General features: G+C 41.4%; 2 protein-coding genes and 1 long non-coding RNA gene across 5 annotated transcripts; 2 read left to right on the top strand and 1 right to left on the bottom strand.

Annotated features, from left to right (window-relative positions):
- The first annotated feature begins 238,284 nt into the window (after positions 1-238,284).
- On the top strand, positions 238,285-1,028,427 carry SLIT3 (slit guidance ligand 3). The gene is made up of 36 exons (XM_074960679.1): positions 238,285-239,047; positions 275,214-275,285; positions 278,423-278,494; positions 335,519-335,590; positions 673,545-673,616; positions 718,993-719,064; positions 747,516-747,587; positions 752,886-753,049; positions 771,795-771,936; positions 788,880-788,951; positions 797,016-797,087; positions 808,315-808,386; positions 827,422-827,565; positions 830,184-830,347; positions 845,888-846,038; positions 847,216-847,290; positions 857,801-857,944; positions 860,951-861,094; positions 871,319-871,482; positions 878,009-878,141; positions 896,932-897,000; positions 897,789-897,860; positions 898,046-898,117; positions 910,279-910,350; positions 918,275-918,438; positions 925,510-925,634; positions 948,338-948,435; positions 958,452-958,591; positions 973,665-973,758; positions 985,097-985,234; positions 997,271-997,511; positions 1,000,828-1,000,958; positions 1,020,727-1,020,881; positions 1,022,136-1,022,421; positions 1,024,946-1,025,154; positions 1,026,764-1,028,427. The coding sequence occupies exons 1-36, from the start codon at positions 238,863-238,865 to the stop codon at positions 1,027,000-1,027,002; spliced, it is 4,563 nt and encodes a 1,520-aa protein (XP_074816780.1). The 5' UTR covers positions 238,285-238,862; the 3' UTR covers positions 1,027,003-1,028,427.
- Positions 1,028,428-1,051,901: 23,474 nt separating this feature from the next.
- PANK3 (pantothenate kinase 3) lies at positions 1,051,902-1,085,861 on the top strand. Of its 3 annotated transcripts, none has more exons than XM_074960677.1 (8): positions 1,051,902-1,052,027; positions 1,052,775-1,053,060; positions 1,067,698-1,068,050; positions 1,068,836-1,069,089; positions 1,069,882-1,070,058; positions 1,072,924-1,073,047; positions 1,075,296-1,075,421; positions 1,078,850-1,085,861. In XM_074960677.1, exons 2-8 carry the CDS (start codon positions 1,053,033-1,053,035, stop codon positions 1,078,898-1,078,900), a joined length of 1,113 nt encoding a protein of 370 aa, XP_074816778.1. In that variant the 5' UTR covers positions 1,051,902-1,052,027; positions 1,052,775-1,053,032; the 3' UTR covers positions 1,078,901-1,085,861. The 3 variants fall into 3 exon arrangements, with proteins under 3 accessions (XP_074816778.1, XP_074816779.1, XP_074816777.1); XM_074960678.1 differs by lacking the exon at positions 1,051,902-1,052,027 and adding an exon at positions 1,052,084-1,052,272; XM_074960676.1 differs by lacking the exon at positions 1,051,902-1,052,027 and having other exon boundaries at positions 1,052,279-1,053,060.
- On the bottom strand, positions 1,085,235-1,139,070 carry LOC141992070 (uncharacterized). Its single transcript, XR_012640520.1, has 3 exons — positions 1,138,658-1,139,070; positions 1,088,632-1,088,709; positions 1,085,235-1,086,031 (listed from the first exon to the last, which is right to left on the bottom strand). It is a non-coding gene; the product is annotated as an uncharacterized LOC141992070 (long non-coding RNA).
- Between the last annotated feature and the right edge of the window lie 6,584 nt (positions 1,139,071-1,145,654).

Here is a 1,145,654-nt window from a genome sequence, read left to right as displayed (position 1 = left end):
TGGGAGTACGGGGCACTGACCCCTTCGTGTGCGCCTGCTTGCAGCACCGGGGCACAACAGCACCCACCTCGCTGCAGCTGGGACGAGTTGCCTACCCTGAGATGTATTTTTGTCCCGTTCAGTGCCTCTCCTGCGCTGATTCAGCTCCAGGGGGTGCTGAACACACCAAATCGTTCCCACCAGATGGGTGTGGATCGCCACCTGCACCAAAGTGCCACACTAGACTTCCCCCACGTGGGCGCTGCAGGCCTGAAGTTCTTACTCCATAGTAACGTAGTCCTGTTTGAAGAGGGCAATGCGAATGTGAACTAGGACTCTTGTTCATGTTTGCAGCATCCATGCCACCAGTGGACGAGAAGCTGGATATGAGTCAACAGTGTGCCCTTGTTGACAAGAAGGCGAACAGCATTTTGGGCTGTATAAGTAGGGGCATTGCCAGCAGATCGAGGGACATGATCATTCCCCTCTATTCGACATTGGTGAGGCCTCATCTGGAGTACTGTGTCCAGTTTTGGGCCCCACACTACAAGAAGGATGTGGAAAAATTGGAAAGCGGTCCAGCGGAGTGCAGCAAAAATGATTAGGGGGCTGGAGCACATGACTTATGAGGAGAGGCTGAGGGAACTGGGATCGTTTAGTCTGCAAAAGAGAAGAATGAGGGGGGATTTGATAGCTGCTTTCAACTGCCTGAAGGAGGGGTTCCAAAAAGGATGGCTCTAGACCAGGGTGGGCAAACTTTCTTTGCTAAGGGCCACATCTGGGTGGGGAAATTGTATGCAGGGCTGAGGCAGGCGGTTCGGGTGTGGTGTGCAGGAACAGACTTAGGGCAAGGGATTGGGGCAGAGGAAGGGTGTGGAGTGTCTGAGGGGGCTCAGGGAAGGAGGTTGGGGTGCAGAGTGCAGGAGGGGGCTCAGGGAAGGGGGTTGTGATGCAGAAGGGGTGTGAAGTGTAGACAGGGGGCTTAGGGTTGGGGGGGCAGGAGGGTTTCAGGATCTAGCCTGGCACTACTTACCTAAAGCGGCTGTGGGGCCGCAGCGGTGCGCACTGGGGCCAGGGCAGGCTCCCTGCACACCTGCTCTGGCCCTATGTGGCACTGCTCCAGGAAGCAGCCTGCCCAGCCCCGGTGGGGGTGGCACAGGGCTCTGTGCACTGCCCTTGCCACGCCTCCAGGTACCTCCCCTGAAGCTCCCATTTGCCATGGTTCCCTGTTCCTAGCCAATGGGAGCTGCGGGGGGTGGGGCCCGGAGGCAAGGGCAATGCACAGAGCCCTCTGCCCCCTGGAGCCCCAGGGATGTGGTGCTGGCGCGGGGCCTGCAGCACCATGGGGGGCAAGGCTGCGGGCCGGATTGAGCCCACAGGCCACAGTTTGCCCACCCTGATCTAGACTGTTCTCAGTGGCATCAGATGACAGAACAAGGAGTAGTGGGGGCGGTTTAGGTTGTATGTTAGGAAAAGCTTTTTCACTAGGAGGGTGGTGAAGCACTGGAATGGATTATCTAGGAAGGTGGTAGAATCTCCTTCCTTAGAGGTTTTCAAGGTCAGGCTTGACAAATCCCTGGCTGGAATGATTTAGTTGGGGATTGGTCCTGCTTTGAGCAGGAGGTTGGACTAGATGACCTGCTGAGGTCGCTTCCAACCCTGATATTCTGTGAGTTACAGCACTGCTGTCTGTATCCTGTAGTCCAAACTGCAGGACTATGTAAACTTGCCAAAGTTTTAGTTTTGAAACTGACAGGGTCATGGAGCCCAAGTTACCAGGAAGTAGGCTAAGTGTTTAAGTAACTATGGACAAGTGGCCCCATCACAGCTCCTCTGGTGGTCTCATGGCAGCCCTGCTTGCAGTCCCTCACCTCAAGTTTCCTTTCTTGGATCCCCAAATAAACTCCATGCAGAGTTTTTTCCAGTCAATCACAACAGCCCTGCTTAGGGTCCAATTTATTAAGTTTAAAACAAAACGCAAGTCTTCTCTTCAGCTGCATACAGACTAAACTCCCCTGGTCTGGTCAGAGTCCCTCCTGTCATAACAGACTACTCCCAGCCCTTCTCATCTGGAGCAGTTCCCCTGGCTTCAGGATCTTCCTAACAGGGGTGTCTCATTCTCTGCAGTCTCACTCCAACACCCAAAGCTGCCCCCTTAATAGAACCACCTTCTGCTCTTTAAAAGAAATAGCCCTACCACAGGGAAATCAGGCTAATTTTTTTTACTAGGGGAGGGGAGAATACAACAGCATTGGGGGGTGCAGTGAAGAGGATTCAAACTAAAATGGGGAGGGGCACAAGCACATGGGAGGGGGCATGGGTGCACAGAGTGAGAGGCTAAGCAGGCTAGAGGTAGGACAGGGAAGCCAAGGGGCTAGCTTCAGAGGCTGGGGTGGGGCAAACAAACTGACGCTAGTAATGGGGGGCTGAGGCAAAGAGGAGGTGCAAAAGGCTGCAAGGGGCAAATAGCAAGGGGCAAAGCTGTGGGGTGGGCAGTCCAAATGGGGGGGAGGCACATGCACGCACGTCCGCTTGCACAAAAGGGTCCTTGTTTGGGCTGGCTGCTGCTTCTGGCCCAAATGGTGGAAGCGGGGCGTGGCAAGCCAAGCAAGCAGCTGAGTCTAGAGGCAGGAGCTGAGGCAGATGGTAAACAGCCAGTGGGGGTGGGGGAGCAGCGGGGGACACACAGATGGAACCAGGGGGCAGGCTCCACACCACCCCCCATGTCCCCACAAACACAGTCAAAACCCCCACTACAAAAGTACAGTTCGAAAGTTACTCAGTCCATGATGGCACCCCTCCACGGTAGTCTGCAAAGTCTCTCAGTGCTCCCCGACTGGTAGATGGTTCTCTTCTTCTCCTCCTTGGGCCTCCAGCAACTCCTCAGCAACAGCTCCAGGAGGCAGTCTGGTGGCCAGGCAGGAAGGACCCCTCACAGGTGGTGGTGGTGGTGCCTGCAGCAGCAACAGCTAGGGCTGGAGTCCCTCACTTCCCCTCCCCGGGGAGCGGGCCCATACATTATTCCTGGAGGAATTCTGTGCCACTGCACCTATGCAGAATTTATGTCCCCTGCAGATTTATTTGCTTCCCTGCAGAAAAATGACTTTCTGGTGGGGGACCAAAGGGAAGTCACAAGTGTGGTAATGTGGCCCTCACCAGCAATATGTTTCAGATGGTCAGGGCTGGGACTGGGGAAGACCCAGCTGGTGGCTCCTACGCTGCGCCAGGCTCAGCTGCTAGTCCTGGGTGGATTGGGGAGGACAGGACTTCCTCTTCCCCTGTACATCATCTGGGGACACACTCCTCCTCTCTCTCTCGCACACACACACACACCACCTCAGCTGCATGGGGAGGGATCCCTGTACAGAGAACCGCACCTGCCATATGCCTAAGTTCCATGCATCCAGACCCCCCCACGATACCGAGATCCTCCTGCCGAGCCTCACTCCCCTACACTCAGAACCCTGCCCCAATGAGCCCCATTTCCCCTGTACCACCTGATGAGCCAACTCACCAAGCCCCAGCCAGCTGCACCTGGATCCCCACTCCACTGAACCCCCCTCCCCCAGCATCTGGATCCCCCACTGTGCCCCCCACACCCAGATACCCTACCAAGCTGTATCCCCCTCTGACCTCCCCCCACCTGCTGAGCTCCAGCCACCTTCACTGAGACCCTGCTGCAGAGTCCCATTACCATTACACCAAGAACCACTCCCCCAACCAAGCTCCTGTGCAGCCAGACCCCTCCCACACACCCAGATCCACCACTGAGCCAGCCACACCCAGACTGCCCGGCACAGACCCCTCTCAACCCACACCTAGATCCCCCACACGCTAAGCCCCTCCACACTTGGATCCTGCTTTGCTGAGCTTGCCTGCCCACATGGAGGGGCAGGGCCCTGGGGTGTTTGTGGGGCAGGCCTGGTCCTTGTGCTGGAGCAGGGTTGAGTGCAGCCTCACTGCTGAGTGTGTTCCCCAGCCGGGGGGTGGAGGGAGAAAAGGAGCTGTACTGTGATCTCCCACCTCTGTCCAGCCAGTGGCCTGTGCTACTCACTGCCGTGCTGGAGCCTCCACATTTATTTGACAAATAAAATTTGCAGAATTTTAAAATATTGTGCACGGAATTTTAATTTTTTTGGCACAGAATGCACCCTCAGGAATATCATATGGTTATCAGACTAGGCTTGCCCCCATGCTCTCCAGCCCAAGGGCAAGCCATCCTATTAAGGTCATTTTGGAAAATGAGACTTCTGTTCCTAAGTTTCTTTAGCACTTTTAGAAATATCAAAAGCAAAAATTTTGGCAATGATAAGGGAAAGGTTTTGGCATTTTAAAGGAAAGGACAGCAGAAATTCTTGTGTTTGCCATGTTCACAATCAGGATTGGTTGCAGTACAAAGACAAAAGAAAAGGAGTACTTGTGGCACCTTAGAGACTAACCAGTTTATTTGAGCATGAGCTTTCGTGAGCTATAGCTCACAATGAAGTGAGCTGTAGCTCACGAAAGCTCATGCTCAAACTGGTTAGTCTCTAAGGTGCCACAAGTACTCCTTCTCTTTTTTCTTTTTACAAATACAGACTAACACGGCTGTTACTCTGAAACCAGTACAAAGACAGCTGTGTATCGAAGACAGTGAAAGAGGAGTCTTTCATATCACAGCACTGGTGACTAGACAGATTAGAGAGCAGCAGCCATTCAAGAGACCACTTTTTGCATCCCCACCCCCTCCAAAAAAAATAATAAAAACCTTAATATCTGGGTGTATCTTAGCACAATTTCTGGCTTGAAGAAATAAGCATATTGATGTAAAATGTCTTGCAATGCTGTAAACAGACTGTAAATGGATACTGGTCTGTTTGTGTCAAACTGGACAAAAAAATTCAGCAGACTTAAGATGCAAACCCACAACACAATTTGGAAAGCATTATTAGCATACGGTTAAAATGCTAGGGAGAATGCCAATAAAGGTAAAGAGCCAAAACAAAGTATTAAATTTTATTCTACTAAAACAAAGGTTTTAGTAGAAATTGGATTAACAAGTTAAATTTAGACTAGTTTAGAGAGGTAGGGTGGACAGGTTAATTAAAATGAGAGCTAGGAGCCAAAAAATCCTTTGTTCTAATCCTGTTCTGCCATGTTCACTGTATAAGCAATTGCTCTTTATGCCCATTGCTCAACTTTCTCGTCATAAAACAGGGGTAACACTTCCTTACTTATCAGGTGATTATAAATATCTGTCAATATTAGTATATCTTGGAAAATAAGGTATTTTGTAAAGGCTAAGTATTATTATAATAGCCCATTAGAGGAACTGTACACTGAATATGTTTTAACAAAACACATTTAGTGCACTGTTGCTTTAATGTAATGGAGGCAAAATGGTAACATGTATTTTAGAAAAAGTCATTCTAAGATTCTGTAAAGCCAGTCTACTGCCTTAGATATCCATTAAAGTCATGAGTCAGAATATTTAAGCAGCTGGAAAATCTCCAAACAATCTTCTCTATTGCTCATACCATTTGTGTATACCCAAGACAAATGAAGGAGTAATTCATACCAACTGCAAAGTGACCAGTCAATTTTTAGATGTAAAATATTTCCCCATTAGCCACCTCAGAATTGGTTTTCCTTACTACAGCATTTTAAGACACTGACTTGGGTACTTCAGACTTGCATTTCCCAACAAAATTGTGCTCCCTAAAAGTTATACAGAAGGAGATAATAGAATAACCTACTTTTCTACAGAGAAAAGGATGTAAAAGCATTGGTCCAATAACACACTTCATGGAAATAAATTGTAGATGTTGTGATGGACAAGGCCAGATGGCTATAGAAAAGCAGTGGGAGATAGATATATTAGCTCCAGGCTAAACAAATATCTGGTACCAGGATAAGTGAAATGGCAGCTGCTCCAGGTCAATTAAGACACCTGGGGCCAATTAAGAATTTTCCAGAGGGCAGGGAGAATGCTAGGTTGTTTGGGACACCTGAAACCAATCAGGGGCTGGCTGAAACTAGTTAAAAGCCTCCCAGCCAGTCAGGTGGGTGTGTATGTCAGGAGCTGTGGAAGGAAGTTGTGCTATTGGAGAGGCTGAGTAGTACACACTATATTAGGCACAAGGAAGGAGGCTGTGAGGTAAGGGTGAAGTGGAGCTTGAGGAGGTGAGGGCTGCTGTGGGGGAAGTAGCCTAGGGAATTGTTCATGTCATGTTTCTAAAAGGTTAGCTACTATAGCTGATACTATTAGGGTTGCTGGGCTGGAGCCTGGAGTAGAGGGTGGGCCTGGGTTCCTCCACCTCCCTCCCCCTTCACCTTTGCCCCCTGATTAATCACTGAGACTGGGGGACAATAGAGACTGTGTAAGGAAGGATTACTTCTCATCTCCCTTGCTGGCTTATGATGAAAATGGCTCAGTAGACTGTGACCCTTGTCTCTAGAGAAAGAAGGGTTATGTGGAGGGTCACAGTGAGCCTCTGAGGCTAACAAAATCTGCCAGGAAATGTGGGACCTATGGAGGCAAGGATAGAGCTTTGTCACAATGTGTAGAACACTGTATTGGTTGCTATTAAGTCTTCAGAAGAGTGTGGGATTTGCAGTGTGGAGAATGACCATCAATGGAAATATATAAAATTTTCCACTACTGTGAACAATGAAAATATAACTATGACTGAAAGAAATGTTGAGTTTCTATCACTACTAGACTCCTCCATACTAGGAGGCCTCTAGAGGAGGAGAAGGCTTGTGATCTTCTTCTATTGTTCTAGTGTAACAATTTTAATTACTTTATGAAATTTGTAATTATTGTGAAGGAGTGTAGTGAAGGGAAAATGCAGGAAAGGCTAGTTGCCTCTTAGAACTTCTTGTGTACAGTGGCCTTTATGCACTGATTAGACATCTTGGTCTGAATAATTTCTTCTTGCTAGGTATCTTAGTGACTGACATTTCAGTGAATGAGGTTTAAGTGTGTGTTTTCAATGCACATTTCACTTTCATTTCTTGTAGCCCACATGTATAGCTGAATTAGTATCTTGGGTTTTGCTAATCATTCCCCCACCCCCATCTGATCCCCATAATTGCCACCTTTTTCTGTGGTACCACTTCTAGAAATCCAGTTGCTACTCTGATCTTTTGTATCTTCCTTGGGAAGTGCCTACTACATTTAAGTATAGTTTGTGCATTCATTTTTCAATTTATGTAGATATATACAAGTTAACTGTGGCTACCAACTTTATCAACACATACTCTCAACACATCCCTTTCTGTGACAACTTTGTGCACAGCTGACCTGGTACAGAATGTAAACACAAGCTTTTGTCTTGTCCTCTCAGTGTTAGCCATGCCAGTACATAAATGTTCCCTAACAGCAATTAAGGCACTGGGTGGGTTTGTTTCCTTTATCTAGGCAATTGAAAACTAAGAGCTTTTGTGTAATCTCTACCTGGCAATAGCTCAGTCAGCCTTCAGCGCTAGTAACATAGGGCTAGACTAAAGTATTTTAGGAGCCACTCCACTTCTGAGATAAAGTCCTCCAAATTCAGTGGGGAGTGGGCAAGTTTGTTATAAGCAATTTTTCTAGAAGTAGGTAATTGGTAGTTATTTTGAGTAGCATGGCACAACTGAGACAGCAAGTGAAGTGTTGGGTGTGGGGGTGTTATCCTTTATCCTTCATCATTAGTTTCCTCTGTGCTTGCCCTTTCTATCAGTATTATTTAATGAAGGGTTAATGGTTTTTAAACACAAATTTAAAACCTTGTCATTTCACCCCATATTGAAACCTCAGAGGATATCCTAACCCTACTGAAGTCAGTGGGAAAACTTACATCTGTGGAGTGAGGATTTCATCCCTTTAATTTATGATTCTTAAATTGGCATGAAACCAGCAAGAGTTCTTCTTGCATGGGGCATTTATAGTTTTAGTTTTAAATTGAATCCATGAACTGGATTCATCTTTAGAGCATGGTTTAAACACTAAAAAAAAGACTGGTATTAATGCTGCTGGAGTTTGAAAGAGACCACAGCTTGAAAGCCAATAATATCTTGTTTATAATCCCAGCTGAACTAATGAGCGACTCTGACCTCACGCAAGTCAGCCATCCCAGATAAAAACAGGACCCGTTTGGAAAAATTGAGATGCAGTACCTGTTGTTCAGAGTATATTCGTAGATATGTTTCTTGAAATGCAAATTAGTTCTTTAGCTATGTAATGGCATTAAAAAGGCACCCATGTACTACTGTGAGCAGCTTTGATAGGTTATAAACCTAAACAAAGACTAAAACGGCATCAAATCTCCAGAATAACTGCAGCTCCTTGCGGAGTAAAATCCAGTAGGTTGTTCTTTCACCTCCAAAGCTGCTTCCTTCATATCTTTACTTACACCATGTGCACCATTAGCATCAGCCCTCTTTAGAAAGTCCAGGAAGCAAAATGAGTCTTGTAGCCTATTCTGACGGTCAACAACCCCAGACTATTTCAATCCAAGGGCAGAAGTTTCACCTCAAAGGCTCTCTCCCGCCCCCCGCATATCACAGAAGATCTTCTACCCCAGCATCCTCTCAAATTAAGGGGACTCAATCTAGTATCTCTATTGACCAAAACTTTTTGAAGTAAGTAGAGTTTGTACATCACAGGAGACAAATATTACCTTCTCTAACTTCACATGGCAGCATCAGGAGCAACTGTTTCAAGGATGGTTTGAGAATCCCTGTAATGCGCAATTTTGTGGAATAACTGCCTCTGGTAAACATTCTTCCTATTCTTAAACTGATAGTATTTTTATTCTTATAATATATTATCCTAAATACTGGGATGTTATCCATAACATTATTTATCAGTTTTATTAATTCTGATAAGATATAAAGGCAATGGATTTTATTTTCTGCCTTGTTGTATTATGAGTAAACTCACATGATTAAAAAAATTAATCGCACTTTTAAATAGAATGCCAATTGGAATTTATTAAATATTTTTGGATGCTTTTCTACATTTTCAAATATATTGACTTCAGTTACAACACAGAATACATGTACAGTGCTCACTTTATTTGAAAATGTAGGAAACATCCAAAATTAAATAAATGGTATTTTATTATTTAATCATTCAATTAGCCATTTTTTAATTGCTTGACAGCCCTAATTATGAGGTATCATTAATGGGAATGCCTGACAATTTCTTCATACCTTCTACTACCCCTAAAGAGGTAAATAAATTGGAGTAGACTTATGAATTTATTCTGTACATCAAAAATCAAGCAGTGACAGTCCTAACTACCCTAAATTTGACTGCAAATAATTGCTTGTACAAGGCTGAGTTTTCATGTACCCAAAATTCAGAAATTTAATGCAAAGACTTTAACTCTAAATGCTTTCTCCTCCTTCCTTAATAAAAAAAAAAGTGCTGGGATATACTATTGGTAGATCAGTGAGATAACCAATTAACTAACTAATTCAAGGTCTTTGAAAAATAAGCCATTATGCCTAACAATATTGTTATTGATGCAAGACTAATTTTCTATCACAGTGGGAATTTAAACAAACCTTATCCTATTCTGCATCATCAAGAATGTTTTAAGAACTCAGCATCTTAAACTTTGAAAATAAATCTTTTAAATAAAGAGCTCCAATTTTTGTCCCATTATTCACTGGTTGAAATGGGGCAGAACATGCCAGCCTGCACTTTTAATAGTACAAGCAGCATTTGGATTGCTTACCAGGATTAGCAACCAAATTCAATTTAGGATGAAATCCCACTGTTTATACAATAGGTCATTTGCTGATGTAAGCAGAGTCAGAATGAGCTCTAACCTGACATTTGGTGGTAAGCTGTGGAAAAGGACTTCAGGGGCTGATCTTGTTTGCATGGGGACACATCCCTAGCATGATGGGACTGCTTGCCCAAATGGTCACTCTGGCTGCTCTGGGATCCCCAGTCTTTGTTATTGGGGCAGGAGTAATAGTGTTATCCTGGTTATGTGAATCAAGGACAGTGGAACTGTCCTTGGCATTTTATGACAGAGGGACTCCCCCTCAACTAAGTAGCACTCACTAGGCAAGGGACATGGGTTCCAAAGCCCAGTGAATTGAGAGAGGCTGGGGACAGGTATGTGTACTTGGTAGTGTGTGCACTCCTTCTAAGGGTCTTAAATACCACTTTGACCTCTCCATGATGTAATAGAGCTAATTTTGACTCAGTTAGGGGTCTTGTTATGTGCTGCAGAGCTGAAATCACCGATTGCTAGAATTAGGCACTAGGCCTACTTTGGGCGAGTGGTTTTGAGTGCATCAGCGCTGAGGCTCCCCTACTAAGAGCTGAAATCACTAAAGAGCTGGAGTTACTAAGAGCTGACATCACTGAGAGCTATGTTAAGGGGGGGGGGGGCTGAAGACATGTTGGTGAGCAGCTAGTGGAGAGGTGTGGGTGGCAGTGAAAACTGCAGCAGAACCCCATGGAGAGGCATGGCAATTGGCCTGAGCAGAGGAGCATGTAAGGTGCCCCCATACCTCTTCTCCCCCGCCCCTCTTCCACTCAGGCTGGGAGGTAAACTGCAGATGAACTTCTCAACTCTGGGGCTGTGCTGACCAAGGCCAGAAACTGTAGGAGGGGTGACTTTTGGGTTGCTGGACTTAAGACCCTGAAGGGGAAAGGACACTGCTAAACTAACTTGGGGGTGGGTCTTTTGCTCATGGTTTTTGTTTGTGGTGGTTCCCCACATAGTTTCCCTCCTTTATTAAAAGGCTTTTGCTATACACAGACTCTGTGCTTGTGAGAAGGGAAGTATTGCCTCTTAGAGGCGCCCAGAGGGGTGGTATGTAATTGTCCCAGGTCACTGGATGGGCACTCAAGACAGTTTTGCATTCTCTTATTGAAAAGAAACCCCTAGATACTGAACCCAGCCCTTGTTCCTGCAACTCTGATGGGCAGAAGGGTTACATTTTGATATGAATATTAAATAGCTCACCAGCATGTCTGTAGCTCAATTGTGCCAGAGTAGCATTGTTAATAGTGCTTTCTTTAAATGAGTGTTTAATTATCAATTCCATGTGACTACATGCGCTCATATAATTGCAACAATGCAGTATTAATAATGAATATTATTTTGGTAGCCTTAATGCCCTATATATAAAGGGCTAAATAATGAATAGGCACCTAATAAAGAGGAGCCAAATCTTGCAGTCTCTATACTCGGTACTCTCTAGCCAAGATGCCATTGAATACAATGGGAGCTTTACCATTGGAAATATCTAACTTTAAAAAAAAAAAAAAAAAAAACAGCCAGTGTTTACTTGGGCTCTGCATTAATTTTAGTTGACTGGTTTTCCTGCAGCCAGTCCTTGGATCTATTTCTTTGTACATGATCCTTACATATTTATAAAAGTTATTCAGATTTAGTTAAAAACAGGAGGAGATATCCTGGTTTTGCTGTGACATTTTTAATTTCATTGTACCTCTCCTCCACTTGTTTCTAACCGAGTGGACAGGTTTTCCCTCTGTTTTCAGGAGTATCAAGCTGTGCCACACCCTTCCATATTGCTTCTGTGACAAAGGCAAAGGAGACCTCTTTCCCTAAAAGCACATGTTGGGCATTATCTCCTACGCAGAAGTATGGGGGAGGGCACACCAAGTATCAGGTCACTGCTGTGTGATGGTGAACTGATGTGTGGTGACTCTAGCCATAGCTAAGGGAGTCCCAAAGGCAGCTTAGATTAGCCAACCACAGTTACTTTGCACCCTAACATGCTTCTTTCCACCCTGACAATCCCCCTGTATGGCTGTGTTTGGCACCCATAGTCCCTACTGGGGGAATTCTCATCTGTGCAGTTAGGGCCAGATTCTAGCTCAGTTGTGCTGCTTAAACAACTCAGATTGGGTGGAAGAATCTGGCCTTTTATCTTCAGGAGCAGACAATTTGCTGACTATCATTCTCTCCATCCATGAACTGTGACCCTCTCTAGTTTTCTGCACTGGCTTGATAATGCTTTAGGAATGAGAATTTCCAGAGCACGCTATGTTACAGGCAAGTCTGTCCCTTTAGCACAGTGCAGTATAGAGAGAGCCTAAAACATGAAGGACTACAAATACCAATATGTGAATATTAGAGCCAAATCCTTGTCCCCTTCCTGCAGAAAAGAAACAAGCCATCCCCTGAACTGCATATGGCAAAGGAAATATTTTGTGGAGAGGAACAGCTTCCCTTAAAGGCAACTTCAAGCAAGATGTAAGGAAAAGGGTATATGAGTGGCTGAAACAAACAATGACTTTATGCTTTAAGATCAAATGCAACATCTCTTTGGTGCCTAAGGGTGAGAGAGTTTTGCCAAAATGTATACGCATGTGCAGTTATGACCCCCCTAAAGTGACCTCTCAATACTTTGTAGATATCAACTGTATATAAAAAACACTTCTTGCAAGCCAAAAGAAGTAAAATTTGTCTTGTTTTTGTTGACTCATTAACCAAATTCTAGTTTAGACATTGTAGCCAGACAGCCAGCCAGCCCCCCCCCTCAGACCAGCATTGCTGGAAACACATGGGAGCCAAAACACCAGGGCACTCCAGCACAGCCTTTGAAGCTGTGAGAAGCACAGGTGTGCTGCGACAATGTGCCTCTGGGAACGTATACAACAATTGGGCTCACAGCAGGCAGAGGCGCTGTGACAGACATGGCTCTTAGCCCCTACTAAAACAGCATGATGCACACACACCAACATCCTAGGTGGGAAAATATTTACCCTGATAAAAGAAGTGTCCAGTAGTCGAAACTTATTGTTTCTCCCTTGCAAGTGTGAACTACTCTTGCGAGAGCTGGTGTCACCCCGACAGACCAGCCCCAATTTAGCATAGAAAGGAGAAAGAGAATAAAGGAGTACAGAGGTATAAGTAGGGGACCTACAGCACCATGATTTTTGAGTGCTTTTCACTATCTATCTGCTGGTCAGATAAGTGACAGCCTCCCAAGGCTTCTGCAGCTAAGAGGGTCCCTAAGCCTTGTCCCTTATTCGTCTTTCCGTGGAATTGAGTGACCGATCCTGGCTTGGCACCGCTGGAATCGAGAGATGCAAGGAGGGTAAGAAGCACCCACACCTGATCTCCTATCTTTAGTGTACACATATTTTGAAATAGAGCTCTATACTTTGTTTTCTTTGGGATTGTAGCTTCAGTTTTGTAACTTGTTTGTGTGTGTGTAACATCTCTACACTTAAATAAGTAGGCACTAGCAATTTTGTAACCACATGATTAGAATCTAGTTTAATAAATTTTGGTAACCATTTGTGCATAAGCCTGACTTGTTTCTCTGGTTTACTGTGAAGCAGCCAACACAATTAAAGAACCTCAGCCGTTTTGGCTATAAAGCCTGGCCATTAGGTGAGAGTACTAAGAGCCTAGCGTTGAGTTGTGCCGCCTCCACGGGGCAAACTCTTGGGGCACCTGTCAGTCAATCCTGACTGCCCGCTGCGAAGGAGCTCTGAGCTCTAGCAGTTAAAGTCACGGGTGGTTAGGACCTTGGGGCATCCGTCAGCCTAGCCCGGGCTGCCCGCCGCGAAGGGACAGTGCGTCCTAGCGGTTAAAGTCACGGATGGTATAAAACGGGCATAGCTGGCACCTCACCAAACATCCCTGGCCATCAGCTAACAGACATCTAAGCCATTTAATTCAAAATGAAGTGTTTCCTAATAAAACAGTTGTACAAACTCTAGAAATACAACATGAGACTGAGTAGCTCTTTGCACGATAAAAGCTTGATCCAGAACCCATTGAAATCAATGGGAGGTTTTTCATTCTACTTCAATGGATGTTGGTTAAGACCAGGGCCGGCTCTACAGTTTTTGCCACCCCAAGCAGTGGAAAAAACCTGCTGCTGCAGACGGCAAAAGGAAGAAACTGCCTCCAAATTGCTGTGGCAGCAGGTGGAACTGCCCCCCCTTTCTAACTGCCGCTCCAAGCACCTGCTTGGAATGCTGGTGTCTAGAGTCAGCTTTGGTTAAGACCCATAACATCTAAAGAAAGCTCCTTGCTCCACGTTCACCAGTGGAGAGGAGTGCCATGCACAAGACTGAGCTCTAGGTGTCTGCTGATAGCTGTGTGTGTGTGTTTAAGCATCTCACCTTAATCAGGGCATTCCTCTCAGCATTATAAACCATTCTTGTGTGTCAGGTAGATATAGAAATTGAGTGAAAATTAATTTTTCCAAGTGTACATAAGTTAAGGCAAGTGCTATTACAGATTTGTTTGAAGGTTTGGGGCAGCCCTTTCCTTACTGGCAGGAAAGGCTTTTAAGAAAATTGAATGGCTCCGTTTGTTTTCGATTACTGAAGATTTAAAAGCTATACTCATTAAATGACTTTAATTTATGGCTCACATAATGCTCCTGCTGTTTCTGTACACATGGGATGGCAGGGAATCCCAAAGAGAGAAGTGAAACAATGACAAGGGCTCTTTACCAACACGTTAATTGAGAAATAGGTCATTAAACTTCCTGCCTTGCATGATATTCAGTTTCCTATAATTTCTGAATAGAAACCCATAGCTGAGCCAACATAATTACTGTACAGCCACTTTGTATTATGAAACAAAAAAAACTAGACTTTGTCCCAGCCTCTGTATTGACCTTCTTTCCTGACTATCACATGAAAGCAGGTTAATGATGAAGGGGGGGGGGGAACCTCTTAGGATGGGAGCAGGTTCTCACATATCATGTTTTTTCAGAGATGACATTCAAACATTTTCCACACCCCAACACATTGTACTTTGGGGCTACCAGTTCTTCTTTTCCTTTTTGAGCAGTACATATTACAAAGTCTTCCAGCTCTCCTTTAATCTTAGAGTACCAGTCCTATGTCTGGCAGCAACCCAAAATACAATTTTGAAGGCCATGAGGCTGAGCTGTAATACTTTATAAATGTATATCAAGGGCTGTGGAGCACCATGGAAAGTGGGGAGAGGCATAAATTCCTCCTACCTCTGCCTGATCTTTCTCTTCTCATCTCAGGTCACAAAGTGGTCACCATGGCCCAGGTGCTCTTCCCTCAGCTCCATGGTCTATGCTGAATACTCACTGTTTAGTGAGATGGCTACCATATGGGTTAGTGAAATGCTTAATGTATGCATATGTTCATTTAGTTTAAGAGTGGGGGTATTAGGAAGCTCGTGGGAAGGCAACACACTGTCCCCATATGGACAACCTACTGGTCAACATGGCAGGACTCTGAAGCTGTTGGGCCTTCCTGAACTTCCAGGGGGATGGCAAGCCTTAGAAAGATAGCCATGCATCTGTCAAAATAGATCTGTCATTTTAAAGTCCTTCTCCTCCCCCCGCCCCCACTAGACTTTGTCTTCCTACTGTTAAGATTCAACAGTACTTAACCTTTTGAAAAGGTTATCTGCTCACTGTATTAACCACTGGTCCACAGTTCCTGAACAGAAGAATTGCAGAGGTTGAACTAAGTCAGGTCTGCTGAGTAATCATGGTTATGTCTCAGCTATAGACTGGGGACAGAGTCAAAGGCTGGGGGGAAATCTTGGTATTCCACTCCAGGAAGGTAAAGGCTGAAGGCTTACATGTTGCAGGGGATGCAATCAGAGGCCAGCAGGGCCAAAAATGCAGCTAGCCCTGCAACCATGACAACTACCACAGCAGGACAGAGAAGAGGGACTAGATAGTAATGCTGTCCATATATAGGACACTGACTTGTAACCAGTGCAGCAAGGAATCTAGGCAGGAAGCCAATAGCAGTACTGTGGCATGACATCCATGAATTAGTTAACTTTTAAATCGGCAGCTTTCAGAAAGTACTAACTGTGTCTGGTCTGCAAGGTATATTCACCCGATGAGAGTTCTGATGATTCAATACTTAATCAAATATGGTGTCAGTTTTTGGTAAGGAGCTAGGGGTCTTTTGCTGGAGTAGTCCAATTTTTTTGGATTCATTTTGCTTGTGTAATTTAACTCTTAAACAGCACAAATTTTTCATCTCGCTTCCATCTGTTTTCTGCTATCATAAGGTGGATGATACATAGGCATGTATTTTTGATTGTAAAAATTCTTTTGAAAGAGGATAAATAAGTCTTGAGCTATGAGAAGTGAAGGGAGATAAAGATGAGCAAGAAGAGAAGCTAGATTCCCTTGCCCTTTTGAGCAATCCTCTTTTGAATTTGGCCAAAAGGTGGCAATATTGCTATGATCACCAATGCTAAGAGATCAAAGACTGGGTTGTTATGGTGATATTAGGGAAATTAGCAAGATTCTATTTTGTATCCCTATCTTCCATTTTGAAAAAGCAAGAGTCACGCCACCCTTAAACAGAAACTGCAGGTCACATAGCATTAAAATAGAATTGGCAGAGAAGGGGTAGCAACAGCAGATTGTAACACTGAGGGAAAAGGCTAGAAATAGAACTGACCATTTAGAATGTGTTGGTGTGCATCCAAGAAAGATTGGACAGAAAGATATGAGCAGAAGTGTCTCAAAAGTTCTAACAGGATGGTATAAAGGTCAATGGGCAGTTGAGAAAGTAGGAGAGGGGACAGCTGACAGGAGTTGAGCGTTGACAGATGAGCAAGCAGCAACAGGAGTCCTGTCACTGGAGCAGAGGGAGAAGAGACAAAGTACAAGAGAGACAGTGCAGTAAAGTCAGCAGGCAGACTGAGCTTGTCAGTTATAGTATAGTGCTAGTGTATGTGTGTAGGTTAATAAAGATGTATATATGTGCATTGATTGTAAAGGCAATCTTTATATGGAAGACTTAAAGAACAGTTATCAATTGCAGTCAGCAACCTGCAGCAGACTGGCCATGTGAAGCAGGGTGCATCATTTTAAATTGAAAGGCAATATGGTTTGGGTGCTTTTTAAACTTGTTATAATGGATTTGTGTTTATCAACATCAATATTGATACTGTGTTAGGGATGCCCTGTCTCCTACTTTGAAGGAACGCTCTCTGGCATGTTTATCATACCAGGCTTTTTGCTTTTTTTTGTGCATCCTGTAGGCCTTCTTTAGCAAGGGATAGAGAGGTTCGGAGGGTGTTTTGTAGGTTGGTTACAAAGTCCAGAATGTTAGCTCCTGGAGAAGGTGTAAATCCCTCCCATTGCTGCTTCACCAACTGTAATGGCCCCTTAACCTCACAGCCATATACATTTTTCAAATGGTGAAAACCCTAAACTGAGATGTGGTACAGCTCTGTAGGCAAAGAGCAACTGCTGCAACACTAGGTCCCAATCATTGGAGTGCTCATTTACATATCATGGCCCCTAAAGCCCCATTAAATTTCTCCACCAGGCCATTTGTTTGGTGGTGGTAAGGAGTGGCAACCAAGTGATTTACCCCATGAGCTTCCCAAAGGCTTTCCATAGTTCCTGCCAGGAAATTAGTTCCTGCATCTGTGAGGATGTCAGAGGGCCAACCTACCCTGGCAAAAATGTCTGCTACTACCTGGCACACACTTTAGCCCTGGTGTTGCTTAGAGCTACTGCTTCCGGCCATCGGGTGGCAAAATCCATGAAAGTCAGTATGTACTGCTTTCCTCTGGGTGTCTTTTTCGGAAAAGGACCCAGAATATCCACAGCTACTCGCTGAAACTTCAATGATGGGGAGTGGCTGGAGAGGGGCTTTGACGTGGTCTTGGGGTTTTCCCACTTTTTGGCATACCTCACAAGACCAGACATAGGTAGAAACATCCTTGCCCATTCCCTCCCAGTGGAATGACCTCCCCAAACAGTCTTTGGTCCTGTTCACCCCAGCATGGCCACTAGGATGATCGTGGGCTAAGCTCAAGAGCTTGCCATGATACTTATTTGGAACTACCAACTGTCTCTGAGGATGCCAGTCTTCATGGTGTCCACCAGAAAGAGTTTCCTTGTATAAGTCCTCTTTCTACAACAAACCTGGATCGATTAGAAGAGCTGAGAGGCACTGGGTTGCTCCATGCCACCGTCCAAGCTCTCTGGAGGCTTTCATCTGCTTCCTGTTCGGTCTGGAACTGTTCCCTTGATTCTGGAGACATCAGTTCCTCATTGGATTGTGGACCTGGGCTTGGCCCCTCTGGAAGCCATGCAGGTGATGGGGCTGTTTCCACTGACTGTGAACAGCTCTCCGCTGGTTCACTATGTTGGGGTTCAGGCTCTGGCTGAGCCTCTTGTGTAGGGTTATCGGCTGCTGCTGGTTCCGGTTCTGGGACTGGCTCTGTCTGGGTCTCTGGGACTGTAACCACTACTGCTGTTGCAGACATGGGCCTGGACCCCAGGCCAATCACCTCTGACCAGGTCCTGGTAGAAGTTTCCAGAACAGAGCTAGGCGTGACCGCTTGCTTAGCCTGGCTGCAGTTGACCATTCCCACCCTCTTGGCTAGCTTCACATGATTGGCCAAGTCTTCCCCCAACAGCATGGGGATGGGATAATCATCATAGACTGCAAAGGTCCACATTCCTGACCAGCCCTTGGACTGGACAGGCAAATTGAAAGAGTTCAACTTGAAGGGTTGAATTGTCACTTGGATCTCTGGGCCAATTAAATTGGGGTCCACTAAGGAAGTATGGCTAGCCAACACTTGTGCTTCGGTGTCCCTCCACATGGTGACCTTCTTCCCGGCCACACTCAGTTTCCCTCCGCTCTGAGAGTATCTGGGAGGTATCTGGGCTTGAGGACCTCTGGTGTGATTCCAGTGCAACAAACTGTAATCTGTTGGGGTTCTTGGGGCAGTTAGCCTTTACATGCCCCGGCTCGTTAAATTTAAAACATTGTCCAGATGACGGGTCACTGGGGTGAGGTGGGTTGCTGGAGAATGGTGTGGCAGGACAATAAGGTGGCTGGAGGGTTCCTTGGGGTAGTCGGGGGGCCTTGGGCTGCCCCCATAGTAGGGTGTGGTCTGAGGTTGTCCCTTCTGGTATCCACTCCAACCAGTTTTTTTTTCTGCCACCTCCACCCAATCGGCTCCAATCTCCCCCGCCTTGATTACAGTTTTGGGCTTCACCTCTAGGATGTATCTTTCTAGTTCCTCAGGAACACCCTCTAAGAACTGCTCCATTTGCATTAGGAAGGGCAAATCTTCTGGAGATTTAACAGTTGCTCCTGATATCCAGGCATCCCAATGTTTCACAATGTGGTAGTCATGTCAGGTAAATGACACCTATGGTTAACACCTTAGGGCTCTGAACCGCCAACGGGAATGCTCGGGTGTCTGCCCCATTCTGACTCTCACCTTGGTTTTAAACAGTTCATGCTGGTTCATGTGTTGCTTAGGCATTTCAGCCACCACCTCAGCTCAGGGTCCACTGAGCTGCAGCCTCAGCTCTACCACGTATTGGTCTGTAGAGATGCTGTACCCAAGGCAGGCCCTTTTGAAGTGTTCTAAGGCCTCGGTATCATCACCTGACTTGTAGGTGGGGAACTTTCTGGGATGGGAAGTGGTACCTGGAGAAGGATTCCTAGGGTTTGTTGGTATATTCTGCTGAACCTTTGCCTTCTCCATCTCCAGTACATGCTTCCTCTCTTTTTCCTTCTCCTCCAGTTTTGTCCCTTGCCTCGCCTCCATAGCTCTCCTGTGGGCAGCTTCTAGGGCTTTTTCTGCCTCTTTCGCTGCCTCCAGTCTGATTAACTCCAATTTGTGTCTTGGTTTCTGTCACCTTTGCCTCTCTTTAACTAACTTTACACCCAAGAGTTGGAAACAACAAAATTTTACAAGCCAAAGTTTTTTTTTTTTCTGTGCTGTCATATGATACCTATATTCTCTGATAGTGATTGTCAGCCTACAGAAAAATCCTTAAAAAAAGAACCTAACATCTTTGTCTCCAGGCAAATAGACAGAAACCCCCTCTAGTTGCTCTTTTGTTGTTTTTTTTTTTAAAAAAAAACAACTTTAGGTCTGTGAAGACTTATGAATTTCCCTGCAGGAGGCTAACTACCCTGCCTTTAGGTAGAGAACTCCAGCTCACAAAAGACAATTCCCTTTTGTCTCTGCTCTGGCCCCCAAGCAGAGACAAAAAAATAAACTCCAACTGCTTTCAGCCAAAAACCTGCTTTCCAGCAGCCCAAAGGGGGGGAAAAAAAATTCTTTTTAAAATCTGTGCTTCTGGTTCAAAAAAATCTCAATGATTTCAAGTTAATCCCACCACTCTACCATCATGTCAAGGTTCCTTCCCTACTCTGAACTCTAGGGTACAGATGTGGGGACTTGCATGAAAACACCCTAAGCTTATTTTCTCAGCCATTTAAACAAAATAGAATCTAACACATCTAGCTAGATTACTCACTAAGTTCTAAGACTCTATTCCTGTTCTGTTCCCAGCAGAAGCTCACACAGACAGAGAGAGCCTTTGTTTCTCCCCCCTCCAGCTTTAAAAATATCTTGTCTCCTCACTGGTCATTTTGGTCAGGTGCCAGTGAGATTATCCTAGCTTCTTAATCCTTTACAGGTGAAAGGGTTTTTCCTCTGGCCAGGAGGGATTTTGAAGGTGTTTACCTTTCCCTTTATATTTGACACCCCCAACTTCTAGCCCACAGCCCTCTTATCAGGGCCAGCTAGGCCCTGATTGAGCTGGCCACAGCTGGGGCTGCTTTCCCCAATCAGCCTAGGCTGGCTGCATTTAACCCCTGCTCTCCAGGAGTGGGGCAACTGCCCCACTCCAAAGATCTTTATCAGATTGTGACAAAAGCTCGAATCATCCCTCCAATGTAAATTTTGTTTGAGATTTCAATGTTGTATTTTATATTGCACTGATTAAGTATTAAACTGTTAAATACCTTACCAAGTATTACATACTTGCAGTGTTATTTAATCTGAAGTTGATATGGTTTTAGCTTTCATCTTGCTATTCTATAGAAAAGTGTTTAAGCAATTTAATTATCAGTTTGTTTGAGAGACCTCTATTCATTTGTGCCTCACAGCAATCAGCTTAGATACACTGACTGCTTTGGCCAACTACAAATGCTGAAACAGAAAACTAGATTAATCAACTTTGGTCCAGATATTCAGCTGGTGTGAATCAGCATAGCTTCATTGACTTCATATCCATCAGAGTTCCAACACAAGGAAGCAAGCACCAGCTGAGATTTTACTGTTGCATTGATCAATAGTTACATTAGTATCTGTCCCCCACCTCCCCTTTGATAGAGAGAAGCAACTAGGCAACAGCCCCAGGCTCTGTATTGTGGGGAGATAATTTAAGATAAATGTTAATGGAAAATGATGCAAACACTATTACCCAACCAAAATTAAACACACACAACACAAAAAATGGAACAGTTTAACAACCCAAATCTTTCTGAACTCATTTATTTACAAACTAGACTGCTTCCTTCAGTAGCATCCTCATCTCCTTTTCAAGAACTGTATTAATTAAAATGCTTTAGTCCTTCCTTCTGCCATCCATACCACAGTATTGCCTTCATACTTCTTGAATCTGACTAGAACTCCATTAGAGCTGAGTGACATTGGCAAAACAAGGCATCAGCTCCACCTTGTGGTGCCTAGCTTATCCAGACATAGTTACTGCTTTCCAAGCCAAACGTGCTAAATTAGCAGGTATTAACTAATACCCTGCTAGAAACATTCTTGGTTCGTGTTTGTGAGAACAAAAAGCTAAATAGGGAAAGCTGGTCAGGCTTTCAGGTTAACCAATTGGTATCCACCATCCTCAAAGAGGGAAAATAAAGTACTTGAGATATCTGGGGTTTTGCAAACTGTTCAGCTCTTTCAGACTTCCGGACTCTTATGAAGTAGGAGCTGGAACTATAATCAAGGAGTCAGACAGTGAAGTTCTGCTCACATAGTGCTTCTCACTAGCAGACCTTTTTCAAGTGCAGGGAGACTGGTGTTTGTTGCTATCTTTGCTTCCTCTCTCCAAGGTAGCCAGGTCTTGGAGATGTTGGAACATCAGTCTTCTCTCATGTGGCTTCATGATCAAGAAGGTTAAGATGCACAGCCTTTCACTTGATTCTTATGGCTTGCAAATTTCACTTACTAGGTTTTGCAGCACTTCCCTCTAAGGGCTTCAGATGAATCAAGCTTGGCCTACCTTGGAGCCATGCAGCTTAATCCCATCAGATTTGAATTAAGTCATCCTTTGCTAGCCATTTTGGGAAGAGTCCTTTATCAGTCAGTTTTTAAAACATGTACTGTTTTACATACCACAGACACTAATTCTGGGACATCCCTCTCCCCTCCAAAAAGCTACTTATAAACTCAAAATTCTTAAAGGGGTTTTATCTGGTAAGTTTTAATAACATACCTCCACATATGCTATTTATTTCATATGTTTATATCAATTGCAGTTATAACAAAGTTACCATTGGCTTCCAACTAGGCATACTTAAAAGAGTAAGGCTGTTACTTGACTGGCATGTTTTGAACAGCATCACCCTGTGGATAGGGGGGAAGCAGTAGATGTGGAATATCTTGACTTCAGTAAAGCTTTTGATACTGTCTCGCAAGACCTTCTCATAAACTAGGGAAATGCAGCCTAGATGGAGCTACTATAAGGTGGGTGCAAAACTGGTTCCCAGAGAGTAGTTATCAGTGGTTCATAGTCATGCTGGAAGGGCTACGCGAGTTGGGTCCTGCAAGGATCAGTCCTGGCTCCAGTTCTGTTCAATATCTTCATCATCAATTATTTAGATAATGGCATAATGGAGGGATAGCTCAGTGGTTTGAGCATTGGCCTGCTAAACCCAGGGTTGTGAGTTCAATCCTTGAGGGGGCCATTGAGGGAACTGGGGCAAAAATTGGGGATTGGCCCTGCTTTGAGCAGGGGGTTGGACTAGATGACCTCCTGAGGTCACTTCCAACCCAGATATTCTATGATATGGAGTACACTTACAAAGATTGTGGACAATACCAAGCTGGGAGGGGTTGCAATGCTTTGGAGGATAGGATTAAAATTCAAAATGATCTGGAGAAATGGTCTGAAATAGGATGGAATTCAATAAGGACAAATGCAAAGTCCTCCATTTAGGAAGGAACAATCAGTTGCACATATACAAAATGACTGCCTAGGAAGGCGTACTGTGGAAAGGGATCTGGGTGTCATAGTGGACCACAAGCTAAATATGAGTCAGTGTAAAGTTTTTGCAAAAACTTTAAACATCCTTCTGGGATGTATTAGCAGGAGTGTTATAAGCAAGATACAAGAAGTAATGCTTCTGCTCTACTCAGGCCTCAACTTGAGTATTGTGTCCAGTTCTGGGTGCCACATTTCAGGAAGGATGTGGACAAACTGGAGAAAGTCCAGAGGAGAGCAACACCAATAATAAAAGGTTGTGTTTTCTAGACCTATGAGGAAAGATGGACAAAACTGGATTTCTTTAGTCTGGAAAAGAGGAGACTGAGAGGGGACATGATAGCAGTTTTCAAGTATGTAAAAGGTTGTTACAAATGGAATGCACAGAACCTTATTTTGCAACATTCTGCAAGAATGCTCTATAATTCTATTTTTTGCAATTGGCATATTCTTTGGGATCACTAATAATTTTACTTATTCCTTGGCATATAACATTACAAGTTGAGAGGGGGGGAAAAACAGTCTACAATAGTTGAACATAAACAGGTGCTGTCATGGTTTTGCCAGCTTCCTCTGGAGCGGATATTTTGATAGCTTGTGGAATAAGCATGTTTTACAATATCTTTGACATGCAAACAGGTAATATTTCAAGTCCACTTTTATTTATTTAAATTACTAATGGAAAAGAGTAAAACATATGAAACACATTAGCTTTTTGTCAGGTAAACATGTTTTAGAATGATGTATTAGATGTTAAATTATATTTAAAAGTAACAAAACTAGCAGAAACCAAAGATAATGTATACAAGTATGGGAAAGTAGCCAGAACACAAAGCTTGTGCAGTATAGCCTATCCACTTGGCTTAAAGTCTTATACAAAAGAGAGCAGTGCTTCAACTTCCTACCATTAATGTGGCATGAATTAGAGGTAGGATAGCTTCATTGTAAAAGTTATGGGACTTTTCAGTTTTTCCACCACTTAGAGTTAGGACAAACGTGTATAATCCCTTTGCTGCTATAGAGGCCTGCTATACAAAAACAGTGTGAACACTAACAAATCTTGAATCCAGAAAAGTATAACTATACTTATATTGATTTAAGGGGGAGCTTGAGTTGGCAGCCCTTTAATTATTCTGAGCAGAAAAATAAACCATTTGAGGCCTAATCTCCTCATATACAGGGTTCACCCTTTTGAAAATATCCAAATGTATTTCTTCCATCTGGCTTAATGTCACAGGGTCACATCTTCAAGTCCTTATTCAGACAAATCCTAAGTGAATGGGAGACTTTATGGACTATAAACTGCAGCGTTTTGTGCATTTGTTTTGTAAAGCTCTAAAGTTGAATTACAAGGAGGTTTATTTTATAAATCTTTTAGAAATCATATTTTTGAATGTGAGTGGTAATGTACATCAGAAACACTGATGTGTAACTCCATTAAACTAAGGCATTTCCAGGCCTGTTCCAGTGCCTACCGAAATCAATTGGCATCTTTACATTGATTACAATAGGTTTGGAGCAGGCCTTCCATAAGTCAAATACAGCATAGGTGCTGGAACTAGGGGTGCTACTGCACCCCCTGTGTTGAAGTAGTAATAACACAAATACATGGTTTCCACCTTCAGCCCCCCATGTCGTCGCCTCCTCCCCCACTCTCTCATACCATATACATTGTTCCAGCAGCACTGAAATAAGTAGTTCTTCTTAGGGATGAAGATCCCCCATTCAGCAACATGCTGAGCATCCTCAATTCCCTTTGACCTCAAGCCAATGAGAGCTGCCCTACGACTTAAAGAATGTGAGTCTTTCTTCTAATAAAATCCTTCTTCAGTGTTACAATAAGAAAAGTGTTTTTCTCATAGCTATTTCCTTTTGAATTCTCTGTAGAGCCTCTGTCTGGAAGCTTCCCCAACTCTGTTCTTCCTCGTTTCTTGCTGCAGATTTAAAGCAATGGTATGTATCTTTCAAGAATTTTTTCTTGGCAATCAGTGTCAAATTAAGTGGTGTCCAAAACATGCTAAAAGCTCAATTACTGAAATGCACATTAATAATTACCCCAAATGAGCTATATTTCTGCTTGTTTTAATGCAGTTTTTAAAGTTTTAAACACATTAGGCCATGTAATTCAAAATATGTAATTTATACTTTGCTATCTGCAAGTGTTAGTCTACATAGCGCAGCAATACTTGCTGTCTTTCTGTAGGAGATACTAAATGGCTCAGGGAATTAGTAATGGGCTACTAAGGCTTTGAACACCATATCATTGGTTCAACTTTTGATATGTCTAACTGATATTCATTACTGTGTCACAGCTGTTTGGTAATTGGTTTGAAATTATGCGTGGGGCCTCAGTCCAGCTACCAGAAAATATGTGCATTTCATAAACCTCTTCTTAATTACCATTAATTGGGAGAGGTGTTACCAGTCTCATCTAAGAGGAGAAAAGACAAATAGGTAAAGAGGTTAACTGGCTGTTTGATCCATAGGGGAAGCACATAGGTGGGGCAGAATGGGGAAATCCTGAAACATCACTACCTCATGTTTTAACTACTATAAACTAGGGAGCTTCATTACTCTAAATATGCTATTTTTCTCTCAAGTACTAAAAAAAACATATGCAGGAAACAAGAGTTCAGGAAATGTTCACTTTAATAGGGTATTCAGAATAGACAGAGTCACAGCTAGGATTCCAGTATACTTAGTCATAATGTCAATTTTATAAGCTGTAGCACTTATCCTGAAAATAAGTGATTTTAAAAATAATGCCCAACTTGCAGGCATTTACCTAAATTACAAGCCATCTCACACTTCATCTGTTTACATAAAATGTAAACAGATATTTCCTGCTTCTTAAATATATTCACATACCAAGAGGAACTTAGACACTTTCCCATGGTTGCAAGATAGCACTCTGATCGCATGTCATGGCAGTTCAGTGTGACTTGTTTTAAATGTGGATACATAAGTAAAACAAAGGTGTTCACTACAGTGCAGACATAGTATTTATTTGCAAAAAGTTACATTTTTTTCCTAGGTTTAGTTTTCTTTTAATTTCTATTAGTGTCTTTTTTTTTAGTTAAAGTTTCTTCCTATGCTGCAATTCACCCTAACGTTTTAGAGTTACACATCCATCAATCTAGCATGAGCAAGTAGGATACAGATGAGTGCTGTTCAGGTAAAAGGCTGTAAAAATGGACCCAGAAAACATTCACCCCACTTTGACTTTTTTGTTACATTCTGTAAATGAAGTATATAGGCCAGGTCATGGCCACACATGGCTGGCCTTATGGGTGGGTGATGTGGGCAACAACCCAGAGCAATGTGGTCAGGGGGCGCCATGGGCAAGAGGCTGCAGAAGGGCCACCTGGAGGCAATAAAGGGGGCTGCAGGGCAGGAGCCAGGCACTCACACATGTCCCTTCTCCACCCTCCCAGCAGCATGACACATGCAGCACCACTAGTACTGCTCTGCCTGCTGAGCCGCTACCCACTGCTCAGAGAGCAGTGCTTAAAGGGTGCCAAAGAAAGTTCACCCAGGGTGCCGTTTTCCCTATGGCAGGTTCTGTACCACTGCAGCCAGGTTAACAAGTTATCTGAGATTTCTCTGTCCAGGAGTCCTTAATTGGTATCAGGCTAGCACACCAGTCTTTACCCACCTTCTCCTGCCCCTCTCCACAGTATAATTTCAACTTCTGATGCTCCCTTCTTGCCATCATTAGAACGCTTGCGTGGTTTTTCTACTACAGCAGTTTCTTTCAATACATCTGTAGTGATTTCTCAACCCTTCCCAATTATAAGCATGACCTCTTCAAGCCCTCTATTGGATATTCAATTGTAGTTTAATTGATATTGGTGTTTGTTTAGTGTCATTTTTCCTACTAGACAAGATTTAGACTCAGATTTTAAGGCCAGAAGGGACCATCATGATCTAATCTGACCTCCTGAACATCGCAGCCACAGAACCTCACCCACTCACTCCTGTAACAGACCCATAACTCAGGCTGAGTCACTGAAGACCTCAAATCATGATTTAAAGACTTCAAGTTACAGAGAATCCACCCTTTACACTAGTTTAAACCTGCAAGTGACCCATGCTGCAGAGAGAGGCAAAAATCTGTGGCACAGTGATCAAGATATTGGGGAAATTTTGAACTTTCAGAAAATTAACGAAGTGTCCAAGAGTTATTTCAAGGATGGGGTTGACACTCACCCATCCCATGAGTCACTTTTGAACACTTGTGACACTTTTTCCCCAATTCAAGGGGCTTGAAAACGTAGAGAACCAAACCTGTCTATGTGAAGTGTCTCAAACATGGACACCAATAAGAACACTTTGCCACAAGCCAACACGTGTGGCAGCACTTAAAATAAAGCCATTTATTAATTATTTAAAATTCTGGTTCTTTTGAAGTGCACATGGGAAGAACCTTACTCAAAGACTTTGCTTGCCAGGAAGAATACCGCCGCCTTTAACTTGTCCTAGCAGCAGCCACCACGCTCATGAGCAGTGATTACTCGCCATACTCAGTAGGGTAGGGCAGTTTAATTAGAAGGGCCGTTTAGTTAGACATGTAGAGGAGAGGGGCAGTGGTTACTAGCCATACTCAGTAGTTGTTCCAGAAGCTTTACAGGAAGTTTCCATTAAAGGCAAGCAGTCTTTCAGGTTCCACACATGCACTGCCAGCTGAATGGCTGAGCAACAAAATGTTGATAAATGCAAAGTAATGCACACTGGAAAACATAAGCCAAACTATACATATAAAATTATGGTGTCTAAGTTAATTGTTAGCACTCAAAGATCTTGGAGTCACTGTGGATGGTTCTCTGAAAACATCCACTCAATGTGCAGTGGCAGTCAAAAAAAAAAAAAAAAAAGCTAACAATGTTGGGAATCATTTAAAAAGGGATAGATAATAAGACAGGAAATCATGTTGCTTCTATATAAATCCATGGTATGCCCACATCTTGAATACTGGGTGCAGATGAGGTCGCCCATCTCAAAAAGATCTATTGGAATTGGAAAAAATTCAGATTAGGGTTCTAGAACAGCTTCCATATGAGGAGAGATTAATAAGACTGGGACTTCTCAGCTTGGAAAAGAGACAACTAAGTGGGGATATGATAGATCTATAAAATCATGACCAGTATGGAGAAAGTACATAAGGAAGTGTTTACTCCTTCTCATAACACAAGAACTAGGGTTCACCAAATGAAATTAATAGGTAGCAGGTTTAAAATGAACAAGAGGAAGTATTTCTTCACACAATTCACAGTCAAACTATGGAACTCTTTGCTAGAGGACATTGTGAAGGTCAAGATTATAACAGGGTTCAAGAAAGAACTAGATAAGTTCATAGAGGATAGGTCCATCAATGGCTATTAGCTAAGATGGGCAAGGATGCAAAAAATGACATGTCCCTAGCCTTTGTTAGCTGGAAGCTGGGAATAGGTGACCTGGGATGGATGACTTGATACAGGGAGTCCTTGGACTTACAACACAATTCTGAGGAACAAATTGTGTGGCAAGTTGAAACATAAGTCAAAACCGCTTTTCCCATGGAATCAATGGTATGAAGGGGGGGATGATCCATTTTCACCACAATAACCCAACTTTTGTACTACATGAATTATAGATACATTGATTTTACAACATTAGTTATTTACTGAAACCAGGGCCAGGAGCCAATCAAAAACAAGCAACAACCCTACCTGGCAACAAGCTACCCTGCTGCCTCAAAGCCAATCAGAAGCAACCCTTTCCAGCTCTATAACAGCCAAACACAACCAGGAAGTGATTTCAAGCAAACTTTACGCAAATTGAGCACTGTAAGGGCAAAACAAGTGTCATGGGTCGAAACAGGCAGTCAACTGAAAAGTCGTAAGTGACGTCCGACGTAAGTCGGGCGTCGTAAGTCTGAGGACTCCCTGTAATTACCTGTTCTGTTCATTCCATCTGAAGCACCTGGCATTGGCCACTGTTGGAAGACCCAGATACTGGGCTAGATAGACCATTGGTCTGACAGTGTGGCTGTTCTTATGTGTCAGTAAGAGCTCAGAGGGGGGGGGGAGTTATAAACATGGGAGCTGGAGAAAGCCCAGTAGAATCAGTATAGACTGCATTCTAATGCCTGTTCCAATAACTATTCCACCTTGGAGAGAGGCTACAGCTTCCCTCTTTTGCTAAAAACTAACGAGACCAACTGTAAGCTCAGACTGGAACTGTATGCTGGCTTTAAGGGTTTTTTGGCCTACTTTTTTACTGAAGAAATTCTGAAGGGTTTGTAAGAAAACAGAGGCTGCCAGTCTCGGACTCTAGAGACTCCACTTGACATACCCATTTTGAGGCTACGCTATGGAGACTTAGAAATCACCTTTTAAGAGAACAGAAGGGAACATAGCATCACAAATATTTGCAAAAGCAGTGAATTGGGTAAACCTGTATAAGGCAGTAGATCTACTGATGTTCCTAGTAGTGCTATTTAATGTGGTGTTCAAAACTATTGATTGCAAACATTTGTTTATGTATTATAGGTAGAGCTGGCAGCACTGCCTATTAAAGTTGTCCAACACATCCTATCATAAAACCCTGTTTTAAGTTACTTATAACTTTGCCAAACTTTAACTGTTCTGAATGAACTTTTCCAGGCTGAGTGTTTGCCTCATGCTCGATGGTTTTGGAAAGTGTAAGCCAGAATGGTTCAGCTTTGTTTCAGAGAGTGAGACTAGTAAAAGTGTTTGACCCATGTGAAAAAATTTACCTTTTCTTTGAAATGCTCTAGCACTATGTACTTTGCAGCAGGGACTTAACAGTTGGCAAGGTTGGCCTTTGTATCAGGGATTTATGTCTTTAGGCTTCCCCATGAAAATATGCCCAAATTATAAATCAAGGCAGGGCAAGGGAATAGGAGGAACCCACACTCTCTGTTAAGACTTGCTAGAATTTAACAGCTTAAATATACCAGAATTCCATCCTCACTGAGCATGCTCAGGCATCTCATAAATTCTCAGGCTGACCAAACTGTGCATACACCATCCCCATCGAGCAATTGAACATGCTCCATCCATTCACAGCTTCTGTCTGTCATGAATTGCAGATGCACCATCTCCAGAGTCACTGAGCAATCCAAGGTAACAGACGCAAAGCTAAACTTCCCTGAAGTTGTTGCTTCAGGCTGGGGCCAGGCACTGGAATTGAAAGCAAGGAACCTGTCTTTCTTGTCCACTCGAGCCCCCCGCCCTCTCCCCCAGCTCTGAATCAGTGTGGAGGAGAAGATATCAGATTTGAACGCAGAGGGGACAAAAGCTGGATGTGTGGAGGAAAAGGAATAGCTTGAGACAAGGAGAGTGAGACTGGGATTGAAAGGAGGAAAGGTTGGACTGGGGAGAGGGAGACCATGAATGGTAATTGGCCAGGCAAACTGGGGTGAAGAGACAGAGTGGATGAGGAGACTGTGGAAGCAAACTGGGGCTGGGAACCATTGTGGGAGAGAATTCAGATGAGAGCGAGCAGCCAGGACTGAGATTAGGAGTGGGTAGGGGGAAGCCAGTGAGAGCAAGAGTGGAGATTGGGACTCTCACTTGAGAGTGAGCCTGGAGGGAGAGTTTAGAACTAGCTGGGCAGGGGGGCAGACTGGAATGATAAGCCTGAAGAGTGGACACTGCAATTTAGTAGACAAAAAGAATGGGACAAGGAACTGGGGGCAGGGAAGACACAGGACTGGGACAGTTTGGCAGGGATGAGGCAGAAGTGGTCAAGTTTTGGCAAAAAAACAGAAATGTCTCTGCCCACTGGAGCACACTCCCCTACTGAACCTGGACTGGAACCCATGGTTCCTGATTCTCACCATTCCTCTGCAGTCAGCCAGTTTCCATGAAACCCACTAGGAATGGGGTGCCTTGCCTTCTATTTATAGGATGACAATTGACTGCTCCCATCAGTTACTTTCTTGCTCAAGTGGCAGAGGCCTACAGGCAGACCTAAAGGGTCCTACCTTGCTGAGAACCCTTGTGGCTGTCTATGCCACAGGATGAAATCTGATTCGAGTTCGCTTTTGTAAAAAGCAAGAAAATTAGCTTTTAGGGTTTTCTGCATGTCTCTATCTTAAAAACATAATTAAGTTAATCACTGGAGAGATAGGGAATGCCAGAATTAAAGTTGCATGTAGAACCTTAATTTGGCCCACTTGTACATATGCATTACAAGTCTTTAATGACATGATCTGAGATATTCAAAGGCTTATAACTTGGTCAAATTTGGGCACTTTTCACAGGGTGGCAGGAGGAAGCTCCCTGGCTCCATTGCAACACCCCTGTCAAATTTCATGTCTCTGCTCTAAAGCATGGAGGCACTAGAGTTTCTCAATGCAATTTTGATGTTTTTTTAAAACACAGGGGAAAGTGTATTTTCCCCAACTTTGTCCTCAGAAATGGCTGTATCATTTCATCTGAAAATTTCCAAAAGGAACAGACCTCAGCTTGAGGCAAATGCCTGGCATGGAATAATTCAGCTGCAACGTTTAGTTTGGTGAAGTTGTAAGAATGGGGAAAAGGATCTTGTAATGAGGGATACCAGGCAACTTTTTAACCATAGGTGGCACCCCCAGGTCCATTTACAACTCCGTTGAACTTGCTGCAGATTTATAGTGGAGTCACCAGCACACAATGTGGCCCATACTGTATGCTTGCTGTCAAACAATCTGACAAGTGATGGAAAACCAACAGTGTCAGAACTCAGGCTGCCCTTTCTCTTAGTACGTTATAAAAAGCTACAGAAATGGAATGGCTAGTTGCCAAGAATTATACCTAACATCCAAGATCAATAAAAAGAAACATAGAAAAATGACTTTAGTGCTAACATTACCACTGACATGACAGTTTAACCTGACCCTGTATCTGGGGGGAAAAAAATCACCCTAAGCCCTGTAACTAACATGGCTTCTACAGTACACTTACTTGAACTTATCCTTAACACATGAGATCGTTTGCAGTTTCAGCTGACTCCTGCTCCTTTGGTTTTCTGTGAGCTCTCCATTTACGACACGCTATTTGTAAGAACGTGTTTTCTTTTACTTCCTCTTTATCTGTTTTAGTACAGGCACCCTTGCATACAGAAACAGAGATGGTGTCTCATTTCATATGGAAAATGAGACTGTGCCTGATTAAGTCTATTTGCTATAGTACTGGATAAACACAATTACAGAGATGTCATTCATCACTTACTATAAATATGCATAGAATACTGTGGTGCTGCACTTAATGGTCTGTCACACTTTGCATTAGAAACACTTATTTTCAGGGGGGGGGGGTAATTCACCTATAAAAGCCTCCAGGCTGAAATCTGCCACACATCATCTCAGCCAAGAAATGTATTTGTTTTAGAAAAAAAAAAACCTGTTTTGCCATTTGAGTTATGAGTGGAGCCCTTTGCCCTCGTTGCTTAAATAAAAGTCTGTACGTTAAGGGATTTTTAACTCTCAACTCAGCAGTGGGCTCATCTTTTTTGCTGTTTGGAATAAATAATGGAAACAGCTAGAATATTTCCCTGCCTGCCACCCACATTATTACTGGACATGAGGCCAGATTCTAGTCAGGTAAATAAATGCCCCCGAACAGGGCATCCATACATGCTGCCCAAGCAGTATTATAACACTCTCCTATTCTGGCTAGCAATACTACACATCCTTTACCTCTCGGGTATTCCTCTTTCCTGCCCCCTTCCCTCAGCCTCTCACGCTTTCCTCTGTTTACATTCCAAGCCCAGGTTATCTGGACTTTGACTAAGTTCATTGCCAGAGCAGAGGACATCAAATGCCTTCGTATCTGTGGATATTAGGGACTGGGATGTGGCCAGTCAGGTCTAGTAGTCAGAGCAGGGGTCAGGCTCAAAGGTCGGAACCCAGGTTACCTGGAGTAAGGCTGGGAACAAGCAAACACAGGAGCTGTCACAACCATGGGTGAATGCTTTGAGTAGCCAGTGCCCTGCTGCTGGTCTTAAGAGCAGGTGTGTTAGTCCTTTCAGCCAATCAGGCAGCTCACATGGGGCACAGCTCTCCTGGCTACATGCTTGGCATTAAGCTGTTTGCAATGTAGTTAAGCAAGCTGGCTGTGGGTCCTTACTCCTGACAATGCAACCCCTTACTCCACATGCACATCTACTGTCCCAGACCTATTCCTTTGTGCACCTGACTGATTAGGGGCAGTTAAGGCCAAGAGCGGGCCCCTCTTCCCCAGAGTCCTGGTTGGCTAGAGGACTGCAAGTCCTACTTTTCACTTAGAGGTGCCAGCCTGCCTCCTGTGGGAGGAGAGGAATTCCACTCCTGCGTGGGAGCTCAATCTTGCCCCAAGGGGCAGGGTTTGGTTGAAGGCCACCTGATTGGCTCTGGAATGGCACTGGGAGAAAGCAGAGGGTTTGGGCTGGGAGTACATGTTGATTTGGTGGCTGCTAGAGGTAACAAGGTCTAAATGCAACCTCGACCTAGTGCTAGGGCATCAGCTCAGGGGGAAAGTTGGGCCACAACTGGAGCGAGGATTATACAGTGGCCAGACTCAGTAGAGGAGTCTTGACAGTAGACACTGGGATTCACCATTCAGGGCTTACACTGAATCTCGACATCAGCAAGCATTTGAAGTACCGGTGCTAGTTCTTCAGTCCCCAGGATGGCACAAGTCTAAGGGGCAATTCCAATGGTCAGGATGGGCAGCATTACCCTGTATTTCAGCCTTGGATTCAGTACATTGGACTACTGCTGGGGTGGTACTGAGACTCCCCCCAAGGGGCCCCTGAACGGCTCCTTTCACTAACTGCTTTTGCCCCTCTTCAGATTAAAAAAAAGGGTTGGTGTTATAGCTGAATGCAACATTTATTTCTAGGGTTAATTCTTAACACCAATGTTGTAGAAGAGAACAAAGAGCTTTGGGGGCTAGTTGGTGGCAATCGAGTTCCTCCCCTTTACCCCTGCCACATGGCTTAGAACCTTAGGGTGGGCCCAAAAGTGGCTACATCTACCACATCTAACACTGATTAAGCCTGCTCTCTTGACCTCCCTACTATGGATATTTTTTGTGAGGATCTCAGCTGCATTAGACAGTATAAGGACCCCAATTTAATCATAGTGTCATTAACATTTTTAGTGCAGAGGTTAGCCAACATTGTCCAACTTTAGCACCTGAAAGTCAAGCCATGACATTTTGAAGTGTTAGCCTTATTGCATATGCACAGCTCCTGCACCAGTTTGATAGTGGTCTAGGATGTTTGTGTTTAATAAGTCATAAAGCAGACTTTGAGAACCATCATTAAGCGAGTCACAGTATTACATACATGCTACAACCTTCTTACCCAGATATTGCTTACACCTGTGTTTATTTCTGTTATACTTTCAAGATGCGCCATCATCTCTGCAACTGCAAAGTATCCTCAGAAATAAACTATTATCCTGTTTAGCTTCGGCATTTCAGACAATGGTTCATAATCTGGTAGTATTTGAATTACTGTTCACCTCACAGGAAATAACTTCTACCTAGCCCAGTGTTTAACATGCGTTCTTCTGTTGGCTACATAGTAAGATATTCACAACCTTACGTTATCTGCTGATGTGTAATTCTTTGAGAAGGTTCTCAGTGTGTCTTGTGTCACTGATACCCTGAGTCAAAGCAATTTTATTTTCTCTAGCATGTAGTAATAGTATTTTGGATTGCAAATAGTGAAAAGATCTTCCCTATGTTCTGTATATGTGTCATTGGGCATCTTTCTGATGGCTCTAAAGAGTTTCTTTAGTATACCTTCTTTGCAAATACATTTGTGTTTCATGTGTTCCTGGTTGGCAGTTGTAACAAGCGAATGTGAAATTTTGACCTATCAAAGTGGAGAATAGTTAGACAAATAAAATACATCACAGTGCTTTTGTTTCAAAGTCCAGAGAAATTCCACTCCAGTTTCTGAAGTATTTTAAAGTGCTGGGTATTTTTCCCATCTCCTAGTGCTTTCCTGTTTGAGCCACAGCTAAAGCAAAAAACAACTCATCATTTTGTTGCTTCCGCTTTTTGCTGGCTACTTCCATGGTAGGCATATTTGAGTCATTTCCAAGGTACCTGCCACTTTCTTGCTTCTCCTCTTAGAAGGCCATGCATTGGGTTTACCGGACGGTCAAACATCAGGGTAGCTTGATTTAAATCACCAATTTTAATCATGATTTAAGGCAGCAAGCAGGAAACCTTGGTTTAAAGAATAGATTTTAATGATTTTTGCATTTGTACTTCTATTATTTTACAAAGGAAAGGTTGATAACTATTAAAATGTTGATTTTCAACTGAATATAGCCTTTACATGAAGTTTGCTTCTTTTAATTAACCAGGAGAATAAACTACATTTGAGTATTACATAGCTTAATTTATATTTATTCACATTCTTAATTTTACATTTATTATTGTGTTAGAAAAGAGTGAATGATGCATGTCTTATTTGCAGGATGATTAATTTTTTTATTTGTGATTTATGTTAAACTCAGTGTGGATGGAAATTAAATTAAAATGAACAAAAATAGCATTATTTTATTTAATAAAACTATCTTAGCGTGCTGGATACATAAGAAAAGTCTACCAGAAAATGTATCCAACATGTTTTGCATTAAAAACAGGTTGTTAAAACCAAGAAATATTATCTGTAGTTATTTGAACTGATTTTTCTGGTCATCATGTCCTTCAAGATTTACAACTGGTATATCTCATTCTCTTGCACAACATTTTAATTTATACATTTGACGTGGAAAATAAGCTTTCCTGCTGTTTGCAAATTTCAATGGGTTTCTTAACTTTGAATGTATTAGTCATTGAATTGACCGAGATGAATAAACTGAAATGAAGAAAACAGTCTCTGCACCAGCTGAAGAGGCTACTGCTGTGAAAAGCTGGTTTAGCACTTTAACCAGCACTGGCTCCATGTGCTTAATCAGTGACTCAAACCACTGAACTGGATCAACTTTCTTTAAAACTCAGCAGCAAACATGTAGTGCTTAATTTTTGTGTGTTTTTAATTTAAGTGATTTTAATAGATTGTACTAGGTTTAGGTCTTAAACCTGTTTGAAACTGACTAGGTTATCTTTTTAAAACAAAACAGGTATTTTATTTAAATAAATCCAAATAAAAACAGTTTTATTCTTAAAAAAAAGTCATTGATTTTTATCCACTCTGTCAAACATGCTCGGTGTTTCATAGGATGATCCTTTCTGAGGTTAATTCACGGGGAAAAAGTGCAGGTCACTGGGAGCAGCATTCACACATCACCTAGTTTCTTGTGCTGCTTCTGCTGTCTCACCTATGGGCTTTCTTGGAGCGCTTCCTTCCCTGCTTCCCACCCACCCCTGCAGCTGACTGAAAACTGTGGGGCTCCATTTCAGCTTCTGCTGAATGTTATTCTATAGCAGAACATGCAAGTCAAAGTGTTGTTTAGTGATAAAGTTTTAACATCAAAAAGTCACCTCAGATAACCAGCCTTGTTATTGATTGTTCACCTAACAGGGACAGCGCACTTGCTGCTGTATATGACAAAGATGAGGACAAGTCCTGCCATAGCGCCACAGGGAGAAATCCAGAAAAGGGAAGAGATTTTACATACACTGTGATTTTTCTTTGTTATGACCTTGCTAGTTGTGTGTCAAGGGAGGGATTTTCTTGTTATTCACCCCTTCTTGTCTGCTGTTGCAAATAGGCCACTTCCATCTCAGTTGAATTGGCTCGTTAGCACTGACCCCCAACTTGGTAAGGCAACTCCCATCTTTTAATGCGCTGTGTATTTATACCTGCCTATGGTATTTTCCACTCCATGCATCTGATGGAGTGTGTTTTGGCCCACAAAAGCTTATGCCCAAATAAATTTGTTAGCCTCTAAGGTGCCACAAGGACTCCTCATTGTTGTTTTTTTTTTTTTTTTTTTTTTTTTTATATATTGTCTTAGTTACCCATTTGCAAACTTACTGGAGACAATGAGCTTCCACAACTGCACTGAAGGCTTAACTGTGGCCGGCCAAACCTTTATTTATTTGTTATGATAGTGAAGCTAATTAGTTCATTTAATCATCCATTTATTATTTTGTTATGGTCAACACATGTGCTATTCCATATATAATATATGCTCAATAGATTTTAAGTTGTAGGATTATTGAAGTATAAGACTGACAAGTGTTTAGAAGTGAAAAGTGTATATTAGATATAGAAGTAATGCATGGCTGTAATGCAAGACCTGAGGCCTGTAAGATTTTAGCTTAGCTGTACTAGGCCATAGGCTTTAGAACAGTTGACGTAAGTGGATGTCCTATGAATAACTCTATGCCACTAAGGTTACAAGAGTAATAGAAAAAGTAGACCAATGGGTGATGTTATGGTGTCTCCTAGTAGTTGTAGTTTTTGGTGTCTCATGTTCCCAATCTCCTGTAAGAGCAAGATTCCCCAATGGATTTATTCTCCCATCAGGCACCATAGGCATGCAGCTGCTGTGATGCACCTCCTTCCTTTACAAAGAGTGGAGACTGTGGTGAATCATGAGAGATGTAGTCTGACCAAGGCCCTTGCCCTACAAAGAACAATGAAGCAACCAAACTACAGCTCCCATGAGGTACTACAACCCAGGTATTTAGTGTTCTATGAAATTGTTTTGGGAAATATCAAAATTTTTCCTGGAAAACTGAAATGAATTTTAATTTGTTGAAATTTTTTATTTAAAAAACATTGGCTCTAGTTAAAAGATTGCAATCTTGCCAATCTTATGAAAGTCAAACATTCACATTAGAAAATGCCAATATTTAAGTTTCTCTGTGAAATCTTAATTTGGCCCCTGGTGTGATGCATTATAGAATCATAGAACTGGAAGGGACCTCGAGAGGTCATCTAGTCCAGTCCCCTGCACTTGTGGCAGGACTAATTATCTAGACCATTCTTGACAGATGTTTGTCTAACCCGATGTTAAAAATCTCCAATGATGGATATTCCACAACCTCCCTAGGCTATTTATTCCAGTACTTAACCACCCTGACAGTTAAGAAGATTTTCCTAATGTCCAACCTAATCCTCCCTTGCTGCAGTTTAAACCCATTGCTTCTTGTCCTATCCTCAGAGGTTAAGAAAAACAATTTTTCTTCCTTCTCCTTGTAACAACCTTTTACATACTTGAAAACTGTTATCATGTCCCCTCTCAGTCTTCTCTTCTCCAGACTGAGCAAATCCAGTTTTGTCCATCTTTCCTCATAGGTCATGTTTTCTAGACCTTTTATTATTTGTGTTGCTCTCCTCTGGACTTTCTCCAATTTGTCCACATCTTTCCTGAAATGTGGCTCCCAGAACTAGACACAATACTCAAGTTGAGGCCTAATCAGAGCAGTGTAGAGCAGAAGAATTACTTCTCGTGTCTTGCTTACAACACTCCTGCTAATACATCGCAGAAGGATGTTTGCTTTTTTTGCAACAGCTTTACACTGTTGACTCATATTTACCTTATGGTCCACTATGACCCCCAGATCCCTTTCCACAGTACTCCTTCCTATTTCCCATTTTGTATGTGTGCAACTGATTGTTCCTGTCTAAATGGAGTACTTTGCATTTGTCCTTATTGAATTTCATCCTATTTATGTCAGACCATTTCTCTAGTTTGTCCAGATCATTTTGAATTTTAATCCTATCCTCCAAAGCACTTGTAACCCCTCCCAGCTTGGTATCGTCTGCAGTCTTTAGAAGTGTACTTTGTATGCTATTATCTCAATCATTGATGAAGATATTGAACAGAACCGGACCCAGGACTGATCCTTGCAGGATGCCACTCATTATGCCCTTTCAGCATGACTGTGAACCACTCATAACTACTCTCTGGGAACAGTTTTTCAACCAGTTTTGCACCCACCTTATAGGAGCTCCATCCAGGTTGCATTTCCCTAGTTTCTTTATGAGAAGGTCATGCAAGACAGTATCAAAAGCTTTACTAAAGTCAAGATATACCACGTCTACCACTTCTCCCCCCCCCCCCATCCAAAAGACTTGTTACCCTGTCAAAGAAAGCTATCAGGTTGGTTTGACACAATTTGTTTTTGACAAATCCACGCTGACTGTTACTTATCACCTTCTTATCTCTTTCTTATTGTGCTACAGTCTATAATTACATGATTATATTTTGTTTTTCCCACAGGACCCCTGTCTCATCCAGTGCACAATTTGGACCTGCTCTGTGATGGATCACATATATAGTTAAGAAGGGTGTCTGCAGGCCCTTTGCCTCATTTGTTGCAGACACTGGAAGGTGAGTAATAAATGAGGCAGGGCTTCGCAGGAATATAAAGGATGATTTCACAGTTAAGGCAGTTGAATGCTGCACAGAAGAACTAGATTCTATCCATGCCTCTGCCACAGAGTTCCTGTGTGTTACTAGGAAAATATCTTCAATCAAACTTTACACAGGTGATCAAGAGCTGTGTATTCCTCATTTAGTGAGTGCCCGACTGTTCAAAAAATTACAAGTTATTTCAGTCTTCTTGAAGTCTTCTTCACTTTTTCTGTGAAACTAGTGGTTAAATAGTTTCTTGGTTTACAATGCTGTTACTGAAATTCCATGTTACATAACATTGGATGTAACATTGCTGAACTTACTGGTGTTGTACACACTACACTGAACTGCTTAAACTGTGTTAGCTGGCTGTTGTATTGTCAATATTCCTTTGCATGATGCCATCCGGTGGTTATTGATATTACAGCAAAGACTTTTGGAACAATTACGACAGCTGAAAATATGTCAGTTAACCTGTGCAGTGTGCATCCATCGTGCCTTCTACAAATACTGCATGCACACGGCTTGACTATTTATTTAAGCCCAAGGAACAGAGAAACCAAGGAGGAAGTGTGGAATGAAAAACAGCCCTAATTTAACATAGCTTTAAAATGGAGGTTTAGTCGAGGCTTTAAAACACACTAGGGCCTTTTTCAAACTACTAATTTAGCTTTCAGTCCTGCTCTTGCTTTCATTTCTCATTCCTAGCACTCTCAAAGCAACTGCATACATGAAGTTGAGAAAACAGTTTGTTTAATAGTGTTAAGTTTTATGGAACTCGTTGTAATTTTATAGATGTAATCGTTCAGTTCTCTGCAAAACATGTTTAGCAGCATGGGAGGCCTTTCAAAGGAATGTGGTATTAAAGAAAGTTTCTGAAACCTTCAGTATGTTGAATGGGATTAACATCTTTAAACAACACTTGTTGGGTCACTCCCTCCAAGCTTTTATGGTTCCTGGCAAGCACTAGAGATCCTCCCATCTTTTTAAAGCAACTCGATGACTGCTCTGTAAGTACTAGATCCTATGCCATTGTGGTTAGTTTCAAAATTCCCACAGACTTTAATATTGCCCAACTGAGACCAAATACTTTTGAAAAGCAGTTTACAAACATACGACTCTGATCTGTCTTAGCTTGTCTGCCCTTCATTGCTTTAGTTGATCTTCCTGTATTTTCACCCAATCCCCAGTTCTCCAGGGTCAAATCTACACCAATCCCCATTTTTCCAGGGTCAGATCTAAGTGCCTGAAACTAATATGTTTTTTTTTCACATGCAACTGAAGCAGCGCTCCCCATTGATTGCTTTGTATTTTTGCTGAAAAACCGATACATATTTTAGTTTGTGTCCTCTGGTATTTTATAGTTTCAGCTATGGGCCAAATCCTGTACCTCTAATAAAGCCTAACTTCCTTTGACGACAGTGAGTAATCTGCATAGGGGTTATAGGGATAGTCCCTATGTAAACAATTCATCTCTTGGTTCTCCATTTCCTAGTTTGGCCTTTGACCCCAAATGCCTTCTGCAGTTGCCGTCGCCTGGTCTGTACACTGAAGTGATCTAAATCCTTTTGTCAGGTTGTTCCATTCCTCATATTGGTTCTATCACCAGTGTAATTTAGCCCTGAAACTTTGACCTCTTGAGCCCAATTCTCCTGTCATTTATACTGGTGTTCCAATGTTGAGTCTAGAGTAACTCAGAGTTAGACAGCTATACCTCCAGTAGAGGATTAGAATTTAGTTCTGTTTTCTGGTATCTTCATTCAAATCAGTTTTTTTGTATGGTAAATAGAGGTCATGAAACTGCCCCCTAGGTGTCTCACTCATGCTTTCCCATCTGGCTTTCAACTCTTTTGTCTCCTGCTGTGTAGCGGTTTTATCCAGCACCTCATGTTATTTCCTATTCCATGGCTTTTTAGTTTAGCCTTAATCTCTCATGTGAAACCTGACTTTCCGATGCTTAGATTTTCAGAAATACATTGAGTTTTCCTTATCTCTCATTGCAGTGAAGTCTTCAAAGAGCTCCAGCAGATTAGTGAAGCATGACCTTCCATGCCTGAAAACCACAGAAACTATTGCAAGTTGTGAAGGAGAAACAAATTCCCCATGAAGCAGCTTTGTGGAAGATTCCATTTACTATATCAGAGCATGTGGAATTCCATACAAAATAATTTAAATGAGAAGGAGACAGTGGCAGATGAACTTTGCCATCAGCAATAGCTGTATTTTATTAACCCGCTGGAAGTGGTTATTTCTTCACATATTTAAAAGCCCCAAAATGGTCCATTTCACCAGATTCAGTCTCTGGGTGATAACTTTGGAGCACTTCCCTGCCTGCCATTCTGTGGTCTGTTTTGCCTTGCAGCCAGGTAGATGTCCGTCAGCCATCAGTGGCTAAACCCTGTTCTCTATCACCTGTGTTCAAGCTCAGTCTCCATTGTGTAATTGAGGTCTGCCAGGAGAATTTGGCCCAGTGCCTCTGAATACCCACAGGTCTTTAAACAAAAAGGAAGTTGCTGTAAAGCAAGTGAGGGAACAAGCATTTCATATTTTTTAAAAACTATTTCTTTTCACATGTTATCATCTGAGCAGGGCCTTTCAGAATGTTTGTAATATATAGAGCTCCTACAGAGGTGACTTTATCACTAACATTGGAGTCTGTCAGAACAATGCCAAGCAAACGCCCACGAATCAGTCAGCCAAATGCAAATTTTTCATTTTTTGTCAAGTCTGTTCCTAATTTCCCATATTTTTTGCCTGGATGTGAAATTCTTCAGTGTAAAAGGAGCTGAAATGCCACTCTGGCAACAAGTAACTAAGGTGGCATTTCTAAAGCCCAAGTATTTTCTCCAACTAATACTAGTTTACGTCCTCTTATTTTTCATCATAACAGGTCATATTTAAGTAGCAAATGAACTGGATTAACTATTTGATTCAAAGAATAAATGGTGCTGATGGGGACACCAGCTTCTTTTGTGAGCTCTGTCACAGGTGTGTTTGCCCCATCACAGTCCCTTCCTGTCAAACATGGCACTGCAGCTGCTCCCTGCCTCAGTTCACAAGGTGTGGCAGTCTATCTAGTGCAGGGCAGCCTATGCCATAAGGTCATTGTCAGTCTTTAAACAGCCAAACAACAACTAACTCAGAATTTGGCTGTTTGCACTTTTATACATACAAAAAAGGCAACTGCATGGTCACAGCACTTTAAGACCGAGGCCCTGCCCCTGGAATTCTGGGCCAGGGCTGAGAAGCTCTGCTCTGGTCCTAGCCTCAACTAGCCCCGCACGCCCCGTGAGAGGAAATAGCCAAGCCTTCATAACAGTCTGCTGGCTCCCAGTTGAACATTGTCTCCTCCTGGCTCTACTAGGCACCTGGAGGGCCAAGTCTTGTTTGTAATCTGAGTGGATTTCCTTAAGCGGGACTGTGTCAGGGCATCAGTGCCTCCAGCAGAAGACAGAGAAGTCCTGATAGGCCCCATCACACAAGCTCATCCAAGCTTCTCAACCTTTAGTCTCTGTTTGCCATGCCACTCCCTTTCTTCATTCAAATGTACCCAGAAATGTCACTGTCACTTAAGTGGTTTATTACTCTCAAAAGAATTTTTAAAAATTCACCACTATCAAGATGTACACTAATAATCACATCCTTTCCTGCTTTTTGATCATCCAGACCCTTTCATTATTGATGAAAATCAATCTGGCAGTGGTTGCATGCACCTTGTGAAATCTTTGACTCAGTCAGGAGACGGTGAGAACCACTGAAAATTCATATCCTTTATTCTTTGAATTACATAGTACGCTTGAAAAGGCTTTACATGTTTAGAAGCCTTTTATAATTAATTAAATGGCCAACCCTTAATCTACTTTTTAAAAGGCACTTTAAAATCAGCCACAAGTGAGCATCAAAGAACAAAGCCCTAACCTGGTTCCAGATAGTGAAGTTGTTAGTCATGACAGCACCTGTTGTGCATCCTTAATCCTTTCCAAGCTGGTAGGGCGATGCTCTTACTTTGAAACAGCAGTGTTCTTTTCTTGTGGAGATTTTTAAACCTGAATTTCTTTTGATTTATCAGACAAGCTTTTCAATTCATTCTGGAACCTGTCCCTCAAAGTTACATAAGATTCCCAATACACTTAAAACTGACCAGATCTAATCTTGCTTTGATTGTTGAACTTTATATTAATCCCGAACTGAGATTCAATCTTGCAGAATAAAAATATCAGAGCTCACCTTTCACTACATAGTTCAGGGAGTTGAGAAAACATCTATTCTTTGTGAAAATCCAGCCTTTCCTCCCTTTCATCTTTTAAAAGATGCCTTCCAACATCCTTTTGCTAGATAGACAGTTAATGCAAAGCTTTTATCACCATGTACAATGCAATTCTTGAAAGGTAACTACAGGCTGTTACAGATTCTTATCAATCATATTTTAAGAAAACCCATCAGCATCACAGTGTGACAAGCAGGTCCTAACTGGAGATTTGCATGATTAGGAAAAACAAAACGGTACTTGCATATTTGTGGGGATACAAAACTAGGTAAATTGCTTTAATCAGTGAAGATGGAGTTAATGGAGCTTTTGTTTCACTGAACAGGACTATTTAAATTAAAAGTCACTTGGTCATCACAGACAGCAGACCAGGAAGTTCCAGATTGTTTTCTGTTTACTAGTAGTGCCTGAATTATCCTATATTTTTAATTGGTCTGCTGTGATTCTGGCAGTCTTCATTACCACATGTACAATTAAATCCCTCTGCTAGGGCTAGAATTAAATGTGTCATACTAGTTTATCAGTTGAGAAATGTTTTCCTGTAATGACACTACACATTAGTACATATATAAGGGGCAGAGTTAAGGTTGCTTGTATATTAACTCACTCCATGATTCCTGCATCATCCAAGATACTACAAGAATACTACAAGAAAAAAGAAAAAGACACCAGGAATGTAGTTTGATTAGGCTGGAACTTTACTAAGTAACATATCAGAAAGTAGCACATGAGAAATGATAGGGCAATAACTCACCCAGTCCAGGTTATCTGTCCATCTGTAATTCCTAACACCTGGGGAGAGGACTGCCCTCAGCACCTGTTCCTGTTGCACCTTTAACCTGCCCCACCCTGGTGCCAAGATGCCACCACTGTTGGCCTGATACTAGGGTTAGGAAAAAGGGACTGTCTCCTCATTGTACCAGACATTAGAAGCCCCAGTCCTGTTCCTCACCTTCTTTAGGAAATGCCTTCTCCTAATTTGCTTCCAATTCTGTTTTATCACAGAACGGGACTGTCTATTGAACTATGACCTACAGTAGGCCCCTGCCGTCACCAGATGCCAGCAGTTCACTTGGCTGCCTCCTGCTCCTGCTGGCCTGTTGGGTTCCCAACACACCCAACAGAGAGATTAGAGTATATGATGTTTTTATCTTTCTGGAACATTGCAGTGTGATGCTAGTTTATTTCTCATCATCCAGAACCTTAGCTCACAACACACAAAAAGAGAGAGCGAGCAGGCAGCTCCCTAAGACAAAGAGGCACAGCTCAACCCACTTTGCTGTGGCCAGGCTCTCTGCATGCTGACCACTCAGAACGCAGGTCACTCACTTCCCTACAGAGTTCCTACCCTGCAAGCAAGCCCAGGAAACCCCCAGATAGTTTAAATTGGTAATTTACAATTTTAACAGTTTTCAGTACATCACAGATTCTCCAATTGTTAAATCCTTCCCTAATATCAAACCAAATCCTATCAGATCCTCAGGCAGCGGTGCACCCCATCTTTCCTGATTAACTCAGGTATTGAATATACAATTTCATGGCAGGCAGTTAGCCTTCCTGTTCACCATAGTTATCCACCTCTCCCTTAATGCCCCCCATTCCCCCCGCAGTCTTCACTGCAGTCTCTCAGGCCAGATTACACTTAACCCCATGAAGAGGACCTGGATCCACCCTATATCGTTCTTTGCCCCAATCCTTAACGCACCCCCCATGGTTAGACTTTGTCTTTCTAATATCCTGGGACTGACACAGCTACAACACGGCATACCTTTACTAATACTTTAAGAAAGCGCTCTTTTTGTTCAAGAACATTTTTCAGCAGCAATTCTTTTTCTTTCAGTTATTTCAGCTCATCAGAAATATGGATGTGCAGCTGCTTCTTTGTAGGTAGAATATGCTGGTTTGTTGTTGCGTAATACATAAACACACTAACTACTATGTAATTGTCTCAGAGTGGAAGGATGTTGTACAATTACTTATCTATCATGACAGACGTTAGACAATTATACTCTGTTCTAGTTGCACCATTTCTTTTTCTTGTCATAGTAACCAAAATGGTCTAGGTGCTTTCAAATCTTAGAACAAGACAGTCAGTACCCCCAACTGCTTACAATCTAAAACAGATGAAGGTTAAATGGAGTCCTACAACTCCTTCAAATCTTGTCCCCACCCCATCAGCTTTTGTAATTTAGTTCTCTCTTTGTTCTCCTCCTGCCTCTCTAACTGCTCCTTTGGTGTGTCATTTGATGGCTCATCATCCCCACTCCCACTTTTGGTGGAGGCTTCAAAGGGCTCAGCCCATTGATCACCTAGTCTCCCTCTAGGAAAACTTATTTTCAATAATAATAATAATAATAATTAATAACCAATCAGGCTGGAGGTGATAGTCTACTTAGATCTACCTCTGCACTCCAGACGAGTCTCATGTCCTCACCAAACCTTCAGTCTGTTTTGCTGACATCTTTTCTTGGGTATCCAAACGTCGGACTAAGTTCACCCTGGTGAAAACAAACCCTTTAATCTCCCCTTCATGCATTCCTTCCTTCCTCCCTCCTGTCATTGTGAACGCCACCTATTCCTCCATTTTATTTCAGCCCATAATCTGGATGTGCTCCTCGACTCCACTCTGTACATCCCCACATCCTGGCAGTGTTTAAATATTGTTGATTCTTCCTGCCTATCATCTAAGATTTGGCCTTTGCCCTCCATCCACACAGCTTCTCATTAAGACCCTCATATTGTCTCAATTACAGCAACATCACCCTGTGAAGGGCAGCACAGAGCAAGTACTCCTGCAATAATAGTGGCTTGGTGAACGAGTTCCTGAAATGCTTTCCATGTGCACGTGATGGCACGGAATAATGTTGGGAGAGTTTGTCAATGGAGTTAACCTTGGTTGATGGACAGTATGTCCTGTTGATCATGATAAAAGCCATGTAAAGTAAAGTATTGTACTTTTACTGCCTTAGCAACCTTATCATGACAACAACAGAGTACAAAGGAACATACTACCATTTTAAGGTGTAGGAGAATGATTCACCAGCCAGTAAGGCCCCTCATGGCTAAGCATGTCATTGCAGGATATTCCCCTTGGTTACCTTCTTCTGAAGACCACTGACATCTTGGGGTTGTCTGGTTCTTCTAGTGACAGTCATGTACAGACTCACCCCTTCTGGGGTAATAAAGTCCCTAAATAAGAAAAAATAGGATTCTTCCAATAAGTCTTTGGCAGGACCCCCATCCTTCGACTCAGGGCCTGTCTTCAAAAACAACCAGTCCTTTGGTTTGTCTCCTAGGACCTGGTCATCCCATGTCACAGACTCCTGGCTGCAATCAGTCTTCTCTTAAAGAGGAAGAAGCAACACTCTCTCTTCTTCTTCTTCTTAGTCAATCCCCAACTCATCTAGGTCTTCTCCTTTTAACTTCCCTCTCCACACCTGACATCTGTTGCAAATATAGGAGAGTGGGGCAGGGCTAATTGGGTCAGATCCTCAATTAACCCTCTCCTCAACAATATGGGCCTGTATACCCCTTTACATACACCCACATGCCTGACTTTCTGTAGTAATATGTTTGATGGTGCAGGGGGGTGCATGTTCTTTTCTTTCTGTTGGTTCCTTTCAAATTCTTTTTAGAATACTGAAGGGAGAGAATTTGTACGACGGATGAGTATGTGTTGAGATTTTCCTTTCTTCTGAAGTGCATCGGTAAGTAACAGTCAGTACTCTAAGTACATTTATACTGACAGTATTAAAGTTAATGAGCCAAGGCATTAGTATTTTAAAACCCATGCTAAGTTCCTTTGTCCGTAGCTACACTATTTCACAAGTTTAATACTAACTGCAGTTTTTCAACCAGGTAATGTTCAAAACATTTCATTTTCCCCCTCCTCCCCCTTCTTCTATATTCTGTTTCCCTCCTAGTACAGAGATTGCCCTCAGGTTTCTTCAGAAGAGAAGTGCGATATGTTTACCTCCATATTTACGGTATCTTCTGCACCCACTATAGGCTTTACCTAGAAAATACTGTGAATACTGAGGTTTACATTAGATACTCATGACCACTGGCAATGTAATAGTGGCCCCTGAAAACCTAACTGGATTTTTTTAACAATTTTTTTTCTGGGGGTTGATTCTTTATTAATGCTGACCTTATATTTGTTGGTTTAGGTTCAGTTCTGGTATTAATAAGAGGTCAAATAAACAGGTTCAACTGGAATTAATTGAATCAAAGATTAACGCAGCACAAGAGAGAAAGGAAGGTTGTACATACCAGACCTGTCTGGGGAGTAGGTAGCAGCATTAGACAGTTCAAACTAGCTCTCAGAAACTCTCACCCTCATATAGCAGAGAGACAAGGTGGGTGAGGTAATATCTTTTAATGGACCAACATCTGTTGGTGAGAGAGAGGAGCTTTTAAGCTACACAGAGCTCTTCCTGAGGTCTGCGAAAGGTACTCACAGCTAAATACAAAGTCAAACAGATAATTCTGCTAACTACTTATGCTAAACTAACTAAATAGAGCTCTGTGTAGCTCAAAGCTTGTCTCTCTCACCAACAGAAGATAAAAGATATTACCTCATGCACCTAGTCTCTCTAATATCCTGGAGTCAACACGGCTACAACACTACGTACCCTTTTAAACCATACAGAGTCAAAGAAAACAACCTAGTGACCCATGGAGCTCTTTTCATGGTATCTCAATTTACATAATTGATAAGCTAAAGACATCTGTTCAAGCCATTATGGCAGAAACACCTGTAACATCTAATAATTCCCGATAAGCTAAAAGCATCTCTCAATAGGTCATTATTAAGTATTGAAAACATATGCCCCTCATCAACCATAAGTAGTCCCTTTCTGGCCATCTGGACACATATCCTAAGGGTCAATGGGTCAGAGTAAGAGGATGCACAATCCATCATTGATCACACTAGGTTCATCTAAAGTTCAGTTTAAGCATCAAGATTCATGGGAATTTGGTATCACATTGTGGGAAGAAGGGGTATTGAGTTGTGTGGGCTCCCAGGCCTTGAACAGTCCCACAGGCAGGGTTCAGGCCATGACCGCCACCCAGCAGTTCACCTGCATAACCCAAGAAGGGAACTAGTAAAGTGCTAGCTCACAGAGGGCCCTGCTCCCAAAGCTTCTGCGTGGTGGAAACATGTAGCACCTCCCCAATGACTGAAGAGCTCTATGTGAACCAGGAAGTAACACACAGAGCTGTCTGAGCAATCAGTGGAATTATTGGCTGGCTGCTACTGTGAACCCTACCTGCTTACCTGTCTGCTGAATCCTGCATTCCTGTCTGCTGCTGGTTCCTGTTATCCTATCCCAGACCCTGGCCTACTCCCAGTCCCTGCTCCTACACTTTACCCCGATGGTGTGTCTGGCTCTGAGACCCCTGGCTTGGAACCTGACTCTGTCTCTGACCTTTGTCTTGCTACCTGGTGCTGTCTTTGGTTCTGATCTTCGGCTCTGACCCATAGACCTGACCATCCAGGCCCCAGTCATTGCAGACATATCCTCTAGTATATCATTTCTATGCTGTCCAATATATGCTGGCTAGCATATAAATATATAAGTATGCATTAAGCACAAATATTGTAACAGTGATGTAGCCTAAACTGGCCTATACCCTAATCCTGTTCGTTTATGCTAAGTATCCCATAACACCTTGTATTCGCTGAAGTAAGCATTTGGCATAAGCAGGTAGGAAGCTTGATACATTTATTTTATGTCTTAGTACAAGCTAGGGAAGTACCTTCATAGATCAGTACCTGGAATGCTAGTATCCAAAACAATGATAAGGAAGGAACAGAATGACAAGTTAGAGAACTGGAACAAATTGATGGGTTGGATTTTAGTGACATGTAAAGAAATGTGTAACTTGTAAAATCATGTAAATAGTACCAGCTGAAATGCATAACTTGGGGAGCATGCCTTCTGCTAAGGTGAATGTGACCTCACTCCATGGGATTGCTCTTTGGAGACTGGTATCATTTCCTGTACCATATTAATAAATATGACTGACATTGGTTATTTGATCTCTTGAGAATATTTCATAATGAACCAAAGTGTGGTCAAGCAATTGACTATGCAATTTATCAACATTTACATCATTAACAAAGGATAGTATTACTATCATCACAATGAGTCTATGTTTTCTGTGATATGTAGACAGTTTTGCAGCGCACACTAACAGTTCTAGTATCTGTTTTAAATTAGGTGTGCACTGATTTGATTAAGCAGTTGGTATCAGCATGAATTTAAAGTATTACATTTAGATGTGTAATAGGGCTTAAAATATGTATTTTGAAACATATTCTTAGTAAAACATTAGAGTGATTACGAAGTGCACCACTGGAGGTCACTGTCAATCTACAGATGCAGAGCTTAAAGCAAAACTCTTTTGTGCTTTAATAAAGTAAGCATTAAGAAAGGAAATTTTGACTGTGAACTCTTCTGGGTAGACACATCTCTAATGCAAATCAACTGCAAGCAATGGCATTGTAATTAGAGCTGAGTGAATAACTGAATTTTCAGTTTGGCCAGCAAAATGAAAATCAGAACAAATATTCAGTTCTGAAAATATTTGGAATTTTCAGAAAATTCCAGTCAGCTTCAGAGAACCATGAGTGTCTGTCCTTATAACCATTAGCCTAGCAGTAAGGGCACTTGCCTTGGATGTAGGAGTCCTAGGTCTCACTCACTACTGTGAGAACAGGGACTTCAACATACTTCTCCCCTCTGTTTGGTGAGCAGCCTAACCACTGGACTATAGGCTATTCTTGGGTTGGTAGTTCTCACTGTCTCCTGGTGAAGCTGTTCCACTTTGTATAACTACTTAAATATTCCTTGGACCAAAGAGAGAGAAAAAGTGTGAGAATGACTTTATAGCCTGGTGGCTAAGGCACTCAGCTAGGAATTCCTTGTCTGAATCAGGCAAAGAGAAAATCTGAATCCACATCTTCTACCTCCCAGGTATATCATGTGGGGTAATCTAGATCCGCCACATTTTCCTCCTCTCTTCAGTGACTCCTGCAAGTACTTCAACAAAGTGAAGAGCTAGAATGACGTCTATGGCTCACCAACATTGTTCTTTCACTTACCCATGCCAGGTTGCTAGAGAGCACTACAGAAACCGTAGTCCCCCACAGGGGCTAAGCATGCAACCTCTGCCATGCTCTGCAGGCACTCATTCCTATAACAGCATAGTGGAAAGAAGAGGTGAGTGGGAGCTGAGGGACCCAAGTCGACCACCGATTCATTATGTGAGCCAGCTGGCAATTCATGACATCAGATTTGTCCAAACACCTCATGCAGTTTGTAGCATCTGGAAGAAGCTGCCCATTCTTATTTTAATACTTCACAGTTGGCCAGGTGAGGGGGCGATACCTTCCTCTGGAGCATTAGGTGTTGGATCCTGCCAGAGGTAAGGTATTTGACTAGATGAACCATCAAATTGATCTTTAATAGCACTGCCTTCTTCCTGTGGCTGTAAAAGACTTTATGCCAAGTATGTCGGCAGCTTTAACATCTTCATTTGTGAAAATTCATTTGACTTTGCCCTATTTCTTTGACCGTTGTCTGATTTTAGCCCCGGATAAGGCACTGGTCTTTTTGACAGATCATTTTGTACTGGCAAGGTACTAAGGTCAAGGACCAACTTCAGCTTTAGTTTATGCCATTGCTTGTGGTGGGGCTCAATGTGGTTCCCACTGTTCATAATGGTTCTTGAGGGTGTATTTGCAGCCTTTGATATCATTGACCATAAGATGACATCTGTGGGCCCTTATAGCACTTGGGTAGTTACACTTTTCTCTCTCCAGGAGAGCAGAATTGGGCAATGGCTCAATTATCACAAAGTCATCTTATGTAGGCTACTGCAGGATCATCACTGGCCAGTGGTAATGCAACACCAACTGAAGAGATGGCATAATCGTTAGTTTCAGGGCCATTGTGTGTTGGTGGTACTCTGCTCTGTCCTTTCAATGTCTTCTGGAAACTGTAGGATGGCTTTCCTAGTGTTTGGCTGAAGCTGGGGCTTTGGGAGCTAGTGGCTGAAGATCAGTCCAAGTGAGACAGATAATGCTAGAAGACTGGGGGGACAAAAATAAAGAGGAAATAGCAGGGCTGATTTGGTGAGGTGCTAATCTCATTTTATTTAACTCTTCCAGTGTAGGTGCATATGGAAATCAAGTGAAGATGACAGACTTCTAAGCATTTTGCCAGCATTTACTCTTACTTTCTCTGAAGTCTGGGTTAAGAAGGGACTGCATTGGGAACTAAAGTCTGAAAATTCTTCAAAAATTGACAGTATCATTGATGGGTGCAGCACATTTGGCTATGTACTTTTGTGCAGCTAAGGGGGATTATATACACATATTAGAATTCTGGGCTAGAGAGAGAGCATGAGAAGGACTCTATAGCCTGATGGTTATGGGTCCCATTGAGGAGATGTGGGACACAGGGTCCAGGCCCCCACCCCAGCTCCAATGACTCTTTATTTATCCAAAGTGCAATAGGATAAAAAGGGAAGATTTAGGGAGCTTCCTATGAGACTATCCGATAACCCAGTAGTTGGAGCACTCCCCTGAGTAGTGTAGGGGACCCCAGTACAAATCTTTACTCACCCTCAGGCAGAGAGGGGATTTGAACCCAGGTCTCCTACGCCCCAGGGGAGTGCTCCAGCTCCTGGGCTAAAAGGTCTAAGCAGGCCACCACCACCTCTTCTGACTGGATTATATATGGGGTTTGATCAATACGGTCTGCTCAGAGCATGCCTACTGCATCTGGCTGTGCAGGGAAGATAGGCAAGCCTCTGCCTCTATTTCCACTGTTCATGGATCACACTGGGGCATAGGTTGGAGATTGGCATCCAGATGCCTAAATTGAGGCAGCAGTGCGCATGCGCACAGGCAGAAACATAGGCACCTAGCAAGCTTTTATCTTGAAAATGTAGGCGCTGAGTGAACGTTGGTGCTTATACGGTTAGGTAGCAGTGAGGCAGGGGTTTTGTGGATCACAGTAGGGCTCAAAACTGTGATTTAGGTGCCTATATCTGTTGCCTAAGTACCTTGATGGATCTGGGCCTAAGAGCTGTACTAGGTGTTACAGACTTGGGTGAGTCCCCCTAGGGGACAGACACCAAAATATGTTTTAATTGGTCCTAACTTTGGATCTCACGTGCCTGCAAGCCAGTTGGGCTGAGGCAGTGTCCAGTCATGGTTTCTAACTCTGGGCCTTTGAGGGTACATGCTTGGGGGAAGAGACTGTGTTTGGTTTCTTTCTTGGGATGTGGGACCACAATCCAACTACCTTAGGGCCTGAAACCAGTTCTCTGAGCTCCCAAGCCTCCTCAGTCACTTTTACACTCTCCCTCCAGAGCATACCTCTATGGGCACTCTGGTGTGAGCCACATGGCAGGTAAAGAAAGGAACATAGACTTTGCTCAGGAATTTCTAAAGCCACAGCAACTTTTAGTCTCAAAGCATGCAAAAGTTACAGATCTTAGGACAATAACAAAAGCCTATCTGCTCTCTCCCCTGAGCCTATTCTGACCCCTTCTTATGAGCCCTCAGATCTAGCCCATGTACCACGTGGATAGGCCAGTCCTGGAGTCCCTGTCCTGTAGTCAGCCAATAAAAGAGAGCCAAGGGCACTGCAGTAGAGAGGGTCCTCCAAGCTGCCTAGAATGGCTGTGTGGGATACAGCCAATCAGGGCCTACCAGGTCAGTATAAGAAGAGCGACAGAGCCGGAGTAAGTTCCAGTTCCTTGCTAAAGCTGCAGGAGTGTGAATGGTGTGTGGCTGGCTGAGGGAGCTGCAGGACCTCAGATGAGGTAGTGTTACCAGAAGCTGGGGAGAGCGAGAAGGAGCCTTAAGCTGGTTACTGGGACTCCATCAGGACAAGACCCTGAGGTTAGGGTGAAGATAGTGTGGGGCCGAGAGGAAGTGGCCCAGGGAATTAGAGCAGCAGTGTGACTTAGATAAAGGGACACGGTGGACAGCTGCTATCTACAGGGTCCCTAGGCTATAAGGAAGTGATTAAGACAAATATTGAGGTGGAGAATTTTTTCTTCCAACAAAATCAGTGCTTGTGAAAGGTGCTAGATTGAATGCCTTGGGTAATGGTTATGAGTTATGAAGATGAGAGGTAACAAGCAAGAGACAATATAACATGCCTTAGTCCTAATCTATAGAGACCATAGAATGACCACTTTACTCTCCATGGCCTTTCATTCCTTCGCCTCTTTGCTGAGGCAGCCAGGTAGGCTGCCTACAAGTGCTTTATGTGATACAGCTTTGTAATCTATAATTAACTTCACTGAGACTTTGAGCTCATTTCATTTATACCTGATGGCAGTTTGGATTAATGGCTGTCAGTCACTGACTCACTGCCATCCCGGGATGGACTTGAGCCAGCTATTTCATTATCGAAGTCCAAGCTTCTCTTATAACCTAAGTCAACCAGTTCCCCCAAGGAAAGATCTTCTTCCCCAGCCAATGGAAATGTTTAACTTCAAGCTGTCAGCAAAATATAAGGCCCTTATCTTTAAAGGTACTGAATTTCCTCCGCTTTCTGGAGCATTTTGTAGCACTTTAATTGGAAAAACTGTTTTTTCTCCCTTGAGTTTATCTAACATCACCACAGTATTAGGACAATACTATTTTAAGATATGGAACTGTGACTCACTTCAAAGGCAGGATTCTGATATAAAACTATGTTTACTCTACAAGATAGAGTTGGCAAGATGGTCCAGCTCATGTTATTTTTAGGTCTGTCAAGTGACTAAAAAAATTAATCACGATTAATTGCACAATTAATTGCACTGTTAAACAATAGAATACCATTTATTTAAATATTTTTGGATATTTTCTACATTTTCAAATATATTGATTTCAGTTACAACACAGAATTCCAAATGCACAGTGCTCACTTTATATTTTTATTACAAATATTCACACTGTAAAAAACAAAAGAAATATTATTTTTCAATTCACCTAATACAAGTACTGTAGTGCAATCTCTTTATCATAAAAGTTGAACTTACAAATGTAGACTTATGTACAAAAAAAAACTGCACTCAAATATAAAACAATGTAAAACTTTAGAGGCTACAAGTCCAGTCAGTCCTACTTCTTGTTCAGCCAATCACTCAAACAAGTTTGTTTACATTTACAGGAGATAATGCTGCCTGCTTCTTCTTTACTATGTCAGCTGAAAGTAAGAACAGGCATTCGCATGGCACTGTTGTAGCCAGCGTTACAAGATATTTAGGTGCCAGATGCACAAAAGATTCATATGTCACTTCATGCTTCAATCACCATTCTAGAGGACTTGCGTCCATGCTGCTGACGGGTTCTGCTTGATAACAATCCAAAGCAGTGTGGACCAACACATGTTCATTATCATCATCTGAGTCAGATGCCACCAGCAGAAGGTTGGTTTTCTTTTTGGGTGATTTGGGTTCTGAAGTTTCTGCTTCAGTGTTTGTTCTTTTAACTCTTCTGAAAGCATGTTCCAAATCTCCTCCCTCTCAGATTTTGAAGGCACTTCAGATTCTTAAACCTTGGGTCAAGTGCTGTAGCTAGCTTTATAAATCTCACATTGGTAACTTCTTTGTGTTTTGTCAAATCTGCTGTGAAAGTGTTCTTAAAATGAACATGTGCTGGGTCATCATCCAAGACTGCTATAACACAAAATATATGGCAGAATGTGGGTAAAACAGAGCAGGAGCCATGCAATTCTCCCCCCAAGGAGTTCAGTCACAAATTTAATTAATGCATTATTTTTTAACAAGCCTCATCAGCATGGAAGCATGTCCACTGGAATGCTGGCTGAAGCATGCAGAGGCATATGAATCTTTAGCGCATCTGGCACGTAAATATCTTGCAACAGCAGGTACAACAATGCCTTGTGAACGCCTGTTCTCACTTTCAGGTGACATTGTAATTAAGAAGTGGGCAGCATTATCTCCTGTAAATATAAACAAACTTGTTTGTCTTAGCGATTGGCTGAACAAGAAGTAGGACTGAGTGCACTTGTAGGTTTTAAAGTTTTACATTGTTTTGTTTGAGTGCAGTTATGTAACCAAAAAATCTAATTTGTAAGTTGCACTTTCATGACCGAGATTGCACTATAGTACTTGTATGAGGTAAATTGAAAAATACCTCTTTTGTTCATCATTTTTATGGTGCAAATATTTGTTAACAAAAATAATATAAAGTGAGCACTGTACTCTTTGTATTCTGTGTTGTAATTGAATCGATATTTGAAAATGTAGAAAAAATATTTAATAGAATACCCATTGAAATTGTTTAACAGTGCAATTAAAAGTGCAATTAATTGTGATAATTTTTTAAATCACCATTAAATTTTTTGAGTTAATCACATGAGTTAACTGCGATTAATCGACAGCCCTAGTTATTTTTTTTAAAATTTGATTTATCATTTTTCTTGTATTTACCTAGCCGGAAAGCCAGACAACCAATTTTTCGACTGTACAATCTTTCAGCTACTTGGTGAAGTGACATACTTTGAGCTCCTTTGCTAATTTATCTGACTGCACCAACTGTCCCATGTTGAATGGAACTTAATATCTTAAAATGAAAGTTTTTAATTATTGTGAACTCCCATTCAGAGTTGTATGAGTGGCACTGCATTTCACATAGTTAATTCTTCCTGACTAAGCCAGTTAGTTGAGTGAGGGCATCTGCTGAAGTGAGCCAACAGCTGGATAGTTGTCAATTAATCTGACAACTGTACATTCATAAACTATGACAAAAAGCCTCAAAAAGGGTCTTACATTTGACTGGGAAAATAATTAAGATTTGTTCAAAAGCTTTTTTGGCTCTAATTTTATCTTTCTGGTGTGATTTGTCCCACAGCATATGAGACACTAATGACGTGGGAAATAGACTTTTTTATCACTAAACTTTCAATTGACAATTTAGGATAAATCCTGCAGTCATGAGATGACTACCTACATAGTCCCACTTCCCTTCTACCTGCACACCCCCACCACCCACTTTGCAGGGGGTTTAGCAATCCAGGATTGGGTTCAACATATGCATAAACCATATTTAGGTTTTAAACCTACTTCAACACTAGGCATTGATTACTGAAGGACAAAAAGTTACTTTTCATAATGGAATGATAGCACATTGCCTCCATGCTCAGCTCCCTTTGACAGCTGCCAGTCCCCCTGTAATTCCAATTCAAATCCTTGTGCCTGATCTTTAAAGCCACTAAAGACCATGACCCAGCAGCAGACTGCATTTCTGTCCATGACCTGCTAAGCTGAGTGAGGTAATATCCCACACGTGATCTGCCAAGACAGCTTCCATCCTTTGGGACAAGCTAGCTCAAAGCTTAGGATGAAGCCCTGCCTTCAATGAAAGGGATTCTTCTGTCAGACAAGTTCCCAGAAACAGTCAAAATAATCCGGTCAGGCTACATTTTGTGCTTGCTGCAGTGCTCGTTGCGCACATGTTCCCACTGTAACACTGACCCACATACAGGCGTCTGCAGCAGGGATCAAACATGGGACCTCTGGAGCTAAATGTGTGAGCTTCTACTGCACGCACTAAAAGACACATCTGTTAGCCAAGGCTATAGCAGGCTCATCATTCTCTAGGTGGCCTTGACACCTCTTGAGGGGGACAGAGTGGCACTCTGAGAAAGCAGGGGGTTATACCATTATTACTGGAATCTTCATAGAATATGAAAAAATAGTAGAATTTAAATAATGAAAGAGGGAACTCAGTTTCCTACAACCACGGAAGGCAGAAGAGCTACAGTGGATGAAATCCACAAAGGCTGTATTATTTCTCCTCTCATTTACCTGGGAATCACTTTGTTTCCAATAGTACCATATCACTATGCCATTTAAGAAACAGACGATTGTCCATTTTTCACAGTAAACTTTCAAATAAACAATTTTAGTGTAGTTCTTTGAGGGGGTTGCCGTAATTTTGTGGTCCAGTCACAGAGAAGCAGCTATTGAAAGTCATGAATTTTGACTTTCCCTTCAGCCCATATAGTAAGAAGGATCATAAGTGTGCCATGAAATCCTATTTTATATGAAGTCCCATGGATGCCTCCTTCAAGGAGACAAATGATAGGTAGAGTTTTAAAGCTTTTCCCCCTCCCAGTAAAGCAGCCTGAGCTGGATTAATACTTAATTCTCATCCAAAATGATAAAGTACGTGGAGTTTTCCAAAATAACTCAGCTTCGAACTAGACCATGAATTGTTCACTGTTCTGCGTAATATTCTGTATTGCCTCAGGTTTTTGCCAGTCCTTGCTGAAATTTAACAACATTTTTAGAAGTTGAGATTAAACTCTTCAAAGTTCATGGTGAGCTCATCACTTCAGAAACCTGTCACTTCAGTCTAGGCATCAATACAGAACATTAGAAAACAATCATTTGTAACTTATAAAGCTCCCCTCCTCCTAACTTTCATATACAGCCCTTCCCTATTAGGTTTTAACTTGAGCTGGGACACTGACTTTGCTGTGTGTGATGGTGCATTTGCCACCACACTGGCACAGAAGGGGTTAATATCATCCTAGGGAGGCTGTGCAGGAAGCAGCCAGTAGGAGAGGGGCTGTGAGGAACAGCGAATCAGGGCCCAGAAGGCCCATATGAAAAGAGCTGCAGGACAGAGCAGGGTTAATTCCTGCCTGGAGCTCAAGGAGTGAAGATTGTGTAGGAGGCTGAGAGACCTGTGGCATCTTGGACAGAGCAGTTGCTGTCAGGGACTGGGGGAGCAAGAGGAGCTGCTGGCTGCTGAGACTGGGTAACTGCAGGCCCTGAGGAAGGGTGAAGATGGTGCTGGGACCATGGGGAAGTAGCCTAGGAAGACCTATATTCCTCTCACCACTGCTGAGGTGCAACAGGAGGCTGCAATCCACAGGGACCCTGGGCTGGGACCCAAAGTAGTGGGCAGGGCTGGGTCTTCCCTCCACTTGCCACTGGGGAAGTGGCAGGACAATTGACCGGCTCAACCACCTCTGAAAGGGGGGGAACACGGACATGACATGGCCGGAGGGCTAAACCATGAAGATGACGCTGCAGTACTTGGACTGAGGTGGGTCTGTAGATGGTGATGACAGTGGGTGAGGTACCACCAGGAGAGGGTGGACTGGCTGGCAAAGCTAGTCCTCAAGACAGCCAGCAGGAGGTGAGTGAAACCTGTGACACCATGCCATGCTGTTATGGAGTTCATTGCTAAGGTCTATCCCAAAAAAACGATTTGTAAAGTGTCATGAATGTCTCTGGCTACTACTTTCCACAACCAAGATCCTTCTATAGAGTAGACTTTGCCTTCAGTCTCAAGGCATTGGAATCAGGGCTCGGTCACTGTAGCATCCTGACAAGGTCAAGTGTTAGAAGGTTTTGGACAGAGACGGTCAGGCTCTGACATTAAAGGCTCACTGTAAATAGCTATTTTTATAGCTCTCCAGGGATCTCTTCCTTCTCATTGCTTACCTCGAAACTCAAGCCTTCCTTCCTTGCATGGGTAATTGGGGGGAGGGTGAAATGATGCAGTACTCTACTCAAGCTCCACCCACAGTCCCAGAATAGTTTGATACTTCTGCTGTAATGACTAGCAGTCAAATAGTATTGACATTGGAATGGTCATTTGGCTTTTGACTAAACACCATACATACCTAGAGGACTGAAGTTCTTATCTATTGTTGCTCTGTCTTCTGCACCGGGACAGCACTACTAGGGGTCATAGGAGAGGTGAGTGTCATCAGTAAGCTGCTTTTTTTTTTAAAAAAAAAACACTTCTTCTGTAGAAGCTGAGGGAACTAATAGGGAAGCTTCAATACAACATGCCATTATGTATCTGCTCAGTACAATCCCTGGTCCTCACTCTGTAATAGGCATTTTTCTTTTTCCCAAGTCTAAGATAGGGTTCAGCTCCTTCTGAGTGTGACCCTTTAATAGAAGCTGCTGTTTGTGTTCTCCCTGACCCCCCCCAGGTATGAAGATGGCATAGGATGGACCAGGAGCTTTCACACCATCTCTACTTGCAGCTAATTCCTTTTTTGTTAACTTTTCAATGGGTCCGAGCTCCTCCACCAATAAGCCACCTTCCCTTTCTGCAACTCTTTTAAACTTGGGTATTTTGTTGCATGGACCCACAGCTTCATCCGTTCTTGAATTCAAATTATTTTTACTGGACACCTAATGTAGGCTTTTCCATGAATGTTTCAGAAAAGCACTTTTCAGAGCAGTGCAAGGATTCTGGGGTCTATTCCCAGATCTGCAACGGATGTGCAGTGTGGCCAATGCCACATACCTTCAATTCTCTGCCTCAGTTTGTCACTTCTAAAAAGGGTTACGGATGTTTACTCATTTGAGATTTATAGATTCAAATTACTATAAGCTTAGCATTTTAAATAATAAGTCACCTTTGTACCTCCTGTAATACAAAATCTGTATCCAAAATCACAAAATCTGTATCCAAAAGTCCTGATTCCTGCTGTGAACCTAGTACATCTTCCCTACTATATCCCCTCCGCTTTCACAATTAAGTGATTTAAAGAAAAAAGAATACATGACATGTTTAATTGTATTTCACACTTCATATTTTAAATTCTGTATAAACTTACTGGAAAATTTTCCACTAAAGATTGGTATTCTATTCAAGTGTTGAGTAAGTTATTTAAGCCAAAACAATATAAGGACAAATATTTTTCATATGGGATCGCTATCATTTGCCAATCTAAGATTCATGGAAGAATAATTTGCCTGAGCATTATGTTGTGCATTTGTGACTTGAGAGGATATGAAAATATTTCATGTGTTTTCAGTAATGTTTTTATTCAGCTCAGCATAGCAGAACCTCACCGGATGCTGTTGAAGCAGTTTTATATGAAATCCAACTAGATGTTATCAGTCAATGAGAATTATTTACAACCATTTATTTATGCCATTCCCATATACCTGCTCACACACTGGAAAAGCAAATAGATGTGTAAAAGCATTTTGTGTTCCAGGTAACAATGGACCATAGTACTGTAAGCAGAGTCAGGATGGGCTCCACCCTGACATCTGGTGGTGAGGTGTGGCAAGTAGTGGAAAAGAACTTCAGGGGCTGATCTCAATTTGCATAGGCACACCCACCCCGCCTAGACTGAGGCCATAACTGCCCAAATGGTCACTTTGGCTGTTGTGGGATCCCCAGTGTCTTTGTTATTGGGGTGGGAAGAGTAAATTGTTATTACCCTGATTATGGGAACTGTGCTTGGAACTGTACTTGGCCTTTTGTTATGATGGAGGGACTCACCATCAACTGAGTAGCACTCGCTAGGCAAGGGACATGGGTTCCAAAACTCTGTGAAGGGAGAGAGACTTGAGACAGGTATTAGTACCTGGTGGTGTGGGCCCCTTTGTGAGGGCCTGAAGCACCAATTGCACCTCTGTCTCTCTCCACTGTGGAATGTCAGAGCTAATTTTGGGTCTATTAAGAGTCTTGCTACAGGTACTGTGCTGCATTCACTTTGGCCTTATGGTGCACCAGCACTAAGGTCCCCACTACTATGAGCTGAAATCACTAAGAGCTGAAATCACTGAGCACTGTGTCAAGTAGTGGGGAGCCGGAAGATCTAGAGTGCAGTGGTGCTGTTCGTGAGATGGCGAGCTGTGCAGAGCGGAGCCGTTTGCGAGACGGCTAGCTGAGCAGAGCTGTTCGTGGGACAGCGGTGTGTTCGCGAGATGGCGAGCTGAGCAGAGCTGTTCGTGGGACAGCGAGCTGTGCAGAGTGGAGCCGTTCGTGAGACAGCGGTGTGATCGTGAGACGGCGAGCTGAGCCGAGCTGTTCGTGAGATGGCGAGCTGTGCCGAGCGGAGCCGGTCGTGGTGGAGCGGAGCCGTTCGTGAGACGGCAAGCTGAGCAGAGCTGTTCGTGAGACGGCGAGCTGTGCAGAGTGGAGCCGGTCGTGGTGGAGCGGAGCTGTTCGTGAGACAACGTAGCAGAGCAGAGCCCTGTGGGGCAGTCAGCTTCAGGACACGTAAGGTACCCCTTACCTCTTTCCCCCACACACAGGCACATTTTAGCCAGACTGGGGAGTAACACTCTGCAGATGAACTTTTGAATTCTGGGGCTGGACTTTTTGGATTTTGGGTGATTTGAGGATTGCTGGACTCAAGAGACATTTGGGTTCTGGGACTCAAGAACCCGAGGGAAAGGATGTGGCCCAATTTTCTGGGGTGGGTCTTTGCTCATGGTTTGGTTAATGAACACTAGTTGTGGTGTTTTCCCAATTTAATGCTGATGTCGTTTACCTCATGTTATTAAAGATTCTCTACTACACCGAGACTCCGTGCTTGCGAGAGGGGAAGTATTGCCTCTTCGAGGCGCCCAGGGGGTGTGTAAGATTTTCCCAGGTCACTGGGTGGGGGCTCGAGCCAGTTTTGTATTTGCTTTGATGAGAGGGAACCCCTGTGTACTGAACCCGGCCCTTGCTGCTATCAACTTGGCCTGGCAGAAGGGTTACATTTTTGGGGGCTCGTCCGGGATAAGACTGGGTCAGTACCCTTCGCAAGCACATCTTAGGTGAGTCATTAAATTGGGAAAACCCAGCATCTGGTTGTTGTTGTATTGATCTGTTATATTTGGGAAAGAAATTACAGTTTGTATAATGGCTCTACATTTGCTAGAGGATTGGTGCAGGGGGATGAATATTAACCCTAGGAACTGTGTCCTGGTGACCGGGGTGCCGGAGGCGTTCGATGAAGGCTCGATAGAGCCTACCTTAAGGGCATCCACTGAGTACCTGAGTAAGTGTAAAATGCGTGGGCGCATGTTTGTGAGGGAGGACGGAGATTTTGCGGTACTGTGTGAGCTGCCGTCGGCTGTGGACCCTCTACAGGTTCCAGGCACGATAGCAGTGGAAGATGGTGAGTGGAAGGTAATAACTACTGGGAGCCAGCCCTCACCAGCCCCTGCCTCTGACGTGGAGTTTTTAAAGAAAATGTCAGCCTTTTTGGGGAAAGAGGGGAAGACCCTGGCTGATATGCCGGGTCTGTTGGGCCTTGACCCAGGAGTCCCACCCCGGGAGGCTGCTCCATCACCTGATGAGTGGGTGAAGGCTTTGGGGCAAGCATTAGAGAAGGTTGTGCCACCCCACCCTGAGGCAAACCCCTATCGTAAACTAAGGTTGTTTTCTGGGGGTCCCACCCCAATACCTGGGGAGGAAGCATTTGAACCCTGGCTGGAACACACCACTGAAATGCTGCAGGAGTGGGCAGTACCTGATGCTGAAAAGAGAAGGCGACTAGTAGAGTGCCTCAGGGGGCCAGCCCTAGATGTGATTCGCACCCTGAAGCTCAGTAACCCTGGGGTCAAGGTAAAGGCCTGCCTAGAGGCCCTTGATCATGCCTTTGGGAGAACCGAGGGCTCAGAGGATGTTTATTGCAAGTTCCTCAATGCCAGGCAACAAAAGGGAGAGAAAGTTTCTGCCTATATACAGAGGTTGGAGAAATTATTACAGAGAGCCATCATGAGGGGAGCAGTAGCGGTTGAGCGAATGGACCGGACTAGATTGGCTCAGATTGTGAGGGGAATTCAATATCAGAACCCAATCCTTCTCCACCTTCGATTAAGGGAGCGCCAAGACAATCCACCAGGTTACTCTCGACTGATAAAAGAGGTCCGAGAGGAGGAAGAGAGGCAGGCAGCTGGTGAGGTTTGGGAGGTTCAGCCACCCCAGGCAACTGCCACAACATCCATACGAATGCCCAAGGCGCTGATGGTGAATCCTCAAGAGGAACTTACCCAACGAGTGCAGGTCCTGACACAGAAAGTGGCTGAACTAGAGAATACTATCGATTCAGCAAAGACTTCGGGGTACAAGGAACCCCCCGTTACTACGGTCCAGAAGACTACATTTAGAACCTCTGCCCCACCCCGGCAACACGGGAAAGGGCAATCCTTCTTCTGCTACCGGTGTGGCCAGGATGGGCACATTGCTGCCAGGTGTCAGAATGCAGAGAATCCCCCGCTAGTATACCAAAAGCTGAGGACCACCTGGGGAAAGTCGGGAAACGGCCCCAGGGCCTGGGAAGGGAGCCGCCTAGGCCTGCAGGGTTTGGAGGCTCCCCTGCGAAGAACCATGCCACCCGAATCCCCCCAGGATTGATAGGACCTCGAGCAGAGGTCACTGTAAAGGTTGAAGGGACAGAATGTAGAGCAGTGCTTGACACGGGATCCCAAGTGACTATCATATTCCAGTCTTTCTACCAGCAGATGCTTATGCATCTGCCTATACAGCCCTTGACAGGGCTTGGCCTATGTGGTCTCAGCATGGATGAATACCCATATCAGGGGTATGTCATTGTACACCTGGAATTCCCAGAAGAGATCGCTGGGGTAAGACAGGAGGTGGACACTGCAGCTTTAATATGCCCCGACCCTAAAGGTGTCTCTGATGTGTCCGTGCTAATAGGGACCAACTCCAGCCTCTTTAAGGTACTTGCAGATTACTGCAGACAACGAGCAGGGGACCAATACCTGAATACCTTGGTGATACACACACATTGTGCCGCAGCCTACAGAAAAATTGAGGACGCAAAAAGAGTGATGCCTGATTTGCCGGTGGGAGCACTGAGGTACGCAGGCCCGATCCCCTTAGTGGTGCCTGCAATGACAGAAAAGGAGGTGATTGTCATGAGTACCTGCCTGAAAGGCAGTAAGAGAACATTAGCAGTGGTAGAGCAGCCGACCGAGGGAGGGCTCCCTGAAGGAGTGCTGGTTCTTAGTGGACTCATAACCCTACCTGCTGAAGCCCAGGAAGAGGTGACTATACTGATTGCTAATGAAACGAGTCGTGATATTTTTGTGAAGCAAGGACAAAAGATAGCAGACCTCTTTGAGCCCGAGTCAATTGTAACCCCCCAGTGGGAAACTCAAGTTCCAACGATAGACCCAGCAAAGTTTGACTTTGGAGATTCACCAGTGTCCGAGGAGTGGAAAGATCGCCTGAGGAAGAAACTTTGTGAAAGATCCAAGGTGTTCTCACTGCATGAGTGGGATGTGGGATGTGCAAAAGGAGTAGAACACAATATCAGACTACATGACTCTCGACCTTTCAGGGAGAGATCTAGGAAGATTGCACTCTCTGAGATGGAAGATGTGCGACATCATCTTCAGGAGCTGGCTGCGAATGGCATCATTACAGAGTCCCGCAGCCCATACGCCTCACCCATTGTGGTAGTCCGTAAAAAGAATGGGAAAATCCGGATGTGTATTGACTACCGCACCCTAAACAGCCGTACTGTGGTCGACCAGTACACTATGCCTCGAGTGCAAGATGCCTTAGACTGTTTGCTGGGAAGCCAGTGGTTCTCTGTGTTGGATCTTCGAAGTGGGTACTACCAGATCCCTCTGGGAGAAGAAGATAAGGAGAAGACAGCCTTCATCTGCCCATTAGGGTTTTATCAGTTCGAACGCATGCCCCAAGGGATTTCTGGAGCACCTGCCACCTTTCAACGTCTCATGGAGAGAGTTGTGGGAGACATGAATTTACTGCAAGTGTTAGTTTATTTGGATGACCTGATTGTGTTTGGAAGAACCTTAGAGGAGCATGAAGAAAGACTTCTTAAAGTGCTTGATAGGTTGGAGGATTATGGTCTGAAGCTCTCAATTGACAAATGCCAGTTCTGCAGAACCTCAGTGAAGTATGTGGGTCACATCGTGTCCCAAGAGGGTGTGAGTACTGATCCTGATAAAATAGAAGCACTCACTACATGGCCACGTCCAAGTAACTACAGAGAACTCAAGACCTTTCTCGGATTTAGTGGCTACTACCGCAGATTTGTGAAAAACTATGCTACAATTGTAAAGCCTCTGAATGATCTTACCAGGGGACATCAGTCCAGCAAGAACAAATTTAAGTCCAAGAATAAGGGGAGGTCCCCAAAGCCCCCCGTGCAGAGACACTATGGCCCATTTGAACCATTTGGGCCACGGTGGGATGAGAGATGTGAAAGGGCTTTTCGAGAAATCATTATTTGTCTAACTCATGCTCCAGTCCTAGTTTTTGCTGACCCAAGCAAACCATTTATCCTGCATACTGATGCCAGTTTGGAGGGTCTGGGAGCAGTCCTGTACCAGGAAGTGGAAGGCAAACGTAAACCTGTAGCTTTTGCCAGCCGAGGATTGTCTGATAGTGAAACTCGCTATCCCACCCACAAGCTGGAATTTTTGGCCCTGAAATGGGCCGTCACTGAGAAATTTCGAGACTACTTGTATGGTGCTCAGTTCCAGGTGTGGACAGACAACAATCCACTGACTTATGTGTTAACAAGTGCTAAGCTGGATGCTACAGGGCAGAGATGGGTGGCCGCCTTGGCTAGCTATGAGTTCAGCATTCAGTACCGATCAGGGAGAAGCAATGTAGATGCAGATGCATTGTCCAGGCGTCCGCAGGCTCCAGAAGTTGCTGTGATACCCACAGATGGAGTGAGAGCTATTTGCAGTGTGAGTCGCCGAGAGCCAGAGGACCGTGAGAGCCTTCAAGGATGTGTTGCAGAAGCTTTGGGCCTGCCCCCTGAATGCATGCCTTCTGCTTCAGTGAACTATATTGCATTGGACCAATCTCCTTTGCCCATGCTCAATGCGGCTGACTGGCAAGAAGCCCAGCGGCAAGATATTGACATTCGTGATACACTACTTGCCAAAAGGGAGGGGCGAAGCCCAGCTGCGGTTGTCCCACCTAACCCAGAGGGTAAACTACTATTGAGAGAATGGACCAAACTACAACTGATTCAGGGAGTGCTACACCGAATGACCACCTACTCTTTACAAAAACAACGAGCACAACTAGTGCTGCCAAAAAAGTACAGAGCCCTGGCCATGAGGGCCCTGCATGATGACTTTGGGCATTTAGGGATGGAGAGGACCCTGGAACTTATTCGTAGTAGGTTCTATTGGCCCCGAATGGCTGAAGATGTTCGCAGGAAATGTGAGACTTGCGCTCGATGTGTTCAAAGGAAAACTCTGCCCACGAGGGCTGCATATCTCAAGAACATCACCAGCAACAAACCTTTGGAATTGGTATGCATTGATTTCTTGTCTGTAGAGGTAGACAAGAGGAATGTTGGGAACATTCTAGTAGTGACTGACCATTTTACACGGTATGCACAGGCATATCCCACACGTGATCAGAGGGCCACCACCGTCGCTCGAGTATTGTGGGACAAATATTTCTCAGTCTATGGATTCCCGGCTCGAATACACTCTGATCAGGGGCGGGATTTTGAGAGTCACCTTCTGAAGGAGGTGCTGAAGATAGCAGGAATTAAAAAGTCTAGGACAACGCCTTATCACCCCCAAGGTGATCCTCAGCCAGAGAGGTTCAACCGAACCCTATTAGATATGTTGGGAACTTTGCGACCAGAGCAGAAGGCAACCTGGAGCCAGCATGTCGCATTTCTGGTGCATGCCTACAATGCCACAAAGAACGATGCTACGGGAGTCACCCCATATCTGTTGATGTTTGGGCAAGAACCAAGATTACCCATAGACTTGTGCTTTGGTGTATCAGAGGATGGAGATAGCTATGAAACTCACCAGCAATATGTATCCCAACTAAGAGAAAAGCTGCGGGATGCTTATCGCTTAGCTACCGCTGCAGCTCGGAAAAACGCAGACCGCAACAAACATCGATATGATGCTAGAGTGCGTTCGCAGGAGCTCCAGCCGGGGGACAGAGTCCTGCTGCGAAATTTGGGTATTGCTGGCAAACACAAGATAGCTGACAGATGGAAGGCAATACCTTACCTGGTGATGGAAAAGCTGGGAGATCTGCCGGTCTACAAGATCAAACCTGAAGACGGTCCAGGGCAAATAAAGACGGTGCATAGAAACCTTTTGCTCCCTGTGGGGGAATTGGTAAGCATCCCTTATGAGACGGGCCACGACAGGGCAGCCGGGCAGAACAGAGGTGCTAGACCAAAGCCGCCATCCAACACAGACAGCGGGCCCCGTGCAGCTAACTTACCCCTATTCTGCACATCTGAGAGTGAGTCTGAGGAGGAAGACACAACCCTGGTGTATCCTGGGATGGAGACAAGATTTCAGTCTCGATCAGCTGAACCAAACGAGAGTTTTCCCTCTTCCGCCCTAAACCCCATGGCGGAATTATTTAGGCCCATTTCTGACACCCCTGTGCTGCTGATGAGACCCCCCTGTGATGACACACACAGGTTATTGGCCAGTGGAGACACACAGGTAGAGGATGTCCTGGGCACCTTGGACCCTCCCGCGTTAGAACTAGGAGTGCAGGGGCCTACGCCAGTAGCCAAGGGACCCTCAAAGGAAGCCTCTCCATCCGTCAATCAAGAGGATGTTCCCCCTACCTCGGCAACAGAGAGTCTCAATAGACGAGACAGGGTGATAAGACCAGTAAAACGGTTGACTTATGATGCACCTGGGGTGACTAGTGAGGAGCCAATACATTTAGCACACAGGATTGTGGAAGCCAAATTGGGCTTCCTGAGGCCCTTTGGAGGAAACCAATGAGTTGGTATAAAGGGAGTATGATTTGTCGGGACGCCAAATTCTCGGCTGGGGGGAGGATGTAAGCAGAGTCAGGATGGGCTCCACCCTGACATCTGGTGGTGAGGTGTGGCAAGTAGTGGAAAAGAACTTCAGGGGCTGATCTCAATTTGCATAGGCACACCCACCCCGCCTAGACTGAGGCCATAACTGCCCAAATGGTCACTTTGGCTGTTGTGGGATCCCCAGTGTCTTTGTTATTGGGGCGGGAAGAGTAAATTGTTATTACCCTGATTATGGGAACTGTGCTTGGAACTGTACTTGGCCTTTTGTTATGATGGAGGGACTCACCATCAACTGAGTAGCACTCGCTAGGCAAGGGACATGGGTTCCAAAACTCTGTGAAGGGAGAGAGACTTGAGACAGGTATTAGTACCTGGTGGTGTGGGCCCCTTTGTGAGGGCCTGAAGCACCAATTGCACCTCTGTCTCTCTCCACTGTGGAATGTCAGAGCTAATTTTGGGTCTATTAAGAGTCTTGCTACAGGTACTGTGCTGCATTCACTTTGGCCTTATGGTGCACCAGCACTAAGGTCCCCACTACTATGAGCTGAAATCACTAAGAGCTGAAATCACTGAGCACTGTGTCAAGTAGTGGGGAGCCGGAAGATCTAGAGTGCAGTGGTGCTGTTCGTGAGATGGCGAGCTGTGCAGAGCGGAGCCGTTTGCGAGATGGCAAGCTGAGCAGAGCTGTTCGTGGGACAGCGGTGTGTTCGCGAGATGGCAAGCTGAGCAGAGCTGTTCGTGGGACAGCGAGCTGTGCAGAGTGGAGCCGTTCGTGAGACAGCGGTGTGATCGTGAGACGGCGAGCTGAGCCGAGCTGTTCGTGAGATGGCGAGCTGTGCCGAGCGGAGCCGGTCATGGTGGAGCGGAGCCGTTCGTGAGACGGCGAGCTGAGCAGAGCTGTTCGTGAGACGGCGAGCTGTGCAGAGGGAGCCGGTCGTGGTGGAGCGGAGCCGTTCGTGAGACAGCGGTGTGTTCGTGAGACGGCGAGCTGAGCCGAGCTGTTCGTGAGACTGCGAGCTGTGCCGAGCGGAGCCGGTCGTGGTGGAGCGGAGCCGTTCGTGAGACGGCAAGCTGAGCAGAGCTGTTCGTGAGACGGCGAGCTGTGCAGAGTGGAGCCGGTCGTGGTGGAGCGGAGCCGTTCGTGAGACAGCGGTGTGTTCGTGAGACGGCGAGCTGAGCCGAGCTGTTCGTGAGACTGCGAGCTGTGCCGAGCGGAGCCGGTCGTGGTGGAGCGGAGCCGTTCGTGAGACGGCAAGCTGAGCAGAGCTGTTCGTGAGACGGCGAGCTGTGCAGAGTGGAGCCGGTCGTGGTGGAGCAGAGCTGTTCGTGAGACAACGTAGCAGAGCAGAGCCCTGTGGGGCAGTCAGCTTCAGGACACGTAAGGTACCCCTTACCTCTTTCCCCCACACACAGGCACATTTTAGCCAGACTGGGGAGTAACACTCTGCAGATGAACTTTTGAATTCTGGGGCTGGACTTTTTGGATTTTGGGTGATTTGAGGATTGCTGGACTCAAGAGACATTTGGGTTCTGGGACTCAAGAACCCGAGGGAAAGGATGTGGCCCAATTTTCTGGGGTGGGTCTTTGCTCATGGTTTGGTTAATGAACACTAGTTGTGGTGTTTTCCCAATTTAATGCTGATGTCGTTTACCTCATGTTATTAAAGATTCTCTACTACACCGAGACTCCGTGCTTGCGAGAGGGGAAGTATTGCCTCTTCGAGGCGCCCAGGGGGTGTGTAAGATTTTCCCAGGTCACTGGGTGGGGGCTCGAGCCAGTTTTGTATTTGCTTTGATGAGAGGGAACCCCTGTGTACTGAACCCGGCCCTTGCTGCTATCAACTTGGCCTGGCAGAAGGGTTACAGTACATTTCATAGAAAACCTTCTCCATAGACCAGGCCCAGTGTGTCTTCAACTTTTAAACAAAAATGAAACTTCAGATTTCACAGGTTTGGAAAAAAGTCCTGCACTTTTATCTGTAAAGAGCAGAGGCCACAAAATTATAGCCAAAGATTAAATTAAAACCTTTTCTTTTGTAGTGGTTTATAAGGTCTACCTTACAATTAATCATCACCAGGCATTTTTCTATGTGAAGTACATGCCCACTTTATACTGAAAAGCAAGTTTCATATGCAGGCCTAGGCTGTTTTCTTGCATGGCTGAAGGGACCAAGCACTCAAGTGAGGCAAGGAATTTGAAGTGAGAGAAAAGTGGCTGTGTAGCCTGATTTATTTTACTGTAATTTTAATGGTGCTGTGACAGATGAGACCTTGGAAGTAGAGAAACTTCAAACAACTATTATATTGAAATGTACCTGACCCTATGGGCAAAGGGTGTATTCATGAACTTGTGTCTACAAATATTATATGTATCTTTGGGGGCTAGGGAATGTATTTTAGCTTCATGGGGGGAGAGTTACTGAGCTTCTTTCAGGAACAAAATCAATGAGGACGTGTAATGATTGCAGATCCCAGGACAGGTAAAGAACTCCAGAGAAGTACTGCCCCCTGGAAGGAATTGCATATACTAGTTCAGATTAGGTTCGAGACCTTGGTATAAACAGGAGGCTGAACTGTCTGAGCTCCCTCATTTTGATCCAAACCTTACATGAGATTGTACCCAAGAGGGCAAAACTCTGCTGGAAGGGTTTGAAGGACTGGGAGCTGCCCAGGTCTCCATGAGGAAGAAGGTAACACCTGGCAAGCTAGTGTGGACATAGACTGTTGATCATTTTATGACTTGTTTTCTCTGTACTGCTTTTTTCCTAAATGTACTGTGCTTTGTGAAAGCTGGCAGCTCACTGGAAATCACTGTCACAGCCTCTAGAGAGAGAAGAAGAGCAGGCATCGGACTAAGGTCAGACCTGCTGGAATAAGCACATGAATTGTAGGGGGACCACAAGCCTAAATTCCCAGTCTGGCAGGAGAGGGACATAGGTCCCCACTCACAGAGGTGACTGCTGGAGACCAGAGACCTAAGAGGGTGCCTTTGAGCAGATACAGAGATGCCATTAACCCCAAAACTGTGACAGATTCTATTTAAGTACACTACAGTTTGGGATGACATACCCCATTTGCCTCCCATTCTAGAAGTAGAGAAATTGCATGATATCAGATAAATATAGGGTGCTTATCAGTGATCAGTGGAGAGCTGGCATTAAGGCTTCTGTATTTAATGGCCAAGGTAATGGATTTTTTTACCTTCAGTCATTTTGGTATGATGTCCATCTGTTTGCATTTGGAAAGGAAGATGATGGATGTCTGTCTGTATCATGAGTTTTTTCATGAAGTTGATGGATTTCCACTCCATATGGCTAAATTGAGTGCCTTGCATGATGACAGGTTTCAGACATGACAGCTTAACAGAGCCAGAAGAGTACCCAGAAGTCATCTACTACAGGACAGGCCCAACAAAGAAAATAACAGAACGCCACTAGCCATCACCTTCAGCCCCCAACTAAAATCTCTCCAGCGCATCATCAAGAATCTACAACCTATCCTGAAGGGAGACCCATCACTCTCACAGATCTTGGGAGAAAAGCCAGTCCTTGCTTACAGACAGCCCCCCCAACCTGAAGCAAATACTCACCAGCAACTGCACACCACATAACAAACACTGACCCAGGAACCTATCCTTGCAACAAAGCCCGTTGCCAACTGTGCCCACATATCTATTCAGGGGACACCATCATAGGGCCTAATCACATCAGCCACGCTACCAGAAGCTCGTTCACCTGCACATCTACCAATGTGATATATGCCATCATGTGCCAGCAATGCCCCTCTGCCATGTACATTGGCCAAACCGTACAGTTCCTACGTAAAAGAATAAATGGAAACAAATCAGATGTCAAGAATTATAACATTCAAAAACTATTCATAGAACACTTCAATCTCTCTGGTCACTCGATTACAGACCTAAAAGTTGCAATATTACAATAAAAAAAATTCAAAAACAGACTCCAATGAGAGACAGCTGAATTGGAATTAATTTGCAAACTGGACACCATTAAATTAGGCTTGAATAAAGACTGGGAGTGGACGTGTCATTACACAAAGTAAAACTATTTTCCCCATGTTTCCCCCCCCCCCCTTACTGTTCCTCACACGTTCTTGTCAGCTGCTGGAAATGGCCCACCTTGATAATCACTACAAAAGGTGTGTGTTTGTTTGTTTGTTTTTGTTTTTTTTTCCCTCTCCTGCTGGTAATAGCTCACCTTACCTGATCACTCTTGTTACCATACACACTGTAACACCCATTGTTTCATGTTCTCTGTGTATATAAAATCACCCTACTGTATTTTCCACTACATGCATCCGATGAAGTGAGCTGTAGCTCGTGAAAGCTTGTGCTCAAATACATGTTAGTCTCTAAGGTGCCACAAGTACTCCATTTTAATAGTTGCTTGAGAATGGTTAATTATGTTTTAATTTCCACTCCTTACGGCAATCTTACTTCACAAACAAATGCATGTTTACAAAAAGATGTCACAAATGTCCAAGATTATCACATTTAATGCATTACCCTCCTGGTTTTTTTCCTTTTTTTTTTTTAGTGTGTCACGCACCAGGAAAAGTTATCACAGAATGTTAACGCCTAATTTATTATCCCCTTCTTCTCATTATCTTTTCTGTGAGAAAGATTCCTATAAGTAGCACAGAAAATGGCACCAATTTACACCATCCCATTTCAAAGCTCATAGGAGCGGAAAGTGTTACCCATTAACGTTGTTCTCCTTTTCAGTTACACTCAGTCTTATGCTCATATTTCTCTATTTCTTCCTCCTATGTATTACTTCTACAGCATTTGGGTTTTACTCGTGAATTCTATCCCTGCTATTGGTATTATTTTTGAGAGTCTCATAAAAGCTGCCTGAAAGACTCTCTCTTCTCTTTCCTTGATGCTTGGTTTTATCTTTCTATGTTTAAGCTGAGTTGTCTGCTTTCTTCACTTGTCTAGACAAGGGCCGTTAACAGTATTCTCACCAGTCCCTGAATCTAGAACTTCTACTACAGTGTTAGAAATTGGGTGGCTTGAAGCTCTGTCGCCAACCAGAAAAACCAACCTCAGAGGAGCAAACCTCACTTTCAATCAATCTCTCCTTCATTGCCTTCTATTCAACATGGTTGGGACTTAAAGAAAACCAGGAAGAGTCAGAACCTCAGACAGTGTTTCACTGGATCTATGCCAGTTTACTCCAGTTGAGGATCTGGCCAAAACTATTTCAACTGTGGATCTTCCTAGATTGCTCCCTCATGGATTCTCAAGTATTAAAACAATGTCAGAGTTTGTGTCCTGTAATGCCATTACAAGAACCCCAAAATGGCCGAATCACTCTATGATCTAGCTGAGTTTTTTGTTTAATAATGTACAGTAAGTAAGCTTGAAGTCAGATTTTTCACTCTTGTTGGGATTTCAGTTTAACATCTTATACAGTACTCAGTCTTGAGTTAGACAAGGGCTTTTCATCCTGAAACTGAATTTGAAGGGTTACTTTATCCTTAATTTTGCTGCTTATAATGGTTTCAAGGTTAGATGCATGGTTGAGCATATACTTCAAGCCAACAATACATAAAGATAAACCTATCAAATCCATCTTTTGTCTCAAAAGTAGAGCTGGTTGGACATTTTCTAACAAAAGTTTTGTAGAAAAATGCTGACTCAGATCTGAAACGTTTGGCGGACATCATCTGAATCAGACCCAAACCACCCAAATGCTGCTTTTCACTATTAAATCATACATCAAGAACCTAAAGTTCTTTACCAACATGAACTAAGCTTCAGAACCCTCTTGAGAGGGTACTAGTATATCAATTAAACAGACGGGTAAATTATGTCAGAGTGGCTAACCCAAAGTCATGAAGGAGATCAGTATCAATGCCAATCTCAAGAAGTTAAGACACAATGCATATGGAGCTTTGCAGATTGGATTCAACATATTGAATGGCACTAGAAGACAAATAGGGATCAATGTTGTCTATCAACAGGAGTAATAGGCTCCCTTTAGCTAATCTCATGAAGCAAATTTGCAGTTTCAGGTTTTGTGAGTAGTGTCATATGGTAACTGCATTGTGCTCCAAGTCTGGAGGTTAAATCTAACTACTGAGGCTAAGTCCAGAGAGGAATGATCCCTATTGAGTTGCCAAGCACAGATAAAAATAAAGATGCTTTTGTGAATCAATACCATCTGATCTAGGATAAATTAGTTACCCAAAGGCATACCTGAGCTTCTTAGACAAGGGCACAGTAAAGCTATATTTATGGCAGAAAACCATACCCATTGCATTTCTCTGCTTTCCCCAGGCCATCAAGATCAATTTGCTTACATGCTTTGGCCAAAAGTCAGCTAGCATTTAACTACCAGTTAGAGCTACGCATCCTCAAGGTTAACACCCTGCACCACCAGGGTTTGTTGAAACAAGCAGCAATACCAGCCCCAGTCATCTCGCTATATGGCACTAACTATCCATTTGCTCTTTTGATTCATTCTTTCCCACTAGCAATATCAAACACGTAATTGATCCCCCCCCAAAGTTGTATGGCTTTGTTTTTCTTATGATTTGTATTATAATGTCTGAAGCCCCAACTGACATATGAACGGTACTCTGAGCAATGGAATCCTAATATGTAAGAGTCTCTGCCCTGAAGGGCTTACAATCTAAATATACAAGGGTGGAGGAAAGACAGGGCAGAGGTGAATTTACCTGTTGAAGGTTACAGTATTTCAGCAGGAAAACTGGGATTACAACCACATTCAAAAGATGCAAGAGATTTCATGGGCTACTAAGAGTAAGAAATTTAGTAGCAAATTCATCCTTAGGGGTATCCCTTTTGACTTCAGTGGCCCTTACTCGTAGGTGAATTGGTACCTTCTTATTTTTCAGAGCTTTGCCATCAGTATTTCCCCTCCCTTTGTGCTCTAGCATAGTTCTGCAAGATGTATCAACCTTTGAACTTAAATGTAAGTTTAATCATTTCACTTTTTATCGGCTTAAGACTATGCAAGTTTTTGTTGTTGCCTATCCTGTACATATTCCCCTGTTACACAAAGCTCTATTAGTGTCATGTGGCATAAGAGTCACCAACAGTATTGACTGGGTGCACAGTTCATAAAAAGTAGCTTAGGCTATTGAATCTTATATTTTACATCTCTCCATGCAAAACATGAATTTTCCAAGCTTTTAAGTACAGTAATGAGAAACAGTTTTGCAGCAAGTCATTGGCATATGGGTTATATTATAGTTTCACATAAAGTTCAGTAAATTTAACTTAATAGGTTACCTACCAAAACATGCCTAAAATTGTATTTCTGCAATTGCATACTCTTACAATCCCCCTAAAATGATCAGATTCATATGTAGATGTATGCATTCTTTGTGTCCATCAGTGCATTATCTAGTCACCAAGAGGAAATATGGTTCCCACTATGACCCAATGACATGCTCTTCCTCCAAAAAAACTTCTGCACTGTTCATTTCTTTTAGGTATTACTACCTGACAATGCCTCCCACAATGTTACCTCTGTGCAGCAGAAAGTCTACATTCGTGTCCTAAAGATTGTGCTCAGAGGAGACTTGAGTGATCCACAGGCCTTGGAGACTTTGTTTTCACAGGGTGAAATTCACCCTTAGTGAGAGAGTCAGTTTGATCAGCTATTTTACAGGCTGAAAACACAAGGCCAAATTGAGAGTTCCTATTAGGCAACTTCTAAAAAATGGAAAAATATTCATCGAGTCAATAGTTAATAACAAGTAGTGGTTTATTTGCTTAGGGAGAGGTTTCTTCAAAAATGTGGGCTGGGATTTTCAAATAAAATGGAGTTGGAAAGTTAGGCGTTCTGTCCTCTGACAAATGGGATGCCTCCTCTGTAGTGCCCCCTGCTGGCAAGCATGACTCAACTTCAGTTTTCCTCTGCACAGGGTCAATTAAAAACCCAACACACTTCAAAGGTCAAGTCCATCTGCTAGGGTTTTACTTTAACTCCAAATACTCTTGAAATAGTCTCCTTGGGTTCAAGGAATTGCCACCCCTTCTTCTTGGGCCTGTGTTTCTTTAGCCTTCTTCCAGAGCTTCTCCTCATTGGAGGGGAAACAGGGGAATCCTTCTGGTCCCAGGTCCTTAAAGAAACAGTAGCCGAGGTTTTCCTTAACTATTCCCTTGGGACTATCTTTCTCTCTCCCAACACCTAGCTCTAACTTCCCCAGGTCTTGATCTCCTTTCAGAGTTCAAGAACTTAAAGGGACACATCATGGACAAGGGGATGGTTACCCTGTTACACTCCCCTTAGGCTTTTTTGAAAATCCCATACTTAACTAAAACTTCCATAGTGTGGCCATGCCTGTCCTGACGTTCCTTGTCTCTTATGTTTATGTTTAACTTTTTGCTTTGAGTAATTTTGGCTTATTTTAGACCTTTTTTTACGTGCAGTTTGCCTTCTAATTGGAACCCAGATTAGAATTTGGGACCTCCTTATTCTTCACCCCATTATCTTTACTTCTGACAGGGCATCTGGAATTAAAGTGAGTGGAAAGCAAGTTACAACTTTTAAGCCTGAAGGCATTTATTGACATTCATTTGAAGCTGATATAGCTTAGGAGCAAAATTGTATTGTGACCTTTCAAATTTGGGGCTGAGAAATGGGTCATACATGTTTAATATAGTGGGGGGATTTTAGGTTTAAAATGCAATTCCATTGGTTTTAATAATGGTTGAGAATGACTAGGCTTGCAATTTTTTGATTGCTTGTCAAGAGTATTTGCGAGCTCCTGTTGCTTCAAAACATCGTTTTTACTTCCTTGTGTGAGCTTATGATTCTACAGAACTTACTCTGCTTTGTCCTTAACTTCTTTATATGGCTTTCTAGAAAACATTTCAAAACTTTCAAGTGATCACTCGAAATAATGAAGCTGTCTAGGTGTACTTATTTTCTTGGTTTACTTTTCACAAATAATGCTAGTATGGATTAATCAAGGAGCATATTAGTAGCTTCACTGTGTCCTACAACTCAAAATATGAGACTGGAATGTAAGTGCACACAGCCAAAGCTAAGTCCTCCAACACTGCCCCTCACATTAATGGACCTAATTATTAGTATTAGTGTTAACTTTGTGATTCTTTGTCTTGTTTCCCCCTCAAATGTCTTGCATTACCGAAACGTTATCAGGTAGCAACAATCATGGAGGTAATTGTATAGTGGCATGAATATTTCAAAGTTTAGATTGAGTATTATAAAGGTAAGTATTTGACATTAAATATACATTTAAAACAGTCTGGTTGTATTCCAGACTAGAAGTTTTAATGGAGTCTCCTATAATGGGAATGTTACATGCAATAAATCTGAAGTCAGACTTCAGAGTCTTCCCTTCTTTGGCCTGGCAGTCCAGGGTCCAGTCCAGATTTCAGGAATACTGTTAGTGGAAGTCCTAAAAGCAGGAAATGTGAGGCTGTTTTAATCCTGAGGTATCACATTGCCAAGGATCTCCATTGGGCAGCCTGGATTCATGTCCCAGTGCAACTGATGGGTTTAGCTCTTTATTCAGTGGCAAGTGATGTGTTTCAGTGTGTTGACTGTGCTGCCTTTTGTTCCTAAATGGAGAGTGAAACTCCTAAGGTTCCCACTGGATTTTGAAGGGATATAGCATCTGTTTGAATCAACAGCTCAGCTGTGCTCAACAGTCAGTCTGTAACTGATCAACTTTTCTTCCACAAAGTGCTACTGTCACATCAGGAGCTACCATTAAACTAAGACATTCTGGGAATTGGGAGAAAAATCAACCCAAAGTTCAGAAATAGCCTTACTTAAAAATGTCTTCCAGTGATGGCCATAGCACTGTCAAGGAATAAACCATTATTATGAAAAGACAAAATATACTATGTAAAGTATCTAGTAGCTTTGAATTACCAGGTTATTTTTGTACAATAAGTTATGTCCAGCTGAAGCACATCTTTCGTAGTAGCTTGTGTGGTGTGGCTTATAGTACCATTTTATATATATATTTTTGCAGCTACTGGACATAAGTGAGTCAAAGCACAAAAGTCCTGGTTCATCACCTGTTCAAGTAAGACTATTGAATTAGGCTTATTCTGATGTAAACTACTAAGAATCAGACTCCTTTTTCTTTTCTTTTTTTTTTTTAAATTTGTTTCGATTTTTGCAGACTGATCTGCAGGAAATGGAGTCCATTACCTATCTGTTGGCCAGCCAGAGCACTATTTTGAAATATAACTTTACTGTTTTTAAAAGCTGAATCCAAAGAAAGACACATGCCTTAAACAGAAAGAGTAAAGCCATCTGTAAAAGCAGAAGCCAAGATCACTTAAAGACAAATTGTGCCATACTTGCCCTGGGTGAAAGATCGTACTGTGAACCCTTCTTCCAGCACTCTCTTAACTTTAATGGTGGTTGCCTGAGCTTTCAGCTTTGGGAAGCCTGCAGTGCTCAGTAGGTCACAGAATATGCAGTTGGGTGAAGTGAAGATCCAGCCGAAACTCAGCTGTGCAGTGGATGGTGCCAGGAAGGCTAATCCAACAAGGGACACTTGGGAGTGTGGCCCTTCAGCTAGCCATAGAGCTGTGCGAATAACAGGTTTTGGGGTTTGCTGGCAATTAAAAAACATTGTTTGGGGCCTAACAATGATTTGTGACAATGTTTCACCGCAGTTTCCACCATTTAAAAACATTTTTAAAATCAAATTAAATGGAACTTTGAAACAAATTCACTTTGAACCAAAAAATCAAAATGTTCAGGGTTTTAACTTAAGTTGTAGCTTTTGTGTGTGTGTGTGTGTCCAAAACTATTTAGTGAAAATGACACAAGTTTTCTGTGTCACTGAGTCATAGAAAAAGATTTCAGCTGAAAATATCATCCAGCAAGCACAGAGGTACATGGGAAGTTTTAAATTAAGCATTGAACCATTTGTGGCTTTTTCAGTTTTGATGAAGTTTGGTTTGTTCTTGTATCTCAGCTAGTCTACCTAACTCAGATTCTAGTAAGAATCGAAGTATCTGCTTTTATTGTCTGTGACAATTATTTCCATTACTTGGTGGTTTCTGGAGAATTCATCTTTATTTAGTACATCGGTAATGCTCTAAGGTTTATTTATAAGATCAGTTATGGGATTTTAAGAATATGTAATTATTGATGTGCTCACCTTGACCACAACACTGTGACATTATCAATTAGACTTCAATAAGTTAAACTTTTATGAAATGTCTTAAAACAAGTTAAAGTTTTTATTGAGTTAAATGAAGTATTTAGAAACTGAATTTCAGGTTTTTTCCTGACCAGTTTTTTTATGCAAAGTTATTCTCTCTCTTTTTGTAGATGAATCATGTATTGTAGTTAAAAACTACTAGTCAGAAACAATTCAACTATTAGGCCAACAAAGGTAGAAGACATTAAGTATCCAGAGACTCAAGGAAAAACTGCCTTTCAGTATGGTATTTCCCTCAGCTGGAATCTGAAGCAAGCATCTGCATATGCACACTCCTCAAGTCATGTACCCTTTATCCATTTAGGGGGAAATGTGTGAGTAGGGGGCCTGTGTGTGTTTTGTTTTTATTTTGTTTTGTTTTTTAAACTTATTTCCTAGAGCATTGTCGGGTCTTAAGGTATGACCTCCTCTCCCACCTCAACAAAAAGAGGAGTCCTTGTGGCACGTTAGAGACTAAAATTTATTTGGGCATAAGCTTTCGTGGGCTAAAACCCACTTCATCAGATGCATGGAGTGGAACATACAGTAGGGAGGTATAAATACACAGCATATGAAAAGATGGGAGTTGCCAAGGGGCAGGGGGTCAGTCTAATGAGCCAATTCAATTAAGGTGGGAGTAGCCTACTCCCAACAGTTGACAAGAAGGGCTGGAAATCACTTTTGTAGTGCTAATGAGGCCATTGTAATCAAGTGGTCCATTTCAAACAGTTGACAAGAATGTATCAGCGGGGGGAAATTTCGTTAAAGAATAAATGGACACAAATCTGACATCAAGAATTATAACATTCAAAAACCAGTAGGAGAACCCTTCAATCTCCCTGGACTCTCAATAACAGAAGTGTTCTCCTGTTTATCATGAAAGTTGAACTTACAAATGTAGAATTATGTACAAAAAACTGCATTAAACAAAATATAACATTTTAGAGCCTTCAAGTCCACTCAGTCCTACTTCTTGTTCAGCCAATCACTCAGACAAACAAGTTTGTTTACATTTGCAGGAGAGAATGCTGCCTGCTTCTTATTTACAATGTCACCTGAAAGTGAGAACAGGAATTTGCATGGCACTTTTGTAGCCGGCATTGAAAGGTATTTACGTGACATACGTTAAACATTCGTATGCCCCTTCATGCTTCAGCCACCATTCCAGAGGACATGCTTCCATGCTGATCCACTCTCATTTAGAAAAATGCATTGATTAAATTTGTGACTGAACTCTTTGGGAGAGAATTCTGTCTCCCCTGCTCTGTTTAACCTGCATTCTGCCATATATTTCATTTTATAGCAGTCTTGGATGATGACCCAGCACATGTTTTTCATTTTAAAAACCCTTTCACAGCAGATTTTAGAAAACACAAAGAAGGTACCAATGTGAGATTTCTAAAGATAGCTACAGTACTTGACCCAAGGTTTAAGAATCTGAAGTGCATTCCAAAATCTGAGAGGGATGAGGTGTGGAGCATGCTTTCAGAAGTCCTAAAAGAGCAACATTCCAATGCGGAAACTACAGAACCTGAACCACCAAAAAAGAAAATCAACCTTCTGCAGGTGATATCTGACTCAGATAATGAAAACGAACATGCATTGGTCTGTACTGCTTTGGATCCTTATTGAGCAGAACCCATCATCAGCATGGACACGTCCACTGGAATGGTGGTTGAAGCATGAAGGGACATATGAATATTTAGCACATCTGGCACGTAAATATCTTGCAACGCCAGCTACCACAGTGCCATGGAAACACCGGTTCTCACTTTCAGGTGACATTGTAAATAAGAAGCAGGCAGCATTATCTCCTGTAAATGTAAACAAACTTGTTTGTCTGAGTGATTGGCTGAACAAGAAGTAGGACTGAGTAGACTTGAAGGCTCTAAAATGTTTTGTTTTTAATGCAGTTTGTACATAATTCTACATTTGTAAGTTCAACTTTCATGATAAAGAGATTGCTACAGTACTTGTATTAGATGAATTAAAATACTGTTTCACAGTACAAATACTTGTAATCAAAAATATAAAGTAAGCATGTACTCTTTGTATTCTGTGTTGTAATTGAAATCAAAATATTTGAAAATGTAGAAAACATCAAATTATTTAAATGGTATTTTATTGTTTAACAGTGAGATTAATTGTGCAATTAATCATTTATTTTTTTAACTGTGTGATGAATCGCAGTTAATTTTTCAATTGCGATTTTTTTAAAATTGCTTGACAGCCTTTTTCAACATCTATCTTTTGAGTCTCGATGCCAATATTTTGGTATGTTAACTCTTCACTTACCCTCTCACCATGACACTCTTATAGGGTTCAGTATATTTATTGCATGCTTATCTGATGCCTTAGTCAAGGAGCACATCCTCTTAGGTACAACACTTGTTTCTCCATTATGAAGTGTGTGAAATTGAAGGTTTGTTTCTCTCAGCTGCTCCTCTGACTTCTGAGAACTCCCCATAGGCTTTCCAGATCCTAAAGTTTCCAAAATTCAAATTATTTCCAGCATGCTACCTTTCAAGAGATTTCTTGCAGACTGCAACAGCAATTCCCTACATGTGGGAATGAGCATTTCATTGATCTGAAGCTTACCTTGCACGGACATTCAAGTAATTACTGGTAAGGTTGTATTCAAAAACTAAGCCCTTAATCTGTGGTAGTTATTTACTGATTTTAAGGGTTTTCTCTGTTCTTTATGCCCTAGAAATTTGCCACCAGCCAGCTTCAAGCTCATTTACCAGGCAGTTTGAAATCCTCTCCTCTCACTTGCAGCTGCTACAGCTGCTTCCACCATTTTCCAGATTTTAAAAACATCAGTACATTCAACTAGTTTACAAGAGATCCCTCAGGTTTTTGTATATGGAGATTTAACACAACAGAGCTTCAAGTACTTGAGTTCTGATCAATCCATCTTACTGCCCCCCGCTTGGTTTAGTTTTCTCAGGAGTCTGGTTCTCATTTTTGTAGCCAGGCTTTTTCACTACCTCATGTTGATCTTGCAGCTTAGGATGACTATTTAACAATAGTCACATAATTTGGAAGCCACACACCTTGTAATTTATGGGATCCCTGAGTTAGAACACTAATCTAACTCTTTATTGGACCTGAGAACCAACCAAATGAATGAACAGCAGCAAAACAGTACCACCAGCTTCCACAGATGGGTGCTGTTTCAAGTCTTGCTGTTCTTTACAATTTAAAAATGCAAAAAATGACTATCCTTCACTCCCCCTGAACTGATTCTCATTTTCCTACTGATCACTTCTCTCCCTTTGAAAGGCAGCCCCATTCCCTGTACTTCACACGGTTAAAGTTTGTCTCTCTTCTCAAACGTTTTGAGGAAAAGGCATTTGGGTCAACATTGTTAAAGGTATTTAGATGTTGCTGCACTTAGCATTGCAGTGCCTGATTCAGGAGCCTAAGCATTATTTTCAAAACTGATTTAGGCACTTAGGAGCCAATGTTCTGTTGACTGTCAAAAAATTAGACTTTGGCTTTTAAAAATTAGATTTAGGCTCCTTAGTCAGTTAGGTGTTGCAACACTGAGCTCAGCAATGCCTAAATATCTTTTAAAATCTGGGCCTTACGCTCCACTGCACTAAGTATATGTGTGGAAGTCTGCTGGAGAAGTGCTTTTGACAGATTTTTTTAAATAGCCCCAAAAGACCTGGTTCCATATCAGGATGCTGCCTTAGCCATGAACTAGACTTATGCTCCAGAGTTGGGTATGCAGAACTAGTTCCCGTCTAAATAGCTTACTGATGAGCTCTAAGGTGGCAGTGGTGTGGTGTACTCGGCCCTTTCAGTAGCTGGCCTACAAAGGAAACAAACTTCTCCGGAGCAGCACAGGCCAGTGCACAAAGGTTTGTCCAAGAGGTGACTATAGCTGCACTGCTTGGTAATAGTGGCCATAATTAAATTTAACATCCCTGTGGCGGGGAAGACACCACAATACTGTGGCCCAATACTGTAGCATTTAATTTCAGAAAGGAGGAGGTTAGTGAAACAGAAATTAAAAGGTAGAGCGCCAAAAGTGAAATCCCTGCAAGCGGCATGGAAACTTTTTAAAGACACCATAATAGAGGCTCAGCTTAAATGTATACCCCAAATTAAAAAACATAGTAAGAGAACCAAAAAAGTGCCACCGTGGCTAGCCAACAAAGTAAAAGAAACAGTGAGAGGCAAAAAAGCATCCTTTAAAAAGTGGAAGTTAAATCCTAATAAGGAAAAGAGAAAGGAGCATAAACTCTGGCAAGTGAAGTATAAAAATATAATTAGGAAGGCCAAAAAAGAATTTGAAGAACAGCTAGCCAAAGACTCAAAGTAATAGCAAAAAAAAAAAAATGTAAGTACATCACAAGCAGGAAGCCAGCTAAGCAACCAATGGGACTACTGGACAATTGAGATGGTAAAGGAGCACTCAAGGACGATAAGGGCATTGCAGAGAAACTAAATGAATTCTTTGCATCGGTCTTCACAGCTGAGGATGTGAGGGAGATTCCCAAACCCGAGCCATTCTTTTTAGGTGACAAATCTGAGGAACTGTCCCCAATTGAGGTGTCATTAGAAGAGGTTTTGGAACAAATCGATAAAGTAAACAGTAATAAGTCACCAAGACCAGATGGTATTCACCCAATTGTTCTGAAGGAATGTGAAATAGCAGAACTACTGACTGTGGTTTGTAACCTATCATTTTAAATCAGTTTCTGTACCAAATGACTGGAGGATAGCTAATGTGATGCCAATTTTTAAAAAGGGCTCCAGAGGTGATCCTGGCAATTACAGACCAGTAAGCCTGACTTCAGTACGAGGCAAACTGGATGAAACTATTGTAAAGAAGAGAATTGTCAGACATAAATGAACATAATTTGTTGGGGAAGAGTCAACATGGTTTTAGTAAAGGCAAATCATGCCTCACCAATCTACTAGAATTCTTTGAGCGGGTCAACAAGCATGTTGACAAGGGGGATCCAGTAGGTATAGTGTACTTAGATTTTCAGAAAGCCTTTAACAAGGTCCCCTCCCCAAAGGCTCTTAAGCAAAGTAAGCAGTCATGGCATAAGATGGAAGGTGTCCTCATGGATCGGTAACTGGTTAAAAGATAGGAAACAAAAGTTAGGAATAAATGGTCAATTTTCAGAATGGAGAGAGGTAAATTGTGGTGTCCCCCATGGATCTGTACTGGGACCAGTACTATTCAACATATTCATAAATGATCTGGAAAAAGGGGTAAACCGTGAGGTGGCAAATTTTGCAGATGATATAGACTACTCAAGATAGTTAAGTCCAAAGCAGACTGTGAAGAGCTACAAAGGGATCTCACAAAATTGGGTGACTGGGCAACAAAATGGCAGATGAAATTCAGTGTTGATAAATGCAAAGTATTGCACATTGGAAAACATAATCCCAGCTATACATATAAAATGATAGGGTCTAAATTAGCTGTTACCACTCAAGAAAGATCTTAGAGTCATTGTGGATAGCTCTTTGAAAACATTCACTCAATGTGCAGCAGCAGTCAAAAAAGCAAACAATGCTGGGCATCATTAAGAAAGGGATAGATAATAAGACAGAAAATATCATATTGCCTCTATATAAATCTATGGTATGCCCTATCATGAATACTGCGTGCAAATGTGGTCTCCCCATCTCAAAAAATGTTCAGAAAAGGGCAACAAAAATGATTAGGGTATGGAATGGCTGCCATATGAGGAGAGATTAATAAGATTGGCACTTTTCATCTTGGAAAAGGGACAACTAAGGGGACATATGCTAGAGGTCTATAAAATCATGACGGGTGTGGAGAAAGTAAATAAGGAAGTGTTTATTTACTCCTTCTCATAACACAAGAACTAGGGGGCACTAAATGAAATTAATAGGTAGCAGGTTTAAAACAAACAAAAGGAAGTATTTCTTCACACAACGCACTGTCAACCTGTGGAACTCTGTCAGAAGATGTTGTGAAGGCCAAAACTATAACAGGGTTCAATAAAGAACTAGGTAAATTCATGGAGGACAGGTCCATCAATGGCTATTAGCCAGGATGGGCAGGAATGGTGTCCCTACCCTCAGTTTGCCAGAAGCTGGGAATGGGCAACAAGGGATGAATCACTTGATGATTACCTGTTCTGTTCATTCCCTCTGGGTACCTAGCATTGGCTGCTGTTGGAAGACAGGATCCTGGGCTAGATGGACCTTTGGTCTGACCCAGTATGGCCATTCTTATATCAGTCCTTGTCATGTTTAGTGCAAGTGATTTTTTTTAAATGTTCCCATACACACATATGAAGTCCTTCGTGCAAGAGAGAATGCCAACATTTGTAGCAGCAGTTGATATTGGACTATTTTGCTTAGGAGCAAATTCAGACACTGAGTCCTACACATTTCAATAACGAGGGAACTGGCACATTAGTAGTTACTCTAAAAATCTGAGATTAGAAGATTATTTTTCTTACAAGGTCTGACAGATGTGTGACCTGGAAAGTTTAAGGTGTTCAAATGACTATATTTAAATGTGTCAGACAGGCATGGCACCGTGGAACAGTAAGTGTTAAGTGGATTTCCTGGAGAATCCCTGGGGATTGGTTAATGTAAATGCTACAGCCCTGGTTAAGCAAAAACTCAGCCTTTTCAAACTATACCCTGCGGAGAGGGTCATCAACTGGTGATTAACTGTTCCTAGAGACTGGAGATCGAAGGCCCAAGTGCAAAAAGAAACAGCTGAATTGTTCAGTCCAGTGTCTGGGTCCTGGTCTAAAAATTGACATGAACTTGTTACCAAGTGGGCAAACCCAGTTGTGGGGTTTGAAAGACTGACACCAACCAGAGCCCTATGTTAGAGTGGGAGTGACCTCTGGTAAACTTTTAGCACGCACATGGAATCTTTTATTTTCTCTCTAATGCTTTTGATATTAAGAATAAATGTGCTTGCATGGAAAGAGCTGTGTGGTAACTTGTAACTGCTGTCAATACACTGTTCGTAGCCTTCAGAGGTAGAGCAAAGCACAGGTGCTGGCTCTTCGGCAGACAAGCTGCTGGGGATGTCACAGCGTAAGGCAGGAACTGTGCAGCATTAAAACATTGGTCAGGAGGGAGAAAGAGAGACGTGGGTCTCTGCCCAAGAGGTGATGGCTGGGACCCAGAAACTTCAAGTGGATGCCCTCAAGGGACCAGGGAGGGGGTATACAGGTGCGGTTACCCTGAAACTGTGACACAGGGTAGGATTTTGAACCATCCTATGGAATTGTTTCAGAGATTTTAATGCCAGAGTGTAATTCAAACTGTCTGAAGCACTGCTACACTCTTGTTTTTAGCAGGAATTTTTCTACTAATGTGTGAGATCATTGGAACCTAAAGTGACATGATCAGCCATTCTGTGACCTGTCAGTTGCTGTATGAAACAAGAGTAACTTTTATTGGGGAACAATGGTGACTTACTATATTAAGTATTCTACCTTGTATTGTATAATTATTAATTATCTAAGTATTTGCAGTTATTTTTTGGTATGAACAGCAGAAACACCCTTTGATGGGGGTATACCAACCCTTCACTGCCAGCAAGATTTCACAAACTGCTATGCACCCACTCAGCCCGGCCCTGCTACACCTGCACTCGCTGTCAGATAACGAAGAGGCTGTTAAAAAGGGAAGAGGAGAGCTCAATAACTTGCATCCCAGGGAGGAGAATAGACTTTCTATCCTTTATTCCCTGAGGAAAGTAACAGCCCAGAAACTCCAGAGGTGGCTGAGTGCCAGAGCTCTTTTGAAGGCAGGCAGGCAGGCCTGGTACAGAACTCAGTCTGTTTTGGGGACAATTTTCCTTTTGTTTATCTACTGAAAGGACAATTGGGCTAAGGGGTCTAACGAGACTGTTGCAGGAAACCCTGCCTGTGCTGTGTGTCAGGGAGTATCTCAAATTCTGGACTTTTGCACCCTATTCAAGTCTGCTGTGTGGTCTGTCTTGGACCCTGTAGAGCATGTGTATTTTGAGTAAGAGCAACAGCTACTATGGGGACACTTTGTCAGTTTACACCAATCAAGGATCTGGCTCTTAACATCATGACATCCAAAACTGAGGTGTTGGCAACTCAGTGAGATATGCTCAAATAAATTGGTTAGTCTCTAAGGTGCCACAAGTGCTCCTTTTCTTTTTCCCAAGATTTAAGTATCGTGTGAGCAGCAGAACTAAGGAGTTAATACTAAAGCAAGGCCTCGGTCGTCCTTGTGTCTGACCTGCGTGCCACAGTCAAAGACAGAATGAGCTAGAGGAAGTGCAGTAGGCTTTACGGACAGCAGCATCATCAGACTGAGCGCAATCCCCAACTGTATTCTGCTGGCACGTTGTAGTAGTAGTGGCAGTTTACTGAATTTATACACTGCCGTCTGACAGGTTAAAGAGGCACTAAACAAAAAGGAACTAAGGAGCAAATTAAAGTGAACACATGGTATTTCCTTTCCCCAACTTTTGCTTTTTAAGTGGCACCGCTTTTATGTAGCCCTGCATTCTAATCACAAATATAAGTAAGACACACTTTCACTGACACTTGAAGTTACTGACATGCTGAAGCAGTTTCTGTGAAGGAAAATACAGAAGCCTCAGAATTTGAAGCTAGTTTGCCAAGCAACAGAGAAAGGAAGAACCAGTGGGTGTAGTCTAGACTTTCAGATATCCTTTGAGGGATTGTCAAAAAGGAGGCAATAAAAGCAATGTGTCAGACCAGGTATTTCCATTTACACTCAAAATAGGGAAACATGAAATAAAATCTGAACTCAACTAAAAACAAGTCAGCCTGTAAAACTTAGTATCACAAGCCTAGAGCCATTGAACTTTACAAAATTATTTACATGAGTAAGTTGGTCACCCACAGTTATGTTCAATGAGGTATTGGAAGCGATATAAATCTTCAAGCAGTAATGCAGCCTTTGACTGGGGTTAGAAAACTGCCTTTTGTTCTTTGTCCATGGCAAGATTTTTCATCTTTCTGTGAGTAAGCTGTCTGTCCACAGTTAGAGGACTGTATTAGATGGACCACTGATCTGATTCCGTAGGGCAGTGTCAGAAACTGTCACAAGGGTGGTCAGCCCTAATGACTGGAGCAGGAATGATGATCCATCCCCTGTCACGCATTCCCAGCTTCTGGCAAACAGAGGCTAGGGACACCATTCCTGCCAATCCTGGCTAATAGCCATTGATGGACCTATCCTCCATGAACTTATCTAGTTCTTTTTTGAACCCTGTTATAGTTTTGGCCTTCCCCACCTCTTCTGGCAATGAGTTCCACAGGTTGACTGTGCGTTGTGTGAAGAAATATTTCATTTTCTTTGTTTTAAACCTGTTGCTTGTTAATTTCATTTGGTGACCCCTAAAAAGGAAATGAAGGCTAGGTTTACTATTTAAAATAAGCTGGCATATTATTCCCTTAAAGGAATAACAGACTGTCAAGGCTGATTTCCCCACTCTGGCACTTTGAGTGCAGAAGGTGGGGGCCCACGAGGATTCTAAAAATTAATACTGGTCCTCCACGCTTGTATTAAACTCCCAAGGTTACAGCTTTTCTCTGACCTTGGATGGATAGATGTTGCCACCACCCAAGTGCAAAAACTCAATTGAGAGCCCAGGAAGGGGCACTTGGGAATTCCTTCCTGTGGGGTACCCAGAAGCCCTTTCACCCACAGTCCTTTGGGGAAGAGCTAATAAAGAAAACAAAGGAAACCAGCTGTTGCCACCAGCGAATTAAACAACATGTGCACAAACCTCTTAGGACACAAAATCCAATCCTGTTCTTAAAAAGGTAAATTTTATTAAAAACAAAAAGAAAGAATATGCATTTGAAAACTCAGGCTATTGCTAGATTTAAAAAACCCACTTGCAAAAATTGAGCCTCAAGAATAACCTTCTTGAGGTCCAGTTTAAAGGTTACAAGCAAAATAAAAGCATTTGGGATTAGCACAGAGGAGTTCACAAGCCATAAAAAAATAAACAGAGATAAACCTAATCGCATCCTCCTAGACATTTCCAGATCTACTTACATATATGTGGTTTTAAATGAGTAGTTTTTAGGTATGATTTGATGATTTTTCATACCTGGCCCAAGGTCTTACAGCATAGCTTCTCTGTCCCTTCTCTCCGGGAGAACAACACAGACAGACAAAGGGGAAGTTTTTTTCCCAATTTTAAAAAGTTCTAGCCTTTCCATTGGCTCTTTTGGTCAGGTGCCCACTCCCTCCCTTTTACCTATGCAGGGAGACTTTTTAGCCCTTTACAGGTAAAGCAGGTAGAGAACAACTACTAGGAGGAATTTTATAGTTAACTGGCTGGCTGGGCCCATAAAAGGGAGCTACTCTCCCACCCCACCCCCGCCTTCATTTATCACACAGACTTAATATATTTGCATTGTCCAGGAGAGGGCTGGACAGTACAGGACTTATATTTCTGGGGAAGATCTGGGACTGGCACTGTATTGGGATCACCCTGCAGTATAACCAAGGCTAGTAAGAACCAAGGGCTGGTTGGCTGCAGCACACAGACATAGCTGGGAGTGACTTACGTGCTGGAGGCTGTGAGCAGTCCAGGTTGGGGGCTACAGCAGCAAGGAATTGTAAAGGGCATTCCAGGTTACAGGGCAGGGGTGACAACTACTCATTGGTCTGAATTGTGCCATAATATGTCACACCCTACTCCAGTGACTATTTATACACAATGTAACAGCTTCAGTGGGAGAGATCTGCCCAGAATACTCCCATAGCTCAGTGCTTAGGTATTCTCCTGCAGTGTGGTAGACCCAAATACAAACCCCTGGTGAACATCAGGCAGAGAAGGGAATTAAAGCAGGGTATCTCACATCCCAGATGTTGGAGACCCCAGGGCATGGCCACTAGTTAAGTCGAGGGGATGGAAGGCCATAACGGTCGAGGAAGTCTCCCTGCTGACGGACTAAGGGCTTCTTTTCAACCCCCCTTAATAGAATTCAGGCCTGGCTGGTTTGAGTAAGCTCTTTTGCTCTTAAAACAATGTTGCAGCCGCAGATAATGCCTTATAGTGTAAGGTTTGCTGACGCCAAGTTAAAGATAATAGGAGATAGTTACAAAGCCAGACAGAATGTGCTGGTTGTTTAAGTTGCTAGGAATGCTTGTTAGAGGTTGCAGGAAATAAACATTGTTGTAACCCATATAAGGAAGGCAGAGTATTTGTGCAAAGTTTTAATTGGCTGATGTGTAGTGCAGTAGCATTAAGGAATATAAAAGTGTGTGTAATGACCTGCTCTGGTGTGCAGGATTTGAGATTCTATTCTCCCTGTACCTTGTTTGCAGCTGCAAATAAACTTTTCTGCTTCTCCACCCCATTGTGATTATTGAGTGAAACATACCGGGTAACGAACCCCTGCTGTTGGTTTGCCTCTTGGCACCGGGTGCCGGCAACAGCTTTTGGCGTCCCAACGTGGGGCGACGAGGCTGCAATTTAGCCTTGCCCGGATCCCTTCCGGAGGTCGAGGATTGCAGCAACAACCGATGCCCAGCGCGCACCGGTGAGTTCATCGGGGGCCTCGGAGGAGACGCAGTTTGATCGACCCCGGAGGGCACAACAGTGCAACGCACTCACATAGTGGAGAAGCAGCTGCGGGCGACGGTGGGGAACCGGTCCCTTGGATAAGGTAGGAACCTTTTGAAATCCGGATTGTATGCTCTGTTTGAACCTGGGGACGCCCAGAGTTACCCTGTAGGTATGGGACTGGAACAGAGCACGGGAGGTAGGGTACGGTGCACGCCCCTAGAGTGTATTTTAGTAAATTGGAAGGTATTTGGATCAGATCCAATGACTAAGGGTAAATTGAAGCGATTTTGTATGGTTGACCAGCCTCAGTACCAATTAGAGGACCAGGAACAGTGGCCTCCCGGAGGATCACTAAATCATAATACAATCCTTCAGTTACTCCTGTTCTGTCAGCGAACGGGGAAGTGGAATGAGCATTCGTATGCTTACTTGTTTATGACCTTGTGGTCTCGTACTGATATTTTACAATGCTGTAATTTAACCCCTATTGGCCCGGTAGCAATTAATGTCAGTCCCCGGACCCCCACCCCAAATGTAATGGCAGATCCGGTGTCTCCTTCGGCCCCTACACCCACACAGAGTGAGGCTCCTTCAGCCCCTACACCCACACAGAGTGTGTCCCCTTCGGCCCCTACACCCACACAGAGCAAGGCTCAGAGTAAGATTCCTAGTGAAGCTCATAGTGAGGTTCGAGCTCCATCTACTGGATTATACCCGTTACTTACCGAGACTAAAATTGCTCGGAATGCAGCGGAAGGTAGACCAGCTGTTACCATGCAGGTCTATACTCATGCACCTTTTAATCCTATGGACCTGGCCGCTTTCAAAGCACAGGCTGGAGAATTTTCTATCAACCCAAGCAAGTTTGTATCAGTTTTTGAGGGATGTCTTAGTAGCTACAAGCCAGACTGTGATGATTGTAATGTCCTTTTGCGAACATTATTTACTGAGGTTGAACGAGAACAGGTCATAGCTAAAGCAAGGGAGGAAGCAAAGAGGCGATATGACCAGGACCGTAACAATATCCCGACCCCAGATGATCAGGTTCCTATAAAGGATCCTAGGTGGGACCCAAATGACAAACAGGCTATGACCCACCTCACCTCCTATAAGGAGCTGCTACTGTATGGACTCCATCATGCAGCTGTCAGACAGAATAATTGGACTAAACTATATGAGGTAGTGCAGGATCCAAAGGAAAGCCCTGGAGCCTTTTTACAGCGCATTCGAGACACGATCTGACAGTATACCAATGCAGATCCTAATGATCCACAAACTGAGGCAATTATTAAAGGAGTATTTACAAGCAGGGCAGTCCCCGACATTAAGAGAAAGCTACAGAAAAAGGAGGATTTGATGGGTATGACCATGGCACAGATTTTAGAAGCAGCAAATCGAGTGTATAGTTTAAGAGAAGTGGAGAAGGAGAAGAAGCAAGTGAGATTGATGGTAGCGGCGGTGCAGGCAGGCACGAAGGGAAGTGAAAGAGAAGGAAGGGGCCGTGGACGCGGACGTCCAGGCCCGCGGGAGAGACGACTGGGGCGCAATCAGTGTGCCCTGTGTCGGCAAGAGGGACACTGGAAGAATGAGTGCCCAAACAAGAAGGAAAGGGGGGGGGGACCTCTATGATGGCGATAGAAGAACAGGAATAGGCGTGTCAGGGGAGACGGATCATCCTACCCCCGGAACCCCGAGTAAAAATGCCGGTGGGAAATGAAGAAACAGATTTTTTAGTGGACTCTGGAGCAGCGTGAACTGCTGTAAATCAACCCCTTCAGTTGCCAGTAGCAGACTCCCTCACTGTGACAGGAGCCACAGGCAAAGATACCAAGTGCCTAGTGTATGCCCCAGCAGAATGTGCTTTGGGAAACAGAACTATATCCCATAAGCTAGTATACCTCCCTGAATGCCCAACACCGTTGCTGGGACGGGACCTGCTGTGTCGCCTAGGTGCCACCCTGCATTTTACTCAAGATGAAATAACCCTTACCTTACCCCCTGAAAATGCATGGATTATGGCCCTTGCAGTTGAACCCTCGGCTATGTAAGCCCCAGAATGGGACCAATGGGAAGTTCAAGTGTATCCCCTTGTGTGGGCATCAGGGATCCCAGGAAAAGCTACTCACCAAACACCCATTCATGTCCAGCTCATACCTGGGAAAGGCCCAGTGCAGGTAAAGCAATATCCAATCAAGAAGGAAGCCAGAGAGGGGTTACAGGAAACCATAGATCAATTTCTAATGTACGGTATTCTCCGGGAATGTCAGTCAGCCTGGAACACTCCCATTTTACCTGTACAGAAACCTGATGGCACGTACCGGCTGGTACAAGACCTAAGGGCAGTTAATGAATGGGTTAAGACTCTGCACCCTCTTGTCCCTAACCCGTATACCCTATACGGCTTCTATAGGGGGACAGTATACCCATTTTTCAGTTCTTGATTTAAAAGGTGCTTTTTTTGCCATCCCAGTTGACACCTCATCACAGGAGATTTTCTTCTTCGAATGGGAGGACCAAAACAGAGTTAAAAAGCAACTTTGCTGGACAGTGTTAGCCCAGGGGTTTAAAAATTCCCCCACCCTCTTTGGCCAGGCTCTGGCCAGGGACCTAGAGGAGTGGGATAATGAGGAAGCCCTCCTTTTGCAATACGGAGATGATCTGTTAATTGCCACTGTGGGCTTAACTCCTTGCCTTAAAGCCACCGTGAGTCTCCTAAATTTTGTGGGACTCCAAGGATATCGGGTAGCACGAAGTAAGGCTCAGATTGCTCTCCCGCAGGTACAGTACCTCGGGTTCTACATACGGCAGGGGGAACACCAGCTTTCAAATGAGAGGAAGGAAGCCATATGCCAAGTTCCTATCCTGAGTAATCGCAAGCGGCTCAGAGCATTTTGGGGATGGCAGGCTTCTGTAGGATATGGATCCCAGAGTTTGGACTATGGGCTAGACCCCTGTATGACTGTGTAAAAGGAGCAGACCATGACCCCTTTCATTGGACCCCAGAGGCTGACAGGGCATTTAAAGTCCTAAAAAGAAAGCTGACGGAAGCCCCGGCTCTAGGTCTGCCAGATCTCTCCAAGCCATTTCAGTTGTATGTACATGAACAAAAGGGGGTGACCCTGGGAGTACTCACACAGCTGCTAGGAGCATGGAAACGTCCGGTGGCATATTTTTCTAAACAACTGGACCAAGTAGCAAAGGGCTGGCCAGCATGCCTGCGGGCAGTGGCAGCCACTGCCCTGACCCTGGCAGAAGCAGAGAAACTGACACTAGGGGGAACAATACAGGTTTTTACACCACATATGGTGCACGCTTTACTGGATGTTAAGGGTGGCCTCTGGCTCACACAAGCGCGTATAGCAAGATACCAAGCAAAGCTCTTAGAGAACCCTGAGGTCACGCTGCAGCCTTGTCCATCCCTTAACCCTGCCACCCTCTTACCAGAAATTGAGAAACAGGAACATGACTGTTTGGAGATCATAGATGCCCAATATTCTAGCCACCCAGACTTGAAGGATGTGCCCCTCCCAAATGCAGATTATGAGTGGTAACTGATGGTAGCAGCATGGTGATAAATGGGCAAAAAAGGGCGGGTTATGCTATTGTGACCCTCAATGACACCGTGGAAGCTGAAAGTTTGCCCGCTGGGACCTCTGCCCAGTTGGCTGAGCTAGTGGCCCTGACCCGTGCACTCAAACTGTCCAAAGGAAAACGGGTCAATATTTTCACTGATTCCAAATATGCTTTTGGTGTGCTGCATGCTCATGCTGGCCTGTGGAAGCAAAGGGGAATGCTGACAGCCCAAGGCTCCCCAGTCAAGTACAGGCCCCAAATTCTCCGGCTTCTAGAGGCACTTTGGAAGTGGCAGTGGTACACTGTAAGGCCCATCAGAGGGAGGATCAAGATGTGACCGGGGTAATGCCAGGGCAGATAGAGAGGCGAAGCATGCTGCCACCCGATGTCCCCTCAGACTGAGAACACCTATATGCATGCCCTTATCCCATCAGTGGGGGAGCTCCCGACCCCTCAGTATTCTGGGGAGGAGAAACAGCTAGCTGACAAACTTGGTCTCCAGGAAATGGAGGGATGGCTTCATTCCCTGGAAGGAAAAGTCCTCTTACCAAAGGGCCTAATTCTGTCAGTATTACAGAAATTACATCAAACCACTCATGCTGGCAGGGAGGCACTTATCCAACTAATGGGAATGTACTTCATAACCTCCAGACTCTGACCCCTGGCTGCCCAGGTACAAGCGGACTGTTTAGTTTGTCAAAAGAATAACCCCCGACCAGGACACCCAGTACCACCAGCGGCCCTGGAACCCACTCCAGGCCCCGGACGGGTGTGGCAAATAGACTTTACTGAGTTTCCCCGGACCCAAGGGTTCAAGTATCTCCTTGTCATAGTGGATAGATTCAGCAGATAGCCGGAAGCCTTTCCATGTCGCAATTGCACTGCCAGGACAGTGGCTCTCAAGTTTGTTAAGGAGATTATTCCTCGCTTTGGACTTCCGCAGTGGATGGAATCTGACAATGGAAAACACTTCACGTCAAAAATCGTCCAAAGCATCTCAGACGCCTTACAGATTCCCTGGAAACTCCATACACCCTGGAGACCGCAAGCCAGTGGGGTAGTGGAGCGGACCAATCAGACCCTTAAGCGACATCTTTCGAAAGTATGCCAAGAGGCCTCCCTATGATGGCCTGATGCCCTGCCCCTAGTTCTGCTCCGCATTCGTGCTCTCCCGAAGGGTAGATTACGGCTCAGTCCCTTTGAAATTATGTTTGGAAGGGCATGGCCTATGAATGGTACACCGGTTGTGTCGGGGGAGAGTGGGAATTGGGGAATGGGTTTTTGTCTCAGTATATGTGTTCTCTGTCTGCTGTTCTTTTGTCTCTTCACAGGTATACTAAGGATTCCCAGCCTCTACCCTTGGATTCGCCCATCCACTCCCTGCAGCCTGGTGATTCAGTGCTCGTATGTACCTGGAAAGACGAGCCCCTCCAGGAAAAGTGGAAGGGACCCTATACTGTCCTGCTGGTCTCCCACACGGCAGCAAAGATCGAGGGACACAAGAATTGGATTCATTATACCCGGCTGAAAGTGGTGTCAACCCCCCCCCCCCCCCGGCTGAAAGGTGGACCGTGCATTCAGCCCCCTCCACTGAGCATCTTGGACTAAAATTACTATTTAAACGGCAGCCCGCCGGGAAGGCAGGAAAATAGATGGGAGGGTATATTTTATTCCCCCTCTTGGCCATGTGCCTAACTGGTACTGCTGTTTCAGGCATTGTACCCGTAAATACCTGGCTGGCACTGGCCCAGAGTGCAGTGAACGCAACGTCGTTTTGTTTGCCACATACATTTTCAGTGGGTGCAATCATGGAGACTTGTTTTATTGGTGTATGTGCAGCCCCAACCCTGGTTCAGCATTATTCCCTGTTAAAAACCATAAATAAAACATTTACTTATACTGATTTATATACCCTTGGATCTGCCCAGTATAAGTTAGATGCCTCCATGTTTTCTTATTACCTAGCCAATACAACCCTTGCCCCCTCTTGTATGAGGTTTGTAAATGCTACTCACATTGGGGAAAACCTCACAAATGAAGAACTTAAATGTAATAACAGTGTGGAAATCTCCTTTGCACATGAAATTGCCAGCAGGGTGGTTCCTTATATGTGGCAGACGTGTATTCCTATGTCCCGGCCAATAGTTCTGGGGGTCCCTGCTCTCTTGGTCGCGTGGCTCCACTGATTTTTCCATACCCTCCGCAGTTATCTGCCCGTCATAAAAGGGATGCTATTCCCCTTGATTCCACCTGTAGGTCAGAGGTAACCTTATTCTCAGAGAGTGAGGCAGCAGCTCTGGCCTTTTCCTTAGTTGGTATCCCTGGGCTTGTGGTGCATAATTATCACGCAGTAGAGCACCTTGCCTGTACGGTGGCAAAGGCCATTAATTTAACCTCAACCGTCCTGGCCCAACTCTCACATGAGTTAGGGGAAGTACGTCAGGGTATGCTACAGAACAGGCTGGCTGTGGACTATTTGCTTCTACACCATGGTCACCTATGCCAGGAGTTTGCAGGCATGTGTTGCTTTAATATAACAGATGCAGGGCCATCCGTAGAAGCTGATTTACAACGCCTAAAGCAGCTGGTAAAGTGCATTCATTAGCAAACTGGGGAGGATTGGCTAGGCTCTTTATTTTCTGGTTGGGGCCTTTCCCCGTGGCTAAGTGGGTTGTTTAGCCTATTATTTAAGTTTTTTTTCCCTGTATTAATCATCTTATGTTTACTGTGTTGTATGTGGTCCTGTGTAAAAATGCTTATTTTGCATAGTTTTGAACATTTTAATTTTATGCATAGCCCGCTAGTAAGTAAATAAAGATGAGAAGACTCAAGCAATAGAAATGAGTATTCTCAAAGGAGGGAATTGTTGGAGACCCCAGGGCATGGCCACTAGTTAAGTCGAGGGGATAGAAGGCCATAAGGCTCGAGGAAGTCTCCCTGCTGAAGGACTAAGGGCTTCTTTTCAACCCCCTTAATAGAATTCAGGCCTGGCTGGTTTGAGTAAGCTCTTTTGCTCTTAAAACAATGTTGCAGCCGCAGATAATGCCTTATAGTGTAAGGTTTGCTGACGCCAAGTTAAAGATAATAGGAGATAGTTACAAAGCCAGACAGAATGTGCTGGTTGTTTAAGTTGCTAGGAATGCTTGTTAGAGGTTGCAGGAAATAAACATTGTTGTAACCCATATAAGGAAGGCAGAGTATTTGTGCAAAGTTTTAATTGGCTGATGTGTAGTGCAGTAGCATTAAGGAATATAAAAGTGTGTGTAATGACCTGCTCTGGTGTGCAGGATTTGAGATTCTATTCTCCCTGTACCTTGTTTGCAACTGCAAATAAACTTTTCTGCTTCTCCACCCCATTGTGATTATTGAGTGAAACACACCGGGTAACGAACCCCTGCTGTTGTTTTGCCTCTCGGCACTGGGTGCCGGCAACACAGATGAGTGCTCTAACCCATAGGCTAAGGGTTATAAAGGAGGTGACACCTGCACCTGCCACTGTTTTGTGGCTGGGGCCTAAGTCTGTTTGTGAATCCAACCTCACAAACTCTTTTGGCCAACACTATCTGGTGGATATGTCAAGTTCATGACTTGCTCCAGGTTGACCAAAACAGCATTTTTGTGGTGAATGAACTGTCCATCTGAAAAATTTCACCCAGATCTACTCTTGAATATCTATTCCATAGAAGTTCTGACTCTGACCTAATAATTCAAACATGTGCTGCCTATGATGGCCAACATGCCATTGAGTTACCTAGGTTTTGATGGTCAAGTTTGCGGTAGGCATGAGGTATATTGTAATGTATTTTCAAGAGGGAAGTGTGCTTTTAAAGTAGCTCCATTCCCTGAGGAAGAAGTAAGCACTGATTTGGAACACTTAAGAGTTTGGAGCTGAGCTGATCCATGTGATTTATTCAGTTATCTATAACAAAGTAGCTCTAAACCTCCAACTATGCGGGAAAGGTGCCTCCCAGAGGTGGATATTACTCTGAATTCATGCTATCCATGTAAACTGTTTAAGACAACCAGGTCTGGCCCTAGTTGTTTTAATGGGATTTTTGGTGCCCAGGGAGGAGAGTTTTTCAGTGCCGTTCTCCCCCTCCAGTGAAGCAACAAAAAACCCCCCACACGGTGGAGTGATGTGGTACCTAGGTACCCGCCCTGCTCACCTGCCCCTATGGTTGCCCCTGATGGCAACTAATAACAGCAATGTAGCAATGTCTTTGAGTAATAGTTTGTGTTCACTGACTGGACTTTCACCACGGACTTGTTGGGCAGAACACTGCTCCTGTATGAGCCCAATGGGCATATGTCAAGGGGGTTAGTCTACACTAGTTTGGATCAAGATAGCTGACAGATCTCTAATGCAATTTAGCTAGGTGAAGCAACACTTTCTTGACCAGCAATATCTATTAGCTCACTCTGAAGTCTGGAGCTTCAGTTGTAATTGACACCACCTGTTCCACACAAGTTATTAGTCATTTAACCATGTGTCAATCTTGCCTCATTCAGCCATCTGTGCTGTCTGCAGGATTCTGAAGCCTGAATGCACACAATGGTGCCAGAACTGTGTTTCACTCTTCATATTGCTATCCCTATATGAGGGTAGCATAAGAATAGCTGTGCAGCTTGTGTATTGTTATCTTAAAGCATATTGCAGACTGTTGTGACAAGGATTACTAAAAGGAAATATAAAGCAAATATATGCATTGTTTCACATTTTTCTATTTAATTTTTTTCATTTATCTAAATTCCCCTTACCCCCAACAAAAATAAAGGAAGAACAAAAAAAGTAAAAAAATGGGAAGGAAAGGAAGGCATTAACCATCACATCATGATGATCCATTCAAGAAACAATTCGAAAGTAGTACAGGGGACAGACAAGTCTAGTATTAGAAACAGCTGATGGGTGCTGAAAGTCAGTTAGATGAAGGAGTACCTTACACTTCAATTCTTGTCACCACTGCTGGCTTTTCATGAAGTAATTGTGTAGATACTTGTCTGAGTTCAACGTGTTAGGCCTCTTTCCAAGTTAGTTACTCTTTTGATGCAAGCCAAAAGGCAGAAGAAGCACAATGTTTGATGTTCATCCTGCTCTGTCCTGGGTATTGGACAAGAACTTAAATTGGCAAGCTTAAAAAAAGACATCAAATGGTTATTGACCTCTAATATGGCAAAATCCTTTGTCAAGCAAATAAGAAATGTTTTTAATCCCTACTTGGAAACAGGAATTTCACTAGGAAACTTTTAAGAAATCATTTAGAAGGGCAACTAAATCAGACTTCTACTAACCTGAAGATGGAGTGCTATGTTCTAAAGTCACTAGTAAGTGTTTGCAGCTTTGTACAGAAAGCAGTGAAGAAGCTTTTTGTTCACTCCCCCCTAGCAATTTGTCATTTCTTGAAATTATATCACCAATTAACTTAATACTTAACTCTGCTGCCATTAAATTTGTTCATTCTGTCAAAGAGAATTGCAACAACTGCCTCTTTCTGTATAAAATGCAAACCATTTCCATGCAGTAACTAGTTTGAGGCTCTTTCTATGTTTGTAACTGGGGGTGTGATTCCCAACTCAAGGAGGCCTACCTGAACTAACTCTAACTGAGCTAGCATGCTAAGAATAGTAGTGTAGGCACGGTAGTCTGGGCAGCAGCAAATGGTGGGAAAGGCCAGTCACCCCGTGTACAAACTCACCGGACCCTGAGGATATCTAGTCACGCTGAGTAGTCCATGCTGCCTCTCACAGCTGCTCATGCTACCCTGATTATATTATTATTCTTAGTATATCTGCTTGTGATGGGAATTGCACCCCCAGCAGAAGCTTATCACTAAGTGCAAGCTGGACTGGTGCATCTATAGTTGTAGCTGGAAGTTAAGACTTACAACACGTACATAGTATTTTACAACTCTAGAATAATCTTTGTCCTAAGGCAAATATGTTGCCCAAACTGATGCATAAGGGCAAAAACCCTAATAATCCTAAATTTGATTCTGGGTCAGCTTGCGTACTCTGGAAAACACCTCATTTGCACAAACTGCTTGTGACAGAAAAAACCCAACTGATATGATGTTGCACATCTTTCTTTTCTTTTCTTTTCTTTTCTTTTCTATGGACATGCTTCAGATGCTAGAACAACAAAACAGAAAAGAGATTGTTAAATGGCTATGAATTGGCAGGTATTTAAGGCTACAAAGTGGACAGGTTAGATATGGAGCACTTGCCTTGGTAAGTAGGCAGGTTGTCTGATGTCCATGACCCCAACTAGGTGGCCTTTTAGGGGCAATGTAAGATATGGCATATATTTGTGTTGATGTCTTAAGCTCTAATTTTGCACCCCTGTTAGTCCTACTGGCAATGACAAAAGGCAAATACATGTGACAATACTATAATGCTCCTGAGAAACATCCCTTCATTTAGGGCATACCTAATTCAACGTTTGGCACTTTGTCTTTGTTCTTATAGCTTATAGCATGTGCAGTATCATGGGTAAAATATCCCTTCCTCCCTTTTCCCTCATGCCTTGCAAGGTACAAAGGCAGGCAAAGTTGTTGTTTTTTTTATCCCTCGGGCTGCTCTTTACAACATGTTCAGAGAATCAGCAGATGACATGTCAGGGAGGAACCATAGTTTGATGATGGCATATGACATGATACTTCTGGGAGAGGCATTGGGCCAGAGGGCTTAGGAGAGGAGCGAAGGGCTATGAGATCCTGGTGTGCTTAGACCATCCTTAGAGATGCATCAAAATCTTTCTGCTGGGTAATCTTAGAGTATCCTGAGGTGGTTCATTCCAGGGAAGGTAAGTTACTGCCTGGCAAGGAGGAATTGTATTTCAAAGAAGGAAACAGGAGGCTGTAAAGCTCAAACAGTAGTTTGTAACCAGGCATGATGAAGACAACCCTAAGAAAAAGGGTTGTGATTTAAATTTCAGATAGCCATCTTTTGAATTTCTCAATGTTTTCTAATTGCATCATGAAACTCAGGCTGCAGAAGTACTAGGGGCAAGTAGAAGACATAAAAAGTGAGAAACTGTGTGGAAGAGCAACAAAAAGATAGATTTTTTTTCTGTGTATGGTCTTCTGAGGTACAAGAGCTTCCTCCACAAAACAAGATAAACGTCCCCTTCTTTAGGGGCTAGTGCAGCCCTTGCTGTTATGAATATCCCCATAAACTTCATTGGTACTGTTGATGTGTATGTACCACCGAAAATGTGAGCAACATATAGCCTCTACCTGTGCCCTTTTCCCCAGCCACCACTATATACAATAGGGCATGAGCCCAAGTTGCATGATGTTTCATCTACTCATTGCACTTAACAAATGGTTTGTACCTTAAATATAACACATTTATAAGTATTGCCATTGCAGGCTTTTCTTTGGCTTGAGATTGCCTTATTTACATTGCAGCCGTTGGCAAAATATATCAAGGGTAACTTGTGCAGCTTTGACAGTGCCAGGCCCAGCAGGTACTCTGAAATGCAGTTGTGCAGGGAAATGCAAGACTTTGTTTTTTTTTTTAAACCTCCAACTGTTTTCATTCAGAAGCCCAGGTTCCTAACTATCTGCTTGTGCAATCTAATGCTCATTATGGAGTTTGGCGTGTCTAGCTTTTTAAAAAGCTCACGGTGCAATACACTGGTCTAGTTTCTAAACATATTGCTTAAATGCAACTGAAGCAGAAAAAGTTAAAGTTTGCTTTTTCCTAGCTAAGACAGTTTGCACCCAAATCATTTTTGTTGTTTTTGTTTCACTCCAGTGTAAGTCAGCACAGTTGTGAATCAGGCCCCTGTAGTGCCCCTTATAGTCATTTAGTAGTTCTTATAAATCAGATTGACAGTACTATGTTGTTGTTTTTCGAAACATCTTTTGTATTTGAAATATAGTATTGTATTTTTGTAGGTTGGAAATTCTATTTCTGCTTAAGGGATTAATTTCTCTCAGTTCTATAGGAGGATTGAAAGAATCCGTAAAACAGAAATACAAAAATGATACGGTATACAACATTGTCTTGTGTTTTCTAATCACAATAGACCAATTCATGTTGGGAGTGGTCCCACTGAAGTTAGTGGCATTATATCTATAGAAAGAGCATAAATCAGAGGACAATCAAGGCTGTGCACATCCAATGCCACCTAGGAAGTCAGTCTTACTAGCAGTTTGAGGCATCCATGTCCAGTTAGGTGCATAACAGGCACCTACAACTTCTATTAATATTTATTGGTGCTCCGTGCCCTTTAATGTTAGGTCATTAATTTGGAAGGACAAACATACTATCTCTGGTAGAGAAAGATTAGGAAACAAAATTACAAAACAGAGTCCTACCCAGTTTATGATGGACATGTGATTTACAGCTTGGCAGCTGTAGGCCACAGGAGACCATGAGGCTATTGAAGTCTTTCCCAGAAGAATATTTTTTTCTTTTAACATGTTTTTCTTTTCTGTAAATCACCTTTGGATCAAAAACCCTACAGCTTGGAAGACATTGTACTTGATTGAAACAAGATGCTACAGCACATTCTATTAGGAGGATTTGCTTCTCTGGAGCCAACGGAACTGAAAGCCAGACCTAATTATTTCACACTTTATGTAACATCATATGAAGTCCTGCCAATATGGCAAGTTCTGTGGGCCAGGATTCCTGAATATCAACATCCACAGTGCGAGCTGACCTGCACATGAGACAAGGTGAGTGAGAAGGCTTCCTGCCCTTTATATCCAGAGCATTTCAGAGTTAGACTATGCACGGTTCTAATTCCCTTTGGCAGCTCTATTTTCTTTCACCTAGTAAACAAGTTTTCTGTCTTTATTCTTTTCTCACTTAACTTGGACACTAAGTGTATAGTTTTTGCAATTCAGTAGCCTTAACCAAAACATCCAAGTTTTCTATAGTCCATTTATTTTACTGTGACCCATGTGCTTATCACTATGGAAGTTATTGGGTTTTTTAAAGGATACCAAACTGTTCATTTTAATCCTTTGATTTTATTTCTAACTTCACTGTGAAAAATACAAATACAGAAACAGTGTTCTCCTTAAAATCCCCACTTCTGATTTTGTACTGTAGCTGAGTTCACTAAAATATTCCAAATCATTACCATTCTCAATATAGGTAATCCGAGTAACATTTGCGACAAAGGCTAAGTTTTTATATTTAAGGGCAACTGCTGTAATATATATTCTGGGATAAAATTCGCTTACATGCAGGGTGCCTGCACTAGGTAGCATATGGAGGGCATGACTCATGTGTTTGTCCCTGCACTTTCTATGCTGCAGGCGGGCCTCACAGCTCATTGATGCATAGGTGCTGGTGCTGGGGGTGCAGCAGCACCCCCTGGCTTGAAGTGGATTCCATTATATACAGGGCTTACAGTTTGGTTCAATCACTCTCAGCTCCCCCACTATAAAAATTGTTCCAGCACCCCTGAATTGATGTTAACAGAAGGACTCAAGTCAATCACTAAGATGACAAGTAGGCTGTTTTCTCCCTTACAGCACTGTGGGTCTGATCGTCCACCTATTTGTGTCTGTCAAAAATGACAGTTCAATGGCATCAGGATTTGCCCTGTACAAGTAACCTAAGAGCTTCCATGCTGGGTCAGATCATGGTCCATGTTGGCCAATATTCTGACAGTAGCCAGTCCCAGAGCTTCAGGGAGGATGTACAGAAGTAGGGGTGTATGACTCCAAGATTGCCCATCTTCCAGTGCGGCTTCTGGCAATCATATGTTTAGGGTCGCCCTGAGCGTGGGATTGCACCACTGACCATCTTGGCTAATAGCCATTAATGGACCTATCCTCCATGAACTTATCCAGCTCTTTTTTGAATCCACTTAAACTTCTGGCCATCACAACTTCCCATGGAATGAGTTCCACGGGTTAATTGTAGGTTGCGCGACAAAGGACATCCTCTTCTTTGTGTCAAACCTGTGGCCTATTAATTTCATTGGGTGACCCCTGTTTTTTGTAATGTGGGAAAGGGTGACTAATACTTCTCTACTGACTTTTTCTATACCATTCATGATTTTACAGATCTCTACTGTATCCCCATTTAGTCATCCCTTTTCTAAGCCATGGGGGCTTCTCTAGACTACAAAGTTAAATCGACATACAGCAACCACTGTAATTAAACCACAGTTGCATGTCCACACTATGCTTCCTGTGTGACCAGAGAGCGTCCACACTAGCAGCTCTTGCATTGACACAGAGCAGTGCATCATGAGTAGCTATCCCACTGTGTAACTGGCTGTAGGGTGTTTTGGGAAGGGTTTGCAGTGCCTCATGGGGGCTGATTCAGTGTCACATGATGCAGTTTTCTCAATCCCATCATTCCCTTGGCATCCTAATACATTTCACACTGCTTTTCAGCTGCCCTGGTAACCTGCACGCCAGCCATTTGTCGAAGCATGGATCCTGCACTGCTTTTCAGTATTGTGTGTTATGAACACAATGTGCCTGATCCTGCAGTATTTCATGAACTATCTGGCTGAGGGAGGCCTTGAAGGAGCATTTTAACAGTTATGTGTGTTGTAGTGTGCTGAGCCTGGCATTGTTAGTACCATGTTATGAACCCCGTAATGATTGCTGTGTGTGCCCACCTATAACAATGCACATGCACCAATTGTCTATGAATGTTAACAGCAGCCACCATGTGATGGAGAATAATAAAGATAAATTCAGTTTCCATAAGTAGATTTTTATTCTACATCCATGCAAACATACTTATGTTTCCCTGTGTATATGCAGTTTACATCTATGTGCTTGCTCCAGTTCCTTGATTTTTACGTGGCACTGTTGCGTGTCCCTATCATAGCCCTTCTCCTCCATGCCCTGAGCCATCTGGCTTTAGATTTCAGAGTTTGTGCAGCTGGAGCAGAGTTGTGACTGCACAGCCTCCTCTCCCTGCAAACCCAGGGGATCCACCACTTCCCATGTACTCCAGGCAAGAATGCATTTGCTGCGTAGAGACAGCATGCTCAGCTGGGCAATTGCTAGGTGAGCTCGCCACACAGAGCTAGCAGGAAGAACATGTTCAAAACTTCCTGGGACTTTAAAAGGGGTGGAGCACATACCTGGGTACCTGGCTGCAGGGCAGTGGAGTTCCAGAGTGGTCACGACGAGCATGACACCTCTTGAAGGTCATTTAGGTCAATGTAAGCAATGCAGTGTCTAGGCTGCCACTGCATAGACCTAATTATATCGACTTAAGCGCTATGTCTCTCATGGAGGTGGAATTATTAAATTGACATAGCAGGTGAGTTACATCGGCAGGAAAGACCTGGTAGTATAGATGCAGACATTATTAGGTCAGCATAAACTGCCTTATGTCAACTTAACTCTGTAGTGTAGACTAGGCCTTAATCTTTTTATTCTCTCTTCACACAGAAGCCATTCCATACCCTTGATCAGCACTGTTGCAATTCTCTGAACTCTTTCCAGTTCCACTATATCCTTTTTGAGATGGGATGACCAGAACTGGACACAATATTAAAGGTGTGAGTGCACCAGGGAGATATATATAGTGGCATTATGACATTTTCTGTATTATCTATTCCAGTGGTTCTCAAACTTTTTTCTTCACAGACCACTTGAAAATTGCTGAGGGTCTCAGCGGACCACTTAATGATCTTTCCAAATGTTGTTTGTACCATTACCTAACTGTTGTAAACAGCTTTGGATAAAAGTGCTATATGAAAAAAACGTAAACATTTTTTTGTTCAACAAATAAAAGCATACAACTCATATTTTAATATCAGCAGTCTTAGCTTTCTAATGTGATGGATGTGCCCTCTCTCTCCTGCTGTGGCAGCCCCCAAGCTGGGGTTGGGAAGGAGGGGGACTCTCCCTCTCTCCCCGACCGCAGCAGCCCCCAAGCTGGGGCTGGGAGGGAGGGCTGTCTCTCCCCGGCAGCTGCAGCTCTGGAGCTGGGGAAAGTTGCCTCTTTCTCTGGCTGCTGCAGCCTTACAACTCCCAAATTCCACCCACCCCCTCTTCTCACCCCACTACTCCCTCCCACCTAATCCCTATTGCCCCCCAAGGCTACCACCTTACCTTACATGTGTGTCTTCTCCAGGGTCCAGGCAACTTGGTAGTGGAGCCATGCCTGTGCAGCTCCACTAATTAAGTGGGTGGCCCTTCATTCTCTCATCTGAGGCCTCCCAGGCATGCACCTTAGAGAGAACTATAGCAGACGACATGAATTGAGCTTGCGGACCACTGGTGGTCCACGGACCACAGTTTGAGAACCTCTGATCTATTCCTTTCCTAATAGTTCCTAACATACTATTAGCCTTTTTAACTGCTGCTGTGCACTGAATGGAAATTTTCAGAGACCTGTCCACAGTGACTCCAAGAGCTCTTTCTTCGGTGGTAATAGCTAATGTAGGTAGACCATCATTTTGTATGTAAAGTTGGGATTACTAGCTGGCATTACTAGCAGGACACAAGTTACCCAGTAAGACTTTTTACTTGTGGTTGAGTTACTGAAGCACAAGTTACCTTAACTTTTGACAGTTGCTTGTGAAGTTTAGCATGTGCAATTTTCCTGCCTATTGCTTCTTGTTTCCTATCATTTGAAGCAGATAAAATTCAACATTATAAAAACTCAAACTAGCACTAAGGACATGAAGAGGTACATTAATACATAAGCCTGCTATAATGTATCCTGGAAACTGAAATAAAGTACTGAATATGATGTAATGGATAAATACTCTTACAATGGACCTCTGCTAGTCAATACATCCAGTTATTTCTTATATTGTTGGTAATGCATGCCCCCCCCAATGGAATAGCGTTGAAATAAAATTATGTCGGTGCAAAATGGGGACAGGTCTATTAGTTTTGGGAAACAGTATTAAATGATGTAGGTTAAATTTACAGTAGTTCTTATCTCCCACCTTCCACTCAGTATTCTTTCCCTGGTTATGATTTATTGTACTGGACTAAATATGCAGGTGGGTGACACAGGTCCTCTCCAGACTGTTCTGAACCTAGAAAGTTCCTTTCAGTTAACACAATACTGAAGTTAATACTGAAGGCACAAAGATATTGAAGGCATCACAGATACTAAAACAAAACCAGACTCAGTGAAACTCCGCTTACAAGACAGATTTGATCCAGTTCCATTTGAAGAGCTCATGTTTTCATGTTCTGCATCAGAGTCAACTAAACCAAACTAACTGACCAAATCTATCTTTATGACATGCTGACATTTTTTCTGGTGCTCAAGGAAGCATGGTCTAGTAATCTAGTACTAGATTCATAGGCTGGGGGTTTAATCCTGCCTTGGCCAGAAACATGCTGTGACTTTAGTCAAGTCAATTAGTCCCAAATCCTCAAAAGTATTTAGGCCTCTAACTTTCATTGATTTGGGAGTTAGGTGCCTAAATTCCTTTGAGGATCTGGTCCTTAGTCTTTATGCCTCTCCTTCTGTACATACTAAAAGCCTAGAAGGTAAGTGTTTGAAGTGATTTGAGCTCCTCACAGCAACAGTACACACTATTTCTGTGGCTTTTCTAGCACCTTGGAGGGAGGCTGAGAAGCAGAGAGTTGTATGTCATATCAGAGTGCCTGACCCTCCCTTTCCTTTCAGCCACACATCTTTCCCCTCTCCTCTGCCACACACATGCGCACACACTCATGTTCTTGTTTAAACTATCTGCCACAATTCTTTTCTAACCCCCTGCATCTCAGAGAACTTAATCACAGTAGGTAAACTGGCTTAGCATTTGTACATCTGATAACTATTTCAGCCATAAACAAAGTGGAAAGAAGTATTCCAGCTCCTCACTGAGATCACTGCTCAAAGTCATGTACAAAATGTATTTGACTATAACGTACCATGGGGGAAACTGTCAACACAAGGATAGCTAAGCCAGAGATGTGTTCTGTCACATTTGGAGATGAAAATGTCATTGGGAAAGAACCTAGTTTTCCATTACACCACCCTGAACTTTTTCCTTGATCCCATGAATTGTTATAGTTTCCAAGTAGAATGTAATTAGAAGGAATGTAGACCTCCATGTGTTGTAATTGAAAAATGTTTACAAAAATAAATCACTAACAGTCAGCTTTTTAGATGTTGCTCTGAAATTCTCTAATTGGATTATTAGCAGATGGTGCCATTTCTATTGTCTTGGCTCACAGCAGTCTTTAAAAAAACAAGGGACTCTATTTGGTTAAATTTAGCGGTACTTTATCTGGAAGAAGTTACTTTTACTGATTTGGCTCCTATTTATTGTGAAATAGTTGTAAATGAGAATCTTAGTGATCCATGCAAGATATCTTTGCTTCAGAATATGCATTGTAACATTATGAAGACTACAATTAAAACTGTTACCTTATGACATTCTTTGCACCTCTTCATTCACAAAGCACTAGCACTGTGTTAGAGATAGAATTGTGCCTTTCTCCCACCCCATCACATTAGGCCATGTGCTGGAGAACTCATGATTGACTGCTAGGGACTGAAATACAATATTCACTTTTTTATTTAAGCTTTCAACAGAAACACATGTCAATAGTGCGTTTTTTATTAAATAGCTTATGTACAGTACTGCTACTTTCTCTACCTGCTCTTCCAGTTAAAGAAATGCAAGCTTGTTATGCACTGAATCGGTTTAGTAAAATCAGATGCAGGCCAAAATCACCAGCTCAGGAACCAAAACCTTAGCTCACTTCTATAAAGGAAAACAATATCTACTTCCCTGGAAACTTCCATTTTTTTTCTAACTAAGCCCTTTTGCTGATTCCATTATATGCAAAGGAATTATCCTGAGCTACATCTCTGTAACCTGCTTGTGTGCATAAAATGTTATAAAATCAATACAACAGTGACTGTACTTTTACAATACAGACAGTAGGTCATATCTGCAGTGAGGGGCAAAATGATGTAGTTCCACCGACTTCACTGGACCCACCTCATTTTACCCAAGCTGAGACTTAGCCCTAGACTAATTCAATTAGTTTAAGAGGGTGACTAACTGCACTGAATTACCGAGCAATTTGGCAATTTGGGTTGTTTTGTTAAATGAGATTCAGTTCAATGGTATGTTGTGGGCCATGCTTTCTCTGTAGCACAGCCTACTGGCCAAGTGTGGCACTACAGACACTGCCTCCCTCAGTTTTTTCTCACCCAGGTTTTGTGTCTCCGAAAGATAACCACGATTTAGCCCTCTGGTTGGGTCACTCTGAGTTAAATCCCCTTTCCTTTCAGGCTAACAAGTCCAAACAAAAGTCCCCTACACAAAGTATTTTCTCCCTTCTTGAGCACCTCTTCTGCCCTAGGCTCAGTTCCCAGTCCTTTCAGGGTTTGGGACGGAGCCTAGAGTCATAGAATCATAGAATATCAGGGTTGGAAGGGACCTCAGGAGGTCATCTAGTCCAACCCTCTGCTCAAAGCAGGACCAATCCCCAACTAAATCATCCCAGCCAGGGCTTTGTCAAGCCTGACCTTAAAAACTTCTAAGGAAGGAGATTCCACCACCTCCCTAGATAACGCATTCCAGTGCGTCACCACCCTCCTAGTGAAAAAGTTTTTCCTGATATCCAACCTAAACCTCCCCCACTGCAACTTGAGACCATTACTCCTTGTTCTGTCATCAGCTACCACTGAGAACAGTCTAGATCCATCCTCTTAGGAACCCCCTTTCAGGTAGTTGAAAGCAGCTATCAAATCCCCCCTCATTCTTCTCTTCTGCAGACTAAACAATCCCAGTTCCCTCAGCCTCTCCTCATAAGTCATGTGTTCCAGTCCCCTAATCATTTTTGTTGCCCTCCGCTGGACTCTTTCCAATTTTTCCATATCCTTCTTGTAGTGTGGGGCCCAAAACTGGACACAGTACTCCAGATGAGGCCTCACCAATGTTGAATAGAGGGGAACGATCACGTCCCTCGATCTGCTGGCAATGCCCCTACATATACATCCCAAAATGCCATTAGCCTTCTTGGCAACAAGGGCACACTGTTGACTCATATCCAGCTTCTCGTCCACTGTAACCCCTAGGTCCTTTTCTGCAGAACTGCTGGCTAGCCATTCGGTCCCTAGTCTGTAGCGGTGCATGGGATTCTTCCGTCCTAAGTGCAGGACTCTGCACTTGTCCTTGTTGAACCTCATCAGATTTCTTTTGGCCCAATCCTCCAATTTGTCTAGGTCCCTCTGTATCCTATCCCTACCCTCCAGTGTATCTACCTCTCCTCCCAGTTTCGTGTCATCTGCTGAGGGTGCAATTCACACCATCCTCCAGATCATTAATGAAGATATTGAACAAAACTGGCCCCAGGACTGACCCTTGGGGCACTCCACTTGATACCGGCTGCCAACTAGACATGGAGCCATTGATCACTACCCGTTGAACTTGACAGTCTCCTGCAGATCCTCACTCAGGGCCTTCCACAGAAGCCTGTCTGTTGCTCAGGTGCAGCTATGGAATAGCTAAGCTGGTAGTTGAGTCCACCTACCCTTAAAGGGCCAGCCAACCTGTGACCATGCATGTAAGCCTATTTTTCAATAGATTTTAGGGTCAGATTCTGAGGCTTTTATTCAGGCAAGACTCCCTTTCAAGTCAATGTGAGTTTGAATATAGATTCCAGTGGGAGAATTGCCCTGTCATGGAAAAAACTGGGGAGAAGTAATGCTGGGCAGAAGTTTAAATTCACTAAAATTTCCCCAATCATTCTCACTCTCCCAGCTTTGCCCCTATCTGCCCAGCTTGCAGATCCTGGGATAGTCCTCTGAAGGCTAATCTCACCCCATCTAATCCCTCTTCACCCTTCCAGTATCTTCCCCTCCCTCACCAGGAGGTGACTGTGAGAGAGCCTCCTGCACTTTGTCATAGTATTGGTTTGCTTGCATGGGCCAAACTCTATGTAACTGTTGTACCCACAAGCAATTGAGACAAGGGCATTAAACTGGCTTCAATGGTGACATGCCTAGCTTCTGAATATAAGTGCTCCACAACTTACATTGTATCTTTGGAGAAATGTTTTACTGCCTATATTGTCAGTCAGTTGTCTTTCAAGACTTTGTTATCCATAGTCAATTGTTTTACCAGCCCTGACGTGGAGAATAATTTACTTTACTTACTGTATGTAGCACCTTTCTTTGGAAAATATTCGTCTTTACTAAATGAACACTTGATACTACACTGTGACATACGTTTGAAATGCTGCTGTTTTGCAGTAGCAACAAGGTAATTTTATAGTTGGGGAAACAAATACCTATCACCTCGTCATACCACCAGGAAGAGACTGAGTTAAGAATCTAGGCTAGGTTGTTTTACTTTTTATTGTTGAGCAGTGTCTTTTATAGACCATCTCAATTAGTGCTTTCCTTACTCTCATCCCATTTTTACTTGCTTGATCCTTTGCTCACTTTTAACCATTTAGGCTGAAATTTTGTGTGCTGGCTCTCTTCTTCAGCCTCTGTTTTCTTGCCAATTGACCCACTCCAGTTTGATTTCTAATAATGTTAAAGCTGCTAAAAAATATTATTCCTATAGCTTATGTGCCTTTTCTGCTGAAAGCTATAGCACCTCCCTGCTTTGGAACAAAGATGTGAAATTTGGCAGGGATGTTACACTGGGAGCAGGGAGGTACCTTATGCTATCCCTGTGGAATTCACCCTGACTTATCCATGCTAGTTGACAGGTATGAAGCAAAGTAATGTGGAGGTAGCTTCAGGGTCTCCTGCCTTGTCAGATCACTGGGCTCTTTCACAGTCTACTACTGATTCCCACTAGCTTCTCTAAACTCTCCAGTCACACCTGGGTCCCACAAACCCTTTATCTGAATATTCATACTAACAGATTCCTTCTTTCTTCACCCTTCCCATTGCTGGGGCACCTGGAAGAGGGAAGATTACCATTTCTCACGGGCTGGAAATGACACATGAAAATGCCCAGGATTTAAATACAATGCTCTGACCTAGGGGAAGGTATGCTGGGCTGGGATCCAATAAGACATCTTGATTTCTACTCCCAGCTCTTCTGCTGGGTGTTAGTTTTGTGAAGATCACAGCCATTTAAGAACATCTCATACTCCTATCTTAATAGGAAGCAAGTTATCACTTTCCTCACCTTCCAAGTGGGCTAACAAGTCTCAGTGTCACTTTTAATTGAGCTAGTAATAGAACTTAGATTTCTAAAATGATAGGCCCAAATCTAGTACATACTTGTGAAAACCCACTAGCAAAAAGTTTCTCAACCCCTCCAACGGCCGGGCCACCTAGAGGTTTTTACTACTACCACCAGTGATACTTAGCTCAAGCACTTGAGGTCATCAGTGGAGATCAAGGTCCAGCCTGTTGATGAACCATATTGACCTGCATATGGATCCATAGGATGAAATTTCTATTTCAGTCTTGTGAAAACCTAGTAAGTTACATACCGATCGAATACATCTGGCGAGATTGAATTAGAAGCTAGCAGATGACAGAATTGAGTTTGGTCACACAACCTCCATTTGTCTCCCTCTTGTTTCTGCATTTCCTCACACCTAAAAATGCAGATGTTTACTTTTGTAAGTCCCACTAGGCACCTAAGTGAGTTAGGTGCTGGATTTGAGTCAATAGGAGTTAGGTGCCTCACCTGCTTAGATGCTTTTGTTACTACCACTAGACACATCTCTGCATTTTAGATGCCTACATACCTTTTTAATCAAACCCTTAATCTTTAGTTCCTTGGTCACTTTGCCCATGGAAAAATGTTTCTGCATGAGGAAATTAACCACCAATATTGTTAAAATACAATACGCTTGTTCCACTTTAGTTCTCTTCCAACTTTTGTCAGTTGGGAAAAGGGTGTGTAACTTAAAGTAAGTTTCATGCTTCTCCAAACTTTGGTAACAATTTAAAACACAAGTGTTTCCTCTCACTTGTTTCACCTCCTGCATCCACTTTGGAACAAAGGAGGAGAGTAAAAGTCAAAAAAGCAAATGAAAACCCTTTTAATCAAACAGTTTTCAAAAACGTAAATGAAACGATGTATGTAGAAAAACTATTTTTGTTCTGTAGTCCCCCCCACACCAAAAAAAATGTTTATTTTGTTTCAAACATACCTATAAGAAATAGTTTTTTAATTTAAAAAAAAGTATTTCCAAACTATTTTTTTTTCTGGTGGGAGAAAATCTGTGGAAAAAAATGCAACTGTGCAGTCAGCTTTCCATCAACTGTTTGCATTGATTCATTATATGAAAATGTGCATGTCACTTAGTGTTTTATCAGCTCCCTGATGGGATAAGACCTCGAGTTTAACAGCCAACAATTGAGTCATAGTAAGTAACTGGTTAGCTGTGTGCACACCAATACTATTGTTTGTATATGAATATAGGTATTTGCACAAGTTATAATTTCCTAAGTCTCAGAGTGAAGGCGATTTGAATCAACAGCAGATGTATTCGGTTGTACTCCCTTAATCAGATTGCACATACATGTTCATCAAGGCTTATAGCAGTGGCGGAAAACCTGCAGCCCACGGGCTGCATGCAGCACATCAGTGCAAGCCACTGATGAGCCGCCAGACTGTTTGTTTACATTTGCACGGCCGCCCACAGCTCCCAGTAGCCAGGAACGGCAAACTGCAGCCACTGGGAGCTGCGGGCAGCCATGCAAATGTAAACAAATGGTCTGGTGGCCCACCAGCGGCTTGCCCTGATGGGCCACGTGTGGCCCACGGACTACAGGCTGCCCACCACTGACTTATAGTATTCTCTTGCTACTTTCTACAATTGATCCTAAAAGCATCTTTTAACTCAGCCATTTTTTTCATCACTATTTCACAAAGAAGCACTTTGCAATGAGGGCTGCATTTCAAGTCAAGCTGTGTACTAGAAGCAATATGTGATGTGAGCTGGAGAAGAATTGGCAGGAGCCAGCCTGTAGCACAGCTCACATTCTCCTGCTCACCTAATGAGCACAGTGGGCCCTCATAGACTGTGTCTGACTGAGCCACCTGATTGGCTGGAGGAGTCAGCCGACTGATATTTAAGCTCAGTAGCAGCACGAGTCTAGTGGCTGCTCCATGTGCTCTTCACCTGCAGCTGTACTTGGTTCTGTCCCTGCTGGCTCTAGCTCAGCCCCAGTTCTATCCTGGCTTCTGATTCCCAGCTCTGACCCTCGCATATGCCTCCTGACTGTGCCCCCAGATAACCCTTTGGCTTCTGACACTCAACTCTGACCTTTGGCTTTTCTCCTGAACCCTTCCCTGGCTTCAGCTCTCTCTGGTAGGGTGGACTGTTGCTCCAACCATTAGGCCAAACTGCCTGTGAGTTGGTCACTGACAGGAGTGTCCATAATGGCGTTTACTAGGAGAGAGGGCTGCAAGCAGTTTACCAGCTGCTAAAGAAAAGTTAGGATACTTGTTTTGCTGTCCAGTAAACAATGACATTCTATTTATCTACCAGTTATTAACCTCTTGCACTGCTGAATGTTTCTTGAAGAACACTTAATGATTGCTTTCTCCCTTACACTTACAACTCTTCTGCAAACTGTGAATACTGAAGTTGTGGGACCTGCACCAAGAATATAATCCTTACTTACATTTGTATTCTTTGACTACAGCAGGGTTTTACTAGACCTAGAATGACGTTCATAGTTATATATGCTGCCCAGTGAGTGACATTTGTAAAAAGTAACAGCTTCATATGAAAGGGTTGTTAGCCCAAAACAGATGTAACTATGGCCTGCACAGATCAGAAGATGGGCTATCTGCAGATCCTGTCCCCTCCCGCATCTATCATTTGGTGAGCTATTAAAACAGAGGCAGAATAAAGTGTAACACACAGAACATTTATTATGCAACTAGTAAACAAGCTAGGCAAAGACCCCTTCAGGTGATAACAAAAAGTAAGCAAACACACTTTGTTGTTAACAGATACCAGAGCATGAAGCTCTGAGCCCTTAAACTATGGGTGTAAAACAAAGGAAAACCACAGTGGGTATTACAATACCATATCCGATGACAGGGACACAATGACAAGGACTCAGGATACTGACAGGGACAATGGTAATAATCAGGGGTGCTGGACACTGGACAGAAACTACGTATTCTTCTCCCTCTGGGCAGGTCCTCTGGGCAGGTCTTCTCCCCTTCTGGTGGGTCTTCTGTCCTTTCCTTCACAGTCTCTGCTTGACCTTGTAGTCCAGTGTGTGTATGCGCACAACTAATGAGATGTAGAGGTTGCATGCAAGTGAGTGTTAATTAGACCAAGATTCCGAAGTCCTATGAGTCCTGATCCCTCTAGGGCTCCCAGGCAACTTGGCTGATCTTGTGGGACACTGGCTGCCACTCAGATGGACAGCCCTGAGTGACAGGTGTGCCACCCTTAAATAACCAGCGGTTACTAGGCAGATTACGGCTATCACATGAATTAATTGCCCTAGCCTTTCCCTCCTTGATTTGAAAAAGACTGGAAGGGCACCAAATTATCTAAGAAGAAGGATGTCCAAGATGGAGGCTTAGATGGACATTGCATAAACACAAGTCAGAAACAGATTTTACCCAACAGGGGAAGAGTGGTCTCATACCCTACCTGTAAAAGTAGAAAACTGGTGAGTCTGATCCTGGACAATGTAGTCACAACCCTGCTCTCTACACATGCAAATACAAAGTTCAAGTCATGAGCAGGACTGAGGGTGATGCTTCTTGAAAGATACAGTTCAGTCAGGCTGTTGGTGAAACTTTTGATTTATGCCAATTGAGTCTCTCTAGTCAGTGCAGAGATCCTCCGTTGGAGCATAATTCTAGTCAAGAAAGAGGAAGGCCTTTCTGGGGCACTACAGAGGCCGGTAAAAAGAGATGGGACTTCTTGGGCGGTTGCTAGTGGGTCCCAACATTTCTTTATCAGTGTATTCAGCCATTATGCAACAGCTGGAGAGCATTGGGGCTCCTTTGACTTCAGTGGGAACTTTTATGAGTAAGGACAGGTTAACAAATTGTTAAGGATCCAAGGATTTTAACCATGGTTTTTGTGTTAGTTCAAAAGTTGGCTTCTTCCACTTGATGGTGGTCACCACTTTGGCTGGAATACTATTGTCTTAACCTTTTTTTTTTTTTTAATTTTTTTTGGAAGGGCAGACTTTTAGCAACAACTCAGTTTTACTGTGTCACAAATTATTTCTTCATTCTTCTGACTGGGTTGTCTGTCACTACTGTTAGGTTAGGCTTATCTTTCAGTCTTGTACAACTATGTTAGTGACATCATTATTGCAGCATGTATTTACAGAAATTATCAGGCTTGAAGCATGTTAAGGGCTCTCGTCCCTTGGATAACTGGTGTATGGCATTAGTTTTTAAGACATGCGTGGCGATTCCTGGGGGTGATACATCCTGAAACTACAAAAACTTGTACTATATATACATTGAATCTGTATTTTGAATACCCTGATTATGTCTTATTTCATGTTCCCCGATGTAATGGATTAAGTTCCTGAATTCCTGCATTATACTTCATTGAGTTATTTAACATGTCACTTTGGACCAATGTCATTCAATGCATTTCAGTTTAAAGTATGCAAAGAAAGGTTTGTCTAAACAGGAAAGTTAGACTGGCATAAGCTAAGGTGTAAATTTACATTTATATAGTTATACCAATATAACACCATCTGTAGATACTCTAATTAGGGTATAAGTACTGTTAGGGGGCTTATTCCTTCACCCACTCACTTCCCTGGTCCTTCTCGCATGAACAGAGAGCAACAATACCCGAAGTCCAAAGGTGCAAACAATTCGATGTTTATTGGGGTGAACTTCCAGCAAGCATGATTCCAATTTCCTTCCTTAGTATCCTCCTTCCCAGCTCTGACACCACAGAGCCTTACACCTGTGTCCCTGTTCCCATTCCTGCCCTTAGCCAAACATTATTCCAATTTCCTTACTCCCATTCCCTGTTCCCATTTCCCCCTTTAGCAAAACATGGTTCCAATTTCCTTACCCCCATTCCCTGTTCCCATCTCCCCCACAAACACCCACCCACGCCCACTCACTTCCTCATTGACTACAGATTATATAGTAAAACTTGAGTTCTGCTTAGCTATACCTTAACCAATCATTTTCCTGAAATTTAACTAACCAATCCTAACATATTGTAACATGATTATGTAACCAATTATATCCCACCACCTTAATTAGTTTACACCCAGCAAAATTAATTATACAGCAGACAGGAACAATCACAGAACCAGACAGAGATTATACAGACAAACAATAGCAAAGTGGGAACTATAATGACAAAACAATACAGAAGTGAGGATTTCACATCCCAGTATTGATAAGTGAGTTCTTGCCAGACAGGATGCTGTTTCCTTTTACATTTTCTAGGCACTTCCCTTTCTCTGGAGGTGATAGGCATTATCAGGACAGGATTGTATTCCTAACAGCCCAATAGCACCTTCTTTCAATGTGACTAGTTTGGAATGTGAGGATGTGACCGGTCGCTTCCTAGCTTATGGCTGCCTCTGCTGCTTAGCCAAAGGCCTTAGCCTAAGAACAGGGCCTCAGACTGTCACAGTAAGAGAAGGCCCTTACACCAGCAGACAGTGATTTTGATTCTTTCTTTTATACTTCTAGAACTAGCGAAGTGATAAGAATACCCCTAAATTCTTAAAGTACAGACCTTTACAGACAGGCCTGAATATCTATATCCTAACAAGTACCCTTTTTTGGTTTAGCTTGTCTTGGTTATGGTGGGATAAACGAAACTAAAAAAGGCCATTCTTACACTGGAATTAAAGTGTTCACGTGGGCTTGTACCAGTATAAATATCGGTTTAACTATACTGATATACCAGTACAAATGATAACACTTTCCTGTGTACCCAAGCCCTAAAATAGAGGTAGAAGTGGATTTTTCTGCTTGAGAAGATATTCACTATGAAATCTAGGTAAATCAGTGACCCTAAAAATTTTCAGTTGGACATCAAGCAATACCTGGGGCTACACCTAAAATCTGTAAGAGGTGGCATAAAATTGAATCACTCCAAAAGCAGCACAGGTAAGCAGTTACCCCTCCTGGAGGCACACTGTTTGATTTCTTGCTTCCTTCCAGGGCTAGTGGCACTGGTTGCAACGACTCATTATCTCTCCTCGCCCATTCTGGCTCACCTGCCCTGGATGATGCAGGAGGTTGAGCTAAGGCTCTAAGTACTTGTTTGGTTTGGAGGGGAGTGGGGGGAAGTGGATGCAGAGGTCTCAGGATACTGCAGGGTTTGAGGGGCTGTCCAGTTTTAATTTTGTGCCTGCATGGGATTACAAGCCAGATATGATCCATCCCTTAATTGACTACACTGGTTCTCTAATCTGACCTAGTTGTATTGTCCATAGTACCACCTGATGTCTTGCAGTACATGTTACAACTTGAGGTTTAACTTTGTAGCAAAAGCACAGAGTATTATTTTACTTACAAAAAAACATGTATGGGTACATACTCAAGTGTAAATGACACTATTCCTATTTTAATCTGGAGCTCTCTTTAGGAAAAAGACTTGTATTAAAGTATTACAGTTGTGCCTTTTCTCTTCCAGAGCTTCCCATTGTGGTTTTGAGTGGTGGGGAGAGAGAGTGCTTGGAGGAATTGTTAAAGACTAAGGGTTAGTAGACCTAAAGAAAGTATGGAGCTATGAAAGTAGGAATTCCATACAGTGGGACCTGATTGGTAGGCATTCCTGCTGGATTGCACCCACAAATGCAGTAGAAAAGATGGGGATTGGCACCAATACTCAAGACAATATTTGTATTTAATGAATGCTTCATAGATAATATTGGTCACATTCTACCACCAGGTTAGCCTACCATCAGGCTATTCATAATAAGGTTGGTGCTTATAGAAAGGTACTAGTTTTTTAATTATAGGATGTCTACTGCCAGAGTTGGGTTTTGCTTCTAACCTATCTTGTTCAAATATTTCATGGAACCATGAAAATTAGAGGTATATTGTCTCCTTACTGGTATAAGATGGTTCTTTATGGTATTTCCTAGTTTCTCTTACTGTCTCATGTGGCTTATATCACTTTCCTTAGATGACTATTTTATACTTTAATAGATCTCACTGACAGGATCATTCTCCTGGTCTTCAGCCTACATTTTCCCTTTTCTATGTTGAAATCAAACCTGTCTAACTTAGTTTCTTCAAAAGTGTTTGTATTTCCAACTACTAATCGTTTGCATTCTTGGTGTACAGCTTCACTGGGGCTTATCAATTTAGTTTAATAATGGAAATAACACATTTTGCCGGTATTAGTTTCTTCAGCATAATAGAACAATATTTCATGACTTTGGGCTTGCATTTGTGGCTTCTGCCTCAGGCTAGCCGGTTACACTGAAAGGCTTAATCTTGCAAGTTGCTGGTATTGCTTCAGTGGTAGATGAGAGTTCTCTCCTTTAAGGATCAGGCTCACACACAAGATACTTCTGAAGGTAAATGCTTGATGATTTAAAGTTGCCAAAGGAGTGTTATGTGTATCCATTAGGGGCCAAACTGACTAATATGCTGGTCAAGATTATCTGTTTTACATTAACAAAGCACATGGATTGCATCACAATGTACAGCTAAAGCTACAGATTTTATTTAGTTGCACTCAAAACCAAACATTAGGTTGATATGAATTGTTGTGTCAATTGATAACAGCAAACAGTGAACCAAGGTAAATTGTTATGTATGGAATGGGAAGGGTCTGGCTATTAAGATATTGCCTATACTGCAGTTTGATGGTGAAACCTCTGTTCCTTAGCTTTAAGTTTGTAGGTGACTGTGAACCAAGAGCAGTTGTTCAGCTAAGATGGAAGAAGGACAGGAGACACTGGATGTGGATTAATTAGGCCACAACTTTATTCCAAAATGTCAGTGTGTACCCAGAAGATAAAAGCATACAGTGTGGGTAATTCCATAACTTATGTATGGGGGGGAGGGGCTACTGTAAGCCCTTCCCCTTTTCCCATCCTGGTCCCCGCCAACCTGTTTCTGGGACCTTGCCCCCCCACCTCAAATGAGGATTAAGGGGGCTATAAAAGGAACGGGGGAGGGGGTTGGCCTCCTGCTGCACCAGTCATAGGAGCCCCGAAACCCCATTTCTGCTCCTTTAAAGAATACTTCCTTTAAATCCTTTCCCAATGTATTTTATCTGATCACAGTATCCCTTCCCTATGGAGTACTTGCACTGGACAGCTGTCCCACCTTAGATAATGATTTATGACATCACAGCCTAACCCCTGTTTTACATCTGCCCCGACTAAGTCCCCCGAATCTGCTGTGGGGAAGGCTAAAAATCTCCCACCTCACCTTGGTCAGTTTGGCAGGGAGGAAGAAAATTCCTTCCCAGGCTCTAAGAGTGACTAGTATAATGCCTACAGCAGATCATGACAAAATCTGGCTACATCCATAGGTGGTAGGGTCAGTGCTGCTCAGCCTGGTTCAAGTAAAAGAGGGCTTTTCCTGCATGGGCATGGACCTAAATAGTCCATCCTCTCTTTCAGTCACCTTGTGGTGGGGAGTGGGTCAGCATCCCATCACTCATCTGGTCTGAAGCTGCCACAGCAAGTTGCTCTCCGGCTATCTAGCCCTCCAAGCCAGACAATGACCGACGTTGCTTAATGTTTGGTGAGGTCATAAGTGCAACGAGGACAGACGTGCTGCCTAGGGATTTAGCAAGATTTTAAGTATGGGCAAAATATATTGCACTGTTGGATGTCACAGCTACCAGTGGATACTGTGTCAGTTCAGGCAACTCCACCTGTATTGCCCATCTATAATCCAACACAGACACAGCTTCTGGGCTCCAGGCTCCTCAGCTGTCACCTCTTTTGGGTGGACCCGTTTCTCTTCCTTTTGACTGGCTGAACAATTCCCTCTCTGCTCTGTTATTTCCCGAAAGTCAGACTGTCAAAGCAGGCTTGCTTCACTTTTGTCCTCAGATGGTAGACAGTGTAACTGCCAACAGTTATACGGTACCACACAGTTCTTTCTGAGCAAGTACTTTTTATTCTTAAGGTACAAGCATTACAGAGAAAATGTATTAAGCAATAAAAGAACCTACATCCAAGCTAATAAGCTTTCCAGAGATCACCTCCTCACCCCAACAAGGTCTCTAGTTGGTGATTACTCCTTCAAATCCAGCATGGGTTTTTTCGTGTGGTCACCTGTTCATAACAGCTTTCATTGAGAACTAGCCCCCTCCTAACTGAGAGTCACTCCTTTGAGTTTGGGTAATCAAAGTGACAGAATAGATAATCACCTGGACAAATGGTCTCCCCCACTTCCTCTCAGGGTGAAGCATCAGGAGCTGAGTTCTTAGGTGGAAGTTTGCAATTCCCTCTTCCCAAGTGTTCCTTGGAATTCCACTTCACATGTGTGGTCCCAAAAAATCATCCTGGTTTGTTACATTGTTTATCATAATCTTTTGGGAAGTAATGTGAGTGTCAGAGATTGCATTAATCCTGTCCTCCTCCTAAAGAAGTTATATACAATTGAACAATAGTACATAAACACTTGCATTTTTAATAAAATGAACTCCTAAAATACTTAATTCAACAAGGTTTGTCACGGTCACAGCAGAAAATTGTCATGACTGTCAGATACACATTAAACTAGTTGCACAGTAAACCAGTTTATGAACGCTCAAATCAGAGTCTGTGTGGTATCACCAATTCTTGCACAGGAGCATTTACTGTTTCTTTCCCAGCCTTTTTAAAATTGATGACTTAAGGGTGGAATTTTTAAAAGCACTCAAGAATTAATGGCTCAGGGTACTTTGGGGGAAAATAAATCAATGGTACTTATGCTCAGTGTTCCCGCTCATTTTTCCCACCCATGTGCGGAATGAATTTTGTTATGTGCACCAATATGGAGGTGATGGGTGACACATCAGCTACACATTGGTACACATAACAAAATTAATGTGGCAGGGGTGGGGACAAGGGGTTCGGAGCATGGGGAGGTGAGGGCTCTGACTGGGGGTGTGGGCTCTGGGGTGGGGACGGGAATGAGGGGCTCAGGACTGGGACAGAGGATTAGGGTGTGGGAGGGTGAGGACTCCGGCTGGGGGTGTGGGCTCTGGTGTGGGGCCAGGGATGAAGGGTCCAGAGTGCAGGAGGGGTCTCAGGGCTGGGGCAGAGGATTGGGGTGGGGGGGTGAGGGCTCCAGCTGGGGCTGCGGGCTTTGGGGTAGGGCCGGGGATGAGGGGTTTGGAGTACAGGCTGCCCAGGGGCTCCGGCAGTGAGAGAGGTCTCCTCCCAGTGCTCTCTCCCCACAGCAGCACCCAGGCTGGGGGGGGGGGAGAGGCGCCCCTCCCCGCCGCAGAAGTTTTGGGGCTGGAGCCACGGGATAGGTGCCTCTACCCCGGCCATGGCAGGGCCGGGCCGGGGTTGGGCTGTGGCCAAGGGAGGGGCACCTCTCCCCACCACAGCCCTAAGTGCCTGTGGTGTGCTTAATAGTCTGCTGCGCGGCCGCGTGGCTTAGGGGGAACTTAGCTTATACTCTTTAACTCCTGTCATTAGTGTCTTGAAACTCTTGTCCAGTTTCCTCCAGCCCTATGAGTTGATTTGTCCTCCTATTCTATAGATTTCACTTTATGAAGTTGTAGGCCTTGCTGAAGCTTTAGGCATAATTAAAAGTCTAAATTAAAGTAGGCCTTGGCAAAATAGTATCATACTAGGTGTTAGCTAACCAAATAAGTACATTTTTGACAAGAGAGGATGGTACAAAAATAATTTTATTTTAAGTAACTACATAAACACATTATTGAGATGGTATAAGAACACACTGAATTTTTGTAAAAATATATAGGTTTTGTTAAAACTAGTAGGTACAAGCTATAAGGGTGGTAACTTAACATGTGGAGTGTAATATATAACTTGTTTGTATAAAAAGTTTTTTAAAAAGTTATAAAAGGGGCAACTTTGATTTCTCATTCTGGAATGTTAACTAAGTCTTTACCTGTAACCTGTTGGACAGGCTGCTAGTTCTGTTTTATTAACAATAAACCTCACCAAGTGCCTTTGCCACTGAACCAAGCCCATGGTCTGCCTTTATAAATAACATCGAGGTTTGGTAATCAGCAAGCTATACTCTGCTGGTGCAGAGTGCACACAACTCCTGAAGCCAGCAGCAGTAGCCACACTCAGCAGCACTAACAACCCTGGTGACCCAAACCGCTAATTTGGTAAGTGGCAAGCTGCCTGCTCTGAGGGTCACAACCTTAAACGGAAAAAAACTTGAAGCACCTGGCTTCTGCCTCATGTCTAAGTAAAGATTTAGTAGTGCACAGTTGTATATGAGCTTTCTACAATTAATCCCCTGTAGGAGAATGCTTAACTTTTATACTACTGGGCATCCTACTGCTGGACTAGATTAGAGAACGCACATTTAGGTTTAGCAGTTACAAAGCTGTTCTGTGTGTCAGCTTTCAAGCCAGGCTCTGACGAGCCTTTGCCCATACTTAGTATGCTGTGCATACATTTTTCACATTCTAGACTCTTCCTCGGTCTAGTAGACCTAAAGCCATATTACTCCAAGTACCATGTGCATTGGGCTTTATCTTTGTGAAGCCTTTATGTGGTCCCCAGGCAATGTTGAAATGCAGTGGATAGAAATCTTCTCTTTTTTGAGACACATTTCAAAACTATTTCCTAGTAACTACTTGTTTGGGGGGCCATCTGCACTAATTTTTCGGTGTATACAGAGAGAATGTGTATTCATCTTGGCATTTGGAAATACACAGGGTGTCTTGACTCATTGCCTGACCCTTTTTGGGCACCAAAAAGCTGAGGAAACAAAGGCAACAGTTCTAGATGTTCAGATATGGTAGTCTCTAAGCATCTATCATGAACAGACTGTGCAGGAAGTTCTCCCACTCTATTTTAAGAAACCCACTTGTATCCTATTGCAGTCTGTTTTTCATTATAGCTGCTTTAATATTGAGGTGGTCTGACTCCAACACCTGATGCATTCAAATTTGACATTTCTGGATCTACACTGAGGGGTTTTCAAGCACTCTCTCAACATATGGCCTTACCCCAGGGCAGCTTCAGTGTCAACAAAAGAGAATGCAAAGGTTGTCCATCTTGTGTTACCACTGTCCTCTACTTCTGCTCCACCTAGATGTCCATGGCAGTAATGTCAGGGGTATCACACCCTCCATTGGTGGAGTGGTACAGTGATAGGCTGAATGGTAGGATGATCCTGTTTCTCACTGTAGAGAAGGCTGGTCTGATTGTATTCAAAAGCAGCAAGCATGTTGCACAGGCATAAAAAGCCTTGAGAACAGTATTCCTTCCACACGAAGTACTACAGGGCTCAGAACTAACAAGACCTGTGGCTGTTAGGTTAATGGAGAAGGCAAAATGCAAAATATAAATAATCAGTCACTTCAACTGATGGCTCTTTGCATTCTGCTTATTTCAGTTTTCCAGGGTGCAAGCTAAGGGCCAGATTCTAGCTTCACAAGCCATAACTTGATCAGCTATGTGCACAAAAGGGCATTGCATCAGTGCCAATGGCTTGTGACTTGCCTACCTTCAACAGACAGGCCAAATGAAGAGATTCAAAATAATATGAAAGCAACAATTACATCTGTTTGTAACACTGCACTGTGTGGTCCCTGCAGTGGCGGGGTTCCCCTCTTACACAAAGAAATGAAAAATGATAGTCACCTCTCCTGTGGGTTTTGACATGTCTGCTGCCGCCCCACCACAGGGCAGGCAAGCAAGGTAATAGCATGGGGATTGTGGGTATTTGAAAAAGGAAGAAGTTGGGGTCCATGTTTAAGTTCAAGCCCTAGCTACACAGATCTCAGTCAGGGGTGTATATTCTCACCATCTAGCTTTCCATCGTGCCACGGGAACATGGAGGCAGGTATGCTGTGTTACTACCAGACCGTGAACTTTGTGCATTCTCAAAAGGGCATGAAATCATGCAAAGTTTGTTCTCTTCTGAGCATCAAACTTCATACAACTGGTAGCAGTATATATGAAGGTAGAGGAGGAAACGATGCTGACTAAAACTTTCCCCTGATCTACCCTACAACCCTGTCAAGCTCCCCTCCTTTTCTGTCCTGCCCTTTGACTTTTGCAAGTGTGATATTGATAGATATATGAGAGGAAGGTGAGGGTAGTATTTATATAATGACTGTGGCATGTTTTAGGTTAACTTTATAAACCTACAAGTAATGTTTTACAGAGGAAACAGCACTCAAGTTACTGTATTCCAGCCAAGCTGTATTTCTGTCTGGCTGAAACTGGGTCTTGCCTTTCTATGATAGACTCCCTTCAAGGAAACAGGAAGTTATCACTAGATAATGTCTTTCAGGCTGAGTGGGAACTTTAAACTTCCAGTTGAAACTTAATCTATTCTAGGAAGGAGGGTAAATTAACCTCCCACAGCTGTCTGCTTGTGCTAGTCCTTCCTCCATTGCTGTAAACCCCATACTTTTTCTGGTGTGGACTGGGAAATTTATAGGCTTCTAAACCATTTTAAAATAGGTTTATTGGACTTTAGCTTCATGTTCTTCCAGAGCAAGAGTTTTATTGTCTTTGGACCCCATATGATTAGGAGAGGGTGGGGCTTATTTACTCACCTTTTAATTGCAGCATGTTAAAATTTTAACTGTTTAGTAGAGAAACTCCTATTCCTTTCTGCACTGATACACTGCTCCCGATTTCTCTCACCATGGCAGTATTTCTCTTCCTAGGGGGAACCAGAGACTTTTAAGGGCTAATACCAAGAGGTTGGTGTTAAGCATGTTTCACATGGCACTAGGTTAAAGGGTTGGACGCCAGCAATAAGAACTTGGGCGGAGAACCCTATTATCCACATACCTGCTTGTGCTGATTACTCTTAATGCTTCCACCTGCAGAGTCTAATAGCCATACTCATTAGCCTCAAGAACATGGATCCCAAAGAAGGAATATGCCCCTTGGAATGTAAATGGAAGGACCAAAGGAGAAGTTTAACATAACTAAAAAATTTGTAAAAAATTAATATACATTAAAGAAAGGTGGAACCATATTTACTACAGGGTTTCCTGTCTTTATCAAGAGCTGGGATCCTGTTTTTACTGGGAGCTGGGATCCAATGAATCCTTTGCCTGTTCACTCTTTGGTTACCACTACCTCCCTGTTTCACATCTGCTGTTCACATGGACAATGGGTTGAGTTTGCAGACTCCAGAATTGCTTAGACAAATGTATCTTGGCATTTGCTTGCTTCTTCATTCTTCTCTGTAAACATACGGGCTATTTTTAATGTTTCAGATGATCAACTTTTGTCTCCAATTACAACTTGAGAATAGACTAGTAAAATCTGATACAAGTATAGTGTACTTCACACTTTAAAAAAATCTTCTTGATAGTTAAGGACACATGATTGGCTGGTTTTATTCTAGCCATAATCATAGACTTTTTAGTGACAAATACCAGTTTTGATTTTTTTAAATAATTCTCATTAAAATGAAATTGAAGAATCTTTAAAAACATATTCTCATTACTTCAAAGATCTTACCTGCCCCTCTACTACTTGTCTGGTTTGAAGTAAATGATGGTTTGTGAATCACACAATTACTTTGTTTTAGAAATGATCAGTCCAGTTCTAATGCACATAATCAATTCTTGGTGGAAGACCATGCATCTTTAGTGTATATGTACACTCTAGTTCAATTGCTTAAAGTTGACTTTCCTATCTATTAATTTCATAGATTTGAAGGCCAGAAGAGACTTTTGTGATCATATAATCTGACCTCCTGGATAACATAGGTCATAGAGCTTCCAAAATAATTCCTAGAGCATATCTTTTAGAACAACATCCAATCGTGACTTAAAATTGTCAGTGATGGAGATTCCATCACGACCCTTGGTAAATTGTTCTAATGGCTAATTACTCCCATCGTTAACAATTTGCCTTATTTCCGGTGTGCATTTTTCCAGATTCAACTTCCAGCCATTGGATCATGTTATACCTTTCTCTACTAGACTGAAGAGCATATTAAAAAAATCTGTCCCCCATGTAGGTACTAATAGACTGTAATCAAGTCACCCATTCACCTTCTCTTTGAGCTAACTAGATTGAGCTCCTTCACTCCATCACTATAAGACAGGTTTTCTAATCCTGGAATCATTATCATGGCTCTTCTCTGAACCCTCTCCAATTTATCAACATCTTTCATGAATTGTGGGCACCAGAACTGGACACAGTATTTCATCAGCAGTCACACCAGTAATAGATAAAAGGTAAAATATCATCCATGCTCCTAATTCGAGATTCCACTGTTTAGTCCTTTTGGCCACAGCATCGCACTGGGAGCTTATGTTCAGCTGATTATTCACCATGACCCCTAAATATATTTGAGTCAGTTTCCCAGGAGAGTCCCCCATCCTGTAAGTATGGCCTATATTCCGTGTTCTTGGATGTATACTTTTACATTTAGCCACATTAAAATGCATATTGTTTGCTTGTGCCCAGCTTACTAAGTGACCTTGATCATTCTGTATCCTGTCCTCTTCATTATTTACCCCTTCCCTCCTCCCCACAATGTCAGTGTCATCTGCAAATTTTTTGAGGGATGACTTTGTTTCCTTCCAGGTAACTAATAAAAATATTAAATTACATAGGGCAAAGAACTGATCCCTGTGGGATTCCACTAGAAATACACCTCTTTGTTCATTTCCCATTTACAATTACATTTTGAGACCTATCAGTTAGCCAGTTTTAAATTCATTTAATGTATGCCATGTTAATTTGAAATCTTCCTAGTTTTTAATCAGTGTTATGTGGTACCAAATCAAATGCCTTACAGAAGTCTGGTATATTGCATCAACACTATTACCTTTATCAACCAAGCCTCTAATCTCATCAGAAACATTGTTTGTTTGACAAGATCTATTTTCCATTAACCCATGTTGACTGGCATTAATTATATTATCCTCCTTTAATTCTTTATTAATCAAGTTCCAAATCAGCTACTCCATTATCTTGCCCAGGACTGATGTCAGACCGACAGGCCTGTAATTGTCCAGGTCTTCCTGTATACCCTTTTTAAATATCAGCATATTAGCTTTCTTCAAGTCATCTCAAACTGCCCTGGTGTTTCAGACATACTGAAAATTTGCAAGTTTCTCAGCCAGCTCTTTTAAAGCTCTTTAAAAACTTCAGTGTAGATTGCTTAAAAGTTCTGTTAACAATGAGTTCAAATGCCATTGAATCTCAGCATTTATGGACTGGTAAACTCTGCACGCTTTGTCTAAATTGATGATAACATATTTTAATTTACAAGCATTCAGACAGTATAATTTTACAGCTAGTAGCTTAATTACTATTGTGGTGTTCTGGCTTAGAGGACTTTTTATGAGAAATAGTTTCTCTGCTGTAGGTCTTCACCTCACTGAAAAGGATTTCTTTGACTTTTTTGCAAGTCCCAGGAGCTTTAAAATAAAATTTCTTATTAAAACTTGTTAAGTTTACCTTAGTAAGTTATTCATACCCTAAAAAATAGTCTCTGGGGTTAGCAATTCTCCTTTGTGAGCTTGCGTTTTGTTCCTTTTATTACTGTATAGATTCTAAGGTTTTCTCACCTACAGAAATACTATCTTATTTTAGAAGGATAAATGGTACTGTTCAAATAATGGAAATTGTAAAACCAGTAAAAACTCTGGTTCTGGTAGAAAACTCAATATTGATTAAAACTTTTAAGGGGCATCTCCCCGTAAAATATTCATTGACCATGAGCCTCAGTGACAAAGTGGACTTAAAGCAGATATATTTTTACACACACATTCTTCTAGCGTTGTTGTGTGCTATGTTAATTCTCTTGAAAAACCATTGAAAATCTAGACTACACCCTACTATGATGCCATCTCTTTGAGAACTAATAGTTTGGCAAGCTGCACTGGAGAAACTGAAGAATAAACACCAGAGTAGCTTTTTTTATTTGAGAGGCTTGGCTTAGATTTCTGTCAACAGATAAGTTCAACATTGGTGTCATTTTCACAAGTGTAATTACAGGGCTGTGTCATCTGTAGTATAAAACCCAAGCTGCACCGAGATGTTGAGACTCAACCATGCAGATTTACTTACGTTGGCAAAAAAATGTCAACTGGGGGAGATCCAATTCTTTTTTTTTTTAATTGGTGTGCCCATTTTAAATGCAGCTAGATGAAAAAGTATTCCAAATTCTTAACTGTATTTCCAGCACAAGAGATTTCAAATACTCTCTTGTATAGTAGGTACTGTTAGGGGAAACCTATGTGCAGGAACAATATCTTTTGTTTTGTACAGTGCTTTATATATTGTACTGAGCTAGTAACAAATGTTCATGGAATGTCTTTTCAAATGCAACTGCTGAACTTCTAGTTGGAAAATACTTTGTTTCCACCTACAAGTGTAGGTCCTAGTCCTACAGCTCATTTGGGAAATTCTTACTCATGTAATCTATTCTGTTGCATTGTTCATGTTAGTAAAACTTCGCTTCATGAGGTCATTTGTTGTATGAAAGCATTTTTTCTTTAAACTAACTTTTTTATAATTCACGTAAAAATTATGGGTTGTAGGAAGTAGATGGACATACTGTGGCCTCTTAAAATCAAGCAGTGTTAAAGCACTTGTGAAATAGTAGTCTTTAAGTAAATTCATTGCACATTCTGTGGTGGGGCAAGGAGAGAGACAGACAGACAGACTGATCTACCTTCTGTTTTTCAGGCATCTTCAAGGTCTCTGTCATAAATTCAGGTTTTAATCTTTCAAAACACTCCATAAAATAATCCCCTTCACTTTCTTTAAGTGAACCAGAAATCCAAACTTTACTTGGGGTTACATATTTGAAGGTTCACTCTAAGTCACCAAAGATCAGTTTATCCGAATATTTGTCTCAATCTCCTTGCCTGAGTAGCAGCTGAAGGCTGCCTCCAAAGGTGATGTCAGTCTGCCTCATGGCCTGGCTGATCATTGTCCACTGGGATTGCAGGCTGGCTTGAAGCGTTTCTGTGAACTCAACCTCACTGATGATGTCTGTGATCCAAATTGATTTTAAATTCCTAAACAATTAATCTGAAGCAGAGTTAAATAGTGGGGTGTTTTTGTTCTGAAGTGGCATGGTACCTCTCATCTGGTGGCAGTTGAGTAACCCCACACAACCCATGTATTCTTTAAGCCAGATCTACACTAAAAACCCTTGCCAGTATACTAATGTCAGTTAGGCATGCAATTTATTTATTGGGGTTATTTACAACATTTCTATACCAGCAAAAGCACTAGCATATGTACAGTTACACCACTATACAAGTTCTTTGGTCTCTAACTTATTTTGCTTGGAAAACTAGTATGAATTTACCAGAAAATGCAGTTATGCTGGTATAACTGTTCCGACAGTAGAAGGATTTCCTATTCTAGCTGTATTGGCAGACCTTTTCTAGTGAAAATCTGGTGCAAGTCCCACTTGTCATTGGCACTGGGATATTCCCCTAAATGTTAAGTTTGTAAAAATTACAATGGGTAAAAGGAACAGTTAAATGTTCCCTGGAACCAGCAATGCATCCTCTCACGTGGAGCAGCATGCACATATATCTAACATAGTGTTATAGGCATCTTAGGTCTTGCGACTCCTCTGAAGCTCAACCATCAGTAGCAATTTGATCCTCTGTGGTTTTTCCCAGCCAGAAGAGTCTCACTTTACTATAGGTTTATCTGTGCTGCAGTCATTAACAATGTTTGATCCTGTCAAGATGCATAGTTATCTCTGTCCTTGACTTTTCCTTGCATTGTGTTTCTAATGTGCTCCTGGTGACCTGGAATAGGTATCTGGTGGTGGTGGTGATAGATTGCATATGAGGGACCAGATCGTCAGACATAAAAGTCATGCAATGAGGTGTATTTTTAAGCTATTAAAATAAGGGAAGTTTAAAGAGCTCATTAATTACATAAACACTACAATTTCTAGGACAAACTCTAAGTCATAGAGCCATCTGGAAGGAGAAGTCCACTGAATGCTTATCAACTTCCTTCAGTTTTCTGAATGTCTGCCAATAATTGAAACACATTAGTCATCTAACTATAAAGTCATAATCTGCCCTTTGACAAACAATGATCTCTACTAGCACTTTATAGCAACTGAAAAAAATAGTCAGTATTGTACAGTTTAGTTGCTGAAGGACTAGGGACATGTAGTTAACCTATATTAACTGGTCAGCTCGTCTGCAATATCCTAAACTGAAAATCAAAATACTTATGTCATCTGGTTTTTGTTACAGTTTGCTCCTTCGCACTATGTGCGCTCCTAGACAAGGGAATTAGAGTAGAAAATCATTTCCAGGCAGACAGAAAACAAAAATCCAAGGTTTACCAGCCTCTAACTCATGAGAGTTTTTTTATGTTAGTGATAGTGTCCCACAGCAATTCCAGTTGTATTTGAGAAAAGAAAGCTGGCCTTAATTTCAGACTCCACTCAAATTCATTGAGATGTTGCTGTCACAGCAGATAACCCTTACATTGCCCTTTAGCTGGTGCTTTAGCAGAAAAAGCTAAACGATTTTTACTTTCATTTTCATGTCTGATTCCTCTCCTCCCTCCACCCTAATGACTGAGGTAAAGAGAACTTCTGGAAAACTAGAGAGAAAATAGTCCTCCTGGCTGATCAAGGCAGCGCTTACACTCTTAAATGGAACACATTTTTATTTGCCAGCTAACACCAGTCTTTTTGGAAGACCACCCATAGTTGTTGAAAGGAAAAAGTTAACATTTCTGGCACATGTACTTTTTGTTTCCAGAGATTATCCTCTCTTACTGATGTGTTTAATGTGATAAGCTCCCATGTGATTGCAAGAACTCTCATATAGTAAGGAAAGGCCAATCCGGAGAGGAGTGTTTTGATAGTTGTATGAACTTTGTTTCAGGGCTCAGACCTGGTAAAAAGCAATATTCTTGCTTTTGTAACTACACTGCTCTCGTTAAAATGGGGGCAAGGCAGAAGCTTTTCTTTCTGTTGCTACTCTGGCTTTCACAGAAAAAAAACAAACTGATGGCCAGATGTTTTGACAGTCAAGTGGACCAGTTGTATCTTTTGCCTTTCACTAAAACAGCCTTCTGCAATTAAATTTAAAAGTCTTAATATGATCACTGCCTGCCACCATAGTCCCATAACGTGTGGACCTCCTACTTTGCCCTTTTCCTTAGACCCACCCTATGCTTAACTTTTATAGAAGGATTTGAGCTATGCCAAAGACAATTACCAACTAGTATGGACCCAGCTTTGAGGCTTTGCACAGGCTCCATGTTGAAATTTGGCTTTACCTGAGTGCCAGCTGATGAACTTAATCTAGGAGTCAGACAATCTTGAGAACAGATGAACTTCACAATAGTTTGGACCCTGCAGAAAGGATGACCATCCAGCCCAACCAGCAGAGTTGTTCTCTATACCACGGCACACTAAACACCAACAGCCAGATCCTCAAAGGTATGTATGTGTCTAACTCCCATTGATTTTTCTTTTTGAGGACATGGGCCCAAGACTGCAATTGTGCCAGTCCCTTATAGAGTCCATGCATGGGGGGAAGTCTCCTTTGCCATTATCTCCTATTGTGCAAATAAGGGCCATACAGAATTTTGCCCTATGTTTTTATTTTGCCTCTTACTTTAGTATGGCCCATATTTGTACATTATTCCCTTTAACTATCTCAATATTTTCCTGTCCCTTTTAAGGCATTATAGTTTGTGTGACAATCCTGCTGATGTCACTGCCAATCCCTTACTCAGTAGGGAAGGTTAAGCCAGCAGGATCTTCTGCCTGGGAACCAATAAGATATCTGAGAGGAAGCAGATACAAGGACTTCATTAACCAGGTAAATCTGTTTTTTTATGTTCTTGATCCATTCAGACAAACCCTTGCATCTCCCTTACATGTAGAGTGCCCCTACGAGATCTTTTCCTTAAAAATTAATCTCTTTGGTTCTCATCAGAAAAAGGTTTGTTCCTTGCATTTATACTTCATAATTGCTTTGTTTTTACTTTGACTATTTATCACTAGTTTTCTAAGATAGAACTCAAGCAAGCAGTATAAATATTTTGGTATGTTTCCTCTGATGCCACAGCTTTATCAAGAGCTCTAGGGACAACTTTAAGTCTTAAATGTCTTATTTTGAGCAGTTGGATGTTTTCAGCAACTCAAGACGTGCATTGGATTATTAGTTCATATCATGAAGTGACTTCTTTAATAAGACCTTGCAATTTTAAAACTTTCTGAAAAAACAATCTTTAAGTTAATGGTGAAGCTTATCCTTCCACTGTGAAGGATTCGTCTAAGCATAAGAGGAAATACCCAGGAGGTTATTCTCAGCACCTTCCCTCTACAAATAACTAGTGTTTTTATTGTTCAGCTTTGAAACAAGTACTGCTTGGGGAAAAGTCATAGGGGATAAGAAATTTTGAGTTTGTGGTAGTCAGCTGATTTGAATGGAGGCTAAGAAGCATATGTAGTTAATAGTGATAGATGTGAGCTGGGTAGTGTCATTAGAGAAGTTAATCCATGTGGGCCCAGTCATTGCTGACTATAGATTGAAAGAAAGATTAAAGTTCTTATTTCATATGGATCATGCAGAACCAGTACAAGGCTCTTGAACGTAGGACAATAGCTACACTCTATTGTTTCTTGACTTTAATTTGAAAAATATTTACTGCTAGATGAAGAGCCATTAAGAACACTGCTTCTCAGAATGTGACAGTGATTATTCCTGATGTAGTAGCTGCATATATTACATTATTAGGATGTTGCTATCACCAGTTGTCATAAATATAAAGGGAAGGGTAAACACCTTTAAAATCCCTCCTGGCCAGAGGAAAAACCCTTTCACCTGTAAAGGATTAAGAAGCTAGGATAACCTCGCTGGCACCTGACCAAAATGACCAATGAGGAGACAAGATACTTTCAAAGCTGGAGGAGGGAAAAACAAAGGTTCTCTCTGTCTGTGTGAGGCTTTTGCCCGGAACAGAAAAGGAATGGAGCCTTAGAACTTAGTAAGTAATCTAGCTAGATATGCATTAAATTCTGTTTTGTTTAAATGGCTGATAAAATAAGTTGTGCTGAATGGAATGTATATATTCCTGTTTTTGTGTCTTTTTGTAACTGAAGGTTTTGCCTAGAGGTATTCTCTATGTTTTGAATCTGATTACCCTGTAAGGTATTTACCATCCAGATTTTACAGAGGTGATTTTTCTTCAATTAAAATTCTTCTTTTAAGAACCTGATTGCTTTTTCATTGTTCTTAAGATCCAAGGGTTTGGGTCTGTGTTCACTGATGTAAATTGGTAAGGATTTTTATCAAGCCTTGCCCAGGAAAGGGGGTGTAGGGTTTGGGAGGATTTTGGGGGTAAAGACCGCTGTGCGGCGACCCGGACCTTCCATCGTCCTGGATTGTGCCTCCCAGAGAGAGGGACATGGGTCAAGGGCTGCTCTTGGGTAGCTCAAACTTCAAACAGCAGATGATCAAGTGGGTACATTAGTGATTTCATGGGAGCTGCAACTCCCAGTCATTGAAAACTCAACATGAATTTTAATGCCAGCTTTGCTTCAATATTCATATCCATCTTACTTAGAAGGTATGTAACTAGTCACTCCTCTTATGGGTAAGCCATCATCCCTACTGCCCAGCCTTTGTTAACACCACTCTCATCCTTTTACATAAAATTCAACTTCAGTGCAAGTCAGGAACATAATCATTAGCATTACTAACAAGTCATTGCCTTCCTCTATATTAAAGTTTGGGAGCTTAAGCTTGCCTATATAGTTAAGAGTCATAGATTCCAAGGTCTGAAGGGACCATTTTGACCATCGAGTCTGACCTTCTGTATAATACAGACCATATAACTTCCCCAAAATAATTCCTAGACAATATCCTTTAGAAGAACATCCAGTGTTTGATTTAAAAATTGTCTGTAATATTCTAACCAGAGTTAGCAGCAAAAGAGAATATTTTATTTAAAAAAATGTGGACCCTGTCTAGTGACACACTTGGATAAAGAATGCTGAGAGAGCCCAATAATGCAAGACTTCATTCTGCTGACCTCTCCTCTTTTCCTCTTCTCTTGCTACCTGTTCCTCTCTTCCCTTGATTGCCTATTTGTGTATGTCTTTACTATTATTGCTACCCTCACCCTAATATGTTATGTTTTGACAATCTTACACAGACATATTTTGTATTGTCTGGTCTTGCAGCTTTGACAAGTAAAGTTGCATAACTGCATAATTTTATTGGCCAGCCTGTCAAATGTGTGATATCTGGTGACACATGCAATTTGTAAGTCATTTACCTTTCTGTATTTGTTTCTTTATGAACATTAATAAAAATATTTTTCACAAAACTTTCAGTAGTGGAAAATCCACCAGAACCGTTGGTAAGCTGTTCCAATGGAAAATTACTCACTTAAAATTTTTGCCTTTATTTCCAGTATGAATGTGATTAGCTTCAGCTTCCAGCAATTGGATCACGCTATACCTTTCTCTGCTTGATTGAAGAGCCCACTTACACACAGTCAACTTGTAACTCATTCCCAGGGGATGTTGTGAACACCAAAACTACAATGAGCTTCAACAAAGAATTAAATAAGTTCATGGAGGATCGGTTCATCCGTGGCTATTGGCCAAGATAATCAGGGTTGCGACACCATGCTATGGGTGCCTCTAAGCCTCTGAGTGCCAGATGCTCAGACTGGATGACAGAGGATGACTCATTCAATGATTGCCCTGTTCACTCCTTCAGAAGCATCTGGAATCAGCCACTGTTAACACACAGGATACTGGCCTAGGTGGACCATTGGTCTAACCCAGTAGGCTGCTAAATAATAAATATTTATTCCCCATGTAGATACTTAAAAAAGGTAATCCTGTCACCCCCTAACCTTCTTTGTTCAGCTAAACAGATTGAGCTCCTTGAATCTATAACCGTAAGTAAGGCTGTGTGTCTGTCATGGAGGTCACGAAGTCATGGATCCCATGACTTTCCATGACCTCCGTGACCTGAGCCGGACAGCCCCTGTGCCAGCAGCAGCAGCAGCAGTTTGGGTATGGGAGGGAGCTCAGGGCTGGGGCATGGGGTAGCACTTACCTGGTGAGGGGAGCTCCCAGGCTCCCACCGGCATGTCCCTGAAGCTCCTAGGTGGAGGGGCCAGGGGGCTCCATGCGCTGCCCTTACCCACAAGCACCACCCCCGCAGCTCCTGTTGGCTACAGTTCCCGGCTAATGGGAGCTGCAGAAACAGCACTTGTAGCAGGAGCAGCATGCAGTGCCCCCCTGGCCCGCCCCTCCCACTAGGAGTTTCAGGGACATGCCAGTCGGAGCTGGTAGGGAGCCTGCCAGCCCCGCCAACCCCTTCTCCCCCAGCACCAGCGGGGGTCCTGGGCCATGTGCCACCGCCCATCCCCCCCCACCAGCGGGGGTCCCCAGCCACCCCCAGCCAGCACCTGCAGGCCCCCTGGTCCAAGTTTTAGGGGAATACAGTAAAAGTCATGGACAGGTCATGGACCATTAATTTTTGTTTACTGCCCATGACCTGTCCGTGACTTTTACTAAAAATACCTGTGACTAAAACACAGCCTTAACTATAGAGCATGTTTTCTAATCCTTTAATTCTCATGGCTCGCTTCTGAACCCTCTCCAGACAACATCCTCCTGTGAATTGTGGACACCAGGACTAGACACAGTATTCCAGCAGCAGTCACACTAGTGTCAAATAGAGGTAACATAACCTTTCTGTACTATTTGTGATTCCTCCGCTTATTATTCAAAGTTGCATTAGCCCTTTTGGCCACAGTGTTGTCCTGGGAGCTCAAGTTGCTCTGCACACCCTCTTCAAACCAAGTCCCATGTATTTGAATGTTGCTATAGCAGCCCTGGCTCCAGCTGTTCCCCAGCTCTGCTGCAAGTCCAGTAGCAGCCTTGAGCAGCAAGGGGCAAATCAGAACAGTGCTTGAGGCGGCTTTGAATGCTTGGGGCCAAATCCAATGAACTGACTTCATAAGGAGGCAACATGGTACTTGTTTATCACATTGGCACCTGAAAAAATATTTCATAACCAAAGAGCATGTGACTTGTCTTTTTCTTTATTTCTCGTGGAAGTTATTTTCCCCTTCCCAATGTTAATACAGCAGGTTGGTTGAACAGTTACATTCAACTGACATTATTACATTTAAAAACCTTATTATGATGAATAAGTGAGATACTATTACTTCTGACAGAGAGCTTTACTCCAAGAGCTATACAAGTCGAGGCAGTGGATTTTATAATGTTGTTTTAAGGGCCAAACTCTGAGATATGTAAGAGGCTGCTACAAATTCAGCCTCCCTTGACTCCAGTGGAACCTTTACTGTTTTACATAAGCTGAAGACTTCCCATTCAAGGGTCTAAAATCATTTTATGATATATACTGTTAGAAATTTTGTCTTACAATAGCCTCTACTACAGAGGTGGGCAAACTATGGCCCGTGGGACCATCCTGCCCAGCTCTTGAGCTCCTGGCCTGGGAGGCTAGCCCCCAGTCCCTCCCCCATTGTCCCCCCTCCCCTGCAGCTACGCCGCTGTGCAGGCAGCAGGGCTGCGAGCTCCTGCCGCTCTGAGCAGCATGGTAAGGGGGCGGCAGCAGTGCAAGCGCAGCGGTGGGGGTCCCGGGGGCAGTCAGGGGACAGGAAGCAGCTGGATGGGGCGGATGTTCTGTGGCTGTCAGGGATCAGGGAACAGGGGGAGGGGGTTGGATAAAGCGTGGGAGTCCCGAGTGGGCCTGGCAGGGGGGGTGGATAGGGGTTGGGGCAGTCAGGGGACAGGGAGCAGGGGAGGTTGGATAGGGGATGGGGTTCTGGGGGAGGGATTTGGGGCGGGGAGGTCCCAGGAGGGGGCAGTCAGTGGACAAGGAGTAGGGGGTTTTGAGGGGGACACTCAGGGGCGGGAAGTGGGAGGGGGTGGACAGAGGGCAGGGGCCAGGCTGTTTGTGGAGGCACAGCCTTCCCTACCTGGCCCTCCATACAGTTGCGCAACCCCGATGTGGCCCTCGGGCCAAAAAGTTTGCCTACCCCTGCTCTACTACCACAGGACTTCTTGATCCAGAGCTGATGGATCTTCCTGTAATTAACCAACTATATAAATGTATGACTTAATAAAAGAAGTCTAATGATGTTCTATTAATACCCACACATACATTTCAATAATATTGTAGATTAATTCATTACTTCTGTAACAAAGGGCTTAATAGGACTTGGTGAAGTCCTGGAAGCTTAATTTTAAGACTTTTTTTTTTAAGCTTCTTACAACCTAGTGATTTTGGTAATGGAGCCAGTAGTTGGAGCTTCATTGTAACAGAAACAGACAGTTTTCAAACATGAGAAAATGGGAAAGAATATGCATAAATGGGTGTCACAAATGATCAGTTCAGTCTGAAGGAAAACAGCAGTATGGCTTGACAGGCAATTACTGTTCATAACTTCCATCATTTTAGTTTTGTATGAATACCAACTCACATACAGAGCCCTGATTTTGCACTGATTAGCTTACAAACTGCAATGAATTATTGTTGGCGTGATAATATCTTATTGGCCATCATTCACAATTATGACAAACTCTTGCAAAGCCCCTTGCCAATCGGAGGTGGGGGGGGGTCCGGGCGGGGGGGGGGGAGGGAGGGAATAATGTTTTGTCCTAACAATAGGGCTAATAGAGAGGCACCAAAGCCTGTGGAAGCTAAGCATGGAAACTCAAAGGTGCTGCATTCTCCTGCATGAATCATACTGTTGAGAGCTCCCTGCTTCCATCCACCTGGTTTGTAACCATTTTCCTTTTTTTCTGTGCAGACTGTCAGCAACATTAAATTGAGTGGGAGTCATTAATTTTAGTAGTTTTGTCTACCCATCCCCTACTCCACCCTAGGTTTTTAAAAGTAGATTCTTTATAACCTGTTCTTCCTTTGCAAAAACTTCATGACCCATCTATTAATTCCTTTCCTCCATTCAATTACTCCCCCATCCCAGTAACCTACATATTGCAAACAGGCCAGGTGACTTTTCATAGCACAAGAATTTCCTTGGTAAAATCACTTCTATAAACAAGAATGCCAGCAATGGCATTTAACTTAGTTAAAAACTATATTTCCCATGAGACCTTGAGTTCAGGGCCAAAGATCACATGACCCCCACTAGTACTCTGCTAATTGAATCTAAGGGCTATTAACAGGTGTGGTTCACTTGGTGTCAAGTAGAAAGGATGCATAGGCAGAGAAGGGTCTAGTTTTACTCTTACACTGCTTGTCATGAGCAACTCAATGAAGTCAGTGGCATTGCACTAGGGTTAAAAAGCTGTGAGATCAGTGTCAAGCTAGAAGGTTACAGATATTCTGGGTTGTATAAACTGAAACTACTTGAGTTACTCAAGATATACAACAGGGTGGGAATAGCATTTGGTCCCTCCCCTCTTCTGGGGCATTATCCTTATGTTTGTGACCAGCCAAGTCACTCCAGCAGACAGCACCTACCTTTAAACACCCGAGATGGTTGTTTCATTGAAGGGGTTTTGGGCTGTGGAACTAGCTTGTTAGGCTACTATAGGGTGAATTCACAACTTCAGAGCTTACTGCAAAGCTTAACTTTTGGTTGCTCCATGCATAGTGTGAATTGCTAAGACTTGTTTTGTGGTTGGTGTGTGTGTATTTTTTTCTTTTAAATCACGTGTGGATAAGTATTTGGCTGGCTGGCTTGTTGTGGTGCTTACTAAGGGCAGCAAAGAGTGAGACACCACTGAGAAGCTACCTGTAACAGAGCCCTACTCCTGAAGTCCCACCATGACCTAGTGCACATGTTAAAAGACTTACCCTAGAAGAGTTTGGTTCAGCCTCACCTGTTCCTGGTTTAGCTAACTATCAGGTGACAAGACTAGCAGTTCAGATGCTAGTGATGGGACCACATTACAAAGTAAGAGTAAGTTAGGCTATTAGGCCCAGATACACAAAGGGCCTAATAGCTGAGCATTATGCAACGCTGAGCATTATGGTACCTAACTTTAAGGCACCTAAAAATCACAGGAGAACAACACTGCAAGCCACAAATTGAGTTAGGTGTGCAGTGAATGCGGACAGAGGTGTCTTGGAATAGGCTCCATAAAAGGCAGCACAGTAGGCAAAGATGAGCCCAAGCTAGCCAATGGAAGATTCTGACAGGAGGGTTGTCCTAAATCCTGTTCCTCTCATGGAGCTAGTTGCCTAAGTCCAGGCTGCAGGGAGGTGTGTCTCTGCTAGCAATCCATGAATGGGAACCCCTCTTCTGGAGTCATCAGCTTTAGGTGCCCAAGGCATTTCTTGCAAGAAATGAGTAAGGCATCTGCCTTGCTCCAAAAAAAATGTTGGTGGTGGGAGGAAGAGTTGGTGCCTACCTCATAGCTTTTATCCCAGTGGCAAGAGCACTTGTTTCCAGTATGGGAGACCCAGGTTCAATTCCCCCCTCTTTTTGATGGAGAGAGGATTTGAACAGGGGTATCCTACCTCTCAGGAGAGTGCTCTAAGCATTGATCTTGGGGATACTCTCTTGTGACGGGTTCAGTCACAGAGACCCCCTTGAGACTGTCACCTGACTTGCTGGAATTACCTCTGAGCCCATTTTCCACTCCCAGCTTGGGACTCCAGAACCCTGCCTTGTTGAGCCAGACATGCTAGTCTGCTACAACACAGACCCAGATCTGGTCCATGCCCCCAAAGCTGTAGACTTTAACCAAAAACTACTCAGCAAGTCACCGATCTCCAGCACTCAGACACCCAGCTCCCAATGGGATCCAAACCCCAAATAAATCCATTTTACTCTGTATAAAGCTTATACAGGGTAAACTCATAAACTGTCCACCCTCTATAACACTGATAGAGAGATATGCACAGCTGTTTGCTCCCCCAGGAATTAATCACTTACTCTTTGTTAATTAATAAATGATTGATTTTATTAAGTATTAAAAGTAGGCTTTAAGTGGTTCCAAGTAATAACAGACAGAACAAAGTAAGTTACCAAGCAAAATAAAACAAAACACGCAAGTCTAAGCCTAATACATTAAGAAACTGAATACAGGTAAATCTCACCCTCAGAGATGTTCTAATAAGTTTCTTTCAGACTAGACTCCTTCCTAGTCTGGGCCCAATCCTTTCCCCTGGTACAGTTCTTGTTAGTTCCAGCTCAGGTGGTAACGAGGGGATTTCTCATGACTGGCAGCCCCCTTTGTTCTGTTCCACCCCCTTTTATATCTTTGGCACAAGGCAGGAATCCTTTGTGTCTCTCTAGGTTCCCACCCTTCTTTCTAAATGGAAAAGCACCAGGTTTAAGATGGATTCCAGTACCAGCTGACATGGTCACATGTCCTGTGAGACCCCAAGCCTCCATTCTTCCCAGCCTGACTCACAGGAACACAGGAAGGCTTACAAGTAAACAGAGCCATTTACAACCAGTTGTCCTGGTCAATGGGAGCCATCAAGATTCTAAACCACCATTAATGGCCCCCACTTTGCATAATTACAATAGGACTTCAGAGTAATACTTCATATTTCTAGCTTCAGATACAGGAATGATACAATCATACAATGGTGATGGTGTTGGGGGACTTCAACTACCCAGACATCTGTTAGGAAAATAACACAGCAGGGCACAGATTATCCAACAAGTTCTTGGAATGTATTGGAGACAAGTTTTTATTTCAGAAGGTGGAGATATCTACCAGCGGGGAGGTTGTTCTAGATTTGATTTTGACAACTAGTGAGGAACGGATTGGGAATTTGAAAGCAGAAGGCAACTTGGTGAAAGTGATCATGAAATGGTAGAGTTCATGATTCTAAGGAATGGTAGGAGGGAGAACAGCACAATAAAGACAATGGCTTTCAAGAAGGCAGACTTTAGCAAACTCAGGAAGCTGGTAGATAAAATCCCATGGGAATCAAGTCTAAGGGGAAAAACCATTGAAGACAATTGGCAGTTTTTCAAAGAGACATTATTAAGGGCACAAGAGCAAACTATCCCACTGCGTAGGAAAGATAGGAAGTATGGCAAGAGACCACCCTGGCTTAACCAGGAGATCTTCAATTATCTAAAACTCAGAAAAGAGTCCTACAAAAAGTGAAGCCTTGGTCAAATTACAAAGGATGAATATAAACAATAACACAAGTATTTAGGGACAAAATTAGAAAAGCCAAGGCACAAAACGAGATCAAACTAGCTAAGGACATAAAAGGAAACAAGAAAACATTCTACAAATACAATAGAAGCAAGAGGAAGACCAAGGACAGAATAGGTCTGTTACTCAATGAGGGGTTGGGGAAGACAATAACAGAAAATGTGGAAATGACAGAGGTGCTTAATGATTTATTTGTTTCAGTTTTCACCAAGAAGGTTGGTGGTGATTGGACATTCTAACATAGTGAATGCCAGTGAAAATGAGGTAGGATCAGAGTCTAAAATAGGGAAAGGACAAGTCAAAAATTACTTAGACAAGTTAGATGTCTTCAAATCACCAGGGCCTGATGAAATGCATCCTAGAATACTCAAGGATCTGACTGAGGAGATATCTGAGCCATTAGCGATTATCTTTGAAGAGTCATGGAGAACAGGAGACAGTCCAGAAGACTGGAAAAGGGCAAATATAGTGCCCATCTATAAAAAAAGGGAAATAAGGCCAACCCAGGGAATTAGAGGCCAATCAGCTTAACTTCTGTACCTGGAAAGATGATGGAGCAAATAATTAAGTAATCAATTTGCAAACACCTAGAAGATAATAAGGTGATAAATAACACTCAGCATGGATTTTTCAAGAACAAATTGTGTCAAATCAACCCCAACAACATGTTGACCTGGACTAACAAAATCAATTGCCTGTATGCCATGTTAGATTTGTAAATAAATCAATAAATAAGCAAAAACCCATTAAGACATCTGGTCGAGCTGGAGTTTGGTTTATTAATCAGACTAGACATCTGAAATCAAACAGCATAAACAGAAAAGGCTAACTGACCAAATCTGGGGTACTAGGCCGGCATGCCTACAGTAGTCCAATTTAACACTACAACTCTAAGGATTTATATAGATGCCTTCCCCCATGTTTATCCCATATAAAAATGTTTGCAGTTAGTCCACTCACAATTACATATCTACCTGGCAGCCAGTTGTCTAGACAGTTAGATTTTCATCATGCCCTCATAGACTCCAAATGTCCAGCACACAAAAGGTCACTACAGCTTTGACCTACTTTAACATGGGTTCAAAACAAGTTTTTAACCAACTAAATGTCATATTCCATTATGTTTGCCTTTTCATGGCTTGTTTTTTTCCTTTTTATAATGTTTTTATCCACTTATTCTTTTCTTGTGGTTTCCATTACAACTTTAAGCAGGTTGTAAAGATAGGTCATAAAAAGGTTATGTGATTAAACAAATTTCCACTTAACAGTTCAGCTTTTATTGGCTAATAATTGTATATCATCTTTTAGCATTACTTTTTCCAGAGCTTTATGGGAGTTCTTTAGCATACTCATGATAAATGCTTAGGCTTTAGGCCTTCATTTGCCAACAGATTTCAATCTGGAATGCAGGGAACTATATTTGTGGTATGACAGAAGAGGTAACATAATCTCCTCCAGGATAGTTTAAAAGGGCTTCAACAAATGTTGAATTAAAAGTAGCTCATGTAAACCATCTTTAACTAGCTAAGCATTATGCACAAGGAGTTAACTTTGACTAATGTTTATCTTAAATTATAGAAGAAGAGACAGCCATATTTATAACTATGTACAGAGGACTTCCTGAATCTCTTTCGTGTAACTTCTGAGGTGTATTTGAGTTATTAGAATTTACACTAATGAAGAGGTTAGTTTACTCTACAAAAGTCAAACTAATAAATTTGCAGAATTGTTTGGGTGGAAACTTTTCTGAAATAAGTTAGTCTTGCTTTAAGAGCACAGTAAAACCCAATTTTCATTATTTCATCCATGTCCTTACATCTTGTGATATCCCCTTATTTCAAACTTTGCTAAGAATTAGTTTCTTTAAAGAAAGTGTTTTCCTCCAGTCTCTATCACTTCAACATATGTATTCAATTCCTTTTTCCGCATAAGTTTTTGTAACCCTGATACAGAGTTATACACATTACAGTGAACTGTTAATATGCTGAAGCACTGATGAAAAGAACTTTTACACATAACCATTTGCTTTGGCAAGAATGGAAGCCAAAACTAAGCTCTCCCTTGATGTCTCAAATTCGAGATAAACACAACTTGGAAGAAAAACATTTTGGAAACCAACAGAAAGATGTCGGTAACTGGCAATGTTGTATGTTTTCAACCAAACATTAAGACTGTAAATTTAAACAAACACCAGGCTCCCTGGACACTTGAAAGCACTTCCTAGTAATTTAAGAATGGCTCTCAAGTATAAAGTGGGCCAATAATTAAGCCCTAAACTAAAACAAGATATGAAGCTAGAATAATGAGGTGATTGTTGTACAGCTTTATTCCTTGCACAGTTTGCTTTCCTTGTGCTCCAAAACACTGAATTTGCCCACATTCCCTTTTCCAGCCCCAGGATTGTTGCTTGCTTTTTAGATCCCTTACCCTTGAGGCTTTACTTTACCTCCTGTGAAACTTTGAGGATTGCCCAGGACTCCCATGAAAGCCCATAAGTACTAGACCATCACTGGCTGCAGCGCTGAGGGATGGACAAAAATAAACCACTTTTCTTTTCCTCCATCCACCCTACAGACTAGTACATAATAGTACAGCTTAAATTCAGTCTGAGTTTGTGAACTTATAGTAGTAAAAAGGGGCCTGAAGTACACAAGGCAAAACCAGTCTTCATATGTTAAACTCAACTTAATACAGCTAAGCGTCCACTAGGAAACTTGGTTTTGTATGTAAAACCCAGATTTATCAAACTAGGGTTGTTCACATGCATGGCTTTGGTTCAGGCATAACTGTACATATACACGCCTTCATTTTAAAATAATGCCTTACCCGAATCCCTGAATTACTAAGGGAATTTGTTGTGCATAGGCTTGGAAGAATTAGACTTTTTTAATCAGTAAATGTGAGTAAACACTGATTTCACTGTTCGCACACTAACCAAAAATATTTACATCAATAACTAGAACTTACAGATAAGCAAAGAAAGAAAAAGTCAGCTTGGAAAAATCACTAGACTTTGACCTAAGGATATTTACTTTATATATTTTGTTGTGTGATGTTGACAACCTGGGTTTTCACAGTTATAAAGCTTTGTAACTCTTTTTGCGTTTCACAACCTACTGTCATTAAATAATTATTGCCTCATCCCGCCCCACCCCCACCCCCCACACACTATTGTCTGACCCTGCCATAATTTCCTGCAATTGTGAACATTTAAATCAATAAAAATACTTAAACATTGAAATTATCCATTGAAGTTACCAAAAAAAATTTTTTTTGAATTCTGCCAAACCTAGTTATAGAGCATGCTTAACCAAAACTGCATGGAACATGGTAGACACCAGCTTAGGGATTCCTCAGCAGGTGACCTGTTCCCTTTGTACAGTCTGTGTGCAAAAAGAGTACACAGGCAGAGCTTCAAGTCCTCACTGATATCACCTTCATATTTTGAAACAGACTGGCTTTCAGGCTAAAGAGCCTTACAAATAATGCAGATAGACATATTTGCCTTCAGGGACAACAGGGTATATCATTTGCAAAAAAAATATTTAGTGTACTGACGAAGGAGGAAACTCTAACAAGGTCAAATTAACTTTAAATCAATGGTATGTAAACAGCTTTCGCAATGGTGGGACAAGACAAACCCAGACTTTATATTTACAGGAATATATTTACTTTCTGGGGAGCTATCTATAAGTATATTTTTCTAAAAAAAAAAAACCTGAAAAATCTGGACAGGCTGTGGAATTTCATTTGATGATCAAAGGTCAGATGCAAGTGCATTTAGTTTAATCTTGAATATTACCAGACTTTTCATAAGAGCCATACTAAAGACAAATTTAAAGAAATACTACTTGTTTGCCAGGCCAGATGTTATGTATCAGGGGGTAGTCATGTTAGTCTGTATCCACAAAAGCAACAAGGAGTCTGGTGGCACCTTAAAGACTACATAATCACTTTTTAGTGACATTAAAGTTTTCCATAGAGAAAAAGGAAGACATTGAGAAAAATCTACTCTTTCCCTCTTCAGTGTTTAACATTGTTCAACCACTATTCTTTTAACTAAGCCATTAGCAATACTTCTTTAAGAGAGTTGACACTTGTACTGTACTGCCTGAGAGGGGAAGTTCTGTAGAAGAAAAAGCATGGAGCTGCAGTTGCTTAGCACAATCTCAAAGACTGCAGTGCTACACCAGTATCAAATGGAGCTATATATGGTGAGAACGGAGGGGCGGGGTGTGGGTGTGTGTGTGAGAGAGAGAATGAAGTTAAAAGCAACAACAGCAATGGACTTTTCTCCAACAGATGAATAGGATTGATAGCCTCAGTGTTGTTTATACTAGAAAGGTCTCCACATCATAAAAGCCACTATCACACCAGATAGTAATTGTTACGTACGGTCCCACGAGTAATACAAACCCTAAGCATCCACATATAAGATCAGCTTGAAGATCTTGGGATTTTTAAATAAACTAGGTTCTCCTCACTTGCCTGCTGGCTTCAGTTTTAGGCTGCACTTGTTTCAAATTGTAAAGCTTTTTACCCAAACCACGAAGAGCTGAAAAATGAAATTCTCAGGCAATCTCTTGAATGCAGCAGCTGTTGCTTTAAGAAAGCCACCTAACTCTCACTGCTTCAAGTCATCAGAGTTGATAACAGAACTCCAACCATGCAGAGTGCAGTGTGGTTTCAGGGCATAGTGCATCTTGGGCCTTAGTGCATGCTCACAGCACAGAGGCCAAGTAGCTCACAGAACTTTAAGTATTCTTTCAACTGTACTTTCCTTGGGGCAGAGACCTTGCCTCTATGACATGGTGGCAGGGCACACTGCAGAGTCATGGTAGGATCAAATTGGCCCTGACAGAGCCTATGCATTACTGATTGTGTGGATTTACATGCAAAGACTTAAGTCACATTTCTCAGCATTAACTAATTGAATCTCAATGTAGATAAATGCTTAAGAAATTTAAAACCCGGATTTGATTGCCCTACAATATACAAGTGCAGGGTTCAGGATAGAAACAATCCTGTTATAAAAGCAAAGAATTCCTTTAATGGTACGAATGGTAGAATAGGGGAAATTTCATTCCAATCCTCAAGCAGGGGAAATAAAATTATTTATCCTATATACTGTTCACTTTGAATTTGTATGTAATCCATATGAATATACATGCAGCTGCTTTTGACATTAATTATAATGTTTTATAGAATCACAGAAGTGTCAGACTGGAAGGGACCTCAATAGGTCATCTAGTCCAGACCCTTGCACTCAAGCAGGACGGCATAACTAGATCATTCTGAGTCAATCAGTTGGTGCCTTTGCTTAGGTGTTCCCCTAAATTCAGGCAGAGCTTGTGAAGCTCCATTCTTGTTGTTCATGGAGTTTCCACAACCTGGCAGGAAGTAATGGAACTGTTTTCAGTGCCATGACAAGAGTGTTCCTGGCCCAGTTCAAAGACTCAGAACGATGCCCTCCTACTGAGGCAGGAACACCTGCAATCACCACTAAGTATTTCTTACACAGGGATCTTCCTAACCCTCCCTGAAGCACTCTCCTTACTTAGCTCATCCTAATCTATCTTCCCCGCTTTTGCGTCCTTTATAGAAATTACTGGCAGGTCACTTATCTTTTCCTGTACCATGGACATTCTTAGAAGGGTCTTGATTAATTTTAGTTTTCTGAAACTCCTTTTATTAGCAGCCACAGTTATAGAAAGACAGCAAAAAATAGGCAGTGCTGTTTCTGCGTTAGGGGAATTCACATCCAACGACCTTCCGTGAATGTAGTTAAGGAAATCAACGGGAGTCTTTGTTCGCAAGTCATCCTTAAATATTTGCTCTCAACACTTGGCAAAAACCTTGATCTCCTTTTCAAAACTGAGTTTAAATCTTCTGGGTAGCTACTTGCTAAGTTTCAACTGTGCCACCGTAGGTTTTTGCTGCTGAAACTTTTCAGTTTCTTGCCCATGGAAAAAAAAAAACCAAACCTTTCTCCAACTCCATCATACTTATACATCCTATCTGACTGTGTTAATGTGTTTAAGGCAGGATTGGAAACCTCTCATCCAAAAACTTTATTGGGATCTGATAAACTTTTGTCCTTTGAAAGTTTGTCTGGCATTACTTTCATCCTTCAAAATAATTTCTCTTTGAATTGCATGGATATTCCTAAAATTTCACACTGGGAAGCAATAGCTTCCTTACATGGTATGTACCAGAAGACTAATTTGGACAAAGCACCTCCAAAGCCATCAAGTAAACCACAAGTTCTTTGAACCTCAGGATCCAGACTTGGCAATTTTTTTTTTTTTGCTCACATTAATTTTTGAGAAGATGGTATACCACATCTCAGTCAAAAAAAAAGGAACAAAAACGCTGCAATGTTTGTTTCCAAGCTAGGAGTTTCCAACTCAAGTTCTGGTGAAAGATTGTTTGAAGCCTTGATCTCATCTAACATGTCAAGGCACCCTCAGGCTGATTTTCATAGGGGACTGATTTTTCTCTACCCTTGATAAATATGTTGTCATGTTTTAGCATTTTAAGATAATCTAATATGTTTTTTCAAAAACATCCCAACAACTTGTAGAAGCAGAAAAGAAGGTATGCTATATTTGAACAACTCCAAAAAATAGAACAACTTGGGGAACAACCATCGCAGCAGCTACTCCGAAAAGATTTGCTGATCAGCAGCACAGAGGATGAAAGACACGTGCTGATTTACCTGCAGAATTCAATTTTGAACATCTTTGTATATTGCAGCCATGTTCTCTCTCATACCTTTGTCTCTGATAATCAGACATATCTAAACTGCCTTCTCTCAGCTTCTATAAATAACCTCTGTCATATCCCCCTGTTTTGGTGCAGCTAGCAGTGAAATCTGCAAAGCTCTCAATAACCTCCACTCTGTCTTTTGAAACCACAACATACCTTAATACATGAGATGCTTGTTTAAGTTCAGGTGAGGTCTGGAACGCAATCAAATATAACAGAAGTATTTAGCTGTGCTAACCTTGTCCAACATATTCTGCCGTGCTTGTCTTGCAATCCTACCAATTAAAGTTAATTTTGAATTCTGTTGAAGTACATCGCCTTTGTGGTACCTTAATAGTTTCCATGTGATCTTGTAATACACTATCATACCTTGCAAGCAATTCTAGTATATGCAAAAAATTACCATTATGAGAACTAATTTCTCATCTGAACATCTCAAAGCTAAACATCTCTCACCTAAATACAGCAAAATATCCAAGAGGACAACACAAACTATTGTGCCGCGTATCCTCCTGCATCGGATAGCAGGTGTGGATGCATACCTCGGTCAGTGGTGACCCCCTTCCAATTTTTCTGCAAGTTCCATCCAGCAAGTAATTGTCTCCCCAGGGTCCTTTGAATGTTTTATGTGGCATGCATACTCACTAAAGTGGAAAAAAATTGTGAACTCAGTTTAACATTTTGCAAAGGAAGATGAACAATTTGGCTTGAGAAGCAAACAAATGAAACAGAACAAGGAGGCAAGAGTCAAACTGTACATCAATCAGGATCATTAACTTAACTGCACAGTATGATTTTTGACCAAGATCCACTATTCTAATCCTTGCCTGCCTCTGCATATTGTCCTTACTTCAATATGGTTGAAATATACTGATCTGTTCAAATTAGAAGATAATGGTATTTCCATAGCTTTTTGTATAGGTTTAATATATTCCTTCAAATCTAGTGTGAGAGAACTAGAGGTATCGTTACTGGTCATTTAAATTTACAGTAAGCTATCAGTCTTCATAATACATGAAGCTTTGATAGGGCTAAAAGATTTTCTCCTCATTGTAGGACTTGTTGCCATACATTAGATAGTTTTGCTATGAAAACTTACTTTGAAAAGTTTGCTTAATGCATGGAACAAAAGAACTTTAATATAGGAAATTACCTCCTCTTGTATGCTATTAAATATGGTCTGGTATTCCACACTCACTTCACTGGAATGAACAGTTGCAAGAGTCCTCAGATGTTGTTGAATTTTTAAGGCTGGCCTTTTATAATGATTGAAAGACTTTCAAACTAATGGGCAGGGAACATTTAGGGGAAAGGGATGACTTACAACAGTAATGGTTAAAAAAATTTCTAATGCATTCCTTCTGTAGTCAGCAGTGGTAATATAGAGAATATTGGCATAAATATGTTACAGAGCCAATCAGTGTTACCTGAGTTATCACCCTAACTACAATAGTTACACCTTGACTCTGAAAATCTTTAGTTACTTAACTGGGTGAAATCGGTGAGAAAGCCTTCTGCCTTCACTTAAACATCTTGTGTAGTAACTCTCTAGTACAGGAATGAATAAGTACTAATGGCTGAGCAGGTAGCAGCCATTGTCATTTGTCCTAGAACTGATGTAAAATGTTCAATGCTATCATTGCATTGCTAACACTTCCCTTCCCTCTGCTTACCTGGAATAATTACAAATACCTACACCCTGTACAACTCTGTACGGTATCAAGTCTAACGTATCTCTGTTCAGTTCTCTAGTGACCCAACCTAGGAGTGTGCCCAGTGATGAGCTGCCAAAGTCTTAACAACGGGTTCCCTCCTCACCCCACGAGGGGGTCGTTGCCCACCCCCAGCCCCCCGGGACTCCTGCCCCATCCGACCCCCCCCCCCGCCGCGTTCCTTGATGCCCCCCCGGACCCCTGCCCCATCCACCCCCCTCCCCTGTCCCCTGACTGCCCCCAGAACCGAGCAGGAGGGTCTCGTGGGCCACCATAGTGGGTGCCCACCCCGCCCCTAAGAGCAAGAGGCACCTGCCGGGGGGCGAGGTGGGGAGTCCCGGAGGTGCTTACCTGGGGCAGCTCCCAGGAAGCATCCGGCAGATCCCTCTGGCTCCTAGGGGCGGGGGAGCGTAGCTAGGGGGGGAGCAGGGGGAGCAGCCGCTCCTCCCACTGATTGCATCAAAAGTGGCACCTTAGGCGCCGACTCCCTGGGTGCTTCGGGGCTGGAGCACCCACGGGGAAAATTTGGTGGGTGCAGAGCACTCACCGGCAGCACCCCACCCTGCACCCGGCCCCAGATCACCTCACCTCCGCTCCGCCTCCTCCGCTGAATGCGCCGCCCCGCTCTGCTTCTCCGCCTCCCTCCCCTGGCTTCCCGCGAATCAGCTGGTCGGCAGGAAGCCTGGGAGGACTGAGAAGCAGGCGGCGGCAGCAGCTTCCCGCTCAGGCCGAGGATGGCGGAGGTGAGCTGGGGCGGGGAGCGGTTCCCCTGTGCCTCCCCGCCTGGGTTACCTGCTGCGGCACGGGCAGCCCTCCTCATGCCCTGCCCCCCGCCCCAGCTCACCTCTGCCTCCCTGGGCCTGAGCGGGAAGCCGCTGCCTGCTTCTCAGCCCGCCTGGCTTCCCGCACGAACAGCTGATTCGCGGGAAGCCTGAGGGGGTGGAGAAGCAGAGCGGGGCAGCGCGTTCAGGGGAGGAGGTGGAGCGGAGGTGAGCTGGGGCGGGGCGTGGGGCAGGGAGCTGCCGGTGGGTGCTCTGCAACCACCAAATTTTCGCTGGAGCACCCATGGAGTCAGCACCTAAGACACCACTTTTGGCCGGTTACATTTAGAAGCCCTTTTAGAACCGGTTCTCCCTCGCGGAACAACCGGTTCTAAAAGGGCTTCTAAATTTAACAACCGGTTCTAGTGAACCAGTGCGAACTGGCTCCAGCTCACCACTGAGTGTGCCTGCAAGACACAAATGGCCTGATTTAAGCACAACTTCCACCACATAAATTACTCATCCAAATCAAGCTCATTAAATGAGTTCAAAACACTCTTCTACAACTACCAATGCAAGCTAAATTGCCAAGGTGTAAAGCATTCTTCATGTTTGCAAATTGGTTTATAAACTAAATTGGTTTATAAACACTTTTGAGTTAAATGGATTCAATTTCTTTGTGTAAATGAGGCCTCAGCCTTTACACCATAGGTTACCATTACAAAGCACCAATGGGTGGAGGTAACTCTGTGTTTAATGAAGAGAAAACTAACTATTGCCTTGGTTCAAATACTGACACAAAGTGCAGGCTTGATCTTGACAGTGCTACAGATTAGTTTTTCCTATTAAAAAGTACAAATGTGAGGAGCAGAATGTAGGGTATCCTTCTGCTAATGCCTCATTGCAGAGCCGTACAGGCAATTTCTAGAAAATCTCTGATCATTTACTTAAGTGACTTTTGGGTGCATAAGGAATCTAAGAACTTGCAGGACTAGAATCAGGGAGGTTTTAGGTCAGGGCAAACTTTTTGGCCTGAGGGCTACATCTGGTATGAAAATTGTATGGCAGACCATGAATGCTCACAAAATTGGGGGTTGGAGTGTGGGATGGGGTGAGGGTTCCGGATAGGGGTGCGGACTCTGGAGTAGGGCCAGAAATGAGGAGTTCAGGGTGCAGGAGGGGGCTCCAGGCTAGGGCAGGGACTTGGGGTGCAGGGAGCAGGGCTCTGGCTGGGGGTGCGGGCTCTGGGGTGGGGCTGAGGATGAGGGGCTTGGGGTGCAGGAGGATGCTCCAGGCTCAGACCAAGGGGTTCAGAGGGCGGGGGGAGGGGGAAATCAAGGCTGGATCAGGGGTTTGGGGCATGGGAGGGGGTCGGGGTGCAGATTCCAGGTGGCACTTACCTCAAGCAGCTCCTGGAAGCAGCAGCATGTCCCACCTCTGGCTCCTACGCGAAAGCATGGCCAGGCAGCTCTGCGCGCTGCCCCGTTTGCAGGCTCCATCCCTACAGCTCCCATTAGCTTCATTTCCTAGCCAACAGGAGCTGTGGAGGCGGTGTTTGGGGCGGGGCAGCACACGGAGCTCCCTGGCTGCCCTTACATATAGGAGCCGGAGGGGGGACGTGTCGCTGTTTCCAGGAGCTGAGAGGAGCCACAGTACATGCAGAGCAGGATAAGTCCCCGACCCTGCTCCCTGGCTGGAGCGTCGGAGCAGGGCAAGTCCCGGACCCTGGCGGAAGCTTGAGGCCGGATTAAAAAGTCTGAAGGGCTAGAGGCAGCCCCTGGGCCATCATTTGCCTACCCCTGTTCTAAACCCTGGATGCTTCCACATCACTACTAGAAGCTTAGGCTGGCGTTCTGCTAGAGGACCCTATGAAGCCAGGCTTGGCAGGAAGTACTGCCCACTGACTGGCTGAGGCTAGTATTCAAATCAGGAAGCCATCAAAGGGAGTTATCTGAGCAACAATACAGACTGCCTGTCTCTGTGCCAGACCTGTCTTGCTATACACCCTAGATCTACCTTCTGACCCTGATTTGTCCTTAATTTTGCTATTTGCTTGTTGTCTGTAACTTGACTTCTTGATATTCTGAGCCAGCCCTACCCTCACCCTACTCTCTACCTGCAACTTGGTGTCTGACCCTGACTTCCTGGTATTCTCACCTGGCTCACTCCCACCCAGGGGCGGCAGGTTTGTAGAAATTTTGGTGGTGTCCAGAAGGCCTAGAGCTTGCCCCCCCTCAACTCTGTCCCCCACCTGCCTAAGGCTCTGGGAGGGAGTTTGGGTTGGGGGAGAAGGTCTGGGGTGCAGGCCCTGGGCTGGGGCAGGGGTCTGGGGTGCAGGCTCTACGAGGGAGTTTGGGTGCTGAAGGGGTGAGAGGGTGGGCTCTGGGATGGAGTTTGGGCAAACTTTTTGCTCCGAAGGCCACATCTGGGTATGGAAATTGTATGGTGGGCCATGAATGGTTTGGGCTCTGGGTTGGGGCAAGGGGTAGAGGTGCAGGCTCTGGGAGGGAGTTTGGGGGCAGGAGGAGGTGTGTGGGAAGGGGGTGGGGGTGCAGGCGCTGGGATGGAGTTTGGGTGCTGGGTGCAGGGGCTGGGGGTGCAGGAGAGGGTGAGAGGTGCAGGCTCTGGGGTGGGGTGTAGGCTCTGGGAGGGAGTTCAGGGGCGGGAGGGGGGTGTGTGGGAAAGGGGTGGAGGTGCAGGCTCTGTGAGGGGGTGCAGCCCTTACCTGGGGCTCCTAGGCAGGGTGGGCCCGGGGGCCTCCATGTGCTGCTACCCCTGCAGCTTCCTATTGGCCACAGGGGCGCTTGAGGTGGGACACAGACCCACCCTGTCCAGGGGCTGCAGGGAGGGGTCGGCAGCCATGTGGAGTGAGCAGGCAGAAAGCAGCTCAGCTCCGCTGCACTGCCGGTGGTGGGTGGGGGCCCCAGGCCATTTTAAATCGCCTGGGGGATGTGTGCGGGGGAGCGCTCGGGGGTAGAAGGTGGGGCCAAGGGAGAGACCCGGCCTCAAACGTTGCTGGAGCCGGATCCCAGACCAGGAATATTCCTGGTGCCCAGGCACCATGGGGCCATAGAACTCGCCATCCATGCTCCCACCCCCTCCACATCTTTCATGACTGCAAGTTAGCTGCTGACCAGTGCATGCAGGCTGTCCGTGGCCTGGCCCTGACAGAATGGGGGGATGGGCCCTTATTGTACAGCCTTAAATAATCACCAGAGTGCCTAGAGCAGATCCTGTGTGATAAGGAGGTTTTTGCTTTACTTTTCTTAATGCTTAGTCTCCTAACCATAGTTGTGCTATTATCTGACAACAAACCAAGCTTTAAATCCTAACATGCTTGAACATATGCTTAGTAAATGCGCTGATGAGAGAAACTAGCTTTTTTTCCTCACATACTAGTTCTTCAATATGGAAATGCAAACTGTAGGTAACAATGTAAGCTGCTGTAGTTTTGTTGCTGCTTATTCAATGCAAGGCAGGCCCGAAATGATTCTGATGCATTGGGGCACAATGTGTACAATTATTGTGCAATAACATGTTCTGAAATGCTCAAAGTCACATTCACATTACCAAACGCATGATTCATAAATAATATAACTTAATAGTAGCAATTCATTTTTCCTTAGCTTTGATATAGCTTGAGAAATTAAACAATTTTCAGAGCAACAGGAACTAGGTGCAGACTTCTGAAATTTTTTTTTGGAGAAACACATATTCACTTTGTTTCAGCCAACAAATCAAAGTCTGAATCTAAGAAATTCCATTTTGAGAATTTGGCACTCTTCTAAGTTCAACTGCTTCTTAAGTACACACAAACATGGATACGCAATCAGGGCAGTCAGTTGAAGTGAGGAGCATATGCTCAGATGAGCTTCCAAAATGAGAGAAGCCAACTGAAGAAACTACCCTCTTCAATAGACAGGAAGGAACTCCTTACAAAAGCTTGTAGGTGTAAGTGGGAATGGGGTGTTGGGCTCTGACCTATTAAAAAGTAAGAACTTTTCAGACAAAAGGAAAAAGACTTGCAGTAATTATGAAAGACTTCTCTTCAAGATACTCCTGCTACTATGATTAAGTTTGTCTTGAGGTTTCTAATAAATTAGGAGGGGAACTTCAGTGAACTCTTCCTGGTATACCCAGTGAGAGTTTGAACTGACCCATAAAGTACATCTTCATTGCACACCACTGGTGGTGGCATGTAGGAAATCTGTATCTATACGTCACAGTGAAAGGCTCTGGTGTAGGGGAGGCAACAGGGAACGGCTCCAACAGCAGGATACTATGTGACTAAAAATAGCAGTGTAGATGGGGAGGCACTGCTTGGTGTGCAGAGAGCTCTGTGGGGTACATATCCTAGTGGTTCAGGTGTGTCCTTACTCAACTCACCTAAGTAGTACCTCACCATCTACATATATATATTATATATATATATGCTGGGGGGCCTGGGGTGTCTACTCTACATGCTGCCATAGGGAGACTGTAGTATAGACATGGCTATAGTTAGCCTAACTCTGGGGTTGCCAGAATAAGAATTGTCTTAATGTTAAAAGCAAAGTTGCTAAGCAGTGAGCAAAGTGGGAAAGAGAACTAACTGATTAAAACTGTTGGACACAATGAGAAGCCAGACACTGCATCCAGTGTACTACATATCTAAGACTCTAAAGTCTTCAGGAATAGAGATAAGTAATACTTAATTCTCGTGGCTGTGAAAAACAAAGATTTTAACAAACATTAGCCCAATTTTGCTCCTCTGGAAATCAGCAGCAAATTTAATTGCTTGAAGGAGTTGAAAGGCATTTTATAAGGTGTGAATCTGACATATTGATCATAATTGGAGCCATGTTGGGCTCTAAAGTTCCCCAGAAATTTGGATTTCATGTGTATCATTTATTTAAAACAAATGCTTTCAAGTTGAACGTAAATCCCAGGAAGGAAAACTAAAGTAAAAAACCTTGAATATGGGTGTGCCTAATCCTGCAGTAACTTAGTCATACTGCTATTCAACTGATCCATATTTAAAAAAATGGAGTTAATACTTATTAATACTGAAATGTAAGTGAAATTAGGTCTGGAATATGCATACCACCTGTAAAGGCATATAGTGGACACACTTCCATCTCCCCCAGGGAGAAAGACTATTTCCACACGTGTTAACTATTCGTAAGCAAAGGGTATCTCTCTCAAAATAACAAATTTTTCAAAACTGAAGTAACTTGCACAAGAGTAACCGCTATACAAATATGCTTTGTTAATTGGTAAAAATTTCAGTTGCCTGTGACTCAAAAGCCTTCATGAACATTATCATGTGTGCTGTGTAGTCATCTGAAAGGGGAAAGCTTTTAAAGCTGTTTTAGTCTATAGGTGCACAACACCTTTTAAAGGTTTGTAGGCTAAGTTCCCTGTAAGCCACGTGGCTGAGTAGCATCCTATTTAGTGCCACGCAGGCGCTCGGGGAACCTGACTGGAGACCTGCTGCAGTTGGGGAGAGATGCCCCTCCCCGAACCCCAAACTCAGCCTGCAGCCTGGACACAGCCCCGGCGGGATCGGGCCCAGGCGTGGCGTGGCCGGGCCGGCCCAGCCCCACCCTGGAGTGGCCCAGACCGGCCACAACCAGGCCCAGCCCAAGGCACGGACGGAGCGGCCCGGCCCGGACCGGACCCCGGGGCGGCCCAACCCCGGTCTGGACCTGCTGGGACTGGGGGAGGGGCGCCTATCCTGCAGCCACAACCCCAGAGCTCGCATCCCCAGCTGGAGCCCTCACACCCCTGCACCCCACCCTCTGCCCCAGCCCTGAGCCCCTCATCCCCAGCCCCACCCCAGAGCCCACATCCACAGCCAGAGCCCTCACACCCCTGCACTCAATCCTCTGCCCAAGCCCTGAGCCCCTTCCCACACTCCGAACCCCTCGACCCCCACCACCATATGGAGGTGATGTGTGACACATCACCTCCATATTGGTGCACATAACAAAATTCATTCCGCACATGGGTGGGAAAAATTAGAGGGAACACTGTGGGATTTGGGTTTCTTCCCTGAAAACTGGTCAGCTTTGAAAAGAAACTTTGGTTAGCTAGGCTGATGCCCAGTTTTATTAAATGCATGTCAGATTAAAAAAAAAAAACAGTGGTAAAACTATTCAGTCACTGGAATAACCAGGATTAATTGGCATTCATCTGAGAGTTGTAAGAACCAACACTGAGTTTCAGCAAAACCATATAACAACAAAAAGCTAGCATGCTCGAGGGCAGATGGCCAACTAAGAAGTTAATTCTGAGGGCATGTCTACACTGCAAGTGAAGGTGAGATTGTAACATGGGTAGCCCTATATGGGCTAGCTTTAATCTAGCTAGCATGGGTAAGAACAGTAGTGAAGATGGGCTGGCATGGACTAACAACAAGAGTATGTACCCACTTGTCCTCTGGATGCTAGCCTATATTAAAGCCCACTACTGTTCTTACCCGTGCTAGCTAGATTAAAGTGTATCAGTCACCTATTCACTTGAAGTATAGCCCTTCCCTAAAAAAAAGAACCAAAAGTGATCCTGGCAGCAAACATCTCACTACCATACAAGGAAAGGTGTAAATTGGTAAAGCCGGACCTCTGTTACAGATATCATGGCCACAAATTATAACAGTACTCATCTCATCCAGATGCGTTACCCATTTTAATGGAAGATTTGTCTTAATTCTGTAGACCAGTTTGGAAATATCAACCTTTGATGCAATTAATACAATTTATTTACCCTTTACCCTGAGGATCAGTTGTAGGAACAATCTTCTGCATACCAACATTTAGTGAGAGAAAGTGAGTAATGAAGGGTAGTTTGATGACAGCACACTAGTTTGGTCAGCCTAGAAAATGGACAATGGTGAACTCCACAAGGACCTAACCAATTAGGACAGTGGCTTATATGGTGACAGATTATGGCAGCAATGATAGTTTCACACAAATACTGTGCGCACTGCTGGATTCTACTTTACATCCAATTCCCAAGACTAGGCTATTAAAGGCCACTCAGGATAGTCAGTGAAGACTGTTGCATAGTGGTTACTAGTGTAATTTGCAGTGAGGGGCAGAATGTATAGGGTATGGAGCAATACAGCAATTTACTGTGTTTCAAGATATAGAGTTTGGCAAGCCTGTTAGGTCTACTAGAGAGTGTTTTGCAAAAGTTCTTCTTGCTTCTCAGTCAGAATTTGGCAAACTCACTTATTCCTGGCCACTCAAGATACCAAGGCTATGTTATGTATCTGGATCCTTCCACCAAAAACTATACCATTTTTAATCCCTATCATAGCTGAGTTAGGTCATGTGCTTGGATTTTCATAATCAGCACCAGTGTTCTGAGAGCACAAATTAAGTCTGTCAAGGGTTCTTTATTGCTGTTTGACTCCACCTATCAAGAGAATTAAAGGCCTTTCAGAGCTGCTAAACTTCATCTTCCTTTTCAGAAAAATCTGTGCTGTTATAAAAGCTATTAAAATTCACAGAAAAACTTTTAAATTATAGCTGATTCTCACTTAAGTTTTGGAGAAGATGAACCACTGCTGTAAGACTGAAGCCAGTTTCTTTTCATGTTTACTGGTTGCTAGTTTTAACAATGCAACACATAGCAACTAATACATAAAAATCTGTGTGCATAACACCATTTGTTTTTGGAATAGATGTAACTGTAGCATGGCCAGAACTAGGTAGAGCTCTCAAAGTCAGTAAATCTTCCGAAGATTTAATAAAGTTCTGGCAAGGGAAATAACATTCGGTTAATGTTAGAAGTTCCATATGTCTAAAAACAGGTAGCATAGAAAAACCTCTTGTTAAAACAGATAACTATGGAGAATAATGGAATTTGAGCAGCAGTATAGAAGGCTCCTATTTTATTTTAATGGCAGTAAGAGTAACCCTTAGAGCAAGTGGCTCTTAAGCAACACTACTGAGTATGTTCTCAAGCTTATGCTTTCTTTTTATCCTGCTTAACCCTCAGTGGGATTCTTGCACCCATATTGAATGTTTGTTGCTGGCATTTGTGTCTGGAGCTATTGAAAACTGTTTAGCTGACACCTCAGAATGCTGAAATACTTGGTCTACAGTGTAGGGAAAACATGGACCTTGGCGATGCTTATTTAGTTATGTTGTTCCACTAATTTTGGTTAACAAACTCCATTTGGAGGATAACATCTCTGCAAGGACTATAGTTTGAGCATGGAGCCTGAAATATCTTTCAGGCCATCTCAGATAGTGTAAAATATGCCGGTTACCACCAGCTAATTCCTAGAGCAGCAGTTCTCAAACTTAGCAACCCAAGGCCCCACATTTTGATTTAAACATTTTCAGGGACCCCCAAGTCTCCTCTTCCCATTCAGCCCCAGGGGCCAGAGAGACGTGCCAGCCACTTCCGGGAGGGGCACAGAACCAGGGCAGGTTCTGCCTTAGCCCTGCTGCGCCACTGGACTTCTAGCACCTAAAATCTCCCGGTTTGGCTTCAGTAAGCCTCTGGGAAATGGAGGAGGAGGAGTTGAGGGAGGGAGGGGAAGGAGTTGATCAGCGAGGGCCCCGGACCTCCTGGATTACCCTGAGGGACCCCCAGGGGTCCATGGACCCCAGTTTGAGAAATGCTGTTCTAGAGCTTTGTGGAACACCTCTTCACTAGAAACTAACCCAAGATAAACAACTAAACTTAGAGTGCATGAGCCACTTGCTTCTGATAACTTTCAGTTACTACTGGTCCGCATACAGAAAAAGCTAAAAATGCATGCATGGGGAGTTGCTACTTCTAAGCCACCTACTGGTTGCATCAATTCTTGATATTGCATTATTTTTGGAGATTTTCTCCCATAACAAATTTTGAATGAAAAGTAAATTTTATAAATGCTTCTATGAAGCTGGATTACAGGACATTTGATAGAACTCCAAGGGAGTGGTCCTACTGCCTAGCAAAGGCTGTTCACAGTTGTGCATGAGACTTCATATTAGAAAAATTAATAAGGGACCAGTTCTGCAGCCCTTAATCATGCAAAGTGTACACTCCTGCATGAAGACTTGTGTCATAAATATAAAAGGAAGGGTAAACGCCTTGAAAAACCCTTTCACCTGTAAAGGGTTAAGAAACTAGGATAACCTCACTGGCGCCTGACCAAAATGACCAATGAGGAGACAAGATACTTTCAAAAGCTGGATGGGGGGGAGAAACAAAGGCTCTCTGTCTGTGTGATGCTTTTTCTGGGGACAGAACAGGAAACTACATTCCATTCAGCACAGCTTTTTCTCTCAGCCATTTAAAGAAATCCAAATCTAATGCATATCTAGCTAGACTTGGCGAAGCATGTGAAGCTAGCCAAGAGGGTGGGAATGGTCACCCGCAGCCAGGCTAAACCAGCCGTCACGCCTAGCTCTGTTCCAGAAATTTCTACCAGGACCCGGTGAGAGGTGATGGACCCGGACCCCAGGCCAATGTCTGCAACAGCAGTAGTGGATCCAGTCCCAGAGACCCAGACAGAGCCAGTCCCAGAACCAGAACCGGCAGAACAACTAGCACCAGACCCATTGCCAGCACTGAATCCAGTACTTGCAACCCCAACACCAGAGGGCCCCACCGAACCTGAACCAGCAGCAGCCGATAACCCTACACGAGAGGCTCAGCCAGAGCCTGAACCCCAACATAGTGCACCAGCGGAGAGCGATTCACAGTCAACGAAAACAGCCCCATCACCTACATGGCTTCCAGAGGGGCCAAGCCCAGGTCCACAATCCAATGAGGAACTGATGTCTCCAGAATCAAGGGAACAGTTCCAGACCAAACAGGAAGCAGATGAAAGCCTCCAGAGAGCTTGGGCGGCGGCACAGAGCAACCCACCGCCTCTCAGCTCTTCTAATCGATCCAGGTTTGTTGTAGAAAGAGGACTTTTATACAAGGAAACTCTTTCTGGTGGACACCAGGAAGACTGGCATCCTCAGAGACAGTTGGTAGTTCCAAATAAGTACCGGGTCAAGCTCTTGAGCTTAGCCCACGATCATATTAGTGGCCATGCTGGGGTGAACAGGACCAAAGACTGTTTGGGGAGGTCATTCCACTGGGAGGGAACGGGCAAGGATGTTTCTACCTATGTCCGGTCTTGTGAGGTATGCCAAAAAGTGGGAAAACCCCAAGACCAGGTCAAAGCCCCTCTCCAGCCACTCCCCATCATTGAAGTTCTATTTCAGCGAGTAGCTGTGGATATTCTGGGTCCTTTTCCGAAAAAGACACCCAGAGGAAAGCAGTACATACTGACTTTCATGGATTTTGCCACCCGATGGCCGGAAGCAGTAGCTCTAAGCTACACCAGGGCTAAAAGTGTGTGCCAGGCACTAGCAGACATTTTTGCCAGGGTAGGTTGGCCCTCCGACATCCTCACAGATACAGGAACTAATTTCCTGGCAGGAACTATGGAAAGCCTTTGGGAAGCTCATGGGGTAAATCACTTGGTTACCACTCCTTACCATCATCAAACAAATGGCCTGGTGGAGAAATTTAATGGGACTTTGGGGCCATGATATGTAAATTCGTAAATGAGCACTCCAATGATTGGGACCTAGTGTTGCAGCAGTTGCTCTTTGCCTACAGAGCTGTACCACATCCTAGTTTAGGGTTTTCACCATTTGAACTTGTATATGGCCGTGAGGTTAAGGGGTCATTACAGTTGGTGAAGCAGCAATGGTAGGGATTTACACCTTCTCCAGGAGCTAACATTCTGGACTTTGTAACCAATCTACAAACCACCCTCCGAACCTCTCTATCCCTTGCTGAAGAAAACCTACAGGATGCTCAAAAAGAGCAAAAAACCTGGTATGATAAACATGCCAGAGAGTGTTCCTTCAAAGTAAGGGACCAGGTCATGGTCTTAAAGGCGCTCCAGGCCCATAAAATGGAAGCGTCGTGGGAAGGGCCATTTACGGTCCAGGAGTGCCTGGGAGATGTTAATTATCTCATAGCATTCCCCACCTCCAACCGAAAACCTAAGGTATACCATATTAATTCTCTAAAGCCCTTTTATTCCAGAGTATTAAAGGTTTGTCAGTTTACAGCACAGGGAGGAGATGACACTGAGTGGCCTGAAGGTGTCTACTACGAAGGGAAAAGTGCTGGTGGCGTGGAAGAGGTGAACCTCTCCATGACCCTTGGGCATATGCAGCGACAGCAGAACCAGGAGCTGTGTGCTAGCTACGCGCTGACATTCTCAGCCACCCCAGGACTGACAGAATGGGCATACCACTCCATTGACACAGGTAATGCTCACTCAATTAAAGTCCAGCCTTACTGGGTGTCTCCTCAAGCTAAAACTGCTATAGAACGGGAGATCCAGAATATGTTACAGATGGGTGTAATCCACCCCTCTGGCAGTGCATGGGCATCTCCAGTGGTTCTAGTTCCCAAACCAGATGGGGAGATATGTTTTTGCATGGACTACCGTAAGCTAAATGCTGTAACTCGCCCAGACAACTATCCAATGCTATGCACAGATGAACTATTAGAGAAACTGGGACAGACCCAGTTCATCTCTACCTTGGACTTAACCAAGGGGTACTGGCAGGTACCGCTAGATGAATCCACCAATGAAAGGTCAGCCTTCGCCACCCATGTCTGGCTGTATGAATTTAATGTACTCCCTTTCGGGCTGCAGAATGCACCCGCCACCTTCCAAAGACTTGTAAATGGTCTCCTAGCAGGATTAGGAGAATATGCAGTCACCTACCTTGACGATGTGGCCATGTTTTCGGATTCCTGGGCAGAACACCTGGAACATCTACAAAAAGTCTTCGAGCGCATAAGGGAGGCAGGACTAACTGTTAAGGCTAAGAAGTGTCAAACAGTCCTAAACAGAGTGACTTACCTTGAACACCAGGTGGGTCAAGGAACTATCGACCCCCTACAGGCCAAAGTGGATGCTATCCAAAAGTGGCCTGTCCCAAAGTCAAAGAAACAGGTTCAATCCTTCTTAGGCTTGGCCGGTTATTACAGGCGATTTGTACCACAATACAGCCAAATCGCCGCCCCACTGACAGACCTAACCAAAAAGAAACAGCCAAATACTGTTCAGTGGACCGAAGAGTGTCAGAAGGCTTTTAACCAGCTTAAAGCGACACTCATGTCTGACCCTGTACTAAGGGCCCCAGACTTTGACAAACCGTTCCTAGTAACCACAGATGCGTCTGAGCGTGGTGTGGGAGCAGTTTTAATGGAGGAAGGACCAGATCAAGAATTCCACCCTGTAGTGTTTCTCGGCAAGAAGCTGTCTGAGAGGGAAAGCAACTGGTCAGTCAGTGAAAAAGAATGTTACGCCATTGTCTACGCTCTGGAAAAGTTACGCCCATATGTTTGGGGACAGCGTTTCCACCTGCAAACCAACCATGCTGCGCTACAGTGGTTTCATACCACCATGGGAAATAACAAAAAACTTATTCGGTGGAGTTTAGCTCTCCAAGATTTTGATTTCAACATCCAACACATCTCAGGAGCTTCTAACAAAGTGGCTGATGCACTCTCCCTTGAAAGTTTCCCGGAATCAACTGGTTAAAATCGTCCTTGAGATGTGGAAAATATTGTTAGTTTTTATATACTTGGTAGTATATTTAGAGGTGCATGTGTCTTATTAACTCAGTTTTCTCCTAGAGCGCCAGGAAGAAATCACAGCCTGTGTTTCACCCTATATGTGATTTGGGGGGCATGTCATAAATATAAAGGGAAGGGTAAACACCTTTAAAATCCCTCCTGGCCAGAGGAAAAACCCTTTCACCTGTAAAGGGTTAAGAAGCTAGGATAACCTTGCTGGCACCTGACCAAAATGACCAATGAGGAGACAAGATACTTTCAAAAGCTGGAGGGGGGAGAAACAAAGGCTCTCTCTGTCTGTGTGATGCTTTTGCCGGGGACAGAACAGGAATGGAGTCTTAGAACTTAGTAAGTAATCTAGCTAGATATGCGTTAGATTCTGATTTCTTTAAATGGCTGAGAAAATAATCTGTGCTGAATGGAATGTAGATTCCTGTTTGTGTCTTTTTGTAACTTAAGGTTTTGCCTAGAAATATTCTCTGTGTTTTGAATCTGATTACCCTGCAAGGTATTTACCATCCTGATTTTACAGAGGTGGTTTTTTTTACTTTTTCTTCTATTAAAATTCTTCTTTTAAGAATCTGAATGCTTTCCCATTGTTCTTAAGATCCAAGGGTTTGGGTCTGTGTTCACTGATGCAAACTGGTAAGGATTTTTATCAAAGCTTCCCCAGGAAAGGGAGTGTAAGGCTTCGGAGGATTTTAGGGGTAAAACATTTCCAAACGGGTTCTTTCCCAATTATATACCTGTTAGATGTTTGGTGGTGGCAGTGATAAAGTCCAAGGGCAAAAGGTAAAATAGTTTGTACCTTGGGGAAGTTTTAACCTAAGCTGGTAAAAGTAAGCTTTGGAGGTTTTCATGCAGGTCCCCACATCTGTACCCTAGAGTTCAGAGTGGGGAAGGAACCTTGACACCTTGATACAGCTTTGTTAATTCTTGAAACATCCCCTGGGAAGTGAATCAATGCTGCCGAACAGAAAAATTGAGGCACAGGTTAAGGACTTGACTTGTAGAGATTAGATCTTTGAGATCTACTGATGAAAGATGCTACATAAGAAGTAGGTAGTAGTAGTATTGACATCAGTGGGAGCAGTGGGTGCTGAGCATTTGGAAATTGCTCTTCAAAACAGAGCCCTTCAGGGTAGCTGAGTACTGCTAGCTCCCATTGACCCAAATGGGAGTTGACTGCTCAGCACTACAGGAAGTTAAACTCCAGATGTCTCAAGTCAGACCCCCAAACTACCCCATACAGTCCCAAAATGTCTTTCCCATGTCAGAAAGCGAGTCAGTAACTGAACTAGAGATCTTCCAGTCTTTGTGCTCTAGATATAAAGTATGCTCCTTCTCTGTGCACAGTTCAGAAGCAAACTAACCTAGTGAATTATAATGCAGCCAACTTATCGTGTTAGCAGCTAATAAAATATATGTCCAATACTCAAATAATTTCATGGTGACCCAAGTGATAACAATTCTATGAAACCCTTTGCTGTTTGTGTGTTCTCCTATAAAATCTGATGCAAATATTGGAGTTTTCTGTTTGTTTATTGAAGTGGATCTTGATCCTTGAACCAAAATAAGCATATTTCATTTCAAGGAAGATTTTTTTTAAAGTAAAGACAACTTAAGCATGGAATATTAAATAATATACTGTGCCAGCTTGATATTTTGTGCAGGAAGTATTTCAGATCTCTAATTATAAAACTTATGAATGGTTAAGCTGTTGCTTTTCATATTGAGGAATAATGAAACTTTTTTACATCTTTGCAAATGTTTACATTCAAAACAATATGGGGAAGGGGAAGATAATATGAGTGTTTATTTTGATGCCAATACAGTTTCTGCTGTCTGTGCAAAAAACAACAACCCTGAAGCACATGCTGGGGAAAACACTCACAAATGCTACAGACAAAATGCTTCTCCATCTAAAAATGGGTGTGACTAGTGGTCAGCCCACTCCACCACATGGCATGGCTCTTTAAGGCTTTGAAAGATCCAATATACATTATATATAAAAGGACATAAGGGGGATATGGACAGAGAGGAACTGGTCCTGGGAATGAAGGGTGCATGGGAGGAAATCCTTTCACTGTATCTTCAAGGTTCTGGGGCCAGGAGCATTGCAGAGAGGGTGGACCAGGTTCCCACAACCAATTGGGAATGAACAGGGAGAAGTGACCAGCATAAAAGCTGTGCTGCTTCCTTCTGAGCAGAGAAACCCCCAGGAGACTTCAGCAAGGAAAGGCTGGCCTGCTGTGCACCCTGCAGACTTATTAATGTGAAGGGGCCCACTGAGGGAGAAGATGACAAAGTCCCAAAATTGGCTAACCCAGAACTCTGCTCCAGAGAGGAGAGCTGGAGAGACTCCTGTTTAAGGAGAGAGTGAGGGGCTAATTAATATAGCCCAGTTACTAAGAGGAGAGCTATGGACTCCTTCTTAAGGCAGGACTGAAAAAGGAGTAATCCACAGAAGGTACCAGGAAAGGCTCCAGAAACAGACTCTTAGCAGGTGCAGAAAAGTAGAATCTCCTGAACGAAGGAGCTGGAGAAGGCTAGCTGGACTGAGTCCTGAGGTGACGTGTCTCCATGTGTATCTGAGTAAGCTCCTCCTTACAGTTATGGCTGTTTTTCATAAATGAGACCTTTGGAAAGGGGGGTATTCTTTGATAAAAAGATATGTCTGGACTTGTTTATAACCTGGGTGAAGTGAAGTAACCAGGAAAAGCTCACTTGCAGCATCACACCTGAGGAAATGGGAGCGCATGGGCATGACCTCTGTGCTCTCAAAATGGGCATAACAGATTGTTGCCACAATGACTCAAGGACAGAGAGACATTTGCAAAATGCTCTTTGGTTAGTAATGCAATACAGCAGTTGGATTAAGCATTCCTCCAACTACTTTGCACTTGCCTCTCGATATCTGTCTGGGTTTCAGTGTAGAGATCTGATTTTGGTTCAGTCCATTGTACAGTCCATGCACAATACTCTGTACATACCTTGTCATCCTCAGAGTTAGGTGGTGTTCCGGTATTTTGGCTCTACTTCATTTACTTGTAAAACATCCATCTGATCTATTTCCTCCCACACCTTGAGACACAACAGCACATAAAATAATGAAAACACCAAACAAAGACATCTTACTGAAAAGGGTAGGTGGTTCCCTAGCCAAAATATTGTACAATGAAGAAAAGTAGGTTCTGAAAAGCAAGCTTAAATTGTCCCTGAAATGATCAGTCATGCCACGAACAAGTACGGGGCAGCAGGATGTCTTAACAAAAGTTCAGTCATCCACAGACTCTTAAAAAGGTATTGGAGCTCTCAGAACTGCCAGATCCTGTCTCCAAGTGCCATGTCTTGCCTACTTCAAACACTGGCAAGCAGGGCCAGATTAAGACCTTTAGAGGCTCTGAGCACTGGAAAGATTATGGTGCCCCCCCCATATGTAATTCAAAATAAAAACTATACTATACCGTAAAATAAAATTTTATTTTTTGAAATGACACAAAACTTACATGTATGCTGAAATTAAAATAGCTTCTTTCTAGATTTTCTGATTGCAAAATTCTGGATAAGTTCATCGAAGCTGACTCGACAAAGCATGTCCGCTTCCACACACAATAGGGAAAGTGAATCAAGTCTGTCCTGACACATTGTTGTTCTCTGAGGGTTTTTTATTCTTTTCAGCTGAGAAAAAGAGTGTTCTGCGGAGCAGTTAGTAATCATCAATGTTAGAAAAATACGTAGTGCGGTCTCTACATTTGGAAATACAGATTGTATTCCGTCTTTCAATATTGTGTCATGAAGATCGATGTGGCTGAATTTCATTTTTCCTGTTTCATTAAACTTTGCGCACGTATAACAGTGGAACTGCCGTACTTCTCCACAGAGATTCATGTTCAAGTCAACTAGCTTTTGGGAACCTTGTAATATTGTTCATCAGATAAGTCCATATCTTTTAGAAAAGAAAATCTACTTGATACTTCTTTGTACACTTCACCTCTCCTCTTCATATGAGCTTCAAGTGTATCAATTATAGCGTAGTAAATAGATACATGAAATTTGTCTCTAGGATTCCATGCTGTTTCTGTTGCACTGCTATCATTTGCTTGTTTTTTCCTGATTCGCTTGCAGGACTGGGCTTCTTTGTAGTTAATATCAGGCAAGATATCTTTTGATCTGTCTTCAAATCTTTCGAAATCATTCCTCAAAGTGTGTAAATGGTCTGCTAATGATTGACAGAGGTTTTCACATGTTTTCAAATCCAATTTTGAATACAAACTCTAGTTCTTGCATGTTGTTTGCAATGTTTTCTGCCTCTCGTATAGTTTCTCCCTTTTGTAATTGGTCTTCAGCTATACTTTCTAATGGATCCACAATCTTTGAGTAGGACTCCAGAATTGCACTTGTTGCCACTGCATGTGCCTCCCAGCGAGTATTAGAAAGAGATTTCAACACATGATCATTGCCCAAATATGTTTTAAGAACTGCCCATTGGTGTGTTGAGGCAGAGAAAAATGTATAAAGTAACTGGACTGTTGAGAAAAAACTTGCTGCCACCAGAGAACAATCAACAGCACTGTGGCCAACAAGATTGAGAGAGTGTGCAGCACATGGTATAAATATGGCATATTTGTTCTGTTCTAAAAGCCTCTTCTGCATTCCTTGATAATGTCCTGACATGTTGGCAGCATTGTCGTAGGATTGACCTCTGCACTTTGAGAAATGTATTTTGCAAACTTGGCACAGATAATGCAGTACTTGATTTGCCATTTGTTCACCAGTGTGGCTTTTCAAATTGAGGAATGTTATAAATTGTTCAACTGGTTTTCCATCTGTGGGAGACACATATTTTAGTACAATACTCAATTGATCAATATGTGAAAGATCAGGTTTAGAGTCGACAGATAAACTGAAATACCCAGCAGTATTTATTTCATCCACAATAGCTGAACGAACTTTGTCACTCATTAGACCAATGAGTTCATCACATATTGTCTTGGATAAGTATGATAGGTTACCTTTGCCAGCATTCCCATATTTTGAGATATGGCCTGCTAAAAATGGGTCAAACTGAGCCACAAGCTCAACAATCTCAAGAAATTTCCATTCTGCAATGATCCAAATGTGTCATTTGATCCACAGAAAGGCAGACCACACTCAGCTAATGTTTGAATAACAGCTATAATACGCTGCAAGACATGTTGCCAGTATTCACACTAACCTATAATTTGTTCTTCCAATTTTTGTGTCAATCCAAAGCCTTGTCTTCTATTTAAATATGTCAACACTGAATCTCTGTGAGTAATGCTATTTTCATGTTGTTCAATTAAAACAGTATTCCGCCAGTCACTAAATCCATCTGCAACAAATCAGGGTGTTGAAGGTTTACATGCAAAAAGTTTGCAAACAAAACAGTACACAGACCCTGTTGATGGTGAATACAGTAGCCATTCTCAAGTATATTTCTCACCATTCGCTTTCATGCCGAAAAATATTTTTTGTGGACTGTATCTTGTTTGTTTGCCATTGGTAAAAGTCCGATGTGATTTCTCAAATCACCCAGTGTGGTGTTGACAGTCATTTGGTCCTCGATCTATCCAGTAAGCTACATCATCAGTATTGAAATCAACCCACATACCAGGATCTTCTCTTATTATTTACAGCATGAGCAGGTTCAGTCTGACACATCCACACCTAGAACAATGTCTGTTTTACCACCAGGAGTAGGATGATCAGTTACAGTCTGACACATCCACATGTTCTGGAATGGTGTTTGTTTCACAAATAGAAGAAGGGTCGGTCTCTGAAACACCTACAGGTTTTGGAACAATGTCTGTGCTACTGAGAGAAGATGTTACTTCTGATGGATTCGCTTTGAAAAATGATGTCCGCTTTGGAAGATTTTGGAAAATTTCACTAGTTTTTTGTTTTTTTTCTTCCACCAGTTTACGTTTCTGTGCTCCACTCAGTTGGTTACGTTTCATCCTGCCCCTTATCTCAGTTATCTACTCTTAAAAAAAACAAATTACACAATGTACACTATTTTTATGTATATATATAATATATAAGAAAGTAAAAAACGAATCCAGTACGTATAATTCAGAAGAATATATCAATAATAAAACATAAATTTATTGCAATACATGACAGAATCTGATTTCCTCGCATTATTTCGATCTACGTTAGTAGGACACCCCCCTGGTTTAGGTGGGGATAAGTAATAAAAAGAGAACAGAAAAATGGGGGAAGAGTGTGTAGTGGAGTGTAAGGAAGTCTAACAAAGTTCTGATTTTTCCCATGATGACTACTTCGATGCTTTTTTTCAAATATCAAATATCAAATTTTTTCAAAAAAAAAATCTCTTTTTTGGTGCCCCCTGCTTTGCTGGTGCCCTAAGTCTGCCTATTGGGTAATCCAGCCCTGCTGGCAAGCATCATGTGTAGTCAATACTGTTAATATTTATGACTAGTCTTGCTACTATTGACAGAAATCTAGTTTTCACTCAAATCACTATCTTCACCAGATCTCTATAAGAGGTGGAAGAACTCTCTGACTCCAAAAGCTCGCCTGGCTTATGTGGATGCTTTGCACATTAAACATGAATACTTGTATAGAAATTTTCCTTCACACTTCAGCACTCTCTTCCTTTTCTTGTAACTGGTATAACTGGTTTTTACCGGTCTCAGAATCTTAGTGGATTCCAAATTTAGGTTGAAGAGCTTTCCTATATCCCTAAAAGAGAATTCATTCAAATACGCAAACAGTGTTCTATTAGTTTAAGCTGCTTGAAGTAAATCAAAAGGCAAAATAAAACTTCAAGTTTACCCTGAGCTTAACTTCTGTGAATTCATATAAGCAAGGTGTCAGAGTGCCTCTGCAATACAGTGCTGTTAAGTAGCGTACTGTATAACTAATTCATTACTATGCGTGAGTAGTTAGACTCCATTGAAGCAAAAAGTTCACTGTTTGGTCTTTCCTTCAGCTTAAAAGGAACAAAGGCTTGTTCTTCAACTAACAAGACTGCTTGGTGAAATGCAGATATGAGCTGCCCTATGTAGTAGTCTACTGGCCTTTGCTATTGGAGCAAAGGCGAGAGCAGACTCATGTCAGACTTCTCTTACTTTATAGGATCAGCAAAGGAGCACCTAAACATGATCAGCAATGGCCTTTTTAACTGCTGTCTCCTCTTCTGAAAGTTACCCTTCTGCAAAGGTTAAGCCAGACTGATAGTCCCCTAAAAGGAGCTGCTCTGTCATCATAACTGAAATTTGTCAAAGAGCTCTATGTAATCCTTATGTATCAATTCTGCTTTTTATATTTTGTAAATATATGAACAGTTCTTCGCTAGAACAAGGAGCAAAGAAAAATGAATTGTCTCAGCCCTTCTGTTGTAGAAGAACTTTATTCACTTGAATTCAAGGGTCACAGGTTATTTCATGTCTAATTTAAAGGGTGTGAAGGTAAGACTGTTAGTGCTAGTTAATGAGAATTTTTTTCTATTAAAAACATGTTTCATGGAACTGAAATGCTTAACTGTAACAATTTCCTTAAGGCTAGGACACTCACACTGGTTCTGGGAGGAAATGCAAACTCTGTACCAGCCCAGTTTAAATGGCTTTAATTTGAATCACTGCTGTGAGCAGCCGTATCTGCGGACGCTCAGGTAAACAAAGCATTTCGCGGCCCGCCAGGACAAGACTCTAACCAAGTTTGGGAACCCCTGACTTAAGGGAAAAGAGTGAAAACATCCTCAACTCAAACAAATGTCCTATAATAATTATAATGAAACCAATAGGGTTATATACAATTTAAACATTCTCCCATGGTTTTTGATTACCTTAGAGAATTCATAGCAGGGATGTAGCTGCTGTTTTAATTTTATTAGTTTTTGACAACTAAATTTTAACTCTCTCTCACATGGTATTTGAATAGATATAAATGTGATGGCTAAATCTTAATCCAAAGGCTCAGTGAATAACAAGCCTATGACATAATTAATATGTTTCCGCCAATTAGAAAATTCTATCAAGAGCCCTAATTGTGCAAGGTGGTTTTAGCATCTATTTCAGGCCTGTTATGGCTAAGCCAATAAATACTTGAGATGCTAGTGCATGCTGAGACAATAAGCAGATAATATAGAATACTTTACTTTTATTGTAAGGCTTAAGCAGAGACTCTGTTTTTCTGAAACTCTTGTTAACGCCTCAATTTCTGACTTTAACACTAAAGGTAAGCTTAAATGAGATGTTTTTGGGTGTTGATGAGTAAAGTTGTTGCCTACTTCCCTCACTCTTCAACATTTAACTGTTAGCATTTGCTTATAAATTCCTAATAGGAGAAACACAGCCTGTCCCTTCAGAAGGTCACAGCGTACGATGGAAAGGCAGAGATTCTCTCATGCGAGAGAGAGAGCGCAAAAAGCTCACGTAAGGAGGCACCAGAGCTTTCATGAAGGCTTAGTGGTGTGGCAGATCAGTGCATGCTCACCTTTATGTGGAGGATGTGAGTTGGACTCTTCATTTAAGTCACAGGTGAAACCAAGATAAATTAGCACAGCAAGACACTATTGAGGTATAGCCCAAATCATGCAGTAGAACAACTGGCAGAATTTATTTAAACTAAGTCCAAGCCTGGAAGGGAATGCCACCATTCAGGTTTAAGGTACTATTAGTATCATTGGGAGGGGAAACTGGGCAGGATATGCTATGAACGATGCCTTATTAAGGCCAGTGTGATTAGTTCTTAACTTATATTACCACAAAAATCACATTGTTCCTAGCTACCTGACTGGGTGGAATTGGGCAGATGTCAAATTAACCTTATGCAGGGGTGCAGCAAATCTCCAGATTCTTTGTACGTCCCTACTTGTTCCTTCTACCCAATCATCATAGTAATCACAGAAATGAGATTATACCCGTTCATAGCTATTGCATTACACGCTTTCAGAATGACTGTTTTGTTTATACTTAAACAAGGACATCTAGTGGTGAAATATATGAAGTAACTGATCTGTTCTGCTGCAGTTTATATTTCTGAAATTGACTGTTTAAAACACCTGTGGATATCTTTGTAACGTTTTATTGCTTCCTTTTCCCCCTTCAAACATGTTCTCATTTAACTTTCTTTTCAAATGCTGAATAGGGAGCAGCTCTGCAAACTCTAGCTTGTTCCTCTGCTAATTGGAGCTGGGAAATGGAGTACTCCGGAGGCTGATACAAATAAAACCAAGAGCTCCATATTAAACAAAGGCTGGCTTTAGAATTGAACTAAGGATTGTATTTCTATTGAACCATGTTTAAATTCCCACTCCTTTTCCCTTCACCCCCTGCAGAGAACAAGAATATAAGCAAATATTTTTCAAAACTGGCAACTAAATTTAAAAGTTTCCATTTCTGCACATTCAGCTTGAAGCTGAGACTTGCTGATCCTCGTGTTCAGCTTGAAGTCAGTGAGAGGTGCTGGTACTCAGCCTTTCCTGAAACCATCCCAAGGTGTCAAGATAAATACCCAGAAATTATGACAACCAAAATTATTTGCCACTTCAGAAAATTTAGACTACAGTAGAAAATTTTTCCATTAACCTGTACAACTAAAGTAAATGAGGCTGCATTTGTCATTACATCTTCATGGAGATGAATAGATGACGAATAATGGACATTCTTGGTGACTGCTCCAAGGAGACTTCACTCAAGAGAACCCAAGTGAGAGATAACTGATGATGGGGGTTTGGAGGCAAAAGAAAACTATACCATCATGGATTTATTTTGGGCTGCTGTGAATTTATGGTGGCTTTTAAGAGAATGATGAAGTCTTAAGTTAAATTATTTTCCTTCACACACTAGAACTGAATTCAGTGTTGACACAGAAAATGTGATTAAAAACTGAGTTTCTCTGAAAAATGATTGAGGTATTCACAGACCATAACTCTTTTTACCTGTCACAAGTTTTCTATTGTAAGTCACGTCCAGAGCAATCTACCTATTTATAAAATCTTCGTTTAAAAACACTTCACACAGGATTACTCTTCTCCAGAAGTAAGCCTGATTTAATAAAAGGGTTTTTCAGAAAATTGAAAAGCAAGAATCAAGTTTTCCAAGGAGTTTAGTTATAATTTTGTTTAATAAAACTAAAACTAGCCTTTCCTATTATATTTATGCTGAAATTATTACATATTTTAGATACTCTAAGTCTTAAATGGAGCACAATCCGTATATAAACAAATGTCAACATGTTGCTCTTTCAAATTGCAAAAGACAAAATGATATTGCCTGGTTGAAAGGAAACTACAATTTTGTCTTATAAGAATTTGAAATGTTATCTATATAGCTGCAGTGTATCCTTGGAAAGTGGAGAATACATGAGACATGTGACTCTAAAAGTATAAGATGTACAAATTCACTGTAGTATATTATCTATCTCAAATATTTTTTCTTGGCTTTCCCAAATAACTTCTGTGTTTCAGTTATGGCCATGACTGACTGAGCAGATGCAGTGCGGCCTTTCTTACTTACAAGATACGAATGTTGACATTTCCATGAAACGAGGTGCAGGACTTGTAGGTCAGAATAAGATCTTGTCCCTGGTTCAACCATAAATTTCAGTTTTTCACAACTATTTTGTATAAACTTGTCAAAACAAATACAGCCTCACTGAGGCTGGCTTGCATGGGAACAAACCTAAATGGGTCTCACTCACGCTATCTCTGGATTTCCAAATGAGTAATTAAGATGAGTCATGCCTTCATCATAATAAGCCATATGGTGATGGTCTCCAGTTTTATGGGTATCCTGTTGTTGAACACTATCTGTGGGGAAGACAGTCCTCCACATTTAGTCAAGAAGCAAGAGCTTGGTTTAAATGCAGCCCTGGGAGAGAGTTTTTGGAAATGCAACCTTCAGACAGTTAGTTAGAATGCAGTGATTGTGAGCTGACCCAGCTGACAAACAAACTGGATAACCCTGATGTGAAGAAATGTAATTGATCCCTTATTTGCAATGCCCAAGAGCAGGACTAGATTAACTCATGATTGGGCCCCTAGGAAATATACATTTATCGGGCCCTACTTTCTCATGAATAACAACAAACAGCCTTACAACACACTTACCCAGCTGGGCTGGTCATGCTGTGCAGACCAAATTTGAGTGAGCAGCATTGTGACCCCCATCGTGGTGAGCAGCAGCAGAATCAGCAGCTGGTCCAGGTGGATCCATAGTATAGGCAGCCCGGCTGTGGTGAGTGTGTTGTATGGTTATCTGTTGGGTCCTAGGTGCTCCCCTATCTTGCCTGCACGTTAATCCAGCCCAACCCAATAGTGAGGTTTGGCTTACAGTTAAAAGTTAGGTTGAGAAAGCTATGAAGAAACTACATCCCTAATTGACATAGCTATGCCAACTTAACCCCCAGCACAGATGCAATTATGTCAATTACAGAGTGCATCTATCAATGTAACTACTGTTCTTGGGGGAGGTGATGATCCTACTCCAGTGGGGGAAAAACCCCTTCTGTCACTGTAGGCTGCATATGCAGGATGGGGTTATGCCGACACAGCTGCGGTGACATAGCTATGCTGGTGTGGTGTCCGTAGTGTAGACATACCCTAAGTGTGTGCCAATCTTTCCCCTAACCTACCTCAAAAGCATAGGGAAGGATTTTTAAATCTGGGGGTGGAGACTAATAAATGAACAAAAGGTTAGGTACTTTCCCAAGAGTCTCAAACTTTCCGTGTAATTTCAGGTGGAGGTAACCTGTACTTTGTTGTAGGTGAAATGTGAGTGGGAAGTTTTTCATGGCCATTATGACCTGACCTGACCTTACTAAGACTCCAATAAACTGCCCTTGGGCAGCTATGTTGAAACATGTTCTTGATGTGAACAGGGGCTGAATACTCAATAAGGACCGTAAGAGCCCCTCAATGCCAACTAGCAGAGGGCCCTATGTCTAACTCCTACCAGGCCTGACACACTCACTATACCTAACACATTGCTATCATGGTATTTATTAAGAAAGAGTGTTGTGTGAAATATCAAATGAAAGCTGGTGACACACTGGTCACTAATAACATGGCACGAGGTATGTACAGATGGTGTGTAAAGAATTATGTTTGGGTGCTGGAAATAGGTTTGTTTTGGAAGCAGAGTTCCTAAACAAGTAATCTTGATTTACTAGTCTGCCTAAAACCAGAGACCATGAAAGTTATATTTGCATCTGAGTCAACAGGAAAAGCAAACTGAGAGTAGCATGGTCAGTTCACTGGAGCACAAATAGGATACTTCAAAGGTTTACTGGATTATAAAATAAAGGGGGGAAAGCCCCTTTGTTATCCATCACTAAAGGAACAAAGAGGTCAGTACTCTTTGCATCTATGAAAGGTGGATCCTCAACTATGTGGACTAGTGATAGTCAGAAGTAGCTGTAAGTAAAAAAAGCAGCTTTAGACAAAGATTGGAGCTCACTAAGGTTACATGTGGTCTCTTAGAAGCGTATTTTACTTTTGTTTTGTTTGTAACCATTTCTGTTTCTATTCTATCTGCTTAGTATCACTTAAATCTCTGTTCTTTATTGATTAAACTTATTCTTGTTTCATTATCAATTCACCTCTGTGCCGTTATAGTAAAGTCAGGTGTGCATCCTCAGCTGAGCCACCAGGGTAATGTGTGTTCTGTCTCTTCAGAGACATCAGACTTGATATTTCTGTAACTGTCCAGTGGCAGGGACTGGATACTGCAAAGGCTGCTCTTTGGGGCAGAACTGGGGGCAGAAAGTGTTACCTTCAAAGCAAGGAAAAGACTAGCAGAGCCATGAGGAATTTGTTGGGATGACTAACAGAGAGGAGAGTCAGAGCTGGCACACAGTTCAGGAGCAGCAAATCTCTTTCTCACTGAGGCAGAGAAATAACAGGGTGACTTACAGCTCTGGAAATTCTGAGAAAGCATCACACCAGTGTACATGTGGATTACCACATCAGATCAACGTACTTCCTGTACATGACTTTTGAATAGTTCAGAAGACTGAACCTCTTCCAAACATAGAATTATTCTTTATAAATTATTAGGGTCCATTCTTTAAATGGCTATTTCCAGATTTTTCAAAAGTAATTTAAATGCAGATAATGAAAAGCTGTTGGGTAACATGCAGCTATTTTTCAACTTGCATCTATAGAATTTGCATAAAAGGTTCTTACCAATCTTTGTGTAGCACTCATCAAAAGATAAAACACTTGTCCTTATGTCCCCGTACAAAATGTTGTTTGCTACAAAAATGATTTGCAGTACTTTCACCTTCCAGATACTTAAGAAATCACTTAGAAGCATTTGTTCTGGTGGTAGCATAATTGCCTATATCTTATTGCAACTTAGACTAAGTTTCTTTTTGGAGCTGTTGGCAGCTGAGCAATAAAGTCAAATTTAGACACAGAATGTTGTCAAACAGCCAATAAACCCACTAACCAGGTGTAACAATCTCAGTTTAAGTGGTGCTTGTTAAAGATGTCACACTCACTTGACGAGGAGAAAAACTAGAGTTAAACCGAGGGGAGACAAGTATAAAAATTGGCCATGATAATTTCCTACTACGTTAAACTTGTAGCAGCTCTTGCATTGCATAAAGAGATTAAGGTGTATCTCAGGATAGCTAATCCTTTGGAGATAGTCCATTCATTCTGAAATATTTTGCCCTTAAGGCTAAGGCTTTTGGGGTTTAGGAACAGATGCAACCTTGATTTACAAGGCAAATATAGACTAAAATTGGATTCAAGTTTTATTGAGATTCAGAATACATTTAAAAAAACCCTTAATTTCTGCATTTAATCAAGGAACACTGTTCAAATGAAAGTCAGTTCAGGGTTCTGAGAGAGTTCTAATGCATTCCCAACAGAGCAGTAGTTGGGGAATGAAGGAAAAGGATTGAAACAGATAGTTTTTGAAAATTTGGGTTAAAACTGAAGTTACTGATACAAGTACTCCAGAATCATAGAAGATTAGGGTTGGAAGAGACCTCAGGAGGTTTTCTAGTCCAACCCCCTACTCAAAGCAGGACCAACCCCAACTAAAGAAGAACCACCCTATCCATAAAGATGATTTTCTGTTAACTTGCAGCTTAGACCTTCAAGGTGGTCTTCCAAATGGGTCGTTCAACTCTTCTTGTTGAATAACAAGAACACAGATGATGAGTGTTAATCTGTCTCCTGAGACTGAGTCACTAGTACAAACTGTGTACAACTTGAATGGAAGTGCTTGCAGTTAAACCTCTTTCTTTTAGGTCTGGTTGTGCAAGGTGGCACAGGCCTCTGGCCAAGTGCTTAACACTGTCTGCTCCCATTTAAGTCAATGGAAGCATTTCAATTTAAGAAACTAGGGTCAACATTTAAGTCATTGGTGTGGTGTGCCATTAGTAATGTGGTAGTCAGTTTGGAGCTACCGAACAGAAACAACCAGTTATCTGTTAGCCCTCAAATGTTGCCCCTTTACAAGAGTGTTTCAAAATGGAGTCCCACTATGTCACTCCAAATTTTTGTGATTAAAGGGGTGTCCAGATACTTGGTATCAAAACACAAATGTAAGAGCATGTGTCAATGCTCCCAGCCCTGTTCATTCCTTGATTGGGTAAACTTAACTGGCTGCATTTTTCCGGAAAAATGTGTTACCCTAGTTTACAGAAATCTCAGCTCAGTAAAATGTTTTGCACTTTAAATGTGAGTTGCCATGTCTAGCTATACTGTTCTACTTAAGTTTCTATACCACCCTCATCTCTATAGTAGCTGGGCACCTTCCAGCAGTACATTAGTTGACATGACTAACATCTGTGACAAGTAGCTTTCTTCCTTCTTTCTCATTAAGGGGAATTGTGCAAGCTGTGTAGTGTAGTGCTGTGGGGGGTAGATGCTGTCTGCTGCACAGATTAACTTCACCCTTATGGTAAAAAGTTGCAGTGTTTCTGAGGATCCAAAATGCTGACCAGTCATTATCCCAGGGACTGAGGGGACCTTTGAGATATGCTGGCCCATGCCATTGAGATAAGGATAGACCCTGAACTTAACTCAATCTATGGGAAGCTAGTGTGGAGGGCAGGGGAGAGGTTTAACATGCTTGCAATAGACCATGATGCTGAGGAGATGCACTGCAGCCTTCTGTAGTTGTTGGACTTCATGCTCACATACACTGCCTTGCTGTAGTCCACACAGGAGGTTATAAAGGCTACATGAGAACTCAGAACAGGTCACCATCTGCTAGGATGGGTTGGAGTCACCTAGCCAACTAAAGACAGTTGAAAGCAAGCACTCCTAAACTACAGACCAAATTAATTAATTTTGGGTGTGTTATTTGAACCAAAGGGTACTGCACTGTGGCTGAAAACTCTATAGTATTCTTCTCTGCCCACCAGATTTGTGTCCATCATGCTCAGTTTCAGCTGCAACTAACTGTTCATCCATCCATGAGTTGAAGTCATCCAAGCCCTAAGCTAACTGGGTAGCAGTGGTATTGTTATATAGTGAAAGATGAGTCGAGTTATGTGTGAACAGCTTATTGCTGGCACTTGAACCTATGTCACCTTCTTGGTTCATCTACTGGCTGTTTAATAAGATCTGACAGAGGACTGATCCTTGTGGGATTCCAGAGGTGAGGGATCTAGCAGTGGAGGTGCAGTTTTTCATCACTTTTCTTTAGGTGTGTCCTTCTAGGAATTACTGTAACCATCTTGATATGTTCCCTTGAACTCCTGCCACCTCCCTCAGGCAGGACAGCAGTATTTCATGATTAGCAGTATTAAATACTGCAGAGAGGTCCAGGAGGATGAGACTAGATGTCTCCCCACCATCCACTGGCAGTAGGAGTTTATCCATCAGTGCCACTGAAATGATTTTTCTTTCCCATGTCTTGAATCAAGATAATGGTTGGTCTAGGATAGAACAATAGAAATGTAGGGCTGGAAGAGACCTTAAGAGGTCATCTAGTCCATCACCCTGTGCTGAGGCAGGACTAAGTGAACATAGACCATCCCTGATAGGTGTTTATCCAACCTGTTTTTAAGATTGCTAGTGATGGGAGTTTCTCAACCTCCCTTGGAAGCCTATTCCAGTATTTAACTATCTTTAGTTTAAAAGTTTTTTTTCCCTAAAATCTAACCTAAGTATCCATTGCTGCACATTAAGCCATTACTTCTTGTCCTACCTTCAGTGGACAATTGATCTCCATCCTCCTTAAACGTATTTGAAGACTGTTCACAAGGCCCCCCTCAATCTTCTTTTCTCAAGACTAAACAAACCCAGTTTTTTCAACCTTTTCTCATAGATCAAGTTTTCTAAGCCTTTTATCATTTTTGTCACTCTCCTCTGGACTCTCTCCAATTTGCCAACATCTTTAACTGGACACTGTTAATATGTTGAACTAGGTGAGCTTATAGTTGGCCCTATCTTTGAGCTTGCTTGGGGAATAGTTGTCTAGAATTGAGGTATTGAAAGTGAGTTTCTTCAGTGTACACAACCTGCTTGTCTGAAGGAGGCAGGCAAAACTTTTCCCACCTATATGGAGTAGTTCTAGAAATCCTATCTAAAGGCAAGCTTAAAATGTTAATAGCACATGTCAGCCCTTTGAAAAGGAAATGTGTATACTTTGGGCAAGGTGGAAAAAGTTGCGTAGGTTGATTTAAACGATCTTGGAAGACAAAATATAAGTTTGGTGAGGTAATATCTTTTATCATCTCATCCACCTGGGATCGACATGGCTACAACACTGTATAAGACATAAGGTTGGCTTCCTTCACCTTTAATACTATGTTTAAATGTACCTATCTGTTTCAAATGTTACTTGGTAGCACATCTTCAATACCACCTCAGGTCATCTAGTAAACTTATATTAATCTTAATGCATGAAACTTGAAGGTTCTTGTCTAAAAATGCTCATTTCAAATAATTCTACAAGGATTTTGACAGTTGTCTTTTAAACCACATGGGACTTTATGTGCCCACTTGTTGGGGTGGTGAGTCAATCTCAAAATAACAGCACCTGATGGTTGTACAAGTTTCTCTAACTTTACCATAAGTGTAGACCACATTATACTAGACTGCCTTGTGAATCACTTCCCCACTTAATCATAAGCATGAAAACTATTTGGGTCAACTTAAAATATCCATGTGGTAACTACACCAATTGCTTATATGCAGAAGCAGCTGTTGGTACTCTGGCATAGCTCCTGTTCAAAATCAGACTACACTCGTGGAGCTAGCTTAGCTGCCTCCACTTGTGGATCTTCATACTTGAACCCCACTGTCTCTCTCTAGGCATCCAACTTTATTGAGAGTGATGAGCCTGGATGTGTCGAAGCAACAATGTGGAGTCAGCCCTGAACAAATCACCAGTAAGTGCTCACAGACCATAGTTCAAATTGACTCAGTAATTAAAGAATGCCATTGCTTCAGGTTAACTATAGTATTATGGACAAAACTCTCAAGTTGCCGCTCAAAGCTTCCATTGATTTAAATAGAAACTTTGCCTGGTTAAGAAGTTCTTTGGCCTTAAGCACATAAGATCCCAGGTGTTACTTTGTAAATTACAATACTTACATTATATTTTTAAAGAAATAAATGCCAAAACTTCCACTTAAACTACTACCAGCCAGTGACGCACTCATAACAATGGCATGTGGCATTACTAGTATCCTTAAAGGGGAGGAAAGTGGCCATCCTTATACTTGTCAACCAAGCCTAGTGTTTAAATATTGAATATATTCCATAGAAGGGCAATATATTTAAGAGCTGCTTGAAATACTGAATTAACCTTTGTTAGCCAAGGCATTTTGCAACTGTCAGGGTGACTAGAGTACATTTACAATGTCAGGAAAGCCAAGGCAACTTAATACAGCAGTTTAAAACAAAAGTCTGGATGAGTGCATATAGACGGTGGCAAACATTTAACATAAAATACAAGATGGCACCCAACAATTATAGCATATAAGCACAACTGCCTCTTAAACAGAAGGACACACTGTGTTCCAGCTCTAGAAATGCATTTAACTCCAGATTGTTTTCCCTAAGGCAAGTGGGAACTTGGCCCATCCCTAAGAACTACCTTCCACTGAGAAAGCCTGGTCATGGCTAAGCTTTGTGTTCATCCTCTTAAACAGGTGGAAGAGGCTTTTCCAACATGCTGTTCTTGTGGCTGGACTTGCAATTTGGGATACACCAGCTACTCCAGTTGTAAGGTGGCAGTTCTGCATCTGCTGCTGTAGGCCCCACCTCTCTCCCCTCCATCTGGGTGCTAAAATGTTTCAGTCTGCTACATTTGCCCTTTGCCATCCATGAGGTGGTCAAATCTCTCAAATGGCAAGAGGAATTTAGGTAGCAAATCTGCAGTTCCTCAAATGAGACTTTTTTTTACCAGTAATTGACATTCCAGTCTTCTGTATAAACTTGACTGTATGATTAAAATTAATCGTATGCTAAGGTTTTTTAAGTTGGTGTTAATCCAGAAGTGACAACTGATTTAAATCATAAATAACTAAACTTTCAACCTTCACTCACTAAATTGACAGTCAAAATTTGGGCTCAAAATATAACGTTGAAGGTATTTGGGAAGGGAGAGGAAGTGCTTAAAGCAACGTGCTTAACTGCTTTAAAAGGTACTTTTTCCTAAACTGAAATTTATAAACAAACACTAAGTGTCATTACTGTGAACCTTAACTTTGTATTACTGCTCTCTGTGCTAGACAGACTAAAGCACTTAGTATGTAAAAAGTTGGTAGGCATCATTCAAGAAAATTGTAAAGCCAAGTCTGTTATAGCAACATTTTACAGCTGTTGAATATAGCAGCACAGATACTGGAAGGCTGTGCAAGAACCATATTGTACATCAATCTAACCAGTAAATTAGCTACATGAATGGCATCCCATTTTCTTCTGTGAATAACAATCCCTCAGAAAACGTATTTCAATGACTCTTAACATAGGCAAAATAGCAAATGGGAAATAATGAAAACAAATGAGTCCTTAAACTTCCTGAAAGTAGTTGAGTGATGTCCTGGAAAGCACACTTACTGATGCAATGGAACAATTAGGTGTTTATAGGGTGGTGCAATTACATTAGATTATTGGTTTTATTGAAGGAGAAACTGACAAATCACTATCTTTACAAAAGGAAAAGGAGTATTGTGGCACCTTAGAGACTAACCAATTTATTTGAGCATAAGCTTTCGTGAGCTACAGCTCACTTCATCGGATGCAGTAGCTCACGAAAGCTTATGCTCAAATAAATTGGTTAGTCTCTAAGGTGCCACAAGTCCTCCTTTTCTTTTTGCGAATACAGACTAACACGGCTGTTACTCTGAAACCTGTCATCTTTACAAAAGCTATCCTTTGCCAAAACAGGTCTAACTACACTTCAGACATTTTTTTTTTCAATCAATGGTTTTGAAATCAAACTTTTCATTACTTCTAAGTTTAGCTATAGAAGTCTTATGATAGCTGTAATGAAAGGGTTCCTCTCCTTGATTATGTGTATTGATGCTATTCTTTGATCACAGAAATGAACTTCTTTGTCCGTTCTCATAATTTTATCAAGTATCTGAGGGAAATAATTAGTATTAAAATCTGAGGGCAGATGCTGTCAACTAGAGTGCTCATGGTAAAGATACATTAGCCAGATGTAAGTAAGGTCAGCTCTTTAATTTCTGATCAGTCTGGTTTCATCCCCAGACCCTGTCTTATTGAGAACAAACCATAAATACACAAAGGGGCAGAATTAAGACTGCAAAGGTATCCATAATTATGGCACTCTTTTTGGATGCTTGACGCTGCAATTTAAGTCTTCTCAGCATAGTTGAACATACTGCATCCAAAGATGTACTTTTCATAATCTGCCCTGTGCATCACAGAGCAGATTAGTATTTTTACAGGTATACTGAAAATACTACAGGAGCAGTCTAAAATGTACACTCACAGGAGTGTTGTTGCAGTGATTTGGGCCATTATTGTATAGTTTTGCAGGGATTATCGTAGTTTCATAGGGGATTACTTTAGTTCAGCATTGACTTTTTTCTGTGCCTTCTATCTTTCTTCACGGTAGATAAAAATGCCACACTCTTTAGTCTTCAAATTTTCAGCCTGTTAGTAGGTTTAAAGTTAAGTATAAAAGAGATTGCATATATGTTGATCATGTCTAGTTTGCACATGAATCTATCATGCATGCCTCCTAGAAAGTTTCACTTCAAGGATGAATGAAGATAAGCTGTGTTGAAGACAGGAACAAACAGCCATGGTTTTGAGATTGCCAAGCCTGGCATTATATTTTAGGGCAGTGTCTTTATCACCTTGTGAGATCATAACAGATGATACTATACAGCACAAACTGAGTGGAATTAATTTTAAATGGATATTTTCCAAGTGCTTTTGGCTATTTGACTTTTCCTGAGTAACTCATGTCTAAAGGGTCAATTCATTAATTCCTCTTGACCCTGCTTGTACACTTCAACCGTTAATTTTTTTGTATTTGGATTAAATTAGTCTCTAAAATATAGTTTTGAACAGCTTTCAATAGCTTCAGATGACATATAGAAAAACCAATTGTGTTTTTTCAAAGTATTTAGAAATGGTAGTAACTTTCCACAACTGTAGTAATTAGTATAGCTAAGATTTAAGATGTTTCAAGATAAAATGTTGCTGGTAGAATGAGTACTTTTAAGAATGGTAGTGATATACCAATGATATTAATTCTTCAGAGGACTGAGTGCAAAGGTAGAAGTTATATTACATACTGTTGTATATACTTTATTCTGTCCAATGTAAATGAAATTGTTGTACAGTATTAGCATTCAGTACATTCATATTTGAAGACGGAATAGCTTAGTTCACTGGGTATAGCATAATGGTCATATGGTCATATGGTTGTACATAGCTATGTAAAGCAGTTCACAAATGAATTACATCTCATTACTTGTTCCCTAACTATAAGTAACACCACAGGAAACTAACCAAAAATAAGTTCTGATTGTGTGAAGTGCTACCACTGCATCTTGAGTTAATGGAAATCTTTACTATCTAACTATACTTTGTAGTAAACATGTGAGTAGGCGTGAATGAAGTCAGGGAATTTGTTGGCTGTAGTGCTTCTGTAGGCAAGGCTTAACTCTTACAACCCTTGTAAAAGACTCAGTCATGTAGCTTAATTTATGCCTGAGGTGATAATAGTATGATAGTGTCAAACTGAAAAAGGAGCACTTGAGTTAAATGTAACTTGCTAAGAAAATGCTACTGGAGTTGATGAACTCTGTGGAGCCAAAAATGCTGCAGCCAAAAACATCTAGTCACCTGGGCAAACTAAACTATGTGGATTGCAAATGAATTTCAAGTTTGAAAAGCTCTAGAATATTTTTAGAGCGCCTTCCAGCCACATGGCTAAGATGAAATAGCATGCTGGCATAGTTTTGTGTCAATTTTTTAAATATTAAAGCCTCACTTTTTCTCTTAAAAGGGGTGTAAGCTGTTTTAAGTGAGAACATTTTAAATCTTTTCACAATCTAGTGCACCTGCAGGAAGATTCAAACTGAGCATTAAGTTGAACTTCCTCTTTTAAGTGGAATATACAGATGTGTGTACTAACATACACTCTGCCTCTACTACACAGGGGAAAATATCCCTATTGCTACATGAGTTATTAACTCACTTGAAGGCAAAGTTTTCCATTATGCTATAGGTTTTTAACATATGGTGGTGAGATCCAATACAATGCCTAGATAATTAGCCCCACTCTTAGTTAGGGCCTTTAGGTTTTGGTATAACATAAATACTGGGTTACATGGAGTATTATAATACAGGAACATAGAATCCTAGGACTGGAAGGGACCTCGAGAGGTCATCTAGTCCAGTCCCCTGCACTCATGGCAGGACTAAATTGTCTAGATAATCCCTGACAGGTGTTTGTCTCACCTGCTCTTAAAAATCTCCAATGGTGGAGATTCCACAACCTCCCTAGGCAATTTATTACAGTTCTTAACCACCATGACAGAAAATTTTTCCTAATGTCCAACCTAAACCTTCATTGCTGCAATTTAAGCCCATTGCTTCTTGTCCTATTCTCAGAGGTTAAGAAGAACAATTTTTCTCCCTCCTGCTTGTAACAACCCTTTATGTACTATAGCCTAATGATAGGAACTAGTCTGAAAATCAAGTTCATTAAAAGTTCCTAAACTTCCTGGAAAGATACTAATGGCATAGATATTAATGAGAATTGATTATGCTAATGGCAGACCACCCATCCCTTATGCTGAACATTAAAGCCCAAAGCCAATCAAGAGATGGACTGACTGTGTGGAAACTGACCCAATTTAGTTAGGCTTTGATAATGTGCACTGCCCTTTATCATTTACATCCTGTGATTATGAAGAAATTCTCACAAAACAAAATCATATAATAGAGGCTTTCCTCATCTTGTAATGCTGACTGTTACTCTGTGTCAGAATTGTGTACAAGCAGTCACTAAGAAAGAGCCTCATTCACTTCTGATGGTCAGTTCACAAATCTGTACTTGATGTAGAGTGCAAGCGCGTAGATGGAGTATTACACCAAAGATCTGAATATCATAGCTGAGAAATGTAGACGCTAAAAGCCCCAATTTGATTAATTAAAAACATCTAAAATTGAGCAGTAGCTCTAGTAATGCAGATTACAAAAAATAGTGCAAATGGAATTTTGAGTGAAAACTCAACTTTCTTATTGTTTTTGTCTAAGAGAGGAGGAGCCTGTATAACAAGTTTTGGAGTAGGCATTAGCTCAAGTGCCTCCCTCATGCCCAATCTGTACGGGCAGGACTTCTTGAGTTGAAGGAGCAAATTTGGGCCAGGGCAGAAGTCACATAGCACACTCTGTTGCCCTTTTTTGAACTTTTCCAGTTCCACTGTATCCTTTTTGAGATGGAATGACCAGACCTGGATACAGTCGTCAAGGTGTGGGTGCAGCAGAAATTTATACAGTGGCATTAGATATTTTCTGTCTTTTTTTCTCTCCTTTTTTTAATCGATCCTAACATACTGCCTTTTGACTGCTGCTGTTTTTGGATAACTATCCATGGTGACTCCAAGATCTCGTTTGTGCATGGTACTAGCTAAATTAAAACTCATCAGTGTATATATATATAGAGCTAGGATTATTTTTTCCAATGTGCATTACTTGGCGTTGATCAGTGTTGAATTTCATTTGCCATTTTGTTGCTCAGTCACTCCGTTTTAAGAGATTTCCCTTGTAACTCTTCACACTCAAGTTATTTTGAGTAATTTAGTGTAACCCCCAAGGAGATTACATAGATTCCTGGGACTCCATCTGCTGGCAGTTCAGGGAGAGGCACACTGTCCCTGGTAGGGAGGGGGAGCCAAAGCAAACTCAGAGTCTGCCCAGCAACCAATAGGGAGTGAGAGGCCCTTCCAGGGAGAAGCTATTTTGGAGTCAGTCTGGAGCCAGCCAGGAAAAGGGCAGGACTGGCTGTGTGGGGAGCTGGTGTGTCCCAGGCCTGCATGCAGGGTTCCCCCTGAGAACAGGCCTCTAAGGACCTGACAGGAGATCCTCAGCTGGGTTTTTCCTTCCCCACTGATGATTCCCAATTTGAAACTTCCCAGCTAGGCTGATTTCAGAGTAACAGCCGTGTTAGTCTGTATTCGCAAAAAGAAAAGGAGTACTTGTGGCACCTTAGAGACTAACCAATTTATTTGAGCATGAGCTTTCGTGAGCTACAGCTCACTTCATCGGATGCATACTGTGGAAATTGCAGAAGACATTATATACACAGACACCATGAAACAATACCTCCTCCCATCCCACTCTCCTGCTGGTAATAGCTTATCTAAAGTGATCATCAAGTTGGGCCATTTCCAGCACAAATCCAGGTTTTCTCACCCTCCGCCCCCCCACAGACAAACTCACTCTCTTGCTGGTAATAGCCCATCCAAAGTGACCACTCTCTTCACAATGTGTATGATAATCAAAGTGGGCCATTTCCTGCAGAAATCCAGGTTCTTTCACCCCCTCACCCCCCTCCAAAAACCACACACACAAACTCACTCTCCTGCTGGTAATAGCTCATCCAAAGTGACCACTCTCCCTACAATGTGCATGAAAATCAAGGTGGGCCATTTCCAGCACAAATCCAGGTTTTCTCACTCCCCCACCCCCATACACACACAAACTCACTCTCCTGCTGGCAATAGCTCATCCAAACTGACCACTCTCCCCACAATGTGCATGACAATCAAGGTGGGCCACTTCCAGCATAAATCCAAGTTTAACCAGAACGTCTGGGGGAGGGGGGGAGGAAAAAACAAGGGGAAATAGGCTACCTTGCATAATGACTTAGCCACTCCCAGTCTCTATTTAAGCCTAAATTAATAGTATCCAATTTGCAAATGAATTCCAATTCAGCAGTTTCTCGCTGGACTCTGGATTTGAAGTTTTTTTGTTGTAAGATAGCGACCTTCATGTCTCTGATTGCGTGACCAGAGAGATTGAAGTGTTCTCCGACTGGTTTATGAATGTTATAATTCTTGACATCTGATTTGTGTCCATTTATTCTTTTACGTAGAGACTGTCCAGTTTGACCAATGTACATGGCAGAGGGGCATTGCTGGCACATGATGGCATATATCACATTGGTGGATGTGCAGGTGAACGAGCCTCTGATAGTGTGGCTGATGTTATTAGGCCCTGTGATGGTGTCCCCTGAATAGATATGTGGGCACAGTTGGCAATGGGCTTTGTTGCAAGGATAGGTTCCTGGGTTAGTGGTTCTGTTGTGTGGTATGTGGTTGTTGGTGAGTATTCGCTTCAGGTTGGGGGGCTGTCTGTAGGCAAGGACTGGCCTGTCTCCCAAGATTTGTGAGAGTGTTGGGTCATCCTTCAGGATAGGTTGTAGATCCTTAATAATGCGTTGGAGGGGTTTTAGTTGGGGGCAGAAGGTGACGGCTAGTGGCGTTCTGTTATTTTCTTTGTTAGGCCTGTCCTGTAGTAGGTGACTTCTGGGAACTCTTCTGGCTCTATCAATCTGTTTCTTCACTTCCGCAGGTGGGTATTGTAGTTGTAAGAATGCTTGATAGAGATCTTGTAGGTGTTTGTCTCTGTCTGAGGGGTTGGAGCAAATGCGATTGTATCGCAGAGCTTGGCTGTAGACGATGGATCGTGTGGTGTGGTCAGGGTGAAAGCTGGAGGCATGTAGGTAGGAATAGCGGTCAGTAGGTTTCCGGTATAGGGTGGTGTTTATGTGACCATCGTTTATTAGCACTGTAGTGTCCAGGAAGTGGATCTCTTGTGTGGACTGGACCAGGCTGAGGTTGATGGTGGGATGGAAATTGTTGAAATCATGGTGGAATTCCTCAAGGGCTTCTTTTCCATGGGTCCAGATGATGAAGATGTCATCAATATAGCGCAAGTAGAGTAGGGGCGTTAGGGGACGAGAGCTGAGGAAGCGTTGTTCTAAATCAGCCATAAAAATGTTGGCATACTGTGGGGCCATGCGGGTACCCATAGCAGTGCCGCTGATCTGAAGGTATACATTGTCCCCAAATGTAAAATAGTTATGGGTAAGGACAAAGTCACAAAGTTCAGCCACCAGGTCAGCCGTGACATTATCGGGGATAGTGTTCTTGACGGCTTGTAGTCCATCTTTGTGTGGAATGTTGGTGTAGAGGGCTTCTACATCCATAGTGGCCAGGATGGTGTTATCAGGAAGATCACCGATGGATTGTAGTTTCCTCAGGAAGTCAGTGGTATCTCGAAGGTAGCTGGGAGTGCTGGTAGCGTAGGGCCTGAGGAGGGAGTTTACATAGCCAGACAATCCTGCTGTCAGGGTGCCAATGCCTGAGATGATGGGGAGCCCAGGATTTCCAGGTTTATGGATCTTGGGTAGTAGATAGAATATCCCAGGTCGGGGTTCCAGGGGTGGGTCTGTGCGGATTTGATCTTGTGCTTTTTCAGGAAGTTTCTTGAGCAAATGCTGTAGTTGCTTTTGGTAACTCTCAGTGGGATCATAGGGTAATGGCTTGTAGAAAGTGGTGTTGGAGAGCTGCCGAGCAGCCTCTTGTTCATATTCCGACCTATTCATGATGACAACAGCACCTCCTTTGTCAGCCTTTTTGATTATGATGTCAGAGTTGTTTCTGAGGCTGTGGATGGCATTGTGTTCCACACGGCTGAGGTTATGGGGCAAGTGATGCTGCTTTTCCACAATTTCAGCCCGTGCACGTTGGCGGAAGCACTCTATGTAGAAGTCCAGTCTGCTGTTTCGACCTTCAGGAGGAGTCCACCTAGAATCCTTCTTTTTGTAATGTTGGTCGGGAGGCCTCTGTGGATTAGTATGTTGTTCAGCGGTATTTTGGAAATATTCCTTGAGTCGGAGACATCGAAAATAGGATTCTAGGTCACCACAGAACTGTATCATGTTCGTGGGGGTGGAGGGGCAGAAGGAGAGGCCCCGAGATAGGACAGCTGCTTCTGCTGGGCTGAGAGTATAGTTGGATAGGTTAACAATATTGCTGGGTGGGTTGAGGGAACCATTGCTGTGGCCCCTTGTAGCATGTAGTAGTTTAGAAAGTTTAGTGTCCTTTTTCTTTTGTAGAGAAGCAAAGTGTGCGTTGTAAATGGCTTGTCTAGTTTTAGTAAAATCCAGTCACGAGGAAGTTTGTGTGGAAGGTTGTTTCATGGTGTCTGTGTATATAATGTCTTCTGCAATTTCCACAGTATGCATCCGATGAAGTGAGCTGTAGCTCACGAAAGCTCATTCTCAAATAAATTGGTTAGTCTCTAAGGTGCCACAGGTACTCCTTTTCTTTTTGCAGCTCGGCTGAGTTCACCCTCTAGCTCCCTAGGGGAGACCAGTCACCACGTGGCCAGCTCTGCTCTGGATGCTATGCCAGGGAAGCTGCCTGCTGAGTGTGTGTCTGGAGGCTGGGCTAGGAGGCCACAGTTTGGATGTTAGTGTAGTTGTGTAACCTACACCTTGAGCCCTGCACCCCTTTGTGGTGAGGGTAAGCCTGGGACCGATGCAGCCTGATTCCTGCCTGAGGAGGATCCCTGCCAGCAGAAAGCAGCCCCTCTGCAGTGACGGAGGAGTCCAGGGTCGTCTTCGAACCTGAGGATCATTCATGGAGTTTGTGAGTGCACCATCGTTTAGTTAGTTAGTCAGGGAGTTTGTTTTGGGGACCCCCCTACTCCCTGAACTGTGTCCTCAAGCCAGGGAGTAAGGGTTTGAGGATTTTATAACCTGCTGCATATTAAATTTGTGGAGGGATTTACTACCTTCTCCCCCTTGTGAGTCCTTTGAGCTGTACTGAACCCAGTCAGTCATGCTGCTAAACCACTGCAGAGAAGAATTTTGTGGTTATAGGTCATCAAGGGCCCCAGCAAAGTACGTGTACCAATGGGACACTAATTTTACATTTGGTACATCAAGTCACGGATATTTGCAGTGTGGGCACCAGTGACCCTAAAAATAGTGTTTTACCCTGTTATGTTGTTAGAATTTTCCGTCCAAACTGCCCTGGTGACCCTGCCAGGAAGGAGCAAGGGGGGGTGGAGGCACCGCCAAATAATTTCATAGGAAAAAAAGAAAGAAGATACACCCTGCTGAGTGGGTGGCGGGATCCAAAAGAACCCAGACCTGTCCATCAAAACCTGTAAGCGGACTGGCATTAAAGGAGGTAGCCAGGGGGAGAGGGGGCGCTACATTAGTATCATCTTCACATTATTCCACCTCAGTGTTCACTCTCTTTTCCAGATCATTTATAAATAAATTGAACGGCACAGGTCCTAGTACAGATTCTTTGGGGACTCTGCTGTTTACCTCTCTCCATTGTGAAACTGACCATTTATTCCTACCATTTGTTTCCTATATTTTAACCAGTTGCTGATTCATGAGAAGATCTGCCCTGTTATCCCATGACTGCAGGTATATATATATATTTGTAAGATGTATGAAAGGTTTCTGTACTGTTTGAAAATGTTGCTATATAATAAAATCAGTGACATGGTCCCAGTATTGTTTTATTTTCAGACAGTTGTATGAGAATTGGGTTCAATATTTAAAAGTGCCCCAACATTGCTAGCACTTTAGTAGTACTGCATTAGTTTATTGACAGAAAACAAAATTCCTGTCACCAACTTACATGTCGTGAACAGAGGTGTTTCATAATTGATGATTCAAGGCCATTTTCTCTGATAGTTTCCCAGAAGTTAATACACAAGTGAGAACAGGAAGGTGTTCAACCCCTAATCTATCACACTGAGGGTAGTAACTTTGTTTTCCTGCTGTTTTCCCTTGGCTATTTCTATGTTTTTGTTCCCATGGCCTTGCAATCCTCGGGGCTTCCTATTTTCAGTTTCAGTGACCCATTCAGCTGTACATTCTTCATGAGGGTAAATAGCATACGGTGTGTTTGCAAATCTAACTGACCATGCCAGATACAGTATTGATAAAACTATTATATATCTATATTCTTATATTACATAGCAATTCCATAACCATCATATCTGCTATGAAAGACTTTTAAGAAAGTGTGGTGTCCATCTATCATATACAAATCCAATATGATAGAAGTCTTACTAAATGAATTAACACTTTAAAAATCTCTATTTAAGCCAAACAACTTTGTCTCCTGGGCTGACTTTTCTTAACTGAAGCAGAAGGTAGCATATAAGACTAATTAGTAATAACCAGCACAGTCCTGAGGGCAATTAATGATGTTTCCACCAAAATGCCTAATGAGCTGATGTTTTCTAGAGAGAGAAAATAAACTGACTGCAGTGTCTCTAAAGGGAGCTCTGTGTGAAGTCAGAAATATAAGCACAATGTCATTTCTTCATTGTGAAAAGTGGTGCATGGCCCTGCCAGAAATTAATTTCACTTCTCTAAACTAGATATATCAATACAATTGGATTTTAATAGCAATATAGCTTTTAAAGAAATGACATTTGAATTCATTAGAACTAATATATTTTAGATAAGTGAATGTATAATATTTACCATGCAAGTTACTCCGTGTTGGGCAAACTCAGGCAAAAGAGGATTTGGAGGGTTGGAGCGTACAAGATCTTTATTGGTGCTAACTGACTAAGAGACACAGGCTTAGATAAAAGCTTCAGGCTCTGCAGAGAAACGGGGCTGCAACCAACATGTGCCTAGGTTGACCATATTTCCGTATGCTGAAAACAGGAAATCTGGTAAAATAACTCGTATTCAAGTGAGTTCAACGGCAATCAGTCATACAAACATTCAAATTAACATCAAGTTGACTGAGCCCCTGTTAAAAAGAAATACTGTCTGGTTGGATTCTTTTTATTTACCTTCTTATCTTTAAGGCTTTAGGGCTCACGCGGGGAGGGGTAACACCCCCCCCACGCACTCCCATTCACCTCTCTCACATGGGGTTGGGGTGACTGACCAACCCAATCCTGCCCAGTGCTATCCTCCCTCCATGCCTGGCTGGGCCCCTGGGATGGACCTGCCTCTACTGGTACCTGGCACCTTATCTTCCTTTGGCAACCCGTGGGGAAGAGGTGCACACACGGTCACATGCCCCCCATCCCCAGATTTCTGCCACCATGGTTCACACCTGAATGTGACCAGCAGCAGCCTTTCGGCACTGTGCAGGAGGGAAGGGACAGGAGCTGCTTCCAACTGGGGGGGAGTGGGGAGGAGGATGGTGGGTAGGCGGGGGGGGGGGGAGGATGACCTGGCTTGTGTCTTTGCAGAGCTCATCTCCCCCACCCCCACCCCACTGCTCCCATGTGGCTGGAAGCAGCTTGTCTCCTTCCTGCCTGAACAGTGTCAAAAGGCTGCTAACATCTCTAGGCTGCTGCTGGCCACCAACATAACCTAGCCACCTCCTGTCCCCCGGCTACAGCGTGGACAGGAAGGGGTTAAAACCTAAGGACGCATTGTGCACCAGGGCCCAGGGAACTGCAGGGGCTTCAGTGAACCCGGCTAGAGAGGTGGCTCAGCAGAGGAGGGTGCCTAGGGGACAGAGCAGCCCTGCAGTCCTTGGGGGCAGGACCCAGGGCGGGGGTGGGGTGAAGAGGGTGCTAAGCCCCTGCCTGGGGTGCTGCTGTGGAGCCTGCAGGTTGAGGGAGTGAAGAGCCTGGAAATCATTTCTCCCCCACCACTCCAGAGCTTAGCTAAGAGGCAGAGAGGCTTCCCCATGCCAGAGTTGTGTGGTGCTCTGGCACATGCAGGGCTCAGCTCTTCCTGGCTAGCACCCTGGGCCGGAGGGTCTTGGGCTTTCCTAGGGCAGCAGCCCAGCCAGAGGCAGAGGGGGAAGGAAGGAGGCTGCTGGCCAGGCTGTTGGTGAGCTCAGTGCTCCAACCAGGGGCTGGTTTTCACACAGTGCTGGGAGCAGGACGTGCCACACAGGGGCTGGGGGGTATGGAGGAGCAGCGGGGCTGGGGGCGGAAGGGGCAAACCAGGGAGAGGACAGCAAGAGGGGGAGCACCTAAAGGGCCCATGGATGGGCAGCAGAGGCGACTTGTAACCAACCACCACAGCTCACAGACAGTGCCAGCTGGAAACGGGACGGGGGCAGGGCCCTGCAGGCGGAGAGCCGGCACGCAGTGGGCGCTGCACTGACAGACCTGCTGGGGTAGTGGCTGGCCCTGCACACTGCATCTTTGCCCTGCCACCAGCCTTGCTCACCCACCCCCATCGTCAGCCACTGGACTCCCACTCACCGCTGGTGGTTGGGCATTGGCGAGCAGGGATCTGGCCAGCAGCAGGATCTGCCAGTACAGATGGGAGGGAGACAGAAAATATGGGACAATTTGCCCGTTTTTAAGAAAAAGTCAGGACAGCTGCAGGAAGGCTTAAATACGGGACTGTCCCTTTAAAAATGGGACATCTGGTCACCCCACATATGCCCCTCTTCCCTGAGAGCAAGGTTTTTAGAAGCATAGAACCTGGGCAAGGGGTTATAGAAGGTGCTGAGGGGGCACTGAATTCCCATTAAAATCCACTGGGCTCAAGGGGTGTCAGGTATGTACATCGGGTGCTCCATGGGTCATGATCCATGGAGCTGTATCTGCATTAAATGCCTGTGCAGGCACCCTTGTGGGATCAGAGGAAGCAGAGAGGTAAGGAGTATGCAGCAGAGCAGCTGTTGTTGCATGCCCCATAGACAGCTCAATTGCTTCTCAATCCCAGTCACTAGGCACAAGGAAAAGGGAGCAATCTGGCTCTAGATGGAGCTAACATTCCCCCATACTGCATGGGACATAACACTAGTAAGGGACAGAACTCAGTTGCAATCTACAAAAGATGAATAGTCATTACAAAATGCCACAGTACATCTACATGGGGATAAAAGCCCTGCAGCATGGTTGTGGCTGACCAGGGTCAGCTGACTCAAGCTTGTGGGGCTTGAGCTGTGGGGCTGAAAATTGCTGTGTAGAAGTTTGGGCTGAAGCCAGAGCTCTGGGACTCTCTAACCTCACAGGGTCCCAGAGCTCAGGCTCCAGCCCAAGGCCAAACATCTACACAGCAATTTTTCAGTCCCTGAGCCTGAGCCCCAGCCCCAAGAGCCCTCATCAGCTGACCTGGGCTAGCTGTGGATTTTTTATCTCCATGTAGACATACCCATCGTGAGGGGCAGACTTATGGTTGAGTTAATTTATAAGCTAAGCTGTTTAGAACTAATGTTAAGACAAAGTAAAATTTGACAAAGTAAAAGGGAACTTACAAAGATTTTATCTGTTTGTTCTGTAACTTGACTTCTTTAACAGCCATTTGTGCAACTAGGATACAATTTAGCAATGTAAAATTCATGCTAATTAAACTGAAAACCAATTTTTAACAAATGAATTATTTCTGTTAAGGTGCTTTGAGGCAACTGGCGTGGGTTCATAGAAATCAAATTGTTGTTGATTAGTGTATTCTCTTTAGTCAGCATTGGTTGAGCTTCACATATTTAGTCCTTTTAAATCTTTGCTCATAATACTATTGTTCTCCTAAATCATATTTCTTGCTATTTTATAATTTCCATCCAACTTGCTAATGTAGTCTTCATGGTACTGAGGTTCTCAGAACTGAATACAGCATTCCCAGCTTTCTCACTCGGGCTGAGTAGTGAGGGATTGGACCTTCCTGCTGTGCTCCTGATCTGCAGCCCAAAATTGCATTTGTCCATTTGCCATGTTCCATTGAAAGTTGACATCTAAATTATTGTCTGCTCTTTGCCCAGACTTTTAAAGTTAATAGATTGAATAGGTGATGACTTTAACAGTTGCTGCATACTACATAGAAGTGGCTGCATTTTTATGGCCAGTGAAGTGATCATTAACATAGTTCACACTTGTGTAAAGCAATTCTGAATAGCCTAAATTGGCTACTGAGTTAATGAAGTCAAAACTGATTTTTTTTTCTGTGTTGGTTACACTTTACAGTGGTAACTATGGCAAAAGGAATTGGCAGAGCTGAATGAAATGTCATAGTGTTTTTAAAAAAACCCAGGTGCAAGTTGAAGTCATAAACCTCCCTGATGGGTCTTTATTTAGTACCTATAATACAAGGCATAAGTAAATGGTCAATATCAGCAAACAAGTTGCCAGAATTCCTGCAATACCTTATGTCCATTTTGGGGGTGGAGATGGTGGAAGAGTTCCTTAAAGCTGCAGTCTGGGACAAGGGAATAGCAGCCTGGGCCTCAGAACAATAGAGCAGGGTCATGGAATTGTTTCCTATGTGCCAAACACAAAGGATTCCAGGCTGAGGGCTTGACTACTTCTCAGGGCTCTGTAGACTTAAACATCAGAATTGGCTACACTTGGTCAACATTGCTGTATAGGAGGGAAACTGATTTTTTTTTCAACCAATTCAATAACTGCTTTTACGGTCCATCCAAAAAGTTCTTAGGCAAATAGATTTCAATGGAGTTAGGTGTGGTTTTCCCTAAGAAAAAATATTTATACTAAACTTTTCAGAAATGGACAGTTATGTACCTGGGGATGCTGCTATTCTTGCTTGCCCACCTTCTTGTCACTTTCTCTTGAGGAAAAGATGTAAAAGGTAATAGGGGAGAGAGAAATATGGTCAGGCAATTCTAGGGTGGTTAGCCTGGGAAAACTCAGTCCTGACTTGAGACAGTTTCTTTCTCATTGTATCTTTATAAATGTGTATCATAACTTTTCCACAGCTTGCAGTGTTATCAAGTTGTGTTATATTCTCACATACTGCAATTTACCTTGACTATAGAGCAGTTGGGAACGGTCAGGATTTGTTAACATCTTGAGTTTTTTTCATTTGTCCAGGAACAGTTACAAGACCAAATTAGAACTGGTTTTGCAGCTCCTTTTGTGAACAATGTGTAAACGCAGCATAAGGCAAACATGACATTTTGAACACCATAAATGTCAAGCTCCCAAAGAACTTTAACTGAAATGTCTCTATTTGGGTCCCTTTGGAACTCAAATGTATAGCCCTGGTCAATAGCCCTCTTGTTGCCCCTCTTATATCATAGTAGGAACCCACTATTATTGCCTTTGAATGTTGCCCATACCAACAGTAATAGGTTGGGTAAAGTGACTGTTCTTGAAGACTTCTTAAATAGCTACTGTGTTAGTTTGAACCAGTCTGAAACTAGACTGAAAACTAATTCAGGAAACTGTTCATTCCTGGAATATGAAGCTTTAATGAGCATTTTCAGTCCTCAAACTACTTAGTCAGTTAGTCCTTCTGGAATACATTGATCAAGTTACTGCCCAGAAAGCCAATTGATTTTAGTTGATTTTACTAGCAGATTAAGATGCTACCCATTATAATGGTGTCATGATCCTGTCTTAAAATTTCTTTAAGACAACATTTTCTTGGGCTGTTAAGAGTCCATTCACTACAGTAAGGAGTTGAACGACAACAAAAATGATCAGTGTTGTTATTGCTTGTCCCACTCCCCATGGGTATAAGGGGTGAATGGCTGGTTTGGGATACAGTCTTACATTTTTAAGAACTGAATAATGAATCCATTAGATATGCTTCCCTTTAAAGGGAGTTTCATATCTTTATGGAAATCCTGTACATTGTTTGAATCTGTCCCTTTGCCTCTTCAAAATATTTCTCTTTCAGTAAATTGATCATACTGCTTTTGGTTAAATGTGGGCTATGTGGCAAAACTCTCTGTATAAAGATGGCAAAACTAAATAGATAGTTTCAGGAAAGTAATTGCTTGTATTTTCCCAGCAGGGGAAAAAAGATTTATACAGGAAACAAGAGACCCCACTTCATTCTAAGGGGTGGGGTTCCAGCAAAGAATTGATTTTCTAGATTAAAGTGGAGATATCAGTAACTTCTTGAGTAGATTATTTCACAACTATTTGAGAAACACTTGGGAGAGATATTGGATTAAACTACGCCAGTGGAAATTTTCTGATTTAAATATGTTGATTTCTGTTCCTTTGGCCGCACAGCTAACAATTGCCTTTTTTAAAATAGAATTTATTACAAATATGCGTTCTGGAAAGACAGTGATAAATATTTCTGTTAAAGATGGAAGCTGCATGGCTAGACTTCATAAACCACAATTGAACTTATACACTGTCACTACATTTAAGTGGGTCAGTGGATAAAAACAAATTTAGTTAAGTATATGTTTTCAAAGAGCTCAAGTTTTTCCTGGTGGTAGTAAACCATGCTGGTAGCAAACCATGCTGGTAGCATCAACGCCTGTGTACAAAAAGTTACTGGTAGCTAATGTAAATTCTAAAAATAACTAAAACTGAAAGTTTTCACTTTCAACACAAAACAAAATGTGCTTCATAATAATACTTTTACAAAATCCCTGACACAAAGTTCCGAATTATAATGCAAGAGAGAACAGTGTACAGCTTTTTTACTTTTGCAGTCAACAGTTGTACCACGAGACTAACAAGTAGCAGTACAACCTAAATTATTGCGATCTGACTATGGATTGAGTTTGGATGTTCACTGTATAGTCATAAAAGGGAAGGCAACCATACTGTTCAAGGAGTCTTGACTAGCTACTATTTTCCTATATTTTTTTCATAAGCAATTCTTCTGGAAGTTTTCAAACAACTGGTCAGTGGGAGCTTTGTCTGTTCCTATTTAGCTAGTATTTCACAATGCACTGAAATTTAATAAATGGGAAATCAATTTTCTACTTTCTTTTTAGTGAAAAATGAATTGCTAGTGCTGCTAAATTGAGTCTTGATGTTTAAAACAAGATGACTCAGTTCTGTTTTTCATGAAAAATTAGTTTTCATCTTAAATTTAAACTGTCAGTGATGTGGATTAGCTCAACACGCAGTTAAGGAAGTAAATATTGTGGCATATAAAGTAACTAGCAAGTGACTCCAAGTGCCAACTGGCTTTCCCTCCAGTATGGGAATCTGCTTCAGAAAGGGACAACTATTTGCTTACAATTGTAACTTTTTATACCATTTGAACATTACACATGTCTTGTGTCGTGATGAGTGGCCTCAGTTGAGGGAAAAGCTGATGATTTCCCACTAGCTTTATTTCTTACAAATAAACTCTCAACTTATTACATTTCATTTTAATCACTTTTAAGTTCTTAACTAGTTCCACTTCACAATTTTGTGCCTCCTTTGCTTAAGACAACTAGGTTAATTTTTCAAGAAACTGTGTATATCTTGCAAAAATTAGTAGATTGATAAATTCTGGCATTGACTGGATAGAGCCAGACAGTGAAACACAAAAACCTTATTCATGGCAATAGTGCACATTGGTTCTGACTCTGCTCACCAGTACGCCCATTCGTAGTAATGAATAGAAAAAGAATAATACGTTAAAAATAGGTGAAGCATAAAATAGCTCCCTTCAAAATGAAAGGAACACTATGTATACAATTAGTATAACTTCCAAACTGAAATCAGTTGCCTTTTTAGAGTTTCCTTAGCTGCCACACAATTTGCAGCCTGACACATTGGAGTGCTGCTAAGCTTCTGGCTGAGTGAAGAACCTGACCAATACCCTCACTGAATCCATTTATTTTGATAAATGCCTCACTTAACTCTCCAAATGATTGTGGGTTAATGGTAAGGGCCAAATGCTGCTTAGCATAAGCCTTAAAACTCCATTTGGTAGAACTTAGTGCGAAGTGGTTTCTGAAGCCTCAGGAATCAAAGGGTCTCTGTGTGTGTTCTTGGTTTGGTCAAGTAGGCATAAATTCAGGAGCACTGCAAATATATGGAGAAAGAGAAGTTGCAGAAGAACATCAAGAGGTTCCGGGAAAATACATATGTAGAGTTTATTCCTGTGTACGTCTGTGTGTGGTTTTTAAGCACATTCCATGCCTTGTGCATTTTAGATAGTCTGCATCCAATTAATAACCTGGACATGCATTCAGTATACCCATTAAACAGATAAAGGGTTAGTAATGGCAGCTCCACATATTTCTTTGTACTTGGTCCTACAAATCAAAGCCAAATTGAATACAGCTGTCCCAGTTGTGTGTCTGTTGCTGAAACTTGCACATGTTCTTCATCTTTGTGTTCAGTGACATTGTCTGCAGGACAAGTCAACCTATACAGGTGTATTTGCTGGTTGTATTTGGAATATTGTTCAGCCCAGAGGTAACTCACTAAATCTGTATTCAAGTGCCTGAATACTAGCTATTTTCACTTCACCGTGAAGAACTTTTAAGGGTAATAGAACAAAATACCTCTGTCACTTAGCACGCCAGGCTAAGAACCCCAAGAAAGGGGGTAGAAACAGGAAGTTTCACAGAACTGATTGTTTTCTGCTCACTCTTCTGCATATGTGGATATGTAGTCACTGAGTATAAGTAAAAATGTATTTAAGCAACTTCCTAGAGGACAACCAGTGCTCACTAAGTGATGATTCAGTTCTGCTACCCGTCAGTCTATACAGTGACCATATCTTAGTCTGAAATGATTCTGCTGATTTTAAGGGGAATTAACCAAGCATCACTACTGGAACACTGTTGATAGTAAAAACAATGAGGATACAGACTAACACGGCTACCACTCTGAAAACTGTTGATAGTGCATCTAAGCACAAGATTGCAGTCCTAGTAGTAAAAGTGATAAAACAGCATTCAAAGAAAAAATTGCCAAATGGGGGTTAAAACTTTTTTTGCTTAACTGTGCTATCAAAAATGTATGGGATAAGTGCATAGCTTTGCTAAACTGTAGCTGGCAAGAGCTCCTTCAGGGAAGGTCTACACTGCAATTAAAAACACGCGGCTGGCCTGTGCCAGCTGGCTCGAGCTAAGGGGCTGTTTAATTGCAGTGTAGACATTTGGGCTCAAGAGGAAGGGCTCGGAGTTCAGGCTGAAGTCTGAGCCAGAATGTCTATGCTACAGTTAAGCAGTTCCTTAGCCCAAGCCCCTCTAGCCCAAGTCAGTTGGCATGCGCCAGCCACAGGTTTTTAATTGCAGCGTAGACAATATCCTCAGATATACTCTTGGACATTAATTCTAATCTTCACCGCTAGCCAATTGAAGCAGATTCCAAATACACTAAGACAAAAAATGCATAGATGCTATGTGCCGATCTTCATGACAATGTGGCTTGCTGTATGTGGTGTCCTGGAAACTGTGAACACTACAAGCTAGCAGTGTGAGATTATGGTGTAGGGAAGAGGGAGTTAGGTTTATTAAAAACTGAGGAACTTTTTGGGAAAGAAGAAGCCTACGCAGGAAGGATGAACTCCACTAAACCAAAACAGAACCAGACTGCTAGCATGTAAACTGAAAAAGCTAGCATCATGGAAACTTGGTAGAATGAATCAATGGGACATAATACCAGGGTACAAAATATAAGAATGAGATTAAGTTGTGCTCGTGGGGAGTGGCACTATATGTGCAATACAAAATAGAGTCAAAGTAAAAATCTTAAATGAATCAAACTCTCCCATAGAATCTCTATGGATAGAAATTCCATGCTTGAACATTAAGAGTATAGCGGTAGTAATATACTATTGACTACCTGACCAAGATGGTGATGGTGATTGTGAAATGCTCGGGGAGATTAAAGAGGCTCCAAAGGCAGATAATGCAATAATAATGGGGGATTTCATCTATCCCCATGTTGACATCAATGCAACTTAAAATTGTTGCTCCAGTATTCTCATATTAGGAAACAATTGATATTCTCTGTGCTCCAGTCCTGCAAAGACTTGCATGTGGGCTTTGAGCAAAGTACATGCACATGCTTTTGCAACATAAAAGTTTTGGTTTATCATATGCAGTTTCAAATAACTATTTTTTATGGTTTTGTTACATAATTCCTATAGTAATATAAATGCTAAACAATTGAAAACCTGCACAGATAAGAGCAGTCTCCCCAAGCCTTAGCTTTTGCTGTTAACACTACTTTGAAAAGAATGAGGATATAAATGTCATACTTTAATCTACTTGTTTGGAGGCTAACTAAAGTTAATTTGAACTAGTTTTCTGTGGGTGAAAGCTTAGAGTTTGGAGACTTAATGCCTGCCTCCACAAAAAGGTCAAAATGGTTCGAGCATGACTGTCCCTCTGTATCAATGAGGGATTTTTGTGGACTGTGTTCTTCCTGTCAATGTATATTTTCTGTCTACTCTACAGCAATGTTTCTGGAATGCTTCCCACTCTTTTCCCTCTGTTATGTCTCTGTGCTGTCAGTAATAATTGATTCAGATTTCACATATGTAGTTAAGTAGTCTTAGAGAGACAAATGGTGCTTGGATTATGCCCAATGGATTTTAAGGACTATGAGAACCCTTCAGATTTGAAATGGTAGAAAAAAGTGACAAGTCTGGAAGGCCACGGATGGCAGTAATGAGAAGGCTGATTTTGGCAGCCAACTATTGGCCACACCCTGGAATGTAACAGCCAATTAACAGGCCCCATTTCTGATGGCTGGAGTCAGTATGCACGGTTCTGCATACAGCTATAGCAGAGATGTGAATTGGGACTCTTAGTCAGAGGGAAGTCCAGTGCGTTGGACTAGCAATCAAGACCAGGATTCTATCCCCAGATTTCACATTGACGAGCTATTTGGCATCGTCATCTCTTTCAAAAAGCAGTTTAGGATGGCAGATCAGTATTGTCAAGGGCTTGGAAGTGTACAAATGCAAAGTCTCATTTTAGGGGAGGATGCTGAAAGTCAGCCATTCTACTCAATGAGCCAAAAGGGAGCCTTTGCATTAAGACATGGTAGAAGTTGTGCTAAGCTTGTTGCAGCTGGAAGTCCCTCTCTTTGTCAGGTTGCATAATGTTAGTCATGGTTTTGTGAACCTGTACACAGGGGATCTAAGTTGCCAAACTAGAAGTGTTGAAGCAACATAGGGGGAAACTGTGGACTCAAGTACAGAATCACTGGAGCTGTGAAATTGCTCCACCTTTCAGATTGACTATATTAAGCAGTGACTCACTATAGATAGAAACAAGCTCTCCCCCCATGGAAAACAAAACATAACTGCTTAGAAGCTTGCAAAATTCCCAAGTGTTAAAGATTGGGACATGGCAGTTATGCCTATTGGCTGGAGAAGGAGCTGTGAATCTGAGCTGAGGGTCAGAACCACAATCAGAGCCAGAACTGGGTTACCTGGAGAGGGGCTGAGGCAGGCACAGCTGCAGAGCTAAAATAAGACAGTAGGAGGATTAGAGCAAGGCTGGGAACAAACAGGTCACAGTGCTACTGCAGCCATGGGAAAATGCTTTAACCAGGCACCAAACTGCTGCTGCTGGGCTTAAGAGCTGGTCTGCTGACTCTTCCCACCAATCATGTGGTGTAGCCAATCAGGCAGCCTCCTATAGGCCAGCTAAGGTCATTAGGTTGCTCATTAGATTGCAATCTGCTCTGCTGCAGGCCCTGATTCATGACACCAGGGTTTCCCAAAGTTTGTGGCACTTAGTGCAGAGGTTATTCCTAGTCAGGTTGGTGTATAACTTCAGATGGGTAACACCATGTGGTCATTTTCCTTGCACCTGTAACTTGATTAAAATTTAAATTCCCCTTGCTGTAGCGTAGAGAACTATTACTCCTTGCACTGAGTGGAAGATGGGATATTTCAACTGCCCCCCTCTCAACTGCAAGAGTTTGTAATTAATGCCTGTGGACTGCACATAAGACAGGGATGAAGGTGTGCCTAGTTTTTATGTATGGCTGTGCCTTAGTGATGAAGCATGTGGCCTTCTCCTATCTTTGCTCTGGCACAGTGATGAAACTGAAGGATTAAGTGATGGCTCAACTATGAGCATAATTTAAGTGACCTAATGAATTGCTGCTGTATTTATCAGTGTCCTCCCATGCTAAAGGATCTAGGACAGGGGTACAAGATAGAAAGGGAACTAATCAACATTTATTTTTGTTGAGGTGAAGTCTCTGTTATTAGATCTCCTTCAGAATTAAGGGGTCACATGTAATTCAAGGGCAAGAGGTAAAGGGAAAGAGAGCGACAACTTGACCAAAGAAAAGAATTGTAACAGAACTGATAACTTTAAAATGCCACTTAAAACTAACCCTAATGCTTTTGTACTGAAATGTTTCTAGATAAACTTTAGTGAACTGGTTTTAATAAGATTGAGGAACACCCATGTTGAAGGTTACAAAACAGGTACCCGGGAGAAGGCATGCTACATAATTTTATTTCATTAAGAAATTCAGTCCTGCCTCAATCTTATTGTTCTTATACAATGCCATGTATATAAACCCACACACAATCTATTTTTTTTTAAATTGACCAGAACACAGCTGCAGTTCTGTGTGGTTAGCAAATCCTACAGGTTTTTCCTCCTCTGGGGATTGGAGGATAAGCCTATGAGGGCTCTGTGGCACAAGTACTACCTTTCCACTGTGGAATCAGAGTCTTAAAGATGTTCTGTGGTACTCCTAGGTCTACAGTATCACTTTACAATAAAGGGTCTGAAAATATAGTATGATACCTGAGTAGCTGTTCTGACACCTCGAAGTGCTGTATTCCTCATTAACAGCATGTTAAGTACTAATGGACGAGTTGCATGGTTGATATCACATGACACTAGCTAGCAACCTCAAACTTCCTGTTTCTGTATTGGAACTGAACTTTCAATTAAAGCTACTGATGGCAAGGCAACTGATAAATCAGAGAAGCAGGGGCATAAATACTCCTGTATTTGACTGGGTGATTTTTTTTAAATCAGGCATGACAAATCTAATCATTAGTAGCTCATAAAAGGAATGTGTTTTAACGTGATAGATGTCTAAATAGCCTATCACACATCCAACAATCACAATATAGTACCTCTGTTGCATTGACTTTTCCATCACATATTCTGCCAAATATGATTTTATAAAATAAAGGTAGACTGAGTTTTGAATTGTTGTGGTTGGTACGTTCTGCCATATAAGGATAAGTTAATAACCCTGAAGACCTGTGTTCAGGGACCTGTGTGTATAATAAATGAGTTGCACATATCTAATCAACTTTGTGTTTAGCATTTTGTAAGAAAATACATTGCCATAACTATGTGTTCAAGCACCTTTACCTCATAGAGATGTTCAGCCAACAAAAACATTATCCTTTAAAATGTCGTCAACATAACTGGAAATGTTTTGGCAGTCATAATTTAAAAAGACAGGGTGTTTCTGCATAAATTTCGTTACGCCGACACTGGCCAGAATTTAAATTTAAACTAAGTCAGTCGATAAATGGTGCGCTCTTAGGCAATTACTACTCAGGTGGGCCTCCCTGCATGTCTTCACTTGCATGATAATGGTTTATATAATGTTGGAAGAATAAGATATCTTGTATTTAATTGAGATAAAAATTCACTGTATAGACCATGGACCACTGAGATGCAAACACTGCCTGCTGCAAACTGTAGGATACCACGTGGTATCTCTCTACAGTAGCTCCTCGCTTAACTTTGTAGTTATGTTCCTGAAAAATGTGACTTTAAGCGAAACACAGTATAAGTTTTAAACAAACAATTTAATACTGTACACAGCAATGATGATTGTGAAGCTTGGTTGAGGTGGTGAAGTTAGAGGGTGGGATATTTCTCAGGGAATGCCTTACTGCTAAATGATGAACTAGCATTCGGCTGAGCCCTCAAGGGTTAACACGTTGTTAATGTAGCCTCACATTCTACAAGGCAGCATGAATGGAGGGAGGGGAGACAGCATGGCAGTCAGAGAGCATGGCACCCTGTGTGAGAGAGAGAGAGAGAGATGTGAATTGCCCCTTTAAATATGCTGACATCACTTTTAAATTCATTGCCTTTTTAAGTATATCAGGAAGTTGAGACAGCAGCTGCGGCCTGCAAGCTCTCTCTGTCCTGAGCACTGTCATGTCCCCACCCTGCTCTATATGGAGAAGTGGTAAGCGGGGGGGACGACACCCTGACATTAGCCCCTCTCTTCCTCTCCCCCTTCACAGCAAGCAGGAGGCTCCCGGGAGCAGGTCCAAGGCAGAGGGCAGGAGGAGCACATGGCAGTGCAGGGCAGGGACAGCTGAACTGCTGGCAATTGATAGCCTGCTGGGCGGCTGCCGCACAGGGAACTTAGGGGAGCAGGTCCACCCTGCTTCCAAGCCCCGCCCAGCTAGCTGCAACGGGCTGCTCTTCCTGCAAGCAGTAGACAAAGCAGGCGGCTGCCAAACCATGTTATAAGAGAGCATTGCGCAACTTTAAACGAACATGTTCCCAAATTGATCAGCAACGAAACAACGTTAACCCGGATGACTTTAAGTGAGGAGTTACTGTACTTTTGCAATTTGAAGCATCAATCAAAAGTTACTGCTGTAAATAGTTAACTTAGGCCTTGTCTATACTACAAAGCTTTCTCGGCAAAAGTTATGCCACTTTAATTAAAACCGCTGTTGCATGCCCCCACTATGCTCCTTGTGGCAGCAGAGTGCATCCATACTGGCAGCTCTTGCATCGACACAGAGCAGTGCACTGTGGTAGTCATCCCACTGTGCAACTGGCCGCAGGGTGCTTTGGGAAGGGTTTGCAATGCCTCATGGGGCAGGTACAGCATGATGCAGGTTTATCAATCCCATCATTCCATGGGTATCTTAGTAGATTGTCAGCGGCTTTACAACTGAAGTGGGGGAGGAGAGGAGACTGGTGGGGCGGGGGGAGGCAGAGACAGCAGGCTGACCAACCTATCCTGAAACAGGGAGAGGGGTATACCCCCCCAGCCCCATCCACCCCTGGCTGTGCTCTGCACAGCAGTTTCCCCACCCCACCCCCAGAAGCAGCCCCGTCTGCCTGCGGCTCTGATATTCCCTACAAGTTCTCCCACAGCTTCCTCAGCTGCCAGGAGCATCCTGAGCAGATCTTTCCTGCTGAGGAATGTCAAAGCAGCACAGCAGTCCTCCCCACTGCCACTCCCTGCAGCAGCAGTCTGCCTGTCTGCCTGTCTCTGTGTGCCTAGCGCAGGGCAGAACAGAAGCTGTTTGGGGAGGCACAGCTTTTCCCAGCCTATGTGATGCTCTGCCCATGAGAGCAGCAGAGATCAAAACAGTGAGCAGAGCGGTCTCGGCAGGCATTGTGGGATACCAGGAGAATCCAGTTATGTCAACATAACAAACAGCAGTGTCTACACTGACACTTTGTCGCTTTAACTTTGCCACAAAAAGCTTTATGCCTCTCGTCAGTGGCTTTATTTTGTCGGCAAAACAGTAGTTTTGCTGCCAAATGTAGCTTTGTAGTGTGTACACCTCCACTGTTCTGTTGGCAAAAGGCAACTTTTGCTGACAAAACTTTGTAGTATAGACAAGGCCTAAGTATGTTTCCACAGTAGCATGCAGATAAATGAAATTGCATTTGTTTTGTATAGGTAGAAACTGCAGAGTCAATCTAGCAGTGGGAGGTGCCTCCCCACCACCCCTCACCCCAAGGCCTGGTCTACACCCACATTTTGTACTAGTATAACTATTTCAGATTGGAATGTGATTTTTTTTTTAAACAAACCAAAATAATTATACTGCTACAACCCCTCTAGTGTGAACTGTTACACTCCTGCAGTTTATTCTCTTTCCCAACTAAAAGGGTTGTACCAATCTAACTATGCCAGAATAATTAAAGTGATAGAACTTCTGTTTGTAGGCAAGGTCTACAGGTTATGTCAGTTCATAAACTCCACCTATTCCCCTTCTCGTTAAGATAGTGATCTAGAAGTTTGCATTAAATATATTGGTAATGTTCAGACAAAATGCTAACCTATTTGTACTCTGACAACAGTTCCATGTAATACTTGGTAATGTACTAAGACTTTTAGCCCAATTTTAAAAATTCATCATTCTAAGAATGGGTTGGAGTAAAATATATTTGAATAACTTGATTACTCTTAAACAGCTTTGGTCTAAAATGGGTTAGTGCCGGTGTGGATGCAGTGAGGTCATAAATATAAGTTAGATATGTAAACTTAACAGTGTTATCTGCTTTTCACCACCTATCGGATGGGGTACAAAGATTTGGATGGTTAGTGCCCACTGATATCTAAGACTCAGCTTGTTAATGCTATAGTGATTAGTGGAAATTAACCCACAAGGATTTAAAACATTTTGCTTTGAGGGATGAATATCATTAACTTTCTACATATAAAAATCAGATAGCAGATAGCTCTGAAAGTGAAGAACTTTTGGCCTAAGCAGTAATTTGGATTGTAAAGAAGATAAAAAACTTCTTACCTGTAGGTCACTGTTCCAAATCTGACTTATGTCAGTATTGACAGAAAGTTTTAATAAGAAGATGGTCTTAAGATGGCTGATTAGTACATCAAATGAACTGACTGTCTCAGTCAATCTTTTCATTAACTTGTCCACCGTTCAATTAGCATCCTTGTAAGCAGTAAAAGGGTTGGGCGGGGGGGGGAGGCAGGGAAAAAAAACAGATAAAATAGGGTAGGGGCTAAGTTGACCATCGTTCTACGACGGGGTCCCTGGCGTGCAACCTGGACTGTGGGACCTCTGAGCCCTCTGTCCCACCAACCTGGGGTGTCCCTCTCACACTGTTATGCTGTGTCAAGCCACAAACCTCTGACAGGTACTGCACTTACACAGACATCCGCAGGCAGGGACACACCCAACTGAGTTACATGAATGATCTTCCAGCCACTCATTAACCAGAGGCTTCAGCCATTTTCCCTCAGCTCTCCAGCCTTGCACCCCAGAACTGTACCATCTTGCACTGGTCAGAAGTCAGACCAGTGTACGTTCATTAAGTTCACCACTCCCTCAGTGTGGAGGGAACATACACAAGCCTTTGTAAACTGAGCTGAGATTTCCCAAGCACTTCAACCAGAACACACTGTTTTAAGTGAAAATATAAAACAGATTTATTAACTACAGAAAGATAGATTTTAAGTACAAAAGCAGCCCATGGCTTTAAAAGTGAAGAGATGTAGAGAAATGGTAACAATGAAACCCTATAAACCCTCTAGAACTTTAAACAATTTTTTTTTGTGTAAGATGTGGTCTGTTCGGAACATATGATTATGAGGAATAAAGGTCCTTCTGATTTAGTTGCAGTTCCACCCTAGCTTAGTTTGGAGGCTATCCCAAACCCACATAATGTGGTGCTAAAGCATGCATTTTTATGAGGCTACAGAACTATAGAGCCATAATTGATCAGACATGTACACAACATAATTAAACATGCTAATTGTGTTTAATAACTGTCTCATTGTTTGGAAGCAACTCCTTGTATGTGCCTTATAAAAAGCAGAGAGAATACTGCATATACTGAGGTAACATTTATTTAGTTTTTGTAAAGGATGACCATTATGGACTTGCCTGAGGTGTAGGAATTAAAAGTGTAAGGACCCTACCCACAATGCTTCCCACAATGCTTCCCTGGATGTCTTTTCCTAATATCCCTAATTCAGTCCTAGTCCAACCACATACTTGTTGCTTCTCCTGGCCCTAATGAGAGCTACACTAAAGTTTCACAGTCCCTTCAAGTCCTCCTCAGGCACTTACCTAGTCTTCTATCCTTACTCTCCAGTGTGATGGGGGTATAAAACCCCACCGCAGGCAACATGATCTTAATTAATTAGTGTGGGTTCAACCAGCTGTGCCCCCTCCCTCACACACACCTGTGAGAGATATCAAACTTGGAGGGAGGAGATTAAAAGGGAGAGAATGCAGATCAGTTGAGGACAGAGCAGATTTTCAGTCTTCAACTTGTAGAGAAGGGCTGGCTCAAGGCAAGAACTTCTCTGCTAATGGCTGCTAGACAGCCCCTTTCCCGAGGGCCCAGAACTGAACTACTATTGTGGGGCTATAACAGACTGACCTATAAGCCTGATTGGGGCCCACAGTTTACCCGGAAACAGTCCTTCCAGGACCATGAGAGAGTTAATTTGTATCTGTTTCCTTTTGTTCATTGATAACTCTGGAAGGGGTGATTATCTCCGACCCAGCAGGCTGCCTTGACCAGGGCCTGGGTGAGTGCAAAGGCCCTATTTCAACCCTAAGAGATGCTTTAGGAGACTAATACAGTGACCTCAGGTAGGTGTTGGCAAGCTCCAGATTCCCTAGAGAGTTCATAGTACCGCTCGCAAGTCCTGCGAGTTCATGCTCTCTCTGCCTGATGTAGTGCCACCACTTTCCCCAGTTCATGTGTTCTTAAGTATGCAAATTATAGAAATACACATACCTTATGCAATTGAGTGAATGTAATTCCTCAAGAAGGGGAAGGGACTTTAGAGCATTCTCTTGAAACAAGCATAGTACACACACATGCTCCTAACAATATAGTTAACATAGATTGCAACTAAATGTGTAAAAGTATACACAGACTTGTTTTGACCCATTCTTGGCATAAGAGACTTGTATTGTCATGGCTCGCTTCCATTGTTTTGCCTTTCTTTGCATGTGAACACAGGTCTCACTAGATTTATGTTGATGTAATTTTGTCTATCTGACACCTGTCATAACATTTTCTGTGGGCTGGCATTGGTATTATTTTGTCATGTTACTATGTGTATGGGAGTAGACAGTTCTGTTATGTCTTGAACTACAGAAATATCACTTGTTCTCAGCACCTGTGAAATTTTTTTTTCTATCGCTGTGTGTATTCTTGTTACAAAAGTCCTTTCAGTTAAAATATAAGAATGCTTATCTGTTCTAGCCTCAGTAAATAAGACCCAGATCGCTTGGTATCATTTGTTGGGAAATATTGTGGTGGATGCACGATATGCCTTAACATTTTTGAAATGTAAGTAGTTGAGCCTTATTGTGCACTTATACCCAACAGCTTATGTTGTAACGTTAGTAACACCTTCCCTTCATGCACTTTGTTCTACTGTAGTATGCCCATTATCATTGTTTCCCACTAATTACTTAGGTCTTAAACATAAATGGAAAAGCATTGGTAAACGTGCACCGCTTCCGTTTGACTTATTTGTGTAAATTATTCTATTTAAATGTATGTGCATGAAAGAAAACTAAATCCCACCCTAGAAACAAATGAAGTAGTGGACAAAGAGTATCTGCACAATATAAGAGCAATCTAACATCCTTATTATTTTCATTGTCTCACCTTAAATAGTCTCCCTCTCCCCCTGCACCGCCCAAAAATCAGTTTTGCATTGCTGGGGGTGGGGGGGAAATCCAGCCCCCTCAAAACTCCTTACACACACTTCTGTATACCAAGTAAACACAGGTAAATGAGATAAGGTACTAACACCTCACTTGAGTGAACTTTCAAATAATTCCAAAATTTGCTGTAAAACAAAATCTTTACTGAGACTCTGAAACAAGAATAAATCTTGTTTTAAAATGTACTAACCTGGGTTAGAAAACTGGTCATCTGAAGCTCAGATGTGTTTTCTGAGCCATTTGCCTCCATAGAAATGTTGTTTAATGGAGTAATATTTAGGCATAGCATTGACTTGCTTCTGACCCTACTCTTCCACAATGCTTTCCTCTACACTGATGGAAAAATGTGTAGTTTCATTTGTCAAGATGTGGCTCCTACTCCCAGACATAATGACTTGCTCAGGGGTTATTCCTGCAGCAATGAGGAATGACACTGAAGTTTTCTTCAGAGATGAAAGTTCTAACCTAATTAACTGCATTCAGTGTAACTGTCATAAAGATTTTGAAGACAATTTGTACAAATTAGTTTGAGTTGCTACCCAGATTATTGTTTAAGATTCCTTGTGGTCCTTGGTTTTAATGTGAGTTGTTACATTCAGTTAATAGTTCTTCCATCTAGATCACAATTGGTAAAATGTGAAGATGAGTCAGATGGCAAAGTATTAAAAGACTGGCCTGACAGGCTTTCAGGAAGACAGATTAAAGTATGCTAGCTGCATATGTTGAGAACTGGCTTTCAAGCAGGAAGAAATTACTTCGGTACACCATTGGTCACTCAGTTCCAGACCACGATTAATAACATTTTTAATGCCTTGTATAATGACAGGTTTCAGAGTAACAGCCGTGTTAGTCTGTATTCGCAAAAAGAAAAGGAGTACTTGTGGCACCTTAGAGACTAACCAATTTATTTGAGCATAAGCTTTCGTGAGCTACAGCTCACTTCATCGGATGCGTACTGTGGAAAGTGTAGAAGATCTTTTTATACACACAAAGCATGAAAAAATACCTCCCCCCACCCCACTCTCCTGCTGGTAATAGCTTATCTAAAGTGATCACTCTCCTTACAATGTGTATGATAATCAAGTTGGGCCATTTCCAGCACAAATCCAGCTATTACCAGCAGGAGAGTGGGTTTGTGTGTGTGGGGCGGGGGGGGGGGTGAGAAAACCTGGATTTATGCTGGAAATGGCCCAACTTGATTATCATACACATTGTAAGGAGAGTGATCACTTTAGATAAGCTATTACCAGCAGGAGAGTGGGGTGGGGGGAGGTATTTTTTCATGCTTTGTGTGTATAAAAAGATCTTCTACACTTTCCACAGTATGCATCCGATGAAGTGAGCTGTAGCTCACGAAAGCTTATGCTCAAATAAATTGGTTAGTCTCTAAGGTGCCACAAGTACTCCTTTTCTTTTAACATTTTTAAGTTGAGTAATGTTTTCCCTATTAGAGGTATGTGACCTAACAGATAGAACACCCGAGTGGGACTTTGCAGACATGAGGTCTATTTCCAGCTCTGCCCCTGGCCTGCTGAGTGACCTTGAGCAAGTCATTTCTTCTCACTGACCTCAGTTTGCCCCTCAGTGAAATGGGGATAATGATACAGACCTCCTTTTAACATGCTTTCAGATCCACGCATGAGAAGGGCTATATAAATGCTATATATTATATTTATCATTTTAATTGGGACCATTCATATAGTGCCTTTCATTTGAGCTCTTAAAAATACTTCATTACTACATTAGTAGAAGTCCCATTCAGGAGCTAGGCACTGTTAACACACAACACAGTTTTTGTCCTAAAGACTCTACAGTGAGCTACAGAGACTTTCCAGTTGAATTCCTCACACGGGCCACCATGTTTGATGCCAAGCACCTCGGGCTTCCTTGGTGGGGATGAAACCTGAGACCTCTTGAGCTAAATGCATGATCCTCTACTGCCTGAGCTAAAAGACACTTCTCTCTTAGCCAAGGCAGTATTAGGCTCATCAATCTCTTGGTGGTCTGGCCAACACTAGAGGGGGACAGAGTGCCACTCCTGGCAGGCAGGAGCTACACTTTGGTATCGTCCCCTTTCCATAAAAGAAGAAACTAAAATATAAAGTGAAGACCTAAAGGGTTACACAGAGGGGTCCAGAATTAAAACCCAGCCCCTTAAACTAATGACTAACAAATATCAACTAAAGGCAGGTGTCCATTTCAGGTTAATTGCACCTTGGGGTCCCTCTATGGTATGTTCAAGGAATGGTCCCTTAAATTTCAGGCCTCTTGCCGTCAAGTGAGAGTTGACGGCAAGAGGCCGTCTTCTACCACCCACCCCCAACCAGGGATTTAAATTGCAGCCCCTTGCATTTCACTTTGATTATCCCAGCAGGTATGACCCCAGCACTGATTTTAGTTCCTTTAGGGAACTCTAACTCTCCCCAGCCAGCCAGCAACACAATCCCTGGCTCACAGAAATACAGACAATTTATAAAGTTTGGTAAACAGTCTTAAACATATGCCTGTGTTCATCATACCTGTGTCAGTAGGCACTTAAAACCAATGGGCTGAGATTTTCAAAGCTGGCCACGATTTAGCCACACAAGTCCAATTGAAGTTAATATGACTGAGTGGCTAAATCTCTTGGTTACATCAGAAAAAGTCAGCTGATACTCTAATTTCCCCCTCAGTATCCTGAAGTAAGGTGCTCACAGGATTGAGGGTGAGGTGGGTTGGCACAAAGACACATTGGCCTAGTCGGAGTGAGCTTACATGGATTTAAAAATCAAATTAGCAGGGGAGAACCACTTGTTTCAATTTTCAGTTAATTTGTTTGAGTTCATGTCCATTACTAAGTTTGATCACTGAAGTTGAGAACCTAGTGAACATTACAAAATTTCTACTACAATAAAGACAAGCAAACAACAAAGAATGAACCGTTCTCTGGAAATGAGACTTGCTGGAGTGCCATGGGTATGCACAGTGTCCATTCCATGTTCCTTGCATGGAAATTATGCAAACGCTATTGTGACATGACAAATTGAGCCCACAACAAGATAGTCATGTTAACAACTGGCCTCCAGGGCCTGAGGTATGGGTTGTAATTGCAAAAGGTGACACGTTCTGTCCTGTTACCTAAAGCACGCTTAAGAGAAAAGGCCAATGCCCTAATACCAACCACACTGTCTAGACACCTTAAAGTTTGTGTTTAGCCTAAAGCATCACTTTGAAATTAGTATTTATTTTGGACATTTTTTAGGAGTGACATTATTGGCTGAAAACCAGGAAAATATTCGTGTCTCCCAGGTAAGACAGACTAAGATAATGTTACTTTATGATAGTGGCTAGCAAAGGAGATCTGGATAACAGAACACGTAGAACTAGGAGACCTGTTTCTTGGCTGTGATGCTTGACCAAATAACACACTTTTTTCTTTTTTTAAAACAAAGCACCTGAGGCGTATGAATGTCAACTGATGACATTCACAGCTAAGTTTTCTCTAAGATAACGAAACATTAGAAAGGGCTATTTATTAAAAAATTGACCTCTGTTCAATGAGTTAAGCAAAATAAGTATGGCAGGACAAAGCTCAAGTATTATGCATGAAAGTTTCCAACTGAAAAAACTGGGTCAAAAAAAGCAAATGCGGCTTACCAGAAGGGAGCAAGGCAGACATGGTCAAAAATGAAGAACTTGTCATTCTATAAACAGAATACAATTCTTGGCCTACTAACTGGATAAACCTAACAGTCAGTTGTATTGGCCCTTAAAAATGATACCCTTAATTGTCTCTTAAGCACCTAGGCTTTGTCCTGGGCATGCAGGAAGACTGATATGTTGCAACAGAAGTTGTTTAATTAGTTTTAGCTTTATTTAGCTCATCTGGGAAATTTCTGGTAATAACTTGTACGATGCTAGTTATCATTCCTTCCTCACTCATTTCCACCTTCTCATTACCCCGAGTTCTCTACTGGGACCCCGCTGCCCTCTTCTTGTACAAGGATTACGGTGCTGTAGAATGGGGCTTGCCTCCTCACTGTAGCAGACATTAAGAGCCCTTTCCCCAGCTTTTTTAGGAGATGCATTCCCCTGAGGCTACCTCCACTTCTGGTTAATCAGTGAACTAGATCCTCTGTGGAATAAGTACCCTCTAAGCTGTGAGAACTTGAACCATACCACCTGACCTATCCAAGCTCTGGGGAAGGCAAAAAACCCAAATGGCAGTGAGGGAAAAATTCTTTCCCAGTTCCTCTCAAAAAAGTGACTAGTGCAATGCCCCCAGCTGACCACAAAAACCTTGGTTCCACTCTCTTCCCATAGATGGGAGTTGATCCAGGCATAAGAGAGGCCGCCATCCAGCAGGGCAGGCCATATGTATATCCTCCCCTTAGTGCCATGGCGGCAAATGGCTTACCTGAATCCCTCCAGCCAGCCCCGAGCTCAGTCATTTATCCTCTTTCAACCCAAAGGAGAGGGGGGACTCTTCCTGCTTGGCCAGGCAAAGCCTCTCTCCCTCCACCTATACACCTTTTGATCCTGGAGGGGTTACAACTGGAAAACTTCAGCCAAGCAAGTCCAAGTGTGCTAAAATGGGACATGAGAGATGAATAGTTGGCTGGGGAGGTGTGCACTTTTTCAAAAGACAACGTTGAAAATTGACATCTGTGCTTTGACTGAAAACATTTGCCCTCCTTTTGGTACAATGAGCTGTGATGAAACCTTTTAAAGTAATATTGAGTGTGGATGGAAACCTTGCTCACAAATTTGAATTGATGAAGAGCGGTGTAGGTCTGGCTTGACATAAGTAACTTGCCTAATTTCTTCGTGGGCATAATTGGGAAAGTAAATGAAAGGTTAAGTTGTAAAGAGGAGCTTGACAAACAGTTTGCTGGAGTCAGGATGTGTGTGCTAGCTAAGATAAGCAGCAACTTTTGGATGCTAGGGACTATGGACAAGATAAACTTGGAATGTGAACAGCACATGGACAGAGCATTCTGTGCAGGGATTTGATACTGCAAAGTAACCAATCCAATCCAAAAATGTGTGGTGTAATGTACAGCAAATGCAATGTAATGTGTATATAAAGGAAGGGTTGTCTGTGTAACTTTGGATGTCTGGTAAGCCCCCTGTGCTGTCTAATCAACTCAGCGTAGTTTTGTTGTATGCCAAATAAGGGAACCTGAGTGACAAAATCCAGAGTCGAACTGAGTGTTTTGGATCCCAGAGAACTGGATCAAGTCGTCTTCGAGACCTGGTCAGGTGTTCTGGATAAGCCGAATAGAAAAGGTCTCAAGGAATCCCAACAAGGAAGGCTTACATGACATCAGCCTCTTGTCTTCTGGGTTCAGCCTGTGACCGTTAACGTAGTAATGGAATCACTACTTGTTCTGTCCTTTTTGTTCTACATCTTTGGCCGCAAACATAGAGAAATGGGGCTAGGTGCTGTGGATGGGAAGTGAAAACAAGCCATTTGTGGTGATCTGATGGGGCAGCTGCTTCAACAGTTTTCCTGGTGTTCCTATCGTACAGCATGCACTCATGAGAGATGCTATACTCCAAACTGTAGAACTGTTGTGGTTGAGAATGTGTGGGAATGATGTGTGGCAAGCCCTGTTTTGAGACTCTTGGCATGCACTTGTTAAGAGGTAATTAAGAGCAAAGTCAATGAAAACCAGTCTGAACAAAGAATTGAAGTCAGTCCCCTATCAAGGAAAATAGTGTTTAACTATTGGTTAACAGCTGACAGCGTGCAGGGAAGTAGGAAATCTGGCCATTTCCAGATGTTCAGCACCCACAGCCACAGGAGAAATTTAAATGAGATCCACTACTGATCAGCAGTGAGTTCCTGGAGAAGTTTTGGCCTCTTTCCTACAAAAAAGTGCTTATTACCCAAATGGTCTCATTGCTAGCATACTGCACCTGTTCTAGGTTCTCCTTGTATTTCCCAGCACTCTAAAAATGTAATGAAGCCAGAAACATAATAGGAAATGCATTTGATGAAGGGAAAGAAATAGAATATGAACTTAATTGCAAATCATCTTGGTCAGGCCATACAACAGCTGTTTGCACTAAAAACAACTTGATATTGATTGTGCATATGTTATGATGAGTACTGTACATGCCATAATATTATGACTTGGCAAAATAGTCTTAATAAAGTTTTCAACAAAGCCTCCCACCAACCTATGCAGAATGAATTATTTTTTTATATTGGTATTAACAGATTTGACAATACATAGCCCAAAGTGCTGTCCATGTCCTGGTCTCTGTACTCTTCAGCTGCACAGAAAAAAGCTGAATTTAAAATACCCAGTGGACAATAAAAAGTCAGATGTAGTAGACTGCATTTCCCAACCCCATATGTCCTTTGCAGTGTTAAAGCCAAAAATCTCAAATTTGGCCTTAAACTTGCACAGAAAATAAAGAATAACCTTTACTAGCATTAGTTCCTGTTTCAGTCTTAATTGTGGGGATGTTATCATGGCAGAAGAGAGATATCATTTTCCACACTCCATCTTGGAAAACTGAATCCATCTGTAGTGCAAGTACAGCTTTCCCTGATGTTTATAAGGAACAATATCAATCATGACGGAGTGAAAGAGGCACAAGGTCAGGTAGAGGTCATTGTAAAAGAGAATCTATTTAAATAGACTTTTCCTGCCCAACTGTATCAAAGGGCTATTAGTATCTCACGTACCAAGCTTATCAAAACATAAGATGCCCCTTTAAATGCTGGTGTATAGAAAGTGAAATGTCCATGAAGTACAACATGCTTTTTTGGACCTAAAAAACTTCACTCAGCTACCCCATTGAATATATAAAGCCTGTCCTTGAAGCCATAGTAAATAAAATTTCTACTTCTACATCATAAAGGGAAGGCAGATGACATCTAGTTAAAGGCAGTGTGCACTTTGGGTATAAAGTGTGTAACTGTTGTTCAAGTAACAAAGTTTTATACTGAAACAAGCAGGTAAACGTTCAATAGCTTAGGGTCCCTGAGATTAAAAACAAACAACCCCCCATCTGCAGTGAAATGCTAGACTTAGTTGTCATGGTTCCTGATGAGGGTAAGTGAAGGTAGAGCACCACGGTAGAAGCTTGGCAACCTGAACAGGCATTACAAACTGCACTGTGATATATTAGAGAACTAGTGTGCAATTGTGCAGATCCATTTCCAAACTGTGGGTTGGAGAAGACTGTGTGCAAGCCATCCTTAACAGATACATGAAATGTCTCAAAGAATACTGATAGCGTAGAAATGTTTTACATGTTGATGGGACAAGAGCATCAGATGGGTGCTTTTGTCCTCTGCCAAATTTGACTGACTACTTTGCTTATTCCTTCCCTGCTGCCACTTTCTTTGCAAAGCTTCCAATTGTTCCTGTTACAAGTCTACTTTGACATATGGTATCTATAAAATATTAACTGAATACCTGACCTTTCCCTATGAAAGCTGTTTATATAACAGCCATTGTCTCCAGCCACTGATGAATATCTCATTCATTGGCCTTCTGTTTCTTGTTTACAGCATAGCTATTGAACACACCATTAAAAATACTCTTCTCTAACTATTCAGCCATTCTATTTTCAGGCAGAATGTGAAGTTTCATGTAAGGAGAAATCCAAAATCTGTCTTCTACAAGGTGTCATGAATTAGCTCTGCAACTGCAGGATGTCGTGCCCAGTGACAGTAGGCAAAAAGGAAGAAAATACAATGGCTGTAGTGGTGCAATAAAGCACAGTCAAATAAGATGATCACACATTTACAAGATGGGGGATTCTATCCTGGGAAGCATTGAAACCGCCCCCCCCCCTCCTTTAGAGTCACGAAACATGAATTCCCTATGTGACTGTGTGGCCAAAAGGGCTAATGTGATCCTTAACTGTATAAACAGGGGAATCTCTAACAGGAGCAAAGAGGTTATTTTACCTATGTACTTGGCACTGGTGCTACCACAGCTGGAATACTGCATCCAGTTCTTGCTTCAACAATTCAAGAAGGATGTTGATTAAACTGGAGAGGGTTCAAAGAAGAGCCATGAGAATGATAAAAGGATTAGAAAAGATAGCTTTTTCCACCAGTGTAATGACGGTCCATTGTAAGCACATGTTTATAAGGCTGGATTGTAGCTTCCTGTGCATGGCAGTAAGGCTATGGACAGGGCACAACAGCCATAATCTTAGTCATCCCAGGAAACTAGGGTTTCCAGTTCAACAAGTATTAAAAGACACTCTTAAGAGAATGTAACACAGTGAAGCCAAGCCTGTGCCCCTTCCTGAAGAGTCCTTTGGATAACTCTCACTGTAGAAAGCAACACATGCTTCATTTTGAAAGGTGTATCAGTTGCCTGTGCAACAGGTATTGCCAAGAAGGGTTGGTCAGAACCTGGAATTCCCTTCAAAAAGAAGCTTTCTCCATGTCAGAATAAAAACTGACAACTTCAAAATTTCCCTCTGAACAGGTGAGTCCAAAAGTTTGGTTTCTAAAATCAAAATGACATTTCATTATGATCGTTCTAAATGAAATTGTCAAAGGCTGCTCAGAGCTCTGGCTGCCCTCCTGCCGGGTTACTGAGAAGCCTGGGCAGCCCTGGCTTGAACAGGTGCAACTGGGATTTCCAGGGTCCCAGCTCTGTGACAGCCCATGATGGGAGAAGCAGGCAGAAAGATTTGGTGAAAACCACACATTCCTGTGAAAGTTGGCTATCACCATCACTGGCATGTTCTGATACAGAAACTTTCCAGTGGAACATTTCCAACCAACTCCATTCCAGCAGGCGGATTAGTAATGAACTTGTGTTTCTGTATATGTTGTATGTATCTTTGAGAGCTAGGGATTGTATTCTAGGATGGGGGAGGGTTATCCTCCAGGAACTCCAATCAATGGTGGATAACTACTGCAAATCCTGGGACAGGCAAACAACTGCAGAGAAGTACCACCCCCTTAGGTGAACTGGTTCAGAGTGGGTTCAGGCAACCCAGGGAACAAAGAAAGAGCTTGTGATAAAAGGATCAGCCTGAATTGGTTGAGAGTTCCCTCATTTTGATCCAAACCTGCCATGTGATTGTAACCAAGGGAGCAAAAATCATGCTGGAAAGTCTGAAGGACCTGCTAGGATCCCCATGTGAAAGATGGGTGACAGCTGGTAACCTAGCATGTGTGTAAGCTGCTGATTGCTTTGAAATGTTTTCTCGGTAATGCTTGTTTTAAAATAAACGAACTGCTTTGTGAAAGCTGGCTGGTCACTGGTAACCACTGTCATAGCCCCTGGAAGAGAGCAGAGCAGAAGGCACTGGACTAACGTTAGACCTGCTGGGATAAGCACAGTGAATTGCAGGAGAACTGCAACTCTAAATTCCTGGTCTGGAGGGAGAGGGACACAAGTCCCTGCCAATAGAGAGGTGACACCTGAGACTTAAAGGGGCACCCTGGAGCAGATCATGGAGAAGGTAGAGATGCAGTTAACCCCAGAACTGTGATAGTTCTTATTAGAGGTGGCTGCAATGTTTTGATAAAATAATTTGTGAGAAAATGCCAATTTGTTAAAAATGAAAACATCTGAGGGCATAGATAAGTTTTGATTTGATTTCTTGACTCAAATATTTTGGGGAAAAAATTGGGAAATTGTTAAAATATTTCAATTTGACATTCTGTAAATGACAATTGTTTTTCCTATTCAAAATGACTATTTAGAAAATAACCAACACACACCAAGCCTTTTAAAATAAAAATCAAAGCAAACAGTTTCAATTGACTCAAACCAATTATCTTTTTTTAGATTCTGGGTTCATGAACATTTTCACAACTTTAACTCTTCAGCCTGATTTGGGATGGGGAAACTTTTTCACAATCTCAGATTTTCACAGGACAGCTAAATGAACGCCCACAACTGCAACAAAGTTATAACTTCAACAGAGTTAGTTCCTCAGAGGGGAAGGGGTACTGTGACGAGAAGCCATTATTAAAATGCTCAGGTATAATGTTAACTTGGGATATTAGTGTTTCAGAAGTACTCTGTCAAACCACCACCAACATGAAAGAAAATATTCTGTGTCAGGGTAATACATGGCAATTGAGTTAAAATTTTGTTAAAATTTAATGCTTGGGAAACAGTCCATGACTTCCAATGGAGGAGCTACTATGGTATGTCGTCAGCACAGTGGTTTAAAGAACATAACACAACATGACTTGAATTAGTACTAAGGAGCACAACTTTTCAGTGTCCCATGCTGAATTTGACCACTTAGTCTATATCTAAGACTTTATCAACATTACAAAAATTGAAAGAAAAATATAGTTTTAAAAGTCACATTTTCAGCACAACTAAAAACTATTATGGCTATGCTAGTTAATGAAGTGTTAACAAAACACAAGCCTCATAGAGCTTTGTTTTCCACAAGTACTTGAAAACCATTTAGATTTTCCTCGTAGCTCGATCCCTTATCTCCAAAGCCTAGATGCCCTTGCAAACTGACAATGAGACTTATTGAACACCGACCAATACGTGCAAGCCTTTGCATACTGATCACAGGCTTTGTTGGTTTGGGATCAAAATGTCCAGTTACTATGTGTATTAAGCTTTTTTTAAAATAAAAACGAGTACCAAAACCACAGATCTCATTTTGCAGTTTCCCACTTACATTAATATAATATGAAAATGAAATCAAGTAGCATTACTTAAGACCGAGTGCAATCAAGATGAAAAGCCAAAGAGGACTATTGCTGGATGGGTACTACTCAGGATGTGAATAGCTAAATAACTGACAGCATTAACACTCCGTGCTCCATGGGATATGTTGCATCCTATGTGACTCATAACCATATTGTGGTAAGGAAATGAGATGTGGAGTGCTGCCTGGGTGAAGCAGATGTAATACAATAGAACCTAATTGGATTTGCAAAGCTTTTAGGGAAACTACATTTTCTCCGTTTCTTCACAGGCAATAAGTTAAAAACCTTTAACACATGTTTTCAGCTACAGTAAGGGGCATGGTCTTTTGTGGATGTTAGTCTATTAGCTCTCCATTTTGACTTGAAACATTTGGATGGGGAAGCGAAAGAGGCAAGAATGAGGATCAGGCTTAGTCGTATGCTCATCCATGATTAGAAATGAGTCAATGGGAATAACTTGATTCCACTTTTCAAGGACAGCTGCAGTTTGTTCCCTGTCTAAACAAATGAGTGAGTAGGTGATGGATATTGTGTATTGGCTCTTAATGTTAAGTTTAAATCATGGGCCTCTATGATTATGTACTTGTTGCTGATGAGAGGCACATGTGGGGTGACTACAGAGAAATCCTGTTCTGAAGTATTCCCTTATTTTATTGCCCGTGTGTATCAAACAGAGCCAGCTTGACTGGGTGGGAAATGAAGCTTGGTATGTATAGGGTAGGGGCACAGCAAGCTTATTCAGAGTGTCCTGCTAGCCCGCCACAATCCTGGCTGAGGCCTTCTAGACTTAACAGGGGAGTTTATTCTTCACCTGCACAGTTCTCAGCGCCTCTTAGCTAGCCAGCTAGTGCTAAGCATGGTGGTGAATTTGTGATGTGGGAGCACAAACTGTATTAAAACCATAATTGTAAAGTCAAACTAGGTCACCTTCATTCTGGCATTTCCTATCTCACTTTATTTTTGCTGTCTCGTGGATATGCCTTATGAAACTCTTCATTTAATCAAATAGCCATTATTTTCCTAACATGGGTTTTCCTTAGGGTTGAATCTGGGACCTACCAATACACAGTGCAGACCTCTGGTATATAACTAAGCTTGGAAGGATTAGGGTTTTGGTAAATGTTGCTTTCACTGTACACACAAGCAAACTGAAACAAAATATTACCATTGATAATAGAAATTTACAGATAAACACAGTGAGAAAAATGCTGCTTGTGAATTTATTAGGGTTGGATTTAAAGATATTTACTTTATATATTTTTGTGATGTTCACAATTTGTATGAATGGTTATAAAGCTTTAACTTTTTGAAACTCAGTGTGTACTGACCTCCCCATAATTTCCCAAAACTGAAAATTTAATAGATAAAAATAGAAAAAAAGCATAAGAATAAAGAGACATCAAAATTATCAAAAAATAAAAATTGAATTCTGCCAAGCCTATATATAACCTAAAGGAGTCACTGTTAGCTGAAATATCCTTATTAGTGTGTCTACACTGTGAAATTAGGTCGATTTTATAGAAGTCAATTTTTCGGAAGCGGTTTTATACAGTTGATTGTGTGCGTCCCCACTAAGTGCATTAAGTCGGCAGAGTGCATCCACCGTACCGTGGCTAGCGTAGACTTTCAGAGCGGTGCACTGTGGGTAGCTATCCTGCAGTCTCCATTGCCCATTGGAATTATGGGTTGAGCTCCCAATGCCTGAAGGGGCAAAAACATTGTCGCGGGTGGTTTTGGGTACATGGTTGTCTGTCAGTCACCCCTCCCTCTCTCCCTCCCACCATGAAAGCAACAGCAGACAATCGTTTCACGGCTTTTTTCCTGGGTTAACTGCACAGACGCCATAGCACTGCAAGCAGGAGCCCACTCAGCTCACCGTCACCACTGCTGTTGTGGGCAAGTCTACTGTGAGGGCTGCTGTGATCCAAGTAGCCAATGCAATCATTGACATTCTGTTATCAAGGGTAGTGACTCTGGGAAATGTGCAGGCCTTTTTAGATTTTAGGTGCATCATATCCCTGTCCTTTGTCACTGGTAAAGAAGTCTTGCAGGTGCACATTCCACATGAAACAGCTCCAGGGCTCCTGCTCTTTTGCCTTGTCCACACAACAGCAGCAGCTCCTGGGTGCCTTCGCATCAATGGTGAACGGCTCCACTGCTTCTGCTGCAACTCTGCAGCAGATGGTGCAATAGGACTGCTAGCCGTCCTCATCAATGGTGTTTTGCTCGCTCCACCACTTCCACTGCAACTCTGCTATCCTGATCTCCTGCGAGCTGGAGGCTTCTGCCTCAGGCTGCTCTCCCAGCCGGCAGCACCGTGCAGTTTCACCTACCCCAGCCTACCCCTTGCTCCCATGGCTCTTGAAGCCTGGACAGTAGTAAGGAGCAGTTCAACTATAGGCTGAGCAAGTGCAGAATGGTGGTAGAATGTGCCTTTGGACGTTTAAAAGCGCGCTGGCATTGTTGGTCAGACCCCAGCTCAACCAACATTCCCGTTGTTATTACTGCTTGCTGTGTGCTCCATAATATCTGTGAGAGTAAGGGGGGGACGTTTATGGCGGGGTGGGAGGTTGAGGCAAATTGCCTGGCATCCGATTTTGAGCAGCCAGACACTGATTAAAAGAGCACAGCAAGGCACACTGCGTATCACAAGAGACTTTGAAAACTAGTTTCATGACTGGCCAGGCTACAGTGTGACAGTTGTGCGTGTTTCTCCTTGATGCAAACCCACCCCCTTTGTTGATTTTTAATTCCCTGTAAACCAACCAACCACCCTCCCCCCTTCAAAATCAAGTAACTATTGTTTTGAAACCATGCGTTCTTTATTAATTTAAAAAAAATTGAGATAATGGACAAGGAAACGGTCAGTGGTTTTGGGTACGTGTCGTCAGTGACCATTCCCTCGCTCCCTCCCTCCGTGAAAGCAACGGCAGACAATCATTTCTCGCCCTTTCCTGGATTGCCCACGCATACACCATAGCACTGCAAGCGGGAGCCCACTCTGCTCACCGCTGCAGTTGTGAGCATTGTAAACACCTCACATTTGCCCTTGGAGATTTTGGCATATATATTGGCATTACGTCTTTTGGAACAGAGTTCTGATAGCACGGATTTGTCTCCCCATATAGCGATCAGATCCAGTTCCCCCCACTTTCGGGGGACTGCATGGTCACCTGTGCTGATGAGCTCGCCATGCTGACAAACAGGAAATGAAATTCAAAAGCTCCCGGGGCTTTTCCTGTGTACCTGACTAGTGCATCTGAGTTTAAAGTGCTGTCCAGAGTGGTCACAATGGCCTCCGGGAGCTATCCCAGAGTGCTCCAATACCGCTGAATTGCGTCCACACTACCCCAAATTCGACCCAGTGATGTTGATTTTAGCACTAATCCCCTTGTTGGGGAGGAGTACCAAAATCAATTTTAAGAGCCCTTTAAGTCAACAAAAATAGCTTCGCCATGTGAATGGGTGCAGGGTTAAATCGACCTAACGATGCTAAATTCGACCTAAACTTGTAGTGTAGACCAGGGCTTACGGTTAATCAGTCACCAGACTGCAACGTGATACAACTTGACAGGAAGTTAAACTACTTGTGATAGCACTAGTATGTTCAAAATCAAAATCAAAACTCTTATGTGTATTCCTGCTGCTGGAATAGTTGTCTACTGATTTAAGCTCAGTTATGCTGTCTGCAACCACTGCTTAATGGATTCTGCACACTCAGGCCTTGTCTACACTACCACGTTTCTGCACAGTAAAGCAGCCTTCTGTGGTGTAACTCCTGAGGTGCACACACTGCCAAGCCACTTAGGGCTGGTCTACACTACAGGGTGGGGGATTGATCTAAGATGCACAACTTCAGCTACATGAATAACGTAACTGAAGTCAACATACTTAGATCTACTTACTGCGGTGTCTTCACTGCAGTGCGTCCATGGGAGACGCTCTCCTGTCTATTCCCCTTGTGCTTCTCATTAAGGTGGAATACCGGAGTCGACACTAGACCGATCGGTGGTCTCATAGATATTAAGGTCAGAAGGGACCAGTCTGACCTCCTGCACAATGCAGGCCACAGAATCTCACCCACCCACTACTGCAATAAACCTCTCACCTATGTCTGAGCTATTGAAGTCCTCAAATCAGTTTAAAGACTTCAAGGTGCAGAGAATCCTCCAGCAAGTGACCTGTACCCCATGGTACAGAGGAAGGCAAAAAAACCCTAGGGCCTCTTCCAATCTGCCCTGGAGGAAAATTCCTTCCCGACCCCAAATATGATGATCAGCTGAATCCTGAGTATGTGGGCAAGATTCACCAGCCAGATACCCAGGAAAGAATTCTATGTAGTAACTCAGATCCCATCCCATCACAGGCCATTGGGCCTATTTACCATGAATAGTTAAAGATCAATTAATTGCCAAAATCATGTTATCCCATCATACCATCTCCTCCAGTATATCTTTCTATATAGTGTCTATACTAAACATGATAAAAAAAACCCTGCTGGATCAGTCACTGCCTGTCGATCTGGCTGGTACTGTAGACAATCCTTAGTGCACAGAAATTGCGCAGTTGTAGCGCTGTAAAAAAACCCGCCCTGACGAGAGGCGTACAGCTTTCTGTGCCGGGGCTACAGTGCTGTGGTGCCAGTGTAGTCACCCTGGTCGATTACAGCATTGTGATAGGTCTCCGGGAGTTGTCCCACAATGCCTGTTCTTGCCTCTCTGGTCATTGGTTTGAACTCTACTGCCCTGCCCTCGTGTAACCAACCGGGAGCTCCATCCCTTAAATTCCTTGGGAATTTTGAAAGTTCCCTTCCTTTTTGCTCAGTGCCGCATGCATTGGTCTCAGTGTATCTTTCCAGGTAACCATGCCTGTTCCACGCACCAGGAGATCTCCCCCACTTGGAGCAATACCGTGTTGATGGACCTCATCAGCATTTGGGGAGAGGAAGCTGTCCAGTGCCAGCTGCGCTCCAGCCATATGCATTCTGATACCTACAGACAGATTTCATGATGTATGACAGAAAGGGGCAATGACCGGGACACACCACAGTGCAGGGTCAAAGTGAAGGAGCTGTGGAACACCTACCACAAGGTGCGGGAGGAAAACTACCACTCCAGTACTGTGCTCACGAGCTGCTGGCTCTACAAAGAGCTGGACGCGGTACTCGGTGGCTACCCCACCTCCACTGCAAAGAACACTGTGGATACTTCGGTGGCTCATGTGCCAATTGCAAGTGGACTGAGCCAGGAGGAGGAAATCTTGGACAAGGATGTGGAGGGGGACCCAGAGGCACAGGACGACTCAGAGGTCAGAGATGTATGCAGCCAGGAGCTCTTCTCTACCCTGGAGGAGGCTAGCCAGTTACAAGTGTCAGAGCTTGGCAAAGCGCGAACAGGAGAGGAGCCCCTGGTAAGTGGCTTTGATTTTGGGAATTGCTGAAGCGAGTTGTTGGGGGCAGAAGGGTTGCAGAAAGCAGGCTTGTGTCTATGTGATGCGTTTACCACCACATGCCTAGTCTGAGTGGCGGAACAGGGTGTTGATTGACTCATCACTTCACAAGAATCTGCCTCAGAGATCTCCATAAAACTCTCAGATACTGGGCAATCCACAGTCACAGGTTTTTTTGGCAGAGCTGCTTTGTTTCTTGCCCCATTAAGGGTAACTTTCCTGCACCACTCTGCCATCACTGGGGGTGGACCATTGCTGCACTCACGAGCATAACAGCAAATATTAGTGGCTTTCAGCTTCAAATTGCTGCCTCAAGGCATCCCTGATCCTTATGGCCCCATGCTGTGCCCCTCTAATAGCCCTGGTCTCTGGCTGTTCAAATTCAGCCTCCAGGCACTGAGCCTCAGCGGTCCAGCCCTGAGTGAAGCTTTCACCCTTCCCTTCACAAATATTATGGAGTGTACTGCACACGGAATAGGAATATTGCATAGGAATAGGAATATTGGAATAGGAAGGAATAGGAATATTGTCATCAGCCAGGTCCAGCCTCCCATATAGGCGGCAGCAGCGAGCCTTTAAACGGCCAGAAGCACACTCAACAGTCATTCTGCACTTGCTCGGCCTGTTGAACCGCTCCTTGCTGCTGTCAAGGTTCCCCGTGTATGGCTTCATAAGCTATGGCATGAAGGGGTAGGCAGCGTCTCCCAATATCACAATGGGCATTTCTACTTCCCCTACATGATCTTGGAAGAAAGTCCCTGTTTGCAGCTTCCTGAACAGGCCAGTGTGCTGAAAGATACATGTGTCATGCACCTTTCCAGACCAGGCTGCGTTAATGTCCATGAAACACCCACGGTGATCTACAAGAGCCTGGAGAACCATTGAGAAATACCCTTTCCAATTAATGTACTTGGTTGCTGGGTGGTCTGGTGCCAGAATTGGAATATGTGTGCCATCTATCACCCCCCACTGTTAGGGAAGCCCATTTGTGCAAAGCCATCCACAATGTCACATACATTACCCTTTCAGTGCAGGATGAGATTAATGGCCCTGCACACTTCCGTCAACATGCATCCAACGGTCGACTTTCTCACTCTGAACTGGTTAGCGACTGATCGGTAGCAGTCTGGAGTAGCCACCTTCCACAGTGCAATCACCACACACTTCTCCAATGACAGGACAGCTCTCATTCTCGTGTCCTTCTGCTGCAGGGCTGGGGCGAGCTCATCACATTGTCCCATGACTGTGTCTTTCCTCATCCGAAAGTTCTGCAGCCACTGCTCATTATCCCAGACATGCATCACGATGTGATCCCACCACTCAGTGCTTGTTTCCCCGAGCCCAAAATCGGCATTACATTGTGGTCAGCACCTCCATGAATGCTACAAGCATTCTCGTGTCATGGCTACTTATGCATGGCGAGATCAATGTCGAACTCTTCTTGCCTTTGTAGTTTAAGGAATAACTCCACTACCACTCGTGATGTGTTAGTGAGAACGAGCAGAGTATTGGTCAACAGTGTGGGATCCATTCCTGCAGCCTGAAAGAGGCAGGATGTGCAGTACACAGACCGTTGAAAGATGATGGTGCCAAATGCGGATGGAAGCACAGGGATCGCTGGGATGTGAAGCAATGCATCAAGGGGCATTGGGACAGGATCCAGGATGCCCCATGAACCCCTTCGCCTTCCCACAACTCTTAATGGCAGAAGAGGAAGAGATGCTCTGTGGGATAGCTGCCCTGAGTGCACCACTCTGAATACCGCTGCAAATGCCGCCAGTGTGAACATGGTATTGAGCAGGCAGCTGACCACGTGATCACACAACAGCTGTTTCCCTTCAGCACTCTCTGAGATTTGCTGTAACTGCCGATGATATAACTCTGCCAGTGTAGACATATCCTCAGAAATGTAGCATCGCACAATTGTTGAGAGTTACCATATTAAATCTAAATTAAAGGTTGCCACCTTTCTAATTGCTGGTAACTGGACCCCCTGCTCTGCCTATTTCCCCCAAGGCCCTGCCCCTGTTGCTCACTCCTCTCCCCTTCTCCCTCCCCCTCCCCTTGTTGCTCGCAGGATCATCTCAAGGAGCCTGCCTATAGGTAGGAGGCAGCCCTGGCTGAGCAGGAGCTGGTGTAGTTTAATGACCCGGCACCTCTCCCCACCCCGTGGTAATAGGACTTTTGGTTCAGGTGCCATTTAGGTTGCCAGGTGCCCAGAAACCTGGCAATCCTAAATGGCACTTGGACACAGAAGCCAAAAACCAGACTGTCCAGGTAAAAACCGGATGGGTGGCAACCCTACATCTAAGTTGTCTTATTCCTCCTGTGAGGAATCACAGGTGTCAAACCTGGGCCCACGGGTCCCCAGGCATTGCTCAGGCCACAACTGTCACCTAGCAGTTCATCTGACTAACTACAGTAGGGTCGAGTGAAGGGCTAGCTTGCAGAGGACACCGCCCCCAACACTCCCAATGGGTAAACATCAAGCCCCCCACATTGGCTAAGGAGCATTATATAAACCAGAAATTTGTCCGAGCAACTAGAGAAATCCTTGGCTGGCTGCAACTCCGGACCTCTCCTGCTTACCTCAGCCCAGCATTCCTGCCTGCTCCTGGTTCCTGTCCTCCCATCCCAGACCACCATATACTCCCAGTCCCTGCTGTTTTGCCCTACTCCACACCCCTGCTCCTCTGCCTTACTCTGATGTTGTCTCCAGCTCTGACCCTGGCTTGGCAACTGTCTTTGGGTTTGACCCTCTGCTCTGACCACTAGGCCTGATGACTGCCCATGACCCAGTCACTGCACCTCCCAACATTTTAAGTGTTTTCAGCAAGACACAATAAAAAATACAGTAATTATGTTTATGGGAAAGATTTTGACGCTTATATGTTCAAACTATTGAAAAACTAAGCCCAATAAATGTTTCTTCATCTGTCTTCACCACTGACAATTTGTGAAATGAATGTTAGGTTCCAGATTTTTTTTATTTTACTGCCTGTTTTGCATAGAACAAAGTAAGTATTTGCCTATATAAAAGCTCCTTTTTCTGGTACTTTGCAGTGTGTTCCTTTTGGCTGGACAAACAGGCATATGTGGCAGATTTTGCCTTTAGCAGACTCCAGTTGAAGGCTGCCATTGGCGATGCTTCATGTGGGAAAAGGTATTGACTTTTCTGTCAGCATAGCACATACTTTATTCCTCACCATTGTTGCCTCTTCATACACATGGTATGGTTGTGTTTATTTTCCATACTGTGCTGAACAGTCTTTAAATGAAGCTATGCTGTGGGAGATTAAACATATGAATTTTACAGGTTTTGAAAGCAAAAAGAATCTTGCCTGGCTGTTTACTAGGTCTTTCATTTGAAATTTTATCCCAAAATTCTTCGGTTCTCACAATGCTGTCATATTCAGGAATTGTATAAAAGATTTGATAATCCTTGAATTCAGAAAGCAGATCATGGAAAGGTGCTTACAAACAACTGGTGGGATTACCAAAAGCCAGGCTCTTAAAAACAAAGTCTTCCACAAGCATTGCCTTTTTCATATAGTGCAGTGCTTCTACCCCCCAAAACAAACAAATAAAAAAAATTGCACGGCTTCAACTAAGAATGTTTTATATGGCCTTGTATTGATCATGTAAGTTTTCTTGCATAGTTTCATAGTCTCAAAGCCCACAAACACTTCAAATACTGGTTACTGAACAGAAGAGTTCTTGTAAATTTAGTCCCATAACACTTCACTCACTGTTACCACTGAGGGTTGCACAAATTCCAAAAGAATATTTTACCATAGCATCATCATTGCTGGATGCACAGGTTAATGTCATCGGTGCTTCAGTTTGGAGGAGTCAGCTGAACTTTTTAAATGTGAACAAAACTGCATGCTTAAACAATACACCTTCATCAAAGGATTCTTTAAGTTCCTCAGTATTCTCTGTTCTTCCTCATCAAAGATTCTGACAAACTGGGAATACAGCCCATCCCAAGTAGCCAAGATACATTCAATAGATCTCTCCAAAGACAGACAGCACTTTTTAGATGCTTCACAATTTTCTTCACATTGGTACTGCAATGTGCCATATAATCATTTCAGTGATGCCACTCTTTTTGACACTTCTCTGAAAGCTGTAGTCAATGATCAAATCCTCAACATTCCTCTTCAGTGATTTCAAGCCATGCTCTGCCATTAAGGGATCAAGGTGGCAGGAGCTCCCCGCTGCATACGCTCCTTAGTTAATTTGCTTGGCTTTCGTTTGAGACTGTTGTGCTTGCACAGCATTCTTGCAGCATTGTCTGCTGAATACATAGCATATTCATTCCAGTCGACATGGTGTTTTGATAGCACATTCTGGATTGCATCAAACAATTCCTGAGAGTTATTCAATGTGCAAGAATCCATATCTAAAAACTCAGTAACTGTAAGGCCAGTTGCTGGGTGTTCATATGTAACCCAGATTAGAAAACACAAGCTTATCAGAACTAGTATCCAATGCCAATCCAAAATATTAGTCATGACCTTCAATCACACTTGGTACACTTTCAAATTCTTGAAGTGTGATTGCCCTTTGTATAATGTGGGACATTTGTTGTGGAAGCAGATGCATAGCTCTTGGCAATTTTGGAGTCTGGGAACATTTTTTTGAATAAAAGTCTAACATGGTTGCAAGAGGGATGTTATGCTCCAAAAGAAATCCTGTAAATAAAACTTCAGCTGTGGTTATACGATCATTCATTTTTGGCCCAGCAAGTGGGGGGGATTCCGACTGTCACAGCATTGGCACAGGTCACATATTTCTCTACAGTGATATGTCTTGAAATATCCTTGTATTCACAACAACAGAAAAATCAGTTCTGCAATATACCCCAAAAGCAAATGTTAGTCCTTCTCTTGATTTTTGTAGAAAATGGTGCTGTGCCCACCAAGAGTTTTTAAAGACTCTCTTCATTTTTTGCCTTTGAAGTATTAGTGTCTGTTAGCCACTGCTGCTCTTTGTCATCTTGCAATTTCTGACCTATACTACTCAAGTTTAATTTTTAATTTATTTGTGACTCCACAACCGATAGGGTAGGTCTATCCCTACCGTTACTCATTTCAACACCCTCATGTTGCTGCTGATTATTGCTGCTTTCTCCTCAAATTTCAACTCTTGTGTGACTACTTTTCAACATGATGTTCAAAGTGCATATGTGGTTTTTAATAACACAAGGAATGTGGAAGTTTTTGAAAAAAGAACAATACAGAGTTGTGACTTTACACAACAAATGAAATACAATTTTGTGGCTATACTTACATGTTCAATTTTAATTGTATTTTTGTTCACCCATAGTAATGGGTTCTAATTTAAGGTAGCCAAGTTAATGCAGGAAATGCTCTATTTCAACTGGGATGTGGGAGTGCTGGGGGTCAAAGTGGAACAGTCCTGCAAACCCCAGGAATGTTGGGCGGTATGTTGTATTCCCAACTCTGCAGCTGAAGTAAAGCTTAACATATACCTTCTGTTGACTTGATTCTTAATAGCGGTAGCCTTTATTTTCCTTTTTGTTGGCCTAAAATACTGAGATGGTACATAACTTAGTATAGTAATGCACAAGTCATTGCTTCCCAGACTGTCAAAATCAATGACTTCAAAATTAAATGGACTCAAACAGCTGGATTGAGACTTGATGCAGACTTCAAATGCACACATCAGCATGATGATCAGATGATGGAGCATTTCTGGCTGTGGTGGATATGCTTGTTAGAAGTTCCTCTTACAGGTGTTCAAAATGGTTAACTGACTAGGAATTGCATTGACCTAGAACTTAGAGCTTGGATCCTGAAACCTCATCCATGTGAGCCCCACTCTGATCCTTGGGCCTTGGCTCCACCCAGGCCCGTAAGCTGCAGGATGAGGTCCTTAGAAAGGTGGAGTCTCCTGCTGCCCGTAGAGAGTTCTAAGTTTACACAGCACCTAATAATGGGGTGCAAGTGGAGATATCCCCTTAAGTCTTTTGGCGGTTCCGTTCTCAAGTGGAGAGAGAAATGAATGCTGCTGGCGGTACAATATTGCTGAGAGGCCTCAGCGAAGTTCACTGCCCCATTGTGCAAGATGTAACCAAATACATAAGACAGTTGGTGCTATGAAGAACTTCAACTTCTCATTCCTTCCTGCCATGCCAAGTAACTGTTGCTCATTTAGACCTAAATGTTACTCTACTCCCTTTACCTTGGCTATGGCTCCAAATTTACTTTTTTCCTTTCAACTAAAAATAAATTAAATTGCACAAATATTTGTGAAAAACAAATAAAGGCTAGAGAGGCATGGGTTCTAATAAGTGCTTGTGGACCAACATTTCCGCTATACATAACACTAACAGCCACTGATGCTGCTTTGCCATAGGTGTAGGCAGGTATATGCCATCTTTGACAAGGCCTACAAATTTTAATTAACTCTGGCAATATTTCTTTTGACACGCTGCCAGTGGTTTCAGCTTAATCAACAAGCTCTTTATTCATTCTGCTAGACTCATACAGTAAATCCACTATACCTGCACCTACTGTTAGTGATCATAATGAGTATAACAGCTCGTCTAACTTTAAAGATGATGGGGGAAGGGGGAAGAAATGTATTGGCCAGCCTGTTAACAAATTCCTAAGTGCTAGCTACATTCCTTCTCTCCAACGAACTCGTACTTTAAACTCCCTTTCCCCCACTGGCCAGAGCCTGACGAATTTTTAATTTCAGAGCACAATGCAAAGCATGTTGGCTGAGTTGTTAAGATCAGAGTATATTTATAAATGCCCCGTCTAGAACTTAGACCTTTTATACTTTAATACTTTTTTAAAGATAAAGAAAATCCAAAAGTGTCCAGAAAGGGAAGATAAGTCAAAACTGAAGTCAATAAGTAGATAAAATCATGAAAAGAGATGTTTGTTCCATCCATCCCCATGTTTATGCAAGGGCTGTTCCTAAAGGGGGTAAACTAATTTTTTTCCTGTTGCAGTAGAACCCAGAGTCCCCAGTCAAGGATCATGATTCCATTGTATTAGACACTGCACACTTTTACATTAGACATGTTTTTAGATGAACGCTTTCCAGCCTGCAGGTGTTTCAAAGAATTCACTTAAAATGTATGTCTACTTTTCCTTATTGAAGTGCCAGCTACTGTAGGAAGAAACTTCCCTTCTGGCCATATTATGCCACGAGGATGTAGTCTCTCACACTTTCTTCTGATGCATGTGATACTGGCCACTGTCACATTGGATACTAAACAAGATGAACCACAAAGAAGGTCTATTCCCTTTTTTCAGTTCCTAGCAATTGCCAATAGTAAAAAGTCCATCTGAGTAAAGTTTTCAGTTCCTCAACACTAGAGTACTAAAATTCTTGAAATTGATACATTTTCCAACCTTATGCAATCTGCTCAAGTGTCTCAAAATTTGAGAAAAGGGAAACAATGACTCCACAAATAGTGGAGTGCAGCGGTGAAGCACTGCTGTAATGCTTAATACTGTCACCCATAGTCCCTGAATACTTCTCAGTTAAAGTAACTGTTCTTGGTAGCCTTGATATAGTTTAACCTATATTGGGTGTAGAAACAGTTGTCTTTTGGTTCAGTTGTCTATTGGCCATCTCCTTTGGTTTACTTAGATCTGTTGCGGGTTCTTTTTTATTTTGGTGGTTTGTGGAGTTTAGTTTGTTTTGGGGGAGAAGGGTGAAGAGTATAGAAGGATGTTAATGTCGTAATTGATATGGTGGAAAGTATTTATTGGAGGAAGCATTTCCTGAAGGTGATCAGCTTCTGAATTCATCTAAAGTCCCCTGATCTAATTTTGGCTTTTTACTGGAGATGGGGCTTGATCCACTAATAGCTTTCAAGATTAGGATCAAAGCTCTTGCACTACTGTTGGAAGGAGATTGGAGGCCAATAGAAGCAAGTGGTATATGGAGTTATGCTCACAATGGATTAAATCATGAAGATGGAAAGCAGCCACACTGGTATGGGCCTTTGGACTTCAGTGTCAGATACAGTGAATATAGTAATCCCATCTGGTGGCGATCTGTGAATGCTTCTCTGTGGCCAGGTCCTCATCTGGAAAGAATGGGCCAAGTTTGCTAGTCAACTAGAGGTGAAAAGGCATTCTGAGTTAGTGCAGTCTGACTCATTGCTATGCTTGGATGACCAACCGGGAACCAGAGAATTCACACCACTTGAACAAATGGAGGCTCTATACTCTCATGGGTGAGGAGGAAACAGCATTTTGGCTGGTTATTCAGAGCACTTTTCCCATTAGTCCTGCCTGGGCTGCATTTGAGCCAGCTGTTGTTCATCAGGGAGCTAATCTCCTGTAGACTGTCACTTTAGCAGTGCTGGGGCTTGCACAGGAGGAGAGAGATGGGAGGAGTGTCACTGACACAGCTGAGCTTTTGGCGTTGCAAGCAAACATGGAAAAGAGATGGGTAGTCAGGACCCTGCAGGTGACAAATGGCAGTAACTAGTGCTGCTCTAGGTCCTACAGGAGGCTAACAGTGGGAGGAGAGTTGTGTTGCTGCCATCTACTGTTGTTGAACTAGGTTAAAAGTATCTTGTGGTGACCTTGTGAAGAGGGCCAGTTGAGGATCAAGCACAGTACCGTATGCTCTACTCTGCCCCCACTTGTGTTCCTGTACAGATCTGGGAAGTGGGAGAGCAGTGCTGTCGAGCTGCGTGAACACTTCCTTTCTCAAAGGCAGCTTTCTGTGATCTCTGGCAGGCTGAGGGGGCAAAAGCAGCCAGCTCACATGCTGATGCCTGAGTCCCATACCTGCTTCTAGGCATTTACATAGCTCATGTCCCTCATATGCATGTCCTGAATCCACTTGCCCTTTCTGCAGCTATATAAAGGCCACTCCTTTACACCAGTGTGCACTTACTGCCCACTCATTTCCGGATGTAGTTTTAACTGATTGAGGCCTAGCTGTCTTAGAGCAGGAGTACTCAACCGCTTTCTTTCTGAGCTCCTGTCTCTCCCCAAAATATGCTATAAGAACTCCATAGCCTGCCTGTACCATGACAACTGTTTTTAATGTGTATATAAAAGCCTGAGCTACCCTTAAGGGGTAGCAAGCTGGGCAATTATCTGGGGCCCCACACCAAAGGGGGCTCCTCAAAGCTAAGTGGCTCAGGCTTTGTTTTCAGCCCCAGGCATTGGGGCTCAGTGCCCCAGGCTGGAGTCCCGTGTGGCAGGGCTTTGGCTTTCTGCCCTGGGCTCTAGCAAGTCTAATGCGGGCCATGCTTGGCAGACTCCCTGAAACCTGCTTGCAGCCCTCAGGGCCCTCCAACCATTCCTCCACACCCCCTTGGAAGGCAGGCCCCACAGCATGAAATCCTCTGCTTTAGTGTGGTTGATTTTCCCTTTTAGAGATGAAATTACTGTAATACTGGCATTATTTATCTACCGTCACTGCGGGATATGATGCAACTTGGGGAGGGGGGTAAGGGGTGAGGAGGAGGAGGGCTGTGGCATGCCGTCCAGGGCAATTGCTCTGCTTTCTACCCCTAAAGTTGGCCCTAAATACCAGGAACTATGGCTTAAGCACCTAGACTAGCTGTTGCAGGGTTAACACGCTGCATTTATGGAGCTGTAGCACCAAGGAGTGATAAGGGCAGAAAGCAATAGAGGATCACTGTCTCATAGGTCAGACAGGTCAGTCCCCGGGGGCTGGAATGAACCCCCGGCCTGCTGAATTCGGGCTACTTTGAGCTGATGAGCAAATCCCTTGTCACTGGCAGACGTCCCGCCGAGCAGCGAGAAGGAGCCGTGCGCCTCTCTCACCACCAGAGGGCAGCACGAGAGAGAGAGAACAAGGCAACAAAAGGAGGCGGCGAGTTACCCCTGGCGAGGGAGAAAGTTGGGGTCGGCGGGCAGGACGCTGAAGCCTTGGGCGGTTTGGGGGCGCTGCTGCAGCCTGCACGCTCCTGTCTGAAGCCCGGGCCGGGGCCGCTCCCAGCGAGCGGACCCCAAGCCGCAGTGGGGCCGCCGCAGAGCCCGCACCTTTGCCCCCTGCGCTCTGCTGCAGACGGCGCGGCCCCCCCCCGGGTGCCGCCCGGCAGAGCGCCCGGGACAATGGCCATTGCTCGGGGCCACTCCGCGTCCGAAACTTCCACCCCCTCTCTTCCCCGCAAAGTTCAGAACTTTGCCGACGTCAGGGGCTCAGCAGCCAATGAGCGCTGGCCTGGATATTTTGGGAGGAGAGGGGGGAGGAGTGGCCCCTATGGTTCTGGTGTCTGCCTGGCCGCCTTGCGCGCAGTGAATGGGAAGGCGGCCGTCGCGGGAGCCGCGTCCAGTGCCTGCGGATCCCGGGGCTCTGCACAGCGGCCACCCCCAGCGAGGCTGGCCTGGCATGGGAGCGGCGAAGGTGCAGGAGCCAGGGACTGAGTAGCTGGGCCGCTGCAGCGCTCTGGGATCTCCGCCGTCGCCTCCCCGAGCGGTTACCTGCCCTGCCAGGTTGGGCGATGCGGAGTGGGGCCGGCGCTGCTTGCCGAACCCCGTGATGGATGGTTAGCTCTGTTTACCTGAACTCCCTGCTCCTCTGGCTGGAGCGCTGCTGAACCCCTCGCCTGCTGGTGCCGGTCTGATAACGCTGGGAAACCTGAAAGGCTAAAAGGCACCGCGGATCATAACCCTCCCCCCAGATCTCCCCGGAAGATTGGCTGGTGCTCCAAGGACTCCAGGGGTGCGAGCGGAGATGCGGGGAGAAGTGGGCTCTCTTGGGCTGTGCTGAGAGCTCCTCGCAGCCCTTTGCCCTCTCTGTCGCTGGGGTTTCCCACCTCTGAGGACCGGCTGCCCCTGCATCCTTTTGCACCCTTTGGGGAAGGGATAAGGAGACCATGTTGCCCGGTGGGAGCCGTGCGTCCCTGTGGCTGGGAGTGATCCTGGGCTTCTGGAGCTCGGGGGCTTGGATGTCTGTTGGAGGGTGCCCCAGTAAATGTACCTGCTCTGCCTCCAACGTGGATTGTCATGGGCTGGGACTGAAAACCGTGCCACGGGGCATTCCCAGGAATGCCGAGAGACTGTAAGTAACACACACTTAGGTTTCCAGAGTACTGTAGGCGCGCTCTTGGTGAGATTCCCTACAGCTGCATATCGGTGCAGACTCGGAGCCCGCACAATCCTAACAGCTTGAATAATCAAGCACAGATTCACGTTTGCAGGGGAGAGGGGGAGGAACCTTTCGGAAGTTACAGCCGCTCTGATCCTGCTTCTATGCTAATCAAGCCTTGTGTGTCAGGTTCTTGTTTCTTGCAGTAACTTAAGTTTAAAATCTTGTTGTTGTAGGTTTTGCAGTAACTGGTTTGTTAAGGGCTTCAAAAGTCTGGCCTTGGCACAGACACGGGTTACCACTGGAAACACTTCAGGAGATTTAACATATGATTAAAAATCTGGGTGCTTTCACCTTGAGACTAGTATTGATTCCTTCTTGCTTTGTTTCCCAGCACTGTGACTGCATTCCCATGGAAACATCAGCTGCCGGCAGAAATAAAGTAAAATGGATAATAGATTGTATTAAAACAATCTCTGGTTTCTGTCTTAAACTGACAGAGCAAGGCAATGTTACAGGGTAGCCTGTCACTTAGTCCTTAACTCCCCTTATGGTATATCTTAGATATTGCTGTGTGGTGGGGTATTTCAGACAGCATGAGCTACAATACCTGAGTGCAACAGGAGGAGTTAGGGGCCCTAATGCTTTCTACAGCTTTGTGACCATACACCATAAATGCACGCTTAATTTGCTATCTTGAGGCTAAAGTGTTTTTGTGAATGCCTCAGCTTTCTCAATCTCAAATTAACCCTTACTGGAATGCTGGAGATCCCTTGAAGCAAAGTGGAATGTAACTCTGATGCTGGTTACTACAGTGCATATGGCATATAGATATTTCACACAATATGTAATGGATATGTGTAGAACTGAACATTTGACAGAATGTCGTTGCAGCTCCATAGTTAGTTGCCAATGATAACCAAACTGAAGTGTAGTTCAGTTTTTTTTAACATTTGAAAAATTAGCTATCCCATACAAAATATACTTCAGTGGTTTGGAACTATTCTACAAACTACACAGTTAGTCCAATGTAGGGACTGACTGCCCACCGTATTTCATTTTGGCTATTCATTTCAGTTTATTTAGTGAAAGCTCAGACCCTCAAAGTGTCTTACCTTTCTGGAACTAAAAAATAAGCAGATGAATTGTGACTAAGCAAAAAGTTCTCATGGGCTCAATTCTCAAAGGCTAAGTTTCAGCAAGGGTGAATTGTTAAGAAGGTCATTAATGCTTCCACAAATACAACTCATAATGGAAATATTAACAAGCCCTTTAATGATAGCAGTTCTGTTATCTTACAAACCACACAACTTCCCATCTTCCATACTTGGCAATCCAGCGATACTTTGCAATTTCACAGACAGACCATTTTAACACCAACTGAGCAAATGAATGTGAGTTTTTTTTAAAAAATGATTAACATCTATTGTTGCATAAAACTCTGATCTGGAACTTGAGACACTTTTTAGCAGCAGCCTGGAAATCTAGAGAATAGAGTTCAACCTAGTAGCAGAATACAGAGTCGACAACAGTAACACTAGGTCCATGTATTACCCTAAATTCACATGCCCTGCACAACTCATAAACTTGGTGAGATGTGCATATTCTGTATGCAAGATTCAAGGGCTTGAAGCTGAAGTGAGTTAAATTTGGGCTAGAAATAAGGTGCAAATATTAACAATAAGGTATTTGACCTTTGGAACAACTTACTAGGGGCATGGTGAATTCACTATCACTTAAGACATCCAGTCTTGACTTAGACTTTTCTAAAATATATGTTCTAGCTCAGTCACAAGATGTGGGCTTAATGCAGGTATTATTGGGTGAAATTTACTGGCTTGTGCTATGCCAGAGGTCAGGCTAAATTATAATTGTCCCTTCTGGCCATAAATTCTATGAATCTATATGCATGTACAAGTGTTTAATGTACACTAAGTGGTTGTAATATCCAGTATAGATTATAAAACACTAAAGTTTTAATCCTTTACCACAAATGTACTCTTTTATAATAGACTCTTCAAGTTTTATCAGCCTAACTTACCTCAGAAATAAAAACTATTGAAGACCATTTTGCGGAAAATTAATCTTATTGGTGTAATACAGTATCTCAGATGATCTTTGTTATAATGTGTAAATGGAGAGCTTCTTAAGTTATTAATGTAGACTCTAAAATAGCAGGCTATTAACTTGCCAGTATTCACTCATGCATAGTATTAACTGATAGCTTGTGAAAGTAGCATACAGACTGCAGTGTAATAAGGTTTGAGGACTGTCTAGAAGATGTATATTAGTCTATATTTTTATTACCGCATCCTATCTACCGGTACCCATTCTTTCATCAATGTTTTATTCTCCTGTTACTGATAGTATCTTCTGAACCATTTGCTGTTTTTGGAATATCAGCTGAAGTATAACTTTTTCAAAATACTTTGTCTGTTTTGAATCCTTATTTAAATTGGTATGGTAAACAAACTTTTTTTCTTATGCAAGATTTGGTAATTACACTAATTTACAAGAACATAAGAATGGCCATAAGCTTTGCATAATGGGTCAGCCCAACGGTCCATCTAGACCGGTATGCAGTCCCTGACCATACCAAGTGACAGATGCTTTAGAGAGAGTGAGCAGAACAGGAGCACTCTATCAAGTGAACTTGAAATTCACAGATGGAAATAAGGCCTTTTTTGGATATCCTCTGATATCCAAATTCATCAGACCAGGAACTCATTCCAGTGCCTTGTTTTTCCGCCTATTAAATACATGCCTGTTTTCTGTTCACTTAGCCATAAATATTCTATATATTCAATAATTGCTCAGGGCTTGAAATGTGCTGTTAGAATCTCACTATATCTTACAGCCACCTTAGGCAGTTACCTCAATCTTAACTTTTCCTTTTAAATTTCAGAGCCTACTAAGGGGTCCAATTGCCTGAAAAATGACAAGTGAAACTTGAATGGAGTGATTATATCACTCAGTTCTGTGTGCTCCATGGCAATCTGTTAATTCTGTGCGTGACGTTAGATTGTCTTGATTTGTAAAAATAATGAGGAGTCTGGTGGCACTTTAAAGACTAACAGAATTATTTGGGCATAAGCTTTGCATCTGAAGAAGTGGGTTTTTTACCCAGGAAAACTTATGCCCAAATAAATCTGTTAGTCTTTAAGGTGCCACTGGACTCCTCGTTGTTTTTGTGGATACAGACTAACACGGCTACCCCTCTGATTCTTGATTTGTAGTTTTCTACTCTTTTGCTTAATATACTGACTTCTGACTAGTAAAGAAAAAATGCTTAAATAGCCATGAAATAATAGTGCTATCACCCAGGTCAGGAAGCAAATAGCTGTGGTTCGTAAGATACTTTGGCAAATGTTGTACTCATGAGTTTCTTGACAGCTATTTGTATGCCACTGTACTTTACTCTGTATAAAGGGAAGTTTTCATCCTTTCTGCACCCAGGTAAGATATAGGCTGAAAATGCCAGTTGCAGCTTGTTTGTATTTGAAATTGACAGTAGATCTAACAGCATCACTTAAAATACTTCCACACTTAGCTCTTAAAATTCTGGTTTTGCAAACCTTCCAGAATGTTTGGGCCAGTGCAGCCAGGCTAAATATTATTTTAATTTTGTTTTAAAATGAATCCAAATGAAAAATAAACTAAAAATGTAACATTAAGGAGACCGTGAGAAAAGCATTCCACCAAAGAAATGGGTGCTTTAAAATTAACTAGCACAAATCTACCTTTATCAAGAGAAATGCAAAGTCACTAGATTTTTTTTTTTAGTATGATAGTCACTACTTTGACAGTTTTTTAATAATGTATGTGAAACTTATGCTTTATTTTTTTAATGTCTGGAAATTGCTTCTCTTGGAAAGAAAATTGGTGGTGGTAACTCTTTCCAAGAGCTGCAATCTGCAGAGCAACCAGTGGTCACCAAGATGATATAATCCTGAGGAAAATTGGACTAAACTTTTTACAATTTAATGTTCCATAGTAAATTGTAAAAAATTGCAGTATCAAATCTAGAGTATAAGCATGGCTGCATTTTACATAATGTCAGCACATTTTATGCTAGTCCCCTTCCCTTAAAGTCTTGTATACATTTAATTTATGCTAGCAGTGTTATATGCAAAGCTAAACAAACACAGCAGAGATTTCAGTGTAATGTATCCATGAAGCAAAGATATGGCTAAATGCAGAGGAAATGAATTGTAGTTGAAATGAAAATATTTGCCGTGAAGCACAGAGTAAACAGATGTTGTGTTTACCTTTTGTACTATGAAAGGAACCTGCAATTGTAATTCTCCTTCTACCCAAAACCTCAGACAAGAACAGTCAACAAAATAAAATGGACTCTAAAATAGATTTTTTATTTTTTTTTAAAGCTTTTTAACCGATGGTCCTTAAAGAAATTTTCTACACGAACAAGTATATCAGTAGCATAGGCAAAGCGTGGTTTGACATCTTTGTTTCTTGGCTTAAGTACATACTGGTAACTTACATATTTAAACAAACATTTAGTCTTTGCAGACTTGCATAACAAAATCCTGAAAAGTGAATGTAACCACATTACAAGCACCCTAAATAATGGAGAAAATTACTTGTTTAAAAATTTTATCAGCCTTTAGCAACTAGCTAAGCACTTTGATCAACTTCTGTAGAGAAGAGTCACTGTGTACAGAAAACAGTAAGTAGTGATATATGTGGCTCCGATGAAGGATTATTGACCTAAGCAAATATTGGTTATTTAGAAATTACATAGCACGTGTAAGGATGTACTTCACATTCAGCTTTTTGGATGTATCTTACTTTACCTAATATTTTATAGGACTGTACTTGGTTAACTAACTGAGCTGGTATGCTGTAATCAGTTTCTGGAAGTGCTGTCATTTCCATATACAATTTCACATTATATTCTATTTTTTTTTCAGTGGAATCTTGACTGGCTGTGCCATGTTATGAAGATGGAGATATTTCTGTAGTTAAAATCTTTAGTTGTACAGATAAAATCATTCCCAAGGCCAATTCGTTTTGTGGCATGCTAGTATTCGCTTGTGAATATTGCTTTATTGGAAAATGCCTTTAGCTTCTCTGCTTGTTGGTTAAGTTATCTTTTATATAACGTTCATGAAACCATCATATGATGATGATCTAGGGTGACCAGATAAAAGTGTGAAAGATCGGGATACTTTTTTGGAGGGTAGTGGGGAAGAGGGATACAGTTGTGTATATAAGACAAAGCCCCTAATATGGGACTGATCTGATTATATCAGGATATCTGGTCACCCTAGCTGAGGCACATGTGCATTGAATAGTGCACTGTATCAAAGCCAGTCAGTGGTCCCATTGAACCATATAATACCCTTCTACTCCAAATCTGAAGATGTTTAAGATTGAAAAGCATAGCCAAAATTTACATAGAGCTCCAGATCTAGCTTCTGTTAGGTATGACGTTTGAGCACATCTGGTTCCTCAACAGTCAGTGTCTCCTCCTCCTCCTGTTAAATAGTAAGTTTTTTGGTGGCATATTACTATTCTGAATTGGTGGAGCAAAGTTTTTGTTTCACTCTCCATAGCAAGGCTAATCACTCTCTTACACTATGCTTGAGTAGCTAATTCAAGTATGTTGATATTTAGGAGCAATTTGGAAGTTTAGTCATCAGCATACTATGGAATTTTTTCATGTGGTCTGTGGTTTCTGTTGTATAAATATATTATTGTGGTGGTCTTGGCCTGAGTGAATGGAACTGCGAGGTTACACTGGCTTGTAATACTTCTCAAGCTATTCAGCTTTGTTTGTCACACCACTTACTCTAAGCTCCTTTCTTCAATACTTCTGTATTGCTGCAGACCGTTTTTTAAAATATATGCAAATATTTAAAATATATTGATTATCAGATTAACATTCTGACTTTCAAGAAATCTTACCTCTAATGATAATTATTAACTTAGGTATATACCAGTAGTGTCCAAAAGCCTCAGTCAAGACCCATTGTACTAGGTCATTTGCCAGTAAGGGGAGACAGTTTGTGTTTAGAAGAGCCTGCTATTTAAAGCCCTGATCAAAAAACAAACAAACCTTAGCCTAATTTTACTCACATGTCTTTGCCTTCCTAATTTAATGGGACTGCTCATGTGCATACAGTAAAGCATGTGCATGTTTGCTGGATCATGGTCTCACTATATTATAGTTGCTTATTGCCTAAACAATGGAAGGGGAAGGAGGACAAAGGTAGCAACCACAATATCGGTTATTACGTGGTCTGGCAATGTGCACAACTTTTGCACTCTCTTGTCAGATGCTGAAACTTTAATGGTCTCCTTATGCCAACAGCAGATCAGAGATGGTCTGTCATCTTGGGTATATCTGTTACAGGAGGATGGGTGAAAAGTTAACTTAGAAACAGTAGATAATAATAAAGTAGGGATGATACTTGTGGGCTTATATTATTTTTATTTCCTTGACCCCATCATGCTTTAAAGCCCCTTTAGTCTTTTAAAGCTAAGCTCATACCAAAGACATTGCTGAAAGAAGTACAGCAAAAAAGGCCAAGAGGCTATCTTTGCAAAAAAAGCTATTCCGTCTTTTTTTTCCTTAGGCATATCCAATAATTTAAACGGTGCGTACGCTGCTTTTTTTAGCACTGGCTTGAGAAAATGAGGCTGAAGCAGAGCAGGCCACTGGTCTTCTCTGATGTGTATGCAAGGCATGCATTGCAAGCTCTAGGATTCAAAAAATGTGATCCAACTGGTGGCCCATGGGCCAGATCCAGCCCTTGGGACAATTCTGTCCGGCCCCTGAATGCGCATTGTAGAGCAAAATGGCATCCTTTGCACAGCATGACCTTGCACGTGCAGTGCATGCAAGGTCATACTATGCAGAGGATGCCATTTTGGACCACCTACGTCACGCAAGGGAGAATTGTGTGCTTCACTAAAAATGTCACAGCACCCCACTGAAGCAGGCAAAAGTTACCTGCTGAAGCCCTTTCAGACCTATTCTGACTGATGGCACTGACAAAAAAAAACAAAAACTTTTTCCTAATGGCCTGGTTTCAAAATGAGTTTTAAAATATCTGCATTATCGCCAGTATCCATATGAAAATACCTACGGTAACTGGACATTGTACAAGGCAGGAAAAACTTGACTAGCATTTAAGTAATGTAAATAAGGATCCAGTCATTATTCAGTAGTTTGGTATTTGCTGTAACAACATTAATCACTATGGATTAATTTGAGCATCATATGGATATAGTCAGTAATTGTACAGAAATACCAGCATAATTTAGCTATTTAATGTACCATAATTTTCAAGCATTGATCATGGTATTGACACTGACATCCAACATTAGTATTCCTTGGATGGCCCTTCTGGATGGCTAAAATATTCTGAGTTTGTCTACATGGCCTTGTCATTTGGACTTTCAGGGTATAAATTGCAGCGTGCATTAGCATTCAGTGCTTTAACTCCCCTGTGTGGACATTACAGGTGTGAACTAAAAGGTACCTAGTTTATGTTAATGTGGTACTCTTTAACAGGACAGCGTTAATGTGAACTAAGTGCTTTTAGCTGGCACCCCAGCATAGCCATGGGTATGTCAGAGAACAGCATACTAGTGCACGCTGCAGATCCCACCTTTCTAATCCAAGCTGTGGAGCTGTGTAGACATGACCTCAGGTTTCCAGATAGTGGCAGGGGAACGGGGACACCATATAAACCATGTAACAAAAGCCAGTAAACAGGAGTTTAACAGCTTAAGTCTTAGTATGGCAAATATCACACACTTTAGCTTATGAGCATGTTCCGGAGACTGAGTCAGGATGTGGTGCCTCCTAGGAGCTGCTAGCTCAAGTGACCCAAGGTTTAGTTGTTCCAGGTCCCTTTACGTAGTTCCAGTTACCCAGAGTGCCTCATTTCCTTTGGCTGCCCACTTTTGCACCTGGTCCCTGGAAATGAACAGCAGCTGGACTGGCCTAGGCCTAATGGCAGCCATTTCTTATGAATAGGATATTTAAGAGGAATCCAGCTTCTCTCATTTCTGCATCAAGATGAGGAGAGGAAGCCACTGCTTAAGATCTTGGCTTTTCCCTGGGCTCACTGGATATACACGCAGGCCTATAAAAAGGAAAACAAAATGCTTGTATGCAACTTAAATACATCAGGCTCTCCTTCTGGTCACAGCTGTACTGTTATCCAACTCTTCCCTGCTAATGCTGCTGTAACTTTCTAACAACATTTCTGGAAACCGGGATGTTTCATCCAGCTCTAGTTTTTCAACTTTGGCTGAACACAACACTGAACTTTTATTTAGCATTTAAAGTTCATGTAAATACCTAATTCCTTGTGCTTTGAAAATATTTAATTCTGAACTATTTTGACAAAACTGGAAAACTAATTCCAAGTTCTCAAAGCCCACCTGGAAAAGGGTGATTTTGTTTTTCCTGCCTGACTTCCTCTCTGTAATTCCACACCAACAAATGAGTTGCATAATCTTAAATTCCTATTTTTCAGAGATTTGAGCTGCTTAACTCCAAGTTATGCAACTCTTTGCATCCTCCTCTAACATAATTCCATCCTGCTAACACCTCAGTTTGTAGACCACTTCCCTGCAGTTAAAAGGGATGGTTCTAGAATGCTCACCACAGTGCTGAGGTGGATAAGAGGAAAAGACCATTGGGGAGGAAAGAGGGAGGGGGATGGAAGTCCCTTGGATAAGAACACACAAGATTTTAACAGTGAGAAGGCCCCTCATTCTGAGCGGGTTTAAGTACATGGTGTTTTTTAAATTACTTCATGCCACAAGATAGAAAATGCTGTACTGTATTTAGATAGTATTTATTCCAATGAGTTTTTGAATAACTGCCCATGTGCACTTATGAATTACTAGAAACCTTGCAAAATGTATGGCTCTTTGGGCTCTCACATTTCATGAAATAATTCCAAATTTTGGTGAGACTGCCATTACTTTTTAAATTAAACAAAAAACAAAAAAATATTGCTTTCAATGAAGATTGCCCTGCAGTCCCTAAATGTAGAACAGCGGCTCAATGCAAAACAGTTTCATAAGCAAGAATGGTTACGATAACATGTCATGCCAAATGTGAGTGCAATTTAAGTAGCCTGTGGGAAACCAATCTTGTTTACAATAACTTCTGTTGCATGGTGGAATTTAAAGTTGACTTAATACACACAGAAGTGTGCTGTAAAATAGGTCAGATCAGCATCTTTCCACCAAGCAGCCAAACCAAAAATGGAGGGCAGAGGGAGTTCAAGGGAAGAAGCCACAGGAAAGACATTAGGATTCATGGGGATTTAACATTACTCTATGAATAACTGGCAAAGTAGTAGAGAATTTTTCATCATTTCAGTTTACTTATTAAAACTCTTCCGTCATTACTCTGGACAGTTGTTTTCTAGCTGCTTGCTTTTTAGGAGGCATATCTCCATGTACTCCTAGAGATGAATGCAAGTGCTCTATGAAGAGTTCTAAGCCAACGTGTGGGTTAAAGTCAGGGAGTGCAAAGGCTCAGCCCTGAAGTTGACAGAAAGCATCTTCATTTATTGATGATGGTTTCATATTGAAAAATGCAATACTGAATAGGCATTGCAACTACAACTGGTGAAATATTAGTCATCAGTATGAACCTTTTGTGTTAGAGCATAATTCACAAATGGATCCTGATTTCTTCACTGAGTTAAACTTAGGCACCCAATTGTTAATAATTTTGCTATGAAGGTTTAGAGGGAAGGATGAAATGTTGGCCCCATGGAACACAGCAATACATCTTTTGCTAAATTTTAAGGCAGCAGCTAAAGAAATGCTCTTCATAATTATACAATGGTCCAACACATCAAGGAACATAAAATGGCTTTACAGTTCTTCACAGAAAGCCTTTCTCTACCCATCCCATTCAGTCATGAACTTCACAAAAAGCATTGGTGTCTCATTTCCTGATGCATTAATTTCAAAGATCTCATTCTCAAGGCTGTGCACCACTCCTCCACTGCCTGCCTCTACTCTGCTGTTTTACCCTTCTAATCCTTTGAGTTCTGTCCCATCCTTTCTTGCTGGCTCTTCAAGTTGCCGATTCTCCTTTATGTTCCAAGCATCTTTCTGAGGTTCTTCAAGTCCCTGTTTAAATTCTACTGCTTTTGAGAAACCTTCCTATGTTAACCCCATGTTTGATGTCACTAAATTGTTCAACACATTCTATTTAAGCTCTTGGGCACAGAAATCTTGTCCCCATTGTTGTGCTTGCAAACACACTTAACCTCACATCAATGTTTAACATATTTTAAGAAATCCTTGACACGGATTGGGAAGGATAAGCAATTCCTATTCATAATGAGTAGTAATGTAACCTTACCTTTAAATGACATATATGCTTTGAGGACTGGGGTGTGGGGTGCAGAGATATTATCTTAGAGAATTGAATCTTGACTTCAACTTACCTTCTTTATTCACTAACAAAGTATCCTTAAATGAAATTAATACAATACATGTGAGTGTATGTGAATTCACTTAGTCACTGGGGAAGTTAACGATGAAGTCTGAAAGTAAAAAGTGAAACAAGCATATAGGTGCATTTCACAGCTTACTAACATAATGCAGCAGATAGCTGGTGGAAGTGTTGCCTGTTTTGAGCAAAGGTACTCGAATCTCTCACATTCCTGTCTGTACCATTGTTTGGGCTTCAATCCAAACATGTTGGATTGATGTAGTAACCACCTACATGTCCATGGAACCAGCTGGTGTATGTTGGATTTGGAAGAGAGGAGGGGGCTGCCGTAGCCTACAGGGAGTATGTAATTGCTGTAGGAAATTAAGTAGCAGTGCTTAATTTAAAAAAGTACTCTGACTTCTGGAAAGAAATAGCATGTAGCTCTAAATGAAGCCAAAAAATAAGCTCTTGTAAACACAACTGTAGAGTTCTATACGAGTTCCTCAGAGGAAAGAAAATGGTGCCTGAGCTAAAGTGCCACAGATTATTGCAATCTCTTCTTTACTTTAGATAACTTGTGCATCTGGGATTCTCCATATGAAGCTGTCTGTTTCTGCTATAGCCATAATGTTTCTGTATGTTCATTGTGCTTTGGTCTTAAATTTGCTGTCAAAGGTTTCTTCCTTTGTACCTAGGAAATAGAATCCTAGAAATGTGGGACTGAAAAAGACCTCAAAGTCATCAAGTCCAGCCCCTGGTGCTGAGGCAGAATCAAGTAAACCTAGACCATCTCGCACATTTGTCCAACCTATTCTTAAAAACTTCCAGTGATGTGGATTACACAACCTCCCCTGGAAGCCTATTCCAGAGCTTAACTACCCATATAGTTAGACAGTTTTTCCTGATATCTAATCTGAATCTCCCATGCTGCAGATTAAACCCATTACTATTTGTCCTAACTTCAGTGCATATGGAGAACAATTGATCATAGTCCTGTTCAAATATGTTAAGAGCTGTTTTATAAAGATGGTTATCAGGTCCCTCTTCAGTCTTCTTTGCTCAAGACTAAACATGCCCAGCTTTTTTAACCTTTCCTCATAGGTCAGGTTTTGTATACCTCTCATAATTTTTGTTGCTCTTCTCTGGACTATTTCCAATTCACATCTTTCCTGAAGCGTGGAGCCCAGAATTGGACACAATACTCCAGTTGAGGCCTCACCGGTGCTGAGTAGAGCTGGACCATTCTCTCCTTGTTTTACATACAACTCTCCTGTTAATAGACCCCAGAATGGTATAAGCCTTTTTCACAACTGTATCACATTGTTGATTCATTTAATTTATGATCCACTTTCACTCCCCAGATCCTTATCAGCAGTAGTAAGCCCTAGACTATTATTCCCCAGTTTGTAGCTGTATGTCTGTTTTTTTCCTTCCTAAGTGAAGTACTTTGCATTTGTCTTTGTTGAATTCAGCTCAATTCTCCAATTAGTTAAGATTGTTTCGAATTCTAACCCTGTCTGATTTTACATTTTGTTACCTAGACATTTTTATTTGGCATACAGCAACACTGAGTTGATTAGATTCAAACTCAGGGGGGCATGGGTGCAGGGTACATCACAGCTCCAAAGTTTCACATAAACCCTCCTTTTATACATATTTATATATTTCATTGCATTTACTATACATTACATTACATTACATTACATTACATTACATACTTGTAATGCTTGGCTTGGCTTGGTTATCTTGTAGGAACCAGTTCTGATATAGCATGCTCTGTTCACGTTTTATTTATGCTTGACCTACTCTTGATTTTTATATTTTTAATGTATTTGGTTTGTTGTTTTGTTTATAGTAAATGGTTTCTTGAGTGTTCTCCCTCTTATCTTAGCTGGCTCAGACATTTTGTCTTTTAGCCTACTGGCCTTTTGCTTATTTTAGTTAGCACAAACATTCTGTTTCCAGCCTGATCGTTCATTTACCTCCCTAATCCTATCTTCCAAAGAATGAGGCCGCCTGCCTCCTCCCCTACCCCCCATATTTAATTACTCATATTAGGTAAAGACTACCTACATACCACTGCCTTTGTTTTTCATTTCTGCTGTTAGTTGGGCAATGGACACCAATTGTTCTTTTTTTTTTTCTTTGTACAAAATTAGTGGTATGGACAAAGGAGGTGTAGATGCAAACAGAATGGTTACCAATGACTCCCATTTGGGATGTTTGTGAGAGAGGCTGTGACAATCTCCTTCATCTACATGCTTGGGCATAGGGCATGGCTCTCAATCTGAGTCAGAGGGGTGAGGTTTAGACAAAATCCATTTAGGCTTTCCTGGCATGGTATTGTCCCCACCAAAAAGTTTGTGGTATTTCAGAGCACATACTGTGTTCCCGAGCTGTACCACCTCCTTCACTTCCTTTGTAATGACTAGTTGGGTCCAACCTTCCTTCCTTGTGGTTAGGTTTATTTGTGCTGAGCACTCCTAGAACCATCTGTGCTTCATTCGTTTACAGCAGGCTGTTTACTTCATCTTCTCCTTGCGTGGCCATTTTCGTACTGGGATAATGCTATTGATAGGTCTTATTTTTTTATTGTATTCATACTGTTAACCTACACTATTGTTTTTAGGATTCCCTATCCATCTAGGTATAGCAAATGTAATTGGCATAGTTGAATTATTAATTCATGGGTGCTCAAGGTCCAGGACTTTCTAGTCTTGCAAATTTTTCTTCTTAACATTCTTAATTCTCTTTTCTACTAGTGTAGTCCAGATAAGTGTGCTGTTTAATAATCTTGACCATTTCCCCTGCTCTATTTCTTCTATTTCCTGTATTAGGTGCATAGCAAGTTTGGTAACATACATACTGCACGAAATTGCCTAAAAACATTATTTAATGAACTAATTACAACATTTACAGATATATTCATTCATTGTAAAGTTTGCTCAATGGAATGCACATTATTAAGGCTGTGTTTTAGTCACGGGTATTTTTAGTAAAAATCAGGGACAGGTCACTGGCAGTAAACAAAAATTCACGGCCCTCGAGCTGTCCATGACTTGTACTATATACCCCTGACTAAATCTTGGGAGGGGGTAGCCTGGAGGGCACCGCAGGTGCTGGGGGTTGGCCACGCAGTTCTGCGCACTACCTCCTCCCTGAGCACTGGCTCTGCAGCTCCCATTGGCCTGGAACTGCGGCCAATGGGAGCTGTGGGGGTGGTGCCTGGAGGTGAAGACAGCCCACAGAGCTCCCTAGCCGCACCTCCCCCTAAGAGCCGAGGGATGTCGCCGCTTCCAGGGAGCCCCTCCAAGGTAAGTGCCACCCATAGCCCTCACCCCTTCCCTCGCCCTGAGCTCCCCACCCAAACTCCTGCTGTTGCTGCTGGGGGATGGTGAGGGGGACGAGGGGGGCAAGACTGCCCCAGCAGTGGCCGGTGTGGCTGGCCCAGGGACCATCTGAGCGGTTCAGGCAGCCCCTGGGCCAGCCACATCAGCCGCTGCAGAAGTCATGGAGGTCACAGAAAGTCACGGAATCCTCCTGTGGCAAACTAACAGCCTTACATATTATTAATAGTTAATACCTTTTGCTGCAAGGTTAAAGTACTAATTTCTCCTTTTTTCAATGGCTTGACCAACTGTATGAGTTAGTGAGTTAATTTTAAGGTTTAATTTTTTAATGTTTGCATTAAAAATGTTTTTTAACCCTTAAAAATGTTTGTAGGCCTACTTACAGGTGTCATCCATAAATCTGGTAAGAATACTCTCCACTCCGTTATCCAAGTCATTAAGGAAAATGTTGAATAGTACCAGGCGTGGGACTCCACTAGATATGTGCTCACAGTTTGACAGCAACCATTGATAACTACGCTTTGAGGATGGTTTTACAATCAGATGTACACCCACGTTATAGTAATTTCATCTTGACTGCATTTCCCTAATTTGCTTATGAGAATGTCATGTGGTACTGTGTCAAAAGCCTAACTAAAATTAAGATATGTCATGTCTGCTCTTCCCCCCCCACCCCCATCCACTAGGCCAGTAACCCTGTCAAAGAACGAAATTAAGTTAGTCTGTCTGTGCTCTGCCTTATAACCATATTATCCTCTAGATGCTTGCAAATTGTTTGTTTAATAACTTGTTCCAGTATCTTTCCAGGTATTAAAGTTAGGCTAACTGACTGATATATAATTCCCCAGATTCTCTTTGTTCCCCTCTTTAAATATATGTACTATGTTTGCCTTTTTACAGTTCTCTGGGACCTCACCAGTCCTCCATGAGTTCTCAAAGATAATAGCTAACGATTCCAAGATTGCTTCAGTTAGTTCCTTAAATATTCTAGGATGAATTTTTCAGGCCCTACTGACTTGCATCTAATTCAGGGGTTCTCAACCTTCATTGCACTGTGACCCCCTTCTGACAACAAAAAATTACTACACGACCGCAAGAGGGGGGACTGAAGCCTGAACCCCACTGCCCTGCGTGGGGTGGGGGAACAAAGCTGGAGCTCCACTGCCCTGGATTGGGGACCAGGGACTTACCCCCTAGAGCAGGGGTTCTCAAACTGTGGGTCAGGACCCCAAAGTGGGTTGTGACCTAATTTTAATGGGGTCGCCAGGGCTGGCTTAGACTTGCTGGGGCCCAGGGCCAAAGCCGAAGCCTGAGCCCAGGCAGCCTGTAATCTGAACCCTGCCACCCACAAGGGATCAACTAATTTTCTTGAATTGAAGCCTTAAATTGTGTGGCAGTATGATGGAGCCACTAGAAAATTGCTCTAAATTATAAACAGAATTGGTGTATTTCACCCCATGTTGCAGTGCTGTGCACGGCTCCTTCATTTGCTCAGACTGTGAGTGAGTCCTTCCAATGCAGTTAATCACCAGATTACATGTAACATGTTAAATGGGGTATCTCAGTATAGTTTTATCATTATGTAGTAGAGTTAACTATTACAGATCAGTGATGTCCATTTCTGAAGAAAACTATGTAGTCCTAGTCAAGCAGGGGATGGATCATTTGATGATTGCCTATTCTGTTCATTCTCTCTGAAGCACCTGGCAGTGGCCACTATCAGAAGACTGGATACTGGGATAGATGGACCATTGATCTGATGCGATATGGCCATTCTTATGTTCTTATATTATACTTGTTTAAACAAATTGTATCCTTATTTACTCTCGTGAAATACATAGACAGCTGAAAAAGTGCCTGACAAACTCTTTGTCACGTGAGAGGGGGACAGAGCATGGGTTTAACAGTTTGTGTGACCCTGGATGCACAAATTCACTGTTGTGAATGGGTGATGTAAGGCCTTTGCTGATTAACCAGACCCAATATTTTTAGGTTTTTGGACAGAACCATGATTTTGGACTAGAATGCAAGGCAAATCTGGTAACTTTCATGAACAGTAAGAGGAATAAATCAGTATTTAACTGCTGTTATTAAGCCTTGAATAAAAAGGGCAGCACAGCTCTGCCATATGTTGTCACTTGTGATACAAAAGACCAGTTATGTCAGCTAGCTACCGTCAGCAGTGCGTACAGAAAAAAATTATAACCAGGAAATAAAGGGCCGTGATGCAATCCAAAGTTTTAGGTAATAGACTGTTGCCAAACTCAGGTGTTCAAAACACATGAGTAAGGTTCCCATAAGTGAGTAACTTAAATTTTAAGATTTAAAAAAATAACAATTTGGGGTTTATTTACTTTCTGATTTCTGAGCCTGTAGGATATGCTTTTGTCATATTTTCAAGCTTTTCTGCTCCACCATAAAGGGGCTAATACTTTTTATTTTGAAATGGAAGTTGAGAGTTTCATGAAATAACAATATTTGGGAGATAGGGCTTTGAGAAAAGCACCAAATATCATGAGGCTCAGGATGAAATTACAAGAGTTGGCAACACTTGGTGACAGTAAACTCTAAGTACGGTGTACTTAAATAATGTGGTGAATCCCCTGAGTATGAATCCTTTGCTGCTCCTCTGGCAGCTGATTGGAGGGTAATAAATTAGCTAAAATCAGCAGGTTCTGTGATGCTTGGATTGGGATGGCGGGAGACATGGGATGGGGGAGCTGGAAGGAAGAAGCCTGTTGCTAGCGGTGGGCACTGAGCGAGCTAGGCTTCTGGAGCTGCCTTGGTGCATTTGAATCTATCTTGGTTTCAGATCAACAGGCCTCACTTACATAGTGTGAAGTTCTAAAAAGCACACCATTATAGCTGGCTCTGACATGAAATTCCTCCTATGGAAGCTGTCTTGTAAAACTCCACATTTTCCTACGGCTTGGGTGAGGGGCAGTAATTTCTTAATAGAAAGCAAAGATTTTTGTATTGCCTATTGGTTGTTTTGTAGAAACCTAAGGTGAGCTATCTGAAATCTGTTGGCTTCATGTTACTCTTTTAGAAGAAGCCAAGCTGATAATGATAGTGTAAAACTGATGATATAACACTCATATAGTCTGAGCAGCTAACGGTAGAGTTTCCAGGACAACTTGTAGAAGGGAGTTTGGAGGCTTTGCTTTTATAGGTGCAATTTCATCTCAGAAACAAAGATGGACAGTCATCAGTTATTGTGATGCACCCAATATGCCATGTTCTCCCTCCTGCCTGAAGAAAGAGGGGGCTTCATTTGCAAGCTGATAGCTCTCATGGAGGAGAAGGTTCATGGTCTTGAGTAACAGCTGGCCCCCTTGTGTAGGATTTCCTGGATACCTAGGTTCGATCAGTACCACAACAGGTGCTGCAGAGGGAGACAATGGAATTAAGTGACAAGAGGAGACAAAGAAACAAGGAAGACTGGAAATTTGTCACCACCAGAAGTAGGAGAACCGAAAGGATATCTTCAGGCTGGTAGTGTAGAATTGCTATTAGGTACTGAGTAAGATATTTGAAGATAACAATGTGCAAGAAGAAACCAGAGGAAAGGACTGAGAACTGCAGCTTAACTCAATTCAGATGGATGTCAGAAGCCCAAGAGAGCATCCACAACTGCCCAAAGGGGAGACAGTCCTCACTGGGGATGCCATGCTAAGAAGAATGGACAGGACATTTTGCAAGGGGCAGAAGGATAGCATGACAGTTTTCTGCCTTCCAGGAGTGAAGACTCAGGATGTCACCGCAAGAATAAACAAGGTTCTGATGTCAGCAGGAGAGGCTTCTTTGGTGGTCTGCATTGGCACCATTGACACCACAGTAGAGATCATTCCACAGAGACTTCAGGGAACTGAGAAAGGAACGGAAGGAGAGGAATATCCTGACAATCTTCTGTCCCTTGAACAAGAGAAGAAAGAAGGCAGAAGTAAGATATTGGAGATGAATGGTTGGTTAAGTAAGTGGTGTAAGGGGGGCAAGTTTTAGTGTTGTGGAACATTGAGACACCGACTGTGCAGAGAGGTTGTTGTATGGTTCCGATGACCTCAATCTCAGTAGTACAGGTACTATTTTCAATGATTGGCTACAGTAGTCAGGAGGATTGTAAAGTAACCATGAAGGGGGAGGGTGATAACAGGAAAATCATGGTACAAACAGACAAATATGTAAACCATCTTCATGGTGTCACACATGACAGATCCAAGGGCTAAGGGACATATAGAACACACATTTAATTGTTAATTATTCATGCTATGAGCCTAAGTAATAAACAAGAGGATGGTTATGTGTGAAAGAAACATGATATGGTTGGTATTATTAACACTTGGTGGGATGACTCTCTTATGTCTAGAACAATAAAATTGATGGCTTGACATTGTTCTGTAAGGATAGAATGGGAAAAGGGGAAAAGCAATGGTCTTTTACAACAAAGACACACGTTACCTGTTAGTCATAGTTCAGAACTGCAGGACCTTGAATGCTTATGGATTAATATTCTACCAAGTAAAGCTAAAGTAGTAGTACTGGGGGCAGCTGTTACAGACCACCTACTCTCACTAGAGAGCAGGATGAACTGCTCCTTAACCATCTGTAAGTATTCTGTGGGAAGAAAATATTATCATCATGGGTGACTTGAACCTGGGGGACACTTGCTGGACATTGCATGCAGCCAGTAACAAAACTTCCTTAGAGTTTCTAAAAATAATAGATGATGATTTCTTAATACAAGTCCTGCACTCAGCACAGGATAACTCAATAATGGCCCTCACTCTGATTGACAGAGAAGAATGAATTGCTGACCTAAACATTATCAGTTGTCTAGATACCAGTGATCATGATCTGGCTACATTTTACTTTGTGCAAATGGAATATGGCACCAGCTAATATGTAAGATGTGTATATGGAACTTTAAAAGGGCCAATTTTCCAAACCTTAAAACAATTGTTGGCATAACTGTCTGGGAACAAAAATTTAAAGTGGGACATGTTATTGAAGGCCGGTAATTGTTTGAAGGCACTAGAGAAATGCCAAGTGCTTTATGATGATGAAAAATTAAGCCTTGTAACACACCTGCAAAGTAGGGAAAGTAATGAGATTCTCCTGTAACAGACAGGCAAAAAGTCACAAAGTTAAGCCACAGTATCACATGAGCTGTATACCTGTGTGATATTGGAACTGTGGCAGATCCAGGTATTTTGCCTCCCTCCTTCCTCAGCTTCAGAAATGAAACACTGTCCTTCCTGCAAATTGAGCTGATGCCATTAATGGTTCTTTACAGTATGGTGTTCAAAAAGCTATTGAACTGAAGAGGAGGGCTTTAAATACCTAGATATAGAGATACAATATAGTTAATTATTTTACTGCAGCTGGATTTTAAAAGGGCCTAAATAATGTGAGGAATAACATAGTTTTGCATCTTGAGGTAGAACTACTTGCACCTTATTTTTTTAAGGATCAAGCTCATTGCTACAGGGATCAGGGAAGAAATTCCCTCCAATGTATGGTACATCACTAAACTGCAGACCAAAATCTTAATTGGGGAAGTAAGATGGGGGTAAGCTGATGAAGCTTCAGGAATCGGACACTGTAGGAGATATGATGCTAGACTTAATGAACCAATGGTCTGATCTGGTGTGTCAATATCAGAGTGAAATAACTTAAATCCAAATATTTGAATGAGTTGCTCACCTCCTAGGTAACAAACCTTTGTTAGTTCATGCTTGAAAATGTAGTTTGTCATGTAAGACTAGAAGCAGATTGCAGCCTATAACCATTAAAGACAAAGCAGGTCAGCAGCAGAGGCTTCAGGTAACAGGTAAAATAAAATTATGTGGTGCAGCATGAGAATGGTACTATGCTAATCACCAAAACATTCATAGGGAGGGACAGACAGTATTAGAGTTTGAACTTGTTTACTGAAGACTCTCTTGCATCAAACTCCACAAATGGTTCCCATGAAATAGAGTGCAGAGATGCTGACCACTTTGTGCTACTAAATATTCTGCTTTCACAGGCAGGTAACTTACAATTTGTTAGTCTGCCTTCTAAAATCCCACAGATACCACTGTTTAGGTGCTGTATGTTTGAGTTGATGGTTACCTTGTGGAGCAGGTGGAGGAAAGAAGCCAAACAGGAGAAATTTAAAGTGATTATTCAGTTGTCATTCCAGCAGGTGGTTTGAATCAGCAAACTCTGTAGTAATGCACTGATAAACAATACAACCTTTGTTCCCAAGAATGTGAGTTGCTTGAGTTATTTGGAGGAAGTAGCCTAATGCACAATACCAGTAACTCTTTGTTAACGAATCAAGGTTCAGCTACTTTGGTAAATTCGAGAAGGGCAGTTGTCCAGCTGATGTTGCCTTTCCAATAAATACATTCTGCCAATTCTCTAGTGAATGGATTAGAATGTTGTACTGTGGTGTACATGGATTTCAGCAGTGACTCTCAAACTTGCCTTAGTCTTCCTGTGACTGAACAGGTGTGCCCTGGGTAGGCCTGATTAGGGGGTCAAGAGATCTATAAGGAGACTTAGAATCCAGGAAGTAAGGAAAAGACAGGCCAGAAGCAGGAAGGCCAGGGTGAAGGGATGTTGATACACTGGAACTAGAGGAAGGCACAGGGAATGCCACTGTCCTGTATAAGGGGCAGGAAAGTTGGAGACAGTTGAAGCGGAAGGAAGCCAACAGCCTGCAGAATGGCAGAGGAGTTGCTTCCTGCTAATCTCGGAGTGTTGAGGTGAAGAAAGGTGCAGAAAAGTGTCCTCTTGCCACTGTTCTATTTGTGGCAGGGAGATGGGAAAGAACTCAGATGGGATGTGGTAATGAGCCCAGGGTCGGCAGACATTACATATGTATATAAGAATGGATCGGACCATACTGAATCAGACCATTGGTCCATCTAGCACAGTATCCTGTCTTCCAACAGTGGCCAATGCCAGCAGATCAGGGCAATTATCGAGTGAGCCATCCCCTGTCATGCAATCCCAGTTTATTTCCTTCTTGCTTGAATTAGCTCATTAAACTCATTCTTTGCATTATTGATTCAATGCGTCCTTTGAACAGAGGTAAGCCCAGGAGCCCTCCATTTTGAAGAAAGACTGGGGACTGAAGAAGAGTCAAGAGTGTTAAAAGGTGTCAGAGCCAGCGGGGTTTTGAGTTCCAATATGTGACTTTAGTTTATGCCTTTGAGACTTGTATAATAATTACCATGTGACAAGGGAGTTCTAAGCTTCAGTGCTGGAAAAATACTCTTGAGGAGCCTTGAGAAGGAGGAACCGAGGATGGGATGCCTGCGGGGCCACCCCAGGCCAGGAGGCGGTGCTCCAAGATAGTGACCCTCTGACTAAGTTACTGGCACTTAGTTGTTCTCAAAGTCTCTGTGTGCCTTCTTTACACCTTTGGTAAAGACTTTGGTGAAACCTGACCCTCTTTAAAGTCAATGGCAAAACTGCCATTGACTTGAGAAAGTTTGGGATTTTCACCCTTTGTGTTTTCATATCCTGAGAGATTAGATTATTTTTGTGTTGTATATTTTAGTTTATTATCACAGCTTCTCAAAGTGTAAAGAAACAGACCAATAAAGAGGTAACTTGCTTCCTTCCAGGAAAGGAATATAGAACATTATAGAACTCAGGGTGCTTAATGCTGAGAGGTACAATCAATCACAATCATGAAGTAACAGGGACTCAGAAATGGTGTTCATGTTCAGTTTTTTAAAACAGCAACTGCATTGGCTATGCTGAGTAGTCCAAGGAAGTTTTCCAAAAGGAGGAGTAAAATGTGCTACTAAAGGATGGTATTATAAATGCATTAATTGTAGGAATGGCCTAGCTAGTTAAGGGCTCCTGATATGAATGTAGAGAAGACACAAATCTAATCTCATGGCTACCAGACAGTGTTTTAGAAATTTAAATGACAGTGACAGAATTTAACAGCAGGTTCTGGTTTTCATGGGCAATCCCATTCCAGAGGCAGATGCAAGAGGCTAATCTTTGAGTTTGGCTGGCATTATTGCAGATGTGTCTACATAGCTTGTTTTGTACAAGAGTAAATTTTAAGAGAAACTAACCAGTTATTGCTTTGTGTGGTAGATGAGACAGATTGTGGGATATGAACTGTGGTTTTGTGAATGCCATGTTGTATTTTGACCTGCATTTTGAATGTAAGCTTCAGTGTGGCTTTGAGAATTGATTTTGTAGCAGGAACTTGACATCCAGTGGAGAGACTAAGTTTGGGAAGCTGAGAGAAAGCAATCAAGGACCATCAACACTGAGTCAGTGGCTCTGTCCTACTAATGGTTTGCTATCCTAGGACTGTAGTCTGCAGAGCTGGGGGCCTACCCAGGGCAAACTTCTGCACACAAGGACACTGTGCCACTTACTCATGAGCTAGTCTCTCTGGCCAAATTTTGTGAATTGTCTTGTGACCTGACTCAGGGGGTTGCAGGACTACTTAGGTTTGGGCCAGGTTGCAATTCTACTCGCTTAACTCTGGGCTGGGGAGTCAGGCTGCTGGGTTGATAGTGGCATTCTACAGCCCTTTATTAGGGCAAGGGACTTTGAACGACTCTGCCTAGAAGCCAGTGGGGAATAGGGAGTGGGGCTGGTATTTGGAAATATCTAAGCAGAAGTGAATGTGCAGAAAAGGTGAAAGAGGCTATTTTAAAAGAAGAATGTCCTCCAAGCCAGGAGGGCCGTTCCACTGCCAAAAGGAAGTCTGTTATCCAAGAAGACTGGAAGAGTTGCCTGGCTTATGGATTTGGACCAAACCTAGGACGCTTAGCTGTTGAAGTCAGACTTGAGGGGTTTTGTGTTTCGGAGTTTGTTGTTTTCCATAGATCTATAACTCTTCTGCTTTATAAGAGTGAAAGTTTTCGTGGTTAAATTCCTGGGCAAGTCCATGTGCCTTGTTTCACTGCCACGTTGTCCATGAAGGGTGTAATTAAGAAACCAGACTCCGGGTTGGATATGTTTAAGCAACTGGGGGCTCTGGAGGGTCTAGGAAAACACACTGCAGGGCCCCACTGCCCCAGAAGGGTGTCCAGAATGGGGTCTGCATCTGGAAATGCACCTGAGATGCTCAGAGCTAGGATCAGTGATCAGTCACTACCCAGATCGAGGATGTTTAGAAGCATGTGTGATTCAGTTGTTGCATCCAATCACAACAGACAGGGGTCCATCCAGAAAATGGGACTGGGATCAGGTTGTGATAGGAGGCATGTGTGGAAGTATGCTCCTATTGGTCTGCTAACAGCTTGCATGCCTTTTGCACCCACCATAAGCGTACTTGTAAAGGGGCGGGAGAAGTATCAGATACTCCTTTATATATACATTTCACTCATTCAGTGTGAGGATGGCTTAGTGATCTGAATTCAAGAGTGGGCACTGGTCTACACTACAGAGTTAGGTCGATGCAAGGCAGCTCCTGCTTACCTAACTCTCCCACTACACCAATTTAGTAATTGCACCTCCACAAGAAGAGTAGAGTCGAAGTTGATGTAGTTAGGTTGACACATTGTCAGTGTAGACTTACATCAACTGTTGCAGGCTTTCAGAAGCTGTCCTACAATGCCCCACACTGACAGTTCAATCAGTACAAATGCTCCTGGTGAGGATGTGCACCGCTGACACAAGGAGCGAAGTGTAGACATGCATGACTAATGTGATTATTGTGGCAACTGTATGCCGACATAAGGTAGGTTGACTTAATTTTGTAGTGTAGACATGCTCTGTCATGTACTCCAGCTCTAACCATCTTCTGCTCCTGATTATTGTTTAACATTGCATAATATAAGAAATTGAGGCATTTCATCTGAAATATTTCTTATACCTCAATTCTAACTCCTCACTCACAAAGTACTGTGACTTTACGGAGGTAAGCAGAGGTTAAATTATTTGCACAAGATCAGCTTTGCAAGGCAGTATTGAAAATAGAAGCTGAAATACTTCAGTCTGCTCCCTCTAATTAATTATGGTGGGTGTGTGTGTGTGTGTGCGTGTACATGTGTGCGTGTGCGCGCGCGCACACACACACACTCTCTCTCTCTCTCTCTCTCTCTCTCTCTCTCAATACTGTGACAAATGAATCTACTCCCCCAGTGATGTGCCTGTATAATTCTCATGATGAGGGTGGGATTTTTGGAAGAACAGATTCCCAGCTTGCTTTTTGAAGGGTTTGAGTGACACAGAAAGATAACCGTAAACTAAAAATTGTTCAAAATATGCTGGAGGATAGAAAAATACATGTAGCTCTAATTGTATTGGAAGGTGTATTATGGCATGCATCATGGAATCATGGAGGCACTTTAAAATATTATTCACATGTCTGGCTTGAGTCCTCTAAATTCTCTTCAAAGAGGAATGTAGGATTAAGCAACTCTGAAGAATTCTTGCTTTGGAGCAGGGTTTGCTCCAATTGCTTTGTTTTGCTGCTTGCAATAAGTATACACATTGTGTGACTTATTGTTCAGCATATTTACCAAATATGTATCAAATTATAAAGTTATTAGAGCATGGGGGGATATGTTTATGGGTAAAACATCCTTTAAAGTGACAGCTCAGTGTGAGCTTACTTTATTGGTATTCACACAAAATATTCATTCCATGCCATTGCAATCCATGATTATGTTCCAGCGGAAATCATTCCATTCCATTGTTTGTTTACTTCTGTTTGCGTAAAGCTCCCACAACACCTATATTAAAAGTTGTTAGTGTTTTTATACTGCCCTGCTTCATATGTTGAATGCCAAAAGAAAAATAAATTTAACCCAGAGAGTCATAAGAACCCAGCAGTCTTACTAAAATTGGTGTGGGTCACAATCTCAATCTATTCTCCTGTGGCTAAAGGTGAGTAGTGTTAACAGAGCTACTTATGAACCACGAGAGAACAGCTCGGCTCATGACTGCCAGCTTTCCTGTATCATGAGCTATATGGGATAGTGTTCTCTGAACATGTAACTTCACACAATATTAACAGGGCTCTTGTGCATGCAGGGTGAAATTTAACATGTTGCAAAAGGATTGTAGCTGGCCCTGAATGCCAGTCAGATGTAGGACTTCTGCCCCGAGGAGATATTAATCCATAATAAGCATATATCTTTTTGCATGAATCTGCTTAAAAAAATGGAGAGCTTATAAATTATAAAGTAAGACTCTTTAGACTTGCAGTATAATTTTCCAAGCGTCCTTGAATGGCTTGATTTAAAGAATTTTCACTGAAAAGTACTTTGGCATAACCACTAAAAGACTGGATCAGTTCTAATGTACATTTCTTTGCCAGTTCAGAAGTATACTGATATATTTGAAAGCCAATGAAGAGTAGAGGTTAAGGTTAGGTTTTTGCAGTTGGAACCTGCTAGTGATCCTACAGTCACCTACAAAGCTTTTTATAACCTTATCTTAGATCTTAGTCCATCCCATGCTTTGCTGCACATTGGGCTACCAAATTTGCCACCCTTACCTGTCAGCTCTCCTCTCCAAATCTTCCCATTTCATGTTAAGGCTCTTGATGTTGTTCAGAACTGTTCATTCCATGTTATTCATGGTCTTCCTCTCTTTTTTCTTGTGTTTTCTGGCTTCCATTCAAGGGCAGTATTTGGTAAGCGTTCTTTTTCCATTCTCAGCACATGTCCCAACCACTGATGTCTTTTGCAGATTATTTGTGAGAGGGTGCCTTGTCCAGTATTTTTTCTGACTTCTTCATTCATCTTCCTATCTCTATATGTTATTCCCAATAGTCTTCTCAGACATTTGTGATGAAATGCATCCAGCTTTTGCATATCTTTCTCGTTAAGTTGCCATGTCTCACTGCTATATGTTGTGATGGCAATAACAATTGCTTTGTATATGTTTGTTTTTGAGTTGCCAGATGTTTCTGAGTCTTCCAAATGCAGCATTTGCCTTCCCAATTCTTCGTATTATTTCCTCTGAGCTAGTACTCTCTTGGCTGGTGGTACTTCTAAGATACATAAAATTGTCCACCTTCTCCAGTTTCTCTTCTTATAGTCCCCATTAGATGACTTTACATTTCTTTGCATTGTATCTCAAACCAATCTTCTCTGTTACTACTTTTACTTGGTTTGTGCATTTTTGTAGTCCATTGCCATCTTCATTGATAAGAGTGATGTCGTCAGCAAAGTATAGATCAAATAGCCTTTAACTGTTCCATTTTAGGCTCTAGTACTACAACATGTGACTGAAGAAACAAAACAAACCTGCAGGAACCTTGACAAATCAGTAAAGAAACAATGCAAAAAGGATAAGTGAAACTGGATAGAAAGTAACGCTAGTGAAGCTGAAGAAGCAGGGGAAAGAAATGATAAAACAGTCTACTTGATCCTGAAACAGTTAACAGGATATGGATCAAAATTCATAAGTGTCTCAGTAAAAGGGAAACAAGGAGAAATTGTGAAAACAGAGGGGGAACAAGGAAATAGATGGGTGGAACAAGTCAAAGAAGTGCTAAACCAGCCAGAACCAATTACAAGACTGGAATTTAACAATGATATACCATTAGACCTAGATATAGATGTATCTGAGGTAAAAATTGAAGCAGTGTTAAAAAAAAAAAAAAAAAAAAAAAAAAAAAAAGCATTGCAGAAGCTGAAAAACAAGGCGGCACCTGGTTTGGACAGCATTCATCCTGAGATGCTTAAATATGGACGCAAAGATGTGGAATCAGTCATTTGTTTGCTGTGCAACAAAATATGGATGGAGGAGAAAGTGCTGGAAGAATGGAACCTCGGTATCCTAATCAAGTTACCAAAGAAAGGTGATCTAAACAGTTATTTAAATTAGAGGGGAGTAACACTATCTGTCACAGGAAAAGTATTAGCAGCAGTCCTCCTAAACAGAATGAAAGGAAAGATGGATACCATCCTGTGTGAACAACAATCTGGATTTAGACAAGGGAGATTGTGCACAGACACTATTTTCGCCTTGAGATGGATTATTGAGAAAACAATTGAATTCCAAAGCAGTCTTGCCATCAATTTTGTAGACTTTCAAAAGGCATTCGATAGTGTAAACAGAGAAACAATGTGGAAAATTGTGGAACAATATGGAATGCCAATAAAATTAATTAACATTGAGTTGGCATAGAATGCCTTCATGAAGTGCTGCATTAAAATGGAAAATGGATTGAGTAAGCCATTCAGCATCAAGACAGGTGTAAGGCAGGCATACATCCTGTCTCTTTTTTTGTTTAGGCTGGTCATCGACTATGGATTAAAACAGTGCTTTTTATAAAGGAAACCTAAAATGCTATTTTCCCACAAATGCCAGTAGCAAATCCCTAGCATACAAAGCAATATTGTTGCATACCATGGAAAACAGTGGAAAAACTAATTAGATTTGGCTAGCTGGAGTTTATGCCATCTCTTTGGCTTTGTCAGTGGTTCATCACTCCTGAGTGTCTATGTTAGCACAAAGTTTCAAGAGCTGCTGTTGAAAGCAAGCAATAAACAATTGCCATTTGAAATTGTAGGTTGGCCTAAATTAACTGTATGGCTTATGAACCCCTACAATCCTGTTGATGAACCTAATCCAAATTAATAACAAGCTGAAACCAGGAGAGTTTTTTCTCCTGGGCACAGTTGCTTACAAAAAACGTGCACATCTTTAATTTTGTCTCTAGTAGACCTGGCTGAACAATGAACAAATTGTTTAAGAAAACAATCATTTGTCAGTTAAAAGAAAAATAGTGTGACTACTCAATCAGCTCTAATGCCCATGAAAGTCAGTGAATTACAGAGGGGAATTTACCTAACAGGACAAGAATGCACTGTTGCCTGGCAAATGATGAAACTCAAGTTTGTGAACTGATAAATCACCAACAAAAAATAACACAGCTTAAGAATCCCAAAGTTACATTGCATAAAAAGAATATTGGTTGCAAAGGTCTTCCGCTTTTGTAGCAGAGTGTACAAGCCTGACTCTGGGTCAGGGCACTAAGCACTGAATGGTCCATGTGTGCGGTGGGGCTTCTGACTGTTCCTCCCAGCAAAAAGAGCCAAGCCTGAAGGAAGAGTTCTGCTCTGGCAGCTGATGGGCAGGAAACTGTGTACAAAGAGAGGAGGCAGGGGTCAGATTGTGACGGAGTAAACAGTCACTTGAGAAGAAGGAAGAAAAAATGCCAACCCTTGGAGAAGCTGGAGCGGAAGCAACTGTAGAAAGTTTGGTTGGGATTTGGTTAGGTTTGCCTAACCTCTAGGAGCCTAAACTCCCTAGATGCCTACGTTTGCACTGGAAAAGTCCCCTGGGCATCTAAATTGCTGTTGGCATGTGCACAGCTGCCTCAGCACTGATATCACTGAGCAGCTTGATGCCTAATTCATACATAAGCCCCAGTGGGATTCACAACATAGGAATTTCCCTGTACTTCTCTCCTGCAGGGTCTAATCCAGTAGGCATGCTCACAGGTGGCCGTAGAGCACGTCTGCTGGATCAGGCTCCACACACCACAGTTGGAGGAGGAGGAGGTGATTGCGGTGCCCCCTTTTATACCCAATAGTCCAGTGGTTGGGGATCTCATCTGGGAGGTCGGAGACCAGAGTTCAGTTCCCTGCTTCACATCAGGCAAAAGTGGGATTTGAACCTCTGAGTCTCAAACATCCAGAGCGGGAGCTCTGGCCACTGGGATATTGAGCTTAATGTGGAAGGGGCACCACCTCTCCTGCTCCTTTTCATTTTGTCTTGGAAAAAGGGCTGAGCTGACTCAGGTGCCAAACTCCAGGAGAGAGTTCATGGCAGTGAATCCCGACTGAAGGGAGCTGCCTCCCTCTGGTCCAGAGTTTGGGTTCAAATTGCCTTTTGAGGAGAGGGGTTTTTGCCACATCCCTTTTCTCAGCATTTCCTTCTGGCTATCTTAGGCAGCTTCCCGCTCAGCTTGAATCCCCTTTTTAGACATGTTTCAGAGTAACAGCCGTGTTAGTCTGTATTTGCAAAAAGAAAAGGAGTACTTGTGGCACCTTAGAGACTAACCAATTGATTTGAGCATAAGCTTTCGTGAGCTACAGCTCACTTCATTGGATGCATACTGTGGAAAGTACAGAAGACGTTTTTATACACACAAACCATGAAAAAATGAGTGATTATTACTACAAAAGGTTTTCTCTCCCCCCACCCCGCTCTCCTGCTGGTAATAGCTTATGTAAAGTGATCGCTCTCCTTACAATGTGTATGATAATCAAGGTGGGCCATTTCCAGCACAAATCCAGGTTTTCTCCTCCCCCCCCCCCCCCAAACAAACACTCTTTACCAACAGGAGAGGGGGTGCTGGGTCCCTGCAGCGCTTACCACAGCTCTCAGGAAGCAGGTGCCAGGTCTCTGAGCCCCTAGGTGCGTGGACAGCCAGGGAGGCTCCATGCGCTGCCCTTGTGCCCACAGGCACTGTCCCCGCAGCTCCCATTGGCTGTGGTTCCCAGCCAGTGGGAACTGCGGAGTCGGCACTTGGGTGGAGGCAGCTTGCGGAGCCTCCCTGGCCAGCCATGTGCCTAGGGGGCCACAGGGACCTGGTGGCCACTTGTGGGAGCCATAGGGAGCCTGTCTTGGCCTCTAGCCCCCACTGCAACCGGACTTTTAGTGGCCTGGTTGGTGGTGCCACCAGGGTCCCTTTTTGACTGGGCGTTCTGGTCAAAAACCCGATGTCTGGCAATCGTAGACAGGGCCATGTTAGAGACTATTGACAGAAGAAGCAGTACCTGCAAAAGGGTATGAGTTTGGTCATGCAAGCTGGGGTTTGTCTTGTATAGTGACTTTGGGCTTGCCAGAAAAGGAAAAAGACTTGGTGCACACTGACCAAGGAGAAATTTATGAGGTAATAGCAATGAAGGCAACAAAATATATACAGGTGAAATAAATACTGATGTCTGTTTTCAGAAATGCTGCATCTCTGGCTTAACACTTCCCACCCTTTCTGTCAGGCCCAGGTCATTCTGGCCCACCAGTGAGCCCTTAGTGAGCTGTGTCACGAGGTAGACACAACTGTGTGCTTAAGATGAAGCTGCGTTTGTTGACTTGGGAATTGCAGCCAGCCAAGGGGCTTTGCTTGGAAAGGAAAGGTTCATTCAACAGACCTACAACTTATGCTTGCATAAGAGAGACAATTAGGACTTATGCTGAGGAAAAGAGGACCAGCAGGTACTTTTTGTTCTGGAATTGACCTTATCCCATAATTAGTTCAGGCCAGGGTACTCAGTTTGATTTTGCATGAGGTGATCAGAAGAATGCATTTTAAGAGTATAACTACGTGAGACTTTAGGTTAAACAATACCATCTTTCTGTGGACAGATAGCTCTCTGCAGAGTCACTCGAATCCAGTGTCAAGGTTCCTTCCCCACTCTGAACTCTAGGGTATGGATGTGTGGACCTGCATGAAAGACCCCTTAAGCTTATTCTTACCAGCTTAGGTTAAAAACTTCCTCAAGGTACAAACTTTGCCTTGTCCTTGAACCCTATGCTGCCACCTCCAAGCGTGTTAAACAAAGAACAGGGAAAGAGCCCACCTGGAGACATCTTCCCCCTCCCCCCCAAATATCCCCCCAAGCTCTACATCCCTTTCCTGGGGAAGGCTTGATAAAAATCCTCACCAATTTGCATAGGTGAACACAGACCCAAACCCTTGGATCTTAAGAACAATGAAAAAGCAATCAGGTTCTTAAAAGAAGAATTTTAATTGAAGAAAAAGTTAAAGAATCACCTCTGTAAAATCAGGATGGTAAATACCTTACAGGGTGATCAGATTCAAAACATAGAGAATTCCTCTAGGCAAGTTAACTTAAATTACAAAAAGACACAAACAGGAATCTACATTCCATTCAGCACAGCTATTTTACCAGCCATTTAAACAAAACAGAAATCTAACACATATCTATCTAGATTACTTACTAAGTTCTAGGACTCCCTTCCTTTTCTATTCCCAGCAAAAGCATCACACAGACAGACAGACCCTTTGTTTCCGCCCCCCCTCCAGCTTTGAAAGTAACTTGTCTCCTCATTGGTCATTTTGATCAGGTGTCAGCGAGGTTATCCTACTTTCTTAACCCTTTACAGGTGAAAGGGTTTTGCCTCTGGCCAGGAGGGATTTTATAGTTCTGCACACAGAAAGGTGGTTACCCTTCCCTTTATATTTATGACACCAGCATTCATACTGTCAGGCAAGATCATAGGCCAGCCAGGAAGAGGATAAAAAAACCCAGTTATATTGGAAACCAGATGGATTGGTATTTAAAGGAGAGTGGAAGTTTTACAGCTCTGTCACAAGTGGGAAAGATGAAAGCTGGTGGTCAATAACCTCCATATCAGAGACATTGCTTGTTGAGAGAGAAATTTGAAGTGCAGAGCTTTCTTTACCCCATTTTTCCTTCTGCAAACAGCTCACCGAGTCATACCCTTTATTGATCGAGCTGTAGTCATGGAACTGATGAGATGCTGTTACAAGAAGGAAGGAGAAAAATTCTTCTTCTTAACCTCTGAGGATAGGACAAGAAGCAATGGGCTTAAATTGCAGCAAGGGAGGTTTAGATTTAGATTTAGTTGAGAAAAACTTCCTAACTGTCAGAGTGGGTAAGCACTGGAATAAGTTGCCTAGGGAGGTTGTGGAATCTCCATTATTAGAGATTTTTAAGAGCAGGTTAGACAGGGATGGTCTAGATCAGGGTTCCCAAACGTTCTGCCACTTGTGCAGGGAAAGCCCCTGGCGGGCAGGGTCGGTTTGTTTACCTGCCGTGTCCGCAGGTTTGGCCAATCGCGGCTCCCACTGGCCCCGGTTTGCTGCTCAAGGCCAATGGGAGCTGCGGGAAGCAGCACGGGATGTACTGGCCGCCGCTTCCCGCAGCTCCCATTGGCCTTGGGGCTTTCCCTGCACAAGTGGTGGAACAAGTTTGGGAACCGCTGGTCTAGATAATGCTCATGCCATGAGTGCAGGGGACTGGACTAGATGACCTCTCGTGTCCTTTCCAGTCCTATGATTCTATGCCTTTACACCACCTAGCTTTGCTGTTAAACTGTAACGGCTTTAGTACAGGAATCTGTTTGGTACAATTCTTCCATTGAAGAGTATTGTGTATGCTTATGGTGCAAAATTCCTACTTAAAAGGTGGGTTATTCCTTGAGTTTGATAGTACACCATTTTGACATTTGATATTGGAGTCGGTGTAATTTGGACACTACAAAGTTTCATTACTCAGATTGTCAAGGAATGTGGTTTCATGTTTTGTGTGGGCGGTCTGGTATAATGCTTATACAATTACAAATCATGCTAAAATATTATTTGCTTTTGTTGAGGCATGGATGGATTAGATTTTTATTGATAAATGTTGGTAAACATTGTTTTTTCTATACACATGCAAACCAACAAAAATATGTCCATAGAAATTAATTAACTGAAGTTACAGATCCGCAAAGTATGAAAAATGCTGCTTGAGAACCAATTAGAGTTTGATTTAAGGATATTTACTTTTAATGTTTTGTCATGTGATGTGGGCAATTTGTGTTAATGGTTATATAGCATCAGTGTCTACTGTCCTAAATAATTGTCTGACATCACCCCCCCCCCCGGCCCCGCCCCATTGTCTAATCCCTGCATAATTTTGGATAGCTGTGAACATTTAAATTGATAAAAATTTAAAAAAAAATGCTTAACCCAGAATTTAGCATAACATTTTTCCACTATGAAAGACTTGATTTTAACCAGGGATTTTGCAAGTGTAGAGGTTTCTCCTTCATTATCTTTTATGGTCATGATCTCAGTCAATAAATGGCTATATGTTGAGCTCTAACTTAAAATCTAAAGCAGTTTTCAAATAGGATTCCACCTTTTCCACAGAAAGCAGTTTTTATTGGGTTGAAATATATGCTTTTAAATGAGTCTTCTTCCTCTCCCACTGAACCTTCTAAAGGATAAATTAATACAGAGAAAAAGATACTTTGACTCCTGAGATGAAAAAATGCAAACATTTTTAGCGGAAACTAGGGATTATTTTGATCCCCGAATCTGGAGTTTCTCTGCCACAAATTGACTCCCATGGAAGGCTCTGGTTGTCCTGTTTTCTTGAGAGCCTGATATGCTAGGATTGTGGGAAACTCGCACACTGGGCAGGAGTTAAAGAATGACCCTTAACATTTATGTATTTAACCAACCATATCTAGACACTGTCCTCCATCCCTCTCTTAATTTCTCTCATAAAAACTCAACAGCAGTGGAGAATTGTGTACGCTGTTCATGAAGCACATTAAGATATTCTGTATGCTACTTTCTTCTAAATTTTATTTATGTAAAAATAAAAACATAACCCAGTTCTCTCAAATCAATGATCCATGTCCTGATCTTTCTGGAGGTGCTACACTACTCCTATATTGGCAGATATGTTCCTGAGAAGTTCAAACTATATAACCTGTTGTGTTAGATCCATGTTTTATAGATTCATGCTCAGTAGGTGTCATGTGACAATGATAAAGCATCTAATCTGATTTTTATCTGAATCTGAACTGGAAACTTGATTATTATGAAATAATGTTAGTGTCTTTCAATTTTCCTAGTGTGAAACTCTTCCTAATTTGGAAAAGCAAAAACCCAACAGTATTGAAATTAACAAATTCTGTCAAGGTCTACTGAAATTAATTTGTACAAACGATGATGGAAGACAGACATACTCTGAAACCTTGACTATTATAGAAATGGTATTGATATGTAATCACTGTTTCTTTGCTTTAATGGATAGTTTTGGTTTAGGACCTTCCCAAGTCCCACTCCTGCCTTTACTGTTCCCTTTATATTTAAGGAAACTCTCAAGAGAAATAGCACACCTTAACAGGACTATCTGCTTTTGGGAAATAATCTCATGTTCAGATTTTTGTACGTTTTTGGCTTTTGCCAAATACACTTAGAGAAATTAATCACGATCAAACAAGGTTAAGAAATTATGTATTATCATGGGGGAGACAAACCTTGCTATTACAGAAAGAAATGTCTCTATCTTAAAACATACATTTGTGTTCATTCTGATATTTGGTGTTTCGCTTGGTCCAGGCTATTGGAGTCATGTGAAATTTTTTTTAAATGACAAACTTCTAGCCCTCACAGTTGCATAGAAACGGTTGAAAATGTGAACTTTAAAGGCTCCAACACCAGAAAGCAAATCTAAAAAACCCCAAATCTGTAATTTAGACTCATGATTGTTAAGATGACAACACTGAACTCTTCACCTGGGTAAGAATTTCTATAACAAAGATCCTTAACCATAACCTTCTGTAAGCATAAATTTGAGTCAGGTTTTTGTAATATTTTAATTAAGAAGAAGGATCATTTCTAGGTACCTCCTTTATGCCCAGAATGAACTGGAGGGAAAGCAGCTAGCAGACAAGGGCACTGTAACCAAGTTTGTTGTTTAGTCCTGTAGCAATTTGAGCACTCACTGCCACGGTGCCTCCTGCTGGTTGCCTCGGGAATTAGCTCAGTTCTAGCACTCGGAGCGCCTCCTGCTGGCCGGTGTCTCTCGTGCCTCACAGACCCCGGTGCCCTCTCACCTTGGGTTGCTGCCCCATAGCAGTGCCCTCACTCTCTGGGTCTTCCCTCCTAGGGGAACCCCCTCCCCTATGCCCACCTTGCCTCAGTGGCTACTGCCAGTCGTCATCTAGCCCCCTTTCTCTGGGGCAAGTTGCAGTCTGTAATGGCCATTCATCATTGGCAAGGGAGTTGGACCGGCTGCCTCTGCAGCCCCAGTACTTCCTTAGGCCTTGAACAAGGCCTCAGCCTGGGGAGTTGCCAGGCTGGAGCTCCCCAGCTCCTCTTGCCTTTCTCCAGCACTACTCTGCTTCAGGTACCCTGTGCTCCCAAGCACGTAGGCCCTTCCCTCGCCAAGGCTGGAGTAATACTGACCCAGCTCCTCCCTTTGCCCTTATATCAGGGCCAGCTATGGCTTGATTGGGTATGGCCACAGCTGTGGCTGCCTCTTCAAGCAGCCTACCTCAGCTGCCTTTAACCTTTTCTCCTAGGAGCGGGATAACTGTCCCATGACAAGTCCATTGCGGGATCTGTGATGCTTCTTGACCTGGAAAAGGAAGTGACATGCAGAGGAGAGCAGTCTCTGAGAGGGGAGTAGGAGGCTAGAAGCAATATCTTGGCAGCTCACTGGGGAAGGGATACAAGTGAGCAGGCAGTTGAAGAGTTGTGCCTGAAAAACAGGTTGAACAGTAAAGCCGAAGCAGGCTGTGGCTGGCAAAGGGTTTGCAGCAGCGACAGAGTTGTGGAAATAGTTTGCACACCGAAGTGTGAGGCAGCTACCTGTCTGGACGAAAGTACAGGGCAGAAGGGGCCGCAAAGAACACTATATGGGAAGCTGTAGCTAGTATGATTTCCAAGCCAGTGCTGCTTTTCTCTCAGAGAGAAATGGGCTGGAGAGAATGTCTGAGGAGCCCCAGGGAACACACTAAGGCTTTTGATTTACAGGACTGCCCATAAGGGCTTTGGGAGAAAGGAGGCTACAATTAGATGATAGTGATGTAAGCCTTTGTACCTTTCCATTCTGCTAGCCCTATTAAATTCTACTAGTTTCAGTTCCTGCACGTGCTGCATGAGACTCTGTCAAAGCTAGAGTCAGATCACTGTTTAGAGTAGCTACAGTGTGGCTTCTTGATTTTGTGGTAGACAGAGCACACTACCAAGAGTGGCTAATGTACGCATCCACTGAGTGAATCCCTGCAGTGGGGTCAGTTACAGTGTACTGACTGGTTGTTGTTGTTAAAACTACTCCAGCTCTTTAGAAAATCCCAGCCTGAGGGAGTTAAACACCCAGCTCCTACTGAAGTGCAATGTGGCTAAGGTGAATTGAAAATCCCACTCTTCTCCTCCCCCCCCATTTCCCCCAAAAACTTAGTTAAAAGTAGCATCACTGGGGGGGGGGAAGCAAAATTCATCAGTATTAGTAAATCTTTACTCATTTTATATACTCATACTCATTTTAGATTTTAATAGGAAAACTAGTTTGTACAATTTTGAGTGCTGATAAAACCAGTGGTTCTCAAACTTTTGTACTGGTGATCCCTTTCGCATAGCAAGCCTCTGAGTGTGACCCCGTCCCTATAAATTAAAAACACTTTAAAATATATTTAACACCATTATAAATGCTGGAGGCAAAGTGGGGTTTAGGGTGGAAGCTGACAGCTTGCAACCCCCCATGTAATAACCTTGCGACCCCCTGAGGGGTTCCGACCCCCTGTGAGAACCCCGGTGATAAATAAATGCCCAGGTGAACAAGTTGCATTCTCTTCAAACAGAGTTTTGTGAGGCTACTGAAGTGCCTGAACATGAATTTCTGTTTTCTTTTCTTTGCAGGGACTTAGACAGAAATAATATCTCAAGAATCACCAAGATGGACTTTGCTGGGCTGAAGAATCTCCGTGTCTTGTGAGTATAAAACTAGCTTGGCCTTCAAAATGCTGCATTAGACCATTGGCCTCCAAAAATAAGCACCTGGAAAGATGTGTGCTGCTGATGCTCTATGTACTGTAGAACTGTTTACATCCCCTAGTTGTGAAATAGCAACCACGTCAGACACTCTGTACAGTTTCTATAACTAAAGCACTGATTATAGTTTTATGCCGTGCCTTAGGACAAGAGATGAACTCTAAATTTAAAATCAGTTAGTGAAAGTGGTTCAGTGAAGTTTGAAGACAACTTGTAAGGGCCTTTCGCAATTACCACTGATTTTATGCTATGTGTACACTGCTCTTTTGTCATTAAAACTTGTCAGTTGGGGTGTAAAAAAATTACCCTCCTGACCAACAAAAGTTTTAAAGACAAAAAGCGGCAGTGTGGACTGCGCTTTGTCAGCGGGAGATGCGGCTACATGGCATACCTTGTAGTGGTATGGCAGTGTAGACATAGCCTTAGTCTTGGCTAAGTTTTAGATTTGGCGCTGTATGAATCACAGATCATAATGACACTGTGACACTGGAGTTGAGCAATATTAATAACCATACCAGTCTTATTGGTGAGTTCATATTTGGTTTTCTTTAACTGGCTTGCTGATTTTTTTTTTCTTGGAAAATCTGTAATATGACAGAAGTACCTGTGTAGCATATACACAGAACGGTAACATTAATGTATTATGTATAGAAAAATTCAGCACCCAGCTCCTGTTGGATGGGCGTTGTATAATTCCCTGTGTCCCAAATTAACGGGAGAACAGCAATTCAATATTATGTGTCCCATTTAGCTCACTAGAAGCCTATAGCTAGTTTATTGCCCTCAAGCTAAAGCCCTATAAAGTGACCAGTAACAAAAACCACTTGTGCTTAGCATTGCACAAAAGAGGGGCTCAGAGGTGGTTTTTCTGCTCTTTCCCCAAATAAGCACCTGTGAGAAGTGTAGGTACACTATAGGTAAGTTAAAAGCTAAAGTAAGGGAAAATCTTCTATTTCACCCAGTTGCCCTCTGTAGCGAACACACTACTTTTACACCACCTTTTGTACAATTATCTCAGTCCTTAAAGTCCTACAAGATTCCTTGGAGATAAATAGTGGATGAACTTTCTAACATTGTGAATTAATGGGCAGATGCTTAATATGGTTGTGATGAAAATACAAATATCTTCCACTGTTCCTTCAAAACATATGGCGTAAACTCTTATAACTATTCTACAGCTAAATAAAAAAAATCTCAAATTTATTAGAAGACTGACTTCCCTGCTTTGTTGCCTCTGCCTGCAGGATGAGACTGCTACAGCAAGACTTTTCTGCTGCTTGGAGCCATATAAAGTTTGTTGGCTTATATCCCAGCTCTCACTATTTCTATGGGGGTCCTTATTAAAATAACATTTACTGATATGGTAGTGTGACTGTTGGTAAATGTTTCTTTCACTGACTGCTATGCTTTGTGTACTGTACAAAATATTGGCTAAATTATACCACACGAGGAGTTCATGATAAATACAGTTAAAATCTGGCATAATCTGTTACGTGTGTGTGTGTGTGTACACATAGTTGGATCCAAACTACTTGGAGTGGAGACGCCCCAAACCCCCCCCCCCCAGCGACATTTTGGAGAGGCAGGAATTCACCCAGCATGCACTTCAACACCTTTCTCAGTGACTATCAATCACACTGATCAGCAAACACAGTCCAAATGCCCCTAGCATCCAGTCCATCAGTCACCGATCAAGATGCTGCCTTTCCTGTGGGCTCTGGCTGATTATCACATGTGGTGCAAGCTCATAATGACCACAGAGACCAACTGCTCCATGGGCCTGCCCCACAGTCCTGAGCTCAGATTGTTGGCATGCTGTGCCCCTGCAACAGGCGCTTGTGCCCTGTCTGCCCACAGAGTCCCTTCCCCAATGGCAATCCCATCTTCCAACTGGGAAGGAGCTGGTGGCAGGCAATGGCACGGAAACAATTTTTATAGTGGGGGTGCTGAGAGCCATTGAACCAAACTGTAAACCCTGTATATGAAGAAAACCAGTTCAAGCCAGGGGGTGCGGCAGCGCCCCTAGTTCCAGCACCCCCTGTGGCAGGAAATATAGGCAGGATTTCCTGCCAGCCCTCTAGCCAGTCAGGGCTCTGTGAGGTGTGGAGAAGCCCTCTTCTCTTGTGTGTCCATCCCCTAGCTAATCAGAGTGCCAGGGCCATGTGTCACAGCACTGCAGCTCATATGTGGAGTGGGGGCTCCACTTACCTGTCAATGAGCCCCCCTTCAGTACAACACTTCAGTGTTAAATGGTTGGCCCGACAGGATTTCAGTGGGATTCCACGTAATGGTAAATAAAGACAATTCCAGGCATTTCTACTTGCCTCCAATCTCTTCAGCTGATTCATCCCCGCCCATGCCCTGTCTCATGGGAGGAAAGGAGAGACAGGGATGTGAAAAAGGGACAGAGTGCCGGAGCACTTCCCTTGGTAGCTTTTACCTTTCCCTATGATGCAGACCGACTGTCTTTAGTGGTCACAAACAGCTGGCACTCCTGCACCCTTGGAGAAGCTTCACTGAATAGGAACTGCTCAGTAACTTCCGGAGGAGTCTGAAATCCCATGCAGATGCTTATGTCCATGCACTTTATCACTTAATGCTTTCTCTGGATTATTTGCCCTGCGTTAATCTTCTGATGTTGACTATGGGCTTCCATCCTTACTTCCACTGAATAAAATTAAAATGATTGGAAGTGCGAAGAGTAAAGTACTAAGGGGGCAGAATCAGGCCTATAATAAACTAATTGTAAGATTTTAATGTGTTTTGGCAATAAAAACTAAAAGTCAATAATGTGGTTACTAGCCCTGGTAATCAGGATGCAGTTTACATCCATGCGAAAACTACCAGTGATATGTATTTTGGACTGTAAATTTAATCTTCTGTTGGTGGTAGAAGTGACCATGAAAAAAACACTGCCATTGGTGGCTTTCACCAGTCATTCACTGTCACTGTAACTGGTGTTGCTGTGAACAGCACTTTAAGTCAAGCAGCGTGTAGAGAAATGGCAGAATAAAATATTGTCTGTATAAGGCGTTCTATTAAATTATCATTGTCAACTGGTATTTCTTTAATCCTAGGCATTTGGAAGAAAATCAAATCAGTATGATAGAGCGTGGAGCATTTCAGGATCTAAAGCAACTTGAACGGCTGTAAGTATGTTTATTGCATACATGCTGACTTAAAGAACTAAAGATTTTCTGCCTTATTTTATGCATCCTTTTTATTGCGTTTATATAATGACTTAAAAAAATAATATGACTAGAATGAACAAAAAAATTGACATATATTAGAGTTAAGAATAGTTTAAAACAGAGCTGAGTTTTTTAGATTAAAACCTTGGTATCCATGATTTATTGTAATTCAAAATAATACTAACAATAATTTGTTAAGAAAACTGTAACCACCAATACATATTTTATATTCTAGCTAATCACTGAGGCAAAGTTAGTCAGGTCTAAATTTTATCTCACTTTGTTTTCTGAAGTTCTCAGGATGACTTCTCTAATTAGATGAATGGTGATGGGTTGTTTTAATAGCCAGCACTACTGGGAATTGCCATAGTATAAATGCCCTGCACTTCCATATGAGAGTAGAACTCCTTGTGTCAGATTATCTATACAGCTACATTTGCTTTATACTCATTCAATGGCAGTGATATTGGTGGAGTCCCAGAGGTGTAAAATTGGACTTTGAGTAGAAAATAAGGCCTTTGGTTTTCTGCTTTTGTTAGTGATTTAAATAAAATGGATCTAAAAGATTTAGATAATCTTAAATCCATCATTTACAAGGCCACTGGCCATGTATTATGGTATATAACGGGGTCTGTGTAGAATTCTATATATGAAGGTAACCACAGTCTCATTGTTCTGGTTGAGTGGGTCTGCTGTGCATAGGGTGGGAAAACACCTCTGTCTAAATCGGCATGGTGAGTAGTTAATTTTGTGTACACACAATAGAACAAAGAAGTCTGTTGTGCTAAAGCAACTGAGGCCTTGCCTTAATTATCGACAAGTGAGTTGCTTTTTTACACATTGACTTATCTTTTGACAACTCAGGATTCACTCTTATAAGTGAAATGTATATCTTGTCTTGGGTTACAAAACTGCTTGAAATTGAAATGATGTAGTTAAGATTCACACTGAGATTGTAATCTGCTCCTTAGAAAAATAGATCTTGAAATATAAAACACTGTTAAGGGTACAAGAGTGGTGATTTTGTATGTTGTGTTCAGCGAAACATCTGGGAAGTAACAGAGAGTAACTAAGTTACTTACAAAATAATAAATGCATAACCTGACACTAAAATTACGATTGTTTTAGCTAAAAATTTGTTCTTCTTTAAAGAAAATGTCAGCACTAAGTCATGAAGTTTTACATCCATTATATGTGCTTTAATGGAATAACTTCCTTCTCTCCTCTTCCCCCACTATTTGTTTATTTCTTTAAATGATTCCTCATCTACCTAAAAGGAGTATTTGGGAAAAATGCTAGGAAGATACCTAAATGGATGAGCATAACTAGAAAGCAAATCTTTTCTTTATGTTGTATGTTTTCATTTGTGTGAAACCAGAAATAAAAGAATGGGTTTCTTCTACTAGTAACTGCTAAAGTATGTGATATCTGAATGCCTCCCTTAAATTTTCTCTCTGTAAACTCTTAAGTTGGCCTGCTACATACTGTATACTCAAAATCAAACATACACTGTATCTCTCCTTGCTTTTAGGATTACCTGTCATTAAAATGTTTCCTAAATGAATATACCTTGAATTTGAGATTGGGAAACTCACAACTTTTCGGTGCTTCACCTCAAGTCATTTTATAGGAGATGACTATAAATCTAATCTTTTGCTATGGATCAGTGTGCTTTGGAGAAGGAATTGTGGAAAGTTTGGTATAACTTGTAAGGGCTAAATTGCAATGTTTTAGGCAATATAAAAACTATTTTATTAACTATTGTCAAGCACCACAAAATATTAATGCAGAAAATACGATAGCTGAATTTAAAAAAAAAAGAAGCTGGCTTTTTTCCATTTAATTTATTTCAAATAACAAATAAAAATTTCACTTACACTGCTGCAGGCTTTGGAATACAGTTGGCTTTTGATCTCTTAAAGTGGATGCAAAAGTAATCGTTTGCTTTTTTTAACAAAGCAGCTGCAGTGGGTCAGACTTTTAAAAACTTGAGTAATTTTGTTCCTGGCAAAATATCGTACATTACATTTTTTTTATTCAAAATAACATTGGAAATATATTGCTTTTTTTTACAGTAGTGATCACTCAAAGGGCATTAACCCTAAATGAATATTATTTTCTCTTAAATGTAGTTTAACTTGTCTAGACATCAGAGCAAAACCCTCATTATTAACTAAAAATATGGACAGAGTTTTCTTTGTGAAATTTATTGCCTGTGATGTCTTTCCCCTTCTTTAAATCAGTCTAAAACTGTAAAACTAAATGTCTATATAGGTTCCAGTTATTGATGTCACAAACATACTTCTTGATAACTTTCCAATTGTTTTACTTTTACCATTTGCATCTCTAAAATCTTATAACTTAGCTTTACTGAGTGAATGGATGTTAGTTCTCACAATACAAGCAGAGCATCCAAAGGGCAAATTTCTGTCAAAAATTGTGGCAGATGAGGAAAGTGTCAGGCAGGCTTAAGCACTGAATTCAAGTCACAACATGGGGAGCTGCAATGCAGACTTGGTAGTTAAAATGATATTGCAGACAGTAACAAGCTATTTCTGATCATGCCATTTTTTTTCTTCACCTTTCCAAGTAGACTGGGTTTTGATAATATCCGTTAGATATGGAAACCCACATACAACAAGGATTCTGCAAGCTGTCTTCTGCACTTCCTACGTTCTTTAAGGGCCTTACTTTCTCTATCACTGAGCACCTACAACTCCAATTCAGTTAAGTTAAATGGGAGCTACAGGTCTTCAGCACATCAAAAAAGTAGGCTTTATTTAGTGGTTTTACACCACGGATTAGATTTTACAACATTGTCACCTTCTATGCCTTTCTAAGCCAGAACTAAAAGGGTCAATTTTTGTGGTGGCTAAGCATCAAAAGAAAAAATGGTTTAAACAAAACATATGTAAAACTAATGTGTGCAGGTAGTCTGCCTTACTTAAACGTTTGTTCTTCTGCAGCTGTAGATCCAATCCTGCAACCTACGCTGCATAGGCCAACTCCACATTTGTGCACTACCCCATGGAAGTTAAGAGTCTTCATGAGTGTTTAAGTGTCCACCTTCATGAAACAGCTTGCAGGACTGAGGCCCTGAAACAGCATTAGTATAAGTCTTTTATCAGGTTTGATTGCTACTGCTCTTGCTGTCATAATCTTTGTAGCACAGAGGTACAGTACGATCTCCCAAAATGTGTGATGAACTTATGTCTGCTAAAGGACTTCATGTGTCAGGTCTTGTGAATAGTAGGAGTGCTCAGTAAGTATTTAAGTAGTTATGAAAATAGCTGAAAGAATTTGGAGTGCCCTCCAAGAATCTTCTAAATGATACCCCAGGGTTCAACTCACTTGGCTGGTAGCACTATAACCATTTTAGGGTAACTGCTCTACCTTTTGGTATATGGAATATGTCAGAAGACAGCATCACTTGCTTAGTAATTTCCAGCTCCTTCATATTAGAGCCCTATCCCTTAATTGAGTTTGTTTCATTGTATAAAATGAAATTATGTAGTCAACTGTTGTTCATGCTTGTTTTATGTAGGGCTAATTATTGGACCGACTGTAAAACATGACTAACATTGCTGATGGAAAGCTTCAAGAAGCAGAGATTTTTGCATGTTGCTAAGGAAAATTAAAAAGACGTGTTCTGAGAATTCAAGCATGAACTAAACATATGCCAATGAGCATGGAATTGTTTAAAGAGAGTAATTCACAAGGTAGAATCTTGGGTACAATTTGTAAGATATCGATTTCAATCAAGCCTTCTAAAATTGCCATGGCATGAACTCCAGCCCTTTCTTAACTAAAGAGATATTTGGAGAGTCTGTTGAGCATGTGAAGTGCCATATAAATGCTATGGATGATTCAAGTTTTAGAAAGATGCTTCACATTTTCTAAAATGGAGACTAGGAAACTTAGTGTTCTCCAGAGTGCTCTTTAATCGCCAATACTGGTATCCAATGAGGGGCCAATAAATATTTGTATACCTCTTTAAGCTAATTTGGTGTAGTTAAGAGATCAAAAGTAAAATCCTCCACTGAGGAGTATCCTAAAGATTTGTGATCCTTCCTCAAGGTCAGATTAACAACTTCCTCTTCTCCCATAACCTTATGATTAAACTGGTCCAGTCCCTGTAAGTGCAGGATGTAGTACTCAGACAGGATGAATAAGTGTCTAATGTGATGCACTATTTCTGACTTTGCCTTAACTTATCTAGAACACATAACACTGGAATATATCTGAATAAAAATAGAATTTTACAATATAGCTGGATCTGATTTGTACTGTGAGCTTAATATGTATAATACTGTGAAATATTGGCACAAAAAGGTTGTAATACAATTAAAAAACAATATTTTATTGGCTTGTTTGTTTGGACCCTGACATTTCAGCTACACAATCATACTTAAATTTATAAGGTAACAAAGCGAGCAGAAAGGTCGTTACACATTATACAAACAAAATGAGACACATGATCAAGAACGTAGGTGTACTATAGTAAATGGATAAACTCATGATACTGGGTATGATGGGGCCCAAAGTACAGATTGAAATCCCTCCCACAACCAGATGTCATACATCTCTGTAGGCAGGATATAAGACATTAAATAGTCTTGACTTTAACACAACCGTCTGCCAAAAATTGTCACACAGCCCTACTGTCTTCAGAAGGGTTGACTGTAGCTCACAGTTTGTTCTTTCTCCTCAGATCAGCTTCTTTAGCTTAGACTAAATGATTTCAACATCTGAAAACACTAACAATATGTTTCTGTTTTTAAAGGATGGCAAAAACTATAAATATAGTCAAATCTAATCTCTACAATGTTCGGAAAAATAATTAGCTCTCAGACAAAGAACTTGGATGCCAAGTTTTAACTCCAGAACCCTTGTTTTGTGCAGCGATAGAGCTTTAAAATGGAAATTGGGTTTGACCTTTAACTGGAGAGATGCTACTGTGTATGTTTCTATAAGCTGAATTTTAAATGTTTGATTATGACATTAAAGTGTGTTGTTTGGGCATAATGTACTGTAAAATCACTATTAGTGACCAAGGATGCTAGTGGAGAAGAATAAATTGTTCTGAGAGATGCTTTGCAATCTAGACCTCATGAATTAGGACTGAACAGGCTTTAAATAAATCATGTAATACAAAAAGCATTTTCCACAATTAACATGCTGAGTGGAAAGATTGCTAAGTGGCTCAGAGTTGTGGGTAAAATAATAAATGTATCGGATAGTTCTTCACTATTGTAAACAAAAGTTTATTGCAGACCTGTGGCATCCTAGATGAATCTATGCTTATGCTGTTTATACAGAGTTTGCAGAGTTTCTTTACATCTGGCAAAAATGAATTTTTTTTCCATATTCCTAAAAATGTAAGTTTATGAATCACCCAATAATAGAGCAGAGTAACCAAGCAGTGGTTTGCATAAGGTTAAGAAACTTCTATTTTCTATGATAGCTATTCAGGAAAAGTTTTCAAAATGGTCATTTTCTATTAGTGAATTGTGAAGAGTGTATAAACGCCACACCTGTGATGAAGGGGTTAAAAAGCTGCTATCGGCAAAGCTGGCCATTTCACTCATGTCAAGAGTGAAATAAGGGCTTAGAAAGCAGGAATTTCCCAGCAGCTGCTGGGCAGTTCTGGGACAGAGCAGACAATGGCTCTACAGCTCTGAAAGGAGACTCCTGGAAGTCTTCGGGGTACTGCCCACAGGAATGCCATTTACCAGTCCCCCTCCCCCCTCTCCCCGTGTCTACAAGGAGACAGTGACCCTGGGGCACTGGCTGGGTAAGACAAGTTTGCAAGCCTCATAACACAAGAACTAGGGGGCACCAAATGTAATAGGTAACAAGTTTAAAACAAAAGGAAGTATTTCTTCACACAATGCACAGTCAACCTGTGGAACTCTTTGCCAGAGGATGTTGTGAAGGCCAAGACCATAACAGGATTCAAAAAAGAACTAGATAAATTCATGGAGGATAGGTCCATCAATGGCTGTTAGCCAGGATGAGCAAGAATGGTGTCCCCACCCTCCTTTTGCAAGAACCTGGGAGTGAGTGACAGGGGATGAATCACCTGATGATTACCTGTTCTGTTCATTCCCTCTGGGGCACCTGGCACTGGCCACTGTCTGAAGACAGGATACGGGCTAGATGGACCTTTGGTCTGACCCAGTAGGGCCATTCTTACGTTCAAGGGGAGTTGATTAAGTGGTTGGTACCACTATGCTCTACCCCTTTTGGGGTTAGGAAATCTTAGAACATACAAAAGAGACTAGGGGAGTGGGAGCGGGAGCGGGAGCCAAGAACCCTTCCCCCTTCAACACAAATGGACAATTTAACTCAATTTGTATCATAGACACCCTTACTTAGGCAGATGGGGGTGTCGTATGGATTTTTCAGTGTTTATACAGTAGGAGGCACCTGTCAACAGCCTGAGAACTGTGACAATGATGACAGTAGGTGACCTCCTCGTGTTGGTTTGCTGTGAGTTTTACTATTTTAGTACTCCAAATGAGTGTGAAATTTAGATATTCTGGAACTGCAGACACTACACTTGTTCTTTCATCTCACTAAGCCATATTAATTTATATGTAACAATCTTCCTGTGTGACCTTTTGGGGAAGAAGCTTAATTGTGCTATGTACCTCAGTTTTCCTATAACACATGAATAACCCTTTTCTAGCTCAGAGTAAATGAGCATAGAATCATTGATCGGGACACGCCAGAGACATACATTTGAATGGATTTAAAGCAGCAGGCTGTTACATGATTAGGGTGATAGAACCCCTGAGTTTAATAATTCTTTGGGCGGTGGGGAGCTCAGAGTAATGTGCTGCTGCCATTGATTGAACTTTATATAATGTTACATTGGCTCAAGCAGCCAAAATAAATGTTCCCAAGCTATACCCTTGGCTGCCAAAATGATGATTAAGATTTCAGATTTGCCTTCTTCAGTTGCATAAGTCAGAACTGTTAAGTGGCCTTTTTAGGACATTTCACTGTAGTTTTGTTTAAGTTCCTGTGATTTAGTGAAGCATTACTCTTTCCTGTAAATTGCATACCAGATCTGGTCAGGGAAGATCAATGTTTCATAGATATCTTTCTCTTAACTTTGCTGTTCGCACAACTCCAGTGTATGCTAGACTTAAAAAAAAAGTTATGGAAGGGAAAAAAAATCTTCTAGTCCAAAAAGTTGTTGTTTGAAAGGAATGTTTTGAAATCTCTTCTACATACTTTTCCATATAGAGTCAAACTACTCTGACCAGTTACTGAACAGAAGAAAATAAACTAAGTTACAAGCTGTGTCATGCAAATATTCAGTTTGTTTTGTGACGAGTGTCACATGTTGGATCCCATCTGCTTGAGAAATGCCAACCATGCAAGGTTTTATTGGAACTGTGGTGAATTGAGCCTGGTGCAAAAGAAAGCACATGTGATATAAAGATTTAAAAGATGGCAGCGTACATGTAGAATATGAAATACACTGAAAGCTATTTTTAAATATGCAGCTTCAAAAATATTTGTTTCAATGTGACACTGACCTATAATTTGACATTTAGGATAACCCCTACTTCTCATCCCTGACTTAAAGTGAACAACAGATTGACCCTATTGTTATCCCCCATAACTTGGACACCTTTTGCTGTTGTCATTTGACTCCATTGGGTTTCCTGTGGGATTCCATGTAAGTGTAAATAAAGACTATTCCAGGTATCTTAACAAGTGTCTTAATAGTTAAATGTAACATCCATATGTTAAAGAATAACCACACAGGTACATATGAATCTGGCAGGTAGATAAATAAATTATCCACACAGAGGGCTCAATGCTCCATACAAGAGATGGGCTTTTCAATGTGCCATGAACGTTAATAGATCCAGGCTATTTTAAAACAGAGAGAGTGAAAACCAAATTGCAGAGTCAAGGGGCCTCATGAGACCCTCCTAGCAACTTTTGTTAGCATCCTAGCCACACACCTGATTTCAGATGGGGAGACAGAGGTGGAATGCCTCTGTTGATCGAAATGTGTGACAGTCTGGCACAAGGAGAGATGCTCTCTGGAACATTATCAAACTTCCAAGTCAATTAAGGCTCTATAGAGAGAAGATTTCAAACTGTGATGAAAGGTGTGCATCTGATAGAATGAGTGCATGTTATGGAATGCTGGTATAGTATGTGCTGTGGTGAAGCAACACCCAGTAAGCAGGCAGCCACTTTCTTGCACCAACGTTAGCTTCTGAATAATTTTAAAATGTAGTGTTATGAAGAGCATCTTATGCTGTATTTTGCTTATGCATAGTGCTGTTCAGTTTTTTAACATGACTAGTTGTTTCTATTTAAAATTGTCAAATGGCTTAAGTCATCTTGTCATTTAATTGTCAATCTTTTTCTTCTTTTGGAATGGATTTAATTTGTTGAGGAGCAAGAAAGACTTCAATGTTAAGAAATATTGAATTTATTTTTTACCATTTACTTTAAAAAGTCTCATGTATACATATTTGCTAGCAGCTTGGCATTGCATACCTACAGTACAACAATATTTATTTCTAGCCACATACTGTACTCCCATTAAACTTGGCATTATTTCAAGGATCAAAGGCAGCATATGGGATGCTTAGCCAATATAGCTTTTATTTAAATACAGATATGTTTTCATCTTGAAGTCTATATCATGTATTAACATTCATATGAGTTAGTTAAGTAATGCTTCAGGCATTAAAATGGGGAACCACTGTGTGATACACATACATAGTTTATGCAGATGCAGGATGCTATATTCTTTGGAAACCAACTAAATAAGATAAAGAAGTATTTCATTGCCAGTCAAAAGCAAACCACCACAGTTGGGCAGTCTGCAATATGATTAGTATACAGTATGTGAAGTCCAAGGACTGGAAAAGTAAATGCATTCTAGTTTAGTACAGAAGTGCACTGGCAGAGTAGCTAATTATATTTGGTACTGGTTAGCGTTTGTTCCTTGTAGATTTGAAAAGTTACCTTTCCTCGAGCTTCAGCTGAAATAAATAGTGCAAACATATTTGAAGAGAGAGAGCTTGGATCTGATTATGTTTTTACTACAAAGGACAACTCCACATAAAAATGGAAACATGGAGGAAAATAATTACATAACTCTCCTCTTCCAGGGATCTCCAAGTGCTTACTTGTCTGATGGGACAACAAAATCATAATTCTGAACTTACTCGTATGCTTCAGAAGAAGCATAAGCCAAAGCATGAAAATAACTGATCTTTCTAAGGTACTCACCATCTACCAAAATTCGCTGCATCAAACTGCCTGGAGTTAAGGATGGTGGTCAATTAGGGGATGTCTACACTATGAAATTTGGTTGATATTATAGAAGTCGATTTTTAGAAATCAATTTTATACAGTCGATTGTGTATGTCCCCACTAAGCGCATTAAGTCGGCAGAATGTGTCCTCAATACTGTGGCTAGCATCAACTTACTGAGTGGTGCACTGTGGGTAGCTATTCCACAGTTCCTGCAATCTCCGCTGCCCATTGGAATTCTGGGTTAAGCCCCCAATGCCTGATGGGGCAAAAACATTGTCGAGGGTGGTTTGGGGTACCTGTCATCAGTTGCCCCTCCCTGCCTCCCTCCGTGAAAGCAATGGCAGACAGTCCTTTTGTGCCTTTTTTCCTGGGTTATCCGTGCAGACGCCATACCATGGCAAGCATGGAGCCTGCTCAGCTCACCGCTGCTGTTGTGAGCATTGTAAACACCTCATGCATTATCCTGGAGTATGTGCAGAACTGGGCTAAGAGACGCAAGCATGAGGACGATTGTGATGAGTATATGGACACAGATGTTCCTAAAAGCATGGGCTGTGGCACTTGGGACATCATGGCAGCAGTGGGGCTGGTTGATACAGTGGAATGCTGATTCTGGGCCCAGCAAACAAGCACAGACTGGTGGGACCGCATGGTGTTGCAGGTATGGGATGACTCACAGTGACTGCAAAACTTTCGCATGCATAAGACCACTTTCCTTGAACTTTGTGAGTTGCTTTCCCCTGCCCTGAAGCCAGGAATACCAAGATGAGAGCTGCCCTGACAGTTGAGAAGCAAGTGGCAATAGCCCTGTGGAAGCTTGCAACACCTGACTGCTGTCGGTCAGTTGGGAATCAATTTGGAGTGGGCAAGTCTACTGTGGGGACTGCTGTGATCCAAGTAGGCAATGTAATCACTGACGTTCTGTGATCAAGGGACTCTGGGAAATGTGCAGGTCATACTGGATGGCTTTGCTGCAATGGGGTTCTCTAACTGTGGTGGGGCAATAGACGGAACACCTATCCCTATCTTGGCACCAGACCACCTTGCCAACCAGTATGTAAACCACAAGGGGTACTTCTCAATGGTGCTGCAAGCACTGGTGGATCACAAGGGACGTTTCACCGACATCAGTGTGGGATGGCTGGGAAAGGTGCATGACCCTTGCATCTTTAGGAACTCTGGGCTGGTCGAGCAGTTGCAAGAAGGAACTTACTTCCCAGACCATAAAACTACCGTTGGGGATGTTGAAATGCCAATAATTATCCTTGGGGACCTAGCCTACCCCTTGCTCCCAGGGTTCATGAAGCTGTACACAGGCAGCCTGGACAGTAGTAAGGAGCAGTTCATCTATAGGCTGAGCAAATACAGAATGGTGGTAGATGTTTGAAAGCTCGCTGGCACTGTTTGCTGACTAGGTCAGACCTCAGCGCAACCAACATGCCCATTGTTATTGCTTCTTACTGTGTGCTCCATAATATCTGTGAGAGTAAGGGGGAGACATTTATGGCGGAGTGGGAGGTTGAGGCAAATCGCCTGGCGTCCAATCTTGAGCAGCCGGACACCAGGCAATTAGAAGAGCACAGCTAGGCGCGCTGTGCATCAGAGAGACTTTTTGAAAACTAGTTTCATGACTGTCCAGGCTACGGTGTGACAGTTTGTGTGTTTTTCTTCTTGCTGAAAACCCTCCCCCTTTGTTGATTTTAATTCCCTGTTAGCCAACCACCCTCCCCCCTTCGATCACAGCTTGCAAAGGACATAAAGTAACTATATTGTTTTGAAACCATGAATTCTTTCTTTATTAATTAAAAAAAAAAAGTGAGATAACTGACAAGGTAGCCTGGGTGGGGTGGAGGAGGAGGGAAGGACAAGGCCACATTGCTTATTGAAGCCACACTACAAATCGAAACTGTTTGAATGACAGCCTTCTGTTGCTTGGGCCATCCTCTGGAGTGGAGTGGCTGGGTGCCTGGAGCTTTCCCCTTGTTCTTGGGCATCTGGGTGAGGAGGATATAGACCTTGGGGAGGAGGGCAGGCAGTTGTACAATGGATGCAGCGGGGGTTTGTGCTTTGGCTTTTCTGTAGCTCCAACAGATGCTTCATCATGTCCGTTTGCTCCCCCATTAGCCTCAGCATCGCCTCCTGCCTCTGTTCATCATGCTCACTTAATGCTTTCCTGGCCTCTGCTACTGAATGCCTCCATACATTAAGCTGTGCCCTGTCAATGCGGGAGGACTGCATGAGCTCGGAAAACATGTCATCGCGAGAGCATGTTTTTTTTTTGCCTTCTAATCTGTGATAACCTCAGGGACGGAGATGATAGGGGGAGCATAGAAACATTTGCACCTGGGGGGAGATAAAAAGGGAGAGTAAAATTTAAGATGATACATTTCTGAGAACAAAAAGGAGACTCTTTCAAGCAATTCACAGCAGACAGCACATGTGGTTTAGATACAAGGTCGCATTTTGCCTTTTATATTGAGCGCCTGCCGGTATGGTGACACATCACAAACGGCTGGGCAACAGAATTCGGTTTCCAGGCAGCCATGGTAAGCCTTTTGGTATGAGGGGGTTGGCTTCTTACGCCTTCATAACGTGTGGGAATGGTTTCAAACTGCAGCGCCATCCTTTCCCATAGCAAACAATGCCGGTTGGGTTTCACATTTAAAAGGAGGGGCTGCGGTTTTCGGGTGGATGTGCAGCACACACCTCCCCTCCCCCCGCCGCGTGGCTATTCTCTGGGATGATCCTTTTTAGCCAAGCGCAAACAACCCAGCATGAATGGGGTCCTTTTACTGTTCCCTTACAAAAATTCCCCTATTTCAACCAGGTGACCACGAATGATATCACTCTCCTGAGGCTAACACAGAAAGATAGAGACTGAATGTTGCTTGAATGTGACCAAAACCCAGGACCATTCGCTGCTATGCTTTGTGCTGCAATGATTCCAGACTACTTGCTACTGGCTTGGCGTGGTAAAGTGTCCTACTGTGGAGGACGAAATAAGGCAGCCCTCCCCAGAAACTTTCTGCAAAGGCTTTCAGAGTACCTCCAGGAGAACTTCACGGAGATGTCTCTAGAGGATTTCCACTCCATCACCAGACACGTTAACAAACTTTTCCAGTAGCTGTACTGGCCGTGAATACATCCCAATTCTTCAGGGCAAATCATACATTTCTCCCTGGCTGCCGGGGAGAACGGATTCATCGCTTGCCTACTGCGCATTCTCCTCCTCCTACTCTTCCTCATCCACAAAATCCTCCTCCCTGTTGCACGAGACTCCCCCCTTGCAGGTGTCCAGAGACAATGGTGGGGTAGCGGCATTTATGGGGCTCTGACCCGGACCATTTGCCTCCTTTGTCTTTTGGTAAGCTTGCCTGAGCTCCTTAACTTTCACGTGGCACTGCTGTGTGTCCCCGTTGTAGCCTCTCTCCACCATGCCCCGTGCAATTTTGGCATATATATATTAGCATTTCTTCTTTTTGATCGGAGTTTGGCCTGCACAGATTCTTCTCCCCAGACAGCAATCAGATCCAGTGTCTCTCTTTCAGTCCATGCTGAAGCTTGTTTGTGATTCTGGGGGGACTGTATGGTCGCCTGTGCTGCTGAGCGCGCCACGCTGACCAAACAGGAAATGAAATTCAAAATTTCCCGGGGCTTTTCCTGTGTACCTGGCTAGTGCATCAGAGTTCAAAGCGCTGTCCAGAGCGGTCACATTGGAGCACTCTGGGATAACTCCAGGTGGCCAATACTGTTGAATTGCGTCTGCACTACCCCAAATTTGACCCAGCAAGGCCAATTTAGCACTACTCCCCTCACCAGGGAGGAGTACAGAAGTCTATTTTAAGAGCCGTTTAGGTCGATGGAACAGGGTTGGTTGTGTAGATGCATTCATTTTAAAATTGACCTAACGTGGCTAAATTCGACCTAACCCCATAGTGTAGACCAGGGCTTAGTGTTTAATTTAATAATTCTCATTCAGTCTTTTGACCACAAATGGAAATGTTCATAATTATATTGTTTAACCCAGAATGGCATTGTAAGTTTGCAAACTGCTTGCTATGAAGTCCAAAACCTCCTAAATGTAAAATAGTTCCAGTGCTTCATTGAACTCTAACACTGCTTTATAACATCCCAGAGTGTCAAATGCAGACTTGGGAAGAAATTTGAGTGTAATTTCTAAATTTTGACGCTCTTGCTGTTGACATTGAAAGAATTCTACTTTGAGTCACCTGACCTTGTACTTGGTCTGTTCTGGGATTTACATAAAAGCATTTCCTGTCGAACTTACTGCAGTGGGGATACGGTCAATGGGAGCCTCTTACTAAAGGGTGAAATTGGAGAATGGCTACTTTCTTTAAAACTTACTTTAGAACTTAGTTTCATTATATAGTAATCAAGAATAAATTGTCACTTGAATCTAAAATATTTCCCATCCAAGGTAGTAAATACAGAACTAACATTTAGATTTAAGCACTGTTGGATGACTTTTCAAATGGTTATTGATCAGAAAGGGAACAGGTGGGAATGAGAGGGGGAGAAGAAGAATCTTAACTAGTGAAAAAGAATGGACTTTATCTGTGCTTGAGAGAAGCATAGAATCCTACTTTTAGTTTGCAGTACTTGGAAGAAGTGTGTCAATCTTTTGGACCCAGCCTGTTGGCAGTTGATCAAATTGGGCAGTGTAAACCAGTGGCTCTGAACCTTTCCAGGCTATTATACCCCTTTCAAGAGTCTGATTTGTCTTGAATACTCCCAGATTTCACCTCACTTAAAAACTTACAAAATCAGACATAAAAATGGAACAGTGTCACAGCACACTATTACTGAAAAATTGCCTACTTTCTCATTTTTACCATATAATTACAAAATAAATCAGTTGGAATATAAACATTTCAGTGTATAGAGCAGTATAAACAAATCATTGTCTATGAAATTTTAGTTTGTAATGACTTTGCTAGTGCGTTTAATGTAGCCTGTTGTAAAACTAGGCAAATATCTAGATAAATAGATGTACCGCCTGGAAGATGTGTGAGTATCCCCAGGAGTACACTACCCCTGGTTGAGAACCACTGGTGTAAACAAATAGAAAATATTGTGCTCCTCTGTGGAATATTGATTCATGGATTTTTAAGGCCAGAAGGAACCATTATGATGATCTCGTCTGATCTCCAGCATAACACAGGCTATAAGACTTCTTGGAATTAATTCCTGTTTCAGGTCCAATAGGTGGTGTTGAACTATAGCATATTTTATTAAAAAAAAATCCAATTTTGATATTAAAAGTGCCGGTGATGGAGAATCCACCACAATCCTTGATGAATTGTTCCAATGGCCAGTTACCCTCAAAGTTAAAAATTTGCTCCTTCTTTCTAGTCTGAATTTGTCTAGCTTCAACTTTCAGCCATTGGATGTTGTTATCACTTTGTCTGCTAGATTGAAGAACCCTCTATTAAACTTTTGTTCCCCATGTAGGTACTCTCAGACTGTGATCAAGTCACCGCTTAAGCTTCTCTTCTATGGGCTAAATGGATGGCACTCCGTATCTCACTAGCAGGCATGTTTTCAAAAGTCTTCAGTCATTCTGGTGGCTCTTCTCTGAACTGTCTCTAATTTCTCAAAATCCTTGTTCAACTGTGGACACCAGAACTGAATGCAGCATTCCTGTAGCAGCTGCACCAGTGCCAAATAGAGAGGTGTATATAACCTCTCTATTTCTGCTCAAGATTCCCCTCTTTATACATCCAAAAATTGCATTAGCTCTTTTGGCCACAACATGCCTCTGGGACGGTATGTTCAGCTGATTATCCACCATGACACCCCCACCCCCCAAGTCATTTTAGGGTTGTCCCCCATTTCATGTCTTCAGATGTGCAATACTGTTTTGTAGAGTGAATGTGATTCTCATAGCTTCTTCTAGGCTGCTAATATGTGGATGTTATGACTTTAAGTTCTGAATTAAGTGGCTTTTATATTCCATTTCTGGCTACACTAAATAGTGATACATTTGATCTAGAACTTCAGTGGATTGGAGGTACAGCATAATGATGACCCATTAAAGGTCAAGTTGAAAGTGAACAAGGATTGTAGAACTGTGTGTGTGTTTATTTGTATGGGAAAATATTTGGACCCAAACTGTGAAATTGTATAGTAGCTTTCCCCTTCTCCTTTTTTGGGCTGTACACTGAATAAAGCAGCATGTCTCAAATTAGATAACCACCACTTGTAGTGGCTCATCTGCACTGCTGTATATTCAGAATGACCTTTCTCTTGTTATCTCTTATAGCTGGATAGCGTCTTTATCAAGTGTGGATCATGCACACTAACTGTTTATGTACTATAGGGAACTAATGCCCTACTTAATTTATGATTTAGTATGTCTGTCTACAGTTAGTAATTAAATAGTTACATTACCGTGCTACTATGAACCTTTAATCTTTTCTTTTGCTGTTGCTGATGTGAGAGTGGATGTTTCTCTCCTTTCTAAACATTCAAAAAGTTGGCGCCTCTTCTGGAAAGGAAACCATTAGCTGCTCTGTCAACAAGTCTTCACAGGAGAAATCTGAACGCAGGAAGAGTGGAAGAGAGAGCAGCTCGGAAGAGTGGAGGACACGTGTTTGAGCAAACTAACTTGGTTTGCATTGGTACATCTGTCCAGGCTTGCAAAACAAAGTAGTTTATTTTAACAATTATCATAATAAACCATCCTGGTTTCATCAAAAACATTTTCATAGCAGGTCACTGACCCGTAAGAACTCAAGGAAAAACAAATTTGGGTCAGGCTTAAATAGACAAGAGGCTTTGTAACCACAGAATTTCTAAGCTTCCAAAAGTGGTGACTGTAAGAGCAAATGAAGTAATGATGTTTCATATACAGCATAGCAATAATTCATATGGAATTTTAGATTAATGTTTATCATTACATTGAAGATGTTAAACATTATTCTTGCTGTGGTTTATTTGTTTGATCTTTGCATTTTTTTGTACTTCAGGGGGATTTACAGAATGCTTTGCATAAGCAATATGATTTAATGTTTTGCCATTTGGGTTTTAGCAGTCATTACGGAAAATATTCAAGGGTTTGTCTTAGTAATGGGTAAACTTGCATCCAATCTATGAATATGGTCATCTTCCCAAATGCTTCATTTAGTCTCAGAAACGTGAAAACATCACCAACAGGTATTTTCTCTCTTGGCTTGAGCTTATTGCATCATTTAATTGATCATCATACACTACTTTGATGCCAGTGTAAAATGTCCCTGAATTTGGCTAAATTTAATCCTGACCTTTGTAGGTATTTTCCTTGATCTACTTTAAACAGTTATTCCTGATTATTAAGTGATGAAGTATTCATGATGAAATACAAGTAGTTAATGTGTTGTAATTCTCTGTTCATCAAGCCTTTGATATTTAGTTATCTGAGCCTTTCCATCATAGATCAGCTCCTGAGCCTTGAATCCTATTTTTACTCCTTAGTATCTCCAGTTTGTCAATATCTTTGTTGAACTAGAGCAGAAAAAGCTGCAGTGTTCCAAAGGCATGAAATCTAACTCTATTTCATGACTGGTCTTAGTTTAAAATTCACCTTTAACCTTCTAATATTACTCTCTGCATTCACAAAGTGATACAGTAATTGCTACATCTTTGTTTTTACTCATCTCCAAGATGCTTTTAGAGGAGGGAAGGCAATTACAGCTTTGTTAGTGTTCTGGGTGCTAGCTGCATTGTTCTTCTTTTGCATTTGACCTTTTGGCAGTAGTTGGAGAAAGATGGTGGGGGGATGTGTGTGTGTGTGTGTGTGTGTGTGTGTAAATATTCAGATTTTCAAAGTGCCCAGAACCCACAAATGGGGGCAAAATTTTCAAAAGCTCAGCACATATTTAGTCACGAGAATGAAAGAGCCAGATTTCCTAATATCTTCAGCACTGAGAAATAGGACCTGCTGAGTGCTGAGCACTTCAGAAAATCCAGGCCAAACTACTGTGGTGTTTTTGCAGGGTCAGAAGAGAGGTGGCTTAAAGTAATTTAGGTTTTGTCCTGTGTTTGTATAGCACCTAGTACAGTGGGTCCTGGTCCATGGCTGGCGTTCCTAGGTGCTACAGTAATACAAATTGTTGTTGTTTATAATGAATAATAATGGGGAAAGGTTAAAGCACTGTGAAATTGAGAGAGAGAGAGACCATGTGTCGTGTGTTAAGAGAGAGACATCATTCTAATTTATATAATTAATAGTAATGGTTTATCCAGCTTTAGTATTGCTATCAAAATTAACGACTGACTATCCATGATGTCTGGTTCTGAGGGTAGGAATTGCCTCTATTCTGACTAAAGGTGATTTTATTTATCCCTAGTTCTTTCTCTTATTAGGACACCCTGGTTAACAGTGTGCTGATTTGTGTCAGTAAATAACTTCCTCCCCCTCTCCCTTCAGTTTGGCTCTGGAGAGTGTGACTTTTGTCAAAGCATCCAGTTCAATTCAGAGGAGGAGGTGGTTCTCTTTGTCTTAATTTCATTGGTGGTGGCTAATGGCATGTATCCCCAGAGTGGAGGGAACAAATATTGCCACTAGAGCATTTTTTACAGTACAGTGGACAGACTTGGCAGGTTAGCCTTGGATTTACTAAATAGAACCACTTTACCAGGAAAATACATGGTGTTTGCCTTGGAAAAAAAATAAAGCCACAATATCTCAACTTAAATTTTAATTTCTTAATTTTAACATGAGTGTAGGGCTTCTGGAAAGGGACAATTTGATTATTCCAAACTGAAGTCTTTATAAACAGGACAGGTAGAGTTTGGGAAGTGTCAGGATAAGTTTTCCTGTTGGGCTTCTTCATTGTGCCTCAGCCTTGACCTGAAATAAAATAATTTGGTGACTATGGCTAGTCTAACCTTGACACCTATGCTGAAATTAAAGAGTTGTCAAATGTCCTTTTTTGGTAATGTTGAAACACATCCATTGGGAACTGGAGTGGAACCAACAGGCTAATTTCATATAGGCTTTTGAAGAACCTTCATCATGGTAACCACAATTGGTTGCTATCAGCCTGTACTGAATTTTTATCCAGAAACATGGGAAAGCTCCATTTTTTATCAATCTTCTAAGCCACCATTAATCTTTTTTGTAAGAACCTCTGTTTACATCCTATAAAATAAGACTCTTATTCTTAAACTTAGTAAAAAAATTGTAACTAAAATTCAAGCAGCTTGTGCCAAACATGTGCCTGGATATATGTGAGTGCATTGGTGATCCATCTTGTTTGGACTCTCTTAATGTGTTAGGCATTAGGCAAAGCAGGAGGAAATTAAATCTCTGAGTTTGTAATCTACTGTAGCTCTGTGACCATATGGTACTTTGACTTTGGATATTTGTGCAGTTCTGCTGCTGTTCCTGAGTTGTTAGTTACCATCCACCTGACATTTTTGTTCTCCATTCCCCTCTTCAGTTTTCATTGTAACCCTCTCTTCCTTTTCATAGGCTATGTCTACACTTGAAGCCTGGTGTGAGTCCCAGCTCGTGCTGAGATACCCGCACTAAAAATACTAGTGTAGCCGTGGTAGCATGGGTAGCGGAGGCATTGGTTAGCCGCTCTGAGTACAAACCCACCTGGACCCTGGGGGTAGGTACTAAAGGCGGCTAGCCTGTGCCACCACTACCAGTGCTACTGCAGCTATGCTACTTTTAAGTGCACTAGCTTGAAGAGAGCTAGCATGACTATATCCGCATGGGATGAGGCTCGTATCCCTAGCTCCAAATGTAGGCATAGCCTTAGAGTGAGGTGTGGAACTGTTCTGCATCTTTCACAATGACTTCAAAGTCCTTAATACTTCAGACATTTATACTATTACAGCATTCTCACTTTGAATTTGTGTACAGTACCAAATCCAACATCTAGGCTGCTCAAGACAAGCTTATAAATTTTCCATCATAATGTGCCGGTTTGGGGGTGTGTGTGCAGGAATTTTAAGACTGTTAATTTGAGCTAAAGCCATGAAAAAATATCTACTCCCAGGCAAAGGAAATTTGAGCTTAAACTACAGAGGCCAGCATTGTCCCCATCGCCATAAGATATTATATACATTACGAACAACCAAAAAACCTGAGAAATTCTCAAGTAACTTTGATTGAAAACTGAATATCACATATAATGCTTCCAATGTACATATTATTTCTTTGTAGAGAGGTGGAAGAGATCTGTCTTGCTGGCTGCATGTAAGTGCCTATAAAGGTTCTCCACTGGATGGTGGAAGATCCTGGTTTTCCATCTAATGACGTCCAGCTAACACAGACCATTATCTCTCCCAGTCTTCAAACGGTTCTGCAAGACCTTCCCATCTGTTTATCAGTAAAGGATCTCAGTGTTTTAATCAATGTAGACAGTTTCTTTTTTATAGGCATAGCTCATTATAGTGAGGTAAAGTCTCACTTCTCACTGTTGTGGGAAAAGCTTCTGTACTAAGACATGAATGTAAATAGATATGTTTTTATTTATTTCAAACCATAATCCTGGGTTTTGGCCCTAGTGGCCGCCTTCTTGGCAGCCTACCTGAAATTCCAGTCCTCAATCTTTATGTCCAACTGCAGTAATGCAAAGGAGTGCTAACAGAATATAGTAGTCAAAACTGACTGTTTCTCAGAGGGACACTGAATTTCAACCAGTATCCCCTACAAAAAATACATAAAATTGATGTGCCTAACATAGTTGTTCATTATATTCAGAACCTTAGTATGCCTATTTATAATCATTGGAATTGTCATGCTCCCGTTGCAATTCCATGGACACGAATTATGATTGTGCTTCTAGTTTACTCTTTCTTAGGTTGAAATATGCACTATTTTAAAAGATAAAATGTGCTAAATCCTCAGCAGTGCTGGTGCTAGCCCATTGGGGGCTTGAAGCAGGAATATTTTTGCCCTCCCCCAGACACATACTAATAATTAATAGTGGGGCTCCTTGATCTGCTTGGGGCCCTAAGCAGTTGTTTAGTCTGCTTATGCCTAGCGCCGGCTCTGATCCTCTGAGCCTACTGTCGTCTTCTGTCTGTTTTGCTGTAAGGAGCTATTTTATTTTTATGGCTTCTTGGTTATACCCAAGCCTGTCATCTGAACGCTTTGTTCTTAAACCAACTCTTGCAAAGTAGTTTAAACTACATTGCATTCCCTGAGGCTCCTCTCCAAGGGTAGTGTAGTACAGCTCTTAAAAACAACAACAACAAAAAAAGCAAGGTCTTACAACTAGTGTGTGTATCCCCCCAAAAATGAAACCCAGATGTTTTTAGTGTGAAATAAATAAATGACCAAGCCATGGCTTAAACCCAAGGTCCTGTTGGAAAGCTTCCAGGTGTCATTAGCTGTACTACCAGATAGCCCCTTAAACATTCTTCTTGCGTCTTGAAAGATTCAAAGAAGCACTATAGATTAAATGAATTTGCAATTAAATAAAAGTGTCATGGATTCTGCCATAGGTAGTAATTTAGATACTGATCTCAAACAGTATAAAAACAAGCACAGGTTCTAAAGATGTTCTGAATTGACTGGTTACCTGTGTGCTATTTTTACTAAGTCTAGTGTAGTACAAGAAATTCTATTGACAGAGCTCTTGATAAAATGTATTAATATAGGTATCTCTCTGGAAGCACTCTGGATCTCTTTCAAATGCAATTTCTTGCAGACAACCATAAAAGCATTAAAATAGCTATAGTAGTTGATGGGGGGGGGAAACTTTATCTTGACAAAATTACAATACTTATATCTAGTTCAGAAGCCACAGATGGTCGGTAGGGAATTGGATGGGTAAATTCCTGAAGCCAATGGGAGACACAATTTTATAATTGAGGGCAGAATTGAGCCCTGGGATATATTTTTGTTTCACCATGATTTTGCATGTAAACTTAATTTTTTAGAAGGGATGTATAATATAAAATTATCCCGTATTATCAAATAATACAACTTGCATGATCATTGAAATGAAAATGAGTAGGTATGTGAATATATATTGTGTTATTTCTTGATTTGTGGTTCTCTTGTTGGTAGTGGCCTGGTCCTTTATTTCTTCCGTAGCACCTTCAGTTTGATGATCACAAAGTTCTTCTAAGATGGAGAATATCTTATTGCCCTTTATATAAATCCATGGTACGCCCATATCTTGAATACATCGTACAGATGTGGTCTCCTCATCTCAAAAAAAGATATACTGGCATTAGAAAAGGTTCAGAAAAGGACCACTAAAATGATTAGGGGTTTGGAACGTGTCCCGTATGAGGAGAGATTAAAGAGGCTAGGACTTTTCAACTTGGAAAAGAGGAGACTGAGGGGGTATATGATAGAGGTATATAAAATCATGAGTGGTGTGGAGAAAGCCAATAAGGAAAAGTTATTTACTTGTTCCCATAATATAAGAACTAGGGGCCACCAAATGAAATTAATGGGCAGCAGGTTTAAAACAAATAAAAGGAAGTTCTTCTTCACACAGCGCACAGTCAACCTGTGGAACTCCTTGCCTGAGGAAGTTGTGAAGGCTAGGACTATAACAGGATTTAAAAGAACCTCCATTAATTTATCTAGTTCTGAGTCCATTACTGGCTATTAGCCAGGATGGGTAAGGAATGGTATCCCTAGCCTCTGTTTGTCAGAGGGTGGAGATGGATGGCAGGAGAGAGATCACTTGATCATTACCTGTTAGGTTCACTCCCTCTGGGGCACCTGGTATTGGCCACTGTCGGTAGACAGGATACTGGGCTGGATGGACCTTTGGTGTGACCCAGTATGGCCATTCTTATTTTCTTTAAACACATGTGACTGTAAAACTTTTGAGGTTAATGTTAAGCTTGTTTTACAGACAGTAAGCAATACTCCAAAGCTTCACAACCAATAAGTCGCAGTAATATAGAATGAACTCCTGATGTTTTTGTGGTCCTATGCTTTTTCAAATGGGCAACTTTATTTCTCAAAAACTTAATTTTGAATAATATTTGCCTTGTTCAGATGCCTCATGTTTTAAGACTGTAGAAAAGCTGATAGCATTGATTCTCCTTCCTGGCTTAGTTTTGGATCGAAGTAAAACCGTTTTGAAGGTAGAAGAACAAACCATTTAATTGAAAACTCTGGAGTTTTGCTATCAAATTATCTTATTTTTAAATCTTGTGCCCCAATACTACCAGAAATGATTTTCTCTCTCTAAAAACTCTTTGACTATTCAACCACACTTCACCCTAAATTATAACAAGCTCCAGTTGTGAAAATATATTTGTATGTCTTATGAGTACATGCAAAAAGTAATTTCCCAATAGCCTTTAAATCCAGTCACACTGTCCTGGGGCCAGTATAGAAATGCTAACGTTTTTGGAAAAATAAAAGGTGATGAGTAAATGCTAAAAATTTGAATATTGGACAGCGTCTTCATGGAGCATCTGATCTGAAACACCTTAGCCCTGGTCTACACTAGGACTTTAGGTCGAATTTAGCAGCATTAAATCGATGTAAACCTGCACCCGTCCACACGATGAAGCCCTTTATTTCGACTTAAAGGGCTCTTAAAATCGATTTCCTTACTCCACCCCTGACAAGTGGATTAGCGCTTAAATCGGCCTTGCCAGGTCGAATTTGGGGTACTGTGGACACAATTCGACGGTATTGGCCTCCGGGAGCTATCCCAGTGTGCTCCATTTTGACCGCTCTGGACAGCACTCTCAACTCAGATGCACTGGCCAGGTAGACAGGAAAAGAACCGCGAACTTTTGAATCTCATTTCCTGTTTGGCCAGCGTGGCAAGCTGCAGGTGACCATGGCAGAGCTCATCAGCAGAGGTGACCATGATGGAGTCCCAGAATCGCAAAAGAGCTCCAGCATGGACCGAACGGGAGGTACGGGATCTGATCGCTGTATGGGGAGAGGAATCCGTGCTATCAGAACTCCGTTCCAGTTTTCGAAATGCCAAAACCTTTGTCAAAATCTCCCAGGGCATGAAGGACAGAGGCCATAACAGGGACCCGAAGCAGTGCCGCGTGAAACTGAAGGAGCTGAGGCAAGCCTACCAGAAAACCAGAGGGGCGAACGGCCGCTCCGGGTCAGAGCCCCAAACATGCCGCTTCTATGATGAGCTGCATGCCATTTTAGGGGGTTCAGCCACCACTACCCCAGCCGTGTTGTTTGACTCCTTCAATGGAGATGGAGGCAATACGGAAGCAGGTTTTGGGAACGAAGAAGATGATGATGATGATGATGAGGTTGTAGATAGCTCACAGCAAGCAAGCGGAGAAACCGGTTTTCCTGACAGCCAGGAACTGTTTCTCACCCTGGACCTGGAGCCAGTACCCCCCGAACCCACCCAAGGCTGCCTCCTGGACCCAGCAGGCGGAGAAGGGACCTCCGGTGAGTGTACCTTTTAAAATACTATACATGGTTTAAAAGCAAGCATGTGAAAGGATTACTTTGCCCTGGCATTCGCGGCTCTCCTGGATATACTCCCAAAGCCTTTGCAAAAGGTTTCTGGGGAGGGCAGACTTATTGCGTCCTTCATGGTAGGACACTTTACCACTCCAGGCCAGTAACACGTACTCGGGAATCATTGTACAACAAAGCATTGCAGTGTATGTTTGCTGGCGTTCAAACAACATCCTTTCTTTATCTCTCTGTGTTATCCTCAGTAGAGTGAGATATAATCCATGGTCACCTGGTTGAAATAGGGTGCTTTTCTTCAGGGGACACTCAGAGGAGCCCATTCCTGCTGGGCTGTTTGCCTGCGGCTGAACAGAAATGTTCCCCGCTGTTAGCCACAGGGAGGGGGGAGGGTTGAGGGGGTAACCACGTGGTGGGGGGAGACAAAATGCGACCTTGTAACAAAAGCACATGTGCTATGTATGTAATGTTAACAGCAAGGTTTACCCTGAAAGAGTGTAGCCAGTGTTTTATAAAATGTGTCTTTTTAAATACCGCTGTCCTTTTTTTTTTCTCCACCAGCTGCATGTGTTTCAATGATCACAGGATCTTCTCCTTCCCAGAGGCTAGTGAAGATTAGAAAGAAAAAAAAACGCACTCGAGATGAAATGTTCTCCGAGCTCATGCTGTCCTCCCACACTGACAGAGCACAGACGAATGTGTGGAGGCAAATAATGTCAGACTGCAGGAAAGCACCAAATGACCGGGAGGAGAGGTGGCGGGCTGAAGAGAGTAAGTGGCGGGCTGAAGAGAGGGCTGAAGCTGAAAGGTGGCGGCAGCGTGATGAGAGGAGGCAGGATTCAATGCTGAGGCTGCTGGAGGACCAAACCAGTATGCTCCAGTGTATGGCTGAGCTGCAGCAAAGGCAGCTGGAGCACAGACTGCCACTACAGCCCCTGTGTAACCAACCACCCTCCTCCCCAAGTTCCATAGCCTCCACACCCAGACACCCAAGAACGCGGTGGGGGGGCCACCGGCCAGCCAGCCACTCCGCCACAGAGGATTGCCCAAAAAAAAGAAGGCTGTCATTCAATAAATTTTAAAGTTGTAAACTTCTAAAGTGCTGTGTGGCATTTTCCTTCCCTCCTCCACCACCCCTCCCGGGCTACCTTGGTAGTCATCCCCCTATTTGTGTGATGAATGAATAAAGAATGCATGAATGTGAAGCAACAATGACTTTATTGCCTCTGCAAGCGGTGATCGAAGGGAGGAGGAGAGGGTGGTTAGCTTACAGGGAAGTAGAGTGAACCAAGGGGCGGGGGGGTTTCATCAAGGAGAAACAAACAGAACTTTCACACCGTAGCCTGGCCAGTCATGAAACTGGTTTTCAAAGCTTCTCTGATGCGTACCGCGCCCTCCTGTGCTCTTCTAACCGCCCTGGTGTCTGGCTGCGCGTAACCAGCAGCCAGGCGATTTGCCTCAACTTCCCACCCCGCCATAAACGTCTCCCCCTTACTCTCACAGATATTGTGGAGCACACAGCAAGCAGTAATAACAGTGGGAATATTGGTTTCGCTGAGGTCTAAGCGAGTCAGTAAACTGCGCCAGCGCTCCTTTAAACGTCCAAATGCACATTCTACCACCATTCTGCACTTGCTCAGCCTGTAGTTGAACAGCTCCTGACTACTGTCCAGGCTGCCTGTGTACGGCTTCATGAGCCATGGCATTAAGGGGTAGGCTGGGTCCCCAAGGATACATATAGGCATTTCAACATCCCCAACCAGTTATTTTCTGGTCTGGGAATAAAGTCCCTTCTTGCAGCTTTTGAAACAGACCAGAGTTCCTGAAGATGCGAGCGTCATGTACCTTTCCCGGCCATCCCACGTTGATGTTGGTGAAACGTCCCTTGTGATCCACCAGAGCTTGCAGCACTATTGAAAAGTACCCCTTGCGGTTTATGTACTCGCCGGCTTGGTGCTCCGGTGCCAAGATAGGGATATGGGTTCCGTCTATGGCCCCACCACAGTTAGGGAATCCCATTGCAGCAAAGCCATCCACTATGACCTGCACATTTCCCAGGGTCACTACCCTTGATATCAGCAGATCTTTGATTGCGTGGGCTACTTGCATCACAGCAGCCCCCACAGTAGATTTGCCCACTCCAAATTGATTCCCAACTGACCGGTAGCTGTCTGGCGTTGCAAGCTTCCACAGGGCTATCGCCACTCGCTTCTCAACTGTGAGGGCTGCTCTCATCTTGGTATTCATGCGCTTCAGGGCAGGGGAAAGCAAGTCACAAAGTTCCATGAAAGTGCCCTTATGCATGCGAAAGTTTTGCAGCCACTGGGAATCGTCCCAGACCTGCAACACTATGCGGTCCCACCAGTCTGTGCTAGTTTCCCGAGCCCAGAATCGGCGTTCCACAGCATGAACCTGCCCCATTAGCACCATGATGCATGCATTGGCAGGGCCCATGCTTTCAGAGAAATCTGTGTCCATGTCCTGATCACTCATGTGACTGCACTGACGTCGCCTCCTCGCCCGGTATCGCTTTGCCCGGTTCTGGTGCTGCATATACTGCTGGATAATGCGTGTGGTGTTTAATGTGCTCCTAATTGCCAAAGTGAGCTGAGCGGCCTCCATGCTTGCCTTGGTATGGCGTCCGCACAGAAAAAAGGCGCGGAATGATTGTCTGCCGTTGCTCTGACAGAGGGAGGGGCGACTGACAACACGGCTTACAGGGTTGGCTTCAGGGAGCTAAAATCAACAAAGGGGGTGGCTTTACATCAAGGAGTATTTCAGGCAGGACTTCACGGAGGGTTCCAATAAGAAATGGTGCACCTAAGTTATTGTTCTTATTGGAACAAGGAGGTTAGCCTGGCCTCTGATTGATACATGGCTAGATTTACCTCGCTGCACCTTCTCTGTGAGTGACTGCAGTGTGACCTAGAGAAATGAGTCCCCTAGATCGGGGAGGAGGCAAATGAGTACAAAACAAATCTGGTCTGTTTCTTGTTTTGATCCACTCCATCTATCTTTTACATCTTTGGCTGGCAGCAGACCGTGCAGAAGGACTGCATGCCATCCACATCTCATGGCTGCTCGGCAGAAGATGGTACAGTACGACTGCTAGCCATCGTCATCTCTTGGCTGCCCGGCAGAAGATGGTACAGTACGACTGCTAGCAATCCGTATTGCCTGCCTGCTCACCATAAGACGGTTCAATAGGACTGACTGCAGGACTAAAGAGAATGACCTGGTAAAGTCACTCCAAATTTAGTCCGTGCGCCCATGTCTGCCCAGGCGCTCCCAGCCGACGCGGCCAGGAGCACCTCGGACATGACGAGGACGGCTACCAGTCATACTGCACTGTCTGCTGCCAGAAGGCAAGGGGTTGCTGCTGCTGTGTAGCAATGCAGTACCGCGTCTGCCAGCATCCAGGAGACATACGGTGACGGTTACCTGAGCGGGCTCCATGCTTGCGGTGGTATGGCGTCTGCACAGGTAACTCAGGAAAAAAGGCGCGAAACGATTGTCTGCCCTTGCTTTCACGGAGGGAGGGAGGGAAGGGGGGCCTGACGATATGTACCCAGAACCACCCGCGACAATGTTTTAGCTCCATCAGGCATTGGGATCTCAACCCAGAATTCCAATGGGCAGCGGAGACTGCGGGAACTGTGGGATAGCTACCCACAGTGCAACGCTCCGGAAGTCAATGCTAGCCTCGGTACTGTGGAAGCACTCCGCCGAGTTAATGCACTTAATGCACTTAGAGCATTTTCTGTGGGGACACACACACTCGAATATATAAAACCGATTTCTAAAAAACCGACTTCTATAAATTCGACCTTATTCCGTAGTGTAGACATACCCTTAGATATCTCAATACATTTTCTCTTGCGGCTTAAAATCAACACACATCGCCGAAAAAATAAAGCTCCACAACTGGGATATAAACCTTATACGGGAATGATGTTCTGTCAGTTATAGTACGTGTCAGGGTTCCTTCCCCACTCTGAACTCTAGGGTACAGATGTGGGGACCCGTATGAAAGACCCCCTAAGCTTATTCTTATTAGCTTAGGTTAAAAACTTCCCCAAGGTACAAACATTGCCTTGTCCTTGAACAGTATGCTGCCACCATCAAGTGTTTTAAATAAAGAGTAGGGAAAGAGACCACTTGGAGACGTCTTTCCCCAAAATATCCCCCCAAGCCCTACACCCCCTTTCCTGGGGAAGTCTTGATAATAATCCTCACCAATTTGTACAGGTGAACACAGACCCAAACTCTTGGATCTTAAGAACAATGAAAAATCAATCAGGTTCTTAAAAGAAGAATTTTAATTAAAGAAAAGGTAAAAGAATCACCTCTGTAAAATCAGGATGGTAAATACCTTACAGGATATTCAGATTCAAAACATAGAGGATCCCCCTCTGGGCAAAACCTTAAAGTGACAGAAAACAGGAATAAACCTCCCTCTTAACACAGGGAAAATTCACATAAAAGATAAACTAATCCGCCTTGCCTGGCTTACCTATACTGGTTGCAGTATTGGAGACTTGGATTGGATGGGTTGGAGAAGATGGATTTCTGTCTGGCCTCTCTCAGTCCCAAGAGAGAACAAACATGTAAACAAAGAGCACAAACAAAAGCTCTTTCCCTCCCTCCCCCAAGATTTGAAAGTATCTTGTTCCCTTATTCGTCCTTTGGGTCAGGTGCCAGCCAGGTTAGCTGAGCTTCTTAACCCTTTACAGGTAACAGGATGTTGGCTCTGGCCAGGAGGGATTTTATAGCATTGTATACAGAAAGGTGGTTACCTTTCCCTTTATATTTATGACAGTACCTATTATGGAGACTTCAACTGAATCCCTATTTGCCTCAGCGCTGAAAGATATTAAACATTCTGAAAGCTGGGTAGTGCTGGTGAACTACACATTTAGGGCCAAACCGCTCATCCACAATCACAGACTGTGGGCCCCTTAAGATTGGCTTCTTGAGATGTTAAAACTTAAATGGGTCAGTTCTCCTTTTACTGTTCACTATCATGTGAGGGAAATGGGAGCAATATGTTTTCTTTGAGGAGAGAATAAAGCACTAAGAACAGTGGAAAAAATAATCTTCTCAATACTTAATACAGAGGAACATCATTCTGTTCCAGTTTTTCATGATCATATGATTTTAATCTTGCTAACTGTGTCCTAAAACTGAATACCATTTGATTATAGGCAATGCAGAGAACAATGACTTAATACGTTGCACATTGGCATCTAACTTAATCCTTGCTTCAATGTGAGTCCTGTTGCAACTAATTTTAAACAATAAACACTGGTTTTCAGGGGTATGAGATGGGAAAGAGAGAGGTTGCTCTATGTTTATATATAGACTAATCAAAAAGGATTGATGTCAATTAAGTTTACTTGTGTATCATGTAGAAATCTCTGATGAGTCTGGAGATAAGTTTACTGAGAACACAGGGTAACTTTGACAGAACACTGTCTGATAGTAGCACAGCTGCTGAAACACCTGGAAGTTATTCAAGAAGATCATTGGGTTCAATCCACAGGCTGGTCATTTATTTATTTCTCACAAGGACAACATCTGTGCTTTAGTTTGAGATGAAACCAGGTTTGGATATAATCTTGAAAGCTTGGTTCTGTTAGAATCTACTTACCCTGGCCTTATTTCAGATGGAAGGAAGGCGGGTGGATAGAGAAGCGTGTGTGGGGCTGAGGATATAAGCTATTATGCAGACTTTGTTTCAAATGCGTGTTAAAATCCTACATGTGAGGAAATTGCACTTAAGAAAGGAATTAGCCAAAATGAGAGAGAAACTGATTGTAGCAGTGGCATATCTTTGTAAATTAGCTGCTCAGACCTGGGGTGTTAGTAGCAAAATATGGGTATCTTCATTTCATAGCATATATTGAAATACTAAAAAAGTTGGTTGGAGCAGAAAAGGCTCTAATTAGTTATTTGTGGGGATTTGTCACCGTTGCAAATCAGGGGCTGTGTGGCTGTCTGGAAAAGCTTAAAGGATCTTTATATATATGTATGTATACTTATGTGCACATGCAGTCTGATCCATTGGAAAAGAAGAATGTCCTTGAGGTAGGCTGACATTCTCTTTGAACTTGCCAGCAATGAAAGCAGAAGCCACTTGGTCCAGGTTCTAATGGCCTATGATCATTTAAAAAATGACAGATAACGATCTATGAAATTACATACAGTCTATTCCCTTGACAGTGCATGCTTTTCAGGAATTCCTTCTACTCTGTTCACTAGTGTGACTTACTGACCTGTTTGTTTGAAGCAGGAGTTTCAAGTATGGTTTCAAGAAAAAAGCTGGCTGATGCTCAGCCCTGCTCTAGGGGTGAACAAATGACAGTAGGATAAAAACTATTTCATATAACGTACATTAAAATAATGATATACTTTCTAAATGAAAGCACTTGGTAAGGATATGTCAAAGTTAAGTTTACTTTTACCTATATTACTTTGCATCACAGTAGTCTATAATTTATTCCCATACATCCTTGCCTCATTCAGCCTGTATGATGATGTCTGTCTAGTGAACAAGGTATCCCTCCAAAGGGATTTATTATCCTTTGTGTCGAATTTGTGGCCCCTTGCCTGAACCTTCATGCCATCCTAATTCTAAACGGAATGATACAGGCATACATTAGAAAAAATAGTTAGTTCCTGCGTATTGACAGATGGCTAAAAATACTTGTGCATGAGGGGACTGAATTAAGGTTGCATTATGTTCCTTGACTTTTGAGTGCTTGACTTAAAGTAGTGATGTTCATCTAACATGCTTTTGGTATGTAATTACCTAGGTTTAGACCAAGAAGAAAAACCACATTGTATGCTATTAATTGCTCAATAATAGAATGCTCAGACATTCACCATGTGTGTGTCAAACTAGGCAAGGGCTCCAGTAGAGCTCTTTATGAATTCTGTGTACACTTCTTCCTTATGACACAGGAAGGCTGAGCTCTTTAACAGCCCTCTCTCTTTGCATCAGAGGTCACGTTATGCACACATTACATTAAAACAAAAATCCCCTAAATGTACATTTGCACATGTGTACAGTGCTGATGGAGAAGTGACAAATTTAGTTTGTCACAGCACAGAAATTGGAGTGTGTACACAAGGTATCTTTTTAAATGGTTATATTAGGCCATAATGGAAATTATATTTCTAACAATTCTTAAAATTGAATTCCTTCCTACATTTGGTCGCTGATCTCCAAATCTACTGCACATTACAGAAGATAATGCAACTAGGTACAGTAACTACTCGCTTAATGTTGTAGTTATGTTCCAGAAAAATGCTACTTTAAGCAAATCTAAACTAATCTAATTTCCCCATAAGAATTAATGTAAAGGGTGGGGGTTAGGTGTGACAGGTTGGATTACAGAAACCCCCTTGGGGCTTCCAATTGATGTGCCAAGACTACTTCTGCCCCAGTTTTCCCTGCCCGCTTGGGACTCCAGCACCCTGTCTTGTTGAGCCAGACCCAGCCTCTGAATAACGTGCCCCAAAGCTGCAGACTTAACTGAAAACAGCTTAAGTAGTGTTCCTGTCTCCAACACTCAGCTGCCCAACTCCCAGTGGGGTCCAAACCCTAAATAAATTCATTTTACCCTGTATAAAGCTTATACAGGGTAAACTCATAAACTATTCGCCCTTTATAACACTCATAGGGAGATATGCACAGCTGTTTGTCCCTCCCCCCCAGGTATTAATTCATACTCTGGGTTAATTAATAAGTAAAAAGTGATTTTATTAAATACAGAAAGTAGGATTTAAGTGGTTCCAAGTAATAGCAGCAGCTCCCTGGAATTTAAATAGATTTTCTCTTGTGGGTGGATACCCCTCCCTCCCTCCGTCCCCCTGTGTAGAAGTCCAGCTACAAGATGGAGTTTTGGAGTCACATGGGCAAGTCACATGTCCATGCATGACTCAGAACTTACAGGTAGCAGCCATGGTTCACATGCTTCCTTGAATGTCCTCAAGTAGACTTCTTATGTGGATTGGAGCATTCCATGATCCATTCTTCGTTAAGTGCTTCTTGATTGGGCACTTAATTTGCACATTCCTTTCTCAAGAAGCTGACCAAATGCTTTACAAAGGCTACCTAAAAATCAAGCCAGTACATAGCCAATATTTCTAACTTTGAATACAAAAATGATACATGCATACAAATAGGATTAATAGATTCAGTAGATCATAATCTTTACAGAGATATGTTACATGGCATATGTAGCATAAAACATATTCTAGTTATGTCATATATACATTCACAAGCGTATTTCCATAAAGCCTAATTTCCCCATAAGAATTAATGTAAATGGGCGGGGGGAGAGGGGGGCGGGTTAGGTTCCAGGGAATTTTTTTTGCCAGACAAAAGACTATATTTTATATACATATATGCAGTATAAGTTTTAAATAAACAGTTTAATACTGTACACAGCAATGATGATTGTGAAGCTTGGTTGAGGTGGTGAAGTCAGAGGGTGGGATATTTCTCAGGGAATGCCTTGCTGCTAAATGATGAACTAGCACTTGGCTGACCCCTCAAGGGTTAACACGTTGTTGTTAATGTAGCCTCACCGTCTACAAGGCAGCACGAATGGAGGGAGGGGAGACAGCATAGCACAGAGAGACAGAGACATACCTGTCTGTATGTGAAAGAGACCGCATTGCCCCTTTAAGTACACTGACCCCTCTAAGTACACTGCCTTTTTAAGTAGATCAGCAAGCTGAGCCCTGTCATGCCCCCCTGCCCTTCTGTGGAGATGGGGGTACAGGGGCAGGAGCGGGAGAAGGGGGACATCCTGACATTAGCACTCCTCTTCACACCCTCCCACCACGCACAGCAAGCAGGAGGCTCCCAGGCGCATCTCCAAGGCGGAGGGCAGGAGCAGCACATGGCAGTGGGGGAGGGACAGCTGCACTGCCTGGCAATTGCTAGCCTGCTGGGTTGCTGCTTCACAGGGAACTTAGGGGAGTGGGGAGTTGATGAGGGGCTGACGGTCCACCCTGGTTCCAAGCCCCCACCAGCTCGCTCCAAGGCGATGCTCTTTCTGCAAGCAGTGGACAAATCAGGTGGCTGCCAAACAACGTTATAAGGGAGCATTGTGTCACTTTAAACGAGCATGTTCTCTAATTGATCAGCAATGTAACAAAGTTAAGTGGGATGACTTTAAGTGAGGAGTTACTGTATACCTTGTTTGACCCACTGTGCCTCGGGCAGCCCTCACTGGAAATGCCAAGGTCCAGGCAGGCTGCAAAAGGGAGAGCAGATACTACCCAAACTGGTGCTTAACACTCAAGTTACACTTTTCAGTGGTCACAAACTATGCTCCTGATCCCCCATACTGGTTATCAAGAAGCAAAAAAAAAAAAAAGAAAGAAAGAAATCACACAGTCCTCTTTATTGCATTCCAGTTCTCTGGCTCCCAATCAGCACCTAAGTGCAGTAAGGTGAGGAGTTATTTAAAAACTCTTCTCCTATACAAAATGTTCTTCTGAAACCCAAAGGGCCAGCCACATTGCCAGGTCAATATTCGGCTGGAGCCTACCCAAAATACCATGCTGCTAGCCAATCCTTTAGTATGTAGAACGAAAAGGTTTATTAATAAGAAAAAAGAACAAGAAAGAGTTGTTAAATGGCAAAGCAGTCACATACATACAAAGACTTCAAAGCCCATGTATCAGGTTCTTAGCAGTATTGGTGAGTTTGCTGGCTTGAAAGTCCCTCTGGAACACATCCACAGCATGGACGAGTCATTCAGTCCTTCATTCGGAGCTTCAGTTTGTAGAAAAGTTACTCCAGGCGTAAGAAGCAGGAATAAAGATAAAATGGAGAAGATGCAACTGCCTTTTATAGCCTTTTGCCATGCGGCTTATATTTCATAGAATCATAGAACTGGAAGGGACGTCAAGAGGTCATCTAGTCCAGTCCCCTGCACTCAAGGCAGGACTAAGTATTATCAGACCAGGGGTGGGCAAACTATGGCCCGCAGGCTGGATCCAGCCCCTCAGGGCTTTGGATCCGGCCCGCAGGATTGCCCTGCGTGGTGCCGCAGGCCCACGCCGCTCTCCGAAGTGGCCAACACCATGTCCCTGGGGCCCCCTGTCGCACCCTGCACCCCTCCTGCACCCCAACCCCCTGCCCTGAGCTCCCTCCCGCAATCCTCACCCCTCCTGCACCCCAACCCTCTTCCCTGAACCCCCTCATACAGCCCTCCTCTTTCCCAATCTCTTGCCCTGAGCCTGTTCCTGCACACTGCACCCCCTCCCACACCCCGCACTCCCTCCCACACCCCAAACCCCTGCACCAGCCCTGCATACAATTTCCCCACCCAGATGTGGCACTCAGCCCAAAAAGTTTGCCCACCCCTGATCTAGACCATCCCTGGCAGGTGTTTGTACAACCTGCTCTTAAAAATCCCCAATGATGGAGATTCCACAACCTCCCTAGGCAATTTATTCCAGTGCTTAACCACTCGGGGCAGTTAGGAAGTTTTTCCTAATGTCCAACCTAAACTGCCCTTGCTGCAATTTAAGCTCACTGCTTCTTGTCCTATCCTCAGAGGTTAAGAAGAACAATTTTTCTACCTCCTTATAGCAACCTTTTACGTACTGGAAAACTGTTATGTCCCCTCTCAGTGTTCTCTTCTCCAGACTAAACAAACCCACTTTTTTCAATCTTTCCTCATAGGTCATGTTTTCTAGACCTTGAATCATTTTTGTTGTTCTTCTCTGGGCTTTCTCCAATTTGTCCACATCTTTCCTGAAATGTGGCGGACAGAACTGGACACAATACTTCAGTTGAGGCCTAATCAGCACGGAGTACAGCAGAAGAATTACTTCTAGGGTCTTGGTTATAATACTCCTGCTAATACATCCCAGAATGATATTTGCTTTTTTTGCAACAGTGTTACACTGTTGACTCATATTTAGCTTGTGATTCACTATGACCCCCAGATCCCTTTTTGTATATGTGCAACTGATTTCCTTTGTTCCAAACACAAGCGGCCCAGCACATGGTATGGAATCCTTAGAGTTCTCTGTCCACAGGTGTACTACGTGATTTGATGCTGACTCAAAGGTGTAGTCCTTGACTCCTTTCAATGGGTTCATTGTACAGCTGTGTCCCTTGATGGGCCATCAAGTAGGCCTATGCCTACTGATTGCCTGCTGATGCCAATCTGTCCAGGGGCATCACCCAGAAACACAGCACAAGTTTAGAAATACAGATATACCAAACATATCTATAACTCCTCATACAAAGGTGATACAAACATATAAACAAGATTATCACATTTGGAAAATTTATAACTCTTTTGCAGATACCTCACACAGTTTATCTGGTGAGATTTCTTTCAATTTTATAATATTGGTATCAATATCATAAAGTGTCCCACATATTCCAAGAGTGTCACACCTTGAAACTTTTGAAATACAAAAAATAACAATAGTTAATGTATCTGTGTGAGTAGGAATAGGTTTGCACACTTGAGGAGACAGACTAGACTTCTGTGAATTTTGGTCCTTTTCTTTCCTGAGAAATTTAGTTAAATGTCAGCAAAATCCAGCATAAATCATGTATCTGACTTTACAGAGGCTTCATAATTTCAGATGTTGTGATACAAACCTTTTGTTTTCAGTACTTTACAAAAGATTATGTAGATAATCTCTCAGAAGGCCAAGTGGATGCCTACTAACTAACAGTATGCTGGGCCAAAAGGTTGATGGACCATTACTTTTTCTCCAGTGGATGATCCAGTTAAAGGGGAAAAAAAAGAAAAGAAGTACTTGGTGCCCGACGACAAAAAGCTTATTAACATTTTAAAAAAATGTGTTAGGGTGAGCAATGCAGAGATCTCTGTTAAAAGAATGTTCTCATGCCCATATGGTATAGGGCTTCCATATGTGGTATAGTACTTGGGGATGGAAGGATATTCAGTTGTGGTATAACTGACCTTTCATGCCATCATAAATTGCACTTTGCACTTTATATATTGTACAAATAGTTACTGGCTTAGAATCTGACATAAAGAGGGTTGAAAAGCTCGTCAGCTGCCCCTGTTTAGGCTTTTAATGTGTTTTCCTAAAGTAGGGTGACCAGATGAAAGGGACAAAATATCGGGACACATGGGGGAAGCAAAAAACAAAAACAAAAAACGGCCGGAGCTGAGTTGCCGAAGAAAAAAAACCCAAAAACGCTGGAGTGTGCATCGGTTGGGACGCAGGACAAAGAACTAAAAATCGGGACAATCCTGATTTTATCGGGACATCTGGTCACCCTAGCCTAAAGTGGCAGATGACAAACTAGTTCTACCTTAAGAGAATTGTTTACTGTTAAGTCTCTGCTAACACGAAGCTTAACTCAAATGTCCTAGGAATTGCTTGTCACCGGTCAGGTACATAGTTTGAAGAGGTTACTTTTGTTTCCTGCTTTGTGGAGTAGCTTTTAGATTTAGTGCACAGCAGGAAAACTTGTTACTGAAAACTGTTTTCAGCATTGGAATGGGCTGACGAGTCAGGAACTTGCCACCCAGTTTCTTATTTTAGTTTACTAGGTGAGCTGTGTTCTGGTCCTTTTGCAATCATTCTTGAATACACCCTTCAGGTGACAGGCTTGGCTCTCTTCCCGTCTCTCAGTAGTGGAGGACTTTTTGGTCCAACCAGTTTTGGACTGGATGTCTTGGCTGCAGCCTTCCAGTTTCCCAGTTGTGTAAATATGACAGGCCCAACTTTACTTGTCACCTGCAGGAGAACTTGTCTTTGGGAGCAGCTGATTAAAGTGACTCAAAACACAGCTCACATTTAAAGTATTGTTTATTCACCCAAAAGCACATAGCAAGATGGGGAAAAGGATAAAACAATGAAGGGTCTAAATGCTTTGGTCTTCTGTGTGCTTCATTCTTTCCTTGCAAGTGTTGAGTCAGTTCTACTCAGACCAGCTATCCCAGCTCCTACAGACCATGCAGCATTCTCTGTCTCTGTCATAGATGCATCTCCAGCTGCTGCTGTTCCATTCAAACCTCCTTCCTCCCTAAATGAGGGACTTTAATGGTTTAGCATCCCTTTTTAACCCACACAGTAGCCAGATAGGTGGGTATTCCCCAGTTAATCACTTCCCCATTTTTTCTTTAAGGACTTCTGGTATTCTCTCTGATGTTACCTTGTTTTGTTCCTATTCGTTTCTTTCCAAAAGCCTCTTTTGATGTAAGTCCTTGGAGTAAAGCAGGATAATGTCAAGAAGATAAAGTGAGATGCGCATGATGTTCATAGAAACAAATAATACAGATAAATACCTAATTCTCCACAGAGCTCTACACTAAACATGTTTATGAATAATGAGTTTCAACATCAAGCTGAAGCTTCTGGATGAGATTGAGCAAAGTGTTTCCCCATGTCTCACATACCAAAAGCTATGTGCATGGGATTGCTATCAAGTAGAGGCCAACCATGAAAAATATTGAAGTGCTTCTGATGTTCCTGCTCTGTAAATCACATGTAAGTGTATGTTAGTAATGTTTTATTAAAGATGAACTGAATTGTTTGATAACATGAACTTTTGCAATCATCTTGAACTATGTGGTGCCTGGTCAGTAAGTGTGAAAAGCTTTATTTCCATAACCCAGATCAGTTTTTTTAATTGATATCCAAGGCTGTGTTAGGCAAATATTGACAAAGAATGGTAGAGATGCTGCACATGAGCTTTGGACTTGTTCTCATTACTTTGTCTCAAACTTTAACCTTTTTACTAATGTGTTACATGTACAGTACAACCATACTGTGATCTCTTCCCAGTTGTTCCTGGGGGCACTTTCCTAGGGACAGGCATCTATGTGCATTATTGCCCAGCATGTAACTCTGTGGTTCACCCCACTTTTTAGACTGGATCACCAGGTTACAACACTCCCTATTCCCACTATTCTGCAATAGTTACACAGCAAGCGGTGCCTTATTCTCATAGGCAGTCCCTCAAGTGACAGGTTTCACTACCCTCACCTCTCTCCTGGTAGAACCTCACAGTTCTACCACTCTTAGGGCTTTTCTACATGGAGACTTAGTGCAGAGCAAGCCGGGGGTGGATGGGAAGGGGTAGAACTACAGCACTACTAGCCTGCAGTGTCCTAACTAGCTATGTTGAACCACTGTTTCTGTGCACTAAAACTTCCGCGGTCCACTCTGACCTACTGCTGTTTGAAATGGCCAGTTACTGCACAGCAGCGTAGCATGCGGTAGATGTACACCCTGGCTTGGTGCTCACTAAATCTCCAGGGAGACAAGCCCTTCAATGGGATCCTGGGATGATAGTCCCCTGGGTTTCAACCATGCTAACATGACAAGTCCAAGTGGTTCCTGCAAGTCAGGCCGCTCCAGGAGCCTGTGACTAGCAGCTAATTAACCTGACTGACTCCAAACAGCTCTTCCCAGATACACATTTTGTCCATTCACCCAAAGATATACAGCGTGTGGCGGAAAGGGTTAAAATCACCTGAGGTCCACGCACCTGGGGATTGCTCAAAACCTTTCAAAGATGAGGTGAGCCCAGCTGCCTCAGATGCATTGCACAGAGCTCCTGCCTTAGTTCCACAGCCTTGCTATATGCTCTGCCTGTATCTGGGTAGGGAGAGAGAAGCTCTTCACCTGCAATTTCTATCTCTGTCTCTCTCTCCATGTCTCACCCGTATTGTCTTTCCCCAAGCAGTACAGATATTTCCCTCATTCTTCACAGCCTTGTGGAAAGGGGACATGCCTTGAATTAAACTAATGTCTAATAATGAAGAATTGATGCTACGAAGCTGGCGCTGAAAACAGTTGTGGTCTATGTAGAGGCATGGCAGTGTATTGTGCACGTTCATCTGTAGGTAGATAGTCCTGCAATACTCAAGGACTGTACACATAAACTTGCCAGGTTTAACTTTGTACTATGTGGTAATGCTGCAGCAGCAATGGAAGGGTTCTATGTCAGGAAACTTATTAGAGAAGTAGAGACAGACACAAACCAAACTCTTGTATCCAGAAATCACAAAACTCCAGCTAAGCCTGTATGCAGACCTGCATTTCACATTTCAAGGCCATCTTAATTACAGAGAGTATGCTGATGGACACCAGTATAGTAATTTAGGAAGAATCAGAGTGTCTGATGCTACCATGCCTTTTCTGTTAATATCCTGAATTGTAAGCATGTTGGAGCAAGAAAAATGTCGTAACAAAGGCTTGCAAAATAATATGTAAGTTTACAGTGCTAGTTGACAGGTTTCAGAGTAACAGCCGTGTTAGTCTGTATTCGCAAAAAGAAAAGGAGTACTTGTGGCACCTTAGAGACTAACCAATTTATTTGAGCATAAGCTTTCATGAGCTACAGCTCACTTCATCGGATGCATACTGTGGAAACTGCAGAAGACATTATATACACAGAGACCATGAAACAATACCTCCTCCCACCCCACTCTCCTGCTGGTAATAGCTTATCTAAAGTGATCATCAAGTTGGGCCATTTCCAGCACAAATCCAGGTTTTCTCACCCTCCGCCCCCCCCCCCCCCCACAAACTCACTCTCCTGCTGGTAATAGCCCATCCAAAGTGACCACTCTCTTCACAGTGTGTGTGATAATCAAGGTGGGCCATTTCCTGCACAAATCCAGGTTCTCTCACCCCCTCACCCCCCTCCAAAAACCACACACACAAACTCACTCTCCTGCTGGTAATAGCCTATCCAAAGTGACCACTCTCCTTACAACGTGAATGAAAATCAAGGTGGGCCATTTCCAGCACAAATACAGGTTCTCACCCCCCCCCCCCCATTTTCCCAAAAAACACACACACACAAACTCACTCTCCTGCTGGTAATAGCTTATCCAAAGTGCCCACTCTCCCTACAATGTGCAGTTTCTCGCTGGAGTCTGGATTTGAAGTTTTTTTGTTGTAAGATAGCGACCTTCATGTCTGTGATTGCGTGACCAGAGAGATTGAAGTGTTCTCCGGCTGGTTTAGGAATGTTATAATTCTTGACATCTGATTTGTGTCCATTTATTCTTTTATGTAGAGACTGTCCAGTTTGACCAATGTACATGGCAGAGGGGCATTGCTGGCACATGATGGCATATATCACATTGGTGGATGTGCAGGTGAACGAGCCTCTAATAGTGTGGCTGATGTTATTAGGCCCTGTGATGGTGTCCCCTGAATAGATATGTGGGCACAGTTGGCAACGGGCTTTGTTGCAAGGATAGGTTCCTGGGTTAGTGGTTCTGTTGTGTGGTATGTGGTTGTTGGTGAGTATTCGCTTCAGGTTGGGGGGCTGTCTGTAGGCAAGGACTGGCCTGTCTCCCAAGATTTGTGAGAGTGTTGGGTCATCCTTCAGGATAGGTTGTAGATCCTTAATAATGCGTTGGAGGGGTTTTAGTTGGGGGCTGAAGGTGACGGCTAGTGGCGTTCTGTTATTTTCTTTGTTAGGCCTGTCCTGTAGTAGGTGACTTCTGGGAACTCTTCTGGCTCTATCAATCTGTTTCTTCACTTCCGCAGGTGGGTATTGTAGTTGTAAGAATGCTTGATAGAGATCTTGTAGGTGTTTGTCTCTGTCTGAGGGGTTGGAGCAAATGCGGTTGTATCGCAGAGCTTGGCTGTAGACGATGGATTGTGTGGTGTGGTCAGGGTGAAAGCTGGAGGCATGTAGGTAGGAATAGCGGTCAGTAGGTTTCCGGTATAGGGTGATGTTTATGTGACCATTGTTTATGAGCACTGTAGTGTCCAGGAAGTGGATCTCTTGTGTGGACTGGACCAGGCTGAGGTTGATGGTGGGATAGAAATTGTTGAAATCATGGTGGAATTCCTCAAGGGCTTCTTTTCCATGGGTCCAGATGATGAAGATGTCATCAATATAGCGCAAGTAGAGTAGGGGCGTTAGGGGACGAGAGCTGAGGAAGCGTTGTTCTAAATCAGCCATAAAAATGTTGGCATACTGTGGGGCCATGCGGATACCCATAGCAGTGCCGCTGATCTGAAGGTATACATTGTCCCCAAATGTAAAATAGTTATGGGTAAGGACAAAGTCACAAAGTTCAGCCACCAGGTTAGCCGTGACATTATCGGGGATAGTGTTCTTGACGGCTTGTAGTCCATCTTTGTGTGGAATGTTGGTGTAGAGGGCTTCTACATCCATTGTGGCCAGGATGGTGTTATCAGGAAGATCACCGATGGATTGTAGTTTCCTCAGGAAGTCAGTGGTGTCTCGAAGGTAGCTGGGAGTGCTGGTAGCGTAGGGCCTGAGGAGGGAGTCTACATAGCCAGACGATCCTGCTGTCAGGGTGCCAATGCCTGAGATGATGGGGCGCCCAAGATTTCCAGGTTTATGGATCTTGGGTAGTAGATAGAATATCCCAGGTCAGGGTTCCAGGGGTGTGTCTGTGCGAATTTGATCTTGTGCTTTTTCAGGAAGTTTCTTGAGCAAATGCTGTAGTTGCTTTTGGTAACTCTCAGTGGGATCATAGGGTAATGGCTTGTAGAAAGTGGTGTTGGAGAGCTGCCGAGCAGCCTCTTGTTCATATTCCGACCTATTCATGATGACAACAGCACCTCCCTTGTCAGCCTTTTTGATTATGATGTCAGAGTTGTTTCTGAGGCTGTGGATGGCATTGTGTTCCGCACGGCTGAGGTTATGGGGCAAGTGATGCTTGCTTTTCCACAATTTCAGCCCGTGCACGTCGGCGGAAGCACTCTATGTAGAAGTCCAGTCTGCTGTTTTGACCTTCAGGAAAGTCCACCTAGAATCCTTCTTTTTGTAATGTTGGTAGGGAGGCCTCTGTGGATTAGTATGTTGTTCAGAGGTATTTTGGAAATATTCCTTGAGTCGGAGACGTCGAAAATAGGATTCTAGGTCACCACAAAACTGTATCATGTTCGTGGGGGTGGAGGGGCAGAAGGAGAGGCCCCGAGATAGGACAGCTGCTTCTGCTGGGCTGAGAGTATAGTTGGATAGGTTAACAATATTGCTGGGTGGGTTGAGGGAACCATTGCTGTGGCCCCTTGTAGCATGTAGTAGTTTAGAAAGTTTAGTGTCCTTTTTCTTTTGTAGAGAAGCAAAGTGTGCCTTGTAAATGGCTTGTCTAGTTTTAGTAAAATCCAGCCACGAGGAAGTTTGTGGGGGGGGGGGGGGGGGGGGCGGGCGGAGGGTGAGAAAACCTGGATTTGTGCTGGAAATGTCCCAACTTGATGATCACTTTAGATAAGCTATTACCAGCAGGAGAGTGGGGTGGGAGGAGGTATTGTTTCATGGTCTCTGTGTATATAATGTCTTCTGCAGTTTCCACAGTATGCATCCGATGAAGTGAGCTGTAGCTCACGAAAGCTCATGCTCAAATAAATTGGTTAGTCTCTAAGGTGCCACAAGTACTCCTTTTCTTAGTGCTAGTTGAGTGACTTGTACTAATTTTAGTAATGCCTACTCATTTTCATGGCCATATAACTACTTGTAAGAGCTTGATGTTTACACTAAGCTTCTCTCCACTTTAGTAGGTTCTTGCTCTGAATTGCACTCAGAATTTTAAGAACCTGTTCATGCTCTTCCATGGTATTTCATGAGTTGTAGGTTTAAAACTGTAGCTACAGCTCATTACATAAGTTAAATTGCTCATGCAAAAAACTGAGGCTCATTCCAAGAATTAGGCATATTGTGACTTGCTGTGCAGCAATTAACCATTCTAAAGACATGTGCTTCAACTACCCTGGTGTCAGATTAGTTTTCTTGGCTGAAAATGGAGCATCTAAGACATATTTTACAGAAGATGGTGGTGGCTGTAAATTCTACTCAGTGTCATAGTAAGAGTGGAAGCTTGTATTCTCAGTACATCAGAATTGACATGGTACATGTACAGTATAGCCATACTGTGATCTCTCCCCAGTTGTTCCTGGGGACACTTTCCTAGGGACAGGCATCTACGTGCATTATTGCCCAGAGTGTAAGTCTGTGGTTTACTCCACTTTAGACTGGATCACCAGGCTACAACACCCCCTATTCCCACTGTTCTGCCATGGTTACACAGCAAGTGGTGCCTTATTCTCTTAGGCAGTCCCTTGCGAATGGACCCCTCAGGTGACAGGTCTCAGTAAATGAGAATTCCAGGGAGGAAACAAATGAAGTTTGGTGTAATGATTTTCTATAAAGCCATGCTGGGGCCTCTTCAGTCTTTCACAGGAAATAACTTGGAAGTATGTGCTTTGTAAGACCAGTTGTTGGTCTCGTTTATGATAGCAGCACTTTCCTGTGGCACTGGCTGAACTGATGGACAGATAAATAATTCACTGTGGCTTCTAAATTCAGTACCAGCTTGGACACCATTTTGCAAACATTTTTCTTCTGAAAATATTTAATTTCAGTTTGAACTTTGTAAAGCATTTTGTGTGAAATGCAAAATGCAATAAATTGTGCTCATGAGCAGATGTAAAGCACTTCTTTATAATTCTAGTGTTTTACTCAAATTAACAAAAAATACATTGGATCCGTAAATGCCAATACATTTGCCATATTTTCTGTGCTTAATGTGGCTTCTGAAGCAGTCAGATAATTCTGATCTATGTGCCAATGAGTGTTCATGCTGAGAAATGTAGATTTCTATTAAATAACTATTCTGTAATATCTCTGATACACAACCCCTGTAAACTGTTGCCAGTGGTTGGCACATCACACGTGCCCATTTCTATGGATGACATGCAGTCGTTTAATTGGAGCAGTAGATATCTTTGCTCAGTCTCAATTTTTAGTTTACTGAAGATTTTAATTCTAGTAAAAATGTGCCCAAAAGTGACTTTGTCAGTCCCATTTCATATGTATTGTGCATATTACAGAGTTAATAAGAAATGCTAAACTAGGCTTTAATTCCTAATTCTAGCTGTCAAATCTTCCTGTCATCTTATATATTGAATATCCCACCGCTATAGTTAAAGTAGTGATTTTTCTAAATTACTTTACTTTACACAGTGTAGTCACAAGGAAAATGTCACCATAATTAATAATTTTAAAATCAACATTTGGCTCAGATTATCTCTTTATGATCATGAAACCATGTTGCAGCTGATTTTAATATTGTTCTGTACTTCCATTGTGCGTCCTTTCCGCTATGGTCACAAATGGCTTTGGTTTTTGGCAAGCTGACTGCACTCAGTAGCAGACTTAAAGACTTATTGTAATTAAAGGCATTTTATTCGTAGTAAGACATTTTTTCCTCAGTGACCTTCCATGCTCCTAGAGAGTTTCCTTTAAGGCTGTTTTTTCACTGCTGAGTTTGCCCAGGCTCTTACCTGGCTGTTGTCCATAATCTCCCTCTTTTCCACATAGGGCAACCTCTGACCCAATTTAAGTGGTACTTTCAACCTAGGCTAGCTGGCACAGGCGGGAGGGGTGTGGGTTAAAGCCCAGGTTCCACTCTTCACTCAGACTGGCAACCTGACCTCTTTACAGCGATGATGCAGGATACGTCATTTGAGTGCTGATAGTTCTCCGATACCTTCCCACAATTCCCCAGTGTGCACACGACAGACAAGTTGTCCCACAGTTCACTGGGAAAGAACCATAGAGGGTCTCATCTTACTGCAGCACAAAAGAGCCATGGATTTACCTCCAGAAGTCACAGTGACACATAGCCAGTGTGGCTGCTCACACCTGGACTCAGTGAACCTGGGTTCTCTGACCCAGGTGCCAAGCCTTTGGGCTAACTCTGTAGTGAAGGCATAGCCTCAATAGCTATCACATTGATTTTGATATTAGTCCTCATTCCATTTCATTTACTTCCCAAAATAAAAAGTACATTTTTTATGCCTCAAGTTTGAAGACAAATCATGACTTTGGAAGTTGAGGGTATTCTGTACTCAAGATGAATGAATCACATGGCAGGATCAGGCTCTAGGAAAGAGCAGGGCAATGAAGCATTTAGCATTGTTTGAAATATCAACATAGTACAGCTTTCTGTAAAATAAACTTGACCTTAAATAGGTCATGAGAGAACTGACTTGATTCTTCTGCTGAATAAGTAGAAAAGCAATGTTCAAGTGTTATCAAAGAAACAGTTCTCCTCCTTTTCCAAGCATGAGGGGATGTGTCATTAAAGCTGCTAAACCTCACATTGCCTTATAAAGAGAATTAATTAAGAAGTAGGAAGCAGACTGTATAATGTGCTTCTCCACTTACATGAAACAAACCTGTGCAAATAGAGGGGAGCTGTCTCCATCAGTGGCACTGTCCTGCCAATGTTTGCATACTGAACTTGTCCATTAACACTGTCTCTTCTGTCACCTAATGGCTGCATGGCAGTAAAGGCTGCAGATGTGACATGCTGTCGCAGATAAAAGGCTCCAGCCAGCTTGTGGAATTTCTAACTCTCCGCCCCTGAGCATTTTAGGTTGGGAAGAGAATGGTGCTGCTGTGCTGTGTTCCCAAAGCATGTGCGGTTCATGCTTTCATGTGCCACTTGTGAAGAGGTGAAGGATAGAATTTGTCAGACCCTGTACTGCCATTTCTAATATTTGCTTCAGTACTTAAGCTGTACTTAAAGCTTATGCTGAGCTTTCTTTGTGATTGTCAAAGATTACTGCCATGTGGCAGTGAGGTGGAGTTCTTATGGACACTGTGTTTTGGAAAAAAAACATTTACGGTTCACTCAGGTTTGGCAGGCACTTACCTGTCAGCTTGAAGGAAGCAGCACTACTAAATGGCCATTTAAAGCATGTATTCCTCTAAAGCACAATTCTTCTAAATTTAAAATTTTGAAATTTAAAAACATGCTCAATTTCATGTTCCAAAATAGGTTAATTTTTAAAAAATCCTATATAAGGAAGTCTCATACCACATGTTGAGAATCTTCATAATGGCTTTTCTGGCAAGGGCTTTAAAGTTTTCTCTCTAGCATAGAAAAAGTGAAATAAAGGAGGATTGAAGTCACATGGGAATTTGTATAGTTCTTGCTGTTCATGTCACTGTGACAATCAGGGCCCAAGCACCCTAAGGGCAGAACAGAAGGGTCAAATCTCCAAAATGAGCAACTGATTGCATATTGTATTATTGTATCATAAAAGTATGTCTGGTAAGGTCTTTTGTGAAAGCTTGTAAGTGTTGTAAACCTAATAATCATTAGGAGATACGTATTTAGACTATGGTTATGAATTTATGTATTTGTGCATATAGAGAACTGTGCTCATAAACTTTGGCTCCACCTCAAAGCATGGCAGTGAGCAATCAGTCAGGGAGAGGCAGCTCCCGAGCCAGGTGTTTACACAAAACCAGACTCAAGTAACAATCCATTGTGCAACCCAGGAAAAAGCAAGGATGGGCCGTTAGAGTTAATGGAGGTACATTGAGACATCCCAGCTCTCAAGTGAAGAGGGGGTCTCCACTATCTGAATAACCATAAGTCACCATTCCAGGACAGACAGGAAGGGGGCAGTTGTGTTGCTGTAGTGCTTCAGTGAAGATGCTACTTACTCCGATGGGAGGGCTCCTCCCATCAGAGCAGGTTCTCCACATCCATGAGAGGCGGTAGCTATGTCGACGGCAGAAGCCCTCCTGTGTACAGTGAGGGTTATGTCGGTGTAATTATGTCGCTCAGGGTTGTGGATTTTTCACTCCCCTGAGTGACGTAGTTATACTGACGTAAATTTATAGTGTAGACCTGGACTGAGTTTTTCATCCAGAAATTGAGGGACAGTCTAGAAGGTGGGAGCTGCCTGTGAACATTGGATACCGCCTCTCAGGTTAGGGGGTATGCTGGGAAACTGTTTGAAGGCAATAGGTACATTTGTATTAGAAAGAGAAGGGATATTATCTAATATAGAAGTGTAAAGCCTGAAGTTGAATATTAATGTTTATTTACTGTGTAACTAGTATATATGTTTGCTTATACACTTTATACAAAGATTGAAAGAAGTCACTATTGCATCCTTGATTTTCAGACATGTTCAGCTCCTAATAGTTACCAGTTATTCATCCAACTAATTTACTACCCACATGATCTGTAGGCAGACAGAAATTTGCATACCACTAGCACCTCTGAAAGTCGGGCTCTAGGTAACAGTACCATTAAGTAGCTGGGTTTTGTAGACCAGCTTGGCAACCACTTGGGAACAAAAAGAGGAAGATGTTTGAGGGCATCCTAGTTACTAAACACTTGAGTCACAGGAATAGTGGAATCAAATATTTGAATATCTCCCTGTTTTCAGAATCAGTTTTCATTTGAAATGTTTGTTGCTATTACACGCAACAAATCTTAATGTGAACACTCGGAATGTGAAAGTCTGAATGGACTGTTTTTGCATGAACTTGGCTTGCTTTGATTATCAGGGAAGCTAAAATGTAACAGCGTGAGACAGGGTGAAATACTAAAATGCTGATGGGAGGGTTGTTTAAAAGAGTAACTTAGAATTTGGTTGAATGGATATTGTGTTTTGTAGTTTCAGTGTAGTTTTGATGTAAGCATCTTTTTTCTAGTATGCAAATACATGTTATATAAGACACACGTAATTATTTAGTGTTCTGTGCATTCAGATTTCCATGCAAAAGAATTACTTTTCCACAACTGACTGTAAAGCATTGGATTCCTGGAGGGCATTAGGAGAAAGTTATACAGACCCAGCTCCATCCTCACTGAAATCTATGTAGTACTGTTATATAGGTATGAAAAGGACATAATTTCTATTAATCTGCATGCAGACAATGTGTGTGCATAAAAATTTAAGGCCATGTCTATGCTTACAAGCTTAGAATGGCACAGCTGTGCCACTGTAAGATCACTCCTATAGCCGTGTTATGTCGATGGCAGAGGGCTCTCCTGTTGACTTAATAAAACCAGATCAGTGAGCGGTGGTAGCTATGTCGGTGGGAGAGCATCTACTGCACATGAGTGCTTATGCAGGCAAAACTGAATGTTGCTCTGGGGGTGTTTTTTTCACAACGCTGAGAGACAATATTTTGCTAACATAAGTGCTAATGTAACATGGCCCTAGATGAATAACAGTTAACAGATCAAGTATGTAGGGACAAAATTAGAAAGGCCAAGGCACAAAACGAGATTAAATTTGCTAGGGACATCAAGGGTAACAGAAAAAATATTCTACAATTACATTCAAAGCAAGAGAAAGACCAAGGACAGAGTAGGCCAGTTACTCAATGGAGGGGAGGGGGAAACAATAATAGAAAATGTGGAAATGGCAGAAGTGCTAAATGACCTTTTTGTTTGTTTTCACCGAAAAGGTTAAAAGCGATTGGTGTCTAACATAGTGAATGCCAGTGAAAATGAGGTAGGATCAGAGGCTAAAATAGGGAAAGAACAAATTAAAAATTACTTAGACAAGTTAGATATCTTCAAGTCACCAGGGCCTGATGAAATACATCCTAGAATACTCAAGGGTGGTTTAGATTGGACATTCGGAAAAACTTTCTAACTGTCTGGGTAATTAAGCACTGGAATAAATTATCTAGGGAGGTTGTGGAATCTCCATCATTGGAGATTTTTAAGAGCAAGTTAGACAAACACCTGTCAGGGATGGTCTAGCTCAGGGGTGGGCAAACTTTTTGGCCCGAGGGCCACATCGGGTTGCAAAACTCTACGGAGGGCCGGGTAAGGAAGGCTGTGCCTGCCCAAACAGCCTGGACCCCGCCCCTTATCCGCCCCTTCCCACTTCCCACACCCTGACTGCCCCTCTCAGAACCCCCAGTCCATCCAACCCACCCCCCTGTTCCTTGTCCCCTTACTGCCCCCTCCTGGACCCCTGCCCCTAACCACCCCCGGGACCTCACCCACTATCCAACCCCCCTGCTCCCAGTCCCCTGGCTGCCCTGACCCCTATCCACACTCCCGCCTCCTGACTGCCCCCTGGGACCCCACCCCCTGTCTGACCCCCCCCCCAACCTCCGCCCCATCCAACCACCCCCCTGTCCCCTGACTACCCCCCAGGACTCCCTGCCCCTTACCCAACCCCTCCCCGCCCCCTTACCACGCCGCACAGAGCGGCAGGAGCTTGCAGCCACGATGACGCCCTGCCCGGCAGGAACTGTGGGCCAGAGTGCCGGTGACGCAGCACACTGAGGCTGTGGGGGAGGAGGGACAGCAGGGGAGGGGCGGGGGTGAGCCTCCCTGGCCGGGAGCTCAGGGGCTGGGCAGGATGGTCCCGCTGGCCGGATGTGGCCCACGGGCTGTAGTTTGCCCACCTCTGGTCCCGATAATACTTAATCCTGCCATGAGTGCAGTGGGGTGGACAAGATGACGTCTTTAGGTCCCTTCCAGTCCTGTGATTCTATGATTCAATCTATTTTGCCTTTCCATTGAATTGTGTGATAGCAGTTTTCTCAAACGTATTTGTTACCCTGAACAATTCTTGGTGCTAGGTGTTTTGCAAACAGTTGTTTGCATGTAATATCCAAAATTGGAAATTTGATTCAAATGAAGTTTTCAAAGTATTTGACTCTGAAAAGCTGATCTTCTCTCTGGATATGCTTTTTCATGAACATTCAACAATATTAGCCTCAATGCTGTTGTGCTGATGAGTTTTCTGATCTGGAAACTGAGACTTTTATATTTGCAAAAACAGTGGGTATAAACTCAACTAAAGTTAATTCTTTAAGATTGTCTGTGACTACTCACGGCAAAATTTCAATAGCCATTGCCTGGTTCTAGTATACATTATGAAAGCAGTCAGGAGAATGACTAGCTTGGAATTGGCAATGGGATATGGATTCTTGCACCTCAAAAACACCATCTGGAATCAGATCAGAGGCAGTCATAACCAGTAGATGGTAGTTTGCTGGAATATATAAAATGCGTTGACAGTCTCTTCCATTCCTAATAGATAAATGAGTTTAACATAATTGCCATTAATCAAGTACTGTTGGTAGTCTCCGAACAGATGCTGAAAGGAATGGAGCTGAAGGATAAATTTCCTCTGATTCCTAGCAGTTGTCACTCAAAATCAGAATGTTGATGGAGCAGTTTTGGGAAGGCTGTGCTTCTGTTGCCCATGGTTTGACTGTTCCACGGATAAACAGTACTCCAGTCTCTGGAGTTGCTAATCTGAAGCTTTTTGCACAAACTACATCTTTTTAATGTAGTCTTGTACTTCCTTAAAACTCAAGTAAAATCTAGCAACGTTTTAGATAGAAGAAACATTTAAAACAAAACACAATTCATTAACCATTATCAGCAGCAATAATATATTTGAATTCACATAAATATTGACACAGAGTTCATGAACTAACTCAGTACATGGCTCAATCAGTCTCACTGTCGTCAAAAGCTTAGTAAATAGACAGATCATACACTGTACCCTATTGAATGAAGTTGAGTGGAGGACCCTCCATTGAAAGCCTTCATGTTATCTCCCAGATATTAAAGTCAGAGGAGAGAACACAATGAGAGAGAGAGAGAGATGCAAATTGACTCTGAATTTAAAGATATTAACTTTTTTAATGAAATGAAAGGAAAAATGGCCAGTAAACATTTCAGTCTGAAGGGTAGCTAACAGACTATAGACCACTAAAGTGTGGAAAAGAGCAGAAATTTGTGCAACTGTAGTTGAAATGTCAGAAGACTGAGATTTTCAGTTTGGCTCTGAGATTGCAACAATCTGGATGCATACCTAGACCTAAATATGTTTTGGTTACAGTAAATTTCAGGTAGTTAAAACCCAGAAACAATTATTAAAGAAATCACTAACTCTGTTCAGGAGGGAATAATAGACTACTAAACAGTTTTCTGGAAGGCAGGCACCTATTCAGTAGCAAAGTAGGAAGATTCACCATGGAAAGTTGAGGTTTATGGGTTCTAGTCTTGTTCTTGAATTAGTAGGAGTAAAAACATACTAAATGGATATATATAGGTGGGTAGCCAAGTTACAGCAGTACATTTTGGTGTAACTTTTTGTAAATGACATATGTTCCTTAAACAGTATTGTTTCAAATGCTTGTCAATGTCAGAAAAAACTTCCCACATAGTTATTTGTGAGCAATAATGCACATTGGACCTGTCTGTTTTAACTTTATCAAAGAATCGTAGAAGATTAGGGTTGGAAGAGACCTCAGGAGGTCAACTAGTCCAACCCCCTGCTCAAAGCAGGACCAACCCCAACTAAATCATCCCAGCCAGGGCTTTGACAAGCTGGACCTTAAAAGCCTCTAAGGATGGAGATTCCACCACCTCCCTAAGTAACCCATTCCAGTGCTTCACCATCCTCTTAGTGCAATAGTTTTTCCTAATATCAACTTAGACCTCCTCCACTGCAACTTGAGACCATTGCTCCTTGTTCTGTCATCCGCCCCCACTGAGAACAGCCTAGCGCCATTGTCTTTGGAACCCCCCTTCAGGTTGAAGGCTGCTATCAAATTCCCCCATAATCATCTGTCACCATGAGCAGAGGCTGACAGAACGGGGCTTCTGCAGAGTAAATAAGCCCAGTTCCCTCAGCCTCTCTTCATAAGTCATGTGCCCCAGCCCCCTAATAATTTTTGTTGTCCTCCGCTGGACTCTCCAATTTGTCCGCCTCCTTTCTGTAGTGGGGGGCCCAAAACTGGACACAATACTTCAGGTGTGGCCTCACCAGTGCCGAATAGAGGGGAATACTCACTTCTGTCAATCTGTTGGCAATGCTCCTACTGATGCAGCCCAATATGTCGTTAGCCTTCTTGGCAACAAGGGAACACTGTTGACTCATATCCAGATTCTCATCCACTGTAATCTCCAGGTCCTTTTCTGCAGAACTGCCAGTTAGCCAGTAGGTCCCCAGCCTGTAGAAGTGCATGGGATTCTTCCGTCCTAAGTGCAGGATTCTGCACTTGTCCTTGTGGAACCTCATCAGATTTCTTTTGGCACAATCCTCCAATTTGTCTAGGTCACTCTGGACCCTATCCCTACCCTCCAGCTTATCTACTTCTCCCAGCAGCTTAGTGTCATCCACGGACTTGCTGGGGGTGCAGTCCATCCCATCATCCAGATCATTAAGAAGTTGAACAAAACCGGCCCCAGGACTGACCCTTGGGACAACTCTGCTTGATACTGGCTGCCAACTAGACATCGAGCCGTTGATCACTTCCCTTTGAGACCGATGATCTAGCCAGCTTTCTGTCCACCTTATAGTCCATTCATCCAACCCATACTTTTTTAACTTGCTGGCAAGAATACTGTGGGAGACCATATCAAAAACTTTGCTAAAGTCCAGGTATATCATGTCCACCCCTTTCCGCATATTCACAGAGCCAGTTATCTCATCATATAAGGCCATCAGGTTGGTCAGGCATGACTTGCCCTTGGTGAATCCATGTTGACTGTTCCTGATCACCTTCCTCTCCTCCAAGTGCTTCAAAATGGATTCCTTGAGGAGCTGCTCCATGATTTTTCTGGGGACTGTCTGTAGTTCTCCGAATTCTTCTTCTTCCTTTTTTTAAAGATGGACACTATATTTGCCTTTTTCCAATCGTCCGGGACCTCCTCCAATCGCCACGAGTTTTCAAAGATAATGGTCAATGGCTCTGCAATCACATCAGCGAACTCCCTCAGCGCCCTCAGATACATTGCATCCAGCCCCATGGACTTGTGCGTGTCCAGCTTTTCTAAATAGTCCTTAACCTGTTCTTTCACCACTGAGGGCTGCTCACCTCCTTCCCATACTGTGCTGCCCAGTGCATCAGTCTGGGAGCTGACCTTGTCTGTGAAGATCGAGGCAAAAAAAGCATTGAGTACTTCAGCTTTTTCCACATCATCTGTCATTAGTTTGCCTCCCCCATTCAGTAAGGATCCCACACTTTCCCTGACCACCTTCTTGTTGCTAGCATACCTGTAGAAACCCTTCATGACCCTTCATGTCCCTTGCTAGCTGCAACTCCAGTTGTGCTTTGGCCTTCCTGATTACACCCCTGCATGCTCAAGCAATATTTTTATACTCCTCCCTAGTCATCTGTCTAAGTTTCCACTTCTTGTAAGCTTCCTTTTTGTGTTTAAGCTCACCGAAGATTTCTCTGTTAAGCCAAGCTGGTCGCCTGCCATATTTGCTATTATTTCTGCACATCGGGATGGTTTGTTCCTGCACCCTCAATAAGGCTTCTTTAAAATACAGCCAGCTCTCCTGGACTCCTTTCCCCCTCATATTAGGCTCCCAGGGGATCCTGCTTTTCTGAAGTCCAGGGTCTGTACTCTGCTGCTCTCCTTTCTTCCTTTTGTCAGAATCCTGAACTCAACCATCTCATGGTCACCACTGTCCAGGTTGCCACCCACTTCTACTTCCCTTACCAATTCTTTTCTGTTTGTGAGCAGCAGGTCAAGAGGAGCGCAGCCCCTAGTTGGTTCCTCCAGCACTTGCACCAGGAAGCTGTCCCCAACGCTCTCCAAAAACTTTCTGGAATGTCTGTGCACTGCTGTGTTGGTCTCCCAGCAGATGTCAGGGTGATTGAAGTCCCCCATGAGAACCAGGGCCTGTGATCTGGAAACTTTAATTGAATACCTCAGATGTGAATCACTTAGTTATACCCAATATCTGCAGGAAAGGGTCAGTGCTGAACTAGTCTCTGAAGCTGGTGTGTTGTCTTAATGCTGCCTTGGGGTACTGTAGCTGGAGTTGCAGAAAATGAGTTGTGATACAGCCTATACTCCACAGTCAGAAAAAGTTAACTGGAACCAGAGAGCAATTAGTGCACCTGGAGGGTGGGCCAGGTCCAATTTAAAATTAGGCCCTGCTGGGGAGGAACTGAGTGGCTGAGTTAAGGATGACCTAGCTGCAAGGAGTGGGGTGACTCATAAAGGAAGGACTTCAGGGCAGTAGAAAGGAGGCCAGAGCCCCAGGAGGAGATTAAGCCTTCTGATCTTCTCCTAAGAAAGAAACTTTGGCAAAGGGCCAGGAGGGAGACACTGGGAAGCCAGAGAGACAAAGCTCCTTTGGTGAGCCTGGACAAAAGGATAATAAGACTCAGGTCAGGGAGGCAGCCCAGGGGTTGGGTCTCCAGAGGAAAACACACAGAGACTCTTGGGCGGGGCAGAGAGGAGTCTAGGCCTCCAGTGAGGCACCACTTGGTCCAAGAAAGAACTCTGTAGAGCCTGGGAAAGGGCAAAGTGTCTGTGGAGGAACGGACTGGGTAAAAGAGCCTAGAAACAAGCCAGAGGTAGGAAGTAGTGCAGGCAGGCAGCAGTGATCCAAGGGAGCTGACCTTAGTTGCCTGCCACTGGTCCCTGGATTGGAACCAAGAGTAGATGGACGGCCTGAGTTTCCCTATTAGCCACTGACAAAGGTGACATGGAAGCCTCCTGAGGTGAGAGGGACCACTGAGCCCAGTCAAGTTAAAAACCTGGTTTAAAGGCATTGGACTACTGTGTTCTGGTACTCTTTGTTACCCCAGAAGGGGTGGGGCTGAATGTAACCTGGCCAGAGGGCTGAGTCACAAGGAGAAGCAGACTATTGCAGGCCAAAGCAGCAGTCAGCACGGGGTGCCAGGGAAGGAGGGCGCGTTATATGACAGCCAGTGAGTCACTTCTTGACAGAGTCCATTGACAGACCAGGTGCCCCCACTTAATCTCCCCCCCCTTAAAAATACGGCTGTTCTTGTTCAGTAGATAAAGGGGGAATGCAGGATTTTGCTGTAGTCCTGGCAGGAGAACTTGGTGCTTGTTGTGTAGTAGCTTCTGGAATTATAAAACAGACTAAATGTATCCTAGTAAATAGCTTCAACTGTTATTCCATAATTGCTCTATTTATGTGACTGCTGCTATCATTAAGGACCCTGAATAAAATCGTACTCAAGCTTATGCGGATTTTACAAGCACAATTTTTTTTCTCATATTCAGTAAAAACCAGATGGGAGTGAGCCGAAAGTTATCAGAGTTTTGACTACATAAAGTATCATTCAGTCAGCATATTCCAAAAAACAACTTCCTTACAGTGATGCTCTTTCCATAGAATTCCTTTTGGTAAATAGTATAATCATTGATAAAGTTAGAATAGTGGTGTTGAAGTGCTGGTCCCGGAAGTAGTACCCATGATGACAAATCTATCTAAAGGAAATTAGAAAGGTATGCAAAATGCCCTCAAAGGTATTAAGATACTTAGGTTTTCTTCTTCAGTTAACTGACAGATGTAATAACTAGCATGGATACGTATTTGTGGCATGAAATGTAGCATTGTCGACGCCTTTCCACACAAAGGAACCAGAAGTGAAAATCGCACCATGCAATGATTCCATCTCTGGGGGTGGAAGGTGAGGGCGGTTATTAACCAGTAGGTTTAAAAGGGCAAAAGGATGGGAAGATTGGTCCCAAAACTGGCCAGGACAAACTATTATTAAGAAAAATGCTATCAGCTCTTGGATAATTGCAGATAACAGCATCTCAGCTTGAAATCTGCGTGAATCTTAATTTACCTTCCGAATCATGTATTTTAGAGTATTTTTTCATTACGTACCTTATATAACTTATTTTAGATATCACATGTTGTCTACACAGATTTCACTGCAACTTCAGCAAACAACAACAACTTGATGGTTAAGTTAGTTAAAGCTGGTTAATGCTAGAAATGACAGAAACTATTCACACCCTGTTTGGCTATGTGCTATCACAAATCATTGCTTTCCTTATAGTTCATTCTGCTAGTCATTTTTAGACTTAGACTCCCCCATCTGCTGACTAAACCTGTTCTGTGGCTTTTGATAGTATTTCATTTATTGCTGTGTTTAGTCATTAAATGCACTTGCATAGAAAACTAACTTGGGTGTTTGTTACTGAAATGTACTGGGAGGTGAACCAATTGTATAACTTGTTTGCATTAGGTATGTCCTTAATTTTGAGTATGTCCAACTGTAGGCAAATCTTCCAAACCCAGCCTTGTCTGTTCTTGATATCAGGAAGAGTAGTACATATATGATTGCCTTTTTCCATTGTTGCTGGATTTATTCATATGGTAGCCATATGAAAACTCCAGCCTTTCAGTCCCAGTGACCTTAGACTGATCCCTAAGGAAGACCTTTCAGGCCAAAATGGTGGAGGCCTGTAATGTGAATAAATCCAGAAGGGCATGGAAAATGAAATGAAGTACTCAGCATCCAAGAAAATTAGAAACCAGGAATTGGAGGCTAAGCATCAGTATGTCTCTTAAAGAGCCCATGTGGCTTTTGGGAGCAGAACCCTAGTAACCCCCATCATATCATGGAATCAGACTCATTACTACTGTTATAAACATTTGGGGCAGATTAGCCAAATGCTGTGTGTTGTTATTTTTCAGCTATAGAGAGACACAAAACAGAACTATTCTGTGGGAGACTGGAGCCAGATACTTAATTTGAGCTTTGTATGTCTTTTCTGTGAGTTCAGGTCAATTGTTAAATTTAAGTAACATTTACTGAGCTTGTGGATGAACAGATACCTGTTTCTGCTGTACATTGCAGTATTTAACTTGTGTTTCTAAAGTGGGTTGCTTTGTCTACATTAAGCTGATTTCAGTTTTGCATGACTGTTATAAAGATAATTTTTACTTCGGGGTGATAGATACTTTTGTAGTTGATGGAGGGCAGGATGGGCAAATAAACTTTTCCCAGCTGGCATGATGTGTTAGTGAGTCAGTGCAAAAGTTGGTCAAATGAATATATTAAAATTAACTAGAAAATAAATATTAAAACAGGTCCCCAAAAAGTTATTTTAGGAGATACTTTCAGTAAACTAGGTTGCATTTCCAATCACAGAAGCCTTTGCAAGGATGCAGTAATCCCATTAAAAGTGTGTTTTCATTCTTTTCACAATAGTGCCCAGATTTCCAAAGTTAATGTTTAATATACAGTTTAAAAAAAATTAACATGACCGTGTACAGTGGACACAATAGGCAGTCTGGAAATAATTCCAGGATGGTTGGGATATTTAACTTGTTGCCTACATTTTTAGAAAGAAAGATGAAAACCAGATACCTTCTGCAAACCTCTTCAAAACACTGAAAACTCAACATGGGAGCCATGTGATTTGTATGTTAGTAAACATCCAATACAACTCTAAAATGCAGATACAGTCCTACACACTATAGCATTCTGACTTAATATTTGCTGTCTCTGTCTTATTTTGCAAGGAGCTGGCCAGGTGGTCTACACATGGCATGATGTACTGACCTTGTGTATTAATAATGTACACAAAGGCTCCTACGTTCTGTACTAGCTTAGTACCATGGCTTTTCACATCCTTTAATGGGAGTTACATGTGTTGTGGAAGATGGAATAGGCTCCTGAGTATGAAAATTATTCTAATGCCTTTTTTGTGTTAACTGTCTTCTCTTTATTTATTTAGGCGTCTGAACAAGAATAAATTACAGGTTTTACCAGAGCTGCTTTTCCAGAACACGCTGAAGTTAACCAGATTGTAAGTATAGTTTACTTTTATTGTGTATGTGCCTTGATTCATTATGTGGATAGTGCATTTGCTATGATATTTTGGTTAGGTACTTTAGTGACATTTAAGATACATCTAGATTTCCATAGTTTCATGAGGACATTTTACCATTATGTTATGGTATTTATGTACTAGAAAATAAATACATATATGAAAGAAACCACAAACTTTCTTTCCCTGTTTCATAGTTGATGTAGATTCAAAATGATGTCTTCAGAGTCATTATACTTAAAACTCGCTGTGTAGAGTTGCAGGATTAGTGCAGAAGTGGCCACGGTTTGCTTTCAGTGTAGTAAGCTGTCCACAGAGAAATAGTCGATTCTTGTGCTATTTAAGATGGGCATGTTGGCATAAAACTGGCTAGCGAAATTGTAAAGTTACTACAGGGTGAATGAAAAGTTGCTACATTGATGTGGGGTTGTGATAATTGTGTTTTAATACCTCTTTATGCAATCAAACTATCCACTGAGGCAATCTAATAATTTTTTTTCCTGTGGAAATGTGAAACACATGGCGATGGTGAAGCAGAATTTGGGAACCAATTCACTATTTTAAAAATAGACTCTTTGTCCAAGTTTTAAAGCAAAGGAATTGTGCAATGTTCAGCCAGGAGCAGTCGTGATACCGTTGTGGGGACCTATTTTCACATATTAAACTCCTTCGTGTTGTCAGAATTTCATTGTGAAGATCTTTGTGTATAACTCTTGGAGCTTCTGATCAGCAGCACAGTTCTGGAGACAAAATCTCGTAAGCCATACTTGTCTTTTACTTTCAAAATTTACCTATAGACTCTCAAGTACCAGTGTGACATACCTGCTCTTGGAATTCTAGCCTTGCTGCAGCTTTTAACGCTCTGGAAATATTCATTGAGTGGACTTTCTAGGACTGAGTGGTATTTGCTTGAGTTTTCTAAGATTCTTCGTGCAAGTTTGTGTAAATTCCACAGGTTGAAACTGCTCTTTAGTCAAAACTACACACTGCTATATACCTTGTTGATAGGGCAGTTGGTCACAACCACACCCCATTTAAACCATTCTCCTAAAGTGTTTGGGTTGTTGTGTTTTATAAGCAAGTGCCAGCACTTGTTAAGGTAAAATTATGCAAAGCTAATTTGTATGTAATAACATAATCTCAGTTATTTAAGAAGCAGAAGGTTTCCTCTTCCGTGGGTAGCTATCACACGATCTGTGATTATCATTAGGTTTAAAGCAGCTTCTGCAGTTCAGCATGTTGATACACAAGTACAGTGATCATATCACACTTTGATAACACACAAGACCTCCTTCCCTTATGCATTTAAGATTCCTACAGCAAAACAGTGGTATAGAAAAATAATCTAGTTTAGTATTTCCGTAATCTCGGGTATCAGTGAAGCAGTTATCTGCAGCATCTATGGAAAGGCTTTATATATGCCAGTACAAATCTTCATGTATCACTCCTATGAAGATATGCCTTAATATAAGGTGAAGGAACTAATCAAAGTGTAAGTAGTCAGGTATTTTGATATGATTATTCAGATAATCAAGCTGTTTATTGTCCTTGAAAACTAGGGTAATAGTTGTGCTTTTATAGAGCTTGTGGGGTAATTATCTGAGAGGTCTAGCTGAGTATGAATTTGGCACTTCTATAGTGATTCCCCTCAGAAGGTTTTATAAATGTTAGTGAATAAAGAGTCTCATCAGCCCAGTGAGGTATGCAGGTGTGATCCCAGGGTCTCAGTCATTGGTAGTAGTTGGGATCTATCCCCTCATACTGTGCTTAGCCAGAAAGTAGTCTTTTCTCTTAAAGGTACAAGCATTAAATTGAAATAATGTTTAAAGTGAAACTTGTACCCTAGATACAGTAACAATTTATCATTATTGCGGCTTCCAAAAGTAATAGGCCAGTTTTGCTACACGTGTTTCAGTGGTGCAGGAATAACCGGAGCAGCAACCTAACCATTGGGATGCATGTGGATGGAAGGTTTTTTTTCTTTTTTGTTTTATCCCTTTTCTACTTAAGAAAACTGGACAGCTAGCACTGGTATCTGATTTTTGCACAACTGCTCTGAATCTACCCACAGTAAAATTCAGAGGTGTTTTTTTTCACTTTCCTGCTGTGAGCTAAATTTACTGGAGTCCAGAAAAACTAATCAATTTCACTTGCAATAGGTCTCTGGATAAAACACTTCAGTGAAGGGGCATGGCTCTGATATTCCTTTTCAGTAGCTGGCATGAACTTACAAGAGAAAAGAGAACAATTAAGACAGCAAGGAAGGGGAATAACAGAAGTGAGGCAAAAATGAAGAGGGAACAGGAGTAAGAGTGACGAGACTTCAATGGAGGTCAGACAAAAAAAGAAGAAAATAAAGGAAGATGGAAGAAAGAGGGAAAGATGATGATACTGGTTCAGTTTTCTATCTAACTTTTTAGTTATGCACAGTACTCAAACATGTATTGTGTGGGCTGCCACAGTTTGACACAGGTTAGCCCACTGGACTGCCAAATCACTTCGCTCATCCTCTTAGTAAAAGTTAGAACATAGACAACCAGCTAGATTTGTGACCAGGTTAGTTACTAATTCTGCTCACCAGAACCAATCCATGCCTGTAACTCTCTTAATTCAGTAGTTGAAGGAAACTAAATTACATAACAGTAGGGCTAAGATGTCTGTAGCATATAAGGTTGCAGAGCTTTTGTTTAAATATACAAACCATACACATTCATGAAAGCCCAGTAATTGTGTATCAGCTGCTTATTTCAAACACACACAGACACACAGAAGGTTTTTGGACCCTAAGAAAAGGTATGACAAGCCATCCAATTCAGCTTTACCGAAAAAATACAAAAAACCCAGCTGGGTGATAACTCCATGAGAGTTGGCATTTTTATCTTATTTATTAACACTGGTGTTGGTAGCAACTGCGATCGGTGGCAGGTGTCGCAAGATGGTCTGGTCTGGTGAACACCAGGGCAAACTTCTTGTTACCCTGGGTAGTTCAACAGAAGACCTGAAAGTGTTTTCGGAATTGGTCACAAAGTTTGTAAAAATAAATTTAAATTACTTTTGTTCCACAGATCATGACTGCCTGGAACTGTTCCTGTCTGAGTTGAAATGTTGCCTGTTAGTTTCCTGTTGGACTAAAGTTGTGTGTGTTTATATTTTTTATTTCAGCAGAACCTCTTAAAGTTTTGTTTGAGCTATGGGAAACTTGGGAGGGCAGAGGGGAGCGAAAATTCTTTCAGGGGTGATATGCATATTAAAGACTGCATATTAAAGCAAACATGTCTGAAGTAGCAGACTTCAGAGCTGGGACAGATGCATTCCTCTTCCATACCCTTTAATTTGCTTGGCTTGGGGGGAGAAAACTGGTGATGATTTTAAAAGTTCATTCACCATGTGCTGGGATGCATATTGGCAATCCAGAACCTGCTTACCTGCAGTAATCAATAACCTCATCCTTCAGAGGAGCTGAGAAATAATTCCGGGTCTTGAGAACTATTACTCCTTCCTTTCTGGCCATTTTTTTCCTATTCACTCATGTATATTTAGACAGACGTTACTGGCTATTATGGACTAAATGTAAGGAAAACAGTTAAATTCATCGATGTAACACTTGCAACTGCTTTAAAAAAAATAGTGCTTCTGCTAAATACTTGGACCCTTACATTTCTTCCCCCGAAACAAAGAAGTGTAGGCTCCTTCTTTTATACAAATGATGACAATAAAGCCTGAGTAAATGCCTTGTCTGTGGCTCCTCCTTTACTGCAGATGGCAGATGAAATATCTAATAATCTGGTGCTTTCTTGTAGCTCTACAATTCTGAAATTGGAAAGAAAGCAATTAACACTTATCTCAAACCACATTTCACCCCTAAAAATCAAAGGTCATTAAACTTCAGCTCCAGGGAAATTTCAGGTTACTTTTCAAGCTGAGCTCTGTGCTTCATTACCAATCAGATGCTTGCAACTTTTTGTAAGTTTAATAAGACGTACTATTTTTTAGAGTGAAAGATAGAGTACACAGCTTTCCTGTTAATCTAAGAGAGGTCTTTCCCAGTCTTTAAAACAGCTTTTGTGCTATGTGAAGACTATTTAAAAATACATAAACCCTTCCCCACTAATTCTATTATGGTGTTATAAAACTTCAGAGGCAAATAACATTGCCCTAAAGACAAGATTCATTTGGGATCCTAAAAATCAGTAAGATATTTTTCGTTTCTGAGAGCTTCTTTTTACTTTTGGCCTTAGCCCTGATGTAACCATGTGCTGACTGAACACTCACAGCTCCCATTGACTTCGATTGGAGTTTGGGATACTAGTACTTCTGAAAATCAGACCCAACATATGTAGCCCACAAGTAGGCAGTACTTGATGTTGTGTTTGCTGGGCCTCAGTTTCCATGTGATGGTGCTTACTGTCTGTAAGAATATTCATGCACAGTGAAATACGTGTTTCAACAGACATTATACATTTAGTCATTTTTGATTTGATGAGCAGAAATTTTTGGTCAAGAAGTTACAAAGTTTGATCAGCACGACAGATTTAGCTTTGTTTTGTACACATAGATATTCTGTAATACTTTGTTAATTTCAATTAATATTTAGTTAGCTGTTCTTATTCCTCCTCCAGCTTTACTGGTGAAATATTAATTCTCAATCTAATAGTTGTTTACCATTCTTTCCAGATCCAGCATATTTCTTGGATTAATGTTTGTATTCAACAGGAAGAGTTCAAGACTAAAATAACGAAACTTAAATTCAGTGAAAAAAGCTATCTTGTGTGTATATAAAATTTCAACGTTGATTTTCAATTACTTATTGTATGGAAGGAAGAGCTTTAGACTCTTCTTATTTAGATGTCTCCTCAAAAGCAAGCACATGTGAGGGCATGAGCATTATTTGATGTGGAAACTTGCTTTGTTTACTTTTTTTTCCCCAAATATTCGTTAATAATAAAAACTTTGCAGACAATTTTTCTTCTGCTCTGTGCTAGAAGCTATATCATGAAGTGGTGTCTTCTCCCTCTTCCAGATCATTGTCTCAACGAGTCTCACTGTGCAGTTGTCCTTGAGTTGCTTTTGATATATTTTTAGACTGTAAAACCATCAGGTAAAGGAGCTTGGCTTGCTATTTACCTTAAAACACCATGCTCAGCTGCGGCACTAATAAGTAATTAATGTACGATGAAGAACCAGTCATTAACTGATAAGCTTTCTAAAATGAGCAGGTAGTCCTAGATGCCGTCTACGAGGTGGGATGGTAGAGAACAAACTATGATTTTACAGTACCTCAGAATTTGAATATGCTTGTAATTTTTATGATTATTCACAGGCTTCTTTGTCACATCTGGTTGACATTACCACAGGAATATATAGAGGAATAAACTTCCAAGTGGAATGTGAAACATCCCACAAAATGAGTTTCTCATAGACTGGTGCATAAAACATATGGACCCTTTTGCTTGGGAAGGTGGGGCTTTGGAGCTCATGGATTTAATATTTGCTTTATCTTAGAAGATAAGAGTTTTAAGGTAATGCTTATGATAAATGGTCCCATGATCAGCTGCACTGGTGTGCATAATTGTCATTCTTCTGTTGTCTTGATTGCCTCGATCTTAATCTAAACCTTGTCTCCCAACTAATTTCATATTTAACATAAATACCTTTATTGGAATCACTGTTAAAGTTAATGGTCAAATTCTTTGGATCGGTGCATAGGTATGTAGGGGGAGGGCACCTTACTAAATCCAGAAATCAAAGTAACTGAGGTGGCAACCAGACAAATCCAGAGGTTGAGCCTATCAGTAGTTAACAAATGGATAACAAGAATAATGTTAAACTTAAAAATACGTTCTAAGCTGAGGTGTGCATACGCAAAAAACAAAACACAAAAGCCTATTTATCAGCTGTAAAAACAAGCTGTGATTTGCAATTATATTGAATTTTTTAACATGAGAAGCCAGAACCTAAATTCCATCAATTTTTAAAAAAGCCTTTTTTGTGGGTTGCGTGTAAGGGGATAGTTTCTACACTCAGTGTGCATAGGTGACTTCTAGAGATGGGCATGGCACTTATGTTTTTGTACAAAGAACCCAACATAAACGTATTTGGTTGTGTAGCGTTTTAAATGACCAAGGCCAACCCAAAGCACTTCACTGGAAGTAATATGCCTTTGAAGAAAACTATTTTCAAAAAGCTAACCTGAATGAGATTGAATAATTGGTTAGCCTTCTGAATTCACAATTGATTGTGGTCAGAAGAGTATCTGTTAGGTTTTGTCACCAATAGTGGCTTGTCAGTTCACAAAGCCAGCGAGGTTCTGAAAAATGGATGGATCAGATTAGATAAGATTGAGAAGGTCTGGAATATATGAAGACAGCAGATTACCAACAGTCTAGGGGCATGTCTACACTACACTCAAACACCTATGGCTGACATGGGTCAGCTGATGGGCTTGCAGGGTTCAGCCTGCAGGGCTAATAAATTGCAATGTAGACATTTGGGCTTAGGCTCAGGCTTGGGCTCAGGTTTGGGCTCAGGCTGGAGCCTGGGCTCTGGGACCCCATGAAGGGGGAGGGTCCCAAAACTCAGGTTCTAGCCTGAGCCCGAACGTCTACACTGCAACTTTATAGCCCCACAGCCTGAGCCCTGTGAGCCTAAATTAGCTGAGCTGGGCCAGCCATTGGTGTCTTATTACAGTGTAGACATACCCTTAAAATACAGAGATCTTGACATTTTAAAATGCAGCCTGGCAGCAGAGAGATTCTATAATTGTGAACTATGCTGGTCCAGGCAAAACTTATGCCTCACTAAGTACTTATAGCACCTTCTTAAAATCAAAGGGTTGTAAAGCATTGCACGTAATCAAGCACCAACATTTTGTCGTTTCCACTTGTAAATTGTACTTGTCCAAGAGAAGACATTCAGGTAACCACATCAGTTGGAAAATTAATACTGTAAATCCAGTTCCTTTTTGTTTGAAAAGAGAGACCAGATCTAATTTTAATCCAGAAAAGTTGTCAGATACTAATGGGTAGAGGTTATTGAATATAACATCATATAGCCTGTAACAGGCTCTAACTATTTGTGGCTAAAGGGAATTTGCCAACGAAGTTGGTCTGTGGGGTGAACGCTTCAATTTCTTAGTAAAATCATTAGACCAGTTTGTAGATAGTTTCACAATAATTGGTGAAATAAAGCAGGTACGAACTTTTTGTTACAGTAATTAATAAACTCATCAGTCTGAGAATACTGTTTTCACATCTATGTTTTAGTTAGTTTTTCTGAATGGGAAATCTATTTTGCTGTTGCCCATGAATGTGTGTTTTGAATGTACTACATCTGGTAAATTCAGTTTATTTGCATTGTAGCAGGCTACATTATCCATTTTGGGCTGTGAAAGTCATCTCTCAGTATAAGAAAATAGGTTTTGTTCAGAATATATGTGCTGTTTCCTCTCCTGTTGAATCAAGGCCTTAGAGCTTCAGTCATTAACATCATCATATGTTAGTTACAAGGCGTATTGTCCCTTCCCCTCTCCCCCTGCAACAAGCAAGCAGCTCCAACTATAAATCACCCAACTGTAAACTAATGCATTCCAGTGAGGTTTCACTGTGGTAGCAATAATAGTTGGTACTTACATTATGCTTTCCATTCAAAGAGCACCATCCAAACATTAATTAGCCCCCAAAATAGATGTGAAGGTGGGAGAAGAGCACTATCTCCATTTTTTTTTATAGAGGGGGAAGAAAACAGAAGGTGAATATTGGACTAAGACACACAGTTAATTGCAAAAATGAGATTAGAGCCTGTGCTCAGTCCACTAGTCCATGCTGTTCCTCTGTTTTATTGTGTGGTAAGGGTGAGAGAAATTAAACTGGCACCAATCCCACCCATGAAATGATGCTTTTATAACAATGAGGGGAACTTTACAGCCTTCATTCACTTCTACTAATTTATTCCAGCTTTGGTTGTAATTCAGATCTGTGTTAGTATTTATCTTGTTGATATTTATCATTAAAAGTGCTGACAGTGCTTAATAATACAATAATTTTTCTTTCATACAAATTGTAAAATGAGAACTTGCCAAATATATAATAGATTAAACCAGTGTGGGGAAAACAGACTTCACCTTCCAATCAAAATTCCGCAGTGTTCTGAATGCTGTTCAGAATGCCCTTCAACAAATGATGCTGTGGAATCCAGGATGATAGATGGCTGACTGGGAGCTGTTTGACTATGATGTGTGAATTTAACACCTTTTTAAATCAAAAAATCTTCAGAGCTTTGCAAACATTAAATACCATTTGTAACAGGTCTGTGAATCTTTTACAAAAGGGAAAGAGACAAAAGTTTAACTATGAAAATTCTCCCATCCAAAATAAATGTCTGCTTCCTTATTATGGGATTGTTTGCTTACTCTGTATAAAGTTATTAGCAAATGAAAACAGTTTCCTCAAAGATTATAAATTGAGTTTGTCCGCTGTATTACAAATCTCCTCTATTAAGTGTCTAGTCTGGGATGAGATAAGCAGCACATTAATGTTAGCTAATAGGGCATAATGCATAGCAGGGTATAAAAAGACTTGAACAAGTGAGCATATGTGATTAGACTTGTTAATGTGTTAAGGAAAAACTGAGAAGCTTGGATTTCTTTTTGACCTTCATTAACCTCCATTTTCTCTACTATTCCTTGTCCATACATAAAAATTAGACCTAAATATATAATACGTATTTTCTGAAGACCTTTCAGAAATACTCTTTTTGGAGTGTTCCTAGTCTTGAGCCTGTAAAAGGTATGCACTGCTACTTTATAAGCACCCGAAAATAAGAGTTGATAATGGAAATGGTGACAAAGCCTGATGATTGTGATTACAAATGTGTGATCTGTTAGGGGTCCAGAAACTTCAGCAAAATCATGTTGATGAATTTACAAGTAAGTTCAAGCCAACTGTTTAACTGTCATAGTCTGACTTTTTATTTAATGTATACGTTTTAATCTTCAGAATTTCTTTTCCTTCTGGTGAACTTCGTTGTGTATCTGATGTGAAGATCTTATCCATTCACTATTCTTAGATAAGTAATTTCCAACAGCATTAGCTGGATTTACACAGCTGATACACTGTCCATTCAATAAACAGAGTATCACACAAAGGTGTGAAAACTGGAGTTAGCTTCCAGATTCAATGTGCCAAATTCTTCAGAGGTGCAACTTAAGACAGAATTTGGCCCAGTGGGTTAGCTTCTTTTGGTAGGAGTCCACTAAGTGTAATGTGGATTGGATTTTTGCCTATGGCTGATACAGTACCTGATGGGTTAACTATAGCCAGGATACTTCTGAGGACATTTATGGATTATCAAAAATTGACTTTAAAAGAGACAATATCTAGAACTACAGCCCTTAAGTTCCCAATTCCACCTTCATACTTATGAAACTTTAAGAATGAAATCATGACTTTCTGACCTAATCCGGAGGCTTTTAGCTAATGAGCATCAGGAGAAGTTGTGTTCAGAACAAGCAACCAGTTCATAAATTCTCTTAATGTCCTCATTTCTTTCTCACTAGACAGAGGATAGACTTAAAGCTCCAGTATCATTGGAGCCCAGCCTTTACAAGTCAGCTGTTCAATAAGCTTGAATTACTGGGCATTACATTGACAAAATAGTATGGGCCATAATGGGGTGTTGCTATGGTATTTTCCAGATCCAATAATTGTAGTTTTAGTGTGTATAGCTCACAGCAGGTCTGTTCAGAAGATAGTAAATAATTACAATAAATGTTTGCTGATGTCTAGGGAGCACTTCTGGTTTGAAAAGACATACGTTACGTCAGAGGCACATATTGGAGATTTCTGGGTGACATCTATTCCGTTTATCAAGCTGGAGCCATTTTATTGCTTGCTTTTTTTTGCTCTAGTGGTAAATAGCATATTTAGCAACATTATGTCTGGAAATGAAGTGGCCTTAACTGCAGAGTCTAATTGTGACTCTCTGTTCACTGCTCTTCCCCAGTGCAGGCAGAGGGCTCGGTTTCTTTTATTTAATTATGAATGATTCATATTTTCTGCACCTGTTAGTAGAAAATGAAAAAAGGCAGTGTCAGAAAATAAGTAATTGATTCTCCATCCGGGATTCTAGTCTCTGACTTGTGTGAAGTTAGTTATTTAAAACTACTTTGTGCAGATGTCTTGGTTTCCTAAACGGTAGAGGTAGAGGGAATCGGGGGAGAGGGTGGTACTTTGAGACCTTGCTTGTGATTTCAGGGCCATGTGTCATGTAAGGGCTGTCTATTGTTAGGTTCTCTACTGATTGGGTTATCCAGTTGTGTAAACATGGAAGGCCATTTGTGGCAAAGGACTGTTCATTTCCAGAAGAAATATCCACACCAATAAATGATGCTAGACAGTACTTTGTTGATGGAAGTCAACAGCATTCTTCCATTACAACTGAAAAACAGGACTTTTTGTAGGTTTGTTATTTTTGAATACAATAAAATAGTCACACTTGTTTTCAGAGAGGCAGCATGTTTTTTGGGTTGGAGTTTGATATTGGGGTCCAGGTATTCTTGATTTGTAATCCTAATTTATCATTAACTCGCTCTGTAGCTTTGGGCATGTTACTCTGTCTCTTGGTTTTCCCATATGTTAAAAAGGATAGCGTAGATATATTCACATTTTCAAAACACCCTAGTATGATAGCATCCAGTGCCAGGTCATATCTGTATGTCATAAAATAAGAGAGGTTGCTTTCTTCTTATCCTCAGTTTAAGCAGAAGTTTCTCAGTTAAAAACATTAGAGCCCCTAACTAGTGTGCTGGACAACTAGCCCTGCTATCGGACTGCAGGCTAAGTAGGCTGACTTAGGGTGTTTTTTGTTTTTGACGGGGTTTTTTTTTGCACTTTAGTCTCTCAACATGGGTGGCTCTCTTTCAGTTCCTGTGGTAGAAGTGGCCAAATGCCAAAAAACTCAATGCTCAATAACTCTCCTCCCACTTATGCATCAACTCATTCCTGTCCCCGAAACGTAGATACATACAGACTGGTTGGAAAATGCTGTGCCTGGCCTGCATCAACAAATTTAGGCTGTTTGGACCAAGATTGAGGAGTTGTGGATGCCGATTAGAAAATAATCTGGCAGAAGTATTCTGCAGTAAATTTGACCACATTCTAAATAATGGCATATGAATGTACTTTTGAGGTGATAAAGTATAAAGACTAAATACTATAATGCTGTACACACTCCATCTCTGTTTGCAATGTGTACATTCATTCTTGCAGAACAAGCAAAGCATGTAAACCTTTTCTCTTCGGTCTTATATGCAAAGCTGACATTCAGAATCCCTAATTTTCCAAATGTTTTACACAAACTCTAGGAAGGCTTCCAAAATGAAAAATAAAATCATAGAGTTCTATGCAGTGTTCAAACATGAACTAAACTAAAATAATGGACTTGGGACTTCAGTGCAGGTGTATCCGCATGGGCACAAGGGTCTGCTCACTCAGAACCCATTGTAGGATTTTGGTCCTCTAACCTCTCATCTGGTAATTTTCAGAAATATATGCATTTAAAATACACTGATACTTAAGAGAGGAAAAAGGGCTATTATTTGATGCGTTACTTGTTATTACATGGTGTTGAAAATAAACACTATGTCCAAATCATCTCAGTTGAGACTGAAGTGGCTAATTTTGCTGAGGTAATATGATGGTTGGGTTCCTAAATCTGTGAAGAATCACTTGCTTAAAATATAGCATCTTTCACATCAGTAAAAAGGGAGAGAAAAGTGGCATCTTTGTAATCAGTTCTAATTAGCTAGACCTAGGATACCAAGATTCCTCTTGACAGTCTTTAAAGAGCAAAAACAGTAGAACTGATGTTGAACAGACATAAGATGAATGGAAATTAGAGTTATGTAAAATCTGCAAATAAAGTACATGTGTTGACTGGATGTATCAGTGGAGAACTAACTAGCAGGCTTCATAGAAATGACAGCTGCTATCAACACTATAGAGCTAAGTATTAAAAGAGAAACTTTACCAACTGCTAAGAAAGTCAAACAACTGTGCCCCTCAATCAAGTGGTTGTTGATTATGGGCCTTTTGTAGCAGGTCAACTTTCACTGATAGACAGAAATTAATATCATGGAGTGGATTATGGTGTAATTTAGTTTATTTACACTATTTGCATATTCTTATATACAAGATGTTTAATTTATGCTTAAACCAACCAAGGTAGACCCAGCCATACACAGGTCATGTTCAGCAGCCATCAAGAAAAGCTGTTTTCACCACTATTGCTCCATGTCTCATACGATCCTCCCAAATGCCACTAAAGCTTCCTGTCTTGGCTGACCTATCACACTCCAGTCTGGAAACAGAGGAGTAACAGCAGCAGATTTATCACATTGCTCTCTGCTGACCTATTATTGCTCAGCAGATTCATCATGCTATTTTATAAAACAATAAAGCGGAAAAACTAAGCTGGTCAGCCAGTCGTGCAGCTTGTTTCCAGTTTTGAATTCCTTCTCGCTAGCAGCTTTAGCCTAGGACTAGAGTTTAGTGAGTCAACCAGGCCACTCAATGAAAATATTAGGCAATGGTTTAGCACCTAAATGGCTAAGGAGTGTGTATTGTGGCCCAGATTACTGTTTAGGATGTTTATATTTAATTTCTTTGCTTTTGAAAACTAATTTTAGCTTTCAGTTACAGAATCTACACCAGTGTTTTCTTAAATTGCCCTTTTGTATCTTATTTTGGCTGCTTTACTTACAAGAAGATTTACATATCTTCATGTCATTTTCCGATGGAAAGACATAGATCTCTCATTTGTAACTCAACAATACCAGACTCATTGGAACAAGTTCTCCAGAGGGGTGGTGTCATTCTGTTTCTCTATTGTACACATTTATTGGCTGGCTACCTAAAACCAATTAGCAAGCCTTCGATTTAGAGTACTAAATTGATATGCTAATTAAGGTAGTTTTCTAACTATAAGCCATGATTACCTATCTCAACATGGGAAATGTTACTAACAGTGCCTCTTTTTAGATATAATTTGATGACTATTTGTTGGAAAGCACTTCATTAGGCAGTTTTTATATTGAGTTTCATACTAAATAACTGAAAAGATAAAGTAACAAGGTTAACCAAAAAAAAAATCTGTGGTGCTTATTTATGGGGGCTTGTTTACTTGCTTTCAGTATAAATTACTTCTGCTTAAAGCTTTCAGGTCATTCCAGTGATACACTAATAGCCTGAAGCATCCCAAATTCTCTGCATGTGATGAGACAACTAATATGCCACAGTTAATACATGACAGAAGCATCTGTCACACTGTCTGGAGTGGCTCACGACTGTGAGTTGCCTACCTCAGGGCAGACACCCCTAACTGGTGGTGTGTTCTATTATTAGATTTCACCAAACGAGTAACAAATGTGAAGTCCTGGATCACTAAACCAGTCTTACCATGGAGTCACAGACAGTCCCCTTAGACTCTCCAGTCTATGTTGCCACCCAAACAAACTGGACTTTGTGATAAAATGGTTCCTTACACCAAAAATCACATCACATTTAGGTTGCTTCCAGTCCCAAGAGACCAGTCACTTGCCCCAGAAAATGGGCACCCTAGATCTTACACCCCAGACAACACTGGTAGCCAATTCTGTAGTAAACTAATTAAAGGTTTATTAGCTAAGAAAAGGAAATGAGAGTTATTGAGAGATTAAAGCAGGTAAAATATATGCAAAGGTGAGTCACAGTTTGTAATTCCAAATGGTGGCAGTGAAGTAATAAACTGCTAGTTTCCCAAAAGTCTTTTCAGGGTACCAAGATTGTTTCTGCAGATCTCCACTTTGCATCTGGTACATTTCCCTGTAGGATTCCTCACATTGTTCAGAGCCCTTTCCTTGAATCCATACTTATAGCTTCTTCTCACAGAAAACAAGCTGACAGTGTCACTACCCACGTGGGCTTTTCCTTTGATGATGGATAGTGAGGAATGCATTTTGAGTCTTTGACCTGTGATCATCACACACAATGAGTACTTGCTTTGAAATTAGCTCTTTTCTGAAATTAACTCTTCTCTGTTAAAGTTCTTCATTTGCATTCCACACAGCTGCTTTCTCATCTGATAGATTATTTAGTTATGGGGTAGAAACAATGTAAATGTTTGCTACTACATTATAATGGGATACACATGTGGAAATAATTCAAATAACAACCCACTTGTTTTTATGACGTTCAAACACCAAATACACTCATATACATTTAACAGTCACTTTGATCTATACTAATGCACAAGCAAATTGGCCTGTGGATTTGGCATGAGCTGGCACCTGTTCTGCTAGCGTCACAGCGTCCTCCATTTATTTTAGCGAAAAACTTCTTGGGAGAAGGGGCAAAACCATTTTACCTAATAGCTGCCTGTGTGTGGCAGTGTAATTGTTACCACAATTATGTAAAACAAATTGTCACGCACATTTATCCTATGCTTCCCCCCTAAACATATGCAGACTATGTCACAAACCTCTTTTTAAGCTTTTCTTATGTAAAGACAAAATTTTGTTTTTAAAAAATTGTGGAACCTCTGTTGGTTGTGTGGCTAGGGATTTTGCTTGAATTTGATACCAAATCCCATATCTTTTGTTGAGCTGGCAGCAATGGGAGCATGATGCACTCAGCTCCTGGTGACAGCACCACGTGGCAGTGATTAGCTCCAAAGGGATTTATTTCTAGAATTCAGCAGGAAGGTAGGTTGAACTGCCATGATGGGTGGAGGTTGCAGAACTGTGGGTGGAAAAGAGGGACTCCTAGGAAGGACTCTACTATTAAAAATAAGTTTGTTAAAAATGAACATGAACCACAGATAAGACTCCAAGATCTGAGATGCTGCTAGTTCTCCTGTGTGATTTACAGATGTACTGTGGCATGGTTTCATACCAAGCCATATCAATTTCAGAAAACATAACATGAATATTAACATCTGTACCTTTAAAGCAACTCTAGTATCTGAGTACAGTTTCATGTGGATGCGTGACCTTGATGGGAGCATAGTTCTTCACTCAATCGCTTCATTGTGTCCACCCTCAAGGATCAGTCTCCAAGTAGAACTGTGGAACCTTGGACAGCCATTAGGCAAAGGCCTCCCTGAAGAGGTGAAAGAGTGTTACAAAACCCAGGCTGAGCTTGATCTCTGGAGTAAACGGTACTGTAGCTGCAGGCCTTCAACTGTGCATTGCTTTCTCCTACAAAGTGTGTATCCCTTGTGACAGCTATGATATCCTTGCTGATTACAGCTGGCATACCAAGTCACAGACAAAAAGGTGACTACTGAAATAGTTAAGTCTCAGTTCCTTGAGGGATTTGTATATGAGGATTTTTGATTTGACTCATATCTGGGCAGATGTGTTTTGCATGATTCACATAGAATGATATTTGTTTTGGTGCTGCTTAGCAGTTGGGCTGCTACAGTCTGTAACTTCGCGGTTCTTTCAGGTCCAGCACCAAATGCACTGCCCTACAATAATATCATTTGGAAGTGACAGGTATGCATCATCATGACTGGGTTCTCTATGACAGAAAAGGCTGCAGTCTCTGAGCCGGCTGTTGGTGCATGAGGCTTCTTTGTTCACTGCTTCTATCTGAGAGTGCAGGAGCAAAGAAGACTCCAGCAGGACCGTCACCACTCACCAGCTAGACAAGTGGACAGATATTTTCAGAGTATGGTCATGCACACTGACCAGTTCTTAAGTGTGCTCTTTTTACCAGTCGTCATTGCTCGTGTCTTACAGTGCCAAGGAAACCTGGGGGAAAATACTTGACTCAGCTTCCTGTTATGAAGGAAAAGCTCATATAGCGTTCTTATGACTAAAAGGAGTTATAAATTTTGCCAGTCAATAATTGTGGGTGGGCATATTGGCTCATCATGCTTATACATTTGTCTTAGGATCTTGGATTTTAGCATCTGTTAGCACCAGTTCAAGTTGTAATGTTGCTAGTTAAACCCTCACAGCAGAGTTCTTGGATTCTGACTCTTCTGGCTTCTATTTCTGGGAATCTGAGGTTGGGGAAGCATTGTTTCCATTGGCCTATAAAGAAATCAGAACATCTGTTGAAATCATGAGTGGCTTTTGTTGAACTCTGCAGCACAAAAACTTGTAGCTGACCAGCTGTGCAAATTGCCAGTAGATTTCAGTGCAGTCAGAAAGCATTTGTTTGTTTCTACATGGGTATTACTTAGTTTGCAGAAAAAATCCCAAACTTATAAGCAAAGTTTTAGTGCATTGATATATGTCTGACTTCTCATTCTGAAACTTTCGCATTCGCTAATTTTGATGGCAGATGAAAATCATCTGGGAGAACAGTAAGTTGTGTAATTTGTAAAAATCTAACCAAGATTCATAGAAACAGAGTTAGAATCAGTAGTGAACTCAGTGCCTGTAAAGCTTAATCGCGGTCATTAAGGGAAAGAACAGAATAAGTATAACACTCAGTCTCTGTTAATAGATTTTGGCAGAATAGGAACGTGGGAGTTAATTTTATCCTTTGAAATGATTCTTCTGTTAAATCTGCTGCCCTTTGAACTAAAAAAGAGTGAATATTGTGTTTGTGAAAGATGCTGGACTGACAGCACTGAGACATGGAAGACCAGGTAGTCTTTAAAATGCAGTGGAATGCAAGGATCCCCATCCATAGCTCTCTCTAGTGGTTTAGCGGTGGAGGCTTCTCCCTCTCCAGATCCGTGGGAGGCCACTCCACCTCACTACGTCTCTGTTCGTCACCTACAGTTGGGAATTAGCAGGGTGACAGTCCACAGCTCAAGTCTCTAGCCCTGTGGTCAGGGCTGAGCAACAAGTACAGTTAGGATGCCCAGGCCTTTGGTCAGGGTGGGGAAAAAGAGTCTATAGCTCTGGCCTGTGTTCAGGGGCTTAGCAACAAACACAGTCAGAGAGAGAGGGGGGGTGGGTGTATGTGGGGTGGATGGAGATGCAGAGGAGGGCAGAAGGCTACAGGTACATGAGGCTGTGGGGGGCACAGGGTATATAGGGACATAATGGGAGTGCAGCAGTATATGGAGATAAATGGGGTTGCAGGGCTGTGGCAGGTGAGGGACATGGGGTGGCAGCTCTGGGAGGTGGAGAGGATGGGTGGGAGAACACTGTAAGGAATACAGGGCTGGGATGGGTAGGTGTTGGGGGCAGGACAGGATGACACGGGGAATGGATGCAGTGAGGGGGATGGGGAAGCAGGGCGGGGTTGGGATGAGGAGGGATGCAATGTCGGGGGATGGGGGTGTGGGGAGGTTGGGACAGGAAGGGATGAAGTGACGGGGGGATGGGGGTGCAGCTCCATTCCCAGCACTCGGAGACAGGGGTACACATACCTCAAACTCCTGGGTGCTGGCGATGGAGTGACAGACGGACTGCGGTTCACCGCAGGGCATGCGCTGCAGCTCGAGCCCAGCCGCGTGAGGAGAAGAGGCCAGGCAGCAGCGGGAGAGGCACATGCCACGCGACCCCTCAACAGCTGCCTACTGAGCGCTCATGAGTCGTGCTTGCACTTGTTCCTCCCCTGCCCTGACCCAGCCAATAGGAGCTGCACCTGCGGACGGGGGGCAAGGCAGCACATGGACTCTCCTGGGCACCACCTAAGGCTAGGAGCCAGACATGCCGGCTGCTTCCCGATCCAGGAGCTGTGCGGTGCTGCAGCTAGCATGGACCCTGCCAGCCCCGCTGCGCGGCATGGCGGTGCCATCAACCAGACAGTCAACGGCCCGGCCAGAGGTGCTGATCTGAGCTCCCAGACCCACTTTCTATACTTCCTGTCCCGGCCACTGACTTCCGGCGGGAGGGGTGAGCCTGGCCTGGCTCCGCCCACCAGGGCTCAGTGAGAGGGTCTGTGGGAGGCCACTCCACCTCACTCCACTCTCTAATATGCCCCATCATAATAGTGAGCTAAAAGGCTAGTTTAAGTTACTTGTCAATTCTGTTTCAGTGTGCATTTTTGGAGATATCTGTCCAAGATGCTAATTTGTACCAGTTGTGATATGTGAGTGCTTACTTTGAGTAAGTGAATGAGTTCATGAGTTACCAAACAGAGCTAACTTGTGACCACTATAAACCATGCCTGGGTTTCAAACCATGACCTAGGGATGAAAGGCCATTTCTCATCACTAATCCCATAAGCCAACTAGATTTCTAACTGCTGTGTTTTAGCAGCAGCCCCTTCTGCAGGGGCAAGTGAAATGATTGTAATTTCTTCAGTTAGAAGTTATTTTTGATAAAATAATGGAAAGCCAAGTATTTCCTGGTTGTTATTCTTTGTGTTCCTGGAAACTAAAAGATGTACCATACCTGCCTTAGGAAGATGTTAGAAGGCTTAGGCTGGACTTTCGAGAGCTTCTTACTATACATGACTGGTATAATTGGACATTCCTGTTAAATGCATTTCAGATATTTAAAGGTTTCTGAAGTAAATGCTGCTACTCCTCCAAAATGTGCTGTACTATCTCATATGTTCATAAATTATCAGAATCTCAGTTTCTTGCATATCAGAATAACAGTGGAAGAGGACCCCAGTGTGTCACCACCAATTCCTACAACACCCTGGGTTTTTGGTTTTTTGCACAGATCTGCCATTCAAATACTCAAAGTCTCACTGTGCGTATAGACGTGCTGTGATTCTCAAGCCCTTTCATTCTTTTTCTCTTTTTCTGGATTTTAGAAAATAAATTGTGGCAAATATGCAAACAGTTTGCAGTGACTCAAGGAAATGTTTTTTGAGCTGACTACCAGCCTGCATCTTTGTTGTGTGGTAATGGTGCTGCAGTACAATAAATTGCCTAAAGGGCTATTTGCTGGAGACAGATGGAAGGACATCCACCCTCAGGAAATAGCTGGTATGGACAGCTTTATTCCTGTGTAATTATGCTCATGGATGTTAATTTCGATGCTTTTTGCATGATTGGTATGCGAGATTTAGACTTTCAAAGTGGTTTGTGAATTGCAAGAAAAATGCAGGAGTGGGTGGGTGAGATTCTCTGGCCTGCGTTGTGCAGGAGGTCAGACTAGATGATCATAATGGTCCCTTCTGACCTTAGTATCTATGAATCTATGTTGAAAAATAAAAAAGTGTAAAATATACATTTTGGTTATGTGGCTAAACAAATTAGCTTCCATTGTGAGAGAACATTCTTGTGGTATTCTATCAGGAAATCTCATGTAGAGAACCTTTTGTGTGGCATTATGCTGATCATGATGACAGCATCAAGGAGAATCCTGCATCAGCTTGTTTCCTGTGTGGTTGGAAAGGAAGGATGGTCACAGGCTGCACTGAGAATTACCATCCTCAAAGCCTGCGAACTGGTTCTGCTGGAACTAATTTGTACGCATGATAAACATACCTTCTCAGATGAACAGGATCTTTGCCTGCCTCTTGACTCAGCTGCTTTGCTTCCCTCGGGGGGGGGATTTATTTTTGTAGTATTGCAAATCCATTCAATTCAAATATTTTCTATAAAATCAAATATGTAATCACTTTGTAGATTGTTCAAATAATGTAAAACAATTAAACAAACATAGTTATTCACCATTCCCTGTCCTCCACCCTTCCAAACTAATAATTTGAGCCTTTCTCTTAATAGAATGGCAGCTGTACTGCTCTGCTGGGGCAAAGGAGAGGAGTATTTTTGCAGTTTTTTCCCCCTCCACTTTCCACATAATATTTCTGTTGTGCTATGTGAACTTCCTGCACTGCCGCCAAGGGAGTGAGCCTTCAAATACCCCTCCCTGGCCCAGGTCTCTTGCAGCATGGGGTAAAATACTGTTAGAGGGCATCTGGGTGGTTTTAATTGTTGTGTTTACAGAAAAGACCTTTTGCATCCAGGGCTAAGCAGTTAATCTAGTAATATTGCCCCAGAAGACAAATTATTCATCTAAATGAATTAGTATTTGCTTCAGCTCTGTGGTTCCAAGGTTTAAATTAGATATGTCATTGGGAAGGATGACGCACATGACAGTATGTTTCTGTTTGTACTCAACATCTTAGAATGAGGTCAGTGGTAATCCACCAGAGCAAAATGGGTCTGTTTGGTTTTTATTTTCAAGACGACATCAACATAGTTCTTTGGGAAAATTCAAGAGAGGTGTTAAAAAGAGAAATTAAAAATACTGAGTGGAAGCAGGGGCAATAGCAATAAAGATATTGCTTGGGGCAAAATAATTCCCCAAGACCGTAGTACGTTGCTTGGCACCAAATACAACAATCAATTAAGCTATTTCCTGAGCAGCATTAAATGTTGTTACCTTTTGTTGCCCTTTGGAGTCTGTCAATATTAGTTGAATTAATCTTTAGAATTGATATTTCAAGTGCTATAAGCAAATTCTTCCTTCCACCCTTCTTCCTTCATCCATTGCCAGTCCTAATCCCAAATGACAACACTTTTTTAGAAACAAGCATCATGTCTGTTGACTCTCCAGTGGGATTTGAAAGTTAGAGATAGCAGGAGATTATATACTATGTTTATAAAGAAAGATTTATCTGTTACAGCTGTATAAAAACTTTGATATCTCTAACCATGAATAGGATTCTCCCTACTAAATGATAAAAAGAAATGGAGGAACTCTTCTCTCCCCTAAGGCACAGGAATCATTTCAAGGAAGCCTGAATCTATTGCATGCCCCCGAAAATGAGAAGTCAGATTTCTGTTTTAGTAGAAATGTGTGTAAGGAAGTTCTTCCTGTATTGACCAATGTTTTGAACAAAATATTGAAAACAACATTGTCAAAACAAACTTTTTCAGGCTTTTTCTACCGTGATAGTCTTCTCTGACCAAGATGGCTCTTGATAGTTAAATCAGTGATTTCAAATCTTGTACAGATACGTTCCATTTTGCTATCAAAATACATACTCAGCTTGAAGCTCCGTTCCCACCTTCCCCCCACAACTATTAGTGCTATACACTCAGATACCAGGGGAAAGGATGTGTTAATACCCACCCTTATGGAAAATACCTTCGGAGTTGTGTAGCAAATGACACATAATGTCTGTAGAATTTTTAAACGACAATAATAATAATAATGATTATTATTATTATACGACAATAATATCATTTTCTATTGACTTTTAGAGTAATTTACATTGAACACAACTGACCTTATCCCTGCTGAATTCTATAGGACTTTATCATAAGGGTAGATAAAAAGAAATGACTTAGTTGTCATAGTGACCACCACATTGGATGGAGGCTGACTTTTCTACTGATGTTCTTGCTTTTTATAATTGGTATTATGAAGGTGCTGATGTCAACACATTTGCCTTTTTTCCTGTGGAGAAAATACACCATTTACTTTTGCTGCTGTGAATTAAAGTAGAAAGTTTAGAGGAATTCTCAAAAGCAGCCTCTGTTACAGTAGTGAAGCTTTTGGATATACCTCTAGGTAAGGTTGTGTATTAAATCTTTCAAATGAGTATGGAATTACAGGTCTGAAAAAAGGATCAATACTTGGAAATACATATCAAACTTGATCTTTCAAAACATACTCGATGGGGATTTCTCTCTCTTTCAGCCAACATTCCACATGTGGGAACTCATATTGACCTCAGTGGGGAGGTTCTGCCTGAATATAGAAAGGAAAAAAAGCTCCAAGTGTACTTGAAAAAATGTCACCTACCAATCCAGTCTTGAGACAGAGCACATGGTAATGTTTGATATGAGATACTGAGAGTTTAGTGTCCGTCCTGCTGTTTCTGAGGACATAGCTTTTGATCTTTAGTGTGTGAGACAATCTAGTTTCAGATTGTATTGCAACTAGGGCAGCCCTGAAAGTTGTTCACTCTTCTTATCTGGATGCTACTGACTTGATTCAGCATTACAGTTTATTTTCATGACTTCTAAGGTAATGCTTATCAATGTGTCAGCAAGCTGTCTACATTTTAATAAAGGTCCCGGCTATCATAATCTGGGTAAATGGAGACCTACAGCTCTGAGTTGACTGAGCTGAGCTGTAATTCAGAAATGGTTCGGGCTATTATAACATCAGGTTTGTACTGCAGGTGGTGATTGTGGTAAGTAGAGGAAATGATGAATTCATTCAAATGAACTGAGTGAATGTATGAAATGATATATGTTGGATGTGGCAGGGGAAGATTACCCATGGGGAGGCGTATACTATAGCGTTACTTAATTTTTTGTGTATATTAAAATGTAAAATGCATTCTTGCATTGATGGGTATCAACTAAATGTGCAGTGGTTGCAGTGTGCCTACTTTTGAGGCCTGTGGCAAAATTCCAGTTTTGGGAAGTGGTATAATATCCATTGCCTTAATGGGAGCATGAACATAAATCCAACTGAGGTTGAAAGGAAGTTGGAACCCTGTTTGTGTCCCTAAAGTGAGTTTCAAACGAGTAATTGAGAGGCAATGTGGTGTTATGGATAGGATAAGGCATTGGACTGGAAGTCAGGAGGCCTAGATTTTATTCCCAGCTCTTCCATTGACTTTGTGTGTAATTTTGACAGGTCACTTCAGTTTCTTGTTCCTTCCAACCTTTTGGTTATATGACCTATTTAGGCAATCAGCTCTTAGGAACATGCATGTGTGTGTTTCACTGTTTATACATAAGATGCTTAGCACAATTGGCTCCTGATCTTTGTTATGGCCTATAGATGCAAATAATACAAACAATAATTAAGAAGCAATTATCTAAGTTACTTTGTTTATGAATACACGTTCTAGTAAAACAAATCAAGCTTTCTGATAAAGTGTTGAGAAGTCTAGCTTACTTCTGAAAAAGTCCCTCACTAGAGTTTACTATCTAAAACTTCAATCTCTATTTTTTATCATGCAAATTTCCCAAGCAATTCACATTATATGTACAAATATCCTATATGGAGTTATTTTTCAGGCTACAGTGAAAAGTTAGGACTTGTGATTTAGCAACCAGGGGAATTTATGAAAGGTATACAGTTAGCAAAGTATTTCTCCAGTGGCTGTTTCCTGTGGAATGTAAAGTTTTCCCCTATTGTCAATGAATTGTGGATCTTTTATGTTGGATTTAAATGTATATGCCAGAAGAACCTCTGAAATCCTGGTTGTTTTTTTTGCTCCAAGAAGGTTCTAGGAATACATCTGGCAATCTTGCATATAGAAAACAAACGAGTATATTACAAAAAAAAAATTCTGAAAATTAATAAAAATACTGCAGCTTTTAACCTTGTGAGCCTGCTATAGAAATAAATTAGATTGTTCATATCTTTTTCAAATAAAAAACTTTAGCTAAGTCAACTGGCTACTGTGCACAGATTAAATATAGAAAATGCAAATGGTAGATAATGAGCGAGTTAATTGTTATTTATGGTGTGACATGAATATGAAAATAGTGGGGGGGGATTTATTTTTGTGGTATTGAAAATCCATTCAATTCAAATATTTTCTATAAAATCAAATATGTAATCACTTTGTAGATTGTTCAAATAATGTAAAACAATGAAACAAACATGGTTATTCAGTCTTCTTTGTCTGCTACAGTTTTGGTGGAAGGCATTCTTCAGAGCAGTGCATAACCATGTAATACAGCAATGAGATCCCTCAGTGGAGGCTAATCCTTATGTTTGCTTGATTGTTCATGCCATTCTGAAGCCTCCCTGTATTCTGTATGGTACTCTTAGGAACTTTTCTGCCTTAAACTATTGGTAACAGAGGGTTGTTAAATTGGGCTAGCATTGTTGATGGAAGTTTTGCTTCCTTGCGCCTGCTTTCCCCCCCACCCCCTCAAAAAAGAAAAAGAAAATAATTAACTCTATTATAGCAAAGTTGAATGCCTCCTGCTCTTCATGCGTACCATTGTCTGTTGGTCAGAATTACATTTACTGCATCATAATCAATATATCGATGGCTAATTATTTAAAACAGTTAACAAAATTAAAGGCTATTTAAAAAGCAATAGAAATTGGAAAACTGTAATTTATTTCAAGCTTTCAAGGAATACAAATGATCAATTTAAGTACATTCATTTTTTATAAAGTGTCTTGCTAAGAATGTTGAAATCTCAACACAAATAATACCTGAAATGCAACATCAAGAGAAGCTTTCTGCCATTATTCCGTTTATGCTTAGCATATACATACTGTGCATAATTAAGATATAACATTTACCTGTCTCTTGATATGCCAACATATCATGGGTAGTTTACAAATTTCACTAGCCAAAAAGGGATCCTGATGTAATGATTTTGTACTGTGACCCTGTGGATCATCATTTAACAGTGGAGTCCACTGTTAAAGTGGACTCAATTTTCTTGTCCCTGCTGTATGTATATGAAGAAATGATTGAAAGGTTATTGAATAAAATTTGATTTTTTTCTTTAAAGGCATGTCGTAAAAACATTACTTTGTTTTCATAAGTGTAACATACAAACCTAGAAATGTGCTTATGTTGCCTAATAGGGTAAAAACAAATCCAGGGTATTTATTTAGAGATGAATAATGAATATACTTGAAATTTTAGATGTGTAACACGCTTACTGAATTAAACAATTTCCTGTATGTACATAGGCGGTAGAACACAGAAGGGTAAAGTACTCCTGAAAGAGAAGAGTATGATGTGCTTGTCCAGTGTACTGAATCTATAATTAAATACATCTAATTATGGAAAAATGCTAAAGAGTAATTGTGTCATTAAGCACCTAAAAATGCTAAAGAACAAAGGTCAGATTAGGAGAGGTGTGTCCACTAGCACAGATGAAATGTTGTCACACCAGGTTTCAGGATAGGTGTCCACAAGGCCCGTGTACTGAAAAGCTCCTCACTTACCTGGCCAACAGTTTGAACCTGTTCGTGTTGTGGTTTGTGGAAAAAAAACCTCACACAGATAATTCACTTGTTGAGAAACTAGCAGTGGTGTTTTTGAGACTGATTTTGTGCAATTATATTTTTAAACAAAGCAGAAAGGATTACAGCACTCAGTACCAGTGTGCTAGTTCTAATTGTTAGACGCAGAGAGAGAAGAGGTTGTGGGTATAGTGAACAATAGCTTCACTGCCATGGTTGGAGTGATTTAATTGGTGAAATAATTGCCTTATTTGAGCTATTGAGGTAGTGTCCTAAATAATTGGATAAAATAATTTAGATTGCCAAACAGAAGAATGAAAATTGGCCAGCATTCATATAGGACTTTTTTCCAGGCATTTTCTTAGCTCACTAAATAGCTTTCCTTGTTTCAGGCCTTTTACTGTGAGCAAGAACACTCTTCTGCTTTTAATAGGCATATGCTTCCTAGAATGAGATGTCAGTGGTAAGCTTTGAAAACACATGGGTATAATTTTTACAAAACAAAAACCTGTTTCAAGAAAATTTAATAGCAAATGAATGGAGTATGTACCACAACAGTATAAATGTGAAGTTTAAAAGGGTATAGCATATGCTTTAAAATAAAATAGAGTCCATTAAAAGGTAAAAGAGAATAGCTAACTTGGTACGTGATTTCCCCCTATTTTATTATAGGTATATTTACTAGCAGTTGGGGTACTTGCTGCGCTAGAAGGAAAATTCCAGAACAGTAAGGTGATTCTGAAAAATGCTTGTATATGCTTGAGATTTCTTTCTTCTGGCTTATAAAGATACAGAATGAAACAAAGCAGGCTGGGCTGAATGACTAAACTTTGATAGCTTTGGTTTCTGCAGGTACAGTAGATCAAAATTCATCATGTAAATCCTAATCTTACACAGTGCCAATGCTTAAATACTGTCACACTATGACTTTAAAGCACAGCACAGAAATGTATCTATGCCAGGGCTAGGAAAGTCAGTGAGTTGCGTGGCTAAATACTGTGAACTTAAAATGATAAAGCTTGAAGTTGCCTTTAATTAGGAGATACGCAGACTTTGTTTCACAAGGAAAATAAGAGGCTTAACTTAGTGGCATCATTTTCCATTAGTTGTTGATGGGTAACTTTTCTTCTACAAAGTGCTCAGTTGAACAACATAAACCAAATAAGAGTATAATTAAAACGATTATGAAATACACCATAAAGAACCCTCTTAAAATTAGGTAAATGGGAATAAATCAAGGCAATCTAAGTGAGAGAGGGGAAGATGACCTCAATGATTAGATGCCATCAATGGCCGTATGATGATTAAATAAATATTCTTGATGAGTTTTTAAAAAGTAGAAAACACAGATAAATGGAAAGAAAGTGTAGGTTCTTGATCAAAGGGCCTAAAGGGCAGCAAAGGTTCAATTGTCTGCTGATTTGAGGTGTGATGATGGGATCCCTAAAAATGTGGTTAGTGAACAGCAGATACCTGTCAATACTATTACAGCATTTCTCGTCTAAGGATTGTGGTCAACGTGGATGGCACATTGCACTATGAGATTTCTCTTCCCTTCTTTAGCAGCCTCTCATGCTACCCTTTTTGCTGATGGGGCACAGAATTATATGGCTGGACTGTGGGTTCAGTCATCTGTGGTATTTATTTTTGCTATTTTCTTGTGGCATGTCAACTTGTGGCATCTTAATTTCTATCTGCAAAGATAAAATAAATGTACCTGAGTTCTCTCTGTGTGTCTTTAGAGAGAATATCGTGGCAGATTGGAGGAACTTTGAATAGCAGATTAAATATTGTAGTAAATTTGGCCCTTTGGATTGTCAATTTGTGACCCAGAAACTTTCACTCTTAAATGTGTTTAAAGAGCACACTTTTAATAGTTTCAATTTAAGAATAAAATGCTCAGTTTCTCTTTTCCTATTGGTGCGCGCAGGCAAGAGTAGCTGCTACTTTTACTGTGGTATATCATTGCTTAAAAGGCAGCTCTTTAGGACAAGCGGCTTGGCTGAGGGAGTTTTCACTTCTGGTTGTGGGTCAGTAATAAAAGGGTACAAAGGTTTGCAGCCCCCCCATGGGGGAACTTACGAGACTGTGGTGTTGCAGAGGAGTGTCTAGGGGAAAGGTGCTATGATTGACAGCCTGGGGATATAACAAATAGTTTCAGTATGACTTGGTAACTGAAGCCGGGAGGGCAAGCAGTGGGAGAATTCCAGTTATGTCATGGGAAATGGCCATGGCCAGAATTCTGATTAGCAGCAGAGTGCAAATCCTCTGGGTCATTTCCAGGGTTCAGGAGGGCAAAACACTGCTGCGACGTCAAATTGTTGCCATATTTCATTTGTTAAAAAAGAGCGGACTGTTTGATTACTACCTATTGATGTTAGAAATGCCATCGTTACAGTGCTGCTAACATGCACACACCAAAACTTCTGGGAGAAAAAAGAGGGTGGGAGAAGGATAAATTAAGTACATATAGCATTAAGGAAATCCATCACAAAATTAATTACTAATTGACTTGTCTTTCTCGGGATCTCAGCTTGTCCTTCATGGTTATTGTTGATTTTTTCGCTTAGGAAATCCACATGCTGTAGTAGTAATGTTAACTTCTCTGTGAATCCTTCGGTAAAGATTTGACTTAATGTACTCAAAGAATAGGGAGAAGCATTTTGAGAATATTTTCCTATCAATATCACTAGCATAATCTACCAACTAAATTAAAAGTTGCATCCAAACTAAACAGACTATTGTTTTAAGTCACTTTGTATAACCTAATTATGCCAGTGCTCACTTACATAAATGATACTAGTGTACACACTTGGCTAAATTAGTGAGGGTTCAGATTTAGGAAATTATGATTTATAATTGGATTTGCATACAAACTCCCACAATCTCTGGTTTATACACATGTGGAGTTGTTCTGAATAGCTATGTGGGTGGACTTATCCCAGAATAAGAGTGTCTTTTTTTCTGTTTAAGCTAAACAAGAACAGGAACACTTATTCTGGGATAAGTGTCCCCACACATGGACAGGTTTCAGAGTAGCAGCCTTTTTAGTCTGTATCCGCAAAAAGAACAGGAGTACTTGTGGCACCTTAGAGTCTAACAAATTTATTTGAGCATAAGCTTTCATGAGCTACAGCTCACTTCATCGGATGCATGCAGTGGAAAATACAATAGGGAGATTTTATATACACAGAGAACATGAAAAAATGGGTGTTACCATACACACTGTAATGAGAGTGATCAGGTAAGGTGAGCTATTACCAGCAGGAGAGAGAGGGAAAAACCCCCTGAAAACCCCCCCACCTTTTGTAGTGATAATCAAGGTGGGTTATTTCCAGCCGCGTGAGGAACAGTAGTGGGGGGAAATAAACATGGGGAAATAGTTTTACTTTGTGTAATGACACATCCACTCCCAATCTTTATTCAAGCCTAAGTTAATGGTGTCCAGTTTGCAAATTAATTCCAATTCAGCAGTCTCTCATTGGAGTCTGGTTTTTAAGTTTTTTTGTTGAAGAATTGCCACTTTTAGGTCTGTAATCGAGTGACCAGAGAGATTGAAGTGTTCTCCGACTGGTTTTTGAATGTTATAATTCTTGACGTCTGATTTATGTCCATTTATTCTTTTACGTAGAGATTGTCCAGTTTGGCCAGTGTACATGGCAGCGGGGCATTGCTGGCACATGATGGCATATATCACATTGGTAGATGTGCAGGTGAATGAGCCTCTGAAAGTGTGGCTGATGTGATTAGGCCCTATGATGGTATCCCCTGAATAGATATGTGGACACAGTTGGAAATGGGCTTTGTTGCAAGGATAGGTTCCTGGGTTAGTGTTTTTGTTGTGTGGTGTGTGATTGCTGGTGAGTATTTGCTTCAGGTTGGGGGGCTGTCTGTAAGCAAGGATTGGCCTGTCTCCCAAGATCTGTGAGAGTGATGGGTCGTCCTTCAGGTCCCAACTAAAACCTCTCTAATGCATCATCAAGGATCTACAACCTATCCTGAAGGACGACCCATCACTCTTGTTAGTCTCTAAGGTGTCACAAGTACTCCTTTTCTTCCCACACATGGAGTTATTTAGTAAGGAATAGTTATTCAAGAATAACTTCTTGTGGAGTCATTTAGGAATAGCTATGGTCCTTTAAATTCAAGCTCTACCTTAATCTGAATTAACTTTCAAGTGTAGACAAGCCCTAGGGTTATTGTTCAGTCATATGTCTACTATAAACAGATGGTAAAAAGAAAAAAGAAAAGGAGTACTTGTGGCACCTTAGAGACTAACCAGTTTATTTGAGCATGAGCTTTCGTGAGCTACAGCTCACTTCATCGGATGCATAGCATATCGTGGAAACTGCAGAAGACATTATATACACACAGAGACCATGAAAAAAAACTTCCTCCCACCCCACTCTCCTGCTGGTAACAGCTTATCTAAAGTGATCATCAAGTAGGGCCATTTCCAGCACAAATCCAGGTTTTCTCACCCTTCCCCCCCCCCCACACATACAAACTCACTCTCCTGCTGGTAATAGCCCATCCCTCTTTGAAACCTCTCTTTATAATGCGCATGATAATCAAGCTGGGTCATTTCCAGCACTAATCCAGGTTTTCTCACCCCCCCCACACCCCCCTCCAAAAACCACACACACAAAAACCTTCCAATAGTTTTCCAAAACTATTCAAAATAAAAAAGCAGTGAAAGCTTTTCTCCACCCCTTCTTCAACAACAGCACTTAAATTAAAAATGTAATTTCTGTAGAAATGGCAATTTTAGTAGGCAAGTTTTGAATGATTTCCTTTGTTTGGTACTAGAATCCTATTTGGTATGTTACTGGTTTTGTTGAGGTTCAATGAAAGTGATCCTGACAATATTTTCACTCAGCCATACAAAGTATGTGGAGTTTGTTTTGAAGCTGGTTGTAAAATTAACTGTAAATGCCATGGGTTATAGTCTCTGGGTATCTCGTGAAGAATTTAAGCCTAACTCCTATTGACATAATGGAAATTAACCTGCATGCAGGATTCCTGTCTGTATAGGGAGTAAATGGGGTAAGTGAATGAAAGGTTTATACAAACTCCTAAAGTGGGTCCAATTTAGGTGAAGAGTAGAGTTTCTTTTTACAAGTTATTTTGGACCTATTTAGATGAGAGGTGGGTTGGCATAATGAAGGATCCCAACAGCCTTTCAGGAAACCATAGGGATAGTTTTGTTTGATGTGGAAGTAGAATACAGTTGCCTGATGTGATTTGGTCCATTCGCCTCTTGTGAGCACCCTTGAGCAGGTATGCATGTGCCTGCTCTTCTTTTCTAGGTTTGCACTGCTTGGGGTGCCTCGACCGGCTGCCACCCTCGTCAGGTTGATCTTTGGCGACCCAACCCTCCAGCAGATTCACATGCGGTCCATATGTGAAACAACAACGCCCTTTCAGGGTACAAGTCTACCAGGACCTATCACAGTAACTTGGTTGGTCTCTTCCTGCAGCCCTCCCTGGGCTCAATCTCAAACTCCCTTGTCCCTCAGCCTCTTCTGGGCTAGCTCTCAAATGATCTCTGCTGTGGAATGGAGCAGTGCCCCCAGGACTTCCTCCCTGAAGATTCGTCACCAGTTTCCCCAGCTGAGTCACTCTTCTAGGCCATCATTCTCTTCCCTGGGCTACTCCCTTGCTCAGGGCTTAAGCCATTTCCTCAGTGGCTGGGGGGGACCTGGGCCCTCCCACCGCTTTGGATTCTGACCCAAAGATCCTACAAAGAGCAGCCACCTGCTATATCCCTTTTTACTCCGTTGCTGCTGCTACTGTTCTCTGGGCTACTTCCCTGTGACCCAGTGCTTTCACCTTCACCCTTACCCAGGGCTGAAGTCCTTCTTGAGTCCCTGCAGTCAGCCAGCAACTGACTCTGCTCTGTCCAGCAGCTCCTTTTGTATGAGGCTGCTGGGCTCTGATTGGCTGCTTCCCCGTAGCCATTCTAGGCAGCCTGGAGGACTCACCTTTACTACTTTTTCCTCAGGCAGGGTGTGGTAGGACCAGGAGGCCTCTATCGGAGGGCTTCTGAGCCTAGTACACCCCAGGACACCCCATTTGCAGCCAGTCATTAGATCTAAGAAGTGAAATGGAAAATAAGGTTTTTATCTTTTTGCCCTCTTTGGAATATTTGTTTTCTCTTCAAACTTGTGATTCTCTTTATATGCACCTGGGCATAATCACTCGAGCCAAAGACCCTGTCGGCAGAGATGAATGGGGTCACAGTTAAACTACACATTTAAAAATATCAGGCTTTGTGCTGCCATTGGATGGCTCTTATTTTAGGTTAATCAGCAAATTAGGGGTTTGCAGCAACATAGTAATCCCTTGTCAAGTACAACTGGATAGATATTTTTGCATTCCCACTCTCACTGCTATAGTCATATTTTTGCTGCACTGCCTATGCAGTACAGAAGTTTTGGAAGTTACTGAGAAGTGACTATTTCTTCATCTGAGTAACTGTAGACTGCAAAACTGGGTCACAGTGGTTTTACATATGAGGTAAAAAAACCCACATGATATGTTGTGGGGGAATTTTAGGAGTGAAAAGGTAAGGGGGCCCAGTTAGGTCTGTTGCCTGCATTTAGTAATTCAGAAGAGACTTTAATGGTAATGCTTCCCTAAATCCTTCTGAAAAAGATTAGGAAAATTCTCTTTATTTATTTAGCTCTTATCAATCACTCTGACTTACTTTCAGCTGGTGGGATTCTTTGTTTCACACTGATGGAACTCTCAACTGATTTTTTTGCTTGTAGGTATGCTTGCACAGTTTTTTAATTGCTCCCTGAGTGAAAATTGATGAGATTGGTAATGTAGAGAATACAATATTTCTGAAGAAGCGAACCTAAATATCACTTCTATTTTTACTTGATGATAAATACAGCTATAGATATTTGTCTTATAGAAAGAGCCCCTAAGAGTTAACTGTCCATACTCGTTTTTAGCTCAGTATTTGTGGAAATAGTCTTAGCGTATGTAGTAGGATCTGTCCTTACTATTCCCTTAACAATTTAATCTTTTTCCCAAATAATATTAGGTTTCTCAAACTTTTATCTAAAAGATCCTCCAAATCCTGTGTATGTCTGTTGTGTTCTTTCTGGTAAGACAACCAGAATTGCTTGTAGTATTTCACATGTGACTCAGCTCATAACACAATGCTTAGAATAATTTCTTCTGATTTCTGTTTAATGTCTGTTAATGGCCCCCAGAATTCTGTTTGCCAAAGCATTCACTGTAATTCATAGAATTATAGAATCATAGAATATTAGGGTTGGAGGAGACCTCAGGAGGTCACCTAGTCCAATCCCCTGCTCAAAGCATCCCAACCAGGGTTTTGTCAAGCCGGACCTTAGAGGTTTTTAAGGATGGAGATTCCACCATCTCCCTAGGTAACTTATTCCAGTGCTTTACCACCCTCCTAGTGAAATAGGGTTTCCTAATATCCAACCTAGACCTGCCCCACTGCAGCTTGAGACCATTGCTTCTTGTTCTGTCATCTGCCACCACTGAAAACAGCCTAGCTCCATCCTCTTTGGACCCCCCCTTCAGGTATCATAGAATATCAGGGTTGGAAGGGACCTCAGGAGGTCATCTAGTCCAACCCCCTGCTCAAAGCAGGACCAATCCCCAATTTTTGTCTCAGATTCCTAAATGGCCCCCTCAAGGATTGAACTCACAACCCTGGGTTTAGCAGGCCAATGCTCAAACCACTGAACTATCTCTCCCCCAAAGTTGAAGGCTGCTATGAAATCCCCCCTCACTCTTCTCTTCTGCAGATTAAATAACCCCAGTTCCCTCAGCCTCTCCCCATAAATCATGCGCCCCAGCCCCCTAATCATTTTCGTTGGTCTCTGCTGGACTCTCTCCAATTTGTCCACATCCCTTCTGTAGTGTGGGGACCAAAACTGGACACAATACTCCAAGTGTGGCCTCACCAGTGCCGAATCACTTCCCTCGATCTGCTGGCAATGCTCCTACTAATACAGCCCAATATGCTGTTGGCCTTCGTGGCAACAAGGGCACACTGCTGATTCATATCCAGCTTCTCATCCACTGTAATCCCCAGGTCCTTTTCTGCAGGACCTGGGGATTGTCATTATTTGTTTAATTGTTGAACAAATAATTGTTGTCATTTTTTTGTTTAACAATTAAAGATTTACATGCAGCAGAAAGTACTGTACTTGAGGAAATGATTTAAATGCTTACACGGTGATGTTACTAATACATTTGTGTTAGTTAAAACACAAACACTAATGTAGCATATAAAAAGTAGTTTGAGAGAGCTTCTATATTGATCTTCATTTGGTATCATTGCATGATCAATGGCTGAAATAACTAGCCCCGTTTAGGGTGAGTAGGAATGGGGTGTAGGTTTCATACGCATTGCCCTCATAACACATCCACAGCAAATACATACATTTCCTAAATTAGACCCATTTTATAACTGGGGGAGATTGTGTGTGATAACACCAGCCCAAGAAACCAAGGTACTGAACAATGCCGTGCAATTTGTGTGTTTATGGTGCAGGTGGTGCAGGAAAGGGACAGTAAGTAAACAGAATTATGATTATGAAATGGTCTTGAGACTTTTTGGATCTGAGCAATGCCCCTTGCTGTGGTCTGGTACCTTATGAGATCATAGATATGGAGAAGAGTCCTGGAAATCCTGAAGAATGGATGGAGTCTATAGGAGCAAGGTGCCAATGTGGAAGCAGATGAAGTGCATAGGGCTGGAGTTAAGTGGATGGTTAGTAAGGTGCTTGGTTAGTATACTAATGAGCATATCACAAAAACATCAATCAATGGGTAGGCAGGAGTTAGAGGGCAGTCTCTGGAGCTGCAGAATAAGTTGAGGGAGGGCCTACTAGTAGGAGCAAGACAAACACTAGGGATGGAGAGGAAACAGGGCCACATAGGAGATATATTCAAGTAGCTCCCATCCAACAAATTGTAAGACTTCGATTTGTATGGCTGAACTTCTCTACAAATAGCTTCTTAATTAAGGAATCATCTCATCCCTGTTGTCATCCAAGATAACATTTCCATTATGAAATATGACATACAGTCTATGAAAACGTTTGAAGATAGGTTGCTGTAGTCTTACAAAACAAATCACATGGACCAAAGTCATACATTAACTTGCTAAACAATGTAATGATTTGAATGCAGAATTTCTCTGGAGTTGACTTTAATTGTGTAGTTTTTGTGTGATATTGTATGTCAGAAATATTTTGATTTTTAGATTGGAAAAAGGAGAGAATAGGCCTGTAATAACTGAATGAACAGCTCAGTGTGAGATAGCCTTGCAATATCTTTCTGTGCCTGCAAAAATTGGCACTTAGCTTGTCATCGGCTCAGATAATAATTACAGGAAATGTGCAGTGATTTGAAATTGTGCAGAGAATGTGGTGAGAAATCCGGGTCTGGTGAAGATCTTAATATGGGTAAGATATTTTTGTCCCTGTTCTGAACACAATTTGAGTCTTAGCATAGCACTTGAAATTGAGTATGTGGGTAGGGAAGAGGAATAAAAAGTTACGTTATCGAGGAGATTAATGTTAGTGGTGAATGGTCAACTGCCTAGCACAACTCAGCTTGTAAACCACCAAAGATGGAATTCTGTTACCTCTGTCAAGTTGTAGCCCTGATTCAGTTTTTCCTTTATTAGTTTCCAGGCTTGAAATAGAGAATCTAATATCCCAATATTTATCAAATGAAGTGTCACAGTAAAAGGAGGAAAACAAGAGTTGGAAAACGATTATAGCAGTCTCTTGTCTAAAACCCTGGCAGGCCAGTCATGTGTTGCAAAAGCTCTGATCATATTTTCATGGCAGCCATACCTGCATACTTTTTGTTATTTGTTAGCTTTTAAAGCATGTTAGGTTTTCAGAACCAGGTGTCTTCGAATGAGGCTAGTAACATTTAATTTCTGGAAATGCTGAGGCCGATGTGTGCTCAAAAGAAATATTAGGAATAAAAACATGAGTCTTTAAACAAATGAAATGGTAATAAAAAAAGAGAAAGAGAGATTGGGGAGGACAGACTACATTTCACAGAGGGAGATTGGCTATAAAGTATACATTTAATGAAACTGCATGCTGGGCTCAGAGATGGATATATTGAAGACAGAAATAGTGTGCCACTTACAAACAAGAAAAATCTGCTTCTGTTTAAATACAAAGCCTTACTTCACTCTAGCTACCTTGCTGTAATTGTGGTTACTCTGTGTCATGCTTCTCAATCTGTCTTCTCAGCAGGAGAGTTCACAATGTCTGTTAGAGACTCTCTATGGAAACCCTGCAGTTTTATGTAGTATAAGTATTCATTCCAAATATTCAGAACTTCTCTTCCACATTTCTTGACACATACATGTTGGTGGAAGATCTAATCTCCCTTCACCTTGAACCTGCTAAACACGAAGAATTTACCATCTGTAGCAGTAGCCACAAATAGTTGGAACTGTGATGTTAGTTTCAGGGAGGTACTGTTAGCATACAAACAACATATGATAGTGCAAAAGGCTGTACCCCATTGAAGTCTCTCAGTCCAGATGGCCAGCATGCTAACAGCTTCCTTCAGCCATGATCCAGACATAAATCATCAAGGGGAATGGATTGCCTTTGGCCCACTGTCCCTAGACAGCAAGAAGGATCACTCATTTGTTCTCTTTCAGATGCCATCTTCATCAGATTCCCACTTGGTTCTGATTTTATGTTCCCTGTTGGAGGATGTGGGAGTTGTTCGCTATTATTGATATATTGCAGATAGCCTGGTGCCTCCATATTGTGGCAGTCCTGTTGTCTTCTGCTAGGGCTTGGTCTGTTGATGTTATTGCAACCGTATGATGTGAGAGAGGATTCAGAGCTGCAATCCAGATTGTAGTCAGGGCGAAAGGGGGAGCCCAAGTGGCAGAGAACAGCACAGTAGCTTAGGCCCTGGGTGCCACAATATGAGTCACTAGCGCTAGCTGTGAGCTTGTCACTTGAAACAAAGCGGTGAGCTTCGTCATGGGAGATAAAACCCTGGGAGTGGAGCCAGGCTTCCCACAGAGCACAGCATAAAAACAATCCTCAAGTACTCAAGAAAACAAACTTAGTCAATGAGTATTTTCAACTGAACCGCAGACGTTTATATTGGCCTGAGAATGGGAATTAAAGACATGAAATAGTAATAGACTAAAATGTTGTTACAGAATTTGGTCTTGGGATAGTTTGTATCTCTCTGATGCCCCTTTGGAGGTAAGGCAAGTGCCTCTTGTCTCAGACTTCCTTCTCTGGACGGTGGCCTGACTGTGGTCTGGGTTCCAGGGTTTGGGTACAGCCCTCCAGCTGTGCCTATGAGGGAGTCTGTCCCTTTCCGGGGAGGGGAGGTATTAAAATGGTCCAAAAGGAAATGGCAATATACCTCTTCAGCCTGTGAAGAGAGCTGGGTCCCCTGTGTCTCATGCAGGGCAGAGGCCAATAGGCTTTGGGAGGGAGGCCTTGGTTTCTTTTCCCTCATGTGTCCAAACAACCAAGACTGAATCCCAGGACTCCAAAAATGCAAGTAAGGAAAAGTTGGCTCATCTGATTACTCAGAGGGTTCAGGTGGCTGGTGCTCTCAAATAGTTTCCCCAACAGACAGCCTGTGTTTCCTTGGGCCCCATGGAACTCTGTGCAGAAGTTCTGTCTGCTCCTCAATGCTTCCCAGCTTGAGCCAGGGTCCTCTCTTTTAAGGATGTGTCCTTCTCCAGGATTGACTGGCCTTACGGCTGTGATGGGTTGGGGTTGATTGAGCCTTGAGGAGCTCTTTAACTTCTTGACTGGGGCTCAGAACTGCTCTGCTACAGGTCCCATCTAGCAGTGAAGCTCTTGGAGGCTTGCTATGTACTTAGCTTGCTGGCACATAAGACCCAGCTGAGAACTGGGGTTCGTAGCAATGCTGCAGAAGTTGAAGGTAGAGTATCTTATATCTCGTGTGGCTAAAATCCTTCCTCGCCAATTGAAACAAAGTACAAGATTCAGACAGACATGCTATGGGGGGCGGGGAGGAAGACCCTGCTACCTTTATTGTAATAAAATGTAGGCCCAAACTAAAACCCTGAATCTACATGCCTCTGAAATTTGCCTCTTGGTCCTTCAGTGAATTGAAACCTGCATGTAGGGAAAGGGGCAGATTTTGGAGAAGCTTTCCTCTGGAGTGAAATTTGAGTTTTCCTTTTTCTGCAAAGCCAGTTTCCTATGTCTGTCAGAAGTAGCTTGTGGAATGCATATATTAAAGCATACATAAGTAGTCTCTTGCTGTACCAACCTGAGGATTTGATAAATTGTATTGAAAAGACTGCAAAGAAATGGGCAGAATGGAATTTCTGTTCCATTTCGGACTCCTGATTTTCTTCAGTGGGGAAGATGCATAATAAAGCTGGAGTGACAAAAGCAAGTTGAAAGGTGTTTGAAAACAGAGTAGCCTGTCTGCATTGCTGAGCCCTGGTCTACACTACAAAAGTATGTAGTTATAACTACATTGCTCAGACAAGTGAGCAATCCGCATCCCTGAGTGACATAGTTGTACAGACCTAACCCCTGGTGTAGACATCGCTATGTCAATAGGAGGGCTGCTCTCATCGACGTAACTACTGGCTATTGGGGAGGTGGAGTACCTATGCTGACAGCAGAACCTCTTCTGTTGGCATAGGTAGTGTCTTCACTAAGCGCTACAGCGGCGCAGCTGCACCACTGTAAGTGTAGATCAGGGGTGGCCAAACCACGGATTGTGAGTTAAAGTTAAACTCTTTTACACAACGCTTTTACAGTTAAAGTGCAGCATTCAGAGCTCCCAACGCCCCTCCCATCCTCTGCCTACGGGACTGTTTGGGGGAGCTCTGGGCTTCTGCCCTGCGGCGGGGTGGTGGGGCTTGGGGCTTCTGCCCAGCAGGGAGAGGGGGTCTCAGGGATTCAGCCCCGCAGGAGGCTCTGGGTGAGAGTGGGGCTGAAGCCCTGAGCCCCAACAGACAGGCCCTGTGGGGCTGAAGCCCCAAGACCCCCTAGCCCCACCATTCTGCCGCAGGGCTGAAGCCCCAAGTCCTGGCAGATGCACCCCGGCTCTTAAATTTCTGAAGATTGTAGTATATGGCTCAGAGGGTCAGTAAGTTTGGCCACCCCGGGTATAGACAAGCCCTTAGATATTAGTTCTACTGATAAAATCAAATCTAAAACTCCAATCATGACTAGCCCTAATTGGTCTGAACTTCTGATGTGCCAATCACATTGGAATCTGGGCAATATTTTTTGCTATGAAATGGCATGTAGCACTGATTAAGCCTAAAGAATATAAATCTAAAGAAGAGGTCTCAGTATGTTTGCTGTGTTTTTCTAACTTTAAAACGTTACCATTATGCAAATATATAGTTGGTTCAAATGTTTGAACTATTAAGGAGATAATTTTATCAAAGCAAATAAACAGGCTTTTTTTATATTGAGACATTAAACTATATTACTTTCAGACGTCTAAATAGTATTATTTTTATTTATTATGTGTTTAATTAAAAAGAATACATAATCACAAGTGTCTAAACTTAATGTATTTTAAATGGTTGTTAATTAAAAATCAATTTAAAGACAGTTTTATTTTTGATTAACTGTTGTGTAATTTTTAACTTCCAAATGGCAAGATATTAAAACAGTTGGTACGCAAACTTGGCCAATTCCTCTTCTACCATCATGCCTGTCCTGCAACCTGTTTGCAGGCTAACTCTTGACTCTACATGTAGATCTGGTAAGATTTCCAAGTTAAATGTCAGTCAGACACAGGTCAACTTGTTGAACCAAGTGTGCAGGTGTTCTGTACTACTTCCTCCATATGATTTCCCTAGCCTATTAACATTGTCTAACTCAGCCATGATATTTGATTGACCCAGTTTTTAGTCCAGACTGGGACTTAGAGCATTAGCTGTCTGAAGATCAAGCTATGTAAGGAAGAGCTAATACTGATAGGCCTTCAGGCAAAATAAAGAGAATAGTTGTGATAGTATCTCACCATTTGATTGAGAAAATTTGCTCTCTTTAACTGACCCAATGGCAGATAAGTTTCCCACCCTTCCTCTACTTAGTGACATGTATAACTCGTATGTTACATTTGTGTTTATATCTATATAAGATACATTTGAAAGCTCCCTCTTTATCCTCTTCCCCAACCATTTGTTAAGGTGGGAGGAAAGAGGTCCATGTGTATCAAGTAACATGCAACATATGATGCTGTGCCATGGTTATAAAGGTTTTAATATCATGCCTGTTTACCAATTTCATCTTATTTGAAATTCAGTATCTTTTGTAAACAAATGAATTCATGAAATAACTTCTGTCCAAGACAATTGAAAAAAGTGTATTGATACTAACTAGGTTTTTTTAGGTTGAGAAATCTCCCGAAACTTAAATGAAACATATTTGTCAAACTTATTGACAACAAATAGAACCTCAGAGACAACAGTTGATATGTTAATGTTAAGTTAGTGGAAATAAGCAGTTAGAGCACTCTTGATCTCTTTTTATTATACCTCCCAGGGAAGCTGAAAATTTGCTATAAAGATGGGGAGGGGATACCTGTTTTTAAAAGCAAAGAACTGAAAAACAATTAAAATAGTTAAGTTGCCTGCCTGAAATTATATTAAAAAGTGATGCTAAATTTAATCTGGATCTTTTGGGGGAAAAAATACAACAGTGACTATTGTGTAGGAAAATGTAAACTGCATTGATGAGATGTCTTTAGCATGCGCTCAGGAATGAGACACTGTACAGCAAGGTCGAGTTAAATGAACCATAAACGTAATAAATCAATAGAAGTAAACAGGTTAAATCACCTTCAGAGCTAGCAATAAGAACTAGTCCAAATTCAAGATTACTAGATTCAAATTACTTGACCCTTTCAACGTGCAAAGTCTCAATCACAAAGTCGGGGAGGCTGTATAGCCACCCTGCTTCATCCTAATAGATAGTAGGCTCTGTAGTCTAATTTCCATTCCCCCTTTTCTTGTAGAAGTGTTAAGGCACAGATGAGGTGGAGCTTCTCTCTGTGCCAGATTTGAGAGACCCACACTTCCACCCTGCATCTCGTAGCCCCATCATGCCCCGTTTAATTGTGTGTTATTTTGCAAATTGGACTTGTGCTAGAATTCTCAGTGCAAATGTTGAAACAAAAACATAACACGCATAATAACCAGCTCTCCTGGTTGCTGGAAGGAAGTTTAAAAAAACCCAAACCAAACAAACAAAAACAACAACCCATACAGCATACATCACTCTTGCCATGTGGCAAAAATGTTTTCCTCACACCATGAAGTGATTGGCAAAAGCCCACAAATGTGTAGGGAAACCATCAGCACTCATGACCAGGAAGGGTAAATGTGGAGAGGGGTGCCAAATGGCAGTCAGGGTAGAAAAGCAAGGAAATGACAGTCAATGGGGTGTGAGTGGAGAGAAGCAGCCAATCAGGAGTCCCATGCTGGTTTCCTGACAGTCAGAGGAAGGAAATGTGGGAGTTGCAAGGGGAGTATACCCGCGCTTAAAGAGTCCATGTGGCCAGAAGCTCCACTCCCTGGAACTGGTCATGCCCAAAGAAAGGGTGGGGAGTGAGGGAGGGATGCAATCCCATTTCCCTTGGCTAGCTATATTCTCTGCCTAGTAGGGTTAGCAGATATTGTAAGAATGTTCTGATAAACCTACAAAAGTTATATGACTTTTCCAGCTTCCTAGGATCTTATGTCAGGTGTCATTCATAATAGTTACGAACTGTGGGTTGGTTTAAGGGCAGTGAAGTTTTAAGCTGCTTGTTCTAGAGAAAGTTGTGCTGTACATTTATATCAGAGGACCATTGTACTTGAGATTACTTTTGAAACAGACTTGGATTTTGTGTGGGTACAGCACATGAGAGGCCTTTTTATATACTTCCCTCACAATGTTCTCAGCCATGTCAAAATGTAATATGTGTATTTGGAATAATTGCCATTGAATGTCTATCTTTATTTTCACATGGTGTCTTCTGTGCAGTTAACAAACTAGCCTTCCCTTTTTAATCAGGAAGCCATTTTTTAGACCCACTGAGTTTTGTTCTAATTTAGAAGAAACAAAAGGTTTTGGAACATTCTCACCGTGTGTTCAGGGAGTGTCATATGTTTATGGTATATTTTTAAAAGAAGAGTAAAAAGTGTTTCACTGTAGAGGCACACCTTTGCAAAACTTCTCCCCTTAAATGTTAAATTAGCTTCCCCTTTGTCTGCAAATCCATGGCTCCTAATTGCAAAACAGCTTCATTAAGAGGCAATGAATTTTGCAGCTTAGAGTGGAATGGTTATAATTATAACCTTAGAACAAAAGACTTTGATTAAACAAATCATTTGGTGTGTAAAGACTGCACTCCTGTGGATTACAGTGAGCAGAATAGAAAGAACATGGAGTTTTACACAGACTGGTTCTTAGAAGCTATTGGTTTTCTCTTTCCTTCTCTTCTATAAAAGCGGCTGGCTGCCTCTGACACTTTTTGACTTTGTAAATGTCCATTCCTTAATAAAAGGGGGACAGTTATTTATTTGAAAGGTTTATGTGCTGTCAGTGCCCTTTATTTTTGCAAGCCCCAGACCCTGCTGTAGGGCAAGGTTTGTTTGTTCCTTTCCTATGCATCTCGGAAATCTGTGGGCAGTTAGGTTTTATGATGGGGTTGCTGCTTGTTACTCAAAAAGTGAAGTCCTGTTGCATTTTTTTGACAATTAAAATGTCAAGTGTCACGTTTGTGTTTTTAAAGCCACAAAAGCTGTTAAAAGAGGTGGTAGCTGTGCACATAATTTGAATATATGAATTGATGTAGTTAAGAGAGGTACCTGGAGGAGTTGCTACTTTTGACTAGTCTAACTGCAGGTAGTAACTCTAATTATTTGTTTAATCTTATTGTTGGAGATATTGTCTGTTTCACAGGGCATTTGTAATTTAAAAATCTAGTCACTAAAATTCTGCAATTGTATATTTTGCAGAATGCTGCTGTGTTTGTTGGGCTTAGAATGTACGATGGTTTTTGTTTGAAAAGCAGAAATATCAGTTCTTATATTAAAATTTTGGTCTTGTCAGAATTGTTAGGTGAACAGCACATTATCAAGATCAAATACAGATTGTTGTCAAGGGGAGTTTCTGACATTTTAATGGTCAGAATCCATCATGGATCATTGGAGTGCTTTTATTCTTGCTTCTTGTTACAAAGTTTAATAGTATTTGAGGGTTTTAATATCAAAATAGTGAGGAACTTGCAAGGTTCCTTATGTAATTAGGAGAAATATAGTATGACGCCCTCTAGCTCAATATTCCAAGTTCAAGTAGCTCTGGAGGTCCACATCAATCAGGAGATTTGCTGGAGGTGACTTTGACCCTCAGGCTTTTAAGAGATTGCAGACCCTGAAGAGGTTGAACTTAACACCCCCTACATTAAAAGAAAGTGGTAGTGATTTATCTGAACCCAACTCAGTAACATGGGTATAACATTAAACATCAAATGACCCATGAGATTTCAGTTACTTTAGAAAGTATTTCTCTAATATAGCAAATATATCTGTGCAAAGAACTGGTTTATACGGTTTCTCAGAATATCGTTGGAGGCATGTTAATTATCAATAACAAGAATACATGTGTTTTTATGGCCTGTGACTTTACATGACTGTAAATTGTGGTGTTGTAAGAAAAAGAATGATGGTAATTTAATGTATATTTTGTTTCAGGCCAGAAAATAATAGGTTATATCTGTGTAATTTAAGCAAATATAGTGGTTTATAGATGAGCTCTGCCATATGAGGCTCTATTTTGGCAGATGTTCTCTCCATTGTAAATTGATTTATATAATACTATGTATAATTTGCTGTAATATGCAAGTAAATCCATTTGGCAACCTTTCCCCCTCCCCTCCCCCCGATTCTGCTTCTCTATTCTTGTTTTCTGTAAGTGCAATAGGCTTTTCAATTTGTTGTCAGGTTACCTTGTGGCCAGAAGTTCAGTAGTTGATATTTTCAGATGTGCACACAACTCCCATTAATAAGATTGGGAGCTCTAAGCAAGTCCTCAGAAGAGCTTAAATGAAAACTAGCCACTTCACTTTACTTAATTATATTGAACTTTATGTTGGTTGTCAGCATGTCTGTAACAGGATCTACCTACGGCATTTACCTAAACTTCTTGGCCATTAAGTACATTACCAAGTAAAAGGAATGTTTCTACTAATTAATTAGTTCCAAAAAATTTTGATTCATTTAATATTTTCAGGCAGACGGTGGCTTTCAGGAATTTATTCATTATTTGAAAATTGTTGAATACTTCCGATAAGCCAGGAGCCAAGCACCACTTGTGAGAAGAACCTTGCCAGTATTTGCAATACTGAATATGAACAGTGCTGGCTAGTTTGAATTGTAGAATCTGGTTTGTGTTGAGAATTTTTTTCATTGACCAATACACAACTCTTTTTGCAAGACTTCTCCAAAACCGGTGTAGCACTAATTGCTTCCATGAACATTTCTGTGAGCATCATTGCTAGTGAAAGTTCACAGAAAGCAGTGACACCTAGAGCACTAAGACTGTCAAAGGAAATTCATTTAAGTATTCAAATGGTTTCTAAGGTATCAGTCCAGCTATCACCCTGTCACACACACTCATTGTAGTGTGAATTTGTACCATCCAAAGGCCAGGGAGCACACACTAAGTTTAGTTCAAATCCTAAGGAAAAGTGCTATGTGAATGGGCAATGAAAAATCAGAATCGAAGACCCACCACTAAATGAGAGGTCTGATTGGTGCAGCCAGATAAATGGAGAAGCCAAGTTCTAGCAAGCCGGTATCTGAATTCAACCTGTGCTTGAAACAAATTTAATTATTAGATACAGCTGTTTAATCCTAATGTTGTACGGTTGTCCTTCAGTTACGAACATATTGTAGTGTCTGTCTGTGAAACTGTTCCCAAGCTACATTAAATAAACATTTTTTTTTAAATTTAGGGGCTCATTTGAACTATAAACATATCGAAGGCGTTCGTGCAAATTACTTGTTCTTTGAAAACATACTAAATTTCAGATTCTTCCCAGAATGTCAAATCAGGACTTGTTTTAATAATATCTTTCCCATCTCTACGTGCTGACTGACCTTTTCCACTAATGAAGCACTGAAATATAGCATTGAATATTGGGCGTTTGGATACATAGAAGGACCCTGTCCTATGTCAGTTGGTTGCTAATAACATTTGTCTTTTGTTGAGTGAAAATCCCTGCTATTCATCACACAGGAAGGGGCATTAATTCAAGTAATTTCTGTGTGATAAACTATTGCCTGGCTATTTGCTGAGTTAAGTGACACTATTCTCAATAACTGCCCCCTTACTTTGATCAAAGGGACATGTACGTAATGTTATCAGGTTTGTGTCTTTGTTAAAGAACCACTGAGTAAACTTTAATTAAATGGATAAAATTGTACAAGCAGCCTAGCCCCTTTTCACAGCTACACCAGAGGTAGTTGCGGGGAGGGTGGAAATGATAAAGGCTTGCTTATGTGTGACTGTTAAATTGTTGGGACCAGTTTCCATCCTGACTCACTAGGGAGCTAATAACGTGTATTTGAAAATGATTATTCTTGAATAATCATTAGTGTTATTGGAATAGGAGCGTAGGAATTGACCTGCTGGAGCAGACCAGCAGTCACTCGCCTTTGGTACTCTGTTTTACAGTAGCCAGTAACAGACACCTGAGGGAAATATGCAGGAAACCACACAATGGAGAATAACTTGCTCACAGGTCCAACCCTGGACTTGAAACCCAACTATTTAGTATCCCCTATAAGTGTTTGTATTTTATTTAGTGTAACTATGGATGTTATCATTCATAACAATGACAATGGTTAGGCTGCTCGGTGCAGAGACAACAGTGTACCGTGTTGACCATATGTCCTCGTTGGTCCCTTGTACTCCCCTATCTCTCTGCATCTTACACTTAGATTTTAACATATTGGATTCTAAAATACTGTTGTCTCTTGTCTTATACTTAGATTGTAAGCTCTCTGAGGCACAGACTGTCTTTTTTTTTCCACATTTGAATAGCACCTAACACAACAGGGTCCTTGGTCCTATGATTTCCCAGGTGCTATGTTAATACAAATATTTAACAATAAATACCTAATAATTTGTTAATCCCAGTAAGTATTAACCTGAATAATATCCAGTGGGAGGTTCTGCAATTTAATTATAAGCTGTATAAAATATATTAAATATATGTCATTCCATGCTTTAAATGAAAGAGTGAGGGTAACAGGGAGCACTCAATGTATTTGTCCTATACAGACTACCTAGAGAACTTCCTCTAACAGGCCAAAGACCAGTACAAATTCTCCATTATCTCTCTCAAAATTTGCTAAGTTTCTTTACCCAGACCCCTTCTCACTGAACAAATACTGTCTGCAGTGGTGATTCTGTATCCTACTGTGGTTTAAAATACTTAAGCAGAAGAGGGGGAGAACCAGTCCATTATGACATACTGTAATAGGCTTGGAGACGCATAGAAGCTAAGCACGTGGTACATGGAGGGTGCTAGTTATTCATACTGAAAAGAACTAAACCCAGGAGTTCAATTTATTTTTTCCCCATGCATGAAAGCTATGCTAAGATGAAGGAAACATTTGCATTTGGTCCTATTAAAGCAGGTAACTTTTGCATAACTGTTTTCCTTGTGAACTGGAAGATGGCTTTGGTTTCCCACCAACAGTTTGTGTTGAAACCAAGTTCTGCGTGGTGTCAGTACATGTGCAAAGGCCACAAAGAGCTGTGGTCAGAGGATGAAAATGTTGTGCTCAGATTCAAGATCCCTGAAGCCCTTCAAACCATTTACAATCTCTCCAAGTGTAGCTGCAGAAGAGACAATTGTGGGTGGGGAATAGTGTTCTGGGTAAGTGGCAAATACCAGCATTTCCTGTCATGTGTACTAAAGCATCTGGCAGGGATAGCCATTGTGGAAGGCGCAAGCTGGCACTACATGGGCTACAGCCAACAGGAATATGGGCATACAACTAATGCTACTTTTCTAGTGTAAATGTACAAGTTGGGGGTAGGGGAAACCGGGGTGACAAAATATGGCCCTAGAGTAACTGTCTTAGAATGCACTCCCACAAAGTAGGTGATACAAGCTTTTCCAGTGTGCTGTATGTTGTATGGTCCCACTTGGTCTTTCCTAGCATTGTTTTTTGGTTCATGTGTTTGTATTGTGGTAGCACCGAGAGGCTCAAACCATTGTGGCAGATTCTGTACAAACACATGGTAGGTAAGAGAGTCCCTGTTCCGAACGGCTTAGTCTGTATAGATAAGATGGACTTAGAGTGAGAGCAGAAATGGAGGCAGGGACAGATGAAAAGACTTACCTAAGGTGTGACAGCAGGCCAGTGGCAGAGCCAGGAGTAGAAGTTGTCACCTGCCTGAAATTCCCATGCTCTATCCATGTTCGTTTCTTAGCAAATACTGTAGGAGTTACTCCATTGACTATTGTCTGCTAAAGTATTGAGCTGACACACTAAATCCAGCAAAAATAAAAGGAAAAAAGAATTTGAGTACCACATTAAAAGTTATGGCTTTAAAATAAATTGATTGTCTTAGGTGTAGAAGGCATTTGATATTATTAAAATGAAAGAACAATCTCACTTGCTGTTCTTTGTTTGTCCAAGATGACAGAATTACAGAAAGGAAAAACAGGTGGTATGCACTTTCTGGCTCTCAAATGCTCACATAAAGCTGCAATCGTTTGATACATGTTTGTGGCAGCAGCATTGCCTGTTGCTACCACAGTGATGTTTGCATCACACTGAAATGTTGCTGGCACTTCCCCTTCCATTCTCCTTAGCATCTTCACATAGGATCACTAGTGCTCGTCTTGTCTTGAGATGTTTGATATTTTTGTTAAAGCCCGAGCCCTTGGAGCCATGTGGTTACACAAGAATCACAGCTTGCATAAGGAAGTCAAGTTACTAGCTCTTATGGTTGTGGAGAATTGCTTAAAAATTATGAGATTAAATATGTGTAGTGTATGTGTGCGTGTGTGTGTGTGCTTTTTCATTTACCTTCTAATTTTTGAGCCAACATCCAGGTTTTTGGGGCTCTGACTCGTGGCTTTTGAATGCCTGAGGTACTTTGGGAGGGGATGCACATACAAGATTTACAGAATATCTTAGATGAGGCTTTCCATCATGTAACTGTAGTGCCAGGGGTTAGAACATTGTTGGAGAGATTGTGTGGTGAGTTTGGGGTTAAATTCCTGTTGAGGCCTGGCTGTATTTTGCAAGAGTTTGGCTTTGATGTGTAATCTGGATGTCTGCCCTGTCTTACACCAGGAGACACTTCCAAAGCAAAATGTGCGTCTGTCAGGGAGAGAGCACAGGCAGGTGTGGAGGGATGGCGGATAAGGGCAGGATGGGAATCCCTAAACATGCCATGCTAAGAGCATCTGAATAAGCATGTGTGGGGACTTAAATGAGAGCAAAAGAAAGCTGCTTCTGCATGATGGTGATGTATGTAGACATGGGCTGTTCAGGGAAAATAATCTTAGATTTTTTTTTATGGGCTTGTGCTTTTGTCTGGCAGTGTTGTATATTTATATAGCCAAAGCTTGGGGCTAAAGTGAGCTTAGCAATGTTCCTGCATTTTGGTAGTGCGATCAGATTAAAAAGAAAATACTACTCTAAACAGAGTTTAAGGTCTTATTTTGAAGTAACTGCAGATGAGGTAATGCTAGGAAGATGTCTGAGGTAAGTGATACTCCTCACCAAAAGTTACACGATATCACCTACTGGCCATCATGATGGTGCAACCGATAAAAGGCGAGAGTCATCAGACCCCGTGTTAGAACTTCAGCAATTACGACCATGTCGTAGCATTCTACATGGGTTTGTTCTAACACGAGATGAGCTCAGATAACTTACTAGCCATAAGTGGTGCTGTGATAGCTTCTGTAGAAATATAAGGTCTGTAAAAGTGGGTATGTTTAAATGAAATACCAAAAACAGAGAGGTTTCAGAGTAGCAGTCGTGTTAGTCTGTATTCGCAAAAAGAAAAGGAGTACTAGTGACACCTTAGAGACTAACCAATTTATTTGAGCATAGTTAGTTAGTCTCTAAGGTGCCACTAGTACTCCTTTTCTTTTTGCAAAAATTGAGAAGTCATTAAGTTAACTGAAAGTCCAAATGTTTAGTTTTGTATTGCAAGGTTTTTGCTGTGCACAATTCAGTAATTAGTGTAGTTTCTATATTCATGATCAAAAGAATGTCACTGTGTGTGTGCTTAAAGAGTTAAATAGCAACTTGACACTGACCAATCCCATTTCTATCATTAACAAATGATAACGGTTGGAATGGAAAGTGTCCAGGAAAAACAATCTACTATAAAGGCATGTTTATTTCGCTCAGAGAATTTGATCTGTGGTAAGTATACTGATGTTGGCTGTGAAAAGAATCTGGCAGAGAAAGTCCGCAAAACACAAATGGACATCCCCTAATTATCCTTCATGTGGGAACAAATGATACGGCTAGATTCTTGCTGGGAAGTATTAAGGGAGACTATGCTAGGCTGGGGAAGACGCTTAAGGAAATCGAGGCTCAGGTAATCTTTAGTGGGATTCTGCCTGTTCCTAGAGAAGGGGAACAAAGGTGTGACAAGATTATGGCTGTCAACAGATGGCTTAGACAGTGGTGCTATAAGGAGGGCTTTGGGATGTATGGCCACTGGGAGGCGTTCATGGACAGAGGACAGTTCTCTCGGGATGGACTTCATCTGAGTAGGGAAGGAAATAGACTTCTAGGATGGAGGCTGGCACAACGATTAAGAGAGCTTTAAACTAGGAATTTGGGGGAGATGGTTGGGAGATGTCCAGGTAATCTCTGTGCCGGATTTTAGCATTGAGAGGGAAGAAAACGAAGTAAGAAAGGATACAGCCGTGGGTAGGAGGAAGGAGATAATGGACATAAGGAGGAAGGGCAGGGTGGATACCAGTCTAATAGGTTATACTGGCTGTAGAATGACCGTGCCTAATAGGGTACAGAATGTGAGTGAGGCCAAACAGCAAAAATTAAGATGTTTGTACACCAATGAGAGGAGCCTAGGTAACAAAAGGGAGGAACTAGAGCTACTGGTGCAGGAAGTGAAACCAGATATTATAGGGATAACAGAAACATGGTTGAATAGTAGTCATGACTGGACTACAGGTATTGAGGGGTATGTGCTGTTTAGGAAAGACAGAAATAAAGGTAAAGGTGGTGGAGCAGCATTGTATATCAATGATGAGGTAGAATGTAAAGAAATAAGAAGTGATGGAATGGATAAGATAGAGTCCGTCTGGGCAAAAATTACATTGGGGAAGAAAACTACTAGAGCCTCCCCGGGATAGTGCTTGGGGTGTGCTATAAACCGCCGGGATCTAATTTGGATATGGATAGAGCCCTTTTTAATGTTTTTAATGAAGTAAGTACTAGTAGAAACTGTGTGATCATGGGAGACTTTAACTTCCCAGATATAGCCTGGAGGACGAATGCTAGTAATAATAATAGGGCTCAGATTTTCCTAGATGCGATAGCTGATGGATTCCTTCATCAAGTAGTTGCTGAACCGACTAGAGGGGATGCCATTTTAGATTTGGTTTTGGTGAGTAGTGTGGACCTCATAGAAGAAATGGTTGTAGGGGATAATCTTGGTTCAAGTGATCATGAGCTAATTCAGTTCAAACTGAAAGGAAGGATTAACAAAAATAAATCTGCAACTAGGGTTTTTGATTTCAAAAGGGCTGACTTTCAAAAATTAAGGAAATTAGTTAGGGAAGTGGATTGGACTGAAGAATTAATGGATCTAAAGGTAGAGGAGGCCTGGGATTACTTTAAATCAAAGCTGCAGAAGCTATCGGAAGCCTGCATCCTAAGAAAGGGGAAAAAATTCATAGGCAGGAATTGTAGACCAAGCTGGATGAGCAAGCATCTCAGAGAGGTGATTAAGAAAAAGCAGAAAGCATACAGGGAGTGGAAGATGGGAGAGATCAGCAAGGAAAGCCACCTTATTGAGGTCAGAACATGTAGGGATAAAGTGAGACAGGCTAAAAGTCAAGTAGAGTTGGACCTTGCAAAGAGAATTAAAACCAATAGTAAAAGGTTCTATAGCCATATAAATAAGAAGAAAACAAAGAAAGAAGAAGTGGGACCGCTAAACACTGAGGATGGAGTGGAGGTTAAGGATAATCTAGGCATGGCCCAATATCTAAACAAATACTTTGCCTCAGTCTTTAATAAGGCTAAAGAGGATCTTAGGGATAATGGTAGCATGACAAATGGGAATGAGGATATGGAGGTAGATATTACCATATCTGAGGTAGAAGCGAAACTCAAACAGCTTAATGGGACTAAATCGGGGGGCCCAGATAATCTTCATCCAAGAATATTAAAGGAATTGGCACATGAAATTGCAAGCCCATTAGCAAGAATTTTTAATGAATCTGTAAACTCAGGGGTTGTACCGTATGATTGGAGAATTGCTAACATAGTTCCTATTTTTAAGAAAGGGAAAAAAAGTGATCCGGGTAACTACAGGCCTGTTAGTTTGACATCTGTAGTATGCAAGGTCTTGGAAAAAATTTTGAAGGAGAAAGTAGTTAAGGACATTGAAGTCAATGGTAAATGGGACAAAATGCAACATGGTTTTACAAAAGGTAGATCGTGCCAAACCAACCTGATCTCCTTCTTTGAGAAAGTAACAGATTTTTTAGACAAAGGAAATGCAGTGGATCTAATTTACCTAAATTTCAGTAAGGCGTTTGATACCGTGCCACATGGGGAATTATTAGTTAAATTGGAAAAGATGGGGATCAATATGAACATGGAAAGGTGGATAAGGAATTGGTTAACAGGGAGACTACAGCGGGTACTACTGAAAGGTGAACTGTCAGGCTGGAGGGAGGTTACCGGTGGAGTTCCTCAAGAATCGGTTTTGGGACCAATCTTATTTAATCTTTTTATTACTGACCTCAGCACAAAAAGTGGGAGTGTGCTAATAAAGTTTGTGGATGATACAAAGCTGGGAGGTATTGCCAATTTAGAGAAGGACCGGGATATCATACAGGAGGATCTGGAGGACCTTGTAAACTGGAGTAATAGTAAGAGGATGAAATTTAATAGTGAGAAGTGTAAGGTTATGCATTTAGGGATTAATAACAAGAATTTTAGTTATAAGCTGGGGACGCATCAATTAGAAGTAACGGAGGACGAGAAGGACCTTGGAGTATTGGTTGATCATAGGATGACTATGAGCCGCCAATGTGATATGGCTGTGAAAAAAGCTAATGCGGTCTTGGGATGCATCAGGAGAGGTATTTCCAGTAGAGATAAGGAGGTTTTAGTACCGTTATACAAGGCACTGGTGAGACCTCACCTGGAATACTGTGTGCAGTTCTGGTCTCCCATGTTTAAGAAGGATGAATTTAAACTGGAACAGGTACAGAGAAGGGCTACTAGGATGATCCGAGGAATGGAAAACTTGTGTTATGAAAGGAGACTCAAGGAGCTTGGCTTGTTTAGCCTAACTAAAAGAAGATTGAGGGGAGATATGATTGCTCTCTATAAATATATCAGAGGGATAAATACCGGAGAGGGAGAGGAATTATTTAAGCTCAGTACCAATGTGGACACAAGAACAAATGGATATAAACTGGCCACCAGGAAGTTTAGACTAGAAATTAGACGAAGGTTTCTAACCATCAGAGGAGTGAAGTTTTGGAATAGCCTTCTAAGGGAAGCAGTGGGGGCAAAAGATCTATCTGGCTTTAAGATTAAACTCGATAAGTTTATGGAGGAGATGGTATGATGGGATAACATGATTTTGGTAATTAATTGATCTTTAAATATTCATGGTAAATAGGTCTAATGGCCTGTGATGGGATGTTAGATGGGGTGGGATCTGAGTTACCCAGGAAAGGATTTTCTGTAGTATCTGGCTGGTGAATCTTGCCCATATGCTCAGGGTTTAGCTGATCGCCATATTTGGGGTTGGGAAGGAATTTTCCTCCAGGGCAGATTGGAAGAGGCCCTGGAGGTTTTTCGCTTTCCTCTGTAGCATGGGGCAAGGGACACTTGCTGGAGGATTCTCTCCTCCTTGAAGTCTTTAAACCACGATTTGAGGACTTCTATAGCTCAGACATAGGTGAGGTTTTTCACAGGAGTGGGTGGGTGAGATTCTGTGGCCTGCGTTGTGCAGGAGGTCAGACTAGATGATCATAATGGTTCCTTCTGACCTTAGTATCTATGAATCTTGTACATATTTATTTAAGCATTTTGCAGAGGTCATTATGAAAAGTTACTTTAAAGGATACATGTTTTAATGTGTTCAGGCTGTAGACATGAGCTCCACCTGCATACAAAACAATTATGCACATCTGTACAATAATGGGGTAGGTCATGCCTGAGTTCTGTGCAATAGGAAGTTCCCTTCCCAGTAGAAATTTAATTAGTTGATTACAGTTGAGGCCACAGGTGAAGAGACAGCAGCTCAATAGCACTTATTGCCTTGTGTAATAATTGCTGTATGTAATAGAAACGTGTTTATACTTTGGTAGGGTGTTATCAGTTATTACATTGGAATTGGTGTGTTGGATTAGACCAGTAGTCCATCTAGTCCAGTACTGCTGTTTGACACTTTACCAGTACCCTTTAAGCTTAAGTGAATGACCTCTGTTCAGAATACTTTATACACTGCTGGGGTTCCTGGCCTTTTAATACAGAAATTTATTAGAGTGGAACTCTTTCCTCTCTTGTTGCTCCTCATCTCAATCCTGCTTCCCCCCTCACCCCCCCGCCCCCCAAACAAAAGGGTTACAAAATGAAGAGAAGAAAGTCACGGTGCATAACTGTTACTGATGGTTGAGAAACTCAAGCATGTTGGTGGGCTAGTTGAAACAAATGAATCACCAGTCCAGGCTGTAACTGTTTAGCAGGAAGGCAGCCTAATTTCACATGATACCTTTGAGAATACCACTCCATTGGGAACACCCCTCACAGGGAGCTGGCTAAGAAATCCTGTCCTTTGATGGCACTGTTCAGTTTGTGTGGACATGTTTTCACTTCACCGGTTGAATGTTTTAGATTTTTTCCTTTTTTAGTGTCCTAATTATGACAGGACTATTTACATATCCACTTTACACTTAGTGTAAAGTGTTTCAAATATTCCTCTGCTGGACAGCTATGAACTACTTTATGCCCAGTTCTGACAGCTGTTTTGATACTTTTCCATTTACAAGCCAATGGTCTACAGAAGCTCTAGGTAGCAGCAATTCTCCCTGGCACTTCCTAAGGCCATGTCTGCACTACCACTTATGTTGGCAAGCGGGTGAAAACACCCTCCCCCCCCGAGCGACATCAGTTTCGCCGACATAAGCGGTAGCATGCTCTCAGCGTGTGTCAGTGGGAGAGCTTCTCCCACCAACATAGCTATCGCCACTCATTGGGGGTGGTTTAATTATGTCAATGAGAGAGCTCTCTCCTGTCGGCATCGAGCGGCTACACGAGAGATCTTACAGCGGCGGCACCGCATCAGTACGGCGGTGCCACTGTAAGGTCTGTAGTGTAGACATAGCCTAATCTATGCACAGTCTGCTGTAAATGACCTCACTATGCATTAAGCAGTAGGGGCTGTTGTCTGGCGTGAAGGAAAATGTGTGGCTCCTTTAAGGGCTAGATACCCAGAGTGTGACTTGCTGTGGCAGCTTCAGATCAGGTCAGTGTGGGGATGCTGACCCATCCTCCTCTTCCTCCCCTGCTCCTGGAAGAGGGGTGGGGGACACTCTGCAATGTGGGAAAAGCCCTCTTTTACCTAGAACAGGCAGAGTAGCACCCACCCTCCGACCTATGGACGTAGCTAGATGCCAGGTTTTGTGATGACCCGCTGTGGGCATTGCACTAGTCGCTCCTTTCTTGCAGGGCTGGGAAACAATTTTTTTCCTTCACTGCCAGATTGGCCAAGGTGAGATTGTGGGTTGTTGGTTTCTTTGCCTTCTCCACTGCGGGCTGGGGGCTTACTTGCAGCAGACATGAAATGGAGGTTAGGCTGTGAAATCACAACTCCATATGTAAGTATGGGGTGGATGTCCCCTGCAGGTACTCCATAGGGAAGGGATATGGTAATCAGATAAAACGGACTGGTAAAAGATTTAAGGGAGGTATTCTTTAAAGGAGCGGAAATGGGGCTGAGGGGTTTCAGGGCTCCTATGACTGTTATGGCAGGGAGCCAACCACTGCTCTTCCTTTATAGTCCCCCTTAACCCTCATTCAAGGGTGGGAGGAGTCCCAGAAGTGGATTGGCTGGGGACCAAGATGGGTAAAGGGGAGGGCTGACAGCAGCACTCCCCCACCCCCTGTATATGTAAATGATTATGGAATTACCTGCATTGTACACTTTTATCTGCCAGGTACTCCGTGACATTTGGGAATAAAATTGCAGCCTAATTAAACCACATCCAGTGTCTTCTGTTTTTTTGGCATAGCCAGACACTGTTCTGTGAGAACATTTGAATTCTAGCTGTATTGGGTTAGGGTGCACAGTGAAGTCACACATGCACAATTTCACATCATAATTCTCAAGAGCTGACTCCATGTGAAAGGTCAAAGGAGGTTAATCTTTCCTTAAATGAGATTAAGACTAAAGCGGCAACATGGTTCAAGTTCTGAATATAATCAGAGATAAATATACGGGGCATGGGATTATTTAGTTTGAGCATAATGAAAAGAATAAGGATCAATTGAAAAAAAAAAAGCAGGAGCAGTAAAAGTGTCAGAAATTTTTCTCTTGGTAGAAATACTTGTAGTGAGGCCAGAACCAAGTCAAACACACTTTGATTAGCTTCTTAAAAGTCACATTGCTGCAGTTTGCAGCAATTACCCCCAAAATGACTTCCCATGAGATCTCATGGTATTTCCTTTTGTAAGAATGGATCACAAAAGTCCATGTTTTGCATTCCTTACTTGTATAATACCCCCATTGAAGTCCATGGGACATTTTTGCTTGAGTACGGATTGCAGAATGTAACTTTGTGGTCCATCTCAAGAGAATTTGGGTACCTAGAGCACAGTTACTTACACCAGCTATTTTGCTTTTATGCAGTGTACAGTAAATCTTCACAAGCTGTGACAGTGTGTGAAAAGCTAGGTGGTAAAAACAAAGTTAATTGAAAACAATGGTAATTAGACTGAGATTCACAGAAACACTGGTAAACAATTTGTGACATCAAATAACTCATGTCACCCTGTAGATGAGAAAATATGAAGCTTGGGGTTTCCACTTGGAGATGAAGGATACATAAGTACTACCATGAATGGATTATTTGGACCAGAACTGAGACAAGCAGAATTCCTGTAGTTCTGGATTATATCAGAAGATTTTCCCCAAGCATTTAGCAATGTCTGGAGCTAAGTATCTCTTGAGCAGAGAAGGCTCCCAGAAGCAGCCCACTTGATCAAGACATTTGTTAATTAATTTCAGTACTTAGATTTTTTTAGTCATATCTTGCAGGTTATCAGATGCTCTTATAGAATGCCAGGTCTTTTTGCTGAAGGCTTCACCCAGCTCCTAGATAAATGGGGTGCATTATGTGTACTATCTTGAGAATCAACTATTGCATGGTAAAGATTGCAACCTCTCATGCATGCCTGTGTTACAAATTGACCTTCCATTAGCTTGTTAGAAGGCATTGTATTAATAATGAAACACTGTATTTTCGGCACTGGTAGAATCGGATTATTACATGGAGAAATTAAAAACAAATCAGTTTCTTTGAACAGCTTGTGTTGTGTTGGTACAAATTGTTTGGCGAATATACGGGGCTTCAGCTGCATGGTAATCAGTTATGCTGTACTAATTATTTTCTTGCATTGTGTACATCTGACATTTAATTACAGGAATAAAACTGTGTGGTGTATTCTCCTTTTTTTCTCTGTTACTGCCTGACAAGGAGCTTTATTTCCCTTAGCCTTTATTCACCTGCGTTATCTTTATGCCAACTTGTCATCTGCAATAAAAATGTGTTTCCATGACAGCTTTTCTCTGAGACATTGCCTTCAAGTTGCAGAAAAAAAGCAATGTAAACAGTTGACATAGATGACGGTTTTTTCAAGGGTTTTTTTAGTCTTTAAAAGAAAAGTTCCCCTGTCAACCTTGACTGATGTTGCGTTGAATTTTTTTTCCATTAATTATGAATAGACCTTTTTTCTTCTCCATGGAAACAGTCATCTTAGTGACACTGCTGTTTTGGAGTTGCTATTACAGTATATCTGAATCCACATGCAGACAACTAAAATACTGTTATGAATATAACAGTGACAGTACTTCACAGTCCAAAGAAATGTCCACCTTTTTTGGAGGCACTAAATTTAATTGTAAGTATAACAGCAATTGAAACCTTTATTACAAAGGATTAGTAAGCGTCAAGTGAGTTAAGAGGTCAACAAGCAAAAGGTTGAAGCTGCTGTGACATATGCTACCTCTTCATATTTTGTAAAATCAAGTGCATTTGTAGATTTCACAAGATGCATGGCAATTAGCATGTCTGCAATTAAAAATAATAGACCTCAGTTATATGTAGGTGCAAAACCATTAGAAAACTGTTAAGGAACCTGCTTTTCTGTTTAAGATCATAGAATATCAGGGTTGGAAGGGACCTCAGGAGGTCATCTAGTCCAACCTCCTACTCAAAGCAGGACCAATCCCCAATTTTTGCTCCAGATCCCTAAATGGCCCCCTCAAGGATTGAACTCACAACCCTGGGTTTAGCAGGCCAATGCTCAAACCACTGGGCTATCCGTCCCCCATAATAAGAGGAAACTTATTTGTTCTGGGAAATTACCTGATTTTCTGAATGGCTGCTGTGTATCAAAGCATCTTTCTGTCTAACAGAATCTGGGTGGCAGGTTTGGGGCACACTTTCAGCATTACCTTTCTGTGCTGTCTAGGAGTGAAACTGCATATTTTAAACATGGTTTAACTGGCGGGGCAAGGGGAGGGATATAGGCCGTGTTGTTTCTTGAAAAGTAAACATGAAATTCTAGAGCAGAGGAGGGATTATTTCTCAGCAGTTTGGGTGGAGGCATTAATTTAAAAAATTAAAGCCAAAAAGGCATATGACCTATGGAGAGTAGTAAATTACCAATCTCTACAAAAAAATCTAAAGAAATCAACAGAAGACCGAGTTGTATTCAGATCATATTGTGTGCTGAATAAATCCTGTGGGTAGGGTAGTCCCTCGTCTCAAAACCCACACAGTAAATTAAAACCCTAATCCCAGACCATAATGTAACACAGTAATTTTTCTTTTACATACTGCCTTTCATGCGCGAGGTCCCAGAGTGCTTCAGACAGTAATAAACCTTTATACAATTTACCAATTTTACATGCAGGGGAAATGGAGGCACACTGAAGTGCAATGTCATATGAGAAGTAAGTGGCAGAGAAAGGGAATACAGTCTTGAATCACCGGTCCACTGTGCCTTTTTTGGGAAATTGTGTTCAATAGTGGTTACAGCAGGTCACAGGGGAGTAGGAAATTCTACATTAAGTATGTGCAAGAGACTTGCTCTGTGACCCTGGTAGAAAGTTACCAAACTTTCTGTACCTCAGATCTGTGAAGTGTAATACATGGATAGTACCTTGCATGATTGTTGAGAAGCTTAATGTTGGTAAGGTGCTATCTAAGTGTAACTTACTATTTGGTATTAGATGACTCTCGAAGGCAAAACCTTGTTGGAAATTACTTTAGATTCTTATTAGCCTGAACTAATTTGCCAACTTAACTCCTGGGTTATGATGGAAGAAACTAGAATGTCCAACAGTAGGAGAGGATTAAAACAACTTAAAGTACCACTATGTAATTCAAACATGAATTTCCATATTAATTTCAAAATCTGAATCACTGTTTTACAGTAGTGAATAATTTTATTAGCATATTTGAGCGTTTGAGTACAGCAAAACTTGTTCAGAAAGAGTCTAAAGGAATTTGAAGGTATCCAGTTGCAGTGCCAAACTCTACTGGTTTCATATTCATGGTGGCAGACTCCCTCACCAGAACCATTTGGTTTTCAAGTAGAGCATATGTTTAGGTTGCTGTGCCACTTGAGTTTCCACTATTTCCACCTAGAGCCATTTTACTGCAGGAGCATACCCAGTTCAGTGGGCAGCGGTACTTTATCCTCTAGAGTTAATTCTATTGGCAGCCATTCGGTATCCTCTTTTTTCTAGGCTCTCTGCACACTTACTGGAGCTGTCAGAGGCTCTCTTACAGAAATTCAGCTGCTCCCACGAGCACAATCATTTGAAAGAGATTATTTGTTGTTGCCCTAACCCATTAGTTACAGCTAGTTAGTAGGAAAATTCTGAGCATTATCTGCCAGCTGTTTCTTGCTGCTTAAAAAGCTACAGAGGTGTTCAGCTTGTATTAGGTCAATGCAGAAAAGCAAACTAGACTTATGTTCGGTATAAGGAATTGGAGTATATTGATTGATACTTTCACAAGTTTCATATCACGTTAGCACAGTACGCTAATTTTTCCAGTGCAAATTGCCATTGCCGAATTGTCATACATGACCAGCATGAGAACCCTGACCTTCAAGAGCCATGCAGATTGGATGAGTATACATAAGCAAGTACCTGGCTTGAATCTGTTATTTGAATACCGTGCTATTCTTCCCTATTGTGACTTCTCTGCATGAGCACTTAAAGGGGTCTTAAACTGATGTTCAGAGATAGTGGATCTGCTGTAGGATGTTGCTACTACTGTCTCTGAAGCCCCGGGGGAGAAACCGACATTATTTTGCAGAAGGTGGTGGTTGCTGTGTGAAAAATGCATTAAGAACAGGGATTGTAGGCTGCTGGGTGCAGTGTGAGATCATCCATCCTATTAGTTTGTAAATGAAGAAGTAATAAAACTGTCACAGCATCATTAATTTTTTTTTAGTCATGTCAGTCAACCGAAGGATAGATATCAACATATCATTAGAGTTATAAAGATTATGCCTCAAAGCAGAACTCTATATAGCATTGTAGATGCCACTGTGGGGAACCTAGAGTTACGGGGACAGAAATGAAAACATAGTATCTGCCATGTGGGTATATATAATGTTTTAGCTTAGAGAAATGTTTTCATTTTGTTTTTTGTTTTGCTTAATGGTATACTTTTATTTATTTCAAAGAGGGAAGCCTTTGACAAACAAGCACTTTCTACCAAAACCATTTTAATTATGGTCACACTGAAGCAAAGAAAATATTTTTGAAATGATGTTAGTGAATACACATTTTTTTCATCTAAACGTAGACTTTAAAGATAGAAAAACAATACATTAGGTCCTCTACCCCACTCTTCTGCTAGGTCAGAAAAAATTCCTGCATTGTATTCTTGATTGCTTTGGTCAATGGAGTTTAAATGAGCTCTCTGTCTGTGTCAGAATATGGCTTTTCAGAGACTATGTTAAGACTGACCATCCTCACCATCTTAATTTTGTGTTGCATGAATATTTATTATCAAATGAACGTCAGCTTAACTAGCATAGCACAAAGTTGTTTACAGCTTCATAACCTAAGATCAAGACAATGGAGCAGGTAACACTGAAAAGATCAACTCAAATGGGAAAAGATTGCAGTATATCATGTGAAGATTTTGTACTTCTACAGTACATCAAAGATTGCATTGACATTGCCCACAATTGCATTCGCTTAGTTTTGCTACCATACTGCGTTTCAATTCTTGTTTAATTTGTTGTCTGTTATCCTTAAAGCACTTCTAGTATTTATGCTTTCCAGGTTTCTCTCTTGAATCACCATTCCTATTATTTCCCCCAAAAGTGTACTAGCTTCTGATTTTTACAGGCTGAAACACACTTAAATTTCTGCCCAGGTTGTTAACTTATATAGGTTTTTATACGTGGTCATTATTGCTGTTAACCATGTAGTATCAACTGTTAATATCACTATGTGCTGGTTCATCCTTGTTCGAAATCACTAATGAAGATATTTGAGATGAAACCTGAAGTCTTCTGTGGTTATGTCACTAGGAACTCCCTAAACCTGAGAGAGTGTATATTCCATTGCCCTTGGTTTATTGTCATAGAGCCACTTTTCAATCCACCAAACAGTGTGTGTAGCCAAGCAAATGTGAATGAGTTTTGACTGTTTTTACATGTTCTGTTAAAACTTTTCTCTTGCGCTCAAAAGCGTAAGAAAGGGCCAGTAGTTCATAAAAGAATTAGTGACCAGTAGGGAAATGGGAGAAGTGTGTTTTAATAAGCCACCTTTTTGATCCTCCATGAAGAATCATAACTGTCCTTGCATTTAAAAAAAACACTCTGAGGAACCCTAAAGGTCAGTGGTGTACTGTAACTGCCGTGAGGGTTCAGCTTACTTATTGCCCTTTTTCCTTTGAATGCTCTATCTGTCTGAAGAGATAATTTCTGCTTCTTTTGACTCCAGATAGAAGCCTTTCTTTTGTTACAAAAGGATTAGTGTGAGCTTACATGACCAGAGCTCTTTTGATGTTGTCATTTGAGACTGTTTTGTAATTACACTTTCTGGAGCTGCTGTCCACAGTTCCTGTAGCATTGTAGAATGGAGAGAGTTCTTGTAAAACCAATATCCTGACTGAGTAGCAACCCTGCACTTCACGTTCAGAAGGAGTAGCAGAGAATTAACTGTTTCTAGCAGCAGGTTATCATACTTTTTTGTCAGGTAATATTTTTTAAAAAAACTTGCTGGTAGGGGGTAGATACTGCATGCCCCTGGCGAGTAATGTGAACCTTTATCTGGAGAGAAGAGCTCCCTCTTGCACCTTAGCTAATTTCCCCTATTAGTTATGTTCATTAATTCAAGAAACATCTTGCCCAAGTAACAGCTAAGCAAGAATAACAAAATTAAGAGCATGTAAAAACTCTTTCTTGCAGAGTTGCTGCAATACACTGAGAGAAAAGATATATCAAAATTATCCTTCACTCAGCAGTTGATTACTGTGTTTACCTGTACAGTGGCCCAAATGGTCTTGGAGGTAACAAAATCAACATTCTGCATGAGTATGGAAAGAAAACAATATGGAATGTTGCTGTTATGAAGTGGGTGTCCCAATTCCAAAGTTAAAGTAGAAGGTAGCTTCCTGTTATAAGCCAACTTTCTAAAGCTTTTAACTTCTACAACTTTTTGGTATAATGAATTGGAGTATATTTATTGATAATTCCACAACTTTCAGGTCAAGTTAGCACAGTATGTACTGTTCACTTTTCCTCTGCAATTGCCATTGTTGGATTGCCATGTGCAACTTAATACAAGATCCCTGGACTTTAATCCCTTCCATGTACTTCCTGGAAAAGAAATGTTGTGTGCTACATCTTTTCTGAGAAGAGTTTTTTCAAGAAATTTGGTAAAATTCAGAAAAGTTTAAAAGTTAGTGTTTTGCAAATATATCTGTCCTTAAGAAGATTAAAAAAAACGTCTGTTGGGCTTAGCATATTGGAGAAAGGGTTTGGTTGGTTTAGAAATTCCACGTACATTTTATTTTGCTAAAATGATGCCTTTTAGAATCTCAAAGTAGGGGAGTAATGTCCTGGAGGAAGAGTATCCAAGTGGATCTCAATATTGTGAAATTCATAAATATATCCTCATGAGCTACTTAATTCAGTAGGGGGATATGGTCTGGGAACAGGAGTAGAAATAGAGGGAAATTAAGTGGGGCAAGAGTGTAGAAGGGATATGAATATGAAAGAACATGGCTTGCTGGGGGGAGAGGGAGATGGAGTGTACAAATAAACAGGTTGCATAGAACTATGCTCTTAGGTTTCACAATAGGAGGGCCACAACCCAGAGACTTGGGCTGGTAGGGAGAAAGGACCCTGGCATGGCATACTGTGCATGTGTGTGAGTTGGGAGGGAGGGGGGATGTAGAAGATCTTACAGACATGGAAAGGGTGATGTATACCAAGGCAGATAATAAGGTACATAGGTGAAGTCAAGTAATCAGAGGAAGGAGGGAATGCAGGATCCTGGAATGCATGAAAAAGGGGTGCTGAAAGCTGGAGGGGGCATGGATGGGAGTCTGGAGTAATCTGCAGAAAATGAGTGAGGATTATGGGGAAACCTCCATTAATCTTAAATCCAACTAGCTGTAGCTCCCATAGTACCACACACATCTCCTGTAGATGTTACTTCTTAATCACCACCCCCAACAGTCATTATCCAGCAACCCAAGCAAATATTTTTAAGGGAAGAACTCCAGAGAAATTCATGAACAAAGTCAAGCTGAAGATGTTTCACAGGAAATGAACTAACAAGCCCTCCTCCACCCACCCAAATATTTCTATTAAGACCTTAGCTTAAAGATTTTAAATGGTTGGCTGGTCAGCAATGTACAAAGTAAAGATCAGTTGACCATCCGTAGTCAGCACACCCCTTCCTGGTAATTAACAGAATAACTCATTTTGAGAGTCAAGGAATGGATTGTTGGGGAGGTGGGTCATGTTGAACGTGTCTCTCAATATGGTCCACAAAATGAAGAAGCTGGAGAATTTGACTATGTCCTTCATGCTACATATCACAGAATTTCTGCTCTCTGTCTATAGCCAATTGAGATGGTAAACTAATTTGCTTTATTTCTCTAGAGTACGCTATTTTCCATCTTTTTTTCCCTGTTAAATGGAGGGTATTTATATTTTGTTCTGATATTGCATTTTTATGGCTTCTTCTGTTCCACAAACTTACTAACAGTACAGAATGAGAAAATGTAAGTTTAAGTGATGCTGGGAAAATGTTAGCTATAAAAACAAAAAAATTTTGTGCTAAAGTTGTTTTTACTTGGATGATTGAGATTTAGCTATCTGAAAGTGTCAGTGCTGTGAGCCTATAAATGTTTAAAACCATATGGAGATTTGTGAGTATTGTATCTTCACAGTATGGGTACAGAAGTCAGATTTTGTGGTTATGGTGGGGTCTTCGTGAAAAGAGAGCATGGAAAGAGTAGAGTATAACTTTCATGATTACCTCCTAAGCCCCTAGAAATGTTAAATCAAATAAGGTTGGAAATCAGGTAAAAATGAGTCTAAACCCCAACCTCCCCCAACAGGAGCATTCTTCAGGAGTTACATCATTGCAGCTTTATAGGTGTGTGAGTAAGGAAAAGACATCCCACCCACTCAGTGGCCTAATGTTGACTGGTTAGTTATATAACACACTTCCCAGTAGAGCTGTTCAGTATTAAACAGTGGCCTCTAGGTCTTGCAAACCAACTTGAGCCGTGGTAAACATTGTAGCAAACTTTTTCATATAGTAGGCAACTAGAAACACTACTTAAAAAGAACATAATGTTGCCCCTTTGGTTGAGTGGAAAGTCAGAATTCAGGGTCTTGTGGGCTGATTCAGTCGGGATGAGAAATCGGTGAGACAGAGATCACTATCTCAGCGTAAAAACACACTCTTCAGTGGAATGCGCGCGCGCGCACACACACACACACACACACAGAGTCCTGTTTCCTGGAAGAGTGTTAGGAATTTACAGCACATAGGCTTCTGCAGAGATTCCAAGACAGATGCTCAAGTCTTGAGCCCAGGGCATGGCTGTTTTTCTGCTTCCTTAAAGCATCACATTACAGCACCTTCAGATCATTCCGATTGCAAAGAACCAACACCCAGCCCATGTCTTTGGTATCTACCTGAACTAACTCCACACTGCATCTCTCGTGGCATTGCATGGTTTTGTTCCTGGCATTAGCCCCCTCCTTTTTGCCCAGCTGCTTTGCACTGCAAGAGAGTCTCAACTGCTCTTATTACTATTAGCCATAAAGGAAGGTGCTTTAGCACATCTGTTTATTTTAAGGATGCCTGTGAGTGTCTTGCATCCAAGACTCTTGATGGTGGGCATTAGCAACTTTCAGCATAAAAGTAAGGTCTGAGCGTGTTCTCCTTTGTGCTTGCTCTTCATTCTGGATATATCCTTGAAGTCTGTAAATGAGAGCCAGTCTGAAGGAAACATGAATTCATCAATTTAAGAAGCAGGGAAACAAAGAGTATGCTTTGAAAAATAAAACATTTGATGTGTTATTGGCTTACCATTAGATTTTATTCTGGTTTTACTTTCACTAGGCTGCAACATGGTTTCCCTAATTAGTATTTTTTTTGTTTTTAGTATTGTCCCAAATGTACTGTGGAGCTCCATAGAAGCAGGGTTGCCCATGCAGAAACTATATTTAAGTGCAAACCGGGACAGATTCAGAAAGGGTTGCTGGACTCATTTTTCCCTAGGCTTTCAACTGATTGTAAGATATGAAAGCCTGGGCTCTTAGCCAACTGGCCAGAACTGTATCATCTCTGTATCTTAGCGAAAGCAGATGGTGTTATTGCACCTCACTTTGGAACTGTTAGTGATCTAATTTAAATCATTTAAGGCATTCAGAGATACCATGGTGATGGGTACCTTCACACATGTTCATAATAATTGCTACGAGTGACTGGGTAGTTTGCCTTTTCCAATTATTCTATTGATTTGGATCAGGTAGGGTCAGATAGGGATGAAATCTTTCTGAAATTCACTCCCTGTTGTCAGTGATTCCTTAGTTCTTTATTTAAGATAAATGGGTCATTAAATTGTAAGGTCGGGGTTGAAAATTATTTTTTTTTAATGAACACTTTAATCACATTAAGCAGACAGGGATAGAAATAGTTTGACAAATAGCACAATCACTATTTTCAGTTGGAAGTGTATGAAGGGAAGGATAGTTTTATAATTAAAATGGGAAGTGGGACTTGATCTATGTTCAATTGCTGATTCCTCCACTGATTTTCATTTAAAATTTTATGGGCCTAAGTTTTTTGCCATCTATATTATTGATGAAAAACTCATATTGGGTGTCATTCCCTCTCATTGATGTCTTTATTTGCTCTTCAAACTATGATATTTTGTCTCATTGCCAATTTGTTAATTATCAAAGCATAACTCACAAAAAACATGCTTCCCCGTACCAAGCATCTTGCACATAGTTTATGTAATACAACAGGTTCCTGTAGGGAGCTTTATATCCTGTGATGGAAAACTATTTTACAAGTATTATGTTAGTGCATTTGTATAAGTCTGTGATATCAGAGACTACTTAATGCAGATGGAGGTCAGTGGGTTGTGGTTTGTGCTTGGTGTAGGTGGAATATTTGCAATTATAACAGCAAGATTTTAAAAAGCTCTACTGGGCATATGCAAATAGCAATTTTCAGAGGTTTATAATTTGGGCAGGTTTCATGGACAGCAAAAAACACTTCTCTGACTTCACCAATTCCCCCTGCCAAATTACTAATCATGATTAGGGCTCTACCAAATTCCCGGCCATGAAAAACATGTCACTGACCGTAAAATCTGGTCTCCCTCCGTGAAATCTGGTCTTTTGTGTGCTTTTACCCTATACTATACCAATTGCATGGGGGAGATTAGAGTTTCTCAAATTTGGGGTCCTGACCCAAAAGGGAGTTGCAGGGGGTCACAAGGTTATTTTGCCACCCTTATTTCTGCGCTGCCTTCAGAGCTGCGCGGCCAGAGAGTGGCAGCTATTGGCCGGGCACCCAGCTCTGAGGCAGTGCCCTGCCAGCAGCAGTGCAGAAGTGAGAGTGGCAGTGCCATACCATATCACCTTACTTCTGCACTCTACCTTCAGAGCTGGGCGGCTGGAGAGTGGCGGCTGCTGACTGAGGGCCCAGCTCTGCAGGCAGAAGCAAGGGTGGCAATGCCATACCAGGCCATCCTTCCCTCTGCGCTGCTGCTGCTGCTGGCGGTGGCACTGCCTTCAGAGCTGGGCTCCTGGCCAGCAGCCGCTGCTCTCTGGCCACCCAGTTCTGAACGCAGCATCACAGAAATAAGGGTATCAATACCACAACCCCGCTTACAATAACCTTGTGACCCCCCCAACTCCATTTTGGGTCAGGACCCCTACAACTACAACACTGTGACATTTCAGATTTATATAGCTGAAATCATGAAATTTACTATTTTAAAAATACTGTGACCGTGAAATTGGCCAAAATGGACCATGAATTTGGTAGGGCTCTAATCACGATGCCACAAGAGTTCTTCAAATAAATAAATAACAAAATAACATTGACAAAACAATCTATTTTTGCTCTCATTGTTCTAGGAAATGTCTGATCAGTTTTTGCTGACTTTTAAAAAGTAAACTGTGAAGCAGGTACCAAGCCTGGAAAACAGTAGCCCAAATGTTTAAAGTTTGATCAAGTTATAAGCAGTTGAACATGAGGGCTTATAACCAGTCCAGAAACAATATTAGGCACTTGGCCTCTTTTATAAAAAGTTTGGAAATTTCATTAAATCTGATGTTCCTTAACTTCTTTAGTTTTTAGCATATGAGGTATGACAGGCGATAACCTAGAACTGATTAGACATTTCCTGTCATTCTCACACTATTAACCTCTGATAATGATTGCATTATCAGACTATTTTATTTTCACATTGCCATATGATATGAATTTGGGCAAGGAGATATTGACCATATTAAATGCTTACTGTTTGGGAGAGACCCAAACTTTTCAAATGTCTATGTTTTGCTTAGGCCCTCAAAACCCAGAATGAATGCCTGAAAGTATACTTCGTGCCGATGCAGCCATGATAGTCCATTGGCAGTTATGGGCATCTTTTAATCAAATGTGAACAAGTGTACTCACTGTCACAGCCACAGACCTCTCTGAAAAGTGATACTGTATCACAAGCCCACATTAGCAGTTTGAGTGATTCCCATGTATGACTGTGACTGACTGCTTTTATTTTATTCTGAGTGGAGAATGATGTCTGGGCAGTTGTGAGGAGCTTTTAAACTGAAATGTCAGTTACACTTGAAGCAAATTACACACTTTAAACTGTTTTTCTTGCTTTTGGTAGTTCAAATATGGTTAGCCACTATGTCTTTCCTCTGCAGTTGTAAACATGACAGTTGTTGTTGATTTGGGTATTTGACATTAAAGCCCAACTGTTTCAGAACTGAGAATGCTACTTTACAGGGCTATATTTTATCCCAAAAAACAAATGTGCTTTTCCTTCAGCTGAACTAATTTATAGCAGTTAACAATGAACTACTTCCAAAATGACACTAGTACCTGCTTTGAAAATGTATTATACATTTTTTCCTGGAAGTCTATAATTAAAATAGCATTAAGGCAAATAAAGCTAAATAACTGGATGTTAAAATAAAATCATGGTGAAACCAAACATTTCTTGGCAGCAATTAACTAATTAATTAGAAGTAACTGTAGTTCTCTTCTGATGTGCAAATCTCTTAGGATCTTCGTTTATGTTCTGCAGCTAATGAGAGGTATGCTCAGTGAATTGCAGAAACTGGGTCCAGGCTTAATTCCTCCAAGTGATAGATTGGTATGGAAGGAATGCACTTGTCAAGAATTCCTCAGGCTGGAAACATTGCACAAATCACACAGTTGGGTTCTTCTGGAGAGAAGCAAGCAGTGTCATCTTCAACTTTCTGCCAACAGTTGTGAATAGAAGTTCAGGCTACTATGTGTCACAGTGAGCACCACATCAGTAAAGCCATTCTTACAATAAAATAGTAAATTTAACAAGAAATCCTGGAAAAATGGGTGAAGACAAGTATGTTCCTATGCTACATAGTAGTTTAAATTTTCTTCTGACACCCAAATTTCATGGCATAGTTTCTTGATTTTTGTGTCGCTCCACTTTATGAATGGGAAGCTTTCCCATGGTTTTAAAATCTCTTAGGGTTTCACCTGGATTATAACACTTAGTATTAGAAACCCTGTTCCTATGGTGATTACGAAAATCCCCCTAAAAAGCATGAAAGTCCCGGTAAAGTAGCTCTGAAAAACATTTAAATTCTCAGTGAAGTGAATGCTGTAACTGTTTGTGTATTTAAAAGATGGTGGGAGGAGAGAACATATGGCCCAAGTTGGTGTTTTCTTGTGACTTGTAGGCTTAAAAAGATTACGCATCAGAAGGGGAAACACTGATACAATAGCAACATATGTAAGTGTGTGCATGTATGACTTGAGCCTGGAGAATGGAAGCTTCCAAAAATACCACACCAAACCCTTACTGAGGTAGCCTTGTTTTAATTTCAGTGGTTGGAATAATGACAGTTTAAAGAGCAACAAAATAGGCAGTCTGAGTTCAGCATGTAAGATTGTGGTCTTAGACCTCCATTTTTGTAATCACAGCATGCAATAGAACCTGATTGTGTACACAATTATACTTCTGACAGCCTCCATTTTACATTCTATTTAAAAGAATCTCTGTATTTGAAAATGAGTAACAGCATAACCCAAAATAAAGAAAACTTCAGATGTAATATTGTTTTGCAGAGTATTATTCCACAACCATTCTAATCAGGAGCTTAAAATCAATAAGAAAATGGAATATGCCACTAATTAGAGGAGGTAGCAAATTCTGCCATTTGGATGTCTGCACAAACAGATGCCTCACTTGCTGAAGCCACATTTTCAATTACACTATTAAGAAAAGCCCCTCTGCTTTTTAAGGACCAAATTTATCAAATGTCTCTTGGATAAATCTGGCCCTATACGGTGTGTGTCAGCAAACTACTTCATGGCTTGGTCCAACATCCTTTGAAGTTAATGGTTCAGGCCCTTGAAGAGGAAGCTGGAACATTACATTTGGCCATCGTTGTTGGTAGCTTTCTAGAGGCAAGGAAGGGTTTTCTGATAAATACAATTTTGCAAAACTTTAAATATTTCTAGTACTGCTTCTTTCTCTCTACTCAGAACCTAATGTGCATTAATTTCAGACATATTTGCCATTTAGCTGTATCAAAAGTGTATGCCTTAAGTGGAGCAGTAATACAAATTATCCTTTAGGATGAGCACTTTCTCAAATAAGCAGGAACTCAACTAAATCCAAAATGACCAGATTTAATGAAAATTGAAAATTCAGTAGCTGAACCTGAGCTCGATGATTTACTCAACAGCATCCATATACTTTCCCAGTCTTACTCCTTTAAAAAATCTCTTCTCAGTTTGGAAATGCCTTTTGAATGCCAAATTTAAGCCTAAGCTTTAAGGGGCTACAAAGTAAACCCTCTTTTTATTTCAGGAGTACTATTTAATTTCAGTCCCTGGCATTGTAGGTATTTTAATGTCTATCTGCATCTTAGTGTAGATGTGGACGTTTTTGATAGAGACCGCTGCAGAGCAGATTCTAGAAGGAAATGTTTTAAAGTCCAGTAGTTTCTTTTCTCTTTCTACACTCAGTTTATTTCTTTCCAATGTAGATGATGTTTGCTTATAAACTGCAGTTCGGTTGTACTTGTCATTAAGTGTCTTCCTAAGATTTTCATGTTCGATATATCTAACCCAGAATATTACAGCGTGAATGAGAGAGTTCAGCTAATCTAATTACAAAATCAGATAAGCTATCACACTGGAGAGTAGTTACTTGGGAGGAAGCTTAGAAGGTCCTGTGAGGCAGTTTAGGGTAATTAGTTTTACAGAGTCAAGTTTTTCCTTTTTTAAGTTTAGTAAAGAATATGGGAAATACACACTTTCTCATAGTTCTGTGTGTGTCTAAGAAGACTTCTGTGTTTGGGGAGCATAGATCCCATCTTTAATTTCATCATGATCTTGTGACTGGATCTAGATTCTGTGTAAATGGTCAAGGTTTAATCATTAAAAGATCAATTGTGTCATTAATGCACAGTCCAGAATAAGGGACCTGGGGGAGTCTGACTGTCCAAGGGATATCCCTGGTGCCCCTCTGCAACTCCAGCGAGTGCAATGGGAGAGTTTAGGATTGTGCGTCATGGTTCAGTTGTAGCAGCTCGTGTAGCTAGCTAGTGTTCTGAGCCTCCTATCTCCCTTGGCTTGAGTCCCTCGGGGTTCTAAGAAGGATCAGCTGGTGAACTCCACTAAGTTCAGGAACATTGTGCCTGGTCCTTGTTTTGAAGTTGCCAAGGGCATGACAGGAACTCCATTGCAGCACACTGCTATGTGCGTGGTGAGGCACAATCTGGCCCACACTGTCTTGCTGCTGTAATGTTTTTCATGCTGCGTACTGAACCTTATTTCCATCACTTAATGGAATGGCTTCTTTTGAACAGCCTGAAAGGGGGAGGTGATGTGGGAAAATGCTTGGCCTGTATAAAATGGTTCATGGGTTTCACTTGTAGGTGGCAGCCTGAAAACTAGAGATTGACCCAAGATCTTAAATTCGGGTTTGGATCCTTACTTTAAAGGTCAGCGGTGTCTCCATCTTCAGTCGTTTTATAGGTTCATCTCTCATAAAGTTACTGTTGCTAACTACCACTCTTGTTAGCTAACTCAGCAGAGATCTTGAAAAATGCTTTATTCTCCACATCCTCATCTCAGGTGGTCCTTTCAGAGTAACGAACATTATTGAGGGTCTGAGTAGGTGCAGGGATGGTGGAAATAAGCATGGGAATCTTGCTGGTTTGTACCCATCGTTCAGAAACGTGAAAAATGAAAGTTTCCAGTGATGCCTTTCAGAAATGTTGTCGTTAACTTAAAAAATAGGAGCTAGAAGCTCAGAAAGTGCGAGTAAGCATAGCAGTGTGTTGCTCTGGGATCTAGGTTGAGGTGCTGAGCATGAGCTGCTCCCCTTGATTTAAGGTGAAGTCATGGCTGCTCAGATCTTGTGAAAATTGGGCTCATTCATTAGAAGTGCTGTTGTGTCCTTGCAGTGGAAGCAATCCAAAGACAGTCACGATCTAAGAAACATTAAATCCAGACTAATGAGTAGCTCAGTGCAAGGAATTCTTAACCCTGGACATCAGTCAAACAAAATATAGGACTTAAAAGCCTCCTTTTGATGCACTATTAAGTGAGTGGACAAATATTATCTAAAGATTCAAATGGTGCGTGAGGGAAAAGGTTATTCCTCTATCTTCCTTTGTGTGTTTAAGTCTGTGTGTGCATGTGCTTAATACCAACAGCCTGAGTCAACCAGAAACTTACAGTCAGGTGTCTAAGTCTCCTTGGAAAAATGAGTCTCAGTAAATATGATTCCAGCCTTAAGGTTTCAAACAGAGTGAAGAAGAAACAGGAAGAAACTTAAAATTGGTGAAAACTAGTTTGAACTGCCTTGTGGTCAGCATGCTAGCAACTCAAGTTGTACATACACTTAAATGCCTCAGGAGATTTTGCAACCATGTGTGTGGCTGCCATAATGTGATGTCAATGGCACTTACTTGCCCTATTTGAGTTATTTGGCATTAGTTATGCTCTTCCTGCCAAACTGCTGCTCAGCCTTCATAAAGCATCCATTTCTGTTTCTGAAGTGCGGGTGTGAAAAATTGTACCTGGTTATTGGCAGGAACAGTTAACTAACGTAGGAAATATTTTAGTTGATTTACATAACTTTTGGTTGTGTCTTATAAATTCCATTTACTAGGAGCCACTTTTTAAAAAAAAAACAAACAAAACCTAAAGAGACAAAACACAACTAGGTATTTCAGGAAATTAAAAATGATGCTCGTCAGTTTTATAAATCTCTTGCAACTCTACAAACATTAAGTTTATCCATTTACTTTCAGTTACAAAGCTCTGTGATGAGGACAGAAGAATTCTCTTAATCGTTAAGTCCCAATAGAACCTGAAACTTGTATGGTCTGATTTATCCAAAGCTGTCATGAATTAGACAGGTCAATCTCACAAGTTAGCAAGCGTATGGAAGCTCCACTTAAAATTTATTGCATCCCTTTAAGCCTGCAAAATTGGTTAGTAAATGTCATTATGATAAGCTTTCCTGTGGTATTTCCACAACCACATGGCCAAAAATTTAAAGTGAGAAATTTTTTTTAAACCATTTTAGAGAACATTCTGCGTTCATTTCTAGAAATGGGTAAATATTTTGGGCTGGGTCTTTTCAATATTTTGTGCATTTCACTTCTATATATTGTTTTAAACCTAAATGCTACACAAGGCTTTACAAGTAGAATGGTGTGTAGTTTAAAAAGTAATGGTTTTTTTTATTTTAAACTATTAAAAAATTATTTCAATAATGGGCTAGTCTGAGTCCCTGGACTCAAGCCTGTAAGGATAGCAGTAAGCTATGTCGCCCCAGGAAGAATCCTTAGAAGGCACTCTGGCTCAACCAGAATTCCTCCTCTATACTCGGGGGGGCTAACTCATTGCAGCCCTTTACTGACTTGCAGCTAGCTTCCCCTTTTCACATCCATTGAGTTCTGTAGACTGGCACTTAAGGGAGGCAGGGATGACAGCTTCCTTTCCTACTGACTCAAGAGGCTTGTGGGCTGGGCCATGGCACTTTGCTGAATTACTTATATTATTTAACCAGCTCAATTAAAAAGCATTAAAATGCTATAATCAGCTAATTTGGACACACCAGTGAAACAACATCTAATGGGAAACTTACGCTGGCATGTAGTATTTCACATATGCTAATAGGCTTGAAGATGAAGCCAGGCATGTCATTTAAAATGTGTGCTGTTCACCTATGCTGTTTACTTGCAATACAGAAGACTGGCCATCTCACGAACTTGCTCTTGTTCTCATATGAAGACTGCAACTATTGTTGTCAGAATTAGAAGTATTTTGCCCGTTATAGATAATTCCTTAATATTTCACATTAAAAAACAAAACAACCCCACAAAACTATCCCTCCACTTGTGTATCCATTAAGTAGCACAGGCACTAAAGAGTGATTTTATTTATTAGAGGGAAGGAGACAGATGTTTCTTGTAAGAATTTTTGTTTGGTACTGTAATCTGTGAATTGTCTTTCTGCTTATAGATTGCTGATTGCTTTGCCAGTTACTTGGACACTTCACTAAGAAAATACAAAATAAATAACACATTTCATGGTGAGTGATGGTGCCCAAAAGTTAACACAGTACACTTATGAAACACCTGTGGGGAATCCTGGCAAAACATCTTGAAAGGTTTTGAACCACTATTATGGCTGCATTGTCAGACACAATTAACTTTTTCATTTTGTCTATACCAGTCTGGAAAATGTAGGAATAGTTGTTTTTCAGATGCTAAAATAAAAATGAGAAATGTTAAATGACTTAAAAAACCCAAAAAACAAAGGGGGGAGGGGGGAACATGACCGTCCTCTGTTGATGGATAAAAGTTTTGTAAAATGGCTTTCAAAATATCTGGCACTTGCCCTGCTGACCAAGAGAGCCATGAAGCCTTTTGTAATGCAGCATGGTGAGGGTCCCATGCTTGATAAAGGATCCGCTATCACATTTCCATGGCAGAAGCCTTTCTCTACCTTGTGGATAGCACAAAATAACACATTACACAGATACTGAGCTCCTAACAAAATATGTACCCAATACCATGAAAGCCAAAATAGATAGCATTAACAACGCTCTTAATCTAGTGAAATATAACCCCTCTACTCCTATCATCAGCTATATCCTAGGGTGGATAATGTTTCACTAACTACCTAATTGGGAGAATTTGGCTGGAAAATTGCCATATTGTTCTCTTTTAAAGAGTGCCAGGAGCAGGGGCTGCCAGTTGTCATGTCAGTGGCTTAATCAGAGTTTTGCCTCTCTGTCTGTACTGCCAGGAGACGTTCATCTGTTTTCGGCCTCCTCCCCAGGTGGTTAGGCAAGCAACCAAGCTCCCTTATGATCAGAAACCACACACACAAGAAAGCTGCATACATTGATTGTTTGTTCGCTTTATTGTTCGGTCACCAAGCTGGGATAGTTAGAGGCAGAAGACTATTTCTGGTATACTGAGGCTATAATTTGGAGGAACAAAGTACTGCTTTCTGTTCTGGCCATCTTTGAAACATAATTTGACATTTCCCTAAAATACAGCATGAGACTTTAGCTCTGGCAGAAAATGAATGCTGTAGTCATGCCTGAACATCAGCTACATATGCATCCCCGGATGTGGTAGTATTTACATTTAATGAAAGAATGACTGCTTCGCAAATGAACATACGGAGTAGAAAGAGAAAATACCAGCCAATGAAAGATGGTCCACTCCTTTCCGGCTATGCATATATTGAAGGAATGCATTTCTGAAATCTGTCAAGTTATCTTTGCTTCATGTAGCCAAGATGTGTCCAAGTTAATTCTGAAATGGTGACTCGTTTAGTGCAAAATTAATTAAATGCTCAATTAGGTTCCTTTTTCAATGTGCTGCGGGCAATGTAACATTGCAAAGGTGAGTGTGTGCTTTTGTGAATTCATATGCACATAAAATACAAAACGATTTTCAAATATCTACTAGCAGACATACAGAGTAACAATTTAAGTAGACACTCAGCTGATCAATCACTGTTTTGTTGCTGAGAACTGTGTAACACATCCCATGTAAGATGACTATAAGAAAAACAAAGGGAGCAACTTCAAATTTCATACTTATTTTAAGATAACTATCTTCATCTGTAATTTTGTTTTCCTCATAGCATTTATGATAGCTTTTGGGGAAACAACCCATCACCTCCGTGAATAAGTTTCATTTGTATTACGCTTTCTAAATTTACCTGTGGGAATTATCTGTGAAACATTTTTGTCCTTTTAGATCAATGTGTTTTCATTTGGCTTAAAAAGAGCGTTTGAAACAGACAGCATTTTTTTTCCTAGTCAGAGTTTGATTATTGTGAAGGAAAAAAGTTGTTGATTCACATAAAGGAACAAGAACAATTTTGGACATCCATTTCCTCCTATTTGCGGTGTTAATGCCTTAGGAAGACTCTATGTGGAAGTTTTCAAATTGGATTTAATTCTCCAGATCACAGCTTATTTCCATGTTCCCATTCCTATCCAGATGGAGAGGGAATTCTTTTAAATCTTGGTATTTAGTGCTCACTAGTACTTTGATGTAATCCATGGCTCCAGAAGCCACATGCGTTATCCCCATTTGTTCTATAGCAAGAGTATGTGAGAACAACTGCTCCAGTCTGCATTAGAAATGTCAATAAGGGCATAAATGTATTGTTGGTTGTTTTTCACATCATTGTTTAACAGCTTTTGAGTTGAGCAGTTGGCGCTGACCTGCTTTAATCTTTAATTTTAGGGTGGCACCCCCAGCAACCACGTGGGACTTTTTGGGGGATGTCTGTTATGAGCATGCTTTAAGGTATCTCTTCTTTCCCCATGTCAGAGGAGTGGTCATGGCTCTGCTATTGTACTCTTCACCTCAGCTTCACCAGGGAGAGTTTCTGTCTTGATTTAGTCTAGGCTTTTAGAAGGTGGTGATGCCAACTCTTGACATTCTGTTGCAAGTTTCATGACTGTTTGTGATTTGTTTTAAAAAGCTGTGCTCCTGAATTCAGTGAGAATGCCCTCTTTCATTTAAAAAAAATAACCAAACAAACTTCCAACTCTCATGGTTGCAAAGGAAAGCTTCAGAATGTGCTCCCTAGTGACTCCAACCCCAGAAGGCAAATAAAAACCAAAATACTTTATTTTTTAAAATGCTGTGACTTTTAAGCCAACTTCATGACATTCTGGGCCAGACTTTTTTCAACTCCTGTGCTTGGCAGTATGGAAAGTGGTGTATCCAAGAGCTTTCCATTAAGAGGAATGTTGAAAATCTCTTTCTGTCTCCCACCTCTTGCCTTCAGGTTTGAGCATATCTTTGGTCTCCATGGCATCCCTTGTGTCCCTCCACTGGTTCCGCTTTCTCCATCACAAAAAAGAAGTTACTTATCTTCACTTTTCAAAGCCCTGTACAGCCTTTCCCCATGCTATCTGTCATCTCTCGTATTCTGTCAAGAAGTTGACTCCCACTTCCTCTCTGTAGAGGAGGAAGATAATTTGTTGTTTGTATTACTGTAGTGCCTAGAAGCCATAATCATAGGCCAGGGCCCTCTTTGTCCGCTAGTTACATTTTCAAATGAGAAACTTCGTGCTTCTTCCCACACTGCTTACTACATTCTGGGGGAGCTCCCTGTACACATCTGCAAAGCCATCTCATTCTCCTCTTTCAAATCCTGTCTTAAAACTCTCCTTTACTATGGTACTTACCAAAGCTTAATGGTACTGCATCTGGTGTGCTGAGATGACTGCTTATCATGCTGATCACCATTGTCCCATTGTTCACTTATACTTCCCCAGCTATTTGTATGTCTATTGTCTCTTGTGTTACTCTTAGGTTGAGGTAGGTAACATTTTCTTGTTCCATTTATATAGTGCTTAGCACCATGGAGTCCTGGTCTATAATTGGAGCCTAAAGGCTACTGCAAAACAACGAAATAAATAATAACAATAATAATTCAGAGTCAGAGTGGACCACTGAGTGATGGAGACCACTTTACAGTACAGAAGCCTGACACAACAGCTAGGTATCTCTGTTCTGCACTATGTCCCGAACCAGGCAACCGTATTCAGAATGGTCTTAATATGTACACTCTATAGAGTGCACTTACAGTTTCTAATCTCAGGGTGTCAGGCATGGATAATAGTTGCCTAGTCAAAATCTGAAAAATAGGTGTATCTTTTCCACCAAGTGATATGAACCTTGTTCTTCAAGGCTTAAACCAGTCTCTAACTATTAAAGGTTAGGAGGATACTCCCTGGGGGTCGAAAGTATTATTAAGGGAAATGAAAGATACTCCTTTAGGGGTAGGGATTAACGTGTATCTGCCTACTATAGAAATGTATTGCATTTTGCTCTGAAGCAACTACTGCTGGCGGCTTGGAGACTGAACTAGATGGACCATGTTTCTTCTCCTGTCTGCAATTCCTCTGATGCAGAGTGGAGGTGACAGAACCCCATTCTGACAACTGCTGCTTCCCAAGAAATGAATGGCAGATATGGAGCATATACGTAACATGGGTCCTTTATACTTAGATCTAATTGCACCCATCATCCTAAATTCTTCTTGGCAACTGTTTAAGGAACATATTTATTGCCCTTTGATATAAACCATTTTGTTTCATCTGGTCATAAACTTGACTATAGAATCAGTATATTCCATTAACGGGGAAAAAACCACTCCATCCTTCTTCCCACCCAAACTGTTAAAGGGGAGGTCATATTATAACACTGGATTCACTATGCTCATGGTTCATGATTTGGAATACAAATCTTCAGAAAAGTTTTAACCCACATCCTCTTGAAATGAAAGAACAATTTCACAGCTATTGTGGTTGGAGTCATGTTTAGGAGCCAACTCTTACGAAATTAGTTGAATCAGTAAGTTTTTCTTTATTCATAAACATGTAAAGACTTTCAGAGTTTTACTTTTAGTTTTAAGGGACAGTCTGATCTGAAGCTCTGAAGCGTCATTCCTTCTTTGAGGCAGCAATCCAAGCTGTGTAAAAGTTATCAGAGGCAGCATGCTTATATTTATAGCACAGTGGGAGGGAAGATGCTACAACTTTTTAACATTGAAGTTACTTTACCATATTCTGTTCTTAAGTAATATAACATTGTGACGTCTGCGGAAGACGATTCAAGCAAAGAAAACAAGAACGTTCCTAAATATACAGACAATTGACGAAATAATACCTTTAGGTGCTGATTCAATATATTCCACACATGTTGTTGTTGTTTCTTGGCCTGAACGGTTAGCTAGTATTCAGGGCCTTGTCGGATTGTTTCTGTTAGGAGGAGAAATGGATATATGAGTCAGATATTTCTTTGGTGCAATCCTGTTTACTTACAAAGAAAGTACACGCAATCCTGTTTCCTTGAACACAGTAGAAACAAAAAGCAGGCAGTTTCCTTGCTCCCAATTTCCAAATCTGCCCCTCCAGTCAGTTCTGTACCACAAGAAGCTCTGTCTGTACTGTCTCTCATTGTCTGCTTACTTTCTTTCTCTAAAACTTATGCACAGCTTGTCAAACAATCCCTTAGCCCCTGCTCAGAGAGCCTCTCGGCTGACACAGCTTAGCTTCTGATTAGCCATAGCATGTGGCCTGTTACTTTGAGTGGTGGGTTCTGCTGTTTCCAGCTATCTCATTATAAGAAGGAGCTTAATTATTCATTCTGTTTAGCTGGAAAGAAGATGCTTATTGCCCCCAATGGCACTTTAACCAAGTCTCTGATTATCTACAGATCAAACACTCATTTGATGACTGCCATTACATCTTCAGAATAACCGTATGCCCCTGTTTTGGACAGTATATTTTGTTCTTGCAGTTTTTCTGGTATTACCCTAGTGGTCACAGTTTTATAAGTCTATGCTTACAAGAGTTACCACAATTATTTCCTCTGCTAAGTACAGGGTAAATGATAAAGTGCCAAAGATAACAGTTATAACTTAGTAAATATTGACTTACAAATGGTGAATATTGAATGTCAGCTGAATCTTTTATGTAATTTGAGATTCTTATTTTAAGCCTTTTAAATGCTCTTACTTTGGTGATAGCTCTTACAAGGAGTCTAGTTCAGTTTATTTTGTTATTGGCACCCCTTTCTGGAGAGAAAGAGAAACACAAACATTCCTTCAAAGAAGTATATGTAGAACTGTAGAATATTTTGAACATTTGACTGATAGAGTGTGCCCCTTAATAAATGAACCTAAAATATACTGTCCCGGAATACTGTGTGACTAAGGTCAAATTGGTATGAGTGGTATAAAAAGTGCCAATCAATAGATAAAATAATTGGAAATAGTTTTTCTCTGAACCTGATGTCTAATGTATAAGAATAATGATCCTTTGCTCAAGTGTGGGTCTCAAAGAGCTGCATGTGGTGTTACAGCCAAAGATCATGGCTTTATAATCTCTGAAGTAAATCTGATACAATTAGTCATGTTTCCATCTTTGCTGCTTAACAGTAGGCAGTTCAACAGCAGTATGTTTGCTGTTCCATCAGTGAGGGTTGCATATCATGCAGCTTAAGATGAGGTTGAGATAATAGCTTAACATAAATAAGAACAGGGCTATCCCTTCCTAGGGCTTTATAACCACTCTAGGAAACTGGGTATTATTCACCACCTTCACTTGCAATTATTCTTTACCTATATTAACACTTGTCGCTGTCCTGGTTAAGTTTCCCCACTGTTAAAGTCTCAACACCTGTGTGCTTTTAAGCTTTCCTGAGTCTGAGCAGAGGCAAAGCACTGCCTCTGGTTCTTGGTTTCTATGCATACTGTTAGGTTGCTGGTTCTTTTTCTAGCATGCTCATGTGAGAGCTGTGATGCCATAGTCCAACAGCCTAGGTCCTGAGACTAGAACTGGCTCCTCCAGACTCCTCATTTGCATAAGCACACCCTTTCCCAGAGCTCCAACCTGTGGGTTTAGAGGTCACCTCCCCAGTGATATGTTATAGTTGCAGGAAGAAGGCACAGGCCTTGTAAAGGTTTCTAACACAATTACTCACTACTTTAGACAGCACAAAAGATACACAGATCTAGGTAGAACACCTGTACACCACTCTCACTGTGTTTCCTCATCACTCTTGGGCATTCCTTGGGATTTTGTCAAGAGTATTCTAGAGTATCCAGGATTATCCCTCCTGCAGCTCATGAATTCTTCTACAAATCATGGAGTCTCTTTCTCTCTCTTTGACCCCTGTAAGCAGTATCCTTCCACTCTCTCTAAATTGCTGGTGAGAGACCCTTCTTTTTATAACTTCCGGTCTCTATTGTCAGGTGACCCCCCACATCACCGCCTGATCAACCTCATCAGGTGATCTAAGCCCCTCACCAGGTGATCCATTGTCTGGTTACCAGCACACTTGGTAGAACCAATTTGCTTGGTTTGTCCACTGTCTTTAGCATATCTATTGTATTACCCAGGTAAACCTATTCACATGACAGTGAATCTTGATAGTTCACTCACTGGACCCAGACATGGCTATGTGACACACACATAATTGATTGCTTATTTCCCACTGCTTGCAAGTGTCTCTGGAAAGAATTTAACCCTTTGAGACCAGATAATAATTAGCACAAAATTATATAGCTAAATGAGTCACATATAATATTTCATAAAAATAGTGCAGAAATCGCACACATTCTCCACAGCACTTATGGGCGATCAAAGGTTGGATAAATCTCAGTTATGTTTTGTGTTAGAAAAATGAATCGTTCATTTACAATTTCTTTCTCATAGTATACCCCATGTTTTTGCTCCTGAAGATGATTAAAAATAACCTACATTTTCTTGGGGGGTGAGGGGAGAGAATGAGATTGGGGGGGACAGAATGAGAATATCACAGATCACCACCTCCAAACCTACACTAGGACTAGTTTCCTAGGTACAATATATTAACTTGTATTTTGTAGAATTTCTCTGTTCCTCCTTCCCTTTCCTTTTTTACAGCGTCTATTCTGTTTCACTGTCCTGTGCAGAATGTAAATGCAGGGGATATTAGAATTGAGCTTTTGAAACCATGAACTTCATTTGAGTGTGAAATTAGGCAATGAAAATGTGTGTGTCTGTCTGTCCCTCACCCCTCAAAAATTCCTAGTAAGAACAATATTGGTATTTTTAAAAATGGAAGGAATTCAGTATCGAAGCCCTTCCAACCATTCTGTTCCTGAAACTGTTTTCAGTTGGAGCAAAATTTCAGTTAAAATGAGGGGTTTTTTTGGTCTATGCTTGTTTTTAAAAGATAATAAAAAGTTTTGGAGTTTGCACTATAAATCAAAATTAACATTAGATAATATACATTAGTTGTCAAACAGTTCTAATTTTTCTGCGCATGTTCCTAACTGCAGATTGAAGTCTTTCCTACAGCTACCTCACTTGCAACTTATAGCTAAAACATTGAGCAACCTACATCATCAGACACATGTCTGACAAGGAAGCTGCCACTTTTAGTTAAATGTTCACTGATGCAGTCTGAGTGAAGACATTCACATTTGTCTGAGCTATTATCAAAACTTCCTGAAAAGGACAGACTCAAGTATTGAAGCTAAGTGGGTATAAGAAAAAGATATTGGAATCAACGAATGTGCTAGAAAACTCTCATCTCAGAGTCACAGCAATGTAGGTTCTAACAGGTGAGACCCTAGTAAATCATTATATTAAAAAGGGAGAAAAAAAGTGAGAATTAAGAGTATTTGCCTTTTTTGTCTTTGACTAATGGATTCCTGCATGGAGTGGATGGTCGTGGAGACTGAACAACTCTTACATTGCTAGAAGTGGTCACTTTAGGTTTAGGGTTGAAACACATTTGGGAGGGCTGTGTTGGCTGAGGTGTGGTATGTGCTGTGCTTGTTCTGTTGTTAAACAGTGGACTTTTTATGTATGTTTTAAGTTTTCGATTTTACTATCAATTTTATTAATTTTAACTTTTGATTCAAGGCAGTTTTTCCAATACATTTCATGAGTTAAAATTCATCTCCCCAAAACAAAGATAGAAGATGCATAGCACAAATGCATAACAAACTCTTCAGGGCAAGGACGTTGCCTTTCGTGCTTGTTAAGCACCAAGTATAGCTATTTGTAACCATTATAGTTAGGCTTGTGTTGATTTCACTGTAATTACTCAGCCTTTTGGGGAAATACAAGCTGTTTGTATGTAGGCCCAACTACTCTGCGTCTGTGTTAGGAAATATTCATGGAGTACAGGATCTTTCCATTTTTAACAAGCTAGATATAATTATGAAGTGAAGTTACAGAAAGATTTTATTAATTTGTAGGTCTGATATTTCATGCTTAGAAAGTATTTTTGACTGAAGGTTAAGTTGACTTAACAAATGTGTGAAGCCTAATGAAAGTTTAATAGCTTCCAGTTGGACAAATGAAAATATTAAGTTAGGTGAAGATGTCTGTAGAGGATTCAAAAGTACAATGGAAAATGTGACTTCAGTAAGCATACAATAGCTCTTTGCTTAAATAATTAAGTACAATTAATTATCTTCTACATGTTCATTCTCTAAACGTTTTCCTTAAAAGGCTAAAATAATTAGTATAGGAAAAATCTCTTACCCATTGTGTATTTTTTTCCAGTAATTTATCTGCCGATAATACAAATGTGTTCTATAGGGAATGATGTGATACAGTGAACTGGATGTTACCGGCTGCAAAGTCAACGTTGAGAATTAAAAGCAGCATGAATAATAGGTGAATTAAGTACAGTGCACGTTGTGGGCCAATTTAATGAAGAATAATATATTAAGAGTAATATTATTTTTGGAACTGAATGCTGGTGAAACAAGATACATGACCAGTTATGAAACACTGTCATTTCAGAGTTCAGACTAGACTATAGAAAGAAATAATAATTAAAAAAAAAACGAATAGTCAAGTGTTAGTTGCATTCTGGGGCAGAAACTAAACATTAAGCCAACAGAAGCCATTTTGTTTTGCCTCCATTCTGTCCCTGGTCATTTACACTGGTGAAAAACAGATTAGTTCAGCAAAAAAAAGTACTGAATGTCATTTTATTCCTATAGCTGAGCCTTCCCTTTAAAGATATGTCTACACAGCAGCTGGGAAAGTGCTTCCCAGCGCAGGTAGACAGAGGTGCTAGCTCTGCTGGCACTGTAAAAGTAGCAGTGTGACTGCAGTGGCATGGGTACCGGTTCAGACTAGTATATACCCACCTGAGTATATACCCAAGGGGTCAGGTGGGTTTGTACTCAGGTGGTTAGGCTTAGCCGTCACCTGTGCCATTGCAGCCACACTGCTATTTTTGAGCAGAGCCAGCACCTCTTTCTCTACCTGGACTGGGAAGCATGCTCCTAGCTGCTGTGTAGACATATCGCAAATTACTAGAGCTCTATTCAGACTTCTGGAGGGGAAGGAGGTAATACATACATGTACCCTTCTTTCCAGATGTTTCTTCCACATAGCAGTATAGGTCAGACTATACAGTTTTCTGTAAAAATACTTGACCCATAGTATAGCAGAAGGCGTGTTTTGCAGTGGCATAGTCATCCTTAATGGGCACAAGGAGCTCTTCTTATTGGAAATGTGGAATAGAAATTGACACCAAACAGTTAAGCATATAGCAGCAGTCCCACCCTTCTGAGTATAGTATACAGTAATGGGTTGGTTTGAAACTCTAGAGAGAGAGATGACCCCGAACATTTCTATGGATTTTCTTCTTGTTCCTAGATCTTCAAAGGTTTTGCAGTTACACAGCTGTGGTCTCTAGGACAGTTTATCTAGTACAAAATTTAAGGACTACTCTTCTTAAAAAATAGTACTTCCTTGGCAATGTGTTCTGCATTCAATAAAGAAAGAAGAACCCAAGAGACTATCTTTGGGAACATGCCTGTAGATTTTAAGGGTCTTTGGTTTGTACAGAATTCCTAAGTAAGAATTAGGAACTTCCTGTTGTTAAAAGGCTGCAACTTTACATTGGAACAAAACCAGGCAAAACAATTCTTAAGCTGGGTACAAAATAGCAATATACCAATAGAAAATAGATTCTCCAGTTCACATTTCCAAGTGGGCCTCTAAATATGTGCCCACACTGTTCAGGCACAACTCTTTTCAGGCGTCTTTCCCTACTTTCATCCCTCCATTTCTCTCTGTTACCCTGATTTTCCTGTTCTGTTAATGTAGGGTTTTTAGTGAACAGACACTTAAAAAACTGGAAGTGGATTAATGCATGCGATATGTGACATCTAGAAGCTCATCTAGCTTCTAGATATACTCACTTTGCAGGCATGTTCTTAGGAGCCTCTTAATAAATGTGATCTTGCACGTGCCTGTTTTAATGGTGACCACTGGTTATCTATTCCTGGCATGAACAGAGGTGAGATATGACTGTTGATGCATTTGAGTAAAGTACTAATCCAGACCAGGAACAAATCCAAGAGAATCCTCTGCTGTCTCACTTTTGAAGTTGCCGTGGAATGAAGAGAGAATTCTTTTTTGGAGTTCCAAGGTATTGAATAACTTATTTACACAGTGCTTCATCGCTCTGCAAGATTCAAAACAATAGAGGTGCCAAAGGAATGCTTGGCAGCTGGGTTAGATAAGTAGGGTTGAAGCTCTGCAATACTTTTATCTCGTTCAGTAGTATTAATGAAAGGTCAGTCGTATCTTTGATAACCACACTCTAGTTGAAAATCAGCTTTCTTTATAATGGTTCATCTGTTTACGTTGCCCATGCTTATAAACTAGCATATCATGTTGGTGATTGGCGGGTACAAGTTAAGCTAGAATTAAAATTACATAAACTACAGTAACCTGATGAAGTACTTTAAAATATCCTTTATTTTCTCCTTTCCTTGGGCCTCATCAAGATGTATAACCTACTTAGTGTGACCATAGCCTGAAAAGTGAGAGTCACATACTTGGAACAGAACACAATTTTAAGCATGTTACATTTAGTTAACAAGCTAGGGGTGGGAAGGGTGAGAACACTTAGCTAGAATACTTCACTCTGCTTTCTAGTCCTTGTCCCAGGGATGCCATAGGTGACCTGAAAAATGCTATGAATTTAGTAAAGCTTGGACCTTGGAGAGGTGGCAAATTGCTTGCATGGTTTAGCTCTGATATTGGCTAGTAAGCCTCAGGCCTGCCTCTTGACCTTTTGCATGCTGTGCAGCAGTGATGAAGGTGTTTAGTTTTAGCCAGAAATGTAGTCACTCGGGCGATTTAATTAGTACAATTATTTTTGCTTCTCTCTCCCTCTCCCTCCCGTCCCTCCCCACCTGCTTTTACAGAAGACATAATTTCATAGCTAAGTATCCTGTAATGCATCTTTGTTTGTTTGTGGACTGTCAGACTGGCTCCTGGAATCACATTTTGTTTTCTAAAAGTAGAAATTATTATTCTTAATTCGAGAATGACAGAAGGTCTGTGTTGTGCTATACTCTGTGTGTCATGCACAGTATATTCACTGATGCATACCAAAGCAATCACCTGTTCAATATCTGTTCATCAGACTCAGACGAACACAGCTCTTCTGAAATATGTATGTACCTTTAATATTTGTCCATGTTTGGAGGTTAGTGGAGTAAGTATAGAATACATAATAACCAGCTATTAAGAATTTCCCAGGCAAACTAGATGAAGCTGAGCTCAGCTGTTAGTGAAAAATAGGGATATTCTGTGAGTGTTGATGGAAGGTCAATATGTGAAGTAGTGTGAAGACTCCAATGGGGTCGCTTATGATGATTGTACTAACAATGTAGCATATGTGAGAACAAATCAGCACTCCAAATGAAATAAGACTAAAATGTAATAAGAAATAACTATTGGGGAAACTGCAGGCAGTAAAATGTGTTTGGCTGTTCACCAAGTCCCATTCTCAAAGGCACGGTGTGTACGGTGGTCAAGAAGCATACTTGAAGGTATAAAGAAGGATAAAATAGTATGTGGAGAAAACAGAATCACATCTATTTTTGTACTGTTCAGTTTTGTATCTCTAAAGATTATAAACTTGGTAAGTTTTTGTAATAAAATTGGTAAAATGCTAAGATACACAAGCACTCGATACTGTAAATGACCAATTTGGAAACTAGATTTGGGTCTTGTGCCATGTGCATATGTGGTAGGTGATATCTTCCTTCATTGTCTGAGGTGGTAAGCCAAAAGCTGTGAACTATGTTCTGTCAGACTGACACAACTTCAGTTCTACAGCTTCCTACAATAGGTGTGATTTATTTTCCCATTGAGATGATTAGTCCCAAGACTGTCTGCAGTTGCTAAACTTGCAAAATATTCTCAACTGCAGTCTTCAAAGAATTAACATTTCATGTTTCCTGTTTTCTAAACGCTTGTTCAGTGTTACTTAAAAATGTAACTCTGCTGGGTAATCACAAATCAAATGTGTTGTAAAATTTATGACTGATATGGTGTATTTGGAATGAATCTGAGTCTTAATTTTATTTTTAAGTCAATTCAGGGAGTACAACACGCAGTCCTATCTGCAGCTATTGGCTCAAATTTGGAAAGGGTATTAGCCTCTCCTGGGAAAAGGAGAACATTTTAAAAATATATATCCAAATGAAACACACAAAAATAGGCAACCAGAAAGAAAGCATTATGCACTGAAAAAGAGCAAACCTGTAGCTAAGTGGGAGGTAAAATATATAACAAGTCAATTGTATGTTTTGAGTATAATGTAAGGATTGGGGTTTTCTGTCTATTCTGAGCTTCTGTTAGCTCAGTCAGTTAGCAGTGTTATGATGGGGAAAAAAAATTAGTTCCTAAAGCTAATTTAATGACCAACTTAACTGATGTTTGTTATCTCTAGTTATCAGACCTGTGAAAGTTATGCAAGGAATATGCTAGCAGATTACAAAGAGATTACAAGCATGAGTGGAATTATAGCTAATTATCGGTATGAATTAAGATATGTTTGAACAGTGTCTGACTTTAAGATGATAAACCATTGGAACGAGAAACAGAAAAGGCTATGGTTCCCATCAAATCTGACCTTTTGTACCTATATTTCCACTTTCCTATTGTCTCCTTGGAAACTGATCCAGGCCCACTTGAATACTGCACAATGATGCTGTCTGCTTCAGTGGCTGTCACGGTAGCTTATTCCACATCTTTATTCACCTTTGTGCAGAGAATTTTGCATAAACTTTTCCTTTTCCATAGAGTTTTGATAATGGAGAATCTCAGTCAATGAACAGCGAAAGGAAGCATACCCACCACTGCTGCTTTTAAATAGCATTCACCTCATATCTGGTAAAAAGTAAAGGAGTATCACTGTATGCATCCGATGAAGTGAGTTGTAGCTCACGAAAGCTTATGCTCTAATAAATTTGTTAGTCTCTAAGGTGCCACAAGTCCTCCTGTTCTTTTTACGGATACAGACGAACACAGCTGCTACTCTGAAACCTCTAATATCTGGTGTTTTTGTTGGTGAGTGAAAATAGTATTTGGCTAAAAGTTTTGTTGTTTCTTACCTTTGAGAGTTGAACCCTAGTCCACTCTTATAGCCTTTAGACTGTGTGAAATATTTCATGTGCAGTAATTGAAAGGCTCTACCTTGCCATTGTTGCCGTATTGCATAATGATGATGCTTTCTACAAGTGAGTTGCATAAGTGGTCCTGATAGCTTACTTTTGGGATATTCACAGGGTTGTCTAATTGTATTAAACTTTTGCATTTGAGCATCATGTCAGAAATTTACTTGTATATCTAGTGAGCTATTAGCATGTAATGGCTCTGCATGAACAGCTTTGGTTTTCTAGATAAACTGTTTAACTAAAAAAAAAAATCATGTATTCAGTGCTAAGTATGTGTACATTCAACAAAGCAGAGGAGTTAGTTGATTGTCAGCTGCCATACGTTTCCACAGGGTATTTCCCCTTTGTTCTCAGCGATACTACGTTAAAAATAAGCACTTAACGTAGAAAATAGTTTTTGAATAAATCTGTTCTAAGGAGAGACCCAAAGTGAAACAGGGAAGTTCAGATGCAACATACAAACGGTGTAACACATTCACGTGCCTTGGCATCACAGCTGATAGCATCTAACATTGATCTCAGCGTTCCATACCTGCTGAACTACTGTTTCCTCATGTGAAATCTTTGCAACAGTATTGGTTGGTTGGTTTCTTTAGTTGTTTACTGATTCAGATTTTGTTTCCATAACCTAAATACTCTTTAGTAGCTATTGATGCAGATCCTCAGACCTGTTAACGCCCCTCAGCCAACATCTGAGCATCTCCTCCCCTGTCCTAGTGTGAGCAAATCTTCAGCTGGTGCATGGAGTGGTTACAAGCCAGCACAACCCAGTAAAGACCTGAGGCTCCTTTATGTTGTGCCCATGGTCAGACAGGCCCCTGCTCTCTCCAGGATTGATGTAGCATAGACTAGATGCAACAAGTCTAAGCTTTCTATAACTGAAAGTAATGTGTACATTTTAAGTCATAGTCTATTTCCCTTCTCCGTTGTTAACAATAAGACTCTTAGTATTTAATCGGTATTTTCCTGAGACAGTTCACTTCAATTTGTCCTGCAAAATTACTCTGGTGTGAGGATTACCTCCAGTGTCCTGAAGCATTACCAGCTGTTCACTTAGCATTCTACTAGTTCTGCATGTAATTTTAAACTCCCTTTTTCTCTCCAGTGTTGCTGTGTTTTTTACCAAAGTTATTGAGTGCAGTAGAATAAATGGAAAATTATTAGAGTCAGACATTTTCATGATTACATCTACAAGTCTGTAATGCCTCTTCATTAATCATAATTAGTGAAACAAGGACCACTCAGACTCCATTACTGTGGGTATTTCGTAGTGATTTTTTTTGTTTGTGTACAGCTCCTTAGGACCTAGCTATAGAGTTTGTGCTGCCTTAATCACAACTCCCCTTTCTTTTCACATTTTTCTTTGTTTTCCTAAGCTCTCGAGTAAAAAGCTTCCAATCATCAGTTAACTGCAAACATGGAACATAAATGTTGTAACTGAGGGATGCTGTCCACTTAAAAACCAGGTATTTAGAGCAAACAGGTTTCCTTAACTTTGTAAACAACTTACGTTATTTAAAATGAATTAATTTTAAAAAATCCAGCATTATTTACCTGTTTCTTGTTTTACACATACTAGGTTTCTGTGGGAGACTTTTCAGAGCTTCCTGAAGAATTGGGATGACCAATTCACAAAACTGATGAGGGTAGGTTTCTGAATCCATTAGGAAGCTTTGAAAAATCTCAGCTTTAGTGTTTGTTATTGTGTTGCACATAACTGGGTCAGGGAACCACTGATCGCTACTATTTTGCCAGATGCCCAGATACTGAAGTTGGTCAGTGTGGGAGAGAGAAATAGTGCTGCAGGGAAAACATCAACTTGCTTCAGCAGTCTTTTTAGGAATTCTAGGAGGAATACATTCTGAGCAACACTGCTGTGATCTTACTATGCAAGCTTGTCTTTACTAAGTATGGGTCTGAAGTTAAGTTGACATTATCTTTGCTGAGGTAACGTTCTTCAGGTCTATCAAAATGATGACAAGAGCAGGTGATGAGATTTTACCTTTACGGTATTATAGCACATATTGTGCATGCACTGATTTATATTGTCACCCATATATTGCTATTAGGAAGAGATTCCATCAAATGAATAACTATACTTCTCCATGAGTAAGTTTTATCTACTGTTGTAAACCCTATACAAAACTCTTAGAAATTAGAGAGAAAATGTCCTGCCTCCCCCCAATTTATCTACTTTCTTGATATCACAGCATTTTATAGGTTAATTTTTTCAGTGTACTCTGAATTTCTCAGTCCACTGAAACATTGCCTTCTGAAAAGATTTGTGATTTTGCAGTATATTACAGCAGTTTATTTTTTCTTAATTAATTTCCACTAACTTTAGAATAAGAATTATTTCTTTCAGAATTCATTTGTAACTTCCTTTTAAAGTCATTAAAACAGGTTTATGATATCAGATCCCTGACATAAGCAAGAGAATACGAACAGTTACCACCTATTATACCTAATCCAGATATCCAGGGTTTGAAAATCTAGTAATACTAAGAGGAAGTATTATAGCAGTTTTATTAAGCAAGACTTCCCTTATTAAGCACTTTATTAAAGCATTGGCAGATGATATGTTTCTTGTTGATTTAATGTCTGATGGAAATAAAATTTTAAGAAATAAGATTTATAGTTTCCAGGAACTCTTGCTAATCCCAATTTATAAGAAAATAGCAAATGTTTACGACATTTTAAGGGATGATATCCCAAATTGTCCTTAAATATTTTCCAGTTGATGATTGTTTAAGAGAACTACTGAACCACAGAAACTTGTAATGATGATGTTATGCAATTTATAGATAGATCATAAATGAAATTGATAACATTTTAAATGGTCTCAGACAAGACTGAATCTAGACATAAAATTTAACATTCAGTTCTCATCCATGATGATAAACAATGTCTGTTTTGGGTTAGCTCTGAAAGCTGTTAATTTTCTAAAAGCTCTGATTTTAGTTGTTTTTATTGTACAACTGAGGGCAAACTGCATGTTAATCTATACTATTGTTTTTACAATATAACACTACTTTCCTGGTCTGCTTAATACATTTCAAAGGAGGGAAGAAATAAGAAAATTAGCATGATTATTATATAGTCAGAGAGACTGCTAATCGTTTTTTATTAAGTACCAGGGGTGTATTCAGGCCTGTACAAGGCAAGAATAAAGATAATATCCATGCCCCAAGAAATTTACAATATTCATTTGTATCTTCTGTTCACAGGTGTAGTAATCAGTATGTGCAGCCATGTCTATAGTTGAGGTTTATATAATTAAAACGTGCCATAGTCCAAACACAGAAAATTGATCTGCCACCAGACTTCTGGTGCATCTTTCCACTCTGGGATGAATTTATGTATTTGTACATTTCTTTCTTAGTCAAGTAAACCTATTGCAAGTTCAAACAGTTTCCCTTCAATAAATGTAACAATATGGCTTCTTTCACTTACCAAATACTTACCCATAGACTTTAAGGTCAGAAGGGACTATCATGATCATCTAGTCTGACCACCTGCACATGGCAGGCTACAAAACCTCACCCACCCACTCCTGAAATAGACCCTTAGCCTCTGGCTGAGTACTGAAGTCCTCAAATCATGGTTTAAAGACTCCAAATCACAGGCACTGACTTTCCAGTGTGCCTGGGGGTGCTCAAATCCTGGCTCTGCCCCAGGCCCCGCCCCTACTCCACCCCTTCCCCAAAGGCCCCACCCGCCTCTTCCTGCCCCTGCTCCAGCCCTGCTCTGCCTCTTCCTGCCCAGTTTCGCCCCCGAGCATGCTGTGTCCTTACTCGTTCCCCTTTTGCCCCAGAACCTCCCGCATGCTGCGAAACAGCTGATTGTGGTGTGCGGGAGGTGCGGAGAGAAAGGGGGAGTCGCTGATCGGTGGGTCCGCTGGCAGGCAGGAGACACTGGGGGCAGAAGGAGGTTCTGATAGGGAAGCTGCTCCCTGGGGTGCTCCAGTCCCGGAGCACTCATGGAGTTGGCACCTATGCTTCAAGTTACAGAGAATCGTCCATTTACACTGCTGTGTTGCAGTTCCCTCTCACCTGCTGAGAAAACAGTGAAATCTGAGCGAGACAGTTCTAACGTGAGCACAAACTTGCAGGTCAACATAAACAGAAACCTGAATACTTGGCCACCGGGCTGGTGGAACTGGAGAGAGGTGTGCAATGGAAATATTGTGGGGGCTCTGCTCTCATGTAAACTTGTGCATGCCCTGGGGATGGGGTGCCTGGACGCAAGAGCAAGACCCAGATGGGCAGGAGTGGCCGCTGTGAGGCTCAGGATTGGGATGGGGAGCAGGGAGTGGGACCTGAAGGGAGGGACTGGAGCAGCTGTGATGGCATCTGGGATTAGAACTGAGAGCAGGACCAGGAGGGACAGGAATGCTCCTGGAAGCAGGTAAGAACCGCTGGTGCCCTCCTTCCCAGCCTGCAGTGGCTGCCCCCGTGTCCCTGCCCCCACCAAGTGTCAGGACTTCCCCGCACTTTCTTTCCCATCCCTCTGTCCGCTCTCTCCCCCTTCCCCCCCCCCCCCGATTCACAGAGAGCCTCCACCCTCCTTGCTTGGCAATCCGTGTTAGGGCTTGTCTACACGGAGTTACACTGCTGTGGTTGTGCCAGTCAGTTTCCCTGTGAGTAGACAGGCCCTTCGTGAAATGTTCTGTTGCACTCATGTGGTGGTTATTGTACAAACTATAGGAATTCAGATTGTGTCATGAGAGCCATCTGAATTGAAGGAAAGGAGCTGGATATCTGGATAGGAATGGCTGCTAATAGGTATCCATGGAATGATTCAGGAATGCCAGCCATGCCAATAAAGATGGGATGCTGTAAAACAGGCTCTGTGTTCTCCAGTAGTCTGTGATGTTTCAGTGCAATCTGGACAGTGTTTTGCCTTCCCTGCTGTGCACAGATTGAGTGCATATAAATGGCTAATTAAACTTTGAACCAATAAACAGATTTGAGAGGCTACTACTTTGAAGATTAGGAGATCACAAGAACAATTTCCTGTTAGTTGCTTTTCCTCAGATAAAGCTAAACAGGGAATCTCAGCAGTTTAGGTGTGTGTTAACTTTAACTAAAACCCCCTTTTGGCATCCAGCAGCAATTGTTTTTTGTTTGAGCAAATATGACATGTAAGCATACATTTTCCTCTCCTGTTACTCAGGGTATAATTTATTAAAAGTTACTTTTTAAAAAGATAATTGACTTAAGCCATGTGGTAATGCAAAGTGATTTACTCACACACCAATAGCAATACTTTGTTTATATTTGAGTAGAGACCAGAAAATGAAACTAATTTCTGCTGCACTGTCAGGGTTACTGCATCTGAAATAGTTATCGACATTAGCACATTTTTAAAGAAATTTTTTTACCCCTATTTTATCTGAAGATAGATAAAGAAGGCATTTTGTAGGGTTGACTTTGTTGTGGTAGATAGTGGATGTGAGCACATTAGCATTAGTAAACCCCTGAAAGGATTGCCAATTTGTGAATTTAATCATGTGAATATAATTTAGTGTACAAAGATGCTGCTTATCATGGAGCCTTGATGAGCACTTTATAAACAGGATCAAAATCTAAACATCACAGAATGTAGATGGCCCACTACCAAAACCTTGTGTGTTTTTTAAGATCTTTACATATTGTGACAAAGTTCCTCCTCTACCTTGGTGGGTCTTGCGCTCATTGGCGGATTTGCTCGCCTTAGGACTTCATAGCAGCCCTCAGCTTGGCCGTTTTTCTGAATGCACAGTACAGGTCGACTCCTCCTGTGTCTGAACAGGAGTTGGGAGGTTTGGGGGGAACCCGGGCCCGCCCTCTATTCCAGGTTCCAGCCCAGGGCCCTGTGGAATGCAGCTATCTAGAGTGCCTCCTGGAACAGCTGTGCGACAGCTACAACTCCCTGGGCTACATCCCCATGGCCTCCTCCCAACACCTTCTTTATTCTCACCATAGGATCTTCCTCCTGGTGTCTGATAATGCTTGTACTCCTCAGTCCTCCAACAGTCCTCGTTCTCACTATCAGCTCCTAGTGCCTCTTGCTCCCAGCTCCTCACATGCACACCACAAACTGAAGTGAGCTCCTTTTTAAACTCAGGTGCCCTGATTAGCCTGCCATAATTGATTCTAGCAGCTTCTTGATTGGCTGCAGGTGTTCTAATCAGCCTGTCTGTCTTAATTGTCTCCAGAAGGTTCCTGATTGTTCTGGTACCTTCCCCGTTACCTTACCCAGGGAAAAGGGACCTACTTAACCTGGGGCTAATATATCTGCCTTCTGTTACTCTCCTGTAGTCATCCGGCCCGAACCTGTCACATAATTCTTCCCTCCAGGCAGAATATATAGGGTAGCAAAATTTCTTTATCGAAAGAAATACAAAAGAATACTATGCTTTAAATGTATAGTTAAAATAACTTTAAACTCCAGATATCAGATTCAGAAGGAAACAAATTTTCTCAGAATAACTTAGAACTCACTGCACATGTTTCAAGTAGTGAGCATTTTTTTTCACCATTAGAGAATCTGATGCGTCACAAAAGACTTCTATTAGTCAATGCCAAGAAGTCTATTTTTTGGGTAATACACCTCTTAGGAGAATTCGTTCCTCGGTCCCCAGAAATACTTTGTAGACAGAAGTGTCTCTGTAGCTTAACAGATAGTCCCTTTCCTACTGAATTCAGTAGAGATTGCAGGTTCACAAAATTAAGAATTAAGAATTCATCTTCATTAGGAAGAATCATTAACTTCTTAGGTTATGTTTGCCAAGAGTAGTTCAGAATAGCCTCTTGGTTATATCACATTTATCCTTGGTTCTATTCCTTCATCTCCTTCCCTTTAGTCATTTTTAATGAAAGGAAAAGGAAGCCTGCCCCTTAGGAGAAACCAGGAGCAAAAGACAAAGTTCAGAAGTAGAAAATTGTTTTCTTATAAGTGGACGACACCTGGCTGACCCTTGGATGTTGAAACGTGGCCTGAACATTCTTTGCGGTTTTAGTGCAACCTATGGCGGCTGTTGCCCTCTGGCAATTAACAAGTCAGCACCAGGCTTGAGATTTTTTCTTCACAGCAAGTGAGAAAGTGTGTGGGTTTTTTTTTAAGCCCTCAATATTATCCATTCTAGTTCTTGCTGTTAGAAACAAGCTGAAGGTCAGGCTGGGGCTAGCCAGAGTGACAAGACTAACAAGCTGTGGGTCATCCTGTGTGAAATACGAAGTGTGCTCAAAGAAAACTAGATGACATTTTGATTCTGCCTTGACTACAGTAGTGCCAAGTTGACATACCATACATGCAGCCTAGTTCGTTCACAGGCTTAGTTCAATGAATACTGCTAAAACCAAATTAAATCATCTACTTTCTACTGCATGACAGATCGGATGTTTTCACACTTCTGACCTTACCATGCATGAAGCAGAATGAGAATTTCATTGGGCAAGTTGGTGTGACTTAAAACAAGTGGCTTTCATTTTTTGTTCAGTTTTTTTTTACCATAGTGATGAGACTTCACCCTTAAATGCCTGAAGCTTTTTGTCTCCTTGCATTTTTGTCCTAATTGAAAAACCAAAATGATAAACAGTAATTAACCTGATGAGCAATAAATAAATAAATTAAAAATAAAAAAATCCTGAAGTATTATGGTATTTCAGTGTAAATAGCAAGTAATTAATATTTCAGAAAGAAGTAGAGATGGCATGTTAATTATAACTGTAGGAAAAATATAAACAGACTTTTAAAAAGTTAATCTCTGCAAAGACCACAAAAAGAATTCTCACTGAACAGACTAACAAAAATTTCACCGTTAGACTGGTCATTGCAGGAAATACTGTTTAATCCTTACTCTTAAAAAATTGTACTGCAATTAAAAGGTGTCTTGGAAGTAAAGATATGTCTATACTGTCAAAACGAAATAAACCTCTGCATGCTTAACATTTAATAATAATAACCTTCGCATTCTTATTTTACTTTACTTTGCACAAATGAGAAATAGTCGGTTCTAGTGGGTTAAAAAGACACCATCATTAGAAAAATCACACTCTTGTCTCTGAAAATGTTTTATCTTGTATTAGCTCCCTTTTAAGTTACATATCCTCTGTCCCCTCCCCCAAAGAATCTAAATTTATATTTTTTGTTTGTATCACTGAAGAATAGTTGAGTAGTCTTTCCTGGAATGCTCAAAAACAAAATCATCCTTGGGCTAGGAGTAAGCAGGAGGTGTTTCAATCCAAAAAAAGTTTATTGAAAAATTACTTGAGTGAAAATAGTGATCTAATGAATTTTCTCCTCAGGCATTACTATAGAGCCAATTGAGCATTTGGCTACAAATGAGGTTGAAATAAAACAAGGTTGAAGCAGAGTCAAAGTATCAGGCATAGAATTCACAAGACATTGAACTAATGCTTCCCTCAGCTTTGAGGCCATTCCTAATGAGTGCACATAGAAGATGTGTCTAGAATCAGCCACTGGCATCCTATTTTTTCTGTCTCTAAAATATCTTCTAATGAAGTATGGTGTTCATGTAAGATGTACAGAACATAGAATAACCCAACAGGCATGCAAAAGGGACAATAAAAGGTACCTCGTTAACGTAAAACAACTAAAACAAGGGTGGAAGAGAGAAAAGGAGGCTGAGAAGGAGACTGAACTCCAGGGAGGAGGTTGTTTTACCACATAACTAACCTCTCCCGAGTTATTTATAAAATGTCAGGTTTGTATTTCACAGTTTAAAGGACTCTACAAAACATTAAATCTGTAACTAAAACCAGTGGGTTAGGTTTTTTTCCATTGGTACTCATGATAAATAGGAGTTGAGGGAATTGACAGTGAAGTATTGTGAATTTTGTGCAATAATTTAGCCAAGAATTGTGATATAAATGGAATTAACCCTCAAACACAAACTACAGTGTCATTGCCAAAGTCAAATGCATGGAATGTTTCCCTTTGGGAAGGCTCCTTCTCCTGTCCAGCCCTGGCTAGGTTGTAGCTATAAAGTGGTGACCAGAAGTGAGTGGATGGTGAAAAGACAGGGTTAGAATGCAGAGCTGGAAATTTGGAATGAATTGCTCTGCAAAACGATCATACTCATTTGCAAGCTCACACAGCGTTTGGAATTTCCATAATGGTGCAGAATTTACAATTGGCAGCCCATCCAATATTGGCTCTTTCAGCCTATAAATCTTTAATACCCCTCATATTTTTCCAACGATAGAGCAACTGGTACAAATTGTCAGTTCAGCTATGCACAACTTGCTGTCAGAAAGCCATTTGAATTTCGCATCAGTATTACCCTTCCGTGTGTGAAGCTGTGCTAGATACTAAGGCTTGCAGGGCGTTTTCTTTTTGTTACAACAGTGTTGTGTAAGCAATGAAGATGAGACCTTGAAGACTTTATCTGAGGATGTGATGCTCAACTATGAAGACGTCTTCTAGTGTGAAATTAATATATTAAAGCAAGGACTATTTAAAATGTTGACCAACACGTACGTGTGTGTGTGTGTGTGTGTGTGTGTGTGTGTGTGTGTGTGTGCATACAAAATATATATTTATATTTGTGTATATACAGATTTAATAATATATTTAAATTCTCTCCATGACCCCAACTGTAGCAATAGGAAAAGCTCTGGTTGTTTATTATTAAATGCAGGATCATCTTCCTTTTTTAAAAGCATGATTAAATTCAGGTAACTGAACAGTGTGATTGACTTAGCAATCTTGGATGCTTTTTTACACAATGCTGAAACACATCCAACTGTTGTGATAGACATAGCATAGTAAGTCATTCTTCTATATCAAAGAGCTTTACAAACATGAGTTAATTGATAAAACACACCTAGGAGTAGGGAGTTTGTTCCATATATGGCAATGAGGGAACTAAGGCACACAGAGGCTTGATTTCAGAGGTGCTTATCACCTACAGCTCCTGTTGACAGCAGTTGGAGCAACAGCTGTTCAGAAGTTCTCAATGTCAGACCCTAAATTACTTTAAAAGTCCACATAATGATTCACTGGCATAGCCAGAAATAGATTCTGGATCTCTTTATTTCCCAAATCCTGGCTTTAACAATTAGATCTGTTTATCTTTCCCCAACCAACATTCACACTTCCTTCTCCCACGAAAGAGGTGGTGCTTTGTGCTGTACAATCTTCTAGTGGAATTAAGGACAGAAACAGTAGAAATGACCCTGAACAGAGGCACACAATCTGTTAAGGCCACCTTAAATTTGTAGAAACAAGGAAAGAGAATGGGGAGACCTTTATAAGTACATATAAGAGATCTTAACATCTGCTACTTGGGAGAAGAAAAATATATGACACTTAATGAATGTCTGCTGAGATGTTAATGTGCCTGGAGAAATTGTCCACTTATGATCTTGTTTAGTTAAAAAGAAACTGTCCGACACCTTATACACTTAGTGGGGATTTTTAGAAAGTGCCTTAGCAGCATGAGCCCAAGTGACTTGGGAGCTATTGAAAATTCCATCCCTAATTGCCTTAAACTGAAAAGACTAATTGTTCCATGTTTGTAGTAATATTTGCTGTCGAATGAACAGAATGAAGTATCATCTTAAAAAAGGAAAACAAACATCCACACTATTTAATTGTAAAGAAATTGCTAACTGATCTGTTGCCACAAAAATGCAAAGGGCAGATAAATTGTCACTTAATTGGTGTGCTTCAGTCAGAAAGGATCTCTGACTTTGCAAGCATTTGGGTGGGGGGGTTGTCTTTACTCTTCACTGAAACATAGCTGTCTCTGTTGTAGAACAGCAGAGCTCTTCAGCTCCAGTAACGTAAAAAGGCTTTTATAGGAGGCGAAGTGAAGAGAAATGCTCCCATTTGAAGCTAAAGGCGGGAAGTGTGACTGCCGATGTTGCAGTTGTTCTCCATATATAATGAACAGCAATATTTTTTTTACGTAGCACCCCTCAGAGACAACACCCTAGTTAATTGCTTAACTAATCAAATCTCAGAGCTTCTTCAGAAGCTATTAGATATCTGTGGATTAGATAAAATAATTGTCCTAGATGAGTAGGTCCTTCTCTGCTCGTAAGGGCATTTTGAATTGTTTTTGCCCATATCTTTGTTTTCCTTGTTGTGTGTGACTATGGAAGCTAGCAGAATAGAGGATGTAAATTGTTGAAGATGATGAGTGAGTTAGCAGTGTTGAGATGCTGGTTCTTGAGGCTATGTAGGAACTTTGACTAACAAGCTCATGAGCATTTGAGAAATTGTGATCAGGTACAAGTGTGATGGCTATTATAACTGAATACCCAACAGTGTTCATTCTGATATAGAGCTAAATGTTAGTAATTCCGATTTATGCTTTGCTGAAAGGATTTGAGCTTCTAGTTTTTGAGTATTGAGAGATCTCTTATGCCATCAAGTTCATCTGAAGTGCAAAGACAATGGGGCTTTTTGCAAAAATGAAGTGCAAGAATCATGGAAGTGTAGGACTGGAAGGGACCTTGAGAAGTCCTAGACCATCCCTGACAGGTGTTTGTCCAACTGTTCATAAAAACCTCCAAATGATGGGGATTCCACAGCCTCCCCTGGAAGCTATTTCAGAGTTTAACTACTCTTTTTATAATTAGAAAGTTGTTCCTAATATCTAACCTCAATCTCCCTTGCTGCAGATTAAGCCCATTATTACTTGTTCTGCATTCAGTGGACATGAAGAACAATTGATCACTGTCCTCTTTATAATGGCCCTTCACATATTTGAAGAAGGTTATCAGGTCTCCCCTTTCCAATCTTCTTTTCTCAAGACTAAACATGCCCCATTTTTTTAATAGTTCCTAAAAAGTTTTCTAACCCTGTTATCATTTTTGTTGCTCTCTTCCAGAATCTTTCCAGTTTGTCCACATCTTTCCTAAAGTATGGCATCCAAAATTGCATTCAGTACTCCAGCTGAGGCTTCACCAGTGCCAAATAGAGTAGGGCAATAAACTCCCGTGTCTTACATTCCACACTCCTGTTAATATACCCCAGAATGATATTAGCCTTTTTCTTATCTCCATCACATGGTTAACTCCTATTCAATTTGTGTTACACTATAACCTGTAGACCAGTGGTTCTCAAAGCCAGTCCACCGCTTGTTCAGGGAAAGCCGTTGGCAGGCCGGACCAGTTTGTTTAGCTGCCGTGTCCGCAGGTTTGGCCGATTGTAGCTCCCACTGGCCATGGTTCGCTGCTCCAGGGACGTGCTGGCCGCCCTTCCCGCAGCCCCCATTGGCCTGGAGTGGCGAACCGCAGCCAATGTGAGCCACAATTGGCCGAACCTGCGGACGCAACAGGTAAACAAACCGGTCCGACCTGCCAGGGGCTTTCCCTGAACAAACGGTGGACCGGCTCTGAGAAACACTGCTGTAGACCCTTTTTAGCAGTACTCCCATCTCGCCAGTTATTCCCCATTTGGTAGTTGTGCATTTGATTTTTCTTTCTTAAGAAGAACTTGCACTTGTCTTTTATTGAATTTCATCTTGTAAAATTTCCACCAGTTCTCCAAGGTCATTTTTAATTCTAGTCCTGTCTTCCAAAGTGCTTGCAGCCCTCTCAGCTTGGTGTTATCTGCAAAATTTGTAAGCAAACTCTCCACTTCATTATCCGAGTCATTAATGAAAATATTGAATAGTATCAGACCCAGTACTGACCACTTCAGGACCCCACTGAATACTCCCTCCCAATTTGACTGCAAACCATTTATAACTACTCTTTGAGTATGGACTTTCAAACATTTATGCACCTGCCTTACAGTAATTTCATCTAGACCACATTTCCCTAGGTGGTTTATGAGAATATCATGTGGAACTGTGTCAAAAGCCTTGCTAAAATCAAGATATATCACGTCTACGGCTTCCTCCCTATCCACTAGGCCAGTAACCCTGTCAAAGAAGGAAATTAGATTGGTTTGGTCTGATTTGTTCTTGACAAATCCATGCCCTCTGTTCCTTAGAACCCTATTATCCTCCCGGTGCTTACAAACTGATTGTTTAATAATTTGTTCCAGTGTCTTTCCAGATGCTTACGTTAGGCTGACTGGTCTATAATTCTCCAAATTCTCTTTGTTCCCCTTTTTGAAGATAGGTACTATGTTTGCCCTTCTCCAGTCTTGTGGGACCTCACCAGTCCTCCTCGAGTTCTCAAAGATAATTGCTAACAGTTCCAAGATTGCTTCAGCTAATTCCTTTAATTCCCTAGGATGAATTTCATCAGGCCTTGCAGACTTGAATACATCTAATTTATCTAAATATTCTTTAACCTGTTCTTTTCCTATTTTGACTTGCATCTTTCTCCTTTCTTGTTAATATTAATTGTGTTGAGTATCTGGTCGTCATTACCCTTTTAAGACTCAAGCAAAATGGGCATTAAGCACCTCAGCTTTCTTGATGTCATTGGTTATTAGCTCTCCTATCCCGCTAAGTAAAAGGCCTACACTTTTCTTCATCTTTCTCCTGCTCATAATCTATTTAAATAACCTCTTCTTATTTCCTTTTGTACCAAATGTGTTGTACCAGAGAGATGCAATATTGTTGCATGTGTTGGAAGCCTGTTCCCAAAATATAATAAATTTCATGTTAGATTTTTACATGTTGGGATACATCAAATCAGGATGAACTTAAAATGAGCATATTGAGACTTCCCATCCTATAAAGAATTTTTTAAAAAGCAACAAAAAACTTAAATGAACCAGGACAACATCTTTTCCCCCTGTTATCACAAAATTATTCTAAGATGCTCCAGGACATTTAATAATAATAAATTAATAATTTTATATGATTACAAACACTTCAGCAAAGCAAACTATATGAAAAAGACATGAGGGGCAACTTTTTTGCTATCAGTTGATCTGCAAACAAGAGCTTTCATAAATGATAACCACAGCAAGCAGATCAGTCTGTTAATGCATGTTATGAAATATGATCCAGCCATTACAAGAGTTTAAGTGATGCATTGTTCTTACAGCAGGGTCTCCCTATTGACAGCTTTTGTTCTGTGGTGGTTTTCCCTTCGCTAAAGCTATTCCAGATGCTAGAAGTGTTAAAAATGCAAAACAGTAATTCCAATTAACTTCAGTACACAATAATGATTTAAAAGGGTAGTTCCATTGTGAAAATGTACTTCTCCCTTTGGTCTGTAACCAACTACATAAAGTCTCGTTGAGTCGCATGTTTCTGCTGATGGACAAGCCAATTTGCACCACTTGAGTTAAAGGTCCATGTTTTCAAGTGTTTATAACATAGGTGTGAATGTGAGTGTTAAAAAAACACCTCTAGGCTAAAACATGCTGTAGGAATTTTCACAATGAGAGCAAGTAGCTCCTCAAAACTTGATTAAATTCAGTTTTGCCACTTCAAATTCAATACGTGCACGCACTTTTGGGGCGGGGTATAATGGTGTAGTGGAGAGAGAAGTCAAGTGAGAGCAATTAATGGGAATATTGCTGTTGTATGTTGGGGGTGCAGGACTGGGTGCTTAGTCTTCTGCACAAAAGTACTTTAGTCTTCTGTGTGGTGTCTTTAGAGCCAAGTCTTTGTCAAATGCGTTTAACCTAAGACATTATATTTTCATTCTCTACTACACTAGTTTTTTCTCCCAGTGCTTAGAGGTGAGAGAGATAGCATTGACTCGCACTGCATACATGGATATTTGTTAAAAAAAAAAAAAGGAGTACTTGTGGCACCTTAGAGACTAACAAATTTATTTATTTGAGCATAAGCTTTTGTGAGCTACAGTTCACTTCATCAGATGCATGCAGTGGAAAATACAATAGGGAGATTTTATATACACAGAGAACATGAAACGATTGGTGTTACCGTACACACTGTAATGAGAGTGATCAGGTAAGGTGAGCTATTACCACCAGGAGAAAAAAAAAAACCTTTTGCACTGATAATCAAGGTGGGCCATTTCTAGCAGTTGACAAGAAGGTGTGAGGAACAGTAGGGCGAAAAATAAACATGGGGAAATAATTTTACTTTGTGTACATGACACATCCACTCCCAGTCTTTATTCAAGCCTAATTTAATGGTCTCCAGTTTGCAAATGAATTCCAATTCAGCAGTCTCTCATTGGAGCCTGTTTTTGAAGTTTTTGTTGTTGTAATATTGTGACTTTTAGGTCTGTAATCGAGTGACCAGAGAGATTGAAGTCTTCTTCTACTGGTTTTTGAATGTTATAATTCTTGAAATCTGATTTCTGTCCATTTATTCTTTTACATAGAGACTGTCCAGTTTGGCCAGTGTAAATGGGAGACGGGCATTGTGGTGTGTGGTTGCTGGTGAGTATTTGCTTCAGGTTGGGGGCTGCCTGTAAGCAAGGACTGGCCTGTCTCCCAAGATTTGTGAGAGTGATGGGTCATCCTTCAGAATAGGTTGTAGATCCTTGATAATGCATTGGAGAGGATTTAGTTGGGGGCTGAAGGTGACGGCTAGTGGCGTTCTGTTATTTTCTTTGTTGGACTTGTCCTCTAGTAGGTAACTTCTGGGTACTCTTCTGGCTCTGTCAATCTGTTTCTTCACTCTATTGGAGTTGGAGCAACTGCGGTTGTATCGTAGAGCTTGGCTGTAGACAATGGATCATGTGGTGTGGTCTGGATGAAAGCTGGAGGCATGTAGGTAGGAATAGCGGTCAGTAGGTTTCCGGTATAGGGTGGTGTTTATGTGACCATTGTTTATTAGCACTGTAGTGTCCAGGAAGTGGATCTCTTGTGTGGACTGGACCAGGCTGAGGTTGATGGTGGGATGGAAATTGTTGAAATCATGGTAGAATTCCTCAAGGGCTTCTTTTCCATGGGTCCAGATGAAGAAGATGTCATCAATGTAGCGCAAGTAGAGTAGGGGCATTAGGGGACGAGAGCTGAGGAAGCATTGTTCTAAATCAGCCATGAAAATGTTGGTATACTGTGGGGCCATGCAGGTACCCATAGCAGTGCCGCTGATTTGAAGGTATACATTGTCCCCAAATGTGAAATAGTTATGGGTGAGGACAAAGTCACAAAGTTCAGCCACCAGGTTTGCCGTGACATTATCGGGGATACTGTTCCTGACGGCTTGTAGTCCATCTTTGTGTGGAATGTTGGTGTAGGGGGCTTCTACATCCATAGTGGCTAGGATGGTGTTTTCAGGAAGATCACCGATGGATTGTAGTTTTCTCAGGAAGTCAGTGGTGATATATGCCATCATGTGCCAGCAGTGCCCCCTGCCATGTACATTGGCCAGACCGGACAGTCTCTATGTAAAAGAATAAATGGACACAAATCAGACGTCAAGAATTTATAATATTCAAAAACCAGTCGGAGAACACTTCAGTCTCTCTGTTCACACGATTACAGACCTAAAAGTCGCAATATTACAACAAAAAAACTTCAAAAACGGACTCCAACGAGAGACTGCTGAATTGGAGTTAATTTGCAAACTGGATACAATTAAATTAGGCTTGAATAAAGACTGGGAGTGGATGTGTCGTGTACACAAAGTAAAACTATTTCCCCATGTTTATTTTTCGCCCTACTGTTCCTCACACCTTCTTGTCAACTGCTAGAAATGGCCCACCTTGATTATCACTGCACAAGGTTTTTTTTTTCTCCTGGTGGTAATAGCTCACCTTACCTGATCACTCTCATTACAGTGTGTATGGTAACACCAATTGTTTCATGTTCTCTGTGTATATAAAATCTCCCTATTGTATTTTCCACTGCATGCATCTGATGAAGTGAGCTATAGCTTACGAAAGCTTATGCTCAAATAAATTTGTTAGTCTCTAAGGTGCCACAAGTACTCCTTTTCTTTTTTGCAGATACAGACTAACACGGCTGCTACTCTGAAACCTATGGATATTTATATAAGTAACAGATGCACTCAGCTATTAAAACATTCGGTGACTTCATCTTTTGGATGAACAGCTTCTGTTTATTGAACCATAATGTTGAGTTAGTCCCTTTTGGATATATAAGTAAAATACCATTGTTTATTTAGAAAACAGGTCTGTCATTTGACATCTTGCTTAATTAAATATGTTCTTAGAATTTGTAAGATATGTACTTACTGTGCATGAGCATTGGTTGACCTGCTTACTGATAGAGAGCATTTACAGCCTGTCCAACCAAGAGATCTATTAGTGTCAGGTCAATTGTAAGACTTTAAAGAAATCACCTGAATATGAGTTTTTATTTGTGGGGGACAGTTGGGAAAAAATACTTGTGTTTATAAACATTGTCATATGTATAAAAGGTTCCTGTTGAATATTTGTATATTAAAAGTCCCTGAGCACTTATTTTAATATGAGAGGTAAAAACTATTTTAATGTACTCGTGCTGAAACATGTGCTTCAATAACAGAATTGTGGTTTCTTCCCCAGGGGTTTAACCACAAACATACCAAACTCAATTACAATAGTGCAAAAGTGCCTGTCTTAAAACAACGAAACTTGTAACAGTCAAAGCAGAAGGCTCAATGTTTCACTTAAGTCATTGCTTTTTGTCCCTTAACAGAAGCAACATGACTCATGTGGTGGCTTCATTCTGTTAAAAACTAAAGCAGTGAAGGTTGCTAAGTGAAAACAACAATATACTTCCTATTACCAAAGTAATAATTATTTTTTATCTTACTTTTTGTGTATATTAAGGTTGCAAAGTCAATAACTTTCAAGTTAGCACTCAGAAATACAGTTGCCTGGGTGATTGTAATTGGGCCCCCTTCTGCATGTGCATTATGATAAAATCTTTAATTACACAGTCACTTACTAGTTTTTCCACTTTACCCCTGCCTCGTTCCGTGCCTAGGATGTACCTACTCTGGGTAGAGAATCAGAGTTGTGAAGTGAAGAATGGCTGTTATCTGTAGGACCTCTTCTGCATTTGTTGGGGAAGTTGGAAGGTGAGTAGTGAATGAGGCAGGGTACTGCAGGAAGAGAAAGGAAGGTCCTGGTCCAGTCTCAGTGTTCTCTCCCCACCCCACCAACTGGCTCCCATTCTACGTGCACCCTGCGCCCCATCCCTCTGTTTCCCTCACTAGCTCCCAGTCACTGTGCTCCAACGGTTCCAGCCTCCCTGTCCCTCACTCCTGATTCCCAGTTGCCTTTCCTAGCTAGTCCCAGGCAGTTTCTCTCTCCTGCACTCCCAGCCCTCCTCCAATCTCACCAGACTGCTTGTCTCAATCTGCTACTTTTCCTCCCACCTGGTCCCGCTTGTGGTCCTCCTCTGAATTTGGATGACACTGCCTCCTCCTCCGTGATGCCTGGGTGCAGTTGGGGGGGGTTGTCATAGAAGGTTCTCCAATCTGGGACCTGGCCCCACCCCAGCCTGGAGCATCTGAGAGAAGCCATTACAGGGAACTTGGTCTTTGGTTCAATAGCCCTGGGCCGGAGAGAACATGCTCAGTCACTCTGGGGGGAATGATACATGTGTAGGTTGGTCAGCACTGAGAGCTGTGAGAGACTTGAGTGTGATCAGTAAAAGTGGAATCCTGTGAGATTGTAGCGGTTAAAATGTAAGTAGTCTGTTCTGAGCATGTGTGATATGAGATTTTTTTTTCAAAGGGTTGTAATTTGGCCAGATTTGATTGGATTTTCACATGAATGGCAAAAGGCACATTCCTGATACAAAGACCACCTCCTGCCAAATGTCATGTCCCGGCCCAAAATCGGTGTATATTAGAGCTCTTCAGAAAAAGTTCACCACAATTTTTTAACGTGGACACAACAATGCATTTTTTGCACCTTGAAGAAAAAAGTTGCACCTGAGGCGGACACCCAGCATGGGAAATCTCAGACAAAACAATTAAAGGTTGGGAAAGTTGTAAAGTAATAAGTAAGAAAAGAGGGTCTTCTAATGGCAAGTGTTGGGTAAATTTAATATGTTGTGCTATCTGCTATGTCTATAATAACCCAATACAACTATAACATAGGGTCGCATAAATATTACATTGCTCACATAACAGGAATGCAGCATGGTCTAGTACAAAGCATTGGACTGTGAGTCAGGAGAGTTGGGCTTTGCTCACAGCTCTGTTAGTGTCTTATTGTGTGACTTTGATCAAGTCATTGGATGGTGAAGGCTTAGAGACATGTCTTGTGTCTAGTACAATGGAGCTCTGATCTCAGTTTGGGCATCTAGATGTTACTGTAATACAAATAATAACAATAGTAATTAACATTATCATGAATAAAGCAGTACATGTAACTTTCCCGTACCTGTTTTCCTTGAGAGCTACTGCGATATCTGGGAGTGGGGCTTTCCTTGGAGGTTCAAGTTAGATGTCTTGTATATTTTGGATGGTTGGTGATTGAGTGGTTGTGTGAGGAAGGAATGAAGCAATATGCTGTTGTATAGATTTTTAGAATCAAATTTGAGTGTGTTTTACTAATGGCAAACTAGGAAGATGCATTCTAGTGTGCATTTATTTAAATCAGACACATGTTACAGTGGATGTCTTCCTTCACAGATTTTTAATCTAGGGTGTGGTTAAACACCTTTGTGGTAGGACCTTGCTTACATAGTTGCTTATTTGTGAAGTTCAGTGGACCAATGTGGCACAATATTCCCAGTGGGATGCTATAATATTCACTGCTTCAGAAAAAGATGCATCGGTTAAATAGGTTTTAAAGAAATGTCAAGTGTTTGCTGTATATTGAAATTGAATTTTCGCATTAGCGATACTATATTAAACCTCCTTTCCCCACAATTATGGTTGTAACTGCAGTAGAGCATTTAAATGCGTTCTTTCAGCAAACATATGTTTGTGTTTATGGAGTGTAGTCATTTCCTTCAGATTGCCCTGCTATGTTGAACCTTAAGTAATAAAAAAAAAGTCTATAGAAAAGGCTAAATATTTCCTGAATAAAAGTAAAAAAAAATCATTATTGATAACATATACAAAAGAGACTAAATCCCTTATATTTGCAGCATGCTCTCTTCCTGTTATAAATATTTGAATCAACAGTACATTTAAGTTTTGATCTCAGAATACTGGGAAGAGTAATGTTAAAGTGGAGTCTGGAAGGAAACGAAGTAAAGAACTGGAGGTAAACTATAGAGACTTGGATCATTAGGGACCCTGACTAAAGGAAAAGGTCCACAGGTGAGAACGCTATCCTCTTTTCATGTGCATTTTCAGAGCAGAATAGTCATTTTGCCACATTCTACACAGCACTCTACCACTTGCTTTAATCAGTGTTTCATGAACTCTGTTTCCCTTAAAGGCACCATTTCCTTCTATTTTTACTCAAAGTAACAATTTAATTTAGTCCCAGGTATTTGTTTCTGTATTTGACTGTTCCAGAAAACTTAAACTCTATCAGGTCACTTACAAATTCTGTACGGTTAATATATTTAAATCCTGAAACCACTGCCTTGATTTCTTTTTTGAAATCCACCTTATGCCTGATGAAGTGGTTTGGATGGGCTGTAAGTGCTAAAGAAAGAATGGTAAATAGGTGATACCAGGAAGGTTGTGAATTTTTTGACAAAATAGTTCCTTCTTGGAAAATGCTGATTCTTCCGAATCAAAACTTTTCTAGGGAAAACTTGACAAAACTTTTGTCAGGAAGGTTTCTCAGGGCTAAGATCGGGGAGGGAGATACTCACCCCAGAATAGCTAATAGCCTACTGATCAGGGGACTCAACTGGCATTTGGGAGACCCTAGTTCAAGACCCTTTTCTGCCTAATTTGGAGTAGGGACTTGAAACCATATCTCCCACATCCCAAGTGACAGCCTTGAGCACCAGACTATGGGGTATTACAGGATGGTTTTCTCTCCGCTTCTTCCAATCCTTCAACTACCTTGGACCTGAGAAACGTTCCTGATTTAAAGTTTCATTGAAACCAGTCCATTCCTGAAAAAAGTGGTCATGTAAACTCTGGAGCTCTGTCTACACTACAGCTTCAACCGTTTCTTCTGGTGATGAATCCTTGGTCCTGGTCCTGCCAGTGCAGATACAGTGTACATGCCAGTTGTGATTTAACATGTTGAACAGTGTCTCTCCCATTTTAATTCTACTCACACAGGGAATAGCAAAGCCTTTTCCCCTTTCTCCTTGCAATAGAAAATTCTCCTAAAGCAGGATTTATTGTAGTTTTACAGCTGCAGAGGGAATAGTGCTTACCAGCTCTATTGATGGAAATTTTCCAAGCTGCACAGTTTACTAGTTTATATTACCTAATAGAGAGATAAATAAGCCATGACTCTTCTTAAAGACTGTCTTTTAATTAGCTTTTTAATGGATTTCCATTGACTTTCCCCTACATAAGTACTACTGTATTAGTTCATTATTGTGATTAAAAGCAGCTAATAATGATCATAACTAAACAATTACTTTTAAGTCCTTCAACACAGCATGATCTCCTTCATGTTACCGGCTTCCAGCCAAAGACTGCCTGTCGTCTTTTCTTTATGTAGAAATGAAACAGCCCTTTTATAAATGGAGTAGTAGAAACCTGCCCATGTTCCTCTCTGCGAGTCATAGGTCAAAAACAATTCAATGATAACACTTAGCATTTAGTGAGCACTTGACTCCATAGAGCTAAAAGCACTTGAGAAAGTTGGGTGTCAATTTCCTCATTTAAAAATGTGCAAACTGTGCCACAGGTTAAATGACTTGCTCAAGCTCATACTGTCAGGCATAGACAGATCTGGGAATCCCTGTATTGTGTCCTATTATATCTTTGTGAGAAGCCGATCTCAAAAGTGAAGTCAGCGCTGCTTTTGTAGGGCTCTCTATGAAATAATAATTGTGAAGACCCTAGGAATAGTTGAGTAAGTTGTGTAGACATTGGGTGAGGGACGGAGATGTTATAATTTGGTAAGGAATGGGGGTGTTCCTCAGCTGGATTCTGGGGGGTGGAAGATGTCCTCACCTGTTTGGGGTTGTAGATAAGGGTTATTCATGTGGTTGGGAGACCCCCAGTTAATTTTTTTGTGATGAAAGGGATCAACCTCAGGAAAGTGATCCTATAGTTAGGTTCTGGGAAGAATTGCTGATGAGACTTCACTCCCAAAAGTGTGAGTGCTGTGCACACTGGTCACTTGGAGTTTTGGATTGGCCAAGTCTCAAACACCTTCTGACACCAGGCTTCCTTTTGAGATTTCTAGTTCTTCCAGGTTTCAGCTACTCTGAGAATTAGGGGTGATTAGCTGGGCTTGGAGACAATAAACCTTCCTGCATGTGCAAAGAGGTTTATTACTGAAGGGGTGATACTGATTTCTAGACAGTTGACATATTTTTTTAAAGCACATTGTTACTTTGAGTCAATACACATGATCATATAGACTAACAATACAGATATTAAAAAAATAGAGTAGCTCACAATTCATAAATCAGGCCTATGAAATTTTACAGTGTACATATAAGATGAAAACTTGGGAGGCATTACTTGTAAAAACCCAATCTACTGCCAAAAAATATTTGATTGAGTTAACTTTAAAAATGGCTAGGTATGTAATGCCTGGACACCACACTTCAATGTTCATATTTGTACCATTAATTTATTTATATTATGATACTTTTTCTCTATATAACTTCATATGGAAAGATGCAGTGCTAACGTCTGCTTTACTGCTTCTTAATCTAACATAAACCACTTTTAGATTGGAAGTACATGTTTAGATCTGTTTGTCCACTATTGTCCAGAAATTACTTTAACTGCCATAACTGGACACTGTGCAATGAAACATAAAGAGATTATCTGTACACATAAAGAGATTATCAAAGCAGGTTACAAGGGTGGACACACTTTACAGATGGCAGAACTAAAGCACAGTGAGGTTAAGTGACTTGTCTATCAAGTGTGTGTTATGTATTTAGATTGTTGTTATAACCCTTGGACCATGCTGTCATCCCAATTTCCCTTAGGATTTCTAAGAGTCCACGGTGAATTTTGTGACCTTCACTAGGTTCACCCTAGATGTTAAACTTGATTTGATGTTTCATAAAAGCCCTATCAACCTTATCTTTTTGTAATAATCTGCTGACTCTCTTTAAATTAATTTCAGTGTCATTCTGGATATTGAAGGTACTGTCTTGTTTTTACTGCTGGGGTAGAGGGGAAAAAATAGGTCAGGTTATAGCCTTCCTCAGAGCGTATGTAAGAAGCAAAGTATCTATATCTGTACATTTTGAGAAATTATTTAGCTTGTTATAGCTAATATAAAGTCTTCCTTGAGCTAAGGTTAGCCCCTTGGCAGGGTGATTTGAAATAAAGGAATAGCAACCCACGATCCCTGGTGGGCAATCTTCCTAACATACTTCAGTGAAGAATTATTGCTGCTTTCCCCTGAAGAATCTTCTAACGTAACTGGTGCATAAGACATATTGGGAAAAGATAATCTAAGCATTCTATGGAAAATATAGTGTATAGCGAAAGATGGAACCCGGAATAGCATGACATATAACAAAGGCTGGGCATTTAGTATTTTCATTTGTGGAATAAGGGGGAATGCTACTCAGTATGTACACTAGTCTTCATCCCACGAGAGCACGCCAGGAATGCTTAGTATTGCTACATGTAGGACACATTTTGTAGTCAGTATTAACTGTAGTATATACTGTACAGACTTTTTTCATTAAAAATACTCTTTTTACCCTTTTGTCCTCAGATGATGCACCTTTCCATAGTTAAAGATGACAGCAAGTTTAATTTCTAAAGTCTTAATTTAACTTGTCCCTTCTGACTTCAGCATAGTTTATTCTGAAAACAAAGGAAAAACTTTGATCTTAAAGAAAATTATCAAATCCCTTCAGTTATTGATAATTACATGTCAGGATAATGCTTTTTAATTTTGACTCAGGTTTAATGTTTTTCCTCTCTTTGTACCTCAAAAATGGCTCCTTACTAGACTTGTTTGGGAGTTTTTTGACAAAACTGAAATGTTTCATGAGACAGTATATGTTTCAGTGCAACATTTATCGAGAAAAGGTTTCTCAGGTCCAGTATGGAATTTTGAGAGGGAGACCAATCCCAGAATAGCTAATACCCTGGTAGTCAGAGTATGTGGCTATCCTGGCATGTAAGAGACCCAGCCTCAAGTCTTTGTTCTGCTTGATTCACCACACACTAGGCTATTGTGAGTCTCTTTTTCTCAATGAATATTTAATTATTTATACAAAGCGGAACAGCTCCAACAGGAGAGATTGAGAGACCAATCCCAGAGCAGCCATTAGCCTGCTGCGTGCCCTTACTACTGGGATATTGGCTAGTCTGGGGGGGGGTCACTCTCTTTCTCTGTTTTTTCATTAAAAAAAAAGTTGGCAAGGTCTCAGGTTTGTCGTGATGCAAAATGTGGGAATTCTGCGCCACTGCGCATGCACATATTTAATGAGCCCCGCAGATTTCTATTCTTTTACACAGAAAAAAGCTTTTGCCAAAATGTTGCTGCAGTTCTGCCTTTTGCCCACCAGAGAGTGCTGTGGTGCTAGAACAAAGTTGCCGCTCCTCACCAGCGAGGGAAGAGAGAGAGCTGCCTTCCCAGCGCTTGTCAGGCCAGGTCAGGAGACAGGGGTTGTGGGGTGCTGCGGTTGGGGGTCAGACAGGCTCATAAGGGCTAATGGGGGAGGACAGACTGGGGCAGGGGCCGAATGGGACTGGAGGCACGGGGGGGAGGGAGATGCAGAGACTCATGGGGGTGGGGGGAGGGGGTACAGGGAGACATCGGACAGGGGAGTGGCTGGGTGCAGGCACAGAGACACATGGTGACGGTGGAGGGGTGTAGAGCTACATAGGGACAAGGGGAGTGGCTGGGTGAAGGCACAGAGACACATGGGAACGGGGCAGATGTGCCTGACTGATTGGGAGAGGCTAGGGGTCAGCCAGGGTCTGCATGGGGGAAGCTCACTAACAATCCCTCCTCACCGCCGCCAAAAAAACCTGTTCCATACTTTTCCCACCCATACCCAACAGCCCTCAAGTTCACACCCAGGCTCCTTTACTTTCCTCTCCCTCAGCTCCTCCATTACCCCTGACTCTCACAAGCCTTTGCACTACTTCTGAGGGGTGTGAGAAATACGGTTCTGTATTGTAGTTTAAATGAATTATTGCTCCGAGTTCTCTATTAATATGCCTAGTAAGGAATATGTTTGTCAAAAAACATTTCCTGAATCTTTTTTGTTGTCTGTATTGTTGAAGACATACTTGCTGACAGGTATTTTAAAATAAATACCAAAAACTGTTGAAGCTGGTATGAGTCTACTGTGTTACTTTTACAAATAAAATATGCAGAATTTTGCAGAATTTTAAAATGTTGTGCGCAGAATTTTTAATTTTTGTTGCAGAATTTTTAATTTTTTGGCACAGAATTCCACCAGGAGTACTGCTCTTTCAAACTTTCCATGTAGTTGATTTTATTTGAAACCTGTTTTGTTTTTTAGATAAGTTGTGATTAAGCAGTGGATTCTTTTTGCCATGCCTAGTTTTGGGCTTGCTCCTGCTCCATGTTATATCAATGGGATTTTTGCAGCATGACTAAATGTGTTTGGGTCACTCTATCTTCCAAAGGAAGACATGATGCTCCTCCACAAAACTTAAAGCATAGGTAGATATTTTTATTGGCTCATCCAAGTAGGAGGTTTTAGTAAAACACTGAAGTAGTTGACTTTAATTTGGAAACTGGATTTGGTTCTCCATTGTGGAAGCTAATAGAAATGAGAGAGCCTGCACACATGTATTCTACTACTGACCTGCCATTGATTATTTAACCTACCAATGTGAAAGTACTGGAGAGATGTGGTCTCATCAAGTGCTTTCCACCTCCCTTGCACACCTAATGATTTAATGTGTTGACTGTAGAATGTGCCTTTTCACAGATGCCCACAATTTCAGACCTACTAGAGGATTATGGACCTTGGTCTTCAAACATTATTAGCTTGGACCACCTCGGTCATTTATGTAGTTTTAATCTTTATTTACCTGCATACATTTTTTAAAAAAATTGTATCTTGAGAAATCCCCCAAAGAACTTTTGTTTGCTTTTGTTTTTATAAAGGTTGATAAGATTTAAGATGTACTTATCAAGTCAGTCACAAATCACTTCACAAGAAAAGGAACCATTAAAGATAACAAAAATATTCCATATAGAATGTGTGTTAGGTGTAGGGGTGGCTCTACCAAATTTGCTGCCCCAAGCAGTCACCGACAAATTGCTGCCGTGCCCGGAAGAGCAGCGGGGCTGCCGCCAAATTGCCGCGGCGGGACACGGGCTGCCACCCCATTCTCAATGCTGCCCCAGGCACCTGCTTGGAAAGCTGGTGCCTGGAGCTGGCCCTGGTTAGGTGGGCACAATTGAACAAGGTGTAAAAAACAAAGAAGGCTTCTCAGCCTGTTGCCTCCTCTGGTAGATTGCTGCTAGCTACTCTTGTAAAGTGGGACTGTGAAGATGATATTAAAAAGAGGAAAAGGGATTATTTGACAACAGTAGCCCTTTTTCTCTGAATGTATTGCCTTAAAAGGGTCTCCCTGTGACCCTACTTCCTCAGCTTAAGTTTGGAGCCAGGCTCTAAACAGCACGCGGTAGGGTTAGAGAGGAAACGAGTAGACGAAGTATTCATGCCCTTGGTCTACAAAATATAAGGATCAAGCTAATTGTGTTTGACCCATAACTACCAACCATTGCTCAAAGTGGCCATGGCTGCATGGCTGCATAGTGAGACCCTTGCAGTGTGTCTCTGTTGAGGCAATGTATTCAGAGAACAAGAGTTAGGGTTAGGGTTGGTAAGGAATTCAGTTGTCATATTCATTTCACCGTTTGTTCATGCCAAGAGGTGCTTCATTTCTTCTTAACTTGCAGGCTTCTAGGCTGAGCAAAACAGGTATAATATTTATTTGAAAGATAAGTAAAATATTGTGTAATTCTGTATTTATATCTCCTTGTAATCCATTTGTTGGGTATGGATTAGAATCACTCTCAGGAAGGCCCCAATTTCCACACGATAGTATTGGCTTGTATCAAAATGCAAAATCTGGTATTTATGTGAACGATCTGTCAAATTACATGCCACTTGGGACTCTGTATTGGTTGAGGCTCTGGAGAGTTAGTTATTCCAGCAAGGAGGCAGAATAAATTATACTGAAATGTTGTTGTACATGTCAGAACATGGAAAGCTTGGGTGTCGGGCTGACAATTTGTGCTCTTGGCCAAAGTATGTGTATGTTGGAGGGCCTCAATCATAAATGGGGATTTGGGGACACACATGCTTTGGGCAATGGTGAAATACAGTTGGATCAACATGTTACTGTGGAAACTGAAGGCTGCCCTTCTAATGAAAAAATGATTTTCTTTTAGGAGATGCAGATGTGCTGTAAATACTCTATAAAGGAGAAGTGCTTCTGCAGAGTATGTGTTTATTTAAATAGAATATGTCTATTTAAAAATATCTCAATAGAAATGAATAAGTAAATAATCACTGGGAAACTAATGAGATGCTTCTACTTAAAAGGGCAGATGAAGTAATATTTTAAATGCTGACTATGAAAATATTGGCTATTGAAATTTAGACTCCTATTATCCTGTAAATTAAAAGCAGCCTTTAAATATAAATGATAACATGGATTAATATTGCTTTTCTGTTGTCAGAATGTATGCTGATGTGAAATGAAGGAAACATACCTTAAAGAAATATTTTGTAGCAGTTGTTAACACCTTATGTTCCTTCTCCAAGTGCCTTGCTGTGTTTTGTTCTATAATATAAATGTGCAAGCTGTTAACAGCAGGATGAACATTCAGCAACTTAAACAACCACCTGCCCTCATGACTGAATTGTTCTTTAAATTCCCTCTGCATTTCATAGATTTAAACACTGACAGCAATTTAGATTTACAGTGCAAGACATCACAAATATGAAACTTTCAGTGGGTTCACCTCATCGGTTCTTGCATGCAGTTTGAGTCCATTTTAGTGATAGGTGGAATTCATTGTAAACATGAAAAGTCACAGGCAGTATGTAATGATTAGGGTTGGACATCAAATGATGCAGAAATTAACAATGAACCTCTAAGTGAATACAGAAGTAATTAAAAAGGCCAAAAGAAAAAAAATATTATTGTCCAAGTGAATAATTTGAGAGAACCAGAGAAGTAATTAAAGGACTGTGAATGGTTTGATGAAAATAATTGGACTGGGATTAGCTGTGTAAATCTCAAATGTTGTTGGTAACCAAGAGCACAAGGGAGAAAAGCCAAGGTTTTACATAAATCCTGGTGCAGAACAGCCTCAGCTCCCACTGTAGCTGTTGCTTCCTGCACTTTGCAATAGGTACTGGGCACCTTCTGAGATCAAGCCGGAGATGTTTAGTTTAATGAATCTATTCTGAATATGGATTTTACAACATTACTAAAAATTAAAATTGGCAATGCCACATGATTGAATCCTTGATAGAGTAAATCCATATATAGGTGGTTATATATGTATAGTGGAATGCACCTGTAGTTTAAGGGTCTATTGGCAATTGTGTTAGCAGTTAATGAGGGCTTTGTATCTCGGGTAAGTGACTTTACCTCAAACAATAATTCACAATGGATAAATAAGTCACTTAGCTGTATTTTAAAAAATCATCTTGTAGTTAAAAGGATTTGCTTGTTTTTAATAAATAAATATAACATTTGAAAGATTTATTTACCTCTTACTGAAAATGGGCTGCTTGCATTTGCAGTGTGATATAGTGTAGACAAGTCTGTGACACACTTTATATACAGTGAATCTGAAATTCTTTCTGGGGGAAAAAACATGGTACTTAAATATATATTTAGTAATCTGCCCAGGATCCATCTAGACCCCAATCCTACACCTATTGAGGTAGGGCACTGGGATCAAATCCACTATGGGGATACGAGCAACGCACTTCCATAAACTGGAGAAACTGTTCATATACTTAGCTACATGTGACTGTAGTAAAATCTTGCTAGTTCCCCTCTCCAGGGAAAGAAGGAAGGCTTCAGTTTGTTTCAGTAACTGTGGCATTGTATGTCCAAAGTGTGCAACGTGAGCAGACTAAATGCATACTGGGCATGAGTCTGAAGCATGGGATCTCAGCCAAAACTAGAGGATGTCAAAGATAGATACACTGAGAGTTCTAGCCTGTATGTAGGGTTAAAAGGGTACAACCCACCTAAAGCTTATTCCATTTTGAAAGTTTTGAGAGGCTTTATACTCCAAAGTAGGGGATACTGCTTGAACCAGCAGTATCTCTAAATATGAAATGAAATTTAAGTGTGATCACAACACATGGAGTATCTCACACAAAATTGTATGGAGAAGGTGAAAGGATGTAGTCTCTGGGACCCTGTGTGAAGAGTAAAATCCAAGATATTTGTGGGAAGGAAATAGTCTGTGATAGATTGTAGTGAAGGATGTAATGGGCATCAGTGTGCACTGGTTGTAGTAGTGCTTTGGACGTCAGTATGTACGACTGTTAGAGCAGATACAGTGGATCTGTAGCCAATATTAGGAGTGGGTAGATGGGGTTGTTTCGAAGATGGGGGATACAGGTGCTGGCTGGATGGGAGCATGGGTTGGCTGTGGAATCTTCGTTCTGAATTTCCCATCTTATGAACTTTTATGGTTTTAGCAACATATTTTTATTGGGATTTGCCTGTTGTCAGTGAAGTTCACTGTGGCTGGAACTGTACAAATTTAGACAGGGATATTCCTATGTGTGTTCTATTCACTTTGGTTCACTACAAAGGGAATGTCTTCCAGTGGTACAGAAAGGATTATTGCTTTGTATCCAGCTCAACCTACCTAGAGTTGATGCTTTGCTTTTTAGGTAGGAAATTTGAGCTGGGGATAATGGAATGCAAAATTTACCTCAGCAAGCAGGAAACACTAATTAGTGACTGGTACACACGCAAGAAAAACCAGGTAGAGATTAAGAAGTTTACATTGCAGTTGAGTTGTAGCTGTTAAAGTAATTACATCACACCATTGCATGATTACTTAAGCTGTTCCGAAAGCTTTCTCTTTCTCAGCTCTAATTTTTTTTAGGCCTTTATGTAAGGCTGCTGTAGGGTGAATGAGGCTGGATGATGAGTGTGCCAGTAACCTGATAAGAGCCTTATTTTTTTTACTTTAGTTCCCTATTCAGGCCCAAGGAGTAATTTCTGTGGTTTGGACAAGAAGCTGCCACAGGACATTCATGTCTTGGCTCCCATGAATCCTAATCCTGTTTTTGGAGTCAAAAGCTTTTCAGCACGGGGTCCCAGGGTGCTCTGATTCACAGCTTTTTGCAATCAATCCCTCACTCTCTCATAGAAAAAATGTGCCCATAAATGGAAGGTGAGTACAACTCCCACATATGCTACGGCTAAGTGAACTGTGTACATATTTGATAGACAACATAGAGTAGATATCAACACATGCAGGGGAGGTCTGTCAGACTCATTGCTCCTTAAAGAGAAACATAGTTTTGAACAGAGAATTGCCCTCTCTCCCACACTACCTCCCCCATCCTCACCACATGCTTCAGTTTGCTTCTCCGTCTCACCCCAGGACAACCCCTTCCTGAGTGTTTGCGCTGCTTCCTGGCTTGTCACCTTGCTTGCTCATTTGTTGCCCTCAGCAGTCTTTGTGTGCTGGGCAATCAATGTGTGTTGCACAAAGTCTGCTTAAACCATGCTAGCAAACCAAGAGCATTCAGAAGCCAGCATTGTGAGTTCTTGCACTAATAGAAGGGTCAGATGTTCTGTTCTGTTCTGTCAGGAAGTGTTCATATCCTAAGTGTTAGCAGGGATGTGATGCTGCATGGAGGTGGTGTGGTGAACGGAGGTGGTGATATCAGTATTAGTGCTGGCGCAATGGAGGCTGATGTATGTTCATGCACACAGTCTATATATTTTATGCTCTTTATTTCTGGTCCGTTTAGTTGTTTCAATTAGGCTGAGGGAAAATGCTAGAAAGAATTGAGAGGAAACAGCTTGTGTTCTTGACTAAAGGAGTACCTGTAGTTTTTTTTTTAAATCTGAAATCCTGACAACACTTATCTGCTGACTAAACTAGTGCATATCTTATTAAATTACAGCTATTGACTCTTGTTAGTCTTGGAGTGTTTTTAAAAAAAGGCCATCAGTTTTGGGTCCATACAGCATATTTACTATTTGGTACCCGATGAACAAACCCACTCTGCATGATTATATAACACTAAGATGCTGTTGTGTGAGCATGAGGAATGTCTCCTGGGGGAGGAGACCCAGAGCAGAGGAGGTGGGAAGTGCCCACTCTCTGGGAAGCAGCCTGAAAGAAGGCTGAGAAGCAGGAAGCAGAGCCAAGCAAGCAAGCTGCTCTAGGACTGGAAGCCTGACTGGAGATGGGGGCCCTGAGGAGCTAGAGCCTGCCTGCGCCTAGGGTTCTCACTTCTGAGGTACAAAAAAACTGATGATCCTGAGCCCATAAAATTGGATAGCTGGTGGTATGTCGTGAGCACTCTTACAATTTTCTCATGACAGCTACCTCAAAAAAAGGGATGATTCTGGGAAAACCTGGACAGGTGGCAGCCCTGAACCCCTGAGTTAGAGGAGGAATGTGCCAGTTCCTGGACAGTGGGATTGTTGCAAGGACTTTGATAAAGGACTCTGTAGCACCAGAAGGGGAAGACGTCCCTAGAATGGTCTGGTCAAAGGGCCAGGATATTCCTATGGCTGGAGGCGGCCAAAGGACAGTGGGGTGTTGGGGGGGAGAACTGAGGCACAGCTGCCATAATGCCATATCTGGCCACAATAGTGTGTGTTGGGGCAGCAACTTTGCCACAGACATCAAGATGGATTTAACTATGCCTAAACTGAACCTCGTGGAGGCAAACCTGTTTTTATTGTTTATGAAATATCCATAACTGTGTTTAGCATAATAATGGAAAGAATGCTAATGCCCTGCATTAATCTTTTGTAGTTAATGGAACCCCACATTTTTAGTGGGAATAGCTTTAAGAAACATCAGGTATGATACATTTGGTACACTGCATGTGCACTGTGTAAAACAAAATAGTAGTTTTAATGAAAACTAGTTGAAACAGTGGAACAAAAATATCCCCACTCTTTATAACTAAGCAAACATCCAGTAAATGCAAACAGTGTTTCTAAAAAAAATAATTTCGTCATTTTATTATATTAAAGTATGATTTTTTTAAAAAGAAAACACTTCTTCCCTCCTGCAAGCTTTAAATATTAGAGATAATTTGCATTGCATCCATACCAACATCCAATAAGCTATTTCGATGAGAAGGCTCAATGCCACAGCATTGCCTCGTTCTTCATGTACATAAATGGAGTAGAATTTTTAATTAATTATCATGTTTTTTCTGAACCCCTTCAAGCCTCAATTGGTATATTAAAGATTAAGACCACTATTGGCCACATTGGCCTTTGATTTGTATCAGATTTGACTTGTGTGCTGGATTTTGGCCATCTCTGAGCTAAGCAGTGGCTGGCTACAGGAGAGACTGTAGTATGCTTTGCATGTGTTACCATCCCAGTGAGATGCTTCAGGAGCCCTTGGAACTTAAAAGCAAGCTAGTTACACAGAGCATTTGAAAGTTATTGTTCCTCAAGATGAAAGGATAAGTCCCCTGTTTTCTTCATCCAAGGGAGTGTTGAAGCTTTCTGAGCAGTACCTTTAACTAAACAATTCTTCATTAGCTGTCAAAAAACCAGTTATAAATGGCTAAAATATGAAATGAACAGCTTCAATAACCAGTGTATTTGTTCCAAACAAATCCTTTTGGGAACTACTCCTGCGTCTGGAAGCAGAGGGAGTATTGAAGTCAGAGCAAGCTTCATTTATATATATTTTTAAAAACAATCATCAAAAAGATACCAGCCATGCCAGTGCTCAACACAGATTTTTTTGGGGTGTCCAAATATCTGCTATGCTAGCTAGGTATCTGGAATTTTAAAACTCTGGAGTGTAGTGATGAAATCATTTAGTTTTATTATATTGGCTGTAAAGACAAGTATCTCACTTTGGCATTGCAGTCGCCTCTTGGAAGGTGGTGACTGTTGTCAGTTAAGCGGTGATGTTGCTGAAGTGGGGATGTGAGTAAAGACTTGTCTACACTTAAACTGCAGCACTGATGCAGCTGTGCCGCTGTAGCGCTTCAGTGAAGACGCTACCTATGCTGAGAGGAGGGGCACCCCATTGGGATAGGTACTCTACGTGCCCGAGAAGCATTAGCTGTGCCGATGGGAGAAGCCCTCCATCGACATAGCACTGTGTACACTGGGAATTAGGCTGGTATAACTGCGTCACTCAGGGGTGTGGATTTTCCATACCCTTGAGTGACATAATTATACTGACATAAGTTGCTAGTGTAGACCAAGCCTAAATTGCAATTGGAAGCCATCTGCAGTCACATATGACAGTGGTGTGGGGCCAAGTAAATGTCTGGACAAGAATTATAGACAGCCTTTCATCTGAGGATATCAAAGACTTTTAAAAGTCATACCCCACAACTGTGTCATTTTTACAGATAGGGAAACTGAAGTACAGGGTAGATATCAGCTTACTTTAACGGAACCCAGGAGTTTGACATTAGGCTGCAGACCACACAGTGCTACATATGGAAACATCCTTATACTTGAAGAGCCCTTCTCAGGAAGGCACAGTGTAAATTCTCCTGGATTTTGGGACTGAGCGAACCGTGCTCTTCTTCAGGAACAGGTCGGCATTGAAATGAAGTAAAAGGGCCCTGACCTCTCTCTCCAAGAAAGGCCAGAGATCTAAATGAGAACTGGCCATATAACATAACTTTCTACAATTAAGTTGAGTAGCAGTTCTAGCACTTGTTCATAGTGGGAGTGGGGCAGGGAATGTTATTTCCCAGCAGAAATGAAACCTTATATCTGGTATTTAGCTGAAATGAATAGGGTCTGGGTGGGTTCTAAGTCCTAGCCGTTGGATGTATCCAGTAAGTGTATTAAAAGACACAGTAATACAATAAAATCTATTGGTACAACACAACATTTTTTCAATAAGTAAGCAAATTCCCCCTTAGACACAATTTTCAAAGTGTGCAGGGATACCAGCACTAATCCTTTATGTTTAGAGTGAGTCTTAAACAACTTTTGTTTGAGGGACCCCCAGATACTTTAAGCCAGTTTACCTAGAGAAAGCAGCTCTCTCTGAATCAGCAAACTGAACGTTTCCTTTCCTGTGCTTTGAAATGTAGGTATGGTGTGAGTGTGTGCTGTAAGACCAATATACTGTTGGCAGTATCCCTTAAAGCCAGCAAGCTAATCAAGGGTGATGACTTGGTATTTCAGCAGTGGTACTTGGCGGAAACTCGGAAGGGAAATCTGTGACTTTGGGGAGGAAATGACCACTTTCCTTACTCTAAAAACCTCTTTTAACATCTTTGAGCTGCATACAATGTGATCATTATTGGGGTTGGTGACAGAGCAAGGAAGGAACAATGAGGATTTGACTGGCCTGTTTAGCAATTCTGCACTGTTTACTGATGGTTGACAGAGACTTCTTCCAATTCCCTTCCTCTTGATCTTGTGTCACTTTACTCTTTCTCAGATTGGCTACTGCTTGGAGGTTACCCTGGTCTCCCTTCCTTTGTTTGATTTCTTCTGACAATTTAAAAAGAACAAAAACCCAAAACAACTAAAAAACTCAAGTGCTTAACTGGTTTTGACAAGCTGTTTGTTAGCCTATGGGGAAACAACCAGTGATCTTAATCTTCACAGTTAATTGGCCAGTGTAACTTACGTGGAAAAGATAAAAGACTGTAGAAGGCCGCAGCTTTTATATAAATCTGCTAAATACCTTTTGACCCCTGTGTAATAATAAATAAAATACAGTGTGGCTGTCTTAGAGGTATTTGCTGCAATTGAAGTGATGAAGACATTTCACTAGAACATCTGGCATTCATTGTATTCCCTAAAGGAATGGGGGGGAGGGGAAGAAATTCTGGCCAAATGACTTTTGTATCATTTTCTGCCTTTCATATTGCCATAGGAGTATAAAAAAGACCTTTTCTGTACTAAAAATGAGTCCTTGTGAAGTGAGAGCAATGGCATTGTGTATTCTTAAATTGAAGAAAATAAATATGTATGTTAAATAAGAAAATCTAAGTTTTTGTGTGTAAATCTTCAATCATCTCTTGCATAAATGGCAAGATTTCTCCATATTGTGCTTTTGTTTTCAGTTTCTGGCATTAGCCTAGGAGGACACTTTTAAAGTAACTTAGTGAATTTGCTCCTCCCTGCATGCTTTAAAACTATGACCTGTGGTGTGCAAATGGTATATGGGTGGATTCTAAGAACACAGATATCACTTTTACTTTGCTTAAAAGTAGGCTCACAAATTATGTGCCAGGTGTATAAACTCACTAGTGGGAACTTGCCTTTCCTACTTTTCATATTGCTTTTCATCAGCCTATTGTTGATATAATTTGTATTATGACTAAGTTTTTCCCCCATATTACATTTTCAGACTAGCTATGACAAACTGACCTTAATTTGCCTATTAAGTCAGCACAGTGAAAATGCTTGTGGTATTCTGATGTGGTACAGCATTGTCACATACTACAGTAAGCTCTTAATATAGAGTTTATTTTGAGAACTGATGGATCCATCTCTCTGCCTCACCTAATTATTCCTGTGCCCCCTTAACTCCTGTATATTGATTTCAGTTAACATGACTGACTCCACTGTTGAAGGTAAAGCTAATCAAATAGAGGATCAATCGCCTGTTGTGAATTCATTTCCTCCTTACAGTCTGTCCACTTAGAGTTTAGCACTTAAATAGATTAATACAGATACAACGCAGACAGGCATAATTTACACTACCCATACAACAAGTCCAATGCATCAGAAAATAAAATAACACATTAAAAATGTGTTCCCTTGAGAAACTTGAAGCAAACATTGTTTCCACTTTGGCTTGAATATTGACTACTGGTGAAAATCATCAGACTTTGTTAAACTCCAGTGGATGTGCTATCAAGTTACTTAATAACTAGGGCTGTTGATTAATCGCAGTTAACACACGTGGTTATCTCACAAAAATTAATTACCATAAAAAAATTAATCATGATTAATCGCAGTTTTAATCACGCTGTTAAACAATAGAATACCAATTGAAATTTATTAAATATTTTGGATGTTTTTCTACATTTTCATATATATTGTATTCTGTGTTGTAACTGAAATCAAAGTGTATATTTTGATTACAAATATTCGCACCGTAAAAATGAAGAAATAGTATTTTTCAGTTCACCTCGTTCAAGTACTATAGTGCAATCTCTTTATCATGAAAGTGCAACTTACAAATGTAGATTTTTTTTAATTACATAACTGCACTCAAAAACCAAAGAATATAAAACTTCAGAGCCCACAAGTCCACTCAGTCCTACTTCTTGTTCAGCCAATCGCTAAGACAAACTTGTTTACATTTATAGGAGACAATACTGCCCTCTTCTTATTTACCATGTCACCAGAAAGTGAGAACAGGCATTTCAATGGCACTTTTGTAGCTGGCATTGCAAGGCATTTATGTGCCAGATATGCTAAACATTCATATGCCCCTTCAAGCTTCGGCCACTATTCCAGAGGACATGCTTTCATGCTGATGACACTCATTAAAAAAAATGCATTAATTAAATTTTTGACTGAACTCCTTGGGGAAGAATTGTTTTATTTTTAATGCAGTTTTTTTGTACATAATTCTACATTTGTAAGTTCACTTTTTATGATAAACAGATTGCACTAAAGGAATGGAATTAGGTGAATTGAAAAATACTATTTCTTTTGGTTTTTTTACAGTGCAAATACTTGGAATCAAAAATAAATATAAAGTGAGCACTGTATACTTTGTATTCTGTGTTGTAATTGAAATCAATATATTTGAAAATATAGAAAACATCCAAAAATATTTAAACAAATGGTATTCTGTTGTTGTTTAACAGTGCGATTAATCACGATTAATTTTTTTAACCCTTGACAGTCCTATTAATAACTGATATTAGGGAGTGGAAATTATATTGTCATTAACAATGGCATCCATTTCTGGATTGGGCTGTGCAAAATCTTAGATTTCTGAGACATAGGAAGATAGACTGCTAACAAGTTACATAAGTATATTGCCCAAAATTTTCTCATTTTAGGGGCCTAAGGTTGGGCACCTAAATCTAAGCACTACTGGGTGCTCAGCACCACACTTTCAGAGGTGCTGAGCACCCAGTAGTTTCCACTGACTACAGGAGGGTTGCTGGTGCTCAGCATTATCTGGAACACCAGTCACTTAGATTTAGTTGCCTAAAGATGGCACCAAGCATAGGCACTCAAGCTGAAAAAATCAGGCCATAATATCCATATAAATTGGATTGAAATCAGAGGACAGAGATGAAGAATCAGTAGGAAAGCTAAAACAATAATAATGCTGTAATACAATTTAAATTCCTCAGACCAATTTAGCAATACTTAGTCAGAGAGTGGGCCACAAATTACGATATGCCTTCATGGATTTTCATCTCAGACTAAATTACTAGGATTGACTCAGTAGACTTGCTAGTAGTTCTGACAAGTAGCCCAGCAAATGAAGAGAAAATGTTGTTCGACCAACAGCATGCAAGGCCAATATTTTTCCCTCTTGGTTAAAATTTCCCATTTCTGCTTTTTGCAATATCACAGCTAACATGCACAAACACAATGATTTGTAAAAACTATAACTATGAGTAAGGTTTGTTTTTTTTATTGTTTTATTTATTACAAAGCCCAGTGTAGTTGCACTTAGAGATGGTGTGGAGTAGCTAGGCTACCGTTTGTCTATGAAAATGCTAGTTAAAGTGATTTGACACTTCCTTATTTTATTCTTGTAATAATTTTTAAGCCAGTTTTAAAACTCTTGGCAACATCATGCGAGCAACAAGTAGGTCCAGACTTCTATAGCTACAAGTTCGGTCATAATTTTAGGCAACATAGTTCCAGTAGTGCAGTGCAAAGAAACTTTTATGCATTTTCAATTGATCTGTATACTAGATTTTATGTATACCTATTACATCATGACATCCACAACAAAAACAATAAATTTTCTTGGCTTTTTTTTTTTGTTCTTGGCAATGTCCACATATACTGTACATGACATGTCCACAAAATACTAGTGTATATAATCTATATACATTGTGCAGTATGTGTATTATGTAGTCCAAAATACATAATGTTCCCCTGAATGAACAGTCTTAATTGTAAAACTCTGCTCCTATATATGATTACTCTGTTCTGGCTCCCAATTACTAACAAGTGCAATATAAATTACTATTACTTACTAGCCTATATATCACTTATCTTGCTATTGCATACGGAAAAGTCTTTGCTATTAAAAAAAGGCTAGGGAATCATCACTAGGTACTGAGTACCCACTGATTTTAAGATGGATTCTTTAGTTGGACTAAATTTTAAACCATGTTATTCCCAACTTGAAAAGGCTGAAGTAAGTTAAACAAGGCCTCACTTCTCTTGAGATTAGGTTTCAGCTGAAATCTCTGTGGCTGTCATGGCTCAGAATCCTAGTAGTTTAATCCTGGGTTGGAAGATAAAATGCTTTCCTTTCCTTGGGTGTAGAACTCAGTTCCTGGATGTCCACACCCTATCAGGTAGAAACTCTTAATCTCCTTCAGAAAACATTGGCCACTGGGAAGTGAGGATGTGCGATGTCATGTAGTTTGTTAAGCATACAAGCACTGTCTGTGGTTAGCTGGATGTCTTTAAGGGTAGAACATCTCCCTTTGAATAACTTCTGTTCTATTCTTCAGCGTCCAGCTTGTGCCTTGGTACATGAGCAAGTGAGATGGCATTAGCTGCAGTATCTTTATCATGGCAGCATGTTCCAGGGAGGAAGCAAATTAATGAGGGGAGTTTTAGCCTTTAATTTTCCCTTTCCTTGTTGTGTTTGGAGCCTCCCCACTTCCCTCCCTGCTGGTAAATTGTGATAACAGGCATTAAATTAAAGACAGCTTCTCTGAAAGCCAGAAGCATTCTGCCCTCGCTGTTGTAAAATAAGTGGCAGTTACATCTTGAAGAAGGGGATTGAGAACTGTGGCAGGGTGTGATCTGCTTAGTACTCCCTTATCTTAGCAAGAAAAAAGAGATTCTTTCCAAATAACTAATATTTGCTCACTCACTCTGTCTAACTAAAAGTCTCTGTGTCCCCATGCAAGGGGCTTAGGATTCTACAGTAACACAATTAAAGATACATTCTGTAAATTCTTTACAGTGACTTACATTATAATTCACTTGTAGAAGAGGCTGTGGTAACTGCATTTTGCACAAATCTCCAAACTAGCCCATCTGCTCTTACTAAAGCAAAGCTGACATTTTGAGCACATTTTCCACTTTATTGTTAAAGATGGCTTTATGCTTTGTTAACACATTATATGGAGTTGGAAACTTTGACCTTATACTTATGCTCACAGCTGAAATGACGCAAGCAGCAAGCATTGTCAGTGCGAACACCTGCCATATTTACTTAGGAACACTAGTCTCTTCCAAGTGCAAGGGGTAAGCCATGATTTAGTCCCATTGCTGGTAACCTGTGTCTCCTTTAAACTTGCTCTTGGCTTATTATAATCATATTAGAACAGTGGCTGATGGGGGTTCAACCTATGTGCTACAAGCATTCTGACTTTAGCTGTATTCTCAGGGTATCATTCTGTGAAAAAGGGAAGGTGCTGGCAATAGGGATGAACTGCCAACTTCTTTGGATGAATGCATTCAGTATTCATTGCACTTCTGGACTCCCATCACAATTGGAAGTGAAATTGGTGAACTATAAAGGATGGGGCTATTCTTGTGATATTTGTGCAGGCATCAGAAATCTCAATCTCAGAGCATGTTCATGTAGCTTAATTGAAGGTGTGAAGAACATACTAGATAGCAGACACAGAGGACTAAACATATTAACTGGAGGTAGATATGAAAGATGAGAGGGGAACTCCTCAGAGAGATCTGGAAAAATTCTTTTCTGGTAAGTCCCTATGAGTTGGAAAAAGACAAGGTGCTCTGATTTCTATTAGGATGGAGGTCTTTGATCATCCATGGGGCTAATCTTTCAAATAAACCTCTAATAGGTGTCATAAATATGAAAGTTCTCTTCACCGCTCATCATGATTTCTTCTGGCTCCACGGTGTTCATTGTGACAATGAAGAGACAAGACTTAGGTGTAGTAAATAAATAAGGGTTTCTTCATTTTGAAAATTGGACACACCCAGACTCTATAGATATCAAAAACTCCATTTGAGGTGCAGTGCTGCCACATGGGGCCTGCCTAACTCCTGGCCTGGATTCAGCCATCAAGGAATTATTTACCGATGACAGGAAATTTGTTAGAGCTGTTGAGCAATGTTGAGCATGAGACACATGGGTTGTGGATGAGAGGAGGATGTGGCTCTGCTACTTTGTTGCTCTCCTATCTTTTTTGGAGGGTGGGGATCGGGGGAAAGATGTCTCCTTTCATGTGAAGAACTTGAATTCTTGCAAAGGAGGCTCCTACCCCTCTCAAGAAGCAGCAGCAGAGTATAAATCCATGCATTAAGTTTTTGCTAGTGCCCACAGGCTACTGCATATCAGCAGCAAAATGAACAATCCTCTTTTTTATTTCATTTTGGTCCCCAGGGAAAGGCACAAACCACTGTGCCACTGGAGTTGTCTGGGGACTCAGGAAGTCAGCACTGCATTGGCTTGCATTCAGTTAATGTTGGTAATGTTAATTTCACAACCAAAAAGCTAGCACATTGAGACACATTGCCTTTTCTCCCTGCTGTCTCACCATGAAGAGTTTTCTGCTTGCCACTGGTGAGTGAGTGAGTTTTTCAAGACTTGATCCACTGTCAGAGGGGACAATGACTGGTCTTAGATGTTGTGATGCAAGAACAGCAGTCCTAAGTCCTGGTGAGCACAGAAATTTAGATATTGAAAACAAAATAAAAGTTTGTACAAGTGAGGTACAATACATATGTTTCAGTCGCCAGCAAGAGTAATATTTTCATGATGATATTTCCAGATCAGCTTTGCAGACCCAGGAGATTGTACAGTTCGGAATAATCATTTGAACTTCTGAGTGCTTATCTAAAACTAACCTCCAGACCTTGTAAGTTTTGATCATCATCACTGATAGTCCACCTAAACTTGTGTAGGAAAGACACTAGACTCGAGCTCCCAACAATAAAAAACTGAACTGTTTTGTAATTGAACCAGGTTTAGCACAAACTGTTCAGGGTAGCTATACTGAAAGGGTTTAGGAACCAATGGTTTGCCCTGCATTCAAACTATCACTCTGTTAAGCAATTTCTCTTGGAATGACCTCTCAGTGCCAGTCTTGCAGTTCCTGAAACAGTCCTCTATCCAATGGTTTCTGAGAGATTTCACAAGGCCACTGGCAGACTAGGAGATACAAGGTGAGGGCACAAGTTATGCTGTTTCTGCTTGTCCACGTGCACACAGGCAATCACCCCCTATAGACTGAACTGACTTGTATTCCAGCGTGTTCTTAGAATGCTTCTATACCAGTTAAAGTGCTTTTGGATGTGGATCCAAGAAGGTTTTTTAAGACATTTTATAGGTCTTACTCATATCTTAAAATGCTAACATTCACTACTGTAAACAAGTTGTAAGTGCTTTTGCAAAGGGAAGACTTTATGTTGCAATTCCAGTTTTCAGAACAATTTCACTTGTGAACTCTTTTCTTAGCAGTTGAATATGGGCAGTGAAAGTTATGCTTTTTATTCTTTTGTCATCTGTGCTCTTAGCAAAGGCTTGTAAAGCAGGCTTACTTTTTTGCATGCCAAAGGTCCACGAAAAATATGTAATATACAGCTAGCCCTTCATATATGAAGATTCAGAAAGAACTACTTCATGGTTTCTAGAACCTATTTAATTCATATTGGTCTTAAATAGTTTTTCAAGATCTGCTTTAAGAATTCAGTAATATTTTGGTGCAATTCTGTGAAGCAAAAGATCGAATATTCTTTTTACTTGTAGTATCTAAGGCTTTTATTTTATGCTGACTTTATTGGCTGAAGTGGAGTCACATTATAATGTTTCTCAGAATACTTGAAGAGATTTAATACTAGATATGTTGAATAATGGAAGAGCATTTTCCATCAGCTTGATGTGCTCCAGTAATAAGTATATGTAGATAGATAAAAGATTTCAGTGCTGCTAAGCAAGATCTGTATCTTAACAATTTACATTGAGTTCTATAGCAGTAGTTCTCATTTTAGTTTTCTCTGCAAAGGTATTTATTGCAGCCCTGGTGTAAACATTGTGGCTTTCATGGATCTTTAACGGGTGTGCTATTCACTATTCTGAGTTACTGTTAATTTTTAATCAGCTATTTTTTCAAGGAAAGCTTAGCATATACTGGCTAATAGGTTTGTGGCCAGATATAGCTACCATTAGTCAAACTTACTTCAAGGGTACTGCCTGTGGAAATAAAACACTATTTAATATGAAGATGGCAGATCAGAGCTAACAGCCTGCTTCTTAGTAGAATCTCCTTGACTAGTTAGATGGAGAAAAAATAGATCTACTAAATATTAGATTCTTAAGTGTCACTTGAGAAGGAACTCAATATCACATTCTGACATTACAATTTGAGAATCTACATCACAAAGTGTGCAATGAGCTGTTCCTTGGAAGGACACTGGATAGGCTTGATTTAAAAAAGAAAATAGTGGGACATTTCCCCTCCTCCCCCAGGCAGTGCTGAAATTATTGTGCCAAGTGGAAGACGGTCTGCCACATGGGTTACTAAGTCATGTTAGGAGACAAGGTAGATGACTAGTTTTTAATTAATTTAGTTAATTAGCAAGGTATGAGAAGAGCTTTCTTGTAACAAGCAGGCAATACAAAATACCTGGTAATTAAATGTGGTAGAAAGGTTTTATCAGTAGGAGTTTGGGATAGATGCAATAGTCATGTGTAAGGTTTATTCTGAGTATCCCAAACAAATGAAAGTCCAATATTTCTGGCCCTCGCAGGAATGGAAGTGAGTGCTAAGAATCCCTCCTTTCCCATGGTGTACAATTCCTGCTTCTAGCCCAGCGTTGTTCTGATACATCAAAGCTGTGATACGTATATCTTGAAAAGCTGTTGCTGTCCCATGAGCCTGAATTACCCATCCTGGGTCTGAGGTAGGTGTTATTATGGAGGAATTCCAAATATGGGAGGAAGAAGAAATATTTCTGGACCAGGCAGATGTGCAAAAATGAAAGTTGGGATTTTCTCAGAGATTTGGGTGTTAGAATAAGTACCAGTGAAGGTGTATACTGGATTAGTATCTGAACTTAGTGATAAATTTATCTGAGACAGTATGGTGTCACACATTGTCATTCATTGGTGTCAATGTGTATTTAAAATTTGGCTAGATGCTGGGGCTAGACTACATAAGCACACTAAAAGAAAACTGCTTGGGGTATGCCTAAACAATGTCAGGCTTGAATTGGGCAATTTAAGATTCACAACATCATTTTCTAATTTCAGTGATTTATCATTTGTTTCATTTGCATAAGGATAGGAAAACACTACTGAGAAGAAAGATTCTATTAGGGCAAAGAGGTAAGTGAATATTACCAGTATAAATGCAAACACAGTCATATACAGTCTTTGAATGAATAGTATATGGAGTAGACACATACATTGTGCTGTGCTCCAGATGTCACTGAAGAATGGTACTCTGTCTTTAAGAAGCTTATACAGTACTATCAGGAGATAGGGAACGGGGGGGGGAGGGTTGGATAGGTAGTGGGGTTCTGGGGGGCAGTTAGGGACAGGGATCCTGGGGGACAGTCAGGCGACAGGGAGCAGGAGGGGTTGGATAGGTGTGGGAGTCCCGGGGAGCCTGTCAGGGGGCGGGGGTGTGGATAGGGATCCCAGGGGGGAGGGTGGTTAGGGGTGGGGAGTCCCGGGAGGGGGCAATCAGGGGACAAGGAGCGGGGGGGTTGGATGGGTCGGAGGTTCTGAGGGGGGCAGTCGGAGTGAGAAGTGGGAGGGGGCGGGGGCCAGGCTATTTGGGGAGGCATAGCCTTCCCTACCCAGCCCTCCATACCGTTTTGCAACCCTGATGTGGCCCTCAGGCCAAAAAGTTTGCCAACCCCTGGGTCTAGCACAATGGGGCTCTGACCTGGTCACTTATTTATTAGTCATGCTTATTATGGTGATACTCAAGAAACAACCAAGAATGGGGCCCCCATTGCGCTACGTGCTATACACAGAGTTGGAGACAGTCCTTGCCCGAAAGAGCTTGGAATCTCAATAGACCAGACAGACATAGGGTGAGGGAAGGGTTAAAACACAACTGCAGAGAGACAAGTGGGAGGGCAGCAAAAGTCAGTTAGCACCATGACTGATTTATGTTTTTGGGAGTGGTTTAATGAAGGGGTTCAGCTAAAAGGAAACAACAGGGAGGAGGGACACTGAAAGGATGAAGGTGAGGGTTGGGGCAGGTGTGGAATGAAGCCACGGTGAAGAGACAACGAGAGAGGGGGAGGGTTGGCGCAAACATCCAATTAGACAGGGAAGAATAAGTCCAGTCAACATTATAGACCTGGCTCTCTGAAGGTCCCTGCTTTGGCTGCTTTTGCCGCTGCTCCAAACCACTGGAGTCTCTGGCTGGTTCCCCATTGCAGGTTTTCCCCAACATCACATGGCAGTGGGGAGGAAAGGCAAAACCACCTGCCCCCTGAGAAAGGGGTGTCTCCACTACACAGTTCTGGGCCTGGGGGTTCTGGAGGCAGGAATAGCGCTATCTTGGCCCCATTTTACACTGTCCCCCACAGTGTAGCAGTCCCTCCTTGGGTTATTTGTGCATCAGTCTCTAGCCTCTAGGCAATTAAAATAATAGATATGTACATATACTCTTCTCTGTATAAATGCCAATCTCCCATGAGTATAGAAAATCTGAAGCTAGTGCTCTTACTCTGTTACATGGGCACTAAATCTACCATGGCATCGCTTTAAAAATATCAAAACAAAACATATTCAAGCCACTCTGTTTGCCAATAGAAGGCTGCATCTCTCCTCATGAAGTATTGCCATAGTTAAGATCAGCAGAGGCACTCAAGTTGATGCTTCTTTCATATGAATGAGAGGAAGTTGCTGGCAAGGCATACTCTGTGATCTTCAAAATCATTACCTCAAGTCAGTCCTCCAGAGCCCACATTATACTTTGCAAGCATACATATGTACTTGGGGCAGCTAACCTTTCCTGACACTTATGTTGCTGTGGCTATCCTCTATTTTTAGCATGCTAGCTTGGTTAGACATGAGTATGTCTCCTCAAGCTGGGAGTCACACTTCCAGCTCTAATTGTAGACATCCCCTTACTGAAGGCTGTCAAGGAAGCTGTGGACTGAGGTGAATATATTTATGTACAGTTTTATGTCTGTTCATATTGAAATCCTTAATTTATGGGTTAGGCTCCCAGAAGACTGGGTAGACACCTCTAGGTGTATATTTAACATTTGAAGAACCAGAGAACCTTGGAAAAAGTGGGTTATAAATAAAGTTAGTAAAGACCTTTTGGGTGAAGACATAGCCACATGCAGCAGGTATCACCCTCACTGCCATTTTTCATTCACCATAAGGGTTTTTAGGGGAATCTTACATAAACGTTTACATTCAAAGGAACACACAGGTTCTTAAACTGATGATAAACATTGCAATTAGAACACTGATAGAGCAGATGGGCACTGTGCTTGAGAGAAAGGATCCTTTTAGTACATCTGTCTTTGATAATTTCTAAAAGTCAAGCCTTCTGAGATTAATTGATCTCTCAAAAACAATGTTTTTAATAATGCAACTGAACACTTTTTTGTTATGTAGAGCGGCTCTTGCTGGTCCTGGTTTTGGCAATTAAATTAATTTTTCATGAGTTTACAATGCTTTAGGCTACTGTGAAGCCTCTTCTATCTTCTAAGGATTTTTTAAGTGTGTGAGGCGAATTGTGTTAAGCACTTCTATAATCAGAAAGATAATTTAAGTGCCCCCCCTTCTCCCTTTCCCCATTTTATGCAGTGGTTTTCTCTTGAAAAGGTGGTTTTAATACAGCTGGGAATATTCCAAAGATTCTTATAAAAATGGCACATTCCGCTTTTACGTACATAATGCAACCATTTCCCACTTTTCCTTTTTTATTCATTGATTTGGATGAAAAAACAGGAATGCTTAAATTACATCCTACAAAGAGATTTTATGCAACAACACAAGACAAATGGAAATACTCGAGTAGAAAGAGAATGTGGCAAACAGAGCAAACTTTGTAGGTAATGGTTCTATAAAACAACTGCACTCTGTTCTAGCACAGTGGTTACCAGCCACTGATGTGTTCCCCTGCTCATACTGGAGGCTTATGTGATTGGTGTGTTAAGCTGCAGCTCCCTTAATTAATGAGTGTCTATGTGGGGACCCAATATACCTCTGCTGACCTTATTCAGAAGTGCTGCAATGGAGTGTGGGCTGCTCCAAACCCCAGACTTGAAGTTAGACTGGATTGCACCACAGCTTCACTGCAAATTTTTACACAACTATCTGAATGGGATTGGCCATGCTCTGGCTTGTATGTGGGCAGTCTGTCTCTGGTAGACTGTTACTGTGGTCTGAAAAGGCAAGCAGTTTCTGTCGTATGTCCATAAAGCAATTAATTGCTTTAAGAGAAATGTGCAGATATATAGAGATATCTTTCTGCAAATGTAAGGAAAATAACTGGAGACTACAGAAATCAGGGGCTTGTGAAGGGAAGATGTGTCAGGGGAGGAAATGCTTGACAGCTTTAACAGATACTGGGGTTAGAGACAGACAGTGAGGAGGAGGGAAAAATGAAGACAGGATGGATGAAGCTCTTAAGTACCATAATTAATTTTTCGGAGTGGGAAGTTCATAGAGAACAACTGGGGAATGGGGAAAAGTGTCTAGCCGCCTTTATGTTCTGCAAAGGATTTTTGTGACTGCAGGCCAATCATAAAATAAATAGACTGACTAAATTACAGCCAGCCTCTTCCCCCCAAACTTGAAGAAAACTTTTAGTGGAATAACTGTTGCTAGACTTTGTTTTTCTGTGACCATAACAGGTATTCCTCATGGAGGATTCTGCAAGGGACTGGAAAATGTAGTAGTCAGAAAAATCCCAGATGGAATCCAATCCTCAGGGGAGATTTCTGATCTTTCTCTAATGATCAGTAAAAGCTGAGCTCAGGCAAGCGCTGCCTGAGTGTAAGAGAACTTCTTTCATATCAGTGAGACTGTCACTACTCTGGCCACTGACATGAAACCATCATTGGAGTAGACAGTGACATGTATTAGTGTGGTTGTGCACTCCTCATCGTTCTTCCACGAAGTGGTCCTTGCCCACCAAGCACACTTTTAGACACAAAATTGAAATGTAAGTGGAGGAAAGTGACAGGGCCATCGAGGCGGTTTGGAGGGTTGAATCCTTACCTCGAGGAACAGGGTTGGGGGAAATAAAGCTACCAGGCAGTGAGCTGGACCAGTGGGCAGGATGGTAGCGGATAGATGTTATGTTCAGTAGCTGAGTAGCGGAACTAAAGCATGTGTTGAAGATAGAAAATGTGGGAGAGGGGCAAGTGTGATTGACCGTTTCAGCCATCTGATGACAGCTGTGAGATTTTAAGAAAGGACATTACCACCTCCTCTTGATACCTGTACACAGTGAAGGGATTTGCATTTGGGTACCCTATGCCACCCCTTCTACCATGCTCAGATAGTTCATGTTCTTGCTGTGTGGTCCGTACATGGTACAGACCTGAAACCGCAGAGCCTGCTGTCATGGTGTCAGTAGTCAAAAGTTATCATGTAACCTTACAAGCTTGATAAAGACAGAGCATAGGTGCGCTGTTCCAGAAGCTGGGGAAGAGCCAGACTGTGACTGATAGCCATAATATGGACCTTGCTTTTCCCTTGCTCTGTGGGGGAAGTAAGCTGGGCCTGTCCTTTTTTTGGTGCAGCTTCCTTCCTTCTTTGCACTGACTCAGCTGCACTGTTTGGCAGGTTGGAGCTAAGACTCTGCCCGTCTACATGGGAGGGGGAATAACAATCCTGTGGAGACTGCTCTCCTTTCTTGTGTGTGATCTCACTGACTTGCCCAAAGGGGCTTTAGGAGCATTTTAAATGATCCCTTGCTCCTCTGCAGGGATGCATGCAGCGATGTTTACGATGTGGCATGGCTGCAGGTCATGATAGACAATGTCTGCATCACAGCCTTCTAGCTATAGCTGGTTAGTAAACAAATTTTAAAAGAATCAGCATGGAAAGTTCAACAATTTCAGAAGTTCTCAACAATTTCATAATGTTCTGATTAGCAGTTCTCTTAACAGTAAATTTGATCAGTAAATTTGCCTTTGAAAATGAAGCAAAATTAGTGGGAAGCAATTTAATTTCTTTTAAAACATTTATTTGTATTCCTGTTAAAGGCTGTGCTGTAATAAGAAGTTCCTGAGTTTGAGCGATGGCCATAATATTTTTTGCACAAGAACTTTCTGTTCCTTCATTAAGGGATAATTGATTGAGGTCAGAAGTTTTGGAGGGTCTTTGGAGCTTTTTAATCCAGCACCTTCATGTGACGCTCAATACATCAATAAGACACTCTCCCATAGGAGAGGTGGAGGAGTAATTGAGATGCTGTACCAGCTGGAATCCAGATGAAGAATTCATTTGGAAGCTTAATCACAATCATGTTCTACACTAAATATTCATCTGTCTGTCTCCCAAAGTGTGCAGGAAATGAAGTTGTCAAGGGAGAGTGGGATTTTGCATAGCGAGGAAATATACACCTACAATGTTAGACTGAATATGCAAGAGAGCTCAAACAGCGTTGCAGCAGCTTGTTTATTTCTCGTTTTATTTCTCCAGCAATTTTCTAAATATTTATATGCTGTTGATCATCTCTACAGCTTGTAAAATGAAGTGTTCTTGAAGGCTTGGGTGTCTGTGCTTTGGGATAAAAGAGTAACATTCTTATTTAGATAAGCTAGTACTTTATTGAACTAGCATACAGAGATTTTGGAGGTGTAAACAAACTAAAGGACATGTTTGGCTTTTCTAAACTGAACTGACAGGCCATGACTTTTGCAGTGCAATGCAAACTGTAAATTAATATAAACACAGTGTGCGATTACCAGCAGTTACATTACTCATTTTTGCAGGGGGAACTGTGGCTTTTGGGCATCTCTGAAAATCAGGCCCGAGATTTGTCAAGCTGAGTGCCCAGAAACTGACAATCAATGCCCACTCCTGAAACTGTTTGCTTTAATCCAAAATGGGGATACTTGACGAATTTTCAAGCATATTGAATGAACCATAATATGATTTGATGATTGTGTGTACGTGGTTGTATTTCCAAGTGTCGTTTTATTAACATAAAATAATCTGAATACACAAGTAATGAGATCAACTTTCTTACTCCTCTCTTAACAATGGTATGGGCATATAAGATACCATCATGGAGATGCTGACCTGTTCTATTCTCTTCAAAAGGGTGATCATTAATATACCTTGCACCTCTGGAGACACCTTTGAGATCTCTTTAAAAGTATGTTTTAATGTTATCTACATTCGGAAGAGCTGAGTTTAATATAATTCCTGGTAAATGTTGTTTATAGTAAATCATATTAAAATGGGTGGCCATGTTAGAAAACTTGGCTTTGTGACACACAAGGTAAGGCTGGGTATTTTTTTTTTCAATGCCAGGTTCAGAAACCAAAAGTCCAGACTCCTGCTTTAATTACTACATGAACTTGCTTCAAATCCTTGTTAATGTGAACGAGGGCATAGATCCTCAGCTGGTGTTAATTGGCATAGCTTCATTGAAGTCAATGGAGTGATGTCAGTTTTCACCACTGGAGGAGCTGTTTCAGAGTTTGCAAACATAATTCCTTTCCAATTGATGCTGTTTTAGTAAATTGGCTTAATGGGAGAATTTTATCTTTAGCTCTTCTAGTTAACCGGATGGAGCAGTTTTGTTAACACAATTATAAAATATATGTACTCAATATCAATACAGTATACAATATGAATCACATATGGTGCTTAAGGTTACTATTTCTGACTGCTTTCCATTCTTATTTCATGGGAGGGTTGATCTGTAGTGTGTTTTGCCTTCTGTTTGGCACATATCTGATTGCGATAAAATGTTTTATTCTCAGTACAAAGCTTCAAGTCTGTGCTTATTTCTCTTGAACAATGTCATCCATTCCTAATTAATATATTATGCGTGCGCGTGCACACGCACCCACACCCCCCATGTTAAAAGAAAAATAAGATTGAAGAGTAAAGCATTCAGACTGTAGGAAATGCCAGAATTAAGCTTACCTGTCACCTAGACAGTCTGACTCCATGCTCCCCTAACCCGCTTGGCTTCTCATCCCAATCCCAGGCCCTGTCCAGTCAGTCCCAGTCTCTTCCCTTCCCCAGCCTTCTTCTCCAGTCCCAGGCTCCATTACCTTTTTGTCCCAATCTATTCCCACTGCCACTAGCTCCCTTCCCCTACTCCCTGTCCCAAGTCTGGCTCCTGTCCTGTTTAGAAATTGAGTCAGACTATTTTGTTCTCCACCTTACCTGGGTGCCAGAAGAGGAGCAGTGATAGCACAGAGGAGATGCTATCCCTTGCCCTGAGTTCTGGTGCCCAGTGCCACAGCACTTGCGGGAAAGCAGCAATTGCAGGAAAGTCCTGCTTAGCTCCTTCAGCCCTGGGCTGGAGCATACCCCATGCAAATGGAAGCTTCAGGGATCATGGAGGCCAAGCTCTAACAAATGACTACTGAGCATGTATGAAGAGGTTGCTGGAGGCTCATAATTTGGCTAAATTTGGGAAGTTTTTAATGAGAATAACAAAAGGCACATCTCTGGTACCAGGGCAACCACCCTGTGAAATAATAAGACCTTGCTTCAAAGCATGGAGACGTTAGAACTTCTAAACAAAAGGGTAATGGGAAATTTTTTGACATGGGCAAAATGGTATTTTCCTTTAACTCCATTTTTTGGAAATGGCTGAACCAGCTTTACAGAAAACTTAAAAATAGAAGGTTTAGCCTGAGGCAGATAGCCAGCATGGAAAATCTCAGCCCCAATGGTTACATTTTGGCAAAGTTATCAGCAACTGAAAACAGGGAAATATTGGGCAAACCTTAACTATTGCTACCAGCTCCACCTATAATTGATAAATGGCATAAACCCCTTGTTTCCAAGTAAGAACAATACGTTTAACTCTGAATGTGATCTCTTAAAATGGTATGTCAGGAGTGGGCTTAAATTTCCAAGGGGTGCAATGGATCTTCTACACCACTTCTCCTGGGCTGATTGATCACCGCCTTTCCTGAGTCTGCCTTTTCTCTTTTGATACATCGTTACATCTCTTTGCTAGTTGGTGCAGCATGGCTCATGTCCTGCAGCTACATCTTGGCAGTCTTGTGTTCTGAATTACTCCACTCTTTTCTCTTACCTTCCTGGTGCCTCTACACACTTGCTCACTGTTCTCGTGCCTGACAGATGACATACCTTGCCTTTCAGCATGCAGTCGCCCAGTTGCCATGACTTCCCACTTCCTCATTCCACTTTTTTTTTTTAAATTTGGAAATGAAGGAGTTAAATGGTCAGTAGCTCAGTACTTCCACCTAGGCTCTGATAAAGTAAATCACTTGATCGATCATGTGAGTAGCCCGCTTGACTTGAATGGGGCTACTCTTGTGCTTGGTTCAGCAAAATGTGAATGTTTTTGCTGGATCAGGGTTTAATCCCCACCATACTTCCTGTTAGCGTGAAAATGAATATTTGTAATGAAGGGATTCTAAGAGTGGAAAATCGACAGTAGTAGTAAATCTAGCTGTAGTAATGCCATGATGTGGTTTGTTGTCTCTAAGTATTGCAGTAATCAAAATAGCTTACGATTATAAAAAAGACAAAAGATCTGGGTTTGTGTTTTCACAGAGAAAAAAGTGTGTTCTTTCAGATACTCCTCTACCTTGATATAACGCGACCCGATATAACTCGAATTCGGATATAACGCGGTAAAGTAGCACGCTGGGGGCGGGGCTGCACGCTCTGGCAGATCAGCGCATCAGCATGTCTGGCTCCAACACGCTGTTCTGAGTGGCGTGTTAAGGGTGCCGGGCCGGGGCCGAGGGGTTGGATAAGGGGCAGAGGGTCTTGGAGGGCGGTCAGGGGACAGGGAGCAGGGGGCGTTGGCTAGGGTGTGGGAGTCCCGGGGGGCCTGTCAGAGGGCGGGGGTATGGACAGGGGTCCGGGCAGTCAGGGGACAGGGAGCAGGGGGGTTGGGTAGGAGGTGGGGTCTTGGGGGTGATTAGGGATGGGGGGGTCTCTGGAGGGGGCGGTCAGGGGACAAGCAGCAGTGGGGCTTAGATGGGGGTGAGGTCTTGGGAGGGGTGGTTAGGGGCGGGGGGGTCTCTGGAGGGAGTAGTCAGGGGACAAGGAGTGGGGTGGGGTTGGATGGGTCAGAGGTTCTGAGGGGTCAGTCAGGGGTGGGAAGTGACTATATTAATCACAGAAATGCTCGAGGCCAAAGCAAGTTTGATATAACGGTTTCACCTATAACGCGGTGAGATTTTTTGGCTCCCGAGGACCGCGTTGTATTGGGGTAGAGGTGTACTGCTGTACTATCCATAAAATTAAAACTACACCCACGATTTTTAAATTTGCTTTGAATTGAAACAATACACTAGTGTATGATGTCTTATTCATTCCCATTTCAGGATGTTATGATTTGTGTCTTATCTTAAAAACTATGTTCTTTATGATATTAGATCGGTTTCACAGTGTTTTGGAAATTATTGCTTAACATTCTTGCAACTTACATTTCTGTATGTGTATCATGGTGAGAAAAGCGAAGAGGTAAAGCTTTGTAGTGAAAGCAATGTGCATGTGAGCACATGCATTTTGCTATTAAGATTAACAGAGCTGTTCAGAATTGCGAATATCTTGGCTTTGATCAGACACTTGGCAAAAAAACAGACTATTTTTTTCCAGTGGATTTGGTATGTTGCATTATAGAAGGGTAGAGATGATATCAAACCATGATGCCAGATCTGACATTTGGAAAAGTTCTGATCTGGAGCTACATCCAAGCTTTGTGGCTTAGATCCATTCCATTTGCACATATTTTGTGGTGTAAATATGAAAAAAACCGGAACGGTTTCCATATTAAATACCATTTTAGTAGTCCCGGTCTTTTGTGCCCATCACTGTTCTGTGCATTTGGCACACAAATATCTTTACAAGAGTCTTACCACATCAATTTTTGTCATAAAGTTCCTGGTCTAACACACCATTTGTACACAGGTGGATTCCACTGACTCAAATAGAGGTGCTCCAGATATATTTAGTATTGGATCATAATGATGTTTCCTATTAATAAAATCACTTTACTCAATAGAAATGTGTAAAAAAAATTATATATATAAAATATGCCGGACGGAAACACCATCTATTATTAAGGTTGTCCGATATTTTCCATTATAAGGCCCTGTTTTCAGTTGCTTATGATGCTGCCAAACTATAGCTGGGCTGAAATTTTCCATGCTGGGTGTCTGCCTCAGGCAGGATTTTCTGGAAAATTGCATGCAAAACAATTCCGCTTTCTTCTGAGATTGAGGCTGGGAAAAAATATTTTGTTCTGCCATTGTTAAAAACTCTGGCAACCTTTACCTAAAAAGCTATAGTGTCCCCTTGCTTTGGAGCAGGGACTGGAAATTTGGCAGGGGAATGGCCTTTGTGTCAGGGATTTGCATTCTGCCATAACCATGAAAATCTGCCCAAATTTGGCCAAGTTATAAACTTTTCAAACACTGCATTTTCCATGTGCTCAGTAGAGATGTAGCTTTTAGCAGCTAAATTGCCCAAAGATTCTGTGCACGCTGGGCATGTTCCAGCTCAGAACTGAGCAGGATTTTTCCTACAATCGTGGTTTTGAACTGCTGCGCTTGCAGGCTGTGCTAGGTCATGACACCTGAACTCAGAGCAACGAGTCTGTCTCTCCTGTGCTCTCAGTGGAACCCCCTGCCCACTGGTGTCCAGAGAGAACAGAAGAGGAAGCAGCCTGACTTAAATGCAGAGGGAACAAGGGCTGGACAGTGGGAAGGGAAGGGGAGAGTAAACTGGTTCAAGTACAATGCGGTGGGAGACTGGGACTAAAGGCTGGTGGAGAAGAAAACTGGGCTGGGATTTGGTGTTAGGGGCAGACTGAGACTGGCTGGTTTGGAGCCTGGGACTAAGAGCAGGGAAGGGAAATGAGGGTGGGACAGGGAGCCAGGAGGTGTGGGAAGACTGAGATTGGATGAGATGCTGGGAGAAGCCTGGAATTGGTAAAGGGATTGGGGCTGTGAACCAGTGGTGCAGTGAGGGAAGGAGTAATAGAGGGCGGCACAACAGATTTGACAAGGAGCTGGAGTTGGGCAGCGGGATGGGTGTGGGGGCTGGGACTGACTGGGCAGAGGCTGGGACAAAGAGCTAGGGGTGGTGGAGGAGAACTGAGATCTCCTGGGAAGGAGATTGGGACTGGGAATGAATGGGGATGGGGAACATGGGCAGTGTACGATGAGGAATGACTGAGCCGGGGGAGAGACCCAAGTTGGATGAGGCTCCAGGAGTGGAAGGAGGAACTGGGAATGGCTGGACAAGGGAATTGCAACTGGGTGAGAGAGATAGAGACATGAAGACTGGAGGGGTGAGAGAGCAATTTGCTGAACATTAGGATTTAGAAGGGGATGAGAAGCCTGAGAATGGGATTGTGATGAAGTACCAGGGGTGGGGAACAGACCAGGATTGGGACAGGGATATGTTGGAGTGGAAGTGGCAGAAAGGGTCAAGAGTGGGGGAAATGAGCAGACCAGTCTGTGTCCGCTACATCACATTCCCCTCCAGAGCCTGGAATGGATCCCACATTTCCTGAGCCTCACTATTCCTTTGCTGTCAGCAAATATCCATGAAGCCCACTGGCCAAGTGCCCCATACCCCATTAATGAGGCTCCACATAGAGCAGGGGTGGGCAAACTTTTTGGCCCGAGGTCCACATCTGAGTGGGGAAATTGCATGCAGGGCCATGAATGTAGGGCTGGGGCAGGGGGTTGGGGTGCGGGAGGGAGTGTGGGGTGTAGGAGGGGGCTCAGGGCATGGGAGGGGTGCAGAGTGCAGGAAGGGGCTCAGAGCAGAGGGTTGGGGTGCAGCAGGGAGCTCAGGACAGGGGGTTGGGGTGCAAGAGGGGTGCGACACAGGGGGTTAGGATGGGGTGCAGGAGGGGTTTGGGGTGCAGGCTCCGGCCCAGCGCCGCTTACCTTGGGTGGCTCCGGGGTGGCAGCAGCACGCAGCGGGGCTAAGGCAGGCTCCCTGCCTGCCCTGGCCCCGTGCCGCTCCCAGAAGTGGCCGTCCCTGCGGCCCCGGGGGGTTGGGGGGGGCACAGGGCTCTGTGCGCTGCCCTCGCCTGTGGGTACCTCCCCCAAAGCTCCCATTGACCGCGGTTCCCTGTTCCTGGCCAATGGGAGCTGCAGCGGTGGCAATCCCACGGGCCAGATCCAAAGCCCTGATGGGCTGGATCCGGCCCGCGGACTGTAGTTTGCCCACCCCTGACATAGAGGATGATAAACTGCTATGGCTGTCAGTTACTCTGTTAGCTCAAATGGGAGAGGTCTGTGCAGTGGGTTTAAAGATTCCACCCCTGGTGATGATCCATGTGGGTGTCAGTATGAAGCCACATGATGGAATTTCTATTTTTCTCAATTGGATTTAAAAAAAAAAAAACTAAGAAATCACCCACACAAAAGCTACATTAAAAAAGCATTATTAAGGTTGCACTCAAAAATTGGGAAATGCCAGAATTAAGTCCCCCTTTGCAACCTTAACTCAGTACTCTTGCACATATGTATTCTAATACAGCATTTAATTACATGATCACGTGCTGTATTTCCACAAGACCTCTGTCATACAACTGAGGTCCACTGACAGCATTACAGATGTTTTTCAAGCTAGGAGCCAGCTGCACGGACAGACCTCCAGAGCTCAAGGCTGTTGCGGAGGCATGGGGTTACTAGCTCCTCTTCGTCTCTGGTCTCCACATCCAAACCAACTGGGAGAGTTTCCAAAGGCCTCTCCTATACTGCCTCTGTGCTGACATTGGTGCCTTATTCCTTGTCTAGTAAAGGCGGCTGCAGGGTTTGCCCCAGTTCTTACACTCCTGGAGTGGGTATCTGTTAGGGTGGGCTGGGCCTGCTGCACTCCTGCCATACGCACAGCCCTTTGCTGGTGCAATGGGGTTTGGAGTTAACATACCATTGAGATGTATGCAGGCAGTTCATGCATCTCAGAACTATTGTTTCAGGTTGTCTGCAGACTCAGACAGATATTGCTGCATTGATCACATTTTTAGGAATTTCTTCAGCCAAAAAGGCTAACAACTTTTTAAAATGAGTTTGGTGTAATTGCATGACTCTAGGAGTTGGGATCCTAGATATGGACCTGTAATACCTATACTTTAATCCAGCCCTGTTAAAATTACTGCTACTAATAATACTCCCACAGCGGTTTTTGGGAGAGTAACGTTGTTAAGCAGAGTGTCCTGGAGAAATTCTTGCTCCAGTCCTCAGTGGCTCTGGCTGGCTTGAATGTTTTGCTCATGAAAATGTGCAAACACAGTTCTGTACAGCTATAATAATGAATAAATAAACACAAAATGTAGCAGCTGCACTTTTGTAATTAATTTTATTATAAACATGTCTGATGCTTTTTGCAGTTGCCGACTCAGTGTAAAGGTTCACTTTTCCGATCTTAGTATACAGTATTTAGTGAAGCTGCCCAAATGCCTTTGAATATTGCATGCCAGGGTCATCTAGTAGTACACAATAAGTACACTATACAATTATTATTTCCTGCTCTGATGCTGAGTTTTGATTTTTAGAATCAGAACTTTCAAATTACATCTGAAGTCATGTAAGATGAGCAGTAGCTTTGTGTTCTTCAGGCAACTTAATCAAAAAGTAATAGTGTACTTCAAGAGAAGTCAAAACAACTTTGCAAAGGCTCATTTGACCGAGAAGCCTATCTTAGTATTAGGGCTTCTTAATATGTATGGCTTCTGGCAACAGCACTATGTATCTTTGTATGAACATGACATTAGCAAGTAAAAGCTGAGCTTTTAGCTGTTGGTCAGTGCTGTTCAGTTGAACTTCAATAACCATTAAAGAGAGAAAGGAATTGCATTTATTTTAAATTACAAAAGCTGTGTATAAGGAAATCTAGTTTTGAGGAAGTAACTGAAAAATAAGTTATGCCAAAATATCCCCATGATGTGTCAAGAAAAACAAAACAAAACAAACTAAAGATTGAGTTATAACCTGTTGTGTTGCTAATTCCTGTTTAAATATTTTATATAAAAAAAATTGCCATATTCAGAAGTGAAATGCTTTGTTTTTTTTTACATTTGCTTTATGGAAGAAGAAGTAATTAAGCTGTTTCACTGTGTTTTCTGTAGTTTGACCGACATCTGACTGAACACTCTTTAGTCAACTATGAAGTAGTATTTTCCATCATAAGAAGAGATTTGTTTTCCTTCACATGTTTAAAACCCAGCACTTTCCTTGGATCTCTTGCCAACTTCTTTTTAAAAATTATGTATTTTTATTTTTATAAACTCTAAATTTATTGAGTTGAACTGGACACCATATAGCGAGTTTTTGAGAGAGGATGATAATGCCTTTTTAATTTAACATAGCATAAAGAGAGCAGGAACAGATGTTATAAAGTTCTTTGATGTCTGTTATCCCTGCGAATTTGTTATTGGTAATATCAGACAGGCACTTGGAGAGGCCTAAGATATTTACGTTCCGAAGGAGTTGTTTGGAGTCAAAAGCGGCACGTACAGTATGAAACTTTGTTTGTCAGGCTGCTGCATTTGTTATGCTGCAACAGCCTGTCTCTTTCCTAGTCTTTGCAGGGAGTATCTTCAGTAAGTTCTTATCTTTTTAAGTATTGCTTTGATTAGAGAGCCTTTCACGGCAGCTCCTGCCAGAGTTGGATTACACATTAGAAGCACTTGAGTGACTCAGGAGCCTATGTCTTAGAATCATAGGACTAGAAGGGACCTCGAGAGATCATCTAGTCCAATTCCTTGCACTCAAGGCAAGTATTATTTCCTTGACTTTCAGTGAAATGTAGGCTTTCAAGGGCCTAAGGCCCAGATTTTTAAATGTATTTAGATGGTGTCCCATTCAGTGTTCCAGTGCCTAAATCTGATTTTCAAAAGTGATTTAGGCACTTAGCAGCCTCAGTCTCACTGAAAGTCAGTGAAGTGAAATTTAGACTCCTAAATTATTTAGGCATTGCAACGCTGAGTGGAAGAACATCTGAATACCTTTAAAAATATAGGGCCTAAGGCCACTTTTGATAGTGGGATTTATGTTCGTAAGTCATTTTGGAGCTTTTGGAAACTTTATGCAGCATCTTCATGCCATGCTGACTCAACAGCACCTCCTGTTTGTCAGAAAGTGCTGCATGTGGCTGAAGGGACTTGTCCTCTGAATTGTAATGCACTAGCTCATCTGGGATTTCTGTGCCCAATTTCTTCTCTCCTCTTTATTCCCATGCCCTCTCAGTCGCTTTCACACATGCAGTTTCTCTCCTTTTGTAGCTGGTAGTGATACTGTGCTAAGTTAAACCCCCAAATATATTATAATAGTGCACACTGTATCTGCCTGACAGAAGAATATGATGCATCAATTTGTATTCTTTTTTGCTACCAAACATGCATTGTAAACTTTTGGACATCACAGCACTGTTTTTTTAATTCTTATAGATCAGAGTCTTTTACAATTTCGTCAGCTATTAAACATACAGTCATTTTTTTTCTGGTGCCCTTCATGTGAGAATTGAGTGTTTTACAAAGCAGCAGTAAGGGTCCAACCTTATCACATCCTGTGGGCATCAATTGGGAATTGAGGGTTCTCAGTATCTTGCATTGTTTCATGTTCTCTATGTGTATAAATCTCCCCACTGTATTTTCCACTGAATGCATCCGATGAAGTGAGCTGTAGCTCACGAAAGCTTATGCTCAAATAAATGTGTTAGTCTCTAAGGTGCCATACGGACTCCTTTTCTTTTTGAGTATCTTGCAGTATTGAGCAGACAGGAATATAAGTAGAGATCCATGGCCAGATTTAAGCAATTGTCTTGTAATCTAGTTTTAAACCTCCTCATTGATTAATCTTTCTCTATGTCCTGGAAAAGTGAATTACTTAGGCAAGAGTTATAATAAACTCATGAACCTATCAGACTTAAGGTTATATTTAGGGAGGCATCAAGAAGCACCCTGAGATCTTCTGTTATAATTTCAGTGGGGGAAACCATTTCTCAGCTGTGCAGTAACTGGAATGCCATTAACATCTGTTTGGACCCTAATCGCTGTATTTGATTTTGAGAGCAGAACCCTGACTCATCAGAATTTTATTTCCAGTAGAAGCAGTGGGTTTTATTAATGTAAATTAACGATCCATAGTACTGTTAACCCTTTTGACCTGAGCTATGAGCCAATATCCGGGGCGTTGTAGTTATTTCTGTTGGGGGATGAAATTGGTGATGGAGTCAGGAGTTTCTTTGATATTTATTGACAAAGAATCCACACAAAGTCCTGTTTCCCTGAACACAGTTGGAATCAAAGAGGAGGCAGTTTCTCATTTACAAGCCTCATGCTCCCAGGGTTTCTCTCAGGGTTAATGCACATTGGAAAAAATAACCCCAACTATACACACGATATGATGGGGGCTAATTTAGCTACAGCTAATCAGGAGAAAGATCTTGCAATCATCGTGGATAGTTCGCTGAAGACATCCACGCAGTGCGCAGCGGCAGTCAAAAAAGCAAGTGGGATGTTAGGAATCATTAAAAAAGGGACAGAGAATAAGACGGAGAATATCTTATTGCCCTTCTATAAATCCATCATACGCCCACATCTTGAATACTGCGTACAGATGTGGTCCCCTCATCTCAAAAAAGATATACTGGCATTAGAAAAGGTTCAGAAAAGGGCAACTAAAATGATTAGCGGTTTGGAATGGGTCCCGTATGAGGAGAGATTAAAGAGGCTAGGACTTTTCAACTTGGAAAAGAGGAGACTGAGGGGGGATCTGATAGAGGTATATAAAATCATGAGTGGTGTGGAGAAAGTGAGTAAGGAAAAGTTATTTACTTGTTCCCATAATATAAGAACTAGGGGCCACCAAATGAAATTAATGGGCAGCAGGTTTAAAACAAATAAAAGGAAGTTCTTCTTCACTCAGCGCACAGTCAACTTGCTTGAGGAGGTTGTGAAGGCTAGGATTTAAAAGAGAACTGGATAAATTCATGGAGGTTAAGGACATTAATGGCTATTAGCCAGGATGAGTAAGGAATGGTGTCCCTAGCCTCTGTTTGTCAGAGGGTGGAGATGGATGGCAGGAGAGAGATCACGAGATCATTACCTGTTAGGTTCACTCCCTCTGGGGCACCTGGCATTGGCCACTGTCAGTAGACAGGATACTGGGCTGGACGGACCTTTGGTCTGACCCAGTATGGTCATTCTTATGTTCTTATGTTATGTTATGTGGTTATGCTTCTGATTGTCTCCTTGGCTTTTTTGATGGCTTCTCCCAGCCTGTTGTCTCAGTGCTTCTGCTAACACCCCCTCCCCCAGAAGCTCAGTTTCTGACTGTGCTTGCGTGTGGCCTGTGTTTTGGGTAGCGACTCCTGTTGTTTCAGCTGTCTTGTTCCAAAAAGGAATTTAACTGCTTCTTACGTAGGATAGGATTAAAATTAAAACTGGACAAACTGGAAAAATGATCTGAAGTAAATAGGATGAAATTCAATAAGGACAAATGCAAAATACTCCATTTAGGAAGGAACAATCAGTTGCACACATACACAATGGGAAATGACTGCCTAGGAAGGAGTACTGTGGAAAGGGATCTGGGGGTCATAGTGGACCACAAGCTAAACATGAGTCAACAGTGTAACGCTGTTGCAAAAAAAGCGAACGTCATTCTGAGATGTATTAGCAGGTGTTTGTAAGTAAAACACGAGAAGTAATTCTTCTGCTCTACTCTGCACTGATTAGGCCTCAACTGGAGTATTGTGTCCAGTTCTGGGTGCCACATTTCGGGAAAGATGTGGAGAAATTGGAAAAAAAATTCCAGAGAAGAGCAATAAAAATGATTAAAGGTCTAGAAAACATGACATATGAGGGAAGATTGAAAAAATTGGGTTTGTTTAGTCTGGAAAAGAGAAGACTGAGAGGGGACATGATAACAGTTTTCAAGTATGTAAAAGGTTGTTACAAAGAGGAGGAGGAAAAATTGTTTTTCTTAACCTGTGAGGATAGGATAAAAAGCAATGGGCTTAAGTTGCAGTAAGGGAGGTTTAGGTTGGACATTAGGAAAAAACTTCTTAACTGTCAGGGTGGTTAAGCACTGGAACACATTGCCTAGGGAGGTTGTGGAATCTCCATCATTGGAGACTTTTAAGAGCAGGTTAGACAAACACCTGTCAGGTATGTTCTAGATAATTAGTCCTGTCACAAGTGCAGGGGACTGCACTAGATAACCTCTCGAGGTCCCTTCCAGTTCTATAATTCTATGATATTATCCTGAATGAAGGACATCTATCTTGCCCAATAGCTTCAAAAAGGCTTCAAACAACCTCCGTCATAACATCATGTATTCTTGGAAGATTTCAGAATGGTCTAATTTTGTCATCTTTTCCTCCCACAGCCTTTGATCATACTACTCTTAGTCTGTGTCTAAATTAATTTTATGTAGTATCTTAACTTATCATTTTACTTAGTATTTTTATAAGCACATCTATCACCTAAGCTTCCTTGGTAGACTTGGATCTTCTGCCTGTAAATTGCTTAGAGCAGAAGCTGTAAACAGAGAGGCTTTGGTAGGAATGTGAAAAATACCCATTGAATTTGGGGGTGGGGGGAAAGACTGGTACTAAATCAAAGAAACTGCATTTTTCTTATGTTCAGATGCACGTAGAATTACATGTTGCAGTGCATGTCTGGAACCACAGAACAAAGGATGTGCAAAACCCACATTTTATCCACATAGTATGGGGAGATCAAAACATGTTTTCACAAACTTGTTGGTATGGGAATTAACAAGAAAGGAGAAGTAAAGACCAGGACGTAAAGGAGGCGTGGGTACATTTTTAGTGGAGAAAGCTCACGAGATCATGACTCTTTATCCACCTAATGGTCAGCATCACAAGAGCTAAGGATCTGGATACCTGGGGGATTGGACCGAATTTGCAGTGGGCAAATTCTCTAATAACAGCTTGCAAAAGCAGCAGCTCTAATGGTTTGTTAGAGGTGGTGAAACTCGTGAGCACTGAGAAGTGACTGCATGTCATAATAAATACAGAACCAGCTGAATGGATTAGGGTAGCCAAGGGCTGGTCCAGATAAATAGCTCATTACCCAGCCTGGATTTTTTTTTCTAGTTTTGTTGGCATTTGGCCATGTCAGATGGCTAATTTTCAGTGGGAGGAAAAAGACTTACCCCAGGGCTAAGTGGATGTTATTTGCTAAGAATCTGATGAGATAGCACATTACGTTTTTTGCATGGGGGTGAATAACAATAATGTCCAGGGTGATGATAAATCCTCCTACTATGGTTACTGTTACAAAGAGTAGCATAGAAAAATAATTGCTTACTTTAAAGCATAGATCTTTTTCACCCAAGACTTTCTAATTCTTCCTGTATATTTATTTCCCTTTTCTTTGTCCATGCTCTTTAGTCAACTATATGAAAACAATTAACATTGTAGACAACTAATTAGAATTTAAAGGTCATTCTAATTACAGTTCTGCTCTAGCTCCTCTTGTACCAACACAGATGATCAGTATAGGCCAGGTAGCAAATTTTTAGAAAAAGGCAGCAAACACAGTTTTAATGATCCCAAAAGCTCTCTCTTTCAACTGGAAATATGCTGGGGACTGCTTATGGTATTTGAGATTTTTCAGTGTTACTTGTGATGTTGGTACTTCAGAAATTATCAGGGTCTCTGTCAGAAGTTTAGAATTATAAAATTTTCAGATGATACACAATAGAGAATGCTATTGAGAACATGCCATGTATTTTTTTTGCCTTTGTTCTACTTTCTACTCTTGTATAGCTACATCAGGAACTAATGATGTGGCTAGGGAGAGAACAATTTATTTTAAGTACCTTTGTTCCTCAGCCTGCATCAATCATCGATGCACCAGGTCACTTTTTCGAAGTACTGATACTTAAGAGGATTGCTGTTTAAGTTTGGAATAAAAATGTTTAAAATATTTCTTGGCTAACGTTTGAATCTATTGAGAAATACAGGGAATAATGATGTACAAAAAGGCAAAGGTGCAGTTGCTAGAAGTGGTCCTTACCTTGGTCTCTTGTTTATGCAAATAAATTGGACATGGTTGATTTCTTTTTGTTTGTTCCTCTCTTCCCCTCCCCCATCAAAGGTATCAAAATAAACAATGAAAGAGAATTATTTTATCCAAGAGCTCATTTTGACTGGAGTGGACCAAGTCCAGTTAAAAAACCCAAAAGTATTACAACCAATTTAAACTACACAAAAGCTGTGACATTATACTGATGACACATTTATCTAGAAATTCTTGTTGAAATCTGTTCTAATTACTAGCAGCTTTGTGGTCGTACAGTAGTAATATTTATTAAAAGTAACATGGGAAAGGTGAATATGACTTGAGACAGAATTAATGAAGCTATATCTCATATGTGTTGCCTTGACTGTTTGTTCCTTGATGATGTTTGATGTCTGGTTAAGTTGAGATAGAAAAATAAATAATTCAGGACAAATATGCAGTTTAAAGTTTGCGTATGGGAATAACTGTTGCCTTGGATATCTCGTATTCTTCCAGGGCTTTTTGCTCATGAGACTACAAAAATCTTTGGAGGCCCTGGGGATACTTTGGTGTGCCGTATGAACAATTACCAGGGCAAGGGAGAACTAAGGTGAATGGCTAACATTCTCCTACTCTCAATTGTTGTAAAGAATTATGGGGCACATTTTGAATGGAAGCACAGGGGCTGACATCAGACAACCAGGTGCTATAGAGGCTGCTGAACAAGGTAGGAATCTAATGCCATAGCTTTACCTAGCTAATGCTAGGGTTACCCTGTAAATTGGAGAAGAATGAGTCAGTCGTTTTCTATCCTTATCCCTAAGTGGAATGTGATTTATAGGAAGAAATGTGTTTAAACCTCTTTTCTTGGCTTGTAAGAAGACCTAACAACAAAAACATGATAGTGGAGGTGTTTAAATATTTAGACAGGCCTGTCACTGTTTTGTCACCATGAAATGTAGCGGAACAAAGAAAGCTAAATAGTTTCTGTAAGTCTTAAGTCAAAGCATGCCTTTGCAGAAATAAGTACTAAAGGGTAATTACGTTTAGTCTTCTTAATTGCCTGTTCCTTCCTAAGCACATGGTTGATAAAAATGTCTGTGTTGCCAATCTTAATGTTTTATTAGGAAACCACAACTTCACACAGACAGACGTTTAAGGTTCAAATAAAGATGACCCAACTCTTTTATGCGTCTCTATGCTGAGTGGGTTTCCATATGCAGTTGCTATTGTAAGAAAAGGTGTGGATATACAAACCCCTAAACCTCAGCAATCATTCTACTGGATAAAGCAATATTAACCCTTCTTTCTACCCTTTGAATCAGAGGTCAGCATGCAAATTAAGTTGCCCAATGGCTATGCTTTTATCCTTTAAAGTAAGATTTTGATTTTTTTTTTATACAAATAAAAAAAATTTCTCAAATCAATATTTCCTGATTTTTCCTTCTTTCTCAGAAGGTAATCCTTGCTTTAAAATTCCTGTCCGTCATCCAGTTGTGTCTCACACAGCATATTACTTCATTCAAGTCAATGGAAGTCTCCAGTGGAGTCCAGAATCTGGCCCCTGGAACTCCACAAATTTAATTCTCAATAGTACAAGAATATACTTGTTGTGGACCATGTCTTTGGGTTATTGAACATTGTGGTTATTGTAGGGTTAAACTGATCAAAAATAAAGTTATTCCCACCTTTGCTCGTACCATGTGGGATTCATGAAAAGCTTTCCTATGGAAGCCGTTATCACTCTCATTTCAACCAAATGAAGGAACTTGAGCTCTAAATTGAGTTCTCTTTCGACAGCAAAAGCCTAGTTCTCCCCCTCCAAATATTACTTATGGATTAACTGTAAAATGGTTTTTTTTCCTGAAGGTTAAGAATGCATTGAATTTGGATAAGATGATAAGAAGGGGGAGGCAAGTCAAAAAAGTGGCTAATGTAATAGCTTAATAATATAATAGGAAGAGCATAAAGACATCAGAGATATAGTCCTCAATTGATAATTCAGTCTCTGAATCTATAAGGATTCTGCAGTCATTCATTATGAATTATTGAATCCCTCTGAGTCCATGGCATTGAACCAGAATTAGAGTTATTTCTAAGCAAGATCAAATTACCAGGAATAAGTCATCAGAAGAGAGAGAGAGAAGAAGAAAAAAGAAAATATCGATGGTGAAAGCAGGGTTGGTGTCTGGAATTTGAAAAGCAATATTACTTGTAATGTTAAGGAAGATTACAAGTGGCAATGAACTTAAATGGAGATTCATAAATCCTTTCCTGATCATAGTTTCCCTTTGTTTTCTAATGGGAGCTTAGGACACATTTTTTTTTTTGTTATAGCAATCCCTCTAACCTCCTTCGTCCTTTTGTGTTGGGGGTTAGAGGGTTGTTTAATTTAAAGTACTCCTAATTAACCAAGCCCCAGCACAGCTTTCGTTCTTTTGCCTCATGACCTCCATTTCTAATGTCAAGTAGAGGGTAAGTCCTATGTTAATTTTTGGTTTCCACCATTAGTATATTGTGCAGGTGCGGGACCTCAACCAGCTTTGCTGAAGGATGTAAAATTATATTATTACATTCCTCAGGCGTTAACTTCAAAGTTTAGATCTGTATCAGGTTCTTTTTTTTTCTAAGTAAGTGGGTGGGGGAGGACACATTTGGATCTAAGGTTGTGATTTGGATTGATCTCTAGTATTGAATATATTTATTTGTGAGATTCTGTAAACATTTCCATTCTGAAACAGTCTAATGTCCATCTATTCCTCTATCCTCACTCATATAGTTGTTTATGTCAGAGGATTCACAGTGAGAAATAAAATCCTTGTAACCTCTCAATGAGCAATATTTTACTAGGATGGAGGTTAATTTTGGTGTCTCTCCCCTCCTCCCATGCTCAGGTATTGGTGAGCATATATCCTGCAGTGGAAGATGTGTGTCCTAGTACAGGGGTTCTCACCCTTTTTCTTGCTGAGGCCCACCTCAGCATGCTATAAAAGTGCCAGGGCCTGGCAGCGGGGGAGGGGGCAGAGCACGGGGCTCCAGGCCGGGGTGGTGGGAGGGGGTACAGACCTTGGGCATAGGCATAGTTTTACTTCTATGGGCGGGGGCAGGGGCTTGAGCCAGCTCCGCACAGCAGGGTTCAGGGAGGGAGCGCAACCTTCACCCCCTGACTCACTCAGGAGGCCACCCTGCCTGTCTGGGCTGTGGGGGAAACGTAACCAAAAAATGTAACTCAAAGGGAGGACTCAGTTCAAAAAGTTTGAAAACCACTCAGGGTGCTATGTGCAGGCAGAGAAGTAGCTCAGGGTGCAGGGAGGGGGTAGCTAGAGTCTGTGTAGAGGCGGGCGGGTCTACGGGCAGGGGGGCTCCCAGTGTGGTTCCCAGCTTTGGGGGGGGAGTGCTGGGTCTCCCAGCTTGAGCCCCCCCACTGTTCCTGGCTTGGGGATGGAGGTTTGCAGGCTTCAGCCACACATAGCTCCTGGCTTCGGGGGCTGGGGAGGGGGCGCTGGCTTCAGGCCTGCACCGCTCCTGGCTTCAGCGTTGAGGTTTGGGGCACCGGGTTTCAGCTGTGGAGCTCCGTGGCCCCCCTGAAAGGAGTCGTGGACCCCCGATTGAGAACTGCTGTTCTAGTACACCTTCTAGTGTGTGTACAATGTGTTCAATTTCTGTTTATTTGGAGGGAAAAAACGCAACTTCCTAAACCTGAATGCAAATTGACAGCACGACAAGCTACCTGTGTTCAGTAGACAAATGAGATCTTTAGAATCATAGAATCATAGAATCATAGAATATCAGGGTTGGAAGGGACCCCAGAAGGTCATCTAGTTCAACCCCCTGCTCGAAGCAGGACCAATTCCCAGTTAAATCATCCCAGCCAGGGCTTTGTCAAGCCTGACCTTAAAAACCTCTAAGGAAGGAGATTCTACCACCTCCCTAGGTAACGCATTCCAGTGTTTCACCACCCTCTTAGTGAAAAAGTTTTTCCTAATATCCAATCTAAACCTCCCCCATTGCAACTTGACCAAATGTCCGTGTTGTTACATTCAAATGAGAGAACTTTGTAATGGTACAATTAAATAACCAACGAGGGCGGAGCTCTAGTTGAAAGGAACACTTAGTAATCATGCAGAGCACTACAGCCATCTAGCTTGGTACGAAAGTGGCAGCTTTGCAGGCTGCAGCCCCTTATCCAAGTAATCAGATCCAACGCAGGAAACGGCATCAGTTTTCCACACATTGCCCCACCTGTGCTCATTTGCCTTGAGAGGACCCACCAGTAGGGGTGAGAGGATAGTTCATTATCCGGCCACGCTCAAGGCTTGGTGTTTCTGATAATACTGATAAGTTTAAAGAAGGTTGTCAGTTAATGTGTTAGATGTGGACACCTGTCTGTGGAGAACTAGCTTGAGAGCCTCACATTTATTTCTTGTTCTCTACACTTCCCAACAGCCCTCCAAAACTAGCAAATGTTTCAGCTTTGAACTCACAACTTACAGCTGGGAAAGAGGCTCTGTCCTATTATCAGTCCCTTGAGCTATTAGGTGCGCAGGACCTGATGCTTTAGCAAGACCATCCACATTTTTTTAATTTAAATATTTTCTTTGCAATTAAAGTGATGATAATGCGCACAAGGTTTTGCCTGACTAAGCCAAGTAATACAGTGTTTTGTGTCTGTGATACACAGTGGTATGGATGGGGTAATTTCATAAACATTGAATGAAACGGTCAAGAAAGAGGGTTTCTTTCACTTGCTTTTTCATTGCTTGTTTTGCCAAATGTTTTTCACTTCTGAATCCTAAGGGCTGGAACTGCTGCTGAATTCCTTCTGTTTATCTGCACACCAGGCACTCAACCATGCTGGCTAGTCTGCCAAAAAGATTTCAGCATTAATGTGAAGGGACCACCCTGCCGTGGGTGAGGTGTGTAATTCCGTCTCAAAGAAAAGACGCTGAGCAGAGGCTGCTTATTATGTTGAAATGTGTGTGGTTTTCTGACAGGAATTACTTGGGCAATCTGTAGAAAATATTAAACTCCACTTTACTTGGCATGACCGAGAGGACTTAGATCCTCAGTGAAATGCCTGTGCTTCATCTACTGTGTTCAGGGTTTGTATTAAAAAGCTCTGATGCAGTAGGGGGAGGTCCTTCCTGACTCTGAAGTGCATCTTCCTCTCTAGATTGTACTAAGCCATCCCTGTCAGGAGTAACTGTCATTTCTGGCTCATAAAGATACTTACAAAGGACTTTGGTTGTTTTTTGTTGCCTATGGAATAGATCAGACTGACCCAAAATGACAGATAGTTTAAAAAGAATCCCGGGGAAGCATTCGGTCTTCATTTAAACAAAAATATTAGTGTCTGGAGAAGTGCTGCTGTGGTTTGTTTCAGCTTTTCCATTAAAAAAAAACAGGACTCGAATATTGGCCATTTTAGATGGCATTACATGAGATCTTCGCAATGCAGGGTTTGGCCTGGAAGCCTTATTTTTTAATACTTGTTATTAAGATAAGATCAGTTTTCACTTAGATGTTTATATTTACAGTAATATAAATCAGTTAGACATTTTTAAAATCTTGCCAAACAAATAATATCCTTAGGCTTTCAGACACTTTTTAATTATAGCCAAGCTCTAGACCCCCAAGTAGATTAATTTTGAGAAATGAAATGCCATGACCTGTCTTTTAAAAAAATTAATTACCTAGGTATGCTTGCTGGGCGGAGAGATGCTTGTTTCTTTTTTTTAAATGGTAAGTATATTGTATAGAAGCGTAAATGCTGAATATCTGGAAATACAAGTTATACCAGGGAGGTGAGTTTTAGAAGGAGTTTGGTCCTTGTGAATGGTGCTTCCTTGACAGCTTCATAAACTGAATTCCTCCTCTGTCCACAGAACAAGTATAGCAAACGCAGTGACAATGTAATTTCAATTCTCTCCCACCAATGTACTCCAACCCAATTAAGAGGGAGATATTTTCCAGGATCTATTTAATAATTGGCTTCTCTGCTGATGTTGCCAGAATCTGTCATTTTGGATCAACTGTGGTAGTAGTTTTTGTGATACCAACACATGCCCGCTAGGAATTGCACTGAGATAACTAACTCACTTCATGTATGCCATCTGATGAAACATTGTGAAGATAAAGGAGGTTTAGGAGAAGTGTCAAGTAGATTGGATGTTAGTTAACCCAGCAGCTGCTAAGGAATTCAATTACCATTTCTGAATTTCTGCCTTGAATTGAATATAAAATAATTGCAAGAGCAGAACCATATTCCTGCTTGTGTTACACTGGAAACCTGTTGTTCAGTTACTCTTTATAATAGTTACAGTCACTATACCACTGGACTGTAATTACAATGTTTATATGGTACATTTTTCAAAAGCTCTTGAGTCATTTCTTTCCAGTACCTGGAAAGAAAATTGACCAAATAATTAGGCAAATGCCTAGAAGATATTACGGTGATATGTAACAGTCAGCATGGATTTGTCAAGAACAAATTGTGTCAAACCAACCTGATAGCTTTCTTTGATAGGGTAACAATTCTTGTGGATTGTGGAAGTGGTAGATGTGGTAGATGAAAACCGTCCCCAGAGAATAGTTATCAGTAGTTCATGGTCAAGCTGGAAGGGCATATCAAGTGGGGTCCCGCAGTATCAGTTCTGGATCTGGTTCCATTCAATATCTTCATAGAGAGTACACACATAAAATTTGCGGATGATACCAAGCTGGGAGGGCTTGCAATCCTTTGGTGGATAGGATTAAAATTCAAAATGATCTGGACAAACTAGAGAAATGCTCTGAAGTAAATAGGATGAAATTCAGTTAGGACAAATGCAAAGTACTCCACTTAGGAAGGAATAATTAACTGCACAAATACAAAATGTAAATGACTGCGTCAGAAGGAATGCTACAGAAAAGGATTGCGGGGGCTGTAGTCGATCAGAAGCTAAATATGCGTCAACAGTGTAATATTATTGCAAAAAAAGCAAACATCCTTCTGGGATGTTGTGACAGGGTCAGGCCAGATGGCTATAGGAGAGTAATAGAAGGCAGATATATAAGCCCCAGGCTAAGTAGGTCCCTTTTCCCTGGATAAGGTAACAGGGAAGGTACCAGAACAATCAGGAACCTTCTGGAGACAATTAAGACAGACAGGCTGATTAGAACACCTGCAGCCAATCAAGAAGCTGCTAGAATCAATTAAGGCAGGCTAATCAGGGCACCTGGGTTTTAAAAAGGAGCTCACTTCAGTTTGTGGTGTGCATGTGAGGAGCTGGGAGCACGAGGCACTAGGAGCTGAGAGTGAGAACACGGAGTGTTGGAGGACTGAGGTGTACAAGCATTATCAGACACCAGGAGGAAGGTCCTATGGTGAGGATAAAGAAGGTGTTGGGAGGAGGCCACGGGGAAGTAGCCCAGGGAGTTGTAGCTGTCACACAGCTGTTCCAGGAGGCACTCTAGATAGCTGCATTCCACAGGGCCCTGGGCTGGAACCCAGAGTAGAGGGCGGGTCCGGGTTCCCCGCAAATCCTCCCAACTCCTTGTCAGACACAGGAGGAGTTGACCTGGACTGTGAATTCAGAAAAACGGCCAAGCTGAGGGCTGCTGTGAAGCTCCAAGGCGAGCAAATCCGTCAATAAGCGCAAGACCCCCAAGATAGAGCAGGAACTTTGTCACAGATGTATTAGCAGGAGTGTTGTGAGCAACACACAAAAAGTAATTCTTCCGCTCTACTCAACACTGATGAGTAAGGCTATGATTCTGTCATGGAGGGCACGGATTCCATGACTTCCAGGACCTCTGTAACTACTTCTGAGGCAGGGCTGGAGCAGCTGTCAGTCCCGGGGCTGCTGGAGCAGCGGCTGCAGGAACAGCTGACCATTGGCCAGATGGAGCAGTGGCTGGATTGGGTCAGCCCCCCGGGCCTGGAGCAGCAGCAGTCAGCCCCTGCCACAAGAGTGGTGGTGGGGCTGGAGCTGCTGCAAGACCCGGCAGTGCTCTGTTTGTCGCCCCTCCTCCTCCTCCCCCAGCATATTTTCAGCAAAAGTCACAGGCTTCCATGAATTTTTGTTTATTGCCTGTGACCTGTCCGTGACTTTTACTAAAAATACCCGTGACAGAATTGTAGCCTTACTGATAAAGCCTGAACTAGAGTACTGTATCCAGTTCTGGGCACCGCACTTCGGGAAAGATGTGGACAAATTGGAGAAGTCTAGAGAAGAGCAACCGTAATGATTAAAAGCCTAGAAAACAAGACTCACAAGAAAAGTTTGAAAAAAAGAGGATCTGGTTAGTCTGGAGAAGAGAAGACTGAGGAAGGGACACAATACGTAAAAGGTTGTTATGAGCAGGAGCATGATAAATTGTTCTCCTTAGTCACTGAGGAAATGGGCTTAAATTGCAGCAAGAGAGATTTAGGTTAGACATTAAGAAAAACTTCCTAATGGTTAGGGTAGTTAATCACTGGAACAAATTACCTAGGAAGGTTGTGGAATCTCCATCAATGGAGGTGTTGACATTGACAAAACCCCGTCATTGACAGGTTGGACGAAGACCTGTCAGGGATGGTCTAAATAATACTTAATCCTGCCTTAGTGCAGGGGGCTGGACTAGATGACCTATCGAGGTCTCTTCCAGTCCTACTTTTCTCTAATTCAGTGATTCACACTGAAATAATACAGCATTGGCAACCCCAAGCATTCAAAAAGCATAAAATTCGGTGACAAATCATGAGAGTCAAACAAAAAATATTTGGGGTTTTCTTGATTTGCCTTCTGGTTTTTGAGCCTTTACAGTACATTTGGATTAGTTTTCAGCTTTTCTTTGCAACTATGAGGGCTAGAAATTTTTTTTTAAATGAAAAGTGAGATTCTCAAATAATGACATAACTCCAGTAACTGGGTCTTCAAGAAAGATACCAAATATTGTGAGACTATGCTATGGTTGTTAGTGCTGAATACCAATGTGTAGGTATAGCATATTTAAGTGCTACTCCTACTTGAAATGAATCCATGCTAGTTAGTTTGAATTGCTCAAAAGGAAACAACTTCAGGATATGTTACAAAGACAACATTTTATGGCACAGGAACAGAATCATTAAATAGCAAAAAAAAAAAAAAAACCCCCCCGAAAAAAAACAAACAAACCACCTCCACAGCCCCCCAAACAGTTTTTTATGCATTTAGATATACCTCTAGGAATTTACTACTCTGTCTGAATTTTGTTTTTAACATACTGCATGTATTTGAATTTAAGGCAGCAGCATAAAGATTTGTTACTATATTTTTGTTACCTATTCCTGTGTGTTCTGCTTCTCTGAATATGATTTTTCTGCAATTATAAATGGCAATCACTTTTTTTTTGCCTTGTTGATTGGAAAATTAGTTTATAATACAACATGGGAATATGGACATGTCCACCTACGGATATGAATTATCACGGAACTCCTGCTGCATTTTAGAAGCTTCAAACTCAAATGATGCTGTGGAAATGAAAAGTGTCATATTTTTGAACCAGTTTTTCATTTTTTCAAAAAATTGTACAATAGAAGCACACATCTAGGTACATACTTGGTTATGCTGCTCTGTTGCCTGGCAACCTGCAGAAAGGGACATACTGGAGAGCAGTATCTCCTGCATGAAAGGTCAGATGTATGGATGTCAATTTCAGATAAAGTAAGGGAGGCTCACTACAGCATTTCAATGATTTGTGTTTAAATTAGAGATGCACCTGAATCAAAACCCTGGATCGTCACTTCATTCGCTACAAAAAGAAAACAACCAACCCTGTATTAGTTTAGAGCATATGGATAAATACTCTGAGTAATCTTTCATAGCAAGCACATCCAGTATAGTGAGCCCTATTCATCATTGCCCTGTGGTCTTTTTATGCAAGCAAGGGTGGCAAAATTGCTTCCTCTTTCTGTGAACACCCTGAAGCAGTGTTTTCCCCAGGAATTGAAATTAGGGGGGGGGTGTTTGAATTTGCGGGGGATGGGAGGGGTCAGGGCCGATGAGGGGTGAGACTGTGAGGGTGAAGGTGGGCTGTATGGCACCATAGTAAAAACTGAAAAATGTTTCATGACCATTTTATTAGATTTAATTCATGTTTTAAAATCATCACACAAATTAAAGTTGGCTACTCAAGCCTTCTATGAAGCACTACATCTACCTCCTTCTTGGTTTCTTGTTATAATTTTGCACAACTCTGTTAATGAACTTCTTGAATGCAATGTGTTCATCTTTGGTGGCTTCTCATTTGTCCGGTACTTCCATTCCTTCAATTGATATGCTCATTAGTTCATTCCTATGATCAGGCAGAAGGCAACTTCTTTCAGAACACAAAATGCTATTCAATGATAAAAAAGAATGCTCAACTGTAGCTGTTGTGACTGGGAGTAGCAAGAGATGAATTCCTACTTCTTTCATCCCAAGAAACATAGCATAAAGATCAGGTCGAGCCACTAGTGATGGTAAAAAAGAAGTTGAAGTCAAATGTTCATTCATTCTTTGTATGATATTCCACTCTGTGTTCAAATTCTCTATTCTGTCCCGAGCACGTGGCAGCCTCATCGCTGGTAGTGCCTCACTCCACTCAACTGTCGGTGTTTTATAGGACCGCGATCTGTAAAAGCTATGTAGTGGTTGAGTAGAATCTAGAAGTCGCTGTTGTAGATTTTTAAGAATCAAGTCTGTGTACTTTTTCAGTTGTCTTAACAAACACTTCTTGTCCTCTTCACGTAATGATTCAATATAAATGCGTTCATTAGTCAACTTCTGGACTGAAGTCTTTGCTTCTTCCAGTACTTTTTCAATGGATAGCTCTCTGATTGATCCAAACGTAGCTTCTATTGCTGGACAAAGATCTACTACTGTTGTAGGAGATGCCTGGATGGCATTGTTTAAGGACCCAAGTGGTTTCAACAGTAGACTTATGAGAGAGAGAATGGCAATAGTCTTCTCTGAATGTAGTAGCAAAAGTAATCCACCAACCTCACTACTTAGATCCATCCCATCTTGGTAGATACTTTCCAGAGCCAGTAATAATGGCTGGAGTAATTTTAAGACAACAGCCAAGGATCACTCATGAGAAAGCCAGAGGGTTTTCCCAGGTTGGGCTAATTTGAACTTCAATCCCAGTGTAGCTTCTACATTTTCCAAGATATTCAGTCTTTTTTGACTCTTGCCGAAAAAATAACATAATGATGAAGACATTAAATTTATAGCTTTTTTAAATGTCTTTTGAAGAGTCTGCAGCTCATACTAGCGCTAGTTGGAGTAGATGTCCTCTTCAGTGTGTATAGGAGAGATTAGGGTTATACTTTTCTCTGAGCAAAGCTTGTGCTCCACCATGTCTTCCAGAGAAGTTTGCAGCTCCATCAAATGCACAAGCAGCCATCTGTTTGGGGTCCAATCAACAAGCATTTAACTCTTCTAAGATGTGGGTTGTCACAGATGCAGACGATGTGTCTTCTATAACTTGAACATCTAAAAATGCACCTACTGGCTTACCAATGACATCAAGGTAACGTACACAATGACTTAATACTTGATGCCCATTTGCATCAGTGCATTCATCAGCCATGTATGCAAATGTTTTCAACTGTTGAGTCTTTCACTATTGCACCACATGCTTCTAGACAGACAGTTGAGTTTCTTGCAGAAAGATAGTGAGAAATTTGCTTGTCTTGTTCAGAACCAGTGTTCAACTTCAGGATGAACAAGTGACAGTGCACTTAAGATTGGCCTCCAGTTTGTAGTGTGTGGTATCTCTTACTTAAATAGAAAGTATGATGCCACAGCCATGTTTGTTCACATGAACTGTGTTGTGTCTCCAGCATTCTTAACAGCCTCATTAACACTCACTGGTGTTGTCCTTGGTCAGTGGAGACTCAGAGTTCAGAGGTGCTTTCACATGAGTTCACCTCCCAGGTTGGGGGCAAGAAGGCACCTTGCTCGTTCCTCCAGCTGCTCACTGTTCGCTCTGGCCACTGTTGTTCGTTGTGCCACCGTTCACTCCATCACTCTGTTGCCAATGGCTCTGCGCCGTCACCTTCTGCTGCCACCTGCCACTGTGATCTCTGTGAGTTGGTCTCTTGAGGTTCCACCCAGTTCTCAGTGATTTCAGCTGAGCTCTCAGTGGGGGAACCTCGCTGCTAGTGCAGACTGGGCCATCTCTTCCACAGAAACACTGTCCCACAGCAGGACTAAACACTTAGACCTGATTATCAGTGATTTCAGCTGTAGTGGTCACTTAACAGAACAAAAGACTATCTAATCAGCTCTGTCTTTAAACAGTGGAGCGGGGCAGGTCAAATAGTACTTGTGATTCAGGCAGACCATCAAGCAAAACACCTGTCCCCACCCTCTCTCTTGGTGCCCTCTCTCTTAGCCTGTACAGGCTAAGTACAGTTCTACTACCCTTTACTCATACAGTAAGAATAACAACATTTCATTACCCCACCCCACCCCATCCCCGCATTCAAGTGATTTGTAACCCAACCAGAGCCAAAATCTATCACTTCGGCAACACAGCTCTGTTTGCTGGATACCTAGGTAGATTAGGTGTGAATGTAAATAAAATGTGGTCCTGAAGCCTTTCCCCCCAGCTCATCACTAGCTGTCAGAGAGAGCTCATTTAGATATTGCTTACAAATCATAATTTGAAATTATTAGGTTGGCCAACATCACCGAAATGAGTGCACTGACATCGTCATAAAAAACAACAGCTGTATAAGGAAGCTAGTCTATGTTCATACTTTTCAAATCTATTATACCTTTTTAGATACACCTATTTTATCATACACTTTATATGCTTTTAAAGTGTATATTAATGTTCCAATTTAAATTCAAATTTCCAAACAATCACTAAATTGGCAATACTGCATGTAACTAGTTCACAAAACTGGGGCGGGGGGTGTTGGGGAAATTCGGGCGGGGGGAGGGAGAGTAGGGAAATCCCTGCCTTGAAGTGCAGTGGAGCCCAATACCTGGTGGCAACCTTTAGCTATTCCTGCAGGAACCCTGGGTGTGGAAACCACTCCAGAGTGGGGCAGCACGTGGGTGGGATAGACTGTGAATAGTAGGGGGTGTAATAGGAGTGGGAGTGGGCGGGGATTGTCAGCTCAGTATTCTGTGACCCTAAAAAGTCCTATTGGAGTCATTGAGGAGGAGTGTGCATATTTAAGTAGCCCTCAGGATTCTTTCAGGTACCACACCAGATAATAGCAGCCCCTGAATATGGGAGCTGCAAAATGCCTTCTCTCAATCTCGGCTCTGGTGCAGGAATCCCACCGAATGTGTCCCAAAGTTATAGTAAGATACTATCATGATATTCAATTGCACCAGCACACGGATACATATTGCTGGAGGAAGAACATTCACCAGTTTTTTTAGACAAAATTTTGCCTTTCTGACTAAATGGAAAATTTTAGGAGAATTTCCATTTTCAATTTTTTTTTCCAGTTTTCATAAAAAAAAAAGTCTTTCTGAAATTTTTCATGGAAATAATCTGTTTCTTGACCAGCTTTCTTAATACCATTTCTAACATGAACATTTTCAATGTGCTAGTAGCATTTTGGATGTATTGTTTTTTGTTCACAGTACACATACGCAGTTGTAGTTTTTTCACAAGCTTTTTAGAACAAATGCCTTGGTAAGAAAGAGTATGAAGAAATTGATGCTTAATATAATAGACTCCTGTACATTGTATAATAATAAACTGGCATTTTATACACATGGGAGGAAAAGTCATTATTAGTACCATCATGATAAATTCCTAAGGATTTGTTCGTTTATCCATCTCCATACATCCCCATGTTGGCATTCATTGCCAAACTGTCTGAGCACCTCCCAAGAGTAGGGTGGTATATATTTAGGGCATTCTAACTGTATGAGCTATTAGATTCTAAGTAACCTTGGCTTATTAGGAGGTTTTAAAGTAATTTTCACTAGATTTCCAGTAAGATCTTGGATTTGATCTGACCTCATTGCCATGATCCTCCTGAGTTGTGAGTTGGGCTTACAACCTGTTCGTGCAAAAATGCTTTCTGTTACAGAACCAACCCAGAGACCAGACATTTTTGTCACAGATTTGCAAATACAGTATCTTTTAGCTTCCTTGATTTATGAAAGCATTTGATCATGTCCCCAGAGAAGCCCTCTGGAAAATTCTGAGGCACTACAGAATTCCAGCAAAGACTGTTAATTTGATAAAAGCTTTGAATGACAATTCTGCATGCTGTATCAGGACAGAGAGCGGAGACACAGCATGGTTTAGATTGTTACTGGTGAAAGGCAAGGTTGCACACTGTCCCCTCTACTCTTCTACATTGTCATAGACTTTGTGATGAGAAGAGTGATGGCTGCTGCCAAAGATACTGGTATTGTTTGGGCAAGAGAGAAGCTGCGAGACTTAGATTTTACAGATAGTACAGTCATATTGGATTGCAACTTGGATGGAATGAAAAGACTCTTTATGAACATAAAAGCAGAAGCTGCTTTAGTGGTACTTCATATCTGTACTCAGAAGATCAAGACCATGGAGATAGGAGAGAATGTTGTCCTTGCTCATGGATGTGTGATCATGAAGAAGAGTACAAAGGAGATGGTGACTTTGTCTAGCTTGGAAGTAAAATATCTGCAAATGGTCAGCTTGCTGGAGAAGTGAAGGCAAGAATTATGTAAATCCAGTGGATCATTTTCCTGTTTGTCAAATGTCTGAAAGAGTAAAAGATAGATCTACACATTAAAATGAAATTGAATAGCGCTGTTGTGCTCCCAACACTCTGTACACCTCGGAATATGGCAGATGGTGGAAGTACAGAACAGGAAGCTCAATGCATTCCACCAGTGTTGTTTAAGAAGAATCTTGGGAATTCATTAGTGAGATCGCGTAAGCAAAGTTGAAGTGTTGCCCCACATGGGTCACCAAACTGCAGACTCAGTAATTAGACAGAGAAGACTACACAGTGGTTTGGCCACATGATCAGGCTGCCCGTGGCAGAAGCACAAGGTACATCTTAGTTTAGATACCATCTGGAGGGAAGCGAAGCTGTGGAGGACAAAGAATAACCTATCCCAGGATGATTGCAAAGGTTGCTGTCACCGTGGAGATAACTTGCAATGGAGCGAAGCACCTTCCTTTGGTCAGACAGCAGTGGGAAAAATAGGTTGCCTCGTGTGCTGTTAGGGCGAGGCACAGGCGATTCTAAGCTTAGTCAGACAGTCATTGCCATGGGGTACTAAAGAGCTCCAGGAAGATAACATGGATGAATACAGCGTTTTTTGTTTTGTTTTGGTTGGTATTTTATTTTATTTTGCTTTGCTAGAATTTTATTAATTTACAAGGATAAATTAATTAAAACCTAATCATTTCTATATACTGAATGTACAGATTTCATTCATTGGTAGCTTCACTGATTTACTTAGTAATTCATTAGAGTAATTTATTTAGTAATTGTTTTATGATTATTAACACTTTGCAATGCTACTTTCTACTGACAGAACAGTGCTGTTGACTGTGTGGTTCTCTGATCTTTCCATTCTTTGCAACACGTTATGCATGAGAGCTCCTTTCATTCACCTGCCGATCCAATCCCCTTTGATTTCATGATTGTTCTCATGTATTATTTAGATGGGAATAGCACCAATCATGCTGTGGGCACTTTCCAAGCATAGGTGAAGGCAAAGCGCTTTCCCCAAAGTAGTCTCAGTCTAAAAAGAGCCAAAAGATGGAAGGGGAAGATACAACAGAGAAGCCAAGTGATCATACTGGTCAGCAGCATGCAACTTATCAGTTACGTGTTTGTTTCCTATTGACAAACACTCTGTTCTCTTGCCCTTCACAATTCATTCCACTCATCTTACTCCCATGTGAATGCCCAACTTCGGTTCCCAGGGTCATTACAAATGTTTTTTTCTTAAATGTGATACAAAGCAAAAATTAAAATGTGAGGTAAGGCCAAATTTAAGTATGGTTGAATGTGACTAGTAGCTCAAGTCTTTAAATAAAACCTTAAAAAAAGTTTCTGTAAAACTTTCTTGGTGTTATCTACTTAGGAGAGTATATCCCAGAATGCCCTATTCTGTGCAATCACAAATACCAAAGGTTATATTGCTGTAATGAGACTTCTGGTATGTGTGATGTGGTGTTCTGGTATTTAAAAATGGAACATGTTCATTTAAATTGTACATTTTATTGTGTGTGCACTTTTTTGGGAGAGGAAATATCTTCCTCTGTTTGGAAAGTGACCAGCACAAGTAACTATAATATAAGCAACTACAAATACTTAATTTTTTTTATTGCTCATTACCCTGGTTAGCAGAGAGATTCACCCTAGAAATCTATGCTGAATTAAGTATGTTATGTGTCTTGTAATTTGCCTCTAATCTGCAATGCTGCTGCTTGGCTTTGAAAGAGATCCTGTGATTTGTTTGTTTCCAGTTTTCCTTTTACTCCCTCTTCACATTCTTAATCTCATTACTGTAGGAAATGATTGTTCACACAAATTTGTGCTTTGCTTCTCAATCTTCTCAATTCTGAGCAGGGTTTTCCTCGAATTCCAAGGTGTTTTGTGGGATTATGCAAGCACTGTACTGTGGTGTAAATCTGTGAAGTCTCTGCCTGCCTGTTCTCTTCTGGAGCTGGGAATTTCAGTATGAAAAATGGCCACAGGTAGCACTAACTTAGAGCTGTCAATGTCCCAGGGCATAATATATGATGGGAAAAGCAGGCTAGATTTTAGCAAACCTAAAGTTTCTCAGTCTGCCCCACTGTTTTAAACATTGCTGGATAATCTGGCATATGTCAGTTTAGCCAAGATTTCAAACGTAAAAATATTTTAACTGTTGACACATGATGTCTTTTGCAGGCAAATCAGTTAGTGAGCTTGTGTAAGAGATGCAGCATATGTTTGAACTTGACATGACTGCATGCAAGGAGATGGATGTTGAATAGTAATTTTTTGCTCCAGAATGTCATGTAGATTTGCCTGTGTTTGCTGGAACTTTGCCTGTGTGTAGTGGGTCCTTTCTGCTGTCAGATCAGGCAAGGCCTCTTTCCCTTCTGGTCTGTAGTCTCGTCTCCCTTTTGTAATAGCATGGATTAGGTGTGCCTGGGTTCGTTAGTCCTTCAGGCCTCACTGGGCTGAACTCTCTCTGACCTTGTCAACATAGTGCTAAATAGTCTCTGACACTGTTGACGGAGGACTGATCATTGCCTTCCTTGCTCCTTCCTAGGTCATAGGTTTCATCCATGTCGATACAGGGGAGTGGAATGTGCAACTTCCTCCCACCCTCAGTGGAGGTCTATGCCTGGGGCTCATAAGTAAACCCTGGTGTCAATACCAGTTTAGGGGCCCACACCATTACTGTGTTGCTGCAGTCCTTTTCCTTCACATGCTTTATCCCTTCCCAAGGTTCTGCACCCTTCTCTTGTTTGTCTGTCTGTCCCTCGGTCTCCTCCCAGGCTCTCTTCCACAGCCCTAGGAGGTTGGCCTCTTCTTTTTCTCTCTGGTAACAAAGGAAAGGCAGATTTATATAGTTTTGCTGCCATCCCATAGTCACGTAGTCAGTCTGTGACATGATCTGTGAGGCATTTTTCCTTTTTAAGGCCCAGCTTGTTCCATGACATCTCCATATAGGTAGGTGCTCTTAATATTCTTATTGATGAATGGAGACATTTAGTTTAGCTAACAGTACTGAAGTGACTGATAGCACAGTATGGCACATTGATTTCCTACACAACTTTGTAATATTCTTTTAAGTGCTATGAGCATAACATTAAACACAGGGTGGCAATTATGTTTCAGGAACCTCTGTTGAGACAAATTTCCAGAGTGATGCATTGGGAGCTTAGCCAATCATAACTTATTAATGGGAACTGGAGAAATGTGTGGTCATTCCTCATACATCATATTAACACTTTATGCCTTCCAACGGGGATATATTCTGTATGTAAATGTGTGAAATTCATTAAGCTTTGTTTGTTCTTGCACTAGTTCTACAGGCACATCAGGTCAGTCATGCTAAGATTCCCTGCCCATGCAACTTTAGTTTAAAAATATACACATCTCAAGTAATTATGAACCTTTATATAAGATTTTAGTTTCTAGTGCTTCACGTTTGCAAGAACAGATTGTCTCAAATTTTAATAAATGTGCATTTCCCACAAGCAGAGAGATATAGCTTCATAGATAGCCTGGGCAGGTCATAGGAGGATGGAGGATGGGGCGATGGGGGAGGAGAGCATGTGAAGACCTGCAGACTGACTCCTTGTGGAGCTCCTCACTGCTTTGGGGAGCTCTGCTCATCTTTAGAATTTATGTTCAGCCCTCCACGCAAATACTGGAGCTCTGGATTTCAGCTTCAGAGAGTAATGAGACTACAAAGCTTGTGATACAATTCAGCCACTTCATCATTTCCAGGAGGAAAGTTCCTATTAATCAGCTCACATAGTGTCAGTGCTAGAGATGGTCTTGAACTGACAACTTTCATTTAAAAAAACACACCTTCAAACTGTGGGAGAATTCTGATTTCAATCTTATTCTAGAATCCAGCTTTGTGCATTTGGCCCCTTTCTAGTACTGACGTTGTGGGTCTCTATCATGCACCCCGCGTTGGAATAAATGTTTTATTCACTGTGCTGTGTATAAGTTTCAAGCTCTTCTTACTGTCTCCTTATCTCAGGTTGGCTTGTCCTGTTAGATTGTGTTTATGCTTACTTCATTTCTGAGAGTCTTTCAATATCATGTCAAAATGCTACTCCGAGCTGCATATGTCTTTTGTGTACCCGTCAGAAGCTATATAGTGGTGATTCACTAATATAACAGCCCACAGAAAATGTACTGCAAAGTGGACAGTAGAAGGTGTACCAACTAGGTAAAATAAAGCACCCGATTCCCATATGGGGAATATGGAGAAAGCCAGTGTATCAAATGGATGCTTGTTAATTGGCAGAGGATGTTGCCATATGTACCACCTAATCTATATTGACCTGTTCTCAGTTATAAGTACTTTAGTGTGCAGATGCCTCTTTCTCTGTTCCCCTCTTATCTTACTGAAGGTATTTTCCACTCTCATTTTTTATATGAATTGTGCTTGGATATCTTTAAAAAAAACCACTGCAGATGTAGACTGCAAATAGCTCATTAATTTGACTGGAGGAAAGAAATATTTGATATGGCTAAATTGAGATAGCTAAATTATGACTACAGATATAGGTATGTGGCATGTAATACCTACTCATGAGCATTGGGTGCTTATAAACACAAGAAGGGAAAGGAATTTTAATTGGTCTGAGGGGATAAAACTGCTCATAGTGTAATGTGCTGACTTTATATGAGCATGTGTGTTACTGTCCTCTGTTGGCCAGCCCACAGAAAGGATAAGGGGCCTACTCTATGCCAGTATGTATCTCACCTGTAGCTGCAGTGGAAGATGCCTGTGATTTTGGATCTGAAACAGTAGGATTCTAGTCCCAGCTCATGTGGTGTGTCTGATTAATACAGTAATTGTGCCTATTGTTTGTTGTCATCAGTTCATTACAATGGATGAAATTAAGAAAAGGAAAATTTAAAACAAATAATGGGAACAACTTCTTAACAATGAATTCTATTAGGTAAAGCACTAGAAAATCACTGTAGAGGGAAATCTTGTCAAGGGAGGTGACCTAGATGGCTTGTAATTTATTTGTGGTAAATTACAAGTCTAGGCAATTTCCATAGACTTAAGAATGGTCCATGCTCTGTGGGACTCATAGTCTAGGGACAAAAAAGCATAGACCATGGGAAAGGGAGTAACTGGCAACTTGATTCATTATAAAATAGGCAACATGACAAAAGTGGATCTTTGAGAGATTTCACTGTGGACAGAGTAGGAGCCTTACACTTGAGCTTACAGAGGTTATAACATGCATAAGGGAGTATGCATAGAACAAAGCGTGAAGGTGATTGTGTGGAATCTGACAAATAGGTGGATGAGGGTGGGAGCATTCGCAGAGCAAACGGGGTAGGGGACAAAACAAATCTCGATAAGAGAGGATAAATAACAGAGTAGCAAAGTTTTATATGGGGCTTTGAAGGAACTGACAACCTTAAATTTGATACAATATCAGATAGGAACCCAGAGCTGGGACTTGAGAAAAGGATGTTACAAGATCAAACAGGTAAAGAAAATAAGTTTGACAGCATTTTATGCAAACTGAAGAAGGGTTCTCTGTGTGTATTTGCTAGATCAGAGATGAGGAAGTTGCAGTAATCAGTGGATGCTACAGGGAAAGAATGATGGTGCCTAAATAAGAGACTTGGCTGCGATGATGCACAGAAAAGGACATATCTTGGAGGTTAAGAGGAAGAAGAAGCAACAGGATTTGGAAATGGTTTGACTGTGCGGGGAGTGCCAAGGGAGAGGCAGGAGTTAAATATTGTTCCAAATATTGTTACAAATTGTTCCAATTTGTAGGCCTGAGTCACAGGGTGGTGGTGGTATTGACAATCATAGAAAAGGAGGGAAGAATAGGAGATTTGGAAGGAGAGATATGGAACTTGTTTTTGGCTATTTCAGTTGAGAAATATCCAAGAGGAGATACTGAAGAGAGAAGCTGAGATGCAAGATAGTACAAGGAAACAGTTCAGCAATGTGGAGAGAGATTTACAAATCATCACTATCTCGATAATGGCTGAAGCCATGTGATCTTATGAGATTGTAAAGGGAAAGGAGTATAGGGTCAAGAACAGATCTCTGGGAAACCCTACAGAGAGCAGGAGAAGAGAGGGGGAGAGAACGATGCAAAAATGCTGAGGTGTTAGGAGAATCAGGAGAGGACGGTATCTCGCAAACCCACTGAGGAAAAGGCATCAAAAAGATGATGATGATTGTCAGAATCCAAAGCAGGAAGGAGGTCAGGGGATCATGGTAGAGTAGAGACCCTGAGATTTGCCAGGAGGAAACCATAAGACACCCTGGTGAGAGCACTTCAATAATATGGAAACATTCATGGGGTGAGGGGTGGGCAGTTTAACCTCAAGGTTGCTGGTGTTAATTGACACCAGCAACTTCTCAGTGAAAAATAACAGATTATAGGAGTGTAGTAATTGATCCTAGACACTGTGAGCTTCATAAAAGGGTTTCACTGTTATATATTATCAAACTGTAGACTGAAGTGATCTATATTTATACATCCCTATAAATTTCTGACACCAAAGTTATATGTTTAACTCTCTTGAACATTTTATTCTTCATCGGATGGTCTCCAATAGCTTCCTCTATTGCCTGAGGCATGGATTTGGCTTAGACTCTGCCCCAAGCCATGTATTTAGAAAACATTTAATTCATTTTGGGTAGTCACCTAGGAAAGAAATTAAGTGAAAGAGGTTAAGCAGCTGTTGAATGTTGAGTAACTCAATACTTTAGACAGGTTGGGGTTTAATAAACATCAAGGTACTTGGGTTGAAAGCTGATCTCGGAGTTGAGACTCTAGGAAGAAAGGTTGTATTTCCGTTTTAATTACAAAACCAAAGAGACCTCTGTCCTTATTGTGCTTTATAAAATTTAGAAATTATAATGAACTGTGTTAAGCTGTTTTTCTCTACATGGAAACACACTGAATGGCTTTTTAATTAATATTTATGACTATGAAGAATTTTTGCTTTGTTGGAAACCAGTGGCCTCTTGGCTCACTCTTCATAAGAGTGAGTAGTAGAAACAGTTTGTCCTCAGGCTTTGTAGGCTGTCCATGTTATTGAGCCAAATAGAGAAAACAAGGCTTGAATGCCAGAATGCTTTGGGCATCTCAGCCAGGTGATCAGAAAATCCATTCAGTGGGCCAAATTGAAACAAAACCAGAAATATGTTAGGCAAAATCATTTGTTTCTCCTTTTTGTTCTTTCTCCAGAGCATTAGAATTTTGTGACACCTTCAGGTGCTGTCTGGGCCACATGTGACCCTCAGCTAGAAAGTAGCCCCCTTTCAGTTTAGGCTGCAATCTTGACCCAACGTCATAGGAATAGATTCAAATCCAAGGATTCAGAGCCAACTCTCCCACTTCCTAAAAATTCAAAGGGCTTGGATATGACGTTTCATCTTTTCTCTCTCTAAGTATCATACTCATAAGCCCAGATTTTCAAAAGCAAGCACGCTTTAGTCCATACCTGTCTTGAGTGCACACATGATCCCTGATGTGTAGTGTAAAAAGTCAGAATCAGCGTGCTATGCCAATATTCATACTTAGAGGTGCATGCATGTCTTGTTCTGTATATAGAATGTGTGTGGGGTGGATGAAGAAGAAAATGTTAAAGTAGCTGATGGTTATTGGCAAACAACTTTCATTACAGTGAACATGTTTATTCATAACAGGTAACCTGTAAGGTGCCTACAGAAAACTTGTAACTTATCAAGACTCATAATCACTGTGAGATGTATGTACATGTAATATTTAAATAATGTTAAAATAATGTTTAAATAATATTTAAATTAACTATATTGAAAGTATGCTTTATGGTCTTGGAGTAAAAGTTAGTCACTAGGGGATAAGTCTCAGTGTTGGCCCATTGAAGCAGGAGGGAGTTGTCACCCCTCTTTTGTTAGCTGGTGATGTGATGCAAGGCTCAGTTATCTAGCCTTGCACAATCCCAAAACTATCAATGGAAAACCATCAACAACAACTACAGACAATCAAGACCACTTGGAGGTAAAAAAGGAACATTACAACAGACAGTGGATCACCCTGTCTATGAATAGGGACAGAAGACTTTCAGGATAACACAGAGTGGGGAGAGGCACTCTGTGTCCATTCACTGAGGAAACAACTTGAGGAGCAGGGGTATTTTCATGAAAGTTTGTACCTTGGTTCCTGTTAAGCAAGACTGCACTGCAACAGAATGAACTTTGTGGGGGAAACTTGCTTTATTAGATAGAAAAGGTAACTATTGATAAGTATGAAACCCTCGTTCATGTCTTCTTATTTTATTCTGTATTGCAACCATTTGTTTCCATCACTTTCTCTCTGTCTCTTGTTTCTAGTTGAATCTCTATTCTTTCTTAAATAAACCTAGTTTTGTTTTATTGTAAGAGCCTACAAGTGCTGTGTGGTTTACAGAGGCCGTGATTTAAGGTAAACCTCATATATTGGAGTACACTGCTTCTTTGGGGACAGAGGATCTGGGATTTCTGTGATATCAGAGTGGAGAGCTTCAAGGGAACTTGGGAACTGGGGTGCAGCTGTTAACCTGCATGGAAAAGACAGGTCTGGCATAGCCCAGAGTAGAGTGCTGAAGTCCCTACCAGGCTTTAGGGAGCTAACACTCAGCCAACTCAGGCAAGGCTACCTCTTGCTAGAGGCAGGGGTGACTCATAGTCCAGGATACCCCCAAGAACCTTCATAGTACTCCCTTCAGTTTGTCTAGAAGGCTTCCCTATTCTGCTTATAGGTGCAGTGTTGCCATCTCCTGTGATATTTTTTTTTTTTGCAAGTGACTGGATTTTAGCTGGGATTGGAACCAGTCTTACTGTGATGCAAGAACCTCCAGACCTCTAGTGAATTTAAGCCCTGCCTAGAGAAATAACCCACTCAGTTTGGCTTCCTGTCCCACTTGCCCACCTCCTAGGGGTGAACCACCAAAGCTGCTTCAGGCAGAGTGCTCTCTCCTTCCCCTTCCCATCAACAACCCAAAACTATTCTCACAGGAAGGCAAGGGAAGCTGAAAGAGCCCAGCTGCTGAGAGTGGCTCCATTCCTTCCTCTCCCTCCCTTCCTGTGAGCAGTGGTAAAGGGACAATTCTTCTGCTCCTTGCTTGCAACACCCGTCCCAGGAAGGGAGAGGGTGTGAAGAACCCATGGAGCTGCTCCCCCAGCCTGAAAGGGGAAGAGAGAAACCTGCTGCAGACCCTGTCCCTCCCTCCCACTCAGGCCTGGGAGAGAGGGGGGTGAAGAACCCCAGGAGAAACAGAAGGGAGTGGAGGGGGCAGAACTGATCGGGGGCGGGAAGACAGGATTGATTTGGAGGTTGTGGGCAGGATTAGTTGTTGGGCAGGGGACAGGCAGATGCAGGGGTAAGAGCTCCTGCAGCAGGATCCAAAATCATCTGACCCAATAAATTTGGGAGAGTGGGCATCAGTAAGGGTACATGTACCCTGCAGCTGGGAGCTGTAATTCCCCACTTGGGTAGATGGACATATGCTAGGTTTCATAGAGCTAGTGCAGCTGCAGTGGCTCAGGCTAGCTGCCCAAGTACAATTCCTTCCTAGCCCAAGCTGCCACCTGAGCTGCTGTGGCCACATCGGTGTTTTTAGTGTGCTAGTTCCATCAGACCTGGCACATGTACATCTATTTGAGCTGGGAATTACAAATCCCAGCTGCAGTGTAAACATACCCTAATATTCTCTCTCACACGCACAGTCTCTCTCTCACAAAGATATATCATATATTCTGGGAATGGGCGACAGAATTCAAAAATCAAAAGATAGATCAAAAACTCAATATACATTTTTTAAAATTGTTTTTAAAAATCTCATGATTTTGGGTCAATCTTATGATTTTGGGGATCTGACTCATGATTTTTGATCTGTTGAGTTGCACAATACAGTATATTTTATAAACGTGAAACCAAAATAATCTGTTTTGTAGGTAGAAATGTCCAATGGTGAAAATGCCTAATAAGAGTTGGACACCTTGATAAATAGCAGAGTGAAATTTAGTCACCGTATGCTGAATATATAGAGCCAATTCAAGACCATATAATTGACTAGATTGATAATGTAATGACCATATCTTTGATATTTCTCCAGTGTAGCGGGGTGGTTACCCGCTCCTGCCCTGTGGGGCTTAAAAGCCAGCCCTGGGAGAGAGCCAGGGCTGAGGGCAAGAAAAGCTAGGCTGATTGGGGAAATGGCCGCAGCTGGGCCATGCCCCAATCAGGCCGCAGCTGGGCCTGTAAAGGGGCTTCTAGGCTGAAGCTTAGCCAGTCTCTCTCTCTCTGTGTTCAGAAAGGGAAGGGCCTGGCTGCAGGGACCTGAGGGAATGCCTAGATTGGAGCAGGGCTGAGGAGGAAAGGCCTTGGGAACAGGGGAGCTCCAGCCTGGAAACCCCCAGGCTGCGAGGCTTAGATTAGGGCCTATTAGGCACTGAGGTTGCAAGGGGGCAGCCCACAGGTAGACAGAGGCAGCAGGTCCAAACCCCCTCGCCTCTGATGAGTGGCTGATACAGTGCAGTCTGCCCCAGGGAGTGGAGCTAAGCGATGACTGGTGGTAGCCAAGACTGAGGCGAGGTGGGGGTAGTGGGTGAGGGTTCCCTGGGGAGGGGAGACTCTCAGGGATTGTTGGGGTTTACTGCCAGGGGGCAGCACCCAAGTGGGAGGAGGCACCGGGTCCTGGGAGGGACTGGGGCTGGCGGTAAGGCGGATCACCAGATGGCAGAGGGCGCTCCAGGGGCTGATGAGCTAATTCGCAAGGACAACCAGCAGGAGGTGTCGCTGGGTGAGTCTGGCTCTATTACACCCAGACACAATCATTCTTAAATATAATAACTGTGAGCATATCTGTTTGTGTGTACAAACTAATTTAATAATGTATGTAAAATGGTATTTGTATGGGCATAATTCACCAATGCATGCAGATTTGAAGTTTATGTACATAGAAATGAATAAGCTAAGTAATTTTTGTGGGTACAATTAGCAAAACTGCCTTAAAGTAAACTTCCATGTGATAGATTACAGTGTGTCCTCTTCTGCCAACTTAAATGATTATTAAAGCATATTTAATTTGAGTAACATTGCTTAATACAGCTCAATCCCTAGATATTTATTGGAATAAGAAAAAATAACAAAACTGTTTCAAAAGCTCGCTTTCGTCTTTATTATAACTGTTGTAAATTTTAATGAGCCTCTTAATGAAATCTGAGTATTTAGTAATGGCTCTCCATTTACAAGTTACTAGTTGCTATGTTGGCCTCCAGCTAGGGCCTTTTTATAATTCTGGTGCTACATTATTACCTATTGACCTTTCCTAAAGTCAGATTAGCCTGATTTTTTTTTTTGTCCCTTATGCTGCAAGTCGTGTTCGTGTGATACATTCTAGCTTGGCTTAAAATTACAAATAAAACTTGCTACTGAAATGAAAACATTGTAAAAAGGCAGTTATTTGGAATTGCAATCTACTGTTCAGCAGTCATGTTTTGCATAAAGAAAGTGGCTGCCATTTTTCTCCATACTTGTTTGATCCTCTGCATCCTTGCAGTTTGTTCCTTAGCAGTTTTAAGCAACCTTGCAGAAATCAACTCTTAAGAGAGCCTTCCCATATTTTCACTCTTGTTTTGAAGAGAAATGAAATCCACTGGTGTTTCAAAGCAAACTAGTCAGTCTCTGTAATCTCAGTAATCTCAGGTGGGCTACTGAAGTGTAATGAGACATGATGCTGTCGTGTTGTTTTTACAGCGACAGTCTCCTGTTCAGACCACATGAAATAGGTTTAACATGGATTCTTGTTTTCATTAAAGAGGAGAAGGATGTTTTCTGCTTCCTACCGGATTAAAGATTTGTGTATCTGGTTCCCTGCTGTGCACTAAGCAAACATCTCCTATAACTGCAAAAGCAGTTGTATCGAGATCGGTAATTACATAATCAGCTAGCATAAATTTTTACCTACTACATGTCTTTGGTTCTCTAAGGACATTTTAAAATATGATAATGAGATATGGCAAAAGCAACAATTGAACTTTCAGTGCATAGATGTGCTGATTTCCTACTAACATACATTCTTTAGCATTGTATTTTTCCATGGTCTAAATGACAATTCACAAGGGTCATTGTCTCTAATACTTTGCACAGCTTGCTCCCTCATAAATCACAGTCAGCAGCTCAGCTTTACTATGGGCTGGGCAGTCAAGTGAGCTTTTTGTCTAATAGCGGGTGTCCTACAGACAAAGAGACGGTGAATAAAAGAAGCAGTAGTCAGACCAATAAGTCATGTTGTTCCAGGAACCACAAACAGTGTAAAGAGGTTATTCTGGTCTCTGGCTTCTCCATCTAATTTGGACAGAATGAACCTGCATTAGCCTAAATTTTTTGTTGTTGCACCTTTCATAAACAGGACCTGGTATAAGATCAAATTAAATGTAGCACTTTCAAATACCCATAGTTTCCCAGCGAGTTTCTAAATGTAGGTTGGATGGGGTTTACTTGCTATTTGATTGTGATATAACCAAGTAAAATTTAAAAGTAACTTGGTTGCTGTCACTCCTGCCTTCTAAAAAGTGAAGTTTAACATTGCTGCTGCTTTCCTCTGCAGAAGGATGTAAATAGAAAATAGGTAAATCCTGTATGATACTTTAGTTAGAGCAATTTAGGTGCCTTCAGGATCAGGCATGTTATGTACATGAGGGGGACAAATATAACTAGCACATGAAATAAAACCCTTGTCAACAGTATAAATCTATGGTTTCAGAGTAGCAGCCGTGTTAGTCTGTATCCGCAAAAAGAACAGGAGTACTTGTGGCACCTTAGAGACTAACAAATTTATTGGAGCATAAGCTACAGCCCACTTCATCGGATGCATAGAATGGAACATATAGTAAGAAGATATATAGAGGGAGAGAAAAAACATGAAAAGGTGGAGTAAGAGGCTAATTAGTTAAGATGAGCTATTATCAGCAGGGGAAAAAAATAAAATATAAATATATATAACCAATAGAATTCATGTTCTGATTGTAATATGAACGAACATTATACGTATTCTGTATACCAGCAGAAATATTTAAAATAGTCTACTTAGTAAGAAAAATGCTGTGTGTGTACAGGTCCTAACACACTAAGGTTCACATACTGATTTTTTGGGGTCTCTGAGCTCACCAATAATAAATACTTAATAATAATTAATTATGTTCATTTTCTAATGGTGAATATTTATTTTTCTCACTGAAATAATGGGGAAGGGGCGGACCCGATGACTTGATCTATCTCAAGTTTCGACGGAAAATAAACATGGGAAACGGTAGCAATGACTGAACATGGAGATTATGGTGAAAGTCTATTGACATCCTTAACTATAAACGTCTTCTACCATAGATGTTGTTATGAAGGGCCTAAACTTCAAATACAACAAAGTAAATTGACAAGGACTTGCATTTTGAGTTTGTCTCCTAATTGGTTCTGTTTTGTACTTAAATCTGTAAATGGCAGTACATAATAAATAAGAACAGAACGTGTTCCAGTTACAAATTTGTAATGCATTTTGAATTTATATTATTTTTCAGAAAGTGCTTCAAAACATTTCAGCTGATAGAAAAAATTCATGATCTTCTTGAGACTCTGCATGCTGAATTTGGAAAATAAATTAATGCTTCACTATTTTAATCAGTGAATGCAACAATGGGTTGTGAACTGGATGGGAGAGAAGGGAATGTATGGTACTTCAGCATAATGGATAGGGGACTTTGAAATATCACTAACAGTGTGGAATATTTAAGTCCTGATCCTGTGAACACTTACGCCCTTGAATATTCCTACTGAGTTAAATGGGAAGATCTAATATATGGTAACTACTCATAGAATCATAGAATATCAGGGTTGGAAGGGACCTCAGGAGGTCATCTAGTCCAACCCCCTGCTCAAAGCAGGACCAATCCCCAATTAAAGCCCATGGATGCCATTGGGCTGCCCTGTAGCTGAGAATAGCCAGGTCCCAAATAGCTCCAGCCACTCCCATACCTGTCCTGGCATACTCCCTTCTTCCACATCAGGAACTGCACAAGGTATGGTAATAAGGGGACGCCAGACTGGTGATGTGCTCTGAGTGGCTGTTATGCCAGCTTTTCAGCCCCTGTATGACATATGAGCTGTTTAAAGAGGCTCTGTCTGAGCCTGAAATGGGTCCCCTAGTCCAGTGGTTCTCAAACTTTTTTTTTCTGGACCACTTGAAAATTGCTGAGGGTCTCAGCAGACCACTTAATGATCTTTCCAAATGTTCGCAAAAAGAAAAGGAGTACTTGTGGCACCTTAGAGACTAACCAATTTATTTGAGCATAAGCTTTCGTGAGCTACAGCTCACTTCTTTGTACCGTTAGCTAACTACTGTAAAGCGCTTAGGATAAAAGCGCTATATAAAAAACCCACTTAATAATTAAAGGGGTTTTTTTGTTCTACAAATAAAAGCACCCAATTCATATTTTAATATCAGTAGTCTTACCTTTCTAATGTGATGGATGTACCCTCTCTTCCCCTGCCATGGCAGCCCCCGAACTGGGGCTGGGAAGGAGAGGGGTGTCTCCCTCTCTCCCCCACCACAGCAGCCACAGAGCTGAGGCTGGGAAGGAAGGCTGTCTCTCACTGGCACCCGCAGCCCTGGAGCTAGGGAAATTTGCCTCTTTGGTCACTGCAGCCCTGCACTCTATTGCCCCCTCCTCACTCTATTGCCCCCTCCCACCTACCCCCTATTTCCCCCAAGGGCACCATCGCACCTTACATGTGCGTCTTCTCCAGGGTCCAGGCACCTAATTAGTGGAGCCAGGCCTGCGCAGCTCCACTAATTAAGTGGGTGGCCCTTCATTCTTTTGTGTGCAGCTGCCCAGGCGCGCACTTTAGAGGGAACTATCCCTGGACCACCTGAAAGGAGCTCATGGATCACAGTTTGAGAACCTCTGCCCTAGCCCGTCTGCTCCCTTGCTAATGTGGGGGTCTAATTTTCAGACGAAGGCCATATCCCACCATCCCCCAGCTGTTAATCAGAAGGAAGAAGGATTATGCCAAAAAGGAAGAATGAGACAAGCAATAGAATTGAAAGCTCGTGTTTTGCTAGAAGTCTATTCCACTCCATTCACGTTTTCTCTTCTGCCTCCTTTTCCACATAAAGTTTCTTTTTTCACCAACTTAAACCCTTCTGCTGTACCCCTTATCCAGTATAATGATAATTGTAGGCACTTAGTGCACTATTATCTTGCCTTTGGCAATAGGTTGCTGATAATGGCAGTCAGACCAAGAGAATTTTAATTTAGCAGCTCAAAGACAGCTCTTCTATGGGCAATAACCACTGTGAGGGAGTGCTTTGTTTCACTTCCCTATCGTACTATCCTGGCTCTTGACCCCACTGTCAGTGTCAAACCCTGGACTATAGTCTTATCCACAGTAAGATTAAAAACTTAAAATCTGAAATTACAGAGGGATAAAAACAGGTTCCAAAGTACATTTCCTCTTTTTTTTTTTTTCTTGCCTCCACTGGTCCCTTGATCTCATTAACGAGACCAATGATTCACTCAGCACATAGCAGCAAATCTGTCTGTCTGTTGCTAATGTGTGTTAAAACACTGGCAATTTCCAACAGTTAGATTCAGTGATTTCACAAGAGAAGAATCCCTATTTCTGCCATTTCAGGGAAGCACAGAACATTCCCCAAAAATTGGTTCTGGCAATATATGCTTTGGTGCACGCACAAGTGTTTTGTGATTTATTAAGTATCAGGGGGTAGCCATGTTAGTCTATACCCACAAAAACGAGTCCAGTGGCACCTTAAAGACTAACAGATTTATTTGGGCATAAGCTTTCATGAGTAAAAAACCCCACTTCTTCAGAGCATGCATCTGAAGAAGTGGGTTTTTTACTATGAAAGCTTATGCCCAAATAAATCTGTTAGTGTTTAAGGTGCCACCGGACTCCTTGTTTGTTTTGTGATTTATTAGTGCTTTAAAACTATTACAATGAAGAAACGAAGGACACATCTACACTGGCAAAGTTATAGTGCCGGCAGTTACAGTGCCACTCCTAGAGCGCCGAAGGAAAACTGCTGTTGAGTGTTCACACTGACAGTTGCCTGCGCAATAGCATGTTCACACTTGCAGCCCTATTTGAATCAGTGCACCTGGGCAGCTATCCCACAGATCACCTCTTTCTCTTTTGCCGTTAAGACTTGTGGGAAGGTGTCACGGGGCATCCTGGGTCCTGTCCCAATGCCCCGTGATGCATTGCTTTGCATCCCAGCAATCCCTGTGTTTCCGTCCGCATTTGGCTCCATCTTTCAATGGTTTGTGTACTGCGCGCCCTGCCCTGCCTCCTTCTGGCTGCAAGAATGGATCCCGAGCTGTTGACCAGAATGCTGTTCAGACTGACCAACACGTCACGAGTGGCAGTGGAGTTATTCCTTAAACTACAGAGGCAAGAGGAATGCGACATTGATCTCACCACGCATACTAGCTATGACACGAGAATGCTTGTAGCATTCATGGAGGTGCTGACCACAGTGTAATACCGATTTTGGGCTCGGGGAAACAAGCACTGAGTGGTGGGATCACATCGTGATGCATGTCTGGGATGACAAGCAGTGGCTGCAGAACTTTTGGATGAGGAAAGCCACATACATAGAACTGTGTGCTGAGCTCACCCCAGCCCTGCGGCGCAAGGACACAAGAATGAGCACTGGAGAAGTGCGTGGCGATTGCACTGTGGAAGATGGCTACTCCAGAGTGCTACTGATGGATCGCTAACCAGTTCGGAGTGGGAAGGTCGCTCGTTGGAGTCATGTTGATGGAAGCATTCAGGGCCATTAATCGCATCCTGCTCCGAAAGACCGTGACTCTGGGCAATGTGCGTGAGATTGTGGATGGCTTTGCACAGATGGGTTTCCCTAACTGCAGAGGGGGGATAGATGGCACGCACATTCCAATTCGGGCACCAGACCACCTAGCCACAGAGTACATTAATCGGAAGGGGTATTTCTCAATGGTTCTCCAGTTGCTTGTGGATCACCATGGCACAGTGGCGTGGGAAAGTTACCGTTAATTGGGCAAGAAACAAAGCACCTGTGCCGAGGAACCTGTGGCAGCGGATTGCCCAGTATCTCCACAAGAGTTTTCTGGAGATCTCTGAGGGAGACTCTCGTGAAGTGAGGGAGTGTATCAACAGCCCGTTCTGCCGCTCAAACTAGGCATGAGGTGGAAGACGAGCCTGCTTTCTGCAACCCTCCTGCCCCCAACAACTCGCTTCAGCAATTCCCAAAATCAGATCCACTTACCCAGGGCCTCCTCTCCTGTTTGCGCTTCGCCAAGATCCGACTGCTGTGACTGGATAGGCTCCTCCAGGGTAGAAAAGAGCTCCTGACTGCATGCATCTCTGGCCTCCAAGTCATCCTCTGCCTCTGGTTTCCCCCTCCCCCTCTTCATCCAAGATTGCCTCCTCCTGGCTCAGTCCACTCTCGACTGGCATGCGAGCCAACGAAGTATCCACAGGGGAGTGGAGGTGGGGTTACCACTGAGTATTGCATCCAGCTCTTTGTAGAACAGGCAACTCATGGGCGTAGCACCGGAGCGTGGTTTGCCTCCCGCGTCTTGTGGTAGGCGTTCCGCAGCTCCTTCACTTTGATCCTGCACTGCAGTGTGTCCCAGTCATGGCCCTTTTCTATCATGCATCTAGAAATCTGTCCGTAGGTATCATAATTCCGACTGCTGGAGCGCAGCTGTGACTGCACTGCCTCCTCTCCCCAAATGCCGATGAGGTGCAGCAGCTCGGTATTGCCCCAAGTCGGGGATGGCCTGGTGCGTGGAGCAGGCATGGCCACCTGGAAAGATGCGCTGAGACCACTGCACACATCACCGAGCAAACAGGAAGGGGACTTTCAAACTTGTAAAGGAATGTATGGGGTGGGGCTGACCGTTGGTCACCTGAGGGCAGGGCAGTAGAGTTCAAACCGATGGCCAGAGAGGTAAGAACAGGCATTGTGGGACACCTCCCGGGGGCCAGTCGCAGCTTTCTAATCACCATGGTGTCTACACTGGCACCACAAAGCTGTAGCCCCAGCACAGAAAGCTCCTATGCCTCTCGCCGGGGTCTGTGTGTGTGTGTGTGTGTGTGTGTGTGTGTGTGTGTTTTTTAAGAGCGCTGCATCTGCGCCCTAAGTGGCTTGGCAGTGTGTACACCTCGGGAGTTACGGCGCTCGAAGCTGCTTTACTGCGCACAAACTTGCCACTGTAGACAGTCCCTAAGTGTATGTCCACAAATGAACACATTTCTCCTAAAGCTAATTGCTACCCTATACAGGGTGGCAGGCAAGGGCCTCTTTGAAGTAGCTCCTTTCTTGCAAGCCTTCCTGCTTTGACCTAGGGCACCTCTCCTTCCTGGGTCACTTCCTGTGTAGGTCACTCACTCTGGTAAAAAGAAGGGAATGTTCATTCCCTGTTGCAATCAGCCAGTCCAGACTATTCAGTAATTTGGACTAGGAAAACAGCAGCTATGCTACAGATACCGGGTAATGACATAAGTGTCAATGTCTGAGCCAAGGGTGCAAACTGGTTAATCACATTTACAGATTATTTCCACAAAATTGATGTACCTCCACTGTCCTAGCTACAAGCCTACCAAAAATACAGGTATTCAGTAAGATCGGATCAGGCTATTCACCTCATGTGCAATTTTCTCTTTTATCGCTTCAGTTTACAACTGATGTGGGGATGCAGGAGCAATTTAGTTGTATGCAACTGGAGTAATAGTTTCCTAATCTCTTGTGAAGGTTGCATGTTCATGTGATATTAACAGCATGTAATGTCTCACCATTTTGGTGCTCGGAATAACTTTCTTCTTCTTTTATGAAGCTTTTCCCTCCATTTCTTTAATTGTAACAAGCTTGTGTATTGGGAATTGTAAAGCTAGTAGACATAGTCTCTACACCCTTCCCAACATCCTTATAATTTCAGTATTGTATATTGACATTGATGCATTTGTGCAACTCCCACTGTTGCAAATGAGTGCTGTGTGTAGAATGAGCGTGGCAAGTGGCTTTATGTATTTCCTGTAAAATGGAAAGATTGGCATGCTCCTGAGAATGAGGGAGATCCCCATAACAATAGCAGATTTGGCAGGTTTCCCAAAATCTTATGTCTTTGGCAGTTACTCACTTGATTTCAGAGATCAAACCCTTTGGTCATATGAGGAATAAGACGATTTAGCGAGGAGACAACAGATGTGTTAATCTCTAATACTGACTGTGGACATTGGAAGAGCCTAGGCCACCCCAAGAAGGCAGTGGTGGTCCCTGTTACAGTTCCAAAGAACTACAGCGTCTCTTAAGTCCTTCATGCTGTGGAAAGAGTTGTCGTGATACGTTCTATCTTCGCCAAAATTGACGCTGAAATAAATACAATGGGAAAAGGCAGGTTCAGAATTACACAGAGCCATCTATTGTGATTTTAACAAGTCTGACAATAATTATTGTTTTGTTTAACGTTCCACTAAATTGGAATCAGATTATTGATTGAGAAACTCAGTTTTCATTTAAAAGAAAAGGGAAGCTTCCAGCTTTTATGGCTCTGGATCGAAGCTTGTAAACATGAATCCTAAATATTCCAGCACCAGAGGCAAAAGAACCCCAAAAGTATAATTTTTATAAAAAATGTAGTGGTTTTTAATCCAATCTCATGGATTTTGGAGGCCTGACTCATGATTTTTTTATTTGGCAATATCAGAACTAATAGGTCATCATCTTTATCTCAGATAAATAATGGAGATGAAAATTATTTCTGGCATTTCAGTAGTCCATCTAGAAATCAGGATTTCTGGATGGGCGAGGGAGCAGTTTCTTGTAGTGTAGTTTCCCAGGCTTTGTAAAATCTTTAAGTTCAGCTTTTAATATTACATTAATGTAATTAGCGTCCCCTGTAGATAGTGGCGCTCTCTTCTTTTATCTTTCACTCAGACAATTTTATCCGATATACTGATTGCCTTGCTTGCTGTTAATATAAATTTCATTTTTTCTGTGTGGGATAAGAAGTAGAGGTGAATCAGTATTCAAAGGCTTCAGGGAATGTTGAATCTGGCACTATCAAGGGAAAATAGCTGGTTTTGCAATGGGAATGGTATGGGAAACCAAATACTTCTAATGCTTTCTAGAAAGAAGAAAAATGAGCTGGCTTTGTCGCATGCTGATAACTGAGAACTTTAAAACTCTCTAACTGTTATTTTTAACAACTTAATAATAATCAGTGTATTTGTAGCTTGCCAGAGACCTTGATGATCATTTTAGGTTTATACCTGAAATAACAATTACCCATTAAATTTATTATATGAATTCATCATCATTTTCATATAGAAAAAATCAGAACTTGACAGACACTCTCTGCTTCCAAATAAAAAAAATGCTTGCTGATGGCCAAAGTTTGGGAACTTGCAGCCTCAGGTACACACACATGGTAATTTGTGCTTATTTTTTCTCCATCAAAAGACCTAGTGATGTCAGAATGATACTATAAACCCATAACATAGTATTGTGTACATAGTTCCTGGTTTCCGGACTTATCGTATAGTATTTCATGGCTGTAACACGTATAGGTCTGTGCAGAGAATTTGGAAATAGCAGTGAGGGGGACCCCAAAGAATTCAGATTATTCTTCAGTTTCTGATGCAATGAATTTATCAGTTTATCAAGAAACTTCCTGAACCCAAAATGAGAAGGCTACTTCGGGTAGTGTCTTTGTGTCCTAATAACTGGTTCTAATTACTTCATGTTGTAACTTAGCGTTTGGCACAGTTCCAAGTGGTCTCAAGTGAAAAACTATATTTTTCCCTGTGCTTTAATTTTGCAACTGTATGACGTGCATTGTTCTTTATAACATAGCTTGAGGCTTCTCAATAAACAATATTTTGTAAAAACAGTGCTGTTTTGCTTAAAAGTTTTCATTAACTGTGGTAGCAATGGTCTTGACTTAAAAACTATATTTGCATATTTGGTATAGCTGATTGATTGTTACAGTTCTTTATGGTTGTGATATCTGAAACTCAGCTTGCTTTAGTTTAACTCCAGTCTAAACGTACCCATTGTTATCTGACTTTTACTCTTGTACTGTGTTACATTTTTTAAAATCAGTAATGCCACTTCTTGAAACTAAAATAATTAAGAAATGTTATGTGGTGATGAAATTGATCCATATTATTATTGGGTCTCTGTACCAAGAACAGTATGAACACACAATTTATCAAATCTCTTTGGTTAAGATAGCTATTACACAGCATTGTAAATGGCTAGGGAGTAACACCGATGGAAAAATAGTAAAAGATTTTACAACTCAAGAATTGTAACTGTGATATATAATTATAGCTGAGATGCAATGGACTCTGATTTAATGTATGCAGCTAGAAGAACAAAACAAAAACATAAATTCATGGAAGTTTATCCAAAATAGCCAAACTTGTTGTGTGAATCTAAATTTATCAATTTTGTTATCAGAAATTTGGCTATTTCTAAAATTTGAACCACGCAATTTGGAAAAGGTGAAAACAGATGAACCACAAATTGTAAAATTACATAAAATTGTATCAAAACAGAATTTTGTCACCTCTAATCACTACACTATCTTGATTTTCTTGTTACAAATGCACTTGATAGGACTTCTACCTTTTGATAGGTGGGGACTTCATACTTAATGTAGATAACTCAGCAGCAGTTGAGAGATGTGGAACCCATTTTATTTGATACAAGACATATCCCCAGTCTTGCATATAGAATTGGTTTGTCTTTCTCAAAAAAGAGAGAGAGGATGGACCTTGACTAAATATAGGAATGTGTAACTTACAGGAGAGGCTTTTTAGCCATTTCTGTCAAGTGTTTTGTCTCACATGAATATGTCACAAAGATGTATGTTAACTTGACACTCTAATATTCATAACTTGAAAAAAATGTAAAACCCTATGTAAGTGGGGGAATCGTCCCGCTATTGTGGGGCAGTTTCCTGGCTTATACATTACCCCAGTGAAATGGGCTAGTGAAAGGATCTGAGTCCTCGCCCCTTTACCCAGAGGCCTGCCTGACCTCAAGGGCTCCCCTCCAACTCTCCTGTGTGGCAGAGCCCCATAACCCTACCAAGGCTGGGCTCAGGATTCTTGGGGAGTTTGACCCCCCCAACCTTGTCGTGGTCACTTAAGGCAAGGACTAGGGCATCCCCACTCCGGGGTGCTCTCTCTGCACTGGATGCTTCCCTGACCCACTGATCATTACATAGAGTTCAAAGCAAATACAATTTATTAGACCTCAATCAATTTTTAAAAAATAAGGAAAAAATGGGAAAGGTTAAAGGAAAACACATCACCCAGCTCTGTGGCATGGGGACATCACAACCAGCGTCTCTGGAATGTAAGGGAAGTTCAGTCTGTTCCTCACAAGTTCCAGGCCTCCTCCTCCACTCCTGGCTGTGCTTCAGGGATGCTTCAGGTCAGACACTTGCTCTGACGGTGGCCACACGCTTTCAGGCTCTGGGTGGTAGGACCCTTCTTCCCAGCATCACCCGCCACCCCGTCGGGGCTTTGATTCCCCTCCAAGTCTGGCCTGCAAGGCCTCTTGACTGGCAGCGTTTCCCTGTGCTGGGCCTAGTGCCCAGGGTCCCCCTTGCTCTCCCCAGCTGCTTACCATACCCGGCTCCGGACTGCTCCAGCCTCAGCTCCACTCTTCCCCAGCACTGCTTCTGCTCTGCCTCCAGCTCCTTGGGCTGCGTCTCTGGCTCTGTTTGCTGCAGCTCTCCTCCCAGCACAGGTCTGTCTGTGGGCTGCTTCTGTGACTCTGCTCCCAACACTGACCTGCTTCCTGGGCTGCTTCTGTAGCTCTCCCAGCACTGACCTGCTTCCTGGGCTGCTTTTCTGGCCATTCTGGCTGGCACGGCTCTACTCCTCAGCCCAGCTTGGGTCCCTGCTTTTTCCTTAGCTTGGCCTCACTCTGAATTCCAGCTCACATACAGAGGACAGGAGCCCCCTGGCCTCCTGACTCCCTGATTAGCTTGCCTGCCCGGTCAATCAGGCTAACCTGGAGCACTGGCCTCTCCCCATTGTTCTTGGGGTCTGTCAGTCTCAGGGTCCTGATTTCTCATCGGCCCTTCCCCTTTCTTTTAGTACTGGGAGCTAGCCAACCAAAACACCCCCACTGAGTTTTAGTAAGGAGACAACAGTCCCCTTACGTTGAAACCCTCTTTCAAAAAGTTCCTTTGTGTAGCGGGCTTTGACACAGCTACAGGTCTGGTGGTGTCCTCTGTTACCCATAATCCCAGTGGTGATACACATAGGAAGCTATGTCATGCCAGATAGTGGCCTGGGGTTTTGTGGGGGCTCACTCATTTTCAGTTAGTCTTCAGTCTTGTGGTACCATATATATCCATAGCAGGTTCAGTTGGACACAAAGTTCTCATACAAAACTTAAGCACCTATGCTGTGATTTCTTGCCCCACAAGAGATGCTGAATAATCTGTAGTTCCCATTGAAGAGAATGGGAGCTAAGGATACCAAGTGTCTCAGAAAATGATGCCCCTCACACATTGATTTATAAACACTTATACAATTTCCATGAAAAATAAATGCTTTTTCCAGGAACGTGCCCTTGTAAGGGGGAGTAAGTGGCTGAAAGGCCATGCCTTCATTTAATGTAAAGGAAATAATATATCTATCCTACATTTCTCGATGTAGCAGTAATGACAATTCTCTGCCCAATCCGAGGAATTATGCTCTCCCATATTAGCACCTATTCATTGAGCTCCTCAGCATATTTTATTACAAACCATTGTAAAGTTGCATGGGGTAGTTCATGAAGTAATACAATGTGGCATTTATGACTGGATTTTAGATGGGATTCACTTAGAGAAAATTGGGGGCAGGAGCAAAAAAATCATAGTTTTCTGATGCAAAGTGATGAAAATCGTTACATAACTTTTATTTCCTTTTGAGAACTTCAATAAGGATTTGTGTAGCTAAGTGGGTAGTAGTTCAGATCTTAAAAAGGAGAAATGTGCTTTCTAGATTGTGGCAGTGTGCTACCAAATAAGGATGATTTATTCTCTTACAGAGTGGTAGAAAGATGAATAATCCTGTTGATATATGTGTACCAGGCTGTTTTACAGTGACATTTTACTGATTTATGTCCTCTTCATCTCTTTTATTTTCTTAATCAGTAAGGGAAACCAATATCATCTTTATTAGCTCCTGCATTTTCGTATAAATCATTCTTTTGTTCATTTTTATAAGTATTTTCTCATGTCTCAACCCAACTCAAGTTATTTGGGACAAAGACTTAAAATTAAAGTATACATAAGAAGAAAGCTCCAGTGAAGCCTACCAAAATGTTGTTTCTTCAGCATAAACAGCATTTCCTAACCTCAATTACTTGATCCGACTTCCGTTGTCAATAATTTACAATAACAACCATGTGAGAGAACTGGATTGGTATGGAACCAAATAAAAATGTGTGCCTAAAATGAAGGTCATCTCAGACTAGGATAGTTAAAAGGTAACGCACCCATTAACTGGAATAAGGTGAGAAGCCAACCTACTTATACAAAAAAGAAACAGAGATGTTTCCAACAGTCCGTGCAGCACCAATTGGAAAGAAATACAACGTGGCTTTTTGTGAAGCCCTAGGTAAATATTTTAGGTGAATTCAGTTTACTCTTCCTGAACTTACATAATTTTCCAAACTTTTTTCTCATACTGGTAACAGAGTTGAAGCCAAGGTTACATTAAAGTAATAGGATAGCTATAGCACATGTAGAGAAAATGAGAAGCAGATTAAAAAAAATGGAATCTTGCTAACATTGCAAAAATAAATAATTCCCGGATTATGCTGATGATTTACCACTGTTTTGCTTATGAGAGAATTCATTACAGGGTGCCTGGGAGAGGGAAACCTCTCCCAGACAGCAAGGCATGTGATACCATCAATAAAAGAAGCCTTCCAGTGAGAATATGGGCTCCATAATCTGCAGAGTCAGTAAGTCAGGGGCTGTTTAGCTATTTTGTGTTTACCGGTCACAACCCCAACATTAATTCATTCTTGGAATATGAAGCCATTTCATATTTACTCTTGTTATGTCTGGCAAGAGTCCTTAAAAAGTCCCCAGTTGGTGCTGCTTGACTCTTATATCTTTATAGTTTCTTTGATTGATTTGACCGAGCAATCACAGGCCCAAAAACAGACCAAGCTATTCCCACAGATACAGAACATGAAACCATACATAAAACTACAGTTAACTTTTGATTTCCTTCCTTTTTCTTCATGATCACAGAAGTGTATGTTAGTATATAAATTAATGCTCACTTTATGCATTATGCTATGGAAAAGTCTTATTGAATTTAAGAGAAATTAATGTCCTTTCTATGTTTTTCTGAAATGCCCTAATACAGTAGAAACAAATTATGTAGATAAAAAAGTACAGAAATGACTTCATTTCTGTAGAAAATGATATGAAAATGCAAGATAGTATTTGCATTCCTATTAATTTATATGGGCCTTTTCTCTAAAGAAAATACATTTCTATGCATTTTCATTCACATGGCAAAATGTGAGAAGGGAATACTAGGAACCCGCTAAAAGGAATACAAACTACACGCATAAAAAGTTATCAGGAACTAGCTATAAACTGCAGTGTTGGGGCTGCAAATCCTGCAGGGGAATGTCCTTGAACTAACAAAAACAGCCAGCCAAAGCCTGCCAACTAAAGTAAAAATGAAAAGATTCCTAATTGTATGAGATTTAATTTTTAAAATTTAAAATTCCTGACTTCTAGGGCTTAAACTACCAAGCACTCTTTTTGTTCAAACAAACATGTTAAATTCCACTTAAACTCATTTTTCAGAGCTTGTTTGAAAACTTTGTTAAACTTTCTTTCCAAACAGTGTGATTTTTGGAAATTAGACAAACCTTCAGTTAATTTGCTTCAAATGCATCAAGAGCATTGTCTTCAGTTCCTCTTCATCAACATCATCTGCATCTCCTCCGGTCAAACTTATTACACACCTTCTTCACTCAGTTGAAGCTGCTCTCACCAAGGTCTCTGCTTTCTTCCAGACAAAAATCCACCATCCTACTCCTTTACCCTTTGAATGGGATTTTCAAAAGCCTCTAAGTGACTTAGAAGAACAATTCCCATTGAAAATCAATAGGATCACTGAAGTGTTTTGTTTGTTTTTTTTAACTTTATCTGCTGCTACTTATGGTCAGTGACATCCTCCTCCTTGAAATCATGCCCTCTTCATTTTTGGGACATGATCCTTTTGGTTCTCCTTTAACCATCTCGGGTGCTCCTTTGGTGTCTATTTACCATTGTTCTTAAGGTAGCGGTGTGGGGAAGAGGGTACAGCAAATGTTTGATGTAAGTATTTTTGTGACTAAGGGCCTTATCCACGCTGCGGTTTTTAATCTCTAGCATAGCTATGCTGATGTAGCTGCACTGCCATAAACTACAGCTTGTAGCAATACAACTTAGGTTGTGGTAAATTACATCAGTGTAACTACTCCATTGGCTATGTCCCCAGACTGCATAAAGCCTTCATTTCTGTAGTTTCTTGGCTTGTGCCTTTTTCTTGAACTTGACTAGTTCTATTTACTTACTTTAAGAGCTGAAGAGGGCCCAAGAGTCTAGCTCTAATTTTGCTTTAACTTTGCATTAATTTACATGTCTTTGGATATAGAATAACTTCCTCTGCTCAGTATTGGCTATTGCTTCACTTGCCTTGAAATGTGACTGCAGAATCATTAATAAATAGATGGAAAGGTTTGTCTAGCTCAGAGGTGGGCAAACTATGGCCCGCGGGCCACATCTGGCCCATGGGACCCTCCTGCCAGGCACCTGAGCTCCTGGCCGGGGAGGCTAGCCCCCGGCCCCTCCCCCGCAGCCTCGACTCACGCCGCCGCCGATGCAATGCTCTGGGTGGTGGGGCTGCGAGTTCTTGCCGGACAGCACAGCTGTAGAGCCACGGCCTGACCTGGTGCTCTGTGCTGTGTGGTGGCATGGCTGGCTCCAGCCGGTGGCATGGCTGCCTGTCGTGGTGCTCTGGGCAGTGTGGCTACAGCACTGCCAGCCACCGGTGCTCCAGGCAGCGGTAAGGGGAGCAGTGGGGGTTGGATAGAGAGCAGGGGAGTTCGGGGTGGTGGTCAGGGGTCGGGGCACTCAGAAGGCAGGGAACTGGGGGTTGAATGGGGGCAGGGGTTCTGGGGAGGAGAAGGGGTGATGGGATGGGGTTGAGGTCCCGGGGGGCAGTCAGGAAGGAGAGGAGGGGTTGGATGGGGTGGCCGGGGGGCGGGTGGGGGCAGTCAGGAGTGTGGGTTCCAGGGCCAGTTAGGGGACAGGGAGCGGTGGATGGGGCAGGAGGGCTGTGAGGCAGCGAGAAGCAGCGGGGGTCAGATGGGGCCGGGGCTAGGCCACGCCTGGCTGTTTGGGGAAGCACAGCCTCCCCTAACCGGCCCTCCATACAATTTCGGACACCTGATGTGGCCCTCAGGCCAAAAAGTTTGCCTGGTGTGACAAAGTGGGAATGTTCTTTATGCTTTCTCTGAATACTGTGTGGGTGCCTGTTTCCCCTCTGCATTTCTTAAGTATCTAGGTGGGGGGATAAGGGTGTGTGATTGTTGCAGAGCCCGAGAAGGCCAGTGTAATGGCGTCTACACAGAGAATGGCCAACACCGTGTCTTCTAGCAACTGATGGCCTGGGCCTCTCCCCTGCAAAGGTGCCGGCTGAAGATGTTGGAGAACAAAGAGATCAGGTGACCTTCTGGCCCAGGAAAGAGACAAAGGCCAGAGGTGGGGCTGGAGAGTTTTCAGTTTGGAGCTGGCTGGGGAAATGGAGGGAGGGCCAGATGGACCTCTGGACTCCCTGCCCCCCAAGATGGACCTGACTGAGGGGTCCTGTTCTGTGTACCTACAAGCTCTGTTTTAGACCGTGTTCCTGTTGTCTAATAAACCTTCTGTTTTCCTGGCTGGCTGAGAGTCACATCTGACTGCGGAGTTGGGGTGCAGGGCCTTGTGGCTTTCCGAGGAGCCCAGCCTGTGCGGGCTCCCTGTGGGAAGCACACTGTGTGGAAGGGGATGCTGAATGCTCTGAGGTCAGACCCAGGAAGGTCAAAGCTGTGTAAGCTTCTTGCCGTGGGGACAGTACGCTCACAGAGAGGAGGCTCCCACAGAGTGCTGACTGGCTTCGTATGGAGTAGTTCCAGAGCATCGCCCAGGGACACCGTGATACCTGGTCTAGCTTGACTTACCTCTTATGTAAGTGACTCTGGGCACTTGGAGGAAATGCCATTTTATAACTTATAGCAACATGCAGTGTGTCCATCAGACATCCCTTTTACTCCTCTATACTAGAAAGACTTTTCTCTGCACTTTCTCAGGCAGTGTAAGAACATGAGTGTCTCAAAGATATGATAAATCAGGTCACTTCCCTTTTCTGCACTGACACAATAGGTCCTGAACTTGTCTGATCTAAAAGCCAGATACTTCATCCATCTGAAAAAGGATAAGCCACTTCCTTTGTTCAGGTTTGCTTTTAAGACAAAAAAAAAAAAGAAAAGAAAAAGAGGTATTGTGTAATAATGGAGAAATGACATTGTACCACACAAAGAATGGGTTTCGTTTGCCTTCATGCCCCCTCAGTGCCATTAAGGGATTTAAGGTCATAATACCTTGACTGTCAGTGTGCATTATTTTCAGTTGTCCCTGGTTGCCTATTGCAAGTGTTTGCATTAAGTGGCACTGTGCCAAACTCTTAACCAAAGCTAAGTGACATCATACAGGTCTCTAAAGATCCACTTCAGTCTTTACCCATTTAACAGTTATCAGGTGAACACGTAATGGAGGTACTTGTTATGGGGAAGGAAGATAGATTGATATAGGAAAATAGTCAGATATTTTGAAAGTTGATGTCTGGTTTAATGACAGACTTGAAGACCAGATGCATAGTGCTGTCTTAGCTTGGTTGACGATAAAAGTTTTTAATCAATATGTAACGTTTTATAGGTGACCAAATCTGTATGATGATGAGCCATTCAGGAATAAAATAACTTGCAACATATTTCTTTGGAAGCATGCTTATCCCTCATTGATAAACAGAGCACTCGTACTCCATAGTTTTTATTAGATTGATTTAATTTAACTCAACTTGATTTATATCAATAGGATGTTTGGTTTGTTTCAAATTTACTTGACTACGTTTTTGACCTGGGGGAACAGAAATACCAGCGGGAGAAGTGAAACAATAAAGCTGATTATCAAGCTCTTTTCTGCACTCTACCTAGATTTCAGCCTTCTTGTCAAAAGTGTTTGATGTCCAGAAATAAATAAACAACTAGTAGCCAAATGGCAGGCCTATAGCCCTGTAAAACCCCCAAACCCAACAGTTTGGACAGCTTTGTCTCACACTTGCTAGAATTTCAGCAGTGTTGACAAAAACTCCACCACGTTCAGTAACACTGTCATAGGATGGCTGGCTTTAAGGGGTGTTGGGTTCAGCTTTGCCTGTGATCAAGTAGTTATCCCCCAGCTGATCCTGATCAGGTGACTAAATTCAGTGATGCCAGCTATGAAAGGGTCAGGGAGGACTAGACAATGAGCAAGAACTCGGGAAGAGAAGACCCGGGAGAGAGGAGCAAAGGGAGATCTCTCTCCCTGAGGACGGTCGCATGGAGGCAGGGTGGAGAAAACCATAGAAAGCAGAGTAAGTTCCTGTGCACACCCTGTGATTAGGGTCTGTAAGGATATGCCTACAGTGCTTAGAAGGGAAAAAAACGTTGCAGAAGCAAGTCTCAGAGCCCCAGTCTACAGACTCAAACTCATGCTTGTGGTACTAAAAATAGTCATCTAGATGTTCCTGCTCAGGCTAGGAGGCCCCCCACCTCTTGATGGAGCTAGAGTTGCTAGGTGTCCGGTTTTCGACCAGAACGCGTGGTCGAAAAGGGACCATGGTTGCTCCTGTCAGCACTGCTGAGCAGGCTGTTAAAATTCCATCAGCAGTGCAGCAGGGCTAAGGCAGGCTCCCTGCGGCTCCCGGAAGCAGTGGCATGTACCCCCTCCGGCTCCTAGGTGCTGGGGCGACTAGGGGGGCTCCATGCGCAACTCCCTCCGCAGCTCCCATTGGCTGGGAACCACAGCCAATGGAAGCTATGGGGGCAGCGCCTGCGGATGGGGTGGCGTGCAGAGCTGCTTGGCCATACCTCTGCATAGGAGAGAGAGGGGGGACATGCCGCTGCTTCCGGGAGCTGCCTGAGGTAAGCGCCGCCCGGAGCCTGCACTCCTGACCCCTTCCTGCACCCCAAGCCACTGCCCCAGCCCTGATCCCCTTCCTGCACCCCAAACGCCTCATCCCTGGCTCCACCCCAGAGCCTGCACCCCCAGCCAGAGCCCTCCTCCCCTCCTGCATCCCAACCCACAGCCTCAGTCCGGAGTCCCCTCCTGCACCCTGAACTCCTCATTTCTGGCCCCTCCCCGCAGCCTACACCCCCAGCCAGAGCCCTCACCCCCTCCCGCACCCCAACTCCCTGAGCCAGCCCGTTGAGAGTGAGTGAGGGTGGGGAGAGCGAGCGTTGGAGGGAGGGAGGGATGGAATGAGTGGGAGGTGGGGTGGGGCAGGGCCTTGGAGGCGGGGCAAGGGTGTTTGGTTTTGTGCAAGTAGAAAGTTGGCAACCCTAGATGGAGTCTGCGCAGTAATGTCTGCAGTGCTACTGTTAGTGCTGTAGTGCCACCCTGAGCCTTAGATGCGGGCCCTCAGAATCGCTGCCTCTGCATGTGTTTGTTTTGCAGTGAAGATGCACCCTAAGAAGCAGGGAAGGTCCCTGAGAGAAGCTGCCTGGGAGGGAAGACAGTGGGGAACCCTGCTAAGAAGGGCCTACAGGGAAAATGCCCTCGGAGGCCGTGTCAGCCCTAAGGGGCAAAGAAGAGACCTCTGCAGTGCCTGGGAGCAGGGCTGTAGAGCAGGGAACTGTAATGTATGCAGAAGGGTCTTCTGTTTCGACTCTTATTTGGATTCTTTAGTAGAACTTTTTTTACCCCGAAAGAGGGCTGAGCTTAAACATGACCTGGCTCTGGGGGCTGGGCTGCGAAAGTCATAAACAAAGAGCCCATCGCAGGCCAAAGAAATGGACGTTAGAAACTAGATGCTAGAGTGGGCATTGGAGATGAGAACCCCCGTAACACCATGACCTGATGCCAAGGGGGGGGGGGGTACAGCAGTGAGTGGAACCACTCACACACACTTTTACTCCTCCTATTGCTTTATTTATAATTGGACATCTTGTTTAAGGAACAAACACACTGCATAGTTTAGTCAGAGTGAGAAGATTGTTACTGTAATGAAACCAGAATGGAAAATTTTGCTTCTAGGCACCATTTTGGGAATAACTTGTATCCTTTAGTTTTACTTTGTCTCCCTTGGAGCCACCTACACCCACTTATTGATTGGAGGAAGGGGAAATGTAAGGTTGTGTCTCTCCTAAGACGTTTTTGCTAAAATGTCCCACTGTTGCTAACACTTTTTCAGACGGTGTAGACAGGGCTTCAGGCAGATGTGATGTTTAAAGTATGTTAAGGAGTACTTGTGGCACCTTAGAGACTAACCAATTTGAGCATAAGCTTTCGTGAGCTACAGCTCACTTCATCAGATGCATACTGTGGAAAATACAGAAGATGTTCTTATACATACAAACCATGAAAAAATGGGTGTTTACCACTACAAAAGGTTTTCTCTCCCCCCACCCCACTCTCCTGCTGGTAATAGCTTATCTAAAGGGATCACTCTCCTTACAGTGTGTATGATAATCAAGGTGGGCCATTTCCAGCACAAATCCAGGGTTTAACAAGAACATCTGAGGAACGGGGTGGGGGGGAAGTGAGCTCTAGCTCACGAAAGCTTATGCTCAAATAAATTGGTTAGTCTCTAAGGTGCCACAAGTACTCCTTTTCTTTTTGCGAATACAGACTAACATGGCTGTTACTCTGAAACCTTAAAGTATGTTGTCACCTAACTCTGCTCAGAATAGGTCAACACAACGTAGTGCTTAAAACAGCAGTGGCCACCTTAGCTTTGTGTGTAAGCTAGTGGCTGCTGTTACTACAACTGGTAGTAGCAAAAATAGGAAAAATTAGCAAAAATGTCCCTAATGTAAATATACCTTATGAGTCTAATTTGATGCTACTTGCACCTCGGGACTCTTAAGAACTTTTGAGTTAAAGTAAGTGGTGATGTATTTTAACTTACACCTTCCTGAAGTTATAATTCAAGCTCATCTCTAGTTACTTTAGAAATATAAGGAGCAGTGCAGGTTTATTGGAATAATATTCTGTTAGGCCATAGAAAACTGATCAGATCAGCAGCATTAATATATACTACCCATACATCTCCCATAGGGAATAGCAGTGAAATGTGAGTTGCTTGATAAGCCATTTCTAAAGACTTCAGCGGTGGCTACCACTGTGCTTCTGGAACCTTATCGGGTATGTTGAAGTGTGTACTCAAGCAGCACTTTCAAGCGTCACCAGTCACAGTTGTTGGGCTACTACGTCCTGGGATGGTGGTCTGCAACCTGGCACCTTGTTCCTTAAAGAGACTGGGCAGTGGAATTGCTTGATCCAGGTGTGGTGCCTTGGAACATACCTAAGTTTGCGGGAGCTTAGTCCATACTTTCAGTTTGGCCCTATGTTTTGTTGACAAGAGAGTGGGTTGTGTGCATGAAAGCTCCAGTACATATTAAAACTGTACTGAAAAAAGTACTAGAGGTGCAGGGAACAATTCTAAATAAACACTGGAGGATAAACTCATGTGACACATGTTTTCCAGTTAAAGTCTAAAATTCTCTGAAAGAACCTCTTCCTACCCAGGCTAATCAGTATGGCCATCCAACTTTAGCTTTCCCTGTTAAATTGGATTTAACAAGTCGTAATGATTAGACATAGAGTTTAATTTCAATTTAGTTAAGTTTCTCATATGTTAATATAAGCAGAACTTTTAAACACGGGGAGTTCTGTGAGCTTTATTAAATGGGGGGGGGGGGGGAATTGTAATGTAGAGCCACCTACTGGCTATTTCTGGGATTTAACTGTGTGAAATTATACAGAGCTTGAATCTGGCAATGGTGATGCAATAATTTTGAGTAATCAGATTCAGAATTTAATTAAGAGAGTATTAAGGTCAGAGAGAGGTGCACATTACAAAAGTGTGCATGTGTGAGACAGTATTTATGTAAAGAAAACATATGAATGAATCCTGTGTACTCTGAGTCTTCAGAGTATCATGGATTGGGGCAGTGATGTGGAAATAAACGTATCCCTTTTAAAGGAACTGTTTTGTTTGGTCTTCTGTTGTGTGTTGCTTGCTTCCTCTCAGCACAAAGTGTAGTTTCTTGAAGATACATTGCAAAGTGAAAGGAAAGCATAATCAAATGATCCATCCAGATGTTACTTCACAAATGCATATTTTCACCATTTCATAATAAAAAGTGGTTTGTGTGCCAACTACTAGGGTTTTTTTTTAAGATTGAAATATATATATATATATATTAGCATTCTGCCATTTTTATCTGGAATATACTGACGTGAGCTTCATGGGTTTACGCTACAGCTGGTAAAAATGGATAAAAATATGTCACCAAAATTGCTGATGTGGTATCCATTTCACTGGATTCTAAATGGAACTCCCCCCATTTTTCTAATTAATTTAAAAAAATAGCTTTTAGAATGTGTATATTGTGGATTTTTGTTTTCCCCTTCCCCCTTTTTGCCACTATGTGAAATAAAATGAACGATGTCTTCATTTCATTTTCATTTTTTCTTCCACCTCCCACTTTTTTTTTCCTTTCTAATGCTGCACTTTCTCCAACCTTTGAAAAGTTAGAGTGGCAAAGTTTTATTTTTCTTTGCTACTCTGCAACTATTCCAAAGCTGGAGAAATTTAGAAAAATTAGAGAGGAAAAACAAAAAAATAAAGCTAAAGAACTTTCATTATATTACATTCGTTAACAAAAAAGAAGAATAGAGAATACGGAGGAAAATATGATTTTTTTTTTTTTAAATCAGTTTTCTAAAACCAAACCAAAACTAAGCAAAATGCCAATTTAAAATGAAATTAACATTTATATTTTGTTTTAAAATTTCCCTTTTAAAAAATGGGGGGAAAAATGACAGTATCTGTGGAAAACAATATTTTCAGTTAACCCCCATTTTTGGAGAACCAACTCCGACAATGCATACCATCAGCTGCTTTCAATGCAATTAATATTGTGGTGTCCGATATCTTAATTCTGTGGAAACACAGGTAAACTACTTTAATTGTTTCCATAGCCTGGGCATCACTGCATGGCTATCACCATTATGTCTGCCAACTTTTTGTAACAGCATGAGTGACAGAAGAAAGCAACCATGAACTGCTTTACCAGGTAATAAAGGCTGCAGTATGAACCCCAGCATCATTCACTTACTTTCCGGTTTAGAATATTTTTAAGGAGAAAATGTGAGTAAGATACTAGACTGAAGCTACAGACTGCAAAGGTGTCACCTATTCTGCATGGCTTTATTTTTAAAATACAAGTGTGTTCTTTTTATACCAGTGACACTTTATTCTGCCAATTCAATTCAAGAATTTTTATAAGTTTCTTTTATGTAATCTGGTTAAAATGTAAAGTATGTCTTCTTTATAACTTGTGTTAGGTTGTTTTTTCCCAGGCTCTTTCAGTGGAGGGGAGTTTTGTTTGTGATGTTAATAACATAGCTTGTTTGCACTGGGAAAGCAGAGGCAGGATAAAAACTGGAAAAGAGAGGTTGGCATGCTGATCTGCTATGTTTTGTTTTGCCTTCTGTTTTTATTTCTGTTAATTTAAATAATAATGTTATAGCTTATCTAGCTACTGACTAAGGCAGGTAACAGCGACACTTACTGCTGTTTTGAATTAATCTTTCCTTTGTTGTGGTTCTGCAGAACTAGTAGTGTGTGTGGGAGTCTGCATCTGGGATCTTTTTTTCAAAGTCAGTCTGTGCTGGTGTATCCCCGGATTTCTTTTTAAATTATTCAAAAATAACTGGGTTGTTCATCAAAACGTTCAGGAACATCTGACTGGAGGAAAGGTTAGAACAATAAAAAACGGTGAAATTAGAAACTAGATTCTCTTGAGATTCATTTACTGATCTCTGTTTTCCTGGAAAATCTTTGTTTTCATTATGTTTCTTATTTGTCTGCTTAACTTCTTATGAGTGCAGAAATATTTAATTAGGGATTAATGAAAGCTTTTTCATATTACAAGCCAACTTGCCTTTAAGCTAATTTCTGTGATTCAGAGTGCTATAACATGAATTAACATGTGATGTGTTAAAGCCACTGTTTGAAGCGAAACATATAGCTGAATATTAGAATTGTAACATCTATGCAACCTACTGTTGCAGTTTAACGGAACTTTAGTTTGATACCTCTTAAGGAATGTAATCTAGATTTCTTTTGTTCTTTTTTTCTAGTTCTCCAATTTCTTCAGTCCATATGGGGGTTAGAAGGAAATCTGTATTTTAGTTTTGAAAGAATGCTATCCTGTAATGTGAGGGACTTCAGGTGAACCTTTACAGGATGTAGATTTTAGAAACACAATCATAATTTCACATCACATGTGTGGTACTTACAGCCACCCCACTTTGTGCCAAAATGCCACCCACCAGTGACCAAAAGATGATACCTCTTCCCTCATCCCACCTCCTATTCTTCTTCAAGGTGTGAAACATCACAGCTTGTAACTACACCAATAAAAATAACATATGAATCAGTTCAGCCACAGCTAGTTTTCCTGCATAGATTTACATTCTGTTAACCTTCAACTTGAGATGATAAAAGCAACTGGCAGGGTTAAACTAGTTTGCTTAGATATGGGACAAAGCAAAGTGAAATTTTGCTTTTCCTCCCCCGCCCTCCAACACAACCTCTCCTTTCTCTGCGTTTGAAATGTACAGTAAGGGGAATTTTATTTCTGGTCCTCTTCATAGCTCTGAGAAAGAATGTCAAAAGAATTTTTGTTATAGTTGAAGGCATTCCACAGGATCTAAGCTATGATTGTATGTATATGCCAGCCCCATTCAGAGATCAGTCTTCATAGGTCCCAAGAGGAATATGAGCAAGCTTAGGCAAATGCATTGGCTAATTTGCTCCATGCAAGTATTTGTTCCTCTCCCCCACCCCCTTTTGGTTGGTAGGGAAACCCTTGGATCTGTTAGTGAACTTTTGATCTCAGTACAGCACTTACACAGAGTTTGGGTGGAATTTCTATGAACTTGACTAAGAAGAAGAGAATGTGGAAAACACGTCCTCCAAATTCAAAATGTGATCCAATAAACCCACCTCCTCTTTGCCTGCAAGTGGCAACCTCACAGCTATTCAGCTGAGTGGTGCATGGCCCAGAGGGGTCAGAGCCACCAGAAGGAGAAATGGCTTTCGTCCAAAGAGCAAATGCAATTTGAAAATGTTGTCCAAGGCAGGTCCCAATGTGCACACTGAGCTTGTTATGTTTTTGTTTTTATATATACATATATATATTTGGTGTTTACTTTGCTTTTAAATAAGCAATTAATTCGGCTAGCAAGTAGAGTATACTCCCAGTTTTCTGAAACCTTATTATCTGAATCTCTGAATTATCCAAATCTTGGCCCAGCATGGGGGACTACCATTTTGCTGCTGAATGCCTCCAGGGGCAGCTCAGTGAGCCCTCTGCAGCCCTCCTGTCATAGGAGTGAGCGAGCAGGGCCTTGACTGTTTTGGCATCAGCGGAAATATAATTAATATCCTCTTGCTTTGAAAGCAGTTTAGCTAACAAAGATTTTCCATTAGATGATAACAGCATAGGGTTTATGACACAGAAAGTATGTTTGTGCTGCATGTTGGGAGTCTGATTCCCAACTCGGGGAGACATACCTGGCATTATTCTGATCAAGCTAGTGCACTAAAAATGAAGTGTAGCCATGTTGGTGTGAGCAGCAGGAGGGGCTAGCTGCCCTGAGAACATGCCTAGTGTCTTGTATGTGTACATACTCAGGATGGCTAGCCCCTCCCGCAGCTTTCACTGTTACAACTTTGCTCCGTTTTTAGTGCGCTAGCTCAGATTGTCTCCTTGAGCTGAAAATCACACACACGCAGCTCCAAATTTAGACATACCCACAAAGGAACAGCTTGGCTTTTATTTAGGAGAGGGCAAGTGATGTCAGATACAGAGTTAATTACAATAATTTGAGTGATAATGCCTTGTAGCACATTAATTCTAGCTGCCAAATTATCCTTTCTGTGGAGGGGGGAAATATTTTTATTTTACATACAATCTTGCACATTGCATATATGTGCATACCTACCTACACCAATTCCTCTCTTCAGGCATGGTTGTAAACTCTTCCAGGGATGGTCTGCCTTCTCCCTCCACTCCCCCCCCCCCCCGTATATTCCGTTGTTTGTCATCTTTATGCAGATAAATATGCAATATAAATTAACATATATGGCTCTAGTTAACATGTTTGTTGTCACTTGTGTAGAAGTGTTGCTATAGTATAACACAGAGCTTGTTTTCTGAATTGAACCATTGATTATACTACTTCACAATTAAGCCTAGTAATGGTTCTTAATGGATAATCCCCACTGGATGTAAGTGGGTAGGATATCTCAACTCCATCTCCATTAAGTAAATGCTTAGCTTTGAATCTACTAATATTCAGATTGGTTATTTAAAATGCAATGTGCTTATAGGAAATCTTTCCTTTTAGTTATTTAAACATATTTCCAAACGTAACTCCAGCTGTTGTAACTTAATTTCTGTTTGTGATTTGCAGATTTTTTTTTTTATTTTTATGTTTAACCTATCCTCACTGTCAATATTGAATGTGTTCAGCCATCTTCACAACTGTTTCGGTTATATCGTTTCTAATTTAAGTTTCAAAATTATGTCTGTGTTTGCTTTCTAAAATTAGAGGCTGCAGAAATAGCTGCCATCTACTGGCCAACAGCAGTGCTTGTAGTACCATTTTAATTTCAAAACAATGTGATCTGACAATTTCACCCTGGAAATTGATGTTTACCGTGTGTGTGTGTTAGGTTAGTTTTCCAAACACTTGGGGTCTGATCTTACCATCACTTGAATGCAGCTCCCATTGCAGTCACTGGGAGTTGAATATATGCAACTGACAGGTTGGTCAGACTTCTGCTCTTGATGTGTCATTGTTTTGTATTGTCTGTGACCGTCCTCTAGAGATGCAGTGGAAGCAACAATATAATTTTATCTCCTTTCTCTTAGGTTTCATTTGTGGTCATAATTACTACACAACAATTTTGGGCACCATAAGCCATTAGAGGGGAGGTAATCCAGCCACAAGGGATTTGGTCTGCAGACACATTCCTTTGGCACTCCTAGGCCATAAAGGAGCATCTCAGGATGCATGAATCCTTTAAGATCCATATCCCTGCCCAGTTTATTATGTGAAGCCCTCAGATTGCCTCAGTAATTAAGCTGTCATTTTGGCAACTGGGCCTTGCAAACTTCAATCACCATCAGGGTGGATTTGATTTAAATCAAACTGATTTAAATCACTAGTCAGGAAGACTCGATTTAATAATGGATTTGTACATAAAAGTGCATTCTTGTTGGTTGTTATAACCTTAATACATATTCCTTACAACTCGGAGATAGATGTAGGTTTAATTTTCAGAAGGTACATGCTATACATTTTTAAAGTGATTTATTTTGAAAACTTCTCAGATTAGTTTTACAGCTATATCAGAAAATGAATGATCGTTTGGTTTTTTCATTTACCAAAGGTAATTGAAGCAGATATTTATGAAGTCATTGGGAGGTGAACTATCTCCAAGTCGAGAGGTTAATCATAAATATTTGGGGGATTTCCTTGCCATGCTGTATTAGGAGGAGAACATCACCAGACAGACATTTACATTGTTTTATTTAACTAAAACAACAACGTTATGTATTCTTGACTTTTGTCTTCAACAGCAAACATGTAATATTTTAACAAAACAAGCATATAAATTTTTGAATTTAGTTAAACATTCAAGTTTTTTAAAATCAGGTTTGTTTTTCTTAAAATTGTTTTAAACTAAAATAGTTAAATGAAATATTTTTAAAAAACCCAAAATTAAATAGACTGTCAGCCAGGTCAACATGAGAAACTTAAGATATTGGCTTCTGCTGCTAACTCAGTCGTCATCACCTTCATTTTCCTGATTTTTTTTTTCCAGATTATGCACGGAAAAACAAGCTTTCCTGCTTTTTCAGGTCCCAATTTGGAATGAATTAGTCCAAAGGAGGAAAATATTCTTTCTACACTAGCAGAAGAAGCTACTGCTGTTAAAATTGAGATTATCACTTCAACAGTCTCTGAATCCTAGTTATTAAGTGATTTCCACCCGTTCACTGGTGTGACTTTCTTTAAAACATCATCAGCAAACATATATTTCTTGAATGGTTCTTATTCCCAAACTGGGTCTCTTATGGCCTGCAGCCATTATAGGTTTCCCTTCTAGTGAGAGAATGGTATGGTAGATCTCAAATCAATGAAGCCTACACTCAGAAAGACCTCAAGACTTCTGGAATATGCTGCTCAGACAGTTTCACTTCTGTTTCTACTGCCTGTCCCTCCCTTCTCACATTTATCTCCAGAATTCTTCTCCTTGTCCAGATCTGTTCCACCCCTTCTATTCATTGAACTTTTTGAAACTTTGCACTTTTACAGAGAGGTAAGGGATTGACTCTGTGTACACAAATTTGCAGAGGGACAAAAGGGTTGAGGTCTGTTATTTCTCAGCTCTATACATTATTTATTTTAAAACATTTTTGCTGTTAACAAGCATGTTATCTCTGGAGACACCAATCCACAGTTTGAGAACTGCAAAACTAGGCATCTCTGATGGTATCTTACAGACTAAGCGTTGAGCCCCATTGGGTAGTGTCATAAATCTAAAGGGAAGGGTAAACCCCTTTAAAATCCCTCCTGGCCAGAGATAAAATCCTCTCACCTGTAAAGGGTTAAGAAGCTAAAGGTAACCTCGCTGGCACCTGACCAAAATGACCAATGAGGAGACAAGATATTTTCAAAAGCTGGGAGGAGGGAGAGAAACAAAGGGTCTGTGGCTGTCGGTACGCTGCTTTTGCTGGGGATAGAACAGGAATGGAGTCTTAGAACTTTTAGTAAGTAATCTAGCTAGGTATGTGTTAGATTATGATTTCTTTAAATGGCTGGGAAAAGAACTGTGCTGAATAGAATGCCTATGTCTGTCTGTGTGTCTTTTTTGTAACTTAAGGTTTTGCCTAGAGGGATTCTCTATGTTTTGAATCTAATTACCCTGTAAGGTATCTACCATCCTGATTTTACAGAGGTGATTTCTTTACTTCTATTTACTTCTATTTCTATTAAAAGTCTTCTTGTAAGAAAACTGAATGCTTTTTCATTGTTCTCAGATCCAAGGGTTTGGGTCTGTGGTCACCTATGCAAATTGGTGAGGATTTTTACCAAACCTTTCCCAGGAAGTGGGGTGCAAGGGTTGGGAGGATTTTGGGGGGAAAGACGTGTCCAAACTACGTTTTCCAGTAAACCCAGTTAGAGTTTGGTGGTGGCAGTGGATATTCCAAGGACAAAGGATAAAATTAATTTGTACCTTGGGGAAGTTTTAACCTAAGTTGGTAAAAGTAAGCTTAGGAGGTTTTCATGCAGGTCCCCACATCTATACCCTAGAGTTCAGAGTTGGGGAGGAACCTTGACAGGTAGATAGAAAGATTAACCTAAATAATCTATACAGAAGCCCCTGGAACCCCATAAGATTGGGTCCATAATCCATGAACTATTGGAACTCATTTACAAAACTTTTCTTAAACATTACATACATATATTGTCTCATACTGTAGAATTATAATTTATAATCCCTATTCCATGATGCAATATCTTTGAGCTATAATGTATCCTAATTAAAACTATCTTTAGATAGGTGTTTTTTCCTCAAAAAGCATTTTATCAAAAAAACCGATTTAAATCAAAAACATCTGATTTTTTTTTGTTTTTTAAATAAAAAAATCATTGATTTTTATCCACCCTGATCACCATGAAATATTCCTGCAAAGGTTGCTACATAAAAGTTTTTTTCTGAAATGTAAGAAAACAGAGCTTCTAGTGTCTGAAGGTAATCAAAAATACCCATGCAGGACTGGCCAAGTTTGCACTGTGGTAAAAATGTCTTCCTAACCCAAAAGCCCTCTGTATTCCAGGAAGTACAGCACAAAACAAAAGCAGGCAAAAACCAAAACCACAAGGAGGGAAAGGGGGTAGAAGGAAACTCAAATGGCTTCCCGCCCAGAAGAAACTAACTAATAGTAAAAGCACTCATGGTCATTAAACACGAACCATAAAGCTATGCCCCAGTGAAGATTATTGGTGAAATGTGGGCAGAATTTTCCCTTCAATCTTACCTGTTGTCAGCCTCCACAGGTGATGTCATTTCTGCTTCCAGTAGAAGATAAATTGCCTTCGTCCTGTGCTGCCACATCAGCAGGCAAAGGGCTAAAATTCAACTGTTCTAAAATGCTGTCTCTCTCCTTTTACATTAATCATCCTGAACATCATGTCTGATTTTCTCTATGCAAAAGTGTCCCTAAACAGGTAATTTTTTTCAATTATTGTCACACCCATACAGAAACTCTTGGGCAGGTTTTTTTGGGGGGAGCAACAAAAAATAAGCCTTCAGAGAGTTGATCACAAGGTTTTCTAAATTTTAAAATGACTTGTCTTCTGTGCATTACAGCATGCACATCCTTCTGAATCACACTGTGTGTAGGTTCTTGGCAGGAGGGAGGTTCACATCTGTTTTAAAATGTTGGGTCTCCCTAAATAAGATAATGTTTATGAGCCTTTAAAGCTGTGGTGTGCGAAAGGGTCGGGTGACTGCTGAAAAACTGGCATCATGATTAAATTGAAATGACAAGGATAGACATGGTCTGTATTATAAAAACATGTCTGACATGAAAACAATGGCTTCTCCTAATCTTTTAAAGCTGTGCCTTCTGCCTATGGCTTGTCCCGTAGATGCTGCCTTCAAGTTCATTTGACTTTGATTTGGGAAGAGGATAGTTTGTGCAAACAGAAAGTTGATCTTTGGTAGGATGGGCTGCAGCACCTTGCTGCTACCAAAAGACGCAAGCCAGCCAGGGCATAGCTGTGGGGCAGCTTTTCAGTATCATGACTGGAAATTTGGGAAAGCAGATGAAGCCAAGAGCCAAAAAAAGGGTACAATAAATAGAAAAATGATAATTGAAATTCTTTGATAATGTGGCTTTTGAGTGTTCTTGCACATGTGTTGGGTAAAGATTATTACACTTGGCATGTTACACTGATGTGCGTGAACAAAACATTGCATGGAACGGGGTGTATAATCAGTAACCTACTAGATTATGTTGTTAGAGTATGTATGCAATGTTCTATAAAGGTGTACAATTGTTAGCTTGACAGTTGGTCTTTGCAACCATCCGTCCTTTGTGTCAAAATCTCTTATTTCAGTTCCCCCCATTGCCTTTTCACAATGCTGAGTTGAATTATATATATTGTGAGTTACCCTAATTTCACTTGGCTTCTTGCTGCATGTCAATAGTCTAGCAGTATAGCTCTTTTTATCTTCTGCTCTCCGGGGAGTAAATTACACAGCAGAGAACTGAACTACACATGTATACAGTTTCGATCTTGTCTACATGAACATTTACTTTGTGACAAGCTAGGGTGTAAATCTATTCCCCACGAGCCTTCCATGGAAGAACTGTCCATGTGGACCCAGCTGATGCACATTAACAGTTCATCTTTGGCAGGCTAGTGTGGGGTAGATTCACACCCTAGCTTGCCATGAATGGAATGTTCATGGAGAAAAGTCCTTCATTTAGTTGCTCTAAAAAGATTAAAGATTAGCATTTGGTAAAATAAAAGGAAGTTTTCATGATAAGAACACTTATACGGTTTATCTACAGGGCGCATAAGTGGGGTGTGAATTCTAATGTGTACCAGGATGTTGGCCACTAACTGGCTTCGGTGGATCGTGCTGGTATGCACTAGAAGTCCCCTCATGCATGTTAACTAAGTACTCCTTAGGGGCTATGTAAATGCACAGTAAGGAACTTCTTGAGTGCATCAACAGGGTCCACATAGGCCAGGTAGTAGGCAACATATTGGTGCGCATTAGAATTTACAGCCCTCTCATTTGCACTCCCACGCTGTGAAGACAAGCCTTTAATTTCTAGGGAAAAAGAGGGAACTTGCATGTTGTGCTCTGGAACCTGAAAAATAATGTGAGATAGGAATGCTTTAAGGGCCGGTTCATCTTCCATCAAAGTCTATGGAGTTTTTTCGCTCAGTTTTCTATCGTACTTGAATTGGGTCCCTACTGAGGGATGCTTAGCTGTTGAAAATCACGGCAGGACTACTGTGCTTCAGTGTTCAGAGCTTACGTTCTCAGTGACATTTTGTTTACTTGAGTACCAAGCAAATTGAAATCCAGATCCCTTGCTGAGTCAGGAAGCCATTTTTTAGTTCTCTGCTTTTGTATAAGGATCTCTACAGAACCTCAAAAATGTAGTTATAACTAAGTTGCTTATTTGCAACTTGTCACTTTGTTGAGAAAATCTGTATAGTTCTGAATCATTGTTAGAAGATTTCCCCTGAGAGAATTGGACTCTTTAAAAAATGCAATTTCTATTATTTTATATAATATAGAAAATTACTATTGACCCAGTCTTCGTAGTCTAAAGCAATGCATTAATATTACATCTTTGTATGTCGTGAAACTTACCGTTAAACTTATGCATTTCCCTATATGCAAAGATGCAATATTAATGCTTTGGTTTGAGTCAATAGGATTTTTATTATTTCCAGTACAAATTTTTGTTGGGTTTTGTTTTTGGGGGTTTTTTTTCAGGGTGAGAGGTGGGGAGGTGTTGAATGCATATTTCTGGAAATACTTTCCCATCATCTAAAAAACAAAACCAGTGTCAGAGTATAAGCAGTGGGTCTGATGAGATTGGGCCCCCAGCTAGTTGGCTGTGAAGTGTGCGCTTTTTAGTTACATGATAAAAAATGTTGCTTAGAGTTTTGCCACCCAGTTTTCCTGTACGTAACCTGTACTTGGATGCAACTTTCTAACCGTTTTGTTAGAAAGGCTGAGGGATAGAAAAAAAGTACTATAATCATCATAGGGTGGAAGTGTGAAGAAAATGTTGTTTAGTTTCTTGAATGTAAATGGGAAAAAATGTTCTCACAGGGTATCTTGGGACGCAGTGTCCTAATTCTTTACTTAAGGTTTCATCACTTGCTTGGCAGATTTCTTTATTTAGGGTTCTTTCACGTAGTTGGCTCAGCTGAAAAGCAAAGAAATTAGATGCTAGCAAGGAGAGTTTGTAGTAAATTATTTGTATCAAAGCAAAAGCCAAGACGCACCTGTCACGTCTGCCTCTACTTCCAATAGTTAATCCCCATATTGGACTTGCAAATAGCACATCTTAATTTCACAGAAAGCATCAAACACAATATTGTATTCCTCAGTTACTTTGTCAGGGTCTGTGTTTGGTGTGCCTAGGAGCTTAATGCCTCACTATTGGCGTATAAAGAATTTCTGGAGCAAAGTGCTCGCTCTCTCGCGCTCGCTCTCTCTCTCTATACATATATATAAAGTTTATGCAGCACAAACATCTGGATCAGCTGTGGTTCCTGAAACCAAGTTAGAAGTACAATGTACTTAAAATATAGAGTGACCAAAGCTAAATAGAGTGGCAAGGGTAACCTCCTAATTCTAAGGGGAAAGACACCATCTGTGTTTGCCATGTAGAAAGTAACATATATCAGGAACATGGAGGGTTCTGGCAGAGAAGGAGACATCCAAAGCTGTCAAGTGATAAATGTTAGTAATAAACAGGTGACTTCCAACATTTGGAACACTTTTTGATCAGATGGTGCTTTGCCCAAGTTGAATTACAGGCCACCATGTGCTAGAACAAAGAGGTAAACCGACAGATATGCAATCATTGTAGCCTTTAGTGACTATAATAGCCTCATTAAATAAATATTGGAAGAAACTAGACACCAATACCATTCTCTCTGCATGGGAACCAGAAAGAAGTGTTTTGTCAATTCAGTATAGTTAGTAAATAATCCTTGATTGGTTATGAAGTGTAAGTCCTTCGTGTGTGTAATGCATGTGTTTCTCCTCAGGACTGTATTTCAGTCCCTGACAGGGAATGCTCATTCAGAATGAGTGTTACTTATTTTTTAGGCTAAGGTTTTAAAATACCTCCCTTAGAACATGAAGCCTTTATTTGAGTGTGATGGGATACAATCAGTTTAGGATTATAGGGAGGGATAGAATCAGCTCAGGAATATGTTGGAAGACAGGAGAGCCTTGGGAAAGTAATATGCAAGGGAAAGCATCCACCATCTCTGCTTTGCCAGGGTCCCTGTATTAGGCAACACAACTGTGATGGCACGGACTGGCCCCGCACTGGGACTGAGAGGGTTAACCCTTCCCTGCTGGCAGAGGAGGCCACACCCCTGAGGCTCTGCTGGGCATGCTCCAACAGGGAGTAAAGTATAAAAGCCTACAGAGCTGCTCAGTCAGGGCTGGCAGCTGAGGAAGGAGGATGCCCAGCAGAGGCTCCAGCCCATGAGCAGTGGCGACTCGTACAGGAGGGAGCCGAGGGGCCCAGAAGTGGGACCAGAGACTGGCAGCTGTAGGAACCCCAGGGAGCGCTGGGGGCTGAGGAACCTGAAGACCCTGATGCCACAGGGACTGCTATGTTTGGAGAACTGGTAGGAAGTGACCCAGTAAAGGAAAGGGAGTGGTATCTCCCGCCACTCTGAGGGCAGCGTGTTGTGGTAGGGTTCCCCGCTGACCCAGGATGGATTACACCGTCAATGACAGGGCCCTGGGTTGGAGCCCGGTGAAGGCGGGTGGGCCCGGGCTCCCCTACCGGGGGTCTCGAGCCCCCCCTCCCCTGTTTTTTGTGACCACATAGTTCACCAACCCCTCTCTCTCCTCAAAGGAGATAGATGAACTCCGGTCGCTAGGCCGCACTATCCTATGAGGGGAAGAGGACTTAGATGGACTCTGGCCCTTGGGCCACACCGCTTTAGGAGCGCACTATAGAGACTCCGGCTGCTAAGCCACGCTATCCCACCAGGGGAAGAAGATTTAGAGGGACTCTGGCCATTGGGCCACACAGCCCTGACTACCGGGGAGGTGGTAGAACTGGCGTAGAAGCTGAGAGGCGGGGTTAACCTCACACCCCCCTCCCCCTGGAATCAAAGGGGTTGACGAGATACAAAACCCACCACAACAACTAAAAAGTGAGTGGCTCTAGCTAGGAAGGAAGCTTGAGTCTGGGGACTGGCTGATTGAGGGTATTCCCAGTATACACCATGAATAATGAGGCTCCTGTGGAGTCTGGGATGAAAATTAAAGCTGTTCCAATTCCTGACCCACAAATCGCTGGTGGTTACCATCAAGGAATACTTGTTATAGTACAACCACTTGCCTTTCCCTGGGTGAATCTCCCTTCTGCAGAGCAACTAATAGAGGGAGGGTGTGACTGAAAATTCCCTGCACTAACAAGGAAGAATCTGACCCAAAACAGAGAGAAAGATCTCTCAAGTGTTTTTTAAGCAGCCTTGAGAAGCTTTGATAAGACCTGGTTTTCCCCAACTTTCATTGCATTATTAATGTTAGGATAAGATTGACACCCAAATAAGTAAATGAATTATAGTGCACCATTTATGCTGATGTCCTGTAGTTGAGTTTGTCAGCTATTCCATCATAGATGCATTTTCAGCTACATAGTATGTAACTTGACTATAAATAATTTCCCTCCAAATGTTACTTAATGGGTTTCACCACAGGCACATGTACTTTGTTTAATTTTGAGTAACATGCAATGCAATAATTATCAGGCCATTTGTAAATTATAGGAGTGCCAAAAAAATTCAGTTAGATACTTGATGCAAAGAAATTTCACATAAATTCCTTTTGTATTTGATCTTTTGTTTGTTTACTTTTTTGTCACCCAATCCCTATAGAGAACCATCACTCCAAAAGTTTTTCTGCGGACTAGCTATTCTACTTGGTACAACACTTTAGGTAACTTCTGCAATGTCACATTCTAGGCAAGATTTCTTCCAGAACCACCACTGTGGTTGGGAATTCATGGTCAATAGCTGATTTTACAAGATAAATGTTGATGTCTGTATTTGAGCTTAGGTTCGTGAGCTTGCATAGTACCATGCAGTACCTACATTACTTTATTCTAAAACAGTGGACATCATTTGCCCCAGTAGATAGGATGTATGTGCTTAAATGCTGTTTCTGTCCATCATAATTCTCACTTTCCTCAGTGATGAGTCCATTGTGGGAGTATGGGTTTGCTCATGCTGCTGAGTATTATCCATACTTCTCAATAAAGCCAAAAGCTTTCTGTATCTGCACAGAGTCCAGTCCAACTTCCACTGAATTGTATAGAGATACTCCCATTGGCTTCATGCTCCAAACAAAGATCAAGCACATTAGCTTTCTCTATTTCCTATAGCAACACTCATCATGCCACACTTTGAGCCGAAAAGTAACCAAATCAGTACTTTTGTGTGCATCAGTTCTTCTCTGTCCCAAACTGCTTCCACCCACATGTACCCTATCGTCATTAGCATAGCTTCAGTGGTTTTTTTAACTCCAGATTATTTTATTTTGCACTTTGTTTATGAAGTGTAGACACAAACTCCTCCTCAAACTCTACTTTATTACCAATTAATACATTTAAATGACTTGAAAATAAACAGTTCTAAGAGGTTCCATGTGGCATAGTACATACATTTCTTCCCTAACGAATACTATTTGTAGAATGTACACGCTATTAATTGAGTCTTCCTGTTAGCAATCATGACTCTTAGTTAAGTATAAGAGTTTTCCTTTCAGTTTTTCTTTCACTTATTTTGTAGCAATTCTTCTGAAAACAGCACGTTAGTGGGAGGCACACAGAGAAATGACCAATGAGCTTGGCTGTATTATCTACTAATTGAAAGAAGTTGGACTGTTTTTTCAGTGTGTTTGGTTTTCATTATAACACTGGAGTGCTCATTTTTCAAACATCATCTAAAGCCACTAGGATCACAACAGTTCCTCTTTTGTGGATGTACATTTTTCCAAAACAAATGGAAAATATTTTTTTCCCCATAAATTGCCCACATCTGTTGTAGTACTTTTCATTAAGCAAGTTGCTCAAATACACGAATATTATTTATTACAATGACTGGTGGAGTCAACATGCAATGTATAAAGTTATTCAGTGTTTTAGATACCAGCAATCAAGTGCCATGCTTGCATGTTACATTTAATTGTTGAAACTTTGTACACTATACAATGCAAAAATGATGACATTTTTCAGAATAATGTGCATAGATAATTTAGTCAGCACTAATAAGCTGGCATCTGAATTAATACTTTTATCATTCAGTGCTATGATATGTGCTTCTTCTTTGTTTTTAGAAGCCATTGGTGAAACATAATAATTAATCAGTTTTCCACGAGTTAGTTCCAGAACAACAGAAGCCTTAACTTTTTACTAAGTTCTTGATTTGTAGCAGGAGTAGTGGCATGTGTACATTTACCATGTTAGTATTATCCAATAATATCCTAAAGTCATTGAGTCAAAAATTACTTCACTAGCCAGTGAATTGCAGTCACTTGTGGGGCATGTTTACTGTTTTATATGCAGCAGCACCACACAGTAATTGAGGGCCAGAAGTGAAGAATAATACCACAATCAGTGAAATCTAAAGGGCATGATGTAATAATGAAAAGTGGAATTTGGCTGGACCAGCCTTGTTCTTGTAGAGAATTTGGTTGGCTTTTCTAATGACCTCAAGTCATCAACACCTGGTGGTCATTTCAGCCAGAAGACTTTAATGAAGGTGGATTATGGATGTAGTACTTTATTACTGCAGGAAAGTATGTTGTAATCTTTTCAAAATAGCCAAAAGAACATTTTAATATTTTTTAATAAACAATCCAAGCCCCATCTATATATGCAAAGGAAAAGACCCCACTTCTAGATGTTAAGTTTCTGAGGCGGAGAGCCCCTTATATATCACAAGGGAAAGAACTCCAGATCTTGCAATCAAAATGACAGAATGCTAAGCCTTCATTGGATTTATGTGAAAACAGAAGTTGGAGGGAGGAAGAGAGAGGAAACCTGCAGCTTTAGATAATTTCAGATTATTTTAATTTTAATTTAATTTTTTTTTTGCTGGGAATAATGTATGTAAGAAACTCTTCTCTGGTCGAAGAGCTCTGTTTGTATGCAGAAGAATTTTTAATGCATCATATGGAGTGAGCTATAGCTCACGAAAGCTTATGCTCAGATAAATTGGTTAGTCTCTAAGGTGCCATAAGTACTCCTTTTCTTTTTGCAAATACAGACTAACACGGCTGTTACTCTGAAATAAATCAATATCAACTCTTATTGTAGCCAATTGAGATCAGTGAATCCTGTTGAGTTATGCTAATTTAGCCTAATTTTAGTTTAGATTTATTTAATAATGGAGCCGAGGTGTTATACATAGCTTTTTTGCTAGTTCTCTGGGACCACACTGGAACTTTCATTTCAGGCATGGTCTTTTGTAGAAAATGGTTGTTAAAATGTTAGTGACCATGCATTTTATGTATATATTGTTGTTTGAGTTATATTGCTTAGAACTGATGTAGAATGCAACCTCTTGTGAAAGAAACTGAATACAGAAACAAAGAATAGACAAAAGCCACAGGAAAGGCATGAACTAAATGGAATGAAGTTAGGCATTCTCCTATCTCAGATCACTCCACTATCAAACTGAAAAGTAAGATCTACAGAACAGTAAACAGGCCTGCAGTTTTGTATGGCTCTGAATGTTGGGCACAGAGGAAGAATCAGGAGCAGAACATGAATGCAGTGGAAATGAAAATGTTAAGGTGAAAGCTTGGAGTTACAAGGATGGACCATGTTCAGAATGAATGAATTAGGGTAAGTATGAAGATCAGACCAATTATAGAAAAAAGGAGGCTTTGACGGTTTGGGAGATATGAAAAGAAGATCAGAAGAATATATACGAAACAGGGTGTTAAACTTAGAAGAACTTGGATGGATAGATGTCATATGAAACAATGTGATTGGCTGAGTATCATAGAATCTCAGGGTTGGAAGGGACCTCAGGAGGTCATCTAGTCCAACCCCCTGCTCAAAGCAGGACCAATCCCCAACTAAATCATCCCAGCCAGGGCTTTGTCAAGCCTGACCTTAAAAACTTCTAAGGAAGGAGATTCTACCACCTCCCTAGGTAACGCATTCCAGTGTTTCACCACCCTCCTAGTGAAAAAGTTTTTCCTAATATCCAACCTAAACCTCCCCCACTGCAACTTGAGACCATTACTCCTTGTCCTGTCCTCTTCTACCGCTGAGAATAGTCTAGAACCATCCTCTTTGGAACCACCTCTCAGGTAGTTGAAAGCAGCTATCAAATCCCCCCTCATTCTTCTCTTCTGCAGACTAAACAATCCCAGTTCCCTCAGCCTCTCCTCATAAGTCATGTGTTCCAGACCCCTAATCATTTTTGTTGCCCTTCGCTGGACTCTCTCCAATTTATCCACATCCTTCTTGTAGTGCGGGGCCCAAAACTGGACACAGTACTCCAGATGAGGCCTCACCAATGTCGAATAGAGGGGAACGATCATGTAGTAGTTTCTCAGGATCTGCTTCAAGACAGACTGTAAGGACTTGAAGAGTTGACTCCATATAGATGGGACTAAGGCTAGAAGAAGTAGAAAAGCCAAACAGTGATTAGCATAAACAATTACTAAATGAAATGACATAGCCTGTGTTATGCAAGAGGTCAGACTGAATGAGCGTAATGGTCTTTTCTGGTCTTAATATGCATAAATGCACTGATGTGTCTCTGGAGACTGTCATTGATTTTAAGTCCAAAAATTAAAGCACATTTTGAATGAACTTTCAAAAGCCACATCCTGGATGACATTGCTGCTGTTAAAATTTGGCAAAAATCATATATGAAACAGTGCAGCTTGTACATGTTTATCTGAAGACTCTTGACACATACCAAAAAATCTTACTACTTATGATCAGAAAACTAAAATAATCCTCTGTGACTTAGTGTATGTTGCTTAAACAAAGATAGCTGACAGCTTAGTATAAATCAAAGATATTAAAAGCAATATGTCTGTCACTTAGTTTCTGTTTTTGGTTCACTGTTTCTTGAATTTGAAGTTTTGACTTATTCTGGTAGTGAGTTTTCTCTTGTAATATGAAAATCCTTGCCTTAAACATATGGTTCGTCAAAATATTCATGGAACTTGTGAGGGAAAAATACTAGTTTGGTTTGCCCATTGTTAAGGGAAATTATAACGCACCCATTATAGATTCTAGTAGGAAACAGAAATGAGATACAGAGAGAATATAATTTTGAGCAGTTTTAAGCAGGAGTTTATTAACCTGAGGGCAAAAAAGGATGTTCTAGCTGAAAACCTTATCAGGTGTTTTGAGTTCTGTACACCATAAAGCTCCTGAAAGCCATGAGGTTCTGGTCCAGTACAGTGGTTAGTGATTGCTGTTGCTTTTTATCACCATGCAGGACAGTTGAGTTCAGTTGGCTCTGGGCTGAGAATACACCTTAAGCTCTTGGGTAGGAAGGAGCACATCATCTGTGACTAATAGAGATGCTGTTGGGCTCCAAAACCGGTCTGTAATATTCTCCCTTAGCTAGAAGTATATATCTGTCAGATAAGGATATAAGCGTGTTGATTTTGGGTTGAATCAGTTCTAGGTTTGTATCATAACAATATATGCTCTCCCTCATCAGATAAGCTCCTTTACTGTTTGTTATTTTCTTCCTCCATTATTATTACAATATAATTTTGTAGATGCCCCCAAAACCATTCCTCTGTTTTTGCCTGTGGAAATGAATATTAGACTTTATTCTGAGTCCTGATGGAACGTATCCATAAACACTGCACTTCCTGAGAGCCTACGCACTACTGTAACATTACATTATTCAGGCTAGCGGTGGATTTGTGCAGTTCTTTCCGTACTCATGAGTTTCACTGGTTAGAGCTCATGTCCTTTGTTCCACTGAGCACAGGGGTTACAGGTGGAAATGTGGGGACCCTGGCAGCGTTGCTCCATTGAGCACACCTGCAGGGTTGGGACTTGCAATCTGCATGTATATGTGTAAATGTCTTTGTATGCTGGATTGTGAGTTTGATTTTACAGGTGCTTGGCATGTCCACTTGTTGCCCTTTTAGCCTGCTCACTTAAGACCTGTGTCCCAAGTGGCATCTCAGTGCAGGAAACGGAGGTAAATTGCTTGCTAAGTCTCTTACATCAACACAATGAAACAAATGTATTGTTAGTTAATTTCCCAATGTATAAATGTTTTCAGAATTAAGCTATAAGGAAAGGCAGTGTGATTGACTTCACATAGTCTGATTGGCTGCCTAGTTTCCTGTACTCCTTCTTATGTGTTTTCCCCACTCTTTATGATGATTTCCATACTGATTACATTGGGTGCGGTGAATGTGAGGGGGGATGTTATCCTTCTGCACCTTCAAAATCTCCTTGCTTACCTTAGGGGGAGCATTCCTGAGAATTAATTGACAAAGGGTGTTAGAAAAACAAGGTGGGTGAGGTCATATCTTTTATTGGACCAACTTCTGTTGGTGGAAGAGACAAACTTTGGAGCTTCCTGGAGTTTTTCTTCCAGTCTGGAACAGTAATCCAATTGTCACAGCTAAATACTAGGTGGGGCAGATTGTTAAGCATAAGAGGCTAACACATGTTACAAGAAACCTGGGATCAAATACGTGTACAACACTGAAAACAAGGAATATTAGAGTAACACAGTTACTGTGTCTGTGACCATTCTGCCAAGGTCCCAAGATGTGACATAATATATTAAAAGAACATAAGAGGGTCAAATTATCCATTGAGGACACAGAAAATGCAGTGAGATTCCATTCTTCAGAGCAAATAACTTTCTCAATAACTTTTTTCCATGATTCTTTTTCTGGTGTAAGTTTCCAACAATAAGTGAACTTGTATAAATATTGAGTTCATTTAACTTTGGGACTGAAATGAGAGGCATTTGAGATGCATGCTGTGGTCCTTCTTATTCTTGAATCTGGAAAAAAGTCTTCCCTTGGCCAACGTAACAATAGTTAATTTAGAGACTTTGTGATCAAATTGGTGCAACCTCTTCCCCACCGCCGCTGACCCAAAAAAAGAAAGTAATGAAGAGTAGAGCTCGGCAAATAACTTTTTTTTGGTTTGCTGGATATTCTGAATAATAAATTTTGGGTAGATCCAAAAATCTTCCTGGCAAACAGAAAAGTCAGGAAAAAAATGTTTTGGGTTAAATGTAGAGTTGCATTCATATTTTGAGGTTTCTTTAAACATTTTTGATTTTGAGTCATTTTATATTTTATTAAAAACAGTCATTTTGAACTGAAAAATCAAAATGTTTCATTCTGAAAAGGTCACAATCAAACATTTCAGGTTCTTTTAATTTTTTTTACCGGTAGGTCTTTTTTGACCAAAACAATTTGGAGAAACTGCATGAATTCACAAAATATTTTGGCATTACTGAACCTGTTTGATTTATTTTTTTTTATACCAGCCCCCCGCCCCCCAAAAGAAGTTCCAGCCAAAACATTTTGTCTAGCTCTAATAAAGAGGGCTTGTAAAGAAACCTAACTGCTGCTTGAGATCACAAGCACTAAAGTTACAAGACCCTATCCTCCATAACCCTTCTGAAGCAGAGAATTGTAGCCTAGAATAGGCCCTATGGAAACTAGACATTAGGTATGACAGGGTGGTATCTATTTAAACTTCTTATTGCAGATATCAAGTATTTGCAATAGACGCTTTCCCGCTGAATGCATGCACACGCACTCCTGAGTGGTGTCACACTAGATTTAACATCCAGACAGACAGCACACTCAATCGGTCAAACCAAGTCAATTGCAGTATTTGAGAGTATTAAATTTAAAAGCGACAAGGCAGCTTTGACAAGGAAAAACATGTGAGTGGAGTACAGAGATTAAGTACCAGATAAAAGGAGATCAGAGACAGAACAAGGAGTAGTTGTATGACTTATTGAGAGACACAAAAGACAAGATACCAGCTACAATATCAACCATTAGCCCAGTGTGCATTTGCTAGGTGTTGCTTGTAATTGTTTTTGTGAAGTATTTTTTCCTCATTGGTATCAAGGACACTAGTAATGGTTCCATGGCCATGCAGCTCTTTTAGTTCATTTTACAGTATTATTTTTGCCTTGGCCTGATTCCTTGTTCTCTGTTTCTCATATAGGGAATAAACCAACAAAGAAATAGTTAAGAGAGGAGGAAAAGCTGCTTAGAAAATCTTTTTTTTTTTTTTTAAATGGTATTTGCCGGGAATCCCTGTCTTTGCAAATAATTTCATGGAGCTACAGTTAGACTAAACAGGGAATTAGAATTGTAGCATTCTATGGAAGACTGCTTCTTCTTTGGTAAACAATGAAGGAGATAGAATTGCTGTCTGTTTTATGTACCTTCTAGCTTTGTGTGCTGCATTTAATTTTGCTCAGAAATTACCATTGTACAAATGCAGCTTTTTTTTCACGTTTTCTTCAATGTTTGTATTTAAACAGTGATGTTACTAGGTAAACATAACAAAGGAGAAATCTGCACAGCTGAACACGTCAATTGGACTTTCAGCTTTTATTCAAAGGAGACAAAATGTGCTCACTTTATTCTCTCTCTTCTTCTACCTATCCAGTCCCCCACAAAAAAGCTCCTGCACTCTATAAATCATGGTTTTATTAGTTGTTTGATTACAGTTACAGTCCTTTCCCTCCTACCCATGCCCCCTCTTGTTTTTCTGTTTTTAGTTCGTGCTCCATCAAAGTCCTAGCAGGACCAGAAGGCAGTGCTGGTTTTTGAGTGGGTTTAAAGCTGATAGGAAAGAGCTTCTTGGACAGCACTTTAGGGAGACAGTTAAAAGATTGGATGGTAAATTTACTTAACAGAGACTAATCTACTGGGACTGAACTTCATATCCTGTTTTGGGATAATATATTTCCTTCTGTGCTCTGGAATGAATCTGTCATCTCAAGTCTAATAATGAGAGGCAGAGGATTTTTAATCTTTGACCCTCTTCCACATAATTTAATAATGGCTGGTTTCTTTATCTTGTTTGGAAACTAACTGATATTAAACTGGCTGTTACCAGTAGGCTGAAAAACACAATGCTGGGTTTTGCCATTTAAAATTTCTACCTGAAAATATGAGGTGACACTTTATATAATTAAATAAAAGAATGTACTTGCAGGTATTTTATTGCACACCTTATTTTGGAGCAATTGTTCACTTTTCTGTGTTTCTGACTAAACCAAAGGATGAAAAGCAGAGCCCTGCAATTGGATCCTTCCATGTTATTTGGCTCTGCATGATCACAAGGTTTCATCTACATGGATCAACTTGCAGGATTGGGGATTTACGATAGGGTGCATGAGATTTATATGGCAAAGTTGAGTGGGCTCTGGAAGTGTGGTGATAGTAAACTACCTGTGAATAACGAAGCAATCTATTATGATACCCACAAAAATAAAGATCCCATTTTTGATAGTGACAAAGAAAGTGACTGTCTCAAGTTCAAATCTGAGCAGAACTTTACTTGAGGCTTGTAAAAGCTTGGCTGATTTTTTAAAATGTTACGTGTGTGTGTGTGTGTGTACATACTCTTATACGTGTTTTGGTTTCATTCAGTAGCAACAATGAGAATGTTACTACTTAGATTTTTTTTTGTGCTGCAGTGCATATGGGAAGGCGATCTCTCTGTCTCTAGGAACTTAATCTGTCAAGAGAAGCTGTTCGTCCTGATTTAACTATAAATCATGCTGTAATTCTGTAGAGAAATCATTTCCACATCCATTTAGTATCCTTCATTTTCTGAAGCATTATTTGCTTTTGCAGTTGGATGAACCTGTGGTGGTGTTGAAAATAAGGATTCTATACCAGCCAAGGGAGGGGTCACTGTGTCTGAGGAAGGTGCTGTACCAAGCCTAGCACAGTTGGTACCCACCACTTATGAACCATCCCAGCCTTGGTATGGACGACAAACCCCTCTTATGAAAGCCCTACCTTCTTGTAATTCAGAAGCTAGATTATTGTTCTGGTTTAAGCCTGTGGAAGTTTTGCAAATGACCTTAATGGTAGCCAGAGCAAAACCCTGGAATGAACAGAGGACTTCACTAGATATTGAACATTTTAATTTCCAAGGCACGGGTATTGAATGTGGATGAACATGGACATGGCCAAGTGTGGGTCTGCATTCCTTAAGGTTGGAAGGCTTTTTCTCTGTAGTCAGTGTGAAATAAAAAGGAGATCAGGAAAACCTTAGGTTTGAAAGCATAGCATTTTGAGGAAGTTAACTATGGTAACAAGGATAAAAATATGAAATATTGTGCTATAATCAGAAATTTCCATAGCAACGCTTTTGCGGTGGACTCATCAAATCTCCAACTTTCACTTGCAATTCACAGTGCTACTTTATTGCAGTGCTGTTTTCTCTTAAAACCCAAGCTATATTATTCCTAATTAGTAGTAAAAAGCCACTTTTTTTCTTTCTAGTAATAAAAGTGCTTGCTTACTTCATGATACTGATTTAGTTACTGGAAAAGAGATATGGTGATTATAGATGTGTGCTGAGACAGATTTCCATTCCCAGAATTAGCTCTAACTTAGTCATTCATAGCTTTGCTTTGCTTCACTTCCATATGTTACATTATATAATATGTCCTGTGTGTGTAACCTTCACATTTTGGTCCTGAGAAAAAGATGTGGCATGTTACAAACATGCAGGATATTAAATATTTCCTGAATTTGTTTTCTACTTTAAACTGAAAGCAGTTGAGCACTTGGAAGAAAAGGTAGAGAAGATGGATGGAAATTGAATATTAATGGATGGTAGTAAGGACAAAGTAGGACAATAAGAGGTTGGTTGAAAGAAACATGTCCTGTGTTTGGAAGGATGGTTGCCACATTAATGTAGACATAGAAGCAGTAGATTAGAATAGTCAGAAAATCTGGATAATGCAGATAAACCTTTAACTAAAGAGGGTTTCTTTGTATCTCAATGGGTATGTCTACACTGCAATTAAAAACCCATGGCAGGCCCATACCAGCTGACTTGGGTTTGTGAGGATCAGGCTAAGGGGCTGTTTAATTGTGATGTAGAGATTCAGGCTCTGGGACACTGTGAGGTCCCAAAGCTTGGGCTACAGCTCAACCCTGAATGTCTACACCACAATTAAACAGCTGTGAGCCTGAGTCAGCTGGCACAGGCCAGCCACAGGTTGTTTAACTGAAATGTAGACATCCGGTGGTTGTGTTTATTTCCCCCCTCCCCATTTGAGCACCTCTGAAGGCATATCTACACTATAAACGTAATTTGACCTAACATAGGTGCTTGATGCTCCCCACCAGGTGTAGCTGTGTACCCGGCGGGAAGTGGAAAGTTGGGTAGGGAGAAAAGCTGGGCTTCCCACAGAGAGATCCGTGCCTAGAGTCTGGTTGAGGAGCTGAGAGCTCAGGCGGCAGCCCAGCTAGGAGCGGGGAGCTCGCACCCTGGGGGACAGCAGGGAATGGGGAGCCCGTGCAGCAGCCTGAACTGGGGAGCCTGGGTGGCAGCCTGGCTTGGAGCAGAGACCGGCAGCAGCCCAGCTGGGGAGCCAGAAGCCAGCTTTCTTGTCAATTTCACAGCTCCGCTGGAAGGAATGATAGCCAATAAATGTAAATAATGCAGTGTCTATTGTTGTATTATTATAGACGTGGCTGTTGTTCCAGGTATTGCACGTTGTGTTTTTCGGAAGGGATTTGTTACTCCAAGTTCGTCTGTCTCTTTTAGCACAGGCTTCAAGCCACATTGGTGACAACACAGGATGTGCCGTGGTTTTGTTACATGAAATAGTAAAATAGTAGAGAACTTTCTTGTCCACATTCCAAAATAGCTAATGGAACTGCTAATAGGTGGTAAACATGTCACTCTTTTCGAAGAGGCCAAGGACTGAATGAAGGTGGAAAATGAACCATACTTTCATCTCTGGAAGTAGTCTCTCTAAGTCGGCACGTTTAACTGGGCTCTTAGGAAAAGCTTGTGCTGCCATTGCTTGTTCTGTGGACAAATAGATTAATTCAGTTTCCCGGACTATCTCCAGCACCTTTCACCAGCACTATAAATTGTCATTAACCAGCTCAAACTCAAAAATGAAACTCTCACTGCTTACAAAAAAGAGGGTTTTTTGTTTGTTTGTTTTTAAAGAGAAAAAAAAATGGCCCTGAGTTTTAGAAGCTTGAATCAGCACATATATATATATAGACTCGTATGTTTAGTCCAAGTAATGCTTTGAGGTATGCATTTTGTTTTAGAAGCAAAGGGTGTCTGCTGTTTTTTTTTTTTCCACTGGAAGAGGGGAAAAAACAGTGCCAATATCTTAACATTCATGGCCCACCCTACAATAATAAATGAGGTTGGAAATTGGTGAATAATGTAGTTGACCATTTGAAAGAAACAGATTTCCATTTCAAGCTTGCAATGGTGTTTTTGTTTGCTTGTTTTTTGGTAAGCTACAGTGAGTAAAACATTATTTTTAAGTAAAGAGAAATCCCTTGAGAAAGTCCATGGGGGAAAAGAGAACATAGTAGTAATTTGCTTTTAATTTTTTTTCTTCAAATAGCAAAAATCTTTAAAGCACAGTGAGAAGATGACTTCCTGATTCTTGATGCTGTTGTCTCCCACAAATATTGTCTCCACAGGGAAGAATTTTGCCTGCTCTCAGCTGAATTTTTAAGTTAGTGTAACTATTTTAATAGCAGTAAACCATTCTTCAGACTGGCCAGCATTGGGGGGGGGTCATGAGCTAAGCTGAGTTAAAGCACTGAAATGGGAGTTTACATTGGTTGTGTTTGGGGTGGGGGGTGTTGTGTACATATGAAGAGGTTTAACCTTTGAGCTCAGTGCCCAAAGTTTTTAATTAATCACTTGACTCTAATTGTATAGTTTGGAAAGGAAAAGAATAAGAGCAACAGTGGTGCAAATATTCTAAAATAACTAATAGCTGTATAGAAGATTGTTTGAAAGCTCCTATTATCCCATAGGGGCACAGTGGGACAATCAAAGATACTTAAAGGCAGAGGGCCTGATTCTCATTAACGCCTAAGTCTCTTTATAACGCTCTAGCAACAGAGAAGAGGCCTTACAGTAAATGAGAATCAGGCTCTAATGTTTTGAAGAGAAGTATTGTGTTTCTATGCACTGTAAACTTAACATGTGGAACACACAGCTGGAGGATATTTATATAATGCTTAGGAATAAAAAAAAGACAGTGAGAATTTTTTTTAATAGGAGTGGTTTAATTAGCTAAGTCTTCCATCATTCTCCAGAGATAAGGTGATCACCATCTTGGAGTCTGGAAGAAATACATACATCACCATGGTATTAGCCAGCTTGCCTTAATGGCCTTTTGCTCTCCTCTGAAGAAGCACGCTGGACAAGATGTCATATGAGAGCAGGTTAAACAGACGATTAGTACTGATGTGACAGTTCACACGTCCCTATGACTGACCTATTTCTTTCAAAGAGGACAGCACCTAGACTGATAACATAGAACAAAATGATATTATATAGTGCATTTTATACTATGAGGACTGAAAAACACTAGTATAAAATCACAGAGTATAACACCAGGAGTGTAATTATTTGTGTAAAATATGGAATAAGAGATGGTATGTATTTTTTGTTGAGTGAGGTCATTTAGAATCTGATTTATACAGGGGTAGTGTTGCCATGACACTGGTTACGCCAGTCATCATTGAGGTTGAATCTGTTTTCTGCCTTTACCCGGCGCTTCTTGGAAGTTGAGAGAATTTATCACTCATTCTCTCTTCTGAAAAGAATGGGAAGGTGATGGACTGAAAACCAGTATTGCTTTCCGTAGTGTGGTGGTCCAGGAAGTTAGCTGTGAGTGTATAAAGTTTTCTCTCCTTGAGCAGGTAGAGGCAGCATACTGTGCATTAATAAATGTAGCTATCTGAATTAATTACATCACCATCCCCCTTCACAGTCCATATGTTGCCACCTGTCTACAAATTCTACTTGGAGCTCCCCATGGACCTAATTTAGTCTCCGTTTCTGACCCGAAATGATGATTCCACAAAGGTAATAGATATTTTAAAAAATCCAGCAGGGACAGAGTAAAGAGACTAATTTCCAGCAGGGTAAAACAGACAATAAGAAGACATCATTTGAGAAGTACCAGAGTTAGAGTGAGTGAGATATAAACAGAAGGAGAGTATTATTTAAGAATTTAACACAACAGATGTTATACATCCATTTACTGTGGAAATAATCTAAGTTTTCTTTGCATACAATAAAATAAATCTTTCCCTTATAACTAGCTAGCTTAAAAAAATTCAGATGTTGGTCTTCAACTGTGTTATTAGTGAGAAAAAATCCCCTTACATTCCATTAAAATAGAAAAGTACAATCTTGTTTAGTTCTTCCATAACCGGGAAACAATGATGGAAGGAATTTTGCTCAAGTTTTTTTACGAAAGTTCACCTTCAAGCATAGAACATTTCTTACCAAAAATAGAATTTTTCAGCAAGTTTTGAAGATGTGAATTCAGCACATTAAATGAAGGTCTCAATGTATGTAGCCTTCTCCATATAGTCTCCATAATCAGAATTGATCTATAAGTAATTGCTGGAATATTTATGAAAACATTAGTTAATATTTCACAGACATTAGCTTATTTTTCCAATGATTTATTACCTTTCATTTGCGCCAGAGTCCAGCTTTAACAGGTTTCGTTGTGGTATCATTTTACACTTGAATGCATTGGAAACCAACTTTCCACTTTCTCCCTGTCTGCATAGATACTGAAGTAAGACATTAGAATGGCAAATTTAGGAGAAATATATAATGTACGAAATCAGAATATCTGGGTATTGAGCTGGTTGTAGACCTATATTCTCCTAGGTGACTTGTTTGAAGTAGTTTGGATCCCCTCTGTGTATTAGTTTTAAAAACAAATATGCTGAAGTCATGAGTTTGCAGGACGGTGTGTGGGTGGGTACTAGGGGGTGAAGCTTGTGAAAAATCACACTCAAATTGGAAAATGTATTATGGTAGCCCAAAGACAGACACGATCTGCTAAGGGAATCTTTCTATCCGTACACCTAATATATGTGAAACTTCAGTTGTTACACACGTTACAGGATGTTTACAGTGAGCACCAATAAAATCTTTACAGTTGCCTTTCCAAGTAACACTATTACTATAATATTTCTTAGCTCTTAAGTAGCACATCTATAGATCTCAAAGTGCTTTACAAAGGAGATCAGCGTTATTACCCCCATTTTACAGATGGGGAAACTGAGGCACGGAGGCAAAGTGACTTGTCCAAGGTCACCCAGAAACCCAGTGGCAGAGCCGGGTATAGAACACAGGTCTCCTGCTTCTAGTCCAGTGTTCTATCCACTAGGTCACACTGTATCTTCGTGTGTTCCTCTGTACTTTGTTTGGAGACTAATACAAATACTGTGTTAACCTTACTCAGTGGTAAAGATTGAAATTATGTCAATTTTATTGGCAATTGCTAAAATATATTTAAAATAGCATCTTTGCAGTATTGTCGGTAAAGCTGAAGCACAAACTCTGCTAGCCCACTCTTTTCCATCTTTGATGCTAAAACATACTAATGATTTCTTCTGATTGGTGAGTAAATTCCTTTTGCACTAAAAGGAGTAGAATTTTGCATATCTGAGATTAGTTCAGCTGTATGTGTGGCACATCTATATGTGGAAAAAAGATGTGGAGAAAGCGGGTGGGGGAGGGGGAAAAAAAAAAAACTCTGCGGTACCTGTTGGCAAAAATTGACTTTTTAACAGTGCCCTCTACGTTTCCAGGGTGTGCAATCAAAAATGATACTACATTATTGTTTTACTCTGTCACAAAACACTGGAAAACATGAATGTTGGCTTCTTTTCAAGATAAGTTTTTGGTAAATTCAAATGAGAAATGTATATCAGAGAATATCAGGCATTCAAAAAGGACAAAGTAAGTCTCCCAAATTCAGGCAAAAATTGGAAAAATCCCAACATCCAGAGTTGCCTCACATTATGTCAACAAGTACAAAATATGAACTGCATTTGAACTGGAAGGATTTGAATAAACTATACATTTCTAAACTTGCTGCGGTGGGGAATGTACCATCTTTCCAAAAGTCTCTTTTTTCAATTGGCAGTCTGGATTATTTGGACCAAAAAGTCAGAGCGTCAGTAACTCTGTTTCTGGCTGGCTGGCATGCTGGTTCAGCATCAGAAGTTATATTGCTTAGAGTCAACATATTAATGTTTGTTGAATAGAACAAATATCTTTCTGATTAAAATGGAGCGACAACTCAGCTATAATAAAGGTTGAGACGCTTACTGTTTAAGAGATTATTATTCTTATTATTACCATGCACTAAAATTCACATGGTAATTCAGATTGTCTTGAAATTTGCTGGTTTCAGAGGAGCAGCCGTGTTAGTCTGTATCTGCAAAAAGAAAAGGAGTACTTGTGGCACCTTAGAGACTAACAAATTTAGTTGAGCATAAGGTTTCGTGAGCTACAGCTCACTTCATCGGATGCATTCAGTGGAAAATACAGTGGGAGATTTACATACACAAAGAACATGAAACAATGGGTGTTACCATACACACTGTAATGAGAGTGATCAGGTAAGATGAGCTATTACCAGCAGGAGAGCAGGTGGGGGGGATCTTTTGTAGTGATAATCAAGGTGGGCCATTTCCAGCAGTTGACAAGAACTTCTGAGGAACAGTCGGGGGGGGAAATAAACATGGGGAAATAGTTTTACTTTGTATAATGACCCATCCACTCCCAGTCTTTATTCAAGCCTAAATTAATTGTATCCAGTTTGCAAATTAATTCCAATTCAGCAGACTCTCGTTGGAGTCTGTTTTTGAAGGTTTTTTTGTTGAAGAATTGCCACTTTTAGGTCTGTAATTGAGTGACCAAAGAGATTACAGACAGCCCCCCAACCTGAAGCAAATACTCACCAGCAACCACACAACAGAACCACTAACCCAGGAACCTATCCTTGCAACAAAGCCCGTTGCCAACTGTGTCCACATATCTATTTCAGGGGACACCATCATAGGGTCTAATCACATCAGCCACACTATCAGAGGCTCGTTCACCTGCACATCTACCAATGTGATATATGCCATCATGTGCCAGCAATGCCCCTCTGCCATGTACATTGGTCAAACTGGACAGTCTCTACGTAAAAGAATAAATGGACGCAAATCAGACGTCAAGAATTAGAACATTCAAAAACCAGTCGGAGAACACTTCAATCTCTTTGATCACTCAATTACAGACCTAAAAGTTGCAATTCTTCAACAAAAAAACCTTCAAAAACAGACTCCAACGAGAGTCTGCTGAATTGGAATTAATTTGCAAACTGGATACAATTAATTTAGGCTTGAATAAAGACTGGGAGTGAATGGGTCATTATACAAAGTAAAACTATTTCCCCATGTTTATTCCCCCACCCCCACCCCCACTGTTCCTCAGACGTTATTGTCAACTGCTGGAAATGGCCCACCTTGATTATCACTACAATAGATCCCCTCTACCCCCACCTGCTCTCCTGCTGGTAATAGCTCACCTTACCTGATCACTCTCATTACAGTGTGTATGGTAACACCCATTGTTTCATGTTCTTGATGTATATAAATCTCCCCACTGCATTTTCCACTGAATGCATCCGATGAAGTGAGCTGTAGCTCACGAAAGCTTATGCTCAGCTAAATTTGTTAGTCTCTAAAGTGCCAGAAGTACTCCTTTTCTTTTTTTGAAATTTGCTGTAATTCATGGGAGTGTGGGATAAGGTTAGTGATCTAAATTTGGGGTTATTTGAGTCAGGGATTCCCAAGAAATCCCATAAAATCAGCTGTTTAGAAAATCACCTGATTTTTATTTTATTTTTGGTGGGGCGGGGGGAGGAGCGGGGGATAGCTAGCACTCAAGCTGTGGCTCCGATCCTCCCCCCACACTGATCGCAGCAGCTCAGTTGATACCCTTTAGGGTATCAATATTGAAAAAGTTTGAAACTCCAGGTCAGCACGAGCTAAACCAATGTGCCTATAAGAATAAAATGTGCATGTGCAATAAGACTACAGTTCTGCTGAAGCCAAATGTATTGCAGGCAGGATATTATCACAGTAACTAGATGGCTCACCATGACATATTGTGGTTGTTGAACCAGTGCTTCACTCATGCACTGAGAGTTCAAGCCCTACCCATGGTAGCTTTCATAGAATATGTGTTGACTATATCAGCCAGGACTGCTGGAACAATTTTTGTAGTGGGGGTGCTAAGAGCCATTGAACCAAACTCTAAACCCTGTGTATAATGGAAACCACTTCAAGCCAGGGAGTGCAGCAGCTCCCCTAGTTCCAGCATCTATGATATCACCTGTTTTCTGCCTGCGTTGTGCTCCTTTTGGAAGTTTTGTCCTGAGAGCAAAATGTCAAGCCAGGATATACTAGATTGTCTTGTTTTTAATAATTGATACCAGAAAGGGTTTGAGTGGAATCTCTGGCACAACCACAGAGAGTGGAAACTAGACCTGCGCAATAAGGAGGGGGATGACCCACTTTGCTTCTTTTTTCGAGGTTCACTTCCTACAAATATTCCAACAGTCAATTTCTTGCTGGGAATATTTATGTGAACAGCAAATGTTTAGCCAATTTCAGTGTCTCCAAAATTATAATTTATACTTTATAAATTTGAGTATTTGCACTGGAAACCTGATTCGAAAAGAGACACTCCCCAAGTTGGGAACAGAATAACACCATGTGGCCAAGGCACAGCTCAAATTGTAAATATCAAAAATATTCTGCCAAATGCTCAAAACCTGTCTATTTGTAGATTTAATTGGACAAATTTTAGACTGTGGACAATTAGTGAACAGAGCAGGAGGCAAAATTCATTGGATGACTTATTTGCTGAAAATTATTATCCCAGCTCTAGCAGAAACCCTGATAACCTTAGTGATTCAAACATTATCATCGAAAACCAAAATACCCGGTTCTGCTGGGTCATGAATTGTGACTGCACTGGCAAATTCAGTGAGGTCAATGGTTTATATCTGATTTTATGTTCTGGAAGCAGGGGTATCTGTAGCGAAATATCAGAGAGGAGGAGTAAGACAATAAAAACGTGTTTATTCTTTTGCTTTTAGATTTAGTCATGGTTTTAATCCACCAACATGATACAAGTAGTATAATAAGTTTGCGCAGGTTTCAGTAGTGGATTAAAAACTGCAAGCAATGCATACTTACTCATCAGCAGTGTAGGGCGTTGTTGAATTGGCAATGGAGTGCTAAATTCTCCCTGGTTTATGTCTTCATCTGCTGATTTAATCCACAGGATAGGACTCCTAGTTTTTTGCTGAGGGGGAAGAGTGACAGTGCAAAAAGCCATAATCTCCTGTTCTTGAAGCATGGGCAGTGCTGTCCAAGAAGCTGGAGTGGTGATGGCAGCTAGGAGCTGTGCTTACTTTGTTTACCGCCTGAATGGCATCTGACAGCAGGGATTCTCTGGGCTTCCATGTGGAAATGAAAGCAGCCTCCTTCACTGTATCTAAGGGTGTATTTGCACTGAAGCTGGAAGGTGTAAATTCCAGCTTCAGGAGACATACCAGCACTAGCTCTGATTGACCTAGTGTGCTAAAAATAGTGTGTATCTGTGGTGGTGTCGTGAGCAGCAGGAGGTGCTAGCTGCTCTGAATACACACCTGTGGTCTCAGACAGGTTCGCACTCAGGGCAGCTAGCCCCGCCCACTGCTGCAGCTATGCTTCTCTTTTTAGCATACCAGCTCAATGTGAGCTACTGTGGATGTGTCTCCTGGAGCTGGATTTTACACCCTCCAGCTCCAGTGTAGGCGTAACCTGAATGTTGCCTGCCTTCCGCTCCTGTGAATATCCATGCAACCCAGGACACAAAGCGCTTTGTTGGTGCAAAGAAGTTAATTGAGGGTTAATCTGGCCCATTTATAAAATAAATGAAGAGAAATTCAGCTCAGAAAAGTTTAGCATAACTACAGTACTAATTAACATATTTTTTTATATACAAACATTATGCTTTAGGCTGTAAAATACTCTGTGGTCAGCAGAGGGCACTGTATCCCACCAGCACTGACTTTCTGCCTGTTAAAAATCAATAGTTTCCATATTTCTCTTGCTATTTTTTAAGAACTTTCTGTATGTGTATTTGATCTGCAGCACGGATTAAGGTTCAAAAATTGTAATGTTTTACGTATGCATTTCCTGTATTGAAACTTTCTGGCTGTAAAGAAAAAACAGTTTGAACCTTATACCAAAGCTGTTAAAAAGAATGTTCCAACACAATAGTTGGTTCCAGGCTCTCATTTCCAGAAGTTAAGAGGCTCTTGGTTAAGTATTTCTAGGGGTTTAGTTACTTGCTGTGTGTGTTTTGGGCAGGATCATTCAGCTCTCATTTAAAATTCTAAAGCCATCCCCATACTTCAAACGAGAAAAGGTTAAGAAAGCACAACCAGACAGGTTCGTTGTTTCATCTGGAAGGAGAGGGGTAGAATTCATCCTGCCATTGCTGTACTTGAGAAAAGGAATGAACAAATATTTTCCAAAATCACATCACCTACAGGTTTTCTCTTCCATTTCAGCTACAGTCAGGTTTTTGTCAGTTGAAACTTATCCCTAGATGAGCTGGGAAGATGCGTGGCATGAAAGCTGTTAACGGACACAGTGTTTAGCAGTGGAAGCTCACAGGTTTCATTGCAATAGACTCAGATTGCAGTAACTCAGCCAGAGGTTAGGGGTCTATTTCAGGAAGGGGTGAGGTTCTGTGGCCTGCAATGTGCGGGAGGTCAGACTAGACGAACACAATGGTCCCTTCTGACCCTCAAGAGTGTGAGTCTGAGTCACAGTACTTCCCTCCCTCTTGTGGTGTAGCCAGGTGTTTCTGCTCCATGTCACTGTATTAGCTGGAAAGCACTCTAACTTTCTCAAACTAATATAAACCAATATCCGAGAGAACAAAATGCTGTTTTCAATACAAATGCAAAGAGAGAAAGAAACATAATTCCAATTTCCATGTCAAATACTTAGTGGGGTCTGAGATTTTTGTTGTATTCCCTGCACCTGTGAAAGTTATCTGTGCTGTTTTCACCATAATGCATTGCTAAACATAGTTTACCAAGCTGTTCCTAGCTTTTCTGATCATGTCCTATTATTTTCTATGGTCTGTTGCATTGTTATGTGGGAGACTCATACAGTGACTTTGCGGAAAGCATAGAGTTTAGTGCTGGCTGGGTTTCTCTTCCCTGCAGGTGGAAGTCAGTTGCCCTAGGTAAGAGAGAGCAAACGATTTGCAGCTTTTCCTGGCAGCCTTTCAGTGCATTTTTGCAGTCCTTGTGAATCTAAAAGGTCCTTTTGTTTAGTATTTGTGTGTTCCATCCTGTGAAATGTAGCGTGCCCTTCCCTCTATTTGGAGTCAGTGGGAGTTGAGGATGTTTTGCAACATGAGGAGTCAAGCCTTATATTTTTACCTGTGGGTGTCACTGTGATGAGACACTTTCTTTATAATAAGACCCATGGCATAGGATTTTTAGGACCCTAATTTAAGTTAGGAGCTTTGAAGTTTATTCCAATGAGAGTAGGATTAGGTCTCTCCTTGCCATTCAGATATGAATCTGGCTGGCATTAAAAAAACAGACAATACTACTTTTAATACCTTTTATTGAAGACAGCATGAAAACAGAAGGGGAACCCTTTTCCCAAGGAAAAAGCTTGTGTATTCGTTTGATGCATTGGTATAGAAGTATTTTAAAAGACCAAATATAGTTAATAATACATAACACTGTAGATAGTTCATTGGTTAAATCAATGGAATATGGAGGTCAGTGAACTGGAAAAAAGGAACTGGTGTTAGAACTAGTTGACTAGAAAATTAATAATTTATAGTATACAGTGTCTTTTTTCCAAATTGAAAGATAGATAGAAAAATGAGAGGGATAAATTTATAGATGGAAAGATATAAATGATGTATTTAATTTATAGATGGAAAGAGATGGCGTATTTAATTCATACAGCTGTAAATATGAAAATAAATTTTCTGTGCTGAATCAGCTTTCTTTACTTATTTTATTTTAGTTTGTTTAGTTGGTAGCCACATTAGCTGCTCTGCTGTGTTTTATTTTTTGCTTTATAGGAAGGATTTCAGATGATTGGTTAACATGGGAATGCTTCAGTTCCTGGAACTGAAAAGGCTTTTTGTCCTTTTTTTCTCAGAGAGTCATGTCAGAGGCATACAAAGCTACTGCATCAGATTTTTTTTTTTTGACATTCATTGTTGTAACTCGATTTTTGTCTCCCAAAAATCTTGTATCATCCATGCTAGCAAGCTACTTAAGAACTATTTTTGAGTAATTTCGTTGAGATGAGGGATCAATACATTACAGTCTTGTTTGATTAAATGAAACAATGTTGTGTTCCTTTTAAAAACAAACAACCAAACAAAAGCTGTTAATGGCTTTAGGAGATGGTCAGGATGTGCTGAGTGCTCTAAATGCATAACCCTGACTTATTAGTCAGATATTAGAAAGACAACATGTATGCACTGAGAGAGTGTGTCTCTTCTGTTTGGATTCCTGCTCCATTGCCAGAGTGAGAGGCACACGCACATGTGCACACACATGCACACTCTTGACACGTACGTGGGGATACAGAGGTTATTATTGGGTTTAATCTGTACATTAATTTGACTTTATAGATTAGTTAGAATAAGCATATTTCAAACCATGAGACTCAGTGAGGCAGGCAGCATGAAGCCCAATAGTACTCTGTACACATGTACTGTTGAAAACTTTTGGCAGTATTCCTACATGTGAGCATGCTTGTGGTGTCACTAGAAGCACATCAGTAATAAGAATAGTATAATTCTATAATGCTTCCTTCCAGAATTTCAAAGGGCTTAAAATATGAATTAATTTTCCCAACACCCTGAAGAAGGTAGGTAGTAATATCTCATTTATAAAACAGAGAGGTGATTTGGCTAAGCACACCTAGGACTTGCGTGGAAAAGCTTGGAATAGCACCTAGATCTCCTCCTATCTTGGGCCTTAATCACACTGCTCTCTAACTCTCGAAACATCACATGTTGTGTCTTTGTAGGGTGGTTGCTCTGGGCTTGTTTTTGGTAACTTGATGGCTATGGAATTAGATTTTTAACAATATTTCATTTGTTATGAAATAGGGATGGGGGGGAATCAATCAGGCAGTTTGCTATATACATATGTGTATGTATTACATAATTAAGGTACAGTTAGTTAAATATTGTGTGTGTGTCAACCTTGATGGTTTCTCTTTAACAATCATGTCAGATTTCTTTAGACAATAAAGCAATTTCCCTTAACTACGTGCAAATAAATACCTGAGACCAAGTGAGGAAAGAGTTCCTGTTCTCTTAGAAGAATTGTTTACCTATTAAAATCCTATATCCCTGTGGAGAATGATAAAGGTTTCCCAGAGAGAAAGCATTTTAGATCGGGTGGAAGGAGGAAACAAGGAAAAAATGTTAGAAAGCATTTGTAACAACAGAATTCCTTTCAATTGATCAGAGGTCCATTTTAACTAAACCAGCAAATCTATATTTAAAAGTAAATTAATTGTCAAGCTAGTGCTTGCTGGCATGCTGTGTATTCACTGAGCCTAATTGAAAAGAAATTCCAGGGAGAATTACCTAAATCAGTTATGCAAACTCCCACTAGAGATTTGGATACTCTCCAGGATCTCTTATCCCTCCAGCTTTTAACTAGCATGCTGATCTCTGGTGAATGCAAGCTTACACAGTCTGTCCTAGAGCATGGTTACAAAGAGGCTGTGTAAGGCAAGCTGGAAGTGATTGCATCTGTACTGAGCCTCGTGCATATGCTATTAGATATCAGATTATAAACAGTTGTACTCCTGGTTCCCCACCTCCAAAAACACAATAAAAATGTGTCATGATGGAAGACTAACAAAAGAAAATAAATGTTTAACTTTGAGAAGTAATGAAATATCATTCTAGAGCGCCTTGTGGATGGTCAAAGAGAGGTGAAAGCTGATGTCAGAAGTTAATGCTATATAGTTAGGGCTTTCTGCTTTGCAGGATAAATCTATATAACGATCGAGGTTCTACAGAAGTTCCCATACATTTGAACCTACATGTTTGAATGGCTCATTGGGATAAACTCCGGAGAGAGACTTTAGTGTATGTGTAGTTGGAAAGTTTTCTTTCTTCTTCATTGACACTCTTATTCTTCTTTTTCCTTTCTCTTGGAGGAGGTTGCCTGAAAGCAGTTGACTGGAACCTATTGAGGGGCTTGGTGTGGTGTACTGAGGAGGCAGAAACCAACAACTAGTGAGGCAAAGTAAACTACTAGAGAGGAGCCAGAGGCCTGGGATAGGAAGGTTAGAGATGGGAGAGGAGTATGTGGGGCAGAGGGAATTGAAGGTGGGAGAGGGGTATGTAGGAAAGAGGTAGTCAGGCAAGTGTGGGACACAGGGAACAAGAAGCAGGTGGGTGTTGAAGGAGCGGAGCTGACCCCCTGAATCATACTGCAGCAAGTTCTGCCTTGTTGCTGGGAGTAGGAGCTCTACCAGCAACTTTGCTGGCTGGAAGATCTGTGTATGGTTATTATGGGTGGGAAAGGAAGAGAATGTATTTTTCGCTTCTCTTATTGCAGTTTAGGAGCTGGGAACAGCGAGAAGTCAGTGCTGCGTTTCCAGCCAGTATTCTGCAGACCACCTGGCCAAGGTCCACGGAGCACAATTTTGAGAAGTGTTGAGGTTGATAGACAAAACAACTTGGACAAAATATATACCTCAGCACATCTCCCAAGACTTTAAGTTTCTGAGTGGGTGTGAAAAGGAACTCTTTCCAGAGCTGGTCAGGAAATGATTTGTGTTCCTTGAAAAATGTCAACAAAGACAAACGTTTGTTTTCCTTTTTTCCTCCATTTTTGGTGGGGTTTTTTTTAAAGTCATATTTTTGACTAAAATAACTTCTTTTATAAAAATTCGTGGACTTGAAAAGCTATTTTTCATTTAAAAGAAACATTTTGATGGCCAACTTTTGACCAGCTCTAATTCTTCCACCTTCTAGCTCCAGCCAGGGCTGGGAGGAAAAAGTACAGGGATGCGTCTTCCAATGATCTATCCCCAACAAGAACCACAGAGCGCTGTATCTTGTATGAGATCTGGCCCTCTTGGCATTTCCAAACAAATTTTGAAGAGTCAATAGCCATGGCTAAAGAATTCCTCCTTGAAGTGCTTAGCCAAACATTACCCCAAAGCTTTACTCAGCATGAAAGTCAGATGCAGCAATTATAGCTGTGTGGCACCCTTATATCCAACTCTTGGCTCCTTTGCCACATATGCAGTAATAGATGGTGAAATGTTCATGTTGTGTGATTAACAAGGAATCACAATAAAGATGTATTTTTGTGAATATTTCCATTGTACTGTGTCTGCTTTGTTAACATAAGTGCCAGTCTACTTACCAGTAGAAAATTTTCATAACATTTCATAATGATTTTCTTGCCTGTTATTGGGGCCATAATAATTTTTCTTTGGGTCTTTTTTTTCCCCATATGGTATAATTGGTATGGATAAGTATTTGAGCAGAGGCAGGCTGAAGCTGTTATCCCCAGAGCTTGATATGTTGGGCAATAACTATTGGGGGGTGGGAGGGGAATGTCACAGAAGGATGAAGCTATTCTACCATGTGCGGGATAGGTCAGTGCTGACTGGAGGGAAAAGAGAGGCCTTTCTGAGCTTGATTTCATAAACATTTAATGGGGATAGGCTGTTCCTGTGGGTAGGGAGGAAGAGTCTCTCAAAATCTGGTTATAGCCACTAATTTCCAGGTTGCTTCCATGATGCATCTCTGCATCACTGGCAGTGTCATCTATAACTTCCAGTTAGCTGACAATGTTTAAATAAGAGAGAGGATGTGTGAGGAAGAGCACCCATAAAATTAGAAACCAGCTCCAATATATATCACTACATAGAGTGATTTAAAGCCTGAAAACAAAATGCAAAATAGCAGCCCTAATGGACACTGTTGTCCAGAATAATGTGACCTCACAGGCATGGATACTGGAAGTGAGATCCATGTGGACAATACGTCTCAAACATACTGTAAGGTGTCACTGATCGTTCTAGTTGTTGTCCGCCACTGACTTTCTGCCATGCCTAATTTTCAGAAATATATTTTTCAGTCAGAAAAATAGTCTAGCCTGGCATAACAGTTGTGTCTATCTATTTCAGTCAGTTATGTTCATATGAATTTGCATATAAAATATCATAGTGTAAACTAACAGGGCTGTGCTGTCAAAAATATCACTGTCTGAACTCTAAAGCAAACAGAAAAAATCATTTTCCCCTTGCGTTTTTGGAAATATTCAGGAATTTTGGAATTAATAGAAACAGTATCTGTCAAATACCATTACAGTGTCTCTCATTCCCATTTATCAAGCTGTCGGCTAGTAAATTGTCAGAAAAATCAGGTGAATATGTTTATCAGCTTTGTCCAGTGGCATGGGCAGATTGCTTCTTTTTTGTACAAAAACTTTATAGGATTGTACAAAAATTAAAGGCAAAATAGTTCTTGCCTTCCTTGTCTGAGCTAAAATATATTGAAAGTAGAAAGAGAATCTGGGCCCCCTGGCTGCAACGATCATAAAAATTATTTAATAACTATCATAAATGTGGAACAATTGGAGAACACGGAGCTCATTAGCAACATACTTTACACTTGTCTGTTGGTATTGAGCTTAATGTCTCCTTTTAGAAGTTAAGCCACTACAGATGCTTCATGTCATCTGAGGAGAATAAATCTCCATATAATTTATTCATCACAACCTAAAACTGATTCACTCCTCGTCTGCATTTAAAGTTAGGCTCATTTAACTGTCTCCATCATTTCTGTTTCAAAGAAAAACACAACAGCAGCTCTGGTGTAAAATAACTTTTTTACAGATAGATTTTATTCCACCTTTGAGGTAGATTTCATACGTGCAATTCTGTACAGAACTGTGTATGTGTGTATCATATCCTCATTCCTCCATGTATGTAGTTGCAGTATGTGATGGTTTTTATAGTTTGTAGTCACTGCTTTACTTAAATGAGACCCTCTCAAAGTTCAGAGGCTTAGTTCCAAAGATTCTTATTTAGAACACATAATTGGCTGGATGTCTCCTGAAAGTGACCTTTCTTATTGTATTTTAACAATTCTTCTCCAATCTGGAAACCAGAGGTACCGTTAAGTGAAGAGAAAAGGAGTACTTGTGGCACCTTAGAGACTAACCAATTTATTTGAGCGTAAGCTTTCGTGAGCTACAGCTCACTTCATCGGATGCATAAAGTGGAAAGTACAGTGAGGAGATTTTATATATACACACAGACCATGAAAAAATATACATTGTAAGGAGAGTGATCACTTAAGATGAGCTATTACCAGCAAGAGAGTGGGGTGGGAGGAGAGAAAACCTTTTGAAGTGATAATCAAGGTGGGCCATTTCCAGGAGTAAACAAGAAAGTCTGAGGAAGTGGGCGGGGGTGTGTGTGTGTGTGGAACGACTCCTGGAAATGTGCTGGAAATGGCCCACCTTGATTATCACTTCAAAAGGTTTTCTCTCCTCCCACCCCACTCTCCTGCTGGTAATAGCTCATCTTAAGTGATCACTCTCCTTACAATGTATATTTTTACATGGTCTGTGTGTATATATAAAATTTCCTCACTGTACTTTCCACTTTATGCATCCGATGAAGTGAGCTGTAGCTCACGAAAGTTTATGCTCAAATAAGTTGGTTAGTCTCTAAGGTGCCACAAGTACTCCTTTTCTTTTTGCGAATACAGATTAACACGGCTGTTACTCTGAAACCTGTTAAGTGAAGATATTTGATTGGATTAGTTTGCGAAGATGACTTGTATGTGAGTTCTTATGTTACCCCAACCAGTTTCTTCATAGCTAGTTAACATTACAGTATCGTAACTAAAAATAATATGAGACATTTAAATAAATAAATTTCAAGGATGGTATTCACAGTAAATAAAAAGTATTTTGTGAAAGGACAATTTAAAAAAAAGAAAGGAGAGAAACCTAAGATGACTTCCTACTCTATTTCTGTTTGAACACTCTTAGATGAAACTGCAGTGAAACTTTTTTGTTTTTCTATTGCAATATTTACCTGAGGAACAATCAAGTTCTCCAAGTCATTTAGCTGCTAGATCAGGCTTCATCTGTGTCCTGTTTGAAAAGAAGCAAGTATATAAATGTCTGACAGAAATTGCAAAGATAAGATTGAGTACTCACCTGGGGAGACTTACAAGTGTTTCATATTCAAAGCATGTGTTCCTAATGCTAATCAGATATGAATAGTATTAAACTCTTACATCTGGAACAGAACTCCTTGCTTTTATGTTCCTTTTTTTTTCCAGAAGGGTAATAACAATTCACGATCATATCTCATGATCAATATAGCATATCTTCAGGCACTTATTGCACATTATGTTTTCCTAAGCTCTGATCACTCTCAGATAAGGGAGACTGTTGTGGAGATGTGTTGTTTATGGAGATACTTTGAACATTCAAGGCTTGCATCCAGGTCCTTTTGAACATGAATATATATTGAGTACCAAAGCACAAAATGGAAAGGAAGAGGTTCATGTAAGACAATGATTATAACACTTCATTATGTTCGGGTTTTGCAGAGTACTTTTCTGGATAACAGAACTGGTTTCCAAAGGCTTTGAGGTATATCTTTAGCCGATGTGAATTGTCATAGTTCCATTGAAGCCAGTGGAGTTATGACAGTTTATACAAGCTGAGGATATAAACCCTCTTCTTGGCAAATAGGTGAGTGAACTTTTCAGTGGCACAGATTCTCTTAGCTAACATTCTGATTATTGAAAAACAACTGGAAAAGGAACCCAGGAGTTGCATACATTTTTCCCTCAAATATTTTAATAACATTATTGGAGAAACAAGATGGGTGACGTAGTATCTTTTATTGGACAAACTTCTGTTAGTGAGAGAGACAAGCTTTCAAAAGCTTGTCTCTCTCACCAACTAACATGTAATATCATTATTGTAAGTTGTAGGTTTTTGGAGTATTACTGTAAATGTAGTCACCTTTTAAAGGAGAACATGGTCAATGTCTGCACCAATATTTTATTCCTTTTTTGAAGCAAATTTTAATGTGGATTGTTTCCAGTGATTTTCTCAGTTAAGAGATTGAATGGAAAGCTGCAAGACCCCAGGAATGAGCTGGACAGGAAATGTCCCTGTGTCCTGAAGAATTCGTCCCCTTGAGCATTAATCCCTCCTAAATCTGTTTTATCTCATCTAATTCCCTGTTTTCTTCATAAAAATGTCTCTCTTATCTCTAATTAGAATCCTTGGCTTGCAGGCTTCAATGGCAATGGCAATTTGTTTCACATGTTTGTTTCTTAGTGGAATCTGCCTCAGAGCTGATGATATACTCTTATTTTCCCTGGCTTTTGAACTCCTTTCCAGTGCACTAGAGTTTGCGCTTTGCCAAACCCTTTCATAATTCTTCAAGGCAGGTATTTTCAAAGGAGTGTTGGCAAGTTTGGCATCCAAATCCCCTGCATCTTTGAAAATCCCAGCCACAGTTCCTCCATTTGATGACTTCAAGTTCTTCTCTCTTTCCCTGAAACTAGAATGACCAAGTTTAGCCTTTTCCTCAATACAAATATATTTTAATCCCACAGTTGGCCTGCTTGTGCTATATTGTACTGTCTCTTAACGCTTTGTCTTTTGAGGTCTAGACAGTGGCATCCTGATATCCTGTCTGGTTTCTGTACTCCAGATATGTTGCACTGACTGCTTCAAGAACTTCCATACAATACCCCTAAATCCTTTTTCCTGATTCTCTACAAATCGTACGGCTACTGCATTAGAAATAAGCTCTCTATTTCATTTGTTTTCCCCCCAGACTTGTTACTTACTTAATAATTGCAAGTTTCCCTTTTTTATTTTTTATTCTTTTTGCCCATCAACTTAGAATAACTGTATTTCGGTCTAGCTGTTTGGATTATTTCTTGACCTTTTAGTTTAGCAATATTAGTAGTATTTCTCCTTTCTAGACCACCTTTTATTTGGGTATCTCAAAGCTCTTTAACAATCCATTAAAATTTTCTAATTTGATTAGAGTTTAAACTTTCTCATCTTATCAAAGCTGTTTTTGTTCATCATTTATTGTGGACAAAGTTTCTCCAAAACACTCTTGTTGAATTTGCTGCTAACCCCTTCATATTTTTGATCATTCTGCAAGCTGTTTTGCCCCCTGCCAAGGACATTAATTTAGGCAATTGTGTATGGAATCATATGAAGAGTATTTAAATGGAAGCCCTCCTTGTCTTCTGTCATTGTTGGCTGTAATATATAGTCAAAGAGTGTGCCTTTCTCTTATAATTCCATGCTGATGGCCTCTATCAAATTATGCTTTTCAAGCATGCACTTGCTAAATCCAACTATGTTTTTATATATGCTTATGAAAACATACACACTACATGAAATAATTTTACTCTATAGGCCAGTCATCAATGCAGTTCCAATAAATCAGCCATTTACAAAAATACAAATTCATTAATGCATTACAATATTTGGCTATTCAAAACCAGTTATGATGTCACCTTGGGGAAAATTTTAGGCTCAGTCCAGGACACTAGCACTCCTGAGAGAATTTTTTTTAAAAAAAGTTTCCAGTCAATTTTAATCAACGTTGAACTACTGAAATGTGCACTGAATAATGAATGGATTCTTCATATATATGATCCACTGAGTGTAATTAGAATGATAGAGTACACAAGGGATGAAATTTATGTTGATTAAGTAATTGACTACCATATTGCAATTCTACCCATTCATTAGACCTCTGGCTTAAGGTATAGACTCAAGATTCTTATACCTTTATCAAGTATCAGAGGGGTAGCTGTGTTAGTCTGGATCTGTAAAAGTGGCAGAGAGTCCAGTGGCACCTTATAGACTAACAAACGTATTGGAGCATAAACTTTCGTGGATGAATACCCACTTTGTCGGTTGCATGTCTGATGAAGTGGGTATTCACCCACGAAAGTTTATGCTCCAATACGTCTGTTGGTATAAAGTCCTGTGGCACCTTATAGACTTTTATAACATTTTATTACAAATATTAAGGTTACCGTATAGTGGAAGTTACAGAATGGAAAACAAAGATGGCTATATAGTGTTTATAATGTTTCAAAGACTGAACTTAACTTAAAATACTAGAACTTCATCAAGTAACCATAAATTGAATCCACAAAACTATATTTTTCACAGTAAAACTTATTGCACTGCAGTAACTTATTTTTAATTATTCAAAAATATTTTGAATAGATAAATTTTGTATTAGTATATAACTATGGATCTTGAATGAGGTCCCTCATTTGCCAAGCAACCTGGAATGCCATTTTCAAGCTATATAACTTGATCATATCAAGTCAACCAAATAACTACATTAGAATCTAGTTAGAATGTAGATAGGTACTTTCTTAATTTCTTAACATACCAATATAATTCAGCATTACCTTCCAGGTAGTGATTTTGAAAGCCACATTGTTTAATTCACACATATAAATAAATCACACACCAAACCCCAAATATGCTGATAATGATGTAAAGCTTCTTTTTTGTATAAATACAAACAGATTTATGTACTTTCTGGAAAGCATGTAACTTGAAATAATGATGTCAATAGAATCATGTTCTGAGTCTCTGCAGGTTTGCCCATCTTTCCAGGTTTCATACTTGAATCTTTCTTTGGTATTTTGGATTGGAAGCTCAGGAATCATGGTGCGAGGGATCAGAAAGTAAAGTTTTGACGTGTGGAAATAGTTTTTATCCCTGAGGATCTTGGTCACTCTTTCCCATAGCACCTCCCTAAAGGTCCCTGAGAAATCAACATTGGGCCCAATCTGAAGTAGTTTTACACAGACCAGTAAAGCCTATATATATATAATTCCAGTGTCCTAGAATTAGCAGAATTAGGTCACACTTGCTTACTAATTTTGCCAGTCATCAGCAATTCATAAATATTCTGGTGTCCAGACATTGACCGAATGTTCAGATGTGACTTTTGCATTCCTGACCATATACCAACAAATAAATTGGTTAATAGCCATTAACAAACATACACATGGTCACAATGCTGGCTCTAGGACTGGATTCAACACAGGGATGTCCAGTATGATTACCAACATAATTTTAGCCTTAACTTCGACAGCAGCTACTCTTCCCTGTTTCAACTAGATCTTATTTCCTAATCTATATCTTCACTGGTCCAGAACGCAGTAAAAGTTATTCTACATTTTAGCTCAGTAATATACAGATGTTTTAAGCTTTTCAGCTGGAATTTTCAAAGGAGCCTCTTGGAATTAGGATCCCAAATATACATGAAAGTCAGTGGGAGTATGGCAACTGATCCTCTTAGCATCCTTTAAAATCCTAACCTTAATACATTATATTCACTCCCACCCACTAATGATTCACAATTTTGGGGACTTCCACTTGTTCTCGTATTGTATAGCCAATTTCAAGAGTAAAGAAGTCTGGGCTTCATCATAATTTCAGAACATGTATTAGGCTCATGAATAGAGGCTTTGATGAATAATACCAAAAGCAAATTGCATTCCTGTTTTAACAAACTCATCCCAAAGAGATTTAAATCTGTGTCTGGGGCTGTGTTCTATGAAGCACGTCAGGGAAAATTTAGAACCCTTCAGTCCTGATAAATGACTTTCATTTTAAAAATTATTGTCTGAGTTTTTATCAGTCACCAAAAATGGTAAAAGTAATTAACAAAATTATGGAAGTATCTTGCCTCCCAACACCTTCTTACCTCAAAGCAGCATAAACGGAAGACAAAGTATACCACCCTCTCCACAAATATGATAATATCAAACTTCTCATCATATACTACTTTCAATTATTTTGACCAAATTAATGGGGTATTCTCTTCTGCAGCATCTCTCTTTAAGTCCATTACTAATTTTATGTTCGTTTGACAAGGCAATTTCAACAAGTCATTATTGTGTAAAAAAGTGGGTTCCGAAATGCTTCATTAAATTTAATGTTTAACCAAGTTTTTGCTGTCTATCACAGATAGATGTGTACTGTCTTGAAGAGAAATCAAGCAGATCTTATTCCTGAATCTGTCTGTTAGGAACCTATATCAATCAGTTCAGGAAGGCAATCTCATTAGGTGCTGTTATGACTGAAGCACCAACATATGCATCATGCATTAGAGTTAATGATGCTTACAATTTTGTATTTGCATTCAGACTTGCTTCAAAAGGGTGTGTGTGTGTGTTTAAATGAAATAGTCTGTTAGGAAGGCAGAACGTCACCTGTGTTGTTAATCCAGTTTGTAAAACCAAAGCGCAAATGAATCATCTCAGCAAGAGACAGGAGTATCCTTTGCTCTTTAAGATAACCTATTATCTGTTTGTTCTGATTTTTTCTGATGCCTTTGGAGTAAGTTTTACATTAGTTCTCCATGAACAACCACAGAATGGGGAAAGACCTGACTTGTTGTTAGGTATCAACTGACCAGGACAAGAGTTAAACAACTTTCTGGTTAAGTAAAACCACATGCAAAGTCCTACCTAAGTGTAAGCAATCTGAGAGATGAGGTATAAATCATAACTTCTCTGGGAGATGAAGTTTTCACTAATTATGTTAGGTATCATTTTTTATTCCTAAGGAGGGAATCTCCTTGTCAGGATAAATGTTAGGTTATAGCCCTAATGATAGACCACTGAGAGCTGCAGGATAAATTGGAGATTGCTGGCATTACTACGAATTAGTACTCTGTTAACCTTCACATCTGGGAAGTAGGTTGTAAATTAACACCTGTCTTGTAGCAATATCTTATGACTGAAGTTATGTGTTAACCAATAGAAAAAAAATAAAACTTTCAGGTGCCACACATGAAAACGGTTCATGATTTTTGCAACCTTATATTTTCCTTAACAGAAGAGAGAAGAGGTATTTTTAAAGAGCATTTAAAACTTAGATGACTTGGGATTTTTCTTTTAAAAAAAATTCATAGTTTGCATTTTTTTAAATATATATAAAATATTTGGAGTTCAGGGTCTGGTTGGAGTTCTGGTTGAAGCCAAGCAAAATGAAGGCAGATATTATGTTAGCTTTTCCACAAAAAATTTCCAATACACCTCAGTCTAGACCAGGGGTTTCAAACTCAAATGACGATGAGGGCCATATGAGGACTAGTACATTGGCCTGAGGAACACACCACTGACCCTCCACCCCACTGCCCCAGCCCCGCCCCCACTCCACCCCTTCTGTGAGGTCCCGCCCTTGCCCCGCCTCTTCCCACCCCTTCCCTGTCCCCATTCCAACCCCTTCCCTGAAATCTTGTCTGTCTCACCTAATAGAAGTTGGTCCAATAAAAGATATTACCTCACCCCACCCAGCCTCTCATATATTCAGCGTCTTTATTAAGATCATGATTTTTAAAGTCTAGCAAAGATATGAATTTAAGTTCCCATGCTCGTCTTTTGAAGGTGTTGTGCAGGTTTCCTTTGAGGATGAAAACTGAGAGATCAGACGTGGCTGGATCATTTTGTTAAAAGTGTTCACGCACAGATGATATGGTGGTTTTTTGTCTTTTATCATTTTTCTTTATTAGTTCATTTGAGAGCATGGTGACTGTTTTGGTTTCACCCACCTAGTTCTTATTGTGGCATTTTGTGGCATATGTCAAGTTTTGAATGCTAATCTCCACAATAGAGCAAAGTATTAACTCGCTGTACTACTTAGTCCACTCATAGAAACTGATTTACTTCTTCGGCACTGTCATAGAAAATTAGTTTGGATATTAAGTGTCTCAGCAGTTACTGGAAGAGAGAGCAGTAGCTCCAGTATAGAAGAAATATGTGTATTTAGGGAAACTATTTCAAGTAAAAAGAAAAGGAGTACTTGTGGCACCTTAGAGACTAACAAATTTATTTGAGCATAAGCTTTTGTGAGCTACAGCTCACTTCATCCGATGAAGTGAGCTGTAGTTCACGAAAGCTTATGCTCAGATAAATTTGTTAGTCTCTAAGGTGCCACAAGTACTCCTTTTCTTTTTGCGAATACAGACTAACACGGCTGCTACTCTGAAACCTATTTCAAGTACAACAGCATAGCGGTTGTGGCAATATTCCAGCTCTGTGGGTTTGCTACTATGTCTGGGCATCCAGTTAAAGACAAATATATGAATAACCTATTAGATATTTGCAAGAACAAACAGTGAGTTTACGTGACTGCAGCCTCACAGGTAAAGCATGGGGCTTCCTTCATATTGGTACTCTGGGCAGAGAGGGATTGAGAAAGCTTTGATTTATGCTGTGTGGTAATATGCTGAAAAACCCAGCACTGCATTGCAGTCTTCAGAGATTGACTGTTTCCATTGTGAAATTGGGTTGACTTATCCCCATTCTCCAGGTTCTCCTTTCAGTAAGACATTCTGCATGCATATATCTATACCAAGCTTAGGTGTGACAGGGGGTTCACCTCACACAGGACTAGAAGTGGTTAAGATGGCCAAGTAGGCCAATTAACTGGCCCAGGCTGCACCTGGAAGAGTAGCCAAGAAGCACAGAGTTGATTAAAGGAGGCTCAGCTGGGCAGGAATAGGCCAGGCTTGTAAAGCCCAGGAGCTGAGAACAGACAGGGCTGCTGGGCAAAAGGGCAGTCACCCCTTCAGAAGAGGGAGAAGAGAGTTGGTTTGGAGCTGGTACTCGCAGAGAAGGGCAGAGATCAGGAAGAACAGGAAGCAGTACGGGGAAGGAGCAGTGAAGGCTGAGAGGGTAGAGCCCAGAACTGCTGAGCTGATGGTCCCTGGACTGGACTGGACTGCACCATCAGGAAAGCACAGGAGAAGATTGCCTGGGACTGTTTTGCATAGAAAGAATTTGGGTAACCCCAGAAGGGGGAAACGCGGCTAGTGATCCAACTGGAGGGCTGAGTCTTGAAAGGAGCATGCTGTGGCTCCTGGAATGAGGTAGTCCACAGGATGAGAGGATGACATGAGAGGTACCACCTGAAGAGGGCACACCAACTCTCAGAGATAAGTGGACCCCATGACACTAGGCCCGAAGAGGAGAATTTGGAAAAGCCCTTGAAGATAGCCAAATAAGTGATTTGTGAGTAATGGACTTGGATTTTTTTTAAATGGTTGTAAGATCTCTGTCTACTCATAATTCACATAAGCCTAAAATCTTCATACTTGCTTATGAGCTACTTACTATGTATGGGGCATTGAGACTCTACCTTCCATCAGGTCACTGTCCTGCTGAAGTCTGGAAACTGTCTTGTCTTATTTTTCACATACAGGCAGGACACGTTATATTCTCCCCAACTAGCATCCCTCTTAATGAAAGATAACCTGCTGTATCCTATGCACCCTCCAAATGTAGAAAAAACCACCATTCTGCACTCTCCATAGATCTTAGAAAGCAACCATCACAGACAAATCTGTCTGCACCTTGTCAACATAGAACAAATAGGGACCTCACAACAATTGCCTGCATAACTCTAATGGATTGTATAACCCTAAAGAAAATAACATTGAAAGAGTGTTTCAGAATAAAGTTTAGTGACTTATGACAAAGGCCAATTAAATATCTTTCTCTCTAATGCAGAAAGAGTCTTCCAGCAGCTAAAGCAGCATTATTACAAACATGATTAAAGGCCTAGATTCTTGGTTTATGAACTCAGACAAGAGTGCAATTGGATAAATGTTGAAAGATAAATCTTTTATATTTCCTTAAGAGTGTGTCAGGAGGGGTTTGGTGGGAGTATCTAAATTTTGGATTCATATCTTCAATTTAATCTTTTCAGTCATGGAATCCAGACTGCCCTTTGGCGCTTGAGTGATATTACTGTTCCTTTCTGTGAATGGGGGATAAGCCAATGAAAAATACTAAGCTTCTGTCTTCTCCCTTGCAAGCAGCAAGATGTTCCATCGCTGCATAATGGCGAAAAGATTGTCTCTTCTGGAAAACTTAGACATGGGTACTAGTAATTTCAGTAATTTTAAAGACTTAAAAGAAAACAATACTTCAAAACCAACTGAGGGACTACAGAGCTATAACTTCTTTCCTTTAGTATGATGTAGGTACGGTTGTCATATAGTCTAACACGTGACCTCAGACATAAATTTCATGTGACAGCTAGAAAGAATCTCTGGTGGGAGTATGCGAGGACAGAAGGTTAATTTATGACATTTAGACTTGAATTTTCTTAATTTGGGTATTTAATGTTTTATTATACATGAGGTATATTCTCCAGTTCCCCTCTCTGAACAAAAATTTGTCCAGGAATTTTAGGCACCCATAGAAAACACAGATGTAAACAATATTGTAATTAACTTTTGGACTGAATAGAACCTTTTTTAAAAATAAAATTTAGAGACAAAGACCTTTACTTGAAACACGGTATTAGTGGCATGTGTACTCTCTCCCAGAGGTGGAAGGAAAAGAAATTCTGTTCTACAATATTGGTGAAGGTTGTTTTTGGGCAGCAAACATTATTCTTTTCATGTCTCCTGATGGTGACTCTAAGTGTGGATGATATTACATGAAATATGTTTTCTAAATCATGACATGATAAAGCCTTGATACAAGCAGCAGGAGACATAATGTCAGGGATTAATTTTCTGCATTTTCAAATATGTCTCCAGCCATATCTGGCTTGGCACTCCAGTGGCAGCAGAATTGCAGTGAACCATGTCAGAGATGAAAGTGAAAGCAGATGAACTGCACCAAATACGTACAACAGAAGAAAAAGTGAATGGCTCCTGCGTGTGCACAACACATGGAAGACTCAGAAATGCCTCATACGCAAAGGGGGCGACACTAACTCACACCTAAGAGATATCATTGCTCAGCATGATGGAACGTTTCAGGGAGCTTTGGCAGCCACACTAATAGGTACATCTGGTAACTTAGTTTTTATGCCAGTCTCTTTGCCAGATTTTTCGGTGTGTCATGCATGTTTGTGCTGGAGGAAGGAGGTTTTTTTTTATTGTCATCACTTCATGTGCATCCTTTGTAATAAATGGCTGACTCAAGTGCACTGTCTAATTTTTGCTTCAAAAGTAGATTCAAAGTGTTATGTTAAACTTCAGAATTATGGTGCTTGTAGTAAAGCATACAGCTCTGTTTTTAAAAAGTATAGCCATATTATAACCTTTTACCTGAAATTCGAGGTTAACTGGTGCTCAAGTTATGTATTTTCTTAATTTAGGTCCTAAATGTCGTTAATTTCTCCACTGAAATGATCAAGGTTCAGTAAATTTTCATGCATACTGGGTAGGGAATGCAGAAAACTGCTGACATATGTTTCACATTGTCAGACTCTTTATGATGTCATTGTAAGTGAACACGCTCAATATGCTTTCCAGATTTTGAATTTTAGTTAGATTGCTCAGTTCACAGATATGTTGTTTGTCTGTATAATATTCACATTCCCTTGCTGGATACAAAATTTTAAGTTATGTAAAGCATTCAGTTCAGAACAGGAAAGGAATTTTAAAAAGAGATGCTTTATCATCCCAGATTAAAGTTTATTATGCCATTTCCTTTTGTTTAGTCTTATGACCAGGAGGGCTTCCTCTTGCCTCAAAGCTTGAAAGAAATTAGCCATTCAGGGAGTCAGGAAATCCCATGTTCTTATCCTATTCCCATTGGGGTGGGGGGGGGGGGGAGGAAGGGTCATGATTTCTACTCCCAACTGTCGGAAAGTGAACACTGGCCCTGTCTCTCATCAGAAGGATCATAATTGCCCTTCACCACCATTTATCATTTATATTATTTCCCCTCTCTCATTGGCCAGCAGCAAGGCCTTGTTCAATAAATAAAAATAATTATGGCATGTGCAACGCAGGCCAAGCTCATCACTTTTCCAGAGTCAGTTTTTGATCTGTAGTGGCATGTGCCCATGGTGTTTATCTAGTCTTTATGAAAACTGGACCAGTGGAAAGTGTGTCTATATAGTTCAAAGACTTGACCACTGATTTTGCATTAAGGGGATTTGAAACAATTCACTATACATCAGATACAGTGCAACTGAAAGTTATAATATAGGAAGGGATTTATCATAACTGGAATAGGACAAAATCAACTTTAAAATAACTAGTGCTTGCATTTTGCCAAGAAAATGAAAGCTTTAGTTTTCAGTATAGGTACACTTAACATTATGTCCACACTGACATGTTTGAGCTTTTTAAACTCAAATGGGACAATAGGCTTTTAAAGCTTATCAGAAAAGAAGTTTAAATATTGGATAATATTGCACAGCTGTGTGTATTATTTTCAGAGATCCCCAATTGTCCGTTAGGAAGGTTGTAACATCACTGCCTGGTTTTGTCTCTGGAATGGACAGGCCTGGATGTTGGCAGGAGAAGCCGAATACCCTTCACTTTTAGTGCGTTGTACATATACTCGGTTTCAAAGTAGCAGCCTTGTTCATCTGTATCCGCAAAATGAAAAGGAGGACTTGTGGCACCTTAGAGACTAACAAATTTAGCTGAGCATAAGCTTTCGTGAGCTACAGCTCACTTCATCGGATGCATTCAGTGGAAAATGCAGTGGGGAGATTTATATACATCAAGAACATGAAACAATGGGTGTTACCATACACACTGTAATGAGAGTGATCAGGTAAGGTGAGCTATTACCAGCAGGAGAGCAGGTGGGGGTGGAGGGGATCTATTGTAGTGATAATCAAGGTGGGCCATTTCCAGAAGTTGACAATAACGTCTGAGGAACGGTGGGGGTGGGGGAATAAACATGGGGAAATAGTTTTACTTTGTATAATGACCCATCCATTCCCAGTCTTTATTCAAGCCTAAATTAATTGTATCCAGTTTGCAAATTAATTCCAATTCAGCAGTCTCTTGTTGGAGTCTGTTTTTGAAGGTTTTTTTGTTGAAGAATTGCCACTTTTAGGTCTGTTCTCCGACTGGTTTTTGAATGTTATAGTAACAGTTACTGTTTTTTAAGTGCCTAATATTTTTAAAAGCATCAATGTGAAAGAGAGCTCTGTCTAGGCTACATTATTCATTCCTGAAGTACATTTGAAGAGCTTGACTTGGTAGTTTCTTAACTCTTGTTTATGCAGCTATACCAACCTGAACTGAGATTTTGGTCATCGCCGAAGCTAAGTACATATTTTTGGTGTATCCCTCTATTTGAATGTCTAAAAGATATAAGTTATATATGGAATAACATGTACCATGTGTTCTATTAACTTGTGTGAGGATTACCTGTTCTGGTTTATACCTGCAAAAATAATTTTTGGTTATTGTACAGTATGTATAATTATTTCCCTCGTTTTTAAAAGCTTTTTATATTTCATGGAATATATGCATAGGTCTTATGCAGGCTCTGCCTATTTGGTAGCAAACAGTCCGACAAATATACCCTAGTGCTTAGATATGAAGGTGGTAACCCTCCTAAAAATAGATGGATACTATGAGTAAGAAGACGTTTTTTTAGATGAAAGCTGCGGCATGTAGTTTTATTCATGTTTACCACTCATTACAGGAGAAAATATTTCAGAAGACCATAATAAATATGACAAATCTAGCAAAACTCAGTTGTTTTAAGGCAAATTTCCTACATACCTTCTGTTGAGAAAAGTTGTGGATTTTCATAAAACCCACCTTTAATAAAAATATCATTTTCTTTCTGGTTGTAAATAAAGATTTTATAAGGATTCAGAATAGGAGATAATATTGGCGTAAATAATGATGAACAGAGTGAAGACAGTGCATTACAAAGACATGAAAGACAAGGTCTTCCCTTCCTTTAGAAGTGGTGTCTTAATTTAGACACACATGTTAGCCCTGCAGAGTTCTGTTCATACCCCCACTAGGGTAAATACTGTTTTGGGGGGAGGGGAGATTATGGGTAGGTCGCTCATTTTGGGGTGGTTGGTTTTTCATTATTACTGTGGTGATTAAAAAAAAAATGTTTGGCCTGATATTGTGCAACTGCATGATGGATATACAGTGCTGTGGTATGGCAGGTGAACAGCTCAGATGTAATGGGGTGCAGATATAGTTGAAAAGACATCAATGTGAGTTTTAAATGGATTATAGATATGTGAATTCCAAGAATTGCAACAATCTTTAGGGTAGGGAGGAAAACCAGGAGACTGAACCAGGTGGCAGTAATCTTCTAGTTAGTACATACTCACAGAGACAGGAAAGCAAAATTAATGGTTCATTTTGCATCAATACTCGTCTTTTGATTACAGCTGCCATTTCACTTTTATGATGTGTTTTTCTATTGTGAAAGGAAACAGAAGGCAGGGTTTACTCTGATTTTTACATCCACTTTTTTTCATATAGAATCAATAGAGGGCCTTTCTTTATAGATAACAGTCATTCCAGTTCCCCTGGAAATAATTCAAATGCCCTGAGCTAAATTAGTTTCCAGAGAATGAGCATAATCGTGCAACCTGTAAAAAATAAAAACTTCCCCATTGATCTGTTAATGTATTTTGGCAGCATTTGTATAGCTTTCAAAACCACACAGACCACCAGTGACACTGTCATACTCATAAATTGATCTTGTTAAAACCTGGCTTGTCAAAATTAAATAGAAAACACCTGGCTATTCTGGCTTGTATTGTCCTTTTTAAAGATCATGAGTGCCACTATGTGGCAGGAGTAAGTAGAAAGTCAGAGCTTAGACCTTCTATAGGTTTAATCTCACCAGAAGTACACTACATGAACTCTCTGGCAAAAAAGATCTTTGCATTCCTGGTCTCCTTCATCTGAAGGAATTCTGACATTTTAATGAAAGTTTGTCAGTATTACAGGTACAGGAAAAGAGTTGGAAATAATTTAAATGCTTTATCTTCAAGTGAAGTAGTCTCTCCTTCTTCCACTTTTCAAGACACCTGGCAGCACACCCGTGCCCTAATGAGCTAAACCTTCACAAGGTGTCACCTCTGTATCCTTTAATCCTCATAGGACTACCCCTTTTGACTATAAGCCTCTACATGGGAGCTCAGGAAAGCTGTGTTCACCTTTCGAATGTTAAAGTATTTATTTATGAGCCTCTATCCCATGCAATAAATTGTGTGTTGCTGGGAACATTGTGGAGAGGGGAGTTCATAGATAACTGGGAGCCCTGTTTAAGGCCATATGAAAGATTGGCATTTAGCCCTGAACCTCCTGAAAATCCTTGTGGGCTCAGGATCTTACCTCATGGAAATAGCACATACGTTTGTGAGAGGGTTTTAGGTCTTGACTGTTGATGTTACTACCCCATCTAAAGGTGCCACCATAACCTGCCAGCTCATGACCTCAGGTTATGTTAGATGTCTCTGGAAGATGAAGTGGTGACAGCTTCCCAACCCCTCCAGACCACCCCACAATCCATCCTGGAACCAAGCGTCCCCTTCACTGTATGTGTTCAGGGAGTGCTGGGGGGTTGCTCCCTTTAACGCTGTCTTGGGGGGGCGGGGAATCTCTACCCATGACAAACAAAAACAAATGCAGGAGAGGAGGAATGTTCCTAATGCAAATGTGCTGGGTCCATGATGGGAACCTCCCTGCCACACACACACAAATTACCAGATAATGTTTGTTAGGGTTCCCTGGCTAAGAACTAAGATATTTGTACTGCCAACTCAGTAAAGCTGATGGCTTCAGCAGGGCAAGTGTGTGCTTCTGGTGCCTTGGGAGAAAGGGACAGACTTTTCCTGCTCCCCATTTAGGATTTTTTGAGCCGGGGGGAGGGGGGGGCAATCTCCCTTACATCCTGCTGATCCTAAGAAAGAACACTGTGGGAATAGCCATCCCACCTTCCTTGGAAAACTTTGGAAAAGGCCTATCAGCAGGTATGGAGCAAGATACCAGGACACCAAGAGGGATTTGTAACATGTGGTATGGAATGGTAGCAGTGGAGCTGCAGAGTTTGGCAGAGGCAAGGTTGTATTGTTTTGGGGTGGAGGGTAGATGGTTTCTCTTGGTCAGCAGTGAATCTGCAGAGGACTGGAAGTGGGCTAGTGCCCATGAGCAAGTTCTGTGGGGTCTCTAGTAGCTTGTACAACCCAGTCTTGGAGGGTTTGCTGAGTCCTAACCACCCTTTAAGGATAGTTGTCTGCCATCAATTATCCCCCAGCCTCATTTCTTTTGTGATGCTAACGATCCCTGGTGAAGATAGTGGTATCCTAGGCTATTCCTGGTTATTCACCTGCCCAAATGCTACAAATTGCTGTTGGCTAGTTCCAATTATGGAAGCCTCACTCAGATCTAGTCTGGTTACAGATCTAGTCCGCTCATGAGTGAGCGTGTGAAATAAATTTTCCATGATTCTAGTGAGCCACCTCTCGCCCATCGTAAGCCACTACGGAAGCATTAAAGTGTGGTTTTCAAATAACAACTAACTGAGCCTTAATATCCAGAAATCTGTTTTCAGATGGTTAGGAGGAAAGAGAGTTATTTGGTTGTTAAAAGCCACGATGGTGACAAAAGCTGCCTTTTCACTACCTGGAATTATGTGAAAAGACACAAAGGCTTCACAGGTTGGTCACTTGAGACTAAGAATATGGGATATGCTATAGCAGATCAAACCAGAGTTTCTTCTAGTCCAGTATCTTTCCTTTGACAGTGGCCCTAATACTTAATATTTTAAAAAAAGGCAGTTCCTCTTTAATTCAGTGCTGTACATGAGGTAGGGTATTTCTTTCTGACCCACTGTGGGCAATAAACTCATGTTCTGTAGCCTAAGATTTGGTTACCTAAGTTCACAGAGGCACAAATGTTTGTCATAAATATTGTAGCCCTTTTAAAAATCAAGCTGACAGATGGGATTTGGTATTTAGCTTATAATGTGTTGGTCAGTTGTTTTGTTGTTTCTTTTACAGAAATTGATGGCTATTTTTATTTTATATACCTTTGCAGTTATTAGGGAAGTGTAGATAGATTTCATTGACATTTTATAAAAAAAAGTGTGTGAGAATAAAGGAGATGGGAAAAACCTGCTGGGAAAAACATGTTTGTTTGGATGCAATGCTAATTGCACAAAAGGGTTAAATATATAGCGTTTGGCCAGGCTCACTAGAGTGGGGGTCAGAGTAAAGGTTACGATCATGTTCCTGGCTAGCCTGTAATAACAAAAATGCAGAGTCGGCACTGTATTTCCCTGCTAGGAGAAAGGAGAGGGAAAAAAGTGTTGTATGTTGTCGTCCTTCCTTTGAAGAGAAGGCCACCAAAGTGTTAGACTTGGAGGAAAAGGTAAGAGGTGAAAAGGAGAGGGAGGGATATAGGCATGATTAATCCCCAAGAGGCTCAGGGATTGAGGGAAGTATGCTGAAAATAGTACTACATTAAGAGAAATGATACCAGATGTGGCTGGGATGCCAATGATCAGCTAAAAATGTAAACATATATAAAGCTCCATCCAGTAATAAAGCTGTTACAGCTGTAGTGCTCAGAGTGGAAAGAAAAGTTCGTTTTTTCTTCTTAACTAAAGATGTATCAAAACCTGGCCTCGTTTTGTATTTATTTTTTTCCCCCTGTCCATTTTATCCTTTTAGAGCAGTGATCCATCATCTAAAGTTTGTTAGGATTGTTACAACATTTCATTTTAAAAATAAAGATAAAATACTGCCAATGGCTTTTGCAATACCTAATTTTATTTATTATGAAGAGCACTTTGCCGTTCTTCAGCCTATTTGTCAACCAAATAAGTTACAGATTGTTTGGGAGCACTTGAAAAGTAGTCCCATTCAATTAAAAAAATCCTCTACCTCCTCTACTACATAGCAGGACTTCTTGATCTACAGTGTTTGCTAAAGGTACAGTATCTAATGACCAACCCAGGGGTCAGCATTCTTCTGGTGTATCTTGTTACAGAGATTTTTATACTGATTCATGGCTTCCCAAGAGTACATGGGTAGCTCTTTAAATCAGTTCGTGAACAGAGATTTCTGTGCGATTGCCTCTCCTGCCAGTGGTCTGTAAAATCTGTGTACTGCATAGTGAGAGGTGTAGGGGCAAGTTTTTTATTTCCTCATTGGCTGGGGGATCTCAGATAGTCACCTCCACATTTCTTTTTACTTTTCTTTCTTCTTTAATTTTTTTGTAATACAACCTGCTAAAAATGTTGATCTGGGGGTAAATATTCTATTACCTATTAAGTAAACTCACTTGTATAATAAATGCATTGGGCTGTGCTAAAGAAAATTTAGTGTTCTGTCTCAAACTCTTCCCTATTGTACTGTCACTACGTAATCAGTATTTAATAAAAGTTTTCTATTAATTATATGCTCTTTTCTGGGTTTAACTATTAAAATATTGTGGCCTATATTTATTATTACTAAGATATTTTTGTAGGTAGCTATTTCCTTACCAACCCTACTTCAGGGCTCCTTGTAAATTGCAGTGTACATGCTGCATCAACATAGTGAATTAGTGCAGTGCTAATCTGTCTTGAGTGTGAATAAGTAATATGACACATTGCCATGGTAAGGGCTGTAAATTTTGAACGTAACTGAAATTGCTGCCTTTTTTTTATATCTTAGCAGAACTGACACTGCACTGTCTCGTATGCACTTTCCTCCATGTGTGCACTGTTGTACTTTTGATGAAGGGGAGTGCTTATTTTGGAACAGGCAACAACCATAGAAAGCTAGTTTCTTTATAGTAATTGGTACAATCCTACAATCATCATGTACAGGGAGAGTATATTCCGAGTTACTGGATCAGACTTCATTAAAGCATGGTGAGGCCAATCTATATTTACAGTGCTTGAAATCCATTGAGATTTTTTTAACATACAATGTTATGAAACACAGAAGTTGAGATTCATAAAGGAAATAGTTTTCCTACATTCTCTAGGATTTGTATTTAGTGGCTATAGGAGGTTGTTAAGGAAGTTGCCCTACACTCCTTGTAGATACTTCGCTCCAGTAGTTTTTTTGATAGCGTGTCTTTATTCAGACCTACGAATTAAAGCTGACCCCCCATTGGCATAATTATTCCCACCTTCATTTCCTTCTCCATTCTTTGCCTGTAATTGCTACTTGCATCCAAGTGAGAAGAATCCTACAGGTAATTATGGCTGTTACCTTCAGGAAGGATTCAGAGAACCAGTTTTGCTTTTGTCAGTGTTAATTTAGTTATAGATGACTGTATAATATCAGTATGACAGCAGCAGGATTCTTAGGTCACTATGCATGAGGAAGCATTTCTGTCAAAGTGACTCAGAGAAAACAGCATAATCACAGCTGTTTAATCGTGTGTGTTAGGCTTCTCTTTTGCTTATGGCAGCCTGACTTGTTCTGTGTGACAAGGTGATTATCATCTCTTTGTTGTACCTCTCTCTCATATAGAAGTCAAATGTATTTGTTACTAGATTTATATGATACTTATTTCAAGCAGATTTCTTTTGTTTATCCATTCACACGCAGTACTTAAGTTCTGCACATTGATCTACATTTTGTATAGGGTCATGCTTTGGAAGGGGCTGGATTTTGATGTTCTTTGTGTAGTAATTCCTACAAATTTTTATGCAGACAAAAGTAGTCAGGTCTGCCTGCAAGACTCTGCAAACTCCTGCATGTGGGTTTGCCTCCTGGGAATAAAAAGTCACAATGAGAGTCTGAGTGCAAACAACCACACATGGGATATATTAAAACCAGCAGGCTGGGGGTCCTAGATTCTCAGTCACTTTTTTCCCTCCACAGAGGTAACACATTTCTTTGTGTGGGTAGGTGTGGCAGAAAAACCAGTATATGTATTTGGAAACAAAGGGTATCAGAATAATGATTGCTGGAGTTGAGGAAATGCTCATTAAAAAAATTAGTGTGACAAAAAGGTGATGACCTACTTCTGTAAGATATTTGTGCCAGAATCCTTCCCCAAAAGCTTTACATTGTGAAAAGCTCTGGGAAGGCTGTTAGCTGTCAGAAGCCAGACATTGCAATTTAGCATTCAATTCAAGACCGGAAAAGCTTCTACCTTCCATATGGGAAAATACCAGAGATGAGGTATCTGCTCCTCCCCTGAGGTATGTCGTAAGTCTTCTCCCTTTTCTCTTGTGTTCCTGGTACTTGTTATCACCAGTGTTTTTGGAGTTGCTTTTTCCCTTACCTCATAGGGGTCAGGTCTCGGGTTCCTTCTTGGCACCTAGTGCCTCCACCTGAAGTGACTCCTCACTGTGCCGGATGCACAGGGTTACTGTTCCTTGAGAAATCAGTGACTTTACTGGACTTTACACTCCTTGCCAGCCTATAAAGTCACCCCCACTGTTATGTTATTTTTGGTGTGTCTTTCCTTTGCGGGGGTAAATGAAACAAACCCCCACAAAGGAAAGACACACCAAAAATAACATAACAGTGGGGGTGACTTTACTGGGAACAGGAAAAATAGGCTTTGGGGAAGGAAGCAGTTAAGGTTAACTAATAAACATTTATCAGTAAGCCAATTCTCAACTTCCTTACACTCACAAACTTTCCAAACCTCAGTTCCTTTACCTGCGCCTTCCTGAGGTGGATGGTTTAGATGAGATGTGGTCGCCGGAGATGGAGTGTTGAAGCTCTGTGGCATTGACTGGTTTAAATAAAAGCCCCCTCCTTTTTTTTTTTCACCCCTGTGTTGGGCAGTGTCCTCTCCATTCCAGACCATGGAATGTTTCTTGGATCGTGGCGGCTGCTTAGTAGTTGGTGCTGGGATCTGATCAGTCTTTCTCTGGATGCCGATCATTGTATTGCTGAAGCTGTCTGATCCCTGCAATGAGTCTCAGAATGGCACAAACTCCCAGGAAAAGTGGGATTTTATGAGGAACCCCCTCAGCAACAATGTGTCTCTTTCAGTTTACAAACTTAAACTCTTTCTCAACAGTCTGTTGCCCTTCCCCAGTTAACGTGCTGGGGCTGTGCAGCCCTGGCTTTGTGGGCTGCTCATCTAGATCCAGCCCATGCTGAAACCTCCCCATTTGCCTCAGTAGGGGTTTCTGTTCTCTTCTATCCCCACTTATCACTCCACCCCTTCTGGGAATGGGATCAGGGGTATTTGGTAGCCATCTTAGTTGTAGTCCTGGTAGGGATCCCTAGAGGTTCAGACCAGAGCTCCGGAAGCTGGGAAACGCCAAGTCAGCGTTCCGTACACATTTTTGTATTGACCTGAGTTATATGCTTTAATAATAAAGTACCATAATTAGTGCATTGGAAATATTTGTGATAGATGTGTAAGGTGTCTCAGTTAATTTTATATTGGGACACTCGGAGAATTGGACACAGTCATTGATGCCATTTGTGGGAGTGAAGTTGTTCAGGTGCCTAAGTAATGTTTCCAGCACTCACGATTATTACTCCAAGTGTCACAATTTTGGGCTGACTTTTGAGGGGCTGCTATGAGAGGGAAAAAAACAGCCCAGGAATTTTGCCGGCACTGTTTCCGGTTCCTTGCTTTGTGTGCTAGAAGTGTCTGTGCCACCAGTGTTCAGGCAGCTGTAGCTGCTGTCTGCAGTACTGGTGCCCTACACACTCTGAGTGGGACAGCACAGTGGAGCTGCCTGCTTCCCTCCCAGCCACAAGCGGAGCTGGAGCAGCCTCACCCCTCCCGCCACCCCAGTACAGGAAAGGGAGATAATACAATGCAGGTAGGAGCACAGGGCAGCTCCTTCCCTTGAAGGCAGGCGGGAGTTGTGGGGATTGTGGGAGCCTACAAGGGAGGAGTGCAGGGTTTTGAGAGCCTGCCAATGAGGTGCGGAGGGAGCCTACTGGGGTAGGGGTGTGTGCGCAGCAAGCCAGGGAGGAGGATGGGGCAGTTGGGAAGCAGGTGCACAGGGGAGCCGTGGACATCATTTTTTTTGTGTACGCACATTAAGGCTGTTTCCACCCTGTAATTATCACACACATTGGTGGTGGGCAAGGGGAGTTCAAGAGTCAGAAGACAGACCAAAAAAATGACATTCTCTCCTAAATATTGTGATTTTCTCCAACCTCATAATTTTTTGTGTTCCGGCTCATGATATTTTTACTCTTGGAGTTGGAAAAGCTGTCTAAGTGTTTTCGGGGTCTGGGCCCTTCAATTCTAAATTGAAGTGAAAGAATCACGTCCTTTCCTGTAGAATGCTCCCTGGTTTGTAGTTCTACCATTTCAGTAAAGTACACTATTAATAATGATAGTGAGTGAATGATGTTGCAAGCGGCAGATAAGCCTGAGACTAGACTTAAGGCAGATAATGTGAACAACAATATTAATGAATATTTGTTCAGATTTTTTAGTTAATTCATTTTGGCCATGGTTGGGGCCCCTTGTTCACTTTCTACTATTGCTGATACCATACCATTTACTGGAAAGAATGTTTGCTGAAAGGAAACTTTAAAATCACATATGAGTATATGTGTAAACTATATTTTAAATTTGCATATGCAGATATTCAGAAAGGCAGTTTTTGCATACTTGTGCCAATGCACAATCTTGTATCAGAAACAATACCACTGATGCAGCACAGCAAACTAACACAGCTTGAAAGACAAATCCCAAATACTCAGAACTGTTTGCAGTCAATCTAGACCTTAAAATTTGCCAAATATAAAAAGAGTTGAATAAATGTACATAATTAATATAAATTGGAGACAAGTCAGTATGCTTATGGAGATTCATCAGACAGAATGAGGCTAATTTAGTAGGGTAAGTTACTACTGTGGTTGCAATTTTTTTGCTCAACTATATGTGAGATGCTTGAAAAAACCGAGACCCTGTGTTCATACTACCTTTCCGACGGATGTCACTGTTGTTGCACATAAAATGAAGAACAACATTCATGTATTTATATTATCTGGCTCTAGCCCTCCTGTTCACTTTCATGCATGTGTGTATGTTACATGTTCATATACATGTTGTTGTCATTTCACACCATTGAGAGCTGTGTTAACATAGCCATTTGCATTTCGGTTGCACTACATTTTGCAGTTTTTAAAATGTCTAATCTTCTGTACAAATGAAGCTTCACTTCTCACAACATAGGGGAAATTTTTTTCCATTTCTAGTTATTCCAGCTGTGCTACTAACTAGAACTGAAAATTTTGGCAAACTACAAGGACCTCAAAGCACCATAGACATGTCTAAAACTCCAACGTGGTTTTCTTTCAAAACTCCTCCAACAGTGCTGGATAATGCGTAGCAGGGATGGATTACAATAAAAGGAAGCACAGAATACATGGTGGAGTAACAACATTTTTTGTTAGTATGTAAAAGCTGCTAAACCAACCATTTGGTTTGAGTATAAGAGTAGTCTATTCTGCATTAATCATTGTTCTAATTCAGCACTTTAATTTAGAAATGTTTGGCATGAAGTTAGCGCATGGAGTAGCCGTTGTTTCCTCTATAGAGTGACCAGATGTCCAGATTTTATAGGGACAGTCCCGATATTTGGGACTTTTTCTTATATAGGCTCCTATTACCCCCCCACCCCCGTCCCGATTTTCCACACTTGCTGTCTGGTCACCAGAGTTCTCTAACACAAGATGCGTTACAGTGTTTTCAGCTACACGTTCTCCCACAAAGCAAGAGGTCAGAAACAATGTGTGATCTTGAGAAAGGAGACAATGGCCACTTGTGTGATACTCCTCCACGGCTGCTGCTTATAACATTGTCTGGTAGGATGCCAGTCAGAAGGCGTACAGCTTTAAACAGTGTCTGCCTGAATAATGAACTAATTACAAAATCTCAGGCTGTTATCCAATTACTTTGACATTTAGTCATCCTTTGCAGCTAACTGGATTAAGTTCGTTATAAAAAGATTAGTTCTAGAATAAGAGCTGAGCATAACAAAGTAAGACTTCAGTCTGAGACCTAGCAGGACATGCTGGAGTATGTGTGTGGGGGAGGGGGGAATGAATGGCTTTTCATTGTGACACCCTGCAGTGAATGTAAGTTGATTGGATTTATTTATGTATAAAATAGAATAACTAAGAGTAGTTAAAACCTCTGACTTTTATTATGGGAATCCTAAACATCATTGTTTTTAAAAATAAGATGGTTTTCTAGGACTGTTGCTCCTAAAACATACTTCTCCAATCAACTTCACTCTGTAGTTTTAACATACAGCACCCATTTATCTGGAACACTTTGAATTTCCAATTTTAGCACAATAGAAAAAAAGTCCTGAATTGTTTCAGTGCATTGCAATGTGCACGTTGTAATTCTGCTTATAACAACTGGCACGTCTATAGTGCTTTTCACCTGAACCTCTCATTGCTTTAAAAGCCATTAGGCTGAAATGGAAATATTTAATCCAACCAGGGAAGTTGAAAGTTAGTGAACCATAACCATACAGCTTTCTCCCTATTTTGCATTTTGTTGGATTTGTATCAATATTGTGATTGACAGCTATTATTAGTCAGTCGTACGCCATTAGTTTATTTTTTAAGTTTACGGTTCATTCTCATTAACCATATTGTAACTTTTGCAGCTCTTAAGTTTGGTTACTGCAGTTCCTCTCCACCGACAAACAACTAAAAAATTCAGACATTGCCAAAGCTTAATTTTGTTCTGATGAAGCAGAGAAACACCTTTTAAAAAATCCAAAAAAGGAAGGGAAAATGGTTTTTGAAAACTGTTTTAAAATTATTTTACTCCATTGGTCTCCTTCATGCCCAGTCATATTCTAATTGAAGTCGGTAGGATCCTTGCACTAGAGTTGAATAGGATCAGAATCAAGTACTTTCTCACATTACTCTTTCCTTATTTACCCATCTTATCCAATCTTTTTACTCTTCTCTTTCATTTGCAATATTAATATTCATTTACACATGTCAAAGTAATAATAATCTGAGGTCCTGTGAACTCAAGTAGTCACTGTATCCTGGATTTTCTGCTCAAAGATGATTTACTGTAAGCCTCTAGGACTCAGATTATTTTAGTCCAGGAAAAGGCTATTACCAGTTAAACAGGAAGTACCTTCCAATTATATTAAGTAAGCCTCACAACACTCTGTAAATTGAGTATTATACCTATCTTAAAGAAAAGTTAACTGCAGCACAGAGAGGTTAAGTGACTTCCTCAAGTTCATTCTTTAGTGTTAGGAATGCAACACAGAAGTCTTGACTCCCAGTCCTTTGCTGTGGCTGCTAAACAAGACTTTATCCCTCAGTGAGCCTTCATTTATCGTGAAACTTCTAGTTGTAAGAAATTGACTGCCCTACTGGAGGATTCTGTGGTGTTAGTATTTGTTGGTATAGTTAATTTCTGTTTCTAAAGATTAGGTTACCTAGTAGAGCTAGTCAAAACTTGAAATTTCTGTTCTGTGGGACATTCTGATAGTTCAAAATCTTCTTTAGTCCCAAATCAGAACAAACTTTCAAAATTTTCTGCAAAACAACATTTCAGAAAAAATGAATTTTAGAAAAATCAAAATGAAGAGCTGCAACTATTATAATAATGGCAACAATACAATAAAATCAAAGCAAAGCACTTTGGTTTATCAAATCAGTGTTTTTTACTGGAAAAGTGTTCTGCTGGAAATTTTTTGACTAGCTGTGTTACCTGTCTCAATTCCATTTTTTGCCAAGTAGGGAAACAGCAAGAATCAATAAGAAAACTTCCCCCAATTGCTAATTGTATTATTTCTAAATAGGAATATTGGTCTGTAGTTTGGGAATTATACAATTACTTGCAATGAGAATCAGATTCTTGTATAGTGTTTAAATCTTGTCTAGTATTTGGCCACTTCTTTTTAGATAAGCTGCCAAAGTGCCAATGTGGTGTTTCCCTTCAGCTACCACTATGGTGTTAGCTCAGGAAAGTTAAAACTGCACAAAGTTTTTGGCTGAGATTCTGCCAAGCTTTAAACCTATTCTTTCTTTAAAATGTGCAACTTCTGGGAAAAATGCAGAGAAACTGTGGTAGTTTTATGCAAAAAATGGCCTGAAGCAAAGCTGGTTTGGCTTGGGATTTTCTCTTGCAACTCCCCAGTTAGTAGGCAAGTGTTCCCACTCCCCGTTTCCTTTCCTTTAGTTTCATGTTGTGATTTTAGAGGCGTTGTCTTGCCCATTTACTCATTACATCTGTGGGACTTGATCATTATATGAATAATGTGAGTTCTAATGGAGTTCTCACAGCATGCTTTAGAATGTAATATGAAATGTAGACACTTCTGCAGTTAAGTGGAAGTGGCAGATCGGAGCTGATAAATCACATTCATTCGCTTAAGAACAGCAAGGGATCCCTAAATTGATAGCATGTGTTTGTATGTATTATGTAATATTAATTAGGGCAGTGCCCCATAGTGAAGCTGTAGCTAAGGGTCTGTTTAGTGGTTCTATTAAAACCTCTGTTTTCAGGAGGTTATAACTCCTAATGGTTATAACTCTGAGGTTATAGCTCTTACTCCAGGTGAAATCTGAAAGCACCAGTTCTGGTAGTATTTTGAAAATGGATGACTTAGAAATGTCCAGTATTATGGGAGTGGGAATAAGTACAGGAGGGAATAAATTCTGGGAGGCTTCAGAATTCTATTTCTCATTCCTCACTCCCTTCTCCCTCACAATAATATTATGTTTACAATGAAAAATTTCAGCCCCAAAGCTGGACGCTTTCTTATTGCTAAAAAATATTGAAAAAAAAATTCAATTTTCTGATCATATACGGAGTCAAATGTTTTAAGTAAGATTCAGCGGTTCTGTATTGTACTGTCCTTGATTTATGCCCTCAGTGCCATTATATCATTAATTCTGTCATAGATGTTAATTTAATGTTGCTCTAAGTATGATAATAATTGATACTCTGTATTTACATCATATAGCATTTTGTTATCCATGGAACTGAAAGCACTTTACAACCATTGTAACAGTTATTGCAGAAGAGTTAAACTGAGGCAAAGAGGAAGAAAATGATTTATACAAGATTCCATGAAAGGTTAGAGAATTGGGACTATAACCTCAGCCTGCTGACTCCCAGTTTCCATGCTTAGTTTCCTGGGCTGCACCTTTTCCGCAGCTTGGACCCATCAGTTCAGTAATTTTTCCAAAGGTATCTTGAGTGAATGTGCTAATATGTTGTAATTATTTTGTGCAGTATTTTCAGGTGCCGGCGAGATGAACATTTACATTGTTACTGAACAATTGGTGAGGTTAACATTTTGAAATTCATTAGATTTACTAAGGAACTCTATTTTAAAAATTAATCTCTACTAAAATCTGGAAGAACTATTTTGGAACTGATTTACTTTAGATCATGAACTGCATGTATTAGATCTCCTGATTTCATACCATCTAACCTCCACTCCTTCCCACATAACCTAATATAATACTGGATAGTTGTAAAATATGACAAGTAAAGAAATTAGAGGATTCGATTCACTTCCTACAATTTTTTATTAAGGTTTATAAAATGACTTTAAAGCTGGAGCATTCTGATTGGGTATCAGTGATTTCATGCCCAGTCTGAATAATACCCAGTAAATTAATAGATATGACCCTTTTTTCCTTTTATATATAATTTTCAATTCATAACAGAAACAAGCTATGTCAAGCAATGAATTTCAGAGGAGTTATAGCACTTTCCTGGCTATTGAAGTCACAGGCCTCCACTCAGGATAGGCTTGCAACATGATTGAATTGCACACTAGTTCCCCAGAACCACGATGTTCAAATCTTATTCCTTAAACCATGCATAGTTTTAATGCTATTTTTATATGAAGTGCGTAATCATGATGATTTTTATGTGTGAAATGGTTAGTTATTCCATATATCTTTGCCTACGGTACATAGTTATTATATTGGGATTATCTGCTGTAATTTTCTCTTACTGCATCATGTCTTGAAAGGAACTGTAATCACTGCTTTTATGTCCCTGGCTTGTACGTGTTTTTACCCAATGTCATATTTACCGTGACATTTAAAATAACCTGTCACACAAAAGTAAAGTTTAATGTAAAAAGTCTGAGTACTATTTTCCTAATTAATTCCTTAAGTGTTCTTAATCCAGCTATGTGTACACTTTTTCACCACTTGCAAAATGCTTTTAAAAACCTACACTTTGAATTTACAAAGGAAAAGCCATCAAAACAAAGAGTAGCACTGTTTTCAAGACCGGATTAAATTGGCTCCTAGATAATTAGGGTATGAGGAGGAGAGAGAAAGAGAGGGAAAGTTAAAGAACATGGAAAAATCTTAAAGGAGAAGAAAATGTTATAACCTTTCCTCCAATACTTACAAATTTATGGTGATTTGATTCAGTACTAGTCCTGAAAAATGATGCATGAACTCTCAGCCAACCCTGCCTTTTCCAACCCAGTGTCCCTCTGTGTAGCTGATGTTGCACTTAAACATCCTGATTACCAGCTTGATTTTCACCCTTGATTTTAATTATTTTATATAGCTCCACTCTTTGCAGGTAAGAGAGATACTACAGATCCTAAGTCTATATAGATGCTTCCCCCAAGTTAAGTGCTTACTAGAAAATGTAGCCCTGTTGACTTCAATTATTTACACAAGGAAGTAGAATTATTCTTGGTATTTTTTTTAAGATTTCAAGATCCAGCCCAAACACAAGCTAAATAAAACTTGACCTAATGACCTAGAAATAAGCGATTAGATTCTATACATTAATCTGTAGCTTAGTGCTGAATTATATTACTGTGTGATATTAGAATGCAGACTGTAACTTTATGCTTCTTAATTATTACTATACAGAGAAACATTTAGACATTATCCATTTAGTTAATCTGCTTGTTATATAGCCTTATGAACCCCAGCTTGCCTGGAGCTATAAAAACCTTTGGTTGAATATTAGAAATGTATTCTTTCTGTTTCTTTCCCTTATTATCAGCATCATTTTGGTAAGGGTGAGTAAGCACTTTTAATGTTTGGGGTGGCTAATTTTGTGACACTGTTTCATTATAAGTGTGGATTTTTTTCTGTCTTGTCAGTTTGCTTTTCCGACATTGCTAAATACCTTCATATATCTTGGAGATATATGATATCTGATATATATGATATATCTTGGAGATATATATATGTTACATAGATGCATGCCCTTTCCACAGGGGTTTGAATTTCCTCTCTACTATGAAATGAAATTCGGGTATGCCCAATGCTGGATACCTAAAACAGATTCATCAGTTTATTGAATGCTGAAAATTAAATCAAAATAAATGTTTTGGTCCGTTCAAGTTGTGGCTTTGTGATGCACCTTTGTACTCTGTAAATCCTATTCTCTGATTATAAAATGTGAAATTATATCAATTTTTTTTTATTATTTTCAATTTCTGGCACCTCACAAAAGGAAACCAAAAGAAGAATTTAGAGTTAATATGTAATAATCTTAATCCTGCAGTCTTATTTCCCCTAGCAGAATGTTTACTCTGAATTGAGTTTGTTTAACTATCTGATAACTATTAACAGATGTGACCCTTTATATATATAAACTTGTATAAAATACTATAAATCCTTCAGAAATGGTCCAAATAATAATTTTTTTGCAATAATACTGTTTCCCATAGTGAGAATATAACTATTAAACAAATAGCAGCAGCAAATATGAGGTGCATTCTGTGCCAATTTAAAGAGGACTGCTTCCAGCAGTTTATTCAAGGATTTACCCATTGAGTCTCATTAATGTTAATGGAGAATGTACGTCTTAATTCCTACTCAGCCCGTGGAAATTTTTGTATCCTAATAGGTTATAACTTGAAGTCAACAGGTATAAGAGTGTGTGTGTGTGTTGCTGTCTCTTGACGAGGAACTGTGTGGATTTAAAGAAAAGGAGTATTTGTGGCACCTTAGAGACTAACAAATTTATTTGAACATAAGCTTTCGTGAGCAACAGCTCACTGTAGCTCACAAAAGCTTATGCTCAAATAAATTTGTTAGTCTCTAAGGTGCCACAAGTACTCCTTTTCTTTTTGCTGATACAGACTGACACACCTGCTACTCTGAAACCTGTGTGGATTTAGTGTTCTAAACACCCCCCCCCTTTTTTTTTAAATTCCCTCCTCTTGATTACTTGGAAGTTTTTAAATTGTGATTCTTAAAGCAATAGCAGCTGTACGGTAATATGCATGTTTAAAACCAATGCCCCAGTGCTTTGTCAGGTTCTACCCCTGCCCCATGAGACTCTAAAAGGGCTTGAGGATTTATGTTAGAAGATCCTGACACAAGATTTCACTCTGTCAGTTGTTCCACTTCATGTTAAAAACTTTCTACACTCATTGGGTTTTCTCATTCTAAGCAAAGTATTCTAGAATTATGCAAAGCACAGACATGAATATAGTATTCTTTTACTAGTGAAGATTTTACTTTAAGTCCTTTTTGATTTCTCTGGAAAGCGTGTTTTTTTATATCAATATTTCCTTCTCATTTATTGCTAACTGTTAAACAAGCACATTCTGGATGTACTACGACACATTTGTCTTACTTTTCATCTGAGGCTTTCTGGTGAGTGTTAGGAAGAGGAACCGTGTGAGCAATGAGGTGTCAAGAAAACCCTAATTGGATCGGAAGGCTGTTGGCTAGTTCATAGAGTTTATCCTTCAAAATAAGATGTCACCGTGGACAGGTAAAAGAAGCATACTAGTCATATGAGAAGGCACATCCTTTACTGAGTGAAAATGACAAAGAAAACTTGATAGATCTAGGCAACTCCAAAAATTCTAATGTTTTTGTTATGGGAGAAAAACATTTCAGTTTCAATCTGCACTGGAAAACCATGATTTTTAACCTGTGAGCTGCAGATACTATTTGCTAGAAATTGGCAGTAGCTAAAAGGGTAATTATGTTAGTTTTCCTGCACTCTTTTCTAGAACCTTTGCGGTAAATGTCCATTTTTACAATTTTATACTTCGTAAGGGGGGAAGATAATGGAAAGCTATTACACTTGACATATGGGCAAATTTAGCATTATTAAAAGGCAGTGCACCTATTAATAGTTAGGGGATGATTAATTTTCTTTCACTGTAACTTCAGTTCTAGATGTCTTTTATTCTTTTAGGGTTTTTTGTCTTTTTCAGCTTGGCAACATACTAGTTGCATGTAATAGCATTAACTTTGAACATTTTTTTGTGCACACTAGTAACTCTTACTGTTCTTTACTGGGTCCTTATCGCTGTTACAGTTTTGTCTAACTGAGTTTGCTGGGTTCTGGATTACTTTGTGTGTGCTGGTGACCTTGGTGCAGGGAGAATATAAATGCATTATTGGCAAAGCAATGGATTGGTCAGAGCATGTGCATGTTTTAAATTGTTAGCTGTGCCTTCTTGTAAGATAGAACTCGGATAGTGGGGTAAGTATAAGGAGCTTGTGATGGGGTGTATGCACCCTATCGTAAGGCAGAGAAGGGGTTAACTGTGGGCTTGTTACAGCAGAGGTACCGAGAGGTTGCCCAGGATGAGTTGCTCTTTTTTCCAGCCCCAAGAAACTTGGTCAGGAATTTGTTTGACATAGACCCAGTCTGCAAGGATAAATTGGAAACTGACCATTTTGCTGTACTGTCTGCTTTGTCAGTAAGATAAAGTTGGACTGTTTGTCTCCATTCCCCACTCTCTAGGCTTAAGTATGCCATCTTTTGTATGGACCAGGGGAGTTATTTGGGATGAGATTTTGGGGGTTGGTGGATGGAAGTAAGGGAAACCTGGGGGGAAACATGCAAGGTTCTGCAGGGAGCTGAGGGAAGTTTTGTGGGAGACAGACAAAGGTGGAGTCTTTCAATTCATATGAAACTTTACAACCCGCTAATATTCTAGGTTTAAAACTTAAAGCTGCTATGGCCAAATTTTTAAAGGTATTTAGATGCCCAGTAGGATTTTCAAAGCATCGAGGTGTCTAACATCCATTAACTGGGTCTTAGGAGCCTAGGTGCTATTGAAAATCCCCCTAGCTGCCTCTATACCTTTAAAAGTCTGTCCCAAAGAGATTTAAATAGAGGTGGATAGAAGATGTTGAGAAGGGGCACAAGGCCAGGGACATAGAGAATTGACAGGAAAGGATGGTGGAAACTGGGCCATAAAAAGAGTATTGCGAGGTGGAGGGTACAGGGGGAGGCATATTGGGGGATAGAGCTGGTTGTTTAAACTTTAGTGTGGCTAAGCCTCCACCTTTGCCCAAACACTTACACTTGTGTCAGTATGTGAAGTACAAGCACTACATGTGTAACTGCACATGGCAGTAAAAGGCTCTGGCAGCCCCCCAACCCCACCAGAGACTTTCCTCACTGCCTCCCCAGTGCTGGAGCCTTTCCTTGCTGCCAGAGCCTTTCACTGTGGTGGGGAAAGGTTCCAGCAGCAGGGAGCAGTGAGACACTACACTGCTAAAATACCAATGTAGACATGGAAGGTACTGCTTGGGCATGTAGAGAGCCGTACAGTGTATCTATCCTAGGGGTTCCGGTGTGCAGGACACTTACTCTGGTCTATTTGTCTAAGATGTGCCAACGCTATTTATACCCATGCTAGCTGGACATGCAGGGTCTGTTCTCTACCTGCAGTTCCCATTGGCTGGGAACGGCGAACAGCGGCCACAGGGAGCTGAGGGGCTCCATGCCTGAAGATGCTCCAGGTAAACAAAACGTCCCGACCCGCCAGCGGCTTACCCTGACGGGATGGGCGCCAAAGTTTGCCAACCCCTGAAACATAGGGTCGGTTTATGAAAGGGTCATACAGTTTTTACTATTTTTACCTATCCACTTTGCGGGGTTGACTTATAAACGAACAGGCTAATGAACGAGTATATACGGTAACTATAAATCAAAATAATATTCAGGGTGTAGATTGGCTTCACAGCAAGAGCCCCAAACTTCAAGTATGTTTGAAATAGGAACCCACAACTGAATTTTGTAAATCCCTCTGTCAATATAATAGCCCAAAACAAACACCTAATACTAATGCCTTTGAAATGTGCAGCATTTGAAATCCTGATCCAGGTGAAAGTTTTACAGCTGGAGACCATTTCTAATTAAAATTAACAGGGCTTCATTTTGATTTAGTGGATAACAGTGTAGAAAAGTGTAGTATCTGAACTCCTACCAGTACCTTGAATTGACCAATTTAAGCCATGTAAGGCACAAGAGAGTGATTTGTACTAAATAAATGCATGTAGTAGTAATTATAATTATTAGTACTTACTGTGCTTGCCCCCTCACCAAGCTGGGTTTTAGGGTAGAATATTCTGTATGCTTTGGATAATGGCTATTACTGTGGGAGGCAAGCCATTATTTTTGTACTGAATATGTGTAAAGCTTAAACTATGTGGTGTTTAGATGTTGCTTGCAATGATTAGAATTGGGAGCACTGGCTGTTGGGAGTCTGAAAGGACAGGAAACAGGAAGGAGGGGGGAGGAGTTGAGAGGCTGGGGAGAAAGCTACAGAGGGTGCAGCAGCAGCTTGGTAAAGAGGTTTCCACTTCGAAAATGAAGTCCTGTTGAAGCTTGTTCGTACCTTGCCTGGATGATACAACAAACTATTCCTTTGGTAAAGCTGTTTTCTAAAAATGGCACTTAAATATTTGGAGATGTAGTATATCTCTCTTTAGCTGTCTATCAAGCTTTCAAGCATCCCTGAAGTACAGCCTTTTGTAAAGTTATATACCAAGGTGTGCTAGAAATTTGGACCAGGCTAGGGGTTTATTCTTTAACTGTTACTTAAGATGCAGCTTTTACCAGATCTGAGTAGTTTTGTGGAGTGTACAGTACTACTCAACATACGGTAAGTAGCAGTTTCCAAATCAGGCCACTGAGCTGGGAGAAACAAAATGAAAGTTTGGTTAACTGAAAAAAGGAAAAGATAAGAAGAGCTAGTTATGAAAAATCATCTTGTTTTAACAGCATTTTTCATAGGTGTAACTGTACTTGTTTGCTAATGCCCCATGTTGAAGTATCTGTCCTGTGATTGCATCTGGCTTGTTAATGTTGCTCACGTAAAGTGACTGATGATGTGCATGACACATCATAGCATATAACATGACTGATGTCAGAGTGCATGAGGCTTCTGTGTGGGTGTGGTAGCTGACACATCTCCAGTTCCTGTCTCTTATAGGAGATGAATGAGGGAAGCAGATGGAGAACAATGTGATTTTTGCAAAGCTGGTTTCTTTAAACTTGGCATTACTTGAAAAATGAGCAAGAGAAGAATATAAAATTTCAGGGATTTTTTTCCTCCTCAAAGCCCCAGGATGACAGCCTCCCAGACTGCCTACTTGGGGTGATGTGCCTCTTTTAGTGGCATCCCACTATGTAGGGTAGTGGAAGAAACTAAAAGAGAAACCATTAAGTGATGATCATTGAGCAAATGTGCTTGGCTTTGACTTGCTTTGCTTCTATATCCAGCTTATCTCAACGTGAAGAACATGAAAAATGTATTACACAGCCCCCTGTCGTGTCTGCTGAGAGAGCATGGCATGTGTGTGGACGATATAGGTTTCCAGCATATCACATCACTTGCTGAGGCTGTTGTTGGACACTAGGGCATGAATGGCCTTTTTATATCTTTGCCTAGGGTCTCAGTGCTGTGGAACAGCCCTCCTCCTTGGTTTGAGAACAACTATGGAACTATCTCTTTCTCAAGAGTATTGATCTTCTGGCATGTTGCAAGATATGTCTTCATTCAGGCTTTTGACTTGGTGAGGTGGCATCAAAGAGTTGGTGGAGATTTTTTAGTGGTTGAGGAAAGTGTTTGAGGTGTTGTGAGCTGGCATTACAGCCTTCAGCACAGCACATGGATGGAATTGTGGCTTAAAGTTTTATTTGAATCACCCATCATACTTGGTTCTTGAACTATAGTTCTTGTAAATCAATATATTTTTGCAGATAGACACTATATAAATAAGTGTTTTTTGCCTGCTTGCCTTGAATCTTGACCCATGTGTGTAGCTCTTCAGCACAGTATTTGCTTGGCATGTGTGAGAGCTTAATCTGAAGCTCTAACGGTAACTTTCCCTCATATTCAGCTGGTTCATTGTGATGACATCTTTGCATGCCAGTGGTTTTATCATGGTTGCAGGAAGACATTTGAGAGAATCATGAATTGATTTTGGGAACCAGGACTCCAAGGCTCTGTCAATTACTTAATGTCTTCTTGGATAAGTCACTTAATTTCTGTCACTCAGCTTCCCCATCTGTAAAATGGGAATAGTAGTTCCCATTAATGTCATGAGAACTCTTTAAATGTTCATAACATATTTTGAGATCCTTAAACAAGTGGATCAGAGATGCAAAGTATTGTAATTATGATATTTCCCACTCTGCTCAGCACTGCACTAGAGAAATCCCTCTTAGTAGACACAAGGCTGTGGTAATCAGCACTGGAGAATTGAGGAGAAAGCAGACGCAGTAGCAAGAGTGCCAATGTAATTGTGTTTAGCTCTTCTTCTAGAGAACAGGGAAGCTGGTAATTGAAATGATGAGGTACCAATATTATTGTGGTGTTTGCTGACACACAAGGATTACTTGTGCCTTTGCTGCTTTATAACAAAGCCTTTTATATATGCTCTGCTTGAGGAAGAAGTATTTAGATGACTGTGGGAGCTGAGGAAGTATGCAAGGCTAGAAAACGTGAGTGACAAGAAGTTAACTGTTTAGAGACAGTAATGAACACAGAGAATGCAGCAGTGCAGTGTGCGATGCCCGGAGACGCTCTGGCCACCTTGTAGTCTCTACGAAGGTATTACTAAAGTGCCTGTGTGCTTTGAAAGCAATTGTGTTCTTTCTCTAAAAGACCAATTTTATGTATCCCAAGTGCCTTCTGTTTAACCTCTGGTTGCATTTGCCCTTGTTTTACTGACCTTGAGTAAGTGATTGTCATTTTATGATCTACCAAAAGTCCTTGAAACACTCCTCCCCAGGAAAGGACTTCAATATCAATGTGCTGCTCCCAGAAGATTGCTTGCTACTGAGAGGGTGGAAACCATTTGCCATTACTTAATGAAAAAGTGTCCTCCATAAATCACCTCTTCAATTGGAGCCCACAGTAAAACAGCATGAGTCTTTAACATTGCCAACACTCTAATAGACTTGTACATCCTGGTGCTCATTATTTCTTGGTTCTTAATTATACAGTGTGCTTAAAGCAGGAAATTCGGTGTGCTTCCTGAGGAAAAATGAGCATACCCTATCTCATTCTTTAAACTGGTGGTTAAATGCCACTACTCTGAGACTGTGGAAAAGCCCCCCCCCCCCCCCCAAAAAAAACCACACAAAACCCTTATGTTTTCCTTTAAAGGAATGGCGTGTAATCTACTGACGCTGAAACAGACCTTGCTGTCCTGCTCAATAGCTATCTAGTCTTTTTCTCTCACACCTCTAGTATGTTTCATTCTGAATGGTGATTAAAAAAAATTTGTTTTGGACACCCAGTCATGTCAAAATATCAGCAATAGCTACTTCCAGTTGACAGGTTGTCTCTTAGCTTAGCCTTATGGTTTCCCCATCTGTAAAATGGGGACAACGGTATTCATTTCCTTTCTAAAGAGCTTTGAGATCTACTGATGGAAAGCACTATATAAGATCTAGGTATAGATATTGATTTATTTATTTATTGTGAAAACGTCCCTCTGGGTATGCAGTTGAGGGAGTGTTTCTGCAAGCAGAGCATTGGAGTTTTAGGAGCTTTATCTGTTAGTTGTGCTTCTTTCTGTTTGCTACATCAGCATCTTATCTAATTGTCTGTGATTCTTCTCTTTTTACATTGAAGTAACTCTTCTTCAGGTACCAGTATACAGTGTGGGATGAGGATTAGGCCCATAGTTCATGACACGGTTGTACAGAACATAAATGGCCTTCGGGAAGTTGCTGTTAGCTGCATGACTGGACCCTAGTTACCATGGAAAGTGGACTTTACAATTATCTGTATTCCATCTATCTATCTCAGGGTCTTCTATCCCATTATTTGTTTCAGTTTTCACCAAGAAGGTTGGTGGCGATTGGACATCTAAAATAGTGAATGCCAGTGAAAATGAGGTAGGATCAGAGCCTAAAATAGGGAAAGAAGAAGTCAAAAATTACTTAGACAAGTTAGATGTCTTCAAATCACCAGGGCCTGATGAAATGCGTCCTAGAATACTCAAGGATCTGACTGAGGAGATATCTGAGCCATTAGCGATTATCTTTGAAAAGACACGGAAGACGGGAGACATTCCAGAAGACTGGAAAGGGGCAAATATAGTGCCCATTTATAAAAAGGGAAATAACGACAACCCAGGGAATTACAGACCAGTCAGCTTAACTTCTACCAGAAAGATAATGGAGCAAATAATTAAGCAATCAATTTGTAGACACCTAGAAGATAATAAGGTGATAAATAACAGTCAGCATGGATTTGTCAAGAACAAATCGAGTCAAACCAACCTAATAGCTCTTTTTGACAGGGTAACAAGCCTTGTGGATAGGGGGGAAGCGGTAGATGTGGTATATCTTGACTTAAGTAATGCTTTTGATACTGTCTTGCATGACTTTCTCATAAACAAACTAGGGAAATATAACCTAGATGGAGCTACTATAAGGTGGGTGCATAACTGGTTGGAAAATCATTCCCAGAGAGTAGTTATCAGTGGTTCACAGTCAAGCTGGAAGGGCATAACAAGTGGGGTCCTGCAGGGATCAGTTCTGGGTCGTGTTCTGTTCAATATCTTCATCAGTGATTTAGAAAATGGCCTAGAGAGTAAGCCATTGGCCGGGAACGGCGAACCACGGCCACTGGGAGCTGCAAGCGGCCGTACCTGCAGACACTCAGGTAAACAAAGCGTCTTGCGGCCCGCCAGGGGCTTACCTTGAAGAAGCCGTGAACCAAGTTTGAGAACCCCTGGTCTAGATAATAGTTAGTCGTGCCTTGAGTGCAGGGGACTGGACTAGATGACCTCTCAAGATCCTTTCCAGTTCTATGATTATATGAGCACCTCACAATGTTGGATGTATTTATCCTTACAACACCCCTCTGAGGTGGAGAAGTTTATCCCTATTTTACAGAAGAAAACCTGAGGCACAGAGAGCTTGTGACTTCCCCAATGTCACACAGGCAGTCTTTGCTGGAGCAGGGAATTGAACCCGGATCTTCCAAAGCCCATTTTAGCAACTTAACCGCTGGACCATCCTTCCTCTTACACATTTGATGTAATATTTCCAAGACTAATGCTGAAGTAACCACAATTTTGTACAGGACTCATAAAGATATAGTAGGGAATAAGGGACTGGAATCTACTAATATTTTTTCACTTGTGAATTGAGATTGTCAGTTATGTCAATATGAACCCTAAGGACCAAAAGGATCCTTTTCTTCCTAACCCTTATCCAATTCTTCAGTCCCAGGTAGATGTGCTGAAGCTTCATTATCCAAATGTTTCAGCTCAAATGTTCTGATTTTAACAGTAAAACACTGAAGTATTGGATGTAAAGTCAACACTGATGTGGTTTTTAAAATAGAACATTCACTATTATTGCCAATTTCAATGTACTTTGAAAATCCTTTCACTTAACAATATAAAGGATCAGAACATCCAGCCCTTGGTTTGTGAATGTTGTACCTAGAGCTTCATAGCAACAGAAAGGAGGAAAATAATTGCAATAACACAGGTCACATCCATCTGTGTCTTGTGGCTAAATATCCTGTTTTGGCTTGTTAAAAAAGGGGGTGATAGCGCTACTTTCTTGATCAACAGTCTTTTTGTTTTCTGATATTGTTTTGGAGCAATTGTTGAGTGCATAACATCGGCCCCGCTCTTAAGATGTTATCCCTTACTTTGGGATAGGTTCAGTTTGAAAGACAATGTATAAACCAGAATTTTGTTCTGTTCTAGTAGCATTTGCAGCACTGGGCAAAGGTGGCTGGTGAAAATATTCTTTGGAGTGGCTGAGCCCGCCTCTCACTCACCCCGTAATGGCAGCTCCTGTTCTGTGGGGCTGAGCGCAGCTCTGGCCTGTTCAGTCACCGCTTTTGGATTTGGAGGAGCCTGCCACAGTGTCATTTGATGCATGTGTCTGCATGCAGTTGAGGCCCTCCCTCTTCAATGCTCTCCCCATCTCCTTCCTAGCCATGACACCTCCTAATATGGGGCTTCAGGATCCCCTCCCACATCAGAGATTCTCTTCCCCCCACCACACGCACACACAATCCCCTCAGGAGTTCCTTCCTGCCCTGTGACTCAGTTGCCTAAGGATCTTTCCTCCCTTCTCTGGGACTCTCCTTCTTCTCCTCCCCCATCACTTCATGGTATCAGTTTCCCTGCTACTTATGCCCCATCCCAGGGATCCTCATCGCAGTCCCCAGTGGGGACTCTGTGCCACCTCATCTCCTCCTTGTATAGAGAACCTTCCGAGATCGCCACTTGGCCAGATCTCTCCCGCTCACTTACTGGGGTTTCCCAGACACCATAGTTCCTTCTTCCCCTATGGCCCATTCCAGATGCAGCCCCTGTGCCTGCATATGGTGAAGCCTTCTGCAAACAGCACTTTTCAAACTTCAACCTTCCTGAGAAGCTCTGCTCAGGAGTCAGCACCTCTTCCCGGGGTGAGAAATCTAGCTACACCTGCTGGGAATCTGTCATGTAGGCAGGGCCTTCCCCCTCAGTGCCCTCCTGGTGCTGCCGGATGTGGGACTTCGCCTGCCAATGACAAGGCGGAGAGAGATTTTTTGCAGGGGTCAGGGGTGAGCCCCCCTCTAGCCCTAGCCACCAACCACTGACGGCACTGGGCCTGCCTAATGATATCTTCTGGCTGCCATCTAACAAGCAACATCTGTTTTAAACTTCTTAGAGACTTTGTGTGCATACATTCATGTGTGTTCCAGCAAAACTAAGGCACTGTAAACATTCCCTCTGTCTGTCTGTATTATCATACCTGTAAGTTGTCTGTCTTCAAAGCACTTAGCGGCATTAAAAGAAAATTGTCACAATGCACAGCATCTTAATTACAGAATTTTATTTTAATACACTCTTTAATGAAATTCACTTATTAAGAGAAACATAATTTATACAAATAAACATTCAGACTTCAAAGCAAGCAATACTTAAGAGGACCACTTAAAAACAATACTTTGCACTTACACAGCATCTTTTTTCTGAGGATCTCTTAATGTTTTGGGTGCATTAATTTAACCTCTCGTTCAATGATGATACCAGTATTATGGATGTGGAAAATTAGTCTGAGGGGATAAGTGGCTTTCCTAAGGCCACAGAGTGGAACAGTGGCATAGATGGAAGAGAGTGCCATTCCTGCTCCAGTTGGGGCATGGGAAATGGAGGAGAGGGAAAATCTTTCAAACTCCAGAGAGAACCAAATTTAAGTTAAAAATCAGACAGATTGACTGGAGTGTTTTAGCCTTTATTGGAGGAGAACAACAGACGGTTTGGCTGTTGGTATTCCACTTATTAGCCAGAGTAGAACCGGCTGTCATGCAAATTTTAAATTACCATAAGTGATCTTCTTTCTACCAATCATAGATGGAATCACAGATACATGTCTTTTTTTTTTTTTTGTATTGTGTGTTGGCTGTTGAGTTATTAAAGTATATTAATAAATAGCAAAATAGAGACAGGGAACCAACCAATTGGGAATCAGCATTTCACTGAAATCAACATACTTTTGCTGTAATTACTTTGTTGATTCACAGGAGAATTTTCTAAGCTGATGAGAAAAAGGTAGGGGGGTTTTAGATCTTATATTTAGGGCCCTACTAAATTCATGGCCATGAAAAACATATCACGGACTGTGAGATCTGGTCTCCCCATGCAAAATCCGGTCTTTTGTGTGCTTTTACACTATACCAGGGTTCAGCAACCTTTGTCATGTGGCCCGCCAGGGTAAGCCTCATGGCGGGCCGGGCCTGTTTGTTTACCTGCTGCGTCTGCAGGTTCAGCCGATCGCGGCTCCCACTGGCTGTGGTTCGCCGCTCCAGGCCAATGGGGGCTGTGGGATGTGGTGACCAGCACATCCCTCGGCCTGTGCCGTTTCCCTCAGCCTCCATTGGCCTGGAGCGGCGAACCGTGGCCAGTGGGAGCTGTGATCGTCTGAACCTGCAGACACGGCAGGTAAACAAACCAGCCCTGCCTGCCAAGGGGCTTACCCTGGTGGGCCACGTGCCAAAGGTTGCTGATCCCTGCCCTATACTATACAGATTTCATGGGGGAGACCAGCATTTTTCAAGTTGGGGGTCCTGACCCAAAAAGGAGTTGCCGGGGGGTTACAGGGTTATTTTAGGGGCGGTTGCAGTATCGTCACCCTTACTTCTGCGCTGCCTTCAGTGCTGGGTGGCTGGAAAGCAGCAGCTGTTAGCCAGGTGCCCAGCTCTGAAGGCAGCGCCCCACCAGCAGCAGTGCAGAAGTAAGGGTGACAATACCATACCATGCCATCCTTAATTCAGCGCTACTGCTGGCAGTGGCTCTGCCTTCAGAGTTGGGCTCCCGGCCAGCAGCTGCCACTCCCCAGCTGCCCAGCTCTGAAGGCAGCGCCGCCGCCAGCAGCAGTGCAGAAGTAAGGGTAGTAGTACTGCAACCCCCCCCCACACACACACACACACATACAATAACTTTGTGACCACCACCACTCCGAACAACCCCTTTCTGGGTCTGGACCCTTACAATTACAACACTATGAAATTTCAGATTTAAATAGCTGAAATAATGAAATTTACTATTTTTAAAATCCTGTGACCGTGAAATTGACCAAAATGGACCATGGATTCATAGGGCCTTAGTGATTTAGCTCAGAGGATTGGTAAGAGGCATTCGATGACTTAGTCACCAGTTCATAATGAGCCTAATCAGTAGCAGTGCTGAGTCATATTTGGGCAACAAATTTAGATTGGGACGAAAAATGGAAATTTTAGACACAAGTTTTCACAACTTAGAAGAAAAAGGTTTTAGCTCATCTGGCTGAATGTCTCATACAACTACGGCCATTAAAAACACATAGTTTGGCTATATCGGAAGTGTGAGTATAGACAAATCTTAGGCAGGTGAAACATGGCTAACAGAAAAGAAGATGAACTGAAAATTATGAAGTTTCATGAAACTTGTCTCAAACTAATTTTTTTTTCTGACCTCTTGCCACAAAGCTGAAAAAAAACTTATTACTATTTTGTTGCCATTTGGTGACTGTTCAATAACCCAGCCGAGAGTATCAGTCCAGCTCCCAACACACAAATGTCAACACCACAGGATCAAAACCACAGCTGGTACTGATGGATTGACCTTTTTTTGGCAGTTATCAATCAATGCCAACGATTGATTCATGAAAATCAGTCTTTGAGGCACCATGGTTGGTACAGTGTCAGGGAAGAATCCTGCAGAACCTATTCTCTGTACAAATGTAAGGGAAGCCTAGAGTTGACCCAGAACTTGCCATCAGATTTCAGTATAGTGAAAACATTAAATCAAATATTTGAAAAGCAGTTTCAAAACTAAAATTACAGCAGTACAGATCTGCTGCTGGACTTGCCCTTCTGCCTTGGCCTATTTTTTAAAGAAAATAAATCATTTAGTATGATGATGTCAATAGAAACATATATTATGTCTAGAAAACTGTCTCCAGCACCTCGTTTGTTTTCTGTGACTACCTCGTTTTTTTTTCTCCACATTTATCTTCCACTGGAATACCATTATGCAGTCACAAAGTTCAACTGTATTGACATTCTGTTTTAATTACTTTGACGGTTCCGAAGTGGCTTCTGTTAATTATTTGACAGTTTTGTTTTGTTTTTTTATTTAATAGCTATGCAGTTCTGCCGGTTAATTGGGAGTGTTTTTTACTCTTTGAATGGGTGGTGTCCTTTGGTTGGAAGATGTGTCTCTGTAAAAGATAAAATAATATTCCAAGGAGAAGTGTCTGAGAACTCTGATGCCACCTGCTGATTAACTGTTCACTGTTGTTCTTTTTTCATTGTATCTCTGAGGCGTTTAAACTAAGCTGAGTATTGTTTTATTGAATCAGGTTTGATGCTACTATACTGTTGCTCCCATTCAAAAGGATTTGAAGTTCAATTGCTGTTTTTAAACAACCCTCAACAAACCTGTCCTTGATACTAACATTTAAAAACAGTATAGATCTGCATGATGCTTAAACCTTCCGTGAAGACTTCCTTCATTCATATATGTTCTGCCTGGGGACTGTCACCACCATCTTAAAAAAAAAAAAAAAAAAAAAAAAAAAAGTGTGTGTGTCTATCCCACTACCACTAATTGTTACCTCAACAGAAAGGGCAAGCGATAAAGGGGTCTGGAGACTGAACTAGTCTCTTACTCCGAGAGGTGTTGACCACATGTCAGGTTTGAAGACACTACCTCAGCACCTAGAACAGCTGCTGTTTGTGGTGTACTTCTGTGTGGAATAAAAACTTGACTACAGAACTCCAGGTTAGCAATCCAGCACGTTTGTACAACCACTAAATTCATAACAGCTTTGTGTGTGTGTGCGCCTGTGCATGCATGCACATACATATGTACATGCAGGTTTCTTTTTATAGTGTGTGTGTGTGTGTGTGTGTGTGTGTGTGTGTGTGTGTGTGTGTATGCATATATATAATATAAATAATGCATTAATTAAATGTGTGACTGAACTTCTTGGAGGAGAATTGTATGTCGCCTGCTCCGTTTTACCTGCATTCTGCCATAAAGATATATATATATATATATATATTTGGTAGGGTTGCCAACCCTTCTGGATTGGCCGGGAAACTCAGGAGTCTACCGGAATTGGCACTGATCTCCTGGTGACTATTGAAAGCAATCTGGGAGATTTTAATAGGCGGCTAAAAGTCCGGTCAGCGGCACAGCGGGGCTAAGGCAGGCTCCCTGCCTGCCCTGGCTCTGTGCGACTCCCATCCTCTGCCCCAGCCCTGAGCCCCCTCCTACACTCCGAAACCCTTGGCCCCACCCTGGAGCCCTCACCCCTTCTGCCCCCCAGCCTGGAGCCCCCTCCCACACTCCGAATCCCTCAGCCCCAGTCCAGAACCTGGACTCCAACTTCCTACCCCATCCCTGAGCCCCCTCCTGCACTCCCAACCCTTCGGCCCCAGCCCGGAGCCCCCTCCCACACTCCAAACTCCTTGGCCCCAGCCTGGAACCCCACAAGCCACTCATCCCTGGCCCCACCCCAGAGCCTGGAGCCCTCATCCCCTCCCACACCGCAACCCCAACCTCCTGCTCAAGCCCAGTGAAAATGAGTGAGGGTGGGGGAGAGTGAGCGACAGAGGGAGGGGGGATGGAGCGAGTGAGGGCAGGGCTGCGGAGAAGGGGCAGGGCACAGCGTGGCCTGGGGGCAGGGTTTTCGATTTTATGCATTTAGAAAGTTGGCACCCTAAGTGTGTGTGTGTGCATATAAAATAAAAATATGAACATACATTCTTACAAACGAGGAAAACGGGTCATCCAAGTGTTGGTTTGAGTTGAAGAATCTGCTGAGTTAGCAAATGATGATTTGATTTATTTCTTTTAAAGCACGGAGAGAACCCCCCTCTTTGCCAGGTAACTATCTCCCTTCACTGTTGATTTGCCACCAAAACAATAATCACTACATGAAAGCACATCCTCCACTACCTAATAACCAAGCAGTGAAGACTGTGACAAAGAGCAGAGATCCTGAATTAGCTGTTGGCAAACCACGGTGAAAAACTACTAAGTGTATGTCCTGGGATACATTTAACGTTATTAGGAAGCTGTTAAAATGACACTCTAGCTAGATTGGCGTTGCTGCTGCTTTATGGGGTCCCTGAGGCTGCACTGTGGCTCTCTCAGCAGGAGCTCTGAGTGCAGATGATGCTCTGAGCCATTGGTTCTCAACCTTTTTACCACTGTGGGCTGCATATGCAGCTTGTGTGCGCTCGCTCGCGCTCTCTCTCTCTCTGTGTCTATACACACACACACACACTCTCTCTCTCTCTCTCTCTCTCTCTGTACATCCACACAAAATATATTCTACATGGGCCGCAGCTGTGTGCTGATTGAGCTATGGGTTGAGAACTACTGCTCTGAGCCTCTGTCAGTACGGAGGGGTATTTTGTTAACTGACACATCCCTGTGTGTCTGTGACGTTTCAGAAGGAGTTATACTGCCTGTATCCCTTAGCAGTGATCTTTCACAATTTCAGAAAGCATCTCTGTAAAAGATGCAGCACTATAGCTACTAGGTGGCATCATTATATTGCCAATGGAGGCTGGCAAACCTATGAACTGCAGTTGTTACGTCAACACATTAAACACTGCCTTGAGGTGGTGACAGCTCTATAAGGTTGCTGTGTGGCCAGGGTACTGGAGGGTCGGGGCCCGCTTGTGTTTCATAGTTGGCAATCTGTAATAGTCTCGTAATACAATCATTCATGCGGTTCTCATGAACAGGGCATTATTTACAGTCTGGTTTGCTAAAGATAAGTAGATTAATATACAGATGGCCTGGGGAGTAACAAAATAATAAACTTCAGGCCTCCCCACTGCATGCAAAACATTACAAAGGCAGAAGGGTTCAGGAATTGAAATTAGATTCAGCAGAGGAGATTCACAGGAGCTCCACAACCTCCCATCCTTGCTGGAAAGGAACTACATTTTATGTGTATATTGGCTCCACCCTATTTTCATTCTGCCAGTCAGAGGAGGCCATTTGTCGCCCTGCAATGGTACATCTAATTTTACCAGGCAGAGGGCTGGGGCACGAGTAACTTGGTTTTCAACTGCATCCCCCTGTTTCTCTCCCCATAAAAATGTGTGTGTGTGTGGGGTGGGGATTATAAAAATAGGAGAATCCCCTGCCCCTCACACCAGAAAAGGTAAATAATGTTCTGTATTGAAATGAATGGCAACCACTAGCTGCACTATCACCGCAAGGAGGCCTAGTGTCCTTCCTCTGTTTCCCAAGTTGCTGTGCCCAGCCCTTTTAGGGGAGTAAGGCATAGATAGTAGCACACAGAGTAAATATCTGATCTGGTCTCTGCTCTCTTTTTTTAGAAAAGAAATAGCTTTTCATGTCAGCCCTTTGCCAGTGAAGCCTTTTCACCCCTGTTCTGTTGTGGTCATAACAGAGAGGTGTGCTGGTATCTATTTAAAAGAAAATCAAACATTAACTAAGTTCCAGCCAGTTCAAATATGCCCACATTCTGTATACGTTCTTTAAAAAACCCTGGAAGCTACTGCAGCTGAAAGGATAGCCTTGACTGTCTCCTCTTCCTTCTCACAGTGAAGCTAAGTTTTTAAAAATGGCCTCAGTTTTTCTTTAGCTTTTCCCAAAATAGTGTTGCATGACTGAAAAAATTAGCAGTCAAAGTGGTAAAAGAGATGTAAGCCTCACATGTAGTATTCTGTGTGTCAGTTTAAAAAACTCTCTCTTAAACAGGAACTTTAATGTCTTTGTTAACTATTCTCGTTACCAGAATAGCATTGCACCGTGGCATGCATCACCCTTTTAGTTTAATTAAGCACAACTCCCAGTGGAACTTGTAAAAACACAGCTAGAAGCTGTCTTATAGGATATGAACTTGGGGCTATTTTGTCGCATCTGCATTCAGTCACCTTTCCTTGTTCTGTGTGTACTCAGGATGGTAGGGCAAAGGAGATCTCAGGGTGAGCAAAGATTTTTTGCAAGTTAGCAAAAGAGGTTTCCACAGAGAATTTCCATTTCAATATATAGGTTCTGTTTAAGGCTTTAACTACTGTAGTTCCTACTTCATACATATCTCCTCTTCCAGATTATGAGGGACAGTCTCTGTTTATTTTAGTAGAATATATATATTTTTCCCCCCATGTTCTTCCCCCAAAAAACCCTTTTGCACATGTGCTTTTCAGTGGAGTTAAAAAATGTTCCCATTTTCTCTCCGGGTATCTCTATTTACACTTCTATGTGCAAGTGAGTATAGTTCCCGCAGTCCTTAAAGCCTCATTGTTCTAATTTTATTTTTTAAATATTTTTTATTTGAGCCTTAATAAGAAAAGCAGGCACGTGGAATTCCTGTAGTGACCCAACTGCACACAGTCCTTTTCAGGGCAAATGAGGCACGACTCCAGCTCCCAAGTGTCATCTGGGACAGGTAATTACAAAACATGCAGCAACAGCTCAGGCATTAGCTGTTTCTAGGAAATATTGGTGAGAAGATCAGCATAGGGACAATTCATGATTCCATTTTAAAAAAAATCTATTTATGGCTTGTAAGCCCTCTTCACAAATATGTTTCAGAATTGCATAACATTCTAAATTTCAGGTATTTCCACTATAGATTTCATTAATATCTCTGTTCCATTTTTTTTACTTTGATTTGAGTTTTATTATCTTTGCCTAAAATTATAAATCCAAATTGTATTATGTATTGTAATATTGGGATATTAAAGAAAAACTTGATATTGAAAATTAGAGACTATCTATAGATTAAGCCATTTAATGCTAAAAGAAATATCTTTTGGTGGTATTTTGCCTGGCATTTGTAGTCATTTAAGTGTCTATTTGCTAGGACTAAAGAGATTATTGCCCTGTAAACTTAAAAAAAAAATCATCAGCCACATATGACAGTGTTAGACAAGACAACATTCCCCATGTCAGAAACAGACATAGTATTTTACACAGAAATTCTAAAAACTTTTAAAACAATTCCTGAAATTGTTACTAATAGATTATGTGAATTTTGAGGCTTAAACTACAGGTCTTCCCCTGAGATACAGATGAACTTCATTAAATGCAAAAGAAGAGGGCAGTTCCTCAAACTATGGGACTCACTGAAGTCACTGAGAGTTCTGCCATTGAGTCAATGGGTGCAGGTGCAGACTCTAGGGGTATGTCTACACTACGGAATAAGGTCGAATTTATAGAAGTCGGTTTTTTAGAAATCGGTTTTATATATTCGAGTGTGTGTGTCCCCACAGAAGTGCATTAAGTGCATTAACTCGGCGGAGTGCTTCCACAGTACCGAGGCTAGAGTCGACTTCCAGAGCGTTGCACTGTGGGTAGCTATCCCACAGTTCCCGCAGTCTCCGCTGCCCATTGGAATTCTGGGTTGAGATCCCAATGCCTGATGGGGCTAAAACATTGTCGCGGGTGGTTCTGGGTACATATCGTCAGGCCCCCCTTCCCTCCCTCCCTCCCTCCGTGAAAGCAAGGGCAGACAATCGTTTCGCGCCTTTTTTCCTGAGTTACCTGTGCGGACGCCATACCACCGCAAGCATGGAGCCCGCTCAGGTAACCGTCACCGTATGTCGCCTGGGTGCTGGCAGACGCGGTACGGCATTGCTACACAGTAGCAGCAACCCATTGCCTTGTGGCAGCAGACAGTACAATACGACTGGTAGCCGTCCTCGTCATGTCCGAGGTACTCCTGGTCGCCTGTGTGAGGTCGATCAGGAGCACCTGGGCAGACATGGGCGCAGGGACTAAATTTTTAGTGACTTGACCAGGTCATTCTCTTAAGTCCAGCAGTCAGTCCTATTGAACCGTCTTAAGGTGAGCAGGCAGGCAATATGTCCTTCTGCACCGTCTGCTGCCAGCCAAAGATGTAAAAGATAGATGGAGTGGATCAAAACAAGAAATAGACCAGATTTGTTTTGTACTCATTTGCCTCCTTCCCTGTCTAGGGGACTCATTCCTCTAGGTCACACTGCAGTCACTCACAGAGAAGGTGCAGTGATGTAAATCTAGCCATGTATCAATCAGAGGCCAGGCTAACCTCCTTGTTCCAATAAGAACAATAACTTAGGTGCACCATTTCTTATTGGAACCCTCCGTGAAGTCCTGCCTGAACTACTCCTTGATGTAAAGCCACCCCCTTTGTGGATTTTAGCCCCCTGAAGCCAACCCTGTAAGCCGTGTCCTCAGTCGCCCCTCCCTCCGTCAGAGCAACGGCAGACAATCATTCCGCGCCTTTTTTCTGTGCGGACGCCATACCAAGGCAAGCATGGAGTCCGCTCAGCTCACTTTGGCAATTAGGAGCACATTAAACACCACACACATTATCCAGCAGTATATGCAGCACCAGAACCTGGCAAAGCGCTACCGGGCGAGGAGGCGACGTCAGCACGGTCACGTGAGTGATCAGGACATGGACACAGATTTCTCTGAAAGCATGGGCCCTGCCAATGCATGCATCATGGTGCTAATGGGGCAGGTTCATGCTGTGGAACGCCGATTCTGGGCTCGGGAAACAAGCACAGACTGGTGGGACCACATAGTGTTGCAGGTCTGGGACGATTCCCAGTGGCTGCGAAACTTCGCATGCGTAAGGGCACTTTCATGGAACTTCGTGACTTGCTTTCCCCTGCCCTGAAGCGCATGAATACCAAGATGAGAGCAGCCCTCACAGTTGAGAAGCGAGTGGCGATAGCCCTGTGGAAGCTTGCAACGCCAGACAGCTACCGGTCAGTTGGGAATCAATTTGGAGTGGGCAAATCTACTGTTTGGAGCTGCTGTGATGCAAGTAGCCCACGCAATCAAAGATCTGCTGATATCAAGGGTAGTGACCCTGGGAAATGTGCAGGTCATAGTGGATGGCTTTGTTGCAATGGGATTCCCTAACTGTGGTGGGGCCATAGACGGAACCCATATCCCTATCTTGGCACCGGAGCACCAAGCCGGCGAGTACATAAACCGCAAGGGGTACTTTTCAATAGTGCTGCAAGCTCTGGTGGATCACAAGGGATGTTTCACCAACATCAACGTGGGATGGCCGGGAAAGGTACATGACGCTCGCATCTTCAGGAACTCTGGACTGTTTCAAAAGCTGCAGGAAGGGACTTTATTCCCAGACCAGAAAATAACTGGTTGGGGATGTTGAAATGCCTATATGTATCCTTGGGGACCCAGCCTACCCCTTAATGCCATGGCTCATGAAGCTGTACACAGGCAGCCTGGACTGTAGTCAGGAGCTGTTCAACTACAGGCTGAGCAAGTGCAGAATGGTGGTAGAATGTGCATTTGGACGTTTAAAGGCGCGCTGGCGCAGTTTACTGACTCGCTTAGACCTCAGCGAAACCAATATTCCCACTGTTATTACTGCTTGCTGTGCGCTCCACAATATCTGTGAGAGTAAGGGGGAGACGTTTATGGCGGGGTGGGAGGTTGAGGCAAATAGCCTGGCTGCTGGTTACGCGCAGCCAGACACCAGGCGGTTAGAAGAGCACAGGAGGGTGCGGTACGCATCAGAGAGGCTTTGAAAACCAGTTTCATGACTGGCCAGGCTACGGTGTGAAAGTTCTGTTTGTTTCTCCTTGATGAAACCCCGCGCCCCTTGGTTCACTCTACTTCCCTGTAAGCTAACCACCCTCCCCTCCTCCCTTTGATCACCGCTTGCAGAGCCAATAAAGTCATTGTTGCTTCACATTCATGCATTCTTTATTCATTCATCACACAAATAGGGGGATGACTACCAAGGTAGCCCAGTAGGGGTGGTGGAGGAGGGAAGGAAAATGCCACACAGCACTTTAGAAGTTTACAACTTTAAAATTTATTGAATGACAGCCTTCTTTTTTTGGGGCAATCCTCTGTGGCGGAGTGGCTGGTTGGCCGGTGGCCCCCCCACCGCGTTCTTGGGCGTCTGGGTGTGGAGGCTATGGAACTTGGGGAGGAGGGCGGTTGGTTACACAGGGGCTGTAGTGGCAGTCTGTGCTCCAGCTGCCTTTGCTGCAGCTCAGCCATACACTGGAGCATACTGGTTTGGTCCTCCAGCAGCCTCAGCATTGAATCCTGCCTCCTCTCATCACGCTGCCGCCACATTCGAGCTTCAGCCCTCTCTTCAGCCCGCCACCTCTCCTCCTGGTCATTTTGTGCTTTCCTGCAGTCTGACATTATTTGCCTCCACGCATTCGTCTGTGCTCTGTCAGTGTGGGAGGACAGCATGAGCTCGGAGAACATTTCATCTCGAGTGCGTTTTTTTTTCTTTCTAATCTTCACTAGCCTCTGGGAAGGAGACGATCCTGTGATCATTGAAACACATGCAGCTGGTGGAGAAAGGAAAAGGGACAGTGGTATTTAAAAAGACACATTTTATAAAACACTGGCTACACTCTTTCAGGGTAAACCTTGCTGTTAACATTACATACATAGCACATGTGCTTTCGTTACAAGGTCGCATTTTGCCTCCCCCCACCGCGTGGCTACCCCCTCAACCCTCCCCCCTCCCTGTGGCTAACAGCGGGGAACATTTCTGTTCAGCCGCAGGCAAACAGCCCAGCAGGAATGGGCTCCTCTGAGTGTCCCCTGAAGAAAAGCACCCTACTTCAACCAGGTGACCATGGATTATATCTCACTCTCCTGAGGATAACACAGAGAGATAAAGAACGGATGTTGCTTGAACGCCAGCAAACATACACTGCAATGCTTTGTTGTACAATGATTCCCGAGTACGTGTTACTGGCCTGGAGTGGTAAAGTGTCCTACCATGAAGGACGCAATAAGTCTGCCCTCCCCAGAAACCTTTTGCAAAGGCTTTGGGAGTATATCCAGGAGAGCCGCGAATGCCAGGGCAAAGTAATCCTTTCACATGCTTGCTTTTAAACCATGTATAGTATTTTAAAAGGTACACTCACCGGAGGTCCCTTCTCCGCCTGCTGGGTCCAGGAGGCAGCCTTGGGTGGGTTCAGGGGGTACTGGCTCCAGGTCCAGGGTGAGAAACAGTTCCTGGCTGTCGGGAAAACCGGTTTCTCCGCTTGCTTGCTGTGAGCTATCTACAACCTCGTCATCATCATCATCTTCTTCGTCCCCAAAACCTGCTTCCGTATTGCCTCCATCTCCATTGAAGGAGTCAAACAACACAGCTGGGGTAGTGGTGGCTGAACCCCCTAAAATGGCATGCAGCTCATCATAGAAGCGGCATGTTTGGGGCTCTGACCCGGAGCGGCCGTTCGCCTCTCTGGTTTTCTGGTAGGCTTGCCTCAGCTCCTTCAGTTTCACGCGGCACTGCTTCGGGTCCCTGTTATGGCCTCTGTCCTTCATGCCCTGGGAGATTTTGACAAAGGTTTTGGCATTTCGAAAACTGGAACGGAGTTCTGATAGCACGGATTCCTCTCCCCATACAGCGATCAGATCCCGTACCTCCCGTTCGGTCCATGCTGGAGCTCTTTTGCGATTCTGAGACTCCATCATGGTCACCTCTGCTGATGAGCTCTGCATGGTCACCTGCAGCTTGCCACGCTGGCCAAACAGGAAATGAGATTCAAAAGTTCGCGGTTCTTTTCCTGTCTACCTGGCCAGTGCATCTGAGTTGAGAGTGCTGTCCAGAGCGGTCAAAATGGAGCACTCTGGGATAGCTCCCGGAGGCCAATACCGTCGAATTGTGTCCACAGTACCCCAAATTCGACCCGGCAAGGCCGATTTAAGCGCTAATCCACTTGTCAGGGGTGGAGTAAGGAAATCGATTTTAAGAGCCCTTTAAGTCGAAATAAAGGGCTTCATCGTGTGGACGGGTGCAGGTTTACATCGATTTAATGCTGCTAAATTCGACCTAAAGTCCTAATGTAGACCAGGGCTAGGTATGTATACAGGAGACAGAATGGGTAAGCCCTCATACAAGGTAAAGATGAAAACAATATTAAAGCAGCGCCTGGATTCATGCTGAGATGTGTTTGCCTTGTTATTTACACTTGACTGTGTAGACCATAAAATACATGCATTTCAAAAAATAATACTTTTTCATACAGTCTCTCCAAAGATGAAGGACATAAGCTGAAATAGACTTGCTCTCCCTGCATACTCACTAAATATCCTCCCTCCCCATAGTGTATTTGCCAGGATATTTTAGCACCTGTTATAATATGGCTCTCAGAAGTACTGTCCCAAAAATTATGAATGATACATGTGCACTGATAGCTATTCACAGAAAAGCAGTTCAGGAAACAATTCTGAGCTTACCCACGGTCTCCAAGCCCCCAAACGTAAGAGAGATGAGTGCTACTAAATTTATTTTCCTGTCTCTGCTAACTTGTACACTGAATGTTTATGTTTTGCAGCATAATAATGTGACTATTATTAATCTAAAAAGTCATTTAGTCTGTAATACCTTTGATTTCAGGCCCCTACCCGCCCGCCCACCTCAGGGTTCATTACAAATTATTAATTTCAGTAAATTGCTTCTCCGTGATATATAGCTATTCCACAGTTCTTTCATATGTGTTATTTGTATGTTGCTCATCTCTAGTCTGTGTTTTCTCAATTTTGACTATATAACTTGAAGCTTTTCACAACAGAGAGGGGTGATATGGGTACCAGGGACATATGCAGTGTGCACAATGTTAACATGTCACAATGGCAGATCTGAGAGTACAATACATACCTCATATTAATATATTTTGATGAATTAAGGCCTGCTTAAATTCCTGCTGTCGTTTGTGGAGCAGAAGCTAGTAATGTGCTGATGGTATCATTTACCCTAAAGCCTTCAATTTCATTCCAACCAACATTTAGAGTAGTTGTGATGGTTTTGCCATGCCTAGATTCCAGAACGGTGACAGCGAAGATGTCCAAAGCAAGACTATACTTTGGCAGTCAAAACACATTGTGTCAGCCCAGACTGGTGGCTGTGATTGCTGGCTATATTCAGTGTTTGTCAGGATCCCGTGACAAAAAGGCACATTTCTAGATTAAAAAGTTTGTGGCAGTGTATTTGATATTTCAATGCATGTGTATGGCCACCCACATCCATTCTTTGAATTTCACTAGCCATTCACGTTCTATTTGTTCTCCAGTTCCAACCAATCTGCTATTAAAAAGTTAAAACAAAACAAAACAAAACAAAAACCCAACACAATAAATGCAGTAACTTCATCTACCATGAACTGAGAAAGCAGTGAGCTGTCCTGAATAAAGAATCTAGACTTCCCTTGATATAACAGAGTTTTAACTCACTCCAGGCAATGTGGTTCACAGCATAATACTTATGTCATGAAGATCCATGAGTGCAGTTAATCCTGTTAGAAATACACTTGCACTATTGCAGCATTTTCACCTTGTAGATGAGTTTGATCTTTAAATAGTAGTGGCACCTGTAACGAACACATGCATCCTTTTTGCTGTTCTTTCCTTGTTTGTAATCAGCAAACCTCTGTAAGCCAGTCTGGTGCAAGTGAATTGGAGAACCATCCGGCAAAGTACTTAAATATGAAATTTCATTCTAACAAACAGTGTACTGAATATTTTAATTAATCCAATTATTTTTTCTGATTCCCAGCAGTATAGGAGTCTTTTTCTGGGTTGTATAGTGGAATACAGATTTATTTAGAGCCCAAGTGACTTTACAAAAAAAATAAAATATATTCAACTCACCGTGCTCAAATGCATATGTACGATCAATGCAGCATAGAGTCAGGCTTCCTCCCGCTCAGAATCTCTCTACACCTTGAACGTTGAGCTAAAAAACCATTTTAATAGATCTGCATTTTTCTTTCCTGTCATTACCTGATTTCATCTGAAAATCTCTGCATGTGGTTCTCTTTTTCTTAATTTATTAGATTTGGCACTGCTGTTTATTGTATCAACTTGGCATCTGTCTAATGTAGCTCATCTGAAGAAAACAATATGCTTAAAAAATAACATAATTAACCCTTGAGGGCTAGATGGAGACTGGTGTATTTATCAATGTGTCTGTAGTTCTTCCTCTGTATGAAAAATATTTTGAAACTGAAAATAATGTTACATAGTTTTTATTATTAATCGGCCCCCCATGCCCAAAATATGTAAGGGCTTTAAGTGTCTAACAGTATTTCATCAAGTATCCCAGTCTGGAGCACATTGTACTACGTAGGAAAGTTGAGTGCTTTCACTGTACACAAGGCATAACTTCATGGATCTGCAGTACAAACAAAGCAGTCTTCAATCTCTCTTCTTTAGAGAAGTTGTAAATCTTTAGGAATGGCCCAAACTGGGCAGGTTCCTGAAATTAATGTAGAAGAGGATAAAGTCTCCTTGTTCATAAAGTGACTCTCAAACTTATTTAGTACTCCCACCTAGTGATCCAAAGCATGAAAAGGATGGCATTGATTCCCAAGGAGTCATGTTTAACCACTTCTTTCAGTTTGGGACCCTGTCATCTGTTGACATTTGCACATTGCCTTCAAGGCTTTGTAGGTAACTGACCTTAGGTTAAACTGGTGTTTATGGGAGAAAGCAGTGGCTGGAAAGGATTATTTTGGTTGTGTAGCGATGACTTTAGAGAAGAGAAATTGAGAGGAGAGAGATCAACAAAAATTTCAAGAATTACTTCAGATTTTTGTTAGTTTTGGGCCATTTTATAACCTCCTTAATTCTGTACAATTGGCAAATACCATTATTTAAAGAAATAACATCTTGCACAGAGATTTTACCCTTTCTGCTACTAAGTCATTGTATGCTGAAGTTTAGTTAGCCAACAATGGCTACCATTAGTAGTGCAATGAATTACAAGGGCAGAAAGTCTTAAACTGCTTACTTTACCTTCTTTCTGTGATCTGAGTTCAGATAACAAATATGATGATGAATATATATCTTGTTATTACCTAAAGAGTTCTTCCTGGTGGAGATTCTCCAGATTTTCATGCTTGGATCCACGCACTGGATGGCTTTATGCTTATAGGCGGGCTGGGGCTGGATAGAGTCCTGGCACTGGCCTTCTAGCCACACTCTTGGAGTGTATATCCTCTGGTTAGCTCCCCTTTCTGACAGACATAGAATCCACAGTCCAAATGCCTGGACCCTGATAGTAGCAGCAGCTCACCCAGGACCCCCAGTAGCTCTTGAATGCTGTTAGAGTTCCACTGATGGGGTGGACTCTCTGGATTACTATTTCCCCTTTGAGAGACTATGTGACAGTGAAAGCAAGAAATGCATAGAGTTCACAAAAGAATTTCTAGACCCATCACACTTTACTCACAGACAAAGTACAAGAGAGATACAGATCTATGGAAAAATAACAAAACCTTTCCTTTATTTGCTCACTACCCCGAGAGCCCTTCAAGTTTTTGTCAGGGTCCCTAGACCCTCCTCCTGTGCAATGTTGCCGCCTTCTAATCTCTTTTTCAAAAATGGCCCGTGGAACATCCTTCCATTTATAAGATTCCAGACCACCCCCACATATGCGCACACTTTTATCAGGTGACTCCTTATTGAGTTCATGTCCCTCATTAGGTGATTTGTTGCTTAGTCATGGCCTCTTGCAATTCAGACTGTTAAAAGATGGTTCCCCAAGGCTGCAGCCTGCTCGTTGTCCTAAAGGCTTTCATTTGAATGGAAGGCCATCCAAGGTAATGATTGCTGATTGCTCTCCATTGTTAGCCCTCTGCTAAGTACAAAAAATTATTCTGACATCTCCTGGAATCCCAGTCCAATATAGCTTAGTACGGTTTCAAAATGGTGTTCACAAAACAAAATTGATTTTGCAGACTTGATTTAGATACATCCAGACTATTCTAATCTATCTAGTCAGGGCATTCATCCAATTTTAAATAGGACAATTCTGATTTTCTAATGTTTGTCCCTCATCCAGAATTGAGACAAAACCAAATATGGTTTTGTTCCAGTTTCAGAAGAGGGATGCCATAATGAAGAACATGTTTCTCTGCCCCTGCTGGTGTGACCTCTCAAACACCATGTGTGCGAGGTCATGCCGATGGGGTGGTGCACTCTTCAAAATGGCATCCCCATGAGATGTAACCTTCCATGCACCGTGTGTGCAAGGTCATGCCAAGGGAGGCAGGATCATGGCAGGAAGGGCGAGCACACATTGTTCCTGGAATTACCAGAATGTTGGGTATTCCAGGAATGTGTGAGTGGCTACCCTATATCCATCACATATCTAAACTCTAGTCTATATTTATTTAACCATAAACCAATTAAAATTATGAAAAAAAGGAATAATTTGTAGTCTGGAAGATTTCTTAAAAAAATGTTTCATTTGATTTCTTTTGGGGAGGAATCTCTCTACTAAATACTAATACTAATAATACTCTCTACTAAAATTCTGCACATTATTCTCCTCAAAATATTTCAATAAATTCAAGCAAACATAATTGACCCATTGTCACTTCAGCCGTCAAGTCAAGTTCTGTGAAATCTCCACTCCCCGCCTCGAATATAACTTATAAATCAGGGTAATAATTGTACTACATTTTTCTGAGAGAACATTTTTTCAAAACATCTCAAACAGCAGACATGGGTTATTACCAGCAGGAGAGTGGGGTGGGAGGAGGTATTGTTTCATGGTCTCTGTGTATATAATGTCTTCTGCAGTTTCCACAGTATGCATCCGATGAAGTGAGCTGTAGCTCACGAAAGCTTATGCTCAAATAAATTGGTTAGTCTCTAAGGTGCCACAAGTACTCCTTTTTCTTTTTGCGAATACAGACTAACACGGCTGTTACTCTGAAACCTGTCATTATGCAAGGCACTGCATTTAGCCGTATGGAGTGGAAATCTATCAACTGCATGAAAAAACTTGTACAGATACAGACAGACAGACATCTTCCTTTCCAAATGCAAACAGATGGACATCGTACCAAAAGGACTGAAGGTAAAAAATCCATTACAATCTACATACCACACAGACGATGCTGACAGCTTGTGCCACACGCTCTCAAAGAAACTGCGGAATCACCTGATCAACATCCTCTACAGCAAACAGGGAAAGATTAAGAATGAGCTCTCAAAAATGGATACTCTCATAAAAAACCAACCTTCCACACAAACTTCCTCGTGGCTGGAATTTACTAAAACTAGACAAGCCATTTGCAACGCACACTTTGCTTCTCTACAAAAGAAAAAGGACACTAAACTTTCTAAACTACTACATGCTACAAGGGGCCACAGCAATGGTTCCCTCAACCCACCCAGCAATATTGTTAACCTATCCAACTATACTCTCAGCCCAGCAGAAGCAGCTGTCCTATCTCGGGGCCTCTCCTTCTGCCCCTCCAACCCCACGAACATGATACAGTTCTGTGGTGACCTAGAATCCTATTTTCGACGTCTCCGACTCAAGGAATATTTCCAACACACCTCTGAACAACGTACTAATCCACAGAGGCCTCCCTACCAACATTACAAAAAGAAGGATTCTAGGTGGACTCCTCCTGAAGGTCGAAACAGCAGACTGGACTTCTACATAGAGTGCTTCCGCCGACGTGCACGGGCTGAAATTGTGGAAAAGCAGCATCACTTGCCTCATAACCTCAGCCGTGCGGAACACAATGCCATCCACAGCCTCAGAAACAACTCTGACATCCATAATCAAAAAGGCTGACAAAGGAGGTGCTGTTGTCGTCATGAATAGGTCGGAATATGAACAAGAGGCTGCTCGGCAGCTCTCCAACACCACTTTCTACAAGCCATTACCCTATGATCCCACTGAGAGTTACCAAAAGCAACTACAGCATTTGCTCAAGAAACTTCCTGAAAAAGCACAAGATCAAATCCGCACAGACACACCCCTGGAACCCCGACCTGGGATATTCTATCTACTACCCAAGATCCATAAACCTGGAAATCCTGGGTGCCCCATCATCTCCGGCATTGGCACCCTGACAGCAGGATTGTCTGGCTATGTAGACTCCCTCCTCAGGCCCTACGCTACCAGCACTCCCAGCTACCTTCGAGACACCACTGACTTCCTGAGGAAACTACAGTCCATCGGTGATCTTCCTGATAACACCATCCTGGCCCTCTACACCAACATTCCACACAAAGATGGACTACAAGCCGTCAAGAACACTATCCCCGATAACGTCACGGCTAACCTGGTGGCTGAACTTTGTGACTTTGTCCTTACCCATAACTATTTTACATTTGGGGACAATGTATACCTTCAGATCAGCGGCACTGCTATGGGTATCCGCATGGCCCCACAGTATGCCAACATTTTTATGGCTGATTTAGAACAACGCTTCCTCAGCTCTCGTCCCCTAACGCCCCTACTCTACTTGCGCTATATTGATGACATCTTCATCATCTGGACCCATGGAAAAGAAGCCCTTGAGGAATTCCACCATGATTTCAACAATTTCCATCCCACCATCAACCTCAGCCTGGTCCAGTCCACACAAGAGATCCACTTCCTGGACACTACAGTGCTAATAAGCGATGGTCACATAAACACCACCCTATACCGGAAACCTACTGACCGCTATTCCTAGCTACATGCCTCCAGCTTTCACCCTGACCACACCACACGATCCATCGTCTACAGCCAAGCTCTGCGATACAACCACATATGCTCCAACTCCTCAGACAGAGCCAAACATCTACAAGATCTCTATCAAGCATTCTTACAACTACAATACCCACCTGTGGAAGTGAAGAAACAGACTGACACAGCCAGAAGAGTTCCCAGAAGTCACCTACTACAGGACAGGACCAACAAAGAAAATAACAGAACGCCACTAGCCGTCACCTTCAGCCCCCAACTAAAACCCCTCCAACGCATTATTAAGGATCTACAACCTATCCTGAAGGATGACCCAACACTCTCACAAATCTTGGGAGACAGGCCAGTCCTTGCCTACAGACAGCCCCCCAACCTGAAGCGAATACTCACCAACAACCACATACCACACAACAGAACCACTAACCCAGGAACCTATCCTTGCAACAAAGCCTGTTGCCAACTGTGCCCACATATCTATTCAGGGGACACCATCACAGGGCCTAATAACATCAGCCACACTATCAGAGGCTCGTTCACCTGCACATCCACCAATGTGATATATGCCATCATGTGCCAGCAATGCCCCTCTGCCATGTACATTGGTCAAACTGGACAGTCTCTACGTAAAAGAATAAATGGACACAAATCGATGTCAAGAATTATAACATTCATAAACCAGTCGGAGAACACTTCAATCTCTCTGGTCACGCAATTACAGACATGAAGGTCGCTATCTTACAACAAAAAAACTTCAAATCCAGACTCCAGCGAGAAACTGCTGAATTGGAATTCATTTGCAAATTGGATACTGTTAATTTAGGCTTAAATAGAGACTTGGAGTGGCTATTTCCCCTTGTTTTTTCCTTAACCCCTCCCCCCCCAGACGTTCTGGTTAAACTTGGATTTATGCTGGAAATGGCCCACCTTGATTATCGTACGCATTGTAAGGAGAGTGGTCAATTTGGATGAGCTATTACCAGCAGGAGAGTGAGTTTGTGTGTGTGGGGGGGGGGGGGGGTGAGAAAACCTGGATTTGTGCTGGAAATGGCTGGAAATGGCCTTGATTTTTATGCACATTGTAAGGAGAGTGGTCACTTTGGATGGGCTGTTACCAGCAGGAGAGTGGGGTGGGAGGAGGTATTGTTTCATGGTCTCTGTGTATATAATGTCTTCTGCAGTTTCCACAGTATGCATCCGATGAAGTGAGCTGTAGCTCACGAAAGCTTATGCTCAAATAAATTGGTTAGTCTCTAAGGTGCCGCAAGTACTCCTTTTCTTTTTGCGAATACAGACTAACACGGCTGTTACTCTGAAAAAGGGGTCTGTAGAGTATGCCCAGTTATCCCCTCTTCCTAGTCATTGCCTTATTCATGAATTCTGTGTGAGAGTTCTAGACAGAGTTGTCCAATACAAATTTTCCTGCACAATCCAGATCAAACGTCCTACAACCATATTAAATCGGTAGTTTAAAGTATATGTGGCAGTTTAAAGTATATGTGGGATGAAGAAGCGTTTTCAGATCCTGCTGTAGACGCTGGGTTCTTGGTTATCAGCTCTCTTCTGTTTCCAACGTGATTTACTCACTCTGTGTGTATTTCCAAAAGACAGAGTTTCTTACATACCCAGACCTGGTGTTCATTCCTTTGCACATTCTGTCCCTCCTTACTCATAAGTTTGTTCAACTTCTCCTTTTCTTCCACCCTACCATACTCTCTCTTTTCCTTCCCTGACAGAAAAACCTGGTAAAATAGATGAGTCTTTCAGGTCATCCTGAGTTTCATCAAAATCAGTGCTCTGTAAAAGCAAGACGGGAAATGAGTTCTAGCTCTGCCCAAATATGCTCTGTCATTATTGTATATTGATGTTATTCTGTGTTTCAGTCACACATCTCAGATTTGGGGGGCAGGAGGAGAGAGACTGAGGGAAAATGTAAAAAAACCCACACAAATGTACCCCTTCATTTCGTCACCTCTCTTTCCCTCTCCTAGATCTCTCTGATCTCAAAAATATTATTCATCTTATGTGACCAGGATTGGAGAGCTATTCTTAATACCTTCCAGCTGTTCCCTATGAGAGAGGAGAAAAATGCAAACTGAAAATACAGAATATGTAGTTATCAAAAATAAAATACCATAGCGGGTGGGTTATAGCAGTACTAGCATTCCCAACAAAGGTTTCATACACATGCACAGTAGGGGACCACCACTTGGAGAAATACTAAAGGGTCAAAGAAAAAAAATTAATATTCATAAAACATATAACAAACTAGGAACTATTCACAGGAAATATATAATCTCAGTTGGTAAACTTAATTGAAACAGATTAAGTTCTAAATCAACACAATTGATGATAATATTTTTATTTCTAAGGTTAACTGCGTTTTTGACACTCCTCGTCTCCCCAGAAACCTGTGTAAAAGACGTTGGGCAGGGTGCCTTCAATACATTTTATTTAGAATAGACATTTATGAGTGGTCATTGACCTTGGGATTCCATTAGTGATAATGAAGGGCGCATGTAATGCTTGCTACTCAGAGTGCGGTAAATGATGCATATACACAGATTGTAGCACATCCCCTGTTCCACACTGTTTTGTGATGTGCCATTGCTTGGTAGTTGCACTAGTGGTTCCAGTGGAATTAAATTAAATAGTAGTTTCAGTGCTGATCAAACTTCTCTGGAAACCTGCTTAGTGCACAATATAAAAACTCATCTTTTCTTTATTCCTGTCAAAGACAGACTCCGAATATCTACAAAAAGAAAAGGAGTACGTGTGGCACCTTAGAGACTAACAAATTCATTTGAGGTTAACATCAACTTACTTTTCTAACCTTTGTAGATTAAGGGCCGACTTCTGCTTGCTTGCTTCAGGAGTCTAGCTGCCTTTAATGGACTACTCTTTTGAGAAAGGTGACCAGGATATATTTCAGACACATTTGACTTAAATATGTTCCAGGAAGGGGCAGAGTGGAATAGACCTACTAGGTAAATTTTGGACTAGTTATTGGGTAGTCAGGGTCTCTTTGTTTGTTTGTCTGTCTGGCTCTGAGTGACACTTAATATAGCCAAAGGAGCACAATCTCCTGGGTTCGGCGGATGGGAAAGTGGGAAGTGTTTCAAGTGAACGTCCAAACGTGCTGTACAACCCTGTGCATTATGCTAATTCCAAAATAGCCTGGATTTTGAAAGACAAAAGTAAAGGGTGGGGAGAAACATCATTTTTAGCTAATATTTTGACCCCCGGAACACAAGTGGAATTGTTTTGCAAAGGGAAGGAAAGAATGTCACTCTTAAGATTCCGTGATACGCTAATATTGTACACTCTTTAGACCTTTAGTTTAGTTTAGTTCAGGTGATTTTCCCCTACCTCCATTAGACTTTATGGTACTGCACCAGTATAATCTGTTATAAACATAGTAGAGCATTGGTTCTTATTTGTGCTTGCTTTTTAATGTCTTTTTTTTGTTGGTGAAAACTCAAGTGTGGGCATCCTAAAGGCCTAATACTGCACCTTACTGGAGGGACTGCTTTCTAGTGGTTAGAACAGAGGGTTCAGCATCAGGATTCTTGGGCTCTGTTGCTGTTTTTGCCATTGAGTAGCTGTGCAAATATGTAAATCTCAATTTCCCCATCTCTAAAATGAGAATTAGATACTGACCTCCTTTGTAAAGGGCGTTGAGAACTACTAATGACAAGTACTATGTAAGAGCTAGGTATTATTAGTATTAACAAAATAATTTACACATTCTTGAACAAAAAAGTACTTGCAAATTATTATTCTTGCCTCAAGGGACCCCCGGCTTTTGATTCCTGATTCTTAGCCTCTTGCTACAAGGCTGGTTAGGACGCTAAGAACGGTGAGAGCTGGTGAAATCAATCCTATGAGTCCTCTCATTCCTTAATCACATCAGGTTGACTAATGAGTTCCATTTATAAGACCGAGTAAATGTCCTAGTTATTGATTTCCAAATTGAAACACAGCTCTTACATTCTGAATTAATTTGAACTTAATAAATAAAAGTTCTTGTTCTGGGACATCTTCATCTGAAGTACCTATTCCAGTTCACTAAAGGAAAGCAACTTGGCCCTTCTGCTAACATGTGAATTAACTCAATTAGGGAACATGACCAACAGAATAAATTTTCTATAGAGAGATATAGAAATCCATTAGAAAAGGGCTTATGTAATCTCCCTGCAAGGGTATTTTGGAAAAAAAAATCCAACAGAAATGGAACAATAAACCAAACTTAAATTACAGAGAGCCCAGTCACGATGTTTGAATGTGATCCATAAAAATTCTTTTAGCTACACACTAAAAGAGAAGTTATGCATTTGACACTGAAATGATTTGTGCAAATGCTTTCATCCTTTTTTATTTCCCAAGCCATAGTCTCTGCATAGTCACAATGTCAGTGAGTTTTATGTAATGTCCAGCTGCATTAGCCCCAGCAACAATGTGTTTAGCATAATAACATACTTGAAGAATGAAGAGCCCATAGTGCATATGCACATAACGATGGCTCCCTTTTCTTTTGCCCATGCACAAAGGCATGCTGTAGTCTTCCGGAACCAAGTCATAATTTTTTGATAAACCACTAGGCAGCCTGAATGTTGACATTGGTAGGAAATTAAACCATAAACACATGAAGCACCAGGCTGGAAAAAATGCAAAACTCTGCAGATAGTATTGGTGGCAACTCAAAAATACCATTTAGATTTTACTGATTTTTTTTTTTTAAAAACCTGCTTCCTTCTGGAGTGCATAACTTTTAACTTAAATAAAGGTGGCTGCAAATTCCTCCATTTACACAAAGAGAAAGGAGCTTTTCTGAACATCAGTCCCACAACAAATGTTTTTGGCCTGTGTGACAACTCCAAGCTAGAAGAGCAATTCTGAAACTCCCTAGACACTAGATATCCCTTCCATAATAAAACAAAACCAACCTAAGTGGTGGCCCAAGTTATAGGTTGTATAAACCATTACTGGTGAACTCTGTAGTCGTTGTGTTCATGAGGGCCAGGTATGTAGGCATTGTATCCCCCGAATGAAAGTAGGCTACCTCCACCACTTCTGCCAGAAAAAAATAAATCTTGTCTTGGGAGACATGTGATCTCCAGAATGAGTTACCTCCTCTATATGCTAACCCCTTTGAAGTCTTTGTGAGTTGCACCATCCTCGTGGAAGTGAGTTGGCACATATTATGGTTGAATGAACACTCCCAGAAATCACCAACTTGCTGAATCATCAAACTTCTTTCAGATGGCAAGAGAATTTGGGGGTGGTAGGGTTTTTTTAAGGCCAAGACTTGCGTGTCCAGAATTTGGCAGCTTTTTCTATCTATGAGCTGCCTCATAGATAGAAAAAACGACATTTGCTGCAAAATCATTTTTGTGCAGTGACATTTTAGGGGCAAAAATGCCAATTTTTTTTCACTAAAGTGGAATAGGAATATATTCATCAGTTTTGCCTGGAGGTCTGCCTTCCCTTTACGGTTCATTAATTTGTATACTTTTATCACATCTCTTCTCTAAGATAAACCATCCCAATCATTTCAATCTCTTTTCACATGACATTATGAAAGTATCAAAAGAAATATTTTCTGCTGATTACCAGGAATTTATGAAGGAAAATCTTGTAGATTTACCATCAAATGTATTCGGTTAGCTCCCAAAGCACAGGTTCTTGTCAGAGTTCATTCATGTCAAGGGTGTATATGAAACAATGCTATGTTACATTGGGGTGTACTTTAATATAGATAGATAGATCCAGTGAAAGCCAAGTAGCAATGTACATACAATGCTAGCTATGGTTTAATGCTAAAAATTCCAGTTTTAGAGGTAAAACACAACGGAGCAGTTACCATCTTAGCTTCCAATCCATTTTAGGAGCAAGACCATCAAAGTTAGTCTTTCTGATCTGTATAACTGAAGTTCCCATTCTAAATGTATATCAAGGAGGTGGTCACAGATCAATATCTACAGTGTGATAACTGTACTCTGCATGGGAAAGGGAATGAGCAATAAGGCGTTTAAAAGGAGTAGGAATTTATGCTTCTCTGCATCTTTGTCTTAAAGCTGTATTTTATAGTACTTAATTTGTGATACAGAGTTACTGTTGACATACTCCAAGTTAGGTCCACTATGTTGACTTTGCAATTAAATGAATTGATTTAAATATAATCACTCATTTTGCAGCAGGCAGGTAAATATGTCCAGTTGGGGAAACTGAGGCACAAGTCACCCCACACTATTTTAGAGATAACATTTAAAAAGAAAACATGATGTGTGCTATTTCAAAAGCCTTCCTTTCCCTTTTTTCTGATATATTTTCTTACAGTTCTAAATCTTCAGGTGTAGGCACCTTTTTTTTAATCTAGGAGATGTATATTGGTGGTGAGGATTTGGCTATTTTGACTGGGTATATAAGGCTTTACTTTCTCCAGCAGCTGATTAAGGTGGCTATTGAGTTCCAGTATTTTTTATTTATTTAGCGTGTGCATAGTCGTCTAGCCAAGTGATGGCATCTTCAGTGGCATGATGCAGTTCTTCTAGGCCACCGCTGAACCTAGTCAGCAGGCATTCATCAACAATTGCGTCATCATCTCTGTTGCACTGCAGCTGCACAAAGGCCCCAGTGATACTGGTTGGCTGCACAGAGACCTTGCCCGGTCCGGAACCTGTTCAACAGGGACCATTGGTGATGGGGCAGGTCAAAACCAAGTGGGCAAATTGTGGGGTCGGCGACGAGGGACTGGTTGGGAATTATAACAGATATCCATTCCCCTCACCAGAGTGTTTCCGCCCTAACATCCTGGCTTGGCCAGTGAGACCATAATGGGTGACGTGATGACAAACGTGCAGCTGGAGGTTTTAAAAAGTCACTGTGCAGCGGCAGGCTTGAGTTGGCGCATACTTTCTGCAGTAACTTGTCAGTGGCAACCTCTTGTCTGATATGAGGAGGAGCAATATTGCTCAGAACTGGAAGCCATGGGAGTGGAGTAGGACACAGGGTGCCGAGATGATACGCATAGCAGCATGTAACTGCATATCCACCAGTTTGGTGTGTGACGATCAACTCCAAACTGGTGCACAGTACTCCGCCACCGAATAGGAGGTGGCAAGAGCTGACGTCTGCAAAGTTGGAGCACAAGCATCCCATGATGAACCTGTCATTGCGATTAGGGGCAATGGATCAGCATCCTCGTCATGCTACCCACCAGTACCTGACAGCAGTCAGGGAAGCTAATGGTCCAACCAGCAAGCCAAATTCTACAAGTCTTAGCTCAACGAATCCCGGCACTGTCATCACCAACAACCCCAGCATGCAGCCCGGTGACTTCTATGTCATTGGTCCAGCTCTACGTATGTTACAACTTAACATGGAGGGTTTGTTGGCTGCCAAGCATAATTTACGTTAGTTCCAGTGAGTTAAGTAATCTGTAGTACTGCATAAAAACAGTTAATGTTAATAGAAGAGAGGTTATGAGGTAAAGCCAGGTATATAGCCCCAAAGTCCTGACATCTCTTCCCTGTCAGTAATCAACAGGCTGCCCTCTCTCCCAACAGATGTTTCACCAAAAATGAGTTTCTTCCCAAAACAATGTTGCAAAAAAGGCATATGAGCTATCGATGCACGAGGCAAACAAGAATAAAAGCCAAGCCCATCTACTACAGGCCTGTAATAATAGAATCCTGCTAACTATATTTGTCTCATATATGCCCTATTTTGGAAAAAATTTTAAAGCAACAGGAAATGGCAACATTGTACAATAAAACTCAGAGCCTACATGGCTACTGAATGGGTAGAAAATGTATATGCACCACACCACAAAGTGCATGGATTCTTATTAAACATAAACAAATGCAACAGAGAGGACCAGTTACAAGAATAAACTTCCCAGTCACAGACTATTCCACTTGTTCTTTCCTACTGTGTTTCTTCCCAAGAACACAACTAACTACAGTACACACTGATTTGATAGGCTTCCTGGAGGGCTTTTCCCCCCTGGGTTTTCAGTTATCTACGTATAAAAAAGAGAATGTCCGTCCACAGTTATTGGAGTGGCAGGGAACAATGTTACACCCTAGTAGTGTTTTAAGTAGATATTATATTGTGTACACACAACCACATGGTCACTCTACATTTATTCACTGCATTTTCCACTTTATGCATCCGATGAAGTGAGCTGTAGCTCACGAAAGCTTATGCTCAAATAAATTGGTTAGTCTCTAAGGTGCCACAAGGACTCCATTTATTCTCTGTTACTTTCCTTTCTTTAGGCATAGACTATGGAAGGATAAAAGCTTGACTGTGCCAACACTATTGGGTACAACATTTTACTACCAAGAGTAATCCCACTGAATTTTCTACTCCGTGTTAGTTAGCACTAAACTCAGAAGTGAGAGTCTGTGGAATTGGCAGCATCTAACATACAAGCAATGTGTTTTGCTTTAGGGCCCAGTCCTGCCAAAACGTATTATCAGGTATAGTGCTTATTCTAATGTACTTACTGACTGCAGAGAAGCAGCATGGTCCAGTGGACACAAGGCTGGGACTTGGGACATCTGGATTTTATTCTCAACTCTGGCACTCCCCTCTCTGTTTTTCAGCCTTTCCTCCTACCCTTTGGCTGTCTTGTCCATTTAGACTGTAAACTCTTCATATATCTGGGACTATATCTTAATATATGTGTGTGTGTTTAATGCATAGCAACTTGTTTGGGCCTCTAAGTACTACTGGATTACAAGTAATAGATACTAATATTAACACTGAAGTCAGAGGTATTCGGAGAAATTTGTCAAATATGAAATATAAATTTGACCAACATTTCACATTATAAGTATGTAGTTCTGTTATTTATATTCCTGTCATGATCAGAGACCCTAGTCAAAATCAGGGCACCTTTGTGCTGGGCGCTGTACTAATATGGTCTCGGCCCCCCACAGCTGACAATCTAGGTTATCACAAGATACAACAAGTGAATGGAATTGGCAGTAAGGAGGGAGTGGAAGGAAGGACAAAGGTAAGAATAATAAGACTGTGTGTTAATGTGATCTAAGAATGTTCCAAACCATTGTAATTTATAGGAAGTGTCTCTAAAATCCTGTAAAATCTTTTCCAAACCAGTTAAATGTTTTTAAAGCAGCTGCTGGAGAAGAGACTGGACAAAATTCAGCTGACATATGAGGTCTTAGCAGGGGAGTACAATGTAATTATTTTCTCTCATTTGCTGCCAAGTTTATAGGCTATCTGCCTGCTTTTCTGTTTGTTATTCTCCAGCACTGGAGCGTTTTTAGTGTAAAATTATAAAAGTAGGAAAAGTAAAGTGTACTTGCAAGAATAAAAAGCCATATTTAAGAATTTTATTAATTGCCCATGTGTGATTAAAAGTACCACTATCATGGTGGACAGATCTATTTGTCAATGATATGGGTACACGTTTCCTGTTTTGTTGGCTAGTGCAATGAAAATGGGAATCTTCTGTATCGTAGTTCAGACCCATACTGTACTGAAGCATTACATTCCAAAACTGTATTGCTGTGTGAAAGCAGGAAACAAAACACACTGCCCTATCACATGAAGAGGCAAACCAAGATCTCAATGACTGCATCCCGCTCTGTGTTTGTACGTGCACGTACATTTGACGTGTGATTCTTTCCACCATTTTCTGTTTTATATGTAAGGACCCATTAAACTTTGTCCAGCTATTTACTCTCTGCACTGAAGAGCCAGGCACAGGCACATGGTTGTTCCATCCCTACCTACTCCGAGTGCAGCAGAGTACTGAGTACCTTTGATATTTTCCCCCCATCATTTGACACAATACAATTCAGAATGTGTTCCACGTGACTGAATGTCTCTTGGCTTTTCTCTGTTATATCCATGTGCTCCAGAGTCCAGTACATGCTCTATGAATTGCCCTGTAGCATATAAAGCCTGTGGTGCTGGCGCCTGGTGTACCAGTGCCTCCTTCCCCCAAGCCTTTATCCCTCCTCACAAGACCCTATCCTGCTTTCGTTGCGTCTTCAAAACTCTCACTCATATTCAGTGGGAACTTTGTGCAAAAAAGGCAGGATCTGTTCAATGTGAATTGCATCTCCACTGCCTGTTCTCAGGTCTCCCTCAGAATTAGGAGCTTTGGACTGGCTCTTTCAGTCACTACACTGTGTCAACAGTGCTGTTTAATTCATTTTGGATTGTTAAATTAACTCTCTTGAATCAAAATGATCATTTCCAATTCCTTTAGAAAGGCGGACAAAAAGCTTTAATTCGGGGCTCTCTTGTTTCTGTAGGCCCGTGCAGATCACATTAATGCTAATAAGAGTTTCGCACAGGCATAGGTTGATGTCAGCTTGCAGCTTGAAGAGTCTCAAATATGCTAACCTGGGACCCACGCCTACCAGAAAGATACTGCTTCTCATTATGAGCAATCCCATTATCTTCCCTCACTCTGCTCACAGTAGTTAACAAACGTAAGAAGAACTGCTGTATAACACACAAAAATGCTCATAAATGAAAGCACAGATAGCCACTATATGTTAAACATCCCCATATGGTACTAAAAACATGTACTGTGGTGTAATAGGGCACCTAGAGCCTTGGATTAGCATCTTTATTATTTTAAATCTAAATAAATAAATAATGTACAGATTACAGTTGATTGTAATCTCTTGCAGAATTACTCTCCTCCAGCAAATGTTTTAATACTCATTTCGCATTTAGTTAGCATATATCTTTTCACCTGGTAAAACTGAAGGAAATGGCCAGTTGAGACAGTGTTTAGTGTATGTGCGTGCATGTGTATGTCTGGGGTGTGTGCGTGTGTGTGTGCGTGCATGCACACATGCATGTGTTGAAGAACAGTTTTTATCACTGGAATGTGTATTGTACCCAGATGCCAAATCTATGTATATTCTTATTGTTTTTGTAAATAAATCTGAAAATTCTGTTTGTTTTTTTATTTTCCCACTTTCACTGTGCACAGCCTGCGAAGTGTTTGTTGGGGTCTTATGTGGCAAAGATGTTTAATTTACTTTTCTTTCCATTTCCAAAGTGGACTTTGGAAAGCATATTCAGAGCTGTCTTAAGCAGAAAAATAGCATGGTATGTGTTACTGCACTGACAAGCCATAGTTTCCGGTGAATTGTCACTTGCAGAGAATACTGCATTTTGAGGCACTTACCTCGGATGTTATGACATTTAAATAGTCAACTTTCATGTTGCACTTGTGTTTTCCATTTAAAGATGGCAAAAAGCAAAACAAAAACTTCATCAGTTTATTGTTTTCCTTCTGAGTAACTGTCTTGTAGGAGCTAAAACCACTGCTTATTAGGTTATTCTACCTCCGATGTTTGTTTTTCTATGACTTGGAGAAAGCTACATGAACTTTAGGCCTCGTTAGCATTTAATTAAACAATCTTTCTCTCAAATAAGTAGCCAAACATTTAAATTTTCTAATATGATTCTCCTATTAAGAATGGCTGACAGATTTATTTTTAAGATTATTAGAGGCATCCTATGTGACTTGGTTCTGCCTACACCCCTTTGATTAGATGTTTTGCTCTGCTTTGAAAACATGTAGCTATTATTCCATTCTTGTATAAGAAAAGGAACCTCACACAATCTGTAACAAACAGATATAAGAAGTTTGTAATAAATACTGTGAAGGGAAACCTAGTTTACCTTTTAATAGTCAACCAAATAGTCACTTGTGGCTCAACAGGTTTTGACATGTATTTGGGGTCTTCCATCAAACTGATTGCAAATTGTTTCATAGAGATCATAGAATAGAATCATAGCATATCAGGGTTGGAAGGGATCTCAGGAGGTTATCTAGTCCAACCCCCGTTCAAAGCAGGACCAATCCCCAACTAAATCATCCCAGCCAGGGCTTTGTCAAGCCTGACCTTAAAAACCTCTAAGGAAGGAGATTCCACCACCTCTCTAGGTAACCAATTCCAGTGCTTCACCACCCTCCTAGTGAAAGTTTTTCCTAATATCCAACCTAAATCTCCCCCACTGCAACTTGAGACCATTACTCCTTGTTCTGTCATCTGCTACCATTAAGAACAGTCTAGATCCATCCTCTTTGGAACCCCCTTTCAGGTAGTTGAAAGCAGCTATCAAATCCCCCCTCATTCTTCTCTTCTGTAGACTAAATAATCCCAGTCTCCTCAGCGTCTCCTCATAAATCATGTGCTCCAGCCCCCTAATCATTTTTGTTGCTCTTCACTGGACTCTCTTCAGTTTTTCCACATCCTTCTTGTAGTGTGGAGCCCCAAACTGGACACAGTACTACAGATGAGGCCTCACCAATGCCGAATAGAGGGGAATGATCATGTCCCTCGATCTGCTGGCAGTGCTCCTAGTTATACATCCCAAAATGCCATTGGCCTTCTTGGCAACAAGGGCACACTTGACTCATATCCAGCTTCTCGTCCACTGTAACCCCAGGTCCTTTTCTGCAGAACTGCTGCTTGGCTGCTCGGTCCCTGGTCTGTAGCAGTGCGTGGGATTCTTCCACCCTTAGTGCAGGACTCTGCACTTCTCCTTGTTGAACCTCATCAGATTTCTTTTGGCCCAATCCTCCAATTTGTCTAGGTCCCTCTGTATCCTATCCCTACCCTCCAGCGTATCTACAACTCCTCCCAGTTTAGTGTCATCTGCAAACTTGCTGAGGGTGCAGTCCATGCCATCCTCCAGATCATTAATGAAGATATTGAACGAAATCGGCCCAAGGACCGACCCTTGGGGCTCTCCGCTTGATACTGGCTGCCAACTAGACATGGAGCCGTTGATCACTACCCGTTAAGCCTGATGATCTAGTCAGCTTTCTATCCACCTTATAGTCCATTCATCCAGCCCATATTTCTTTAACTTGCTGGCAGACCGTATCAGAAGCTTTGCTAAAGTCAAAATAACACGTCCACTGCTTTCCCCTCATCCACAGAGCCAGTTATCTCATCATAGAAGGCAATTAGCACTTAAACTACAAATATCTGACTTTCTTAGATTGGTATTAGGAGAAGGAAATAGGAGATAAATTATAGTATGTAGATTAATATCTATAGTAATCTAGATTAGTGCCCAACTCAAATTCATTATTTTTTCCTTTGTTTCCCCTAATATTAGCTGCCTTTCCTAGTTTTAGGTTTCAGAGTAGCAGCCGTGTTAGTCTGTATTCGCAAAAAGAAAAGGAGTACTTGTGGCACCTTAGAGACTAACTACATTGGTTAGCCTCTAAAGTGCCACAAGTACTCCTTTTCTTTTTCCTAGTTTTAGATATCCCCCCAAAAATCTATACTATGGGATTGGTATCAGCTGGCAGGAACAAATTAAAAATCAAAGCAAGTTCTGATAGCAGTTACCTAGGCAATATTGACTCCTGATCAGCTGTCTGGACAGACTTCATCATGTTAGCATGACATACATTCAGCAGGCCTCTGCACCATAGGTAAAATCCTGGCTTAGCTAATATCAATGACAAAATTCCTATTGACTTTAATAGGGCCAGAATTTCACTCCTTATGTCCCCAGTTGCGAGCAAAACTGAGAGATGGAAATATAACCCACAAGTGTGTTCTGAAACTGAGACCCCAAATGAAAAATGAGATACAGCATGAAAATATGTCATGGGATAACAACCAAATATAAATGCCATCACTGCAGGAAAAGGAAAAAAACACGGGTGATTTTGAGCCATGAGAAATGCATGTACACTCAAACTAAGGCATAAGTGGTGGAAGCAATATTGAAAATTACATACAATGGTTTATGTTTGATTTTGTACACGTATGTCGAAAATATTTTCCCCTAAATGTGTCTGCAGATGTACACAACTGATTCGTCATATTTTCCCATTTTAGGTAGAACATCTACACTGCTACTGTAGTGTATAACCTACACACAAGGGTGATCATGAAAAATCTAACGATATTTTACTTGCCTATCAAAAATTCTAGTTTTAGACAAGTAGAATATTACAAGGCTGCTTTATGTTGCTATAAAGACACGAGATGAGCGTTCAGAAAGATGGGCAACAATGCAGCAAGGCACTTCTAATGCAGTGATTTGGGTATATGCTGAAAAAATAAAAAGGGTAATTGAATCTAACGTTGGCACTGTGTGAATGAGAAGAGGTCACAGCAGATAGTCCAGATGAGAGGAATATGTCACTTTGTGTTAAAACACTTTTTTGCTTTCTTTAGACCATCAAATTATAATAGATTATTCTTAACTGGACAACAATTTATTGGAGATAGTGACAATCACATTTAATTTGTACTTTTTAGCAAACTGCAATTTACTTGAAAATTAATTGCGAATAGATTTTCAGCAGTTCTATATTGCTGTAGTCAGCAGGCAAAGCTAAGCAGATAAAAACCATAGTTAAATGATTTACTGTAACATTCTGCAGGCATTTTAATTGTCTGACTGGAATAGTATAATATTTAACAAAAATATTTGGTTGTATTTCAACTGTATAAAGGAAATGGTGGTTAGTCTAATCAAATAACAGGTTACTTTACATTTTATCTAAAATAATAATACCATAGTGTGAATAAAATGTTGCTATAAGGGTGTGAGTCTGTGTAACTTGTGTTGTGTTAATCAATTGAAATCCAGTGTAGACTTAAATATTGTAAATAACACTGAGTCTATACAATTCTTTTTCCCCTGACATTTCAACCATCATTTTATTAATATATTAACACCGCAAACTGATTTATATCAAGGAGTTTATACTTCACTGTCAAGAAGGGTGCTGTTGTGATATCCTGCTAAAGAAATTGGTTTGACGACGGGAACAAAATTAGATCAACATTACATCCCTTTTATAAGGATAGAAACTAAAGTCTAAGTAGTAACTATACTGGAAACGTCGTCCTGTTTAAAGTATATCAGTTAACAATGCAGTGTCCTGTGAGGTGACTGGCGTGAATTGCCAATTTACAAAAACACAGTGTGTACTGTTGTTGACACTACAGTCCTTTTGTGGGGAGGTCTTAGTCAATTGTAAATGGACATTATCATTATTTTAAGTGAACACTGGAAAAAAAAATAGTTTGTGAAATTTACAAAGGATAAGTACAAATATTTCCTCTTCAATCAAGTCATAGAATAGTTTTTAAAATATTTTTTCCTTGAAGCATTTGCAATCAAAACGCTTTAGCTTGGTGGTAATGCGTAAACTGGATAAAGACTACTGAAAGGAAATAAAAGTGAAACCGACTAGGTGTTCCTGTTGTCACAGCTGAGTGGCAAAAAGAAAACAAGCGGAATAAAATAGTGAGAGCTATAATGGATTTTTGAAAGACTTTGATTATTACTTTGAATAATCAGGGGTGCATTAGTAACTTGTAGACGTTCCAGCCTTTATTATAGTGCTTGCCTTTCTAGAACATAGTAGTCTCCATCCCAACTTTATTGTACTCTTCTACCAACATCCTATTTTATTTGAAAATTAATGGACACCAATTGATCAAATCATAATTAGTTTTTGTTAGAACTGCATGTAAAGGTAAAGTATTTATTCCCATGCCTGTGTACTGATGCACCCTGACAGTGTTAACATTATCATTTTAACTAAAGCATCTGAAGAAGAACTGTTTTTTCTCTCCATTTATCTGTACCAGTCCAGATACTTTGATTATAGTTCCTTGAGGTTTTTTAGGATATCTTCCTCCAGCACTTATAAGAGCCTAGTCATTCCTTAGACTTGTTTCTGTCTCCAGCAAGAGGGGGATCCCTTTCAGAGTGTGCACAGGAGATCAAAGAAGCCCTGAGGCTGAGGGAAGACTGACACAGTTGTGTGCAGCTGCCTCCAGAGCACCCCATAAAGCAGGACCTTTGTAACATATGCACTGAGGTCTCTTAGCTAGCATGTAGCATGGCCAACCCCAACCAGGATTCCACAATACAGGACAGATGCCAGGCTGCGATGCATTCTGCCTGAACTGTGGGGGAGGCTCAGATTCTGAGGGGGCTGACCGTTTCGGAGGGGGAAGCAGAGGGCCGTCAAAGAGTCGTCAAAGTGTGTAAGACAATCAAAGAGCCGTCAGAGTGTAAGACACCTCGCCTCAGAACTCCTACTCCTTTGTCTCCAGCAATTCGCCCCTCAAATCCTCACCCCCTTATGGCCAATCCTCTGCATATCCCCTTGTCTGTAGAGAGGAGAGGGAAGAAAGCAGACACAGCTCTGTCTCTGATTCCAACAGACAAGTGCTGCCCAACAGGGCTCCTCTTCCCTCCACGTCAGAGAGAGGGAAAGGGGGCACCATCCAGGAATACTGCAGGAGGTGGAGCTGGCATCAGCCATAGTGCCATGGGTATGCCCCTCCTCCCTGTGCCGGGAGTGGAATAGCTGAGGAGGACCTTAAAAGGCCTTGGACAAGGAAAAAGAGCATCAGAAAGGGTGCCAGAATCTGCCTTATCCTTCTCCATAGGCACAGTCAGCTCTACACTAAATAAAGGTTAAAAAATACCTTTGTCTGCCTTACGTGCAAGAGATCAGAGGTTTCTGCTCTGCAGTCAATGGCTTTTAACAGTGTGGGTTTCTGAGACCTTCCAAAGGGCTGCAAGATGATCTGTCGTTCCAACATTTCCCTAGTTTAGTTTAAGACGGCCAGCTCTTAACAAATCTTCAGGCTGTCCAGAGGAATTGGTAGGAGGTGCCTTTTCTGACGTTACTGTTTCACTTATTTATTCAACTGACTAAAAGTTACTTCAGACTTTTTTATTTAGTCAGAATTTGGAGGGAAAATCTGTGAAGTATGTGGTTTTATTGAGCACATTTAAATTAAAACAATTGTTTCCATGTGAAAATTCCTTCGTTCACTTCATAATTAGTGTTCATCTAGAGGTGTTCTTTGACTGGGTTTTTCTAAATAAAATGTTACCCTGGTTCCAAACTCCTTCTATTATCTTCAGTTTATCTGCCCACAGGTAGTGACAGAACAAATCTTATGTGAAAGAACTAAAATTTGCTTCCTAGGTGCCTTTTCCTCAGATTGTCTGTTCCATGCAGAGGAAATGGCATTCTGTACTTTCACTGCACTGCAGTCCAGTTTGACAGCTCACTAGCAATAACGTATGGCACTTCCATAATACCTTTCATCTGAGAATCTTGTAGAACTTTTATGAACATTAATTAACGTAGCCTGACAGCATCTCTGCAGAATGAATTATTAATCCCATTTCACATACTGGAAAAGTGAGGCTCTGGGAATGTTAGTAACTTTTTAAAGGTTGCACGGAATATATTAGAGACAGAGCTAAGAATTCAGGGCAGGAGACTTGCCACACACTAATTCTGTCTGCTCCCTAGATTACAGTGCCCCCACCCAACATGCTACATCTTGAAGTTTTGATATCATGGGGCCAAATTCTGGCCTGTAGTCGGCCAGATCTCATTATAAGCCTTTAGTCTTTCATGATCAACCTGAAGCTGAGAGTGTGCTGTCTAATTTGCAGATCTTTGGTTTAGTGTCACCAGAGCAAGAGTCTCTAACTCAGTAGGGAGCCCAATGAGTTCAGTAAGACCTGAGTTAGCAGTTTGCAAGTATGGCATTTATTTAATTGGAAATTCGTCTTTCAAGCAGTGAGTTAGTAATTTGCTTCCTTTTCATTCCATTGGTGACACTGCTTTATAATTTTTTGTTAAAGCACTACAGAAAGCATCAAGAAAATGGGAGTTTCCATTCTGGAAATTGTACTCTCTCACACTTGTTCTGTACCATTTCTTCAATCCTCCTATAGATCTTGAGGGGGCATATTTGGACTGAGCCAGGGAGGATGGAGTAGAAGTGGGTAAGTGGAGGGTGAGGGTGAAAAAATTCATTTCCTGAAGCAGTGGACAGGCCCAGAGTATCAAGATTTGTTATTTCTCCTTTTGCTAGTGGTTGTGTGTAAGCAACTACACTATATGCCCCAAGGTATTGTGCTATCTCTTATGGGTAGAGACGACTCTACAGAAGCTACATTTTCAAGCGGGAAGAAAGTTACTTCAATTGGACTTGGAGACGAGTCTGGTAGAAAAAGTGCCTATAATCATTGAGGATGAAGTGCTCTTTAAATCAAATGGTGTGCCTCTTAGACAGAGGATTTGATAAGAAAGATTAGAACTGCAGAAGAAAGACATTTTAAAAAGCGAAGCTATTACAGGGTTCATTACTTACATATATACGTTCTCCAAAATCACATGAATGGAGGGGAAAAAAAGAGGAAAAAATACTGGCTTCAGTTCAAAATGTCAATTACTACTTTTTTTAATCCTCTTTTCACAATTTATTTGACATCTTGAACACTAGCCAAAAAAGCTATTATAACTGTAAAACATATTCATTGATATAAATCTCATTAAGTTGAGCAATTTAATTAAGGTATTGACATGCTTAATTGATACGTGCAAGGAGAGACCATTTTCATATCTAATTTCCATATGCTTTCTGCTTTTAAAAAAACTAGCTCCGTAAAAATGTTATAGATTCAGCTAAGCCCTGTCATCCCAAAGGAGCACTTGCTACCATTTACCTTGATTTAGGGCCAACTACTCTCCTAAGTAGGGCTCTGTTAAATGGATCTGATGTATGCCTGACTCAAACATGCGTCAGCTTCTCTTATGATCAATAGTGGAATATTTATATTAATAAAGCATCAAGTTAATTAAATAAAAGTGTCTTTTGGGTAAACTTAAGCCACTAGGGGATGGGCAGAGAATCAATATATTGTGCTATTTGAACATTAACTATGTGCCTTGAAATTTTATGTTGTTTAACTGAAGATGCTTGCGATGTATAAATTTGAGACTTTCAAAAGAGTCCTGTGCAGCCAGCCCATATGCCTTCTCCTTAAGGGTTCTGTCAAGGTTCACAAAAATAAACTCTGATCTTTTTTGCAGCTCTGACTTCTCCCTTCAGTATATTTATGATTACTCTTTCTGTAGGGATGTGACATCCAAAAAGAGGTATTTTTACACTTAGTCCAAGTCTAAGATGGCCAGGGACAGTGTTAGCAATTTTCTTCTGATAGATTTATCAAATAAGCAGTTGATAAAAAGGTCTGAACACATCTTTCCTCGCTTTCTAGAAAGCACCTCATACAAGTTAAAACAGTATATAGCCTCCTTTAAAATAAGGCCTGTGAATCAGTTGCTCATGGAAGTTTTTAAATTTAGTTACAACCTTTACATTTAACTTATGTTCCCATGTTTATTTCACTATTTTGTTATAAAAGTGAAAAACTCTTGCTGTTTTAGGTGATATTGATATTATTTCTGTAACTACAGATGACCTTTTTAAGAATAAAAGTCCCCATAAGTAACATTAGGCTTTTCATATCTTTCTTTAACAATGTTTTCAGGAACCAGTATGCATTACAATAAATAGCTGTTTGATGCTTATTGTTTTAACTTTCACAAGTTCCTCTTTAAAAGTGGACAAAGCTGTAGAAAAATGTGTGCAAGGAGGTAAGTGTGTGCAAGTGGAAGAAGACTTTTTGCAATAACAGTAGAAGGTTATTAAATCAAGCCACAAATTGCTATAAATTAACATGCTCCCATGTGTTACTCAGTATCACTATGGCTTGTATGGTGGCACAGTCATCTCTGAGCCACTAAGCTGTGGGTTTAAGCACCAGATCTTTGTATGGCCTGATTCTCAATGACAACACTGCAGTGCAGTGCTATCAGTGTCGCATTGTTAAAGGTGCTATCCTTTGGATGAGGTATTAAACTGAATTCTCTTCCTCCCGTCCCTTGCAGTTTTCCAGGTCAAATTCAGCATCTCAAAGCATTATTATCTGAAATATAATAAACCCTGGGTATTATATGTGGCCTTCCTCTTCGTTCTAGCAGGTTCAAATGTCCTTGTCTGAAATGCAAGTTATTGCTGTGCGAATAGTGACTGTCAGTATTATCTCTGCAGATAAGGATCTAACACATTGCTGGTTGAGGCCCTTATTTGGATAACTTATGAATGAAGATGCCACCTTGCACATAGACCAAATTATACTGTAAACCCAAAGGGAGGGAAAATTCATGTACACTTTGTGTTTGGATTCATATGGAATATATATTTAAGGTGTCATTAGTGGAAGTTCTGTCCCACTGTGGAAGTGGGAAACGGATGTTTCCCTCTGTATTATGCTTTTCAAATGGCTAGACACGTTTTGGACTATGGATTTTTTTTTTTTTAAATCCCTAGGAATTGGAGAGAAAATGGAAAAATGGCCTCTTCTGGTGTAGCAAATTCTGTATTCTTGTAACTTACTATACACCACCCTGACCGTGTCTACTGCTCGTGTATATGTACAAAACACCTGAATGGAGAGTGTGTGTATGTGTGTGTGCACGCGCGCATGTGTAGATAGATATATTTATGTATAATGCTTCAATTTATTTCTCTTGAATTGGATACCCTATGACGTACTCCTTATAACTCCTGCATAACATCACTAACTACAGCACATATAAAACATGTTCAAAAAGATCTAGGGGCCATTCTATATATTTATTTATTTAATTGCCTGTTTTTACTCTTTTACTCAGTTTTGTAAACACCTTGAATCCTATTTTCAATTGTATTGCCTTCTTTTGATAATTTCCTCACAATCGTATTCAAGTTGCATTGGCAGATCATCATTTGCATCGATTGTGATTTAGAAAGACTGAGGTAAAGATGCAACCCATCTGCAGAATGGGAATGTTCTACACACACACGAGTCAGATGGGTTTATGTAATAAAACATCTTGTGGATGAGACGTGGGTTTATGGTTCTTGGGGTGTCCTTCCAGGAGTTCACAGATTGATTCTCAAAAGAGGTGAGTGATTGTGTCAGAGCTCCAGTAAGAGCAGCTTCTTTGAATAATTCTACTTTTTTTAAAAACTGAAATATAGAGCAGTAGTGCAGAAATTCCTTTAACGCCCAGTTTGGCCAGGAGAGTAGATAGTTGGCATTGGAAACGTTGACCATTTCAACCTTAATTCATTTATTTTCTCCTTACAGCTGACTGAGCTATCCTCCAGTTTGTCCCTTAACTATTATCTTTCAAGATGAGTAGCTGGAAATAAAGGTGTGATAATATATAGCTGAATGAAAACTTCCAATGTCATATAAGTGTATGTTCAATATTTGAACTAAATACTTAAAAGAGAAAAATAATAGTAAAAGGTAATATTTACAGTAGAAACATACTTCTCAATAGCCAGAAGATCTTAAAAATGTTTAGTTTCAATTATTGAATGTTTAAATAAGATGAGAGAGCCAATTATAAACTATTCAAAATTTTTATGAGGACAAAAAGTGTGCTACAGAACAAACACAATGTAGAAGACAAAATTATACAATACTGAATCTTTGGAGTAGCTATGCTACTAGGTACCTTGCTTCCAAACCTTAGAGAACACGGCTCCTATTAAATTAGTTTACTTCTTGGGTGAACACTAGAAAATAATTTTGAGTCTCTTTAAAGTTGCACTGATTTTATTGAAAGAATATTCTGGGATAATTTCTTCAGCTCAGAAGTTTTACTCTCTGACTGACTACCAAAATAGGCTAAAAGTTGCCTCAAACAGCTATAATACTGCTTAAATTGTTCAATTAGAAGTGGCTAGCACCTAAGGATCTGGTATCTGGGGTGCTTTGCATTTGCAGAATATTTTTCTTTCCAAGTGCAGAAGAGTGTATTTGAAGGTAAAATGAACTATTCAGTTATATACACTCTGGTTTTCTTTTGAACCATTCAATCCTTTCTGCTGTTTATATGCGGGACCTCTTGACTGACTGACTAGCCACTAAAGCTGGTCGTTTGCCAGTTTTGTTCTTAACTTTAGGGATTTTGCTAATTAAAAGCCAAGAACTGTTGGTATGAGTAGTTTTTTGTAGGCTCACGTAGCTAGAGTGGAAGTTAAATTGACATTGGTACTGAAATTCAAACCCATCCAGGGATGATGACATCGAATTGCTTTGGGACTGGATGATCTTTGTGATTCTCCTGTTGTTTCTTATAATATAGAAAGACGAAACAGGAACATGTGGACTTCTCCTGCTTCCCTCTTGGAGTCTGTCACACAGAGGGGCCTTCTCCCTCTCCCCACTCAGCCCTTAGCTTCTTTTATGCTTAATTTAATTTTCTGAGCTGACATTGTCAATCTGAAATCCAGTAACATGTTTGACAGTGACTCAGAGGAAAGTAGAGTTCATTTCTGGAAGTGGCTTTATGTAAATAAATCCTCTTGCAGAGTGCTGAAGCAAGACATTTGCTGATTAATCAGAGTAGTGCCCTTGCTCCTTGTCTTCTTCAGGACTAAAGCTTGAAATGTGTCACAAAAGCCTTTTCTTGTTGTTTTAAATAATATGGACATACATCTTCCTTCAATTAGTGTGTGTGTGTGTTAGGGGAGTGGAACCCTAGTGTGAACTATTGAATCCAATTTAAAAGTGGAGTCTTAACTGTGCAGTAGAGACAAAGTGGAAGCAAGACTTTCATAGTGGAATAATATTTGATTTATTTCATACTTTTGTGTGTGTCTAATCTTTGTCCCCTCTTTCCCTCACATAGCTTTTCATATAAGCAACTGAATGCTCAGGCATCAGTTGCAAGCTAGACTTGCTATGTGCATAAATGGCAAGGAAGTTAGTTCTGGGAGTGTTGCAAATGTTTGGATAGCTTGCCTTAATTTTCCGTGTACCTTACTTCATTCCCTAAATATTACTATATCTCCTGAATAGAAGCACTACCAAAGCATTAAAGTAGCAGAATATTCAATAAAACTTTTTTTTTCACCCAGTTTCACCACTATTAAGCTATCACGTCTGACTGCAGAGAAAACCTAGTGCAAACTCTCAGTTGCTTTGGTGAAATGGTCACAGTTAAGTTTGCTACCTACCTGTTGCAGTTTTGGAGAAGTGCATTAGAAATGCATTATTAGCTCTTGGACCTCTAACATAGTGAATGCCAATGAAAATGAGCAAAAAGAAAAGGAGTACTTGTGGCACCTTAGAGACTAACCAATTTATTTGCGCGTAAGCTTTCGTGAGCTACATCCAATGAAGTGAGCTGTAGCTCACGAAAGCTTATGCTCAAATAAATTGGTTAGTCTCTAAGGTACCACAAGTACTCCTTTTCTTTTTGTGAATACAGACTAACACGGCTGCTACTCTGAAACCTGTCAAAATGAAAATGAGGTAGGATCAAAGGCTAAAATAGGGAAAGAATAAGTTAAAATATGACTTACACAAGTTAGATGCCTTCAAGTCACCAGCGCCTGATGAAATACATCCTAGAATACACAAGGAACTGAATGAGGAGATTATTTTTGAAAAGTCATGGAAGACGGGAGAGATTCTAGAGGACTGGAAAAGGGCAAATATAGTGCCAATCTATAAAAAGGGGAATAAGGACAACCCGGGGAATCGCAGACCAGTCAGCTTAACTTCAGTACCCAGAAAGGTAATGGAACAAATAATTAAGCAAGCAGTTTGCAAGTGCCTAGAAGATAATAAGATAAGTAACAATCAGCATGGATTTGTCAAGAACAAATCATGTCAAACCAACCTGATAGCTTTCTTTACAGGGTAACAAGCTTGTGGATACTGGGGAAGTGGTAGATGTGGTATATCTTGACTTTAGTAAGGTTTCTGATACTGTCTTGCATTACCTTCTCATAAACTAGGGCAGGGGTGGCCAGGCTGAGAAGGAGCCAGAATTTACCAATGTACATTGCCAAAGAGCCACAGTAATATGTCAGCAGCCCTTCATCAGCTCCCCCCGCGGCTCCCAGCGCCTCCTGCCCAGGGGCAGCTCTGCTGATCAGCACCTCCCCCTCCCTCCCTCCTGATCAGCTGCTTCGTGGCATGCAGGAGGCTCTTGGGGGGAGGGGGAAGAGCGAGGGGGAGGGGGTGGGAGGAGGGGTGGGAAGGGGTGGAGTGGGGGCAGGGCCTGTGGCAGAGCCAGGGGTTGAGCCGTGAGCACCCCTGGCACATTGGAAAGTTGGTGCCTGTACAAGGAGCCACATAGTAACTTCTGAAGAGCCACATGTGGCTCTGGAGCCACAGGTTGGCCACCCCTGAACTAGCGTAATACAACCTAGATGGTGCTACTATAAGGTGGGTGCAAAACTGGTTGGAAAACCATTCCCAGACAGTAGTTATCAGTGGTTCACAGTCAAACTGGAAGGGTATATTGAGTGGGGTCCCGCAGGGATCAGTTCTGGTCCGGTTCAATATCTTCATCAGTGGTTTAGATAATGGTATAGAGAGTACGCTTATAAAGTTTGTGGATGATACCAAGTTGGGAGGGGTTGCAAGTGCTTTGAAAGATTAATATTCAGAATTATCTGAACAAACTGGAGGAATGGTCTGAAGTAAATAGGATGAAATTCCATAAGAACAAATGCAAAGTACTCCATTTAGGAAGGAACTATCAGTTGCACACATACAAAATGGGAAATGATTGCCTGGGAAGGAGTATTGCAGAAAGGGATCTGGGGGTCATAGTAGACCACAAGCTAAATACGTATCAACAATGTAACACTGTTGCAAAAAAAGCAAACATCATTTTGGGATGTATTAGCAGGAGTGTTGCAAGTAAGACACGAGAAATAATTCTTCCGCTCTACTCTGTGCTGATTAGGCCTCAGCTGGAGTATTGTGTCCAGTTCTGGGCACCACATTTCAGGAAAGATGTGGACAAATTGGAGAAAGTCCAGAGAAGAGCAACAAAAATGAATAAAGGTCTAGAAGACAAGAGGAGATATTGAAAAAATTGGTGTCAAGTATCAGAGGGGTAGCCATGTTAGTCTGGATCTGTAAAAGCGGCAGAGTCCTGTGGCACCTTAAAGACTAACAGACGTATTGGAGCATAAGCTTTTGTGGGTGAATACCCACTTCGTCACATGCATCTGATGAAGTGGGTATTCACCCATGAAAGCATATGCTCCAATACGTCTGTTAGTCTATAAGGTGCCACAGGACTCTTTGCCGCTTTTGAAAAAACTGGGTTTGGTTAGTCTGGAGAAGAGAAGAGTGAGAGGGGACATAACACTTTTTTCAAGTATATAAAACGTTGTTACAAGGAGCAGGGAGGAAAAATTGTTCTCTTTAACCTCTGAGGATTGGACTAGAAGCAATGGGCTTAAATTGCAGAAAGGGCAGTTTAGGTTGGACATTAGGAAAAACTTCCTAACTGCCCAGGTGATTAAGCACTGGAATGAATTACCTGGGGAGGTTGTGGAATCTCCATCATTGGAGATTTTTAAGGGCAGGTTAGACAAACACCTGTCAGGGGTGGTCCAGATAATCCTTAGCCCTGCCATGAGTGCAGGGAACTGGACTAGATGACCTCTCGAGGTCCCTTCCAATTCTATGATTATTTTAAACACATGTGCAAGCTGAAAGAGGAACTATTTTGAGAAGCATTAACACAATGGATGGTTAGCATTCAGACATCCTTATCAAGATAAAAGAGCACCTATCTCTTTGTAGTATACTATAATATATACCACACTGAAAATCTTTTCCACCACACCTTATAGTTAACAAAAAAAGACAAGAGGTATTGAGTGATAAACTTTCTGTGAGTTTCTGTCTAATGGAATTATCAAGGTGTTTGTGCCTGCCTCTGTAATTTTGAAAGAGAATGAATGAGGTAACGGTTCAATGAATCTTTGATCTTATGTATGGGAAAATATTGGAATGAGGCTTGTAAAGTTCATGCAGCCTCAGTGATGAGTGCACAGATGTTAGGCCTGATTCTCCTCTGTATTACAACGGGTGTAATTGAGTAGTATATGAGGCTCAGGGTTGAATTCATGTCGTCTGGCATATGAAAGCAGAATCTCTTCCTTATACAGTTATTTTTTATGAGAATACCCCCAACAGGATAAACCACATGAGATCATACATCTTGGTCTAATAAGCCTAAATATTATCTCCACATGGAACGCATGATTAAAAATACAAAAATGTTTGAAAGGTTTGTAGTTAAATACCATTTCATATTTGGTATTAATTGTTTCCACTAGCATCCACTATGTGCTTTGCCCTCCCCAAACACAGTCCTTCCCCTTACAGTACGAACTATATCTAGTTACACATTCAGTATTTCTCAAAAGCTTTCAGGAACTAAGTGATTCACAGCCGGTAAAATGTAAAGGTAGAGTCACGAGAGAGAAAAAAATAGAAGCTGGACAAATTTATGAGTGGGATTGTATGACAGGATTGTTTGTGATGGTGGGTGGCAGGGATCAACAGCCCTTGCGGGGACATGCTGTTTTTATCTTGTGTTCACAAGAGGTCATGCCTCAGGGCTTCAGCTGGTCACTGGAGGAGTCAGGAAGGGATTCTCCCGCCTCCCCCCTCTCCTCCCCGTGGTGTTCTGGTTTTGTTTAGTTTATCATTCCCTTTCTCTGAAGTATCATGGGTGGCCACAGCTGGAGAGAAGACATTGGATGGGGTGGAGCAGCGCTCTGAGGTGGCTCTGAGCACTCTCTCTCCCGTCTTACCTGTATGGTTCTTGTTCATATTCTCAGGGTCTAACTGATCATCGTATGTAGGGTTAGGAAGGAAGTTTCTCCCAGGGCAGATTGGCAGTGACCTTGGGAGGTTTTCACTTGCCTCTGCTGCATAGTGTGCGGGTCACTTGCTGAGATTATCTCAATTAATTACCTGCCTTTGCAGGGGCCTCAGGCGTTGCTGCACCTCAGTCTCTCCTGTTAAAACAGTTCAGTCTCCTGCAGCTGTAATACGTTGATCTAATTTTGGGTGTTGTGTTTAGTGTGTGGGTGCTGCATGGTGTTTGTGGCCTGTGATATACAGGCGGACAAACTGGATGATCTGGTGGTCTCTTCTGGTCTTGGAATAAGAATCTAAAGATAGTATGAACAAAATCAGAGGCAAGATACAAAAACCCTTTTCTAACGTAATTTCCCTGGCACTTCCCTGTGCTAATCTGCAGGGTTCACTTGAGATATTTCAGAAAAAGGTATTATAGGTTATCATCTGATTTTAAATAATTCTGTTACATAACGGGTAATAACATTGGGCTGTTGTGGAACCCTCTCCTATTGATGCCCTTTTTGCCACAGAATAGCTTTGTGATAAACAGACAAACTCCAACCAGAATTTTGTTCTTCACATGGCAGCATTAAAATAATTTGAGTCGTTTCTGCTTCACCATAATAAATGGAATTTAGCTGTAGCTAATTGCACTGTACAAGGTGTCCACTTAGGGTTGCCAACTTTCTAATTGCACAAAACCGAACACCCCTTCCCCAAGGCCCCACCCCTGCCATGCCCTTTCTCCGAGACCTTTCCCCCTCTTGCTCTATCCCCCCTCCCTCCGTCGTTCACTTTCCCCCACCCTCGCTCACTTTCACCAGGCTGGGGCAGGGGTTTGGGGTGTGGGGGGCGGGGATAAGGGCTCCAGCTGGGGGTGTGGGCTCTGGGGTGGGGCCGGGGATGAGGGGTTTGGGGTGCAGGAGGGGACTGGGACAGGATGTTGGGGAGCTGTGGGTTCCGGGAGGGAGTTTGGGTGCAGGAGGGCTGGGGTAGGGGGTTGGGGTATGAGAGAGGGTTCGGAGTGCGGGGTCATGGTGGCACTTTCTGTGGCTCCCGGGAAGCAGCCACCAGGTCCCTGCAGCGCCTAGATGCATGGGCAGCTAGTGAGGCTCAGCATATTGCCCTCGCGCCCGCAGGCACCACCCCCGCAGCTCCCCCTGGTCACGGTTCCCAGCCAATGGGAACTGTGGATCCGGCCCTCAGGGTGGGGGCAGCGCACGGAGCCTCCCTGACTGCCCATGCGTCTAGGGACTGCAGGGACCTGGCAGCCACTTCTGGGAGCTGCATGGAGCTAGGGCAGGCAGGGAGCCTGCCTTAGCCTCAGGCCCCCGCTGCACTGTTGACCGGCCGAATTGGTGGTGCCGACTGGAGCTGCCAGTGTCCCTTTTCAACCACGCATTCTGGTTGAAAACCAGATGCCTCTCAACCCTACATCCACTATAACTAAGTATTTATTTTCTTTTTTACAACCCCAGAGACTTGCATGTTGGTTTTACATACAAAGTAAATGATAGGCTCTCCCCTGAAAAGTCGATGATCAAAGAGGTCTAGTCTGCAGATTGTGACTCTTGCAAATACTTCTTACTCCTATGATCTCAAAGACACTAGTCTCATGATTCAAGGTTTACAGGACTCAGGATTAAATCCACATTAGGAAATAATATTATGGTTCGATTAGTCCATACTAAAAAAGAATATTTTATATGTACTGGGCATGGCTGACTCAGGAGCTGTATTTCTGTGGAGGATATCATGAAAGTGCACAGTTTTCTTTGCTGATAAAATTTCAGTGCTAACTTCATAAAAACTAACACACTTAACGAAGGATATTTAAAGGTCCAGCCCTGCTCCTAACTGGGCCCCTAATTAGATTTGCAAGGGTGACACAGTTGAATTTTAATATTTGACATATTTCTTTACCCTAACATTTCATACCTCTGCTTATTTTCTAAAAGTAAAGAATGATCAATATAAAAAAAGATATGAAACATCTTTTAATTTGTTTCCTTTAAGGGAATCATACAATCTGTGCTTTATGAGGTATTATTTTGTTCCATGTAGATCAAAGTAGAGCGACTTATATTTAGAATTTGTTGTGAGTGCAGGCTTTTTTTCCTAATAGAATTCAGTAAAACATCTGAATAGTATAAATATTACTCCTTTAATGATCTTGAGAAAGAAAGCAGGACTTAAAGCACCTATGTTGGTTTTCCTTTCTTTATTAAATTTTAATATCATAAAGGCAGCAAGAGACCGGTAAATTCTTACTGTTCCCCCAGCAATGGACTATTTCTTAGTAATTAGAAAGTGTTGGGAAATTATTTCTCCTTCCATTGATGTCAGTACATTGGTCCTAGCTCATTGAGCTAAATGTGGTTCACTTTGACTAGGTAGCTATGTTGTAATCTTGCTTGGACAAAGGAAGCTGTGTGATGGAAATGCATTAATAGAAATCAGTGATTTGTAACTAGGACATACGCCTGATTTCATCTTGCTTTGACAGTGACTCTATTGCAAACATATGGCAGTGCCTAAATCACTAATAAAAGAGATTTACTTAATAGGATAAATTCCTATTAAAGTTCACATAAAAAAACTACCGTGTACCATTTTGCTACTGGAAAGTCCCTCTTGCCATGATAGATAGGGTGACTAGACAGCAAATGTGAAAAATCGGGATGGGGGTGGGGGGTAATAGGAGCCTGTATAAGAAAGACACAAAAATTGGGATTGTCCGTCTAAAATCGGGACATCTGGTCACCCTAATGATAGATAAGGCTTGGATGTAACTAGCATGAAAACGAAGTAGCCTAGAGAAGGTTCTTCTTATTGGTCAGGGTCTGTGTAATCTCTTTGGGGCAGTTCTCCATTTATTTAAAGCACTTCCCACTATGTGAATAAATAAGAGTCCAGTGTTTTTTGGTAATGGTCTATTCCTGCTCCTGAGCATTCACTGAAGTTGGATGTTAAGAGAAATAGATTGAAAGTGAAAGTATACATTTGCGGGGGGGTGTGGGTGTGTGTGTAAATTGTCAGAGGTTAACAGGTAACAAAATATACAAGTTATATTTCTGGTTGCTTTAAAAGGACTGAGCTGCACAAAGTATTATCTCACCAGCGTTCATTGCTATTGTAGTATTTGAGGAGAAGGGTAGGGAGAACTTCATGAATAACTATAAAAGCCAATGAAGTAGAACAAATATGGTTCCTAAAAGGGACATCATTGTGTAGTTTACTGACATTTACTTAAAATTAACAAAATAAAAAATACTTTCCAAGAACTCATGAGACAAATATTTTGGTAGATTTTAAATTTAATTGATTTTTGTCTTGGGTGCATCGGAGATTCCTCTGCAGTATCAGTAGCCCAAACATTTGCAGCATTTTACTTAGTGCACAAGAAGTGGGCAGCGAAACCAAGTGATATTTTTTGTGGTTGAAATGAGCAAAATACAAAAAAATCAATAAGTCCTATAACTGGTGTAAAGCAAATTAAAATTAAAATATTGCACTTTTAATACTCTAGAGTGGCTTTACTAAACTCTAACATTATGTGCTTAGTGGTCCCATTAACTACACTGCCCACTGTGTAAAATTAGGCATGCGTGTAAGCCTTTGTGGGAATGGAACCCTGGGTAAAGATTTTTATTAAATAATGATTTTTTTAAATTTGACCTTGGAGCAGGAGAAGGCTGTTGCTGAAAAAAGGATAGGCACCTTTAATTTGTCTTTACTTGGCTGTATGTTAATCCCTTCCCCCACCTCTAAACTCAGTATATATTCAGTATTCCAGTCCTTAAAGAATGCACTTGTGTGCTGCCTTGGGTTTATGCTTTGTAGAGTGTTGTGTGAATGTCGAGTATAGAGCCAATATCAATTGTGCCACAATAGAACCAACAGCAATGAAGAAATACTAGTGTGCATCCTCCAGCTGCTGGTTTAACCTCTCTGGCCACTCAGTAACAGATTTAAAGGTTGCAATTTTGCAACAGAAAAGCTTCAAAACCAGACTCCAAGGAGAAACTGCTGAGCTTGAATTAATATGCAAACTAGATACCATTAACTTGGGTTTGAATAAAGACTTGGAGTGGCGGGGTCATTACACACATTGAATCTATTTCCCCATGTTAAGTATTCTCACACCTTCTTGTCAACTGTCTAAATGGGCCATCTTGATTATCACTACAAAAGTTTTTTTCTCATGCTAATAATAGCTCATATTAATTAATTAGCCTCTTACTCTACCTTTTCATGTTCTGTGTGTGTGTATATGTATCTTCTTACTGTATGTTCCATTCTATGCATCTGATGAAGTGGGCTGTAGCCCACGAAAGCTTATGCACAACTAAATTTGTTAGTCTCTAAGGTGCTGTTCTTTTTTTTGGTTTAGCAGTAGTACATGAGTAGCAGCGCATGTCTATGTATTTGCAAAAGTGTCACAATGTTTCTATTAGGTAGCTTGCAGCTATAGTCTCTCTCTTTTTTTCAGAATGGGGCTTTCTCAGTAGTTTCCTAGAGAGTGTTGCTCTCCAGCAGTATTATTTTTAGTAAGAATAACAAGAATCTTTAATTGTTCAGTGTACAACTCAGAGAGAACCCACTCTTGTCTTATACATCTGAGTCACTGCTGATGTCTGTGCTTTCTCTACGGCCGTGGCGGCAAGTTTTGTCTGCCTTCCATCAAAGCCGAAGTGACACTATAATGCTTGCTGCTTCCACAAAGTAACGGTCACAATATTGTACTACTTAAGATCTTGTCATGTAACCACATCAGCAGTTAGCCTCTTACATACTTTCTTAAAACATGAAGACAGGTGCAATTGCTCCTTCATTATGCTTCAGTATTATCTTTTTTGCTTGACATCTAGTAGTATCATAGAATCATTGTGTTTCACTGATCGTAGAGGAGCTGACATGAGTTCCGGGTTTGCCCTGGGTCACTCATACTGCAGTCGCAGTAAGCAAAGTTGGCCTTAATTGCTGTTCCAAGCTGGAAAATGCTGCATGCCAGAAATAAATCTGACATACCTACAGGACAGGGGCCAAGAGCATATGACTCATTCTAAAGAGCTGGCTATGGGATTTTTAACTGACCTATGAAATTGGGGTAACATTGCCTGCTCATATGGGAGTTAGAAAATTTGTTAATAGTAATGTTTATACAATAACACCATCAATCTGTTAAAAGTTCTAAATTTTATTTCAGCCTTGCAGAAATTATCATGAAAAATATATCCAGCCAGGAAAAATCTGCTGAATCATCCATACCATAAACATCAGCACAGACACCTCATCATTTGTATCATGTGACCTTGATGATTGGGCTTGTGTGTATGTATCTCACACAGATGGATCTTCTTGCAAATGTACACTTTGCACCTGTTTGCTCCAGGTGCATCAGAAACCCACCACACCATTCACTTGCTACCCAACTCTCCTGACTCATCCACTCATCTTCTGAGTCAGTAATCTCTCCATTCACGCACGGTTCTCTCTGACTCATCACAAAAAAGGACTGGAATCTTCTGTTTCCCTTCTTACACCTGGAAGGGTTCTGTTGCAGTGCGGGAGAGAAGGAGGCCAGTCAGGCTGCAGGGTGTCAGAGCAGCAGTGCTCTAGCCTCTAATCTGGATTTGGCTGACGAACAAGAAGAATCTGCAGCACTTAGAATGGAGCCCATGGTGGTGCATGCTGGAACTGTTGTGATGGTGCCCGGGTTGATTATGGTTTTGATTTAGACTGTATTTGAAGTACGTTGGTCTATTGCAGACTAATAAAATCTTCAGGAGATGCCAAGACTTCCCTGAGGCTGTAGCGGCCACAGGCAAAGAATGGTCAATCTTTGTTTTTGAAACACTTGTTACAGTTGTAACCAAGCAAACGTCTCTCCCTTTTCCTCCCCAGTGTCTTTCCTTCTCTTCCATTACCCCTTCCCTCCCCCCTCGGCAGTCCATTCACTTGACTAGCATTGGCCTTTCTATTCTCTCATAATCTGGACACTCTGGGTACAAGAACTCTCTTCTCTGCAGCTTCTGCCTTCTGAAAGAGCCTTTCTGTATCTTTGTCCACTGGCTGATTCACATCTTGTATTATTATGTGTGTTCTGAGATCGTACCTTTTCTCTCTTGATTATTCTATTTAATTTTTGTCCATCTGTAACTGTTTAACTCCATAAATGCATTGTTTACTCTGAGGGTATGTTTACACTGCAATTAAAACCCCCTGGCTGGCCCGGGCCAGCTGATTCAGGCTCACGGGGCTTGGGCTAAGGGGCTGTTTCAGTGCAGTGTAGATGTTGGGGCTTGGTCAGCAGCCTGAGCTCTGGAACCCTCCCACCCTACAGGGTCCTAGAGCCCAGGCTTCATCCTAAACCTGGAAGTCTACAGTGCAATGAAACAGCCTTGCAGCCCAACCCCTGCGAGCTCAAGTCAGCTGGCAAGGGCCAGCTGCAGGCGCCTAATTGCAGTGTAGGTGTACCCTAGGGCATTTTGGGATGGTGTTTATGTGAAACATGATGTACAATATAAAAGTATTTCAGAATTATACAAATCGCATGAGCAAGTTATAGAAGTACTTGACCTTTTCCAAGCTAGATCAGCCTGTCTCTAGTCTGGAATGTAAAGAAAAATTTTCTGATAATGGTCACAAACATTTAGCAGATCTTTGCCTGCACAAAAACTAAAGAGTTTGCTTTTACAACAAACACAAATAAGCAAACAAATATCCGAAATGGCTGATTATTAACCAGATAAGAATGGTACATCTGGATACAGTTAATTCTTGCTTTTGTAATCTACTAACACTATAATTCTCACACACACACACAATCATGAATTTCACCCCATTTATCAGGGAAGCTTTAATACCAGTGCACTGTATTGATTCCCTGAATTACAAAAATGTCATGATATTTACATATTGTGCAGCTATTGCTCATTATCAGAGTATGTAATGTTGGAACTGGTGAGAACATTTTCATAAAATAAAAATATTGAATGAAAACAGAAAGAAAAATGTCAAGACAAACTCTACTCAATATATTGAACCAGAAGTACTCAAAAATGTATTTTCTTTGTGTTGCTTTTCTGGATTCACTTTTCCATGGCCATTTTCTCTTATACCTTTATTCAGCCAAGGAGGACGTGATAGTGGCAGCTTTTTCTCTCCCTCTTTCTGCCACTATCATACAGGAGATGAGAAGGCAGATTTCCTCTCAACTTGCAGAATGCAGCCTGGGAAAGAATATAGAGTATAGAGGGGGGTGGGTTCTTCTGAGTTTCATCTGTTCCATTTACTTGTATCAAAAACCGGAAATGCTTTGTGAAAGCCAGCACGCGGTATCATTTGCACTGAGAAATACAGCCAACCGCTGTAATCTTTGTGATCCTTATGAATAAAGCAAGTGGATTGCCCATGGGATGAATTAGTTAATTTGCACTATCAAGCCCACCTACAGTCCAGTCAGTCTAGGTTTGGCTCAGGTTTTTATTTCAGCAATCTAAAAGTGTCATTGTATGTAGGCTTCACTGCCTTATTGCAATGGAACAATGAGATTGTGGATAAAACTAAAAAAAATATTTTAAGGAACCATCTCAAGTAACCCAGATTTTTCCTTCTTTTTAGATGTATTGGAACTTCATGATTCAATTTACACTCAGGTTTCAGAGTAACAGCCGTGTTAGTCTGTATTCGTAAAAAGAAAAAAGAAAAGGAGTACTTGTGGCACCTTAGAGACTAACCAGTTTATTTGAGCATGAGCTTTCGTGAGCTACATCCGATGAAGTGAGCTGTAGCTCACGAAAGCTCATGCTCAAATAAACTGGTTAGTCTCTAAGGTGCCACAATTTACACTCAGTAACAAATCACAAAAGATGTATGTTGGGCTGAGGGCCATGTACTCTTGATGACTTTTTAAGTCTTGAAGTATGTCTACACAACTAAAAACCTGTGCCAGCTGACTTGGGCTCGTGGGCCTCAGGTTGCAGGGCTGTTTAATTGCAGTGTAGACATTCAGGCTGTGGCTGGAGGCTGAGCTCTAGGACCCTGTGAGGTGTGAGGGTCCCAGATTGCAACATAAACCTGCAAGACTACCCAGCCATTAAACAGCCCACAGCCCAAGCCCCAAGAGCAGGAGTCAGCTAGCAAGGATCAGCCGTGGGTGTCTAACTGTAGTGTAGACATACACTTAGCGTGTGTGCATATCTAAACTATGCATTCTAGGCAGAAGAAGCAAATCAAATGCTTTATTAAATATTACTGTATTCTGTGGTGTCCTTCATTCCAGCTTAGAAAGAGGAATCATAAAAGAGCCGCATTAAATAAATATTTATCAATACAATTTCTTCTCAGTTCTCTGTTGAAAATGAGTCTTTTTAATGTTAGGGTCTGCACATACAAGAAAAGGTTGGCAGGTGACTCTTCGGCATGCAAAGAATTAAAATAACAAAATGGAGAGGGAAAACCCACGCAGGTCAATGTATGTGATTTTCATCAGCATGCATCTGTTTTACAATGACATTGTAACGGAAATGATACTTTTTAAGCAGCTGGTTAGATTTTTTTTTTTAGATCTTCAATTGAGAATCTTGTCATGTGAGTTTGTGTAGAGCCAGTGTTTCAATTAACTGATTTATTTTATTCTTCCATTGTTGGCAAGTAAATTTAAAAAAAAGTAGACCTGATGTCTGTTGCTGTGGAAGGCACTTGAAATCTCACTTTGGATGCACCAGGGAGTGTTAAAGCAGGAACCTAGAAAACAGCACTTTAGTCAAGGCTATAGAGCCACTTAGTGATGCTAGTGGGTTTTTTTGTTTTTGTTTTCCCCAACCCTTTTATTAAAGCGCTTGCATTTCCTATTTCAAGCTGGGTGAAGCATTATGCTTACAAATAGAGTAAATCTGTGCCAAAAGCATTTTAATAAATTATGAGTAAAATAAAAAATAAAAACTTATTGACACATGCCAAGTGTTGAGTCTAGTCTAGACTTCTGGATTTGGTCAGCTAGCTGCTGTGCCTCTGAGTCATTGTGCACCTTAGCCAAGCTGCTTTATATTGTGCCTCTATTTTCCCATCTGCGAAACAAGGAGAATACCTGAGTTCCTCCAGGGTGTGTTGCTAGAATTAATGTTGGTAAAAGCTGTTAGTTACCTAACCCTAGGGTCAACCTTTGTCGCTTCCTTGGTTTCATGGTTTCTCCCCTTGCACATCTGACTCAGCATTTAGCAACACCCTTTGCTGAGAAAAGATGGCTTTGCCCATGCCCTGATGACAAGATTAAAGTTGAGTGGTAGGGAGAGATTTGGCTCCAGTAACTCTTTACTCTTCCTCAATTTTCCTTCAAAGTTGCAGAGTTTGTTTCCTTGAGCAGTAGCTTTCAACCTTTCCAGACCCCTTGCAGGAGTCTGATTTGTCTTGTGTACCCCCAAGTTTCACCTCAACTCAGTTGCTTACAAAATCAGACATAGAAATACAAAAGCGTCAGCACACTATTACTGAAAAATTGCTTACTTTCTCATTTTTATCATATAATTATAAATCAATTGGAATATAAATATTGTACTCACATTTCCGTGTATAGTATATATAGCAGTATAAACATGTCATTGCCTGTAGTTTATACTGACTTTGCTTGTGTTTTTTACATAGCCTGTTGTAAAACTAGGCAAATATCTAGATGAGCTGATGTACCTCCTGGAAGACCTCTGTGTACTCCCAGGGGTACGCGTACCCTTGGTTGAGAACCACTGTCTTTGAGGATTGACTGGTGAAACTTTCACATGCAATAGTATATCTCCCAATAAACCAAGATCTATTAAAAACAGAGAAGGTGGAGTAAAACAAAAAGAAACAATTTGCTTAACACATCTAAATGTATACATCTCATAATCTAACCCAAATAGTTCAGTTACAGACCAAGGTCTTGTTTACTCAGTGTGGGAGTGCTTGTCAGGAGGAGGTAAATTCTTGTGCACACCAATGTGTCATGCACTAGCTGGTTCATGTAGACCCTGCTGGTATGCATTAAAAGTTCCCTAGTGTGTGTTAATATACTGTTTGAACAGGACTACATCAATGCACACTCAGGAATATTTTGTATGCACCAGCAGGGTCTGCATAGGCCAGTTAGTGCATGACACCTTGGTGCACATTTAGAATTCACAGCCCACTGGTGTGCACTCCTTCATTGTATACACAAGGCCAAAAACAATCTTACATGTCCCAGGAGCAAGTCCTGGCTGTGTTCTTGTCCCCTCTGAATTCCTATCTCATGCAGTCCAGGACCTTGTCTCCTAAACAACCTGGATATCAAAGACCCCTGTACAGGACAGAATTCATGTCGAGACGCTCCTCCCTTGATCTAAGGGAAGCACCTCATTCTCCTAACTAGTTTTTTCCTGTTACCTGCAGAAACACTAAGGTTTTGGTCTTGCTGCTTTCTCTCTGAGATGGCCCATTGAGGATACGATGTTTAATAGCTGGCTTTCAGAGGCTTAATAGCACATCTTAGAGTTCACAAACCGTCACACTGAGTGACATTTGATGGGCCGTATCTGTTGTCTACACTGTGTGGGTTGTTTTTTGTTTTTGTTTGTCTAAAGATTAAATTCATTCCACTTAACTTCCTTGGTGATAAATTATAAATTAGAGACTTTGGTTCATATCCTCTGTTACACTCTTTGAGATAGGTGGATAAAAACTACTGTGTAAGGATTCAGGACTGCATTATGATCAATAATGTATTTGTTATTTTTATTCCAAAATTCTAATCAATCTTTTATTTTGTGATTGTTTATTTTATCTATTTTTCCATAGTTTCTGCTAACAAATAATTCATTTTTTTGTTTGCTAGTTTTTGTTTTGGGTTAATATTCACAGGAGAGCTTTTGATGCTTCCTTCACTACGGAACAAAACAGCAGTGGAGACTGACAAAAATGAAACGAAATAAACTGTGACACCAATTGGCTAGAACTCAGCGTCTATACATTATAGACAGATTTTGTAAAGTGTTTTGGATGGATCTGGTGGTGGTTTACTGGCTTATGAAAGGTGCTTAACAATAATTTGGCATATTGCTATCAAGCAGAGATAAACACACTATTAGTAACTATCTCAAAAAGGCAAGCTTATAATTGTGAAAGGGCAGTTACATAAAATGAAGCATGCAACACTGAACTTTTTCTCTATGCTGCATCAGTAACACCATTAAAGCTGTCAGTTTGTCAGATCACTGGAGGTATTTATGAAATCAATACACAATCCTAGAGATTTATAGAGGCAGTATTGTTAGCCAGAGGAGAGCCTCAATGGAAAATAAAATTAATACAATTTACAAGCAGATTGTCGTAGAAAATGGATGAATTTCCTACAGTCTCCTGTTTTTACTTGTCTGAAGAAAAAGGCTTAGACATGGGGAGAAAGCAGAAGGTAATAGCATAAATTAGCCTGGTTAGTCCGTAATGTTGTTAGAAGAATTGCTTGAAACCAGGGTTTTGTGTTTGAAGGTGATTTGGGGCAATGCATAATAAAAATCTTGAACAAAACATTAAAGTATGAATTAAGTTTTTTTTTCCTGGATGTATTTGATTTTGGTTTCATAATTTCACTACTCCAAGCCCTTTTTATTTTGGTCTGTGTCCTTCTCTTGCTTTCAACCCTTATTTCTTTTTTCACATCTTAATCACACTTTGCCACTCTTTTACCAGCATCAATAGCTCTCTCATGTGTCTTTCACACACCAAAGCCAATTGTTCTAGGGGAGGTGTTGTGAAATCCTTTGCTTTGTTCTTCTATCTATAGTGGTTGCAGATTTGTTTGTCTTGGATGAAGGACCATCCTCAAACAACTGATTTTTTGTCATTGGCAAGCAGCAGAAGAAAGGAGAGGGGGAGGAAGGGTTGCCTCATAGATCAGTGGCAGACAAATTGGGAAGGAATTTGGATCTAGCTTGAAAAAGAGTCTCTTGTATACAACAACATGTTTTCAATGGGGAGAGTCTGAGTGAACAATTGTCTACTACAAGAATTTGGTGTAGACTAGATGACTGGTATAAATTGAATTAGTCTGATGTCAAGGACATAGCCCCCCACCCTCTTTTCTTTCTCTCTCTCTCTCTGCCCGCCTGACGGCAAACAGAAGAAAGCCCTCTGTGACATGGCTTGACCTGGAACGTCAGCATGGGCTTTTGTGAAATGCTCTGATTCCAAGACTGAGGTTCAATAAAGTCAATTTGGTGGAGAATGGATTGGGATCTCACAGCAATACACAATTTATTGAAAGAAAAAGATATCTGGTGGCATGCCTTGTGTTTGCTGTCACTTACCTTTTTAATAATCGTTTGAAAACCAGACTTCTGGTCTCATGCCAGGGCAAATTCCTTTTATCATAACGAATGTTTTAACACAACATAATGAACACGCAAACTGATACTACAGATTCTATGCTGTCCTGGCCATGTTTCCTTCTCCCTTTGCTCCTATCTTCTTCCAATCCCTTTGCTTCTGACCTTTCCCCATCCCCTCCCTCCCATTCCTTTCCTCACCCACCCCTCGCCTCCCCTGTTCCTATTCATCTTGCTCCTAATCTCTCCCCCCACCCCACCCTGCCCCATTTTGTTTCTTTGCATTTGAATCAAGTTGCCTCTTTCTCCTTGCTGATTGGGTGCCAGCATGGGGAGCATTGTGAGTACCAGAGAGATAGTCTCCTTCTCTCAATGCCAGCGCCCATTACCAGAAGGAGCAATCTCACAGGGAAGTCTTGCTCAGCCCCATGTTCCCGGGATGAGCCAACTTCAGTCATGGTCTGGAGATAGTGCATGGACTGTCCAGTTGCATGTAATAGCTGTGAGGGAAGGGAGCATGCTCCAGGCAGATCGAACCTTCAGAGAATGTAGCTGCCAGGCTCTTAACAAACCTCTCCTGAGAATGTGTGAATGGTAGTTTTCAGAGGTTCATGGCTTAGCCACATTTGGGTGAATTTTTCTGGACATCCAAATCTCTGACAGTAGAGGACCCCTTCCGTATTTCCAGCTTGTTGCTCGTAAGCCTAGAGGCTCTGGACCGTCTCAACAAAACAGTTGTAAGAATTTTTAATCATGTGGAAAACACTTATTTTCCCCTAATCTTGTTCCTGTAAGTGGTTGAACAATTTTAACTGAAAGATCCCTCAGAATTTCAGCCTTAGGCAGGCACCCAGCATTAATAATTTCAACACAAACTGATATAGTTTGGCAAAATAATAAGCAAATGAATATGGGTTTTTATAAGGTATGTCTACACTGCAACTGGGAGTGAGTATCACAGCCCAGGTCAACAGACTTATGCCAGCGGGGCTCAGGCTAGCATGATAAAAGTAGCTATGCAGATGTTTTGATGTCCAGGCTTGGGCTGGAGCTTTGGCTCTGAAGTTCACCCCTTTCTGGAGGCGTCAGAACCCAAGCTCCAGCCTGAACCAGAGCGTCCACATGGCTATTTTTAGTGCGCTAACACAAGAGCCACTTGAGCAAGTCTGTCGACCCCAGCCATGAAACATGCTCGCAGCAGATGTGTAGACAAACCTATATTAGAAGTTGGGCAACCTGAAGTATTGGCACTCTGCCTGTGCCACCTCTAATGCAAATCTTAAAAGTCTAACTTACAAAAGTTCTGTAACACTTTAAGGGCAAAGAAATTTGAGAGTGATCTGCGAAGAACACATCTTAAAGTGTTGTACTGCAGGTTAAAAATGTCATCTTTCTAACTGATATGCAGCACAATGCCTTCTGAGCAAAACCAGTCAAATTTGTATTTGTTTTATTTTGCATTTAATTTGAGTAAATTTTTTGATTCTATGATTCTGTTCATCCAGACCCTAGTTAAGCTATCAATGTCAACCTAAATTGATGATCTGATCATAGGAAAGCCCAGCATTTTAAAATGTTGTTAAGATAATGTATCAATTTTATTTTGCTTTTTAAACAGGTAGATTAATACCAGGTCACAGGAGAAATGGGAAAAAGCTGCACTTGCACCAAAATTAAAAGATTACAAAGCTGAGGTGCACTTTCGTGCTGCAAATATCGTGGTAGTGATTCACACGCACTGATTGATATGACAGCCCATAAAAAAACACATTTAGAGATGTGGTGGAAGTTCTGTTACTTGTACAGCCATTTTTAACAAATGCCACCACTTTTTTTTTTTTTTTTTATAAAGGAAATAGTGGGATTTCTTTGCCAAAGTCGAGCAAGTCTGGAGTTGCCAAACTGGTTATATTCTGTTATCTCAATGCAGTTTAGGGAAATGTGTTCTCTTTGTTAATATGATGTGTTTTTCCTCTTCCCTTGTTTAGAGATCTAAGTGAAAACCAAATTCAAGGAATCCCAAGGAAGGCCTTTCGAGGAATTACTGATGTGAAGAACTTGTAAGTGATGCTTTATTTGGTGTTTGTTGTGAAGTCTATTCAACATGACGGGGTCTAAATTAGCTGTTACCCTACCACAGAAGAAAAAGATCTTGCTGTCATCTTGGATAGTTCTCTGAAAACATCTGCTCAATGTGCAGCAGCAGCAGTCAAAAAAGCTAACAGAATATTACCAACTATCAGGAAAGGGATAGGTGGTAATAAGACAGAGTATATCATAATGCCACTATTTAAATCCATGATACATGCACACCTTGAATACTGCATACAATTCTGGTCACCCTGTCTTAAAAAAGATAAGAATTGGAGAAGGGGGACTAAAATGATTAGATATGGAATGGCTTCAATGTGAGGAGAGATTAAAAAGACTGGATTGTTGTTTAGAAAAGAGACGACTAAGTGGGGATACGATAGAGGTCTATAAAATCACGAATGTTGTGGAGAAAGTGAATAAGGAAGTTTTATTCATCCCTTCACAAGAATCAGGGATCACCTGATGAAATTGATAGTAGGTCTGAAACACACGTGTGGAAGTGCTCCTTCACACACTTCAACATCAACCTGTGGAACTTTTTGCCAAGGGATTGTGAAGGCCAAAAATATAACTGAGTTCAAAGAAGAAATGGGTAAGTTCATGGAGGATAGGTCCATTAGTGGCTATTAGCTAGGATGATCAGGGATGCAACCCATGCTCTGAGTGTCCCTAAACCTCTGACTGCCAGAAGCTGGGACTGGACTACAAGGGGTGGACCACTTGATAAATTGCCCTGTTCTGCTGATTCCCTCTGAAGCATCTGGCACTGGCCACTATTGGAAGACAGGATACTGGGCTAGATGGACCGTTGATTTGTCCCAGTATGGCCTTTCTTAAGTTGTTACATTCTTATGTTCTTTGCACTACTGCTATTATTTATTTGAGCATCAGATGTGGGCTCAGCTCTATGTAGCACACATAGAAAGATGGTCCCTGCACCTAAAAAGAGGTTACAGTCAAAGAACATATATGCTCCCCACGGTACACACAAACAATTCCCATCCATCAGTAGCAGTTCTGAACAAAGACAGATGTGCAGATTATATTCTTAAATTGGGAGACCCTACTATGCCAACAATGCATAATCTTACCCTGCAAAATTTGGGTAAATTACAAACTATGTGCTAAAGTGTATGAGTCAAAGGAAACAGTAGAATAGATCAGTGAGAAGTTGAAAGGGACCAGCATCACGATGTTAGCTGAAGTTGTGTGTTTGTTCTTCATCCCACAGCTTCATTCAAAGAGTAAAGGTAATTATATTACAGAGCATAGGTCAGAGCTAAATAGATCCACCACAAATTTCAGAGTAAAGAAAGTGAAAAAATGGTATGACTTTTGCTAGGCAGAAGAAATTAACTTGATGAACAGGTTTATTTTCTTTCTGCCATTTGCATTCCTGTCCTGTGTTTCTAATGAATGCCATTTAAGGGTAAAATCTGTTTGTTTGTGGTAATACAATTACCTTAAATTAGTTTGGCCCTTGGCTTTCTCTAAACATACAACAAAGGAATATGATTATGTAAAGATTTCTTATTCTACCTTCCCATGGCTGCACCTTATCTAAAGGCCATCTGTGCTGCACTGCCTTATGCTAGGTTTCAGAGTGGCAGCCGTGTTAGTCTGTATCCGCAAAAAGAAAAGGAGGACTTGTGGCACTTTAGAGACTAACAAATTTAGCTGAGCATAAGCTTTCGTGAGCTACAGCTCACTTCATCGGATGCATTCAGTGGAAAATACAGTGGGGAGATTTATATACATCGAGAACATGAAACAATGGGTGTTACCATACACACTGTAAGGAGAGTGATCAGGGTAAGGTGAGCTATTACCAGCAGGAGAGCGGGGGGGCGGGGAAACCTTTTGTCGTGATAATCAAGGTGGGCCATTTCCAGCAGTTGACAAGAACGTCAGAGGAACAGCAGGGCGGGGGGGGGGGGGAATAAACATGGGGAAATAGTTCTACTTTGTGTAATGACCCATCCACTCCCAGTCTTTATTCAAGCCTAAGTTAATTGTATCCAGTTTGTAAATTAATTCCAATTCAGCAATCTCTCATTGGAGTCTGTTTTTGAAGTTTTTTTGTTGAAGAAAACATTCAAAAACCAGTTGGAGAACACTTCAATCTCTTTGGTCACTCGATTACAGACCTAAAAGTGACAATTCGTCAACAAAAAAAACTTCAAAAGCAGACTCCAACTAGAGACTGCTGAATTGGAATTAATTTGCAAACTGGATACAATTAACTTAGGCTTGAATAAAGACTGGGAGTAGATGGGTCATAACACAAAGTAAAACTATTTCCCTATGTTTATCTCCCCCTGCCCTCCCCCCCCCCGACATTCTTGTCAACTGCTGGAAATGGCCCACCTTGATTATCACTACAAAAGGTCCCCCCTTCCCCCCCCCACTCCTGCTGGTAAAAGCTCACCTTACCTGATCACTGTCATAGAATATCAGGGTCGGAAGGGACCTCAGGAGGTCATCTAGTCCAACCCCCTGTTCAAAGCAGGACCAATCCCCAACTAAATCATCCCAGCCAGATGTGTATGTCTTACAGTGTGTATGGTAACACCCATTGTTTCATGTTCTCTGTGTATATAAATCTCCCCACTGCATTTGCCACTGAATGCATCCGATGAAGTGAGCTGTAGCTCACGAAAGCTTATGCTCAAATAAATGTGTTAGTCTCTAAGGTGCCACAAGTCCTCCTTTTCTTTTTGCCTTATGCTAGTATCACAAAAACTCCACTCCATTGCTACTGTTAGAGGCAAGATAGGGCCATCTTGAAACAAGCATGGTTATAGCCAGCAAGTTGTCAGTGAGGCAGGGGTTCAGTGCCTGGTCTCCTCCCCCTGAAGAAGGCTGCTTTCTAGACTCAGAAAGGGAGGCAAAAGTCTCTAAAATTCATTGTAAAACTGTGTAACATACATAACATATGTTCTAGGAGTATTAGCACTGTGGTAGTGTAACCTTCTGGTGAGTGTGTATTACAGGTCTCCTTCTGTGCCATGAGGACACGAGTTATTACAGTCCCCAGTCAAAACAGGACCAACACCAACTAAATCATTGCAGCCAGGGCTTTGTCAAGCCGGGCCTTAAAAACCTCTAAGGATGGAGAGTCTACCACCTCCCTAGGTAACTCCATTCCAGTGCTTCACCACCCTCCTAGTGAAATAGTTTTTCCTAATATTCAACCTAGACCTGCCCCACTGCAACTTGAGACCATTGCCCCTTGTTCTGTCATCTGCCACCACTGAGAATAGCCGAGCTCCATTTTCTTTGGAACCCCCCTTCAGGTAATAGAAGGCTGCTATCAAATCCCCCCTCACTCTTCTCTTCTGCAGACTAAACAAGCCCAGTTCCCTCAGCCTCTCCTCATAAGTCATGTGCCCCAGCTCCCTGATCATTTTCATTGCCCTCCGCTGGACTCCCTCCAATTTGTCCACTTCCTTTCTGTAGTGGGGGGACCAAAACTGGACACAATACTCCAGATGTGGCTTCACCAGTGCCGAATAGAGGGGATAATCACTTCCCTCAATCTGCTGGCAATGCTCCTACTAATACAGCCCAATATGTCGTTGGCCTTCTAGGCAACAAGGGCACACTGCTGACTCATATCCAGCTTCTTGTCCACTGTAATCCCCAGGTCCTTTTCTGCAGAACTGTTGCTTAGCCAGTCTGTCCCCAGCCTGTAGCAGTGCATGGGATAGTGACCCCATTGTGCTAAGCACTGTGTGCACATATAATGTAAACACTGAGTCTGCTCCGAGAGATAATAGGTGGATATAACAAACAAAGAGAGGGGAAGCATAGGGTAATACTGAGACTACTAAGCTCTGTGTAATAAGCGGCAGTCATAGCATAGTAGATGGTTAGGTATTACCAAGTGTCTTTGTATCTGTAGATATGAAATAGAAGTGTAATTTGAATTAAAGTACATGCAATAAACAGCCCCCTTCTACATTAGATTGTGCAAGTGTTCAAGTGAACTGAATGATGTTAGCTTAGTGTTGCATTGAGTACAGATATAGGGGTCCATTACCCCATTTTATGGATATTTTGTGTTTCATTTGGGACATTTGCAATGAGAATCTTTTGATTTCTAAGAAAATTGAATTATTTTCTAATCTTAAAACATGTCTGTCCATCCACATCAGTCTAGGGAAGGGATAGTCAATAGGTGGACCATGGGCCAAATCGGTACCGCCAGATACTTTTGAACGGACCACGAAAACTTTTTATTTACTTATTATCATTATTGTGGTGTGCATTTGCTCAATAAGCCATTAACATTGTTTGGCCTTTTTACTGTTATACCTGAAAGGCTGCTTGTGGGCGTTTTCAACCTCACAACATGTTTCAGTAACACATACACAGCCTAATTACATGACAATGGTGAATATTGGGGTGCCAGGATGTCACAGGTGGAACAACCCATTTTGTGTTGTTTTGTTTATTAATTAGGCATAGTTTTTGATATATTAATTTTGGTTCACTTATTTTTGGTTGTTTATTAAGCATGATTTTAACACAGTTTGAGTTATATTAGTAGGCTGTTCTGTTTGGACTAATTTAATTTTGGGGGGAGGGAGTTATACTTTTTATTAACATTTGTTACTATTGGTTATTGTGACTGTTTGTAAGCTTTTACCTACTTTTTACAATTGAGCTTACAGTTAGGATAAATGTGTAGGCCCAGTTATCACAAATGTAAAAATAAAGCTTTAATTGTATAAGCCAAAATGGTATCAAAGATGCTAATAACTGTGTTTTTGAGGAAAAGAGAAGAAGTTAGTAGAGGTGGGCTGGAGCTGTTGCTGCTGTTAGTCTGATCCGATTTCCGAATAGAAAAAGCCAAGCATACGAAACAGGGAGCGAAGAGAACAGCAAGATAGAAAATGCAGCTTCTGTCTCTGGTGTTGATTTTTACTTGCAATCTTGTGGCTGGAAAAACACAGGCACACCACATGGTCTTATTGGCCACTCTGAGACCTGGAACTGGAAACATGTACCAACCTCAGGCTGTTTAGGGCATTTCATTTAGTTGCCTCTTTCTAGTCATAACCTTACACCACTGTTGCAAAATATGCAGTCTTGGCTGGCTAAGCCAGGCTCTTATTAGACAGAAGGACAAAAAGAGAGAGGAAAGAGAAGAAATAAGGTGGGGAAGGAAAAGGGCATGTGCTGGAGTGGGGAGGCGAGAGAGATATGAGAGACGCTCCATAATCCCAGGGGTGGTAGGGTTTCAGTCAGTGAAGGTGGGGGTGATGTAATTATCAGGATGAAGATCCAGGGTCCCAGGACATGGTGTGGTTGGCAGCTGTGATGGTGAAGCTGGCTCCAGTAGCACACTCCAGCACTTTTAGCTACATAATAGATTTTTTTATTAGCTTCTCAATCTGGTATTTTTACTGTAGACCCCATTGGAACGCTCTTTTTTTGAAGTGCCTCTCCATAGCAAATGTCCTACTTACATCTTTCTACAAACATCTTTAATGTTACAAGACTGGCACACAGTACGAAGGGCTTTAGTTTATACATACAGGAATTTTCTGAAATAATTTTATGACTCCTACATGCACCTCAGTTTCCCCTATATTGGGGGGGTGGAAGGAGGACTGTTTGCTCTCAGGGTGAGGCAAAGAAACATAGGTGTGAATGACGCCTAGCAGCTTATGTCTGAATGAATCATTGAAAAGGACTGGCCAAGGCCAACCCCGCATATTATTTGGAGAATCTGAGAAGACCATGGCAAATCCAGTCAGCAGGACAGTAACACCGAGCAACCAATGACCCAGAGGGAGTTGGGAAGGTGTGAGGTGGAGGAAATAAGAATTGGCTGCTGGAAGGAGTCAGGGTTCTCACCTGGGGAGTGACCAAGATCAGACTGAGAGAGGCAGAGCCTGGATAATGGGATTCACTACGGCTTGGCTGGGCTCTGGGCTAACCAGAATGCTCTATGCTTGAACCTTCATTTCTTAGGCTAACCTAGGGACTTCCTAAGCTGTGTTCCAGTTGACTAATAAACCCACCTGTTTTCACAACACTGTATGAGTGTCACTGCCAGTGCTTACATTGTCGCTTGCCAATGCACTTACATAGCATGGTATACCATTTGCGATAGACCCAGGCCAGTTAGGTACAGCAGAATAGTAGAAGGCAGATATACTGGTTACTGGATAAGCAGTTTTCTGTACCCTGAGTGACCAGAGCAGGGGCTGCGCTAGAGCAACCAGGAACCTGCTAGAACCAATTAAGACAAGCAAGCTAATTAAGACACCTGGAGCCAACTAAGAACATACTAGAATCAATTATGGCAGGCAGCCTAATCAGGACACCTGGTTTAAAAAGGACCTCCCATCAGTCAGCGGAGGGTGTGCAAGGAGCAGGGAGTGAGAAGGCGTGCTGCTGGAGGACTGAGGGGTACAAGCGTGATCAGGGATGGTGCAACCGTTAGGCAAACTAGGTAATCACCTAGGGTGCCAAGATTTGGGGGCGCCAAAAAGCGGTGCCCCAACATTTTTTTTACATTTTAACTTGTCTTCTCTCTGACGAGCATGGTCGCTGCCTAGCTGCCGCGCAGCACACGGAGCCGGGGGACGGACCGGCGGGGCGGGGCCCGGACTGGGCTCAGCTTTCACTGCAGTGGGTGGGGCAGCACCGTGGGCAGTAGCAGATTTACCAAGGTGCCAGCTATGGCACCGGGCCCACACTCCGAAGGTGCCCAGGCGACCACTCTTCTCCATCCCCCGCTCTCCCCTGCGGGGGCAGAAGCTTGGTGCTGCGGCTCTTGGGGCTCTGTCCTGCTTCAACAGGGCAGGCTGTGCCGGCAGCCAAGCACCCTCCTCCTCTGCCTCTTCCCCCAGCATGCTGGGTTCCTGCCTCCCCCTCTCACTCCCTCACCCTCCCTGCCACTGATCAGCTGTTGCCGGCGAGAGGGAGGAAGCGGAGAAGAGGCAGGAGCGGGGCCTTGGGGAAAGGGGTGGAATCGGGGCGGATCCCTTCCAGCCTCCTGCCATGAGCCGCTCAGGGCAGGGGGCTGGGAGCATCCCCATGACCCTAGCCCACACCCCCAGCCCTCTGCCCTGACTCCTGAACCCCCCTCACACACACCCAGCCCCCAGTCCTGACTCCTGCACCCCCACCCACTTCATGCCTTGACTCCTGCAGATCCCCACCCCCACCCTGAGCACCAAACAGGAGCTCCTGCAACCCTCGCAAGGAATGGGAGCTGCCCCAGGTAAGCGCTCCACACCCAAACTTCATGCCCCAACCCTGAGCTCCTTCCCTCATTCTAGCTCCTGGCCAGACCCTGCACCCCAACCCCCAGCCTGCTCCTGCCCCCTAACTCCCTCCCAGACCCTGCACCCCCACCCTCAGCTCGGTGCAGAGAGAGACAAAGAGAACAGGTAGAGCCAGGGAGAAGGTAGGTACACGCTCTATGTGGGCAGGGGTGAGGGGGGGATCCTGTTTACCCTCTCCCCAGCCCTGCTGCGCTTGCAGTTTACTCCCGGCCTGTCCCTTGCTCCAAGGACCAACCCTAGCTCCCGCCCCACTGTGCTTTTGCCCCCAGCCCCTGCCTTGCTCCAGTCAGCAGGGACTAATCCTCCCCCCATGACCCACTGTGCTCTTCTTGCCCCTGGCCCCTGCCTCGCTCCAGCTGGGGACCAATCCTTCCCCCCCACCATGCCCAGCTGTCAGAGTGGATAAAAATCAATGACTTTAAAAAAAAAAAATTGGATTTTTTTTATTTAAATCGGATTTGTGAGGGGAAAAGATCGTTTTAATTAAGATACATTATATCATGGAATAGGGATTATAAATTCTAATTCTATAGTATGAGACAATATATTCATGGAATGTTTAAGAAAAGTTTTATAAATGAGTTCTAATAGTTCATGGATTAGGGACCCAATCTTATGGGGTTCCACAGGCTTCTGTATAGATTATTTAGGTTAATTTTTCTATCTACCCAATGGGACTCAATGCTCAGTCTAGAAGATACCATCAGAGATGCTTAGGTTTGCATTTCTGAAACTGTGGATTTGTGTCTCTAAAGGTAACATTCTTTTTAACAGCAAAAATGTTTTAAAATAAATAAACAATGTATAGAGGTGAGAAATAACAGACCTTAACTCTATTGTCCCTCTGCAAATTTGTGTACACAGGGTATGTCTACACTACGAAATTAGGTTGAATTTATAGAAGTCATTTTTTTAGAAATCGTTTTTATATATTCGAGTGTGTGTGTCCCCACAGAAAATGCTCTAAGTGCATTAACTTGGTGGAGTGCTTCCACAGTACCGAGGCAAGCGTCTACTTCCGGAGTGTTGCACTGTGGGTAGCTATCCCACAGTTTCCGCAGTCTCTGCTGCCCATTGGAATTCTGGGTTGAGATCCCAATGCCTGATGGGGCTAAAACATTGACACGGGTGGTTCTGGGTACATATAGTCAGGCCCCCGTTCCCTCCCTCCCTCCATGAAAGCAGCAGCAGACAATCGTTTTGCGCCTTTTTTCTTGAGTTACCTGTGCAGACGCCATACCACGGCAAGCATGGAGCCCGCTCAGGTAACCGTCACCGTATGTCTCCTGGGTGCTGGCAGACTTGGTACTGCATTGCTACACAGCAGCAGCAACCCCTTGCCTTGTGGCAGCAGACGATGCAGTAGGACTGGTAGCCGTCATCGTCATGTCCGAGGTGCTCCTGGCCACGTCGGCCAGGAGCACCTGGGCAGACATGGGTGCAGGGACTACATTAGAAATGACTTGACCAGGTCATTCTCTTTAGTCCTGCAGTCAATCCTATTGAACCATCTTATGGTGAGCAGGCAGGCGATACGGATTGCTAGCAGTCGTACTGTACCATCTTCTGCCTGGCAGGCAAGAGATGAGGATGGCTAGCAGTCCTACTGCACCATCTTCTGCCGAGCAGCCATGAGATGTGGATGGCTTGCAGTCCTTCTGCACCGTCTGCTGCCAGCCAAAGATGTAAAAGATAGATGGAGTGGATCAAAACAAGAAATAGACCAGATTTGTTTTGTACTCATTTGCTTCCCCCCCTCCCCCCGTCTAGGGGACTCATTCCTCTAGGTCACACTGCAGTCACTCACAGGGAAGGTGCAGCGAGGTAAATCTAGCCATGTATCAATCAGAGGCCAGACCAACCTGCTTGTTTCAATAAGAACAATTACTTAGGTGCACCATTTCTTATTGGAACCCTCCGTGAAGTCCTGCCTGAAATACTCCTTGATGTAAAGCCACCCCCTTTGTTGATTTTAATTCCCTGTAAGCCAGCCCTGTAAGCCATGTCGTCAGTCGCCCCTCCCTCCGTCAGAGCAACGGCAGACAATCGTTCCGTGCCTTTTTTCTGTGCGGACGCCATACCAAGGCAAGCATGGAGGCCGCTCAGCTCACTTCGGCAATTAGGAGCACATTAAACACCATACGCATTATCCAGCACTATATGCAGCACCAGAACCTGGCAGAGCGATACCGGGCGAGGAGGCGACGTCAGCGCGGTCACATGAGTGATCAGGACATGGACACAGATTTCTCTGAAAGCATGGGCCCTGCCAATGCATGCATCATAGTGCTAATGGGGCAGGTTCATGCGGTGGAACGCCGATTCTGGGCTCGGGAAACAAGCAGAGACTGGTGGGACCGCATAGTGTTGCAGGTCTGGGACGATTCCCAGTGGCTGCGAAACTTCGCATGCGTAAGGGCACTTTCATGGAACTTCGTGACTTGCTTTCCCCTGCCCTGAAGCGCATGAATACCAAGATGAGAGCAGCCCTCACAGTTGAGAAGCGAGGGGTGATAGCCCTGTGGAAGCTTGCAACGCCAGACAGCTACCGGTCAGTTGGGAATCAATTTGGAGTGGGCAAATCTACTGTTTGGAGCTGCTGTGATGCAAGTGGCCCACGCAATCAAAGATCTGCTGATATCAAGGGTAGTGACCCTGGGAAATGTGCAGGTCATAGTGGATGGCTTTGCTGCAATGGGATTCCCTAACTGTGGTGGGGCCATAGACTGAACCCATATCCCAATCTTGGCACCGGAGCACCAAGCTGGCGAGTACATAAACCGCAAGGGGTACTTTTCAATAGTGCTGCAAGCTCTGGTGGATCACAAGGGACGTTTCACCAACATCAACGTGGGATGGCCGGGAAAGGTACATGACGCTCGCATCTTCAGGAACTCTGGACTGTTTCAAAAGCTGCAGGAAGGGATTTTATTCCCAGACCAGAAAATAACTGGTTGGGGATGTTGAAATGCCTATATGTATCCTTGGGGACCCAGCCTACCCCTTAATGCCATGGCTCATGAAGCTGTACACAGGCAGCCTGGACTGTAGTCAGGAGCTGTTCAACTACAGGCTGAGCAAGTGCAGAATGGTGGCAGAATGTGCATTTGGACATTTAAAGGCGCGCTGGCGCAGTTTACTGACTCGCTTAGACCTCAGCGAAACCAATATTCCCACTGTTATTACTGCTTGCTGTGCGCTCCACAATATCTGTGAGAGTAAGGGGGAGACGTTTATGGCGGGGTGGGAGGTTGAGGCAAATCGCCTGGCTGCTGGTTACGCGCAGCCAGACACCAGGGCGGTTAGAAGAGCACAGGAGGGCGCGGTACGCATCAGAGAAGCTTTGAAAACCAGTTTCATGACTGGCCAGGCTACGGTGTGAAAGTTCTGTTTGTTTCTCCTTGATGAAACCCCCCGCCCCTTGGTTCACTCTACTTCCCTGTAAGCTAACCACCCTCCCCTCCTCCCTTCGATCACTGCTTGCAGAGCCAATAAAGTCATTGTTGCTTCACATTCATGCATTCTTTATTCATTCATCACACAAATAGGGGGATGACTACCAAGATAGCCTGGGAGGGGTGGTGGAGGAGGGAAGGAAAATGCCACACAGCACTTTAAAAGTTTACAACTTTAAGATTTCTTAAATGCCAGTCTTCTGTTTTTTGGGCAATCCTTACCTCTCTTTAAAAGTAAAAAGTTTCAAAAAGTTCAATGAATAGAAGATTGTTGGGGGCAGAATAGACAAGGAGAAGAAGTCTGGAGATAATTGTGAGAAGTGAGGTACATATGCTTTTTTGTTAAAATATTATGTTTGCTGTTGAAGCAAAAATCCAGAATACTTAACATTGTTGTTTTAGTTAAATAAAACAATGTAAATGTCTGTCTGGTGGTGTTCTCCTCCTAATACAGCCTGGCAAGAAAATCCTGCAAATATTAATGATTAACCTCTTGAATTCGAGATAGTTCACCTCCCAATGACTTCATAAATATCTGCTTCAATTATCTTTGATAAATGAAATAACCAAACGATCATTCATTTTCTGATATAGCTGTAAAACTCATCTGAAAAGTTTTCAAAATAAATCATGATTTAAAAATGTATAGTGTGTACCTTCTAAAAATGAAACCTACATCTATCTGAGTTGTGAAGAATATGTATTAAGGTTATAACAACCAACAAGAGTTCACTTTTATGTAGAAACCCATGATTAAATCAAGTCTTCCTAACTGATGATTTAAGTCATGATTTAAATCAAATCCACCTGCCCGCTGAGCTCTTGCCCCTGGCTGCTACATTTCCCAGCGGGGCCCACAAATATGTTTGGTGCCAGGCCCACAAAAGGTTAATCCAGCCCGGGAGCTGGGCCAGCCCCTCCGGGGTGGGGAGCATGGGGTCTGGCCTGCTCTGGGGCAGAGCACAGCCCCCATGGGCCCGCGAGGTGGGCCAAGCTCGTCCCCCTAAGGCGATACCCTTCACAGAGCAGGGCTGTGGCGAGACCAGATGGGAGCTGCAGGCGGGCGCTAGGGGGATGGAGCGGGACTCCTTGCCCAAAGCCTGTGGGTACCTGGGTACCTGCCGCTGCCTCCCTGTGTGTCCCTGGCAGCCTTCTAACTGGTGCCCCAGCCCTCCCCCCCCTCCCCCCGCGAGCAGCCTCGGAGATACCTGCCTGCCCCCCTTATTCTACATTTGGCCCAGGACACTTTTAAATTTCTTGGGGCAGTTTACCCATCTCAGGATTTCTATGGGAAGTGCTCACCTGGAGCCACAGCTGGTCAATGCGGAGACAAACGGGCACCATGAGGCATTATAGTTACCAAACATGGAAACCTCCCCCTCTGGGTACCCAGAATATGTGTGTGTGTGTGTGTGTGTGTGTGTGTGACACGTCATTTTTCTCGTCGCGCGCAGCCATCACCGGTTCTGACAGGCTGTTTATAATGCTAAGTTGACTAGTTTTTGGAGGTTGTAGACTGAGGCTAACTATTTTTGTTGAGTTGTTTCAGATCTAAGACTCTAGCAAGTGCTGCTGCATCATTTCGCTAATACTTTGTGTGAAATGTGTGTGTATGTTCAGTATTTGAGTGTATATGTTTGTGTGCGAATATGCATGTGTAGATTGTTGAGATTTGTCATATTGATATTGTCATTGCCACTTTGTACTGTAGTGAAGCAGTACGAGGGGAGGGGAAAGGAGAGGGAGGGAGAGGGGGGCGCAAGGTGGAAGTTTCACCTGGGGTGCGAAATATCCTTGCACCGTCCCTGAGCGTGATCAGGCTTCAGGAGGAAGATCCTGCGGTAAGGATAAAGAAGGTGCTGGGGGGAGGCCATGGGGAAGTAGCCCAGGGACTTGTAGCTGTCATGCAGCTGATACAGGAGACATTGTAGACAGCTGCTATCCACAGGGCCCTGGGTTGGAACCCAGTGTAGAGGGCAGGCTGGGTTCCCCCCATCCCCCCAACTCCTGATTGGGTACAGGAGGAGTTGACCTGTTTTGTGAGCAACACCAGAAGGGAAGGTCTAATTTGGAAAGGGATCTGTCCTGTCCCCAACCCACTAGGTGGGACAACAGAGACTGTGGAGATTGTTCTCCATTTTCCCCCATGCTGGCCAGTGATGGGGTTAGCTGAGTGAACAGCAGGTTTGAGCCTCTAGCAGAAGCGGACAAACTGAGGGCTGCCATGAACCTCTGAGGCGAGCAAATCCACCAAAAAGCTCAGGACCCACCAAGGCAGAGGAGGAACTTTGTCACGCTTTGTCAGGAGGTGTCAGGGGTGGGATTAGGCGCACTACGTAGCGGTGTTGGTTTTTTTTTTTAAAAAAAGGGGGGGGGAGGGGAGGGTTTATTATTTTTTTTCCTACCACCACAATGGAGGATGTAGTGCAGGCACTGATACAAGCCACGGTCGCCCAGCAGGAGGCTACCTGTGTCGAGGCAGCCACGCAACAGGAGGCAGTATGGCTGCAGCACGAGAGTAATCGCCTGCTGATGGACCAGGCTGCTCAAGACCATGCTATGTTGCGGGAACTGGTAAACCAGATAAAAGCCCTTACAGAGCGGAACTGCAGCCATGATGGGACGCAGTTCATACGGGCCAGCAATTTGCTGCAGAAAATGATGCAGGAGGATAATGTAGAGGTGTACGTCCTGGCCTTTGAGAGCCTAGCCCTGCGGGAGGCTTGGCCCCAAGAACAGTGATCTGGCATCCTTGCTCCATTCCTGTGTGGGGAGGCCCAGAAGGCCTATTATGATGTGTCTGAAGAGGCTGAGGCAGACTGCCCCCAGCTGAAAGCAGAGATCTTGGCCAGATCTGGGGTAACAAACGCAGTGCGAGCCCAGTGGTATCACAAGTGGAGGTACCAGGAAAACAAAACCCCACCGTCCCAATTTTATGACCTCATCCATTTCGCATGTAAGTGGTTATGAACCGAGTCCCAGAGTCCAGAAGAGATACTCAAGGTTTTGGTTATTGACCGATACGTGAGGGGACTACCACCAGACGTTCACGCCCAGGTAAGCCAGAATGAACCCTCCACCTACGACAAGGTTGTCGCACTGGTAGAGAGGCGAAGGACGGAGAGGGAGCTGACCCAACCAGTTAAGGAAGAGGCACCCTGGGTTAAACTAGCAGCAGCAAGCCTCAGAGCTTGGACGACGGGGCCCACGGGAAGGCCCAGGGGGAAAAAGAGAGGGGCTGAGGGCCCACCGGAGGCCACAAAAAGTCAGAGCACTAAGGGTGAAGAGGATTGTGACATTAGACTGTCCAAACCTAGAGACCAGGGAATGCCTAGGGCCCATATAGATGTTACGCCTGTGGGGAGTGGGGACACATAGCAGCCCAGTGCCCCTATATCATAGACCCCATGCAGTGTAACCTGGGAGACTGGGCAGACCCATGCAGCCTACTCAATCTTGTAGGGGTTGCAGTCACTCCACATAAATATACAAGGCAGGTAAAGTTGGATGAGGTAGAAACCATGGCACTCGTAGACTCGGGGAGTGCTATCACCCTAATTTCGGGTAAACTAGTAAAGTGCAGCCAGTTAACGCAAGCTAAGAGTATGGGGTTAACCTGTGTCCATGGGACTGTTGGTTACTACCCCATCATACCAGTGAAAATTGAAATTCAGGGAAATGTCACCAGGGTGAAAGGAGGGGTAGCCCCAAACCTCCCATACCCCGTGCTTATAGATAGATTTCCCCAGGTTTGGAAACTTGCTCCCACCGGAGGTATTGGTGGGAAGGGAGCTCCCTGAACTTTGGGAGACTTTCACGGCAGAATGTCACCTCCCATTTTTCATGGAAATGTCCCACGAACTATTCCCTGACCCGGGGAAAGGCAGGAAGACCAAAAGAGAGAGAAGGGCGGCCAAGGCCTTGGGTACCCGAATCCTCCTACAGGGACAGAGGGCCACCTGTGTAGGCAGACATACACAGGCAACCGAAGGGGAGGGTCTCAAGACGGAGGAGGGGTCAGAGACCGGTTTCAACCCCAACCTCATGGAACCGACCAAGAGGGCAGAGACAGTTCAGGCTGATAAGTCCCGGGAGAGAGACTTTTGGATGGGACCAGGTGGAAGACCCAAGGTACGAGAACGCCAGGAAGGAGGTGGCCGAGATAGATGGGGTACCTATAGAGGGAAAGGCCCATGGGCCAGGGCCTTATTTTGTGATCAAGAGGGACCTCCTATACCAGGTCGTGCAAATGCAGACGCAAGAGGTACACCAGCTCCTAGTACCCCGAAACACCAGAAGGCAATATTAAACCTCGCTCACAGTCACCTTTTTGGAGGGCACCTAGGGGTGGAGAAAACCCACGCGTGAATCTTACCCAAGTTCTTCTGGTTGGGGTTACATGAAGATGTCCGGCGGTACTGTGTCTCCTGCCCCAAGTGTCAATTGCGCAGTCCTCGTCCACATCTAAGAGCCCCTTTGGTACCCCTGCCGATCATTGAAGTTCCGTTCGAGCGGATCTTCATGGATTTTGTGGGGCCACTAGAGAAAACGACCAGAGGCCACCAGTATGTGCTTGTCATCCTAGACTATGCAACCACGTACCCAGAAGCTGTCCCCTTACGAAACACAGCCTCCAAGAGCATTGCCAAAGAACTAGTAGCAATCTTCGCCTGGGTAGGGCTACCAAAAGAAATCCTCACAGATCAGGGAACACCATTCATGTCCAAGCTGACGAAGGACCTATGTTCCCTGCTCCGTGTCCAGACCCTGTGGACCTTGGTTTACCACCCACAAACCGATGGTCTGGTGGACAGATTTATCCGGATCCTCAAAGCTGTGATAAGAAAGGTGGTAAGCAAGGATGGGAAAGATTGGGACAACCTACTACTGTCCCTCATGTTTGCCATCCATGAGGTCCCCCAAGCTTCCACCGGATTCTCCCCCTTTTGAGCTGTTGTATGGACACAACCCCTGAGGCATCCTGAACATTGCCAAGGAAATTTGGGAAGAGGAGCGCAGTGAGGGGAAGAACATAGAGCATGTGCTACGGATGAGGGATCAGATAGCCCAGGTCACTCCCATAGTGAGGAAGCACCTAGAGAAGGCCCAAGAGGCCCAGCGAACCTACTACAAACATCAAGCCAAGGTTTGACAGTTGGTGACCTGTTGGTGACAGTTGGTGACAACCTGGTGACCGAGTAATGGTACTGTACCCATGGCCGAAAGTAAGCTGTTGGCCCAGTGGCAAGGGCCCTACGAAATAATCGAACCCATAGGGGAAGTAAATTATAAGGGGCGACAACCAGAACGTTGAAAACTGGAGCAGATATATCACGTCAATCTTCTGAAACCCTGGCATGCCCGAGAGGCATGCACAGTGGTTCAAGAGGACATATACCGAGAGAACAAAACCCCTGAACAGGTGAGGGTGTCTCCCGGTCTAACAACAGCCCAGAAGAAAGAGGTAACTGAGATGATCGCCCAATACCAAGACGTATTCTCGACAAAGCCGGGTCGCACAACTGGGACATATCATCACGAACCCTGGGGCCAGAGTAACAATGAGGCCCTACCGGGTGCCGACAGCCACAATGGAAGAAATAAAATCGGAAGTAAGGAAAATGCTGGAGATGGGGATCATCGAAGAATCCCACAGTCAGTGATCCAGCCCATAGTGTTGGTGCCTAAACCTGATGGCCCCACGAGGTTCTGCAGCGACTTCCGTTGACTAAACAAGATATTCCAGATTGATGCCTACCCTATACCCTGCATAGATGAACTAGTGGACAGTCTGGGTAATGCCCGGTACTTGACGACCCTAGACTTGACAAAGGGATACTGGCAGATTCCCCTAGCCAAAGATGCAAAGGAAAAGACTGTATTCTCTACACCAGAGGGTCTTTTCCAATATAAGGTCCTCCCTTTTGGACTACATGGGGCCCCAGCTACCTTTCAGCGCCTCATGGGCAAGCTATTACGCCCCCATGCCAGCTAGGCTGCGACCTACTTTGAAGACATGGTGATTTATACCCCAGACTGGGAAACCCACTTGAAGAAGGTGGGGGCGGTCCTTGATACCTTCAGGCGAGCTGGCCTTACGGCGAACCCTGTTAAGCGCACTGTGGGGTTCATGGAGACCAAATGTCTTGGCTACGTGGTAGGAAAAGGTCTGGTAACACCCAACTGAATAAGTTAGAGGCCATCCAAAATTGGCCACGGCTGAGTCGTAAGAAGCAGGTCCAAGCATTCCTAGGGGTGGTGGGGTATTACCGGTGTTTCATCCCCCATTTTGCCACAAGGGCAAGTCCTCTAACGGACTTAGTGAAGGCCAGTGCTCCTGATCCAGTCAGATGGTCTGACGCAGCAGAGAGGGCATTTGAGGACCTACGGACTGCTCTCTGAGTAACCCTGTATTGATAGCCACGGATTTCACCAAGGAATTCATCCTTCAGACAGATGCATCCGAGGTGAGGTTAGGGGCCATCCTGTCGCAGATGGCTGGGGAAGTGGAACACCCAATTCTCTACCTCAGTAGGAAATTCCTTCTGAGGGAACAGAAATATGCAGTGGTAGAGAGAGAGTGCCTCGCCGTAAAACGGGCCATGGAAACGTTGTGTTACTACCTTCTGGGGCGCAAATTTGTCCTCGTGACCAACCATGCCCCTCTTCAGTGGATGCAATGGAACAAGGAAAAGAACATAAGAGTAACCAGGTGGTTCTTATCCCTCCAACCTTTCCAGTTCTGCATACAGCACAGAGTGGGGTGTCAAAATGGCAATGCCAATGGCTTATCATGTGTACGCTGTCTGGTGTCCCAAGCTGTCCAACCCCTTTGTGTTGAGCAGGGGGGAGGGATAAGTGATAGACCCAGGCCAGTTGGGTACAGCAGAGTAGTAGACGGCATATATACTGGCCGCTGGATAAGCAGTTTTCTGTTCCCTGAGTGACCAGAGCAGGGGCTGCGCTAGAGCAATCAGGAACCTGCTAGAACCAATTAAGGCAGGCAAGCTAATTGAGACATCTAAAGCCAATTAAGAACATATTAGAATCAATTATGGCAGGCAGACTAATCGGGACACCTGGTTTAAAAAGGACCTCTCATCAGTTAGCGGAGGGTGTGCAAGGAGCAGGGAGTGAGAAGGCGTGCTGCTGGAGGACTGAGGAGTACAAGCATGATCAGGCTTCAGGAGGAAGATCCTGCGGTGAGGATAAAGAAGGTGCTGGGGGGAGGCCATGGGGAAGTAGCCCAGGGAATTGTAGCTGTCACGCAGCTGATACAGGAGACATTGTAGATAGCTGCTATCCCCAGGGCCCTGGGCTGGAACCCAGTGTAGAGGGTGGGCCCAGGTTTCCCAATCCCCCGCACTCCTGATTGGACACAGGAGGAGTTGACCTGTTTTGTGAGCAACACCAGAAGGGAAGGTCTAATTTGGAAAGGGATCTGTCCTGTCCCCAACCCACTAGGTGGGACAACAGAGACTGCAGAGATTGTTCTCCGTTTCCCCCATGCTGTCCAGTGATGAGGTGAGCTGAGTGAATGGCAGGTTTGAGCCTCTAGCAGAAGCGGCCAAACTGAGGGCTGCCGTGAACCTCTGAGGCGAGCAAATCCACCAAAAGGCTCAGGACCCAGCAAGGCAGAGGAGGAACTTTGTCACACATTGTAAACCTATGCACATTTATTTTGCTATTAAATACGTACCATAATATCTAGAACATTATAGCATGCAAAAACCTTTCTGTGAATATTGGGTCTACTTATTAAATGAGTTCTCTTGGTCTATGCTCATACCCCTTTTGTATTTACTTTCTGTTAACATTTATCAGATTAGCTTTTTCAAAAAATGAGTTTCCAAGTTGCATATTCAAGTTTTCACAAAAGCTGAATTTTTCTGTTAATATGAACAGTTGCTTGTGCACTCATACAACCAGGGGACAAGAAGAATGCTGTGTGACATTTCTTACCCATCACAGTTAAGCAACACAGTTTCTATTTACAGTATTCATGATCCATTCACAGAGAGAGAGAGATAGAGAGAGAAGTAAGTAAGTAAGTAAATAAATAAATAGTCTACTTAATTAAAATAATGAATAAATCTGAGGAAATGACAATATGCTTGCAGGTATTTCAGAAGCAGAAAGAAGGTAAGTGATCATGAATTATTTGCTGAGCTCTGCTTACAATGTGCAGCATATCTTAATTAATGTTGCATTAGAAACCTTAACAACCTTAGGTGGGATTTTCAGAGGAGCCTAAACTCTTAGGCCCTTTGAACATCCTAATCTTAATTTCTTGACTCCTGTATGGTTGAATTTGCCAATTTAACATTACATTAATATTGGAGCTTGCACAAAATTATTTGGGGAAGAGAAAATGAATCAGTGGTCTGATTGTCCACTGGTTTAAGAAGGTGTAAAATCTGGAGTAAATATTAAAGTCAATTATTACAGCAATATAAAACCACTTAAATGAGAAGGAAGTTGGGTCCTGCATGTTTATGCTTTTGTATTTGTGTACACAAAGGCTGACCAACAAGTGTTTGTCTCTGATGTCTATGTCAGACACATAATATTTTAAATATGTTCCAATATATAAGAGTTTAAAAGGCAAATAATTTTTATTGTGGAATGGATTCCACATGGCTTTGATCCTGAACATTGATATTTCTTGAGCATCTTCAGAGGTGCCAAACGGTTCAGAGATAAAGTATAACCATTTATATGAGAAATTTATTCTGGAGACAAGTCTCATGTATCCTTTAAGGTATGAATGGATCGTATTATTTATAACTAAAAACCTTGTAAAAGTTTTCTTTTCTTCATATCCCTAAATTCACAATTACTTTCTAAGTATTCTAGTGGATTACATCTTTCTAACTCTGTAATTGCTATTCATTGTGATATTGACCATAATGTATTCAGGAGGTATCCCTGTAGCTGTCACAATCACTTTCAGAGAAATTCCATGATAATGCAGCATTATTGTACTATTAAAATAATGTATTATCAACTTAACTCTTGTTAATTTAATGAATATGTTTAACTTTCATCATCTGATCCACCCCTAATTATAAATGCAAAAACCACATATTTCACAATTACATCATTAAAAAGATGTGATTGATTGAAATGCATGTGCATATTCCCTGTACAATGCAGCATGCATTTAAGATGATTTTTCTTATCATGCACAAAGCAATCAAGGAGAGAGGTTAAGGCTTGGTACTAGATATTTCTTGATACAGAAATTTTTCTTTCTTCTCATGTTGAATTAAAGTGTTATAAAGAGCGATTGCACTGAGAATTTAGCGTGTTGTGTTTGCCACCAGGGAATCAGGGTGGGAATTGTCTGGATAAACCTTTTCCATCTTTACTGTGACACTATACTGTGTACACTTGCAAGCTTGAGAAACAATATAAACTCTGGCTTCCTATTCCACATAGAGGACAGCTGGCAGTGCCACAAACACATATTTATCACCTTCCCGTGCCCTTAAACACCTCTCCTACCCAATTACCCACTCAGAAAATAGCACCTGAGATATTAGTGCATTATTTCCTGAGTGTTTTTTATCCCTGAGATTCTGAATTTAAAATACTGTGTATAAACCACAGTGACGCCCACTAATTTGTGACTGTGTGCTAAATTCTAGCCTTGGGACTTGATGAAGGCTGCATTACTTGGAGCTATCTTGGCATGTGGCACTTCTCACTGTCCAAGAAAAAAGCCTGGAGAAAAATGCCTTGTGGCATGACCTGAAGGTTGCCAAATCTGACCAAAATTTCCAATAAGTTCTTGGAATGTATTGGGACATTTTTTTTTTGTTTCAGAAAGGGGATAAATTAACCGGGCAGACAGCCATTTTAGACTTGGAATTAAAAAAAGAACAGACTTTAACAAACCCATAGAATTGATAAGGTCCCTGGGAAGAAAATAGAAAGAAAAAGATGTTCAGGAGAGCTGGCTGTTTCTCAAGGAGACATATAAATACACAACTGCCAACTATTCCAATGTAAAGAAAAGATAGGAAGAATAGTAAGAGGCCAATATGGTTCCATAAGGAGCTCTTCAATGACCTGGAAATCAAAAAGGAATCCTACAAAAAGTGGAAACATGGACAAATTGCTAAGGAGGAGTATAAAAGAATAGCACAAGCATGTAGGGAAAAAATCAGAAAGGCTAAAACAGAATATGAGTTAAACCTGGCAAGGGACATAAAAGCTAATAAGACATGGTTCTATAAATACATTAGGAGGAAGAGAAATATGAAGGAAAGTGTAGGTCCTCTATTAGTGAGGAAAGAGAGCTAATAACTAATGACATCAAAAAGCCTGGGGCCTTTAATGCTTGTTTTGCTTCAGTCTTCATTAAAAAGGTCAATGGTGACTCAACACAATTAATATTTGACAACAATGATATCTGCATGCTATGCTAAGCTCCATATAATTTCCCTGAAACTGATTTTGGAGGGTGAGGGATAGCTCAGTGGTTTGAACATTGGCCTGTTAAACCCAAGGTTGTGAGTTCAATCCTTGAGGGGGCCGTTTAGGGATCTGGGGCAAAAATTGGGGATTGGTCCTGCTTTGAGCAGGGGGTTGGACTAGATGACCTCCTGAGGTCCCTTCCAACCCTGATATTTTATGATTCTATAACAAGGGAGAAGGAATGCAAACCAAAATAGGGAAAGGACAAGCTAAAGAATATTTAGATGAGCTAGATGTATTCAAGTCGGCAGGGCCTGATGAAATTCATCCTAGGGTACTTAAGCAATCGTGGAACCATTAGCAGTTGTTTTAGAGGGCTGCTGGAAGACGGGTGAGGTCCCAGAAGCTTGGAGAAGGGCAAACATAATATGTATCTTTAAAAGGGGGAACAAAGTGGACCTGGGAAACTATAGACCTGCCAGCCTAAGTTCAATACCTGGAAAGATCCCGGAACACATTATTAAACAATCATTTTGTCAGCACCTGGAGGATAATAGGTTTATAAGAAATAGCCAGTATGGATTTGTCAAGAACAAATCTTGCCAAACCAATCTCTTTTCCTTCTTTACCAGGTTTACAAGCCTAGTGGATAGGGTGAGACCAGTAGATGTGATATATCTTGACTTTCATAAAGCTTTTGACATAGCCCACATGACATTCTCATTAGCAAATTAGGGAAATATGGTCTAGATGAAATTGCTATAAAGTGGGTACACATCTGATTAAAAACCCATATTCAAAGAGTAGTTATCAATGGTCCGTTGTAAGACCCTCCCAGTTTATCTAGTGGGGTTGCACAGGGGTCAGTCCTGGGTCTGGTACGATTTAATATTTTTATTAATGACTTGGATAATGGAATGTAGAATATGCTTATTAAATTTGTGGATGACATCAAGCTGGGAGGGGTTGTGAGCACTTTGGAGCAGGATTAGAATTCAAAACAGTCCTGACAAATTAGAGAATTGGTCTCAAATCAGCAAGAAGAAAATCAATAAAATACTTCACTTAGGAAGGAAAAATCAAATGTCAGTTATTCCCCCTTCTGTGCTAGTACTGCTGAAAAGGATCTGGGGGGTTATAGCAGATCACAAATTGAATATGAGTCAACAATGTGATGTAATTGCACACAAGGATAATATTATTCTGTGGTGTATTAACAGGAGTGTTGTATGTAAGACACAGGAGGTAATTGTCCTGATCTGTTTGGCCCTGGTGAGGCCTGAGCTGAAGTACTGTGTCCAATTCTGGGTACCACACTTTAGGACATGTGGTCAAATTGGAGAAAGTCCAGAGACAAGCAACAAAATTGAGGAGAGGTTAAGAGACCCTGATATATGAGGAAAGGTTAAAAAACTGGGCATGTTTAGTCTTGAGAAAAAAAAGACTCGGGGGGGGGGGGGGACTGATAAGATTTCAGATATATTAAGGGTTATTATGAAGAAGATGGGGATCAACTGTTTTCCATGCCCACTGAAGGTAAGACCAGAAGTAATGGGCTTAATCTGCAGCAAGGGAAATTTAGGCTAGATATCAGGAAAAACTGCCTAACTATAAGGGTAGTTAAACTCTGGAATAGGTTTCCAAGGGAGATTGTGGAATCACCATCATAGGAGGTTTTTAAAAACAGGTTGGACAAACACCTATCAGCTACTATTGTGCATGACAGTACCATGACAGGGAGCTGAAGAGTTTGGTCTTAAATGCAAAGATTGCCCCTGGCCATATTTTAAAGGGAATATTTTTAAAAGAAATGTTGTTTTTTTAGAGCAGCAGGAAGATCTATAACAAATGTGAACTACTTGGGGAGTATTAAGGATATAGGGGATATATGTGAGACATGGAAGAATTCCAAGTAGCCTTACATGAAGTTTGGGGACTATGACATCATCCTTTTTTATCCATGCCTCCTTTAGTTGCTTGCTTAGCCTATCACTGCTTTCCTTTATTACACACATTCTGCTTTTTGTGATCTTGTCTTCCATGTTCTTTCTCCTAAATAGAACATCAGTTGACTAGCACTTGTGAAAAATATTAAACCTTTCAAGTACATCCATCTCTGATATGAACCTTTTCCTGTGATTATCTGTGTGTAACTGAATGATATCACTGAAATTTACATAAGCATATCCATATTAATTAATGTGGCTTCTGATATCCATTTGCATTAGAGGAAGTATTTGTATTCTGTGGCTGTCCATAGCGGTGGGCTTGACCAGCCATGAGGGATTTTTCAACAATAAATCATTAGAAACCAAACCTGTGACCCTTGGAAAATGAATTTCCCTACTGCAGAGCTGGTCTTAGTTCCCCTCTGCTGCATAAAATGTCAACTAGATAAAGCTGAAATATCTCCTTTGTCTATTTAGAAGTATTCAACCTGCAAAATACAAATAAATAAAATAACAGTATATGTTAGTTCAGCCTATATCTCAGCCTTAAAAAATGGCCTTTTCATGTTTTTAAAAATCTTTAATATTTAGATTCACTGGAGAATTACAGATATTTAATTATTGTTAGATTTTTATGAAATCTAAGCCCTATGCCACTGGAACAAGGCTCATTTACAATATGATTAAATTTTAATGGTTTTTATTTTATACCTTTAATGCAGAGGTGGGCAAACTATGGCCTGTAGGCCACATCTGGCCCATGGGACTGTCCTGCCTGGCCCTTGAGCTCCCGGCTAGGGAGGCTAGCCCCTGGCCCCTCCCCTGCAGCCTCAGCTTGCCGTGCCGCCAACGCTTTGGGCGGCAGGGCTGTGAGCTCCTGTTGGGCAGCGCAGCTGCATGAGTCACTGGTGTAGTGTATTAAATTGCTCCCCGTAGGAATGTGCTACTTACAGTGTACTACTTATGGCAGCCAGTCCTGGTGCTTTGAGCGGGAGGTGGGGGGGTTGGATAAGGGGTAGGGGGGTCCTGGGGGCAGTCAGGGGACAGGGAGCTGTTGGATAGGCGTGGAAGTCTCGGGGGGCGTGTCAGGGGGCGGGGGTGTGGAAGGGGTAGGGTCAGTCAGGGGACAGGGAGCAGTGGGGGTCGGATAGGGGGTGGGATCCCGGGGGGGCAATTAGGGGTGGGGGCTCCCGGGAGGAGGCAAGAGCAGGAGGGTTGGATGGGTCGGGGGTTCTGAGGGGGGCAGTCGGGGGGCAGGAAGTGGGAGGGGCCAGATAGGGGGTGGGGGACACGCTGTTTGGGGAGGCACAGCTTTCTCTACCCAGCCATCTATACAGTTTTGGAACCCCGATGTGGCCCTCAAACCAAAAAGTTTGCCCACCCCTGCTCTAATGTATACAGTGTTTCAATAGTCATATTTTTGGCTTCCCATGAATTTTCATTTTTTCCTGATTGTTTAACTACAGACAAATATTGGCTTTTTTTTAAAGGTTCTCAAACTTCTTTAAATGGACTCTAATGTCCTTGATTCACAGGGTGAAATCCTATTGATAGGGTAGGAAGGCCTTGTGCCAAGAAATTAATATCATGTGGCCCAAGTTGTCCTCTCCTTCTACCTTAAATCTTATCCTGCCGTGATCTACTCTCTTCATTTTGCACAATTTACTCTCGTCTTGCCTGTTTAAGAGGGCCCAAGAATGTTGTTTTCTGAAGGTATCATTAATGCAGCCTACTGAGTTTCCCAGCAATGGGTGTGTTGAAGAATGGCATGGACAGTACCCTTCACAAGCAGTGCATCTGCAGCATTGTGATATGACCAGTTTGCATCAGCTGAGGACATTGTAAAAGGTTTGTATTTGAATGAAAGAATCTCAAATTTAAATGTTATTTTTGAGTTTATATTGGATTTTATCCAATTTATTGAACTGGAAATAACAATTAAAAACTAAGTATGAGAATCCTTTTATTTTAACATGTATGTACTGAACTTTCCTAAATGTCACTTTGGTATGAATTTTTAAACGAGGTAACATGCTGCACATTCCCAGTTTGACACTGAGAGCCATTTGAATTGTGGGATACTTTGCAACTAAAAATGTCGAGAGTTGCTGGTTGGTAGGAAGTATATATGCTGTGGGAGTATGCTATCAGTATTTGAACGTTATTTATGCACTCCCTCCAACTTGAACTCCTGAGTAACTCATGCATTATGCATGAGAGGAACAAGTTTGGGGTAGTGTTCAGGTGTTGCATAGGGTTGCCAACTTTGGTTGGACATATTCCTGGCGGTTTCATCAAATGACATAATCTTTAATTAAAGATTTGATCTTTAATACTTGGAGACTCCAGGACAATCCTGGAAGGTTGGCAACCGTAGTTGTTAGTGATGTTAACTCACCCAAATAAGTAGTCAACACATCTGTTAACACCTGCTCATCTCTTGTCTGCTAAGCTTGAATCTGGTGTATGGGCGAGTGTCAAAGAAATGTTAGTCAATGGAGCTACTAATTTTGGCAAGGATCACGCATATGCTCAGTGTTTCCTTTGTTTAAATACAATATAGATATGGTATAAAATACTATCTTGCGTGTTAGGATTGGCTAAACACCGCATCAGTGAGGTATGAGTGGCGTGTAATGAATGGCAGATTTGGTCCTCTCATTGCAATGTTAATAGTCTTCAAAAAGTCTCTTTGACAGAGAATAACTTCAGAAGCACAAAAACGAGGAGTCCTTGTGGCACCTTAGAGACTAACAAATTTATTTGGGCATAAGCTTTCGTGGGCTAGAACCCACTTCATCAGATGCATGAAGTGGAAAATACAGGAGGAGGTATAAATACAGGAAAAGATGTGAGTTGCCTTACCAAGTGTGAGGTCAGTCTAACGAGACAATCAATTAACAGCAGGATACCAAAGGAGGAAAAATAACGTTTGAAGTGGTAATGAGAGTGGCTCATTTCAGACAGTTGACAAGAAGGTGTGAGTAACAGTAGGGGGAAATTAGTATTGGGGAAATTAGGTTTTGTAATGACCCAACCCCTCCCAGTCTTTATTCAGGCCTAATCTGATGGTGTCCAGTTTGCAAATTAATTCCAGTTCTGCAGTTTCACGCTGGAGTCTGTTTTTCAAGTTTTTTTGTGGAAGAATTCCCACTTTTAGGTCAGTTATTGAGTGACCAGGGAGATTGAAGTGTTCTCTGACTGGTTTTTGAATGTTATGGTTCCTGATGTCAGATTTGTGTCCATTTATTCTTTTGTGCAGAGTCTATCCGGTTTGGCCAATGTACATGGCAGAAGGGCATTGCTGGCACATGATGGCATATATCACATTGGAAGATATGCAGGTGAACGAGCCCCTGATGGTGTTGCTGATGTGGTTAGGTCCTATGATGGTTTCCTTTGAATAGATATATGGACAGAGTTGGCACCGGAGTTTGTTGCAGGGTTTAGTTCCTGGATTGATAAGGCAACTCACACCTTTTCATGTATTTATACCTGCTCTTGTATTTTTCACTCCATGCATCTGATGCTTCCATGGGCTAGAACCCACTTCTTATGCTCAAATAAATTTGTTCGTCTCTAAGGTGCCACAAGGACTCCTCATTGTTTTTGCAGATACAGACTAACACGGCTACCACTCTGAAACCTTCAGAAGTACAATTAATTTAAAATGGGATATATTGCATCCATAGTTCCCTTTTAATATAAAACTTAATTGAAATGGAAGACAGAGTCACTTGAAAAATCTTACGTAAAATCAAATTCCCTGTATTTTGTACTCTTAAACTTGATCAGAAGTCGACATTTACAGGTTATCCTTAGATAATTTATGCCATCTTTGTGCCATACATTAATTTTGAATATATTTGTTGAAAATTTCCTGTAGCATTCATTTGTGGTTGTCAAAGGGGCTTTTATCCTGGGAAAAAAAATGGTGCTGGTTTTAATTACAATTCTAAATAGCTTCATAACCACCCTGAACTCTGAATTTACATCATTTTTATGATAGCCACACCGTTCCTGGTTTATTGATTTTTGTCATTTGCTTCATTACATTTAATCAAACCTTTTGCACAGAATTATTCTGGTGCTGTGCTGGGCATAGCAGGGTCAGTGCATACTCTCTTAGCCAAAACAGCATAGCAATATAATTTCAGCACAGCCCCCATGAATAATGGGGTTATAAATATTGCCCACCGGCGCTGTCAGAATAAGTACGCCTGTATTTGACCTATCCACTTGAACCAAGTTAAGTGATAGGCCTGTTTGTTTATTTTTCTCTGCTTCACCCGGTCCTATAATGCAGGGATTAGTTAAAAATAATAATAATAATAATAATAATTAATAATAAAAAAAAATAAAAAGCCAAACCCATGTCTGACTCAGGTAAGAAAATGAAGGCCTTGTCTACACTACAGGGAAATTCGATCTAAGCTACTCAATTTGAGTTATGTGAATAGCGTAACTCAAATCGAAGTAGCTTAGATCTACTTCCCGCGGAGTCCACACTACGTGATGTCAATGGGAGACCCTCTTCCATCGACTCCGACTACACTTCTCAATTCAATGGAGTACAGGAGTTGACAGGAGAGCAATCTGCCCTCGATTTAGCGGGACTTCACTAGACCCGCTAAATTGACCACTGATGCATCAATCGCTGCTCGTCGATCCCCCGGTAAGTGTAGACAAGCCCTTAGAAGTTTGTTGGTTTGTTTAATCTCAGAGAGCTGCAGTTTATTGGTTAGAGGATAGGATGAACTCCTTAGTTTTAATACTGGGTCTGATTCTGACTTGCTCTGTGACTTCCTTCACTGCCCCAGTTTTCCTATCTGTATATGGATATTGTGCCTATATCATAAGGGAACCATAAAGAAGTACTTAGATATTACTTAATCAGAGTTTTGAAGATGGAATGTAATATCTAGATATTGATACTGTGGTCTCTGAGCAGCCAAGTTGTTGCACTGTTTCAATGGTATTAACTTTTGAAATTGAATTTTGCAAATAGTCAGCATCATTCATGCATTTATACCACTTTTTAAGACACAGACCACTTTCTGGGCACTAAAATAATATATTGGAAGACAGGCTTTTTAAGGGCAATACAATATAATTTAATAATAATTTATCTGAAAATCTGAAAGTGCTTTAAAAACATTAATGGATTTAACCTGACAATTTCGAAACAGTAAGCAGTAATATTCACACTTCACCAAGACGGTAAATGCCTTGCTCAATATCAGAAAGAGATCCTATGTCAAGAGCTGGAAATAGAAAGACTCTCTCTCTTCTGACTCCCATTCCTATGCTTTATCCATAAAACCATAGATTGGTGTCCAAAAGGCAAAGGTTATGCTATGATTTCTAGGCCACTTGGAAATGTAAACATGGTTCCAGCACTGTCTGCAAGGAGAGAACCACATATAAAGTTGGTATAGTTTCTTACCCATATTTGTACACAGAAATGAAAATATACGTTCTTGATTTCACAGCTATCAGTCTACTGTTGCATAGATTTGCCATCCTTTTTATTCTGTGGGACATGGGGTGGCCGTAGGAAAATTGAGCCATTTTCATGTGTCTTTAAGACAAGGTCGCTATTCCTTGGAATGAAACTATTTTAATAAGAAAAGAAAGTATGAAACTTAAATGCCTTAATCCTTCTTGTTAACTTTTCATCATTTATTGCTCTTATATGTACACTGTATTATATTAATACAACAGGGGACACTGTCTGTTTGCTTTTAAAAGCTATTGTACAGCAATGTGGGAGGAGCAGTAACAGATGGCTTCTGATATCAAAGCAAACTCAGGTCCCATAGACTGTGCAGGGACATTAATGATCTCAGGAAGTTCTTATAAGAGTAGGTATTGTGCTTGTGTCAGGAATGGTCTGTCTCTAGTTAAATTAAAATGGAGTGACAAAATCTAAGGCAACCACAGCAGGAATCCTCTGGCACTTAGATATCAGTGATGTGGTTAATAGAAATACTGAGGGGTAGGTTAGATAGGTGGAAATCTGGGAGCAAGTTGCTGTGAAAATAGCTGGGACACAGAGGATAAAAACCCTTCAGTGTTAGACTAGAACATGGCGCAAAAATGTGATCTAGTAGCATTCAGAGGGGACACTAGAATGTGCCCTTCTGAGAGCAATAGAAAGAAATTAATTTTACACAGTTTATTTCCACAACAAAATATTCCTCACCTTTTCCCTAGTAAGAGCCTGTGGGACCAAATTTTGCTTTTCTCATTGCCCCCTTCTAGTCCCATTAACGTCAATAGGGATGCACATGTGTAACAGATGGTAGAATTTGGTTCCTCTGTGAATGTGATCCTTGATCCAGTATTTTGTGATGTCTTTTTTTAATCTGAGAGAGTGTCGTTTAAAGTTTGTTTTCAAAAGCCGCAAATATTAGTACAATAATCCAATGATAATTTTGAGTTCAAGGTTTACAGAGTGTAATACTCATTAAATAGAATATTTTTTTTTAGTATCCTAGTGGACAAAGTGAAGTGTTTTTGTTGTTGTTTTCATTTTCATTTTTATTTTTTGAGCACACTAATCTTCTTAAGATGACTTGGGTAACTTACTTGTGCAATTTTTGCTCTAAATAGCCAGCCAGTTAAAGCTGAGAATATTAAAGCGTCAAAATGTAATAATACCGTATTGCATTTAATAAAAAGAAAAGGAGTACTTGTGGCACCTTAGAGACTAACCAATTTATTTGAGCATAAGCTTTCGTGAGCTACAGCTCACTTCATCGGATGCATACTGTATGCATCGGATGAAGTGAGCTGTAGCTCACGAAAGCTTATGCTCAAATAAATTGATTAGTCTCTAAGGTGCCACAAGTCCTCTCCTTTTCTTTTTGCGAATACAGACTAACACGGCTGTTACTCTGAAACCTGGCATTTAATAAACACGTTTTATCACAATACTTATGTTTAATTCCCATTTAAGTAGATAGTGAGAATAATGGACAGTGCACAAGATGAAGCTAAGACATGGCACATAAAAACATTCCAATACAACTGGGAAGTTTGTATAAGCCATCTCCGTCATAATCCCAGATGTCTGATAAATGATTCTCCATACCCCAGCCACTCACCAGCATAACTTCACAATATTGAACTTCTGTTATCATGGCTTGGAATAGGAAACTGCTGTTTCTGACATGTGAAAGCTAGCTTTTGAAATAAGGATGAATTCTTGTCTCTGTTTGTTGCATGACCCCTTGTTCATGCCACCCAAGATTTTGCACTTGTGTCAACCCTTGTGTCTGCCTTATTTTGTATGTAATATATTTACACAGTGAAGCGTAGCTTAGATGCAGCATGGGTTTTTGGTTAGATCCTGCTTTTAAAACCTTCTTTACAGTTGGGATGACGGTTGCAGGGAGGCCAAGTGATTTGCCCAAGATAATAGTGAGCCAGAGTGATTTAAAATATAGTTGAACAGACTGCTTTCCAAGCCTTCTGCTTGCTACCACTAACTCACATTGCTTTTTAAGGGTGTTGGTTATATGTTTTCTCTTGAGTAACCATTGAGCTTAACTAGGTGTTAACCTTCAGGCACTGAAGGGGTTAAGCAGCAAAATCCTGTTGTCGATAATTTAGGCATTCTGAATTAGATTGGCGAAGATAAGGGCTGGAGAAATGTACTAGCAAGCCAAGATTGCACAGGTATCTTCTTTACATACTTACAAAAGGGTTGTTTTAGTAGCAAGACTAAGATAAAAAAGATTAAAAGACCATTTTGGGACAGATTTTGTCTCTGTTTATTTTATGAAAGTGCTTTCTCCTTTTATTATGATTCAGACGTTTTGAAGTTGGGTTATAATAGCTAAGATTACTGACAGGGCTGTTCTGACCCAAACTGCTACCTGAACCTGTTGGGGAATGGCAGCTAATACAGTCGAACAAGTGTTTGTGTTGGACTTAATATTGATTACTTGGTTGGTGGGGGGAAAAGCAGTAGTCTCTTTAATGGATATATTGATGAAGAAAATCTGTATAAAGGAATTTGGAAGCAAGAAAGAATGGTTGAAAGTCTTACTTTGCAGATTGAGTACGACTGTGTGTGCTGCATTTCAACTTCTTAGCCGATAACTTCAGTTTCATGAAGCCCTTTCAATAATTAGTTAATCGTTAATAATTAATATGGATGGTCAGGTTAGATATATGGCTGTTTACATTTGCCAAAAAAGTTGCCTAAGAGGGCCTGAGGGTTTTACTTTTTAAAATTACTTCATTAACAAAATAAAACTGCCACAAATTCCACAGAAAAATATTAATTCCTATTATAGAAAGCAATATCTGAACGTAAACCTATATCTTCAATATCTCCTGTTTAAAAAGTGTGTATTTAAGTTAAAATTAATTTAGCCACATGTCTCACAAAAATAGATCACATCTGTCTAAATCCTTAATTGTCATTCAGGAGTAAAATTATTTTATATTTGGAGAGAGTGGGTTTGTTTGCTTTTTTATACATTCTGTCACCTTCTGTAAGGGATAATTCTTTCACCATCCCCCTAATTAGAAATGCTTCCCCTAAAGATAAACTGAGACTTTCTAACTGTCATATTAGAAGTGTGTCCCTCTGCAAAACGGAGGGAATAAACGCACCTGGAGCTGACACATGGTTTGTTTTTGATAACAGATGCAGTCTTTGAGATTATGGTTGCCCCTTTGTATCTAGATTTCTAAACTATGATGTTTCAGATCCAGAGCTGAGATCTGTATCCAGAGCTGTATCAGCTAATCTCTCAAAAGTAAAAGAGATCCAGAAGGAAAGCTGAATGAAGTGCATTAGTATCTGTTTGACTGCTTTAAATCCGACACAAGAACTAGGCTTACATGATGATATCAGGTAGCAATATTGCTTCCTGATATTATTACTTTTAATTGGAGATATGTTGCTTCAATAAAAATCTTAGTACTGTAATATCATGTGTACAATTTTCTCCTTTTATCTTTATAACTGTACTGTGCAGTGATGCTTACATTATCAATACTGCTCCATCGTATCATCATTCTTAGGTTTTCTGCTTTTCCATTGTAAAATCTCTAGTTTCCTTCACTCTGGGCTAACACTTGACATAAGTTTTTTTAATTAAAAAAGATAATGTAGATATTCTGGAGATGGAAGAGGTGTGTTGAATTCCTGAGGTCTTAGACAACCTCATCCTGCTGTTAGCTGGGTATCTGCAAGTTGGACCGATAAATACATGAAAAATTGTGAGAGACTCAAATACTATGAAAAAAGAAAAGGAATACTTGTGGCACCTTAGAGACTAACAAATTGATTTTAGCGTTAGCTTAAGCTCACTTCATTGGATGCTTATGCTCAACTAAATTTGTTAGCCTCTAAGGTGCCGCAAGTCCTCCTTTTCTTTTTGCAAATACAGACTAACACAGCTGCTACTCTGAAACCTGTCAAATACATGGTGAAGCCTGTCAGATAAGTACCTACGATAGACATATGCCATTTGATATTTTGAATTAAGTGAAATGGTCACACAATTTAATTTAGGGGGAAAGAAAGAATATGTGCAAGATTCGTCACAAATGTTGTGTGCACTTTTACCACATGGACATGCTTGTGGTAGAGAGATTCAGTAGAGTGCTGCTCACAAGGTCAGTGATCTGCTAACAAAAATTCAGTACCTGTACTGTGATCTTGATATATCAGAGAGAGACAGATTAATATCAAGTAAAAATATTGGTTACAAAATGTTTGTAAAACTAAATCTATGTGGTAGCTTATTTAGTAAATGTTACACAAATGAAATGAATGTTCACTGAATACTAAAGGAGCATTTAGTCTTTGATATCAGTCTTTGTACAGTTTAATTTAATTTTTTCAGTGTACATTTCTAAAGCACCCATCGGGTGTCTGGGTTCTATACAACACATATAAAGCCAGTTAAATTCAGTGGGACCCAAAGATAACCACCAACAGCAGAATTACTTCTGACATATTACAAAAAAAGTTCATATTTCCCAAACCAACAATTATCTAATTGCCTTTTTCCCCTCTTCTGGGTTTTCTCTTTACTTCTTTTTTTATATATATATTCATTTTTCATCCTAAAAAAGGAAGCATATAGACAATAAAATGCAATTTGGTTTTATCTAGAACCTCTTGTTCACTAAATATCCCGCATCTTTTTACAACTCGGTTTGCTAGATACAGTTATAGGTATTGCAATAACACCTTAGGTAAATTATGCAAGTATTACACACTCAATAGTACTATACATACAGCAGTGAACAACAGAACACTTGCTCTTTTAGAAAAGTGAAATGAGATCTTCAGCTGGGTAGCCAGTTGTCTTCACTTGTAGTAGAATGTCTTCAATTTCACATCTTATCAGAATGGCTAGGCTTCTAACAGTATTGTAAAAAGAAAAGGAGTACTGGTGGCACCTTAGAGACTAACCAATTTATTTGAGCATAAGCTTTTGTGAGCTACAGCTCACTTCATCGGATGCATACTGGCACGGCTGTTACTCTGAAACCTAACAGTATTGTATACATCAAATTATTTGCCATGATTACGAGACAATGGGCATTTCTAAACAACATTGTTGCTTCCCATTTATATTGCAGAAGTACCCAAAGGCCAACCAAGTCAGGGCTCTATTGAGTAAGACACGACACAGACATGCAGAAAATGCTCCAAAATGCTAACAGTCTAAAAGACAAGACATAAGTTCATGAGGCAAACAAGAATGTTGGACTGGCGCGTGTGTGGAGAAGACAAAAATAACAGGGTGTGTGCAATTTTTAGCCACTCACACACTGCTGCCTGCCGAGCCATTACCAATTATCCATCTAGCCCGGTACCCTGTCTTCCAACAGTGGCCAATTCCAGTGCTTCTGAGGAAGTGAACAAATAGGCAATCATGGAGTGATCCATCCCCTGTTGTCCACTCCCAGCTTCTGGCAAACAGAGGCTAGGAACACTCAGATCTTGGGATTGCATGCCTGACCATCCTGGCTAATACCTGTTGACAGATCTATCCTCCATGAACTAACCTAATTCTTTTTTGAACCCTGTTATAGTTTTGGCTTTTACAACATCCCCTGGCAAAGAGTTCCACAGGTTGACTGTGCTTTGTGTGAAGTACTTCCTTTGGTTTGTTTTAAACCTCCTGCCTGTTAATTTCATTGGGTGACCCCTAATTCTTATCTTATGTGAAGAAGTAAATAACATTTCCTTATTCACTTTTTCCACACCAGTCAAGATTTTATAGACCTCTACCATATCCCCTTTTAGTCATCTCCTTTCCATGCTGAAAAGTCCCAGTCTTTTTAATCTCTCCTTATACTGTGGCTGTTCCATACCTGTAATCATTTTTGTTGCCCTTCTCCGAACCTTTTCCAATTCTAATATATCTTTTTTGAGACGCAGATCTGCATGCAGTATTCAAGATGTGGGCATACCATGCATTTATATAGAGTCATTATGATATTTTCTGCCTCATTATCTATTCCTTTCCTAATGGATCCTAACGTTCTGTTAGTTTTTTTGACTGCTGCTGCACATTGAGTGGATGTTTTTAGAGAACTATCCATAATGACTCCAAGATGTCTCTCTTGAGTGGTAACAGCTAATTCAGGCCCCGTCATTTTGTATGTATAGTTGAGATTATGTTTTCCAATGTGCATTACTTTGCATTTATCAGCATTGAATTTCATCTGACATTATTTTGCCCACTCACCCAGTTTTGTGAGATTTCTTGAGTAATTTTGTATCATCTGCAAATTTTGCCACTTCACTGTTGACCTCTTTTTTCAAGATCGTTTATGAATATGTTGAACAGCACTGGTTCCAGTACAGAACCATGGGGGACACCGCTATCTACCTATCTCTATTTTGAAAACTGCCATTTATTCTTACCCTTTATTTCCTGTCTTTTAACCAGTTACCGATCCACGAGAGGATCTTCCCTCTTGTCCCATGACTGCGCACTTTGCTTAAGAGCCTTTGGTGAGGGACCTTGTATCTGGGACCCAGGGCATTTAAATAAGCAAACCCAATTCTTCAACTCTCTTCGTACTGAGACAGACAGAGAAAAGAATAAAGCAATAGTAAAACAGAAGACCTTGTGTCCCCATACTCACTCTCTTAGAGCAATCAAGAGAGGCTTATTGTGCACTACTTAATTTTTCAGTGACCCACAATCAAGCTCATTAGAATAATCTAACCTCAGTGCCGCAAGGGCAGAGTCACTTTTGCCATGTCAGCATATTAACAGATAGCTGCATTCTGTTGGTGTTCTGAGCTGGCTCCAGTCATATGCAGCACCTGATCGTCTGAACCCCAGCCCCCACACCTTTCCTGTAAATGCCCTGTACAGCCTCTGTGGAAAGCCTATGAGGACGAGGCCTATGCTAAGAATGATCCGTACTGGGGAAACCTCGGCTATTCCTAGTCATAATAGCATGATTTAAGGCTAAAGCATCAGCTTGAAATTTATAGTCTTCGTTACAAATGCCACTGTGATTCAAGCCAAATCATTATTATTTGGGCAGTAGTTTTGGGGTGTACAGGAAATGTGTATCAAAAGGGATGCACTGAGATATTTAAAACTCCCTCACCCCTCCTTGGCACTACTGGGACTTAAAAAAAAATAGAGTATTGGTAAACCAGAATCACTTACTGGAATACTTTTGTTGGCTGCTGATCCCAGTTTGCAACTCAACAAACAGTCTAGTGGGCTTATTATACAAAGCTTCAGTTTAATAATTCAGTGGCATGTTGCTAAGATGATGTAGTCAATACACTAGCTGTCCCTCATCTTGGATATTCTTCAGTATATTTTCAGCGTAGCATGAATCTTCAGTTTCTAATTTAAAAACAATCCACAAACTTTTCTTCTTCTTTTTTTTCCCTTTTAAAGTAAAATCTAAATGTCCAGGTGATTTTGGTGCAATAATGTAAGGACTAACTAGGAACAATTATTACTTTGGTATTATGTATCCCTCATTTTTAATCTTCTCATTTGTCTTTGGCTCATTTGGTTTGTTCTCAAGTCATCCATAAAAATTAAATGGATATTGACTACAAGGTGGTAGAACGGAATATACAAAAAATATTAAAGTAATTGAACTGGTGTGACTTAAGTGGACAAATGCCCAGAGATTCAGCAGTAAGATTGCCACCTGCTTCATCTTCCTCTTGATTTTTTAGATGAGTGAGTGTGTGTGACTGACCCCTGGGGAGCTCACAGGCTATCTTCGTGGTTAAGATTTCTCAAATGTCCCATCTTCATCATCACCACTCCATCCTATCTCCCTTCAAGTCCTCCAGAGAATACATGCCTTCTTATAGGGTTAGAAACCCTAGTATTCCCTCAGAGACATGTTTTTTTTTAAATATATATAAAAACAATAAAGCAAACAATGAAACATGGAACTAATATAATTTCTGCCAAGCACCCTTGTTAAATAATCTTGCTTTGCTACATCATGGCTAGAGATGGGCAAAGAACTGACTTTTGGTTCTCTGGCAGTGCTGTGGGGGGTAGGAGGATGGAGTTTGGTTCAACAGGAACCAAAAGCTACATTTTTCAGAATTTTTGGTGAATCAAAAAGTTGACAGATGGATGTTGGGTCGAACAAAATGCTTTGTTTGTTTCTTACATGAAATGTTTAGTTTCTGGGCATTGTTAGTCTCTTTTTAATAAAAGCTAAGGAAATGAAGGGCTAGATTCATAAAACAGGAGGAGGAGGGCAAAGCAATCCCTTTATATCCAATAGCCCAGTGTTTAGGGTTTGAATCCCTTTCCTAGAGCAGGGACTGGAACGCAAATCTTCCCACTCCTAAACTAATGCCTTTAACCACCAGACTATTGGCTATTCTGCATTGTGTGTCTCTCAGACTCTCCCGTTGAAACCATTCTATTTTGTATAAAATACTTCAATAGTCATTGAGCCCGAGAGAGAGAGTGACTGAGAATGATTCTGTAGCTATTGTGGTTAGGGCACTCAGATGGGAGACCCAAGTTCAAATCGCTTTGCCAATCGTTACGTATACAAAGTGGACCGGCTTCAGCAGGAGAAATTGAGAGCTCCATCCCAGAATAGCCTATGGACTGGTTGTCAGGGCACTCTCCTTAGAGCAGAGAAGACCTGGGTTAAAATTCCTGCTTCAGAGCAGGGATTTTAATCTTGGTCTCCCTCCCACATTTCAGGTGAGTACCCAAATAACTGGACTATTGGGCCTAAGAGCACACCACCTCTTCCTCCTCCTGTTTTGTGAATGGAACCTTAGAGCCCTTGTGATCCTAGCTCAAAAAAAAAAGTGTTAAAGTGGGTGTAAAATGTAACAATTCAGTGAAAAACTGGCAAATTCTTGCCCTCAGGATAATGCCCTCTTTGATCCAGTTTGGCAATAGAACGAGGAGTACTTGTGGCACCTTAGAGACTAGCAAATTTATTTGAACAAAAGCTTTCGTGGGCTAAAGCCCACTTCATGCATCTGATGAAGTGGGCTTTAGCCCAGGAAAGCTTATGCTCAAACAAATTTGTTAGTCTCTAAGGTGCCACAAGTACTCCTCGTTCTTTTTTGCTGATACAGACTAACACGGCTACCACTCTGAAACTTGGCAATAGAGTCGTCTTCTACAAAAGGTACTTATTTCACATCTACTGAAAGTAAAAGACAGAATTGGAACCCAAATAAGTACAAATCCTTTTGGGGGGTTAAAAAACTGTACAACAGATACCTTTTCAAATGATCTAACAATCACCAATTTTATCTTTCTGATTTCTTCCCTCCCCCTCCTCTTGGGCCTATGGCAATGAAGAACAGCAGATGGTTATCAGTCAGGAGTAACTAGGGAAACCACAAAACCTGCCCCAATTGCTATGGAGACAGCCATTTGTGTGTTTGGTATGCACTATTTGTTACATCAGTAACCGGGGACAGTAAAATAAGGATGTTGTAAATACCATGAAATTGAAAGGAGATGTTGGATGTGGGGGAGGGGAGGAAGGTTTTATTTTTTTAATTAAATATTGCTTTAAATTGATGTGATGTTTATATAAAATGCTGCTTGCCTCCAAAATAACAAAGCCAGGTAATTTTATTTACAGAGGGAGCAGATATTGGTAACTTTAAACTTCATAATCTGCAGAATAATTAAAAAAAACAAAAACAAAAAACCCCTAATCTGTTACTTAACAACCTTGGTAACACAGAATGGGACTGAGAATTGATCAGATCTGACCGGTTATGCTATGCAAATGAGCTATTTCTGCGTAATGCTTTGAATGTTGCTGTCTCCAAACCATAATTGTCCTAAAAACAAGCAATTCTGGAGTAAGGCTCAAAATGTCAAAGGTGGATTACAGACTGATCACTTTAGCTCTTTCCCCTATATAGACGCATTTTTACCCCATTCAACCTGTATTTTAATGTTAACATCAATTTATTTAATCTACACATTTTAAAACTATCATCAAAGGTTTTAATTTTGTTGAAATTCTTCAAAGATGAGTAAAATTAAGAATGAAAAATTAAAATTGATTAAAAATAATGTTTTTAAAATTCCGTCGTCTTTGTTAATGCACTTGTTGATTATTGAAACTGAAAGAATTGAAAATGTGTACCTCCTGGCCCCCTCTGGGGAGTTTCTTTATGTATGAAACCTCTCTAAACGCCCAATCCTTCAATTCTGAGGCATGTGAGAAATTTTACTTGTGTGTGCTGGGCCAATTTTCTTCAAATTATTCATGTGCTTAAGCATCTGCAGGATCAGACTCTAGATTTGGACAGCGAATGTAGACTAGTCTGTTTCTGGTTCTTATAAACTATCTAAGTGCTGCACTATCGGAGTGCATTCGCTGCAGGTGAAATACATCCAAACAGTTGTTTCCTTTAGAGTGTTAAGAAAAAGTTCCTATGAACACATCTGTCAAAATGAGTATTTTGGAGGGATGATTAATTAATCTTAAATTGTGGGCCTAAATTCCTTGACAGTTGCCTTTTTAAAAAAGGGTACAGTCAAAGCACCTTCCCACTAAATGTCCGTAAAAAATCTCAGTCTAAAACACAGTAAAATATTTTAATGTGAAAATGAATTTGTTGTTGACATTTCCCACTGATGTGTGAAATATTTTTTCATTTGCTAACATATGACATACTTCTGAGATATTACTCTGCCACGTGCATTTGTATTAGTGTGGAGTTCTCTTAAATGAACAGCTATTAGGATGTAAAACTATTCTTCCGATTAGCAAACATGTATGCTAAATAGTCATATAAAATACAGGAAATCAAATGTATTAAATGAGAATAACTGCAAAGTACGCATAATAGTCCTTGTTAAAACAGATTCATGTTTACATTTTTAACTAGTCTCCAGACCGGACATACAAAGTGAAGACATTAATTAAACTAGTGTTCTGTCTGTTTTTTGAATAGATCATTTGGATTCTACAATGTCCTGACTAATGTTTGTACATTTAAAAAATATTTTCCTATATTACAAATGAACAAAATATATCAAAACAAAGTGAGAATTTAGCTTGTTGTTTCAACATACTCAGTGCTTCATTGTCTTTTTCTTTCGGTACATACGCTTGTTAGTTGCAAAAAAGGTAGTGAATTCTGTTGCATTTGGTATCTGATTATAGAACAAAGGAACAGTGTTATTTGCAGAAAATTACCAAAATGATCAATTTAGATTTCTGAATATTAAAGGATTTTTTTAATGGCAAAAGGAAATCAGCATTTTGAAATCCTAGTTTTTCTTATAATGAAATTTGAAATTTAACACTCACCTTATGGTAGATAATATGCAAATCCAAATATATGAGCCAAAGTGTTGCAGTGTCATGGGATTTGGTGCTAAAACTTAGCTCCATCTCTTGGCTAAATAACAGTTGAAATATAAGGATTTAATAGTTACAGGAGTGCAGCATTGTTTCTCAATTTTAACGAAAGATGTTTTATCTTAATTTTGTATTATAAAATGCCAGTTTTAAAGACAAATAATTATCCATCAGTCACATAATTTCTTGGTCAATTATAATTTATATTTTCTATGCTTCTTATTGAAAACACTTGAGTAGTAAATGGGTGACATGAAATTATCCTATACATAACACCATATTATTATACATATAATATACATGGTGTATGTTAGGTATAATTAATCCTCCTTCAATGCAGAGGGATAGACTAGTTGTCCCCTTCTTGCTTATAGTTCTATGATTTTATAGATATAGATATATCTGCGAGAGCAGATTTATTTAAAAAGGGAATATTTCATTTCTTCAGTAAACAGCTTACAAGCTTCAAGTGTTCCTGTCTCAAACGTTACCTTTATCTTAAGTAGCTAATACATCTTTTCCTTGATATCCAATTTTACTCTTTTTTTCTGAATTCTTTTGTTATATATCTGTAGCTGTTATTATTGTCTAATAGCTAATTGCCTGTCATAGGAGTTTCAGTTCCCTGGAGCCTTTTGGGTGAAGTCAGAGCAGCTATTTAATCACACATATGTTGCAGGGTTTCCTATGCTTGCTGACGTCAAAGCAAGAGACACTTCTGACAAAAGCCACAGACCCAAGGCCAGTGTCTAATGTATGAAATTATTCACGAGGGGTTTACCCCATTTAAACCTAAGCAAACACTTTAATTCCTGTTAATGTTAGGGATCCATCTTAACCTGACAAAAGCCTGGAGGTTCAAAATTAAATCTGACACTCCTTCCTCAAGCCCCCCCCCCTTTGTTTCTAGTTATCACAGCCTACATGATACATATTGTAAGTCTGCCTGCTGTTCAGAGGCTCCAGTAATACCCCAGCAGCTACTGCCTGAGCGAAAAGATGCAGTTTGTTTCGTCTGTTGTTTTCTTTTGTAGTTCAAATTATTAATTTTATCCAAACATATTATTTATTATTAATCATAAGAATACATTGTATCTGTCCATCTGTGCAGAAGAAAGACAGGAGGCCGTGGATGCGGTTTAATTAGGCTGCAACTGTATTCACTTATAATATCCAGGGGTACCAGGCAACATATTGTACAGCTCAGGAAGGAGGGGGTCAGCTTCCTGCTGACAAGAGCTAGGAGTCCCAAACCCTCTTCCTTAGCCCCTTCAAGGGGGACAGGAAAAGGAGGGGATTGACTCCCTGCTGATGAGGTGTAGGATCCCCAACCGCTTCTTACTTAACTTCCTTAAGGAATGCTTTCTTCCAAATCCTTTCCCAATCCATTTTGTCCAATAACTGCATTCCTTCTATACCAAGTATGTGCATTGGACATCCACCACAACTTTTACGTAGTAAATTGTGACAGTATAACCTAATCCCCTTACTCCACCCCACAAGGTCACAGAACTGCTGTGGTGAAGGTGAAGAAAAACAAACATCTGGCTTCGGCCAATCCAGGGGTAAGAGGAAAATTCCTTCTCAGCTCTGAAAAGAATAGGGCAATTAGTATAATTCCCACAGTGGGTCAAAATTTGCCAAGTACATGTGTGGGTAGCCCAGTCCTGGTAAAGAGGTTGCTTGGGACATAAATACCCCCCTACTCTTCTAGTCAGCAGGAAGGACAATGCAGTGACCTTGTCCTAACCTGGCCCCATCTGCTTCCTGCCCTTCCTGTCCATATCTATGAACTTTCCCATTTCTCCCCCCTTGCTATAAGGGAGCTCCTACAGGGGCAAATCCCCTTTTCTTCCAGCCAGCTATACAAAGACCCACTTTCATAAAAGTTGCTGTGGGCACATTTTATAGTGCCTTTCATAAGAGGCAATTCGACCACTTTGCAAGTGTTAGATAAGCCTCAAAACATCCCCAGGTGGTCAGTGTTGTAATCATTTCATAGGTGGGGAGAAAGTCAGGTAAAGAGCAAGTTTCCAAAGATCACATATCATGTGAGCGGTGGAAGAATACCAGTCCTCCTGTCCTCTGCTCTAATTATCAGAGATGCAGCCTCCCTTAATTATATTATTTTGGTAATAGCAAGGAGAAAAATCTCTTCAACAAACGTCTGAAAGCTGACACTCAAACCTGTCACATAAAACGAATGCCATTTTTGAAACTTACCCGAAAGATAGTAATAGCTGACAAATGAATATTTAGTTCTTTTATGTGCATGTTTGAACACTACATTCGGAGCTAAGTGCTAAGAGGAGACAGTTGTGGTGCAACGTGTAACTCAGGGAAATGCAGTCCTGCGTTCTCTGTTTTTTTCTCTCTGACTCTTCAGTTTTTCTGTGTATGCTATAGCTTTTCTCAGATCCTGATTTTTTGCTTTAAAAGCAAAAGTTGTCCATTTTGAGTATCACAGCATAGGATTTGTTTCCCCAATCTTGCAAACAAACACGTGATTAAATTTAAGATGATGATTAATCCCATTGTCTTCAGAGGGGTAATTCGCATGCTTAAAATTAATCACATGCATAAGTGTTTGCAGGATTGGGGCCTTAATCATTTACAGAACAAAGACTAAAACTCAGGTGGCGCTGGCCCCCTGTTGCATTCTCTAAATGCTTACCCTGGCTGTCTTTCAGACACCATGCTCCTATAGTTTGTTAGGAAGCTGAAATTAGTCCTAAAGGGCAGGGTGTAACTAATGCAAAATGAGATCCATCTATAAAGCTTAATAATTTGGGGCCCGATCCTATGAATATACAGTACTAGCTCTGCGAAGCATGTAGTGCTTACCTTACTGCTGTGAATGGGCCCGTTGATTAATAGACCTCTCAGGCTTTAAGCTCGGTAGTTAGTGTTGGCAGGATTGGGCCCATAGAGAGCTATATATGATTTATTAAATACATTTTACCATAAAATCCAAGCAACAGAACAGCATTCTTAAAAAAGAAACTTTATGCTGTTTACGTGTACTTATATGACTAACAGAAGGCTTTCTGATGTTGAATACGTATATTAATCACTCTGGGCTTATTTACTTAGATCTTAACATATTTGACAGTAAAGTAGATAGAATGCTGTACCTCAATTAAACACAATTAACACAACCTAATGAGTTTGAAAAGAAAGAAATAGGTGGTACTCGTGTTCACCTAATCGCTGGCTCTTGCTTTTTCTTTAACATCAAATGCAAAGCACCTGTGAATTAGATGAATAATGTACATGAGGAAGCAAGTTGCAATATAAAGTTCTTAAATACACACACAACGGATATCATGTGTTTTACTCCATTTTAAATGCTTGTTACAGCAATCCTAACACCTAAATTATCACTTAGACACCGTTCCAGTAAAGTGACACGTGTTAACATTTCAGAAACCACCAGTAAATAAAGATCCAAAAAGTAGCCTCTCAGCAACTCCTTCCTTCTACCCCCAAAAGATGCAGAAGTGCATGTGTGCATGTGTGTGTGTGAGATCCCATTTAGATGATTTTACATCTTTTGTTTCAGCATGAGGGATGCTGCTCAAAGATTTGCCGAATTCAGCATGTTTTGTTAAGTTATGAGCTCTATGAGAAACTTAAACTGGGTTTGTGCTTGTAAGCTGTTTGGTAGCCTTGATAATCAGTATGATTTTTCATACACTTTAAATCATAAAAAGCTTGGAGTTTACTGAACCTGGTCCATTATGATAGGACCACATCAGCTTGGGTAAATGTCACTTGGGGTTTATATATATATACACATACTCAGCATAATTTATATCAATAGGCTCAGTTTGTACCTATGTGGCGATTCATGAAGTTTAAAATGAATGTTAGTCATTTAGAACTGTAAATTAACACACACTTTCTACTTAAAAAGATGCTAACTATCTTTTTTATTGTATTATAGTTATTATATCCAGTCGATGGTTTATTTCTACTTTCACTGGAAGGTTGCTGGGGCAATGCATGGTTTCTTAAATGTCTATACAGTGCAAAGCACAGAGGATGATGATTTTTCTACCACACCACATTATCATATCTCTACCGGTGCAAGTGTGTATATGTACACTATTATATGTACATTGTTATAATAATTTTGTTTAATATGCATTTGCACCTATAAACCCCCAAAAGATCATAGCACTGTTGTGCGCAGCTAGATACTGTACAGACATGCAGAACAGACAGTCCCGCCAACCTTGTAGTCTAGGCAAAGGACCACACAGAACAAGGGGTGTGTATTCACATCTTTTGCAATGTCTGTTCTGTATTTAACTGTATGTATAGTTTGTACAGTAGCATATAATACAGATTTTTTTACAGTGGTGTAATGTAAATTATCAGATACACAGGGACTTAAATCCTTAAATTGTACATTTTGAATCAAGCGCTGGGAGCATTAAAAAAAAATTTCTAGTTGAAATGCACACGTTTGCATATGTACCCAAATGTTCCCAAACACTGTAAAATATATTTAAACATGCATATCTGGGTAAAATAAATGTGAAAAATCAATATTAGGTGTATTAAATTACACTTGTTTCATAGCAAAGTACTATATTATTAAGACGGTAATTGTGTGTGTGTGTGTGCGCGCATGCACACAATTTTTTGAATATTTTCTATCAATGGATTTCTCTCACTGATACAGTTAGGCAGAATCTGTATTTAGTCAAAAATCTTTCAATAGAATGGCCAACCAGATGGGACCAGTAACAATAGAAAGAAGCCTCGAACACCACAGACATTTGGTGCTTAGAATAATAAAAAGACTATAAAATTAGATTAGTTGAGTCTAATTTAGAATTGGTATATTCCCCGTGCACTCTTGCAGCTCTTGGGCAGATAAAGCCTTGAGATTTAGTACTTTCAGGACAGAGGACTGCAACTTCCAGTAAAAGAAAAAAAAGGCATTCTGGGAGGTCGCAGAGGGCAGTGCAGTGACCTCCAATGATTTACAGGCCTTTAGCTTAATGAAATTGTTTCAGTGACATGACGGTAAAAGCTCATAATGGATTGGATGCCCTAATGTAATGAAATTACTCCCTTCTGCCTTAAAAAAAAAAAAGAAAGGAAAAAAAAAGCGCAATTAATATTTACTGAGACCTGACAGGCTTCACTGTGCTGTTCTGTGCAGTTCTTTCAGACAGTCAGTGAGAAGAGACAGAGCAGCGTGGCAGGCTATGAGCAAGCCTCCTCCTGGGGGACGAGCAAAGACTGCAAGGGGGTGGAGGGACACCTCAGTGACAGGAAAGACTGGAACCCGGTGTTTTAAGGCAGCTTAGTTACCCAGCAAACCTTCATACTTTCCCTTCCTTCCTGCAGGCAACTGGACAACAACCAGATCAGCTGCATTGAAGATGGAGCCTTCAGAGCCCTGCGTGACTTGGAGATTCTGTGAGTTGACTTTGTGATTTCTTTTGTGTGTCTGTGTGTGTTTGTCTCTCTCCATGCTGCAGTGCTGATTAAATGTAGGGATTTTTTTTGTTTTTTGGTCTCCTTCTTACCCTGGCCAAAGTGTTATAACCAGAGAAGTGAAATGTCTCATCTCCCCCAAATGGGGATTACTGCTAATTAAACTACAAAAGAGGACTTATGTGCTGATGCTCCTGAGGAGCATAGAAATTGCCATATTTGTTACTGTGTGAAACAGATGGGGTTCAATAACATCCAGAGCACATGCAATTGTACAGTATGTACAGCCAGAAACCTATTTGTATATGTGTAATATGGAGTAGAGGATGGGTAACAGGTTTGGAGAGAAGACTGTTTAGAGGTATCTCACAATTGATCTAGACAGAAAGAGGATGTGTAAAATAAAATATAAAATAAAAAAGGTGGGAGGGGGATTGCAGGGGACTTTGACATGTTTGCTCACATCATTAGCTTATGGGGAAGGTCCCAGTTGGAGAACCAGAATCATGCCGAGGTGTGTTCTTTTAAAGCTGCAGCACAAAAATACCACAGTTTTTAATGTTTTCCCAACCTTTGGTAAAGTGCATCCTTTGAATGGTTTTAGTGAAATAGCGGAATGAGAATAAGCAGAATACTAATACCTTTTAAATTGGATTCAACAATGAAGCCTGATTTTGAGCTACAAACATAAAACTATGTTTATGCGCGCTTTTAATTTTTTTTGTAAAATCAGATGTTACGAAGAGTTAAGTATCTAGGCATAGATTAATTTGACTATTGCTAACATAGTTACTATATCTGAGCAATGACGCATTTTCTAGTGTACTGCTTAACTAAGCAAATGGATGCAAAGACTTTCCTGTTGTTGGAAAATTAATTCTTCCAAACTAAAAGCATGAACACTTCTGAAGATGTGTAACTCTTTGGCAGAAAAGAAAAGAAAAGCAAACCCCTTAGCACCTGAAGTGGAGGTAAGAGTGGTCCAGTGCAGTAACTATATGCAGTGAATTACAGCAGAGAAGGCCCCATCCAGCCTACCAGCAAAGGTTTTGCTTAGCTAGATGACAGCAAACAGTTGAATATTGGCTGGTTAAACTGTGCACATGCCTAGTGCAGGCAAATTAAACTGGAGATGAATCAATACAGAGCCTTTTGAATTATGAGTACAGGCAACACAAAAGGACGGTACATGGAGAGCCCATAATAATAACCAAACTCCTCACAACTCAAGTGTGGAGATTGAATTGGAGTCTTGCCATCAACTTGAGTAGAAGCAGGATCCGACTCTAAATGACCTAAGGCTAGTTTCCATGGTTGTTTGTCTAGGATAGTCATTTTAGATATTTATTGTCTCTGTCTCTCAAGTTTTGAAGCCATGATGTATAATAAACATGTTGTGATTGACCTAATACTGTTTATCTCTTGTGTTGAGCTCATATTAGGTATTTTGAAGGATCTCCTAGCTGGAAACTTGTTTTGTGAAGAATACAGTTAGAAAGACAGAACCTTTATTTTGAATTAATAGCATTTTTTAGAACAGGTAATGACATCCCACAATAACATTTTCCTTCTCTGCCAGATTGAAAGGATTATTGTGATTTTTTTTTAAAGTCATCACTAGCTACCAGAAGCATGATCCAATTTTACACAAAGAATAAGTTCAAGTCTAATATTTTTTCTGATTGCATGTTTTCTTTATCCAAGGATGATGCACCTGACATCCGCTGACACTAGATTGTGCTATTACTTCAACAAAGTATGTTGACTAGCAAATTACATGATATTTGTACTATAATATCCTAAAAACTGTAGGCTCTGAGATAGTGTTTAGCAACATATTTCTCTTCCCCATTGTTATCAGAACTGATCAAATGTTGAATTACTTTATCTACCTATCTGTCTATAATGGCTTGATTCTAAACCATCCCCAAATCAATATAATTGTTGGGGTGTTCTGTTAGAATCTGTTCTAACCTGCTCTGTGTTTAGAATTGGCCATAATCGATTATACTTTGCAGTTTTAATTTTCAATATAGGCACGCTTTTATGGGAGAAATCAGTCTTAATTCTAAGAAATGAGAAAATTGGTTGGCACTAACTAATTCTTAAGATATCTTTCTTACAGGCACAAAATCCTCAGTATTATGTTGCCTCCCCAGTTTGAAATTTTTATTTAAGCTCTTCAAAGCAATTTTGAGCACTTCAAGTCTGTGAAACAAAACAAATGGCTTAACTTCCCAAGAGATGTCACACCTTCATCCTGAATATTGTTACAAAGAGTCAAAATCAAAAAGGTGTCAACGCTTAGAAAGAATGTTAACAATAGAACCAGAAGAACATCAAGTGACCACTCCCTAGTGCAGTCACCACTACATAATTGCATGCAAATATGTTCTCACCTATAATCCATCACATAATGGAGACACGGTAATTTTGGCAAATACTGTTCACTAACGATAATCAATTTGAACAATTTGCAGTGATACCAAATGATGCAGCCTTGTTCATTTTTCTTTTTCTCACTAACTAAAATATTAGTCTTTCTCAAAATGTACGCAGATTTGTTTTCGTGGTAAATTCTTGCCTAAATTGTAAACTCTTTGGGGGTAGAGGCCATGTTTTTTTGCAAGCTGCTTAACATATCTAGCCCATTCTTAGTGCTATACAGAAAATAAATTACTACACTAAATTTTAGCAATTCCATCTCTTTATTCCATTTGCTTTCCAAATTGAAACTCATCAGAGGAGAAGAGGAATTTGACGACCTTCTCCAAGTAGATTTAAGAACTGGAAGGAAAATTATTGAATTATCCCTGAGAATAGAGAGCCCCATGATCTGATTTTTTGGGTTATTGGTTCTCAGAGAGAGGTTCTGATGCTTGTATAAGAGCCTATTTAACATCAGTTCTTCCTGCCATTAGTAAACTTGTCATTAAACTCTTTTCATTAATAAACTAGCACCAAACAGCCCAGTTTTCAACCTTCACTCTGCCCTGTCACGACAATTAATTGCACTACCCAAAATTTGCGTTGATACAGTATTGTGTTAACAGCTGGGATACCTGTATCTCAGTTAAGGAATGTGATTGTGTATACTAGGATGCTTACAGACTTGTAATTGGCACATATAGTAGTGTGCCCTTCAGACTCTGTGGCATAAATTGCCAAGTTGCATTGCTGTTACTGTACCCTGTGCTGGTTCATCAGTAAGCATCACTGGTGCTTGCATGTGGCTTTTGTTGGATCTCCAAAAGTCTTACTAATAATGTGCCAGCAGAGTGGTTTGAAGTAAAATAGAAATAGATTGGAGTGGATGGATTGTGACACAATAGTACGGGAAGCTTCATATATTAGTAATTCCATACTAACTACAATTAGATTAAATTTAGGAACACTCAAAACTGAATTTTACAATTTAAGCCTCAAAGGAGGGTGCATCTTATGAGTAAAATCATAATAAAATATAAAACTGATATGCATTTGTAAAGTGAAAATGCAAGCAAAATTGATGTGAATTTCCCACCAAACAAAAAGTGTGATTTCTGCTATAGGGGGGTTTCTTTGTTTTCTGTTCTACTCCACCAAATCCTTAGCTTATAATGTCAGATATAACCATACAACACAACGGCACTGTTCAGAAATATTTATTAGATTATTAAACTGAACAAGCTTAGCTGCCGACAGGCTAGGATTCATTAAAAAACAAAACAAACCTCAACATCCTCCAATCCATATCCCAGGAGTCCAACACTTTTTAGTTGGTGCCATTTTTATCCTTATTTATAAAGGTGTTAGCAGACATCTTGATTAACCAAGTAATCCAAAGAATACTGAATATATGAGACAACTATTTCAACATTCAGAATTTCATCTTCATTCCTGTGGGACATCCTTTCAACAGGAATGAATGTCAGGGTGTGTTCAATACGTCCAGCCAAACTGGACAAGAGAATATGAATACTAGCTGGGTGTTTGCGCTATCCCCATCAGCAGTGAAATGCTTAAAATCTTGGGATTTTTGAGGAGCTAGTTACTTGAAATAGCTTTGAAAGTTGGAGCTTGAAAACTCTCTGGATGTTGCAGATTTCACAATACAGAAAGGAACAAAAAGACCTCCGCGTATTTGTTCACTTCAATACACATTACCAAGAGTTTTCCCATAGAAAAGTGTGGTAAGAGTATCATTTCAAACACATTCTGTTCTCACTGTGCAGTGCTAATAATGCAGTTTTCTTCTTGGTATGTTGTTAATAGTGTTAATTACTGTTATAATTATTCATTCATCTTATGCCTCTCATACTGGGTTTTGAGGCTTTCCAAGCTATGGACAAAAGCTTCCAATCCTTTTGCCACGAATAGTCCTACTTGTGTGAATAATCTTGTTTAAATTAATGGATAACAAACTATGTAAAGAGGCATTCAGCATTAAAAGTCATTTAGGGTGGAATGCATCCACAGTGCACTCTCAAAGGTTGAAAAAATCGCAAACCTAGCAGCCAGATTTCTAGAGCAAACCTAAATCATGCCTGAAATTCTAATACATGAATTGAGCACCTAAGACTAAACTCAGAACCTCAGTTCTATTCATTAGCTTGTAAGTGTCTGAAAAGTAGGTGTTGATCTGAAAAAGAAATTACGAAAAATATTTTCCAGGTCCCAATGCTCAAACCTAGCGAAAAGTGCTTGGGACTATCAAAAACTTTAAATAAATGAATAAATAAACATAATTTGAAAATGAAAATTCAAAAAGGGGGGGTACTGGAGTTCAAACTTTTCTTCTTTCTGACTCAGATTATTAACTGGAACCTGGTATCTCAAAACATATTCATTATGCAGACTATGAAATATGGGTTTCAGAGTAACAGCCGTGTTAGTCTGTATTCACAAAAAGAAAAGGAGTACTTGTGGCACCTTAGAGACTAACCAATTTATTTGAGCATAGGCTTTCGTGAGCTACAGCTCACAAGTGAGCTGTAGCTCACGAAAGCTTATCCTCAAATAAATTGGTTAGTCTCTAAGGTGCCACAAGTACTCCTTTTCTTTTTATGAAATACGGAGCTCTCAATATGATGCAAATAATGCACTTGGCTTTTAAAATTTGCTTTAGATGGAAGCTTGTATTCTGGAGAACACATCAGAGTCTGTGAGAACAGTTTAAATTTGGATAGTGTGGTTCTCTTGAACTATGCGCAAAACACCCATTGACCAGCAACAAAACTTTCACAAGCAGAATGGGGATATTATTGTCGTGTTTTAGTCAGACTTTCTACTTCAATCCATTTTTGTTGCCACAGATTATGTTGAGAATTCAACAGCTTTACCTTGAGTTACAAGTTACCATTGGTAATATTCCAACATGTAAAATAACACAGTATTCCACAATAACCTGGTAAATAACTTGTGCCTCTTCTGACAGTGAACTCTCAGATGTATGATTATAATACACAGTGAATGCTTTTTCAGATGAACAAACTTGAAACATTTTTGTGAGCATGAAACAGGGTCTTCAGATATAGCATAACTTAATTTTTCTTCCAATTTTCTTCTGTTTACGGTCTTGCTGCCTATAATTATACACACGCATACATATAGATATTAAAATTATACACACAGAGAGCCAGTTTTACTTATTTTCAAAATGCTTTGCCAGGTATGTCCCAACATTTTATTTGCTTCAACTATCTTGAGAGGCAGGGCGTTAAAGTCATGACATAATTCTAAATATATGAGATGTCATCGCTTAATGAAAGCCTGAAAATGTCATGAGAATGATTTCTTGCTCTATTTTTCTGCAAATTATCATCAGTTCTGGCAATCAAGATTAAATTTGAACTGTGTGAGGTGCATTCTTAACTGCTACAGTGCAATCAGAATATTGCAGTGGGAACTAGATTTCACAATAAATTGTGTGTATAACACTTGTTTTAGTCATTCATGCTTGTGTGCAGTTGAATTAAAATAACAAATAAGTGGAAAATAATACAGTTGGGCTCATAATGAATTTGGGTTAAAAATCTGTTAAACTTCTTCACTAGTAATTATACACTTAAGACAAGTGATGAAAACAAAAATTCAAAAGGGGTCACTAGTGGCAAGGTGTGGGTAATCAGAGTGTATGGTTTAATTCCATTGCGTGTAATCCAAAATAATTTGGAATACCAGCTATGCCTTTTCTAACAGTATCACCAGGCTTCTCCCCCCACACCCCACCCGAGTTATGACAGGAAGTTAGTCTCACAAGACAGCCAGAGATGAAACAAATGTAGACTTGGCTGTGGCGAAGTAACACTGCCCCAGTGTATAGAGGTATCACTGCACAGATGGCTAGTTCCTCTTTTCTCTACTTCATTAGCTTTCTGGAACTACTCCAGTGATAAGCATTATGAGAATGCCCAGTAACTGTCCTTGCCCCATCAGTTTCTGTCTCATTGTATTAAAGGGGTAGCCGTGTTAGTCTGGATCTGTAGAAGAGGCAAAGAGTCCTGTGGCACCTTATAGACTAACAGACATATTGGAGCATAAGCTTTCGTGGGTGAATACCCACTTCGTCAGATGCATGTCTCATTGTAGATCTCCACAGTGAAGGAGGGAGCAATGTTCCCAAAGAGCATGGCTGCTGTCACACTTTCCACTATAGGAATCAAATTGGAGATAAGAGGAACAGAAAATCTGTGCCCTAGAGGACTTTCTCTCAAGTCCTGGGAACTTTCTGAAATATACTGAAACCCTGATGTATGCGATTAGCATGTTTTGTCATTTGGAAATGAAGAATTCCGTACCAGGAGGGCAGGCTGGGGGTGGTGGTGGTGGTGGTGGAATGCTTTAATGTTTAATAAGGAATTTTTTTATTTGCTGAAACTTTTCAGTGAGACATCTATTGTCATTGCTAACAATATGGAAATGAAATGTGAGAGATCCTCTGTTGTATAACATATTTAAAAAAATCTGAGGTTGGAAGTATAGTGTATGGTGAAAGGAACAGTATCCAGATGGCACCAAGGTAACAGGTTTTATATCAAGACCAGCAGAAACAAAATAAGAGGGGGGAAGAGAGGCTCTCTGTAAGAGTCGTTGATACCTGTTATGGCCTTAATGGTAGTTGCTTTATGGATGGGTTCAGTATATTCACATAAGTACTTTAATTAGTAATTCTGTTAGTCCTATTAGTATTAGTATTCTAGCCATGTCCATGAAAAAGCAATATTGATGCCTAACTATATCCTATATCTACAGAAGATGGATTTGACTTACTGAAGTATATTTGAATGCTTTGCTCATTTCCCACCTACCCCCACTATCATGGTGTTTTTATCGCCTTTAAACTCATAACACCCAGGAGCCCTTAGGGATGAAGAACTCATCAAGATAACAGCAGTGCCCATTTGGAACTATTATATTCATGAATCAAGAACAAAATACATTTCTGAGAGGGACTTGTTTTTATGATCTGTCAGGGACTTCTGCCAGACTCGCTTGATATTAGTTGTTTCATTTGCAGGCACTGTTCATCTTGTGACTACTTTGCTACTCCTTCCTCCCCTCTGTCTGATATAGTATTTTCATCAGTTGTACAGGAAACATAAGGCAAGCTTTTAATTTTGACTGTCAATCTTGATGTAAGTGCCCAATTCATCACTGAAGACACCCAGCTGTGTGTATCTCACTCATTTGAATTGGACCATGCAGTTCAACATATTATTTTTGTAGCTCACGAAAGCTTATGCTTTAATAAATTTATTAGTCTCGAAGGTGCCACAAGTACTCCTTTTCTTCTTACGGATACAGACTAACACGGCTGCTGCTCTGAAACCTGTCATTAGTGGAGGGAATGGATCTGCTGTGAGTTACCAGGACTCCTAGCTATGACTCCCAGCTGTTGTTGGATGATCATATCACAGCAGTAACCCAGTCAGTTGTTTACCATCTGCCTGGCCAACAGGTTGCAACTTCTCTGTTCTGTGGCAGACCTTGCTACTGTTGTTCAAGACTTTGTCACCTCAAGATTAGATTGTTGCAACATCTATGGGGCACGTGACTGGGAGTGCATTACTCCGCTGTTCTGAGATCAATGCTGGTTTCCTATCAGTTTCCGGATGCTGTTTAAGGTGTTGGTCATGACCTATAAAGTTCTAAATGCCCTGGAATCTGCTTTTTGTCATTCTCCTTCTGCCACACTGCCACAGGTGCGGACAGTACAAGCGCTTGATCTGGATCCCAGTCATTATAAGAGAGAGAGTGCTGCTGGCACCTCTATGAGGGCTCTGGGACTAAAGCACTCGTTCACCCATTTTGTCCATAATAACCCTGATTCTTCTCGAATTAGACTCTCTTGAGTTTAAATTTTGAATATGATAGAAAAGAATGTATCTAGGATGCTCCCTGTAGCAGAGTTGTGGGTCCAGCGCTCCATCTACCTTGCCAAATATTTAACTTTAACCTGTAGCTGCTGAGATCCCGAACTCTGCATAATGTTTGACATTAAAGCTTCCAAAAATTTACAGATAGGCCAATAATTTTGCATCTCCAGCCAATTGGTGATTGAAATGGTAGCACATAGACATTTAAGAAATTAATTTGTAGGTAGAAATTGTGCTTGCAAATCAGGTACATTTGTGTCTGAATTCATTTGTGCCTGAAAAAGGCCTCTCCACTTAATTGATCGGCACAAAATTGCAAGTGCAGAATTCTAGGCTGCTTTTGATCTAAAAGACAGCAGTCCCAGATTTTTCTGTTTAATTTTGTACTTGTATTTATGCATGTAGCATAAATAAATCTAAAAATATATATTTCTATAATATATATACACATCCACACACGAAATTGAGAAGAAAAACTGAGGATTTTTTAATGAGACAATCACACATATGTTATGACAGGATACAGAAAGGAAAATGCTCAATGCTTTAATTAGCATGTGCTGTTTTGTTTGTTAAAAGAAAGAAAGGTGAAAGAGGATTTGTTAAGGATGAAAGCATGACCCTTAATTTTAAAATAACATTATCACAAACTTAATTTTGGTAGAACGCTTTTTTTGTAATTTTCAGCCTTAATAAAGGAAGGAAATACATCAAAATATGAGAATATTATTAATTTTACATAAATTGGAGGAGTTTAAATTATTGGGTGAATTATTGTTAAACATATGTTCAGTATGTACTAATATTGGACAAATGTTTATGTTGAGGTTCTTTAAATACCATTGACTTTAAGCTTTTGTTGGATCTCACACAGACCCTAGCTATATTGCTCTTGCGTATTTCCATTCCTTGCTTTTAGAGAGCTCGGAGTGTAGATTTGGACAATTGGTAATCTGTCCCATAGGATTTACTAAGTGAGGTTCTGCAAGGCTTTTTTATTTCATATGAGGCACTGAGGGAGATAGCAGAACATTTTGAGCTGCAGCGCCAATAGTATTCAGCAAATATGCATCTCTGTCTCATTTTCATCAAAGCAAGATGGTACATTGTGTCTGCAGTTTCCTAGTGCCTGGCAAAGGTTGGGATTTGGACTGAGTTTGAGGTATCTTGCTCTAATCCAAACAAGATAGAGGTGAGGCTGATGGGTTGGTGGAAAGCTCTAGAGAGTACAGAGGAAGGATTTCTGCACTTATTAATGAAAAGGTCTACCTGCCCTTTGTCTAGAGATGCATAGTTTGGAGGTGCTTTCACACCCTCTACTTCTGGAATCTTGGCTGGTGTCAGTCACCAAAAGTGCCTTCCTCCATTTTTGTCTAGTGAGGGTGATTGTGACCATCTGTCTCAGAGTTGGACTTGGCCACAGTAATCCATAGATTACCGCAATGCAGCAGACATAAGACTATCCTTGAAGCCCAGTCACAAGCTCCAGTTGGTGCAGAATGAGGTTGTCAGTCTACTGGGCGGAGTCACCAGCAGGGAGTTTATTTCAGCAATTCTCCAACGGCACAGGCAGCCTATTGGCTCTTGGATATAGTTCAAGATCGGTTGATCTATAAAATCCTATAAGGCTTGGATCCATTTTATCTCAGAACCAACCTTTCTCCCCATCTACTGTGATGGCATTTGAAATCAGGTGAGGTGCTTGAGCTAATACTTGCTACATTTCAACATTGAGATGCAAAGCATCCAAAGTGGAGTTAGTACCCTGTTGTGCGTGTGTATAGCTATTAGAGCTGAGCAAATAATTTACAATGAATAGTTGACTCAATTTATTTCGCTTCTTTTCATGTTTGCAGAATATTCACGATCAGGTGACTGCTTCATATTTATTCAAACTTTTATTTTGTTTTGCAAGTTTTTACTTTGTGAACTGAATATGAGTAGAACGCTGTGAGTATTCAGAGTAGCAGCCGTGTTAGTCTGTATTCGCAAAAAGAAAAGGAGTACTTGTGGCACCTTAGAGACTAACCAATTTATTTGAGCATAAGCTTTCGTGAGCTACATCCGATGAAGTGAGCTGTAGCTCACGAAAGCTTATGCTCAAATAAATTGGTTAGTCTCTAAGGTGCCACAAGTACTCCTGTTCTTTTTGTGAGTATTCAGTATTTTAAGGTGTGTTGGTTTCTTTGCGCGTAGCATGTGGTAGTGAATTAACTAACTTGTGTAATTATTTAGGGACTTGAAGAAGCCTCCTGGCTCTGACAATTGGGCAAGCAGCACCTTAGGTAAATTTAGTCAGGACAAGGTGATATTTTTTAGCATATTTTTTAATGTTTTACTTTCTAAGTTAGACAGGTTTTGCCTGAAGCATCATTACTACAAAAATAGTCCATTTTTAGTTTAGTATCTAAGTGCAGACTTCTTTGTACTTTCACCCAAAAGAATGTGTGTGTCACAATAGTTGCCTTTGTGCCTGGGTTTGGCAAAGGTCTGTTATTCAGTTTCCCATGCTATATAAATGATAACTTTTTCAGTGTGAATGTTTGAACATGCAAGTTCTAAATTTCCAGTTTATGTGTGAGACACATGCCCCATACATTAGGGTGTATTTAAATAGCATACATAACAACCTTAATTTACAACTCATGTAACTTCACCATGAGGGCTATACATACACCTTTACAACCTAAAATTTTAACAAAGGGCTACCTGAGAAATGTTCTATCTTACTTGGCAATACATGTGGTGTTCACTGGGTATAAAATACGTTTCCTTTCCTCTCTCAAGTCCCTTCAAAAAAATCAGTGTCATTTTTTTTCCTCCCCATTTCATATCCCTCCATGATTTCACTGTTTGGTTCTTCATGTCCCCCTTGTCTATTGTGGGGGGTGCAGATCATAGCAGTTAGTTGGGGAAAGCCAGTATTCTGTCACTAGCGTGGAGGGCCAGGTGGGAGTGGGGCTCTAGGCTTCCTCCCAAACCTCCTCTTCCAAACTCTGGGATGAGGCTGGATAGGAAAAGAATGGTGTGGGGAAGAGATGGGCTGCAGCCATATAACTCAGTGGAATACTATCTTGGCCTCACCTCCTACTCATTGTTATCCTTATGTTTTTGGAGTAGCTGGTAATGTGGTGTATAGAGCTTGACAGTTTGTCCCTCTGCGCTCCTAGTGGCCTAAGTGGGGCATGCAGGCTACCTCAGTAACAGCAGACAATGCCGCATTGCGGCAGCTAGCAGCAGCTGGTGCAGGGCGAACCTTGGAGAGGAACATTTTAACAAGTAGACACAATCACAGCATTTTTGAGTGAGTATACAAGACAAGTTTTGCTATCCCTCTCTATACCTGAAAAGGCAAACAATTTGTGTCTACTATAATCACACTACCATGCATGGGGCTGACCTGAGGATTTTGGGGAGGTGTTTTATTGTGAGATTCCCCACCACTCAACTGACTTGTTTTGCCAAAACAATTGTGTGCTCATCAATGGAGAAGTCTTACAGAATAGCATAGGAAATAACTTTTCCATACTGTATGTTTTTTGTTTTTGTTTTAAACATCCTCTAGGGTGGGGCAAAATAAAATAAAAATATCTGGAAGCATGAAAACATTCTTCTGAATTAAATTAGAAAATTATCATGGTTATCATTTAGAATTTCTGTTTGTATAACCTATAGTCCCAATAGATTTTATACTGCAGGACTTCTTTATTTGGGAGCTGTGGCATGTGGATCATTTGATTCCCCCAGCATCTTGCTGCAGAAGTGGAGTCCAGCTGCTTGTTCCTTTCAATCCTAGCAGTTGGATTGCATTTCTTTGAATTGTTTACATTTTTACCATTGTCTCTGCTATAGAAAGGCATATAAATAACTCTTTAAAATGGAAGCTGAGTTTCTCTTTTACATAGCCAAGAGGCTGTGGCTCTGAACTAAGCATTCACATGAGTCCCATTCAGTTCCTCTCTTCTTTCTGGTCTTCCTTGTGGATATGTATTCAGGTATGCTTTACATGAATTATGCGTATAGGGCCTGATCCAGCTTCCATTAACGTCAGTGGGAGCTAAATCAGTCCCATAAACTGTAATATATAATGAACGGTAATGTACAGTGGGCACTGCTGAAAGCTCACCATTTGGTAAATTCTGTTTTGTTTTGTTTTACAGGTGATCACTGTGTTACATAAAACATGATCTACAAAATAATTATTGATAAGTGCATATTCTTGATCAAGTCTGGGATTTTTAAAGGCGCCTACAGGACTGAGATGGCCACATCCCATTGAAACTTAATGAGAGTTCAGTGCCTAACTCCCCTGAGCTCCTTTGAAAATCCTTGCCCAAATCAATAGACTGCAAGGGACTAATTCAGGGACCATTAAAGTTGGTGGAAAGTCAGTCATTGACTTGAGTGGGCATCGGATTGGGTGCAGTGATGGTAACTGTACTCACTGGTTCAGATTTGTTTTAGGCAAGAATTAAACCATATGATTTTTTTAACTACTTTTTCGCACCACTACAGGAAGGAGAAGTTATTTTCAACCAATGTGATATCATTAACGTAATACAAAAATCACTTTAAAACTTTATAGTCGCCAAATAGGTGTGGTTGAGTTCTGCATTCAGTAGAATAAATCTGTGTTTTTGTGTGGAGGTTTGTGTTGGAGTTATAAACTCATTCACCAAAATTTTGAATGTAGAAATTTAGTGATAATATATGATCAACCTAAAGTGCATTTGTATGGCTGAGCTGCAAATACTTGGAAATTAGATGTCAAAATGCAAACATCCATGCCACTATAACTGTTATATCATGAAAAACTTCTATAATAAAGCTTACTCAGTGATTGTGGGCCTGGTTGTCTTTCCCCTTGTCAGGATAATTTACACGAAATTATTAAACTACTGAGGCTTGGATCCGTAACATAATCTCTCTCAGCGTGCTGCACTGAAATACTTAAACATTTTACGCAAACCTTTAATTCATAAAGTCTCCCCTTTTTTAAAAGGTAAGTAAAACCAGTCTCCGTTGTGCTGTTATTGAATATACTACAATAATTTGTTGGAACACACTTTATTTAAAAATGAAACAGCCTGTGGCAAAATTGCTGGCACTACTATGATGGGTCTTGCGCTTTCTCTTCTTGGGTGGGGGTTCAGGGCACCATTTCTTGCCCCTGAACTGGGGTATTAACTGCCCTACTAGTGTCCTAGAGGAGGAGAGTGGAGAGGGAGGGACCCGGGCCCGCCCTCTACTCCAGGTCCCAGCCCAGGGGCCCTAGGGATAGCAGTAAACCACTAGAACTAGCGGTTCCTTCCCCTGTGCTACTTTCCTCCCCGGCCCTTCAGCTTGTGGGGCTTCCTGCCCTCCCTCTGCACAAACCAAGTGTCCCTTTTCTAGGGTCTTGGTCTTCTTAGCCCACCACAGCACTTCTCCAGACTCTCCTCTGCTTCCCTCCAAACTGCTCTCTGCTCCAACACCAATCCACTCTGCTTCAACTCCTCCTCTTGTCTGATTGAAGCAGGGGGGTTTTATCATGTGACTGGCTTCAAATGCTTTAATTGGCTTCAGGTGCTTTAATTAATTTATAGCAAACTTTCTTCCCTCTACAGGGAATAAGGCTCCCTTCTAACACTCTCCTGCTGCCTTTTGGCCATGCTGCATCACAGCCAAAAAACATAACAAAACAAGTGAACAATATTCACCCCAAACAAATAACCAAAAAAGTTTTTAGTTTGCCTTTGCAATGATCCTTTTACAACTGGATTTTCTGTTTAGGTGAAGTTGCACTTTCTGTCTAGGAGAGCAAGCAGATGTGATGTGTAGAAGCTCGCAAAGATAAGACCAGCATTTCTGCAGATCTTTGGGTACGGGTATTAGGGAAGAATGCAATATTGACTGATTGCAACAGTATGGAGGGGAAAGCACAGAGCTGCTTTCACTCAGTGAGAGAGGCTTTATGGAGTACTTCGTAGTGTACCATGAAGTTGCTGCTGAGGAAACTAGCAATGAATGGGATTGAGCATTCTAGACAGAATAGTGGAGTACTCTAAAGAGGTGGTACTCTTGTTTTCATAGTGAAATTAAAAGTGGGATACATACCTAAGGCACTTGCTTTTACAGATGTAATGACTTGGAATTAGTTGCACAGCTCCTAATAGGCCCATTCTGGAATCACAACTTGAAAGCAGCTTTGACTTTAAATAGAGGATATCATCCCGATGAAATGGATGTAAAAAATAATCCAGCGTGAACGCCATAGTTCAGCACCATTGGTGATTTTTGTTTAAAAGAGGCCCATGATTGAATACATGCTTGAATTAACAATATCCCCTAGAACGAGAATGATTTAGTCCCTTAAGCCTTGTCTTCACTTGTCTTTTTCTCCCAAAAGTATATACCATTGCTACCACCAGTTGAGCTCCATCGGCACTGGCACTAGTGTGAGCATGGTGACAATGGCCTTCAGTATTTTTATCATCATGTTGTTTGGTGGCAAGGGTTAGACAACAGAGTAGTAAAAATGTCAGTGGCTGTGAAGCCTTATCTACACCAGCACTTTTGCCATCGGTCCCACTGATGAAGCTGAATCAGGAGACTAATGTAGCCTCAGCCTTATAAAAGTGAATCACATTCAGGAATGAAACATAGATGAATTCAAACTGGAACAGGTACAGAGAAGGGCTACTAGGATGATCCGAGGAATGGAAAAGCTGTCTTCTGAAAGGAGACTCAAAGAGCTTGGCTTGTTTAGCCTAACCAAAAGAAGGCTGAGGGGAGATATGATTGCTCTCAATAAATATATCAGAGGGATAAATACCGGGAAGGGAGAGGAATTATTTAAGCTCAGTACTAATGTGGATGCAAGAACAAATGGATATAAACTGGCCATCAGGAAGTTTAGACTTGAAATTAGACGAAGGTTTATAACCATCAGAGGAGTGAAGTTCTGGAACAGCCTTCCAAAGGGCGCAGTGGGGGCAAAAGACATATCTGGCTTCAAGACTAAGCTTGATAAGTTTATGGAGGAGATGGTATGGTGGGATAGCCTAATTGTGGCAATTAATTGATCTTTGACTATTAGCGGTAAATATGCCCAATGGCCTGTGATGGGATGTTAGATGGGGTGGGATCTGAGTTACTACAGAGAATTCTTTCCTGGGTGTCTGGCTGGTGAGTCTTGCCCACATGCTCAGGGTTTAGCTGATCGCCAAATTTGGGGTCAGGAAGGAATTTTCCTCCAGGGCAGATTGGTAGAGGCCCTGGGGGGGTTTCATCTTCCTCTGCAACGTGGGGCATGGGTCACTTGCTGGAGGATTCTCTGCACCTTGAAGTCTTTAAACCACGATTTGAGGACTTCAATAGCTCAGACATAGGTTAGGGGTTTGTTATAGGAGTGGGTGGATGAGATTCTGTGGCCTGCATTGTGCAGGGGATCAGATTAGATGATTATAATGGTCCCTTCTGACCTTAAAGTCTATGATTCTGTAGATCGAATGGGGATTGATATCTAATGGTTAAAGAAGAGAACTGGGAAACAGGACTCCTACGATCTTCATGCTGTGTTGACCTTCAAAAAGCCACGTAGGGCCTCAATTTGGTAGAAAACTCTCAGGTATGTGGTTAAATCCATCCCTGTTCAGAGCAGCACTTCATATACTTAAATCCCATTTACTTTAATCAGAGCAAGACGAGACTCTTAATCTTTCCATGCCTCAGTTTCCCATATGTAAAATAGTTGTAAAATCCATTTTCTTGGAGTGTCATGGTCTTATCATTTACTTGTATGTTCAGGTCCTTCGATGAAAGACAAGCCTATTATGTGCATAAGGAGCCATCAATAATTTAAGATATCTACTTTTAACCAATTATTTTAGCTCCCATTCTTGTCTTATTTGCTTGAGTGAGAGTGACTTTATTTCTGAAGGAGAATGGTCTATAAAATAACTGCACTTCTACTACTCTTACCCCAAATTAAAAAAAAAATTCGGTGGGACACGCAAATTGAACGCTTTCAGTGGAGTTGCACTGCCTTTGGATGTAGCATTGTATTGAAAGACTGAAGGTGTTTGGCAATGGGGAAAGCAAATGATTTAAGGTGGAAGATGGGAAAATGTCATCACTGAAATACTTTTGCAACAAGAGGCAACTAGGTTGCCTATTCAGCAGTCATCTTTTTCTTTGAATGAGAATTACTCCAGGCATCATATGCTTAGGTCTAAAATGGAGAGAGGTATTGTGCTGAAGTCCCTCTTCAGGGATAGAAAGGTTTAGGACTGTAGGACTAGAAGGGACCTTTTGGGTCATCAAGTCCAGTCCCCTGCTTCAGCAGACAACCCCATCATATAATCCCATTCAGAAATGCATCAAATTCCATCCTAAAACTAATTAGGTTGTTTGCCCCCAACCTAACTAGGGCCAGGTTTTGCCCCCAACCTAATTCCACTCCTGTGGAAAGGCTGTACCAGAGCCTCACTTCTCTGTTGATTAGAAACTGTCTTCTAATTTCCACCATAAATTTATTAGTTAGCAGTTTATACCCACTTGGTTGTATACTAAAAACAAAAGTAAAAATATAATAAACACAATACAAATAGTTAGTAAATATAATGATCTGAGATCGTGAACTGTGTTGAAGGAGCACTGAGTCTTACATGTTACCTTTTCTACCACAGGCTTTGCAGTATTGATGGTCATTTTGTCCCTATGCCTCGAGACCTGAACTTCATTTGTAATGACTGTGCTTAGGATTTAGGTATCTCAGTGATGATCAGCTAGCTCATTTGGGTTGAGAGCTCTGTTGGTTGCAAAGCCAGGAACTGGCATTTACATAGTCTTAAATCAAACATCTTCCAGTATGCTGTAGCAGAGTTTTTTGTTTCTCTATATTGATAGGCAAGTATGCTTTTCCAGCCCATTCCATCTCCTGTGCTAGACATTATCACATACTAAATGAAAATATTTTATATTGGAGCTGGAAGAAGGCCTTTCTCATAATACAAAAATATACAGTTTGGGATTAAATTGGCACTGTATAGAGGATGATCGCTTACTTTCTTGTACTTTAAAGCTCTTTCTTCTAAGTTCAAAAGTTTAAGAATTTTAAATTATGTTTTAGTAGCTCTTTATGGACTCTGCAAAGAATGATCCATCTTGAGCTGTCACTACTGTCCCTTACTTACAGCTTCATCTGTGTGCACCAAAAATGGAAATACTATTTCTTTGTAAATTTGCACTTTATGGCTAATATGAAAATGACGGCCTGGATTGCAAGAGATCTCCTATGTTAAGAAATCACTCTAAAACATGGCAACAATCACCAAGGAAAACTAAGTTCTGTTAAAGAAGATGAAGGAATGTATAAAAATAATTTCTATTAATAATATTTTTATTGTAGCACGCACAGTATGTTAGGTAGTTTAGAGCAAACACATGATCTGTGCTTTGACGGGCTTATGATCTAATTGTTTGCATATATATAATATACATGAAAGAAAAAAAGCAAGCCCTGTTCAAAAGACTAGACAATAATTCTTGTAAATTCATTGCTGAAAACATTGTTTGCTCCAAAAAGAAAAGGAGTACTTGTGGCACTTTAGAGACTAACACATTTATTTGAGTATAAGCTTTTGTGAGCTACAGCTCACTTCATCAGATGTAGCTCACAAAAGCTTATGCTCAAATAAATTTGTTAGTCTCTAAGGTGCCACAGGTACTTCTTTTCTTTTTGCGGATACAGACTAACAGGGCTGCTACTCTGAAACCATTGTTTGCTCAGTATATTAAATGAAAAAATCAAATGGAAAACTAACCTACAAACTCTCAGGAATTTCAGTTAACCAGCTGGAATAGAACATAATTCTCCAGAAAACCCCCGACAGCCGAGACTCGGTTAGGGATTATCATCACTGAAAAGTTAAATCAAGCTGTAACTTGAGTCCTGTCGTCACACACAACCTTTTAGTTAGCATGTGGAGGAGCCTTTTACTTGCGTTGGCTGACCAGTCAGGGGATACAGGCTGAAGTTTGAGATAGCACAACTCAGCTGCTAACAAGACCACTCTGCATTATGGACTCAGGCTAGTCCCGCTCAAGTCCTCTAATGCCTTCCCATGATTCTTCCCGTGCCCAGAAAGGACTGACAGATTCTCCCACAGTTCATTGGGAAAGAATTCGCAGAGTTGCTCAGCTTACTGTAATGCAGAGAACTCTGGGATATGCCGCTCGACGTCTTAGTGCCACACATGAGTGAGTGCAGCACCAGTGTGGGCGCTCTTACACGAGTAAGGCTAATTTGAGTGAAAAAAGTTGAGTGTAGATAACTTGTATTAACCTGTGGTGAAGATCTACTTTTAGAAGCCTATTCCTTTCATTCATTTCTCCTTTGTTTCGTTTTATTTTTCCCCATATTTGGGAGGGCATAGATCATAAAGGCATAGATCGTGAGAAACCTAAATATCATGTCAAAAGTATAAATCTGCAATAATCAGAAAAATACATTCAGTGCGTGAAGTGTGTGAGTACGTGCACGTATGCACACACATTGGACACATAAAAACAGTATGGTAAAAGAGCATTATTATGGCTGCAAAGTCATGCCTGCCAAAGTTAGCCCCCTAGTGCATATCCATTATGATGGTCTTTATTTACATGATAACATACTATTTTTTCCACTGGACCCCTGCCTCATTCAGAGCAATTTAGCATTTCAGAGAAAAGGTTGCCAGAATTTTTTAACATGGGACAAAGCAGTGTATTTTTCCCTAGCCTTATTCTTGGAAATAGCTGAACCGGTAGCTGAAAAAATGCAGACTGAGGCAGACACCCAGCATGGAAAATTTCAGTTCAAATGCTAAGTTTGGAAAAGATATAAAGCAATTGAAAACAGGGTATTATAGAGGGAAGTGTCAGGCAACCTTAATAATAGGTGGTGCTACCAGCTCTGCAGAGCATATACATGTGTTAATCACATGAAGCTTATTCACTCAGACATTTCCAAAAAAGGACATTTTCTCTTTCCTGTTCCCTTTGGCTTGTTTAAATTTCCACTGCCAGACACCTGAGATAACAATAGAAGACCCTCTCATATCTTTGATAACACATTTGAAAAAAGAAAACAATCACCTAGGATTAATGGCGAATCTGTTTATTAAGATAAAAGCAGAATAGAAACCAAATTGGCAACTGATTGTTTTTATTTCTGTGGATTTTACATGACACCTGGAGACCATTTAAAATGTTAGTTGGCTGTGTTAACCTTGTGTTTAAAAATAACATTTGTATGGTGCCAAAGCACTTTAGAGTTGGGTACAAATATTAAGACAAAAACCCAGCTGTTGTTGCTTTTGCTGCTAATTTGAGGTGTCAGATTACAGCTCAACTGCTATATGTCAGTGAATAAGGCCCCTTGTGAGATCATTATGTTTTCTAACAGTTGAGAGTAATGGATTAATCAGTGCAGCATCAGTTACTTTCATTGTATGCCCACACAGTGGTTATGGGCTTTAATTTAAATGCTCTGTGAGGAGATCAAGAAGCTGCATATAGGAGGCACCCAGAATTGGAAAAGAAAAAAAAAATTTGAAAGCAACCCCTGGGAGCACTGGGTCTTACTTTGCTTGACCACTTAGAAAGTAGAGGGTGAGGTTGTTGAGGTAGCTCACCTCTTTGAGAAATACTATGCATTTTATTTAATGCTGATTTATTTTGACTTATGCTAAATATAACCTTTTTACAACTGATGAAAATATAGCAACTTTCATCCCAGAATCCAAATGTTCTTTACGTGGATTAATTATGCCTGCATACAAAATGGAAGTGCTGAAAGTGTGTTTGAGCTACTGAAAACAGATTTATGGCCTGGTTTTCAGAGGGGCTGAACAGTATTAACTCCTGTGAGGTATGTTGGAGCTGTAGGTGCTCAGTGCCCTTACAAATCAGGACAGTAATAAACACCTTTTCAAAATGGAGTTATTTAACCACTGTGGACAAGACCTGGCATGTAGGTAAATGGCTGTGTCTGGTCTACAGTGGCCTAGTAAAACGTGATTAAACCTTGTTATCAGAAACTGATTTTAAACCACATTTTAAAGCAGTTCTACTTGCAAGATTAAAGTGTCAGTGTAGGCAGGGGCCTAAGAGGTAGTGCTGCCATTGATGACCATAACTGTTATTACCAAAGAATGCATTAGTGGCAGAATGATACCTTTGCCCACTGTGTTACATCTAGTCTTATTAATTTCCCCCCCCCCCCCGAAAATGGGCTTTCTTATTAGGGCTGATACTTTAGAAAAGGTAAATCTAATAAACTTTATGGAAATAAAGAGGAAAAATACTGGAAGCCAATACACCCATCATCTCTATATAACGCATAAAGACAGTGTTCGCATTGTGGTTCTGCAATCTAGTCACATGGATACTAAAAGATTTCCTGCCCTCCAGTTCTGTAAAGATGAAGTCATAGGAACCCTGTTACTATTCATGTTGTGGTGGTTTCAGTATTTTTCCAGGAGTGGTATTGCGTCAAAATGGTGTCAGCTAAGTCTGAAATAAAGAGGAGTCTGGTGATCAAATGGGGGAAAAAAGAAAAAAAAAAGGTTGCGAACTCATGATTTTATTACGAGTCTTGAGGTATTTGGTGTGTTTAACGGCCCAGATCCTGTGATTATATGAGAATCTCAATTTCATTTAAAAAACTTTGTCGCACTTGGTTGTGGACGGAAGCTTGAAAACGTGAACCGCAAAGGCCCTTAAAAACCGGAAGGCAAATAACTCCCCCGCCCCGATTTTTAAAATGTCTCTCATGATTTGAGCGCCTGTTTCATGATTTTTGAAATCATGAGATTTTTGCCTATCTGGGAAATGCTGTCTAAGTGGTCCTGGCTGGTAGGGGACTATATATCTGGGCTCCTCAGGGCTCTTTTCCCAGATCCACCATTGTCCTTGGGCAAATAGCTTAACCTCTGTTTGCCTCAATTCACCCATCCCTGCATAGGGATAACATTCTTAGCAATACTATTTATGTGAAGGGTGTTCTGAGGCTTAATTGTGTTTTTTACGTGTGCTTGGAGATTCCTAGACAATGTCTTAGTTGAAAAATTCCAGTTTTGTTTAAGTGAGGGTATGTTCGTGTGTGTGTGTGTGTGTCTGGAATTCCACCGTCCTCTACCTTTCCACTTTGAATTGAATGTCCATTTGCTTTGGGGACAAGCAACATGAAAAGCATGGCAGTTATGACAGAGGCAATAATCAGGGAGGATGACAGGTGAGTAACTCACTCCTGAGAATGTTGTAAGCCGGCATATGCACCATTTGTATCCAGTCCTTGCATGCATATAGATCATAATGTTGCATTAGGGCCAATTACATGGTGTTATGGACACACAACACACAGATTACACACACAACCAAAAAAGGACACTGTGATAAAGCAGTGGTCTAATCAAAGGAGACAGAGGGAAATGTTAGACTTGTTAGCACTACCAGTAACACAGCGGCTGCTGCTGCTCCCACCAGCCTCGGAGGTCAGCTTTTCAAGTCCAGGCCCAGATCATGCAAATCAAAGGCACACATTCAAAACAGGTTTGCCACACAGCTAGAAAAGTAAGCAAATTGGTCTTTTGGGCGGGGAAGGGGGTGAGGGGGCAGAATGAAAATTAAAATAGTGTCTGTTGAGTTTTAAAGTTGTAGTCCACATAAACATGCGCTTGGTGTTGCCAAATGATGCTTGTTATTTCCAGGGTTCAAATAATTCTTTTTTAAACTACAAAACTTTGGCAAACAAACCAGAGACTATTAATCTCTAATGAGCAAAAGAAGAAGAAATTCAAAGAGCAACACAAACACAGAAAATGTGCTGGTCGTGTTTCCTTTCTCTTTTCCCATTTACCTCTCACCACTTGAAAGTATATTTCTTACCAGTAGTTTGTTAAACCTGGCAATTAATCTATGTCTGTACATTTTTTTTTTTTATTCTCCCTCTCATGGATCTGATCTCCTGTAGGCCTTAGTGTTTCTTCATAGCTGAGAATTCTGCAAATGCTGCAAACCCCCTTGATCAGCAGAGCCAAATACTACACAAAAGAAGCCTGGTGCTTATCAAAGGCTGAATGGCTAGCAGACCCCTGGTAACTATGGTAGATGCTCATTAATGCTTGGAAAAAAGTGCTAATCAAAAATATAATCTACCATATCATTTCTCAATTTGATTAGCTGTTTGTGCTAATCAGCTGCAGAAATGGGGTGTAAAAGAAAATCAGAGTCCCTATTATATGCAGAAACCAAAGCATGCCCTTGGCTCTGGCCTAGTGTTGCATGTAGATTTTTCTGTCATTTACATCCATTCAAATCCTGTGTGTTTAAAAAAAAAAAATCATTGTGGAAATTGTATTGATAGTTGTTTTCCTGTGTGTGTTCTTTTATGAAAAAAGTGTACTGTTTAGAGGAGGAAAGTTAGATTTTGCAATGGGGTCTTTTTCTTTATAGCACTGATAAAATAGAATGGCATAACTTGTATTAGCTGGGGTACAGTGGATGATAATTAATCATTGTTATATAATAAGACCCTTTCCTTGTAAAAGAAACCAAAAAAACCCCACCGGTTTTCTCACTTGAAGTTGTGGTTGACTGCAAAAATAGCAAGGCGGTTAATATTGTTACCTTTTTACTTGTTGTAATACAAGTATTTAACATAATCTTTTTACATCTGGTTTGCAACCTTTTCTGATGGCATTGCCAAAAGATATCTTTGGTCTTACAGTATATTTCCAGTACTTAACTGGAGTAGGTAGGGTGGATATGTTTTAATTTTTATTATTATTATTTATTTATTTATTTATTTATTTTATTACCGATTTGTAAGCAGCCGGCAATTTTAATATACACGCATACTTTTTATAGGTTGGAGGTGAAAAGACACAACAAAGAGGAACAAAACCCACAATATTTCCCTGTAGCTTGAAGCAGTAAGAGAGAGAGAGGAGAGAGTTCTGGCCATTCAGCAAAGGTCCTAGGATTTTTCAGTTCCTAAGCAGTCCAGCTGGTTTGGGGAGATAGTTAGACTGCTAGGCTGAGTCTTTCAAACTGAGTAGTTTTCAGAGTAGCAGCCATGTTAGTCTGTATCCGCAAAATGAAAAGGAGGACTTGTGGCACCTTAGAGACGAACAAATTTATTTGAGCATAAGCTTTCGTGATGAAGTGAGCTGTAGCTCACGAAAGCTTATGCTCAAATAAATTTGTTCGTCTCTAAGGTGCCACAAGTCCTCCTTTTCTTCAAACTGAGTAGTTAGTCTGGGCAGATAAGAAATCTAATCTTTTCACTTTTTGGTCAGAGCATTTGGGCGGTGCCAAGAAGCTGCTATGTTTGTTCTAGAATTTGGGATAAAGATTAGTATATAAGTATTTCACCCATTAGCGCCTCTTTTCCCACTCAAAATAATGGGGAGACTACAAAACAAGAGTAGAAATATTTTAATGATGTGGGATTAATTCCTTTCACATATTATAATGATTTTACATAGATATAGCACCTTTTATCCTAAAGCACTTTAGCAACTGTGGAAATACAAAGGATCATGTCATTCACCAGAAAATGCAGCCACCTTTAGGGTGGAATTCGGTAATTTTTTTATCAGCACACTGCAATGTTCCACAACAGTTTAGCACCTCTAGGAAGCATGTAAGAATGTTGAATGCAAATGAATTTGCATGGGAAGTGTGAGGAAGGAGGCAGATTGTGTTTACCAGATTTGGGATTGGACCAGGATTCCAGACCCAGAGAGGAGATGGCTAACGTCAGAATAAAAACTTGCCATTGAAACGTCATGAAAATTGGTCATGGGATACATACCTACATATGTACAAGATTCCAGAGCCAACACTCCTACTTTTGAAAAAATGCTAAGTGATCTTTTAATTACCACAACTCAGTTTTATATCTTATGGGAAAGTGAGCACCCCCTAACAGTACGCTACCCCGGAGGGCAGATCTCAGCTGGTATAGATTGAAGTCGTTGGAGCTGACAATTTACCACAGCTGAGGATGTGCCTCAGAGAGGGAAAACAACATTTTGGGCAGCTCCCAAGTAGTTCTTGGAGGCCCACCAGGTATTGATGCATCCTGAGCCTGCTTTGCTTGCAAGATCTGACAGTATCACAGCCCAAGGTCTGCAGCCATAAATAACACTCTCTGTAACCTCAGGTTACTGATTCAGCATTTTGGAAGTGAACACCTTACAATGATAACAGTGAGTTTGTGAGGGATGAGGGTAAACTTGGCTCTAAAATAAGCAACAGATTAGAGGTGTGATCCTGATGACAATGTGGTGTGATGTGCGTCTCCTGTCTCCCCATATGGTGCGGAGGGAACCTGGATGCTCTGAGAGTCCAGGACCTCACATAGCTTTCTGCTCTTAGTCTCTTTCAAATATCTACTGGGCTTCATAGCACTTAATAGAAAATTGGGGGGGTGGATTTTCTCTGTTCCTCCTCATCTTCCATATATAAGTGCATTATGGTCTTTTGACTCCACCACAACACACAGGCTTAAAAGTCGTTGCTGGGAAGATGAGTTTTAGACACTTGGCAACTGCTTCATGTACTTGGTATTCAGGTTTGCAAAATGCCTCTCTAGCACTGCTCCAACTACCTTGAAGGCTCCCTGCAAGTGCCTGTACAAGAACGCTGCTACATTAGACTGCCACATGCTGAAGAATCATTGCAAAGGGGTTTACTTCACACAACTAAAATTGTGACTAATAATGCAGACTGTTCACTGTCAGTTAGTACCCTTTGTGGAGCAATAGAAGCTGTACAGCTGTATTTAGCCTTCTTTGTGTTGAAATACTGCTATAATCATAAATGCTTTATTGCCTTCATAATGGTTAACATTTAAATATCAGTGTAATAATGCATTAATAAGTCTTCTGTGCAGTAGCTATCTGCTACGATTATACTTGAAATGTTTTAGCTAATTAGTAGATTAATGAAATAGGGCTTAATTCAGTATTAACTGTATTCCTCATTATTTGTTGCTTTGTTATTTATTGGAGGCATATGGAAATCTTCCTGCTTATTTCTAGCAACAAATGGGTTCTTAACGTTGGAAATGTGTAAGTAGCAAAGCTAGGATTTGGGTTACTTTGGGTTGCTACATAATAAACTGATACTTTGTCTATTAAATATGTGTTTTTTTACAATAGATATATCTGAGTCTGTTTGATAGTACAGATTGAATTTTCAACAGTTGTGCTGGGAGTAGTGTACAGAATGTATCTCTGAGTTACTTGGGAAAGATGTTCGTTGTCACTTCTCACTCTCTGAATCCACTCTGTGTTCCGTTAAAATCAATGGAAAGTCTCCACTGAATTCAGTTTGACTTGCATTGGATCCTTTAATGCCCTCACTGACACATTCAGTTGTCAACTTTGTGTACGATTTAATTTTCAAAGCTGACTATATGCATGGTGGTTGTTTGGCGATTTATGATCCCAGTGCCTGCATGGAGTTCTTTCCTATACTAATGCTCTCGATAATATATGTCACTTACACACTTTGCCTCTATTCTTTTGGTGGACAAGTGAACAAAATCAGAACACAGGTATAACAGTAATAATGCTTAGCACTTCTACAGCCTCATCCAAGGTGGTTATTCCAAGGAGTTCAGAGTGTTTTACACATATTAAGCATCAGTATCTCTGTGGCTAGGTAGGTAAGTATTTTACAGATGGGGAAACGGAGGCCGATGCTAAGTGACTTGTCCAAGATTACAGGCAGAATTAGTGATAGAGATAGCAAGAACTCAGGAGTTCTGAATCATAATCCTCTGCTTGAGCCACTGGACAATACTTGGTGTCAGTTGTTCCTACAGAGTGTTTCATTTGTTTGAATGAAAATTACTGTGCCACACACTTCTTTTGACTAGTTGTCTACCACCGATTTCCGTTCCTGCACCATCTGCTAGATACCATAATCTAGCAACAAGAATTGCATATAAAGAGAGCTTTATTTTAAAATACAAACTGGCATAGTGGAAAATTCATTTTTGTATTGTAATGCTCTTAAGAAGGGAGTTCTGTGGTACAGACGAAGCAGCTTTTCAGCCTCAGAGAGGTTCACTATGAGGCATTGCAGTTTGTCCTAACTAGTTTGCACCATGAGTGATGCATCCAGGATTCAACTCCAGATATTGACAGCACTTTCTTCCCTAATTCTTTGCCCTTCCCAATGAAATTGGGGTGTTTTGAATTTGGGATTCCAATTAGGCTCAAATTATGAAATGTGTGTCTTGGTTCAGGTCTGGATTTCAAACATCCTATCCCATCCATATTTGAGAGTGTTCTGATTTCTGAACATCTGACATTACCAGTTTTTCTAAAAGCGGCAAAGAGTTCTGTGGCAGCTTATAGACTAACAGATGTATTGGAGCATAAGCTTTCGTGGGTGAATACCCACTTGGTCGGATGCATGTAGTGGAAATTTCCAGAGGTAGGTATAAATATTTAAGCAAGAATCAGGCTAGGTATAACGAGGTTAGTTCAATCAGGGGCTGACTAGTTCAATCAGGGAGGATGACAACTCTTCTAGCAGTTGAGGTGTGAACACCAAGGGAGGAGAAACTGCTTTTGTAGTTGGCTAGCCATTCACAGTCTTTGTTTAATCCTGAGCTGCTGGTGTCTCCTACAATATAGAAAAACCTGTAGGAGAACACTTCAACCTCCATGGACACACAATAGCAGATTTAAAGGTAGCCATCCCTGCAGCAAAAAAACTTCAGGACCAGACTTCAAAGAGATACTGCTGAGCTTCAGTTCATTTGCAAATTTGACACCATTGCAAACTGGGAATCTATGGAGAGGTTTCTGTTGTACATGCTGATCTGTAGTATACAGAAAATGAGGCATCTGTTGGAAAGATGTTACAGGTGAATTAGAAGGTTAATTATTTTAAAGCTCTTGAAAATCGTTTGATGAAATGCCTTGCACAAATACATAATATCACAACTATTGAACAGTTCATAACAGTAGTAAGGTTTTAAAGTGTTATTTAAGGTGGCTGTTTATTTTATCACCTGCACAAAGCATACAACCCTTAATTTAAAACAAAAACAAGCCCAAGCTATTGGTTTCTACAGTAATCGCCCAAAACACTGCAGTACGGCTGTTATAACTTACAGCCTGCTGGGCCATTCCTATAAACAACTGCCGTGTGTTTGCATTTTAAATAAGGGAAATGTGAAGAGCTTTAACCATTTCAGTTAGAGTTGGACAGTGCAGCACAGTAGGTAACAAATAGCCAGGTTTGACCAAGTCTCTTGACACAGTAGGCAGCTGTAGTTGCAATTTCTGAGCAATTGGAATGTGGCAAGTATACTTTCCTAGTGTGTGTGTGTTCCATTTCCCAGGCCATCATTGATAAACTTTATAGCTTCTAATTTTCCAGGGAATCACTGATATAATTAGGAACAACATAAATGAGGGCAACCTACCCCAGTTGATGCTAAATTAGTCATTTTATCATAAAAAACATGATTAGCATCCCTAATGGCAGCCAGAGTCCCATTCTGTCTAAGACCAGTGCTGATAAAATACACTATATGGAGTTTCCATTTGAAACCCTCACATGCTTTGAACACAAAATGTTTGTTCTAGTACTTTCCACATTCCATATATTTCTTCCTAAGGAAACCACACAAGAATTCCTCATCCATCCATGTGTTTCCAAAGGAGCAATTTGAGCTATATGTCTCATTGCCAACAGGCTGTGCTAACGAGGCTTTAAGTGCCAACATCTCCCCAAATTTTCTAGTGGATGAAATCTTGTGCTACTTGCTACGCAGGTCAGGGCATGATAAATAGTAATTTTTGTTTACTTGTGCGCAATTATTGGTTACTTTGCCATAAAAATATCCTTCTTGACAACTCACAAATCGCTCCTGAGATATTTGTCAGCACGTCGTCTTGTTTGCAGCACTGTAGATTTATTACCCGTTACTGAAGAAGTTCATTTCTATAGAGTGTGTGCTGGTAAAGCAATGTAAATAATTGATCAATCTGTTTTTCTTTTCTTTTCTTTCTTTTTTAACAGTACTCTCAACAATAACAACATCACCCGCATCCCTCTTACCAGTTTCAACCATATGCCAAAGATCAGGACTCTGTAAGTACTAAATTCAGAAATAAGTAGCAGCCTTGGATAACTCTGTCTTTGCTTTGAATATTTGTCTTTATTCAAGGAATACTTTTGTAAAGCGTTTTTAAACCACTTTTCTTTAACAAAAGGACAGTAAATAGGTCAAGCCAAAATTTATTTTGTGACATTAACCCTTTGTAAACAGCAATGAAGTAATCTTCTGACTGGGTGAGAGCATATTTCAGTCTCTCCCCAAAGTAATCAGCTCAAGCTAGTTTTGGGAGGAAAACATCTACCACTTGAGCCTAATTGTCATCACGTGCTGATTATGAAATGTAATTCTGTTATTCAGTCGATACTGGGAGGCCAAACCGAACCCTTCCTTACACCCTATTCAAATCTCAATATGTTGGGGTCACGCAGCTTTTAAATGCATGCACAGTTTGACCTAGGATAATGTAGAAGTCAGAGCTGTGCAGAAACTAGATTTTTCATTTAGTGGGAAATTTTGTGAGGTTAAAAAAAAAATAAAATTGTTCCAAAAAGGAACAAACCCCAACATTTTCAAAATATCCTTGAAACAAAATTTAATTAATAAATTGTTTGTCAGTCAAAACCTTTAATTTTGATAGTCAAAATGTTTTAATCCGATTTTGACATTTTTAAATTACTTTTATTTTTTAAATACAAAATAAAATACATTTTGAAATGAAAAGTCATTTTACACCAAAAAATCTAAAAGATTTTGTTTTTCGATTTTTTTCTCTCCAAATGAAATTTAATAGAATTTGACCCATTTTTGCAAAACGTTTTCTCTTGTGACACATCTGCTTTTTCCAGTGGGAAAATAAATTTCCAATCAGCTCTAGGAGAAACATATACAAAGGGAATTAAATTGACCTGTGTGTAATTTTTGTGGAATTTAGATTGAGGGCTCAGAGGTAAAATTCCAAAGGGTAATGCCATCAGCTTTGCAGCTCTACCCGACCCAGCCATTTCCAAAATCATTCCCTTTAAATAAATACACAGCTCCAGAAGTCTTTTTTTAAAGAAAAGCCTGTTTGGTTTTACTCCAGAGTATAAAAACAAGCCAACATGTGCTTACTCCAAAATGTTCAACAAGCCAAATACTAGCAGCCTGTTCATACTAGTGGGAAGCAAAATGCTGTGTTTGGATATATATTTTCATATAATCACAGCAGGCCAATTAACTGAACTGAAGAAAAATGGTTCTTATCTGTCCATACTGAAAGGCTGTTTTCTGTAACTACTGATTTATATTTACTTTCTTTTCTCCTCTAAAGGATGACATTAAAAGATGTTAGCGTTAATGTAACTGATTAAAGAGAATTTATATTTTCGTCTTTTTGTGGGGGGAGGTGAAGGGTGGGTTAAAATATTTCTCTCCCGTAACGATCCAGAATATTTGCCCGGCTACTTCAGATCAATCAGTCTTGTCTGTTCCTAGAGCTCAGTGCCTGCTGCCATTTTCCCTTTAGTTTAATTTCGGAGATGGCTTTGTATATCGCTCCCTGGAGACTTACACTGACTAATCCCCCTTCGCTGTAATTAAAGAAGAAAAAAAAGGGAGCGAAAAAAAAAGGAAGGAAGTCATAAATGGGATTTATAAAGAGACGCTTTTATATTGAATTCTGAGAGCCACATTTTACAGAACATGAATGCTGACCCACTCTAAAAGGATTTGCTGGAAATTTAATCTAGAGTCTGTGGCTAAAAGGGCACCTTTAAAAGCTGGCATTTGTATTTATTCACCTATGTTATACAAAGATAGTTTCATCCATAGTAAGTGGCATGTACGAGTCTCAAAGGCTGCCAAATTACACCTCTTCTGAACAGTTCAGTATTTTTTTTTAAAAGCCCCATGCAGAAGGGTAGAATTGTAATACAATGGTTTAATTTTTCATTTTACCTTCTCCCTGCTTTGTCAGAGGTAGTAAAGCCATCAAAAGAATAATAAATGTAAGATAAACACAGATGTCACAAATATTTCATGACTTCTGCTGCTGCTCCTTCAAAGCTGGAATTGTTCCATTCTCCTCAAATCACCACCATCACATCTCACAAAGATGATGTCTAAATATTAAAATTATTTTTCATGGCTAAAAATGATTAGAAACACACTTGACCATTGTTGGTCCATATTGCAGGATAATATGGCTTTGATATTAAACATGTGCTTTCCTGAAGTAGGTAATAATCCCCCTTTGCAGCTGCCCAGGTAACGCATCTTTGTACAAATCAACTGAGAAATAAGTCTCTTATTGTTCTGTTAGGTAAAATGTTCATATGAAGATATTTATGGGGGAAGGAACAGCAATACCTTCTCTCATGTCATGTTTCTGATTTTACTTAATACCTTTTTTTTTTCTTCCACGTTAATATACACCTCAAAGAAGCTGTTTTCATAAGGGGCAAAATCTGTGAGAGAAAACATGTTGCACAGAATTTGGCATGATGGCTTGGGTTGGAGAGGTAGGATGTAGTATTCGATCAGTCAGTGGTTCAAATTCAGCCATCTGATGGCTGTGCAGTACCTTAGATAGAATGAATATAATCTTCATTTAGTTCCTAGTGGCTCGGTGTCCACATCACAAAACTATCATCACACCTGGCCATTGTGTTAGCAGGATTACTAAAGAGGTCATAGATTGAATGGGCCTAGATAGAGTACACTGGATGTAATTCTTTATAGTGAGTGCTGAGGTCCATTGACAGGCAGTTGGGGAAGCTGCCTGTACTGTACTTGTTCTGTAGATAAAAAGTTTATTCTCAGTGCTATCAATCCAGCTTGTTTTATAAAAACAAGAGTTGAGTGAATTTTTTAAAAGAAAAAAAAATCCATTCCATTATGAAGAACATGGGAGGAAAAAGAATCCTTTTTTAAAAATAAAATAAATACGTCAACTCTTCTATGCTGATCTGTTCTACCTAACTCCTCTTTTCTGTTGTTTTTTGTTTGTTAATTTTTTTTTTTTTGCTCTTGATTGGAATTTACAGGAATTAGTTTGTATTGATCTGCTTTCATTTGCGTGAAACAGCTTTATTTATGCTAAACATGGCCCCAGTATTAATTTCTATAATGGTGAGTCTCCTGCTATCTCTGCATCTGTGAGTGACTGCAGAGGTAAATGATTACATTTAAAAAAATGTAAAATATACCAAAAAAAAAAAATACACCAAATGGGTTCAGTGCTCCTGACTTGCACAAGCGGTGGTTATGCCATGTTTCTCAACCACAATGGAAGCCCTTTTCAAGCATCCTTATTGTATTCATTAATTTGTTTATCAAAGACCTATTCCTACAGGCTACCTGGTTAAGCTTGACAGCTTGTTTACAATGAACCAAGAGCAATTCCCAAACACCCGTGGCATGCTGCAGAATTTCAACACAAATAACATTATCAAGTCTAAAGATAGGGCTCACATGGGACAATGCAGGCGGATTGAGGAGGAATATAGTTCCCACTGTTAAAATATTTAAACCCAGAAACTAATTTGACATCTAGCAAGAAAACAAATAGGAGAAATGGAAGCAGTTCTTGTGAAATGTTTATCATATGAGCCCTGTCTGAAAACAAAAAAAGGCATGTTCCTACTTTCTTTAGAAAGTATAATTCTGAATATCATCATAGGATGCTCTTGAATGTTGTGATGGGAAGGGATGCTAATTCTTTGTCAGGTTAGCTGTATGAAATTGTTCATCTATAGGTTGCCACAGCCTTGCTGCAATTAGCATGATCTTTTCCTAGATAGTGTTCTCTCAGCTTTGTGAATGTATATATTTGTTCTTTCAGTTTATATGCTGTGCCTATCAAAAATGAAATAAAAAAAATTCATAATAAAAACATTTTACCAAAGATCTAAGTTGATGCAGTGTCATCTAAAACTTTCACATCTTATAACAGCATCACTGCCCCGCCTCGCCACTTCATTGAAATCTTGGGTGAATAGATATGCTTTACAGTGTGCCCTGAAGTGTACCCAGCAGATGTAAGCACTACTGGCCAAAGCATGGAAGTAAATTCCAAGCTTGAGGTCCAGCCACTGAAAATGTGTCAGTGGCTCCCCCCAGACGTACAAATCTAGGGACTGTCAGTTCAGGCGCCACCACTGATCTCAACTGCCACTGTGTAATATGAATATCTCTAGATTGATGGTTAATTTCTTCTGGAGCTGGCAAGGCTAAATCCTGTGTGAACACCGATTGTTTTTTTTAATATAATACTTGATATATTACTGAATTGCAGTTAAGAATGCTTTGTCTAACTATATCTTACAAGATTTGCAGTCTTCGGCAGTGGCTGGGGGGGGGGTTTGTCATTTCAACTTTGTCATAATGCTACAAACTCATGACTCATTAAAAGGAATGAAATGTTTAATTTTGCCACTTTTAACTTATTAAACTTTGACCTAAAGTTTGTGGTAGGTATTAGAAGTATTGGGTTCATTCCCTGGTTGCATGTTTATTATTTAAAAGATATGGGGCAGGGACGGGATTAAAGCTAGATGATGCTTCTGGAAGTCTTTGGTATAAACTTAGAAGTTTACATCTTCTCTTGTGAAATTGCATCATGTTAAAAATGAACTGGGCCGGGGGAGGGGGAGAGCAATTAATGTATTCAGCAAACCCACAGCAAAATTGCACAAGTACTCATAATTTGAGTATTTTGTATTTAAGATTTCTATCCGTTGTGAGTCTGTAAAATAGACATCCCATTGCTGAACAATACTTCTCAGACTCCTCTTTGAAGCCCAATGGATGGCCATGATGACAAGTGAAGCTTCTATTAAATTACTTAATGATGGGGAAGGATGAATCGTCACCTAAATGTGAACTAAACCTTTCATGAAAAAGTTCAGTTAATAGATATTATCTTTTGGGGGGTCCTCTGTGCTTTGTCTATACCGCCCTAAGGTAAAAGCCTCCAACCACCATGAAGCTGCTATGGTACTCCTGGCACTGATAATTTCACCCGAGATTGCTGCCTGCTGGAAAATTTTCAGTTTCATGGGTTGATTGCACACCCATCCTTTTGGGTGCTTACTTGGAGCTCTGCTTCTTGTCAGGTTCACTTATTGCTTTTCAATATAACAGAAAAGACAATTTGATTAAATGAAAGCCCCTTCAATTTTGTGGATCCCCACATCCTCTAGTCTCAACAATTCACCTATAATTATTCAACTTGTGTGAAAATATGTGCAGGGTTTTTATACAATGTCTCTGAGAATTTGTATGAGTTTGCTGTGTTTAATCACTGTTTCTAAAACATTCAGATGTGATGTGACTCTTTCTGCCCATTGCAGGCGGCTTCACTCCAATTACCTGTATTGTGACTGCCACCTGGCTTGGCTGTCTGACTGGCTGCGTCAGAGACGCTCGATTGGGCAGTTCACGTTCTGCATGGCACCCGTGCACCTACGGGGTTTTAATGTGGCGGATGTTCAGAAAAAGGAATACATCTGCTCTGGTATGACACTGATTATTCATTTATCTATCTTCTGACATTTTTATAATGACGTTCACACAAAATCAGTGAATGAAGTATTATTATTAATCCCATTTAAATGTAATTCCATGCCAGTGCTGATTCAGTCATATCACTGCTAAACTGTTTGCTAATATTGTAAATTGTTATGATTTATTCAGTCTCATATGAAGTGTTGAACTATTCTGTTCTCAAATTCTTTTCTCAGCTGTAGTGTTAGAAATGATTTTAATGTGAAAAGACAATTAAATAGTAGTAATTTGGCATTTCTCAGGGGAAATCCCTCTAATCTCTACAGCTGACTAGTTTACAAAGGGAAGGGATTAGTAAATGCTGATCTGTATACATTGCTGTTTTTCCAGTATGGGGTTTGATCCAGTGGGAATCGGGTCTATTTATGAAGGCTTGGACTATAAGTCCAGACATCTGTCCCAGTCTCTGAAACAAACTTCATTTGTGACTTGAAATCAAGACACTGAACTTCTCTCTACCTAAGTTTCCTTACTGGTAAAATGGGCGTGTGTGTGTGTGTGTGTGTGTGTCTGTCAAAGTTTTATCAGTGTATTATTATTAAAATGGTGTCACTGATTTTTGTGACCAAATGTGTGTTTGTACCACCTGATGACTGGGGTTGTGTGCAACATGACGTGAGCTCAGGTTAGATAATAATTAGCATTTTATATATTTATTTCCGTTTCAAATATTAAGTAACATTGTCCCTTTGAGGTGAGGAAGTATTATTATCCCTATTTTACAGGTGGAGAAACTAGATACAGAGAGGCTGAGTGAATTGCCCAAAGTGTCTCAACAAGCGGTAGTCAGCGCTAGGAGTAGAATGTAGGAGTCACTTATTCCTGACTCTGTGCTTATATGACTACGAGATCCTGCATTACGAAAACCTATTATCCGGAATTGCTGGCAGTGTCAGCAGAAAGGCCAAGGACTGAATGATCTTAGATAATGTTTTCCCTTTGCTGTTAGAGGTTGTCCATCAGAACTGAGGCACATTAGTGTGGTAGTGTGCAGAAGCTTGAAATGGTGTTGGTGATTGTGTCTCTGGGCTGTCACTCTGGTCCCTTACAGCAGTAATACATAGTCGTAATAGTATTAGATGGCAAGGACAGAGATGCGCTTATGCTCACCTCCTGCTCTCATAGGAAGCTTTGACGATTGGGTGTGTTACCCTCTTTCATGTGATCTGTGCTTCGAGATGTAGAGGAAGGTAAACACACCACCCACATGCTGTATAACTGTCTGTGCAGGACGAATCCCTTTTTACATCAAGTTTGCCAGACAATTTAACCACAGGCATGTAAGCCAAACTTAAAGAAAAAAAAAAAGCTATGCATATTACATATAGAGAGTGGTACTGAGACCCTCTGAGAAGTCTGAAGAGCTTGAGTCAAACAGCAGGAAAAGCCCCATTTTATACAGAGATTATGTTCTTTTGTAGGTGCTTTAACCCTGACCTTAGAAGAAAGCAATGCTAAAACTTACACTATCTGACCTAAATAGTACCGTACAAATAACTCTGTTTTTTAGTTATTTTTATATATGGCTTGATCAAGGAGAAAAAATGTGAGAACTACATAAGGGAGGAGACAAGAATTTGTCAAGTTCTTGTGTGCTTTTGTACAAAATGGCTGTTGCCTTCTATGGGGCCACTTGGCAGTGCTGTGCCGTAGGGTTCAATGTCAGCTGTACGAAATGTAATTGTGGTGGTTGCACTAGGAACATTTGAGAAATGGATGGTGCTCAGGTGATGGCTGTGGGGGCAGGCACATCTGCAAGCCTTTCCCCATTGTTGTATAAATTTGTGACCACAAGTGAGAGGTAAATAGTTTGTCGGACAAGGGTTTGATCAAAGTCTTAAGTGCATTATTGATAATCAGTTAGTTTAAAAAATTAGAGATGGGCATGGTGTGTAGCAGAGACATAGGAAACAAGGCCCCTGCACCAACGATCATGCATGGCCTCATTTTCATGTAGTTACCATGGACTTCAGTGGGATTTGTGGATGCCCAGCACTTCTGAAAAGCAGGCCATTAAAATCTAAATTACAAAGATAAGACGAGACAGACTACAACAAGTCATGGTGAAGGGGAGGAGTGAGGAGGAGAAAAAAAAAGTGGGTAAGGAAATTGCCCTTGACAGAGCCTCATTTTACAAGGGAAGTTATAAAAAAAAGTAAAGAACTCAATAACTGGTGCTTCCAGAAAAACAGTACTGTGCAGTGAAACAAAAGGAGATGTTTAAATCAGGAGAGCTCAGGTATAACTGGACTGTGGGGAACTCCTCCCTAGCGGAAAAGTACCTGCCAGAATAAATAGTGTTCTGTATTAGCCATGCTGTCCCAAAAGAGGAAAGGAAGTGCAGTTGAATGATGGGGAGATAGGATGACTAAGGAGTCCTCTCTGGTTCCCTATCAGGTAACTTTCTTAAGGGTAGCCTGTTTTTTATTTAAAAAACAAAACAAACAAAACCACACACAACAAAAAAGGCTTCACCTATGTAGTCCTGAGAACGCATTCCTTAGCCCCCAATTGTAAATGATGTGTGGTGAAATGGAAATCTACAAGAGTTCATCATGGGAAGATTTAGCACAGAATCCCATTTACTGCCCACTTGTTTAAAAAAAAAAAAAAACCCAATCCATGTGCACAGTTTGCTGAAGATGCCCCTGATTTATACATTCTAAAGAGCATCTTAAACCTTGGCCCCACTGTTTCATATGTCAACTTCTCCTCCCTGAATTTACAGACTAGTTTAGTCATTGTTTGACTATGAAGTTACTGGATCTTAATATAGAGCAACTTCAGATCAGACCGGTACAAGATGATGGTGCTGTGCAGGCCTTGTCTCACTGTGAATGTACTTTATATAATGATATGAACAACAGTAACAAGCCCCAAAGTGGTGCTAAAAGGCTTCTGTGTTTCATAGTGACAAGCTTAGTGCTGGAATACAATGTGCTGCACCATTGCACCATTTCAGTATATGTTCAGGGTTTCAGACAGAACTGCTTTATAGCAATGGGCATTTTTTCTTGGGAGAAGAGCGAGATCTTTACATTTCTTCATTTTTTTTGACCACCATATTACGGACTTTGTCAGGATTCTAGATCAAAGCTTGGTATTGATAATTTCAAACTTTGAGGTCGGGAGGTGGGGGGTGGTGCACATGGGGTGGAATTCAAGTAAAAAAGGTCATTTATTTGAACTAAGGAAAATGACTTCAGACTGGTACAGAACACTACCCAAAAACACATTTTTTTCATTTCATAGCGAATTTTAAAACTTGAATTAATGAGAATTTAAGGGTCCAACTAAATACTGAATCCTGCATAACAGGGAATGGTTGGAAAACTGAAGAACAAAGAGATGCAATGAGTCACCCAAACTCTCATAGCAAAACTGGAACAAGAACCCAGGTTGTGACATGCCATATCTAGTGCCTGGCATGAAGCACCATGCTACCTCTCTGGCATGGTAAATGTATATAGTAAGAGAGATGGGCAAGATGCATAAATTCAGAATAAAAGAGCTTAAAGGACTAAGCTTTCAAGCAGGCCTCTCAATTTGTGTACCTAAATTTTACACATGCGAGTTGAATGCTTTGGGCACACTGGGATTTGTTCGTGTAAATGAGTGGTTGGCTCAGGCACGTGTGTGTGTGTGTGTGTGGAAGATTTGTGTGCAGCAACCTGAAGGCTGGCTTGCAAATATAGCTCAAAAGATGTCTAATCAGCTCTGTAGTACTGAGGACAGCAGAGAAACCTAATTTATATGATCCTGAACAGTGCTGGCTTTAGGCGACAAAAATAATTTGGCATCCTGTCTTACCATTGTGGGCCGGGCAGCTTTCCGCAAAGTTAACTAGCCCTCTCTTCATCTATCATGAGCCTTCTCTCTGACTGTTAACATAACTTGTCCACTCTTAGTATAACGGTCTTCTCTTCTGCAGCTGCTTCTGTCAGAACTCTGTCTTAATGCTTGAATTAATCTGCAAACACATCTTTTCCCCTGTGAAACTGCTTTATTTAACTCTGCAACACATTTTGAGATAGAGTTGGCTTGCAAGGCACCATACTAAATAGGGCGATATTGTATTTTCAACCAAAGGATGATTATGCCAATCGATGAAGTACAAATAGTATGACACATTTCTCCTATCTTCCTCCACCACAACTCTCCAACTCCCAACCACATTATGGAAACAAAGAGTAACAAGACACCAAGAAAAGACTTGTCTGTCAGCTGAAATATCAGCTTTGCTTTGATGCAAGGGGACTGTTTATTTTCATATTCTTCTTGGTATCAGGGAAGCAGTCGCGGGAGGTGCTTGTTGGTACCTATTTGAGCCTTCCAGTCTCTGCTTTAGGTGAAAACCAGATCCCAAGCAATGTTTAGATGTTACACTGTTAAATTATTTTCTCTCTAGCCCCTTAAGGTAGCTGTTCCGTTTCATCTCACTAGGTCCCCTGACTTAATTGTTACATGAATTTGAGTTGTGGCTCTTTGATTTTTTTTCTCCTACCTGATTTTTGCTCATTCAAGGTGAGTTTAATCTACATACTGATCAGCTACATTGAGTCACAAAGCCTTTTGTCACTTGCTTTAATGCCTTGCAGTCTAAAGCAGTGAGTGTATGAAGTCATACAGTCAGCAAGCAACTGCCTTCATCTTGTCAGTGTCTTATGTGTGATCCGCTTAATATCCCCATTTTAGATCACAATTTGATTTTTTTTCAAAATATTTTAATAAAGCATCCCTAAGTTCTGGAGTTTTTTAAAGTGCATATATGAGGAGAATGAGGAAAGAGACTCAGGAGAAATAAAGTAATATTCAAACTAAACAGTTGAGTGTAAAGCAGTTCCATTATAAGAAAATTGAGCCTATCGTACGATACTGTAATGAACTGGCTAGTACGCTTGTCCCCGTTGCTTCTTGAAGGTCTGAGTGGCCCTGGCACATGGCATAATGATGACCCTGAACTCCAAGGTTGACACTGGTTTGTTACAATATTATAACAAAAATGTTTACCAGTCACTTCGGATACTTCACAGTGGGCACTATTTAAAGAAATAAAAGGAGGGTAAGAACCAGAGGTATAGGTTTCCAGGGGAGAAATATAAAAGGTGTTGTTTTTTAATGTAAGTGGTACTACCAGTATATAAAATCTCCTTCAATTCATAGCTGATATTTTTACTTATTTCTTTCAATGCACTCTCCAAAAGGAAATGTAACAATACATAAATTTAAACATTTAATTTTTGAATTGCTTCCTATAGGACAGATTTTCTTTAATGAGCAATGACATTGGAGTTTGAAAGTGGGGAACTTTGGTTACCTAAATAATTTTATTTTTCCATTAAGTGGGGGGGGCGGTTCTGCTTCCTGTTCCTTACCCTCTATTCACACACAGCCAAATTTTCCTCTCACATGCTTGCAGCAGTATAAATCAGTGGTAATTCAGTTGAAGTTCAGTTGAGTTACACCAGACTAAAACTGGAGTGAGAGGAGAATCAGTCCCAGAGAGTCAAACTTCCAATCTGTTCTGACTAATGCAGCTGACAGTGATTTTAAGGAAACATGGAATTGATTCAAATCTAATTTGGGAATCTAAAGTTCTGGATTCCTATGATAAAACTCTGTGTGAGGTGTAATACGGAGGGTAATGCAGTATCTCTATCCCATTACTGCCTCTTACCACAACACCAAGAGCCAGAGCAAGGAAAGAAAGGTGGTTTGGTGGTTGTTAAGAAGAGATCTAGCAGTGCTAAAATCATAGCTATTAATCTCTGGCCAGGGCTTCTAGAATCACTAGACTGATTTAATCATTTTTTTTACTTCATAGAATGTTGTTAAAGAGAAAAACAACAATGAAAAACTAATATAAATAAACACTCCATAGGCTAGATATCACGATAGAACATTCAAAAAATGCAAGAGAAAAGCAGGGGAAAATACTCTGCTTATATTTCATTTATAGAATATAAATATATAGAATCATCTGCTACTTACAGCATGTTATCTGGAGGTACTGATAACTGGTAAAAGTGGTAAACCCCTGAAAAAAAGAAGGAATGTAGATTAAAGACAAATAAAGAGAAGAAGGAGATGAGTGGGGCATCTTATCAAGTGATGTACTTAATTATGCAGGCCTTGCTTCTACTGAGCAGCAACAATAATTTCTGAGGGAGCGGGGAAGATTTTGTCTCCTTCCCCCACCACTGGTTGATCTCAATTCCTGCAGGGATGCGGTGAGCAATGCCCCCTACAACTGTCCAGATCTTAATGGTCATAGGAATCAGGGTTTTTTCTTGTTTTTTTGGATGTGGTTTTGTGTGTGTGGTTGGTTGGTTGGTTGGTTGGTTTGCAAAGCTTCAGTTCAGGCTGGTTTGCTATCCTCAGTTTACCACTAAATACCAGATCTCAGTATTTTTATCATTTGCCAACTTTTTATCAACTTAACTATTTTCTCCAACTTTTGCCCGTTTCTATGTGAGTGACTTGTGGGTTACATTAGCCAATAATAGCTTTTTTAGTCTCTGAGATAGGGTTTTAGCCCCTTTGAGAGCCCCAAGAGTACTGGTAAACATTCTTACACCAGATTCTGGGCAAAACTGCAGGACTTAACACTGTGTTTGTTCAGTTCTCTTAAAGCCTTTTGAGAAAATCAGGATCTGAATCTATTCTTGGTGCCCTTCAGTGACATTTCAAAAGGATTTTCAGCTCCTGCTAAACAACTCTTGTCATCAGCAACTTTAACTGAGATCTAGTTTAAAGAAACATTTCAGTGGGTACTATTCTTTCCCAATGGGGCCTTATTTTAGAGGGCCTACCTTTAGGAGACTTAAGGTAGCATGTTTTGGGGATGCTTGCAGTACTGCTATCTACACTGAACTTTTCCTCTGGTTAAATGGAAGGCTTCTGTTTCTGGGGCTGTCAGACTCGTATTTTTGTTAATGCTAATCCTGCACACAAAAGTTAAGCAACCACCCAGAACTAGTAAAAAGTAAAAGCCACAAAGATAAATTGGGTGGATGCGTGTGTGTGTGTGTGTCAGCATTCTTGAACCTTTTATCATACACCAACACACTTTCAAATACTTAACAGATCAGTAGAGGGTGTTCTTGTTTAGACCTTCTAAAGCATCCCTATTTGCATTCTTATTGCTAATTTTAATAACAGTTGCAGACACTCTGTTTTAGAATAAGAAGTCCTGGTTGTGGTTGACCCAGGATGATGATGGAGACTTTTTAAGTTGGGGACTGTGGGGAGACATCACTGGCAAAACTGGGTGTTGATGTGGGGAAGACTTATTTAGCAGGTGGGTAAAATGCTAAATCAGCCAAACCTGCAGACGTAGCAGGTAAACAAAACGGCCCAGCCTGACCCGCCAGGGGCTTTCTCTGAACAAGCGGCGACTCTAGTTTGAGAACCACTGTCCTGGAGGATCAAAAACCTACTAGAGAAACGTATCAATGCTTATCAAGTAGCTTTCAAATGTCAGTCCCAATGGCCCCCTCATCTGTTATAAAGGTGACCTGTTTGTTTCAGCTTGTTGTTTTAGCAAGAACATCTTTATCTAGATGATACATTGACATCTGTAGAATAGTCAGCAATCCATTCTGTTACTGCTTAGTGCAAGACTTAGTGAGACCCTGTGTGATAATGCTAAGCTGGGAATCTAGAGTAAAAGGGAGAACTGCAAGATTTCATCTTTGACTTCTAGCCTGAATCAGGATCAGTGCTACAAGGTAGGACACACAGGCAAAGGCCAAAGTGCCTAATTTTTAGGGGAGGCTGTTGGGACTGCTCTGCCCAGGTAGCACCACTGGGTAGCAGCAGCCTTGGGCACTAAAGTACTATCACCAGTCCTGGCCTGAATAATTAATTCCCTGTACATTCATGACAGCAGAGTCCTACCTCTTCTGTGCTGTGAGGGACACTGCACTATATAGTGTGAAACAATAGAAATATTTACTCTAAATACAGCAAAGCCGGTTTCTATTCAAGAAAGTCAATGTAATCCACAATTGGCTGGCCAAGCTCAGCTTTTGAATGTGCTCACAAGAAGCTAATTGTGAGCCCCATGCATACATCAAGGGCTAAATTTGGTCCAAAGTAGCTCCCATTACTAGCTCTGTTACTACGATTTCTCTGGAGATCATGACTGAAACTTGTCCTTAAACTGTAGTCAGCTTTTGTGGAAAGGAGCAGCATCAGAGTACTCCCTCTTATTTATTTCTCTCTGCTTGTTATGTTCACCGATTTTGCCATGGATTTTTTTCCCTTAAGCAGAATTCTGTAAAAGTAGTGTTATTGCTTGTTTAATGATTCTGGATTGAACTATAATCATACAGGAAGTCAGCTTTTGAGCCATTACTCCAAGAGTGCTAATGTAATTACATTTTTGTCTTGGTGTCTAAGCCTAATGGCTTGTTTTATTACTAATACACTAATAGTATTTCAGTATACAGTGAAAGTGCTACATTTACTTGTGTTAATGGAATGCCATTCTGAAGCTGTAGTTCACTTCCAGTAATATTGCTGAGTAGGGAAGAATGAAGTTGGACTTCAAACTCTTGTAAGCATTTGACTTAAGCACATGGGCAGCCTCTTCATTTTTATCTCCTTGACTCCCTTGACTTGACAATCCATTTTCTGCTTGCCATTTGTGTCCTCTGCTGCTTATTTAGAAACCTGTATCTATGCTGTTTAGCAATGCATATGAAATTAGGGAAAATACGTGAAAATTCCAATGCATGTGTGACTGACACACACTGAGTTACAGGGAATCTGTGTCCGCTCTCTCTGAATTTAAATTAGCTTTAAAACTCAAATGGTATTATTGGGACTCGTTTTACTGCTACCTTTGGTTGAAGTATAGAATGATGCTTGTAGGAAATTGGTGATGTCATAGACTTCTCACTTGGTATGAGCCAAATCCTGCCACCCTGACTCATTCAAATAGTTGCATTGGCTTTAATGGGATTACTCAACACTGATTCCACTGAGAATTCCAGGAACAAGATATGCCCTTTTAAGGCCCTCATCCAGTAGCAGTACCTCCTTTGGACTTGTCTTGTGTTGGAAGGGCACAACAACCCAGACTTATGCAGCACAGGGCAGAATGCTGGAAGTGTAACACTCACAGAAGAGTAAATGCCCCACTTGGCTCATGGATGCTCATAAGGAACTGTCTGTCTATACTCTCTCTCAGCTAGAAGAGTGCATGCAAGCAAAGCTCAGAATAGTTAAGTTGTAGAAGAGGCAGACTTTGTGAAAGTGATGGATTTTCACAGAAATTCCCAACTGGGTAAGTAGGAGGGAAAAGCCAAGAGTCAAGAAATTGAGAAGACACCCCGTCTGTGTTCATGATGAATGGCTCACCCAGTTCTGTCTGTTTTGCTCTGTACATGGAGGGGAGACATTTCACCATTAGGAAGCAGTGGCCATTCAAAACGAGCAGCATAGTTGTTTTAGGAAAGCAAAGAGAGACAAATTTATTCATTTCAAACTTAGTTAAAATTGTAATACAGATCATGTAGTTGTATTTAACCCAGATAGCAGGACTGATGTCCCTAAACTTGTGAAAAATACCTTAGAGCCATTTAATTACTCACAAGTGGTCAAGGATCACATTTTCATAATGGATCCAAGCATTTGTTGCACCAATGTACCATTTTGTTTATTAATCAATAACTTTGCATCCACCAAACTTACAATTATTTTAAACCTGTCATAGCTCTTTACCCAGTAAATTCATCTTGTCAGGTTTATATTCAAGCTAGCAGAACCTCTGAAAAAACAAGAATCATTTTGTAGGTTTCTATTAAAACAATTGGTTAGGTGAAGCAGGACTAAACTGAAACCTACTTCTGTGTTTAGTTAACACGCCATAACTGGACATCAGTAGGAATGAGATTTGGTTTATTTATTCATTTCAGAACTTAATTTAAATGCCCCTGGCATTTAAATCATTCATTTATAATCTACAACTGTTCTGTTCTAATTGCAGTTTCAGTCTATTGGCTGCTCTTAAAAGGCTAGAAGCCAATGAAATATTTAATTTGAAAACAGGAATTAACTTTTCTCAGTAAACTCCAAGGTCCTAAGTCTCCTCTCTCTCCCTCCATAACCTATGGACTTTGATTCTAAAACAAAATGCTGCAATTTATCACAAAATACCGAATACTAAAATTATTAGAACTGCCATTCTGTTTCTTGAGAGATAGATGAGAACTATCCTTTTTGTCAGCCTGATGACTGATCCAACTGTGCGTATTTTGGTACGAAGGGTATTGAGATTTATCTATCTATTTATAGAAAGAGATAGCTGTAGATATAGATATATATAAAGGAATGAAGTGAGTTCCATTATCCATAAAGTTAAATATGCAATTAACTTGGAGAAGCAGAGCTGCAGTATCTCTCTGAGTTGTAGGTAGTAGTGAGAACCCCCGTCATATGGTGACCCCTTCTTGGGGTGCCTTCTTGTGTCAGGCTGGGGCATGACTGGGGCACCTCCCTCAGTTTCTCCTTTCTTCTGGAGTAGGCAGTAACGCCACATAAGGTTTCAGAGGATAAATAGCCATTTGTGGGGTTAATTTATTACAAAAAAATCCCAGAACCATAATTCAAATCTCCACAGCATCATCTAAACAATACATTCAGTTTTTCAAGTTCCAGCAATTCATCAGCACCCGAAGCACAGCTCAGGAGTCTCTCGCCATGCTGCAGCTCTCCATTACAGCTCTGCAGTCTCCAATACAGCTCCAGTATTTCTCACCAAGCTCCAGCTCCCAGTTACTGCTCTGGCGTTTCTCATGCCTCACCCCAACCCCTCTAGCTGAGATGTTTCTTTGCCCTTTTTCTTTCCTGTATCATTCCAGATCTTACCCAGAGATGTCAATGAGTTCCCCGCCATCATTCCCCGGCCTTCAGCTCTCCAGCTCAGAGAGCCAGTAGGCATCTCCTTCTGCTGCAGTCAGCCTTCAGCCACCACCCCACACCCCTGCCCCAGCCTTTTTTGGCCCTGGCCTCTCTGGCCTTGGGAAGTTTATAGGTGACCCTCCCCCCAGCTACCTTCCTGCTTTCTGCTTTCACCAGCCTGGTCTGGCTCCACTGCTCACTAAGGAGTTCTCACTTCTCCTCCCTCAGAGTCATCCCTTCCCTGAAGCTCTCAGTCCAGCTCTACTCTTCTTCTGAGCTTTCTCCCTCTCTGGACTTTGGGTTCTGAACTCTCTTACCCTTGGGCTGCTTCCCATTTAGAACTCCGAGGGTAGCTCTGCCCTCCTCATTACACCAAACTAGAGAACACCTGGACTGGAACAGGAAAGCTGGGCCCGACAGTACTTTGGGGGTGAGCTAACCTGTTAGAGCTCTGTATGCCATGGTCATGTGTTTTGGTAACTCTCACCTGGTATGTAGCTTACCAAACTATTAACTACCACAAGCAGTAGAGCTCTTAAGATGTTAAGAGTAACAAGAAGGGTTTCTACAGCTAAGTTAGCAACAAGAAGAAAGTCAAGGAAAGTGTGGGCCCCTTACTGAATCGGGGAGGCAACCTAGTGACATAGGATGTGGAAAAAGCTAATGTAGTCAATGCTTTTTTTGCCTCTGTCTTCACAAACAAGGTCAGCTCCCAGACTACTGCACTGGGCAGCACAGCATGGGGAGGAGGTGACCAGCCCTCTGTGGAGAAAGAAGTGGTTCAGGACTATTTAGAAAAGCTGGACGAGCACAAGTCTTTGGGGCTGGATGCACTGCATCCAAGAGTGCTAAAGGAGTTGGCGGATGTGATTGCAAAGCCAAATTTGAAAACTCATGGTGATTGGGGGAGGTCCCAGATGACTGGAAAAAGGCTAATGTAGTGCCCATCTTTAAAAAAGGGAAGAAGGAGGATCTGGGGAATGACAAGCCAGTCAGTCTCACTTCAGTCCCTGGAAAAATCATGGAGCAGGTCCTCAAGGAATCAGTTTTGAAGCACTTAGAGGAGAGGAAAGTGATCAGGAACAGTCAGCATGGATTCACCAAGGGCAAGTCATGCCTGACTAACCTAATTACCTTCTATGACGAGATAACTGGCTCTGTGGATGAGGGAGAAAGCAGTGGATGTGTTATTCCTTGACTTTAGCAAAGCTTTTGATATGGTCTCCCACATTATTCTTCCCAGCAAGTTAAAGAAGTATGGACTGGATGAATGGACCATAAGGTGGATAGAAAGCTGGCTAGGTTGTCGGGCTCAAAGGGTAATGATCAATGGCTCCATGTCTAGTTGGCAACCGGTATCAAGCGGAGTGCCCCAAGGGTCAGTCCTTGGGCCGGTTTTGTTCAATATCTTCATTAATGATCTGGAGGATGGTGTGGATTGCACCCTCAGCAAGTTTGCAGATGACACTAAACTGGGAGGAGTGGTAGATACGCTGGAGGGTAGGGATAGGATACAGAGGGACCTAGACAAATTAGAGGATTGGGCCAAAAGAAATCTGATGAGGTTCAACAAGGACAAGTGCAGAGTCCTGCACTAAGGGTGGAAGAATCCCATGCACCGCTACAGACTAGGGACCGAGAGGCTAGGCAGCAGTTCTGCAGAAAAGGACCTAGGGGTTACACTGGACGAGAAGCTGGATATGAGTCAACAGTGTGCCCTTGTTGCCAAGAAGGCTAGCCAGAAAACTCTGCTTTGTGCTTCTCAGAAAAGTTCCTCACTCCCTGTGGAAACTTGCTTTGTGGTCCCAATCCATACCCATTGAAGTCAATGGAAGGACTCCCCTTTGTTTTCAGTAGATGTGGAATGAGGACATTTGAATGGAGTGGATCTGAAAGGCTTCATAGAGAACTGAGAGAAAAAGATCCCTTGTTGTTAGTTCTCTGAATCTTTACTTCCACAGCTCACTGGCCAGCAGGAATAGTGATCGGAAGTAGCTGCAAGCTTCCCACGCAGAAAAAACTTATCCCAGAAATCTTCATGATAGTAAGCTGTAATGGGAAAATTAATTAGCACTTTTATTATTGTTGCTGCTTACTTTCCAAGCAGGGAAGGCTTGTGCTTCTGGCTTAACTCTAGCCCCTCATCCTTCCCTAAATGACCCCCTGTTATGTAGATCACCTTGTATGATGTCCTGTTGTGGAATACTGTGTCATACAAAATGATGCATTGAGCTCTGCTGAAGCTTTTTAGGAGATATTGAAGTCAGCTAACTTGTATGTAGTCAATTAAATGCACTATGAGATACAGACACTTGAACACCAACTGGCAATACAAGTACAGATTTTCTGACACCACACTCAAATGTAAAGGACGTATACTTCTCCTCACATAAACCACAGTGATATATTACAAGGCATATCAGTGCAAACAGCATTCCCCCCAACCCTCATTACAAGTCCATTCAGAAAGCATACCAGACTTGAATGTTGAAATGTTTGCAGAAAATTTGACCTAACTACCAACTTGTTTTTTCCTCATATGGAGCAAACATTTCTCTGAAGTTCTTTTTCTTAATGTGTGCACTTCTGCCTGTCTCTGAAGACTATCAATTACTGCCTCCTATTTTCATGGTCTTGGGTCTGTTTTGGAACATCACAATCAGTGTGGATAGAAAACGAGAAAGGAGAAAAATAGAGTGTGATAGAGTGAATTTTCAGTGTTGAGACATTTTGTTCTGATGGAAAAATAGCTAAGACCTTTGACCCACTATAAAACAAGTAAAAGGAGCTCAGGAAACCTTTAATATGCAAAAGAGATACAGAAATTTACAGGGACACTCAGATATTTTTAGGACACACTTTTAGAGCCTGATGCTTTGCTGGTGTAACTTGGCATAGCTCCATTTACTTTAAAGGAGTTACATTGATTCACAATAGAAGAGGATCAGCCCCATATTTTTAAACCAGAAGAAGGGCCAAAGAGGGGTGAACTCTTGTCCTGTCTGGTCTTAAATTTAGATTGTAAACTCTTTGGGACAGGAACCGTCTCTAACTATATGTTTAGATATAATAGTACAATGAGGCCCCAATGTGTTTGAGGTGTTCAGATGTTACTGCGATATAAATAGTTTATTATACACAAAAACTATGTTAAAAGAATATTATTAAGGTTGCAAAGTCAAGCACTCAGAATTTAGGATATGCCAGAATTAAGGTTGCCTGTGCAACCTTAATTCAGCCCTCTTTTGCATGTGCCTATGGCACAGTCTTTAATTACAGGATCACATGCTACTTTTTCCACAGGACCCCTTTTTTCTTTATTGCACAGAATGCACCTGCTCAGGGGATGAATCAGGACTGTGTAGGAGACTTTGTAAGACCTCTGCCTGTCTCATTTGTTGCATAAGTTTATAGGTAGTGAATGAGGCAGGGAATTGTAGAAAGGGAAAAAGGATGATATCCCAGTTAAAGAACTGGAATATTTCCATGGATAATGGACTCTATCATAGCTTATATCACAGAATTTCTGTGTGATGTTAGTCAAATCACTTAAACTTTTCATGGGTGGACACTTACTGTATGTTCCTCATTTTCTCGGTACTTGAGTTGGGACCCTTTGTCTGACTTGCAGAAGTGTTGATTACTCACAGCAGCATCTGAAATCAATGGTGTCTTTGCTTTGAACATAAAAAGGCAATATAATTTCTAAAAAAATCAGTCCAAGGCAGACACCTGTCATATAAAACTTTATCCCAAATGATTAATGTTTGACAAAGTTATGAGCAACTGAAAACAGGGTTTTATAAAGTTCAAAGTCCGAAGTTCAGGCAACCTTAATAATAAGCAGTGCTATCTGCTCCACCAATAATGATAATATTCAAAAGTGAAAATTAAATTACAATTATGTAATTCTTTCATCTTAAATAGTCTGATGTGCAAGTAATAGGAAAGGCTAGTTAAAAATTGTCACTGTTCCTTCAAAAAACGAAATGTGAGAAAATGTGAAATACATACTGTCTCAGAGGATGTCTCTAAAATAAACCCTACTTTAATTCTGTTGGAATTGAAACCGCTATAAAAGTTGGATGAACACTTTTTTGACTCACTTTTAAGACTTCCATACCTCAAAGTGTAAGTCATTGTTGATATTCTCTCTCCTTCCCTATTTTCTGACACTTCCTATCCTCATAATATTGACATATCAAAAGAGGGATGACCATCAGATGCAATCTATTTGAGCTAATGGAAATGCAAGCACACAGATACCAATTCTCAGTGGAAGCTCTGACATTTCTCAGACAGAAGGCATGAGTTTGCAGTAATTCTCTGTTCCTTTTGGATGTGTAAGGCCAATCACTAGCAGTTTTCATTTTGCAGCTATTGGGAACTGGATCTACATTTCAAAGTTATGACATGTTTCTGATGTGGGATGATATGGTGCAAGTTACTTACCCCTATGCTATTTTTTTTATTCATCATTGAAATTAGGTGATGTTTGTGAGTAGTATGAAGAGGCTTAGGTATTTGCCTCCATCTCAAATTTGGATAGTGGAGATGTTTGGAGCTGTCTTTCAGCGACTTGTGAACCCATCCAAATCTCACAAAACTTTCCAATATAATATTTATTTGCAATTAGCAGAGCTCTTAACCAGCAGTGTCTGGAAATTATTCTTTCTCAGATGCAAGAGAGCCTCCTGATCCCACTGGTCATTGAAATAATGTTTTGTTGTGTTAAGTGCTATGTTTTGCAAGATAACTTTTCCAGTTATCTTTAGGTGTTTACACTGCATTCAAATTCTTTTCCCTACAGTGGGCATGTGGGTGTCTGTATATAAACGCATACATATAGGACTGCTGAAAGTTGTAGGGTGTGACACAGTGTTTGTTAAGAACATAAGAATGGCCATACTGGGTCAGACCAGAGGTCCATCTATCCCAGTATCCTGTCTTTTGACAGTGGCCAATGCCAGGTGCCCCAGAGGGAATGAACAGAACAGGTAATCATCAAGCGATCCATCCCATCACCCATTCCCAGCTTCTGGCAAACAGAGGCTAGGGACACCATCCGTGTCCATCCGGGCTAATAGCCATTGCTGGACCTATCCTCCATGAACTTACCTAGTTCTTTTTTGAACCCTGTTATAGTCTTGGCCTTCACAACATCCTCTGGCAAAGAGATCCACAGACTGACTGTGCATTGTGTGAAAAATACTTCCCTTTCTTTGTTTTAAACCTGCTGCCTATTAATTTCATTTGGTGACCCCTAGTTCTTGTGTTATGAGAAGAAGTAAATAACACTTCCTTATTTGCTTTCTCCACACCATTCATGATTTTATAGACCTCTATCATATCCCCCCTCAGTCGTCTCTTTTCCAAGCTGCAAAGTCCCAGTCTTATTAATCTCTACTCATATGGCAGCTGTTCCATACCACTAATAATTTTTATTGCTCTTTTCTGAACCTTTTACAATTCCAGTATATCTTTTTTGAGATGGGGCAACCATATCTGTACACAGTCAAAGGCTTTCTGAAAATCTAAGTACACTATATCCACTGTACACGCCTTGTCTACATGCTTGTTAACACCCTCAAAGAATTCTAGTAGATTGTTGAAGCATGATTTCCCTTTACAAATACCATGTTGACTCTTCCCAAACAAATTATGTCCATCTATGTGTCAGACAATTTTGTTCTTCACTGCAGTTTCAACCAGTTTTCCCAATACTGAAGTCAGGTTTACCAGCCTGTAATTGCCGGGAACACCTCTGGAGCCCTTTTTAAAAATTGGCGTCACATTAGGTATCCTCCAGTTAGGAGGTTTTGCATATTTAGGGTCTTGCTGTAATCTGGATGGCATGAAGAGGTATGTCAAAAGAAGCAGGTTATAATAATGTCTGATATTTGATGAGAACAGAATTTTTCAGACCACCTTGACCATATTGCCAGCTACAGTTCCAATCTCTGGCTTAATATCATACATGTTTCTAATTAAACACAAACCTAAAGAATATAGAGTTTCATTTATGACTTTCCACATGTTGTCTGTAATTTGTCATTTGAACACTAAGGAGTTTATTTAGTGTTTTATAACCAGAGGAATGGAATTTGTCTACTGAGCATGTTCTTCTGCTTTTCATCACTTTGTTAATATTTTGTCACTGCCTCTTTGTATCTTATCTAGGATTGGCCAGAAAATAAGAATTAGAAACTGAGCTTTTGACATATGGGTTCATTCCACATGAGAACCAATAGTTAGACCTTTCACATTTTTTCTTGAAAAAACGAGAGAGAGAGAGAGAGAGTGAGACCTGCCCCTGAAAATAGCCAATAGCCCAGTAGTTAGGAATGCGAGAGACCAGGTTCAAGTCCCTATTCTTCCTGATTCAAAGCAGGGACTTGAACCCAGGTCTCCTACATCCCATGAAAGTGCTCTAAGCACTGGGATAGTGGCAATTCTGGGGTGGGCCTCGCCCCACTCTCCCGCTCCTCCGTCTCCTCCTCTGCCCCCCCCCCCAAGCCCCAGTTTGGATCTGAGAAACTTTCCTGATGAAATATTTATCAAAACAAATATATTTCCATGAAAAGTTTCAGTTTCGATGGATTGGCATTTACTGATGGAAAAAGGTTCCATCAAAAATTGCCAATCAGCCCTAATCACAGCCTGGAGGAAGAAGCTGTTTTAATGAAGCCTATGACATTGTAGCAGTTATTAGTAAGCTCTGTGCGTTTGGTTATAATGCCAAAAAATGTCTTCCATCTCTATGTAATTTTTGGAAGTTTGACCAAGACCTTTCGATCATTTGTAAAATTTGATAGGCATAAAAACTGTTTTCCACCACGCAGATTTTCTCTTTGTGTGTATATATATATACACACACACCCACCAAGTTATGGACTTGGTACTAAAATATTTTGTGTGTGTGTGTGAATTGTAACATTTAGGTTAAAATTGGAGAAAGTGATAAACTTTTGGAAACTTTAATGAAAGTAAAATTAAACTTGCACTTAATGATTTGTTCAAAATGTATACATCTAGATGTCTCATCCGTAAAGCCTGACTCATATGAGTAGTTTCCTTAGCTCCAGCGGGACTACTGGATTGAGTAAAGGTTTGCAGGACAGAGCTCTTAATTTTTATGAGTAATTTTTTCTCTCCATCGATTGCATTACTTCTCATTGTGAAAATTAGTGTACTATCCCCATCCTTTGTAGTTTAATCAGTAATAAAATGGTTCCATCTCATAGCTAGTATGTGCAATCTCAAGAGTGTGCAAATTTCATAGAAACTGGAGAAGCAAAGACCTACTGGGTCAGCTAGCCTTTTCTAAGCCAATGCAGGATTGTTCCTTCATATGCTGTATATTTTAAGCTCATTGTCCTGTCTTTACATAAATGACCCCAGAGATTGAGCTCCCATCATGTTCCTAACAAAATTATTCAGTACTCCAATAGACCTCATTATTTGGAAGTATTTCTGGATCTTCAGCCTTCTTTTTCCAAATTTAGATTCAAATAATAAATGGAAATATGTGGCCAATGTAAAAAAGGTCAGGGAGAACAATAAATTAATAAAATGGAGATGGTGTAATAGTAAAAATGGAAAATATTCTGTGCATTTTCTCTGAAGTTGACGCAATAATACATAAATTTTATCCAAAGGGATTACCATTTATTATGTAAACGGGAATTGAAAATTCACTGACTGCTGTATTTTTCATTGTTAAAATAATAAGTGATCAGTTTGCAAATCTAATCTTGATATTTTTGGTACTGTCTTTTCCTTCTCAGGTTCCCACTCTGAACCTCCATCCTGCAATGCTAATTCCATCACTTGCCCATCCGCTTGCACATGCAGCAACAACATTGTGGACTGTCGAGGCAAGGGCTTAACAGAAATTCCATCTAACCTACCAGAGGGCATTGTGGAAATGTAAGTGCCAGTGTCAACTTACTATTCTCATTCCAAATGTCATTCCAAATCTAGTGCACTTCACTTGTGGAAGGGAGCTGCAAGTTTTAACCATTTAAGATGATAACCATGGCCATTTGCCAGTCGCATTGCCATTATCCCACACATTATTCTATTTTAGGGCTTAATCCAGGTCTTAAATGCAAAATGAGATATTGTGCAACACACCCCTGCCCATCTGAGAACAGGATTAAATACTCATCAAATTCATTTCAATTTGTATTTTTAACTCCCCCCCCCCCCAAATGGGGTATGGTCACTTTTATCTAGAGGCCAGGAAATGAAAACAGAGCAGCTCCTCTTTTACATTTTCCCTAACAGAGTTATTTTCACATGTCAACTTACCTTGGTGATTTCTCCCAAAATGATGGAAGTAGCTCATGTTAGACAGGCAAAGTGAACCTGGGGTGGGGGGCGGGGGTCTTTTCTTTGCTAAAGTCTGACATTAGAACAGATTGTTCAGTTATTTGTTCTATATTTCATTTATCCCAAAACTTTTACACTTATCTCAACACTTTCTTGTATCATCATATCATATACTGGTTTTCAGATGTACTTGTTTTTACTAGTTTTATCTGTTATAGCATTTCACAATCTACCACAGTCCTGATTAGTGTGAAATAAAACAGAATTGCTTTTGGTTGTTCCATAGGGAATGGTGAGCAATTATTTTCCTTCAGAGGTTGTTGTAGTGAAGATAGTATCCCTCTTGCAACCAGCTTTAAGAGCCTTAACTTTATGGATTCAATCATATCCATACAGTTACTGTAACAATTCAGCTTTTCATCTCTGCAGAAATATTGCTAGACTGCAAGACTCTCTGGGACAAAGCTTAGCTGCTTCTCTCATTTCTATGCTGGCCCATTGCAATTTAATATCTGACTCCCAGCAATTTGAGGGTTACAGTTTATCCAAAATGCTCTAACTATAGGTTTTGCTGGTGCTCTAATCTATATGTGCACTCCTCTGTCACTACATTGGTTATTCTTATAATTTAGGATTCAGCTCAAAATCTGTGTGGTTACTATCTCAGCACATTATAAAGTAGTTCATTATGCGTAATTTAATCAGTTTCCATGTTCTGTGTGGACTTTGCAACTCTCATATTGAAAAAGATATTTTAAACATACAAGTTCATTGAACAAATTTGTTTTAGATGTAAACAATGCTGTAAAGTTATACTGCCCAGGATAACCTGGGCATGTAAATATATTCACTGGAAATGGAAAAATAGTAACATGCTTGATCACAATTCAAAAAGTTGCTTCCCTTAAAAGTTCAGACATGTACAGACTTCTGTTGGGATTACAGCATCTTGTACTACATGCCAACTAGGAATCCAAAAAAATTAGAAATGTTCTACCCCTGAAAATTACAGTATAAATTATATCTGAAGTACTAAAAATTAGTCTTGAATTTGCATTCCAAACAATATATACCCTATAGGGATATGGATGTACATATGTAATGTTTTATAACATGATAGATTTAAGAACTGTAGGCATGAACATTTTAAATAATGATATGAAAGATTTGCTGAGGTAATAAGGATGCAGCTATGAGCATCTGTTTGGGAAGTTATATCAGAGTATACGGTTCTAGAGAGTGTGGAAACTACTAATTTCAGAGTGTTGGTATGCAGAAATAATAGAGGAAGATGTTTTATGTAAAGGTTTATATTGAAGCTGACAGGTAGAGGGCACAGTTGAGTAGTTATATGGGACCTGCTGCTGGAAGTTAGTGATCTGTAGGCGGAAGATATGTTCGTGATTTCCATTAATCTGAAAGCAACAGAGGGAACAAATGATATTAAGAAACATTTGAAAAGAAGGTATCAGTTGGAAGGATCACAGTATCTGAAACACCCTGAAGAATGTGTAAGTAGAAAACAATGAGAAGGGAAATAATAAGAATGGCCATTCTGGGTCAGACCAATGGTTCATCTAGCCCCGTATCCTGTCTCTGACAGTGGCCAGTGCCATGTGCCCCCAGAGGGGAGAACAGAACAGGGTAGTTATTGAGTGATCCATCCCATAGCTATCCCTTTCCTAATGGTTCCTAACATTCTATTAGCTTTTATGATTGCCGCTGCACATTGAGCAGATGTTTTCAGAGAGCTGTAACATGAGGTCACCAAGATCTCTTTCTTGAGTGGTAACAGCAAATTTAGACCCCATCATTTTGTATGGATAATTGGGACTGTGTTTATGGATAAATGTGCATTACTTTGCACCTATCAACACTGAATTGTGTCAGGCATTTTGTTGCTCAGTCACCCGATTTTGTGAGATCCATTTATATGTAATTGTTTGTAGTCAGCTTTAAACTTAATTGCCTTGAGTAACTTTTGTATCATCTGAAAATTTTGCTGCTTTACCCTTCACTCCCTTTACCACATGATTTATGAATATGTTGAACAGTACTGGTTCCAGTACAGATCCTTGGGGCACCCCACTATTTACTTCTCTCCATTGTAAAAACTAATCATTTATTCCTACCTTTCTTTCAATCAGTTACTGAGTCATGAGAGAACCTTCCCTCTTATCCCATGATTGTTTACTTTGCTTAAGTGAAGAGGGAGACTTTCTATTCACACTTTTAAAATGTTAGCTCCTTTAGACTTTTTTAAAATTTGTAACTTTTTGATGTGCTTAGGGAATGATCAATTGTCAAGAGAGTGGGGAGGTTAAAGGGGCATACCTTCGTTGTTTATATTTTATTTGAAGATAGTCAAGTGGGAGTTCCTACACCAGTACTTGTTCTGTCTCTCTTGTGATGTAGTATTCTATGCTGGCACAGATGAACGATGATTCTTTGTGGGGAGGCAATGGGTCTGGTGAACTGGGTGGATTAGGGAGCTAAGATAACAGGTCTGGAGGTACTTATTATGATAGTGCTCTAGAGAATAGTTGTAATTCCCATGGGTAGCAGAAGAATCCCCCAGAGAACTTCATATTATATTACTAGTTCTTTTGAGAATGTTCTGCACCAACCCATCATAATGTCTAACATGTATCACTGACATCTTGTTGGATGAAGCTGAAGGCCCAGTTTTGGCATGGTTGATTCTGGTCAAGATCTCCGTAGTCTACTAACATCAAATGTAAAGAGGTAGAGGGAATAATTTGTGATAGGTTCATCTTGCTTGATATGTATGTATGTGGACAACCTCAAAGAGGAGGGTTTTTTTAAGTCTCTGACCATTTCCTTTGCCCCAAGGAAAGGACCATAGTTTATATTTCTATTTTTTTCCCTCTTAACAATAAACCAGTTTAGATGGAGGGTTCCACAGTTGAAATATTCCAGGTGATGTCTGTGCTCCTATTGGAGGCCTCGTGGCTTATTTTCTTTGTGGATGTCAGCATGAAACATCCGCTTTAATGAGCAGAAATATCTTCCTGGAAATGGACTTCTGGAGTTTTATCCAGAACACTGAAGACGAGACCATCACTGGGTCTGGTTGTGATAGTTCCTATATTTGAGTTACCCCAAGTAAGTGGTCTGATAGGAAGGGCTATTTCATACCTCCATCAGCATCAAACCTTGGAGATTCATTAATTGTTTAGATTTCTGTGGTTTCTGTAATGCTGCGAGCATATGTCAGATATACTCTTGCAACTGGGGTGTTGATCACCTTCCCATCAAGGCTCCATTTTCAGTAGTAAAAGCTACTGTCAACTTCCAGACCTGTATATTTTTTATTTCTTGTACCTGGAAGTTCCCATGGGTTGACTGATCTCCTGGGGATGAAGCAGCTAGAGTCATGGATTGGAGAGGAGCTTAATATGAAGTTGCCTGGAGTCTGATCTTATTCTTTGGCCATACATAGGTGTCTCAAATTGGGCAGCCTAAGTTTTTAGATACTTTTAACCCCATTCACTCTGTGCCTCGGTTTCCCATCTGTAAAATCTCACATCTCACAAGGGTGTTGTAAAAATATATTTGTGTTTGTGAAGCACTCAAAGACTATAGTGATGAGTGCCATAGAAAGTTCCATAAGGAAATTAAAAATTCTGTTTTAAGAGCAGGGCTTGAATAGTGTGCTGTAAATAAGGAATGGAGCCATACACTGTACAAGGGGAAAACAAAATATTGAATAACTGTACATGAAGTGAGCACCATCCATCCTGTGCAATGAATGACACACAGGTCCTCTGAAAAAAATAGTATGTGATTTATGTAATTAAAGAACCATCATACTCCAGGTTTCAGAGTAACAGCCGTGTTAGTCTGTATTCGCAAAAAGAAAAGTAGTACTTGTGGCACCTTAGAGACTAACCAATTTATTTGAGCATGAGCTTTTGTGAGCTACAGCTCACTTCATCGGATGCATGCAGTGGAAAGTATAGAAGATCTTTTTATACACACAAAGCATGAAAAAATGGGTGTTTACCACTACAAAAGGTTTTCTCTCCCCCCACCCCACTCTCCTGCTGGTAATAGCTTATCTAAAGTGATCACTCTCCTTACAATGTGTATGATAATCAAGTTGGGCCATTTCCAGCACAAATCCAGGTTTTGTTCTCCCCCCTGCCCCCCCAACAGGCACAGGCAACCTTAATTCTGACATTTCCTAACTTTCGAAGGTTTGATTTTGCAACCTTCATAGTGTCCTCTTAATGTGCTTTTTGGGTATAAATGAAAAATAGAATTGAGTATTAAAAACATGTATAAAGGGGAACAATTTTGGTGGAAGAATGTTAGGTCTCTTCCATCCTTCACATGTGATTCTATTGCAGATTACGAACCCCAGGATGATACCCAAATTTGTAACACCACCATGAGTCTCACTTCAGCAACCCAATGTACATACTCAGTATATTAACACCTTATTAAGCTGTACACTTGTAGTATATTTATCCTTATGTCTCATATTGAAGGTTTTAAACCCATGCCTGCATTGAACTTAATTCACCAATATGTCACTCCAATTTTACATTAGAATAACTCCACTGAAATGAATGGAGGCACAATTGCATAAAATCGGAGTAATGCAGAGTTTAATCGAACTCGATGTACCTGAATCAGAAATGGCTGAACATTGAAGTTTGGGGCTTTGATTTAGATGCTGAGCTGAACCTTTTATATTGAGAACCCAGTTGGAAAAGCATCAGGGGTTTCTAGTTTCAATCAGCTCAGTAATACAGTCAGAGCAACTGTTTTCACTAAGATTATGCTTTTGCACTTCCAGCACTAGCCAGTACAAGTAACTAGTCAGGTGTGCAAAATATTTGAGTTGAACCAAACTTTTTCAAACCTCAAAACAGAGTCTGGGATTGTTTCAAGTCCGATGTCTTTTAGTATCTGGTTTACCAAGACTTAATATTGATTTGTTTTATTGCTAACCAACATTGTTGGTTATGTAGAATATATACTTCATTTTGGTAAATAATGGCGTCTCATAGCTTGAGACAAATAAGAGATATTCACTTAACATTATGGAAATATCTGTTCCTGCACTTCTAGATATTCATTATCTCCTCTGACTACCTAGGGAAAAGCAAACAAAGCTGCTTTCCCTGAGAAAACAGCTTTAACTTTAACTTTCTGTTCATTCTGCCTTTAGCAAATGTGCTTCTTTGCCAAACCATTACAGTTTAGGGAATTGATTTTGTGAGAGGGAGTAGGAGGGCATCCCAGTGGGGACGGCTGCACAGTCGGTAGGACAGGCAACTCAATGTCAAGGGTTCTTGGTTCTATTTCTGGGGCTCTTGCTGCTTCATTGATACCCTTTGGGGAAGTTCTTGTTGATCAGTTTACCCAGAGAATGTACTTCATAGGGGTGTTGAGACTTAAATAATTAATTCTAGGTGAAGCTTTTGTGATTGTAAGAATGAAGGTGTTCTAGAAGTGCAAAATATCCTTTCCATTGTCTTTTTTAAAACTGAAATTTCTATGATGTCATTTTACAAATTTGATTTTGCATATATTAAATTACACCAACAGAAACCTTTAAAATAGGAAGTGTGTGAAGCATATCTTATAGAATAAATCCATTATTTTCAGTCATTTACTGAATGACTGTACATAAGAACTTGGTCTGCACTGAAATTTGGCTTTAAACATCTCAACCTGGAGGCGAGTCTTTAGATTTTTTTTTTTTTCAAAATGAATTTCCTTTTAAATAAAAGCAACACCCATCAGATTTGGGGGCAGAGGAAAGATAGTTCAGCAATTCAAATTGTCCTTTCTCCTGAAGTTGTTAATAGATTTTTCCCATCAGTTTTCCAATATATAATGTGTCTTAGACAAGTACAGTATTTCTGAACATACCTAATGACTGTTCCAATGGAGGCTCCCCAGGGTAGGAAAGCAGAGTTTCTCTACTCTATTTAAGTCATATAATACGATCTTCACTCACTGCTGTAAAGTGGCTCTGGACATCTTTACGTGTCAGTTTTGCCTACTGCTTTCAGATGTCACCGTAAACTGTCCCTGACTGCTTATGCTCACCATCAAGAAACAATTTTCTACTCTTTAGGCTTAAAACATGTACACGGAGAACTTTCCACTGAGAACAAGGACATGAAAATTGCAGCTATTTTAGATGAACTGAATAATCAATGTAGAAGATGTAAATCAGTGATAAATGGTGGGAATAAAAACACTTTCATGTGCAGAGATGAGTTGAGGAGGACATGTAGTTTTGTTTTGTCTGGGTATTATCATGTACAGTTTGAATAGAACTGTTCAGGTTCTATTTAAATTGCTAGTAGGTAAATTCTGCTTTGTGTAGTATTTGCTAAACTCTCAAAGGGAAGAGAGTGAGGTAGATCAGTAATAAAATATTTACAGATTTGTTGAATGAGATGTTTGACATAGATGTTTCGGTATTAAAATAGGTACAAATAAGCAATCACTGCACAAGATTTCAGCTGTGTATCTTAGATATTTACTTATTTTCTGATTTGTCAAATGTGACTATTGTCACCTCCAATGACAAGAAGGTGCATTATATTTTTACTAAGTCTGATAATTGTACACATTTTTATGGTTGCTTCATCATTTTTTTTAGATTGTTCTGGCCGATTATAATTTTGACATTTGTAATAGGTAGCCGCATGCAGATGAATTTCACCAGGGCAAGCTGTGTAGGAGTTTGTAATCTTGGGAGTATTTTCTGAAGCTTCCTTTCAGCTCACCAGACACATAAATCTGGCTCTGTTAATAAAAAGGAATTTGTATGAACAATAAGGACAATAACACATACCAAGTAATCAAATTGACTAACTTTAGATCAATCAATGCAGACTAGGACATTCAGAACAAAAATCCTCCGAGATCTTGTTTTATCTAATACGAATGTCACTCAAAGGGAGTTTCTAACCTGGTATTTTACAAAGCACAGTCTTTTTTGTACTTGTAATTGTACCTTGTATTGAAAGCCACAGTATACAGTGTTGGCTGAAATATTGCAGGAAGGAGATTGTATTGTATCATGTGTGTATGCATCTTGAAAGTTCATTATGAAAGTGCAGAAGACATCAGGGAAAATAAATATGGAATACAAAAGCATGAATTTTATATAAAATGTGCTAATCCGTTTTATTATTGCAGGCAGGTGCTATGATGTTTGATTTCTATGTTTGTTTTGCTGCTGCTTTTATTAAATGAACCTGTGGGTTTTGATGGATGTTTTCACTGAAAGGATATACAACATGTAGAATCTAGTTAACAGAGCCCTAAAACATCTGTTTTGTTGACAAAATACTAAAAGTGACAGCACTTTATCGCACAGGGAAAGTATTTGCACCTTTCCCACCTGTCCTTGTTTTTCACCTTTTCTTCTGATCCCTTTTCCTTGTCAATGTTGTAGGTATGTAGTACAAATAGATTTTAAAAAAACTGTGGGATTGTGCACAAATTATATAATCGATTATATGCTGACTGTTTTTCCTTTCAAACAGTTTACTATTAGGTAACGCTTCCAGCAAATCTACAATAATTATTTGTATTAAAACTTCAAGAAAGTAATAACACGAAATGTCAATATTGTAAATTAACACACAGCCTCAAAACTCGGCATTGGTTATTCTGGAACCAAACAGTCTTGGTGTGCTGATGTTCAGGACCTACACTGGAGGTTTTCTGCCAGACATATAGAGGAATTGTAAGCCCTGGAGACTGAGGATAGGATGTCAGCCTGCTAAGGATTAATGAGTATAATGAGATAACCATGTGGCTCGTTAAGGATTTAGATGTTGTTCTTGTGACAAAGCAGAACAAAAAAGCAGAGATAAGTCCAAATGCGACATATACATTAGTTGATACTGATTAGTTGGAAACAACTTCTTGTTTACGTGTATGAAATTTAACTAAAATCAAATTGTCAAGGTGCAGTGGTGTTTTCCAATACATAAAATCAGAATCCTCAAATACTGCCGAGCTGGAGAGGGCTTAGAGGTTGAACAAGCCTCTTGGTAACAGACTCAGCCCTTGGGTCCTGTAAGCTTTGCATTGTTTATGTATAATAAAAATTAAGACCCGAATCCTGCACTGAGAACCACACATGCAGAGCCCCACTAAAGTTAGTGGGGTGACATGTGATATGGGAGTCTGCCTGCAGAGTTCTTACTGCTGAAGTGGTCCCAAGTTTCTTGCCCCTCTTCTTGCCAAGGCATCTTGGCATGTGTACCAATGCACACCCAATGAATGGAATGTGTAGCTCTAGGCCCCATTTCAGCAGCAGGGGATTGGGAAGAGCCAAATATCCCCCTCAAGCAAAGTGACTCTTTCCTTCCCAGATCCACACACAGGGGCCCCCATGCACACAGTGCTCTCACTCCCCTGTGGAAGCATGGGCAAGGCAGCCCCATGCAGAGTAGGGTGATTCTGGACAGAAAATGGGTTATATTTAATGGTGGAAGCAGCAAAACATTGTTTCACATTCAACCCAGAAAAACTGTGTTTGGCCTTGTTTAACTCTTGCTGTTGCTATGACCATGTCAGTTAACATAAGGGGAACAGTCACCTGTTGAGCTCCCCATTAGTGCCTGAAGCTACTTATGGGGGAGAAACTGCATAGACATAGACCCTCTCACCACCTCTTACAACATCACTCCAGCAAAGCATTCCGAAGAGAGTATTTGAAGCCAGGTTTCTTCTGTCCTGACTGGGAGTCCAGTAGGCCCTGGAACCTGCCCCACTCGTGCCTGTTTTCCTTCTCAGCCCCAGCCCACAAACTGACACCTTCTAGGAGGGAGTTGGGAGGCCTCTTCTTCCCACCTCTACCAGCCAGAAGAGAAACTCCTGCGACCACCACTACTGCTGCTGCTTTGAGGAACAACCTCCAGGGAGGGAAGCCACCTATTGAAGCCTCAGTGAGGTCATGAGAGGCAGAAGCATGGTGTGTTGAGACTCCTGTGGGTGTCTGGAGGCGGAAGGGTTAATGGATTGGGGAGGCAGGAGAGCATGACACTGATGGATTTATTGAGAAGCAAAGCAAAGAGCAGAGTATTTTATCCAGGGTCTGCCACATGCATCAGTTTGGGACCCTCTTGTTCAGATGTATCAGCATGTCACAGTCATCCGGCTGCTTCTGAAGAAAGACACATCCACATGTTCTAGATAAACTAGGTTCAAAAACAGAAAGCTACTGCAGAGCACAGCAGCAGAAAAGAAATATTAGGACCATCTTCCTGTCTGTTTGGAGAGTACCTAACACAAGGAAGTGCTTGATTCAGACTGAGGCCTCTCCTCTCTAGCATATGGAAAATACTCTGTTGTATCTTATGGATTCATACAATGGTTGCTAAATTCAGCATTTACAAGTTAGTAGTGAAAGTGCTGTTGATAAGTATCAACTTGGACTCAATGAACTGCAGATACCATGGTGCCAATTGTTGAGTTTTTAATAGAGACCGCTATACCAGAGGCCAGAACAAGCCCTTAAAGTGCAACTACATTGTTTCTACTCTAAAAGATGTCAGCTGTCACACTAGAGAGCTCTTTGCTGAGCATTGCTATCCAAATAGGTTAGTGTACACAGATTTATTTTAAGAGACCATTTCAGGCTTGACAATTCCAACGGCAATTTTGGCTGCTGAAATCTGCCCTTAGTTAGATAGATGATATAGTTAAAAATTCAGTCAAGAATTCCATCACTAGATTTTTAAAGATGCAGTATGGATCGGAAGAATCTACAGCCCATAGTTGTATGAACAATTCTTCATTATCACTTGAAGGAAGATTTGAACTGATAGGTGGAAACTCATAGTCCTGCTCCATGGCTCTGGGTTAAGCCTGAAAATCCGCAGCCATGTTGAAATGGAGTAGTGCAAACAGAGAAGAGCAAGTGCCTTGAGAAACCAAAGGAAAAACTAATGAGGAAGAAGTGGTCATACTTGGATAAGTGGATGAAAATCCATGTAGGTAAACAATCTTTTGTTTTCTAATGAACATACCTGAGACCTAACTCATGTTTCCTAAAAACTACTGTAATGTTTCAGACCTTATGTAAAAGTTGAGCAACATGACTTGTTGGTGAACTAATCTGCAGTGTCCGTGTGTTTAGAAACTGCTTAGATATTTATCAGTCTAATCATTTCTGATCCAAAGTCACATGTTGATCTCTGGTATGCATTAGATCCAAGTTCTGTGAGGCTAATTTTTGAAGCTGACAGATTTTCAATACCACTCAAAGATGATGTAGGTTAGGGCATGGGAGATAGTCAGCTAGTTCTTTAAAAAAACAATACTTAACAAAACACTAGGGACGTGGAGGGAAGTTGCTATCTGCCCTCTTGTTTTAGGATGCGAGGGCAGGTTGCTGACCACAGCTCCTCCACCCCATAAGAAACCATGAAGTGGGAAGGTAAAGTTTGAGTCCTGTTGGGAAGAAATAAATTCCCTTGGTTGCAGTGGAAAAATAATGGTTTCATTATGATTCATTATGATTATGATAATAAATTCATTATGATTATGATAATAAATAGTATTGATTTTAGTTGGAAGGCACTCAGATACTATGGTGATGGTGGCAGTATAAATCCCTAAGACAGTGAGAGAACATTCAGTGTTGTATAATGGTAGTAGCAGAAGCTCCAATTAGGAAGGGAATGAAATCTTTAAAACAACAGGAGAGTGCAAAGAGATATATTTAGAATATTTGGTGTTCCTGTATCCCAAAACACACACAGCCATTAAAGCATTTCTGCTGGCTTTTGGATGAGGAAGGGAGAGAAGAGGGGCAAAGGCCACCACTCAGCAGGGCCAACCCACAAAGCTTCTGAAGCAACAAGACTGTGCATTTTGACCTCAGACTTCGTTTACATGCTGTCCAAATCACTTATTGGTATTGTTTTGTTGTGCACTGCAGTAATTCAGTACAAATAGAATTTTACTTTGTTCCTTTAATGACATAGTAAGAAGCTGTTACTGATAGGGTAGATGCAAAGCAGTATTTTTTCATAACCACAGTGCATTTTACAGAGTGCTTACCTTTTGGTACATACTTTGATACAGCGACCTAGGGATAAGTTAGTGTAATTATAGTGGAACTAATGTTGCAGAGTGTGACAGGCCATTCAAGGCAGGAAAGGGTTCAGCAGACCTAGGTCCTGTTTCAACACCTCTGTAATCAAACAGAAGAGTAAATCTGATGCCTGACCAGTTCCTGTTACGGGCCAAACAAATTCAGCAGACTTCCTTCATCAAAGTCCCAAGCATAAGGTGTGGCAACTTTTAAAATGCATCTCACCTTACTCAAGTATCAGGAGGAATCACACTTCTCATTGGGTTTCTGATGCTGCCTAGAGATCCCCCACCTTCCTCCCTGACACTGCTATTCCCAGTCCACAACTCTTCACAGCACATCCCACTGGGAGGAATTAAGTAATTTCCCACTACTGACCTTGACTTGCTACCCTGCAAATCCTTGCACTCAGGATAGGCTATCCTTCCTCCAGCCAAGGACAGAGGACTAACACCTTCCCGACGACCTTTGAATAGGCTCTATGTATCCTGTCAGACAAATGAGAACTAGCAAGGTACTTTTGCCCCTCTTTTTCTACCAGATATTTTTTTCAGCTCTTGGCCACTCAAATGGTGCAAGCCTGTAAGAACCTTAGCCATTGAAGCAGAGCAACATGACCCATTGAGTACTTTGGCTGTTGTACGTTACTTTATGCTCTCCCAGCAGGGACGTTCATGGCTGCCTCTTGCGGAAGGGACGTTTTCTGACACATCTCAAGCACAGCACAACAACACTGTTAATAGACCGTGGCTGTCTCATTTGTAGACTCTATTCATTTGACAGCTAAGAATTATCAGTACTGATGTTTCGCTCCCTCTCTCTCTTTTTTCCCAAGCTAGTGATTTGTCTGTGTTATGGGTAGACTTGACAAACCATTACACATTAGCGGCTGAGATGTTGTTTGAAATGGGAAAATTGCTAGCAAACTGCTCCATTAGCAAGCCAAGTAACAAATTCTTTTTCCCCCCCATGAAAATGAGATAGCTGAGGCCTAAATTAATATGGCTGTCTCCCCCACTCTGTAATGGGCATTACTCTTCAAGACAAATGGCTTTGTCACTCCAAAGAATGTGATCTGGCTCTAAGAAAGCTGCGTTAGGTGGTTGTTTTTTATCTTTTTGTGTTTTCCTGCGTGTGTTTGAGTAGTGTAAGCACCAGATGAGATTTGAAAAGATTTGCACCCTAGTGAACCTTGAGATGGATTAGGATGGGATTTTGAGTGCTTATTCTTTGTCAGAGGATTATTTGTCACCTTTAAGTGCATCCTTTCCCCCTTGCTTTTTCTAACTGTTTTGTTTACTATCTGCTCTTAGTGCCACAAAGTCATTTAAAAATCAAAAAGATCTTCTCCCATGTCACACTATTAGAAAAAAAAATGTATTTGAATCCATCAGGCGTTCTGCGTTTTCCAGGCTCTGATACTTTATTAGAGGGGAATAAAGGAAATTGCTTTTGTCCTTTGACATCCACTGTCACTGAAGCTTTAAAAGTAAAACTTCCAAAGGCAGACGCAACACTGTTTCATGTCAGAAGGGGGAAGTGCAGCATCTAGAATACATGTGGGCAGTATGAATGGTGTTCTCAGGCAGCAGCTGACATGGCAGAATGAAGAGGATAACTGAATGGATGAGCAAAAGCCCATGAGAAGGTTGAACAGTACCTTTCATATAGAGTCAGTTTATTCCATCAGTATTTACAGTGTGTTCTCATGGATTCCACTTGTTTGGTGCTGTGTCTGTTAAATACAGCTGGTTGCAAAATGTTAGTGAAAATGAAATTTGGATGAAGAATGGAAATAAATTTTCCTGAAATTTTTTCTTTATTTTCCAACTATTTACTTTTACATTTTGACTTCAAATCCAAACTACAGAAATCTAGAACAGGGGGGAAAGGGTTCAAATAGCCAATACAGATTATTATTTTGTGCTTGCATCTTTCATCAGAAGATCTCAGAATGCCTCTCAAAAATTGTTTCCTAACATTCCTTCACCAACCACTGAAATCTGTCTCCTCTGCGGCAGAAAAAAAGTTGCTCTTTAACAACATACAGCAACACCATCCAACACACTAGGACATGGGCTAAAGAATGCTGTCTACCTGAAGATGCAAATTAGATCAATTTCATTCTGCCAAGCTCTACTCTTAAAATAGAATTTAACCAGGATGTACAAGTTACCACACACCTTTTTTTTGGGGGGGGGGGGGGTGCAAAGTGTTACATGATCTGGTAAGAACCTCCATTTTCCATCTCATTTGAAAGATTGTGCTTGCTAGCAGCACTGTTCCCCATTATTCCATGGTGAGTCAGCACTGGCTCAGGATGAAGAGTGACCTCTCAGAACCATCAGCACCTAATGTTCTTCTGACAGAACCTAATTGTTCCTTGGATATCTCCCATCTAATGCTGACCTGTACGCATGTTGCCTAGCTAGTGAGGTCAGGCAAGGTAGAAGTACAAACTAGTAATGTGAATCACTTACGTTTTTCACATTTCTAATAATATAAAAATGAATTGCCATTTTCAGCTTGTACCCACAGTTCCATAACATGCATTTATGAATAAAGAAATTGTAAAGCCCAAGTTTCTACTTCATATTTTGCAATTACGCCTTTTAATATTATATAGTAAATGTTGACTGTGCTTTGTGGCAAGTTTGGAATCTACATGCTCTACTTGCATGACCTCATTATCATGATAGGGCCCACTAAGCATCATCTGTTCGGCCTAGAACCCCACGGAAAGGACTTCTTAAAAATTAAATAAAATCAAGAGCTTATTGCGGAATTAAACTGAAAATACAGCGGCATGTGATACCACCCTTGACCATCTATTTTCATCACAGGCCATCTGCTCCTCATTTGTGGTGAGTGGTGAAGAACTCAATGCTGCTTCTGAGTGTTACTGGCCAACTCTGTGAGACAGCCCTCTGGCATCCTAATTTCTCTTTCTTTCCCCCCCACTCTGTCCTCCTCTAGGTTATTTATTTTTCACATTTGCAGGAGGTGTGGGCTTTAATCCCTAGTGATTGCAATTTGGGGTGTGTACATGTTGGGGAAGCAGGGGGAGGAGAGTTGGTATCTTTTACATATCATTGCTTTTGTTCTCTATGTGACATTTTCCTGTGTACTTTAAAGAATTATTAATACAGGGCCAAGTTTTCACCCAGGCTAACCTCATCTTGCAATTCTGTTCAATTGATTGCTCCTGTGGAAATAGATATGCACCTCTTAAGCATGTGAAACCCCAATTTGTATCTGCAAAGTGGTAGTTGGCACACAACTCCGGACTTTGTTCATAGAAATTAGTGCACAGGCAAACTTTTGTGAGTTTGTAATGCAAAAGGCTTCACTGAAAAGTTGACCTCCGAATGTCTAGAAAACGTCTGTTGCAAGTCTGGGTAGCACATGCACACTAAAACACCAGTGTGCTGATATCCGCAGCAATTTGCATTTCACTGTTCATTCCCCTGCAATCCAGTGCATGTGCGTACCATACTATTTAGGACTAACTGGGAGGGAAATCTTATACATAGACTTAAATCACAGAATAATTGAGATAATTAAGTGAGATAATGGATCCACAAAATAGGTATGGTATCAGTAAAGTTTAATGGCAATGACTACATACTCATTGTTTTATTTGCTCTTCAGTTCCACTAAACTGTTTCCTGTAAAACAGCCAAAATAGTGAAAATGCATTGGGGGAAGTGGGATTTTTGTTTACTCATTGCAGGCACTGATCATTTGGAGGATATTCTCTGAAGCAAAGAGCTATAGGCTTCATAAGCTCCCTCTTCATTCTCCTGCAGTCCTTTAAGACACACATGCTTCACCTTCTTGCTGCACTGCATTTTATCTCCATACTAATACTTTCACGTTTTTGTTTCTCTCTTCCATGTGGTTGCAGCAGTAATCAATGCTGATTAACTCCATGTCATCTCAGGGAGTTGTTTTCTTAAGTACCTATCACCATGTTTTCTTTTAAAGAAAGGAGTGTGTTGGGTTGCCTTGGCCCCTTTGGGGTCGGTGAGGTGCTTTTGTATTTCAACTCTCTACCTTTTCCAACAAGAGCGATTGGTGACCGTGCCAACATAGTCAAAACTCAGGATTTTATGAAGTTCTTGGAAAAAAAATCTTTTTTTTTTCTTTTCTTTTTTTCTTTTTGTAAAATAGAGGCTTAGTAGGCTTCAATGCCAGTGTCAGATTTGGATATAAGAATTTTTGATAACATAAGTTGAGTATTTTGAGTTTAGCTTAGTGGGATTCACTTTTATTATTAACCTGTGAGATCACAAGGCCTGTTCTTGAGGATTATGGGAACCTTTTAAAATATCTACTTAGGAACTTTTTTATGAAAAAATATTTCAGAAACACATGTAAGTTTTATATTCCTCAGTCAATCTTGTGTGTTTTATTTTACTGTTAATCTCATCCATAGTGTTTTATATAGGATGCCTCTCTGTATATGGCATTAAAAATAGACCCTAGTATTCTAAGGTAGTGAAAAAAGTGTTTTGTTTCATCTCTTGGGACCTCTCCTTTTATTTCTTGAGTGGCATCAAAAGAGGCAAAAAACCTTATGCTTTTTATGTAGCATTTTCTTTTTTCAAAGTATATCACAAATAGATACTAATCCTTGCAACACCTATGTGAGGTAGATAATAAGGCATTATTATTCCCAAATTACGAATGGGAAAACTGATACAGAAGTTATTTATAAGGCCTTGTCTAAAAAAGTGACACAGTGAGTTAATGACATAGCCAGGTCTAGAACTTAAGAGTTCCTTGCTTTTACCCCCATGCTTTACAAACAGATCTACTTATCCATGAGAGAACATGGTCTAGTGGTCTGACATTGCAGACCAAATTCTATCTTAAGTAACTATATTGGGAGTTGTGGACATATGCATAAAAAGTACGGTCTTCGATCTCAGCTTGAAAGCATCCTTTATCTACTTCAGAGAAGAATAATAGAGCAACCTCTTTGAGGTGGAAATTTGCCATCCTTTTGTAATAACTGCTTTGTACATGGAGGGAAATGATATTTTTTTACTTTATCCTTAGTGAGAAATATTACAATATACATCAGAAATCTTCTGTTAATTCGGTTGGCCCTGAAGATGCAGGTGGTGATTTGCAATGTGTCTATCTTAAGAAAGGACAAAGTGAGCTTAGCTCCCACAGAACTAAATTTACCATCTTACTGTGACATACTTCGTAATTGGGTTTTCTTTTTTTGGTCGAAATTTGGTTAGTCAGGAAGATGAATTTGTTTCCTAAAAAAGCCATTTGCTGAATTTTAGTGGCTTTCAAAAGAAAATTTGTTTCAAATATAGTTTTATATTTTTGTACAAAAAAAGTTATAACATTTAATGTTATTCCTGCGTTACAATCTTATATTTAATGTTTATATTACTCTGTTTGTTTTTAGACGCTTGGAACAGAATTCCATCAAAACAATTCCCACTGGAGCTTTTTCCCAGTACAAGAAACTTAAGAGAATGTAAGTTTAAAAATAAGACTACGTGTAAGAGTGATACTTGTAGCTTGTACTATTTTGAACTTTATCTTCTTTATTTTTCAAATAAAAGACCAAATTCTGTGTTGAAACTACTGAGGATTGTATAGATAAACTCTTTTTCAAAGTATAAAGCAGCATGGAATTGGCCCAGGATGCTTAACAGTGCGTGAAATCCTTAATAACATGCAGATTCATTTCTCTATTGTGTAGCATATGAAGTAATTAATTGTTGTCCCCTTTATTTCTTTCCAAACATTGAATTCCTTTCCTCAGAGAAGATGTTGAGTTATAATTATTTTCTCTTCTGCATTCAGAAATCTATTTGTAGGGTGAGCAGATGTCCCGTTTTTAAAGGGACAGTCCTGTTTTTAAGCCCTTCTGCAGTTGTCCCGACTTTTTCTTAAAAATGGGCAAATTATCCCATATTTTCTGTCTTCCCCCATCAGTACTGGTGGGTCCTGCTGCTGGCTGGATCCCTGCTCGCCAGCCTCCCGCCCACCAGCAGTGAGTGGGGGGTCCAGTGGCCGACGATGGGGGTGGGTGTGCAAGGCTGGTGGTGGGGCAAAGCTGCAGTGCATGGAGCTGGCTGATCCTCCTGCTGGTCTGTCAGCGCAGCCCTTTGCTGCGTGCCGGCTCTTGGCCAGCATGGCCCCACCCTCCGTCCTGTTTCCAGCCGGCACTGGCTGCAAGCTGTAGTCACTGGTGAGTGCAGGCAGGTGCCAGGCAGGAGCCAGTTATGTGCCGCCAATGCTGCCCACCCATCAGCCATTTACATGCTCCCCCTATCACTGTCCTCTCCCTGCTTTGCCCCTTCACCCCGTCCCCCCAGCGCCGCTGCTCCTCCCTATCTCCCCCAGCAGCGCGTGTCCTATTCCCAGCATTGCGCAGAGAACCGGCCCCTGGTCAGAATGCTCAGCTCAGCAGCAGCCTGGCCAGCAGGCTTTTCCTTCCCTCACTATCTCTGGCTAGGCCAGCGCCCCAGGAAAGCCCAAGACCCTCTGGCCCAGGGACTGACTACGAGGAGCTGAGCCCTGTGTGTGCCATAGCCACACACAGCGCTGGCACGGGGAAGCTTCTCCACCCGTCAGCTAAGCTCTGGAGTGGTGGGGGAGTGGCGGAAGTGATTTCCAGCCTGTTCGTGCCCCGACCCTGCAGGGTCCACAGCAGTCCCCCAGACAAGAGCTTAGCACCCTCTTCACCTTGACCCCCACTGCCCTGGGTCCTGCCCCCAGAGAGCGTGGGGCTGCTCCATCTCCTAGGCACCCTCCCCTGCTGAGCCACCTCTCTATCCAGGTTTGCTGAAGCCCCTTCAGTAAGATTCCCTGGGCCCTGGTGCACAATGCATCTTTAGGGCTTAATCTCTTCCTGCCCGCACTGTAGCCGGGGGAGAGGAGGCAGCTGGGTTATGTCGGTGACCAGCAGCAGCAGCCATGTCTTCTAGCTGCCTTTCGACACTGTGCGGGCAGGAAGAGACAAGCTACTTCCCGTCACAGGGAGGAGAGGTTAGTGGGGGAAGAAATGAGTCCTGCAAAGACATGGGCCAGGTCATCCCGCCCCCAAACTCCCCTGTGGCTGGAAGCAGCTCCTGTCCCTTCCCTCCCACACAGTGCCGAAAGACTGCTGATGGCCACATTCTGGTGTGAACTGTGGCAGAAATCTGGAGGGGTTCATGTGACCCTGCATGCCCCCTCCCCACACGTTGCCTCAGGAAGATGCGGTGCCAGGTAATAGGAGAGGCGGGACCGTCCCAGTGGCCCAGCCAGGAATGGAGGGTGGAGAGCGCCAGGCAAGGAGGGTCAGTTCTCCCCTGTGTGAGAGAGGTGAACGGGAGTGTGGGTATGTCACCTCTCCCAGTGTGTGTGTGGAGTGTGTGTATGACCCCTCCCTGTGTGAACCCTAAAGCCTTAAAGATAAGGTAAATAAAAAGAAGTCCTGCCTACTTGGATTCTTTTTAATAGGGGCTCAGTCAATTTGATGTTAATTTGAATGTTTGTACTGCATAGTTCTGGTCGATTGCCGCTGAACTCGCTTGAATACAAGTAATTTTACCAAGTGTCTTATATTCAGCATAGGGAAATATGGTCACCCTGTCTGTTTGCATCACTTTAATTTAGTTGCCATTGGTTGGGCAGGAGAGATGGTTCTTACAAGAGGGGTTTGAACTTTTGTAACAATATATTGTATGCCCTTGTTTTCTTAAGTATCCAAATTAGGTTGGTTTTCAAAACAAATGTTCTAGGCTGTATAAATCTAAAAGAACCCTAATCTATTATGTTCAATATAGCTGCCCTAGATTAGTAGGGCAATACTACTAATCTTTTTCAATAGTAAAAGAACAGAATTTGGAGGTATATATATATTTCTCCCCAGACATGAAGTTGAGGCTCATATGAGAGATGTTGGACGGACACAGCAATGGAAATTGTTGTCTGCTTCTGGAAGTAGTACTAAACCCAAAATCATGGTAAAACAAGCTTCTGCTAAACTTGCCATCCCATCAATGTGCCTCAACATTCCTCTGCACCAGACACCTCTGGGGATGAGGACTAATTCAGTGTCCCTGGCCCCTTGCTGAGGCTGCTCATGAAGGCACCGTGGGTAGTGGGGGATTTTATGTGAACGACTGCTCGATATGAGTAAGATTGATCCTGTCAAATTGTTTCACATAAGAACTGAAATACCAAATAGTTAATGCTCTTTGACATGATCCCATGTTGAACAGTGGCTATTGGGTTAAGTTACTGTGCCACCAATCCAGGGTCATCAAGTTCCCAGAGTTGAGGAATTGTAAATAACCTGTAACTCTTTCATTATTTGTTACTATTTTAATTTTTTTCTGAGGTATTAGTAATATTAGAACTTGATGATCCTTTATTGTTGTTTATGTTTTCATGATTGGTGCCTTCCAGCTGTCAAGATATAGAAAATGATGCTTTTTTCCCTAACTATTCAGGACAATGCGCAGTGATGCTTATTATGAAAAGGATAACAGTAAAGGTTTTGTGTGCAAGAATTCCATTAGCAAGTTACATTAATAGGCTTTTGAAGCACTGTTGGCATAGGCTTTGAGATTATTCTTGAAAATACTGTTAAGTAGTATCATTAAAAATAGGTCTTTGCAATTTACAAATGTATATAAATGTACATATGGGAAAGACAGCCTTTATTGCAGTTCTGATTCTACACAGCTTTATTACTATTCCTGCCATGACGGTGAGACAGTAAACTATTATGCCACATGTGAATTTAACATTATTTATCCACTTTTAGCAAGGAAATCCCCAAGTGCTTCACACACTTTATTGACACTGAAGAGATGGCTTCTATGGAGATCAAGAGATGTCCTTGTCAGTGTGTGGTAGGATAAATGTGACATTTCTCTGCTGTAACGTTGCTTCTGTCTCTTTAGTGAGGTTCAGAATTGTTGTGGGACAGTGAGGATCTGTAATCTGGACCAGTGCTCACCAGGGTTTGTGAAATCTAGTGGAGATCTATTTGTTCCGTTACTGTTGGTGGTTATTGCCATCTCCATTTGGGACTGCAAGATGCTAGTATTACTAATACAAGCATGAACTGTGGTCAAGAAACTCGCTCTTAATACTAAAAGGCTCACCAGTCATGTCTCTAATCTTAATATTTTGGGAGATAGTGTTGAGCAGATTACAATTAGACAGCTCTGGAATCATCAGAAGTCTTCAGATTTTCTTAGCTCCTTTCTCTCTGCTGTTAGATCTAGTTATGGAATGACATGGAGACTGTGCTGGCTTCATTGGCTGATGACCTTCTAATGTGGAGAAAAGTGCATTTGTTCATGCTGATTCTCTAGAAATGGCAGGAGCCTTTGATATCAGAGGGATTAATAATATGTCTGAGGATCCTAAGAGTATACCAAGGAGAACAAAATTCCTCCATTCTTTCTCTGAAAGCAATCAGAGGGTGATATTATGCTAGTGCTGTGGAGTACCAGAAGGTTCTATCCTACTTCTTCTGCTGTTCAGTGTACATGTGAGGATGTTAGGGGAAAAGGACTATTTCAGTATTTTGACGGTACTTAGCTCAGTTTCCTAAAAGATGGTGAAGTTTTTGTTTCCCAGTGTGTGGCTAAGATTAGACCTTGAGTTAGAGCTGGTTAGCTGAGGCTCAATCTAAATAAGACAGGTGGGATGAGGGCAACATCCTGAGGGGAGGGAAAAAGTTATAGCTGTTCCGTGGATTGAGAAGTTATGCTTGCCTTTAGTTAAAACTCACTATTTAGAGCGGATCCTTAACTGCCTCTGGATGTTCAGGTAGCAGCAGTAGCCAAGAGAACTTATGCCATCTTCTCTTGGTTGCAACCTTTCATCTGTCATGGACCTCAGTACAGTTATTCATGCCTCCACACATGGTTAACTACTGCAGCTCAATTTATCTAGCTCAGAAGGAAGATTTCACCCTTCTAGTAGTAAAATATATGGTTGCATAGTCTAGGGATTTGAAAATTTATAGAAACATCACTAAGTCATCTCCTACTATTTTACCTGTGCTTCTCAGGTGCATTTTGGGCACAAGACTGAGGACTCCAGCCCCCAGAAAGGTGTGGTTATAACAATATAACTGCACTTCTTTCTGATATTTAACATTAACACTTTTCATCTTAACAATAAACAGGTCACAAAGTTTCACACCCATCCAACTAATGTTGCAATATGACTGTTTCTCAAATTATTTTATGAATTGTGGGTTTGTTTGTTTTTCATTTTTCAACCAGCTCTAAACATTATTCAGTAGTTTGTCTCAAAAGCTCTTACAGAGGGCAGTAAAGAAACTTAAATCATCTTCATATGCTCTACAAGAAGCACAAGATATGCCTTCTACCCTGCTGCAGAGATAGAAGCGATTTGCACTCCTATACAGCAGCTGCATGCAGTCACCCTCAAGAGCAGTGGTGGACAATCCATGTGGCCCGGCAGGGTAATCCACTGGCTGGCCGCGAGACAGTGTTTACATTAACCATCCGCAGGCATGACCACCCGCAGCTCCCGGTGGCTGCGGTTTGCTGTTCCTGGCCAATGGGAACTGTGGGAAGCGGCTGCCAGCACATCCCTGCAGCCTGCACCGCTTCCCGCAGCCCCCATTGGCCGGGAACGGTGAACCGTGGCCACTGGGGGCTGCGGGCGGCCGTGCCTGCGGACGGTCAATATCAACACCGTCTTGCGGCCCGCCAGCAGATTACCATGATGGGCCGCATCCGGCCCACAGGCTGAAGGTTGCCCACCACTGCTCAAGAGTGTGTTTATGAGCCTTGTCAAAAAGTAAATCATTTATGTGTTGTCATGGGCATAAGGAGATGAGACTTTGAGATGGTTAATGAATTCTCTGCCTAGATGGAATCCTGATCAGTCTATTAAATTCCCAGCTAAAGAGCTGCAGTTCCACTCAGTGATTCTAGTGATATCCAAAACCATGGAAGTTTGTGCTCTGTGACCTAAACTGACTTAGTAATGAAAGGTTAGGAAAGCGTGTACCCGCTCTTTCTTGATGTAAATCAAGCACTAGAGTGGAGTGAACTTACCACAAAACAGCAGGCCATAGAAAGGAAACAAAAAGAAGAGCAAAATCTTAATTGAATCCTGTGCCTCAATCAAGGCAGGAGGAGATTAAGCCGTGCTATCTAAGTAACAGCACTGGAGCCTTGGCTCTAATGGAAAGGAAATAATGTGTCTAATTATCTTCTAATGCTGATCATACCACATCCGCAAGAGGTGGGTGAATGTCATCTCCCAGCATGCTATTTATGCAGGTTCAGGCACCATTAGTTATACCCAGATTAACATCCTAAATTGGAGAGGGGGAGGTGGGACAAAATCTTTTGTTTCAATCAAAATATGATATATACAGAAACAGGCTGCACTGAGATGTTTGATTCCAAAATAGGGTTCCCCTTTCAGATGTTAGGGTTCTGATCTATCACATTGCTCTGCTCCATTGTAATGGGTTCAAAAATATTCCTGGATAGATGCCATAGTACAAACTTTGTGCCAAGAAATTTGGCTATTTCTACGAAGGCTGCTATTTGCATCTTACTGTCTAGACACAAAGGGCAGACAACGTTAACTGATTTCCTAAACAGGTTTCAGAGGGGAATGAAAGAGGTTCTTCTTTAGCAGACTTGACTGTGGTGAGCATAGCCTAAGAAAAACCACAAAAATGAAACTCCAGTGGACAAAAGTGAAGCAAAAAGCTGTAGTGGGAAACATTATTAGATCAATCACTTTAAGAGCTTTGTGAGAAAACCTTATTCCTTGTAGATTCCTAAAGAGATGTTAGGATACTGTACTGAAATGAAGTTTATTGAATAAGCCCATCCACTGTTCTGAACATGTCTTCTAGCAGAAATGGAGTAACAATGGAAATGTAGTATGTGAAATACTACCCGTGTCGGATTGTACTAGCCTGAACAATCATGGAACAGAGTCAGTGTTGATATAAGCAGTTACCATTCCAAAGGAAGACAATGGAACAGTTTATATGCTGAACATTCGGCATGTTCTAAGTACCTTGGAGAAGATGATTTGACATCATAGCCATGTTCGGGCACGCAGCACATGTTTATATCCCACCTGTAGAAAAGGATGGACTGGGTCTTTAACAGGAATCTAATAGAATTTGGTCCCATTTACAAACAAACTAATTGTTCTACAGCCTTCATTTGTTTGTTTTTTTCAAACTAGCATTTTCAAAACTTCTGTTGAAACAGTGAAAGCATGTTGTGACTAGATGCCCCAGCGCAGCTGTAATGGGAGTGTGAAGGGGACCTTACTGAAACCTAACGCCTTGGCCTGATTCTGTAGTGATTTATGGTCCCTTTACACCATGCTGGTGGCAGAATTAGGGTCATTATCTAGGTTTAAATGCCCAGCTGAGTTCCCCTTGGATGAGAGGTGCAGTTGAATGTGCTCTGCTCATCCGCAAGGGACAAGAGTGTTCATTGAGAGCCTTACACCGGTGGCACAATTTATTTCTGCCCAGCACCAGTTCTGAGTGGCACTAAGGCTGGTCTTTAAAATCAGAGAAATGGCTGATCTATTCCCCTATACAAGCATACACTACTGCCAAACAGAAATCTGGCACAGGAAAGACTCTTATCTGTTAACCCAGTGCTACATTTCTTAGGATGGTTATCTACTCTAACCGATGATTAACCGTAAACAGGGCTAACACGTTTTGTTTTGTTTATGAAGCTAAAATTCTTGTCCAGGCTGTCACTATCTTTCATCTTGATTACCGCAACATCATCTTCTCTGGCCTTGACAAATACAGTCTTGTCCTGCTCATATCCATTCAGCATGCTACTGTAGAGCTCATTTTTCTAGCCCATTGCTTTGACCATGTCTCCCCTCTCTTTGTATTCCTCCACTGTGCCCCCTTCTCTACTGCATTACACATAAACTACTTGTCTTCACTTTCATAGCCTTTCATACCCTATTGCCATCCTATCTATCGTCTCAGTCTGGAAAAATTGACTCTTGCCTCTGATTAGCTAATGATACCAGCCTCGGTTGCCCACTTGTTAAATTTTCAAACAAGCCTTGCTGTGCTTTTTTCCATGCTGCTCCTTCTGCTTGGGAGATGCTCTCTGTAAATAACTTCAAAGCCACCTCGTTGTTCAGTTCCTCCTTAAAACTCTCCTTTGCCATGATGCCTGCTAAAAGCTTGACAACACTTAAGAGTACTGTTGAGCTGATAACATGGCCTATCATGCTGACCAATCTTGTCACATTATTTTCTTGAATTCCCCCATCTGTCTGTGTCCATCTGTTCTCCCTTATCTTAAACTGCAGTTGTAAGCTCTTTGGATCAGGAACCATCTTTGTGTTCTGTGTTTGTACAATGCCAATCACAATGGGTTCATGGTGATCAGGACTCCCAAATGCTCGGATAATACAAATAAATAACAATAATAATGAAATAAGTAATAAAGTGCTTATTACACTGAAAAAATCTAACTTTTTTCAACAAATTCCTATTTACAAATAACCTGTCATTTCCCCCCCTGTATCTTTACAGAGACATCAGCAAGAATCAAATATCTGACATTGCTCCTGATGCATTCCATGGCTTGAAATCTCTCACCTCGTTGTAAGTAGAGCTGAATGAGTTGTTTGGGGGAAAATCTGAATGTAAAAAAAATAGAGTAAGTGGTGGCTGGTGATGCTTTGTTTCTGTGCACAATCATCAACTAGTGTGAAGAACCTAATCTTTCGTAAATGAGAAATTGATTGCGCAGACTTGAAGAGGGAACAGTTTACAGTTTGAATGAGTGTATTCTTTCTGTAACTGTGTTGTATGTGGTTATGTAGGTTTATCGCCCACCTTGTCTTGGTGTCCAAAAGTCAAAGTCACTTTTCTGTGGTGCTTGTATAAAGATCTTGGGGGAAAAACCTTTTCTACACCAGCGCCCTCTTCCATTTTCTCAGCAGCATTCAGATTCTGTTTTCCTTTTTTCAAATTACAAAATGAAGGACCTCAGCCAATCAAGAAAATGTTCTTATTTCTGACCTGTAAGTACTACTTTTATCAACAAGGTACATGGACTAAAATATTACTTCCTACAGAAACCAAAGGTGGAAAACAGAATCTCGATAACTAATATTTTCTTTTTTGAAAACCGAAACTGTTCATGGTCTCCAATTGAGTTTGAATATTTCTGTATTTTAGCCAGCACACACCACTAGTTCTATTTAAGTTCTGTTTTAAAACACCGAAGCTTGTAATAACAAAGACGGGACAATACAAGGTCATTTGCTGCAAAGGAAAATGAACCAAAGGCAAAGTGTTGGGAAGAAGTCCTGGTCGGAAGAGGAGTCTAAAGCTTTGGAATAGCATTACCTGAGTTAATATGAAATATGGTTTAAGCCAATTTAGATTAATTTGTATTAGAGACCACTAGCCTAGCCATTATGGAGTTGGCTTAAACACAGTTTATGCACTTTACAAATGCAGATATCACTGCATTTTCTGGGTGCTGAACAGCATTAGTAAATAACCTGTGCAACTTTTTGATCAATGCAAATATAGAAAGACTTATCAGCGTTCAACTATATACTGTACTAAGCCCTTGAAGCAGAATACTAAAAGATGGGCTTTATCCTGTGTCCTAAATACACCTGGTAGAATGCCAAAGATATATACTGTTACCAGTATTTATTGAATAACTTATGGATTTTAGGTATCAGAGGGATAGCCGTGTTAGTCTGGATCTGTAAAAGTGGCAAAGAGTCCTGTGGCACCTTATAGACTCACAGACGTATTGGAGCATAAGCTTTCCTGGGCGAATATTTTCACCCACGAAAGCTTATGCTCCAATACGTCTGTGAGTCTATAAGGTGCCACAGGACTCTTTGCCACTTTTATGGATTTTAGTATTCTGTTGCCAGTCAGCCTGCTATAGATCTGGTCAAATCCCACACAAGTGTTAGCAAATGATTCATTGAAAAAAAGGGATGTTCACTGAATAATGTAATTTGGCACAGTACTAGACTAGCACTGCTCAACAGGCTTGTGCTCTAGGCAAACAGATAGAATCGACTTTCAGAGTCAAGGCACCTCCATTGCTAATGCCCTGCCAAGCTGAAAGGCATTCAAGTTTAGGTAGAATTGACACAAGCCCACAAGTTGGCCTCAGCGGCTGGGATGGCACACTGGGGTACAGGAGGGAAGCCAGAACCAAAACCATGCTCGAATGCATCAATAACACTTTGACTTCCCCCAGAACCAGTAAGGGGACTACGAATTCTTTGGCTTGTCATCCAAAACTCTGTTTAAACCAAATGAGCCTCAACTGGTTTAAAACTGTTCCAGACCAGTTCAGGTAAAGTATAGATGAGGCCTAAAGCTGTAGTAGTACATAAAGGAGATAGGGATAGTTTTGGCCAGAAGCAGCAAAAGGAGGATAAAAGGAGGGAAGTTGCCTATAGCAGGGTCTTTCGTCATCCAGTGTTGGACACAGCCTCTGCCTCAGTTTGCCTCAATCTGTAGCCAAACCAACCACTACCGCTGGTGCTCTAATTGCTGTCCCCTTGCAGGAACTGAATTATTTACACACAGGTAGTTAAATTCAAAACTAGAAATTCCTGGGCTCCTCCTGGAGACTCACTAGTCTATTATACACCTCATGGGCACTCAACTCTCTCTTAAGGTTTTGCTCCTGCTATTCTTCGCAGGTCACTGCAGTCAGGCCTTTCCATCCGGTTGGTAGGGAGTGCTGGTTTCCTACCTATGGGTCTCTTCTGGCTCCCTTGCAGATACCTCCCTGCTGATAGAAAAGGGGTACTTGTGGCACCTTAGAGACTAACAAATTTATTTGAGCATAAGCTTTTGTGAGCTATAGCTCACTTCATCGGATGCATGTAGTGGAAAATACAGTGGGGAGATTTTATATACAGAGAGAACATGATACAATGGGTGTTACCATACACACAGTAAGAAGAGTGATCAGGTAAGGTGAGCTATTACCAGCAGGAGAGAGAGGGTGGGGGAGAGAAACCTTTTGTAGTGATAATGAAGGTTGGCCATTTCCAGCAGTTGACAAGAATGTCTGAGGAACAATGCGGGGAGGGAGGTGGTAAACATGGGGAAATAGTTTTACTTTATGTAATGACAATCCATTCCCAGTCTTTATTCAAGCCTAAGTTAATTGTATCCAGTTTGCAAATTAATTCCAATTCAGCAGTCTCTGGTTGGAATCTGTTTTTGAAGGTTTTTTGTTGAAGAATTGCCACTTTTAGGTCTGTAATCGAGTGACCAAAGAGACTGAAGTGTTCTCCGACTGGTTTTTGAATGTTATAATTCTTGACGTATGATTTGTATCCATTTATTCTTTTACGTAGAGACTGTCCAGTTTGACCAATGTACATGGCAGAGGGGCATTGCTGGCACATGATGGCATATATCACATTGGTAGATGTGCAGGTGAACAAGCCTCTGATAGTGTGGCTGATGTGATTAGGCCCTACGATGGTGTCCCCGAATAGATATGTGGACATAGTTGGCAATGGGCTTTGTTGCAAGGATAGGTTCCTGGGTTAGAAACAAACTCCAAGGAGAGACTGCTGAATTGGAATGAATTTGCAAACTGGATTGCAAACCCATTGTTCTCTTTGTATATAAAATCTCCCCACTGTATTTTCCACTGCATGCATCCAATGAAGTGAGCTGTAGCTCACGAAAGCTTATGCTCAAATAAATTTGTTAGTGTCTAAGGTGCCACAAGTACTCCTTTTCTTTTTGCGGATACAGACTAACACGGCTCCTACTCTGAAATCTGCTCCCTGCTGATATACCTTCTCCTTATCCTTGTTTCTGTGCATCAGGTTCTAGCTCTCTCTGAGCTGGGAAGCTCACCAGGCCCACTCCAGAATCTGGGCATTTTTAGAAAGATTTCCCTCAGGTCTTTCCTTGAACTTGGTCTTCCTCCATGATGGAGCTGGCTCCCTCTTATAGGAAGTCCTAACCCTAGGCTATTAATATCTGATGCATGGTCACCTGAGCCAGACACCAGCCCAGGCCCATCAACTGGGAGGCCGATAACTAGGCATAAATGGGGCTGAAGTCAACTCCCCTTAAAGGGCCAGTCCCCATCCTATGGCACTACCAAATGGAGCAGAACAAGAGGGAACATGTTAGGGGCTTATTCCTTTACCCGCTTACTTCCCTGGTCCTTCTTGCGTGAACAGAGAGCAACAATTCCCGAAGTCCAAAGGTGCAAACAATTCGATATTTACTGGGGTGAACTTCCAGCAAGCATGATTGCAGTTTCCTTCCTCAGTGTCCCCCTTCCCAGCTCTGATACCACAGAGTCTTACCTATGTCCCTGTTCCCATTCCCCCTTAGCAAAACATGATTCCAATTTCCCCACCCCCATTCCCTGTTCCCATTCCCCCCTTACTTCCTGATTGACTGCAAACTATATAGTAAAACTTGAGTTCTGCTTAGCTATACCTTAACCAATCATTTTACTGAAATTTAACTCACCAATCCTAACATATTGTAACATGATTAGCCAACCAATTATATCCCACCACCTTAATTAGTTTACACCCAGCAAAATTAATTATACCGCAGACAGAAACAATCACAGAACCAGACAGAGACCATGCAAATAAACAATAGCAAAGTGGGAACTATAATGACAAAACAATACAGAAGTGAAGATTTTACAACTACATCTATAAAGACATAAGGGTTTCCTAGCTGTGTCTATTGATAAGTGAGTTCTTACCGAACAGAAAACTATCAAACTAAATTTCCATTTACATCTTCTGGGCTCTTCCTTTTCTCTGGAGGTCATAGATCAGATCACCTTTCTAACAGCCCCAGATTGCCTTATTTCAATGTGACTAGTTTGGAATGTGAGGATGTGACCAGTCGCTTCCTAGCTTATGGCTGCCTCTGCTATTTAGCCAAAGATCTTAGCCTAAGAACAGGACCTCAGACTGTCACTGTAAGAGAAGGCCTGTAAACAGGCAGACTGTGATTTTGATTCTTTCCTTTATACCTCTATAACTAGGTAAGTGATAAGAATACACCTAAATTCTTAAAGTATAGACCTTTGCAGACAGGCCTGAATATCTATTACACCTGAATTCTTAAAGTATAGGCCTTTGCAGACAGGCCTGAATATCCGTATCCTAACAGAACAATATAGAATTCCCTCACTTTTTTTTAAGTGGTCCATTATTTTTGGAGCCCTGTGGCCCAGTGACATTATTCAGCTCCATTTTCTGATTGTCTACAGTGCATTGTCTTAGCTGAAAGAAAAGGAGTACTTGTGGCACCTTAGAGACTAACCAATTTATTTGAGCATAAGCTTTCCTGAGCTATGAAGTGAGCTGTAGCTCATGAAAGCTTATGCTCAAATAAATTGGTTAGTCTCTAAGGTGCCACAAGTACTCCTTTTCTTTTTGCGAATACAGACTAACAGGGCTGTTACTCTGAAACCTGTCTTAGCTGAGTAATTTTTCTTATCTTTATATTGAATGTGATTAGGTTGTTGTCTGATAAGAATATTTGATTGAGATTAAATCTGCATATGGTAAGGTGGTCTTGTAGCTTTCAGAGTTAAAACCATGATAAAGGAAGGAGACAAACTAATGCAGAAATGAAAGTAGGCAACTTTGTGCCCATTTAAAAAAAACACCGCTGTTTGAATTCTTTTCCTTTTCTTCCACAGCCCCCATTGTCTGCTCCTTCTTAGCTGACTGCACTTCTGGTGCTCTCTCTACTTCCAGGAGAGTGAAAGTGCCTATCTGCAAGGCTGTCGAGAATGTTTTTCTAACAACTGACCAGTGGATGCCCCTTATATAGTAGCTTACCCAATCCAAACTCTCCTGTAATTAGTTGAGTGGTACAAGGCCTCAGTGATGAGGCAGGGTACTCTTCCCACCACAGTTAGAGTAGAATAGAAGAAAACAGGTGTGCAGTAGTTTTCTAAACATAGTGATGCTAATTACAGCAGCAGATGCACACGCTATTCAAAATCCAATCTCTTAAACGTGACTAGTGGCCCATGCACTACAGGGTCACCAGACTTTTTTTCTTAAAAAAATAAAAAATCCTTTTCAAACAAGAAATCTCCTAGTGCTCAGACTAAAACTGATTATAACATCCCAGCTCCTTAGAACAGCACTTCCTGCCTTGGCAGTGAATTCTTTAGCACAAACCAAGAGGGAGAAGAGCTTATCCAGTATAAGGCCCCAAGCTCCTTCCATTGCCAGCATGTCCTGTAAAAAGGAAATTAAGTAGCTGGTTTCTCCTAACCCATGTGTTCAGCAGAAGTTTGCTCTCCAGCCATGTCTGGAATCGGTCTTCGCGGTAAGGATGTTTTTCTTCTTGAAAGAAAATCTAGGGAATACATGGAAAAGGGGAGCTCTGACCCCTGCCTCAACTCCCTTTAGAGTTAGTTATTGGAGCCCAGAATCAGAGAGAATAAATCTAGTTTAAGAGCATTGACTTTACCCTGAAGCGCCTCCATTCTTCCCCATGACACTTTGTTCTGCCACATAAAATTGCTCTCAGCCTATGGTCTGTCGGTCACTGATTGTCCATGCTTCTGGTAGTTTACGGAGTTGCTTTTGTTACAGTGGTGAATCCTCCTGTCAGTCTTCAAGCTATGAAGCTTTCTACTACAATAGTTGTAGTAGAGTTCAGAGTTCCCTTGGAGTTTCCAGAAACTTATTTGGTCACCAGCTGCACTTTAAAAAAAAAAAAAAAGGCTCACCAAAAACAAACACATTCCTGCAGGCTCATGTTAGAAGGCTTCTTGTTCTCTTGCCTCCATAATACTATCCTAATATTACTTTTTGTGTGTGAGAGAGAGGCCAGATAATGTTGTTGTAGGGAAGACTTGGAAGCATAATTGATTGATTGGAAGGGGCTCCACTGTCTCAATGTTAAGCAAACATTTGAAAACCTCTAGGTTAGTAATATATTAGATTTATAACCTGTATAACTAGAGTATTATTTTCCCTTTATTAGATAACTGTTAATAAAATACAAGTTTCATATACAAGGCTGGAAATTGTGGATAAGTTGAGAACACTTTCCTGTTTCTACTCTGTTTCAGCTGTCACATGGACTTTCTGAAGTAAATTATTTTTTGGTTCATCCAGTGAAACATCTGGCTTGATTATCAGAGAGGGGATTGGATGAGGGATTAGTGTCTGCTTATTGTACATAGTACCAAAGGTACAGGAGGATTCTGGGAGCCAGTAGACTTTCTGCACATTTAATTCGGCTGTTCCAGAGTTCTGAAGACCTTATCCAGACAGTCTGGAGACATTTTGTGTGATGCAGCAAAGCAGCCTAAGCCCTTCACTTGTGAAGGAGTAGATTTCAGAACTGTGTAAAATGAGAAATCCTTCCCAATCTGAATTAGGCTCACAAGTGATTGATCAGTTTAGATCAGCTGGCATCCAGACTAGTTTTAGTGTTTGGCATGTCATTCATATTTTACATCATCACATGTTGTATGATGATCTATCTCATGTCATTCTGGGCTAAAACGCTATCTATTTAAATAAATGTTGAATCTATTTTAGAGTAACAAATTGCAGCCAGTATTTTTACCTTGATTTGTTTGGCCTAATTGTTATGCAGAAATATGAAATGCCGTACAAAAAAAAAGTGTACATTTTCCTAAAATATCAGAAATTTAATGCTGCTATTACCCACAATCCTTGCTGCTGTTTTGAGAGCTCTTATTCCTGTTGAACCTATGCCATTGTCCTCATAATTTTGGAAACATAATTCTTCATAAGAAGAATCATTTTTCACAGTCTGAAAGGTAGTTAAAAGGCTTTTGAGGGCTGAAAAAGCCATTGCCCAGAGTCATGATTTGACACTTCACTAAGAATGTTATAACCAAGCCAAAATAAAGGAACTATTAGCTGGAAAACATATGGTACAGACTAAAGGATTCAACAGTGGGCTTTTATACCCAGCAAGTTCTGGGTCAACTTTCAGGAGAAAAGCTTTATGTTCTGGGACTCTGACTCAACTGAGCAAGTTGCAACTAAGGCTTGTGGGAATGCATGCAGAAGTGTCAGAGAATAGAGAGAAATACGCACCCATTTTTTCAGGTACTTGAAAAGCAGACAACTAAACCTTGATGCTTATGGAAGGCCTATAATATATTATGCTGATCATGTAATCCCAAATTCCTTAATCTTGTGATTGTTAAAGGGGTTCATAATGTCTAGAGATTGTAGTAAAGCCATTAGTGTCCTCCGGGTCCAAGATCCTGCCAGTGCAGGATTGTTTCATGTTTAATATTTTCTAGTGTTCAGTATATTCTAATGGTAGGTATGAAGTGGTGCTTCCACCACTTACATCAGATGATTAGTCCAGAAGCTGAGACACCATACTGTGGGGAGAATTTTCATTATGTCTGTCTAATTATTTTATCTAATCTATCAATATTTAATCAGAGTGTCAGCAACTGTGGTATTTTGGCACCAGTTTATTTGAGTCAAATTAACCTCTAAAATAGCGTGTTCTGCTAAACTTTTCGTCAAGTTTAATGGCATCTCTTGGCAGACACCTTTAATATAAGAGCATAAAAGTGTGTGACCAAACAATATGAAACAGACAAGCATGGTACATTTGAAGGCATTTCTGATCTCTTTAATTAGGGTTTTTGTTTGGTTGTTGTGTTTCTTGCTATGAAGATCTAACAAGACAAGCTACTTTATTTGGAATAGTGAAGAAACAACAAGGTTCACTTTCTGTAATGCATCGTTTGTTAAATATAATAAAGGGAAAAAAATATGTAAAAAAATACTCCTTTTTTCAGTTCTCTGAATCCAAGTAATTAGTTAGATCAGTTAAATAAATTGGCCTGTTTCTAGGAGCACTTTTAATTTCCATGAACAGCTGAATATAACTGTGGGACTTTTATTTTATTGTTTTAGTAAAAAATCTCTTCATCAGTTTAACAAGGTGATTCTCCCAGGCTTCTGCTCTAATGTTTGCATTGCAGCGGGCAGTTTGGGTTTTTCACGCACTGTTCTTATCAATGTTTGGAAGGTTGACGACAGTCTGGAAATTGCTGCTAGCTAAAATCCACCCAATCTGCCCGATGCTTTGCAGAATGTGGGTCGCAGCCACACTGAAAGCATTTAGCTGTGAACTGGCAGGCTGATGGCTCTACATGCTATTAAGAATAGAGCCCTCAGATGCATCAACTGTACGTATGCCAGACAACTCGCTAACATTAGAAGCAACCTGCAGTATTGTGAAAAGTTTGCTTGACTCAGATAGATAGTAAATGATTCTTCAGTATTAATTATTCTGGCATTAGAAGAAACAGGCTTGTCAGAAGTACCAGGGATGAGCAGAATACAACTTATGCACTGGACACTCTTGTACATAGGATTGTGTGTTTGTTTTCATGGCTCTCATCTACATCCAGATTGGTATCTGTCTTGAACAGAGACCACCGCTGTGGGTATGTATAGTTGGAAGAGAGGGAAGGGAGCAGCAGGGAAGAGAGGAAGCAGTCTTGCGGTCCCTTTTAACTCTTTCACTCATTTTTAAATTTCAAATCAAGAGCATGAAGATCAGAGTACTACAGATGTAGTTCAGCCAGAAATCTTCTTGCTCCTCCTCCTACCGCAAGGGGAGATGGTATCTGTAAATCTCTTCCTTGACCTGGCACTAAACAACAAGTATATAAATCCCTACAAAGCCATCCTTTTATTCTTCCAAATAGCCTGTGAAGCAAGTGAAGCATTAATGAGACTCAGAGGGAAAAAAATAAAGGTAGAAGTCTCTTTGTTGATTCACTAATTGTCAGATAGAGCCACTTCCTTTGTTTACTTTGTTTTATTGTGTATTTTACTGGGTATGACTGTAATTTTAATGCAAAATATCTTGGGTGTGATTTTCAGGTGTTGAGGGATGCAATAATGTATACATTTATGTACCAAATTTGCACACGTACCTTGAAAACTGCATGCATTAAAAGTAGAAACGATCAATGTTCAAGCTAGGGAAGCAAATACACATGCATTTTACAGCTTTTATTTCTGTAGCTAAACCTCCAAAAATAGGCCCCTTGTTGCTAAAGACATCTTTGAGAGTATGTGGAATCATTGAAATGATCAGCTGGGTCTTCCTGGGTACTTTCTGGTGTGTTTTTCTGACTTAAATTCTGGTATTCCAGAAACACTGCTGTGTGTGTGCATTTGTACAGGAGAGGCAGGAAGATGAAAGGTTGGGGATATGGTAATGGGGTGTGAGATTGGCCAGTATGGAGATGCATCTCCCATAAGTAACTGCTAGCAGCAGTACTTTCAGGCGTGCCATTGACAGTGTATCAAAGGCAAAATATCTTTGGAGTGTGGACCTGACAACAGCCAGGCAGATGTGGGCATTTGAACACTTGCCTGTCTCAAACATAATCAAAGCAGCTTCTGCATAAATGTTCCTAGGCTCTCAATTAGAAACAATAAATGGAAATGTGGGATGTAGGAAAATAAGATGCAATGTCATGTGCTTCCCCTGCGTTTCTCCGCTGCTGCATAGGAAGGTTTGACTTCCACTGTGACATGGTGGGCAGACAATGACATTAGTTAATTTGGCTCAGTGTAGCATTGAACATTTAATATGAATTACAAATGGGTGCCTGAGCTATCATACTGACTTTTGTTTAGTCAGTTATTTGTTCAAATGTTAATGTGCCACACACGTGCAGGCCCCATTACACTTGGAAACGTTTGTTTTCTTTTTATGGCTTCTACAAATCTAAAGTTTTGTTTTATTATAAAAGTTTTTTAAACAGTTTTTAAAAATAGACAACATCTAATAGTTTCAAAGATTTCAAATTGAAGTGAGCATTGAATTTCACAACCTTGCTTCTTTTAAATAAACACCAGTGACAAATTACTTTAGACACATTATTCCAAGGTTCCTTTGGGTAGCAACCCAAGTAACAGATGTGTCAGGGGTTGAGGTTGAGGTGTAATATAGCCTCAAAGATGAGGGTAATTAGCAGGAAGGGCAATGCTATCACGATGGCCATTGATCTGTGGTGGTGATTTTCACTGCTTTCCACAGCTGTATGTTTGGCTTGGGTTGAGGCAAACCCTTTGGAACTTTTCTGATATTACTGCAGTATTAGTGCACCTGGCACTTTGCAGTGAACCAGTTTATACAAAGTAACTCCCATCTATGCGCCCAAATTGCTTCTCAGTTTCATAAATTAATCATTTTTGTTGTTGTGAAATATTCATATATCCTTATTTTCCCCTCTTGGGCTCCATTGCACTTACTGGGTCAGGCTGAGATTGCAACTGGTGGGGGCAGAATACCTCCTGAAATGCTGCTTGTGTGACATTCTATACACAGTTCAGCTGTCATAAGACGTTCAGACCTTGTCCAGACAGGGTCCTTTAAAATGTACACATCCCTGGTTCGTATGTCCAGATTGTTAGGAATTAACAGTGCAACATCACCATGCTGAATTCTAGACTTTTTGCATCGTGAACAGAGGGTCTCGATGGTTAAAACATTTCATACAGGGAGAAAGGAAAAAAGACAGGCTGAAAAATAGTGAAATACAGTTTTTGGAGAATGTCCAGTTTCTGCATTAAAAATGCTTTTCAGCACCAGACAAAGTCTGAATCATAACAACTCATTGAATACCATGTGCCCTCCTGAAAAGAAAATGAGATCAGTAGTTAAATTAAATGGCTACAGATCGTGGTCATGGTGCATGAGATCAATAAAAATGATAATTCACAGAGGGATGAGAGGATAGTAGGCTGGACTGTTACTTACTATTCTTTTGTTTCCCCGTATCTTTCAGAGTGCTCTATGGAAATAAGATCACTGAGATTCCCAAAGGCCTTTTCGATGGGCTTGTCTCTCTGCAGTTGCTGTGAGTATGAGCTCTTCTTTTACTGTTATTCAGCCTAACCAGATTTTTAGTTTTTTCAGCTTCTAGTTTTAACTTCAGAAAATCCCTTGTTGGCCCATCACCTTATGCACTGAAAATTCATTGAGACACTTCACTGACTAGGATAGCAATGGGGTGAAGAGGAGAAAAAGAAAAAAGGTGAGTGTGATTTTTACAGCTCAGTAACTGTAGCAGGCAGCTGATACAGTAGATTAAGTTTGCGGGAGGAAGAGGAAGAACACATTAAATCTAAGAGGGGAAGTATCTTGTTGGTGAATTATGAAGAAACTCAAGATCTGAAAGTCACCACCAAATGCCAGTAAGATGATGCCAGTTGATCATTTTTATACTACTTTTCATATTTTCCATTCATCCATGACACATATGGGTGAATGTGTAGATCCTCACTGACAATCATGTTGCAGATAGCCTGTGCTTGTAAGGAAAATAGTAATATTTAAGGATATTGCAATTATCTGCAGTGTCTAGTTCCATATCTTTATTATTTTTATTACATTGATTGTGGCTCCATTTGAATACAAATGGTCTTAGTCCTGTGCCATTAGTATATTTACATAGTCAAGTAGATTAAGAGATGCAGATTTGGTTTGCACTAAAACAATGTCGTGATCTGAGGAAAAATCTACTCTGGACTATAAATATATTCATTTTTCATTAACCCACTGGGGAAAAATAGAGATGGGACAAAATTAAAATCCCAAGCCTTTTTCACTTTGTGGGAACAAAATTTAGCACCTTGAACCTGTTTTGGGAGAGAGAAATCGGCCACCATTTCAGCCAGCCAGTAGAGGGGGCAAAAGTTAAATTGATTTAAACTGTATTCCCGGAGCTTGGATTAGAATCCCTGAAGATGTGCTTAGACAAAGAAATAGATGAAGTTGATCCATATAGGTTAGCATCCCATAAAACATGTATAGAGAATGCAATAGAAAATAGGGAAATCAAGGTGGAATACAACAATATTTCTAGGTGGAATACAACAAAATTAGTCAAAAACATCTTATTTATAAGTCTCTCAGTCTGTCTCAACATACACTGAGTTGGAAATCCAAATAATAACTATTATTATTTATAATACTGTATTACTCAGAGGCCACAAGCTGTGTCATCACTCCATTACTAGAGGCTGTACAAAGACAGAGAGAGATTTGGATTATAAACTTTTTGGTACAGAAAAAAAAGCTAAAATGAGTTAAAATATTTGTAATTTTGTTATAAGTGATAATTCACACTCTCCTCTCACTTCATGTGTAATTTAGTCAATAGGTTTTTCAGTTGCAAATCTGGATCACTTTTCTCTGGAAAGAGACAAGATGAGAGAGGGCACACAAGGTGGATTTATTATAAGTCTTCAGGAGAGAATTCTGCAAACTTCCTCTCCTTCAGGCATGCAGTTACCTCTCGTTGCCCTTTGCACACTCCTTTCCTGTCAGCCTGCACCATTCACAGCAAGCCTCTCTGTATCTTAAATTACTTTTGGTTCCAGCATGTGCACTAGGTATGGAATAAATATGCAGGCTTTTTTGTTTCATTATGCACGAGAGCAGTAGATCCTGAAGTATTCTGAAACTTGGGTGCAGTACCAATTGATACAAGAGGCACATTAACAGGTTTCAGAGTAACAGCTGTGTTAGTCTGTATTCGCAAAAAGAAAAGGAGTACTTGTGGCACCTTAGAGACTAACCAATTTATTTGAGCATAAGCTTTCGTGAGCTACAGCTCACTTCATCGGATGCGTACTGTGGAAAGTGTAGAAGATCTTTTTATACACACAAAGCATGAAAAAATACCTCCCCCCACCCCACTCTCCTGCTAGTAATAGCTTATCTAAAGTGATCACTCTCCTTACAATGTGTATGATTAACCATAAACCATCGTGAGCTACGATGAAGTGAGCTGTAGCTCACGAAAGCTTATGCTCAAATAAATTGGTTAGTCTCTAAGGTGCCACAAGTACTCCTTTTCTTTTTAAGAGGCACATTAGTTATTGTAGTTCTCTAACAGCAGCATATAGTGCAGTGAAGGAACTTCAAGGAAAAAGAGCCTTTAATTCAAATAATCCATCTAGTTATGGGTGGTTTTTTTGTTTTGTTATGTTGGAGCAAAGTATATGAAGAATTCAGCTTGGTCAAAATCTGTTCACATGGTGCCTTTTACAGCTGTGAGTTTAAAAGGACACTATGTCATTGGATTCAAAGCTGGACAAAAAGAAAAGGAGTACTTGTGGCACCTTAGAGACTAACCAATTTATTTGAGCATAAGCTTTCGTGAGCTACAGCTCACTTCATCGTAGCTCACGAAAGCTTATGCTCAAATAAATTGGTTAGTCTCTAAGGTGCCACAAGTACTCCTTTTCTTTTTGTGAATACAGACTAAGACGGCTGTTACTCTGAAAGCTGGACAAGTTACAGATGGGTTCCTTCTCAGTAAAAAAAAAAAAAAAAAAAGATCACTTAACATATGGCTATCTAAGTGTCCTGTAAAAATGTGGCTGTAGAACCTTTGAATGAAACATAAAGATAGGTTTATTTACTGCACTTATGTTTATCTAATAGTCCTTCTGTGTATGTAACACAGTATTTTATGTTACTTCTTTAAGACCAAATATTGTAACACTACTACTGATATTAGCTAAAGTGACACTTTTTTGTTAAAGTGGCAAAATCCATGTAATGGGAAATAGTTCAAAGATACCGTTGTTAAACCATTTGAGCCGCATCAAGATGAGAAGATCTAAGTGGATAAATTTTAAAAGATTGTCCGAGTTAGGGCATTCATGGATAATGTTACTTTGGGGGCTTTTAAATGACTTTTTGAAGGTATTTGGAATGTAAAGTAGCTGTTGGCAAAGATAAAGTTGAATGATCATACTTAAATGCAAACAAATGTCTGAACATTTTTCTGACCGTGGCTTTGAAGCAGCTATTACAGATTTGCTTGTTGTATTTTAATGGATGCCTAAAACATAAATGGCATGGATTGGTTTTAGACCTGCTGTTGAACAGTTGGAAAACTGCCCTCTGATTAGATCTAATTTAGCATTCAGTGAGCTCTAGATTGGATTTCTTCTTATTAGTCTGGAGACACACTGATAAAAATGCTCTGATTAGAATACATTGGTAGCCAATGTAATTTTCTAAGCTTGAACGGGACCATTTTTAAAAATGTATCGGTACATTGTAAAGCAGTGCATGCTATTAGCAAGGGAGGGTGAACATGGGTCCTTCTCAAAGCTTTCAGGTTTTGGTTTAGGAGGAAAATCTCTTAAATTGCACAGCAGATGCTACTCAGTTGTTTGCTCTCAATTACACTATTCTTTTAAGCCCCACAAAAACTTTTCTAACCTTGTGTTTTGTGTATAAAATAATAAAGTAGGGCCACATGCTGCCTCTCTTAATTAGGTAGAATAGTATCTTAATTCTGCAAGTAGTTCTACTAAAGTCAGTGGCCTACTTTCACAGCAAGGTGCTGCTCAGCTTGAGTATGGATGGTAGAATCTGACCCATAATATCTTCAACAATCCTGTTAGTCCCTTGAATGTGGGAAAGATGATAATTTTAGTTTACTTTTAGACCACTTGGAATGGTGGTTAGAATTCTGTAATTTCATTCAGACAACACAGAGGTCGGCGAGGCATATATGCTATAGGCAGTAAGGCACAGTTAGACGGTGTCTATCTTTTCTTTTTAAATTTAACTTTATTACCCTCCTGGATTAATTTAAAATTTGGGGATAAATGTAATTTCTTAAGTCTGTGCCATGATTAACTTACTAATTGGCTGACCTAACATATAATAATAAATAACCCTATAACTGGATTTCAATTAAAATGCTGCTCTCCCAGATCATCTTATTGTACACAAGTGTAACCAGCAATATCCATGGAATCCAGTTGCAATACGGATTCTAGCATCCTAATGAGCAAGTGGGACCTCTCTTCTTGGACTGTATCAAGCTCAAACTAGTCATGTTCTGAGCTTCTGGTAGCCCAAATGGTAAAGATTCTGGATGGTGGTTCATGGAAGTGATGATCATGTTCTTTCTACTCAGCTTATTGGGCTGTATCAAGTGCCTCTCAGGGTTTTAGTTTCCTGTAGTGAGGTGTACTATTTTCCAGGACGGAGAACTGGAGTGTGAATTCATTAGTGACCTGTAACCTTCATTTCCAGTGTGTGGCAACAAGATATAGAAGGAGAACACAGCTGTAGAATAGCATTTGCTTTATTAGCATTGCTTGTCTGACATGTATATGAATATTACAGAAATGAGAAGTGCCTCAGTTGGAGATGGATGTTTTCATGTAAACGTTAGCCACAGTCAGTTTTACTACCTTTCCAGGAGGCTTTAAACTAATCCTGGTCTGTCTGGAGGCTGGAATAAAATTAAAGCAACTTAGTCATCTGTCTTTCAATTTTCTTGGAACATGGACAAGACCTTTCAAGAATTCCTGAGTTTCCCAAATAACATGCCAATCACAGTGCAGTAGGTAAAACTTAACACCACACGGCTGGTTCTTTCTCTGCAGCAGTTTGACAAATAAGCTTGATGACTACTCTGCTTACCCCCTCATGGCTAAATCTGCAACACCATCCTGCAGCGAAACAGAGCTACGATTCAAATGGCTCATGCCAATGAATTGTGGATAATTCACACAGAGTCTAACCATACTTTTCATATCTGAACAATGCACTTTTTGCAGCCATATTAAAACAAACATTTCAGACCATTTTTATTGCTGTCAAACACCACATGCTTTGAGGTATCTTCGTCCCTGGAGCCAAAAGGATATCATAACATTTTCTGTTTAAAGAGATTAGGTACCTAAGTAGGGAATGTAATCTGGTTTATCAAGTGTCTAACATGTATCAGTTTTCAATAAATCTTGTTCCTTAAGGAAATTTGCCTTACACTGTCACTGGTCATACCAGTGCTGTGATGTGTTGATCTTAAATCTTGAGAGGTTGAGCTTGCTAAGGTCAATTGGACAATTAAGCACAAGAAAAGTTTCCCAGGGTCGTTACTGTTCTTTTGTATCTAGCCCTGTACTTACTCTTTCTATACGCCAGTGTGCTGAAAAGCTTGTACCTGGAAAATGATGGGTTTGTTGTAGCTTCACCTCCATAACAATCCACAAGAAGCTTAGGGTTCTCTTCTCATTTTATAAATGTCTGTGATTTCAGTTAGCATCAGAGTTAAATGTGTGCACTGAAGTGGGGAGTGAGCTATAAACATACTAATGTGTGTACACTGAAATATAAACAGATAAAATGCATTTTAAAGGTGTTCCAGAATTAGAGATGGGCTCAAGCCAAAACCCTAGATCCAAGTCACTAATTTTAGTGAAGTGTGGTGTTAACTAGTAACTTTCCTTGTCTATTCAAAATACAATTATACAGAGTGAGAAATTGCACTGACATTTGAAAACTGGTGCAAATGAACACTCTTCCCAAGCCTTTTCCCTCTAAAAGCTAGTCAAACTTTTTTTTAGTTAACGCTCATTGCTTTTCATTTTCCTCTGCTTCTGTGTTGTGGGTTTTGGCTGGTAATGAGATTTCCAGTACTTCCACAAAGGATGTTGTTATCACAACATCTCCAGCCCAGTTTTGTACCACCAAGTCGTTCAGACCACTTAGAGAAGCTCCAGAGAGGTGAAGTTATGTGCCAGTTTTAGCCTGTGAGTTGATTTATAATTCTAGGTGGATGCCACGTGGAATTCAATTATCGCACCGAGTTTCCACCAGATTCTCGATGTTTAGCCATTGGATTTGAGTTAGGTAGAATCTGAAGCTCAAAGAGAATGCAGAGAGGTGCTAACCCACTCAGGGTGATGTAAGGCAGAAAAGTTCTCACAATCTCTCTGCAAACTTGAAAGCAATAAGCTCTGCACCCCTGTGTCCAGCACCTCCAATATAGTCTTCGAAGTAACATATCTTTATTAGTTTTAACCAGTGCTACAAAATCATATATAAAAATAACAAAACCTGTGAACGAACAAACAATTTTCATAACAAAATCCTTCATTGCACACTATTGCTTGCCCCCCAACACTCCCTAGTCACCTCATGTGTACCTGTCATCAGCACACCTGTTTCCCTTCCGATAACAGATAAATTCTTCCTATCCCATGAAATTCTTCAGTTTAGACATTTAGTCTTATAAATAAGGTGCCTGGATGAACCAATTTCTGCCAAGCTGCCATCCCAGTCTTTTAAAACTTGGACCCTAGAGCTTTTCCACTTTCTAAGCATCAATTTATTTTCACAACCAGATGCAGTTGCAGTCCAGTCTTCCAAACATTCTGTAATCCCATGGTATTGATGAAAAATCATTTAAAATGAATTTGCACTCTCTTGCTCTTGAAAATACTTAACTGTCTTTCAAACCTGTGAGGGTTTTCTCTGTGTGTGTGTGTGTGTGTGTGTGTGAGTGTGCGCGCGCGCGCGTGCACATGCGTGTGGGTCCGTGTTCCTTCTTGCCTGAATCAATCTTTCAACTGTCTCAGAACACACAATAAATGCTCAGTAAAAGAGTCCCACCCGCACCTTTCAGTGTTTGTCAACTCATTACACTTCTGACTGAGCGAATGCATCCAAACTGTTTGATTTAACCCACTTGTATTTCTGAGTGAATCTGGGTCATTATTTTACATTTTTAAAAGCATTATTTATGATTTCTACTTTATTTTGCTTTGAATTGAGAGGTTTGGGTTAAACCCAGAACAAAGCAAAATTCAATGGTTATGAATCCAAACCAAATAGAAATATGTGTATTCCACACTGCCTTTATTGCAATCTCTCTAAAAAGTGGGGATGTTTTTGTTTCCTTTTGAAAAAGCTATGCAGACCATGCACTTGTGTTCTCACTGCAAATTAAACCAGCTTGGAAGCACTGCAGGGGATAGTGAAATACCATTAAGATGCTCTGTATCTCAAGTTAAATGGTTACATTAGAAACAGCAGACTCGGTGAACGCAATATGGTCTTTGAGAAAATGTTTGTATAGGTCTAGAATTTTTCAGATTTTCTTGTGCTTTATTTGGATTGTTATATATCATACTTAAATTGTCTTCTGGAAAGCCCTGTAAGTCAACAGACTTTCATTTACTAAATTCTGTGAGGAACCTATACCCTGGAGAAACTGTGGTCCTAGAAGGCGTTGAGCATCTCTCAGAATCCAGTCCCTTACTGGGAGTTGAGGGAGCTGAGCACCTTGTGAGGTTGGGCCTTACTGGGCACCTTACAAACAGTGGAACATTTCGCTTTACAGTGTACCCTGTCACTTCTAAGCAAAGGATTGCTTACCGTGGCACCAATCACAGCATTTTACTTATGGAACAAGTGACCATCTTCAGTTCTTAGCAGAATCACATGGGACACTTTTGTCTTGTTATTTAATGCAATCCTGGGAAGAACAGGACGACAATCAGATCAGAGTCTAGTCCCGAGTAGAGAAGAAGGTTCTCTGTATAGATCTGTATAATAAGCTTTAAAATTATTTTCAGGCCACTTGCAGTGTGGGTTTTTTTTTTCCTTTCAATCTTTCTGTGTTTACTCTTGTGGTAATATTACAAACTTAGCTGATGTGTTATGTGGCTATACATCAGCTATGATCTCATTGGCTTTCATAAGCTGAACAGGGTCAGTATCTAAATGGAGAACCTATCAAGAAGCCCAGGCGCTGTGACAAGAGGTGTTGGTAATTCAACTGTCCTCTTTCTTCACAGTCACAAATACCCCAGTATAGTGTTAGTCATTGTTCAGCTTGAGCTGCCATCTTTTGGAGGAGAAGTGAAACTGAAGCTTTTAAAATCTGTCAAAGTCAAAATGTTAGACTGCACCATGATTAAATTGCAACATGAATAATTAAATTGTACCTTTTGGAGTTTCCCTTTTTAATTTCCACTGGACAAATTCTTTGTCTTCACCTCCTTTTCTAAACTGTTGAGAAAAACTGATAATGAATTAGCTCTTGGCATTGTCAGCTGAATCCTGGCAGAAATGTTGGTGGCCAGTCATAATATGGAAAAAGATATATATCAGTGGTTTTCTAAATATATTGAGGCAGATGATGGGTAGCAAGCTTTGTGCTCTTCATATCAGACTGCTAGAAGCCTTCTTAATCTTCCATAGCATGCTTATACCAGTTTTGTAATATCTTTTATTGGTGTCTCTAGTTATGCCAGCTACTGGTAATGACAAGCACTTTTTTTTCTTCTAACTGGATCATAGTGATGCATATTAAGATACATTTTGGGGGGGGGATTCTTTTCAAATCTTAGCCTTTTCCACATCATTTTACTACATACCATTTTATCACATTTTACAGAGGATTATACTGGCTTAAGTCTGGAAAGATTGTAGGTCTTTCAGTGCTTAGTTTTTGTTGGAAATAATGACATTTAATTTCTCATTGCTTTCTCAACTAATCTGTAATAATAGTCTCTTTAGTGAAATACACTGATATTTTAATACTTTGATGCCCGATAAACAGATGGCATTAGATGTATTCCATCTTTCTCAGAGGGAGACACCTTTTTAGCTCAGGACATCAATATTTGGAATACCTTTCAAGAGGAGAATACTTTCAGGAAAAAAAGATACAGTTTTTATACCAACAGCTGGTGGCCATATTTCAAATCAATCACAGCAGCATTTGGGAAGCTCCACCTAGATAGAAATTGTAACGGTGTCAAAATACTGTATATAGACACCCTTGTGGCCACAGCTATCTGTATGGAATCTTAGGTACCACTCTACGCTAACTTCTGGCTTTTAATGCTGATGTAACCAGCTAGTTGAGGATCCAACACCTTTACAAACATTAATTAAGCCTCACATCAGCCTTGAGATATAGGTGAATAGAAATGGTTGTGGTTTGCTCTATGATAAAGCGAGTCAATAGAACCCAAGTCCTGATTCCCAGTGTCTTGCTTGATGCAGCCTCCCTTCTTAGGGTATGACTACACTGTAGTTAAAAACCTATGGCTGACCCTTGCCAGCTAACTTGGGCTGCAGGGCTGCTTAAATGCAATGTAGATGTCTGGGTTTGGGATGGAACCTAGGCTGTAGGACCTTGTGAGGTGGGAGGGTCCCCGGGATCAGACTGCAGGTTGCATCAGAACATCTACACGGCAGTTAAATAGCCCAACAGCCCAAGCTCTGTGAGCCTGAGTCAGCTGACACAGGTTTGCAGTGTAGATATACCTTCATACCTCCCACACAGGGATTTTGAATGTAGGTGAAGCCTTTTGCTGTAGGTATTTGATAAGAGTTACGTGTATTCGATTTGAATTCTACTGTTATCCATGCAAATAACTTCAGTCACCTATCTCCTTACAAGTCTCCGATGTCTTTTAAGCCTGCTCTTTCCCATCCTGTTCTCATTTTCCCCAAAGGAGTCTGGCAAGTGGGCCCCATCGGTCAAGTGACAGAATATTGGCTGTTTTAATTCTAGCTGTATTGTCATCGTTATCATAATACAAAGCTAACTAAAAGGAAGAAGAAATAGCTTCACAGTGGCTCTGTGCAGCTTTTCTCCCCTTCGTTTTCCCTCAGCTTATTAATGTACTTAGAATGATTTCTGATCCATCCACTAGCAACAGAGAGCAACCCGCAGTCTTCCGAGTGCATTAAGGCTAGGCTGCTGTTTCAGACTTTGAGTTATGTAGTTATTTGCTGATAGTTTGATTACTTGTCTTCACTGAGCAGAAAATAAAAATGCTACTGGGGTGAAAGCCTCATCAGCATCCCTCTTTACTCTTAAAAACCAATTATTTTCAATCATTTTGTTTTGGAAGTTCAAAATGTTATTTAAATATTAATTACTTGACACTGTGCTTGTGTATATAATTCAATTGGAAGACCATCTTAATTATGTAGCTGGAACTTGTGAACATCTGATACCATTACTGTGCCAACTCAGTACACTTTCTTTCAAATGACTTAGCTGAAACACATTATTACTAAAGCGTGCCTGGACAAATTCGCTCTTAGTAACACAATCATAGTATTGTAATAGAGTTGTGTTCTGCTCAGGGCTTTCAACAGAGTGCAAACCATAGGTCGTTAGCCACTTTCCCTTACACTATGGAGACATGGGATCTTAAACTTCTGAGCGATCTTTTCCACACTTTTTTTTAACTTGTCCAGATGGATGAAAAGAGAGAGCTGAGTTAATAATCCATCATCCCTTTAAGTAGCATGTGGTTTTATTTCTTCTGGAATTTTTAACTTCTCTTTGAATGCTGTACCACATGTGGAACCAGTGTATAAATCACATCCGATTAGGATGATAACACAATGAAAAAAATTAGTGGAAATTACTTTCACCATAATTTGTTGTAAGAGAAATATTGGTAAGGCCGTGTTAAGATACGGCTGCAAAATACACTGCTAACTGTTCCCTCTTTCAAAAACACTCTAGACAGGATGAAACTCTTGTCATTTTTTGAGCACAGTTTTTAAAAGGTGCAGTGTCTAAACAGAATCAGTTTTTCTGCTTGTTGAGTTATAGCTGGCTTTCTCACCTATAATATGTTAGAGGAATTGAAATCAGTATTTATTTTGTGGGTTTACCTAATGCACATGTTTGAGTCCAATAATTAATCATTTGAAGTAATGATTTAAGCCAGGATCTTAACAAGATAAAACAGGACATTTTCATGGAGTAAAACAATATCCAAAGTTGCTATAGTAGGAGTAAAGCGTAATCAAGAGCTTTGGAAGGGATTTAAACTTGCATCCTTCAGGCCATAAGTCAACTTCTAACTAAAGGGGGATAGGAAGAAACTTTCCTGAAGAGTAGTCTATTCCATACCTGCCTTCTTCATGGTTCATAGAATCATAGAATATCAGGGTTGAAAGGCTCCTCAGGAGGTCATCTAGTCCAACCCCCTGCTCAAAGCAGGACCAATCCCCAACTAAATCATCCCAGCCAGGGTTTTGTCAAGCCTGACTTTAAAAACCTCTAAAGAAGGAGATTCCACCACCTCCCTAGGTAACGCATTCCAGTGTTTCACCACCCTCCTAGTGAAAAAGTTTTTCCTAATATCCAACCTAAACCTCCCTCACTGCAACTTAAGACCATTACTCCTTGTTCTGTCATCTGCTACCACTGAGAACAGTCTAGATCCATCCTCTTTGGACCCCTTTCAGGTAGTTGAAAGCAGCTATCAAATCCCCCCTCATTCTTCTCTTCCGCAGACTAAACAATCCCAGTTTCCTCAGCCTCTCCTCATAAGTCATGTGTTCCAGTCCCCTAATCATTTTTGTTGCCCTCCGCTGGACGTTTTCCAATTTTTCCACATCCTTCTTGTAGTGTGGGGCCCAAAACTGGACACCGTACTCCAGATGAGGCCCCACCAATGTGGAATAGAGGGGAACGATCACATCCCTCTATCTGCTGGCAATGCCCCTACTTATACATCCCAAAATGCCATTGGCCTTCTTGGCAACAAGGGCACACTGTTGACTCATATCCAGCTTCTCGTCCACTGTACCCCCTAGGTCCTTTTCTGCAGAACTGCTGCCTAGCCAATGCACATTTGGTTCATGTATGTTATTAAATATGGCATAATATAATCACTGAAATATTTGTAATTTATCTTCTTATTTTTAAAATTAAGATCAGCTGCTGATCTAGTACTGGTTCAACCAACTTATCTTCTTTACTAGATCAAATTACCTCCTGTTTGTCATCAGCGTCCAACTGGGTTATTACAACAGTAATGCAGTAATAATAATAATAATTCATAATAATTACAATAATTAAAACAATAAAAAATGAAAAAAATCTAAACTAAATGCAGAAATCTGAAAAAAAAATCTAGTATTTTCCTAAATGAAAATTTTCCTAAAAAAAAATTTGGGGATGGGAATTTTCATCAAAATTTACGCATTTTTTAAATGTTTTGAATTTTAAAAATTGGCATTTTCTGTCAGAAATGTTTTGACAAAAAATTTCCAACCTTCTCTACCTCTAAGTTTTTTCTGTGTCTGTGCTGTGTAGCTTCAGGTACTAGAGGTATATTTCATAGGTACTATATATCCTCTACAGAACAGCAACTGCTGGTCACAGAAGTATGTTGTGTATTAACTGAGCTCCCGGTTCTAAATGGTTATGTGAGTTCTCACTCTAGTTCACATAACCAAGTCCCTTTTTAAATTACTTTCTGTGATCCATAAAGTAGGAAGTATGCCTGTATATCTTGGATGTATATATAGACTCAGTCTCTCTAGGTTTGTATTTCTGTTGTACCTCTCATAGCAGTGGTATCTCTCACAGTGTTGTTTCTGGTTGCATTACTGCAAATAGTGGCAAATATTTACCAGGAAAGAGTCAAACTTTGTAAACTCTAGTTTCTAATACTGGGGATGTTCATGATTTTCTCAGAATGGGTGTTTGAGTTTTTCTTACTCCTCCCTTCCTTATTGTTTGCTATTATTTATTTAAGTGCTGACTTTACAGTTAACACACAGTTACTTTTAAAATGCCTCAGCGACAATTCTGAAAACCATTTTGTTTAGAGATATTTCTGTATGTACAGTACCTATATGATCAGTAAGTCTCTTTCTCTGCTCTTGAACTTGTTGCCTGTTCCCTATGAGACAATAGTCGCCAATTAAGGATATCTTCTTTCCCTTTTGTTATAAATATGACATTATAAATATTGTTGTGTATAGTTTTTAGACTTCAGGTGAGGGATATGTAGCGTGGAAGGGGCACCACTCTTTAAATTCCTGTTGTCATGCCTCTTGTTTAGCCGCCCATAGGCATGAGCTATAGTTTAGGGTTCCTGGCACTTCCCGTTACAAAATCCCATTTTCAGTTCCTCACGACTTTGCCAGACTTAAGTTGCTTGGGCTGCAGTTTGCTATGCTGGGTGTCTACCTCAGGCTGAATTATGATGTATAGATAATTATAAGCTTCAGCAAAAATGGTTCAGCCATCTCAGAAAAAATAAGAAGTGATCATGTAATTAAAGATTGTATCATAGTGCATACACAGAAGGGGTTCTACAGGCAACCTCGATTCTGGCACTTCCTAAGTTTTGAAGGCTAGACTTTCCAACCACAATGTTGTAATATTTTTGGTGTGTGCAATCTTCACTCCTATGCAGAGGATGAGCTGTATAGCATTGATATCCCTTTTAGCACTCCTGTTTTGAGGGGTTACAAAGGTAAAGTGATGCATAGGCCCTGTGCTGACCCTCTACAAAGGGGTGAATTGCATCCGTGCTGAACAGTCTTGCTAAGGTGCACACCTCACAAAAAAAAGGTAGGGCTTCCCCATCTGTGAGTGCAGATTTAATTGCAGATGCTCTGGGGAGGACTCATTACTAAGATTTCATCATTGTACACTCTGCTACTTTTATTAACTATGCCATAAATAATTATCATAAAGAATTGCAGCCAAATGACCACTGGCAAGAAATATCAAAACACATTTTGTATTGCATTTTCCTAAAGTTCTACTTGTGTTACTGACTGGCAAAATTCAGCCACTCAATGAATCTCTCAGTCTTGGGTGTAGATTAGTAAAGTTCTGCTGTATCTCTCTCTCTGTTAAATTCTTTCCTGGATTGGTGGGTTGGGGACACTCTATTGAACCATCACGCCTCTGTCAGGGTGTGGTTCACAGAAAGTGGTTTATTTTATTCCACAAAGTTGGAGAACTTACTCTAAGATAGTTTGTTCCCAGTGCTGCCACTGCTATGTCTCGTGTTCGTTGCCTCTTCTACTGTTGTTGACATAGTACACAGTTTGAGCTGAAGGGCATGGTTTATATCTGCACACATTAATGTGAGATAATTTCAGTCATTAAAAACAGAGCTAGTGGTGCAGAATATCAGAAAATGCTACTTCGGTTGTATAGTGCAGGAACTCTGGAAGCTGATTCTGATTCGAACTGTGGTGCACAGCCCTGCACAGGCATGCATGAAGATTAAGTAACATTTTGGCTTCAAATAAAAAATATCTCTTCAGATACTCAAATCCAGAGCTGAAGTCAGAGATCCTGTTGATGTGATCAGGTAGATTGCAACCAGTATGGGGCGGAAATGAGAGAGAGATTGCATTATAATGCAGGGTTACATTTCTGTATAGTAGTTAAAAGAATATCAAAAGCAGCACCATAAATCACTGGCAACAGCTACTGGGAATGTTAGCGGGTTGTTGGAGAGACCCAGAGAGAACTGGAGGAACATGAGAAAAGGAGACACAATGGAGAAGACTCCCAATTTGGGTGTGAAATCAAATCTATCCTCCATGCCCAAAGGAAAGGGATTTGCATGTGTCACTGTAATCTCATACAGCATCAATACTGCTTTTTCTTCTTCAACTCTTAGCTAAATGGTTGGCCATAGCAATTGTTCACCATTTGGTCCTTTCCTATGTGGTAGCAAGTGCTTGACAGTCCAAGAGTCCAACATTGGAACAGACTGGGTTACTTCTGGGTTCCCTCCATCCTCGGTTGGTGGAATTTTATCCCGGATGTTACAAGCCACCTGGAGACCAGCATTTGCTGGAATGTCTTGTGGCATTCTTGCGACATGTCCAAAAAGCGTAAAATGCTGTCTGTGGAGAGTGGCCCCAGTAATCTGTAGATCAGAGCAACCGTAAACATCTGCATTCCAAATGAAGTTGTTCCACTTTATGCCCAATGTACAATTTTGGCATTTTGTGTGGAAAGCCTCCAGCTTTGCCCAGTCTGAGTGCCATAGTGTCCCTGTTTCGCAACCATACAGCAGTACGGAGAGGCTACAGCTGAAATAGATCCTGAACTTGGTGGTTGTGCCAAGAAGATGTTGATTCCATATTCATTTTAAACCACCCATGACAGATGCTGCAATGTCAATCCAGCGAACAACCCCCATGTGAGGAACTGGTGAGTATAGAACCCAAATAGCAAAAGCTGGAGACTGTTTTGACAGTTTCATTAGTCAAAGAGATTGGGGTCATGGGTGGACCTGATCCCTAGATTTTGCAGCTTTGTCTTTGACCACAAAACATGGAGACCAACCTTAGCTGACTCCTCCTCCATTTGCTGGAGTGCGTTGCAAAACCTGTCGGGGCTCTGTACTAGAAGAACAACGTCATCCACATAATCAAGGTCTGAGAGTGAGAGAGATCACCAAGTGGTTGGGACACCTATGCCCTTTAAGGCCTTCCAGAGCATGACTCAGTCAGCTGAATCGAACAGAGCCTTAAGATCGACATACGCCACCTGCAGGGGCTGCTTGAACTCACGATGTATCTCTGACAGCAAGCGGAGGGCCAAAATGGCATCTAATGTGGACCTGTTTCTCATAAACCCTGACTGTTGGGAGCGATGCTTCTGATGCAGCCGGGGCTCCAAACACACAAGCAGAACATGCACAAACATCTTCCCTAGCACGGACAACAAGGTGATCGTCCTGTAGCTCTTACATTCGCTGCACAGTCCTTTACCCTTATAACATGAGATCACAAGACTGTCCTTCCAGGCGGTTAGCAGTTCCAGTTTTCCACACTAGGCAAAAGACAGCCAGAAGTGATTCCCCTACAAGGCCAATAGTGCATTTTAGCAGCTCCAAGGGAATGCCATCAGCGCTGACCTTGCGTCATTTTTCAGTTTGCAGATGGTGCGCTTCACTTTGAACAACATTGGTGCATCAGTACAAGTGTCTGGGTCCAAAACAAATCATCCAGCTCTGAGCAAGTGACAGCTGGAGGATGGTTTGGGGCACTGTGGTCAGTACAACAGCGTGTTTGTAATATGATCATGGAACAGTCCTCTTGAAACACAGCAGTTAGTGAATGTTACATTAAAATAGGGAAATAGTAAGTGGGGATAGTAGATAAGAGAGGTGATAGCTGAAGGGCTCATAAGTGCCTGTTTGGGGGAACAGCGCAAAACCTATCCCCTTTTTATGCTGCCTTCTATAATGTGTTGACCTGTATCACTTTGAGAAAGAGAGACAAGTAATGCATGAGAACTCGGAGATCATGGTGATTACTTTGTCTTGGACACAGTGAAAATCATAAGAACAAGTCATTAACTGATGATCTGCATGCTTGCTGTTGAAGCAAAGCTTCAGCATGCCTAATACACTGGAGGAATTATTCAAGTGTCCTAATATGAAAATTACTCTGTAGTACAGCTAGGGTCAGTAAGATTTTAGATTACATGCCACATAATCACCAGTCGCAGCATTTTAAGCTGCCCAGGGGGCAGGGTGCTGTTGTAAGCCCCCTATTTGAGACCAAGATTTCAGTTCTGTAAAATGCTGTAAGCTGTTTGTTCAAGCAAGAGCTGCCCACATTTATCCCTCATTGCCCTCTATTGGACCTTATCCCATCATAGACCAGTAGCCTGCTGCACAGCATCATGAAGAAAATCCAGGTGAATTAATATTGATTTTTCCCCCCCTTGGTTAAGCAGGGAAACTGTATTCTGACACATTATTACATCAAAGAACTGTACACTGTAAATCCTTGAGAAAAGGACCCTCTGTTTCCAAGTATTACAACTGAGTATTTACTAGCACAACTATTGTAACACTTCAGTGCAATATCTGGGGCACCCCACAAATAAAATGGGGAGTACAGAGTAGTGGTGGCCTTAATTTGTATGAAAGACTTCTTGTAGTTGAAGGGTAGAATAGCATTAAGAAAGCTCTGTGTGGCATGCTTTGTTGAGAAAAGGATTGCAAGATGTTACCCTAGCTGGCATGCACTTCTACCTGACAGAATGTGCCCTAGTGTCCTTAGGGCTAGAGGTGCAAGTTAATGCAGGAGACAATACTCCTGTGTAAGACACCCTCAAGTGTTATTTAAGATTTCATGCTAGTTTGCTCAGGAAGCAAAGATACCTTTCTCCCCGCAAACACAACCCTATTACTATTATTGAGGCAGCACACAGAAGCAGCGATCAGGTTCAGATCCCATTGCAACAGCCTTTCACTCTTACTGTTTCAGTCTTACCAACTAGAATAAGATTTCCTTTTTAGAAAGTTGTTGCCTGTTGAAAGTCCATTGTCAGTTTCAGAAAGCTCAAAGATAGTTAAGGATTTTGTGGATAACTTTGGTGAATCACTGAAGTTAAATGGAGAGGTCAGTTTCATATAGGTTTGATGACAGATTTACTGAATCATTTCAACAAAGATAGGCATCCCTTCAAAAAATAAAAATGCTGTTGAATTCTTTAGGTAAACAACTCTAAGGAAAAGCTTTAGGTCAAGACACTTCAGAGGTCCTGAAGAAACATAAGCCACTTCAGAAACTACAGTAGAACACAGAAAAGAAGAGGTCTAGATTGGTGTGAGGTCTTACATGTGTAGGCCACAGTCTTGAGTATGGCTCAGGTTGGTAGTACTTGAAAGTTGAGCCTGAATGGGCAATGAAGACTGCACTCCCCTATTACTGATGAAGATTATCCATACATGTCAGAGTTGATGTGACCATGACTGGGTGGTAGGGGGAAGCTTTCCTTGGTGCTATCCATTCTGTATTGTTTTTCTGGATGAATGGACTACATTTGAATTATTATGGGTCCTCTGTGCAGATGTGAAGGTGGGAGAGGAACTGAGATGCCTTCTTCTATACTATTCCCCTTGCACACCTGCACAAGAGACTGACATAACTGAAGTGGAGAAGGCAGGCACTATGCTTGTTTGTACTATTCTCTTAAAGGGATGAGTGAACCTGCATCTCATAAGGGTTGTGAAACTCCCATTGTGATGTGTCTTCCCCAAAGCCTCTGGAAAAATCCTGGCTGAGCTGGTCATAATTCTTCCTGAAACTCCCACTGCTACATGGCCTCTCTCACCCCTCTGCTTAAAGCTACAGCCTGGCCCCAGCATGATCATTCCAATTAGTTAATGTTGGTGGATAAACTGTGAAACTAGAAGCAATGAGACTTAAATAAGGTTCACACTACATTTATTTATTATGCTTCTAATGTATTTGTTTGGCAATGATTATATGCTTGGCACTGTACAGTACACACATATAGATAGTCCCTTGGAGTTTACAGCCCATAGACAGAACATAAATTGATGGGATGTACAAGGTAATAAAGGAGTGTGATTGACTTTGTTGTTTCTTATCTCTTTATTGTCATCATAGAAACCATGTTGCTTGTGATATCTATGGACTACACTAAATGTAAAGGGTCTGTCTTTGCATGTCATCGCAAGTCAGCATTAAATAGCTCAGGATCTATGGAAGCTAAATGGAATATTCTCCTAAAATAATACTTTGTATGCAATTATGTATGGTGAACTGCCAGTCTGTGTCCCTCATGTCAGCGTGCCCTGAGTAAAGTGTTCAAACTCACCCCATTCCTGGGTTTTGGCTCTATTAGTAACTCAACCTGTATCACGCATAACTATCAAGGGAGCCTGGCTCTCCCTAGATTTTTGTTCCAGAACCTACTGCTCTAGTTTCCTGTCCCTCAGGAGACTCGCTCTCGCTCTCTGATAGAACTAACTAGCCACAACTACCGCAATGAGGTGGTCAGAACTTCAGCAGCTTCGTGCAGGGTTCAAACACCTGCTGACTGTGGGTTAAAAGAAGTGCCCTGTCTGCCTCTTACAGTGGACTTCCATAAAATAGCCACTACGTAGGGGAAGGCAACTGTTTGACCATCTCTTTGTGTAAATTATGTAAGGATTATTAAGGAGAAAGCTGTCTCTATGACCCCTATACAATGTTTGTCTGGAATTATCTTGTACAAATTATGTGCACAAAAATATATTTTAAGGACTTTTTTTTTTTGCTTATCTGACTCTGTCATAGCCATCTCTGTGTGGCTCAGATTGATATGTCCCTCAGATTGATAGCTCTAATGGTGACTGTAGGGTTTTTGCTTTTAAGGTAACAGGCAGACCAAGGACCTTTAATGTGGAATGATTTGGTTTGAGTGGTTTCATTTTTTTTAGGTTAACCCCAAAGTTCAGTCTCTCTTTATCTGGTAATTACAATATTAGTGAATTATAAACCTTTCCTCTGCTTTCAGGCTTCTCAATGCCAATAAGATCAACTGCCTCAGGGTAAACACGTTTCAAGATCTGCATAATCTCAACCTGCTATCTCTTTATGACAACAAACTGCAGACCATCAGCAAGGGGCTCTTTGCACCTCTCCAATCAATCCAGACTCTGTGAGTACCCAGACATGCTACAACTGACAGCTCTTCCCTTTTCCCCAAAGATGTTCCCTATCTTTGCACTGCCTTTGCATCTGGCATTAAGACAATATTGAAAAAACCCAAGGCCAGTAGCTTCCCATTTTTGTCAGAAATAAAAGAAAAACATGAAAGAAAAGTATAGAATAAATTCAGCACTGCCAAATTCTACAAGGTTCAGCCTCTTTTCCAGGGGTCTTATAAATATCATAAATTTATTAATGAATATAATTATTTCATTCAGGGACATTCAGTGGTTTTAAATAGGGAGGATACTGGGCATGTGCATTTGACTTTATGTAGGTTATATGCACAGCAGACTTCATATATTTTAAAATATTTGCATAATGGTTTTCTGTGAGCCTAAGTATTTGTTATTTATCCCTACTGGATGTTGAGCCCTGCTGCATAGTTCATAAGAGTTGAAGCTACATTTTAATTGACATTCCAGGCATGTGGGGTAAATGTGTATCACTGTAAGTTGTTAATCATTTAGGCCAGGTAAAATAATTAATTTTTTTAAAAAATCCATGGATCTATTGTGTTTTCTCTGAGTCTTAGTGTGAGACGATATTAACGCATTAGGATTAAGAGAGGGGTCAGAAACCCATTATTTTTCTTGGATACATAAGGATACACCAAACCTGATATTTTACAGGGTAAGATTTTTCATCATAAAGCTGTGAGAACTTCCAAAGAAAGAATAATACTCCTCTCACAGAGTCTGACTGGCAAACGCATTTTAAAAAATGACCAAAACTTTGCGTGTGTCTGTACGTGCACATGCACATACTGCAAGACAGGCACTGCACTGTGTAAATTTATTTTGTGTATGTTTGCTCACCTAAAAGAAAACGTACAATTGTTGTTTTTAGCAACAAGTAAGCTCAAGAGGCTGGGATCATGGAGATAATTTGCCACAAATATTTGGCGAGCACCTGGTGCACCAATCCAAGCAAACATTAAAATTAATATTTCTGTGATGTATAACTGGCTTTGGTTTGTGTGTGTATATATGACTCTGTTGCAAATGCTAGATGTTCATGAAATTCAACAAACTAAGTGAAACAATATTTTTAAAATGTTAAGCTATAAAAGTTACTTCTTGGGTTCCATGTTTTTTCTAGACAGAGCTTGGGACCATTACTTAGAGTGTATATCAAGCTTTCCTCATTGCTTCCCATTGAGACATTTTTCTGTGGGCAGTTTGGTGTTGTAGCTGATTTCCAGTTTCTGCCTTTTTTTAGAGCACTGAGCACAGCGCATCCCTGCCATCACATACTGTTTAGTTTGGTATTTGGACCTTCCAGTACTGGAATGGATTTAGTTTACAGGCTCAATGCAGGAACAGTGTTTAGCCTCTTTGGGTAACCTCTGTAAGGAACATTTTTTCTCCCCACTCTTTACACTCATTTGACTCTGCTCTCTCTGGTGCTGCCACCACAACCGGGTGGCATGTTATTTTCATTATATTAACCTACAGCCTCTAACCATACCTGGGACAAGGAAACGAAATAAATGTAGTGTGGATGGAATATGAGCTGGAGAGAAAAATATGCCTAGATAGTAGTAGGACCATAACTCTCAGGGAATATGTCCTTATACCTCTGCTCCGTAACACAAGTTAACATCTTTCCATATCCAGTTCTCCAACAAACGGACCTTTCATGACTGAGGTCTGCATCCGGCTCCCTTTTGAAGTCAGTAGGAGTTTTGTCATTGATTTCAATGGGAGCAGGAGCAGGCTCAGAGAGAGTCCTGACAAACTTTCTGTATTTATTACCTCACTGAACCCAACAAAGAGGACCAAAACAACTGTGGAAATAATTCTTGTCTTAACCTCTGGGAGCCTAAGTGGAGCAGAAGAGGCCTCTACCTGAAATATTTGTAGATAATCCAGAGGAACTTTATCACCGCATTTGAATGTCTGGTGAAATACCTTGCCAACTAGACTGGTGTATTTCACACAGGCCTTTGCTGAATTATATTAGTCAGGCCCTAGTTTGCCTCAGCTGTCTATTCTGAAAAGTTAAAATTTCAGATCGAAATCAATGCAAAAAAACTCTATTAGCCCTGAACAGGATATGCAAACATTAATTTCACTCTTGAGCGAAGGCTTCTGGCTCATTTGTGGCTTTGCCCACTGATCCAAGGTGTTCTCCTTTATTTATCCAGATTTTTATCCCTAGGAAGCTGAGCTTGTCAATAAACCTTCTTTTGAAACCAGGGCACAAAATGTTCTCTCAAATCAGGTGTTTCTAAAAAGATGTGTTTCTATTACAATACATCATGTCAGGCTCGCAAGTGAAAACACTGGCCTTTGTAGACAGAAGATCTGAATCCTTTAAATCAGGCTTTGCTGTATTAATTTTTGCTTCCTCCATGAAAGGACTTGCAGCAGGCTTAATGAGCTACGAAATACGATAGCTCACAGAATTTTCCCATTCATGTGCAGCTCCATGTGGCTTCCGCCAGGCCTGAGTTTTTGGGAGCTTATTCAATTACTTTACTCTTCAGGTTTGCGTTTGTGAAAAACAATGATGGAGTACAGAGTCACAGGTCATTTCTGATTAAACATCCCATCCCTCTTGCAGACATTTAGCTCAGAATCCATTTGTGTGTGACTGCCATTTGAAGTGGCTGGCTGATTACCTGCAGGATAATCCGATAGAAACCAGCGGCGCTCGATGCAGCAGTCCACGTCGCCTTGCCAACAAACGAATCAGCCAGATCAAGAGCAAGAAGTTCCGCTGCTCAGGTAATTCATTTATCCAGGCTGTACTGCACTTTCAATTCAGAAATAAGCAGGTCCAGAGAGCCTGCTAATCAGATCTGCAGGACAGTGTTTGCTATAATGGATACTGTGGAGCATCTTTTAAAATTAAATTTGGGAAATTCAGTTAGTCCTCCAGAAAACCAATTACCTTATGGATTAAAAAAGAGCCCAGTCTGTAGCTTGTCTTTTTTTAAAAAATCCTTGACATTTAATTTTTAAAGAATGCTGGGTTATAAAATGTCTATGAAAACCAGTGGAGATACAGATGAATTCATATGCCAAATAGTGTATTTGGGAAAGGCAGAAACCTGGATGTACATTGGGCCAAATCCTGGCTTGAATGGGAGCTCTGCCTGAGTAAGTACTCAGCAAAAAAAAAAAAAGAAAAAAAAAAGGGGGGGGGTGAAGGGGGAGGCGCAGGGGATAGAGAGAGAAAAGAACCTTGTGGATTAGGTCCTACATAAACTGCAAGGAACAGTTGTGCCCCCGGAGGGAAACAGGCAGAAATAGACCATATGAATTAGCCGGGCTTTACCATCCATAACTAATTTCTGCAGATCCAACCCAGAAACTCTTACTTTAATTTTTATTCATTCACGCAAAGCTGCCATTGCAGTCAGTGCATTTTTGTCCTTAGGAAGGAATGAATCAAAACTGACCTCAGGGTGTGGTCCACAACTTTTGTTGTTTACAGTATGTGTAATTAGTTGATAATGATGAAAATAATCTGAAAAGTAGTATATACAGCTCTTCCTCATCCCCAGCACCTCATAAACAGTACTATTAGCTCTTTTTCATCTTCCGGACCAGATGTCAACAAAGGGATATCGCCTGATGCAGCCTAATTTAGCAGACTCTGTTTATTCATGTGTGTGTTGTACTGGTAGCACAGGTTTCAGATTTACTGTACTTGTGACATGCTGTAGGAACAGGCAGAATTTCAGTGTAAGAAAATCTACTGCTATGTATTGAGAAGAAAAATGACTGACTGTCATTGATGAAATACTTTTCAGTATTTTCTATAAAAATTACTATCATTTTTGTCCTCTCCCCTTCCCCCCACCCCCGAAAAAACATTGTGATTAATTGTGCTCCTGACAATAAAAGATTGATGGCACTATAGACTGAGGTAGCATGAGAATGAATGGCAGCAGCCCAGAACAAGAATGCTGTATTGTGTGTCTCAGCAAACAGTATTCTCAGATAAACCGCCCTTTACTGATAAAATAAAAGAAGGATAACTTCATTTGCAATCAGTCTTGTAGGGAGGGCTTAAAGCCTTTCAGTAATTTGAGTTGCAGGCTCAAGTCATGCAGTTTAGAGCCAAATCTTAAATTATTAAATTATGGGGTGTTTGATCCAGGGACTTTGTTTAGGCCCATCCCTGTAGCACAGTAACTCACCATCAATATTTGCCTTTAAAGAAACTTGGAATGAGAATGGAGAAGTCATGGATATTTACAAAATAAAGAACACTATGAAGAAGTTAATGTCTCTAAATCTATCCCAATCTGCCATTTTTGTTTCACTCTATTAATAGGGCAAAGCAATAATCAAAATGTGTTACATGTGTGTGTATATATATACACCCATCCTATGCAGTGGTACAGGCCATTGAAAAAAAGCTGAGACCATCTGATACAGTTTTTGAAGGATCAGAGTTGAGAAGGGACAGCAATTCACCTAATGGTGCTGAGAGTAATGTTTTGTCTGGATTCCTCTGTTGTGTCCTTTCTTCAGTCCATCATGTTCTCAGTCCATCTGTTCCAGCCTAGCTGATTAATTCAATAATATCAAACACCCATAAAAAGGCATACCTCGAACTTTCCTGGGCTTTGCCACAACATGTCTTCAGACAGAGATGTGAAGTGTGGGATCATTATGTATTTAAAGCAAAAACAGAGGTGTGCAATGCATCACTTTCCCCAGGGACAGTCCTGCACAGTACTGCTGTGATGAGAATACTTAGTGATCTGTTTATCTTTGCTGACTTAGGGATCCTTCTCAGCTGATTCTTGCATCTGTTGCTCAATGAAGGAATGGGAAAATAGTTTCTGTTGCAAATCTACAGCTTACACCTTCCTGCTCAGGGATCACAAAATTAATTTCTCATCTAGGGCTACTGGTATTTTCATTTTATTTGTGTTAGCCCCTTAATAAATTACAACGTAAATATGCCTGAAATAAGCATGTATTTCAGTCAAAAAAGTAGTAAATGTATTAATAATTTTCAAGGGGGGCGGGACGGCAACCCTGTTTTAATACCCTGGTGCGGTTCTTGAACTTGAGCGGTGTGGAGGATGCCAAGCTCTGTTGAAATCTGTGGGAGATGCATGTGCCCAGCCCTTCTCAATATCAGACCCACGATTAGTTCACCTTCGGTGTACTTAGCATTATAGCAACAGGGGAAGAAATGGGCTCCGTGTCATGGAGTTCCATCCCAGAAAGTCCACAAAGCCCAACCCCCCAGCAGTGCAGATATTTTTCTTCTTCCTTTGGATTCTCCAAGGTTTCACAAAAGTGTCTTTTCAGGAGGGATTTGAATGAGAAAAGGCATGGTATGTGGAATAGGAGAGAGGGGGGTAAAAAGTGGACTCCGGAGGTGACTCAGAAGTCATCTTGGGGTGAGAGGGGAAGACAATGGAGTTGTGGGAAAAAGGGAAAAAAAGGGCCTGGGAGGAAAGATGAGACATTTTGCTCAGTGGAGTTTGAGACGTCAGCTCTGTATCTAGGAGTGGTGTCAGGACAGAATTTGGAGATATGTGGTTAGATGGAAGAGCATAGGCTCAGGCTTTGATAAGTAAAACAATAAGCTTCATACAAGACAGTGATTAATTTCTGGAGGCTTTTTTCTTGAGTTGGTACTTTCTTCCTCCTTCATTCCCTCCCTATGTCTTCATGCTAGTATTTGCAAAGGTAAATTGTATTCTCCTTGTGGACTGTTCCATCATCAAGGCAGCTCCCTCAGCTCCTCTCCCAGCCCATTTTACTGATTTTACCACGGATTTTACTGCCGTGTACCTGATGATGATGGAGCAGCCACATCTTCACAGGGTTATGGGTGTGTCAAGGAAGGACATTCAATGCAAGCTTCCACCAATATGCTCATAAAGGGGGAATGTTGTGTCATTTTCAGTAGCAGCAATACAAGAGCCTGGTAGGATTTTCCTTCCTCAGCAGCATCTGCTCACTCTCAGCACAGTGGACGTTAGAGAGACAATATGGGTGAGGTAATATCTTTTATTGGGCAAACTTCTGTGGGTGAAAAAGACAAGCTTTTGAGCTTACACAGACTGCTGCTTCAGTGGGACATGTCAGTTCTAGGTCACTGGAGGATCTCATCCTCGGTAGGAAAAAAAAGAAAGTTCTTCTGCTTGGTAGCTTTTGACTAAGTTAAGCTTTGTTTTGTAAAGCAGCACCAGTCTTTAGGGCAATAAAAAGGATCCAGTACTAGGTTTTGCTGCCTCTGTGGTTGCTCACTATCACTTCAAGAAATGTCAGAATCCTTGATTACTCTATATACAATGGCTATTGTACAGAGCTCTCCCTGCACTCAAGATTCCTAGTTTGTTTGTGTAGTGTGTGTATCTATGTTTGCGTACACGAGTGCATGCACTTTATTGGTATAATGTCAGTTTCTTGTGCATTTGAAAACTGATGGAAGTTCTACCTGCCCAACTCTCCCCACCCCGCTTTTGGTGATGGTTGAAGAATATTTGTTTCTAAGAGCGCCAAATCACAAAAGCTTCCCCTCCTACAGTGTAGAAACATGAACTTCTTTCCCATTTGAAGCCCTAATAACTAAACCTGGCTCCTTAATTCCTCTTGCATTGGGCACCTGTGGTTTTTAACTAATTTAATTAGCTGCTACAACACCAGATAGGTCTGTACAAACCAAAAACAGGGTGAACTATTTAACGAGGACAATGAGCCATCTGCCAACACAAATCTCTCCCTTTCAGACACTGCCTCTCAGTAATTCAATCCAATCAGAAGACAGCAGCCCTGATACAAATGTTGAAAATGGAGACATAAGCACCTGCACATTCAGGGACAGTTTCATATCTCTTCTATAACCCTTGTCATCAGACTAGAGAATGGTGTAGTTTATCAATAGCTGCATCAAAGGCATCTAATAAAAGCTGTTCATGGAACCTTTCGCTGTCTTGGTATTTGCATTTGGGTTCTAGGCAACTGTTTTGGTGGTGAACATGTTCAAACTGCTTGAACTGGAGCTCCTGGCTAGAGCGTAGTCCCCCCCCACCCCCAATTATTTGTGATCATGATGGCCTTTCCTGTACACCGGACTGAAACTTCGCCCCTCTACATTGTCGGCCCAAGGCTGACGTGCACACTGCATTAACTGAAGCAAAAATCTCATGGTCTCAGGATTGGACCTTACATAGAGAACTCCATGAATGAAGAGATAGGGCTATTTAGTTAGAGCCTGGTAATTAAACTTTTTCCACTTGTGTTGCCTGCTTACTAATACACCTTGGGCAAGCCGCTTAATTTTTCTGTGCCTTGGTTTCCCTAGAGTAAGTGGTTATAATTATTCCATATCTGCGGTGGAGTTGTATGCATGTATTGTTTACATTATTTGAAATCTTTAGATGAAAGATGCAAAGTATTATTATTATTCCTTTAAATGTTTAAAACTTATGCAAGTTAAGTGAGTGTAATCAGCTGTTTTCTACATGAAATATCTTATTTAAATGCTAGTAGTGGTTCCTATAACTTGCAAATCACTATGATGCTTCCTTTCCAAATTCTCCTCATTTTCTTAAGCAAAGACCATCATTCACATACTGTATGTTCATATTCCTGTCTGTAGTATTCAGCCCTGTCTCTTTTAATAAATGCAGATATCCCTATGCCCTAATCTGCCTAGTTACAGTATTGTAGTAACACCTGGTCAGGGATTTGCTGTTCAGTCTGCTCTTATCCTGCTGGCCTCCAGCAGCTCCTAGCTGAAGGTATAGACTGGAACCTGACAGCTGTTATGTTAGCCCATACTATATTTGACACTAGTGGGAATTATCTGGAACTGAATAGACTTCTCTGAAGTCTAGTTGCATTTGCAGAAAAACTTGCTTGAGGCCAAGCTCCCAGCACTTCTGCTTCCAAGAGTTTTGCTTGAGCTGAGCCAGGGAGAGACATATGAAATGGTGCCATGTGATCTGAGCAGCTGAAAAGTAACATTTTTTTTATTTTGTTTTGGTTTTTAAGGTCAATTACATTTTATGTCTCCTGACCTCTTTTTTGAAAGAGATAGACAAAAGCTCACCAGAAGATGCCCCCAGAGGTGTTAGAGCATAGTGAAGCTAGAATGTTGCTTATTGTTGCTCATCACCGGGTTTGCTGGGAGGAAAGCAGAGGGGAAAGGGAATCAAAAGTTTGTCCAAGTGAGTGTTTGCTGTAAGAGTATAGCTAAATAAGTCTGTTTGAACAGAATGTTGTTGGAGAAGAGAAATGAGCAAACTGAATCTTGGATTTGATCATATTTATGAGTATGAAGTCTTTGCGTAACGTAACTGCATTTGCAAGCTTAGGTTTACATGACACTATGCATCTTACCTCCTTTGTTATCTAGCCACTTTGAAAGAGAGAACAATATGATCTGGTATTGAATAATAAGTGCTTTTAATTTCCTTTTACTCCAAAAATATTCCAATTGAAAAAGACAGTTGATTTAACTTTGACACTGATCTTACTATTTCATTTCTAGAAAAGCTTTGGAAGCAATTCAGATCTCTCTGTGTTTCTTTTTCCAGTCATTCCTTCTCACTTGCTAACCCGTGAGTGTCCCAGGATATATGAAAGGTCTCCTACTCTGCTTTGTTGATCTATACTGTAGGCTTTCTTTCTCAAGGAAGCACAAGTCCATCTTAAAATATGTGATCTTGTTTGCCAGAGAATATAGTCCCGCAAAAGAGGGTAAAATAAGAAGGTGTCCAATTAAATGTTTATTTTAAGGCCTAATCTTCTGATGAAAGTAGAACATTTGACAGAAAGTAGACAACAGTTCATCAGCTGTCTGTAAAAATTTCCAGCCAACACCCTCATTGGGAGTCTATGCAGAGAGACGCTGGACAGAAAGGGGATGGACAGATTGTCACCCGCTACCCCTAGTGGATGGTGCCTCCAGTTTGGGGATAAGTGCCAGTGCCTCTGTTGCACTTGTTCTATGCTAAATTGAATGTCACTCACTGGAGCACTGAACTTAGCACCTTTTAATGGGCACCCAAAGCCACTTAAATAGAAAAAATAAAAGCATGAGAGAGAGATTGGCATGTTAAATAAAACAATCACAGTGACAATGAGCCTGAAATAGATCAATAAATCTTCTGTCCGATTGTTCTGATACCTAAACAGTTTGCTGAGTAGATGTGATCTAATGACAGAGCTGAAAACAGTGAACCATATTCAACTCCTTTTCAAACTACAGATTCAACCCTTGGTTTGAAATAACAGACCTCTGATTACCACAGTTTGGAATCTCCTTTTACAGTAAATCATACAATTTTACTTTGCTGTAACTTACATTTAACATCGTTCTTCTTGAGCTGGGCCAGTGGCAGGGGAAATTGTCTGCCAACTTTTCAGTGAATTGGCAACTAAATTTAAATTTCCCATGTCAGTTACCTCTTTTTAAACATTACTTTTTGCAAACATTTATATGAGTGATGTTTTGTTCATAGAGAGGCTCATGGAGAATGAGTTTTGGGCCCAAACTGAAATTCATTTTATGAAGCAGCAAAGCGTTTGGGACCAAAGCACAAGCAGTAAGCTTTCCTGCTTTCCCTTGTACATTTATCCAAAAAACAGGCTGTTTACCTGCATAGTTTTGCTACAGCTGCCATGAACAAAAATCCCAAAATGTAACTGCAAAGCAGGTGTAGTGGTGCTTTTGAGCTTCCTGTCCCCTTGTGTCTGAGGAGGACTTGAACTAGCTGTTGTGGTAGACTCCTTTCTCTTTACATTGCTACCTCTTGTTCATGGCTAGTGCAGACAGTTAAAAAAAGGGAAATGCTTAATTAACACAACAGAGGGACACAGATTTGTTCAAATATTTCCCAAAGCTCTGCCCTGGTGATTTTTACATGCCCTGCTCCACAATGATTGAAAGTGTGCACCCACATCAAAATTACTTTTTTTGTTTACAGGGACTCTGATGAATATTGGATACATTGAATAAGGGCATTTGGTAGATAAGAAAATATGTCTGCTCATTGCATAATAGAGCACCTGAGGGGATTTTATTCCAAAAATCCAGGGCTTCAGTGGATGCATGCTTAAACAGGAGGAGGAATAAGAGTATGGGACTGCATCCTTCACAGCTAGGACTGTGCAAAACCCCCAGCAAGAGCCCTGAGACAGAAGTCATTATAAATAAACCAGAGGTGGAATCCACATGCAACTTTGTGTGAATTATGAAAGAAAGGTAATTAACTATTACAATAGCCTAATTTTTCTACCATTGATGTCTCTGGCTCAAGTGATCCTTAAATAAAAAATGTTTAAAGTGTCAGATTTCCCAACTCTGCCTGTCTAGTCCCTCCCTGAGCCAATCTAAAAGCCAGGGACTGGAAATTATAAATAAAATTTGTAAAAATTAAGGGATTTTACGATTACATTTTTGTTCCCAGTAGTTAACCCAGCTGTCTTATCTATCGCCTCTGCAAAACTTTTTAAGCTGTTCTGTGTCGCTGCAGTGAATGGCCTACCCTGACAAAGACCTCTATCCTCTGGATACCAGCTATCCTACCAGCATCCCACCAGCTGCACAGAGCCTTCCCTTCTTCAATCCTGCTCCCTGTCATCTGTGTAAATAGGTTTGAGATGAGTCTTTCAAAAGCACTCATCGTTGGCTTAGCTGTGCTCCCGCTGAAGTCAATGGGAGTTTACCGTAGATTTCATGAGGAGGAGAGTGAGTCTAACACCGAGCACTTTTGAAAGCTCCACGCCTCATGTCAAGAACACAGGAGTGAGTTATAAGGAAGTGAGTCTGGGAAGGAGGGAAGCTCACCATGTTAACTGTATAGATCCATGGTGGACAAGAACTAATATTTAGCCAAATTTCAGTCACTGCCTACCCTATGGAAAACTACGGGTATTATGCTAAGAAGGAGCAATAGCAATAAACTTGTTTATATTTTAAACTGTAATTGTTCTCTGCTATGTCCTCCTTTTGAAGTGTGGTTTTAAAAAACAGGAATTAAGCAATGATTATTGCTGCTTATTATTACTCTCTTGTAAATATTCCCACTGGTGTGTGTGACCATTTCGGGGGACATATTCTGCCCTGAGGTCCCAACTCACAATTCCCATTGACTTCAGTGAGTTGTGTGCGAGCATCTGAAGCCAGAGTTTGGCCATCAGGCTGGAATCCTATATTTACCAGTATGTGCTTTGGCATATGAAGTTGGCGTTTTGTACCTCCAACCTGTCGTCTTAAGTGGATGGTATAATAAAAACCAAAAAAAGTTGAGTATGTTTTTCCACTGTATCTTCTGAAAGGAGTCACCAAAGGCGACTAAGGGGGCCCAGTAAATAGTAGCATAGATCAGACATTTTATGTGCTTTCCTAGCTCCACATGCTCACTGTACAGTCTATTGAGTACACCTACTGGAGGCAGCCATTTGCAATTCTTTGGCAGTGTTTTCTGTTGCAGTAGTTCTGCCTTTAAAAACTTCTGGTCCCTGTTCTCTTATGCTAACAGATTGTTCTGTACAGAGTGTTCTTGCAATTGTAGCATAAAATGATGACCTCTTGTACTCCAGCTCCTTTTTGCATGGGTGAAATGGACAGCAGCTCTCAGTGAAATCTCCAGCTTGTGCTTCTCCATGTTGCTTCCTCTCAACGCTCCTCTCTCTTTGGCGCTGCCTAACACTGACTCTGGCTGTTAATGGGGTTTTCCTTTGTGCTTGATCTAACCATGTGGTAGAACAATACAAATTGAACATGGTTCTGTCAAGCACCATGGAAGGCTGCATACTTTCCTGCCGCATGGCATGCTGGGATACTTCTGCTGTTTTCAGAAGCATCAAAAGGTGAGAGATTCCCTCATTCTCACAAGAAAAGTGAAAATGGTTATTTGTGTTCTATAAATAGACCCACCTACAGCTGAGCAGCCGACTCCAGGTTTCAGGGGTGATAGCCCCAGTGAACAGTAGTGTTTCAAAGTGGTTTTTCAAAGGGCCTGCATGCAGAATAACTGTCCCTAAATAACTCATTTGATTAATTGATATTAAAGTGAATACATTGGACATCTTGTTGATGAATTATGTTTGGCTCTGGCTTCAGTGATATTTCTAGCAAGATCAAAAATCATGTTAATTTAATTAGCTAGAGATATCATCATTTGAGTAATTATTTTTAGAGCTATTCCATGAACTATATTGCATGAACCACACCTTGGAATCACAGCTGAGGCTATGTTATGAGTAGTTATATGTCCACTACTTAACAGAATCTCAGGGCTGAACTAAAACTGGAAAGAAAGTACTTTGATAGAACATTTCAGGAGAGTCTCCATAGCTGTATGTCTACTGAAACGGAAAACACTTTCTAACATGAGGGTGATATTCTCTAATGGTTAGAGCAGAAGACTGCGAGTGAGCATACCAGAGTTTTTTTCTTGATCTGATCTTGACTGTGACCTTGAGCAAGGCACTTAACTACTCTCTGCCTACGTTTCCTCCTGTGTAAAATAGGGAAAATGATGACTATCTTTTATAAAGGACTTTGAGAGCCTTACATGGAAGCTTAGTAGTAAGGCAGCACTATATTTTGTTTAGAAGCTTTACTGATAAATTGTGCTAACGTCAGAAACATTTTTGCTGCTGTTAAATTGTCTAAGCAGTTATTTGTAAGGATTGAAAACACTAGTATCAAATAACATTGAGAGATGCTGTAACATTTTGGGGTTCCGACAAGCTAGTAAGGGGTACCATCAACACCTGCCTTGCAACTCTGGGGTCCTATATGCTATGCTGCGGTGCCTCATAGCCCTTACACCAACAGCCAGCAGACAAGCTTTCAGGGCACGTCGTGGCTTCCACCACCCAGTTACTTTTTGTAGGGGATTTCAGCAACCCTTCCAGCCCCAAGTTTCCTCAAAACTATCTCCCCTGTAGTGCTCAGTCCCTCACACTGGAACACTCATGAAACATTACAAGTTTGCTGTTCCTTTAAAGAGACAGTACACAGCAACCTGTTAGCTTAACTGGGGTTAACACAACCTTCCCTTCAGCACTGAATTGGTTCACAGTAAGTAAAACAAGTTTATAAAGTGACACCAAGTAGAAGTAATAGAGATACAAATGGTTACACAGAAACAAATGTGAAAATAAGCTATTCAGGCTGGAACTCAACTTAACAAACTAGAGTATTTTGTTCAAAATTTTCTCACCATAGAAGTTCTTCCAGCATGGCTGGCTAGTCCTTAGCCAGGATCTAATCACAGGGCCCAAAGCACCTGTTTTTTTTTGTCTCCGTAGGTGAAGGATGACTATGGGGTTCTCACTCCTTCTTTGCAGAGTCTAATAAAACTTTGAAATGTATTCTTTGAAAAGTAAGCCCTGGCAAAGTTTCTTTCCCCTGTTGGGGTACAGACACCATGCTGTCTGCTCCCTCGCTTGTTAGCTTTGTTCACCGTATATGTAAATGTACCTTTGTTGGCTCTGCCTGACGACCAGGCTGGTCAGACAAGCAAATACACATTTCTTTGTCTAGGGCAGGCTGAGCTTATACATTGCTTGCCAAACACATTGTAAGAACATGATTCTAGCACATATTTATAACTCTTTGTTCATACCCCACACAATTATTTTCTTGGCCCGTGTGTTACCAACTTGTTTGATACCTTACATGGCATCTTTTAGATACATTATGACAACAGTGAGTTAGGGCAATGAATACATCAGGCCTGACAAGAGTTGCTGACGCAGACTAGTGAATCACCAGGCCCTGGCTATTTTTTCCAATAAACCCGAAGATAGTGTTATCTAGTAGTTAGTTTAAGAAATGGTGTCAGGATTCCTGGTTTGGTTTTGTTGTGTTCTCTGCCACTCTGATTTTCGTTAAAGCACTGAGAACTACATTTTCAGTTTCGTCCACTAATTTTGGGTGGTCAATTTGAAACACCTATGTCAAAATTTTAACTAAATGAGTACTTAAAATGGCATCCAGGTGCTTATATGTGGCCTGATTTCCCAGAAGTGCTGAGCACCCACTGGGAGCTGCTGGGTGTCTGGCATCTCAGAATTTAACAAAGAATCCCTTTAAAAAGAAGTCCTTGGCCATTGAACTTTAATTTCTCAAGTTGAGGACCAGAAAAAAGACACCCCAATTTGTGGACTCTCTTGAAAATTTTGTGCTTAACTTTGTTGCAGTTTACCCTTTTGTGAAATGAGAAAAATCTGTATCTGCCTTCGGACATTTTATTGCCTTATCAGCTGCTTGTTGTAACAGTGCTTTTGAGCTTATTAGGTAAAAATTCTGTAACAGTAACGGGCACTTCAGTTTAATGCAGTTCCCCAATTACCATCTTTGGCAACTCCTTTTTAGAGGCAACTTAATTCTTGTAAAAAGAAAAGGAGTACGTGTGGCACCTTAGAGACTAACAAATTTATTTGAGCATAAGTTTTCTTGAGCTACAGCTGACTTCATTGGATGCATTCAGTGGAAAATACAGTGGGGAGATTTATACACATAGAGAACATGAAACAATGAGTGTTACCATACACACTGTAACGAGAGTGATCACTTAAGGTGAGCTATTACCAGCAGGAGAGCCGGGGGGAAAAAACCTTTTGTAGTGATAATCAAGGTGGGCCATTTCCAGCAGTTGACAAGAATGTCTGAGAGGGTGGTGGGGGGAATAAACATGGGGAAATAGCTTTACTTTGTGTAATGACCCATCCACTCCCAGTCTTTATTCAAGCTTAAGTTAATTGTATCCAGTTTGCAAATTAATTCCAATTCAGCAGTCTCTCGTTGGAGTCGTTTTTGAAGTTTTTTTGTTGAAGAATTGCAACTTTTAGGTCTGTAATTGAGTGACCAAAGTGATTGAAGTGTTCTCTGGTTTTTGAATGTTATAATTCTTGACATCTGATTTGCGTCCATTTATTCTTTTACATAGAGACTGTCCAGTTTGGCCAATGTACATGGCAGAGGGGCATTGCTGGCACATGATGGCATATATCACATTGGTAGATGCGCAGGTGAACGAGCCTCTGATAGTGTGGCTGACAAAAAAACTTCAAAAACAGACTCCAACGAGAGATTGCTGAAGTCTTTTGCACTGCTTCTATAGCTCTTCTCCATGGTTCACTAAGGTTAATTTTTAGAATAGATGAAGTAGTATTTGCACATGATCTCTAACTGTGCTTTTTAAGTCATACCATATCCACCTAAACCTCTGAGGTAATATGCTGATAAAATATTGCATGTAGAGATAGGGATACACATTTAACTAGTTCTGCAAGCAGATGGCTGCATTTTACATTAGTTTCCCTGATGGGAATAACTTAATAGAGCAGCCACCTGTCCAAGTGATCTCCAGGCTCTAGTCAAATAGTAAATTTTATCTAATCTTTGGCAGCTGATTCCTGCTGTCTTTCAGCCTAATGGATGACTTTGACTACTTGAGGAGGATGTGTGTGTTATTTATCACTTTGACTCCATGCTTATACAGATCACTCTTCTTTAAATCTTTTTTTAAACCCTTTGCTTCCTTTCTCTCCTGCTGAGCTCTGAAGGGTTTTCACCTGTTCCAAGCATGCAGGTGGTGGACTGGTGCCCTGGCTAGATGGGTTTCTAATGGTTGATGCAGCATAGGTATGAGAGATGTACACAGCGGGAGAACTGGAATTTGAAAGTTGCAAAGTCACATGTGGTAAATTTCCTTCTATTAGCTTTTCCAAAAAGGTTGAGAAAAATGTCTAGAAATTAGTATCTTACATCCATCAAAAAATATATGCTCCTTTCTACCTTTTTTACTAGGTTTTCCACTCCATCACCCATCTCCCATTTACCCACATTATGGATATTATGTCCAAAGCAGACAAAATGCCTAAATAAACAGTTACTCACTACCACATTATTGCATTCACAATTATTCTTTCAAGGAATGGATTTATAATGAAGGTGACAATTGAATTTTTCAGAGGTTAAATTTGATATATTCTCAAACCCGTTTCTGGTCACTCCTTAATTCCTGGGGACTGCTCAGTGTGAGTGGTGTAACAACAATTCTGAAGTTCTAATGGTCTCAGATGTAGAGCGTTCTCCATCATATGCAGTAGTGTTTACCTGTCACCATTTTAACTTGTGCCCCAGTTATGGGATTTTCAGGAGAGAGTTGGCTGTTATTGCAGAAAACAATAGAATTTAAGTATTTTTATAGTAGGTATTTTTAAAGCACATTAAAACATACAATGGGATATTGCTGCCTAATGTTTTAAGTGATTTTAAATGAATAAGGAAGTGTTGAGCACAGAGGTTTTCAGTTTTAAATATCTCCAAAGTCTGTTTCCAGTGCCTTCAGGCAAAGGTGAAAGTAAGCCAGTATGGTCCGGTACACCTTGCCGGACTGGACCGGCTTCCCCAGGCTGGCAATTTAAAGGCAGGAGCCCTGGGCCCTTTAAAGCACCGCCCGAGCCCTGCCGCCACTACCCTGGGACTCCGGCAGCCGGACTCAGGCAGTGATTTAAAGGGCCCGGAGCTCTGCTGCGGTAGCAGTGGCTGGAGCCCGGGGCCCTTTAAATTGCCCCTGAGCCCTGGGGCTCCCAGCCGCCTCTGCAGCTGGTAGCTCTGGGGGGTGATTTAAAGGCCTGGGGGCTCCCAGCTGGAGCCCAGGGGCCTTTAACTCTTTGAAGGCCCCACCTCTTCCAGTTGAGGCCACGCCCCCGCTCAGGACTCCGGCGTACTGGTAAGTCCTTTAAGTTACTTTCACCCCTGCCTTCAGGCTAAAAACAATAGCCAGATCAGACCTTAAATGAATTTAATTTCTCAACAGAATGATGACCTGTCTTTTTGCAGAGCATTCATCACCCTGGTATCTGTACTACGCAAAGCAGTGTGTTACCTGCTTTCCTTTCTGCACTGTAGTTTTAACCATTGTGTTATAAATTAAATGCAAGTCTATCTATGGGACTTAAACCTACAGGTCTGATGATCAAATTGCTAGAACTTCGGAGCTACCAGATTTCACCTGATTCCCCTGGTAAGGTGATAATGTAACAGGAATTAATAACATAATGGTGCTGTTGGATGATCATTTCTTCTTCTTCTGGTTAGCAATCATACAACAAGTAGTGATGTTTTTATCAGCCTCGACAGGGAAACTAGAATAAAAATGACATCAACTCTCAGAAGGCAAATTTCAACTTGGGTTTTAGTTGGTTTTTTTTTTTCCAGAGTTCTTTAAAAATGAGCTTGTTCAAATCACTCTGAAAAAGGTATTGCCTGTTTGAATTAGTGCTTTTCAACTAAGTGTTTTTTGGCAGTGACAAAGACCTTTTACAATTACAATTGGCTTTTGGGGGCCCTGGACAAGTTAAAATATGGTTTTGGTTGTTATGATCATTTGAGCATAACAAATGTTTCCAAAGAAGTTTTTGGTGGTTCCATAATGAAATATGAAGTGAGCAGGCAAGTATTGCATGACTAGATCTGTCCTGGCAACCCTTGGATTTACATACACATTTGTTAATACTTTTGGCTCCAGAAGCAGAGAGATCAAGTTTCAAACCCCATATTATTAATAAAAAAAAGCTGAAAAGTACGGAGTAGTTCATTGAACCTAATTGGAAAAGCATTTCGTTAGAATGGGTCAAAAGCCTTGTCAAAGAGGTTTGGCAATTACAATATAATGGCATGTTAGAGAATGATTCTCTCTAAGTTCAGTCTGTGCTTACCTTGATTGAAATGAACATGATTTAAACTGCTGTTATTTTCAACTGCTTTTTGTTTCATGTAGTTAGTCAAGATATCTAATTGTTGCAAAGTGACTAGGCTCGCTTATGCTAGGTTAATAGCTAGTAAAAGAATCCTTTCTGAACACCCATGTTTCAAATGACTGCTTCACTTGAACACACCATCTTTTTTGCTGACACCATTAGACCCTCTGCCCTAATGCAAGAATGAAGTGCACATGGGCAAACCTGACTGCAGCGAGGCTGTATGTGTGCAGGCCTGTGGATGGACCCCAAAGGGATAATTAGACAAGATTAAGAAAAAGATGTTTTAACAGGGAGGCCTATAAGACTATGAAATAATCTCCCAAGGGAAGAAGGAAAGAGGCAGGAGCCCATCCTCTCGAGTCATTTGAAAAAAGAGCTGGACAAAACACCTTGGAATGTAATGTAGGGAGCAGCTCTGCACTGGCTAGGGGAGACTGCGGGGAGTGAATGGAGATGAAGGACAAGGAACTGAGGGGTCTCCTTTCAATCTCTTATTTCTGTGATTGTTAATTGTCAGGCTGTTTACCTGGATACATTTCCATTTCCCTGCAGGTTCAGAGGATTACAGAAGTAAGTTCACCGGGGAGTGCTTCATGGACCTTGTCTGTCCTGAAAAGTGTCGCTGCGAAGGAACAATTGTAGACTGTTCCAACCAAAAACTCACCCGCTTACCCAGTCACCTTCCTGAATATGCTACCGATCTGTAAGTGGCACGCCCTCCAGAGGTGGTTATGGTGAATGCTGACATTCTGAACATCCTTTGCACATTTTTCCTCTTTTTTTTTTTTTTAAACTACTTGTTTATTGGACCTTTCAAAATGCAGGGCTGCTAATTTTTTTTTTTTAAAAGGGTATTCCTTTGGCCTAAATCTTTTTGTAAGGCTGTGAAACAGCTCATTCATTCCACCTCAGAACTGTCTGCACACATTAAACTGTGAAGTGACTCTGTATATAAAAGAGCTAATATGTTCTATGTATGCTTTCTACTTTTGGGGATCCTTTCAGATGAAAGGCAAATTATCCAATTTAATGGAGTATAAGACAATATTGGATATAGCACAGTATCTTCAGGATTTGGTCCTCTTCTAGTGCTTGTGTCCTCTTTAAATCTTTTCATGTATTTAAGGTATTTTATTTATCTCCACTTAATACAAAGAAAAGAAAAGAGAGGATGCTGAGCCACATCTGAACCCTTCGGAGCATAGTAAAGCATGCACACCACAAAATTAAACTAAATTTAATCAGGTACAAATTCAGTCAGGGCAATATAGCCTGCTACCCACGCTCTCTGCCGTGTCTAATAGCCCTTGCTAATGAATGGTCTTTGCAGTACTTCTGAGGATCAACGGGCATGGGCTATTTCAGACCCAAACATGGGAAGCAAATTTCAGATCTAAGGGGCCATATAGAAAATGCTCTGCAAGCCATTCCCTCTCATTTGCACAGAACTGTGCTTCAGGTAGAGCACTTCTTCAGTGGCAGTATGGTGTGAGAAGAAAGAGATCCCTCAGGTAAGCAGGTCCTCAAGCTGTGTAGAGGTTTCTTTCCAAAGCAGCACCCTGCACTTTGAAGTGAAGGAATATAATGTTCCCTTTGTGGTCATCAGGACCTTTTATGACAAAATATTTTTGACCAAATCAATCTCATGCCTCTTAAGGAAATTCTAAGCTTTCTATACAGTTATGTTTATATGTTTTTTGTCTATAACGCCTTCTGTTGTATGGAGCTCAAATAGGTGGTGGATAGAGAGTTGGCAGGAAATTAGGGTGGGATGCTTCTTTTTGTTTAACAAAAGCCATAATTTTCTGTGTAGCAATCTTGTACACCACAGCTACAGAGATCCATGAAGCATTAAGTGCCTTTTTGTTTGTTCCCACCAGCCGTCTAAATGACAATGATATCTCAGTTCTAGAAGCCACCGGAGTCTTCAAGAAACTGCCCAGCCTAAGGAAAATGTAAGTTCAAGTTCCTGTCTCATTAATATCCGTATGTAATATAATCCCTGCTACCTTGTACTGTGAGGAAGGGGAGGAGTCCCATTTAGACAGTCCCGTATGACAGTAGTAGAATGTCCGGTATTTTTTCCATTTAAATTTAAGTGAATTTAGTCCTCAGTTTAGCCACAGACCAGGTACGGGACAGGCAATGGCACCACAAGCTTCCCATGTTGTCCAAGTACTTCAACCCTTACTTCCGAAGATGTGTTTGCAGGGTTGCTGTAGCTGTGTTGATGGCCCATGAGGGAGACAAGGTGGGTGATATATAAAATCTATTTTATTTTATTGGACCAACTTCTTGTACTCACTAATATTCTGTAGAGTAGAAAAAAGCTGCTGCCTTTGAGGTTCTATAGTCCTTTATCAGCCCTATGCATCATTCTGTCCCTATGGAGTGTGCATATTTGAATAAGTCATAGTTTTGGGAGATTCACTAATATGAGATCTCTCCTGATAAATATTCTGCTGCAAGTATTAATGGCTTCAAATGTACCCATTGGAGCTCTATTATAAAAGGATTTTTATGGGCTCTATTTAAATTTATCCTAGAAAGTGGCTCTTATCGGACCTTATTGTTGAACTCTCTTGCCCTCACCCAAATCCCATCTACAGTTTCTACTGAGTAAAATTACATAGGTCAGTCAAACCAAGTTTGGGGAAACCAACCAACCACACTTGCTCTCCCTAACGCACATTCTTTACATTTCCGCATGTTACTGAACATCTGGAACCTCCCGGCCGATTCAAGTCATGCAAGATCTCAGGATCTGACACACAAGCCTGGCGTGGTTCATTTTTGTCAATTTGAAGGCTGCCAACGTTTCAGATGCTGTTTATTTTAGATCCCGCACCTCAGGGCTGAAAGAGAACATGGGAGTTAGTCATATCTGTAAGCCTAGAACACCATGAAAGATACCATGAAGAAGGCATGTTGTTGCTTTTTAGTAAATGTTGGTGACGTTTTCAGAAAGCCCTGTTGCCTATAGAGGTCATAGTGCGTAGTTACATACAGTAAATAGCACTGCAAAATAAATAAGTGTATGCAACTGCAAAAAAACCCCTCACATGATCGTGTTTTAGTTCTTGGAAATAAGAGATGTGATAGTAGGGATCATTTCCTTGATTTCATTTGACACTTAAAAGAGACTGAGCAGCTGTCCTTCTTGTGCCTATAGATCTATAAGGAGTTGGGGCATTTTGACAAGGCAGCATTGCTATTCATAAATGCAGCATGAAACAGCCATGTGTTTTAAGAGCTTGTTTCCTATGAAGCAATAAATCTTCCGTGCTTTATTCTTGGCAGAAGATAAGAATGTAAGATTACAGGTGCAGTTCAGATGTTCGGATTCTGGCAATGAAAGGTCTGGCAAGGAGAGGTAGTTGTGCCCTGAAGTTCATAATAAAGCATTGCCTCATATAGATGTTCAATAGCAGCCTCCAAGCAGAGAATTCTCTAGCCATGCTGGTTAGCTGGGCTTCATTTTTTCCTGCCCTACCTGAAGACCCTTTAGTAAAAGGGTTGTCCCACATGGCATGCTGGGATTTTAGAAAAAGGTATTGGAGAACATTGACTTCTTTAAAACAGTTTAAGCTAGTTTTCCTGAAAAGCATGCATCAAACTTGATTATGCCACCACTTTCCATGGTTTGAAACACTGTAGACACACACTTTCATAAAATGGCTTTAGAAGCATCCATAAAGCAATTGAGCCACCAGGAAAATAGCTCCCCTGTATGTCATTGCGTGCCTGTAATGGTTCCTCGCTCTCCTAGGCGGAGGGAGGCCACTCAGTCAGGTTCTGTCTGGCCAGGACCAGAGTCCACAGGACAGTCAAGAGCCCACAATAGGGCTGGGCGACCAACAGTCATAATCAGGCTTTAGCCTGGGCTTGGGCGGCTCAAGCTGCCAGCCATTAAACGGAGTCTATAACTGAGCTGGGGCCTGGGTTTGAGGAGGCTCAGGCGGCCAGCAACAAAACAGTCTCAGGGCTGGGAACAGGCGAAATGTCCTTCTCCTCCGCAGGTTCTCCCTCACTGTGCTGCAGGGCCTGCCTTTTATACTTCCGGCTATGCCCTGTACTTCTGGCGAGGTGGGGTGGGGCAATCTAGGCTCTGCCCTCCAGGAGGAGTGTAATGGTCCCTTGCTCTCCCGTGGGGAGGGAGGCCACTCAAGGTCACTACAGTGCCCTTTACCAAATGCCCTTTTACTAAGTGATAGGCTGCTTCAGTGAGTTGTACAAGGGGTTTACTTAGCAGTGTCTGTGTCAGGGAGACACTGGTGGATGGGGTTGCAGATGGTTCTGACTCTAACACAGCTGCTTATTGTGTGTGGCAGGGAACGTGATGGAAAAGATGTTGGTTAAGCCTTCCAGCCACCTACTGCTGCCACTTTTTATATAAAAGGGCAAGAAAATTGGATCAAGCCCCCATTTTTTTCAGTGTGGGTGTGGAATGCAGACTGATTTCACTACCATTTTAGGGACATCTTTGAGAGGGTCTTTACCAGATTCATTTGTAAGCACCACATGACTGGTGTTACGTGTGTCATGGGCTTTTCTATGGCACTCATCGCTGTAGTATCTGAGTGCTTCACAATGAATTTACTTTCACAACGCCCCTAGATGGTGCAGGGGAAAGGGTTACTTTTATCCCCATTTTACAGTCTGAAGGACAGTCAACCCCTGCCACCCTAAGGTTACGCCCGAGAGGTCTGGCTGTCTTCCCATCTGCGTTCAAATCATGCAGATTCCTTTTCCACGCTGCCAAGGCCAAGCAGAGGAGGCACTGAAAGCACAGGAGAGAGAGAGAGTCTCCCTGCTCACAGTCCAGGTGCCTGCACCCAGACCCTTCTCCGGTGTAGCTCACAGCTGACCAGAGCTGCAATTGCAGGGCAAGTCCTGCTCAGGCTTGGGCTGGAGCATGCCCATTATGGACAGAATTTTGGGGGACTTTAACTGCTAAAATCTCAAGACTTTAGGCAGCATGTGGAACCTGCAGTTTTTCATAGTCTTATAACTTGGCCAAATTTGGGGAGATTTTCACAGGAATGGCATAAAGCACGTCTCTGTGAACTTGTCTACATGTGGTTCAGCATGTAGGGTACATGTAGCTACACGCTGCAGTGAAAGGCAAGCTGCGCCTATACTCACGGTGGTGTGTAGCTAAATGCGGTATGAAAGACTCTGGTAGGGGTGAGGCAGCAGGAAAAGATCCGGCCAGAGCCTTTTCCTGCTGCCTGAATCTTTCACTACAGCGGGGCCAGTGTCCAGCAATGGGGAAGCAGCGAGACACTACACTGCTAAAAATAGTGTAGATGTGGGTGGCACTGTTCGGGCATGTAGATAGCCATGTACGGTATATACCATAGGATTCTGGCACGTGGGGCACTCTGCTCTACTCTCCTAAGCAGTACCTCACCGTCTACACTGCTATTTATGCCCCTGATAGCTGAGGATGCAATATTGGTACTCTGCACACCGCTGTAAGTGTAGACCTACCCTGACACAAAGGCCAGCCCCCTGTCAAATTTCAAGTCCCTGCTTCAAAGCCTGGGGAGACTTCAGTTTTTCAAAGGTCAGCCTGAGGCAGACACCCAGCATGGAAAATATCTGCCCAAATGGCAAGAGTTTGAAAAAGTTATCAGCAACTGAAAACAGAGTCTTATAATGGCACGTGTCAGGCAAGGTTCATAGGCAACAGCCTGGACTATAATATACAATTACATCCAGTGGTTAAAATAATTTGAAAATATTCCTTCTAGGCTGAATCTTAGTGTATGAAATTACAGCCTAGGATTAAATTGATTTTACATGTTATAGGGCTGCAAATGAAATTAAATCCTTCGTCCTAAATTAAATCCTAAAGGTCACTAGCCCATAATATCAAGTTAGGCAGCCTTTTATTTAGAAATTAAACCACTAAAATGAGCTTGCTGATTTTTGAAAGGGTAAAACTTCTGTGCCTATCATTTTTTTTTCCTGATTAACTTCAGTAATTAACTATGTAATTCCATATATAGGATGGAACAGTCTATAGTATTAGCAGAGTGCTAGACGTACCTGTATTTTATACTGTCTCATACCACAGCAACTCTCTTGGTTTCCTAGCTGACGCTGCAAAGTGGATGCAAAACAGCAGATGGAATCTCAGGAATAAGTGCTTGTGGGTAAGGGGAAATGTCTATAGAATCACTTGATCGGTGGCTTCCCTTGTTCCAAGTGTGCCAATAGGGTCTGCAATGTGGGGTCATTTTTGAACATAGAATCTCAAATGTCACCCATGGCCAAGAGTGGTTTTTCTCCTTTAAAATATTCCTAAATTGCCATCCTTTCTTCAAAACACTGACAACCCATGTCTTCATTACCTCTACCAAGCGTTACTGTAATGTACTTTATTTGGTGCTCACCAGATAGATATGTCTTAAGCGTGTTTTGGAACCTAGTAGCCTGAGTGCACCTGAGTTTTTCCTTTATTTCCTTAATCTGCACTATCTGGTCACTGAGTGCATTGCAGTGTTTATTCTAGTAATTAAAGCCTTAAAGAGCAGTTCTACTCTGAAAACAACTCAATCTATCATCAGTTTTGTGAGTTCTATATTCACTGTGGCCCAGTGATCCCAAATCAAAATTGCTCAGTTGTCTTTAGTATGCCTAAAATGCTAAAAAAGTCCTTTCCTCCATAAGAATGACTAAAGTGCTTTTGTACTCAAACTCTCTTCTCCAACCAACTTAAAAAAAATGATAAAACCCTTGGGGAAAGAATCAACCTAAAACCAAGAGAAAGCAATTGAAATAGTTAAAAATTTAACTCCTAACACAAGCAGTATTTTTACCCTGAAACAGGAGAAGTTCCAGAGACTCCATAAATTCCACTAGGGACTGTGCTGTTATCGATTTTATGTGGAAAGTGCTTACATACTACAGTGATGACTAGCAGGATAAAAACCTAAAAGAGCATTTAACCCAGCAATTAGCACTGGATAAACAATTCTGTTGATGTATGACCCAGAATAGAATCCATTTCCCTTTCCCATAACTATGTTAACTCTGCATGACCAACAGGTATAACACCATTATAAACTTTGCCCACTAATGTAAATAGATAAGACTCTGAGCAGTAGCCCTCTAAAAATGGCACCTTTATACCTTAATAGCTCTACACTCTGTGTGTTCAGAGACACATTTTGATATAGGCCAAGTCTTCCAAGAGACTCCTTGTTTTCCTCCTCTCCCAAAATGTGGGTGCAGGTTTAAACTTTACCAGCAGGTACAAGTTAGAGAGCAAAGTCTTTAATGATGACCAGGCTTTGTATGTGTTCCCCTTTGTTTCATGCTTGTGCACATTAGTGCTTGCAGACATGCCTCAAGACCCATTTCCTTTTCAGCTGTCCATGCATTTTTGGTGGATTTTATTGCATGGTAGCAACAGGATGTTAGGGGTTATCACTACTACGTAAAAACAGCCAAATTAACCAGAGCTCTGTAGATGCAGAACATTGATCCTGCTAGTCTTTGTGCATCGTGCCTGACAATTGCACCCCAGCACAAGTGCTGGTGGAGGCCACCTGTGAACAGAAATGAGATATAGAGCCCTCGGCTTAGTACACAGCAGTGGTACACAGCAGTGGGAATTAGTGGTATCAAGCCCTTCTCTCATATGCACAAGTACAAAGCTTTTTTAAAAAAAAAAAAAAAAAAAAAGGACAGGGTATAGGCAGAGAATGGACATGTCTGTGGAGTCATGGCCTGAACTGATCTTTGTAGTAATGAAGCCCTTAGCCATGCCTCACTCCTGCAACTGCGAGGCAGGAGTTAGCTGGCAGCTACACAGTGGACGCTCATTAATCCAGGGCTGGGTTCCACTGCACTCCCTATTCCCTTCATTTTTAACCTTACATGTAACACTATGCACTAGGGTTGTGCTGGACAAAACACTTGTTGTAATACTGGATGGTAAAGTGACTCTTACCATTAACAATAACAAAGGAAATCCCCTCTCAAGCTACGTGAGGTACATTTATGCACCCCATTTCCACAGTATCTGAGCACCTCACAATCTTTGCGTATTTATGCCCATTTGAACTCCCATAGTTCTATGTGGTAGCCTAACCTATTTGTATGGAGAGGCAATGGCAGCCACTTTCTCCCCTAGAGATGGCACGTGCGGGCAGTTTTCACTTTGGAGCCTTTGTCTGTTCTGTCAGTAAGCCATGTATTTAAATGGTCCCAAAGGAGTCATTGACCCCTGGATTTGGGAATCAAATGTGTCCAATTTTTAAGAAGTCTCTCAGTACAAATTTACATGATAGCTCATCATGGATACAACAAAGCCAGTACAGGGTCTATCTAATAAAGTTGAGCTGCATGCATGTTTGAAAAAGACCCCAATTATTATACTCCCATTCTGAAGTGGATGCACGGGGGAATGGATCTTACACTTTCTAGAGCTGTCCCAGATATTTATAAGTGGAGGTGGGGGATGTAAATCAGAGCCAATATAGGCACAGGAAAGTGGATGGTGATTTTTCTGAGGTCGGCCACTTGTCAGTGTCGGAGCTGGAAACGGAACTCTTAACATGCAACCTCATGTTCTAGTCACAAGGCCACATTCTCTCCTGGAAAGTAGGTTTCAGACTTTTAAATCCAATTCACAGTTTGTTTGTTTGTTTGTTTTTTTCAAAAGAAAGAAGGGTACTGGATTGTTTGGACTCAAGGATTTTTAAGTCCAGGTTGGATATATAATGGCAAAGGTGGTGAGTAGAACTGGTGTGGAATTTTTTGACTAAATGGTTTTTAGTCAGAAAATGCTGACTTGTCAAATCAAAACTTTTTGCAAGAAGGGATTGGCATGATGAAACTTTCACTGAGAGAGGTTTCCTCAGGTCCAGGATGGAATTTCTGGTCACGACAAGAAACAAAGGCCCTAGGATAGCCTGGTGGCTAAGGCATTCATCTGGGATGTAGAAAACCTGGGTTCCAAGTCTTTGCTACAAATGAAGAAGAACTGGGATTTGAACTGGGTCACTCGCATCCCAGATGAGTACACTAACCCACCAGGCTATTGGCTCATATGGCCATGTGTCTCTCTCACTCTAATTTTTTGTGAAGTTTCTGAAGGTCTCGGTTTCCTCCCACTGTGAAACAGGGAAGATTTTCTGAAATTTCAAATATATTTGTGGGATGGGAAAATTATTTCCTGTTCAGCTCTAGTGGTGGGTAAGCCTACCCTTTGGTTTTCTGTGTCTCTGAACTAGCCTGAATTATGGTTCTCGGTGTCTCTGAAACTTCCTTTGCTCTGAGTGGCTTAGAATTTGGATTTTAGGACCCTGAGCCCCTCATGTCTAGGTAATACGGGATCAAATCTAGCTGCAGTTGGTAGTGACCAAAAGTTATTAATTGGGCTATGTCAAGGAGTTGGAGGGCTGACTCTAGAAGACAGATATTCATGTCTCTGAACTGCCTGTGCCCCACCAGCAGTCCCAGCAGAAAGACCAATGGGCATGGAGCCAGGAGGAGAGGCTGTATGGAAGGGTCAACGTGCACCAGTAGGGCTGCATGAGGAAACCTATATTACTGCCACTTGTAGTATGACCTGCTCACCAGATAGAGATTAGCCTAGCATTATTTGCCCCCCACAAATTTACTTAAAAGAAAACTCATGTACCTCTGTAAAACAAATCCAGAGTAACAGATGGAAAATAGGATAGAGCTGGAAGGTTGCCAAGACTGATCTAATATTATTTCAAAGCACTTGTTTCAAGTATGATTTGGGATGGAATCTCAGCATTCCTGAAGGACACGGCTTTTAATGTTTGAAATAGTAGAAGTCTGCTGTGAAGTTAGAGTTTTTTCAGATGTTTATTCCAGATGGAAACATACCATTTTCACTATGAATTTACATTGTCACCTCTGAAAATGGTAACCTGTTTTTTGTCCAAATTATAAGACAAGAATAGTTAAAGTTTTGCTGCTTTTTTTTCTCGCCATTTTGCCATCAGGGGGAATCTTTTTAGGCAGCTTGAATGTGAAAAGCCCCTTATTTCCAAGGTCTAGGATTCTGGTAGATCTTTCAAAATTTCAGTCAGGCTTCAGGGTCGCCTTCACATAATGGTAGATATTTGTAAAGGGCAGTTGTTGTCAGTTACCCATCTCTTTTTTTTATAGTCTAATGGGGAGGAAATGGGTTCAAGAAGACAAATAAGGGAACCGATCTTCGTGAGACGTCTACTTTGACTATGATCCCAGTGGGATTACAGAACAGTCTGATCTCCATTTACTGTTGTAAGCCTGGTCTTTCCTCTCCTCTACTGTTTGGCTTATCTTATACTATTTAATATTGAATTTTAAGATCTTCAGGGCAGGGGATATATTTTTGTCTATTCTGTAAAACACCTAGCATGTTTTTGGACACTTAAAAACTAGTCATGTGCACTGCTGGTGAACGGAGCAGAGTTCAACAACCCAGGTGGTTGAAGTTCCATTTCTACAGTAGTGACTCTGTTGACAGTGAAAGGTGCAAGCTTTGACACAATGTCAAGTAATATGCCTTATTTCTGATCTGATTGGTGTGTCCTATATGTAGGGTGAGATGGTAAGGCCTTCTCCAGTCTCTGGCCAGCCTACTGAGTGTGTTTGGTTTTTGCAACATGGGTATATGTCCTCCAGGAAGTGGATTACAAACATTCTTTTACATGGTTGACCAAACAGCCTTCAGATAGTAATGAAACCTAATCACTACAAGTGCGGGTTGGATTATAAGTGGTGAACTACAGGTCAAAGGTGTTATATGAATTACCAGTCAGAGAACAAAACAGCAAATATGCATCACTCCATAGTCACCACCAGGGAAAGGGAGTCACTGGGAGCAGCAGGAGAAGTAACATAATGTAGGGATTCAAAACAGACACAAAAGAGATACTGAGTTATCTTTCATCAGACAACAGTTCAGCCCCAAATTAAATTCATATGTCATAATATCCATACTAGGCTGGCTTTGACACTGAACATAAACTCTTGTCTTCACAGCATGGATGAAAGTACAAAGCACAAGAAACTTTTGGAAATCCACACACACCCCCTCCCAAAAAAAAAAAGTATATATATTTTCGTGATTTTTTTCCATCTTATAGTTGGCATTCTTTCTCCTCCTTGCTGACTACAGAACGCACAAGAGGTGATGGGTCACATGCTGTATGGCCCAGTATCTGACAGTTGTTCAGGAGACATAAACCAGCTTACCACAGTTTACCACATGAAACCCATCTCCAGTCTACAAAGTTCCTTTCATTCAGGGACAAGTTCTGCAAAGAGCAAGCCCCACAGTGTTTGTTTGCATCTAAGGCCAGAATTGTACTGCTGCCATGTGTTCCATTAACTTTTATCCTAATCAAACTGTCCATTCTTCAGAAAAGCATGGTCCAGGCACAAATCCAATGCCTTCTTGTTTGCTTGTTTTCCCTCATTTAGGCACAGATTCGGAATCCCTTACTTGTGTTGAATAGCAATGGGACCACTTCTGCAATAAGGTGCTTTTCAATATGAGTATCGGTGTCAGAGTCTGGCCTTTAGACAGTATGCTTTTTGGAGAACAGAAATGTGTTTTATGCATGGCCCTATACTTCAGAGCCTTATTACAAAGAATAGTGCTTACTATTATGAGCAGTAACTCTGAAGTCAATAGGATTATTCAGAGTAGCATGCACTGAGCCTCATAGTAAATGTTTGCAGGGTTGAGCCCTAAGGTTCTGAAGAACTTAAGGCCTGATTTTCATAAATAAGAGTAGCCTATTTTAATAAATCTCTAACAGCATTTTATCAAATGGAAGTTTTCAAATACAGCACATTAGCCCAGGTTTCATTTCAGGTTTAAACCATTTTGTAGTTTAATTACTTTGTACATTTACATTCATCGTTCCCTTCACATCTGATTTTGTTTCTCTACTTCATTATTGCTTACACATTTAAAGCCAGCGTGGTGTTTGATGCTGTACAATAGACCCAAGTAAAGACGGTCCATATTTCAGGGTTATGTGCTCTGCTCCCTGTGATTACATAAGGCTTGCAGGAGCTGAGCACTCTGGTCCCAGTCCAGCAAAACCACTTAAGCAGGTGTTTAACTGTATGCACAAGTAGTGTGCCAGAATGCTCTGCACCTTGCAGGATCAAGCCCATTAAGAGCCTGATTCAGACCAGGTGTGACGGTGCAGTTCCTTTGACTTTGGTCTCACGTGCTTACCTCAGTTCTGTCTCCTATCTTGGTATGATTGTGTTTGTGATAAATGGTGTGAAAGGGGAGCTGTTTGTACGTTATGATTTCAAACTGCTGCTTGCCCTCTGTTACAGACTGAAAAACTTGCTGGATAATTTCTGCAAAGCACATAGTCTTCATTAAGCCTCTCTTTCCCTTGTGCTGACAAATGTTTGGAACAAGACAGTAATCTTTTTCCTATTACCTTTGCTTTCCCCCACCAGAAACCTGAATAACAATAAGATCAAGGAGATCCGAGAAGGTGCCTTTGATGGGGCAACAGGAGTGCAGGAACTGATGCTGACGGGGAATCAGCTGGAATCTGTGCAAGGGCGAATGTTTAGAGGCCTCACAGGACTCAAGACAATGTAAGTGTGAAATCTGTGTCTGACTGCTGAAAAGTATGGCTGCTTGTTTGGAAGAGCTTGGTTACAGCCATACCTAATTACACCACAGTTATTAGACAGTAAATTCTTTGGGGCAAGGAATGTATCTTACTGTGTTCACAAAGCACTGTGTATTTTTATGGTACTCTGTTTCTTTATAAACTGATTTTCAAGGATTAGTAAATTGACAGTGAAACTCTTGAGCCAAAGCTCAGTGAATTTAATCACTTAGCTGTTTTAGTTAGTTAGTTAGAATTAATTAAGATCCTTTCTAAAATTCTACTTTTTAAAATTCACTTTGATATAATTCACTGTGACATTATCTGTGATTATGTCAGAGACATATGGTGATCATAAAATGCAATATGGTCTCATGGTGAAGACACTGTTCTAGATTCCAGTATATTAAGGGTTAAATTCCCAGCTCTGCCACAGACTTCCCATGTGGCCTTGTGCAAGCCACTTAATATCTCTGTTTTTTTAAGTTTCCAATCTCTCATAAGTGTTAAGGATAAATTCTTTAATGCATGTGAGGTTCCTACAGTGATGGGGCCACATAAGTGCCTAGACCTATAGACAAACAGCAGACACTGGAAAATGGATCACAGTTTGCTTCTGCTCCATACACCGGAGATAAAAGTTCCAGTAAAATCAGAAAGAATGATGGCATGTAATTGACAACTTAACAAATATCCTGTTTGCACAATCTCTCTGTTCTAGGAGGACATAACATCTGAGCAATGTGACTTCCCCTGCGATTGGCTCCAAAATGTCAAGTACAATTTTAAAAAAGCTCAGTTTGGTCACAGCAACAAGTGTTTCTTACTTTGCAAAGTATTATAGTTCCAAACCCTTCACTCCTTACTCAAGCAAAACAACCCTGACGTGACTTGGAGGTTTGCCTGGGTGAGGACCTCACAACTTGGCCCGTAGAGACAAAAACTGGAGAACTTTTCCTTCACTGTTCCTTCAACTTTTGCTTTTCTTTGGCTTAGTCCATCTGCTGTGCATGTTTTACTGAGAAACTTTTAAATACTGTTTGTGGATACTAAATTAACTTTTTATGCTATGAAAGCAGCCCATGGCAGGGCTCCCAAACAAAATAAGTATTTTTTCATAGAAAGATATTTAGCATTTGAGCTATGGTGCTGACCTGACCTGCATTTCCCCCAAGCTGCTAAAGCAGTCTAAATATACACAGCATGAAATGAAAATCTGTAAGTATAAGTTTTCCTTCAGAAAGGGCACCCAGTGTGTGGTATAGAATCCAGAGTTGGCTTCAGAGACATATATTTGGATCTATAAACCTGCATTCTTTGAGCATAAAAACTGTAGCCTTAAACCAAGAGGCCATGTTGGACAGAGGCGTGCATTGATTTTGAAAATCCTGTGTGCTTCTATAAATGTATTAAATAGTTATAGAGATGAACAGACATTTAAAAACCTTCCTAGCTATGTGAAGTTACCCTCTAAAACTTATAGAATCCAAAAAACACGTCATTCTGACATATGACTTCAATATAATATGTTTCCAGAACTGACCTAATCCAACCAGGTCTTAGACACCCCCTTCTCTTATAATAGCATGTTCCTTCTAGAGTTTGTGCCATAGATGGAACCGTTGCATGAAGGGACAAGTTCCTCCCAACTTTTTGGTGTCCTGTTAATATCTTTTGTCATGTGCTTTTTGGTCTCCCCATTTTTAACATGCTCTGTTTAACCACTGTTTATGGCATTAGGACCCATCTATTTATATTATAGGTGACTGAGGTGATAACTGGATTTGGAAGTATATCCACTTAAAACCTAGTGTCAAGTCATGGCCTTTCACACCTACTGTTTGATTAGAATGTGAATATCTATATCTGTCTTGCTAAATCTAATCTCTCTCAGGCAATGGGAAAGTACCTCCTATCAATGTACTATCCAACTGCCTAGCTGGCTGGTATCAGTGGGGGATGTGAACACAGGGTATACTGAACTCAATGCAGACTTCCTGGATTTCAGAGCAGAGAATTATATCCCCTTTAGTTTACATGCTTAGATTATTGGAGTGGGAGCACATGTTCGCATGTATTTTGGGACTTTCTGGCGGTATGCTTTAGATACTGAATAATGTTTAATCTGAAGATGAATAGTGGCATTTATGTACCACGACATTCTTTTATATGAAATGTGACACATGCTTCATGAATAGCTCTAAAGTCTTTGTGGCTATGAAGCAAAATTAGATATTATAGTATTTCAATTCAATTAGGCTTTACCATCAAATTCATTGTTACCATAACAACTCACAGCAATGTATGTTCATCTGGTACAAGCACTGAGCAAAGAGGCATTTTATGGAGTCATTACCTTTTTTTTCCTCTGGCTGCTATAGGAAAGTTAATGATGACAATAAGATTTCAGAGCTGGTTTTGGTTTGGAAACCCTTTCCTATACCATACGTAAGCTTCCACTGTTGCTGTCTCCTTTCATACTGCTTAAATACAATTTTTAAAAAACGATTTAGGATTGTCATTCTGGTAATGCAATGTAAGTATTGTTATGTTCAGAGGGTAGCCAGAGCCCTTATCAGGTGGCCTCAGAAATCCATTTTAGATTACTCCCATACTCAGTAAATGATTAGACTTTTAAAGCTGACTGCATGTCTGACGCTAGCGAAGGTTTTTGGTCCCACTGTAATTTCAGCAGGAGAGTGCCCACCACTCTTTAATGCCATGTGTGAGCAAATATAATAATGGAGTTTGAGATTCATAATGATACACGTCTGAGGTGAGAAGGACCCTTTGTTAGCTATTTGTACTTTTGATAGTCAAAACAGAATGGGGTCTGATGCTTGTTTAGCGTCAGTCACTGTCTTGTATTACAACAGATGGATGTTAGAAATGGCATTCATGGACCCCTGCCCTTAGATTAGGCTGCCACCACCACCACCATCACTACAGTCTGAAAAAGTATTCTAATTCCATTTCTATATCTTTGCAGGATGCTGAGGAGCAACTTGATCAGCTGTGTGAACAATGACACCTTCACAGGACTAAGTTCAGTAAGGTTGCTCTCGCTGTATGACAATCGCATCACCACCATCACTCCTGGAGCTTTCAATACACTTGTCTCTTTGTCCACGATGTGAGTATTCCTTTTAGGTTTTTTTGATGGTGCCATTATCCAGGACTGCCTGGGCCGGGGCAGGAGGGAGGGGTCCATTGCAGCCTGGTACTCAGGTTTGGCCCGGCCACTGTGAACTCAAATCAGCACTAGGACTCCAGGCGCCAGGTCGCAACACAAGGAGCTGGGAGCTGGGCCCAGCTCCATGGGACAGGGGCCACCAATATGGGATGAGTGTGGAGTGGGCTCACTCTTCCCTCCACCCCAACGTTGGGGCTTTAGGTACAGGGTGGGGGGGCTTCAGTTTCAGATTTTGGCCCTGACCCCAAACACCTCTGTGTGGCCCTGCTATTGTCCCATACTTTAAGGGAATTTGTTAGTTGTGAAATCGAAGTGTTTGAGTGTTCAGATGTGGAGAACCCAAAACCATCTTCATTTTTTTTTCAACTGAAGTTGAAGTTTTGGAGAATTTAGAACCTCTTCGACTGCATTAGAATTTCCATGCTCAGTTTCAATTTGAACAGACAGAGGGCAGAGAAAAGGCTTGGTTTTTTTTCAATTTAATCAAAAAACATAAATGTCAAAAAGTTGTTCTATAAAATGAATATCTAAACCTAAAAGGAAAGGGAGCTCAGTTCCCATTGGAATTTGCAAATCCCAGCCTAAACATTTGCAAAAAGTTCCCAAGGTTTTTCTATAATATTTCTGACTTTTCTTCTTATATATTTTCTGGATTCCCTTTCTTAGTGTATCTATTTTCATACAAGTACACATTGTTAAATAGAGAGATAGAGTCTGGTCTGTGCTTCCAGCTGTGAATGGGAAACTGGCGCAACTGTTAATGGAAGTTGTCTACTTAATCCCATCCACTCTGCGCTGAAAATGCACCCAACTATCCAAACAAAACAAACTCTTTGTTGCTATTGCATTTATTTATTTATTTTTGGTCTGGAAAGTAACCTCTGTGGTGTTTACTTGTTTTAAATAAGGAGTATATGTTTGTTTGCGGGGGGGGGGGAAGGGGTGTAGCAGAGCCAAGGTCTTGCAATGTTTTGTTGCTCCTTCCTTCATTTTTATCACCACCTGATTTTGTTAATAGCTTTTCCCCAACCAGCCAGTTCATGCTGTGGCATCTCACCCTTTGGTAGGAGAGAGAGAGAGGTAAACAACCCTCTTAAAAGTCACCCTGCAGATTGAAGGACAAGGGCACTAACTGTAGTGGAATTGATTTTCACTGGTCACCATCTTCATTGCTCATTCTTCTATATTGGTCAAACCATACATTCCAATATTTAGTACTCCACGTGTGCTGCCAGCATTCCCAGCCTTTCCTGTGCTGCCAGCATTCCCAGCCTTCTCTGCCTTTTTCCCTGCTTCTTGCAGTTGCCTCCATGCCTCCTTCAATGCATCCCCTATGCATGGAGTGATGATCTTGAACTAGTCCCCAAGAATCATGTCCTGTCTGCTTTTAAGTCTCTCTCAAAAACTCACCTCTGCTATGCTGTCTACAGTGAATCTATTCAATTTTTAACAGTTTCCTCTGTTTCCCTTTTCCTAATCTCTGTGTGCTTGTCTGCTATTACATGTGACCTCAGAGCAGGAAGCCATCTCTCATTTACTTACTGTTGAATGTCAGGAAAGGAGCTAGCTCATCATATGCTCTAAAATAAAAGGTATGTCAACACAGCAGCTGGAAGAGTGTTTCCCAACACTGGTAGACAGACATGCTGTCTAGAGCAGAGCTAATGTGCTAAAAATAGCAGGATAGCCATAGTGGCGCCTCAGGCTAGCCGCCCAAATGCAATCCTTCGCAACCCGCTGGCTATATACTCAGGTGGCTAGCCCAAGCTGCCACCTTGCCACGGTGGCCACACTCCTATTTTTAACAGCCTAGGTCAAGCACAATTTCAAGTGCTGTGTAGACGTAAACAAATAATGCTGATGTTTCCCTTTGTTTACACAGTTCAGTGGGTTATTGGTTGCACAAACAAGGCTGGGAGTAATTTGTGATTGTGTCATGTTTTAATGGCTGGAAAGAATTTTTCACTTTTGTGGGTATTTTTCAGCTGCATGTAATGATTTTCACAGCCTCTGGCAGTGTGTTAAAGCTGATGACAATTGACAGAGCTGCTTTGGCACAAAAATGCCTTTTAATAGTCGCTTTGACCGTGGAAGATGGACACTGTGTTCCTATCCATGTCTGAATTAGGAAGTTCACTCAGACAGATTTTCACATAGGGCTTGAGCCAATGCCCATTCGAGTCAATGGCAGGACTCTCATTGACTTCACTGGACTTTGGATTTGGGGTCATATCGTTCAGATACATGCCGTGTCTACATGTACGGCAGTGCGTAGAGTACAGGCACTACATATATAGCTACATGCTGCAGTGAAGGCAGGCTGCATCTACTCTTGTCACTGTGTTGTGTAGCTATCCGCAGCAGTAAAAGGCTCTGGTCGGGGAATGCAGCGGGGAGCTACTGGGCGCAACGGGGAAAGGCTCTGGCTGCGGGGAGGCTGCAGTGTGCTGCACTCGCTAAAAATAACAATGTAGACATGATAGGCACTGCTTGGCCATTGATGTAGGGTATTTACCCTAGGGTTCAGGTGTGCAGGGCACTCTGCTCTCCTCATCTAAATTGTACCTCACCGTCTACACTGCTATTTATCCCTATGTCAGCAGAGTGTGCAGTGTCTGTACTTTACAAGGCGCCATAAGTGTAGTCGCACCTTACGTGAAAAATGAGGAACTGTTGTTTTCCCAACCTGTGTTTCATAACAGCATTCCATTATGGGTGGCTGTGCTTGCATCCTGATGCTACCAGAGATTAAATATTACTTTCATGACTTAGAGAGTTCAGGTCATTGACTGTCCTATTCACCCCAAATTGTGAGGATTAATCAGTGTTTAGGTTTCACTTTTTTGCCATTTATTAATACAAAACTATGAACCGCTCCATTTTATATTCATTTTTATAATAACCACTTTCAAACTAACATTTCTTTCCATTTTTTTATTTTGGAAATTATATTTCACCTCATTCACCAGATTAAAAACAGCTTTGTTTACTTTTTGCTTACAGCCATTATCCTTAACATTATCAGAAAGTATACAGTTCTGAAAATAGCACTCAAAGGAATGGTTTCCAGCAGAGGGAGCACATACATTTATTTTTTGTGTCATTGCAAAAGCATAGCTGTTTTTATGTTTTCTTACGACCAGTGGGATAAATTAAATAGATATTTAAGTTCCCACTTTTTAGGTGTGCATGCAGTTTTGCAGGCCCAGTCCTAATGCATGTATTCTAATACCTAGGCAAGCATGTTTGTCCACAGTGGGCTTTGCATGAACTAATCATGCTAAGAGGGCACACTTACACAATATTAAAATATCAGCCTAGATTTTAGAGTGTGTTTCCAAGCTGATTATAACAGTATCAAGACAGGCTGCAATTTGGAACTTTTCCTTTTAAATATTTCAGCTTCCATAGCTCTTTGCAAATGTTAATAAAGACATTTTTGCTTGATTTGCTTGATTTGACTGGCTGATTCTTTATTTCAAGGGCTCTGTCCACACCTGCTATAAAAAATATTCTTGTGTCTTTGAATGAAACCTTTTAATAAGCCACCTTTGCTAAAAATCTGATTGCCCTATTTCAATGTGAGTGGGTATATTACTATCATTAGGTATAGAAAATCTGATTATTTAATTTTATAGGATTTCAACTGTCAAACATTACTGTTTGTGATCTGAAAATGCCCACCTTAATAGCCTCAGTCAAACTCCATCCTAACACTTTGCAATTTATTGTCCCTTCCAGGCTTTCAAATTGTTTATCATCAAAAATAATTTTGCATAGTGAAGGTTTTGTTCCATGTGATACTTAGATATCATTGACCTAGTGGTCCTGCCAAGTGGCATCATCATGTTTCCATGGAAACATCTTGAGCTGTTTTGATACCAAAATATATCTGTATCTAGTTTTCTAGTATAATTATATAATGTGTCTCAAAAGTAATTAGTGCAAGTATCAGTATATTTGGAAAAATATTAAGTTTAATTGATTGATTGATTATTTATTGTACCATTCCATATGAATAAGCCGTGCTTCCTCAGATAGTAACATTCAGAAAAGATTTGATCATTGTTCCCACTATTGACTATGCAATAACATACATTATCAATTTTCCTCCATAAATAAAAGTTACACTTGAATATTTTAATTACAGCTACAGAATTTGGACTGGAACCAGATTATTGGATTTTGCCAGTCTTCCTGGGTGTTGGGATCCAGGGTTTTGGAACAGATCCATCTCAGATTTACAATAAATGGGAAAATCTGAAGCCGGGGGTTACATTTAACTTCATGCAATCACATAAAAGAGACACCGCCTTGCTATTCAGTTTCCAGCCCTCTGAGTATGGTGCCAAGATAGTTTATAACAGTGTTTATTTTTACAAATAAAATTAATTAAATTAAATCATCAAGAGTTGCTTAGATTACTGTGACGTGTGAATGTATGTTCTCCGTAGCAGAAACTATATGAAGGGTGAAATTCACCCCTGAGCAAAGAGACTGCTCAAGGCTGTTGCGTCACTTAAGCCCTGCATGTGGTGGTGAAGTGCCAAGAGGCCATGTACTGTCTATAAATACAGGTAAATTTCACCCTGAGAAAACTTAACTGTGCAATGCTAGGTCAGGCAATGCCGGAGTTGGGCTGCCTTTTGCTTTCCCCCGCTCTGTAATTCCTAAAACGCCCAAGAGGGGAACTTCCTCCTGTGCACCTTATCCTTGATCCCGCAAGCTGATCTGCATGGTTGGACCTCCACACTCATGTGGAGCGTCTTTAAATTCAGTGAGCTCCAGAGGGGATCAAAGGGGTCCCTGAGCTTGGATCACCTTGCAGAAATTGAAGAATGTCCTCAGCCCCAGCTCCCTTTCAGCACACCTTGCTCAGTCCCACCATATCCTGCCAAATGTGTAGGGAAAACTTAAAGCCCTTCCTCAACCCATTATTGTTCTCTAGACACTAATTTACCCACGGAAGCTGACAAATCATAGAATGATAGAAATGTAGGGATGGAAGGAACCTTGAAGTCATGAAGTGCGGCCCCCTGCTCTGTGGCAGGACCAAGTAAACCTAGACCATTCCTGACAGGGGTTTGTCCAACATGTTTTTTAAATGTATCCAATGATGGGGACTCCACAACCTCCCTTGGAAGCCTGTTCCAGAGCTTAAACACCCTTATAGTGAGAAAGTTTTTTCTAATATCTAACCTACATCTCCCTTGTTGCAGATTAAGCCCATTACTTCTTGTCCTACCTTCAGTGGAAAAGGAGAACAATTCATCACTGTCCTTTTATAACAGCCCTTAACATATTGGAAGACTGTTATCAGGTTGCCCCTCAGTTTTCTTTTTTCAAGACTAAACTTGCCCAGTATTTTCAACCTTTCCTGATAGGTCAGGTTTTCTAAACCTTTTATCATTTTTTCCCCTCTCCTCTGGATTCTTTCCATTGTGTCCACATCCTTCTTAAATTGTGGTGCCCAGAACTGGATACATGTCTCCAGCTGGGGCCACACCAGTGCCGAGTAAAGTGGGACAGTTACCTCCCGTGTCTTACATACAACACTTCTGTTAATATACCCCAGAATTGTATTCACTTTCTTTGCAGCTATGTCCCATTGATGACTCATATTCAGTTTGTGGTCTTCTATAACCCCAGATCCTTTTCAGCAGTACTACCACCTAGCCAGTTATTCCCTATTTTGTAGCTGTGCATTTGATTTTCCCTTCCTAAGTGAAGTACTTTGCACTTGTCTTTAATGGATTTTATCTTGTTGAATTCAGACCAATTCTCCAATTTGTCAAGGTCATTTTGAATTTTAAACCTGTCCTCCAAGGAGCTTGCAACCCCACCCAGCTTGGTGCCATCTGCAGATTTTAAAAGCATACTCTTTATTCCATTATCCAAGTCATTAATGAAAATATCGAATAGTACCAAACCCAGGACTGACCCCTGAAGAACCCCACTAGATATACCCTCACAATTTGACAGCAACTCGAGATAACCACTCTTTTTGAGAATGGTCTTTCAACCATTTGTACATGCACCGTGTAGTAGTTTTATCTCAGCCACATTTCCACAGTTTACTTATGAGAGTATCATGCAGATGTGCTGATCTTCAGCTCTAGGGGCCTCCTAATTCATAAATAAAAGGTCAAAACAGGGAAAACATAAAATGTAGGACCTTCCCCCCCGCCCCTGCAAAATGTACTTTGAACACACAACATCTGATTTTTTCTTAAAGGCACTTCTCCTCCTGAAGGGCTTATTGTCATGCCGTTTTCCAGCTATCTACCACAGCCATTCCAGGTTTAAAAAAGTCAGGAATCTTTCTATGATAGGAGTGGGCATTTAATCTCCATGTGGATAAAATTGGCTAACCCATTTTTGCTCCAGCTTCTATCTTTTAAATAATATGAAATAATATAATTAATAAAAACCTGTCCTTTTAGTGGAGACCAAGTGTGAAAAATTTCATCCCCAAAGGGCAATATTTAGCTGAAAACAGCGAGCTAGCACAGATACTATTATGCAATCTTAACTGTTGCAATCCCTGCCCTCCTGCCATAATTAACTGGATTGTAGATTAAGGATAATAATTATATTCTCATTGTGCTTACAATGCACCAGCTGTGGCATCTAGTCATGCCCAATATGTTCTGGCAATACCAGCACCTGAAAAATATTTGTGTTAAGAACTCACTTTGAGTCCTTGTCACTGAATTAGCCTTAAAGTTATGCTTTGTAAAATCTGGTTGGCTGAAAGACAGTGTCCCCAAAAAACAGGAAATCCTACTGCCGAAAACCACCAAGAGAGGAGTTTATGTTGACAAATGTGTATAAGATACTGAAGGGTAAATAGTATTATATCAGAACAGTCCACACTAGGGGCATTACCCCTTCTGGTAAGCGCTCTTTGTTTTACTGTTCATCCAACTTTGATTCTTAAACAGTTACTCCGAAGCCGTGTGCCTCATTTTTTGTTTGATTTAGCTTTATTCCTCTCCATTTCTTTAAAGAGCACCCAGAAGAATGATGGCTATTTTTCTCATGATATAGAACAAACAACCCCTGAGTTGGATCATAGTGGAGGTCTAAGAATCGGAACTAGATGTGAATTAAAAAACAGCTGTTAAATTTCAACAATATGCATGAGCAGACTAAATGATCCCTTAGGACCCAGTTCATGACACCCATGCTAGCAGAACCTTACTACACAAGTAGTTCTACTGGAAACATTAGGACTGCTTGTGTGCTAAAATACTGCTCCACATTAATAAAAATGACAGATTCAGAGCCTTGTAATTGAGTTATAATATTTTTTCCATGTAGCAAAACTCTATGCTGAAGAGATCTTTGCCGTGGGTTCAGTGAGTTAAAGGTGTATATCGTATGAATCCTGAAATGTGAATGCGAATAAAAGAGTAAGGTTACTTTTTTATGTGTTCTCCTGTTTTGACCTTTTATTTATTAATTAGGAAGCCCATAGAGCCAGAAATCAGTACAGCTTCATGAGTCTGACGGTAAAGATGGTCTCGTTTGTGAGAAATGCTGTTTAATAAGTTAGAACCTGGCGCTAGGAGAGGTCAGAAAACCTGGGTTCTCTTCCCTGATCATCTGCTGAATCACTGGGACCCAGGGTTACTCCACAAACTCTTCTTTGACATAGTTTATTCATCTGTAAAGTGGAGACAATAATCACCTTCATAAGAGGGTTTGGATTAAACTCGTATTTATGAAGCTCTTGGAGATGCCCAGAATAAAGATGCTGCAGATGTGTGAAATATTCTTTAAGTTCAATATAGCCTTTTCTTCAAGAAACTCATTGTATATACATATAATTTGCTCCAAATTGTGGAGTGTTTTGTTCTTGGGATTTATGTATGAACTATGGCTCAAGTCTCTTACGGGCAATATAGCAAATGGCCTGTGAAGCACTGGCTGCCCTGGCTTTGGCAGTTTAAACATTTGGCTCATGGAAACATTGTTTGTGCCAAAGTAAGTCCATTTTGAAAATATACAGGACATCCTGTCTGTGGTCCTATTATGGATGAAAGAAAATTGAAAACAATTTAGGATAAAAATAACTAGAAATACATTGATGTTTTCAGTGCCTGTCTTCACCTGAGAAAAGATGTTTGCTTATGACTTTTTGACTCTGAAAGCTGCTCCTTTCCTCCTCATTTTGAGTCCTCTTTATTGACAATGAAGTGGTTAGTGGAGTCATAGTGGAGACAAAGAAAGTTGGGGGATTTTGGTAGTTGAACCACATCGTGCTGAGTTTCTTTCTGCCTTTTTTACTCTAACTATAAATTTCAATAGTCTGTGCTAGGCCAACTTGTAATTACACACCCATTGCTCTGGGTTATTGCTAGCATTGGGGTGTTTTTTGCTAAAAATATTAACCAATTTTCTAGGAGTGGCTGTAAACCATATTGTGGGTATGTGGTGTTGGCCCAGAACTATATAGTCTGGGCAGTGGTATGATTATTCATTTTCCTCGCAGTTCACTCAGATGTTTTTTTATAAGATTCCATATCAATCTGAAGGACCAGTGACTGGAAGAAACCTTGATATAGCTTTATTTGACTGGGACATCAGATTTTTAAGATCATGTAGGATATCAAATGGTTCCAAGGTCTCCATGTCACTGTTTCCAGCTAAATCTACACACTTGCTGCATGGACAAGAGATGCTGCATTCATTGGACCTTAAAATTCCTGCTGTCTTGCTGGAGATCTTCTGCCCAACATGTTCATTCATGTTCATTCTCCTTCCTTGGGGTGGTCTTTCACAAACATGCAGCCACTGCTGCTTTTCATACATCAGATAGAACATCACCCTCTTCCCTTAGTCTGCTGTTGAGCTTAAAACAGCACAAACACAAATTATGGACATTTCAACTCATTAGCTGTGGTCTCAGATAGCATTTATCTTCTTTCAAGACTCTCTCAGTTCTTTTTCCAGTTATCCTAGAACTATCCCTGTGAATGTGTTAAATATAACATCACCTTACATGTAGCAACTTTCATTCAAAGGATCCAGAAATCTTTAAGAAATAATTAAAGAACTAAGGTTCTGTCTACAGTGACTTCAGCAATGGTATTAGAGATACAGATGTGTTTAAAAAGACAGCTGTTATCCACAGTTCCCCAGGAATCTTGCTTGGCAGCATGATTGTTGATATTTGGAGTACATAGGGATTTCTTTTTCTAAAAACTGGTAGCCCAAACTCTGATATACTTACCCCTCTTAGGCAGTCCATCCAATGGTCTCTTTTCATGACTTGTTACAATGCTAGCATAGTCGCCTGCTGTGCTACAACAGTTGGACTGCATATGAAAGATATTTCAGAAGTAGTTGCAAGATATGGTGTGTACCTCACAATAGCTGTGAGGCAGGTAAGTACGATACTATCACAGCCTTTTCTAGATAGGTACATTCACTCACATCAAGGGCTTATCTATACAGAAAGGCTGTATCACTTTAACTATACTAGCTTACATAAAGTGCTACATACCCTTCTTCTCCAATGTGGCCACAGTTATGCCAGTATAAATGTGCTTATTTCCTTAAGGGAAAGGGAATAAGTTATATCAATGTAATACCAATATAACTGCAGTCTCACAAGGAATTGTATCAGTATAAAACACACACCCCTTACAGACAATTATGCTAGTACAAAATTTCTGTGTAGAACAAGCCTAAGTGAATTGGCCAGGCTCTCACTGACAATAAGGGGCAGAGCCTTGAATGGAATCCTTGAGCTCTGAATATATGGGCTTTCCATAGTCCAGGGGTCAGCAACCTTTCAGAAGTGGTGTGCCGAGTCTTCATTTATTCACTCTAATTTAAGGTTTCGCATGCCAGTAATACATTTTAACGTTTTTAGAAGGTCTCTTTCTATAAGTCTTTAATATATAACTAAACTATTGTTGTATGTAAAGTAAATAAGGTTTTTAAAATGTTTGAGAATCTTCATTTAAAATTAAATTAAAATGCAGAGCTGCCCCGGACCAGGTGCCAGGACCCAGGCAGTGTGAATGCCACTGAAAATCAGCTTGCATGCTGCCTTTGGCACGCGTGCCATAGGTTGCCTATCCCCGCTCTAGTCACTTAATGTCTGTAGTAGCTGACCATGTTCAACGTGTTTTTGTCTTGATTCCCTTTCAGTAATTTGCTGTCTAATCCCTTTAATTGTAATTGCCACCTGGCATGGCTAGGGAAATGGCTGAGGAAAAGGAGAATTGTCAGTGGAAATCCACGTTGCCAGAAACCCTCTTTCTTAAAGGAGATTCCGATTCAAGATGTGGCAATACAAGACTTCACCTGTGATGGTAAGGAAACTTGATGGGACTTGGTATTTCACTACCAGACTGGTATCTCTGCTGGTTTTTCTACCTAATCAATACCATGATATCATTATGAAAAGAGCTGAATTAAATTTACAGTAGAACCTCAGAGTTACGATAACCTCGGGAGTGGAGGTTGTTCATAACTCTGAAATGTTCATAAGTCTGAACAAAACATTTTGGTGGTTCTTTCAAAAGTTTACAGCTGAACATTGACTTAATACAACTTTGAAACTTTACTCTGCAGAAGAAAAATGCTGCTTTCCCTTTTTTTTTAGTAGTTTATATTTAACACAGTACTGTACTTTATTTGCTTTTTTTAAAGGTCTCTGCTCCTGCCTGATTGCGTACTTTTGGTTCCAAATGAGGTGTGGGGTTGACTGGTGTTCATAACTGTGAGGTTCTACCGTAGTCATGAGGGAGAGAACTGTCTTTTATCAAATGTCATTGCTCTATATCATCTGGGAATTGTTTTTTTGTTGGCGATGGCACCTTAGTAGGTTCATAGATATTAAGGTCAGAAGGGACCATTATGATCATCTAGTCCGACCTCCTGCACAACTCAGACCACAGAATCTCACCCACCCACTCCTGCAACAAACCCCTAACCTATGTCTGAGCTATTGAAGTCCTCAAATCGTGGTTTAAAGACTTCAAGGAGCAGAGAATCCTCCAGTAAGTGACCCATGCCCCATGCTACAGAGGAAGGCGAAAAACCTCCAGGGCCTCTTCCAATCTGCCCTGGAGGAAAATTCCTTCCCGACCCCAAATATGGCGATCAGCTAAACCCTGAGCATATGGGCAAGATTCACCAGCCAGATACCCAGGAAAGAATTTTCTGTAGTAACTCAGATCCCACCCCATCTAACATCCCATCACAGGCCATTGGGCCTATTTACCACTAATAGACAAAGATCAATTAATTGCCAAAATCATGTTATCGCATCATACCATCTCCTCCATAAATTTATTGAGTCTAATCTTAAAGCCAGATAGGTCTTTTGCCCCCACTCCTTCCCTTGGAAGGCTATTCCAAAACTTGACTCCTCTGATGGTTAGAAACCTTCATCTAATTTCAAGTCTAAACTTCCTGGTGGCCAGTTTATATCCATTTGTTCTTGTGTCCACATTGGTACTGAGCTTAAATAATTCCTCTCCCTCTCCGGTATTTATCCCTCTGATATATTTATATAGAGCAATCATATCTCCCCTCAACCTTCTTTTAGTTAGGCTAAACAAGCCAAGCTCCTTGAGTCTCCTTTCATAAGACACGTTTTCCATTCCTCAGATCATCCTCGTAACCCTTCTCTGTACCTGTTCCAGTTTGAATTCATCCTTCTTAAACATGGGAGACCAGAACTGCACACAGTATTCCAGGTGAGGTCTCACCAGTGCCTTGTATAACGGTACTAAAACCTCCTTATCTCTACTGGAAATACCTCGCCTGATGCATCCCAAGACCGCATTAGCTTTTTTCACGGCCATATCACATTGGCGGCTCATAGTCATCCTATGATCAACCAATACTCCAAGGTCCTTCTCCTCCTCCGTTACTTCTAATTGATGCGTCCCCAGCTTATAACTAAAATTCTTGTTATTAATCCCTAAATGCATAACCTTACACTTCTCACTATTAAATTTCATCCTATTACTCCAATTTACAAGGTCATCCAAATCTTTCTGTATGATATCCTGGTCTCTCTCTAAATTGGCAATACCTCCCAGCTTTGTATCATCCGCAAACTTTATTAGCACACTCCTACTTTTTGTGCTGAGGTCAGTAATAAAAAGATTAAATAAGATTGGTCCCAAAACCGATCCCTGAGGAACTCCACTGGTAACTTCCCTCCAGCCTGACAGTTCACCTTTCAGTAGGACCCGCTGTAGTCTCCCTGTTAACCAATTCCTTATTCACGTTTCAATTTTCATATTGACCCCCATCTTTTCCAATTTAACTAATAATTCCCCATGTGGCACGGTATCAAACGCCTTACTGAAATCTAGGTAAAATAGATTCACTGCATTTCCTTTATCTAAAAAATTTGTTACTTTCTCGAAGAAAGAGATCAGGTTGGTTTGGCACAATCAACCTTTTGTAAAACCATGCTGTATTTTGTCCCATTTACCACTGACCTCAATGTCCTTAACTACTTTCTCCTTCAAAATTTTTTCCAAGACCTTGCATACTACAGATGTCAAACTAACAGGCCTGTAGTTACCCAGATCACTTTTTTTCCCTTTCTTAAAAATAGGAACTATGTTAGCAATTCTCCAATCATACGGTACAACCCCTGAGTTTACAGATTCATTAAAAATTCTTGCTAATGGGCTTGCAATTTCATGTGCCAATTCCTTTAATATTCTTGGATGAAGATTATCTTGGCCCCCCAATTTAGTCCCATTAAGCAGTTCGAGTTTCGCTTCTACTTCAGATGTGATAGTATCTACCTCCATATCCTCATTCCCATTTGTCATGCTACCATTATCCCTAAGATCCTCTTTAGCCTTATTAAAGACTGAGGCAAAGTATTTGTTTAGATATTGGGCCATGCCTGGATTATCCTTGATCTCCACTCCATCCTCAGTGTTTAGCGGTCCCACTTCTTCTTTCTTTGTTTTCTTCTTATTTATATGGCTATAGAACCTTTTACTATTGGTTTTAATTCCCTTTGCAAGGTCCAACTCTACTTGACTTTTAGCCTGTCTCACTTTATCTCTACATGTTCTGACCTCAATAAGGTGGCTTTCCTTGCTGATCCCTCCCATCTTCCACTCCCTGTATGCTTTCTGCGTTTTCTTAATCACCTCTCTGAGATGCTTGCTCATCCAGCTTGGTCTACAACTCCTGCCTATGAATTTTTTCCCCTTTCTTGGGATGCAGGCTTCCAATAGCTTCTGCATCTTTGATTTAAAGTAATCCCAGGCCTCCTCTGCCTTTAGATCCATAAGTTCTTCAGTCCAATCCACTTCCCTAACTAATTTCCTTAATTTTTGAAAGTCAGCCCTTTTGAAATTAAAAACCCTAGTTGCAGATTTATTTTTGTTAATCCTTCTGTTCAGTTTGAACTGAATTAGCTCATGATCACTTGAACCAAGATTATCCCCTACAACCATTTCTTCTACGAGGTCCTCACTACTCACCAAAACCAAATCTAAAATGGCATCCCCTCTAGTCGGTTCAGCAACTACTTGATGAAGGAATCCATCAGCTATCGCATCTAGGAAAATCTGAGCCCTATTATTATTACTAGCACTCGTCCTCCAGTCTATATCTGGGAAGTTAAAGTCTCCCATGATCACACAGTTTCTATTAGTACGTACTTCATTAAAAACATTAAAGAGGGCTCTATCCATACCCAAATGAGATCCCGGCGGTCTATAGCACACCCCAAGCACTATCCCAGGGGAGGCTCTAGTAATTTTCTTCCCCAATGTAATTTTTGCCCAGACGGACTCTATCTTATCCATTCCATCACTTCTTATTTCTTTACATTCTACCTCATCATTGATATACAATGCTGCTCCACCACCTTTACCTTTATTTCTGTCTTTCCTAAACAGCACATACCCTTCAATACCTGTAGTCCAGTCATGACTACTATTCAACCATGTTTCTGTTACCCCAATAATATCTGGTTTCACTTCCTGCATCAGTAGCTCTAGTTCCTCCCTTTTCTTACCTAGGCTCCTCGCATTGGTATACAAACATCTTAATTTTTGCTGTTTGGCCTCGCTCACATTCTGTACCCTGTTAGGCACGGTCATTCTACAGCCAGTATAACCTATTAGACTGGTATCCACACTGCCCTTCCTCCTTATATACATTCTCCTACCCACGGCTGTATCCTTTCTTACTTTGTTTTCTTCCCTCTCAATGCTAAAATCCGGCATGGAGATTACCTGGACATCTCCCCCAAATTCCTAGTTTAAAGCTCTCTTAATCAGTTGTGCCAGCCTCCATCCTAGAAGTCTATTTCCTTCCCTACTCAGATGAAGTCCATTCCGAGAGAACTGTTCTCTGTCGATGAATGCCTCCCAGTGGCCATACATCCCAAAGCCCTCCTTATAGCACCACTGCCTAAGCCATCTGTTGATAGCCATAATCTTGTCACACCTTTGTTGCCTTTCTCTAGGAACGGGCAGAATCCCACTAAAGATCACCTGAGTCTCGATTTCCTTAAGCATCTTCCCCAGCCTAGCATAGTCTCCCTTCATACGTTCCAGTGAGAATCTAGCCATATCATTTGTTCCCACATGAAGGATAATTAGGGGATTCTTTCCCGATCCCTTTAGGATCCTTTTCAACCTCAGGTCTACATCCCGTATCTTAGCACCTGGAAGACATCACACCCTCCTGTTCTCTGGATCAGCTCTGGTTACAGGCCTGTCTGTTCTTCTCAGTAAAGAGTCCCTGATCACATAGACCTGCCTTTTCCTGGTGACGGTGCTATTCTCCAGTCTATCCCCTGTTCCCTCTGGCTGCAAGTTCTTTCCATTCCTATTCTCCCTTGTAATCCTCTTCAGCCCATCCTGTATTCTCCTGGGGCTCATATTTGGTGTAGTCTCAGTTGACTCTTCCCCTCTTCCTATAGATTCCCATGTTCCGGGCCCCCAGAAACAAGCCTAGATATGAGTTCTTCCTTGTGCAATCAGCTAAGACTGGTTTCTCTGGATTCTTTCAGGATACACCTTTTTTTCACCCTTGAACAAATGCATTCAGCTCCTTGCCAGGGAGTTTGACGAACAAAGCAATCTTCCTTGAGAATGATGCCAGTGTAGTTACTGACTTTTCCTCCCATTCCCTTAACCCCTGAGGACAGTAGGAATGGGGCTTGCTTGGAGAACCTACTAGATCTTGGGGCTGTGAAGTTTCAGTAGAAATATAATGGGAATATAGGAATATCAGAGATTTAGAAGTCAATCAGAAAGATTCAGTGAAGTGTAATGAACGGCTGTGGCCATTTAGGGGCAAACTCTGACCCTTCCTCCTCTGCTATGGAGGACCCCCTGCTGCTGCTGTTATTGTTTGTATCATTGTAACTGCTAGGAGCCTTGGACATGAAACAGGACCCCATCATGCTAGGTGCTGTACAAACACAGAACAAAACGACGGTCTGTGATCCAAGGGACTTTGCAGAAATGCTTCAGTTGCTCTGTGTGGGGACAGTATATGAGGAGGTTTGTGCTCCCTGTGCACGTCAGCCTCTATCTCCCTGTGAAGCAAGATTTGGGGGCAGGGTGAGAGTGGAGTAACCTAATGCACATTCATCTCCTTTGGTTCAGTGGGACTACCCAAGTGCATAAAGTTGTTCTTGGGCTTAAGCATTTGCAGGATTAGCAAGTAATGAGTGAGTTTAGTAAACAATAGGGGGAAGTGAGCAGGAGAGACCAGGAGCTACAGTAAAAGTTTAGCTTAGTTACATTCATATCTTGGTGGCATAGGTTGGTTTGTAATGATGGGATTATTTTCCCATTCCCCTTTCTTCTTTTTCTCTCTGTCATTTTTAATGGAAACCATCCCTTTTTGGACATGCACGCTCAGGAGTGAAAGTTGCTGGAATTACTTTGCAGACCTCTAGTAGGGCTTCCAGTCTTGTTTAAACCTGAAGGCTCAAGCGTACACCTGGCAGACCCATGAAGGAAGGAAAATCATCTCTGCCTCAATTAGTCTTTGTATCAGTCTTAAAGAAATGAAAATAGCTAATGGAAACATGGTCATATGGTTTAACTTTACTATTTCAATGTTCAGTACATAAAGTCTGCTTGCATTCATAAACATTTATATACTTCCTATCATGATCATCTAGAGTATGTTTCACTAAGTGTTTCCTTCCATATGCATCTTGATACTAGAGTATTCATTTTCCTAATGTTTTGTGAAGCGTGTTGTTTTTGGGGAAAATCCATGCTTTAATGTTTTTAACGTCAAAGACTTGGTTTCTTCCATGCAAACCCTGTTGTTCTTCAATTATGAGATTTAATCTGTTGTTTATGGAATTTTGAATCCACTTTAGGAGTATTAGATATTTTTATGCATGCACAGATGCATTGCCAGCAATTCTGAGCATGTAGTTTGGGGTCGGATTCGATGAAGTGAGCTGTAGCTCACGAAAGCTTATGCTCAAATAAATTGGTTAGTCTCTAAGGTGCCACAAGTACTCCTTTTCTTTTTGCGAATACAGACTAACACGGCTGTTACTCTGAAACCTGCTATTTAATAGATGAAAATTTGTAGCCAGCTTTTTGATAAAACTTTGTTTCCTTTTCCCTTTAAAACAATTGCCACCATTTTTCAGGACAGTTTTTCACCCCGATATCAGTGATCCAGTATGTGATGTTGGAGAGACACTAAATATTAGGGGTCAATTGACAACCCAACTGTTGTAGACTTATGGATGTCCCTGTTTTGTGTTAGATGTGAGCAATTGCCTCTGAAGCGAGCCCTCCTGGCCTGCATGGTTGATTTCCAAATATCAGGATCCTCTCGTGTTCATTCTCTCTATCTCTGCAGGTAATGATGAAAGCAGCTGTCTACTCTCTCCTCGTTGTCCTGATCAGTGTACTTGCGTGGACTCAGTAGTGCGCTGCAGTAACAAAGGGCTGCGCATCCTGCCCAAAGGCATCCCCAAGGATGTGACTGAGCTGTAAGTTACATTTTATGTTGCTCCTTTCACAAGAAAAGGGTGCTGGGTACTGTGCCAGTTGAGGTCCATGGAAGTTTGCCATTGACTTCAGTGAATGAATCTTTGTACTTGGATACTTTCCTTGACTTTTTTGATTGTTGTGGCCTTTTTCTTGTGCCCGAGTAGGCTGTAACTGCCTATGTTACTCTGCGCAGAGAGGAGATGTCATTTTAAATTGTACGCAAGCCATGTATTTATTTCTATTCATTCTATATGTGGGGAACAAATGAATAAATCAATACTATATAATATATCATGCATTTTCAGCACCTTGAGTTCACAATAGACAGTTTGAAAGAGCTATGGAAAATATATTCCCTACATATGCATCTGTGGGCTAATTATCCCCCTGCATGACATTTTTCAAAAGAAACAGCAGGGAAAACAAACAGCGGATTCTTTTCTTTTCTCTTCTCATGAAATGTCTAAAATAACAGAGGTAATTAGATTACATTGTAAAGTGAATGTGCCTGAGTTGAGGGAGCCATTCTAGCTTCCTTCATTTGCTGTGAATTTACATTGGTTTTTGGTTCTTTCCATGGAAAGAAAACATAATATTGGAGAAATTGAATGGCTGGAAGGGTTGGTAGTAGGAATATAGAGCTTTTCACCTCTGGGTCACACATTGAAATCTAGCCCCGCTGAGTAGTTACTGGAAGTTGTTACCAGCTAATGATTGTTTATATATGAAAGTAGCTGGTTACCATATGATGAGAGTATATGAAGTTAGTCCATTTCCTACTGAACCATATCTGATTTATGCTAATTAGCACTATTATTGATAGACACAGGGGAGACCGGGAATATAACAGGCATTACAGTTTCACTCTTAGCGTTAGCCCCTGCTGTTCAGTGGAGGGAAATTTGCAGTGCTGCTGCACAAGCCGTACGTGTGTTGACTTTTTTCTCAAACACTATGCGACACCTTCCATAGGTGTCTTTTAGTGTGGATTAAGCAACAGCAAACTAAAGCCACTTTACTTCGGAAAGAGAGTGTCCACACAAGGGTTTAGTGCACTTCTAAGTTATGCACGTTAACTTCACAGCTTTACTTGAATAAGCTTAACTTTTGTGAGTGTTCCAGTGAAAAATCCATAGTGAGTGTGTGTGGTGTCTGGTGTAAAATATAGCTTCTGGGTGTTCTGCATAGATGCACACACTACTGGGAAAACCAATTAGGACCTAAAATGCTCAAGATTGTTTTTTAGTTATTAAAGGAAATTCTTGCTGAATGAAGTATAATTCCGCTCTGAAAAGTGACTTTAACTGAAGAAGTGAAAGAGTACATGTTTAATGTGTGCCAATGATTTCTCGTCAAATTTGCTCAGTTCACAGAGTAGTAACATGCTTTCATCTGAAAGTCAAGTTGATTCTTATCCTTTTAATGTGTCATCACCAAGAGTAAAGTTTCTGCAGACTAGATTCTGCCCTCATCATGCTGGAGCTCCAGCACTTCCCTCGGGCGTGATTTGTAGTCAATGGGGAATTACAGGTATCACTTCAGTTCCATATAACTGTGCAACACTGATGTTTTTATGTTCAGGATTGTTATAATGAGTGTAATAATATTTTATATGCTATACACCGGTGACATGAGTTAACTTCATTCCTATTGTGACAGCAATATCACAAATTCCTGCAGTTTGCTATGTCCTTCAGTCGTCCTTTCCAATTGAAAGTAGCAGTCTGTGGTATTACAAGTACAGCTGCATAGAACTGAACAGTCTAATCTACTTGAATTTGCAACCTTCTAGTTTGGCGTTGTGTTTTGAATCCAAAAATTTAGCAATGGAACTAATTCCAAACCATACCTCTTTTTGCATGCTTTCAATTTTGTATGTTTTGGAAGCAAAATCCTGAATCCTTCTCAGCTGATTTTGTCACTTGCTGATTCTTTCAGCCAACCTGAGCTGAGCTTCCCGTTTGTCACTACAAACAAAGCCAGGCAGATTTCCCTTGACATCAGTTCCTGAAGCAAAAGGTGTGAGATCTTTTGATTCAAAGCGTGACAGGTCTGAAATGTAAATAATGTAATCAAGCTCACAAGCTTCCTCTTTGCTTCTAGGTCCAGGTCCAGATGTTGGTTATGTTCTAGAAAACCTTGTATCATCTAGGACCTAGTTATCTGTCAGAATTCCAAAAGTTTTAGATTTAAAGGCTTTTTAAAACTGTATTTCAGGGGTAAAAGCTACCTGAAGATTTTCCTTTTCTATTACCAATTATAGATTCTTCTGTGCCTCCCACCATGTCCCTATCATATATTGAGGACAGTTAAAGTTTAACAGATTTTTTAAACTAGTAAGTTTTGACTTCCATAGCTCAGACATTTCTAAACTGTCCGTGTTTCTCTAATAGCATCAACTACTGCTTTAAACCACTACATATTCATTACCTGCTCTGGCAGAAACAGGAGAACCCCAGCAGGTTTAATAGGACTATGAAACAAATGTCTTCCAGTCTCTGTTTCTATAGCAAGATGGTAGATTTGGAAGAAAGAAATGGAACCCAGGAGACTCTCCAGCAGATTTCAGTAACTTGCAGGAAAACTAGATTTTAGAGTTAACCCGTGAAGGTGATATTTTTACCTCTCACCAAAGCATTGCTATGTGACATAAGGATGTATCAGACCCATTTGCCGGTCTATATTCAACAAATCACAGGATACATCCTGAGTCCTTGAAGGCGCTGTATACTGCTAGGGAGTGATTATTCTTTGGTAAGTGGTGCCAATTATTTAAGTAACCTCTTCCTATGACAGGTTCAAGATCCAATCTTCAAACTGCATGGCTTTTGAGTAGCTAGTCTATATATACAGAAGATCCACAATGGTCTGTGTAAGAAGGGAATACTTGACCTCCCCAGCCAGAGTGGCAGTGGCCCCTCTCCATGGCTACCACTGCAGCCACTCATACTCCAGCACTCCCCAAAAGACTGAGTACTTGCCTACCATTTCAGCAGGTGCTGACCTCCCACAAGGGAGAAATGACCAGTTTCTCCCCCAGCCTACCTCCATTCTCAGACAAACTGCATGCTGGTTTCCTGTGAGCAAGCCCTGGAGAGCAATGTTTCCCCTCATGCGGGGTGGCTGTATCCTGCCCCTTATACCATGCCTTAGAATAGTACTTGTGTCACTATGCACAGAGCCCTTGGTGATGACTGGGGCAAGGATTTTGCGTTAATTTTCCTGATGGTTCATGGCTCTTTCTTTGGGAGAGGTCTGATGTGGTGTACCAAGTAACAAAGGGGAATATTTTAGTGGAATTTTGATGAATGCTGTGGAGTCTTGCATTTATAAACTTCCATTTTCCATGTTAGAATGGCAACTTCTGTAACAAGCTGTCAGCTGAAATGCTTTTTATTAAAATGTAACGTACTTTATACACCACATTTTAATAAAAGAACACGGCCATACAGCTTACCAAGCCAGTAAATTAGTGTTGCATATAAAACTCCAAAATACCTCTACAACAGGAAATTTCTAACTGCAACAGGTACTAAATAACAAAGTGCTGAAATGAATATACCTCTGACAAGGGGACAGAGAATTTCATTATGCAGAGGGTAGAATTTCATCATATCCTACTTCAGTGGAAAAGGCTAAGTAGAGCATCAGCACTGGTGTTATTACAATGATGGCAGACTGGAAACCAAGGCTCTCCACCCCTCCAATTTTCCTCTTGGGTTTCCATTCTGGATTGACTGTAGAGACTCAGAAGCATGCTGAACATAGAAACTGTGTCTTGGTGCCCTTAATGTCAACTTTAAGAGAGGGCAACTTGCATCAAGTCCCCACAGTAAAGCAATTACTGTTAACTTATTGCTTTTATCCTTTTTACATATGAAATACCTTCTAGAAGGTCTACTTTGTAATTTGTAAGTTAATTGAAGTCTCAAAACCAGGGATTAATAGAACTATCCAGAGCTAGGCATAGTGCAGACACGTGCTGTACAAGTTTTCCCAGCATTGTTTTGCCAACACACTTCCATCCTGCTATTCCAGTGTCTCTAAATGTAGAGATTGCCAGTCATATTAAGTCCCAGTAAATGGCCTGGTTCTGTGATGTGCAGAAATCTGGAATTATACAGGTAGGGTCAAATCTGCATGAGGCATGTGTAACGCCACAAGTCTTATCAACTCCAAGTTTTTGACAAATTATTAACTGGGGAAGGAGTGAAAGGACTGCCCTCAAAAGGACGGTAGGACTATTATGGGATCACAGATTGGACCAAGGGCCATACAGCACATGGACAGATTTGGGGGAAGGTATAAAATGGAAGACAATACCCGGAAACCCATTCTTTCCTTGACATTTGGAGCCATGCTGCCAAAGGACACCTACTTGTAGTTGGTCCCAAGCCTTCCTTTGGAAGAAGGGTCTTCACGTTGCAGTGAAAGGTTGTGTACAAGATAATGCTTGTCAGGCAAGGTCAGGTATAGCCTGCAGTGTAAATCTCTTGGGCTTTTAATAGGGAAGATATCACAAACAGTTGCCATTCCCCAGCCACCCAATGCCTTTCAAAAACCTACCCCCATGAACAAGCTTTCCACAGGTTTCCTAGGAAACCTGTGGAGCAGGAGGATGCCATTCAGTATCTCTTACTGCCCTTCCTTATGGTACTGGTATTGTTAGCCAGTACATACATGGGATTCCTTTGCTCTGTGCACGGTTCTGAAGGGAAGACTTGTCCTTTGAGTTTACTCAGATTTCTAGTCCTGCTGTCAGAAGTAAAAGAGTAGCATACTGATCCAGTATACAGCCTAACTTCCCTCCACATCAGTGCCTTAAAAAAGCTTTTTTTTTTGTCTGAAGCAACTTTCCCAAGCATGCTTTCCATGCAGTACCCCAATACTTGAGTTTTGTTTTGTTTTTAAAGGAGCAGTAATCTGTACTAAAGGCCTGGCCGTATCTAATAAAGGCCTGACAGTATCCAGCTGCTGCTATTAGTTCTATGGGAAATAGCACGGTTTTGCTTCGAGGAGAAAACATTGGAGTTACTTATGTTGTTATAATGAGCACAGTCTAGTTTTAGATTAAATATACATCAATCATGTTGTCTCTGGACTCATAATACTATGGTGACCCTAAGTACTTGGATAGAACAGTGATGGGGGTGGTATGAAAACGCAGATGTACATCAACTTTTTTAGTGTCTTTTTTAATTTGTATTGCTATGCATATATACAAAAAGTTTAATGTATTCCTGTCTCACACTCTCTCTTCCTTTCCTCACAATCTCCCATTCTCTTCTTTGGCAACATCAGCTTCCATGTTGATGACCCATCCAACCGCTTAGCTGTACATTTTCCCACCCTCACCTCTCCATTCTACCTGCAGATCTGGTTCAACTCTCACTCGCTAAAAGAGCCATTCATCTGACTTCATCTTCACCAAGCACTTCTCTCTCTGACCTCTCTGTTGCTCAGTTCTCCCTCGCTGATCATCACCTGGTCTCTTCCGCAGTGCCCATTAGCCCCCTCCCTCATGCCCTGTCCCTCAGCCTCTCCCTGACTTAGACTGACAAGGGTCAGTGAGATCAAAGGCATCTAGATACTGTGAGAGTTGTCTTGCCACATCAATTGTACCTATCCTTTAGGCATCCTGGACACAAGTCAGAAATGCAACTGTTCCTAGTAAATGATAGAAGGTAGCCCATCAGTATCATACTCCAATAGAAACCCTACTGTTCGGGGGAAACACAAATGCATAATTTTGCTAAGAATCTTTTTGAAGTGTCTTCATCCACCATGTTGGACATTGCATTGCATATTTCAGTTTTCCAAGGACTGGTCCCTTGCATCCTGCCCAGGCTTTACAATTTGATTTATTTTTTAATAGTGTCCATTCTCTGTCCTGGTCAGTCATACAAACATAACAGGAACAGGGGTAAGGAGCTCAAGGAATAAGTCCTGGCACAGCTCCAAGTGCTCTATGCACACACACAAACTCACTTTTGCTTGACTGACTATGAGCCCTTTTGGAGAGAGGAACTTTTAGAAAGTATCCTTCCTCCTCCTGTCCCCACTGTTTTCTTGTGCTGTTACCTGTCACCGCAAGTTAAGCCACGCTCTCCCATATGCCTGCTGTACATCAAGCCGTACAATGACCATCACCAAAATGGGCGCGCTCTCCATCCTGTTTTGCTCTACTTTAACCAGTGAGACTGGGATAACACCCAGTTTGTAATGGTGGCCTAGAGTAAGTACCAGCAGCAGTTTTCAGTGTAGTACTGTTCATTTAGCATTGACATTAATTTTGAGTAATGTACATGGAATCAAGTGAATATAGCAAATTTACTCTAAGGAATCAGCTGAGATTAATGTAGACTTACTAGCATGCTGTGTGCCATTTCTCAGTGCTGCTACATTACCATCTGCATCATTTCTGCTAATCAATGTGATAACCCTGAAGTGGAATATCTGATAGAAATGTCTGTTTGTGGATGCCAGTGTCTGTGCTTTCCTGGCTGTCAGCACTATTTGTGCACTAACAGTTAACACACAATTAGGTGAATTTTCTTTTTAATAATAAAAGGAGAGAAACAATTTAGCTGCAAGCTGAGGCAGACTTGGCCTTGGGGCTGCTTCAGTTAGGAAAGAGTTTGCAGTCTGCTTAATATACTGCAAATGGAAATTTCTTTCACATTGAGAGAGCTTGAATTATTCTAGAATAGGATATTTTTAGCTATAGCCAAAATAGAAAATTTAAATCGGTATTTCAAATCTGACCATTTAAAAAACAGGAAATAGATCAATAGTTATAAAATGGCCTTTTGAGGGGTATTCAGGTCTTCCAGTCTTTAAAAGGCTGATTTTAACACTAACAGAGCATGATAGAGAACATTAGCCTGGGAGCCCTCATTACTGTCTTTTAAACAAAACCATATTTTCTACATGTCATTTTTAAATAGCAATTTTAGTAGAGATGAGCCCAAAATAAAACCCTGCTCATACTTCAGAGAGTTCAGAACTCAAGCCTAAACCTAGATCTGAATTCAAATTTTGCAAATGCCCCAGTCTTCTTGGTGAATTGAACTGAAACCCCAGACTTCTTAAAGTTATTAAAACCTAAAATTTCCTGGTATGTTTCATACTTCACTCCCTCACTTTCTGCCAGACTATCTTTTCTGGTAAAAGAAAGTTGCCTTGATTTCAAACAATGTTCTGAACATCCCATCAAAAATGTTTTGACCCTAACTTAATTGTAGAACTTAGATGGAGCATTGCCAAGCAACTCCTAATTTTTATCTTAAATGTTTTTTTTAAATCTCCAAATTACAATAGGTTTCAGAGTAGCAGCTGTCTTAGTCTGGATCCACAAAAAGAACAGGAGTACTTGTGGCACCTTAGAGACTAACAAATTTATTTGAGCATAAGCTTTCGTGGGCTACAGCCCACTTCATCGGATGCATGCAGTGGAAAATACAGTAGGGTGATTTTATATACACAGAGAACATGAAACAATGGGTGTTACCATACACACTGTAATGAGAGTGATCGCTTAAGGTGAGCTATTACCAGCAGGAGAGAAAAAAACCTTTTGTAGTGATAATCAAGATGGGCCATTTCCAGCAGTTGACAAGAATGTCTGAGGAACAGCGGGGGAAGGGATAAACATGGGGAAATAGTTTTACTTTGTGTAATGACACATCCCCTCCCAGTCTCTCTTCAAGCCTAAGTTAATGGTGTCCAGTTTGCAAATTAATTCCAATTCAGCAGTCTATCATTGGAGTCTGTTTTTGAAATTTTTTTGTTGAAGAATTGCCACTTTTAGGTCTGTAATCGAGTGACCAGAGAGATTGAAGTGTTCTCCTACTGGTTTTTGAATGTTATAATTTTTGACGTCTGATTTATGTCCATTTATTCTTTTACGTAGAGACTGTCCGGTTTGGCCAATGTACATGGGAGAGGGTCATTGATGGCACATGATGGCATATATCACATTGGTAGATGTGCAGGTGAACGAGCCTCTGATAGTGTGGCTGATGTGATTAGGCCCTATGATGGTGTCCCCTGAATAGATATGTGGACACAGTTGGCAACGGGCTTTGTTGCAAGGATAGGTTCCTGGGTTAGTGTTTTTTGTTGTGTGGTGTGTGGGTGCTGGTGAGTATTTGCTTCAGGTTGGGGGGCTGTAAGCAAGGACTGACCTGTCTCCCAAGATCTGTGAGAGTGATGGGTTGTCCTTCAGGATAGGTTGTAGATCCTTGATGATGCACTGGAGAGGTTTTAGTGGGGGGCTGAAGGTGACTGCTAGTGGCGTTCGGTTACTTTCTTTGTTGGACCTGTGCTGTAGTAGGTGACTTCTGGGTACTCTTCTGGCTCTGTCAATCTGTTTCTTCACTTCAGCAGGTGGGTATTGTAGTTGTAAGAATGCTTGATAGAGATGTTGTAGGTGTTTGTCTCTGTCTGAGGGGTTGGAGCAAATGTGGTTGTATCACAGAGCTTGGCTGTAGACAATGGATCATGTGGTGTGGTCTGGATGAAAGCTGGAGGCATGTAGGTAGGAATAGCGGTCAGTAGGTTTCCGGTATAGGGTGGTGTTTATGTGACCATCGCTTATTAGCACTGTAGTGTCCAGGAAGTGGATCTCTTGTGTGGACTGGTCCAGGCTGAGGTTGATGGTGGGATGGAAATTGTTGAAATCATGGTGGAATTCCTCAAAGGCTTCTTTTCCATGGGTCCAGATGATGATGATGTCATCAATGTACCGCAAGTAGAGTAGGGGCATTAGGGGACGAGAGCTGAGGAAGCGTTGTTCTAAGTCAGCCATAAAAATGTTGGCATACTGTGGGGCCATGCGGGTACCCATAGCAGTGCCGCTGATTTGAAGGTATACATTGTCCCCAAATGTGAAATAGTTATGGGTGAGGACAAAGTCACAAAGTTCAGCCACCAGATTTGCAGTGACATTATCGGGGATACTGTTCCTGATGGCTTGTAGTCCATCTTTGTGTGGAATGTTGGTGTAGGAGGCTTCTACATCCATAATGGCTAGGATGGTGTTTTCAGAAAGATCACCGATGGATTGTAGTTTCCTCAGGAAGTCAGTGGTGTCTCGAAGATAGCTGGGAGTGCTGGTAACATAGGGCCTGAGGAGGGAGTCTATGGAGCCAGACAATCCTGCTGTCAGTGTGCCAATGCCTGAGATGATGGGGTGTTCAGGATTTCCAGGTTTATGAGTCTTGGGTAGCAGATAGAATACCCCTGCTCGGGATTCTAGGGATGTGTCTGTGTGGATTTGCTCTTGTGCTTTTTCAGGGAGTTTCTTGAGCAGAAGGGGTAGTTTCTTTTGGTAACCCTCAGTGGGATCAGAGAGTAATGGCTTGTAGAATGTGGTGTTGTAGAGCTGCCTAGCAGCCTCTTGTTCATATTCCTACCTATTCATGATGATGACAGCACCTCATTTGTCAGCCTTTTTGATTATGATGTCAGAGTTGTTTCTAAGGCTGTGGATGGCACTGTGTTCTGCATGGCTGAGGTTATGGGGCAAGTGATGATGCTTTTCCTCAATTTCAGCCCATGCACGTCAGCAGAAGCACTGTATGTAGAAGTCCAGTTTGTTGTTTCGACCTTCAGGAGGAGTCCACCCAGAATCCTTCCTTTTGTAGTGTTGGCAGGAAGGTCTTTGTGGGTTAGTATGCTGTTCAGAGGTGTGTTGGTGTTAGCCGATGGCCAGGGATGTTTGGTGAGGTGCCAGCTATGCCCGTTTATACCATCCGTGACTTTAACCGCTAGGACGCACTGTCCCTTCGCGGCGGGCAGCCCGGGCTAGGCTGACGGATGCCCCAAGAGTTTGCCCCGTGGAGGCGGCACAACTCAACGCTAGGCTCTTAGTACTCTCACCTAATGGCCAGGCTTTATAGCCAAAACGGCTGAGGTTCTTTTAATTGTGTTGGCTGCTTCACAGTAAACCAGAGAAACAAGTCAGGCTTATGCACAAATGGTTACCAAAATTTATTAAACTAGATTCTAATCATGTGGTTACAAAATTGCTAGTGCCTACTTATTTAAATGTAGAGATGTTACACACACAAACAAGTTACAAAACTGAAGCTACAATCCCAAAGAAAGAAAACAAAGTATAGAGCTCTATTTCAAAATATGTGTACACTAAAGATAGGAGATCAGGTGTGGGTGCTTCTTACCCTCCTTGCATCTCTCGATTCCAGCAGTGCCAAGCCAGGATCGGTCACTCAATTCCACGGAAAGACGAATAAGGGACAAGGCTCAGGGACCCTCTTAGCTGCAGAAGCCTTGGGAGGCTGTCACTTATCTGACCAGCAGATAGATAGTGAAAAGCACTCAAAAATCATGGTGCTGTAGGTCCCCTACTTATACCTCTGTACTCCTTTATTCTCTTTCTCCTTTCTATGCTAAATTGGGGCTGGTCTGTCGGGGTGACGCCAGCTCTCGCAAGAGTAGTTCACACTTGCAAGGGAGAAACAATAAGTTTCGACTACTGGACACTTCTTTTATCAGGGTAAATATTTTCCCACCTAGGATGTTGGTGTGTGTGCATCATGCTGTTTTAGTAGGGGCTAAGAGCCATGTCTGTCACAGCGCCTCTGCCTGCTGTGAGCTCAATTGTTGTATATGTTCCCAGAGGCACATTGTCGCAGCACACCTGTGCTTCTCACAGCTTCAAAGGCTGTGCTGGAGTGCCCTGGTGTTTTGGCTCCCGTGTGTTTCCAGCAATGCTGGTCTGAGGCGGGGGGCTGTCTGTCTGGCTACAGTTGGAAATATTCCTTGAGTCGGAGACATCGAAAATAAGTTTCTAGGTCACCACAGAACTGTATCATGTTCGTGGGGGTGGAGGGGCAGAAGGAGAGGCCCCGAGATAGGACAGATTCTTCTGCGGGGCTAAGAGTATAGCTGGATAGATTAACAATATTGCTGGGTGGGTTAAGGGAACCACTGTTGTGACCCCTTGTGGCATGTAGTAGATTAGATAGTTTAGTGTCCTTTTTCTTTCGTAGAGAAGCAAAGTGTGTGTTGTAAATGGCTTGTCTAGTTTTTGTAAAGTCCAGCCACGAGGAATTTTGGTGGAACGTTGTTTTTTTATGAGAGTATCCAGTTTTGAGAGCTCATTCTTAATCTTTCCCTGTTTGCTATATAGGATGTTGATCAGGTGGTTCCGCAGTTTCTTTGAGAGTGTGTGGCACAATCTGTCAGCATAGTCTGTGTAGTATGTAGACTGTAATGGATTTTTTACCTTCAGTCCTTTTGGTATGATGTCCATCTGTTTGCACCATTAAATTAGGCTCGAATAAAGACTGAGAGTGATGTGTCATTACACAAAGTAAAACTATTTCCCCATGTTTATTTTTCCCCACTACTGTTCCTCAGACATTCTTGTCAACTGCTGGAAATGGCCCGTCTTGATTATCCCTACAAAAGGTTTTTTTTCTCTCCTGCTGGTAATAGCTCACCTTAACTGATCACTCTTGTTATAGTGTGTATGGTAACACCCATTGTTTCATGTTCTCTGTGTATATAAAATCGTCCTACTCTATTTTCCACTGCATGCATCCGATGAAGTGGGCTGTAGCCCACGAAAGCTTATGCTCAGATAAATTTGTTAGTCTCTAAGGTGCTACAAGCACTCCTGTTCTTTTTGCAAATTACAATAGTTTTTCCTGTCCTTCCGTCGTGCCTCTTTAGTTACTGTCTGAGAACTGTATTTTCCTTTTGCCTTCCTCTCTTAGCACAGAATGCTCCAGTGGACTTGCCTTTATGGCCAAGCAGGCCATATCATACAAAAAATTATGAGAGATTCCAAGTATTACATGCCGCTTTGGCACCTTGTGGTAGTGGTATCGCCTCAAATCCAAGTGTTCACCGGTATGAAAAATTGACAAGTCAGAAAACGAACAGCTGTCATTTTAAATGCATCATTTTTATTTTTGTTTTTTTATGTAAAGTTAGTGCCTGTGAAAGGTGCTGGAGGGAATTCCTGGAGTCTGAGGTGCTCTCTATTTTCAAAGCAAGTACAGTGCATGCAGCAGCACTTCAAGGCATGCCCATGTGCCACAACCATGAGCGGGAGAAGGGCCATCTTTAGGGGAAGAGGCATGCAGTCATTGATCTCTCTAAGATTACCAGAAAGGAGTTGAGCAACTTTTATTGCTGCGTGGCGGGGAGTTATTTATGAGAACGTTAATCTCCTTTTTCTGAGGCTCTAATACACATTTGATAGTAACAACTTTGTTACTGACCCACCTAGATTCACAAGAGCAACCTAGAGGGGAAAGTTTCTATATCGCATTACCAAAATCCTGAGTCTTTTCATCTCCTCTGGTGAAGTCATTATGAGGTAGTGTATGTTGTAGTGGTTAGAGCACAGGTCTGGAAGTCAAGAGTTTAGTCCCTCCTTGTTCTCTCTGATTTGCTGTGTGATTCTGGGCTTGTCCTTTCTGCTAGGAAAGAAGACTGAAATTTCCTTATGTAATTTTTGAGAGGATGGCCTTGTAGTTTACACACTGCTGTGTGGCCTGGGGCCAGTCTCTTACTCCCTGTGCCTTAATTTCCCTCCTGTAAAATAGCATCGCTTCTCTCCTATCCCTTTGTCTGGGAGTAGATTTTGTTAATATAGTTTGTAAGATTCAGGGGGATAAATTTCTCTTACAATATGTTTATACAGCACCTAACTCAGTATGCCCTAACCTGTTTGTAATGCTCTTTGAGATTACAGGATGAAGTTGCTGTACGAATGCTTAATTATCCATACGTTTTATAAAATAGGTACTCACAAAATGAAGGTAAATTGGTACCTTCTTAGAGTTCCTAAGACCAAGATCTTCAAAGGTATTTAGGTGCCTAACTCCTATTGAAATCAGTGGGAGTTAGGAACCTAAATACCTTTGAGGACCTGGGCTTAAATCCTTACTTGACAGATTTGTATTAGGGTCTGCAGGGTTGGAAAAACCTTTTCAGGTGGCTTATATGTGATTGCACTTTACTTTTTATTTTGCATCAGAGAAGTGGCAGATATTAATTTATTATCAGAACGATGGATAAAACTTAATAGGAATTTTAAGTGTACCTATTGGACCAGCTCCATCAACGGTGTGATGCTGTGCGCAATGAAATTAAACTGGGGGTGAATTGAGCCCAAATATTTAAATCTAAAACTACAGAGCTACAGCATCTAAAAGCATTAGGAATTTAAAGATATTAATTTGGCCACCAGACAGTTTTCCTACATTAAGGCAGCTGATGTACACTCAGGTTGAAAATTGGAGATGGTTCAAAGAAGAGATCTGAGAATGATTAAAGGATTAGAAAGCCTGCCTTTTAATGTTAGACTCAGGGAGTTCAATCTATTTAGTTTAACAAAGAGAAGGTTAAGGGATGACTTGATCACAGTCTATAAGAAGCTACATGGGGAACAAATATTTAATAACGGGCTCTTTAGTCTAACAGAAAAAAGTATTACCTGATCCAGTGTCTAGAAGTTGAAGCCAGACAAATTCAGACAGGAAACAAAATGTAAATTTTTAACAGTGCGTAGTAAAGCATTGGAACAATTTACCAACAGTCATGTTGGATTCTCCATCCCTAGCAATTTTTAAATCAAGGTTGGATGGTTTTCTAAAGGAGCTGTTCTAGGAATTATTTTGGAGAAGTTCTATGGCCTGTGCTATACAGAAGTTCACACTAGATAATCACAGTGGACCCTTCTAGCCTTGGAATCTATTAACCTAATCTGTGGATAATTTAATGTGGGAGATAAATTTAAAAGTGCATTTTTTTGGTTCATACCAAAGTTTCTTTGTCTACTAAAGGTCAAGTGAATGAATTTATTCTGTGTTTTGCTTCTTTGGCTAAGAAAGAAATGAAAACAAAATCTCTTCTCTGTATTATTTTGATTGTAAATTTTTCTGTAAATGTGGCATTATGATGTCCTCTGTCTCGTAATCATCAGTGAGGACAGAAGCTAGGATCTTCAGCACCAAAAGCTTTTACCACCCAAGCTACAAGACTGGCTGCTCTACCTAGAAACAGGTTCTCCTCTGAAATGGGGGATAGCCACTAAGGAAAGACATTATTGTTCAATGTACGTTGAATTCACTGAAATATTTAGGCTTAGGTTTAAGTTCATGACTTTGAATGGGCCGTAGCTACTGTATTAGATTAGCTCTGTGTAAATGTCATGAGAATAAAGTTCCACCGTGAGGTATGATGTAGAATCCAATCAAGTTTGGTCCTGTGTAAATGGTGGTGCTTTTTCAAATGCAGCAACTCAAATCAACATGTCTCCCATTATATCATTATATTGTGAAAAATTGTGGTTGTTTCAAATTAACTCAACTTAAATGGGCTTTAAAAAATTCTTTTTCTAGAAAATGTCACCATCCTTTGTATAATACGGCAGAAAGTTAAATAGGAAAGCTTTGTGCACCCCTAATAACTGCTGTGCATGATAATGGTATAATCATTAATTTTTCAGAGTAAAATTATTAGGAAGCTGTTATGTTCTTTTCACAAAATGTTCCGTTGGTATAAACATTACCCTTTGTGCTAATACCCTAAGACAACCGGGAAATTGTTGAGAATATTGTAGCTGAGTATTCTCTGAAAGGAGATCTGCTGTAGCAGTCCAACTCCAGAGGCCCAAAGGTTTGTGCCTGTCTCAGTCAGAATACTGAAGAATTAGAGTACAGCCTACACCTAAACACCCACCAGATACCGAGAAAAAAGGGGGGAAGACCTTTTCTAGCCAAAAAAAGCTGTTTAAATTTACATTTCATGTCAAAACAAATGGAAAATGCCACAAAAATATATTCTGAAGGTTTCATCACTGTCTTGCAAGAATTCTACCTACTGTCCTACATAAGGATTCCTGAGTAACCTCTAAAGTTTATCACGTGACTTACTTTTGATTTCCTCATTTTGGAGCAAATACTGGATCCTTTACTTAGCCAGAGTCCAGGGGTTTGGTGCATGGGGAAAAAAGTGTCAAGAAAGAGGAATCCTTTCCCGCAGGTGAGAGTTTCCCAGTTTTTCGGTGTCAGATCGGAAATTACACACGTAGCCGTTGCACCCCGTTCCATGTGGGGCAAATGGCTGATGGATCATATACCTATGTATCTATTTGCCCTGGCCCACACTAACATCTCTCTCGATGCAGGAGGCATTCTTGTGGAGCTGGGTCCACCATGTGCATGTGATGAGTACCACCAGCAAGAGGCTCCCAACAACCCACTGTCTTCATGGGCCTCTGCACCCATTGAAGTCGGGGGGGGGGAGGGTGGGGGAGGGGGGGAGGCAGGATTTGCCCCTCTCTGAATTGTAGCTTATTTACTTCACTACTTTTCAAGGGTTAACTGGTCACTGTACAACACCATCACTTGGTTCATGGGATGTCTGTGCATGGAAGGATCAATCTATTTGAAAGTTTTGCATTTAGGGAGGATTTTGCCTTTGGATAAAAATGCAAAAAAGTTTTGATCCCTTTTCTCTAATCTAATCCTAGTAGTACTTGGGTCATTTCCCCCATCTACTCTAAATGTAAATCAGGATTCCTGTTCACATGGGGAGTTCATAAGTGGGGAGGGAAAGGTCAGTTTTTCTTTCTATTCATTTGATAGCCGAGGATTTTTTCATTTTATTATTAGGCTCCAGCATCTAATATCATATGAGAAATTCTTCCTGGGGTTTGTTTAGTTTAGACGACAGAGCTCAGACAACAGAAAATGGGGGATGAAGGCATTACACTGAAACAGATGAGAGAAAATAAAACACGAGTTGATATAAATAATATATTCTGTAATAAATGGCAGTAGCTTTTCTGTATGCGCCTCTTTACTTTTAAGTAATGCAGACGAAAACTCAACTTGCAGCAAGAGTCTTTTAGAACAAATAGCTTGCACAAAATTCTTTGGTGCTGTAGCAGCCTACATGGAGACAGAACCTATAACATGTTAGTCGCTATAATTATTGTTGTTTGCTGTTCTAAATGCAGACCAAATAGGTTTGTTGCCAAAGAAAATAAAAATCGTGCGTGGCACAGATTCTGAGAAGATCATTGTGTTTTATTCTCCACTGTGTGTGGGTGTACGTACTCCCGGGTGATACTTGATAACCCTTGAAGGACATCATATTGATTGCAATAACCTAGGTCTGTCTATGGAGAAATCCACCAAAAGGGTCCTCAGAGGGATGAAATTTTTGCATGCATTGACTGAAGGAGAGCCTTTTTCTCCCGCCCCCTGTATATAGTACTGAGGAAGCTGGATTTGTTCCCCTCGTAGAAAAGGCCACTGGAGTTACACGGAAAACTGGCAGATGCCTGTGGAGTCACATGGGCCAAAGTCATGTTAAGTCCTACAGTTCTGTACTGGCCTTTCCCCACTGGAAGTACAGTTCCATTGGAACTTCTCTACCATTGCCTCCCACTGGCCACAGCTGTCCCCAAAACATTGGAATGAAAGCAGAAAGAACTAGAGCTATATTATTTTTGACTAATTTCTCCAGAGCCAAAATGAGGACATTGCACGTACCCCACCCCAATCTGTCCTATCACAACCTCCTTGCAGCCCCAGGACCTTGGGGCACCCTCCACGGCTTCATGGGGTGCAAGAAGAGGGTGCCAGAGAAGCAGCAAAGCCCCCCCTTCAGTGCAGAATGTCCATCCCTTCTTTGTAGATGTCAGGGCTATGATCTGGCTCAGTGGTCTTTTTTTAATTATGTCTTAATCTCATAACAGTTTTTCTTACAAATAAAAAAAAACATTTAATAATCTGAGCCACAGGTCTCCCATACGAGAGTCCCAGCAGTGAGAAGGTGAAGACACATGCTGGGAAGCCATGTTACACTTTCTGCCTGAAATACCTTTAGGATGTAGAGCCATTTTCCTGTTCCACTTCCACAGAGTTCATTTAGAAGAGCAGTTTTGGTTTTCAAGGGACTGATTCTACATTCTTCATCTCAGTGAAGGTTATTTGGGTAAGGAGGGCAGGAGCAAGCCATCCAGATCTTAAATATGGGTCCACCAGTAGAGTGCGAGGACCCTCCATAGATTTTGACAGCCCAGTTAACAAAATGCAATGAAATGTACTGTTTCCCACTTGAAGTGAGACTATATACTATTGCCATCTGGTAGCTATTGGAAGCACTTTCAAATCCTTAACCGTCATTCCTAATATCTCTATTTTGTAATACTTCCATAATTAATCCTTCTTGCATTTTCTTTGCTTTTTAATACTTTGACCGTACCAGGCTTACCTTGACCTGATAGTGTTAAATAGGGATGTATTTAAAATTGAGAGGTTTTATGAGAAGCCACAAATTGACATAAAGGATCTATTCTTTTCCACCCAGCTGCATATGTGCTACTGCTTGTATTTGTGCAAATTGAATTTGCACATGTGTGGGTGAATAAGCACCTATATACCACATCCATGTGTGCACAGGTAACCAGCATTGTTAAATGAGGACATCCTAGTAAAATTTTAGGAGTTATGAGTTTTTTTCAGACCCAAATTAAGTGATGATTTGAGTGTCTCTGGTATAAGGACACTTATAATTAACCCAGAGCTATTACAATCTTTATATATTTCATTAAATAATGAAATGTGTTTAAGGAGTAAGTGGTCATAACTTTGGAGAGAACATTATAGTCCAGCATGTATTGTGTGTATTCAAGTAGCTCCTGTTCAATGATTGGTGCATTTAGTACTTAATCTTAGGGAATAGTCTTCACATCTTGACATGTGGGGATTTCTGTGTACATGAACGTTAAGGAGAATTACATGCCCAAGATTGACCATGTTCTTGGGTATAGGTAGAACCTTCCAGGGCTAAAAACTTGTTGTCATGTATTTGGTCTTAAACAGGTAATATTTATGTTGATATATACTCCTGGCCATTTAAAATTCCTCCTGTGTTAAAGGCGATTTCTTGCTCTGCAGAGTGAATTCCTGTGAACAACATGTATTTTTTTTAAAGACAAAACTAATTTTTTTCAATGGTGCTGCAGTGCATACCTAACCTGGAAATACAGTCGATTGTGTTAAGTATACCTGCTGAATGTAGGAGAGATTTTTCAGGGTACAAATGGGAGTTAATCAACCATGACTTGTGTTTTTGAAAGTCTCCCCCTGTATTACTGTAGATTGTAAAAATAATAATAATAAAAAGAAGTCTCAGATAGGAGATTGCTGCAATGAAACTTTTCGAAAATAATCAGATGTTTGGGTTGGCCCTGTTGGAATAAGTGAGGTTCTGATGTACAAATATCAAGGGATGCGACATACCAGATAAGGGTTTATTTAAACACTGTCTGTACAAGCTGTTTGCAGTCGGAGGGCAGAAATTGTTCTAATGGGGTAAATTAGCATTTAGAGTTGCTTGTAAAAACTTTAATTAAATATAACCTTATACCAAGGGCACACCATGTGTGATTTTTTTCTCTTTCTATAAGAGTCTTCTATGAAGAGCTAAATGAGTTTTTATTTGAGCTGCAGGTCAAGGGTTCTTGCTATACTCACTTCACATTTCTGAGCAAAACCACCAACAAGCTACTATGGTGCTTTGCACTGGAGACTATGGATTTGCGAAACAAATAAATTCTAGTGGTGTTTTAGTATAGTTTCAAAGCTGTGATGATTCAAAGATTCCATCCCTAGTTACTACTTTAAAGTTCTAATAGATCCTGCATTTCCCCAAAAATACAAGGGACGCAGCCTGACCTGGCCAAAGTTCATGTTAACGTGTGTGCCTAATTATCCAAATGTGACTCTTTTTCAGATATCTGGAAGGAAACCATTTAACAGCTGTGCCAAAGGAGCTGTTGACCTTCAGACACTTGACACTGATGTAAGAAATGCATGGTTTTAATGCCAGCAAAATTAGATGATTCTTTCCTCTGCGTGTCTTGAGCGGAATATGGGGAACTGTCATTGGGAACTCATTTCTGAGTGCCTATCATGTCAGCAATTGTTTCCTTTAAGTGTTTGTAAAACTATTATGTACTATGTGACTGTAGTTGGGTGTGACAGATTTACCCGTACAAAGCTGGTAGGCTTAAAAGGCAGACATCAATTTCTTATGGTTAAACCATTGCTTATGATATTATAGCACTGAGAAAATGAAGGCACCTAACAAAGCCTTTTCGTTTTTTGATGTAGAAGAAGTGGAGTTGTCGTAACTGTAGGTTCAAAATAGATCCCATCAATCAGACTTTGTTCACCCTTGTACTCTGCAGTAATTGCATGTGTATGTGTATACAAAATACATACACGCTACCTGTGGAGGAGATATCAATGTGACAAGTTGCAGATCCATGTGATAAATTCGTTGTGCGCCTATGACTGCCTCACCTGTCCAGAAATTTCTGCCCAGAAATTTCTTTTACATCCATTGCTTCTATGTTGCAGTGCACTGAAAATGTGCCCTAGAAGATGCTTGAGAGTCTCATAGAGAAATACTCTGATGTGCCTTGCTGTGGGATTCTTCCAAGGCTGATTATAAGAGACGATGGCAATTGATAATAGCTAGCTTTGAAAATGCTTACTTTGCTGCTTGAGTCCGCTTTAACATTTAAAAATGACTTGTTTTTAAAGTCATTCATATAAATGATGTATCTGCTGTGTGTATTTCTTTAGTGACTTGAGCAACAACAGCATCAGCATATTGGCCAATTACACCTTCATCAACATGACTCAGCTATCAACGCTGTAAGTAATCAGTGGTTCCGGCATCAGTTTTAATTGTTGTTCAGTACAAAATCAGTTGCATTAAACAATGAGTATCTCTCTTGTTATGTAAACTGATGGCTTTCCATGCTGCTTCTTAAGTAAATTAGTAGCAAAATAACCAAAGAAACATATAATACTGTAACTGCATTTTCTGATTCTCCTAGGATCCTGAGCTACAACAGACTCCGGTGTATTCCAGCCCATGCATTTAATGGACTCAAGTCTCTTCGAGTGCTGTAAGTAATACTTGTTCAATAGGTCTGGGTTACAGCTTATTAGGATGCTGTCGATGACAGCAGGATTCTTAATGAGCAGATGGCTTTCGCTTGATTCAGTACACCATAAATATTTTCACACAATTAGCTTCAATGTACTTGTACTTCTGTGCAACACATCCTGTATCAACTGACGCATAAGAACAGCCATACTGGGTCAGACCAAAGGTCCATCTTGCCCAGTATCCTGTCTTCTGACAGTGGCCAAAGCCAGAGGGAATGAGTAGAACAGTGATCCATCCCCTGTCGCCCATTCCCAGCTTCTGGCAAACAGAGGCTAGGGACACCATCCCTCTCCATCCTGGCTAATAGCTATTGATGGACCTATCCTCCATAAACTTATCTAGTTCTTTTTTGAACCCTGTTATAGTATTGGCCTTCACAACATCCTCTAGCAAAGAGTTCCATAGGTTGACTGTGTGTTATGTGAAGAAATACTTCCTTTTGTTTGTTTTAAACCTGCTGCCTATTAATTTCATTTGGTGACCCTTAGTTCTTGTGTTCTGAGAAGGAGTAAATAACATGTCCTTATTTACTTTCTCCATACCAGTCATGATCTTACAGAACTTTAACATATTCCCCCTTAGTTGTCTCTTTTCCCAGCTGCAAAGTCCCAGTCTCTCCTCATTCGGCAGCCGTTCCATACCCTTAGTCATTTTTGTTGCCCTTTTCTGAATCTTTTCCAATTCCAATATATCTTTTTTGAGATGGGGCGACCACATCTGCATGCAATATTCAAGATGTGGGCATACCATGGATTTATATAGAGGCAATATGATATTTTCTGTCTTATTAGGTATCCCTTTCTTAATGCTTCCCAACATTCTCTTTGCTTTTTTGACTGCCTCTGCACATTGAGTGGATGTTTTCAGAGAACTATCCACGATGACTCCAAGATCTCTTTCTTGAGTGGTAACAGCCAATTTAGACCCCATCCTTTTATATGTATAGTTGGGAGTATGTTTCTCAGTGTGCATTACTTTTCATTTATCAACACTGAATTTCATATGCCATTTTGTTGTCCAGTCACTCAGTTTTGAAAGATCCTTTCAAGTCTGCCTGGGACTTAACTATCTTGAGGATTTTTGTATCATCTCCAAATTTTGCCACCTCACTGTTTACTCCTTTTTTCCAGATCATTTATAAATATGTTGAATAGGACTGGTCCCAGTGGCGCTGGAACACTTTTTATAGTGGGGGTGCTGAAAGCCAGCAAAACTCTCCCCAAACGTTTTACCTCGTGCGCCCCCTAGCCCCACACCACCACCCCATGAGCTGAGGCTGGGAGAAGGGCCGTGTCTCCAGGAGGGGGGACAAGGACAAGGATAAGGGGTTGAGGCTGGTGCCACGGCTGAGGGCAGGCACAGGGCCAGTAGCAGAGCCCTACATGCTGGCAGCTGGGACCCTGCATGTGCACCCGGGAGCAGGGCCAGCACCCAGGACCCACATGCGCTGCTGGGAGCGGAGACCCTGCATGCGCGTCCAGGAGCCAGGCATAGGGCCAGCAGCCAGGATGCAGGATGCCATGTGCATGGGCGGGAGTGGGGCCAGCAGCCAGGAGCGGGCTGACAGCTGGGACCCCCAGGCACAGGGCCAGCAGCCATGATGCAGGACCTTGTGTCCATGGTCAGCAGCTGGGGGCAGCATCTGGAACCCCACATATGCAGCCAGGACCATGCATAAAACCTGGGTGTGCTGCAGCACCCCCCGCACCCTACTTCCCATGCCTATGACTGGGCCCAGTCTAGACCCCTGGGGGACACGACTATTTACCTCTCTCCATTCTGAAAACTGACCATTTATTCCTACTCTTTGTTTCCTATCTTTTTACCAGTTACCAATCCATGAGAGGACCTTCCCTCTTATCCCATGACAGCTTACTTTGCTTAAGAGCAGGGGTCTCAAACATGCAACCCGCAGGCCTCATGCGGCCCACGGAGTTATTTCCTGCAGCCCGCCAAGCTCCCCTCCCCCCGCTCCTCCTCCTCCGCCCCCCCCAGCACGCTGCGTCCCCGCTCCTCTGCCTACCTCCCAGTGCTTTGCCGCCAAACAGCTGTTTGGCAGGGCTTAGGACTTTCCAGGAGGGAGGAGCGGAGATGCAGCACGCTCAGAGGAGGAGGTGGAGAAGAGGTGGGCCCGAGGCGGGGATTTGGAGAAGGGGTTGGAAGGGGTGGGAAGAGGCCTGCGGAGCAGGGGCAGGGCTTCATGGAAGGTTTCAGTGATGCAGCCCTTGGGCCAATGTACTAGTCCTCATGTGGCCCTCATGGTGATTTGTGTTTGAGATCGCTGCTTAAAAGCCTTTGATGAGGGACCTTGTCAAAGGCTTTCTGAAAATCTGAGTAGACTATATCCACTGAATCCCCCTTGTCCACATGCTTGTTGACCCCCTCAAAGAATTCTAGTAGATTGGTGAGGCATGATTTCCCTTTACATCTAGGTGACACAGGTGAATAGTAAGCTTTTTCACATGCAGAGAGTAACCATATACTTTCAGTATAAATGTCCTTGCTTTAATATTATGGGGACAAGAATGAGCAAGAAAGGTCTCCATGGGACAGTCTACAGTGTATTTGTCTGCTGGAAGACAAAATGGTAGCAGCCTGTGCAGAACAGAGGAAAACATCTCTCCATTTATTCCCCTGTGGCCTATAGAAACCGATAGAACTCTAGAGCATGGGTATAATTTTCTAGAGGATGCCTCAGAAGCTATAGCAAGTATCTCTTTTTTAAATCCTAAAAGTTTTTAACAAAGCTTGAACTTCTGTCGAACCCTGTTGAATTTCATAGGACAACTCCTGGATTGTGTAGTACACAGAAACACAGTACACAGCGTGAACAGAGATGATTATACCAGCCAGATATATGGCTTTGTAATGTTCTGGCATGGGAGAGCCAAATTAAGAAGTGACTTCTCCCTGTCCGGCTGAGCAATTAGTGCCTGCAACAGTGATTTTCTGCCTCTATGAGGATGGGTATAGGTATCTGTTTTCACTGTTCCCAAGAATGGTCAGGTTGGCACGCTGACATTGTAGATGTGGAGGTAGCTGTCTGCCTATGCTGGTTGCCAGGATGCGTCAGCTGATGAGAATCCGCTCTGTGATAAGATGCACTGAAAGCATATTATGAGTGGGATCAGAATCATGGGATGAGCATGGGGGGAAGGGCATACTGAATGCAGAAAGCAAGTGAAACTCTAAATTAAGTTACCACAGCTATATTTACCTGGTACTCAATGGAAATCAAGAATCAGAGCAGAAACATTCAAATGGCAGGGAAAAGACTGCAACAGGCTGGTTGTGTACTTTACTTTCATATTTCATACCCGTGGCTCTGTGAATTGCTGTGATAAATGAGAACCTCTCAGACCAGAGGGAAATGAGGATCCACCATGTAATAATGGTACGAGGTTTGATTGTGCAAGACAATCCATAACTCCTCTTGCCCTATTTAGTGGTTTACACCTCAGCTTTATTGTTCCACCTCCTTGCTACAGCATGCAATAAAAACATTAATTTTTTACTTTAAGGAAATTTTCTTTTGATCATACGTCACAAGAACTGTGCCTCCTGTAAAGAGCCCTGATCTGAAATTTGCCACCACCACATACAAACCTGCATTGATCTCTCTTTTTATTATTGTAAATTACTGATCAAACATACATAGGAATGAAAGTGATGTGATATAATAGAGGTTCTCAAACTATTTCATATAGACCATCTAGTATATCACCATGGACCACCTCCTGTCCCATCTGTGATTGTATAACATATCTGTGGCAACCAAAGCTATCACTTACATGGAGAAGTAACATTACACAAATAATTAATATTTGTAGCTGTTTGTAATGCAGTTTAATAGTAGGGGAAAGGGTTGAGTCAGTACCATGTGACCAGGAGTATGATGTGGAGAGGAGAAACAGGCTTTCCATCTTTTTTTTAATTTGGGCAGTGTGGATGCAAATAAATGACTTAAACCCAATGAATGATTAGCCAAAGAAAATATTGGTAAGGAAAATTGCAATCCCTTTATATTTATGACAGCCCCTTGTCCCAAATCTCCTGTGGTAAGGACAAAATTTACTAGTGTCTTCTTTAATTTTTCTTGGAAGCAAAGTTAGGGAACATAATGGGGGAAAAGGGAACTTCGCTCCATGCTTTTGCCTTCCAAATAAAACTAAACTAAACAAAAAACAAAAATCTCCTTTTTTCTCCTAAGGCTCCAGACTTGGGGAGTCTTAGCAGTTAGGGGGAATGAGTCCTATTTCTTGAAATCATGGATTTTTCCTTCTTAAAGCGCTCTTTACTTTCCTTGTGACTTCTTGCTCTGCCTTGCTCTCCCAAGTTGGATCCCCTTGAAGATGAGGTTCCTTCAGAAAGTTTTGGTCTAAAACTGTTTGGTTGAGTAATATGGAGTGGAACATATAAAGGGAACCTCAAGGGAGGTTCATGCTCTTTAATATCTTTGACTTTTCTGAATTGTTTTACAAATGTTAAGCTACTAACACAGTGTTATGTGGCACACGTTCACCTACCAACATCTCAGAGAGTTGACTTTCACTCTAGTTATCTACAAAGTATTTTGGAACTGCCCATCTAAAGTTATAACCATTGTTAAGACTTGAGGGCTTTGCAGGAGAATATTTTTCCCCTTTGTTAAGTAAGTTCTGGTATAGCATGTAGCAGCAGGATGGCCAAGATTAGTGGTCGCAAAACTCGGCTCCATAGTATGTGTAGTGTAGGAGGAACTTTCAAGTACTCTAAAATAAATGAAACTTCATATTCTTTCTTGTTAGACGAGTTAAGCTCAAGTCACGCAATACAGTTCTGTATTTCAAGCCCCCTAAAGTCTAAGGCTGTTTGGAGCCACAGCTTTCATTGTAAAGAGAGGGATCCATTTGTAAAGTTGGTTTTCAGATTTCAAACACCCATGGGGTGGCCACATCTGAGTGTCACAGTTCAGATCAACTGTATTTGTATTTCACATCCATGGTCCACAAAAAACACCTACTCTAGGCTCCTGGTTCCTTAGTCATCACCTCTCTTGCATGGAGACCTGTGTGTGTCTCCCTCCTGATCAGGGATTTGTCCAGGCTGCACAGTTCCCTGCCAACACTGTAATATCCTCAGTAAGTGAGACTACCTAAACAGGCCAATGTCTGCATTTTGCTTTCTCTCCAAAGACTTATGAACAGTGTTGCCATATAAGTTCAGTCTTTACTTTATAGAGTTTGGGCCTTGAACTTCAGATTCCAGGAACAGTGTGTTTGGGGGGCAGATTTGCATTCACCTCCCCCTCGATATTTCCCAGCAAATCCACTTTACATGTATTATCGCAAAAGACCATTCTTGTCTGCCATATTGTTCAAGGTAGTCCTTTGATCACCCACACCATAATATAAACCAAGAATGAAGAAACCTAAGTTCTTTTCTCAGCTCTGCCACTGATTCTGTGAAATTGGGCAGGATTCCTACCTGCTCTGTGCCTCAGTTTCGCCAGTGGTAAAATCAGCATGTCACTTTTACCTACTTTTGCAAAGTGATTTGGGATTTTCTATTCAAAACGGCAATAGAGGTGCCAAGTATTTTTGTTATTAACGTAACTGTCTGTCCCCTTTGGTTTGATCTTGCATTCATTTGTTCCTGCTAAGCTGTACAGATGACAAGTTTCTACATATTAAATGAAACACTGGGGAGGAAAGTAAACCAGGGTTACTGCGGTGGTGGGAGTTCTTCATGTTCAAACTTATAGTTCCTCATGTTATTGATAAGGAAAATCCTTCCGGCCATAATCACATAAATAATGACTGATTGTGAAGGGAGAGGCTGGTAAGGAGGCTTACAGAGGTTAATGCTCCTAGACTAGAGTGGGTTTCATTGTTTCAGTGAGCATTGTTCTGGAGAGCAGAAGGTCTGCTGCCTGCATTTTTGCGCCACAGGACAGTATTTTCTGAGCACTGAGAGTTATTTATCTCCACACCTCCAGTCCGAAATAAGAGGATTTGGGATAGAGCTAAGTAGTGTGCACCCCACTGAACACTTACTTCACAGAGCTATTTGGCAGACAGTGACTGATTGCTTTCTGGGGGATTTGCTACTGCTGGCTAAAATGCTGCAGTGGGACTTTGGAGGAATAAGATTTATGAAAGGAAAATCTTCCCATAGCTCTGACCTTTCTATTAGGTTTGATTTTAGGTACTCAGTGAATGCAGTGCTCATGAAGAGTGCCAGACTAATAGCCTTGGAGATTGAAGACCGTTCTTTCTCCACCAAACAGCTACATCATGGGCACCCACAGCATGAGCTACCCCAAACTGCCCTTTCAAGGTGCTAAGTCCTGCCCTGGTGAGAAGAATAGTGAAATCTCCATGCTTGGCCTCCGTAGAGACATCAGTGAATGTGCCAATTGGGTGGGGGTCGTTTGTCCACTGGTCACTGGACTGAGACATTCAGCTTTTCTCACAGGCCTCTAACCATCAAGTCTGGCTGTGACTAGAGCTCAGCGAATAGCTGATTTTTCGGTTCAATGGCTAAAATGGGAAATCCAGGGGGGAAATAGGTTCATTTCAAACAAAATTGAAATTTTTTTTCAGTTTTTCTTGTCAAAACAAAAAAATATTGTTTGGGTCAAGGAAAACAATTGGAAATGAAAGGTCAGTTTGAAACCACATTTTCAGAATGTTTGTGTTCATGGTTTTTTTTTTTCAGTTGAAACTATTTGCCGAATGTGACGCAAATTCACAAATCGTTTCAGTGCCCCAAAAAATTATTTTTTGGCAAATTTACTGTTCACTGAACATTTTTTGCTTACCTCTAGTTGTGACGAAAACGTATTGCTACATATTAATTGGCAGTTTAACTGTAAAAGATTCTGTGTGCCATTCATCATCCTTGTGACTATTCATTTGCAAACCTCTGCTCCTAATTAAACATTATATGTAAGCTCCTGAAATTTTAAGCTGCCGTGTGTTTTCATTCTGCAATGTAGTTGGGCTGAAGAGAAGAAATCATGTTCTCTTCCTTACTTTGAAGGCATACCCTTTCTATTAGCATTGTATGTGATCATTCCTGCATTTTAGAGTCTAAGGTAATTAATTCAGGAAAACAGGAAAGAATGGTTAGCAGTTGGACATTGATTGTTATACAGATTTCAAGCCAGGTTTGATTGGTGCATTTGGAGAGGAAAAGGTGGTCGGGTGACAAAAGCACAGCCCTACCTGTCAGAGCATCTGGTCTCTGTTTCCTGTCCCTGTCACAAACATCCCATGTGAGCCTTAACTTCCCCATCTGTAGCATGGGGTTAATACTTAGCTATATCACTGATGTCATGAGACCTAATTAATTTGGGTCTGGATTTCAGAGATGCTGTGCATCTGCAGATGCTATTGACTTTGTCTGGAATTGTGGATTTGCAACATCTCAAATAATGCCCTGAGTGTTTGCAAAGTGCTTTGAGATCCTTCGATAGAAGGTTATGTAGAAAAGCGAAGTATAATTATTAGGGCTCAGGCGGTCTGGAGAGGTTCCTGGTGGCTGTGGATGGGTGCTGTTATATGGCAAATTCTTAGTCAATTTTCCCACTGGACATGCACTCCTAACCATGTTTCCATTCCCAGTTGTTGGTCACTCCAGGGGTTTTTTGTAGCTGAGTCGTAATTTAATTTCAGTTTCTACAGGTCATGCCTGGACTGTGACACAAACAAAGGGTGGCTTTTAAAAATTCAAATGCTGGCTCTTGGCTTTCTTTGAAGATCTGCTAATCAAATCTTAAAAGAACCTCAGTCCTGCGCAAAACAACATTAGTGAAATGAAGCCCAAAAGAGAGTCTCTGTCTGTGCTCTATACATTTGGAAACCTCCAGATTGATTTGATTTATTAAGGCCTACAAAACTCTGGTGTCAGCTACAACTCTTGCCACATGTCATCTATGTTGTTATTAAAAATCAATTCTCCAAAGGGGAGAAAGTGCTTCCGAGTGACAGTGTGCAATCTGTTATTGTCATGTATTATCTGTGTTCTCAGGAGAATTTAAAAGAGAAAACATCAGCAAAACAATTTCCACATTTTCAGGGTTGTTGGTGGTGGTTGTTTTTTTAAATATGTGTGATATTTCATCATCTTGAGCTGTGCTTGCCTCTGAAGGTAACTGGCCTCTTTCATGTGTGATTCAGTATCTTTCCAAATCCTTCTGCTTTCCTTATATTTATTCTGTGAACAATAAATAGAATATATGTATCTGAAAATCAGAATACCCATGAATGGATAATTTAGTTACATGTTTCATGTCCTCTCTCTCTCTCTCTCTCTGGCTGTGCTGCTCAGCTTCTCTGTCTCTCTCGCTTTAATTTTTTTTTATCCTTTTTTCAGAACCCATCTAGCAAGTGCCTATGCACATGCACTACTTTAGGCTCACGAGCAGTCCCCATTGACATGAATGGGGCCACTCATGTTTACTGTTAAGCCCCAGTGTAAGCGTTTGCAGAATCCAGGCCCCAGTCGTTAGCATGACTTTTGCAATAACGTGACGACCCAGTCATGAAATGAGTTACAAAATGTTACACCAGCTTTACATGTTCAGAACTGCTGCCTAGCAGGATCATTGATAAATAGTGAAATGTAAACTGTAGTTGGGTGCATGTAAATATAGAAAAACATACACTGTGGGAAAGGTACATTCCCATAAATATAGCATACTGTGTGCTTGTAAAACTCCTAGAGCTGCTCTTCCTCTGGACCACTTTGCTTTTATATCCAGTTTATGCAGTATCGTTTAGTTGATTGGCATCTGCATAAATTGAAATGTAAGTGTCCTGGTCATGGGTAGACAGATCTTTTTAAATGATTTAGTTTTCATTAATTTTTTTTACATGGAAAGAACTAATGTGTATGTATGTCTGGCAAAGTATTTAAAGACACATGTGGGTCAAATGTAACCTAAAATATACAGACACACAACACAGGGTACTTACGATCTCCAGTGACATCTGAGTGTCCTCAACATGGATTGGTTGCTGTGGGAGCCCTTGCATCCAGGCTTTTCGGTGGGTGTTGAGCCCCTCATGGGATCAGGCTTTTATAAGCTGAACTCAGCTTTCATTTAAATATTTACAAAATCAGGAGGCTTAAGACAACCAAGGAAATCAGCTTAAATGCTTCATTCCCATTGCACCATTGCCTGCAAATTAGGCAGCTCCCATTTGTGGCATCCAAAAAAATAATGGCAGAGATCAGAAATATAACATAGTAGTGAGCTCATTATAATGGTAATTAGTTCAAGGCCGTTATATTCAGTTCTGGCTTTTGAGCACTTAATGAACAGGCCCAATCTTGCAGTCCCTATACCAATAATAATATTTCCTCTGAAAGGGCTGCTGGGTAAGGCCCAATGAGTTGCTTGTTTTTGGTTTTGTTAGTAAGTGTCCTCTGTCTGGAGATATTGTGTTGGACTGCTCCTCCTTCCTGCTGAGGTGGATTGCTTGAAGATTCAGCTCAAGTTGTCAGTGCCACGAGTTATTTTTGATGGGTCTAACACTTAATAGGATGCTTCAGGGTCAGAACAGTGAGAAAACAAGGCTTTGGGGGTACTGGTGCCCAAAGCAGCAGAGAATGCATGTCCAGGAAATCTACATCCCCATACATGGATGACTTCTCTGTTGCAAATCTCAGCAAGGTAACAAGGTTGGAACTAAAGCTTCTCCTTGTCCATGTACACCCTGAGGAAGGACAATAGCAATTACACTCTCTGCCCTCACTGAGCCCTAATGTCCACTGCAGTGCCAGGGACCTCACTGGTTCAGGGAGGTGCGTGTCATTCAATAGTCAGTTTGGCTTCAGCTCAGCTGTGTGTGCACTGGGAAGGTAACACTGTAAAGGTGTAATTCACTAGTGTAAATTCTTGTGAGTATTGCAGTGGGACTAGTGCACAGGAAAGGACATGACATAAAAGGACGACTCAGCGCCAGAATGTCTTTTGTTTTAAATGAGAATAACTGGCTCCTATTTAGGAGCCTAGATAATTTTTAAGTGATAAATATTACAGCTCAAGTTCATCTGCAACATTGTGAGTATCTATAAAGCCACCAGAGGAAATAGTAGGAGGTGGTCATTGCATACCATAAATACCAGAATAAATTAGAGAAGAAATGACTCTCATAGAAGGATTATAAAATATACACACACCAGTTTTCTATTCTGCATGCTGCTGCTGCAGCTTAGCACATCACTGTCTTTGACATCTGTGAAAGGCAGATACAGCCCTTCCTGTCATCAAGGAAGGGGTTCATAAATATTCTGGACTAGCTACCGTAGTTTCTTTAACGGATACAGGCCACAATAGAACTGCAAAATAAATAAAATACTGTTTTAAGATGCTCAGATGCCCTCTTCACCCCTCCTCCCTCTTTGCACAATATCTTGCTGACTCTTCGTTAGAAAAGATTTACAAGATCTGGTGTGTTCTCCCTCCGTTTCTGCTGCGATTACTTTTCAGAATCTCTATATCTGAATATATGTGAAATGTTCGTGTGCCAGTAGTTGAAAATGTAGCGTAGTCCATGGCTTGGCTAGGACCAATAAAGCCCAAATTCTCAATGGTGCAGGGAGGTGCGTGTCATTCAATGGTCAGTTTGGCCTCAGCTCCAATGTGTGTACATTGGGAATGCCACTATATAAGTACATGATATGCCCACACTTTGAATACTGTGTGCTGTTCTGGTCGCCCCATCTCAAAAAAGATATATTAGAATTGGAAAAACTACAGACAAGGGCAACAAAAATTATTAGGGGTATGGAACAGGTCCCATGTGAGGAGAGTTTTAAAGACGGGGACTGTTCAGCTTAGAAAAGAGATCACCAAGGGGGGGATATGATGGAGGTCTATCAAATCATGAATGGTGTGGAGAAAATGAATAGGGAAGTGTTATTTACTCCTTCACATAATAACAAGAACCAAGTTGTCACCCAATGAAATTAATAGGCAGCAGATTTAAAACAAGCATAAGGAAGTACTTCTTCACACAACGCACAGTCAACCGGTGGAACTCATTGCCAGGGGATGTTGTGAAGGCCAAAAAAGAATTAGATAAGTTCATGGTGGATAGGTCCATCAATCGCTATTAACCAAGATAGTCAGGGATACAACCACATGTGCTGAATATCCCTAAACCTCTGACTGGCGGAAGCTGGGACTAGACGACGAGATGGATCACTAAGTAAATTGTGCTGTTCTGTTCATTCCCTCTGAAGCATCTGGCACTGCCACTGTTAGAAGACAGGATACTGGGCTAGATGGACCTTTGTTCTGACCCAGTGTGATTGTTCTTGTATTCCTTCCCATAGTCTGATGCACGCAGTTTTTGGGCCACCTCTTTCAATTTGATTGTAAGCTCTTTGGTGCAAGAAATGCATTTTTGTTTGTTTGTACAGCACTATGATCCCTCAATCCAGATTGTGGCTTTTGATTACTATTGCAATACAAACTGCATGTATTTAGAGTAAGGACTTACCTTTATTGTAGCACCTTTCAAATAGCATGTTCCACAATTTATCAGAAAAATTCTTCCAGACATCCATATAAAAAAAATAATACAGTTCTTGGAAGAGGTGGGAAATAAAATACTTTTTCAAATGATCTGAGAAACATTTAGAATCCTTCCAGTAAAGACTGTGCTTATACTCTGTTCATACTAGGAAGGTGGACAGGCTCTTCAAAGAACTGATTTCCAAGTATTTTGTCTGGAAGTGCAAATGTGTCTGTCACTGCATATTGGTATACTCTGCTGCTGATGTGGGAATGTGGGCCCTGATCCTACAAATATATCTATCACATGGACCCTCGCTCCCTTCTGGAGTTCCGCTGTAGTCAGTGTTTAATTTCATCTTTCATATTCCCTCTTTTCCTTTGATTAAAAGTTATTAACATTTTTAACAGCAGATAACATTATTTATAAAATCTTTGTGTAAAAGTACAAATAACAAAGCACTGACTTCGGTGGGTTATGAAGCTAGTAGAGTTTCTACAGTGGGGACAGTTAAATATTTGTTCCAAAAGTAACTATTTGTTCAAAATTTGGGGTGGAGCATGACAATACAGTGTTCTAATGTCTTATTGTTCTTTCCCTGCTCTAGAACTCTTCATGGTAATGATATTTCCAGTGTTCCCGAAGGTTCTTTTAATGACCTTGTGTCCCTTTCACATCTGTAAGTACCCTTGCTCTGAATTAATGTTTTTTGACTGTGTTATTTTACTAACACAATGTAGATTATGCTGCTAATCTAGTTTTTAAGCTATTCTGATTTGTGTCCATTTTCTCTCTGCATTTTACTGTCTTTATTCAGACATTTTCTGTTCAAATTAAATCAAATAAATGCTTGGACTACTTGTTATTTATTCTCAAAACATTTTCTTAGGAAAAACAATTGAATGAATAATATGAAGATTTCCTCTTTTATGGCATTTGTGCTAAGACCCAGTCATCTAGTACTTTGCATGTGAAATTTAGAGAGCATGATGGTACAGAAGCCTGAGCATGAGACAGGAAGCCACCCACCAAGAACATTAAGTAACTTATATGTGGATTCTGTGCATAATAGATATCTCATGTTTTACATACTGGATTTTGTCAATATAGTATCTTGTACATGAACTAATAATTCACATATACTAATAATGAAAGTGAACTTTTTGTGTATTTCATTCCAAACATACATATAAAATATGTTCTAAAAATGACACACTATCCATATATATGAAATATATTTGCTCTTTTCAAGTGAGAAGAAAATCCAAATGTCTATTTTAGTTTTTCCATCACTTTCTTCCCTCCTTAATGGCCTTGGACCAGTCACTCACCTAGAGATGGACCAAAATTGGTAAACTTTAATCTGTCATCTTTTACTTTTGATTTGTCAGGCTCTAAACTTACTTCTATGATTTGTTTCAGACTGGTAGCCGTGTTAGTCTGTATCAGCAAAAACAACGAGGAGTCCTAGAACCCATTTCATCAGATGCATGGAGTGGAAAATATATGCATCTGATTAAGTGGGTCCTAGCCCGCGAAAGCTCATGCCCAAATAAATTTGTTAGTCTCTAAGTGCCACAAGGACATCTTGTTGTTTTTCCTATGATTTGGTTTCAGGCCAAATCCAGAGTTCAGATCCAGTTGTGACTTGGGTGTTCAAATAGTTTGCAAAAACAGATTTCTTGAAATTTCCATTATTCAGGATGGGAGATAGCGTGGTCCAATGAATAAGGCATCAGACTGGCAGTCAGGAGACCTGGGCAATATTTAAAATGCATATTCACATTGACAGAAACATTTTGCAAATTTGTGATAAATTTGCCAAATTGTTTTGATCAGGGAAAAAAGAATCCAAAAAGATAGAAATGCTTTGTTCTGATCTTTTTAAAATGAAATGTTTCAATTTTTTTTTATTTTAAACAATAATGCCTTCAAAAATGTTTTGTTTCAAAATTTCCTTCAATTTTATTTTATTTTAATTAAGTTCCAACTTAAAATGAATGTTTTATTGAACCCGAAACAACAACAAAAAAATTGACTTTTTTTTTCCAGAGCTACCAGTGAACCAAAACATTAAATGTTTGCTCAGTTCTAGACCTGGATCCTAGTCCCAGTTTAGAGGTTTCTGTGGGAGAAGTCACTTAACATTGTTATGCCTCAGTTTCCCCTTACAAAATAAGGGATAGTGATACTTACTAAGTGTTACTATTTGGGACAAAATCTTTTGTGAACAATTCAAGGGATTTCAACACAATTTTACATGAATTTGAACCTGAGCTTTAACCCTAATTCAGCTTCAAATCCAAATCTCAAACTCTAGCCTGTACCTAAGATAAATAAAATGTTTAAGTACAAATATCTGTTACACACAAAATGTATTCTGTGCTGTGTTCATAGTATAGTAAGTTCATTCTATGCATTGTCTGGGGATGAATTCAGGGTCATTGCACCAAATTCCTTTGTCTCTACTTGGAAATTCAGTGACACCTTCCAAACAGGGGAAGCTGGCGTCTAAGGGTATATTTAGAACTGAAATGATAAACATGTCATGTGCCATTTGTTTGGGTTTTCTTCAGAGTTTACATTAAACTAAGTGCAGGCACAGCTTTCTTAGGTAAACTGTTCACCCTAGAGAGTCATAAAATCCCCTTTGGCCCAGCACAGTCAATGTAGCCCCTCTGTTTATAAGTATGTGCTGCTGACAGTGTAAAGTACACAAAACTGAAATGAATGGTAATAAGTAGCATCCATAAAATAATTAAGACCTGTCTAGGATATAATTTGCTCAGTGAACAATTAAGTTCTACCGTGCAATTGTTCTTGGCTGTTTCTTTAAAGAAACATTTGCCTTCTGTAATTCTAGGAGGACCAGTGTCTTTGACACAGTTGAAGAAATTGAGTTCACCAATAACGCCAGGAGCAATTTAAAATAATGTATTTTATGAACACTGACAGATCTCTCTGGGATTCACATATCTCTGAGAGAGTCTGTAGCTGTGGCATTTTCAAATAAATGGAACAAAAAAGTGCCATGCATCAATTTCATATATCTGGTGAGTGAATACAATTTTACATGTGAGAAACACTTTCTCTGCTGGCAGTGTGAATCCATAGTAAATAGTGGAACTTATAATGGTATTCCTAGGGTGGGAGGAGATGCTGAGTGTTAAAAAGTTGAACAGGTTTAGCCTAGCCAGAACGGTTAGTGTGGACACGCAGCATTGTTACAAGTTACGATGGCTCAAATGGACCATTGTAAATTGCAAAGGTTCGGTTCTCTAGTGTAGACAAAATTTTTCTCTTTTTTGGTCAAAGCCTTTTGCTGCAGCTGTAATATGGTTTGAAATTGGAAATTTAAAAACTCAGGTCTAGCCTACTCTAATCTACTTTCCAAAGCTGCTCAAATCACGGGGAAAGATTTTCACCAAAATTGCTTTGCAAACGTAACATTCTTTTAAAGTAGCTTTTTGAAAGGTGTATGTGTATATATATAGAGAGAGAGATAGGATGGTTTATCTATGGAATACACACATACTCTTTTTGTACAGAATCTGTGCCTGTATACTGTAACGATCCTGAATACTCTCCAACTGAGGCTTGTCTTCACTAGTAAATTTAGGTTTTTTCTGACACCATGATAAAAATGTCTGAGCTTTATCTACGCTAATTCCTATACTAGTGCTTAAAAAAAGGCTCTAAATTTGCTAAGGTAGGAGCAGCCTTAAAGTTGACAAAGCAAGCTTGAGATCTCCCATGAATTCATTCAGTGCCTGTGCATGCTACCCACATCCAAAACTACCTGACCCAGTGGACTACCAGTTACGACTGCGTGGTGAGGTCTTGACCCAGATAGTTTATCAAAAGCATGGTAAAGGACACATTATTAAAAATATGTCTGAGAGACATATATTCTGTACATAAACAGCTCAGATTCATGTCCCTGTTGATTCATCGCTTGTTTACTCAAGCTCATGTTAGATACTTATAAAAATAAACTATGCCCTCCACAGTGCTCTCTATCTCTAGTTCATCTCATCTATAGTTATTTTAATTGCCCTTCAATGAGAAATATTTAAGTCTGAGAGAGGAAAAAATCTGCTCTTCATTGCAAAGACCTTTAGTGTTTCATAGCAGTATGAGATGATTAACCTCCAGGAATTGTTTTGCTATATTGACCAAAGAAATAAAAGGAGAAGTGAGTGGAAACAAGCATGCTGTGGTACATAAAAATTAGTGGAAAGTAAAAAATACACTTCTTAATTTATACATCTTATGGAACAAAATTATTCCTAGCATTTATATAGCAGCTTCATCTTCAAGCTGCATTAGAGAGATTGATTAACCTGGATGTTTCAATGTTCATTTTGTGATTTCCCTCTCACCTTGTGTGTGTTGGGGTTTGTCCAGTGCTAAATGGTTAACTGTAATTTCTAGACGAACTTTGAAATGTAGGGTTTTGTTTAGCCTTGCACAAGTGCGCCAACGCATTGCAGAGGGGGTCAAAAGGTCATCCCTGGAGTTTTTCCTTTGTAAGCAATGGAGCTACAAAAGGGACTGGATTTGGGGGTTTTCAGGCATTGCTGCTGTACACATTTAATTTTGATGAATGAGCCCTGGCTAGGATTGAACCCATGAACTCTACAGTTGAGTCTGTCTAGGGCACAGTTGTTTCATTAGTCACTCCCATAGAAATGTATCAACAAATTTAGTGGGGTTTCCTTTCTTAATATCCTGTCTGAACGTTTTTATCCAAAAGAAGCTTGAGTTCAAAACATTATTTTTAAAACTGATTTGTAGTCTGATTCATGGGGTAAAGCTAAAATTCAAAAAGCAATTTGCATCAATGCTGTAATAATTCTTTCCAAGTCAAAATCTCTGTAGATTCTGATACCTTTAAATGCCCAGATCAGTTTACAGTGTTTTAGTCGCGTGACTGCCTATTAAAGTAAGAGAGTTACATGGCTAAAACCCTACATTGCTTTCAGAAAATTAACTCCATAGACTACTAATGTGCGTTTCTTCAAAGCTGATTTTTTTAAACTGCCTTTGGTCAAGCGCTCACATTTTGGCTGCGATTTCCAGGAGCTTAGGAGAGTTGGACAGACAATTCCCGCTAAATGGGAGTTGAGCACCTACCACTGTTAGGCTTCTTTGAAAACCCCAGTCTTTGCAGGATTTTGTTTTCTTTCTTTCCTCCTGCTCCTAATTGTGAGGTACATGGGCTCAATGGCCTGGCTTGATGCCATTGCATTTGTTTCATGTTGTTCTTACCTCCAACATCGATGCATTTCTTTTGTTTGTGCTGCAGCCTCATTGAAATGGAAAAATAGGTTGCATTTATTTCACACTTCACACAGTGGTATTTTGGATGGGGCTCACAGCAACTCACGGGAGAGCCTCTTGTTAAAACTCTGCTAGCAAATCAAAGGATGAGTTGGGGTGATTTCCCTGTCTCTGGTGGAGTTATCCCTAAATCATCCTGGCCAGAGATGACCTATCCCTAGTGTCTTTCTAAAGAAACAGTGTTTTGCCTTTGGTTTGAATCAGATTGTCCTAAACAACTAGTATTTAAAAAAAAAAAATGTCTGAGGGGGGTATACCCTTGCATAGTGGTTCTCAATGGGTGTGCAGAGGTCTCAGAGGGTACATTACCTCATCTAGATATTTGCCTAGTTTTACAACAGGCTACATAAAAAGCACTAGTGAAGTCAGTACAAATTAAAATTTCATACAAAGGCACATACACACACACATGATTCCAATTGATTTATTTTATAATTTTATAATTATATGGTAAAAATGAGAAAAGCAGCAGTTTTCAGTAATAGTTTGTTGTGACACTTTTTTATTTTTAGGTCTGGTTTTGTAAGCGACTAGTTTTTAAGTGAAACTTAAGGTATGCAAGACAAATCAGACTCCTGCAAGGGGTACAGGAAAGGTTAAGAGCCACTGGTTTAGCTTAGCACAAGACCTGAACCACTCTACAAATTAGCCAAACTGAACACACTGTTATTCTAGGTTGTTGGTTTGGTTTATCTTCTTGTTTTTTACAGGAGCAAAATATAAATATGTCCAGCAAAGTGCAGCTTAATATAAATTTGTTTCCCTGAAAGTGCTGCCTCCTTCCTTGGTTATAAGAAAACAGTTCTGATTAAATGGGAAAACAAATCAATAGATTCTCCTATCTTGTGGTTGCAAGTACATGCATCTCTGCTACATGGGATTTATCCCAGGCCAAGGGGAAATATATTTGGTTGAACTCCCTGTTTTAAAAAAAATTACAAATCTGAGACACAGAAGTTAAGTGACTTGCCCAGGGTCACACAATGAATCAGTGAGAGAGTTGGAAACAGAACTCTGGTCTCCAAACTCCAACAATGATGTTTTAAATATAGTTGGCAGCAATCCATAAATAACTGTAACACTCACAAATATAGCAGCCTCTGAGGCACAGTGGGTTATTTCACTAACCATCCAAGTCTGGGAACCTTTATTAAAGTGTGACTTGGATTACAGCCTTAAAGTAGGTTTGAGTGTCTCAAGCTAGTCCCAGTTTTCTCATGTGTGCTGTTCGCATCACCGGACTACCACACACAAACTTAATAGGAACTGTTTGCTGGCTGGAATGAAAGCAATGTCATGTTTCAAAAAATGAGTGCAATCCCAGAGTTTTGTGGAACCCTCATTAATGCATGGTCTATGAGGGCTATCCAGTCCCTCTTTTTTAAAAAAAAAAAGAAAAAGCAATAAATTCACTATATATTTTTATTAAAAAGTAAGCCAAAGAAAAACAGACATCCTTTTAGAAAATGTTCAGGAGAATGGTTGTCTCTCTCATGTGGAGATGCTATTCCTTCTTTCAGCTTGTTGCCTGAATATCTCCAATTCAAATCTTATAGATTTTTATGTAAAAAGTTACTTTTAGCAGATTTAGATCGTATTTCACTTTCATTATTGAACAGGAAATCTGCTACTTATTTTTTATGCATTTCATAGTAGTTTGAAAAATGGAAATGTAACAACTCACATGCCTGATATTACGCATCTCTACAGTTTTAAAAATACAAACCAAAACTTGGTTTAAAAAAAAAAAAGAGAGGTCTTTCATTAATGCATTTTACAACTTTAGACCCTAATTCATAAAATAGCCCTTTCCAGGAAGAGTTCTCAAGTTTGTGCTTAAGATCCAATTGAAATTCGTTGTTTTGATCAGACAACTCACCTCGTGTTCTTGCTGTCCCCTGATTGGCTCAGCACATAAGCATTTCCCCAAGAATACCTAGATGTTCAAAATTAAAACTTGGTTTCTGCAAAAATTTGTGCATGTGACATTGAAAGTCATCACCTGCTAACTTTTCCCAGTAAAACTTAATTCCTTGAGTTTTTTCATTAAGCAAACAAAAATGGGCATGACCATGACTAAAGCAGATGCATCTAAAAATTGAAATAATCATTTACAGAATCGTTACATTATTTGCTGATATCCATCAATAATTCACTCACTCACCCTATCCTGAACTGTTTTCCTTGTTTATTTAGGTGACTGTTTCTGCGGTAGAAAATGTGTCTTCACAATTAACAAGCAACTGCAAACTCTTATTCATGAGTGTAGTGCCACTGCCTGTAGTGGGGTTACTTCTATAAAAAAAAAAGTGTCTTTGAAATGATAAGTAAGCAAGACAGCTCAACATGGAATATCATCATTCAGGCCATACAGTTTAAACAAGCAAACAAACAACAGCTGAATTTTGTCAGGTTAAAATAATAAATTTAGAGAAACAGTGTGTATAGATATCGCTCAAGTGGAAATGGGGTAAATTTCTTGAATAAATGATCGGTAGTAAGTTATTCAACTCTGCTTAGTAATGATGAGAAGAAAGGTGTGAGAAGGATTGTTGGAGGAGGTTAGCCTTAAGAAAGGAGCCAGGGAGAGAATGTTCAGTCAGAGAGGCATGGGGTCAGTGTTCTAGGGATAGCGGAAGATAGAAGGCCCGTGACTGAGACTTGAGTTTTGTCTACACTGGAAACGAATGACAAAACTTTTGTTGTTCAGGGGTGTGAAAAAAACACACACACCCCTGAATGACAAAAGTTTTGCTGACAAAAAGCGCTAGTGTGAACAGCGCTTTGTCGGCAGGAGCACTCTCCTGCCGACAAAATGTCCAGCCTCAATGAGCAGTGGTAGCTTTGTCGGCAGGAGAGCTCTCTCCTGTCTACAAACAGCGGCTACTCTGCACGCCTTTTAGTGACACAGCTATAGTGGCACAGCCATGTTGCTAAAAGGTGCATAGTGTAGACAAAGCCTTGGAATGAACACAAATGGAGCAGCGAGGTGAGAATGAAAATCTGATGGCCCACTTTATGCTGAATTCTAATCTACCATTATGACTTTTGCCCAAAACATCTTCAAAGGGCTGTTTGGAGACATTAGACATTGAAATTCTGTTAAATATTGAAGGATTTTCTTTCTAGCTCTTTGGAATCAAGTTTTCCAGTTATTTGGAAAGTTTAATGTGGAGAGTTGGGTAAAATGTGCCATTTGGGGCGGAGGGGCTATTTTTGCTTCCAAGCAAAGGAACTAGTTCATTGTTTTACATCACCAGGGCTCTAGGTACCAACCCCTTGAACTGTGACTGCAGTCTGCGCTGGCTTTCGGAATGGGTGAAGGCAGGGTACAAAGAGCCAGGGATTGCACGCTGCAGTGGGCCAGAGGACATGGCAGACAGACTGCTGCTCACAACACCAACCCATCACTTCCAGTGCAAAGGTAGGAGCAAGCTGTTTGGCTGAGGTCTGTAAACCATTTGATTGAGTGTCATTGCTTATCTTGTGTAAACAGCTTTATTGGTAGAATATCGCCAACCCACAGCTTCAACAATCGTGAGATATTAAAACGAATTTAGGGCTCTCTTTTTTTTTTTTTTTGCCTTGTGGTTTCTGAGCTATTGAAGACCACCTGGGACATGTTTTCAAACTTTTCTCCACTCACAGAAGGGCTAGAAACGTCATTGTTTACAGTGAAAGCTGATATTCTCATGCAATCACTTAGCTCTGGCAGTTGGGGCTTTAAGGGAAGCACCAAATCTCACATGAGTTAGCAACACTGTCATTACATCAGATAATATAATTGTAAATTACTGTATGGAATGTCATTTTAGGGATAATTAATCAAATAATTTATTTCCAGACCCAAAAAAACTTGGGTAAGAGAAGGTTTATGCAGTAAGTAATTCTACATTTTTTAAAAAATGAGAATGTTATAGTTATAAAAATAAGTTTGAAAGCCGTAGGAAAGAAGTTGCAGGTGGAAAGCAAATATGTTTTGATAAGGACATTTGTACTGAAGATCCACAAACAACTTGAACTCCAACCCTAAGTCCTACCAGCTCTAGATCAGTAACTGGGTGTATTAGATGTATTTTATGTTGCAAGATCAGAAGAGGATGCAGGTATATGACTGGGGTGATGGAATATAAGAGCTATATGAGGAGAAACTGATTGAGGAGTTATAGTGAGGTATATTATATGGAGGTAGAATGAGAATGAGTGGGCTTTCTGACTTAATGAAATTGTGGACAAATAAAGGGGATATGTTTGTGTTTTTTGCTGTCAAAATTGTTTTTGGAATGTGAAATGTATGTTTGGGTTGCTAGCCTATATGTGAAGACAGAAGTGTGAAGATGTGTATTTACTATTTATGGTAATAGAGAAGAGGGTCTGTGGTTGGAAATTAAGGGGAAATGACATCATCTTGTTATTTATCTATGAAGTGCCACGTACGCTTATATGTAATAATAAATTATAATAATGTCACTGGCTTAGCGGGATGATTGTATAGCAGCTGGGATTAAACTGATTGCTGAACAGAGGACGAGTGTTGACATTAGGCTAAAGTTAAGGTTGTTTCCCAAACCGGAGCTGACTTTTTTGACCTTCCATCTTCATTTTTAATAACTAGAACATTCAAATTCAGTTATTTTAAAAGTGATGATAGCTTTAAGACAGCAAATCATAATCAGACCTCTCTGCTCTTTGCTGAGTTCATAATTTCACTGCTGAGAGTTACAAATATTCCTAAATAAACACCCAACAATCTGCTAACTTTCACAAGGAAAAATGAAGAAAACAAATGTGGCATTTGTAGATGAAGCTATTTTTGAAATATGATGCAGCAAAAAAGTAGCTAACTTTTTATTCTTGAAACACTCATATTTTGAAATTGCTTTGCCTGATTCTCCTTGAAACATTCTCCTGAGGTCACCCACCACATGAACCGAGCAGCAGTCTGTGGACAAATAGAGCCGCTGGTGTGCTGGCTTAGAATGGAGAGAGTTTCCGGATTCCTCCCACTGTGTTCCTCCCCTTCACTCAAAACAAATGTACAAGACTTATCAGAGCAATCTGTCACCCCCATACGCACACTTACACCCCGATCCTGCAATTGCCTGTGTGTGAACTCTGTCCTTCACCTGTGCAGAGCCCCAATGAAGTCAGTGGAGCTCCACAATCAATTGCAATTAAATCCTAATAAAAACAATCTCTTCATTCTAGCCCACTACCTTCCCCTCATTATTGCCATATTCCTGTCGGTCACAGCACGACAAGGCTGAAGAATGACACGCAGGACTTTCTAAATTAATGTGTCTTTTGTCAAAATTGTGCTTTAACCCAATGTTTGGACTAAAAGCCAAATGTTCACATCTTGTCTCAGAACAGTGCAAACAGGACCGGACTTGAGGCCCAAGTAGTGCAGACTCAGCTCTGTGTTTTATTACATTGTCCTCCTTGTCTGCAGCACTATTGGAAAGGACTGCACTAGACTGCGAACATTTTTGCTACATGGTTTATAAATCAAACCCCCAAGGGCAAAGAAATAGGCTACTTAAGTGCCGGAGCTCTGATTAGCTCCTTCATTGATTGGCTTTGATCAATGCCATAGGGATGTACTGTGTGCGTGTGTGTGTATGTGTATAGCTATATATATATATATAGTGACAAAGTTCCTCCTTTGCCTTGGTGGGTCCTGCGCTTATTGGCGGATTTTCTCGCCTCAGAGGTTCACGGCAGCCCTCACTTTGGCCACTTTCGTGGCTCAAATCTGCCATTCACTCAGTTAGCCTCATCACTGGCCAGCATGGGGAAAGGAAGAAGAACAATTCCCGCAGTCTCTGCTGATCCACCTAGTGGATCAGGGAACAGGCCAGAGACCTTCCCCTCTGGAGGAACCCACGGTCCAGTTCAACTCCTCCGGTATCAAGTAGGGAGTTGGGGGGATGGGAGGGAATCTGGGCCCACCCTCTACTCAAGGTTCCAGCCCAGAGCCCTGTGGATTGCAGCTGTCTACAGTGGCTCCTGTAACAGCTGCGTGACAGCTACAACTCCCTGGGCTACTTCCCCATGGCATCCTCCCAACACCTTCTTTATTCTCACCACAGGACCTCCTTCCTGGTGTCTGATAATGCTTGTACTTCTCAGTCTTCCAGTAGTAAGCCTTGTCACTCTCAGCTTCTTGCACCTCTTGCTCCCAGCTCCTCGCACGCACCACAAACTGAAGTGAGCTCCTTTTTAAACCCAGGTGCCCTGATTAGCCTTCCTTAATTGATTCTAGCAGCTTCTTGATTGGCTGCAGGTGTTCTAATCAGCCTGTCTGCCTTAATTGTTTCCAGAAAGTTCCTGATTGTACTGGAACCTTCCCTGTTACCTTACCCAGGGAAAAGGGACCTACTTAACCTGGGGCTAATATATCTGCCTTCTATCACTCTCCTGTAGCCATCCAGCCCGAACCTGTCACTATATATATATAGTGTATAGTATAATCCATGCTGCCTCCTGGGCCACCTCGTTTTTCCCAAATAGCTAATCTCACTTTTGGGAGAAGCAACAGAGGAGTAGCACATAAAGGGGAAAAAACCCACGGACATAACTACAGCCATTCAAACTAACCTCTTCTGCTGAAGTCAGGCAAGCTGTTGTATCTAGACTTTACAGCAAATAGGAAAAAAGTGAAAATAAAGCAGGACAGGAATGGATTAGATATAAAACACACAAATGCAGAAAAGGAGGAGAAAAGTCTTCTTTTGGATGTATTCCTTTCTTTGTGGGCCCTTTTCCTGGGTAGTGTTTTGTTTAGGGCCAGGTTCAATACCCTTATTCAGACTAAATAGCACCTAACTTAACTAGTAATTCATTAACTTCAGTGACACTACTTGCAGTGTAAGCAAGTGAGTAAGGGCATCGGAATTTGCCTCTTAGATTGAGGGCTCTTTGTGGCAGAGTCCTTGTCAATGTACATATTTGTTAAGCCCTTTGCTCCCTGTTGGTGCTATGTAAATAATAAATATTAATAATGATTTGGTCGGTCAATATCTCAGCTAGGGTTTGCTAGGTCAGAAGCAAACCCTACAATAGATTTTTATATTACTGGATAGTGAATTACGGAATTACTGGACAGTTTCCTAAAATGTAAACCCACAAAGTCAGTTTTCTTCTGTCTTGCTCATCACTTACTTCTTCTCTTTAGTTGTGACACATTTGTCATATACAGATCTGCCACAAGGAAGGTGTTTGTCACTATTTTATGATGGAATGCTAATACAGTCAATCATAGCAAAGAATTTCTATTTCCTGAGCATTGCTTTTTCACCTGGCTGCCAATTTTGCACTGCCCAAAAGGAGCCATCAGTGAAAGGATCTGTTAGTATTTCAAACATGAAGCATGTTTTCACTCAGATGTAACTCAGAGATGAAAATTCACCGTGGACTAGATGATTTCAGCCGATGAACAACAGATTTTACCAACTTTTAGTGAAATATTTTTCAACCCTCCTCACCCATATCTTATGTGCTTGGTCTGTCCTAAATTATTTAAAATTTATTACTGATCGCCGGTACTTTTGAGGAGTCCTTGCACTTAAAAGAAATATTTTCTTTTAAAGGAAATAAAATGCTTTAAGACCTTCACTGCTTGAAATAAATTAGCATCTTTTGGCCATTTTTACATTTTAAAACCATTTGAGTCATTAATATTTGAAAGTTAGTGACTACAAAGTCAGTTTTATTTTCACATTTCCAAATTTGCCTATCTTTATTAACATCTTAACAGATCTATAATATTGATTGATTTAGTACCCAACTGCATGCTAGAGGTGGACACAGCAGACAGTAACTACTCCGATGGAGCTTCCTTGACAATTTGAGTGCTTTGCCCTGCAGATGACCTGTTCAGGTCCAGTAAATAAATACTTGTTTTTAAATTTGGGTAATTTTTGTGTTTACACAGGAAGCCATAAGTTCTCTTTGGTGTAGATGCCTGAGTGTGTGGTGTCTAGCGTCTGTGTTTGTTTCAAGTATTTGTGTGTTTCTATTTTTGTTTACATTTTTCACAAGCCTTTCTTGGTGCCTTAGGGAGTTAAAACAGGGATGTTGCATGCACAAAAGTAATGGAATGAAAACAACTTACTGTCTTTCTCTCATGTCCGAGTGTCATGTTTCTTGTGTACAAAGCAGTACATTTAAGAAAGATTGACGAGACCATTTTGATTCTTAAACCCATATATTTGCAATATGTTCACATGAAGCTTTATTGCCACCCCCATTTCCTCACACTTGCCTGAATCCTTCTCCTTGCAATAAACCCTCCACTACCCAATCACTTGCTCTTCTGCCTGAGCATCAATACTCCCATTCCCCACATAAGCAGTCCCCTCCCTCCGCAAACAGGAGCTAGTTACTGCAATTAGGATCTACAAGGAGCAAGCAAGCCAGACAATATAGGCAGATGACTGTGCAAAGGACAGGGGAATCACTGGACTACAGTGGTAGCTGGAGGCCGGTATTCATTGTGGTATAAAATGATTTTCATCTGGCTCTGGGCTTTCAGCTTGAGTCTCCAAATTCCACTATTCTGGGCTGTGATCAGGTTCCTGCTGACCCACAAACATTCTGTCACATTTTGGGGTGCAATCCAAACCAGTGAGGGTTGTGTCATCACCTGCCTTGCAACTCTCGATGCCTCACAATGCTTTAGTGTAGAGCTCCCAACAAGGGACGCTCACAAAGAGCCTGCGGGCATGCAGATTACAGCCTGAGTGCCTGTGTATAGCTGCAGCCCTGGCCCAGTAGCTCTGGCCCAGCAGCCTGTCAGCAACACTCCAGTCACACTCTGACTTCCCACCAGCCTTGGTTACTAACTGCAGGGTGGCCCCAACATACTCCCAACGCTGAATAGTCTCTGAAACGTGTGCTCCGCACTGTACAGCCCTCTCCTGGGCACTTTAACCCTTTACAGGGATAATGGGTTTTTAATATCTAATGTTCAACAGTCTGCTACTTTACCTGGAGTTATCAAAGAGTCCTGTTTAAACACAGCACTGGAGTGGTTTAGATTAAAGAATAAAACAAGTTTATTAACAAAAGAGGATAGGGTTTTTAAGTGAATTCAAGTATCGGGTATTAAACTCAGAAATGATAATGAAAAATAAAGATAAAACACTTTCTAGTAGCTAGCACACAACAAGTTTGAGTTAGTTCAAGGTAAAATTCTTACCACAGGTTCCCAGCAATATGGCTGACCAAATTCTAAGATCAGGATCTACCCCCAAAGTCAAAGGGCTGGTTCCTTTGTCTTCTTGGGTGAAAGAGAGAGAGAGCTTGGGGTTTTCTGCCCCCTTTCTTTTATAGTCCAATTGGATAGTCTTTGAAGTGGATTCTTCTGAGAGTTACACCTCAAAGCAAAGTTTATTCACACAGTAAAGAAGGTGACATAGAGTCTCATGGTGAAGGAGGCTTCATGTCCTTTCTCCTCATCTTTGTTTGCTGAAATTCAAATTTGCTTTTTCTACTGCCATTTCCTCTCCCTCCTGTCTCAAGGACCCTGTTCACTACTTATATGTAAATTGAGGTAAATCTTCGTTCAGGATACGTCTGCCTGGGTAGGGCTGTGGTTTTAAACATGTGCTATGAACATCGTACAGGGGGTTTCATAACTTTACATGTAACGTTGCTAAATACATTTCACCATAATGATATTGACCAGTGAGTTACTAATTTTCAAATTATACCTCACAAGGCATATTTTGTACAAATATTATTATAATAGTATGTAAGCTGTGGGTGCAAGGATACTTTTGATCACACCCTCTCCTACCCATTTGGAATGGTTGTTTCCAATTATGTAGTTTATTAAATGGCTTAAAAATGGATTGGTGGTCTTATACAGGGCAATAACAGTTGCAGCATTTCCCAGATATATCTATGTTTTGGCTATTGCTTTTTCTACAGTAAGAACAGGAGGGAATTTAGTCGAAAATAAACCATGTTAAAACTATGGGTGGTGAAACATTGAACCGTCTCCTAAACCTCTAATTGAACCTTTCTTAAGCTTCACAAATCTTTGTGCAACTTTTTTGTACCCATTTTTAATTTTTGCTGCTGAATCTGCACTTTCTCTTTTGGTCTCATCCACAAAACTAGAAATGTCAAAATATTAGCAATCAGGGGCTGCTCTTGCAGAATTTCCAGCACTGATGGAAGTGGAAATTTCCAAAAATCTTGATAGTAAACAAATTTTATGACATTTGCAGTCTGTTTTTGCAAGCTGGGTGTTTCTCTCTTCAGACAAATATCCAGATATCATTGAGATTTGTCCAACGCTTGAAGGATTTAAAATTTGAGTTAATCCTTTGTGATTAAACGTTATCACGTGAAGTGCACATACTATTGTTACTGCAGGGGGCAGAAAACACACAGTGTCAGTACTGGTAAGTATCTTGTGCATTAACTAAGAATGAATTTTGCAAGCCACATTTTCCACTTATATTCGACACTTTCATTTTTGCAGGACCAGTAGATATCAGCATTGTGTCCAAGTGTAACCCTTGCCTTTCCAGTCCATGTAAGAACAATGGGACATGCAACAATGATCCAGTGGAGTTCTATCGATGCACATGTCCATTTGGTTTCAAGGTATGACTATACTTGAACTACCTTAAAAGACACACAGTACTCTCAGCTTTCTGCTGGCTTCCTCAATGTTGTATCAGTAGGGGAGTCAGTTGTACAGGCAAGGAAGCTCAACCATCCCTTGCTCAAGTAGGTTGTGTGCCTTTCATGCACACAGCTACAGATTTTTACTCCATGTAGTGTGTATATTTGTTCTTTAAATGTTTTATATACTGGAGAGAATGTAAAAGGGCAAGTTGATTTCGTTTTTAACATCAGCACCAAAACAAAAAGCAGCCAGGCCTGGGGGAAGAAGACTGAGCCCGGGTCTACACTAGGACTTTAGGTCGAATTTAGCAGCTTTAAATCGATGTAAACCTGCACCTGTCCACACGATGAAGCCCTTTATTTCGACTTAAAGGGCTCTTAAAATCGATTTCCTTACTCCACCCCTGACAAGTGGATTAGCGCTTAAATCAGCCTTGCCGGCTCGAATTTGGGGTACTGTGGACACAATTCGTCGGTATTGGCCTCCGGGAGCTATCCCAGAGTGCTCCATTGTGACTGCTCTGGACAACACTCTCAACTCAGATGCGCGATTGTTTGCCATTGCTCTGACGCAGGGAGGGGTGACTGACGACACGGCTTACAGGGTTGGCTTACAGGGAGCTAAAATCAACAAAGGGGGTGGCTTTACATCAAGGAGTATTTCAGGCAGGACTTCACGGAGGGTTCCAATAAGAAATGGTGCACCTAAGTTATTGTTCTTATTGGAACAAGGAGGTTAGTCTGGCCTCTGATTGATACATGGCTAGATTTACCTCGCTGCACCTTCCCTGTGAGTGACTGCAGTGTGACCTAGAGGAATGAGTCCCCTAGATGGGGGGCGAGGGGGGGGTTGCAAATGAGTACAAAACAAATCTGGTCTATTTCTTGTTTTGATACACTCCATCTATCTTTTACATCTTTGGCTGGCAGCAGACAGTGCAGAAGGACTGCATGCCATCCTCATCTCTTGCCTGCCCGGCAGAAAATGATGCAATAGGACTGCTAGCAATCCGTATCGCCTGCCTGCTCACCATAAGATGGGCAATAGGACTGACTGCAGGACTAAAGAGAATGACTTGATCAAGTCACTCCAAATTTAGTCCCTGCGCCCATGTCTGCCCAGGCACTCCTGATCGAACTCACACAGGCGACCAGGAGCACCTCGGACATGACGATGACGGCTACCAGTCCTATTGCACCGTCTGCTGCCACAAGGCAATGGGTTGCTGCTGCTGTGTAGCAATGCAGTACCACGTCTGCCAGCACCCAGGAGACATACGGTGACTGTGAGCTGAGCGGGCTCCATGCTTGCCGTGGTATGGTGTCTGCACAGGTAACTCAGGAAAAAAGGCGCGAAACAATTGTCTGCCCTTGCTTTCACAGAGGGAGGGAGGGAGGGAGGGAACGGGGGCCTGACGATATGTACCCAGAACCACCCGCGACAATGTTTTAGCCCCATCAGGCAGTGGGATCTCAACCCAGAATTCCAATGGGCAGCGGAGACTGCGGGAACTGTGGGATAGCTACCCACAGTGCAACGCTCCGGAAGTCGACTCTAGCCTCGGTACTGTGGAAGCACTCCGCCGAGTTAATGCACTTAATGCACTTAGAGCATTTTCTGTGGGGACACACACACTCGAATATGTAAAACCGATTTCTAAAAAACCGACTTCTATAAATTCGACCTAATTTCGTAGTGTAGACATACCCTGAGGCTATAAGTTAGGTCTAAATTAGATCCTGACTCTGTTACTAACCCTGTGTGGCCTTGGCTAAGTCATGTAAACTGTCTTCTTCTTTCAAATTGGGACAGTGGGCCTAATTCTTCAGTCTTGACCTTGTGTAGTCATGTACATCGGGGAAAAGTGGGTGTTAGGTACCACCACCGGTATAAGTGAGTGGAGATGTTCCTATATGGTAACCACTAATTGATACTGATTTTGTACAGAGCTGGTGATTGGGTCCAATAACACTAATTCAACTCAGTTGTGAGTGTTAATGTTTGTACAGTAATTTGAAAATGTGAAATACTTTTGATGTGAAGTACTGTTATCCTTTGTAATAGAATACGTAGCAGTATCAGAGAAAGAGAGAGAACACCTTACTATCAATTCCAGTAGAGTGTACTGGAAAATCTAGTTATTTAGCAATATCATTTCCTCCGTTCTGGTGTAGAACTTCCACTGTTAATGATAGGGCTACGTGCTGCCTTTCGTCTAGGTTCCCAGCTCCCACTGAGATCACTGGAAGCTTAATAGAACTATCAAGGGTAGCATAACGTGTAAGGTGCTAGTAGTTACGGTGTTTACAATATAAAATTAAATAATGCAAATAATCATATGTTCATACATGTCAGGGACTGGGCTGTCAAGTATAAAGAATGGGGCAACCCCTTTAGATTAAGAAGCGGGTTGCATCAATCGTGGGCTTTATCCTGTTGTGTTGAAACGGTGGTGTCTCTGGCACACCAGGGATAAAATATTAATGACATCATTGTTCACGCTTACAACATTGAACAATTCATTGTGATCTGGGATTTTGTGTTATCCCTGGTGACTCTCACTGTAACAATCACCATTACAAATCTTTTAACCTTTTTATTAAAGATACAGAAAACAATTAAAGCATTTGAAACATGAACTATTAAGTAAAGCTTTCCTTTTAACAATCTCCCGTATTTCCTTTCCCTTTCACTTTAGACAGTTTTGATAAGGGAAACCCCTTGTTTGAGAGTCTTTTAGATGGTATTAGAGATGGTATTCATTGAGAGAGTCTGGAGCTGCTGCTGTTGTTGAAGTCTGCTCCTGTTCCCTGGAAAATAAAACAAAACAAATACACTCACAAACAAGAAACCAGAAAAGAACAGCAAAAATGGAAAATACTGCTGCTGTCTCTGGTGGTGACTCTTACTTGCCACCTTGCTGCTGGAGAAACATGGGCCCAGCACACAGTCTTATCTGCCACGGTGAGGCCTGGCAACCTTGTTCCAACTTTGGACAATGTAGGGCATCACTTTTAGCTACCTTACTGGCACACAGCAGTGTTACAAAGATGCAGTTTTGGCTGTCTCATTACACGGAAGGCAAAAAGAGAGATCTAGGAACGGAACTCATGATGGAGTGGGTGACAGCAGAAACCCAAGGCTCACATTCCAGAAGCTGTTTAGGCCCTAGTGCAAGCTGCTGCTGGTGGTGGTGTCATTGTTTTCCAGTCTCTGGCCCAGTCTGGTCAGGATGCCTTTCAGGTTCAGGATGCCGAGGACTCAGTGGTGTCATAATGGATCCGGGGGGGGGGGGTCCCAGGAGGTGAGGTGAGTGGGAGCCATGATGGTAAACTCTCTCTCTTTCTAGTCCAGCTGTTCTCTGCTCCTGCTGAATGACTCCGAGGTGCACAGTGTCCAAGAAGGGACCACAGCCTCATCCTATTAACTTTAACCAATCAAAACACATTTTGGGGATTTCAGCTATAAACGTTTCCTCCCATTTCTAGAATCTTTCAGCTCGTCATCATATCAAGCCATAGATCTACCAGGAGCCTTGCAGAGCCCTTATCTTAATTCTTTTCACATAAACAATCCAGTTTGTACCAGTCTGTTTGTCGCCAGCTTTTGCTGAGTGTCACAAACAATTTTATTTAACAAGTTGAGTTGGACTTTTGCTGCCTCTTCACAACAATCTTTCCAAGTGGTATCTCACTGGAGCCTCTGTAAGACCTTATTTAGACTTGCGGCAGTGTGTAAGGTACAGGTAGCCCTGCACTGAAAGCCCTCCCCCAGCTGAGACACTGGCCCCCATTGCTGCCAGCCTCCCAAGCACCAGGTCGGCCCCAGCGCCAGCCCCTCCCGCCCCTGAAGCCCCTCCCCCCCGAGCTGCTGGCCCCAGTGCCCAGCCGAGCCTTCTCACTCCTTCGGCCGCTGGCTCTTCACGTGCCTCCTCACTCCCCCATCCCCAAGGAGGAGGGACGTGGCAAGCAGCGGGGACCTCCGGAGGGAGAAGGTGGAGCGGAGGAGACCAGGCAGGCAGCAGCAGCAGGGGGTGGGGGCCTCAGGCAAGGGGGGGCCACTGCGGCCCAGGTGTCCGGCGGCATGTCAGCGGCAGTGCCAGGGAAGGCTAAGTCTTCCCTGGTCTATTGTACCCACTGCTCATGCTGTGCTGGCTGGGCGTACGGTCTCTGTACTCTGCAAACCACTGTAAGTGAAGACCTAATCTAAGAGGAATGATCTACAATAAATTGTGAGCTTCAGAGTGGTGGTGGTTGATGTTAGCTTCCTGGCTCTGGTAGATTCAAGATAGAAAAGCCAAGATCAGATGTTGAACCAGGAAAATCTTATTGCGAAAAAGAGAGATAATTTATATTTACTATTTTTTCATATTATTTACTATCACCCAGTTTATCTTGGAGAGAACCATTTCTCCTTACATATGCAAATAACTTTGGAGACTTCCTTTGGGTGTCGAAATCAGTCAGAAGCTGCAGTTTATGACCAAAGTTTGACTAATATAATTTAGGGAAATCTGTGGCTATCTTGTCTCCATGTGTCAATAAAATACTAATAGTCAGGGTGATCATTTTGAATTTGGTATGTAAAAAAAAACAACCTAACCCTGAATTATTGAAAGCAGGACTAGGAGACTGCTGAGATAATGTAAATGAAAGTAAATAACTTTGATCCATGCTCATTGGAGTATATATAGATTTTATGCATTCATATTTTGTATGCCTTATGCTAGAAGAGACACGTTGTGAAGTAGCTATGTGTGAGGCAGGCCGGGTATATACTACAAACCTTGATTGGTAATATAATGTTGGTTGTGGGGGGGGTGAGTTTTTTTACATATGTTGACAAAAGCCCTTGTGTAGATGCAGGGGTTTTTTGCTGGTCAAAGCTGCAGCCACATTAGGAGAGTTTGCTAGTATAACTATCCATGTATACCAGCAAACCTTCTCTAGTGTTTACTAGACCTCAGAGTGGATAAACTTTACTTAGAACCATTTTGATAAGCTCTTGAGGTGACTTATTTAAATATCTTATAGAAAGTTTAGTTTTTCTTCTCTCTGTCCCTCTCTGACTCACATTCTCAGGTGACAGGTTTCATTCACTGTGTGAACTGGGTCTGCTTTTGAGCTTGTAAGTAACAAACTCTCATGCAAGCATAGCAAAGAATGAACATACCCAGGTGTGGCATTTAAAGCAAAGCAGACAGCTTAGAAATACTGACTTATAACTAGTACAGGGAGAACTTGGGAAAATGTGATAAGTAAAAAAGAACCCTGCATCTTCACTGTGGGTTTTTGAGTAAAAGTAAAATTTGACAGGTCCAAATGTAAACCATATGAAGGGAGCACTCTATTTCTACCAAGCTGTTCTCTGCCAGAGATTCATGCTAATTCAATAACAATACCTTGCTTCCTTCTCACCAGCCAGCACCAAACAGCTCTGTCCATCTGGAAGCTATTTCCCAGATCTTGATAAATTGCCCTAAATCTTCCCTCACAGCATTTTTTTTCCTTGTTTGATGTAAGTTTGGAGAAAATCCTGTGTGGAGGAGTGTATCACCGGAAGAAAAAAACACCAACCAGCCTTATTTTCCTTATAACCTCATTCAGTTAAGCTGAAGTGTATACGGTGTCTCTGGGTTCCCTGAAATGGGGTGTTAACTTCTCTGGGGTTTCAGTATTCATGGTGGCCATTCGAAATCACAGAGTGCCACTCAGCAGAAAATTTAGTTCAAGCTTATGGTATCAAGAGTTTCTTCTAGTTGCTATAGATAGCATGGCAGTGGAAGTAGTAGGCTTGTAATCTTCTTTGCATTACCACATTTAAAGCTGGCCCTTTGATACAATTACACCAGAAATGCTACATTTGGTGTCCTTTGAACTCTTTTTTCCCCACTAGAATGCACATGTAAATATTGGTTAGCAATGTCTCTTGTGTATAACACTGCAAGTCTTAGGCTGGACTTAAAAGTAAGGTAGCTCATGAATTGTTCACTCTAAATCTGAGCTGGCAGGCTTGTGGGACAGACAATTCCATTTAATGAGGGTAGAAATATGCTGGCTTTAAAATGGGGGAAAGTAAGTGCTGATAGTTATCTCTGCTGCTGCTCTCTCCTCATATTGGGTACTGAATCTGTTCGTTACAGATAAGCCTTGTAGGAAATCTTGCCTTCAGGACTCTTGCCTTTGAAGAGTGTTGGTGTCTAAGCAACGGATAGTGTAAGAGTGCCACCTATGGGGACTAGCAGGATTTACTGGGAATAACTTCAGGATGTCATTGTCAGCTAAAATGCAGCTGTTTAATTGAAGTTCACTACATACAACTTCCACTGAAACAATGACATATGGGTCTTTTAAACATTTTATTAAAGTTAATGTTAAAAAAATTATATAATACATGGGTTGAGAAAAGAGTATCTGTACTTCTGTGTATAGTGCTTAGATTATCCACAAATACAAAGTTTGTTTTTAAAGTCATATGATACATAGAGTACAAAATCAGCGATAACCCAAATTTAGGTGAGCACATTTAACAGAGTTTAGATATTAGAATCCGAATACTCGGGTACCTCACTCATGAAAAGTTGTACAGAGATTTGGTTGTGGAAAGCAAAATATATCAGTGAGTGGAGATTGTTCGTCAGTAATTCAGAATTAGGTTGGTTGTCCATTTGGAAAATACAATCCATGAGGAAAGTATTTCAGTTACTTTCCTGACTGTGCTTCTCATCGGCACTCCAGTTTATCCCTCCTGGTATTGCTGATATCCAGTGATATGTTCTATGTAGATGTCCCTCGACCACCTGATGGTGTCCGACACCATGAGTTGCTGCATCAGCCGAGCGTAGCGTTGACCAATTCCGCATTCTCTCAGCGCTCTTTCGTTACTGGGGTCCTGTGTGCCCAAGGCTCCAATGATCAGTGTGTGTGTCTAAACCTGGTAACTCTTAGCTCTCAAGCTTTCGGCCAACATATTGATTGCTTTCTCCCTTCCCCATCATAGATACCATCATTTAAAAAATATCTGTGCCTTCCCTTGTAGGATGTTTGTCAGTCTGAGGATGGATCACTATAAAATAGATCCTGAAGTCTTTCTTTCTGTTTTTTCTCCATCTTTGAATGCTGAATTGTGTGGACTGTATGGACTCCTATATATGGAGATAATGGCACGATTTTAATTCACGTAGTCTATTGAGTACGGTTTTTACACAATCGCTATGATAGCACACAGGTCATGGCTAAATTATAATTAAATAGGATAATCAAATTGAGAATTGGGAGGTAATTGAAAAAGTAAAACATTACCAGAGTAGGTGTGCTAGCAAAACCTGAGGAATATGATAAGTATATTCTGGCCTTCTACATTCTGATAATGACCTCATTGGACATGCATGACTTGTTGGTCTTTTATTTGTTCTTTTTAATAGTTTCCCTTGATAGCGAGCTTAGCCAGGAACAAGCAAAGGAAAATCATCTCCATTAAACAATAATCACTCTTCCCCCTTCCCGAATTAAGGGAGTAGCAGAATAAAAGAAGAAGAGTTTAAAATACATTCTGTGCTGTATTTAATATGTGAGAATAAGGCCAAATGAAAATATTTAATGGAATAATTGCCCTTCCCCTTTCCTCACCTCTTTGAGCTTTGGTGGTTTGGATAAAATGGAATGAGTATGGCTGACCCATGACTTCATCACCTCAGTATTAGGCTATTGCAAATCTCCCTGAGATTTAAGGTGAGCATTACTTAGCAGGTGCAACTGGTACAGCACACCTTTTAAGTTACAGAGGCTAATGTGAGTTCATCACAATGTTGCTCAATAAATTCTACTTCCTCCCTATTCATTTCCAGATTGAGATAAAAGACAATGTCTTAATTTACACAGTTCTAAATGTGTTGACACCTGACTATCCTGAGGGATAACTTTCATCCTCAATTCTCCAAGACAAGGTATTCTTCATGAGGACAAAGCAAATGGAAAAGTCCTGGATAAATCTCTCGGGCACTGGGACAGAGCATTTCTTTGCTAAAGTTTGGCCCCATCTATAGTTAACAGTCTGTGCAAAACATCAAACTCTAACCTCAGTTATACTGACTTGAGTGGGGTTTGCATGGGTGTAACTGAGAGCAGAATTTGGCTTATGATACATGTCAACTGTACAAGACTATATGTCAGCTCTAATTTCTTAGACTATACCATTTGGGAAAACAACTCCTTTCTTTTATTTCTTTGGGTCTATTAACACATGTGCATAAATCCCTGTACATCAGTCAGTGCAAGAAAAATCCTTCAGTCTGAATTCCAGAAAGAGGAGAAATTGGAAGGAACTCTTAAATCTTGCCTGCACTCTTCCATATATGAAGGAGAGTTCAAACATCTAGGTCTTTACATGTTATCCTATTTGGGCCTCTTTCCATTAACAGCCTCAGGGTAGGGGGGAAAGATAGTGGAATGCTAGTCCCTTGCCAAGTTTGATTAGTGTGAAAAAAATCAGTGCAGCGAAATATTGCTGCTGTTCGGAGATTCTGTCTCCGTGAACTAGATTCCCATCCTGTGATGCTATCCTTGGAAGCCTTGAGATTTTTCTGATGAAGCTACAGTACTTAGAACAATTATCAGTGAATGTGGGAGTACTCCAGCTCTCCGCAAGATAAAGTGGGGAGCCAGAGAAGTTAAGAGGTAAGGGGGAAGTAATGGGTGGCCCTCTAAAATAAGAGCCTGTGTGTGTGTGGATTTTGTAGGCAAAGACCACTGGCACCAGCAGGGGTTATAATTTCATCTGATGCCCCCCAAGACAGGAAGACTATGAAATAGGAAAGCGTAGCACCCACCTGTTCACACTTAGAGGTTTTATTCATGCTTCCCAAGAGACAACTGTGCATTGGTTAGCTGATTTGTGTAAGGATCCTTTTCCCTTGCTACAGTAGGTTTAGGGAAAGTGAGGATTTACACGCACAAGAGTATAACAATGAAAGGCTTAAGGAAGGATTACAGGCCACAGTTTCTGGCTGAGGGTGGTGAGGCAGGCACATACTCATCAGAAGCTTTGTAAAAAGCACAGTGTATTATGCTGTGGCCTAATGAAGGCTATTAACAATGAAGCCAAACTGAGGAAATGTTTCCATTTGCTCTAGGGCAGTGAGAAAGCAGATGTTGAGTGACTTGAAGCATTGACTCTGATTGTTCAGTGCTGCATCAGGAAAAAGGGATGAGCAGCAATGTTTCCCCACAATAAAGGTGACTCTAAATAAATTAGAGAGTCAGAGCCTCAGCTGGTGATATAACCCAGAATTGATATAGAGAAGACTTCTCCTCCAGTCCCCTGCCAATGCAGGATTGTTTGCCATTGTACATTTACTCATCAGTCTAGTTTTAAGTGTCCAAAGAGATGAAGCTCCCACCCCTTTCTTTTCCCGTTCCACGCTCTAATAAATCTCACTCGTAGAAGCTTATTTTAATGTCAAATTAAATTTCCTTTTCTTAATATCATCCTCTCAGTTCTAGTTATACCCATTCTTATTATGTTAAGTAATTTCTCTACCTCCTCGGTGTCCTCATCCTTCAGGTATCTGTAGACTGTTATGTCCCTGCTCAGTCAGGCTGTATGTATTTAACTATTAATCTTTCTTCAACCTCACCAGCCACCCGATTGAAGCCATCAGTCACACTAGACAGTCGTCCTTATTATTAAAGCCTCTCATGATTGGCTCTTTTTTTTTTTTTTTTTACCCTTCGGCTGTTCCTGTGCAGCTCTGGCATTGACTTCACCATATAAGACATGACCTTCTAGCCTTTGTCTTTCTCTGTCTGAGACCCTCATCAGAGTTTAAGCGCATTACCTCTCCTTGGAGGTTAATTCCTTGTTTCCCCTTCCCTTGGGATGGCTTTGTGTGAAATTTCTATAAGCAATCTAAGGCAGTAGAGAAAACAATTTTCATTAAGGCAATGAGAGTCCATTACCTCCTATAGAACAGAAAGGGTACAATGCCATATCTTGCCTCAGAACGGGTGATCAGCTCATTTGGACAAAACCCATGCGCAATAGGTACAGTTGTATCAAAGCCTCTTGCATTCTGTCAATCCTGGCCCATTGGTCTCACATTCTCAATCATTGAGCCATGTGGAGGTCAGAGAGACTTGCCTCCTCTGCTCTCTCTGGAGTCTGTTCCTCCTTTTTACCTCCGAGAGTCTCTGGGGTAAACCTGTGCTTAAGTGCTTTGGCAAGCGGGGGGGATAAGGTTATTCACCTGCTTAAATGCTTTGTGGAATCGGGACCTAAATCCACAAAAGTGAACATCAGTATTTTGGCTCCTGATTTGTGTGACTGGAATAAGCCAATGTTAAGTGCCACATTGGCTCCTCTTGTGCTAGGTGCCAAGTGGTTATGTGTCCTCCACAGAACAAAACGCTCTAATATTGAAAGTTTACTATGATTACTGGTTTTAAAAGGAGAATAAAACATGATTGTCCTTTTCATTGTTTTTGATTGTTACTGACTCTCTCTAAAACCATTTAACCCAATTGACTTAATTGTGTCCATCCATCTCACATCAGCCATGGGACGTGGCTGTACCCAATCATTACATATGGCCATCAGTCATGTCACACTTGGTCTTTCATGATGTCATGGCATGGTCTGATATCAGACTTTTTGGAGGAAATAAGCCACACTTTAAAGAGACATTGTCTTCTTGAAAATCACATTCTTGCCTAAAAAGTTTTTATACCTGCTTTTTACAAGTAGCACCTAAGATCACTACATTAATGGAAAGAGACAAGAGAAAATGTTCCTCTGTTTTTTCAGTGTGTTTGAATTATAATTCTGAAATTCTAATTAAGCCCTCCTTTGACATCTTTCCTGTAGTCTGAATTATATAAATCTGGAAACATCTATAATAGGATATTTTAGGGTACTTCAATGATTTATTTTCAATTTAAATTAGGATTTTGGTTTACTTCTTAAATAGTTACATTTCTGGAAGTATTCCAGGGGTTCCAACATTGAATTCATGGAGATTGCTTCCATTAGTATAGGATGTGGATTTTTCATGTAGTAGATTCGTTCCACCTCTTCTTTCTGGTGATTGAAAGCCTGGAAGTCCTTTATCTGTAAGGAGCATTGAAATACAGTATGCTTATGTAAGCAGAGGTCCATAAGGCAAGAAGAAATACACAATAATGTATATTATTAACAAATAAACCTCAAGCATCCACGAGAATCAAATTTCATACTGATGGGCACCAATGCCAGAATATTTTTAATACCTCAAATCCTTGCCCCTTGACTTTGACAGAGATAATCTTGATTACTAGCTACAAAGATAATGGAAGGTGTAGTATACCCTGGAGGATCATAAATCTTTTTGATTAAAATAAAATGAGGCTTAAGAGAGCAGAGTTGGCCTAATTTACTATAAATTGACAAATAGGATTTATTGACAAGGAAGTCACCAAAAAGCTGCTGCCATGTCCAATTATTGTTTAATCAGATGCCAGATGAAGCCAAACTGGTGCAGAAGGTTACTGTATACAGCCTTGTAGGCAGTAACAGTTCTCTGTATCTTTACTACACTCACCAGTGCTGTGACGGTTTCAGAGGCTAAAACCTAAACTGATCTTTTTTCCTGAAATCACCTTCTGTGGCTTTCAGCAAGTAGTATTTCTCACCATGTGTGAAAAATAGTGGGCGGGATTTAGGTTAGGTTGCTGTGTCACCCAAAAATAGATGAATGAACTGGTCCAGGTGAGATCAAGCCAAATCTGAAACTTTGACTAAAATTGGAAATGATTGAAACTTTTTTTCTCACATTAAATACATTAGATTATTGGATTATTGTTAACAATCATATAATGCAACTTTTTAACAGTGAGAGTAATCAACCATTGAGACAGGTTACCAAGGAATGTGTTAATTTATTATCACTTGCAGTAATGTAACCTGGAGGTGGCTGTCAAGCTGTCTAAGATAGCTCACAAGTGTGAGTGCCAACCTCAGGTCAGACTATCAAGGAAGAGGGCACCAACCCCCAATTGGCTGTGTTCTATAATTAGACCTCACCAACAAGTGTGAACTGCTAAAAGCACTGTAACAGCCTTAACATGGAGTCATAGGCAGTCCCCTTGGATACTCCAATCTGTCTTGTCACCCAGGCAAGCCTGCCTTTGTGATAGATGGTCCCTTACACCAAAAATCAACAATAATATTCAGATTACTCCCAGTCCCAAAGAACCAGTCACTTACCCCAGGTCAAGTGTACCTCAGATCTCAAACCAAAGACAATGCTTGTAGTCAATTCTATAGTACTAACTAAAGATGTATTAACTAAGAAACATAAATTAGAGTTATTTCTCAGGTTAAAGCAGGTAAACATGCACACACAAATGAGATACAGTCTTTGGTTCCAAAAGGTAATAGTAGCTACTATAATATGCAAGTTCTATATGTCCTTTAGGACTAATCCAAAGCAGGCAACTTGGGGATCCCTTGCTCATGCTTAGAAATATTGCCCTTGACCAATTCTAAGCAGCATAGTGATACAGTTTCTTCTCATCAGGCATTTTTATTCCTTTCCCCCAAAGTTCAAACTGATGAATCTAGGGTGATACCCATCTCCTCTTCATGGGTGGGTGTGGTGGTGCGGGGCAGTCAACAAAGTTTTTGTCCTTTGATGTTTCACAATGGCTTGTGTGGTTTCAATGAGGCTTCTTGTCCACAGGACCGGCACTTTAGGCTAATTAATGCTTCTTTCCTGTTTGGTGATCCACAGTTGCAGAGATTTACAATGAGAACACTCAATATAACTTTATGCCATCGACTACAGAGATTATAAGTGAGATCAATACATGCTGCATCCTTCAAGCATTTCATCAAGTTTAAACACATTCTTATCAACTTAACATCTATTTTAACAATGCTAACACACAGGTGAGCCAGACTGGTTTCCAGCTATGCATTTGTCAGTGTTCCATGAGGCCTATGGGCTTTGGCATGAGCTGGTACCTGGTCTGCCAGTGTCACAGTGGCAAAGGCATGAATGACTGTGCAAGGTGTACTTTAGCAAGGAATAGGCACAGCCCATTTACAAAGCACAGATGAACAAATCTAGCTTGCTATCTAAGAGCTGTCAGATTCAAAAGTACCTTAATGTTGTCCGGAATACCCGCTTTGTCAAATAATTTGTATATATGCCACCAACAGATGGATCAGACATGCACTCTGACAGTTCTTCTAATTACCTAACCCTGCCAGCTAGCATCATCTGCATTTTATCCCGACTGAGCCTTAGCCATCTTATGTTGGCCAGCTACAGGATAAACGAGGAAACTGCATCATCTGGATCTGTCAAAAAGGAGACAGATCTGAGTGACCTCAGCTTCATGCAGCGATCTATGTATATTGCCTCCCAGGGCAATGTGATTTGATACGGAATCCTTTGTCTTAAGAGGTTTCTGTGGTAAAAAGTGAGTGGGAGAGAATATTACAGTAAATAGGCTGTGGTTTTGGGTGTTCTTTTTCATATCTATCCCATCAAAGGAATCAAATATTTCAAAGCTAGTTTCATTCTCTGCTTCTGCAACGTCCGTAATCATTTTGTTGAGATCCAGATCCTTTCTTCACACAGATGTGCAGCTGGTTGAGGTTCATTACGCCATATATGGATGTAGCAATCCAAATATTTCCCTTTGTGTAGCTGTCCCCCAGTTTCATTTGTGTAGCAGTTTGCATAATAGGGTTTTTGTAATGGTTTGTTTTTAGTTTTACAGCACACTTCATTAAGTTTTGTTTTTTCTTAACATTCTCAACATATAAACGTTGGTTTCCTTTATAATGAAGGGCTTTAAAACGTTACAGTTGTAAACAGAACTTCATGATAGGCTTTTTCTACCAAACTTACAATTAAGTGCATTGGTTGGATAGCTGACTTCATCCCTTCATGTATTCTTAGTCATCTGTGTAAAATTCTTCCTGCTTCTTTTAATTTGTATTTACAGCTTGAGTTTATCTCATGTAGTTATTAAATGGAAGCTGTTCTATACTTCAAAAAGAAAACACACACAGATTAATGAATATTTGAAATTAACCTGCCTTTCTCTAAAGGGCTTTTGTGTCTTTTCCACTTATTGGTGCATGGACTATTTCCTCTCCGCTCTCCCCCATCAAACCAGAGGTGGTTCTTACAAAGCAAAAATAAACATGGCTTTGCCTTGTTCTAGTTACCTCCTTGTATGTACACCAACTTATATCCTGACCCTGAAATCTGATCTAAGCAGGCAGGTTGCTATGGCTTTGCGGAGTCATAGAATAATAGACTTTAAGGTCAGAAGGGACCATTATGATTGTCTAGTCTGACCTCCTGCACAACTCAGGCCACAGAATCTCACCCACCCACTCCTGTAACAAACCCCTAACCTATGTCTGAGCTACTGAAGTCCTCAAATCATGGTTTAAAGACTTCAAGATGCAGAGAATCCTCCAGCATGTGACCCATGCCTCACGTGGCAGAGGAAGGCGAAAAACCCCCAGGGCCTCTGCCAATCTGCCCTGGAGGAAGATTCCTTCCTGACCCCAAATATGGCAATCAGCTAAACCCTGAGCATGTGGGCAAGACTCACCAGCGAGACACCCAGGAAAAAATTCTATGTCGTAACTCAGATCCCACCCCATCTAACATCCCATCACAGGACATTGGGCATATTTACCACTAATTAGTCAAAGATCAATTAATTGCCGCAATTAGGCTGTCCCATCATACCATCTCCTCCATAAATTTATCAAGCTTAGTCTTGAAGCCAGATATGTCTTTTGCTCCTACTGCTCCCCTTGGAAGGCTGTTCCAGAACTTCACTCCTCTAATGGTTAGAAACCTTCATCTAATTTCAAGTCTAAACTTCCTGGTGGCCAGTTTATATCCATTTGTTCTTGCGTCCACATTAGTACTGAGATTAAATAATTCCTCTCCCTCCCTGGTATTTATCGCTCTGATATATTTATCGAAAGCAATCATATCTCCCCTCAGCCTTCTTTTGGTTAAGCTAAACGAGCCAAGCTCTTTGAGTCTCCTTTCATAAGACAGGTTTTCCATTCCTCGGATCATCCTAGTAGCCCTTTTCTGTTCCTGTTCCAGTTTGAATTCATCCTTCTTAAACATGGGAGACCAAAACTGCACACAATATTCCAGATGAGGTCTCACCAGTGCCTTGTATAACGGTACTGACACCTCCTTATCTCTACTGGAAATACCTCGCCTGATGCATCCCAAGATCACATTAGCTTTTTTCACTGCCATTAATCCACGCAAAACGATGATTGCAAGACTGGGACAATCATCAGTAATGTCACAGGTAGCAGTACGGTTCTGAATACTTAAGAAATTTGGGGTACCTCTATTAGCTGTGGCTAAAGAATGGCGTCATGCACTAATACATTTTGGAAGGGGAAAATATTTTCAGCTTTTCTTAATTTCACAGCAGCAGGACAACTAAACCATTAAACCCAGTAGATATTTCAGCTTAGGATGGCATTCCAGGACGGATAAATGCTTAAATGTAGTTTACATTTTGGTTTAGCTGCTGGAAAGTGGCCCTTTAAGTTTCTTGTGTAGTAAAGAGCTTATTTAGTCTTTTCTTGTTCAGTAAAGCGGGTTTATTGGGTTTTATTCAAAACACTAGTAAGCTGAGTGCACTGGCATTTGAGAGGTTGTTTGTGGTGATGGTGGGATGTTACACTGATATTTTGGAGTATCAGTTGAGTATGTTTTCAAAGATGGTGTTTTTGCAATTGAGTGATTTGGTGTATTGACCTTAAGATAAGATACTTAAAACGATCAAGGAACATTCCTAGGTCTTACTTCAAAATTCTATCACTGAATTTGCTTTGGTGTAGTGTCTGCACTAAATATATGAAAACTGTGACATCTGTTCTGCCCATGCACTGCCTCAACAAAATCTATTAATAGGAATAACATAGAGGGAAGAGTTAACAGTTTCTATGTAGTTGCTTGGAAACCCTTTTTCTTTCTCCTGTAGTCATTTTCCCAGAGTACGTTTTTATCAGCTGCCAATACAAAGACATGTTAGTCACTGAACAAGGCTCCCATCAGCCAGAAAAAAAAAAGTTCTGTGGCTGCCAACCCATGGAAGTCCTGTGGGCCTCCATGTCTCTACCAGTGTGAAGCCTACTGCACTTCCAATTCAGAGGGCCAAAAAGGACAGCTGCTACTGAAAAGCAGCTTAATCTGCTGCTCATCCCCTTGTGGTTCCAATTTTTGCCTACCCAGGTGCTCAGAGTTTCTTTAGTGTCTTTCCATGGAGGCATAAGAATCTTCTTGGCTCCCTGTCACTGCAATTGTCTGAGGTCTGCTGTTGCTTTTTACAAAATGATCTTTTATTGAATTGAGTCACCATATGTTACAGCTACAGGAAATGTCTCTTAATTACAAAGCAGTTCTCCTTGTTACCCGGAGTAATCATTTTATGCCTTCTGTTTTATCAGTTTCTGTACCCTGAAAAATATTGTATCTGGTAACATTTCAATAACCTTTAAACTTAGCATGACTCAGCAGTGATTAATGTTACACATAACAGATTGATGGGGAGGTGGAGGGGTTTTTCATCCTTTTATAAGGATAATTATAATATTTCATTCTAGAATAACATAAGAAGTCAGCCGTAGATCTTGTAACTTCATTTTTCGGTAGATAGTGGCTAGCTAGCATATCTCTGAGTTTTTCTGGAGTCACTTATAAGTGGTATGTCAAGTCTCCTGCAATGAAATAATCTCAGAGATTTTTTCCCACATTTTCAATGGGTGCCAGTCTTTAGACCAGATTTTGATTTCTGCTATGGGGTATAAATACAGAATCATTCCAATGAAGTTGATGCAATTGTTCCATTCTTACTCTAGTTTAACTGAGCAGAATTCAGTCCTTTGCATCAAGAAGAGTTGCCTTATGAGAGGTAAATAAGAGAATTATAATATTTGGTGGCTCGTCTGTTGATCTATCAAAGCTCCATACCTAAATTTTGCTGCTTTTAGGATATGATGCAAGGTGGTCTTCTTGCAAACCTCCTTCAAAAAACTGAGTAGGAAAATGATTCCAGTGCCTTTAATCTGTGAGCCAGATATGTTCCTTTCTTTAAGGGGAAACTGATTAGAGAAGTGAATAATTCTCAGTGAATAACATACCCAGTCTATTTAGTCTGTTGCTCAGAGAATATCTGTGAGCTGGTTGGTTTCCTCATTTTTTTTTCCAGAACTACTTAATAGTTTTGTAAATTCTTAAAATTACATGGCATAAACATGAGGCGTTTTTGGAGTAGATAGTATTTGATCTGTTTATGTTGGTGGTGATTGGTCAGTTTAAATCAGTGCCCAAGCACTTGTGATGCAAATACTCACAGGTGGAAATTCAAAATTCAATTTCTGCAAATTCTTGTGTAGATTACCTTGAAATTAATTTTCCATGAATATTTGTGCTATTAAAACTTAATTGACAGATTTGCCGGGTGCTAACTCAATGGGGTTAAGGGCACAGGCAAATCAAGTTAATTTAAAATACCGAGTGAATCTTGATGGAAATATTATTGCAGTATTTGCCCAGTTAATGACACACAAGTACTATGAGATGGATTCCTTAAATATTTATTATAATATGAAATAATAGCCTCTGTATCAGCAGGTGCCTAATATATTTTTGACTCACTTGAAAAATATGGCTACCTAGTGGTTATGACTGTCAGTGTGGCCTAGTGGGTGGAATCCTGGGTTCTGTTCCCTGCTTTGCCATTGACCTGCAGTGTGACCTTGGACAAATCACATCATTGCTCTGTGCCTTAGTTTCCAGATATATTAAGATAGGGATAATGATAATGTAAAGTGCTTTGACATCTACTGATGCAAAGTGTTAGGTGGTATTATTATTTATGGTAGAGACAGAGAAATAATTTACAGCCAGTGATTTGACAAATTTTGGCTTTCTTTTTGTGCATGGATTATGTACAAAAGCAGACTGTTTTTGTCTGTTGTTTGTAGTTGTTCAGACACTTCATGCAAACATATTTCAGCCTATGGGTTGTCCAAGAAGAAGTTGCTTTAACGTTGTCTCTTTATTATGAGCTCAGTCCTGCGCCCATTGAAGTCAGTGATCAAACACAGTGATTTCAGTAGGGCAGGATGAAGCCCTTTTTCTGGGGTATGATGAACTAATAGGATTATCTGTGACTGGCTGACTCTTTTAGAAGCAGGTGGATAAAACCCCAAAATCTCAGATGGCTTGGTGAACTTGTATGTTACAAACCATTGTACAAACAAATATTCACTTTCCACATTATGACAGCAAACCAATTTAAATGGTCAAAATATTATCAAAGCAAATGTGTTTTTTCATCAAACATGTATTCACATAACCTCTCTTTGCCCAGCTCTCTGTTGGTTTATGCCAATTCTTCTTGGCTTTTTGCTGTTATAATGTCTTTGATCCTGAAAAATATCATAAGTACAGGCCAGTAATTGAGTCCAGGATCTGATACAATTCTTGTGATCTACAGCCTGTATGTACAGCACTGTTCAGTACCGTTTATTTAAAGAAGAACTTAAGTTTTCTGTTGGGCAGATTCTGCTTATTCACAGGAATGTTCATTTGGAGCAACTCTACTAAAGTTGGAGCCAGTTGATTTTCTCCAGATTTACAGGGGTACATGTGAAATCCAAATGTGGTCCTGACCTGTATGCGCTCTGCCTCGCCATTTGTAGGAACTTCATGTCAAAATCCATGTTGTTCCTTCCCTCTTCTAAGGGAGTGGCCAGATTTGGGGGGGGGGGGAAGAGGGGGAAGGCAGGTGTTGTTTTGCAAAACTCATCAGAAAATGTCTCTAGGCTGATGCTTTTGCCTTATCATCAGACTACAACAAAATGTTTAGAGTAGAGTTACAAATCCCTAAAAATAGAGTTACAGTCAAAAGGAGAGCCTCTAATCTAGCAACATGAATCACTGAGACAATCTTGTTGTTTTTGTCTATGGGCCAGATCTTTGGAAGCAAAGCTTGCACCTCCTTTTCCAGTTCCAGCTTAATTCACACACCCTTAGTCTTGGACCAAATGTTCAATGTTTTCCCTTTTTGAGAACAGACATAATTAATTTTCAGGGTATGTAGGTCAAAGAGTTGTCTTCAGTTCAAGAGTAAATGAACCAAGTTGAGGATTGGTGCTTGACATTTAAAGAAATTAATCTTTTACAAATATGCCAGTATTATTGTAAATTGGGGCCAGAGACTTGCAAGTTTTATTTGAAAGATGTTTTCAGCATGTCTTAGGGCTCATCTATATAGGAACTCTCAGGAAAGTCACGATGCATTAACTCAAGCTGTGAAGTTAAGGCACATTAGACCCCTGCATGGTCTCTTTCATTCAGAAGTGAAGTGATTACCTGTAACTTACACAATACTAATATTTTAAATAGTCTCTGTTTACTCTCTGTTTTTCACATTTTTGTACACAATAAAATATTTCACTTGCACAGCACGTTCTATCTAAAGAACTCAGAATGCTGGACAGACAGCTGACACTCATGAGATCAGAGAGAGAGAGGCAAGTTGTGTTATCCCAGCTTTTGGAAATAGGTAAACTGAGGCAGCGGTTCTGCTTTACCTAGTGTCACACAGCAAATTAGTGTTATAATTAAAAGTCTGATTCAGCAGAAAACATTGTTCAGTTTCCAGGGTGCCTGAGGCCAGTGAAGCCCTGAAAACCCAATAACACAGGCTTATGTAGTGAAGAAGTGAAAACTGGTCTCTGAATCATCAGGATTTCATGTGCAGATACAAGAGGTTAGAAAATGCTTTGGAAGGGTGTGCTTTCATTTTAACACAGATCTTCAGAAATAGTCACCAGTAACTTCCAAGGAAACGTGCATAGTTGCATGAAAGATAATGTGAATATTGATACACATGGTGTTTGAAACGCTGTTGTGAGAGTGTGTGTAGAACTTTTGGAAAAATTAACGCTGGGCTTTTTATTTTGCTTGTTGCGATGCTTAGTTAGCTCACAGAGGGTTTCAGACTTCAATACCAAGAGAACACAGAGTATGTGTGAAGTTGAAAGGATATCTACGGTATTGAATCATCTGCAAAATACTCCATTTACCAGGGATATGGAAAAGCATTTGTGCTGAGCACTTGAGAAATATTAAGCATGGCATCATCCCAGCTTCACTAGGATAACATGTCGAGCATGTAGGGTTTGCAACACTGCGGCGGGTGGCAGTATATTAGATGTGGCTGGGATCCTGTAAGTGCCGTGGAACACACAGTGCCAAAATAAAAGCTGCATGAGCTTTCCTCTTTGCTTTCAGCAACCCCTCCTTCCACGAGATCTTTTGGAGTGAATGGTTCAAATGGAAAATGCCAAGCTGTTTGGTCGAGGCTTGGGTATCGGTGAAGCAAAAAGCACCTGTACCAGTTGCTGAGCAAAGCCCCAGCATGCCCACTCATTGTTCTTAATTTGGGGAGTGGGCTCTGCTAGTCCCCAGTCATTCCGGTATTTGATCAGGTGTGGCTCCTGTTTTTTTTTACCTGGGTCTCCTGCTTCCCTGACCTTCAGAATTGGAGCATCCTGATAGATGTTCTCCCTTTCTCCTTTTGGCCTGGAGAGAGAACAAACAAGCACAACAAACGCGAGCCCTCCCCTCTGCCTAATGCTGGGGTTGGTGTGTTTGTGGCTAAACCAATGGATTTGCACTCAAGAACTGAGGTTTCAACTCCCATTTCTGCCACAGACTTCTATGTGACCTTGGCAAGGTGCTTAGTCTCTCTGTGCTTTGGTTTCTCCCATCTGTAAAATGGGAATATTTCCCTACCTCACACTATGTTGATCATTAACATTTGCGGGACTCAGATCTGTGGTAATTGGGGTGGGGGAACATAAATAAGCACCTAGATGGAATATACATCATGAGCAATGTGAGGGAAAAGCAGCTATCAACCATATTCAACAATTTATCTATAGCTCCTCATGACTACTGGTTGTTTTCTAAAATTCCTACCTAGTTGAAACTGATGGGACTGCCTCAATCCCAGGGTAGGAAGCCTGCAGCGGTTTTGGGTTGTTGGTATTTACATAGTATTTATAGCATGATAGGCACTTCAGCTGCCATTGAAACAGCCCTGATAAGCTTCCTTTCCAGCCCTGATCCTGCAGTTCGATCCATGGATACGGACCCTCGCACCCATCTGGGGCCCAGTTGCAGGATTGGGGCCTGTGTTTTGACTGAGCACTCCAAGAGGTAACAATGAAGAGGGGGAGTTGGGGACAGCAAAACAAGCATTCTGGTTAAGATAATGGGTTGGCTGTTTATCTGTCTGTCTATCTATCTTAATCTGTTTTATCTATCTTATCTATCTATCTATCTCTTGTTCTGAGTGCAGACAGGTCTGCAAGAAGTTAACCAAACCTGAATCCAGCTGAAGACAAATCACCAAATCTGCCACTGAACACTTAAAAATGGAAGCTAGGTTCTCCAATGTTGCATGCAGCCACTTCTTCTGCCCCTGTTGACTCAGGGGACTGCTTCAGCCTTATAAAGACTATTACAGATTAGTCACAAAAAATATTATTTTAGTAACACATGATGTGAACCGTGATTTTAAATGAAAAATGTTACTTCAATAACCTTTTAGTTTAATTTGAGATATCTTTCTTATCTTAGCATGTGGTTATTTATTGGCAGAATTGACTGCATGGATTACTGGGTGATGCAAATCAAATAGAGAGAGAGACACTGCTAAGGGATCATTTCCTAAAACCACTGGGCAGATCCCTTCTTTCCTGTGATTGCACAGACTTTGGCAGACCAGAGACTTCCTAAACTTATAATCTGCTCTGAAATAACGCAAAGGAAAAGACCAGTGTCTGTGATGTAGATATCAACTCCATAGCACATTCAGCTTTAGCCAGCAGGATTCAAGTCCAGTGGAACCTGCTTTAACAGCAACTCAAAGGACCAACAAAAATCAGTTGCTTAACACAGGTAGTCTTTTAGTGATGGGGCAGAATTATAGTCGTTGATGCACTTGGAGATATTTGTGGCTGTTCTCTTAAAAACACAAGGCTGCTTAGTAAAGATGCTATTTTGAATAGATTTCACTGTGTTTTGTAGAGGAATGTCAGCTGGGCCTCCTAGCAGAAAAAATAAGCTTTTACCTTCAAGCGTTGGCCATCCTTAGCACTGAGTTCTGTGTGCTGCCATAACACTTGACTGAGTACTTGTAAGTGCTGCTGAGTGCATACTGACTCTGCACTGTTCTGGGTGTACCTCTCATCATAATTATTTGCTCATTTCAATGTGTAACTAATATTGAAGAATAAAGTATATTTCTATAAAGTTAAAACCAACAGCTTTCTCCAAACAAGCAGGTGAAAAAATAACCAGCCAGAGACTTCAAACCCAAGCAGTAGACCCATACACTCCCTACTACTGGCCATTATTGTAGTCCTGCCTTCCCAAAAGCCTGGTTTAAGAAATGTCTGTCATTCAGTAAAGAATGCTAGGTGATGTGATTGCTCTGAAGACTACATCCTTTCTGTCAAAGCAAATGGGAAAACAAAAACAAAGCCCAATACACAAGATAGATTAGTCCAGCTGCTCTGTGTGTTACTAACTGAATTTCTCTTGAACTTTTCCCAATAGGGTCGGGACTGCAATATGCCCATTAATGCCTGCATTCAGAATCCATGCCAGAATGGAGGGACCTGCCATCTCACTGAGGCAAATAAAGACGGATTCAGGTAGTGGAGAGCGAATTGCATTTAAAGCAAGATGAGATGAATTTACCTTACATTTGTCTATTTTACACTAATGAAGTCTAATGGCTTCTTTACTGAAACTGCCATACATGACAAATAATTCTCTTTGCCAGACATGAAATTAATTTGGTTTCATTGGTGACATATTGTTTCCTCTAAAACAGGCCTCCCTATTTTCTCTTAATGGGACTCTCTCTAAAAGCTGTTTTGAGCATTCCCCTGATCTGCTTTGTGTTATCCAGAGACTAATTTTCTTGGGGGCATTTCAAACACACACACACCCTTTTTTAATTTGTAAAATGAGCATCTGTTGCTTGACAGCCAGATGCAAAATGTTTTCATGCTGAAGAATCTCATAGTCAAATAGGCTTTAAAGAAAGAATTGAACAATGGAGAGGTTATGTCAGTTCAAGGGTTTAGTGCCCATAAGAGAACAACCTCTATAACTTAACATCTTGGGCTTCAATTTCCCCACATGAACAGGTTGCAGCCTAGACCATGCTCAAATAGGAGACTTCCAAGGGGAACCCAGGAAGTTGCATGAAGTGCTGATGGTGGTGGTTTAGAAAAAGTTACCCTTGCCTCTAAGGTAGTGTTTCTCCAGTTGTCCTGTGTGTCTAAGGGACTTTGCAGTGCACAGAGGGGTTGTTTTTCAGCTGAAACATAACACTGAGGCTCTGGCCACTTATCTGCATTAAAGATGCTAGAATGGTTTTTGGAAATTAGTTGCTGAGATCATGAAAAAATTGCTACTAAAGCCTTTATGCTATCTTTTACTCAAAACTTCCCCGTACGGTAGTTCCAGCTGCATACAGAACAAAAGGCTTACGTGATGTTCCTGCTGCAGGAATGACTGCTTTGTCTTTTCCCATATGCAGCATATCAATGATGGCTTGAGTGAGACATGGAATCGTAAGGGTTACCGATGGAGAAAACACTGGTTAGGTTGCCTAGCCCACGCTCAGCAAACTGAGGATTATACTGTGTAGTACATCCTCAGATACATTTTCCAGTCTTACTTTTAAATGAGTCAGACTTTCTTTTAGAGCTGATCAGACAAACTTTTGATGCAACAGTATTCCACTGGAACATTAAGTTCTGTCAAAATTGAAATGCTTTGTGAAATCGAGCCAATTTTGCCAGAATTTTGTTTGGAGAAAAAATGCAAAAAAGGTCCCAACAGTGTCCAAACATCCTGTTTTGACATTTTCATAAGGAAATTTCTCATTTTGAAATGACATTTCATCTTGAATTTTATTTTTTATCATATTACATATTTATATTGTAACGCAAAAATGTTGACAAGTCAAAATTGAAACATTAGTTTTTCCAAAAGATAATGTTTCAAATGACCCGTAAACATTTAAAAAAAAATTTTCATGGTCAATTCTGAAGTTTTCTGTTTTTGCTCCAATTTGGAATGAAGCTAAAGTTTGAAATCTCAAAATCCTCCGTGAAAAGGAATGTCTGTCCCCCACACACCTCTGCTTTCCATCAATTCCCTTTTATAAAACACTGTCACTGAGTAGCTAGTCCCTAAGAATAGACCAGGCCCACCGCCCCCAAGTCAGAGCAGGTGGCCCAACTGAACCAGTTAAAGGGGGCAGAGCTAAACCTGGGGCTATAAAGCCCTGTCAGAGAGAAGGAAGAGGAGGAGTGTTTGGGACTGGCTGTGCCTGGGGAGAGGAACCACTGAGGGAGCTTACTCCAGTGGTGGGTCCTGGAACAAGTGGCCAGATGGTCAGGGAGGTAGCCTTGTGGCCAGTGTTCCCAAAGGGGAAACAGAACTGGCTGAGAGCAGAGCTGGCTGAATGAGATCTGTCTGTGAGCAGGGAGCTGACTGAGAAGGGAAGCTGGCTGGGACTGGTAAGCTGCAAAAAGCACAATTACCAGAGACCCTTGGAGGGGAGGCCATGAAACCCTAGGAGAAAGGGTGAGCTGAGGAACTGTGTTTTGTCTGTTATGGGCTTACATTTGGACAAATAAACCTACTTAAAGGAGACTGGGCTTGGCAAGGAGTGCTTGTTTAGCTGGGGAGAAGCCTTGCTGTGTCCCACATGCTGGGGGGAATGCAGGCACTTAGAACATCCCCTGGTACAAGAGGAAAATGAGGTGGATCTTTGGTGCCCAGTGAAGATGGGGAAAACAGGCAGGTGGTTGCAGAGCAACCTTTGGCCATCAGGAGGTGCTCAGATGATGGCCACTGTATTACAAGTGCCTTAGACTCCCATTCCGCTAGAGAAGATGTACTATAGAAGTATAAGGCATTATCTAAAAGTATCGGCGCTGATAGCTTAGGGGTGGCGGAGAGATAGAGGAGGAAGATGAGGAAACATTTTAAACAATGATTGTCTGGAGGGAAATCTTCTTCCTCCAGTGGATGTGCTACTCCTGTTGGCATCCACTGGAGCTACATGCATAAATTTGTGTGCATCAAAATGGGAAAATATCCTCTTCGGTTGTATTCTGTAAGGAAGTGAATGTCAAAAAATTATTTTAATGAGAGGCCCCCTTAGAGTTTTCAGTTGTGTGGCCTGTGAAAGAAATTATATCTTCTATAGATTTTCTTCCCTGGAGGAATATATTAATATACAGACTCAGCTGCCAAGCTTGTCAAATCTTTACTCTTGTAAAAGGAAACTTAAGCCAAAGCTTTCCTCCTTATAAAATGCCAAGCGGTTTAACTCTCAAGTTTCTGTAGTCACAGACAAGCAAAATTACCCTTTAAATAATGGTAAAGTGGTGACATAAGCCAGCCAAAGGCAGGAAATTCACAGTTAAGGCTGAGACTGTATCCTTGCACACACCCCTCCCTGGCTGTGCATAGATAGGGCCAGGAGCTCTAAACAGCAGGTGATTTCACTTCTCATTTTTGTTGCTGTAATAGTTAGCCACAATGGAGTGGGTGAAGGGCTTAGGTTCAGCTGGAGTTCTCAGATCCATTCTCTTGTCAGCTTTTTTTTCTTAAACATTTTATTTATTTTTACTCTGAATCATTTTCATGCCTTTTATCATGGTGGATTTGTTTTCTTTCAAAATGAATAAATTAATTAATAAATGAAACTGAGTAGCTCAGGGGATTGGTAATAGAACAGAAAGCCTTTCCTTCCTCTAAATTGCTGCTTCAAATCCAACTCGGTTGGCTAGGTCAAAGGTCACCCAGTGAAAGCCGCTTGGTGGTATTCATAAAATGCCACAGTAGTGTCAGGTACATCTGTGTCACAAAAGCCAATAGTGTCATTTAGCATCTTGTAGAACCTCCGCTGAGACTGCAGTCAAGGTCCGCCTGGGACCTGGAGACAGAGCTACCCATTCTGACTCAGATTTAGCCTCCGATGAACAGCAGACCATTGACAGTGAACTGTGAGGAAACTTACATAGTCTTGTGTTGCTCTGTCCAATTCTGTATATAAAGAGAGCTTCGTTGTCCAGGACTGTTAGTCCTGTGCCTTCCACAAACACTAAGTTCACTTATCTATGTAAAAACCTGAAGCTGATAAATTCTGCAGTGTCAATGCCTTGTTGGTCAAGGATAAATGAAGCTCTTACAGGCTATCAAGTCATTCACTAGTTATGCAGGTGCACAAAGTTCATCTGCCAAAAAGCCATCTTTTTTTTTTTTAAAGATTTACTCTGTGTACACAAGAGCTGACTTTTTAAAGCATGATAGATCATCTTTGTATTTATTTTGTTATCCAAATACAAAAATGATTAATCATAGCATGGACAAAGTGCAGCCAACCATTTTGAGTTTGCTGCCAGTACAGATCAGCTCTGAAAAGTTACTCTAACAATGGCATTGTTAAGTTCCTTGTTCCGTTGCATCTCACTGGCTCCTTACACATGTGCTCACTTTACAAGTAAAAAGATACGTATTCCTAATAGCCAGCTCTGAAAACTCAACCTGGAATCTGAAAATCATTTGTTTTTTTCCCATATCATGCATTTTCCCTCGTAATAAAGGTTCTGTAGGCCATATTCTGCCCTCAGTGGCAACTGTGCAATCCCATTGTCTTCAAATTATGCCTTCAGTTGCATGGATGAATCGGATTGATCCTGGAAGTTGAACTTAGTATGTTAAGATTTTGATGATGCAGAAGAAATAATAGACCACAGTGTAAGAAGTAAAAATCCACAATCACTTGATCAACCATATCTATGTCTAAATATGCAAAGGAAGCTGGTGTGTTATGTAAGACGTTGCTAATTTTACATAATCACTTTTCAGAGTAGAGCCAACTTCTAAGAATTTTTGTTTTTGTCACCCCAAAGCACTTCACAAGTTCTGTAGATACTGCACCTCTGAAGGGCAGCTACGTCTGGGGTAGAGGGAAGCAACTAACTTGTGCCCAGCATACTGCCAAACAATGAAAGGGAAATTATAGTCAGGAGCACCAGGGTCTCTGAGAACAGCAGTGTCATGAAATAACTGAACTGGAAGAGCAGGCTGAATTTTAATTTTTTTCATGGTTTTGGTCACAGTATCTAGGAGACCACCTCTCCCTATGTGAAACTGTAATATTTGAGTGCTCAGGTAAACAGTCCCATAGCTTAATCAACAGCAGGTTAGAGCCCAGGAACTTTTCTGTCATAATAACAACTAGCTCTTATATAGCACTTTTCATCAGCAGATCTCAAAGCACTTTAGAAACGAGGCCCATGTTATCTCCATTCCACAAATGAGTAAACTGAGGCACATGGTGGGGAAGTGACATGCCCAAGATCACCCAGCAGAGCCAAGAATAGAATTCAGGTCTCCTGAGTCTTAATCCATGCATTATCCACTGGGCCATACGGTATACTCATAGCTAGAGCTTACTTTCACCATTGGTTAGCAGGAACCCCAATTTGATGTCCTTCAGATTACACTGAAAACCTTATACTTTTCTTCTAGGCTGTGTTGGGAAAATATGTGCAATCTTCCCAAATGACAACTCACCATCCAATCCGACAGAGTTCCAATTTGTATGTTTTATCATTTAATTTCCACTGGCACCCATGATATATGCTGAGCACCATTGAACCAAACTGTAAACCCTGAATATGAAGGAACTCAAATGTGAAATTGCAGAACTACTAACTGTAGTGTGTAACCTATCATTTAAATTAGCTTCTGTACCAGATGACTGGAGGATAGCTAATGTGATGCCAATTTCTAAAAAGGGCTCCAGATGTGATCCCGGCAATTACAGGCCTGTAAGCCTAACTTCAGTACCGGGCAAACTGGTTGAAACTATAATAAAGAATGGTTTCAGAGTAACAGCCGTGTTAGTCTGTATTCGCAAAAAGAAAAGGAGTACTTGTGGCACCTTAGAGACTAACCAATTTATTTGAGCATGAGCTTTCGTGAGCTACAGCTCACTTCATCAGTATGCATCCGATGAAGTGAGCTGTAGCTCACGAAAGCTCATGCTCAAATAAATTGGTTAGTCTCTAAGATGCCACAAGTACTCCTTTTCTTTTTATAATGAAGAATGATATTTTCAGACACATAGATTAACATAATTTGTTGAGGAAGAGTCAACATGGTCTTAGTAAAGGGAACTCATGCCTCACCAATATACTAGAATTCTTTGAGAGGGTCAACAAGCATGTGGAACAAAGGGATCCAGTGGATACAGTGTACTTAGATTTTCAGAAAACCTTTGATAAGGTCCCTCACCAAAGGCTCTTACGCAAAGTAAGCTGCCACGGGATAAGAGGGAAGGTGCTCTCATGGATTGGTAACTGGTTAAAAGACAGGAAACAAAAGATAGGTATAAATGGTCAGTTTTCAGAATGGAGAGAGGTAAATAGTGGTATCCCCCAGACGTCTGTTCGGGGACCAGTCCTATTCAACATATTCATAAATGATCTGGAAAAGGGGGTAAACAGTGAAGTGGCAAAATTTGAAGATGATACAAAATTACTAAAGATAGTTAAGACCCAGGCAGACTGCGAAGAGCTACAAAAGGATCTCTCAAAACTGGGTGACTGGGAAACAAAATGGCAGATGAAATTCAATGTTGATAAATGCAAAGTAATGCACATTGGAAAGCAAAATCCCAACTATACATATAAAATGATGGGATCTAAATTAGCTGTTGCCACTCAAGAAAGAGATCTTGGAGTCATTGTGGATAGTTCTCTGAAAACATCCACTCAATGTGCAGCGGCTGTCAAAAAGGTGAACAGAGTGCTGGGAATAATTAAGAAAGGGATAGATAATAGGACAAAAAATATCGTGTTGACTCTATATTAATCCATGGTACGCCCACATCTTGAATATTGTGTGCAGATATTGTTGCCTCATCTCAAAAAAGATATATTGGAATTGGGAAAGGTTCAGAAAAGGGCAACAAAAATTATTAGTGGTATGGAATGTCTTCAGTATGAGGAGAGATTAATAAGACTGGGACTTTTCAGCTTGGAAAAGAGATGGCTAAGGGGAGATATGATTGAGGTGTATAAAATCATGACTGGTGTAGAGAAAGTAGATAAGGAAGTGTTACTTACTGCTTCTCATAACACAAGAACTAGGGGTCACCAAATTAAATTAATAGACAGCAGGTTTAAAACAAATATAAGGAAGTATTTCTTCACACAATCACAATAAACCTGTGGAACTCCTTGCCAGAGGATGTTGTGAAGGCCAAGACCATAATACGGTTCAAAAAAGAACTAGATAAATTCATGGAGGATAGGTCCATCAATGGCTATTAACCAGGATGGGCAGGAATGGTGTCCCTAGCCTCTGTCTGCCAGAAGCTGGGAATAAGCGACGGGATGGATCACTTGATGATTACCTGTTCTGTTCATTCCTTCTGGGGCACCTGGCACTGGCCACAGTAGGAAGGCAGGATACTGGGCTAGATGGACCTTTGGTCTGACCCAGTAGGGCCATTCTTATGTTCTTATGATGGAAACCACTTCAGGCCTATGCTTGCAGCCAGATCTCTGAATTGGAATAACTGACCACAAATTGAAATAAAGAATGACACGTAAATAATAACGCAAAGACTTGCCTTGGAACAGAGTAACTGGTTGCCAAATTTCATTAATTATGGTGACATTTCCATTCTTAACAAGAACCAAACAAACCCTCCTATTGTAATATTGTACAATAACAATCCCATGTACTGTAATGTCCCTATTGTAAACTTTGGTGAATTGAACTATTACTGTAGCAGTGTTTAATTACATACAGTCCCAGTCAGGATGTGGCAAGAAGAGGGTGAAATATTCATAGAATATAAAAATCACCAGCACAATCTCCTTTTGTTGTTTTCCTTTACATTGAAAGAAAGATGTCTCCTTCCAGACTGAGACCTTGAATGCCAAGTTGCAGCCTGGAGCACATTTTTAAGGCTGAGTTATAAACCCCTGAAAAATGGGGTTTTGGAGTGGAAATGGGTGACAGGATAAATGCACAAATTTGTTCAGTTAGATTTCTTTACCCTCCTTCTGCTCCCCTTGCCACAAAAGGTGCTGTGCCACCTCTTCTCTTCTCTTATCTGCCTCCTGCGATCCCCTGGATCATTGCAGGGTCAGAAAGAGGACATTTTTTATTGGTACTAATGAGGCAGAGCCAGACAAAGAAAATATTTCATATTGATTTATTGTGTTTTAAATTGAATTGATCGGAGCCGTTTGTTTTTAATCATTTGCTCTGAAGAGTTTCCCCTCCCTTCTAGCTCTCATGACCTGTGAACGGTCAGTATAGATCTGAAGGAATGTAGCTGTCTGCTGCTAACCTATGCACTTGTGCTAATTCCCTTCTGGAAGCTTTCCTGTCATGATGGGGTTGAGAGTGCGTGCACACACACACACACACACACACTCTCTCTCTCTCTCTCTCTCTCTCTCTCTCTCTCACACACACACACACACTTTGCTTCACAGTTTTTATTCCCTGGGTTTCCATGGGAGTGGATGTTTCGGCTGCCCATGTTTCAGGGGAACCCAAGTTTACTCCTTGAGGTCGTGCTGAGGCATGTGTGGAGTGTCCATGTGCAGCCAATCCTTATTGCAGAGGAGGAAGAGAGGGAAAGTCAGCGTCATTCTCACCATACTGGATCCATGCACCCAGCCTAGAAGAGCTGGGGCTCTGCTAACAGCTACCTGTTTCTTCAATACAGAGCCTCCACTTAATACCAACCCTTGTCTATACGCCTCAGTCCTACCTCCATGATAAGTACTTCCTCCGGAGCCTGACCACCTGAGCAGTAAACGTTACCACCGCACACACACAAGCCTTGTCTGCATTTGGAAATAGTCTGGATTCAGCAGTCAGTAGCCGGCAGTTGATATGGCGACAATGGTGCTTTCCACTCCAGGCAGCAGTAGTAGTAATAATAATAATAAATTAATACTTACCTCTTCTTTAGAACTTTTCATCTGTCAATCTCAAAACCCTTTACAAACGTGGTCAGTATCATTATCCCTATTTTAGCGATAGAGTTGAGGCACAGAGAGGGGAAGTGACCTGTCCAAGGTTACCCAGCAGGCCAGTAGCAGAGCTGGAAATAGAACCCAAGACCCCTTAGTGCTCTATTCACTGGGCTATGCTGTCCTGTAGACAAAGGCAAGCCAGGATTTGCTTTATAATGTGGTTTTGCAATTATGCTTTATAGGCCCAAACCCCCTAAATGTCCTTGTCTACAAGTAAAGGGCAGCTGTATAAATTGCTGAATCAGGGGTTATTCCTGAGTATTGATGAGGCCATACACTCCCTGTGATGAGTCTCTGAACCAGCCAATTCCCAGCCTTTCCAGTCCACCCATTTCCCCCATATATGCAAACTATTGAAGGCTGCCTAAGACCATGATCAGCTGATTCTACACTGGACCCCACAACCTCAGCTCCACTCAGCTCCTCATAGAGTTTAAGGCTCTCTGCAAACTCAGGCAGATCCCTCTGCGTTGGTTTACACTTGGGTCACATTTTCAAGGTTTTCTTCACAACCATAACAACTAGATGTCCTAAAAATTGTGGAAACTCTGGGGACCAACTGAGCCCTTTCTGCACTGCCATCTAGTCCTCCATACTCCCTTAAGTGGGCGCATTCTACATTTTCAGAAAATAAAGTATTTAATGCAGTAGTTCTTTGTCCAAGTCCTTACAAACCCAGTATTTCTGTCCTTGTTTATTTGGTCTGTTGTTTGGGTATGTTACCAAGGTATTGGGAGACAAGGTAGGTGGGGTAATATCTTTTATTGGACCAACTTCTACTGATGTGAGAGACTAGCTTTTAAATTTCCACAGAGCTGTTCTTCAGATATTGGGAGTCATAAATACTTAGGATGTGGACAGTCACACCATTTAATTTAATTACTCTTTCCTGGTTGATTCTTGGGTACTGAAGGAGCTGAAAAAGTGCTGATACCTTAACGCTTAAAATACTCTGTTTGGAAGATCCATTAACAAACATTTGTTGTTTGGATTGGAGACAAGGTGGTAATGAGATCAAAACTTTCGCTTCTACCTCCCTAATTCAAATCCAGTCTAGGTTGTTAATAGTGAAAGAGTTAGAGCCATTTAACAGTTTCCTATTCATGTGTGATGATGTGTGTTGGTGTCCTCAGTCCAGTTCTTGGTGGACAGGTGCCTACAAAACCAACACTGTTGTTGCAATCAACACCCTTGCTGGTTATGCAGAGAAACCAAGATTTTGATTAGCCTTGGTGAGTGATCTTAACCTGTCACCCTAGAGTTGGTCAGTACAGTTCAGGGATGAGGCATAGCAGCAAGCAGGGCAATGGAGGTGTAGGGGAGTTGAATTCTTCTGCCCATGCTGTACCTTTTCTGTAGATAAGTATAGTAATATAGTGTCCAGGCTTGTCACTGTGGCATCTATCACCAAACTTGCTAGTAATGTGAATGCCGCTGTATTGCAACAGCAGAGAGTACAGCTCATCTGTATCAGTTTTCATCCCACTCCAGTACCTCCTCCCTGCTCAAAAGCAAAGTTTGAAATCCAAACTAACTTTTTCTCTGTTTTTTCTATCCCCACTCCAAAGCTGTTCTTGCCCTCTAGGATATGAGGGGGAGAGATGTGAAATAAACCCAGATGACTGTGAAGATAACGATTGTGAGAATAACTCCACGTGCATGGATGGAATCAATAACTATGTCTGTCTCTGCGCTCCTAATTACACAGGTAAGGAAGGACCTCAGCCAAAGGGCATAGGGAGCTGAGGGAAGCAGTTGAAGGAACTTCCATCCACCTGGGGCACTATAAGAAACTGGTCCGCTCCCACTTGGTGAGATCACATGCATGGAATTAACCCGGGTTCTGAGTAGATTTTAAAGTACCCAAATTGCAAGTGTGGTGTCAATGAATTCCTGCTCATCCAGTAAGCAGAGGCAAGAAAAGGGGATAGTTTTGCAAAGATGCTGCTCTAGCAATATGTCTGACCCTTAATCCAGAGAGATCACTGCTACCCCTGAGAGAGTATAATTCAAACCAGAAGGAGGCTTTTGGGAAGGGTCAGAGGGGAAAATCTATTACTGTCTTGGCATATTTTGTACACATGCACTTCCCCAGGTCAGAAGTACTCATTGCAGTTACTGGAACTACAGTTAAAATATATAAACAAGAAATTCTCAAGTTCATCTGTTGGTTAGAGAAATCTGTACTTTTCCACAAAAGTGTTCACAAAAGTGTTTCCAGTACTGAGCTTAGCTCGATATACGTCTGCTTAGCGTTTCTGAGGATAAAAGCGACTCCTGTTTCAAATTATACTATAATAGTAACACTTATAAAATGACTTCCATCTAAAGATCTCAAAGCACTGCACGTATTAATGAACGAACCATGACAATACCCCGGTTAAGTCACCTCCATTTTACAGATAGGGAACTAAGGCACAGAGGCTAAGTGATTTGCCCTCGGTCACAAAGTGAGTGAGAGAGCTGGAAATAGAACCCAGATCTCCTGACTCTCTGTCCTGTGCTTTAGATGTCTTCCTTCCTAAATCTTCTGTAGGGCTAGGAACCCTCTTAGCTCAAAAATTAAAAATGGTGCCTCTCAGATGACTGCTGGGGTAGATACTTCACTCATCACAAGCCACTCAAGCCCATCACAAGCCACTGATCTCCTCTGCTCAGTATAGAGGGGTAAAAAAATATCCATGTTAGTTCCTATTTTGATGCTTTTGAAATAGGTTTGTTACTCTATGAGCATGGAGCACTAATGACGGGCTTCTCATACGCTGGAGGGTATTACATATCACTGGAATTAATAAGTATAAAGTTGGAGTGGCTTGGTAAGTGACAGGGAAGTCTTCTAGAATTTCCCAAACTCTTTAAAAATGCTTTTTATAGCCAATAGGAGAGGCCTGTGTAAACCTTTGGCTGGGGAAAAGCCTTATGACTTGAATGAAAATTTATTAGAGTTTTGTATCTACTCCTTCTGCCAAAATACTCGGCAAAGCTTAGGCTGGGCCAGAGCAAAGAACTTTGTTTCTAGTATGTTGAGCCAATTGTTCTTATATGCACTGTATGAAGGTGAGCTTTACATTGCTGATACCAAATAAAACTCCTTATATGGTGATAATGGCTTTACGTTTACAAAAGGAAGTGTATTTGAGCAGCTAAGCAAGAGATAGCTAGCAAGGAACTGAATCCAATGCACAATGGACATGTTCTGTCCTTTTTAACAGCCTCATGATGGGCGATAATGGCTCTTGCAGACAAAAACACCAGGAAAAGGGATGGAGTAGGATTTTTCTGCAGATAGTACCTGTCAGTGAATCATTTCTGGTTATGGCCAAAGAATTTTTATGACACTTCAGAGTCAGATTTGCAGATATTTTCAATCATAATCCAGCTCACTATTACCAGAATGAATGAGTGAATATTGCCTTTTGTAAGCTGTTCATCAGCTAGAGTGTACCAGATCATCAAATAGCTATGCAGTAAACTCCTTGGACCTGATTCTAGTTTCAGATGCATGATACACACTGCATATACAATATCTGGGGCCTAGAATATTAACCCTTTGTATACAATATCTGGGGCCTAGAATATTAACCCTTTGTACAGCCAATAACTATTTGATTGCAATTGAAACAAATTTGATTATAACTATAAACAATAAGGCTGAAAGTCTGGAGAACGGTAGTATACATGGTTGTAGAGGTGTGATAGGACTTGCATATAACGAAAGGCTGAAAAAATCACTTGGAAAGGAGAAGAGTTAGAGGAACTTTGTATATCTAAAAAGTAATTGAGCAGGATAAACTAATAAGTAATTATATGGTTTTGCAAGCTAAAATAAGAGTAATGAAATATCATGCTTCAAAGAATAAGCTAACCACTGCGAGGTCAGAAAGGAATTTTCTCCCATATTCAGAATTCTCCAATGGACTACATGCATTCCTGGTTTTTGCATTATGCCAGTCTCTTGGAAGTATCCAAGATTTTCTTTATTTCCTCAGAATCACCCTGCTTTGTTATTTTGTGTTTCTCTAATTTTACCATTATGCCCTTTTTGGGAAAAATATGCCAAGTATGAATCTTGCTTTCATTGGTTAAAATAATGAAGGCTGTAAATTTCTCTTCACTGAATAGTTTTCCAAATGTTTTCCTTTTCTAGCTGATCCTAGATGAAAAATGTCCAATATGGTAAATGACTATAGAGGGGAGGAATTTACCACACCCAAGGCCCCATTTTGGTATTATTAAAAATATTCTTGACTCTCTCAGAGTTCCTTCCCATCCAGTGATCTCAAAGTGCTTTACAAACATGAATGAACTGAGCCTCACAGCCTTTCTTTGAAATAGGTAAGAATTGTCTACAGACGTCCATACTGAGGCATAGTAATGGCATGTTACTGGCTGAATGTGACAGAGAGAGATTCAATGGCTGAAACAAAAGTAAAAGGCCTGAATCTCTTCACTCAAGGCCTTAGCCATAAGACAAGATAATGTTTTCCATTTTATTCATTAAGTTCAACAGTTGCAAATCTGGGTGCCTAAATTTAAGCAATTAAAGCCATATTTAGGCTCTGTGACACAGTGTCCTTAACTCCCCCTGCCTCAACTTCCTCTCGCTGGAGGAGTAGTTTAGCCCTACAGCTAAACAAAAAACTCTACTTCTTCCAGGATAGACAGTTCAGAAGAAGTCTAAGGTTAACAATGGACCAGAAACTAGTTGAACAGTTTGTTGGAGCCCTCTTGATGGTCTCAGCAATCTTCCCTCTTGATTCAGGGAAATGTGGGTGAACTCCTAACCATGGACTTCAAAACAGGAACCTACCACTTGGTTCCTGTCTCAAGCTTTCAGATCTTCCTTTGTTTATGGCTTCTTTCTTCACTCTGCTGGTCTCTTAACTTCGTTCCTAGGACTTGGCTATATTTGGCTTTCTTGCTTAAAAGCATCCCCCTCCATGTACTCCAGAAAATGGTTTATTGCTAGCCCCCACAGCTTTTTCTGCCCCAGGAGTCTCTAACAAAGCCCACAGAATTTTCCTGGAGTTCTTTATCTAGATGTCCATCAGCCTCCAAGGCTTCTTTTTGACTTGTTCTCATGTGTGGGTTGTGGGGGAGGGCGGTTGAGAGAAAGAGACACCCAGAGCTTGTTCTTACCTCCTCATCAGTCTTGCATGTACTGTCTTAGTGTTTTAATGGTGGTATTCAAACACTGTCATCCGTGTGGGATTGGCAGCTCAAACGATCATCCATGAATTTATGTGAACGCTTGGCCAGAATCTGAGCAGTCCCAAACCTGAGCTGGTCTTTGAAATTTTTGAAACATTTTAGTTAAACTTTTGTGTCTTTCTTTTAATTTCATGCACCCCTGCAATCTGTGTCCTTAGTCAGAAGCAGAAATGAGTAGATACCACAAGGAATTTGGGAAACACTAGAAATTTCTTTAAAAAGCCTGATCTAGTGAGTCTTAGCAAATGTATTCAACTCGCTTTGGTCTGGCAATTGGGATCAGGTTTGAAAACAATTTCAAAAAATTACCCATATTAAATAAAATAGCCTCTTTCTAAAACAGATGGCATCCCGGGAAGGAGGGAATGGGGGCTGTAAGATTATTTCCTTGTGAAAGGTTTGTTGCCATTAGCTTGTATCACAGAAAAATAAGTAGAAACAATTTCTGGTGTTGCATGTTAGCAAGATGAGCCTAATGCATTTTTACCTCAGAGGACCTTGCAGTCTCTTGGGTTAGATGTTGTTGTCACAGATTTTTTGTTGTTTTTCCCCTTTTCAACTCCATGCTATTCATTGTTTGTGAGTGATTACAATTTCTCCCTCTGGCCCAGCTTACTGCAGGGCTGTTGCCTGTCCAAAGCCCAGTACTTAAGTAAACAAAATTACTCTGGAGGAAAGATGCCTTGTGGTGACTTGTGGTTGCCACTAGTTTATGGAGCTTTGCTAGCTTGCTTCACATAGCTAACCATTGTGGTCAGATGGCTCAGAACAGTCTCAGTGAGGGGCCCCAATTGCAGTGCCGAGTTGAACTTATCTGAATCATAGCTCTTTAGATTGGTTTGTTGCCTTTGCATGTTTTTAGTTCATGTGTCACACATACAAGCAGGAAGTTTTCTGATCGTGTGGTTTCAAGTATTTCTTCTGTAAGTTCACCAAGGATTTGAGCTATTACATGTGTATCTAAGGCCTAAACAAGTTCCTAACTATTAGCCAGTTTCAGAACTATGGGATCGTCCTTAGCCATAATTTGCCTGAAAGAGAAAGCAAGTAATGATTAGGGTTTGGTGCACCCATCCTTTAATCCAAGAGATTCTTGCTCTGGGTGGAAGTTTTCCAGTTTAGTTACTTGGCAAATGTAAAATTTGTTTGTTTTCTCTATAGAAGACTAAAGCAGGAACCCCAAGTTTTTGCTTGCAGAATCAAAGAATATGAACACCAAAAGAGCTGGATACACATAACTGACACAAGGATCTTGGGCCCATTCCTGCTGTCATTGCAGTCAGTCTGAGTTTTCCTTGAAAGCGATCCACATGTTTACCTCCCTCAGGTCAGACTATGATAATTCATTGTGCAGGGAATGAAGGTGAAAGCAGCACAGCAAATGAAAATACAGCAATCTGATTCCTTAGCTCTGCACCCTACCTTGGCTCCCAGCTTGCTTCTGGTGCCAGTTCAAATCCCTAGTCTAATCCTTAATGCTGCCCATGGGTTGGGACCCAAAGGTCAGACTTCCTCTGCATTCATGGCCCACCAAGACAGCCACACATCTGTGGAACAATGAGACTAATACTGCCTAGGACAGAGGTGGGCAAACTACAGCCCGCAGGACTGTCCTGGCCCAGGAGGCTAGCCCCCTGCCACTCCCCTGCTATTCCTCCTCCCTCGCTCTGGGCTGCCGTCACAATGCTCTGGGCAGCAGCACAGCTGCAGAGCCGCGGCCTGACCCTGTGCTCTGTGCTGTGTGGTGGTGTGACTGGCTCCAGCCGGGTGGCATGGCTGCCTGTCCTGGTGCTCCAGGCGGTGCCGCTGTAACGCCACCAGCCACTGGTGGTCCAGGCAGCACGGTAAGGGGGCAGGGAGCATGGGGGTTGGATAGAGGGCAGGGGAGTTCGGGTTGGTGGTCAGGGGGCGGGGGTGTGGATGGGGGCGGGGCGGTCAGAGGGCAGGGAACAGGGGGGTTGAATGGGGGCAGGGGTCCTGGGGGGGCAGTCAGGAAGGAGGGGGGGGGTTGGATGGGGCAGCGGGAGGCAGTCAGGGGCCAGGGAGAAGGGAGAGGGTGGATGGTGGGTTGGATGGGGTAGGAGTCCTGGGGAGGCCATCAGGGGGCAAGAAGCAGGGGAGGTTAGATGGGGGCGGGGGCCAGGCCATGCCTGGCTGTTTGAGGAGGCACAGCCTCCCCTAACCGGCCCTCCAAACAATTTCAGAAAAAAGTTTGCCCACCCCTGGCCTAGGATAAAGTTTGTGAGATCTGAACATAGGGTGCTCTAGGGTGACGAGCCCCAACCTCTGAACATCCTGCTAGAGGATTAGAAGCCAAGCAAAAACCTAACCGCTTTCAGAGCAAGTTATAATATTCAGTAAATAAGGCAGCATGTTAAACTGCCAAATCTAGGAGAAGTGGACAACACTGTCGACAACTCTATGTGAACGTTAATTACTGTATTCAGCACTCGGTGGGCACATTAGAAATGCCAGCAAGAGGTAAGCAGGTATCCTTGTATATAAATTATTCTAGGAAGATTGCTATATTTTAACAACTGGTATACAAAGAAACAAGCTGTACTTTATCTTCTGTACTACCTTCTGCTAGACATTAGAGTAGATGCAGCCAACTTCAAAGGAAAAAAGTGGGCTGAAGATTCCTGTGACTTACTTCCATAAATTGGAGCATAATTTGGCCAAATGTGTTCAGTTGCTCTGTTGGGGGTGCAAGTTTAATTGACATCTCCCATTAGGCTTGAAAGCATTACAGGGACCTAACCCAAGGATAAATTGTCCACAAATAATGTCTGTACTACACTAATAGGCACAAAAGGGATTTTCTTCAGCACTGGGACATGTCTTATTCCAATTTCCATTCTTCTTCAACATAAGAAGATAGGAATTACTATATTGGGTCAGCTCAATAGTCCATCTAGGCCTGTGTCCTGTCTCTGACAGTGCCAATATCAGATGCTTCAGAGGATGGTGGAAGAAACTTCAAAATGGACACTTGTGGAATATCCTTCCAAAAGGCAGAATTTCTAAATAATGCCCATTAGTTAGTAATTCATTCTTGCCCTGATGCATGAGGATTTGTCCCTTACCAAATCTTTAGCCGAGCTAATGTAAATATGGTTGTTCTTATATAAATATCTAACAGCATAATTGCCACCAATGCTGTAAAAGTCCCCCACTGAATGGCAGGGAAATAGACTTAGATGACTTAACAGCTTATGTGTGTACAACACTTATTGTGATCTCTCTCTCCAAAGTAATATGTTTTGTCTGTCTTTAAATTTCTGTGATTGATAGGGTTTGAATTCCTTTCTCACCTTAAGGATGTCCCAGGGCATCAGTACACTACAGCATCTTGTTCTAAAGTCAAATCTTCTCTGGTGCCTTAAACAAGAAGCAGTGTTCCTTTGGGAGATTGTGTGAGCTTTTTCCTTATCTTGTCAATGGAGAGAAGCAGAACACATTCTTTGCTCAAACACATGGGAATACTGCTGGAATCCCTGCTTTTCTCCCCACATCTTATCTCATTGAGCTCTGGTTTCACTGATACCACAAAGGGCAGTGGTAGCTGCTTGGTTCTCAGTATTTCTGAAAATCAAGCCCCTTACTTGAGTACTTAAATATGAATTAGGAGTCAAACTTTCAGCTACTACTTTTCAAAATCTTGCCCAAATGTTTGAAGGTGAAAAAAATCTCCCCCTAATATCGGAGTTTACCATAAGCAGTCTTAAATTATTTTCAAAGTAATTATTTTCCTGATAAAACTTATGAGTTCAAGATTCTCTGTTTGTCAAGCAAGGGTTGAGTCCAGAACTGAGGTTTAGAAATCAGCTACTGTGCATCCAGCCTTAAATTTTTGCAACAAAACCTCTCATTGAATTTTTAGCAAATGGGTTTGGTGCACTTGCCTGGCAACTGAATGGACTGTCTCCATAAGGACTTTGGCTGCGACTTTCCTGTGTGCGTCATTTCAGTGAACAAACACAATGGATTGAGGCAAAATCTGGGGTTGGAAAATATTGGCTTTTACTTCTAAATGTTGAGCTTGGTAAACCCTGACCAGCAGGAAGAGTCTCATGTAAAAAAATAATCCAAGAAGTATGGATCTGGACTTTAAATCTCTTCAAAGTTCAGGGGTTGGGCTCAGCCCGTTATAAAGGTAAGGGCCTATCAGCCATGAGATTCATAGGTGCCAACTTCTCCTGGCACTGGTGGGTGCTCGCGCCCCCGTGCCCTGCCCTTGCCCCACCCCCATTCCAACCCCTTCGTCAAAGTCCCCACCCCAACTCTGCCCCCTCCCTGCCCCTATTGGACTCCTTCCCCAAGTTCAAATTTAACACCTCTCTCCTAAAATTGTGTGGAGTGTCGTTTGCTATGAGGTGGGGGACAGTTGCTCCACCAGACCTTGGTTTCCCTCCTCCCGCCCAGACTATTCATACCCTTGCCAGTCAACAGCACTGCGGTGTCTTCCCCCAGGCCAGTGGGAGCCAATCTGAGGCTGTCTGGGCCGGGGCTCCTAATCTCCTCATTGTTAGCACCAACCCTATATTCCACTGGTTGGATAGGAAGCAGCAGCAATGGCCTGGGCCAGGCCCCAGTCCCTGCCCCAAGCCAGCCATCAGTGAGAGAGACACCTCGCTCCGAGGGACAGGATTGGCATTCCACTGCTCCAGCCCCCTCAGGGATGGGACCAACTCGTTTACCCCCCACAAGCAGCCATTGCCTCAGTGGGAAGGTGGAAGTGGGGATACTGACACAACTTTGCTCCTCCCCTCTGATTTTTCTGAAATGACGCCCCTGTTTGTGGGTGTTTGGATCCGCAAAACTGACATGTTGTGAAATGCATCATTGGAGTGTCCAAGATAGATGGATCCATTGTTTTGGCTCAGGTCTGTTAAACTTCATCAAGCATCAGCATTACTCCTGATTGGCAATAATTTCTCTGCACAGCATGTTCTGGCACATTCTCAGTAACATCTACCACTGATGAAGCCAATCAGCTTTTGGGTGACAGTGGCCTTGATTGCTAAGGACTATTTGAAATTTCCACTTGGCATTGCCTTTTTTTTTTTTCAGCGTAAAGGGGAAAGAGAAAGAGCAGGGGAATCCATGTCTCTGTGGAACATTAGTCACTATTGGGTATCCAACGAGTAACTTCTTACGAGGACAGCTGTAGTGTGTAGTCAACTCTTACCGGTGTGGCCAGAGGTAATGCCCCTATTTTGGCTCACTGAGTATAATTAAGAGGACTGTAACATACTACTTAACAATTCAAATATATGTCTCTTTCCTTTGCAAGCTGTAAAAGTTAGCCCAATACATAACAGCCAGCCTGTCTCCATCCATTTCTCCATCCTAAACCTATGTTTATAGGTTATATTGTTATATAAACAATAATATTAATCCCCTAAAATCAGGCAACACTGCCCACAAACACTTCCCTTTTTCCTATTTAATCTTGTGAAGTTCTTGACAGCATTGTTACCCTTAGCCTTGAGGTTCTGTAAAAGTTGTTTTCACATAAGACTGAGAATATTTTCCATGCCATGTTATTAATTATTTTGATTAATATTAGAAATGAGAGCAAAGGATTGCCTAAGTGACACTGCAGACAATAAAACTGAGGAACACATGGTACTTGGAGGCAAGTTACAATGTGGGTGTTACGATCATTTCAAAGTTGGGATTGGAAAAAAAAAAACGTTGACACACCCCACCTCCCTTTTTTTCCCATTAGGAAGGAACAATATAATTCAGATCACGGCTCTAAAAATCTAACATGGTGTGAAATAAATAGCACATATGCCAATGTGGTCATTTAAATAATAAACAAAATAATTAAATCAAACCAACTGCATGCAAAATGTTTCTGTCTCTGTTGCTATTGTTTTGTTTTGTTTTTGATCACGGAGCTGTATAAATATGCCAGCCTAGCAGCTCTTTCTAAGTGGTGAGAACTGTAAAAAGAGATTATTTTAGAATGACCAATGTCCCTCTTTAGGATTTCATTGAACCAAATAAAAAAGGGGGTGTCAAGGTTCCTTCCCCACTCTGAACTCTAGGGTACAGATGAGGGGACCTGCATGAAAAAACCCCTAAGCTTATTTTTACCAGCTTAGGTTAAAACTTCCCCAAGGTACAAACTATTTTACCTTTTGTCCCTGGACCTTATTGCTGCCACCACCAAGCCTCTAACAAAATATAACCGGGAAAGAGCCCACCTGTAAACGCCTTTCCCCCAAAATCCCCCCAAGCCCTACACCCCCTGCATTTGGCTGACCAGCAGGGTGTGCTGCAAAGCCTGTCCATTCTTGCAGACTTTGGTGAAAGGAGAGAGGGTGTGGGATGTACAGTGTGGATTTTGTTTTGGTTGGGCGAGTAATGAAAATTTTGGTTTTATGTATGTATGGCAGGTGTTTTTACCTGTATGTACCTAGGGTGGAGTTGACATGGGGAGGTTAGTGTGGAGGATGATGTTGGTGGTTGGGAAAGTGTTGCATTTCTTAGGTCTTGTCTATACTGGTGGCAGCGTGTAAGGTACGTGTCGCTGCATGCTATAGTGAAAGGCAGGCTGCGTCTGCATTGTGGTGCGTAGCTACATGCCGCAGCGAAAGCCTCTGGAAGTGGGGAGGCAGCGGGGAGCTAAAAATAGCTGTGTAGATGGGGGAGGCACTGCTTGGGCATGTCGAGAACTGTGTAGGGTTCTGGCATGTGTTGACTCTCCTCATTTAAGCAGTGCCTCACCATATACACTGCTATTTATACATGTGCTGAGGGGCGGGGGGATACAGTGTATGTATTCTACATGCTGCTGTTAGTGTAGCCAGAGCTTTAATGTGGTGGAATGCCCGCTGTATAAAACACTTTTGATAAAATTTTAAAAAGCTGTTTAATGCCTCTAGAGCCCAACATAGCCTGTGTGCAAATAATTAACAAAATGACATAATATTTGGAAGTATCATTTTTCAGAGAAAAACTTGGAATAGACCTTTTATTGCTACAATAACTAGGAGCCCAAAGCCATGCACAGAAGTAAAAAGGGCCACATTTTCCCCTCAGAAACATGCAATCAGATGGCCACTGAATGTTACATATCCCTGTTTGAGGACAGATTTTTACCCAAAATATTTAGTAACTGAAGGAAACATAAGAAACTTTGTATAGCTCTTGCCTTGAGTATCACTGTTTAAAAAGTGTTTTCTTTCCCTAACATGCTGTCTGCCATTCAGTAAACATCGATGAAGCCCTTTCAATTATCAACAGAAATTTTGTTCCCCAAGATGAGGTTGTCTGGGTTCCACGACATTCCCAAGAGAAATCTGGAAATGTTGAAATCTGAAATGACAGAGAGATGAGAAAAAATAAGTAACAGGAAGGAGCCTAAAACATTCCAAATTTTCTGTGAACAGTGATAAATTAGTTGGATGCTGTGTTTGGTACCAAGCCTGAAATCCTCCTAATTTTGATAGTGGTGCTTTCTGCATGACACAGTGAGTCATAATATTTGACAAGTGTATACATTTGGGGGGAATTTTTAATGGATTTCTATGCATTTGTCAATTTTCCAAGTTGGCTGAGATAACTACTTTAAGAAGAATTATGATTTCCTGGAGTTGGAAGTTTACACCACTATTCTGACTTTTCTCAAAAGTCTGTTTTCCTTTATTTTTTTAAAAAAAAGCTCCTATGGATATTGTAGCAAAGTTATAGCTTAAGGCATCTCTCTCCAATGTATTCTGTTAACAAAAAAAGGCTACCTTTCAAAAGGATACTTGAAGGCTTTAGAACGTTGAGTTCCTGTCATGTCACCATCAAGTTAGAAATTCTCTGGGTTTCTTTTTTAAGGAACGCTTGTCATGTTTTATGCTCATAGAAATAAACAAAAAAGGCAAACTGAAGGAAGTTAGAAGCCAAGGTTGACCTGATGGGATATATCTATGCAGGGATAAAAAACCCGTGGCTTCCCTGGGTCAGCTGACTCAGGCTCACAGGGCTTGTTCTCTGGGGCTAAAAAATTGCTGGGTAGACACTCAGGCTTGGGATGGAGCCCGAGCTCTGGGACCCTGTGAGGATGGAGGGTCCCAGATACAGGCACCAAGTTTTATTTTTCCCCGGGGTACTCAACCCTTGCTCCGCCTCGAGGCCCTGCCCCTCTCCACCCCTTCCTCTGAGATCCAGCCCTCACTCCACCTTCTCCTCACCCCGCTCTAACCCCTCCCCTGAGGCCTTGCCTGCCCACCGCTCTCTGCTCTCCGCCCTCCCCCAAGTGCCTCCTCCAGCTGCCAAACAGCTATGGCTGGTGGGTGCTGAGCACCCACTATTTTTGGAGCATCCACGGAGTCGGCACCTATAGTCCCAGAGCTCAGGCTCAGCCTGAGCCTGCATGACAAAATGGAAATTTTTAGCCCTTTAGCCCAAGCCCTGTGAGCTTGAGTCTGCTGATTTGGGCCAGCAGCAGCCATGCTTCAGGTCTTTTAGCCCCATGTAGACATACCCTGGTTGATGTCAATGTCTCTTCTAGCTGTCTGAATTAGGTTGCAGGTTCTTTTAGGTTTTTTGAAGATAAAAGTAAACTTCCAATTGTGCCATCTCAAAAATGTTACTGAACGTCTTCAGCAATAGTTTCAGTCATGCAGGTTGTTACTGAATGTGCCAACTTGCTTTGGATGAAGAATGAGGTGCAAGAACAAACATCAAAAACCCAAACCAAGCAGAATATATGCTTTGATTTCCCTGGTGTGCCTAGTGATTCAAAGATGGAAAGTACTTCTTTTTCTTTGGCATATCACCCATTCCAAGCCAGATGCATTATTTGTATTTGTTCAAGTTATTTCAAGTTCAGTGCTATATAAGAGCTTGGTGCTGATTATCAAGCTGTCTAGAGTGGCTAACGACCAGGAGTGCCCACCTCAGGGCAGCCTGTCTAGAAGAAGGGCTCAAATACCAAATGTGTGTGTTCTGTAATTAGATTTCACCAACCAAGTAACAAGTGTGAACTCCTAAAGCACTGTAACAGTCTTACCATGGAGTCACAGACCATCCCCTTGGGCACTCTGATCTATCTTGCTACCAAGGTAAGCTTGCCTTTGTGGCAGATGGTCCTTTACACCAAAAATCACAATATTCAGGTTACTCGCAGTCCCAAGGGATCAGTCACTTATCCCTGGTCAATTAATTGTATCTCAAATCTCAAACCAAAGGCAAAGTTTGTAGCCAATCCTATAATGAACTAACTAAAGGTCTATGAACTAAGAAAAAGAAATAAGAGTTATATGGAAGGTTAAAGCAGATAAATATACACACACAAATGCGATACAGTCTTAGGTTCCAAAAGGTAATAGCAGTTAACTATGAAATCCAAGCTCCATATGTCCTTTAGGGCTAACCCAAGCCAAGAAGCTTGAGGATCCCTTGCTTGTGCTTAGAAATATTGCCCTCTCTGAATTCCAGGCAGCATAGCAATAACAATTCCTCCTTGCCAGGGATTTTTATTCCCTTCCGTTAGAGTTCAAAATGTGATGGGACGAGTTTTTGTGTTCATCCCCACTTCATAGGTGTGGGGAAAACAATCAGCAAATCTTTTGTCTACTGATGTTCCACATTGGCTTGTCTGGTGTCTATGGGCAATCTTTTCGGGGGGACAGGAGATGACACCTTTTGTGATGAACTAGTATTTCACACGTGGTAATGCTTTTCTCTTGACTGCATGGGTTACCAGTTTCATAGCAAACACTTTTATAGTTGCAGAGCAAATTCTTAAATATTTCCTTAAACATAGAATACAGGTATTATAAGTGAGATTAATGCTTGCAGCAATTTACAAGCATTTCATAAAGTCTAAACACTAAGTTCTTAGACACTTTACATCTATTTTAACAAAGCTAATACACAGGTGTGTCTGACTGGTTTCCAACTATGCATTTGTCAGTGGTCAGTGAGGCCTATAGGCCTTAGCATAAGCTGGCACTTGGTCTGTCAGTGTCACAATAATAAGCTCTGAAAAATTATTGTTCCAGCGACATTATGGAGTGGACGGTGTGATGAGACTGCCTACAATGGCCTATCTGCAACTGGTCGTAGCAAATATCTCCAGTGGCCAGAGATGGGACACTAGATAGGGAGGGCTCCGAGTTACTGGAACCATTAGAATGGTGCCCCAACCAATGCCACCTTTCCCCTAGTCATGCCTCCCCTACCATCAGCTGAGAGAGAGGACAGAGTTGGAGCAGCTACAGTGGATCTGAACCACATGAGGGGAGATTCCACTCAGAGACATTTTTCCAGGGACTGGGTATGCTGGGATTGGGCCACTTTGCACAGGTGGAACAGCACACAGTGGGCCAAAGCCGGGTCCAGGGTTGGAGCCACAGCCCAGAAAATATTGACAATATTGCAGGCTGTTGTGTTAGATTTTGTTGTTTAATAGCTGTTGTATCTAATTAAGTATTTTATACCACCCTGTACTTGGAAGGCTTTATCAGAGGATGTCCAGAGAACATTTGTCTGGCATCACTTTACTGTTTGGTTGTTATTTTCAGAGGATCTGTGTGCGCGTGCACATGAGCATATGTATGTATTGCGCATGCCTATATCCTTAAAATTGTGCAGATGCAGTCTTCCACTATTACTGCAAAAGGGGCTTTGGGACTGGATTTTGTTTGAGGGTTTCCATACTAAGGATAATTGACCTGCCCATTCCCTTGAAGAAGTTTGTTTCAAAGGCAAAGGTTTATGCTCAGTCTCTGGCAGTATCTCAAGTCCTGAGGTACTGAAGTGTAACCTAATAATTTAGAGCTTAGAAGAAGGATGGTGTTTAAATAACCTATCTGGTTTTGAACACTCTGGAACTGTTCATTATTAAAAGTTACACAAATCCAGGGAAATGCACTGAATTCTACACACAGTACCTAGAACCAGCTGAGCAAGGCTTGCATATAAGAAACTTTTATAGAAAACATTATCTTGTAAGAGTACAATAGAGTTAGTGCTCTTCTTGTAAATAGTGGGGGTTGTATAATTATGTGCAGCCCTAAAGCTGTTTCCCATTACTGAAAAGCCATTTTTCTGAATGATGTCAGATCATCTCCTAGGGCAGTAAAGGATCAACTATGACTAGAATATTACTTGGTGTGAAAAGTTTAAGGACTCTGTTAATGTGCATATTGCAACTTGGGGTCAGGAACTGACCCTACAGTCCTTACTCTGGCAAAACTCCAGCTGAAGTTGAGAGGGCTTGAGTATAAGGTCTTTTGAATTGGGACTCTGAGGTTTGTATGAGATAATCATTGCACCCATTGTAGCCCAGTTGCTAAGGAATAGCTAAATGTAGCTAGAATTGAACTGTCCAGTATTGAGCGAGCCCACCCTTATTTAGTTTGTCCTGCCATCATAACAGGTACTGTCTTGGGGCTTCCTCTTGTACTGCTGGATCAACTCAGTTTAGTAAGACCTGTAGTCATAAGAGCTGGTGGGTTTATCATCCCTGGACAGCATGGTTAGAGCTATTTTAACAAAGCCAATGAGCTGTGTTGGTAGCAGATGTGTTACAGCCTTGTTAATTTTCTTTGCCACAGGTGAGCTCTGTGATGAGGTGATCAACCACTGTGTTCCTGAGCTAAATCCATGCAAACATGAGTCCAAATGTATCTCCCTTGACAAAGGATTCAGGTGAGTGTTTGTATATCCTTGTCTTCATGTGTTGGGCCAACTTCGTCTACTGACTACAGTGCAGTCATGCTTGTGATGACTTTGACCTAATGAGCCAAACTGAAAAGTAGTATGTGTGAGGTGGTGTACTTTAACTTATATTTTCTTCCAGCTCCTCAGAATTTGTTATTTTATTCCAAGAATAATTAGTGCTCTTCCAAAGCAGAGTAAGTATTCTCAAATAAAATAAAGTGAAGGACAGCAGTCACCCTTTCAAAAAACCTGCCAGTTGCCCTAGATTCCTCAGGGGACACAGGTTTTCTAAGTATTCCCTGTAGTAAATACAGTGAAAATGGCAAATACTGAGGTAATAGGCAAGGTTTTAAGGGTGGAAACTCTGCTTGCAGGTTGACATCAACATCACTTTTGCTATTCTCACATAGCAGGAGTCTTTTGTTCTCCCTTCTCCAAGGAGAGCAGGATTCACCACACTGAATGACCTCTACGGGAAGCATAGCACAGATTTCAACACATGATGATTAATTCTGGCAATTAATCATTAAGTAATTGTAAGGCTGCTGTTGTGATTGAAAAAGCGATCACACACTGTAGTGTAGCTAACAAAAATGACAGCTAAAATTGGCCATACCATATATTTTATTAATACCATGCTATTTAGGCACAGCCCTGACTAGATGGCAGAAATGAACAGAACATAAACAGATAAGTACCTATTTTCAACAAAGACTAACTTTTCCCCTCCCTCACCTCCAAAATTTAGGAAAAACTATGGCTAACCCCTGAAAACTGGATGCCTGGATTAGATTTGCACTCCTTTCAATTTTAGGAACAGTAAGTCTTGTCTTTGGAATGTCGTTCCAGATGGATACGTACTGTATTTAGGAATGGGGAAATTGGAAAGGTCATCTGACTGCAGTGTGTGGTGAACTATTCATGCAGTCAGTGCACGCGAGTGTTTCCAGTACAGAAAATACACAGATTCATGCATTCATAGATTCTGTGTGTCCTTGGTATTGGAAATGCTAGTGTGCGCTGATAGCATGCATAGTTCATCCCACGCTTCAGACATATGACCTTCTTTCCAATGTATGTTTCCAGTGCAGAGGATACATGACAGTCTGCCCATCTTCAAAAAGCCCTCCCTTGCTTGAATGGATAAACATTGTCCAGCCAAACAAACAGTTTAGGAAACTGAAAATAAGTCTTCTCATTAGTAGAATGAGTTAGTATCATGTCGATAGGCAAAGGGATCTGTCTGACTCTCCCCAGAGACATGCAACTCCTATAACAAGGGTCAATTCAAGCATTAAAAAAGTCCCATTATAATTCTCCTCTGGCACTCAGTCAATTTTTTAAAAATCACATTTAAATCAAGAGGGGAAGGATGGTCTTCAGTGGTGAGCTGGAGCCGGTTCGCACCGGTTCTCTAGAACAGGTTGTTAAATTTAGAAGCCCTTTTAGAACCGGTTGTTCCACAAGGGACAACCGGTTCTAAAAGGGCTTCTAAATGTAACCAGCCAAAAGTGGCGCCTTAGGCGCTGACTCCACGGGTGCTCCAGCCCTGGAGCACCCAAGGGGAAAATTTGGTGGGTGCAGAGCACCCACCAGCAGCTCCCCGCCCCACCCCCGGCCCCAGCTCACCTCCGCTCCACCTTCGCCTCCTCCCCTGAACGCGCCGCCCTGCTCTGCTTCTCCGTCCCCCCAGGCTTCCCGTGAATCAGCTGTTCGCGCGGGAAGCCGGGGCAGGCTGAGAAGCAAATGGCAGCCTCCCGCTCAGGCCCAGGGAGGCGGAGGTGAGCTCGGGCGGGGGGGGGGCCACGAGGAGGGCCGCTCGCACCGCAGCAGGTAACCCGGGGGCGGGGGGGGGGGGGACTGCGCAGGGGAACCGCTCCGCACCCCAGCTCACCTCCGCCACCCTCAGCCTGAGCGGGAAGCCGTGGCCTGCGTCTCAGTCCTCCCCGGCTTCCCGCCAAACAACTGATTCGCGGGAAGCAGGGGCAAGCGCAGAGAAGCAGAGCAGGGCGGTGCGTTCAGGGGAGGAGGCGGAGCGGAGGTGAGGTGAGCTGGGGCTGGGCACGGGGCGGAGAGCTGCCGGTGGGTGCTCTGCACCCATCAATTTTCCCCGTGGGTGCTCCAGCCCTGGAGCACCCAGGGAGTCGGCGCCTAAGGTGCCACTTTTGATGTGATCAGTGGGGGAGCAGCCGTTCCCCCTGCTCCCGCCTTAGCTACGCTCCCCCACCCCTAGGAGCCAGAGGGACCTGCCCAATGCTTCCTGGGAGCTGCCCCAGGTAAGCACCACCGGGACTCCCCACCTCGCCCTCCGGCAGGTGCCTCTGGCTCTTAGGGGTGGGGTGGGCACCCACTACAGTGGCCCACGAGACCCTCCTGCCCAGTTCTGGGGGCAGACAGGGGAAAGGGAAGGGGTGAGGATGGGGCAGGGGTCCTGAGGGGTGGGGGTATCCAGGAACGCGGTGGGGTTGGATGGGGCAGGAGTCCCGGGGGGTGGGGGTGGGCAACGACCCCCTCGTGGGGTGAGGAGGGAACCGGTTGTTAAGATTTTGGCAGCTCATCACTGATGGTCTTGTGTGTCTAAAGCACAAGGCTGGGAATCAGGGGATCTGGATTCTGTTCCCAAGACAACCTGAGGAACCTTGGGCAAGTAACTTCCTCTCTCTGCACCTCCTTTGCATAATGGGAGTGATACTGACCTACATCCCAGAGGTAAAGTAAAGCTTAATGTCTATAAAACATTTGGAGAATCCTGAATGGAAGGTGCTTGAGATCTGCCTAGTACTAATATTCATCATTGGCAAAGATGGGCTTCCAGAAGAAGGTTGCAAGAGTGAGAGCTTCTAACTTACAGTGCTACTCCTGAGGGAATTCAAAATTCTGTGCACAATATTTTAAAATTGTGCAACATTTTATTTGTCAGATAAATGTGGAAGCTCCAGCATGGCATTGGGGAGCACAGGCCACTGTCTGAACAGAGGTGGGAGATCACTGTGCAGCTCTGCACCCCCACTCCCCCTCCACCCCCGGGACACTGACTCAGCAGTGAGGCTGCACCCAACGCTGACACAGGGCAAGGACCAGGCCTGCCCCAAAAACATCCCAGGGCCCTGCACCTCTGTGTGGGCAGGCAGATTCAGCAAGGCAGGATCCAAGTGTGGAGGGGCTTAGCATGCGGGGATTCAGGTGTTGGTTGAGAGGATTCTGTGTGGGGAAATCTGGGTGTGGGAGACTCAGTGGGGGATCTGGGTGCGGGGGGTATCTGGATGCACAGGGGCTTGTTGTGGGGTTCTGGGTGCAATGTTAATGGGACTCTGCAGAGGGGTCCAGGTGAAGGTGGTTGGGGCTCGGCGGGGGGCCTGACTATGTGGGAGATAGAGCTTGGCAGGGGGATCTGGGTGTGGGGGGCTCAGTGGGGGATCCAGATGCTGGGGAAGTGGGGCTGAGTGGCTTGAGGATCCAGATGCTGGGGGAGTGGGGCTCAGTGCAGTGGGGATCTGGGTGCAGGTGGCTCGTTGGGGTGGTCAATGTGCAGGGGGAGTGGGGCTCATCGGGGGGGAGTCCTGAGTGTGTGTGGGGGGTGAGTCTTGGCAGGAGGGTCTGAGTCTGAGGGAGTCCAGATGCTCAGGGGTTAGACGGACCGGGGAGCAGCTCCCTGTACAGGGATCCCTCCCCCTGCAGCTTAAGAGCGATGGGTGCAGGAAACAGGCAGAGAGGGGAGTTTGCAGAGTTTCCTGCAACTGGGGGAGAAATCTGGAGGTGGGTCTGACCCGGCCTCAGACGCTGTGCAGGGGAAGAAAAAGTCCCGTTCTCCCCAGCCCATCCGGGACTAGTAGCTGAGCCCGGCACAGGGTAGGAGCCACCAGCAGGGTCTTCCCCAGTCTTGCCTCCTGATGCACAGTGATTTATCTCTGTGCCGGCTGCCCTGCACACCCGAAACAAACTGCTGTGGAGGGTTGCATGACTGCTTTTGTGGCTTCCCTTTGCTTCCCCATCAGAAAGTCATTTTTCTGCGGGGAAGCAAAGAAATCTGTGGGGGACATGAATTCTATGCATGCAAAGTGGCACAGAATTCCCCCATGAATACTGTGCTGTTAATAGGATAAGTCACACCAAAGGTTCAAAAACAGAGCTCAACTGGGGGAGTTATGGGGAAAAAAACCCACACTCTAACATGAGAGAGTGAGGAGGTGGGGAGATTTCAAGAAAGCTTATAGGGAAGCTGAAGCCAGCTTGCGTGCCCAGCCAAAGCTGACAACATAGCCACCTTAGTCCCTTCCTGGTTGTTCTTTGATTTTGCCACTGGGATTGTGGGGGATTGGAAAGAAAATGGAGAGGCCACAGCGCAGGGCATTTGTCCAATCCAAACTGGAGCGGGGGAAGGAGGTATATATGCTGCAGTAGCAATCTTAGCTTCACTGTTATCAGTGTGTAACTTAGCATGTGTTGTGGGAAGGGGCTGTGTCCTGTGAAGCACCTAACATGCTTCTGCTTGCTAAAAAATAATAAATTAGGCTCATGAATTTCAGGACAGTTAAAGAGAGTCAGAGTGAAATTGTCAGGTAGCCACACTACAAACATATGTTCCTATAGCACTGAGTCTTTCAGACAGCTGAACCCACACTATTCTCCACTAATCAGATATCCGAAGCAGGGTCACATGACTTGTTGACAGGTGAAGGACTTTGGGAAAGAGCCTCTCCCAACTCCTGAGGGCAAGGAAACTGTTAAATGATTTAGGACAGTTCTTGAAGTAACCTCCTTTGAAGGGTACAGTGATAGCTGCTGACTACTTGACATTGCTTCAGGCATCCTCATTCAGCTAATCCATTATTTGACTAATCCATTAGTTGCAGCATGTTACAAGGCAGAGGTAGCATGGTTCAGAGTTCCCTGACAGGTTCCAGAACTGAACATTCATAAATTAACTCAAAGTGCTCGGAGTCATTCGAGATTTGAGAGGATGAGACAGCCTCGGGCCGAACCTGCTGCACCATTTCTGGGCATGCTCTCGGAACTATCCACCACGGAGGAATAATCCCACCCATCATTAATCCCCAGCACTGAATGTAGATAACACACACCTTTTTCAGTTCACTCTTTTGCAGAGCAGTGATATTGTAGAAGTTGTAAGTTCTTTAGTGCAGGGATTGTTTCTTTATGATGTGTGCCACACGCAGTGGGGTCCTGACCCTCATCCAGGATCCTTAGGTACTGCTGTAAGAACAGTAGTAATGAAATAATAATGTAAAAACCTCCCAAACTGTATGTTTAGTTCCTCTATTTATTCAAAGACCAGGTACCTAACAGGCAGTGGTGAAGCAGGCTTCTCCCCCACTTTGCCTTACTAGTGGCCCCTCCATATCGGGGTGTGTGCCGTGTCTAGGGTTGAGAATAGTTTAGCTCCTTTGCCCAACCAGTCCTTGGCCTTTAGCCAGAATGACAGTTCTGGTTTTTAGTTTTATATGGACCCTCTGCCCCTTCAGAAATAGACTGAGACCACTTAGTGATTTCACATGCAGCAGCTTTCTGGTTATGAAAATGTTTGGTTGCTATTGTCCTGGGCCAAATTCAAACCAGCAACGTAGTGATGGAGAGCTCCTTATCCTTTTACCAGTCTATTCAGCAGTCCATGTCTCTGGCACATATTAGATATGCCTGTGGTCATGGCATGTATCTAATATGAAGTACTGCAGTGCAACATACAGAATGACACTGGCTCAAGCAGCAGCACCATCGCATACATTTGGCCACTTTTGTCCACCGTTTGACTTGTAGACAATAAACCCATTAACTCCAGGATGGACATAGTGCCAGTTCACTCAGGCAGGAAGTATGTATTTGGACTTACAAAAATTGATTAGTAATTAATATTAATGTTTACAGTGATCCATGTCTGAAAGCCTCTGAGTGCCTAAGAAAACACAGGTCTGAAGCCAAGTCAGAGCATAGTCTAATAAATCTCAGAGCAGGTGTAGGAGAACAAACCCCTTGTACCCATTCCCCAAACATAAGAGTAAGTAAAATGCCCCTTGCCAAACAAAAAGCTAGGCAGTGAAAACCCCATGAGTCTCACTGGGAAGATGTCTTGGTACTTGGTGAGGGAAGAGCATTCCAGAGCAGATATTTGTCAGCAGAGACGGCCCAAGTAAACTGTTCATAAGTAACTAAGTGACTTAGGAGCCTAAGTCCTGTTGACTTTGGTTCCTAGGTGCTCATATCATTTTTGAAAATGGGACTTAGGTTCCAAGTCCTAAGTCGTTTTGGTGCTTTTGAAAATTTTACCCCTTGCCTCCAGGCTATTTCAGCCCCACTCATCAGCTGGTTCACTGGGATATCAGGCACCTGATGGTCCCTAGGGTATATTGGCCTTTTACTAAGGCTTGAGTACTAAAATTTACATGCCAAATTCTCTGCTATCTTTTACTTGTGTAATCACTTTCACCTGTGCAAAGTGGTTGAAGGAAAGGGGTTATGAGTTTCCATTCCAGTCTGGAGAGGCATTGGAGAGTCAGACCCTAAGGTTTCCGAGTAGCAGCCGTGTTAGTCTGTATCCGCAAAAAGAAAAGGAGAACTTGTGGCACCTTAGAGACTAACAAATTTATTTGAGAAGTGAGCTGTAGCTCACGAAAGCTTATGCTCAAGTAAATTTGTCAGTCTCTAAGATGCCACAAGTACTCCTTTTCTTTTTGCAGACACTAAGGGTATGTCTCCACTGCAACTGGGAATGAGCCTCCCAGCCGGGGTAGACAGACTCAGAGGGGCTCAAGCATTGCAGCTTGGGCTGGAGCTGGGCTCTTGAGCTCACCTAATCCCTAGGTTTGAGAGCCTGAGCTCCAGGCCAAGCTGCAATGTCCACTTTTAGCATGCTAGCTTAAATCCCTCTAGCACGAGTCTGTCTGTCCAGGCTGGGAGGCTTGCTGCCAGCTGCAGTGGAGATATATTCTAAGAGGCAGGCAACGCAAACCATGGTGTCTCTAGTACTTGAGGCAAGAGGCTCCTAAGCACTCATGTTGCCATGTTCTGTGATAGTTCTGCCTTAGGAGCATGTTGCACTGAGGGGTACTGCTGCCTGCTTCGATCACAAACTTCTTTGAGACAGCGTGCGAACAAGCCCTTCAAATACTCTGTCAGGATGGGTTAATCAGAAGTCCCCCACTTAATACAAAAGGGGGTTGTGAACTCACCCTGGTGCGGGCAGAGGGGTTTTGCTTATATTGTTAATGAGGTGGGTTTGTGAGGGAGGGAGTGAGAGAGAGAGAAGGCAGAATACACACAAACTGAGAGAGGGAAGAAAAGAGCAAAAGACAGTATGACTCTGGAAAAAGCTAGAGAGAGTGAGCTTTTGAGTCTGGTGTTAGCTAAAGAGGCTTGGAGCTGTAAGCTAAGAAACTGCTCCTTTTGTTCTTGGTTCCTCTTGTGTTCAGAGAAGCAGGACTTTGTACATGACTTGTAAACAAACAACTGGAATGTTCCCAGGACCCTGAAATTTGACTAGCTGCTCAGGTTGAAAGGGGGCATCAAGTGCTTGGTGGGGTAGCTCCAGCCTAGAGGTGACAAAGTTTAAAAAAAAGCAACTGTAAAATAACAGAAATTTCAGAATGGAAAAGAAATCTATGCTTCTAAAGGGCATGGCCAAATCTCAGCTTAGGAAACAAACTGACATGTTTGTATGTGCTTTTGGCTGCACTGAGTTCTTTGCTGGTTTTTTTGTTTTGTTTTTTTTGACCTAGAATTGCAGGTGGCTTTCTTCACTTCTAGCCTCTAGATCTTTATTGTTCTGTGATTGTTAAAAGGCCAGCTTTCTGTATACCAGACCAAGAAATTAGCTAATGTAATGAAATGCCTTTAAAAAATAACTTCAGGGAAGACGCATGTTTTTCCACTCACTGTGGCTCTGTTAGAGCACAATATAAATATGCTTTATTATTTCTAAGCATGGAATTACCACCTGACAGCATAGAACACTGATTTAATGCAGCCCTGCAGAGAAAAGTGGTGGTTCCGTCATTACCGTGATGGCCGTACACATCATAAAAGTGATACATGGCAGCTTTGAATAAGAAACTGCACATCATTCATTATTACATCATTTTATATGAGGACAACAGGGATCAATAAAAAACAACGGGATTAAATGCTGCATTTCCCCCCACAAAGTCTTTAGATTTGTTTGCAAGTTATTTGTTTGCAGAAGTGACAGAAACGTTGCTGAAAAACTTTGCTCAGCTCTTACAGAGTTTGGGGAAGGAATGGTCTTGGGTTTTGTTTTATTATCTCCAACACTATGTTATTCACGCTGTACCTATAGCCACCAAGACGTATTGCATGCCATTAGGACATCAAGAGGTGGAATGTCAACTAAAGAGTGCCTATGTTGGCCATTACCTGGACCCCTACCACACTGAGGGTGGAGAAGGAAATTGGTGGATCTGCACAGCATCAGATCTTTGAACTGCAACCACCCCATGCCCTGCCCATTTCTGGCCCCTGAGGGCTGCCATAATTGCAGAATCTAAGTTATTAGATTCTGTTCTATTAGCTACTTTTTCAGTCACTCACATTGCTTTCTCAGATAAGATTATTTTGGTTTTAGACTAATGTGTGCCACCTTACTCAGCCGCAGCACAGTGCTAGGTGTGTTACAGATGGCTATAGAAGGCTAGATACTATGGGGCTGGCTGCTTTACCAATCACGTCGATGGATAAAATGTGCCATGAAAGAGTCAATATTATTAATACTTACAAATGCCTAAAAGAGAGAGAATCATCATATACAAGGGAGTCACAGGGTGCTCCACTCGCTGCTGGAGCGCCTCCTTCTGGATGTGTCTGGGAATTAGCACTGCCAGGCTGATGTCCCTTCCTGTGGTTGCACTCCGTCACTCTCGCTGTGTCTCACTGTCTCAGGACTCAACTGTTCCCACTTTGTGGCTTGGCCCTCTGGCCAGGTCACTGTAGTTTCCCTTTCCTGGGGCAGGGAGAGGGGTTGCGTTCTCAAAGTTTCTTGAGACCCACTGCCCCAGGCCATCTTCTCTTTCACTGTCCCTTAACAGCGGCACGGCCCAATGGCTGGTAGGGGAACCCAGGCCTGCCCTCTACACTGGGTTCCAGCCCAGGGACCCTACAACAAGCATTTGAGGGCTGCACAGTCTGGAATCATACTGCTGTATCCTTGGGCTACTTCCTACCTTGCCTTCTCTCACCCTGACAGTGACTGCCACCTCTCTTTCTGTAGCCCCTTCTACTCCCAGCTACTGGGCTTTATGTAGGCCCCTCCTGTTCCTGGCCAGCTGCACTTCCTCTTTAATTAACCCTTGTTACTCCCTGGCTCCTCCTCCAGGTGGCTCGCCTAGCCACCTTACCCCCTTCAGGACTTGTGTGGGGTGGACACCCCGTCACAAGTGGCCACTCCTGCAAAGTGTCGAGTGCCTACAACATATATTGTCTTCAGTGGGAACTGACGGTGCTTGGGACTGTGTCAGAGTGGGCCTATAATTCCCTGATGGGCAAACACCAAGTGATAATTAATCACATACACATTCTCATTAAGGAACAAATCCTAAGCCCAGCACCCAGTAATTGTCCAGGGAGTGGAGAAATCCTTCTTCTACCATTCCTTCCCATTCCCCCTGGCCCCGCCCTCCCCCTCCCCACACACACACAGAGGATTGTGGAGTCTCTCTGCAGAGGTTTCAGCCTAATATCTGAAGTTTAACATCTTATAATGCACTTGGCCCTTGACAGGAGTATCTGCATAGCAGTGGATCCTCAGGTGCCACCTCCCTTGCCTTGCTTATGCCTCAATCCTTCCTGCCCCTGCACATGTCCCCACAGAGCTCATGTAGGGCATGTATTCCATGCTTTATGCCACATGGAATACATGCCCTACAGAGCCTACCTCTATCCATCCTTTTTACTGCCCATCCCCAGTGGAGCCGCACCCATTCCAAGGACCCTTGCAGCTAGGAGAGGAAGTTATATTTGCCCTTAAGAGTGTGAAAGCTGTGATCATAGCCACTCCAAGTGGGGTAATCCAGAATTCAGGGAGATACAGATCTACGTGCTGTAAAATACACATGCACATTGGGAGATAATTGGGGCTCCCCCTTTGTTTTGGTTTAAGTGATATGCTTATTATTTTCCAGCTGTGGAATAAAATCCAGCTGGGAGAAGTGAAATATGGTTTATGGACTAAAATACCTTCAGGCCAGACTAAAATTTAGTGTCTACAGGCTCAGAAAGAGTCAGCTCAACTTTCCAAAAAGATCTACTCCTGGCCTGAGACCTTGGATGCCAAATTTCAGCCTAGAGCACATTTTTATGGTCAAGTTATAAACCTCTGAAAATAGGGTTTATAATGGAAATGCTGACACAACCTTAACACAACAAACTTAACAACTGTAATAAAAAAAATAATAATAAAAAAGCCGATGCTTGCAGTTTTGGTAGCATCCCATATCATTTCATCCTAGGAGCGAGTTGCCACCTTATGGCAGGAAAGTGGCATTGCATCAGTATTTCAGCAGGAGATGTGATTTGGAAACATTCAGTTGTTACTACTCCCATAGAGTATCTGCTGTGAAAAAGCAAACAGGTGGTGGACTAAAAACTGATGATCACCTCCTTTAAATTTGCTTTTGCCTTTCAAAGTCATTTACATGACTTCATTTATGATTTGCATGCATGTTCTCTTTTGTCTGAAGGCCAAAGACCTCTCTGTCCCTAGTGGCTGCTATGAATGAAGCTCAAATCATAAGAAAGAAACTATAAGGATCCTCTTTTCCCATTCTTGCATGGACTGTACTACCTCTGCAATGTGTCTGGCCTTCACTGGCCGGGATCTCCCAGGCTGGCTTCCAAAATGACACTCCTGTAGTCACCTCTGTGCTCGGCATTCCTGCTGGGACTCAGACAGCTGAGTAGATGCTGTTAAAATAGAAACTAGAGTCCTTCTAAATGTTGAGTCAGTAACATGTCAAACACTTTAATAAGCTTAGCCAACGTAACTTAGTTATCTCATATATAAAAAGAAAGCTCGTACATGACCATGCAATGCCACTCTTTAGCAGACCTGGAAAAGAGAAATTATATGGTATTGTATTTGCTTTGATGGCCTAAGACGTGTAACCCCAGCAGTCACAGGAGCTCAAACAGTTCTGAAAGCTAATGTTTAGCTCTCTGTTTGACTGTTCTAAGAGTGTTATCTCTGCCATCCTTACATTGTGAACCATATACCCTGATCTAATCAGACATAGACCTGAGTGTGTGTTATCACGATGGATGCTAGGGATGTAGCCTACTGATGATGATCTTCATTGTGTTTCAGATGCGAGTGCCTACCTGGCTACAGTGGCAAACACTGTGAAACTGACGATGATGACTGTGTGAGCCACAAATGTCGCCATGGTGCTGTTTGCGTAGATGCAGTCAATGGCTACACCTGTGTCTGCCCCCAAGGGTTCAGGTAAGCAGAGAGTTGTGCTCATCCTTCAGACTGTGTGTACTCTCTGCATAATATCTGGTCTCTTCCTACAATTGCTCAAACAAGCCTCAAGATATGGTATTTATCCATCATTTACTGTGTGAACTGATGGCTCAGTGCTCTTAATCTTCCAGATGGGCTGGGGCCAGATACTCAAGTATTCTGTCCTTACTTTGAAAACAGAAAAGATCTCAGGGCTCAGCATCTTGACCAATATTCTATTAGTACGTGAGTGACCTGGGTTTCAGCGCTGGGCCAGCAGCAATGAGGAGAGCTTGGAGGGGTAGGAGAGGAGCTGTCCACTCAGCCCGTAGATGAGGCTGCTTTGTATCACTCTGCAGCAACCGCTGTGTCTGACAGAGGCACAGCAGTGCTGTCAGCTAAGAGGAATCGCATCAAGCCCAACTTGCCACCAAGATGTGGGGTATGTAAGTGGGGCAAAGTGGCAGAGAAGCTGAAAAAAGTGTACATGAGGATGAAATGTCACTCTGAGTTGGTGGCTCTCCACGCTGTGGCGTACTAAAGCAGATAAAGGGTTGAGCTTACACATCCAGTGAGAGAGCTAGATTTCTTATCGTCACTTCCTCTAACTGCTCTAGAACCACAGCCCTCCTACATTATCCAGCCTTTCTAGGAAAGGGGATGATAGAAATAAGCTTACTTAAATCTGCAAACACCTAAGCAGGCGGGAAGAGTAAACATACTTACTAGATGTTCTGTACTTTACCTCAATGAATGGGGGAAAACTGAAGACCTGCTTTTGAGGGTAATTCCTGTAGCCTTCATTTAAAACAAAAACAACCCTTTGGCTTTTCAGTATACAGACTCTTATGGTAGCTCAAGTCATTCTGTTCCATTTCCATTTTAGAGGTTCTGTAAACTGGCCATAAAATTCATATTGAGAAAAAGCTTGGCATATAAAATCTTAACCCAAGAGTGATTTCTTGTCTTTATCTCATCTTGCTTATGTCTGTGGAACTCCGTAGACTCCTGATTCTTGCTGATGACGGTGAGATCAGAATCAGGCCCATATACACTCTGTGCATGTCTAGCACTAGAGATATGGCTCTTCACATACCCTATAAAGACTTATTCCCTACCCAAAGAATTTGCAATGCAAGGAGTCAATTCTGTAGACACCTGGTAACCAGAACCACAGTTAATACTGTGAGCTGTCCCTTTGAAATCAGTGGAACAGTGCACATTGGTAATTACAGCACCAGGAAGTGGGTGTTTGTAGGATCAGTTCTACATTAAGTCAAGACAACAGAAAGTGATTATAAGGAAGGGAAGGAGGAGAGTGAAGTTGTCACTTGGATAATTAGTGTGCATGCTCTGAGGACAACTCCATGTATTTTTTTTATTATATCTGTGTGTGGTTTAATAGCCACACATAAAACACTTGTGCTTGCTGACACACACACACATGCACAGAGCAGGTGGGTGAAATACTTACAACGGAACAGAAAATGTGAGGGATTTCACTTGATCCTGTTGTAAAATTTTCCTGTGAAAATGGGATCATTCTCCCAGTGATGTGCCGAGTTTTACAGTTTTCCATGTTTTGTTACCAAATAAGCTGTTTGTGAAACTTCACGTGTTTGTAGAAATGAGTCTTCTGTTACACAAAGCTGTAATGAGACCTCATGAGATTCTGGCTCCAAGTCCTGCACCCGCCCCACTAGAGAACGTGTAAGTTCCATCAGAGAAACAACTGGGATGGTAGGTGGAGATCTAGCCTTTTCAGCTGAGATATGTATACCCACTCACCCACAGCATATCCAGCCCTCAAAATATAGGGTTCTGAATTTTCTGTGTCTGTTGGTAGACGAACTCTGCACAAGTCAGCCTGTGCATTTCAAGTCTCCAATTCTGACAGCTGCTGATATATCAGACTCCTGGAAATCTTGCTATCTGTCAAAGATGAGAGTGCTCCTCCGAACGGATTCACTAATCAGTGCCTGAGGTTAGATGCTGGCTTCCTTCCAACTGAATCTTTTCTGTATTTGAAACAAACAGAGAGAAAGAGAGAGAGAAGTACCTGAAAAGATCAGCCTGGACAAAACAAAAATTGCATGAGCATTTATAAACCCTATTCTGTGCATAGCAGTTTTTTTATTCTTCTATTTCATCCTTATTCTTTTTTTGCTCAACAAGTATTTTTATTGCAAATCAGTCAGCCTCCTATTGAACTGACATTGATATTTACAGCAAAGTAAGCATGCAGTTTCGCAGGACCAAATCTTACAAATATAAGAGAAACCCCTGAATTTCTTAAGCAAACCTTTTCCATCATGTTCCATTCCCTGCTTAAATCCTGTAGTGACCACATCAATACTTGGGCTAGAGAGGGTACGAGGTAGACATTTTCTTGGTAGAATTTTAATCACTAAATAGCCTTGCTATTTGTTAACATATTCAAGGATTTGGACTGCAGATTCATGCACCTCTACGCTTCCTGTTCAAATCCAACTCAAGGCAGCTATCAGATGGCAATAACTCTAGGAGTCCCCAGCTAGAGTGGTGATCTGTTCTGTGTTTTAAGGAATGTCTCTTAGTTGATGCTCAAGAGGGAGGTACTAACAAGCATTTGAGAGTGCGTCTTCAAGAAATCAAACTAAGGATCATATACTGAATAGAGTTGGTTGGAAATTCTATGATAGAACATTTTCCCATCTATAAGTAAATGAATCAAAAATTAAATGTTCCATGGAGATATTTCAGTTTTGACCCAATTGCAACGGAACGCAGGCAGAGTCTGATGGAAACCTCTCTGATTTCCTACAAACTCACCTGCCCAGCTCCTTGCCAGCCTGGGCTTTCAGGCTTCCAGCTGTTTGACAGTCCATGAGCCTGGGAAGCCTAGCTCCTAAGCACCCAGGCTCCTCTTTAGTTCACCTGGTGGTCTGTCACAAAATTGAGCTTCCAGGATCCCAGGTCCTCCACAGCTCACCAGGTGGACGGCCCCTGAGCTGTGGACCCCAGAGTGCCCAGGATCCATGGCTCTAGAACAGCCCACTATGCAGACTGCCCCCGAGCTAGGACTCCCTGCCCTTTTCTGGAGAATTTCAAAACTTTGGCTGTTGTTCCAAATCAGAATGAAACCGGATTTCCAAATATCAAAAGCCACCATGAAATGGCATTACTGTTTTCTGCACAGCTGTAATGATTAGCCCTGATATAGCACTTTTGAGCCATAGGATGAAGTGGGTAGGCAGCATTAGCCTCATTTTACAGAGGAGGAAATGACACAGAGAGCTTAAGGGAATTCCTCATGGTCACATTGCAAATGAATGGCAGAGCCAGGATTATAGAACAACCCAAATCTCCTGCTCCTCAGTCCATTGCCCTTGACTACACCACCACCCTCAAGTTTTAATTCTAAATTTCTACATGATTCCATGTAGTGAATAAATCACTGTGAGGAAGGTCTGTTTTAGAAATCAGCTTCTGATATTTTTCATATAGTTCTTATAAATTGCCTTGAAATGTAGATGCGAGCCTTACTGCCAACTAGTGTTAAATGAGTTTGGTTGTTTAGGTTCAGATCTTAGTGGTATCCACATCACCATATCACTGTCACAATGATCATTGTCTGACTTGCATCCCAGTAGTCTCAGAAGAGGCTTACAGGCTGAATGGGCGGTGGATTCTGAATTTGCCTTAGGCTTTTGGAGTTAGTCCACTCTTACTGTCCATCCAGAACAGCTTATGGTCTTTTTCAAAGTGAGCATTAAAATTCTGCTAACAAAAACTATCTGCTCATTATTCTTTTCATGCCTCTGGCCTTTTGTAGTTTCAAAGCACACAGCTCTGAACGGGAGTGTGACTTTTTTTGTTAAGATTGTAATTGCAAACATGTTGAGGGACAGAGTTCAGATCTGTGATGTGCAGGCATGTAAAATCACCTCCTGTGCATTTGCAAGATATGCAGTGATATATGCCATGGGCATCAAACTACTAATGGGATAGGATAACTTTGCAAATGTTTAAATACTGACAGAGGGAGAGAAGGTTTGAGGTGGCCTAGGAAAGATAACTAAGGAGGTATCAGATGAAACTGAGCACAGACATGTTTGGCTAAATATCAGAAAGCATTTCAGTGAGTGTACAGAATAATCTCCCAATAGTTGTGTCTATACTATTGTAATAAATGCATAGTTCCCTAACAGTTTTGTGCTTACGACTGTGCTGTACATCATGGTCACATGGACGGCACAGTAAGGGTGGGGTTAAAACCCATATTCCTCTGCTGAGGAAGCATATTTGAACAAGAGACAATCACCATTGGCTATAGCAGTCTAGGGCCACAGCTGTAGAGTTAAGCACCTCTGATTCCATCCAGTAGGGATTAGTAGTATGCATTCACACCAGTCATTTCATTATGGCGTGAGCTATTAATTGCTAATTTATAGTTGCTCTATATGCAGTACTTTAACATAGCTTATTACTTCATGTGATTTTCAAATACTTGATATGCTTTTCTTCCTGAAATGTTTTCTGTGTGTCTTCTGTCCAAAGTATGATTTGTTTACCCGGGACAAACTCTGTTTCTACAATTCATGAAACCCTATTAGGCAAAATCTGACTTGTCAAATGTTCCCTTTAGCAATCCATGGAACAGCCGTGTTGTTCTGATAAATGTTGCTTCAGAAAGGAAACATATATTAACTCTGCTGAGCTTTACATAAACCATCTTGGTATTTTTCTCCGTTGTGTGGCTCCCCCTTGTGATATTTCACTGCAGGAAATTCAGCGATTATTCAAATAAACCAGGATTATACAGCCCCGTAGACTCCTTCCCTGTGGACTCAGGCAGCTTGGACAAGCAGGGCCAGGCTTTGACTTCCGATCGTTGGGTATACAAAAAGCCCCTAACAAACACTTGTGTAGTGTAACTTTTTGATGCTAGTAGCTGAACAGCTATATCTCACTGAGACAGCCAGTAAGTGGGATGTGATTGCAGGGAGTAAATTACCAATTGATCCATGTGGAGACCTGGGCATTAGAACTCTTTAGAAATCTTTGAGCGAGACACTGTCTACAGGCAAAACAGCTTCCGTAGCACTTCCTCTTTGTTAGTGGAAGCTGGTATGGGCCAGGTGATTTTCCTAAATTCACATGAAAATATATAGGCTTAGTGTTCTTCTACCTGAATTATTTCTCTCAGACAAAACAGAACAGCTCACACTAGGCTAGACAAGGACTAAGTGCTGAGATACTAGTGCTACCATTCAGGGGCAGCAGGTTTGTAGAAATTTTGGTGGTGCCCAGAACACCCAGAGCCAGCCCCCGCCCCGAACTCCATTCCCCACCTGCTTAGGGCTCTGGGAGAGAGTTTAGGTGGGGGGAGGAGGTCTGGGGTGCAGGCTTTGGGCTGAGCCAGGGGATTGGGGTGCAGGCTCTGGGAGGGAGTTTGGGTGCAGAAGGGGTGAGAGGTTGGGCTCTGGGAGGGAGTTTGCTTGGGGGAGGGGGTTTGGGGTACAGGTTCTGGGATGGAGTTTGGGTGCTGGGTGCAGGCTCCAGGCTGAGGCAGGGGTTGAGGCTCTGGGAGGGAGTTTGGGGACAGGAGGGGGTGTATGGGAAAGGGGTAGGGGTGCAGGCTCTGGGAGGGGGTAGAGGGGTGCAGCGCTTACCTGGGCCTCCTAGGTAGGGCGGGCCGGGGGGCCTCCATGTGCTGCTACCCCCAGGCTCTGCCCCTGCAACTTCCTATTGGCCGCAGGGGCGGGACACAGACTCACCCTGCCCAGGGGCCGCAGGGAGGGGCCAGCAGCTACATGGAGCGAGCAGGCAGGAATCTGCTCAGCGCCGCTGTGCTGCTGGTGGTGAGTGCGGGCCCTAGGCCATTTTGGAGCGCCCGGGGCAGAAGGTGGAGCCAAGGGAGAGACATGGCCTCAGACATTGCTGGAGACAGGCCCCGGACTAGGAATATTCCTGGTGCCCAGGCACCAAGGGCCCATAGAATTTGCCGCCCATGCTACCATTAATGTGTTGTAGAGCCTAAGACAGTTAAAGAGTCCGTTTTAGCTGACACTAGGACAGTAGTGGTAGCGTCCCACTAAATTGGCCCTGGTTAGAGATTCACTTCCGACTGCCCTGATAGAGCATTCACCAGCCAATCACAAGAGTCCTGATTTGAGATGACAATCTGGCACGTCATGAAACCAGGCTACTGCCCTAAGTGGACACGTTCCATTGCTGTGTGCAGTGTTGATGTAGCCATGTCAGGCCCGGATAGTAGAGAGACAAGCTTGGTGAGGTAATATCGACCTTGTATTTAGCTGTGACACTCTCTAAGTACTTTTCCCAGAGCTGAGCAAGAGCTCTGTGTAGCTCAAAAGCTTGTCTCTCTCACTAACAGAAGTTGATCCAATAAAAGGTATTACCTCACCCACTTTGTCTCTGTAACTGGACATGTCCATTCTAGTATCTGGCTAGCAGGTGTAGAGGCTGGTGTTAGAATCTGCTTTGATTAGTCCTCCAGCTTTCCTTAGTGCCGGGCTGCAACTGACAAGTGTACTAATAAACAGTCAAGCCTCGGCATCCATGGGTATGAGCTACTGTAGCAGCTGGGTTAAATTGGCAAGCAAGCTGACATGTTAGTAGTGCGCCTTTGTGTATCTAGGTTAGCTTCTGACAGCACTCTTACTCTTTTTGTTCCCTTGCCTCCTTGGAGACTGGACCTCAAATAACTCCACTGTAGAATATGGTGTATTCCTGAGTAAAGTAATTGGGTGGGGGCTTGTGGGGAGTAACTAGAGCTCATGGAAAAATCTCCATTACCCAACTGAAGACAGGGTTCCTTGCCTCAGATGACACCCCTTCTCTGGATATAGCTAACTCACACCTGCCAGAGAGAACTTTTTAGCCTGATACTCATCAGTAATGTTTTAAAGTGCATATTTGCCTTTGGCATGCACCAGATTGAACCAAGTTTTGGGAAGGGAACAGTTTCCCTGGGGAGGACTCCCCACTTCAGAAAATTCTAGCTGGCCTCCCTCGTTTCCACTGATGAATTGAACATAATGCTATGCCAGCAACGTTGTCAGTATATTCCTCAGGAGCAAAATATAAATAAGTGGTGGTTTATGTTTGCCCAGTGGTGCTGCCTTCTAGACTACAGTTTTGAGGACACTTTTTTGTTTAAACGGGAAAACATATGAATAGGTTCGCCAGTCCCTCTGCAAAACTATGCTGTCTGGTTAGATAGACAGAGGACTCCAAGAGATATGTTCCCCTCAGCCTGTGCTAAATTCCGCCACAGTGACCCCCTGAAAGCACAATGCATCAGCTCCAAGCAATGGGAAAGGACTGGATTCCTAATTAACTATTGCTGTCCCCGGCATTGTTATCTAAGAGAAGAGAATTCGCTCTGAGGCCGTACTTCTGTGCACATGTGGAGTCTGGCTGTGTAATGTGGCTGCGTTTGTGTGGCAGATGCGGGAAGCGTTGGTAATATGATAAGAAAAGTGTTGAAATGCAGTTTATCCTGGAAAGCCTGGCGAGATGATGGTGGCTGACAAGGAAGAAAGAATGTTTAGCCACATTAGTATATTTGGATTTTGTGTCATGCTGGCCTTGGACCGGAGCAATCCCCAGGGGTGATACACATTGTAAAGTAGGCGGAGGCAGCCTGAGCACTTACGGCCAGGCCTGTTGATCAATATTTTGCCACCTCTTTCCCAACTCCCACCTCGGAGTACTATACAATAGATTCCTGTCTGCAGCGATGACACCGCCATGTACAGGGCCAGGCTGTGGATTTGGGGGAGAGTTAAGAAGAGGTTTATTGTGGTACAACTCAAACTTAACAGACTCCATTTGTATAAACGCATCTGTGTGTGGATGCGGGTGGGGAGATCATTAGGTCCCACTGGCTACCTGCTGAAGTAGGTAGAGCCCAGCTGCTTACTCCTTCCAGCCCTTAGCCATTGGCTTATTCTTTCAAGGTTATTTGCCCAAAGAAAAAGAAGGGAAACGAACTCTAAGAAAGAAAAAGGAAAGCGGAGGTTCCCTCTTGCATCTGTATTTCCCCCAAACCAGGGATACCCTCTTACTGGCTGTGAAAGCAGGAGTACTGCGGAAGCAGGTTCAAGTGAAGAATCCAAAATGTAATTAACATTTGTACTTTATTTACTCTTCTGTTTATAAAATATTGGGCCAAATTCTGCTCTCAAATATGGTGTAAATCCAGAGTAATATCAGCTTCGATAGACCTCAAAATTTGACCCATCCACATTTCCTCAGATACAAATACCTCTATTGTATGGTATCAAGATGGCCCAGTTGATTGCCTACTGAAAGATCACTAGATTTAAGTCCAACACCATTCTATCACTGCAGTGAAATATTAGAGCAGGGGTGGCCAGCCTGTGGCTCCGGAGCCACGTGCGGCTCTTCAGAAGTGAATATGCGGCTCCTGGTATAGGCACCAACTCCGGGGCTGGAGCTACAGGTGCCAACTTTCCAATGTGCCGGGGGGTGCTCACTGCTCAACCCCTGGCTCTGCCACAGGCCCTGCCCCCACTCCACCCCTTTCCACCCCCTCCCTTGAGCCTGCCATGCCCTCGCTCCTCCTCCTGCATGCCACAAAACAGCTGATCGGGAGGTGCGGGGAGGGAGGGGGAGGTGCTGATCGGCAGGGCTGCCGGTGGGCGGGAGGCACTGGGAGCAGGGTGGGGGAGCTGATGGGGGGCTGCTGACACATTACTGTGGCTCTCTGGCAATGTACATTGATAAATTCTGGCTCCTTCTCAGACTCAGGTTGGCCACCCCTGTATTAGAGTGTTTTGCACTCATGCCACCTGTTGGGTGAGATGTTAACTATTTCCTTTCTCTGGTAAATTACCCATGAGGAAATCAACAGTGAAGAGTAGAGGATGCCATAACCCAAGTTTCTTTACTAACTTCTATCTCAACAAAAGTAAGCTCGTGGCTAAGCTGGAGTTTCTACTGAATACATAACAGCTGTCCTATTTGCTAACAACCATTGCACTCCTAGCAGTACTGCTTGGTAAAGGGATTAAGACCCTAACTTCAGTTGTAGATGCTTTCTATATACACTTCTGGAGGTTTCATTTCTTTAGAGGAAGGGAATTTTTCTTTTGGTTGGTTGGTTTTGGTTTTTTTCAATAAGAACTCTTATCCAGTGGAATTTCCTTGCAAGATAGGTTGACTTTTAATTCTCCAGAATTGCACTGGGTATTCTAGCATTTTGTGTGTATGCACATGTCTTCCATAACTCTCTTATCAAAAAGGACATTGATACCATGGTTGGAACATGAAGCATCTCTGAGCACTGAGCATGTATAACAGCAAAGTTCTGTTTGCAATCTCTGTGCACTGAGCAAAGATTTTTCATCATTTCATTTGTTATTCACAAGTTCCAGTGGTTCCAAGTGATCACAGAACTTTATGCTGTATTCATTAGCACAAAGGTTTTGCTGGTTTTGGAAAGCTACTGTAATTAGGAACTTCAGGGCAGACAGCAAGTGCATTGATGCGCTTTTCTGCTTGAGCATCTCAGTGGAAGTAACAAACTGCTTAATGTGGCAGCCTAGCAGTGCCCATGGATGGTATGGGAATACTAGGTAGAAATGTTCAATATGCTTTTTACTGTTTAGTGTGTCAAGTGGAATTACATTGTAAGATCACTGCAATTTTTTACACTCTCCCTTCCCTCCCCTCGACCCCCACAATATTGTTTTTGCTATTTCAATGAAGTTTCATCCAGTGATGAGCTGTCAAAATCTTAACAACCGGTTCCCTCCTCACCCCACGAGGGGGTCATGGCCCACCCCCACCCCCCAGGAACTCCTGCCCCATCCAACCCCCCATGTTCCTTGATGCGCCACCCCCCGGACCCCTGCCCCATCCACCCCCCTCCCCTGTCCCCTGACTGCCCCCAGAACTTGGCAGGAGGGTCTCGTGGGCCACCGTAGTGGGTGCCCACCCCGCCCCTAAGGCCAGAGGGACCTGCCGGGGGGCGAGGTGGGGAGTCCCGGCGGTGCTTACCTGGGGCAGCTCCCAGGAAGCATTGGGCAGGTCCCTCTGGCTCCTAGCAGGGAGTGGCCACTCCCCCCCACCGATCACATCAAAAGTGACACCTTAGGCGCCGACTCCGTGGGTGCTCTGGGGCTGGAGCACCCACGGGGAAAATTTGGTGGGTGCAGAGCACCCGCCGGCAGCTCCCCGCTCCGCACCCGGCCCCAGCTCACCTCCGCTCCGCCTCCACCTCCTCCCCTGAGCGCGCTGTCCTGCTCTGCTTCTCTGCCCCCCCTGCCCCCCCGCTTCCCGCAAATCAGCTGTTCGTGCGGTAAGCTGGGGAGGGCTGAGAAGCAGGCGGCGGCCGAGGGTGGCGGAGATGAGATGGGGCGGGGAGCGGTTCCCCCGCGCGCTCTCCTCCCCCCCATTACCTGCTGCTGCACGGGCAGCCCCCCCCGCCCCAGCTCACCTCCGCTCCGCCGCCTCCTCCCTGGGCCTGAGCGCGAAGACGCTGCCTGTTTCTCAGCCCCCCAGCTTCCCGCGTGAACAGCTGATTCGCGGGAAGCCGGGGCTGGGGGGCGGAGAAGCAGAGCAGGGTGGAGTGGAGGCAGAGCGGAGGTGAGCTGGGGCCGGGCGCGGCGGGGCGGGGAGCTGCCGGTGGGTGCTCTGCACCCATCAAATTTCCCCTGTGGGTGCTCCAGCCCTGGAGCACTCATGGAGTCGGCGCCGAAGGCACCACTTTTGGCTGGTTGTTAAATTTAGAAGCCCTTTTAGAACTGGTTCTCCCTCACGGGACAACCGGTTCTAAAAGGGCTTCTAAATTTAACAACCGGTTCTAGCGAACCAGCTCTAGCTCACCACTGGTTTCATCATCCCAGCTTGTTGGAGAAAGCAAATAGTTTGGAACAAATTCCAGATATAATGAAGTCGGGGAAACAACACAGGAAATTGAACCATAGCTATGGTTGTACATGTGGGCCCACGCCTCAAAGGCCAGATCAGATCCAAAGTTCAGGTGTTTGTGTGCATGATTTTGGCTCACAGATTTGGCCTATTAGACAGATAAAAGTCAGACACAAAGTATGGACCTGGATCAGAATATCCCTCTCCCCACCTAAGCTTTCATGAGTGCTCAGATATGACATTTCTGCTTTCACCTACCTCTAACTATTGCAGACCTTACTGTCCTCAGAACTTTTTCAGTCCTTTAACATAACCAGAAGCTCACCTAAGAGAGATCTAAAGTTCCTGTGGCTGCTAGAAGCAGCATCATTAGGAAACTGCCCAACAAATAACATGGTGTCCGCGCCTTAACCTTTATAAGTTTCAGAAATTGGTCACATCGCTAGAGATAGCACACTTCTTTTTTTTACACTTCATACATAGAGAGTATGTCTACACTGCAGTCTGGGGTGTGATTGCAGCATGGGTAGGCATACCCATGCTAGCTTCACCCACACTAGTGCAGCTACAAATAGCACTGTAGACACAGCAGTGTAAACATTGGGCTAGCAACATGAGTACGTACCGAGGGTCCTCAGCTTGCTTGTACCACCAGTGCATGCTGAAGCCCGCACTACAGCCTCTGCCACTATTTTTAGCTATACTAGCATGGATCTGTCTATCCATGTCTACCTCAGATTGTAGACCTAGTGTAAGGCAAACAGGTAGACCTTTTAAAACATTTAAAAGCAGGGCTTTGGCCTCAGGGCTGCTGTTGTGAAAACAGAGATAGGCTTAAGCTGCAAAGTGTGAATCTGAAATGTTTCAAAGGGCGGAGGTGTGTGTAGGGGAAGGTGAGTATCAGATCCGGAGTTTTGGCTCAGTCCCTTGCCTAATGATACCATATTTGCATGTATGTAATTTGAAGTGGCCTCCTCCAAATATCCATAAGCAGCTGGGAGTCATAATGCCATGTGGTTTATTAGACTTGGGGAGTCACAAAACAATGCGGTGTTTGAATCTCAGATCCTGGAAATGCTGCCAGAGTGCTGAAGGGTTGTGATAATTACAGGTGCTTTTTTTTCCTTTAAGTGGACTCTTCTGTGAAAATCCCCCTCCAATGGTTCTGCTACAGACCAGCCCTTGTGACCACTATGAATGCCAGAATGGGGCTCAGTGCATTGTAGTGCACCATGAACCAGTCTGCCGCTGCCTGGCTGGCTTCGCTGGCCAAAAGTGCGAGAAACTCATCACCGTCAACTTTGTTGGGAAGGATTCCTATGTTGAGCTGCCGTCGGCCAAAATCCGTCCTCAGGCAAACATCTCACTCCAGGTATGTCGCACAGAAGAGGTAACATCTCATCTGTCAGCCCAGTGTCCTTCCAAGAGATAACTTTTCAGTGCTTTTAATCCCGGAGGAAGTGCATTTATTGACCCACAGAATGACAGACAGCTGGGCAGGTTGGGCAGGTGACAGTGGCTGCTCTGCAACTGTGCTGTCACATTATGCAGCAACTGAGATAGTCCCGTCCCTGGTTTGATACCCCCCCAACCACACACCAACCTCTCTGCCCTGTTTCTGTCTGAGACTTGCATAACAAGGTGGTATTGGCAGTTTAAACAGAGACGGTATCTGCAAATTTCCCTGTCTCGCTGCTGATGTACAGGTTAGCCTTTCATCCTTCATCAGTGAATAGTAGGGCACAGCATTGTAAAAAGATGCTTCTTGAAATGTTTTTTTCCAGAAATTAGACTGCTCTGGCATTACTGTGCATGTTCACTTAGACAAAAGTGGGTAGATTTTGGTTAAATGTCTACTTAGATCACTTCAGTTTGCTTTGTGTTATGTGTTTTAGAAGATGATGGAAAATAAACATTATGGTTACCATGCCTCTCCTGCAGTATTTGTATTTTCTGGATCACAGATGCTTTGGATTGGAGCCACTAAATCCAATATTAGATCCATGTCTTTTGGAAGTCGTTAGACATATTTTAAAATTGTTTTTGTATGTCCAATGTCATTTGAATCGTAATTATTTTTCCATTGGCCGAGGGTAACAGAGGGAAAAATCTGCCCCTTTTAACAGTTTGTAATGAAGAGAAAAGAGAAACATAAAATTAATCTGTGACCTAATATATCTCTTCCATATACTACTGCTTATGCACCTGAACTGCTACTATCCCAGCCTCGCCCCATGAAAGAGGCATGGCATTTCAAGTGATGAATGAGGATATGTGAAAGAGGGAGATTATCGTATTAGTCTTCCTTCATTTTGCTTTATTTTCTCAGTTTAGAAAGGAAATGGCTTCTGGTGTTGCAAATAATGTTCCAGAACTACTTGTGAGAACGTAAATTCAACATAGTCAAAACACCAGTGGGAAAGACTTTGAAGACAGGACTAGATTTCAGGATTAAGAATTGATTTTTTCAAAGACTTATTTAGATGGTTTCTACCACGTTTGTTCTGTAGACTGAAAAAATATTGTAAATTTCTACGTCTGCCACAAAAAAAAATCTACAAATAATATTCATGGGGTGTTGCCAAAAACCACAAAAGGGCCTGATCCCAAAGCAACTGAAGTCGATGGGACTCTTTCCACTAACTTTAACAAGTTTTGTATTGGGCCCAACATTACCACCACCTGTTAGGTTAATGTCTTCTATCATAGGTGAATTATTTCAAACTAAAGGAATCATAAGATCAGAATCATGAGATCATAAGATCAGAATTTTGCCTCTATATCAAAGGCCTCACTCCTGAAGATTCAACCAGTTGAAAATATAAATAATTTTTAATGTTGCATGACTTGCTTATCATTTCTTTGTAAGCTGCTTTTTTAAAAATAATGAATCTTTATTATGATGTAGATAATGCAGAGGCCAACAAGTCTGTATACTTAGTTTATATGAGAGAGCAATTCACTTCATGAAGACAGATTACTTTCTCCTTTTTATTTTTTCCAAATTCTCTCATTTCAGATCTTAGGAAAGTCTCTCAAAGACTCTAGAAAGTCTGATATTCTCAAGGGCTCAACTGTACCATTGGCTAAGTTCAGAGCTTGAAACCCGTGACATTTTCCCCTTAAGTAAAATGTACAAGGAGTAAATGTCTCCCAGCAAAACTCAGAGGCCAGGCCTGCTTACTACATAGAACACCCACAGATCGTGTTCTCAAATCTTATTTTCCAGTTTAAATATTATTTCTGCTTCTGCTAATTAATTGCCAACAAAGTAAAATTGGGATACCTCCATGGCCATTAAAAAGGGATTAAAGAGAGCTTCCTATTAAAACATACTCATAAAAGAATGAAAATCATGCTCTCCTAAGGGGCAAGGAAGAGTGTTTGTTCAAATGAAAATAGATTAAAATATTTAACTGTTTAGTTTTCCACTTAACTGCCATTAAAAAAAATAAACCTTTGCAATATTTGTTGCAAAAATAACTCTGAGGCAGATTTTGTTCAAAGTATTTTCTGTCCTACTTTTTCTACTCTCACTTTTAGGGGCACCTCATGGGAAGGTGGATTCATCACCTGTGGGTTTAGGCTTTTGGGTATCTTAGGACACCAAAGATGGAAATCTAGGAGGGACTGGAAGGTTCTTATACTCTGGCCCTCTGGGTCACCAGTTTGAACTCAGTCTGGCTTGGTGATAACTAGAGTTGAGTGAAAAATTCATAATGTATAAGCCATTAGGCACACTTTAGTTTCTCTTTGTGTTCACAGAATATCCATGATCAGACTGAAATTTTCTCAAGTTTATTTGTTTGCAATTTTGATAAACTTAATTTACTCTCTACCTGGCCTTTCTAAATCCCTAATTCAAGCTGTTGCTTGAACTGTGAAATGAATCATGTGCTGCCAAAAAACAGTCACAATTCACGCTCAGAGATTCAAGAGAGAAAGATTGGAATTAGAATCGTGCCTTCATCTCCTAAAATACAGGTCTCTACCATTTGAACTAAAAAAAGCACCTTGGACTAGTGGCTATGGTAGGTCCTTTTTTTGTGTCAAGACCCAGCAGCTAAATGACATCTCAGTCACTTGCTCATTCACACAAAGACGCTACATCAGGGTTAATCACATTTCCTAGTGAGATGTGAGGTTTTCACAACTGGGTTCAATTTCCATTAACATTTGAATGTTCAAGATTTAAAATTCACAGCCCATGAGCATTTGAACTAGTAAACTCCATTGCACAAATGTTCAGGGAATACATTGCGAAGGGCCTAAGTAAATACTTTAAAAATGGGAATGGATCTCAGCAGAACATTATTTGCAGAATTGACCTGACTCTGCTGACCAATGCTTATGATGGCAGCTGAACAACCTATATAAAATGAGTTTAGCAGCTCCTCTCCAATACCTACAGTCCACCTTGCAAAACTCACCATTACAGTCTAAACCTTCGTTGGCAGTCTTAAGAGGCACCAAGGATAGAATGGGTGTGGAATTACACCCTCAGCTCATGGTCAACGATTGAGGCAGTTTGGGGGAATTTGCATTGCTACTGCTCTTGTTGTATCTGATTTTTAAAATGTCAGTAGAGTTGTTAATCTAAATGTAGGATCCTTCCATATGATACAAGTTTAGTGTTTCCATTTTTATTAACTCTAAAGCATCCTCACCAAACTGTTGATGTTTCACAGGTAGCAACAGATAAAGACAATGGCATCTTATTGTACAAAGGGGACAATGACCCTTTGGCTTTGGAGTTGTACCAAGGACATGTGAGGCTTATCTACGACACACGGACCTCTCCACCCACCACAGTGTACAGGTAAGTTCCTCCACCTAAGCTATTACAGGATGCACTGTTCTCCAAATGTTGGAGAGGTGGGACTTTCTATGAAAAATCTTTGTCAAAGAATGTGACAAGCTCTTTTTTTTTTTTTTTTTACTTATCTGTCCCAAGTTGGAATTGCCTTCCCTCCCCCCGCGCCAATATCCAATACACCTGTTTCGTTAGCTGGGAATCTTTTGTCTTCACAGACTGCAAAATTAGGATGGTTGCATAAACACTGACTTCTTAGCAGAGGTTAATCAGGTACTTCCCAGATGTATATGAGTTATTGCAGTTATTTCCTATCCTGAGAGTAAGGAAATACTGTGATTTCACAGATATTACAGTGTGGTAGCTTTTGGTAAATGCTGACTTTGCAACTGTCCGTTGTAATCAATTTCCTCCTGTTGATATCTACAGTAAACTCTGAATCCTGAGAGAGAAAGCAATAGAATGTAATGCCAGTGGTACAGGATTGCAGTTAGATAAAATGGGACAGGAAGGGATTGACTTTATTACAGGGCAGATGTTTTTAGAAGCACTGATACCTGCATCAACAACAAAATAAAAAGGTTAAAGAACCATAGCTAATGGAATTAAACAGAAGGGCAAGTGTGACACACAGTCATCTGGATTCCAGAAGCCTGCAATTTCAAACACTCCAAGTGATAACAAGAGAAAATCTCAATTCATTAACCACAAGAGAGAGAACCAAAGACAAAAAGGGTATAAGCCATATCCAAAGTGGGTTTCTTTTATTAGGACCCTGACAGGAGTGCCCACAGGTCTTTCCTCCACCAGAGCCTGCCCCAGACTGACTTCCCTCTGCTAACCTAGTCCATGATCTGCTAAATTTGTTCCATATGGTCATACCCCTCTACCCATACAGAGCCTGTTGAATTCAATGATAGGTGCCAAGGTCTGCCTGCATGGATGTCATTGCAGGGATCAGGCCTTTATTTTATATGCTGGTGAGATTACCCAGCTTGTCTTGCTCTTAAAGGGGTAGTGCCCTATCACAGCAAGTATAAAAATGCAGTTTATATGCAGGTAAAGAGGATGATGCTTAAACTTTTTCCCTAAAGATTTTCTCAATTCTTCATGTGAGATTTTAGTCCCCCAGAAACAAGGCAGATGTATAATTGCCTCTGTCTGTAGTTGCTGTCTCCATTTTGAGAGCTGAGATATATGTAACAAACGAAAATAAATCAGTAGGCTGCTTTCTATTCTTGGGGTATAAAGACTAATTAGGCAATGTAATGATATCAGCAGGTCCTGTACTGGAACAGAAAGGCCAGTGATTAGGTCTGTGCTATTCTGTCCACCCTAGGAAGGAACAAAGGGTTTTGTTAGTGATTTTCACCAGTGATGCAGGCTTATTGAGAGGCGTGAAAATTTACTCTTTATTCAGCTGCTAATCCTAATTGATTCCATGTTAGAGCGAAGCCAAAGTTGTTAAACAGTTTTATGCCACTAATTAGAACATAGGGAAAGGCTCATTATCTGCAGACGGCACACCATGTGACAGATCCTAGTGGGAGCCTGCTCTCAATTGTCAATGGCAGAATGGTGCAGTGACAGGAGCTGTTTCTGACATCAGAGTGCTTTATGGATCCACTACCTTCTGGCGAAGTTGCCAGAGATGGCAAGCATCAGTGCCCTCATTATTCCAGTGCCCTTCGTATTGATCAAGGAGGAGGTCTCCATTCAGAAAGACATCTCGTTACCATAAGATTAATGGCCTGCTCACTACGTTTTGCACCATGTGATCTGTTGAGATGGGAAAGTTGCTGCTTAATGCGATGCCCTTTCTGAAATGTCACCCTAATCTTTTATTAGTTTAAGGAGTACAGCAGAATGGGATTAGCATGAAGCTTGATGGGAAAAGATGACGCTGATTGAGAAAAACTGCAGCTATAGAATGTCAAAAAGAGACTTCTAAATGAATTTTAAAACGTTTTCCTTAAGGATGGGGGAAGGGAGAGAAACCTGTTTGTCTCCATAGATTCAAGGAGTTTAAGGTCAGAGGGGACCATTAGATCATCTAGTTTGACCTTCTGTACATCACAGGCAATTAAATTTCATCCAGTTATCCCTGTATTGAGCCTCAGTAACTTGGGTTTGACTAATGCATAACTTGTGTTAGGCTAAAACGTATCTTCCAGAAAGACATTCAGAAGATAGCACGATATGGAGAATCAACCACTTCTCTTGTAGTTTGTTCCAATGGTTAATCACCCTCACTGTTAAAAATGTATGCCTTGTTTCCAGTGGGAATTTGTCTGGCTTCCACTTCCAGCCATAGGTTTACATTATGCCTTTCTCTACATATTAAAGAGCCTGTTAATACTGGTACTTTCTTCCTGTGGATGTATTTGTAAGCTGTAATCAAGTCACCTCTCAATCTCCATTTTTACAATCTAAACAAATTGAGCTCTTTAAATCTCTCAATGTGAGGCATTTTCTCCAGCTCCAACTTTTTAATAATCTTTTAAGAATGTGGGCCCCAGAATTGCCCATAGTATTGTAGTATCGGGCTCACCGGTGCCATATACAGAGGCTACTTGCTACTCCCCTGTCTAATGTGGTCAAATGGGTTATGTAAAGCGATTGAACACTCCTAGGCCCGCTTTGAGGAACTCACTCAAATCTTTTGGGCCAGATTTAGCCAACCGGCACCACCAAGAGCTGTTGCACCCCAAGGGGAATATACCCCCAGGCAAGGATAAGCAGTGTTTTCACCACTGTCCTTCAGAAGTATCTGCTGGGAGAGAGGGAGGCTTTACATTCAAGCAGGAGCTCTTCAGTTGGCTGTTCATCAGTTGAGGCTGCAGAGAAGATGCAGATCACCTTCTTTCTGTTGTACCAGCCCCTGTGCTATTCTGTGACCTTTGGGGCTGTCCTGGCTGTGGATGGGTCACAGGCCCACTAGCAGTCTTTCCATCATTGGTGATTCTGAGCCATAGTCTGCATAGTTGAGTGAACGTGGCCCAGTGGACTTACAACTGTTGAATAACAATGAAACAAAGATAATGAGTGACTAATATAGTTAATCTCCGGGGTAGATAAGATGTTGTTTTGGCTTTCTAACTTAGTGTTTTTCAAAAATTTTCCTTTGACTTGTCTCAAAAGCCACGTGATCCATAATGTCCATGCATTGTTCTTTTAAAAATCTCATCCTAAAGACCCATGCATGGCAAACTGCCTGGAATGATCTCAGTTTATTTGATTATAGTGGGCTCAGTTGGCCCTCCCTGGCTTTGAACCTGCTGTTTCAGTGTATTTCAAACTTGGGCTTTAGATTATTAAACCATCCCCACAAGCTAATGATGGTGTAAGGAGTGCTAGAAAGATGGATGAGGAATGTATGTTGGGTTCTGTTGGATTTATTTCCCCTCTTGTTAGTATGGTTCCAGTAACATGTTGTATTCCTCAAATGGTATTATTAGGAAACGGAAAATCTGTATCTATAAGTTTGAACTTCACCTCACCTGCTTTGGAGTTTTGAGACGACAGGCTTCCTTAGGGCTGTTACCCTGGGGAATTAATCAAGCATGGTGAAGCGAAATGTTAGTGGCTTGCTAGCAGGCCAGGTGAAAGTAGCTTATACTGCCTGTTGGGTGTGTTGCTTTGTTTTTGTGGTCTCTGATTGGATTAGGGGGAACCCATTACAGGATCTTACTTGCTCCCTTCAGTGGATTTGTTTAAGTAGAATTGTAATGCAAAGTTAGCTAGGAAAAGACTAATTGGCTGTTCGTGCTGGTCCTACTTTAAATTTCTCCACTCCTGCATTATGACTTGGATGGAAAAGTCAAAGTTTGAATTAATGTTTTCTTGAGTATTAGCCGTAAAGTCAGGTAGAAGTCAGCAAATATCCATTGTATGAGATTATACAAAGTATATTGCCATTTATCACCAAGTTGTAAGGAGATGTAAGTTAATGTATGAAAAACTCTACATTAATATTGGCCTTTAAGAGAACACCCTACTGTCCTATTGTGAGTGAGGATCACTTTTGAATTGCAAATTAAAGACAACCTGAACCTCATGACAAACATTTTACAAAAGATCCACTCTGTACAGAGGCATTGCAATTCATTGCTTCCTCTTATCACTTTAATTATTGCTGAGGATATATGTAGGAAAACAAAATTCTGTTTTGTGAGCATTCTAGTTTTTAAACCAGATTGCACCAATAAGAGAGTCTGTATAACATACTCCATAGACTTTTCACCCAGTAATTTCTGCAGTGGGGAGAATTACTCTTCCGTACTATATTACTGAACACTATTGAACCCAATAATGAGTGGTTAAGCTAGAACATATCTTTTAGAAGGATAACCAGTCAGTTGAAAAACTCCAAGTGATGATGAACTTACTACTTCCTCCTACTGAGCTGTTCCAATGGTTAAAACTCCAAATTGGAACGAAGTTGCCACTTTTGATATCCAACTTCAAGCCATTAGATTTACTTCATGAGTTTGTCTTCTAGAGTAAAGAGCTTCTTAAGTTCAGCTATCTTCTATTTCTGTTATGTTCTTGATCCAGAGCATGACCTTATTCTCTGCCTCTTTATTTACACTGATGTAAACTTCAGTGACTTCAATGGAATTTTTCCTTATTTAATGGCTCTGAGTGAGATCAGACTTTGGCCAATGATCTGATAATGTAATGCTCTCCACGGTAACTGACATGTTGCAAACAGACTGTCACTTCAGGTGAAAAATGAGAAGCAGAAGTCAATGATCTCCTAAGAAACATAGAATGTATTTTCATGAAAATTTCCTGGCCGCAATAAAAATGTAGAAATGTAAATTATTATTATTAATTCTGCTTACCAGATTGGCTGTTTCTCTTTCAGTGTCTAATCCCAAATAATGTCAGAGTTCTTTAAAAAATTTAGAAGAATGTTCAGCTACTATCTACTGCATAAAATATAGACATTACATAAAATGCAATAAAATAGTCTACAATAGTCTGATCTGATTAGTATGTGTATAGGAAGAATGGCTGTTCTTATAGTTAAAGCACAAGACCTGAAGTCAGGATAGTTGAAGCTATTTTTTTCCCTTGGTTCTGCCACATGCTTTCTATGTGACTTTGCGAAGGACACGGTGTAAATCCTGTTCATGGTACATGCCTCAAGTAACTGGGTTAGGTGCAGGGGATCTCTCAGAGGATTTCTTCCTCCACAAGGCTGCAGAACAGAAATGGATTTTCTCATGCCCAGAGAAGGGCCCTCAAAGTGCTCGAGTGTTAGTCTGTGCCTGCTGCTGAACCTGTTTACAGAGCACAATGGTTGATGGGTCAGAAGAGCATGAGGTCCACCAGATCTCAACCATCTATCCCTATCCACTTTCAGTCATACTCCAAAGCTTGTGATAGGTAACTGTCAACCCCTGCAGAGCTAGGTTCTGTACTGTGCAGCAAATCCTTCCTCAAGCAGTGGAACTGCAGTAGTTCCCCTGTATATAGAAGCCTCCACATCCACAGCAGGCAGGGAAAAGGAGACAGGATGTTCCCCTTATATCTCTGTACCTACAACTGTTCATCAGTAAAGGGTAATATGACTTCCCTGCCCCCAACAGAGTTGAGCCTTACTTCTTTAATGCATTGAGCTCCATGTAAGGAAAGTACTAGAGGAGTGCAAAAGCATTAATTATCATTAGAATAATTATGAGAATTTGTCAAATACAATATTCACCAGAAGTCTGATTGCAGAAGCTGACTGTCTGTATGACTGGTCCTTTTTATTCCAATACCTTTATCCCCTGCAGCTTTTGCTGTGTTGATCCCCATTGGGATCTCTATTTGATGCTGCTGAACGGTCTCCAAATAGACCATTTTCAGAGATTTCCATGAGACATCAGCAGGTCCTTAACAGTTATGAGTATTTGCAATTCATTTTGTTCTCTCTACCGCACTTTCATTTTTTCAGATCCCCTTAGAGATTTTGCATCAAATATAATGAAAGGAACTGGCATTAATCTCTGACCTGCACAGTAAATGTTGTAAAATTCAAATGTACTTATACATCTTGCATGAGCCAAGGCAAAGGATGGATGAATTCAGGCTTAGGAATGAAATACTTGATTTTGTGTTATTCAGGAACAGTCTGCTTCTGAATGCTTTGCAGGTATAGTTTCATTCTTCAGGATTCATTTGGATTTATATAGGCAAAATCCTGTTGGCATTAATGAATATTTTATATGTCATTCCCTCAAGTATCTGGGATGAGAATATATGCTTAAATGATATTGGGGTTTTTTTACATCTTAGCTATCTGTCCTGCACTCAACACACAATAACGGAGTGCCTAGAAACAATATTAACATCTAGAAACCAAATCCAGATGCTCCATGTTAATGTTTTATAGGTTTTATTTCCAACCTCCGTTAAACCAGTACCATTGACTTTATAACAACAATATCTATCTCTTAAAAAGCACTTTACATCAGTAGCTCTCCAAACACATTCCAAAGAAGGTCAGTATCACTATTCTAAGTTGTAAGTTAGCATTAGGCACACTCTAGTTTGTAAATTGCTCCGCAATATTGTGTCATGGTGTTGTAAAAAGGAGAAAACTACAACACCCTATGCAGCTTCCATACAATAAAACTGCTTCTAAGCAGCGGACAAGAGTCAAAATGTAATGGGCTTTGCAGGGCCTTCTACTGTACATGAATCAGTTCAGCAGTATTGGTCAAAAGAAGAATTAAGAGCTGGTGTGTATATAGGGACTTAATAAATAAAGCAAATGGAAGGTGGATGTTGTAATAGGCTGAATCAATGGTGGGTAGGTAGAGTTACATCCTGAGGGATGCTGAGTACCTGTAACTCTGTTGACTACAGTGGCAGTTCCAGGGTTTCTACTTTCCAGGATCAGGTCCTTAAATCCTTATCCAATGAGAAGAAAATGATTGTAAATCAGGATATCACTATTTCCTTTTATTTCTGTAGCATTCTGCCTGATATTGTGGAGGTTTAAGTGTGAACAAAAATTGCTAGTAAAGATTCCATTTGGGTGTGTTGGAGGTTACTTGTCACCTGTTCCTTGTATTCAGTGTCTGGGATGAGCTGGGATAAATTCAGTGCAAGTTTTCAGTTAGGAACTGCATGGCCACAGCAGGTGTAATTGTTAAATGATAAGACTGTCCTCCACCCCAGCAGGTAATTGATTCAGTCTATCAACAACATATCATTGCCTCCTTTATGAGAAGTTAACATTTAAAATATGACAGAGCAGAGCAAAGTTTTCTGACACCCAGTGAGCACAAGTAAAAGCAAACTGATACTATACCAGCTTTCACGGGGTAGTTCTGTTCCTGCATGTTGGAACCGTGGTCTCATGCTGAAATCCACTTCCAGTGAATATGTGAGAGAGGTATTCAAACCCAAGCCAGTTGTTTTCTAAATGTCCTAAAAGATCATTGGTCCACAATAAAATGTTCTGTTGTCAACAATGGCCAATACTAGATACTTCAGAGGAAGGTGCAAGGACCCCCTTAATGCAATATTATGGAATAAAACTGCTTATCGGGAAAATAACTTTCTAAGCTCTCCACCCACTAGTACAGGGGTGGGCAAACTATGGCCCGCAGGCCACATCCAGCCTGCGGGACCGTCCTGCCTGGCCCCTGAGGCTGGGGAGGCTAGTCCCCAACCCCCACCCCACCATCTGCCCTCCCCCGCAGCCTTAGTGCACCGCGTGTGCAGTGCAGCTTGCGCCCGCCCACCTCCCAGGCTTTCAAATAAGTCTGTCCTGCTGCTCTGAGCGGCCTGGTAAGGGGACAGGGTGGGGAGGGCAGGAGGTCCCGGGGGGCAGGCAGGGGACAGAGGGCGGTTGGATGGGGCGGAGTTTCGGGGGGTGGGGTGGTCAGGAGACAGGGAATGGGGGGTTGGATAGGGGGTGGGGTCCCAGGGTTTGGGGGGGGACAGGGAGCAGGGGGGTTGGACGGGGGTGGGGTCCTGGGTGGGCAGTTAGGGACAGGGGTCCTGGAAGGGGGGGGGGGATGGATGGGTCGGGAGTCCTAGGGGGCCTCTCAGGGGGCAGGGGTGTGGATAGGGGTTGGGGCAGTCAGGGGACAGGGAGTAGGGGCGGTTGGATAGGGTTTGGGGTCCCGTGGGGAGTCCCGGGAGGGGGCGGTCAGGGGACAAGGAGCGGGGGGGTGGATGGGTCGGGGGTTCTGAGGGGGGCAGTCGGGGCAGATAGGGGCGGGTGCCAGGCTGTTTGGGGAGGCACAGCCTTCCCTACCCGGCCCTCCATACTGTTTCGCAACCCCAATGTGGCCCTCGGGCCAAAAAGTTTGCCCACCCCTGCACTAGTAGATGGTTTACACCCAAAGAAGCTACTGATGTAAAGTGCCCAAAGTGTAAGAGTGTTCTAGAGTTCTTTGTTGAATTATTTCAATAAATGTACCTGGTGCAGAAGTTAGGCTTGCTCCTTTATAACTCCCAGGATCACCCTACTGCCTTTTTAGCAGGTAGGTAAGACATTTGCTACTCTCCAGATCTCCAAACAGGAGTGGAGTTTGTTTATTTTCAGGGCAGGGAAAGCACGTACTTATGAATACACTGCCACCAGAAAATAAAGTGGAAAGTATTTCATTTCCTGTCTACATATATAGGGTTTCTAACTAGACACTAGTTCTCTTTCTTAGTGCGTAGTTTCCAATTTCAGCTGAACAATTTCATTCGCTCCCCGTCATTCAAGCTGGAAGCATTTTTAATTACCTTCAGCAGAAGCAGTGGTCACTGTCACCAGCAACTGCTAGTGAATGGTGTGTACCAACACATTTTCAAAAGCATAAAAGAAGGACCATTGTTGAGGGGGGGGTTAAGCACTCCTTATTCTAGAATGGACCCTTGAAGATACTTGCTACATTTTCTTGTCAGAAGAGACAAAGAATTTATGTCATACTGAATGCTGAAGCCAACATTGCTTTCAGTGGTGATTTGACACTTGGTCTAAAAATTAAACCCAGCAGCCATGTTTTGTTGTGAGGCATGAATGTGCAGGTCAAGCTTTCCCTCTGCTTGGTGGCTTCATTCTTGCGAGTGATACAGGTACCTCAATGTAAAATAATTCTATTCTCTGACCAGTTAGGATCCTTGCATTCAGTACTTGTCTTCTACAAGTCACTTGTCTTAGAGCTACAAGTCGTTCAGGGCTGGTCTTCACTACCGCAGTAAATCAAGCTAACTTACGCAACTTCAGTTATGTGAATAGTTAGATCCACTTACCGCAGTGGCTACACTGTGCTGTGTTGATGGGAGAGCGTCTCCCGTTGACTTCCCTTACGCCTCTCGGGGAGGTGGAGTACACAAGTTGATGGGAGAGTGCTCTCCCATCGATTTAGCATGTCTTCACCAGCCCCGCTAAATTGACACTTGCTGCATCCATTTCAGTAGTGTCGATCTACTGGGTAGTGTAGACATGCCCTCAGACTTTGCCAGTCCTTCTCTGATGTCTGCAGTCATCCATATTTTCTCGGGGTAATATATGGGATTCTCATGAATCCTGACATCATTTCTGGATTGATAGAAGTCTATGTCATGAAACTGTTTTTACCCAAGTAATGATATCATGATGTTGCCAGGCAAAGAGCCACTTCATTGCAATGTGCTGACAGCAACATCATGACACATTCGTCCGAACTTTGACACACACTTGTTCTGTGCTATGGGATTAACTTGGAAAAGCAACAGCCCCATGATCTGATATCCAATAGGGCTGTCAAGCGATTAAAAAATAAATCATGATTAATCGCATGATTTTTAAAATTGCGGTTAATCGCTTGATTAATTGCATTGTTAAACAATAATGGAATGCCATTTATTTAAATATTTTTGAATGTTTTCTACATTTTCAAATATATTGTTTTCAATTACAACAGAGAATACAAAGTGTATAGTGCTCACTTCATATTTATTTTTGATTACAAGTATTTACACTGTACAAAACAAAAGAAATAGTATTTTTCAATTCACCTCATACAAGTACTGTAGTGCAAGCTCTTTATCATGAAGGTTGAACTTACCAATGTAGAATTATGTACAAAAAATAACTGCACTGTAAAATAAAACAATGTAAAACTTTGGAGCCTATAAGTCCACTCAGTCCTACTTCTTGTTCAGCCAATCGCTCAGACAAACAAACTTGGTTACAATTTGCAGGAGATAATTCTGCCTGCTTCTTGTTTACAATGTCACCTGAACGTGAGAACAGACATTCGTGTGGCACAGTTGTAGCTGGCGTCGCAAGATATTTATGTGCCAGATGTGCTAAAGATTCATATGTCCCTTCAACTTCAACCACCATTACAGAGGACATGTGTCCATGCTGATGGGCTCTGCTCAATAACAATCCAAAGCAGAGTGGACCAATGCATGTTCATTTTCATCATATGAGTCAGATGCCACCAGCAGAAGGTTGATTTTCTTTTTTTGGTGGTTCAGGTTCTGTAGTTTCCACATCTGAGTGTTGCTCTTTTAAGACTTCTGAAAGCATGCTCCACACCTCTTGCCTCTCAGATTTTGGAAGGTACTTCTGATTCTTAAACCTTGGGTCGAGTGCTGTAGCTATTTTTAGAAATCTCACATTGGTATCTTCTTTGCGTTTTGTCAAATCTGCTGTGAAAGTGTTTTTAAAACGAACATGTGCTGGGTCATCATCCGAGACTGCTAGAACATGAAATATATGGCAGAATGGAGGTAAAACAGAGTTGAAGACATACAGTTCTCCCTCAAGGAGTTCAGTCACAAATTTAATTAACACGTTATTTTTTAACGAGCATCATCAGCATGGAAGCATATTCTCTGAAATGGGGGCTGAAGCATGAAGGGGCACATGAATGTTTAGCATATCTGGCACATAAATACCTTGCAACGGCAGCTACAAAAGTGGCATGAGAACGCCTGTTCTCACTTTCAGGTGACCTTGTAAATAAGAAGCAGGCAGCAGCATCTCCTGTAAATGTAAACAAACTTGTTTGTCTTAGCGATTGGCTGAACAAGAAGAAGGACTGCGTGGACTTGTAGGTTCTAAAGTTTTACGTTGTTTTGTTTTTGAGTGCAAAAAAATCTACATTTGTAAGTTGCTACTTTCACAATAAAGAGATTGCACTACAGTACTTGTATGAGGTGAACTGAAAAATACTATTTCTTTTGTTTATCATTTTTACAGTGCAAATATTTGCAATAAAAATAATATAAAGTGAGCATTCTACACTTTGTATTCTATGTTGTAATAGAAATAAATATATTTAAAATGTAGAAAACATCCAAAAATATGTAATAAATTTTAATTGGTATTCTATTGTTTATCATTATTATTTTTAATCACAGTTAATTTTTTTGAGTTAATCATGTGAGTTAACTGTGATTAATTGACAGCCATAACATCCAGGATCAATCTCTGACTTGAAAAATAAATTCAGATTGACTTGGATCTGAACACTGCCATTACTCCTGATGTTTCAACCAGTTTTCCATCCAGGACATAAATATCCACTTGGGGGAGGCATCTGAGGGGTGATGCAGAGATTGATGTTGGGTCTAGTCTTGCTAACATCTGTGGGGCATATCCTTGGCTGGAGTAAAATGTCATAGCTCCATTGACGTGGAAGCAGGGACAATTTACACCAGATGAGGATCTTTTCTGTATTAATAATCTGGGAGAGGGGGGTCAAGAGCATGTTAATTACATTTTGCAATAGCATAAAAAGTCTGTTTTTTCTCTCCAAATGTTTGTAGCATTATAGCGTTCATTGTTGGCAGGTGTGCTGCCGGGATCGAATTATGAGTGGAGATTGGATACGCACAGCTTGGCCAAATGATCATTAAGGGAGATACATACCATAATCAGCTGTAAGCATATGAAGGTTATAAACACCAAGGAGAGAGGGGAATTGTTTAGGGTGGTCCAAGGAACTGTAACTGGGCAAAATGGGATAAAAAAAGCAAAGGGAAACTGAGACATCAGTGGTGAGATCTGATAGGCTATGGACCTGACTCGAAGCCTTGACACTAGAGTCATTTCAAACTGGAGTGAACACAACAACACAAAATATGCTGTGGGGAATAATCCTGCACTGGCCGAGGGGCTGGCTATAAGTAATTTGATAGGTTTTTTGCACTTATATTTCTCTGATCCTGCGTTTCATTCACATAAATTTTCATGTATAATATCAATTTTAATTTGGCTTCAGATAATGTTAGTACTACAAGTGACAGAACTACAAATGCTACTCTGATTCATTCATTTTGCTTTTATTGCCGTGAGGAACTTTAAAGTTTATTTTAGCTCAGGGGCTAATTTAAATTATAATTGGAATTAAGAATGGGCGAGAACTGCAAGTAAAACTCAGCAGAGGTACAAAGCTGTCAGAGATGGAGCTCCCTGTTCCTGCCCCACCATACCTCATTGCAGACCCCAAATGATATTTCTTCACCTTGGCACACCTCTTCCAGAATTTGTCTTGCTCTGCTCTGAGATTATTAGATTCTATTGAAGAGTAATTTCACGTTGCTTTCTTTTGTTCTGCACTTTAACGATTCCCTCACTTTAGCCTTTTCCATTGCTTCACCCCGGCAGTCACTCACAGCTTCACTTTTGCATAGTGCTGTAGTCTAAATGAGGCATGGAGTTGTTTAAATGGAAGATCTGGAAATGTGGAGACTTCTGCTAATGAATACATACCCTAATTTGCATCGTTGGTGGCTATGTATTACCTCATTTACGTGTTTTGTATTTTTAGTAAAAGCTGTTTTTATTTCTTACCTCTATTCCATCTCCTGCACAGTATCAGTTGCTCTGCTACAGCCAAAGGCACTTAAATAATCCTGTTACAAAATTAACTTAAATGCTGGGGTGTGGTTGAAAAAGTATTTTTATTTGCTGACAAAATTGTGGTGGTTCCTCTCTCAATCTCTGACAGCCACTGAGGAGTGGGGCCTGAGGGGCTCAGACAGCAGAGTGTGGGGGAGAGAGGAAATATAGAAGGGAGGAAATTCTTTTTACATGGCTTTTATTTCAGTGCATTTTCCTGTTATCATTTAACTAACAAAATTCTTCACCATACTCCGTTGGCTTGTATGTTGTATCCCATCCCCTTCATCTGTTTCTGGTTTTGAGCGTACGTTCTTCAGGGCTGTCTTTTGTTTGTAAAGTGTCCAGCACAATAGGGCCCTGGGTTTGAGCACCATCGTCATATAAGTGATTACTTCTAGCAATGTCCCACAGAGCCTCAGTCAGGCTCCTGGGCCTTTCAAAGAGAGTCACTTTTGTCTGTCTGTCTCTGGGGTTTCTGTATCAGACAGACAAGACCAACTTCTGGCAAGCTGGGACTGTAGAGGCCACCTCCAGGCCCTGCTATGCTATTGCTGCCATCAGCACAATTCACACTCTGAAAGCCACCAGCCTCACATACAGAGGGAGTCAAAGGTGCTATACCCAGATATGTATATGAACACTGCCATTACTCCTGACGTTTCAACCAGTTTTCCATCCAGGACAAAATATCCACTTGGGGGAGTCACCAAAAGGTAATGCAGCAATTGGTGTTGGACCTAGCTTTGCTCATATCTGTGGGGCAGATCTTTGGCTGGAGTAAATTGTCATAGCTCTGAGGTTGGAAAATGGTGGTAAGGTTCTCTACTAGTCTGTATGGTCTCAGGTAGGTTGATTCAGCCATAGGTTCAACCTTGCTGAGACCACAGAGACTAGGAGTATGTGGGAGTAGGTTTCCCACAAAATTCAAGCACCCAAACAAGCACCCAGGACAGGATACCTGAAAGCAGGAATCTTCCAAGGAAAATGGGAGAGTTAGCAGATCTGAAGGAACATCAGAACCCATAGCTATAAAACTTGAAGATGTGATTTATCAGATCTTATAAGCTAAACAGAGCCAGGACCAATAAGTAACTGGAGAGGAGACCTCCCACTAATATCTAGATGCAGGGTGAAGTGGTGGTGGTGATTCTGTAGGTGCCACTCTTTTCTTTACGTCAGTGCTGAACTAATGCCTCTGCCTGGTGTGCAAGGGTACTGCACTGTTGGAAGAAAACTAGTAAAACCAAGAATCACAGCTCTTGGACTGTTAGTGTTCCCATGGCACTTTTGGCAAGAGTAAGATTGCATCTAGGTCATTACTGTCTCATAGACTCAGAGACTTTAAAGCCAGAAGGGACCATCGTGATCATCTAGAACCTCACCCACCCACTGCTGTAATAGACCCATAACCTCTGGCTGACTTACTGATGTCCTCAGAACATTATTTAAAGACTTTGCCTAATGAATTCTCCCCTGCAGTTTCAATGGGATAATTTCTCACTTCCTCTTCTACTCTGTTGCTTGATATGCCTGTGGGCAAAGAGCTAGAAATGGCTGCATTTAGATGGTAGGTGAAATGGTTCCTCCATGTAACATTTTGTAAAATGCTTCAGGGTGAAGGTTTTGTATAAATCTTAATTACTGTAGTAAAAATCAGTGAACTGTCAGTGACCAACATGGGGTCCTTTACAGACTGTTTGTAACAGTTGGTGCAGCAGTTCCCACATTTTGGATATAAAACTGGTGTGTAGGCTCTTTCTACTGTTTACTTTTGGGCAAGTTGTTCTGTAAAATCAAAATCATGGCAACCCTTGCTCATCCTTCAGATGTTTACATTTAAAATATTTCCTTCCTTTATTTAATAAGTATCTATTATAAACTTAGGCTATTCTATCGTAAAGGCCCACAATATTGTAATTGTTCCATTGGAAGCTGCCCAAGATGAAAAGTTCAGGACTGGTTTTTAATCGGCTGGAAAATCTCAAGAGCTAGCACTTGGTTTTTTACTCCAAAACCAGAGTTGGTTCTGATCCAGCTCGTGTTTTACCCTGACTCAACTCCCTCCACATTTGTTCAGATAAGTGATTATGGTTTAATCACGTTATCACAAAAGCATTTGCAAAAAGGGACAAACTGTGTAATCTCAGCCAGCAGGTGTGTAACTTTACAAAAGCTTATTTTGTAAAGCTTATTTTAGTCAATAAATTCTAACAAGCCAAAACAAACCCTCAGCTCCATCCTCTAATGTTTTAATTTTTGTAGCTGTGTATCCTGACTTTATAACCTAATGCAATATTCATTTGTGTATCAAGCTGTTAACATTCTGGTGTGGAGGGAGGATTTGGAAGAATAATATCGATGGATGGTTTCTCAAACTTGACAATCCTTTCTGTGATGTTGCATCTCCATCTAGTGGTAGACTTTTAGAGTACATTGTGCATCACAGTGAACATAAACAACGAGGAGTCCTTGTGGCACCTTAGGGACTAACAGATTTATTTGGGCATAAGCTTCCGTGGGCTAGAACCCAGAACCCACTTCATCAGATGTATATCTGATGAAGTGGGTTCTAGCCCATGGAAGCTTATGCCCAAATAAATTTCTTACTCTCTAAGGTGCCACAAGGACTCCTCGTTGTTTTTGCTGATACAGACTAACACGGCTACCACTCTGAAACCTGTCACAGTGAACATAGCTGCCTTTTCTGAGTTCTTGCCTCTGGGCATTGCAGATGCATAAAATGGTTACACCTTACTGTTTCTATCTTAACACCACCGCTCATGTTTGTCGCATCATTGCCAGTGTCAACATGGCAGGTTTAAAAGCTAAAGTGCCTCTGGCACTGTAGCTTTGTAGAATGAAAATACCAATAAAAGGCAACAAATCCCTGACTCAGATAGGTAGTTATATACAGACGGCTGTTTCAGGTGGATAAGCTGTAAAACCACCGGATCACCAAAAAGAATTCAATTAGCATTTTAATAAAAACCTCACAGAGAGCCGGGTCGGGAAGAAGCCCCATGAAAAAAGTAGAGCACAGCAAGTTTGTGCTGAGCCCAGTTACAATGCACTGTTCAGCATCTGTGGCTTTCTTCCCTTTATCTCTCGCCAAGCCACTGTCTCCAACTGTCTAAGACGATTGCTGAGTCTCCTAGAGGCCGAATGGCACACTAAGCTGTAAGGAAGAATTCACGTAGCACTTCCCCCTCACCCTTACTCTGTGTGTGTCTCTCTCGGAATCTAAAGCTTTTTAAAAGTCTCTTCTGTCAACAGCAACAACAACAAATGCTTTGATTTATCCACTATCTCAGTTTTCTCAGAGCCCCTTTTCCTTTGGGTGTTAGCATTTGGCCCCTTCCTTGAGTATGAGCATTTATTTTAAAAAAAAATGTGTGCTCAGGTTGTTTTGACTTTTTCAGCTTCATAAAACTGAAATGGTTGGCAAGGGCAACAAATGATTTTCTGTTTCGCAAAGTTTGGGAGTGAAATATTTTTCTTTCGTGGGTTAAAGGAGAAAGGTTAGAATTTGACAACAACCACTTACAGCTTCAGAATGGCACCAGAGAAGCCCTCCCTACCTCTAGTTCCCCACTGGAGTTAAAATGTTAGCTCTGAGTACACTAAAAATAGTGAAGAATTAGGGGTTGAAGCTTAGATGCCATCAACGGGACACATGGGCCTCCATTTGCCTGTTAATCAAAGCACTTAAGACCTAATCTGGAAAACCATATGCTGTGGAGGAGTTAATGATTAATGTCTGTGAAGTCCTGGCCCAAATAAGAACTAGCACTGCCAAATGTGATAATGTTGTCCTCTGCCACATAGTCGCAGCTTGGGCTTCTTCAGATAAGAATGTGGTCTTGTTTCATCTTCAGAGATCAATCCTACTAGGACAGGGGTTGCTTGTTAAACAGCTATTCATCCTTGCTCCTCAACGCACATGCTTCAGAGCAAATATTTTTGCCTATTCTTCTTCCTTTCTCATTGACTTATCTACAGAGCTTAACAATTAAAAATATGCCTTTGCATTTGTATAACATCTTTGCTCTGAGAATCTCAAAATGCTTATAAATATGAATTAAGCCTCAGAATACTCCTGTGAGGTTGTTATGGGATATATAGGGGTCATTTAATCCACCACTGAAACACAGCCATCTCCTCGGTGGAATTTGGCAGATATTAGATAGCACACAAGAACATCTAAGCAGCAGTTTATAGCAATATGTCAACACCACTCTGTCCAACTGACACTGCAGAGGGAATTTCAATTGGTAAAATATGACCAGATGGAATTTGTCCAGGAAACTGGTTTAATCTGTTCTATCAAATCTTTCAGGAATGCAGCTAAATAAGTTTTAGCCCTCTGTGTGGTGTGAGGTCTCTTTTCCCTAAGGAACACTTCTAGGTCTCAGAGAGAACTACAGCAGCACCAAGTGCAAACTACCAATACCTGCCTCCCCAGAGTCCTCTCTCCATCCTAAGAATGTACAGCAAGGACTCACTAGTAATGCAAGTTCACAAAGTTCCATAAGCATCATTTCTGTGGGAATTGTTCTGCAGAAGAAGTACTTTTACAACATTTTAACAGGAATCCACTGTATGTCTGTCTGGTTTCTTATATGGTGCCATAGTATCTAAGCACCTCATACTTCCATAAAATTTCACATGACCTTTAAAAACCAAAAGTGCTCATGTCCTCTTTCATCCGGAAGGCCTTCCCAGTACAAGACCTCCAACACTGTGTTGGGGCATTGGTTCAGTCCTTTCTCAGAGTGTTACCTACTGAGTCAGCAATGCCACTTCTCTGTGCGCCCTGGTGTTCTTCAGAAGTCTCCATATTGGTGGCTTCTGCCTAATCCTGCTTGCATATGATCAGTTATACCAGGTCTATTGTAGCTGTTGTAGAATTGTAACTATTCCATGAACAAGTCAATTTTGGTCATTTCCTCCTTTGGGCAGAGGTGAAAGTAAGCCGGTACACCCCGGTACGGCATACCGGCAAAGCCAGTGCACCGTACTGGGGCAGCACGGCTTCCCCAGGGGTCAATTTGAAGGGCTTGGGGCTCCCAGCAGTGACTGGAGCACCAGGCCCTTTAAATTGCCTCCAGAGCCCCGCTGCTGGAGCCCTGGGGTAGTGGCTGCGGGGCTCCGGCGGCTATTAAAAGGACCTGGGGCTCCCCTGCTTCTACCGCCCTGGCCCTTTAAATAGCCACTGGAGCCCCGCCGCCGCTACTCCAGGGCTCCGGGGGCTATTTAAAGGACTGGGGCAGTAGAAGCAGGGGAGCCACAAGCCCTTTAAATAGCCCCCAAAGCCCTGGGGTAGCGGGGGCTCCAGCTGCCTCTGCCGCCCCGGTCCTTTAAATAGCCGCCGGAGCCCCGCCGCTTCCCCAGGGGTCCGGTGGCTAATTAAAGGACCGAGGCAGTAGAAGCAGGGGAGCCCCGGGCCCTTTAAATAACCCCCAGAGTCCTGGGCTGCTGCTGCTACCCCGGAGAGGTGGGGGAGGAGGAGAAAGATGGGGGGGCACTTACCTTACAGGGTGGGCTGGGGCTGGCTCTGACCCCCTCAGCCCTGCCCCTTCTGCCCTAAGCCCTGCCCATTCCAGGGGCCAGAGCTGGCCCCAGCGTACCGGTAAGTCACTCGACTTATTTTCACCCCTGCCTTTGGGTATCTTGTTTCTAAATGTCTCGTCTTAAAGGCCAAAATTTCCATAGACATCAGTGACTCAGGGTTGGCCCCTAAATACTTTTAACTTAATCAGCTATATGAAGCTGGGCATATGTTTCAGTTGACTGAGAATAAATGAGTTGATGCACTTCTATTCATCTGTCACCATGTTTTGTCCAGCAACTCCAAATTAGTTTTCTAGACTAAGCAACATCTTGGAATTCTTCTTTTCCACACAACATCTTTTTGCCCCCATGCTTTCCTGGCAGAACCACCACACAACTGGGGAGTCTATTCAAGAGAGGCCTGGCACTGGACAGGGCTTGCAGCAGGTCAAGAATGATATTCACTGGCAAAGCTGAGTGCATGGGTAGCTTACGTAGCACATTATTTAACACCTGCTGTAGCCATTGCTATTAGTATCTCATTATGTATTAAAGTTCACATGTGTACAATGAAGAGAGACTATAATGTTTCGTTAAATTTGCATCAGTGGAAAAATCTGTTGACTTCCATCACTATGAGTGCACTTTGAAAAACCCACTCATTTGTCAAAGAGCAGTTAATCCCTTGTGTATCCATTGCATCCCTCTCCTACCTCCCTCTCTTTTCTCTGCACTTTGGAGTAGAATGAAATTTCCATATTGTTTCATGGCACTGCAGTGTGCAATTTACAGGGCTGAGAGTTTAAGTTGCTCTAAGGATTAAATTTATTCCAATGTATCGAGTGGGCTAGAGTTCAGAAAACCTTAGGTGCACAATTGTGCTTCTAATTTCTGTGTAATTGCTCTGACTGCATGTGAAGAACAGGTAATTTTGTGTGTTGTACAAGTGATCCAAACTGACATTTAGCATGTGCAATTATTGGAGAGATTGTGTGCCTAACTTATTTGAAACTCTATTCACATATAAAAATATCTGTAGGTGTAAAACAACAAATATGGAGTTCATTTTCATGTCATGTTAATTGATTATTCCCACAAATTGTTTCTAATCTTCCCAACCTCCCCAATAACTAACAAGTGTCTTAAGAGTTGAATCTGTTTATGTATTGATTACATGAGAGTTGACGCAGGTCTGAAATTGCACCTTTTAAGTTCTTTACCCTTAGCAAAGTGCTTATTATAAAAAAGACAACTGATCACAAAGCAGCCAACCGTGTGCCATTTTCTTTCCAAGGATAGAAGTGGGTGATTGCCTGTAACAGAAGCAAGAAAGTCACAGCTAAGCTCCTTCTGATTATCTTCCTTCTTTGTTTTCTCCTTTAGTGTGGAAACAATAAATGATGGGCAGTTTCACAGTGTGGAATTGGTTATGCTGAACCAAACACTGAACTTGGTTGTGGATAAAGGAACCCCCAAGAGTCTTGGCAAACTGCAGAAACAACCCACAGTCAGCATCAACACCCCGCTCTACATTGGAGGTATGTTCAGTCACTCTTCGCAAGAATAGCTGAGTCCTTGACAATTTTCCAAAAGTTTCTTCAGCTAATAATACAGCTGGCATCTCCCAGCAGATCATGTTACTGCTATGAAAATGATTTGCCTGGAATAAAGACATTAAGAGATTTAAAAAATAAGACATTCCAGTGTTATGGTCTGACGAGATGTTAATAGCCCCGTTAATTCAACAGTCTGTGAAGCCATGAAGGGATGCATGGAGATATTGCAGTGACAGGGATGGCAGAACTTGGATTGGATAGGGAGCATCTCCTCCTCAGCCATGGTTTTTCCAAATTAGCTAGATTAAAACCAAGCACAAATGGCTGCAGGTTTATAATAGATCCCTAAGGGCCATTGGGCCTGATCCAAAAACCACTGAAGCTGATGATAAAAATTCCCTTTGGCTTCACTGTGTGCTGGATCAGGCCTTTTGTGAATAATCCCTTTTAATAATCCCTTTTCTACATGGCCGCTGAATTATTATCCTCACAAATCTGAAAACTGGATAATCTTGTTTTGGCCAGAGCTGAACCTTAACAATTGGCTCATATTAAGAATGTCAGAGATTAAAGAGCCTCATGCAGCAGAGATGATCTGGCAACAGAGCTATGAGAACATTTCCCCTGAACCACCCAACATAAATAGTATGTCCTATGAGACCATCTCCCCTGAACCACCCAACATAAATAGTATGTCCTATGAGACCATCTCCCCGAACCACCCAACATAAATAGTATGTCCTATGGAAATAAGCATAAAAAGATCATGTAATTAGACTTTTGTAGTGCATAAGCATATAATGGGGGAGCATTAAAGTAGTCTTGGCTTCTGACTACTTCCTTTTGCAAGCTCAATGTCTTCCTAACATAGCTCTGCTAAACATCGCTCCTCTCTAGACATATTGCGAAATTCTGTCCTTTTATAATTGAAAACGTAAACATTTGACTGAGAGCTTTATAAATTCAAAGGACTAATGTGATGTTACTTCCATGAAGATTCTATAAGGATCATGTTTTAAGTGCAATGTAAAACCAAGGATGTGCCCAGTTATACTCACTAAATGTCCCAAGTGTTAATCACAGTGTCCCGTCCAATATGAATAGCTATTTTATGCCTGTCTAGATTAGTGTTTATGCAGGGCTTTGGGATGCTCAAAGGGAAGGTGCTAGCCATTATAGTTTATTCCAGTATTATTGTGAATGCAAGATAATCTTTATATTTTGTTTTATCTGAAGGGATCCCAACATCTACTGGGCTATCTTCATTGCGCCAGGGCACAGATAGGATGTCAAACGGCTTTCATGGATGTATCCATGACGTCCGCATTAATAACGAGCTGCAGGACTTTAAGGATCTACCCCAGCAGTCATTAGGAGTCCTTCCTGGATGCAAATCCTGTAACATCTGCAAGCATGGCATCTGCCGGTCCATAGAGAAGACAAGTGTTATCTGTGAGTGTCACCCAGGCTGGACAGGCCCACTGTGTGACCAGGAAATTGGAGACCCCTGCCTTAGTAACAAGTAAGGTCGTTGGTGCTGATGGGAATGCTCTCTTCAATGAACTGACATTTAACTTTTTATCTTGCAGAGCCAGGCTTCATTTTCAGAGGTGCTGAATACCCACAACTCCCACTGAAGCCATTAGGAGTTCTGAGGCCTCTTCACCTCTGAAAATTTACATCAACCACTTCTTGTTTAGAATGCTGGCAGGCCATAGATCTGTTCTCCAGTTCAGGGGAAGTTGAGGCATTTATATCAAGAGCCACATTTTCAGCAGTGAATGTGCCTGCCAAAATACACAGCCCCACATTGCATACATAAACCCCACATCAATCACACACATTGCATTTGATCCACTGATTGCATATCGTTACCCAGGGATGAGTTTTCTGTAGGGGGATGGTGCACATTTTTTTGATGCATCCACATCCAAAAGAAAGTGCCCATTACAGCATGTGCTGGACATGATGTTCAGAGTCTAACTCTCTAAAGGCCATAAATGTTGTTCTTAGAACTATGTATTCCAACTTAAACTCGTTCAGAATCCCCCAAAACTCAGCTGTCCTTAAGAGTTCCCTTTGGAGTAGAACATCTGAGAAACAGCAGTAGAGTAAGGAATAGTGTATAGTCTCAGGGAACGGGCTTATGCGTGAAGTATTTATAATTCAAAGAAACAAAGTGCACATTCATGTCAGAGCACTGGATAGATACATTAATTTCCTGACAGGAACACAAATAGACAAACTAGCACAGACCAATGGTCTATGTAGCCCTGTGTCTTATCTCAAACAGATGGAAATACTTTTGTATTAGAAGCTACTCCCATGGTAAGCTGTTGGAGAATCTGTGGGAAAGGGATATTGCAAACACATGGTTTTGACAGGCAGAGTGACCCAATCTGTAATTATCCGTGTGACTGACTGCAGTGAACAGGAATTTCACTTGGCACAGCAACCATTTTAAATTAGCTTCTGGGCACAATCCTGCAGGTATTGAGCTCCCTCAATGCTGGAGATCTGAGTATGCCTAGCACCTCACAGGATTGAAACCCTTTAAGTTGTAAGCCTTAGTAAAACTAGGTAGAGTAAAATAAGAGACAGATCTGGATATATGACCCTAACCCTAAACAATGCTGAAATACTGATTTTATTTTTATTTAAACTAGCCTTTTGTAATTGTATTTCACCAATGAGGATGCACAAGCAGTCCCCTGAGTTTTCAAAATCAGCAAATAGCCAGGATGGCTGGGCAAGGGAAGAAAGAGGGACTTGCAGTTGTTTAAATGGTGAAGGTTTGTTTCACCCTGGGTGTCCAAAAGAGTGGTAGGTGCCATACAGACAGACATGATCTCCACACTAAAGAGTGGTTTCAGAGTAACAGCCGTGTTAGTCTGTATTCGCAAAAAGAAAAGGAGTACTTGTGGCACCTTAGAGACTAACCAATTTATTTGAGCATAAGCTTTCGTGAGCTACAGCTCACTTCATTGGATGCATCTAAGGTGCCACAAGTACACTAAAGAGTGTACAATCTAAGTGGAGATGTGATAATACAAAACTGAGGAGGAGACGGGGGTGGGGGCGGAGTAACAAGGGTTACTGATCGAGGAGCAGCAGTTAGTTTAGTGTTGTTGAAAATGCCTTTTTTTAAATAATGTGACTCCACTTAATTACCCTTTTTTTCTGTATCCTGACCTCATTGTTGCTTTTATTATTTCTTGTTATTTATTTTTGCCTATTTTGCACACACATGAAACTGGCAAGGGTTAAAATAAACTTTTTTTTAAATGGGAAATAATTTAAAATTCCAGGAGTAAAAATAACAAACGGGGAAAATTTATGTAAGCGAGAGCTTTGTATCTATGAAATGTTTGTACTGCTGGATGGCATCTCCCCCCATAAAGATGCCCCCTTTCATCTCCTGCTTCCACAATCTGAGTCTTCATCTACCCACTGAATAGGGGGATCTATTGCACTTCCTTATCATGCACCACCTTTCCAGAAATACCAAATCCCACTGCAGGACTCTTGAATCATGAAACCATTAAACTAGAACTGAGTCAAGTTTTTCGGAGTAATTTAGCTTCTTTTTTGTCCACAAATTCCACAGACAGATAACAATTTTCCTCGCATTTATTCATCATGTGATGTAATCTGTAGAATAATTTTTCCAAGTACGCTTTGACATGTGGATTGTTCACAAGCAGTTTCTTTCAAGTATTGATACTCTGAATCTGAGCTATTTTGTTTGGATAAATTGTATTGTTTGATCTGTGATTGAATGAGCCTAACCCTTTCTCAAGTTTCCCATGAGAACATTTCATGATCACTAAGTTCAGAATTTGCTTTCTGTGAATATTATCCAATATTCACTTGCAGTTTCTGCCAGCATGCCTGGCACTGAACTTCTTTACTTTAGAATATTGGCCAGAAATTGAATGGGAGCTAACACATCCAAAGTAAACATTCCTGGAAAATTTGAGGTCTCTTCCTGCCCTAATTCAAACCCCACAAGCATAAGCCAGCTCTAAACTTTTCTTCTTTCTCAGGTGTATCCATGGTAAATGCATGGCTGTCAACTTTGCTTACACATGTAAGTGCTCAGAGGGTTATATGGGCATATACTGTGACAGGAAGAATGACTCCTCAAACCCCTGCAGAATTATGAAATGCAACCATGGACAGTGTAAAATTTCAGAACATGGGGAGCCATACTGCGAATGTGACCCTAACTATAGCGGAGAACACTGCGACAAAGGTATGCCTGGCTACAGTGCCTGGGATGCTGCTTTGCTGTCATTTCTATTCACATTTGTCTTCACTCTTCCTCCATTTAACTCTTATTAATGGGACAATGGCCCCTTCAGAGCTATTGAAGGAGGAGGAGAGGGAAACCACACACGAGCTGGCCAGAAGATGTCTGAACACATGGAAAAGGTAGATCTATGGTAATAGCTCTGTTCCTCCTGAATCCTGGAGGTTTGTAGCTCTGTGGTTTCTGAGTGGGACGTCTAAGTGGAGAAGGCTTGGGATGTGGGTGCTTTTCTGTGGCATCTTTCCCTTCATACACTATAAGGATTGTCCTCACTGCATTAGTAGGGATGAAAATTCCCCCCAGAACACTGAAACACATCCCCGATGGGGAAGTTCAGAAAGGCAAAGGCAAAATTCCCAGGAAGCACTGCTCCTTTAGGAACCATGCTGTGTAGGATGATTAATGTGAGTTGACCTCATTCCTTCCCTCTCCTGAGCTGTACAAGTTTGAAATGGAATCTCATGGAGAATTCTTAGCTTTTCCTATATTCCTATTGGTCTTTTGGGGAGGCCAAGCCCCCTGTCTGTTCCACACCTGTTTTGCCCCCAAATGAAATGGCCTATTAGAAACTAAGAAAGTTATAACTCCGTCTTCTAGTCCTTCCTTTGTTCCCCTGCAAAAGCAACAGTTTGGCCCATAATGTTTTATTTAGGTAGCAGCTTTCATCTGAAAGGATCACAGTCTTTGCCAATTCCATGCATCTGACTGCTGCACAGTGACTGCACAATAGGTTAGGACAGGAAATGTTGCCAAGTATACTTGGGCAAACCCCAGATTATTAAAGTTCATACAGAGTAGGCTGAATGTTGGGTTTGAGAGCCTCCTCTAAAGACCTACACAGAGTAAGCTGCATGGAACTCCATATATCTCATCTGAAAGGATGTAAGGACAGATCAGCCTTACCGAGATCTGTACCTGTGGCTCTCGGGAGCTTAAGTGTTTCAAATGTGAGTCTCATGCCATTAAACCATTCCCATGGCGAATAATGGTCTTACTATTAATATATTTTTTCCATTTTCCATCTAATATGGGGATAATATATACTTTAAAGGGTTCTGGAAGCTTAAATAACTATGGTTTGTTAAAGCATCTCCAGTTCTGTTGAAGGCAACAGGCCTGATTCTACATGGCCTTGTATAAATACATACCTGCATAAAGAGAGTTCTAGTCTGTCCTGATAGCATTTTACACCTGGTACAAAGCAGTGGAGAATGGAGACCCAGTGCACTGTTGTTTGCCTTTAATAAAATAAATGTCAGTACATGCACAGGGCTGTTTGGTGGGGAGGGGGTTACAAGATAATTATCACCTTCCCCATCCTTCCTCTCTCTAACGATCTTGGGATTCATTAAGTAACAAGCCAGTGAATGAGAAAGGAATAAAACTTTAATAACACAAACTGGGGAGCGTCTCTGGTGAACTGCTGTGCACAGCCATGCCTTTAGGGCACATCTCCAAAATCCTATGTTCATAATACTGTCCCTTATGAGGGAGCATCTCTAAATTATAATCTTCTACAAACCTATCTCTGCACTCTCCATTGTCTTAACAGAGAATCTTTGCCAGGGGGAGATTGTCCGAGAAGTGATCCATAAGCAGCATGGCTACAGCTCGTGTGTCACTGCCTCCAAAGTTCCCCAGATGGAATGTCGTGGCAGTTGCAGTAATGGGCAGTGTTGCGTTCCCCTCCGGAGCAAAAGGCGGAAATACATCTTTCAGTGTGTGGATGGATCCTCCTTCATGGAAGAACTGGAGAGGCATGTGGAATGCGGCTGCTCAAAATGCTTATAAGGCATTCTCCAGTCTCTTGCCACTTTAATCGGACCTATTTACTTTCAGTGTGAAGAAGAAGAAGAAGAAAAGAATATTAAGTATATTGTAAAATAAACAAAAAATAGAACTTATTTTTATTATGGAAAGTGAATATTTTCATCTTTTATTATATAAAGTATCACACCATTTCGGGTATATGTATCATATAGTGAGTTATTTTTACCATAAAACTTTTTTAACAGTTGTTAAAAAAATTTAAAATGTTTTTAAAAAATAAAGAAATCATAGCCTAACAAAAGGAGAAATGGGGTAAGTTTATAAGCATGCACGATGGCCAAATGTGAAGATATTTCAAGGACCTGCCACAAAACGATAGATACAGACTGAAAAAAATATTTTCCGAGGTTCTGGTGGGTACAACAGGAAAGCACATTCTCACATCTGACTGCCATCTCTTCTATCTGTGCACCCTGAAAATGTCTCCCTCTCAATTCTTACCCTTGCCTAACAATGCTAGTTTGTGTTTGGTTTCTGTACAGTGGCTCAGCTTGATACTCTTGAATCAGTTCCCCAAAAAGTGCATCGGTCTGACATTGACTCCATTACTCAAATATTATAATAGTGTAATGCATTTTTGTTTTGTATTTTATATTTTTATCTGTTTTCCCAGTATATACTTGAGCGACGGTATCTCTATAGCACAGACAACTCTATCCAAAAGGAAGTGGGGGAGAGAATGTGGGAAACACATTTTGGGAAGTTTTTGTCCAAAAAGGCAAAAATAAGTGCTAAGTAACTCCAATTAAGCAACATACTAACTATTTCAACTTACACTTCCTGTGTTATTTCCCAGGTTTATGCCTCACTGCTCTCAGCCTTGAGTTCTTTTTTGTATATGAAATGTGGGGAATACACTACAATGAAGTTTGGCAAACCTAGACACTGCAGCTTTCAAAGTTCATGTATAAATCCATTTTAAAAGAGAGTGAAAATATCCCAAGAACCAGAATTTACCTTGCTAATATATTGTACTTTATTCCTACTTTCATTTATTTCAGCCAAAATTTTACTCCTTGCCACATTTGCCTATTAATGCACACTCTATGGTAAATGGCCAACATGCTGCTTCTCCACCTGCTACTTCTCAAATTAGTGTAAGTTGCACAATATGCACGTGGAATTCCTATAGGTCTGCTGTCTGTCCCACCTTAACAGAGATTTCATCTGTTAAGGAGACTCTTGATATCTCCATATAGTTTTGCTCTCACTTTTCACTACATAGATTGACTAATCCACGCTAAAAACGTTTTCGCTTGCACTGTTGTATATTCTGCATTTGTTCCTCCTGCAGGACTCCCGTTGACTTTAACAGGAGCTGTGTGTGCAGAATAAACTCTGAGTACGCAGTAGAGATTCGTGTAGATCAGTGGTTCTCAAAGACGGTCCGCCGCTTGTTCAGGGAAAGCCCCTGGCGCGCCGGACCGGTTTGTTTACCTGCCACGTCCACAGGTTTGGCCGATCGCGGCTCCCACTGGCCGCGATTCGCCACTCCAGGCCAATGGGGGCTGCAGGAAGCGGCATGGGCCAAGGGACATACTGGCCGCCCTTCCCGCAGCCCCCATGGGCCTGGAGCAGCAAACTGCAGCCAGTGGGAGCCGCGATTGGCCGAACCTGCGGATGCGGCAGGTAAACAAACCGGTCCGGCGCGCCAGGGGCTTTCTCTGAACAAGTGACGGACCAGCTTGGAGAACCACTGGTGTAGATGACAAATTCTCAGTGTGAATCTGAGAGGTGATATTTTTACCCTTAGTGTGTCGGGGGTTTTGCCAGGGTTACCTGTTAGGGACATTGATTACATTACACAAGCCTTGAAGTGTTCTATTACCATGAATTAATTCCTGTCAATTACTGTTCCATTGTTTCCTCAAGTAATTTCTCTTTCTCCCTGTAAGGGTACTGAATACAGTGGTCCTTTCTTCAATGAGTATGTTTGTGAGAAACAGCTAAGACACAGCTTATGCCCTGCAGTTTTGGCCTGACCCAATGCCCATTGAAGTCAATGGAAAAGATCAGGCCCTTTAAGAGCAGGGGCAGAAAGAGAGCTCATCAGTTTTATTAAAAAAAAAAAAAATAAAATAAATTAGTGCTTTTGCCTGAATGAGGCTTTTTTTAAAAAAAAAAAAAAAAAAAGAGCATGAAACAGATTCCTGTCATAGCCAGTACAAATTTACATTCCCCTCAGGAAAAAAAAACAGACACTATCGCAGTTACAATGTAAATCTTTGTCCTTTTTTGGAACCAGCAGCCCTAAGATGCTTATAGGCTTTATTCTAATTAAAACCCTTTTTATTCATAACAGTGTAGTCAGCATTCCTTTTTGTTTCCCAGAGTAATTTGGGCAGGAGGGAAGTGAGTGATACAATAGAAGTCTTTCAGAATAAATACTAGTACAATAGAGCCTGCAATCAGTGAAACATAAAACAATCACGAGTTAATGTGCCAAAACTTGATTGAAATAGTACAGTTCAGGAGCCAGAAAAAAAACAGTTATATATAGCATAGGTTTCATTTCATTCTGAGTGATAATATGTGACGCTAGAAGCAGCTGGAGTTTATAAAGTTTAAAAAAAAAAATCCTCCCTGCCCCCCAATCTGTAGATGCTAAAAATGTGCAAAAGCATCTAACTGCACATGCTTGTATAAACATGGCCCTGGTACAAATCTTCTATTATTGATACATTCTTTCTCAGTGCATTTTCATAGATGCAGTTAGCCATCATTTCAGGGAAGAGAAATTAAGACTTGACCAGTGAATCGCAATGCTTCCGCACTCTTAATGTTTTAAAGTCTCATTAGTAAGATGGATCATTGGCTGCTAGTAAACCGCCAAAACGTTGTGTGGCATTGCTTTCCCCGAAAACTTAACTGAAATTGTAGCCAATGGTTTCATCCAAACAGCAGCATGACTGAGAGAAAATAATGTTTCCTTCTTTCCCCCACCCCAATCTTCTGACAGGTTTTTAAATTGTGACTGTTACCAAAGGCAAAAAAGCCATCAACGGACGCTTAAATGAATCCCAGATTGACGTGTTAACCAAAACTTCACAGCAAAATGATAATAGCTACAGTGCAATGGGGCTGGCCCTGTTCTGTAATCACAGTCAAGTGCTGTGACATTCAAATAACTCAGAATTCCTATTTTTTAAACCAAAAGAAGCATTTTTTACACATTTCTAGACAGCAGTTGCGTGACAATCACTGCCATGTTTCAGATCAGTGATTTTACTGGCTTAATATGGAAGTAGTTTGCTTGGTTTAATTAAAAAAACTTAATGGTGCCAAAAATATCAGTTTAACTGAAGTGTTAATTAGCTGTGTAAGTTTCCTCTGTAACCTGCCTGTTACGGTAGATATCAGCTACTGTAGGTACAATGCAGTAGTTAATGTTAAAAAATATCAAGTTTTTAATAAAGTGAAGAAAGATGCTAACCCTAAAAAAAAGAAAAAACCAAGTAAGAAGGCAATGCAGACTGGTGTGAATTAGTGTATTTTATTAACAGACTCTCATTGTGATGTAATTTTTAAATAAAGTGTTGGGTTATGGAAGATTATAACATATCCTGTGGTGTGATGCAGATTATTTCTTTCAACTGTGTATATTGGGTATCATCGTCTGGCCACTTCATGTCTCTTGTACCAGTGAGGTAGCCAAAGTATTGCAATGAGAACATACACAACTTTGGTCACAGTGACAACATAACTTCCTGTACAGGCAACTCCAATGCATAAGAAGATCTGGAAAAATTTTTCCTCTTGGAGTTTCCATCACATTCTTTCTTTGGGCGTAAAGGGGCTGCATTTGCCCCACTGAAGAAGCCATAGTAGTAACATTTACATTATGGTAGCACTCACAGGACTTACTCAAGATTGCCCCTTCTCCCCACCCTTGTGCACAGAGGGTCTGCCACAAAAACCAGCAGCTGCTAGAGATTTTCATGAATCCAGAGACATGAAGTCACCCTGGCACAGTCTCTGCACCTCTGCTCCTTCCAGCACCCTGTCAGTATGAGCCTTTGCTGTCGGGATTCACCAGCGAAGAGGGAGTTCAGTGGTACAGAGGGAAAAAGTGGAGCAGTGTAAGATTACTCATGAAAAGTCTATGAGATGACAGTGAGTGATGTCTCCCTGGCCCCATGCCCTCTCCACACAGACCCTGACTCCCACTAAGACCCTTCTGTGGTGGGGAAGGAAGGCAGGGATATGTTGCTATGGAGGTGGTACTGCTCACACCTGGACCACCCAAGGTTGGAATGCTCTGGATCCCTGTAGCCTGATTGCAGAGAGTACAAAGTGGCCCTAAATCACCAAATAATCTTCAGGATTTTCCAAACAATGAGAGATATGATTGAAATAGAAACTGGTTGAACCATAATGTGGTGTTTATGATAACACAGGGTAGGAAAGCCAGTGAGATCAACCAAGACAGGGCAAGGTCAAAAGAACCCAAATCTGTGAATCAGAGCTTTTGAAAGCTGATTCTTTTGAAACACTTTTGTGGTGTTATCTAGGGGACATTCTCTCCCGTTTTCTGATCAGTCTGTCCTAGACACTGACATCCCAGTATTCTTTTGTTAACCCTACTTCCCAGTCTTGAAGTCAAAGCAACAGCACAGATGAGCCCAAAAGAAGTGGGTTAAAAGACCAGCACTGAAAGCGCGCATTTAAGAAAACAGCCATGCTAGGCAAGCAGTGTGGCTTAAGTCATCTGTTCTTGGCTGCCGGCTAACAAAAATAAGTACTGTTATTGCTGTAGCAGAAGGCACAGACCATTCACACACATCAAGCAAGTGTTGTAAGACAGCAGAGTTCTGCTGTGAAACTTAAAACACATTCAAAATACAAAACGTCATATGAGCCCTACAAACCCTGAGTGAACAAATGCAGCTAACCAATCGTTTTTATAGTTCCTCTCCCTCCCCCCCCCCCACACACGTGTGCCCAGGGTGCTGTACAACACATTAAGAATATAGTAAAATATTACCACCCATTCGCAGATCCTGATCCAATGTTTGCTTACAGATGTACTACTTTTTCCATGGAGCCCCTACATCACATAGAATGATTAGGGGGCAACTCCAAGGAGAGCCTCTTCTACAGAATCTGGCCTGCATCTCCCAGTTTCTACTGTCCTGCACATTTTCTCATTGTAGTAATCATGTAAAAAATTGCAAGAAGTGGCTTTGCCTTCCTCTAGTGGTTAGAGCATGCAAAGAATATAGTGGGCATGAGCACAACCACCCATATATGGTGTTGAGCATTTACGGACCACAACAACACTTATTAATGCAAGTTGAGTCCTCAAAATGGGTTGCTGTCAAGGGAGTAACATGGCCCCCCTCAAAACCCCAATGTACATTAATCACCTATTTTAAATTTGCTGCTAAACAGTTGTTGCTAAATATTGCTAGTGACCATAGATTGTAAACTCTTTGTGGCAGAAACTGTTTAGAGGGGTTGTGTGTGGGTGCGGGGGGGGGGGGGATGTTTTATAGTGCTTAGCACAGTCGTGCTACAACAAACCAAATAAGTAAGGTGTCAGAGTTATGGAAGGATTAGGAGACTGTGGCACCTAAAATATTTAGCTCAATGACCTTGAATGGTTGTGTCTTTGAGGAATACCCTTTTTTCTCAGCCCCTGATCCACAAGAACCGAATACTACACAGTAAACGTACCTAGAGAGAGGGGCCAGATGGTCTATAAATCGCTTGGATATTCTTTTTAAACTAGCTTTTCCGCTTCCATTTCATAGCATGTCAGACTAGGGTTGTGTGACTTTTATTAGCTGACATTAGAAATAATATGCTTATTGACAATCGTTACTCACTGGCTAACATAACCCCAATCCTAACCATCACCTTTTGATCATTTTTCTTAGTTGTCCCAACAGCACTTGGGAAAAATTTACAACCCCTGCAACTTTATATTTTATTCGCCAACACTTAACAAACCTGAGGATTAAGCCAACTACCCAGGGTGAAACATACTAGCCCAATGTGCCCGCTGCAATTTAAAAGTAAAATCTAATGTTTATTGCTTACTTTATTTACTTGTAATATTGTGAATCAACTTTTGATTTGATAGAATATTATAAAAGTGTTACAACTAAAGGTAGCTGAATCGCGGGAAAGGATGTTGAATGTGTTACTCAGCATATGTCACCAGTATGCGTAGGATAAGGAATGAATTCAGCGATGTCCTATGGCCTGTTTTATGCAAGAGATCAGACGTGATGACCACAATGGTCCCTAAAATATATGAAGCTATAACTTCATGACCCAATTTTATTCAAATTTTAACCTCAACACTGTGAGTTGACACCTGCTTCCTTCCCACTACTTTATGCATGACTAAATCAGCTAGGCTCCATAGCACTTACACATATCAGTGGGTATGGAGTTTGAGTACTCTGCTTCATTAAACTCTACCAATCTAGCCTACAATTTACCACTTTTGCAGAGGTCAGTGGATTAAGCTGAAAATTAAGCTTGCCCCTGCAAGGGACGGTTAACAGGGGAAGGTGCTCAGCACTTTGCAGGACTGGGCCCACGGAAACGATCTTTCTAGAGTGACCATATGTCCCGTTTTGGCCAGGACAGTGCCTTTTTTAAGCCCTGTCCCGGCCATCCTGACTTTTTATGGCAAAAGTGGACATTTGTCCCATTTGATCTTGCCAACTTGATCAGTTGGCAAAAGCAAATGGGACAAATGCCCACTTTTGTCAAAAGAGTGGGGTGCGAAAGAACGTGGGGGGGGCGAGTGGAGAGGCCAGCCTTGCACAGGGGGGCAGGCAGGGCTCAGGCAAACAGCGACGCCAGCCCCACGTGGGGAAGGGGGCTTGAGTGAGCAGCTGGGGCCAGCCCCATGCGGTGCCCTGTTTTCTCTTTGGGAAATGTGGTCAACCCACATCTTTCACCTCATTTATTTGTCTTACTTTTTTCCCCACTCCTTCCCCCCAAGATTTTTTTCGAATGGAGCCCAACTTTCATTTTTTCCCTCTCATTTAAGTATAATTAGGGGGAAAGATTCATGAGCTTTAGGAAATGGATACCAAGCAGTGATTAGCGAGGTCATGTCCAGGTGTGGGGGCTGGGGGCGGGCCTCTCCCACGCCCATGTCACACACCCTCTGTGATTGCTGCCTGGGTGAGGCCTCACCTGGCTACTTCACCTGCCCAACCTACCACCTCCTCTGCTAAGGCCTGGACTTCCCTCAGGGGTTCTGCTGACTGCACCGCCCTTTAACTCCCTGTTCTCACAACTAGGCCCAGCATCAGGGTTCACCCACCTTCCTGAGGCTTTTTTCTCATGGAGTGTGTTCCCTTCAGTTGCTCTTCCCCCTGGGGCAGGCTCCCCTCAGTGGTTCCTCCGAATCTCCTGCCCCGCACCCGAACCCAACCTTGCTTGGCGCAACACAGTTCCTGCTCCTTCCTCTCCCTGCAGGCCTGGTGGCTATTCCTTCCATTGGGGTACGCCCGAGTAGGTCACCCACTCCTCCTCTGCTTCCACCCACGGGGCTTCTGTGTGCGCCCCTCACCACTTCTCTTGCTTCCTGCAGTTGTCAGTGCTGCCTCCCTCCCCCACCACACTCTTTCCCCAGGTTCCTTGCCACAGCTGCACTAAGCTGGGCCATCAGGCACCCCCTCCCACCCTCCAAACCCCTCAGCCCCAGCCTGGAGCCCCCTTCTGAACCTCAAACCCCTCATCCCCGGCTCCAGGCTGGGACTGAGGCGTTCAGAGTGCAGGAGGGGGCACAGGCTCCAGTTGGGGGTACAGGCTCTGGAGCAGGGCCGGGGATGAGGGGTATGGGGTGCAGGAGAGGGCTTGGGCAGGGTGTTGAGGTGTTGGAGGGGATGTGGTCTCTGGGAGGAAGTTTGGGTGCAGGAGGGGACTCCGGGCTGGGGCAGGAGGTTGGAGTGTGGTAGGGGATTCGGGGTGCAGGGTCCCGGCGGCACTTACCGCAGCTCTCAGGAAGTGGCCGTGAGATCCCTGCGGCCACTAGGGGCATGGGCAGCCAGGGAGGCTCTACGTGCTCCGCTGCCATCACATCTACAGATGCCACCCTTACAGCTCCCATTGGTCGCGGTTTCCGGCCAATGGGAGATGCTTAGCCTGTACTCGGGGCGCGGACAGTGTGCAGAGCCTTCCTGGCCGCCCATGAGCCATGGGGCCACGGGGACCTGGTGCAGCTTCCAGGAGCCGCGCGGTGCTAGGGCAGGCAGGGGGCTGCCTTAGCCCCAGGTGCCCGCTGCGCCGCTGACCGGACTTTTAATGGCCCAGTCGGTGGCGCCAACTGGAGCCACCAGGGTCCCTTTTTGACCGGGCGTTCCGATCGAAAACCAGATGCCTGGCAACCCTAGGCCTGCCTTCAGAGGAGAGAAAGATCAACATATTTAAGGCCTAGGACTTAACCCCTCCCCCAATTCAATCTCGTCCTCTCCAGCCCCAACACTATCTTCTCATTGCTGGGATACCGGCTGGCTGCTAACCCCAAACATGCCAAGGCCTCCAGGACTGAGGGACTGGTTCAGAGGATGCTCAGCAACTTTAGCCTACCTCACTCCTCCACATGCTGCTGACCAGCAGAAAGGCTTGTTCTCCCCTCTGCTTGTCCCTTGCTGCGCCAGAGGAGTTTCATCAGGGCAGGGGCCTGGAGAAGCATGGCACAATGCTCTACCACAGGGGTTCTCAAACTTTTTTTTACTGGAAATATTTGAAAATATTTCAGGCTATGCTGACCCCCCCCCCAAAAAACTGATCCCCCTCCACCCCCCATGCCATGCCACTCTTCCTTATGCACTGCTGCTGGCAGTGCCACTGCCTTCAAAGGCAGTGCAATACCACGACCCTCCCTCTACGATAGCCTTGTGACCCTCTTTTGGGTCAGCACCCCCAGTTTGAGAAACATTACTCTAGAAAGTGGGTATGGGTCCAGCCGCATTGTGCAGCACATGCCACCAGGTGGCACTGTTGTACACAATGGTCTCAGGAACTGCAAAGGTGTTCTCAGCCAACATAGAAAAAAGCACACAGACAGTGGGACTTAAAAGCAAGCAACCCTCCAGTCAGCTCCAGAAACCACTGTTGTGAACCGTTGTGATTTTACCACAAGTCTTGCAAAATCTGTATCCTTCAGCCCTGGCTTCTGGAGTCCTGGGATTAAGTGAGAATCTTCGTTTTCATTTATTTAAAAAATGTTTCTAGCCTTGTTAGTTGCAAAGAAATGCTGGAAAAGGTGACCCAAGGGACCAGTCAGAAGGAAAAGAACTAGAACCCCAAATGTATTACATAAAAAGTCCCCTGATTTTGGGGGGGCCTGACTCATGATTTTTCAACATTTAGGATTGGTAATACTAACTCATCAGAGGAGGGAGAACAATGCTGTCTCAGACCACAAGGAGAGTGGAGAAGGTGCTACCTATGCTTTTAGCATAGGTGGGGCAAGTGCTCTCCCTTGCTTTCCTTTTTATTTTATCCCTGCTAATAACAATACAGATACTGGTCTGACCCTGCAAATCTTTACTCACATGAACTGTCCACATGAAGTCCTCTTTCTTAAATGTTCAGCAGATTCTCAGGGTAGCCAGATTTGGAGTCTAGAAAGAAATTTTCCTCCAGGTCAGACTGGCAGGGACCTTGGAGTTTTTTTCCCTTCCTCTGCAGCATGGAACACAGATCATCAATGAGGATCATTTGGGCCTATCCTATCAAATCCCACCTTTAGCAAAGTTTGTGGTGGATTTTCCAAGCTACTGGCAATTTTAAAATCAAGATTGGTTTGGTTTTTTTTTAATTTAAAAAAATACGCTCTAGGCATTACTTTGGGGAAGTTCTCTGGCCTGTGTTATGTAGGTGGTCAGAGTAAATGATCACAGTGGTCCCTTCTGACCTTGGAATTTATGAATCTCTTAATTCTTGCCATTGCAGGGGTCTTCAGCATTGGTTGCACCTTGGTCTTTCCCGTTCTCTGCCTGTGGTACACCACAGTTTGGTCTCCCAAGAACTGGATTGCTTTATTCTTACCCAAGTTACTGGGTTCAACCAATGGACAGCAGGGTGAAATCTAATGGCCTGAAATACACAGGAGGTCAGACTAGATGAGCTATTTTGAGTCCTTTGACATTAAACTCTATTAAATCTGTGGGAGACTGACCTGCAAGAAACAAAACCGCAAAGAACAATATGCCAAAATAAAATCCATTACAGTGAGGCTGCCAAAAAGTCCTAGACCTTCCAAGAAAAAAAATTTCCTACAAAAGAGGCATAAAATATAATAGGGCAGAGATGCACACAGTTTACATTGATTACTGCCGAAATTGCTGACTGATGACAGATATCGTACTTGCATACAAGCAACGAGAAAAGTAGCTGAATAGAAAAGTAGCACATAAATTCAAATCTACTGGGTTAAAATTCCAGAATTATAGATTTTTTTTAAGAATGTCATCATCTAAATCTGTTTTGATACATTCAAACCAATTCTGATTGCATGCTGGTTTAACACCATTGATTTCAATGGGGTTAGGTCTGAGTTATACCAGTGAAATGAAGGTCAGGGTCAGACCCCTCTTTCTTTTAACACAAATCTCCAGGGGACTAGATCTAGTCAAAAAATTTCCATCAAAGATTTTTTTATGGCTTGTTGAGCAAAAGACATTTTCATGGAAAAAAATCTTTTTTTCAGATACCATTTTCAAAACAAAAATGTTCATGGCATGCTTTTGGTCAGATTTCATTGGACGGACTGCCCCCCCTCCTGTTCTCTCAATTTTTTTGGAAAGAGTAAAATAGCGCAACACTTTGAGTCAAAAAACAAACAAAAAAAAGAAAAACGTTGAACTAAACATTGTCCTTCCTTTTTAAAAATTGTGAAAATGCAGTTCTATTTTCTTGACCTGCACTAACAGGTTTTGTTTTGCTTGATCATAATTCTTTGGATTTTTTATCATTATATGTATTATTGATGGGAATCACAGGACCATGTCAGCAGTAACAAGCTCAGATTTCTACCAAGTCATTTCTGTGTGAAGGCCAGACAACTGTGGAAATCATGCTATTCAGAAAAATGAATGCATAACTTTTTCAGTCCTCATCAGGGGTGAAAGTAACTTAAAGAACTTACCAGTATGCAGGGTGTCCAGGGTCCTGGGGGAAGGTGGCGGCAGGGCGGCTCTGGGCCCCAGGAAGAGGCCAGGCCTCGGGCAGAAGGGGTGGGGCTGGGGCCAGACTCCCCCAGCCAGCCCTTCAGCACTGCCCAGCCCGTGCCGCCTGGGGCTCCAGTGGCGATTTAAAGGGCCCAGGGCTCCGGCTGCTGCCACAGTAATGGCGGGGGTGGTCAGGAGCCCTGGGGCTCTGGCCGCGATTTAAAGGGCCTGGGGCTCCAGCCACTGCCAGAAGCGCTGGGCCCTTTTAAATTGCTGGGCCCCAAGGCCGCTGCCCCTTTTGCACCCCGTCAGCAGCCCTGCTGGTACGGTGCTTAAAGCGCTGCCACAGCAGCACTTTAACATCTGCTGTATACCAGCCCGTACCAGCGGCCACTTTCTTACCAGTGTGCTGTACTGGCCCGTATCGGCTTACTTCCACCTCTGGTCCTCATAGTGTACAGTTCTTTTCTCAAGAGGAGAGTCCTACAGCTGACAAAATAAGTGGGTGAAGACAATCCAGACATAGGTGAAGTCAGCACCAAACAGAACTAGGATTAAACATAATGTTGGAAGGAATCTAGAAAAGTCTTAAGGGGATAACTTTTAGGCGATAACATATTTTCATGTGTGTTCATAAGATTACAGGAGGGATATTTCCATTCTGCATCTTCAGCTAAACTCATGACTCTAAAAATATGAGCTTTTACAGACATTTTCGTTTGAAGGAAAACATTCCCCTTTCCTTAAGCCTTAGTTAGACTTTGAGCAATTTCTATTTCAAAACTGTATTTTCTGGCGAGTTCTAAATATTAAATAAATTAAATAAATAAATAATATCACTTCCTGCCTCTGATGTTCCCACAACAGGCCCCTGTGTTAATTGCTCCCTGCACAATAAGCCTGTATCATACAGTATCTGGTAATGATGTGCTGCTCTGATTTGTTGAGGATGCTGCTCATTTCATGCCCTGGGTTTCATCTATGTAAGCCTTAGCCTAGATGCTACATCACTGTAAATCTCACTGTCGCACCAATTCACACAAACAGGCTGGAGAGAAATGGCTTCGCTGTATAGAATTGTAATTCGCTGGTGATGTGCTCTTGTGTAAGGGCCCATTAGTGCCTTAATACATCCTTCCCCAAGAGCATGGAGCATTCTTTTCTCCCAGAAGAATTAAATGTAAGTGTGTGGGAGAAGACCATCCTATGACTGGGAGCCAAGAACTCCTGGATTTTATTATTGTTGTTGACATTATCCCCCTGGTGGACCTTGGGCAAGTCACTTTTTGTCTTCCTGTGTCTGTTTGCCCATCAGTGAACTAGGGATAACACAATTTACCTACTTCTCATGAGGGTTATGAGGGTTAATCAGAAAATGATCATAAAGCACTTAGAAGATGTAGAGTGGTTCCAGGGCCCAGGACAGTGTGCAGCAGCCCAGATCGGCAATTGTAGGGAAGGTCCTGCCCAGACACAGGCTGGAGCATGCACAGTCTCTACTGAGCATGTGCATACTGCATATTTTTCAAAGGCTTATAATTTGGCCACATTTGGTTGATTTTCATAGGAATAGCAATAGGCACATCCCTAACCCAAAGGCCAACCACCTGGCAAATTTCAAGTGCCTGTTCCAAGGTCTGGGTGCACCAGAGCTGCTGAAAGAAAAGGTCATCAGAATGTATTAACATGAGGAAAACACGATTCCCCCCCGCCCCCCTTCCCTTGTTCTAAGCAATGGCTGAACAGTTCTGGCTGGAATTTTCCAAAAAAAATTCAGAGTGAGGCAGACATCCAGCCTGTCACATTTCACCCCCCAAACGGCTGAAGTTTGGCAAAGTTGTAAGCAACTGAAAAACATGGTCTCGTAATAGGAAGTGTTGGGCAACTTTAATAATAGGTGATATTCTCAGCCCCACCTTTAATAATCTGCATTTTTATTTCAGGTTTAAAGTACATTGGTAGAGGGTGGATGAGAAGCACAGCTCCCTGTGCTAGAGGTCATCCCACTCCTTAGCCAGTGTGGCAAGACCGGTTTCAATCTACTTTAACCACAGCTTATATATTTTAGGTAAAGCAATTTGAGATCCCCCAAATGAATGGTATTTTAACTACAGAGGGAAAGGAATTAAGAGGGGTGGCCAGGGTTATATACGGAGTCACTGTTGGAGGACCAAATTAGAACATGGCCACTTTTGAAAATTTTGGCAGCTATTTCATTTTGGGAGCCCAACTTGAGATGTGAGACTTTTGAGCATTTTGGCCTAGGTCTCCTAGGACTCGGTATAATACACTAGAGTACAGATCCCCATAGTCAGGTCAGACCTCAGAACACCTCACCCAGTCTCCTGTCCATTAGGCCACGCTGCCTCCTGGCTAAAAAAACATTACTCTGCTTGCCTCTGGATGGACCATTTATTGAATTGTTTTATGTTTATAACATGTATTTAAAAAATCAAAATATGTTTCTGGGGATTGAGCATACAGTTTTGTTCAGTGTGTACATATTGGTAAACAAAGGATACACAGCCCAAGCAAAAAAATCCCCTTCCATCTACCAACAAAACAAAGCATGTGTGACTAATAAACAGCTGTATATATTATGGCTTTGTTTTCATATACACAGTTAGATATCTATCATGTTGAATGCTTGACAGTATTTTAACATAATTGTAACAATAATATCCACAGAAAATTGGCCAACCTCATGATTTTGCTGTGTTACACGCATGTTACAGGCGTATAAAGAGCTGCCATATAAAAGATTAAATCCAAGCCACAGTTTAAAAGCCTCAATTAAAAGCCTGCTAGAACAAATGCAACTTGCCCTCATCAAACTCTCCCTGTGAATCATCCAAGGGCTTATGTAATGCAAGCAAGAGCCCTCTATTGAAAACATTCCATTGCCAGTTCCAAAAAGCATTAGCACAGATCTGATAGCAGAAGTACCCCAACCAAATTACCAGTCATGGTGGAAGATGGAGGGGAGTGACAGCTTCTCAAATAATCAGGTCCTACACCAGCACTTGAAATTGGATCTCATAACCAGCACCTGAAACTGGATTTTGAACAAATGGTTAACCAGCACAAAGAGCACAGGGTATAAGGGGTTTAGTTGCCTGTCCCACACAGCTTCTTATCTCTTGAATATCACCAATTTGTCATGCACGCTGATTGCCAAAAGCTGGGAATGGGTGACAGGGATAGATCATTGCCTTGATGATTGCCTTGTCTGTTCATTCCTGCTGAAGCACCTGGCATTTGTTACTGTCAGAAGACAGAATATTGAGCTCGATGGACAATTGGTCTGACCCAGTATGGCCATTCTTATGTTCTTATTCATTATTCCTTATTGAGTACCCAAAGCAACTTTGGTGCCTCACAGAAACAAGTCCCTATGCACAAATGCATGCAGTCTAAATGTGACATGACCCAACAAGTGAGGGTCATAAAGAGACATAAAAAGAGAAAGGACAAAGGGACACATGATTATTCAAGTCAATGGAACATGTACTCATATTGCAAGCTGCGTTACTTTTATTGAAAAACATTTCCTTCCCCCTCACTTCCTGTAGACAAGACAACTGAAGTTAATCTTTATGAAGGAAACAGCTTGGGATTCCAAACATAAAGGGCATCATGGAAGAAGTCACGGACATTAGAAACCTTGCACACCAATTTTACTGGGACAGTCATGATTTTTCATATATCAAAACATCCCATAAATGTCTTACAGGTCCCCGAAATGTCATTTCATCAATCAAAAGTTTTGTTCTTTTACAACTATGGAACGCTGGTCCTGTAACAGGTGGAGTTTGCTCCATGTTTCCCAGGAACAAACAGTCCAGTGGAAAGGAGTGTTCAGTTTGATGGATAGTATTTGGAGTGAAGAGAAAAGCTGAATGAGCATAGAAGCTGCCAACGTTGTTCTTTTGCTCAAAGTGAATGCTACTAATACCTGTTTGGTGTTTCATGCTAAATTCACTCAGTATACTCGGGTACAAGAAAACATCCTCCCCTCTGAGACATATTCATGTGCTGCTGTTCCATCCAGAGCTGGCAGTAGTAAAACCAGCACACTTTATAAAAAGTGTTCTTTATATTTTTGTGTATTTTGTGCCCCTACAAAAGTGAGTCATTTTAAAAATATGGTCACTTTAACAGAGATGCCTGTGGGAGAAGGAGATTGATGTATCTGTAATTCCAGTTTTTCAAACCTTTTTTCAAAAGGTAGAGGTTTAAGTTCTAGTAATAGGCCAGGAATTGTTTTTGACATCAATTCACCTAAATTCCTTAAATGAGATTTTGCCATGTCAGGATGCATTTGTGTGTGTGTGGGTGAGGAAAATGTTCTATACAGCTCTGGTGATGAAGGAGATTAAATGTAAAACTCGTTTGACATTTGGAGTGTATCTTTTTTCCCTTATCAGCCCAGAGGTCTGATTTTTTTTTTTAACACAGACCCTTTTCTGGCTGCATAAAAACGATACTGCAGTTTCTCATTGAGTCACTAGATGACACATGACTGAGCTGCAAGAAGAGTAGGAGCCAAATTGTGGAAACTAGTTAGTGTATGGGTTTTTTTAGAGATTTTAGGGCAGAACTACAAGGTGGTTTGGGGTTTTATAAATATTTGTCTGCCAGGTGTTCCAAGCCATGCATAATTGTTTGGATCCAAGTCCTCATTTAAGTGAACCCACCAGCACCATAAAAAGTTAGAGAAGTTATTCTAGTTTTGACTCCCTTCTAAATTTAAGTGGTAAGGTAAAGTTTATAGAAAAGTCCTGTACAATTTATAGAGAATTATATCCCTGGTCTAAAATTACACAGGCTGGTTTAAAACAAAAACTAAAAATAATTTTCTAATAGATTCTATAGGTTTTTAAAAAGAAAAGGAGTACTTGTGGCACCTTGGAGACTAACCAATTTATTTGAGCATAAGCTTTTGTGAGCTACAGCTCACTTCATCGGATGCATACTGTGGAAAGCACATAAGATCTTTTTATACACACAAAGCATGAAAAAATGGGTGTTTACCACTACAAAAGGTTTTCTCTCCCCCCACCCCACTCTCCTGCTGGTAATAGCTTATCTAAATGATCACTCTCCTTACAATGTGTATGATAATCAAGTTGGGCCATTTCCAGGTTTTTAAGTAATTTTCATAGGACCCTTTTGGTTTAATATCTGTTTAGTTCTATATATCTTTTCAATAAAGAAATCTATTTTCAGCTGTTTGAGTTTCATCAACCCATTCAATCAGAAACAAGACCTAGCACACATAAGTGTCCATGTGTATGTTTTCTGTTAATAGAGATAGAGCTGAGTGGCAAAGTTTGGATCTTGCTTCAAACTTCCCCAAAGTTCTGGGTGTTTGAAACTAGTGTTTTGGATCACACCCATCTCTGTTTAGTATAGCTAAATATTCACCTGATAACTGATGAGTATTCTGAGCTTGTCACCAAACTGTATTAAACTGAATCCTTCAACCTTGCATGTGAGGAGGAGGGAATCAGAGTCTACATTTTTGCTTTTTCCCCCCTGTATTGTGTCTTTGTGCATATAGTCCACTCTGGTGCAGAAGGGGTTAAAGCAAGCCAAAGAGGCTGCACAGAGCCCCAGCCAATCCTGGAAGGGCTTATTGGGAGCCAATCAAGTAGAGGCTTGAAAGCAGCCTATCAGGGCCAGGCTGCGCCCTATAAGAAGGCTGCAGGGCCATGAGGAATGGAGTCTGTTCCTGGTGGGCAAAGGAGAAGAACTGGTTCTTAGAGAAGCATCGAAGACAGAGTACAACAGAGGCTGGGAGAGATCTAGGTTGATGACTGCCAGACTGGGGCCCTGACTCAAAGGGGCAGAGAAGGTGCTGGGGTTATGGAGAAGTGGCCCAGGGAAGTAGGCAGTAGAGGAGAGATGGAGGAGGGCAGTAAGTGGCTGCCACTAGAGGGTCACTGGGTCAGGGCCTAGAGTAGCAGGTGGGTCTGGCACCCTCCACCCCACTTGCCAGTGATGAGAGTGACTAAGCCAGACTGCAGTTTGCCTTTGGAGGAAGGGGCTAGACTGAGGACTGCAATGAGCTACTGAAGTGAGTGATAGAACTAGAAGCTGCTGGTCCCCTGGAAAGCGGGGAGAGCCAGCAGAGCAGGCACAGCTGGAAGGCAGTGTCCAGAAGCTGATGTCATGGTCTGGGAGTGACTTGGATGTGACTGTGTGAGGATGATGGAGAGAGTAACAGTGGATGAGACACCACTAGCAAAAGCGCACTGCTGAAAGAGCTAATTCCCAAACCAACTGGCAGGAGGTGCTGCTGTGGTGAATCTGCGCCCTGTTACAGTGCAACATATGTTGAATATGTCATTAACTTTCTGTGATGAACAGTAGTGCTTGTCTCATTCAGATTTATTAATTACATCATTTTTGTTATACAGCCATCTACTTTATTGCCATAAAGTTATACTTTACACAACAGGTTCAAATAATTGCATTTGTTGTTCAAAAACAATAGCATATAGCAAGAAGGGAAGCACTCTGTTTTGACCAATTTTATGTATTAAATCTTTTTTTATTAATACATGCTTAAAATAATAAAACTTGCTTGTACAGAACAGTAGACAAACCATCCATGCTGAAGTTAAAGGGCTCAGGCCAGGAAAAAAGCACATGAGTCTGGAAAGAGAAAGCTGCATGTGATAAGTTCCTCCGTGATTCCCGTTAGGTTCTGCCCAGCAAGCTTTCTGTGTATTACAGCAAAGTAAGAATTGGGGCAGCAGGCATGCACCATGCATTCTTCAACAAAACAAGTTTGGGCACTGTTTTTCTGGCTTGTGTGTATACAGTAAGTGAGCCAGAATTTCTCTCCAAGAGGAGTGTTGTCTCATTTACTTTAAAACTGGAAGGTGTGTGGAAAACACAGTAGAAAACTGCAGGAGGAGGAAAAATGTGCATCATGGTTGAAGTAATTGAATGACCACCTGGAGATCTGAATTTGTTCTAGCATAAGCTTGCCCACGAAAGCTTATGCTCAAATAAACTTGTTAGTCTCTAAGGTGCCACAAGTACTCCTGTTCTTTTTGCGGATACAGACTAACACGGCTGCTACTCTGAAACCTGAATTTGTTCTCTGCCTTTTCCACAGAGTTCCTATGTGATGCTGGACAAGTCATTTCAACTAAAACTTTTCACAGGTGACTACTAAGTGCATGTTCTGTATTTTGTGGGTGCCCAACTTGAGCCTGTTTGGCAGAAGTGCTGAGCACTCGCAACTGAAGTCAATTGGGAGCTGTCAATGTTCAGCACTCCTCACAGTAAGATAAGGCAATGCAGTCTGAAGAATGAGTGCAGATCTCGGGGTCAGGAAGTCCCAGAGTCTGTTAGCTATTACTGATTCACTGTGTGGCCTCAGCAAGTCTTTGTCTCTGTTCCTCCATCAGTAAAATGGGGATAATGTTCTCTTCTCTTGTAGTGGAAATAAATTCATTAATGTTTGTGAGACACTCAGACACTACAATGAGTGACCTAGAAAAGATGCGGAAGCAGTGATTAATTCTGTGTTGACTGGGGATTTTGGATGGTGTGCAGTAAATAAGGCAGGGACCACTAACTGAACAATAATGGAAATACTGAACAGTTGCCTCATTCCCTAAGCACTGTCTATCCTGTGCACTGAATGAGGCAGAGTTCCTCTGGAAAAAAAATACACAATCATATAATTAAAGACTGCATCAAATACCTACTTAGAAGGGGGCAGATCTTTGGTTCCATAGGCAAATTATATTCTGGCATTTCCTAACTCACGAGTGCTTGACTCTGCAATCTAAATGTTCTTTTAATATAGTTTTTTGTACATTCTATTAGTAATCTTCCCCTTACACAGCAAACCACAAAACCGCAACTTAATACCCTTTCTTTAAAAACAGTGTTTGGGAATTCTCACAGTCTCTTGGGGCTTACAGGAAGGGAAGGAAGTTTCATACAGCTACGTTTAGAACTTCCTCTTAGGGGGAGGAAGTGATAAAAAAAAAAAAGACCTGAAGACAATCTCTCCAAACATCCATAGTTTTAAAGGAAATGTGGCAAGTGAAAATTTAAGTGTCCACATTTTCATTTTCTATAAACTTTTCAACCTCTATTTGGTTTTTAAATGTATACAGTTCCCTTGTGACAGGTTTTTACGCCTTTCCAGGCCTTGGCGGAGTGAGGGTTTTCATTGAGAAGAAAAATCATAAATGCCTGTCCCCATGCAAGCACATCTCAGGAAACCTACCTGGGAAGGAAGTATGGATTTCCATAGGGGTAAGCTGTCATCTCCCCACCCCAGCTCATTAGAGGCAGGATGTATCCTCTGGAATCTCATCTAATGAGTATTATAGCAGTCCATGCTTGTGAAAAGGAGGAAAGGCTTCTGACAGATTCAAACTTTGGCTACAGAGAGCCACTCTTTTATTCATTTAGGAAGTGGGCTGAAGGAAGCCTTTCAAATTCAGATTTCTGGTAAGGATTATTTTCTCTGGCTGGGCACTGTGGAAGTCAGCTAGTACACACCGAAATTTCAAGATTTAGGATTCTTGATTTCTTGCCTGAACTTGGCCTGCTACTCTTCTGCTTTAAGTGTTAGAAGAAGGTAGGCCTTTAAAAGTGCAATAAATTGACAAGACCTCTGGAGCTTTTCATTTAATTATACAGTGCGTGCATAAAGAATGAATATTATATTGGATGCTATAATAGACCATTAGACTTCTCAGATCAAACCTATTAAAATGAGATACTTTATTCTTGTAATAGACAAGGTCTTTGATTAAAGGACATCTGCTGGGCTTTGAGGATTGGCAAGCTAACAATGATGGTGGAGCTCTACTGATGTAGAGCTTAATTAAGCACTCTTCTCAGCATAAACGCCTACTTATGTCAATTGGAGTTTTGCCTAAGGAATGAATACAGATTTGGGCCTTAGTTTCTTACAAAAAATTGCCATCAGCTGTGTATTTGTGGGGAGGGAAATACACCCTGTCTTGCATTGTCTTTGGTTTTACTACCCATCTAGGTTCCCAAGTTTTCTGTACATTTGGGTCTTTGATCCATCAGGGTAGTCCCAGCTGGACCCTTTGTTTCACTCTTGACTCTGCAGTGGTAGAGAAACAGACATGGAAAGGTGAAAGAGCACATGCAGCTGATCTTGGTAATGTATCTGACCTATCTGCTGGGTTTTAAAGGAAGGAAGCAGTGGCACTCTGGCAGGAGAGTGACCAGGGGGTCAAGGGAAGGGTAATATCTATAGTTCTGCTTAAACTTTAGAAAGGAGCGGGAGGGTTGTTTTAAAATAATAAAGAGGGAAGGGTGTTTGTTAGGCCTGTTACACAGCTGAAAAGGAAAGGCTTTTCTGATGTAGGATGTACAGGGAGGGATGTATAGTTTCTTTGTTTAGCAGTAACTGTTTCTATCTAGTGGTGGTAGCAGTCAACTTTCTGACACAAAGATCGTTATTTTATGAAATACGGTACACACAATATTAACCCATATCCTTACAGTCTAAATGACTTGACCAAAGATGGCTAGTTTAGTAGAGGCAAGGTTAATTGGAATTAGGACGCAGACCATGTACAGTACGTATGCCAAGATAGCCCTCTACTGTAGAAGCAGGCATCACACACAGACTGTTTTTCTGCCAATGTAGGAAAACCACTTCCCTAGACAATGTTTGCTATGCTGACAGAAGCTCTCTTCGGTCTGCATAGCTGCATCTACACTGGGGGCTTCGTCAGCAGAGCAATGATGATCAAGGGTGTAGTTTTTCACACCTCTGACCAACATAGCTACAAAGGAGTATATTTTAAATGTAGAACAAGACTCATTCTTTGTTTTGCTGTCATCTTACTATGTAACTTTGAGCAAATCACTTCTTCATGCGTCCATTGGTCCACCTGTATTTTAAAAAACGTACAGTAGTACTTTTATCTGAGATGTTGTGAAACTTGATTTATAAACAGAGTTCATATAATCTCAATTAAGACACTCAGTATTCTTAATTTCTCCCCAGTAAATTTTTTCCTCATCTACTAAATGAGTGTAAACATGTAAAGGTATTAAAAATTCACTTGCAAAGCAGACTAATAGCTCTTATTTGAAAGGTTTTTCATTTATTTCAAACCCCTATTTCCATGAATGCCGTCTTTGCTGACAGTGTATCGGAACAATTAAAATATTGCTTATAATTAGTTTACATTATTTTCAAATGCAAAGTGTGAGTGCTTGAATCTTAGTCATTGGAGAAAACTCCGCAATCTTGTTAATCAGGTTTGGCAGATCACTTGACTTTCCAGTTATGTGCCTCTCATTCTTGAAAAATCAGGCAAATGACAGAATTGCTAATTATTATAAGCTTAAGGGCAAATCTACACTTAAAATCCTGCCGCTGTAGCACTTCAGTGAAAATACTACCATGCCGATGGGGGAGCTTCTACCATTAGCGTAGTTAATCCACCTCCACAAGAGGCAGTTCCTGTGTCGATGGTGCTGCCTACACCAGGGGTTAGGTTGGTATAATTGCATCGCTCGGGGTGTGGATTTTTCACATTGCTGAGTGATGTAGTTATACCAATGTAAGTTTGTAGTGTAGACCTGGCCTAGCTTGAATTTATTTATTTTTGATTGAGTGCTACTTAACTCACATTGGAAATATGATTACAAATGAAGAATACTTTTGCATGTCTGAAGCAATCTTTTTACTAGGTGTATTGACCACTAAGGAACTTAGCCATTTCTAGCTTTTTCACTTCAATGGTGGCCATTATGTTTAGAGTACAGAATTTAAGATTGAGGTGGGTAAGGTAATATCTTTTATTGGACCATCTTTTGTTGGTGAAAGAGACAATCTTTCAGGATACACACAGCAATTCTTCATGTCTGGGGAAGTTATTCAGACTTGGTGTACACTGGCAAATTAGGTCAGTTTAACAACCTTAGTCAGCAATGTGAAAAAATCATATCTATGAGTGGAATAGTTAAGCTGACCTAAGTCCCCATGTAGATAGCATTAGGTCGATGGAAGAATTCTTCCGTCGACCTAGCTACTACCTCTCAGGGAGGTGGATTAACTATGCTGTGATAAATGAGGGAGGGGGACAGCTCCCTTTTGTGAACACTCAGCCTACCAGTTAGCTATAGAATCCCTCTTGGTAGCTGTTCTCTACTTGCTTTACCTGTAAAGGGTTAAAAAGTCTGACTGCATGTATAGGTAAAGGGAAGTGAGTGGGCACCTGGCCAAAAGAGCCAATGGGAAGGATAGAACTTTTTAAAATTGAAACAAGACTCCTCTTTTGCTGTCTGTTCTCCGGAGAGAGGAGATGCAGAGCAGGAACAGAGCTGAACTATGCTGTAGGAAGCTTTAAAAAACAGTATGAAAAATCATCAGATCATACTTCGAACCTACTTATCTGAAACCCCAGATATGTAAGTAGATCAGGGAATGTCTAGGAAGATGAGATTAGGTTTATTTCTTTTATTTCTGTAAGGCTTGTGAACTCCTCTGTGCTAACCCCACGTGCTTTTGTTTTGCTTGTAACCTTTAAGTTGAACCTCAAGAGAGCTATCTTGATGCTTAATTTTTGTAATTTTTTTAAGATCTAGCAAAAAGCCTAAGTTCCAGATGTATTTTCTTTCTTTTTTGTTTTTTATAAAATTTACATTTTTTAAGAACAGGACTGGATTTTTGTGTCCCAACAAGGTTTGTGCATATGTTTAATTAGCTGGTGGTAACAGCTGATTTCCTTTGTTTTTCTTTCTCAGCTCTTCCGGGGTGTGTGTGTGTGTGAAAGGGCTTGAGGGTACCCCCACAGGAAGGAATTCCCAAGTGTGCCTTTCTGGGATCTCAAAAGGGTTTTGGGGTTTTTTGCATTTGGGTGGTGGCAGCATCTACCCATCCAAGATCAGAGAGAAGCTGTAACCTTGGGAATTTAATACAAGTCTGGAGTGGCCAATATTAATTTTTAGAATCCTTGCAGGCCCCCACCTTCTGCACTCAAAGTGCCAGAGTGGGGAATCAGTCTTGACCTATGCTGATGGAAGAATCCCTCCTATCAGTGTAGGTAGAGTCTACGCTGTGCTGCTGTAGTGTTCTATGTGTAGACAAGCTCTCAGAATGTCAGTTAGGGCAGGTCTACACTACAGTGGGGATCGATGCTCTGAGATCGATCCACCAGCGGTCGATTTAACGCATCTACTAAAGACCAGCCAAATCGACTGCAGATCGCTCTCCAGTTGACCCCGCACTCTACTTCCGATGAGAAGAGTAAGGTAAGTCAATGGGAGATTTTCTCCTGTCAACCCCCACGCAGTAACTCTACTCTAGCTACTTCATCGACTTCAGCTACGTTACTCACATTATTCACATAGCTGGAGTTGCGTAGCATAGGTCGACTTACCTAGTGTACTTAGTGTAGACATGGCCCTAAATACAAGGTGGAACAGATTGTTAAGCATAAGGAGTTACCTCTTGATGTAAGAGACCATTCAAGATGAAGTTGGCAATTAACACCTCTGCAGTCATAGCACAAAAGAGGATTAGTGGGTTACAGATTGCTGTAATGAGATGTAAATCCAGTGTCACTATTCACACCAGGATTTTTAGTATCTAGCACAATTATGAATTTAAGCTCCCACGCTCATTTTTGGGAGGTGTTGTGCCATTTTCCCTCGAGGATGAGGACTGAGAAGCCAAACATGGAGCGATGACTTTGTGCCCCAGGTGAGAAGGTGTTTTTATCTTTTTCTCATGTGTCTGTGAAAGCTCATTTGAGAAGCTAGGGATTGTCTGGCTTCAGCAGCTGAATGGGAGCAGCTGACACACTGGGTGAGGTTGCGGGGAGGGGAGAGAAGGCAGGCTGAGGTGAGGCAAGGGTCTGGGCCCTTCTCAGCTGCTGCCAGGGCACCTCCCCAGAGCAGTGCTGCTTCCTACCCCTGCTGAGCCAAGCCTTGGAGCCAGCAGAAGCCATGTTTACACCGCAAAACTTGGCCTAACTTACACCAGCCTGTGGCCACCAGAGTTATTGTGTGTGCGCACACGTGGCTCCTCATACTAGTGGGGCACATCATAACCAGGAGCGCTTGCCCTGATTGTATTGTCAGCGTGGGGCATTGCGGGATGGGTCCAGAAGGCTAGTAAATAGTCAACATAAGCAACGTCTATATTGACACTGCATCAACTCAATAATGTAGAGTGTGACTCAAGGCTGCTCAGGAGGGTGGTGTTACTGAACCACCAGAGCCAGGCTCTTCTGTTGGCATTGGGCAGGAGCCAACTTTAAGTGAGGACACTTCCACAGCTAGGTCAAGGTGGGGCAGCTTATATCTCCCTTCCCCTGTACTGTAGACCAGGCCAGGGCGGCGAGGGGTGGGGACCAAGGAGCCCATCCTGTGGGGGAAGAGAGCAGGTCCAAAGAGCACGGGCACACTTCCTGGGATGCCGCCTGCTGCTGCTCCTCCACCCCTTCCACGCAGCCTCTTAAAGGGCCAGCGCCCGCTCGCCTCGGCTGCGTTGCGGGGGAGGGGCTCCCCCGGAAATGCCTGACCCCTGACACAGGCCTGGGGAGAGGCGAGAGGGAAAGATGAGCGGGCGGCGGCAGGAACAGGCGATGGGAGACGGAGGGGGCGCGAGAAGAGGCGGCGGTCTGTGATTGGTCGGGGGGAGGTGGGGTGAGCGGCGCTGTTCTCGCGGCAGGGGGGGAACTGGGGCGCCGAGGCCGCGCTGCATGGTGGGAGCCGTAGGCAAAGGCTGCTTGTCCTGCATCTTCCATCGTGCTACGCGCACAGAAGGCGGAAAGAGGAGGGTGGCGCGGGGCATGCTGGGAGCTGTAGGTAGGGAACGGCTTCTCAGCGCCTAACAGACTGCGGCTCCCATCGTTCCTTGCGTGGGACCCCGGAGCTGGGGCGGAGAGGGTAGCGCTGCGGCAGGGGCGATCGAGGCGGGCGGACTCGACGCTGAGCCTCCCTCTCTACCTCCCCGTCGTGTGGCGCGCTAGAGCGGCAGCGGCTCCCCAAGGAAGGCAGCCATCTTGTGCTGGTGGGAGCCCAGTGAGGCACCCTGCGCCCCGGCCACGAAGGTGGAGTGCGCGCCTCTCCTCCCGGCTGCCTGGGCCCTGTCTTTGCCCGCTTCCTTCGCCTCAGGGCCCCGCCGCGGCAGAGTAGCCTCTGAATGTAGGGAGGACCCGCCTCGAGAGAGCAGCTTCCCCTCCGCCGCTACCCCCCTCCCACAGGGCTGCCACCGCACCCGTCTCGAGCCAGCTACGCCCCGCTCTGTCGGTGCTGCGAGCAGGAGCACACCCCTCTTCCTCCATACCCCCTTCACCTATAGCCTACGTAGGTGCTGCCGCCGCTCCAGCAGCAAACGAGAGCAGCCCCACAGACAGGGAAGCCGTGTCCACCCCGGCAGGACGTGCACTGTCCTAGAACTGATGCCACCATCCCCTAGAGGAGGCGGGTCCTCCTAACAGAGCCCTGCCCGGACCCCAAAGGCCAGGTCCTTAGCTATCTGCTCTACCCAGCCTAACTCAGGGAGGAGACATCTCTTCCCACCCCCACGCTTGTGCCTCTTCCCTGAACTAGACAAACCGATCAGGTGCTGCTGTTGCTGCTATCCCAGACCTCGAGGAGACGCCCACTGACTGAACTGCTGCTCTCTACCACCCACGAGCCCGACGTCCCAGATCAGGAGATAGAGACCCAGCCCTTACAAGCTACTGACTCTTCCCGCCCCATCAGGAGACAGAGAGAAAGAGACCCATCCGGAGGTGCTGCTCCTGCTCCTCGCACCCGCCGATATCAGGAAAGAAAGCTACACAGAGCTGCTACAACTGCAAAGACATGAAGATCAAGGATGCCAAGAAACCATGTAAGCCTGGGTGTAATTTTGGTTTAGGAAGGAAGAGGCATTTATTTTCCATTTGCGGGTGGGTTGGAAAAACTGGTGTAAAATCGGGCTCCCTTTCTTCAAATTGATCTGGCTTATAAGTACGGACGTTTTATGTTAATCTCTCCAGCTCTTGGCTGGCTGTTCCAGAAGATCAGCTGAGCTCTGAAATCATGTTTCTTTAGCAACCAGAGTTAATACTGTTTTTTAAATATATGGGAGGCCCCTGTGATGGGAGCTACATAAGTAATTGAATAATATATTTCTGATGGGAGGTCTTTTTACAGGTGGAAGAAAAGACAGGCGTTCTGTTTTGAGGGGCATGAGACTTTATTCTGTTAGTAACCTGGAGGGTTCATTAGTGTATCCAAGTTGTTAAGCAGTTGCATGTCAGTGGCCAGTCAATTACTTGGATATTCTTGTGCCTTAAAAAGCTTCTTGAAGATAGGGTGGCGGAACACAGAAGGGGGACCATATTTTTAAAAATAAATCAGTGTTACAAGGTGACTTTTGCTTTTTTAAGTACTCTTTTCACAATTGTAGTACTAATGATATTTCTTACTACTATTCATTAGTGTTTATCCTGTGGTAGCACCTAGAGGTCACAATTGGGGATAAAACCCCTTGTTATGCTAGGTACTAAACACCCATGCTATAGAATAGATAGTCTTTTCCTCAGAGAACTTTAAGACTTTTGGGTAGCACTCATAGCATATTAACTTATGAGGTGTAGGTAAGTAGTATTATTCCAATGTTACAAATGAACAACTGAGGTACAGAGAGATTGCCCAGGGTTACTAAGAAGGTCTCTGAGCTGGAAGGAGAGTCCACCTATTTTGAGTCCCTTTCTAGAGATTATCCTTTTTCTGTTGGTCAGATTTAAGGCTGAAATGTACTACTTAAAACTAACACAGTTAAAGTCTGCAAACCCAAACAGCCTCACCTTTTCCTGTTTGTGACGTTCATTCATTTATTTAAAGTTGCCGTCTTATGTGGGTGGTTTTTTCCCCCCTAGAAAAGCTTAATGGTTGAAAAATTATATGCTACTTCTTTAACAGCCCTGTGATAAAATGCCATTGATTGTGCACATCATGTAAGAAATATTAGTAATGCTGTCAAAAGGGTTATAAACATAAAATTGATTTAAGTTAAGAAAAATATTTTTCTTAATCTTTTTCTAGTGTATAAAATAAATGTTAGGACCCCATATTGTAGAGTGTTGAAAACCCTGAACTCACGTTAACTTCAGTGAAAACTGAGGTTGCTGAGTACACTGCAGAATTGTTCTCAAGTGAACAGTGCATTTGTACTGATCTTAGAAAATGTCTTCTGAAGAGAGCATTTTCTTCTAATACTGTCTCCAAACAGTTTTAGGGGGTGCTGTCAGAAAGTCTCTATGGTAATGGGCTATACATCTACAGTAGATCAATATTTTAAAACAGTGCTAGTCTGATTGCACATAACTGGTAGGAACTGTAAATTTCAGTAGCATCTCTGAGTTGCACAGGTGCTGTAGGGGATCATCAGTGACACCGTTAAGACTTGTCACTAACAATTGAAACTATTTGAACATGAGAATTAACAATTTTAGGTCTCTAACTTCAAAGCTTCATACATATTTAATCAATTAATTTTAAGTTTGGCCTGAAGATACTCTTCATTTTATAACCAATAACTAGTGAATTTATTCACTCTCATGGCCAAAAGGGAAAAAACATAGTGACAATCTAAGCTGTTAATTTTTTCCCTCATCAAACAAATATATCGGGTATCCTAAAAAAATGTACATATACAATGTATCACTTTAGTTGCTGATACCTGAACAGGCAACAATAGTTCGTTTTTTAAAGTGGACATTGGAACCATTTTGCAACCCTTGATCATAGGTGTTCCATTGACTTCGGTGGAATAACTCATATTAGGTGTAAGGAGTAGGTACATGAATAAGGTCTTGAGAATTGGGCCAATAATATCAGATTTCTACAAATTTATAGCTAGACAGTAAGTATCAGTGTTCAGTAAATATTTGGGGAGGGCAGGGAATATGTCAATACATAGCTATGTTTCACTGAGCAAATAGCGCCTGGAGGGGGGAAGCATAAGTCTTACTTACGAAAGGAAATTACCTGTTGCTAACAGATATCAGTAGTGACTGGAAGCGAAATACAGTTAAAAAGTGTTAAGAGCAAGTGTAGACAAGATGGAACCATGTTCAACAAAACTGAAGAAAGCATGGTTGCAACAGGTAAATTTCCTTGTGTTCACAATGATATTATGAATTTTAGGAAGCCCACACTTGTTTTTTGCTTTTAAAAAAAAAAATCTTTCTATTCTGAGTACTAGTGCATCTCCACTGATGGTAGAGACAGTGAAAGTGAAGCCTAGTTTCTCTCAGAGAAGATGGTAGCCTCTGACAGCATTATTTTCTCTGAGGGCAGCTACGCTTCACACTCTCGTTTTCCAGTAGAACGCATTGACCATTTTGAAAATATACCTTTGCTAAAGATACTTTTAATCTCACTTTGAAATCTTTGGAAGGGGGAATTCTTTGTGGAAATTGTTGCAGAAAAAATATTGTCTATCTTCCTCTGCTGAAGAAACTTTCAGCAATGGAGAATGATGTCAAAACATAACTAATCCTAAAAAGGTATTTTACAAAATTATTTTGTACCACATCTGTGCAACAAGGAGAGCAGGAATGAATGTGAGGAGCAGGGGAACATAGGGTACATGGCTGGCCAGTACACTCCGACTCTCTACTGCTGTAGAGTGAGGTAACGCAGTCAGTAGGCTGGTGAATGAGGCTCTAAAACTTAATATTTTTTAAAAAAATAAAGAATACCTCCAAAAGAGACTGTACCCACCTTGTTTCCAGGTTATGTATGAAATGTTTAGTAATTTAAAATACAAGGACATTGCTAATGTTGTGCTTTCAAGAAATCAAAATGTGAACTTATGGAAATGAATAGTTAAGGCACCCAAAGAAAACTTTAACTTTACTTTGTACTGAAACAATGAAGGCGGGGGGGAGGGAATGAAGTGTCTCTCTCTAAAAATCAGTTTGATCTAATGTGGTACTACAAAAACATGCACTAATTGTAATTGAATGATTATGGATGATTTCACTATAGGGCAGAGTTAGGCACCCAAACAACCTTAACATGTTTGGATTTCATAAACTACACATTTCCCTACCTTAAGTTTAATCTCAACTTTGTATTTTCTGTATTTGTATTCTTGTTTGGGGAATAATTACAAGGTCCATATAACTTTTTTTTATCCTTCAAGTAATATTATGTATTCTCTCTTTTAATTCCAAATTAATTTTGTATTTTTAATCACAGGTTTCTGGTACCAGGTACGGTGTTTTTATTTATCTTGTGGTGGCATCTGTAAGTCTGAGTCAGGTTGTGGCTCTTGTGTGCTAGGCACTGTCTGAACATAACAAAACAGTCTCTGCCCCAGAGAGCTCACAATTTAAAAGACAAGTTATAAACTGGCTGAAATAAGGAGTGAGGGAGGATACCATGACAGTAGTAATATATTTTAGTTTGGATTAGTTATATCTATAACTTGTAGATATACTAAGACTAAAGAATTAACAGTAGTTATAACTTGGTATCTGCGTAGCTGTTGCTAGATGAAAACTTTTCTTTACCACAGCAGAAGTGACTTTTGGAGGCATTTGAAAGAAAGGATGGTAGTTGCTTTACAGATTTTGACAGTTTTTCTAATTCCGATGGGGCAGTCTGAGAGGGCATGTGAAGGTGTTCGTGGGGAACATACAACACAAGTTGCTTCTGTAAATTATTGGTTGAAAGATTTTTCCTATGCCTGATGTTACTAAGACAACTGCATCATGACATTCTTAGTCACAACTGATTTCTCTGATTTGACTGAGAAGCTTGTAATGAATGGAAAGGGGCTTCTTTTCTTTATGTAAGAAGAAAGTATTTCTTGGTAGCAGTCATGAGTGCATTCTGTTTAATCACAAAACCAGAGGGGAAGTAATTTAAGAGCCGGAAAGATAAAGTTCTTGGAAAGACTGAAGAAATAGATTTTTGTAGACGATAAATGGTGTGTGACGTTAAACTGTCATCCATTTTCTGTTTTACAGGCTTAACTGTGATTATTGTAGACAAGTTTCAGGTTAATAATTTTCCTGACACTGAACTGTCTTTTGTAGGTGCTCGATTTTAAACTCTGAACTGAAAGACTACCTTCCAACAATCAGCTGGAGGGGATAGCATCTGACACACCTACTAGTCAAAGGTCTTATTTGTGAGGAGGGTTGTTTACAACTCCAAATGTGGCAAGTTTGGGGACACCTACAGCAAAAAATAAGTGTTAGAGAACTGCTGAAATAATATGTGATAAAATTTGCAGTGTTTAAGAACTTCAGGTTAATTCTTACACTAATGTAATGTGCATAACATTTATATTAGATATAAATTTTGCTACAAAACCATACTGTTGATGCAACTTGATTTAGAACTCAAATTCTGTGTCAGGTAGTTTTCATATACACGTGGACACTTGTTTACATTCTGTTGGGAGAGAAAGGAGGTCAAAAAGTTCAATATGTATGCTTTATTACTGTTTTTTCTACCATGTGACTCAGAAGAGTTAGTTCAAATCTGTGTGTTTCCAACTACTTTCTCAAGAGTATTTCTTCCAATTCATCTTTTTCCGCCAACAGTTAGATTATGTATATAAATTGTACTATTGATATTTTCCTAAAACTTAACCTGTAAATAATCAAGAGTTTAAAAATGGGTGAAAAACTAATTATGGTCTACTAGCTGATTAAACTGAAGTATATGCTTATGCATCTGCTTTAGTGCAGTCTGGTTAGAAATAAGATTTGGATTAGTTTTGATAACAAACAAAACCTGTTTTCTAGCACAGATCTTATTAGGTAGTCATATTTTAGAGGTGAGTTAAATGATTAGATTACGTGATATTGTACAGATGTTTTGTAAAATGTTCTTGCATTGTTGGCAAATTGAAATTAAGATTTTCATGCTGTTGCATTAAATTTGCATTTTCATGTTTAAAGTGTTGGTGCTGTATATGTCTGAGGCAGTACCTAAACTATCATTCCCTGATATTTGCAAGTTTCCTTTCTTCTAACACTCACCTTTCTTTGTGGGAGAGACCTTAACTGAGCATTGACTGCTTTCAAATGAAGTCCAACACCCAAGAATGTTACAGAAGTAGAAGGCATTGTTTTGCAGCAGCTCTGTGCAGTCAGTCTTCGAGACCTAATCTCATGGGCTAAGAAAAGCTTGCTTCCTCTTTCTTTTTTTCTTTTTTTTTTTTTTTTTTTCCTGTCAACTGCTTCCAAGTGTATTGGGCCCTTGTAAGTTGGGGAGACACCTTGGAAGGACAAGTACAAGGTATATTTTGTGAGGACAACAGCTGAAATCTGTAGCTCATTTCCAAATGACTCAGGGGAAGAACAGAGAAATCAGAAAAGGCAAGAATTTTCTCCTTCTCCTCTCCTTCCCACCCCCCCCACCCCACCCCCCGGACTACCACGAGATCTTAGGGTTGGGAGCTCTCCCCAGCCAGGCATAGTTCTACAACCATTACACTTCCAGCATGGTGTTGAGGGGTTATGCTCAGTCAACTCAGTTTTTCCTTGGTCTTGAGATCATACTGCCATCAGTATGTCCCTAGCCCATTCATCCAAAGAAAGTAACGGCCCATGCAGAATATGAAAATGGCACTCATAGAATGCCATTGTATGTCCCAAGTCCAAAGTACTGTACATGCTGTATCAAACCACTATCAAAGGCAAGAAGGCCTCAGTTAACTCCCTTGATGAATCAGGTGGATGATAAGGTGAAAAGAAAATCTCCATTTCAGAGCATGCCCCGTTTCAGAGATGCATCAACATCTTACATAGAGAGGTCATAGACCTTGTATAAGGAAATACACAAACTAGATGTGAAATTCTCAGCCAGTGTCACAACTGATCAGAAGGTGGTGATACAAGAAGGAAGTAGTGCCTGGAGCTTGAGCAAACTGTGTCATCAGGCCCTATGCTACCAGCACTTCTAGCTATCTTCGAGACACCACTGACTTCCTGAGGAAACCACGATCCATCGGTGACCTTCCACAAAATACCATCCTGGCCACTATGGATGTAGAAGCCCTCTACACCAACATTCCACACAAAGATGGACTACAACCTATCAGGAACAGTATCCCCGATAATGTCACGGCAAACCTGGTGGCTGCCCTTTGTGACTTCGTCCTCACCCACAATCATTTCAGATTTGGGGACAACTTATACCTTCAAGTCAGTGGCAAGGCTATGGGTACCTGAATGGTCCCACAGTATTCCAATATTTTTATGGCTGGCTTAGAACAACGCTTCCTCAGATTTCGTACCCTAGCACCCCTCCTCTACTTGTGCTCCATTGATGACATCTTCATCATATGGACCCAAGGGAAGGAGGCCCTTGAAGAATTCCACCTGGATTTCAACAACTTCCACCCCATCATCAACCTCAGCCTGGACCAGTCCACACAAGAGATCCACTTCCTGGACGCTAATGTGCTAATAAGTGATGGTCACATAAACAGCACCCTATACTGGAAACCTACTGACTGCTATACTTACCTACGTGCCTCCAGCTTCCATGCAGGACACACCACACGATCCATTGTCTACAGCCAAGCTCTGCGATACAACCGCATTTGCTCCAGTCCCTCAGACAGAGACGAAACACCTACAAGATCTCTGTCCAGCGTTCTTAAAACTAAAGTACCCACCTGCTGAAGTGAAAAAACAGATCGACAGAGCCAGAATAGTACCCAGAAGTCACCTACTACAGGACAGGCCCAACAAAGAAAGTAACAGAACGCCACTAGCTGTCACCTTCAGCCCCCAACTAAAACCTCTCCAGCGCATCGTCAAGGATCTACAACCTATCCTGAAAAATGATCCCTCCCTCTCACAGATCTTGGGAGACAGACGAGTCCTCGCTTACAGATAGCCCCCCAACCTGAAGCAAATACTCTCCAGCAACCACACACCACACAACAAAAACATTAACCCAGGAACCTATCCTTGCAACAAAGCCTGATGCCAACTCTATCCACGTATTTATTCAAGTGACACCATCATAGGACCTAATCACATTAGTCACCCCATTAGGGGCTTGTTCACCTGCAGATCTACCAATGTTACATATGCCATCATGTGCCAGCAATGCCCCTCTGCCGTGTACATTGGCCAAACCAGACAGTCTGTACGCAAAAGAATAAATGGATACAAATCTGACATCAGGAATCATAACATTCAAAAACTGGTGGGAGAACACTTCAACCTCTCTGGCCACTCAGTAACAGATTTAAGGATTGCAATTTTGCAACAGAAAAGCTTCAAAACCAGGTTCCAATGAGAAATTGCTGAGCTTGAATTAATATGCAAACTAGATACCATTAACTTGGGTTTGAATAGAGACTGGGAGTGGCTGGGTCATTACACATATTGAATCTATTACCCTAAGTTAAGTATCCTCACACCTTCTTGTTAACTGTCTAAATGGGCCGTCTTGATTATCACTACAAAAGTTTTTTTTCTCCTGCTGATAATAGCTCATCTTAATTAATTAGCCTCTCACAGTTTGTATGGCAACTTCCAACTTGTGTGTGTGTGTGTAGTGTATTCTTACTATATGTTCCGTTCTATGCATCCGATCAAGTGGGCTGTAGCCCACGAAAGGTTATGCTCAAATAAATTTGTTAGCCTCTAAGGTGTCATAAGTACTCCTGTTCTTTTTGTTATCCTTATGTTAATCTTGCTGATTGATCAGCACCCACAGTGAGTTTCTATGAAGGGGAAATGTATATGTGCTTACCTGTATTTTCTTTCACATAATAAAGATACACATATTGAGCCCACCTTAGGCAACTTCTGCTGAGTGAGGGATTCAAGAGTGTGAAAAGATTACAAAGACTTTCTGCTCTTACTGCTCTGCACAGTATTTTTTTTTTAAACTAGTACAGTAGTATGGAAATTATCTCAACTATTTGGCTCTTCGAGAGTAGGGTTTTTTCTTGCCTTTTTTTTTTTTTAATGGTCTGGTTCTAGCTCTAGCCTGCTTACAGCTCTAGAGACCCATTGTAGGATTGGCAAACGTGGATAAATTTTCCTATTTTGTCACTGTCAAGGTAACATGAAAAATAACAGCTTGTGCACAGCTGGTTCCTACAGTGCCCTACATATAACCCACTTAGTAAGAAAGTAAAATGCTGATTTTTTTTTTCCTGGGAAAAATTTCATATAAACTAAATTATTATGGTTTATATAGCCAAGAAACCTCTCTGAAAAAGGTTCTCACCTACGTTTCTTAGTTCTAATATAAATAGTGAACTAGTGGCATTTTGCATATTAAATGCAGCAAAACAAGCCTAAAAAGCCTTCCTGTGTTAAGGTTGCAACCTTTTCACAAATAAGAAATTTTTCAAATTTCTTTTAAAACCTATTGACCAGAACTATGTGCTCGGGTTCTATCATCTGCTGACATGAGGTAAAAGCAAAGAATCTGATCCTTCTCTAAATTCTCTAATTTAGTGTCAAGAATACCCTCCTTCAAATACTGAGTAGTTACCCCCAAAAGAAAGCTTTATTGGATAACACTAGCATAAAAATATGTTCCAAGTTGAAAAATGGGAAGTTTTTCATCTTGAGCTGGCTTTCTCTGGTTCCCTCAACTTTATGCTTGTGTTTTTGTTGTGTTTTTTTTTTTTTTTTGCTTTGTTCCTCTTTTTTTAATTGGGTATCCGAGAAGCATAAACATGTTCCTGTAAATCAGATTAAAGTTCCAAAGACTGGTAGGTGTCTAATTTCATAACTTGGTCCCGTGCCTCTCTCCACAAACCTTAAACATTAACAGCTGAAATCAGAAGTATCTACTGTGCAGATGCAGGTGATTTGCTTGTTTGTCACCCAATAATTGTGAAAGAAAGAACATGTCTTAATTACATAATATCTCCATAGACCAGAAAGGATCCTTTGTATTTTATTTAATCAATTTTTTTTAAGTCCCAATTACATATTTACTGAATGGATTAAAACAACTCCTAAGGACCCTTTCTGATTTATTGGGTAAATAAAATTTCCCCTTTCTAGTCTTCACTTGAGTGAAGTGCTACTGGCTAAAAAAATGAGAAACTTTTTTTAAAATCTGTAGTAGAGCTGCAAATCAAGCATGCATCTATATGTTAAAATAAAAAAATTCTTCATATGTATCTAGTTATATAATTGATCTGAATGGCTTTTTGGGCGGGGAGGTGTTTTCATGTATTAAATCCTGTGTGTCTATTCTACAGATTAGAATTCCTGTGTTCCTGGATCCCTTATTATGCTTGTCTGCTGTCTTCACTATACTGTATTCAGATTGTTGGGCTTTCAGTGTGCCAGTAGTGCTCGCTACCAACCCTTCTGATCCATTGTTTGGGGAGAAAGTTATGGACTATGGTTCATAGGCAGTGTGTGTGGTTTTTTTTTTTTTTTTTTTTTTAATTTTTTATTTTGAGATGCCAAAGAACATGGTACCAGGTGAACTGCTAGGTGGAGACAGTTACTGACTAGCAAATTGAAACTTTTTTTTTATTGGCTACCTTAAAGAAATAAGCTATTTAAACATTCAGAGCTATTAATACTACAGAAACCATTGCTAGACTAGCACTAAAATTAATTGCAATATACTGAAACATTACCTAGACTTGGTGCTAGCTTTTCTGAGAAAGGTCCAACAAAAATTCAGCTTCCCCGATGAAAATCAGTTGTAGAACATCTGTGTGGGAGGGCAGGGAGTGGGATGAATCCTTTCTCCCAATGCCCAACAGTTTAAAGGAACTTTCTACTTCCAAGTGCAAGTATTGACCCTCATGTAGATAATTACCAGTTTTTTTTTAAAAATAATTTTTGTGTATTTTGGCTGGTTCTCTTCCTGTTTTGTACATACCCTAACATCTGGTAGTGTTCTGAGTATCCATTTCTCCAGATGTACAGCAACTTTTAAGTTCCTTTTCCCTTCCAAGTTTTGCATGGATGTCCATTAAAACATGCCATTAATGATCTTACACATATAAACAGCTTGAGGCAAGCTTTGATTAATTTGCTATAGTATCTATTCAGTTATCTTCCTACCACCACCACTAATAATCTGATACAATTTGGAATTAAATTTTCGACAGGTTGGACATATTCCTTTTTTTTTTCTTTTTTCTTTTTTTAATCCTGCAACAGTGTTCAGTGTAAACTGGATCTGAATTGAGTTTAAGAACAAGGGATTGTTGGGAGTAGCTTTGGAAGAATAAGTGGCTAATTGTCCCATTCAGCATGCACTTGGAGAAGTAACTGTCAGATTCCAAGTTTGGTATTCAGAAGGTCCAGCTGGGAAGTCAGATGTTTCTAAAACCAGAAAATTATTTTGATATTTGGTGAGATCTGTGTAAGTGAAGTGAAATTATTGAAGAAAACTGACTTCTCTCCCCTCCACCCCCATACATTCACTCTGTCTCTTTCTTTCTACTTTTGTTTTCTGCGTTTAATAACCTAGCCCCAGTTACAGTAGTCAACAGGTTTATCTATAACTAATATGGCATGATGATTATCACCTTTTTCTGGGGTCCTGCTGGGTTTTAAAGCAAAGGACAAATGAGCCAATTTCTTCCTATTAAACATTTTTATTTATTTATTTTTACTTCAAGGTGTGTTCAGTTTTAATCACAGTTGGCCTCTGTAGCATTTCTTCCTTTCCTCCCACCTTTTTAAATGATAACATATCTTTGGGTTGATATTGCTCTGTGTTAAAATAGTTTGCAGCAACGTAAGAGAGGAGGGAGAAGATGCTTTAAAATGTTGTAAATAAAAATATAGATCAAGGAAATTGAGATCAGATATACAGTAAAATCCCAAGAGGTGGACAGGAAGTTGGGGTAGCAAAAAGTTACCCTTGACTGCATGTTTACTTGCATACTGTTGGGTTGCCTTTTGCTCATATGATGAAAGAATTAAAATATGTCCTAAGCTCCATTATGAGTAAATTAAATAAATATCTTAATATTGATTACTAGTTTATAATAAAATCAGCTACTCAGAAGGGACAGTGCCAGGCTATCAAATGCTAATCATGCCTTCCTAATGTTTGCTGAAAAAAGGGGGAAAATATGTGCTAAGAAATATGATGGAATGAGCTACATTCATATAAAGATGTGTAGAAGAGATATGTATTGTGATATGAGAGAGAGGCACACTTGGCTTTGAAGCATTGTGATAATACTCCTTTTTCAGAAAGGGTAGTGGTGGCAGTTTATCATATAACCACAATATATAAGCAGCAGCTGCAGTGACAGCTGCTGAAGAGAAGATGGTAGACATGGAGAATCTCTTTGGTCCACATCTTTTGTGAAAGACCTACATGTTGGAGATAGAACACTCTTTTAGAGTAGAAAATATTAGGCTGTTAACTTCAAATATAGTAACAGACAGTGAAACAAGCTATTTTAAGAGTTGGTGGAATAATCACCTTCAGACATACTTTGGGCTAGATTTGAAATTTATTTATCGGAGATTATTTAGGGATAACATCAGTTGTGCCACAATAAATGGGAATATACTAGATGAAACTACTAACCATCCTCTCCAACACAGAGTTCTGTAAGCTGATTTTACTAGCTGCCTGCGTATGCCAATCATGATCTTGACCTATTGTTTAGCATAGGCTTCTACAATGAAAATCATCTTTTTGCACACTATCACTTCAAACATCTGGAGTGAAGGAAATGTGATTGAGACAAAATACCAGTATTTCAGTAGCACTGGAAGTGTTTCTTAACAAAGATGATGTCTGTTTTAATACAAGAAGGAATACCCCTAATACAAGAAATTTCTTGGAAAATTATAGGTAAACTTCCTCTTTAAAAGGCTGTCAGGAGTAGAATACGTTACAGTACATCTATTTGAGCATCATGTTAGTGCAGGGGTGGCCATAGAATCATAGAATATCAGGGTTGGAAGGGACCTCAGGAGGTCATCTAGTCCAACCCCCTGCTCAAAGCAGGACCAATCCCCAATCAAATCATCCCAGCCAGGGCTTTGTCAAGCCTGACCTTAAAAACTTCCAAGGATGGAGATTCTACCACCTCCCTAGGTAACGCATTCCAGTGTTTCACCACCCTCCTAGTGAAAAAGTTTTTCCTAATATCCAATCTAAACCTCCCCCACTGCAACTTGAGACCATTACTCCTTGTCCTGTCCTCTTCTACCGCTGAAAATAGTCTAGAACCATCCTCTCTGGAACCACCTCTCAGGTAGTTGAAAGCAGCTATCAAATCCCCCCTCATTCTTCTCTTCTGCAGACTAAACAATCCCAGTTCCCTCAGCCTCTCCTCATAAGTCATGTGTTCCAGACCCCTAATCATTTTTGTTGCCCTTCGCTGGACTCTCTCCAATTTATCCACGTCCGTCTTATAGTGTGGGGCCCAAAACTAGACACTACTCCAGATGAGGCCTCACTAATGTCGAATAGAGGGGAACGATCACGTCCCTCGATTCTGCTCGCTGTGCCCCTGCTTATACATCCCAAAATGCCATTGGTCTTCTTGGCAACAAGGGCACACTGCTGACTCATATCCAGCTTCTCGTCCACTGTAACCCCTAGGTCCTTTTCCGCAGAACTGCTGCCTAGCCATTCGGTCCCTAGTCTGTAGCTGTGCATTGGGTTCTTCCGTCCTAAGTGCAGGACCCTGCACTTATCCTTATTGAACCTCATCAGGTTTCTTTTGGCCTAGTCCTCCAATTTGTCCAGGTCCCTCTGTATCCTATCCCTCCCCTCCAGCGTATCTACCACTCCTCCCAGTTTAGTATCATCCGCAAATTTGCTGAGAGTGCAATCCACACCATCCTCCAGATCATTTATGAAGATATTGAACAAAACCGGCCCCAGGACCGACCCCTGGGGCACTCCACTTGACACCGGCTGCCAACTAGACATGGAGCCATTGATCACTACTCATTGAGCCCGACAATCTAGCCAACTTTCTACCCACCTTTATAGTCCATTCATCCAGCCCATACTTCTTTAACTTGCTGACAAGAATACTGTGGGAGACCATGTCAAAAGCTTTGCTAAAGTCAAGAAACAATACATCCACTGCTTTCCCTTCATCCACAGAACCAGTAATCTCATCATAGAAGGCGATTAGATTAGTCAGGCATGACCTTCCCTTGGTGAATCCATGCTGACTGTTCCTGATCACTTTCCTCTCGTGTAAGTGCTTCGGGATTGATTCCTTGAGGACCTGCTCCATGATTTTTCCGGGGACTGAGGTGAGGCTGACCGGCCTGTAGTTCCCAGGATCCTCCTCCTTCCCTTTTTTAAAGATTGGCACTACATTAGCCTTTTTCCAGTCATCTGGGACTTCCCCCGTTCGCCACGAGTTTTCAAAGATAATGGCCAATGGCTCTGCAATCACATTCGCCGATTCCTTTAGCACTCTCGGATGCAACTCATCCGGCCCCATGGACTTGTGCACGTCCAGCTTTTCTAAATAGTCCCTAACCACCTCTTTCTCCACAGAGGGCTGGCCATCTACTCCCCATGTTGTGATGCCCAGCGCAGCAGTCTGGGAGCTGTCCTTGTTAGTGAAGACAGAGGCAAAAAAAGCATTGAGCACATTAGCTTTTTCCACATCCGCTGTCGCTAGGTTGCCTCCCTCATTCAGTAAGGGGCCCACACTTTCCTTGGCTTTCTTCTTATTGCCAACATACCTGAAGAAACCCTTCTTCTTACTCTTGACATCTCTTGCTAGCTGCAGCTCCAGGTGCGATTTGGCCCTCCTGATTTCATTCCTACATGCCCGAGCAATATTTTTATACTCTTCCCTGGTCAAATGTCCAACCTTCCACTTCTTGTAAGCTTCTTTTTTATGTTTAAGATCCAACCTGAGCCTGAGAAGGAGCCAGAATTTACCAATGTACGTTGCCAAAGAGCCACAGTAATACATCAGCAGCCATGCCGATCAGCAATTCCCCTTCCATCCCTGTACCTCCCGATCAGCCGTTTCATCGCATGCATGAGGCCGGGGGGGGGGGGGGGCAGAAAGAGGTGGAGTGGGGGCAGGGCCTGTGGCAGAGCAAGGGTTGAGCAGTGAGCACGCCCCAGCAGATTGGAAAGTTGGCGCCTGTTGCTCCAGCCCCGGAGTCGGTGCCTATACAAGGAGCCGCATGTTATCTTCTGAAGAGCTGCATGTGCCTCTGGAGCCACAGGTTTGCCACCCCCGTGTTAGTGGATTTACGTTAGCTTGGGAGATCACATGAAGTTGGGGGGAGGGGAAGAAATTACTTCGTGTTTTGGTTTTAACCAGGTCCAGTGGAATACATTTTACAAAGATAACTTCAAAGGAGTGGCTAATAACTTCATTTTTTTCTAATCTGGTTCCAAACTTTAAATTGTTCCTCTCCCTAGCATTGAAGAAAAGAAAAAGCATTAATTTTCCTAGTTCAAAGAGTATTCAGTCTCTGTAATCTCAATTTAAGTGGTGTCAGTTTTTCTTTTTAACAATATTAATGGAATACTTTTTCTATCTCCACAGCTTTTCCATGGTTTGGCATGGACATTGGGGGAACACTGGTGAAACTTGCATATTTCGAACCTATTGATATCACTGCAGAAGAGGAGCAGGAGGAAGTTGAAAGCTTGAAGAGCATCCGCAAATATTTGACTTCCAATATAGCCTATGGATCCACTGGCATTCGAGATGTCCACCTTGAACTGAAAGACTTGACGCTCTTCGGCCGAAGGGGAAACTTGCACTTTATTCGATTCCCAACTCATGACTTGCCTACTTTTATCCAAATGGGAAGAAATAAAAACTTTTCAACACTACACACGGTGCTTTGTGCCACTGGAGGCGGTGCTTATAAGTTTGAAGAAGATTTTCGCACAGTAGGTAGCCTACCTTCCCTAGTACTGTAGTCTTTGGTTAAAAAAACAAACAGAATTGGTCACAGCTGTTTTATCAGTGGAAGATAGGTGGTGTCTTTCTGGACAATCTCTTCATGCCTTGGACATGTAAAGGCTAAGTAACTACTCACTTGTTAAATGCAGTAACCTTAGAAATATTCTTTCTGGCTTGTTCTATTGGTATTATTAATATCAGATTATATTTTTTTTAAGAAAAGGAAGATGAGATTTGGCATTAATTTTCAACCAGATCCATATTACTAATTAAAAGATTACACTAATGAAATGAGTTGAGACATCTAGGTACTAAGTATATTATATATCTATATATATGTGTGTCCTTTTTCTATTACTAGTGTTTCTGTATTAGGGAACGATTTGAGATTAAACATTGACAGAAGCCAGGCAGACTGCAGGTTAAATTTCTTACAATCCTTGAAGTAATGGTTAAGTTAAATAGGGCATTGTTCAAGTTTTTAAGGAGTCATGAACTTTTTCTTTTTTGGTATATTTACAAATGAGTGGTTTTGCCTTTTAAGGTACACAGGTTTGCACATGTGATTTTTGACTAATAAAATACTTTGGTATTTTTGGGTGTTTGCTAATTGAAAAAAAAGGGGGGGGGGGCTAATTTTTGAACAATGGCTTAAAGCATAAGTGCATGGAAAGCTAACTTCTTCCATCTTTAGTAGTGTGCTGCTGGGCTTAGTAAATGTCCAGCATACTTAGTTCATGAATTGTTAATTTTGTCCTTTCCTTTTTCACAGATTGGAAACCTCCAGTTGCACAAACTGGATGAGCTTGACTGCCTTGTCAAAGGTCTGTTGTATATAGACTCTGTCAGTTTCAATGGCCAGGCAGAGTGCTATTACTTTGAAAATGCCTCAGAACCTGAAAGATGCCAAAAGATGCCTTTTAACCTGGATGACCCATACCCATTATTGGTTGTAAACATTGGTTCAGGAGTCAGTATTTTAGCAGTCCATTCCAAAGACAGCTATAAGAGAGTGACTGGAACAAGGTAATGATATGAAATCTTAAGTTATGATTCTTGTATGGAATAATGACCCTAATATTTTCTTAAGCTTTCAAATAATTTCTTTGCATGTCTTTTCCATGTGATAAACTGATTTCATGTCCTATTTAATTACCAGCAGCATTAATTGTAAGCTATCTCCATGGCTCTAGTAACGAGGTGTAGTTAGTGTTTTTTCTGCTGTGTGGTCTGTAACAGGAGACTAATATCAGTAGTGTGTGGTTTTAGGTTTGTCACATTAGGTTTTTTTTTTTTTTTTTTTTTTTTATTGTATAGCATTATTCCAATGCACTCATATTTTTTCTGCTCTACTGGAGAAAAATGAGAACGCGTTCACTGAAGTGATGCAGAAAGAGGAACAAGGACTTGAAGCCAATGATCAGATGTGGGTGCTTCTGGGCATCCTCATCTGAGTTTATGCCCTCCCACTGGCACTTTGATACTCACACCTATTTCACTTACCTATTGCAAGTATGAATTTTAGTATCTTAATTTAGGTGCACAATAAAAGAATTCTCGGGAAACAGCAAAAACACATTTATTTTTAAATAGTTTACTTAACTTTTGCAGCTCAAAATCTTGTGTGTGCACAGTTAAGCTGATACCTGTGTAAACATTGTTGCCATGATTCACAACTGACTGCTTTGCTAAGCAATACCAAGCTCTGAGGAAGAAAGCAGACAAATCAGTATCTTAATTGAAGGAATACATTTATATATTATTTAGTTGTACTATGTGAGAATGCTGTTTAAAAGTCGTCTTTTCCTTTTTCATTAGTTTAGGTGGAGGGACATTTCTGGGTTTATGCAGTTTATTGACTGGCTGTGAAAGTTTTGAAGAAGCTCTTGAAATGGCATCCAAAGGGGACAGTACACATGCTGATAAGCTTGTTCGGGACATTTATGGAGGGGACTATGAACGTTTTGGCTTGCCAGGATGGGCAGTAGCCTCCAGGTAAGCCAGAGACTCGCTTATTTAACTGTAATTAAGGCTCCATATCTCTCATGGATTCAGTGACCTTCGTGACTTCTGCAGTGGCCGGTGAGGCTGGCTCTGGGGCTTCCCAAGCAGATCAGGCAGCCTCTGGGCCAGTCACACTGACCGCTGCTGGTGCAGTTTAGGTGTGGGAAGGGGCTCAGGGCTGGGAGTTGGGGTGTCGGTTGCCAGCCAGTGGGAGCCGCAGAGCTGGAGCTCATGGCGGGGGCAGCATGTGGAGTCCCCCTTGCCTTCCCTCCCACTAGGAGCTGCAGGGACACGCCGGCCACTTCTGGGGAGCTGCATGGACCCTGGTAGGGAGCCTGTCAACCCTCCTGCCACCAGCAACAGTCCTGGGCCACGCACTGCTACAAGTTTTCCCATTTTCCCCACACACACACCCCCCAGCATCAGCAGGGTCCCAGGTAATTCCCCCAGAGCACCCATGACCCCCCGACTCAAGTTTTAGTTATGGGTATATAGTACAAGTCATGGACTGGTCATGGGCCTGTGAATTTTTGTTTACTGCTCGTGACCTCTCCATGACTTTTACTAAAAAATACCCGTGACTAAAATGTAGTCTTAACTATTCATGACCTGTTAATGAGGAGGTATCACCTTTTCTTGTCTCTTAAGACTGAGGTTTTAAGATTTTAAAAAAGAGACCTGTATTCAGTATCTATTAGAAGAACAGTTTTTGCAGTCTTACTATTTCAATTCAGTTACTTTTGTGTTTAAAAATATATACAGCTAACCTTTCTGAACATTTTGAAACCAGATAGTAGTAGTTGATTATTAGCTAGCTATAGCAGTCCCATTCTGTGTAATATTTTATTCCTGAAAAACTAAAAAACAGCATCAAGTGTAGATTTAAAAGAAACAGACAAGTTCCTGCATAGAATACTCACAGGTCAAAGGGCAAGCAGGCATAGAAAGGAAATAAAAATTAATGAAAATATTTGTCAAACCTTTTTAATGGCTGTTTGGGATCTTTGAGAGCATTGTTTAGTCTGACAGCTTTCTTCTCCATTTTACAACAGCTCTTCCTGTCTGGGCTTTATTTCCTCAGTTTGATACCTTTTTTTAAGTTAACCAGCCAGGCACCCAGGCAAAGGATTTTCATTTAACCACTATTTTCAGTTTTATACAGCATCTCGGAAGCATTCAACAGGCACCAGATGAATTAGTATGGTTTTGAGCATACTTATATTTTTATATTTGCTGTCTAATGAACGTTGAAAAGCTCTTCAATTGGGAAAATACTTTTGGTGATCTTACTGTAGTCGTTGGTTTAATTTACCCACCAAGTCTAGTACAGCTGTCGTAGTTCAACAGTTTTGGCTATTCTTAAAGATCTGGTTGTCACTAATAAGTGCGAACCAATGGAGGCATGTCTTCAACTTTAGAAGTTCTAGGTTCCTACAAATTAATTACAACTGTTTGTCAGCTCTAAGAGCTGAGGTCCTGCATTTGAATACTGGACTGAAAAGTAGTCCTCATGGTTTTATTTTTGATCGAACTAGAGAGCTTCCCTCTATTAAACATTCAGATTGACTATTTTATTATTCAGTCATTCATATTGCAATTATTTCCTTAGCTTCTGTCAAACACAGTTGCTAGCCTATCACAAGATTTCATAATTGCAAGGTAGTCTTAGGTCTGTCTCAGGATGATGGGTAATTATGTCACCAGCATATTTGAGAATTGGGCTGGCCTCCAATGGCACAAGGTTAATATTTTACTCTGTTTACTGTTCAGCTTGCTCATTAGTTGGAGGCTAATGGAGCAGCATCCATGTACTTGGAAGCAGGAATGAGGAATGATGAAACTGGAGAATGAGAATAACATAAACTTGAATCTAGCATTTAGTCTGAACAAATAATGGGTTTATCAGTCCTGCTGGAAGTGAAAAATTGAATGACTGTTTCTATGACTGCATGCATTTCTTTTTCTTTAAATATATTCTGTCCCTCCCCAGGGAGATCTTACTTCTGATTTTTCTTACTTGGAGTCTATTGTATACCACCTCTGCTCACTTTTTTCCTCCTTCTGAAACTACTAGTGGCTTTAATTTCAGAGGGGCTTGGGATGGGAAACAGTGCTGTTAATTCCATGTTCCCCCTGCTTTGCTTCAGCCACTCCATAAGAACAGGGTGAGAGTTCTTATGTCTTCAGCCAGAAAGAGACCACAAGCTGTGATTAGGCAAAATACTGAGTAAAGATATATGAGCTGAAGTTGCTTGCTTCATATAGGGCCAGCGGCAGGACAGAATTCCTCAGCCCCAGGAAAATTAGAATTGTGGCAGCATCAATAAACTTGTATGATTCTTATGATTACGTTGTCACTTTAAATCCCCAGGGATATTTTATTATACTTGAAATTTTTGTGTTTGGTTATCTTTTTCTCGATGGCACCTAAAGGCAAGAATGGAGCAAAATAGTTTTGTTTTGTGAAGAAGTGAGGCTGACTTTTCGGAATCTGCAGAATACATCAGTCAGGGCTCAGAATTACCTTTACTTGTTTGGGCTAGTGCTGTGGACTAATCTTGTTTAGCTGAGATTTAAGCTGTTCCTTCATGGAATTCTGTAGGATAATCAGAAAGATTTAACTCATAGGGTCTTAAAATGTTTGGAGGAAGTATATTTCTTTTTAAGGAACGGATGCGGATACATAACCCTCCACAATCTTGGTGGTCAAATTACTGTATTCAGTGAGCATTTGAAAATTGGTTCAGTTAAGACTGAGGATAAACGGAAGATGTAATTTCCACTACAGCATGGAAACTGTACTCTAAACTTGTTGAAGACAAATGTTTCACTTTGTATTGTATTTTCTCTCTCCAGTTTTGGGAATATGATCTACAAAGAGAAGAGAGAATCTGTTAGTAAAGAAGACCTGGCTAGAGCTACACTGGTTACAATCACCAATAACATTGGGTCTATAGCACGGATGTGTGCGGTAAATGAGGTAAACGATTTTAGGTGGGGGAGGGGAATCGGAAAATTTCATATGGGTAGTGTGGTTGCTTTCAGTCATTGGGAGGACTAGTGTTATAAAACACTTTTTTCATTTCAAGTCCTTTATCAAATTCCTAGCTGAGGCAGTTTGATTCTGTTAACTTGACATCGGGTCAGAATACTTTTAGTACCTTTGGGAAGGTTCATGAGGCTTGAGAATTCACTTTGTAATGGCAAATAAAACGTTTTTTCTGATTAACAGAGGTGGTGAAAAGGCTTTGTTTTTAAGTTACGCTTCTGATTATTTCCAAATTAATATTTGAAACGTCAGTTTATGTGAAATTGATGTTCTCTTCCTGAGTCTGCATAAAAATAGTTCCATCACCTCTCCTGCTTCTCAGAACTTTGCCAGATAGCATCAGAATAAACTGGAGGTTCATTTTCATTATGGCTACTTAAAGCTCCATACAGCAGTGGGCAGCCAAGAAGCTTTGATCAACACAGGAAGACGCTGAACTAGTAATAAAAGGACCAAATGTGGCAGCTGAGGTATAGAGTAGCGGAAACCCATCTCCCCTTGTCAGCAAGCTTTGAATGAGGAGAGAGCTTTTTCTAGCTTCCAGCAACTGAGCTAGAGATGGAGATTCCTAAATAGTCACCTACTAGCCAGAAGCCTGTGTGAAATATTGACCCTGCTTGGAGTCGTCCAGGACAGCACTGTTAGAAATCCCAGGACCTTTACTTTCCTCCTAGGAGGTGGGCAGGATGGATTTTGCATTTGGATTCTATGTTTGACATCACGGTTCGCGATCGCCTTCCCTCTTCTTTCATATCTGCCTCTGTCTAGTAAGCTTTTGGGTTTTTTCCCCCAAGCCCTAGTATAATCTACGAAGGGGATAAGGTTGAGAGTACATACCAGTAATTTAATGATAAAGTGCATTACAGGAATGTTGTCGTCATCCTACAACCAAACATAGTGAACCTAGGAATGTCAAAAAGAAAAGGAGTACTTGCGGCACCTTAGAGACTAACCAATTTATTTGAGCATAAGCTTTCGTGAGCTACAGCTCACTTCATCGGATGCATACTCTGAATCGTACGATTCAGAGTATGCATCCGATGAAGTGAGCTGTAGCTCACGAAAGCTTATGCTCAAATAAATTGGTTAGTCTCTAAGGTGCCGCAAGTACTCCTTTTCTTTTTGCGAATACAGACTAACACGGCTGTTACTCTGAAACCTAGGAATATCAAGTTATTATACCTTAAGGTAAGGGAATAAATAGCTGAGGCATCAAAATCAACCTTAATTGTATTTAGATTTTTCCTATCTCTGTCCAGTATTAACACTCTCTGTAATTACCGTAATATTTTTAATTAAAACAGTCTGTGGTCAGAGATTAACATAGTAGAGAAATGTAGATTTTATTTTTCCTGCATATCATTGTTGAGCAGAATTAAGGTTGTTTGCTTTAACTGCATTTCTGTACCTTTTAAATTATGAACTTGTCAAGATAAAGGTGTGGGAGGAGCAGACAAGTGTCAGTCCTTTGAGTATAGACAGTGGCTGGTCCTGCTGCACAAGTTTCTGGAACAATTTGGATGTGAATATTCACATCAGTCATTTGTTGAACTTTAGTAAAGCATGCTTGTGTTTTTATATACTTCTCAGATGCCTTCAGTTGTTGGAGCTTATTCTTGCCATCAGAGTGTCAGCTTTATTTTCAACTTAAATGTCCCCATAACTGGAAAATGTAATAAAAATTTTTAAAGCATTCTTAAACAACACTAAATTAAAAGTGCATATTAAATGTGAACTCTGAAGTCTCACTTCTAATTGACTTATACCATGCAGTCATTAACAGCTGAAGAAATGAACATCTGAATTCTCTCATTGTCTTCGGCTTCTTTACAGTGCTGCCTTGTTGCATATGGATCAAGCAGCATTGTACAGGGCTATGAAGGCATTAAGTCTTGCTCTACCAAGAATAAGTGTGTTTGATTTAGCTGGACTTTTAGTTAGGCTATTTCAGTGGTTTGAAATCCTCACTTAGGTATTTTTCAAATGACATTACTACAGTTTTTCTGTAAGTCTCAATCTTTTATTTTAAGGGTCTGTACTCTTCCTCTCTACTTTGAAGCATTCAATATTTAAATCTTTTTGTGACAACCTCTTTTCTTCTGATCCTAGCTTTTTAAAGCCACACTGGATAGTGAGGAAACTTGTCATAACGCTCATACTGTTTTCTTTCCTTTTTTAGAAGATAAACAGAGTTGTCTTTGTTGGTAACTTTTTGCGTGTGAACACTTTGTCAATGAAGCTTCTTGCATATGCACTGGATTACTGGTCAAAAGGCCAGCTGAAGGCCTTGTTCCTAGAACATGAGGTAAGCGAAGGACACTTACATGTACGTATGTGTTTTGCCTTATCCTTAATCCACAATACCTATTTTAAATGACCCCATAACTGTAGTATCCAGTCACCTTGCAAATATTTATAAAACTCACAGTAGTATCACTTTTGTGTTGTTCTTCCTAGCCTATAGAGAAGTAGGTGGTTGATAAGTCAAAGGAATGGATTTTGACTTTATTTGTGAAAGAGTTAATTTTGTGGTTTTCTTGCATCAATGAATTCTGGAGTCTATTTCTATCTTCTGTATTAATAAGCCACATCCAGTGGGTGGACCATTACATTGTTCTGATGGAACAGCTATTACAGCATATCACAGTTATGGAGGGGGAGCAGTAGCTCGTGCCACTCCAATCTGAAGACTTTGAATGGGATACAAACACAGAGGAAGGCTTCAGAATATGTTTTGCTTTGCTTTCTCCCAGGTGAAGCATTTCAGGGTATCTGGCTTCAGCCACACGGTTTCAGTTATAGAAACCTACCTAGAAATTAATACATAAATCAAAGTGGCCAGGTCTGTCTCTTATTCAAATGGGACAATCTTCTGGTCAGTTAAATTAAATAGGCATTTTGCCACGGGAGCTACTTGCATTTAGAGGGATTCAAATGGTTATGGACTATCTTAATTTGAGGGCAAATGCTCTCAGGAGTTGAAGATGTAAGGGGAATAAGGTTCAATTGCAGTGCTTTTTCAACCTGCATCATATCAGTTTTTGAAGGATGAGCTTTAACAAACCTTTTTAATCCAGGTGTTATTTCAGTGAGGTATTGAAAATTCGGGAAGATGTGTAATCTGGGTGTACTCTACATGTCACAGGCACTTCAACTCGGATTGTCTCAACCATTCTCCAAACAGTTTCTTATGTAATCTATTTCAAGTGGGGTTAGGATCTGGTATTTTGGGACTCTATAGGTAATGCTCAGGAAGAAATAGCTACCTATATCAGTTCTCTGGGTTCAGTCTGAAGTGGGGGGGAGGGGGGGTCCCCAGGAGAAGGACTTCAGGGATTTCCTTTCATCCTGTTTGTCCTTGGGGACAATTCAGGGATATTTGTTTAATGTCACCAACTGCTGCAGAGAGGTCCAACAGAATGAATGTGGATATTCTTTCCTTATCTATGGGTGGAATATTACCTACTACTACCTTGCTGAAGCCTGAAGCCCACCTGAGGGATATAGGATGCTGGCAACTCAAAGTGCCATTGTGTATTTTTGCTGATCTTGATTAGCTTGCTTTTATATCTTGAAAGGTTAGGAGCCGCTCTGAGTTCTAATTCTTCCACAACTGATACTTACAGTGAACCGTCCAAATTCTTGGAGGCATTTGTCTACTTTTTTTGGTGGTCAGAGGCTAACCTGGTTGAGGTTGGCCTCTGCTGACGTAAGCTAATTTCTCCTACTAGGAGAGGATATGTTCTGGGGTTGAATGCAGACAGTCAGAATTTAAGTGATTTATGCTTAGTGTTATACCAATAAAATAAAAACCAGCAGGATCTTATTAAAGGGGAAAAGGCAAAATACTACATTTATTGTGAATACAGAAAGAATCATAGTAAGCAGTTAGTTATAGCTATAACATTCCATTCAATCTCATTTATTCACACATTCATTCCTACAAACACACACACACAGGTTCTGCAAGGTGGTTATCATAGTTACCAGCCTTACAGTTGCTCATGCCAAGCCACTGGCCAGGTGGCCTGGACATGAGGAGGGAGCAAGGGCCTTGTCAGATGCTCATCTGATGCTTCTGGAAGTTGGTTTGCAGAATCAGACCCCAAAGTTCTCACTTTCTAGAGTCCATTTTTATAGGAATTTCTTCCTATGCCAGTCTATGGGAATTGCTTCATCATGCTGTTGCTGAATCAATCAGCACATGTCACATTCCTGATGGCTCTGTGCTGCCAGATGTTCTTTGGTTCTCCCATTCTTGAGGCTGTTGGGTGGATTCCAGTCTGCCCTCCGGGGGTCCTCTGGTTATTTCCACTTGATGCCTTCTTCAGCTGATGGACACTGGATTCTTAGGCTGGCACCTCCCTGATCATTCAGTTATTATCCACACCAAGCATCCATCCACATACATCCTCTATCTCTATTTTAATCACAATTGTTAACAAAGCGAGATGAATACAACAAAAGGGCGGGGAGTCTCTGGGTGCTGTTTCTGTTGTTACAGAGTATTGCTTTGAGTCTCTCTCTGTGTGAGTAGTTGTTGTTACAAAGAATTGCTCTGAGAGCAGACTCTGTCTTAGAATGTATTAACACAATTAGCAGCTTGCAAGTTTCACACATAGAGGGAGAGAAACAGTACCAAAAACCAAGAGACCTCTTAATTAGTAATACCCTGGAATTTAAACTATGGGGAATCAAACTCATTTGTGATTTTAATACAGAATTTTTTAATATGATCCAACATTAGTAGGGTGTGAAATTGTTGCCTCTCTGGCAGAAGACTGAAAAAAATTGATAGAATTTCTATAAAACTACAAAAAGAAAAGGAGTACGTGTGGCACCTTAGAGACTAACCAATTTATTTGAGCATAAGCTTTCGTGAGCTACAGCTCACTTCATCGGATGCATAAAAGTGGAAAATGCAGTGAGGATGTTTTTATACACACAGACCATGAAAAAATGGGTGTTTATCACTTCAAAAGGTTTTCTCTTTTCTCAATAGCGAATGGTTGAAATTCCTTGCTAGTGCTATTCCTTGCACTTTTTTTGGTTAGATTTTAAGGTTTGATTTTGGGGGACCATGATGGTGGTCATTTTGTCTTGCATAGGGAAAAAATTCTTGCTTCTACCTTGGTTATGAAGTGGTCCAGGGATAGAGAGGTGGTTCTTGTGTTTGTCCACATGCAGCCTCAAGGTCCAGTCCAAAGTATAGCTGGCTCTGTTCAGGCCTGAAGAATACCTTTGAGAAACTTAAGGTGGAGAGTTGAGATAAGTGCTGAACTACTGCCTCAGAGGTAATGTCCATGTGGATGTTGAAGTTCAAAGGTCAGCTAGTATCTCTATGGGCTCTTCTGAAAAGCCTTTTGGTTTTGGTATATGTGCTCAGATACCACTGGTATGGGCCTTAGAAATACGTTAGCTGTTTTTACAAACAAATGAAAAAAATTAAGTTTTCAGTAATATATAGGCTTTAGTGGGGGGAAAAAACTTAACCAGGGCATGTTAGCTATAAAAAAAACAAAGTATTTAATTTCGTAAAGTTTTGAGTACTTCAGATAAAAGGCAGTATATTACAAATGTACGTTATTCTTCATACTTAGTGTGGGCCTTCCAAGTACTCTTCTGTGGCTAAAAAAGGTTTTTCTGAATGCTGAATTTTAATGTGGTAGTTGAAACTTGGAATGACAGCTTTTTTGTGTGTGTGTGTGGTTTTTTTTTTTTTTTTTTAAACAGGGATACTTTGGCGCTGTCGGTGCTCTTCTTGGATTGCCGAATTTCAGCTGAAGTACCAGATGCCACTACGCTGAATTGTTTTCCATCTGGATGGCATTATTACTACATTGTTTAAGTCAACGGGAACCAAAGGAAAAAAAGCAGCAGTTTTGCTGCAGTTGTTTTTAAATTTAAGTGGTAAACTGCTGGATGTTACCATATTAAGAAAGTGGGATCTTGCTGTGTAAGGCATTTTTAAGTGAAATACCTGTGGGTTTTGCCTTATGATCTCCAGTGCTTGTAGCCAGTTTTGAACTTCTAATATGCAATACATCCTCTGAAAAACAAGCTTCCAAAAGAGAGAATTCCAGCCCTTTTCAGTGTCCATCATTTACAATAGTGTGGACTTAAACATGAAGCTTTAGTGCTAAGCAAATATCTTTTGTAGATAATCTGGTGAAAATGGTTTATTTTGATGAGTTTGTTTTTTGTCTCATTACTAAGAGCAGAATTGTATGTTTAAGACAATTGACCTGAAAACACCAAAGTGCCATCAACAGAAAGCAAAGCTATGTAGTGTAGAAGATTATTTCACAATATAAGGACAGCATAAAGTGTTAAAGCGCTTAATATGTTCCAATAATTGCAGAATTTTGAGGTCTAATGGGAAAATATCTAATTTTTTTTGCAAATATATTAAGTAAAAATACAGATAAGGTCAGCTACTGCTGCATTTCCACACATCTGTACTCTTGTGAAGCTTAACATTTGTTCAATTCATTTATCGAAAGGTAGATCCCTTTGGATTAGGTTCATGATTCAAGGAACAGCAAGCCTTTAGAAAAGGTATCTGACATGACCTTACATTCTAAATCACAACATTTTGATTTCATTCTCCTCTACTTGTGAAAGTCACCACAAAACCTGCAGAGTATATTTACCCAAAAGAGGCCTGGGACTAAAATAATAGTATTACAGCTTGGAATTCTGTTGCTTTGGCATATCTTTGTGAGGATGCTTGTACAAATTCCATCCCTGCTCTACCGATTTGAAAACATTCAGTCCTTCATTTCATTAATCGTAAACAAGATATTTCACTTCTAATAAGTCAGTCTCAAATCTATGTTGATGATTTTAATTGATCTTGTTTGGAATTGAAAGTTTGTTTTTGTAGCTCCAGAGTTTGTATTGCAGAGTCAAAAGGACCAGTGTTTAGTATGCTTTGTTAAACAATTCCCATTATTGCAAACTGTGGCCTTGGGATAAACTGCATATTCTGAGACTAGTCTTTGTTTTGTCTACATACTATGTTCTCAGACTATTTTAAATTTTACAGTAGTTGTTTTACTGTCATAAGTGTTGCTGCAGCCAGGAGATAAAGGCTTTAGACCAGAAAGACCATGTCAGAAGTCAAGCCAGCTATGTATGTCAGTGTATTTAGTGTACCTCAGAAGAAATACCCAATTTTGCAGGAAGTAAATTAATGTTAAGTATTTCCTGTGGATGCATTAAAAGCTATATCTGATTAGAATTTATTGATATGTTGGAATTAAACATGTTATTTAAATGGATATGACTCTAAATCAAATAAATGAGTAAGTATTCTAGAACATTGCTATGTTGCATTACAGCAGCAACTTTTTAGCCACATTACCTTTCCACATAATGAGCATAGAGGGGACTGAAAATAGTAAGTAGAAAATACTCTTTCTGGGGGTTTTGTTTGTTTTTGTTTTTGTTTTTTTAGTTGAACTCCATAAAATTTCCTAAGGTCCTGACGTGCAGTGACTTTTATAGGGGTGAGATGGAGGCCATTTCATTCCACCCAGAGCAATGTCAACTTCAAATATAGTTTGTCATTGCTGCTGAGTACCTAAGCTAAATTTCCATTGTGAAGACTTTTTTAAATTGAGGCTTCAGTCTGGAAAGATAGACTCATTTGTAGAACTATGCTTATATCATTGAGCGAAGGCAGCAACAATCTATGAAGCAAGTTGGTACAGCTTGGGTAAAATGTGCCGTTATGAAAGTTGCTAGACGTTTTACCATGACTGAGTTTATAAGCTAGTAGCTTAGTTAGTTTGCATTAACAGCCTGTAGTAGGAAGAAGTCATTGAGACTTGTTTCTTCTATGAACTTTTCACAGAGAGATTATTTGAAAACTCATTTTTCTGCAGGTTGTATTAGCTTCGTACAAAGTTTCACACACCAAATGCTTGCCTTTCCTGAGGGATGGAGACTTAGTACTTCAGCATCATGTCATGCAATTTGGCAAGAAACACTTTAGCTAGTCCATATCCATTGCCATAGATTACTTTTTCCATATACATCCTGTACTACTGGAGCATAAACTGAGAGTTGCTTTTGAAGCAGTATTTAGAAGTAGGTTGTATATTTTTGACCTGAAGATATTGAAAGTAAGTTTAGCTAAAATCTTACTTTTCCAGTTCCCTAGCAAGACAGTCTGAGAGAAATGACCTTCATAAATTCAAGAAATATTAATTTGATGTAGCCTATGATAAATTTTTGAAGTTAACATGGACACAGGAATAAATTCATAAGTAATTCTTGAATAGCTGTATTGCATATATGCTATTAGTATTCCTCATGAGAAATAAGATGCATGTCCTACCTTTATATATTTCTTGCCTTCAACTTCAGAAAAAGTCTGTCTCGCCTTTTTTAGTTCCTTCAGCGTAAGTTGGTTGGTGGTTGTTCTTACCCCCCCCCCCATTCTCTCCAGAGACTACCAGCAAAGCCTTGTAGCCCTCCTCTGCACCCCTTGAGATCCATCCTAATAGAGGGTTTTGGGGCTTTTTTGCTGGAGAGTGTTCAGGCACAGTTGCTGAGGTTTATTTGGTTATTTTTTTCAAAAACTTACAAACACAGCCTTTTGTCATCCGATCCAAAAGGCTGTGTTTGTAAGTTTAGTGGAGTCACTAAGCTTGGCAAGTACAAATGAAAGTAGCTCTAAATTTCTTCATCTAGACCTTTGTATATAGACCAAAAGAACCTTGCCAGGGCTAAAAGGCTCACTTCCTTTAGAGTGAATCGCTGATGTAGGTTCACTTCTTTCTTATCTTCTATGCTTTTACCTTCACATTTGGCATTTCTTTGTCTCAATGCTACTTGGCGTTTCTTTACAGTAAAGGAACAGACAAGCTGTCACATGTTATAGCAGATGAAGTGCAACAACTTTCTTTGCAAGCTTGTGGATCCTCATGGCTACTGCTGAATTCTCAAACAGGGAACCACTTTCTTCAAGTAGAGGTTTTTCCCTTGAAAGAAAAAGGCAAAGCTCATTCTGAATGTAGCCGGTCTCAAATCAAGCCAGACGAGTGCCTTTAATTTCTCACATGGTGCCAATGATGTTAGTTTTGCTGGCACTGCAATTTGATGTAAGAGCATTCTTGGCGCCAGTAATACTTTTGTCACCCCAGACTGTTTACTGTAGACGTGGAGAATAATTGTATCAGCATTTTAGGTGGTCCGCTAGACCAGTCAAGAAGACAGTATGAGTTTTCTGGCCTCCCATCTTCATGGCAAGCTAGTCTACTTTTGTTGGAGTATTTATGCCTACCGCTTTGTCTCCCCTTCCTCCCAGTTGGATTTGTCCATGCATTATGTCAGAATGTTGTCTCTCTGCAATGATGCTTGCTTTTTGCTCCACAAGTACAGGCTGTTTCTTTATCAGACGCTTCATTTTTATATGAAGATATCATGGACAGGCTGGTATGGCTAACAAATCTCTAACCACTCCAAACACCTTTCTAGTTGTGCTTAAGGTAACCGCACTTTAAGGAACTCCTTTTTGCTACATAGTTTGGACCTTTAAATTTAAGACCAAATCTACAATACTGGCATTACATTTTTCTGTTAAGTTTTTTTTTTTGTGAATCTAATAGTATTGCCACTTGTATAAACATCTTTTCTATAAAGCATCATTCCATTTAGAATCTGGGACTGTAAAGGCTCTGAACAGATCACTTTCCCCTTTTTCGTCATTAAGAGTGTTTTGCTTGCAGTGACATGCATCCAGCAACAAAGCACTTATGTGGTATTGACGCTTCATGCAGTACTTCCTAATGATATTTAAATTTTTGGTATTGAGGGTTAAAGGCCAGGCTGTGTTACCCATTTTCAAGGGATATATAAGAAATGCTTAATAATTCTGGTTCTTCAGTAATACTTTTGCCTGCATATTAGTTGTATTGAGAGGTTCTATTCCTATTGCATTCAGGTGGTTGGTAGCACACATCTTGTATATACATGTAAGGTATTCCTTGCCTTTTTAGTGTGAGGAGAATAAACGGCCTTTGTTATATTACAATTTTTTATATTCTACCTGAACCAGTGTAGATATTTAGTAAAGCACCACATTTTTGGAAGTATTTTTTTTTAAGAAACTGTCCCATTCCAAATAACTGTGGCAATAACTTATATTTCCTAATGTTTTAGGATAGCTGTGGGAGTTTAACATTTGAAAGTATTTCAAGGTGCTTGCACTTAGAGCAAAGTTGTGCTCTTTAAAGACTAATCAGTATATTCTTATGTTTATTCATTGTATAATCTTTCTTTCATGCCTTTACTGTTTTTGTAAATATCTCATTTATTATAAAACCTCTGTAAATGAATTGTTGGTATCCTAAGGAGACAGATTAGATTAGTTCATAACAGAATTGGAGACAAGATGGTCTTGTTACTGATCAGTTCAAGCAAAACAGAAATATTGAGGTTGAACCAGTGCAGCTAAATAGGTGTAACCCACTTTCCCCTGCATCTAATGTAACATGCAGTGAAGCTGGCTATTTCTTATGTTCATGTTTGCCTTATGAAACAGAGGTTTCTCCATCTTTCCCACATACGTGTATTTAGAAAACCTGCAATGTGTAGAGTTGTTGGGTTTTGTTTGGATTAAGGAATTTACACACAATACTGAGGGTCATACTTAAGTATTGATAACCTAGCTGCGTATTTTACAGTAATATGTCGGCAAGCATGTTTGATAAATACAGTTGAAGTTACATTTTGAGATAATCCTTCCCCTTCAGGCTAAGGCACAGTGGCACAGGGAATTTTCAGCTCATTAAGAATAGAGTTGGTGGATTAATTATCTGCAAAAACTTAATCAAGTTTATGGAAGTTTGTGTTTAATATGGAGCGAATGGCGGGGCACTAAGATGCCTTCTCACAGTGTGGTGCAATAATTCTCCACTTATATTCCACAAAACACTTAAGTGCATATTACTAAACCCTTTTGATCAGATATATCTGGCTTTTCTTGTTAATATATTCCAAATATTGTTACCAGTATTATAAAATGTAATAATACCTTTGAAGAAGACTTGAAGATAAAGTTTGTAACCAAGCTTGTTTTCCAAGCTGAGTTTACCTGCTTAGATCTGACATGTATAGAATACTGTATAACTGATTGCCAAATCCTGCTTGTCTTAGTTGCTAAGTAGCCTGTTGGTTTAAACGGGAGCTACTTTTAGCAGCAATGAAACATTTGGCCCCAAGATTTTTTTTAAAAACAACATGGAAATGGGGAAAACAATAGTGCTACTTTGCATATTGCTGCTGGTGCTAAATCATTTGAAAAATTTAGAATCAAAAGTTGTAAATAGAATTAATATTTATGGCCTGGTCCTTTTGACAGATCTGAAATTTGTCAAATTGCAAAGATTTCTCACGGCCTTAGGCCAAGCTTCCTTTTTTATATATTTGGATTGAAATTCATTAAGGTCAAGAGCCATTCATGGGGCTGGCTTTCTGTAAAGCTGATTACATTCAATTTGTGAATTTTATGACATGGATCACTTTTCATTTCTAGAATTTCAGTTTTAAAACTAGCTTTAGATGTTAATCTTATACTTTCCCAGGCTTTTATCATTGTAGCTGTTTAGAGTAGACAAAGTTTTAGTACCAACTACTGTGGGCTCACCGTGTCCTTCTGTGTTAGCATTTCAAAAAGTACAACCATTACTATTAGTATGAATCACTTTTGAAAATTGTGAATATTTAAAGTTAATTTTAAAGATGTAACTTAAGTAGTCCTATCCATAAAATAAACTGAAATAGGATTTCTGAATTGTTAATCTGCAGTAATAAATTTTAATCTGTTCAAATTTCACAATTCCTTCAGCATGGATATTTTAGACCTTTGTAAATACAAAGCCTTTAAGCGGTTACATTGGTTTCAGACTGAACATTACAAAAGATTCATTTAAACACAGATTTTTGTAGGGAGTGAGGATGTTTGGGGAAAAAAAATTAAATTTGCAGTACCAAGAACCTGAAAATTTGCGTTACTTTGGTGTTCAGACTGAGATGGGACATAAGCAAAAAGTTGTCTTTTGATAGTCAGCACCATCTGTTTTTACATTTGTCATTTTAACCATGTGTATTTTCTCTCTAAATTGCTAGGCAATTTTCTTACCAGTTGTAGGCCTTCTAGTGACCAAATCATACATTCAGAGTTTTTAGTTCCTTAGCAAAAGGGATAGTAAATCAATAAACTCCAAACCCATGTGAGGAAGATCTTCTCCATAAGAGCCATTTCAGTTAAGTTGCCTTATTCTATTATATTGTACTTATGTCTGAGCTTATTTGTTTACTGTTCTGACACTGAAGATATGATGTAAAAAGTACAATGTGCTGCAAATTTGTATTAACTTTATTAAATTATACCTTTATGTAAACTGTAGTACATCTCTTGTAAATTGTTTAATTTATTTTTTCGTTTTATAGCTGCTCATTATTGAATGTACAGAATAGATATAATTAAGTATTTTCATTGTGGCCAAATCGATTGTGCCTACAATGTAATCCATCCCCATCAAAACTGTATATAACTCTTTATTGTTTGCTTGCATAAATGAAGTTTGGATTTAATTTACTTCTTTGTACTGTATTGCCATAAGCCAACTTCAATATGATGGACCTACTTTTTTGTAGTTTAGTTTTCTGGTTTTGTTCAGTATGAATGTTGAAGCAGTACTTTGTCTTACTTTTCCTAATAAATAACTCCAGATTGTTCCATTGTGCCTCCATTGTTCCTTTTCTTTGTGCTCCTTTGTTAGTCAATGCATAGCATCACAAATTGCTGTTGTAATGGATATACTTTGTACTGTTGCATATAACTTAACAGTAGGGGAACAGGATGGGACCAACTCTCCAGCTCTTCTTCCTATTGACGAAAACCTGTAAAGGAAAGATTAAATGAGTTTATGGTATAACTAAATTTTGATGTAGCTGCCATTTTTTAAATGTACAACTCATAAACGGCCCTACATTGATAGCCTTGAAGAATAGATCCAATGCAACAAGTATAACCCTGGCAACAGCAATGTAAGCTTTCACATCAAAACTGTCTTCTTACCTTGGGAATCTATACTGGTTCCCTACACTCCTAAACAATTTACTGCTACTTGACCGTATTATACATTCTGGCTGTGCTTACTCAGACTGACTTTTCAGTTCAGTTAAACACCCACTTGTTATACTGGCAGACTAGCTCAAGAGTATTTCAAGAATTCTGAATTGCCAATGTGAACCCTCTTCAGCATAAGATAATGCTCCATCCTGGAGAATTGTCCTTTGTTTTCACTATCCAAGTAGCCTAGTTTTTGTTTAGCCCTGAAATTGTTTCTACTGAAGTAATGGAAATTTAGAGTCCTTACAAGAGCACATAGCTTTTAGGTGAATCCTAATTAGCTAGCTCTGTTGGCTGTGCCTTAGAGTTTAGTTTACATATACTGCAGCCACCCAAAATGAGAGATGCAATTAATACTCAAATGAACCCATTAAGGTAATTAGAGGCTGCAGCACATCTCTTATCCTAAATCTTATACCTTCATCCACAATCCTGACAACCAGCAACTTTTGACCTAAAGAGTTCCGCAGGTTCCTGGGATGTAAAATACTACTTTTTCCATCTCTAGGCCCTGGATGAAAAGCAGCATGCACTGAAGTTTAAAGTCATGATGCACACTAGCTATCTTATTCCAATAATCCTTACAGTAAAAGTTCTTTCCATTTGTATGTTAACACAACTTTTTAAAAATCCAGGCAGTATTGCTGATGCTCACTTGATTTTTTGTTTCAAAGTTTATCTGAATTTTTTGTAAATAGTCCATGATTAATCCTCTACATCAGTGGTTCTCAAAGCCGGTCCGCCACTTGTTCAGGGAAAGCCCCTGGCAGGCTGGACCGGTTTGTTTACCTGCCGCATCCGCAGGTTCGGCTGATCGCGGCTCCAACTGGCCACAGTTCGCTGCTCCAGGCCAATGGGGGCTGCGGGAAGGGATCAGCAGAACCTGCAGACACGGCAGGTAAACAAACCGGTCCGGCCCGCCAGGGGCTTTCCCTGGACAAGTGGCGGACCGGCTTTGAGAACCACTGCTCTACATGTTGTAGAAGACAGGCAATAGGATCTACAGTTGAAAATACTACCTCAAATCACTTCATAGATTTATGTTAAATAGCAGTTTTGGACCTCTGCACCCTCATGCATACTCTAATGTAGTGGCTGTCTTGAAGTAAACTAGTACAAATCCTCTCTGCATATTTTCTAAATGATTTTCTTTGGGGATAGAATACAAATACCATGGTTGGTGGGAGCTAAGTGAGAAGGGAATGGATGGGTGAGGTGTGTTTTTTTTTTTTTTTTTTTTTGGCTGGAGCTCATTTGGAGTGGCAGGAGTAAGTAGGGGAGATGAGTTTTTTTGGGATGACTAGTGGTGTGGTGGAAGGGAGCTTCAGGAGCAAAGGGTCAGGGCTAGAGTTGGTGGCGAAGGAGATCAGGATTGGAGGTTGAACTGGTCGACATCTAGAGCTTGTCTGTAAAATGTCAACTTTTGTTTTCAGTGGTGATTGGTCTAAATCCAAACACCCCCAAATCTGAAAAGTTATGTCAGATTTCGTGGCTGACAGCCCTGATTTGCAATAACTTGAAGCAGAGCTATAGTGAGGAGAGGCTTCAGGGATTCTGAGGGGTGCCTATGTTGTCATAACTAACTTCAAGCTCTTGGTTTCATGTACCTTATACTTGCTGATGCCCCTTTCCCATAAAAGACAAAGATTCTTTAGCTTTTTGTGAAAAGTAAAGATACCTTTTGGAGATTTCATTTTGCTGGTTACAGCTGGGTAGCCATTTAAATGAGTTTGGAGATAGTTTATGTTGAATGGGGGTTACTGTACTGGTCACTGGAAAAGGGCTTTTACATTCAGATGTAAAACTCAGCTGAAGTGCTTAAACCTTCATATTGGTACCTACTATGCGTGAATGAGGACATAGGTTGCTTTATGAAACGTAATAAATATTTAGATCTAGCCTAACCCTGGAGACTATACAAAATTTATGGAAATCTTAAGAATGACTTCCTAATGCCAATGTTGTCATGTTTCTATGAAACTAGGTAACTTCATGTTATTTTATCCATAAGCCTATAAAGTCAATCTTGTGAAGCCAGCAGCATGGTCTTTTAGTAATATAAGAATCATTAACTTCCACCTACTTTTATAAACAGAGAATTGTGTTTTCACCCTGCTCTACTGTTGGGGAAGTAGAACCAGAGCTGTCAGTCACAGGGGGAGGGGTTTTAGCTTTCTCAGTTTACACTGTTTCCAGGCAGAAGGTTTCCCAGCCAGCTGCTTTCCCTGAACCATGGTACATAGGACAGATTATACTGGGGATTCCTTTCCTTGTCCAAGCTGGGAATCTGTTTTCAGGAGTCTATGGTGTCTTACAAATCTACTTTTCTTACTATTTTCCCCCCCTCTTAGTGCAGGTAAAGATTTACTTGTAAATTACTTGCGGCATCTGTCTTTGAGACTTCTTCTGGGACACAGCAGGACTTGCAAGGAACTATCCGTTATAACTGAGGAAAAAATATGGAGGACACAGTCATGAAACAAAAGCTTATTTATTTTTTTTTGCCAACATAATTTGCCATGTGTACACTAGCAAACCTGTCCTTTAGATTTCCTCCATTAATCAGATTAATTAGGACCCCTCTCAAAATATTTCCTGAATGACTTATTTTGGAGGTACTGAATTTGATGCTAATTTCAGCAGAGCACCACACTGTCTTCTAGCCAGCCATGGTGTGGATATGCATTTCCTTAGCTGCTTTGTTAGATAAACACTTTCCTATTAATCAGACTGTTCAGTCCACTGATACATCACCCAAAATTAAATAAAGCAAGTGTTTGGAGTTGAATTTAGAGTGTCATTTCAGACTAGTGTAAAAAACTTGTGCAGGAGAGTTAGTTATGATGTATGGAAAGTACAGTAATAAGTCTAACTGTGTTCTCAAATTTCCCTTACAGCTCTCACACTGAGCCAGCAGAGGGAGCAGAGAGACCATGCATTTTCCATACTCTATGCCTAAGTAACAGTATTGCCTCTGTACAAAGTCCCTTTCCTCTTTAAGGAAAGTATTTTTATTGACTGTGATCCTAGTGCAGCTTTGTCAGGGTTCCCTTCCCACTCTGAACTCTGGGGTAGAGATGTGGGGACCGGCATGAAAGACCCCCTAAACTTACTTCTACCAGCTTAGATTAAAAACTTCCCCAAGGCACAAACCCTTTCCTTGTCCTTGGATGGTATTGCTTCCACCACCAAAGTGATTTAGACAAAAATTCAGGAAACGGACCACTTGGAGTGCCTATTTTCCCAAAATATTCCCCCAGGCCTCTTCACCCCCTTTCCTGGGGAGGCTTAAGAATTATATAGGTTTCAGAGTAACAGCCGTGTTTGTCTGTCTGTCTATTCGCAAAAAGAAAAGAAGTACTTGTGGCACCTTAGAGACTAACCAATTTATTTGAGCATAAGCTTTCGTGAGCTACAGCTCACTTCATCGGATGGTTAGTCTCTAAGGTGCCACAAGTACTCCTTTTCTTTTTAAGAATTATATACTAAGCAATTGGTTACAATGTGAGCACAAACCAACCCCCTTGGTTTTTAGGACACCGAAAATCAGATTCTTAGAAGAATTTTATTTAAAAAAAAAAATCACACCTGCAAGATCAAGAGGGAAGATAACTTTACAGGGTAAGTAAAAAGGTTTAAAACACAATAGGATTCCCCTCTGACTCTGCTTTCCAGTTACAAAACAGGAATGAAATTATCTTTTAGCATAGGGAAAATTCACAAGCTAAAACAAAAGATAATTTAATGCATTTCCTTGCTTTACTTACAATTTTTGTAATCTTAGATGCTCATTTCAGGAGATGTTTTTTCCTGCCTGGTCCCTTTCTCCAAGGGAGGGAACAAATGAAGAGCACAAACAAAACCTCCCCCCCACCAGATTTGAAAGTATCTTCTTTCTCCATTGGTCCTTCAGGTCAGGTGCCAAATAGGTTAATTGAACTGATTAACCCCTTACAGGAAAGGTGATTCAGTATAGCTGCTCTGTGTATATTAAGTAATGATGGGGGGAAAACCTAATTAAATTTGTGTGCTAATAAATTTCTTGTTAACAGACACAAATCTGTTCAGCCTTCTAACTTTCCATTCCTTTTTAGGGAGGTAAAGCCAAGCAACATCCCAGAAGGAAATATGTACATTTAAACAGAGTGTTTATGTCTTCAGTGATACTATGTTTTTGTTGCTGAGCAGCCCAACAAAGTTTTAAAATTTTAAGTGAGAGCTGGGCCTCAAGCCAGAAGCTGAGCACACCCCAAATGTAGGGTCGGAGGAGCAATACAGTGTGCAGGAATAGTGTCTGATGCAGGCTATTTGGCCCTCCTTTGCTGTGAGCTTTCATTATTCCGGGATGGCTCGTTAACAAACCACTCCATCTGATGTTTTCTTCTTTGCTGAGTTTTAAGCTCAAGTGAGCTTAAGTTAGTCAGATGTCTGCACAGGCAAGTGGCATATCAATGCAGCGGACAGTAAATGTCCTGATTGATTTGTTTGTTCCAATCTGGTGTCAGCCTTCTTGCATCATCTTTCATTAGGCTACCAATGCAAGAAATAGACACCTGAACAGAATCACCAGAACATATTGGGGGGGAATCAAGCCAGCCAGAAAGATCTAAAAATAGTATCCAGTCTCCAGCCAGTATCAGCAAAAAGATTTTAACATTAATTATTGTAGGCATTTAAGGGGCTAAATGTGTGCAAAACTTGACTCCTGAGTCCCAATTAATATATGTACATATCTGAATCACTCTTTTTTACACCCCACATCCCCAATGTGAGAGAAATAGAGAGGCTCCTGTGGAACTGTCAGGTAGAAGGAGGCAATGTCCCAGGAGAGACAGAGGAGAGAGCAGGCCTGCCATGCATACCTGAGCATTGCAAGGGAGGGGGAAGTAGGCAAGCTGATGCCTCTAAAAGCATCAGCAGAGAAGGTTGCCCTGTATTTTTACCATTCTGTAAAGGATGAGCTTTGGCATGCTCTTGTTGCTTCCCGCTCCCCCAGTGAAAGTTTTTGCCCCTGAAGTTGTTCACTAGCTTAACTGATGAATGAACACAAAATGGGCAAAAATAATCGGAGTGAATTCATTTAAAAATCTGACCAAATATTTGCAGAACGTATTTTGCTAATTTGCCTCTGACTGCAATTAGATGAAAAAAAGATAATTGAGGATTACTAATGGGAAAATATTTTAACAGATCTATTGCAGTCTTGGATAGACTCTCACAAGAAGTATTGGAAGGTCACGTGAGTAATTTCAAGGGAGAATGAACAACGGATTTTCATTAACTCTACTAGGCTTTAGGTAGACACCCATTTACTTCAATGGGCACAGGAGCAAGCGCCTAGAAATATACTACAGGAGACAGTCCTCGTCTAGTAAGAGCATATGCTAGGTGATCCAATACTAGCTCAGTCCAACTTCTCAGATACTTTCACTAGTACACATACTCAGGTGACAACCACACAGAATCCAAGAGATTTTTGCAAGGAATAAGATTGCTTCATTCCCCAACTCTGAAGGAAAAGCACAAAGAACAGCTGATAGGTCAGTGAACTGCTAAAATCTTGCCAGAGTATGATTGTTTTGTGCTGTTTGTTTCACTGCAGCTGTAACTTCTTTCTGTGATCAGCTGATCACATTATCAAATCACTGCTTTAGCAAGTTTTATCTTTGCATAGCTTTTTCACTGGGTTTGGCTTTTATGGACCCATATACTGGAAACATAACTGACAATAACATTAACAATCTTAAATAAACTGTCTTTCAGGAATAACTTTCATCCATATTACCAAAGTTTTCCAACTGTGCATGTAATGACTAGAGAGTCCAGATATTTGTAATGTATAGTGGACCAGGCCATATACTCAGCGGCTGTAGCTCTATTGAAGACAAGAGTATTAAAGTCAATGGAGCTATGCTAGCTGAAAATATGGTCCAGTATTTAATAATTTAGCCTTTTTGGGTAGCAGGTCACACAAATCCATCCTCATCTTTGAATAAAATCTGTTACTGTTTGGTAGTTTGTATGAATCATTTTCAGTTTAAGGGATGTCTTTTTTAGAAACGTATTATTCATGTTGTGTAGCTGATTTCCTAAATCATACGGTATCGTTGCTCTGTTGAAAGACTGAATTTTTTAGATCAGAAGAATGGCAGACACTCTTCCACTATGAATTTTTGGATAAAATTGTGCTTAAATCTATGGCACTTTAGGAATTTGCATGCCTTAGTGAATATTTGGCAGTTATCTGAACACTCATGAATAGGTGTAAAACCAAAATGTCAGAGCACTGAATCTGGTGTTTTTATTGACAGCTCAGTTTATTATTTCATTTCTCTTGGGACCATATCAGTGAACTCACTCCGTATTTAAACTGAAGCACTAGATGGTAGAATTTGGGTCAGTTGCTGCCTGTAGGTGTTAACTTGAAACACTGTCTTCAAATAAATAACAACACTGATGACATCCTCCTATAACGGAATGGTGTTAGCGCCAGACAAGGAATATTTATCATGAAGAGAAACGGATCAGGAGCAATAGCAGCAACAAGATTGTAAAGGGCTGACTTAAAGGAACACTGTCAGGTATCTTGGGACCAAATTTGAAGTCTTATTGAACTTAATACATTTCTTCCATGATTTAAGGACAACATGGCTTGAAACATTCAGTATTTACTGCCAAACGTTGTAGCACTGTGCTGCCAATGCTTAGGGTACGTCTACTGGAGCTGAAAGGTGTAATTTCAGCTTGGGCAGACGTACCCTCACTAGTTCAAATTGAACTAGTGTGCTAAAAACAGAAGTGTAGCTACCATGGCACAAGCATCAGGATGGGATAGCCATCCTTCGTAAGTTTCAGAGTGGCAGTCGTGTTAGTCCATATCAGCAAAAACAACAAGGAGTCCTTGTGGCACCTTAGAGACTAACACGTTTATTTGGGCATGAGCTTTCGTGGGCTAAAACCCACTTCATCGGATGCACTGTATTTTTCACTCCATGCATCCGATGAAGTGAGCTGTAGCCCATGGAAGCTTATGCCCAAATAAATTGGTTAGTCTCTAAGGTGCCACAAGGACTCCATCCTTAGTGCAATCCCATCCGAGGCCCTAGGTGCACAGTTTGGCAGATAGCCCCTCCTGTCACCCAGGCCACCACCACCACAGCTACACTTTATTTTTAGCATACTTGCTTGATCAAAATTAGCACAGGGATGTCTACATAATCTGGAAATTATACCTTCCAGCTGCAGTGTAGACATGCCCTTAGAACCAGAAAGTGGAACTAAGCAAATGTGAGACTGACTAATCGATTTCCATTGTCCAAGCTGAGTCAAGTGCAAAAAAGGTAAACAGCAAAATGGGGAAATATTAGAGTTTTACAATTCTTTCTATTTTCTTGATTTGAGGCATTGTTAGTCATGGGTAGGGATTTGCATGGTAGTATTTAACCACTACAGGTTATTTTTCTGTACGAGGTTCATAACAAGTAAAGCTATTAGTGCAGTCAACAAGCCAGGAAACTGCAAGATGATATGGGATTTGTAAAGGTAAAGATTGTAACATAAGCAACTTTGGTGGCAAATTTCTAAGTTACATATGAACAATTTCTCCTCTAAAGTATTCATAAATATCTGATAAGATGCCAGGGTACAATTTTCTGCAAATTGGATTTTTTTTTTCATCTAGGGACACATCACTAGTAGTTTCATTTCCACTCCATGAATGTTTCTACACAAATGTCATATCTACATTTTTCTTATCACATTGGTGGCATGTAGTAAGAAGAAGAAAAAAAGAAGGGTTTGATTGAGACTAGATCACTTATAAATCTGAATTGGTCCCTCTGCTAAGTGCATGAAGCTTGATTCAAACCAAGTCTGGGGAAGCTTGGAAGTTAGATTTCTGGAAAACCCAAAACAGCCTATGAAATCTTCATTAGACATCGCCCTGGTGATTAAGAAGTGGAACAGGGCTAGTCTGGAGAGGCTTAGCAGTACTAATTTTTGTTTAAACGCTATACAATTTGTTCTTTGGTTTTTGTTATATGATTCTTTTACATATCAAAAACAGGAAAGAAATCAATCACAGCAGTGCTATTTGAGTCTAAGAAATAGGGGTAACAGTAGTTTGTTTCTGTTTCACTGTCCAACTCAGTTTACTTAATGAATCCTCACAATGCTTGTGTGAAGTAGGTATGATCCCCATTTTACTGATAAGTTTACAAAGTAAACCTAGACCAAATCAGCCTGGTGTAAAACGTGAAATTCATCCCTATAACAACTGATCATCAAGTTCTCACAGAGATCCTGCATTCTAAAGAAAGGGCTGCTTGGCTTGCTCGGGGGGATTCTACCACCTATCACAGGAGTATTGCTTACCGCCTTATTGGCATTGGGTAAGGGGACCCTTGCTGAAGTTATTTAACTCTGCTTTTGCCCTATGCAACTTCACCAAAAGCTGTTTCAGGTCCATCCACCACTTCACTGCACAGTCTTCAGAGAAGGATCAGTGACAGAGGATGCTCATCAGAGTCTTTTCCATCTTCTGGTGATAGCCCAGCTCCAGAGTCTAGCAGTGAAAAACTGAGGCTTTGGACAAGGTGATCTCTCATCCCAGTCATGTTTTGGGCAATTTTTTTTTTTTTTGGTTGACAAATAAAAGGACAAGTTTTATTCCCCCAAACTCAAAACGTAACTGCATTTTGACCAAACTGCCCAAAACAAATGTCACATAACTAAAATGAAAATGAGGCCGGGTTTATTTAGCCATTTCCCCTTGCTTACCAACACATGCTTGCAGAGAGCCCCCTCCCCAATGGAGCCTTTGTGCCAAAGTTCTGGGCCACTCTTCTCCCATTTCACCAACAGATGTCAATAACAAGCACTCTACTCTTCAGAGCTTCAGGCCACAGAGCTTACATCTGGATAGCAACAGAGTCTCTTCATTGTTGGTGTGTGAAGATTAGTGGGACAAAATGGTTTGGATAAAAAAAGGATACCCCTTTGTTCAGCCCTTCACCCCAAACTAGAACTAACCCTTGAGGCTGTGAAAAGTTTTGATAGCTTCCCCATGTTTTTCACTTCTGTGCACCTGTATGTATCTGGTGGCTGGTTGGGTTCAAAAGCAAGCATGTTAAAATACAGTGAGAGAAACTCATCTCACAGTCGTGCCTTTCCAGTTGGTATTAGGAAGTAAAGAAAACTCAGAGGAGACTGTCCATTAGATTTTCAGCACACTTTTGTACATACAAGAGGTTTGGAGCAGTATCCATAAATACCAAGAATTATCCATAATTTTTAGTGAGCCTCTGCACCAAATGTTGCCTTTCATTAGTGAGGATTTCAAGCCTAGATTTTCCCCATGTTCCAAGCCTACACATTAACACCAGAAACAAGAGCATGAAGGAGCTGCCTGGATTTATGAGAATATATTAGGTGATAGAACTACCCTATCACAATCACATGCTGCTCGCTGGCCACAGAGACAATACCACGGGGGCAGAATGTCATGTAAAATGTACATTATAACCCATATTTCTCAAGTCAGGTATGTGCCGTTGTGTGTATGGTCCTAGTTTATTTGTGCTGCTAGCTAGTGTGCTTCTGCCACTTAGGTATATGAATGTATACATCGTGCATGCTTTACCCTGTATTGGTAAGCACGAGAAAGACGTTGCGATGCTCCCCAGAGCTGTGAGGGATTTCACCACCCCCTGCACTTAGGGTGAAGCATTCTTGCCTGATGCCTGCTGTAGCTCAGCTCCCCAAAGCCAGCAGCCTCTGATCATAGACCTCTCCCTTGTGCAGGCTAGTTACAGACACACACCAATCCCTGAACTCTTCTGCCAGCAACTCCTTTGGTAGCATCCAGTTCCTGACACTAGACAGTCGCAGAAATAACCAGGTAAGCTGTATATGAAGAACCAGAGTGTACACAGATTGACTGTCACAGCTCAGGATCAGGTCCTTTATAATGCCACAGCACTAGAATCTACTTATGGTGAAAACAAATATAAGTTTATTTACAAAGATTATGATTTGAGAGCGAGAGAGAGAGAGCACACTCGGAAAACATGTGACATATAAAACAAAAGGAATAACACACTTGCTAGAGTCTAATCTTAACTCTAACAAGCTCAAATCCCAGTCTAAAGCAATTTCTCACCTAAAGCAACCTCCCAGCATCAATAGCCCACACGTCTAGGATCCAACTTTCATGAATGCAAAAAGCTCTGTCCTTTCTGCTTCCTTAGTGAAGGATAAGAAAGGGGTCCTTTTTTCCTTCCTTCCTGTAGACCTTTGAAATGCCCCTTTTGAAATGCATCCCCCAGATAAGACTCTTCTCCCCCTTTTCTTGTTCTCCAGTGTGTTCCCCCATGTTGGTTTCACAGCTCCGTCAACCAGTTTTTCCTGTTGATTTTACATCCACATGGGGTTTCCATTGTATTGATTTTACAAAGCTTAACTTATATCAGAGCCAAAGAGAGGTGACTAGGCATGCTGTGGTCTGGAGGAAGACCTATTTATCCACTTTGCCTTGTTACAGAATTTAAAACTTAATTTCAGTAAACACACACACAATTCCTTACATAGAGTCAGTACATACGTTTCACAATAATGTTAGTGACCAGTGTATCATGGGCTTTCATTTGACACCTTACAAGTCACTTTTTGGATAAGTACTATACAAGCAGTGTGTTGCATGTAGTGAGTTTGTCAGGCCTAATAGGAGCTGCTGCCACAGTAGTGAACCTTTTGCCATCTGGCATCAATTAGGCCTCTGTGTCACAAATGTATGTGAGCAACAGAGCATGCCTAACCTTGAAATCTGGTCTCATCTATGTACGCCACCATGGCACAGTTCCTCTGTCCTCCCAAAGGAGGGCAGGGCTCATCAGCAGTTTCCATGCTGAAGTCTGATATGTACATTCACATGCTGCCCTACAGATTATATATAGGCATGAATTTTGACCCCTGTGTGGACCAGGCACCATCTAGCCAATACAAGTGTCTTGGTAGTTCAAAGATTGAGAGAGAATCTGAGTCTCTGAAAGTTGAACAACACTTTGAGGTGCAGGTAGCCTTTCTTAGGGCTAAGCTCATTGTCCCACCAAAATTGTTTTTCCTAGGTGCACTAACAGGTTTAAACTATTAAATTGTAAATCTGAGCTGATGCTATTCCAGAAAAAAAGGCATCACTGATTTAGTCTTCCTCTATATAAATTCTTCCATATGGAACCTATTAATAAGTTCAAGACCAGATACGCAACTATGAATGCTTCAAGTTTCTTTTTATCATAAAGCCCTTGAGAGCAATTTAGTTTTTAAATGTGGTTTTGGCAATGGTCTTATCTTTAATAGTTACATTGCAAGAGATGCTGCAATACACTTCTCTTTGCAGGATATATAATCAGTCTGCTTAGGCTACTATGTAAACAAAATATTGTCCCACATAAACTGTTGCAGGAAGATTACACCAAAAAGCTCCAGACCTGTGGTAATCTGCAATAAAATGTGGACATCTAAAGTAGCGTCTATTATTATGTAGCGATGGAATTAAGAACCAGTGTTCAGTTGTACCTACAGAAAAGAACTTTAATCTTGCAGACTACATGTCTATATACTGCAGCTACTTACAAATCAAGTTGATGTAGGAAGTCTACTGCAGTCTTACAAAATACTTCTTTTGCAAGGGGAGTAAAACTTGTAGTTTCATTCCCACACTACCTACTCACTGAAATCTCCAGCTATTGACATTAATATTACTGACTTGCAAGTTAAACCCAGTGGGTAAAATAACTTCATTGGAGCATTTTCTTTTTGGCATCATTCTAGTTCACTGTCAATTATGACGACATTTGTTTGGTTTTGTTTCAGTTCACACCATTAAATGAAAAACTGCTATAAAATTATCTGCTAAATAGCTAAGTGAATGCGAAAAAGCTGTTATTTCCTCTCATCTTCACAGAATCTTAAAAGCTCCAACACCAGAAGGTAAATAATGAGTCCATATTCTGGAGGGCTCAGCTCATCATATTTTTACCACTTGGGGTTGAAAATACTGAAGTTGTATTTTGCTTGCTCTGACGAGCCACTTCTGCCATACCAAATTGTTGTGTAGCAAGGCCTCATGGTAGCATCTCCCTGGTGCAGCTGTACAGTCATGTTTTAGAATTAAAACAAGCTTGTCACACTTTAATAAAACTACTTAATAATATGGTAATTTTTGTCCACCAGTTCTAACAAAACAACTCATTCAGTTTCTGCTCCGTGATTATTATGACCAATATGCAATGTGATTAATCACTAGAGATTGTGAACACTTGACCACCCCCAAACCAAAGATTTTTCCATTTTCAGCAACTGAAAGCCAAAAGATTTCAGCTGATTGGGAAAAACAAAACAAAAAATTGTTTTTGACAAAGACATTTCCCACAGAAATGTCCCTTTTGATGAAAGCCTTTTTTCACTAAAAAGTGTTTTGAATAAAAAATACTGACCACCTCTACTAATTACATATCATGAATGGTTAATGGGAACAGTTTAGTAACCTTATGATTAATCCTCCAAAACGTACATCCTCTCGAACAACCATCATTTCAAGGAACATCACCCATTACAGTCCCAAAGTTAACTATGTTCCACATAAATTTGGTATCCCCACCACTTATTGTTGAAAGTTATTTACATCAGAAGAGAAGAATTATGAAACTGAAGTTCTAGAGAGGTTTATTTACATCAAAGGAAGGAAACAGACTAGACCAATGGTTCCCAAACTAGGGGTGCCATTTGTCCAGGGAAAGCCCCTGGCGAGCCGGGCTCGTTTGTTTACCTGCCACGGCTGCAGGTTCGGCCGATCGCAGCTCCCAGTGGCCGCAGTTCGCCGCTCCAGGCCAATGGGGCCTGCGGGAAGCAGCAGCCAGCATGTCCCTCGGCCTGCACCACTTCCTGCAGCTCCCATTGGCCAAGAGCGGCGAACCACAGCCACTGGGAGTTGTGATCAGCCGAACCTGCGGACACGGCAGGTAAACAAACCGGCTCGGCCCACCAGGGGCTTTCCCTGAACAAGTGGTGCCCCTAGTTTGGGAACCACTGGACTAGACAATAGTCAAACTTTTGGGGCCTATTAAATTTCAGTGGCTTTGGTTGAATTTCACTTTCAATTTTGTGGAGTTGTTCAGAGTTAATCTCAGAGAATGCAAACGTCATACCGATGGACTCTAAATACCAGTTTGAATGAATTTATCCCCTAAATATCAAAACTGCCTAGCAGTGCACATGTGAACAGTTGGTCTGCAGTTAAAATGAAATGTATAGCTCTCCCAGGTTCTCAGTGTCCCGCGAGCTTTGAATTAACTATAAAAAAAACTCTGCTTCTTCTATAAGGTCGCATGGCCAAGTGGCTGTTATCTATGTAGACTATACACTACCCAGAATATAAACTCAGCTATGTATAAGTGTTACAGCTAATTCTGCCACAGCAGGTTTGGGATTAACCCAGGTAATGTTACTCTTCCAAAGGAGTATGTTCCAAATCAGTTACCTTGTGCTCCCTTCAGGTTCTCTTTCAGAAGAAAACACTAACTGGAGAATAAGGAGGGTGTAAATGTTGAGCTACAAAGCTAGTAACATCAGCCCATGATTCACATCTTTGGATGGAATTCTTTCCTTCCTCTGCAGTGGGGGGACAGATGGGTGTTTTCAGATGACAAGAGGAAACAGTGGGAAAACTCAGTCATGTGCATTCCCAAAGCATGTCACAGTTAAATAGACCTCAGAGGCAGGGCCATACTGCAGTGAGAGTCATGAAGCTACCTACATTCACTTTTACATTTCTCCCCAGACAGATTTATTGTGGGCGGGGAAGAATTGAGAGGGGATTTTTTGTTTTCTGTTAATGTTTTTAAGACAAGGAAATGACTTAATGTGTTTTCTACTGTGGAAAAACATGAATCTGGAGTCATTTACAATATCACAGCAGAGGAAACTGGGGAGGTCTCAGCTGAGTCAGAACAACTTCCATCCATTAATGACCACCCCCTCAAAAAATCCCCTGCATCTCATGGGACCTGATTTGGTGGTATGCTGAGCACCCTGAGCTCTTACGGAAGTCAATGGAGGGTGCTCTGGACACCACAGACTCAAGCCCCAAATGTGACAGATAAAAGGCTTAGATTCAAATGGCAATAAATACATAGCTGAAGCTCTCTCACTCATTATTTCTTCCCCCCTGTGGATGTTTGATTTCCCATCCTGAACAGAATGCCTAGAGAGTACATCAGAGAGACAAGTCATCACATTCCTAGATTTATTTAATATCCATTTCTCCTGCTGAAGAGGGATTTTGAAAATTAAGCTTTCCCAGAGATTGTTTTAAAAATAAATATTTGTCATCAAAGACGGGTCCCTGTCTTTTTAGGGTGATGACACAGCTGTAATTGTAGTTTCAGTAAGCGGAATTTGCTTGCTGGCAATAGTCTCAGGATTTTTTTCAGAGTCTTTAAACATTCATCCTAAAGCGACAAGGAAATCAGCTGACCGGAACATGGGCAGAGACCCCTGGAGCCGTATTACTAGAAAACCTTGAAATAATATCGTAATGCATATTTATAGTATGGCAAAGGCTAGGTAGATTGTGGTTGGGGACATGGTAATGCTTACATGAAGGCCAGGGAAGCTTCATAATCTCCCAGCAACCCCTGAACCAGCAATGGCCAATACAGAATGCCACTCATTGACTATGAAAGAGAGAGCGGGAAGTCTTAGCTGTTTGCTCTGGTACAGGGGATTCCAGATGAAGAATGGGAAGTGGAACTCTTGCCGTAGGGTTGGTGATGTGCTCCACCCAATCACTGACAAATAAAACCCTTTATCATACAAGTTCAATTGCCAGAAATAAACCACACCCAGAGCCTACTCGGCTCTCCCCAGACTGCAGAGAAGGCAAATCCCTGCCCAGACACTAATGCAATCTAAAGAAAAAACTGGGGAGAAAGACATGCAACATACAAGCAGAATATCGAATTTGGCCAAGTCTTGGTAATAAAGTTAGTGGGTATTTTTACTCATTCAATTAGGTTGAGAATGTATTCAACCTATTCAAGACCTCCCCAAGCTAGTCAGTATAAGTTAAGTGGTTTTTCTTGAGGCATTATGGCCAATGTGCATCTTCAGGAGACACTGAGATGTGGCCCACAGTATAAATTTGAGGAGCCTTAGGGCTTCTTTAGCTTATGGTCAACTGCCAACAGCCCGGAGCATTTCTGCAGCCAAGAAGAGTTAGAGTGCAGATCTTTGAAAGGGATAGAAACCCCCATGTCTCACGGCATAAACCAACCTGCAATAACTTGAGGTCAGCAGCTTTCCCTGCAGGCAGGTTATTCCCTAACTGCCTGTTCCATCATTTCTTGCCCTTCCTCTAAGAATTTGGTACAGGCCACCGTTGGAGATAAACTGGAATAGCTGGAACAGGGATCTGATGCAGTCTGGCAATTCTAGTGTTCCTAAGAACTAATTTCAATAACACGGAAAATGGGGATAGCTATAGCAGACTTCTCAACTTTGCTATAGCCTTCTACTATGGCAAAGATAATACTGTGCACTTTTATATAAAACACTGTCACAGAAGGGTCTCAAACAGGATATCTGCTAATTACACCTCAAAAACGTCTGTGAAATAATTATTATACTCATTTCACAAACAGGAATACTGAGACAACACTTGCCACATTGCAAATCAACTGCAGAGCTATTAAGAAAACCCCAGGGCCCTGGCTGCAGGTACCCAACTCTAGTCACTACTCCTAGTTCACATGTTCCTTGTGTATTTTGTAATCAGTAGGGGAACAAAGGTTTTAACTATGCTCACAGGACAGAATTCATCCTAATTCAGAGACCACTGTATCACTTCAAGCCTTCATGTGGGGCTGAAATGGTGCAGACAGTCTTGTACAGATTCATGTGCCTTGAAATGAACTTCATTTATTGAAAGTGCAAATCCTTGGGGGTGGGGGGAAGAAATAATAATTAACATGTTTCAAAACCCTCCTTTGCTTTCTTCTCATATCTCTTTTTATCACTGACTGTGGGGGCTGTATTTAAAGGGAGTCATTTTCAATCCATATTTAAACAAAGAGAAAGTTTATTCCTGTGGTTCAACCAAAAATTACCTGTAGCCAAGCTGCAACGAGGCATGGACTCCAGAGTTGAAGTGCAGATGTTTTTTCACAAGGTGATGTCAGTTTCCTGTGACTCTAAGAAAGCCTAAAATAAAGGGGGAGTTTGCTTTTGCTAGTCCTATGTACTAAAAGTCACGTGCAAACATAAAAGCTTGGCAATTCTACAAAGACATGATGGGTGGTCCTGATGTATTACAGGATGTCAGGCAACTCAGACTGCAGAAGAGTGAGGTGAAATAAAGAATATCAACTGCAATAGAAAGCAGTGACTCGGACTGCACGTGACACAGGTTCACAGCTGTGGTACGATCAGGTTACAGAACTGAGAAATGAAAATAATTGCAGCTTCCCACAAGACTGGCAAGCTAAACCCAGCACAGGAATGAGGTTGATCACCCACAAAGGAAAATCAAGATGAAATGTCTTAGTTTGAGAGGAAGATAATCAGATTTGTGTGTTATTTGGCCCACTTTATGTCATTTAGTGGGAGTGTTAGTACTACCGTGTCTCAAACATCAAGATTTATTTTGAATTCAGACAGAGTTAGAGCATCTCAGATACTGAGGGCTAGATTCACAGAGGCACTCAGGAGATGCCACACTGAACACCACAATGGCTAACTTTTAGGTGCTTAGAAAAAAAATCACCAATATTTGCAAGGCAACTTGGGAAAGACAAAAAGAAAAGGAGTACTTGTGGCACCTTAGAGACTAACAAATTTATTTGAGCACAAGCTTTCGTGAGCTACAGCTCACTTCATCGGATGCATGCAGTGGAAAATACAGTGGGGAAATTTTATATATACAGAGAACATGAAACAATGGGTGCTACCATGTTTCAGAGTAGCAGCTATTCTTTTGCTTAGAAACTGTCCGGTTTGGCCAACGTACATGGCAGAGGGGCATTGCTGGCACATGATGGCATATATCACATTGATAGATGTGCAGGTGAACGAGTCTCTGATGGGGTGGCTAATGTGATTAGGTCCTATGATGGTGTCACTTGAATAAATATGTGGACAGAGTTGGCATACACACTGTAACGAGAGTGATCAGGTAAGGTGAGCTATTACCAACAAGAGAGAAAAAAAATAGTGATAATCAAGGTGGGCCATTTCCAGCAGTTGACAAGAATGTCTGAGGAACAGTAGGGGGGGAAAATAAACATGGGGAAATAGTTTTACTTTGTGGAAATGGCCCACCTTAATTATCACTACAAAAGGGTTTTTTTCTCTCCTGCTGGTAATAGCTCACCTTACCTGATCACTCTCGTTACAGTGTGTACAGGGTGATAACACCCATTGTTTCATGTTCTCTGTGTATATAAAATCTCCCCACTGTATTTTCCACTGCATGCATCCGATGAAGTGAGCTGTAGCTCACGAAAGCTCATGCTCAAATAAAGTTGTTAGTCTCTAAGGTGCCACAAGTACTCCTTTTCTTTTTCCTCCTCCCTACCATTTTGTGTGGCTTAGGCAGCCTCTGAGCACACCTACCTGATCAGGCCCTGCAGGCAAGATAGGTGGACAAGCACCTAGCTTCCCCTGCTTTGTGAATTGCACTGGGGCTTAGGCATCCAGGCACCTAGAGGGAGGCAGCAGTCAGCATGCCCAGAGGAAGAAACTTAGGTGCCTCAAAAAGTTTTATAGCAGAAATGTAGGTGAGTGAATTTAAGCACCTATAACGTTGGCTGCAGCCAAGCAGAGCTTTTGTGGATTACAAGTAGCACCTAAACTGGTAGTTAGGCTGTAGCAGGGTGGTCACCAGCTCCTGCCTGGAGGGGCTTAAACTAGCCTAGGAGAGGGCTGTGGCTGGGGGCAGGTATCTCCCGGGCTGATTGCAGCAGGAGGCACTGCAGGGGTGAGTCCACACTCTGACATTGGCACCTAAATCCCTTTGTGAATCTAGCCCAGAGTTCATATTAAGGAGTCTGTACTCCCCTTTGCACTACCACAGATTTTGCCAAACAAGACCAAAAATATGAAATTCAACCCTAAACATTATTTTCATCTAAAGACAGCAAAACATTTCACTTGGAGTTTCAAGAGGCCCAGAAAGCTGCAGAAATTTAGTACATTTTGTTCCCTGAAAAAAATGAAGTTTAGTTTCAGATTTCACTGAAAAAGGTTCACACAGATAATTTACTACTTTGCTATTTTCACTCATTCTTACTACATAAATACTGTCTTTGAAAACAAGTCCAAAAAAGTCACCTTGACCTTCCACTATTCCCTCCCTCCACTTAAGAGTAGTGTGGGCTACTTCAAAAGATGGTGTTTGTCATTCAAAAGCAAGTATCCCTGGAGTTTGTCAATCTTTCAAACATTCATACAGATTGCAAGTCTCCATGCCCTGTAATACAGTGCCTTTAACGATGCTTAATATAAAATGTATGAACTGTTTTAAAAATGCAGCATATCTGGATATGACGCACTTGACAGATTTCATTTGGGAGAACTAAGCAACTGCCATTTTTAAAGTATGCTGTTATAAAATCTAGAGCAGCGCCACAGAAGCATGGAGAATTGAGAGATTAGAATCAGGCACTTAGCTTTTTATCTAATTCCATGAATTTGTCTTTTCAAACCTGCTAGGTCCATACACCTTAGCCTTGGTGTAAGCAGGGGCTGAATCTTTGTACACTACCAGAACTAGATGTGGGTCTGGGTCCAAATACCTCCAAAATCTGGGTAAGATTAAATCTTAAACCTGGATTGTGAAGTTTAGGCTATGTCTAAAATGACCATGTTGCCACTGAAGATAGCAAGTGTGAAGTTAGAGTAGCAGTTTACTAGAGCTTGATGGCATTTTTCATCCCCCAAATTTTCCTTTTGTAAAGTGTGGTTTTGTCAAAAACCTCTGCAGAGAAAGTGTAGATTTCAAAGAAATTTTGAATGGTGTATTCAAAACAAAGTTTTCCTTAAAGTCAACCTTTCAAAATGACAAGTGTTTCAACATGTCTAATTGTTCGTTCTAATTGAAAAAGCCATTTAGAAGTTTATAGTCTAACCTGTTTGGATTTTTTTTTTTTGACAGTGACTTTTCTGATTTAGAATGGAAAGTAATTTTGAAGCATTGAAGTTTCCCACATAGGGAAGATTCCCTCCTCCCCATGCACACTCTAACAGCTATACAATTTACTAACAAGAATGCGAGCAGACCAGTGATGAATGAACAGGAGTGACAGAAAGTTCTATCAAGTCATATCCTACATTGCAGGTCTTTTGACATTTTGCAGTACGTTCTAAACATACTCAACAAGAACAACTAACATGAGCTTTAAGAAGTTGATACAGTTATGTTGAAGGAGAGGTGATGTATCAATGCTTAACAAGCAGAAGCTAGGCAGAAATTAATAGCATATGGTTCCCATTCAATGTTTCCTGCCTCCCACATCCCATGCCCATCTCTGAGGCCTTGTCTACACTACTTGGGTAAGTCAACCTAAGTTATGCTACTCCAGCTACATGAATAACGCTACATGAATGTCTGCACCACACTGCATTGACGGGAGATGCTCTCCCGTTGACTTATCTTACTCTTCTTGTTCCGGTGGAGTACCAGAGTCAACAGGAGAGCGCTTTGCAGACAATTTAGCGGGTCTTCACTAGACCTGCTAAATCGACCCCCCACTGCATCAATTGCAGCACTGTTGATCCCTGGTCAGTGTAGACATGGCCTGAATCATCACACCCCTTTCTCTTGGAATAAGATCAGTCCCTGCTGCATTGCCAGAAAGTGCCAAGCCCCAATACAAAGTAGAGAGCAAAAATACCATTCAACACACATTCAGTGTACCAAAGAAATTGTTGTGGAAATAAACTTCATATTTATATTAGTCACTAACAAATTAACTGTCATTGGGTATAGCCCAAAAAACTCTGGTTAGGTCTCTCTCTCTTTTCAATCCAAGAGGAATTTGTTCACCTCTAAGTACATACAATTCATTTTGTGTTTCATTCCTGCTATATTTGTTTGGGGCTCATTCTCACTCCTTCCACCTTCCCCCTCACACGTTGGCTCATACTTCAACAGCAACTCTACAGAGCTTCACAACATCGAAACACATTTTCAAAAGCTACTTAAGATTGCAGTTCTAATATGTAGAGTCAGATGCATTATCTGGTGCATGTCCTCTGCTGACTGTTAGCCAACTTCTCTGGAGCTTTTTTAAAAAAAAAAAATTGGCACCACTTCAGCTATCCTCCAGTCATCTGGTACAGAGGCTGATTTAAGTGATAGTTCACCTACCACCCTTAGTAGTTCTGCAGTTTCATCTTGGAGTTCCTTCAGAACTCTTGGGTGAACACCAATCCAGTCTTGTCTTATTGCTGTTTATCAGTTTGTTCCAAAATCTTCTCTATTGACACTTCAATCTGGGACAGTTCTCCAGATTTGTCACCTAAAAAAAATTGCTTGGGTGTGGGAATCTCCCTCACATCCTCTATAGTGAAGACCAATGCAAATAATTAATTTAGCTTCTCTGCGATGGCTTTGTCTTCCTGGAGTGCTCCTTCAGCATCTCAATTGTCCAGGGGCTTCACTGATTGTTTGGTAGACTTCCTGACTCTGATGTACTTAATTTTTTTCATGTCAGTTTGTGTCTTTTTGCTAGTTGCTCTTCAAATTTTTTTTTGGTCTTCTTCAAATTCTTTTTTGGCCCGCTTAATTATACTTTTACACTTGACTTGCCAGAGTTTCTGCTCCTTTCTGTTTTCCTCAGTAGGATTTAACTTCCAATTTTTAAAGGATACCTTTTTGCCTCTATTATTTAGCCAGGGTGGCATTTTTTTGGTCTTCTTACTATGGTGTGTGTGTTTTGTTTTTGTTTTTTAATTTGGGGTATACATTTAACTTGTTTTTAATGGTGTTCTTAAAAAGTTTCCATGCAGCTTGCAGGCATTTCACTCTTGTGACTGTTACATTTAACTAGCTTCCTCATTTTTGTGAAGTTCCCCTTTCTAAAGGTAAATGCTATGATGGTGGGCTTCTTTGGTATTTCCCCACTACAAGGATGTTAAATTTAATGATATTATGGTCATTATTACTGAATGGTTCAGCTATATTCACCTCTTGGAGCAGATCCTGTGCTCCACTTAGGACTAAACCAAGAACTGTCTCTCCCCTTGTGGGTTCCAGGACTAGCTGCTACAAGCAGTCATCACTAATGGTGTCTAGAAATTCATCTCTGCATCCTATCCTGAGGTGACATGTACCCAGTCAACATGGGGATAGTTGAAATCCCCCCCATTATTATTGAGGTTTCTATTTTTATAGCATCTCTATAGCTTTTCCGTCACTATCACTGTCAGGTAGTATATTCCTACTGCCATGCTCTGATTATGGATAGAAATTCCATGCTTGAATAGAGATTCTATGGTATAGTTTGATTCGTTAAGATTTTTACTATATTTGACTCTATACTTGCTTTCACTATGGTATAGTTTGATTCGTTAAGATTTTTACTATATTTGACTCTATGCTTGCTTTCACTCCCCCACCAGCATGACCTACTGTTTTTCCTATATAAATTATGTACCCTGATATTACTGGCAATCAACACGATATCTGCAAATCTGAGGTGGTTTAACTGGTCTCTGACACTGATGCCACCCTTCCAGTTCACCCGCCTCATTAATTAGCTGAAAACACTATGAAACTACAGAAAATGCTGTGAGAACTCGACACAAAAAGCAGCCAAGTTGGATTGAAAATGAATCACTCTAAAATGCAATGTATGCAGTCTGATGCCTTGCCAAAAGCACAAATAATAGTCAAGGGAGAACAAAAAAGTTGAACAATATGTCTGTTTGGGCCAAGAAATTAACATATGCCACGATCAGGAAGGCAAACTGTCATGAAGAAAGAAAGCTGGTTGGCACACATTCAATTCTATCAAGGATGTCCTCCAAGGAAAAGTCAACAAGGCAACATGCACTAACCTCTTCAACTCAACAGTAATGCCAGCAATGTTGTACGGCAGCAAAACATGGGCGTTTACAAAGATAGAGGAGCAACAACTGTCTGTTACGGAGAGGGCGATGAAAAGAAGAATTCTGGGGATTTCAATCCGTGACCAAGTCCCCAATGAAGTGATCAGACAGCAGAGTGCAGCGTAGCACATGGTTGTTGAAAGCAGGTACAGTAAAATGTGATGGGCCGGGCATATAGCTAGTCTCACTGACAATTGATGGACTACAGCTGTCGCCGACTGGTTCAGTTCCCACGGGAACTGAAATGACCCCTTGGCTGACCTCCAAAGAGATGAAAAGATTTTATGAAAGGGCATAGCCACACATGGAAAAGGAAGGCCAGGATAAGAGACGAATGGAAGACATGTTGTGATTGGCGCAACCTATATGAGGGCTGAAGGACCGATCGATCAAGGTGATATTGATTGTCATCATTCCACCAAGTTTCTTTGATGCTTATTATATCAATATCCTCATTTAATACCTGATGCTCAACTTCACCCATTTAAGTATTTAGACTTCTGGCATTTGTCTACAAGTACTTATAAAATTTGTCACTTTTCAGTTGTCTGCCTTCACTCTCACTGCATTCCTGGACTATACAAAGGCCCCAATGGGAAGAATAGCTGTCTGAGCAACAGACCATTATCTACTGGTTGCTGCGTAGACTGCCTTGTCCTGCTGCCTCACCCGACCTTGTCCCCCCAACCCACTGACTCAGTCCCTTGGATTAGATCTTCCTGACCCCTGTGAGAACTCTGAGCAGTGCCCCAGACTTCCTCTGGTACAAATTGACCTGCTGGCTATCTGTCCACCTGTGCACACTTGACTACTCCTCTGGATTACCCCCTAGCCCGCCTCAGCCTCTGGATCTTACAATGAGTTAACACAAGACCCTAATGGAGTCCCAACCTGATAAGAAAAGCTACCCTGCCCTGCCAAGGGAAAGGTAAGTGATACTGGTACTCTTCCAAAGGTGAATTTCTCCTCAATGCAGATGCAGAAAGGTGCAAATTGCAGGGGTGAAGTACCTGCAGACTTTATTGCCCCGATCCCTGCAAAGACTTACTTTAGGCAATGTCTACACTAGAAACACTTTACAAGTAATCTTATACCGGTACAGTAAAACCACATGCCCATGAATTAAACAGGCAATACCAGTAAAAGCACAGCTTTGCTGGCATAAATGTGTCTACACTAGTGGCTTCTGCCAGCACAGCTATGTTGATCAGGGATCACACCTCTTATCAACTCAGCTATATGGTCCAGCAGAAGTCCCTAGTGTAGACCTGGCCTAAGCATGTGCTTCGCTTTAGGCACTGAGTACTCACACTGATGTCACATTTAAGCATGTGTATAAGCACTTTCAGGATTGAGGCCTATTTTAGAATAATACAGAACCAAAAAGCTCGGAACTGAATATTCCTGTGGTTCAGGTCCCAATCTGAACCACCTGAATTTTCACAGTGAGGAGATCCTAACCCAAATTGCAGGGTCAGGCCATCTGAGCAGCAACTACAAAACTAGTACATGGCTTGAAAAAAAGCCATTCCTGCTCTCCTCACTAATCAGGAGGCCCAAGTTAAGGGTTCTTTTTTAAAAACTAGATGTATTTAGTAACTTTCAATGAGAGAGATTAAATACAGAGATGCCAAGCATAACTACATATCCAAAACATGTCCCACCCAGCCACAACCCAAATATTGGCATTTCATTAAAATGTGTCCCAGAGCTGACTCAACCCTAATTTTGCTTTTGCACTTCCAAAACCTGAATGTAGTTATTCTTAACAAACCTCAGAATTTAGGACCTGAGCACAAGTCTACAGTTAGGAAGTGTGGTGTAAGGGGAAATTCCAAATGTGAGTTGTATCACCTAAAGCAGTGGTTCCCAAACTTGTTCCGCCGCTTGTGCAGGGAAAGCCCCTGGTGGGCTGGGCCGGTTTGTTTACCTGCCGCGTCCACAGGTTCGGCCGATCGCGGCTCCCAGTGGCCGCGGTTTGCTGCCCCAGGCCAATGGGAGCCGCTGGAAGCGATGCTGGCCAAGGGACGTACTGGCCACCACTTCCAGCGGCTCCCATTGGCCTGGAGCAATGAACCACGGCCACTGGGAGCCGCGATCGGCCGAACCTGTGGACACGACAGGTAAACAAACCGGCCTGGCCCGCCAGGAGCTTTCCCTCCACAAGTGGCAGAACAAGTTTGGGAACCACTGACCTAATGGATCAAGTTTATATTAGCATTCACTGAACACAGCGTTTGGCAGCTCCACTCCTGCTGGGCACTGGTAGCGTCCCAGACACTGAAGGCCTGAACTAAAGCTCATTGAAGCCTAATAGGCTTTTAACCACTTCCTTACAGCAGTGTAAGGAATACACTTTCACTATTTTTTGTTAGGGAGGTCATGAACAGGAAGACAGGACTGTAAACCAACGTTTTTCTTTCAGTTAACTTACATTTTTTGTATTTTACTATGATGCTGGAAATCAATGAGAATAAAATGAAACCAACCATGAGAACAGAGTACAGAAAGCCAAAACCAATTTTTGATAGAGCTTCATTATAACTAGAGTACATTGTATAATTAGAATCTGACAAAACCGCAAGCTAGTTCTCTGGGAGTTTTAGCATAAACGATGTGGGTCCATCAGATTCTCATGACTGATTCACTGCCTTGGTATTTGGTCAGGGATTATGAAATATTTGAAAGACAATAACTGAATGTTCTTAGGCTTTTCCTACAGAGGAAAACAGAGATTAAGTAGAGCAGGTTGGGAATATTCAAAAATGTTTTTTCATTGGAAAATGATTTGTTAAAACCAAAACTTTTTGTGGAAACATACTTGTTGAAAAAGCTATTCTGGGGTAGCTGTCTAATGTCCTTCTGGTAAGGACATTTGAACCTGCTCAGTTTGATTCAGACAAGGAACTTGAACCTGGGTCTCCTACATCCAAGGCATGTGCCCTACCCACCAGACTTTTGGGATGTTTCTCTCCATTTGGTATCCATTTCTCTCCATTTTGTTCTGGATCAGAATAGAAACCGATGTCCATCTCAATTTTTCATGAAATGGAATTCTTGTAGCCAGATTTTACAATTAAATCATAAAAATAAAAAAGACTTAAGAACTATAACGGAAGTACGACTGACCGGCATTACCAGGGAGAAACACAAGCACTTAATGATGATTCTGTTTGGGGTTATGCAATACAATTGGAATCACCCTGAATTAAGTTTAAAATGGTATAGATATAGAGAATGGCATACTCTTCCTACCCATGCTGGAGAGTGCTTCACAGTCACTACTGTAGTCTGATATGTTTGTTAGCACAGTTTGAAACAGAGTAGTTCTCCAGTCTCCTGAGGCTTTATTTAACTAACTAAAAATTTCAAAACAAAGCTAGCTGAAAATATTTTGCACTGACACTACCCACTGCCCTTCTTTCACAGTAACTAGAGTTTCAGTGGGACAGGCAGAGAGAGAGCCCATCTTCATACAAACGTAAGCTTCCAACCAAAGATACAGCTTCGAAACTGGAACTTGTATTTGTTTGCTCTTCAGTTATTAAAGTTCCCTATTAACATTCTATTTAAGACCTTGGAGTAGTTTTACTCAGCAGACATTACCAACACAGTCTAAGGTAGCACATAAAGACCCAGATGAAGATACTATAAGAAAGCTTTTAAAGGCTTTTTATCAACTTTTCCATGTTCCATTTCATCTAATGCCTTCATAGAATCATAGAATATCAGGGTTGGAAGGGACCTCAGGAGGTCATCTAATCCAACCCCCTGCTCAAAGCAGGACCAATCCCCAATTTTTGCCCCAGATCCCTAAATGGCCCCCTCGAGGATTGAACTCACAACCCTGGGTTTAGCAAGCAGGCCAATGCTCAAACCACTGAGCTATCCCTCCCCCCCAAATGGAGGCTGGGGGCTTTAACTGAACCCAACACAACACAACACAAACCTGCTAAATACATACCTCCCTGCTCCAGAACCCATACATACCATATATGAGTGAGAACTTACAGAATCATATATAAACATTTGTATCTGGAAAATTGAAAGAGCCCTTGGGACTAAATAGCTTAGCTCTACAATACAGTTTTCTAAGAAAAATTACCTCCAAACCAAAGTTCTGCTCCTACCCAACTGAACTCTGCCAGTTTCAAGACTGCTAACCAAAACTTCTTCCTCATCCACAATGTTCACATTAACCGCTTCCTACTGTGATTGGCCATAGCTCTGTTAATTCTCAGTAGGCTTACTTCCAGCCAATCAGAGATTACTGACTATCCAACTGCTCCAGATGCAGCTTCATTATAGTATTGCTTCCTTTTTCCCTCTTGGTGGTTTTATAGTAGCATATTTACTATGGGTTTCTTTGTCAAGGCCCTGGGGTTATTCTCCAAACCTTCCTGTACAGGTAAGTGTATACTCTATTAGACTATAAGAAAAGTTAAAATGCTACAGTAATAACTATATCCTTATGACACTTATTCAATAAGACATGGTTTTTTCTCACAGGAACATATAAGGCTTATGTTAGTTGTGAAGGTAGTATAGCATGAAGGACTCTTCAACTGTATAAAAAGCTGTTTTTACTACTTTACTAAGTTGTCTTGTGTATAACTCCGTTCCCCTTTATTGTTAAAAGTGTAATCTTTCCAACAGCCAGTTCTTCAGAAACTCAATTCATGATTGCTGTGACTGGAATATCATCTTTTTGCAGATTTCACTTAACAAACAAATGTTCTGGAACACATTACAGAAGTAACTGTCTAAAAATGTTTCAAGATGGCTGACTCATAATAGCTGTCCTTTATACAACAATTAAAAAATACAACAAACATTTTTTTAAATCAGTGTTTATTAGGGAAGAAACATTTTAACCTGAGCTTTTTTTACGGATTACTTCTTGCTTACAATGCTGATTGAAAAATGTTTGAACACATTTCCATTGAAAAGTGTAGTTTCATTGAAACAAATGTCATGTGAGAATGTGTTTTTGTCAAACTCTTCAGGATGAAGTCAAAACTAATTGTCTTGGCTTTCTTGTTTTCATGTTAGCTTTTATATGTTATATTATAATAGAATATAACAATCAAAACAAAACATCTTGAACTGAGACATTGTGACCAGGCTGAATTTTTCCACAGAACAAAAATTAGTTTCTGATCAACTGTATTTGCTTAGCGTGTCAGCAATCCTATTATATATCCTATTGTGAACATAGGAATGTCAGTCTTATTCCAATGCTTGATCATCCCCCTCTCCCAATATACATCATGCTTCTGACTTTGCTTTAAATTCACAGTGGGGTAGACTTTGTGCTGGTGTACACACATTTTCTTTTTCATAACTATGCACTACTACTAAATTCAATGTGCAAAACTTTTAAAAAACCACCTTTACAAATTTAGATGAGCATTACTTGGACAACAAAAGACGCATCTGCTTAGAATATTTCATTGTAATTTAAAAAAGCTAATGAGTGCCTCCTGTGATTTGTAAGGTAAGGTCAAGAGACGCTGCCAGTCTTGCATGTTACAGTAATCCCTATTCTATAGAAGCCATTATTAGCACTCATGACATTGAGCTATCTCAGATACCATTATAGTAACACTTGGTAATGGTTGGTAGAGGCTGAGTTTTAATGGCAACTACTCCATTTTAGAGTAAAGAGGTATGGACCAAGTTTTAATGGTAACCAGTCCAGCATAAAGAGATCCAAACATCCCCAAATTGTTGGAATTCATAAGTCAAGCCTAGATGTTCCAGCAGAAGATAAACGGCCAACCCAAACCACTGGATCTGAATCCCCTGAAATCTGTGGATTCATACCTGGATCTGAATTTCATAGCTTGTGGCCCAACTCCTCTTCACAGGATTACTGTACCTTAGAAAGAGAACTTGTCATAGCAGATCAAACCATTAATGCACCAAGTCTTGTAACTTGTTTGTGGTGTCTTCATATGCCCTACAAAAATTCTTCCCCTGTACCATTATAGTCTTTACAAAAATCATATGAACTTTTCTTTATCTATTGCCAAGGAGATCTCAACCCATTGGATGAAAGAACATAGTCACCCTGATATTTTTGGCCTCAAGTTCTCGTGCTGTTACCTAAAGCAATCCAACTAAAGCTCTCAGAATTTGCATAGTCTGTAGTTAGTGACTACATTAGGCCTATGCAGCCAGAGCCCTGCTGTTAAATAGATAATCATAATACAGCCTAGGAGAGCTGCCAGTGGGCCAGCTGTTTTCAAGTGTCCAGCTGCCTCTCCTCACTGATCTCCCTGTCTGTTACTTTACAGTACTGTAGCATGAGTGTAATGGGAACTAGTAAGAATGCAAGAGATATCTTTTCCTTTTGTTGCTTATGCTCCTGCTGTGTTGGGTGGCTTGTATATGCCCTCAAGCAAAAGCTATGCAGTAGGTATAAAAGTTTGGAGGAGAAGATAAGGATGGATGGGGTGGGACCTTATATAGTACTTCTATATGTCTTTGGCATAAAGCTCCCACAAATAGGGCTAGCTCTAATTTATTTAAATTACTCCAAAACTACTCCCTTGGTGGTAATCTGATACAACAGGCTAATGGCAGCCCTCTTCTAGATCCCAGTATGACTGAATGGAAGTCTCTTTTGAATTGACATGCAGTTCATGTGGAACACGTCTGTAGTGTGTGCAAGGTTTAGATTGTGTTGGGATGTAGAAGAGAGGCTACTGTAGCTGTCACCATCCAAGTGTGTGTGTGTGTGGGGGGAGGGGGCGTGTTCATACTAATCCAAAATAGTAGGAAAAGTCAGGTTGGGGAAGATGCAAAGATCTGGGCCAGTTCTTGCTCTCCAGTTAATACATATGGTCAAGACTCCCATTCTCAAATCCTCCTCCCACCATCCAGCAGTAGTTTCTGAGCATTCATTTGTCTTGTGATTCATTCATCGAGGGCAATATTCTGATTCTAACTGCACCAATGTCAAGTATAAAGGGGTAGCCATGTTTAGTCTGTATCCACAAAAACAACAAGGAGTCCAGTGGCACCTTAAAGACTAACAGATTTATTTGGGCATAAGCTTTTGTGGGTTAGAACCCACTTCATCAGATGCATGGAGTGAAAATTACAGATGCAGGCATTATTATACTGACACATGAAAATAAGGGAGTTACCTTGCAAGTGGAGAACCAGTGCTGACAGGGCCAATTCAATCAGGGTGGATGTAGTCCACTCCCAATAATAGATGAGGAGGTGTCAATTCCAGGAGAGGCAAAGCTACTTTTGTAATGAGCCAGCCACTCCCAGTCCCTGTTCAGGCCCAAATTAATAGTGTTAAATTTGCAAATGAATTTTAGTTCTGCTGTTTCTCTTTGAAGTCCGTTTCTGAAGGTTTTTTTTAGTTCAAGTATAGCTACTTTTAAATCTGTTATAGAATGTTCAGGGAGATTGAAGTGTTCTCCTACTGGCTTTTGTATGTTACCATTCCTGATGTCCGATTTGTGTCCATTTATTCTTTTATGTAGGGACTGTCCGGTTTGGCCAATGTACATGGCAGAGGGGCATTGCTGGCACATGATGGCATATATAACATTATTAGATGTGTAGGTGAATGAGCCTCTGATGGTGTGGCTGATGTGGTTGGGTACTCTGATGGTGTCACTAGAATAGACTGGGGACAGAGTAGGCAACGAGGTTTGCCACAGGGATTGGTTCCAGGGTTAGTGTTTCTGTGGTATGTAGTTGCTTCAGGTTGGGGGGCTGTCTGTAAGCAAAGACTGGTCTTCCTCCAAGGGCTGTAAGAGTGAGGGATCGCTTTCCAGGATAGGTTGTAGATCGTTGATGATGATGTGCTGGAGAGGTTTTAGTTGGGGGCTGTACGTGATGGCCAGTGGTGTTCTGTTTTCCTTTTTGGACCTGTCCTGCAGTAGGTGATTTCTGGATACCCGTCTCACTCTATCTGTGAACAAACAGCATCACTTGCCCCATAACCTCAGCCATACAGAATGCAATGCAATCCACAGCCTCAGAAACAACTCTGAAATTGTAATCAAAGGGGCTGACGAAGGAGGTGCTGTCGTCATAATGAATAGGTCTGATTATGAACAGGAGGCTGTAAGACAACTCTCCAACACCACATTCTACAGGCCATTATCCTCTGATCCAACTGAGGAGTGCCAAAAGAAACTACACCAGCTGCTCAAGAAACTCCCTGCTACAGCACGGGAATAAATCTTCACAGACACACCCCCAGAGCCACAACCACGGGTGTTCTGCTACCCAAGATCCATAAACCTGGAAACCCTGGACACCTCATCTCAGGCATCGGTACTCTTACAGCAGAATTATCTAGCTATTTGGACTCTCTCCTCAGACCCTACACTACCAGCACTCCTAGCTATCTTCGAGACACCACTGACTTCCTGAGGAAGCTACAATGCATTGGTGATCTTCCTGAAAACCCCATCCTGGCCACCATGGATGTAGAAGCTCTTTACACCAATATTCCACATGAGGATGGACTACAAGCTGTCAAGAACGGTATCCCTGATGAGGCCACGGCACACCTGGTGGCTGAGCTTTGTGACTTTGTCCTCACCCACAACCATTTCAGATTTGGGGACAACTTATACCTTCAAGTCAGTGGCACGGCTATGGGTACCTGAATGGTCCCACAGTATTCCAATATTTTTATGGTTGGCTTAGAACAACACTTCCTCAGATTTCGTACCCTAGCACCCCTCCTCTACTTGTGCTCCATTGATGACATCTTCATCATATGGACCCAAGGGAAGGAGGCCCTTGAAGAATTCCACCTGGATTTCAACAACTTCCACCCCATCATCAACCTCAGCCTGGACCAGTCCACACAAGAGATCCACTTCCTGGACGCTACTGTGCTAATAAGTGACGGTCACATAAACAGCACCCTATACTGGAAACCTACTGACCGCTATACTTACCTACATGCCTCCAGCTTCCATCCAGGACACATCACACCATCCACTGCCTACAGCCAAGCCCTACGATACAACCAAATTTGCTCCAATCCCTCAGACAGAGACAAAACACCTACAAGATCTTTATCAAGCATTCTTAAAACGAGAATACTCACCTGGGGAAGTGAGTAAACAGATTGACAGGGCGAGACAGGTACCCAGAAATCACCTACTACAGGACAGGTCCAACAAGGAAAACAACAGAACACCACTGGCCATCACGTACAGCCCCCAGCTAGAACCTCTCCAGCACATTATCAACGATCTACAACCTATCCTGGAAAATGATCCCTCATTCTCTCACAGCCTTTAGAGGCAGACCAGTCCTCACTTACAGACAGCCCCCCAGCCTGAAGCAAATACTCACCAGCAACCACACACCACACCACAAACACTAACCCTGTCCTCTTGACAGGTTACAGCTGACTCTCCAAGCTTCCATTTCATGGTAGCCATTACTGGCCAACATCTAATCCTTAGGTGCATGTATTTGCTGGCTTTCCTAAAAGGAATAATAGAAAGACAAAGACAATGCTGTAGCATTAAGCAGAAGCAAAAATATGGTACTTCCTTTTACTCTATTCAGACTCCATTCTTTCTCACTCATGTCACGCACACAACAACCCAGAATAGTTACCAGACCATCCTGTCACCGAGCATTTAAAAATTGGTTCTGCTTCTTTGAGTAACTGTTGCTATTCAACTGCCAAAGATTCTTTGCACGCTATTTGGTGTACATGAAAGAAATGCTCTCATGAGTTGGCTTCCTGCTATTTCAGATGTGGCAGCACTTTGGACACTTAATTCATAGTTTCTTTTGCATCCACACTCAACAATCCTCCTGGCAGCATACATGCCAAATACCATTTGGATTATACTTGTTTTCAGCACAGCTACATAGTAATGTTGTAATAGTCTGAATCATTTCAGTCTGCCAATATGGATACCCCTAAAGTGGACCCACAGTGCTCTGGTAGATTTCCAGAATTATCCCAGAACCCACTGCCTCCCAGCACTGTGGCAGGGTGCTTTACATTTGAGATGGTTTAGATTAGTGTGGATGTGGGTCAAAGTGCCGTAGTTCAGAAGAAGAATACATGCATTCTCACAGCAAAACTTTGGTCCGTATTCAGATTGTCCCTACTAGCATTTCCGTGGAAACTAAGAAGCAGCAGAAAGGGTTCAATTTCTTTAGTCACTTGGCTAGCAAACCAAAAATTTAGACCTACTTTTATTCTTTCCAAACTTATTGTAAGTATTTCTTTTTAATACACTAGTGTCACACACAACAATGCCAGCAACTTAACATCCATGATCAACCCTACATTAAGAGTAAGGGAAAAATCATTTTACAGATTTCACTTCCAGACTTAAAGGACTTTACACAAGTTAATGAAAGACATGACTGTTAAAAGACACATACACACAATATCACAGAGTGCCTTGGTGTCTTTCATGATGCACTGGCACCATCTGTGGTCAGATAGAAGCCCATTTCCACACTTATAACTTGGAAAGAAATGGGAATTTCAGGTGCTCAGCAGCCTTATAAATTAGGTGTGTAATGCTCCATCTAGAGAACAGTTAAACCACCATTGACAAACCAGCACTACCTGACTATTGACCAGATATTTTATGCTTGTGTGACCAAATGCATCCTTGTATTCATACCCTACATACTACAAAATATGCCTTGTAAGAATTCATTTGAAAACTAATTACTCACAGGTCGATATCATGGTGGCATGTATGTACCAAGGTATATGCAAAGTTCTGAATTCCTCCTGTATGATGTTGGTAGCACATGTTCAAACCCACAAAGCCCTGATTAGGAAGGAGTGGTTAAACAGGTCTATCTTAAATAAAGGAACATGTGTTTACATATAAGTAGTAAACAGGGTCATAGGCACCGACTCCAGGGGTGCTCCAGTGCTGGAGTGCCCACAGAAAAAAATGAATGGGTGCTTAGCACCCACTGGCAGCCAGCTCCTTCCCCTCCCCCACCCCCAGTGCCTTCTGCCCACTGGCAGCCCCGCTAATCGACTCCTCTCCCTTCCTCCCAGTGCCTCCTGCCTGGCGTGGATCAGCTGTTCTGCAGCACGCAGGAGGTTCTGGGAGGGAGAGGGAGGAGTGGGGGACAGGGCGCACTTGCAGGAAGGGCTGGAAATGGGTGGGAAGAGGTGGGGTGGGGGGCGAGGCTTGGGGCGGAGCAGGGGTTGAGCACCCCTGGGACAAGGAGAAAGCCAGTGCCTGTGAACTGGGTCCTTGAGACAGTAAGCAGACAAGGCAGATCTGTGTTTCAGCATATACCAGGGAGAAGAAAGAGCATGGGGGCACCTGCTTTACTGTTTGAACCAGCGCTTTGGACTTTGCGGGGCGGAGGGGACCCTGACTTGAGACTTTGGTCAGACTAGGAACACATGGTAAGGATTTTAACATGAACCCAGTCTAATTTAAGTTTTAGGTACTAGGGAAAAATAAAGATTGTTTTTGTAACCATTTCTGACTTTAATACCTTGTACTAACTTAAAATCTCTGTCCATTGTAGTTAATTAAAACTTGTTTTATGCTTTAATAAAAACTCATCCAGTGTTGTGTTTAAAGTGAATTGTTTGCTAACTCCCATTAAAGAGCAAACTGTGGTATATTGACTGTTTACAGGGGCAACAGACCACTAATATCTGAATTGCCCAGGAGAGGGCTGGACAGTGCAGATCACATTTTTGGGGAAAATCTGGGACTGGGTGTGTGTTGGGGTCACCCAGCAAGTGGTAACCAAGGAAGCCAGAGTGTTGACCAGAATGTTCCTAGCAGGCTGCAGCTTTACACGGACACTCAGGGTGTGACCTGCATGCTGTTTCTGAGCAGCTCAAGTTGGGAGCTACCACCACAAAGCATTGAGAGGCATCAAAGGTTGCGTGGCAGGTGGTCACAACCCCTCACTAGTTTGGATTGCACCCTGGAATGTGGTAGCTTGGTAGAATGCTAAATTGACCATTATTTCCACTTCAGAACAAATTTTAATATTGTTAGCTACCACAGCTATTTTACTATGAGGAAGCTAAGTATTTCTATATAACAACTCCTAATATTCTGGTATCCCACTCAGAAAAGGCATTTTGTGAAGTGTCTGACATTGACATTAGTTTTCATCAGGGATTCAATTTTCTGTAACATTTCAACAATTTCCTTATATAGTATGGTCCAAAAAGTAGTTATGTAAAAATGTCACATTTTTCTAAACAGATATGTGAAGTAAGGATTAATAGTAAAGTTACTTCTTACTAAAGAAAGCAGAAACCTCTGTTGGTACAGCTGTGAGCATGAGGTGGTTTCCATTTTGGCTCATAGAATCATAGAAATGTACGGCTGGGAGGGACTATGAGAGGTTATCAAGTCCATCTCTTGCACTGAGGCAGGACCAAGTAAACTTTTAACAGGTGTTTGTCTAACCTGTTCTCAGAACCCTACAATGAACCTCCACAACCTCCCTGGAAGCTTATTCCAGTACTTAAAAACCCTGATAGTTAGAAAGTTTCCCCCTAATATCTAACTTAAATCTCCCTTGCTGCAGATTAAGTCCATTACTTGTCCTCCCTTCAGTGGACATGGAGAACAACTGATCCTTGTCATCTTTATAACAGCCCTTAACATATATGAAGACTTATCAGTCTTCTTTTCTCAAAACTAAACATATCCAGTTTTTTTTTTTTTTTTTTTATCTTTCCTTATAGGCCAGGTTTTCTAAACCTTTATCATTTAGGTTGCTCTCCTCTGGACTCTCTCCAATTTCTCCACATCTTTCCTGAAGTTTGGTGGGCAGAATTGGACACAGTACTCCAGCTGAGGCCTCTCCTGTGCCTACTAGAGCAGGACAGTTACCACCTGTCTCTTACACTCAACACTGCTGTCAACACACCCCAGAACATTAGCCTTTTTTGCAAATGCAGCACACTGTTGACTCAGATTCAATTTCCACTATAACCCCCAGAGGCTTTTCAATAATACTACCACCTAGCCAGTTATTCCCTATTTTGTAGCTGTCCATGTGATTTTTTTCTCCAAGTATAGTGCTTTGCACTTATCTTTATTGAACTTCATCTTGCTGATTTTAGACCAATTCTCCAATTTGTCAAGGTTGTTTTGAATTCTAATCCTGCCCTCCAAAGTGCTTGCAACCACTCCCAGCTTAGTGTCATCCACAGATTTAATAAGCACACTCTCCACTCCATTATCCAAGTCATTAATTAAAATATTGAATAGTACCAGACCCAGAATTCACTCCTATGGGACCACACTAGATGCACCCTCCTAATTTGACAGTAATCACTGATAACTACTCCAAGTATGGTCTTTTAACCAGTTGTGCACCCACCTTTGTAATTTCATCTAGACCACATTTCCTTAGTTCTCTTATCAGAATGTCATGTGGGAGAATGTCAAAACCTTACTCAAATCTAGATGTATCGTGTCTACTGGTTCTCTTCATCCACTAAGCCAGTAACCCTGTCAAAGAAGAGTATTAGTTTGGTTTAGCATGACTTGTTCTTGACAAATCCTTGGCTATTGCTTATAACCCTATTATCCTTGATGTGCTTACAAACTGATTGTTTACTAATTTGCTCCAGTATCTTTCTGGGTACCACAGTTAGGCTCACAGGTCTATAATTCCCTGGGTCACCTTTGTTCCCTTTTTGAAAATAGGTACTATGTTTGCACTTCTCCAGTCCTGTGGGACCTCCCCCTTCCTCCATGAATCCTCAAAGATAATTGCTAATGGTTCCAAGATTGCTTCATCTTGTTCCTTACATACCCCAGGATGGATGTCATCAGGCACTGCTGACTGGAATCCAGCTAGTTTATCTAAATATTCTTTAACTTGTTCTTTCCATATCCTGGCTTACGACCCTTCCCCCTTGTTGTTAAAATTAACTATTTTGAGTATCTGGTCACTAACCGTTTTAGTTAAGATAGAAGCAAAATAGGTATTAAAACACCTCAGCTTTCTTTATGTCATTAGCTCTCCTTCTCTGCTAAGTGGATAACCTCTGCTATCCTTTGTCTCTCTTTTCTTCCTAGTTTGTTTAAAGAACCTCTTCTTTTATATCCCTTGCTGGGTTTAATTTATCTTGTGCCTTAGCCTTTCTGATTTTATCCCTACATGCTTGTGCTATTCTTTTGTACTCCTCTTTAGCAATTTGTCCACATTTCCATTTTTTTGTAGGATTCTTTTTTGATTTTCAGGTCATTAAAGAGCTCCCATTGGAGCCATAATGGTTTCTTGCTATTCTTCTTTACCCAGAGACTTTCAGCTGGTCTGACTCTCTCCTCCTTCTGGACCTCAGAACAAATATATATATATATATTATTCTTGATGTATAATGAAGCACCTCCTCCCTTTTTTATCCTGCCTGTCTTTCCTCAACAAACTATACCTTGTATGCCAATATTCCAGTCCTGAGACTTATCCCACAAAGTATCTGTGATGCCAATTAAGTCATAATTCAGTTTATGTGCTGCCTATTTATTCCCCATACTCCTTGCTTTTGTGTATACACATCTAAGACGTTGCAGAATCCTCCACTGATTTCCCTCTTGTTGGTACCATAATCCTATTATAATTTTCCATCTCCTTCCTCCTCTACTCCGCAAACATCAGCCTTCAAGGTCGCATTAAAGTCCACAGCAGTAGAAGTTAACTGATTTCTAACTGCAGGCTTTATTTGTGGTGAAACAGCTGGAGAGAACACAGCTCATCTTAAATATCCTAGGGTGAGTAGGCAGTTAAATGCTCTACTTTATAAACTTTATCTGAAACTCAAAGAAAAACAAACACGGGACAACGCTGTCTGTCTTCAAACAGTATGACTTTCTAGAACATAACCTCTATTTAATATAAAATGTAACTACTTTCCTGCATCACTGCATACAACATCCCATATTGGTCAATGTTGTTCAAATCACCCTCAGGGTGACATAGTAATATGATGAAGCCCCATAGTGCTGCCGTGACACAATCTTTGCTGGGTAAACTTCCAGTGTGGCATTCAAAGAGTTAAAGGATTCTGAATAGCAAATACCTAACTTCTCTGGTTCATCTGAAAACACCCCACCAGAGAGAACGCATCTAATGCTAAAGTCATCAGACTTGACATATGTATACAGTATGCATCTGTATGCATGAGGTTTCTCAGCACCAACAAACTTTCCTGACCTCACTTTCCTGCAGGGTTCTGTTTACAGCAGCACTGAAGTTTGAACAACACTTTCTTTTTGGTTTCATAAATTCTCTTTTAGGAGCCACACCCCTCTTTGGTCACCTAATATGTGCACTACTAACTCTGGGGTGGGGGGGGGGGGGAAGAGCAGGCATGGGCTCCCAGATCAGAAGGGTTTTGGTGAAGGAAGAATGGCAAGTGTTTTATTCAGACTCCTGTGATATTTGGTGTCTTCCTTAAAGGCTCAACTGCTACAATCAGGTTATTACCTGGAGTATCCACTTTAAAAAAAAAATTAGCTCTCTCATCTGTATAGGTAAGCTTGACCATGGGACCCAAATGCATCTTAAGGCTCAAACCAGAAGGCGAATAAAAAGAAGCAAACACTTCTCAAAGTGTTACAACTGTATGTCAATCTTGGATTTTCTGTTTGGGTTGTTGGTTTGGGGGTTCCCCCCACTTTTGACTGCTTGGGGTTGGCAGTACTAGGTTAAGAATAGGAGAGCGACTGACAAGAAAGCAGTTTATGAGGAGTGAGAAAAGGTTTTCAGGAGAACAAGTCAGCACTAAATAATAAGGTAGACTTCTTGTTCCATTTATTTTATTTCTTTGCTAGGATTTCCAAGACTGGAGTTCTGAGAAGCGTGTGGGAGAGTTCCACTATTCCCCAGTGATACTGGAAAGGGAAGGCCTGGGCTGAGAGGAATGGAAAGACCCAGAAGGAGGCTTTGAGAAGTTCTATTTTTTTACCCAGTGTTTCTCAATCATGCTCATAGATAGGCTGTGTTATAGAGAAGGGTGGGGTGCCTGTCTGCCATCTAGCTAGGACCCCCTCCTATTTAGCAAAAGGAACATGACGTCTCTAGAGGTGTCTCAACACTTTTGAGAATCCATATTCCTACCTAAAAATTTTGTAGAGAATAATTCACACCTATTTAATGTAGTGAAGGGGGGGCAGCACATACAGATTTTTCCTGAAACTGATGAAAGTGTGAGGCACTGCAGAGAAAGTCACAAAAACACCTTAAATATGAGCAAATGTCAGATTCCAGAAGTGTAAGATTTATGTGGAGTTCACAGCTTGACATCTCTCTGACATATCAAAAAGGAGCATTAGAGCCAGATACTTTTTTGGAGAGGGACTATTAAAGTGACCCATCACAGTGTCCACTCACCATTAGGCAGGTGTGGCATTGCAGCTCTCTCACCAAGCCCCCTGAGAATGGTCACTCCAGCACTGTCATGGTGTCTCTATCATAATTCAGTCCTCCAGCCAGGTCAGTCTTTTGTCCACCCCCTTCTAGGGTAACAACCGTCCAAACAAAGTCCACAAATGTCTTAACACAAAATCAAAATCTTTTGCCCTCTTTCAGGCTATTCTTCAGCCTCTTCCCTGTTCAGTCAGGGTCTCTCCTAGGCCTCCCTGCTTCTTTGGTGGCTTCCTTGCTCTGACTCAGGGCCCAGCAGACAGAACAGCAGTTTCTTCAGCTTCTCTCCCTTTCATTACCACTTCCTGTTGTGAGCTGCCTGCATTTATAGGAACTACCCTCTAGCTCGTTCCCCAGCAGGGCTTTATCACTACTTAGTCCTGGCTCCCTTTTACACAAGAACCATTGATTTTTCTCAGGTGGGTCCCATTCTGTAATTAGGTTGGCTTAGCCCCAGGCTCTCCAGCCTATGGGGCAAACCACTATGTTCCATGACAACAGAAGAGCAATTAGGTAGTAAGTACCATCATGCAATGTAGCTCTTGACCCTGTGGGAGCCAGTCCAAACAGAAATAGGATTAGTTCTCCCAGGTTTAAATTCTCTACAGTCTGAGGACATTAACAAGCACAAATGCTTGAGTTGCCTTGAGGAGACTCTGTAAAGGTTACAAAAGTAGAGATTTAGCAATAAAGAGAAGTGGGCATTCTTACAGAACTAAGACCATTATTCAGGGAGGCAAATGAGTTACACACCTTAATGGAGGCAAATGAGTTACATTCAGTGGTATTTGGGGGTTTTTCTTTTTAGGTGTGTATCTATAGCTAAAAATGTAGCTAGACGTGAGTTCCTCTCTAACAATGAAACACATTCCAAACTGGTCAACAATTATTTTTTTAAATGTAAAATATGTTTGGCCCAGAAAAGCAAGCCAAAGCTTGGAGGGAGCAAAAAATGGTGGCTTTTTAAGCAGGAGATTCTTTTCCTATTAGCATCATTTTCCCTTGTTCAGAGTCTATCTGCTGCAAGTTTTTCACATTTGGGTTGAAAAAAAATCTAGGAAAAAGTGCCTTAAGAAAGAAACTTAATAACATTTGTTTCTTAAAGCAACAAGCATATAGAGGGGTTTTAACTGCAAAGTGTGATCCAAAGGTTCACGCTTTGGAGAGTGAAGGTTGTAGCTAGGGTTTGGGTGGTTGTTAGAGCTAGTTGAAATTTTTTTTCATGAAACATTCTGGACAAACAATAAAACCTTTCGTTTTCATAAATTTCTGACTATCAAAAATTTAATACTTTTTGCTCAAAATCCAGAAATTTTATTCTGCGACCAAAAATTTTCATGTTTCTGGCAAGAAAACAAATTTTTCAAGGCAAGCAGACACTTTCCAGAAAAACTTCTGTTAAATCAAAAACCTGATTTTCTATCAAGGGGTTGATAGAAAATTTTTTACTGGGCAAACTCTTAATTTCAGATAGAAAGTTGTCTCAAAAACCACCAAATGCTGCCAACTTTGTTTACCAATCACATCATTTACACAATCCAAGCATTCAGAAGCAGTAATAGGTTTCAGAGTGGTAGCCGTGTTAGTTTGTATCATCAAAAATAACGAGGAGTCCTTGTGGCATCTTAGAGACTAAAAAATTTATTTGGGCATAAACTTTTGTGGATTAGAACCCACTTCATCAGATGCATGGAGTGAAAATACAGGAGCAGGTATAAATACATGAAAGGATGGGGGTTGCTTTACCAAGTGTGAGGTGAATCTAACGAGGTAAATCAATTAACAGCAGGGTACCAAGGGAGGAAAAATAACTTTTGAAGAGGTAAGAGAATGGCCCATTACAGACAGTTGACAAGAAGGTGTGAGTAACAATAGGGAGCAATTAGTACTGCGGAAATTAAGTTTAGTTTTTGTAATGACCCAACCACTCCCAGTCTCTATTCAGGCCTAATCTGATGGTATCCAGTTTGCAAATTAATTCCAGTTCTGCAGCTTCATGTTGGAGTCTGTTTTTGAAGTTTTTTTGTTGAAGAATTGCCACTTTTAGGTCTGTTATTGAGTGACCAGAGAGATTGAAGTGTTCTCCTATTAGTTTTTGAATGTTATGATTCCTGATGTCAGATTTGTGTCCATTTATTCTTTTGTGTAGAGACTGTACGGTTTGGCCAATGTACATGGCAGAGGGGCATTGCTGGCACATGATGGCATATATCACATTGGTAGATGTGCAGGTGAATGAGCCCTTGATGGTGTGGTTGATGTGGTTAGGTCCTATGATGGTGTCCCTTGAATAGATATGTGGACGAAATTGGCACCAGGGTTTGTATCAGGGTTTGGTTCCTGGTTTGGTGTTTTTGTTGTGTGGTGTGTGGTTGCTGGTGAGTATTTGCTTCAGGTTGGGGGGCTGTCTGTAAGCGAGGACTGGCCTGTCTCCCAAGGTCTGTGAGTGAAGGATCGTCCTTCAGGATAGGTTATAGATCCTTGATGATGCGCTGGAGAGGTTTTAGTTGCTACCAACATAATGAACTCCTTAGGCGCCCAAGTTTGATAATTTATGGCAGAGTCAAATGCCTAACTCCAGATTCAGAATCACAAATTAAATTTGCTGGGCTCTTTCCCCTCTCCTCTGAAGTGCTTTGCACCCAAGCTCCCAGAGAACCCACTTCATAATCTCCCATTGCTTTAGAATAAAGGGCACACACTGGGCATCCTACTGGCATGCAGCTGTTTTAGGTGCAGGTGCATTGTTGGTCTGGGTTATTTGGCTGCAGTTGGATGACAGTATCCTATATTCTTTAGTTTGAGTACTTGGAAGGGATAACATCAGCCACTTTGTGTAATACATGAGAGCCTGTGTAGGCCCTGATGAGTTAAATCTGATACTAGACTGCATTAATCCTCTTGATAGCTTTTATCAGTTTGATGAATAGTAATTAATGAACTTAGAGTACATTTATTAAACTTGAGCCTCCAAGCATTACCATCAATTGGATTCACTGGTCTGACAGCCCTTGTCGGGGTGCAGTAGCAAACAATCTTCCATTGTGAAGAATCATGAGTATCCTGTAAGAAAGTATAATTCTCTCTTGCCTGTTTCATAATGCTACATTTTTAATTTCAAACATCTTCCAGTCACCAAGGCAACACACAAGATTTCCTCAGACTTGAAGCAAGCACAGCAAAGTGCTGAGGAGGGGGAATGGTCACTGGATAAACAGGTTCATCCTTGGAACTGTTCCTAAATGAATTAAGAACAGAACACTTGCTGCAGCTGCAGGACCTTTCTTCCTCGAACTGCAGGTCTTGGCAACGCACTTGCTAGCTCTGCCTCTGCTTTAGCTATCCCCATTTCTACCTCCTCTCAAAGGCAGCCTCCATGCAATATCTTGGTGATGGTGAGGACGAATTTCGATGTTCTGAGGCTATGCCACCAGGAACTTTGTCCCAAATTGTCTATACCAGGATGCAGTGGTTCAAACAAGTGATGCCTCTCACTAGCAAGGGGGCTGAACAAATAGAATGGTGGATTACTGCCCCTAATCAGTTCTTGGAGCAAGCCGGCATAGAACTGGGGTCTGCAGATATCGCCCTACATCATCTTGTAGCAAGAAAGGCTTTCACTGTGAGTGGTAACTTCACCTAAGATCTTCATTACACAAAGGAGGTGAAATGTAGTACAGGAAGTCATTCTCCACATTATACGTGCCTCTGCTCCCAGAAAGTGTGAATGGAAGTGTTCAGAGCAATGAGGTTTTGACAGGCTGCTCCCACAGCTCTCTGATCCAATACTAGGGAGGATGGAAATCAGGTGAAAGTACAACTGCAACTCGTGATATCTCTGTTACCAAAACTGTTTGAAATTAATATTGTGTTCATTTTCAAAACTGGAACATAAAGTGTAGTATTTTGTAACAATATCCATGTGGTAAGAGAGCTTCCAAGCATGTTGTAATGTTTGCCTAAAACTTCCCTCTTCCTTTGGCAAAATAACTTTGTTTGAATTGGCAAACTTGCTAGCCATCAGTGCCAGTTCCCAGGATGCAATAGGACAGCAGCTGAAAGAGGAGAACCTGGAAATGTCACAAACATTTGCATGGCTTGTAAAATGTGTAGATCTCACCCATCAGAGTAAAGTGCATCACCATTTGTTCTGAAGGCTGCATTAACATGCACGCTTACGAAGGCTTATAAAGGTTGACAGTTTCCTGGTGGAAGCTGGGGCATGCTTTTAAAAATGTTCCAGTGCAGGAGTTCAGATCTGCTAGGTGGCTCTCACTTTTGTTTTTTCTGTCTATGACATTGATGCCACCATGCTCTGTGCTATCACAGCCCTGCCATGGTACAAGAAATGCCTAAACATTTAGGTCCATAACTTCAAAGATATTTAGACACCTAATTATCCTTCATGTATAACAATGGAAAAAGGTAGTGAGGATTTTACCTTGACCAAAATGGAGCTTGTTAAGTTTTAGTTACTAGAAGGCATTTTATCTTTATTTCTTTTGTAACTATTTGTGATTTTCATCCTTATACTTGTACTCACTCACTCAGTTTTTTGTAATTTAAATAAACTTGCTTTATTTTTAATCTAAACCAGTCCAGTACTGTGTTTCAAGTGAACTGTTTGTACAGTGAACAGTTACAATAACAAACTGTTGAATATCGACCCTTTAAAGGAGCAACAAACCTTGACATTCCTTTGATTGTTCCAGGACAGGGCTGGACATTTCAGAACATACATTTTCGGGGAAATATGGGGCTGTGGAGAATGTGGAGTCACCTCACCAGTTATTAACCAAGGCTGGTGGACCAGTGAAAGTCATTGGTATTGCAGGCAGGCACGCTCCTGAATCCAAAGCTTTGGACCAGAGATGCACACTACATAGACATAGAATGCATGCTTGTTGCTGAATGGGCATCCCAGGCAGAGTAAGGCATTGTCAGGCCCTCAGGGTTACAGGGTAAGAGGTGACACAACTCTTCATCGGTCTGGATTACACCACAGAATTGACAACCTCACTCCCCTGGAACCTCTTCCTTTTAGGGATTGATCACAGCCTGAGTTGGTGGGCTTCAGAAAAGAGCAAGATCTCTGGCCAAAAGTCTCCAATTGAGCTGCCTAGAACAAGGCGCCCAGGCTTTCAAGTGAATGATTTTTGGATGTCCAACCTGACACATGTAGGCTTAACTTAAAAAAAGTTCTGAAAAGCATCCCTCTTAAAATCAAGCCACTTTAAGATGAATATCCCAAAAATGAGTATCCACTCAAATAAAATCTTAGCCCCAAATAGCCTGATTCTCATGTGTTGAGCACCCAACAATTCTCACTGGCATCAAGCTAGAAACTAGTGACCCATCTGATTAAGTTTTTGATTTGTCCTGTACAATAAGGCTTTTTTTTTGTTTTTGTTTTTTTTTGCTGGCCTATAATTGAGAGAGACAGCCAGTAACAAAAGGTAACTCACTCACCTATCCAGCCATGTCCTTAAAGAATACAAAAAGCAAAGCAAATTTTGAACTGTGATTCTGCTGCAGTTACTCACACTTAATAATAATTTTTGTCCAATGGAAGTACAGAAGAGTTGCCCATTGGGTTTGATTGGACACCAAATACATTCAAACTACTGGTGTACATTCTATAACCCAAGAATTACTGGCAGAACGTTTTCACCAAACTTTGACACTTGAAAACAGTCAATTGCTATTGAAGCAACTGGGGATGTATTTACTCATGTCTACTTTTAGTTATTTCCTCAAAGAAACTGCTGGTCATGTCTCCATTGGAAGCATGTAAACACAAATCTTTGTAGGCTATCATATGCCCAAGCAATGGGTATTAAGCTCTTTCCTCATAAACCAGCATCCTTATAGCTCTCTTCTGAATTCTCTTCAAATTATTATCATCCTTCTGGCATCCAAATTTTCCAGAAGTAAATGCTGTACTCTGACAACTTGCCATTGCTATACAGAGAAGAGGGACAATGACTCACTGATCTGATTTCAGAGTAACAGCCGTGTTAGTCTGTATTCGCAAAAAGAAAAGGAGTACTTGTGGCACCTTAGAGACTAACCAATTTATTTGAGCATGAGCTTTCGTGAGCTACATGCTCAAATAAATTGGTTAGTCTCTAAGGTGCCACAAGTACGCCTTTTCTTTTCACTGATCTGAGACTCCATGTTCTGTATAGCTCCCCGAACCAGAATGACTTCTTGCTGCTATACCACATTGCGTAATTATCTGACTTCCTGCTCACTATTGCTCCCCAAGCACCTTTTGGCTTTACTGCTTTCTAAATAAAATACCTCCCATTGAATATATGTGGGGATTATTTTTTCCAGGTGTACTTGCTTGCAACTTTCCATCTTAAATCTCATTATTTCCTGCCCACACTGCTAACCCCCTCAGTACCTTTTGCTTTCTTTCTCCACTGTTTGCAACAGTTCCCAGTTTATCAGCTGAGTGAACCTGTACTTTACCTTCTCGTGTCTAAAAATGATAGGCTAAGAGAGGGCCTAGTGTTGTTCTGTACAGTGCCCTTGGGACAATGTCTTCCAACTCTCTACATTCATCATGCTTTGGTACTGTCACTTATGCTTCTAAACATTTTTACATGGACTTGGAACTGCCTAACAACTCACTCCAGAGTCTTGAAAAATAGTAAGATGCCAATCTTTATCTAGTCATGAAGGCCTTAGGCTTGACATTACATCAAAGAGATAAAGAAGGACATTTGCTGTTTTAAAGCCATTTGGAGGATCTCAAAGTTTGAGGTGTTCTAAGTGCTTTACCAAAAAATCAAAGAGAAGCCCCAATATCTGCGAGACAGTTAAATGTTAACTTCATGTTTCAGAAGCATTAACTGGTTCAAAGCTGGCAAGTGCATGCAGGTCTGACAGAACCTTGTTTGGGCCCAGATCCTTGATCCTTAAGTCCTCTTTATCCTGTTAAAGTATTAGTGGCTTTAAAGCAACAACTGTACATTGACTTGTTGTAGTGGCACCCTCTGTAGGATACGGCATGGGGTAGGCATGCTGTGGGTGGTACCAGACTGATTCTCACTTGGCAATCCTGGCCAGGGAAAATTAGAACCTTAAGGCTGCTCTATCCTGTGCTGGGGGCTGGTTCTCTCCCTGGCAGCCCCCAGGATCTTATCTGGTGTTTTAAACTTTTATATGAAAAATCACCCACAAATTCTTTATCTTCCTAGCAGCACAAAGGGTTGCCTTGACCTGGCCAGGAGTTGAACTTAGAGAAATAAGGTCAGTGAAGTAATATTTTTTTTATTGGATCAACTTCTGTTGGTGAGAGACACAAGTTTTTGGGCTTACACAAAGCTCTTCTTCATGTCTGGGAAGTGTACTCAGAGTGTCACAGCTAAATACAAGGTGGAGCAGATTTTTTAGCATAAGTAGTTAACACGTATTCTAAGGGGACATTCAAGGTGACTGATTAACACCCCTCCAGTCATAGGCTGGGGAAGGAAGGGGGAGTGGGAGGCAGCTGGGGGTTTGTTAGTGGGTTATAGGTTTTTGTAATAAGACATAAATCCAGTGCTCTATTCAGTTAATGATTTTCAGCACCCAGGCTTGTCTTTTGAAAGTGTTGTACAGGTTTCCTTTGAGGATGAGGACTAATAGGTCAGATATAGAGTGATCGTTTGTGGAAAGTGTTCATCCACTGGTGATGAGGTGTTTTTGTATTTTATCATTTTCCTGTGGGAGTTGAACTTTTGACTTCCAAAGAATCTATTTCCTGCTAGACACACAGACCTGTGTGAAATCAAACGTTCCATTTTGAGAACTAGTATTTCCTCCGTATCCAAAACTACCATTAAGGTCAAAAGGAGTCTGGGTGCACAAGGAATGCAGGAATGAGCTCTTGCTGTATTATACACCAAAATTTCAGGTGACTCTGTATCTCACTATTGCAAAGAAATATCCAAATCCTATGTGTTGTCACTTCTGGCACAAGCAAAAGTAGAAAACTTGGGTGGATGTCTTCAGCATTCCAATAAATTCTTCAGAGTATAGCTACTCTTCAGTACCTCACGTCTTATTATATTACTAAGGCTCAACTTCTGAAGAACAGAACTTGATTCTAGAAGGCAGTTTCTTCATGTGCAAGTAATTGGCCTCTGGAGGGCCTTGACCTTTTTAGTAGTAACCAAATGCTTTGCTACAGCTAGCATGGTGTTAAGGTCGTGAGAAATAGGAATGAATGTGATAAGATTGTAAACAGAGGGCCAGATGCAAATTCCCCAGACCTACATGAGGACCAATTTCCTGGGGATCTGATCTGAGATTTAGCTTTAATAACAACTCTCCATAGACATGTGCCAGATGTTTGTTTCCTCTTTCTCCAGCTCCATCTGCCAAAATATTGGAGAAATAAAAAATCTGCTGACTTACAGTGAATACCTGGGGTAAGAATTATATCAACAATCTGACCCAGTTTGTATCACAGTAGCAAAGGAATTTTACCAAAGCACACTAGCAGAGAAGACTAAAAGCATTTTAAGTATTATCTCTGTTCATTTCTACCCATGGGCTTTTCCGAAAAAGTCTGTTACAAATCAACCAGCTTTTGGATGAGACCATAACAGAATGGCCTGCACTGATACTAAGAATCCAGCAGCATGTAGGGGTTTGCAAGTGTCCTTGTTCCAGACTTCATTTGCAGCCCTGCACGCAATGCTGGCTGCCTGGTGCCCTCCACAGCAGGAGCAGCTGCATTTCTGTACTGCTGCCTGTATTCAATGAGTAAAGCATTCTGGGTGGCTTTAGGATAAAAAGGCACTACAGTCATTTAAATACAGATGTTTAAGGATCCACAGATATATATATGAGAGAGAGGGGAAAAAATGAAATTACCATATACTGGAATAAATTCAGAGGTGATATACCCACAGGTAATTTATGCTTATGATTACATAAGCGAATCAGGTAACTAATGAGTCTAGGTGGCCCTAAGTTGAATCCAGCTGGTGTAACTTACATGCTAAGAAGTTGGAAGAGCAATATGGCAGGACACAATCCTACCAGACAGATATATGGTTAAGTGTCAGGTTTGTATGTGACTGGCTATGCTGTCACAAGTCTCTGAGCATGACCAAAAGCCTGGACAGACTCCTTCTGAGTTGAGTGCTGAGACAGTTACCAAAAGTACAATGCCACTCAGTCTGTCTGATTATGTACTAGGAGGCCACCGCATGCTGCCTAACTTAGACTTCTTTACATTCAGTTACCAACATGTAACCATCTCCTGAATCTGGCCCGTTTTCTTACTTTTTTCTTCTCTCTTAGGGACATATGTCTGAACACCTGGCCACAAATGAAGGGAGAACACAAATAAGGTTTCTGGTAGGACTATAAGGTTTTCTTAAGTTATTGCTGGCTCTTTACAGACTGTAGAGGACTGAAAAGTCTTACCCAAAGGCTTGCAGATACTTTTATTAAGGGGAGACAGCAGTAGCTATTTAGAGGCTAGTGTAATGGGCTTAGGTATTTGGAGACCTGAATTCTATTCCTGACTCTATTGATTTGCTGTGTGAGCATGGGTAAGTAGTGACCTCTGTTCTTCAAGCTTCTCAATGGTACAAGAAAGACAAAATCTGCCCTTGGGGTGCACTGTTAAATGAAAAGTGCTATGTTCAGTCTTGCTTTTAATTGGTGCTGATCATCCCCAGCTCCCACTCAAGTCAGTGGGACTTGCTCAGAAAGCTTGGGGGCAGACTGCTGCAAACAGGGTAGGTCTGACTCCTGAGACTGCAAACTATCAACATAAAATTAGATACCTCTATCACAGAGGGAATGTCTGTAGGGTGGCAGACTGGAGCTCACTGAACCACAGAGTGAGCTTCATCTGGAGACTGGGGCAAAGCCCTGGAATCACAAAAAGCACCATGCAAAGCAGACAGGATTTTGCAAGCTGCCTAGAACTCCATTCATGTATTTTAAAAGGACAAGGTTGAATCTGTGATTCTTAGGAATCTAGATATTTCAGACCTGATAGTTTGATCACCAAGCCGTGCCCTTCCAGGGAATCAAGCTATCTTTGTACAGCATATGTTCATCTGAAAAAAAAAAACCCTAATACATTGGCTTTAACTGAGAATTACAACAGGAACTAAAACTGCTGCGGAGCTGCAGAGAAAACCCTGCAACTTCTAGCCCTGTTTCATATAGGCTGACAGGAGTGTTGGACTCTTCCATTTCACCATATGGAATATATTAACAGATAATCTGCTAATTTTCTGCAATTTTCTCTTTGGGAAAGCTAATTTATAGCACATCCCAGTTAAACTTGACAGCTTGTTTACAACAGACTTAAAGAACAATGGGATCTTGTAAGAATTCATGACATTTTTCCAAGGACAAAAGCTCTCAATTTCTATCTGCTTTTAGGTGAAAGTGGCAAAATAAAAGCAAAATAGCCTTGTGGTTTTTGGTGTGGTTTTGTGGGGGTGAGGAGGGGCGAAGGGGACTGTGAGGTTCTCTGATTGCTGGTAAATTAGCAGATTTCCCAGGGAAGATTAGTCTTGATGGATTTGGGGCTGTCTCTTTGGCTAATGACTGCCTGGGGAGTCAGCTGTAGTAGACCCTCAAAGCATGCACTTCAGGTATAAGTGTGAAACCCACGTTCTAGCTAGTCAAGGGGCATGCAGAAACAGATGTGGGCAAACTAAAATTGCTTATTTTTTCTCTTACTTAAGATACACCCAAATGGGGGAGAAATGCAAGGGGTACACAAAGAGAAGAGAATATAAAAGAGCAGTTCTGACAATGGAGCTGAATTCCCATCAGCAGAAAATAGTGTTACACCATCTGCCTTTTTCTTACCCAAGAAGCCTTAGATTGAAGATGTCAGTGGGGGTGGGTCTTGCCCCCTCCTGGCTACAAGTAATGTGCCCACTCTTTGTGGAGTCGCCATTTGTGGAGCTGCTGGCTGAGATGTCTGAAATGTGTCAGTTCTGCTTTGCTCCAGGTTCTGTTCATTTTTTGTCCCACTGTGTCACTTATGCTAAAATTCAAAATGGTCTGTCTTTCTTCCAAAGCTAGATGTGAAATGGGTGGCATGACTCTTGCTGCTGGGTGAGTGTGATCGCTCCTCCCTTGTGGGGATCCTGTAGCACCCCACTTCAGTGACAGCATAGTGCTTTTCCAAACTGTCCTGATAACATTTTATTGAAGGGAAAAGGGGGCATGTGGGACATGCAGCCAGTTCCTGTTCCATGTGCCATCCAGAGCTCCTTGCACACATCCTCATTAGTTAGGATTTGTTATCCAAACAGCTCCTCTCCTCCCCGCCTCATAGCCTATGATGATAGTGGAAATTGGTTGGCGTACTCTTGTATGGCATTTTTGGTGTGAGGCCTTAGGCCCCAGAACCCAAACTTATTGGCCTTTAGGGTATATCGCTGGAGGCATCTGGCAGCTCTTCTCTGGGCCACTTTAACTGGATGGTTAGCTATTACCAGTGGCTGGTAATGGTGGAGGGGAATTGGATTCTTTGTGGCTTGTTGTTCATTCCTAGACGTGTTCACAAACTACAATATTCAATATCTATTAATGTTGTGTTCAATTTCTGAACTAGTGAAAATCACAGGTTATGTTAGATGAAACAGGAGGAGTGGATGCTCCTGACTGAAAGAACATTGGACCCCAACCACCACAGTAAGGTAACTCCAGGGACCGGGGAAGAAAACTAATGTGGCACAGGGCCCCACGTACTCTTAATAAGACAGAGATACTAACCACCAGGACCTAGGCAAATTACAATGGATTGCATTTTGGCTGGCTAAATTTCCTTTGGTATCCAATTGAATATACTATTTACCTCCTGTGCTGAGATATGATCAACAGATTGCCTTTCCCTGAAAGATGTCTATATTTGTGGTGTCTGAAATGACCCTTCCACAGCAGAGTCTGAACTCCTTAAAAGGCTTTTGGATCTCTCCTCCTGAAAGGTGCCATCAAGCTGTCGAGTCATAATCCCTGATGCTGGCTGAGGCTCCACCTAGGTGGTAAAAGACCCATGATCAGAAGTTCCTTTGCTTGGTGTCATAGCCAGCAGTCATGTGCAAAGCCTCCTAGTTTCTCATTACCTACATAATGGGAATGTTACCATGTAATACAATCTGCCATAATAAAGCATGGTCTTAAACCAGACTCCTACACACAGGTATGAGTGCTCAAACAAGCCGCTTTCCAGTTATTAAAATAGCTCTGTACAATAAATTCTAGTCTGAATTTTCCCTTGGGACTGGCTTAGAGCTTTTTACAATGCAGCACTAACACTGTGAGGCTGAAGTCAAAATTGCTGAAGAAAGCCACTCAGTATCATTTTCCAAGAGGCAACCTGAAATGGGTCCCTCAGGAAAAGGCAGTTGACAGATGGATAGCAGTTGCCATTCACCCTCTAGGTTTAACTATTGGAATTTTTGGATTGTATTTTTCACTTTGACTCTCATTTTGGGGTTCCTTTTGTTCAGAACTGTCCCCTGTATACATAGTGAACTAGTGCAGGCACTAACCCTATGTTCTAAGATTCCCCAATTACATACAGAAATGAACATATGGCTAGAAATAACATCTGTTTTATGTGCATCAGTGAATATCTGCGCTCTCATCGTCACATCTTTCTCAACAAGGGATAGTTTAGTCATGTACAGTGTAATCCATGCCAAAACATAATCCCATCCAATTCTAAGAAGCTAACCGCTTGTCTAATGTAGGGTTATAAATGCCTTATTATCTGTTTAATAGAATGTGTAAGTGTGGTATCCCAGAAGAGGAAATTCAACCCAAGTTATTAATCTCTCTGTAGTTCTTGTACAAAGCCACCAAGATAAAGAGCAAGGAAATCAGACTGAGTGGTGCCGGCTACACAGCGGGTCCTTGTCATCCAGAATTCTGAACTGTGGGTGTTAAGAGCTATTGTCCCAAAGCTAAGGAAGTGCTGTTTCTTATCAAACTCAGGAGATAGAAAAGAAAGAAAATACATAATGCTTGAAACCCCATACTCCCACTGACACTGTCACAACCAGGGGGAAATGCAGGCTAGCACATTCTTTGGATTGGCAATTCATTTGCAATAACATAGGACCCAGTTTTTCCAGCTGAACTCACATGCAAAGGGCATTCCCGATGGGGGCATCTCCCTTTCTTGCCACACTGAATGGATGAGTAGTCTATTACCTCTGAAGGTTCACTTCTACTACCATCCCACAAAGACCTGACAATCTCCTCCAAGGGGCAGGGGCTTTCTTGGGGAGAAAAGGACTGAAGAGCGCTGGACTAGGGGAATAGGTGCTCTTCATACACTGTTCTCCCCCACCCAGGAGTGGATCCAATAACGTTAATGGAGCCTCAGACTGTAGTAACTCCTCTGAGGAGTTCCTCTGGACTATGCTATATCCTTCTAGGAAAATTGCCAGGTAAAGTGGAGGTGGGCATCCCTGGCAGCACAATGCAAAGAGGAGGATTGTGTGGGAGTGCTGGATGGAGATGGTATGGAGGATTGAACTATGGTATACATTGACCTAAAGTTACCATCTCCTGAGAGATAGGTATCTCTAAATTTAATCTGTTATGCTTAGTATCTGGCACATACTCCTGTCCTGAATATTTATTTAAAGTACTTGTTCATTATAGGCTGATTATTTTTTCAGTGGGATTCCCCCACCCCCACCCCAGCTCTCATTTGAAGGGCACACTTCTGCCCACAAACCCCTGCACATTTCTGAAACTCTAATGCTTGCCTGTGTAAATAAGAGTCTGTTACTTATATATACAGATCATAGAATTAACAAGGGTAAAACCCTTACCTTGCACACCATGCTCACTCTGGTGTGTACACAGGTGGTGTATCAAATGTGCGCAGACACAAAGTGGTGTACTCACAAATAGAGGCTGACTGCTGAGAATCTCCCCTCTAGGTCTCTAGCTTGCTCAGATCACAATCCATTTTGGAGTTATTCTTCCTACATACAAATGAATGGCACACCGCTAGATTCCTTTGGCTGCCTGTCATGTAGCACCCCATTCAGCAGGACAATTAGTTTTTATAGATCCTTAGGTAGCCAAGGTATCTGGATCCTCTATGCTGGCTCTAGATTTGCAGGACTAATCCTTGTATTATTTCCAATACTGTTCAGTCTAAAGGATGTTTAAATTAGTGCACTTCTCTTGGTAGGCTTCTGCAGTGCCCAATTGCTTCCACAGTTAAGAGTCCTGCTGAGTTACAGGCCATTGTTTCTCTTCCTAATGCATTCTGATGTGAACTGCTTCTATTGATGGACTGATTCCCTTCCCTTTCCTCCCCTCTCCCCCTCCACCTCCCGTCGCACATACAAATAAGGGGAAAACAACAGCAAAAAGACAAAAAATATAATAAAGGAATGGGGAAAGGGAAGGAAGGAAGGGGGCAGAGAAGTGAAAGGAGAGGAACATTGTTAGGAATTAATCAAAGATTTCTAAAAAGTCAGACCAAAGCAGTTTTGAAATTATTAATTCCAGGTCCCATTTTTAAGCTTATCATCACCCCACCATGAACTCTGCATGTACTCTATTTAAATTAAACCAATATCTGTAAAGCTTTAGAAGTCTTCTGTATAGGACTGTTGACTGTCTGAGCGGAGTTCTTGCTGGTTTATGCTGACTGACCTTGATCCAGGCTGAACTGCCTCTCTGCACTTTTGAATTCCTCCCAGGAAAGTATAAGCAAAATGTTTATGCTGGAAGTGGTGTTAGTTCTTTAAAAACTCCAAATGGCTCCAAATCCTGCCATCTCTACTCAGTCTTTACTCCCTGAAATCCGAAGTGTTTGTTAATGGAGCGAAGACTTGTAGCACATAAATTGAGGTGCATATTTCTTGTGATTCCTTATTAAAAATATATTGTACCACTGCATTATGAGTCATGGTCCAAAACACTCATAATGGAGCTTACAATAGTGATGGTTTGGACCATCGTTGTGCCCACTGTGCAATGCTGAAGTATAATTTAACTAAATTTAAGCCACAAGTTCGAAGTCGGGGACACATTTTTGCCACTGGAAAAAATCTGCTTGTATAAAACTGATAATCGCACATGTAAATGGGAATTTTTGCAAGCAGTTAACTGTGCATGTGAAACAGGTATCTTGTTTTGCAGCAGACATATTTATGAGGGCATCCATTGTGGTCTCATTTGCTAATCTCTGCCAAAGGTTTTTCAGAGTGATGTCTGTGATAAATCTTAAATTTGTTTACTCCTGATTTAAGTCAATTTAGTTTATCCTAATTAAGCTTGCTGCCAAGTGACCTAAGTTTCCACATAACAGGTTTGAACCAGTTTAATTAAAACAATTAAATTTAAACTAGTGCAATGTCTTTATTGAAAAAGCCCTAAGAAGTGAGACCCAATCCTACCAGAAAACAGAACTACCAAAAATACAGCCTTATTTTCTCTCCGCGCCAGTTCTCCTGGTCACTAGTTCTGTTTTTCCTTTTTCTCTTGCTCTTCTTTAAATGGTTGATCCTAAAACCTGCAGGAACACTGCCTATCCTAGGGAGGAGCTGCTGCTGCTTTAATGTCACAATAAATGAAGGTTTCCGGCCTTCCAAAGAACAATGATTTTAGATGCTGTTCTGGAAATATAAATGGGCACTCACCAGCAATTGAACGAGGCAATGGCTGATGAATGGCCTTTTATCTGTAGATTTTGGCATGAACTGGTAAAGTGGAACTATCATATTTAATATAAATTACTAGTACTGTGATCTCCCTAGTAATTCTGCAGTATCTGGCACACTCCATGCAGGCACAAGGATTCGGTCACCATTGGAATGAAACATTTCCCAATATGGGTAGTGGGCATGAATTGTGGCCCTGATCCTGAGCTGCCAACATTGATACTTACATCCGTACAGAGTCCTGCTGAACTCAGTGGGTCACTCTGTGGGTGCATCCCTTTGCAGGAATGCGGACTAAGAAAGGGTGCATCTGATCAAGCTAGGACACTCTGGGTTTGGTGGGTATCTGACTTCTGACAAGTTAGGAAAAGGTTTCAAAAAGCAACAAAAGAGTTCACAAAAGCTTCAAGAGCTCCCTACTCTGTTTGAGGGATGGGGCCTCAGTCTAAGAAAACATGAGTTATTGCTTCTGTAGCTCTTGTTTATTTATGCAGAGTGGCTCCATCCATATAATGGAGAGGGTGGGGTATGGGATTTGTGGCCTAGGCTTGACTGATTTAGGACATTTCTTCTCTTTCTCTAGCTCTTGACTCTAGACATACATCAGAGATAGCAAAGAGGCCCCTACAGGATTTCAGCTTGGAGCATCTGACTTATCAGGTACTTGACTCTGCACTAGTGTGCCCAGGCCTGTACAATACACAGAAATTAGCAGTCCCTCTAGAAGAGCTTTCAAGCTTTGAGCAAAAGGCATTTGGCTTCTATATCTTGTATATGGACAAGACCTTAGTTCTGTTTAGTTCTTCCCACCCCTGCTTTGCACAATGGCCAGGCTCCTCTGCAGACTGGTGCATACCAGTTTCAAAGTGCTTCAGACTGAGAGGTTGGAAAATGGTGGTCAGTTACTATGGTTACTGGTGCAGTATATAAACCTAGATGAAAGATATAAGCACATGCCTTCTCTGGGTCAGAGGAAGAGGGAGACGGTCCTCCTCTAGGTTTAATGTGCATCGTTTACATTTTAAACTAATTTCTTATACACAATTAGTTGGTTATGGAAGGCTAAGGCTAAGATCACAAGCTTTTCGGGAACTCTCTCTGTGTGGTGTCTTCATACAGCACCGAGCACAATGGGATTCTTGAGTGGGGCCTCTAGGCACCACAGTACAAATAGCAGGAACCTGCAATGGGGAAAAAGATACATATTTACTATTTATCCACCCAAGGAACATAATTTAATGAGCTAAGGAAGCAGTCTACTGTGACCACCTTGAAACTTTTACTAATATTATGACCTAAGGGAACAGGGAAGACAGCCTTGGCCCTGAGAATGTAAACACAAAATAGGGGCTGCCTGGTGTAAGTATAACTTCCTCTTTAACAGTGAAACAATTCCCTTGTTATGGTCTATTTCTGGCTTTTTGGGGAATTAGTCATGGGAGAGTTCCTGGTCTTAGTCTAAAGCTGGTGAGAGAGCAGGAGTGCCTGCAGGTCTTCTGGGTTAGTGAAGTAGCCATAAAGATGAGGATTCAAAGTTGCTTGTATAAAGGAGCAAGAAACAAACGTGCATATTTGTCCTAGAGTTTGTCTGCATTAGGGGATGCTAATATTAGACATGGCATTCAGCATCCCACGTGCCTTTACCAATGTGTCCCTAAACATGTAATGTGCCATACTTCTTCCACCCAGAGGAATAACCCTCTCCAGGAAGATTAAAGAATGACCTGAATTCCACTTGTGATCTGGACACAATGTCACAATCCATTCTTAGGGACCCCAAGGAAGTGCCAAGTGTTAAAGGTCATCAAGAAACATTCCATTGATCTTAAGTGCTGACTTTTCTTAATTTTGCATGTCAGTTTACAATGCAGTACTAGCTTATAACACTTTAAGGAAAATACTTTAGTAGTTACTGCTGGGTTTTTAGCATAAACCTGCCTAATGATATTCATTGTCGTAGATGAGCTCCCCGCAAAAGAGGCCCATCAGAAATAGATTTTTTGCATGAAAAAAGGAACTGGTGATAAAATCTCTTTTTAAATACACTTCCAAACATAAGCCAGAAGATTGGAACTACATTAAAGATTTCTGAATATGAAACAAATTAGGAAGAAATGCTGCTAAAATTGGACTCTGAAAAGAGATGAATGAAAATATGCTAATTACTGAAGAAAGTGGAAGATGATAAATTCATCATGATTTCATTTTAAAAGCCACAATTTCAGATCAAAAATGCATTTCCTTTTTTTAAAGACATTAGAGAATTCTGGGTAATATTAATGTTTAAAAAATAACTTGGTAGCCTTTAGAAGGTCTCTCCCAGAAGCAGAACTGCTTTTACTATACTCCTTGTTTATCTTGAACTGGTAAAATGGTTAAATTTTAAGTTGTATAATTCTCAATTAATTTAGATCCAATATTTATGATGTGGGATACTCTAGGAGTTGTAAACACCACAAACTAGTATTCAGTGTATCATTTCCAGCTGTTTTGTGGCCTATAAGAAGTAGACTTAGGCCAAACACTTCGCAGACAAGAAACCACCATCATAGTTGGTGCTCTTTGGCATCCATCCACATGAGAACAAAAGTCCATTGATTTGAGGTGTGCAAGTCACTGATCTTCCAAGCATAGTTTGTTCTGGAGTATGCAATTCAGATTAGAAAATGGTATAAATGCATCTTTAACTATGGCGAAGTTTTTGTGGCTGAATACAGTGGTTGGGCAGTTCTAGTGGCTAGCACTGGGGTTTAAGAGTCATGAGGACCTGGCTTGCTCTGCTTCCTGTTCTGCTGATAACTTGTGTAGTGATACAGGGCAAGTCTTAACTTCTATACCTTTATTTCCTCATGAATAAAACAAGGAAAATACTTGCCCACCCACGCAAAATGCCTCAGGAACCTCAGAAAGAATGGAGGGATTTCCATGGTGGAGAGGTAAAGCTGAGAAGCATGGCTGATGGGATGCATAGTGTCCTTCCCACTCAATGACCTGCAAAAAAATGAAGGCAAACTGAGACCACTGTAACTCTTCCAGGATCCTCTTCTGCATGGGAAAGACTATAAAAATGGTGGATGTCAGAGGCAACGCCCAATGCTGATTGTCTTGGAGTGCACCTGGGAGACCCTGGGCCCTAGAGTCAGCACATAGGCAAAGTATCTCTTAAATATTTAGGCATGCTTTTAAAAAGCAGAAGTTTAGGCTGCACTTCCCCCTCAACGGGACTCAGGCCAGACCACTTCTCCCTTTGCTAAGTCTGCAGCTGCTGAAATACTGCGGAGCCTCCTTACTGGGCTATTCTTAGATGAGCAGTCTTGCATTGTGACATTGCATGTGCCGTGCCATGAGCTTTGTTTTGCATCTTCTCAGTTTGTCTGAAGTGTTCATGTTCCCAGTTTACTGGAGGAGATGGGATTCATGTCATGTCCAGCCAGTGAATGAGAAATCAAAACACTGAAACAAGGTCCAGGTTGGTTACAACTGCAGCCATGAGCAGTTCAGAGATGGGACACATCTTGACTCTCTCCAACAAAATGCCTTGGGTATTATGAGGGATCTTTTGGCTGAGAGAGAAACCGTTATTTCTTATCTTCCAGTTGTAGTTTTGCATTTATACACAAATACTCTTGCATGTAAACTAATAAAGCTCTCTTTAAACTTGTGCTTATATCTCAAATTAAGCATAGTCATTAAAAAAATTGAAATAATTCTTCTGACAAATAGCACAAGCCAGCAGTATCAAAATACATGGATTCCAGAAAGAGCCAACTCAAACTGGAGAATTACACATATACACCCAGTCCAAATCTAAAACAGACAGAAACCAGATGAGTGCTTGGGGTGCTCTGCAAATACTAAATAAAGTCTTAATCAATGAAATATTAAACTGTACATAACAATAATTGTTACTACTTGTGGCACCTTAGAGACTAACAAATTTATTTGAGCTACAGCTCATGAGAGCTTATGCTCAAATAAATTGGTTAGTCTCTAAGGTGCCACAAGTACTCCTTTTCTTTTTGCGAATACAGACTAACACGGCTGTTACTCTGAAACCAATAATTGTTACTGTGGCCTTTAATTCAGTGGGTATGTTCAAACTGCTTATGCAGCAGACATTCTAATCACTGGTCACAATTTTGACTTTTTGCTGAGTCTGATCATAGGGAATATCAGAACAAAAAGCATAGGCAAATATTTTCAAAAGTGACCTCTGATTAAATATCTAGTTTTCCATGCCCAGCTTGAGACCCTCTTAAAGGGGCCTGATGTTGCAGGAAGGGCTATCAGCATCCCTTTAAAGTGCTTCAGTTTTCAAGTCTATCTTGAGACGCCTTAAAAGTACGTGTGTCATGCTTCTCGGTTCTGTTTTTGTAGAGTCTTTTCCTGTGAGGTACAGAGCATGCTTTGCTCCTATTATTTGAATGTCCTTCCTGGCTTCACTTCTTGCTTAAGCTTTGGCTCTGCATGTTTGATTCATTCTGTTTGGCATCTTCACTATCTCCATAAGATTCCAACTGATTGTCTGTCAGGGACTTTAGTCTTGGTTTCAGGACCAAATGGAGCCAAATAGAACTCACTGTACAGCATACCAGAAAGAGTTCACAATTATTACTGCTTTTATGGTGCCACTTGTTAAGAATGGGCAAGTAAGGACCACCTTAAAAAGGATAAAGGTAATTTGAGCCTTTTATGATGTTCTAAAGCCTTTTTCCTTCTCTCCACACAAAAGGTATTACCTACCTATGAAAACGTTCTGAGTTTGTCATATATTCCTCCTTCCCCATATACACTTGTAGGAACCCATTGATAGGGACTCTGGGGAGATGCAGCTATTTGGCGTTGGAGAAGGTGAGGCAATTAGCGGGGTGGCCTCTTGTGACCCAGCCTGCTGGGGATCACCGTGCAAGATAATACAGCCTGAGGCTGCCTTCCAGCTGGTTCTTGCAGCCTCCAAGGGGACCTAAGAGGTCCGCTATGCAGTGTAACCCATGCCCCCTCCCTGCATGCTGCTACACAAAGATCACACAGGGACAAGCATGTGTAGCATAAGGATTACATGGCCTTCAAATCCATTCCTCCCACTGAACAGCAGAACCACACTCATTCTGCAGCCAAGGGACTCTCCTTCTTGGAGGACAGGACTACT

Source organism: Natator depressus, chromosome 8, assembly GCF_965152275.1.
Source record: "Natator depressus isolate rNatDep1 chromosome 8, rNatDep2.hap1, whole genome shotgun sequence".
NCBI classification, from domain to species: Eukaryota; Metazoa; Chordata; order Testudines; family Cheloniidae; genus Natator; species Natator depressus.
Note: the sequence above shows the minus strand (reverse complement) of the source record. Positions and strands in the feature narration are given on the sequence as shown.

Coding starts and splice junctions, on each gene's coding strand:
- SLIT3 (XM_074960679.1), top strand. CDS start 238,863: ATGTTGCCCGGTGGGAGCCGTGCGTCCCTGTGGCTGGGAGTGATCCTG. Junction 239,048..275,213: donor CCCAGGAATGCCGAGAGACT/GTAAGTAACACA, acceptor TTTTCTTTGCAG/GGACTTAGACAGAAATAATA. Junction 788,952..797,015: donor TACAAGAAACTTAAGAGAAT/GTAAGTTTAAAA, acceptor GTATCTTTACAG/AGACATCAGCAAGAATCAAA.
- PANK3 (XM_074960677.1), top strand. CDS start 1,053,033: ATGAAGATCAAGGATGCCAAGAAACCAT. Junction 1,053,061..1,067,697: donor CAAGGATGCCAAGAAACCAT/GTAAGCCTGGGT, acceptor CTATCTCCACAG/CTTTTCCATGGTTTGGCATG. Junction 1,068,051..1,068,835: donor TTGAAGAAGATTTTCGCACA/GTAGGTAGCCTA, acceptor CCTTTTTCACAG/ATTGGAAACCTCCAGTTGCA.